At 38.7% G+C, this 1,126,350-nt stretch overlaps 3 protein-coding genes and 1 long non-coding RNA gene across 6 annotated transcripts; 2 read left to right on the top strand and 2 right to left on the bottom strand.

Moving 5' to 3' along the window:
* Positions 1 to 212,980: 212,980 nt before the first annotated feature.
* On the bottom strand, positions 212,981 to 919,000 carry RBMS3 (RNA binding motif single stranded interacting protein 3). Of its 2 annotated transcripts, XM_030445801.1 has the most exons (16): positions 918,721 to 919,000; positions 809,953 to 810,021; positions 702,098 to 702,271; positions 557,139 to 557,305; positions 529,262 to 529,320; positions 470,199 to 470,290; positions 360,451 to 360,608; positions 350,191 to 350,270; positions 314,875 to 314,913; positions 295,652 to 295,758; positions 284,757 to 284,803; positions 276,741 to 276,837; positions 274,085 to 274,135; positions 241,461 to 241,571; positions 215,635 to 215,715; positions 212,981 to 213,112 (listed from the first exon to the last, which is right to left on the bottom strand). In XM_030445801.1, exons 1-16 carry the CDS (start codon positions 918,898 to 918,900, stop codon positions 212,981 to 212,983), a joined length of 1,644 nt encoding a protein of 547 aa, XP_030301661.1. In that variant the 5' UTR covers positions 918,901 to 919,000. The 2 variants fall into 2 exon arrangements, with proteins under 2 accessions (XP_030301661.1, XP_008502588.2); XM_008504366.2 differs by lacking the exons at positions 314,875 to 314,913; positions 702,098 to 702,271; positions 809,953 to 810,021; positions 918,721 to 919,000 and adding an exon at positions 653,599 to 654,171.
* LOC115597906 lies at positions 918,156 to 920,090 on the top strand. The gene is made up of 3 exons (XR_003987243.1): positions 918,156 to 918,323; positions 919,089 to 919,332; positions 919,681 to 920,090. It is a non-coding gene; the product is annotated as an uncharacterized LOC115597906 (long non-coding RNA).
* A 56,723-nt stretch (positions 920,091 to 976,813) lies between these two features.
* On the top strand, positions 976,814 to 1,001,605 carry AZI2 (5-azacytidine induced 2). 2 transcript variants are annotated; one of them, XM_030444796.1, is made up of 9 exons: positions 976,921 to 977,004; positions 981,583 to 981,674; positions 985,653 to 985,882; positions 988,428 to 988,553; positions 988,859 to 988,958; positions 990,467 to 990,615; positions 993,322 to 993,383; positions 996,635 to 996,750; positions 999,978 to 1,001,605. In XM_030444796.1, the coding sequence occupies exons 2-9, from the start codon at positions 981,626 to 981,628 to the stop codon at positions 1,000,364 to 1,000,366; spliced, it is 1,221 nt and encodes a 406-aa protein (XP_030300656.1). In that variant the 5' UTR covers positions 976,921 to 977,004; positions 981,583 to 981,625; the 3' UTR covers positions 1,000,367 to 1,001,605. The 2 variants fall into 2 exon arrangements, with proteins under 2 accessions (XP_030300657.1, XP_030300656.1); XM_030444797.1 differs by lacking the exon at positions 981,583 to 981,674 and having other exon boundaries at positions 976,814 to 977,004.
* On the bottom strand, positions 1,000,922 to 1,046,014 carry CMC1 (C-X9-C motif containing 1). The gene is made up of 4 exons (XM_030444798.1): positions 1,045,929 to 1,046,014; positions 1,036,590 to 1,036,682; positions 1,007,612 to 1,007,702; positions 1,000,922 to 1,006,223 (listed from the first exon to the last, which is right to left on the bottom strand). The coding sequence occupies exons 1-4, from the start codon at positions 1,045,954 to 1,045,956 to the stop codon at positions 1,006,109 to 1,006,111; spliced, it is 327 nt and encodes a 108-aa protein (XP_030300658.1). The 5' UTR covers positions 1,045,957 to 1,046,014; the 3' UTR covers positions 1,000,922 to 1,006,108.
* Positions 1,046,015 to 1,126,350: the final 80,336 nt, after the last annotated feature.

Below are 1,126,350 nucleotides of genomic sequence, written 5' to 3'. Positions count from 1 at the left end.
TTTTTTTTACATGAAACCTCACCCAGTTTGGTGTCAATCATCTACCAGAGGCCAGCCCCTCTCAGGTCTGGCTCTCCCACCACAAGCTCGCCGGGGCCAGCCCCGACGTGCAGCCTGGATCCCTGCTCCTGCCTCCTTTCCCTGGCGAGGGCTCAGCACAGCCACCCATCCCCGCTGCCGGGCTCCGGGGCGGCGGTCTGGATTGCTCAGGGTCGATGAGAACCCGCCATCTCGAACGGGACTTGCTCCCCAAGAGTAGACAGTCCTGTCATGGGGGGCACGGGGGCTTCCTGGAGCTCCTCCTTATTTCCGGACCCCTAACCTTACCGATGCTGCTGCAGCCTGTTGCCCCCTCCTCAGAACTGGTCGCTGAAAGGAGGATGTAACCCCCAGATGAACTGAAGCAGGGGGCAGGGGATGTTGAAGGCAGAGTAGTAACACCAAACGTTCACGCAGAGTAGCTGGGCACTCAGCTTGTAGATGTTGAAGCTGACTGTGACACTGTGACAGCTTGTCACCTGCCTCTTTTTTTTTTTTTTTTTTTTTTTTTTTTCTTCCAAAGGGGCTGGAACTCGGCCCCCAAACGCTGCAGATGTGACACAGCTGAAGTTCATCTCCATACTCAGAATCAGGTTTAGCTTTTGCCAGAGATTTTGCCTTCTCCAGGAAAGAGAAATTGCACACAGGATTCAGGGACTAGGACCACAGCAGGGATTCCATCGTTGTATGGCCCAGGAAGAGAATCTAAAAACCATTATAGTCACACGTTGAATAAGGCTTGAGCTTTCTGCCTGTATAAACCGAGCCACTGCATAGACAGCACTTGTCCTGAGACACCCCCCCCTCCTTTTTTTTTTTTTTTTTGTTTTTGTTCAGTCTTCCTTCTCTGAGTTAAACACATGAGCATTTAAACTGATGCACATGGACATAATTGGAAGGTGTCTGTTTAAATTTCGGTGACTGGCATTTGTCTTGGTTCCAGCCTTGGTTAGAGGTACAGCTCTAGGTATTTCAGAAAAATGGCTAAGCCCTCAGGGGGATATGTAATCATGCTCTGAATGTCCCGGATAAACTCTGTATGAGTTTGGAAATGTTTGCATAATGCATTTAATTGGCCTATAACAGAAATTTAAAAAAAAAATCTCATTGTGATTTTATGTATATTTTCTTTTAAAAACTCCATAAATGCATATTTTCACATGCAGTCTCAGTTTAGGGTGTAAATTCTCAGAAAACACCCCAAGAGCAGTTCCCTTCCCACCAGTCCCTTTAAATACAGTCAAGATTCACTCAGACACAGTTGCCACCTTCCAGAGGTGAGAAAAAAATGTTGAACTCCCCTTTGAGCACAGACTGGAGTGTTCTTATCAGTTCCTGTGCACCAGCTCTGTGCTAAAAGCTGCCTGTTTTTTCAGTAATCCACTTAAATGAAAGCATTTCTGAGCCCCCATCTGTGTATCCTGTATGCTGTGTACACTTCTCTCTCCTTGTAGCTGTCAAGCTGCGGGTGCCAAAGAGGTGCTGTCTGCTTAGAAAGTTGGCTGTGTGTACTGAGCTCTCCTGTTAGTTTTTGGTGACTAACTTCCAATTAAAAAAAAAAAAATCTCTTAAATACAGATTTAATGTTACTATTCAATCCTGTCTGCCTCACACAAGTGCCATGGATCTTCTCCTACATGGGCACCTTCTGACCAATCTCTCTCACCCTGAATCTGGAGTAGGAGTGGGGCTTGCAGGAGATGGAGGATTTGGGAAAGGCTCTACTCAGGTTCTCAATAGTCTCACACCTCTGGCCACAGTTTCTCATTGCAGGTGTTCTGTCTCACATGAAGTGATATAGTGCCTGTTACCCAGTAAGCAAGCAGTCTACCACAAGTGGACTTCAGAAGTCTGATATTTTCATAGCATCATTTTTTTCCCCACAGACACATCATGCAGTCAGGATTGTGCTACAGAGGCATTTTCAGTGTTCAAATAGCCCTTGAAGGGTGGTAGGAAAACATCCTTCCTGGATATGCTCAGTGGAAGAGTAACTTTGTCACCAAAATTCACATGGATGGAAAAGTAAAATCAAACCATTTTCCCAGATTAGTCCCTGACCGTTTTATGAACAAAAGCTCACGTCTTGCCTTTCTGAGTACTGTAAGCTTCCTTGTTAGGGCCCAAATGCAGCTTAATCAGGATTTCCTGGACAACCAAAATATATAAAACAAGGCTAAGCTGGTAATTTCTTTCCATTTCCTTGTTCATAATTCCCAGTTCCCTATTTGCAAGTGAATATTTAACCTCAGCCTTCTTGAGGTAAGAAAGAACCCTCATCGAAGTGGCACAGGTTAAAGCTGTAAATAATTAACTCCAGCCTGACAGGGTAAGAAAGGGTCAGCTAATTTCAGTTTGCTACTCAGAAAAGCAAAACACCAAAGCATTGTGTTTTCTTTCTGAGCCTTAAAGAGATACTTAAAACACAAATGAGCTAGTACCTCAACCTGAGTGCTTCTTGTTGCAGCCTTAGGTGCAGCCTTTTCAAAGAGTCCACAAAAACTACTGAGTACAAATGATATCTCTTTAGTATCCCAAACATTTCTCAGCTTGCAGTGTCACATTTCTGTCAAAATCCCATGTGAACTACAGCTTTATTCTCATAAGAAGAACACTTTCAAGCCTTCACAGAACATATGTTGTTACTAAAAAAGGTAGTGTCACTGTATGCAGCAGACACTTCTAACCTGGTATTGTTCTACCTACAGCAAAAAATTGCTGATGTGCCCAGTAAAACCATTATTTTCATTAGTTTATTAGCTACAGTGTTGTTTTGTTTAAGACTCCCACAACAAACCACTGACTTGGGATTAAGTAAGTCCTATACAGCTGCACCAACACTATGTAGTGTTCATGCCTGCATAAAGTTGACATATGTGACTTAGGGTGAAGACATCTCTCACCTTATTTAGCTGTCTAAAAGTTAGCCTTGGGGTGAAGTTCAGGAGATAGCTGAGACAACCTAGACCCTTTCCATCCTTTTTTGTTTGACTGTAGTGGGTTAGCCCCAGGTCAGCTTCAAGGACCACACGATGGAGAACAAGGCTGGATGAGGACAGCAGCCCTTATGGTGACAGCAAGCCATTCAGTCACCTGGATTTCCTTTGTCATCAAAGGATGGAAAGTAGTCAAGATATTTTAAAAACCAAATGATCTGATGACCCAGACACTTTTTAGGTGTCTGATGTTAGATGACATGGATCATAAATAAAATGTTATTTGAACTGTATACATCATATCATGTAAGCTACAGGATGCTTTTACTGACTAACAAACATTGGAGTTACTGCCTGTGGTTTTTGTTTGGAATGAAAGAAGGCAATCAGGAAAACAGGATGCTGATATTGCCTTGCCAAAACTTTAGTGACACAACTTTGACCAAAATAAAACCATCAATGACTAAGTTTTGTCACAACTACCTTCAAATGAAAAACGGGAAATCTGTTTCAAAAAGTTGACATATCCCATTTTGACATTTTTTCTATTGTACAGATTGGTTTTTGTTTTGAAGCAGCCAATTAGTTTTGCTTGGTTTTGTTGTTCCCTTCATGTTACATATAAAAGCAGAACACGGGAGCAACATACACCACTTTGATTTCACTGCAGTGAAAAAAAGAAGTTTATTTTCAGGGAAATTTTGGCATTTCAGTTAAAAATCAAAGTAAAAATTTGTAACCCTGCACTATTTGCAACCCAAAACTCCTATTTCCTGCAGTGCTCTGTTCACAAAGCTGACATTTGTCTGCTTATTTTCAGATTGAGGGTACTTGGCTTGCAGTATTGGCCTTTCAGTGTTCTTGATAAAAATTCTGCTTGTCTTGTGCATCAATTGCTGAAGAAGATGTAGTACTCTTCAGAGTAGCGTGTGCCTTGTATCACTGTTTGCATCATATTTCTCTCAATTTAGGTTATCATAGAGCTCAGAATTAGAGCTACTATTAAATGCAGTTTTCTTTTTTTTGCATAATCACCGGTTTTAACATGTTAGTAATATTTTGCACCATTATAAGAACACACACAGCCTCAAGCAAGGGCATTTACAAAAGGTTACATTCACTGCAAGATGTTTTGAGAGCCATAAAAAGTGTTTAGACTTAACACAGCATTATGCTTATCTCATAGACATAATCAAATTAAAACATCTGTTGTGTGTAATCATCCATCAGAAGAAGGCAATCAGTTTGTTATCAACTCCTGCATACATCAGAGGCAACAATAATAATGCTATCTTCAAGATTTATCTTAGGAATACTTTCTGTACAACTCTCCTGAATGACACTTAGCAAAATAAATTTTAGAAATATTATTCAGAATAGCACCAGACTCTCAGGGCACTGCTGTTCACATGAACTCTAACTTTTAACTATAATGCAAATCAACCATTTTTAAGCGTCACATTGGCTTATTCTGTGTTTACTGTGTATGTATAAATACCCCTGACAGTGAAAGCAGAAGTACATAAGTGTCAGAAGAGATAGTGCTCCTGCAGTGCTTCTGGCCTGGCCAGAAACGAGAAGCACCATCAGCCTCACCACATAAACTTTTACATCAAGAATTCTACTTGAATTTTCCAAAAGATATTTGGAGAATTTTATACTGTTTTCTTCAGTTCCCTGCTCTTCTCACAGTGGGTATCTGAGCATGGGAAAAAACTTGCACTTTCTACAAGCATGTTCTCTCTTTTGTCCTGTTTTACATGTACAAAGAACTAGTAAAACTAAATCTAGATGAAGTGGCATTTAAAAAAAAATATGGAAACAAATTATTACAGATTTTTTTGGGAGATAATTTAGGTTGCTAAAAAATATTGTTAACCGTGGAACCTGTCTCCATTACTACATAATTTGTAGCGTTTATTTTCATCAAAGCCTGTTTTCTTAGGCTCCCCATTAGAAAGAATTTGAACACTGGATGCCAAGCCTCAGAAAATATCTGAAACTATCAAAGAATCTAAGTAACATAACATAGAGGCCCTTCTGTTTCATCTTTCCCAGTGGAACAAAAGGGAGTTGTGTATCTATGATATATATGAATATATCCCTAAATCTAATCTGAAAGAATCTCAATACTCCAACCACAAAGCCCCAGAACCAAGGAAAGTATCCTCCCATCCCACTAAGGAGAAGATCACGTCTGTGTTACTCAGGAATGCAGAACACTGATGATGTTGAACTGACTCATTTGACCAGAATCTTTAAACAAATTTATTTGTGACAGCACAGCTGTTCCTCTCAGGAAGGAAATGTATGTTTCCAGAATTTTTATCTGCAAGGCAACTTTATGGTCTGTGGTCACAGGAGGTGGCTACTGTGCTTCAGAGGTCAGAAGCTGGACCAGAATGCCCTGGGAGCTGGATACTGGAGCTGAACCTGGGCTAAATGGGGCTTGCAAATAACTCAGCTAAAATATTTTTTTTACTATTTTTCTTTTTTTGTGACTGAGACCACCACCAAACTAGCTTGTGTGCCCCATTCTCCCCCTGTGCACACACTGTCTCACACACCTTCCAGCTGATATGACATCTCCTCAGTTGGAAGATGCTCTCTGGGCAGTCCTGACAGCCCTTAACAGAGGGCAGGTATTTCCCTTCACAACTCAGGCAAGACCAGTGGGGCTACCATCAATAGTTTCAGTTCTTGGCTGGAGCTGTCTCGTACTGGGCTGTGAAAATTAAATAGTGCTCACCTGAAGCTCTGAGTAGGTGTGGAGGATTCCAGCTCCATCTGGTGCACAGGGACAAGCCTTGGTGACATTGAGGATTTCTTCAAAGAGAGGCTGTTAATCCATAGTCTCGGTGATTCAAGGCTTTCTGGATCACTAAAATAACATAGGGACTATCAGAGAAAAATTTAGTGCAACTTGAACCCATTTTATTTCCCTTTTACAGTATTAAAGTTTTACAAATAATCATTAATTTAACTGAGAATTAGATGTTTTGCAGTTAATAGAAGATGCACGATTGACTCCAGTATGGAGAAATAATACTGTGCATTTTCTGTCAATTTGGTATTTCTGGAGTGTCAGTTCCTCAGGTTCTGCATTCAGATATTTTCTGCAGTGAGGGACCAAATGATCCTTTCAGGTTTAAAGTCAGTTTTCCCTTTTATAAAAAGGTGCATAACATTTCTTGCTTGGCTTTGCCATGCATATAAAAACATTTTCATGTCTCTGGCAACCTACAGCGTGAGAAAGTAATTTGATAATTCTCCTGCCTACTACAAATTGAGGTGCAATTGAGACTGATAAGGGATGAGTGTGAGTGAGGATCTGTTGCATCTTCACATGCTTTGAAGCATAGATAAGGGCACATCTTGTCCAGTGCTGCCACAGTTTGATCTCTGAATCGTGTCATGTCCTTCCTGTCCTGTGTCTAGCAATTGAGGAATCTGTATGTCAAGGCAAACAAGGCAGCTGGACAATGAGGTGGGATTGGGATGCTGTATTGAAAAGTGTAATGATGCTCATTAGTGAGTGAGAAGATTCTGCTGAAATCAGACTAAATTTTTTGAAGAGCCTTTATGGCACTTGCCATTTGATGCATGTATTTGTTTGCCATAAATATTCTCCTAATTTTCATCTATGCCTTTTTAAATTTTTTTTTACCATGACTCAAAATAAAAACCACAAAAATCCCAAAGAAACCAAACCTGAAAAATCAACTTCTGTATTTTCCATCACAGATAAAAAGTGATTTACAGCTGTCTGCATGACATTACTCTTGCATGATTTCACTGATTTTCCTTTAAAGGGCATGCTGTTCTGAACTGGCTCATCTTTCTTCATTTTGTTGCCTTTTTTGCCTCCTTTCCTTGGGTTCCTTTGCTTTATTTCTCCTACTACCTAATACCTCTTTTCTTCATTTCTTTCAGTTTATTTTTTCTGTGGATTTTATTTTAACCCCACTGACTTTTCTTCTGGCTGTCAATTACAGACTGCTATTTTAAAAATAAATCCTATATTTAACATCTTTAGAATGACTGCTATTTCCAACTATGATACTGTTAGTCTTAAAACGTTGCTTCTTGAAAAGTATATCTGCTTGTGTGTTTGTGTCTGCACGTTACCATTTAATTCAGAAGAAATTCCTGTCTATTAGCTGTACAACTTGCAATAACCACACCCGGATAATTTATCAGTGTAAAAACTTCTGGGTTTCATACAATTTTTTTTAGCTAAAGCCTAGAATAAAGAGCACTGTGAAATGAAAGTGCCATAATATATTTTGCAGCTCTGTTATTTACATTGCAAAGCACAATGGAGTACCAGCCCAGGCTGGTTTCCATTCCTTTACTGCCCTGGACAATATCTTCGATTTTCAGGTGAGCTGATAAGCTGATACTTAAAGTCCTGCAAAAAAGCCATGGCACTGACATCCACTTTTTCTACCAGTGCAATCAGCTTGCAGCGTGTGGCTGAACTGGGGCTGGCAATGCAGAATGCACTTGGCCTCCTGTACAGAACCTGTTTTCAGTCCTCTCTGATCTGTCCATGAAGTTTAGTGGCATATCAGATCGTATTTTCACTGCCAAAAATGTGCTTAATTTGCAGCGAGGACACAAATAGACTCATGAGAGTATTGAATATCTTCCAGTGAATGTCAGACAGTTTGCCCTGTCAGCTCTTCCACCCTTCTCATGGACTGAATCATTAGCTCAGATGAGACCCCACCTGGAGTTCTTTGTCTGGTTCTGGAGTCTCAAAACAAGAAGGAGATGGAGCTGTTAGAGCAAGTCCAGATGAGGGTCACAAAGATGATGAGGGAGCTGGAGCATCACTCCTATGAAGACAGGCTGGGAGAGCTAATCCAGGAGAAAAGAAGGCTCTGGGGAGACCTTAGAGTGGCCTCCCAGTAGCTGAAGGGGACCTACAGGAAAACTAGAGAGAGACTTTTTACAAGGGCATGTAGTGACAAGATGAGGGGTAATGGCTTTAAGTTGGAAGAAGGTAGATCTAGGTTATGTATTAGGAAGAAATTCTTTATGGTGAAGGTGGTGAAACACTGGAACAAGTTGCTCAGGGAAGTTTGACATTCCCTTTGACAGTCCCTTTGACATTCTGCTTTGGGTTGCTCTGCTCCTCAAAAGAATGTTGGGGTACATGCCCCTGCCCAGCGTGCATGAGTCACCCTCCATGGCTCTTGTGGAAGCTTTTGCATGGTATTTCATCTGGTTAATTTTAACCAATTAAAAAAATGAAGGAAAAAAAGTATCTGAAACACCTATTAGGTCATTGTTTGATTTCTTTCCTTACTTAGCCGCAATGAGCAAGAGAATTTAAAAAGTAAACATGGTTTTTAGCACTGAATTGTTTTTAGTACTGTGATTCACATCTGCTAGTGCCACAGTCACATAATCATTGACAAGAGGCCTTACATCAGTGAGTTTCTACACAGGAAAATGTGGACTAAGTGCTGCCTTGAACTCTCTAAGAACTTGGTTATCTAGCTGCTCCTTATTTTGATGTTGTTCAACTTCTTGGGTGTTGGTGAGAACAATAAGAATCAGACAAAACCCAAATTTATACAGGTGGTTCAAGTATCATAGAATCATAGAATTGGCTGGGTTGGAAGGGACCTCAGAGATCATCGAGTCCAACCCTTGAACCACCGTTGTGGTTGCTAGACCATGGCACTGAGTGCCACATCCAGTCTCTTTTTAAATATCTCCAGGGATGGAGAATCCACTACTTCCCTGGGCAGCCCATTCCAATGCTTGATCACTCTCTCCATAAAGAAATTCTTTCTAATATCTAACCTAAATTTCCCCTGGCACAACTTAAGACCATGCCCTCTTGTCTTGTTGAAAGTCGTCTGGCAAAAGAGACCAACGTCCACCCGGTTACAACCTCCTTTCAAGTACTGTTCCTTCCCTTCCCAATAGCAAGCCAGACATAGCTGTCAGCCCAGTCATTTAGCACTCAGGCTCCAAAAGTCTTCAGTCATGCAGAACATCACCTGAAAGTCACAATTCCTTCCACGTGCTGTGACAAATGGTGCCAGCTGTGGCTGTATTGCATGGTACAGCTGGAGCACAGAGCCAATCTCCATTGCTTTCCTGTTTTCTGCCTACTCTCCACCCACCTCAGAGCACAAGAAGTTATGCCTTTGAAAGGGCTTCCCTGGCAACCAGGAGGTAGAAAACTCATGGAGGTGATGAAGGGGGCAAGGTATCATTTGGCCTGTTCTGTACAAGCATGTAGACCTTCACCACACTGAACTGCAGGTCAAGTAGTCATAACTCATTTTATAACCTTCCACTGGATACAACAGCTGGAGGTAACCACTAGAGACCTGAGTCTTTTTTGGCCACTTTTTGGTTTCTTTTTTTTGCATTGGTCTCCAAGGAGAACCAGAGGAAACCAAATCCAAATGATTTTCATAGACTAAGAGACACACTACTCCCTGTGAAGTGCTTGAAGATCCATATTGGAATTCATACATCGTGGAGAAAGAGATCTCTGGGATACCCAGGTAAATTTCTTTTCTCATGAGTGATCATTATGACCTAAAAATTTAGTCCCTTTCCTTATAGCACTGAATGGATTTTTAGACAAGAATGTACATCTGCTCTGGTTTCTGTTGGTGACATTTTTGCATGGCGCATGAAGTGACAAGATGGGAGATAACTGAAACCTCTGTGGAATATTTTGTCATGTCAATATGGAAGTAATAACTACTACTCCACAAGGTGGATGAGACTTAGCTATTGTGGTATATAATGCAGACCACTTCCTACATAGGAAGCACTGTAAACGTTATATGCACTTCATAACTCTTGTAGGTTTTCTTCTACACAGCCTTTGAGGTGCAAACATCATTCTCTTTGCAGTGCTCATGTTGGTGACTCTTAAGAAGATATCTGCAGTATCAAATATAATTCATCTGGAGCATGCTAACATCACAACTTACCACTTGTAACTCGGTGCCATTTATAGACTAGCAATGTGACCTTTCAGGTGTGAAAGAAGTGGTGACAATTGAGAGCTGCCAGGTGCTGGTAGAGTGTGTAAGCCAATATGTGATAAGCAGGAACCAGCATGAACTTTGGTTTCAAAGCCTAACAAAATTTTTGTGAAGGCTGCATTTGCAGCCCTAGACAGGAATTAGAAGTTGCTTTGCAGCAACCACCAAATAAGCTATTGTGCTACAAAGGATGCACACACCACTTACAGCTTCTGCAAAACTGTTTACCACAGAGATTTCCTTGCAGGGTTGTCCCTGCTGCGTTGATACTGTTGTGCACAGGCAGCCAGGCTGTTCGGAGTGCACAGTTGGTGGGGGTTTTTTCTGCCTCCTTTTACAGCAGGCAGTCATTTCTGGCCCTCATCTTCACCATTTTAGGAGATGGGCCCCAAGCTGTGAAGTCTGAATCTGGATCCAAACACAGTTTTCTTCAGCACTGGCTTAAGAATGGTTTGCTCCATTCGGATCAAAGCCCAGCTGCAAAGCTTGTCTTCCAACCAAAACTTCTTGAAAGCTTTGGGGTCTGGGGTTCTAGTTCTGGATTAATTCCATTTCTAGATATTTCTGAAAACTATATGTAGAAAATTTAAGGACAGACCTTTGTCCCGCTGTAGTCAGTAGAGTCTTGTTTTCTTGGCACTTATTTTAAAAAAACACCTAGGTCATATAGGTAAGAGAATCAATGCCAACTGGAATTTTCAGAATTTTTCCAACACGCCTAATATTTTGGTGCAAATCAGGCACCTTAAGAATGTAGAAATCTCTATTTTGTGATCCATTATATTTTGTTAGACACGTAGCCTTTCTGTCTTGTAATAACTCAAACAACATGTCAAAAAAAGTCCTTGCTTGGTTTGACCTCACACATTTGAATAGTTGCTTCTGGGGTGGTGGGTTAATCCTCTTAACAGATTTAGCACTAAGATAGGACAACAGATGAGAGTGGTCCAACAAGCCATTCCAAGGTGATGGTTTTTATGTTTCTGCCATTGTGTAAAAGCAAGGTGTGAGCCAAGCAGGTGAGAGCTGATGGTGCTCTGACTGGCTCAGAACACCAATTGTTTGAAGGAGAGGGCAGCAACTCATGCAGAGCACAGCACTCCCCCAAGGCTCACACAGGAGTTTAAAGAAGAGTTTTTGCACTTAACTCTGTGTTGGGAAGAGATTTTTGGAAACAGTCTTGTTCTAGGAAAAAAGAGCCTTTCTAAGTGTATGTTATTCATTATCTTTGTTGCTTGTTTGTAACAAAATTAATATTGAATGGGTTGTGCTCACTGAGCAGCACAGAAACAGCAGTTGGCTTGAAATGAAATGAGCTCAACTTGAACATGCTCAGCTTCTGATCTGTATTAAGCAATTTCCTGGTAAAAGTGTCATTAAGATTATTTGTATAAATAGTCATTTCTTCGGACGTGTGGAACGAAACATTATTGGTAGCAGGAGGTGGCTGTGGTCACTGTTGAGCATCTCAGCAACCTTTGATTACTAACCTAGTGCTCCTCTGTAATACTGTGCAGTGTTCCTGGGCTGTTGTCAGCCCCTGAAACACACCCGTGGTTTCTGTTCTGAGTCTGTGTGAAACTTCATTGTGTTGGATGAAGGAAACCTTCGTGTGTCTGAATTTCATTTCAGAGGCCCAATAATGACAGCTGGATTTTTTTAAGTGCTTAGAAAAGCAGAAAGGGAAAAAAAAAAGAAAAAAAAAAAAAAGAAAAAAAAAAAAGACTTGGGAGATCAGAACAGAGCCCTGGGAAAATCTGCAGTTGTAGCAGCACCTGTCATGTCACGCTGCTCTTCATGTAGCTTGGGCCATGTAAGGAGGGAAAGAGGAATAAAATCATGTGGCTACTTAGGGTCATATCTCAGTTCTGTTACTGTTCTTACTGTGTGAACACAAGCAAGGGATCTGAGATTTCAACACACCAAGAAAGGCTCTGAAAGGAACAAGCTACTAAACATCCATGTTGATGGAAGACACTTAGAGTACTTCCACATTTATGAAAGGGGCAGGGAGCATTTTTGAAGGGTTCAGCCTCACATTATAACAGTGCTGTCAGGCTCAAACAACTATGTGGGACACTTTACAGCAATTGGGAAGTGGGTAGAGAAGTACTTGGATAAAAGTGAAGTCCTATGTTATCAAAGTCATGTTCTTAACTCTTTACAGCAATTAGCTTTTCAAGGTCCCCAGCATTGTGCCATACTGAAATACTTCAGGCTTTTATGCAGAAAACAGTTTCATTACAGGACATGTACATGTGATGTAAATATTTGACACAGGACATGAGGACTCTCTTTGCCATTCAAGAGACTAGCATCATAGGATCATGGAATTGTTCAGGCTGGAAAAAAACTTTAAGACCATCTAGTTCGAACGTTAATCTAGCACACTGGAAACCCGACCATTAAACCATGTCCCTGAACACCTTGTCTACACATCTTTTAAATAACTCCACGGATGGTGACTCCACCACTTCCCTGGGCAGCCTGTTCCAGCACCTGACCATACTTTCAGTGAAGACATTTTTCCTAATATCCAAATTAAACCTGTCCTTGTGCAACTTGAGCCAATTTCCCCTTGTTTATAATTTGTTACTTGAGAGAAGAAACCAAAACCCACCTCACTACAACCTTTCTGGTAGTTGTAGAGAGTTAAAAGGTCTCCCCCCAGTCTGCTTTTTCCAGACTAAATAAGCCCAATTCCCTCAGACACTCCTCATAAAAGCTTCTGCTCTAGACCCTTCACCAGATTCATTGCTCTTCTCTGGACATGCTCAAACACTTCAATGTGTTTCTTGTAGGGAAGAGCCCAAACACAGTACTTAAGATGAAACCTCACCAGCAATGAATATATGCGAGCAATCATTTCCCTAGTCCTGCTGGCCACACTGTTTCTGATACAAATTAGGATGCTGTTGGCTGCCTGGGAACACTCTTATTCAGCCAGCTGTTGACCAACACCCCTAAGTCCTTTCTCACCTGGCAGCTTTCCAGATGCTCTTCCTCATGTCTGTAGTGGTGCACGGTGTTGCTGTTATCCAAGTGCAGGGTGTGACACTTGGTCATCCATGTTGAACCTCATGCAGCTGGCTTCAGCCTATTAATGCAGCCTGCCTATCTCTTTCTGTTAAGCCTTTCTACCCAAGGTAGATCAACACTCCTTACCAGCTTGATGTCATCTGCAAACTTACTGAGGGTGCACTCCATCTCCTCATCCAGATCATTGATAAAGTTATCAAACAGCACTGGCGTCAGTACTGAGCCCTGGGGAACACTACTGGTGACCAGTAACCAACTGGGTTTAACTCCATTCACCACCACAATGCTTTTAGGCCATCCAGCCAGTTTTTCAACAAAGACTACAGCTGTTCAGGCCATAAGCAGCCAGTTTCTCCAGGAGAAGGCTGTGGGAAACTGTGCAGAAAGGCTTTCCTACAATTTAGGCAACACCCAAAGTCTTTCCTTCATCCACTAAGTAGGTCACCTTGACATAGAAGGAGACCAGGTCAGTCTAGCCTTTAATGGTATAGTATATTTTATATAGACAATATAATTACTATTTAGATGAAGTAGTCCTTAAATAGAGAAGAACTGAATTCTTTAGGAAACCATGATGGTGAACTGTGGCCTTAAGAGAAACAGCAGTGCATCCCTGTGCATCCCTTCCAGAGCCATCAGAACAGCCTTGGGGGCAACTTATGCAGAACAACACCAAGAACCACAGGGCAAAGAGAGAGGTGAGCCCCTTCCAGTCAATTAATCCAACTTATTCTTCATGTGTCCCTTGCCCTTTTCTAGAAGAGTTGCTGCATCTATATCTTCTACCTCAAAAAAAACTGTTCAAGATGATGGCAATACTTCATTATAGGTATGCATACAATCAAAGGAAAAATCTTTTTCTATCTTAAAATTGTAAACAAAACCAAAGCATCAAATTTTAAAGCAGTGGGAGCTGCTGGATATGTGGAAACAAGCTGATGTAGAGTTAATTTTCACAAACTACACCTTGTCCTGCCTTTTAATTTTTATGTCTTTTCTTGCCTGTACACTACCTTCCACGTGTACTTTAAAAGTTTTAGTATTCATAATTTCTTTCAGTAAAATAAATTCAGGCAAAGTAATCTGCCATGGAATTGATTTAATTAGAGAGAGAGGGAAACAAGCCACTGCCAAGGGAAACAAGAGAAAAAGCCCCACCACTTTTTAACTAAGTGGAAAGATGGTCTTGGGGAGTTAGGTCCTGAGAATCCATTTGTAGCATGTGTTGGCACTGAGCAATATTTTGTTTGATTGCTGTGGCAGCAGACTTACCTACAATGGTTAACAGGGAGATTAGAGCCAGGAAAGCAGTTTTTTTACCAGTGAGAACTAGAAAGAATGGCTCACCAGTGACAATAAGCAGTTCTTCAAGGACCAGTTTAACAGATGCAGATTAGCAGAGTTTTTGCAAGAGTTTTTTGCAAGAGTGCCATCTGGCCTTCCTTTGGAGGAGAAGTGCTGTATACACATAACCTATTCAGATGGGGCACTGCACAATGCACTGTTTAAGACTGAATGATATTTGTAATGAGGTTACTGTTCAAGCTCAAGGACTTTCACAACTTGATGAGCATAATTAATTCCACAGGTGACAAGTTCTCCCTCTGAGCTGGGGCGAATAAAATGTGGGTAATTCCTTCCTTGAACACACCATGCCTTTCTCAGACATACTGAATTGTAATCAGAACTAAATACATTAAACCATTGTCTTAAGATATATGTCTGTGGATTTGTTTTATCTTTGCTAATGTCAATTTACAATTGGATGATCAGGATTCAGTGTGAATCTTTCTGGAAATGTTGAAGGCATCCTTTAGGTCAATTGTCAAAGTGCTGCAATACTAATCTAATACTAAAGCAAAATCCCCAATCTTTTCTCAGGGACTGTAACTACTTTATTGTTATTTACTCTGGGTGATTTTATAATTTCTAATGTTTATGATCCTGAACTACTGAAGTAGTAACAACTTTCATGCTGGGAGGCTCAGCAATTCATATTGCTCAGCTGAGTAGGAATGTTGTTTTCCTTCACGGTGAAGTGATGTGCTACAGCCACTGAATCCATGCATTTATTTGTTGTGACACCCCTGAGAAATTACTCCTTTGTGTTGCTGTTCCACAAAGAAAGAAAACAGGGAAGCAACAAATGAAGCAGATTTCCCTGGTTTGAGCAAGTCACAGAAGAAAAAGTCTTTATGATTTCCCTAAGAGCATCTGTTGGATCAACTGGCTTAGTCTCATATTCCCCAGAAGCTCCTCTTACCCATGACATCAGAAAGAGATTTAGTGAAGATTTTTTTTTTTTTTTGAAATTTAATTAAATACATATTCTGTATGCTTGGAAAGGGAATGGTGTTTTATCCCTATGCATCTTCTATTAAAATATTTTAAAAGTATTTAGAATTTTCCTGCCACTTCTCTTCTCCCTATATGCTCCATTCTGCACCTTAAATGATGGAATGGAGGAATAAACCTGCTACATCTTAATTTTATGCTGCCCTGAAATAACAAAAAATTAAAAATAATGCAACTTGCTCGTATATACAACATAAAATTTGTGTCTTAATTGTTTTTTTTTTTTTGTTTTTTGTTGGTGTTTTTTGTTTTTTGTTTTGTTTTAATTTGCTGTTGTATTGTTACTGCTATCCTGTTATAAAGAACATAGAAGCCTTTGTGGTAGGGTTCAAAAGATTAATCAGAGCAGCTGGAAATGGGAAGAATGACATAGGTAACTGTAAAAAAATTGCCAAATTAGGTTGTTTCTGTGAGTGATTTCCATGGTTGTTTTCCACATCCAAGCAAAGTGACCTTGTGTAAATAAAAAGTATGTCCTGTAGTTGGATTTGAAGGGTTTACAAAGCATTGGAATGGCTGTATATTCCCACCTGCAGAGACTGAAGAACAATGGCATTTCCTTGTTCTTGTCAGAGGTTTCTTATCAATTATTAGAGTTTACTTACACAAACAAATGAGATCAGGACATTGGTGCTAGCTATTATACAAAAATAAATGGAAGTGCAATGCAAGTACAGCTGTCATCCCAAAGGTTTGCAGTCTTACAAAGCTGGATGAATGGTGAGAGACTGTATGACATGTCCATGGTCACACGTAAGCTGTATTGTAGTAGTGTCTCCTGTGCCAAGAAAAATACAAAGCTAAAGTGAATTGAGTTAAACCAATATTGTGTCTTCATGGACACAGTTAGATACTTTATTTCTGGGTTATATTGTTATAGATTAATTCAGATTGGGAAGTCACCTTCACAAGTAAGAGAGGGCCACCTTGAAGAAGACTGAGAATCTCCACTAATTATTCTCACCTTGATAAAATACTAGGAAAAAAATGTATAAATCTGTATGTCTTGTAAAAATTTTTCTGTGTGTGACAGAAAGGAAGAGCAATGGCTTCAGTCTCATGGGGTCTACCTTCAGTCTGGCAGGGATGTGGCAATTTATCCTGAAGTTTTTTGTGTGAATTTTATTAAATAACTTCACACCAAATGCCTTGTCTAAACTCTCTGGACTGCCCATACTCCCTGGCAATAAGCACGATGAATAGGAATACTGCTCTTTCCATAAATATCTGCAACAAGTATGTGCTGATGTGCCTGCCCACCTACCCAGTTTTTCTACAACAGTAGCAGTTTGGAATGATTATTTCTCTTTTTCTTCCATTTGTAACATGTGAAACAGAAAAAAATCATTTAATGGTGCACAAGATAGCCCAGGTTGGAATAGACCTCAAAAGAACCAAGGTTGAACCTTTAAATTTAAATTGCTTATGGTGAGCGTTCACTGTGGTAATATGGAAATGTGGTCGGCAATCATCATCTGAATGCACAGCACCCAAAACCATGCCCTGCTCGCAAAACTTTTGAGTCATACATAAATATATGTTTTCTACAAGCCTTTACTTGGTCTTCTTTGTGACTGAGTTATGTGCCTCATGTGTTGAATTTCAACTGTGAAGCTGTCCCAAAGCATAGCAAGGTTTTATTTTGTCAGTCTATGTCACTTAGCCATAAATGAATGCAGTAAGAATGGTGATGGAAAGAGAGTCTGGGGCTGAGCGTTACAGACACACAACTGCTCTCTTGCCATATAAACAATCAAGGCAACAACCACTGACTGGTGTGAAGGAGCTTTTACTCTTCCTCTCCATGGAAATCTGTGTTAGTCACAAATTTACAGCTGGCTTTGTGTCATATGAATTCTGGTCAGGTCTATTGCTCAGTTTAATTCAAAGTAGCTCCCTGCTTCCCAGCTGATGCTTCACAACTTAGGCTCAAACACATATCCTGAATTTGATTCTGGTCCATACAGCCAGATAAAACTTTTGGCCATGGGTTTCATAGATCTACAAGATATTCTATGATGGAAAAGTACAGAAGCAAACCACTTTGCCCATGGTGTTTGCTTGAGACTGGAATACTGACTCAGGGGTAATTTATACTTTGAAGACAAAAGGCATTTTTGCTATGCTATTTAAATACTCTTGCATGCATTTTGGAATCTTGGCCTCAGTGTAGTAACAGTCTGCATATCTTCAGTTCTGCTCAACTGTTATGGTCCTACTTCTCCAGAAAAAAGCAGGAATTTTGATGAAGTATTCCTTTTAGTTTATTTTACTCTTACTCACATTCTTTAGTATCATATGAAAACCACCCTCACTACAGTGGTTTGACCCATATTCCCTTGGATTTAGTCACTTGTCCAAATAACACTAAATATTAAACTATTTCACTGTTTTAGAAGCAAGCTGTAAATACTACTCCTTCCACCCATCTGTGTTTTCATTCTAAATCAAACGGTTTCTTTACTTGACTAATGCCAATATTTTTGTTATCCCATCAGAAACACGATATCTTAACAAACTCAAATCAAGTTTGAAGCAGCAAAGAATGTCTTAATATTTAAGCATTTTGAAACAAATTGTATTTCACAGATGGCCAAGTGAATAAACCACAGGAACTGACTTTTGCCCCCAGGAGATCTCACTCTAAGAATTTCATAATTCAAATTGTTGTAAAACTGAGTACTTGAAAACCTTTACAGCCTCCCTTGAAATAAAAGCAACAAGTTCGAAACAGCCTGAAGATGAAAAAATAATCTACTAGGGCTTAAAACCTAAAAGGAATAAGGTACTATCTGAGTACCTTCCATATCACATTAAAAGGAACAGTTAAGGGCTTGGTTGGCTGGATGGGGTTCCTTGCATATACTGGGATTCCTTTCATATGCTCTGTGAGATCAACAGTCATTAAGTATTTTTTTGGTGTGTGAAAGCTGAGAGAAAGGAGGAAGGGATTATGAAATAAAAACAGCTGTTGAATTGTGTCATTTATGCTCATAAGCCCACTCCCTCCTTCCCTTTCCTTCCCCTGCCCAGTCACATAGGGAAAACTTCAATATTTCATGAAGATGATCAGAATCTAGCAGAGCATTCCACAGCAGGATTAGCTTGGCAAGAGGCGTGGACACAGGAAAGCAAAATCAGATTCATATTGTGAGTAGTTCTCCCACATTTTTCTCCAAACCTCCTCAACTAAAGCCCATCAGAAGTAAGCATCTGTCCCTGACATTTCTTCAGTTGCTTTGAAAATAATGGCTAAGTCTGTAAACAGGTACTGAGAAAAAGTCTGCTCAGGGACTCAAGTTCAGACATATTGTGCTTAAAAGACCTAAAGCTATGGAAAAACTCAACAGTCACTTTCTGGAACCTTTCACAGGTTTTGGATTCCACCCCCATGGCAGGAGTTCAGGCTGGAGATGACAACTGTATGAATCAATGGGGAAAGATGCCCATCTACAAGGAAATTACAGAGTTTCCTAGTAAACTGAAAGTGAGAGAAAACATTTCTGGAGATTGCTGTAAATTTTATCATTTCAGTGGAGTGAGGATTTATCCATAACTTTGATGAGCAAGGGCTGTATATCTTTGAGAAAGGGTGGTGACAATGTTTTGGCCAACTTCCAAGTTCTTCCCCTCCTGCTTCAATTTTACATGGATTCAGCCTGAGCTGTTCTTCATCTACAAAGTTACCAGTGGGTATTTTGACATGGTAGAAGTGATAGTGGTTGGACTGGCTCAACAGTGGGGGTATGGGAAGACAAACAAAATGAGATAAGCTTGGATGGACACACTTTGCAGTAACTCATATTAAGGAAGAATTCCCTTTGAGGCATTTCATGAACATCCTGGAAAAATCTTTAGTCACGTCACAAACTCTGAACACTTAGCAAAAGGTGCCAAGCTTCATCTCCTGGTAGGAGCTCCCATGTGAGGCTGAACCGAGCCAGAGAAGTTGGGCTAAGGTGAATTAATTGCAGAGCCTGCTCGTGGAGACCTTCTGTATGACTTTTCATGACACAAAATACATCAGAAGACACCCTATTCTTGGGCTTAGCTATGCTTACCCTGTGCTGTTGGTAGCTTTTTAATAGGCTGTGCTGTCTAATAGAGAATTTTTCCCACATTTCTGTCCTGCATGAATATGCATGCAAAACACTGAAGTACAAGTCTGGCTTTCAGAATAGCTGAACATCTCAATTAAAGAACTAATTTTTCAAAAGCCCCAGCACCCATACAGGGAACAAAAAGTAGCCTTCAGAACTGAACAAAACAAAATCCACTTTAGCATCCATGAGAGCAATGGGAACCTTGGGCAGCATGTGACTGAAATGGCCCAAAGGAACAGAACTCCAAGAATCTGTCTGTGCACAAGGCTACTAAGTCCTTCCAGAATACATCCTTAATTTTGCACTTTGTACTTAACCACTATGTTTAGGCATGTTCAGCCTCATGAAACAAAAGGATTCTCAGATTGTAAATCTGAGACTGCCATCTGCTCAGTAGTGTTCCTGCTTTCTGAGGGCTTGTTTGCTGCTCTTTGATTCTGTCTAACACACATTCTAGCTGCCACTGAGGTCAAGAGGAATTTATTGTTACAAGTGGCCACAGAGACTGTACCTACATAGAGACTGTACCTAGATAAGATGGTAAGTTAAGCACTCCTAGTGAAAATCTTTGATGAATGAGAGAAGTAAAAGCAAGGTCTAAGAAGAGCAAAGTATATGCTGTAATATGTCTCTGCATTATACTACTGCAGAGAGGATGCATGTGGAATACATACAAAAGCATTCAAGGACACTCAATAAACTCTTATTTTGCTTCAGCCGAAATTTGTAAGCTGAACATAATGCCCCTTTTGTGTGAGAAAAAATGCTCTAGATTGAAATAGTTCAAGAAAGTCTGCGTGAACTCAAGCTATTCCTGAAGACAGAGACCAAGTCCCTGAAAAAATTGCCCCTGACACCACTAAGCTGATTGCATCTGTCTCCTGCTTCATTTTCTCTTCTTGCAGTCCGTCTGCATTCTTCACACTTTCAGTCCCAGGATAATCAGTGCTTGTTACTCATAAAGCAGCACTCTCTGTGAGACTTCAGAGTATGCTGAAAAGAACAAGCTGTATGTTCAGTTGTTTGGTGGGCTGAAAGTTAATCAATGGCTGCTGTGCCCTTCCAGTTTTGAAGGCTTCATTTTTGTCTTTGTTTCACAACACAGCTTGGAATGACTTCATTCTAATGGGCATTCATACTTTATGGGTTCTTAAAGAACAACCTAATACTTAAAACTGAGATATCCAACCTCTAAGACAAAGAGCTCTACTTTTATTTTTGGTAATTATTTTTTTTTTTTCAAATTTCAGATAACACAAATTTAAAAACAGAACTATACCACCTCAGTGATTTTTTCACTTGGTGGTTAAGGAGTATGTAGGCAAGACAGAGAGAGATCAGAAGACTTGGACAGATCATGGGGACTTTAAAATGTCTCTTGCATTTTCAGAATTCCTTTCCTGGTAATACTTTGAAATCTCACAGCTGCTGTTCTTTCGCTTGTCTGATTATTTCTCCAGATGTGAAAATGCTGCAAAACCATTTTGTGACCCTTCATAGGAAATATTTCGACTCAATGATCAATGACACAGAAATTCCTGCTGAATCGTATTGCCTAAATTTGGTGTTAGAGTGGATAAAAAACAAACCAAAACCATTGTTGATTCAATCGTTGTATTTAGGATGGTATTTAGGATGCTTTTTTCCCAGCAAAGGTGTATTTTTTAGCCTTTTAGGAGTTTTGAACCTGCTTCTCCTCTATGCTTTAAAGCACTAGTTAACTAAAGGGTTTAAAGCAATTAAGGGAGAATCTTTCCCCTTCAGTGGAGACTGATTTCTGGCCCTGTACTATGTGCAGTGACAAAACCTCTGCAAATCAGAAAGAATTTTTTTTAACAATTGTCTTCAACGTTGCTACACAAGTACCCAAGAAAATAGAGTTGGAGGAGAGGGAAAAGTTATTTCAGAGAGCTGTGAGGTGGGGAATACTGGGAAAGTATTACAGAGAAGTGATTCCTGTTGCTTTCTAAATTCCTTGACTGATGGTTCCTAGTTCTTTTGCAAAATGTCCCAGCTATCAAACCTAGCAAAGAGACACAATTAATCCATTCTTTGCACATGGCTGACTGACCCGTGACCACCTGACAAAGCGGGGAAATGGTCAGTACTGGCAAGTGGCTGCTGGACTTCCAAAAAGGGCCAGAAATCTGCAGTGTGGAGAGCAGATGTAGGCTTTCTTCAGCTCCCCTGGTGTGGTGAGAGGACACCAGAAGTCCTTCTAATTCTGTTTTTCTTCACATCTTTCCTTTTTTTTTTTTTTTCTTAAACACTTCTTGCTTCAGAACCTATTGGCTGTTGTGTTAAAAAATATTTCTATTTTCTCATGCTTGCTCTGTGTCATCACAAACTAAAGGAACCAAGCTCCCAGACTCTCTAGCAGAAATGTGTACCATAGGCTTTAACAATGCTTGACAAAACAGTCATAAATTTTTCACAGCTATACACAAAAAAAAAAGAAAAAAAAGAAAAAAAAAGAAAAAAAAAAGAAAAAAAAAAAAAAAAAAAGAAAGAAAGAAAAGGAAAAGAAATACCCAACAAAAACAATCTAGAAGTTAACCTGACTACTTGTCTCCAAGTGTTTGCTTTCTCCAGACTTGAGATACCACTACAGAAGATCAGGCTATGTCCCAAAAATGCTGTTTCTCTTCATAGTGAGTCTCCAAGGCGTCAGCTAATGGTTGGAGAGATCAAGAGGGAATCCTGTTGCACAGCCAAGTACAAGGACAACTTTATAAACTTGGCCAAGTGCATATCAATGTTAATTATCTTACCTTATATATAAAAATGTCTGAAGGCAGGAAACTAGGTTAAAACTGATGAATTTTTTTTTTTTTTTGGACAGGAAATTAGGCGAAGCAACTGCTGGTAACAACTGCCCACAGATTTATCAGCCTGCCTTTGCAAAGACAGTGAGATATAAAATTTGGCAAAGGAAATGATTTTCAGACTGATGCTCTCCCACTTCATTTAAGGCTGTCCTTAAGAAGCACCTTTCAACTTCCTCACAAAAATGGTGTTGCCTAGCTTTTGCTTCCCACAAGAAAGGGATTTCAAAGGTCACTTCCTTATGCTTCTTCCAGTAATACCTGCACATATAAGAAAATTCCAGGGTGAAAGAGTCCAGACTGACAGGACATATCCTATGATTACATTGGTTTAATTTCTTAGAAAAAACATCACATTTGCTGTAATTTGTTTCATAATCTGGCGTTTAGAGTCAACTATTTACCCTGAAGAGATGGACAGCCAAATTCATGGGTGAATCATATTGAATTCACCGAGGTTCCTCAAGATACTAGTGGGTCCACAATTAGGTTGTCACTGTTTTCAAAGACCTCTTTTTCTGAAGTGGTGCTGTGTTTCACAGCTACTCTGGAAGGTCTGTGTGGAGTTAGGGTCTAGGACACTAAAAAAAGGTGTCAGAATCTGAGCCAGTGGTGGTCATGTTCAGTCTTTTAGACAGGAATTATTTAGACAAGGATTAGTGCTAGAATGTGTTTTCTTCTGTCAAGTCTCCTATGAAAAAGCATGCTTAGGTAAGTCAGGACTCAGGTATGCATGATAATTTGTCTCTCTTTTTTTCAATATTCTGGTGGTAAATGTCATTTATAAGGCCATAAGCCTTGATGTGACACAGTTCCTTGCTCATCTGTCTGCTCTAAAGTATTGGAAGAGGAACATTTGCAAGGGGAAAACTTCCCAGGGAAGCAATATGCTCCTCCAAAGAAGTGCAGTTTCCCAGACTGGCTTGTGCCTGCAGACTGTATTTCTCACAGAGGCAATAATTTCTTTTCCCAGAGAAGAGGAAGAGTAGGAGAGGCTAAAAGGTAACAATTCAGTTACCTAAAGGGAGTCAGCAATTTCAGTTCGATGTCCTAGGTTATCAAAGACATCCTCATATGACACAGGCCCTAAGAAAGATTTCAGGATAGACAAATGAAAGTAAGATGGAATACCCTAAGGCATTGAAATGTCTCTGGATACCTATGTTCAGATGAGTGAATCTCACCCTCAGACAAATGAAGCAATGGAAAGCATCTGGTGAGCAGAGAAGTATCTGAAATGGAAAGAAAACCCCTACAGAAGGCAGCCAGGGTATGCCCCCAAGAGTCTCTGCTAGAAAACCCACAGGATTAAGGACGTTATAATAGGGAAGGAAAGAGAAGATAACAGTGGAGAATATGAAGAGAGGAAAAAGAGAAGGATAACTTTGTTCTGAATATGGCTGTCTACCAAATGGCAAAATCAAGCACTAGAGAAACAGGTCCTGGAGAGGGTATTTGAAAAGTGAGGAGCAAAGAGAGAGGGCAGATATAATTCAGAGAAACACGTACAACACACCAAGTTTCAAGTAAAGTCATACACTGCACTCCATAAAACTACTTTCAAGTACTTCCCAAACAATTTCCCTCAAAAATGATAAATCACTAGTTTCTACAGTGGGACAGAACGTGCTCTCTGAAGACTTTCCCTAATTCTTCCATAACATTTCAGAAAGCCTCAATTTCTCTTTGTCATCTGCATACCACAGCTAACACCTTCCCAGACTATTAAATGAAAACAATATGAGCCTGACAGCCTTTAGAATACAGGAAGAAACCACACAAGATGGGAATGGACAAAAAAAAATTGATCCGTTTTTCCACAAAAACAATTCAGAGGGCAAAATTCTCCTAGGAGTTCTGTCTCCAAAGTAAGGACAATTACAGTGCTGTAATTAAGACAAAAGGTTACAGATCACCTCTGATTACATTTTTAAATTCTACTATTTTTTATGGTTCATTTTAATTTGAAATCTATTATTCACTGGAATGAGCTTGAACAGCTGTGAGCCTTCCTTGGTGATGTACATTGGAAATGCTATAATCTGAACTAAGTAAATGTGCACATTCTGCTTGTCTTTACCTCACTAAATTGTAACACAGAATACACTCTACACACAGAAAACCCCCTAGATTTCACAATTACTTGTAGGAGGCCAGCACTTGATACCTAGAGACACCAGGCTTGCCTAGAGGTCACCTGGGATTAACTCCCACACTGCACAATACGTATCAGTTTCATAGACCTCATAAAACTGGGATTAAGATTTCAACCCTATATTAAGATACTTGACATATTTTCAGCTGTTTTAAAAATGGAAAGGGGAGAGAGCAAAGCAAATTTTCTTATGAGAAAATGTGGGGCACAATTTACATTACAAAGATGTCCTTACCTAGGCAATATTATATTTTCCCCAGTGCTCTGTCAGGAGGCAGCCACCTATCTGAAAGGATTGTATGAGGATGTAATTTTCTTTCCCCAGAACAGGAATTAATACCTGCCTAATAAAAATACACCAGAATACAGGACTTGTTGCACCTCCAAAAGAGAAAGTTTTACTAGTAGCTTCTCATTTCTTCATGAGACAATGATTTCCATCTCAATTTAGGTTTAAGCAGAAGCAGGGAGGTGTTGTTTTTTACAAATTTCTCTTTTACTATGTTTCTCCTAGCTCTAGATCACATTGCATGAAAAAATGCCTGTGTGTCATCTTTCTCTTTCCTACCTTTCTTGCTGATCTTTGTTGTGGACAAGTACAGCTTTTAGATTTGTTCTTCATAAATTCAAGGACTCAGAATTAAGTTTTATTGTATTTCCTATCTGAATAACAGAAAAAGACAAAATCCTGATACAATCAGTAACCCTTATGCTCAGTTTGCTGAAATGATAGGGACTAGTCAAATACTGACTATCTTTGGAGTCTCTGAAAATACCAAGACTATTTTGCCTCAGGCCAGAAATTATACAAAAACATTTTCTTAATGGAAAAAAAAATACTTTAGAAGCTTGATTGAGAGCCACATATATAGAGGTCAGGTTATTCTCCAGTGGCCTCCACTAAAAAGCTCAAAGCCTCATTTAGTGCTTCCCAGCTCCCTTAGCCTGGGTCAGTTGCCATGGCATCTGCACAGCTCTTTGAAAAGCAGCAAAAGCCAACGTAGGCTACAGCTGAGTCAGCTCAGTGGCTGACCTATTAAAAAGAGTATTGCCTAAAACTGAGCATTCCTGGTTGCTTTGACATGAAGCACACTAGTTTAAGCCAGATGATAACACTACTAAGACAAGATGGTGCATGTAAGAGTTATGAGCAATAAAGTATTTCATTTAGCCACCAGGCTGGTCAAAAAATTAGAAGGTGCCTCTGTGTCAGAACACCAGGTGTCAGAGAAGCTGGCAACTAAGGACAAAATAATACATCAGTGTTCAAACAAGGACACAGTACCCAGAGTAAAAGAACTCAACAGCTTTTTTTGCATTGGGCAAGGGTTAAAACTTTGGTGTTGTCTTTGCTTTGATTTCTCCAGAAGTAGACAGATAGGAAGCACAGGTTTCCTAGGAAGGAAGTAGGTGATAGGGGCTGTGGTCACTTGATTAGTACTGATGTGGCACATTAAGTTCCAGTCGAGTTTTAAGGATATGCCTTTTCAGAAGAGGACCATTTTCATCTCCAGAGAGATGGCTGAAGTCTCTTTCTATTAGCTGCTCATTTTTCAGTATGTGTGGCATCTCATTCAGTGCCTGGGTTTATTGTGAGGGCAGGAAAAATAGCATGAGAAACAGAGGCCAACGGTTTTGTTTCTCAAGCCTCTGACCAGCCTGTCAAACTCATTTTCCTGCCAGTAACAGCAAAAGAACATAGTGTTTGTGTAATAGTGGGAGACAGAATGCAAAAGCACTTGTAGAAATTCTACTTAAACTTTTAGGAGCTATTAAACAACCTCATACCCACAGCTTTGTGTGCAAAATACTGGACATCTCCTGCTTTAGTACAACACACTATTTCTTCCTAAAGCAATCACTGTTAAATCTTCTTTGTTGTACAAGAAAGAGAAGGGAAATTTTGTCTTGTAAATTGACACTTTTTTTACAGCATCATGGGGTTTGTTTTTTTTTAAACTTAGCTGAACTAATGCCTATTTCTTCAGTCATCCATGACTACTGTGAAAATAATAGAAAGTGCATGTGGTTACTAAATAGAAGTCATAGGGAGTGTCCCTGGGTCATTTGCCCATGCTCCAGACTCCAGCTTCAAAAAATAGGGACTGGCCATATCCTGCTGCTAATTCTGCTTCTGGTATCTTTTGGGTCTAGAGAGCTAGAGGTAGACTGGATATGATAAGGAACTTAATTATTTTGTCCCAAACCCCCCCAAACCACTGAAAATGTTCTTAGCCTTACAGCTAGGGCTCAAGAGGGAAAAATAGCTCACATGCAATCTAAGATGCTCATAACCAAGGATGAAGACACATTATGTGAACCAAACACTGCCCATTTGGTCCTATGACACCCAAGCTCTTTGCAACCTTCCTGATGGGAAGAGCACACAAGCAGCTGAATGCAGGTTCCTTTGGAACATTCTGCCCACTGGAAGAAAAGAAATCTGCCTTTCACATGAAGTCACTTTGCCAGTGTTTTGACTAGTATTTTCCGCATGTTTTTTCTATGAGATCAGCAGTCATGCCCTACTGTTCCACATTATCAGCCTCTTTTTTTTTTTTTTTTTTCCACCCTGTGTTTTACATTAGCAAATCAGCCAGCTCTGAGATCATATTACGTAAGTTTCTTGTTTTCTTTTTTCAATTTCTGTGTTTCTCTAATTAATAGGAAGTGGCCTTCCATTATGGCCTAGAGATGATAAATGGCTTCCTTTCCTCATTTGTCCTCGGCTTAGCTACAAGCCCATTGTTCCCTGAGCCCAGCTTCTTGTTCCTCTTTCCCAGTGCTGCCAGCCCCAGGGCTGCTGTGCTTCACAGAGCAAGAGCCACTGCAGGGACAGGGCAACCATGTCACAAATGTGTTTGGCCCTCACCGGCCAGAGGTCCCTGCAACAAAGAAACTTGTGCATAATGTAAACAAGTTTACTGCACACAATAAACCTCAACCTGCAACTTGAGCTCTGACTGGAAGATAGACCCTCCTGTAAGTAGGATTTGTCTCACCTAACATTAACCTACTGAAGGACAGTCTGAGCTACTGAGATTTTTACTGAGGCTTTCTCTGTAATTAGTGCAGAGGAGCATTCAACCCATCTGAACTGGATGACACTTCTCAGGAGGTGCCTACTTGCCACTTGGCTATAGAATGAACTGAGGCTTCTACTATTTCCCTTTCTTCTCTCTCATTATTAGAACTAGTAAAATAATTTGCAACAAATTGCATACCTATATGTAATTAAAATTTTGGAAAAAAATCTGTGAACCATGTTCCAATTTTCTTGCTTTTTAAAGCATGCATATGCTTTTTAAAATTCAGTGATTGCATCATATGCAGACAGTTGGCTAAGGATATTCAATAATTAAAATTCAAAGACTGTGGGTTATCCTGATTTGGATATATTGACCACAGAGTATTTTTCCTTTTCTATGTCAGAATAACAGCTAGTGGTTATTTGAAGTAACTCTCTTGGCTCTGTTCAGCACTCGTTTAAAAGCATAGTGATGGTCTGTTACAATGACCTGGTTACATGGCAATAATTTGGAGCTGAGATGGAATTATTTAACCTTCTGAAATATGATTGCTTAAGATTATCTTGTCTAAAAATTAGATTTCAGGAGCTGAAAATTTATTTTCTGCAGATGAATCCTAATAATCCACTTAAAATTCATAGTTTCTAAGAATGCTACTCTTGAATTTCTTTGCTACAGTATTCTGGGAAAAAAAAACATTCAAAAGAGTGGGATGTATTGGAAATACATTTCCTACTTTTCTCCATCAAGTTAGAAGCTTAGACATAACTCTGAACTACTAACAGGTTTACAAAAGGAAATAGTGAACTTTTATTGCCTTATAAAAATTAAATTTCTTCTTGAAGGAAATGCAGACAGTCATTTGACTGTCTTTGCTATTTAGGATGTTAAAGGGAGTGGTCATTTCAAGTTTAGTAATGTTTTCGTGCATGCAGAAGTCTGAAGAGAATTTCAGATTTTGGGAAAAAAATTCTTGGGTCCTGCAGTTATGTTTAAAACAAGGCTGAAATATTTAGGACCAGATTGTTTCATGGAGCAGAACTGTTACAATAAGATGCCTTATTGACAAAGCTCAAGAGACAACAGCCTGCAAGTAAACATTTGACATGAATTGTGTCATGTCCTTGTGTCTACACTGAGAATCCTTTCATGAAAGAAGTGGTCAAATCAGCCTTCTAAGTAATGTGGAATCTCTTTTGCCTTCCTTGTCCTCATGTCTTGATAGAAACTGAGTTGCTTTCCAGCAGGCAATCCTAATGAATTACTTCTTTCTCATCCCTCCTACCTTTGAATTTTGTTATTCCATATTTCTCTCCTATTTGGGCTAGGATTTCCAAGTCTGTGTTCCTTGCAATGGAAAAGACTACTCAGCCAGCTGATATTCTCACTCTCATATATTAATTGGTCAGAAAATCCAAAGGCCAGAGCTCTGGACATGTTTCAGTGAGATGAGTAAGGGAAATGGGATGTGGCAGAACTGATACTTAGGTGTCTGGCAGCTGAATGCTACGGCAGCACATGCTGATAAGAGATACCAAACAGAGAATCAGCTCCACAGAGATGTGCTGGGAAGCTGATTTAGAATCCATGCCTAAACACAGTTCCAAACAAACAGTGATCTGAAAGTTGATTCCATCTCAGCAACATGGCGACCATTCAGTTAGGCTTAGAAAATATTTTGTTCTAAAGGTTTTAATGATTTTCATTTTCTACAGAAAAACACCTGCTGACTTATAATCACACACTTTGCACTCAACACAGAAAAAGATATGGTTATTTCTTTGCAGTCTGAACAGTTGATTTAATATTGCATCTTTGTTGGAAATCAATGCTACTGATAAACTCACAAATTTCAGAAGGGATTGTTCAAAGCGGATGACAGGAATTAGCATGCTTGGCAAAAAGATCTCCAAACTCACTGCTCAGCACATTCCTGTTTTTTCCTGCAAGATTCTCTGGAGTCAACATGTTGTAACCACAGTTTCAGAAATTCCATTTTGATTGCAAGAGCTTTGCCCACTCTAGAAAAAGCTACGCCAATGCTGGAGTAAAGTGACATCCAGAACAGTAAGAGAAGTAAAATATTCAGGAACACTTCCCTCTCAGAAAGTATCTGTAATAATGTCAGTCTGTGTCCCTTAAGATCTGGAAAAACTCTGAAATACCTTCTTCCAAAATTTCTTCTGCAGTTTCCAAAGGCCCATCTCCAAAGCCTTTTCTCAGTGATGCAAATCTGTGAGATCTTGTGTGACCACTGGTCAAATGCAGCAGGTCCACCTTCTGGCTGAGGAATCCAGAGATTTACAGGATGTATAAAGCAACTCTGAGACCTTTATCTGGCCTACTTTAGTGGTGAGAAGGAAGCATTATGACAAAGGAAAATGATCGTGTTCACATTGCTACCCATGGTGGGTTGATGCAACTTGAAGAAGTTTTCTTTAATGGACAATGATGATAGTCTTTCTCCAATACACAGGGAAGGCAGACAGCTCCAACATAAAGAAACCAAATCAAACAAGAAATATTACCATAGGTCAGAGTGGAAAAGGCCAAGCATCAGGAGTGTATATGTTCTGTGGCAAGAAAAATGAGTATACTCTAGGCTTGTCAGTCTAGTATCCTTCACAAGTGTAGAAAAAGTCAAAACAAAAAGGAAAAGGAGGCTGGGAAGCTTTCCATCCTTACTATTGTAAACCATGCACAACACCTGGAAATGCTTACAATTCCAATAGTGACTCAGAATATAGCTTTTTTTACAAGCACTGGTCCTCTTCACTCTATTGTTAATATGAGTAACATAAACTCACAAACACTACAAACACTTCTGGGGATATTCACTCAAATTTTGCTTCAACCAGACTTAAAGCATTTATATTTATTTTCTTGGGTTACTTTCTTCCCCATGGAGAGAGCCAGTAGCAGAATGAATGATTGACAGCTAGGTTATGTCTACAAAGCAAGAGAAAAGGCTAAAAGCTAAAGCTAAGCAACACTCAAGTACCTATGTGTACCACTGGGAAGTGGTTTTGAAAGTCAAGCACCAAAGCCAGGAATTCAATATCTGATTCCTTGGGATCAATTGCATACTTTTTTATTTCATTTTTTATCACCTCATCACTTAAAACAGTTATTATAATAAAATGATTCTATTAAGGACTTATTAGAAAAAAGCATACCATAGGCTCTCCCCCACAATAATAGTAGTTAGGTGTCCTATCTGTTCTGGTCTCCTTTAAAGTGACAGTGTTAGCTTTGTTTTGGACACTTAATTGTTAATTGTGAAAATGTTTTTTTGCTGCAATTGTCATAAGGGCACAGTCTGATAAGAACAGGGCTGCTCAGACCTACCCTGCTATCCTTGTAGCATTTAGTTCTGTCCTCGTGCTCTCCTGTTTGTCCACTCCTTGCACCTGGACAAGAAGGATCCTGATGCCAGGCTCCCTGTGCCTGTTTGGTTCACACAGTGCCTACTCCCACAGCATCCCTGTCTGTCTGCATACTCCTAGGCTCTCTCTGTTGGACACCCAATAATGCAAACAAGCTCCTCCTTCTACTTACACATAAAAGGCAATGTAGCAGAAAAAAGTTGCATATAAAATTTTCACAACAGGAGGTTTTTAAAGTTAGGTTTGGAGACAGATGGAGTCACAACTCCCTAGAAAAGGCTAACCCCTAAAGAAGAGCCTGACTCTAGCTCAGGCCAAGGTGAATTTTGGGTGGGAAAGAGGGCAGGTTAAGTGAAAGAGGAGGGTGGGACATTTAAAAAGGACAAACGATGTTCCTTGCCAGACCACATGTTTTGTAGCCAGACCAGCTGCATTTGCTGGAAGCCTGCTTCAGCAACCTGAAAAGTCTGTGTCAGATAATTTCAATAGAGAAATAGCTTGTTTTCCTGCAGTATTTGCCACACAACATTGTCATTTGCAGCTTACAGAGTACTACAGGTTTCTGCATCTTGCAGAAGTTACAAATGAGAGAGGTGAAGATACTGGTAGCTGGTAGGACAAGTGAGTAAGGTAAGGGAGTGAGTAAGGAGGCAGCATGGAGTTGTGTCCTGTGCATAGTAACAGCTCAAGTGAAGTAACTGGCAGTATGGATGCTTACAGTCACTTCAATGGCCAAAGCTTCTGAAGTGATTGGGGTGGGTCACATCCAAAACTTGTGTTAAACTGCCTACACATTCAGGAAAATACAAGTGCTTTGCTTTGACTCAGGTCTTTGCCTTTAGAACCAAGAGCTAGAATTCAATTTGAGATGAAAGCTCTTATTTTGGAAACCAGTTTTATGCCATAGAGCACTCCCCATAACCTGTGCCAAGACTGCAAGAGTGCAGGTCAGCTGCAGCTGCAGCTCTGGTATTAAACTACCAACTACTTGTTTAACAACCAGGCATGCTGTGACCATGTTTTTGAACTGGTCTTATTTAAGCATAGCATTAAAGTTTAAGTTACAAAACACTATATCCCTCAGTTAATATTTCCTTTAGCCTTTGATGTCTGTTTACTGTTCCACATACCTGTTTCTATTTTAAGACAGAGAGGGTTTCTATGTACCTAAGAGTACACATATCGAAATGAATGTTTCTGCACGGATAATACAGTGGGTAATTTTAGGTCTAGAACACATACCGAGAAGTGCACAGCCTGCCAGAAAGATTATAAAACCAGTTGTGTGTTTTTCAAATCTAAAGGACAGGTTTCAATTAAGCAAAGCGAGGTTCAGCTGTACAGAAACCAGTGCCAGGTAGACAAGGCTTCTCTGATTCCTTTGCCTCCTCACCCACCCTTCCCGTTTTGTTCTTTTGGCCAGATACAGAATGAATATTTCATAGAATCATAGAATCATAGAATTAGCCGGGTTGGAAGGGACCTCAGAGATCATCTAGTCCAACCCTTGACCCACCGGAGCAGTTGCTAGACCATGGCACTGAGTGCCACATCCAGTCTTTTTTTAAATGTCTCCAGGGACGGAGAATCTACCACCTCACCGGGCAGTCCATTCCATAGCCTAATCACCCTCTCCATGAAGAAATTCTTTCTAATATCTAACCTAAACCTCCCCTGGCACAATTTGTTCTGAACTTGCAGCAACCTTTGCAGCATCACAGCCTATAGTAAGGCATTCTAAGGTAAAGAGTTTCTATATAGCTGAAAGACTCGAGGGGTACAAGAGGCATGCCAGAACCTGGCCCATTGCCAGGAGTATAACCTACCAGTTGGTATTCTGGGGCACACTAGCATTAAGCAGGCAGGAAGATGCTTGTGTGTTTTACCATTGTATAGCCTCTGACCCTGTGCCAAAATAAGCTTCTGAAATGGATGCACAGCGCAGCATCTAAAACGCTTCACTGTCCCAACTGCAGTAAAAGGAAAACACTTTTTTTCCCTGTTGCTATGTACTTTGGCAGATATCCCACCCAAAGAATTGTGCTCAAAGTACTCTGGAAACACCTGCCAGGAGACTACTTGGGAATGTTGTTTAAACAAGCGTACCTGCCAACTTTCCAGCACTATTGACTTTACAGTACCAAAAACGCGTCCTATTTTAAAACAGACTTGATGGATAACAGGAACTGGGCCATAAGGACAAAGCACAGAATGTGCTTAAAAATTTGCTTGTAATTTTTGAAGCTGCTCGAAGTAAGTAACTGTCTAATGTACAGGCATTTCAACATGTAGCAGTACATGTGGTTGGACCTGAGACAGGAACACATACGTAATAATGGTATGTGTTGATGTTGTGTGAGGAGAGGAAGGATATGTTTTTCCTACAGTAATTTACTTCCACTTTATTTTATGCTGATAAGACATCTTCTCAAGTGTGTGTGTGCTCAGTATTTTTAGTAAAGCTATAAAAATTTGCAAGGGAAGGCTTTCACATACAGCTTTTGTTCTCAGGAGAGGTCACACAGATGCAGAGGTGACAGCAGTAACCACCTGCCAGATTTGTTCACTGAAGGGGAGATAGAGAAAAATGTCCTTTTTACATGCACAAACTTATGCACACATCCACCAGCAGAGCCAGAGTTGCCAGGCAATGACGAAAATATAGTGTGCTTCATTAACCACAGTCAATGCATGACACATGCCAGATCTCCTAATGTGGAGGCAAGATTTCCTGACATCCCCATCATGCACATACTACTTTTATTCCCCCATTTAGTGGGTTTTTTTGGTTTTTTTTGGTTTTTGTTTTTTTTTGAGACATGAGCAGCTCAGTGGCTGTTCACTTAAAACCCATATGATTCCTTAGAGTATTTCAGAGATCATGCCCTTGTTCTTGGCCCACTCCTAACATGTGCTTGTGTTGGAGAACTTGAATCCCACAGCGACTTTCTGCCTGTGAAAATCTGTGTGGTTGTCCTACTCCCCTCCTCTACTTCTAGTAATGGCCTCATCCACATTTTTAATCTCTCCAGGAAACTTGAGCAAACAGAAAATGGCTCTCTATAGGCTCATGGAGAAAGCTTATACTCTCCGAATCAATCATTCACACTATACAATTCCAGTCATACAATAACCCCAAGAAAGGTTGCATGAGTGTTCTGATGACCCATGGATGTGCCAAAAAGCTCAAATTCAAAGTTGCACTGAACCCCCAAGAGCAATGCAGCCATTTAATGAATGTCCAGCAACATGGCACTTGGCAAGTTCCCTCATGCTGTTTCACTTTCCTACTAAGTGTTTCCCATTGATTCACAGTAGTAAGGAATACATCTACCACTTGTAATGCAGTATTTGGTGAATTTTAAAGCTCTGCTTTAACCAGATAAAATCCAGAAGCAGGCTGAAATGCTTTTTATGTCCAGATAAAAAGAAACTCTCTACTGTCTCAGCAGAAATATATAACTCCGTCCTGAAATATTTACAGCCTTTTTGGACTGCTTTCTCTCCAGCTAAAGCCAAAGGAGTTTTGCTCAAAGAATATAGACTTTGTAGAGGTCTATCTATATCTAACTTCTCTCCAATGTCAGTGGAAAGACTCATGGTGACTTTAGTAGGAGCTGCATGAAGCCTGAAGTTGTAATTCATGAGACAACAGGCTCAAAAGAATTAACTGCAAGTACTGTTGCATGAATCAAGTAATTTTTTGGGTAACATTTATTGCTGATCTTTCCACTGCAGAGGCACCTCTGCCATTGGAGCAAAGAGGGTCTCAATTGCTACTGAAAGACAATTTAGAAAACGTTCACAAATATTCCACATCTTTTCTTCACATAGGTTGCTATGGCTCTTATCACTCCATCTTCCTTGTTATACAGGCACAGATATTGATAAGGATCAAGCAGGGTAAATAGTACACAACCAGTTCCATGGACGACACTGAAATAGAGAGCTCTAAGCTTAGTTTGAGGATGTTTAGCATTTCTTTTCACAAGCGTCCATCTTTCATACACAGTATCCTGTCAAGGTGAGAGTTCGTATTGCCAAGAAAGCTGCAGGCCCGTGCATATGTAAAAAACCTCCCAAATCCTTAATTAACCATTGAAATCCATAGGCATATGGAAGGGACAAGTAAACCCAGAAGAATGTCTGGTTATCTTTATTATGTTGTAGGTTTGACTTTGAATCTGGAGTCCCTTTCCTAAGGTGGCATATGTGATTCACTTCATTTCCATTGCAATCTCACCCCAGATGGCTCAGTACATCTTTCCCCACTGTGTTTTTGTTGTTGTTTATTTACTTTTCTACAGGAACACTACAGTATTTGCTCTCTTTTCTGGGTTCTGCTTTGTCAGATTTTGTTTTCTTCTTTTATACAATATAGAAATCAAACCCACAATTGTGCATCTTAAAAATATTTTTTAGGAGGAATAGTGCTCTAAGTAGGGTATTTATTTTTAAAAGCCTCCATGGTATTTAAAAATATTTAGCTTAGTGCACAGAAAATATATGCAGTGCTTTGATATTCCTGCAAGGTTCAGATCTCTGACTTCATGGGAGGAAATTTTGTTTTAGTTATTATGAGCTCTTTTACCCATTGTCTAATTCTTGTTTCCTGCATTTTTAAGGATAGGAGGCTGAAGAATTAGGCTGATTAAAATTGGAAAAAATGCTATTTTAAAAAGCTAAACATAATTTCTGAGGTGAACTGTCCAATACATAACATCATTAAACATGAGATTTTTGCAGCACTCTTGACAGTGAAATGCTTTCTATTATAAGGTACTGTGTTTACAGGCTCTGAAAGATGCTTGAGATACTTGGCTCAGATTTGTCTTCTGCATGTAATGAAACCATTTAGGCAACATCATAACAGACACTAAGTTACTTCAGCAAATACTGAGAGATGAAACCTGAATTCAGTGATGTTTATGCTGAAGATCAGAAACTCACCATTCATATTGTGCCTCTCAAGAACTCAAACAGCCATTATGTCCCTCATATTAGCTTTTGCATTTAAAACTCTCATATCTGTGTCAGAACTTACAGCGTAGCAGCCATATGAAAAGTTCTTTCCTTAAAAAGAAAACCTTTTTTTATTTATTTATTTTTTTCCCCAAGGGAAACAATGTCTTGAAGGTAGTTGTAATGTTTCTTGTTATATTTTTCAGGAATATTTTAATCTTTCACATAACAGCACACTTAATTTTCTGAGCAGGCATTTGAAGAAACAGGACTTTGGGAACCTAACCAAAAAACCTCTCTAACCTTACCAAAGGTTTGGGGAGACCAGTTTCAGAATTATCAAAGGTTCATCTGTTTTATTTCTGGGGTGGCAATTTTGTTCCATCACTAATGTTTTTATTTTCCTCCCCTCTTCCTTCTCTACTTTAAATAGTTGGGATGGAGCTACTAAAGATCTGGTCACTTAATTCAAGTAGCAACTAGACCCAAGTTTTCCTTTCAGAATTTTACCTTTACCTGTAAACCCTAAGTCTGAGATGTTGTCTGAGACTGGCAACTTAAAACCCCTAAGAATAGGAAAAAACAGACCCAGGTAGGAATTAGAGAACAAATTGCTGGAATTTCACAAAAAATAGTGTCAGATCTGTCTGTGCTGGGCAGCTGTCACTGCAAGAGCCTGTAGAGCCCTTTTGGGTAAATGGGTCAGAAAAGGGTTTCTTCCAGTCCAGTGAGAACCTATTGCTCTATGACAACTTGTTCAGCATGGCAAGAAGACGACAAAGAGTAGTGTGTGGAAGCATCATAGATTGCCAGTGCACAGATTTTTCTAATCCTAAACCAAAAACTTGTGGTTGCTCCCATGTACACTGCTGGTTGGTGGTTAATGTTAATCCTACATCATTTGAAAAGTCTTTGAAGGACAGAAAAAAGTCTGCACTGGACTTCATATCTCCATAGCAAAATTTAAGATGAGTGGGTGTAAGAAGTAGCTACTTTGGTCTAATGCCATCTGAGAACTTCTGGATATTATACAGACTATTACAAAGGTCAAGCCAGTTCCAGCCCCCTCAGTAGAAAAAATGGAAAAGAGCAGTGGAAAAGAACCTGGCAGTGTTTTTCACTAGAAATAATAATAATAAACAATAATATGTGGATAAATAGCAGGGAACCATATGTATACATCAAAAGTCACTCTCCTACACTATTACTGACCTGGTGTTTTCTACTAAGACCTAGAAGCAAAGGAGCAAAACATCAGTCCCAAATCCAGGCAGACAACTAAGGAGCTTTCTGGGAGTAGAACAATATCCCCAGCCAGCCAAATAAGGTGAGAAGATCATACAGTTGAGGGGTCCATCTGTCCCATGTGTACCATGCTCCTACTCCTCACCTTCCTCTGCTCCTGGTTGTGCTCATGGCAGAGTGCCTGCAGCATCTCTAAGTGGCAGGAGGAGGGAGGGAAGGAAGGAGAGGGAGGATGGCATCCTCAGATGCCATCAAGACAGGAGACTCCTGACTCTCTGATTGTGTCTTGTAGCTCAGGTGACATTTTGGTGACTACCAACATACCTGATAGCACTGAAGAGTTTTGCTGAAGTAACAACTATTTTCTCTTCTAATGAAAAGTGCTAATTAGGTTCTTTTCCATTAACTATCTCCACCAGCAGCAACAATCACCTTTTCATTTATGGCCACTAATTTTCTTTCTTAAACTACATTTTATTTAGAATCCTGCTGTTTTGTAATGGCACCTGTTCCATTCCGATACAGGTGCAGATGCAAAATTTAACAGTTTTATTTATTCACAGATTTTACCTCTCTAGCACTTCCCCTATTTGCTGCACTCTGATAGGCAACATTATCAAAGTTTACTGGGCATAAAATACCAGCCTTGAAACAATTCTGCATTTTTTTTAAATGGAGATACTAATGAACATGGAAAATGTCTCAAGTTAATTGGGTCTTCTCAGAGGGACTGGAATAGGAAAAGGAAATGACAAGGGAAATAGTTATAAAAATAAACCATTCTTGTGCTCTAAATTTTCTGATCTCCGGAATTTTTCATAAGCTGAAGTAAAGGAAATAACCTCACAGCTGGTGCATTTATGAATTTTAAATGCATATGAATAGGAATATTTATGCTTTAAAATACCAACATAATTTTAAAACACCATTTTCTAATTGCAGCTGATACATGCTTCGTGTATTTCTTGGCAGCTTCATTTGGAAAAGACACAGGGAACTCAAAAAGTGTAGGATTTCATGAGGAAAGAAAAAAAAAGGAAAAAAGAAATAAAAAACCCAAACCAAAACCAACAAACCACAGCACAGATTGAGGAGCTTGCCAAGGCTATGGGAAATCAGAGGAAGAGACAAACCAGCCTCCTTCCCCCAAACTCCACCTCCATGAACTAAAACCAGGGACATTTGCTGCCTGGGACAAGACTACTTTATTGAAGAAAGCCATGTGAGCCTAGGTAAAAAAGAACAGTATGTGCTTAGGCTAAGCCAATCCTAGGCTAAGCCAATTGCCCAAACTCATTTTCCATAAACAAGGCTCTGCTAGGAGACATAACTCTGTTAATCCTGTCTGGATGACTTCATTTGTGAAGCACTCCAGAGCTTGCCATACACCATGTGATTTGCCCAGCTCCATTCACTCTGGAAAGCAACTCTCCCCTTGACTCTGAAACAGCAAAAATTGTCACTTATCAAAGCAATAGAAGAACTACTTGTCCCGTTGGATCATGAATACTCTAAAATATGAATCTCTCTTCCAAGAAACGTCTTCCCAAACCATCACATTTCACTGATTTTTATTATTTTCCCCTTGTTTTCAAATAAACTCAAAACTATTTTCAATCTGCATTCACAGTCATTTAGCTATTCCAGCTACTGGATACTGCAATTAAGACTTTCATTATGAATATATTAAAAAACCCCATATTTTGATTTCTTACCAATGTCCTATTTTACATGCATATTACATAAACACTTCAAGGAGGAAATACTTCAAAATTAAGTATTCTGCGTTATTTTAGGTACCTTTTCTGCACCTCCTTACTCACAGCATAAAATCTGCTTTGTCTTCCTCAAAAATTATTTAAACAATTTTAGAGTGAATATAATGCTTCCTGTCTTGAGGGAGAACTACAGACCAAAAGCCTTTTCCTGTAGTAAAAGTTGAGATTTGTCAATACTGCAGCAATTTTTCCCAATACTATTCCTCAAGCTTTTCTAGAGTGCTGTGGATTGGGGATGATACTAGGGAGCTGTGCCTTCTCCATCCATCCTACCTCTCCAGCTGACTGCTCTTAGCTCCTCTACTACATGTCCAGCAGTGAAGCAGAACAAGCTGAATTTTCAATGTCTTCATGTTTTATTTCCTAACTCTCTGTGAAGCAGTTCTAGCATGCAGACATCTCAATTGAGAGGTCAGGACTAACTCCAGGACAGTGCGGCTTTTGGCCTCAAAGATGAGGCTTTCAAAGATGCCAACAAATGCAAGGTGCCACATGGGTTTTTTTTGGGATGAACTTCTTTCCACTGTGTCCTTGAGCTAGAAAAGCAGGTCAAGGAATAAGAATCCCTTGAGTCTAGTTGAAAGATCCTGGCTTGCAGTGTGAGAAATGTTTCAGCGCTCCTCCATCACAAATAGCACTCTGCTACATTGAACAATCTGTTCTTAAAATACAAAATGGATATGCTGATCATAAACTGTGGGTCTGGCTTTATTTTGTTTTCACTGATCTAAAGAGTTTGGCTACATGATTCTGAACGGGAAATAGGCAAATCAGTAGAACTACTCCAGAGCAGGGTTCCAGCAGTAATCAGAGGGCGGTGGCTATTAATGCAAAAAGAAATCTTATCTGGAACATAATTGATGAGCAACTTGGCAAAATCTTCAAAGCCTGACTTTGTCCTATCTTTGCTGTACAACAGAGTGCAGTGCAGGGGGCCCAGAGCTGGAAGAGAATAGGGTAGTTTAGAAATATCTACCATGGTGCTGCACTGAATATTCCTTTGGATGGCTTCACTGTGTTGTGCTAACATAAATTAACTCATGTTCACATTTGAAAATTTGAGCAAATGTGAGGCCTAGAGTAAGTTTTCTCTTAGTTATAATCCATTGTCAGCTGCTTTTAATGAATCAGGGAATCAAAACTTAAATCTGGAAAATCCAGTAATGGCTTCCAAACAGGAGATACTAAAATTTAGACTGAAATGATTTGTTACTCTAAGACTTGGAACACAAATTCCTGGAACTGAAAAATATTTTCCAATTAAATTTTTGTCATGAGTGATACATTATCCCTAAAAAATTTGGTATCAGGTTGTTTTTTTTATTGACAAAAAAGAAAAAACAAAAATCAGTGGAAGATTCAAAACTGCCTTCTTAGAGCTAACTGCAGTGCGTGCATTTGGGGGCCAAGACACTCAGGAAGGGGTGAAGATGGAGAACAAACACAGGCATTGACAATTAGAAATGGCTGAACAGAAAAAAGCCTCAGCATGTAAGGTGCTTTGCAAAATATTGAGATACAGTCAGTCAGTGTTAAGAAGGTCTTGTAATAGATATATGTTTATTCACATGGGATATTGGGGGAGTCACAATTTTTTTTATGAGGTGCTTTGTACAAAAAAAATGTTGTTCCTCCTGTGGGCTTTGTATTTACACATCTTCCACAATGGTTTTAAGGCTTTTTATGATCACAGCCATTGTAAGCTTTGTTGAATTTTGGTTTTTTGTTTATTTCTGTGCAGCTGAGCTAATCCCAAATTCTGGGACAGTGTCTCTTGAAGAGAGATCAGTATCTGATTTCTGCACTGCCTCCTTTTGTAGACTTGGCTTTTATTCCATTTGCTAATATCATTGAGATTGCCTGTAAATCATTTCCATCAGGGCTGTTTTTCCCATTTTCTTCTTTTGTTTCTAGGGTATTTTGCTGGCTGCCTTCCTCTAAGGAACAATTCCTGCAGTCAGGCCAGAGAGTTTCTCCAAAATGGACCTATTGCCTCTAAAAATTGAAAGGGAGAAGACAAACTATTCAAACTTGAAACTATTCAAGCTTGAAACTGTCTTACTCAACACAGAAATAAGGAAATGGAATGAGAGGTGGAGATGCCTTAGAAACTAAGCCACACCACCACAAGGTCCTACTCAGTCTCACAGCACACCAGCTCTGCTGCCTTTGTACAGGCTGCCATGCAAGGCATTAGTTAATTCAGCTGCCAACTCTTCCTTCTTGTCATAATAGTTAACTTCCTTTTTTTTCAGATTTTGCAATCAGTGCCTTTAGTTAACATATATTCTAGTAATTCCACAAACTGTTTAATCACCAAGATTATTAGAAAATGCTACAGCTTGGAAGGAAAAATATGTTACATACTAAAATGTGAATTACATACTAAATCTGTCTCCTGTTACTTGGGGATTCGGAAGAGTTTCCCACCCACAGTGCCAAAGGCTGAACATATTCTGTGCAGAAAGATGTTTTTTATTCAGGTGTTGCAGGTGAAAAGAAGTCCAGTAAAATCTGTTTGTCTTTTTCACACCTCAAAAAATGAAATCTGTTAAAAAAAAATCAGTAACAGATGAAAAAATAAAAAGCCAGATTTCTGAAGCTAATAAAAAATTGTAACAGCTCTAAGTTAACTCTGCAAGAAGTGACAAGAAGTATCAGACTTGCACAGGCATTTTGAAACTCCTGACTAAAAATACCATGAACAAAATATGGACTACAAGCAAGTCATCATCACAAAATAGGTGTTAGAAAGGGAATTCAGATGAAGTGTTTAGATATAGTGCACATGAGTCGATCCCACTCCTCACTGCATACTGAGACAGAGACTCTGTACTTCATGGTAAATTGCTATTCAGAACATCTTAATCAAAGTTACTGGGTAAGACCTTGAAGGACTTGCAGGGAAAAACTATTAGTTGTCCAGTTAATTCTCAAATAAGCTGATCCAAATCTAAATATTAAGAACTCAGCCTACTTTATAAATTAGCTCTTTAATCACACACAGGTTTTTTTACTGCTTGAAAATGAAAAAAGAAAGCAAAAGTTACTTCTTGGGATAATGATACATCTTTAGGGCAAAGAGGGAGAGATGCCTACATCTCCATTAAAATTAACTTGTCAGTGAGGTTGTCTCTCTGCAACTCTTGTGAGTCTGCTACAAGTCCGTCCAGTTGAACTATCACACTAGATATCTCACTCCTTTCTTCTGCCATGTCATTTTGATTTTAGAAAGAATAATATCAACCCATGTCAGTTGACATGGTAATCTGTTTTTATCTTTTTGGTCAGTGTCTCCCTCACTTTCCCAGTGTCTTGCTGATGGAAACTCTTGTACTTTTGCCTTTGCCCCTAATATTTTGTGTTGTTTTTTGTTTTTTGTTTTTTTTTTTTAATGATGGTTGCTGTTGCAAAATAAATAAGAGACTGATGTACAGTAAATACGTTTCACTTAAAATCATGTGCCTGGGAAAAGCTAAAACCATTTCATCTGAAAAGTGAAACCATCCCAGTTCCACAGCTGGACTGAACATTGATAAGATACAGAGCAATTTGCAACAGCTGGGGTAAGATGAGGTGTGGTGCCTACATTTTCCTAGATAACTAGAGGGGACACCATTGTAAGTCAGAGACCACCCCATCCTTAGATCTCCAGTTTGCTTAATTTAAAACTAATCTGTATTGCCCACAGCGTAGGGCTTTTATCAAAAGGATTGAGCAGAGACAGGGTGGGGATCCTGTTATGGTCGGGTGTGGTTTTTCTGTAGTTGAACAGACTCATCCCTCCATTGTATTTACAGGAAAAGAAAATCAATCATTTGAACATGTCCTCATCCTAACCCAGTTGCTGCACACAGATAAGAGTGAAATCCAAACTCCCCATCTCCTCTAGGCTTCATCTGACTGACTGTAGAACTCTAGATCTGCTATGTACTTGTGACACTGGGAAATACTTGTAATTTGGGAAGACTATCCTCAAGGAAGCAAATTTTTTATAGAATGATGGATAAACTAGATCAAAATATTAAAACTGATTTAAAAACAAACATCCGAAATAGGTAATAGTAGAATTGAAAACCAGTAAGTAAAAACAAAAACAAAACCAAAACAAAACCCTACAGTAAGTTTTATTCTAACCCTGAATAATCCTCATTAAAATATGGAAAGCCATATAAACTCCAAAGCTGCTCCTTTCTCTCAGCTCTGACACAGGACACATGCTCAGACCTTTCTGTTCCTGACAATTGCTTGTCTTCCTGCTATAGATGTCAAGGAAGAGAACTGAGAGCTGCACAGCAGAGAGGAGGGGCAAGGAACATACATAGGGAATAAACTGCAAGGGGGGATTAAAGCTGCAACCCATGTTCATCTTCTGGCAAAGGGAGATGCCTAATGAATAAAGTGGATGTTCAAGAGCTTTGAGGGAGTGGAGTACCCAAGCCCCCAAGAATTTTATTTTCTTTTTTTTTTTTTTACTGCTGGCCTTAATTGACAAACTGATTCCAGTTTGTCCATGGATTACAACTCCAAAGCTTGTTTCTCCAGCTTCAGCAGACTCCCTCTTCCTCATGTGTCACCCCTGATGACTACCTGGGAGTCATCACATCCTCTGTGCCACTGGGGCAAGGAGAAGCTGAGGACTCCTCCTGTTGCAGAGGCAACAGGGCTCTCTGCCATGTCCCCACAGCATGGGCTTTGCTGAAGGGTTGGTGCACACCAAGAAATCCACCTGGCTCAGGAGCCAGAGCACCAGGCAGCACCTCTACAGAGCGCTGCTCAGATTTGATTTCTTGGAGCTTGATTTCTGGACTCCCATGTGACTTGCTCCTGCAGATAACATTTTCTGTCATGGGGACCCAAATTGCACAGACTTAGAGAAGCCAGATATATTTGGAAAGAGCAGTATGATTCTGTAGAATATGACTCTAGAGAAGCTGTAAGAATACAGTTCTCCTGGTCACACAACCATCACAGCAAAGGGGTTAACAGAGCTCCTTGGTGACAATTTTTCCTGTCTTTAGTATTTTAGTTATTTTAGGGCACACAAAAAAATATCAATTCTAAAACTAAGTTTTAAAGTGTCCTTCGCCTATCCCTAATACTTAAAAGCATTTGAGTCTTTTTTTTTTTTTTTTTTTTTAACATGAAAAAAATCGAATAGCAGAAGAATTATGGAGAAAGATCTTACATGAACTATGTAAACAGTAGGCATCAGCACAGCTATGGAATAAAGCGGATGGATATGACCATTTTTGACAGAACGTTTTAAAAATAAAAGTTGTGCCATGATTTTCCTGTTTGTTTTTTTGTTTGTTTTTTAGAATTAGAACTATGCCTATTCATATGTTCTTCCACTTTTGTAGTTCCCAAAATGAATGATTTTGACAAAAATATTCTTCTCCCATACAAAAAAAAAAAATTTTTTTTGGCCAAAAAGCATTGTTGGTTTTGTTGAAAAAATCCTTCCAAAACACCCACAGGATAACTCCAGTCAAGAATTTGGTTCCACTCTCAGAGTTAATGCTGCTGCATTATTTCCTTTCACATGTAGTGAGTACAACCATTAGAAACACGGTTACGGTACATGGAAGATACAGTTTCATGATGTTTCATAGAGCAGCATTCCTTACCAAAACTTTACTACCCAGAATACTGAAAATTAAGGTGAGATAAGGTAGAAACAGGCAGGTAAATGCTACAGAGGCAGAGAACAAAGCTGGGAGACTTTTTTTTTTTTTTTTTTTTTCCTGAGGCACTGTGTGGATGGAGGACAGGCAATGTGCTTGGCAGAAATTAAGTGGTCGCATTTTTTAAAGCGTGGGAGGAAGCTTATGTGAAGGTACACAGCCAAAAATGGGGTGAGAAGGTGGAGTGAGTTGTCCTGGAGAACAAAGATGTCTGAAAGCTTTCAGCAGTGCTGCCTTTCTTGCAAACTCAGCAGCCCCCTGTACAGCCCATCCATAGTGCAGCTAATAGCACTGGTGTATACATTAGTGACAGGCCCTGGAATACAACCCTTCTTCTGCTCTGCTATCACATTAAGCCACCGGATGGACATGTTTGCATAAAAACATTAAAATACAGCATTGAAAACGAGCAGTATTTACCAGGAACTGTCAGCTCTCTATCTGCTCCAGCCATTTTGCTTCCTCACATATACATATATTTACATCATTTTCAAAATGCATATTATTAAGCTGACTGTTACAGCTCCTCTGGAGTGGTTACCATCTGTTATGTAAACATATCACTGCTACAATTTATAACACTCCTGTTATTTATCCAATAGAATGTGCAAGTGTTCCAAGTAAGCCATTACCGTCTGCCACGTAAAGTAAATCCATCTTCAGCTGCTTTTGCAAGCCTGAGTTATAATGACACTTAACATTTCAATAGTGCCATACACCCTGGAAGATCTCAGTGTGGCTTTTAAACATTGTTGAATGAATTTAGATTTAAAAGCAATCCCACGTGGCAAGAATTAGAACTAAGCCAATAATTCACAACCAGGTCCTGATTCAGGAGACTTAATTGTGGGCACTGACTTCAATGGAGCTGCTTATGTGTGGGAAGCTTCACGCGTGCCCAATTTCCCAGGTGACTACAAATCTGGAGGGTCCGTGACATTCATTTTTCATCTCTTTCTGTTTGCAGAACAGGATCAGCTTACAGTCTTAACACAGGAGGTCTCTCTGCAAACCAGGCTTAATTCTGTAAGACATTTGGTTTGAATTTCATGCGCACACACACACACACACACCTCCTCCCAACCTTCCCCTCCCCCCGTGCCCCAACCACACAGTGAGTTCATTCTTTTCAGGTTCCTTGTATTTTATGCTAACTCTTCCCAGAAGAGTGTTTCACTCGTTAGTCACCCCACTGCACGGGGTTCTTAGAAGAGCTGGGGGGGAGGCAGATGGGAAAGTCAAGCAAAGCTCTTCCCAGCTGGGCAGCAAGGACACAGCTCTGCAATCAGACATTTCTGTTTGCTGGAGGTTTAGAGTCTTGAAAGCTGTTAGCAGAGTGAGGAGCTCCATGTGTCCAGACTGAATGTTAAAACCCCACACATATACACAGCAGGACAGTGACACAGCAAGGAATTTTAAACAAAAATCACCTCTAGTCACTAAATTTTTTTTTTTTTCATTTGCAATCCAAGATTCGGATAACTTAGATATGTCACAACTGAATCTTGACATCCTGTGCTTACTTGCTCAGGGTAACTCTACTGGCAATAAGGGAAATGGAAATGAAACTTCATAATAACTTCTTTATGAACATATATGTAAAAAGTCAAATCGTTCTTCCAGCACTGGCTGCTGGAACACTAAAACAATGGAGTTACAGCAGCATAAATAAGAAAATAATATCTTTTTGTGTTTTACCTAAAAAATTCCCAAACTCTTGATGAAATGTCTTAAAGGACTCATACAATTGTTTTGGTTGAAAAAAACCTTTAAAATCACCAATTCCAACTGTTAATCTAGTACACTGCCAAGTCCATCACTAAATCATGCCCCTAAGTTCCATATCTACACATCTTTTAAACTTCTCTAGCAGTGGTGAGTCACCACTTCCCTGGGCAGCCTGTTCCAGTGAAGAACATTTTCCTAATATCCGATCTAAACCTCTCCTGGCACAACTTGAGGCCATTTACTTTTGTCCTATCACTTGTTACTCAGGAGAAGAAAACACACCACCTTGTTACAACCTCCTTTCAGTTCGTTCAGTAGACAGTACAGTCCCTTACACTAAATAGTAATAAATTCATTTAAAATGACTCATAAGAAGTTTTTTAAGGATACTGTTAATGTATATCTATGCATACTCCTGCAACTCTGAGCTGAGGTATTATAAACTATGCATGATATATTCCTGCACAAGAGGAAGGCATAATGAAGTGAGTAAAATCCTTGCACTTTAAGAAAGGAAGAAGGACTATTTAAACTCTAAAAATTATCCAGGCTGCTAGTGATGAGCTATATTCAATTATGTTTTGTTCCAACAATCTGTTTCTAAGCAGCATCAAAAAGGCATTTAAATGTGCTCTGGGTGTAAATGCTTCACAGCTCCTCTAAGTAGCAGACATTGCACAAGTCCTGCTTCTGATCTCAGACAAATTTTAGCACCAAAGGTGTTTTCAGAGGCAAATTAAATACACAACTTAATGCACAGATATCAGATGATTTGCTGTGTTTTCCAGGGGTGCCAGACCACTGAAAGCCATCATTGAACATTTCAGCTCCATATGTATATATGTGTGCCTTCTTAGATAGTATGTGGAAGCCAGGCTACATATATATAGTTCATCAAGTAAATGCTGGTTGGAGACATGACAGATGTGCTAAAACAGGGTTTCTAGTAACAGCTTGACATTCTGTGGGCTGGCAAACCAGCTGCAGGGGAAAGCAATGTGTAGAAGGGAAACAACTCACAGGAAAATTTCAGTTAACCTCCCCTCCTACTTTATCATATCCTCTGTTATTTACTGCTGCTTATAGCTTCCCATTCACTCTGTAATGATACAGGAAAATGCAATGGCTGGAAAAATTGGTAGAAGTCAGTCCCTCAACACTAAATGAACCTGGTTCTTGTCTGGTGGCTGATTGACCTTGATGTACCTGCATTTAAATCCATGGAGCTCAGTTTTGATTAACACTCATGTAACTAAGGTGAGGATCATTTCCATAGTCTCTCACACCTGATACTTAATTTTCTGCAGTGACTGAACAGACTTCCATATAAGTAGCACTCCTGGTATTAAAAGCTGATCTCTGGGCTACCTGAAGCTGATGACAAAATGCTCATTGCTCCTGATTTTTTTTTCCTGGCTTTTCAAGGATATTTCAGCAATTTAGAATGGACAAGACAAGTGCACAGTCTTACAGTAGAGAGAGATGCTGACGTGACAGATGAAGATGAATGATACACTCATAAAAATAGAGAACTTTGAATATCCTTTTTTCTGTAGATTTAATTTAAGTCAGACCCTTCAATATTGTATGGATGTGGTTTATATTAAAGAGTTTGAGAACAATCCCTAAGCAGTGAATTGAACACTTTATCACTCAAAAATGTAATACAAAAGTGAGTTAAAAAATACAAAGATATGAAAGGCCTGGGAAAAAAATTAATGGCCATGCTCTGATAGATCCTAATGATAAATGATCTCACATGCAGACTGAAAATTGCTTGCCTTCTGCTTATGATGAGCTTTTCCATTTTAGATTACTGAAACAGCAAAAGAGGGTTTGAAAATGTTTCTAATTATGGGGAAATTCTGAATGGAAAAAAATACTATCTAATTTCTTTACATGCCTCTTATCCATTCTCTGAGAGATATATTAAAGTGCCAAGTTGAAATCCAGCATACATGGATGCATTCCAACTCTCTCCAGATTGCAGAGGTTTGTACACAGCTACGTGTATTAAAAAACACAGTTATTTGAAACCTGAGCATATGGGTTCCTTTGTACTGTCTCTTCAATTACAGCAAAAGGCATAAGAAAGGTTTGCATTTGATAATTTCAGCATGAAAGATACTGTGGGACTAGGAGAAGGATCCTTCCCCAGCAACACAGGTTAGGGGAATGACACTATTCCGGCTCTTCTTAAGTACCCACTGTAATGACACTCCTCTAAAATGGGAACAAAAGACACAGGCAGAGTAGAAACTGCTAAAACTGTATTTCTTTCTATGGCCTATTGACAGAATATACTTTAGAGAGGTTTCAGTTTACAGTGGGAGCCAGGCAGACCTTAAAGCACAAAAATAGAGGAAAATCAAAGAGGCGATTTAAAAGCTCTCTCTTTTCCCAGTCTCTACACTAACCACAGTGACTGAAATCAAAGAACAGAGTTTATACCACTGCCAGCAAATATTTTGAAGTTATATGTTCTGAATATTTCTGTTAGCCTTCTTTCAGCAGTAGTTTAAGCAGTTGTCTTTGAAGGGGCCTTTCCCAATGAATTTTTGTCTATGTTCCTGTAATGATTATGTAACAACAGATCTACCAGTGAAAAGAATCAGGTGACATTGGCTTTCTGGAGCTTTTAATTCAACTACTATTTAGGCAACTAACTTGATACATTTCAGGAAGCAAAAAGGAAGTAAAATTCAAATGAGAAGATGAACAAATACAATGAACAAATTGAACAGCTTCCAGAAAACTGACATCCTTGTGATCCCATCATAGTGAAGAGATTTACAGAGTCTATTTTCCTTCCTTTTGCAACTATAAAATTTCAAACTTAGCATTAAGGCACCTCTGAGTGGTGCCTTTCTGTTTCATTTTTTCCCAAATCCCTTTCAGGCCACAAAGAAGTTCAGCTCTTTCTTGTAGTAATTTTGCAGCCTTGCTTACCAGCACTGGTCCCCTCTCCAGAAACAGATAGATGTTCCTGGTTGAGAAATTTCAGACGCGTGTCACATACACTGATGATATCGTGCCTTCCACATCTATTATTTTGAGCATCATGAGATTTTCCTCTTGACTACATGTAATTGGCTTGTGATAACCACATGAAAAGACAATGATTGGCATTATTTTCATCCAAATCCAGACATTTGGGTGAAGGTTTGGAATTAGGAGCATATTCACTGCTTGTATTGAGTGACTGGCCTTCCAGAAGCCATTAGCCACCTCCTCAGATAGTGGCATACAGAATCTTAATCAGGTGCAAAGTGTCAGTCAGCAAAGAAGCTGCAAGTTTCAGACTTGTTTATCCATTGGAATAAAACACAACAGAGCTAAGATTTCAATGCAGCTACTCAGATGCTTGCAACCAGATGTATTTGCATGTTTCATCAGTTCGGAGTGCTTGAAATTCAACAAAACTAGTACTCAGCTTCTCAGAGGAGGAAATTTTCCTGCCACTTGTGTTGCTGAACAACTACAGGCATGTAAAAACAAAGAAATGTCTATCTACCAAATTTTGGATTTCTTATTCCTATAAGATTTCCAGATTATGCTTTGCCAGTATAAAGTGCAATTGCTCATACTGAATCATGTACACATTAGCCCCCTAGTCTTGCTCCCTTAAGTGCACTACTGATTTTTTCTTAGAAGACATTGGCTTTATCAGTATACATTAAATCAACATGCTTTGAATTTGCTGCCTGTAGTCTTGCATTGAAAGCACAGGTTGAGCTTCTATCAGCGATATCTTTTTTTCACAGCAAATCCTTTAGAGCAAATAGAGTACCATGAAGTAATCATGGAAGATGAGATGAGGCCCAGAAGTCATAAATGGTCTTATTCTACCCAGCTGCACAGTCTTTCTAGTTGGCATTTTTCTTTTTGGCTGAATGGAGATGACTGTAAGGAGAAGTGGTTTTCTGGCACAGTCTAAAGCAAAGGCCAAAGCCTAATGACTTCATATTTGTACAAGTGGCTCCAGGTAAATTCATTCTTAAGAGCACCAATTTAAGTACTCTAGTTACAAGACTTCTCTAAGGAAAAAAAGAAATACAAAGGTAGAGTAGACTAACCAATGAGTAATAGCACATTATTTGGGGGAAAACCTCATTTTTAAAATACCCAGGAATTACTTCTGTGGGTTTTGAGGCTCCCAGAAAGTGGTTAGATGCCTGTGAGATGCAGAGTAGGCTCAGTTTCAGTACTGAAAAGTGTCACTCCCCAGTTCTGATAAAGGCTGAAGGAAAGCACCTTTCAATGGAATCTGCAAAACTTCATTTTTCTCCAGTAAAGGTTGTCAGTCTGTATTGACTGGAAACTTGCAGAATCCCATGGCTAGGTGGCAATAGAGCACCCCATACAGGAACTCTACACAAAGGGGTCTCCATGCAGTCTGTAGAACCCCACTGCTCCCCACATCACTTTAGAATCAGGCCACACCATGGTAAAATATTATTGGGAGCTTAAAGTTCCCCTCAGAGTGGACTGCTCTAGTCATATTTCACTGGCCTTAAGAAGGAAGTTTACTGCATACCATTTTCTTTATAAACTAGAGCTATAAAAAAGGGATAAATACAAGCCTCCCTGTGCCCCACTAGTTCTATCAGCATGGAGAATGCTCCTCTAGGCTTTAAAATAAATTTCAACCACTCCAGCCATATTGCCTTTACCACCAGGGTTCCCAGGATTAAGTTATTCAAATCTCCTTGAGGACCAATGACCCCCACTTTTCCCTCTTTACCACAGACAGGGGATATAGCCAGGGAGTCTGGCTCTGCTTTACAGCATGTCTCCTCGAATGACACTTAGGCTGTATAAAGTGGTGACTACTGCAGCTCTAGGACCCTTTGCAACATAGGGATAAAAGCTTTGTATTTCATTTCTGCCGAATATAGAGAAGTCTTTATAGGTTGTAGACTATCACTGTTACTTTAAAAAAAATCTTTTAAAGAAAATTAAATATATACATATATATGAATGATCGAGAGGCATTAAACTGCAGAGATCTTCCCAACTGATTCTGTAGCAAAGGGGTACAGGGAAAAATTTAGGGTTTCACTTTGGGTGATAGGGCTCATCTCACCTAGCTTCAGCTATTGTGAAGAACAGCAATCCAAGACAGTCACACAGAACTAATAGTCCTTTCTCAAGAGAGGTGGGTTAAGTTACTCTCAAAAGGCACATTCTTTTGCTCCTCTGTCTCCAGAAAAAGGTAAAATAATTAATGTAGATTAAGGAGCAAGTCCTAAAATGGTGCAAGTCAAGATGTAATTAAAGTAACTCATGCACTGAAGCCTACTTCTTGCATGAGAGAAAAAAAAATGGTAATTCCAGTGAGTAATTTACAAGCTCTATTTTCATTTTAATGCAGGATATGGTTTCAAACAGTTTTTTTGTATCCACTGCTTCTAAGCTGGGATTTAAATTATGAATTTCTGCTTCCTTGCTTGCCTAATAGGTTTTGCTCTTACTTACAAACTGAAAAGTCTCAAGCTTGGTCCTAATAGTCTGTAAACATAAAGGCATTATTATGGATATGATTAAGACATCAGAGAACCAGCCTTCAGGCTAGAAGGAAAATGAAGCTCTGCAGGCCACAGGGAATATGACCTGGAAACTGAAACAAGACAAAAGGGAGGAAGACAGTCTTAAAAATGCCTGCTGATAAGTACTTTGTGACCCTGTAAAGCAATCATATTCACTCTGGAGTCAGATGTGTGCAAATACAAATCTAGGAAAAATGCCAAATCAAATCGTTTCTGTTTGGGGAACAGTTTCTCACACAGAACACAAAAAAATTAAAACACCCTCCCCAGTTTTCTATTTTCTATTTCTCTAGCATTTTTACAGAAAACATTATAGTTCAATAGTAGTGTGCCTTTGTAGCCATGATGGCTGAGCCATATTAGTGTGAGCCTTCTGCTGCTTCTTTCATCCCAGAAGAAACATTTGAATGATTGAAGGCTTGTCTCTCCTCTCCAAGTGTTTCATCCAGTCTAATTTAAATTATGGCCTCCCCCTTCAAGCTTATAGTTTATTGAAAAGGAATATGCAGACACCTTCAGTGTCAGAGGTTAGTGAACAATACTAGGATCAGTGCTTCCCTGCCACAAAGGCCGAGCAAGAATTAAATGCATATTTCAATCTAGCCAACAAAAAGGCAGGAGCAGTGCTGAGGGACCACAACAGCAAGCATGGACTTTGAGGAGGACTTTGGGAATAACACCCAACACCTGCAGCCTCACTAGCAACCAGATATTCAGGTCTCTGCAAAAATGACTCCTACTAATTTGAAACTGTAGATGAAAAGATTTGGCAGCACAATGAAAGAGGCAACTCTCTTTCCACGGAGCCAAAAGACTGTTCTTTAGAAAACAACATATTCCGTGCCATTTTAATCTCATCAGGATCATTTCCCAAGATTGAGAAAGGAAATAAACTGTGGGTGATCAGTTAATTAACATCCCCTGGCTAACAAGTGCTATTGAAGAGCTATAATCTCACTCACTGATAAACAGATAATTTCGGATTTGTTAAAAAGCTTTAATTATTTCAAGTCTTTCATGGAAAGAAAAGGTGACAATGGGATGCTGGGCAGGGGGTATCAGGGGTGAGATTTCAAAAATGCTTTTTCCACAAATTATTTTCTGTATTCTCTGAGATCAATGTTGCTTCTTAATAGAAGTAACAGTTGAAAAATCCCAGTGTGAGAGAGAACAGCATAACAGGTGGGCAAGGTTTGGCAGTACAGATGACTGCACCCAAAACTCACATCTCTTATGATTTACAGGCAAGTCTGTGTCCCTACACTCATTACAGCCAGATCTTATTGTGAGTTTGGCTGTCAAGGCATTAGTGCTCTGCTGTTCCCAGATCAAAAATAAAATGATATCACATAAAATGGATACTTCAGATTGTCTCCAGCTATTCTATCCAGCTCCCATCTTCCTTAAGGTTTAAATGCTGTGGTACTGAGAACTCCCCATTAAAAGTTGACATTTCTTCTGTATATGGAGTTCTAGATTTTTTTCTCCCTTCTTTTGGAATAGAAAAATTGGAATTTCAAGAGTGTCCCATCTAAGATCAAAGTTCCCAAATATTTTCTTTTCAAATTGCTAAAATGATTGAGTTTTAAAAAAAGTTAAATAAGCTTAAACTGAAACCCATCACAGACTCTGCATAATGCCCAGCTGTAGTGAAATGAGGCAACCAGGTGCCACTAATTGCCAGGGAGTGAGCATGAGTTTGTGTTAAACCCACCTATGCCTGATTAGGGCCCTTTTATTGGCCCCCTGGTCCTGCTCATGCGCAGTGGGGGCCTGCCCTAATCAGGCACAGGTGGGCTTGACACAAGCTCATGCTCACTCCCTGACAATAAGCAAAATGAAATGTTGGAGTTTGAGAATTTGTGGTGTTTTCTGGTTTTTAGATTTATTTTTTTTTTTAAATTTATGTCAATTTAAGGAAGAAATGTGCTGTCTTTTTCACTCCAAGTATCTGTAAATCCCTTTTATGTATAAAAATACTTATTTTAAAAAGCAGTTTTGTGTCTGGAAACTTTCAACAGTGTCTACATGAGTGCCCTGAGAGAGGCTCCCAGCATGAGCTCTCAGCTGCACAATACTGGGCCAAACTCCAAGTGGACCAAAGGCACCTTGGGCTTTTGGCCTCTAAATGTCTGTGAGACTTCCTAGCAGCTACCAAAGCCCATACAAGTCCTATAGTGTTGAAGAAGTGACTCTTGCTGGGGTCTACACCCTCCTGCCAGGCAAACAAGCATGAAACGATGAAAACCTCCCTAAGGTTTGCTGTCAGTTTGCTAAAACCAATGGAGTTCTACAATGAGGCACGATTTTCTGCCAAAAAATGGTTTGACTGAAGAGCATCCAACCCATTCTATTCTTGAGATGGCTGGAAATTCCAGCCAACTAGACTTCCTCTTGTTTTTTGACCTATGACAAAACATACCATGGCTAATGGAGCCCAGAGCAAGCACACTTCAGTCAGTCAGGCCTCCAAGCACATTTTCCATGAGTATCTCATTTCAAGGAATACTAGTAATTTCCAGATAAAAGCACTGTAAGCATTGCTGCACAAATGTGCTATCCCTTTCACTGCGATTGCTAAAAACCTTTGCCCTCAGAAAAAGGGCTGAAGAGCTGAGATAGTTGAAAGACCATTTAATATGAAGAGTTTACTTTTCAGAATGACAAAATGTTGAAACAACCTCCCTGAAGTTGATCTACAGTTGAATTTTGGCAGATGGAGAGGCATGTATCAGTCTTACAGTAAACTGGGAGGAAGTTAACAATTCCCTGAAAACCAGGTATGTCCTGAAGTGAGAGCTTGAATAGTCTAGCTACAAAAAATCTGTTTTCTGTCTTTGTAAGGAAACAAACACCCACTCACATAAGACAAGTTACGTGCAGACTTTTCTGCCCATCCAGTTCCCAATAATAATCTCAGCCATGCATCAGCAGGGTAAGGGGAGTCTCAGAGACATTAAGTTCTATGCAGTTCCATGAAGGCTGGGTAGAATCAGACTACCAGTGCCTCCCATGATGGAAAAAGGCACAGTGTTTATCAGATACTAAAAAGTCTGGATATCAACCCCCCCTCTAAACAGTACCACTGTTAAGGCTTACATCTTAGCCCCTGTGAAGTCGATCACCAAAGTCATTTACAGGGAAATAAGTTTTCTTCCCTTTAATGCTGACAGTAAAACTATTTTTCTGGCAGAAGCAAGACAACGTTGCTGGATTTTTAATTTTTTTTTTCCCAATCTTGCTCATTTGCTGTTCCTCCATTCTTACAGGAAATATCGTGATTAGGATTTTCCCAGTTTTGGATAGTTTACAGACTTGTATTCAAACTGGCTGTGAAAATCTGTGAGAGACAAGGTGAAAACAAGTCACATGGGCAAAAACTTGGCTATCTTTTAACAACTATCTGAGTTGGTTTTACAAGATATTTAACACCCCCTTACAGAAAATGCTTTATCAGTCATTAGGCATAGCTTGCAGTGATTTTGAAGGAAGCTTTGTAAAAACAATAGATGGCAGAATAACTATAGGATTTTGATTAAACAGCAATAGTCACCTGTGTCGACTCTGAGTTTACTGAAACAAACAAAATTAAGATTTTTATCATTTTCTGAAAGAAAAAAAAAGTTCCCTCCATATTCTAGATTAAGTGACAGACATATTCATACAACACACCATGGACAAAAGGGGAATCCTGGAACCTCCTGCAGCAAGTCAGAAGAGGTCCAGAGTGGATACTGAAAAGACCATTATAATTTAAATAATTTCATCTAATTTGGAGAGCAGAATGTTTGAATTACTGAATGTTAAGAAAGTAAGCAAGACATTCCAAGATGTTAAAGTGAATTATTGACACATGGTGTAAAAACTGCAAGGATTCAGCAGCAGTGTAAATTTGCATTTCCACAGTCATCTCTGCTGAGGTGATCTCAAATGAAACAGTGGGTTCCACACATGTAATTTTGTTCAGGAACTATTCAAGCCTGCTTCAGTAAAATGTAGAGTATATTGAATTACATTTATGCATTCTTATTTGCCAAATGCTGACGTTCCTTAAAAAAAAAATTCTAACCAATTTAGCCAGGAAATTAGTATGAAAGTCATTTCAAAACTGACTTTTTTAAAGATGGGTTTTCTTGACTGTTCTGATGTGCTTAGCAGGATGATGCAGTGCAGCAGATGTTGCTAGGGCCAAAGCAAAGATGAAAAAGCAACAAAATGGGGACTCTGACCTTATGCTCTTGTTTAAATCCATCCTTGCTCAGCAGAATGGTTGAACACTTGCCTTGATGACTCAAAGTTCAGTGGGTGTCCATTGTGTACCTAATACTTGCTTACACAACACTCTTTCATAGAATCAAGAATCAGCTGGATTGGAAGGGACCTCAGAGATCATCAGGTCCAACCCTTGATCCACTACCGCTGCAGTTACCAGCCACATCCAGTCTCTTTTTAAATATCTCCAGGGACGGAGAATCCAGTACTTCCCAGGGCAGCCCATTCCAATGCCTGATCACCCTCTCGGTAGAGAAATTCTTTCTAATATCCAACCTAAACCTCCCCTGGCACAACTTAAGACCATGCCCTCTTGTCTTGCTGAGAGTTGCCTGGGAAAAGAGACCAACCCCCACCTGGCTACCCCCTCCTTTCAGGGAGTTGTAGACAGCAATGAGGTCTCCCCTGAGCCTCCTCTTCTCCAGGCTGAACAGCCCCAGATCCCTCAGCCTCTCCTCATAGGATTGTGCTCGAGTCCCTTCACCAGTCTGGTTGCCCTCCTTTGGACCTGCTCCAGGACCTCGATATCCTTCCTGAACTGAGCGGCCCAGAACTGGACACAGTACTCGAGGTGTGGCCTCACCAGCACTGAGTACAGGGGCAGAATCCCTTCCTTGGACCTTCTGGCCACGCTGTTCCTGATAAAAGCCAGGATGCCATTGGCCTTCTTGGCTACCTGGGCACACTGCTGGCTCATGTTCAGCTTCCTGTCAATCCAAACTCCCAGGTCCCTCTCTGTCTGGCTGCTCTCCAACCACTCTGTCCCCAGACGGTAGTGCTGCATGGGGTTGTGCAGGACCCGGCACTTGGCCTTGTTGAACCTCTCCAGGTCCCCCTGCGGAGCCCTCCTGCCTTCCAGCTGATCGACACTTCCCCCCAGCTTAGTGTCATCTGCAAATTTGCTGATGATGGACTCAATCCCCTCATCTAAATCATCAATAAAGATATTGAACAGAACTGGGTCCACACTGATCCCTGAGGGACACCACTGGTGACCGGCTGCCAACTGGATGCAGCCCCGTTCAGCACCACTCTCTCAGCCCAGCCCTCCAGCCAGTTCCTAACCCAGCACAGAGTGCCCCTGTCCAAGCTGTGGGCTGACAGCTTTTTCAGGAGGATGCTGTGGGAGACGGTGTCAAAGGCCTTGCTGAAGTCCAGGTAGACCACATCCACAGCCTTCCCCTCATCCACCAGGTGGGTCACCTGATCATAAAAGGAGATCAGGTTGGTCAGAGAGGACTTGCCCTTCCTAAACCCGTGCTGGCTGGGTCTAATCCCTCTCCCATCCTCCAGGTGCTGTGTGATTGCACTGAGGATGATCTGTTTGATAACCCTGCCAGGCACTGAGGTCAGGCTGACGGGCCTGTAGTTTCCTGGGTTCTCCTTCCAGCCCTTTTTGTGGATTGGTGTGACATTCGCCAACTTCCAATCATCTGGGATATCCCCAGTGAGCCAGGACTATTCACATCCCAACACACTTGATAGTGAAACACTCCTTTCATCACTGGGGAACAAGTATATGAGTTTGCTCTTTTCGTGGTTTTCACCTATGATTTGGCCTGTTACCTTGATCAAAGAGTCCAGAGAAGCTTATGTTGTCTCTGCTCTTTCCTAGCCACACCTAGCAGAGACAGTCAGGTCCACACAGCACACCACTTAGTACAAACGCTGACTCCACAGCTGTCCTTCCCATACACCTTCATTTTCCCTCTCTCAAAGACATCTCTAACACACGGCTAATGACATGCACAATGCTTGTTTGCTCTGTGCTCGACATGGCAGTGTCCCTTTAGATCACATTCAGTGATCAAAACAAAGCTTCTCATCAAATTCAAATTTCATTTGAACTACTGGATTATCCTTGCACCTGGAGAAGAGGGATTAAAGCTTTATCATTGTATAAGTGGCAATTGGAACAAGCGGTTATCTACACACACAGAGCAAAGGTAGAAAATATGGTTAACAATGACATTTTAAGCCTTTCTTTGAAACGACCCATTACTAAATATACCTTTTCTTTTACACACCATATCTGGAAGAGGGATTAGGATCAAAATGTCATTTTAAATAGTATTTTATATCCTTGACTTCCATAGCATTTCTAATAAACCTCAACAGTTTTCCCCTAAAGAAAGAGAGATTGTAATGTTCCAAGGCATAAAATATAAAATGAATTATTTATAGCTCCAGGAGAGAGATTTCTTTTTTAATTAGTGGTATTATTAGTGACTTCTTAGTGTCTGTTTTTACAAATTGTTAGTACTTAGTAAATTCTTAGAAAACTCATCTTTAAATGAGGATCTGAATGACGGCCATGTAAAGCAGAGCAAAACTGTATTACATTACAGAGAGAAAGCCAGGAGGAAAACATACACTAACTGTGCTATTACTGCATTTAGGATTTGGTGCCAGTGAACCCACATGGGTTTTAGTACATAAATAAAAAAGCTGTTTTTGATACTACTTTTATCAGTGCACACATGAACCACAAAGAGCTTGAACAAGAAGAGGTGTATACACAGTATGGTAGATAGTGTGAACAGAAGGTGAATTCCAGAAAAAACTTTTAAAGGAAATGTGTCTGTTTCTGCATTCAAGTATGTTTATTTTGACTCTAGGCAACTTCTAGCCCATGTAATTTTACCAAAGTAGTGCAATATTGCAACATTAAGGTTATATATTTTTAAAATTTCCAGCTGGAGCTGACAGCCCAAACTACAGATTCCAATCATGACACAAATACAAATAATAATTATTTGTATCATTATTGTTAATAGTGGCTTGAGAATCTAGAGAGATGGAGGTCGACTTATAATTTTATGCAATGTCAAATATTAATAAAGAAATATTAATACTTGCTGCTTTGCACCTGCAAAAATTTCTATTTTGGAAAAAAGACATTTTCCTCTGTCCTTTTACCAGCCAAAAATGTTCCTTTATAAAATTACCATTTATGTGACCATAAAATCAGAATCAAGATCCAACTCATAAAAAATTCCTTTGAGGTAGGTAAATATTTCTTCCATTACACAGAAAAGGTAATGAGTTGTGTAAGCTGAGCCATTTTCCCTTAAAGGCACATCATTAGGATTGGAACATTCTGGTATTTAATTCAGTTCATTTCTCTCCCATATTGTATTTCAAACTGGAATTTTTGACTCTGAGGATTTACACGAGGTTCCATGTGGACAATATGACAATTTGAGGGTGATTTTAGTTTTATTTTCTGTCCTGATTTTTCCCCTGTCTCAGTTCATGAATGTCTTTTATAGCTTTCTAATGAGGAGGACAAATCAATTGCTTGATGGTTATTAAAAAATACAAATCAAATTTTCAACATTAATTGAAATTGAATATTTTCAGGTTTTCTTGTCTATCACGAAATAATTTTCTTTAGATATACATGTCCTTCTTACTTCCCTTCTCAGTCTATTTTTCTTTTAGATTTCTTGAATTCATATGACTGGGAGAGAAGAATACATGGGTGCTTAAGGTCATCTTCATAATTTTGTACTTTGGGTGTTAAATGAGTGTTAAAGACACAGAGTCTTTAGCTTCTGAACTCAAAGTGAAAAAAATTTCTAAACTCAAAGTAACTTTCCTGAACTCAGATTAGCATCAAATATGGGTCAGATTTTGAACTTGTTCAACAATGTAAGAGAATCTCAGTAACCTCTTACAGAATTCTCCATCATGCAAGATTGGTACTAAGCTTGTATGTGAAACCTCAAGCTGCTCCCTTAGAAGACTCCATCACAGGACTGAGGAAGCTGTAAAACTACAACCATTCTAGGTCTCAGGGTTGTTTCTAAACACTGAGTGAAAAATAGCAGAAATGACTGTCCCCAGTGGGCTGCTCTAACTTTTCTTATTTTAGATGACAAACTTTCTCATCTTTTTTTCCAGGAATATTCTGGACAAGAAACCTTGTTATTTTTGTGTTCAAGTCTACATTTATAAAAAAAAAAAAAAAAAAAAAAAGAATTTTAATCAGCTGTACATTGAAGTATAGCTCTGTTCCCAAGAGGTTGTGTGATAAGCATCTTACAGTGATTTTTAGCCAGTTCACATCCTGTATCTTTCAGCACAATCACGCAAGCAAAGCTCATGCTTTTTATTGACATGATTTGGCTGAATGTTTCTTGAGCGACTCTGTAAGAATTTGCCCACATCCTTGAGAACCTGGATTTTAACCTAATTTGAGTTCTGCAGAGGTATGGCTGGGACTGATGTAAACTGCACCACAGTGCTTGCTAAGGGATTTCTGCAAAGTAGCTTTTCTCATGCATTCTGACTTCACCCCAAATTATTCTTCAGGAAGGGGCCCTGTTCAGAGGTGCTGAGAATCCTCAGTTCCTCTGAAAGTTAGTGAGCTAATAAGTTTCTTGCACACTGCCACAGGATGCTAACATTTTGAATGCTGCTCCAAACCACATCTCTTTCAGCTGACTATGTTTCCTGCTTTAATTTGGGGTTTGGCCAAAGGACAACATTCATGTCAGTCCTATCTTGACATCAACAGTTACTTACATTTCTTCATTATTTCACTTTTACCAGCTGGCCTACTATATACTAACATGTCATGGGGGACTGTATCAATTGCACAAGGTTATGCTACATCTGTGAACATAATGTAAAATTGGGGTTGGTAGAAGGGGGGTTTCTTACAAAATGGCAGCTTTACAAAAGAGGATGTGAAACAGTAAAATCAGAATAGAGATCTGCTGATTTATGAATTACTTTTATGTGAATGAGTTACATGACCACAAACAGAAACCAAGCAAATATGCAGTTAAAGTCCTGGACTAAGATAGGGACTCTTAATTTATCCATCCAGAGGCATTCTGGAAGCTTAGGGCTAATGTTTAAAGTTAAAACAAACAAACAAACAAATACTTCTTAAAAGAACTGCAAATACCCTGTTGTTTAAACTGTAGTGAAAAGAAATCTCCTTCCAAATGAGAACACCCTGATGGGCTGGGGAGGGAAAAGTGCTCAGCTTCTTTGTTGACATAATATCACAAAAGCAGCCATCACATTCTCCAGGTAGATAAATTCTGAGCCAGGATAATATTACTGTGCCAAACTGTTTCCCTTAAACCATATGGTGACATATGACAAAAAGAACCCCATCAACAAATCCAAGTTAATTGATGCCAGCTGGGAGTTTGCCCCCCAAATCAATATTTTCCTTCTATTTTAGCAATTGTGAAGTTCTATTCCTATTTTTATTCTATTTCCCATTTCATGCAGTAATACTTTTATGGCCACAGATATTATGAAACAATTTACATCTGGGGAGAGAACCCAACACCTGCATCTTCTATGCCCATGGGTACAGAAGAAAATCATACAATGCATAGGACAGTACTGTGGCATTTAGTCTGGTACTACTCATATACTGCTGTGAAGAGAGCTTTTGAGACATTAAAACAATAATGTTATTATTGTCACCAAACAATACTGCTCAAAGAATCAGTGCTATATATAAACTCCTAAGAATGTTTTCATCAGGTTTGGAAGCCAAGTCTTTGTGAGGCTGAAAAGAGGTTTTAGTAACTGAACAAGCATCCATTCTGCACTGCATTCCCAAAGGGTTAGAAAAATGGCAGAAGGCTACATTCTTTATGGCATATCAGCATTTTTTTCATATTCATAACTAGAGAAATGAAAATATATCTTTGTTTTATATGGATTTTCTTTAGCCTTCAGACTATTGAGCTGTTCTTCAAATGCCTTTCACTAACAAAGACTTAACATTTACCAGAGAACTGGGCAAATTCCTCAGGCATTAGAAGCATGGTTGATTAAAAAAGCCTGCATTTAGTAATTAAAAGTGTATAACTAATCCACAACTTGAAATATTTTGGAAGCATATCATAGGGTGAATAACACAGCTGTCAAGTAAAGAAGAGCTTTTCTCATGAAGGATCATTTTCACATTACGAGCATCTTCAGATCCCCTCCAGCTATGATGCACTTCTGCATAGTTGGAGATTTTTAATATTTCCTAATAGCTGATATAAATCACAAAATTTCATAACAGCACAAGATTTCCTAGGGTTGGTTTAACACATACAGAGAGCAGCAATTTGCTGTATTATCCAGCTAATGCTTAAATGCAAGCTGTTTTGATTCAAGCAATGTAATTAAGATGGATTTTATATATTGCTGGTCATTCTTTTGTAAGAGCTTTGCCATTCCATATACTAAGTGGCTTAAAACTTTAGATTATGCAATTAGCTATGACAGACATATCTGGAGGACTGTAGAATACCCAAATTTTTGTGAAAGGAACCTCAAGGCACTGAACACTATGAACCTCATCATGGGATGGCCTCCTTCCTTTTCTGTCATCTTGCTGATAGACATGGTCACCTTTCCTCACATCTGTACTGCTTTATCAAAACACACAAGCCTCAGAACATCTGTGGCAGCCTCAGTAGGAGAATTTACTATTTTTCAAGTTTGAATTAAATCAAGCTTTATCCTTATGAAGATTTTCAGTCAAGAAAGTAGTAAAGGAATGTTATTAACATTTTCCCTAAAATATTTAAGTTACTTCAGTCAATAAATATGTGGATCTCTCTCAATCATGTTCCTATCTATCAGTTATGGAGGAAAAAAGCTCTTGTTTGTTGTAGAGGAAAATAAGGAGGATGACTTACTGTATGTCAGGCATTTCAGAAACCAGGACTGGCGCCAAAAGCACCAGGAAAACTTTACTTGAGTCTTCCATCAACCATGTCTTACTCTCTGTACACTCATTCACTCACTCTTCACCACAGGAAGCTGAACTTGCCACACCAGAGGTATTGAAATCTGAGGAGCAGCCAAAACTGCCAATTGCAACAAAAGGGGAATCTCAAACAAAGGGTGGCCCTGGGTGTAACATTGATTTCTGAGACAGAGATTGCTCAGCTGCACTGTAACAAGCTACCAGCAGGTACTACTTTACCAGTTTTTCTGTTGCATCATTCATAGACCCTCAGTCAGAAGAGGGAAAAGACAGGGAAGATGAAGATCCTAAAGATCCTAAAGCTCTCATGGAACACAGATGAAGAGAGAAATCACACATAACTAGGTAGCTCATTTAGGCCTGCCTGGGAGGGAAACATCTTACTCAGCTGTGAACTGGGAAAAGGTTTCAATTCATTTTGGGAGTATTTTACATTCAATATCTTTAGGCATTAAGTCTAAAGAAAGAAAACTATGGGAGATTTCACTTCATTACCTCTGTACTATGTTTATTGATGTAATATGCTGCGAGTATCTGCTAGCACCTGCCTATTTAAACTAATCACACTGAAACTGGTCCATGTAAATTACACAGCCTCTTCACATAAAGTGTATTACTGCTCACCCTTACCTTCTACAAAACCATCTCTGCAGATATTCTCAAGTCATACAAGAATACAAATTCACATAATCAAATTCGATCACACTAAGATGATTATTTCTGCATTGACAGAAAGGCGCAAATAAAAATTCCCAATGTTTCCAAGGTTCCAAAGAAACTTCCCCTGTACTCTCAGTTGTCTTCTCAGTTCTCAAGAATATGAAAGTGGAAATAAAAAATATAGAACTGATGGGATATGAATCACAGTGGTTATTTCTAAAGGAATACCACATATCCATCACCGGGCTCTTAAGTGCTGTTACTTTTAACCTGGAGCTTTAAGAATAAAACAAATAACCTTTTCCTAAAACTTACTTCTAGCTGATTCAAAGTCTTATCTCTGTTACAGCATCACAAGAGAAACACAAATTGCATGGCAGTATGTCAGTAGAAGGGTTAGAGTGGGACATCCTAGAAAGTATAACACAGTGGAAAACCTTGACTGAAATTTATAACTGCAATAGAAAATGGGTGTTGATCTTGGATATTATAGAGATAAAAATGAACAGATCCTACCTCAGCATTGTGCATATGCATGTCTCTGCATGCATTATATTGATGACATTAAATAAGAAATACTTGTCTCAGAAAAAAAGAAGTATGAATACATAGACCCATCTGGGAGACAATCTGAAGAGTCTGGCAGTTGTGAGTCATCTTAGTTTGTATACATTCTCCAACATCAAAAAAACCTTCATTATTTGCCTGTTTTTACTATTGAGGCTACAGGGTTTAACACTGACATTCACATTTCCTGTTGCTCAAAAGGGTGGCATGGAAGAAGGTTCTGTAGGCTTTAATCCAGGTAAAAACTGGTTACCTCCAGGCATACAGCTGGCTGGCTAGCTAAGGTCAGAGATTGACTCTTTGCTCTGTCTGACTTGCTTCAGGACTTGGCTTTTACACAGCCCTTGTGTTCTCTCCCATGTCTTTTTATCCTACGTGTTTCAGAGGCTGGGACTGAATCCTTCATGTTCATGAAGCCACAGCAAGCTTTGCTTTCAGCTTTAGTGGGAGCAGCATCCTGTCTGAGCACACTGTGAGCTCTATCTCCCTTTAACTTACAATGTGTCAACACATTTCTGCAGCTCTATAGAAATTTCTGTAATCTTTAAACAGATGCTTGTTACAGATAAGCAGGGAACAGCATACTCTGCTGAGTCTAATTCCAAACAGTGCTATCTCTGTGAGCTATTAAAACACTTCAGTCTTCTTCACAAGCCAACAGCAGTGTAAGGGATACTCTGCTGCTAGCTTAGAAAACTGTCAGCCATTTGTTTCCTAGAACAAATACTACCTGCATTTCTTGAACCATAGTGTTCACAATACACGAGGAGGAATAGAAAACAGACTACTGAGATTCCTCCAAACATATCCACTATATGCTCATTTTAAAACCAGGGAACCATCACTTTTTTTTTTTTTTTTTTTTTTTTTTTTTCCCCCACTACCAATAAAGCTTTTATTTATCAAATAAGGACTTTATTTTTCATTTTGTTTCCCTACTTGCTTTTTCAAAAATTAAAAAAAATGTGTCACCACCTCTTCACTTTGTGTTGAAATCTAGTGACAGCTTCCAATGCATTATTTTAATCAAGCTTCCAAATTTGTTCATAAGCTGTCCAGGTCACAAGGAGAATTAAAAACAAACACTGGTAATATATTTCTGCATTACTTCTGCAGGCAGCTATATTTGACTTGTAACCAGAAGCAAAGTGGGCAGGATCCGCATGACTGGAAAGGGCATCAATGAAGTCTGACATTGTTTAAGCTTCTGGAAGCTCTGCTCTGAACTCTGCAATGCCTCTGTTACTTTGGGATTTGTGTGAGAGATAGAGGCTTAGCAAGTCTCAAACGGCACACAGATACTGGAAATTAAAAGCTCACCACTAAAATGCACACATTATTTATGTAATGGTAACAATTGTGCTTTCAATACACATAATAGGTTCCTCATTCATATATACTTCTGGACCTTCATATATACTGGACCTTACAGTATTTATGCCTCATCTACTGCTGTTATGATTATCAGTAATTTTGTTCTCATTCTAAAAATTGACGCCCTACTCCTCCATAGCTCCCAAATCAGGTTTCAAAGAAAGGGCTAAGATGTAATTTCCCCTAAGCTTATGGTTATGCAGAAGAGAGAATTTCATAATTATTACAACATTCTGTGCCTTCCAGGAATTTAAAGACAGGCAGTGCTTCAGCATTGATGACACAAAACAGAAAACCATCATTCCTTCCTCAGTTTTCACTATCTCACAGCAAAAACATGACAAAAAGTGAGCTACATGATGTTTCAATTGATATAACAGAGCTAAGTGCACAAAACCAGAGTTTATTAGTGATTAGCAACCCATCCTGATACTCTAATTATAGCTCATCAGCAACTCAGTGACAGAGAAGAGCCAGCCAAAAATACCAGCATGCACATTGATCCCTTCCTGGATTTTCAGTGGAAGTACAAGTGCAATGTGTTTTTCAAAGTTGCTGACTTGCTTAAAAAAAAAAAAGCTTGATCAAAAAATACCACTTACTACACTGTAGATAAAAAATACCTTGGGGGGGGTCCTGTCATCTGTGACAGCAAGCCAAGTATGGTTATTGAATCTAACTACAAATTTTCAATCTTTTAAGTGTTTGATGGCTTGTGAGTTTATTTTTACCTCTGAATTCCCTAGGTTATAAAAAAACCCCATGTATAAATAACTTTCTGCTAACTCCAGCATTCTTGTAGGAATAATCTACTATTTGGTCAGTATTTTACCTTTGTTCACACTGAAGCCAAAGGGATTTCACTTACAAAACATGTTCATTAAGGCATATACCATTTCTGGAACCTTTTGCTTTAGTGCTTTGCTCCTCTCTTATGCACACTGAAGATTTTTATACAACAGTGACTTACCTTTTATCCCAGAGATGCTATAGGCAAAAAAATGAGATTCTTCCTCCTTTCCCCAGGCGTTGTAGGTTGTAGGATGGCAGTTCTGACATGCAGAGACCTCACACCAGTTGCTGCAGATTTTCTGTGGACCAATTAACAGAGGACTTCACTGCACAGAGCTGTCAGTTGACATCTTTTCACAAGTACTACAACAGACTTCTGAAAATGCCTACCCAAGCTGGACTATTACAACGTTAATACTGCATGAAGTCCTGCAAATGCTAGTAGAGTAGCAGGGTATGTTTCAGATGTTGTCAGGGGTTCTGAGTTGAGACTGAACAGCAATCATTTCTTTTTTGCTCTCCCCATTTCTCAGATGCCGTTCACCTAACTACAGAAGAAAATGAAGACACAACTGTACTCCTCTGGGAACTGCAGCTATGATATAGACTGATATTTTGGGGGGGGTCTTCAATCAGTCTGCATGCCATGAACCAGCCAAATATTTGTACTACATTTGTTAATCACCTTAAAATTAATTTTACTATTGAAATTGCCATGATAACCTTGTATGCAGCCAGGGGAAATCCCATTTCTTTTAGGCAACACCTGAAAGATATTTTTTTCATGTTTTCAAGCCTACAAAGTAAGTGCCAAATGCTTGTATCCCCAAATTATATACAGATAAAGTCTGCATAATCTTTTCTGTGGAACTGACTGTGAAACAGTAGCCAAACATTCAACATTAAAAAAAGAAAAGAAAAGAAATATTTCAAAATGTGTTCATCCTCATTGTTCCAATACAGTGAGGCATTCTTGCATTGACTTATCATTTGCCTGCATGATTTTTCATTTCCTACAGCAGTATTTCCTTTTGCAATGAAAGAATATTGGTATTATTTTCTCACTGTACTCTAGAGATCCATTTTACATGTCTCCTGTTGAAACAATTCTGGTCTTTATGTTCCTTCATCAATGAACATTCAGAATCACCTTCACCCAAATAATTTCTGCATTTCTGTAATGTTATCCACAAAGTAGTCTTTGTGAAGGACTTGGAAATGCCTTTTTGTGAATAATAAATTTATCAGAGAAAAATAATTATGAGGCAACTGAAAGTATTCTACTAGTCATGAAGTTTGGCAAATATTTTTTATTAAAAATATGTAGAAATGTAAAAAAATACCTTAAATGTCTACTTATAACATTTAGATAAGACATTTAGATAAAGTATTAGAGAAAGAAGCAAACTAGAAGAGCTAAAAAGGGATTCAGAAAGACACTTAAAGACTTGAAGACCTTGAAGCACAGGAAATGCTAATATAAGAATACATCCTGAGGAAAAGGTTATAAAAGGAAGTAGCAGTGTGTTACTTAAATTAAATTGTAAAGCGTAACATAAAAACTATTGTTAAAGATAAGAAATTGTTTAAATAAATTGTTATTTTTTTAAAATTAAAATTTCTATCTGACAACTCACATCTGCTCACAAATATATGGTGCAATTTGTTTTGCTGGATTACCAAAGGTATTTAGTTATTGATCTTTCAAAACTGGTTTCCAGTTTTTATTATCATGGTTTGAGACAACAAAAATGACTAAGTATCACAGCAGCTGAAGGAGCTACAGGATTTCCATGTTTTATTAAACAAAGATTCATAAGAAATAATACAGATTTGGAAACTCAGTGAAAGGAATTAGAAATATAAGGTTAATAATTTTAAACTTTAAGGCTATCAGGAAGAAATAAAAAATTAATATTCATAAAGCTACATGCTGGCTTTCAGTTTTGAGATCTCATTCATCTTTTCATCTTCCCAATCTTGAAAAAAAGTATAATAGCAGGAACAAAACCAGAAGCTTTTGAACAGCAGGAGGGCTGCTCCTTTTCACTACCTTTTCACTAAGTTCAGTTGCAATCATAGTATCTTAAATGAAGATTAGCCTTTAGCAGCAAATACACTGGCTCTTCCTGGGATATTCAGGAACATGTATTTGGATGTGTACTAACTCACAAGGGCCACTAAGAGTTTCCCATCTGAAATGAAAAAATGTCTTTAAAAAATTTCTCTTGTCCTTATGAAACATGTATAATGATGAAAAGGATGAAATGAAAATGGTAACTTTTAGGGTAGAAAGTATCAGGAGGTGGTTGCATATATTGCATCTCTTAGCAGGCATCTGAATCATTAAGTCTGCAGAGAGGTCTTTGACTCATTCCTTGGTTTAAGCAAGAGAAGCCTAAGTATTTGGTGGACAAAAGGCTCCACATGAGCAAATAATGTGCAGCAGCTTCAAAGAAAGCCAACAGGATGCTGGGCTGCATCAACAAGGGCATCACCAGCAGAGATAAAAAAGTCATCATCCTGCTCTACTCTGCACTGGTCAGACTGCACCTGGAATATTGCATCCGGTTTTGGTCCCTGCTGTACACTAAGGATGTGGACAGCCTCAGAAGGGTCCAGAGAAGAGCCATGAGGATGAACAGATGATGGGAGAGGACCATCTGCCATATGAGGAGAGGCTGAGAAGACTGATTTTGTTCAGCCCTGAGAAGAGAAGCCTTAGGGGAGATCTTATTACAATGTTCCAGTACTTAAAAGGAATCTACGAAGAAGATGGAGTCTCCCTATTTACAAGGAGACAAAGGACAATGGGCACAAGTTGCTCCTGTGGAGATTCTGATTGAAGACAAGAGGAACATTTTTCACTATGAGGACAGTCAGACACTGGAATGGTCTTCCAGGGGAAGTGGTGAATTCCCCAACTTTGGAAAGTTTTACATCTCAGCTCAAGGGGATGCTGGGACGTATCATATAAACAGTAATATTAGAAAAGTTGGACCAGATGATCCTTGAGGTCCCTTCTAATGTGACATTCTATGATTTGCCTGTGCCTTGTTTCCCTTGAAGACAGGCACATCCTCCTGTGGTAGCACCTTCTGGGGTGACAGGGTGAAAGTGCTGTGGGTTATTTTGGGGCAGGTCTCAGTTTTGCAACAGAGCTGTGAAAGGCAGCCTAAAGAACCAGCAAAATGGGTTAAAAATTGCTTCTCTGTTGCTGACTGAAAGAAAGGAGGAAAGTCTACCTAGAAATCTAGGGAAAACAGACATAAATGCAGAATTACCACACCACCTGTAAATCATCATCAAAGCTATCACTGCCAATATACCAAGGCAGTTAAACCAGGGGGCTGCAGCTGCCTCTAGAAAGTACTGAGAAAATCAAAGAGCTTCCCTTTGCAGCAGCTCTACCACAGGGTAAGTGAAGTTTGATATCAAAAACTTGAACCAACTTTCCCATTATTATCTGCAGTCTGGTTTGGAGATGCAGCTTGATGGAACAGAGGGAACAAGAACCTTCAGCAAGAAATGGGTTTGGCTGTAAACAGGCTAGACTTCAGCCTTGTACCCTTTTCCCCAGTAATGGCAGAAAATAGCATCAGGAATAACTATTGCTAAGAAATCTGAATTATTTAAAGTTTTCTGAGTTTCACTTCCTTAGGCTCAGCAGGTTGACAAACATCAGGAGCAATATTTAAAAAGATATAGCAGATCCAGTAAGTCAGATTACATAGAAACTATTAATGGTCTGTCCCAGAAAGTTTCCTTCCTCCACCCCAAATTAGATCAATGAGATTGAAAAATAACATCAATTCATTTTCCTTATTTTAAACAAACAAATGAATCCTCACTGACCTGTGAAATGCAAAGTATAACAGGCAAAGGTCCAGTTCAACCACCACCATGCAATTAAAAAATGAGTACATAAGTGTCCCATAAATGACCACAAAACCCCTGCTATCTCAACTTTGCAATGTGCCTACTATATAAGCTCTGGATTGCTACAGTCATTTATTTTCACATGCTGCCAGTTAGTTTCACTGTGTATTAAAAGGAAAGCATGCACTTTTTGAGCATCTGACCTTAGATGTATTTTTCAGGAAGGACTGACTTGTCACTGATATCTGAAGTGTGCAGACAGAGGGTGCTTCATATAAGAATCAGCAGGTGACCAAAGAAGATACTTAGCTAATCCTAAAACCTGAGCATTTGGGTCAAGCAGCAGGTTCTGCTTTCAAATTCTACTCGTGAAAGTCCTGAACTGCAATTTACTCATATCCTAGAGCTGCTGGTGACTCAAAATCAACTTACGAATGACTGGCTCTGTGAAATATCAAAGTAGAAGTTCTAACAGTCTCAGGAATAAATAAAGTAGCACTTTCACTTCTGTGAAAGTTTGAGTGCTTTGTGACTGTTGCCAGAACTCCATACCCTATAGATAATCTTGGCTGATATAAACCCTACCAGATTTCTGTCCATGTCACGAAGCATCGTAGCATTACTTTTAGAGAAAAAGGTAGGTATTCTCTGAACTACCCTTTTCACTTTTGATCACTATTACAAGATTTTTCTCTATTATAACCTAGAGTCTCTACCCTCAGCTATGAAAGTCATGCTTTGAGAAAGCCCATTTCCTCTAACTTCTCTACATACTGAGCATAGAGACTTAAGGACGCTTTCTGCATAAATACAGAAATGGCAACTCATACAAGTATTTTATGCTCTTGTTTCCAGACAGGATTCTAACTAGGCCATTTGCAGCAAAGCAAATTAATTGGGGAAAAACATATTTCAGATTTATAGGTTCTCCTAAGGTGGCAGAAAACCTCATATGGCTTTTCTAGCTGACTTCACAGTTGATTTATAGGCTGTCATTAAATCAGTGGTCAGAAGCTGGCACAAAATGTCTTCTGCAAGCTTTGATTACTTATTCATTATAATATCTTCTTCATTTGTATCCTACTGAACCCAACAACCCAGGATTTCCTTTCTCTTTGTTGGGTAGTTTCCTGTCCCTGCAGCTGCGTTCTGTGATGTCAAAGCATGAGTTAAGTGTTGCCTGAGGATTATGTCACCCAAATCGACTGAAAAAACCACCAGATTTGAGTTTTTAATCCTTTCAGCCTCTGAATATCTGAGTTTAAACAGCAAAATCTTCTCTAATGAGGGAACTCCTCCCCTTCCCCATACTTCTTGACAAGTAAAGATTTAATATGATTTGCTTTGACTCTTACACACTGCAATATAATGAGTTTCCTGTTTTCTCCTGTACTGTAGCAGAAAAATACTTTTACTGCAACAATGTCTTATATAAGCAGGTTTCACTCTATCTATAATTACATTCCATTCTTGCCTTCCAATCTGAGCTAAATCAATTTTTCTGGTGGCAGTCTGTTACTCTGATTCTGTATTTGAATAAAGCATCAGTTGTATTGAATATACTAGAGCTGACAGACTGTTGGTCAATCATTCAGTTTGATATTAATTGCTTCTTTGAGATAGTGCATAGTGTCTTATAGCATTCATAAAAAACATCACATCTGAAATTTTTTGATGGAAGATTCATCTGCTTGGCAGACAATGCACTTTCTCTTTGAATAGTTAACAAAATGACTAAAAAAATCCAGTATTTAAAGATTATCTCGTTTCCTTCCAGTGAGTGAAAAAAAAATCAGATATACTTTTGTTTGGAAGAAAAAATAGATTTTATTACTATTTCAACCATACTTGTAGTTGATGAATGGAGGTTGGGGTTTGGTTTTTTTGTTTTTTTGGTTTTTTTGGGTTTTTTTTTCAGGAAGAAGGTAATTTATTATGACTATGATGATGATTATTAAAATGCCTCACCAGTCATTTGTTAACAAGTTCAGCTGTGCTCATGTATTCTTGTAATGGCTCATGTTTAAGATTACAGTAACAAGCAGTGGCATGATCAGGTAAAATCAAGAGTATTTAGCACTTCTCTTTAATGACTGAACATCTAGGAGATTAACTAAACACCTAGGATGAGAGCTGTGGGTCTGGTCTTCATGTCCTATAGCCAGTTCACTCCTGGAGCCACATAATTTTCTTCAGGTATAGGAGGTACTCCCAGGGACTATCTGACATACTTGTAATTATATTCATACAAAAGCAATTTTTGCCTCAGTATATTAAACCCAAAAATCATTTTGTATGATTTAATATCAAATTCACTAATTCAGAGATATATAAAATGTATGTAGCATCATTTATTCATTGGCCATTAGAAATACATAAAATAGCTGTAAGCTTTTTATAAGTGTCTGACCCTTTCTTCTGATAGTTATGTATTGCCATTTCCATCATAGAAATTATGGCAGGAGCCAGATGGCACCTATTTCTTTTTGATAAACGGTATCTTATGCAGTATTTAAGTAAGTCGTGTGTCTGCTCATCCTAAATATTTTTAAGAAAAAATAATAATTTAAAACTGGGAGCTGCCTACTTCTGCCACTAACACTGTACTAAATAGTGAGCTACGTTACTTGTTTCAAAGAGAGACTCTCTAGCACCAATGGACACAAAATTCCTTTATGATTTTTTTTGTTATGATTTCTTTCATGGAGACCTTTTCATGGTAATATTTCCTTTTTTCCATAAGCTCAGTGGACACTCCAGTTTTCTCCTCCTCCTATCTTACTTTTGAAGTCACAGTAGCTACACCTCATGCTCAGACACTGTAAATCATGAATGTTTTAACATCTGCAGACAATTCCAAACAGCTTCAAGGTACAAAAGTAATGCATCTGATGTTTCAGAGTTGAGTACAATCGTCTGCTGAGTCTTGGGGCAATCACATTAATACCTTGAATTTTAAATGGACACTGTAAATTTACACCAGGCAACTCATTGACTTCAGAAAATCACAATTCCTCTTGGCACCTCAATGCTTCATCTAAAATTATGGATAAACTTGGAGACAAATAAAAAAAAATGATAAAAAGATATTTTATCTCTAAGCTGAGCTTTCTTGGGTAAGAAGAATGAAAAAGACTTAGTCGCATATTGCTGCAGTTTGCTCTACAACTGCAAAAATATGCAACAGCCAGATATTATTGAGACTGGATAAGGCTCTTCACTTAATATTTTGCTATAGTAAAATATTAAGTCCACATGGAAGAACCACCAAAACAGCCCTGAAAGCAGCTTGGACACTGTGGCCTAACCATTAGCCAACTCACACAGCTTAAAGCAGAGCATACCCCTTCAATCATGTCTGTATGCTGTGACCTACAGGATATTGCCATCACTGGTCCTTTTTTCTCTCATATTCTAGCTCCCAAATTAAATCTGCCCACAGTTGTTTTATCAGAAGAAAGTAGCTGACATAAAATAATTCAACTAGTCTTCAAAGCATCAAAACAAAGCCAGCAATATCAGCCATCCTTGCAGCTGGCTCTTAAAAGTTAGTGGGGCTCAGCCACCATTACTATGCTTGCAGACAGGGTGTACAAGCTGAAAAACTTGTGATGGTGACATCTTCAAATAAATAAATCCTTTCTGAAGATAGTGTCTGCTCAGAGCTTAGTTAACTGTACAGAACAAGTGATTCAGTTTAGCCAGGTATCTCTAACGTGGCATTTTATCCCATGGTATACAAGCCCAGAGAGCTACACTGGAGCTGATGGACATTCAGGTGAGAAGAGTAGAAGACAACAACAAAATTTTGCCTGAAGCCTTCAAAAAAGAAAAAAACAAACCCCAAACCTATAATATAAACAAACCTGTTAATCATATAGGTAAGATGGCAAATTAAACCTATGGAGGAATTAAGAAGGATTCTTTGTTTCACAAGATTTCCTGTCCCATCCCTTCAGCAAAATCAAACCAACCAACAAAATCTTTTTTTTCATAGAGAGGATCTGCAAGGAATATTCCTAAAACAGAAGATAGCATGTTTGGCCACAGAAAAAAAAGAGAAGTTGACACATTCAGCAGAATTTCTGAGCTTATGAATAAAGACGACAACTGAGTGAGAATGGAGCCAAATCTCAGAGTAAAAACTGGATAGTAATATTCACACCTCTAATGAAGCCAGGGAATTTCTGGCTCTGCATCTTTTGTGTCTTAAATATGACATCTTTTGGCATTTTGCCTCTGTGTGTGTGTTCTAGTATTGAAAAGAAATCCTACCTTTAAAAATTATTTTGTTTTGTTTTATGTTTGTTTTGTTTTGTTTGTTTTTTCCAATGAAATACCCTACTAATAAACTCTGAGGTCAGGATCATATCAGCAAGAGAGAGTTGGGCTCAAAGATAAGTAAAAATAAGATTAGACTAGAGGGAATTTGAGCTCCTTGAACAGTGTCCTGCCATGCACACAGGTTATCCTTTGCATTATATAAATATTCAAATCAGTTTGGGACATGATGGCGCTCCTAAATATTTGTTTCTGGAGATACTTTGGAGCTAAGCCATAGCTGAAGTCTATGTAACTTGTTACCAGTCACATAAATTTGGTAGATAGAAAAATGCTAAAACAACATGAAAAAGTACTCCATCAGTTCCTGTTGCCTTACAAAATATCCTGACACCCTAATTTCATTTTATTCCAACCATCTTGCAACAAGTTTGCTGTAAGCATCATGTTTAGACGGATTGACTGATATTTTTTTTTTCCTAGTACAACATATGCAACAATTTTAGTTTTTATTAAAGTACAGATAAAGTTACAACCCTTTGCAAACATTTGCGTGTAAGTGGAGTTGCTCAGGGTTCTGGCCTAGGTCTGGAGGAGACAGATTTACCCTCATCAGGTTTGATATGACCTGAAATGGAAAGGAATGGGAGTGTGTGCAGCTGATAGAGACAGAGCTGCCATTCAGAAGGGCCTCAACAGGACAAATGAGCTGACAAGAAACTCATGAAATTCAGCCAGGACAAATGCCTGGACCTGTGTCTGGGACAGACAGGAAACAGGGTGGGATTTCCAACAGCCAGCAGGGTGGGATGGCCTGGATGGGGAGCAGCTCTGTGGAGAGGGGCTTAAGGTCCTGGGGGAGCTGTGTGAGAACCAAGCAGAATAGGCTGTAATAATTTATGCTTTAGGAGAAGGTCATGAAGTTACAAATACACATGCTTCCCTACCACTGCACATCACTGGAGACTATTAACCAGCTACCTTTTGCATTCTCTTAGAAGGTTAGGTTTGAGTGTTAAAAAAGAAAGAGGCACAGAAAGCATTTGGATACTCATGAATTGTCAGATTGTTCAGAATTGAAAGGTAGAGAACTTATTGTGGCAATGAAGAAGCTTTCAAATTATCATCTTAAAATACTATTTCTTCTGCAGTCCACATTTAGAAAATAGATGTATACATGCTTGATATTCTAAAAAAAAAAAAGTAAAATATTGGTGTGCCATACTATCCTCTAACAGCCAGTTTCACCCACTGATTTAACATATGCTTTCCCTGTGGAAATTCAAGGCTGAACTGCTGAATGCCCTCTGCTAGATGGTGAGGACCTTAAGCTGAGGAGAGCTTTGGGATTTTCCTGGCTTGCAGTACAATGGATATAAGCTCCTGGGTTACAAGTGGGATGTATCGTGCCCATAGTGAATGTGCTGTCCAGAGAGCTGCCATGGCAGCACAAGCTGCTGAAGAGAATTTCCTGCCTGAGTCAACCAGAAGTCTCCCTGGGGCTTTTCCCCTGCTACTGCTCCTGGGCAAGCTCAGACCTCAGAGTCACAGCCAGGCCCTACGTGATGCTATTCTTATCAGTGGTGTAGGCTGGGAGATACGGCAGCAGCATGATGCAGATGGAAAATCCTTGTGGTAGCTGCTGATACTTTCCAGACTAAAACTTGAACCACTAACACGCAAAATGTAGAGGATGGATTTTGGTCTCTGAGTAGCTCACTTAACTTTTAGGGATTTATGTTGACCTACCCAGAAAGAAGTTTTCCCCTAATCCTGAAAGCAGTTAACACAAACAGCCACAGAGAAGCTGTGTAGGTCATTGATTTTGTAGCTTATTTTGCATGTATACTAACTTCACCTACTGGATTTAATGCATGTTGATTCAATTTTACGGACTGTTATTTCTCCAGTGGCCCCAAATCACATCAAAATCTCATAAGGAAAGAGTTCTCTGATTCCAGGTGGTAAAACTTGGCTGTATCTTCATTCTCCACCTGCTTTTCTTTCTGTTAGGATCATGCGTTTTACTGTGGTTTTGTCAAAAAAGTGAAATACAATTTGATAGTTATGATTTAAGTAATAAAGAGCTTGTGGGCTTGAATGTAGCAACCAGAACTGCCTGTAAAAGTTGCATTTTGTGGAAAGGGATTTACTATATTCAGTGAGGCCAAGCATTTTAGTTTTCATGATTATTCAGACTAACTTGGAAAATTCAGGCCTTGTTTTCCTAATGGAAGTTTCATTTTTCAGTCTAAAATGTACAAAAGTGGTCTGGGATGTTGGTGGCTGTTAGCTACTAGATTCTGCATTCTTCAGACTCTCAGGTAGCAAAATATTTTTTTTCTCAATTACCTTGAAATTACACAATATTCTGAAACACTCACACTTTCACACGTGTTGATTGTGAGGCAAAGAACAGGTAAACCTGAGAAGAAAGATATGAGGGCTCTTCCTCAGACAGCTCAGTAATGAAGAACATAAAGTCTCTCTAGTTCCTCCTCCCATGACAAGGCATGGATGATCAATTACAAAGTTTGCAAGACTAAGTAAAAGGCAGGAATACGCTGTGGAGGGTAGGCATTGATCATGGCAAGCTTTAAGTAAACAAAAACTTGTGAAAGAAACCACACAACCTTTTTGTAGTATAAAATTCCCTTTGTAAGGTGGCTAGAATGCTTATGCTAAGTGCAAATAAATAAAAGATAAACGCCAGTGCAGAGCCTCTGAAATGAGCCCTGCCTTCACTTAGTAAAAGCAACACTGATATTTGAGAAACCGAAAACTCGTTTCTTCTCAGAGAATTTCCAGTGCTTCACTGCTTGTTGCAAAAAGAGTAGAGTGATACAGTTATACAGGATGCTGCTTGCAAACTGAAGAACCCACCAAAACTTTGTTCTTTTTGGTGACTGAAAGTACTTCCAGAGATATAAGAGTGTTATGGTCACACCTGATTCTTCCTCTATGCCATGCTATGACACTGCTTGCAATATACTGAGACATATTTTGCAAAAAATTTAACAGAGAAGTTGAATTTCAGTTGGGGTTAAGTAATTGAGAAAAACAACATGCAGCATAACAAAGCTGTGCATTCCTGAGGTTATGTTATGATACATTCGCCTTTGCCTGGGGTAAGATAACAGCACCTGTGAATTTTCATGGTCTTGGTACAGCAACCCCTTACATTAGTCACCTTTCTAAACAGTGGAGGTGAACTTTCAGTTACAGTGATGATCAGCATGCTAGATAGAACCACTTTATGCACAACCATGTGTTAATATCTCTGCCCAAGCACTGGTAGAAGCAACAACATATTTCACATGAGTAATAGCAAGAAAGATCGGGTCCACCATTACCAGTCTAAGTAAATTACAGCCAGATGCCTGACACTTTAGAAAAAGCACCTTTTAAAATTTTTTTTTGCCTTTTTTCATGTCAAAGAAAAAGAAATATACAATATTTCCTCATTGGCTGTGAAGTATTTGCAATAAATGACAGTTTTTCTGAAAGACACAAAATAACTTTTAAGACTTGCCCAAGTACAAAAATTCAAAAAGTTCTGGTCTTCTTACCCTGGAGCATTTTGCATTCCATGAATTTAACATCTACCCTCCATTTTATTTCTGATGGGAATGACGACTTTCTTTTCTATGGGCTGTCATAGGGACTGACCACATAAATAGACCTGTCCTCAGGTAGGTCCCCAGGCAGCCTAAAAGTAATGTATATAGTCTGTTTGTTTCCTTCTTTGGGTGTGATAAGGAGCAAGGTAAGTTATAAAAATAGCTGGATGAAATAGGCTTGAGTTTTCCTTCGAATACAAATAAAAGCTATTATTTGCACATCATTTGTTTTTAAATTCTGTTTAAAAGCCCTGTCATCTGATTGAGGGCAAAATTCTGGTGAGGAAGATTAATTTCAATGAATTCCCCATACTTAATGGGATCTGTGTTCATTACAGATGGGGTGCTTGACTGCACATTCATTACCACTGACTTCAGTGACACTACTTAACCATTCTTGGGCTGAGGACTGACTGAAGAACAGGACTGGGTTGGCTCATGCAAGACCCAACCTGGAATACTGTGTCCAGTTCTTGTGTTCCCAACATAAGAAGGACGTAGAGCTCTTAGGAGGAGTCCAGAGGTCCATGAAAATAATCAGAGGGCTGGAACACTTCTCCTATGAAGACAGCTTTGAAGAGTTGGGGTTGTTCAGCCTGCAGGAGAGAAGGCTCCCAGGAGACCTCATAGTGACCTTCAAGTACCTGAAGGGGCTACAGAAAAGCTGGTCAGGGACTTTCTGCTGACCTGCTGTCCTGCATATCAGGACATGCACTGATAGGACAAGAAGGAATGGTTTCCAGGTCTAAGGCAGTAGATTTAGATTAGATATTAGAAGATTTAGGTTAGATATTAGGAAGAAAATCTTCAATATGAGGGTGGTGAGTTGGAGGAATAGGTTGCTCAGGGAAGCTGTGGGTGACCCATCCCTGGAAGTGTTCAAGGGCAGGTTGGATGGGGCTTTGAGCAGCCTGGTCTAGTGAGAGGTGTCCCTGGCCATGGCAAGGTGGTTTGAACTGGATGATCTTTAAGGTGCTTTCCAATCAAACCATTCTATTATTCTCATTCTCTGTTAGAACCTGATTCTGCTTTACAGGAGAAGCAAAACTCTTCTGCTGTACCCAAGAACATGCAGGATGAAACCCCAAATTGACAGTGTGATTAATATTAACATCACAGTGGTGCTCCAGTCTGTTTCATTAAAATGAATCCTGAAATTACAGCTACAGAGCCGCTGCTCCTCACTTCATCTAAGTCCTAGTACAGGTATCCTGAAGATTCAGTAGCTGAAGAAGTAAGTGGAAGATGAAGGCCACCAGTTATTTTGTTGTTGCCACTGAAGGTCTACTGAAGAACAACAGAGTTTCATTGGTTCTCGCCAGCTGAAGCTCTCTGGATGAAATGTTTCTTGCAAGCTAGAAGGAAAGACGAAGCCTGTACACCACAGAGCAGCCTCAGAATCTTCCTATTACTTTTTCTTTTTTACCCAAGGAACGTGCAAGTACTAGGGTGAAAGCAGGAATGAAGAGAAGAACAGAAACCGAACCACAATGATTGTGCTGAGGGAGGAATGAGCTATGAAAAATTGAGTCATAGTGAAATAACAACAGGACAGCTGGGGTGGGGGAAAACCCATCATGTTCAGTGCCTCAGTAAGGTCAATTAATAGGTGAAAAATGTGCAACAGGATGCAGAAAGCAACATGTGGCAAATAGCAGTGAGGTAACTAAGGCTATTGATTGCATTTTTCATAAAAATTAAAACACTTGTAAAAACAGCACTGCAACAATCTGTTTGATTTTTGGCTTATATCTACTGGGAACTACTGAAGTACTTTTTGCACAGAAGAAACTTGAAAGGTTTGTGACTGTAAATACTTGGTTTGGAAAGTCTCTGACACCTGTTAGCTGAAGGCAACATGCAAGTTCCATATTGCTCCAAGCTTCTCCCACTGAGCTGTAGGACTGTGAGCTATATTCTCACAGAGATGAGTGTCAGTCTTGTGGAGGGACCCAGAGAATTTCACTGCAGATCCTTTCTTTGGTAGGATCTACAGTAACATCATCTGTTGGGGTAGCCAAGGATTACTGTGTGTCCTGCTTCCTTGACCATCTTTCATACCTGCAAGCAGCCGTGCAGCTTGGGAACCCTCTGCAAAAGTATTTGCCTGAGTGTGTACTCGTGTGTTTGTGTGTTCGCCAATACGTTTGGCAGAGACAGAATGCATCTGGCCCAAAGAAACTACAGAGTATCTACTCTGACAGCATTCCAGTGTTAGTAATGACATTCAACTGAGGCAGACATATCTATGGAACAATCATGCATTTGTCTGGTCTTTTGAATCAAAGATGCTAACTTGAACTGGAAAGGGCAAGACCCTTTCAGAGTCTTCCTGAAGCAATTGGGAATAGGAGATCTAGAAGGCCAAGGTTTTTTTTTCCCCTCTCATTCTTTGGAGCCTAAATATGCAAGAACAGAGCACAGCCTGAGGGAGGCTTTGCTCATGCTTGAGCCTCTGACCTCAAAATAGAGAGCTTGGAGTCAGCTAAGTCTCCCTGACAACAGAGAGGGGGGAAAAATGGAAACGGCACTCCATTAATTTCTTTGGATTACAATTTTATTCTCAAATGGGGAATATCAATAAACAGTGATTAAGAAACAATCTCTTGTCCACTTTGAAAAAACACATGTGTATATATACTTATATATAGAGAGAGAGAACAGAGAGATGAAGCCTACTTGCCCTTTGGGGCACAGTAGGCAGCTCTCGGGTGTGCCAGGCTGGGAAATGGCACTTATCCTGTAGCATTTTTGGGTCCTATTTGAGCCAGGAAATGCCATCACAGCCTGCAGCAGATAAGATAAAAGAGCTCTAAAGAGGGTTGCAGAGTCTTAATGAGAAATCACTTGTTCAAATAACTGCTCATAATCTGTGTATTTGAAGAACCTAGTGCCATTTTCCCCACTCAGTACACACATGCAAGTGACACTGCTGACACACGGATCTCTCAAGCCCTCACACCAATTTTTTTTGTTGTAGGAGGAAAAAAATGCTTGGAAATGTGAAGAATCCACAATCCAAAAACCTAACCATCTCTACCTCTTCTAGTGCAGTTTCACTAAGCAGTAAAATGAAGAGTTAAAGTGAAAGGAAATGGAGTACGACATCAAACCTGAGGCCAAGTCCTTAATTTGTTTTTTTGCTGAGGCTGAACTCAAGGAAGTCAATTGGATCCTTGCCTGAGTAAGTACTGAGCAGAAATTAAGGAAGGGCTTGAAGACTGGGGCTTTGATGATTAGGTCAATGCCTTCCGTGTAATGCTCAAAAGAGTACAGAGAAAAAAAAAAAAAAAAAGAAAACTGTACACCTTAACAACTCTCATTGACAGCTCAGGCAGGAGGACTTGAGGACTTCTTGAAGAAACAGGGTTCCACAATAGAACTGATAAAGCCTCAACAAAGTGGGAACAAGACTGGGGCTGAGCAGTTGCAGCCTGATGAATGAGAATGTTAAAATGAAAACCATTTACTGTTTTGACAGAATTCCCTTTCTGGGGTTGCTCTGTGAAGAACAAGATGTATGCATACATCTCCACCACAATGCTGAGCACACCATAGGGTTCTAAATCAGACTGTAGATATATTCTGCAAAGGAATTATCCAAGGATGTAGTCCAAAGGCTTATGCCACTTACTCACTTACTTCAGTGGATTATTTGCTTGATTCAGTGGAGTCCAAAACAGGGCTTGCAAAACCTTCATTGAAACTATTGCACACCAGGCAAACTACATGATTACAATAAAACAAATGCTTTTACCTACAGGTATTGAACATTTACTAAGCAGATGGATTCTCCTAACACATGTTAATATGACAAAAGTTTCGCCGAAGAAGTAATAAAAAAGAGGATGAGAGTGCTCGAAAACATAACCAACAAGTGACCCTGCCTAGAGTCCAGAGGCCTGAGGACAGCTTTTTTTCTTGGATCCAAATGTTATGGTGAAATTTTTGTTGAGTCATCACCCAGACAGTCTTATTGACTCCAGTGGAATTGTACAACTCCTATCAATTGTAACTGTCCAACATCCTTCCCTTGACTCCCAAATCCTTCCTTCCCAGGCCTTTTCTTCCCACCTCATCAAGCATACTTCAAGCTAATTCAATGGCAAGAGTACAAATGCAGCACAGCAGAACTGGCCAGTTTTATTTACTCACAGACATAGAAGCCAGAGAGAGAGTCAATAATTCTGGAATCCACTGATTAGACTGCATATAAAACCAAATTTAGTTTCATTGTTTTGCTGCCTGCAGCAGCAGTTGGGAAAGGAGAGCTATTAGTAATCCCCTTCTGTGTTGCTTTCACTGTAAATAAGTGTTTTTAGTGGATTACCCAAGGATGTAGATCTCATTTTAAAATTTCCTTATTGCTGCATAAACTACAAGTGTAAATTTAGCTGTAAACAGATATATAACCAAGAGTGCTCAAGCTGTAAGTTCTGCTTCAAAGAGCTTGATTAAAGACACGGATTATAGCATCAGTGAGGAGATGTATATTTATACTGTCAGGTTGATATGAAGCAAGCAAGATCTTTCTAAACAAGAAAGCAACTTAAGCAGATTAAATCAACTACCTTTGCTTTGTAAAAATATGCAAAACAGTTCTGCTTCACCCCACTTTCTCCCATGCACATCACTTGTTAGCAAGATTTATTACAGTGAATGTAGGGAAAAAAAGTTCAATTAGTGAGAATTAAACTCATAAGGAACATAAAGTGCTGGTAGATACTCAATGGTTTGGCTGGCTCCAGTACTCATGAGGCATCTGAGTGTGTCCTCTTTGCAGGCTGTGCCAGGAACTGGTGTGACTCTCCATTTAGTGTGAAGGGTAATCTCACACCCACACTCCCTGGTGCTGAGAGAGTTTGCATGCTAAGGATGTCTGTCACAGAGCTGTTTTCACCTCAAGGAAGACTGAAGCCAAGTGCTCTGAGATGCCTTTGCACACCATTGGTTGAGGCAGGTGAACAAGTTTTCAGCCACGTGTGTCCAATGTGGGAACTCTGCCAGCAGGAGAAGAAGGCAGAGGAGAGTTTGTCTCTGATAATTGTAACTAAAGATGTTGCTCCTACAGGGATCATAAAGGATGCCTGACATTACCACAGGGACCATCAAAGAGAAAGTGAAACTTTAGCCTTATGATATCTGAAAACAAACTGCTATTTATTATGCAACTGTTTGTGCTTGAAAAGAGCAGAGTCCTCTGCATATATTTCTGCTTTCCCCTGCTCCTCTCATGAACACTTAACAACATCATCTTTGGCTCTCATAAAAATTTTCCACCAATTCTTTCATTCCATAATTTTATGAGATGGCTTTATGAATCATTTTCTCAGTAGTACTTTGCTTCTACTACACGTAGCATGCACATTTACCAGAAAAGTACTTGCACCTAAAACATAAGACCTTCCTTGTTGGCTGGCTGTTTGGACATCAGTTCTACACTGCATAAGGCAGACAGACAGAAAGGTTTTGGGAAATATGACCCAGCTGTCACTCCTGGCTACATAAAGCATAATTGTATGAACACTATCATCTCATTTCTGGCAACCCATAAAAACCAAGAAGCCAAATGGGCATACTTTTTGCCTTTGCCAGTGTTGCTGTTCCTGCATGGGTCATGCTGTGACTTGATGCAGAAATCAGTGTCTCTTTACCAGAAAGCAGAGTCTGCATTTGTGGGCGTGATGTGCAGAGCAGGAATCTGAACTGAATGGCATAGGGCTCATGAATCATTTGAGAACCATGCAAGCTGTAAGTAGGGCATTTTGCCTCAGCACAAGTACATTGAGCTTAGGACACATTTCATGCTAGGTTTGAACAAAAAAAAAAAACGAACAAAAAACATCTGGTGCAAACACTTTGGGTTTGAAAGTTCAAAAGCCACTTTTTGAGACTACACCCCATTGCCTGTATATGAAATTCAATGGCAGATATATTTGCTGTTTTCACCTACATATTAATTACCAAAGTAAGAAGAGCAGGCTGAAAGGCATACTAATACAGAAAGCACAAAAATATTTCTTACAAGAAAAGTGCTCTTGGGAGGGAGTGAGAGACAGATGTCTCCCTGCTTGAGCCAGAAGCATGTATATAGCCCAAAATATAAATATTGATTCTCATACCAGATTCACTACAAGCTTGGACATGTTTTATGTAAAAGGGAACATAATTCTGAGAATCTCTCCCAGAGATGCCTGTATAACAATCAAATTTCAATTGCAAACAGGAAAAAAAGCATTTGAGAGCGGATCTTCCACCTTCTGCCATGTATCAAGTTAGTTGTAATCAATCATACAATTTCAGCTGTTAAATAACTGCATACTGGGTGGTGTCTGGTGGTATCTGACAGCCTCATGTGAGGAAAGCAAATGGTAGTCAAAATTCAACCTAATAGTATGGTAGAAAGCAATAGTCTGCTATTATTCTCATTCTCTTCTGAAGCTTCCAGATGAACCATTGTAGTGATCTGCAGAACCTGCCATGATTTTATAGCAGCTCTTGTCTACCAGACTGCAAATCAGTGGAACTCTGCAGCTCAGAGACCTGTAAAGCCCAGAGCAGGCTGAAGAGGACCAGAGATGAGGGTCTGGCTCATCCTGTCTGCTCCCACCTGACACTTCATAGATAAACAAGCAACCAGTTGTGGGCCACAGTAGCTCAGCTGTCAACTTCCATAATCCTTGAGTGATACTCTGGGCTCTCAAAGAGACAGACAGAAGTCAAAGTACTTAATAAAATACTGCAGTAAGGTTGCAAGAGTTTAATACGAAGTCTGAAGCTATAGATTTTACCCCAAGAGCATATGAAAATCTCACCCAGGAGCATAGTGTATAACAGTCATAAGTGCCCTTGAACAACCAAACAAAACCAAATCCCAGTTTACACTGAAATAAGCAGTTCTGTTTAAAAAAGACTCCCTCAGCTATTTCACCCCCCCCTTTGGTTTCAACTGTTATTAAAAACTTAAAAGTTCTGCATCTGCCCCTTCATTTTGTGTGACTGAATTTCTGTTCTGCAGAGAAACCGGGATGTAGATTTGCTAAAAAAGTAAAAAAGCAGAAACTCAGAGAAGAGCAAAAATAATTTACTTATTTCTATAGGATATACCCCTTTCAAAAATGAAAAAGGAAAAAACAATGAAGAAAGGTATTCAATTGGAAGAGTGCAACTGATAAAGAAATATAATTTTTTTACTTGGAAGCATTTGAACTGTTGAACAATAACATAGCAGGGCTATGCAGGAAAAAAATCAGAATTCATTGGCCAAATTCTGCTCTCAGAAAGGAACAGCTAAGATCAGAATCTCTCCCAATTGCTATCTGTTATCCTATTTCATAATTAAATCTTGCAATCTTTCCTCAGACAAAATCATCCTCTGGGATTGTTGGCATTTTTGTATGACTTCAAAACTTGGCACTCAGTGTTCTCAGGAGGAAAATCTTTAACAGTTAAAAGAATACAGCTGAATTGCAACGAAGAACCGGCCAGAAGTGGCACGACCTCATCCCCTAGCAACAGAAATCAATAACAACAAAGATAACATAATTACACCACAGAAAGGATCCAGAGGGCAGATTATGTCAAGTATTATGTTGTTAAGAAAGAATGACATGTGAAACAGACAGCATGTTTTTAACATGGAAGATAATACAGAAAAATGTGAAATGTAGATAGAAAAAAGTGAAATACGAGCACAGAATAAATTAGCCTGCAGACTCTTAAAGGAGAAAGAAAATTATTCCTGTTCCTGCTTTCACTGTTTTATTTATTCAGTGCAGAGAATTCAATTCCCAGGGGAGCAGAGGAAGGCATTTTATTTCACAAGAAACATCATGGCACAGGGAAAATAGATGACCCTACGATGACAGCCTTGCTGTGGGGCTCTGGAGACCCAGCTCATTTCCTGCTTAGGTACAGATGGTCCATACTACTTAGGCAAATTGTGGGCTTTCTAAGGCTCAGTCTCCCATCTGGGAAAGAGTGACAATAGAAGTACAAGGATTCAGAACTGAGATGGATTGGATACTGCTGTAGTCTGGGAATTACCCAGGGTTATCTACAAGAGAAAGATTCCTGCCTCTTTTGGAATGGGACATACGTTTGCCTCTCAGGCAACACACTTCTCTTTTGCTGCTCAGGTTGCTCATATGACTTAGAAGAGGAAGGATGCTGTGATGGGGCAGTCTTCCATTTCTCTGCAATACTCAAAATTCCATCATCAGACACCTGACAGAACAAAGGTTATTTAGGAACGGGCTCACTGATACTAACTCTGTACTAATGCTTTCTTATAGATTTGAAACACTAAGGTGGGGTGACTTTTTAAGGAAGATCCACTTTTAAGCAGAGCTGACCAGTACCAGGAAAACCTTATATGCTTATTGCTTGACATAAGGCAGCAATGCCTTACAACTTGCTGCCTGATCCTCCCACACTTTTGCCTATTCCTTCTCTATAACCTCTCAAGTTTAGTCACAGCCCTTTTTGTGTCTCTGCTACACAGAGCAGTAGGATGTGGATTCCATCACTGAAGATTTTCCTATGTATGACAAGACTGAAACAACCACCAAGTCACCTATGTATTTCATTAAGACTCTTCAGACTCTTTTACTTGTTCCTAGCCAGCCGAGAATACTGTATTTCACCTCTCCACCCACTTGACCACAGCCAAGGTGGCTTAGCCATCAGCAACATCAAAGCCCCAGGCTCTCAGTTGTGTGAACAACTTTCTACCTAGCAGGCTCTGATTAAATATCCATCCCTTTTCCTCAACATGCCAGGTATTTGCTAAAGTTAAGCTACCTTAACTACCAGAAAAAAAAAAACAAAAAACAAATTAACAATAGCAAAAGGAGCACTGGAGATGAATACTGCTGTCTCACAATGATTTCTACATACTGACAAATTGGCCTAAGATACAGCTTGGCGAATTTGGTTTCCAGGTACCCAGAGAATTCAAAATCAGGATCAGAGCAAGATGTTTGCAATAATAAATTTTTGGGAGGTGAAGGTGCTTAGATACAGTGCTTAGGGATTATGGTTTAGCACTTAACTGGTAGAGCTAGGTTAGTAAAGTTAGGTTTAAGGTTGTACTGCTTAATCTTAAAGGTCTTTCCCAACTTGAATGATTCAATGAATCTAAGGTGTACTCTGAGAATATTATTTTCAGTTTGGGTTTTTGTTTTCTGGCATTTATGAAAGGACCTTCTGAAACACAAACTCAATAATGGTTGTATCAGTTACAAAGCACAGAAACTTCCAAATTAGAAAGACACAGAGAGGGAGAGAGAGTATTAAGATGTATGTGAAGTATATCCCATACTGTGTGTTTTGCCTCAGTTAAACCCTCTTTATTGTACCTGATTTCATTATTTTTGTGGCACTTTGGCCAGTATTTTTACCTTTACATAAAATTTTAAATTGACAGGGTTCAAATGTCACACATGGGGGACACATAAACAGAGATACACTTTAACAGAGAATACATCTACAGTGGGAAATGAACCTGTAACAGTTTGTAATACCACATCTCAGTCATCAACATGGTTAAATTGTTATATTATTTGCAGGCACAGTTTTGGCCCAAGGCTGACAAGCCTATCTTGCAAACAAGTCCTGGGCCCAGTTCAGAAGTTGACATTGGCCAGGGGTGAAACCCAGTGGCAATTAGGATGCATGACCCTTAGAAGAGTCATGGAATTTATGAGTATGGACAGGCTCTTCTGTGTCATTTGGGTTCCGAGTCAATCCTGGGCACATTTATTTTTAATCATATATTCATAATCTATGACTACCAGTGCCTTCTTACCTTGGGAACCAAGCCCCAGATGTATTTCTATTCTCAAAGTCTTCCCAATTATTTTGATTTTGAGCTAATTCTTAGATAGTGTTGCCTTTTACCTTCTCTCTATGCAGGCTCCTACTGCCCTTTTTTGACCCTATGCAGGTAAGAGCCAGAACTGGGCACCCATCCAGGCCTGCCATCTTATCTATCTCTTTTATGAGTAGCAAGAACTGATAACAGACCAATTATGATTGTTATTCCTGTCATAAAATGTATCTTATTCAGCACAGACTGTATTCAGCCTTAAAATGATGCAAACAAAAGAAGTATTTAAACATGCTGTATAAAATCAGGAGACTTTCCACCCTCTTTCTCAGGAGTGCCTGACGATTTAGCTGTCTTGGCATCTCCTCTATACTCACCAGCCAAACTAGACTATTTTTCCTTCAAAACAATATGGTTTGCAGATATTACTAAATCCTGTTTTTTTTCCCAGATTCATATGGAACTGTGTTAATCACAGCTCAGTGGATGGGAGAATCAGTGCAGCTGATGCAGATTCATAAGCTCTGCTCAAAGCCTACAAAGTCAGTCTCCTCTAATACTGGCTGTTACAGTTCCCCTGTTTGAGCTGCTGCTTAACTCAGCTGCTTTCCTTTCATGTCACCCTGTTCATCTTTTCTAAATTCTAAAAAGGTTTATCTGAGACTAATCAAGTCACTGCTGGTATCTCCATAGGACAAAAATAAGCCAGACTCTCCAGTCAGGGCTCCCTGTATGAAGCAAGGTCATTACCTGCCTTTATTAGCAATTTTTGAGATGAAAAATACTTCTAAGGGGTGAGGTTGAAAAAAGCAAGAGGAGATGAGTTAATAAATTTTTTTTCTGTCTGGTAATCTTGCAATCTGCAGGGACACTGAGGTTACTAGTATTAGTTCAATTTACTGGGGTGTATTAACATGAAGTAAGATTTTCCACATGAAGTAAGAATTCTAGGATTTCTTTGTGGCAAATACCATGTTTTCAAAAAGATCAGATGCTACTGCAATTTAACATAGAACAACATGAAAGTGAATGGTGAACAGCTAGAAAATACAGCCAGTTTAAACAATGCATACACTCTGATCCAGTAATAAAGAATTTACATAGAAGATGCTGGCAATGGTGACATTCATTATTATAAGCTGTTATGTATAATATTGACAGTCCTTAAAGATACTACAGTTATTGCATAGGTTTTTAAGTCTTATATGGCATCTTCCTGGAGAAAAAATATTCGTGATAGGTCTAGCTGAAGCTCAGAGTGGAAAAGGAATGAAAAATCATCACAATTTTATAATTCAAGCTTACCATGTTTTGCTGTTTCTCAGTGATAAAGACTGATTCTGTGAATGTCAGCTGCTAAAAATTATTATTTGACATTTTTGTCTAGAATACATTGTAAAAAACCCATATTTCATTGATTTTTGATCAACTTTGGCCAACAGTTTTGGAAGGACTGCATACTTTAGGTAAGCCATCCCTGGAAGTATTTAAGAAATGTGTAGATGTGGCACTTCAGGGCATACTCTAGTGCCTGAGATTGTAGTTTTGGTTTGTTTGTTTGAGGGTTTTTTGTGGGTGATTTTTGGTGGAGTGTGAATGGTATCTGTGTTTGTTTGGGGTTGTTTTTTGGTATGGGTTTTTTTGTGTGTATGGTTGGACTAAGTGATCTCAGAGGTCCTTTCCAAGCATGACTATTCTGTGATTTCATTGCTTCTAAAAAGCTCCCAGCTTAACTCAGAACTATTTAAAAATTAACCACTGCAGTACTGAGTATATGTTTATATAAATGAGCATATTATTAGCCTTGGTCCAATAAATCACAATTTTCAATAGCTACAGGAAATGGCACCTGCATTTGGTGGATCAAATAACACATACAAATCTCTATAGCTAAAATGAATGTAGTTTATTGAAAGATTCCTCTCTAACTGGTGGAAACATTTTTCTGCTTCCCCACCCCAGTTCAATAAGAGGTACATAGAACTGGCTGGGTTGGAAGGGACCTCAGAGAGCATCAAGTCCAACCCTTGGTCCACTACTGCTGCAGTTACTAGACCTTGGCACTGAGTGCCACATCCAGTCTCTTTTTGTTTCTGAATTACAACAACATGTTAAAGATGACACACATTTATAAAGAAGTTAAGTAGCTTATGATCTATTTTGGTTATAGACAACAATATATATGTGATGATATGTGAAATGGAAATATGTGAGCTTCAAGAGGAATGACTAAAAGAACTCTAAAAAATATTAACAGATTTGTATATACAGTAAAAAAATGATTCATGTCTTGAGCTGTCTGGAGAAGTGCTTGAGAAGAAGAATGGACTGCCAGCATCACTGATAATAATAATAATATTAAAGTTGCTGTTTTTCCACTTTCTGAAGTTCAACATAAATTCTGATGCTTTATGCTTTTTTTTTTGTTTTTTCCTTTTTTTTTTTTTTTTTTTTTTTTTTTTTTTTTTTTCCTGTAAATTTCAGGATCATACAAAAATGAACAAGTAAAACTTTAAAAATAATGCAAATATTTCCAGAAGAATTTGAGATCTGAAGACTGCACACTCTTTCCCAAACTTTTTTTTTTTAAAAAAACAAACACCCTTGAAATCTTTTAACAAACCTTATTGCTATAAGTGCTAGACTAGCTTCTTTTAGAATGCAACTAGACAACACTCCAGGCTAAAGTTACAAAGTGCTTGTGTACAGATAAAAAAAAAAAAAAAAGAGAGAAACTCTAAGAGAATAACCACAAAGAGCTTAAAAGAGGAAGGACCTTTAGCCTGGTGTGGGAGGTCAGAATTGAAACCTTCCTGGGAATCTGAAGTTAATATGTGTCATCTTGGAAGAGAAAGACTGCAAGAAATTGCATGATAATACTGATTTTCCTTCAAATGAGGCCTTGACCTGCTATAACTGGTAATTCTGCAAGTGTTGCCAAGGGGAGATCTGATTGTCTTCCTGAGTGTTTCCTAAAGAGCCATCAGAGAATGGAGATGTGAAGAAAAACATCCTGCAATGCTGCTCATGTCTGTTGAATAGAAAGAACAGAGATGCAAAACTACAGCTAAATTTGCCCTTAGCATCTGTTTCTCAGATCATGATTCCTAAGCCCAAGGTAATGCAGGGAATAAAGGCACTGATATTAAAAAAAAAAAAAGGGGCTACCCTTGACCCTGCTCACCCATCTCTGCTCCAAGATGGATTTATTAGTTTTTAAACGAAACAAAAAAAGTTTTGGATTATATCTGTGCTTTGTTACACCTGCTTCTTCTTCAATGGAAAGGCCAAGTCAAAAAGCTTGCTTATTTTTTAGCCACTGTCAGAATAGGCCTGTTGGAAGAACGGTTGATCCTCGCCCCTTAAAATGTAAAGGATGTGATTATTCTGTCTGCAAATGAATAGCAGAAATAATTGCTGAAGTTAGTGAAGCCTAAAAGTAAGGAAAATGAGAGCCACATCCTAAATGTCAGCATGGCCCCTCTAGATTTTCAGTGTTTCTTGGCACTTAGACATTTTTTATCTGAGGAATATAAAAGTCCAGTTTTTAATTCAATCTCGTAATACCCCTCTGAGCTTGGTAAAATGCCCAGTTAAGGAACTTGAATACAGAAAGATTAATATTTTACTGACAGTCATACACCGTCAGTAGCAGAAATCAAAGGCCCAAATGCCCAGACCTGTGCTGTAAATGTAACAAGCAATAAGCAAATTCTTCTGGCCATTGTCAGTAGATTTGTGTATCTGTTCTTTAATGGAATGCATTGACTATGCATCCTTTGGGGCTTAAATGCTCAGTAAATCAAAGTGAGCTAAGGCTTGTTTTAAATAGATGTAGATTTCTAAAACAAATAACAGAATTGACTCAGAGAAGTGGATAATAACTCATGGATAGGTTGTTGTTTTGGAAAGAATAATCAGCAAAATGCAAGAATAATTTTTACAGTGCTGTGAAGTAACAGTTACCACTCCCATGTGATATTACATTTAATAGTAAGTCCCTGCTGGAACTGCAATACAGCTAATCCTTAAATTGCTTCTTTGTGGAAGATGGGCATAATTACATATAGTTGCCATACAAAAAAAAAAAAAAAAAAAAAAAACAAAACCAAAACTGATGTCCATCTGGAAACTGGAAAAGAACAGGATGTAGTTCAAACCAGTTTAAATTTTGACTGCCTCTAGTAAGGACATTAGAAGGAAAAATGGAACTAAAATGCTTTTCAACATTTGAGAATCTGTCACATAGGATTTTCACAAAAGCTTGGTGTAAACTCTCCGACTGCAGTTCAGGACTTCTGGAAGTCTAGACTAATATAAAACCTGCATTGAATCCTGGTCAGTAGCATTTCCATAAATCGTTAACTTCCAGCAGTTAGAGAAAAAAACAGCAACATTCATATGAATTATTAAACCTGCAATAATTCACACTTAGGGAACATCTTCAGCATTTTTTGTAACCAGTATGTATTATAAGAATGTGCTTATTGAATTTACAAGTGGCATAGAACGAGGAAGAATTTTGAATACCTTGGAGGAGAAGATTACAATTTGAAATGAACCTGCCAAATCGAGACATGACCATTTGAAATGAAATAGTATGTAACTCTAAGACTAAATTTGATCTATAGTTAGATGAGAATAATTAACTTCATAACCATCTAATTGTAGTAGGCAGGGCAGCTCATGAGACAGGGATTCTTTAGCAAAGCCTTGGTGATTAGAGTGGGGCTCAGAAGCCATAATAACAATGCCATGCTGCTTGAAGGAAAAAAAATAAATAAAAAGGTGAATTTTATACTGAGATACATGTACAAACTCATTTTCAACATATCGGAAGCAATCTTCCAGTTTCCTTCAGGTGATGCTATACAAGTTGCTGAATGATGTGGTAGCCCTCTATTCAACTTTGAACTCAGTTTGAGATGGGGGAAAAAAAAGAACACTGATTTTGGAGACACAATCCTAAAGGAAAGACTGAATCAATTGTGGTAGGTTGTGGGGAGTTGATAAGTTTTCAAACATACAAAAGGCTGATGGTGCAAAAAAAGGAAAATCAATTCCCTGTGATTATTGAAGCCTAAAGGAAGAGTATGGCCAGCAGGTTGAGGGAGGTCATCCTCTCCCTCTGTTCTGCCTTAGTGAGGCCACATCTAGTCTACTGTGTTCAGTTCTAGGGCCCCCAGTTCAAGAGAGGCAAAGAACTACTAAAGAGAGCCCAGTGGAGGGAAACAAAGATAACTGGGGGACTGCAGCATCTCTCTTAAGAGGAAAGGTTGAGAGAGGTGGAACTGTTTATCCTAGAGAGGAAAAGATTGAAAGGAGACATTATCAATAACTATACCAAAAGGGCAGGTGCAAGAAGGTTCATGCTAGGCTCTTTTCAGTGGTGTCCAGTGGCAGCAACATAGGAAGTTCCACCTGAACATGAGGAAAAACTTTACTGCAAGGGTGACTGAGCACTGAACAGGCTGCCCAGAGTGGCTGTGGAGTCTCCTCCTCTGGAGACATTCAAAACCTGCCTGGATACGATCCTGTACAATGTGTCCTGTGCATTCCTGCTCTACCAGGGGGCTGAACTACGTGGTCTCTAGAGGTCCCTTCCAACTCTGATGATTCTGTGATTCTGTAATCCTAAAGCACAGTAAGAAAGATTCAGAACAGGCACTGAGAGGAGCTTTCTAACAGCAAGAAAGAAAAATCTTCAGTAAGCTGCAGGAAGATCTGCAGTCTCCTCATCAGTGGTGAGACATATATATATATATATATATGTATCAGGAATGACACAGGCACAAGAAGATGGCCGATTGATTTCTATAGAGCTGGTTCTATTCTGCTGAAATAAGTTACATTCCTTTAATATTTCACATGAACATCTGCAGTTCCCATTTTTCCTGATGCAGAGTGCAGTGCACTCACTGCTTTATCTAACTCTCCTGTCTAACTCAGGCTCTACCTGGACTGAATGGCTCTAACTATCAGATGCTCGATTTACAAGTCACTTCTCAATTACCACAGTATCAGCATGTCATGTGTTGGCTGAAGCAGATGCTAATTTTGAATGGGCTCCAACTTTCAGATGTGGCTATTTCAATCCAAAATAGAGGGAATGAGTTTGAACTTGATCAAGATAACACTTAGTTTTGCTTGAAGCTAAGGGTGGTGGTGAGAAAATGAGCTAGAGCCATTTCATACACAAGTAGATCAAGCACAGTAAGTTGCAGTGACAGAAACACCAAAAGTCAAAGAATGTTTTAACAGGTAAATCATGCATCACAACAATTTGATTGGAAAGAGCTGAGTGGACACACATCGTGCACACAAGCCTATATTCCTTGCAAATTATTTTTGGTTTTGCTGCTTCTTATAACTTAGGCTGAGAAATGTCTTTACAACAAAGGTTTTAACTAAGGTGACATTTTTAAATTATCTTCCAGTTATTTTTCTCCCTGATAGCTTAAGAAGTATATATATTGATCCTGAAGTAGGCATGTGCTAGCTAATCTTAACATCAATTCAGAAGAGTTATAAAAGCTTACTGTAAATACATGCTCTACTGCTAAAAATCAACACCTTTTAAGTATTCAAATTGTCCTTACTGCTTCAGAATGGCTTCCTATTTTTGTATGCCTGCACCTGTGTGCACCAGAGGTGGAGTAACAGTAAGGAAAGATGAGGAGAGAAAGGAGAACAAAAGAAAAGAGGAGAGGGAAAGGGTGAAGAACACTTCTAACTCCAATACCTCATCTTTCTTTTCAGTTTTTGCATTTAGAGCTGCAGTTCTAAGAGGCACAATTAACCACAAACATACTGGGAAAAAAGCTGTTCTTAATCATATTTGTTCTGAAATCAGTAAATTTATATCACTGCTAAAGACAGAAGAATTTGGACCCCAAAGGTTTAGATGCTAATTTAAATTTTTCCCCATTACAGTGCTTGAAAAATAAACCCCACAACTATTTTTGTTAGGCTTTATGACATACACCAAATTAAAGAACAGACGACTTCCCTCCTGCATTTTTCCCAGCATTCTCTGTTGATCACTTGATAAAATTGTATTTATTGTATCTCAAGCTTTTAAAAAATTAAGCACCTAAGAGGTGCTTAACAGTAATACATGTAGAAATTTGGGTGCCCTACAAATGCTGAATGAAGCAAGCCCGAGTGTGTATGTCTTCCATTGTGAAAAACTGAATGTGTAGTTAAATTAAGAACAATAGGTATTCATAAATCAGCATGAGTGCCCATGAGAAACAAGTCTTCTAATTAAATAAGAAGAGAATAAGCGTTTCTTTTTCCGGGAATTGTTATTCAGTATTGAGGCAGAGTATATTGATAGTTAGTAGGGAAACATTTTTTGTTACAAGAATTATTCAGTTATTTATCAAAATAAACAATCCCCTTCCTACACATTATTTAAGTTAATTTAAAAAAAAAAAGAACTGCTTTAGAAGGAAATCACATGCATGCTTTTAAAAAAGAAGCTTTAAAGTGATTTTATACAAAAATAAATATTTTTTATCAGAATAAAACAAAAGTAAAAATAGCATTTATCTGGAAACCTGATATTTTATTCTGTTTTGCTTCTAAGCTAAAAGGAAAAAAAACCCAACAAAAAGAACAAAAAACTAAAGAACCCAAACTCCACAAAAAACCCCACACAAACAATAAAGAAAGACATAGGTTTTCTTGGAGAAAAAAATTTTCAGTGATTTGAAAACAAACAAACAAAAAAAAAACCCCAAGACCAACCAAACCACAGAAAAAGCCCATACAAACAGAGAAACAAAACCCACCAAAAAACCACATAGCTGGACAATTTCTTTTCTGGAAAATAATTCAGAATTATAGTGGACCATTCAAAGTGTACTATTCAAAGCATTCACCACTCGGTGAGTACGTGTGGCTTTAGAATGGCTTCAGAATTCTGTGACCCTGAAGCTTGATGCTTCTTCACAAGTGCAGAGAGTTGCACATTTTCCCATCATCTCACCAGGGGGGAGGCAGGAAGCAGCACATTCAAGTTCTCTACCTTGGGTCCTGCAAACCCAACTTTTGGTCACCTGTTATGATATTTTGCAGCTCTTCAAGTACAAAGAAGAACCTGGGTAAGTTATACTTGGTAGTATGTTCAGAACACATAAGTTTCAAACAATGAGGACATTGACTTCACATTTACATTAACCCCTTCAAAAATAAACCAAAGAAATGAAAATCAAAGCTTTTACTTGTCTACAAGTCCACTGCTAAAAAAGGTCAGCAGTTGCAGAAAAAACTCTCAGTATGCCATATTGACTGATTGAATCACATTAATAACAGCCTGAAGTAACTACATGTTTCCTGTACTAAGTGTAAGGGTCACCAGCCTACAAATCAGATTCTTTCTCACAGTTAATCTAAATTTCCCTTTAAGGCACATAAATCTCTTGTGTAGACACACTTAAACACACTTGGGATGGCTTTGAAATTCTATCTTCAGTTTTACTTGAACTACCTGCACAATGGCTAGTACATGTAAATTCTAGTTAATTTCCCTAGTTAATTTCTAGTTAATTAATGTCCAAGTAAGTTCAAAGCAGGGAAATCCCATAAAGGCCTCATTTTGTACAACGGTAACACTATTTTCAGATTGTCCTCTATAGCATTTCCAAGGCAATGATCATTAAGTGGCCAGGGCACTTTGCTTGCCTAACCAAGAAAGTAAACAATATAAACTGAAAATATATAGTGTATCTACATGACACATCTGAAGCCTTTCATACACACAAAGGATGATTTGAATACCTTTTGTCGTGAGCAGTGTTTTAGCTTATGAAGGCACCTTTTAACTAGAAATGCTATTTTTAAGTAGACCTAGTGGCTTTTGGATTAGTATTTTTCCACAAGTGAGCCAGTTTCTAGACATACATCTTAGCCCTGAAAATATAGCTTACAGATTGATCAGCAGAAGAAAGAGCTAGTACTTGAATAGTCTGGGGTTGAAAGTCACCAAATGAAGAAAATATGTTAGGTTTTGAACAATCTGGATTCAAGCTCTTGTCTCCTACTGAAGCTTTATATGCCCCATTAGAATGTTGCACGCCTCAGCCTTGTACCTTATTTGTGTCCTTCAAACTCTGGTGTCAGCAACATGGAAATGAGGTAACTGGCATTGTATCAGCTCTTTCAGTCATTTAACTCTTGTTAAACTAAAACTGTGATGGGATTTCTAAAGCAAACTGTCTTCTATTGACACTGCAATGCAACAAGCTAAGATACTTTCAAAAGTCTTACTCTATGACTTCAGAACACAAAGTCCTGCTGGACTTTCTATGAAATAGCAGAGGTGAAGTTTTTAAACTATTCCCCTTCTCCAGACACAGCTCTTGGACCTGGAGATCTGTCTCCATTATCAGGTTATTTGCATCATTGTGTAGCAGTTTCTAGAACATGCAGTAATTTTAGTCATACATCCACCTGCTTTGGTAGATTTGTGTACACAGCACCATTGCCACTGCTATTTTCTATCTTCTAACATGAGGCAGGCTTTTCCCACAAGGCTCCTTTTGAAGGCTCTAGAAAAAAAACCCTTATTTTTCAAGTGGTTCAGTTTGTTCCATGCAAAAAGAAAATAGCTAAGGAAATCTTCCTGACACTTTATTTCTGGCTGCGGGTGATTTTGATGACACACTAAAAGACAGAATCCAGAAGTACAAAGAGATACAAGCACAGTATTATTAGGTCCAGTTCCACAGTGATGAAAAACTTTTGTGTGAAAACAGTGTCCAGGACACTGCATTTCCCTTGAGCTTCCAGGAACAGAGAACAGTATTAGACCACACAGCCGTGACCATGAAGGACAATCTTGTCTTTTAAAGTCTTTATTATCCAGCCCTATAAACTACAGTATTTTCATGGCCATTGTAAGACTGCAAGACTCTGCCTGTAGCATTTCTACAGAGTAAACTCATAGCCCATGTGTGAGAATGTATGGAACAATTCATACAGAATTTTGTCATCAAGTCAGAGGACACATATTGTCACTGCCATTGTACCCAACTCCAAACACAGGATGTTGGTCCCCTGAGTGTGCAGCACCAACTAACAACATTTTACAAGGTAGAGGAAAGTAGTCTACAGAAACTGAATTTAACATTAGGGAAAAAACCCCAACAAAACCCCAAACAAAAAAAAACCCACAACAAAAACCCACCCAAGCAAGCACAGCTAAACTGAAACCCATTAAAATAAAAAGATTAAGAAGACATGACTATTTTTTCCCCCCATTGTTAAATGTAAACTAAGCTAATGGTCAAAAAGTCATGGAGGATGAGGGAGGGAAGTTGTGGATGATTGCTTCATTCTTTATTACGTCCCCTCTCCATCCTGGAGAGCTGGAACATCAGTGTAGTTCTCATGCCAGCTTCCAAGTAAACAACACGCACTTCCTGGCTATCTCTAATCTGGGCAGCAATGTGTGTGAAGGGAGAGTGATGAGTGATCTGTGGTTCTGACCAGGTATCCTGTTTTGACAAGGCTGTTTGTCCTTTACCCAACATACTGCAGAAGTTATTCTTGACATTTCTGTGCTATGGGCTTGGTTTTGTTTGGTTTTTTTTTTGTTTTTGTTTTTTTGGGAAAGGCCTAATTAGGTCTTCTGGGAAAGATTTAATTTGGATTACTGAGAAGTTTAGAGGGCCAGAGGTAACAATTAAAAAGAAAAACAAAACCAAAAAAAGAATCTGCACTAATAAAATGGTTCTTGCGTTCAACATTTTAAAGTACAGTTAATTAAAATATTCTCTTTCCTCTAATTAATATTTATACTATGTATTACTTGACAGCCTGTGGTTTAAGAGCAAGTTTTAAATTTGCTTCTAAAAGTTTTGAGGAGCTAATGGAATTGTTCTAGCAGCTAGCTTATCTTTCCATTCTATAAGTAGAAATTATCATGTAGAAATGCTCAGAAATTATTTTCAGCAAAAGACTTCTACTTTGGAGAATGCCCATTAAGCAACCCCCCTGACCAGTGGTATGTAAAGCTTCTAGTGAAGCTTTGCTGGCAACAGCAAAGTTCTGAAACAAAATTAAAAATGAACAGTGCACAGATGGTGCAATTAATTATCTGGTACCTTGAGGAGATTTGGTTCAAGGTCCATGTTTTAAAGGAGGACTTGCTGTCTCCCAAGTGAGTCACCTATTCTGTGGGCTCAAGAAAACTCTCTCATTTGACCCAGTGAGTCCTTAGATATACTGAGCCGAAGAGTGCACACAAGGGAGCTTTAAGAGTGGCTGAATGCAAGAGATGAGTGATTAGGTCACCCATCTGATATGTAGAAGATCTAAGTTGATGTTCCTCTTCTGCCAAATGCAGAGCAAAGATTTGAATGGGCAGTTCCATATCCCACCTACCTGACATATCCACGTAGATATTGGGTTTTTCAATAAGGGAAAAAAAAATCCTATGGGCTTCATAAGAAATATTCATAAAATTTCCCTTTTGTTTACAAGACAGCTTTAATAAAATGTTTTATATTATTGATGAAGAACAAAAAAAAATAAACTTTACATTATCACTAACGTTTAAATGATCTAGTCCTTTGCACACTGAAGACTTGCTGTATTTTATCTATGATCCCTCTGCACTAATCTAATAGCCAATTTCATTGGAACCCAGTTCACCAAGTAAATTGAACACAACTATGCCAGTTGTGGCCCCAGTCCTAAACCAAAGAATGCTATGGTAGGCTTGTGACTGACTTCCATAAGAGGGCAACAGAAGCCTGTACTCCCTGCAAAAAAAAAAAAAAAAAAATAGCTTGTCGTTTATGAACCTAAATTATCTGACTTAAATCCATCATTGCTACATATTATGCTCATGATAAATAGCACTGGCAACATGCCAGAGAAAGAGGACACCAAAAGAAGACAGGCTACTTGCATCGGAGTCATTTGAAGGATTTAGATGAGCTCTGGGCTAAGACATTTAGGAAGCTAACAACTCAAACTATCTACTGCATCCAGTAGTCACAGAATTAAAGCTTTCATAGAATCATAGAATCATAGAATCATAGAATCATAGAATCATAGAATTGGCTGGGTTGGAAGGGACCTCAGAGATCATCAAGTCCAACCCTTGAACCACCTTTCTCTACCTAATGCATTTGATGACAAAAAATATTAGTTTAAAATGGCTTTCGGGTAGCTACCAAACCTGTTCAAAATGTTCAGAGTTCAGAAAAGTATAATTCCCCAAAACAAACATGTCAAAACCAGCTTAAAATCTGTAAGATTTTGTATGAAGAAGAAAACTCTTAAAGAAAATTCTTTGGAATTCTCAAACCTTTCTACTGCAGCCAAAGGAAGGAAAACTGGATTCACATGTTCTCCTTACGTTCCATCTGATTACACAGGGGTGGGCTGGGGATGAATTTGCCTGATTATTTTATCATTCTAGTGTTTTGTCAGATAAAACCCCTTGCATCCAGAATTTCACCAATCCAAATATCTGTGAAAATTATGGAGCTACTAGGAATTTGGTCTTTGCCATACGTTTCTAACTTACATTTTAAAATTTTATTTTTGAGAATCAAATATCCATCCACCTATTTTCTATCAGTTCATTTCTGTATTTGAATAAAGGTAATCCAGGTAAGGTAATTGTGTAAAGGTAACTGTATAGTTCTCATTATACAATAGAAAACAAGACATTTCATGGAGGAATATGCAGTAAATATAGGAACTGCTTGTGTTCTTACATGATATTGGGAACCCCGTGAGACAACGAAAGAGCAGACCTCATTAAACAACACTAATTTTTTATTACTTTTTAAGACAGAATTCAAGTTCCCTGAAAATGTTGTTATGGATAGTGATTCCAGGAGTTATTCTGAGCATAATGCTCAAATAAGGACCACTAGAGGGAACAAGTTAAAAGGATTTACTATGAACTGAATATATTAGAAATAATGAATCATTATAAGCTGATACCTTAGAATGCTAAATCCTCATTTTAGTTAAATATACTGGAGCCGCACAGGAATGATCTTGGAGGGTAATGAAAAGCTACATAATGACAGATTAGCCAGTTCACTAACTTCACTGATTAAAATCTTTCTCCATAATGAGCAAGCCAAATTAAATGGAGGTGTTAGGTAAAAATATAAAACATACTTTTCTGTTGAAACTTTTAATATTTCAGTAAATTTAGCTAACAGATTTCAGATCCAAAGACCAAAAATATAACCTGAAGTCTCCCCCTACATTTTAACTGGGATATGATGATGTTCCAGTGATAAATGCTAAATGAGTTCAACATACAAGACTCACAAAACTGCATTCCTCACACTGTGACTACATGACAAGATTTACAGTTAATTCCATGGCTGAAGCAAATAGTAGAGAAAGAGAGGAATTTTAATCAGGTAAAGCTGCCACGAGTTAACTTTGCAGTGTTCTGGGAACAGCAACTTGCAAACACAGAGAGGAAAAATTCCAGTTTTGGTGGTGCCCAAAGTATTACTTCTTTAAAATTCTCTGTTCAATTTATACAAATGCATCTAATTAACTCATTTAGGAAGAACCATCAACATCCCAGTTCCCATTGGAGGAAGATATGTTCCAAGATAATGCAAAGCAATCCAAGGATTGCTTGGAAAATTCTGAGTCCTGAAACTGTCACATCCTCTTATGACTCATATATTTGCTTGCCTGCACAATCCACCTGGTAAGATCCATAAAACTAGTGACCCCAGTGCATTCTTTTTTATTTCACAGCCCAAGCCCAACCATATTTAATTTCATTTATGCTGTTGACAGTTTGAATAAATTTACTGGCTAGCACCCTGACACTTCTTAAGTCAAGGACAAATCTCCCATTTACTTCCTTGAGATGAGGAGTTCTCTCTGAATTCCGTGGAGTTACACCAATTCATCTCAATGCTATCAGCTTAGTGTCTGGTCTTTTATATCCTGGGGTTACAGCATAAATAAGGTGACAATTAGAGATGTAAAGCAAGTTTAGAATCAATCTTCAAGTAGAATGTGTCAGCCTTGGAAAACAGAAATGTGAATCTCAAATTATGGAAGTAGACATGCCAAAGGGAATATCTAACACCTCACTAATGGAAAAAGTGAATGCTAGATGGTAGGCATAACTGGGAAAGTACAACAACACTTGAAGCTGTGTGACTGATTTATATACAGCATAACTTCAAATATGTTCAACTGATATTTCCTTTCTATGGTCTTTAACAGGAAAGCTTTGGTTATTTTTCCAGGGGTTTCTCTCAAATAGTGACAGATACATGGTGATGCTTTTCTAGATACTCTGTTTTTGAAAACTGTTTTGTCACCATCTTTTGTTAAACATGAAAGTCTGGAAAAATTACACACAACTGTATTTTCCTTTAACTGTTACAGTTGTAGTAATAATCTGGGATTATTTTAGGACTCAGAGTCAACAGAGAGCAAATTAGTTTAGAAAGGGAGCCAAAGCAACCCAGTGCCTCTTTGTTAGCAAAGATGAAAATCTGCCTACATCAAGCTTAGCCAAAAAGAGTAATAGCTCGTGCTTGCTAGGAGTGCTCCAGCTTTTAATGAGTTTCAAAAGCATAGCACCCCCAGGATTTTTACTACTTAGGAAGATTCATGATTAGACTTCATAGAATCATAGAATCATAGAATTGGCTGGGTTGGAAGGGACCTCAGAGATCATCGAGTCCAACCCTTTTAACACCATTGCGGTTGCTAGACCATGGCACTGAGTGCCACATCCAGTCTCTTTTTAAATATCTCCAGGGATGGAGAATCCACCACTTCCCTGGGCAGCCCATTCCAATGCCGGATCACTCTTTCCGTAAAGAAATTCTTTCTAATATCTAACCTAAACTTCCCCTGGCACAACTTAAGACCATGCCCTCTTGTCTTGTTGAAAGTCGTCTGGCAAAAGAGACCAACCCCCACCTGGCCACACCCTCCTTTCAGGGAGTTGTAGAGAGTGATGAGGTCTCCCCTGAGCTGCCTCTTCTTCAGGCTGAACAGCACCAGCTCCGTCAACCTCTCCTCATAGGATCTGTGCTCGAGTCCCTTCACCAGCCTGGTTGCCCTCCTTTGGACCTGCTCCAGGACCTCAATATCCTTCCTGAACTGGGGGGCCCAGAACTGGACACAGTACTCGAGGTGTGGCCTCACCAGTGCTGAGTACAGGGACTTGATCAAACTAGCAGTCTGATCGAACCTAGACAATTCTATGATTCGATAAGATTTTGTTCCTTAGAAAGTTTGTTTTAGGCTGTTATCTGAAGGGCTAGTTTCCAATCCTGGGACATATACAAAATTTTTGGATTTTTAGATGATGAGTTGAACTGCTTGCAGGTTTCTTTCAGCCTTCATCTTTATACAGATCCACCCTGCATAGGCAGTGTGGTTCTATTGCCTCCTACACCATGCAGTATATGGGCAAGGGAGGCAGGAAACTTCACTAGCTGACTATTGTATTTGAGGTGGTCAGGAGTCTTCATTATGGTTAACTGCTATTGCATACCAGCCTGGAAGAAATCTGAATTGAGAAACATAAACAGGGGTGGATATTTCTAAGACATACTGCACTTCACAGAGCCTTCAAAGACCCTTTCTCAGAACTGACTTAGAAGGCTACAACAAGATCCTTTTTTTCCATTTGTTAAAGAAATCCATAAACTTATATATCTTACACAGAACACTTTTTGGTTTGTTTTGTTTTCTGCATGCTGGCAAACAAATATACATTAGAAACTAAAATCCAACTTTTAATAAAAAAATAAATGTTAGATGTGAGTGAACCATGAGTTTGGCTAGGCCTTTTTGCATAAAGGTATGTTACTGAAATGCACTGTGGAAAAGAGTTGTAATTAGTAGGAAAAAGTAGAGGTAAACACATCTTAGCTGTAAACTGAAGTATGCATCATCTGCAAGTGCTTAGATTCAATTTCTCAGTGGAAATGAGCTCAAAAAAGAAAAAATCTCAATCTACCTAAGAAGACTTCTTTCATAATACAGAGCCCAGTCGTCATAAAATACTAAAGGTAATTTGGAGAGAAAAAACCGTGTGAACTTTACAGGTAGATTAGCAAGGGACTAAAAATCCTCAAGTGCAGATAAAACAAAGCCTATCTATACTCTCTCTAATAGCAACACATAAATCTGTCTCATGGATTTAATGAAAAAATTTAAACTTCTATAATTTCTATCTGGGAAATTAGTGCCTTCCTGTTACATTCTTAATGGTTTTATTTTTTACTCATTTCTTTAATACCCTCGAGTCTTCCTTTTCTCTTGTACAGTTTCCCTTCTGTACAAAGCCTGGTGAGTTGCAGGTTATATTTATATTTCCAGTCTGCACTCCCACAGAGCCTGGTATGTATTTTTGTCATCTATTGGAAGGTAAAGTGTGAAAATCGTTCCAGTGCCCTCTAGTGAGTGAAACTCACAGTAAATCGAGCATTTGATGAACCCAGTAACAGCAATAACAGGGATGTCGTGTGTTGAGGGCATCAAGGTTTCCCATTTTAACTTTCAATTTCCCAGTTGCTGTGAACAGTGGAACATCTCACAAGCAACACAGAACCTACAAGCTTTGGGGTAGGAACCATCAGCCTAGTGTAGAGCAGAAGATAGATACTGACAGGAAACCCTATATGTTTATTACTTGTTCCATCTTAGAACTAACAGCTTAATAAATAACAATAATCTAAAAATAATTTATTGCATTCTTAATAAAGTAATTTCTGCTACTCCCATTACTCTGGTCAAGAAAATAATGTTAGACAAGTGCTGTAGCAGTAAAGTTTACATTTGATTGTAAAAATTATGTTCTTTGAACCAATTCAGATCTTGAATACTTGAATTATGTAACTAAACCAAAGGCTAAGAACTTGTTTGCCAGAATGTACTATTTATTTTTGAAAATTTATAGGCTTATTAATCTAGAAGCATTGGTGAGCCTTATAACATAATATATGCATATATTAAACCAACACAGCTTGGTAAAACACATACAAATTTTAAACAGTAAAGTATGAAGAATAAATGAGTAAGTTTAATTTTAAATTTCAACCATTTACAACAATTAAAACTTGGCAATGAGACACGAATGTGTATTTTTAATTTTAGGCCATAAGTACCCTTTTTAATCTAAACAATGAGTCAAATAGGGGCAACAAGCCACATCACAGGGATTTTTTGGCTCCCTAGAAAAGAACCTGGTATGTGGGTTGGTATCATAAAAGCAATCTGATCCAGGAATGAGTTATCTACTGAATATATACAGGTATAAAGGAAATAGCAAAATTACTCAACCTGCCTGTACCAGCATGTCTCCTACCTAAAGATGTCCCACTGCTTTACAGACTATTGCTCAAAACAGAAAGGCACATTACACTGAATTAGCTAGGAAAACCATACATATACAGAACTCTCTGGCAGTTATTTTATACCAGGCTAAGTTTGATTATGTGTAGAATCTTCAAGCCAGCTCAAGTTCTGCGAAGCTTGAAGAACAAAGGAAATAACAAAAATCCAAGAAAGGGAAATTCTGAGGTTTTCATACTGATAAGTTATTCTTCAGAATTCACATGGAGGCCCTGGTATTGTCACAGACTAAACACTACTAAGAAAGGCCCAGTGCTTTAATCCAAGTACCCCACTGTGCAAACCTTTGCTGGAGTAGTTGGGTAGTAATTTGTGAGGCAGGATATTCACTTTTACAAGGTATTTCTTTATTTTATATATTTTTTAATTTCCATATAAATATTAGGAAGAATTTTTTCACTGTTCAATGTGACAGAGCACTGAACAGGCTGCCCAGGGAGGTTGTGGAGTCTCCTTCCCTGGAGACATTCAAAGCCCACCTGGGTGGATTCCTGTGTGACCTGCTGTAGGTGACCCTGCTCTGGCAGGGGGGTTGGGCTCAATGATTTTTTGACGTCCCTTCCAGCCCCTAACTTTCTATGATTTTTTGATTCTATGATGTCACAAAACATCTGCCTTTATTTACACAAGGATGGGTATTTATGGTTGACTTGTTTTCATGTGTTATAGCAATAAATACCCATTCTTGTGTGGATGTCCTTAAAAACATTTTCAGTCTATGCTTCAGTCAACCCAGAAAGCTGAGCAAAAAAATGCAAGGAGCCACAGTGACATGCTTAAAATTATAGTGGACAAAAAGTTTCAATGTGTCTTAGGAGGAAATGAATCTGTTCAAAGCCAATAACACAACATGACAACAGATCCTCTACAGGTGTGATTGTTCTGTGTCTTATTACTAGTGCTCTGAAATGCTGTTACTTCCTCTCCCTTTAACTTAAACTTTTCAAACTGCAAACCTTTACTCTCATAACATTTTATTCCATAATGTTCTTCATTCTATTTTCCCCTGTCAGCAACCCCCTTAAAAGATTTTAAAAGCATTTTTCTTTTCTTGGTGTTATAATTTTTCTTTTCTTGTCCTTCCTCCTCACAAGATGTAAGAGAAAAAAAAAAGTTACATTGCAGTTCTTGCAAATAAATCATATTCAAACTTAAGGTTGAAAGACAAACCCTAAGAACATACAAAACTTCCACCCTGGTGTTCAAGGGTTCACCTTTCAAAAAAAAGCCTGGAAGAGTGGACTTTAATAGGGATGTTTTATTGTTGCTACAATTGAGAGGGATTTTTAATTGTGGTTTTATTTTTCAATTTTGCCTTAGAGAAACTCTTAAAATGCTTTCTATCCCTCTTGAAGGTCTCAAAAACAATCTTTCAGAACTACCAATTTCCCTTTAGCAGCAGGAGAAGTTTGCCTGCCAGCAAGTCAGTTCTTTGTCAGAGTGAAGAGCTGCTCATCAGTAAATGCAACATCTTCAACACTGCATTTCAGTCTCTGCAGTAATAACACAGCCCTACCATAGACTTGAAAATAATTAGGCAACAGTATCATTGGTATTTTTTTCACTGCCAACACAGCTCTTCAAAGCAATAATTCGTCTCTCTTCGGGACCATCAAGCTCTTCAATTGAATAATGATGGATTTGAGCAAATACCAGTCTCAGCAGCAAGATTCCTGCCATGGAAAACATGTAATCCAGTGTTCTTATGCAGTAATCTAGTATTTGCAGAACTACAATCAAACCCTCCATAAAAGTCATATAATTGTGTGCAATTAAAGCAAAGCAGCTGAGATTTCAGCTTCTGAGACCTGTGTTTTCCTTTCAACACACACTTCAAACCAGTCAGCAATTCCCAAACTTCCTGCATGTTAGTACCATGTTCACACATCCCAAACAAATTCAGCAACCTGTTTTCTCTTTCAGCATTGAGAGTACAGGAGGCCAACACTGTCCCTTTTGTATCAGCATGACAATCCTCCCAAGTGAGTTGCTGAGCTCCAAATTTCAGTCTTCTGAACAACCCATCCAAGCCCCAACACACATGAAAGTCTGTTGTATATCCCCAGTCCAGAACTCTGATTTTCGTTGCTACAGAAAACAACAAAAAAAACCCCAAGCCAACCTCAAAACACACTGATTCAAATGTAGGCTCTGGAAATATTTAGCCTTTATTCTCAGCAGTCTTCCCACACACCCCAATACAAGCACTAGAAGGGAGCTGAGAAGAGAAGGCTTAGGGGTGACCTTATTACAGTGTTCCAGTACTTAAAAGGAATCTATAAAGAAGCTGAAGACTCCTTGTTTACAAGGAGCCATGCAGACAAGATGATGGGCAATGGGCACAAGCTGCTCGTGGGGAGATTCTGTTTGAATACAAGAGGAAAATATTTCACTATGAGGACAATCAGACACTGGAATGATCTCCTAGGGAAAGTGGTGGATTTTCCACTTTGGCAAGTCTCAGATTGACAAGGTGCTGAGACATTGCATATAAACAATAATACTAGAAAGGTTGGATGAGATCATCCTTGAGGTCCCTTCCAACCTAATGTTCTATGATTCACTATTTTTGCACATGGGTATAGGATTGATACTGCGTATTTGTACTTCAGCAGGACTAAACAACATGCATCCTACAAGCCTGCAGCAATACTCCCAAGAATTTAGGAATTACTGGGAAGAAATAACATCCTTTACTACAGCCAAAGCTGATTTGATAGAAAAATCATGGTGAAAGGCAACATCTGGAAAGGAATGGTACCAGACTTTTCATGGCCATGGTCAGATTGCCCAGCTTGGATGGCTGTCTTATGCAGTAGCAGTAAATTGGTGCTATATGGTCAGAAGTAATTTTTTCTAATGAGCTAGTCCAAATCCCCCCCTGTTTTTTTCTTTGAAGGGGTAATTTTCTTGCTGGAGAGTTAATCAAAACCACCATACAAAGTAGCTAGGTATTTTTCTGACATCTGTTTTTTAAAAAAATCAATCCAGGCTGTGTGTTTATGTATGCAAATCTGTAAATCAAGAGTTGATTTCCCAATTAAGCTAACTGGTAGCAGTAAATAGGACAGTAATCGGTAGCCTGTGACAGTGTAATAGAAAGTCTTTCTCCACTTAGTAAATAAGCAAATTGTGGTTTCTTTTACTATAAAGTCTTTTGGCTTGCTTTGGAAATAAACCTCTTTTACCTCTGTGCCAAGAAAAAGTGTCCTTTGAAGCTATGTGTAACTATAAATATCAAGCATTATTAGTCTTAGAAGCAGAGACTGAGAAGCTTGCTGTTAATTTCATTAGTACAGCTACTTAGAAGATATTTATCTGAAAGTAAAATTACGGGAAAGAAAACTAATTCTATCACGGCCCAAATTTGTCCTGGTCCAGGACAAAGTGAAAACTCCAGACAGACTGCACCCATTCTAAAAATGAAAGAGCTCTTAAATAAGCACTGGCAAACACCTTGAAACAGGGTTCTCTCATATCTACCTTTCTGTATGGCCCTCCTACTTCATGATCTGTGTGCCTAAAAACCCCTTGTCCTCTCCATTTCCCTGCTGATGAAAAAAATCACTAAGTTCTCTTCATCACAATGTCTAAGAGAAGGTCCTTCCCTTTCCATTATCTTGAGACTTTGCTCTCATCTGTTCTTAAATCAGTTCCTCAACCTGTTTCCTGGCCCCCTCTCCCCCACACACAAAATTTGTCAATCTTAAATACCCATGGTTTGGATTAAAAAAAAAATAAAAATCTTAATGTTCTGTCTACATGTTCACAGGTTTTTTCTCCTTGTCTGAGCCCTTCATGTGCCTCCTCAACTCATACAACATAGAAAAAACTTGATTAGGATGGTATTCATTTCTTCACCTTGATTCCTGGTAAGTAGAGCTGGGCAGAAAATTTTTTAAGACCTAATCACCAACAAGAATGTTGATTGAAAAGATCTGTCCCAGTCAGGACAGAACAGGGATTAATCCCTTGTTTCTCCAACATGTTACCAGAAAAGCAGTACTTCTGACATTACTGATTCATGAGTAGCATTGCTTTTATCCAACACAGTTACTGAAGATACCGCACTCCATTCATTCTTTCTTACTCTGATACATCAAAACAGAAATTCTTATACACTGATTCATCATAAAATACTGTGTGGGGGACTGATGCTACCTCATGAATTAATTCATGAGTAGTGTTGCTATCTATTTAGGACTGCCTGCTCAGTCAGTGGTTACCAACTATCCTTTCATGAAGAATAGCCAAGTGAGAAATTCTCTTTTGCATGTCTTGTGAGTAGTTGCTCTTACTCTTTTGCAGTTTACATTGAACTCTAGCCCTCACATCATACAAAGCAGTAAAGAAAATTCTACATATTAAGAAAAATGTACAGAAACTCTGGATCACTCCTTTCCTCAATCTGTCCTAAATGATTCTTAATTATACTAAAAATGGAGCAACTCTTTAGTTGATGAACAACTCAGAAGCTTGGGACTATGCATGCTTGCTGTAAGCAAAACAAAAAGAAACATACAGGAGTGTCATAACAACAGGAAAATATGATGAAAATGCTTCCAACCACCACAAGCTAAACATTTTGATACCATTCATTCCACCCACAACTCAGTAAACCCAATGTTAAATAAATACAGAAATGGCAGATTCGCTTGGACTCAAGTTGTTTGATGGTTCTGAAGTGAGTTGCAGGAAAGTGTAGGGAACTCTGGATTCACAAAATGCAAGCTGCCATTCCTTTTCATGCAGTAGTGACTATTGAGGATGCAGGTGGGGACAGTCTGGGAAATATTAACAGAAAGAAAAACTAAGTTGCTAAAAATAAAGGAGGTTTCAATTCTGAGTTTATCTTTTTTATGGCAAATTACATAGCTTACATTATAAAGATTCAGTCTGTGTAAAACAAGGCAAACATCAGGATACACCCAGCTGCAGAGAATACATAACCCATCTTTCTCATTTGCTCAGTAACTCAAAGATTACTCTCCACTTAAGCAAGCTTCTGTTGTTTCCTTACATACTTGCCTTCTTCCATTAACATTTTACACTAATTGCTGTTACACTCAAAGCTCTTTAAGAAATCAGAACTGGAAACCAAGGTTTCTGAACTAAATTTGTGTCAGATTACGTGCAGAACATCTCATACTTCAGAAGTAAAACCATGAGCTACCATGTGGTTGCTTATAGGAATAAAGGAGCGGGTTTTTCCTATTCTAATTAACTGTTCCTTCTATTTCTTAAGTATTATCAAAACAATCTTGCTAATAATGAGTTCTTGCAAGTACTTTATACTGACTTCAGAAAATACCCATAGATAAAGAGAAATAAAATTGCTTGTTAACAGCCCACTCTTTGATGAGCAAAGGTTTATAGCCACTACAATTTACATAACTCATAAATTACTTTTTTTGTCTTCAGATACCTGTCCAATTCACAGCAGCCTTATGGTCTTCTTTTTGCTAGCTTTTCAGTGCACTTGCACTACACTACATCGGATTTCTCTTCAATTATTCAGTTTTACCATGGATGGCACTGAATTGGATTATTTATAAATGCGAGATAAACCAATCAAGACTTTGCCAAAAACTTATGTGAGAGCTACATGGTTTTGATCTATCATTCTCTACCTAAACAAAATTTAGCACAAAGAGAGTAGAAGCTTTTCCAGTAAGATTTATACTCACAATCCATCTCAATTCTGTCAATTAAATTCTATTCAGAGAAAAACATCTTTTTACAGCCTAGACAGTAGAAATTAGAAAAAGAATTAAGAGACTAATGGAAAACACTTTCATTAGCCTAAAAAAATGTGAGTATTCTAGACAAAATTAGAGCATCAGAGAAGCATGAAGAATTAACTCCCAACACATTTTCACAGAAGTATTTGGAGCACAGTAGGAAAATAAAGCAAAGCTGAAGCAAGATATTAAGTCTAGAAGGTGTTGAAGAACAAAAAAGCCTACACAGTTGATATCTTTTCTGGTAAAACAGAACATTTAAACTATTCCATTTCAGATAGCCATCTTGTTACTCTTTTTTTTCTTTTTTTTTTTTTTTTTTTTTTTTCCTGGTAAAATAAAGCAAGATGTGTAGAAAGACATCAATAAAATTTCGGCTTAACCACCTTACAAATTCCAAAGAATGTGTACCACAGATATTCATTTTACACAGACAAATCAAAACTAATCCTTTTCTGAAAGAATAAGGTGATCATTTTTCAGATAAGGTGACTTGTTCTCAGTTATAAGGTGCACAGCACTCATACTTTTCTGACTCACATTAAGGTGGACCCTGGAAAAGCTTATGAAGTGCTTCCACTAGTGAGTGACTCACTTATTCATCACTGTAAACCCTGACACTAATCAGAATAAACATGAAAGTTCTGTAAAATGCCCTGAAGTTGCAGTTAGTCAGAAGAAGGGGAAAACAAAATCTTGACAGCTTTTCCCTGGAACAGTGCTGAGGTTATCACTGGTGATTCATCACCAGCTCTTTAATGTTCTGAGTGCAGAAAAAGTGCAGTAGTGAGACTGACTTTCTACATAAAATGACAAGCAATTGAGGAGAGGCACTGAAACTGCAGTGCACTCTGCTGCATTTGCATATACTAACCAGAACATGGACCAGCAATTTAATAGGACTGTTGGCAACAAGGAATTCCAGCTATTTCTAAGCCAACACATAATTTTTAGCTCTGATCGCTATCTTAGAAAGTGAATTTGTTCCTCCAAAAGCAGAGTGCTTTCAGTTCCTGTTAAAGAAAATTTTAAAGGCAAACGACCTTAACTCCATCAATCTCTGTGGCCTCTGAATCTGCCTATGGAGAATTAGAACTATCATTTGTTATTCAAGGGTAGTGCTTCACTCTGTTTCAAGCATAAGAAACACAGAAAAGATGGGCTCTGTCTAAAACAGCTTGCAATCCAGACTGAAAAAATTGAAATTGGAGCCAGGAATGATAAACAGCTGTCTATCCAGGAAAACAGTTGAAAGGGAGAGATACTGAAAGGATTTAAGTCACGTGTTCTGAAAGTCACACATGAAATCACCAAAGTCCCATCTGCTACTCAACTGCTCTAAGTTATCTAGAACAAATAAGGGGCACAGTAATTTGTAACTAAAAAATCTGCAGGAACTCAGTTAGATTTGTGCCCCTTCAAAATATATACCAAATTCATGCTTGAGTATTGGGACCCTTATAAATGGCCAGTAATCAAAATAATAACCTAGGGATCAAGATGCAAGGGGAGCTTTCTGGAGAAAGCCAGCAGGAAACACTATGCCTAGGATCTATCTGAAATCCTGGATCTCCTTGAGACTTAAAGCCTTGAGCCAGAGCTCAGGCAGATCCTAAACTGCCTCAGAATTAAAACCTCTCCTAAGACTAGATGCTTACAAAGATTTATTTTTTTTTTTTTTCCCCAGCAGGTGAAAAGCAGAGCAAAAAAAGAGAGCAAAAAGAGAGCTTTTGAGAGCTCACTTTCGGGTATGCAGCTGCTGAAAGAGATAAATAGTGTCAGCTCTCCTGTTTCAGATGGCAGCCACATTTAGTAATTCTTGCATTCACACAGAACATCTGGGCTCCTAAAAAGCATCCAGCTGAAGAGTCCCTAAGATAGCAAGGCACACCTCACCATTTTGCTGGCTACTGTGTTCCTCTGAAGGTATTTATGTCAATCCCAGGGCAAGGAGAAAAGCATAAAGGTCTGACAGGTTGCTTACTTGTCTCCCAAAGCTTGTGTGTGTTTAAGCTGTGGAAAAGAGAATTTCTGGAAGAATCCAGGAGTGTTTGTGTTCACCTGAATCCCCTAGGTATGGACAAATTCACTCACACCCCTCCTTATGCAGCTCATTATTTTGTGGGGGGTTTCACCACTTGCTGATCTACAAGCAATATCATCCCTCTCCTTTGAGAATAGATCTCATTTTCCTCTCCTGAAGAAAAAAAATAAAAAAAAAAGACATAGAAACAAAGATTCTTAAGCAGTACATTAGCATTCTCTGTTGAACTGTTCCTTCACTGCTCTGTCCCTAATGCTGATTAATGTTAATGGGACTTTCTGTGAAAGCACAAAGGGGATCCAAGGCCACTACTTTGTGCTTGGATTGTAGGGTCCCAGTTTCCTGAGAGTCTTTCCTGCTGTAGGAAACAATGTGGCTCTCAGGAGAAAGCTCTGAGTCAATGTTGAATCACTGCCCAACATGATGTGAGAGGGCAGGAGTGTGTGTACTGTTTTTGTTTTGCTTTTTTTTCAAAAGAAGGATGTCTTTTGAATATAGGCATAAAATTAAGACCACAACCATTTTAAAGATCAGACACCCCAAGGTGCTTTTCACTCAATTACCCACGATGGTTGCATTCCTAAGGCCATTTCAAACAGATACAATATCCTGCCTTCAGTATAGTATTGCCTTAACAGCTTACTTAATAGCTTCATATCCTACTGGGGAGATAACATACTTCAGCAGTGGATAGGAACAGCAGGAGAGGAGGAGTGACCTTGTGCTTCATCACTAGAGGTTTAAAAGCTCTAGATTTGAGTTCTGAAGTGAGAAGAGCAAACATCTTTGGTGAAGTTGCCTCAGCTGCTTAGATAAACGTTCAAAGGAGACATTTTGTGCCTAAACATTAGCCACATCAAAACTGTAATCCTTAAAACTGTGATCTTCATCAGGCCTACTCTCCAAACTTCCTGGAAAGGTTAATTCTCTGAAGACCCCAAATACATAATACTACAGAGAACACTGAGGCTGCCTATAGAAGACAAGTGGAAAATTCTGTTTCTTTATTTAATGTCTACAATAAATCATAGAATCATAGAATGGTTTGGGTTGGAAGGGACCTAAAAGCTCATGTAATTCCAACTCTCCTGCCATGGGCAGGAGACACTTTCTACTAATCAGGCTGCCCAAAGGCCCATCCAAGACAAAGGTCTTCGAGTTCTAGGTCTTGTTCCAAAGTCAGCACATGTGCTTCATCCAGTAGCTTTTTTATTTAAAACATAAACCCTCTCCAAATAGTAACCTAAACCCAGTCCTTTTCTATTCCTTTATAAGTCTCAAAATTAGACCAAACATCTTGTTCCCTCTCTTTGGGTCAGTGAATCTGCAACAAATTCACATTAAGTGGAACAGTGTCAACAAAAAGGAGGAGAGTATGGCTAATAAGAAGTGCTCACTTTTTGAAGACCTGAGTGTCTTCACTCATCAGGTGAAGACAAAAATCAACCTCTGTCTCCTCCATGTTTAATCTATGTTCCAGCCTGTTTGAGATTGCCCAACTGCAAGTGTTGCCTTCCTACACCCAAATGAAGACAATGATTCACACTCTTTTTCTGGCAGAGAGGTTGCGGGCAAGCTGCCATTAAAAAGAAGATATTAGGAGATGCAATTCGTAGAGAGACAGTATTTTTTTCTTAGAGTTATATAGATGGAGAGGGCAGGGCTTCGGATTTAACACAGTAGTGCTTTGCATTGTGCTATTAGGTCAAATATGCAACTCCCTGTTGAACTTTCTGGTTCCTAAAGTTCTCTTGAGGCATCCAGTCTTCCCCAGGCAGTTTGCCAGGTGCAAGCAGGAACCTTGATGCCAGCTTGTAACTCTCAGCCTGCCCTCTGCTGGAGGAAAGAAACACATGGGCTGTGCTTTATCAAAAGCCTGTAGCAAAACCATGACTGAATTCTTAGTTTGTGAAATGCTCAAAGGCTCCTTCAGGACAAAGAACTGTATAAAACACAAGACACTGCTGGTCTGATTTCCACACCATGAGTCCATGAGAGCAGCAAGAGGTTCCAAATAACTAGAAAACCTGTATGAGACAGAGTGGGGAAAACCACTCTGAACAGTTTTGACCTGTGACTTAACATGGTATCTGTACTTTATGTTAAAGCTCTCTCCTGTTTTGTAGCCCATGTTCTAAAGAGCTGAGGGTGTGTATTCACTGTCCTGAGCCAGGCATTCTTAGTTCTTTTATCTGGCTGTCATCCCTCTTCTGAGTCCATGCACAGGAAGACCAGATGCAAGTAATTAAAAATCCAGAAATAGTAGGGAGAGAAACTAAAGCCTGTTGCTTTGAATTTTGCTTTGGTCAAATGTGAGATCTTTTAAAAAGTGAAGAAGAGACCTCATTTATTAGTTTTATCTCTTTCAGACTTCTTTGTCACATCCTTTTTAAAACAGACTTTCTCCTCCAGCAAATAGGCTGACCAAATTAGCAGTGATTCGTGAGGGGCTCTAGATGTCACTTTGCAAGCCCAGAACATAAATCACTATCATTTTATATGAAATGTGTCCAAAGCTTTTGACTATAAAGAAACTCCAGAGCTGGAATTTCAACAGTGGTCTCTGGATTTTACTAAAAATGGCCTGGACAAGCTGTACTACTATCAAAATAGATAATTCCTCTTCATCCCTAGGAGTGGGATATAAAAAATTAAAAAGCAGTAATACCATGACAGAAATTGCTTTCTGAAGCCCTAAAAAATTAAGTCACTGACAGTGATACTAGCTGCTATTAAAAAGCCAGGGCATACACTGAAATAGCAATTGAAATAACAGCAAACATGATTTAAATCTGAATGCATGAAAATCTTGAGATAATCCTAAATGATATCTTAATGACTTTATGAATGAGTGCAACTAATAAAAGCTACTGTAAACTATATATATGCATGTCTGCAACAAAATACACTTGTTCTATTGTATTTTTGTATTAGTCTGTAGAATGACTTTACCTGTTAAGGAAAACAGAGATTTCAACCCTTGAGAGAAACTAGAAAATCCTATTTAAAATGACCCTAGAATAAGTTTGATGCAAATACAACTTCAAAAGTCAGTGCATCTAGCAAAACGTGAAAGCAGCTTCTTAAAACAAATGACTATTTTTGAAAAAACTCCTTTTTACCTAGGCTGAATGCAGACTGTGACCCTGTGAAGCAGGGCAGTGAAAAGTCTTTGGCTCAGGCCTATTAAATCAAGTTTTAAAGCAACGCAAGTTCACACATATAAACTATAAAGCCCTTAAAACATTTGTAAGGCCCATGTTGCCATATTCATAACTATCAAGGAGACAGTCTTTAAAAAAGGCAAAAAAATCCAGAAAAGAGTGAACAAACGGTCTAGTCCACCAGGCAGAAACCAGACAAAATGTTTAGCTTTTGTACAGGCTCTCTGGCTCAGTACAATTTCCCCCTGGTAGCACATATTCTTACTATTACCATCCAGCAGTATGTGTTCTGCCACAGAAGTTAAGCTGTGGTTTTTAGAAGCTTGGAATATGTACTCTGGGTTTGTCAGCATTTATTGGGCTGAAGAACAAAGGAAAAAGCATATTAGAAGTCAGAGGGATATGTCTGTCACATCTCTTCAATCCAGCGTTCTTGTGAGATTTTAACTACACTTCATTTGTTGTTTGTGTTTATTCATAAATCCAGAGATGCAGAACAGAGGTCTGGCATACAACTTCAAGTTGTTTCTTAGGGAAAGTCTGCCCCTTCTCATGGCATTTTATTTATTTACTCATTTTTCGCTCTCACTATCACTTTCTTTTGCTTGAAGACAGGCAAATGCATTATCTCCCACTAACGTTTGGCTCTAATTGCCTGTCCCTTTTATTAAGTTGCAGTTTTCTCTCCTAATAAGCTCCGAAGTCATTTGTTGTGAAAGCAGTTTTGCCCACCCTGCAAAATGGGAGCTGAGGTTTTATGAATTCCACCTACTTCATCCGGTGCCTTTTTGGCATTAAGTGTCTATAGCTATAAATCACTTTTTCTGTAACAGCTCTAAGTCATGGTTCTTGCTCTATATACATCACAGGAGGAGTAGACAGCACCATCTACGTTTTGTGCAGGGTTTGATAAGCACCAGAGCTGAATGTCCTTGTCCAGACCTAAGAGGGGCCTGGCTGGAGCTGCAGCAAGGCAAAAGTACCAACACTTGAATCCACACTTTCATGATCATGGATCATCACTGTCAACACTACTCAAAGCAACACCCTGAAGAGTCACTTAAACTAGCCCTCCAAAACCTGATCAACCCAAGCCATGCATGTAGTGCCATGAAGATAGACCCCTTTAAGTCCTTGGTTTAAAAATAACTGTGTTCCTCTTCAGAAAGGAAGCATCAGGGAAGTTATATTTCCCAGAGGGGAACCTCTGTACCCCTTCCACCATAAAATGAGCTACCATAGTGGACCTGTGGTTAGATTAGCATGTGGTGTTATCCAAGAGCTTAATTAAGATGTTTAACACCAAGCAATGATCTGAAGAAGTGCAATGTGGATGACTGCAACACACATTCTAGCCTTTAAAAAGGTTACACTTCACTTTTGGAAAACATTTAGTTCCCTGTGAGTTATCAGAAACCTAACATTTCTAGGAGCTGAGAATTTCTTCCCCGAAGCTGGTACTGCAGTTCCACTTATCACAGATCACCATGCCATCTGTGAGCAATTGCCTTTCACTTCCTCTTTAAAACATAATCAATGTGCTAAGCTAAGTGTGGTGCCAGTTCTTTCCTGAGGTTTGAATGCATTAACAAAGACATTTACAAAAAGATGAAGTTCAGCCCAAGCCTTTTCCTCCAGCTTGGCTATATGAAGAGCTGCTGCTTCAAATTTGCCCACTGTGAATTCTAAATACTCCCTGCTTTTCTGTTCCTACTTCAGAAAGCCCTTAAATCTCCATAAGAGCAGTAGCATACTTTGGATGGTACTTCTCTCTTTTTATGAACTATATAAAAGGTTTGTTCTCTAGGGGAATGGATGTTTCAAAGTTAGATTTATTGCTGCCCCTTCTTCCAGAACAGACTATTAGCTCCTCCATCCTTGTACAGTACCAAGTTTGTTCTTATACCATCACATTGGTGAGAATAGTAAACCTGGAACCTTAATGACACTGTAGATTTTTGGGAGGGAGGGAAGAAAAGGAAAAAAAAAGACTGTTTTACTTTTCAGTAGCAGTTGCACCACATCCTAGATAAAATTAAAAGTGGATATCAGTACACTCTCAGTGTTGTCCAGGTTCTGGTTTATGTAGTAGAATTCGAAATGCACCACCTTACATAAGAAAGATCCTTTTTAAAGGCTTTTTCTTCATTGTAGCCAATAATTTTTTCCATATTTTTAGGTATTCAGAGGACTGATTTTTATTACAACAAAGACCAGCAGAGCTGGGAAAAACTATAATACATCATATCTGCTTGTATTTCTACAGCACTTGCTCTAAATAGAGGTCCTCAAAAAAGTATCAAATTTATCAGGTCTGAATGTTCTGAACAGCTCAGATAGGCACTGGAAAAGCACACATGCTTTTGAATTCACATTAAAAGTTCACCCAAATATATATTTTTTGAAACTTCCTACTCTCCTAATCCCTGAGAGAATTATTAACACCCACTTATTTTTAACCATTAAGGGTGGTTTTAACAGTATTAGCATTAGTAGATGTTGGGGAAACAGTTCAGAAATATACAGGTTGTGAGCAATCCTGACTTACTTCAATTTAGGCCACATTGGGTTAATGGTTATTGAGGCCTAGTTAGAGGCTTTCTGAGAATGAGCTACTGGGAAAGAGATAACTTAATTGGCAACAGAAGAGGAAAATAATTATGTGAGAAGAATCTTTCCGTGAGAATGGTATGTGTAACTGGAATACAAAGCCACCTGCATGATAAGATGGTGTAAACAAGACTTCTCTATATAAAGCGAGTGCAAGTTGCTAATAAACGATTTCATACAATCATATTGATGTGCACATGGAATCCTTAAGCCTCCGCAGACTGTTTTCGCACAAGTAGACACTGTGGCCATCTGGAAGCATTCTCCACAGAGATGGTTGAATCCTCAAGTTTACACTAGTGGAGCAATGAGATGCAGCTGATGCTTATCCCGGTTCTTAATGCTGTACGGAGAAATTTTTATCTCTGTAGTCTCCAGTTCACCTCATTTAAGAAGAAATGCATAACATTCAAAATAGGATGATATTATTATGGCAGTACTACTGTGCTCTTTGCAATGACCCCAATGCACTATTTCTAAAATGAGTTCAAAAAGTCTCCTGGAGGTTTTCAAATAAAATGATAGAAACACTTCTTTTCTCCCTATTATTTATCCAGCTGCAATACTACCAATATTCTCCATCTCTGCCTCAATACACCTAAAGGCTAATTCTTATTGCTTCAATAGCACTCTAATTGATAGAGTACAAGCTCTTTTCAAAAAGTATCATTACTTCAACTGTGATGATGGAGTCTCCCAGAGAGCCAATGTGTGAAGTTTCAGTTTTTGGAGCTCCTATGGTGAGATATTAGTGTGACATTTACCACAAAGTGATGGCTACAGGTGTCCTTGTATAGCTGCTGCTAGCTGTACCAGCACTCTTCTAATTCCTTCAGTGTTGCAAAGTGTCTGTCTAATTTTGCTCACAGGATTTGATTGTGCCAACTCAAACCGTTCTATAATTCTCTGAAACATCAGAACAAAAGGTAACCTGGGATTATGACATTGGTAATGCATAATGAAACTAAAACACACAAAAAGTGGTTACTGGCTGAAATACACATAGGAGGCTGGTGTATATATATATATATATAAAACATTTAAAAATCAACAAACCTGCAAGAGACCATACGTGGGCTTTGCCAAAGAATCTACTAACCTCAATGACTCTTATAATGAAGCATGAAGGTTGACATGGAAGGCACCATCTATTTCTTGCAAACACTTCCTCTCTCTCACACACACTTATGAAGTGCCACTTCAACCCTATATTAATCATTCCAGCATCCTTTGCCCATTTTCCTTAGTCAAGCACCTGCACTCTCACTTCTCAACTTTTACACAGGACAGTTTCAGCTCATTTTTTAAATGCTTTGCTGTTTAGTATTTCTTCTTGTTTTTTCACAAAAAACCCCAAACAAACAAAAAAACAAACCAAAAATCTCATTTAAGATTTGGTAAATAATTAGGCAACATTTTTTTGAAACTATTTAGATAAATATTGAAAAAAAAATATGAAAACAGCCAACACTGATTCATTTGCTATGTCAATTCCATTAAATAAGGCTTAAAAATTTCACACTGATTGATGACTTTCTAACATGAGTCTCTGACTGCAGAATCTTATGTGCTTTGTCCTGCTTCCTAAAAAACTCCTCCTCCCCCCAGCCCCAATATTTATAATTCCCATCTAGTCTTATAAATTCTGTAACACCAGCCTATTTTTTAAAGTGCCTAATATTTAGCCTCAGGAAACAACTGTGCTAGAGTCCACAATAATATTGTCAGTGGTTTCTTCTGTGCAATTCCCAGTGTGGTTTTACTTGCTGGTATGTGAGGTTGCACAATTCCTTTTTAAGCTGTGCATGACATTTTTCAGTTTGTCTTTCGTGCTTCCTGAGAAACTTAGATGCTGCATTTTCACTTAAGTTTAAGACTTCAAAATAACTCCTGCCAAGAATGATTTCAGACACCTTGATGCCAAGAGGCAGTTCTGCCAGTCAGCATCAGTAGTAAGTGATGAGAAAGCTACATTTGTGAATGGAAGGCTGAAAAGCCCTCGGGTACTCCTTTACAAAAACTGACATAGTTGACATGAAAAATAATAATAAACCAAACAAACAAGCTATAACACGTCTGTGAAATGAGACTCGAGAGTCAGAAAATGAGAAACCAAGTAGCATCTCTGAGCTCTCTCTATGTGCAAAGTGCAGAGAGCTCACTCTGGGACAGGTACAGAAGGGCCCAGTTTGCACACTGATGTGCAATGGTGCATTGGAACCCAGGTATGGCTGTGCCAGCATTTTGCTCAGCACCAGTATTTGTATCTGTCATGGGAACTGCTTACCCATGCTGCCAGAACTGAGCAAAGCACTTAGGCAAGTAAAGAAAACCACTGTGACTCCAAATCACCTGACAGTCAAATAATTTTCTTCAAGATAAAGAGAGCTGAGCCAATATACAGCCAACTAGTAACATTTATAAGGTAATTCTGCCACTTGCAATTGATTACCCAGTGTGCCACTTGCGTACAGCTTTATTCCTGCCTTCTTACCCTACCTCTTTAATCTAGTGTCTCCTGATATTAAGCCTTGGCTTGGTCTGATCCTATGCTTCTTGGTTCTTGACAAAAACTTCTCTTTACTTCTGAGGTTGCTTGGCCCTGACCTAATCATGGGTGTGCACTTCCCAGCTCAGAGTCTACAACCCAGATACTACATAGGATACACATACATTGTGTAGGTAGATGCCCTGCTATTAACTTCTTCTCAGCAAAGCAGAATATCAAAGGAATTGTGGTACATAGTAGCACTGTGAGTAAAATATGAGCACTATGAGTATGGGAAAATAATACAGAAAGACCTAAATTCTTGGGTCCCATGTCAGGATGAGCACTTCCAGGCATATTCAGGAACTAGGTTTATTGTTCACAGTCTTTGTTTGGTGAGGCAAGTTGTGCACTACAGGCTGTCCTAAAAGTTCACCAGGTTAGTGCTGGGCCCCCGCCCGTGTGGAGCAACTCCTTTAAGAAAGAAAATTCTCTGGAGTGTACCTGAAGGTTAGCACCAGCCATGCCTGGGCTTTCTATGCCCATAGCACCTCTTGTTGGCAGTATGAGCTATAAATGTCCATGTATCCCCCTCAGCCCTTTCAGCAGGTGTTTGGGCTCCTTAAGGAATCTTGCAATAAAACGAAATCCTTCCATGAAATAGTTTTCCTGACAGTTTTTTCTCTCATTCTTTTACATTTTTTTATCTTTATCATCACCAATGCTTTTATTAATCTTATCCAGTGTGAACCAATTTGAAATAAGTTCACATGTTTGTTTGCATACAACAACAGACACCTAAACAATAGGAGGTTCTGTGTGTATAATTTACTTCAGAAAGCTGAAAGAAAAATAAAATGTTTAAATAGACTCACATGGGGTATAACTCTACTGGAAGCATAATGCCATAGAAACAATTTCCAGTTTTCCTCTTTCTGTGCTAGGCAGCAGTTTTCCATGTTTACTTTTATCATCCACGTTTGACTGTGTTGTCAACATGTGTAAAGGAATTCCCTTTACAGTTCCAGAAAGAGGGGGAAAAACCAATTACAGACAGAAAGTGTATGTCTTTTGAGTTCTACTTATTTATTTTAATTTTTCCCATTCAACCAATCGATTCAGGATGCAGCTAACATTTCAAGGTCAACTTAACATGGACCAAGAGACATATTTTATTTCCAGAGTGAAAGACATGGCCTAAATACATAAGTATTTTTTAAATCTCAAATTTAAATCTCAGATTTAAAAAATCAACTTCAAATTGTGTTAGGGAGAGATTTTTGTTGCCTTGCTATTTTATGCATGACTTTATAATGCCACCTCTTCAAAGGGAGTAAAATATTTTCGCTTAGCTCTGTGTATTGACTCAACCATATATGAAGGGTTCCAATTCTGTGGGCTGTGGAGGCAGTGCAGATAATCCAAATTTCCTCATCTTCTGATTTTCAGAAAGAAAGAAATACATATAAAACACATGAAACACTGTGTGAAACACTAAATGACAACTGAAGCTTTTTATCAGTGGTTATACCCCACTCGTTCCATGCAAAGATACAGTTATATCCATCATACTGTTATCTGCTGCACTCTCTATGGTATCCATCATGGAGAACATAGCACACAGCAGTTATTTTCCTGGGTAGTATGTTCAAAGGTACTTTTGGTCCATTTGTCTACATGTAATTGTTGCTTTGCAAGAAAACAGCTTTGAAGAACTTCTGAGAAAAAATTGTAACAATTTACTTAAAGCTGTGATGCTTTGCCAGCCTTTGGTAATAATTAAATTTTATTTTGATCAGATAATGATACCGAAACAAGCAAAGAAATGTATCATGTAGTGTCCTGAAAATTATTGTTAGATGCAAACTATCGATTCTTGTTTTGAAAGAGAATGCTTGGCTAACAAGCAAAAGGGGAGGATTTTCTAAGCAGAGAGAAAAGACATCAATGTATGCAGCAAATAACAAGAGAGTTAATTATTACCAGGAGTAAACACTGATTAAGGAAACCCCTCGGGTTACTAGTGCCAAAGTAATGTGAAGAGGTGAACATAGAAGTGAACCTTCACTACACAGTCTGAAAACTTGGAAGGAAGAGTCTTGACACAAATTAACAAGATAGACTTGACAGCTGATTGATGTTACATAAAGAAAGCTTAGCAGACTTTAATGAAACATTTTTAATCACCAATGATCATGCTTTCCTAGTCCAAAAACTTAAATTAGATGGATGGAACACTCCTCCTACAAGGACAGGCTGAGGGAACTGGGGCTGCTCAGCCTGGAGAAAAGACAACTCTGGGGACACCTAATAGCAGCTTTCCAGTACCTGAAGTGGGCCTACAGGAAGGCTGGAGAGCGCTGGAGAAGGTTTGCAAGGGCCTGTAGTGACAGGATGAGGAGGAATGATTTTAAATTAGAGAAAAGTAGATTTAGACTGGATGTTAGGAAAAAGTTATTCACCATGAGGGTAGAGGAAAAATGGAACAGGTTGACCAGAGAAGTAGTTGAGGCCTCATCCCTGGAGATATTCAAGGTGAGGCTTGACAAAGCTCTGAGCAGCCTGATCCAGTTGAGGATGTCCCAGTTTACTGCAGAGGCATTGGACTAGATGACCTGTAGCACTCTCCTCCTACCCAAATTATTCTATGAATCTATGAAATGAATGATAAATTATAAAAATTAATTCTCATCTTGTAAACACATCTAAATGTTACCCCTGTTCATACACAGAAGCCTCTAATTCTTTGAACTACATGGATCAGATACTTCCTGAACTAATGTTACCCAATATTCCTAGCCCTCTCACAGGATATTTTTTCTCAGCTGTTATTAAAATGGACAAGGTTTTCTCAAACCATGCTCACTGCTCTTTACTTAGTAATATCTCTAGATAAGAAAGATGATGATTACTATACAATTTAGCAATTAATTTATCTTTTGAATACAAGATTTGAAGTTTATAAGCAAACTGTACCTTCAGTGGAGAGGGATCAGACCATCTCTGTGTAAAGGAGATATTTTTACAGGTAAGACATCATGGATGCTGAGGTATGTGATGATGTCTAAAAAAGAAAGTGATGTCCTTCCTCCTTCAGGTAAAGAAAAACTTAAATATCCACATGGAATACAGACCAGCTAGGATAAAACACTGGAGTTACCATACAGAGATATAAAGTCCTACTTTATGCCACCAACTGAACAATAATGAGATTCAAATGATAAAATTCAAGTCTCATATATTTTGGCTGGCTTCCTTCACCTCTTTCTCCTATGTGCTTTTTGAAACAATGGATTAAAACCAAATCTGACATGGAATTTGAATAGGGGGACATTAAAATAAAATGATGTTTCGGGAATGGTAATTACTTTGCTAATGTTTAATCATCTCATTGTGCCTCTTTCCAAGACAATGAAATAAGAGGATTTGGTGTCCTATTTGAATCACAGACAAATTTTCAATCCATCCAGGAGACTAAAATCTCAATTTTATATTAAAGGGTTCACAACTGTTGTCATGTACCTTACACTTACTAAAACTGACAATGAAAAAGCTGTTGATATGAAGTGAAATAGTACAAATGCAGCTGTACTTATCTACTGAAAAGTCACATAGTTATTTTACTTTCCTCCTCAGCTTTCCATTTCAGCCCTAATATTTATGATGATCTAAAAAGAAAGGACATTCCTGACAGTAGGAGACATATTCGGATAGTAGCAGATTTCCAGAGAGGAGCACTTCCCAATTCCCCATCACCCTACCACAGAACCTAAAAGGAAGCAGTTATCCTTCAAACTAGGATAGTGTATTCTCTTTCCTTTCTTTGCGCTGGTTGGCTAAAATTTTAAATAGTACTGGGAAAACAACACCATAAACTTGCTGTCTGGTATAATTCTGTGTGACCTGCTAGAAGGGCTGGAGACAGGAAGAAAGAGTGTATGGTCACAGTGGAGAGATGCCAGGCAAAATTTAGCCAACCATGTTCTCAAGAATATAAAAAGAAATAAGTCTCTCCAATGATGAAAAAACCCAAACAAACCTTCAAAAAAATTTCTTCAGCAGCTTGACCAATTTAGTTTTTAAGCTTTTAAGAAAAATTACACTATGACAGAGAATAATCCCTAGATTCTGCCAAATGATAGCCAATAAAGACATCTCTATTGATATCAGAGGATGAAAAGCTCTCAGAACCAAGTCATCCTATTTCCAACTTTGCCAAATACTAGCATTTATTTTTCCAGAAGAACACATCCAGGCCAAGACACTTTTCCTAAAAAAAATGATATTCTACTAACAAGGGAAAATGTCAGACAAGGAAATATAATAAGCAAGTTCCTGAACCTTGAATACTAGGTCATAAAACTGAAGGGAGGAGCACTCTTTCCTCAAAACCAGAAGAAACTGTCTTAGACTTTCTTGATTCTTGCCTCAGTGAAAGCTTGTGTGTTTGAGACATGTTGGGAAAGAAGAAAGAATAATCAAAGCAAAGTGATGACCCCAGGGGAACCATTGTAGGAAATGTCTGCCACATTCACAGTTCAACAGGGAACTCTGTGCTTTAGGAAAGCTGTGACAAGGAGCTGCAGCAAGATCTTATGGAGGAAAAAAAAAAATTAAAAAAAATATCAAAACTTTGCATATCTCAGCATTCAGAAGTGTACTCTGCACGATTTTGTGCATACTAATGCCTTACGGTTTACCCTTCAGGACTTAAGAAACAAGTCCTTCAGTATCTCTTCCCAGCACATTTCAGTGCAGCAGGTAAACACAAGTGATGTGCTTTAGTTATCAGTCACCAGTGACCTGTGCTATGACACTATAGGATGCAGCTGGACCTGTCATAAATGCAGAGCAACAAGCTCAAGACAGGTGCCATCATGCAGAAACTCCCTACCCAAACACAGAAATTGAAGATATCTCTTGGATGTTTTGAAACGAGGCAGAACAAAACCAGGTCTGCATTTACAAAAGTGAAATGAATTAGTGGAGAACAAATAGAGAATACTTTTCCTCCTTACTCCATCCCGGAGAACCATCAAAAAGGATTCCAGCTTGAAAACCCCTGCATGCCAGGAAGGTATTTTAACCTGGAAGTTAGCTTTGGAAGTCTGTCAGGCTACTAATAGTGTCCCCAGTGCCATGAATTGGCATTAGCAAATCCATGCTAGCCCACTACTGGTTGTGGAAGAGCGATAACACTTTATTTTCCACAATCCCTTTGGCAAGCCTGCATTGCACCATTTCATCAGTCCGACACCTTCAAACATCAACAAACTGCAAACTTATGAAAATGCTTCTAGAGTGTTTTTTTCCCTTTAACTACACCCAGTTTCCTGTGATTAATAGCAAGCTATCAGAATTATTTTCCTGCAAGTGCATTATTTTCAAAGCTAAAATAAAAATTAGCACTTAATAAAGCACAAGCTGTTTCATTTAAGTCTACTCAAAAACAGGATTATGCATCTGTGTTCAAAAATGCACTCCTACTACTGAAAAGCATTCATCCTTTCATTATACTTAATTTACTTTTCTATACAACTGAAAGCAGAGTAAGAATGCGTGCAGGTTTTTTTGGGTTTTTTACTACTTTATCATATATTAAATGCTGTGTTTATAGTTGGTTTGGAAACAAAAAAAAATGCTTCCTTTTTTTGGGTAGGGGTTTTACTGGGAATTCTCAAGATCGCAGGAAACTACCTGGAAAGCAAGGCATTATCTTTATTTGAATTCACATGGTAAAATACAAGTTGTTTTTTACAGAAAATACTGGGATTTTTGCTGAGATTTTTATTTTGCATTTTTAAAATAAAATCATGAGGAAAATAAAGGCAATTACTTTCCTGTTGGCTTACAGTTTTTCTGTTTTATTATCAAAGAAAATTTCAGAAGGAATAAGGAAATATAAAAAAATGAGTTCTTTATTAAAATGTACATTTTTTTTCCTTTCTGAACTGATCTGATGCCATTTTAAAAATTTAATTTAACAAGGCAATGGACAACCTGAAGTCAGACCTGCTTTGAGCATGATTTTAAACTCTGATCTTCAGAGGTCTCTTACAACTCATATTTTACTATGACACTAAGCAGCACAGCTATTTTTTTTTTCATTCTTTATCCACATTACTGGGTTAAAAATATCCCCTAAGGTCAGGTTCAAAGTAAGGTTGAACAGCTACTTAGTAGTATCAGTACAAGTGTAGTTCTTCCAAACCATGCTGTGGTCCTACCCTTGTTTCCTTTCCTGCCTCACCTTCATGTTTTAAATTAACACCTATTTAATTCAAATTCTTGGTAAGTCCTGGAAGAAAGGCTTTCTTTAAAATATTCATCATCTGCCTCTTCTCTACTAAAGACTGAGAACTTTTTAATATGGCACTACAAACTACAATAATAATAGCAATAGCTGTTATTGATTAGATTTGTAAGATTAATATCTATTTCCACATTCTATATTTATTTATTGTGCTAAGACATTTCTTCCTCATTTTTAAGGATCTAAGCTGTAGGAAATGCTGGCATTCAAAACTAGGAAACAGATATAACCCAAAGCTAATTAAAGTACATTTTGACTTACAGATCTGGCAACTAGCATGTGCTTATGCTTTTATTGGCATAGGATGGATATATGCCAACATGCCTTGCTTGATTTTTATTTTTGTCTTCATAAACACAGCTGTCTGTAATGAATCTGTTCTTATAATTTCCCAATTGACCCATAATGAAGGGGAGCTGCCAGCTTTAAAGCACCAGTTGTTAATACCCTTTCTTAATCCAGGTTTACGAGTCTACCTTTGCAATAAGTGTATTTTGTGAAGATTAAAATGGAAATGCATGTGTTCATATACACATATATGTATGTGTATTCTTCTGACAGAGAAAAAGAAATGCAAAATGTCATTGAAAGTAGCTCAAACTCATGAAAATTACCAGATTAATCACCTCAAAGGGTGAGCTCTTGCCTGGAACACACAGCAGTCCAGTCACTGGTATGATGAACAAGTCATTATGTTATGTTGTCCACACCGTAGTGTGGATATAATTTGGATCCTAGGGATTTAAAGCTTTTCAAAAGGTACATTCTATAATTATGCTGCTTGAGAAGTTTTCATTTGTTTCCTAGTAAAGACAAGCAAAAAAGTCCTGATACCACCCGAATGGATAGCAACACAATTATGAAGTTGTTTGCAAGAAAAACTGCTTATATAGTTGATGTCTATTTTACATCATACCTATTTAGACATCCCTGACACCACAATAACAATCATGGGAACTGAAAATCTTAGGACAAGGAAAGAGGCATATGCAGGACTTGTCTCAGTTCTACCTTTGTGGGTTGGTGGGCAGTAGCATTCAGCTGCACATCAACACTCTCTCAGGTTTTTCTGACTGGAGAAGTGGAGTTAGTTCTGCTGTATTTAACAGATAAAGCCAAGGATGCTTTATAATAAAAGATAAGATAAGATAAAGCCACAGCGACAACACATTTTCTGAAGAACACTGATATTTTCATCATAAAAAAAAAGCTTTTCTAAGGTCATCTATGGGGATTTTTTTATATGACATATACTTCACATCATAACAGCTTAAACAGATACCTAAATTTATTTATTGGATACAGAGACATTACATTCTGAAGTACTAAAAAATGTACAGCAGTAAAAAGACACGTATCTTCAGGGTAAAGCTAGAACACAAAGGAGTTGTCCTGTGTTTGACTAATCTTTTGCCTGTGGTTTCCTTTTGATAATTGGTGAATGATCATATTTTCCACAATACTATATAGCAGCTCAAAGAAATACCATGAATCACCTACAGAGAGCTTTAAATGTTGCTGCTGCTTTGAAGTAGCCAAAATTCCTCTGAGATTCTCTCTTCTGGCAAAGTTTGGATACCTGTCTTTCACTTGTCTTGGTGTGTAATGATATGAAAACCAGAAAAGTGAAAAAGATATTCAGAAATAAAATATATAAAAAGATAAGACTTGATCCACACTGAAGGTCCAGATCACAGCCTGTAATGAATCTGTTACAGGTAGTTAATAATGTGCTTTGTCCATTTGTCTGATAACTTTGTAGTGGAAGCAAGGACAGCTAGCTCTGAACTGTGCATCCAAAGATATCTTTTAAAAGTCTAAGTATGAAGAGTTTGCAATCCCAAGACATAAGTGTAGTATGCACTCTGTAAGAAAAGCAATATATCCTTAACTGCCCCAAGAAAGGAAATTTATTGGTAGCATTAGAGATGACATAAACAGGAGTTATCCTGTGGGGGTCTGAACACATTTAACTAATAACCATTTCAAATATATAACATATAGAATGTTTCTTTCCAGCTATGAAACAATTTGGTAATGTTGTTTCCAAGGAAGGGTGATATACCTCAAGTGGGAAATGGTACACTGTAATGAAAAAGATTTACTGATAACATCAGTTTTGCAAAGTTTGTAGGGTTGTAGGAATTTCTCTAGGGAAATAAAGTTCTGTTCAGGCGCTCTCAAGTAAGAGAAGATGGGGAAGATCCTTTATTTGAAAGCATCCTATGAAACAGAAAGTAAGACAGAAGAGGCACCAGCAGGTCCCTTTTCTCAAAATCCTGATAAAACTCAGTGCTGAGTACTTTATTAGTGACCTAAACCTGTAACTACGCAATAAGAAAGAAAAAAAAAAAAATAAAAAAAATAAAGTAAAAAGGGAGTTGGAGAAAGTACATTCCAAAGTTTTCTTTCTGACATTACAATCCACAAGATATGCAAAATTCCCTCTACAACCTCAGCTGTTTTCCAGGGGGCCAAGGAGGTTAAAAGTAGCCTAGAGGTAAAAAGTGATTTTTAACAGGTAATAGTAGCTCATTACATCAATATTACAATAATGTAAAGTGTCACGGGAAATAACATATTCCTTCATATGAAAAATTAATCATATTTACTGTATTCTTCATTCAAGGAGGGATAGGTGGAGAGGCAGATAGTAGGGGTCACAGTCATAGAAAAGTTATACAAAGCCATAGGTGTCTCCACAGATATTTGTTTATATTAGATTTGTTTTCTGCTATTTTTGAAATGGGCTAACAGGAAGACTGGAGTTTGAGAAGGGAAAGCAGGTAGCAAATGATGAGCAGAACTTACCCTTTTCCCCAAAGGGGAACTCTGTAAGAAAGGCACATCACACCAAGGATTTCCAAATCACTAGATGTGGAATATATGGTCTGGTCATCAACTACTGTATCTGCATTATTATACTTTTTTTCACAGAATGATTTACTGTAGCAAAAAGGACAAAAGGTCTGAGTTCTGTGACTTTGGAAATAGAAGGGTGAGACCTAAATTTCAGAAGGACAACCTTTCTATGAGTTTGTTGAAAAATACAAGCTCAGAAGACTGACATGACCAGTGAGAACTAAAACTACTCATTTCAGTCCTGCAGGACACCACTTAGTTCCCTTTTTGAACAGATAATGAGTGCCTGCATGAATGATAACTTAGTTCACCTCTCAGCAGTCACACAGTGACAAAATCAGTAGCAGCCACGTTTAGTATTATTTTATTTAAGCAATCTTGTGAGCATATAAAGGGAATGAGTCTTTCATGGTGATTTGGTCTGCCTGACACACATTGTGCCTTCAGAAACTGCAGGCTGCTCCTGTCAGTATGTGGGGTTTTAAGTCCTGCTTTCAAGAGATTTTCCATCGCTGGCACTTAAAACCTTGCTGCAAGGGTTTCTGTAGCTCTTAGGTGCACTACTGCAGCTGCGTTCTCAGTCTCCTGCTGAACACATGGCACTTGCTGACGAAGAAGAGCTTAGCAGCCAGCAAAACTGTACCACCTCTTACATGACAAGCTAAGCCACCAAAACAACCTCCTCTGTAGTCAGATGTGCATCCATGATTTTTCCTGCCAGTAGACACATGATCTTCCCCCCAGTCCTACCTAAGTGTACAATGCCAGAAGAATTTCACCTCATTCCAGCCCTTCTGAAAACTGTCCCTGTCTCCTCTGTAAGCCAGTGCAATTGCTGGAAGACACAGAGAGCAGTAACAACGGGCTTCTGTCTTCATCTGACCCATTTAGAGCACTTTGTCTTGCTGTGAACATCGGTAGGGTTTTATATATCAACAACATTAACAAAATAACTCTCTTATATTTCTACCAAAACCAGAAGGATTTTAAGAGTAAGTTTGAAACATTGGATGAAGCTAAATCAGATTAAGATGTTTAAGACCCAGCTTCACATGCAGTACTGTCCCAAAATTAGTCTGAAGCCTTACTCCCCTCCTTCGGTGGTAGATTTTTGTTGAGAATTTTATCACACTGGATATTAAACTGACGACAAGTATGAAGCAAGATTTCAAGAGGATTTACTTTAAAGTACCCTGTTGTATGGCTCATAAAGTGATCTGTGAGACAAACCTACTTATTCTAGTAGAACACTAGAATATAGGTAGAACCTACAGTTCTACCAAACAAGTACTTTTCTAGGTCTAGTAATAATTCAAACCACATAACTAAATGTTCAAGTCCATTCTGATCTACTTCTGACATTCCTAAGCCATACTGTAAAAGAACACAAACCTAGCAAAAACATACAAAACAAAACCACAACCTCCCCCACCAAGCAGCCTGAGGGTGATTACTATGCAAGACGTATTTATTTTGTTATAAATAAAGTATTTTGGAAAGCTTTCAAGACAATGCTTATTCTTGAATAAATGCCATTACAAACTTCACAAACATATAGGATAGGCAAACCAGTTTCTGAAGAGAGCAAGTATCCAGCTGAACAAACCACAGTGCCCCACTGCCTCACTCATATCCCTTGCTCTACACAAAAGCCAGAAGACAAATTTCTTCTGGAAAAAGTGAATGCTGACTAATAGTTTAAAAAAAAAAAACACAACAGAATAATAATTTTAAAACTGCCACCTTGATAAAACCTGCCCATTTGCTCTATTTCTACATACAACCAAGACTGCTTTTCTGAAACACTTTCAAATCCCACTTACTGCCAGGATAACTGAATGTTTTATCTATTAGGCAGAAATCCCCCTGGTCATGACATTATTCAAATACTGCTGATACTGTGGTCTCCATGTACAGCTGCTTCTGCTACTACATACCAGGAAAAATTTTATTCTGACAGCTTATGTAAAAATTTACATAGTCAAAGGAAATATGGTAACACTTCATTTTAAGTGTCCAGTAAACAGCACTTCGTCACAGCACAACACCTACAGGAAGTGCATATGACATCCATATGAGTACACTAAATGAATCCATTAGGATTAGTGGTATTAAAATGAATACCAGATGCATTAACTAGGGACTGTATAAAAAAAAATGCTGCACAAATGTTTGCATCCCAATCCCAGATTTCAAATAACATCAGCATATTACCCTAAAATCATTACTTTGCTATTCTAGTTCCTTTCCTAGGGAGCTCTAATGATAGTTCTTGCCCTACAGTGAATTCATATTGCATCTGGCACAGGAAATTTGGCATTTCAATTTACATAACTGTTTTCAATTGCACAAATTTGCTGTTCCCTAATTCTCAGCATACTTTGGACAACGGTTTTCAATGCTTGACTGAGAAAGAGTACAACTCTGAGCCAAACAACTTTTATTTTCCTCCTTCCTTTTCTGTCAGCAGGTTCTCGTGCTTTTTCAAATGGAGATAAAGGAAGGTTGAATGTCAGATTTTAAAGAAGAGAAGTTGTCCATCATTGTGCTTAGTTCAGTTCAGGTAGCTGGGACTGACTGACAGAGACTAGATCCCATAGATCAAGGGAGAACTGCAGTCTGGATGAAAATCCAGACACCAAAAAGTATGACGTTTGCCAAGAAATGCAGTTCTTATTTATGTCAGACCAAAAGAGACAAAGTTAAATGACAGTATTTCAATGAGACCAAACAAAATCAGTACAGCTTCATTATTAGCAGAGTTTCAGCTGCAGCTATGCAAGGCAGATACACTTCTCTAGAATATGTACAGCTCCAGGCTGTTTGCCATTGGATGCTGAAGGAGTAAACTATGAGTGAACAGTGATAATATGTCACACATAATTTGTGTGAAATATCAGTGTGGGATTTAGAATGAAGACAGCAAGGAACAAGAGGTGCAGGTGGACTGCAGAGGAGGGAATAGAACACAAAAATAAATCAAATCAAGTTCTAAGAAGCTGCCAACCCTCTAGCTTAATCTAGTGGCAACCAAAGTCCTCAGAGTGCTTGTAAATCAAGAGAAATGCCATTATAGTACGATCTGGGGTACTATACTCACTCTGAAGCTATTTGCATTTCTTGAGAAAAACAAAAAGCTGATATAGGAAAGTCATAGAACACTACAGGTGGGGAGAGGGAGAGGCAGGCTGAGCCTAGTGAATTTTGCTGCCAGCATGTCTACCATTAGGAGCAGCCATAATAAAATTATCTCCCTGCTTGCCATTGCCATCCCTTGGTTCAAATATACATTGCTCAATTGTCCAGCATTGGCTGCTGTGATATATCTGTAGCAAGACATCTCGACTTTGCAGGAGCACATTCTCCGTGACTGAGTCTGGCATCTGAGATGTGAAAAGAGAACTCAGTTCTGAACAGGCCATCTCTGGGGCAAAGGAAAACAGCATAGTCTTCAACCAGTAGAGAGGAACCTACTAATAGGGCAGACAAAGCCACAAAGAATAGTCTCTTCTAGCAGCTCCCAATGAGATATGTGTTCTCCTTGCTGCAGTAACAACATCAAGTTGATAAGCAATAGGTTTCAAGGGAATAAAGTTTGCCAGAGCTACACTGTCTCATTGAGGAGCCATGTCCAGTGCCTCCTGGCCTTTTTGAAAATGGCAATGGTAGCCACAAGGTGGGATGAGGACATGGAGACAGCAGGAATTTCCAAGTAGAGAAGAAAGGAGGAGCTGAGCTCAGTGAATTGAAACACAATGGTAAATTTTCTGAGTACATCTCTGCCACAGAAAAGACAGGAACCACTGGTCTATGGAAATCCCTTCTGTCATGCTGAAACCTTCTTGGCAGCCTAGTACATCTTTTTTTTTCCCGGCTTCCATTAACTGCTGCCACCATTCCACCCACTACAGCTGTTCAGCCATCTCCTCCTGCCTACTCACTAGTGTGTCCCAATCCCCTCCTTCTCCTGGCCTGTGTTGCTATTTCCTGGTGCCAGAAGGAAAATAAGCCAATCTCAGGATCAACAGGTTTGGGAAGAAATTAAAAGGGCAGATGCGATTTCTCAGCTGTACAATCTCCGTGACAGAATTAGACAGAAAGCTACAGAAACACAAACTGCAACAATATGTAGCATAATTACAGCTTTCATAGATTTTACTGCTTAATTTTACCCTGCTTGTTTACAAATTCCCTGCACAGAATGAACGGTCAATTCCATCTGGAAGATCAACCAAAGTAAACAGTTTTAAGAGACCTTGAGATGGTAATTTTGAAGAAAAAAGAAATTGTTTTACTTAAGGACCCTCCAAAAAGGTGGTACAGTAAAAACACATGGGTTTCTTGAGTTGCTAATAACCGAATGTAGAGTGCACAGTCTGGAATACATACACAGATGCACGTGTGTGCAGTACTGTGGACTGACTGTACTCTTCTAAAATAAGTACAAGTTCCAACTTACATCAGAAAGGTCTTTAAGTTATGAGGCAAGTGAAAAATATTGTGCCATTAAAGTGAAATACCACAGAAGGTGAAGGAATCCAAGCTGTATTAGTTGCTTTATCCCTTTAGTTAACAACAAGAAAAATATATCCAAACCCCAGAGTCTGTATTGAGTCTACTCATGTCACTGCCAATAAGAGTTAAAATTTCAGTTCTTATGTTTGTCTTCTTTGGATACATTTCAAATTACTTTTACAATTTGTGCTCTGACAGGGAGGTCCAAGAGAGAGCTGCTAAATTCTTCTTCCCCCATATTCACAAAACTAATAACCTCTTCCTTAACCCTCCCACTTTTTTTTTTATTTTATCAAAGGAAAAATAAATTAACTAACCTATTGAAAAAAAACAAATCAAAACAGAAACACTGAAGCAGCTTTCAAATGCTACCATTTTCAGAATAACAAAGAAATGAAACCTGATGAACACTTAAAATGGCTGCAACAGTTTAAGGTGTGGTTCTATAACTGAAATTCAGTTCCAAAGCTTTCTCTAACTCCAATTAAGTCAATACAATATGGCTGAATTTGACTTACTACACTTTACAGTACTGTCTAGTGCTCAGAAGATCTTTTTTACAGTTTTAGCTTAAGAAAGTTCTGACCTTGTAGAACTGGAAAAATATGATTTACAATATTTCAGTAGTTTATAAATGCTTTAGTTCTTCGAGATTATGCATCTTCATTTCACTTCTTATTGAGTACACACAGTTCTATACTTGATCAGATTCTAATTCAGAAATAAGATAGAATCTACTTTGAAATACTCAGTGTCCCAAACATTACGATTTCAAAGAGTTTTATTAAATAACCAAAGTTTATACCAACATTTTGAGGTAAAGAGACCTAAAAAGCCAGTATATTTGTTTTACTTACACAATGTGGTCATAAAAGGCAGTCTGCCTTTAGACATGAATTTAAATAGTTCACATCAGCTTCAGTGTAAGCTGTGTGCAGACACTTAAAGTCAGAATTGCAAGGGGGAATGGCCAATTTTCCTTTTTATGACTTTTGAAGAGCTGGTAAAAATCATAAAAAAAACCCAACCCAAATAACCTAACATTTGAGTCTTTACATGGGTCTCATTCTCAGATCTAAAAGCTGACTATCAAGGAGAATATTTCACAAATTTCTATTGCATTGTTTATTGCTTTCTCTGTAGAAAACAGCTGTTAATAGTTAATCTATGTTGGTGTTACAAAGCTGTCTTTTCTGCAGCTGTCACAAGGGCAGCATTTGCAGGATGCTTAAATGAATCTTTGGCTTTAGTAAGAAAAACAGGGTATATTTTGAAGGGCACTAAACAGGTACTAAAACCAGCGAGAAACTATTTTCTAGTCCAGAGCCTAAAGCAGACCAAATCAAATACTCTTCATTTCTGGTTTTGCAATACTGAATAATTAGGGCTTCAATTCCCCCAAATGGAAACAACATCAAACATTTAATCCTGTCTTCAGAAGGTTTCTATACTGCCTAGCAAAACCATTGCATTGTGTACACCTCACTGGAGCCTCATAAAAAGAAAAGTTAAAGGAACAGAAATAAATTCCACATTACTCTCTAAGGTAACCCATTTTGGTTCTCATCTATTGTCCTATCATTCTAGCTATTATTATTATTATTTTCTCACATCTTATGTGAGCGCTGTTTTCCCTATTTCCAGCTGATGCAGTTTATTATAACAAAGTGTTGTCTGGCTGTTAGAGATTCCCAAAATTAACCCCAAACAGATGTCGAGACATGGCTCTTAAGCTTTTCAGCAGGCATATTTGGTACAACAAAGGGGAAGCCTTGACTAACCTTATCCAGAAGAATGCACTTTAATGAAAGACAAAAAATAATACTTTCCTGGAAGAATGGCATGATAAAGATCTGAGCAAGTGCTCTAGTTATAGTCTACACTCTTTTCAAGGTGAGCCTTTAATTAAAGGAATTCTAAAAGAGAAGGTGGTATTTTCAACAGGAACAAACCAACTTGCCAGCTAGGCCACTGCTTGTTCTGGCTAATGTCCCCCGTACCAATGCTGTCATGTTAGGAGATATATCAGGTGAAGGGTTAAGGACAGAAAAAGAAGAAGAGTATCTGTTTAAAAAAATACAAACACAAAGAAACCCAACAGCCCAGAATCAACATGCAGAGGTTTGTGAAACTGTGAACTGTACAAATACAGAGACAACTAAATTATGCAAAATAAAGTACCTGGCTGAAGGAGCCCATCAGCATGTCTGAGGAATTTGTTTTGTATACATTATTGACAGTCAAAAATCTAAGATATTCTGAAAACAATCTAAAGTTTGTGAGTTGTTTGTAGAAAAGAACTCTTCCAAGGAAGACCAAGATCATGGGAGTGTTTTGCTCTTATTTCCTTAAAGCTCTGTTCACTTTTTGTGCTTTATTGTTCAGTTAGAACTTCTCCAGAGAAGGTGGAGTTACTGAATGTCTTCCTTGCTTCTATCTTTACTGCTAAGGCTAGCACTAGATCCTGGAGGCAAGGGAGAAAGGAAACTTTCCCTTGGTTGAGGAGGATCAACTTAGAGATCACTTATGCAAACAGGACACCCACAGATTCACGGGCCCTGGTGATCCCCACATGTAGGTTATGAGGGAACTGGAAGATGTTCTTTCTAAGCCACTATCCATCATCTTTGAGAGATCATGGAGAATAGGAGAGGTTCCTGAGGACTGGAGGAAAACACACCAGTTCAGTCTTCAGAAAGGGTGGGAAGGAAGAGGACACGAGAATCTACAAGCCAGTGTGCTTCTCTGGAAAGGTGGTGGAACACCTCATCCTAGATCTCATCTTCAAGTATGTAGAGGAAAAGAAAGTTATTAGAAGTAGTCAGCATATATTCATCAAGGGAAAATATGGCTTGACCAATATGATAGCCTTCTGCAACGTCATGACTGGATGGGTAGATGAGAGGAGACCAGTGGATGTTGTCTACCTAGACTTCAGCCAGACCTTAGGAGGTGAGTGGACAGTGAAGGTGACTGAGAACTGGCTGAATGAGCTCAGAGGGTTTTATTTAGTGGTGTCCTCCAGAGCACAGTACTGGATCTGTTCTTGACAACGTATTCATCAATGATCTGGATAGCAGGGCTGAGTGTACCCTCAGCAAGTTTGCTGGTGATACCAAGCCTGGCTGACAGACCAGAAGGCTGTGCTGCCATTCTGCAAGACCTGGACAGTGTAGAGAGTTGGGCAGAGAGGAACCTTATGAAGTCCAACAAAGACAAGCATAATGTCCAGCACCTAGGGTGGAATAGCCCTTACTTGGAGGCTGACGGAGCACTGGAACAGGCTGCCCAAAGAGGCTGAGGAATCTCCTTCTCTGAAGATAATTAAAACTCATCTGGACACAATCCTTTGCAACCTACTTGGGGGAACCCTACTTCATTAGGGGGGCTGTACTATTTGTACAGAGAATCCTTCCAACACCTACCACACTGTGATTCTGTGAAAAAGTAAACTGTAAGCTTCAGCCTGCTCTAATATCCAGTGCACTGGCCCAGCTAGAGGCTGCTATAGTAGTAAAGTCATGTCTGACTGGGAGCATAATGCCAATGAAATGTTGACACAACAGGAGCTGCTTCATTGCCCAACTTCCTCACCATTCGCTATCTTATTGATTGCAGCTCCTATATATTTCTGTGGGCAGCCCATCAAGAGCAGAAGACCACAGATATGAATAAGACCAAGGAAGGAAATGATGGAAAACACCGCATTTTGATGTGGAGCTAGCTGCATAAACACACACAATGACTTCAGTGGCAACCTACTGAATTAAAGATGTTTAAAATTAGCAAATTTCATAATCTTTTTATATTAGGCAGGCTAAATTTCTAAAACAGTTTTTTTTTTCCTGACACAGTCAGTCACTGAGCACAACGCTAGAACTTGAAGCAGCAAAAGGAACACAAAACTCAAGTCCCAACAACTGCTTTGCAAAAGGAAGCAGGAAAAGCTTCAGAAACTCTACCTCCCAAAATCCCTCCCAATCCCAATAGGCAGTAAACTTTTTTTCCACACATTATTCTCATGTTCCAAAATGATTCAAAACAAAAAAAGTTCTGTCATCTCTTGAGTTGTGAAAATGATATAACAGCCAGCAGATGAGAGAATTAAAGCAAAATGAACAAAATAATTTGCAGGAGGAAAGCACTCTTGTACTAGCAGAACATGCCCTCATGGTCAGCAGGACTGAAGTTCTAGCACTAAAACTACCAGGACTATAGAGATACATCTACCAGTAGTGAACCTCTGTCTAGACAGCCATTGACATTCAGCACGGTGATCTCTTGCTTTTCCAGTCTACACCTTCTTCAGCTTTTACTTCCCAAGAAATTTCAAGTGTAAGGAAAAAGGGATGCAATAGCTCACACCAATAATAATCAGACATTCAACAGACCAAAGCAATTATGGCCCATTAATTTCTTGATTACGTAGAGGGCTTGACTCCTCAACCTGTGATGTTTAAAACTACTTCTAGAGGCTCATCTTGGGAAAAAAAATATTTGTGTATCTAGATTAACCTTACAATTACTTGCTGACTTTATTCTGGGCAATCAGAAGCAATGATCCACTACAGAAAATTCTCTGAAGACTTGCCTGAGGTTTTTTATTGAGCTTTACATTTTAAAGTACTATGTTTTTTTCAATAGTAAACCATGACTGCCTCATCGCTTGCACCTTAATATTTATTGATGTTTATCCTGTGATGCTCCAGTTTACTAGAAAGAGAGAAAGAGTTCTTGAGTTTCCAGGTTTTTTAAATATTAGAAAAACTTCTCTGCCATTTTCTAATTCTTTTTACAACAAGTCATTATGTTCAAGTATTGAATATTCTTTTGAGACATCTTTTGTCACTCGTGATTTTCTACTCTTAAGTCATGAGCAGTTTTGCAGATGGTGTTCATTTCGAAGCTTAAGTGAAGTGATCTTTTATATTATTACTCTTCTTACTTGTTCATAACTGGCTTTCTTTCAACAAAATACAGTATTGTGTGCTCTTTTCCACCAGTACATCATGTGCAAGAATTTTTCTTCATAAGAGTCAGGAATCCCTGCCAGATTCAATCTCTCTATATAAACATTTGTCTGCACTGTTCTGTTGTTTATCCCACTCAAAGAGAGATGAGGTGCAACTGGGTGGTGGGGAAGAACATAAACAGAAGCATAGACTATTGCATACAAGTTAATTAATTAAAATAGACAGGAGTGGGTCACAGAGAGGTTGATAGTCAAGTGATCACTTCTCATAGGCACTGAAAAACCTGTCTATTCAAAGTAGATAGCTTAGTCTAACAAATGACATAGCTGTTATGGTTTTAAGTTAACTAGCAATTAAAAACAGAGTGAATCTATTGGTATAACTAAAGCCAGCATGAGAAATTCAGCTGTACCCAGATGCAGAATAAACCCAGGAAAACCAACACTGACTAAAAGCTTTGTCAACCCTAAACCACAGTACTCTACTCATGAATTCTTTTGCCAATGTGAAAAACACATTTTAGGGAATACAATGCTCATAAATTGTCTTTTTTACAGTGCACCAACCACTAGACCCAAGAATGATGAGGAAAAAAAGGCTTTCTGAGAGCAGACATACAGATACTTGGAAAGCCAGAATTTTGTAAATGTGATATATTTGCATTAAAGAGTTTGCAAGCCTAAGACCTGGAGAAATACTTGTGTTCTGTCTTAACCCAGAGAAAGGCATAGTGGGGAACCAATACAGAAGAAGAGGTGGGACTCTAAAGATACCTGTTCAGGTCTGCAGTGCAGTGGCTATTTATGGCTCTGGAGATGAAGTAGAGAACCTGCAAGACATCTTTGTCACTACAGTGGATATTCAGTGGGATGTGCCCCTACTTTCCTTAAATCATCCCCCTCAACACAGTGCAAAATGAACCAGGCACTGAGTGCTTGGGTGTCAGCCAGAGGGACACCGAATGCACAAGAATGTGGTAAATATTTTAGGTTTCTGCTTCCTCTGGCTGCAACCTCAGAACATTAGTAAAGCCAGCATACTGAGTGATGGTTAAACATCACTTTTTTTTTTTTTTTTTTCCTGTGTTCCAGACTGAACTTGAATTCTCAAGAACCACTGAGCATGTGGCAATGCTGTAATACCTTCCTGCAGATCTGAACACAGAGAAATATTACCCAATTTTGTCGATAGCAATTCTTAACTTAATTTCTCTCTATTCTTTCAGTTGAAGGAGGTATTTTCCACACGCACTCTCACCTTCATGTTAACAACCTTTGTGCTCCATACCAGATGTAGAAAGTAGGCAAACCATGTTGGAAGCCCCTGAGTGAAAGGTAATTCTAGACATTAAATACCTGACAAAATACTACTATTCAATTAAACAATCAACTGGGCAACTAAATTCTCCTATTAATGAGAGATACAGAAACACTTGAAGAAAAAAAGATCTGCTGGGGGAATCACCCCATTAACCTTGTACAACATGGCAAAAGCTTTCTCAATTTTAATACCTAACTTTCAAGAAATGCGACTACATGAAAACAGAAAATTACTATGCCAGAGCTAAAGTAAACAAATCTCAGTGGAATTAAAGATGTTGCAATTTCCACTTCTTATTAACCTGGCTGCTGAGGAGGATGTGTTTGCATGCAGTGTAGTCTGACAATAACAAGCTTTTTGCTGTGGTTAAAACTTTTTATTCAAAATGTTTTTTCCTGTAATTGATAGACAAGCAACATGCCTACCGTCTCATGTTTTGATTGAAGTGAAGAAGGGAAATTCTATGCCTTTTGACTTTCTGAATCTCATTCAGAATCTTAGTCATTTACTTTTGTTCATATTCTTGGTTCTCTGTAAGTTTTTCTTATGTAGAGTTAATTACATCACTGTCCTGCCATCAGACCATACTTTTACACTCATCTGGACACATCTGTTTTTGTTTTGGCCTGAGACTGCACTGTTAAACAACTGGCATAAGACTAAAGCTTCAGTTAGAACTCCAGTTGCTTGGTTTGTGGGTTCCACCAAGAAAAATTCTTTGAGATCTCATTGGAATACAGGTGCCAGTTGATCCTAGGAAGCATAACAAAGTAAAACACTGTGTGCCATCCATGCATCAGTTCAGTGCACTTGCAGTGGTGGCAAAAAGCATAAGGACATCCTTTGTACATTTAAATTCCTTCAGAAGAAACAAAGGACTTTGTTTTGGATTTTTACATTTCAAGGTCATGGTCTTGCCATATCCTTGATGCCTTTAATTTCATCATCTTGATCAAAAGTGTCCCACAGCTTGCAGTACCCCTAGTCACAGAGTCATACTGTGAGGGGAACTGCCAAACTTGATTGCACCCAAGAAACAGGATGTAATTCATGATATTATGAATATCAACAGAAGGAGTCCCTGCTAAGATAAAGCAGGCAGATGGAAGCCAGACAAATCAGAAATTGGAAAATACTACAGTTGGCTGCCAGTGTGAATTACTTTCAGGTGGTCAAGTTCATCCCTAATTAAGATGGCACCCTCAGCATGCAATCCTAATGAGCCCTCAGCAAAAGCATAATGAGTCCTAATCTCAGTTTGCATAGTTACATTTCTCAAAGTGGCACAGTTACTATGCAACAAGTCTCCTGCATTTGCCAAGTGAAGTTGGAGTCAAGGATATTAAATATTTAATTTATTTGTGTGTGCCTCTCAAAAAAAAAAAAAGTATCTGAGAAGAAAGAAATTATAAAAAAAAAAAAAAGAAGGAAAGTTCACTTAAATTTATCCCATCAGGAAGCTGGAGAAGTTTTCTTTTTGTTATCAGGTTTGTTGTAATAGCACCTGAGTAGCCTACAGTCTGCATGATACACAAATTTCCTTCGGATTATTCAAAAAGCAGATCTCAAGACCTATGGAAGAAATGGACTTCCAGCATTGTTGCCTTAAAGTTAAGTGAGCTTGCTTAAAAAGTTTTACTAAGGAAAGTTGACAAGGTAGTATGAAAGTCTTTTCACATGTCCCAGAAGTTTTAGGGCAGGAAGAAGACCTGACCATTACTGACAGAACAATAGAATTGTCCCATCAACTTTAGAACAGGTATTTTCTCTCTGGCAAAGAGAACCAAAAAAGTAAAAGTACCTTTGCAGTCTCAGTTGCTGTTTTCCATCTATAACACAAGAATAGATTCCTTGTCTCAAGGGCATTTTATGACAGCTGTTGTTTACAACATCCTTGAGCAAACTAGCCTTCAAAGGTGTTAGTTAACATGCTACAGTTAATCACAGACAATTTTAAGGCAAAAATGTTTGTCCAGAACCTGTTTGATGTATTACTTTCAAAAAAAAAGGAATTTTTTTCTTTAAAACCTATTTGAGGCCAGTAGATGCTCCTGTATATGAACAAAGAATGAAAGCAATCTTTTTAAGCCCTGTGGATAAGAAGAGCAATAGAAGGCTTACGTTTCCCTGACAGTATCATGATAAGTCGTAACCTGAACACACTTAGCTTACCTTATTACATAATAGAGGTGGCTAAGTAGCACCAAACAACAAGTCTTTTAAAGATGGAGTCCTCCAAAATATTTGCCTAAAAGACATTAATGAGTTCTAACCAGAATCTAGATTACCATCTACTCAAATCAATTAATTTGGGATTTTCAGATTATAGATACAGTTTGAGATTTGCATGGCCTTCAAGCTGTATACAAACTTGCTTACATTTCTTTCTACAGTCATAAACTTTCTTGCACTGCTTTCTGTAAAAAAGATTTGCCTGATTCTATGATTCATTACTATTTTCTTATAGGTACCAGTACTCTGAGCATTTGTGAAAAGACAATTCATCAGTTTTGTGGAAAACATGAAGTGCCAGATGTTCAGCTAATGTGAATCAATGTTGAAGAAAACAAAAGTTTTATTAATATGCCCAGGCTGGTGTGCATAAAGGTACAGGGCTCAGAATAACAGGCATCAAATTCCGTGGCAGCATAGGCTGAAAAGGAACGGATTGATTTACAAGAAAAGGTTCCTCCTCCTTTTTTCAATACCTCAGGTAGATGCCAAGGCAAAATACCAATGCCACAAAGAATTCCTGCCATTTACACTATTCTGAAGTAACACAGATATACCGAATCTGATTTAAGAAACCCACATCTTCTTTTGCCATAGACAAACCTGGCAACTATTTCATCCTCAGCTACCCCTTTGCAACTGCATTTTCCAGAATTCTTGAAATTCCAGGGTTTGCAATGGAAATAATCTTATTAGCATTCCCAAAATTGCTTTCTCTCAGCTGCATGTTATAGAACAAATTTGTCATTCACATAATTGTAATCTCAGTTATTCAGAACAATTACTTGCTTCATTAAAATGTTCCTTACTGTTGGAATGATAAGCTCTGTAACCATCCAATAATATATTTATTTATTACTAGAGAGAGGGAAAGCCATAGGGAATTTTAGTCTCAGGAACCATGCATCATTCTTATCCTCTTTTTACCATCTCTTATACCAAGCTATTCAGGAATAGATAAAAATACAAAAAGTTCTTGTTCCAGTTTTTGCTTATTGATCTATAAGCATTTTTCCCCTTTTAAAATTCTGGTTTTTTTCCATAACTTAGTACAACAATTATGAGAAAAACTAAAATTCTAAGCTTTGCATCATAATAAAGCAAGTTAGAGGATTCAAGACACCAGTGTTGCAGAAACGTGTATACAAAGAATGGTGGGAGGTTTTGTAGCATATACAATAAACGCTTTCATCAATGTTTCATTAATTCCAGACTAGAAGAAATCAAACAAGAGATGACTACAATACAGGACATAAACATGAATTGCACACAGGATCTAGTGTCCCACTATCACTCCTCAGTTTATAATCAGACTAATTGGACGAGCTATTTACCTCATAAGGCTCAAGACAGCTAAAGCATTTAACGTCTCTCCTGAGATCACAACCATTCTTCTCATGCTGCCATAGCAGTGGTTGTTTGAGTGAGAACAAGTGCAAACTCAGGTGACACACAGGCACTATGAGCTCTTACCAGTCAACATCACTTAGCACCAAACATGATCTAAACCAGAATGAATGACGCAGACAGTCTTAAGCAGCAGCACACAGAGAGCAACAACCCTCTGTGCCTCCAAATCTCTGGCCCTGTGAAGAACACAGTTTAGCCATGAGGAGGAGCAAAAGAATCCAGCTGTGTCCTTGAAGGAAACCAGACTGAAAGCATAATACTGACAAGGCTGGAAGAGTGTATAATGCCCAGAATATGACAACTACATGCTGCTCCACACTTCACTGTAAGAAAACACCCAGGGATATTTATTTCCACATAACCTTAAAAAGCTTGAATCTTAATTTATGCACCCGTATAAAAGAACCATCCTGAAACTGTGCTGCCATTACCTAACTTGTTCACCTTACAGCAGCCCTGATAAAAGTGAAGTTCCAAGTGTGTCTTTTCCAGGTAAAGCAAACTTTCAAAGCCTTAAAAGTTATTGTTGTAGTAGGAGAGATCAAAGACTTTGTAGCAGGTGTTTTAGCAGCTGTTCCTGTCCAATTTTTGCCCAAGCAATTCACAAATGTCTATGAAAGGGCCTGTAGAAGTAGCTCTGAGAGCCACTCAGAGTTAAGGGAAGTCTTAGTTTCTCTGACTCAGGCACTCAGTTTGTTATGGAGGAAGTAAATTATTATTACATGACATTTTCTATGTAATAGCACAAGGGAGAACTTTTCTGCTCAGCACCTGGTTAGCTAAGGACTTAGACTGAACAGCTGTGCCGAGTTGTTCTGAAAGGCATCTTTCTGTCTGGCCAAAATTCTTAGGAACACTTACCTCACAGGGAGTGGATCTAGAAGCAAAAGTAGGGAATAGAGGAAAAGGGCCAAAAGCCTTCACATGGTACAAGCTCAGCTGCAACCAAAAGAGATCCACTGCCTTTCTGATGTTACAACCATGGGGTGCTATAGCAATAAGTAAACATATGCTGAGTACCAAATTTTGCCTACTGCTTGGTTGTGGCTCCTAGGTATTTGGAAATGGTCCAGAAAATAGCCACACCAAAAACAATGTAAACCATACAATGAAAGAATGAAACTCAGCTCTTCAGAATAAAGGGATTTATCTGTCTATGTTACATGGGCAAAAAATTTCTCATGATAAAGATGTACAAAATCCAAAGTTTGAAAACTAGGTAGCTTGTGTTAAAACTACTGCACACATTTTGGTACTGACAATAACTAACAAATCCTTATTAAAAATGAGGTGAATTCACCATTGTCTGACATATTTAAGTAAAGTTGAAGGGCCTTTTAAGTTATCTGCTCCAAAGATTTGGGATGGTGGAAAACATTGGGCTTAGCTGCCTCAGGATCCATGTAAATGGATGCGTTGCTTGCTTCCTATCTTGGAAAAGCATTTATACTGTCATTAGAAAATTACATTATTGAAGGATAGATGCAGAACACCTCACCTGTTGCAATTTTTGTTTGGATACTTCATGCCTTTACTCACTGTAGCTGATGTTACAGCACAGTTCTGGTTGAAGTAACTATTGCCCCAGTGCACAACAGACTTAGTGGTCAGTGCACACCAATGTGATCAACATTCAGCTTTGTGCCAGAGCTCTAAAAAGCACTAGAACTTCTATTATAATAATTTAATATAGAGTGAATGATTTAATAGTTAAATATTTGCTTATATTCCTGTGTGAAGCAAACAAACAAAAAACCCTACACAAAACCCAAAGGATTTTTACTAATAGAATAAAATTTTCTTAAAAAAAAAATAAATCTAACATTGCTTTCTTATTCAGAAAGTTTAATTTTGCTATGAAGGTTGAAATATTTATATTAAAAACTGAAATACTGATTTGAAATGAAATACTAAATTATTTCATTCCCAGCAGTGCCAGCACCATTGGAAGTGTTAGGCAGAAATTTTTCCAAAATGAAATGTCATTGAAAGCTTTGACGGAAAGTTCTGCTTTGAGATTTGTTTTTTCCAAAGAGAAGACAACAGAGTGTTAGAAAATTAATTAAATTCTTTGAAAAGTAAAAAAAAAAAAGTTTAAAAAAAGCTAAAAAAAAAAAAAGGTTTTTTTAAAAAGATAAAAACCATAGCAGATTAAGTACAGACTAAATTCTTTAAAAGGCAATGTTTTAAACAATGCATTCCCCCCTCTTTTATTTAAGAAAATTTAGGGGCAATTTTCCTAGAACCAAGCTCTTTTCCCTAGAAAACAGTTTGAAAACAAAGAAAAGAAGAGTTTGCTTTTTTCCCCACCTGATTTTTAGCAAAATCATCCCTTAGCTGTGTAGACCACCTGTAGTTAAGAGAAGACAGCTCACTGTCCATCCCTTTACCAATTCTTAATCTGCTTCCTGAGACACAAGGTAAGTTCCTAATTTCCTTCAAATGTAGAATGATAAGTAGTAGCAATTTGCAAGCAAACAAGGCAACTTGGCAAAAAAAAAAAAAAAAAAAAAAAAAAAAAAAAAAAAGTCTGCTAAGTCAAACAATCCTAACTTGAGGAATGACTGTAAAGGGGCTTCCAAAATCCTGCAGGTGAGTTGTGGGATTAGATAAACAGATTCTATCCCAAGTAGCACAATTTCCCAACCATGCTACAAGAACATTTTATTTAGCCTCTGTGAATTAAATAATTTAACCCTTTTTAATAATACTGAGAGCTACAAATTAAAGTAACTTTACATGCTACCCATTATTAATGAAAAATGTTGGGTACTAGTGTGAGGTTTGCATTACTTAATGCAGTAGTCTTGCTCTTGGGTTGGAAGGCACCTACGCTGCAACCAACCAACCAAACACAGGCAAAAAAATTCAGGGAATATCTTCTTTGTCAGAATGTTTAAAAATGTTGCTCTTTTAATATGTTAAAAAAGAAACCACGAAACATGAAAGAATAATTATGATATCTACTTAACATGATGTAGAACCATTACTACTGGATTTATGCCATGTGTGCAAGGAATTTATATAAGGGTATATATGAATATTTAGCTTGGCATATTTGTGTATTTGGAAGAACTCTGAGAGGTTTATAGTTTTATATATATACAGCACAGACCATTTGAGGAGTCATTTTGTGCTTTGTAAACAAGATAAATAACCACCCCTGAATTGCTTTGTGAACCATAAACAAACTTATAATTCAAATATTTCAAAATCTGTAGTACACCACATGAAATAATTGCACCTGGAATATATTATTTCAAAGGCACATGCTGATTTTCCAGAGTAATAAAGGGAACTGCAGCATCTGCTCCCAGTCTCCTAGTTACCAGTGCTGGGTGTGGTATGAAATCCATGGTTAAATAACCAGGTGTAAAAAAGTAGAGTAGCAAGAGTAGCAAGAGTAGCAAGAGTAGCAAGAGTAGCAAGAGTAGCAAGAGTAGCAAGAGAAGCAAGAGAAGCAAGAGAAGCAAGAGAAGCAAGAGAAGCAAGAGAAGCAAGAGTAGCAAGAGTAGCAAGAGTAGCAAGAGTAGCAAGAGTAGCAAGAGTAGCAAGAGTAGCAAGAGTAACCACACCAGTCCATTCCTGCTCCATTTTCTTCTTTCAGCTTCACCGTTATAACCAGCCCTTCTCATAAAGCAGTACAGACTTCCTGATTTTTGGATATAAATATATGACTGGACTAGATCCATGCTACTGACCACACCACCATATTGAAAAGGCAGGACCAGACAGAAGCAACCTGTTGAATGTAAAAGCTGAACTATCCATCTCCTTCCCCCAGTAGCAAGTGAAACTTAGTTTTTATCTTTTTTTGTTTGTTTGTTCTTTTCTTCAGCTGTTTTGCCTTCTTATCCCCAACAAACTATTCAATGAATAATTGAATCAAAAGTCTTTTGCCCATCCACTCCTTCAAATCAATTCACCCTGTGCTTTAAGTTAATGTTTCTGAGTTGACTTCACAGCTGAACAGCAATGTCAAGAGTAAACATGGCTAAATTAGAAGGGCTGAAGCTGTTCAGATTGTGGCTCTTCTGATTTTGGTCAGCAGTTCACTGCACACCAATACCATTTCTCACTGTGCTGTAAAAAAGAGAAATCCACAAAGTTTTGTGTCAGTTACATGAACCCAAACATCTCCAGCATCCTTGATATTTTAATGCAGGGTTTCACAGGGTCAGGAGACTTGTTACAAATGTATAAAACCTTCCAAGATTGTTGGAAGAATGAATGATCAGCATCTATAAGAGTGCTGTCATCATTACAAACATAACACAGTTCGGCAGTGTTGTTCCCAGTAGCAGTGAGGGAGAAGAGAGACATCTAATATGCAACTAATTATGATTTGAGTTACCCAAATTGTCAAATTTTAAGGAGCACTGGTTATCTGCATCCCATGCCGAAGCTGTCTCTTTGGGACTTGGCTCTGTTTGTAAGGAGTATGGGTCTTGCAGAGTTTTGCAACAAGAAGAGGGCCAGATGAGGCCAAAATATAAAAACTATAGTTCCATACTAGTTTGTTGTAGTCACTTGAGTTTACCTTTTGAAAGCAGATGATCTATGGCTAGCCATTTAATTCTCATGCTCAATCTCCCTAGAGTTTTATCCTAAGGCAATTGTTCCCAGGCTAATCCAGCCTTGCTTCTCACCTCCCTCCCCATAAGCTGATGAAGTTCTAGATGACTTCACTACTCAGATACAAGAGCAGGTGGAGGGATGAAGGCCTCCTAAAAATGTTGCCAGTGTTCTGTAAGTGAACTACCCTGGCTCCTTCAGGCAAGATCATCAAGCAGGAGACTGAAGGCTAAAAGATGTGATGAGCTCTGTGATGCCTTCTTTCTCTTCTGCAGAGGTCTTAGTGCAGGAGAAGGCTTCACTGAATCCCTTTGGCACCACTCATGCTGAAACAGGATCATGAGGGGTTCAGTCAACATGTAACAGTGTTCGTGTCTATTTACACTGTCATACTGAATCTTATCTTCTTAGATCTTTGTTCTTTACTTAACAGACAGGCCTTTATTTTGATTGCACCCTTGTCTGTGTGATAAAAGCCTGGATCCAGTTCTGAGTGTCAGGATCAAGCATCATACTGCTGAGGGTCCAGAAAGACTTCTTGTTTTGCTTGGTCTACCAATACTGATCTCATCCTAAATTGAGGCATCATGCCACAACCTACAAGAAAATCCAGGCTAATCTTTTATTTTTTTGCCTTATACTCAATATTTCAAAGTCATCCAAAGTCAGCATCTGCTGCTGCTATAGTAACTGCAGCAGCAAGGATGGAGGGAGCATTACAAGCTTCCACTTTGTTGCATCTGGATTTAAAAAGAAAAACCAAACAAAAAACCATGCACTATTATTAACTGCCTCCTCTGGCCATTTCCTTCATTTATTTTGCTCAGGCAAGCAGGCCTTGCAAACCTGAGCTTGTGTAGCCTCAGCAGCACCAAATGGTCAGTGATTTATTAAGTTGAGCTGTAAGTGCAGTAATGCTCACCAGGTGGCTAATAAACAGGCTTTTTGAAATAAAACCAAGAGGGGGAATTAAAATAAATAAATAAATAAATCAGTGTTCTTTTCTTGGGATAGTTTCAAAAAACTTTAAATATTCACCAGAGTAGGCACACTTTTTTTCTTTTTTCTTTTTTCTTAAACAGCTTGACATGTGCTTTGAATCTTAAGCAGACATAAACTTGGCATTTCCTAAGTCAGCAGAATTCCACAGTGAAGGAGGGAGAATATATTAATGTAGAAATAGTCTCCCTTCTTTGTGGAACAACATTTAAATCTCAAATTGAAATGATCTTATATAATGGAATCCAAGTATAATCCAAGGGCCAGTGAGTGTTTTGATCATGCTTCCATGCACTTCCCCAGCTGCAGTGACACAAGGTACCTGAGAGGCCAAATAATGTTGCAGCCAATACATTGAAAGAAGTTGTAACAAAGATTTGCCATCCCTTTTCTTTTTTTCCTTTGCTAAACACAACGGGAGTTGCCACAAGAGCATGTTCCAAAAACTGTAAAACTATGGAATAAGTGTAAGGAAAACGTGCTCTGTAGTGAACAAATTGCATATTTCAACCATATATATATTAAAAAATGGCCTTTTCAGGCAGGTCATCTATCTTGGTCATATAAAAAGCTTAGATGAGGTAGCCTTAATAGTTTGGGAAGATAACAGTAGGAGCAGATCTTCAGCAAGGATTTGTGGAGATAATAATGGACCTGTGGATACACCTGGGTATAAACTCCAATATACACAGTTTAACAATGTGAAATATACATAAATAAAAGCACTGTCCATATCATGATGACTATTTGTGGCTTCCACCATCAGTTGTCAGAGGAATGACACCATTCATTGACAAGTCAAGCAATGATCCCTTCTTCCCTCCAAATTTCTAATAAGGAATATTATCAAGTAACTTGTTTACCTTTTCAAAATTTATGATGCATAGCAAACCAGTGCTGCCTTCTGCCTCTAGAAGTCAAATTTCACACAAATGTGTTGTCACAGCTGACAAAGTTTCTTTTGAGAAATGGTCTCTCTTCTCCTGCAGCACTCAAATTACCAGTCCCAGTGGAGACCATAAGATCACCCTGGAGATGCAAGACCATCAGGATAAATAAGCAGACAGAAGGACACTCATCTTAATTCTCAGGCAGTGCTCTGTCATCTTCTGAAACTTCCTAGTCCTGAGAGATTTAAAGTACTAACTAGAGAAACTATAAAAGATGGCAAAGAATAATCTATAGTGACTTGTGCATCTTTCTCTAGCCATAAATAACTTTATATTTAATTTCTGGCAGCATGACAAAGCAAAGAGGTAATGAACCATTATGGAAAACCCATCTGTTGCTCGTAAGGGGAAAAGCTTTGAGCTGGTAGATTTATACAGGAAAATTTTCAGTGCAAGTCCTGTTATTGTTAATAAGAATTGCACATCTAATAGCTCATGCTAAGAGTGTACCCCATTATATTCCTTCACTGTCTAGATGGCTATTGTGTTCTTCAGAAACAAAAGAAGTAAAAAAAAACAAATGTCAGAAGAAAAGCCCAGTTCTCAAGTTACAGTGCCATTCAGGTGATGAGGGAGGGAACATGAGGCAGAATAAGGGATGCTGTGAGAACAGTGCAACTGTACCACTCAAAATTTCCGATGACACAACAAAACCACTAAATTATTATTTTTTTATATGCAAGTAGAAAAGCTAGTTAATATCACTAACCAGGGAAGTGTAGTGTACTTGGTCTACTCCAAATCCATGTGTTTTTTTTCTTCTTGACAAGTTTTGTGGTTTAACCCTCAGGTCCCCAGTACAACAGCAAGCGATCACCCCCAGAGGACTGGCCTTACTGGCACCTGAATAAGCAACCTTTCCACCCAGCTCCAAGGCTCTCAGCTGTGGAGACACTGACATACCCTCTAATTTCCTGCAATTATTTCTCTAGTATGGGCTTTGGATAACAAAGGAACTAACTATTCCTTGAGGAAGCCAAGAAGCTTGATCTGATATAGTAGTTCACTGACACCAAGAAACTGGAACAAACAGAAAGAAAAGAGTGAGAAATCAGTGGTAACACATTCATTCTTGCCTTCATATTAAAAGAATTAAAAAAAATTTTAAAACTCCAGTGACCCCAAAACAGGTATTTATTTCAACAAGCACCACATGTACAGTCCTAGAAACAGTGATATGTAGCTGTTAGTCTAAACAAAAGAATTTTTCCCATCTTTATAAAAGAGAATGCAAGGAAAAGGTCTGGTAGCTGGACTGAAACAACAGCAACATGTTTTCTTAGTTACAACCAGATATTCAGGAAAAGGCAGCCTTAAGATAATCTTCTCTGGCTACAGCCCCCCAAAGATGTCACTCTCCTATTTCAAACTAAGTTTCTGTGTCAAAACACTGGGCCTTCTACTACACTGATTTTCTTTATTTTTTCAAAATACAAATAAAGGAAAATCCATCACTTAAAGGAAAACAGAACACTGTTGTAATTAACAAATTTTTTCTCCATTAATACAAGAAAACTGACGACACACCAGGTTTGTTCTGGGTATAGCTTGGTGATGATCAGAAAAGGTATGCATCCACATTGTATACTTGCATCAAGATAAAACTTATCATTGAGCTTAGCAAAGTAGATGTCTAAGTAATAAAAGCAACATGACAAATCACACAATGCACATATTTTGAGGAACTGTTGTTTTACAGCCTTTCCTCAATCCTCCTTCCTTGGGAGGCCTCAAGTACTGTACAAACATGCCTTTGCTTTGCATTAGATCCGTGAGGTAGACATGACATTCCATATGCTATCCCTAAGGAAGTCACATCTGGAATACACAAAATAGTCTTTGAAGAAATCCAGCTGAGTCTCCCGAACCTAACAAATTGCAGGAGGATTGCAAGCAGTTAGAATGTGAAGAGTTTGGGCAGATGAATCTCTGGGTGTTTGACAAGAAGCACCCTGTATGCCTTTAGTTGCCATTAGTGGCAGTACTACAAATAATTTCCTCACAAGGAACAGTTTAATAATGTTCAAAAAACCTACTTACTGCAATACTTTAGGTGGCTGAGTACAACATCATCTTTAAACACCCTCTGTCCATGTCATTATTCTAGCTATTCCTCTGGAAGGTGTCAGTAGTTCAGTGTGGCACCTGCAAAGCAATGATTTTCAGAAGGACTTGTGGCTCTGAACTGGCATGAGGAGCACATAGAATCACCAGAGAAGAAATATTCTGTGTTGATGTAAGGATTCTCCTGTTAAAGGATCATACTCTTTGTTAGCTTGTGAAGACTAACATGAAACCTTGGAAGACCATATGTCTGAGCTGCAGCTTTTTGAGACAATTTTGAAAGAAATGCTGTAAAATGTTGGGTTTTATGTCTCAGTCTGTACATACATATACATACAAGTACACACAGTCCCTGAATTTATAAAAGTTGTCTCAAACCTTTCATTGGGATATAATTGAAAAGTGAAGATAGAGGCTCAGGAAAGATTAGAGGGGTAAAGTGGAAAAAAAAAAGAAAAGTTAGACAATCAAAAACAACACATACAATTAACTGAAATTCCCTTAGAACACTAAAAGCAGGAAAGAAAGACACCATGCCTCCAAAGCACACATATAACATGACTTTAAAGAATAAAATTCCTCTGAGAGAAAAGGAGAGGAATAAAAGGCCCAGGCTGAGCTGCAATGCAGTGCATCTCCACATTAGCAGATCTGACATAGCACCATAAAGGTATCTGGCACACACATCCTACAGAGTGCCTGTGGACAGACAGGGAGAAAACTTTTTCCTAAAGGCATAAAAGCATGCCTTAACTTTGCTCTGAGTAGAAAAACAGGATGGCAAAAAAGGGTGTGTTTAGGCAGCAATCTAGCTGCTAAGACCATGACTGAAAAGGGCAATCCTAGCACTTCAGCTGTCCTAAGGATAAAGCTCTGTGAAATTTCCTTTACTTCCTAAATCTGTATATCTGTCTGATGTCTCCATGCTCAATGGGTCTATAAAAGGCAGTAGGAAGAAATACTCTGCCTGGAAAATTCTGCATTTACAAATAGTACATCCATAGCACATCCATTTCCCTACTTATTTAAACTTGTGCCACATTTAAATTAATGTGCCAGAACACCTATAAGGCTCAGAAAATTCTCTTGTATAAATACAGTTGTAGGAACACAAAAAGACAGATGACTCCATTTAAAAACTGTTTTAAGATTCATTCTAGTATAATCCATAGCAGGATAAAACCAATAGCAGGATTTACTGCTGCAGTTCTATCAGCATAGCTGTCCCCTTCAAATTAGACAGGACTTTATTGCACCAGCAGAAGGCCTAAAATTGTTTTTCTTGGAAGACCTCCTGTCTTCCATTGCACATCTCTCTGACTACATTCAATTGCTTTCTCCCTGGGGACCTGCAGTGTGTACAGGGTTTTTTTTTTTGATCTCTGCAGGCCTTGAAAGCAGCATGATCAAATGGATGACTGAGGAGACTTGACAGGTATGCAGCTGTGTGCTGCAGCTCCACTGCCCCCTGACTTCCAAGCTCATCTGTCTCTCTTGTCTCACAGCACACAGACAGGAGGAACAGGAGGTTAAAGCCACATTACATAGGAAAGAAAGCAGACATCAGCAGAGGGTAGAGGGGTAGAGGTAATACTTCCAAGCAATAAAGGAGACAACAACTTCTGAGTCCTTTTTTCCTAATTGAAAGGAAACCTTCATTTCATTCTTCTCTAGATCTGGTCAGGTATTCTTCCTCAGGCTTTAGCAATTTTAGGTTCTTTAAGGCCAAACAGATTAGCTTCCTATTGAAAAACATAATAGCTAATAAGCCTCCCAGAAATGTTATAGCTACCTGTTTACAAATCATCTCAAGAAGAAAACAGGGTTGTTTTTTTCTTAAGCTAGATCTGTGCCAAAGAACACAGTGTAAGAAGAAGAGATTTTTCCTGGATTTAAACTAACTTGCTCAATACCAGATGCAGTTTAACCACATCAGCATAGTGAGCACAGCTCAGTACAGGCTGGCTTACCCTATGGTAGAACATCTACGCAGGCCTATTGTAATTGTCAAACGTTCAAAACCAGTTTTCCTGGAACAATTTTGAGAAGACACTGCAGCTCTTTTGGCTGCCTGAGGGAAAGGAATAAAGAACTGCAAATACCTCACCAGGAAATTTATATGAAGTTAATACCCACTACAGTTTAAAGCTTGTGTCTGGGGCTCCAGAGTACTTCTGTATGTTTTATTTCTCCTCCCGTTTATGAAGGCGGTCCCTGCAGGATTTAAAGTTGCCTTTGACTTAGGACTGTATAATCCAGTGTACAACGAAGAAAATGGACAGGAATCTGTACCTTGAGAGGGATTCTAAAAGACTGACTTATGAAGGAAACAGAGGGATTAACAAGACCAAGTCTTGTGTTGATATGGTTGAGTGCAGCGTTCTCAACTAGCAGTGTTCTGGGATGCATAACACTGCTGGGTTTGTGCATCCACTTGGAAAACTGTATGCACAGCATGGCCATACACACCTGGCAAGCTGGAATATCCCCTGGAAGCTCTTTAAGGTGCCCACAAGGCCAGTGGCATCCTGGTTTGTATCAGGAATAGTGTGGCCAGCAGGACAAGGGATGTAATTCTCCCACTGTACTCAGCACTGGTGAGGCTTCACCTCAAGCACTGTGTCCAGTTCTGGGCCCCTCACTTCAAGAGGGCTATTGAGGTGCTGGACCAGGTCCAGAGAAGAGCAACAGGGCTGGTGAAGTGACTAGGTGGAAAGTCTTTTAAGGAGAGGCTGAGGGAGCTGGGGCTGTTTATTCTGGAGAAAAGATGACTCTGGGGACCTTACCACTCTCTACAGCTACCTGAAGGGATGCTGTATTCAGGTGGGGCTTGGGCTCTTCTCCCAGGTTACCAATGACAGGATGAGAGGCCATGGCCTGAAGCTGTGCAAGGGGTGGTTTAGGTTGGATATTAGGAAGCATTTCCTCATGGAAGGGGTGATCAAGTATTGGAATGGAGTGCTCAGGGTAGTGGTGGAGGCACCATCCCTGGAGGCGTTTAAAGAACTCTTAGTGCAATGATCTGGTCAATGTGGTGGTGTTAGGTCATAGGCTGCACTTCATGATCTCAGAGGAAAATCCAGCCTCAATTCATGGACTCTACCAGCTGGATCAGTGCAACAAACAGCTGAGCACCCTTGAAGGTCACTTCAGAACAGGCAAGGTAGTGGTTCCAAAAGCCACATATGTATCTTCTGCCATGCTACCAGAAACACAATTATTATTTTTTTGCATACCTTTTACACCTAGTGGAAACACATCCACATCTGGCAGGCCAACTTATAAAAACACACTTCTTGTATTTATAGCAGTTGCTTTAGCAGGTTGCCATTTTCTCTTTTCAAAAACAAAACTTGTATGTCTCCTTTTGAAAATACGTAGTGAAATGGCCTACCATTTAAATTTCATTTTGTAGATGACATGGCTGTCATCATAAGCTGACAGTCAGACTAATAAAAGTGTGTAAAATACACCATGGCAAGAAAACTATGCTCAAACCACCATTGCTGGAGTAAATCTGGACAAATACTTGATTTATATAGTACTTTACCCAATGAAAATGAGGGGGAAAAGGATGGCATTACATAACCACATTTGAACTAGTCTTTTGATTTAAAATTCGTCTACTGCAAACATTAGAAAACACCTTGTAACACAGCTGATTATCATTTGACAGCATAAAGTTCAAATTTGTCAGACAAGAAACAGGCCCATAGAAAAAGCACAAAATAAATTGGACCTGACTGCACATGTCTGGTTATTGCACTGCACGCTCCACTAACAGTGGATACATACCCCAGTTTTGCACTCCTTTTCTATTCATTGGATTGACTAAACCTTCTGCAGGCCAGAAACAGACAGGATGCCTTACACTGGTTAGAATGTCATACAGTTGTACTTAACAGCTTGAAAGACATTTCTTTCATCAGACCTTTGTGCTTTTGATATCCTAAGATTTTAATTAAGTAGTGTCACAACAGGGCGTGCATTGGCACAAGCCTTTGGAGTATTGTGAAGCACTGGACCAGAGACCAATTACCTTCTACCACCCAAGCAATACAAGAGCAGCCCATTAATGCACACCCTGGTGTGGCCTGTTTCAATTAAAGCATATTTGTAAACCAATGAAAGGACAGGCAGTGTTGAATCATTGAGGAAATCAGATGTTTTTAGGTTGGGATCCTGCTGATTATTCAAACTATTGCAAATGTATGCACTGAAATTCAGTAAACAAATTGCACAGCTTTACTTTTTATACTGCATAGGACAAAATGGGGCTATTAAGAGTACAGAATGTTATTTCCATCTGAACATAGAGAATGTAAGAAGGAAGCTGTAGTGTCAGCAGTTCTGCTGCCTCTTTTCCCCCAAAGGAGTCTCAGTTTCAAGAATTTAGCAGAGACAACATTGAGGAGAAATAGGCTTTACTCACCCCACCACAGGGTTTATCCATGAGAGGAATAGATAGAGTTCATCCAATTATATAGCACAGTTAAATTCACTAGGAACTTAATATCCTTACCACTTTTTTTGTTGTTGTTATTGCTGTTGGTTGTGGGGCTTTGTTTTGGGTTTGTTTTTTTTTTTTTGCTTTTACTACAAAACTGATTTTCTGCTTTCATTAAAAATGTGTGACTTCAGAAAAGGTATATATAGGAAAAGTATCTTTAACGAATAGATATATACATATTTACAAAAGATATATATTCACACTTGGCAGAATATATTTAAATTTAACTAAAAACCCCATGCACATCAGGCAAGTCTTGTTTCCTCAGTGGACTTCATTCCTTATTTTCTTCCTACTCCTCATTTATGCTCTATAAGGAAAGGATGGTCCCTTCCAAGATGCTCATTAAGACCCAGATAGAATGCCACCATTTTTAAAGAAGTGCTTTTGGCTACTTTGATGTGAATCATGGATAGAAGAACAAAGCACGAACTATATGTAGTAAAGCTGCATGTTACAGAAGGAGAGCAAAAAGCTGTATTTTTTTATCACTTTCCTTTGCTTTAATTGACAACATCAACAAAGGCCATAACAATATGAGTTACATAAAGTACAAAACTAAGTGGTACAAATTCTTTGGTATGAGTCTCATTCAATGCACATAGAAATCAGCTTTTCCCTATAGGTTACCATCAAGTACTTCATAACTACACTGAAATCTATGCCAACACAGGGTTGAATGAATCCAGCACTGAACTTGTGCTCAATCGTACCCTACCTTATTACCTGCCTACCAGGGCACGCTGGGAGAAGATGGAGTGAATTATAGTCTATAAACATTTGGCACCTAGAAGAATCAGAAAAAGAACTAGTTAAGTATCATAAGGAGGCTGTAAGCTAGTAAGTGGCTAGGAATGGAGCTAAACCAAGTGCTGCTATGACCTAGTGTGAAACTTTCTAAAGAGAACAATGATGGACAAGTTCCTTGTAGAAATTTCTGGTTTTACCAGTCAAAGTGTTGAATCTGGTCAAAATTCCAAGACTTAAATATTCTATGGGGCAAGCTGGCATTCATAGGATGCTGAAGACGATAGCACAAAGCTGTTCTTCCCCTCTTCATTTTCCCATTTTTCCAAATGTCTCATTAGCCCAGACATTTAATGAACTCATATACATTGGTTACCTTCTCCCAAGTCTGAAAGATATAGCTTAATAAATCTGCAGTACAGCTGGTCAGTTACATGGCTAAAGTTATATCCTATAGAGATTTTAATTGCATTATTGTATGCAGCAATTGGATTTGCCTCCATATTCCAGGATCTACTTCAGCAAAATTTGAAATGAAAAATGAGCAATGTGACAAAGACACATGGCAAAATGATGAGATACTGTCCCTGCTGATTTGTTTCCTTTCCTCAGGGTATGGTCTAATAACTATAAAAGCAAATGTCATCTCATGTCAAATAGACTTCTTTCTCTCTTGATGTAATAATGCATTTTGCCCGTTCTAATTTCAAAGAAGCTGCAACATCTTCTAATCTTGGGTCACTATTTAAGTATTAAGAGGACACAAGTTTTTCTTACAGAGTTACCATTGAGCTGAATGTTGTGCATATGCTCGATACTGTATTAATAACCTCCTGATGCAGACAAGATGCTGCCAGAGTGATGGACATGATTGAAATATTGACAATTAAATACCAACTTCAAATCAAAACTGCAAACATGAAATGAATTTTTGAGCTAATGGCACCATTTCTCCACTGACAAATTCTCCTGACTAACCTGGTTTTATGGAAATCTATTTTGGAACTGACAGACTTAGTCTCCCATGTTTCCACTTTGCTTCAAAGGAAAGATCAGCCTTTCAGTTCCAATCATAAAGTAGTCAGAGAAGATCAATAAAGAAGCATCTAAACCTTTCTCCAGAAACAGCAAGACACATTTCTTCTATTTTTTCCTTTACCACATTAAACAATATGCCTGGTAGAATTTTCAGGATCACTGAAGAATCAAGTTCTATTTTTTCTTCTCTTTTTTGAGTAAGTGATCCTATCATCTGTAATTTTTCTTTATGTATCCTATCATATTATTAATCAATTAAACTATGTGTGTATGAAGAGTATAAAGGTAATACATTAAGACTGTGAATACACCTGTCTATATAAAGAGATATGAAGTCTGTATCAACAAAATTAGGTGGGTACGAAACATGCCTATAATTAAATGTATTTAATGCAATTCGTAATTTCATTTCTTTATAAGGAAGAAGCCAAGACCACCACACTCCAGATGGAGCAAACTTTTCTGAGGACAAATGATAACCCATTTCATTCCAGTTTTCCTAGAAGCTGTGTACACTGGTAACTAGTGACAAGGCTCTGTATACTGGTGTCTAGTGACAAAACACTGTGAGTTTTACTCAGGCTAATATCTAGAAAAAACCATGTGTAGAGGATTAAAAGCTGAACTCTGAATATTATATAGTGGAGTTTATTTTTGTTGTTGGGGCTTTTTTTATTTATTTTTTTTTTTTAAATAACCCATGGTTGATACAGGCAAGGTGAAGAATTGGACAATTCTTACTCAAGGTTAGTAATACCTTACCCTTTATCTACCTTCAAAGAAATTTTTAGATTATTTCTTTTTCCTCTCACAATAGGTTTCTATTTGGAATGAATCAAGGAATTAGCACTGGGCTTGCAGTAAACGTACCTGATTGAGCAGTGCATATACAACTTTCTATGAAGATTCAGCTTGAGAACCTTCATTGATAATGTTCTTGTGTTTACTTTCTGCAAAGTTGTTTATAATCAAGACTTGTTATTATAGGGAAAACAAATAAAATATTCCCCAGAAAAGCGCTAAGTGTATTTTCTATAGGCATTTGTGTGTGTAACATAGAGATGTTAAAATCTGCATCAAGTTATAATCATACTTAAAATAACAGTTTTTTTAGAGATGGAAAGACTATTAGAGTGATCCCTATCCCATTTGTAACACTTCTTAGAACTTCCCAAATGAGATGAGAAATAATGGATAGATTAAGCTCCTAAAATGTCCTTTTCCAATATGACCTAGGTCAACCACTTGAATTTCTTATAGCAAAAGTCTATTGCTAACAGCCATAATGAATATGTTTTGATATTTGTTGTTTATAATCTTTTTTTCAAAGCAATGATAGATAAAAGTTGAAAGAGTTCTTCATGTTGCAAAGGCTACCTAGTAGAAGTTAGTATCTTGCAAAATATTATGACTTTCCTGGCAGAAAGCAGGCATAAGTACTTCACTGGTAAGAGTATTAACTCTACCAGCCTTAAAGAAGAAAATTTTTCTTTCATTAGGAATGTCTTTTCTCAGCTGTTAATATCTAATTACTTGCTTTAAGTCACCAGTTCACTGGTGCACTGCAGCCGTGCAAAGTTAAAGCCATTATTCCAACGAATATGGGAATTTTTTAAAGTTCAAATATTACTTACCATAACAAATTTATTTAATGTATAAGGGAAAAATAGTTTCTGTATTATTTTCAGTGTATTTTGTTAACAATGCTACAGCTCATGAAAGATTCTTCATTATTTTATTTTGTCCTGGCACTTTGCTGGTTTTGTGTTTTGTTTTGTTTTGTTTTGTTTTTCCACACCCCACTAAAAAGGCAGGGAGCACTAGATTTCAATGAGTGTTTTAAAATAGCAGCTCATGGATCTGATCACTAGTTGGATTGATTTATGTTTTAATTTTATGGATGATATCACACAATTATCTCCAGATGGAATAATCGGGATGAAGCCTTGCCAAAGAACATTAGACACTAAAGGAGTGAGCCAATGCAATCCATTCAGTACTGTAATTATTTTTGTTTTGGCTTCAGAGAGTTGTACAGAGGCACAAACTTGTTCTGCTAGGGCCTTGTTCAGTATCAATTTAAATCAATGGAAAGACTTCCATAGACAACTGGAGACACTGGCTCAACATCCCACAACCCTCCATTCCCACCACACTTTTATCCATGGAATATCTCAGAGATGTCTTCACTACATTTCTTTTCTCCTTCTGTGGTTTTTTTTTTTTCGGGGGGTTTTTTTTTGCATCAACCCCTGTTCTTCCCTCTCGTTTTTTCCCCTCCCAGTACTTTGCAGCTGATATTTGGACTCATTATTGTGGATGATTAAACACAGACAAAGGAAATTAAAGTTGTTCAGCCTGGGTGAACCAGAAAAACATTATTTCCTGTAGCAAGGTGTATAGTTCTGATTTTCTATTCATTTATTGGATGAGCAAATTATAACAAATCTGATTACTTCAGTTTGAACTCAACCAAATATTTCTTCTTAGATTAAATCCAACAAGCCAAACGGATAGAAAAATTCCTCTTTTTTACTTGGAAAAACAAACACACACTTTCTAGTTTAACAACCCCCAGTTTGTTGATCATCCAGCATTTCAAGGCATACAATTAGTGTTCAAGAAGCGGATTTTCAAAAAGACCTGACTCAGATAAGAGCACAGACCCCATACACATACCCTCAAATTGTATTTAGAAACTTAAATAAAATGACAAGAAAAAATATTTTTAAATGTGAGTGTAGGCTTCATGCTGTGAGTATTTTGATGTAGCTTCTACTGCAGAACCCAAACAAGTGGAGGAACACAGCAGATCTCCCTCTAAGAACAATTATATATTGTTAAATAGACTGCCTTAGCTAACTCATGAACTGGAAGTCGTGTCAGACATCAGTGCAGCTTGCTGAAAGATAGAGATGGATTACTTAGGATTCAGAGTGTGTTTATAATGCTTTCACACAAGTGTTTCATCACAGAGCTATCATTCTTCCTATAGACCCACATAGAAGTACATTAATTGTCTTTCACAAATAAACCTTACTTGCCCAGAGATCTAAATGAGTTAAATTATCTTCATTTGCTCATGCTAAGTACGTTTGATTATTATTACATATTTATATCTGGCTGAAGGAAGCATGACAACCTACACAGTGAAACAGCATATAGAGTTCTCCTTGCTCTTGTTCCAGGCAATGAGTGAAGCTATCAGGCTTCAAGAGACTGAGCCAAACTTCCCAAGTTCCACAGCTTCCTACTAGGTTTTAGTCGTTAGCTGAATAGAATGTAACTGATATCTCTTCTTACCTGAATACCACGTTCTTTCTTTTCCTACAGTTATAGACATATAAGAGGTTTTGGGTAGGGCAGTATGTCCACTTACTTCAACCAATTCCTGCAAATGTAAAGGGAACAGTATTTTGATGGTCTTGTGTCATGGCTGGGAGTCCTTTACTATCACTTCATTAACCTCCACTGTAGATTTCTACCTTCACTTTTTCCAAGAGATTCTTTACAGAGTATCATTGACCTAAACTAGAAAACACTGGGAAAACATACAAACATTTGAGAGAAGCCACTGTGCTCTCTCTCTTCTCTTCAATATATTCAGATAGCTGCAATTATTATTTCCTCATAAAATTTCCTAAAATGCACTGTCAGGAATAATATGAAAATTGCCACTTGCCCCTCATTTCATAGAAAATATACCCGAGCTTTAGCCATAACCTAAGAACTCTGGATATGAGCTTACAGCTTATGAGCTACTCCACAATAAGTGCCCCTCTATATGTTCTATAGTAAACAGGAGGCAATCTATGATAGCTTATCCTTTAACACAACAGCAGTAAGCTGTCTCAGATGGTAGAAGTATCTGCTAAAGCATTTGTCACAGATTTGCTAGTACTGTGTAAATTCCCTGAGCTCTCACCAAGCAAGCAAGAAGTAATGCAGCCTCTTGGTAACTTGTCCTATTTCACCCTACCACTTGGGTGATTTCTCAGTCCTTCCAAGTAACTTGGCAGGATAAATCCCATTTAACAGCCTACTGCATCCTGTTGCAGTGCACACAATTAACATAAGAAAACAGAAAGCTGAGATCAAAAGCCCAGAGACACTGTGTTCTGAACTGTGATCCTTTTTTAACCAGAAACTTTGTGCCAAGTTCAAAAAGTTCATGCTGAATAAGGTGCTTGCTTTAGCCACAATACAAGCAGACATGCTGACAAGACGATGAGTGAATTTATTAGATTGGTATTGAACCTAAGCTAATAAATCTTCTTGGAACCTACTGCATGGTATAGAGATGTTCAGGTGGCACTAAATAAGCCTGGCTGGCTTTGAACTGCCTCTGTGCAGTCCCAGTTCTTGTGGGAAATAGGAATGCAGTCCTGAAGCCTTCCTGATGATTCCACAAAATGAGCTTGGGTCTTCAGGGCTATTAGTTTGTGTTCTGTGGACACAATATGGCTAAACTGCTCACAGACCCCAGCTGGCTGGGGAGGGAGTACAGATGTCTCTTGCTGGCCTTGGGCCTAAACTAATAAGTCTGGGTGGCCCAGTGCTGGCTCAGTGAGGGGAAAGCTCAAGTACGGCTGCTTCCATGGTACGATTAAACCTCAGAGTGGCTAAGTGCCCACAGATAACTGAGTGTTGATTGCACATAAGTTCAGAATCACACAGGAAACACATAGTAGAGCCAAGGGCTTTATCTGTGCCTCCAGCATCTCAAGACTATGTCTACAAGAAATAGGATTTGCCTACAAGACTGATTTCCCTTATATGTTCAGTAGTGTGCATGTGGATAAAGTGTTGCTTCTAAACTCAGATTTGCTGATGTGTGATAAAATCATACTTAACTGAAGACACCTATGACTGTGCCTATGTTGTTAAAAAAATAAAAAAGTACATAACACAAATGATTAAAATTAGAAAGAAAAAAAGAAGCAGGGACCATTCCCTACACCTGGTAAGAAGAACACAACCACCCTGCTTATATGTAGGCACTCTGTGGCAAACTGCTTATGTTTAAACTACACAGCATTTCTTCCCAAGTCCTCTCTAGTGCCTCCATGGCCTTGAGACATAATTAGCAGTTAGTGGTTTTATTTCAGACTCTTCAGACTGACCAATGTGATTACTGACTGCACTGTAAGCTATCAGAGCTCGTAGAATGAAGTGTGTTGCATGGGCACAATATGAACAGCCTTGAAGGGGAAAAGTCTGCAGGGATCATGTTGAAAGGTAATAGGGGAAAACACAACTAGATCTATCACAGCCTTATCCACAGAACATGCTGGGGGCTGCTCCTTGATTCTACTCTCTCACAGAGTTGTCCCTATGCAGTGGCTTAGAGAGCCAAGTTTTGTGGCCCAGAACACAGCCAGAGTGGGGAGGGGGGGTAGGGAAGGTGCTAATAATGACAATCCAGGACCCGGTGCTTCAGTATCATCTGGTCCCCTTTTGTCAAAAAGCATAGATACCTCAATGTTCCTAAACTCAGCTATGTCTGAAAAGACCTATTCCTATTGAGAAGTTACTTGTATGTCCTAGAACGGATGGACAGAACTTGCACGGACTGTCTACTCAGTACATATTTCTTTGTTGTGGAAATAAAATAATCTTTCACTAAAAAGCTTGCTAAAGTTGAATTCATTTCCCATCCTAGGAGTGTGCTGAGTTCTAAGAGAAGTGCTAGGAAGAGACTATGAATATTTATCTCTCCCTGCCCCCTCCCCCAATTATTAAACAATACACAACATTCAATGGGGATGAAAATAACTTAAGGGGAACAAAAAGGGTGAACTTTGTTGGGGAAAGGAAGTACATTCACAATTATCCTGTGACAACAGATCCTATTGTATTTGTTTGACACACACAATGAGTTTGGAGGGCACCAATGACTGAGAAAAGTCACTTTTGCTTCCTCCTTATTATTAAAGATGGGGCAATGAGCTTGACAAAAAAACAGCTGCTGGCTCATATCCGTATTATTTGAAACAAAAAGAAACTGTGTTAATAAAGACAACAACAATAAAGGAAATGCAAAAGCATTCTGCCTGCATGGATAGTGGGGTAGAAATCAAAATGCAGCTCCAGCTTCAGCTTACAACACCCTGCCTGACCTCTCAGTGAAGATCAGTGGCATTCTCCTGTGCATACATGCACTTTCATTCCTTCTATTGGTGCCTTCTTCTGAAATGTGTGGATACTAGGAATAAGCTCACAATAAACTCAGCTAGCTCCTTTTGATTATCAGGAGAGAGCAGAAATACCTACAGTTATGTGAGCCCCATCTTCTGCTGAAATTAATGGAGCATATTAATGAAGTGGTAGAACTAATGGTAGAAATAGCTGTGGCAAAAAGGTAGGGTAGACATGGCAAGTAGGGGAAGGGGGGGGGACTGAAAATGGCTGAAGCTGTTTCAGCAAGAGTGGTTTGTTCCATTACCCAAACAATCTGTCACTTTTTCTATTCTGTGGAGTTGGACTGTAAACAGCTTGCAGATTATGCTAGTTCACAAATGACAGCATGAATCTTTTGTATGCTAACACCTCCTCCGGTGCTAATTTGGGTTTTTTGTATCAGTTCCTTAAGACAACATGGCTAAATATAAATTCATTCTGGAAAAGCACTTTGAACCGTTCCTGGAACTCAAATCTGAAACAGACCCAATGGTGCAGCCAAGTACCTTCTATTAAAAGACTTACAAACACAGTCAGTTTGACTACTGGCAGCCTGCATCTATGTAACTCGCCACTCTCAAGTCTTTAAAATAAGGCATTTGCATTGTAACACTTGCTAGATCTGAGGCCCAGAAAACAGAATATCAGGAAATAGGGCAGGAACCTCATGAGTTATCTCAACCACTGGTTACAGGCACGGGAAGGTAGAAGCACAGTGAAGCATGCTTATGGAAGAAAAGTAATTAAAAAAAACTCACTGAAAACAAATTTCTGAATCATAGAACGTTAGGTTAGAAGGGACCTCAAGGACCATCTGGTCCAATCCCTCTAATATTATTGTTTATATAAGATGTATATATATATACACATCTATATATATACATGTATATATATAAGATAACTTTCCAAAGTGAGGGAATCCACCACTTCACCTAGGAGACCATCGCAATGTCTGACTGTGCTCACGGTGAAAATTTTTCCTCTCCTGTTCAATTGGACTTTCCCCATGAGCTACTAGTGCTCATTACTCCTTATCTTGTCCATGTGACTCCTTGACAATAGTCTCCATCTTCTTTGTAGCTGTTCTTTAAGTACTGGAACATTGTAATAAGGTCTCCCCTAAACCTTCTCTTCTCTAGACCCAGTTTTCTCAGCCATTCCTCATATTGCAGGTGCTCTAGCCCTTTGACCATCCTCATGCTTCTTCTCTGGATCTTCTTCAGCCCACCATTATCCTCTTTGGATAGGAAGGACCAAAACTGAATACATTAATAGTTTGACAAGTGCCAAAGAAAGTGGGACGGTGCCTTCTTCATCTCTGCTGGTCATGTCCTTGTTGATACAGCCCTGCATCCTATTGGCTTTTTTTGCTGCTGCAGCATACTGTTTGGTCATGTTGACCCACTTACCCATCAAGACCCCCAGGACTCTTTCCACAAGGCTGCCCTCTAGCCAAATGGATCCCAGACTGAACTGCACTCCTGGGTTTTGTGCTCCCAGGTGCAAGACTTCGCACTTTTCAACACTGAACAACATAAAGTTCCTGTCAGCCCACTTCTCCAGTCTGCCTAGATCATCCTAGAGGGTGGCTCTCCCTTCTGAAGTGCAAACCTCTCCACTCATCTTGGTGTCGTCAAACTTCACCAGGGTGCTCTTGACAAGTGATCTTGAAAAAGTAGCAATGACGTGCTCCTTAGACTGTAGAATTATCTTTATTACAGAAAAACAGGTCTGAATTATGTATATCTCTTTAAAGGACTTAGACTTGTCCAATTAAAATATGAACCATCACCCAATTTTCTCCTGTGGTACAGTAACTGCCTTGGGGCTTGGATATAAGGTTTGAAAAAAAAAAAAAACAGTAGGTGCAATACATCTCATGTTTTGACATGGCATTCCCATCAGCAATCAACCAAAGAAAGTATAGAGTAAATTACCATACAGACCATAGAGTAGGAAAAATACAAGTGATTGCTTTGGCTTTCAAATAGGTAATTAAAGGGATCTATTCTAGGCCTGATTCCACTCAATGCTTTCCTGATGACCTGAAGTATCAGATAATATGCTTATATGCTCAGGAATGATAAGAAGTGGAACTGCAAAGAGTAGGATTCATCATACTATTGAAAACTGAATATGGTTGAAATAGCCCAAGCAAATAAAAAACAAATGTAATGTGCTACATGCTGGGAGGACAGATCAAGTATGAGATATGAGATAAACTGCATAAGCTGTTTTACAGCACAAGAGAAGGGGGGGAATTATAGTGGGTAATAAATATATTTAAGCCAGAACATCTCTTCTTCTGATGCACTGTATGTAGTGCTGATGAAATATGTCAGGAGCACTCTGTTTGGTTTTGGGCATAACAAATAGTGTAAGAATAATATCAACAAAATATCAACAAGAATGGTGTGAGTTCTACAAAACTAAACAATGAAGAAAAGAAGAATTATTTGGTGACAAAATCTACTCTAGAAAGAATAGGATAAGAAGATGTATAATTGAAAATGCACATTACAACAGTCTTCCAGTATATGAATGGGACAAAAATCAAATCCTGTTGTGGGTAGCCAAAGAAAAATCCTGATCTTCTGAGTGCAATCAAGAATTTCAACACATTAATAAGAGAAAGGGAACAATCAAGAAATCTCTTCCATTAGTTTATTGGGGTTTTTTTAGATAGTGCAAAGAAGGGCCACCAGTAATACTTGTCCCACATCAGGGCATAGGAATTTCTCAGACACTCTCTCTGAAGTCCCTCCTAGTCTTATACTCCTCAACTTGCACTTAAAAAATATTAATATGTTGACAAAGATAATGGTAGTGTTTCTATATAAATATGCTCAAAACTGAACATTCTTACACTGACTCTTTTCAGAGCCTTGTAGATGTTTGTGCTAGGACTCCACAGGAGTTTAAGCACACAAATGCTTCTATGCTTCAAATTATATGTTTACCACAAAGTATGAAACTTGGTCTAACTATGGTGTTTCTAAAAATTGTATTTCTGCTTTGCATTTCTGCTTTTTTTAAATCTTGGTAGCAGCATATAAGGTACAGTACTACAGTTTTGGTAGCTGATAGGAGTTCTGTGCTTTGACAGTCTAGAGCAAACAGCAGCAAAGGTCAAAACCTGATTTAATAAAATACATTGTTTAAAGAAACAATGCCTCATTTTTTAAATATTTCTAACATATGTATTTTTTAAAAGGAAGATTTCCCAATTCCTGTACCTCAGAATTACTCCCAAAAAGACTGCTAGTGACATATTCATGCATTATAAGGCACATGAATAAATCAGTCTGGACCACTGACATGTGACTGAACAACTCACTACTTGCTCTAATTCTAGGAAATCCATTGAATACTAAAAAGGTAGACAAAGGGAGAAGTGAAAATGGTATTTGCAATACACCTCTTCAGCTTATCTTGAACTTCATGGGCACAAAGTCATTCTTTGGAGCACAGGTATGAAACCATGTACCACAAACATGACCTCCTAGAAAATAACCTTCAAAATCTATCTTCTGCAAAGCTCAGCTCCAAATCCTATCTTCACCTAGGGCTAAACCAAATCTGTATCATCTGTATTGACTTTCTCTCTGTCATTTCAAATGGAAGTCTTGCGTGCCCAGTTAAACGAACAAGAAATATCCTTTTCCCAAGGCCTTCTAAATTCAGCTAAATATGGAAGGGGAAGGCACCAAAAGGGGAAGGTGGGTATTAAATCCTTCTGGGATGGGTCTTGTAATTAATTTACACCTCTTTCTGAAATGAAACAATTCCATCATTAATGCCATCTCCAAGATTGTGGTAAAATACTTAACGTAAGTCAGAAAAAATGAAAAGCCTCAAGAATTAAGGCTACTGTGAACAGAACAATAAACTTCTGTCAACTTCTGTAGAGCAAGTCCTGTTACAATGGTTTGTTTTGAGGAGAGAATATTTCATTTAAGAAATTAAAATCTCCTTAAAAGTAAGGCTTACTCCTAGTAGTATAGAAGCAAAATCTGAACCAAATTCACCACAGCTAGAATTTTACACCCACCTGCTGGGAACAGTGTCTGGCCAGCTCTGCATTGGCACTGCCCCAGTTACTGTAGTAGTACTGAATATAAAACACTCTACCCTAGGTTACCCCGACGATGCACGGAGAGTAGGAAATGCTTGCAAGGTTAATTTAATATATCTGGCCTGTGCAAGGCTTTCCTCATAAAGTTGGATGCTATGCCATGTCGCTGAATAAATGAGAAGTATGCCTCTGGCTTTTTAATTTAAACCAATTTTGGTGTGTAGACTTCCCTTACCAGCCACCCCCCTGAGATTCCACTGAATCCAGGTGATGACAGCATTGCCAGTATGGAAGTTTATTTCTGGGCGATCTTGCATAACATTGCCTTGTTGGGAAAGAGCCCCCAGAAGGGCTTGGAAAAGTAACCAGCCTGGATAAAGCAAGCAAACAGGCTTCAAAATCTGAATTCTGACTGCCTACTGCCAGCCAGTCTGAAACACTGCCCGATTGTCCAGGGTAGCCTGCAATCATGTGGGATACAAAGCTGCACTTGTAATCTAGACAAGCGAATTGGCTGCTGTTTCCCACACAATGATACAGACTTAGCTGGAATGCTGTCCACTGCAAACACAACTGAGGTAGAAACCTCTCACACTGTTAGCCAACAGTCTGGATTTTGTTTTTTCTATTCTCCTTTTAAATGGAGAAGTACCAAAAGACTGAACTGAAAACAGAGACATTTAAAATTGGGCACGTGCCTATTAATATTCAAAGTACATCCATCTGAACTTCATTTTGAAAAGGATGACCAATAATTAGTTTCTCTCTTCAGAACCTAAGATGTGATAGGGCTTATTCTAATGAACTGCTTAAAATGCTAGCCAAGTTTGCACATTTTTGCAACAAATCTTCCTCTAGAATAGATAAACAGACTTGCTCTACTCTTACCCATTCAAAGATCATTTTCTTAGTTCATCTTTCTGTTCATCTCATGTTCTGTGTTGTCTTTAATTCCTCTCCTGGTTTTCTCCACTGAATCCAATCCAAATTGCTTCTCCATTTTTCACAAGCATCACAGTCTACCTTCAACTTACCTGTCACTCATACTAAAATGCTGATTTATACCTCACTGTCCAGATCAATCATCCTTGCCTTCATTTGCATTTGTTATTGGTTACCAGAGACAGATCACCAAAGAAATCGGTGCAGAAGCCGTCTTTTAGTATCTGCAAGTATGAGATTTTATTCCATAACAAAAGCTCCCAGGCACAAGAGAGAAAAATTATGAGATGACCTTAATCTAACACATTACAACAATCTCCTGTAGTCTTCTACTGGCCACCAGGTTTTAATTTGTTAGTTACCAAATAAATAGAGCTGAGCTTACTGAAGTCAATAACGTTTAATAGTTATAATTTTCAACCACTCCAGTTCTCAGCTAACTTCATAGTTCAAATCCATACAGTCATTATCAGTATAGCACAAAAGTTTGGCAAAAACATTTTCCTGGAAAAACCGAGCTTGCCATTTCATTATAGCTGTGATCAAGAACATGTCTGAAAGCAATATACATCAGTTATTGATTATACTTAAAGTCAATCTTCATTTGCAACTTTAAGGACTGCCATCACAATCTCTAATCACTTACCTTTTTGAATAATTAGATCTTGTATCTATGATTCTTACTATATATCAAGAGGGAGCATGGTGGTATAAAAGCAAAGTGCTCAGTTATTCTCGTCTCTTTTGGAAGGTATATCCAAAAAAATTGAGCTCTTTGAATCTCTCTCTCTCTCCTCACTCTTCCCTCTGGTCTCTATGTATGTGTATAAAGATATCCATATATATATATATCTTATCCTCCAGAATGTAATGTGGATAATTGTGAGTGAAATTTGCCTAAACTGTGGTTTTAGAGAAGTCTTCTGAGGGACACAAAGTTTCATTTGCTATTGTCAACTAAATTACATTTCACAGATCTAAGTGTTCTTTAGATATTTATTTCAAATTTCTATAGTTGCAGAGACTACAGACTAAAAAACTGACAGAGCACATAATATTCAGTCTAAGTCGTTCACACTAAATACTTCTTTAACTTGTATGAAAAGCACACTCCCCCTAGTCTCTCCCAACTCCTAAAGTCAGCATTCTCCCCTGCTGGAAAAGAAATCACTCTTGCAGAAATCTACGTCCACCATTTCTTGTTGCATCTGTCACCGAGATGGAAAGCAAAGCAGACACCTTCCTTTTTTTCTGCAGCACCGTTTTATACACCTGAAAGCTGCTAAGTTATATCTTCCCACTTGTCTAATCAAACAGCCCAATCTTCCTAGATCATTTTTCCTTTGTCCAGCCACTATCTGAGGATTGCTGATCTCTCCACATTCCCTTGCAACAGATGTGTTTGCACATATAAGGTAGTAGCTCTTCTGGGAAGTTTAACATGAATCCACATAAATATGAAAGACATTTAGATCTCCATCTCTCTTGTATCAAAGGTTGTAGGACTCTTCACATTGCCTTCAACAGGAGCAATATTAGATCTTATTCATGCCAACATGTGCTCAGCTTGCTGTACTATAAGTATTCTAGAAGATGAAAAGTCAAAATTCTTCTCTAAAAAAGGATCACACATATTCTATAATTCCCTTCAAAGCTTAGATAACCCATGAGGAAAAAACAGTAACCTTGGATCAGACACACACTTTGTTCTTCATGTTAAGCTTCAGCATTCCTTTTCTTCCTGTAGAGTGCTTCAGAAGCACTGCTGTTCCTCTATCAGTGAGGCACAGAGCAAGTCACCAGACCACTGATTAAACCACCTTGGGGAACTGGTTACCTGAAGGTCAGCAGTATGTATACGAACTCTTTAGATGGTGGGAAAACTGGTTAACAGAATTCATGTGTTGTCTAAATGATGAAGTCAAGAAACCTATTTATGATATTTGTGATCTATCCATGAGGCTTATTATCTAGCAGTTCAGTATCTCCCATGGTTGAAAGTGAAAAATAGAGTAGTTTAAGAAGAAGGTAACTTGACTTGATTTAAATACTTTGAACTGATTGAAATACCAGTGGTTTGTGAATCTTATTTTTTTTCCTCTGCTTTGTAAGAAAATATGTGAATCCAGAAAGACCAAAAATCAGACATGGGCAAGATATCTCAAAAAAGAGAAGGGGAACTCAGCTTTAACCTTGATCATGTACATAAAACCAAACTCATCCCTTTAACAGTACAGAGGCAAATAACAATAATAATAAAGTAGTAATGTAAAATTTTCAAATACCAAACTTAATGAAGGAGTCATTTGATAGTGACCATGAATAAAAACTGAAGCTAAAGCATTTGCATATATCATCTGATCAGCTACATGGATGAAACAACTTTGAATAAGATCCTTGTGGTTTGAAATGTTCAAATTTAACCCTGTAGAGGTAGGATTTAATTGGGATGGGAACCAGCAAATTACTGCAGTGATCTATGAAGCTGACAGCATCTAAAGAGGACCTTTTCTTAGTTTGAAACATGTTTTTAAACACAGCACTAGTTTATTTTATTCTGTCTATATATTTTGTTATCTGTCATCTTTCACCTGCAGGAATCCATCACACACAGCATATTATAAAATTAATTACACAAGCTGCATCTTAGACAGGAAAATTATCTCAATAGATAGTGAAAGATCAAAATATAGTGTGAATGGTTTGGCAAAAAATAGTTCAGGCTGCTATTTAACTGGTCAAGACGCATCATTCATGCATTCTTTTTGGATCAGTTTTATGCAGCATTGTACTACATGGGACAGGGTTAGCCATTAGGAATTAATTTCAGAAAATGTTGAATGTAGTCCAGGATCAAATTTAAGCATGTCTTCACTATTCGAGGTGCTGCAACCATGACTACAATAGAGTAAACCAGTTGGTCTCAGTTATTACTTGTGGAGGCCAACACAAACCACAATACTAGCTTGCTATGACAAAAGAGGCTTTGAAAGACTAGGTTGTAAGCATAAAAAACATCCAGAAGGAGTAGGGGATGCTCTTTGGGATACTCATTCCCCAGATTGGGCATCACGACCACAATTAGGATGGACAGGAAAGGCACAGTTTTATCACATTTTCACACTAGCTTTGATTGGAGAGGAATTCTGTCAGTCTTCAAGCACAGAAACACACTGCTGCAGAGAGGGAGATTTCAGAAAGACCAGTGTTAGAAACAACTACTTTTTCTTTAATGGGCATTTATGCTGAGTAAAAGGTCTACATGTTGTTCAACAAACACTTGAAATACTTAGATAATTAGAACAAGGGAAATGTCCATAATAAAGACAAAAAAGACACCAAAAAGAGTTTTAGGAGATTGGGGCAGCATGTTGAGGGAAAATTAATAGTTATTTGGATAAAATTCAGCACATTCTCACTTACATACATTCAGAGTAAAGAGTGCTGCAATGATTCCTTTTGACAAATACAAACCAAAACCATTCTGATGTCTTCAGACCTCATTTGCAGTAGGATGTTAGTGCCATTATCTCCCTTATCATGTGTGACACCTGAGAATCAAGGTCACCTCCTAGCCATGCCCACTTGGAGTATGGTTTCAAGCAGGACCGAGCTGTGACAACAGGAATGCTTTCCCACCTTTTCAGCAGACTGCTAAACTTCACATATCTGCTCAGACACATGTTGGAACAATGATTCCTACCTTACCCTCAAACAGAAGATTGCCATCACATGTGCAATATTTTTGCGCTGGCAGCACAGCTCCTTGCTCAGCCATAAGAAACAATGATGATCAGGATTCTAGTTCAGAAAAGTCTGTCTGGGTCATAACTTGCTTTTTCTCCTGTGTTTTCTTAAAGTAAATTCCAGTAAGGTGTCAGCTAGCCACCCTCCACTACTCATTGCTATTCTACCTTCTAAAGTACTGCAGGAAAGAAGGAACTATTCTGCTCCAAATAACTACAGAATTCAGGTCAAAATAGCAACATACTACAAAAAGCTATTAAAATATAGAAGGCTTGCTTTCTCCACCTAGTGGCTAAAATAAAAAGCTTATATTCTATATGATACAAATGCCCTCAGCAAAATTAAAAAAAAAAATAGGGTGGTTAAAAAAAAAAGAAAAAGATAAATCCCCTTAGTATTTTGGAGGCTTCATTTTCTCTCAGTAACACACTTGGTTTTCCTCTCTCTTGACCCTCAATAAAAGAAATTTTGCCTTTTCAGGCAAATCAAGGGATATGGATTATGCTCTCAATGAAAGCTGCAAGGCTAGGATCTCTGGAGGTTCAAACCATCTGTTTTCACATGAAAAAGGCACAATACAAACACATCAGCTTGCTCTTATGACACTGAGATTTGCACAGATTTATGCTGAGCAACACAAAAGGAAGAAATTCAAAGGTACTCCCCTTATATTTGTGCCCTTAAGTTTGTGTCAGTTTGCCTGACTGACATAAAGCAAAAAGCTCATGATCAGGTTGGCAAGAGCTCCCTTGGCCCAGAAGAGCAGACTGGAGGTTATGAAGTCACAGAAGGCACAAAGCCACATTGTTTCCCAGTTACCTCCTGTAGAATTACAGTAATTGGAGCAAGGTTTCCAGCTGCACTCAGTGAATACATGCAACAGGATTGCCCTTCATCTGGATGAGCTTTCTGCTTGCATTGGCTTTGTAGGTCTATTAAATGCTTGATCTGGTCTACAAGATCCAAACTTTTGGGGCTATGTCATAACTGTAGACAAAATTTACTCTGCATGCAGCTGTTTTCCAAGGCTAAATGAAAACAATATAAGGAAACAAGAACGCAGTTGGGTCCCTACCTAGAACATAAAGAAATTAGGAAAAGTGACCAAGTTGCTGCCCTGCAAAGTTGTTTTCACAAGCCTGCCCTTCCTTCTCCAACTCCAAGTAGCAATGGATTCCAGTATCCTCTGCTGGGGACAATTTACAGAAAAAAAACCACTGGAAGTTAAAATGCAGATAGAATATAAACCCACTTGTTGTTCCACAACCTCTTATTTCCACAGAGATCCAAGAGGGAAACAGTCCCTCCCTAATTACCTGAGGGTAGGACCTCACCTAAATCTGGGTGCCCCAAGCTGGATTTCCAAATGCAGTGTAATCTCCCAAGGCTCTTTTTGTAATCAAAGGAGATCAACTGGTGACTCTAGAGAGCAGGTTACACAAACTTTCTCAGCTTGATTTAGAATGACCCTCACTGTCATTTGTCAAGTCCATCTCCCTAGAAGGGGTGTAGGAAGACTAGTAAAGAATCAAAGCACCTCTAATTTGGTGTGCTAAAGTAGAGCAGACTATTCATTATTTAGGACTGGAATTTTTCCAATGCTATACTCTTTACTTCTCAACCATTAGCCTCTCAGAGTGAGTAAGGCTCAGAATAAGTGTTTTACTTTCCAGATGAAAAGTCCAGTCAGTATATTCTGTTGTTTTTTCAGAAAAGGAGGGGGAGAAGAAAATTTTATATTCATATTTCCGCCTCCCATCATCTAATCTAATAATCAAAGTTTCACAAAATTGAGACAGGCAAGAGACTGAGGAAATGCTGAGATAAGTTTTTCCACTTTCTAATGGCTGAGTCCAGTGAATTCTGAGGTACTGTAGAAGTAGCCTGGTTCAGCAGCTACCCACTACTTATTTGACACATGCATATTTGGATAGAGATCACAAATTCTTCTCGTTGGTGTCATAAGGGACATGGCTCTGGAAAAAGCATCTCTACCATCTCTAGTAGCAAGAAGCAATAGAAAAAAAAAAACTTCCTTTGCTCTCATTACCCAGTAAACCCAGTCACATCCAAATGTATACATTTGTACTTATTCTAAAATCCCAGGGAATTCAATGTGCTTATGTTTACAAAGAAATGAACCAGAAGAGAGTAAAATTCTCTGTGCGGAATTAACTCTGCAATGTAGTTGCTGTTATTAAAAGCATATTTTTGGTTGTGAAAAATGCGTAAGGGTAGCTTTCAGTTAAATGGAATGTGTTTGCCCTTGCAATTTTAGCATATGTTTAAGTGCTTTCCTGAACAGAAATAGATTAAAACCTGTATTTGCATGTTTTGCAAGTCTGGTTCATCTGTACATCAATGAAAGTCATAAGCAGAACCTATGAGAACCCTTTTTATTTCTGGATTTTCAACATTATAAAGAGACTTACAAAAACCAAATGTAAAAAAAAAGGCCACAATGCAACCCATGGGGAAAATAGACATTACTTTTGTAGTTTCTAAAGCTATTGGGGGTAGTGGGAAAAAGAGCTTGGTTTTATACCATTTGTACCAAGGACATCCACACTGTATAGTGATGACCCATTGATGGAAACAGGTATCTTAAAGAATGAAAAGCTGAACTATACCATACTTAGAAAAATACTATTATTTCTATTACATGAGATAAATCCGAGATAGGTTGATAATTGGCAATGTCTTTTCAGAGTTACAGTACCAAGTTTCTCTGAATGTCAGAGAAAAGCGCTTCCTTAACAATGTATTTTAAGAAAAAAATATTACCTGCCTAGTCCTAATCTTGTCTCCAAGCAGTAAAAAGAGTTGAGCAGACACTTGCAGTGCCACAAAACATTGCAACAGTTTAATGCAATTTAGGTAGCACCATCACCCAATGGCTTAGCATTTGGCTTATATGTAATAGACTTTTCCGTGGTGTTTTTTGGTAGGAATGCTAATTACTCGTGTACTTCACTATAGTTGTGTATGATACAGCAGTATGCATTAGTAATATGCCTTCTGTGCTCAGTGTGGCTTAGAAAGCAAGTAACCTATTTCTGGTATGTTCCAAAAGTCCCAGGGCTTCTGGCCCTATATCTTTCACTTTCCATCTGAGAACAAGCTTCATACCTAGAGCTAGCTATTGTGTTCATTAACCCATCTTCTTTTGCATTTCAGTATTTGTTTTTATGCCAAGTAATAAAAGCATACCCTGCATGCTTCTCTAAACCAGTACAGGGTCACAGCATCCTCTTCAGCTCAAACAGGTTAAAGTGTTACTTCAGGTCTTGCCCCAAGTCATACCCACTTGGCAATGCAGCACCCAGCCCTGAACTAGAACAAGAGACCCAATAGACTGACATGGCACAGCACCTACCATGCAAAGCCATCAGCTTGCTGATGTTTCATGCAAATAGCAGAACTAATCTGGGTGCCCACGTGCAGTAGTATTCTCAGGCCAGTCCAGGTTTTCACAAAGCTAATAAATGAGCACTGCTGCAGTTTAGTAGAAGTACACAGTATAAACTCCTTCTATCCAGAAGTAACCTAAGTACATTGCCTCACAATTTTTGCTACAAAAAAATCCAAAAATCTCTACTGACAGTGCTTGAGAACTTGTAAGAAGTAACTCACAAGTTCTCAAGCACTGTGCTACTGATAATACTTTTCTACAGAGCTGGTACGATTACTGTAACCTGCTAAACATGATAAAATTGCTACTTGCACTGCTTTTTGCTCCAAAATCTAACTTGGTATCTGCCTCTTTAGTGAGGGATAACACCAGCTCTGCTATGTATAATAGCTGACATTGCTAGGTTAAATCTCCTTTTCTATGCTATCAGACCCATGGTTGAAATCTTGAAACACTTCTTTTGTTAAATCCTTTACTTGCAATCTTCAATTTAAGTTCCCTCTATCTGACCAAAGGGATAGAAAGACAGATCAATAGTACAGAGATAGAGCAGGACAACTCTTTCAAGACATTCATTGCATTTCAGGAAGAATTTGCAATTATATTTCTAGCAGGATCCAGAAATACCTTTGCACTACCTCTGCTTTATGAATTGTCTTAATGGCAACACCTCAGCACAAAATGGATTCTTTTGCCCATCACTCAGAACACTTTTGCTTTGGGCTGAGCCTACTTATTAAATTTTTGGCCACGTCTGCCCCCCCAGAAAGACACACTAAATATAAAGGAGGGCATTCACACTTTCATCTAAGAAATTAACCAAATATTTGGAATTTAATACAGGTTGAAAGAAGCCTCACAGGCAGGCTGCTAGAACAGAACTGTATGCATTTCCCACTCAGATACAGGCTATTTTTAGATTACATTGTCTCACTAGCTCAGCAAGATTTACTGCTATCCTAAAAGGTGAGATGGAAGGGCAGTACAACGCATCACTGACTCAGTAGAAATGAATGTTAGTGTTGCAAACATGAGTTTTTTGCCCTTATTTTTTGAGGATGGCAGTATTAATATTCTCTGAGTTACTTAAAGGGGAAAAAGGCATTTTTATTTAATTTTGGTTTTTTTTTTTTTCAAGGACTGCTTAATATCCCACTTAGATATGCAAGCTGTGTGTGTTTATATGCCACAGCTAGCAGTCAAATGCAGTCATATTCCACATTTTCACCCAGAAAGACAATATGTTGGCAGTTTAGGTGACAGGTTTTTGCACTCCTTAGTCTTCAGACCTGGCAAAGGTTATTAGTAGCCAGCACACACAGGAAAACTTTTTTTTTTTTTTTCCTGTGCTATTCTGCAGTGCTTAGGGGACTGAAATAATGGAGCTGTCAGCAAGATCTTTTAAAAAGGTAATTGCAGGTAAAAATACAAGCAGAAATGAGGAATGATAAAAAAGCCCTGGATATAATCAGTGAATTACGTGGGGGTGTGGAAGGGAGAGGAAAAGGAAGAAAAAGCTCACCACCACAGACTCTGCTCCTTCCCACACTGACCCAAGCTATTTCACTCTGCTGAAACAATTTGAAGTGACTGAGATTTTCAGAGGCTGATTCCCCATCACCATATACATACTGCTTCTGCTGCAATGCAGAAATGTTGTACAAAGTACAGTGATTTACTTCAATTGTCTGCTTGAGCAGACAGTTAAAATATAGGACTACAATAAGCTTATATTCCACTAACTACTAGAAGGAAATTCCAAAGCTGAAAGATCCACCTCAAAGCAGAGCTGCTGCAAGTAAGGAAGAATTAGTAAGGGTAGGACCCTGGGACAGAAAATAATAATTTTATTCAGACCTGGTTTTATCCAAAAAATATGTATTTCGGTTTCCTGAATCTCCAAGAGATTCTGATTTTGACTGGTACTTAAGAACAAAGCCATACTTAAGTTACAAAGCCAAACTTCAGTTTAAGAATGATCTTGCAAATCAAATTCAGATTTCCTCACTAAACATATGACAAATTTAGGCACATTGTAAGTACATCAATGCACTGTCTTCGTGCTGTCCAGACAGATCATCTCCTATACACCACTTTTTTTTGTGGCAACTGGCATAGTTTGAACCAGTAACTTTTTACCTGTAGGAACTATTTATCCTTGAATTCCTGCTTAGCGTGATGCTACCTGCAGTTTCCAGATAAATCTCAGGTGACAGAGAGAGAGAGATGAAAGAGAAAACCCTGCAGGTACACAGTCTGTGATACATGCCTACCTCTCTCTCATCTACAAACTGCTCCTAGAAGTAGCTTAGACTCACTGTGGGCACTGATGTGGTGGAGAGCCTCGTTTGTGGGTAGGGCTTTTTGTTTCTTTCTTCGGTCTGACATGCTGATGGTTTTTTCAGCCTGTTTTACTATTCACACTTTATACTTCAGGTATAGCACTGAGGTATCTCTCAAGATCTGCTTTCATGGCCCCAAGGTTGCTTCAAATCCAGTGAGTTCTCTCCTTATCTCCTTTTCCTCTCAAGAGATACCTAGTACTCAAGGTTCAAGTATGCACAGGTGATGCTTAAGTGGCAGCCAGAGTATATTAGGGGATGCTCAACAGTCCTGCTCACCAGCAAATGGGGGGACAGAAAAAAAGAGTGTCTGTTATGCTCCCATGCACTCAGGAATGTCCAGGACATCCTCCTATGTCTTACACTATAAACTTAGTTACCCAAAATTAAAAGGATGTGCCAGATTTGGGGGAGGTATTCCACACCATTTCTCTCATATTAACAGCACTGCTGAAACAAGGACAGTAGCTTTAAGTTAGCATGTCAAAAATATAGAGACCTGCCTCCTCCTTCCACCTGAGAGCAATGCTGCAGCAAGTTCCCTGATGCCTCCTCACCTTCCCACTCCTGCAGCAACAGCACCAGTGAGTGTAATTCGAGCACCTTCCTCATGGGGGACTCCTTGTCCCCTCTCGTTTGGCTTCACTGTACCTTTTGGAAAAAAAAAAAACAAAAACAGAACCACCCAAACAAACCTCACTTTTCTACTGAGGCAAATAGATCTGGGAATATACCTTTCAGGAGCTGCTTCCTTACATTCTAGTTTAAATGAATGTTTTCAGTTTGTAAACAAACAGACAAAAAACCCCACAAACCCCAAAGCCAAACAAAACAACCCACAACCCAAACCCATCCCACTCACCCCCCAAAAAACCCAAAACAAAGAAAAACCCCAATACCAACACCCAAAAAGCCCCTCCTACTCCAAAAAACAATAGAAGAGTTTTTGAAAAATAAATAATTTAGGTGGTTTGTTGTCTGATTGGTTGGCTTATTTTAACTAGAGAAATTTTTACCCTTTTCTACTGTTTTCCACCTATTCAGATTTTTTTAAGGAAACAAGGTATTTTTAAGGAAACAGACCACAGCTAATAAGTTATGAACCCATCCATTCACGTTACCAAATGCAAGTCTAAGACAGAGGTCTCAAAGTAACGGTGTATTTTTTTTCTCCATACACATTTTTTTTTCCCATTAAAGGGGCAGAAAGGAAATTCAGACAGGAAGATGGACAGCACTGATGGACAGCACTGATGAAGTAGCCAAAGGCTGGCAAACATTGCCAGCCTTGCCATTTGGCACCTATCTATCAGGCAGCAACTCAGACTACATGCAGCTCTGACCCAGCAACAGTATGATGGACCTCCAGATCTGAGGAGCCTGAGTGGGGACAGGTTAGAGAGGTTTTACAAGGTGCTGATAAAAGTGCAACTGGGGAAACATGAAAACACATCAGTATTGTCACAGGAGAATGATGGGGAGGTAGGGATTGAAGAGGATGCAAGACCTACAATCATAGGAACTCAGGATTCATTGATTCAACTGCAACCTCTTTATTTTTCTCAGAATTCCAGTTCTGAATTTCATAAGATTGCTTCATTTATTCTTCCCAGTTTGCTCATTATTTCTACAGGAAAGACTCCAATGAAAGCAAGTACAACACCAAGAAATTAAGCTTTTCACAACTGCACACACACAAACCTAGCATCCCTCATCCATCTTCTCCTGTTACTACCCTCAGAAACACACACTGAGAAGAAGGGAGGGGCAGAAAGCTGATGCTTATTATTTCACATTGGTCTGTGAAAATGAAATGTCTATACATGCATTCAAGTTCTGATGCAATACAGTCTCACATGGTTTCACCCATACGAAAAAAAAAAGATGGCTGAAAATTAATATTTGTGGGAGATGTGCAAGATATTGGTTTAAGAGGATGAATTTGTTACTATGTTCCACTTCCTTAATATCTCTAGAGTAGGCAGGCAATTGTTTATTTTGTATAAAAATTGATTTTATATTAAAATGACAGCCCTGTAAAACACTACAAGATCTTTTGGATTCAAAGGTAGTCATCTATCATAATTTGACTTGGCATACTTCTGCTATTGCTAATAATATTATGGTAGTTTACACCAGCGGAAGGCATGTTATTTGTTAACATGGAGTAATTCTTGGTCTTTCCCTATACACCTAAGAAATAATTCATTATCAGTTATTTCTGAGAAAATTACATTCCAAGTTTTGTCTTCTAGGTCTTAAGAGAAAATTCTAAAGAACCAGCTCACAATTCAGAAGTTTCATTCATTTAATATTAAGTTTTTGCTTAAGAACAGGGTTGGATTTTCTGCCAGGCTTCTGTAATGCATCAGGGAGTCATGCAGTGGGTTGAAACACACCACTTTAATTTGAGTTCATTTCCTGACTGGAGAAAATGCCATGAAAAAAGGACAAAATGACACCTTATTTAAGATGCACAAATGTTTCCCTCGGGTACTGAAAAATGTAAATACAAATCAAGTTATACTGTACTCTACAGTTAGTTAACCCTATACCTCCATTTTGACTTTACTTGCAATCAAATCATCTGCTGCATACTCATGTTTTAATATGCTGACTTGCCAAAATAAGCTTCTAGTGCTTAAACCACCCCCTATACCTGCACTAAGCAAGAAACAAAACACAACACAATCCTGAACCAACCAAAAAAAAAAAAAACCCCAAACAGCTGAAGAAATTAAAATAAATAATAAAATCACTTAAAATTTTGTTACAATGTCTACCCCCATTGAATTACAGATCAAGGAGAAGAGTTTTATTTCCATAGGTTTTTATGCTTTGGTACTTGATGTCTCTTCCTCTTTTGTTTTAAAAGCTGCCTTTAACAAAATGACAACTTAAAAGCCCTACTTATTCACAGCTGGAGGTTCAAATGGAATCAAGCCAGAGCTGGAATGGCTTTCCAAATTAGCAAGGGAACCTACTGCTAAAGTAGACTATTACCCTGCGTGTGTTAGTGTGTACAAGCCCTATTTCTTCATACCCACAACTGGGCTAGCTATCATTTACTCACCTCGCAAAGCTGCCTCCTTTCTGCTCTTCTTCTCAAAGAACTTAGTTAAAACAAAAGAAATATGAAGATAAAGTCATTTGTGCTCAAAAGCACTCTGCCACTTCAAATGGCCGAGCTGCATCACATCATTTAGGAAGTAACAACAAGAGAGGCTTGAAGTGTTCAAGAAAAACACAGGGGGCTACATTTTCAAAGGGGCTGTGCAGTAGCTCTGAATGTCTCATGTTGAGCAAGTACTTGCACGATGTGAGTAGTTGCACACAAAAGGCCAAGGCTGCAATCACACCATGGAAACATACAGTGCAAAATGCATAGAGCAGCTGGCTTGCAAGTCTGCTAAGGAAGCTCTTCGTGTACAAGCTAAGTCAAATCCTTTTTCTTTGGATGCACCCAATCCTGTACATTTTAGGGAGATCAACATACACATACCACTTTAGAAATAGGAAGTTTATGTCACAGAAAGGCATTGAAACATAGCAAGAAGTTCCTCAAAGAGTTAACAACTGAGACAGAACATGTCCTTTATGGTTTAAGTTTACTAGCTTTTGCACAGAATACTGAATTTTAATGGAGATTAACAGAAATTGCCAAGTTACTGGACTAACTTGCTTACAGGTATTAGCAGTAACAAAGCAGCAAATCGTTCTGGACAGTGATTTCCCAGCTGTCTCTTGATCATTTTCTCCACAATTTCAGTTTGCACTGAAATCCACAGACATCATTAGTAAATGGATTCCTTACACAGACCCTCCAGAGCTCAGGAATAATGAAGATGGGCAAGAGAAACAGCAAAGCTACACTACAGCTCCTGGGAGATAAAGGAAAAATATCACACACCATCAACAGCACATGCCTATGGACTGCAGTTTGAGCACAGTTGCACCTTGCAACCCAAGAGCTTCGTGTTGACAAATTTTAAAGTAAAAGAAACTAAAAGCAAGAAATTCATAACTAAGTAAAGGACACATGCAGAGTCATAAACCAACAGTAAAGCTGCAGCAACAGCAAACATGAGACCAGGTTTCAAGAATACTAAAGAAGCTGCTGACTGTGATAATGAAATACCTTTGAAGAATTACAACCTAATTCCACTTTGCCAAATGATTTGGATCTAAAGAAGCAGTTGTTACTTACAGTTTCCTTTTCTTGCTGCACTCCTCAGAGTTGAGCAATGACCCTAGGGATAGAGCACCACACAGCCAGGCTCTACCAGGACAGTAAAGCTCTCCTGAACCAGGTAAAAGGATTCACACATAACCTCGTGTGCCTGGAAGCTCTCCTAATCAGCTGCAAGCACTTCTAATTATCCCTCTAGAAAAGGCACAGGACTCAGCTTTCCCTGCCATATGCACTAATCCTCAAAACCTGGGTGAAATTCAGACCAGCCCTGATGATTATCTTCTTCCAGTAAAACAGAGGCTACTGGAAGCTGCCCTAAGAGCAAGAAATGGCCACCTATTTCTGCACAGCCCTGAAGAATGGAGCTGCATGCCTTTTCCCACCTCCCTGCCCAAAGTGGTGATTCCCCACAGAGCAAAATCACTATGGGGGACTGTGAGTGTCACTTCAGTGTCTGCAATATATGGTGTACTCACCAAGCACTTCACTGAAAGAAGAAACAGAGGCAGCTTCTGGGCTAGGGCTTGACCAGAACCTTCTGGAAAGGACATGGGAGGATGCTCAGGTGACATGTGGCACCTGGGAAAGGTGGTGATAGGACTTTGTGAGAAACCACTGAGGACTGGCATAGCTTGCAGGTTTTGGTAGTAAATCCCAAAGTCAGGAAAATGTTATTGTGCTTCTGATGCAATTTTTCAGGTGGCTTTTTCAGAGGTTAACCCTGCTTCCTTGCAACCTAGCTTTCCTTTCCATCAATTACTGCAAATGACACAATTTCAAAAGATGCATAGAGAAGACCTCTATTTACACCTCTAAATTAAAAAAAAAGCAGAACAAAACAAAACAAGTCCCAAATTTGTTCCCAAAATCTCCCTTTTTGAAGGGGTTCCCTACTTAAAACTGATTCTTTCAGGAAAGGCTCTACTTTGGCATCAGAGATCAGTGGGCTGAGACATGGGAGCTGCCATGAAGAAGCAGTGAAGAGTGGAGCTGCTCATGCCCAGAAAAACTAACCTTGGTGAGGAGAGAAGGCAATGGTATTTATGTTGTGAAAGGCTAAAGCTGCTGAAACTGTCATGTGAAAGAGACATACATCCCTCTGGCTAGCAAGGACCACTCAGTACAAAGTGAGTGAATATGGACAGGAAGCTGAACATGAGTCAGCAGTGTGCCCAGGTGGCCAAGAAGGCCAATGGCATCCTGGCCTGTATCAGGAACAGCGTGGCCAGCAGGTCCAAGGAAGTGATTCTGCCCCTGTACTCAGCTCTGGTGAGGCCACACCTCGAGTACTGTGTCCAGTTCTGGGCCCCTCAGTTCAGGAAGGATATCGAGGTCCTGGAGCAGGTCCAAAGGAGGGCAACCAGGCTGGTGAAGGGACTTGAGCACAGACCCTATGAGGAGAGGCTGAGGGAGCTGGGGTTGTTCAGCCTAAAGAAGAGGCGGCTCAGGGGAGACCTCATTGCTCTCTACAACTCCCTGAAAGGAGGGTGTAGCCAGGTGGGGGTTGGTCTCTTTTGCCAGACGACTTTGAACAAGACAAGAGGGCATGGTCTTAAGTTGTGTCAGGGGAAGTTTAGGTTAGATATTAGAAAGAATTTCTTTACGGAGGGAGTGATCAGGCATTGGAATGGGCTGCCCAGGGAAGTAGTGGATTCTCCGTCCCTGGAGATATTTAAAAAGAAACTGGATGTGGCTCTCAGTGCCATGGTCTAGAAACCGCAATGGTGGTTCAAGGGTTGGACTCGATGATCTCTGAGGTCTCTTCCAACCCAGCCAATTCTATGATTCTATTCTATGATTCTAAGCGGCACTACTTATGACTGCAGCAGTTACCTGGAAATGTGCAAGCAGATCATGGGTGGTGGGGCTCCCTGCATTGGCTCTTGTGCTCAGACATGTACTCTTCAGACACTCTGATGTGAAAATGATAATTTGTAATAATGCCAAACTTTTCCTGTCTCTCCAGGCTTTCTGTTTCAACTTCTGTGTAGCATTGCAACGTGCTAAGTACTGCCCTCTTGTACTTGTCCCAGCTGCATGATTGATGTGATCTGACTCCAAAATACTTTCCTGATGGGACATAGTGTGAGGCATATGAACTACAACAGTGGAGTGATAAAGACAGGTTGGCAGAACAGTTGGAGACATAAACCTTAATGGAAAACTTGGAATTTATATTTTAAAGTAGGAGTATGGCTTCGTATGTTGTAATATTATATAACATGGAAATTAATCTCAACAATTATTTGGGGGAAAAGCTTCAAATCTACCATATATTGGTGGAAGGAGGGGGGGGGGAGGGGAAGGGCACCTTGTGCTTTTCTGCAGGTATTCTATCATTCAAGAGAATCAAACTTCACTTAGAATAAAAGATTTGTGCCACTGTGTGGTAGTACTGCTTTCAAGGGACCTATTTTCACAGTATATTGCTATCTGGCATGAGTAAGCCTGCCTGGCATGTTTTATCTGTCTGATACAACCTGTCACGTTTTGAGTGCTCCATCAGAGTACCAGCAATTTTAATATTCAGATCTCACTAGCCTTTGTTCCCTAACCTAAGCCTCTCCCCCACTTCTTCTGTTTATCTCCTCATTTCCTTTGCCCCTCCCTCCTTTTGTTCTTTTCCACCTATGGCAGCCCTTGAATCACTCCCCTGTTGCCAGACAGTTTGTCCTCTGTGGTGCTGAATGGGCACTTCAGAAGGCAGCCTGGCTCCTCTCAGGAAGCGACTGCTTATTTCCCACATGGAGAGGAGCATCAATTCAGCACAGCAGGAGAAATTGCAGAACACAGCCTGAAGGGGAGGTCGATGAGACAGAACACTGTTCTGGAGCATTCTGGCTTCATTTAACCTCATAATAAAAAAAAGGAGGTTGGAGCTTCCTGATATAAAAGACCATGTGAAGAGCAAAAAGAACCAAAAAACAAAACAAACCAAAAATCAAAAAGCCCCCAGACTAACAAACAAGCAAAAAAACAACCCACAAAGGAAAGCATAGAAGTGGGAAGAGTAGAGAAGACTTGTCTAGGAATTATGTCTTTTATAAGTAATGTACATAGATATCCTTCCTGATACATTGTGTGTAGGGTGGTATTATCACACTCTGCTCAGCAGTTGGCAAGTGTGCATTTTTTTTGTAGGGTGTCAGGTCTGAGCAGTCACACCTCTTTCTTGGCTTAATTCTGTGTCTCAGAAGGGACTTAAGGGGTGGGGTAGAAAAAACATTGTCACAAGTCATACAAACATACCTAGTAAATAACCCATGTTGCATAAAATAAAAAATAAAAAAAAAAAAAAAAAAAAAAAAAAGGTGCCTGGAGGTCCAAAATACTTTCCAAACGTAATCAATTATGAGTTCAAACAGGCGTTGAGAAAATATTCTAATTCCCATTTTCCACTCAGATGAACTGAGGAACCTTTCCCAAAAGTTAGTCTGAGACAGACGTCTGGACTGGGGTGGGGACCTTACCACTAAACTGAAATGTAAAATTGGATGTTAATAGAAAACACCAGAAAAGCATGAGAAGGCTACTGCTTTAACTTCAACACACTTACTAATGAAGGCTGATAAAGAAAGAAAAATAGACCATCAGGCCAAGATACTTTTTAGCTCTGAGTTATGGTGGATAGCTGTAAGGACATTTGAGTGGAATTTCATAACACACTATTTCTGTTTTAATCAGGCACTATAAAGCAGCAACAGGACTTACATACTTCACAACCACTTTGGATTATTGAATGCTCACAGTAGGCTAAAAGAGCACTTACAGCTCATCAAATTAAGCAAAAATGTACAAATTAAGTACCATCAAGTCCACAAGCCAATGCATTTACAAGGAGTGAAGGAAGAGAATTAAAGGATGAGGCATTAAAATGTACTTTACACTGTGCTTTTAAGAAATGACATTAGTGACTGAAGAAAACAGTTAACAAGCATCTCAGACCATCGTTTGTACCAAACTAAGACCGATTTCTGCACCTCTCCCTAGTCAACTATCTATCTTGCCTGGTCATTGATTATTGGCGCATGATTTATTGTCTCTCACACATGCTGCAGCTCATATAGCACGCCTGCCATGTGAGGCAGCCTCAGTCTGTAGCTTAACAACAGCAGCGTGGATAACAAGTTCAGCATCTTGCACCAAGAGCCCACTCTGCAGGGTGGGCCATGTGAGAAGAGGCACTGGTATAATAGGAGCCAAAATTGAAGCCTTCTGAATTCAGTGCAGTTTTCCTGTATCTTTCCTTGTACACTTTTACTGATCAGAAGAATCACAGTTCTCCCTCTCTAGGCTACCAGTGAGAGAGAGTCTTTTGGAGAGTCTTTTGACAGTGAATTTGCCAGTAACTCACTATTCATGCAATCATAGAATCATAGATAGTTAGGGGTTGGAAGGGACCTCGAAAGACCATCTAGTCCTACCCCCCTGACAGAGCAGGGTCACCTATAGCAGGTCACACAGGAATGCATCCAGGTGGGTTTTGCATGTGTCCAGGGAAGGAGACTCCACAACCTCCCTGGGCAGCCTGTTCAGTGCTCTGTCACCCTCACAGTGAAAAAATTCTTCCTAATATGTACAGAAGTTCCTTTATACAGAACTACCTATGCTCCAGTTTATAACCATTGCCCCTTGTCCTGTTGTTACTCACCCCTGAGAAAAGTTTGACTCCATCCTCCTGGCCCTTGCCCCTCACATATTTATAAACATTGATGAGGTCACCCTTATTCTTCTCTTCTCCAAACTGAAGAGACCCAGCTCCCTCAGTCTTTCCTCATAAGGAAGATGTTCCACTCCCTTAATCATCTTGGTGGTTCTGCTCTGGACTCTTTCAAGCAATTTCCTGTCCTCCTGGAACAGAAGGGCCCAGAACTGGACGCAATATTCCAGATGTGGCCTCTGCAGGGCAGAGTAGAGGGGGAGGAGAACCTCTCTTGGCCTACTAACCACCCCCCTCCTAATGCACTCCAGGATGCCATTGGCCTTCTTGGACACAAGGGCACATTGCTGGCTCATGGCCATCCTTCCATCCAACAGCATCCCCAGATCCCTTTCACCTATGCTGCTGTCTAACAGCTCAGTCTCCAGCTTCTACTGGTACCTGGGATTGCTCTTTCCCAGATGCAAGACTTTACACTTGCCCTTGTAATTAATTAAATTTCTCTGTGCCAAATTCTCCAGTCCATCTAGGTGCCTCTGAATGGCAGCACAGTCTTCTGGTGTATCAACCACTCCTTCCAGTTTTGTGTCACCAAACTTGCTGATAGTACACTCTATCTCCTCATCCAGGTTATCAATAAATACATTGAACAGTACTGGTCCCAGTACTGACCCTTGAGGGACTCCACTAGAGACCATCTTCCAACTAGATCCTATTCCATTGACTATTCCTTCATTGCTGCTTCCTGGACAGCCATCATCCGTCATCAATGCATACATTTTTTTCTTGCAAGTTTTCGATACACTCAGTATTGCTCAGCCTCCCAGCTAAGACTGGACGCTCAGATAGGCTGAACATATTTTCAGCAGGAGCTGGTGGCAGCCAGCCCTCTTTGGAAAGGGTGGGAAATCGGTGTTCTAAAGGCACAGGGTGAGAAGAAGGCACTCTCACTGTGTCAACATCTAAGTGGAAGGCAGGGAAGGAACAGCTGGAAACTGATGCAGAAAAAACACAACACTATTTTTTTTATTTCCATATAGACTATCAAAGATGGTATAATTTCTGTTGTGCCTCTTATTGTTGAGATAGATGACAGGGAATGGAACAAAGCAGTGATAACGCTACAAGCTAAGAAAGCTCTTTAAAACATATAGAACAAAAATTTAAGAATAATGAAAATGTTAGAAATTAAAATATCTTGGAAATTAATCACAGACCAAAAGAGACTTTGTGGATCTGATTAATTGTTTGCAAAGGACAGTCATATAAATTTCATTTACATTTCAGCATCTTCAGCATCTACAAAGAGCATCTTCCCAGCAAGAGCTTTACAGTAACAATTAAATATGGTTCTCCTCAAAACCAATATTACTATTTCACAGGTCTATCAAGACAAGACCTCAGACATTAAGAAGTCATCTGAAAAATCCCACAGAAGACTCAAGGTCAAGGAAAGTTTTTGTTTCCAGAGCAAAGTGAAAGAACTGCAAATTAAATACGAAAAGAAAGGGGAACCCTGAATAACATTAAAATTTTAATATATAACTCGCAATATATTGGATGTTTTATAAGTAGGTTTTTTGCCATTTCCTTTTAAACTGATATTTCTCTGTGTTATTAATTTCTGTTCATCTTTTATATCTCTATAGTATTCTTACAGTGAAGGCATTTGATGAAACTATTGAAGACTCAAGATAAGGAAGGTAACCTGCTAGGACAGGAAAAGCATTCCCTTTCCATTTCCTACTATAGCATTCAGTACACATCCCATATTGCAATTCAGAATGGTTGGACTGAAATGATTTTGGATTTGGATTCCAAGGCATAATCCTTCAGTGACTGAACTGACTTTAAGAAGAACCACATAGCAGGTATTGCAACTTGGAAGGAAGTGGCTACTGCAAATTGTGCTAGAAAGGCAAATTTCATAATATACAGTGTCTCTTTAATCATCTTTATTTTAAACAGCACAAAGAGTGCTGCTGCCATGCTTGTAGGTACGGTACTTAAGAACATGGCTTAGTGATGGACTTGGTGAGATAGGTTAACAATTGGACTTGATATTCTTAAAGCTCTTTCCCAATCAAAACAGTTCCATGATTCTATGTTTCAAATATAGGAGTATTTTTAGCATGCTCTTAATGAAATGTGTCAGTTTTTTTTTCTCCTCCTCTGCAGTAGGATAAGAGACAAGTAAAGTTGGTGAGGTTTGTAGGTGTCTAGCACTCACATGTTTGCTCCAACAAATATGTCAACAAATATGTTCATATGCACATACATTTATACAAATATGTTCAGACACACACATATACATAGTGGCTATGGATTACAGTCTCCGGTGCCATCTGGTGGAAAGAAGTCAGCAGCAGCCCTACTGGTATTTTAAAAAAAAATACCAAGTACAGGTATCCTTAAAATAAGGAGGGAATGAATAAAACTACAGAAGAAGGAAAGTCTTATCTAAATGGTTTATAGAGGCCACAGTTTTAATCAAAAAACAATCAGGTCCTGCATGTCTCAAAGTCTAAAGCTTCTTACCTTGACTTTCCCAGATGGTTACTTTCACTGATATGGATTGGCAGTCACCAGTGAACTTTTAAAACCACAAAAAGCTTAAACAGGTTCTGAAAAAATGTAAAGGCTCCCTGCCATTTGTGTCTCCATCCCTGATACTGTCTGAGGTAGTTGGGTTGCAGTCTTGCAGATTTACCAGAACAGCAACCACCTACAACATTTTCATTGTCTGCATCTCATACTGAAACCCCCTTTTTTTTGTTGTTTTTTTTTTAACATGAACAGATGTTCAATTATTTTTTCTGATGCCCCATCATCTTCATCTGGCATGAATTTTCCCCATTTCTCTCAGTAGATGAAGTTCTTGATATCCTGACAGAAATGGTCTTCTAGACAAGGAGAAACAATAATTTATTTTAAAAATTATTTGGGAGTAGTATTTGCCATATTGACAGAGAAAGGCAGTCTTTGAAGAACTTGGGATGGCTTTCTCAAAATTTCCTTTAGTTTTTCAGAAAAAAAATGTATAAATGGACTAGTTACTTTCAAAGAGAAAGCTTTTATCTTCAAGGACAGCACTCCCATCAGAACAAACCAAGGCCTGAGGGAAACTGCCCAACAAGAGTAAGGTCTAATTTTTCACTAGGTTATGCAAAATTTGGTCATCTGGGAATATTCTTTTATATAGAGTTACTATATGCTTGTAACTGTGCATTTAGAGTTACACTGAGGACTAAGGATCAGGCATTACATTGTTAAGGCTCTCATGGCAGAAATAAAGGCAGCAAAACCAGAGCATTGTAGAGAAACAAAAACAACATCGAAACGGTCATCTGGAAGAGTAGAAACTTTATATCTTTTAACTTCATATTCTTTTAATGGTAGCTTGACCCATTTGAGCTTTCTTATTTTCAGATGAAGATCCTGAAACAGATCAGTTTTAGTAAATAATGATCAGGGATGTTTCAAAAAAGTTTGGAAAGTTTGCCAGAAGTTCTGTGTCAAAGAAAATACTCTAGAAACAGAGACTGTAAGTGAACAAACACAAATATGTGCCCATATACCAGCTAATAATTAACTTCTGTGGCTGAGGCAACTGTGTCACCTATATTACTTCTTCCTCCCTTTTCTCTACACCAGGCTCTCATTTCCCTTTCCCCATTCTGTCGCTGTCTATCACTTCCCTGGTTCCTTCGTGGGCTCTCTCAATGCTCCTTTCACCTCACTGACAGCCATCAAACCCTCTCAATAAAGCAAATTGAAAGGCAGTGGGGAAGAAAGGTGATATGATGAAATAGTAATCCCACCCATGATGAGATAACACCCTAATCCAGTGAGAGTTTTTCTTGATAAAGAGGGAGAAAAATCTTGGATAAGATTTTAGAACTTCAGTTGCAGTTGAGCCATATTTATAGCCAGCAAATTAAATGTATGTCTTGCTCTACAAAGCTCAGCATTGCCAAAATTTGTTCTCAAAGCTCATTCAAAGAAAACAAAAATGTTAAAATGTATGATTTCTGTTTCTACCATTGCCATATTTCTGCAATTCTTGCTTTTTGCTCTTGTGTCCCTTTGTTTCTCCTTGCTTACATTAAGATGTCTGAATCACAGGCTGCTTCATGCATCCAGTGAACTCAGCAGAATAATTCTTAATGACTTTACTGGGTATAGAATTGGATTTACTGTCCATTGCTGTAATCTGTTAGATTACTTTTCTCCTGCTCTTTCTTTCCTTCATGTAAATAAACAATCAATATAGGGAAGTGGTGCTTATTGGCTTATGTACTTGTTGGAAGAGTGGAAGCTAAATAAAAGCTATGGCTGATTTAGGGAACAATTTTTATACATTTTTAACTAAATCTTTGTCCACAGTTTTGACTGAGTAGGAGTTTTCAAAAAACAAACTTCCATTTACTTCAGAAATTAAACACTTTTCCAATAATTGTAGATCTTCCTTTCTGCCTTCCTGTAGCTAAGATTCTTCCCAACCCTCATCATTAAAATCCATTGGGAGAAAATTATCCTTTTTTTTTTCTCCCAGTCTTTCTAACCAACCTCCTTGTTTTCTGTATAAGCCCAAAAATAATTACTGAGAGAGAGGAGGTTCATTTGTAGGACAGTTCAGCAAGTTTAGTGGTCAATGTGTGGAAAACCCTGGGATGTGCATTGTTGCTGTGATTAATGACTTGTTATTGATGCAGAACCATAAATTTTATGCAAGATCTGTCAAGAATAAATAAGAAAGCAGAATGTTCTGCTATGAAGAGTTACAGAAGAAAAAGAGCAAAGACCTATAGAAAGCAAATCTTAACAGATAAACACATCAACAAACTGAACATGCTTGTGCTCCCTATGAGTTTTTGGGAATGTTTTTCTCTATTATAAGGGGGATGGACTGGGCTTTTAGTGGCTACAATAAACTCAGAACATAAAATAGAATTGGAATTTAAGAAGCGAGCTGATTCATTTCCTCAGAAAACCTTGAAAAAGTAATTCGGAGACAATTTGTTTACAAACGCTCACCTGAATTGATGTCTGGCTGAAAAAGCTGAGAGTAAATGGGAAGGTGTCACAACTCTGGGGAGAAGGGAAGGAGGTTGTTTTTAAGCCTCAGTTATTTCTTTGCAGGTTCCCAAAGGAGCATTATACCATGCAGTTTGCAGTGTGCTTTGTTACCTGGAGTGCTACTGCACATCCTCATCCAATGCTAACTTTTGCTCAAGGGTAATGGCACAAACCTGGAGTGTGGAAAGCAGGGGCTGGTAGCATCTGGTAAGGTATTTAGGCAACCAATGGCAAGGAATACAACCTTTTGTATTTGGTAGTATCTTTCTTGCAAGTTTAGATACCCACCTAAGCCTGAGGCTGACAGATGGGAACTGCTGTTGTTTCACCTGGGTCCTCAAGGAGAGTCAGAGAGATAGAGCAGAGAAATCCTCCAGGTATTTGGGGAGTATGTATTAAAGATATGCTTATCCTACAGGCCAAGCTGACTCCTCTTTCAATGGTTTTTATTCGTAAAAACATAGGAATGCCACCTGATTTTGTGTATGATGGAACATATCTCCAAAGTAATTATAATATTGCAAAAGATAATATGGAAAAAGTGAGACTAAGACACTTGAGAAAACCACCAAACCCTGTAGCTGGATGTAGAAGTGAAATCTAGTATTATGAAAGTGTACAAAATAAGGAAAAAAACCCACAACCTAAAGCATTTATGGATGCTATATTAGCCAACAGGGAGGGAAAGAACAGGATCTGTGTTTCAAAGCTAAGGCAAAAGGGGATGGATATATGATGGCATTTATTCCACAGTACCTTAAAGCCACAAGAATACTTTGCACTCCTATGTGCATCATACTTCTTGTGAAATCACGACTGTTGTTGCTGTGTCCTCACACTGTACTCAAAGGCACAAAGTAGGCTCCTCCATGCTTGATTCTTTTGGGCTGCTCTTGTTCCCTCTGTGGTTGAGTTCCGTAAGGTTTCCCATTACATGAAGCATTCAGCACAGGGACTCCTTCAGCTGGCACCTCTCACACGTTGCTTCTGGCTTCATTCTTAGCACACCTCATAGGCATTTCCATTGCTTTTTATGAGCCTTAATTACTGCAAATGTGCCTGGGCAGGATCAGCTGACACTAAAATGATTTCCTCTTTAATGTCAGTTTAAAAATCAGTTCCGTTTCTTGCTCCAAACATCACTTTCATGTCAGTTATTTCATGAGCCCAGGAGAGTTTTACTAGCCCGGCCAGCTGCCATGGGTGGAATTGTACCTCGTTCACCCAAGCTCTGCTAACACAATCTCAGCTGTTACTGGCAGTCTGTGCTCTGCATGCTCAATATCTATAGGAACATCAAGTATTTTGAATAGATATGCATTTGATGAGAAGTGGAGTCGGTGCTGCAGGGGGTTACTGTGCAGATAAAAGGAGTAATGAAGTCTATGGCAAGGAAAGGAGAATTGAAGGCTTCTTAAATAAAGCTGTGGGACAGAACAAAGAAGATTTTTTTTTGGTTTTGTTCCTCATGATATTGAAAAGACTCCCTTACTTAGGTGTTCCTCTGACCTCTTCACAAAGATCATTTTAGAGATTTAAATTCACATAGTTTTTATTCTCCTTAAATCATACTTTTCTCTGCCTGTTGCATCAAATGGCACCTGCAGCCATTTAAAATGAGGGCAACGAAAGCCCAAGTTTGCACTGGCGTGCAGTGAGGTGGATCAAATGTATAGGCATGTTTTACACACATGCCTTACTACCAAGCACTTTTTATTACTGAAAGTGTTGTGGGAAGAAAGAAACAGGTTGTCAGATGAGCAATTTGCTTTTTCAGTTGAGTTCTAAGGTGAATTATGGCTTAAAGAACATTGAAGATTATATTACCATCCCTGTCATATAAAATTATCATGGGCCTGTTGACATATCTGTGCATATATCATTATCCACAGCACGAGGCCTTTCTTCAATGGCATTTTAAAAATAGACAAAAGCAAGCAGTACTTTGCAGAGGACCACCAACAACAACAACCATCTTCCTTGCCCCTGGCCATACCTTAGCCTACAAACAAATTTATCACACAAGTTTGGATCTTAAAGAATGTGTAATTTTTTTTTTTCTTTTTAATTTAGGAAGTAAGCCATAAACCATTTCAGGAAGCACCTCTACTTTATCCTCTACAGTAATTCAATTCTTGGTTTTGCTTTGCCTGCTTTTTTTCTTTTTTAAGCTTTATTATTTTCATTTAAGCTACCTCTAGGTCATCTTTCTTAGAAAAGAAAATTAACAACCTAAAATATGAATGATACGGAAGAAGTCAAGAGAAACCAGTCTGAAATACTCAGGGCTACAGCAGTCTCCCTACATTTCTACTGATGTCTATAGTAAAGTGTAGCTGTGCTGATGAAATATCTGGCTGTCTGTACTTGGGGAGGCGGGTGTTGGGCTATGGATAGCTGAGGATGGAAAAGGACTCGGGCTTTATTTTGTAAATAATTTATTTTGGACAATTGCAGATACTACTACTGGGAACACTAATCCTGCTATAAAATTTTCCAGCCCATGCCTCTGATCCCTTGTTTCTGAGAAAGGGAGTGCTTGTCTATGCCACATTGAAGAGATAATTTTCTGGGCCAGCTGTTGATGTCCTGCTATCTGACATTCAAGTTTCCTTGTTCCATCACAGCCTGTGTGCACCTCTGCCATCCGTCCTGCTTCAGTCCTTCCTCTTTTATCTATGTGCAGAATAAATCAAAATTATCAGCTAATGCATTCACCAGGACATTTCATGCTTGGTCTCCTTCAATCTTCCTAGACTGTAGCTGCCTCCAAGAAGAAGCAAAATGGGGCAGTGCCTCACTATCCTGCAAAGGCTCTTCTTAGTTAGGGAAGGTAATTTCTACATCTTCTTTGGGGCAGATTGTCTATTTTCACCCCTTTTTGTCTGATTAGCTACAACCTTTAATACTCCCACTCAGCAGATGAGCTGCTTCTCTCAGGTAAACAATCTGCATCACCACAGTGGGCTTTGAAGCTCAAATCCCTATTTTTTAATGGGAATTCTTTCCAAGCCTAATAAAAATTAATATGTTTTTGGAAGAAATAATCAGGAAGTCCCAACAGAGAAACCAGTGCGGTCACAGCTTGGAGCTCATACATTGGATATTTTTTGGAGGTTTCTCCCAGGTGCTGTGCAGGCAAGTGATGGAAATCACCTCAGAAAGCTTACACTCTGGATGCCAGACAGGATGCAACATGTGGATGGGACAGATAAATGAGCTGGAAGTGGTTTGGGAGGAGAAGGAAGTTCTAACAAAATACATCAGAATTCAGCTGAAGAGCAGAGGTTTTTGCTTTCGCAATTCTCTGATCCTGGGTCAACGCAGCTGGAAGAATTTCCTGACTTCTTTTTTTTTAATTTTTTTTTTTTAATTTTTTTTTTTTTTTTTTGGTGGTGGTGTAGAGGGCACAGAGAGGACTTGTTCTCTTGACTTTCTGTCAACAGGAGCTAGCTACAAGAGCCGAAATATACTACAGTAGTAAAATATTTCATGCAGTCAGTGCTGGCAAATAGATGGATTACTGCTGCAGCCCAGGGAAGTCCTTGATGTAGAAGGAAACCTTCTTTGTCCAGGGGCCTCTTGCATCTCTGTGAGGGGGCAAATTCCTCACTAGGAGCACTGACACCATTACCAGTACTGGGTAAACACTGGAAGGGTTGCATACAAAAAGGAAATAAAGAGCACGAGTGATTTTCAGCAAACGGGTCCAATGCAACCTCTGCCCCCAGTGCCGAAGTAAGAGAAAAGAAAAGACAGTTTACAGCTAGTTCACTGCACAAGTCCTTAAAGAAAAAGGTTCCCATCTAGGTTATGTTTAGGTGAGGCCTTTCTCTACAAAGACAATCCAGCTGTCTTGTGTAATTAAAAAAAAAACAAACCCTGCCATAGGCATCCCATCTCAGTCATTGCCATAGTCAACATTCATCACTTGTCAGAGCAAGCTCAAAGCTTTGGCACCATTTAAAGGTCAGTCAGGCTTCCAACGTAAGTTTCCTTGGAGTGAAGCAATATTGCATCCAAGCCATATGGGTCTGCACAGGGATGAATCATATACCTCAAGATGATTTTTGTGGAAGCACTTTCACCAACTGAAACTCCTGACTAACTCTGTTTTTCTAACCAGCAGTTAGATGTCTCTTCTGAGCATGTTTGTTCTGGTAAAAAAAAAAAATTAAATTGGACATTCTCCAAAAACAGTCATCTGGAAACAGCTGTTAATGTCCCAAAGCCCTCATAGTACAATCAATATATGAAAAGGGAAGTGGCTTTTGGAAAGCAGTCCCCAAACTCCATGTTATAGCCAGCTATTGCTGTGAAAATTAACCAATAATGCTGAAGACCACTGTACTCAGCTGTATCTGAGAGCCTGGGAGAAATATGAATCACTTAATGGATGAATCAGATCATTTTTTCCTCACCTGATAAGAAGCCTAGCAGAACATATCTTTTTTCTGGGTTTGTACAGTATCCGGCAGAGATTGGGGCCCCTATGTGTTACTTTAAAAAATACTTATTTGCTCATTTGGAAGCATGCACAGGACATAATTCTGAAAAGAGACACCTGAGAAACAAGAATGAGACACTGCAAAAATGAATCAATTTTAAAAAGTGGTAACTTTCTGGGTTGAAGATTCACCTCTACAGCAAGCAAACCAGATTGTCAGGATTAAGAAGACAGAAGTTCACTGCTGGAACATGCAGCACAAGCAGAGAAAGGAAGCACTGGATCAGATCTCCACCTCTCCAGATGGCTTACTCAGTTCTGTTAACTGTGCAGTGGATGGTAAGGCTCAGGTGAGCATTCACAGGAAGGCAGGTGTATGTTTAGCTATGCCAGTGGCCACACACTGTACATACACAATTGTAATTCTGTTGGCTGGCTGTTTATGCCTCCCAAGCAAAACAGAGTGAGGAATGTTTTAAAGAAATTTGATTTCTCCATTCCTTTACCTTCCTCAAACAAACTTCTTCCTTGTTTTTCTCCAGCTAATGGTCACTGTATCTTGGTATTAACTGATGATTAGATCTGTCAACTCCCCTCCTTCTGTCTCCTCCTCTATACTAAAAAGGGATTCACTGGTGGCCAAGTACCTCCTTTGCATAGCACCAAAATTACCTACAAAATAATGACATAACGTGAGGAAAGCTCAGATGACTCTGAGTTCTGCTACAGAATGTTTCATATGAGATCAGCATTGAGCAGAAGTTCCTTTACCTGAGCATCCTGGTGGGCCATCGTATGGTGTAGCGTAATTGTTAATTATGAGGAAATTATTTCTGAGTGAAAAATGTGGGGATTAGCTCCCACAGGAACAATGTTCTAGGAACTTACACAATTTTCAGTTGGCTGCGTGTATCAATGGCTGAATTCCACAAAAGAGAGAATATATTGTCTGGTAACAAATGGTGAAATAAGTCACATAATAGTTATAAATCACACTTTCTATCTTTTTCCCAGACACTTCTATTTTTCAGCAGTATTTCAGTGCAACAGATCTTAAGTTCTCACATATCCATATTATAAACCCAAGCCTGTCCCACTTCAAAAACCAGCTACATCGTTTAAAATAGATTAATTTCCAATTCTTTCATTAAAGTGGGTCCATATTCAGTAGATGATTCAGTTATCGTTTATGTACCTTTAGGTAAGTTCAGTGACGTACCAATGGGAAGCAAGCTGATAAAACTGAACATGCCTTTGGCAGAGGCTTACATGTATACATTTTTACAGGAAGGAAGTGGTTTGCTCAGAGCATATTTCTCCCAAAGTGGATTTCTTCAGGAGTGCTGTAACATCAGCAAACAAACCTTGCTGACCACAACTGTGTTTCTCCAAACTGACAGGCTCTGGGAGGTCCTCAGTAAGGAGCTACATGTCCCCTGCCTGCTTCCCATCCACACAACTGCCTTGTGTGCAGCACTCTGCTGCTGCATCCTGCCTGGATATGCTGGGCAAAGGCATCCTGCTTGGCACCAGCCAGCCTCTTACCATTTGCCTGGCAAAATCATCCCCTCTGGTGTGCAGCCTCAGGATCACTCCTGCCAGCCATCAGTTTTCAGCTGTGGATTTTCTCCAGCCAAATGGAGACTTCTGCAGTGTGTGCTCACTTCTCCTGAAGACCCAGCAGTGGAGCCAAGGAACAGAGAATGTATATAAACGTGGAAAGTAGGGAATTTTCCTTAGTTTATTCTAAACCAGCTGTTTTCCTCAGTTTATTCTAAACCTTCTTTGTCTTGTTTTGTTTTGTTTCTTCCCCCTCTGCCTGAAATCTTGTACAGTGGCAAACAGAGTAAATGGGTTTCTCCACCTGGAGGTCCCTGGACTTCCAGCTGCAGACTACTGATAAACACAACTCTGGAAGCAACATACATCACACATTGCAAAGACTCATTTGACCTTGCTATTCAAATACCATAGTATAGAGCAAGGACTTAGTGTTAAAGACAAGCATAAATCTACCAATTAATTATTTAAAAAAAAAAAAACCACAACAAAAAACACTGATGGTGAGAGGATTAGAGGGGAAAGCCTTCTTACCTGCACTTTGTGGAAGATGATGCAAAACCCCCTTAGCCTGGCTCGGTAGGCACATGGACAGCTAACTGACAGACAGCAAACCCAAAAACACTGTCCTGGGATGGAGTTCCAGGATAAAAAATGAGCTGAGGCTTCCTGGGGAGGAGAGGGAGGGTCAGGGGACCCCAATGGACCAATCACACTGCTCCTGCCCATGGGGCTCAGCCTAAAATGTCTGCCGGGAAAGCCCTCTGCTGGGGTGGTGGTTTGGCTGGGGTCTGTTTGGTATTGCTGTTGCTTTGCTCCTCATTGGAGAATGTTGTCAAGACAGGTTGCTTGTCCTGCCTTCCCAAGGAGGACCAGCTTGGTTGCTTTAAGGGGGTTGGGGACTGTCACTGGGACCCTGGACTCTGGCACCCCCATCTGCTGCTGAGTTCTAGTGTGGGACTTTTCTGGTTGGGAAGTAATCACCAACTGAGGAGTGTGGGTTCTATATTTACATCTATCTATCTTTGTAATTCACCATCATTATTACTACTTCACTAAGCCTATCCTAGTTTTTTCTTCCAACCTTGAAGTCTCTCTCCCTTACTCCCTTTTCATTTTCCACTGGGAAGGCAGTGGGGAAATAACAGCATCTGCCACCTGGTTATTGATTAAAACCATGATAAACACTAACACCACAGTTGTGATGCCCTCTTTAGTAAAATTTGAAGTGGAATAGTCTTGGAAATGAAGCAATCCTGGAAGTGAAAAATCTGAACCTGAGTGCCAGAGCAACAGCTATTAAAGGGCCTTGTCACCAGGTGTGTGCAAGGTATGAAGCATCCTGCTCTCTGCCCTTCTCCCCAGGCTCCTCAGCTACCAGTCAGAGTCCAAGCAGGCTGGAGCTTCAGCCTCCTGCCTTCCTCCTTCTCTCTCCATCATCATGGCCAGCAGCAACAGACTTCAGCACAGGTGCAGTGAAAAAAAAAACCCTCTCACCTTTTTCTTCTTCCCATTCTTCCATCTTCTAATTGTTTCTTTGGGCTTTCCTGATTAGGCTGGTGAGATGCTCACCCATGGTTACTTTGCTGAGCAGAAAGAATGAAAAGGGAAGTGTGCAGGCAAACACGTTTAGTGCCGAAGGAGACAGGCAGGTTCCTGGTAGGTTACCAGGAACACTCAGTGATTTCCAACCTGTGAATAAAGCTCTTTAGTTGGGGAGAAGAATCGGTGGACACCTCTGGCCCACCTTCACCTTTGTCACAGAAATGGCGGGAAGAAATCCATGTAGCAACATGAGAGCAGCTGACTGAAGCAACCATGGGGAAGTATACCAAGTAGTTTCCCCATGAGATATGGCCACAAAGGCAATTGACTTTACAGTTCCCTTTCAAGATGATGTATAGCTTGTGCTACCACTGCTTAGGCTGTTCTTTTTCCGTAAATAAAGATTTTCTGTCTTCCCTCTGGCAACTTTTGCCCTGAAGTCACTCTTTAAAATAAGCCTTAGAAACAGAGGCAATGTTCTTTTAGAGGGAGAGCAGAGAGTGAGAGCCTGGACAGCAGATACCTGTTAGTGTTAAACACTCAGCCTCTTCTGTTTCACCTCCTGAGACATGGGTGGTTGCTGCTGATAGGGCAACAGAGCTGTTCAATCTCTCTGGTTCTTTCCATCCATTTGGTGAAGGTGCAGAGGAGGCAGACTTGGTTGCAAAACCTTTCTGCTCTGCTTTGACACAGAGCTATGGCCTTGGGAAGCTTCTGCAGAAAGGTGCTACAAGAACACAGAGTCACCCAGCTCTTTTCTTTCTTTATTTTTTTATTGAAAGCTTCATCAAAGAAAACAGAAGTTTAAACCTAACATCCACTGATCTACAGAAAGCCCCAGGAGTGGGAAAATGGCAGCTATCAGGATTGTGATACAAATGGAAAACATAAAAAAAAATAAAAAAAAAATAAAAAAAAAAATAAAAAAAATCATAGCAGTACAGATCTTTCAAAGACATTCTGAGACATCAGCACACAGATGCCCATATAAATAAGATTTATAATTTAATGTATCACAGAGGTTCTGTATTCTACATTTTGGCTACTGTGAGGTCTGTAAGGGCTTTAAAGAACCTCTGTCCCATTTGTGTGATGAATGTTTTCTTGATAGGAAGTTCATCTGCTTTCAGAGTTGCTTTGATTTTTCTTACAGACAGAATCTGTTAATTCTCCTTTAAAAAGGAAAACAATTAAAAATTCCTATATGAATTCTGTAAGCTTCCTGGTTTTACATAAAATCGTTTTGCCTCCAAAAGATAGTAGAATTTTATTCTACTCTAGACTACAGCATGTTTAATAATATTTTAGTTACATAAACATCATGTTCTCTATGCTGTATTTTTGGGCTTTAAAAATATAACTGTAAATTTCACCAAATTCATAAAATTATTATCCAAGAGAAAGACACTTAAAGGCAGAAAATTACTGTTGGGCAAATATTTTCTTAAGGACAACAGATCCAGATCTTGGAAGGTGCTTACACCTTGCAGGTTTCAGCCCTACAAGGAAAAATGGATTTGTGAACCTGTCAAAGGCTGACATTTTTTACTTCATTATATATTCTTAGTAAGGTGAAAGAACTCAGCTGGCACTGTTGGGGAATTAACAACTGAACTGAACAACTGAGATGAACACAAGAACTTTTCTGATCGTGGAAAGCTAAGCCAATAGTGGGATTTAGATTTTTTACAGATTTTCTCTCATAATTTTCTGGTTATTTTTTAAAAAAGAACATGTTAATAAAGGGGAAAAGAAAGGGTATCCTGCCTGCTTTGAGGCACAAAGGTGAATTTATTTCTGTTCTACATAAAGCACTCTAGCCTATTTAGGTGACAGGAGCGATGTAAAAAAAGTTGGTGCCCTTCTTGAGGGGAAAATAATTCTCCTTGCCCTGCATCTTTGCTGCTTGCTGAGATTCTAGAAATCTGCTCTACCAAGGGGGAGGAGAAATCTCCTGCTCACTCAGCCCTCCTTCTGAGAAAGTGTGAGTGGATGATTGAATGCGTATTAAAAATGAAAAAAAACATATTTAATAGAGTCAATTGCCATTAAAAAGAAAAGACTAAGAGACCAAATGTCAGCATTTTCATTGTTTCCTGTTTTGCATTTCCATCACACCGTGACTGTTTTCTAAGTTCATGTGGGCTACTGAGAAAGACCAAGAAAATCCCTTACCCTAGGGCACTTCTTCTATATCTGGACCAATTTCACGTTAAACAGGGAAATGTTGTCCATGTGTGTATCAGACACTACTATCTTCAACTACCACGTTTGTTGTCATCACTAAAAATGGATTGATTCATTACTTTAAGCACATTATCATTTTTTACCACGACTCTTGCAACAGGTGGAGTCCCGTGAGTCTTCCCAAACCTGTTTTGATAATGTCAACCTCAGCATTAATATGAAGTGGCATGAGGAGCACCACGAAGCTTAAAATCATGAAACATGGCAATTTGTTGAACACTTAATATCAGTCTCATCATTCAGTACCATAAACAACATAATATAGATCCAAATACTATGACATATTAAAAATAAACTTTATTACAATGCAGGCTTCCTCAAATTTGCTGAGTTTTGGTACACATACATACATAAATAATACCCTCTGTTTGATTTTTACGTGAGTAAAAATCCATTCAAATGTGTCATCCCATCGCCCGTTGAAATTTTAAGCCCTCACTTCTCTAATCACCAGCCTTTATCTTCCACAGTTGGGCATGCATCCATAGCAGAAGATGATACAATGTGATGCAATCGCTCTCAGATATGCCTCATTCTGCATTATGGTGGATTTCTTGACCAACACAACCAAGGCAGTCTTTTGGTAAACAGAATTATACAAGTAAGCACAAGCTAAGGACATCTCAAGAATCTGTTTCACTGGAAGGCAATAAGAGGACATTCACAATTTGAGGCCTGACTGTCACAGGTGAAAAGTGCTTACAAAACCTGCAGTAGAGCCAGATAGGAAGAAGAGTCCCTCAGCAGTCTCACAGGGAACAATGAGACTTTTCAGTGCCCTGATCTATTCTCGGGTCAGCACCTGCAAGTGTAATACTCTCTTCAGTTCCACTGTATCAACTTTATTTTTTTTTTTTTCACAATGTTAAGCGACAAGCCCAGGTAGAGTTTTTTTTAGCCATAATTCGTGTTTTTCTGACACCCTTCTGTATTTATCTTTTAAGGTAAAAACAAAATACCAAACCTGAACATCCAGATTTGACTATTTACAAGTATTCAGGTGTGATGGAAAATACATCCGCAGTTCAGCTTATGGATTTGATGCTATTTCTAGACCTCTGGGCCAGGCACCATTGCCTTAGACTTCTACAGTTGTTTCTGCAACCTTTCAGGAACCCTCCTGATATTTAAAGCTAAATTGGTAAGACAGACATAGATTTTGACTTTACAAATTCAGGTCTTCAAAAATCAAAACAAAACAAAACAAATAAACAACAACCAGCCCAGAAACTCAAACAAATAACAATCACAAATCTTCCAAAATCTTTTAAGCCAGAGCATAAAGAAAACCAGTTTTAGATTTCAGAGGCCACCAAGTACTCCTGTCGTATGACAACAACCATGCAGTGCGTTGCTTTTCCCCTGTTCTCTTTTATCTCATCTTTAATTTTTGCAAATAAATTACTACTTTCTGAGAATTTTTGAAGTTCCAAATAATTTTTTTCTTACCTTATGATCTATGACTGTTTATACTCAAGGCTCACATTATTTACAATTCATAGACTTTCAAGTACCAGTTCACTGTGTTTTGGGGGGGACCAGTAAGATGATCAAATTGTATTTAAGGGATCCATTTTCTTTCCTCTTCTTCTTCTTCTACTTCTTTGCTTTGTTTCTTTTGATTTCAAACACTATTAAGCATGATAGCATAAAAAAAAGAAAAGAAAAAAACCCAAAAAACACAAAAAGGGAACAATTCTAATACAGAATGCACTTGAAACACTTAACAGTGTCAGGTATTGTGATACCATGTTGCCTTTCTGGCTTAATAAAAAACACTGAGATTGTTTAACTTTGCTGAAAAAAAAAATAAGAAAAAATGTTTCTGAATGTATAAATAAAGCAGCAGAGTTTTGAATAGAAACAAGAAGGTACCTCAGCATATTCATCAGCCACATGGTAGCTACCTTGTAGCCTCATTGTTGATAGTAAATGAGACTTTTTGTGTGTCACATTAGAACTGACACAGAAATAAATGTGTTTATTTCATATTTAATGAACTTGTGCCTGGGGTTATCTCTATTTGTACAAAGAATTCAGAGACAGAGAGAGAGTGTACACGTAGAAAGAAAATAAGGCTAGATTGATTTTTTTTTCCCCCTCATATACCCTCCAAAGAGAGAGGGAACCTTTATCCAAGGACAAAATTCTAGTGCTACTCTCAAAAAGCAACAAGTAATGAGACAGCATGTAAAACAGAAGGAGATTTTTCTTTTTCCTGGATTGAAAACATATTGTGGATGTTGTTGTTTTTGTTGTTTTACTTTGGCATGATCTGGTTTTCAGAAGTGTTGAACAGCAACAGCTACTCCGGGGAAAGCAGAAGTTTTACCCCTTCTGAAAATCAGGCCCTCTTCCTATGGTGAATAACCACGTGAATTCCCCTTTCTCTCTTTTCTATGTTGCATATCTAGCAGCCATTTAATTGGGAAACCCCCTCCCCCCCCCACTATGTTAAAAAATATGATCTTGTTTTATCAATTTAAAAAAATAATTGTGTTCTTTTCCCCAAAAAGTCAGGTTAGGGAAACACAGATCTCTTTAGAATTGGGTGGGTGAATCAGATTGATCCAATATATATGCTTTAATTTCATTATTTTTAATGGATACCCTGTCTCTAATGCACCGCAATAAATATGATGAAGCTTCCCCTCTATTCTGGATGGAGGAAAGTTGAAAAATGTTTAGTTTAATTTTTACATATAGATATATGTATGTATGTATTTCAATGCTGCTTCTCTTCTGCCTCCTCAAGGAAAGAAAAATGTAATCTTTTTACTTGGTTTTCATTGTTGTTTTTGTTTGTTTGGAAAAAAGTAAGGGCCACAATCAAGATTTCTCTGTAGAAAAAAGGTGTCATTACTAAAACAGGTTGGAGTGGATTCCCTTTAGTTAGTGTCTTCTTTTTGCCTAATCATACTTACTAGTGATTGTCAGCCAACATCTTAAGACAACAGAAATCATAGCAGAGAAGCATAATCTCCAACTTGCTGCCTGCATGGGAATACTAAGTCATTTTCAACATTTCTGCTTGTATGGGAGAGCTAAAATGAGAACAAAGGTCAAGTTTGCTTGCTCTTGCATCTAACTGGCAATTCAAATGCATCACTGAAAACCAAATGTGGAATTAAGGTGGCTCTGCATGCTGGACGATGATAAAGACTGAGGTGAAGAAATGAATCTGTGGTGTGTCAGAATTAGGAGAAAGACTGTTGTTTCAGCACGAATACCAAAGATCAGGCAATTTAACAGAAAAACTCATCAAAACGAAAGCCCACATGGACAGATTAGTTGGTAACCCACTCCTCCTTGCTTTGAGATGTTCTCCAAAGCACACCATCAACCAGCTTCTAATACCAACTATTCTGAGTTTTCCACAATAAACATATGAAGTATGTAAAACACCAGTGGAAGATAGTTTAAACAAACAAGAAAGTAAGAACTGGTCCGGCCATGTAGGTCAAATAAAGATAAAAAAAGAAAAGAAAAACCTCTATCTTCTGGACTGCGTTAGGGTGTCACTTCATCTTTGGTATAAAATAGGCCATCCATAGGCTGCATTTGTTCACAACTAGGAAAGACTACAGAAATTGTCAACAATTTCTTCTATCTATTGCTTTTTTTGCACTTTTTCGACCATAAGCTCCTATCTACTTAAGTTTTTTTTTAATGCTCTTAAGCTAGGTTTTTGCAATGTGACAAGCAAAGCAGACTAAAAACTTCTTAAAGCTCATAAAAAAGACTGCAGATAAAAAGCACTAATGCTTTTGCTAGCGATCACGCTTTGTAAATAAAAAAATCTGCATTCTGCAAGAAAAACCCCTGCATTCCCTATAATGCAGAAAGTTTTTTTCTCAATTCAATAACTTTACTGTAAAATGCTTTAGCCTTCTAGAATTTTTTCTGTCAACACTTAAGACAAAGTTCATAAAAGTCCCAGCATTTTTCCAATCCTTTCAGTTGCCACAGTTCCTTTATCATCAACTTTTCTTCAAAAGAAGAAAATCATTTTCTTTTAAACTGTACAGTTTATTTTTTTTGTTCACCCCAAAAACTCAGTCTATTAAACTTCTGCACCAGCACCGGTGTGAGCAGTTTCAATTCATTCTCGGGTTTTCTAACAAGACGTTGACAGCTTGCCTTGAGAGCCTTTGACGTCCTTAAAATTAAGGCAATTAAGATTCAAGATAAACCTTACCTAAAATTTCTTAAAAAAACCCAAAAGACCAAAAAAAAAAAAAAACCGAAAAAACAAAAAAAGACCAAAACCCAACAAAAAACAACCAGAAAAACACTCTAGATTTAAAACAAGAAGAAAAATAAAATGAGAGAAAAAGAGTAGCTTAGTTGTTGAGGAAGACAATTGGTTTTCATCTCAACTTGCTCCCTCTTGACATCATCAGTTTTTCTGTTAAAAAAAAAACAAAACAAAAACAAACCAACAATCTAGCTACACCTCCAGGTAAATTCTGAATTCAAATGTTCATCCAGATGAAATGTCAACCCAGCGTTTTTCCTCTGGGTTTTTCCTTTAGGTAAAAAAAAAATTACAAAAAAAAAATAGCAAAAATAAAATTGTCAGACTACATGACGGAACCATTTGCACAGCACATAAAAACACTGTTTTGTTTTTGTTGGGAAAGGTAGAAAAAAAAAAAAGCATTCATTTGACGCCTGTGCAAACTGGAAGCCAACTTCTTGTTCAGTGAAGTTTCTCCATTCAAGGCAAAGATTTCAGACCGACATTCTTCAGTCCTGTTTATTGTCTGTAAAAACAATAGAATTAAAGTGGTCATTAAGTCAAAACAACTTTGAAATAGGCTCCTCTCCTTTTTTTCCCACTCAATTCCCTTTAAAAGTTATCCAAGCTAAACGTACTCTGCAGCTGTCTAAATATGATATCACCACTAAGCTGAAAATAGTCAGGTAGAAATAGGGAGCTCCTGCTTTGGGAACATTAACACATCCTTAGATGCATTTGCTCTTTGTAATGCTATGCTTAACGGGCACTCTAACTCCACGGAAGTGAGATGAATACGTGGCTTTACACCATTTAAAAATTTCAAGTGTAATACAGTAAAAAAGTAAATATTTTCCTAATAGTAAGTGGCACTTTTTATTTTGGATACTAATAATAAAACCAATGATAAAATTACAACAAAGGAATACACGCAATTTGCTAAAAAGGACACATTTTATGATGACAAGAACTATGAAGCAGTCTGCTTAATACACTGGTTATGGCTAACTTAACAGAAATATTAAGGTATTATTGATTAGAAAACTAACTTTTGATCATATAGTATCAGATCTTTCTAAATTCAGGACAAAGAATAAGCTAAACTATCAACCTTCTTATTATGGAAGATAACTCTCATTTTGTGTTTTGGAGGTTTCATGTCATTTACAGATATGTCACATCAAACTTATCTTAACAAGACCACATGAGATATTTGGGGAGATGTAGAACCTATATATAAATGCTGTTTCATGTCTAGGGCTATTACTAAGGGTTCAGCTATTGTTTCTCCTACAGTCCTCCAATTTTGCAGAGAAAAGGAGCCTTTTCCAGCCAAAGTTCAACACAAGAAAATCCAGCACCTTTCCTTTTGCAAGCAGTAACACATTTGCTTTGCTTTTTAAATTAATTTTAATATTAGGGGTTAAATTGTGAACAATGCTGATGACACAACATTTGCCACAGAACTATTTCTCTGGGATGGTAAACATAAAACTAACTTAATTTTTAAATACTGAATTTACCAAAGGACTTTTTAATTTCATGAAGCCTAAAAATGAATATTTTGAATAAAACAACATATTTTCATGGAAAGTAAGAATTAATTATTTTCTTAGGGTTTTCTACGCATAACTTCAGGTAGTAGTACTGAAGTACTCCTGGTATTCAATTTACCCACAAAAAGATGCAGAAAAAATTTAGTGTCAAAGTAGTCCAGTAGTTTTCTTAGAGCTAGAAGAGTACACTTTTTAGAGGGAACGTTCTCAATTTATCTCCACTTGATAGCTTTCACACTTTTATGAGCAAAATTAAAGATATACGAGGGAAAAAAAGGGAATCTAAAATAACGCAAGTGATTTCCTCATAGAGTCCTTTGCTGAGAAACCAAGGACTTTTCTTCTTACATTGCTACACAATATGCAGCCAGGTTTTAGCCAGGAAGTGATAAGTTCTGAAAATCTATGGGTGGGAACCTCAAGTCTAGCAGCCAGCATATTAAATAAAAGAAGGTGTATGCTGATTTAAAAAGTGGAACTTAAATTTTAAGACTCGTTTATTTTTACTTACAGAGTACACAGTCCTTATACCACCCAGTTCATTCTGAGTACATTGGCTGTCCTTCATTGCCTGTAATTTCATGATTGTTGCAAAGAAAATAAATATAAGGAAATACACTGTTATAGCTTTCCTCCTGACTGATCAGCTCCTATGAAATAATTTTGTAGTATCTGCCTTTCTCTTTTTCTTGGCAAAATCATTGTTTGGTCATATAAATTACTGCCTCTCATCTTGCTTTGAAAACAGCTGTTATATATTGGGCATGATGTGTGCTATTAATAAACGTGCCCTACAAACCATCAGGGTTAACAAAATTCTATTTTAGTTACAAAACAACTTCACTTGGTTTTATAATAAAGGCAACTGAAATCTGCCAGCATAAATTGTTTTTTCAAGAGGGAGATTGTGCATATTTTGGTTTGTTTCTGCAGCTTCCCACACTTTGCATTTCTGCCTGGAACCGTCAGATATAAATAGAGGAAATATTTCAGGAAAAAAAAAAAAAAAACAAAAACAAAAACAAAAAAACTGAAATAATCATAGTAACAAATCTGTAGTGGATGTGCCTGTGTGATTAAAAAGAAAAAAAAAAACAAAAACAACAAAATAACAACAACAATAACAAAATAACCAAACAAAACCCCAAATTCCTCTGAATATAAATGCCAAGGCCATTAGAACTGTATCCATCATTGCAACGAGACAGTAGCTGACAAGGAAAGATGAGGAATCTCATTCTCCGAGGTGGGAATTCACCAGACTGGCAAGAAACCCCTCACCCATTTCCATAAAGAGTTGCAATGTTGTTTCCTCCTGAGTGGGAAAAATGCCAGAATCTGCTGCTTGCAGCTACCTTGTGAGGGCTTCTGAACCCAATTCCTTCTGATTTGAGATGTAAATGAAAGGGAACTGCAACACAGGAATGGTCAGATCCAAAGTCCTACTGAACAAAAACTTGCCAAAACAAGCCAACAGGACAGTGTGTGTATTTCTCTTACTGCCAATTATATTCTATAAATATTTTGTCATCATTTATTTTACAGACAAATGGCTAGAAGGGATACACATGCATAGACTGTGACTCCGACTGAGTGCATCAACAAAAAGCTTGTGATCAATTGTAATATGTGCATATAGACACATGAACAAAAAGCCCTTTTTTTGTTTTCTTTTTATTTTCAAAGGAAGGGCTATTTAGTTTCTCAGATTATTGGCAGATCTTTCCCCCGAATTTAGCCTTGTAGGCCACTTCTCTACTAGTGTGCTGAGGAAATTGTATGTATAATGCTGATCCAAAATCTCAGTAGGGATTTCTTTTTGCCTGGCTTCCTCCATTAGCCTTGCAAAGGGTCCCGGTTCACTGGGATGTGACATAAGAAATAGTAAGGTCTTAAGTTTTATGGCAGTCAAAAAGGGGAGATGTGTGATCTGAAACCATTTGTTACTCATGTTAGACAAATAAAAGCTTCTTCCACTTTCAGAGTTCAAAAATGAAGTAAAGCAATTGACAGATTGGTATAATTCTCATCTTTTCTACACCAGCTCATATCTTATGCCCCTATAAGCTTGATGTCATGATGCATTGACTGATATGTCTAACATATTTCTTGTCTGACTATTTGTCTTCTTCCTTCCCCAAGATAAAAATGTAATTCTCTTTTCACAGTGCTTGCTGGTTTTCAGTTTACATGTATTAATCAAGAACTAGGTTTGGGCTGCTTCCTAGAACCTATCCAACACTGATCAGTCCTGGTGGGTACCCTGTCACTAAATAGCCTTCTCTTCGTGAGGACCAGTTTTATTCTGTCAAATAGAAAGAGTGTTTGAGTATTATTTTGAAGATGAAGGGAGTCTTTCAGAGTTCTAGCTCTAGCCATTACTGTGTAACTTCTGATTTTTCCAAGGTATTCTTTGGGAAACAAACAAAGGTAGCAGAGGAAAAAAGAAAGAAAGAGCTGTGCTTCTTTCCATCCTTATTCCCTCTTTGTCCATTGCCAGTTCCTGCTGACTCAGTGTCTGCATGGCACCTGCTTTGCACAATCACAAATACCAGCTTGGGGAAGTTTATACTGCTTCACTATATACACTGTCAGAAAGAAAGCTTTAAATGTATATTATGCCAATATTTTCACCACTGCCAAAAATCGAGCCCTATCTTCAACCTCTGACAGCAGATGCTGTTTTAGCCCAGTGTGATGATGGTTAACACAGTTGTCAAGATCCTTCAGAATGCAGAATAGTGGCAGAGAGTTCAAGGGCATTTATTTGCAGGCAAGATCTCAAGGACATTTTGCCAAGGTGAGGACACCCACCAAACCCTTGTGCTAATTACACTATTAAATATCCGGAACTCACCTGAACTTAACAAAGCTACTCAGAATTTGCTGAAATGGGGAGCAGAATTTGGCCTGCTATGATTAAGAAGCAAAACCTTTTGGTTACAAAGCTTATGACTACTTACTTAGACTGTTGGTAAGAATATGCAGGCGCATGTTCACTGGTTGTTTCCACTGTCATCTGTTGCTGTTGACCACTGGCTTCCTGTGACGAAGATGCTACTGTCTGTGGGGAAGTATCAGCAACAACACCCTAGGAAATCAAATGAGAACAGAAAAAAGTTACTCATTTTATTCACTTCAGTAAATTATATAAAAGAGTGCAGCACCATCTCACCATTCCTGTATTTCTCTAGAGGTCAAGAGAGTTTGAGATAGCAGAACCACATGCTAATACAACAAACTCCATCAGATTTAAAAGGCTAATCCAGCAACAAGAAGCTTCATTAGCATACCAGCCCTTGTAGTACTTGGTTCTCACAGGCTGTAGTGGAAAATGCCTCCACCTTTGCAGGCAGTCCTCTGCCCATTCAAAGCCAGATAAAAAGCTTCTGATTTCAGTGGTGTCTGGATTTTACATCTTGTCTTTTTTGCAACATATGTATGGCTCTTCTGATTTTCACTTACTTACCCCAACTTCACAGTGTGTTCACATCTATTTTATTTGATCTGCAATGCAGGAAAGGCAGAATCCAGGCCCACCTCTCTCTCTTTTACTACACATCCAACAGTTTTAGCTGCCTTAGAAAAATAGTGAACTCCTCTACACACTGCTTTTATGCATATTCCCTTCAAAAATAAGTTTACTTCACATTAAAGACTTCTATCTGGTAAGTCAAAGCTCCAATGAAGTTTTGTTTTATTTATACATTTGCAAAAAAATAAGTAAGCACACAAAATATATGTATGAGTTTAACATTATGCACTATTTCTTCTCCTATTTACAGTCTGAATAATACTATTTTTAAACATTTTTGTATGTTTTCAGAGTAAGATATGTTTTCTTTTCTTTAGTCTCATTCTTGGTGTTCTGGTCACATCAATAACTAGCAGGTTTCCGTAGGGAATATGCTTTATTACTGTACTGAACAGAACAGAGCCAGAAGAGGGAGCACAAAGCACTTGCTTTGTTTTGAGGACTGTGTAAACAACAGGTAGTTTATTTTAAATTATCTCTTTAAAATATCAGTTTCATTTTTTAGATATTCTTCATATCTCTTACTTAACAGACTGTCAGTATTATCTCTTTTTTGTCTGCTTCGTTTCATTTATCCTTCTACTTTTGCCTATCTCATCCTGAGACTGTAAGCTCTCTGGGGCAGAGACCATCTTTTGGTTTCTGCTTGTGAAGCATCCAGCATGGTAGGGTCCTGATTCATCATGGCAAATGAATATAGATAAACATTAGCAATAATCACCATCAGTGGATGAGAACAAGAGGCTATATAATAATAAAGACAATATTATAAATATGACATAGACAATATTTTTACCATTATAGTTGATTATTACAACATTATATTAAGATAGTAGGCATGAATATACCCGTGGGTGATGGGGAGGATGGCTCAGAAGGAATTAATTTAACATTCACATTGATGTCCTTTTCATTTGAATTTTTAACCATTCAGTTTAATACCTAAAAATAGCAATTGAAAAGAGGCACACACAGCCCATTTGTAAACAAACAAGATTTACAGCAAAACTATCCTGATGCAAAAAAAGACTAAAACATGACCAGCTCAGTATGACAGACAGTAGCAGCCTTCTCTGTGGGACCTCACTTGGAAATCTCAGTAATTTGATGGACGCAGCAGAGGACGGAAGTACAGAGACCCTGGCACTCCTCACATTACCCCAAAGTAGGGGACAAGTTCTTAATAAAAGAGGGTAGCACCAAAGAGAAGCACACAGGGAGAAGGATGCCAAGGCTCCGTCCTCTCACTGTGCTCAGCGGCCCTCGTGAAGCTTCAGAGAAATGGAGGCCAAGCTGATGCTCTCCCTGCAGTCTGTGGTTTACGGGGTTGAGTAAATACTTACTCATTAGACTGTCATCAGCATGACTCAGCCCCAAGGAGGGAGGGAGCGAATCCTTCCTCAAGGATGAAAAGCACTCAGTCAGTGCAGCATCCTCCACGTCTGTATATACAAGAGGAAGGTTTCCATTGCTCAATCACTTTTTCTGGTGGCTAAATGTTTCAGCAATTATCTCTACTTGCTAAGGACTGCACCAAACCCTCTTGCAATCTTCTCGCCTTGGAATCACTTTTAGGTTCACGGTCTGCCTGCTGGGTTTGTTTTCCTGTCTCTTCCCATCTCCCTCCCAAGTACATGGGGAAAAAAATAGTCATAACCACTGATGTTTTATTCCATGTCCTGCTGTACAGCAAAACAAATGCAAAAGAAGAGCCCTAGCAAATAATTAAAACAAAGCAAAATAAAACCAAAAGCTGGGGGGTGGGGCAGAGAAGAAGAAAGGGAAAAAGGAAAGAAAAGAAAGGAAAGATGAGAAGAGAGAGAGAGAAAGAAAGGGAAAGGGAAAGGGAAAGGGAAAGGGAAAGGGAAAGGGAAAGGGAAAGGGAAAGGGAAAGGGAAAGGGAAAGGGAAAGGGAAAGGGAAAGGGAAGGGCAGCCCTAATTTTACAAGCTGGAAGTTTCTAGCCACCATTCCATAAAGTAACTTTAGGCCCCTTTCAAACAACAGGTGAAAGGAGGTAAAATAGATAAGAGTTCTTCTTCCCCTTCATTCTGTTTTCATGGATGGAGATAAACTTACTTCAATAGGGACAGCTGTTGGAGGCACAGGAGTGTACTGGGGAATGTAGGTCCCTTGCATAGGTGCAGCAGCAGTCATGTACTAGAACAAATCAAAGGAAAATGAATGTTAAAAAACCACAATCAAGATTCACAAAACCATATTAGAACCAGGTAATTTTTTCAGCTTTCTGTTCAGAGTTTATTGGTTAGAGTACAGGCAATTCTTTTAATTGAGGAATTTAGGCCATGGTAGGAATTACTTTATTTACTGTATTAAAAATCATAATCTTGAATATTCAAAGTCAGGTCATATCTGAATATAAGCAGTAGCAAACATCTTGCTGATAGATTCAGATTGGTCATATAGCTTCTAAAAGTGACAGACTCCTATTTGTACTTACAAAAAAACTAGAAGAGATACTAGAGCAGCATACAGACAGTGTCTGCATAGACAAAACCAGTCTAAACAGCCTTTTGGAATCTTATTGATCTTATCTTATGATGCCTACAGAAAAAAAAAAAAAGCATGAAATCTGATAGGTTCATTCCAATCCATATTTAACCCTATCAATAACAGCAGTTGAATTTACAGGGATACACAAAGATGCAGGGATGTGTGACCTGAGACAGAAAAAATAAAAGAGAAAGATAAATCTGGAAGTTTCTCCCTTTGTTCACAGAATCCCTAGATAAATTCTTATGGCTTATTCTTAATATCCAGGGATCTTTTCAATGCATTTTGAAACTTCTGCAAGTTATTATTATATCAACATTTTGTATTATCTTCTCTAAAATACTGTCTCTCCCAAATGCCACAAGACAGTATTTTTAAATTTTGCCATTGGTATGGCACAAATCTCTTTATATATAGCACTTCTTGGAAAGCTCTTGAATTGAATGCAACAGATATTGTTCTGATCTTCAAATAAGGTATCAACACTAAGATCTATATGAACTTTTCTTCTACAATCCAGTCCTAACTGCATGTCACTGACAAGAATCTCAGAATATGCCCAATCCCACAACTAACTGTATGACACTTCCACTACATGTTATCTTCAAAGACACACCAAAGATCTAAATCAGCCCAGAATGTATTTGATGGATTTTAAAATGAGTTAAATATAGCTTTGCTTCCTGGCAGAGCTAGGAAGTGCTTGCAAGATTTTATTCTGCTGTTTATAGTAAAATTTACATTTAAAGCACTCTCTCACCTCAATTCTAAACTAACTGGATGGTTTGATATGTCTGTCACAAGCATGCATTTTGAAATTGCATAGTGAGGTGCAGACTCTGCAGCAATGCTGGAGAAAAGCCTTTGGGAATGACAACAGCATGCTTAAAAAATCCACAGCTAAATTCTGAAGTCTTCACTCAAGTTAAAGAAACACAATTAATTACATGAAATTGTTTTCTATAGAAAAAAATATCAGTGAGGAACACAGGTGATATAGAACGTATCCTTGAAATATAAGTAGTCTATTGCATTGAAAAAGATTACATTTTTCTGCAAAAATTTACAGTGTTTTCAACAGTTTGAACAGAGTTAAGTGTCCCCAGTGCCCATGTACCAGGCCATGTTTTTCTGCAGCTCCTTTTTGTTGTTCTTCAGAAAGAGAACTGAATTCAGTAGTTTTTGTATGAATGCTAACCCACCAAAGACATGAGGCCAGCTATCCCTGTTGGACTCAGTACAGCTGGGCTGTTCTCCTGCCTTATGGTTTAGGACCTAATGAGAATGTTACAGCAGGGTGTTCCAGAGCTGCTTCTGCTTCATTCATTCTGCTTTGAAGTGTTGCTGTCCCATGTTGGGGCAACATCTGCTGTATAGCATTGTTCTAAATGTGTCAATATTTAACATTAACCTGCAACACTCCTAGTTCTGCAAAGACCTACAAGGGTTTTAAAGATCTATACATGCTAGCTTCATATGGACAAATATATATAATTTTAATTAAAACAGTTAATTGAAAAAATAAAATGGTCTCATTCCACTTGGACTTCCTCTGAGTTCCTCCTTTAAGCAGAAGATCAACACTCAGACTCTTGTAAGATGGAGTTCTCTGCCATACTCTTACCTTACTCACAAACAAATACAAGTTTTATTACATAAATATCAAGCTATGCAACGGCCTTTTAATTCAAAGCACTCCACATTTTCCAAAATCCTTTGGCACTGAGTTCTGCACCACAAAAAATTGAAACAGTCAGCAAATAAGCAAGTGTCTTTGCTGACTATAAGCACTGTTCTTGGCATTTATGCAGTTTCTTACCTCTATTGCTGCTGTTCTCCTTCTGAGGCACAACCTAATCTTACTGGACAGACCAGTCCATGTTGCTTCCTTCACTGCTATGAAATCTCTAGGGAAACCTATTCTGTTGACATGAGTCTGACTGGTGGCCCTGGCCAACCTCTGCTTGCCCTGGTCTTCCTAGATACTCACATCTCTTCATGGTCTCCCAGTTTAATTTTTCTGCTTTAATTTTAACTGAATTCAGACAAACAGCAGGTGATTTACAGTGCTGGAGACCAAAGCCACCTAGTCAGGCTCCCTGAAGAGCTATAGGAATGTGACTTCTCCCCTGTATACAACATATTCTGCTTCTCTAAATGTCCACTCTGATGATGGTTCAACCTCTTGGTTAAATCATTTACAGCTCTACAATTAAACCAAATTATGTGGACCAAATTAATTCCACTAATGGCACAAATGAAGTCACAGTTTTTGTGGCAAAGAATTCAATCCTAGTTAAAGTTAGCCTCAGCTCAGTCCTACAGAGTCCAGCTGCTTAAGAGCTGTCCCTTGACCTCACAGCAGCAGACTGGTCTGTATTTCAGGTACACACACTGTGCCCTTCAGTACAATATCCAAACACATTTAACACATTCCTTTTTATGAATGTAAATATCATCATTTCAGAAAAGAGTAACTGGGTCAACAATTAAACATGTTATTTGGGCTTGAAACTGATTCTGAGTCTTCATACTCTCAGTTGAGCATCCACTGACGCTTCTGTAGAAAAACTTTACAAAACTAAGAAGGACATCTAGGGCTTGGTTCTCAGAGATACAGCATTGGTTTTAAGTACCAAAAGTCCCATCTTATGCACAGAGAGTCCCAGCTGAGATCATATGAATTCAGGAGTCTCTGCCCCCCTGGATCTGTTTTCACCACAGGAAGCTCAGTGCTGAGAAGCTGCTTTAGTTTAGTTTGTTTGCTAAAAGTATAATAAAAAAAGAGGACAGATTAATTTTTTTTGTAACTGACATTAGCTCAATGAAATTGGCATGCATTTCTTTTCTTTATGAACTACATAATCCTAACTCTCTGATCTCACAGGATAAATACAGAAAAGATTACTTTAGTGCTAAAGCACAATGTCAGTGTCAATACTTGTATCAATGGCTCTGGAGAATGCAAACGTTTAATTTCTTGTCATGAATATTCACAGCTGGTTGCTCACAGAAAGCTTCCTGAACACTGCTTTTCAGTAGCTTCCATACCCAGTGCACACTGAGCCCACTGGAGTCTTTGTCTCTCCCTGGATCCCCAAGACACTTGAGCTGGCTATTCAGCTAAAGAGATGCACTGGATGTGTGCACTGACCAGTGAATGGGATGTGGAAAAGAGCTTCAGAAGTAATTATGAGATTCAGAAAAAAACTTAAAAATTTTATTTCTGCCCTTTTCAGAACCACCCAGGATGAAGATCCCCTTGACTGAGGGACTCCAGTGACTCTCTACTACATGGGGACCAGAAGTTCTGCAGATGTGCATAGCCTGCATATTGCTTCTCATCCTGAAAGGTGATCACAAAGTGATCAAGATGATTAAGAAAGTGGAAAATCTCCCTTATGATAAAAGGCTGAGGGAGCTGGGGCTCTTCAGCATGGAGAAGAATGAGGGGTGACCCCACCAATGTTTATAAATATGTAAGGGGTGGGTGAGGGCCAGGAGGACGGAGTCAAACTTTTCTCAGGGGTGACTAGTAACAGGACAAGGGGCAATGGTTATAAACTGGAGCATAGGTGGTTCCCTATAAATGTTAGGAAGAATGTTTTTACCGTGAGGGTGACAGAGCACTGAACAGGCTGCCCAGGGAGATTGTGGAGTCTCTTTCCCTGGAAACATTCAAAGCCCACCTGGGTGCATTCCTGTGTGACCTGCTGTAGGTGACCCTGCTCTGGCAGGGGGGGGTTGGACTAGATGATCTTTCGAGGTCCCTTCCAACTCCTAACTTTCTGTGATTCTACAATTCTATGATCTACCTCAAGAAATTAGCATAAATTGGAAATAGGCAGATGGCAAACAAAGACATCTGTGCCAGCAAGACCATAACTAAGAATTACTTACTCCATGAACCACACATATGAAAGTTCTTTTTTCACGTATACATGTGAGAGAGAGACAGCAAGACTCACTGCTCCATTTAGCACTGCCCAGCTAATTCCACAAACTATTAGTATTGCTAGCACTGAAATGAGAGAATCTGAAAATTCCAAATCCATTCTTTCATTTTCAAGTTTCACGCAGAATTAAAGATTATTGAGCTGTGATGTGATCAGTCATTCAGCAAAGCATGTACAAGGCAGAAGAAAACACTGTTTATTCTTCCACAACTGTACAGGCTTTGTGGGTCTAAAAATAGGAGCTGCTTATTTCTGACAGTAAAATGGACAGTGACTCTACAGGCAAGGATGATGGATCTGGATGGTATAAGGGAGCTTTTTTGATACTCTGATCCTTTTAAACTGACAATATCTAACACAGAAAGAAAAATGAGTTGTGGCACCATTCTCTTTATTTGTTTATAAACTATTATTTTCTCCATACAGTATATTGAATGCATATTTTCTGCACTGAGGATATGCAGTACTGTAATGTAACGCATGCTTAACAACGTCTGACTGCACAATTCAGGCTGCACTTATCAGGGCACCAATTACCCATGTGCTGCATTAACAATTCTACTCACACCTTGTCCAAGGGGATCTTTGTTTTTACCTTTTTGAAACTGCTTAAGGATGTGAAAAAATAGAAAGCTAGAAAATCAGAGAGTAGTAATATACACTTAGACCTCTGCTCTCCTATTCAGATATCACCCTCCACAACTACCAAAGAGTTAAACGAAAGGCAGTAACAAATGAATGAGGGTTGAGGGAACAAAATGAAACTGTGAGAAAGATCATGTTTAATTTATAGAGCAATATCAGTTCTTACAGATCTGCAAACACTGGGCTATCCCATCCTGGCTCCAGAAAGAATCCTGTTAAGCCTGCAGCAAACACTAGACCCATAAAGGTGGCAGGCACTGGAAAGAAAAAAAAAAGGAAGGCAGCTGTCTGCACCAGGTAGATTGAGGGAACGTGTTGCAGTAGGATAATACATTTCACCCATCAAAGGGGGAGATGAGTGATCTGCAGGGAATTTGCAGGAGCTTTTACATTGAGGCTATGGTGCAAGTAATGCCCATTTATTCATTTGCCCTAGCAAGCCCCTGACCTGCCTTTCTTGGATGCAGGTTAATGCAGAGTGAGCTGAGATACACAGAAAGCACCTCTTACACCAGCTGAATCTTACACTTATTGAATTCCAAGCCAGTGCCTAAAAGAGTGAGTGTCTCCTGCAAGACCAAATAATTTTATTTACACCATCAGAAGACTTCAGCCACACACTTTGTTTAAATCCTAAAGTCCATCACTAACAGGAAGTATAAGAAACCACCTTAAAGCACAGCTCTACTTTTTAGGTCTGGTTGCCTGCAAAATAACAGGGCTGTGATTACAAGGTGGCTGCTGGATATACGTTAAGTCTTGGCCACTATGAGTACTGTGAGATTTTACAGTGTGACAACAGCTGATAAGCTGATCCATGTTGACTACGTTTCCTAGTATAAAGAAAATCAGAAAGAATTTACAAAACGAGACATTAACTTGTAAGTTTGCTCTAGATCTGGAAACCTTGAACAACACTTATGCAGAATTAGTAGGCTTACTAAGGCCAAAGAGCAATGACAAAGAAAGAAACGTTAAAGAAGAAGCCTTTTATAAAATCAATGTGCAAATGCTGCTTTCTGGTGCTTTACTTCCTCTTTATATACGTGTCTATCTATTGTGAGTATTAAAGATCTTTTTTCTTATTTTATCATCCTCCATCCTCCTGAAAAGGCACAGAGCCTTTCAAGGTGAGAGTCAAATTGCAAAAGCCTTGTACCAGCATATGCTGGTGAGCATTTACACCGCAGCATCCTGCTGAGGGGAGATTAAATGGGATGTCTGACATGAGCAAATGCTAACCCATGTGTCTTAAATGAGCAAGGATTCCAGAGTTTGGTCTTCAGTGACTGTGGTTTCATATCACTGCGTGAGCTAGCACAGTTACAATGACTTAGGTTTTTAGGATTGTCAGATTTAATGCCAGGGTTTGTTAGTCTTTTTTTTTTAAACAATCTGAGAAGTCTAGACACTGCATCACTAACACAATTATGTGAAAAAATATGCATTGCTGGAAAACTGAAGGAAACAAAACTGTTGTAATTTTTTTATTATTATTTGTATTTTTTTTTCCATGAAGGAAACCTGCCCTCCCACTATCAAATATCTTTGCTCACAATGAACAAAAACTGAATCTCTCCTTGAGCATGCTGAAGTTATTATAATTTTAATGAAATATAGAATAAAACTGCTGGGTTTTTTGTCCCTGGTTCCACCTTCTCATTTCAAAACACCCTGTTTCCCAACAAAAAAGAACATTGTCTTGCTGTGTCCTCTTATCCCATCGTCCTGGCACTGAGACACAGGGACTCAGGAAGAGAAAAGGACCATCTAGTTCATCAGTGCCAGTGGCAGTTCAATGAAATACAAAATCCAGCCACCGCAGTTTTCACTTTAAACTTCAAATACATTTTGCTACCCAGAAGCATTCTCATTTTCCAGCTCAACCCTGTAATTATTCCATGGCCATTATTAATCTTATTTTTTTCCCAGTTAAAAAATGTGAGACTAAAAGATAGGGAGTTTTTGCATATATTACAATATTTTTGCTAATAATTATCAGCCTGGCCTAAAATATAATAATATAATGCTATTTTACCACACAATTACTATAGCACTATCAAGAATAGCACTGCCATTCAACAGAATCCCATCACTGGGCCTCTGGCCTCATTGTTCAGGCAGAGAATAGAAATCTTTACAAGATTTAGCCCTTCTTCCCTGCTGATCAGAAATAAAAATGTATTTAGGAACACTGGCTATTGCTTCCCTTTCAGCCTTCCTAATGAGATGTTACCTAATTCTCTGAACAAGTTAAATGATGGTAGAGAGAATAATAACTTACAGAACTATATTTACAAACTAATCTCCTCTTCTCTTCAGGAGTTCTAAGCATCCTTCACAAATCCCTACCTTTGGAAATCAGAGTAAATGGAGAGCAGATGAGCTAACCCACCCCCCCACAGCTAATAGATCTTTTCTTTATTTCTGAAAGCCAGGCCTGCTACCAAAGCAGAGTGATCAGAGCTAATCAGATAAAGATTCTTTAGAGTAAGCAAATGTGAGAACAGTCAGATCACTACATGCAGCTGTGCACCATGCTCTCACTAGCATACAAAATCCCATGTTTGTAAAAAATGTAATAAATGTCAATAGAACTCTGGGAATGTCTGTAGAAACAGTTAAGTAAAAAATTGGCTCATCTCTTTGAACCACTCTTTTGAGTCTAAAGGCTGGCATTACAAAAGAACTTGGTGAAGTATAAAATCACTCTCAGATATCTCACCAACATCTGAAAAGGGTGAAAATGAAGGGAACCCCATCAGAATGTGAAAATTAAGTATAACAAGTTGTTCATATTCTGTTTATCAGTTTGTGCACAGCTATGGAACTCAGCCTCAGGGACAGTCCATGCCAGTGTACCCAGCTAGGCCCGTGGTATTTTCAATCTTGTCTTCCTTGTGACAAAGACTCCACTGTAGGCAGGAATCCACAGAGGCTGTAGAAATGCAATCTGAATCTCCACAAATAGCCTCAAGATATGAAAACTGCTTTTTTGCATAATTCTAATAATCTCATGGGCCTGATGGAACCATTCACAAGAGAGCAGACTACTCCTGTGCTTAAAGCAAAAACCAAGACTAGTGTTGTGTTCTACTTTCAATTCCAAATTCTTCAATTCTTATCCATTTGTCTACAAAAGCATTATTATTAATTTTTTGCAGTACCCTATATACATCTGTTTTGTGAATGCACATTAAGAGATCTCTGGGGCAAGTTTTTGAGTGTGGGTTAAAGCATGATTTATTACAGAGGGTTCTGTCTGCAGCAACCTATATAGAACCAGGATATAGTGACTGTGTCATAACAAGAGAGTATACTGGACCAGTCTTGGTCAGCCAGATTTTGGTAATCACTGACATTATCTCCCATTTATACTCTTCTTTAAGATCCTACATCCTAAAGAATAAAGGGGCGATGTAGCAGAATTGTGCTACACAGTCACACAATTTTGATTGTCTCCTGACATCAAAATTCCTTCTGCACCACTTCAGTTGGAAATTCTTAGGAATTTCCTTCTGAATACAATTAGTCCCTGATGAATAGCTGCTTGTAAGATGAAGGAAGACTGATCTGTACATTTTAATATGTTCAACATTTCGAAATAAATAAATGTGTCAGTGAAACTCTCAACACATGAGCGCATTAAGTGATTATTAATAACAAATCCATTTATATGAACAAATAATTGCTTTCTAGAGGTAAACATTTCTTCTAGAGGCTATTAAATCTCCATGAATTTGAAGACTCTAAAGAGAAGCAGACTACTGTGTGCAAATGTCCATACTGTGTGGATGAAGTGGTTATTAAAACAACAGGAGAACCACTAAGACTTGTTAAATAGCAGTTGCTCATTAATCACCTACACCTTCTGGGTTTTTTTTCAGACCAGACATCAGAGTGGATAGCCCAAGAGCCAACATACAAGCTAAAAAGAAAAAGAAAACAAAACAAAAGAGAAAAAAAAAAAAGAAAAAAAAAAAGAAAAAAAAAAAAAAAGAAAAAAAAAAGTGCCCACTAGTAACACACAAAAAGTCACTTGGATCTTAGCATTCCTAATTATTCTAGAAACAGAAGGTTAATCACTTCCTGCATGAAAATAGTCATTTAAGATAGAAGTAAGCTAGGATGATAATAGCATTACCACCATTGTATCCCTAGAATCCAAAACACCAGAATATTCAGTAAAATCTAATGAAGGCTTAAAAAAGGCAAATGAAGAAGGAAAAGGAGATGGGAAACGGAAAAGGAAATTGAAATAGAAAAGGAAATGGGAAAGGAAAAAAGGAAATAGAAAAGACAAAAGAAAAAAAAAGGAAAAAGAAAAAGGAGAAAGGAAAACAAAATAAGAAAGGAAAAGTGAAGGAAAGGGAAAGAGAATGGAAAAGGGAAAAAGAAAAAGGAATAGTGTTTTTCTTCCTAGGCAGTCCCACCAAGTTGCCTGCCTGAAGCAACATTGCTGGGTTTTTCCGACTTGGGTCCCCCAACTGATCTGGTCCTCAGGCAGCAGACGTGGGAGCTGACTCCTTAGGAGCTCTGGAAGCCTGCCCAGTGTATTGGACATGATGGGGCTGCTCTGAAACGTGAAAACCTGGGAGTGCTTTGCAGCTGCTGCCTGAAAGCTGACATGAGAACAGCAACCAAGAGGGGTGATTAAACCAGTTGGCAGATACCAAGACCTTGCTGAATATATTTTGTACTGGAAATACCATGAGCCATTGTTTAAAAAAATTCAGTTTTGTTTGGAATTTCTGGCTCATGGCAGAATCTTTCTTTTCTTATTTGAGTTTTTAAAGATGAACCAGAATGAGATAAAAATTCATAAGCTGAATTTCCCACCAACTAGAAACCATGGATGACCTTCAGACAGATCTTCTTCTATCTGTAAGTTGTGCAAAAGGATCAGACTTTTTTTTTTTTTTTTAAGAAAGGGTAGGGATAATGGAGGACACTAACCTTTAAGGGCTGCTGGCAATTTCAGTATATCAAAGTATTATGTTTGAAAACAATGAAGTACAAAATATTGCTCCTCATAAACACAAAAAGCATAATTAAAATTTTTAACTATATCTACATGATCATTAGCTTTGCCTGTATGTCAGGGCTCTGGAAGGTGGCAATAATAAGCATTTTTGTGAGGGCTTACTTTTTTCTGCTTTCCACGAACTCTTGAATTTCCTGTGGGAGAGAGGTTCTCTTAATATTATTGTCAAAGCCCTACTGATTGAGTGTGCAAGAGTCATCCCTTCCTGCCTTAAGCCATCCTGTTTTGTAATCTAATCACTAATTTCACCCTTAACTGTCCTAAAAAGGCCTCTTCAGTACGCCTCCCATTTTTTACTACTGCAGGTCTTTCCCACTATTTCATTGCACTATTTTCTTTCCCTTGTACAGTAATGCTTTGAGTTGCTGGGAAAGTGTGATCAGCACAGTTGATGAACCATAAGTGAAGCAGCCAAGAATTCTAGCGTGATGCTTCAGCTCTGAATCTCACTTTGTGCACATGATCAACTTAAGACTTACGAATCCTGAGGTGTATTTAAAAAAACACAAAAGTGTAAGCACCCTATTTGCCATAAGAAATTGTTTAATATAACTTTACGGTTGTGCTTAGTTCTTTATTTTCCCAGGAATCCCATTAGCAATGCTTGAAGAGGCCAGTAAACAGATGTGTTCTAGTGCTGGTGGAATAGCAGCATTCCAAGGCTGGTTTTTGTATTCCTCCAGTTCTGGCTTTTGAAAAGAGACAGAGTCAACTCATACACATTCAAATTATATATAATTACGAATTGTAAGAATTGTGCTTTAACACCCTCTCACAATTCTGGACTGTATAAGCACATACACTGGTCTATAGATTTTAATGGCTTTTAGGGCTAATAAAGCACAGGCCAAGTGAAGCACAGCTCAATTCCGTGGGGAAAAAGCCCCTCTTAATCAGTCTTGTCCTCCCGCTTAGTGTGCTGATTGTAAATAGCTTTAGACAGGGCTAAAAAAAGCATAGCAGCAGTCTCAGATAGATAGCTTGACAGACGAGTATGCCATAATGGTTGTTCCTGTTACATTTTTTTCAGGTTATCACATTCTGTGAAAAATTAAAAGCAAAGCAAAACCTAACAAAATCTTTCCAACTTCCTTCTCTCTCAAAATTCTGATAGGCAATGGAATATGAGGAGGATAATCCATGAAGAGAATCAACATTGGGGAAGACATTAAGACATGTACAAACACCCGTATTTCCTCTTTATGAATGCCCTTTAGATGACAGAGCTGTCCAAACAACACTTAAGGAGCAACAGCAAAATGCCTGACAGACAGGTGTGATAAGTTATGGCTCAGAATGTTTGCTTGCCAGACGGAAAGGGTGAGGGTTTTTTTCTTTTTTTTTTTCCTTATGAAAATCCTTTGAGATAAACTCACTCCATGTCTGCTGGCACACAGCCCTTTTTCTATAAATTCATATTACAGTGCTGTATTTCTAATGGATTGGGTATGGTGCTTTTCCATTTTGCTAATGAGAAAAGCTAAAGGCCATTACTCGTTCTGATTAAGATCCCAAGGGAAGAAATGTGATGTGTATATTACCAGGCCATACGTAAAGGAAGTATGTGGCATTTCTAATCAATCAGATGAAAGGTAGACAGAAAAAGTCTTATCCTGTGACTGCAGAGGGAGAAGATAGAGAGGAGAAAGAAACCATAGAAAGTGTCTTTAAAAGGTGACTTACGGGAATCAGTTATAATGATATTAGTATGATCAATGACTATGGCTTCTATCTGGGAAGGATGTAATTACCAAAATGAAAACTTTCAAATGGGAAGCCTGAACAAGGGCAGAGGTACTGTCATATTTCTCAGAGCACTGTCAGCTCTCATCCAAGCAATGTATTACCATGTCTCTCAGAAGCATTACAGTCCCACCAGATTGAGATGTTCTTCCCCTGGGGTGGGAGCAGACGAAAGGATTGAGGGGCTGTGAAACTTTGCATCCAGATAAAAAAAAGTGGGTAGGTCTTGGCCCAAAGGCAAACTCAAGATAAGGAAAGGCAAGACTGGGAAAATGGAAAAAAGAAAAGTGCCACTCATGAGTGGCTTTAAGGAAAGCTTTGCAGTGGTGCACATTGAGAAAATATTTCCACCAAAACAAAGGAAATGTTGCAGATCAGTGAGCTACTCATTGTAAAGCAGATCAAACAAAAAAGCATATTAAGAGATGCACTAAGAAGGATAGCCTGAGATATCAGCTAAGATGTTTCAATATGGAATTTCTACATGTTTAATCCTGATCACATAGATATATACCTGGTTGAAAGCTAAAGTTTAGAGACATTTTTTAATACCTCCATATTTTACAGCTTGAAAATGCTACAAGATACATCCTACAAATGCAAATTAAGTGAGTAGACTTTGGAGATAGCTGTTTTAAGAGAGGACAAGATCTTTGGAATGTGTCACAATACATAGAGCTGTAGACGTAGTTTTTCATAATACATTAATTTCAGAGAAACTGACAAAAATTCTACCATTGTACATCCTCTCAAGTGGAATTTCACGTGACAGATTAAAGAAATATTACTGTCAACAACACCGAAACTATAACAAGTGATAAGGCCAGTGGGAGAGACAGTCTCATGCACTCTCCCAGATCATTAGTAAGGCATCTGGCTTTCCTCTATGGGATGTCATTGCTTCTTTAAAGATACTTGGGAATGCTTCAGATAGATCCACCCAGGAATAGAAGAAAAGGCTGTAACACTTTCTCCCATCTGCTTTAAAAGAATAGTCACAAGAAACACTGAGATCATGAACTTAGAAAACATTTTCTACCCTACCTTTCATCAGAAGGCAATGCTGAGTGAACATATTCTCTTAAATGTCATTGGTGACAAGGCATGGATGCCACAGATAGTGTAGGGGAAAAAAAGTAAGAATCACAGCTGATAAAAGCCCATCTACAGCAATCAAAGTAAAATTTAACCATATTTAGTTTTCTTTAAAGGCATATATAAAAAAAAATAAAAATTTCTACACAGGCCCTAACAGGAATTTTCATTGAGCTTCTCTGATCCCTCTGCTCAGCTCATGTGAGAAGGAACAAATGCTTCATGAGTGCACCTTAGACTGTACAGGCAAGCAAGCAGGATGGAGGAAAACAGCCTGCCCTCTTCTTTCCATCCCATTCAGGGAATTATTCTTCCTGGGTGGATCTTGCACAATATTTATTTCTAGGCCAGGTTGTTCTTTCTGCTTATTTGATGCATTCCTGGCTTTGGCACACAGACTGGCAGGAAAGCTCAGGCATCTTCTTTTGGCATTGGCATTTGTGTATCTTCAAAATGTTCCCCTTTTCCTTTCCTTTTACACTTTATAGAAAAAAAAAATAAAAAAAAATTAAGTGCTGTGCAAATATTTGCAATGGGGAAAGTCTTAACTGCACACCAGATTTTCTTTTCCAAGAGTATGACAGAGATGACAAAGTGGCCATTTTCCCATCAAATAAATTCATATCAACACCTTCAAAACCATAGTTCTTTGCATGATTCACCTTACAAAGAAGGATTGCTGCTGACATACGAGTGTTACACTGAACTCCCAGGCCTCACTCCTAAAATACATATTAGCAGAGTTAACATTTAGAAAGTGTAAAACTGCTGATTCCTGAAGCTGAATAAGGGCATTTGCAGATTCCTGTCACTTAGTGGCTGATGACAGGGACAATGAATTTAATCTTAGAATGGGGAGGATGCAGGGGGTGGTCTGCCTGCCTGTTCAGCCATAATATCCCCTAATAGCCTTGAAGGAATTGTAATTGTGAACTGAAACAGCATCTGCTTAACTGTCATCCTAGCCTCAGGACTGGAATTTTTTGCTTGTTATGAAGTATCATGAGAAAGACTACACGGAGCAGAAAGATGAAAACATAGTGAGATTAAAACCATTATATATAACCACCAAGACACAGCTGTTTTTACTACTAGTGAATGCAAGGCAATATAAATGCCAAAAATGTGTTTGACATTCATAAAATATTTCTGCAGTTTAGGCCATTGAAATAACTGCAGACTTCTAGTTTATAATATTTTTCATTATTATACAAGAAAGATTATTACAGATTATTCAGTGAGAAGAAAATAGGTTTCCATGCTAGGTATATTGAAAAGGTAAGGGATAAAGTCAAATCTAAGCAGAAACAATAAGACCTATCCTTACTAGGAAGAAAGGGCCAATTAGTTCAGCTGCTGTGATGGGAAGCATTTCAATGGAGTACATCACATCAAGAGTCTGGGCTTTGCCTCAAGTGTCCTGTGTGCATTAGCAGTACAGCTGAGCCATCCTTGAACTTGGAAGAGGCTCTGCTCTCATGCTATAAGAAAGACCTCAGTGTGTGGAGTTAATTTTCCTCCAAGGAAACCAAATGTCTTGCACAAATTTGCTTATTTATCTAACTGGTGCTGTAAGATTTAATTAATGATTTTGAAACACTTTGAGAAGATGCAACAGAGGTGCTGCTGTTACTACTAGTTAGTTGTTTTCTAAAAGGTCTGTAAGTTGCCTTCTAACAGGGTGTCTCTCTCAAAAGATTGGAATTCTGTTTTGTTTGGGAGGAACAGCAACTGCTATAGGTTCCCACTCCTACTTTGGAGAAATATAACACAACAAAATATTGACCAGAAATCTGCATGGAATGTGCTGATGGAGGTAAGTATTTCCACAAAAATTCCACAGCTACATAAACTGAACTGTCTAGAAAAGAAGTGCTTTGAACTAACAGTAAGCACTGCTGTTTCTTAGTTTGCAAGGGGCCTAACTCTGCCTGCAAAGATCTCTATGAAATAATTACAGGCCAGAGACACTAATCCTTTATGCTTCTGTGCCAGACTTGTAATTGCAATCATATATTACCATTCCTTATAACACATATCCAATAGTGTATGCAATAAAGGATCCTAATATTAAAAACTAACTCAAGATGATGCTGTGATACTTAAGCCATATTTTTCCTTTTTGAAACACAAGAAAATATAATGCTGCTCATTATATTTGTGTGAAAATTAATGAAAAGAAAAAGTGGATTTATAAACCCTGAAATGTATCATTCTGTTCTTTGTCCACTGTTGCAGATGAGATACTTCACATTTTTTCATCTATCAGTTTCTGACTCACAGCTCTGTTACAACTAGTTTTAAAGAAAGGATGTAAATTTCAAGAAGGTCAGTGGTCTTCTACTCTCGTTAGTTCATGCATAAACTATACAAATAGACTAAGGAAAACTCCTTATTTAACCAGTGTTCACACACCAAATGGAATTTTTTTTTTACTGTTTCCCTACATTGCATAACACATCAGTGATATTTGAAGTTGTTGCTACTTATATTATTTTCTACCTACTAATGCCATTTGTGTAAAGGGATTAATCTTCTAACAAGTGTAAATGAAAAAAATTTATCCCTTTCCTTACATCCCGGTAGAATGCCTCAATTAAAATAAAATACAATGGCCTCCTTGATGAAGCAGCCATTTATTACAAAAAAACCAAAGTTTTTCAGAAAGTCAGTTATCTTCACAGGACACCAGCCCTACTAACAGCTAGTTAAGAACACCTGCACATTAAGAAAAAAGGCAGCAAAATGGTTTTTGCCAGAAAATTACCTTTGGCTACTAAAAATTTCAGCACCAATTTGAATTCTGCAGCTAGACTAGGAAAGATCATCCGTGGGAATACCTTAATAGCCAAATACTCTTTTACCTTGTTATTATATTTTTGCCTCTCTGATTAGCACTGACAAAAATGGTAATTTATGACAGAACAAATAGAATCCCCTTTTTAGCTCAGTACAGCTGTTTCAGGTAGAAAGGGTTGGCAGCTGAGAAAAATCAGGGTAAACAGTACAGGAGGAAGGGCACAATCAGGTGTTTCAGTGGCTGGAAAAAAAAAAAAGGAAGTTTGGAAATTATAACATCTCTGGTCTATGCTAAAAGCCCTGTGTACAAATGTGGTTGGCAGGCCAAAGAACACAAAGAGAATGAAGTTTTTGCATCAGTGAAATCAGTTTCTGTGATAGAAATATTATACTGACTTGAGGGAAACTCCCCCAAGAGAAACACAATAAGCACATGAAAACAGGAAATTCAGACTGGCAAATGTACAACAATTTAGACATTTGGATTCTAAGCTTTTAAGAAACTGGATTTTGCTGTATTACAACTGCTAAAATTAAAAAGGAACAACTAGAAGCACACAGGTGAGCCTATCACATTCAAAAGCCGTAATAAGTTCCAAAGGACAGAGAAATCTCCATGGGACTGGAAAAAGATGTACCTCTTTGAGATACTAGTGCACCCTGGACCCATCCCAAAATAATGCATCTCTCGTCTGCCACACAGCAGAAATCTACTGTGTTCAACAGCTCATTTACCTTGCTAGAAAAACAACTCAATTCAGCAAACTCCCAAATTCACTCAATGCAGCTGCTCTCAACCCCCTTGTTACAGTTTAATGAAATGTGCTGAGTGAGCTGTTTTATAGTAAATATTAGTTACAGCAGAACTCTCCTCCCAAATTGAGTCTTTTAGGAGCAAGAGGATTCTACAGGGCCATAGCACTGACACAGAATCACCCATAACTCACAAATAATAAAATACCATCTGAGGGCACAAAGGTTATTGCCATCAGCAGCTCCCTATGGAACTGTAAATCATTTGAACGAAGCTTATCCTCTTTTGATAACTTCAGGCTGAAATCACTGTATATACAGAATCCCAGTGTCTTATACAGTGTTTGAAGACTACACCTTTAGCTCCTTCATTTAACCTTGCTTCACAAATGAGTGAACCCTGAAGAGGCTGCTCTTTCTGGATGAAAATAAGAAATATACCTCAAAAGCACTGGCAATTTGTCTTAGAGGAAGTTTAAACCTTTGGGCTACTGGCTTGCCAACCATCTGATAAACCATATGGAACAACTGTGCAATGCACTGTGCACTGAAGTTCAGTGGGATATGGGAAAAGCCATTGAGATTCAACGGAATATTATTTTTGCAAGGGTCTGCAGGTCCAGGCCTTTGTCAAACACAGAGGTTATGTTATTTCTGTCACTGAAAAATACTAAACATCCTTCAAATTAAATTCTCTTGCAACTCCACTGTACGTGTACTCAGCAGTGCAGCAATGGGTAATGTTCAGAAACATAGCAGCATCTGTAGTGTTCCTGGGAAATCTCAGTGCCCCTGAAAACGAAGTCTTCCCTATAAGAAAACACTGGGAATGTAAATCAAAGGTTGCTCCAAAAGCAACTAGTATATCCACATAACACATTCCAAAATCAGTCATTCTTAAGTCTTGGTCCCAAAATGGTTTTGTTTTTTTCTAAAAGAAATACTCTTCTTGGTCACTTGAAATATTTGTTTACTTTTTGACTGTATAAACTTCAGACAGTGGAAAGAACTGTTATTTTGATGTACAGCTCTTTGAATTTTGGTACATCATGCTTATTAAAGGTTTTTTAAAGTTTTACAATTTCCTGAATGCCCAGTACGGAAGTGAATAGAAAATAAAAGTTAAGCTATTATTACTTGTTTTGAACTGAAATAACAAGATTTATTTGCAGTGAAAAACAGAGGTTAGAGGTGAAAAAATATTATTAGACCAATGCTCTGTTTTTGTGACAAAATATGAAAGTCCTTCCTGGGGACTTTAAGGTGTGTAGTCTAACTCAACATATTATCAATTTCTGCATGATATTAAAGTTCTGCTTTCCCTATTTTACTTTTAATTCCTTATTTGTATTGTTAACACCATTAAAACCATCTCCTCCTTTCCATGGATGCCCTTCACTTACCTACACTGTGTTGTAAGCTACTGTTGTCTATCAGCTTCATGCCCTTTTCCTTTACCCAATGTTTATGACATCTGTGATTGAAGCTGATACAGTTTAAGTACCTCACCTTAGACAGAACTGATACTGTGTGAAGGACTTTCAAAAGGGCTTAGCAGAAAGGGATTTTTCTTCTGTGCAATTTATCACACTTTTTTCTGTTGAGAATACAGCCTCTTTGAGGATTTTGGGACTTCTTGCTGTGCTTACAGCCCAGTTGTCATACACTTGTAGCATGTGGAGATGTGACCACATGACTGTTCCCAGTTCTTGGTAGAGAAGACCTGTGGGAGGACACTTCTTGCCTCTCACATGATCACAGGTTAGCAAAACCCCCTCACTTTTCTAAGATCCTCAAGCTTGTCTTGGATTAAAGAGGTCCCCAGATCATAGAGATTGTCTGCACCACTGGTAATTCAGATTTATTACTTCTCTGGAGAGCCATATTCATAATTTCTGCCGAATCACCTGAGTCTACTTTAAACACAGGCAGGACAACAGAAACAAGTGTGGTTCTAATAAGGCAAAGAGTTATGATCTTGATTACAAAATTGAAAACACATCTATAAAGGAAAAACACATCAAGAAAATACAGATGACAGACCTGACAGTCAGAATACTTTTGTTTTCCACCTTTTATTGAGTTTGCCACTTAGAGAAGTAGCAGGATGTTTCAATCCTAGGATTATTTTCAGGTATTTTTAAGCTACTATTTGTTTCTCTTTTCTACTTCCCTGCCTGTTTAAAAAAGAGCCTCTTTCATCTAAATTTTAGACACTTAACTAAAAACAAACCACATAAAACCAACCTTCTCTCACAAGAAGCTGCCCTATTATTTGTGGTACCAGTGCAATTTCACATGAACATGTGTGGTTTATTCCCCCTTTTTCCTCTTATTACTCAAAGTTTTTAGGGGAGTGTACTAGTAGGTAGCAAAATGAGTTCACATTCTTGGTTTATGTTGAGCAGACATATGAACAAAAGTTTCTGGGATTCTGATGAAAGGTGAGCCTTTGACGGGGGTATGCTGCAGACCACTTGCTATCTGCCAGACACTAGAAGTTTTATTTAGCTTCACTGTTGCAAATTAAAAAAGATCATTTTATACACAGTGCATGGCTATCACTAAATAACATGCTTTGGAAGACATGGCTTTGAATTACATTCCAATTGTTCTTCAAATTTCACCAGTTGGCACTTCTAGAAATGACAAAATAGAGTTGCAGCAGCCATATATATATGAAAGTGCTGGAGAAACAAGCCTCTAAGTAGTCTAGTTCACAGATTTGTGAAATCAGATGCAAATTAATTCTATGCATGACATGTCTGACGTTGAAAATTAAGTTGTATTAGTTATGTCTCTTTTGGCTGGTAATTTTTGCTTTGTTGATTCATCACTGTTGCTTTGTGTTGATTTAACTTTTTATCACAGCAGTCAGGAAGTTTGAGCTCTTCTCTGAAAGGAAAGTTGGGCTAATGTCACTTTAAGTGACATTATCACTTAAGAAGTTGATATCTCAAAGAGAGGCAAGGAATCCTCAATAAAAGCACCTTTTTTTGGTGGAAGTGTCATGTGAAGGTAAAACTTAACACCATATAGAAGCTACTGATACAATGGGGTCCTATGAAGGGCTGCTTGAACCAAAAATGGAATTCCAGCTGTCTGTATCATTCTCATCTTACATTCCCCTGCTCTGCTTTCGAAGGTTGGCACACTTGCACAAAATGGCAAACAGTAAGTCACTGCCAAAAAAATGGTAGAAAAGTAAAGCTGATTTCAGAAGAGAAGAGGGAGCAATACAGAAATGGGTTTTTATAAACTCTATTAATTGAAAATTGCCATCTAACCAGAGCTATGGTCAAACATAGACTGTGTAACCCATGCTGAGACAGCTGATTAGAAAGAGCAACATCTACATGAGGACTGATCACCCCAATTCTCATAAGAGTCAGTGGGACTTGAAGATGGTCCAAAAAGGGAAAAGATTAAGTCTTTCCTTGTCAAACCTACTAGGTATTTGGACTAGATACTTTCAAACTAAGAACTTTTCCATCCTGCTCTTGCACCTGCAAATGTTTCCTTATAAAAATGTTGAATCTGTTTTCTAAGATGTGTAACCAATTTATCTCAATAATATTTCATGGCAGTGAATTCTGCAAATCGATTAAATGCTTCATGAAAAAGTTATTCATTCCTTGTTGACTGCTTGGAAATTGTTATTTTTCAGTTGCACTGAGTGCCCTTTTTTAATCTCAAATTATTTATCAGGCAAATTGGAGCTGCCTTTCAAGAGGCTGTTTGGGAAGTAGGGTGTAGGAGGAGCTATTTGTTTTTTATAAATCCTGATAGACCTCATGCTGTTCTTCTTTCCAACCAGATTAATTTCTCCTTAAATGGATCTCCTGCCCTAGAGAGCCCACTGCTGTTAATCACTTCCATTTGCTCTGGACCTTGGCTGTGTAAATGGACAAGGGTGATCTTAGTTTCAGCCTGAACTCCACTAATTCTATTTGCAATGGGTTCAGTCCTATATTTTTCACAGAAACAGTAACTGATACAGTCAGCCAATAAATAAAATAAAAGAGCTTAAAGATTAACACCTGATAATGGGAAAGGCACAAGATTGCAAAGAAACTTTGCTCCTGAAACTCTCTGGAGACTTTGCAACATACGATTACAATAACAGAGAGTTCTTTCTGTAACAAGGATCTGAACAACAGGGGAATGCGATGATGTTTCAAGCTCCATGTATCTGTAGTATGTGCAAATAGAATTGCAGATTAAACAAGAAAAAAACCAACCCTATCTAACAAAGCAGTTATTCTGCTGAGGCCTTTAGGTGACATTTTAAACCACCGGTGACCATGGTGTATCCAAAGGAAACAAAAGATAAAAAAAAACTTATAACAAGCTTGTTGTTCCATTGAAGGGTTCTGGAGATATCATCAAGCTCTGCTGGCAACAAAAAGAACTAACAAAGTGAAAGATAAGACTGATGTAGCAACATAACAAGCCTGTTATTCCACTGAGAGATTTGTGGTGATACTATAAAACAGGAAAGCTGAGTTAGAGTGGTTTGCAGTTTCAACAGAATCCCACATTAACTCAACGCAGTTCTTCTACCTGACTGCGTTTTTAATAAAGACATAACAAGAACAACGAAAGAAATTATTTGAGGAGGGGAGCATATAAAAATGCAATGGAGAGCTTATTTTGTAAGTTGCCCATTATGTTTCTAAATTAGACACTGAAAGCTGAGCAAGCCATTTGCAGCCATGAACAATTAAGCAGCTGAGCTGAGCTAGCAGTTTTATTTAAAAACCTGGCTACTACTCACTCTCCTGTTTGTGTAGGCCTCACAGGTTTAAGCTGTAACAAGCCTATGCTAAGAGAGTTCTGAAAGAGGGAGAGAGAAAAAAAGAATTACCCCTCTGCCAACAAGGATGAGGAAAGGATGCCTCAATATGTAGGGTGAAACTGGAACTCAAGTGGCATCTGAAACGGATGCTGATAGCAGGGAACAGAGAGAAACCCAGACCAGGAAAGTGCAGAAAAGAAAACTTCCTTCAGGAATGATCAGCAGAGGAGAAAGAATAGAGCAAATCTTCTTCCCAATGAAGAGACAGATTGTGGCTGCTTACAGCAAACATGGAAGTTCCGCAATAAAAGGGAGCTGAGCAGCAGGGACTGAAAGCAGTGATCAGGCTGCTCAATTTTTTTATTTCTAAAGGTTTCTGCACTATATCCACTCAGGCATCAATCACAACTTTATTAAACCATGAAACAGATGTCAGATCAATGGCTGTATCGGAAACATTTTGAATGACAGGCTGATGATGGAATAATTCCAGCTTCCATACATTATTAAACACATACTAATGCTGCTCTTTCAGTGCTACCTTTACAAACTCACTCACTCTATTCTCCCTCTCTGGTACATTCTTTAATAGCAGACCTAATTGTAGATGAATATTACATAGGAAAAACAAGATAGTGTAATAAATAGTAATAAACTAGTAAACAAAAGAAAAAATTCAAGGTTAAAACCAATTATCTGTCTTCACAGACATGCCTCCTGGCAATAAAATTTCTTTTCTAATACAACTGTAGGAGCTGAAGCTGGGTTGTCAGCCTTCATCAGAATATTCAGTTATTGCCTTTTTGCTATAATCTTGACATAATTTAAACTTAGGTTTTCTTTATGTATTTCCCCACAGCCAGCGGACACATGTAATTGTTTTCTGCTCTTTTTGGGCAGATATGTATGTAAAATACACACAAATTTGGTAGAAATTGCCCCTTTGGCAGATTCTCTGCTTAACTACAGATTTCAGGAAGATTTGGGGAGGTGATCAGAGCAGCACACTTGCCTCTCCATTAATCAGTAGTGTGCACTGTCTTTTCACAGGCAAAAATCAATTTGATTTTCATAAAAGCAGAAAGGAATTATGTTCTTGGTGGATGGAGAAAGAAGAGTAACTGGGAGATGCAAATGCTGTATGAAATTCTCTCACAACACCTGTGAACACCAGGTTGGGTTGTCACAAACATCAGACCATTTCCTCCTCTCTTCTCCCAGTGCCCTATACCATCCTTTGGGCTGGAATATTTATGGCAACTGTATGTTTTCTTGAGGTGGGGAAGTGAGATCAAGTAAAGATGGATTTGCAGCTTTCCAATTGGCCTGGGATCTTGATAGCCTTAGTACATCCTCCTGATAAGAGGACAGGTAAGTATAGCAGGTATGTCTGATTTTATGCAGACAATTCAATAACAGATAAGGAAAAAAATATAAAAAAGGTAATAAAATAAAATTCAGCATGCACTCTTCGAGGTTTTGGATGCAAAGAAAAAAGTATTGTAGGAAAAGTACTCTATTTCAGCTGATGCAATGGATGTTCCCAGCTGGAAGTGAGCAGCCCTACCAGCATTTATCCAGAAATACACTCCTTGGCCTGGTAACAAAATAATCAATTGCAGGCAGGGATTGAGGCAGCTGCTTCTTGAATTCTCATGGGGTGTTACTGTGTGCTTCAGACCTCAGCTATCAAAACTTAAATCAAGTTTTTGGTGTTGAGGCAGAGGCTGCTTTTACCCAGGTAACTGTCCCCACTTGAAGGGCTAAAGTGCTCCTCTGTGAAGGGTCTCCCTCTGGACCAGCTCCAGCCTGTACCGAGTATTTTAATCTTTTAGAGAGCATCAAAAGACAGAGTAATTACCACAAGATATAAGGCATGCAAAGGCCTTTATGCTATTTCTTTAGCTTGCTTGTTAGAGAATAGATTTTCTGTTAAGTAATATTTTAGAAGCCAAGCATTCAACCTGAATCAGGAAAGTTTAGAAGTGGGTTTGAAGTCACCTTTCACTTATGTGACCACAGAGGTCTGTTTTGGATGTTACATTAATTGGTAAAATGGTTTGTCTAAGGAGGTGAATGTATGAAAGCTTTTTAATAAAAACTGCTTTGCATACTGTAAGCTTTTAAATTAAATCGTGAGAGTTACAGCTGACACTAAGCAGAATTGTTTGTTACTTTTTGGCTTGTTTGCTTAAAAAGATCTGTCTGTTTTCTTGAAAGACAGCTGGTGGGTCTTTATGGCATTCTGTTGCATAATCTTAAAGATAAAATCTAAAAATATGTTCATAACAGAAATGTATAGTTCACGTCTTATATCTCCCATAAAATTTAGTTCTGCTGAGGTACTCACAGTAGCATGATTTGATCTTGGCTCTATTCGTCATGGATTTAGGCTCTCAGTGCTCCTCTCTCTGGACTGAAAATCAGACTTCAGAATAAACGAAGTAAAAATATCTCTAAATAAATCACTAAAGAGACTGTCCATTTGCCTCATATTTTCTTCTGTAACAGAACATGTTAGGAAGATTCTACTTCAAGTGAGGATGGAGACATCCAACAAAACTGCTACTGGCAGCCTAAATCCTAAATTCTCATTTTAATTCCTGACAGGAGGAGTTCCTCATGGACTCCATGATTATCCTGTTTGAATGAGGACTTGAACAGAATATGGTTCTGATTGTTTTTTTTTTTTACCAAAGGTAAATCCTGTTTGTGATAACATAGTGTCATTTCAGATTTATGAAAGGCCTACAGCAATACCCATCAATCATTAACTATTTTTTGCTATTTAAGTTTTCTGTAAATGAGTTTAGAGTTTTAAAGATAGTAAACATAAGTCTAAATATTATACCTCAGAATGTATTTCAAGAAGTTGTCAGGGAACACTATGACCTTGAAAAATAGTGTGTAAAGAGCTAAGAAAAGGAAAGAAAGATAATTTTTTTTAATTTTTTTTTTTTTACTTCCAGTTGCAGTAAAATGAATTCAGGATCTTATTATCATCCAGTAGACCACCCACTGCAGAGATGCATATATCATTCCTTCAGAGTCCTTTCAGAGTCCTTTCATTGCCTTCTCAACTGGATTTATTACTATGAACATTGTAATGGTGGTCTCGAGTCAGAAGAGCACATTAGCTGGCAATTTTCTTGTTTGCATTAAGAATGCAAGAAAATCAGTGCAGAAGACAATGTCAGTAAGAGTCATGGAAATTCAAATGACAGAGAAGGAAAACTTCATAGGAGCTGCTCAGCAGCACTACCAGAATTCATTTTCCATCTCCTTGTCTTAATTTTTAAACACACTTAACACACTTTTAAATCACAGTAATTACATACACAGTTCTCACTAATCCCAGTTTATCCTTCAATTTCATCTCTTCAGAGGGGGAAATAAGCTGATACCGACTTTGAGATGTAATTCCAACTTCTTTTGATTGTTGAATGAAACATTTAAAATAAAAGGAATAAACAGTGAACGATCAAATTCAAATTTCCTCAGAAATAAATACAGAAGCCTCAGATCTCAACAGAGACTTTCAGGGAGGGGAAGAGGGGGGAACAAAAAGACAACAGAGTTAGAATTAAATTGAACAGATAAGAAAAAAAAAAAGAGGAGGGGAAGACAGGAGTAAGAGGAAGGCCCGATACAATGAGTTAAATAACAAAAAATGTTTTGCATAATTGAGCTTTCATATAATTATTATGTAAATTGTGCATGTTCAAGACATATAAGTATAGTGTTTATGTCTGCATTTTCATAAAAATATGCTTGCAGCATGCACACATTCACATCTCAAACCACTATATATTGTGTCTAGGCTGTTGTACTTCAGGAACATTTCAGTAAGTTTTTAAAATTTTTATTAAGAGCATTTTTAGGGTTTTTTTTTTGACTCTGGGAGACTTGAGTCTGACATACACAGTTAAAAGAGAAATAGTTATTGAAAAAATGTGTTTAATTCTAATATACTGAAACACAGCTGACCTTGACCCAAAATAACATTTCTGAGCTTTAAGCAAAGGTATTCCTGGTTGCTATGGGTTAGAAGTGAATACTGAATCCTACCACAAAGCCAGAACTCCTGTTTGCCAGTGGAATAAACAATTTCTGATTAAAAAAACAAATTGATAGAGTACTTTAATATTTACTTCAGAATTAGTATAGATCATTCTGCTAAGTACAGAGCAGGTTTTGTTGACCTTCTGGTTTATGCTATACTATTTTGTCATTTTTGCTCAGTAATACCTCACACAGACTCTATGATGGTTTTAGAAATATATGTGTAGGTACATGCCTGAGTGACACAGCAATATGAGCATATTGTCTGTGTAGGACATCATGTTTGGGTCATGATGAAAAGCATTTTGATATGTTTGCCCGGACAGGACCAGATACCTCTGGAAAAGGAGTAAAAATGAAATAAACCATGGCAATATTAAAACTGGAAAAAAGGTGAAGTACTGAAAAACCAAGAGTAATAAATTAATTGGAGAAACTCAGCAAGTAGTAGATATTTTGCAGTATAGCAAGTAAACAGTATAATCTATGATCTTACTGTTCCTGTTGTGCCCAAGGAAAGGTGGTTCATCTGTTGGGTCAGAGGGCCCATCATGCTTGCTGGCTGCATTGACATAGTGTGGTCCATTGTTGGTGTTATCACAGCACCCTGCAAACACACAACGTTTACACTTCAACATTTCACTTTAAAAAAAACCAAAAAACATTCTCTAAATGAGCAAACCCAGCTGCAAACTTGACTTGAATCTTAAAAGGAGGAAATATGTTTTGTTCCTATTGACAACCAAGCAACACACATATATTATTTGTACAACTAATGAGGCCATTTTATGTCAGTTCCAATTAAGTATGATGTTTTTCTTCATTGCTCCTGACAAACGAATGCATATGTTCTTACTATGATGAATGCTACTGTACACTGCAAAATGCCTGTAATTTCTATTTTTCCATATCCTATATAGAGCAATCTTGCAGACAGAACACATATGTCCCCAATTTTCTCTGACTTCTAAAACCTTCAGTCTCTGAGATCTTCAACCTATTATGGTAATTATCTTGGATTTTTCCAGGCTCAATTAAGGACTCTTGCTCATGACATTTTATAGTTGATTAAGTAAGACTAGCTATTGACAGTGGGTTTGGTAGTGACACCCATTTAAAACACATACACAGCATTTAAAAGCATTTTTCTTCTCCGTATGAAAAACAAAGACATTAATAACAAATAACATATGAACTAAAGCAAGAACAAGACTTTGAACAAAAATGAGACAAAAGACATGCCAGAGGAGCTTTGGAGAAAACTTTTTTTGCCATTCATATTCTTTGGGTTTTGCTCTCCCACTCCCCAAGGTCCCCTGTCAGTAACTTCATGCATTACTGAAGTGTTGAATCTTTCCAGTTCTGTGGTGTAAAATGCTACTTCCTGTGTTGGTTAGAGAAAGTCAGTCAAAAAGACAGTAGGCTGCTATTTTTCTCAATGATATTGAGACAAAGGAGGTATTTCCAGCTATTTCTTTACTTGACATAGTAGCTCTATTTTGTGCATATGTATGTTTGTTCACACACCTCATAAATTTGCACAATCACAACACCAATCTGCTTCAAAGCATGGAAAATGTGGATGAACTTCTTTGTTTAAAAAAAAAAGGGGGAATTTGACATTTTTTTTCATCAAGATTACTGGCAAAATCCAGCTATAAAAAGGAATTTAAAATAAATTAGTTGCAAAAACCTCAGCCTCAGCACACCTGTTCTTAAATGTAGAGCTATATGACTGTCTTGCCAAGGAAGTGATTAGAAGCAAATGTTTTCAAATTTTCAGTGAAAAATGAAACAAAACAAAACAAAGGTAACAAAACAAAACGCTGAGGAAGTACAAATTCTTTTTTTTCTCACCTTCCAGCAATATTTTGTCTATGCACATCTTTTCTGAGAAGTTGCAATTCTGCAGTCTCTGCAAACTCATTACTTGCATGAAATGGTAAAGTGCAGGTGGGCTCAGCTTGGTCAGTCCTTTTTGTAATATCCTCAGCATACAAAATAAATATAAACTTGTTGTATGCCACACAGTGCATTATCTTTCTTGCACTGACAAGAGTCCCTAGAGAAATTTGGGAAATTACAGCAACTAGTCTCCACAGAATATCTGTCATGACTCTAAATAAATTTATATAACCAGCTGATCAGTGTGCAAGTAACAAACCTACAATGCCTGTGACCACTTATGCCTTTTTCTTGGCTATATTAATTTGCACTGGTTTACAAAGATACATAGATTAACCCATGGATGAACTTCTAACAGAGTACCACAATGCTAACCTTCACCAATCTTGGCACGGGTCCTTACAAATCAAGAGAGTAACAAACTTTCACCACAAAACTTCATACTAGGGTTAACAGAGTATTCAAGAACCCCTTCTCTTTATGTGACATTCTTCTCTTTTCATGCTGCTCCCCTGCAAAAAAAAATCTACCCTTTTGATGAAAGAGTCTGAAAGCAAATCTGGCAAATGGGCATATGCTTATTCAGCCCATTCTGAAATTCCTGCAAAGGAGATTCAGTGCAAGAGTCTGAAGTAGAGCTGTGGCCAAGGAAAATTATCCTCCTGCTGTATGTTCAAAAAGAGTGGCTTGGGATACTAGGGGTGCTTCTCTAAAGCAGCACACAGTCAGACAGGGTCTTGGGGCTTGGATATCTACCTGCACTTTTTGTTCATGGGAAGAAACCATAAGCTTTATGTTCAGAACTATCCATACCAAAAAACAGCATTTTTACTGTTCCCAACCATAAATGCTCAAACCAAATTCATCAACAAATAAACAGCCCTTGGTGTCCTCTGTGAGCTGGTTTTGTGTTTTTGTGGGGAGTTTTTTGGGTTTTTTTTGGGGGGGGGATTTTTGATTTATTTTTTTTAATGGAAAGCTGCCTCAGGGTTTTCCATGACAGACAAGGTGAATTCCTGCTTGTGCTGTGTGATGGAGTAAACAGAAAGTAACACCCACACAGTTTCGTGCAGTCCCATGGTGCTGGCAGTCATTAGCTGCAATTAATTTAGGTTGATCCAAAGGCTTAAAATAGCTAGCTTTCCTTACAGAGATGTTTATTGCAAAGGTATGGTTGGAGGAACTTGCTGTGATTACAGATATGACAGACTGATAGCTATTCCTGTGTATAAATTCAGGGAATTGGAAATGAAGAAAGGGCAGCGGTGAAGGAAGTCTTATGATTTAGTGTCACAAACAGGAGTGCCAGACAGAGTGGAAAAATCTGATAGCATATGTCTTTCCGTAAAGAAATAAGACAGGTTTTGCAAATAAACTGTTTAAAAAAATATAGACTGGAGAGAAAATATATCAAGGACAAAAACAATTGCTCAGAGACAGTAAACATATTTTAAAATACAAAATACATAAATTATAGTCCCTAAACATTTCCCGTTTATTACGTTAGGAAAAGAAGTTGAGAAAACAAATCAAGTATTTGCAGCTTTCCTAAGACAGCTTAACGTGTTTGAAGCTGACAGTTACCTAGAGCAGAGAATTACATTCATTTGCCAGACCATTAATTCACCAGAGTTTGCAGAATCCTCTTGTGATCACATTGGGAAAAAATTACACTTAATTAAGGAAATATCATCTGGTTGTTAGGGCGACACCCAGTCTCCAGACCGTAATGCATTTCATAACCCATGCTGTCAAGTCCATTCATATTCAACTTATTTAGCTGTAGAAGACAACAATGTCTTGCATCAGATGTTGCCATCATATTAGAAGTAATTTGATTCTTTTCAGCCTATAATAGGTATTTGTTGATAAATATCCACTTGGCAACTGGCAAAGGCTACAGCAAACATATTTTTCATCTTCATCTATTTGGACGTCTGATTTTACCGAGTTTGTAAACTGTATAGAGGGGCATCCTAGCATGACAAAACACTACAGTTTAGTTGAAAAAAAAAAGTAAAACAAATTATGATGAGGTTTTTGCCAAAACAAGTAGCTGGCATGCCAATTATTTTAGGTCTGCCCCGTTGCCTCAGTATGATTAAGTTTTTTTTATAATTCCTGCAAGAAACTGGCTACTATAAGGACTTTCAAATTTGGCAAGATATTCTTGGCATATGATTTGTCATCCGATTCTGTCAACACCATAGTGGCTTTAAAATAAATTAAGATTAACAGGGCAAGTGCTAAGAAATCAATTACACAGAAGAAAATGCATGATTTTTGCAACACTGCAGTAAACCCAAGACAAGTTAATTGACATTTAGACTTCACTTTAATTGAAAGACCTTGCTGTTCTATACTGTTCTAAGCTCTATGGAAATACTTTTCATGCAATAAAGTAAATGTATTTTCTTCAGAGTGTTTTCTAGCCTATCACTTGTGAAGAAAGCAGCCTGGCTTTATGAACTACAAACACAGTCCACTGCCTGTATGGCAAAAAACAAACTGAAATCACAGGAAGGACACTAAATACAGGCTGCTTATTAGATCAACTAAAATATCTTTAAGTAATTGGCAATAGCAAAAGCCATTAACAGAAATAAAGTTTATCTTATTAGAATGATATATGCCACCTTATGTGCCTTGAAGGGTGGGAAATTGACATCAGAAATAAAGGAGAGTATTAGGGGGCTTTAGGGACAGAGAGTTCACTGGTTGAGAGATGCACTTGGGGGGCAGTGGAAGGAAGGATTAATTAGTCTCAGCTTTCTAGAATAATGAAATGTTTTAAAGGCTTCTGTTTTATTCCGGTGTTCTAATACTGATATTGAACTTACAGCACAAATACCAGCTGAATAAATAATTTTTAAAGCTTACAGTAAGCATCTGCTTATTTTACAGTTTAATTTTTATTCATTTAAGAAGTTTTAATGAGTTAAGCAAACTTACAAATTCTGCTTTGTAAATAATGGCCAATGTAAAGCCAAGAAATATTACAGCAGCAAACTTACTTTTCAAATTTGTTTACAGACACATTGTGCAGTCATATAAGCAACAGATCATTCCATCTGAAAAGTTATTACCATTACTGCAAGTAAATTTCTTTATGTTCTCAAGAACATGTTGTTTCTTGAGCTTTTATTAAAATTCAGTGAAAGGATGACTTTTCTTATACTTATCAGACAAGACGTGTCTATCAAGAATTAATATGAAAAAAACCAACATGCGTACGCATTTTTGTAGATAAATGTGTTCTCTGTACATATTGAAAAAACAACAACCATATTTCTATCAGCTTACTGTTCTGTCTAGATTGACTTGTCTCATTTCCTTAGGGCTGCTTCTTACAGGCAGCAGAAAACATAAGGTCCCCCTGCTAGAGCAGTGAGCCCGCTAAAGTGGTCTGAACATGGCCAACTTCCATGACTACAGTAGGAAGACCAAAGGTAGCTGTGAAATCCTCTCTGTCCTCTGTCATCAGCTCTGCTGGAGATAGTTGTTGATATTCCATTAAAACTTGCTATATTTCAAAAGCAAAGAAGATTAATTTTATACTTTTTCTCCTTTCTCAATTAAAAGTTGCCAATTGCGTTGGCATTTTCTAGCTGATCAGAGATTAAATCACTATTTGAGTATGGCAAGAAAGATCAAAAAACATCAGATAATAATGTCTGTTCTGCAGATCTCAAGGTTTGGTTTCATATCATTACATTTTTTAATTTAAAAGCTTGCTAAAAATGTGTTAAAGTGAGCAGGAAGCCCAAACCCTGCACTAAATTTACTTTAACCCTGGAATGGGCACCCTGATTCAGACTTGCACAAACTCTGAATTATGGTTCTGTGGCAAGTACTGGACCACAATTTCATATTGTAATATTTCTAATCTTGAGCATAAATTAAAATTCTTATCTGAAACCCCCTTCATATGCTAGTTGAATCTGCTTGGATCAATGGACACATTTGCTTTCCCTTTCTCATTTTTTCTGTATGTTTGTGAACTTCTTTCCTCAGCTTAAAGGATATGTCCAAGAGAGTTACTACCCAGAAGTAACTGCTATTAAAGGATAAGGAATTCAATATAGTGTGGTAAATAAAAAACCAAAAGTGACCCTTGTGTGTGCACAACCTTTCCTAGAACAGCGAAGGGTCTTGATATGTTTTTTCCCCCATTGTCCTTCTTTCCTATAACTCTATGTCCTGTCTCCTAGTTTCAAATACAGCTTTTGATAATATATAGATGCTAGCCTATATGTATAAATACAGATTAAAAGAATATAGAAACAGGAACATCAGGAGATCAAGAAAACCTGGTGGATGATACAGAAAGAGTTTTATATCAGTAACAGTGAGCACAGGTAAAGCAATACCTGTGACTATATTGGAACTGGTTAACAAATGTAGTACATCAGGGAGTACAACTGTGATATTATGTCAGCAATTTATTCCCCTACTAGGGTTGAAAAAACAAAGAGTTTCATAGCATACAGCTAAAGGGACTTAAAGAAAAGAGAGAGTATTTCTATTGCAAACAAGAAGCTGCTTGTGTCACTCAGTCCTTTAAGAGTCTTTTTCATGGTGACTTAAATCTTTCCACCCAAAATAAAGCCTCAAGAGAAAGGCCACTGAACAGGGCAATATTTATGAAGGGAAAATATACCTGGATTGCTACAGGGACACCTCGCTTTGCCTTTACTATCTACACATGCAGGCTGAATTGCAAGCCTACAGGCTCTGTCTGGACTTTAAGAGAAACAGGAGTTTTCATACCATTCTCCAACTTGCCCCAAGAACAAATTAAAATCACTGGTGCTATGTGCCTGAGTAAAAGGGTGTAGGTTTTCTGGGGCTTCTTAAAGAGGACAGAGCTCAGAGCAGGCAGGAAATGACCTGCTGCAGTATGGCACTTATTCCAGCAAGCGTTGAAGCACGCAGAGAGGCCATAGACAGCTCTCAATCCCTCTTCTGACATATTCTAGAGGGCACCAAGAAGTAATTTCTCTTGTTTTCTTCCTACTGTTCAGTGCATTTGGCTGTATGCTGGCTTCATATATCCAATTCCTGTAACAGTGCTTTTCCTCTGTCAAGAACAGACATTTCTAATATAAGCATTCTCCCAACATACACATAAGGCTTAGCACCCCCAAAAGACAAAGAGGAAACACTGAGGCTGTCATTTGCCTGGGGCATAACTACTGGAATATAGTGAAAAACCTTCTCTTGTATTTCCCACTATCAGATTTTACAAAAAGAATATCTAAAGGTCTACATTCCATGTAAAAAAATCAGATTTCCTAATCTTGATGCTACTAGTGAAAAAAAATCTGAATCTGATCACAACTCCCGATCTAATAAGAAAATTCCTTAGAATGAAGGTGATGAGACACTGGAACAGGTTGCCCAGGGAAGCAGTGAATATCCCTATACTAGAAGTGTGCTAGGACAGGTTGGATGTGGCTTTGAGCCACCTGAGGTGTCCGTGCCCATGGCAGGGAGATTGGAACTAGATGTATATTAAGGTCCCTTCCAACACAAACTTAAACCATTCTATGATTCTATGATTGCATAATTCTGTGATCTATACCTAATTTGTATGTGACATATACTAAAGTGTTGTGCTTGGCAATTCCATTCTGTTTATGTTCTTATAGATATTTTGTGATGTGGAATAACTTCTTTTGTGGTTGTCTCCCAATGACTGATATTCACACTCATAAATGGGAATCAGGAGTCATGGAATCATAAAATCTTTTAGGTTGGAAAAGACCTTTAAGTTATCACTCCCAACCATAAACCTTACACTGCCAACTCCACTAATAAACCATGTGCCTAAGCACATTTAATTAACTCCAGGGATGGTGACCTCTCTGGGAAGCCTGTTCCACTGCTTGATAACCCTTTTGATGAAGCAATTTTTCTTAATATCCAATATAAACCTCCCCTGGAACAACTTGAGGACATTTCTTTCTGTCCTATCATTTGTTACGTGGGAGAAGAGACCAATACCCACCTTGCTATGACCTCCTTTCAAGTAGGTGTAGAGAGTGATAAGGTCTCCCCTCAGTCTCCTTTTCTTCAGACTAAACAGCCCCAGTTCCCCCAGCTGCTTCTTATAAGACCCTTCACCAGCTTTGTTGCTTTAGTACATCAGAGTCTTTATTGCAGTGAGGAGCATGAACTGAGTGCAGTATTCAAGATTGAGCCTCACCAGTGCCAAGTACAGGGGAAGTGCCAATCACTTCCCTCATCCTGCTGACCACACCACTTCTGATACAAGCCAGGATACTACAAAACTTCTCAGACACCTGGGCACACTGCTGGCTCAAATTCAGATGGCTGTTGATTAACATCCCCAGGTCCTTTTCTACCTCTTTCCCAAGTTGGGTTGTTGTGACCCATGTTAATGACCTGACACTTACCCTTGTTGAACCTCATACAAGTGGCCTTAGTCCATCAATCCAGCCTTTCCAGATCCCTCTGTAGAGATTTCCTACTCTAGCAGATCAATAGTCCTGCCCAATTTGGTGTCATGTGCAAACTCACTGGGGGTGCACTTCATCCCCTTGTCCAGATCACTGATAAACATATGATAAACACATTAGAGAGAGCTAGCACCAACACTGAGCTCTGGGGAACAGCACTTGTGACCAGCTGCCAACTGGATTTAACTCCATTCACCACAACCCTTTGGGGCCAGCCAAACAGCCTCTTTCCCATGGACTACTTTTTCTTACTGTTAGAATGGAGTTTCATCTATTACAGATAAATCCAAACAGTATTTCCTCTCCAAACAGTTCTGATCTGTTCCCTTCCATCATGCCTATAACCAGATATGAAATTTATTTGATAGCACATTCATGTTCTATCACAACGCAATTAAGTATGAGTCAGCACCAGTGTTTAACCTTAATTTCTACTTCCCTGCTTTACTGGGTTCAAATTAAACTTTCAAAAAGGATGTCATATTTGCATCCTCAATAATCTGATCTTACATATATATTTATATACACATATATACACACTTATATTTGCATATGAGAAGGCAAGAGATATTGCCACACACATTCAAGCCACTGTTTTTCCAACATGTGGATAATTTTTTCATGTTTGAAACTCCCAGTTCAGGATTTATTATGATTTATTATTAAAACTAGACGCAACAGTGACAGGTTTTTAAACTTATTTATGAGCAACATTTACTGAGAGAAAGCTTCTGTTACTGGTTGAAAACTTATTTTACCTAGGGAAATATGCTCAAAATACAAGAAAAGCAATAGTAGAAAATACAAATAAATGAATAGAAGACTTTCTTTCAGAGCTTGTGCTTGAATACAAAGGAACAGAGCAGGCTGGTGGCATGAGAGCCCATAGGACATGTTTAATGTGGTAGGACCTTGTCCTTCCTTGTGTCTGACGACACCTGGGCAAGAGGAGGCAGCCCTCCCTCTCTGTGTGTCTCAACGAAGTCATGACAACAGACGTTGGATCAGACCAAATGTCTGAGATGCTTTACTGTTGATCTATGCTTTTCTGGTGAGATTTGGTACATAGGTTGTTTGCCAGGCACAGAGAGTGGCTAACTTGGCTTGGGCAGGAAATGTCTGTGACATTTCTTCTATGTGTACTTCTAGCCTTGACACTGCAATGGTCAGTAACAGGACAGCAGCTATGATCTGCAACAGATGTGCTCTGTTTCATTTCCTGCCCCAAACCAGAAGGAACACACACTGTGTGAGCTGCAATCTCTGAGCTGTGCTGGAAGGAAAGATTTACTCATTAGAAGGACAAACACTGACAGTGGGACACATTAGAAATGCTGAGGAGCTGAGTTTCTCAACAAGAGAGAAAAACCCAACCAAATGAAAAGCAGGTGACTAATATAACCCTACATATCCACCAGAGGCAAGATGACAAAATGACATCCTACACAACTGAAGTCAGAGGAAAACAGCATGGTTGTGCCTGGTGTTACATTGAGGTGCCAGGCTGGCAAAGAGTTGAGTGCTCCTCTGTGAGATCTTTAATCCCTGGGAGGACAAAAAATGGTCAAGGGATAAGCAGATATCCAGATGTCTCTCTGAAACTTCAAGATCAGATAAGGCTCTTGCAAGCCCAAATTTATTTGTGATGATCATTACAAGTCAGAATGCTTCATAGAGCTGTCCATGGATTGCGTGACGGCCCTTGCAATGTCAGGCCAAAACTTTTAAGCAGTTCCTAGCTAGCTCTCAGGCAAAGCCTAAATCTAAGGTGCACTATCAGAGCCATGTTGATGCAGGGATTGCCATGTAATCCAGGTATCCAGTGGCATGTGACAGGGAGGGAGAAACTTTGAAATGCTGAGACTGATACTGCTGCATCATTCCAGTTAAGCTATAAACCTGTCATCCATCCTCCATGAGAGCATACTGTGAAGCAGTCATCTTCTGACTATGTTTAGACTCTTTTTGTGTAGTTCCTTCACAAAGGAAGATTAAAGGTAGTGGGAGTGAGAAAATTATGTCCTTTCCTTCCCCATCCCATTTGCTGAACCTAAATACTTTTAAGTTCTGGAAAGTTGAGGAGGGACAGGAATTTTTGAATTATCTTCTCAGTAATCCTTCCTGTCCTACTTAATAGGAAAGACAGACAGCATAAAGTGCTGGGAATGAAAACTTGAGTAAGAATGTTTTTCTCAAGATATGCCTCTGTTCAAGAATTGATTTTAGACTTAAATTTGATAGATGAGGGAAATCCTATACTAAGACACAGTTCATGGATCAGTTCAGTTCTAGATCACAGTGGTTCATTCTGATCTTGAAATAGAGAAATGTCTTAATTTTAAAGAGGACAAATACCAAAATCTGTATCTCTGCAATGTTCCTGTTACATTTGTAACCTGTTATATTAAACAGAACTCTTTCTCATTCAGAAATAGAAAGGGAACTACTGCAGCCCTGCCTTTCCTCTTATTTTAAACCACAGCTTTTCACAGCCTAAATGCCCTGTCCCAGGTCCCAAATTGTATTTAGTTTTCTGGTCTCGTAGCCACTCAGGGGAAGCTATGGGTGAAATCCACTCTGCTCTGTATTGGGATTTGTCCTTTGACTGGTTAAAATTGGCTACCTGGCAGTGCCACCTTTTGACAAGCCTCAAACTCAGACCTAGGCGCAAATTTTCCTAACTTATATTCTGCCATTAAAAGTAACGTAAGCCTATGCCTCACTCATGCTTTCCCAAATTTTGATTGTGCTTTTTCTGACTCTAGCCACACCAATTGCTGCTTTGACTAGACTCTTTACAAGGCAATTTCCACCATGTGGCTGTTGCTGCACCTGGGCAACAGCACCATCCTTGGATGATGCCTTCAGTGACATCTGTGCAGTTTTGCATTGCTTTGAACACGATAACAAAGACCCAATCTAGACAAATTGTGGCTGCAAAAATGTCCTTACCAAAAATATAACGTCCCTATGTGACATCAAAAGATTACAGTAAGGTTCATGCAGAAAGCACACAAAGCACACAGGACAGGTAATTCAAAGGCACCCTCATTTAAATAAGCAAGGTACTACAAACTCAAGCCTTCGGTTTTCTGTCAATAGTCAGAAAATAGGAGCCTACAGAGGGTGAAAACATTTTTCATACTATTATTAAGCGGTATTTTAAGTTCTCATTTGCCTTAAGATACCTTCACTGAAACCAGACAGTGTATTACAATACATGCCTGACATTTATAAGCCTCCCTTCTTAAAGAGAACTTAAAGTGCTTTACAAACTGTGTGAGATACAGGGAATTCTGAAGCTGCCCTGTTGTAAGGGTTCTGGGGTGGGTCTGAATCAACATCTGAACTTCCCTGAAGTCTGAGAGTGTTCCAATTGGGGATTCAGCCTATTTCATCACTACTCTAGCCCCAAAGAGAACAGGAACCAGAGGTTTGGATCACACACTCCAGTCCAATTTAATCAAGGGAACATTTTATCTCTTGTTTCATGATGAGCAGAACTGAAGTAAATAATAGAAAATGGCTAGCTTACATGTCCTTCACTCCACACTTTATTGCATTTTAAAAGGAATGAAAATATTGAGTAAAAGGACTTTAAAACTGACCCTTGTGAGTAAAACTTCACTGTGTAAGTGGTCCAGATACTCTAAGACATGAGAATTCAAAAAAGGTGTAAGTTTTGGCTATTATTAAGCTAAAAAGAAGAAAAAGTAAATCACTGATCCAGTGAGGATTACTTATTCTCTTTTTAATATATCTGTACCGATTAAGACTGACTTAATTGATATATTTTTTCCTTTTTATTTTCCAGATAAAGTCAGTTTGGGGCTGAAATCTTCCTTATAAAGTTTCAGCCTAGAGCGCATTTTTACAGCTGAGTTATTATCCTTAAAATATGAGTTCATAGTGGAAATGCTGGCAGCCCTCTTAACTATTGTATAGCAGTGAGCACAGCTGTAATATGTTAAATATGTTGGAAGCACATGAGGGGAAGAGAGTGGCTCAGAGGACTGGTAATAGAATAGGGAGTCTCAATGCTGGGTCACTGGATTCAGTCTTTGCTGAAACTGAAAGTCATTATCAAGCTACAGCTGTTCAGTTCTGTCCAGGCATCAGCTACCCGCAGAGAAACCTCATCACAAAAATACATTAGCGCAACTGGTGATGTCCAACAACCTTCCCAAGGATTGTGAAAGGTGAGGGGATGCATCTCCACAACTGCATTCCATGGGTTAGCTCCTAGATGAGGAGCACTAAAGACACAAAAGGGAGAGGCTTACATGGCCACTGCCCTGCATGCTGCAGAGGTCTGCGGAGGGCGTTCATCACCAACCTAGCACTACCTTGTCTTTTCAGGGCACTCTTCTATCAAAAAGTTGTTAACCACTGAAGACAGATCCTGAAAGAGCCCATTTTCCACATTAGCGAAGACACCATATCCAGCCCATCACACTACCAATTTGAGAGGAACTCTGGTGACACTGGTTGAATTAAGGCGGAAAGCAGATGACAAAGTATTTTTCCAGTTCCTCAGATACAATAATGCCTAGAATGACCAAATACTTTATTATTGCCTCTCTTTACAATGATAGATGGTATCCCTTGATATTTGCATAAAGTTATAGTCCATTTCAACCTATACCCCTAAAAACTGTCAATTTTTGCATAAGCAGATGAATGCAGAGTTCTGCATTTCTCAGACTCAGGCTGGCTGCTCAAGTGCAACCTTTTGTCATAAACCAAAGAAGCCAAAGCAATGTCAGCAAATGAAGCCCAAGTTTGCCGTAGAAGTTTTCTAATGTGAATGGATTTATTGGTGTAAATGAGGCAAGTTTCTCTCATTCACAGTTATCCATACATGCAACATATATCTCTATAAAATGCTTTTAAGATTATTATAGCTTTTTGGTTCGCCACCAAACCCTCCCAGTCACTGTGCATAAGCTCAGGAGAAAGCACAGCAGTCAGACTGACGCATGATTAAGACATTCTCTACTCCTTTATGGCTTCATGTCCTCCACACAGAGACTGATATGAAGAATTTTAAGTTGAAGTCAAAGATGTTCCTCTGGGCTGCTATCCTGAATATCTTTCAGCTATTTGAATATTGCAGAGGTGCTCAGTTTTCTCAGGAAAAAAAAATCTTTATGTCTGTTTTATTTTCTCTGGCATATAGAAATCAAACTGCCATTGTGAGCAACGCTCATTTCAAAAGTCCAAAGGATGAGCCCTGAAAGAGCACTTCAAGAGCAGTCAAGGTCTTTTTCTGAACCATACTCTTGCACTTACCCAACAGAATTCTTTTTTTCAGGCTGCAAGTCACCTGACTAAGACCTGCCTGCTACCAAATACTGCTGTGAAAATATCTCTGGTAATGTAAAGTACCTTGTTCTTCTGCCAGAGAAAAATAAGTTGGTGGCCCATTACTGTGGTGAATGCACCAGTGACCCAAACTGGATGGCCAGCCTTCTGGGCAGATTAGATTAGGCAGCTGAGATTGATGTGAGTCCAGGGAGATGTCTTTTACATGAAGGTAAGAAGATCTCTATGCTTTTGGAGAAATAAGCTAGAGAAACAAAAGCTAGCTGGACAGTACGCACATATTGCTGAGATGAGCAGCAAATTATTTGGAAAAAACATTCTGAGGGAAAATAAAAAAAAATCCTCTGAATTCAGGTCACACTTGGAACATAATTGTCACCAAAAGAATGAAAAAAATTGGAGCTGTCAAAATGCAATGTTTCCACCATATTTCAAAATGACATGCTGTTTCAGAATTTATTTAAATTTGAAGGGGAAAAAAAAACTTTAAAATTAGTTCAATAACCCAGAAATGAAAACAAAAAGATTATAGATACTTTGTCTTTGTTCTTCTTCTCACCCTCTCTCAACTTGCTAAGTTCCCTCCTGGAGTGGAATCAAAACAACATTTTCACAACTTTTTCCATGTCACTACCCTCTCCCTCTGCACATTTTCACTTCAAGTTAAGTTTTAGAGTTATTATTTGAGTCTGGCCACAAAGGCAAATTTTATTATTCACAGAGTACTATATATGTAATAGTCTTGTCAGTCCTAGCCAGAGTCAAAGGGTAGCCTTAGAGGAAGAGGAAACAAGAAATATTGAAAGGAAGATAAATAGGAATGAGATGATAGGCAAATGGGTGATACTCCCATATTTTCTTGAGAGCTGTGTGGATAGAAAAAAGAGCACTATAATTAATTCCAGAATGATGGGGACTTGAGGGCTGGACTCTGTGCACTGCATGCTTGTGAATCTTTATTCCATGTGAACCCCCTTCCTCCCAAAACCAAACAAACCCTTGTTTTGTCTTTGACATCAAAAGACACAAGATAACTAACAGCAGATGTTCCAATAAACTCCAGTAGACACCAGCTTCTTGGCAGCCATATTTCTGTTGTGCAGTGGGTTTTCCAGGCGCACAGAAAATCCATTTGTGGGACCAAAAAGTACAAGGAACTGCAATATCATGAATAACCCCGTTTCATGGTGTTTCAGCCCTGTGTCACTGCAAGTGATTATAAATACAGGGAAGTAATGCAGAAATACACAAGCTTTGAGAATAAAATTGGAACAAGATGACAACAAATTTTTAGCAGAAGCCATTTGCCTTTTCAATTATTAAAACCTCCATAATATGACAATTATTGTAATACACAGATCTCAGTTTAGAGAATTTTGGAAAATCTGGCCTGAAATCTAGGCCCCACTGAAAACACCAACTTGAATTTTTTTGTTGTTTTGTCACCAACTTGAATGCTACAGGATTTCACTTTGCTTAATACTCAGAAATAGAAGCCAAACTCTACATTACTATGCAGGTATCCAACAGATATTTTATACCACAGTTTGTCATTAATTTTAATTAATAATCCCAAGTAGAGATGACTGCTTTTGTTTTCAGAGTCAGACTGTAATTCAGTGATTTTTTTTTTCCAACGACCCAATTTTAAATTTTGTGTTACTTTTATTTTCTTCAGTATCTGCCATACAAGCAGCCTATGGATGCCTGCTATGATTTGTTTAATCAAGAAACAAAATCTTATTTTATGGCAAGACAGTCATCTTGTCTAGAAGCTGAACTAATTAATAAAGATAAGGGCAATGAAACCGGGAACAGGAAGGCGGCAAGTCTAATAACAACTTCCAGTATGAAACCATCTAATAAATACTTGTTATGCACTGAGAACAATCCTTAGGCTGAAATATTGCCATAAATTATTCATATGAAAGTTTTGGACAGTAAACAAATTTATGAAGATAATGATCTCTTCGCAATTCATGAACAAAAGTAGGGGGTGGGGGTCAATCCTTAGAATAAATCGCAATGTATAAACGCACCTGCTGTAGGCATAAAGTACTGATACAGAGATTTGCTGCAGAAATTTTAAAATAATCCCTGTGTCCTTTCTCCTTTCAGAAAGATAGCTTTGAAGAGCAACTGCAGAGCCAAAAAATTGAGCATATACTCATTTGCTGTTCTTGACCAGAGCACTAATCACAGGTTAGGAATCTAAGCCTTTGGACTATAATGGGTGAATCAAATCAAAACTGTGAACAGCATTAGCCCTGGTCTGCAAAAAACTAACAGCGTGCAAGCATGAAACCTCTGCCAATACAGACCACGAGGGGTTGTTGCAAGTTTGGGAAACACTGGTGTACATTTTTGTTTGAAGTACCAAATGGCCTTTTCCCAATTGAGACTCCATACTAAATGGCTAGGCAGTTTAAAAAGCTGAATGAATTTCACAATGGCAAAACATACTTCCAGTACTTTTATTTAAAGTCTGAGGCAACTGATGAAAGGGAAATAAAAGTCTGATGAGGAGAAAAAAAATTAGACTAGAATCTAGACTCCCCCAGGACATCTTCTTATGCTTTGTATCCTCTGTACTGACAGACAACATATTTGCTTTCTAGCTAATTACCAAAAAGACTAAAATTTTACATCTTTGATGTGTATGAGATCAAAGAATATTAGGAAATAAAAGTAAGATTAACATAATTGTCTTGTACAGCTATAATAAACTATGACTATGTATAAAATCAGACACCCTGCTCATCAGGAAAGCATAAAATAGAATCAATTGAATTAAACAAGAATCGTGTTTAGCTTTGCTTCCTCAGCAGCTTCTCATCTCCCTGACATCCACCAATGGATCAGACATTCAAAACCAGGTAAGATGCCCTCTCCCGATGGCCCATCTGGCACACTGAGACCCCCAGGAGTGCCTGTTTCATTTGTTGAGCCTTTTAAAAAACTGTAGCTGTTTTCTGAAGACACAACAGGACCTCTACAGCAAAAGAATTAAAGGATCTCCAGGTCAAAAATCACATATCCCTACTACTTGATCTAAAGTATTAACTTCTATTTCTTTCTTTTATTAATATTGTCTTCTTTATATGCATACACAGACTGGGAACCAGTCCTCTTTGGGACCATACTCTGGCAGTGCAGCCTTTTTCTATTATGCATATAGGACACAGTCCTCATCTATCAAATCTGTGTGCTAGTTAGTATACACACGTTAGAGGAAAAAAAAAAAAAAAAAGGAACTGGTGGTTTGATATATATTTGCATCTAAGTCATTCTTAGCCTGGCTAAAACACTATGCTAGGAGCATTTTATTCTCTCTAAAATGTCTACAAGAACAATACTGCTCTGTTATAAATGATAAACACCTGGCTTTGACTGATCTGTCTTCACCCTGTATACAAGTGCTTTTGCTTACTCCAGAAATATCTACTATTCCCACTTCCTCATCAGCTCAGCTGTGAGAAGAACAAAATAAAATCAAAGGCAGCCAAAAGTAACTGCCTCCTAAGAGTAAAATGGGGTGGGAACATCTGGATCACTTCTGCTCATTAAGGTGATGTGAAGGGTTTACTTCTGGCTAGGAGTTGTGAGCTACTTCTCAGAGCAAAACCATTTTGACAGTTTTATTTGTCATCAGGTGGCAATGACAATGAAAAACATCTACTGCACTTCAAGACAGCTGGTAATAAAGCAGTGCTGGGAATGACTGACAGAATAACAGTTATTGTACCAGTGTAGCTTCTAAGTTTTTACAGCCACTCAGCTGGAATTATACCACTGTATTAAAAGTGGTTTAGGGTATAAAAAACATTTGCTACAGAGCAGTTTCCTTGTTGCTGTATCAGGAATCAGAGTAACAAAATTCAGGAAAAACAGGTCTTTTGCTTGATTGAATTTAGATATTTTTACTGTGTGGTTTTGCTTTAGTTCACACAAGGGCGAGCCTGAAAATGTTTCCTTGCTGACAACCATCTCATTCAGCACCCTTGCAAGCAGCTCCCAACAAATCCCAGTGTTCAAAGGCACATTGTTTTTGTTTGTTCTCATTGTAACAGATGTTTTGTATCATGTACTTCAACGAACTAATTCATCTGCAGAGGACCGCCTACTCTGGCTGGTGTGCATCCAGCTGTGGAGATAGCTCAAGTGTCATCTGTGGCCACTTTCATTCCATTCTTCTGATCTCACAGGATCTCAGTGACCGCATCCAGACCCATAAAAAACAAACAGACCTGAGAACATCCTTTAAAAAAATTTCCAGCGGAGGAGTAATGCTACTCCAGGCAGGAAGCCTTTCTGGAAAGAATGTAACTGATGCTGAAGGAAGATTCACTCAGTTCTGGAAATCCCTTGCAAAACATGCTCCTTTTATCATATGAACTACCTAGTCAATATTCAGAGGCACCGGAGCAATGTCGTGTGATTTTGATGGAGCAGAGAGCTTCTGACTAACTCAGTGCCATATCAATTAGCCTGAGCATGAGGCAATCAATCACCACTTCTTCTCTAAATGTGCTGAGCTTCCATTAGGAGTTGCATATACTGTGAGGCTAGATCATCTCAACACACTGAGCACTTTTATATACTGTGGGTCTATAATATATTTCTGAAGTGGAAACAAAATCAATCTGCTATGGAGTGGAAGCATATCCCAATAATAGATGTGGACCAAGATTAAAAAGAATTAGTGGATAAAAAATAGCCTGCATCTGTAAGAAGTCAATTACTGCTTTCTTGAAAGTGGCCAAATAAAACATGCAATATAATAAAGAATAGACTTTCTGAAAATGTCTTTAAAATCAAGTGGGATCACTACATCACAGCCAAAACACGCCTGGAATGGCACAACAATTCCTTGATTAGCTTCTCAAGAAGAAGTAACAAGTCACCCTCTGAATTTGTTGAGATGTTAACTGCAGTTTCCCACAGGAAATAAGCAGTTCCTGGTAAGATGCTGATCATACAATTCAATATCAGATCTACTGGGTTTGCTAATTACTTTCAAACCACTTAGGCAAGTCACCCATTAAGAGGAAATTATTCAACTGCAGATCCATAGAACTGAGAAACTAGGTGACCAAAACTCCTTGTGGAGCTTGAATTATTCACCTGTGCATGAGGGCTCACAATATGTCAAAGCAAGTTAATTTTGGTTTTGAGAGGCAGGTATGTCTGTATTTAATTAGAGAGCTTGGCAGGATCTTTAATATTGTACAACACCAATTACTGAAATATTCCAAAAACATTTCAGGAGCCTTTGGAAACCTTCAGGAGAATTACAGACTTATATCAGTCCTCAGAACTGATTCATCGCTTTTAGGAAGTTACATTCCAAGTCCCCTAGCTCTGCAGAGAAAATTCTAAAGTTTGCTGACAACTGTTATATATTTTAGAGAAGACAATTCAACTTTTCAATTCCAGTCAACCGTATTAGCTATAACTTGCCATTTGGGTGTACCTGTGGGTCAGCTGCTACAGGGTTTAAGCAGATCACTGCAGAAGGCCTGAACAGCTCACTGCAGATCGCCTGAACAGCTCACTGCAGATCGTGACATTTACTGTAGTTTCTTACTCGGAAATTGAACTTTCATTAAGACCTTATTTAGGCCTCTAAGAACAATGCCAACTTAAGTCTAGTGTTACATGACAGTATCTTAGACAAATACATTGCCTTTTCTTTGTATCATACTTCAGCAAGAGCAACTGTAATGATGTTAATCACTTAGCTGTGTTATGAACAGAAAATATACAAGGTGACAGGACATATACAGAAGTCCCATGTCCTAGGGGAAGGAATCCTTTTTTGTAAGCCACCATACTATTTACTTCGTGAATTGTAGTAGGGAAGAAACGCAGACAAATCTCTTGGCACTGGCTATGAATTGTGGTCCTGACTCTTTCCACTTCTCTGGCACTGCCAAGTCTTTATCCATGTATATTAGCAAGTCAAAGGCACAGGCAGTTTCCAACAACTGGCTAAATGGACTCAGTCACAGTCAAGCTAGACAATTTCACATTTGTGTGCACTGACATCACAGCAACTAATTGACTGATGTTACTTAGGGTGAAAATGGATGCCTGTCACAAGGCTATTTTGGGACTTTTAAGACTTTTTCTGCCACACGCTCTACCCTACTGATGATTCTGATGTTGCCTGGTTTGGGCTCCCACTTTGGAGCATGTGATAATGACAGACATCAATCTCTGAAATGGAGAAAATACTTCTCAGAGGGAAACAACCACATTTGAATGAAACTCCTGTCCTTTAGAACATATAACATAAAAAAGCAATACTTGTGATATACCCAGGACTTATACTGGATATTGGAATGATTAACTTTGAAGAGTTCCATCACTTGTATTTGTGTATATATTTGTATATATCCACAAAAATTTTACCAGCACAAAAGGGTTCATGTAGCCTTTTATTCTGTGAGAAGACCATAAAATATGGCAGAACACTGGTTAAATATTATGCCAGCTTGGTCATGAATTTGAAAGGGAAGAGCAAGGCGTAGTCTCATACTTCACCTGGCATGATAGGAATTACAAAATGCTCATATACTTCTTCACCTGTCTGTGGAACAGAATGATGAAAGGAGGCTAATAGAGGATTTAAATATATTGCATACTGGGTAGTCAAGCAGATTTCATCATAAACAAATCATGGTTAACCACCATAGCTCACATTGTCAAAGCCATGAATTGTGTCACTGATTTTTAACTCAAAGTCAGATCTGAATGGCATGTAAAACTCCAGAAAGAATGACAAATTAACACAGCTGAACATCTACTCCCTGTGTGAGTAAGTTCTCTTAGACTATGGTACATGAAACTCCTCAGGCTCTACTGAAAGATCTTTACAATGAGCTCAGCTGCCTTACAGCAAAAAGCTTCATTTTTTTTTTTTTTTCCTGAATGATGACAGTTACATACATAGATCTATCCATATTATCCCAGTGGAAAGATCTGTGGTTATTATACATTGAAATACAAAGCTCAGAATCTGAAACATGTGCATGTCACCTACCTACGCAATCCTGGCAAAAGATTTCTCAGTGTCATAGCAAAAGCTGAACTTTGTCACACTTAAGGATAAATGGTCTGGCTATACTACCTTGGAAAGTAGAGGCAAAAAAAGGAAAGGGCAAAACTAGTATGGAAAGTCTGGGAGACACTCCAGGGAAATCACATGTGCCTATAAGATGAACTCTGGCATGGACTGAAAATAGGGTTTCCAACTCTGAGCACTATACCCAAACTCTGTCTTGGCAGCACCAATAGCACCAAAACTACCTTTTCAAGACCCTTCCTCCCCATCACCTTACCCTAAGGAAATGCCTAAAATTTGTGCTATAGACTCTTCATGTTAAAATCCGCATGGCTACAGTGTTAAACACATGTGAAGATTTAATCTGAATTCTTATAAAATCAGATAGAAATTGGAAGCTGAAGATGAGAACTGGATGTTACAGTCTGTAGAAGGCAGCATGAAACTGGGAATTGCACAGGTATTGCCCTTCAAATTCTTGATCTTCCTGTGCTACTCCTGAGGGAACACCTGGCCTGTTGCAGATTTAGCATTAATGATGAGTGGCTTTGCTTGCTGAACTTGGAGCAGGAGTTAGGGAGGGAGCTAATACAGCTTTGCTGCTTCCACAGATAGCAATCAGTCTCTTCTTCACAGGACGAATCAGTGCTGCATCTGCAGTCTATCAAAAACACTCACACTACTCCTGACAAATGTCCACCCCCTCCTCTCCCTGAAGAAAGGCCTGTGACAAGCACCAGAAGACACTCATTGTATCAAACATTTGAAGTAAGTACACCTACAGCAATCCTTTCTTTTTCCACAGAAGTGACAAGACCTGCCAAGCAGAAATAAAAAGCAGTGATGTAGCATGTATACCCACACTGTTCCCAAAATACTGCAGTTGCTCCTGGCCCACTGGAAATGGGAGGTAGCCATGAGCAGTTGCAGCAGTGTGGATGGACTAGCTTTACCATGGCAGGTCTCTCCCTCTACCTGCCAATGGAAAAAGACTCCAGCCTTAACTCCCTCAGATGTGGGACAGCTGTAAATGTGACACCCACCCTTTTGGCTAGAGGAGGGTGACAGACTGATAATTTCCAAAGCTTCAAGCAGGAGTTTTTTCCTGATGGTGCTAAAGGGGAAGGCTATCAAGCTGGGAGCTGACACAGACTCACATCCTGTGTGGATTGGGCAAAGAGGGGGTGCATAATGATTTGCAGATTGCTGTACTGGAAAAGTACAAAGGCTGTTTGAAAGCAGGCTGTTTGCTGTGTGAATCATACGCAATCCTCTTGTCCCACCACAGAGATCAGTAATAGGGTGTCAACCCTCTGACCTTCAGCTTGGAGCTGAAGAAATTATCCAAGTTACCCTGCACTGAGCCCTGTAGGAGGATTCTGCACATGTCTGTGAGTTATACAGCTTTTCAAGAGGTAGAAGTAGACATCTGATAATGAGGAACTCAATTTTCTTCCTCCTTGGGATGTGTGAGTGGTGCATGAAGGGCTACACCTGGGATTTGGGATAATTGCAAGAGATAGGAGCTCTCCTGGGCAACAAGGCTTGCAATGATGTTAAAAAGTCTTCCAGGTAACGTATCTAAAAGGTATGGAGATGGAAGGCTATACAGTAGATATCCTTTAACTAGGTACACTCAAGGTTGTAGTGAAGTAATAAGTTATAAAGGAATAACAAATTACATTCAAAACATGGTTACCAGTGAAATTTCTAGCTCACTTTCTTTTTAACAATAGGCATTTTGATAAGAAAGCCTGTCCTGCTGGATGTGCATCTCTCCTTGGCAGGTAGTCCAAAATAATACCCATTCAGTGGTTTCACTAAATAACAAGCCGGCACGCCTTCAAAATTCTTCAGGCTGTTGATCTGTCACTATGTTACACAACTCATTCTTCATCAATCCACTATGAAACAGTCAAAGAATGTTCACTGTTTAAACTATTATATTTCACTATTTGGTTTTGCAATCATGTAAGAAAGAGGTTGATACCACGCTCTCAGGAATGTTGTGGATATCACTGATTCATAACAGGAAGCTTTTTGGCACATACTGTTGAATGCATGGACTGAGGCTGACTTTATTCCCAGTTTACACCAGTTTGGGAGGAAAACAAGGCCAGGAGGTTACAACCTGAAAGCTGTAATTTATCAGTCACTCCACTTCACTTAAGTGAGAATTAAATCAGTTTAGGGAAGATACACATTATTTGATGTAGATTTACCTCTGTACTGTAAAGTTTAGGTCAATACTACACTCTTTATAAAGATGTCTGAACTGAAACCAAGGTATTTTTCCTAAAAGAGTAAAGAATTAATGGTAAATACTGTTAGACTCAACTGCATTCAATAGTACTTGTGACATGTTGGATTTTTCTGACTTTTAGGATGTCAAATCACAGTGTACATTCATACACTAATATAAAAAAATCCCCACTGTCTCTGGAAAAACAATTTAAAAATAATTATGTTATTAAGATGCTTCACCACTTACAGTTGAGGAGGTGTTAATTAGTCAACTGCTTACTGAGACAGTTCAAAAATATATCGGGAATGAACACACAAGGAAAAAAAAGATGACAAGAAAAAAATCTACATCTAGAGGCCAGGAGATTTGCTGAAAATGTATCTGAGACTTTGCAAATGATATTCAAATACCTAACAAAAAGTTTCTCACGCTGATAAATGATAAACAAGGACAGAACCCAGAGCTGGGCTCCCCATGTAGTGAGGATGGGTTATACATTAAAAGTACTTTAAAAAATAGACCAAATGCAATAAGGACACTGCTTCAATTTCCCACATGAGCTATCAGACAGCAGAGGCAGATTTCTGAGAAGCAGAATTTGGGCAAAGGAATGAATACAGTCAAAGGAGATGAAAAACACAGAGAAGTCACTGAATTCAAGGTGCAGGTGAAAGTGAAATGAGGAACCAGGATTGGATCTATCTCTACTGCAGAGCAGTAGAAGAGCTGACACATGGAAGCACAGGTCCAGTGGCCAGGACTAAAGGATATTAATGAAGACAAAATATAGATAAACCAAAGATAGAGCTAGCTAACCTCATTTTTTTTTTTTTAATAAAATGACCTATTTTCTAGACAAAGGACAAGCAGTAGATCTAAGCTCTGAAGGTCAATAAAGTATTTCAGGCAGTGTTACACCAGAAATTCAGAAATTACTAAACTTTGGGGATAAGAAAGAATTATCTAAAGAGGAAATTACAAGAGGTTATTCTAAAAAACCAGGCTATACTGCTTCAGTGGGAGAATCACTAAAATCTCCATTGTTCTTATCCAGCATTTTTAATAATGCTTTTTGAATTATAAGATTTGTTGTGAGGCACTGTCAGTAAAGTGGCAGATGTAACTACCATACAGGAAGGACTGGATTAAACAGAAGTAAGCACAAATTCACAAAGACAACAAGGCTATTATGAGGTTTCCTTTATAATGCAGGAGCATTTGCTGGAAACATGGAAGAAGGAGAAATCCTAGGTATATCAGTGAATTACAGACTTCATAACCAAGGTCACATATACAAAGGGAAAAAAAAATATCTAATATTACAATGCAGCAAAGAGTGCTCCCAGTGAAGAGAAGAAAGTATTAAATCTACTGTACAAAAGGCTGGAATACTGTGAGCATTGGCTGTCCCAGAAAAATGAATTCAAAGGGGAACAGATCCGAAGAAGGGTCACTGTCACAGCTAGAGGTACAAAATCTCTGTTACTGCAAATGCATACTGATGTTGATGTAGTTAGCTTAGAAAATGAAGATGAAGGTAAAGTTTTTGTCTGTAAATTAATGTCATCAACATCCAGAAGGGAGAAGACTTACTGAAGGCAGGGGAGAATGTCTGACCAAGAACAGATGGTTGTAAAATAAATAGGAGTACCTTTAGGTTGGAAATTAAAAAATGCAGTGCAAAGTTGTTCTGAAAAAAACATCCTGATAGGATAAGCAAGAGGCAAAAAACTCAAACCATTTAATCAGGTTTTGGAAGGGATTATATAGTATGGTTTCTGGATACAGGAGGAGTCCTGAGTCATATAAACTGGTCATTGAGTCCTCAGAGTACATACTTATGTAAATTGGCCCTTGAATGCACTTGCTTAACATAATGGTAATTTATGGAAGTGTTTCTGTTCCAAGGATTAGGAAGGTGACAGAGTCTCCTTCATCAACTTACTGCTGCAGGCATGATTCTTTTCTCATTCTCACTGTTTCACACCTATACAATTAAATTTTCTTAAACAAAGTTAACTCCTGATTGATACTTGTAAAAATCAGATCAGATTTCTCTCTTTGTATGTAGGACAGGCTTATTTTAATATTTAACAGGAAAATCCTGAACATTAATAGTATCACTGTGAGGCTTTGTTTAGAGGCATCAGTCAAGATAGGCCATGTTGCAACAGACTTTTCACAAAAACTAGTAAATATGTTAGTGGATGGTTTCGTAATCTAAATAGATGGGATAAAACCCAAAACAACCAAAAAACAAAACAAAACACCAAAAAGAAAAAGAAACTAATGAGAAATTGAGGCTGAGAAGAAAGCTGTCACCAAGGTCACAGAGCTACAAAAAAGTACCTGCTACTAATTGCTTTAAGCCTATGTGCATCCTCTGAAAAGACTGTGAGGAAAGTCAGACTCAGGTCAAAAAGAAGCATGAGCAAGGATGAATATAGCTATAGAGTACCTTTATAGCTAAACATCTACGCATGATTTCCATTTGGAATTTGCTTCCAATAGTAGTTGGATCCTCTGGGACAAAAATCTATATGAATACCATATTTTTAAAAAATGAAAAAAACAAATAACACAGTAATTAACTGTGCAGTTTATGCCTTGATTCTTACCTCCCCTTTTTCTCCTCGTATATAAAAGGACATTTTGTCAATAGCCTAAAACTTGACTTGATCCTTCACTAGCAGCAATTCACATTTACAGTTTTGACAGGCTGTACCAGTCTTTATAATTCTTACTTTTGAGTCATTGTAGCTACAGTGCTGCCTTGGCACTACTCTAGTTACATAACACAAATATTCCTCCATACCACTCTTCTGGGCTCACAGGGCTGTTCCCTCCTCCAAAGATGCTTGGTGTCTTATCTGTAATGGAAATGCTGATTTTCTACAGTGCAAGGATGGGGTCTGGGGAGGCAAGAGGAGACCCAAGTCCCTTTCTGCTGTAGAATTGTCTTCCAGCAGCATCCTCTATCCTTAACTATGGAAACGAGAACCACATCTCCATCATGGGAAAGGGGCTCACCACTGTGCAGTAGGCACCTGTCAGTAGATCATTCCCAGCCTTGTCACCAATAAGTGTGAAACTTCTGGGCTCCCAGAGCACAGAGCTTGTTCAGAGCTTTTTGTTGCCAGTAGCAAAGGAAAATTGCTGCCTTTCCTTTACACTCTCATAGAACTTGCACGTTCAGCAAGTACACTCTACAGCCATTGGTGCTGTAAGTGGCCTTGGGATCCATATAGAACATACATGTAATCTGATTTAGTTAAGCAAAGAGCAGCAGAGCTCTCACTGCAGAGGTTGAAATAATATTAGCATGAACTGCAGAACAATGGACATTACCAGGCAAAAAATGAGAGGACTGTAATGTACATGTATCACATGTCTCTCCATTTCACAGCATTCATATGCATGGGTAACCATAATGCAATGAATATGGCAAAATATGTGATGGTGAGCTAAACTGAGAAATCATCTGACAAATTTATATCACGTGCTTACCTAATTCACCATTCTGCTGAGCCCATTGTTTTCTGCATGCTCATTAATCTAACTCTTGGCCTACAATTAATACCACTTATGCAGTCCATTGTTCTCTCCTGATCCTACCACATTCTGCCTATTTATTAATCTACCACCTGGACAATAACTAACTTTACCAATGCTAAACAAATAAGGAATTTTTGCTCACAAATGCAAACTTGACATCTGAACCTTACAGTTTGTGCCCAGGTTTTTGACTTGGTATAACTTTAGAGATAGATGTGAATGCAAACCTACATGCAAATAGGGACGATACGTATATAATATAAAATAAATAAAGTATTAGTGATACACAGTCTTAGTTGATATACATGAAGTTGGAAAAGTTAAAACAAACTGCAGGCTTTTTACAAAATTGGAGATTGATTTTTTAAAAAATGTACTACATTCTTCCATAGAAGGAACTCTAATGTCTATTGATTAAAAACTATCTTTATTAAAAACAGCCCCTTTTGATAAAAGTTATTGCTTTTAAACAGCTGTTGTATTAAGATTTTTCTTGACAGGGAAGACTGACAGTTGAGGTCGCAACTTTTCTGTTAAGAAGAAATCAATATTCCATAACCTCAACCAGTATTTCCTGGATTCAAAATCTCTGGGGTACCTTTCAAATTTAGTGTCAGCCTTCTTTTCCAAATATCTTTTCCATTTACGTTTATAGATTTGTATGAAATAATATATGTATGGTTTTTTCCACTAATGTAAATGTCTTTTAAAAAACTTTAAGACTGATGGTTTACCCATTTAATAACCAGACTATCTTTAGATATTTGAAAGAAGAGAAAATTTTATGAGAACACTTAAGCCTTTTTAGGATAAAACAGCAAAGCACAAGTTCCTCAAATGCAAGGGCTTGTCTACTGGAAACATTTGTGGTTCTTCTGTCCATGTTTTCTAAGTGAATCCATATGTGGTGTGTCTTTCTGTCATCACAAAAAAGTCCAGTTACACTAGAGGGCTCTAGCAGAGTGTCAGAACAGACTGGAAACCTAACTTGGACCTATCTTTTTTAACCATTTGTATTGACTCATTAATTTCTACAACTGAAGAACAAATGAGTGGAACACTACTTTGCTATGATTCCAAAGGAGCTGTATTGTCTAACATAAAATCCCCTACATCTGAGTATGAGATGTAACTTGGGTGAATTGATTTCACCTGTTTCCTTTTAGATGTAACTCAGGTGACTTGATTACAGGTGTTTGCTTTTAGATGTGTGAGTCAGTTGAGCTTGGGCACTGCTTTTCTGTCCTGTGTATTCTCCTCAACTTGGCAATAAAGAGGGATGGTAAGTGTGTGCTCAGCTGAGTCTGAAATTACCTATTCAGTAGCACTGAGATAACATCTACATACAGCCAGTGCTGGGTGAGAGGCAGGTACAAATGACCTCATGTGAGCCTGCCTATCCCAGAGGAACATGGCCAATTACTGTCTTGATTATCAGAGTTATAGAATCGGCAGTCCTTGATTTTCTGCCTCGGGAAACTCTGGAATTAAAATTTTTCAGCAGAGCTTTGGCATGGCTATTTGGTTAGTTATTTCAACCTCTATACTCTTTAGCCTTAAAAGTTCAAGTAAGTTCATGTTCAAAGGATCTCTTAAAAATACACAGCTAAAAGTTAAAAGACTAGCTGGAGATTCCAATTTCTAAGGATTATTTCCTGTTTACTTTTCATACCAGCTAGCCGTACTCTCACATTTCATCTTGGAGGCAGGAATCAACTGTCTGCAGAGGACATACTTTGTTCCCTTAAACTCACACAGGCAAAGGCAAGATGAACTTTCGGCTCTATTTGCTAAAAAAGGTAGAGCAACAACTGGGAACTAGAGAAAGCTGACTTGGGAGAGGGACACTGAACACAGCACAAGGAACTTCTTTGTTCGAGGGTGTAGGAATCAAAACACTGAAACTGCTGTGGTATTTTGGGTATTATCCAAAACAACAGAGTCGCTAGTGAGAAAATGAAAACTGATATATTTCAGTTGGACAGTTTGTACTTTTTACGCTACATTCATGCACAATCAAAAGGGAAGAATCTGGAGTCCTTACTCAGCCTTGCTTCTCACCAAAGTAGGGGTTTTATACACTGCTTATGAAAGAAGAAACATTTTTGTTGTTGCAATTAAAGACAGGCAGATTATATTCAGCCATGGCCCAAAGGAGGGAACACAGAAAAAAATAATAAGGACATTTGTTAAGACATTGACCTTTCTAAAAGGGCTCTAAAGGCTTGAGAAATGTCCAGAAGAGAAGTTCTCCCAAGTGCACTTTATCATGATCAATAGCAGGTTTTTCCATATGCTGCTCTGCTTGCACCTTTCCTCCTGCCACTGGCATATTCCTTCTGCAGCTATAATGCAGTAACTATTTCAGACTGAGAACAGTATCTATCTGTGCATACACTGTGATTACTTATGGCCACACAGCTTTTCCTGCAACTGAAAGAGTCTGAGCGTAAAACCAGTGTGCATCTACAGAATAAGCAGAAAGCATTACTGCTGGTTCACTAAACCAGAAAAAATTGCCTTTAGAGAGAAAGAGTACATGTATTATTTGTAATAAAAAATTGACTTAACAGTTTAACACAAATGTCATTGTTAAGAAAAATTAAGATTATCTATATGTGAATTGACTTAAAAACAACATGGTTTTCCAAGTTATCCCTGAACTGTGAGACGGCCTCCAGGGACTACAGGAAAAATTAATATTACAAATGTTATAAATCCCCATAATAACTCATATCCCATTTATGTTTTGATTCTGTCATCACTATCCATCTACCCTTATCCTGAGGCACTAATGAATTCCAAGACTTCTTTCAAGTGGGGATGAGTGAGCACTGTACTTCGAAAGCTAGAGTTAACTAAACTGAGCCCTGACTCCCATCCGTGCATCAAATATTAGGCCAATATGAGCCCAATCTCAGACTGCCATAACTGTTCTGGAGCTTGGCTTCCATTACAGCTAGTGAGTGGGACCAGGGAACATGGCAAAGCAACAGAACTGGCAAATTTGAGGCATTCTCACTTTAACATAGCACAGTAAATACAGTAAAAACAAAACAAAACAAAAAATCCCCCCAAAAGCCCCCCCAAAAAACCCCAAACCCACAAAGACTCCATTTACAAAGGGTACATTTTCAAGTGCCTGAGTCAGACATGAGCCCAAAGGTAAATTTTTCATCATGTTCACATGACTCAGGAATCCTGTTTTCCAAAACCCCGAAGGTTGTGCAAGCAAAAAAATGTGGGAGGTTTTCACACATGACCCTCCTATGCCAACAGAAGAATAGTTTTAATACTACTTATTCTGAAAGAGCAATACTACCTCAACCTATTTGATAATAATTTTCCATGGCTTTTAGTAAAAGGCTAGCAAAAATCACCGATAACAAAAATTAAAAACCCTTTTAAATTTGTATTTGCAATTGCTCATTAGTATCAACCTACAATATCAAGGTTAAAAGTTACAGGGAAAGTCAGGAGTTAATTATCCCATGCCTACAGAGGCCTAGAGAGTCCATCTGACTTTCTCACATTAGGAAAAAAAAAAATTCTGACCATTTTGCCTCATAAAATGCAGTTCTAGTTGTTACCTGCTATTAAGGAGATCACAAAAGTAAGAAGATAAAGTTGGGGAATGCAAAGCAATGTACACAAACATTCTCCATCTAATATATATTATTACTATTTGCTAGGGTCAGAAGTTTATCTGGTTGTAGTTTAAAAGCTACAGAAGGAGACACAATCTTTTGCTCTAGTGTTGTTTGGTTTTAATCCACCAAGTAAACAGATACAGAATGCACACATAAACAAATCAGAAAAATGTGGCTGACAACTCTATATAAAGGGAAATAAAGGAGTAAGATCTTTGGCAGGCCAGCCTACTGCAGGGGATGTCACTGAAGAAAGAATATGCTATTTAAATGAGTGGGCATGCAGATGGCAAAGGATACAAGATGGGCAGGAAGAACAGAGACAGGATGGTAGCAAAGTGCAGCACAGATCTTCCCTCCTGTCAGCAAGTTTGCCAGCCTGGGAGAAAACTGTCCTGTCTGTGTGTAGCACACTGAGCAAAAAACCTCCTTTGTCTCCTCTACAGCAGTCTTGCCTGGTTTTCTGTCATGAGGGACACTATGTGGTGTTAAATTATACATAAATATCAAGTAGGACTTTCTGTCGGAAATGAAAAACTAATCATCCAGTAACATGATTTAGTGGATACTTATAATCAAAACAAAGAACTAACCAGCAGCATTTGAGCAATTCAAACTGAGCTTTCTGTATGACTTCCTCTCTACTCACAAGGAATAATAGAGGCTTAACAAAATCTTCTCCTTCCTGTGGCAAGAGGAATGTAATATTTATGTGCACCAGTTTCCAGTAGGACATCACATGCCACAATCAATCACATAAAATATTATGAAGTAAAGCAGTGGCAATTTAGATAATAACATGGCAAACTAAGTTACAAGAAGAAACAAAAAGCTAATGAAATTAGAAAGTTCCCAGTTTCATCAGCTCCTGGGTTACCAAAACTCATTAAGTTCTGCAAATTTTGTTGTAACATGTTGTATTTTTTTTTCTTTTTAGCTGTGGAGGGCCTAGGGTAGAGTCTAGAGCTAGGCATGAAGTTACAACAAAGTTACAATGGACACAGATTCCTTATTTGCTTTCAAAACAGGCCATTAATTCTGATGCCTCTTGAGTCTAATGCATAGTAATTCTCACAGCTTTTCAGACCCTTCTAATAAAGAATTAATCTCAGAATGAAATCTGAAAAATGACAGTTCTGCCTTTTTGCATTTATGCTTCTTCAGTAATAAATGGCTTGTGTCCATTTATGTATGAACATGATCTTGAGAAACACACGTGAAAAATCCTCCAGTGAAGATACTTGATTGGCTACAGACAAGACACAGAGGTAACACACAGTGGCAATGACACTGTAACTGAAACACTGCAGTACTCATCCACTGCCCTTCTGCTTTTCCACACGTTATTTTATTGACACAACTCTCTGGCTGGCAATGAACATAAATTGAACTTGGCATATTGAGAGTGCCATTCACTATCTAGGTTATTTTTCTCTTCACAGCCCTTTACCAAGGGGTAAATGCATCCAATTACCACACCAAAATAACCTCCTCTACTACTGCAGAAAAATGCTTTGCTGAACACTGTCAAGCAGAACTCAAACATACATGTACACAAAAACTTGGATTGATAAAATGCCTAGGTTTTCCTTTTAGAAAGGGAGCCTTTCTGCAAGGATCAGAAATTCTTTGGGTTCCAGAAGTCTGAAAACTCATCACATCCATTTCTTGTGGTCTGCAACTAAATACAAATATTAGAATGCAGGGGTGATTTTTTCTGTGAGTTTGTTTGATAGGACTTATCTCCCTACAAGGAACATAGCAGCAGCTTTCGGGTTTGGAGAGAGGTGCAGTGCTGGGAATTGCACTTCCAGCAGACAGTCAGTCCCACACTACTATGGTCATTCCCTATTGAGGAAAAACTGAAGAACTTGTCTCCATAGAATTAAGGGATGTGGAAGGAGGCTTGAATTGAAGGGGGCATAGAATCCCATGCTACTAAGCATATACACAGCGTAATTATTTCTATGTTGTTGTATAACTCCCACTAGAGGTTACTCTATTATGAACTGAAAATATTTGAACACAAATGTGAATAAAAACCAATCTTAAGCTATACACCTCCATTTTATGCTCCTTATAAGTCAATGTGATGATTCTCATGTGGAATACACATTTGAATTTTGATTATTGACCCCATTAAGTGGATGCCTACCTGAGAAACTGATAAAAGGCAGGTAATTAAATTAAACCATTCTGTACGTTGTGGGAAACATGTTGTTTCCTCCTGGTGCATCACTAATATTTAGGCAAAGTGCTCCAAAACTCTTCTGTGAGGTAAACAAAATATCACCAGCCCTACTTCTAATGAATGTTGGTAGAAATGTAATGCAGCTTTAGACAGTAGTTATAAATTGATGAAAGATGGGAATTACCTCAGCGGGAAAAAAAGGAGGAAAAAAAAAATTGACTGGTCAAATCATAAAGCAGATTCAGATTTGGCAGAGACTCTGTAAGACAGCTGTGCTTTACCCTTTTCCACTACTTTAAATGCATTACTGTGGCATTGAGGATCCTTTAAAGCACATGCAGACTACAAAGGACTTTTTTGATGGATAAGCATATAAGGGAGGAGTAACATGTGTTGATCCTGGCAATTCAAAGTATTCAGGAATGCAGTTATCTTGCAGTCCCTGAAGCAAAGCTTCAGAAGCAACACTTTAGAGCTTGTTATTCTCTTATAATCAATACAAATAGACAACATATCACCCTTCCTCCCCTTTTCACTAAATCAAATGGTGCTCCTTAAAGAAGCAGAATCATTACATGGGAGTGCTCTTGTAAAAGGAAGCAGCTGGCAGGTCTTATATGGACCATATTAATGTGGCTGACAAACAGAGTGAGGCTACACTGTAAGCACTTTTAGCTGGATATAAGCAAGTATCCACTTACTGTTGGTTGCATAACATATGGCGGATGGGGCATCCATGAAGTACTCTGGACCTGCATATCAAATACTTTTAATTAGCACAGAAAAGTTTAAAACAGAACTACAAGATTTGCTTGAAAATATTCTCTCTATTGCAACTTCAGACCTAATTCTGGCAAAAAAGACTTAGTTCATGTAACTCAATGCAAAAATCATTTATGTTTCATAGTTATTGACAAAGGAAAAAGCTTTCAAATTTAATTTGCTAATGTCTTGTACTGAAGTCAGAAGTCTGAGTAATTGCATAACTTCTATGATCCACTCCATTTTATCTCATAAAGCAGTCTGCAATATTCCATGCTGCTCTAATTTTTATTTGTATTGTTTGCTTACATCCATCACTATAATCATGAACATGACATTCACCTGACAGTGCAGAAGACCTAAAATGTTCAAAGTTGATTTTCAAAAGTATCTGTAAGAACTTTCAAAGGCATAACGTTTTCAGAGATTCCAAAATTATTTATTTCATATTCAGTGAGAACTACAGATCTAATCTGGAGTTTCTGAAGTTTATTATAATCTAAAGCTTCAGTAGCAAAGCTGTCTTAAGACGTCCCTGTTCTCCAGGACCAGCTCTTACCAGGGTCATCACGGGATCCATTCCCAACAGAACTCTGTGTGCCTCACCAGAGTCTTTGTTCTGCCTTATGACTGACTTATAGCAGATTTCATGGATATACCAGGTTTACTAACAATTAAATGCACTACAAAGTTGTGCACTTGCAGTGATATCTCAGAGCCATAACTGTCACTTGTTTCAATGCATGACTGCCCCACATGTGACCATAACTCAGATTCAACACCACAAACTGTGTATCCCAGTTTCCTTTTGCATCAATCTGGGCACCACAACACACAGGAAGTACATGTCAGTGCAAGTCATTTGTGGGCACCTCAGTAGCTGTCCTCAAGCTCACAGAGATGGGCATGTGGCATCCTAGACTGAGCATAAGCAAGGATAACTAAAAGAAATTCTCAATGCTTCCAAATCTCAATTCTCCCAGTGTTTTGGGATTTTTTTCATAAATCAAGAGGTGAGAATTATTTATATAACTGCATAATTGTTAAACCTCAACACCTGAGCATTCAACCAGTTCAGTGAAATATCTTTGGAGGCAAAACCAGTGCATATATGTGCAAGCACACTTTTGCTATAAATTTTCTACTAGGAAACTCCACTAGCTCAAATATATTAGAGCTGCCACAGTTTGCTGCTGTTCATTGTTGCCACCTTTGAATCCCTGCAGTTCTCCTCTGTGCCAAGATAAATGCTTTAGAGCTTACATTGCAAACTATCTATAGAGAATGATATGGGTAAAAAAGAAAAACAGAATCAACATTTTTGGTGCAAATGCTTTAGACCATGAACCAATACAATTGTTCTAGTCAAGAGGGCAGAAGGTTGCAACTGTGAACTGTGTAGGAACGATAGGAATAAGTGGATGGATGGCCTGAATTCAGTGGCCTGATTAAGAGGAAGCTCATACAGCTCTCTTAAGCCAGCTTTGCTACTGAGAAGTGTGCCTGTGAGCTGCACCTGTATGTCTCTGGCAATGACATTTCTTTGGTGTTGCCATTTACTAAAAAATAATGAATATATTTCAACAAAAAAAGCCTGTTGTTTGGTGAGTGTTTACATAGCCATCTAAAAGTAAATAGCAAGGAAATGAGAAAATTACAAGAATCATAGATCAAGATTAAAACAACAGTATCAAGTTTTAAAAAAACAAAACAGTGTGTAAGCACATCTTCCTAGAATCATGTGTAAGCAGCAGCCCAATCCATCAAACCAACCCTAACATTAAGAACAACCTGTGCAGGTTTTGGGTAGCTTATCTCAGGTAGGAATCAGGATTGGGAGAACACTGATACTACAGGACAGAAATAACTAAAAAAGGAAAATATATAGCTGATGACCAGCTTCAGAGTGAAGCGATATGTTCCCAGAGAATGGCTAATAATAAAACTATACAATTTTTTTTTTTTTTTTTTTTTTTTTTTTACTTCAATCTCAGAAAACCAGAACATGGCAATAATTTCCCAGTGGAGAGCTGTGAGGGATATGCTGGAAAGAGAAATTCTGACCAACAGATTGTGTGGGAGACTAAAGAAGGGTATGAGAACAGTTATCCTCAAGTAACTTGTTTTGTCAGGGATTAATGGACAAAAATGAGTGCTTTTAAAGGATGCTGTTAGCGAAGCAAATATAGCTAAGGTCAAAAGGTCAAAATACAATGCAGTCAACATAAATTATAAAAAAAGCACATTTTAAAAAAGTTTGACTAATGAAAGAGAGCCAAAAGGACAAAACATTTCAATAAGGATGACAAGTTTCTGCTGCTGTCAACTGGAAATGAAACCAAATGCTGTTTTCTAAAGAAGCTGATTGAAACAAAAAAAATTACTGTGGCTTTCACTGCTTGTGTAAGGAATGCAGGAAACACTTAAAACTCCACACCGAATGATACCTGAATACTACGAGGAAGCTTTTTGTTTAAAGTGTGACTCAAGAGCTCAAGCATCCACCCAATTTTCTGTGGTATACACCCTGCCTTCATCCACATCCAAGACATAATTAACTGGGAAACATAGTAGACAAGCACAAATCTGACGTACCTGATATGTAGAGACAGGGGAAGCAGCAATGAATGGCGTGATTGATGTCTGTGGAATCATGCGGTTTGTTGGAATACTGTACGGTGAGGAATAAAATCTGCAAACAAAGAAGAAAAGCGAGATTTTTTGAACCTTTCGACTGCTAGGCTCTGACTGACTAATTCACTGCCTCCCAGGCAAAGACAAAAAGAGTCTACGTTGGTAATTATGTCCATCTATTTCCAAAACCACAATAAAGAAGATGTGATGGCTCCACTGAACAGATCTGGGAAATGGAAAGGAGGAGGAATATTTACACAACGCGTATCTTTTTCACTTCAGCTAACACAAATACAGAACTTCACAGTACAAGAAGTAATTATCTGAAACGTAAAGACAGCTGATTTTCCAGAGTTCTACCTAGTGGAAGGAAATTTCTTACACAATATCAAAGACAATATTACTGATTTCATTTTTACATGCAGCATTGGTTTTTTTTCAGTTCTTATTGCTTTAGTGCTGAGAATAACACATCCCATATACATGCCCGAATTATTTTATGAAGAGATAGCTACAAAAATTCTGGCTGAATTTTTCATATTCATCTAGGCAGAGAGCAAAAAATCCACCTTCAGGAATTATGACTTTAAATGCCTAAGGCAGCACTGAATAGCTCAGATTTAGTTGTTTTTATTTCCACAGTTGCATGCTATGAAAAAATTGCACTATCTCTTGCTTGATGGTAATAAATGTTGTAATTCTTCTCCTTCCCTGTGGATTAATGATTATTGATTGATTATTGATTTTATCACTTGGAAAATATCTCTACTGGTCAATTGTCTAAGTACTCAATATCTGTGTACTTTTAAAGATTTTTGCATTTGATCGTTTTTTTATTTTTAACTGCAAGCCATGCAGACCTTTCTCACATAGTGTGCTCCAGCTTTATGAGTAACAGAAGATTTTGCACATATTCTCTCGTGTAACAGTGAGGTGGATTACACTCCCTGCCCTTTTATGTTTTTTTCCTCCCCACTCAGAGGCAATCAACAGTAGCTTTCCATGAGAGCCACACAACAACAACAAAATATCATTACTGGTGTTTAAACAAGTGCTCTATTTCCTGATCACCCTGGCATCCTGGATTTAGTACTAATCAGTCTAGTTCAGACTGGATGCATTCATTCTGGGTTCAGGCTCAACCAGCCACCAACTTCACCCAACCAATAGCCACAGAAAAACAGGCTGCTGTCTTTGAAGGTTGGGTGGAAACATTCAAAGTTAGGAGTGGAAAGGGAGACAGAAAAGCAATCATTTGTTCTCTCTATTCCAAATAAGATTTTAAAATGCCAAAAGCAGCAGGTGGTGTCTGAGTGATTTTTTGCTTAATAGAAATATATTGCTATTTTAGGAACATTTATCTGCCCTCACAATGCTCACACAGTGACTATTTTAAAACTGTGCCTTTGCCCAATTTTATATATATCCTATTAGGAGAATTTAGCAGCATTTGTATCCCACTGGTTGTATCAAATATTAAGTTCACACAGCATTAGTGGGGAAAGGATTTTTACAGCACTAGCCAGGTTAACCTATGGCATTGGAATGATGCATATGTTATCTAAGTCCTGTTACAGGGGTCTTCTTCCAGATCAAGGTTAACCACAAATCACTTTGCCTATGCTGTTGCTAAGTGGGTGAACTAAGAAATACTGTATGTGGCAAGCAAAACCACTCAATGGCAGAGTGATAGAATTCACTCTAGGTAAAATGTATAATAGAAATACCTGTAAACCTCTTGAGTTGAAGGACAGTACAAAACCAAAGCTCTTTTGAGAAAAGAAACATCTTTCTTCATTCTGTTCTCACTCTCTCCATCAGCCTGGCACTGATGCTCACCCATACTCATACTGCATATGAACAGCTTGGACAAAGACGACTGCAGGGGACAAACAACTTTCCATTTGGATGTAGTGCTGACTCTTTGGAATGAACTCTCCAGTAAATCCCAGCAAATACTACCAAATTTACAGATAATGTGTGCTAAGCCAAGAACTTGATAGACAGCTAACCATTTCAGTTTCAGCTTAGAGATGCATTTATCTGAATAGTGCATAAGCTTGTAGAATATACACTCTGGTAATATGAAAAATACCACCCTTCCAACACCCCTGCCAATACCATTTATCTGTCACAGTTTGGAATGTACTCAAATAAGCATCAAATAAAACATACTATCAAGACACTCAGCTATACTGTGAAAATGCCTGTACCAGAGAGTTGAAGAAGAGAAAGAAAGGAAATCTGATTCAGCAAATTGCAATGTTCTCACACAATCCAGGTAACATATTTCAATTTTAATATTAATAAACCAAGTTTAAAAACTTGAGTCACTATAACAGGCTGTAGGTCAAACATCAGGAATCCCTTACACCCAGAGACAAGGTTTGTCTTCTTGACGCAGCATAACTTGTACCCAAAGGGACCTAAAAAAGGATGGGAATCTCTGCCACATATGAAGTACAGTGGTATGGTGCAGATATGTATCGTGGGCTACCCACTGGGCACAGAATCAAATGGAGCTCACTCTGGGAGCAAGATGTTCAATCTTCCACAGTGCTGGAGCCATGCAGTGCCCTGGCAGGGCCTCCTTCCAAAGCGGACTCAAGTCAATCTCATCCATGGGACACAAAGGTATCTCCCCAAATCCCCTTTATATACCAATAGGCTAATATCCTCATATGCTATTGTCATAAGTGAGATGCTGGGGAGCTGATGAAATACAAGAAGAGCAAAAATGAAAGAATGGCCTCATGGCCTCTTCTGGTGTAAAGCCTACAGCATCACAACAAGACAGGCTGCTGCTGACCTTGTTATTAGGCTTTCTATTTTTTTTTTTTTTTTAAGGCACAGAGACAGATGACATAAGGTGAAAGATGAATGTTGTGGGTAAGTCCAAGGGAATACAGCATTCTCAGTCATCTGAATTGAAACATCAGAAAGAGAATAGGAAAGAGGCTATATACTGTACTGGCTTTGACTAATTTTTGATATATTGTTGGATTATGCCTCCAAGTCTCTTGGCACTAAAATATACAATATTTGGTACTGTACTTTGAAAGCTGTAGGTAGTTGAAAGCTTTGTGGTAGTTGAGCTGTGGGATCTGAGAAGAGTTGTCCAAAAGGTTCAGCAGCATTTTCTGCAAATGCAGTTTGCATCCTTATATTGGCCTGTGCAGTTCCTTTGCAGGTGCAAGGTCCCTGCACCTCAGCTGCAATTGCTTAGAAGCAAGAGTGTAGAAAGACAGGTGACAGGGACACAGCAAAATGGGTGCTGTCCTAGTATTAAAACCAGACCTTTTCAGCAAGCCTGGATTCTATAAGCACAGCAAAATCTCATTAGTAGGAGGCAAAAAGATGTTCCTGTATGTTACTGAAAAAGGGCTTGTAAAGGGCTCTCACTGTTCTTAAGAAAAAGATCCACATTTCCAGTACATCATCAGGTACACACAGGCAATGCTTTCAGAACAGTTTCTGCTGCTTAATAGACAAAGCACATATTCCCTTCCAACATCAACCCTCTCTCTGCATTTGGGGACTGCATTATTTGTAGCGTCTGGTCGCTATTTCCCTGCCAAAAAATAGGAAAAAAAGATCCATATGGTTCCCATCCTATGGGGGAATGTGCAAGCTTCCACACAGAATCTGCACAAGAGCAAGACCCTATTTGCACTGCAATAAACACCATTTGCTCATGCTTCTTGCCTGAAGGCAGTACTGAAAAAGTTAGATTCATAAATAGTATCCTGGGGCTCACATAATGTAAGAGTATTACCAAGCGTTATCAAGGCAGCAATTTTCTGTTGCAATAAGCCACAGAGTCAGATGTTTGAGATGAAAAAACCTATCTGAATACTGAGCCCATTGGCCAGCAAACGTGCAGTATAGTCCCCCAGATAGCAGATATTAAACTGATACAGTACATCTCAGCCTTAGTCAAATGGCCAGGAGGAATCAAGCCTCAGGAACAGTTTAAATGAGCATCCTTCCTTACAGTGCAAGTACAAGAGCTCTATTTTGTTCATTGTATGAGTGCATTAAACCACTAAAACAATATTAATGCCACAAATTGAAAAATCAATACCATATTACAATAGGCATACTTTTCCCCCAAAATAAAACCTGAGTACTTTTGTAAATGCAATTCAAACAAAAAATTGATTATAAAACAAAAGAGGCACTGAGAGATTGACAGGGGAAAAGAGCTTACCTACTGAAGTATGTGCTTACCACATCTTCAGTAACTCAGACTTCAATGCTCCACTCCTTTATACCAGTGTTATGCTGATGTAACTCCACTGCATGCTTAAACAGAGTTACATGGGTATAAAAACAATATAATGAAGTGGGGAATCAAGCTTTACAATATAATAGACTTGGTAGAAAATTATCTGTTCCTTTGTGGGGAAAAAACCTTTGCTATTTTTAGTGAAAGCTTCTCTCTCTCTCTCTTTTGTTTCATTCCTGCTATAGATTTTCAAGGCAAATATGCAGTTATACAGTAATAAAAGTGATAGTACTACACCAGCAGCAATGAGAAACCATCTTTTCATCTAGACAAGAGTTCAGCTCTGTCCTGAGGTTTGGTTATGCAACAACTCAAAACCTAATTTAATCCAGGCCTTTCAAAAAGCTGGGATTTTTCAATACCAACTCATAACAACTGCAGAGCAAATCTCTCTAGCAGGCTTCTATACTCCATATAACCCTGTGTGGACTCAGCAATGTGCATCAAATTGCAGCTATCAACACTATAAAGAACTCTAATAGATAGAATCACAGAAATTTCAGGGTTGGAAGGGAAAAAGATCAACTTGTTCCCACCCCCCTCCCGTGGGCAGGGACACCTCCCAGTAGATCAGGTTGCTCAGAGCTCTGTCCAGCCTGGCCTTAAAAACTTCCAGGGATGGGGCTTCCAGTACCTCTCTGGGCAACCTGTTTGAGTATTTCACCACCTGCATGGTGAAGAACTTCTTCCTAACTGCTCTCCTCTAGTTTGAATCCATTCCCCCTAGTCCTATCAAAAAAATTGGACAAAAATACCTGACATCCAAACAATTCCATCACCAGCTTTCTTGTAGTCCCCCTTCAGACACTGGAAGGCTACAATAAGGTCTCCTTTGAACCTTCTCCTCTCCAGACTGAATAATCCCAACTCTCTCACTCTGTCTTCACAGCAGAGCTGCTCCAGCCCTCTGATCATCCTCATGGCCCTTCCCTGGGCACGCTCCAGCATGTCCATGTTTCTCCTGTAACAGGGAACTGGACACAGTACTCCAAGTGGGGTCTCATGAGGGCACAGTAGAAGGGGAGAATCCCTTCCCTCAACCTTCTGGCCACTCTTCTCTTGATGCAGCCAAGGATCTGGTTGGCTTTTTGGGCTTCAAGTTTACACTGTTGGCTCTTGTTGAACTTTTCATCCACCAGCACTTCTAAGTCCTTTTCCTCAGGGCAATGTCAACAGGTGCAGTTAATCTCCCTTTTTAAAGTTTTAATGGTAATTTTTGCCTCACCTGAATGTTCTCCTCCGACTGGGTATTTTTACATTTCCAATCTCCAGCCTCAGTTCACAAAGCTCCATGCTGGTGGGCACCCAAAGAACTGAGTAACTCATGCTTGTCACAGCATATGAACAAGTTCTGAGCTGTGTGTATGGTCAACATCTGCTTAACTTGACAGCATCAAACATATCTGATATTAGAAAGTTGTCCTTGTTTTACAAACCCTTGGGTAACATTGCTCCACACAAACCTTAATGCCAAAGCATTAGGCATCTTTTTACCTACCCACAGGGTGGTTATGGGGACACCATCAAGACAGCTTTGTGCTCGCTTCCAGACTCACCATTTGTCCTCACCATTAGGAAGAGCAGCATGTTTACCTAACACCCTTTCACTGACAGTTAAGTTAACCTGTTTTACTTTATATTTTTTAAAAGTATTTAGCTCTCTTTCATCATGGACACACACCTGGTATGATACCCATGTCTTGCATCAGTGAGCAAAAAATTGCATTTGCACATTTTACAAGCAAAGCAGCAGTGTGCTCCTGGACTTGACTAAAATAAAAGTCATGAACTAGATTTTTATTGTACTTGCACATAAAGAGTTTTATGAAAAATAGTAAAAAATTATAACTACAGGGTATGTAAGCACTATTAAGTGAATGCCTGGGGAGCTAAAAAGAAACTGTGTAACTAAAGGGTCCTGGTGATCCACAGCTGACAGCATTTTAAAAATGTAACCAAAGGATGAAACAGCAGTTGTGGAGCTTTTGGTGGATAAATCAAATTTTCCACATAGTAAGAGCTTCTCCTCATGATACTGCACACAATCAAGATCTCACCATAAGAGCATTTTGAATGTGATGGTTTTGTCCTGATGAAATTGAAAATATTTTGATACTGTAGAAAGAAGAGAGAAGCCAAAGTGGTAATTGTCACTTTTAGAGAGATATATAGTGCTGCAGTTTATTTCATACTTTACAAATAAAGGAGCATTAAAAAAAAAAAACCTGCAGGGCTGAAATTCTCCACTGGATACTATTTCTTTTCCCAATGATCAGTGACAGCGTGTTCAAACCACTGTCTGACCAACTGATCGGTGAGCAGCCTGAACACCTCAGCAGTCTGGGGACTCTCTGATACAAATAATGTCTGATTCTGAGATAAACTTCATAAGTAAAAAATATATCCTTGCAGTAAAATTACATTCCTCTCAAAGGATCATTCAAATTACAGTTTCCAAAACATTCACGCCACTAATATGCAGAAGTTCTTTTGAAATAAAAGCCAGTTGTCTGGATAAAACACTGCTGGATTGTGAACTACTGATGATTTTATTTATAGCCTATAATGTGTTACCAGCTGAAAAGTATGATGATAGATAAGAAAGGCTTGTTTGGGAGGTCAGCACAAGTCTGAAATCACAACTCTGCAAAACTGTTTTTTTCTGAAGTGCTCTGGTTTGGCTGCTTCCTCCATGACATGTGGACATCACAAAGCCTACAAAGCTACTGCTTGTAAAGGACAGTTAAGTAAAATATGCTATATACATATATTTTTTTATTTTTTTTTAGAGCTACTGAAAGTGTTAGGTATCTTCCAAATGCTTTATCTGATAGTGCCCTAGCAAATATGTAACAAATAAACCCATTATCATCTGTATCTATGCATTCGCCCCTCCAGCTGGAGAATGCAGACAGGAGTATACATGGGATTTGATAATCATATCAACCACCTCTCTGATCAGAGAGTGACTGTCAAAGAGTTTAGGGCCAAACCTCCTGCTTCTCTTCAAATTGTTGTTAGCTTATCTGAAAGGATAGCTAGATTCCAAGGTTCTGCTTTTCTAGCTCATGGATTAATTGGAAATTTAATCATAAAGGTAAATAATATAATGCTATGACTTCTCTGCTAAATTTGAAAAAAACCTCTACAATTCTTTGTGTCAGCAAAAGTAGTGGAGAACCTAAGAATGTTGCTCAGAATTTTACCCCTAAATCCCATCTGCTTACACAGTAATTTAAGGTCTTCGCCCTGTTTGGCATTTCTATTCAGAAAATGCCATGGAAGCCATCCAGCCTGCAGAGAGAACCCCAGATAAAATAACAGCTCTATTAGGCAAAGCATGCTGGAATCTTCAATCATTATTTTAACAAAAGTGAAGTCAGGAAAGGGAAATTTTACTGCTTTCCATTTCATGACAGAGAGACCTTAAAAACCCCATCCACTACTATTTGCCAAATAGAGATGGAAACTATTAGGAAAAACAACTTCCCATTCAAATGGCTCTTACAAACGAGGGTGTAACAGCAAAAGGGAAACTAAAAGAAGAACTTGAAAACAGCATTACATGCTTCAGACAAATTATGACTGAGTGAATTTGCTTCCGAGTAAGTTTCACCACAAAGAGAGAAAACAGTAGATGACATTTGAAATAAGTTTTTAAAAGCCATAAGAAAACATGCATTCCTTACCCATTCTGTATAGCAGCTGTTGGATCGTAAGTCAAAGCCATGCCAGCCTGCACATAGTTAGGGAAGAAAAACAGATTTTTACTATTATTGCAGGGAAAATAAACCCCAAACAAAAACCCAACAAACAAACAAAAATAGACATTAAACATATTCTTAGCCAATATGAGTAAAAACTGAATGCTACTTAGATGGAAATCTAAATTCTCCAGGGAAGCTCATACGGCCCAAAGCAGCATGGACAGATTGGATGCCTTCCCTGCCTGAGTGATCACTGAGAAACAGTTATGCTCAGTATGTTGGCTGTCATCTCACCATAACATTGAGCCAAATGGTGGTTTAGTTGCACGAGTACCAACTAATAACTCCACTGAGATAGATGTGTTTGAATTTGATTTCTCACTGTAACAAGGTGGGGGCAAATGTTGAGAGAAAGGTAAATATTCTAGAGCCAACTCCACAAAAGGCTTTTCAGGAAGGAGTCCCATCTTTGCAACAAAGGTCACACCTTGTGTGACCCCAGCCTACCATTTCCCTGGGCTGTCACTCGTACTTACAGTTAATTCATTACCATGAGACAAGAAACAAAAAGTGGGCTGTCCAACCAAAAAAAAAGGTGCTTGAGCTTTTAAACAAGGCTTTTAAGATACTTCAGAGGTCTGGACAGTGAAAGACTTTGTTAATGAGCTACATAGAGCCTTTCAACTGCCTTTCACCCCCAAGCAGACAGTGACCTGTGCGAAAGGATTTGACAGCATCAAAACAGCATCCAGTTAGCAACTATCAGCAACACCACCATCAGCAGACCTATCCACAGGCACTGCAGGAAAGGCAGGGAGAGAGCAGGGCTGCAGACTGAATTTCCTCTTCCACCTTATGTTCCAAGAGTGCAGTAGTCGCCATGGAGGAAGCACAAGCTTTTACCTTAGTATTTAGGATGTAGGACTGACAATCTCTCCTCTCACACACAGCGTTTGCTTTAACTTTTTGTCACATTCATTTATTTTTCTTCCCCTCCCTTTGTGAAACACTTGCCATGGTAAGACACTACCGGGAGGTGGGAACACATCCCCTTGTATGGTGGGGCTAGAAGCAGAGAGAAGAGGCCACCCAGCACTCCAGATGTTGCGCTGCCTTTGGGAGCAGCTAAAAAAATGGCCATGGCACCATCTCACCCCAAGGCACTGTATTTCTCTCTGCTTGTACAGACCATAGGCTCACTGCCTGAGACAGGAGGGAGCAGCATTTGCTTCAAGGACAGGTGCTTTACCAACCACGTGTTAGGGTCTGAGCTCCTGGTGGGAGATTTTAGTGCCCCTGGACTCATCTACCAAAGCACTTTGGAATAACAGCATCTGCCCCCTTCCAGATGGCTGCTCAGACAGGTCAGAAAAGTTTTTGGACTTGTCCAGCATCCAAGCAGGCAGGTGAGCAGACAGGGTAAAAGCTCTGGAGAGATGCCAGCAGAGAGCAGGCAGCACTCCTGGAAGAGCCAGGTGAGCTGGGCAGCTGCAGACTGGTCTGAGATGGTCCAAATTCCTGGAGGCCAAAAATAATTTCTGATCTGGAAGGTTAGGCTTCACACTACCTTATGTAGCCAAAAATTTTTTATTCATGTCACTATTAAATCTGAATATTTTTTCTCGTTATTCTTTTAAGCAGATTTGAGAGGATATGCTTTGCTTATTGAGAATGCCATTACTTAATAAAATATGTACCACTCACAATCAAAGGATAATTCAGGAGACTAAAGCCAAGAACACATGGCTATGTCTTTAAAATGTGTTGATTTCATATGTAGAAAAATAAAAATGGCTATTTCAGCAAGTTTAAAATGTCAAGAGATTCAAATTTAGGATGACCTCATTGCTAATTCTGAGATTAAAAATAAGTTAGCTAGAAAATCATGTGGGATGGTGATATGCTTATTAATCTTATACCTTATATGTTTTCAGCAGTTTACATTGTTTGGTAACAATCTGGGACTGTGTTGCATTAATTAATAATGGAAAGCTATACAGTTCATCCCAAAAGAGAGCCAAAAAAAAACTTGAATATCATAAACATTTTTCATCTGCAATGTATTTCTTTTCCTTTCTCTTTTCAACACTTGTAAAATTTGTTATTGCACTCTTTTTTTTTATTCCTGTGCTGGTAAAGACAACTTACACAGTATGTACAAGCCCTTGAGGGACAGAAAAATTAGGTCTAACAATGCTTTACAAACTTCAAAATAACTTATTCTCTACAAATGAAGGTGTTGACATTTTAACGTATCATCATGCATTTACTCAATACTAAGAAAAAAAAACCCTTCAGATCCCTCAGGAAAGGGGAGATCCAAGCTTTCTAAATAAAGAAGTTTCTAGATCTAATGGTCTTCAGCGTTGCCTGAAGCTCACCGTATCCTTTACATTAATGTGACCTGGGGACAACGTCACAGCAAGGGAGGGAAGGGGAGAAAAGGGAAAAATGAACAGTTGCTCTTATTTTACTTTCTTGGGCATAAATAAGCACGAGTCTTTTTTTTTTTTTTGGTCTCTTTTGCCAGACGACTTTCAACAAGACAAGAGGGCATGGTCTTAAGTTGTGCCAGGGGAAGCTTAAGTTAGATATGAGAAAGAATTTCTTTACAGAGAGAGTGATCAAGCATTGGATTGGGCTGCTCAGGGAAGTAGTGGATTCTCCGTCCCTGGAGATATTTAAAAAGAGACTGGATGTGGCACTCAGTGCCATGGTCTAGCAACCGCAATGGTGGTTCAAGGGTTGGACTCGATGATCTCTGAGGTCCATTCCAACCCAGCCAATTCTATGATTCTATGATTCTATGAGGGTGAAGAAAGGATAAACTACAGCAGTTCTTTCACCCGAGCCCTAACAATGCTCAGTGGATAGGCAAGACCTACAAGCACAGATTTATGCTGCTTACAGTTACTTGTCTCATGGATATTTGTGCATTTGGTCATGCACAGACCCTCAGCTTGCCCTCCAGCCCCATCACACCTCTGACTCGTGTTTGGGTGTATGCAGACAAACTGCACATACTCAATTCTCTCCATATTGGCATCACATCCATTACATATTACTGGTATAAAAAGATACTGCTGTGGGCCTGGCAAGCATGAAATATGAAAGACTAGACACTCATCTCATTATTTATGCTCCATCTCCATACTGCACACTGACAGATTACCAGAATCTATTCAGGTACTTCAGCAGTGACCACTATAAATATCACGATCCCATTTGTCGATAAATGAAAGTTTCATATTAGAGAAATCTGACACAGTGTATGGGAAAACGTGCATATGGCACACCACCTACAGTTTGCCCAGTAATATTGCTAATATCCCCCATCACAAAATAGCCTTAAACAGCTGCTGTTTCAAATAGCTGCTAACAGAAGACTGTTTACTTCTTTCTCATCAAGTTGTGTAATTCCTCCCTACAAAATTATGCTGGCTGGAAGCCCAGGAGAAAAACAGTTAGCCTGGACCAGTGAAAGATTTATGGTCTGAAGCATCCTCATTCATCAGGAATAAAAACTGATGAGCAATAATAACTTACTGGAAAATTGTCTGCACTTTCCTCCATAGCACACAAACAAGAATTCCAAAAATACCAAACATAGAATATTAGGCTTGGCCTTGGACTTCTACATGATACAGTTCAAGTTTATTCTGTCAAAAATGAAGAATTGAATATAGATGTCACTGTGCTTAATGCAGTATCAACTGTACTGAGGCACTGACGGATGCACTTATAGCAGTCCTCAGTTGTGCTCAAGAGTATTTTCTTCCAGGTCTTTTCACCCACTGTTTTGCTCACGTTTCAGTGGAAGGACAGGGTCTTATTCTTTCTGATAGTGATACTTCCTTATGAAATGACACCTGAGAGGCAGTGGCATTGATGATGGAATGCCACTTTATGAAAATATTTGTCAGATAAATCTGCATAAAGGAACAATCAAACCACAGAACCCTTATGTCACTCAACCAGATAATGGACCTATACTCAGGTACTGAATGAAAATTCTGCACCTCGACATTTCAATAGGCAATCCCTTTAAGTAATTCATAAAAGGCATATATACTATTAGTTCCATACAGAAAAATAAAGATGCTCTCAGTCCTGTGTACAGATTTGTAGTCCCCAACACAAGAAAAATATAGACCTGTTGGAGAGGGTCCAGAAAAGGGCCACAAGATCAAAAGGCTGGAGCACCTCTGCTATAAAGACAGACTGAAAGTGTTGAGCCTACTCAGTCAGGAGAAGGGAAGGCTCTGAGGAGACCTTATAGTGGCTTTCCAGTACATAAAAGGACCCTAAAGGAAAGCTAGGGTGAGAGGATATACTCTCACCAGAGAGGATAGTGAAATGACAAGGGGTAATGGCTTTAAATTAAATGAGAGAAGATTTAGGTTAGATATTAGGAAAAAATTCTTTACCATGAGGGTAGTAAGACACTGGAATAGGTTGCCTGGGGGGGTTGTTGATGTCCCATCCCTGGAAGTGTTTAAGGCCAGGGTGGATGAAGCTTTATGTAGTCTGGTCTATTGAGAGTTGTCCCTGCCCTTGCAGGGGGGTTGGACCTTGATGATTTTTAAGGTCCCATCCAACCCTAATTATCCTATGATATGATTCTATGATTACTTAACTAGACTATACAGAATGTCACAAATGAAATAAAAATAAAACCAGCTTATTTAAAATATTGATTTTTTTAAAGACTATTCAAACCATATCTGTTTACTTACCACTTATTTTTACCGAAGTATCTGAACTTAGGACAAAGGAATGAACCTTTTGCTATTTTGCTATTTAAATTTAATCCCTTTCCTTCAATAAAGAGTAGAAAATATCAGAAAGTGTCTGGAAGGTGAAGGTTCCCCCAGGAAGTTTGAAGGACTTTGTTCAACACTTTATTTTGAAAAGTTTTCCATGGGCAAAGACAAGTTACTCTGTTTCTGTTTTTTTCCCTCTTTTTGTTATGATTTGAACATAAATGTGCACATTTGCCTCATTAAAAAGACTCTTAGACTGTCACATTTGCATAGGTTATGTAAATTTTATTTTTAAATATCTCAAAAAAATTATTAAGTTGTTGAGTGATTATTAAAAAAAAATATCACATCTTCACTACCATGTGAAATAAAGTGGGTTTATTATTTCCCTTTCAAATTTCTCTGAACCTTAAAAAAAACAACCTTTATCAACCCAGAATCCATCTTCCAGAAAACAGAAATATCTATAAATGACCATACTTTATGCTGCATGATATCTTCTTTGCATGATTCACCACCATGCTATTAACTTCTCTCAGTGTACATGTCTTTTCTTCACTGTATTCAATATTTCACTGTAATGTTGACCTATTGCAGAGATGTCTCACACCTCTTCCTCAGATGAGACTCTCTTAGAACCTGATTTGGCCAGCTTATGCCAGGTACTGGAGCACCTGCACAAAGTAAGGCTGCTGCCACTTCAGAATTTCATATTATGCAGGAGACTACAGTCCCATTGAGAAAAACCAGAGACCTATGAATTAAAAAGATGTGAAATCCACTGCTGTTGTAGGTTTTCCAAGCAGAAGTCTCCCTGGGTTTCTCCTCCTTATAGTGACATTTGGAAAAACAAGGTCATAGCCTAGGACTCACAAATGGGAACACAAGAGGTTGAACCTAAACATAAGGAAAAACTTCTTTACTGTAAAGGTAACAGAGCACTGGAACAGGTTTCCCAGAGAGGTGGTGGAGTCTCCATCTCTGGAGACATTCAAAACCCACTGGGACACCACCCTGTGCAACCTACTCTAGGTGAACCTGCTCTGGCAGGGGGGTTGGACTAGTTAGCACTCCATAGGTCCCTTCCCACCCCTATCATTCAGTAACTTCTGTGGTCCTGTGACTCAAGAGATTTCTGTGGTCAACATATGTGCGAATCAGCCCAGTCTCTCTTCCCATTCTCCTCTGACTCATAACCTCATCTTTTCATGCTGGAGTACTGACGTCCTAGGGGAATGGGTGTGCTCTTGGCTGCTACAGTGGCATCAATTGAAATTTCAACACTGAAATTCCTGTACTTGTTTTGTTACCACCACTCACATCTGCCAGACATCACCGCACAGGGATCGCTTGTGCACTGACTGAAGAAGATACCCTGACTGAAACACTTTGAAGAAGGAAGAGAAAGGAGGGGGAAGGAACCAACAACCCAAATAAGATGCATTTAAAATACTGATTTAATGAAGTAAACTCAGTCGGCAGTAAAGTTAACTTGGCAGAATTCCTTCCTTTGATTATTTAGAGTTCTGCCAGAAATATTCCAGCATTATTAGAAATAATCCTGAATTTAATTCTGAATAAAACCCACCTTTCTTTTTTTTAGAGAAGGAAAGATCTAGAATGTAAATATGACACATTTTACATATATACATATATGAAAGAAATGGAACACTTCCCAGGGCTGTGTGCACCTTAAGCAATTGCAACTTGAGAGAAAAATGTGGTTATGGAGAGAAAAAATTGAGGTCAAACTGGGAAGTTATTAATGAATCTCAGAGGGTCAGATATTGAGCTTATAAATACAATGACAAGTTCATATATCCAAGTGAATGACAAGAAGCCCTTCTTATCCTACAGAGCTGGAGTAGAAGTCTGAGCTACACAGTTTCTGTGATACATGTTGTTGTGATACATGCATCAATTTTCTGATGGTGACATTCTCTTGCAAAAAAAAAGGCAACACAAATAGTTAAATGATCTAAATTTTACAGAAACTTGAAAGTGAAGTATAAAAGCTTTCAATATATTGTAACTGTAAAAAGAAAAAACAGAACAAAAACTTACTCATTTTGGCCTGCCCAGACTACCATTTCTTGAACTGTTTTTCTTCTAAAAATATGCAAACAATAAAAAACGTTGGGCCAGTGCAAAATATTTGTTTTCAGTTTATGTGGATTTCCACCTTTCTACCAGATAAATTTCAAACAAAGCCTCTCTTAAATAGACATATCAAAATATTTTCTTTCTGAATCACCAATACAGAGTTTCAATAAATCTGCAATAGATGCTTATGTTGTAAAATTTAAGTTGTTGTTTTTAACCCAGTTTGATCTCAATTTGCAGTGACTCTTGATTCCCCAGTTGTATTTTCAGCTAATGAATATTTTTTGAGAAATGTGACCCACCTCTAAGACTGTCAGTTGCAATTTAGAGGTAAATTAAATCTAATTTTTACAGAGTTTAAATAGGATTACCCTCTATAACCATTTCAACATAATCTTACCAGAGGAAGTTTCAAAACAGAGAGATGAATTAAACTGGTGTGACTCAGAAAAAAAAAAACAAAAACAACCTATCCTGAAATTACAACACAAAACAACCAAATAAAACCCTAATAAATCAGTTATGAGATTAGAGTTTCACTGCAAATATTTCCAACATTTGCAGGTTTCACTGTACATTTACTGCACCTGTACGTTAGATGCCTAATTTCACAGGCTTTTAAAAAGCCATCAGTAATCTAAGCTCTCAAGTCTTTGGTCCAGAACTGTTCAGCCATCACAAATCCTTAGTCAAATGCCTCAAGAAATCTGCTGAGTATTTCCTGAAGCTTCAAACAAGAGTGGAAGGGTAAGGACTAGAAAGTGCCATTCAAGGTCAGGCATTCTTCCCTGGTTACAATTGGAAAAGTAACTAAGTACTGAAAAGACTCCCTGAAAAGTTAAGCCAATTTAAGAGGCAACTAAACTATTTCTATATGCTTATGAAGCAATCTACAAAAGTGTATGAAAGGAAAAAGATTTGCTCTTACATTTTGCAGCATGGCCTGAAATCTTCACCAAAAAAAGGAACCCTCTCTTATAAGATTTGCCAGCAGTTCTCCATAAAAGAGGGCAAAACCTCTGAGAACAATGTAGCCAGGGAGTTAAAACTTGCTCCTTCACATTAAATCTCCTGCCATTTCCCCTCTGCAGCAGAGTACTGGGCAAGGCTGCCTCTCTCTGCTTTGCATTCTCAAATTTGAGGCCAGCAACAAAACTGTTGGAGCCCTTTCTCTGGGGTTTGTCCTGCCAAGCAATAATCCTCACGCACACTAAGTAGTAATGCTGGTTAAACCTCAGAAGTTTTAGAAATGCCCTTCGTGTAAGTACTCAAGAATGCAAAAGCTTATCTGAGCAATGGCCAAAAACATCTTGGTCCAGAAAGTGCAGGATTTGGCGAGGGTAAAAATACTGAGGGAGTAATCACTTCAAAGCATTTCTTTGGGGAAGAAACCAAGTAAGAGCAAAGGTTCGGGGAATATTTCCAGAACCTATTTGTAATCAGAACTATGACACTTGTCATATATCAACTATTTCTCACTGCCTGTTCTGTTTTTAGAGAAATCAAAGCTGACAGGAGTAATTGTAGGAAGTGAGTGCTGCTACACAGAGTACAACTGAATGGGACATTGTGGTTACAGTAAGATCATTAAAGGAAAAAGAATTAGAAAAACCCTATTAAATATAAAATATAAGAATAATTACACAGAAGGATTTTACACTGGAAATGAGAAAAGTAACAATGGTGGGGAAGAAAAGAAATAAATGAGTGACCCTAAAAGTGAACATACATTCTTGTCTTTGATGCTTTACGTAGTAAATATCCAGTGTGCATCAGGGTATTAACCAGATGTTACTCAACAGAGAAAATCTAGGAAAAGAAAGCAGATTCCTAGCTTGAAATATTTCTGAGTTTATATCTGTAAAATCTTTCCACATTTGTAGATTCTACCACAACAAAAGTTAGGAATGATATCTCCTACCACTGGAAAATAGTTTTTAAATGTTGATATGAGGAACACACCAACTACACCCTGCCTCTAGGTCACAGTGATATCACTGTCCCTAATATAAGCCACTCCACTAGCAGCAAACAATGTACTGTAATAAGATGATGCCCTGAGGCCATAGGCATAATGGTGGCTTGTTGGCTTTAAATTTATATTCTCTTGTTTATTGATTTGAACTAAAGGAAGAAAAGAACAGTGGGGATAATAGCTATGATTGTGCTTACTATTCAAACAGGGGCTTAGAGGCCTTTAAAATATGGATTGCTGACCTTATTGAGGGTTTTTATTGTCTCCTATATACAGAACTTTGTTTTTCAAGCTCTGTAGTCAATGACCTGGGTCTACTGCTTCAAATGCTTCTTGGGCACTTGCTCCTCCATAGATCATTAACATGACAAACCATAATGGCACCTAAGAAGGTGTCTCCATTTTTTGAGACATATGACATAAGAGACTGCAATGAACCTTTGGAGACTTTTGTAATCACTTGCAGCAAATGTAGCTGCTGCACTGGCACTTTCATTCTGCAAAGCTAAAAATATTTTTGAGCACTGCTGTTGGAACAGTGTACCAGAACCACCTTACTGGAGGGACAAACTTCTATGCTTTCAAGAAGTCTTTCTGTTCATTTTAGGAGCTCACCATTTGTGCTAGACTATGCATGTCACAAGCTAATGATCCAAAAATTAACAGCTAGAAAAATCAAGTAGTTAGAAAAAAGCAGAAAGTCTCTAGAAGCACATAACTTAAAAACTAAAAATAAGTTTTTAATGTTTGGAGAAACTGAAGTAAATGTAGCAAGCCAAATAATAAAAATTATTTTTAAAAAAATCACAAAAATCCCAACCCAAACCAAACAATAAAACCAACAAAAACCCCTCAAAAAATGAGTATTTATATCCTAAGGACAATTCTTTTTAAGTCCTTCAGCCTTCATATCTATAATTATGCATAAGAAGGTACTATGACCAGATCTACCTCATTTATTCAAGTGTCTCTATCCTATAATAATAGTCAAGAAGTGAAACAAACTCTTGAAGAGCCAAATAAATTCCTTTCTTATTTTGCCCACATTTGGAGTCACTAGACTAGAAAGGAAAGTCTGGTAACAGACTATTAGCAGCAGAGCAGAAAGCAACCATTAGATTTTAGGTTTTTTTTTACTTTGCACACAATAGAGATGAAGTTTAGTGTAAACTGTTTTGCCTCGGTCAGAATGAACAGACCAGTTCAGATAAGCTTTTGGAAAAATTTTACATGGACCGTATGTTTTGAACTAAAAGTGCATCAATGTTTTCAAATATGTAAGGGGTGAGTGTCAAGGAGAAGGAGTTAGGCTCTTCTCAGTGGTGACCAGTGATAGGACAAGGGGTAATGGATGTAAATTGGAGCATAGGAGGTTCAAGTTGAATATCCGGAAAAGTTTTTTTACTGTAAGGGTGACAGAGCCCTGGAACAGGCTGCCCAGGGGGGTCGTGGGGTCTCCTTCACTGGAGACATTCAAAACCCGCCTGGACACGTTCCTATGCGAGGTACTCTAGGTGGCCCTGCTCTGGCAGGGGGGGTTGGACTAGATGATCTTTCGAGGTCCCTTCCAACCCCTACGATTCCATGATTCTATGATTCTATGATCTTTTGCTTTTAAAAAATCCACCGATTCCCCAATGATGTTTTATCAGTAAGAACTATATGGAGGAAATAGTGTTGCTGAGTTGCATAAGTGTGAATAGATTTGGGGTTTATAAAAGGTATACCACGGGTGCTGATGGCACAGCAGTAAGTAACTGGGGTCAGGTCTGGCTGCAGACAGAGTGCCCGTGGTGGGATAAAGCTGCACACGGTTCCACACCAAGCTCTGACATTCTCTTTTTCTGTAACTTCACACTCCACACATAATTATAAGCCTCCCTCCTCCCCCACCCCAGCTTATATACCTTTTTTCTGTATGAAACTATTGTACTGTGTGTGCAACCTGATTTCTTCCTAGCCCTGAAAGGTAGACATCCAGGTCTGCAGCTGACTTCTGCCAAACTCTGAGAAAATAATTGCCGCGTGGCACTTACCTCTCCTTCTCTGGGCCACGGCCTTCCATTCTGTGTGTATTTGCTTTGATTCTGGCGCTTCTTTTGCCCTCCATCAGCAAATTTGCACAGCAAAGGCTCAGTGGGGGCTGTGAAGACAAGAATCCCAGTCTATATTAGCATCCCCCCCAAAGAAAGTGATTATACCAGCAACAGTAGCGCTTTGTAATACTGATCTTTTGAAGTAAAATCTTGCCTTCTGCAGATATTTTTTTGCCTCTTTCAGCCTTGACTCTACTGGCAGCTGTTCTTACTAACTAAGCTTCAAAAAATATATACTGGCAGCCCTTAAAAGAATGTAGCAAATATTGTTGAAAATATAATCAGCCTACGCAGAATGTTAAGTTGCTGTAGTGCAATAGTAGAGTCAGGCATTAGTTCCAGCTAAGTAAGACACATATTCATGACCAGCATTAGTGCAAGGATAAACATTGCTTTACTAAAGCAGCTTTCTGTTTTTATTGTAAAAACTTTGCAAGAATCTGCTTAAGGAATAAGTGCTCTCACAATTTTTCTGTTTCTCAGCACCCAATCATTTAAAAATCTAAATAAACAGAATAAAATTGAGACTTTTGCCAAGCACAGTCCAAATAGCTTTCTTCTCCTCTTAACTCCTCTTTCAAGCAAGTTGGCAACTGAAAAAAACCCCTTTCCTCTCCAACCAAGATGTGGTGTCTGCAAATACAATAGTCAGGGGGGCTGGCAGCCCAGAAAGAAAGGATATTCAGAGAGCTGCACACCTCAAAAAGCAGCTCACATTTTGGCCCCCTAGTGAAGAAACTACTACACATCAAATGGTTATAACAGGAAGGAAACCTCGTGACTTGGGATCTTTTCCCATCTCCCCAGCTTTTAACAGCCTCCTAAAATATTTTTCAGGAAGAACTGTAATGAGTTTGTTGGTGGGAGCTTGCTTTGGCTGTCTCCTTCTTAAAAGAGGGGCCAAATTCTACACACTTCATTATGTGTATGACAAGACTGTCCTTTATTGCCTACATCAACACGTTGAGTGAAACAATATTGGCTTGCTTGAGAGAAATCTACAAGTGATGTGTCACATCTGAATTTTTCCAGGAATTTTTGTGCTACCAAGTGTGAAAAGTAGAAGCTCTAGTTAATTAACCAGGGTTTTTGATGGAAAAAGGCAAGAAACCTTTTTTGTTCCTCTCCTCGTGTTCAGGAAAAGTAGAAAAGTTAATGGAATAAAAGAGCAGGGAGAGGAGGGAAATCTGGCACTATGGGGGGTTAGCTGATGACTTATTAAACTCTATTATATATTAGATAGTATTATGTATTATGGCTTATTTGTAATACAAATAAAGACTTGGTTAAAGGATAACTACATGTAATACAAAAACAAGCTCACTTCCCCCAACCTCTCGGTTGCAGCCAGCTCAAAATGGGTCAGAAAGCATAGATTAAAACTGTGACCACTTCAGAACTGCAACAGAGTAGCAATGCACATAGAAAATCTCACATCAAAACCAAAATTTCTTATTGTGACAGCATCACTTTAGCTGCCTCTGAAGCAGCCACAGCTTTGTTTTTTCATCACCATTTTACCAGGGTAGTAATTTCCAAGGTCACTAGAAACTGAACTGCAGGGAGCAATCCATTATCGGCAGAAAGCTCAACTGTGTGACCCCAGAGGTCCTTCCCCACCTCTGATTTCGATTATTGTATCAGATTTTGGTAGAAGCAATGCTCAGCCAACCATTTGAAATTTGAAATAATGAAGGGTTAAAAGCATCCAGGTGGCTGTGGAGATTCTTCCTGCAGACAGAGGGATTTTACAGGGCTGACTGCCTTGCATGTCCACCAGTTTTACTCCCCAGAGTGATGCTGCATGATTTCAGATCAGTTACTTATAATACACTTTCATGTGACTGTAAGGGAGGAGCAGGTGCTAAGTCAGCATTACAGAAAAACCTATTGAACATCACATCTGAAGCTTCAAAAGCTTTTTGTTTTAAGCACTGAACAGCTATCAAGCAACATATGAAACTATTAGGAGGAGCATGCAAAAACAATCTGCATCTTGGATATTTACACATGCCATGATCATCTGGTAATGTACACATGTGGTATTATTCCATATACTATGATGTGGTTGAGCAAGCTAGGAAGTTGTATGGTTGACTACATATCCTCTCTGTATATTAGCCAACCACAAATAGGAAGCTGTTGCTTTTCTGGACTTCCCCATAGCATTAAAAACCGACAACTTCATATTTGTTAACTTGGGACTTCCAAAAGTTGACTGAGATTGAACAGAACTGCCAAATAACCTCACCTCCCCATCTAGAAAAAAAAGTGGAAAACATCATACAGACTTTTCAGGAGGCAGGGATGAGGATGAAAAAGTATTGCTGACTTAAAAGGAAATGTAATTTGGGTATCTGTAGATGTTCATATTTTGAACACATAAGCACATCTTTCTATATGGATCTTGACTTCCTCAAAGTTTTGAGCATGTGTGGTATTTTTAAACTTATCTATAAAATCTACTGTTGGTAGATTTCCTGCCAGAAAAGATGAAACTAACAACAGTATCATGCCCTTTATGAGCAAGTTAATGTATGGGAGGTGATATTCCTCTACAGTCAACTGAGGAGAAGTCTGAGAAAAAAACAATCTGTGGTGATCAACATTAACATAAGCAAAATGATCAAAAGAAAATGTTCTGACAGGAAGACAGAGTCCAGATAAAATGGTTTTGGGTTGCTCAGGTTTGGATTTTTTTTTAAATCACAGGCACATAGCTTATTACATCCAGCAAGGAAGAAAATAATCTGATTAGCTCTGAAGTGGTTTAGGTCTTAATGTTTTACACCTGGAAATAACTATAATAATGAACCTCAAAATATAAGAAATCAAATTAATAATCTTTCTTCTTTCAGGATATAAGGTAGAGTGTAACAGATTCACAGGAGTTCAAACATGTTCCTCTAAGTAAATAGAAGAACTTAAATCTCTGGTTTATTTCAGCCCTCTTGAAACTGCTTGTAAGAAAGGTTTTTGCAAGATCAGATGCACACGAATATTTGACATTAGTACCACTATCCTTACTAATCTAATAAATAAAAACAGAAGATATAGGAACAACATATCTTATTCCACTATATCAGGAATTCTTTTTTAATGGTTTCATGAAATGTCAGAGGTGCTTTAAAAATAATTGACTTCAGACAAGAAAAAAAATCACAATTAGGTACTATGGTTATCAATTAAAAATTAAAATCTTCATAAACTATTTAAAAAATATCACCATCACATGAATAATATCAGAAGATTATAGCAGAAATTACCCTCAATTACTTCAGAAAGGAAGAAGGAAACAGGGGAGTCTTGAAAACTTTTCCTAGTTTTGCTCTCTTCCATTCCAGATAGACAGTCTTACTTATGGACTGAATTTTTACTTCTCTCCTTTTCCTCTGTTTGAATACACTGACTGAAAATAAATGTCAGTGCCCCTGCCTCTTCTCTCACCTTTTGTACTGCTGACTTAATAGAAAATGTAATTTGGATAGCTGTAGATGTTTGTATTTTGAGCAGATAAGCACATCTTTCTGTATGGTTCTTGACATCCTCAAAATTTTGAGCATGTGTGGTATTTTTAAGCATATCTGTAAAATCTATTGTTGATATTTTCCTGTCAGAAAAGTGAGAATCAATTCACTTGAGACAAATTTCAGGCTATTCCATCCTGATAAACTCTTTAAGACAGAAGGCAATGCTCTTTCTTTGACTTCTACCTGACAGTAACAAATAGAAATATCAAGAATAAATAACAGCTGTAACCTGAACAAGGTTCATTAAGCCATAACCCATTTTTCAAGAAGATTTAAATGCTTGCTGTAGTTCCCATCCAAAGCCTGCTCTGGTTAATAAGACATAAATAGCCCTGGACTTGGCTTTTAGTCCTGAGAAGGAAGCAGGATCAAATTGATAGTGCTCCTAAACAGCATTTGCCAAGATACTCAGGGCTGCTTTAGGAAAGGGCAGTACTTGCTAGTGTTCAAATTCTATTCCCATGGAAGTCAATGGCTAACACTCTATCTCTCTTCAATCAGCCCCTCTGAGAGTTCAGGGGAGGTGAAAGAGACAGACTGTCTTAATGTCAATCAAGGCTGTCAATATTGTTGGAGTTCCCTTAGGAGATCAGCTTCTCATGCTCTGCTACATCAGATGGACAGACTGTGAAAACAGATAGCACTGAACTGCCAAAAGGGTGTTATATCACCAAAAGCAATGCTGGCATTTAAAATAGGACAAAACCTTTAGATGGAAAGAGATCAGGATAACAGTACCCCCTTCTTGAATCTGGCAGCCTCTTAAAAATGTTCCATCTCAGGAAAGCAACTTCAATTAAATTGGAGAATTCAACAAAAAGCCAAATTTTAACGAGTTCTGAATATATAATTTCCTTATTCTTTCATTCATCAGAAGGCAGATACACTTGAGCTTCTGCATATGCAAAAAATGTATATATTCATGAGCATGTGCTTCATAAAGGAAGATGAAAGCTGTAATTTGCATTCAGTGAATCATTTTCACTATTTCAGGTGCCCTCAAACTTCTATCTCAAGAGTTACTGAGAAAATCTTGTCCCCCACAGCTTCCAAATCATAGTCATATAGCATCATCTGTCCAGCAACAACAAGAATTGCATGAAAATTATATATTGTATATTGTATAAATTTATCCACATATATACATATATAATCTTTTTATATTTTAACTGATTTCACTATGAATATTTCTGAAGACAGAGTATTTTTCAGTATGTCAGGAAGAGTTTAATCTCTCCCTCTCATCTTGTGCAAAAAATGACAGCAATATTTGCAGTAGACAGCCTGGTAACAAGTGCATTGTGAACATTCATATGGGTCTTTAAACACCTTCATTTTGCTAATGTGAATTAAAATCATGAGAAGGCCAGTGGCATATAAATGAATGGTCAGTGATCAATCAATGATCTTTTTCAAAGTATGTTTTTATGAGAAAGTTAGATTAATTCATTTTTCAGCCTTGTCAAATCCTCCTCCACCATAAAAAAAGGGAGCAGTGTAATAATTAAGCTCACTATTATACCAGGCATCCAAACTGATCAAGCTTTGATAACTGTTTTTTCTTCTTAGCTCCCAGTTTTTAAGCAGTTTGATAACATTTTAATGTACAAAATACATAGACTATCTGACTGAAACATTCATGCAAGAACCAACCCCTTTGTCTGCCACAGATGAATCATTTTTAGTCTCTAAGAAAAACTTTATCCTACTGTAACATCAAAGTCACTTTGTAAGCAGATCTGTTTACTTATCCAGTATTTCAGAGGGAGATATAAGAGACACAAAAGCTCTAGAAGCAAGGCAGAATAGAGCAAGTTAAAGCTCTGATTCTGTACCTGGGCTCAGATAAATGTACCCAGCAGGACTACAGACTTTACAGAACCCGCAGGGCTTATTTACAAAATGAATTTTCCTGTCGTAAGTTTTAAAATAGTAAAAGTTTTAGGACTACATCAACAAACAACTCTCTGCTCTAGTGAGTCCACTGGCTTCTACTCATCCCAATGTCATAAGTGAATAAAATTCAAACTTCAAGGAAAATGAAAAATCACAACCATAGTTATTCTCCTCTTAAAAAACAAAGATGAAGAATAACAAAAGATGGCACATGACACAAAAGGACAAAAAAAATGCAAGTACAAAGCCTTGGCTGAATAAGAAAACCATAAGTAATGAAGCAAATAAACACATCACCCTATCCCACGTGGACAGCTTGACTTGTTGAAAGACGGAGCTAGTGATTTTGAGGAGTAATAGTTTTGTCTCAGAAGTCCCAAATACGCAATGTGATGTTGCAGGACAGACTCTAACATATATACATACAAGTATAATGGAAGTGCACTATTACATATTCAAATGAGTCTTTGCTGCTCAGTATTTTTGCAAGAGTCAGTGCTTTTACATAGTTCAGCCAATACACAGTATATCTGTTTAGTAGGTTTACAGCTCAATTTCATCACATGATATTTGGAGGACTTGTAAGAATTATTATTAAAGCAAAACAATGAGCTAACATTGCAGTTTAGGTCCTACAAGATACCACTTTTGAAATATAATTATAGAAATTGGGGAAACAGCTTTACATAACAGAAAATAACCCCAAAGCAACAATTATAAAGCAAGCATGTATTTGGCTAGCAAGACAAAAAAAATCTATTTACTCTTGATAAACTGTATTGTAGCTTAAGTAATTATCTCTAGTTCACCTCTTAAGAAATGGGAAGCAAAGCTTTCATGTCTTTGTATAATAATTGTTTCTTAAAAGCAAGAATATATTAAAAAAGGAAAATAAAACCCAGAGGAGAAATAGTGTCAAGCATAATGGTAAAGTTTCTCTTCCATAACACAGAAATTACTTAGAGCAGGTAGTACAGCTCCCTGTATCCATACATTGCAGACAGCATATCAGCTGGAAAGTGTTGTCCAGATCTTCTTGCAATTGATGCAAAAACTCCAGCTATTATACAGAGAAGTTATAATGAACCATATTGTTGCAGAAGTCCCCATAACAATTTGTTAAAGCAGATCAGAAACTGGTGTCTCCTTTCTACGAGAAACTACGACCCTCAATTTACAGTTTGCTTTTCTTTAAAAACCTATTTTTATTTCTAAATTCTCAAAAGAAGAACAGATTGAGCGTGCTTGATTCAGGCTTATTAAAACATTCCATTCCTTCAATATGGTATTGAAACTTAAACAAAATCAATCAAAATAGCAAAGCTGAAATGTATTAGAGCAGTGCTGAAATGTTGCAATATGATGGCTTATTTTTATTTTAACAAACTCCATTTCTCCCCCAACTCCAGTGCTAGTCTCTGTTGGAGAGCAGGAATGGATGTGGAGCAAATACAGAACAGCTTTAAGGAGTTAATTAATTAACTTATTAACTGATAAATAATTAAATATTAGACTGAGCTTTAATGTTGGATTTTTTGTTTTTAAGAAAAGATTTATTTTAAAGAAAAGGCCTGAATCTGAGCTCACAGAAGTTAGAGAGATATTTGCAGTGAATCCAAAACTATTCTACTGAAGTCTAATTTAAATTTGAGGTTGATGTGAGCAAGAGCAGAGTTGGGCCCACGTGTTTCACCAGAGAAAGCTGCTTCCTCAGAGATAATGATACAGGAAAATTCTTCCTTACTGATTGTCCCCAGCACAAAGCTGAAAAATACACCTGTAATTCATCCTTTGCACCCAGTGCAAATGAGTGCACCACCTTAAACTACTGGATGAAAAGGAATTGGAGTCTTTTGAGAAGTGAGATGTTCTGGAATGTTTAAATTTCTCAGCAAAAGGAGAGGTACTTTTATTGAATAACTGTGCAACTAAACCAGCTACATATGTGCATCAGCTTATAGCAATAATTTCAATGCACTAGTGCTTACACCTGTATTTTTCATGACTTTCAGACAGAACCATAGGCAGCTGAATTTTGGGGCACATTAATTCAATATGCCAGCTCTAATTACACAACACAGAATTTGGCTGGGTTAATACCTCCTGTAAACAACACTTCGATAGACTCCCTTGGATTCCTGCCTCACTTGGAAGTGCCAAAAAATTGAGACAGTATCCTATTCTGAAGAGGAGTATTGGTTACAAGTAATTCAGAGCACTTCACATATCAACTGTGAGACAGATAATAAATAAATATGGAAACAAGTAGATATACATTGTGGGGCTTTTGTGAAGACCCATAAGTAAGTGAAGGCCAATACTCATTCAATAAGAACTGTTGGAAAGTGAACTCTTGAGCAACTAATGCACTTTTCCATGTTTGCAGAATTTTTGTGAAGAACTTACATGCCACAGCTCTCCCGTTTTTCTCTCATGCCACAGTAACTAAGCAAGACAAAGGGGGAAAGAAAAGCCTACATATCTCTTCTGAAAACTATGCAAGTAATTAATAGAATAAGATATGATAATGCAGTGGTCCCAAAAAGCAAGCAAAAATGGTGGCTTTTTATCATTTTTATGCCATTGACTTCTTGTACAATTATTGCTTCAGAGGCTTATTAAATTACACATATTTAGGCATGATTTGATTCCTTCAAACAAAATGAAAAAAATTCTATACTTAAAATAATGTTCCTGAAAGCATTTAATGACATTTTACTGTTTTCCATTGTGAATTCCCAGACCTCAACTTGCCACACAGGAACACAAGGAACTAGGAGAACAAGTGAATAATACCCAATTTAAGATACAATGAAACCTGTGAGAACACTTTCAATACTTTCAATAGTTTTTAGCACAGTCTTCAGGCCTATGGCTTGAACTGGAAGTAAATACAACAGGAGTTAATACTAGTGTGTCTCTTCCAAACTTTCTTTTCTCTCCCAGCATCTTTCTTTCAGTGCCATCACTAAAAAAGTAGAGGTGCTAGTAGTTTATTGAGTCTTTATACTGAAAGCTCCAATCCTGTCAGTAACAAGTAAGGCAAGTCATGACAACCATTAGCCTGCCATCCAGAACTAGTTTTCAGCAAACAAATATTGAAAGAGATCCTGAAGTCTCACTGTGCTGCCTCTCATCCCAGATAAACATGAAACCTGAAAATTCATCTGGTGCAGCTGTGAACTAGAGAACTGATCTGAATTGTATCAAGTTTTTAAACAAATAGCACTCTGACTTTAGTACATTTACTCCACACTGGTGTACCATAGGACTGCTCCTGTACCAGCATACACCAGCTGAGTGTGTGCTCCCAGGGCTCCTATCTGCAGGTCCACCCTTTAAACCCCTCGGAGGCTGCCCTATGAGCTTTTAGGAAGACTCCACTTCATATATTTTTTGGCCTCTCCCAGAATCTCAGAAGTTATTTTGCTTGGATGAAAATGGAGATCTTGTATTTCTTACTGTTCAATTATTAAGGAACAGCAACAGAGTTGGCTTCATCTGAAAGGCTCAGCAATTTTTAAATGATCTCATGTACCGTAATATATAATGGAAAAATCAGGTGCAAATAGTGTGAGATGCTTTCTAGCTCCCTCCTAATGGAAATAAAATGAATCCTTGGTAATGGGTGACCCTACTTGCTTCTGTGGTCACCCATTTTACTTTTTAGCGTTCTCTATAGTAGTCTCAGGAGAAAAGAGCAAATGCAAAGCTTTTATCCAACAGTGCTTCTCAAAACAATAGCTCTGTGCTTCTTCTATAAAATCTATTTTTACTGTTCTCATAAACTAATGCTATTGATCACAGAGACGTCGCTATTATTCCGCAAAGAAAAACTTACTTGCACAGACAGTCCAGAGATAAAATGACAGAAATTTACACAGTGCAAAGAATTAATTCTAGCTCTGCTAATACAAGGTTACTTCATGTAGCTGTTTAAGTATTTCTTTATTATTTTGTATTGCATTTATTTTAAATTCAATTTTATTAAATGATATATTTCTTTTTATTTACTAGTTATTATAGGTAAACGAGACCGTCACTATCCCATCATTCCCTGGCTGTGTGACACTGCTGGAACTAACATTATGGAGCAAAGAAAATTCTTTTCAAACATATGTTTCCAATATAAACAAGGAAACCTGGCCAAATGTCTTATGTCAATACAATGATTTCTTTCCACCAGCATAATGATAATTGCTGTATACAGACATTTATTTGTGACTAATTGAAGTTGAGTCTTGACATTTGCTGCTCACACTCCAACATATGTACACTAATAATGTCCAGAAGAACTTATGCAACATAGTGTTAAACTCCAGGAGGAAAAAAATGTTTCAGTTATGACCATTAGCTTATTTAATTCAGACCAAGGTGCTTAAAATACATTTCTTTTACTGATTCTGGGGAAAACCACATCTGTTGTGTCTTTGTGAATGGTCACTGCAATAAAAAAAGGGCCATATATACAATGGTAACATTATTTGCAGGTTTAGTCATAGTATGTTAAAAAGCAGCAACAGGAAATTCTAATAATAAGAAAAATTATTTTGTTTGGGTAAATATATCCCCTGTGTGATCAAAGCAGTAACATGACCTTGATATCAGAGCTTAAACAGTATATTCCTAGAAGCTTATTAGAGTGGATTTATGAATATTCCTGTGTAAATGACAAACTAACTCATTTTTCAGCAAACTATTAATCTACTCAACAGTTTAAAAGTATTCAGAAATATTCTAATTTTTTTTTTCAAACTACCTGATGGAAATCCTTTTATTTAAATAATTTCTAATTAAAACACATTCCAACAATGACTACTGGGTGCTGCAGCAAGAACTCCATTTATAATCCAAAACATAGCTGAGCAATATAATTTTTGCAAATACTGTAATGAAGAAGGAAAAGCTGAAGGGAAAATTCTTCTTATTGTTATTGCCCTTCTTTCATTTAATTCTTCTGCATTCACCGGAAGACACAATGTGCGTGCCCTAAAATGAGTTTGCTAAAAGCATCATCATCAGCTTCCACACTTAAATGCAGGAATACCTTTAAAACCTGGATTTGACCCTGACTGTGTCAAAACCATAGCCAGCTATAGGTCCCACTGCAGAAAACTTTTATGAGACACTGTCTGACTTATTCTTAAAGGTGGGAGTTGATATCACTATGGTAGAGAATATCCAAATCACAATAAGCACTTTGGACAGGATAATTACTGTGGATCTCACTCCATGATCCATAATCTTCTCCATAAACAGGCCCAAAGGGAGGGAGGGAACTCTTTGTAAATACAAGTAAGGACACTGCCAGCCCTTCTCTTTTTCTCCCCAGCAGAAGGGGTGGGCAGCACCTCAGAAGATGGATCTGCAACTGCACAGTGCCACAGCACACACCAACCTCCCCAGCTCCAGTCTGGTGCATCAGCTGCTCCTCACAGCAACTTCCAAGAGGCTTTTTGGGTGCTAGAGATACTGATCCTCTCACCAAGTGATTACAGGTAGGAAGCAAATGTTGCACTGGCTTGTATGTGCCCTGAAAGGATGAAAGGGCCTTGGAAGAAATATTGATCAGTGACTAATTCCTTGAAGGGCAAGAAGGCAACATGCATACCACCACCTGGAGCTCCTGTCAGGATGTGGAGGCTTTGCACCAACTTAAAGTAAATCTCAGCATTCAAGCCACAATCGTACCTATGACTTGCATGGCAGAAAACTGCACAGTGGTTTCACTGGGAATTTTCAAGTGAGTCACCTACTTATAACAATGCTTTATGCCAGGGCAAGGCAAAAAAGTGAAATGATAATATTTTCTCAAGACAATGGGAGGTCTTACTCATACTTCTTAGCTCTTTTCAAAATGTTGATGATACCAACTCTAATGTGCTATGACATAAGTAAAATTCTGACCCTTACAGCTTAAAAACCCATTATTACCTTCTGAGACAATATCCTAGAATATTAAATAGATAACACTAAACCTTTCTGAAATTTTCAAGAGCAGAGATGTCAGCTGAGAGTAGAGAAGGAAGCAAACTTACATATTAGAGACTGAGTGATAGCCTAATCTTTTTTAACGCTCTGCAATACATGTCTCAGAGGTTGCACAAAGGGTCATGCTAGATCCTGTTTTGCCACAGGTCCAAAAATTACAAAAGTAACTTGACTGCAATGCTAAGCTTGGAAAAGGAAAAATCATCCTGACTCACTTAGAAATAGTGGAATAATAAGAATAGAAGTAAGCTAAGCACAACAAGGAAGAATATGATAAAAAGAAAAACAAACAAAAACCCAGAGGAACTAAAACATCTTAAGAAAATGAAGAGAAGGACAGAAGAGTAGTAAGAGGAAGACTTCTAAATTGTCCCTGAAAATGTTCTAGCTTGATATAAAAGCAAATGCAACTCATGTCTATCATTTTCTGCATTACAGCAGAGGCCTTCACAAACACAAAAATTGCAAAAAGGAAACACTATAGCTGAACAGCCAAATGGATGGGCTAAATGTCACTGCCAATAACAAACAGAATGACAGAAGTTTATAAAAACTGTGTTTTTATCTGCAAACTGAGACCGAAGGCCTTTTTTGCTGCATTAAGAGGAATCCAGTAAGACTGTGGATGGTTTCAAAGTAATTGTATGGCTTCAAAACATGAATGAAATGAAGGAGGCTACAGAATCTCCTCTACACAAAAATACAAAGGCTCTGCTATTAAAGTTGGTTTAAAAACTCGCCTTAAAACTCTATAGATAATCCAACATTTATGTATCAGGGGAGATAAAAAATTAGACATGAAAAAGCAAAGACATCTCTTCCCGATAAACTACATTGTGAGGAACAGTAACAAGCTCTGATACAAAAACCGAACCATTCTTTAAGGCTTTGTCCCCACTTGGCTGGGATCCTTCCTTGGTTTACCTGCATGGGACAGGGCCACATGGGTCTGAGTGCAACTCTATTCGAAGCATGATTACAACCAAATAGCACTACCAGAGTCTGGCCTGACAAAAGCTGTCTCCTGCTGATGTGAAGCAGCAATTTTCTTCAGAGCAAATGATTTCATGAATCAGCCAGCAGGGAGTGACAGCATTCTGCTGCCAGTGAGTAAGTGTATGACCTCTGGGTTGCAATTTCCACCAGCTTAATAAGAGTCCATTGTAAATGTGATCATATTTTTCACTCTGCTGTTAACAGAGATGCTAATCTGGCTCTCTGTTTCTTTTTTTTCCTTTTCTTTCCCCCCTTCTCCCCCTCAATTTTGCCAGCTTTGTTCCTTAGAATATAGTATTTCCCCAGAGACAGAGAACAAAGTCTAAACCACGTTGCTAATAAAACCTGAAGACAAGACAGTAAATATTAAAGGGCAGCAACTTTTCTAGTTTGAGGAATGTGGCAGGCCTAACAGGGACCTCTTGGTTTTCTCCTGCCATGAGGATGCCAGCTCAAGACTTAAGTTTGCAACCTGGCAAGAGAACCTGAAGTGAAGGGAGAAAAACTTTTCTAGAATATTTTCTTGTACAGATCCACAGATGACAGAAACCCCACAGTCTTGAGGATGGTCAGAAGAGCAACAATGAAGTTTAAATAGTAAGAAAAAGATGGAGCAAGAAAAGCATGCATACTACATATTAAACTGTTGTCAAATTCTTCAGCTAGGATCTTCCCACAAAAAAATTCTCCAGATAATGAAGCACAACACACTCATGACAGTATTAATACTACACAGTTAACACAAGAGAATACTGTACTGCCTTATGAGACTCGATTATAACTCTAAAACATGGGAGAATGTGGTTTATGTATTGATTTAAGAGCAGTGTGGAAGGCAGTAATAATGGAAAACTAAATTTGGTACAGAATCAGGATTTTAACTGATATTTCATCCTAAAAGGAGCCACGAGAAATTGTTAAAAATGCTGCAATTCATTATTCGTCTGTATTACAGTTCCACTTCTTGGGCTGTTACTAGTGAGAAGAACAGAGCCTCAGGCTCTAAAACTCAACTCTGAATTGAGAAGGAACAACTTCTAACACTGGAGATGAGATAACTAATGATACTAAGACTTCGTGCCAAGGGTGGAGGACGCTTTACTGAATAGGCCAGCATGGACTTGCTGGCGGAGCCAGAGATGAAAAATGTAAGATTCTTTGTCTCCACCTCTGTCTGAAGTGCTCAGAGAACTGGACTACTTGGACATGTGCCAAATAATTAATGTGCATCTATCAAATCGTGCATTCAGCGAGACGGAGTCATATCAGATTTCCTGGAAACCTACTGGTAGACTACATGGTATGTGCACTGGGTTTTTAACTAGCCTGGACATAATGTATTTCCTGGATAGAAATACAAGTACATGTGGTTTGAGATGCAATCATGGTGACGCAGGACCCTGCCCAACCCTTTTGCACCAAGCTGCTTTTGTCTCTGGATAAGCAAAGATGAAAGTGCATTCAGGCAAAAGTTCTTGCTTGGGGGTGCCTTTGTGTCAAGCCAGAATAATATTTTACATTTTTACCAGGAAGACTTGCTTTAAAATACTAGAAGAAAAACATAATAGTCAGATTGGACCAAACTTACTTATCAGTTTTACTGTGTTTATATAACATAGAAAATGAACATTGTTATTCTAGGTTTACACCTGTGTCTCATTTCTGTTTCATAAATCCTTTGTAGAAGAGCATTCATACCCTACCTATCCATATCTACATTATTCAATGTGTATCAGTGTTGGAGGATTAGGGTACGAGTATGCTTATGAAGTTCTCAAGCTCTGTCATGCTATGCTCCTGTAAGGTAACTCCTGCTGCCACTTTCTGTATGCTTAATAAGGTGGGGTTTTATGGTGCTTATCACAGACCTTGTTTGTAAACACCTCACAAGCACTAATGAATTCCTTCTCCCAGTAGGTAGTGAAGTATTTCCTTTGTTTCACAAAGAGATGAGCTGCAGTGCAGGGATAATGCAAGTTGGCCACGGTTACACAGTCACCAAGTACAGATCTCCTGAGTTCTTGTGCAGTATTTATTCACAAGATAACCTTCCTCAAAGAGCTTTACCTGGGTGCCCTATTTTCCCAGCCTCATTTCTCACATCGCTGCATTTCAGGGAAGTTCTCTTTCACAGACCCAACTCTGCAATGCTACCATCAGCTCACTAAAATCCTTCATCAGAAGACAGCTCGATCTACAGTGCTCATCTCTGCATCTAACATATATGCACACATAAGTCTATATATGTGCATATTACTACGCATCTGTGGAAAGTTACCAAATACAGAATGTCAGAACATCGTGCAGCTATCTAAAGCTTCAAACAAACCTGCATTATTTACTGTACTATTTAGCTATTCACACTCACACTCCCATATCCCTAGAGGGCAATGTCACCTAATAGGTTGTGCTCGCATCCCTGTCATCTTAATATAAAGCCAAAAAAGATGATATTGCAAAGAAAGACATAAATAAATAAGTCTGTACTTAATAAAATTTAATGTAGGTAAATATAGACTTTTCCCTGTTTACTTTCAGCCTGATCTCAAGAGTAGTGGAATACAGGTGATTATCCAAAAATTATATAACTCTGCAAACTTCTGAGACTTTCTTACTCTGTCTCTATCTCCAACAGTTTTATAGGCACAGGTAAAGAGGCAGTTTAGGACACCAAGGTCTCAGATAATAACATGCACAAATTTGAACCCCTGCAGAGAAGAAACATGAAGGGAAAATACAATAGTCATGTTCTTCCCTGAATTTTTTGGCTCACTGCTTCACAATCAATTTTCTTTCTTTGTAAAGCCCAGTTTGCTGTTGGCAAGGCCCACATCCATCCCCAGGTCTCACTTCACATTTACTCACAACACTCTTCAGCTTTCACACTAGGGCTCTGACAACGCTGGTGAAATGATTTCGACGGTGTCCTCTCCTCCACATGTGAAGTGAAACCCCTCACTTTAACAAAAATGTGCTACTTCTAAACAGAAAATGACATTTGGGGAGTGAATTTTCCAGCAAAAATGCTAACAGTATGACCAAGATGGAAGCTGAGACTATTCAACATCTCTTAAAATCGGAATAAAGCTGTGTAATTAATTTATCAATGGATTTAACAGCCCAGATTTAGCCCCTGAAACATAAAAAAGTATGCTTCCGTTGTTTGCTTCCTTTTTGTTTTAAATGATTGATAATTATTTCACAAATGTCTTCCCCTGACATTTGATTTGCTAGATAATACATAAACATACAGTTTCTAATGGGTTTTCCGGCCTTTTAACCTAATTTCTTTCCTCATTACTTTTCATTTCATTTCCAATTCTGATATAAAATCTATTTTCCAGAAAACTTTTGCGTGATCTGGAGCTTCTTCACTTTAATAATGTACAGAATGATATTTTAAAATGACATAACCAAGATCAGTGATAGCAGAGAAGGAAATCAACCCATATTTTTAAACTTTTCTCCTTCATGTTGAACTACTTCACACACACTCTCCCCAAGATGGTTCTGAAATTATGTTGAAAAGTGATAATTATTTTGTGTATGTCAATCTCTAAAAAAAATTTGCCACAAGAAAACAATTGACTGAGGGCAAAACAAGAGAATCCAGCATAAGTATACATGTATTTTTCTGTCAAATACTGGCTGGCATTGTTACTCCATTGCAATGATTTATCAGCTAACTTACGGTAAGGCAGATAATGGAGATAATAATTAAGAACTGAAAATCACATCCTTTACATTTTGGTAACACAGAGAGAGGAAATGAAAACTAGAACTTGAGGGACATATATGAGTGTGGATAAAACAATGAAAAAAACCTCAATGTTATGGAAGGAGAAACACTGAGTACCTGTTCCAGTATACTCAATAATTTCAGTAGCAGTGCCTAACAAAATCCAGTAATTTGTTTTCCATAACAGCATTTACACTCTTTGTAACAAACTGTGTTTTAGTGGCAATTATTCTGTATATCTTTGAGATTGGAATAATTTACTCAAACTTCCTCTGCATGAAGAATTAAACTGCTTTTCTTGGTCTTCCTCAGTTAGCATAAATCTGTTTAAGTCAGTGGGATGATGTGATTATTGGTTTTACAGCACCTGATGGCCCTCCACCATTCCATTCATAAATGCATGAAAATGCAGGTCAGCTTTCTAAAGAATACTACTTAAAAGTTTAGAAGATTATTTCCCTTTTCTTTTTTTTTTTTTTTGTTTTGTTTTTTGGGGGGGGGTTGTTTGTTTTTGTTTTGTTTTGCTTTGCTTTGACATAATCCTACATGTTTAGGAATGAGATTTTCTTTTTCAGTGCAGAGTCTCAACAGGCCATTTGTATATCATCGTTCTTTACACAAAGGCCCATCGAGATTTCCTAGCGCTACATTAAACAAATTAAGCACATTTTTGCACTGCTACAGTATTCTAAGCATTGCTCACATGCTCTAAGACTCAGAACAAAACACTTCTGGAAAAGAAATCTAAAGAGAACACATCCAATCTGCTATTAAGCTGATTTTTTCCGTTCCAAAATCTATTTTTTGAAGGTGTGGCTGCAGGTAGAAAGGATAACCCAATAATGATCTTCAAGCAACAATACCTGTATTGTAAAATCGCAATTTATTCAGATGTCCTTTCCAGTGTAGCCTAAAGAAATAACATGACACGCTAACAGACAGATTTCTATTTAAACAGAAAAGAAAAAAGAGAAGTCCTTAAGAAATAGCCTCAAAAAACATGTTTTTTGGCTTTCCTCCTTGAATTCCCCTGACAAAAGTAATGAGTGAGGTGACAGGAAACCTGATATTAATTCTGCAAGTTCTAACTAGATGTGCAGGAGATCTAAGCCCAAGGAATAGAGCTGGAATGCAGAGCAAATAGGCAATTATTCTGAGCAGAAGAATTCTGTGCCCGATGATGACTTGCCTGTCTCCGTTCTCTGGTGTCGGTTCTACAGAGACTGTAATCTTCTATGCTGATGCCTATATTCAATCTTAATGCCTGATATTGAGTGATGGGAAGCTGTAGGGATTCTTGCAAGATTCATTGTTAATGGGTTTAACTCAATTGGCATGTCTGCCTGGGATATTTCATAAATACATAACCTATGCTACGTGATTGGAATAATTATTTAGGATCATGCACAGTGCCTATCACAAGATTGCATTTTCTCTTCTACCACTTTTGCCGCCTTCTGCTTCACCCTTAGCCACTCATCTTTTAAAAATAAGGGTATGCAATGATTTCCCCCCTTTTGCATGTACTCACACAGTTCTTGCAATTGCAATCTCAGGTTCTGAAGGAATCCAGCTCTCCAAAAGAAAATTTTTGCCACATGCCACATAGCTGCAGCTCTTCTTCTATACTGCCTGTGTAAACTGTTCTATACTGATGCAAGTTAGACTCACAAAATGAAAATTCCTTCCAGAAGGAAAACTAAAGATTGTGCATGAAGAATTGTTAAGACAGAAAACCCTGCTGCAAATGTGTTTTTCGAGTAGCTTAAAATTTATCCAGCTGGGTTTTTTCCCATTATTAATCTCCTGCCTCTTGGTCCTTTCCTTCCCAAATCCAGCAACAGCTTCGTTTCTTAGCATATGATGTACAGGAGATTTATTTGTCCATAAGGCCTTTCTGTATATAATGCAATTGCTACGATTTCTGACTTATCTGAACACTATCATTCACAGTGGACTTCATTCTTTTATAGGAAGAGACTTTCATGACAAGAATCTCAATGACTCACCAGTAGAAATATTCTCAGTATTTGCCCCTCATGCATCACTGTAATAAACAAAAACAGGAAAATAACATAGGGTCTATCCCAGGGGAGGGTGTTCCAATTTACTGTGCCAGGCACCAGAGATGATTAAGGCATGGTGACCACCACACATGGCTCCTTCTTCTAAATATACTTTCTGTTTTTCTGCAGTCTTCCCAGTTATTCCAAAATTAGGGGGAAAAAAAAAATCATGTTCAGATGTACAGGACTACCACACAATGAAAAGGTTTCCCACTCAGTTAAAACAATAGTGTTATATGGTTTTATTCAGTAAGACAAACTGTGCTGTGAGACGACTGCAATGCAATCTTTCAAACCCATCACAACATGTTGCTAAGAATTGTTTTCTGAAAGCTAGATCTCATTAGATCTTCATATCAGAGGTTAAGTGACTTTTCTGGAGATCAATATGAACATGTGAACATTGGCCTCGGGAACTAAATAAGGCAAGGTTGATAAACAAGAAGCCAGCAAAACTAAACAAGGAAAATCATACAATTTCAGTTTTAAATTAGATGACAATGATTTGTTGTGTTTGTTTTTGCTAGGCATGCCTAGTTAATTCCCTTCAATTAGTCATTGTGGAAACTTTAGTGTGAATATTTAAAAAAACACATTATAAAGTAATTTAACAGGGAGGTTATGGAGTCCCCTTCTCTGGAAATAATCAAAATCCACCTGGATACAGTCTCATGTAATGTGCTGTAGGTGATCCTGCTGTAGTGGGAGACTTGGACTGGATGATCTCTAGAGATTCCTTCCAACCTTAGTAGTTCTGATAATTCTGTGATTGCCACTTAAGATGTTCAAATGTGCAATTATGCAAATTCACAACCCATAATTCTGACTATATTTTCTATACATGGTTGAAATCACTGTTAGAAGAATGAATTTACATAATGGCATCTGCTATTCCTCTTACAATTTGTATTTCAGAAAACAAAGCATGTGTAAGGTAACTTCTACAACTTGTACAACCCATTAGAAATAGTTGTAATTTCATTTCTTTTCTTCCCAGTTTATTAAGAATGCAAATGCAGGACTAAGAATAAGCAAGAAATCAAGCATACATTTTAGGTTATTTGATAGTATTGTATCCATTTCTAAAGCATGCTCTCTCTGAAATGTGCATACTTCATTTTAGTCAGGACATACATGAAGGCCAAATACAATAAAAGTTCCTGATACAATAAAATACAAAGGCCAAATACAATAAAAGTTTGGAATATCATGAAGATGCATATTTTTGAAACCCCCCAAAGCATAAAATTAAAATATTCAGATTAATACTCTCTGCTTACTCCTTTACTTTCTCCTTAGCGGAGTATATGAAGACTCTGGGCTCTTTGGTACTTTATTAAATGACAAGGTAACAACATGGTCCTTCATCCTTATCAGTCTTGTTGCTTTAGCACACTGCACATCAGCTCTCACTTAGTAATCTGCCTCTAATCTAATTTCCTAGCAATCCAGTTTTCCTTATTTCACTGAATGATTCCATATTGGGTGACATCTTATTTTCCATTATACTTATTCCTTGACTACCAAATTGCTTGACTTGAGTCTAGCAGCACTCAATAAACCAAAACCAAAAATCTTGACTAAGAAGAGCTTCATGTTTCAATAATCCTATGATTCCACTTACAAAAGAACATTCCCCCTGGAAAAACCCATAATCAACAAAACCAAAACCAAACAACAACAAAACCTCAAACAAACATCACCTAAAGTCATAAATGGACCATCTTATTCCTATAATATTGTGGTAAATTGGGCCTGAACATCCTTTCATCACCCTCAGCATTGTTATGGATTTGAATTACTGGAACACAAGGCAGCCTATTCTATTAGATTCCTTACAAGCAATGAACAAAGCATTTACTACTGAAGTACAGAAACATAAGACAATATCTGGCACTGGTTTCCATGCACAAATAATGTACCCTATGTCAATTTTATGGTAGTGTCATTAAAAAAAAGGTTTTAAAGACAGACCAGAACAGTGATGACGACTTGGACATGCTTCTGCATTACAGATACAAACAACACAGAGAAAGACTGCACATTTTAAGTAGAGATGGACCAAGAAAAAGGTGTAACAGGTTAAATAAAAGTTCATTTATATTCATGTACAGGATCATTGAAATATCTCAGGTTTCATAGCTTGGCCATAAAGGAGGAACTCATTGTGATTTTCATTCAGGAGAGAAATGTTATGAATTACCATTATTTTGGAAAAAAAAGAAATTAATACTTGGGAATAAAATAAAACACTGCACTTTTGTCAGATTGTAAGGGGTTTTTTTGTTTGTTTTCAAATTTTCTGTGCTTGTTTTCAGTTTTCTTTGTTATTTCATCTTTAAAGGTTCCTTCTCAATTCTAAATGGACAAAAATCAGCACTTTCTTTATAGCTTGATGAGTGCTGTAATGTACACCCTTGTCTAGAGATACCTAACTTTGACCCCGATTTCTTCTTTAAGTGTCAGAAGTTTAAAGGGGTGGCTAGTAGTTTGAGAGAGGTTCTCCTCCTTCTCTATTCTGCCATGCTGAGGCTGCATCTGGAATATTGTGTCCAGTTCTGGGCTCCTCAGTTCCAGAAGGACCAGGAACTTCTTGAAGAAGTTCAGCATAGAGCCTCCAAGATGATTAAGGGAGTGGAACATCTCCCTTACGAGGAAAGGCTGAGGAAGCTGGGTCTCTTCATCTTGGAGAAGAGAATGAGAGGTGACTTCATTTATGTTTATAAATACATAAAGGGAGAGAGCCAGGAGGATGGTGCCAGGCTCTTCGCAGTGATGCCCAATGATAGGACAAGAGGCAATGGATATAAACTTGAGCATAGGAGGTTCCATGTAAACACAAGGAAAAATTTTTTTACTGCAAGGGTGACAGAGCACTGGAACAGGCTGCCCAGGGAGGTTGTGGAGTCTCTTTCTCTGGAAACATTCAAAACCTGTCTGGATGTGCTTCTGTGTGACTTGCTGTAGGTGACCTCTGCTCTAGCAGGAGGGTTGGACTATATGGTCTTTTGAGGTCCCTTCCAAATAGAAATTACTTTAACTGGGGATGGCATGGCACAGTCTTTTATTATGGATTAGGTCTAAGACTCCCTTGCAGTTCATTTTGGCAGGGAGATGAGACTCCTCTATTTCCTCCCTAAGAATACCAGTGATTTCTGAAAATGAAAGTTAGACAAAAGATCCTGACATTCAGCATTGCACTGTCGGTCTTTTTTTCTCACCTAGTAGCTCTCTTTTAGTTTTTCTGTTTTCAATAAAACATTTTGGTTTTACAAATATGACATTTATTGTACTTTAGAGTTCCCTGCATATGAAAATGCTGAAATTGTGTTTTAAACCGCCTTAAGAAAACAAAATTCTTAAGTTGTGAAACATTTCCACAGAATATTGTTTCCATTGTTTTTGACAGTTCAGAACTTTCTCTTACACTAAACTTGAAGAAAGAGCTGTCTGTCATTCCCTATGTTTCTCTGGAAACAGCAGAAGTATTGCACATACTTTCAAGGACTTAAATTCAGGGGAGACCTCATCGCTCTATACAACTACGTGAAAGGAGGTTGTAGCCAGGCGGGAGTTGGGCTCTTTTGCCAAACGACTTTCAACAAGACAAGAGGGCACGGTCTTAAGTTGTGCCAGGGCAAGTTTAGGTTAGATATTAGAAAGAATCTCTTTACGGAGAGGGTGATCAGACATTGGAATGGGCTGCCCAGGGAAGTGGTGCATTCTCTGTCCCTGGAGATATTTAAAAAGAGACTGGATGTGGCACTCAGTGCCATGGTCTAGCAACTGCAACGGTGGTTCAAGGGTTGGACTTGATGATCTCTGAGGTGCCTTCCAACCCAGCCAATTCTATGATTCTATACTATGCCCATATAAACTAACATCACTGACGTTCAGGATGACTCAAGAGTCAGATACCAACTGTGTCGCATTTGTGTAGTAAGAATTACAGAAATACAACTCAGAAAGTGATTATTCAGTTATTGAATGGGAGCATTCAGTGGTGGCAGCAGAACATGTGTATTGCCTTGGAAAATACCATGATAATACCTATGCCACAATGAGTACACAATCCAAATTAGGGAGGCAATATAATGAGAGCTGCATACAGTCTTTGAGTAGCACATTTGCACATAAATGAATTGAAAATAACACATTCCATATAAATGTTTGGTGTTTTTTTGTTTTTTTTTTTTTTTAACACCTCTAAACTGATACACGGTACCACACTGCAGCATGACTACACAAATTCCAGTTAGGTGTTTATTTCTGCTAGTAGCATGCAGTTAGGAACTGTGAGAGAACAACCAAGTTAGGCTAGATCCAGATTTCTACAGAGAACATACTTTTAATGTATTTTTTAATCTGTTAGTAGTTGAAAAATCAGTTTCTTTAAAAATTAGGCTGAAGCTGCTTGTATCTTCTGTACTGTAAGCCATGCTGCTGAATACTTTTTTTGATATTTTACTTCAATGATAAAAACTTGCATATATAATAATAATAACCCTGAATATTCCTTAGTGTTTACTTCACCTTCTGTAAGTGTGCTAACCGAGTACTTACAGACTTGGTACTGATAACAGGCACTACCTACAGTAGTGAACTTGGTGAACAAATCACTATTACCACAGAGCTGTGTTACAACTTGCTCCAAGGTTTTTGCAGCCACTGCACAAAGTAAGTAATGTTTATTGCTGAAAAACTACCAACTACAAGACAAGCATATAGTGTTATCACATATTTTATTATAACTTGTGATACCAGACCATCTTTAGTGTGCTCATCTGCACACTGGCATTCAGAGGGAGTAAAAGGAGGAGTCTCATCTCTGACAAAATGAACTGCAAGAGAGTCATTACAGCTAAGCCATAATAAAAGACTGTGCCATGCCATCCCCAGTTCAAGTCATTTCTCATATTCTACTGCAGTCAGGATTCAGCCTTAACATTGAACAAGTTACTTTTCTCTCACACTGATGGGGTAGAACTTTTCCAAATTTTTTAAGAGACCTGGCAAAACCAATGCAGCTGTGGCCCTTATGCTGTGCAAGCAGAACCAAAGCTTTGTTGAAGAGAGACACACTTAGACAATCAGCCACATAGTTACTGTAGGTACAACCAGTTCAATACAACCAAGTTCAATTTCTTTGAAGTAAAGTAGTCTACAGGGGATGCTTCTCAGGAAGATTTCTTTAAGCAAAACCTAATGTTACAGAGATGATGGCGACCTGCTCCTGCTGGAGTCTGCCTAAATAAAACAAGCTAAGCAGGTTTCACATGTACTATCATGTATCCTATAGTACTATCATGTATCCTATATATTTACTATATATATCCTATATATACTACTGGGTGAAAACCCGATTTAGGGTAGGTATCTTCTCTCCAGAAGTAGGCAAAATGCAGCAGAAGGAACTAAACATATGCAGAGCAAATGGTGGAGCTGCACCAAGTATTAAGATTCACTCTGACATCAGCTCTGTGGTTACTAAGCAAGAGTCCCTTGTAGTATTGAATGTGTACTTTTAGGGAGGATTTGTTCCACCTTAAAACACATACAGGCACTATAGACCTCTACATGTGAGTAGTCCTCCTGAGATTTCTCTACAATCATCTGAGAAATAAAAGAGCAGCTATGACTACAGACATATAACCAACTTTAGGACAAGGTGAAACATGAATTGAAATTTTTTTCCCCCTGTTAACTGAGAGAGCAGACCAGCTGATGTAGTGGGATGTAAGATTCTACATTCAGCTTCTGGTGACTAAATTCAGTCTTTCTGCCTGATAATGAAAATTGCTACCTATAGAGGTGCTTACCAAAATGGAGTGAGATTTGATCTTTTCTAATCTGCCTGTCAACAGTATAAAGACAACAATACACTTAATAAAATATACTAATCATGTTAAAAATAGGTAGGAAAAAGTTAAAAAACGAAATGCACTAACAAAGTAGATAATAGTGCTTTACATATGGAACATAGTGATTCTGATTAAGAATATCCAATTTTGTTGGCTGTTTGCTGAGGATGTAGGAGGATTTAATGTAATTTATTTATATCAGTGCAAACAGCTCCTTATGCTGCCAGTATTATATCAAGTGGCCTTCCTGTAAACAGAATTCATTTTCCAAAGCCTAAAGAAAAACGAACTTTGACCTTATACATTAAATGTGTTTGTGTGTACACGTGTGCATCTGTATTCTAGTGTGAGAGTGTGTATATATGTGTATCAGCTCTATTTAACATCAAATGAAGACATTCTCTTTTTCATTTGGGTTAAGCTACTGTTAAGATTAATTTATCCTTTAGCTGAATAGGTGTTATTTCTGACATGGTTATGGAAGACTGAACGAGAGTTCGAGGTGAAAGATTCCTTTCAGCCTTTTTGTTGTGCAAAACAAAGAAGGGAATCTAACAACAATGAGTTTGATTAAGGTCCTAGTGTCTCTTTTTGACTTTGTAGAAACCATCCTGACCATATTTTGGTGAAAGACAAAAATAACGATGGAAATTACCCAATTTTCCCTACCTACAGAAAACATCCACATTCTGAGCCCAGTTCTTATCTTCTTCAAGAGTCAGTCCTTTATTTCTCTTGGCCATTCCCTTAGTATATCAATCAGTCCAGCTCAGCACATGCTTTCATTAAAAATGCTGAGAAATAGAGATGACTGCTTGTCTGGCCTGGAATTTGGAAAGAAACTCAATTTAAAACCAAAATGAATTTGAACATCTCTAGATATGGCACTGTTGAAGCTCTCAATTTATTTCACGAAGAACTTTCAGGTTAATATATATTAATGTACTTTTCGAAGGTCTGCAGTGCAAGTTTGATTTGTTTCTCTGAGAAGCAATTTAAGATTAAATTCCAAAGCTGTAGGCATTTGAAGAATGCCCCAGTTTACTTAATCATGGCAAACCAACATATACACCAACATATGATGCATGGATTAAAAGAAGCCAACAGCCTACATGCTGTCTACTTAGAGAGGCAGTCACTTGATAGCATTGAGGTGAGATTAAAACAAAGCAAAACAGAAAAAGCTAAAAAAAAGTCGTTTTTAAATCTTCTAAACAGATTTTTAGACTCAGAAGACCTGATCCTGGTGCTTAACCAATCCTACCAAGTACCTTCAGCAAAATAGCTGAGAGAGGAACACAGAGGAAGAAACCTGTTTGAAAGCTGTATCCACAACCCTACTCTGACCCTTCGTTGAATTAAAGGAGATGCTGGTGAGGAAGCTGCAGCAAGAATTTCATCTGCAGTGGGCAAAAGTTGTGAGCCTACAGCTCTGCTCCATGGAGGACAGTGTTTTTTCTCCTATTTCCACAAAATTTGAACTAGGAGAGACAGCAGCACCTACTGTGACTTCTGTCATGACAGATCTCTGGCATTCAGCTCTCAGAGGAGAGGGGAAAGTGTGGCTGTGAGAGTAGAAAGAGGTGCTGAGCTAATACAAATACTGTTAAAAATCACTGTACACAGAACAGCCCACCAAGGGGTGCTCCCTGGGAAAAGGAGTAAGCTGACTTTTCTTAAGTTTGACTTGGGATGCTTTTTACAATGACATAAGAGGAATAATCCACAATTGTGATCAACAAGGGAACCTCAAGTCTTATCTTGTCCTTCATGTTTCTTCATGCAGCTTCCTTTTACAATGCTGGCCATTGATCTCATGTTAGGTCACATAGTTATGCATAACACACAGCAAGGTGTTAATAAGGAAAAGTGGCAGGTTTCTTAAGGGGTCTATTTTTGTTTCTGCAAATTTATTTATTTATTTATTTTCTCCTGGAAAATTGCTAAAAAATCCTATTAAAATAATCTGGCTGGCTTTCACTCTCTTCACTAATCAGACTGGCTAGCAAGTGACTTCTTGGTAGCTGACAAATACCTGTCTACCAGACTTTACTAGTAGCACCAATTAACACAGCAGGAAATACAAATATTTCTACCACACAAGTGATCTTTGCAAGGCAAACACACTCTGCTGATCAGGGTGAATAATGACTCCAAATACCTATGCAAGTTTCTAACTCCCAGCACCGGGAAAGAGAAAAAGAGAATAGAAGTAATATATTTTTAGCCTTTTTTGAGAAAGAACAGCTAAATTCCTAAAAAAATAATATAATCTCCACACTGTATTTGTCAGAATGTGAAAATGTATGTGAGATGTAATGTGTATTAGCTTCTATTTAGTGTCTTCCTCACACCAGGGAACTTTATAATAAGAAGCAGCTGAGGAGAAATCAATGTTGGCTTCCACAGATGTTCTGTATTCATTGGGATGGCTCCTCTGATTGATCTGTTAGCAACATGAGATAAAAGCAATTTAAATTAAAAAAAGAAGAAAAAAAAAAAAAAAAAAAAAAAAAAAAAAAAAAAAAAAAGAGAGCCTAATGAGAGCTAAAGTCTATATGAGAAAAGAGTGAGACACTAACACCAAAACTAAGATCCCTAACAGCTCCTCTACTCTACTCTTGCTTTATTAAAGTTTTGTGTACATGGACAAGGACAACAGAAGGAGAACGGCATCTTCCCTAAATTTGACCCCCTCAAGCTAAAAATAAGGTCAAACTACTTAAACCACTTCAGGTATGGCAGAATTCAAGAGGAACTATTTGGCTGAAATAAGAGCTGAGAGCCATTTATTCTTCTCCAGTGTAAAAACTAGACAGCCCTATTCTTATTTCTTTCCACTTGTAATAACGTCTCCCTACTTGCACTGCAGCAAAACTCATCCTCCAAGCTTCCATGCAGCACTAGGGGGACAATACAAGAGTATACAGCAGCTGCAGGTCAATCTATCACCTGATACTACCTTCAGAACATAGTGTCCCTAGAAAAGAAATCAGTAGTAAAACATATGCACAATGCCCCTTTACTCCTCCACAATGAATTTAATACACTGTACTACATTACAGGTATGCTTCATAGCCACGGATACTTTCCTCAGCAACTGATAAACAGGGAGCTTACACCTGATGGAAGAAAGGGGGGACATGGAGCACTCACAGCAGCATAGATGAAGCTTGAAAACAGCATGAAACAAATTACACTGTGCATAAATTCAGCTCAGTACTACTCCCTATGTAAAAAGCTAACTACATGTTCTTGCTAGGCAATCTTCTGGTGCATATTTTCTTCCTAATCGGTGCTGCACATCTCTTATCTGCTCCACAGGTCTCTGCTATATATCGTGATGGTGCCCAGTGCATAGAAATCCTGGTGAGATCAATGAAACTTCTATGCATAGAAAGGGCAGGGAAAGAACAACTGAGATTCCTGTAGCAGATAAGTCTTAAAAATCAAGTTCAAGGAAGGTGAGTTTGCCCTGGGTGAATGGTTGAAGATTTATTCCAGACTTTATACTATTCACTGAAACCCAAAGCCAGGTCTGGGGGTTTACTTGTTGTAGTTGCTTTTTAAAGGAGCAATGAATTAGTTGTATTTAGAGACAGATCGTGCAGCTCTGCAGAATCTCCAACAAAGAGCAGCAACTATTGTCATCCAGAACAAATATAGAGTCAGCATATAGATGCACTGAGGTGTAAAAATTCCAAATCGAGTGGGAGTCTTGAGCCTAATGTATAGCTGTGCACTTGGTCTGAAGTGGTTTTGGCAGAAAAGGATCATGACATAACACTAGGCTTAACAGACAAGTACTTACTCTTGTCTTTTGTCTCCTGGTGGTGGTTAAGTGGCAGAACAGAGCTGGTTATAATGCAAAGTGCTTTCATCCATGCAGGATTACGCCCCTTTCTCTTCCTCATAATTTCCATTTGTGTGCTTTCCAGGATCAAGTATATTTTCACAGAACATGACAGAATTATTAGGGAACCTGAAGCTCTCATAAGGATTCATGCCTTATCATCACTGAGCCCAACATAGTATTTCATGCAGGCTTCCCTACATCACAGCTGCCATAAAACACAGAAAATGCTGAAGGACACCAAGATTAGGCCATTAGCTGACAACACCACCTGAACACAGTGTAGAAAGTTTGTTTTAAAGATTATGTATTTATCTAATTCACTCTGACTCAAAGCTTTGTAGTTAGAGAAATGCATTTTTTTTTTCTTCACCTATGTTAGTGTATTCTGGTCAAGCAACACAGCCTCTGCAGCTCATCCCCTGTAACTCACCACTATAATCAAAACGTTAACATGAATGACCCAGAAAGCATGCAATTCCTCAGTATCAACACAAAACTACTTCTGTTGGACCACATGGGCTTACAAGGGACAAAAGAGTTTTTTGATGTGAAGGACAGATATTCCAGCAAATATACCCTGCTAAAACATCCAACTACAAAATTTAAAGCTCTTCATCATACAGTTCTGATCATGCAAGTATTCCTGAACAAAAAAATAATGTGTCCTTTTATTTTATGCTTATTTTATTTTATCCTTCCATATTTTACTAGTCCATTCCACTAAAGTGTACATCCATTCAGCTTTATTTTTTCCTTAATTTTACTATTTAGCACACTTCTTAAATTTTAAGTTAACTTTTTAAAAGTAATCTTCTCACTCCAGAATGATGAATCACTGCCTGGTTTGTTCCTGAAGTATGCCAGCTGCCATCCACTACAGGGCCTTCTGTATTACCAGTTCAGTTCACCACAGGGCACCAGTTTGCAACTGTTTTAGCAGTCCACTAAATCCTAAGAGTAATTGCTTGTTACTGCCAAACTGCTGAAACATAGCAAACATCAATCAAACAATGCAAATAAATGCTTTTATGCAGAAACATTCAAGAATGTGTTTAGCTGAGTGTAAGCCTTATGCTGTAAGTCTCTCCCATCCATCTCCAAAATGGAGAAACCAGCACTTTGACATCTGAGGATATAATCCATGAAACGAGGAAACCTGGAACCTGCAAGCAGGAGATGGCAGGGGCCACTTCCTCATGTCAAGTTCTAAAGTATTAGGAATTATTTCAGGAAAATTTCAAGCTTCAAATAATTTGTCTGTCATTTGCATAGTAAAATGCATCATGTACCCAGAGTGGAGACAGCTTTTCTCACTCATGGATGCCCACCTTGGCTGATGTGCCTTTGAATGGTTATGGGTCTTATAAAAGAATTGGCTGTATCTCCTTAAGTGTGAACTTCCCATCCTGCACAGAGAGTGCAGAATCATTAGTCTTGATGATTCAGTCAACTCACCTGAGGATACATCTGGTCATGACTGCTAGGCAAACCTTGGGAGTTCAATTCCCAACTTTGGCAGCACAATTTATTTACACATAGATGATGAAAAATCAGCTTGAAAATGTAATACAAAACAATAAATCATATCTCTAGATATAGCTGTCTGCCATGAAAAAAAACACCAAAAAAAAAACCAAACACCAAAACACAAAAAACAAAAACAAAACAGTGAAATACATTTTAAACATAAAATGCTCCAAAATGCATAGGATCCAACCAATCACACTAAAATCAGTTCTCACTAATCCCAATACTTAAGACTTTTTCTTTTGAGGGCCAGTGAGTAGAGATTAGTAGAATTACGAATGTATGGTCTGGCCTCAAAATTAAGGCCCAGGTTTAGAAACCTGAAGAGCTTGGTTCTGTTCCTGTCTAGGCCTCAGAGAGTCATGTGAGGTTTTCACAATGCCTTGGCAATTCAGTGGGCAAAATACAGAGGTTTCAGTTTCCCATTAATGTCACTGAGAGTAGGAGCCTTTGGAAGGCCAAGACAATTCATCTGAGCAGGATGCTGAGTACGAAAGGTAACAGACACTCCTACCCATCACCTCATGGAGTCTATGCCCCAATCTTTTTCCTGGGATATTTTTCTTATATATAGGAACTGAAGGAAGGAAACATTAATGGTATTTGAAAAACATCGCTTTGAATACTGCAGACAATAACCAGATTTCTTAATCTGTTGAAAGGATCTGACGGAAAAAAGGAGACAGTATCCCTCTGTTTGTCCTAAAAATGAACATGTATCCTCAGGCATGTGGAAAGAAAGGGGCAGTTGCAGTCACTGTTTGCCATTCTGTGGCACCATCAGCCACTGCAATCCCTCTCAAGCCCGGTCCTCCAGTAATGGCCAAAGTTTCATACAGTTTCACCCTCCAAAATCACCCAGATGAAGATTAAGTTTGTAGAAGTGCTCTATCCCTCCTAACATCCATGTTGAACTTTAATATCGTACATTTTAAGGATCTGAAATGTTGCATATTTATGTTTGTTCTCAGATGAAACCTGAACTCTGAACAAAATATTCCCCAAATTTTTAGCAAGCATTACTGAAGCTCAAACAATTAAAACCCACTTGCCGCTGATAACCTAGAAGTAGAGGAAAACCTTCCAAATCATGTAAAGTTTTTAACTTAAAGCACTGAATTCTTTTGCACCAACTTTGCAGATATCCAAAACATCATTTCTTTACATAGTATGAACAAGATCTTCAGGGACTTAGGCAGAGAAACATGCATGCATTTTGTTTTACTCTCTCTGCCAACCTTCCCCTCTAAACATATAACCAGGTCTAAGGATGATTAAATAGGTAATTGAATGAGGCATAATGTGACATCTTACTGAAAGAGAAGAGGGCAAACACAAGTATTTAAACCTTTCTTCCAGTTTGTGATAAGACACAGCAAGCACCATTATGTAGAGTAGTCTTCATGTTACTTTAAATATCCTATACATCTCCCATAAAGCTTTTGTGTAAAATTCTTCCCTGCATATATATAAATGAATCATATCACACTATAGCTGGCTATGCACACTAAGTGGCTGAGCATAGAATGTTTTAAATTGCAAAATCCATTTTTATTTTCTTTTTCATTTGTCACCTCACCACTGGAAGGAAGGTTTCCTGGAGCGTATTCCATTGCATGTCTGACAATATCAAGTCTCCCTTCAATACTTTATATAAAAAATTGAGGATAAATGATTACATTTACATGAGGCCATTGAAGAAGTACAGGAGACAGAAAGCCTACACGATTCATTGTATCTTCTGCTACAAACCTCTGAGAGTTCTTGATGAGAATACAGATACAATAAATAAACAGCAGGGAAATAACTCATTTTTTAGTACTCTAATAATTTTCAGGTATTTCCATGAATATTTGGATAAATAACCCTGATACAAATTTTTTCATCTGCCATCCCACAACACACCACCACACTGCAGAGTATTAGCTTCTCCTTGTCCTTACTGTAAGTCAGCCACTGAGAGATGAAGCACTGATAAATTTTTACCTCTGAGGCATTCTCCTCTTTAATTCTGAATTACTACATCATCCCAATCAATTATTACATTCACAATATGTTAATGCATTAAAGCTTTAAAACTGGTCACGCATGTGTGCTTGAAAAAATGTGGAAAGAAGAAGAAAATACTTGTAAAACATGCACAAAGCAGAAAGGTTGAGCATCCTCTGTAGGGCTAAAACACTCTTCAGGATACTAAGGGAGAATCTATAAATATTTAACATTGCTACAAGCAGAGGGATTAACAGAGCAGAGCTCTTTGATCAATACTTGCAGCATCATGTATTATTTCCAATGGGCATGAGCAGCAAAATGCTATTTATTGACTAAAGTATGCTATATATCATTGAAGTTTAATATAAGGGGACATGAAATTCTCTCTTGATCAGGAGTAAGCCACTGACCTGACTGTAGCCTAATCAACCATTTCTTGCACTACACTAGTGCTTGATTGTTCCCAGACTCATTTTCCTGGGAGCTTTCCAAACTGTGGACAAATCCAGTCTCCAACATCAAAAGATTAAAGTATTAGATCATTTAAGATGAAATTAAATAATGGTGGTGTGATGGAAAAAGTGGAGGAATGAGTAGTGAGAGGGTAAAAAGCACAAAACCACTTGGGTTTGTAGACTAATTAGATGCCGGTGAGTAGTTTGAATAAGAAGCATTTTAGTTTAATTTTTCTAGCTTATAAAAAAGTTTTCTGGTAGCTTTTCTCCCAGTTTCATTTTATGCAGTGCCATGCAAGCTTAAAAGGAAAAGCAAAGGGGACCATGGCAGCCAGCCAGAAATCAGTGCTTGTTGCAGCAAACCAGAAACCACCCGAACCCACCAATGGCCAGTTTGCCCCAAACAGTGGTGTGTGTCTGAGACATAAAAAGAAAGTTCATGAAAGCAAACTGTACACACATGTGAAATAAACAGCCTGTAAGATAACATTATTTGCTTTGTCATTCTCAGTCTCAAGATATATTGTGGGCTTCTCACTCATTAATCTCACTGTAATACATACGCAATTACCTGGCACTACTTATGAAAAATCAACCTGTGAACCTAACTCTGCTCTTTTACACTTCATATTTTTCCATTAGTGAAATGCCTTGAAACAAATGGTGTGGTTCCCACCCTTCATGTAAACGACTGCTGCACATTTGACTGCAAAGGAAAAGCAGAAACAAGGAATTTCACCTCAGGCATTCCTACCTCTAAGAACTTTTGAAGATATATCATTGCAGTCCACTGTCCTCAAAGTCTGCTCTTAATCTCCACTTTTTCTCATGTCATAACATGCCGTGTTTGTTGTATTTATATAAAAGCTTTGACCAGATAATTTACTGGATAAAACCCCATAACCACAGAACCGTAGGGGTTGCAAGGGACCTCTGGAGATCATCTAGTCCAACTTCCCTGCTGAAGCAGATTCAACTACAGCACATTGAACAGGATCACGTCCAGGTGGCTTCTGAATATCTCCAGAAGAGGAGACTCCACAATCTCTCTGGGCAGACTGTCCCAGTGCTCTGTCACCTTCAAAGTAAAGAAATTTTTCCAAGTGTTGAGATGCAATTTCCTTTGTTCCAGTTTGTGCCTATTGCCCCTTGTTCTGTCACTGTGCACTACTGAAAAGAGTGTGGCACATCCTCTTGACTCGCACCTTTTAGATATTTATAAGCACTGGTAAGATCTACTTTCACAGCCTTCTCTTCTCCAGGCTAAACAGACTCAGGCATCTCAGCCTTTCCTCATAAGAGAGGTGTTCCCGTCCCCTAATATTCTTCATAGCTCTTCTCTAGACTCCCTCCAGTAGTTCTTGTCTTTCTTGAACTGAGGGGCCCAGAACTGGACACAGAACTCCAGGTATGGCCTCATTAGGGCAGAGTAGAGGGGGAGTATAACCTCCCTTTACCAGCTGGCCACAGTCTTCTTAATGCACCCCAGGATGACACAGGGCTTCTTGGATACAGGACACATGGTTAACTTGTCCACAAGGCCTCCCAGGTCCTTCTCTACAGAGCTGGCTTCCACCAGTTCAAGTTCTAACTTGTACTGGTGGTGCATGGGGTTATTCATCCCTAGATGAGCAGGACACTACACTTGCCTTTGTTGAACATCATCAGTTTCCCCTCCACCCAACTCTTCAGCCTGCCCAGGTCTCACTGAATAGCAGCAAGGCCTTCTGGTGTATCAGCCACTTCTCCAAAGTTTGTGCCAACAGCAAACTTGCTGAGAGTACTTCTCAGAAATACAGGTAGTACTACATATGCATTACTATAAAGCCCAGCAACATATACCTGTACAGCAGCAACGCAGGCCACAGATTTAGAGTCCATGTGAATCTCCCTCTGAATGTTGAACAGGGGTAAATTATTTCCACAATAGTCCACACCTGAAAATTGCACTTAGCTGTTACTGAAGAGACCAAACTCTCATTGAAGTGTGAAGGGAGGACTTCCCGTGCACACAAGCTCAGTTGACTTCAGACCCACAATCTCCCAATGCTGAGATCATTTCCCAGAGTTCATAACCTATATTTGACATTGCTGCACATTGCTGACTTTGAACCCATGCTGCTTATTTGGAACCTGGTAAGCTGAATAAAATGAAATACAACTTGCTTAGAAGGGAACTCTCTCAATTTTTCCTTTCCAGATGCATTTTCTATTACTAAGCTCAAGTAGTCCAAAGTGACTGAGTGCACCTGACCTAGTCTTTTTAGAGGGCTCATATATGCTTTTCAATCTCTTCCTCACTGACTGACATTGTATCACATGCAGGAAGAAAAGTGGAGCTTCTCATGCAAATTCTGAATAAACTTCTCCAAAATGTGAAATACAACTCCTATTTCTAAGGAGGAAAAATGTTGGCCTAGTAGACAGTTGCTACATTTCACTTTTTAATTTCATTTACCACATACCTCTCATGAGGTTTCTAAGTGATACCTGTCAAAAACTAAATGTGAAAGTTCAAAGAAACCAGATAACACAACCATAAACTCCCTTACACAAAAAGTCATTTATTCCCCAAGAACAATTCAAGATAATTCTTTAAACTACTACTTTGTATTTTTTCTTTTCAAATATGGACCTCCTTTTCCTAAGAAAGTATTTTGAGTTTTCTTCTGCAGTTATAACCTTTCCTTACGATTCATCAAGAGTTATGATAGCATTTTATGAGGGATTTTAACAATCACACCTAAATCTAAACACCTACAAGGGATTTCAGAGAAAAAGTTTCATCTGACTCTGAAATAAGAAGTCACCAACTTTGAAAGGCTGCCACCTCAAGCTATGAGACTGAATTGTTTTCTACAGCTGGTTTAAGAAGTACAAACAACTCCACAAAAAAAAAAAAAAAAAAAAAAAAAAAAAAAAAAGGAAACAAATCAAATACTGCAATCATTGAAAGTTATGATAGAGAAGAAGAAACCACAAACTGAATGAGATCTGAAAAGCTAAATCCATTCCAGCACTGCAGCCAGCCCACAAAAAATCTTTTGGGAATCTGAAGCAAATGATGGATATTCTCTTGGACGACAGCAGGACTGATGCACAGAACACATTGTCTATATAAATTATGTGAAGTGAATAGAAGAGGATGAAGATAAGAGGATGTATGCACTTAAAGAGGAACAAAGACATCAAGACTAAGAGAAAATATCCTGGGGGAAAATTTTAATGGCACTAAAGAGATGACTCATACCTATAGAGGCTCATACAGATGACAGTATATGCTGAGGTAGGTGGCCAAAGGCAAACCACAGATATACATCCAATACATAAAAATATAAGGAGAAAAGGAGAAACAGTTATGTTAACGAATCTCTGTGCCATAAACCTCATTCACACCTTTTCTCCTTTTTAATGCAAACAGTATACATAAATGTATGTAAGGAATTTTAATGAGATGTACACTTTAAATGTATTAAAATGAATTATGCAGGAAAGCAGCAGGAGAGCAACAGATGTAGAGATTCAAGGGTGACATGCTTAGTTTCACTTGATGAATGTTTGTTTTGTTGTTTTGAAAAATTAATGTAATAAAATATTTAAAGTGAACAAGAAACTTTAAAATTGACTTGGGGGATGGATTACTGGCTTACAAGGACAGGGTTTTATTAGGGTTTCATTAGAGAAAATATGCTGCTGGCATCTGAATCAAGACTCTATGAACAGCCATTAGACAACTCTAGATATTTTAAGAATGTCTTACAGACAGTGTATTTCTGAACCATAGTATAATACCTTTCCTGGACCATGAGGCCAGAGAAAACAAAGTCTTCACAGCAAAATTAAAGGACACTCTTTTTAATTAAAAATGTGGTGGTATGATATGATATGATTGATATGATAATCTTCAAAAAACTCTGAAGGCTAACAGAAGATCAAGTCTAACCTCTGGCCCAAAAAACTTACGGACCACTGCTTTTACTTATACCAAACAGTGACTAGATTAGTTCTAAAAACATCATTGACATTTAATAATCTTGCTTCTGGGTATTTAACCAAAGGAAGGAATTAGAATACTATGAGAATGCCTCCATCTGGTATTTCTGTTCTTAAAAGTGTCTATTAGCTTATCATCTGGAGAACAAATTTCTATGGTTTCTTTTAAACAATGGACCCTTAGATGTTCTTTAGCTTTGAAAACTACCTTTAGGTATTGAAATTCAGGCATCTAAACCAAAAGGACTTCTTGAAAACCAAACAAGAGTTTCTCTGCCTAGGCTCTTCAGCTTTCATTGGCCAGAGCTATGAGGGAGTCATTTTCATATCTTCATACCCCAATGCAGCCTGGATAGAATAGAGGGAAAAGACAAGTAAAAAGTCTTCGGTTCCACTGCCTGAGGTAAAGTCCCAGAATTGTAAATAAGAGTGAGGTTGTAATGCCCAATGGAAAGTGATTGTGAATGAGGCAACCAACAGGAGTTATTAACACCATGCCTCAGGGAAACAGAAAATTTTCATTATTTTCAAAGAGCAAGAATGTTCTTGAGAATATCCAGCCTCTGCTCCATGGGAAAATTGTTCATGAAACAAGTAAAGAACAGAGGAGGTTATGATCACATAACTTGCATGCCGAGCCTTTGAAATGATAGCCTCGTGAGAAATAACATGAATCAGAACTATTCTTTGATTTTTTTTTAAAAAAGGAACATAAAAACACAACACAAAACCTTTGCGTTGTCCAGTACTATGCTCTTTACCATTTAGAATGGCCAGTAGCCAAGAAATGCAAAATAACCATTTATGAATGATACAGCTGCAAGGTTGTTCTGCAAAAACAAAAGAACTTTTTGTGGCCTAATAATGTTCCCTCACTCCAATCCATCCATGAACAAATCCCTACCAATAACAGCAGCAGGAACGAAAAAACCTTCTGGGATAAAAAACCATTGAAATTGCATAATATGTGGAAATTGCATTTTTGCAACAATTTAACCTCAAGCCTTATTTGTGTATCTGATAGACACCCTCTCTCCCCCCAATATCTTGATCCCCCTAAGTACAGTATCCACAAGTAGAATACATTTTTATAGTGGACTTTACCAAAGTATATTTTATTTTCATGAAAATTCAATTAAACAACAGAGTGCAATTATCTGTTTACTGGCACACAGGCTGTCCACATTAGTTCAGCTCTGCTTTGCTAAACTGTGTTCAACTGCTCAAAGCATTGAAATGCTTCATTACGAGATTTCATCAGACACCCCTGGCAGCAGCACTGTGGGACAGAAAATGGGATGCACAGTACCCTCTGCTCTCCATATTTTGTCTGATGTTTTTAAAATGCTGCCTTTGCTCCCTGCAGAAACTGGTTGTGAGTATATCAAAGGTTAGGACACTTTCATGTATATATGTTTTGTATTATCCATATCTTACATCGGCTGTTCCCTCCCTTTTTTCAGCATGGAAAATTGAAGATTAACTGTGGTGGCTTTGCTTGTGCCTTCCTTCAGCTACAGTGCCTAAAAACCTGACAGTGATGGCATTTTACACTATATTAACCACATGCAGCCTTACATCCTGGTGGAACTTCCCACCAGCACACACGAAGCCACCCTGTCCCTGCACAGCTGAGCTCACATGCACATGCTGATGGCACAACATACATCTGGTTGAAATGCCATTTAAACTTGAAACTCCTGATGGAACCAGAAAAAACTTTGATCTTGGGAACTGTTTTAAGTGAGCTGTCCCCCTTCCTGATGAAGACAGACCTCAAATCTAAAATGTCACGCACAATTCCCCTAGAGTCCTTAGAGTCCTTGACTCTCAATCTCCTAATAACTCCCAGCATTATGCAGGGTCTCCTCTTCCCCCAGCAGCTTTCAGGGCCTGATTTTAGTGAAGTACAAGATTGGTCCTTCAGAAGCATTGGCTAAAAGGAGAGCCATGACTTAAGAAAAAAAACAAAAGCAAAAAAACCCCTCACCATTCATTCTTAAAAACTAAGCAGCAAAATGTAAGAACACTGCATTATAGAGAAAATCTAAAGATTTCCAAACTACTTTTTATTGTATCCATGTTTGGAACCTCTCTAAGTAGGACAAAACATCCCTCATCATGATGATGGAACATACAGCTGGTGTCAGAATTATGTTTGAATTGTGATTCAGTACTGCAATTGTGTGTGCAATCGCTGTATCATTCTCATGTTGTGATTTCCATATACTGCTATATTACTCTTCTGAATCAAGGTGTCAGATACCTTTAAATATGCAAATTTGGTATTAAAACATTAAACCCTCCTGCTGCCTCAAGACATATTGGATAGACCATAGTCTGCAGGTCAGGGCAGTCCAAAGAAGTTGGTGAATTGTGGACCAGCAGCAATGTTTTTTGTTTCTAAGGCACCCAGAAAGTAAGGCAGAGAGGTATCTCATGATATCAAAGCTGCTCTTATGTCCACGTCCATGAGCTACCAGCCCAACATCCATCAGAGCAGCCTTTTGGTGCTCCACTTCTCCAAAAAGATCTGGAACAAGCAGAATCCAGACAAGTGGTTTACTATCCTTCGGGTGGTATGCCCAAGATGCACTTCACTGAGTAATGGAGTGGGTAATTCTGCTTGTCAGGGAAACAACAGGTATTACAAAGAGGAACATCTGGGATGACATCTTTATTCATCATCAGTCCTTGAATAAATGATGACGAGATGGAACTCATGAAGCCATGTGGTGGAGTAGAAGCCATGGAGGGAGGCCTACCAGAATTCCCTGTAGGCATATGTTCTCTCCCTCACTGTGCCCAGGCAAGAGGTCTAAGTCATTCCTATGATGAATGTATTAAGCTCACTTCAACACCACTGATCTCTAGTGCTGTTGTGAGATGGGGGTAGAATATTTCCAGCCAACACCTCCTCCCCTTGGAAGAAGGCTCAGAGGAGATGGGCACAGGTGAGGTATGCTCCCATGAAGCTCATGGAAGAATACAGGGCCCTGTAAAAAGCTAAACTCTCAACACATAAGGCATCATAAAGTAGCCTTTGATTTAGATAAACCGCATTATCAGTTGAGTGGATCACCAGTTCGTGTAAATGCACTTCCTTGAGTTAATCAAAGAGGTGTGACTGTCCTTCTAAGCCATCCAGGCCAGCATGAACATGACTCTACAAGCCTCAGGCCCACATAAAGTATAAAAATGGGATAACTAACACAATAAATTTGGAAAAGAGCAATAGGTCTGAGCTGGCTTCAAGACATGTATTTCCTTTCCAGCCACAGGGGATGCTCAACATCATGATGGTGAAGCATATAGAGATCAGCTCTGGAAATCATGTTTCTACTGTGATTCTGCTGTATATAATAATTGCTGTATCATGCTTGTGTTGGGGCTCCAGCATATTGCTATATTGCTCTTCTAAACCACAATCCCAAATAATGTATAATATCTCGAAATAAGCAAATCTTTTAATCCTGTAAAACACCGAACATGAAGGAACATGGTCAGGGAGGATTGGACTGTGACAGAAAAAGTCTCAGGAGGAAAAAAGTTTTCTGTGGGTTGTTAAAGTTATATTACTTAAAATACAGTGCACAGAGACTCCAAACTTGCTCCTTCTTAGTTTTGTAATACAACAACAAAAAAACCCAATAATCATAACAAAGAATATAAATAGAGTAGATTAGAATCTTCTCTCTCAACCAAACAATAACAGCCATGGAAAAGCAGTGATGATGCTGTTAAGTGCCTACTCCCCAGCATCCTCTTCCTGTGAGCTCACAAGCCCAAAGACATTCTCTGTACTGTCATCTTATTGTGCATGAAAACGAGCAACCAATTTTAAAACAAAGAAAGGGGAAAAATGAAATTTAAAAAAAATTAAAAAACCAACAAACACTATAGAGGGCAAGTCTTTTAACCAGGAAATTAAAACCAGGATTTAACAAAACCCTTAAGCATGTTTCTAATTTTGGTAAAAGAGAAGACTCAGCATCTTAAAGACTTTTTGTCTGGAACAGGGCTTTGAGATTTGCAAACAAGCAACAGGCAGTGAAAAAAATTCAACACACAGGAAAAAGAATTGAATTGGAAAAAAACCAACCAAAAAAACACCAAAAAAAGAAAAAAAAAACCCAACAAAAACAAAATCAACAGAAAAAATCTATTAGGATGTCAAATGCAAGGGAATGTGTTGAGAAATGGCTGTTTTTAAGACTGACGCAACTTTTAAAAGCTAGCACGGAAGACGAAGAACTTTTTTGAGTTGATAGATGCTTTAGAGTTCTTAAAAGAGAAAACAGGAAATACCTTACAAACTGTTATTTTAGGTTTTGGCAGATGTTAGGGACAGACCTTTAAAGTGCCACAAGAGCAAAAGGATATCCTCTCTGAAAGGAAAGAATCCTTTTCTAAGAGCTAAGCTCAGTTGCAGAAGCCCCTGACAACAAATGGATGCATGGGAATGTTAACATTCATGGCTCAATTGACCATCCAGCTCAGCTGAGGTCTAATTCCAAGAGACAGGTATTTTGGCAAAAAGCATTTGCCAACAAATTAAAAACAATATGTGGATGGAAGATGCAGGAAGCAATGGTTTGAAAAATTGGCACACGATTTCAAAACATCAGGAAACTTAATTCCTTAAAAAGGATTACCTAGGGAAACAGATTCATAATGCCTAAAACCAAAAGAAACCCCATAAAAAACACCAAAAAAACCCAACAAGCTGGCTTTATGATGAGCTAATGAGCTTGAACTAAGGTGAATGATTAAGTAACAGATTTCTTTGAGATCTTCTAGTGAAAAAAACACACAGACAAGTTATGCATTAAGTATTGCTACTATTCTTGGGACTCAAAACATCCTACATGATATCAAGCAAATCTTCTCTTCTTTCATCTCACCTTTCCTGTCATAAAGAATAGCCAAAGATTAATCAGTATATTACCCTGAGTTAATTCATAGGTGACATGCTCAAGTACTACAGACATGGAATTTAATGGGAATAGTTATGCATATTGAAGAAACAAGAATGTCCAAAGCATTCAAAGTATAAAAAGAGAAGAACTGTTTTTTAATGTAATTAGGCATTAGTACATATCTAAATTTGGTGATTCAGAGGAGTTACTAGTTTTTCCATAGACCACAGATATATTGATTTGTATCTCTCCAAAATTATTAACTTTCATTTGTCTTTTAGAGAATGGCAGATGCTAGAAAATGAACTTTGTTCTCTCACCCAGGTGCTCTTCTATTCTTTAAATAGAAGGTTGAGGTTTGGGAGACAACTGTTGTTCAGGACAAAAATCAAGCTTGTTCTTAAAATTCAAGTAAGGGTTACTCAAGTATGTGCCAGTAAACCTTTCTCAATCATGTTCATCGATGACAATTCAGGGGGAAGAGACCCCAAACAGATGTATTTATACACAGACACACACAGTCCTATGAGAATCAGTTTTGATGAAAAATGGGCTGGCATGACAGGTGGGACCACAACTCAAATATTCCCACATTTGTAAGACGTATCTTCATCTACAAAAATCAACAATTCAAGGCAGATTCAGTCAACATCTTTCACATGTATCAGAGCTCAAAAAGCACAAGCAAAACAGACAAAGCAAGACAAGTAGTTGTCATACAGATTTAGCTCCAATGATGCAAACTTGTTACCAAGCTAGGTTATCAGACACCAGACGGTTTCTCCTGTCTAGTCTGTCACATCATAAAACATTAAGCAACTGTGACTCTGCACAGAGAAAAAGACTGCAACAAATAGGCTGTAGGTTCAAGGAATTGGCACTCTGACTGCCTACCAAGAGTGGAGGAATCTGTGCTGTTTCTTTGCAGCCAGCAAAGCCCTTCCTTCAGGAGAAGTGACAGGATGCAGATGGTGTCAGATCTAGTGCTGCAGGCACAGGACTTACAGGTGCAGGACTGTATTTCCAGAAGTTCAGAGTAGCAGAAGCTGCTCAAAACGTATGGATGAAATTTTTGAAATGCTGGCATAACAAAGAAGGTGGCAGTGAGGCAATGCTAGCTGCAGAGAAATCATGGCACTAAGCTTGCTGGGAACAGGAAAGATTGATGGACAGCCATTCTGTTAATCAAGATACTCTCTCCTAGGTGCTCAGCAGATGAGATGCAGTCAGGTTTTTTTTTTTTGCATAAATGCTTGTGCAGGCTAAGAAATACTAAAAAGTAACAAAATTAGGATTAAAACAAAGAGCAAAGCTACAGTATTTCTAACAGCTGCAACTATCTCACAGAATGCATGCATTGTGGAGTTTCCACTGTGGTACCCAACAAAGATTTGTCTGATCATGGGTCTGGTGGAATCATTGACATCCTAACTAACCTGGCATCATCTGTTCCCCTGACTGATCTTTTTCTGCCATATACCCCTTAGATGCTGTACATAAATAGTTCATAAAATCATAGTTGGTACCTGTCAGCTGTGCTAGAAAACCGAGTTATTCTGATTTCTTAGTTCGTGTTCGTAAGTTCTGACAGCAGCATCTGATTTTATTAAATGCACTTGTGCTGGCTAAAGCTTTTCAGCATACCTCCTTAGGGCTCTATTATACGTTTTAGATTGAGAATGGACTGCTTGGGATTCATTGTGTTCCTAGAAAAAGGGCTAGATTACAATGGCAGTTTTGCACAGCAGTTAGCGTTAGTCTCTGCCTGAATTGCTTTTCCCCTGCAGAAGGTTAAAAACATGAAAATAAATAGAATTAAATTTGTGTTTTATTAGAAAATGTTTAGCACTCAGGCAGAAAGGTTTTCATGTTCACTGCTAGGTGTAGGATCTGATGCACGAGAAATGGTAATGAGATAACAAATTACCCATTGATTCAGACCCACCAGTAGTGAATGAAAACTATTATGTGGTGACTGCTCTTTTCTGGGGTCTGTTTGAAGTATGTTGGTGGTCCTCATGTATTTCCTAGTAGAAAAACATCTGCTGAACAAAACCCAGTATCAGAATCAATGTAATTAGCATCTTTTTGAAACTCTTGGCTTTAAGGAAGGGTGGATCTTTTCCCTGATACTGAGTTGATCTTTCTTGTGTGACAAATAGAAGCTGTCAGCTTCCAAGTTGTTTTTATTGGATAAAGAAGCAGCTTTACTTCCCAGGTCTAGCAGTCTGGCTCCATCTATTAATTTTCATATACTTGATTATATTAATGTTGGTTAATGGTTGATAGTTTCAATTAAGTCTAGAATAGTTCAATACCCAAGAATCTATGCAATTTAATGGGATTGATGTACCTCTCTGTCAAACTATTTTAAAAAATGCCAATGATGTTAAACTAGGAACAGATAATGGAGGAGTAGTATAGGGCCCACTTACAAAAAAAGCCTTGTGTATGTCACTACTCTGACATCCAGAAAAACCTTCTGGACTCAAAGATCACACAAAATTGTCAGAACAGAAGAATCTTGAGTCATTCATATAATTATGTACATTTTCAGGGGTGCTGAACATTCTTTTGCTTTTCCAAAGCGAGTAAGCAAGCAACATGATTGGAAAAAAAGCTTTAAAATTCAACTTAAACATACTCCAGTATCTTCAGTATTTTCCACCTTGACCTGTTACTGTCCCATCTACACATTTTGTCTTCTTCAGACTGAAAATAAATCCGACGTTGGATTAAATGCCTAGAACAACATTAAAACCAGCAACCAGGGTCATGAGATTCACAGAGGAACTGTATTTGGTTGAAACAACTGGCAGGCAAAACACACACTTGCATAAATGACAAACTGCCTACCAACATTGACTATTCTTTCTCACATTATAATGGGTATGCTGAAACACAGATAACTTGCATGGAGAGGGGAGAACTGCTCAGCCTAAACTTGCATCCAACACATGCCATGCCTGTTGGAATCACAGCATCCTAAAGGCAAGTTTCTTGGTGTTACTGCTCACGTGCAGGGAGAATACTCTCTGCTGTTAGAGAACCAAGCTCATTTTGCCCTGGTTTCTACTAGAGCCACCCTAGGGACTAGTCTGAAATAAGATAAATTAGAGATTAAATTAACCAATGACATCAACCCCCTATATCACTGAAAGACAGGCTCTCACTATCTCTTTACTCCTATGCTACCAGGCTTATGTTGAACATCCCAAGTGCAGAGGCTTTCATTACACTGTAAGGTAAAACTCAGCTGATGGAGAATTTCTGGAAGGAGAGAGCTTTGGAGGGCAGGTGCCCACTCATGATGCTGTAAACAGTGGGGAAGCTTGGAAGGGCAGATCCAGACAAGGATACAATTAGTAGGCTTCTGGGTCATATGTTTTTTAATTTGAATGTATACTTCAAAATTTTATATAATAATTCTGAACTACAAAACTTTTCACTTAATCACAAAGTCCTGGTATTTACTGAAGGGGTTGGGAGGAAAGAAGGAAGGGAAAGGGAAGAAGAGGGGAGCAGAAGACTGGGAGAGGGCAAAATGGAAAAATGAGGAAAATGAAAGAGAACAGGAAAGGGAAAAGCAAGAAGTAAGCAAGGCTCAGAATCACAGTGAATTCACAGTGTAATCAGTAATCTAATTGAAAAAAATGGTGCCTGAATTCAGTAATGTACAATTGTAACTGAAGAAATACCCATGAAAACTGGAATATTTTTGGTAGTGATTTTTGTTTGGTTAAAATTTGCATTTTTTTGAATTGGGAAGATTTAGATAAAGTAAAACTTGTAAAACTTGACCTTTGAATAATACTTATTCACCCTTATTCATGCAGATTAAAAGTTAAATTATTCCTTTCCTTTTCTCCATAATTTTTTTGGTTTCTTTTGCTTTGCTGAACAGCAGCAATTCCAGAAATACTATGCACTCAAGGACCATTTATAGCATGGTAGGAGAAATGCTACATACTACGTCTAAAGTGCTGTTTTAATGAGCTTTAACAAAAAAGGATAAATACAGAATCAGACATCCAGCACCTTTCTCCTCTCTCTTGATGTCTCTTACATTGTAGATGGTAAATTACAGATACATCAGAGACAAAAGGCAGTCCTAGTAAAATGTAAGCTGTTTTGCCCCTCTTTAAAGTTCCAGTGATTGAACTTGGGAAAGACCTTCCTATGATCTTGTGATCAAATGCTGCCAGACAAGAAAGACTGACAGAAATGGCCAAGCAATGGGGCTTTTACAGCTGCTAAGGATTGCTGACCAGCATAATGACATTGGTGTTGTCACAAAAAAACAGCCACCCTCCCACTTTCCCAGTGCTTTCAGACTCTGAAATACTTTTCTCTGTTGTGCAGTACCATTTGAAGAGGAGAAGGGGGAGAGAGAGACTTCAATTATTCAAGAGGCTCTTGGTATTCAAAACATATAGAAACTGCTCATCATATTTTGCCCGGATGAATCACAAAGGGAAAGATCTTCACATGCTACTTTAGACACTTGCCCCTGCACTTTCTCATGGGAGAAACCCTTCAGAAGAGTCCTCAATGCTCCTCTGGTGGTAAGGGAAGGTTTACTTTTGGAAGGAGGGAGGGAAGCACCCAAAGTAGCACACAGGAAAGACCAGGGAGGGAAGGTCTCACACACTTCTTTCTTGTTATATGAACCTTCCCTCTCTCATTACACTCCTTCTTACTTCACAGTCCTTCCCAAAGGTACCAGCACCAAATTTGTCCCAAAGTGCTTAAGGACACACAAAGCACCTGCAGGCTGACTTCTGTTCACAGAAGTACACTGAATTTTGGCCACAATTATCCTCTATTTCAAACCACTTAATTCTCTGCAAACTCTTCCAGTAAAAATGCACTTGGAGGAAACCCTCCACACAAGCCCTGGTGAAGGAAACCCACCTAAGAGCCCTTGTAAGGCTGTCTGCCACCCAAGCATCCTCAAAGGCAGCAGCCACTGTGTCTCCATTGAGGCCTGCAGGCAGCAGAGACCAGGCTCACATCACCTGGATGCCTGCTGTTTTACAGTAGTGATCTAAAATGTGGGAAAAATCAATACCCAACTTTACTGGGATATCTTAGAAGGCCAATCACAGAGGCCTCCACTTCTGGCTGAAATATGGGTGTCCAGAGAAGTGTGTCAAATAATATCTATTTGTAAACTCTTAACCGTCAATGGAACTTTTTTTGTTCACATTGGCTGGAGTTTATGGGACAAAGGTTCACCCTGAAACTTCTGACTCAAACTTCCCTATATGCTGAATTTAAAAATTTGAAAGGGTGAAAGAGAAATAATTCCTCTTGGTAAAAACAAACAAACAAACAAACAAACCCATAATAAGTAAACCACTTGTTGGATTAAATTGAGCAAAACACGCTATGGCCTCGAGTAGTTAGTCTGTGCTCAGCTACATTGACACCCTTGCTGAAGTTAGCTTTTTAAATGAGTTTTAAACTAGCTGGCTCAGGTGTGACAAAACTATAATGCAGCAGTAGGGCCTGCAAAGCAGATGTACTCCATCATTTAAAGTGTCCTGAAGGGACTAATAAAATAATGCAGGAGAGGAAGAAACAGGAGGAGTTGTGCCACCGCTGGCCACAGTTGATGCAAAAGCAGAATTCCTCCTTGAAATCTGAATCGCGTACTAATGACTTTACAACGTTCTACGTTGTTTCACGCTCTGATTTGCATGGTTTTATTTGTTTGTTTTGCCTTGTTTTAAATTGCCAGCCCCTTAGACCTAAACAATCTGAAATTCAAGCTGTGAATCTTTCTGGCTTGTAATTTTTTTCCAGCCATAACACCTGCGCAACTTGTCTGTCTCATCTTGGATTTTAAAAGTGCATCCAAAGAACAGCACTGTCCCTGGACCAGAAACTTGTCGACACTTCTGCTGATGTATGAGGCCCAACAGAATTCATTGTGTATGCTTGCAGTTATGCTGGTTATGTAGCAGTAACACACAGAAGGCACTTTTTTTTTGTACATCAGCAAATATATCTGCCTTTGCATATAAATGGAATGGATTTGTTGAATTCAAAGATTTACATAGCCAAAGAAAAAAAAATCTTCACAGCAAAAATGCACTTTGACTTAAAAGAAAAAATGTATATATTAGTTTAGATAACGTGAGACACAGTTCATTGCCACTAGGTATTAATGAATGAGAAAGGAATGCACTTCTCTATTTATGCTGCAGACTTCTGGAAATCTCAGGAAAGATATGACAGGTGATACTGTGAGAGAATGAAACAAGGAATGGTCTTTTCTCATTTATATGCCATATTGTTCTCTAACTTCAATCTTAGAAACCAAGCGAAAGATCTTAATGCAAACTGCAGCAATGCTGGTTTATACATCATGACCTGAATCACTGTGGTACTACAAAATGATCTTTTCAGGTTTTTGCAAAGTTGCAAAGTAAAAAAATATCTGTGAAAGAATTTCTTATTAATATATATATATATATAAATCCAGATTACAAAGGTCAGTATTTCATAATATGCTTATTTAAAATGCAAAAAGATACCGTTCTTTTCCTAACAACTTACAGAGCAGTATAAGATCATATAAAGCAGAAATAAACATTTGGCACATCAGATCTTTGATGTAATCCCTTCCATCATCTTTACATATTTTTTTGAAAAGCAGGCCTTAGACAATGGCAGCACTCTGTCTTCTCTCACAAATTCCCTGAAGAGCACAAACTACGTGATTATGCACTGATACACAGCTCCTATAATCTGACAGATTAACTCATATTATTTCAAGAAATGAGTGTCTATAAGCTATTGGGGTTTACTTGGTGAATATCTTGTTCCTTACCCTGCTATTTAAAGAAAGCCTTTGTTTGAGGAAAATAGAAATGAGATTAAGTCTTGAGCAGATGAGAACATTTTCTTTTTTTCTAGGAAGTATCTCTTATCTTTAAAGAACACTCAATCTTCTAATTCCAAGAAATCTAGGAAATTCAGAATGGATCTTTGCAGCAAGACATGGAATGTGTGCTATGAAACCAGAAGCATCTACACAGATGTCAGCACAGCAGGGACAACTGAAGGTTACATAATTCTATAGAAAAAAAAAAAAAAAAAGCAGGAGACAGTCCAAGAAACACATGATTTCAGTATAATCACAACCTATTGGAGATCTATAGTTGAAGAGTTGATACAGGCTGATTTAACTACAAGCAATACTTGGCTAAGCACCAGAAGAAAGGGGCAAGGGCAGAAGTCTCTGCTGGAGGTATGTGACAATCGTGGCTCTAAAAGGGAGAACAGAACATACAGAATTGATGACGTCGGCAACAGCATCAGAACCACAAAATAAAGCCACAGAGACCTAATGGGAGAACTGCTTTCAAAGCAAAAGGTTTTCTATTTTCTACTAATTTAGTATCCACCTAGAAAGTCCGCCTTTATGGCCTTCTCCTGCAAACTCTATGTTTGTGATGTCTGAAAAATGATACTATTTCCTTAGGGAAAGTCTTATGACAGCTGTGTACACCACTGAGGAACCTCTTAATATCCACCACAGAGCCCATTCTGCCATTGAGCTACATGTGAGAGAGACCCGAGCTGGGGATTGCTACCTGCACATTGCTGAGGATGTAGGAAGCACATGGGGTCCAGAGCAGGAGGAGTTAGACTGGCCTCATGGTCATCAGAAGGACTCAGGCAGAACAACAACAGAAGCAAATGAAGATTTTAACTGTCAAAGATGAAGAGTGGGAGCTGGCAGAAGTGAAAGGGATGTTTGAAAGGGATGTTTAGAAGGTCTGAGATGTAAAAAAAATATTCTTCTGGCTTAGAACTGAACATGTATATTTGTGGAGCACAGAAAGCAAGAGATAACAGGGATTCCATAAAAAAATGACAGTCAAGAATTGGAAATAGGATAAATAAAAAGAAAATGCATTAAACAGTTACTTTTTACAGAGGTCTTTACATGGATTTTATTTTCTGATAGAGTAGGGAAGGACTTGTATACTGCAGTCAGCAGATAGCAATGAAAATAGTTACAAAACCTTCTTAAAAGGTAGATGAGATAGAAGATTTGGGTAACATTAACACCATTTACATTAAAGGAACTCAGGATACAAGTTTGGGAATTTGGGTTTTTTGAATAAAGGATAACAATCTAAAAGTAACAATAGGTAACAGAAAAAAACCTTTTAAAACTAGTTCTAGCAAGTATTAGCAGTACCAAACCTAGCAGAATGCCCTTTATTCTGTTTAAGTTCTCTGTAGCGCTCAATAAATGTTTTCAGTTCACTACAAACCAGTTTTCAACTTTAGTTGTTGTTTTGTCTTGTCTAAAATGCCAAACAAATATTTACAGAGAGCTAGATAGAAATACACGGATATTTATTATAGTGTATTACCTACCCTGATACAGTGAGATAAGTTCCCCAAGCATATAGTTTTGGAAGAGTTTTTCAGTGTTTTGCATAAATAAATGAAGAGAAAATTAAATAAAAATATAATGCATGAAACTAAGATAAAGGGACCAAAAAGGCATGAAACAAGATGTTTTAATTTTATTAAAAAAAGAAAAAAATTCAGCATTTCCAATGACAAACAAGGTGTCATTTGTTCATCCACTAACAGAAAAACACTATAAAATGTTGCTACTATCCATTGCACAGCTAACTTTCAACGGGAATACTTCTGTCTTATGATAATTTCTACCAAAATCTTCTAGCAGACATGCTGCTCTTTATACATTATTCCATGTTGACAGTCTGCTTTTCTGAAGCCAGTATTAGGTGTTTGAATTTACTCTCCATGGCCAGAGAGTTCAAGAGATGACCTGAGAGAAATATTTAAACTACTGAGAGAGGGAGAAAATATTCACTCATTCTGGTGAAATGAGTCTGTAAAAATGCAGTGCTTGGGACCATTTCAAGAAAAAAATTTATGGCAAATAATGATTAAGATCAAAGGTATTTGCAAATACATATGTATTATTCCAGATAATTTCTTTCTGTTTCAGAGTTTCTGCTCTAGCAAAAGTCAGCCCCAAAACACCACAGTAGCTTTTTACTTGTGGGGTTCTTAACTTACAAAAGAAAAGTACTTGCCTCTCCTTGCTTTTTGTCAGATATTTGTAACCTGTCATTGAAATGAGCAACAAAAGCCACACAGAGCTTCTAGAAAAGAGGGATATTCTTGACCATACATTGCACCACTCATATGTCTGACTTTCTGGACTTTTTTCATGAGATAGAAATTAGCCCAATGTCCTCTGATGACCAAAAGTATTTACAAAGCCACTGGAATTTAGGAAATTCTAGAAAATTATGTGCGGGAGCATAATGGAAGTAGTAACAGAGGATAATGACTGCAACTGAAGCATGTTCCTGTGAAATTCTGGAGAGGAAAGTAAAAGCTAGTTAAGACTTTGCTGTTACCAAAAAAAGAGAAAATTAAGCTTTTTTAAAGACATCCAAGGATACCGGGAGCTGCACAAAAGCCGTTGTACCCTGTGGCTGTCCATCCAAACAGAAATCAATCTGATACTGACAGAAAGGATGGGAATTTTTACTTTTATTCAATGACTGTAAAATGTGATAGATTAGCAGATAAATATATAAATGTTCCCTATTCACCAACAAAAAGAGATAAAGCACTGAAAGACTAAAGGTGAGCACCACAGACTGATTCATTCATTTGCTGACTTCCAGAGTAGCAATACAGGACCTATACAGTTAGTTTCACATGGGGTGCACTCTTTATGGAAGAAAAAGAAATCCAGTAGGCATCGTGGTCTACTTATCTCAGAAAAGCAGTGCTGATAAAGGGAAAACAAAAACAAACACAAAACCCACTAAAAAAATAATCACTCATAGTTACTCAGAATATTATGAAGTTCACACAGAATCTACCAAGCACTGAGTGTTTGCAGTTTTCTCAAGAAAACCTTACTTTCTCAGTCTGGAAGAAACACAAAGATATTAACTAATTATTTATGGGACAACAAATTATTTTGTACTGTATATCTAAGACTGAACATCATGAAATGCTTAGTAACTGAACAAGCAGGATAGTGAAGCAATTCCCTTTGGAACAGGGAGAAGCGAAGGAGCAGGACAGAGCAGCACCCTTACCAAGAATAATTCACTAAAATAGACACAATACCACACAATTTATTTAGGCATTACACAGTACCTTTGACCAACAAAATGTTCCAAGTGTCAGAAAATAACCCTTACATTGTCACTGGGTTGAAGTAGAATGGTCTGGAGCTGGAAGTGCTCAGCTCTACAATTTTAAGACAACAAGCAGACAGCAGCTGAAGCTAGAAAGGAATGATGTACTTTTGCCATGGAAACATAAAGACCACTGAGCCTCCATAGTGCCCTGTGTGCTTTCCCTTCCTTGCAGATGCAACATTACTTTACTCTTTTCTGCCATGTTGTTGGCCTGTATGAGCTTAGATATGTGACTCCTGGATGGGCTCAAACACTCAGGAATATAACGAGTTTCCTGTAATTTCTATCTTATTTTTAAGAAAAGCAAAACCCATCCAATGAAATTTACATCTTCGTTTCCAAGGAAACGCTTGTTGGGAAAAAGTTCTGTATTTAAAATGAATGTTTGAGATAATACTTGGTGAGGATATAACTTTGTCACAGTCCATGGTTTAGTCATTAGGAAAACCAGGGCCATGGTAACCAATCTTTCTGATGGGCTGTTTTTAGCATCACATGAAAGCTACCTATACAGTCCGTCTTCCACTGTAACTTGGTAACCAGGCAAAGCCACCTCACAACACAAAAATAATTTATCCTACAGACATGTTTTTCTCACACACATACATCTCACTGTGTCACCAGGATCACATCTACCAAAATGATCCGTCTGGTCTGTAATCCCACTGCCTCAGGAACAGGGTTGTGCACAAGATGTCTGCAGTCAGGCTGATGACTTTCCTGATGGGCCTCATGCAAACTTCTATGAGCTGGCAAGCCCAAACTAAAATATCATAGATTGGGTGAGAGAAGGTGTGGACAAAAATGTAAAACCCTCCTAGTTCACTGCTGCACCTGAAACAAATCCAGCTGAAAATCCTAAAGCAATTTAATTTAACCCTCAAATGATTGATTAATCTTCTCTCACAATAAGATCATGTCTGTGAGCAGCAGAGGTTAGTAACAGATAGTGTTGCATACTTCCACTAATGTTCTTCAGTTCCTCATTTTTTTAACTGAAATCCATAAAGAGGTCACAGCAGTAACTAGAGATTATTTTCTTTCTATGCCAATTACTGAGATGCTGTGAGGGTAATTTTCTGACTCTGATTGTAATTTTCCAAGTGCACTAGGAGATTTGATTTTCCTTCCTTCTCCATGCAGGAAGATAAGCAACTGCTAGGAGGGGGATAAAGCAAGATGATTCTATCTTTGCTGAGAGGCTTAAATACAGGTTTATAGCACAGATGAATAAAGTGAGTGGAAGCTCTAACAGAAAACTACATCAAGAAGAAACTAGGACTGAGTGCTTTTCCACTGTATCAAAGGTAAATGATTGGGAGTGGCCAGTATCACTTGCATCGGCACAACTACGCAACTGATCATGTTTGTCCTCTGGCTTCTAAAGAAGAAGAGGAATTAATACAATTTTTTTTAAAAAAATGGATTTGAAAAGTGCCCTACTCTAATAATGAGGCATAAATATTCTCTTTTATGTGGATCAAATACTCAATGATAATTTCTAATTATCTGTGTTTGGAGTTAAAAAAATCTGTCCTCCAAAAACGGAGGACAAAATGAGATCTCACAGATATCTACCGCATATTTGAGCGAGTTCAGTTACTGGTTTAGTGGCTCTTTCCCAAGCTGTATTATGCTTCATCTGCATCTTTACCTGCAATTCAAGTAAATGAAAAGTCTTCAAATAGTTACTTCCCAGCTCATTCTTGCAACTAAATGCCTTCTGATCACAACAATCACAAGAGAGACATGGTAGACAATTTTCCCACATGGACACCTCCTTCAGGAACAAGGAACTGATTCATGTCCTTGGAGACGGCAGCAAAAGTTATAACCATTAAAATAAAATTTCAATGTATCTCTTACAATAAAAGTAAGTAACCATGCTATTTTATCAAGACTCCTCTTCTGATGTCCGACATTGCTCATGTTGAATACCCTGAATATTCCTGACTAATTTAAAATTAAAGAAAAATGAAATTCTTCTCAGCTTCTAGCTCTCATTCTTTACCATGCAGCCTTTTTGTCTCAAGCAGGCGCTGTAAGAATATTCTGCTTCATTTCTGACTCAAGTGATGTGTCCTCTCTGAGACAACAAGGAATATGACCACAAAGCATGCAGGATACAATGTCAAAGCTGCATTTACTAATTTTTTGCTATTCACACTCTTTCCATTGGGTGTTGCTATGATATTAAATAGATTACTATTGGGACTCAATGTATGCATACAGAAAGGCATGCCAAAGGCTTAAGGTTTCTGCCTATGTTGCTTTGCCCATTGTTCTATTCAGCCTGAGCCTGTTCTACTTCAAAAAACTTAGTGATGTACTTCATTAGTTGGTGCTGAGAAAAATTGTCAATGACTACTTTTGAAAAAGAAATCCATAAAGTAGACTCTTCCAGCTTGTACTAAAAGTTTTCTTCTCTTTCATTAAGGTGATCTGACTAAAATTTAGATGTATATTGCAGCATTCACTTACAGTACGCAGTAGCTGTGCAGATGGCTCTCTTTTAATTAGAGTATTTAGTGCATCTTCTGCATAAAGAACCAGGCAATGAATAAGGAGGAATTTAATGAAAGTAACTAAAAAAGGAAATGGTTGAATGGAAGCTGAAAAGAAAAAAAAAAAAAAAAAAAAAAAAAGAAAAGAAGAAAGATATCTTATAATGCAATTTCCTGCATTATAAAGATTTCCTGCTCTTTAGACAATCCAAGGAAGAAATCTTTGCAGATCTGTGGCCTCAGGGAGGTCTTGTCAAGCACTAAGAATCGGGCAATTTATCAGTATCTTCGCACAGCTGATGACCGCACAGATGACAACTGAAGATTTCAAAAGCAAGATACAGTCTAGAACTAGGCTTTCAATGCAGCACACACCACTGAATGTATTCTATTGATATCATCAGAAAATGACAGGATTACATTAAGTTATGGCACATACAAATGGTGTAAAATCACTTCCTATTTGAAATATCTTCAGTTAGTAACTAGAAACACTATCTAGTAACTGTAAGTAATAAAAATCTATTACAACCTGGAATCCTGGTTATTTTTTAATCTATAATCCAGTTGCTGATATAGTTTTATTATGAGGTTTGTTAGAAAAGCACCGGCATTTACTTACGTGGCCTTTGCTCTAATTAGAAAGGACAAAGAGTGACACACAATATGCACATTAAAAAGGAAAAAAAAAACTATAGTAAGACAACATGATTTTAGTATGTGGTTAGATTTACTGCTGCCAAACATAAATGGTTGAGTAATACTAACTTTAGCAAGGAAAAAATTGTTATGATAGGCTTCAACCAGAAAAGCTGTATGCCCTCCTAGCAGGGCCGGCACTACAACCCCCTCTCAAGATAAATACCAGCATTTCTGTATTCTAAACTCTTCAGTGATTTTTAAATTTCATAATTATGGCTAGACTTACCTGGTAGACCAGGTGGGGTTTTCAGATATTTGCCGTTAAAATGTTGAATTACTACTTCACATTTTTCTGTAGACTCCATTCTGGAAAAAAGAAGAGGGTGGGATGGGGAAAGAAGCAATCCATGTTACTAGGCTGTTATGAAAGTGCTCAGTCAGCAACAACAAAAAGCAAAAGGATTTAAAAAAAAAAAAAAAAAGCAAGCACAGATGCTGAGAGAAATCTTCAAAGATGTCCTTGGTGACTTCTGCTGAGAAACTGTTTGAGCTCATTATGGTATAGTGTGGCTTGCAAGGAGGACCTGCCACCCTCAAAGCCTGCAGCCGTGCTCCTGGCTGTGTGTGAGCTACAGCAGTGTCAATGAACAGTCCCCTTTTGGCTCTGGGGATCACCCTGAACAAGGACATTCTTTATGCTCTCACGTGCTGCTTGGAAAGGCAAAGGACATGTTTCTAGATGCTTTGTGCATCCATAACAACTTCAAATGGCATGAAAAAAACCCAAACAAACAGAAACAAACAAACAAAAAAAACCTCCCAGGATTTGGAAAAGAACCCAGAGGATTAAGCAACAATTATTTAAAGGACTACAATGTTAAAAAAATAACCTGAAAAGACAGATTGTATTACAAAACCAAGACAATACATAAATGAATATCATAAATGAATACCATAAAAATTTGGGGGGAAGATAATAATGTACAAGTAATAATTGTAGGTAACATGCCTTACTGTTCATTTTATATGGTCTCAAGAAAACTTAGAATCATCATAGAATTAGCCGGGTTGGAAGGGACCTCAGAGATCATCTAGTCCAACCCTTGACCCACCGGAGCAGTTGCTAGACCATGGCACTGAGTGCCACATCCAGTCTTTTTTTAAATGTCTCCAGGGACAGAGAATCTACCACCTCTCTGGGCAGTCCATTCCATAACCTAATCACCCTCTCCGTGAAGAAGTTCTTCCTAATATCTAACCTAAACCTCCCCTGGCACAACTTAAGACTGTGTCCTCTTGTCTTGTTGAAGGTCGTCTGTGAAAAGAGTCCAGTTCCCACCTCGCTACAGCCTCCTTTCAGGTAGTTGTAGACAGCAATGAGGTCTCCCCTGAGCCTCCTCTTCTTCAGGCTGAACAGCCCCAGCTCTCTCAGCCTCTCCTCATAGGGCCTATGCTCGAGTCCCTTCACCAGCCTGGTTGCCCTCCTTTGGACCTGTTCCAGGACCTCTACATCCTTCTTAAACTGAGGGGCCCAGAACTGGACACAGTACTCGAGGTGTGGCCTAACCAGCGCTGAGTACAGGGGAAGAATCACCTCCCTGGACCTGCTGGTGACGCTGTTTTTGATACAGGCCAGGATGCCATTGGCCTTCTTGGCCACCTGGGCACACTGCTGGCTCATGTTCAGCTTCCTGTCAATCCAGACTCCCAGGTCCCTTTCTGCCTGGCTGCTCTCAGCCACTCTGTGCCCAGCCTGGAGCTCCCCATGGGGTTGTTGTGGCCAAAGTGCAGGACCCGGCACTTGGCCTTGTTGAACCTCATCCCGTTGGAATCGGCCCAGCAAAGCTTAAGCACACAGACATTAAAACTGATCAATAAACTGATACTGTATCAATAAACTAATACATTTATGATTGAAGGAACTGTAAATACAAAGCTACTAGTCAAATCCCAAACCATAGCTATACTACATCAGGGAATTCAGTCTTTCAGGACTTTAAATCAACTGCACTCTAGTCCTGAGAGCAGTTGACTTTGCTGAAGTTTGTACAGAACATTTGAAGAGTGGAAGGAGAGAAGTGGAAAATTAATAAGCAAGCAAAATCATACTGCTTTTGTTTTTCTTAGAAAAATGGTGTTTAAAACCCATGGTCTGTGGCTCCTTCAATTCACCAGTGCTTACCTGTAGGTAATTGTCATAAAATAACTCCATTAACATAAATACTGCTTATTTCTCACCAGTCTAGATCTTTTTTAAAATTAATTTATCTACCATTCTTCCTGTCACAGTGTTTTGAGAAACATAACATGCACTTCATGTGTCTCACAGACAGTTTAGAACAGCAGTTTGTCTCCTGAATATGATTTTGCCAAAGTTCAGAGGACCACCTCATCATCTCCCAAAAATAACAACCATTTGAAAAAAAAAACAAAACAAAACAAACAAACCCTAATTGTCCAATTAACTCTCTGTTCAAGTCAAAGTCTTTTTGTCAATTTTTTTCAGGGTTTTTTTCAGACCAAGTAATTAAAAATAGCTCCTTCCAGATTGAATCACTGCCTATCATGTGGGCTGGGCCAGTTCAACAAACACAAAGACAGCAACTCAGATTGTTCACTTTGGCTTCATTCAGATTTAACTAAGCGAATGTCTGCACTGAACCTTTAGAGACTCTTGTCTCTGAAAGACTAAATGTAATAAAAGTCTGCTTTCTGTAGCTGCAGGTGCTTAGTGTCAAACCATGTTATGTTGCACCATCCAGCAGTGACAATTTCATTTTAATACATGGGGTACATTTTAACAAGCCAAAGCAGTCCCTGCAAAGAATGTAATATATAAGCTGCCAAGTGAAAGAGACTCAGCACACTTCATGCATTATATGGGGGAAGAGAATAAAAGCAAAATCCACAGTGTTCTGGGATAAAAAGGCCATCATTCGAATAGCACTCTGAAAAAGAATGTGTGCATTTTCTTCTCAAGTTTCACAATTAACAGCTCTCAAATGCCACTGCTCGCTATCTGTAATCTGGCACACGCTTGGCCTGAAACCGACACTGGCATTAAATACTCGGTTTGAAAAGGCAGCACAATAGACAAAGCTGTCTATACACGTTCCCTGAGTAACAACTGCATCAATCTGTCACTGCTCTCCCATACCTGAGGCCCTGCCTCCTTTGTGCAACGTGTGCCTGTGGGGAAGATGTTCCTTCTGGTCATGCTGAGGCAGAACTGGCAACCTGAATCTATCCCAGGGTCACCCAGGTACTAATTATAGTTAGTTGTGGTTTTTTCAGTTGATTTTTTTTTTTTTTTTTTTTTTTTAGGAAATAACTCTTTCAATGTGTGTTCTCCAGGCTGGTTAGCTCACTGACTCAGAACTAGAGGTATGGAGGAATCAGATATATTCCTAAAATTCTCTGATACTTGCCAACACAAGGGCCTTGGTTTTAGTGTAGTTAAAACTCTGATCAACATCAACCACTTGGGTGGTAGTTCCTCTGGCAGGCACCTACCCGTAAGTTACATGCAACAATTCAGACAGTCGTCTTTCTCTTCTTGCTTGTTTTACCCATAAAGACAAGCCATAGAATCATAGAATTGGCATGGTTGGAAGGGACCTCAGAGATCATCAAGTTCAACCCTTGATCCACTACCGCTGTGGTTACCAGCCCATGGCACTAAGTGCCACATCCAGTCTCTTTTTAAATATCTCCAGGGATGGAGAATCCACTACTTCCCTGGGCAGCCCATTCCAATGCCTGATCACCCTCTAGGTAAAGAAATTATTTCTAATATCCAACCTAAACCTCCCCTGGCACAACTTGAGACCATGCCCTCTTGTCTTGCTCATACTTGGGAAGAGGCTCAATAGAAACACTTTTCTTAGGTCCACACTAATAAATTCTACCTACTTTTTCTTCAAAAAGCTGTGGTACTCCCGTATTGAAGAATGCATTTGAAAACTTGTGGGAGAAAGATAAATTATGCCTCTTGCCACTCATTTATTCTTTGACTGACATAGAAAGGTTTCAAAACATTGGTTGAGACTGGTATTTAATAAAAATATAATTAACAGGAATGTTATAAGTGAAAAATTATGACTCCAGGGGAGAGATTTTCTCTAGAAAAAGGCAACTGGAGCACAGGTAAATCTGGGGGGAGAAAACTCTTAAATACATTTTTTAGTGTTTTGTTTTGCTTTCTTTTTTTTTTTTTTCATAATTGATACAACAAAACTGTGGCAAATAATAATATTCTGGAGAAAAGATATAGAACTTAGATGCTTCAAAACCTCACAGATACTCAACCTCCCTTCTGGAAAGTGGAGGACACAAGCTTCTCATGGTAACAGAAATTTGCATTGATCACATCATTCACAAAGTATAATTTTCAAATTCTATTCAACATTATTTTTTTTGGTGCTGATCCTAAGTGGATCCTAGATAATAATTCATGGTTAAATGCAATTCGGAGATTACTACAATGCATCTGAGTATTATTTTGAATCAGGAAATGCACTGCATAAATGAATTACCAAAGCCAGAGGCCAGGTTCTTATGATATTTTTAAAGGTACAGGTAACAACCTAAACTAAAGAAATTACCTAAGTTATGAAAATTTCATTTCTGTATCTGTACATTTCACCTGTATCTGTACATCTCCAGGTTCTGGAAAGTAAGTTGTAAAGTTCCCAAACTCATTATGAGTAACTAGGCTTTCTATATTCCATCCAACTGGAAATGAAGTGAATTAAAAAAGAATTCTGAAATGGAAGACTGTTTTCACTGCTTTATTTCTAGCCATAGTTTGCAAATTTAAGATATCTCAATGAAAAACAGGTACTTAAGCAAGTATAAGAACAAAAGAATTTGATGTTCACATCTTGCTATTAAATATTTCTTTTAGATAATTAAAATATATATATATTACTCTCTATATAGGCCACAGTGTCTGCAAAGTGGTCATTAGGTGTTGTTATAAGTAATAGGTAATAGGTAAGTAATATGATATAATTTTACCATAAAAGAAATAAGGATTTCTTAATCAAAACTAAAGCTTTTACACATGCTTATTATAAAGATTGACACAGTGTCAAGAAGCAACTGAATAAATTTTATATTTAAGGAATAACGTGATGACTACATAATTATTATATGAGAAATATTCAGTACCCTGTAATTACCAGTTAGTGGTAAAATGTGGGTTTGGTTTACATATACCCTATAGTCACTTTGCTTAATAATAATAGGAAGAAGAAGAAGAAGGAGAATAATTACTATTTTTTAAAATATCCAGAGTAAATATTTAAAGATTAAATTGTTACGACCACATTTATGTTATGATCATCATATGAATACTGTTGTTTTCTTATAAGAGCAGGAATAATAAATCTTGAGGGATAATATTTCTTTAATTTTAGAGCATTTTTCAAAGATGGAAGTAGGTAGCTAGTAGCAATATTATACAGTGGAGGAGTCCAAAGAACTGAAGCCATAATGAGCATATAGACTGGAGTTGTGACAAAAACCAGATAAATCCGAAAGAGAAATTAAGCAGAAACATTTAATTGCAAGGAAGATTATCCACTGGTATACATGAAATAGAAAAGAGGTGGCATTTTTTTTTTCTGTCTTCAGAAAGTCTTTAAATCACTGTTGAAATCTATATTTTAGTAAAAGATAGGTATTACGTCTGCATTAGGTAAATGGGTGTACTTCAACTGACATAAAAGTAGCCAGGGAAAATGATCTTCAGGTCTTAAATATTCTAAAGCTAGAAGACAGGTTAGATTAGTATGAAGATCTCTTAGCACCTCCTTATGTTTTACTTTTCATCCTTCTGTAGCAACATGTTCACTAGTTTCTTTAATTTATTTTGCTAATTTAATTCCAGGAATTCTAAGACCCATCCTAAGACTGAAGCTGCAACCTTTTCAGCTTTCAGAGACAGCTAACAGAATTTCTTGACTTTGGTTGTTTGCTGGTAACAGCATCATAACATTATTTTATGACAGTTTGTGTTGGACAAATTTTCTCATGTTACTGGAAAAGAATAGTATGAACATTCAGTCATTTCCACCCAGACCCAGGCTGATTTATGCTACTGTCTTCACAGTCTCAGGTTAAGTATTATACTGGTGCCCGCCAGCAGAGCAATACTTGACTGTCTGACTGTCAGCATTTCCATCATAAATTTTGGTTTTCAGAGGCTTATGACTCTGTTGTAAAATGTCGCTTGGGGGGTGAATCTTGCAAGGTCGTTTTAAATTACAAGACAGCAAACAAAATAAAAAAGTTAGTGGTGTCTCTTTCTTTGCACTTTATCATTTAAAAGGACTTATAAAACACTTGCTCTTTTCTTCAGTTGAGTATAGTACACATATGCATGGTATTATCAATATTAGCATCTCTGTAAGGAATATACTTAAATAATACTTGACTAATAGTTTACTGTGGGTTTATAAAATGCAATTTTTATTTCATTGATTCAGTGGTATCAGTAAGCCCCTGCCCAAGGTATATCTCAACACCTCCTTGCTCCCTTCTCCACATCTCAAGAAGTTCATCAATTAAACTCACAGTACCCTAGCCTTGAATTTAGAAAATTGTTCAGCCAAATTATCTGATGGCTTCCAACTTTCTTTCCTTGTTCCTTCCTCCTGACCTTTAAGGGCTTCATAACCATTTTCATGTTATGGAGTCCCACTGATACGCATTCTGGCATTCTGCTCCACCTGTTCCTCTCTGGAATTTGCTTCTCCCTGAAAGGGCAGGTCCGTGCTTGGCAATTTTTTTAAGGGTGTACTGAGTCTACAGGTATTTGGTCCAGGTTGCAATGCCAGATGGAAATATGAGGGTCTCAGAGATACATTCTCCCACAGTTCTCCCCAGCACCCTGCAGTGATCTGTGAGCCCCTTCCACAGAGGCCTTTCAATGGAAATTTATCACCCCACCTTCAATCACTGGGACATTTTTCAGCTATTGTACAAAGCCTTTGAGGCATGTTTGGGATTTCCAGTTTCATTTGAGATATCCAATTATAAAGCGATTTCCTATGTAAGATGCAGGATGTGACAGATCATTCTACTGTCTGAAAGCAGGAATGATCCTAAGAACATCTAAGCCTGCACTACCATCTCAGGTGATGGAGTTATTCTACCTAAAGTGAAAGCACCTTTTCAACTACCTTCAACTAAGCATTTAAATAGGGAAGAACAAGCATTTCCCCTCTTCACAAATTCATCCTTAAACTGCCTGGATATTTTCTGTCCCTTGATGCTGCTGACACTTCTCTTCCTCCAAAGTAGCACCATCACTGATCCTGAGAAGTCTTCCTCTAAACATTTCCCCTTTCATTTAGCAAAACAGCACTGCTGCTTTGGCTCTATTTTGACTGTATTACTTCTTTATCTTCTAACAACTTAACATATGGAATGCACTTTTTATGGGCCTGTGGAAAGCCAGGTCTTCCAGCACAAACGTACCTCTTTATAAGTGATAACAGAGACTCAGGTTGACATTTAAAGTTTTCCTCCATGCTTTCAGTACCTTCTCCTATCCTGTAATTTCAGACTCCTTCAGAGACCTCACTTACTACTTCTGATCTGCTTTTTTAGTCACACCGCTAAACATTGCTACTATACTGTTTGCAAAACATAAATCATAAGAGATCAGCTTTAAAAATCATATCTAAAAAAAAATCTTCAAATTCAGTTTCTATGGCTTTTTTTTCTTTTTTAGGGGAGCTCTTTTGGAAGGTGAAAGACTATTTTTAAGGACAGTTCTAAGCTCTGAGGAATCGACTTAAACTTTTTAAATGAAATATCAGGTGCTGAAATAATTAGACAACTCCCAGCAACAAGGATTTAAGAGAAACACCTACAGTTTTAAGTCTTGTGATCAAATCTTGTACGAGGGCAACAGCACTGTGCCACTTCGTCTTTGTACATGCAATCTTCCAACAGGCTGAATTCAAAGCTTCTCTTCTGCAGACCCTCCTTTTTCCAATGCCCTGCTTCTAGTAAGTATTTCTACCCCCTGCTCCTCCTCCTCATAATTTTTGTCTCTCTGCTGATAGCCTGTCTAGTCCCAGCTTCTGCTTGCTGATGTCAGCAGAAACCCATGCTGCCAAATGACAACTGCAACAGAAGCCCCACAGAATGCCAGCTGCCATGGAGAGCCTGGAGCTGGGTAGCTTTGAAGTACAAGGCACAGGAAAGGGGCAAAGTAGAGGAGGGTGTCCAGAGGCTATGGCAGTTTCCTTTCATAGTTTAAACCTTCCTTTCTCCAGGCCCTTGCTCCTAACTCCCCTCCTCAAAATTTCCCCTGGGATGTACCTAAGCACAGTTGGGTTCAAGCCACAGTAAAATGCTCTGGAAAGCTTTGGGAAAATCTGTTCTGTTGCTTTTGAGGGATGCAAAAGAGAGGAAATGCTTTCACAGGTTAAGAACTAGAGCTAGCTTTGAACATGCAATCTGTAAAGGAGGCTGAAAAATGTGGCCAGACGCTGCTCAGATAATTTTGATCCAAGAACATTTGAAGGTACCCAGGTTATAAATGATTAAGTAGCCACCTGCAATACTATGAAACTGCTATCACACCCATTTAGGAGAAAAATCTGGCAATAGCTGTCTACCATAAGCCTTCACTTCCAATTTCTTTTTGAATATACACATTTTGAGATTGACTGTTCACATAACCAGGCAGTATCAAATGGGAATTTTAATCTTCATAGAACTTAATAAGATGAAACCATCAAATTTCAAAATTGCTGGATGTTGCATCATTTTAGCATATGCAAAGCTAACTTTTTCTCCTGTGCTTCTGTGTCTCAGTTAAGAGCTATACTCAGCAGCATAGCACATTCAGCAGGAAAGATATATTGTGATAAAAGGCCCCAGGTCAGAAGGTGTGATAGCCAGGAACACCACACAGGTTACTGCTTTGAACTTAATCTGGACTGAAAAACAGCTGTCATCCCCTACCTATACAATACATATACCCCCTCCTCAGTGTGTGCTCACGCTGTAGGCACACTAGAATGAAACCTTTAGGATTACAAATAAAGCTAAATTCATCTATTTGAACATGCAGAAAAAATACCAAATAGCTCTTTATTACAAGAAGAGGGTCAGGTGGTCACATAATTAAAGCTCGTTCTCATAATTCTGCAAAGACAAGAATCAACATTCAGCTATGGTTATAAAATCCTGACCACTCATGTAGATTTGTTATCAGCTGTATATTTTGATGGAGCAATGGTTTCACCCCGCTGTCATTTGCATGGTGATTTACACAACCTTCATGTTAGATCACTAAAGGTTTTTTTGAAATATGTTACATAATTGAATGTTTTCAGAAACAAAGTCAATTTTTAAAAATGCAAGTTTATCCACGAGCTATGCAAATCCATATTTAGTGAGCTAGAAAATTTCATGTTATTATCTGCAAGACTGCATAAGGAACAGCTTTCTCTTTCAGCTTAAATGTTTTGCCTTTATCCATTTCCTTTTGAATTCAGACAATATTATCTTATTCTTTGAGCATGATGATCTTTCACATCAAGGGCAAAGGTAATACTACATTGTCACTTATCTTGCAAGATACCTTCTTAGCATAGAGTACCCCATTTTACTCAGTGGTGTTATGACATGAACTCAAGTGCTGTGATATACTAAGATACAGTGTATTTCAAGAAAATCTGCAAGATGACTAAGTCATTTTGCCTCCTCTACAAAGCACAATGTTATGAATGTTCTGTAGAAACAACTTGTTGGGATTTTTTCTTCCTCTTCTTTTGAAGCAGAAGACTGATTTACAGCACAATTGCAAATTTCTCTTTTTATTTGTTTTTTCAATGCCTTTCTATATATAGCACTCTACTGCTTGGCTTTTCAAAATAAACTATTTCATTTAAGAATGCTTCAAGCTGAAGAGAATCTAAGTAAATATTCCCTGAGGGTAAACATGGAAACTTGTCTATCTGTATGGACAATGAAGTACATGGTAATAATATGTTGCCCATTCTGACTTAAATAGCTCATAACAAGCCTCTGACAGGGCTTGTTATATGCAAATATTTCTTCTCTAAGCTCTTCTCACAGGCGTGAGTTTCCTGTGCTTTCAAGGAAGCCATGTTTCTTCATTCATAGTTCCTTCCCTTTACTCTTCCAACTGCTAAATTCATATTTTTCTGTTGCAAAATTTTTGCTTAACATTTAAAGTTTCTTCACCAAATGTACACTTTTGGCTGTAGGATATTTACTATTATCCAAATTCAATACTGCATGGATTGCTCACTGTTCCTAGCAATTTTTATTTCTGTACACGTATCATACAACGAACTAATCTTTTACAGGAAATAAATTAACATCCTTCTGCATTGGTCTTCTTCAGCCCAGTGGAAAGAACAGACACATGATCTGGTATAGGTGCTGCTCTTAATTTTCCATAGCTATGGGGCTTTAGAGTTATGGAACAGACAGCATTTGCAAAGGACCAAAGCCAAAAAAGTGTGCATGACTCAAAAAAGCATAAAGGTTTCACCTGGCAAAGCCGACTCCTCTGCTGACTCCATTAGCATCTCTTAATATTCTGGTGGAAATGACATGTCCAAAGGGTTTCAGCATATTCTCCAGTTCCTGCTCATCCATGGAAACAGGTAAATTTGAGATGTATAGATTTGTGGGATCTTGCTCTTGTTGCTATGATAAAATAAGAGAAATTCTCAGTTAGGCTTAGCACAACAAAATAGCTCATACAACAAGGCTATTCAAAATAGGACCAAGCCAAGAACATATTGCATTACAAGCAACAGTGGGCAATTTGTTCATGATAACAACATATTTGCCAAATTTCTCCAAACCCTCACACATTCACTTAATTCTGTGAGTGACTACTCTTACTGGATTCAGTGACGCTACTCATTTAAAGAAAATTAGTTTCATGCACAAGCTTTCTTGGGTTTGTGTCCTAAATTAGCAAACAGATTGTGAAGAAAACATGATTTCTACAAACTGGTCACTGTTAACATAAATAAAGAAAGAAAAGTCAACACATGTTTTATGCAGATGTACTTTCCAGCCCACAAACTTCTCATTCACTTGGTTCATCAGGAGCAAGGTTGGCTGAAAACAGAGAACACTTTGAATAGTATCTTTTCCTTTTCTCTCACCATCATAAATATCTTCATTTATAATGTTCAAAAGGACCTAACTGAGTGGGGGGCAGTTCTTCCGTCCAGTCAAAGGTCCCTGGGAGATAGGTCTCATGTTTATTCTCAGACTGCATCAAAATATCTTACAAAATAAAGCCTGTAGCATGACTAATCAAGCCAACAAATTTCAAGACAGCCTTCTCTTTCTATTTCTAATTTTTCAGCTAACTTTCCATTTTGGTAACAGTTCCAACTTCTATTCTAGGTTGCTGAACTACTGCATAGAAACATGAAAGAGGCATAGATGCTATATCTAAAATAGGAGTATTAAAGCAGTAAATAAGAACATTGTCAACAGATGACCAGGTCTGGATTATACTAAATCAATTTAGTTAGGCTCCTACAAATGTTCATGGCTCTGATTCCATTTTCATTGCTACGGATTTTACATAATATCTGACTACCTGTCAGTACAAGCCTGATCAGGATCAAGCATGACTACATAGTTTTAGCTAATGCTTGATAACCAAAAGTGTAAGATACAACCTATATGCTGTGCAGTAAGCCAGGCAATACTTCACCTGACAAACTCTTCTGAGACAGACTTTTTGATTCTTTTTCATTACACATTTTAATGGGCAGAATGAATTTTTACTTGTGCAACACTGAGATTTATAGGACAACAGTATTAGGGTTTTTTTTTGCTTTGTAATATACTAAAACCAGATTAATAACCTTGCAGCAGCAACACAGCCTTACTCTGAAGGGATTACACAGAGTCCTGCAGCCATCTTCCCTAGTTTAACTAAACTAGTTTCAAATTGCACTGCATTAAAATCACTGTAGATGTGTCTTGTGAAACACAAAGAATCATATATTCTATTTCTAGAAGACGTATCAAGACAGGACAGAACTGAGATGTCTGCTCCATCACTATCTTGCATATTCAAGGCCTTCAAAAATGGAGGAAGAGATTGTTACAAGCTGTGATTCACACACTCCATCTTTACAGGTACAAGACTGACTAAACAAAGTCTAGCTTAGCTAACTATCTGAATCTGAAGTCAAAGAAATTTTTCAGCTTCCATTACCCGAGGCTCAAGTGAAATTTGAGCCCTTCAGATGGGAAGAAAAGCTGCAAATGGATACCCCAAGGGTCCAAAATCAGGAGGCATGTAATACCGTTTTACTGCATAATTTGGATTCTGACCTAAGAACTGTGAACACTTGCCTTTGGACATACTGCTTAATGGCCATTGCATTTGAGCTTTGCATCTCCAGACCCATTATCCCACGAAATAACACATTACCATGCAGGTTGAATTCCCCCCTATTTTACAAAACAGAAATAAAAGAACCAAGTAGACACATTTTCAAGCTGCTGTCCATAAAACTATACCCAGTTATTACCATGCCTTATAGTAACAGGCAGATGCAAGGAAAACCACACACACAAAAATGGTGAATTTACTGCAGATTAAACTGGATTTACAAACCTCAAATCTAGAAAAACATTCTTTCCCTTTCCAGTCATCTTTCCCTGCAGTCATCTTCCTTTCTCTGACCTCCATTTACATTACCTACAGATCCAAAAGCTAGTTCCCCTCCAATAACCAAAAGATATTAGTAGCAGTTCAGAACTGGTACAGTATTGACAATATAAGGAAAATCATGCAAACAGTCCTGGAGGGAAGATAGGCAAGAAAAGAGAGAAATATGAGCTTCAGAACACAGTTCTAGCCTTGGGAAAAATAAAAATAAAAACAAAGCCTCAAACATTTTATTTTTCTTTTACTTTTTTTTCCTACATATTCCCTCTTTCTGTGTGCAAACTATTTCAGTTTTATTGCTTGTTACTTTTTTTTCTCTCCACACAGCCTACAGAAAAAAACCCCAAAACAATAAAAAGATATAGACAAGAAAGCATCTCCACTGTTACTAAGTACTTTGAAACTGTGAGCAAAGAAAGCAGTTAAAGCAGAGGCATTGTAGAAGCAAATCAAAGTAGAAAGGTTTGTAATTCCAATAGGCACAGTATTTCAGAAGTAATTACATTGTTATGCAAACTGCTACCCATTGATTGGTTTAAGACTTTGATTAATCAACCAATCTGTGCTTAACAACTGACATCCTTTGTCAATATTTAGGAAAAAATCTACAAGTCTTATGCAGATGACATCCCCGTAGCCAAAGGACAGACTAATATGAAAAAAGCAGAGTTACGCATCAGTAACTTCACAACAGCCCTTGCTTTCACTGAAGCAATTCAGTCCTACAGAATATTAAAATGAGAACTCTGTTTTGACTACTCAATTTTCAAACTGGAGCAAACAAGATAAATAAGAACCTCTGCCAATATGTCTCACTTCTGGAGTAGTAATGCATAAGTCTTTTAAGAGTGTTAGAGATTAAATATTTCTGTTTTAATTATTTGTGGAAAGTTGAGCAACCCTTTGAGGATGAGTAAAAGAGTAACAGGGCATAGCCGCACTCTCACAAGGATTTACCAAGCCTATCTTCTATCAACGTGATAAACAAAAGCTGCAAGGAGAGACAGATGAGACCACTCGTGCAATGCAATGGTGTTTTCTAAGAAAGGGAAAAGATTACACGTTGTTTTTCCTTACTACACAAATATAGCATTTAGAGAAATACCCCTTTCATTGAGAGAGAAATACCACACCATAGAAGCTGTATCTCACACCACTAACTGAAACAAGATAAAATGCTTTCCCAGCAACAAAGCTTGGAGCTGAGCAGGCTTTATGGGAGCAGTGTGGAGCCTGGATGCCCTGCCACCATGCAGTGAGACCCCAAAGCCACCCACCCTCACACACCCCTGTTTCTCAGGCTTGTTGACCCCTCCCAACCTCTTGCATCAGGGCTCCTCCTGATCTTTTTTGGTTGCATGGAGATATCCTCTGCAGCACAGAGGTGCTGACACATGCTTCTAATTTTGCCTGAGCCTTGTCATCCCAGATTCCCAAGCTCCTGCATGATGTACTCACTGCCCTGGCCCAGTGTCACTGCTGAGTTTTCCAGTGTGAAAGGCAGGCATCCTATTTTTGAAAATGTGGCTGTTTTTTGACAAGATGAGAGTAACCAGAACCGTAAGTCCAAGCACCCTGAAAACCACTAGCCTTTCATAATCCTAACTAGTTGACAGTCAGGTTTCTGTGCTCGGTGAAAGATCACATCCCACAGTTCCAGGACTGGGGCAATGGTGGCATCCAAATCCACACAGCAAGGCACAGTCTCCCTCTCTGCTCTCTTTAATTATTTCTGTGGCTTTTCACTATGCATTAAAAAAAAAAAATCCCATTTGTTATTGTTTCTGGTCCCAAACAGCACTGACTGACCAGTCCTCATCAAAAGAGCTGACAGCCCTTCCTCATTTGTGTGATACTCATGTTCACTTCAGAACTGTGTTTTGCTCTCAGTCCCTCAATATTTTCTACAAGAGCAGAAGGCGTGGGGCTGCAGAAAGCCACGCACTCCCTGCAAACACACCACTAAGCCTCAGATGCCCCACAGCTGATGACTTAAAGCCACCTCAGTGAGGCCACCAGCCAAGGAGGAGGAGCCGCCACCACCACATGGGCTTTGCAGCCCTGTCACGGTTTAACGCTGGCCCAGCAATTAAATTGAATGTCAGATGCTCTCTATTAATTGCCCTTCCCTCCCTGATAAAGGAAGGAGAGAGAATAAGGGAGAGAGATTTATGGGTTGGAAACTAAACTACACAGCTTTAATGAAAAGTAATGATAAAAAGAAAAAACAATTATACATATATACAGGAAAATGATACCACGTTCTTCCCGCCTTTCCCCCAGTAGCTCTCATGTCACTACCGAGGCTTCAGGGCAGCCCTGGGAAAGTCCAGGCTGGACTCCTGGGGCCAGCAGCAATTGGGAGCTGAAGGCAGGAACACACAGATTGAAGCTGGCATGGGTCAGAACCACAGGCAGATGAACGGATGGAATCCTCCCAGGATGCCAAAGCAAAGAATGGCAGGCGAATAAGGGCAAAGGAGAAGAAGAAAAGGAGAGGGAAGAGGGCTTGACCCTTGTGATCCCTCAGATTTACACTATGATGTGTATGGGATGGAATACTCTCTTTGGTCAATTTTGGTCATTTATCTTGTCTGCTCCTTGGTAAAGGAGTGTTGCAGGTGTGACCTCTTTACTCCTTTTCTCTTTCTGGAGCCCAAAATGTTCCTCAGAACTGAGCAGTGTCCTTGGTTCTGCATAACATGCTCTAGCAGTAACTATAAACATTGAGCATTACCAGTCCTAGAAGCAGACACTGACTGAAGCTTGCTGTTAACTCCAGCAAGTACAGGTCCTTACAAAAGACTTAGCTGAAAGCAAAATTACAAGACGGAAAATTACCTCTATCCTGGCCCAAACCTGGACAAGCCTCTGTCCCGCTTTCCCTCTCCAGACCACACCAGAGACACTGGGCCTGTCCCTCGCCACAGGGGAATGCTATGCCTGTTGACACAGCCTTCCCAAAGCACAGAGCCTCTCAGGTTTAACCTCCCACATGTGAAACGGGCCCCCCAAGGGGAGCCAGGGGCAGCCTCTGCAGCCAGCTGCTGCCCTGGGGGCTGGGAGGGGGCTGCTGGGAGCAGCGGAGGGCGAGCAGTGGTGTGAGCCTCATGGCTCTCCTGCCTTTCCCAGGCCCCGTGTGCCAAACGCAGCTAATTAATGGGTACAAGACCAGGCCAAGTTGCTGCTTTCTCAAAGGGAGCGGGAAGGCAGCTGTGGAGCCTGCTGTGTGTGCCAGCTGCAAAAGCATCATGCTCAAGGCATGCAAACTCTCAAGTGCAGTCTCAAGGCACCATCAAACGCCTGCTCCTGGCCGGCCTCACTGAAGTTCATTTTACCCAAAATCTCCCATTCGGCAGCCCGAGGAGCTGTCACATTTTCCAAGTAAAGCTTGCACTTGCATCACAGCCCTGGAGAAACCAGGGCAAACGTCTCCAGTCAGCCCCAGCCCTCTGAAAACCTGACACTGCCTTACATCCCAGATGGAATTCATTCTGGGGTCCTGGTGTGTGCCAGTCTAGTGGGCACATAGAGTGCCACAGAGGGCCAACAACCACAGAAAAGAAATTACACCAATTGAAGCTTCTCTCCAGACAAGAGCCGAGGTTTTTGCAACTCACTTGGCTCCCAGCCTTTTTCACCATTGCTGTAGCCCAAACACCTCAGTTGCTCTGGGGACATTACCTGCATGCACACATTGCAGTCAAGCTATTCTAGTGTGCATGACGGACACTCCCAACCTGGCCAAAACCACAGCTAGTAGGGTTTAAAACTGCGAAGACTGCAAACAGTAGGCCAAAATAAAGTTTCCAATTAGCTCAGAGCATTTTCAGCATTCGGCAGCAGGCGTCCTGCTGCAAGGCTCTGGAGTTCAGCAATCAGGAGCAATTGTACTGGGGAAAGAGCCAGAAATTTTGTTACTGCCTTTTAGCAAGAACTGGCCCAGTCACTCAGGTCCCAAGACCTCTGCCAAGGAGGCAGAAGAAGTTTATAATGCAGAGGATTCAAAACATGCTACACTAACAGCATTTGAAATGGATAAAACCCAGCGGAGGGCGTACTGCAGCTCATGCTGTTTGCTCTGCTGAACCCTCCCAGCCACTCTTGAAAGAAAGGACAGTGCTCAGATGGGATTTTCCCTCCCATCTTGAGATAATCTTTGGAAGGAATGCACGACAAGCTGAAAGAACAATTACTGCTAGTGCGAGAAGAGGCCGAGCCTCTTTACGTAGTACATTTAGTAATGCATTCTTTAAAGGCTTGTAGGGAGGGGTAGGCAGTTTTTGGCTACGTTATTTTTTTCCCCAAAAGAACTCAAACCTCCTGTAATCTCAGTAGGCCTGGAAACTGAGTATGTTTGGTTTATTTGGGAACCCTGTGTACCAATTCTTTTTGTTCAACCAAAAATATTTCTCCCTAGAGAAGCTTGATCTAGGAAGCTGAGCACTGATTAATAGGTTCAAAAGATTCCTTTTTCTATCTTCCAAATTTTTCTGGAAATATAACTTTGTATGTGGATCAGCATGAGATTCTGCACTCCTCTTTTTAGAGACATAATCAATATTTATATTAATACATCATGCTTCTCTTTAATGAACTGAAGCTTCACCATACTAACATTGACACAGGCCAAGATCACAGTTCACCTTTAGAAGCCCAGTCCTGTTTTTCTGAACATTTTGGACCCAAGTTCAAATCACTCCCAATTAGTATTTTCCCAAAACTAGTTTATCTCTGTCTAATGGCTACCGCTCAGATCTGCAGTCTATGAATGTAATTTCTTTCCTCCTTTAAAGATCTGAGTTGAACTTGTCTGCCCTTGACATAAAAACAGTCATGATCTTTATGGAAGCCATTTATGTGGAACCATTTACATGAAACCAGATCATTTATATGCCATTTCATAAATTTTTCAGTGTTTGCTCAGTATTTAGAAAACTGTATTTGTATGGTACCATCGATCTAATCTTCGGTTTATTAGATTATTTCTAAACTGGATTCTATACAAGCCACTGATCTTAAATGAAATTTATAGGAGACATGTAATATTCTCTCTCAGTAGATTCATATTCAATATCCCTTCTTGTTGTTTTATTATTTAATATATGCTTAGTGCTGCAGATCATGAGAACTTTCCACAACATCTGAAACAGATATTAATTTGGAAACTGATTTGATATGCATCCTCAATCTGAATTTGAGGATTTTTTTTTCTCCACAGTTTTCTAGTGTTTCTCCTTTTATTCCTGCTGTTATTTCACATTAGAGCTAGTGTGGTACATTTTTGCACATATGTGAAAGATGCCTGGTTTCCAAATAAAGTAAGCTACAGAATTTATAACTCAGGTGTTTAACTTCTGATCTAATATCTAAAGTCTGCGAGCAACATTAGGAGTGGTTCTCTCTTCCACTACCTATCCAAATGTGTCAGGGTTTTCCTAAATTAGCTAGCACAGTAAAATAGGATGAATATGGGCTGGTGGTAAGAAAGTCACCCCAAACTCCAGCACCTCCTGGTGTCAGATGGCAGGAAACCCTGAAACTCTTTTCCTCCCTCTCAGTGGGAGTGGGAGAAAGAGGTTCTGTGCAGTGGTTGGGGACTGAGATCTTGCCAGCTAACACCTACCTCGTGCCTTTCAAATCAATGAAGAAACAGTGACTTCAATTAAGTTACAGGAGCCCTGCTTTAAAAGTTTTTTCATATTACGGTTTCTTTTATAAAAAGAAGGAACAAACAAGCTGAAGCCACAAGAAAAATCCTATAGCAATAGTTAAGACCATACAGCCTTTCCGAATTGATAATGACATATTCTGTGTCATCATTGCAGGAATACAGGTGAACAGAATGAATCAAGCACAGCTGCCAGTGTTCCCTTTGACTTTTTACTGGCTTATTTGCTTCCCTTTTGTGTGGGCACATCTTTAACAGTGTAGACAGCTAAATCAATGGCCAGTTAACTATTGATCCCTGGCTGGCTGTACTCTCATGCTGAACAGCACACCAAAAGGCTTACAACACTGTACAGGAAGCCTAAACTTTACATGGATTTTATTACTGCACTAACTAGCAATAATCCAGCAGATCCAGTAGAAGGAAACTGGTAAAAGCAATGCTGGCAGTTTTTGTCAAGAGTCCATCCAAAGCCCCTTGCAGCAGGCACTGCCAGAAGCAGTAGCTATCTCCCCAACCAAGACTGTGTCTAAACAATGAGGGTCTCACAGGGAAAATACTGCTGAGCAGAAGACATTGGAGTATTCAAAGAAGCTTATTTTGTCTTAGGTGCCTTCAAAAGAATCTGTACTGTTTGATGGCCTTCCAATAAGCCAAGATTTAACATCCACTTCATGGTAGCCACTGTGCTTTTTTTAACTGAGTGCTGACTCTGTTTCATAAAGTATCTCTCTTCTGTACCCAATCCTACCTGACTTTCAGACAGCCATAGCTCAAAATTTACTAGCAATGTGTTTTTCTTCCCCAGCACTGCAGAACATTTGGCCTTAGCACAATGATGCCACCATTGTACAGCAATAATGAAGCCAAATCCATCAAACATTATATCTAAAACAGTAACTGCAGCATGCATTTTCTGTACCACTTTGTTTGTCAACAACTCAGGTCAAAAGCCTGTTAAAAATGACAAGGACACTTTTTGAAAAGACATGGTCATTCTACACATGAACATAAAAACCTCAAGTGCTAATTTGAAGAAAAGCATTTTCCCAGTGATCTTCAAAAGCATTTTATTTTGATTTGCATAAGTAAATTCAAGCACTTATGAGCTTTATAATGACCCAACAAAAGGAACATATTTCCTGGGATCATCTCAGAAAAGTCAGATGCGACTTGAGCAGTCAGCTTTACTGTGCCATCACTCAAACACTCTTTGCAGTTACTTCTTAAACAAAGCATAGGTTAAAGCTTGCCCTACCAAATTTTGTCAAAAAAATGCAAACTAACAAATTGCTAGAAAAACATGACCTAATAAGAGAAAAAGAATAAAAGTATTGTAGGAAATGATTTGTCACAAATACTGGTATCAGCTCCACACCAAAGTATTATTTATAAGCACCGCTTTAATTAAAAACATGAACTTTAAAAAGAGTTCACAGTTTATATATGCACAAGATCTCTTCTCACTGTGCAAACTAACAGGGCACTGAGCTGTGCCATGCTATGTAAGCCGGACTCAGCTTTCTTTTAATTAAGTTTGTTCATGGACAGCACAGCATTTGCTAAAGCTAAATATTGCTGGAACTGAATTGTTATTGGTCTGTCCAGCACAGAGCTGCTGCAGAGCCTTCAATCAGGCATTTGATCTGCCAATGGTGATTTGATTTGCCCTTCGTCTTGCGTGGCAAATATGGTCACTATGGTTGGTGCCTTGAGAGCATTTTGTAAGATACATGGTACCTCATTTTCTTTCCACAAAATACAACCATAACCAGAACCATCACAGATTGATATAAAACCCTCTTTTTCATTCTTCTTCCATTACAGGGTGAGATTTTTAGAGCTCTTCCTAGTTTTCCTAGAAAAGAAATTCCAGTTTCCTACCCACAAAGTACACTGCAGCCAAAAAGGCAGCTCAACCTCTGCAAAAATAGTTGTGTCACTCTAGCTTCGAAGCCATTCAGCTGCCTCTATATTGCCTTCCATGCTTTTTTAATGACAACTTTGCTATCTATGTTGCTGTTAAATAAGAATCAATTAATCACCTCAGATTACCTGATGCCTGTCCATATGACAATTTCTGGAATAATCTCCTAGCTGTTACCCATAACCTAGAAACTCACTCATGACCTCTGCAAGCAAAAGGCTGATTTGCCAAATAAACCACAAAGTGGAACATCTTACCTAATTTATGTTGATTTGTCACTGTGTTGTAGCAAATTTAAGACACAGTGTCCTATAGCACATTAGACAATATTGCATCATGTGTATTTATTTCCTTTATACCACATTGGGTAAATGACATGCTGATACATTTATATTTTCCAGGATATTCTTACTGTGGGTTTTTTTTAAGACAGGAGTCAAGTTCTTTGCCCCTGCACAGTGTCAACAAATCTTTCAATGTAACTCCAACTTCTTGCATTCTCATTGAATTGTGTTTTACATAAGTGTCCCACAGAAGGGTGCATTTGTGTGTGTGTGTGTGTGTATACTTAGACAAAGAAGAGGTCACAAAAGAAATTATTTGCTTCACAGAGGACATGGCATGAAAACAGGCCATACTATAAGCCTTACATTATCAATAGCGGGGGAAAGAAAGCTAATTCAGGCTAAAATGCCATATGCACTAAATCAATAAAATTAAATTGACAGCTTCACTTAAAGTGCTCTTAAAAAAAGCCTTAAAACATGCACAGAACACATCCTGCTATCATGGGTTCTTTTGATTATTTGGTGTTCTGAAAAACACAATAGTCTTTACTACCTCAAGTGCCAGGGACACTAACTAGTTGAAATGTAATTTTTTGTATGCAAAACATTCAGTGAAAAAACGTCCAACTGTAGTAACATCTAAAAAAAAAAATGTTAGTTTTGCTCCACTTAAAATCATTATATTCTCAAATATCTGACATTAGCAGCAAGAGTTTTAAGACAAAACTAAGACAATACAGATCTATGAATTTTACAGTTGTCCTTTATGTAAGCTGAAATTTGGAAAATCACAATAAAAGAACAAAAAGCAGGATTTGTGTACAAAGCAATAGATTCTAGGATAAACATTTAAAATTATTACAGAATTTCTAGACAATTGTGCTCTTTTACTCTACGTTTATCAAGGCACCATCTCTTAAGCCATGGTCTGGTGACACCTGGAGTTGATTTGGCTCTGCTATTTTCTGCTATTTTCAAGCAAATTTCTCTGTTCTTATTATATTAACAGTGGACTGATGGGATTACAAATGATAATGGAAATAAATATTTTTCTACCTTGTCTACCTCAGGATACAATAATACCACTCACACAGTGCAGGCAAAATCTATCATTGTAGAGAGAAAACTTGGACTCCTCAGACTGCATTGAGATCAACCTGTGGATAAATCCCCCCCCATATAGTTTGTGGAGATTGTCCCAGGTGATAGAGCAGAGTTTGAATGTTGCTCCTTGAGCTCTAAAAAGGAAGCAATGGGACTTTCTAAATGACAGGAGTGTGGCAAAGGAGGAGTTTCACTGTCTGATCTTCCAGTGTCCACAGGATATGGTAATGAAGCAGCAGAGGCACAAGTTCCATATGTTTTCTTGCACACATAACCTATACTTGGCCAGCGTGGTTTCAGGACTTTCTGGCCACTATCTGTAGCAGGTTTCTCCCAGTATTAGCTTTCTCATGGCCTGATCCTTCTCTACTTTCATTAATCCTCACCAATTTTCATAGGTGTCATTTGGCAGCATCAGGATCTGTCCTTAGAAAATATTTTCAAAGTAAATTTGATTACTAAAGATACAAAAAACCCCAAACAAGTGGATGTATCTCCGAAATTGCCAACAAAATGAAGACAACACAGGTTTGAAATGCTACAAATGCTCATGGGGTTAAATAATTATCAATGCTGCATCTATTGGCAGATCAATAGGAATTTATGAGTTTCTCTTCAGAAGCTTTTCTAGGTTGGGACTGTGTCAGGAAACTCAGATTTCTTCATGTAAAATTCAAAGCCTTAGCATTTAACTGTCTACACTTACACTGGAAAAAGACTGTGGCTATTAACGGTAGTAAATTATCAGCACTGGGAAAGCATTAGAAGCTTTAAGAGGACTTTTTGGGACAGTATAATGCTTTTTAATATTTGACCTAGTGACCTGAAGGCGAATTCAAGCAACACAGAAATCCCATGTGATTACTTGTGAAGAAAACCGAACACTTTCTCTTTCCACGTTTTACGTTACTTCCTATAAACGATAAATGCAGCCAGAATATTCTTGTCTGGGAATTCCTGTTGGGATAAAGGTTGAGGTCTACTTAGCCTGAGTCCATACAAACTGCTAGAGAACAGTTATTCATCTTGATGCACATGCCAGAAATGAAACCCTAGTAGTCCTTGAGGATACATCAACTTTCAGGGAGTCTAGATCCTTTTAAATACTGCAGAAACTAAAGAAAAAAAAATCTACATAGATACTGCTTAAGGAAAACAAAATCCCTCGTAAAACACAGTCTTGACAGTTTTATTTTGAGAAATCCGTATTTAACACTTACAATAATACCATTCCCAGTTAAGATAAGTCACAACTCACAAAACACACACTGCAGAGATATCATCCTTTTCCTAAATGCATCAGACAGGAAAAGGCAATCAAGTCAATGTTTCAAATGTGACAAGTGACAGTAATCACTCAAGAAGCATGACAACAATACCACATTTTCCCTGTGCTTGGAATTCCCAGTGCCGAGTCAGCAAGTCCCAGCAGAGGATTACCAAAAAGGTTTTGAAAAACTCAATTTCCACCTTCACAGATGAAAATGAGAAAATACTATTAATAAGCAGGGAAACTAAAGCTCTGCTTTATTTAAAACATAAAATATTACAGAGGCAGGGTTGAATTGCTGTCACTGCTGAACACCCCTGCACAGACCAGCTGAGCTGTCTGCCCTGTCCTCAGCACCCATGAGAGCAGCTCTTGCCCTGTATGACAAGATTTTAAAGAAATTAAGATTAGGATTCAACAGCAAGAAAACCAGGAAAAAAAATCTTAATGTCGAGGCGGAAATCCTGCAGCTTTGCCAAATCAAGAAGGCACAATCCCATGCTCTCCAGTCCAGAGTCTCAGCAGTGCTGGCACTGTCCCACCAAGTTTTTGCCAACAGAGAAGCCTAAAGCTGCAGGCAATGTCAAAAAGCAGTCTAGACAGCAGGTAGCCTGCAGGGGAGGCTGGGAGGTGTGTGGCCACCTCCGGTCCTGCTCTGGCCTCAGCTGACCTGGGGCTATGCTCAGCTGCAGGGGAGCAGCAGAGGTTACAATTAATGAGAAAGGCAGGACAATGGCACGAGGTGCGTGTGGTGTGTTGGCCTTGGCTGGAAGCCAGGTGCCTACCAAGCTGATCTATCATTCCCCTCCTCAGCTGGAGGGTGGGGAGAATAATATGACAAAAGGCTCATGGGTCCAGATATGGACAGGGAGATCAGTCAGCAATTACCATCATGGGCAAAACAGACTCTGCTTGGGGACATTAGTTTAATTTATTACCAGTCAAATCAGAGTAGAGTAATGAGAAATAAAACAAAAGAAAAACCTCCCAGCCCCTACCTCTCCCTGCTCTCCTGCGCTCTGTGTCACTCCTGATTTTCTTTACTTCCTGCCAGGCCAGTGGAATAGGGATGGGGAGCAGGGGTTGTGGCTATTTCATCACACGTCTCTGCCACTCCTTTCTCCTCAGTAGAGAGGACTCCATAGCCTCTTCCTCTGCTCCAGCATAGGGTTACTCCCATGGAAGACCCTCCAGAAACTCCTACAGCCTCACTCCTTCCCATGGGCTGCAGCTCTTAATTTACTGCTGAGAACATGTGAATGAAACAACTGCAGAGATCAAGGACAGTGAAGAAAGAGTGGGAGGAGGTGCTCCTGGTGCCAGAGCAGAAATTCCCCTGCAGCCTGTGGTCAAGACCATGGTGAAGCTGTGGCCCTGCAGCCCATGGTGTTGAATGGTGGAGCAGACATTCACTTGCAGCCCATGAAGAACCCCCCAGGTCAAGCAGATGGATGTCCCTGAAGAAGGCTATGACATTTCTGAGAGCTTATGCTGGAGCAGACTTCTGGCAGAACCTGTGACCCCATGCAGAAAGAAGCCCAATTTGGAGTGGGTTTGCTGGCAGGACTTTTGACCTCATGGGGAACCCACACTGGAGCAGTCTGTCCCTGAAGGACCAAACCATGTGAGCAGAGCATGAAAGCTTCAATTATCTCCCCTAATTCAAGTTTATATTATGCTTTGTGTAAATAGAAAACTGGGATCTGAATGACCCAATGCATCAGCTGGACATTTAGGGAAAGCCAGAGGAGAGTAGCAGACAATCCTACAGCAGTACAGTGCTGGGGGGGAAAACAAAGATAGAGGGGGTAGTAAGAGAAACATGGTTCTCTTATCAGTGGATGAAAGCAGAGGGGAGAGGGAATTGTATTGTGCTTTGCCATCTACAAAGAACATAGTCTGTCCACAAGACACAGGGCAATGAGCCAGAAAGGAGTCTGAATTCTCTTACTTTCCAAAAAAAAAAACCCAAGGAAATTGTGAATTCTACATGAGTGTTTTCTTACAAACTTTTCATTAGCTCCTCTCACCTTCTATAGTCACAGGAGTTCTAGGTTTTCCAAGCCAATGAATGCTTCCAGTTGTATATTCACATAAAAAAGAAAAAGTCAATAATTTTCTGGAGAAGAAAGTGGAAAACCACTCAGAAATTAGAATAGATATTGTAAGGTGGAAAACATTGCCAATTCTACCCACCTGCTGAGGATCAAGACGGGAAATATTGTGAGCTGTGAGGAGCAATGACCTAGTCCTTTTGTGGAGAGGAAAAATAATTTTTCTCTGCTCACAAAACCAATATGAGAAGGCACATTGCTGTTCTTTCAGCAAAAATTAAGAGATTTGAGAAGGCAAATAAGCAAAGATGCCTGGCATTTGAAATGAAACAAGGCACACAGTTGTCAGCAGTCAGATGGTCAGATGCAGCAGAACTACAGAGGGCATCAGAGGAGCTCTGCAGCACAGGGCTGTTCATAAGACAGCAAGGACAAGTTCAAAGGCCTTGCTGCATGAACACTGCCTGCCTGCAAAAGCTCATGCAGGTCAGCTCCTTTGTAAGAAAGAGAACATGAGGCAAACTGTACAGGAAGGGCATCAAATGATAAAAGATGATAGCAAAGACTGAATAATACTAGAAGTTGAAATTCAAGGTAGAGCACAGTGCTTGAACCCGAGTACATGTGACCAGGCTGTGTGGAAGGAAGAAAGGAAGAAGGAGATGCTTCAAGTCCTGTAACTGTTTTTCCTTCTGTTTCCAGAAATCTAGACTTGATCACTCTGCCTAGCACACAGCTGGCTGTGACTGCTTTTGACTGTACTAAGCTGGCCTGTGAGAAAAGGCATTGGCATTCCAATATTGAGCTCTCCCTGGCTCATACTTACCTTTTCTTCTTATATCTACACAATAGTTCAGCTGTGGCCAATATAATTATGAATAGGCATTTGCCTGTGTATGCATGGGAATGATATGTTTGAGTACAGCTTGATATTGCATACGTAACAACCAAATGTACTATATACATAAAAGTGCATTCCAGTTTAAGCATGCTTTCAGCTTTGAAAATCTGGGTGAACAGATGCATACCCAGACTACCAAAAAAGGAGGCACATTTGCAATTATGCATATATATGTGTGAATGTATATACAAAGGAGGTATCCCACCATATAGCCATTTAATGTGCTTAGCTGGTGGTATGCTTCTGTGGGATTAAATCTATTTGCCTGTGATCACATGTTACATTTATTTGTGTATGTGTATAAAACATTCATATAAAAACTGACGGCTGTATCAATCCATCAAGTGAAGGCTGTTATTTTCCTCTTTCTCACTTATAAATTCTAAGCAACTCTAAGAACTTACTGCAGTAAAACAGCTGTGAGACAAGCTACAAAGGCATTCCTTGGTTCCCAGACCAGAAAGGAATTACAAAGACACCATTTTGGATGTAGGGTCTGTTTGGGAATTAAAGGCAAAGGAGAATCTGCAAGCAATGTAGAAGGAGTGGGCTTCCTCCTAGGATGGTGAAAGCTGGACCTTTTGTTAGTCCTTAAATGCTCTGAGTAATTTTGCTCCAGATTTAGAATATTTTTTTTAAACTAAAAAGGCAATATTAAGGAAAGGAACCTGAGCTATTGAATATCTTAACCTTCTGGATTACCCCTCCCAGGCACTATATTTGCAGCTTGTTTTCAAACTGGTTTTAGTGAAAAGAAAAATTGAATATCTCAAACTCTCAGCTATCCAATATTGCATCACGAGGGCAAATTAGAAGTGTTTTATCAGAGGGACACTCCTTATGGCAGTATTGATAGTGGTATCAGCAGTTGCTGGCATAAGCAAAAAAAATCACCCAATACTTAAGAAACAACTTCAATTTTTAAGGAGGTAAAATGCACTTGTTCCTAAAGGAGGTAAGTACTGAAAGGTAACAATGACTTTAAGTGGATGCCTATGAAATTCCTGAGCTTGCTGGTAAAGTTCCCATCATGACTGTAGCAGTTCCTGGTGGCTTACAGTAAAACACAGACAGCTGTGGATGTGCATGCACTTTTCACATGCCATGTAAACTCTTTAAACCTAAGGAACCAAACTTGATAGTTTAGTCCTGAGAAATGTGTGCTTCATTCAACTTCAACCAATAGACCAAGACAGTGTTACATGTCTTCTCTGGGCACAACCCTCCCTGTAAAAAAAACAACAAAAAACCTCACCCCTATCTTCTAAATATGGAAGCTGGTCAGATCTACATAAAATCCCTTAAAAACTCTATGTTTCCCAAGAGCAAAATAAATATCCACTGGATCCCACTGAGTAATGTCTCAGCCTGATGTTGACTCAGTTGTGGATCTGCAGATCAGTGACAGTCACAGACAGATGAACAAGAGCAGCCTGAGCAGCCTCAGGATGGGATCTGACATGCTGAGGCTTCCCAGCCTTACCCTGCCAGGGAAGGGACGAGGATGGCTCATCTGAGAAAAGCATCAACAGCCTCTGGAGCTTGTTTGTTTTTTAAGGGAAATAGCTTCAAGTTGTTTGACCCTATTATTGCAGATCAATCAATTCAACCTGCTAGGCTGCCTCTCACAGGTTCCTGAGATACTACACTGTTCTGACAGATCAAGCAGTTCCCAGAGAAAGTGGAAAGAAGTACAAGTCATTTGCATTTACTCTGCTGTTAATTTTAAAGCCTCAAAACATTGGAAGAGTTCAAAACAGTGAAGTGTGGAAAAAATATTTTGAGGCATCCAACCAAATCAGGTCATACAGAGAAAGAGGAAGAAAATAAAAAACATACAACTAGACTCTGTCACTTGAGATACATGAAGAAAACCATGTTGCTGCTCTGTCCCAATGCTGCTGATCTTCATAAAGATTTTTTTCAATTTTGCTAAACCTGTCGCCCATCCAATAGGATCCAAAATTAACATGAAGAAAAAGAAATACTATTCAGAGACAAAGCACACTTGAAACCAAGGCCCTGACTACTTTGGAACAATTAAAGCACAGCCTGGGTATATTAATCACAGTCTTCTGGCATGGTTCCAGGTTGGGCAATTACAGTCTGCCTATCTCAAATTCTCTCCAGAGTTTCAAATGCAAGAGTTATTTGTGATTTCCTTCCTATAAAAAGTGTTGTTTAGTGCAGCCAGTAAAGACTGGTTTCATTCAAGTGATGGGTGAATGACCCACATTGACTATAGAAAATGTGTAAAAGCACTTTGGGATCCTTCAGGAAGAAGGACACTTATTATATGGTCATTTTACAGTGCTTTTATTATTCTAGGAGGAAGTACTCCTATCTAGATGTTTCTTCACATGCCTTTTAGTAATCAAGTAGTTCAGAGTTTGGACTTTTTTTTTTCTAAAAACTAAATTAGGCTAGGTTATTTTTTCTGTAAATTCAAGATGATAGATTTGAAATGCAAGCACTGTATTGCTAGACAGTTTAGGAAAACATGCATAACTTCTTCTACTTTGAAAACTATTCCGATAATTCTTTGAGCCAAAATGATTAATGATTTATTATGAGGCTCATTAATCAAAACTGTGTGTGCATGTTTTTTAAAGGACCAATTCTACTGTTCAAGTCAATTAGGTCCTCTAAAGCTATTATATTGGTAAGGAGCCACAATATTGCCAAGACTTCCTGCAATATTGCTGAGACTTCCCCGTGTGTATTTAGAGTATAAAATAAATGCTATTATTCAGGAGATACTGAATTGCTAAGCTTCTTAAATTTGTACAATTGGGAACTTGAAGTACATTAAAATGCTGAAACTCATTAAGAGCCCTTTTCACAGCTGCAAAATTGTTGGCATTCACAGCACCGTGCAGAACAATAAAACATTCCCCACACCTTTGAAGAGGGCAACTTCCGTTCCTCTAGCTCTGCTTTAATGAATCACTGAGGCAGAACTGGTATCTAACCTCGCCGTCAACCTCTTCCATTGAAAGGGAGAAACAAAAAGCCACAACAATGCTAATATTCTGAACAGAAAAGTAAAATATGTGAGCATACTGTACTAACCCTCCCCCAAGACAAACCCCTCAGCTATCGCTGCCTGTTAGGATACAGTTCAATTCTCTCCATCAACACCAAACAAAACACCTTCAGAGGCAGAAAACAAGCCATGTTTTTCACCCAAGCCACCCACCAAACTATGCCTAGGAAGACTGTTTCCTTGGGTATCATTTTGCTGGACCCAAAGCACAGGACTCAGCATTTTTGGTGGGTGTTTTTGCTAATGCCAGCTGTTTGTGGTCACTCTGTGTGCTGAAAACGTCCTCCTGCCACATTCACTGAGGGCACAGATGCTGTGCTTGCAAAGTGGCACCACAACAAACAGCCCAGGTCCTCAGAAAACCTGTGGATACTCTGTATTTTTCTCCTACAACTTCTCCAGCAGACACACGGCACTGGTATTGATGGTCAAAAGACAGCTCTTTCCTAAGATTTAGCAAAATTTCATCTTTCTCCAGCTGCATCAGGCTAATGAGTGCTCAACCCTTCTCAGCCAGAAGCCAGCCACTTTGCATACCGAGCAACTATGAACCACACTTAAAAAAATTCTTCTCTTTGATCTGATAACAGCATGTTCTGCCTCCTCCTCAGTCAGGAGGGTCACAACTGGACCTCTTAGTATCTACATGTCTCACCAACCCCAGGGTTAAGAAGTCTTATTAATGCTAGTGTGCATCAGTCTGACTTCTCCAGCTGAAGGATCTGCTTCTAAGTAAATTTCCACTGGGCCACCTACCTTGCTTCATTTCCTATTTGAAAAACAGAAGAAAAAAAATCCAGTAACTGACCAAAAATTGTCAGTAAGAACTATGGGAATAGGGATCACCCTAGAGATTTCACAAGATTCATCGTAAGCTTGGCATTGGACAAAACTGAAAGAAAGAGTCTTGGGACTATTTTTTAGCGTCTTAAATTCTATGTGCAAACTCTATCTTTCTATTCCAAACTACTCCCCAAAGCAAAGAGTGGATAGTCTCCCAGAGAAGGAGAAACTGTTCCCTTTTCTCATCTAAACATTTTTTGAAACGAATGGAGGAAAGTACCGTGCCAAACTGGTGAAGATGATTATGTATTTCAGAAGTGGGTTTGAAAGATTCAACAAGAGATATTAATATCAAAGATTACAGAATTAATTACAGAAAAAAAGGGGGTTTTGCATGAATGTTCCTGTGTACATCAAACAAACTCGAAGAAAGGAACATTATGATGGAAGATCAGAGTATGACAAAATCAAGGCATGTGGTTAAAGCAAAAGATGTTTTGATAGTGTACACATGGAGGTGGTTTTGTTACAGGCAATAAAGGTTTCAAAACTTTGCTGAAGAATACTCCTCCATCCCTATGGATCTTGACAAAACACAATATAATTGCATTTGAAATCTAACTATTTTGGCACACAATTCTGAGTCCATATCTTCATCTGGGAATACCCAACACATGCCAAGTGAGGCGAGCAGGAAATCCTGACTACTGATGATAACAGGAGTGCATCCACATGCATTCCGCACCCCCATGCTGTCATCACATTTCCCAGCTGCTTCCCAGCCACCTAGAGAAACATGGGAGCAGCCACCATTGGCACCTGGCTAGTATCAGTACAGACAAAGGAGGTGTCTGTCTCTGTGTCAAACACTGAAAGTGATGCAGCAGTGGCAAATCCCAACTTTTCTCCCTGGAAACAGACCCAGTAAGAGAAGGCCTGTACCAGTTTCAGCTGGCCAGTTCTTTAAGGTTTGGAACTGACTGATATTCACATAAAGACAATAAAAAGAAGAAGGAAGAGAGTCCTCTGAGCTTTTCAGCACATAATTCTGCCAGAAGATTTTGCCATCTGATCAGAAAAACTGTCCCCAGAAGAAAAAGAAATGTTTTTAACAGCATTTCACCCTTCCAGCGTTTTGGATTTCTCTCTTGAAACCATCTTATTCCTTCTATTGGATCATTTTGTTATAACAAACCAGGGTGTCCAAGCTTACAGCTTTAAGTATAAATAAAAGAGTATGCAACAAGAGGCTTTCAGGGAAGCATTCTCTGTTGAATTCATCCCTCTTGCTATGTCCAACAGAGCTTAACACCTTCCACCTTCAAGTCATGCTGTGCAAGCTGTCTTTTACAGACCACCTGGGAATTTCATTGTCCTATAATTTAAAATGAGTGCACTTCTGCAATGTCGTATTTTGTGAGCACTTTATACTGAACGATAACTTTATAACACAATCTTAAAAACAAGCTGAATTTATTCAAGCTAAGTTTTTGTTCTCTTGGAAAGCAACAGAACTGTGCTTATGGGCAAGGAATGCAAATAAGAATTCCCCATCCTGTATGATCAAGTACACATCCACAGGTATGACAATCTTATTTATTCTAGAGAATATTCTAGAAAATAAACTCAGAAGAAAACACCATGCCCATTAAAGCATGTCCTGAAGTGCAATATCTATAGTTTTTTAATACATTCAGGGATAGTGACTCCTCCCCAGGTAGCCTGTTCTAGTGCTTGACCACTATGTCAGCAAATAAATTCTTCCTAATATCTTATCTAAGCCTCCCCTGGCACAAAATCAGGCCATTTCTTCTAGTCCTATCATTATTTACTTGGGACAAGAGACCAACACCCATCTCACTACAACCTCCTTTCAAGCAGTTGTAGAGAGTGAGTAATTGCAGAGTGAAGTTGTACAGAGTGAATGAAGTTGAATAATACTGGGCATTTGGATCTGAAGGCACACGGTGGTAATTAAAGCCACTTGTTAATAACTGAACTGTACACAAAGGCAAAGGTATATCTGCAAATGTCTTCATAACCACACCATGGAAGTCTGGATGGATACTTTATATAATCCAGTCCGGCCCTAGAAAGAAAAGCAGAAAGAGACTTCCCTGATTTTAAACACAGGGCCTTCAAGTATAAGATATTTTCCATTTTTCAAAATGACCTTTAAAAACAGTTTAAATTATTATTTTTTTAAATTAATTATATTTTGGGCATTAATGAGGATTGTGCTTTCCAAAAAGAAAAAAAGAAAGCCTGAATATTTTCCAGGTGTTTTCCACACTGGAAAAAAAAACCCAAACAAACCAACATTGGAGACTCACAACAGAAATATGAATATTTCTGTGCAGTCTTTGCTTGCTAAACTGACTACTACTGTAGGAGTGCAATTGCCTTGGGTGACAGCACCTTCACCTTCCCAGGCTGCACTGGGACACAGTGGCAGAAAGCAGAGCTGGGAGTAGGTACCTCATCACATACAGTTTCCCTCCAGCATATGGGAGACATTTAAGAGCTGCTTTAGCTAAAGTTTGTGTCATAAGGGACCTCAGTTATGCTAGTTATGCAAATAATGGTGCTGAAGTCCATGGAAACAGGCAAAGAGGACTGAGTGGATTGCAGACCTCAGCCTGAGAACTGTGTACAGTTTTGAAAGCTTTTTCTTCATGCTGCCTACATTGGACCTTTTAGAGATGGAAACGAGAGGAAGAAGTAGTTCTAAACAACTAGACTAAATTTTACTTTGCTATCTAAGTAAGCCCAAATATTTTTGGCTAAGAGTGTGGGTTATTTTTGCTTTCACTCCAAAGTAAGTTTCAGCTAGATCCTAGAAGCCACTTTCAGCAGCTGAAAGTCACACCGTCCCTTCAGACCTCACTCTCAGACAGGTCTCAGTACTATTCCCAGCAGTCCCCTGTGGTTTTGAGTATCTGTCCTCTTCTTTCCAGATGATGTGAAAAGGGATGAGTGTGCAGGGCTCAGAGTGGGGCAGATGAACAGCTCGTTTTTATGATCAATGTCTAATGTGCAGATAAGGCCTGAGAAGTACGTGCTACACTAGAACTTATATTTCTATAATGCATAGGGAGCAAGAAACAAAAACAGCAAAAAAACACAGGGGAAAAAAGAAAAAAAGAATCAAAAAAGCCAACTTATAAATGGATTTCTGTTTCATTTCAAATATAGAAATCAATGATGTCTTAATCAGCTGACCATTTTGCTGATCTAATCTACACTGGCTATTTAAAAACCTGTACCCACAACAGGACCTAAATTAGACTGTAAAGCAATATCTTTCCTAATCTTTCACCCTTAATATTATATGCATAAGTAAATTTGGAAATTAAGGAGTTATTACTTTTTTTTATACAAAGTGGCTAAGATTTCGTCCAACTTCATTGAAGCAGTTTGTCAATGACCCAAGTTTGAGCTGACAATAAAAAACAAATTAACAGTAAATATTGACTTGGACAAGTAGGTTCAACACCAAATTACGCTGAGTGGGATGGGTTGTATACAAGGTAAAGCACGATACTGGTTTGTAAATCCCAGCATGAAAGGCTATAGAAACAGTTGTGCATCACTAATCTCATGAACTTCCAAAAAAATACCTAAGAGTAAAGTCCAACATCAAGAAAGCATGTACCAAGTGCTGGTTTATATGACTTTTAAAAATATAGTCCTATGCAATTGGGTTAGGGTTTGGCTTTTTTATACTCATGGCCACCCCATTATAAAGAAGTGGGGTTTCTTGGTTGTTTTTTTTCTCCCCATTCTTTAACTCAGTCAAACTTCTAACTGTACTTAGGCTACTGGACTCTCATACTCACATGGTTTTAACCAAATTCTTTAGATCACTAACACAAAGAGAACTGAACTTAGTTGAAATATTCTTATGAAACATGATTAAAGATAGGAACGATTTCTACTCCTAGCTAGCTGAACAGAATTCACAATAGAATTAAAGCACAGTCAAACCCTCTGAGAACAGTTATTAAACCACTTTCCTTCTGAAGATATATAAATAGTTAATAGAACAGTTGACAGTAAATGATGCTTAAAATGTGGATCTTAATTCATAAACTTTATGAGAACAATAAAATATAGAGATGGGCTTTTCTAATGGCTTCCTTGGTTCAGCCATCATCTATCTCTTAATGGGTAGGAACTTAGGCTTTATAGTAAGCATAAAAAGGGAGCATTTGTCATCTTGGGTGAGGCTGCTGGTCCACCTAACCTGGAGATGGAATGCCTTTGGTATCAGTTCTGATATGATAGTGCAAAAGCAATTGCTGCTTTTACTAAAAAAAAAACAAAACAGTGGAGTTTACTCATATCTACAGGAAAATGAAAATATGAAAGTCATCACTCTGTTATGTAGTACAAATGTAATAGCCTAAAATAACTTGTATTTCAAATCTAAAATTTCTTCACGACTGTTCTTTGTTTGCCATTAAAATTGAAGTCTCAGTTGGGAACTTCCAAGTCCATAAGGACATCATGACACTGGGTCCTGCCTGGCCCCTGTCTCCCTCAGCCTGGCAGCAGCAATGATTTAGGAAAACCACCATCCTCCCTTTGGGAGATCTCAGGACAACACCACAGCTTCTGCTGTATAGAGGCATGGCAAAATGTTTGCAGTGAAGAGCGTTTTTTAAGTAGACATCATCCTTCCAGAACACGTTGAATACAGCTGCTAAAACTTCAACCTGCATATGGTCTGAATTAAAACTAACAAACAAAAAAACCAGCCCTTAAATTGTGAGGCCTTCCAGAAGCAAAGAGCCAAAAGTACAATAATTGCTTTATACTGTACTGAAGGGACTGACAGCAGAGCCAGCTGCCAGCACAGTGCTGCAGCATATCTAGCACCACTCAGAAAAGAATAGGCTCCCCATTTTCCTGAGAGCACGATGGTGTAACACCAGCTCCCAGGCAAAAGGGCTGCTGGGCTGCTCTCCTACATGCTGTGCCCCAGCTGGCAGACACCCCCAAGAGGGTTTACACTGAGGAAGGGAAAAACATAACACAACCACAGGAAAACCCTCTGCCTAACTGTGTGCAACAGGCTTCAGACCTCAGCCCCAAGGAGCAAAGAGCTCCAGGATGGTTTGGTATTAATGACAAAAATGAATAAATTAAATTTGCTCAGCTTCCTACATTTAGTAAGGGAAATTATGCATTTCCCACAAAGCCTAATGCCAGCTCCACAGGGATTATATTAGTATTTATTGTTTTGTTTGCTCAAATAAAACACCTGTCGAGGTCAGCTATTCGAAGAATTTTTAATATACCAGCCTTACACTACGGAGAGTAAGAAATGTTTATAGAGGCCCTCCTGGTAGGATTGTTGGCTTTTTTTCCCCCCAGGTAGGTGCATAATGATTTAATAACAGAAACAGCATGCCCACAAACCTCTGAACCTCAGATTTAAATAAAATCTAATATATCTGAAATCTGGGTATCAGTCTCCACAGCTCCTTTAGCTTCCCCTGTTATGAAAGGAGGCGTAACCCTAGGATACAGCATCCTTCCTTTATAAAGTCCTGTCTTAATGTGTCAAGAGTCAAGGAATTAAAAACAAAAGCAGCATAAATCGCTGTCAGTCATTAAAGTCTTTGATCTGCTCTTGGCTTCAGAAGGCATTATGCCTCCTAAATGGAGGGATCAATCACCAAACACCAGACCTGCTGCTGGGTCCTCTTGCGTCGCGTCGCCAGCTCAGAGGGCAGCTCACCACGGTGCCTTCCAGCTCGCCTCTCAGACAAATCAATGGACAAAACCAAAACAATACGTCACAACCCCCTTTGTGCAGCTACAAAACATGACTTCTTCCCCTTTTGGCATTTTTTTGAAGCTTTTCTATCAAACAGACGTTCGCTTTGGCTTGCCTTTCCCCGTACACCCTCACTGGGTGTTCCACCATCACCATTCTTCACTTGCAAACAGGATTATAAGTGCTTTTTTAAAAACAAGGAAAAAATGTTCATGTTCCCACTCATTCACAGCCACACGAAATATTACACTGGCCTGCCTTAACTTGTTTACTACTTTTTTACAGTAACTAAACAGCTTGCATAGTAGAAAAGTTTATTTACCTCCTCCTCAGATGCAACCAGCCCCCAAGATAAGGCAGACTTGTCTTGCTAAGAAGATTATCCAGTTAAATGAAAACAAAAAAATTAAAATAAATAGATGAGTTTTGTCACAAGCAGATGTAACAGGCATTCTGCTGTAACAGATAAGGATGCTGACCTTGCAAGCCATGGTTCAAACCAGATGGGCCCTGCTGTCCTGCAGGAATGGATCCTACAAGAAGGAGCCAGAGGAAAGCAACCAAAATGTTCTGTACCTGTGCAAGGAGAGATGCAATGTGCTCCAACTAAATACAGCATAATTTGACCCTTAATTACAATGCTAGCTGCTGATAAACTTGCGTGTATTTAGTGGGAAAAAAAATTAAAAAAAAACCAAATTGTAAGGATAGCAAATGCAGTCAACTGCTGGCCAACAAACAACATGAAAAAACTATCCGCTTAATAGGGATGTATTTGCCTGTGACAATTTGCCTTAATAGGTTAATTTTTTATCCTAATTGAAAAAGGTTTGTCACTTTTAAGCTGCTTTTCCTCATTTCTCCCATGCCTGAATTCTGTTGCCCTTCCTCAGTTTGAGAAGTACTATTTTCCATAAACATTCCCTTTAATTTCAGATTATGATAATCATGGGCACAATCTGGTCTTTATAAACAGGGAGTGGAAATATAAAAACAAATGTCAAACAGAGATAAAAGTAGCATTGTACTTTTAATTATCAAAACATTTTATTTCATTTAAAGCAACAGATTCCCTGGTCTTTTCCAGCTGACTTGCATCATCACAGCAATGCAAAGCATTGTAAATCCAGGTCAGTCAATCGGTTACAGTGAGTTAGCAGCTGCTTCACATCACTGGAGCAGCATAAAGCAACAACCATTTGAACTTAACCCACACTCTTTCAAGGCAGTTTACCAAAACAGGGAAGAGTTTTTCTTCTCCATCAATGAGTGCTGTTTAACTGAGACAGCACAACCCTGTAGTTTAGAGGAATAAAAGATACTTGAAAAAATCTCTGCAAACAATTTTGAAGTAGATTTTCTCACTTTACTCTCCTTTGGTTAGTGAGAACATTGCAGTCTCATCACTGTTACTGATGGAAGAAAACTGTTTAAACTAATATACCTCATTCTCAAAACTGGTTTCAGACAGTTCCAAATACAATGCTTCAACACAAGTAAGAAGGGCAGATTCACTGCTACTTAGGGCTCAGAGCACTGAGAAATCAATACAAAGAGATAAAGATGGATAAGCACTTTGGGCAGATATGAAATAGGAAGAAAAATACCACTCTCAAAACCCTCCTGCTTAGCTAATGCAATATAAGTGGAAGTGTGGTATCTTCCACAAGGTGACTGCTGTGCTTTTTTCACTTGGGTTCAGACTCATGTCCATTCAAGATCTCCCTCTGTTCATGTATTCCACTGCAGCACTATTAGCTGAGCAATTAACTATGCCTTATGTTGTTCTTTTTTTCACCTAATGATTGCTTCATTTCTCAATTTGATGAAGCAATTGCTCCTATTTGGCTAAGTGCTTAGAAACCACAACTACTAATTTTTTTTTTTTTTCTAGTGGAAGACTACCTACAGTCCCCAGAGAGCATTTTCTTCTACCTGAATGTCAGGCAGAACAGAGGAATAGCTTTGTGGGAATGATCTCCCTCATCAATATGTGCTCCATTTTTCATATGTGCACACACACACTCGCTCACTCCCTTTCAGTTGTTTTCTTTTACACTGCTATGTTTAGAAGATGACTAGAAAAACAAAAGTAGACTTCATTCTCATCTCCCATCAGTAAGCAGTGGCTGTTTTATTCTAGTTCCTAGGGAAATGAAGAAAATATGCTGTTTGTCTGTGTTCATAATTTCTTGACGTAATGGTGTCTTACTTCCAAACCCAAGAGAAAGCTAAGGTTTTCAAAGATAAACTACAGTTCTAAATGTCTTTTGCCATAAGGGGAAATGAGAGACCAAGCAAGTTCCCCCAGCTGTAAGAAAAGAAACCATATGTATTGGCATTTTGTTAGACAGCAGAGTAGCTATGTAGGAGACATGTCTTATAAATGCCCTCATCATGAAAAAGTTTCATTCGGATCTTGTGAGCTTTTGAAATATCCCCATCGATCAACTTGCCAACAGAAATCTGCAGCAAACTAAGCTCTGTTAGTTCTGGTGTTCAGGGAATGTTGTGTTCACCTTACTGCTGCAGCTAACTGTACAACATGATTTTTTGGCTCTACTCTCTTCAACATGCCCACCATGGGTGGCTTGGTTACAGGAATACGCAGCTTACCCAAATTCCCTCTGTATTTGCATCTCCATTGATCTGCATCAAGGCTGTAAAATGCTGAACTCTATTTACATATGGGGGCTCTGCATGTGAAATTGTTCATCCCTGTGCCTTGCTCCCACCACCTGTGGGGTATCTTAGGTGAAGTTGGGCTGACCATTCCTATCCTGCCTGCTGCATCACTTCTGATCAATGTCCCAGAATCACTGTACAGGCTTTCCCATCCAGAAAGTGAATATGGAAACTTGAATGTAGACATTACTTTCTTCAAATGACAATTACTTGAGTGCCTTCTTGCAAGACATTTCAACTCAATTACTCCAGTGAGCAGTAACATTTAATTTTACAGCCTGGGATCTCAGTGATTCTGTAATTTAAATGTTCCTGGCAGTTTCAATCATGCTATAGTTTTAATGCAATTTTCTGTTCCTGACATCCAGGGGCAGAAACTGCAGAAATTATGCCACTTGCCATGGTTGCACATGCTCATAATTGAGCTGTGAAAGCAACCTGGTAGCCTGGCACCTGTGCCACCAGGTCCTGGGCACATCTGTAGCTCAGCACTGCCATCCAGCTGGATGAAAATTATACCAGACAGTAGGAAAGAAGGTAGAAATCTCACTACCACACTTACTGCTACTTCAGGGAACCAACACCTGTAACAAGAACAATTCCCACTCCAAATGTACCATTTTCTGGATTCCTTATAACACATTCCTTATTCCAGATATTTCAAGCATAACCCATGAAGCCAGATCACTAGCCCTGTTTGCTACTGCTGGCTTTACTAACTCTAAATTTGCAGTAAGCACAAGTGCTCTCTCTTCTACCTGCACTGCAAGGAGAGGCTCAGTGGGGTGGGGCAAATTCTCTAGGTGACAACACAGCTGCATGGTCCTCTCAATTGCATCTGCTCCTATATTTCTGAAGGATGGCTAAATCTATTGTCTCTAAAAAATTAGGACAGTCTTTGGAGACAGGTGGAGCTGCTGTCACTCAGAGATTTGAAATGTGTGCACTCACAGTGAATGTGAATAGCTCATAATCCAGAAAAAAAAAAAATCATTACCAAAAAAATAGACGTCCTCATTTTATGTTTGAACTCAGGGAAAAATCATAGCCTTTAGATTTGTAGTTTTCTTTTCAACAACAATAATAATAATAAAATCAATTTCATTTAAAACTTCATTTTGAATACCTGTCATAAGCATTTCTCATTACTTTGTAGCATCCAGTTTGGACTGTTTGGCCTCCTGGTTTATGAGCAATGACACCCTAACTTTCTATCCACATGCCTGAACAGGGTAGGGATAGGCGATGAACATAGACAGCACCTATTCAATGAAGAAAATGAAGATTTAATTGTCCTCCTTTCCCTTCCAAAATGAACAGGAACAAGATGCCTACCATGGCAAAATAGGGTTGGTTAAATGCTAGCACCAGTAGCACCACCGCCATTTTGCATGGATGCTCTTTCATTCCTGTATCTGCAACTCCCCTTACTGCTTCATCAGCATGCAGCAAGGTGAGCCAAAAGGGAAGCAAGGAATAGCTACCTGGCCACCAAGCATGGAAAAGTAGAGGAATGGCTCAGCACCAAGCATAATCCTCCTCATTATCACCATCTTTAGGCTAGACAGAGAGTAACATCTCCCTATCTTCCTTTCCTTCCCTCCACCCAGTTCTTTTCTCCCAGAGGACAAGCATTTATCACAAGGAAGGTGAAATGAGAGATGCAGAGTTTCACTCTGGACACGAGTACCTTCAGCTGAAGACAGCACACAGATAATGCTGCGAGCAAAGCAGAGCCCTACAGACCAGCTTGCATCCAAATCCCCAGTGCTGTAATTAGAGTAACTGCTATGTTCAATGAAAGAGCTTTAATAACAGCAACTCAGGCAAAGCCAGAATGCATCTTTTCTTCATGAAGGCCACGTAACAAACTCCAATGGCATGGGATTTTTCTTTTTGTCATTTTTATTGTTAATTTTGAGGAAAGCACCCTAACTGTTTTCTGCAAGTATGATCAAGTATGTCATGCTGTGGAAAATGTGCTATCTGCAACTGAAAACAATGAAAGACAATATATTAAGATGCACTATCACAAGTCACTCCTTTCAAGGAATAAAAACAGTCTGTTCCAAATGAATACCCTTTCTGTGAAGCAGTACTTTTTCCTAGAGAAAATTTTGGTGCTGAAGCAAGTATTTAGTCTTTCAAGCAACTATTCTGTGACTCATTGATGCAAAAATTAGTAATGCAAATCAAATGTAAAGAAAATCGTAAGTAAAAAAATAGACCCATGACATCAATGTGATAAACATTACTATTTCTACCCACATCTAATGAACTATCCTCCTCCAACAATTTTTACCTAGGATTTTGGGGTTTTTCTAAAAGCAATCCATGCCTGTAACTATAGTGCACACTTGGTAAACTCAGTTTAGGAACACCAAACTCCTTGCTCCTTACAAACAGTCGACATTTCCACGTGTAAATTCCAACACAATAAATGCTGGATTTATTGTTTGGCACAAATCATCTGGGTGACACATTCATGGCTCAGTGCTTTGGATTTACTGTGTGTTGCGACACAGCGTAGCATGCATGAGCAGTAACTTCAACCACGCGGCATCACATCTGCACACTGTGGACGTGGCTACAGCCCCTGGAGTTGCCCCAGGGATCCCTAAGACAGCTGGCAGTGAAAGCAGAGTTGAGTTGTGTTTAACAAAGGTCTCATATACTGCCCAAATAAAAAGCCTTGAAAATCCCCCTTGATAATTCTGCTTTGAAAAGGAAGACATTAATGGGAAAAAAAAAGTGGGTAATGCTCCTTTTATGAAACTCCCCTTCGTACCTCTGCTATCAAGGGCTGACCATTGCACGAGCAGGAGGACTGCTTGGGTGGTTACCTGTTTCCCAGGGAGGCACAGGAGCTGTCTGCAATGCACCAGTTCCAGAAAAGTAAACTCAAAACATCTGGAACCTTTTCTCATTTCTTTCTTCCCAAAGAAAAAAAAAATGAGTTAAATGCTTAAGAGCCCTGAGAGAGTTGTCGTTCAACTACACATAAAATATCCACTCCCTTCAGTGTGTGAATCTGCTGCTTGATAGAGCTATGTGGAAATTGTGGGGCTAGGGGAGCTGTTGGGTAAAAAGGATGAAAGTACATTTTTCCCTCAGGCTGTAGTTTCAGTCCAGCTCCAGAGAGCCAGCACTATTGCTGCCAGACAACATTTCAGTTATTCCCAGGAAATGATGGATGGCCTCAACCCATTCCCTAATGAAGATTTTATTGGGAAGGCTGCCATTGCAATCAGCTTCTTTTTTAGGGCAGCCTTAAAAGACAGGCTAAGGAAGGAAAACAAAATATAATAAAGAAAAGCCACAGAAAACCCCAAACCATTCTATCTCCCCATGCACCCATGTGGGGGTGATTTTTTGAGGCTGGAACGTTAGGCAAGAGTCAGGGGAGACTTCAAACTCCTGCATCAAAAATTGTACATGTTTTGTGGGGAGAGTGCAGCAACTGCTGCCGAGTGTTGCAAGACAAACCTCTCTTAGGGCACGGTGCTCCAAGGTCCAACAGGTGTTCCAGCAGAAGTGCACAAACAGAGCCCTGAGTAGGTTGCCCTCAGGACTGGTTAGCCTGGCTCGGTGCTACTGCTCCGGATTCCACTAACCTCTCTGCTGGCTTGCTCAGGAATGCCTGAGCTTGTGTCTCAGGCCTCAACTTTTATTGGCCCCCTAATCCTGCTCATGCACAGTTGGGGCCCGCCCTAATCAGGCACAGGTGGGATTAACACAAGCTCATGCCCACTGCCTGGTAATTAGTGGCACCTGGTTGCCCCATTGCCTCATTTCACTACAGCTGAGATCTTCCTCTTTCTTCTTACACCAGCATCACCTAAGGACAAGTCTAGGGCTTCCTTATCTCACCCCGTATATAGACTTCTGAAAAATGGGCTGCAAAATGGCAGGAAGAACTCAAGAGCTTCTTTGAGAGGTTCTTCTATTCTGTCTATTCATGTCATGAAAGGAGAAAGGAGGAAAGAAAGAGAGGAGGGAAGAGAGACAAGAAGAAAGGAAAGAGAAAAGAGGAAAAGGAAAGAGAAAAGAGGAAAGGAAGCCTAAACTATAGAGTAACATACCTTTTTTTTTCTCCTCTCAGCAAAAGCAATCTTTGAAGTGTATTACTTAATGAGTGCTAATAAAAGGCAGTGGTAGAGAAACAAAACAACACATATGGAATGGTGGCATTCAAGCTTTTCAACATAATACTGTGAATTCAGGAGGCCAGCTACTTATTTCACCGAATTTCTAATAAATTTTATAGTATCAGAGGTCAGCAGGAAATGTTTTATCAGATACTCTTGTAAGAGCTGCTGCTGAGCACTCCACCAAACCTCTCTCAGATGCCCTTCTTTTCTCCAGTGTATTTAAAACAAACTCAGCCGTAATTTACATTTTATTTGACAGAAAAGGATAGGAATAGAGGAAATCTATACTCCTGTAAACAAACATGCATTACACCAACCTGTAAACTCATTATAAAGAAAATAGTAAAATAAATGCCCTTTGTTGGTTCTTTTTAATGGCAATGCCTACACTAATTGGAAGTGCAAAAACAGACTAGAGAAATTAGAATTCAGAGTGTTTGTCTGAAGAAGAAAAGAGATTCATGTCTAGTAGCATGAACAATGTATTTAAGAAATAACATCACAGAGCACATCATTGTATTTGATGCAGTGCTCCATTTTAACTTAGGAAAATAAAGATCCATCTTGCTCAGTGCTTTTGGCCATAAACTATGCTTTACACATAAAATACATAAAATGCTTACATCAACCTCTGAATATTTTAGACTTGATTTGTATCATTTGATTCACAATCCTGCAGCCGCTCTTCACTAAGCTTATACTTGGGGGTTTTTTTTTTGAGACAAACACCCTCATTTTTAGATGGAAAATGACATCCAAGTAAATAATTTTCGTTACAAGTTAAACTATTCTGGTTGATTGCTTTTGTACGCAGAGTATGCACTGTTTTCTTGTCTGTTTCCTACAAATCTTTATGGTCTGGCTCTAGACATTGTTCACTTTTATTCATGATCTTCCAATGAAAGCAGATACCACTCCACCTCCTCAATCCACTTCTGGTTATGGCACTCAAAGTATGAGAGGCACACATCAGAAATAACGTTATATAGATATATGAATCATATTTTTGTGGCCTATTAAATTAACACTTATTAACCACCACCAAATTGGCCACAGCAGCTGAGGTCTGTCTGTGACAGTCTAACCCATCCCACAGCTCTGATGTATCTTCATCTAGCAACTCCCTCTGTCCAAATAGCTTTTCAAGACTGTAGACATTCTTGAGCATCACCACAACAGTGTTCCCAACTCCCCTGTATTATTACTGGTGCTTACAGCTGCATCCTCCAAATCTCCTGATGGGACAGCACATGAAGACCCCAGAGCTGCTCAAAAAGGAAGCAGTGGCCCTGCTGCTGCCCAAGAAAATATAGCAAAGTACAAAATTCAAATGTAATCTGAATGGTTACCAGCCAAATCTCTAGCATGTCTGTGGCTAGTTGGTTTCCAAAGGAATAAAAGAGGTTTCAGAACATTTCAAATATTATCTGAAATGGGCAAGGCAGCCCTGATTCATACCAAAAAAAGATATAGCATCATGAAACACAATATTATTTTAGCTGAAAAAAGCAGAAAAGAGCAATTCTTACCTTAAACAGTCTCTTGTATTATGATATATGACAAGGATGAACAAAACTAAAAAAATACAACCAGCCACCTAAAAACGTTTATTCTTTTAGGCATATTCTTTTTTTCTCAAGTACTATGGTCATTTTTATCTATCTTTAAGGAGGGGAATAGGAGATTAAATGTTCACCAGACTTATAGTACTTTTTCAGTCATGTGCTACAATGTTAAAAAAGCTAAGTGCAATTTAGTCATCTCCTTATAGCAATGTTTCATAGGAAGATTTTCCCCTCTAAGATTAAAGACAGAATAATGCAAGTAGACATGGTACATTTTTCTAAAGAAAAGAGCACTGTCTCCTTTAAAGTTGAATAAAGCCCCAATCCTCCTTCCACAAAACAGCAGCTGAGAGTGGCACCAGGCTTCCCCCACCATCCCAAGCCACAGAAACTTCTTGCTTTCAAAGCTTAAACAAATTCAATGCTTTTAACGTACTACCCAAAAAAAGTGCCTTAAATTGGCCCATTCACAAGTGGGTACAAACTGGTCATCCCACCAACAGCAGTCGGGCTGAACAATTCATTTGTAACAGTTCTCCAGATGCAAATATGAGGTTGAAAAATAAGGAACATTATTTCTGAGGAAGGTAGGATTTCAGGAGTGCTGAGACCTGTAGAATCCAATGCGCTCAGCTTTCTCTGTTGTTAGTGGGGGAAATACTGCAAAGAATATTGATAGTTACAGTTTCCATGGCTCAAAGCCCAATGAAACATTATCACTTCACTTCAATTCCCAGAGCTGTTGGTTATGAAGAAGCACTGTTCCAAACAACAGCAATATTGATAGCTGTAGCCTTCATAATGGTGGTGCCTGCGTGACAACTTCAGGGCACTGTACCTCAGAGTGGCTGATGCACTGTAGGTGCTACCATTAATGATCATAATTTGAAGTTAAATATGAAAACTTCAGGGAAAACAAACGTGTCCTCAAGATAATTACAGTCAAATGCAAAACACGATTTTACTTGATGTACATTTGAAGCAGCCAGCTGGGCTGCAGACTGTATTTGCTAGTACTGGCAGCCTTTCTCTGCACGTCAGTGAAATACCTTCCTTCACTCCATCGCTTGCCATGTGTAAGTCAAATCCTAGATGCAGTCAGATGTTTCAGGGTTAATGCAGATGAATAAGGTGAGGCTCTAAGGCTGGTTTGGGGCAAAAAGCCACCTGATATACCAACACTTATGAACACTATGGATGCCCCTTATTTTTTGAAAGGCCCCATATGAAGAGAGATATCTGCTCACAAACATAAATATTTTTCCACATAGCCTTTGTGGAAGTATGTCCTTCTCATTGAGTGTTCTCTTCATGTCCAGAGCATATGTAAGGATGTAGACGTCAGAATCATAAATAGGAGATGTCTCTTTTAGGAATGTGCTGGTTATATACTCTGTTTTGTTATTAGTCACTACTTTCCTGTGTGGACAGGTCTTCCCTCTTAAAAAGTGTCTACAGTGAGTAGAGAACAATATCAATTAAAGATGTTTTAAAGTTTTATAGAAAATTCTATACAACAAAGATATTAGAATATAAAAGTCTAAAGATATTAGAATATAAGATATTGAATATAAAACTCTAAAGTCATTCAGAGATCTTAGATCATTGAGATGGGTGTTTTTCTTCTCATTTTGGAAATAAAATTCTCCTCCTAGCTACCAAAAGGTGTGCTATTATATTGCTTAAATCACAGAAATCACACAAAGTTAAAGGTTGGAAGGGACCCCAAAAGATCATCTAGTCCAACCTCCCTGACATAGCAGGGTCACCCACAGCAGGTCACATAGGAACTAAATATTCTAATATATTTTCACAGCACTTATGTCTCATCCTTCAGAATCTACTAACAGTCACTGATGAACCACTGCATTTGGTCAAGTTCAGCACACTGTTCTTACTTTTTAGTGGACAACACTTCAGTCCAAAATTGTAATTTCCATCCTTTTTCAAGTGAAAATAAAAGGGAGAGCAACAGAGAGAGTCCTCTTTTCAGATCAACAAAGCAACGCATGCTTTATGCTGTTCAAAAGTTTCAGATATGAGAAACAAAGCCCAGGAAAGAAAAACTAGAGGAGTATACAGATCAAAATGTCCAAAGTTTGTCTTTCACATCAGCTGGTTTACTCAACAATTCATTTTTGTACATTTTCCCTTATATAATAAATGCAACTTTAGATGTATCTGTCATATTCTGCAGTCAGACACACAGACAGACATGTGTAGACACAATATTCCTTTCATTGGTAGCTGGTATTATACTCTCAAGTATGCTTATATAAATTGTTCAAATAATTCTGGCTGGTGTTCCTTTCCCATTTATATTGATATAAATTTTTACCTAAACGCTGTTTCATTCTTACTTATCATATCCCTTTATCAAATAAACTAGAAATCCCTCTCTTTACTAGACCTATAATATAAAGTGTAATAAAAGAGAAGGAATAAACTGTAAAAATCACAAACTGGCATTGTTTGTAGCTCACTTGGGTGCTGTGAGGATCAAGTCCAATCTCAGCAAGCAATGCTTAGTTTCAACACATTGTAAAGTTATCTCATGTTGGGACTCTCAGTTGAGAAACTGAAGCTTCAATTCAACCCAATAGGCCACGTTAGAAATTTATCCTGCCTGGGCTTCATTAAACTTGTAAAACCTTCCTGCTAGAGTGCAGTGCATAACATCCTCTAATAACACCGTTTAAACAGCAGTCAACACAATAGAAGAGGTAGAGAAACGTGACAGAAGTATTAAAGCTAAGTCAGCCCTGAAATGTCTGGAGCTGCTTAAATGTCTACCCAAATCTCTTTGGACTTGGAATAAAGAAGAGAAATCTTGTGTGAACACTGTAATGTTTTCCTCCAATACCTGTTTGCTATCAGTCTTCAAATACCAAGGCAAAAAAAAAAGAGCAAGACTAACAAGGAAAAAGAATATATTGCTTGAATAAAATGAACTATGTTTTTTCCTTTTGCCTCTTACTGGCTGAAACCACTGTCACCCCACAGAACACTTAATTCCAATGAAATGCTTCACATCAAAGGCGTTCCTCCATTATCTTAAAAAGGAAATATGAAGCAAGTATTCTCCCAGGGAGAGTAAACAATAATCTGACTTGCTGCTGAATTTTAGAGGGTGGGTTGGGACAGAAAGCATTCAGTAAAACCACCAAAAGCAGCCACAAATAAAATGAAAATGATAAAACAAACAAATAAATAAAGGCAAAATTTACAAATCCAGTAATAAGGCAAATTGGATTTGTAAGAAAAGACACTTTTCTTCTCACTGTTTTCAGCATTAGGACGATTTTATCTTAAACCCACTATCTAGTATTTGTCTCAGAGCATATTTAAAGTGCATATATGTTTTTTTTCTCTAGTTAGATGACTAGCTGAGGGCATTATGAACAGAAAATTAGGTGTCACTGAGGGGGGGTTAGTTTCAGAGAGTTGTGCCTTTGAAACTTTCAGGTTTTGCACGAAAGAACTTGCTTGTTTTACCTTGGGAGAGTTTTTCCCTGTAAGGTTGATATCCAGTAAAATCTCAGTGCTCTTGATTTCACAGAATTTATTTGATTTCACACATCAAAATAAATAAAAATTTTGTGGGGATATCTGAAAATGGGTTTATTGAACTTCTCTCGAGCTATATTGATGGATAGGAAAGTAAGCCCAACATGTAAATATACTTACAGAGTTATTATAAGGATCTGACAGACAGATCTCCAAAACAAGATTGTTTCAATAAGTCTCTTTCTATCTTGCTTAAGTACTACAGGCAATAAAATTATTTCCATGACATTTCTTCATAAAGTAAGTGTTCAAGTGAATCAGTACTTGTAAACAAGCTCTACTGAGGATTCATGCTGCCAATTTAAGATAAACTATTTTGTATATTCAACTCCATTTCTCTGGTAAAATTTCCCTAATGAAATGTAGTAAAACTCACAAACCATCAGATCAACACACATCAGCAAAATTAAACCCCTGAGAATATTCACTGCTTTATTTTTATTAGTACTGTTTTAAATATTCAAAATGTGTAGGTCATAAAATTATGCTTAGGGCAACATTTTCTCATAAGTTCATTTATGCATGTTTTTAAATAGATTTTAAAACTAAATAATTTCAATCTCAACCTTAATGCAGAGACAAACAACAGAAGTGATGGGAACAGATCTTAATAACCCCCTTCTCAAATTGTTAATTTTAGGGTAATTTAGGGCTAAAGAATGCCCCAGGCAGCAAAAGGAATGTATTTAATCGCCTGGAGCAGTTTATATAATGTGTCAAATTTCTACAGCAGCCTCCACATTCCCTTCCTTACAAACACAAGAAAAAATTACTTGGAATTTCCTTATATTATTACTGAATATAGGACAAACAATAACACTGTCAAGAGTCAGACAAGGTGACCTGTGATTATTTTTCATGGAAAGATCACGGCAGAGAACAAAAATCTGACCATCTACTTAGAAAAATGGGTTTCCACAGAGTTTATACACATAACCCTCTGCATACAATTTATCATGTCATTACCCTGGTCACAGTATCCAAGAGGAGAAGTTCATGTCTTCAGTTTCTTGTAAGAGGTTCTGTGGCACACTGACTGTCTCCCAGCCTACCCAGAGGCAGCAAAGCACAGTTGGCAGCACCAAGACCCAGCCCTGCAGTCTCATACTCTGTGTATCTTACGGAGGTTTTGATCAGCATCACTGCAGCCCTATGCACAGAACAAGGGATGGAAAGCCACGATGCGATTTGAAAGGGAAGATTTCTTATTTATTTTTCTTTCAAGCAATCCAAGACAGCCTGTGCTGTGATGTGGATAGCTTTAGGAGATATGGGATGCGTCATCTGCAGTCACTGGGAAAAAAGGCGTCCTCATGTTCACCCTGAGAGGACAGCCTTGCAATTCCTTGTGATTTGGTGGTTTTTTGTTTGTTTGTTTGTTTTGCTTTTTCCTGATCTGAATGCAAAAGCAAGGCTGAGGAGGAAGCAGAAGGAGGTGGCACGCTGTGCACGGAGCCTGGCAGGCACTGGGGGAAGAGAAGCTGCTGCTAAAGTGATCTACAGGGGATACAACACCTCATATTTATCCACAAGAGCTTGGAAGCATCAAGGATGATAATGAGGGGGAGCTATGCAGCTCCACAAAGTAGGCACTGAGTTGAGCTGCAACCTGCCCAACTTTCAGCTTAACATGAGACAAGCCTTCTGGTAAGATAGGGACATCATGAGAAGACAGAAACATACTGTTACAGGATTGGGTCTGCCATCAGAAGATGTAGAAGCTGCAAGAAAAGCCTGTATGCGCAGCTATCTCAAGTACAGGAAAAAGCGTTTCCTTTTTTTTTTTTTTTTCTTTCTCCCTCTGTCTCCCTCTTGGTCTTTTTTACATCACTGTGTCCTCAGGGAACAGGTATCAATTTTAACTTTCCTTTATCTTTTGCTTGCAGGCAGGAGCAGAAGCTTTCACAAACAGAAAGTTTTGATGCCAGTTGCTTCTGGGTACAGACAGGGCAATCGCCTAGTTTTATGAGTGATTCCCTCTGGGAAGAAGTCAGCTGTGAATAGTTGACTGTCTCCTGACTTAGCAAAACAATTTCCCATGGTGCAAACTGGCTGGAGACTCCCTAGAGTAGAAGCCTGCCTGGCTGGAGCCTTTCTCAGTGTTGAGACAGAAGTCTACCACCCACAGACAACATCACTCAACAGCCCAATTGGCAGCATGGTAGAGGAATGCTGGGAAGGAGAAAGAAGTAGGGGTTGGATCCAGCAGTTATTACCAGGAGAAGTTTGGTCCAAACCCCAGACTGCTCCTTTGATCTTAAGTCAGATCTGGATGTGGAGCTCTATACGTTTCTAGCGAAGTTCTATACTTCTATCAAATTTTACATCTAAGAAAAATCTGCCTTGGCTCTCCCTCACAACAGGTAATTTCACCAAAAATTATTCTTGTGGAGATCTGAAAGCATACATTTGATTACCCCTCCAGGCTCTATGGAGATCACTTTTCTAAACAGAACAAATGAAATCTATTGTATACCACCTAGTACATGGCTATAAGACAGACAAATGGACCTGAAATGGACAGCTCATCTTATGTAGCTTATCTTTTTTTGTTTGTTTTGTTGATGTTTTTTGTTCAGATATCCCATGCCAGAAAATTACAATAAATTAGGAACCTAAACCGATTCACTGTACAACAAACACTTCATCTGACTACACAGTGAGGTAAGAAGAAAATTCTGACTTAGAGTTTAAAAAAATCCAGTGAAGTTACATCATACAGCAAGAAGAAGCAACACTGGGTAGGTGCAGAAAATTATAACCTTTCTCTAAGAAGTTGCCAGTGTTCAAAAGTGACTAAACACAAACCCACAAGTGAATAAATGTAGAGACTACCCCAGAAATACTGTGTGCTGTTACAGATGGTTGAAAATAATTTTTAACAAAATAAGTCTTTCAAATGCAGTGGGGAATATAACATCCAACAAACCACCAAAATGCTTTTCAGAACAGATTCTCAATAGAGTATTATTTAGCTACAAAGACTTATAATTTATGATATTGCTATTATAAAATATTATATTCACACAACCCTGCTTGCATTATACTGCTCTTTATTCTAATTTCAGGCAGCCTTCCTAACACGAAATGCCAACATGGTACACATCAATGGCCTCAAGGGTATAATTAACACTTGTTATTTACATTTATTTTTAAAAATAATTAACCAGGAGCACATCTAATGAATGGTAATGGGCCTTAAATTGAGACACAATATGTCAACTACCTTGCCATTTAGAAGCAAACTCCCATGCAGCTCAGTTCTGATGGGAAGGACAGGGCTGAAGCGAGAGCCCTGGGGGTAACGCTGCTCAACGCGCTCACCTGGCTCTGCCAGCCTGAGCCACATGGCACAACACATACTGGCTGTCAATCAGTAGCTCAGGAGAACCTGATTTTCACTTACATAAAATATCAACAAGTTAAGGCCCTGGTTTGTTTATTTTTTGGGTTTGGTTTTGGTTTGGTTTTTTGTTTTTTTTGGTTTTTTTTTAGGTTTCAAAGATTAAACAGAGGTTTGCCCTTACATTAAGCTAAACGCACTGTGGTCCTTTGTTCCTACGTGCTCTGGGCTTTCCACTACTCAAAGGTATGTCCTCAGTTGACACAGCCTATAGGACATGGCATAAGCAGCTACTCAGGCCAGAATAAGCTTCTGACTCAGAAAGAAGCTATGCATAAAATAAAATCCTCACACAGTGATGTACTTTCAAAATGCATGACCTCATTCTTCCCCAGTCAGGCTCTCAAAGGGAAACAGACCCAAACAAAACATTTTGCGGAGTGAAACATGAAACCAGTGTCTGCTAGTTCACTTCCCAGAGTGAAAGGCAAATTGCAAATGTGTAATCGATGTAACAGTGTTTCTGTCCACTTAGTAAAGGAAGAAATCCATTTTCCCAGCAGCCTGAAAGATTTTGCCATTGCTGTATGCTTGGGGTAAAAGCAAAAAATTGACTTATAAATGCAATTCATTCAAACCTGATCACTGGTTGGGGGTGCTAGTACTAATCGTGTCCATGGCTTTAAAAAAAAAATAAAATAAAAAAATTGCAATTTATGATGTTACTCCAACAGACTCATGTAATCAGTTAAACTCTTACAGGTTTAGACAGACTTCCTGTTTTTTTGGTTTATGGCTTCAAATGCATTTTCAAAAATTATGAGCAGCCCATTATGCGTAATATATATGTTCCATAGTACACAGAAAAAATCAGAATAGGAAGAAAAGCAGAAGGTCCTTGTATCAAGGACAAAGTGCCTACCACATAAAAATAATTGTATGGATGGAGCACCAGGTAAATACAGTAAGAGCAGGAAGTAGAAGAAATGTGCTAGTTTTCAAACCCAGTACCTATAAGCAGAAGAGCAGAGTTGCATATGTATATCACTAGTTATCTTCCTCCCCTAAGTCTGGCTATCTCCAGATTATTTTTTCTTTCTTTCTTTCAAATTCCTTCATGCCCCCTCTCCTCCCAGGTAATGTTCCTGGCCTACTGCTGTGGGCTGTGCTGCTAATATTTGAGGCCATTTACTCAATTCCTGCAAATACTGTTACTCATGAGCTGGTACTAAAGACTGCAATACCCAGCATAGCTAACTTGACATCAGCACCGCTACTTTCTATAACTCTGTGAGGTCAAATTAAAGAAACATTATGAGAATTAAAGAAATACAGGGATCTCTTTATCTAGGTTCATATTGTACTCTGTACTATATATAGTAATACAGGAGAAATGGCTCCAAGTAATGGAGCAGAAAACCATAAGTGAGTTCCTTAGCAGAGCTAAAGCAAAACTGCAGCCATACAATTACCATTTCATGCAAGTCTGCTCTCCTGGCTTGAGTGTCTATTCGTTGTTTTATACACATAACTATGCATATATGTGCAACAGCTCAAACTAAGAAGAGAAATAATGGTCTTATTTGAATCCTATATGTATGAAGTTTCAAAATAGTCAATTTTTTAATAACTGTGTAAGCACTGGCAGTCACTATAACTAAAGAATGATAAGACTACCACACATGAGAAACAAAAAAAAGGAAGTGCATCACAAACACATATATACAAGCATGTGCATTTCTATACTCAAAGTAGGAAAATGACAACCATAATGCATATGCTAAGAGAAACTAGAAGGTGGTATTCTAGACAGAAAATGTACTGTACCTGTAATATCTGTCAGTGTGAATAATTTCTTGGCTGCTGGCTAGAATATATTCTGCAGTTCATTTTGTTTTATCACATTATTCACACTTTTTTCTGGAACAAGCAGTTCTCTTCTTATAAGACTACACTCTAGTGGAACAAATGAGCTCAAGTCTATGATTGATTCTCTAACATAGTTGAGATGCTATAGCTTTATTCACTTTTTTAAAAAATGGCTTTATTCATTTACTACCTCCAGCATGACTCCAGAATGTCAGCTGCTGAGAAACTACATTGTGAAAGGTTCCCTCCATGCTCAAGGAGGTGGCAGTGGGGGTTTTTTTAATAGTAAATTCCACGATAAGGAGGAGGAGAAGTGCCCAATGTAGACAGACCGTCTCTCCTCACCAGTTCAAAAAAGTGCACTCCCAGAAATATTTTCTAAAAGCTTATCAGCCTTAACATTCCTCTTCAGCTCTGTTTCCCTGACAAAATGCTGTGTGAGTCTATTTGGATCAAGGCAGTAACTCCCTGCTTTATTTCCTGCTGGGGAACTGGCAGGGACAGGAAACCAGCAGCCTCCTGACCAGGGCCCCTTAAGAAGCTAAAGCCATGCTATGGATGAGAAGATTTGACACAACATTGTTATCTTACAGTGTCATCAGGAAAAAAAAAAATCCTTCTTTCAAAGCATCTATCTTTTTATTTACCTCTGAATTAACTAGTAAAAATAAAGGTATTTAGAGGATCCCTAGAATTCACACACAAATCAGGACATTTTCTTCTTGCCCAACTGTCATGTTAAGAGTCAAACAACCACGACTGCCCTGAATTCCTGTTTCTCTGGACTCTCTCTTTTTTTTTTCTTTTTTTTTTTTTTTTTTTTTTTTTTAATCTGGGACAAATTTTGTCTAGAGAGAGAGAAAAAAAAAAAGCCATTTTCCCAAGATTTCCCTTTTGATTTCCTTTGATTTTTTATTTTAATGTCTCAAAGCCACAACACAAGGGCTGAAAAGATCAGGCACAGATATTTCTGCTCAAAAAATCCCATGAAGAAGTATGAGACAATTTTATTCAGTCTCATTTTCAAAACCAGGCACTCAGAATAATCCTGGACAAACAACTGCATTCCTGAAGCAACTTAGTAAAGCAGAGATTTCCAAGAGGCCACCAGGAACAATAAAAAATAAAATATAAAAAAAAGTTGCATCATCTGCTGGGTTTACAATTCACACAAGCAGTAAAAATATTAAAAGAAAATGAGGATGTTCTTTAGGTACAATCTAAAACTAACCTAAGTCACTTTTTTTTTAATGACAAAGGAAAAGAACTAAACAGAGTTGGGCTCCAAAGCCAGATACAGTATCAATTTACAGTCAGTTCTACAACATAAATGTTAAGATGTGTGTGGGCACAAAGCAATGACAAATAACACTGCTATCCATTTGTAATGTTGCAGATGGGGAATGGCAGTATCTATCCATTGATATCTCATTCTACAATGGCCTTGCTATTAGCTGTTTAAAAATGCTTGGGCTTTTTTCTATTAAAAGTAAGAATTTTGCATTGCATAGTAGACAGTTTATAACAATGTAAGTTTCTAAAAGCAAGACAAGAAGTAAAACCAAGTATGAGTTTAACTCAAAATTCATGTAATAAAATGACCTTTTAAAGTTCTACCTAAAAAAGTAGGAAAGCAGCTGTATTCTCTGCTGCCACAATCTTTAAAGGGCTCATAAGGTTGGATAAGGAGCAAAACTCAAATATTTGGAACTCAACCTCTGGTTTTGGACTCCCTGTGGATTCCTTTTCCAAAGTCTTAACTTTGTTTATCAGCAACTCTTCTGTTGTGCAAATAAAATTATAACCACGTAACTGAGCAAGCAAGAGAAGCCTTAAATTAAAAGTGTCCAGTGAAGAAAACTATGTGAAAGAAACATGCAAACCAAAAATGACTAGGAGCAGAAGCAAGATAAGCAAGCTTACGAGCTTGAGGATCTCAAGAGGAGAAAGTTTTCATTATCAAAAAGTTCTACCCCTCTATTTTCCCAGCATACAGGGTATGAGAAATGAAGGGAGCAGGAATTCCCAGCGATGGCAGGGGCAGAGAGACAGAGGAAGCCACAGCTGGTTCTTGCTGCTGCCCACAGAAAAGCTCCTTCCTTTTATAAAATTTCTTATTGTGCCAGATACTTAATCCTCTTGTAAGGAGAGACCAAGCCCACCTCTCTGCTACAAAATAGCTAATTTTCTCTCTAATTTTCTCTGCTAATAGTTCCTAGGTGCTATAGGAGTGAAAGAAGAGAAGAAACAGTAAACATCACCTTCATCTCTCTCAAGTACAGAGGAGTGAGAATCACAACACACAATTTCCTTTAAACTTGACTTTTAAAAGAACACCAAATCTTTTTTTATCTGCAATAAGGGAATGTTCTTGAAGCACCTGGCCCTGCCCTCAGTTTTAAACACTTATCTGCCATTTTGTGCTATTACAGTTGGTTTTAAACGTGAAGTTTTTTTCTCTTTGTTCCCATTTTTTGAACCACCGATGTTATTTTCAGCTTAGAGGAGAACCTGTAACTTCTCTGGGATGGCTGGAAGCCAGGCACAATTCGGCAATTTGCAGTTCAACGTTTTTGCTTCGTTTGGCATCCTTGTCAGCATTTGCAGAAGGAAGGGAGTTCCCAGGTACTGAACTCCCTGGTGCTCTGTCACCCCAAGTTGAGGGTCACCCTGCCTCTGCAGTAGGCTCCACAAAGCAGCTCCCTTCTGCAGTAGCATCTTCCCTCTTTGCCTGTAAAAGAGGCTGAGCATTTGGCACTCTGCTGAATGTTTAATTCAAGTACAACTAATTGGAAAGAAATGTGTGCTTGAACTCAGCCTCCTCCACACAAACAGGGTTTTCTCATCTCTCTCTCCTCCTACCCCTTCAGTGCTGTAATTCAGAGCACAATTCTGGGTCTGTTATACGCTACTTGGAAGTTATCATTGCTCCAGCTATTTGTGGCTCATAAAGTATCGTTCTGTCAATTGCATTATATGGCTCTTTGTGTGGAAATGATGGATGAAATGGGATACGTATTACTTAATGATTAGACTTCCACAAAACATGTTCAAACAGATATGCCAGGCTTGATGATACCTTATTATCATCACTGAAACAGAGACAGCGTAATGGTGCCATGTATGTATTTCTCAGCAGTAAATGCAAGTGAAATGTTTCTGTTTCAAATCCCGGCAGCTCCTTAGACTCAGTTTTTTTCAGTTCAGCTAAAGATGACATGCTAAAATGAGGGCATTTATTACTAAGTGGCATTAAGAAGGGGGATATTTAACCTACCATTGAAATGCTTACAGCAATGCGTGGAGAAATCATCTAATGTGTGCTGGCAGTAATTTATGACATTGGAAAAAATGGTATCATCTTTTTTTCCTCTGTCTGTGGTCTGGCTTCGCAAACTGCAAGCCCTGAGGAGCAAGTTTGATATAATACAGCTAATGAGAATAAGTGAGCACACTGCAATATTCTTAAAGGGTTACACTGCTGAGTCTTTGACTCTATACTTTTTAATTTCCTTGTACAAACAGTGCAGTGGAAATGGCAAAATCCACTTGGCTCGTCTGTGCTACAAATTAAATCCTTGATTAAATTTTGGCAATTACTTCTCCGGGTCTTTTTCATTTAAACATTTTTAATTCATTTGAATAAGCTTCTTAATCATGATTCTGGCAAGCCATTGTAGAGCAAGGAAAGCTCTCATAAATACTATAAAGCAGAAACAGACAAACAGAAAGATGGATACACGCTGAAAAATGAGGGGTGTTTTTTTTTGTTTTGTTTTGGTTTTGGTTTTTATTTTTTATTTTGGTAAGTGTTGCTTAAATCTATGTTCCAAGAAAGTTGTATTCCAGTCTTCTGTGATGTTGAAATTTATCTCATTACGTGCTGACATTTCCCTTTGTGATGTCAAAAGCTAATAAAGACTCCAAGTAGGGTTTCAAACCCTCTTAATAAGAGAGTGGAAGAAAGATTAAATCATTCTTAATGAAAAAATCAATACTATAGTCATCCAAAGGATACAAATTAAGAGGGAAATGTGAAGGGCTGTCACTCTTCTAGCAGGAAAGATGCTAGATGGACATTTTCAGCAAAGGTGCTTGAAATTTAGCTACTCAGCCTTTACTGCACAGCATTGTATTACCTATTGAAAAAGTATCCTACAACTTCAGCTATTCTCTGGAGGTTTGGGGTTTTTTTTCCATCTGTGAAGACAGACATGAGATAGCAGGCAGTGAGGTACCTCCTTAGATAGAACAGAAGGTCCAGAGTACTCTGAATGTGGAGAGCAGCACAACACCATTTTCTGTGCAAAAAGGATTTGAGGAAAAGCAGTCGCAAGCAGATGAACAGAAGGAGGACGGAGAGAATAGAAATTAAAATAAACCTTTCAGGACATACAAATTCAGGACTGGAATTAATTAAATGTTAACCATTTATTTTTCATTACTGTGCTACCAGTTTGCTGCTGGTATAATGTGCAGAAAATGTTGATATCTAGAGGCCAAAAAAAAAAAAAAATTGCACCATGTTTATCAGTGACTCTAGAAAAGAAAGAGTTAAAGTCTTAGTGCACGGTTGGACATGAAATGTGCTAATGTATAACCTGCAGCATCACTACTGTAGCCTCTAGAAATGCTTAATCTCACCAAAAGAGAAAAGACAACCTCTGATCCTGAGAGGATAAACAAAGGGATTAGAGATGCCCTGTTTCCCCCCCTTCACTTTAAGACAGAAACACCTGTAGATGGATTTGCTTCTTTTTCCCACAGCATTCCAGAGACCTGGCTTTCTGTAGCTTGGAAAAGAGAACAATTTAAAAACTATACAAATATTTAGGTGCACTTAAGTGCAATTTCACCTACACCTTACATTTTGAACTCGTGTGAAGAAAAGATGCAAAGCAGTCAGATGAATTAGAGGGAATCCATAGATTACAGTAAGATTTAAAGGATGGGAGATGCTTACTCTTGGCAAGTTACGGGAATGTTGTAACAGCCTTTTCTTGTCTCCAAAAACAAGATGACTGTGTCTGGGGGGATATAACTTGAAAGGAGAAGGTTCTGAACAGTGAGCATGGGTAGGCTAACCTGTCTGGTATAAAGCAGCAGCAAATAATGATATATTACCCCAATGAGAATTCTGTCAATGTCATATATCTGTGCTTATGCTACCTTTCACCAATAGCTAGAGCCATTATAACTTCAAATGTTGGGCCCCACAAAATTTAATCTCCAAGTTAATAAAATTGTGGTTTTCTTTTTAAAGCCTCTTCTAATATCAAAATTTCCTTCTCTCAATTTTTCGTATCAAACCCTTGTTATGATCCTGAATGAAAACCTAGTGCCTCAATAATACCACAATGAAGAGGGGAAAAAAAATCACCAATGAAGCAAAAGAGAGAAAATTCCTTACCAAGATAAGAATCTTCAGTTTCTCACAACAAATCATTTTAGAGCACAGGTGACAAAATCTCCAGATCTAACCCCAGTAAAGAAAAATAAGCTACCATGATCTATTTATACAAGTGTAGTGATAGAAACAGAACAAGGAAAAAAGAATTCACAAGGAAATTCACAACTGCTAGATTCTAATTTTGTAGATTATTGACATTTTCCCTAAAGATGTTGGCACAGAAAAGCTCTAAGACCCAACTTTATCCCAGAATCTTATTTTTGCATAAATGAGGGACTATAAACCTCACGACACTGGATTCAGTATAAACAGACAATGGCTTGATGCAAGCAAAAGTAAAATGTCATGTATAAATGCAGGTATGCCTCATATCTAAGCTTAAATGACTGAAAGGGTAAGATCCAGAAGAAAAAGGTAATGTCTTCAGGACCAGTATTCTATTGCAAATAGATTTTATTTATGTAGAATCTCTTTAATTTAATAAAGAATGGTAAAAAACTTTTTCACCGTGATAAGAAAATAAGGCCCAAATTATACTTCTTGATGCACAGGGATGTCTCTAAATGAAGCATGGCAGTGCAGGGGAGACATGCAGCTCACCATTTTCCATAAGCAATCAGATGATAACAACAATAGAAACAACTCAAATTGTACCTATAGCTGGGCTCTTCACAGATACCTATCATTTGTTGATATGGCACTTATGTTTTCTACAAAGCCTGACCATTATCTCTTTTATTGGTGAGAGAGAAAAGGTCCCCTGTTTAGAAAATAATGGGAAGTATAACTACTGGCTGGTTAAGTGGTCCATCAATAAATTTTTGACATCAATCATTATGTATTACAAGCTTGGCAGCAGGAGGGATGTATGACTTCTATAACCAAAGGCTGGAGAAAGATGACACTATGTTCAGTCAATTCCCTCTCTCAACTAGCTACCACCTGGCAAGCTTTTTTTCACAGCTCTTAATTTGTTTTTGGTTGGCTTTTTTTTCTTTTTTTTTGTCATTACTTTAAAATAAAAGCTTCTTGTGAGCTTCATCTCCAGCATATCACAGCCTGCCAAATTAATTTGCTTCTAGCCTTAGGCTGAAACATCTTCTAAAACTCAGTTTCTACAAAGCTCAACATGAACTATTCCTACACCCGTATGGTATCCACTTCTTTCCTACCCGACCCTGCTCAGCTGGCACCACCTGCCCAGCCAGAGGGGCACCTTCAGGATCCAGCAGAGGCAGACAGACACCCTTTGTTAATAAATGTTGGGGCCATGCTGCAGCCCAGTGCTCATCAGAACATTACCATGCAAGCCAGCATGTTACTCTTCTCTATTCAGTCCCTAAAGGAATCGTGTTTGACAGAACTGAACAGCTGTTGTATATTTAGAGATGTGAATGTATTGCATTATTTAATGAATTGTGTCATTTTAATATAATTATTACTAAAAGTCTGAACGTAAGCCTATTTTTATTTATGCTTAGAATTTTTGCCCACTAAGCATTTTCTACTCTATTTGCAGACAAAAGTGGTTTCTTTCCTTTCCAGATAGTACCAGGACTGTAGCTGCACTGCTTGCACTTATGCCAGCTCCCCTGCATGCCATTAATATTGCTATCTTGCATACAGTATTTCTGGGCTTTTAGTAAATGACATCCACACAAGGATTCCTGTTCCTCCTCCTTGTTTTGCAAAACTCTTTTATTACCCCAGTGCCTCCACCTACATATTCTCACTTACTTAATACCATGGCAATAATATCTATGCCAAAAAGCCTTGTGCTTGCATTATTCCCCCATGTGCAAAGCAACTACCTCACATGGAGGAAAGGATGAATTTCAACAAGCCACTTAATGCTACCAATATCCTATCACGCAGCCTCGCAGGCACCGCTGCAGTTCTGCAGCTCTTGCTGTCAAGCTTTCAGTGGAGTTTGGCTCCCACCACGTCCAAGGACATTGCAATGCAGTTTTGATTCTGGTGTCGGCTTTCCCTTTTGAGCAACACAGCTAATAAAATCACAGAGTTTTCAGAACGAGAGGGAATAAAAAGAGAACACAGGTCATGATGCTTTGCTTCCTTATTACTGGAATCCAGAGAGTGACTTGACTTTGCTTATTTGCCACTTAAAAGTACAGAAAGGTAAAAGGCTTTCAGAAGCAGCTGTCTGCTTCTAGCAGGAGACAGATACAAAATAATCAATTACAAGGCTCTGGTGACCAAATGCATTTGGAGGCATCTCACTTTATGCACTTATGCAATAATCTTGTTTTTTTAAGTCATCCGGAACCCTGCTCTGGGTTTGGGACCCTGGGCCTGACACGTGTTCTTTTTGGAAGGTGTTTCTAGTTTCCCAACTGTTCTGCATTGCTCCAGGGCTTAAAGACACAAGTGCTGGACACAGCCCCATGCCTAATTCACATACCTTTATATTGCTACATTACTGGGTGGATACTGGATTACTCATCACCATGGGTCACTGAAATATTCACCTATTACTTCATTTCAGTAGATGTTCCTGTGGACACCAGCCAAGTTAATGCTAAATATGTTTTTCACTTGCAGCACTAGACAGAAAATGTCCTTCTGTTTTCTAAAACATCTGTTGCTATCAGAAGGAAAAAAATTCTATGTATCTAAGAAAAAAAAATCTATGTGGCATGCATGTTTCCATATATGCCACACTTCTCAAACATCTGAAATCAGACAGGAATGTTGCTAGCCTGCCTTTTAAAATGCTGGGAGGTAAAATGTGTGTATGCCAAACTACCCCACATTGTTTTTTTAAAGATAGATACCAAGTACTTATGTAAAGTACTCAGACTGAATGATCTAGTCTATAAAATCCAGTTCAGTTTCAAACAGCATAGAAAAAGTGACTGCTGAACGCAATGTCCCATTCCTCTCTAAAGAGGTAGAGAATACCATATGAAATTATCAAGCAACAGATCTCAAACACACATAATTAATTAAACTATGGAACTCACTGCCACATGAAATTTTACATGTGGGCATCCACAAAGTATTAAGTACAGGAAAAAGATCCAATCTGTGTGGAGCAGTCCAAACCAGGGACCTCCCACTTTGTATGTCTGTATTTGTGGACCATACTCTTACATGCCTCAGAAGGAAGACACAAGCACATTGAAAGCCTCTCACATCAGTGCACCCAGGCACAATGCTGTTTAATCTGTCCTTTATTACTAGTTTTCATTTGCAAATTGAAAAGAGGAGCTGTGGGAAGGAGGGACATAGCTTGTTCCTCCCAAAGGGGTGCTTAAAACCTAACCCTTTCTCTGAGAAGCCACGAGTGCAGAAGGCAGCAGCAAAATCCTGACAGGCACTCTAATGAAAACGCAGCCTGTTGTAGTTCTTGTGATACAGAAAAATTCAAAGAAAAAGAAGGAGCAGCCAGTGAGGCTTCACAAGGGACTACTCTCAGGGTTTAAAAAAAGCAAGCATAATGGAGATAGAGAGGATCTACACAAGACTACAGAGAATCTGTTAAGCCTTGCAGGGAAAGTAAGAGTAACAGAAAAGCAAGGAGAGTTCATGCTAGCCAAAGGGATTAGGAGGAGTAAGAAAGGTTTTTACAAATGCTTCATGTCAGGCAGATAAAAGATGGAAGAGGCTCACTAATAAATGAAGGCTGGGACAAAGACAGTGGCTCTAAAATGAATAAATCGGCTTTTAACAAGGGACATAAATAAGAGAAAGCTGGATAATAGAAGGAAAGCTGGGAGAAAAGGCAGGTAGAGGGAGCCTGCCTATCATGTGCCTGCACTGAGGGTGCAGAGGTGCAGGCAGCACAGGGCAGCAGAGGAGCCTCTGAAGCAGGAGCCCTCGGGCACTGTCCCCACCTGCTTGGGGCAGGGGACAGAGCAGGGCCCTTCCAGGGCTCCTGGCTGTGCCAGTGGCTGTGACACCTCCTTCTGCGTGGCAGTCTGGAGGGAGTGTAATAGCCCTCTTCCTCTTCCTCACCTACTTTGCAGACTAAGGGAAGGATGGGGAGCTCCTCCCAGGATCTTGCAAAGGTCATTGACTGCATGAAGCTCAAGAGCCCTTGAGGTCAGCAGTTCATGTTTTTGATACAGAACCATGTTGTGAGGCTGCTGGACAGAGGATTTAGTGAGGATTTCCTGCCTGTAATTTCAATATACATGTGCTTGTCTGCCTATGAGGATACACTGGTCCCAATGTCCTGGTTTACAGATCAAATCTGCTGTGAGGCCTCTTCTGGCACCTCTGTTTAGTTTTCAATTTAATCTGCTGACCAAGCTCAGGTCTTTTTTCCAAGGATGCACAAAACCTCTGTGGATAGCAGAGAAAGGGTAGCAAATCTCCAATAGACCTGGCCCATCAGTTACCACTGGTAGACACCAATGGAGATGCTCTACAAAAAGGGTTAATCTCATTGCAGAATGTCTAGATTACAGATAGCCACAGATCAAAAATCACCCATAGGTTTTAAAATGCCCTTCAAACTTGGCCTTGAAAAATGCCTCTCTGGAAAGGATCAAACTTACCCCGATCTCTTATTTTTGGACTCTGTCAAGAAGAATGCTACAAATGGCAATGTAAACATCTGGGGTGATTGGTAGCTGTGTACCCTTTATCATCTCTAATATTAGGCCAAAACATTAGGAATACAGGACGATGTGTGATAGATAAAGATGTGTGATAGATAAGTGGAGTTATTAAACAATTTAAGTATATTTATGTAAGTTTTCATGATTCCCATCAGACCCAGCAAGCTAAACATTTGTTAAATGTAAATGCTGTATCATTGGACTCTCCATCTTGGCCAAATAAGCGTTCTCTGGGGAACTTTTGCAGATCCTGAGCGTAGCCCAGATCCAAGCAGATGAACAAGCCTGTGGCTCCCAGCCCTCTTACCCTCTGACAACTCTTTTTCTGTAAGACAAGTTGAATGGCAGCTGAGTAAAGCAAGGCTCCAGAAAGAGTGGCTCCCATCAAACAAGAAGCTACTAATCCTAAGTCACCCAGGGAGTTTAAACCCAAGCAGTAAGTCATGGCTTTGTCCGCAGGGGTGCTGGGCAAAGAACTTGCAGCCTTTGGCCTTCCTCATGCAACTTTCATCCCTCTGACCCCACTGCCTGTTTCTCCTTCCTTGTAAAAAAAAAAAGTTAAAAATAAAATTTTTAAAAAGGCTCTTTAAACAGTTTATTTACATTCTGTGTGGTGGTGCTGGTCACATGCAAGGAGGGCTGCTGAGCCCAGAGAGGAGGCACTGCCCTCACCAGGTACGTTCATCCCCTGGGATGTCAAGCCCACCTCCTCCACTGCTGCATTTACTGCTGGTTTTCTCTCTTCAGCTCCATACTAGCAGAAGATTAAGACAATTTACACTGGTAAATGGAGGTGCACATCACAAATGCACCAAACAATAGAGTTATTTCCTCCATTCCCAGTTAAATCTATTTTCAAATTCACCTGTTCCCTCTAAATTGCTGATCAGAGAAGATTAACTCTGAGTACTTACTTTCATTTTGTCCATCTTTCCTATCACACCCCAGACAAACCTACTGAACTTGTACAAGACTTCCAGTCAGTTTAATAAAATAAAGGAAAAAAAAAAAAAAAAAAAGAGGCAAGAATGAATGGAGCCCTAACGCCTAATTTGTACCAATCCAAAAGTCATCACAACTGAGCTATCTTGTTGCTGGAAAATCAGCAAGCCCAGCCATTTACACTGAATCTTCCTATACATATCAGTCTCTAGAAAAAAGCATCTGCAGTTGGTTCTCCTGTTTCAGATAAGACATAAATTAAATTATCTTTAAATGAGGGTGAATATTTAAGCTCGGGATGGATTAAAACCTTGAAATCCCATTTCAACTACAAATGAGATTGTTCTAAGTAATATCACAGTACACATGAAACAATATGTGTCAAAGACTCTAGAAATTTCCAGGCATTAAGACACAGGAGAAGCACAATGCTGCTAAAGCAGTGACCCAGATTAATTATTCCACTGGAAACCCAGAAGCAGTCAACATTACTCTAAGAATGGACACACCAAGCAGTGTCAGAAAAATAAAAAGTTACCTTGAAGGCTATCCATTATTCTTTGTTAATACTCCTAACCTTCCCCTAGGTTTTTTGATGAGCTAATGGCTCAAGCTGCTGAGGGAGAAAAAAAAAAAAAAAAAACTGGCCTGGAGAGAGAACTGGGAAAAGCCAGAAATCACATTTCATGCAGGAGTCAGAAAATCAAACGCTTTTTTTTTTTTTTTTTGATATTTAAATAGACTAATTTATGCACTAACTTATCTTTTCAGAATAAATTTGCTGCTAAGGCCCCAAGGATGCCTCTCACTGAACTAGAATATTATCAAACAGGAATGAGTGTTTTGCTTTCTCAAATCCCAAACAACTCTAAAAAGAAAAGCTGAAGCTTATTTACAAGCATCACTTGTGCACCCTCAGCCATGAGTAGCAGATTTCCATTAACACTCTGAAGAAGAGCATTTGATTTTTACAGGCAAGCTACAGGATGTACTTAACTTTGAATACAGTCAGAAACCAAGCTAGGTGTTTCAGTGATTTTTATGTGAACCACAATTATTATGAGAATATCTGTGCTGTTTTCCTCATTTTTTGCTTTTTCACTTTCTTCTATTTGTGTCAGAGACTTGAACAAAATATATTTATAAATGGGGATGTGCATTATTACCCTTGACTCTTTCATCTTCTGAAATAATCTAACATCTAGTGTAAACTTGGACAAAACCAATATGATATACACAGTTTATCTGCTCACAATAAAATTACACAGAATACAAATAACTTGAGGATTATTTCATCTTTTCTTATCTTTCATGTAAATTGAATTTTGCTACTGTGAGCACTTTCTCCCTGCACAAAGGGAAAAACCAACTACCTTTCATGGCATAATGAACACTTAGATCGCTGCAGAGAAGCATTCAATTGCATTTGCGTTTGACAATTATTTAATGTCACCTATTAAAATCCAGCTACTGTCTCCAGCAGTCCTACATTGCAAGGTAGCTGAGTGTGCTAAATGTGCTAAAGAGGAATTTCCTCCTCATTTCCATGTTTGTTATACTTAACCATGACTCCCACTGTACCTGTTCCCCACCAGGAAAGCAGCTCACCCTAAGTACACCAAGCCTGCTGCCAGCACTGCTTGGCCTACTGCTTGGTACTGTTGCTCCTCCTTCCTGCTTGCAAGTAACTAATTTTCTATTTTTTTCAATCGTCACTACACTATTTTTTTCCTGGAAGGTTGAGTTCCTTGTCTGCTTTTAAAATAAATTAAAAAAAAAAAAAAAAAACAACAAATTGCAGAACTCAATCGCCCAGGTTGTGATGTCCACCTAAGCAGAGATGGAAGCTGCACATGTTGAGACTCTGAGATCCAAGTTTATACTGTGGCACTGATGTTCCAAAGATAATTTTTTGAGGAGCAGGCATCTGTCAAAGATGATCTCATGGCTAAATTTCAGTTTTTGTAATTTGAATCCCTCTACACTTTACATCTGAGTACTGTTTTCCATCTGCCTAAACACCGAGTGGCACTCCTATGCCTTGAAAACCTCATGGTGTACTTTTACAAAGATGGATGCATGATACCAATGCAGAGATTCATGTAAAACTGTACAAAGTGATCTGAGGTCCTGCAGCATAGGAGGAGGCTCGGAGTACAATTTCAGAGCTTTGCCGTATCACTGACTCTTTTATCTCACTTAATCAGCCTTTATAGTCTTAAGTTTCTTAATACACCTTCCTTCACCAAATCTCTAAGTTGACCATCATCTCCTTCAGGAGCTCCCACCTCCCCTTAAAACAAACAGATGTGAAGTCAGAGCAGCTGATTAATTCTGCAATGGTTCTTAAGGGGTCCAACTGCTGGAAACAGCATAAAGTCAGGGATTACTTGAAAACAATGGTTCATCTTGTAATGCCCTCAGCAGCACTGTGGTTTCACCAGCACACCACAGCTTCTGCAGGAAACTTGCTACCACGTGGATCTATACTTTGGAGTCCTGTGGTGTTACAGAGGTTGGAAGCCAGAACAAAGATGGGCAAAAATTCTTGCAGCCATTTTTCCAGATGGACATTTAGATATGCTACAAATAAGCCTCAAAAGCCAGGAAAAACAAACAAACAAACAAGTTTTCTTCATAGTGACTTTTTGTAGCTGATGGCATCTCTCAGTTCTTCTCCATTATCTGTTCTAAGGTTATTTGCTCTGCAAAGACTGTGCCAGCAGAATAGATCCCAAGTTCCTGAATCCATGAGGACCACTGCCCCAAGATCTTGATATCTATAAACTCACACTCATGGATCAAAGAAGCCATGCAAGTGCAAAGATGGTTGGCATCCTCTCTTAGGAAGAGCACAGACCAGACTTGGGGACCTTCTCACCAAAAAGTACAAATAGCTCACTCAGTCCTAGGACTTTCACTGAATGTCATCTGGCCAGTGACCAGCTCTGAATTAAATACTTGGAAAAAGCTTCCTTTGTATTTTAACATTACAGTGCTAATTTTTCATTGCATTAAGTAAAAATTTGTAAAATGACAGGATAACCCTACGTAAGGTATTGGGTTTCTCTGAGAATTACAAATTCCACCAAAATCAGCATCTCTAAATGTGCAGTAGCTTTTGTCTGCATGCAATTGTATGACTAAAAAATCAGCCAAATAAAATAATTTAAACTTAAGTCTTTGCCTTGCCTGTGCCCATTTTGTTTATAAGTTGTTTCTTCTGCAGTACTCCTAAATACCTCCTAAAAAAGGCTCCTAAAGGTCTGTTTTGGAGAACTGAGAAGCACAGTAGGGGACAGCTAGAAGAAATCAGCTCTTACAGAGAACACCTAATACCAAGTGATTTCTGTTATACTCAGTCACCTTTGTATGTATCAGCTATGGCAATCTGGTATCCTACAGGGCCAAAAGTCTGAAACCACTCAGCTCCCTGATATTGAATAAATTTTGTAATTTTGAGGAAATGTCAAGCCCTTTTGACACTAGTGGCAAAACTTCCCTTGATTTCAGTAGAACCAGAAAAAAATCCTCTAAGCTTTATTTAAAAATGCTCCAGGTTTATCCAGTTCTCTTCTTCTGAAAGCTCATAGAAAGATTTGTGCCAAAACTTGCAGAATTTCTACACATCTACCAGCACAGAAGATAAAATTGATTTTAACTTGGAATATGATAACGAAGCTACAGAGACTGCTATAACTCAACTGCTATCCTTTCCAACTTACAAGACAGACCAGCAAATGTTTATCTAGCATTAATGGCATCTTTTAGCTATAGATAACTATTCTAATGCAATCTAATGCAGTCACACCTGGTTTAGTCAAACGTTTTGAACCCATTCTGCCCGAGTGTGAGTTTATTTAGATAAATAGGTCCAGAAAGAGAATTTAAAATACAACAACAACAATAACACAGTGCTAGTTCCACATTCACAATTTACATAGCTCTTGGTAACTTGTATGGTGTTCAGAAGAGTAATTGCTCAGATCCATTGCCATTTTCATCCTCTGCATTATAGCTAGTCCCTGTCTTTCTCCAGACTCAAAGCAACTGATATCAAGAAGCAGCTGATACCAAACAGTTTTCCAGGTTACAACTTCCTCCACACAACCTCCTCACCTGGGCATTTTGAGCCTATCAGGGCTTTAATAATTTTCCTCTTTTCTCTCCGTGTTTTGCTCATTATCTCCTTTACATATTTTTTTTCTACACACCCCTCTCCAGCATAGGTAGCCACTAGCATCCCCTCTGTCTTCCAATCCACTGTGGGTCACAGACAACACAACCAAGGCAGAAGAACAGAGAAGGTTTTTAATTACAGAGCTAGTAAAGCACACATGGCATGTAGAACTGATAATAAAAACAGATTAATTGTTTAAAAGCCTGAATTACTACAGAATCCAGTCAGTCAGACATGTGTCAACCCTGGACCATATTTCAGCCATTGTTAGAATGGCTTCTGGGTTCCCTGCTTAATAAATATCCCCTCTTGTTGCTGGATGATGTAAAAGAAGCGTTTGAGAGAAGCATCCAAAATTTTAAATTTTCCCAAATCTTTGTAAAACTTCTCTAGATTGTTTTGGAAGAGAATTAGAGAAGGGCTGAAGAGATTCTACTTCATAGAAGTTTCCTCTCTAGTTTGCAGAGTAGACCAGTAGCCTTCCCGGACATAATTCCTAAGTGTTCCAGATAGGAAGATCACACAGAGCACATGAAACAATCTTGCCAAAAAGTAAAAACACTGAAGAAGTCACTGTGCAAGGGCTCCGTACCATTAGCACTGGGCCCATTCTTTCTGAACTGCATTATTTTGCAGCCATGGAAAACCAGGAAGGTTCCCATGGATATAAGGAAAATCTGCAATGCAATTTGGAACAGAAAGCTTTCAAGAGAGGTATGGCCAGCACTGTGAAGTCCCTGAACTTGTTTCTGTGGGGCAATTTTGCTCCTTTTGTTTCCAGTCCCAGACAAAACAAGGAAGGAAGAAAAGTTACCAAAGAATCAAATTTGGATTTAAATAAATGTCCCACTGTCTTGCGAGAACCAGGCTTTTGTGGAACCAGTGTCCCTCCCTCATATGGGGAAAAAAAGGGAAGGTTTCAGATCTTGAGTAATAAAATGAATCTGTTAAAAACTGACCAGAGCTACTCCTCCTCACAAAACTGCTACACAAAGACATCATTTTGTCTTGCTGATATCTAACCAAAGGCAAAAAGGCTGAGCAATGTGCCTTTATGTCAGGAAAAATAATGCAATGCAATGCTTAGATTGTGCCAAGAGTGTGGCAGCCCACTGGGGCCGAAAGAGAGGAAAAGCAAACAATAAGCCTTTAGTTTCTCACTCTATAGTGCTACTCCAAGATTGAGCACCCCAGACCCATTCCAAGTAATGCTTTCAGAGCAAAACAGTCTTCTTTCTGCATGGCTGAAGCTACTCTATCCCCCTTGTTCAGGGATTAAGAAAAAAATAAATTAAAAATTATAAAATAAAAATAAAGTTGTAAATCAGAGATTACCCTTCAATCACTGAATCACTATGAATTTCTATTAAATTAATCAGACAGGGTTTTGCACAAGCAACTTACAGCCTGGGGCTCATCCTTGCCAGCACTTATCCTTAGATGCCCCCCAGTTATTAAAAAGGCTTTGCAAACTGTTAGCCTGATGCTTCCCTTCCACAATTCACAGCTAGAGTGCTACTGAGGTGCTACTAATGAAAAAAGCAACACGCAAATGCCCCGATGAGTACAAAACTCAGAAACATTGTTCTGAGCCTTCTTGCAGATTCAGCTCTGAAAAAAAAAAATAACCTGCTCTTTTAACTTTTTAATTAAAAAAGAAATTTAAATGAATGACAACTATTTTTGAAATTAACCTGTTTACCTCTTATTCAAAAGCTACCCTGAGACAAAGTGTTCGCAAGACACGTAAAAATGAATATTGAACTCTGTCCTGGTTTGGGCCAGGATAAAGGTGGTTTTCTGTTTCTGTACTTTTGCTTTTAGCTAAGTCCCTTGTAAGTAGTTGCATTTGCTGAAATTAACAGCAAGTTTCTCATGCAGTGTGTGTGCTTTTAGGACTGATAACACTTGATGTTTATAGTTACTGCTAGAGACTGGTATGCAGAGCCAAGGACTCTTATCAGCTCTAAGGAAAACATTTTGCCCTCCAGAAGGAGTAAAGAGGTCCCACCTGAACCCTCCTTTGGGGAGGAACAGACAAGATAGATGCCAGAATTAACCAAACAGAGTATTCCATCCCATATACGTCACTCTCAGTATAAATTTGAGGCATCACGTGGGCCAAGCCAGATCTTTTCCTGTTTCCCTTCCTCCCCAGTATCCTGGAAGGATCCTGTCCATTCGTCTGCCTGTGGTCCTGATCCGTGCCAGCCCATATCTGTGTGTTCCTGCCTCCGGTTCCCGACTGCTGCCGACTCTAGGAGTCCAGCCTGGACTTTCCCAGGGCTGCCCTGCAGGCTCGGTGGTGACGTGAGAGTTATTGGGGGAAAGGAGGGAGGAATGTGGTTCCATTTTCCTGTATATTTGTATATATTTAGTAATTTTTCCCTATTTACCATTACTGTTTCATTAAAGTTGTGTAGTTTAGTTTCCAACTCATAAGTCTCTCTCCCTTATTCTCTCTCCTTTCTTCATCGAGGGGAGAGAGAGATTAAAGAGAGCGTCTGTTATTCAGTTTAATTGCCGGGTCAGTGTTAAACCATGACAAACTCTTAGTAGAAAAATACCTCCTGTGGATTTCATTTTTGCTTTTAGACTCCTCTTGGGAACATTATTTTAAACACAGGTGCAGATGATAGTAGACTTTGATAAAAAGCTGGTTCTCAATTGTTCAGTGCTGGATTAAGGGCTAGTAATTCCTCCATAAAGCCACAAAGTAAAGACATCCTGGACAGGCCCTGAAAGCATACATATGCACCTTATAAATCTTGCACAAGATTAGATAGTGCTCTTAAGGGTGTTAAGAACCTGACAAAACCCCCACAGCTATAGTGAACAGAGCTAAGAAAGACAACTGAAATTTCCAGTTTCAGACACCTTTTCCTCCCACAAGAGGCTGAAGAGTCTGAGGGACAAATTTAGAACATACCATTTGCACAAGAATTTCAAAAAAGCACTCTGGGTCAGTTTTTTATCAAATTTCCGTGCTTAGAAGTTAGGTACCTATCTTCTTTTTAAAATCCCCCAGCCAGCCTGTTTGCATCTTTAGATATCTAAAATAAATTTAAAAGTCCAGCCAAAAGTGTCCCATTTTCTCCCATCTAGCCTTCATATCTTAATCAGCCAACTCATCACTTTGAAAGCAAGAACAATTAAATCCTTGTATTAGAACTGGGTCCCATTAGATCTCCTCCAGCAGAGCACCTTCTTAAATTAGATCTGCAGGAAAAAGACATCTGCTAGAAGAACTGGGCTGTAAATCACTATAGCATGTAAAAAAAACCCACCAACAAACCACAACAGGACTAAAAGCATTTAAATTTCCATAGCTAGAAAGGTATGTTTTCTAATTATGGGAGATGGGAGAGATGACAAAGCTTGGAAGAAAAGTATTTTCATGTGCTCTGCCTGCAAATACAGATATCTCTCTTCAGTTCTAAGAAAACTATTGTTTGAATGTGACCGTGTGCTAACTATAATTATGGTGTAGTTTAAGACATTCCACTGATGTGTTCCAACAGACAGCTCCCTGGGAAAAGTCGGCATCCATGCAAACAATGAAGAAATTTGTCCGTGGAAGGCATGCCTTGGAGTACAGTGGGAGCAGATGATGTGTTTGTATGTACTGCTCCATTGGGTCTGCACTTAGGGCTCCAAAGCCAGTTAAATATCTTAAAAGAAGAGGACAACCCTAGTCCTTCACATATTAAATCAACTTGTCCCAAAGGAAGCTGTGCTAATGACAGCAGCAAAAAAAAGTCTCACTCTTTGCCTAATCTGGCTTTGGAAATAAATCTGTGGCAAAGGAAACACTTGTACCTGATCCAAGTAAGTTGTTTCTGAGTGAGTCTGACAGATTGATAACGCTTTCTTTGACGCAGTAATAAAAATATTCAAACAGAAATCAAGATGTCTTCTTTCTGTTTTAAACAGAACTGAGAGGTTCCATATATTCAATTCAATATTGCAGGTATATATGAAGTAAAAACCATCTCAGTGGTAAATATTTGTATTTTCTGCCAAGTACTATAATTATAAGAATGCTGTGGAAGGGCACCTTTTATCTCTGTACCCTGTAGTAAAGACAGAGATGCCCAGCAATGATCCTACCTGTGAAAATGGTGGCAGAGAAGACAGCAGAGGTAAAGAAATGTCTCCAAGAGGTCTCCCACCTGCCAGCCTGGCACACGGCTGAAGCACAGCTATTTGCTGTCCTTTACAGGACAGAAGAGGGATATCAAGTGCTGGATAAGCAACACAGAGGAGCTCAAAGAGAAACCAAGGTTAAGAAGATGGTTTGAGGGAGAATTATTATGCAAACTGGATCTCTATGCATCTGGCAGGCTGTCTGATCAGAGACAAAGGGGACCACTTGCTTCCATGAATCTATTTGGTGTCACAGGGCAGCACCTCTCTTGTGATGAGCAGTATGAGGTCAAAGATATCAGAAGCTGCTGCTTGCAAGACATCAGATGAGCAGAAACGTCTCTTACAGATTTCCCAACGCCAGACCTTTTTTGTTTGTTTCCCTTTTTCTACATTTTATTTAGAGGTACCCGATGTTCTCTGACATTTCAGCAAGTTGCTGGGGACTGCCAGCTGATGAAACCACTAAAGAGCCACAATAACAACCTGTGCCTTTTCCTATGGCCTGGAGTCACCAGGTGATGCCAGGAGTTTCATATGCCCTGGGAGCTCAAAGAGCAGCACGGGCAACTGACTGGCTTGTAAAATAAGGATGATTAAGTCAGATCAGTGTCACTGTTTGCCTTTATGACCCACTTCTAGTCCTTTATCACATTTACGACACTTAATCCTTAATAGGAAATGCTCCATTTATTTTGACCACTGATGTATTCAGGACAGTCTCAAGGGTCAACACAGTTTCCATCTTTCTTCCTTTCAAGCTACATTATTATTACTGTCCCTCGGGAAAATCAGGCTTCAGCTTATCACATCAGTCTCTTGCAATCTGATGAAGGAGCTCCCTGAAAGGAAAGTGAGAAGAAGGGGAGCCAGGGTGCTTTCTAGGAAGGGCTTGAACTCTTCCCTACCTTAAGTGTGTCTGCTGATAGGGTATGACATGAGCTTTGGTTGAAAATTCACAGATTTTGGCCAGAAACATTTGGTTAATGTCTGCATTTTCCCCAAAACACAGACAGTGCAATATTGTAATTCTGCCTCAGATTGTATCAACAGTGGTATTTATTTATATAGTGAACCCAAAGGGATAATCACTGGTATTAATGCTTCTATTTGTATTATTTAAATCTTTAATATAATTGCAAATAAGGAGAATAAAGAACATATAAAATTTAATGAAAAAAATAACACTTATTCACCCTCCATATCTCTTGTTCACTTGCTATCCACAAAAGACCAACAGATACCAATTTTCATGACATTTCATTTTTACTGAGGTCTTGTAGTGGAACAGAGCAACCAGGTGCCTCTGATCATCAGGAAGTGGGTGTGAGCCGCTATCAACTCCACCAAATGTAGCCGGAAAGGAGTCTCTTGTCCGGGATCGACGCGTTGATACAGTGATATAGACTCGTAGGATGTGATCCGAGTTTATTGCCCACAGTGTGGAACTAGCAAAGATGGTCTGCTGCTATGGAAGCAACCAGCCGCTCTCTCAGAAAGCTCTAGAATGAGCTGCCTCAGTGGGTGTGAGCCTCACTATTTATTGGCCCCATGGTCTTGCACATGCTCCATAGGGGCCCTGCCCTGACTGGGCACAGGTGGAGTTGATAGCGGCTCACACCCACTTCCTGATGATCAGAGGCACCTGGTTGCTCTGTTCCACTACAAGGTCTGTTTATTCGACAAGTTTTGATGTCAAGGATTCCACATCTCAGAGAGATTCTGGTTTTTTAAACTGACTTCCCAGCTTCTTTTACAGAGTTTTTGACCAGGATACAATATTTTGCCTCACAAACACAACATGACAACTTTGCAATCCACATATTTTAAGCACTTGAAATAAGGTAATAGCAGGCAAGCAATAGAAAACCAACATACTAAAATATATAGGCTTATAAAAGAGGACTACACAGACAGGTACATTTAGCAAAGTAATTTTCTACCAGCCTACGAGTATCACATATCTAAATTCTTAGCTCTTTATTCATTCACCTTTGGAAGGTTTAGTTGCCAATTCATTTTCTCAGTTTCTCAACTTCATAAATTTTCATTATTTGCATTTTAATACAAGCATGACCTTCAATCTAGATTTAGGGTCAGTTAAGATAGGAAGATAACAAAAGAAAAAAACATGCTTATAGGTGGTAGAAGTGAAATGAATTGAACAAAAAAGGTTGATCACAGATATGGAAAACTTACAAACACCAGAGAGAAAGCTATTTGTTAAAACTTGAAAAGAAGAAGGGAGAAAAAGCAAAAAATAAATTGAGTTATGCTTATAAAAACCATATTATGAAACAGGAAGGAAAGGAATGTAAGTGCTTTTTAAAAGAATGGAAAATAACATAAATATCAGAGGAAACCATAGGCAGTGGACAGCCTGAAGACGAAGCCAGATGTCAAAATGGAGAACATGCAGCACAGAGGAAGGGCACCCTTAAAAGGTCATTCTTTCCATCTATTGCATAAGTTTGACTTAACCACATATTTCAATACTCACAGCACTTTCTGTGGTATGTGCTGACCTTTTAGGTTTGTCTACTGTAGTATTTTCTTTTACTTCAATATTTTTCTTTAAACATTTTGAATCAATGATTTAATGTTCTGTTAAGTAGAGCTCTAGTAAAAATAAACCCCCACACAGAACAAAAAGAAAAACCAAGAAAAATAACTCTTCAGAACATTTCCAACTTCAGCTCTGGGTATGGGCATAAGATGTCTTCAGAGGCAGAGGCTTATGGGGGCAGCTTCAGTTTTGAAAAGCTTCCTAGAATTAAGACCTGAATAAGCAACTTCTCTTAGGACAATAAAAGCTTAAGTGCTGATGTTGCAAAGGTGTAAGCCTGTGACTCCTGTGGCACATAAGTACAATACTGGGAGCCAAAAGACTTGGGCTATAATGCCAAGCTCTGACCTAGTGTCCTCAACCAAGTCACTCAAGTTCTTTGAGCTTCCTTCTCCTCCTTTGGTCTTACAAATGCTATATAGACTGGAAACCCTTTTGTCTCTCAACATTCCCTACTCACACCACTTTAGGTACACACAGACAGCCAAATAGTGGTCCACTGCTAATCTTGAAGAAGAAGGGAAGATGAACATTTTCACACACAGAGGAATACTATTAGTAGTGTTGGTATTTATGGTCTAGCAGCAGGATTCAACAAGTCTGACAAAAGCTAAACCAATAAATGAGTGATCTTGTTAAACAGAAATGTTGTAGATCTAACACAAAGTATTTTCACTTAATGAGGGAAAACAGATTGAAAGACTATAGCAACTACATGGATTCAATCAGTCGAGAGTATGACCACGGATTATTAGGACAAAAAAAGCAAAATGAAACAAACAAAAATTGGATAAAAATGGAAGGCCCTGTACTCCACAAGATTTGAAATGATAACCCCATCATCATTTCACAGAGTTCAAAGTCCACAGTTGTTTCCTTGTACATAAAGGCAGTTTGATAATTCCCTTACGTCAGTTAAGGTCTTTTTTTCCCTTTACTCTTTTCACAAAGCCCTTCTTGTCACTGGGAAATTCCTTAGACAGCAGCAGGCCCTCTTACTAAGAATGAACAAGACACAAAGCTCAAGTACTGCAAAACTCCCCTCATTCAGCAGATATTAATTTGAACACTGAAATAGAAGTGCCTGCTGACAAACAGCTCAACATCACTGGAGAAATGCAAGACCCAAGGTATAAAGCAGTGAAGAGACTTTCAGATTTGTACATACCTATGTATTGTTCCTGCACTGTTAGGCAGGGGCTTTAAAGCTGATGCTCAGAGTCTCAACATCTCTCTCATTAATCACAATTTAAACTAGCAATTAAAATAGACCTCAAAAGAAATGGAAACTTTTCACTTCTATCTCTCTTGGAGCTGCAGGTTGAAGATGCTTTTTTTTCTACTTAATCAGGTTGGTTCCACAGGCTCTATCTGCAGATTGAGGTAATTTTACTTACAAAAGTTCTTTTAAGAAAAAAGTCATGGAAAACACTTAATCTTATTTATCCATGTAAGGAATACTCAAAACAAAGCACAAATCTCTAAAAGTTCTGCTTGTTTCCATACGCTGATTTCATGGTCTCAAAAATTAGATCACATAAGTTGTGCACGTAGGTAGCACATCCAAGAGTAGGAATTTATTTGTAATTCATTAAAGAATAACAACAAAAGAGGGTTCCTGAAAATATTTATAGGGGGAATCTCAGTAGTATTTCTAAAGGTTTCATGTGACTTGTGACCAGGAAAAAAACTCAAAAGGAAGGATATGAGGCTCCTGAATATGAAGTAATGCTTACTTAAAACATATTTGCATACAAATATTCTGTTATTTATTTCTAGGAACTATAAAAATATAAGTAATACTTATAAAAATATAAGTACTTGGGTCACATTAGCAATTTCTTACATCACTCTACAAGATCCCAGTATGTCATGCTAGCATCTTCACTTCCTGGAGGTGCTGTGGAACTTATGTTCCCACTAAGTTAAAATTTGAAAAGGAGGATTTTACATACTTTTTTTCCTCCTCTTTACAAATGTATTTTTGAAGATGATCTCAGATTTGGTACTCATTTGCAAGTGAAATGGTAATCTTGGCATGAATTTTAGCTTGATTCATTTTGCAAGGTCATTTATTCCCATTCTTCCTTTTGGTGCATAATGTCACCTCATTGACTTCTATTTAGTCCCTAGTGTTTCAAAGGAGACATTGGTACCTCTTTTTAAGGAATTATTGTTATTTTTAATTGGAACCATTTGCTCTTCTGAAAAATCCGGATCACTGATGCCAGCTCCTCCATTTCTGACCTCCACAACCTCCCTGTCAAACTGGAATGGAAAACAACCAGCTCTTCCATTTAAATCAGCTCCTGCTGTCAGTGACAACACCCAGAGCTACACAAGTAACAAGAAAGCTGAAAAAATGCACAGCCAGTGCTGCTGCTTCACACGCTTCAACCTCTTTAGTCTGCACAAGGTGAGAAAGATGAAAGGAATGCAGATAAAGGGCAACCAAATTGAACTGCAACATCTGGGTCTGAAGCATTCTTCTTATATCACCAATGGAAGAAGATACAGGGAGTTTCAAGACTGAGCTGAAACCCAGTTTAAAGCCCACTCTACAAAAAGACTATCAAACTTCAACTATTTTACTTATTGGACCTTTCCTAGAGATGGGAGAAAATCCCATTCCAGGCTTGCCAGGCAGAGTTGATGTTCTGGTCTGCTCGACAATGAGCAGTCTTGCAGGTCAGGTGCATTAATGCTTTTCCAACTAAACAAGGCTTCGAGAAGGGATCTGACTATGCATTTCTCTTTCTTTATTTCTTTTTCTAATTGAAATCTGTTTCAGCTTTATGTGCAGGTACCTTGTGTATATACTGTGATGCTGTCCAGATGCAAACTGTTGTAGTCCCACAGGAAATTAGCGATGCCATAAGGTGCTTTGTTAATCTAAACTTACGAGGAGTTCAAACCCTCTTCAGTCATAGGGAAAGCTGAGAAGCAAGCACTTAAATATCTTCTGGCAGAATACACAAATTCTCTTTCAAATACCAAGTGTAGGAAAGGCATACACTTAGAATCTATCTTTACTTTTCTACCAAAATGAAAGACATTTCTTGTCCACCTACAAGAACAGTGGGTTGGACCACAGAGATAAAGAAATACATGACAGCACCAGGTCCGCAAAAAAAATGATGAAACATTCAGGGATCAGCAGTTTTTCCCCCAACTACTTATAATCCAAAGTAGATATTTCAGAGCTGGCAAGTTACACCTCTGAGGACAGAGCTATGAAATAATTTCTCCCCCAGCTTGACAATAAAATGTGGGGGGAAGAAATGACAGGCAGGATAAATGTGCCTGTCACACAACTAGCAAATAGTGGAATCAAGCTTTAACCACAGTTAAATAAAATCTTTAAAATTAAAAAAAAAAAGCAGAAAACAAACAAACAAAAAACTTCTGAACTTTTGTCACAAACTAAACAAATTTCTCTCCCTGAATAATCCCTCCAACCTCTCTCCCTCTTCTATACAATAGATATGTCATATTTTTTGATACTTGGCCTGAACAGAACTTGAGAATCTTTGCCTAAACACTAGGGTTTGGTTGTATTTTTAAAATAATTATTTATTGACCATAATATGGGTATTATGGATAAGAAAAAGGGACAGAGGAAGGACAATTTTTGATGGCACAATTAATGTCAGAGCACAAAATCCTTTTTCCTTCATACGGGGACTTTTCTTCCATCTTGGGATACCCAAAATTAAAGTTTCTTTTGTAGTTAGAGACTGATAGTGAACTGAGAAATCATCCACAGAGGGTTGTCTCAGAGTGAAATCAAATCTGAACTGAAGCACTTTAGGATAATATAGAAAAAACCAAGCAAACATAAAAAAAAAAAAAAAAAAAAAAAGGTGGCATGATATTCCCCTTGCCTCTACCATGGGCTACATTGGCCTGAGAGCTCACCCCTAAAAGCTCTGCATGTGCAGTTGCTAATGCATGGGAAATGTGATTAACTGACTGAGAAAGGCCTAGAATTACTCCCATACTGACTAGATTACTGGATAATTAGATTGGTGGCACTCTTCTCTTACTGGGCTGTCAGATTAAATCCTGCTGGTTTTCTTCAGAAGACTGTCATGTTCCACAATAATAATAATAAAAAAAAAAAACAGGGACTGACACCAAGTGCTTTTCATGTTCAAAGGATGTAAATGCCACTTCTCTGTCCACTGGATCAATGAGAAAAATGGCCAGCACTCTTCCTATTTCATTAGAAATGTCATTATATTTGATTAAAAAATACCCAGTTGCTAAACCTGGTCAGAAACATTTAATTTGACTTGATAAATGGGAATCACAAGGCTTTGAATACTCATCTGGCCAACTACTTAATGGAAGGATAAAACTGAATTATACTTTGAAGGGGGTAAGAAGGAACATTTCAAAGTTCTGTTTACCAAGAAACAAGTCTCTCATTCATATGCTCCTTCTGGGGGGTTGTTCAGTTCAAGAAAGGATCTGGCAGGTATATTTGGATCTTTCACACTTGCTTAATGTGAGAAATGAAAGCTTTTCATATTCCTGAATTCCCATAACTGATACTATGTAACATGTTTTTAAAACAGTAGCAGGTGGATTTATGGTATTGGATTGCTCTGTTCCCTACTGAATAGCAAGACAGAGCTTGACATTAATTCTGTTATTTGACCATATTGAAAAGTTGAATTACTAGTTCCCAAAATACATAACTAAGGTTACTACTGCAAAACCTACACATAACACTGGCTAAAAAACAAACCCAAACCCAAACCAGGACAGCAACTGAAACTTGAAGAATTTAAACATATGTCAAGAAGTACTAAATCCAAAATGGGTTTCTTCGTTTCTGTGGGTCCTTACGATGTCATTGCATCAATTTTTATTCATCAACAATGAAGGTTAGAAATTTACTGCCCTTTTCCCTGTTTGCATTAAAAGATGAGATTTGCACACCATGGCTTTTCAACAACCATTAAGAAAAGATTTTTGGTAAAATTCAAAGGGCTGGCAATAATCACTTTATTAATTTACTTCAGTGCAAACAAGATCTAAATATATTGTAAATTAAACTGCAGCACTTCTGATTCTGAAAAAACTAACACTAACTCAACTGAAGGTAAAAAGCTTACCTTTATTATGCAAAACCATTGACTTCAGGTGGAAGTTTTTCTTAACCCTAAGATAAAATGAATAAAACACCAGACACAGGCTCAGGAGGATCAATAGATTTGGTGTTTCTTCCTGAAGTGATTAATGTATGGAAAAAGTCTTCTGAAAGATAGGAATGGGTGCAGACCAAAACTAAGTCAAAATTTTGATTTGGCTGAAAATAGTGTTTAGTGTTCCATCATTCTGAAGAGGAGAGAGTGATATTCCTTGGAGGCTGCTCCACGCTGGGGCTTTGCTGCTGCATTGCAACCCACTTCCAACAGCAAACAAGCTATAAGTTCATGGCACTTCAGTATTATTCCTCTCACTTTAAGTTATGCAGCACTGTCATATTTGAAGTCTTTCCAAAGCTAGTTGATAAAGGTAAAGTTTTCTGTACATCTGATCTCACCGGCAAATTTATGCAACTTGAGGAAAGTTGTTCTCTTGTCGAAGGAAGAGAAGATTGAAACCAAAGAAAAGGTGGAACATCTCTGATAAAGCATGTCAGAATATCAAAAACATTTGAAGATGTAAAGCTGTATCTGCATATTTTTCTTCTAATGACTTTTTATTTTTATAGTTCATTTTAAACAGGAAAAAAGATTTTATATGTCTATGAGACTATTTTCCAAATAGATGGTGTAGGGATAGAGTTACAAACTGCAGTGCCAAAGGAGAGAGTAGATAAGCAGCTAAAACAGTGAACATACATGTACAGAGCAGAAGCTAATGTTAAGAAACTAAACTGCTGTTATACAGCTTGTATTTACAATAGTAATGCATATTTACCATATCTGATTTGATTAACAGTTCCAATGTCTCACAACAATAGATAAAATAACAAACTTAATCAAGTTAATGATATGGAGATATTTATCTAGAGAAACTTCCCCTCCCCCTCAACCAGAAGTTCTGTTTTTTATAAAGCTAGATAAAAATCATTTAAAATCATTTGTCTTTTTCACTTATGGTTGAAACAGAACCAACTTGCAAGGAAAATGAACTGGCTGATTTATAGTGCCCAGCAACATCAAACAGCAAGCTTGGATGGGATGGACAGTAAGTATTTTAAGATCCTTTCTATCTAAGTGCAGTACAAAGGATTATCTGCTCAGATATTTATATTTACTCATCTTGTGAATACATGCTAGCTTAACTTCATGTCTTGAGATAACCAGAAATGAGATAGCTCTTATACAATGCCTTGAAAAGACTTTACCATTTACATGTCTTTTGAGAGCTACAGAAAGCTAAGTTCTCACCAAAAATCCAAGTTCCTAACAATTAGGCTCCAACAATTAGCACCCATGTGCACATAACAGAGAACTGGTGTAAAACCTCTGATCCCCATTCCCTTCAATGGAGCCAGGCTGACGTGTGGACATTTATCTATCACATATCCTCACCCATTCTGATCTGAGAGCTTTGACACTTCTTGAAAAATATGCATAAGAGAATTGCTGATGTGCCTTGGGATGATAATTTTGGTTTGCTAGATATAAACATGTTCTGATCACTATTCAGTGGGCTGAGATTAAAATCAATATAAAAAAAGGGGTTTGGAGTAATCTTTTAGTAAACAATTCTTTATCTGAAGAAAGAAAGGAAAAAAATGTCTTTGGATACTTGACAGAAGCAAAATGGCATTTGTTTAAGGTTTCTAAGGGAATTGGAATGGCAGAAAATGACCTGTGAGAGATGGATTAATATAAAGTTAATGCCGACATAAGTACAAATACATTATTCACCTGTCTATGCTGCTTATCAGATGGACAGATACACGCACATGCAGTCAAGCACTCATAAAACCCTGACTAAAATTTGAAATACTCTGTTTCTCCTTAACTGCACTGTAACATTTTCCCCCTTTAAGGCTGCTTTGATAATGCCACTCGAAGGGGACCTTTCCTAGCAGTGGCAGCAGGGGAACTCCATTTCCCGGGCTTTCATCCTCACACTCATTCAGGAGAATGTGCATTTGTGCTCAATGCTATGGAAGTCTCTGGTGTGGCCACCTGCCCAGCATTAGCTGAACAGAAACCACCAGTGCCTTTCACAGTGGCTAACAATTATCAGATGTTAATACATTTTGGCTAAAAGCGAGTGGGATTATGATTAAAGCCAGTACAATAGGAGTAGGAGGGATTTAATCCTGTTCTTACATGCACTGGGGAGCAAGGGCTCTTCAGTCTGAAGGGCTATCATCCAGTCCCCTCATGAGAACTAAATGCTCAACACGAATAATGTGAGTAGTATCAATCACTTCTGATACTTTGGGTGGCCTTATTTTAACAAAAGGTTATTCATGCTATAGTATTATGAGGATCCCTAAAACCTCATTAGCAGCAATGAAGCAGATCCAGTGGCAGTAATAAACTCTAGTTTAAATTAGGAACGGCTACATTTTGTACATGCACTTGCATAGATAGGATCTATTCACTTATAACTCAAAATAACAAATTTTTTAGAGTTTACATAGCTTAAAGTTGAAAAACAATAACAAACTACCTCTGCATCCTTTATTCATCCTATAGCTGAGTCTTTCCTCTGATCATTAAGGAAAACCTAACTACAACAGGGCTTCATACACCTTTGCAGAAAATGGCATCCCAGGGTGAGATGTGGTAGAGCCAAAATAGGCTCCCACTTATTTGCAGTGTGTGGTCCCTGCTGTGAAAAAACCACACAATTTACAAGAGTCACTCGCATTTTAAATATTTCCAGCTTGAACGTTCACTGCAAAGCATCATCTCTAGGTTTGTATTCAAAAGGCATGACATAGTAAAAATTCTCTTTAAACACATACACACAAAAAAAGACATTTTGTTTTACAGCTAAACACTGAGAAAAATGCTACATACTGCAAACCCAAATCAAGTTTGCTTTCCTTCACGAAAATTTCTATTTCAACATCCATTCAGCTGCCATTAACTTCAAAGGAACCTGACAGTTCTCCAGTTATTAAGTTAAAAGACAGCCAACTTTCAGCTGTACTCACTGCAAATTAATTCTGCCTTACAAGGCCACGTTAGGTCACTTCCTGAGCTGACGGTAACAAATAGCCCTTTCCAAAATGTAAGAACAAATGAGTAGAGTGAGGCTACCTTAATGTGAAAACAGGAGGACTTGGCTGGGCTGGGCTCAGGGAAATACTTCAGGGCAGCCTGACCCAGCCAACCTCAGAGCTGCCTCCATAGCAACTCTACCTGCAATGTGGATCTGCATCTGGATGTACAATGGACTCAGGTGCATGTCCAAGCTGGAGAGCTGCAGTAGGAATGATCTGATTGTACCTCTTTTACAGCCCTCTTGACTTTCTCATTTTACATTTTGTCCTGTGCACTTGCCAGCTATGGGACTGAGATGGCAGACTGGAATCAGAATGGGCTGAGATAGGCAGGTTTTTTTAATCCAAGCTTCGTTTCTACCATGTCTTTAGCCTTGAGGGGCATTTATTTATTAATGGATGTAAAGGAAGAAAAGAGTTGGCAGGAACATGCTGTGTAAACAAGCTTTGAACTACTGACATTTTCACTCCTTGCTGAGTAGTTTGCCACAGTTGTGTGAAAACATTAGTTAGCAAAGCCTGAAAAAAACAGGAAATTACCTTCCTACTAAACTTTTCTGGTAGCTTCATTTCTTAGAACACAACCTCCAGGCAAAATGTTTCCTCAAGTGGTGGGAAAAAATCCTGCCTAAACCTTGCACTGCCTCAAGCTTTGGCAGCTCTCTCTGCATACAGAGAGGCATCAAAGATGCCACAACATCAACTTAAAAGGCAAACCTCTAACACATGAGTTTTATCCTGTGTTTGTCATCACCTTTTGTCTCCCACATGAATCTCTGCAAGTACTTGGGGCAAGGGTTGCTCTTTTCTTTTGATTTGTATAGGACCTAGTGGAGTCATGGGCCCAATTCATTAATGCTCTATATAATACACTCTCCATGTTGTACATGTTAAAAACAGGATCAAATGACACAAGGTGGTGCAGAGCCATTTTTTTTCTGAAAACAGGAGCAAAACATACAGAAGTTTTGCCATTACCTTCAGTGAAGACACAGCTTAACCCAGAAGGTCCAGAGCTCATGTTGCAAGCTGAATAGCAAGAAGTCTGAGCTGGGTCTCGCAACTGACTCTTTTTATGAGAAAACAGATCTCCCCCCTCTAGTATTTCTGCTTTTTATCTACTGAAACCTCCATATCTGTGGGCTCTGGTTAAGTCAATCTTAGTGAAGGTGGCACAGATTAGTTCTCATTATTACCATTATTATCATTAGCACTGAGTTAGTGTAGGAAAAGAAAGAAAAAGAGCAACTAACCAACCAAACAAAAAGAACCAACAAAAATACTCCCTGACCACCAAATAAGCTTTGGCTTAATTATAAACAAAATGAGCTTGATGATAGGGTTTTTTGTTTCAGAAAATCAAGGTTACTGATAAACAACAGGCATTGTTCACGATGGGAATAAGCTTTTTTTTTGCTTTGTACAAAAGCCTAAGAGCCAGGAATGCAACAGGGTATCTCTGTGGATTAAGCAGTATGTCTTGCAGCACACAGAATATTAGTAAGTACAGATATGGCTATACAGCCCACAGTATCATCTCTTTGAGGGAGTGATGGGAATGTGGGTCGGTAAGAATAGCTGGGAGATTATCCTGCCTTTGCCCAAACCAGAAAAGAACACTGAAGTGTGAGGCAGTCTGACACCGTGAGGTCCCACAGGGACTAAAGGCTTTCCCAGCAGAATGCAAGAGCTCTGGGTTCAAGGCCCTACATCCCTGTTACCTAGCAGGCTATAGCTTTACTTTCTTACACTGTCCCAATGATTATTCAATTATTCATACAGGGTGGGAAGGTCCAGGTGAGAGAATGAGAGAAAATCCTTTCAAGACAGACAATAATTTGATAAGGGAGGGGCTATCACCAGGCATGTAAGAGACCTTCCTTAGAGTCCCTGTTTCAAATTAGACTGATACAGGACTGAACCCAAGCCACCAAAAACTAAACATGTTCTTTAAGATCTGATTTTTTAAGTGTTCTGAAGAAAAGAGATTATTTCATTCTTAAAATTCATTTTGGAAGCTCTAGGTTTTTTGGCTTTTTTTTTTTTTTTCCCCTAAATATATTTCTACATTTTTTTTCCTTTGGAAAGGTAAAAAAGCCCTCATCAGTTTCACCACCACATTTATCTACTGTGGCAAAGCAGAGTGAGGTTAAGTGGCCCAGTGAAAGCCATGATGAAGGGTCCTACAGAGAAATAGGAGAGACGTAAAACGAGTTCTTAAAGCCTGGGAGGAAGGAGATAGAAATACTGAAAACTGATAAACAGCCTACATAAATTGAAGTTTCATTGATTCTCCATTCAGAAAATTGCACTCCAGCAGTGAATTGAAGTATTACAGTGTTTAGGGTCTTGATAAATAGAATTTCTTTATGAAATATTAATTTTTACAACAAATTTCAACAAAAAAATACAACAACTAGTCAGGTGATATTGTAGATTAATATATATGATCATAATAAAGATAATTTGTTTATATAACACACTGCAAAATAAATCAAGCAAGCTGAGTATCTTCTGTTATGTTGGAAACAGAGAAGATTGCTAATACATTGGCGTGTTATTTATCATAATACTCATAACTTTCAGCTCAGAAAGTAACTGCTTTGTCTTTTTGCAAGCCTTTTGTCATTTCCACTTCTTTGGGATATTCATATTCTGGTTATCATATAAAATGCATTATGACTACTAGACCAGTCCTTTGCAATCACAGTCAATTTTTTTGAAAATGGAAAACAAACCAGCAATATAACTACGTGAACTTCGATGAGCATGAAGTCTCAAGAGAGCTTGACAGTGCAGACAATTAGTTTCTGCTTACTGGTAATGTTATGCAGGCAAACATGGGCATTAAACCAAAAAAATCCCCTCAAAACCAGAAGAACAGTTAAGAACTTGGAAAGGGGCAAGCAGCAAAGTATAGGAAGAAAATAAATTATTAAATAGTTATAATAATTAAAAAAAAAAACAAAACAGGAAAAAGTTTAGGATCAAAATTTGCCTGTTTCACCTCTGCAAGGTCTCACCTTTTGCTTCTATTGAGACATATGCCACACTGACATTTTGAAAACAGCACTAAAAGAGGAGGTTTATTTGGAATAGCATCTTTCATTATTTATTTATTTATTTATAAACCACAAACTGCTATGCAGTGCATTTGCTGCAATTGGAAAAATAATATTTTTAATTGCAGTCTGAGTCATTTCCTATATTCTTCCATTACCGAATAGTAATTTAACACAGTAAACAAATACACCCTCATTAAAGTTTCTTACTAGACTAAAGCTTTGATTCATTGTCCTGGCAAAATTTCTCTGAAAGCTCTGAGAAGTGCTTTGTGAGAAATTCTTACACAGGTGAAGAACAGAGCACATGAAGATAAATCACATATCTCCTGTGCTTCAGCACACTGAAAATCCTACAACAGGCTGCAGAAGAGCTGCACATTCATTAGGCTTTGCTCACTTTACAGTCCTCCTTTGGCAGCTCTCTTTGGCTGGCAATCACTAACCTCCACACCAGCAGAGCCTGGTTCAAGCTACATGGGTCCCATTGGAAAAAAAAATCCTGCCAACTAGCATGCAGCTTTGGGAGGCAAAGTCTTGGGTCCATGGTGGACACTCCTGGGGAATGATGCTGTGAACACCATACCTACCTTGGGTAGTGATAAGGAACTTTTTAGGATTTCAAGTCATGGTAAGAGTATGGGGAATGGATAGAGAATGGTAGATTTAGATTAGATGTTAGGAAGATGTTCTATACCATGAGGGTGGTGAGACACTGGAACACGTTGCCCAGAGAGATGGTGGAAGCCCCATCCCTGGAAGTTTTTAAGGCCAGGCTGAACAGGGCTCTGAGCAACCTGATCTAGTGGGAGGTGTCCCTTGCCCACGGCAGGGGGGCTGGAGCTAGATGACCTTAAAGGTCCCTTCGAACCCTGAAAATTCTATGATTCTATGATTCCACAACAGCAAAATCCCATTGGAAGATTTGAAAGTACCTCTTGACTGCCTTGATTTATCTTAAGATACAGCTTAACACAGGGTTCAAACCAGCCACCTCGAATAACACAGGGAAGAGTGGCCAGTTTTGAGAGGCTTCTATCTCATCTGTAGTGTAAGCACAAGTTCACTCAAACAATACTGAAAGTTTAGAGATTAAGAGCAAGAAGAGCAGTTAAAAAATTTAGTTGGAAGGAGAGAGGAAGCAGGCAGCCATATTCAGCTGCTGTACAAGATTACACATGGCAGAAAACACTAAGTCTGATGGAATTTGGCCTTCTAAAACTTCAAGGAGAATGCATGCGCATGCATTTTTTTGTTTAGATCTGTCTTCTTGTCAGCATTTTGGTACCCAGGGAATACTACTTGGATTTAAGCAAGGTTTTTGCCATTTATTACGGTCACTGTTAATGGTGCTCCCAGAGGGCAGAGAGCTGCAGGTGCTGAATCCAGACCTGCTGAGATAATCACCAACACATGTTTCTGCTCTGGGTATTAAAATCCAAACCTGAAAAAATTGCTCAACCCTGTTTCACAGCAGGCAGTAACCAGGAGACTGGAGACTAGAAAGGGTACTGGGGAAACAAGGAAGTGAGAAATGAAAACCTGTTGCACAGACTTCTAAAAATCTCGATTTTAAAATTAGAGAACAAATCTTCTTGTCCTAAATACCTATATAAACTTTAAGGTAATGATAAGAAGATAGTGCCCATTTATCCATGCAGCAAATGAAGTTGAAGCAGCCATTGAGTGACAAAGGCAAAATGGCCCAGCATGGGTGGCTGACTTCACAATCCCTCTCTGGGGATGACAGACTGCAGGGTTACACTGGCAGCTGGAGTTGCACCTAAAACCCCCTCAGGAACAGAGCTGGGAAGCCCAGTAGTTCCAGGAGTGTGGCTCTGTATGCACACACTTGTGCCCTTCTCTGGCAGCATGATCATAGGAATGCTGCCAAGGACCAACAAACAAAACAAGCCAGACAGTCTGGCACAATCCTGGTTTTCCATATGGTTCCAGTGAAGGATTTTGAAGCCACAGTACAATGCCAGGAAGCAGAGCTGCTGTCCTACATGCAGCCTCACTGGAGATGCACCTCTTTCTGCATGGTAACATGGGCAAGCAAGGTGTAGTCCTTCCAGCTTCTGCAGGGCACGGAGGCCCTGAGACAAGAAAGAGATGAGAAATCATAGAAACATGTGCCACCACAGGCTCCATCACCATCACAGCAGCAGGACTAGCAGCCACTGGCTGTCCCAGAAGGCCCTTTGTCTTCTACCATCCAACATGTTTTGCCTGACGAGGAGCTGAAAGTCTCCTTCTGAGTGATCTATTACAAATTATTAAGGTATTAATATGAATCTTCTTACAACTCTGATTTATTTTAGTTTTCTTGTTGCAAGGTTTGCACATCTGCTAGGCTGAAGACTCATGCATGCACCACCACTGTCATGCACAGTGAAACTGAGGAGATTTGGGAACTCTCAGTTTTTTTTTTTTTCCAGTGAACATCTAAGACTGGTTATTTCTAAAGTGAGCCAGAAATTTATCAGAGGGCACCCCTTCCTCTCTCCCTCTAAAATTCTCACAACATTTTTTTTACAAACCATAAGAAAAATTTGTTCATTGAGTATTTTAGTCTGGGACTAAAAAGAGGCAGAGGAGGAAGAAACAAGCTGAGAGAAATGAGAAGAGAGAGCAGAAAACACTGGGGTTGAGATGGCAGAGGATGTTCAGATTGGTTTTGTGCATTTCAAAATATTTTATATTCTAAGATAAGACTGTGATACTCCAGGTTACACAGTGGTTTGTGGTGATATTCTCTGCCATAGAAATCTAGAGAATTAGATATAAAATACTGAGGGAAGAACACATGTGGCAGCCAACCATTATAAAACAAGCAAATGCCTGTTTGGGCTTTTTGTCTTTTTTTTTTTTTTTTAAATCCTGAGAACTGAAGAATCTCCAATTTTTATTTGTAATAAGTGGTTCCAGAGACTTCTGAGCTCTGTTTTGAAAGCCTCCTTGTTACTTCATCATCTTCAACCTCCTGTCTCTCCAGGCTGACTAGAGCATATTTTTGGGGGAGATAGGGGTCTGCCATGATAGCAAATCTAAAAAAAAAAATCAGCCCAGATGAGCATCTCATAAATAGCTAATTTGAACAATAATTTTAGTCTTCTGAAGAATGGAGACCAGAGGAAAGAGGCATCTTGACTCTGTTTACTTCTGTATCACTAATGAACTCTGGCATTGTGCAGGACACTTAAGTACACTTCATGATCCAGGGCTTTGAGTATCTGGACATACCCACATTTACAAAACTTCCCAGTTACTTAAAACATAAGATACAAAAACCTTACAGCAATCCTCTAGTAAATGTATATTAAATCCTCTTGTGTGCTTTGAGCCCAGGAGCTTCTAAACCTACTCAACACGAGCACTTCACACTTTAGCTCAGGCTGTAGCACACTGTGCTCTGAACTCTGTGGGTCCTCAGCCCAGACAATATTCTATTAGACTTGGTGACAGACACCATAATAAGGAAAAATAACTTTCTCCATTATAATATTAGTTATAACATTAGTTTTCTGTAATATTTTATTACTATTTATAAGGAATCAAAAATGTAGGTTACATTTTTTCTTCTCCATGCTTTCAGATAACTTATTCCATGCAGTGAATGGCACTATAAGGCTATATTGAGGAGCATTTTGGTTCCAAAGGGCCACCATGCATCAAAGGCTCACAAAAGTAAAAACCAGAATCTGACCTGTAATGAACATAAAACTATAGAAGAGAAAGACAATCTAGTATTTCTTTTTAATCTTAAAAAAGAATCTCCTTGCTCTGCTAAACTCTTTTTCTATAATGGCTGTACGATATTATTTGCAACACAAATTAAGGCAATTACTTGCCTTGATTTTCACTTAGCCAGTATGCAATTATTCCCATAGCCCAATCAACTCTCACTTTTTTCCTTTAAATTTTCCAAGAGGTGAAAAGTAGCCCAAGTATAAACAGGTATGAAGCTCATTGAGTTTGCATTCAAATTTGCATTTTAGTGTGAATCAAGAATGTGTCTTGATACAAATTTCTTAATTATTCCCACTGGTGCTGGTTCATGTCACAGAGTAGTTGTGGAACACAGGAACTCCGGTCTTTCCAGATGAAGTTTACCCAGAATTTCAGTTCAGGATCACATTTGATATATTTCTATCACTATAGGGCATGTGGCCTTAAAGCACCTGGCAAGAAGTAGAGTGAAATAAAACCCTGCTGAAATGCAAAATGTGGATGCCAGCTCTTCAGCACTATTGCTCTGCCCAGATTAACAGAATTACGCTGATCTAGAAAGTTAATGAAGAGTTCAGAATCAGAAATAATTTTGGCCCCCTTGCCTCACTCCAGCATTGTTCTTAGCAGCAATGTCCAAGAAGGTAACACATAAGCTTTCAAGTCTTACTGAGTCCAGTTAGTGAGAGAAAAGTCAACTGCTCACTACTCCAGCCCCAAGGTCTGGATAGAAATGCTGAATACTTTGGAGCACCCGTTAGGAAAACACCACACTGAACCAGTTGCTAAAAATTCCTTCATGGTTTCTGTAGGAATAGTAACACTATTTCCAGAGAAAACTTATTCAAGTACTTATTCTCTTCTAGTAACTGGGTTGGTTAGACACTTCCTTATATATAAAAAAGCAAGCAAACAAAACAAATAAACAAGCAAACAAACAAAAAACCCCAACAACTTATGGCAGTAGAGTCCTAAAGACCATTAACCAGATCTCTTTCCTTCATGGTCATGGCAAATTTGTTGTTGCCTAGAGCAATAGAAACAGACATACTGGAGATAAAGTAGACTTAGTATGTCTTGACCCGATCTGTAAGACATTTAACAGCATTTGAATTTTAAAAGTCATCTTAAGCTGGAAGAGTAAATAACACATCTCTACCTATTGCTTTATAAAGATAATAAGCAAATACCTGTAAAGTTTGCCCACATATCTGCTGCTTACAAGACAAAAAGCATAATCATCAACAGCCCTGAAAAAAAAAATAATCCCATTTTGACAGGGCTTTTTCTTGTCAAAGGCTGAACAAGGACAACATAAAACACAGACCACAGAATGAAATTAAATTCTTAGAAGAAACCTCAGTATATCAAATTATACTTCTGTCTATATAGGAAGTAGCTTGTTTAAGGATGGCAGGAGCACATCTTGTTTAATTTGCAAGTTTCACACCATAATTACATTAATGCTGTATGTTTCCTTGCAGCTTCACTATGAAGGATTTGCACCTACTCAAGCATTCTCTTTTGCTATTGATCTATGTGGGTTCTCTACCCCGACTCTTCCACATATCTATTTGCTTCCACAGAATGGAATGAGGGATTTCCAAAAGTATATCCAAGAAAATATTTTAATTGCAGTAAATTAAAGAAAAAATACACTAGTAAAGCACTGTTCAAAATCAGTTTTTTTCAAATCAATTTCAAAATCAATTTTTTTCCTTATTTTTTTCCTCTCTGGAAAGGCTGAGCTACAAAGCAGGTGCACTAGGGAAGAAAAATAACATCTGCTGGCTTTGCACAATGGAATGGAAAGTCCACTTTGTTTCATTACCATTTCAAGCTACTTACAAACTTCAGTGTGGAAGAAAAAAAAAAAGAAACAAAACAAAACAAAAAACAAAAAAGGAATTAACAAATTCCAGATTTTTCTTGTATATGTTTATGTTTAGGAAATTCCCTTGTTAGAGTGAGCAGAGAAGTTTTTCTCTTGTTTCTCTTCCCTCTTGAAAGGACGTTTGTGATCCTGAAAACATAATCTGGGAAGAAACATCTGGTCTTCACTTTTTAATTATATTTCAACCATCTCAAAGGTTTTCCTGGAGGTAGACATACCTACAAGGGCTTACTGTCAAAACTATAGGAGTTCCAGAGCTGCTGTATAAACGTATCAACTGTAATGGTGGATTTGGGACCAGACTAAATAAATATGATCATGTCACATAAAACTTCCCTTTTCAGTAGTGACTGCACACAAGCTGACTGTGAGTTGTTGACCCTGCAGAAGCACAGTTTGGGGCAGGACAGGGAAATCTCCAGAGGGAGAAGCGGGGACAGAAGCAGCACCCAAACTGGAGAGTGGAGCTAGCCCAGTTGCCAGCCTCCTGGCCACCGCACCAACTTTTTTACATAAGAAGCAAGAGTAGACACCCTCCCTGACCATTTCTAGTTATCTGCAATCCCAGAGTCAGGGTGGTGGCAGCAGGAGCCAGGCAGCTGCAGAAGTGGGCGGCAGCAGCTCGCCCTATGCCTGGTACTTGCTTCCTCAGCCTCCCCTTCCCAGGTGCTGACACTCTGGAGACAACACAGGGGGACAAGGAGAGCTGCCAAGTACAAGGTGTTATCCTGGCCCCTGAAATGCCTCTCTACAGCTTTGAAGTATACAGGAATGGAGATACGAGAGGATAAAGAATTCACAATTTGTTTGGGCTGTGATCCAGCAAAAAGCACTTAAGCAGGTGTATCACCAGCAGAGCCACCAGCTCCATCACACACAGGAAGCTAAAACCAGCTTCCCAACAGCAGGCTCAATACTGTACCAAGGGAGCAGGGGCATTGCTTAGAGAAAATGCTTTTTTTTTTTTTCCCTTTGATCCATTTCAAAATTTCATGTCAACCTGGCTAAAGTATCCCCTAGAGTGCAACAGAACCAGCACTGAATGGCAACCAGAGAGAAGTGCTTCTCTCTTTCTTTTCAGTAATATTTAAGCCACAGTAACTGAAGCCAAGAACAAGGTTGTTCTGTGCTGTGTTCTGCACGGACAGAAATTAAGGAAAACTACCAAATGTGAAAAAAAGCAAGAGGGAGTAATAAAGGTGACAAGAAGCAAGGAGTCAACCAGCATCGCATAGTAGACCAGCAGCAGAGGGGAGAAAAAACATTCACACTATCCCAAATTTGAGTCTTTTTTAAAGTTTTGAGGAGTTTGATCTTCCATTTTGATTAGCAAAGCAAAAGAAACCCCAGTGACCTCAGCTGTTTGGTGTTCCCAGATGGCAAGGAATGGATATGGCTCTTCCTGTCCAAAATGGAAGTGTGCTAACTCTGAACTTGCCTCAGCCACATTCAAGGGATGAAGTTCTCCCAGCTTTTAAATCTTGGGTTGACTACATCTTTCTACAGCCTTTCAGTCAGATACACAAAACTGTTCAGTTCTGAGCTAGCTCCACAGTCCCTTTTAGAAGTAATTTTCTAAGAAGGAGCAGCTCTCATCACATAATGCCCTTGCAATGTGATTTTGCCAATATTCATATTCAATTGCTTGACCTGCGGTCACAAAATACTTCCTGAACCTTCTGCTGCTCATCCAGTAGACTTGCAGTTGGCAGTGATGGATACAGCTGGCAGGCAGTGCTGTTGGCCTGGTCCATCCATAAAAGATGCCCAGCTGGGGTGTGTATGTGGTTTCTTCACTACGTGGATTAATTTCAGCAGCTTAGATGTATGATATGTAGGGATTAGAGGAAAAGATGGGAAAGTCTCACCAACATTTTAAAGCCACCAATCCTTAAACATGGGATGAGAAAAAAACAGAAGGAATTCTAGCTCAGGGGGTAACTTCTTTTGAAACCACTGCAGAAAGAGTAAGGCATGTGTTTCGATGAGATTTACTCTGATGTACTTGAGGACTGATTAAGAGTAGACGCTCTTGTCACATTCCTTCCAAAAAGCTCACAAAGAAGCAGTTCAGAAGCCAAATTGTTTCACCCCATCCCCTTCAAAAACAATGCTACTCACTGGTGATGCATCCGATGGCATGATGTCAGGGAGACAGAGAAGCAAGTCACCCCAAAGGTAGAAGTTACCTATATTATCTATCTTACTAATCATTTACCTAGAAAGAGATCCCACTCCCCCCCAAGAAAAATTCACGTGGGGCTGAGGTCTTGTGAATGATTTTAGGGGAAAATTCTCCACGAATAAAAGAGACATATATATTCTATATATTTTAGAGTGAAGAACTGTAAGGAAAGATAAGGAAAAAAGCCCTGGATATTCTGGGTATATTGGAAGCACAGAGCATTTGAAGCAGGGTATTACACTGCAGGAAGCCCGGTACATCAGTGCTGTACTGCCCTTTTCCATGAAGAAAAATCCCATTAATAGAAATACAAACACTCACAAAGGCACACAAAACACACAATCGAGAGAGAGATTCAAAGCAGCTAACAATGCTGTAGTTAGGCCAGCACCAGTGGCATACATGTTTTTGTTAGTATAACATAAAACCATACATACAATACTGATGTGCTACACCAGGGGAGCCTAAGCCTTGCAAGCTTATCCCAGGGTGAGAAAAACAGTACAGAATTTCTAATCCAAATGTACCTTAGACAGGCAGAGTAAGGATGAACAGTAATGAGAGCTAGTTATCTGCTAGCTGCATAACATTTTGGATGGGACTTTAGGTGACAGCATGAACCAGGGCAGAGCTACAAAGCCTCCTTGCCATGACATGATCCAGATACCGGCACAGCTCATTTCCCCACTGCAGCACTGGGCCTCCACAATCCCTCTTCTAGCAATCAACAGTGCTCAAAGTGGAAACACAGTTATAGGAATTTGTTTCATTAGTCTTCTGTGCAAATATTCATGTTTCCTTGGCACTACTTTAATCTTAAAAAAAGAGCTACCAATTGTAAAAGTTTTTGGCATCTCTCCCTACTTCTGCACTGGCCCCTCCGGCACAAGATGAGTTACCATTACCTTTATATTTCCTTCCAAAAGAGTCTCTGGATTCCAAAAAGAAAGTAAAAAGAAAGAGATGGGATTCTTTCCTAAAGTCTCAGTGGATATTTGTTTTCTCTGGATAACTATTTTCCTACACTTCAGCAAAATGGCTGGCTGTGTGACCCTCCCCCTCAGCACCTGGGAACCACATTGTCAACTCTGGAAGTGTTTATTCTCTGTAGATTAAACAGCATTTGCTGGATGATGATCACAGAAAGTTGTAAAAACAGATGGACAGTGATCTGTCCAGACTTCCAGAGCTCACCATGAGAAGGCTACTTACATAAAATCATTTTGCTGAAGGATCAAAGGATTTTCCTTCCCCCTCTCTATATTCAGTTACATGAGGTCTGCTATATAAACATGGAAACACAAAACAGCTATCTTAAATAATGCCAAAACTCTGACTTTTGAAACTAATATTCCATGGTAGGCTATTAGAAATAATGGGGATGGGTTTAAAAAACACAAAAAAAACCCCAAACCAATCATATGCATGATCCTTTTCCTATTTCTCCTGGGTCTTTTTCTTTTTTAGCAGACAGTTTCAATGAAAATGGCAAAACTATTTATTCTCACTAGAGGTCCAGATCAAATTGATTTAAAAGTTGACATCAGTGTGTGCTCTCATGCATCAACATAAACAAGCATAACTGCTATTTAAAAAGCACACAGGCTTTCATATAGGAATAAGAAACAAAGGGCATTTTTCTAGGTGGTGAGCTTGACTCTGAGCTGTGCCTCTGAAAGAGCCTCGAGGTCATGCTAAATGACAAGATGAACATCCATTCCTAGTGTAGGGCTGCTCCAAGAAACTAATGGAATGAAGGGGCGATACACAATAGCTAAGTACAACACAGTCCTTACCTTTGGCTCTGGTGTTCATCTTACAGGAACTGTGAGGTCCAAGTTCTCTTTTCCACACTAAGAAGGACTTGGAAAAACCAAAGTGGCAATTTATTTAACTCATCATGTGTCTTTGCACAGGCATTCAACCAAAGAAGATTCTGAGAAACTTGACTGTACAGAGATGTCACAGTGCTACTATTCATGAGGCGAGTGGCACGAGAAACACTTTTTGCTTTTTTGCTAAAGAGGAATTTTGTATACTGTGTTGAAAAGTCTGAGTAAAACTGTAAATCTGCATAGGCAACTCTCAGTATAAAGTTCTTTAATTTGGGGGAGTACTTACTCTGGATTATTATTTTTCTATTATGGTAATCAAGCACTGGGCTTTTATGGAGAGTTTAAAAGTAAAGCATAAGGAAACCTCTTGAAATAGCTTTTAATCTAGGCAAAGCAGATAAAGGAAAAAAAAAACTCATGTCAAGAAGACCTTACTGGGTTGGCATGCAAAGTAACAGCATGAGAGCAACAAAGATGATTGGGGGACTAGAGCAGATGCTTTTATGAGGAAAGGTTGAGAGAGCTGGGACTTTTTAGCCTAGAGAGAGGACTGAGTGGAGACCTTATCAATGTGTATAAATACCTAGAGGGTGGGTGTGAGGAGGATGGAGCCAGACTCTTCAGTAGAGCTCTGTGACAGGACTAGGGGCAACAGGCATGAGCTGGAACACAGTAAGTTCCACCTGAATATAAGGAAAAAAATTTTTACTGTGATGCTGACAAAGCACTGCAATTAGGCTGCCTAGTGAGGTTGTGGAGTCCCCTTCTCTGGTAATATTTAAAGACCACCTGGGTGCAATCCTATGTAATGTGCTCTAGGCAATCCTGCTATAGCAGGGAGGATAGACTAGATGATCTCTTGAGGTCCTTTCTAACTTGGTCCCATCTTAAGTATCTCTATGCCCTATCCAGACACACAAAAGGAAGCAGGCAATATGCCATCCTTTATCACAAGAGACTGCTGTGATAAAAAAGCTACTAGCACAGCATAGCTGCATGCTGTACATACTTAATCAACCAGAAACAGAACTGCACAAGCATCTTGCCCTGTGCGGTTTTTTTGTTTGTGTTTATTTTGGGTTTTGTTTATTTTAATATATTTAAAGCACTTTGTAAGAATAATAGACCTGGTATATATAGCAAGAAAAGTATTTGCCACACAAGTGTGTGAAATTCCTGAGCTGACATGTTATGTTACTATGCAGAACAGAAGATGACCCCAAATTCAGATTACCTGAAGAGTGCTTCCTGAGCAGCAGAGTCAGACCCAGAGCCCTTGGAAGGTGGCTAACTAAGAACTTTCTGCTATAAGTTAGGAACAAACTACAGGGGTACAACAAAGGAGGAGAGGGGGACAGCAAAGTCCAGCCTTCCACCTGCATGATCCTTGTAAGGCACAAATGTATGGGGAGCCCAGCAGTCACTTCATACCTGCTCTGAGCCCGTGAGCAAGCAACCTGTAGCTGAATAAGCAGGGAAAGGAGGGTGTCAGTCTCCTCCTTCCCTGTCTGTACTATCCCACCAGGAAAACTTAGACACTCCCTCTTGATGAATAAAATAACAGCAACACAGTTGTGCCCCTGAAAAAATAATAATTACAATAATGTCCTCAAAGAGGAGAGAGATTAATTTCAGTGGTGATGTTTATAGAAGACCTCGTCTGGATGGGGACAGAGCTTCTGTCCTCACTGTCTTTACCCTGCCAGCCTCACCATGTGAATGCCCACTCTGTGGTCTGAGATTGAGTCCATGCACTTTCTGATTGACATATTTGTGTGTTCATGCACACTCGCTGATGAGAAGCAAAGCATGAGGGAACCCCAGGCTGATGAGCAGAAGGAGAACCATAAACATTTAACCTATGGAAGCTAGGGAGGAGTTAAGCCTTTCTTCCACCTTTCTGATGAAGTAAACACAGTAAGTTTATCTTCTTTTCCTCCCCATCTGTCTCTGGTTTTTCCTTCTATGCTACTGAGCAACGCATAAGGGATTATACATCAATCCAAGATCAAACAGAGGAGGGTCCTCATCCCTGACAGTCAGTGCTTGTCTTGCTCTGCACTGCAGGAAACACACAAGTTTGGCAATTCCTAATTTTTGGAAAAGAACTACAGTGCTGACCAACAATTATAAGCAAGGTTAATGATCTGCCGAGAGACTCCTTTGTACTTTCAACTACCTATACAAAAGATGCTTCTTTTTTGCAGGAAAAAAAAGTAATGTTTTGTGAGAAAATATAACACAGTTACCAGTTTGGAAATTTCCCTCAGAAAACTACTGGTTGAAAATTTTAAGCCAGAATTATGGTAAGCCCTGCTTGCACAGTGCCTGTTTGGTACAAGTACATGCTACCATGCAGACACTCCTCCAGATTACTCAAACCCTAACACTGCAATGCTTTAGAGAGGAAAACTTCCATTAAAAATTAGCAAGCATGATGCAGATATACCATCCAAGCTGCCTTATTGTTGATCAGGATTTTCCTTAAAATACTGCTACTCCAGAAGTAGTTATTGGATAAGTTAATTGTAAAGTCAAGCTGAAATTTCTTATTAAGTAACTTCTCTTTGCCACTGAAAAGATATCTTTTTAATTTAGCAGGTTTTGTAGGAAACGAGTGTCACTTCTTGCTATTAAAATGAGGCAAAATAGATTTTCCTTTTTTCCAAATCTCTAGGAAGCACCAGTATGTTTTCTAGATGTCACTGTGAAGGCTTCCTGAATGTCTTTTCTCTGTGTTGAATTCTTCATCTTTGCTTAGCTTAAAATTTAAACAAATTCTTTACATATTGCTGCTTGAAAATGAGACAGAAGCCTACAAAAAGTCATCTGGGTGTTATATTTTCTCACTGTGTCTTTCTTGTTGCTTAGGTTTTTACCTAATGTCAGAAAAAAATAATATGACCAATAATGAGAAAAAGAAAAAAGAGTTATTCAAAATAGGAAACATGGTGCAGAAAACAGATTTCTATTCAATAGAATTATACGTAATGTGCTCAATAATGTTTGCTTATATCAAATATAGTCCTAGCCTACCATATACACATACAGAGGACAGATATTTTCACACTACACAGTATCTTTCAAACAACAGGAAGCTTTCAGTTCCCACTAAAATTGGTGAGAACTACTGGCAATTATTCACATCCCAGAATTATCCTTTGACTAAGAAGAAGAAGAAGCACTAGGACAAAAGAACTACACCCAGTGACTAAAATAAAAACAGAAGTGATCTGCCAAACAACAAAAACAACAACAGCAACAAACTAGCTTAACAGGGGAGGGGACCATGCTTCTTTTTTTTTTTTTTTAAGGGGTAGTTTAAATCATGTCAGGGAGTCACTATAGGTATATTCTCCTTGTGAATACTTATTTCCACAATAAATCTATGCACATTTCTGTTGCTAATGATAGGTTCCAATTACTAGCAAAAAGTTATACATATATATATCAAACACCTGCATTTGTTTTCCAATACACAGAGCCACATCATTTGAAAACAAACAGGTTTAAGTCCTACACTTTTAAACATTCCTACAATCTACTTGGAAATATTTTCCAAGAATTGTGATGTGTGCCATTTTACTTTATGCTGGGTACTAGATGCCTTAGGTGTGATTTACTCACTCTCTTTCTAAAATATGTATTTTCCTGTTACTCCAGGTAGGTAAACCCAAAACAGTCTAATACACTTTCTCTCATTCAAGTTGTGAAGGAACCACCATCAGTCTAAACACATATGAAAAAGCTGTGCCAAGCTCCTGCTTACACATGATGACCTAGAAGTCACCATCCAGGACTGCTACTCAAACACAATTTATTGGAAATCTCATACCAGAGCACTGATTAACCTCACTACATATGACTCCATTCTACAAGGACAACATCAAACCATTCCATTAGCGAGGGGGTTGTGTTTATGGGCCAATTTTGTAGGGATTTCCCCAGGAACTCATTCTGCCCAAGCCCAGAGATCTTCAGTCAGAGGACAGTTGAGCTACAGATAGAAAAGCTTGCTGAGCAGTTCATATACTTTATTTTAAAAACACAGTTGGCTCAACTTTTCCTGAACAAAAATGTGATTAATTACAATACTACCATTGCAGTATATTTTAAAATATTTTGCTGACTAGAGCTTGAATTTCAATTTCTCACAGAACTTGTTAGAAAGATGGAAGACCATTGCTAAGACCATTCAGACATGTTTTGTACCTGACTTACAATTCAGTTGCTATCAGCAATAAACATTTAAGTGGAAGATGGTACTGAAAACAACACATGTAACATAACAAAGACAAAAAAAAAGACCAGAAAAAATGTAACCATAGCATTGCAAAAGCTGAGAAAATAATGACAAAGTGTAAAAACAGAGAATACAATTACATATTCAATTCACCGTGTTCTTTCCAAAATGCTATCTTGTCCCTTCTCTGTACCATTTGACCATTTTTTTTGTCAAGTAGAAAAGAATGTAAGAAAGGAGTGATTGCTGAAAGGAGTATTTACACAGCATTAACTGTTTTGGCTTGGGTTTTTTTGTTTTGTTTTGTTTTTTCTGTTTTGTTGTTTTTTTTCCAAAAATGAAATAATTAGCCTTAAAATCTGACATTTCAGAAATGACACAACAAATATTGCTGGTTAAAAGCCTTTGACAAATATTAACCAATTCATGATTATTTTTATGAGCTCAAAAGTGGAGTTTGCAGAAACTACAGGTAGTTTGTAACTGGTTCTAGAGAAAGACTTTTGGAAAACTCTGGTTTATATGAAATAAACAATAATAAATTAAGGCAAGCCATCTATTTATATACTTTATTTCATCATCAAATAAATTCACTTGACTGAACATAAAGCTTCCTTTCAGATCTATAAATTTTCAAAACTACTTCCCATGTCAATAATAGTTATACATTACCTGAGTACGGATAGCAAACACATGGTGTTATATTAAAGTCTTTTTTTAAACGCTGGACATAACACACAATACTCAAGAAAGATACTAAGACAGGATTCCTACAGCAGAGAGTTTGCAAGTTGATTAGTGGGACAGAGCACATTTCCAACTATTCCAAACTATTTCTATTTTCTGCACAAGAAAGGAGTATTTATGAAAGAAAATCATAAGCACATTCCATATATATCTGCATTCCTATTTCACAGGACAAACCATCTTTTACATCCTAGCACCCTATAGTTTCTTCTATACCTGCTCTCTTTACTATTCTGCAATCCAAAGATGGTGCCACACACAGGAAAAAAGAACTTTAAAGGGTAAGAGGAAATGCTACAGAGGTAAAAGAATAAAGGAAAAAAATTCATCTGTTGGAAAGCAAGGAGCATTTCTTTTCTGGATGAGAAAAGGCCAGATTTTCAAAGATGAATCATCTTGGGCTCTACATTTGGGCTATTACCAGCTTCTACTTTATGTGAAACAATTTTTACACAATGATCAGTACTAGAAAAAAAGAAAAAAACAACCAACCTAGTTCTGAGTTCAGTTATCTCTGTGTAGAACTATGTCCCATAATTTCTTTATGCTGACAAATTTTTTGTGTATTACATACAAGGAGAGAACTTACTGGGAGTGCTGTGAATTTACATAGCTTTTTATCTGTCACCTAAGGACCTGACTATTCTCTCTGCATGAAGCTCTCAGTATCTCTTATGCATTTGAAAATTCTTCTGCCTATAGTAAACCAAAAAAGAAAAAGTATTTATTTCTTTTTCATAGAAGCTCTTGTTCTCAAAAGTTTCTTTTCTTAACTTTTTATTTCTCACTCTCAATCCTTTCTTAACCTTTTTTTGTTTTCACTTATATCTTTTCATTAAACATGTTCAGGAAACCACTAGATAAGAGGGTGAAAGATGCAGGAGAAATGAAAAATGCATAGCACCAAAGGCAAAAAAATACATGAAACAACATGAAAATTGCAGAGCAGGCAAACACTTTTTCTTTTCAAAGTTTCCCACAATCAGCTCTAACATATTTCCCGTAAGTAAAGCTATCTCACAAACTGCATAGATAAGGTAAAAGCCTTATGTAATCAGGCAAAATCTCGTAATACCACAATGTGCACTTAATGTCTGATCTGACACCCAATAAATATGTGGGAAGCTTTTCACATACTTCAAAACTTGCTGGACTAAACCCTGAGTGTTTGGGCTCACTAATGAGCAACCTGACTTGTGCCCGTGAGCCAGGCAGGGAAGAAAATGCAGTCCCTACAGTTTGTAATTGTTTAGATGCTAGAAAGTGGAAAGCCACTGAAATAATGAACTGGTCAAGACATAGGCTGTAACACATTTGTTTTTCATGTATTCCACAATTCAAATTTGTGAAAAATTATTGGAAAAATAAAAGATTTACCACTACAAAAAAAAAAAAAAATGTTTAAATTTGCTATCCAGAGTGGATTTGACAGCTCATTCACAACCTTAGCAGGAAAAGCCAGTCATTTACATCAGGATGGAGACAGTGCAGAGGGAGGCATACTTAGGGGCATGATTACATTGCAGTGCAGGAGAAACCCAGCTGTGGTCCTAAAGAGTTCTCCAGGAGCCAATTTAGCTTGCTAAGAAAATTAGATATAGACGTAACAAGAATTATTGTCCCAAAAGGAACTTTAACCCTCAACTATCCACTATGCATTATGAATCTAAAGCTTCTTAAAAGCATCAGGTCTTGAATAGATTAAGTTGCATTACAAACTTGCAATTGGTACCTTGATTTACTTTATGCTAAAATACAGCCAGCACACAACATTGGCTTTTTACTGCTTTATGGAGTATACAGTTACATGAAATACACATCAAACTCATCTAAATAGCTGGCCATTTAACTGTCTGTTTGGAGCAGTTGCACACTCTGTCATCCTGTGTGATCTAAAGCACAGAGTCAAGTCTGGCTGCTGTTTATAATTTAAGATAGGTAGCTCTGAACAACAGGGCCTTTCCCCCTCCTCCTTCACAAGGAAGGGAAAGCTCTTAAAAGGTCAGACACCAATGCAGTTTACTGAATAAAGCTCAAGTTTGAAGAATGTGCCTTCTAAAGTGATTTTACTACCTGGGATGTAATGAGTTTTACAGGCTCTCTTTGTTAAATTGCCCTGACAATTTCCATTTCCATTTGCTTCAATCATATTAGCAGAAGTTAAAGTTCACAAGTAGTAAAATATTTCAGTATACTGAGTTGGCTCTCTAGAAAATAGATCACCCACTTGACAAACATATAGGACATAACATTTGGCATTCCATTTCATGTTTGGCTTGGCATGTCTCATTTAGGGCAGGACAAGATGCCCTACTACAGCATCTCATTACTCATGGAAATAAAACATGGTTATACCAAGGACTTGACAAATTCCATTAGGTATGTCAGAAGGACGAAATTGTCCCAGTGCATTGGTCAGGGCAGGAAAAGTGAAATATTGGGGATGCTCCACTGAAAGGAAATGTACTTAGCACTGTAAGACTCAAACACAGAAAATCTGGGTAAACAGCTAAGAAATGAAACAGGAAATCCCCCACTGAAATGAGAAAACGTTATGAAAAAGTGAAGACAGCAGGGATAACTCTGCTTCTTGTTAGAAGAGCACACAGCACACACACAACTCTGGTACTACTTTGTTGAGTATTTGCCTTTCCCATTTTAAATCATAGGGGATGAGATAGTCCTTCCTCCATCTTTGTGAAGTGTCTAGTGATTCTTGGGAGGTATTGCAATCTAAGTTACAATGACAGCTTCCTCTTTTCCAATGATTAAATAGTTCAGAAAGTTTTGTCTAGTTTGAGGAACAGATGAAAGAAAACGTCAGTGAATGATTATGTGATGCAAAAGGGGAGTTGAAAACGATCTTGCAGTAATTCAAAGAAAAAGTTTATCAAGTGCAGCACAAGACGTTTACCTGTGCTTTTATTTCTTGATCTACAAAATGCTTTTCTACATTATTTTCCTAAAGTGCCAAAACTCTGAGTACTCTATAAGATACATCAGCACTACGCTGAGATTTAAGCTTTAAGACTTATTGTGACTTCAATTTAAAGTGCAACTTGGTGCAACCAAGGAAAGAGCTGGGCCCAGAAATATTTTTGCTAAGGTGATCCACACTGACACATGTAGCAAATGGAGCATTGTGACATATGTGAAACAGGCAACAGCAATCTACAAACTCATTGAGTGAGGGAGTCTGACACAGATCTTTAGAAGTCAGCTAATGGGCTACTAAGACTCACTGGAGTAAAAAAGATAAAAGGAAAATCAATGCTCGCAAAACAATACTAAAAAAAAATATTTGGAGCTGTGTACTATCATCCAATTATCTTCATAACATCTTAATAATAGTGAAGCAGGTTCAGATACAGTCAATACTTAACATAAAGAAGCAGTAGTTAAATAAATGCTGTACTCATCACTTGTTGCCCCTCTTGAGGCCCAGAACACAGTAACTGGTTTGACAGCATAGGAACCAGCTCTGATATATAATATCTTTATTCTATACATTTATCTGGCAGCACTGACTGAAGGAAGCAGACAGCATGTGAATGGAAGATGAGTGCATACAGGAATACAGTTCCCCAGATCCCAGGAGGAATCAAAACCTGTAGCAATTGAGGTAAATCAAAGCTGTATGAAAATAAACGCTCAGCTCATTTAGATGCAAATACATCTAGGCACCATTATTTACCACTTCTGAACAGTACTGCACATCCAGTATTACTTCCATTGTACCAACAAATGTCTGTCTTCTGTATAATAATGTTCTCTTTGATGCACATGCAGTAGAAGAGCTAAGGCATATTTACATTCAATCAACAAAACTTCATCAGCACAGCAAGATAACAAAGATCATATCCGTAGCAAGCATCTGACCTTTTCATCTCTCTCACTCCCTGAGTGCACGTGCATGAGGCAAGGAGACATGCACATACACAGGAGCAAAAACCACAGTGTCTGGAATCAATTTCTGGCCAAGGCATCCCAGTATTTTCTACTATGGTAAGTATTTTTTTCACTGCAAGCACTGGATTTTAATTTGTACCATCTACAGAGCTATGCTATGGTGCTCAAGTAATGAAAGATAATAGAAAATGCATTTGATAAATACATGTGATAATTTTTAATCTAAGTCACTTATTTACTCATTCAAATTATTCAGCCAGGACATGTCCTACTCATCACAGACCACTAAAACTAAACCTGTGCATATTTCAGGAATTTGGCCCAAGAACAGGTTATTGCACATCAGCCCCTTTTCAGAAACCATTTAGTGCATATTTTTCTCTGAAAATACATGCAGCCATTTCAGGTAGTTTATCCTTTAGCTAAAGAAGGGTAAATCACCAATGTATCACTTCGAAATAATTTGTTGATGCATCAGAACCTTTACAGGTCCCTGACATGGTTTGTCTTTCCTCATCTAGAAATAAAACGTTTATGCTTACAGTGAGCAACAGAAGATAACACTCTTGATGCTCCTGTTCCCTCTTTAAAAACACAGAGCTTTTCAAACTGTAATGGCCTGGCAGGGTGCTTGACAGGCAGCTTTGGCTAACAAGGCTTCTTTTTTGAACTCGGTAGTTATCAACCTCTAACTTGCAGTTAGCAGATTATCTGAGTGTTGCAACTTGGTTAAGACTGGGTTTGGAAACCCCAAGCTGTTTTAAAACAGCTGAAAGATTTGCCTGAATACACACTGCTTATACAAATCAGACACGATCCTCTCAACACTTGTTCTTGAAGAAACTGCTGGAACTTTAGCTAAGATTTTAGTCCCAACAGGCTCCAGCTTCACCTCCTTTCAACTCTTTTAGTTTTCTGAAGGAGGAGACAGTTCATGGATTCAGCAGGAGAAAGCACACATCACACTCTGTGCCTGACAATTTCAGAGTTGCCCAGACTCCTAAATTTTGGTTTCAGCTTAATGAGCCCAGGTGACCTCTGGGCACAATTCTGTTACTTTAGCTTTGCTTTTGGGCTTCAAACTATCCACAGTAGGCATGCAAGGGCTCCTCTGACAGAAACAGAATTTAGTGGAATGTTTTAATAAGGCTGTTTTGCTCTGGCTGAAGCTTGAGTTTCAGAGGCATATCTGTGCCCCGGACTCCTAAATTCTTCCAGAATAAAATCTTGTGCCAAACAACTAAGTTTGAAAAATAAAATCAAGGTCTATAAAAAAAAAGAAAAACAAACAAACAAAAAAAAACAAACTAACAAAAAAACCCAACAAAAAACCATAACAGTGTCTGTTGTTTGCTTTAAACAAAAAAGTTGACTTCTGTGGGTTTTTTTACCAATATATTAAGGAAAGATGGTTACATAATTGATGGAGTTACATTATTGATGGTTACATTATTGATGACAGGGAGGAGAATGAGAAATCAAAGAGAATGATGAGACACTGGCACAGGTTGCCCAGGGAGGCTGTGAATGTCACATCCCTGGAACTGTTCAAGGCCAAGCTGGATGGGGCTTTGAGCAACCTGGTCTAGCAGGAGGTATCCCTGCCCATGCAGAGACACTAGAACTAGATAATCTTTGAGGTCCCTTCTAAACCAAACTATTCTATTATTCCATGAAAAATTTGAGGCTTTTTTGCCAAATACATACTGCCTTGGATTTTCTTTTTTTTTTTTTTTTTTTTTTAAATTAACAAAATTACAAACAAGTGAAAAGACCTACTGAGATCACTTATTGATCAAACCCCCCCAGTATATTCCATATTAATAACATATTGGTAAAAAAAACCCCACAATGATAAACACTGATGAGACAGCTAAGTATTTTACATAGGTGGAGTATAAAATAGGGAAGCAGGATCAAATCTTGCTTTCAAAATCTTGAAACAATCCAGCACATCTTCTTAACAGAAGACTTTGTATTCAATATTGTACACTAAATATTGCATGCATTGCATCTCTTAATTTTGAGTTCGAAGTATAGGTCTGTATTCTAAACCAGCAAACTTCAGAACCACAAATCACTGCTATGTACTGCTGAGGAATTTTATTGGTAAACATGATTAGAATTGGTAGCACCAACAAGGCTGAGGGTCATCTTAATCATCTGAACTTCCAGTTTTGAGCTCTTGCTCATGAAAATCGAGATCTGTCTTAACTACAAATGAAATTGATTCCTTGAAGAATGTACATGTATCTGTCATCTGGATATTTATATTGCAACGGCAAGTTTTCATAGTTGTCTAAAACAAGTATTAGTCATAAATATATCTCCAGAGTGCCAATTTGAACAGGGTAGATCATTATTCTAGCAAATATGTTTTGGATGTCAAGGTTTCCCTCTACATAATATTTATGTGAACAGTAATTCCAACAAAACAGGCATGAACAACCAAAAACATGAAAGGAGAAGTAGTAAAATATCCATTGTTTTTAGACCTGTATTTTTCACCATTCTACCTTCATGTTAAAACTTTTTAGCTATGAAATATCTGCATAAATAACACAAAGTTTTTTGTGCCATTTTTTTAAAAAAATAATCTTAAAGGTAATAAAAACCTGCTAACCCCATGGAGCCTATTTTCCATTTCTTAAAGCATGCAAGACTTTATCATGATTGAAGTAAATGTTCTTTAGAGCAAAAACACCAAGATTGAATATGTTACAAACTAATCTACCTTCTACTGGCATTTTTTCATTTTCACTTTTCTTTCTGAAATGTAGCATTTTAGAAGGCACTTAAAGTTTAGAAAGACATAAATTTCACTTGTTTCCTGTTTCTCCTATTTTTCTTACTATATATTTTTTGGAATAATACACAGCTGGAAATGAAGTTCTAGGACACTGGGCAAGATTTTCCTAAAGATACTGAGCTGTCACATTTTGGTTTTAAACAACAGCCAACAAGCTGATATAATCCTAAAGACAGGGCAAAAGACAGAAATTTAGTTGTGAACATTTGGAGACTTTTGTAAGGTCATTTTAGAACTCGCATATATAAAATATAACATCTGCATATGACTCTAAACACAGTGAAGCATTCAGAGATTTAGCTTTAAGAGAGGAAATGTAATTTTACAGTTCAACATGCAAAATAATGCAGTTTATACACTTGCTAAAAATGAGTTTTGGCTGCAATCTTTAGGATGCTTATCCATTGAGTAAATGGTAGTAGTGAATACACATTAGGTGAAGTACTGCCCAAGTGAGAGGTGGTCCTACAGCACTGCAGAGACCACTGCACAGAAGAACAGTGCACAGCTCTGCTCATCCACATTCAAAATAGATGCATTTTAAGTAAAAAAGGACATATCACAAAAAGAAGTTGTCTCCCTCAAAGAGACTTTGCCTCCCTTCTTGGATCCAGCCAGCTTGGATCCAAAATTCATGTTACTGTAACAGGACAGTGATAAGTGTGTAGGAGAACACCCTAAAAATACTGTGGTATATTTACAGTATTAGAAGGAAGGCTACAAATGAAGTAAATAACAGTTCATACTGACCAACAGAGGTGAAAAAGACTTAAAGTGAAAGGGCCTGTATCCAGAACAGCGTCACCAGAAGGTCCAAGGAAGTGATTCTGCCCCTGTACTCAGCGCTGGTGAGGCCACACCTCGAGTACTGTGTCCAGTTCTGGGCCCCTCAGTTTAGGAAGGATATCAAGGTCCTGGAGCAGGTCCAAAGGAGGGCAACCAGGCTGGTGAAGGGACTTGAGCACAGACCCTATGAGGAGGGGCTGAGGGAGCTGAGGCTGTTCACCCTAAAGAAGAGGCGGCTCAGGGGAGACCTCATCGCTGTCTACAACTCCCTGAAAGGAGGGTGTAGCCAGGTGGGGGTTGGGCTCTTTTGCCAGATGACTTTCAACAAGACAAGAGGGCATGGTCTTAAGTTGTGCCAGGGGAAGTTTAGGTTAGATATTAGAAAGAATTTCTTTATGGAGAGAGTGATCAAGCATTGGAATGGGCTGCCCAGGGAAGTAGTGGATTCTCCATCCCTGGAGATATTTAAAAAGAGACTGGATGTGGCACTCAGTGCCATGGTCTAGCAACCGCAACGGTGGTTCAAGAGTTGGACTCGATGATCTCTGAGGTCCCTTCCAACCCAGCCAATTCTATGATTCTATGACTACACTCACATGGTAACAAAGGCGAATATTACAGAAGACATTTGTGAAAGCAAAGATCACTGTAAAAATTTTTTAAAATATTAAGTGAAAGCAGAATGCATAAGGTGTTAACAAAGAAATGGTCAACAAACAGGCAATAAAAAGTGTTTACATGTATCATTCATTGCCTGATCTGATGTATGCTCCCTTCAGAGCAGGTGACTTAAGAGGTTTTCATCACAGTAGAAAGTGTCTTGGGTCTCAGCTATTACAAATCCAAAAGACCTCTCAACAAAGAAATGGAGAAACCTTTAGTAAAATCCAGTATAAAGGATAAGATAGTAGATGATGGTCCCAGAAAGTAAGTTGCTGCTTTGTCAGACTGTCATTTAGATAAGCCTGCACCAGGATTCCCAGGTGTCTTACAAAGAGAATGAGTACAGCAGTCATTTAGAAGAGTGCAGAGAAGCAACCTGGTAAGTAATCTAATGGCTGACTAAAATAAAATGTCCAGCCTCTTTGGTGTACTCCTATAGTCAATCTGGAAATTGCTTGTATGCTCAAGAGAAGTGACTAGCATGCAAAAAGAGCAATAACGAAAGATGAAGATATTTATTTGCACAACAAGCAAAGCAGAGTCTGCATCCAGCACTTCTTTTCAACACACAAAGCTTGAGTTCAAGAAGAATTAGAAGATTGATCGTACAAAAGAGATCCATTACATATTGCAGCTAATGACATTTTCATTCTGAAAGGGAAACATTTCAATTACCATAGACCCAGCAGCCCCAGGAGAGAGGGCGAGGCAGCAAGACCATTACAGCCAGGTTTCCACCTGGTTTTTCCTTTACCAAACCCATCATGTGAGCCACTATTTGAAATGTGTTGTACAGTGAGAAGGCAGCCTGGCATAATTAGGTTTCACTATTAGGAACAGGTAATCTTTCACTGATGAACATGGTTTAAGCAAGGGGAAGATTTTTTTGGAGGTTAAGAAACTGCAAAGACCCTCCCTGCTCTGACTCCACATGCTGCTTAATGCTGGGTTGCTATACTAAAGCAATACAACCGTATAAATGATAGTCCTGTTTTTTCCATAACAAGCTAAAATTGGAGTAGGTGACTAGGAAAATGCTTAGATAAATGGTGGGATCATAACCTTTTATGCAAAATGGACAAGTAAGTTATGGAAATATCTGGGAAAACCTGAGGCTCTGTAGCTCGACTGCAAGCCATAGGCACAGTTAAACCAGACCATAAATCACTAAATCCCATCTCAGACTTTATAATTTTGTTGTTTTGGTTTTTGCCAGTTTTCGCTGACAGATGGAAAAAAGTACTGGCTGAATGTGACCAAGATTCAATTTACCTCCAATTTCCTTCCTATTTCTACAGCACATTCCTGAAAAATACACAGTATTTTGTTGCAGGTGGTTAGAAGAATTATTAGTAAATAGTTGCCCTCCAACAGTACATACTACAACAAAAGCACTGTAATACTTTTTGGTACTCATGAGAATTTTCTCACATTATAAAATTTTCTCAGTATTATTTCTATATAACCATATAGAAATATGTCCATGCATTTATATAAAGTTACTTGAATGCTTATCAACTGTGCATGCACATACTAATATGGATATGTCCATATCCAGAGAAACAGAACTGTGATACTGTACTGAAACAGCATCATCTGTTAACTGAGTGGGATAGTGAACTGGCAAAAAAAACCTTTGAAGATGGGGGTGCCTTTCTCCAAGGCATCTTCTCTTTCTTTTCCTATCAGCTGCACTTAAGAACCAAGAATGATTTAATCACTTAAAGAAATTATGTCTGAAACACAGACTTCAGGGACAGCTCTCAGAGAGATACGTCCACTTGTTCTGAGGAATTCAAAGTCAAGCTTTCCAGCACCAAGCCCTAATTACCCCAATGGCAAAATTTTCAGACTTCAGAAATTAAACATCTCATGCACCCTTCCCTCACAATTTCTTTTCCTTTTTGAATCTTGATACAAGTATCAAAACTGCAGATGACTGAGGAGAGCTAATTACTGAACACGCTTCACTTTGTTACTGGCACACAGATAAGCAAATTATATCCATTCTAACATGGGGAAAATATACCTCATATCAAGTATTTCAACTCTTCTGTGTTCACATAAGGGAGGTCCAACTATTCTGCCTAGAAAACATATTTACAGCTGCTATCATGAAAGTTTTCATTGTTCTCCGTGGTTTTTGAGGCCACAAAAGTTCTGAGCCATAGTACAGGAAATAACTGTTGTGCCTCCATCACTGCATTGTAAGGGGTGTCTTCGGTAGGTGTGAACATCCCAGAAATCCCAACACATACCTTTGTATAATTTTTGGGGGAAGACTCCTTCTGCCTACAGAGCTAGAAAAAGTGCCAATTTGGGGTCCCTAGGTTCTCCAATGTGTTCACCATTTTAGAGTAAGGCTCCTAAAAGTAATTTTCCTCTGTGAGCACCAGGGAAGGCAAAACAGCATTAATACACATCCTTCCTAAACAAAGATACATCTGCACAGCATGAGAGCTGATGCAGTCCTTTCTTCCTTTTAGATGTGAAGGCATGTGCTGCAGCCTTGCTGGTAACACCATGGCCAAGCAGTGCCTGCCAGATAAAATGCACAGAGGAACTCCAGTGGCCCCTGGCAAAGGTGATGTCCTCACACCTGCTGAGAGAATTAGTCAGACACTGATCCACTATTGGCATTAGTCTGAGATACTTGGTCTAAGACTTAAGGAAAGCTGAGATCAAACAGTGCCAGAATTTAAGGAAGGTATTTCTAATGCTTTTTTTACACACAGATGGAGGGAGGGGCAGGGGTTTCAGGTATATATCTATTTGACACAACACTGAAAATGTCCTCAAATTTGTCCTCATACTTTACTTGCTGTTTTAGAGGAAAAGTTACGCTACTTTTTTTTTATAACATATTATTTCTGGGGTACATTTTTCTAAAGCTGACAGTTCTTATCTAAAAAATTGATCATCCTGGGTTTAATCGGATATGTGCATTTATCCTTGTACAAAATGAGGGAGGCCTTACGAAATACCTTATGCCAGCCATATGCAACCTTCCCCTGTATGTCCATTTTCCCATGCTGAAGCACTACACAGCATTAGCATTAACCTGATGTCCACCGTATTTATATAAAATGACCTTCTAATCTTGCTATGAGCTGTGCTCTCATATTATAAAACACTTCACTGTGCTTCATGTTCATTACTTAGCAACAGCTCCTTGCTTCTAGGAACCACAGCCTTATTTATGCATTCCCATCTCTCTTAAAAGTGGAAAAAGAACAGGAATTAAGGGAAGCTATGACTGCATTTCACAAAATAATAAATGGCATGAAAAAGATTTATAGGGAATAAGAGCCTTCTGTCTATTCCAATACAAGAATTATCAACCAACCAATGAAATGAAAACTTCAGGTCTAGGGCAAGCAAAGAAGATATTTTTTTCAAAGAACATACAGGTAAATTGAAGAATTTCTTACAGCTTGATGTTGTGCTGCCAAAATTTTAAAACCAAAAAAAAGTCAGGATGAATTATTTCTTTGAGGACAGGGAGTCAGTTCTACAGAAGGCTACTCAATACAAACTCAGGAAACCCCAATTTGGAAATTTCTGGGGGTCAGGGGTATTCTGTGTAAGTATCCTCAGATGCTTGCCTGGTTCTTGTACTCCTCTACTGGCAGGTGCTACTGCTCAGTATTGCAAAGAGATTCTGGTGTCATGGGACCTCTGTTCTGGCCCAATGTGGCCAGTTTTACATTCTTAGATCACTTTTATCTGGATCACATTAAAGTTAGTCTAACATGATTGCAAATAGAATTCAACCCTTCATCCCATCCTAACCTTCCTTTCTGAGTGCATATACATAAAGGGAAAGTCCAGACTAAAAAATTCAGTGAGCTGCCATAATGACTCATTTTTTTTCACATGTACCATGAGAAGAGCCTAATCTGATAATTTTATACAATGCAGAAATAATGGGGTTTTCCCAGTGACAAAAATTATCATTCATTAGTGAACAAAATTGCATCTAAAACTAAATTTATTTAGATTACAGGCAAACTACTCCGACATGCCTATTGAATAGGAGACATTCATTAATAAGGAAATAATAAGTAGAGTACTCATTAATACAGTAACATATTCAGGGGGGTATGCATATGTGCACAAGGAATATCTATGCATATTACTAGATTTGTGTGTACTGGGAGAATATTCACCTGTGTATTTCCAGGTTGATGAGCTGCTATGCAGGCACTCACATAACTCAGAGAAATGCTACTGAATTTTCCACACCTGCTTTCCAAATCAAACAACATAATCTGAAAGTGGCTCGATTTTCTCAAATTGTTTTTGATGAATCTGTATCTCAGTCCAGACTACTCAATACCTCAAAAAGCATGCACACATCCTCCTGCTGGTGGTCATGTGAATCATTTCCTTCTCCTTCGGAGGAAGCATGCTAGATACTAAGATTTTTTTGTTTCTCACCTTACAACAGCGTTGTCTCGTGCTCATCTACAGAAGAACCTGATTAAATGAAATGTCACTGAAAGAAAGGCTAGGTCCATTTTCTACCACAGTAATATTTTCTAAAACCACAGTTTTTCAATCATTTCAGAGTGCTCTGCGTTTTTTCTGGTGAGTAAAGATGTGCTTACTGAATTTAGAACATTGTTTCAGTCAGAGCTGCAGATTCCCAGGCTGCATAGTTGTGGTCGGATAACTCCTCAGTGGGGCGTTTGGAGTTTCCTGAGTATGGAGGGTAAAAAGAATTAATCTGGCTCCAGTGTTTAACTCATTTGTAGGACTCAGATTTCCTGTTCTGCAAACATAAAGGGTTTGCAAAAAGTATGTAAGAGCTTCCAAGATGTATGGCTATGTGAGTGCTAAAGATAGGGAGCCCCTTTCTTCTCTCTGGCTTAACTTGCCAAAGCTCTGTGGATTTCAGCTGTATTATTACTAATTCAATGTGTCCCAAGTCAGAAGAAAGTCAAGAACAATGTATATTTATGAAAAAAGGCCAATTCTTGTTTGGCTGAAGTCCATAACCCAAAAAGAACCCAGTAATTCTACTATTTTGCTGCCCAAAAGTTGGCCACATCTTTCACTTATGTTCTATGGTGCAGGGCATTAGTAGCACAAAGGTGGATATATTTTCTGGTTATTTACATTCCAATTTTCAAAGGCAAAGGAATGTTTTAATCTTAATAAAGTTATGGTATGAAAAAAATCAAACCATTCTAGAAAGTAAAAGCACTCTTGAAAAGAGATAATAACATAGCAAGATCTATCTGAGGTGATAGCTGGAGAATAAACATGATTGTATATGCCATAAGTTTTTCTAAGCTAGCTAAGTGATTAAGAAAGGAGAAAGGTGCTGAGCTAAGATTTTTGGGAACAAAGGAACATAGCACTGAACTAATTTCTCTCCATTAATCAACAGTAAAAGTCCCATTCTTTTCTAGAGAGTAGAATTATGCTGTGTATAAACTTGCCAGCTGTGGTTAAGAGCACTGCCAATGCACACCCCCTTTCACACTGATCTATAAGGCTCATTTCACATTTCATCTTCCATATAGTTTGCAGGTAAAAGGATGAAATTCTCCAGACTTGGTGAAACTTTGAAGTCCTTCCATTTATGTCATGTATCTTCACTATCACCCCAGCCCACTACTGTTTTTACAAAAGGTGCTCAATCCTTTAGCTTTGTCTAGGAAGCTCATAAGACAGAGTCATCTGCTACTGCAGATGTTCTGAACTTCAAAGTTAGCACATTCCTATAGCACATCTGTGATTTGAATCCTGAATTTAGATGGCATTTCATCTGGAAAAAACTTCCAGGTTTGGAAAGACACAGTTTCCTGAGAATTTTTTTAATAAACTGTGATACAAACAAATAATTTAGTAACTCTTCAAGGATTTTACTTCATCAATCATAACCCTTTACGGTATAGAAAAGCATCCTATATTTACAAAACCTGCACTTAAGGGCCAGCTCCAGCTGGAAAGCTGGTTACCCATTGTAAGAGTGAAAGATAGTTTATGAAAACAAAACAAAACAAAACAAAAAACAACCAAACACAGGCATACTGTCAAGAAAAGGTGAGAAGGACATGGCTCTAATAGCCAGCACTGTATGAAATACAGGGAATGCAGGGGATTGCAGTTACTTCTGCAGTACTCTTTGGTAGGGTTGACTTGATAAAAGAGATCAAAAGAAAGAGACACTGGCACCTGTAGTTTCCAAATCCAAAACTCTCACTTCTTCCCAGCTGTAATTTTCAATTGTCAATTAACCAGGATCGTTATCGATTCAGGTCAGCGTTGGTCAGTCAGTATGTACCGTGTATAAAACCAGGGACAATAGGTAGCATTTTAGGAAGATAAGAGGAGCACTCATTCCAGAGTGCCTTCTACACACATAAGCTCAGTTGTGTCAAATGTCTCTGACAACTGGTGAAGCAGCAGCCCACATCTGACTGTGCAATTTGTTGGGAAAGGACATGGACAGTGGCCAGCGTCAGCACAGCCATTTCTTGGCTTCTCCTACCTTGCTGAGTGCACTGGGGGTTTCCAGAGTCACCAGCTCCTGTTCTAGCAGCAAAAAAAGAAAATCTTTTATAGACCCAATATGCATCTCTCACTTCATAGAACAGTTTGCGGGTGAGGGGATCAGGTAATTAAAGAACAGGATTAAAAACGAAGCCTGACAATTTTAATATTGAACTCTAAAAATTCTAGCATCCTGCTTTGGTACAGAAAGGAAAGTTAACTCAGTCAATAAGTCTGTTATCTACAAATATTGTCCAAAAATGCAAAACACCAGTACCCCGAGGTTTGGTTAGCTAAAATTCACAGACATTTCAGTCGTGAATTAAGACATCACTTGCGAGGTTCTTTAGGCTATATTTAATATTTTGTAAGAATAGTAATTTTATTAACTATTTTCATGATATTTTAAACTGTAAAATATAAAAAAATAACATTTTCCCTTAAAAAAATTTAGTTTTTAATCTTAAAAAAGATTAAAAAAATAGGAAGAAGGGCTTTCACTGAAGAGCCTTTCAATTTTCTGCAGTACCCATTCTGAAGAACAATTCTTTTGAGTATTGCTACCTGACAGATAAAAAAAGGAAATAATTTTAAAAAAAGAGAAAATGAAGCTGAAAAAATGAGTGCACAGAATAGACTTGTTTGGTCAGCTGACTCAGATCAGAGCAATTCCTGAAAACTACACAAAAGCCTGGAAAACAAGTAAGATTCTTCTGTGGGATTTCCTTTTCCTTCGCCCTTGGAGAAAAACTGTCTATTTACCTATAGAGCAACTCTCTCTCTCTTCCTCTTCAGAAGTTCTTATGCTTGGTTCTGTTCTTTGGGAAACAGCTGGCTTTTATTTTTCACCTAGATGGTGATTATTCCCTGTATTTAAGATTCTGCATGATTGAGAGATGAGAAAAATGACACAGGAAGGAAATTCTGTAATTCCATTGGCAAGCAAAACACATCAGAGCCTACTGGTATAGTCCTATTTCAGAATCAGCTCCTTCAGTATACCCTCTGGATGGCAATTACTGCAGCAGAGCAGTCAAGAAATGTTCCTTGGACTTAGACAACTGCCATTGCTAATTAAGTATTTCTTTAGAGTCCACATTTCTCACACAGGTGCTGAAGATGTCTAAATGCATTATACATGTGAAAGGAAAACGCAGAGAAGACACGCATCACCAAATACATTTCTTAATCCTTACAAAGGCACTAGGAATAACACTGAGATTTAAAGTATTTCTTTGGTTAATGGGTTTGTTTCAGCACTCCTGAAAGGCTGTTAGATATCAAAGATGCTATTATATACTCTCTCCAAGAACCCTCCTTTGCCTGAGCTTCCACTGTATGCAATCTTACAGCAGACTAGAATTGGAAATAAAAGATGGCAGAGGGGATCCCAAAATATCTGTGAAGCTATAGACTGCACAGTCCACCAACTTCAGATTGACACGAGTTCACACACTAGCACTTATTTAGACAATAGACTTCAACTGAATTGACTCTTTGGCATTGTTAAAATCTTATATATAAAGCAGATTAAGAAATGTCCTTATGAAAATGCAGTTCTGGGTGAAAGACTTACAAATCCCAAGAATAGATGTGACTACATATTTCATTAAAACATTGATATGTTTTTCATGTGTGCTAGCTTCCTCGCCCACTCATATATTACTAAGATTCTCCTTACTGATTTTCCATGTTCCGTCTATAACATTCTTCTGGAAAATTCAAGAAAGGAGGAGATGGAAAAATCCAAATGGATATACAAACCATATACTTAAACATTAGCTTTTATGCATATTTTTATATCCCTGGTATAGAGACACAAATAAATCCTGTGAGATTATCCCACCAGATATCAGTTGGTCCATTTTTAGCAGAAAAGCAAAAACTAAAACCCACCTGAACTCTACAAGCCTGGACAAACAAGCACTACATACATACAAAGCAATCTGCATGTCTGAGTTATTTCCAAAGGTGAGCAGGAAGCATAAAGTAAAATAAGGCAGGACAGCTGAGAAACCATCATTCAGGAGCTCCATAGCATTAATTCATATCAAGAAAAGAAATTCTTTTGTGAATTGCACACAACTTAGATGAACTTCATTGAACATAGGCCAGTGGCAGTAGTAAAAACTTCTGCCTCAGATGTGTGCGTAAGTAAAATGCTAAAGACACACGGTGAAAACAAAGCTGTACAAGAGCCTCATGCAGATGTCACCTGGGTGTGAGGCTTTGGGAGTCCTTTCCCCAGCAGGCAGCCAGCTGTGCATGGGCCCATGGAGCCTCCACTCCCACCTGCCACCACTATCTCTGCAGATATAATACTGCTGTTTCTAACCCTCAGCCAAAAATTCCTCTTCTGACTACTTTACACCAGGCTGAACAGTATCCAAGAGAACAGAAAGAAAGATTGAAATACATTTAATGGTGTTTCTCCCTATGCAGGGTTAAGAGGTGTATTAGCCTTGACAGAACAAGTTTCCCAGCATTGAAGCATGGATGAAACAGTTCAACCATCTTGCAGAGGCAGCACTCTAAAACAACATCAGCCAAAAAGGTGTCCAAATGCTATAAAAATGTGGGAGGTGGCTGGATTTAAGCATCAATGAAATGAGTATATTTTACTCAAGTATCCACAAGTTACTTCTGCTGCTCAACATGGGTGGGAGGTCAGTTCTCTTTTTTATTTTCCAAAGAAGATTCCAGGATTTCTACGAGAAAAATCATATTGTGTTAACACTGAGAAAGAACTTCTTCTTTTGAGCAAGATTTCTCTCCAGGAAAACATCACATATTCTACTGGCACTTGTGCATATGCTGGAGAAGGCCAGCTCATAGCAGTAACTTTCTTATGCCTCTTTCACCTTGATTCAAAAGCACCTATGACCAGTCTGAGATTTTGACATTGGATGAACACAGGTTTACAGGCATCTCCTGGTCCTCTAAATGGGACAGTTTCACTGCTTTGCAGTGCAGAACAAAAAGTGCAGGACACTGACCATATATTTTAAAGGTAGGGCAAAAGGTTTAGGCAATTTCTTCACACATACTTTTTTTGCTTTTACTTAATTTGTTAGCCACCATTCACCACTAATCAAAGCAGCTATTGAAACAAAAGTGCTCTGAAACTCCCAAAAATGATGGCTAAATTCTTCTTCTGCCTCTTCAAACCTCTTCTGAGCCCTCACTTGTTCATTCAGACACTGGCAGGTAATGTTGTCTTTCAGTCCTATTATGCAACCTGGCTTCCAACATGTGCAGAACTAATACATTTCTCTGACAGATTTTCTTTCCCAAGCTCCTGCCTTCTCAGCAATGTGAGGTACTTCGTTTAAAGCTGTCTCAATTTCCTTTGAATCCCCATTTTTCTAAATACTTAGATTTTTTTCAGAGATAGGAAGAGTCAGTTGTATATTTATCTTTAACTATCAAACGCACTAGAAAGAACCTATCTGGGATTCCAGGCACCATAGCTAAATAATAAAAATACAGCCAGTCTTATGCAAACAAATGCTTGCACCCCAGCCTCAGAATCACACAGGACAAAAAACTATTCCTGCCACAGGTCCCCCAGAAAACAAATCTCAGTGGTTGATGCATCCCTTCCAGCTCTAAAAGCATCAGACTTTGCTTTGACCCCTCAAAATACTGGACAATCCAAAACACAGTATCTCACGTCACCTTCTGTTTTGGTATTTCCACGCATGCAAGTGCTAAAATTTTTCATTGTTCTGAATCGTGAGGCTACAGAATACAGATTTATCTTTCAATCCTATCTTTAAATCTCTAATTTTAAATCTGCAGCTTTACAGATTTATGTAGTTAGAGATTTATTCCTCCCCAGAAATGGCCATTTGATATCAACTAGTAGAACAAAACATATCTCCTGTCTTTCGCTTCTCTTTCACAGCTTGACTAATGTGTCAAATTGCCTATATTTTAACAAGGAGATGCAGTATATCTGAGAAATAAAACAGCACAGTCCTTAGTAGGTATTCACATTCTCCAACTTGCCATCTTTTATCCAGTTGAAGCAAATATTTTTTATCACTACACGTCGATAAAAACTAAGAGCCAATAAAACAGCACAGCTTGCATTGTGGGGCACTGTTACACAGAAAACCATGGAAAACATCCAGTTACTTTAAGGAACAGCAAGTGTAACTCAGCAAAAGGCAAATGAACCTCATTTGCCACCAGGGATTTTAACTCTATTGTAAAACAAAATAATAATAATAATAGGGTTTTAGTATGATGTTGGAAAACAAAGGTTTCAATCACCAGCATTCCTTTAAATTGCAACCTTTAAGTGTGGTGATTGTTAATTAATCGATTTGCCTGGTTTTGTAATTACCTGGTTGTTTTTACTGTTTGAGATACTAGACTAGCAGTCTAAACTGGGCAATATTAAGGGCTTTTTGTGATTCTAGGCCAAGGCATTTTTGCAGCACAATTACTTCTGCTGGCTGACACAGTCTAGAGCCCAAAGAAACCTGACTTCAGAAGGACAACATCCAGAGCGTATGACAGTCATTTACTATAACCTCTCTCTCCCCATCAGCCCTTTTGCCTGAGGACAAAGGACAATTCCAGGACCAGTGTACCTGAGCATGCTTGCTATGAGATATACAGCATAGATCCTGCAGTCTCTCTGAACAACAGATGCCAGTCACCTCCAGACACCCTCCAACAACTATTCTTTCAACAACCTGCTACATTTCCATTTAGATCTTCAAAATAAAAAGACAGAAGAAGCAAAACCAAGGCAGAGCAAACAAACTTTCCTTATGTTCAGTCAATCACTCCTTCAGAGAAGCCCACCGGGCACTTCAGAAAATAATAACCCTTCCAAGGCAAAGGAACCAAATGAAGACAACTCCAAGGGAAAGAAAAGGCAACTCTTTCACACTGTAGCCAGCACAGAAGTATTTCCAACTGCTCTGCCACTACAACACTCTCCATCTTAAAACCCCGAGGGGCTGAGAACAGAACCAATCACATGAGACACAGCACCCAAGAACAGACAAACCATAAGATGAATAAGGCACTTGAGACAAAGGACAAAAAGAAAACCAAACATTTGAATAAGCAATGCAAAACCTTAAGAAAACAAACTCTTGGAAATTTAACCAAACAGCTCAGGTAATCCTGTAATAACATGGTTACTCTTACCTTTGCCATCTGTGCCTGCACGCCATTTGCCTTGAGAGATGCTACTGCTTTCTGTGCTGCTGCCGGACTGTCAAAATCTACAAAACCATAACCTGAAAAATAAACAAAAAAATAGACATTTTTTTAATTATCCATGAGTATATGCATAAATAAAGGTTTTATTTTTATAAAGGAGGAAATCCATTCCATTCTCTCAAGTTGTCTCATAGTCTTCCAGTAGCATTGTCACCACCACTAGCCATCACACTTCTACTTCTTATACCTTTCCTTCTGAACTTAATGGGTTTTAAGGAAATGCAATGACACAAAGCTTCAAAATGCAGGAAGGTATGTAGCAGACAGAGAAAAAAGGCAGCTCTTTTCGTAGCAGATAAAAGGTCTCTGGCAGCAGGAGGGCAGATGCTCATGGGGCTCTTGTGCTCTGGTGTACTGCATCACCTCTTCCACCAGAAGAAGCAGTTGGAATACAAAGCTACAGCTTGCAATGGCTGGTTTTGTGAGAAAACACCACCCTTTCCCTGTCCCTTGAACCCTTTCAAGAATTCATTTTCAGAAGAGGAGGGTAGTGGGTCTCTGCAGCAGGCTGGGGCCATCTGCATCAGGACAGGGAGCAAAGCCTTCCAGCAGGTGGGAGCAATTAAGGGAGAAATCACAACCTGTGCTCTACAAGTGACTGCCAGATAGATCTAGAAGATGGTAAGATAATAAAGTCACAGCTTGGTTAAACCACATCCCTTTTATCTTGGTGCAGTTTGTTGGAATGAAGGCCAGGTTCCTACCAGAAACTGCTTCAGGGTATCATCTGAATAGCAGCTTAGAGAGGTTAGATCTTAGGGATTAGCAAGGGCTAATCATCTGCTTTTAAGTGGCTTTCCTACTCACAGTATTTGCATTAGTTTAGTGTATTAATCAGCAACTCACTTCCTATCTTTTCTTGCCTCTCCATTTTGTCCTCCTTTAACCAGCAAGGCTGGTATGCTCAAGCTATATCAGAGCTGTTAAGTCCCTACTGGGTATCAACAACTCTGGAAGTAATTTTATTTTCCTGAACATACAGAAGAGGGCAAAGAGGACAAAGAATGGATTTTTTGCTACTTCTAAGCACTGAGCTAACTCTAATCTTCAACAGCCTTCAAATGTCTTGCTCATAAAGATTTGAACCAAGTTAGGAAGATTTTAAAATCTTGCCAACTACCAATTTAGGCAGCTGCATACATTTCACAATCCATCCAGCCTCCACTTACATCTTATTAAGTGATTACAGCACAGGTAGTCACATGCTGCTCAGACAAGCTGTGGCCAGGGTCCACCTCTTTGGCATGTCCCTGGGAAGCTGTACAGACAAAACTGAACTACCTAAAAGTTTTAATAATATTAGCACAACCATATTTAAAGCATAGCAGCTCCTTTGCAGACATCTCCATTTACTAGGTCAATACACAATCGCAGAGGAGGCAACCACAGAAATGCTTTCCAGCCATATCCATTTCTATTTTTTTTTTGCCAGCCTTTCTTCCTGATCCAGGGAGGCCTCCCTGCCTTCCTCTTTGTGCTGAACCTAGGTATAAGAGTCTGTGCTTGTAATCACCTTGCCTCCCAAGTTATAAACATATTTTTATTAGTATTTTGATACATACACATTACTCAGTGAAGGAGTTAATCCAATGATTAAAGAATTTTGTGCACATAGACTTTTCTGTTTTCATATCTTAAACATTATTCAGAAAGTTTTAAGAAAATGAAAAAGATGTGAGAAAAATGAAACAGCCAAAACTGTTAAAGAAACTGTTGATTTACTTAAAGAGTATGAAAAGCACTATTTTGATAAAAAAGCCAAGATGTGAACATTTCTGTTGTCTTGGGCTCTCTACCTGCTCAGATTCCCTCATCTGGTTTTCCTTTTTTATTGCTACTGAGCATGCCATTTTTAACTCAGTTTTTTCTATGTTGCATTTTGCTTTCAAGAGTTATTCAAGCTCTCTCCTCACTGCAGAGAAACAGTGAAGTTAATACTTCTTTGAACCAAAAAAAAAAAAAAAAAAAAAGCTACAAGAAATCATAAGTCCTCCCTGGATTTATCCAGACCCTCTGCCTTTTGGGAGAGCATCACTGGGGAGGAGATACAATTAGGTGCAGCTTCCATGTTGCTAGATTAGAGATCCTGACAAGGAGCCAGACTTGCCAAATGGGAAACCAGAAATGCCTTTGGGATGCTCTGGATTAAAAGCAGAACAAATAATTTTTTAGGATAGCAAGGTGCTCTTCTCAGGAGACTAAATTTCTTTTTATTTTTCCCCATGTTGGTGCCCAAAAACCAGGAGATGAAAGTACAAAAATAAGCTCAGATATTAGCATTACATACAGACAATACAGTTAGCTTTTTCATTTATCATCGGTGTACAGTGCAGGATTCATGTATGTACTAACAGGAGGGAAATTATTTTTAATATGACTTTCTAGATAATGTGGTTTAAGTAATCACATCTAAGTTAGTATTGCTTGTAAATATAAACTGGAATGTGTAAGGATATTCCTGCACTGAATTATAGAGACCAAGTTTATCTAACAGTGAATTACAGAAGATTAACATCAGTCCATGATATCTAAGTCTGTGAATATCTCATAAACTTTTATTCAATGAGCACAAGAGGCTACATAAATATATCAGAGATCAAGCGAGAGTCTTGAGACAAAAAGACTTACATCTCTAGCTACCCATTATGCATTCTAGTACTGCTACTCTCTGCCTCACTGAAAAACTGCTCTTTTTCCTTCTCTCAAGTTCATTTTCATTCCAAGTATCTTTTTCTGGCCCTCCCCCCCTTCCCAACACATCTCTCCACCACACATAGAACATCAGGACAAAATCACTCCGTGGCTGAAAACTCATCCAAAGAACAACAATCTGCTGCAAGGGAAGCCAAGTTCCCAGGCTGTTCCAGCATTCAAGTATCCTTACAAGAACCCTGCAATGCTATATAACAGGAAACCAGGCAGGCAGCCTTTTTGTACAATTTATGTTCTTCACTGTAGACATTTATAGCCGATGTTGGTGACTTACACTAAGGTATTTCGTTTGTTTATAACCTCACCTCATTTTTGGGTGAGGCACTAGCGAAGTAGTGCTGTTTGGAATTTGGTTTTTTTGTTCAGGTTTTGGGGGGTTTGTTTGTTTGGCTTTGTTTTGGTTTATGTACTTTTCAGCGTAACTCAAGTTTAGTCCCTGCAGAAGTTAAAACTGGCTCTTGGAACATCCCCCTCTAGCTGTCCTCAGTGCAGAAATAAATCCCCAAACCCCTTGTGCTGAGAGTGCTCCCCTTCTGCCCAGGCTGTGGCTGGAGCAGGCTCAGGCTGTGCTCCCCACTGGTAGAGTCATGGCCAGGGCCAGCTCAGGGCCATCCCTCCTCAGAGAACTGCTCCCTGACTCCTCCTGAGAAAATGCAGCAGGCTGGCTGGAGGCATCCCCCCGGGAGGGATTCAAACCAGAGTCTGCCAAGCAGACACTACTGCTCTAAGAAAATATCTTAACATTTCTTTTTCCTCTCTTAAAAATAAGTGCAAGCCCCACCATCCCCACCCTCTGCTAGCCTCAGATTCCACAGATTTTTTTTGATTTTTTTTTTGCCCACCACTTTTTTTGGAGTGTGTGTCTGTGTGCACTGCCTTGTAAACATTCTGGTCAATGGATTAAACTCCCCTCCACCCCTGCCAGTTTCTGTGAAGAACATCATGACAAATGCACTCGGATTCTAAACCAGGACCTTCAGACTCTGCTCACAAAAATCCATCACCACCACAGGAAACCAAAACCAAAACTATTTCCCCTTTATTCATGAAGCATCCTGCCCTTTTCCTTTAGCAGCTCCAAATGCAAATAGGGAAAGCTGTGTTATTCCCTGCTGCTTGGAGAGATGGGAATTGAATTTCTCACTAACGTGAGCCCCTCAGCTCACATGTACGTACACTGAGGGGGAATTTGGCACCTCATTGCTACATCAAGTATTCCAGGAACAAAACATTTTGGGTTGTTTTATTAGTTTTGTTGTTGTTGTTGGTTGGTTGGGGGGGGGGGTTGTGTTCATTTGGGTTTTTTTTTTGTTGTTGAATGACACGACACGTTACTACTTTGTACATGCAAACACACACACAAAAAACCCCAAGACAAGACTATCTAGATTAATTGGTAAACCTTTCATCTAAGAAATAAAATGCCAGTAATTTTGTTTTGGCCTGATGCCATTAGAGCTAAATGATTAAATTTTAGGAATAAAACCAGTGTTTTTGTACCTGTGGGGGAAAGAAAACAGCTAAACATCAGCAAGCTCGAGTTTATAGCTCACTACAGTAAGTGCTACCCAAATACACTGGCAGACACTAAACATCTCCTTCTCCTATGACCTAAATGGCTGGGGGCCTCCCGGTCTCAGTTTCTCAGTTCCATAATTAAGCTTGGCAGCAGGTTCAAATGAATTAAAATTGAATGTCACTATTTCCTCAACAAATCCCTCATCCTTGTTTTTTCTTACTTGTCAGGAGAAGACCAGCAGAACAGCAATTAGTGGTAAGCAGTGCAGTGAAAAAGAACCAAGTATGCACTAATTAGGTCACTCGCCAAACACATTCATTTCATTGGCAGATTTAATCAATGTTTTCCTGAAATGTCTTAAATCTCTTATGCTAATTTAAAGTTTTGTTATTGTTGTTACTTTAAACACAGATGGGATGCCTGGAGATTTTCAATTGCTTTCCACAAATCCATTTCAAAATAACAACCTCTCATATAGTATATCATCAAAATTTAGGCACAGGTTTTAGGAAATGGCCTCTAATTTTATGCCAACAATTTCTGCCTGCAAATACCTATGGGTGCAATTTTGTGGATTTAAGTAATTGCAGGTGTGTGGGGTTTGTAGGCATCAAACTCTGAATTGCCCTGACTGATCATGTGCCTAAGGGTAATGCCAAATAATCGCCACTTGTGGTTCCCACGGTTATCAAAAAGTGCTAGAGGGGTGGCACACAGAAAACCAAGCTCCCACCGTCACATGTGGGTTTCACAGTGTGCCTCTGAGGAGCATCACTCACATAGTGACAAGAGTGATGGTCTGGCCACCTTTTTGGAGAACTGAGGCAGCTCTTCTGCCAATTCCAAAAGCAACATTAATTCCCATTAGGAAATGGGAACAGAGGCTTCAGGATGTCCTGGAAGTTTGGTCCCCCAGTTAGTACTTACAGCTTGCACACCATGGTGCTTGTGCACATGGAAGACTCTGATGTCATTGGTGATGTCATTGCTGATGTCATCGGAAAGTGAGCTGTCATGGCTGATGAACTAATCCACACCCACTGAGCTCTGCCCTCCTTCCTGCCCTGGCCACACTCCTCCAGGTCTTTGCAGCAGTTCCCTCCTTCCTGCTGGCACTGCCCCCTGAACCTGCTCACCCACAGCCCCGTGACCACTGAGGGGTGTGAAAAGGCAACCATGCAGGCAGCCACAGCTCTGCATCCATCCCAGCTCTGTGTCCTGCTGACCCAAGTAAAAATAAAACCAAAGAAGAAAACAAAGCACAGGAGAAGTGTGCTTTTCCAGAGCCTCTTGGCATGCTGTTGAGCTGGAGCTCTGCAAAGGCAGTAACTTGCATAGGGATCTGAGAAAGGAGAAGCCACAATCAACAAGGGAGGATTAAGCTGGGGCTGGTGAGCTTCGCACTGCCAGGAGGGTCTGATGTCTGCCATGACGTCTGACTTGTGACCAGGTGCTGCTTTAAAGCACTTGAATTCAAGCCAACCAGTAGTCTCCATTTTCCAACTCTACCACACACCCACAGAGACAGGACAGCTCCATGCAACCCAGCCAGGAGACTGGCATGGAGTTTCTATGTTGATTTAAATTAAGTGCCTGGGTAATTAACCTTGTTTAGTTGTGTTTTGGTTTTTGGTTTTGTTTTTTTTAAATAAGTACCTAAATATACCATTGTGGAGCTCACACATGATGAGAAGCTCTTCTGGTTCCACTGATGTCAACAAACTGACTTCATCACAAGTTTTAGTGCTTTGCTTCTGCAAGGTCACATCTGTGAACTGACAGGAGAGCACATCTGGCCTGACAGGAGGGAAATGCTGACTGATGGCTGCCCCACGCAGCCTTCACTCCTGCAGGGCCCTTGCCACCAGCACCTCACCTGGAAGTCTGGGGGAACCTACAGCAAAGGAGGGACTCCAGCGTTGCCCTTTTCTCACCTTGGAGACTTTGACTTTGGCACAATGACTTTCTTTGGTAACATCAAGTTTCTGTAAGCTTTGCATAAAATTACATAATAGTGAAGAATTTTCTTTTTCAAGATTAACCCAAATTTGCCTTTGTGTAATTACAAATATTCTCTTATACCTAAACCTGTCTTTCTAGGTCTGATGTACCAGACCACACGGAACTCAGCTTCCCTCCAGGATATGACATCATTTTAATGTAAGGAAGTCCCCAGTCCCTGTTTCTTGACATCTAGAATTCAATTGACCTAAGTCAATTTGAATTATAAAGTTCACTTTTGCCCTGTACTTATTTAGAGTGCCTGTTAAAAGGTAGTATTTATTCTGATAATGTGGGTGGTCTACAAAAAAGTGATTATCCAGTAATTTACTATGCAATTTCCAGACACTGTTTTATGCTTAGATAAAGAATCAAATTAAAGTCCCATAAGTCTTTGAATATTAGAGTTAGCAAGCAAGAAGGTTGAATCATTCTTGAACACAAAATTACTGAAAAGAGCTTTTTTCTTTTATTGTTCAAATTGTGCTAAAATGTTCCTACAACTCCAAATGCTCAGAGTAATAGTAAAATAGTCAACATAATCACTATTTTTAAATTTCTACTTAATAAAATTGTACTCGGTGGCTAGAAAGTGGTAAATCATCACCTTTTAATTAAAACGCTAATACGTGGTTAGAAAAATAATTGGAAATGGAGAGTCTTAAATGTGAGAAAGAAAAGATAGTCCCTTCATTTCAGATCACTCCCTAGAGATACACCCACATTGTTAAGTATGCATATATAGCTGAATTTTTTGTTTGCTTTAGCTTGATATGGAAATATGGCACAAAACTGTCACTTTGATTACATTCCTGCGCTGATTTCTTTTGCTTCTTGAATTATTTGGATCCCCTTTTTAACAACAGAAGCAGAGAAAAACAGAACTGTAGGTAACTAACAATTTTTAAATATCTGCTTGCAAATGCATGCTTAATGTGGATGTTCAATTACTTAGATTCAAATAGAGTGTATGTGAATGCGGGTCATTATTAGTTATACAGCTAGTTAAAAATAATATTAACACGCAAACCCAAGTATGGAACTAATAATGATCTTTTCTTAAATGTTAAATTTTACTAAACTAAACCATTTTTGCAATTTCCAATAAGTAAAGGTAACAATACAAAGAAACCTATAGAACTTTGGCATGAGGGAAAGAAGTACTTATACAATCAATAACTAACTAGAGGTATATGCATATGCATGTGCATTTTTCTGGAAGGTAATCCTTCCAAAAGCACAGTCTCTGAAAGAACAGAAGCATACCTCAAAACTGACAAAAGCTCTCTGTGAAATATGATTGTAATAACAACAGCAAGGGGGAGAGTGGTGAGTAGAACAAATTTACTAAATGTAGCTATCAAGAAAATGAATTAGCACTTGATGACCCTCTTTCTACTGCATTTCTACTGCATTCCTGACATTTTGGAATGACAAACACCAGCCAACTTGGAGAAAATTCTAGAAAGAGCACAGATATAGCCAGAAAAATTCAGATTTGCAAATGGCAGAACTCTATTTGATTATCCTTAACAATATGCAAAGTGTTTGGAGCCCTGAAAGTGAACCTAGATTTGAGTGAGTACCTATGGGCAGCATGTGAGCATGTGAGTGTAAACAGTGAGAAGCTAAGACTTAGAGAGGACCTGCCAGAGAACATTTCACATTGGTGAAAATAAACTGAGAGGGGTGTTGAGAGATAATTCTTGGTATTCTGCTAACAGAGTGAACTTGGATTTATCATACAAAGCCAATGATGGAAAACTCATTGCTCAAGTTGCTAAATATGGACTGAATAAAGAAGAGAACATATTGTAAATCTTGCAGTGGCAGAAGGACAAGAGATAAACACACTTTTCCATCTTTAACTTCTGAAGTTACTCTTCTGCAAGTCCCATTGATTCACTGTCAAAATCCAAAATGAAGATTAACTCTATTTTTAAATACAGGGATAGCTCATGTCTACAATTTCCATATAAAGCAAAGTATTATTTCATATTAAAGTTACTTAGCACTATAACGTTTCTTCAATGTATTAGTTATATAATGTAATAATTACATTTATTTTTACTGGACTTGTTTAGCATGAAACATTGATTGCAGCTCTGAAGCTGAGCTAAATTTCACACTTGAAGAAGTGACTGAAGAAAGCAGAATGTTCTCCAAAGCAAGTACACCAAGAGTAGTGCTTATTTACATATCTACATAAAAGAGGAGGAAAGGATACATAATAGCTGTTTCTTCCCTCCACGGAAGAAATACTCAGAGACTCTCAAGTGATACGATTTTGCAACACCCAGAACAAAATAGCCAGAACTTGAGATTCAGATTGAGATCTCCTACTTTGAGATACAGAGTTATGGTATCAGTTAATACCTTCACTGAAAAAGCTGAAAGAAACCTCACATTCAAAATAGAGAAAGGGTTCACTTTTTGAACAATTATTTTTCATATTCGCTTTCCTCTCTCATCACAGCAATGTCCAGATGCTGAAGTTCCAAAATACCACAAGAAGGACTGTTTTCTTGGCATTTCCAGCCAGCAGGAAACACTGACACTCTCATGAGAAAGTCTGTTCTTCTGAGGTTTCATGCTCAGTTATGCAGACTCCAGAGCTTTACTTAGCTTGGCTAATGTTTGGGTAAGATATGAAACCAAATCTCTTGAGATTTGTCCATCACTTATTTTAGAGCTGAGCAACTTGAGTAAAAAACCTGGTGTACAGAAGCAGTTTAGAAAAAAATAAATAATCATTCAGCCTGAAAGCTCCCAGTGCCTGTGTAGACAAGGAACTTCCCTTTCTAAATACTGGGCTTCACTTTACCTAAAGTTAGGCAAGTTACCCACCAGTTATTCACCAAAAAAGCATATAACCTAGGAAGGTATGAAACCAACACCAGTGCTTCCATAGAGTACTTAGAAACTAATGTCAATATTGCCATGCTAAACACCTTCCAGGCATGCTATCTGGCACAGCACTCCACAGAGCAGGCATTTATGGACAGACATGGACAAAACAGGGTATCAATGGGAGCTCTGCTTCCAGTGTACAGTACCCGTGGAAGACAGAAAGAAAATACTGGATTTAAAAGAAAACCCAAAAAATAAAAAAGCCCAACCAACCAAAAAAAACAACAAAAAAACCCCAAAAAAGTTCTTCAGATATCAACTCTTCCACCATTAGGTTTAAACAGTTATACTATTCTAGGAGGCAAAGGAAGGTGCTCTGTATCATTCAGTGCTCTTTGTCAGAAATGAAATATTCCATTCTCTTCCTCCCTATGCTGGATTGCTCAGCAATCATAACATTAAGTAACTGCAAATACTCACAAGTAGGAAGAAACAATCTGACAAGAGAAGATGCCCTCGGTGATCACACTGTGATTACTGTACTTCATTAAAAATAATTTTCATTTCAGTATGTTTTGACAAGAAAATAGAAAGCATCTTGTGCAGGCTTCAGGAAATATTAAAATAACCCAAGGTGATGAACGTGTTATTATCCAGCCTGTTCCAGAAGGAGGATGCTCAAATACTGAAAGGGTTTTCATTTCAAATAGACGTTTATTTTAAATACACCACACTTGAAAAATTGGACTGTGTATTTATCACACAGTAACCAGTGATAAAGAGCACAGCAATTTATGTTCTTTATGCAAACCACCTGTAATTCAGAAAACAACTATACCTTCTAAAAGGCAGCAAAGTGATAGCACTTTGCCAAAGAAGTGAAATGTTTTTCTCATGCCAGTTGGCCAATTCGGGCACATCAACCTTTGTTATGATAAACATTTTGGATGACATGCAAAGAGCTCCTATTCCAACCCATCAACACTCATGATGTCTTGGAGCTCTAGGCAGAGATGAGCAATACCTTCTGCATATTTCATGATTCTGATACTAAGAAAAGGATCCGAACACCACTTTCACCATAAGGCTACAATACCAATGACCTTTTGAGCAAGGGAGCAGCTTGCAAGAAGTAGTTGGTGCCCAACATCAATATCGCACCTGTGCTATGGAGGGGAAGCACAGCAGGGGTGGGCAGAGTGGAACAGGTCAAGCCACAACACACAAGTCAGAACAAAATCCACATTCAAGATGCCATGTAGATTCAGTGCCCATTGATTCTGGTCTTGCGTGGTATTTTAGACAATCAGAATTTAAATATTCCTACAGTGTTATAGCTATATTGACCATCACTGCTCTGAGCCTCTCATCAAATACCTGTCACATCTATCTGTAGCCTGAAGTTAAAAAATGCTATTATTATGGTAGCCCAGAAATTGCTATTAATTGGGAAGAGAAGGGAAGGGAAGGGAAGGGAAGGGAAGGGAAGGGAAGGGGGAAGGAAGGGAAGGGAAGGGAAGGGAAGGGAAGGGAAGGGAAGGAAGGGAAGGGAAGGGAAGGGAAGGGAAGGGAAGGGAAGGGAAGGGAAGGGAAGGGAAGGGAAGGGAAGGGAAGGGGAAGGGAAGGGAAGGGAAGGGAAGGGAAGGGAAGGGAAGGGAAGGGGAAGGGAAGGGAAGGAAAGGGAAGGGAAGGGAAGGGAAGGGAAGGGAAGGGAAGGGAAGGGAAGGGAAGGGAAGGGAAGGGAAGGGAAGGGAAGGGAAGGGAAGGGATCACATCAGAAAACCTCATTTCAAGATCTCCAATCCATTTTTCAGATTCAAGATAGCTCTGCAATCTAAGCAAGTGGAAGATTCAGATAACATGGTTGAATGCTGGCTTTTAATGTAACCTGAATTTCTGAATCTGTAGAAATTTTCCTGTCATTACAAATCACATATTTCAAATATATGACAAATGATAAAGTGAATAATGTAATGTTTTAATCTTAATCTTTTTTTCTGTGATTTCAATTATTTTGACTGTCAGCTTCCATTTAAAATCAGCTGTTGGTACAACACATGGAAATCACACATCACAGAAGTATTATGAAGGATGCTATCTGGAGGCCCTACTGAAGCTGCCTGGGTGATGACTATTGAAACATCAGGAGGTCAAACTAAATGGACAATCCATTGTGCACAAATGCTGACATGCAGGCAGCTGCTTGCATACTGAAATTTAGGTCCACAAGAAGCCTTCACACAGCCTGCAGTGAGAAAAGGCACAAATATGGGAGAGGAAGATGCATTCTGGGTCTTCCTGAAAAGTGAATGATGCACTAGATGCATCCTGCACTAGATGACTACATGGAGTCACACCAGTGACTCACATAATTTCTCTAATGTTAGTACTTGGAAGGATCTCACCTGATATATCCTTGTACCATATTTGCTGCCTACATAGCTGTGCTCATTTTTGGTTTGAACATGTACACAATCATCTAATACTTCTGTTATCCTTTTCCTTTATTAACTACAAATAAGCTTCCAGGTTCTCGCAGTTTTTCCTATTACTTACTAAGTAGATGACTTTACTGTTTGATTTGTTCCCTGTTTCTTACAGTTTTCAGTATAATCTAATTGCCTTTCTGCATATTTGCATAATGCTTCCCAACTTTGTACAATGAGCAGCTATCAAGAGTAACAGAGTCATTAAAGATGAGATGGGAAATCTGGCAGATGCCTTAGAAAGAAAGGGGTAGGTGAGTGTTGCCAATGACACTGGCTGACATGTCCAAGCCTGCATTCAGATCATAATAGTATCAGGAAGGAGCTACATCAGCAGTGACTATCCCAAATAGCTTTTCCAAAATGTTCAGGAACATCTTGAACATAAAAACATTTTGTTTAGCGTGTCTGGAGAACTCTAAGGGTTTAACTGAAGAGAGAACTCATTGACATATATTGCCAGTGAAAGAACAAATATACAAGGAAGAACAACTTCTGCTCCATGGAGTCAGTTTAAGAGAAAGGTATCCTATTCTATGTTTTAAAATAGAAGACAAATGGAAGGGAAAGGGAAACTAAGTGCTCAAGTATTCTTTTTAAAAATGAAAGTGAAGCCAATTCAGATTTAGTAATATTCTCTTATTTACATAGAATATTTTATTTTTAAAATTCCCAGAATTTTAATGAAATTATACAGAACATGACTGACAGATACTCGGGTCTGAGTTTGTTTGAAGAGAGTAGTTCTGTATTGGAGGAAAATTATTATATTAAGCAATTTATATAAAATAAAATAATAAAATAAAATAAAAATATTATTATATCAGATAATTGAAAATTAAATAGAAAGAAGGAAGGAATTTTGCCAGGACACACAAAACTTGCAAACATATTTTGCCTAGGATACCAAAATGACTATAAAGACATTTTAAAAGCACGGCAGCATCCTCAGACACTACATCAAAGAAATAAAGAACAACCAATGTAAATTACTTTTTTAGTCTTTCTAGAAATGGTTCTGCATCTCACAGACTTGTAGGGGGGGTTCTTGGTCAGTCACTTGGCCCACGTTCATTACAGCAGGCAAGGAAGGGAACAGTCAAAGGGACTGCAGGCATCTCCTATGCAGATGCCAAATCCACGTTGGGGTTGTCAATGCAGAGATGTGCAAATGTTTTGAGACTGAATGTCTGCTTCCTGTCAACAGCACGGATTAGGCAGACGAATATCCTGCCTGCATGGCTGTGCTTTCTGAAATGTATAAATATTGTACTACAAAATAAGCAGGCTGCTTGTTTTATCCCTGGCCTGTTGCTCTCCAAGCCATTTTTGTGGTGAAATGCAAAGGAAAGTAACTTCCCATACCCCTGCTAGACCCTGGAAGCAGTGAGGCGTTTGGGAAGGAAGATGATGACACACCAGCTGGCTGAAAAAATGAAGGGAAACACTCAGTTTCTCAGGGCCCAAGACCAAAGGGGTACCCACACAAAAGGCAACGCGTTTCATTTCCATTATGCAGAGATGGCAGCCTTGGCAGCAGCTTACCTGCATGCCTTCCTAGTTGCCCTTTTGTATTCTGGGGACAGACTTGGGACTCTTTCTTTCAGAGCTTCCATTGGGAAGCCACCGCTTAGGGCTGGGGTGAGGGGAAGTGGAACTGCTCACTAGAGCTGTCTGTGAAAGTAGAAAACAGTCATCGTGATCTTACCCCTCAGGGTGGCAGGTGTCAAGTAATCATTCCTCAGAGGTGCAGACTCCCTCATACACTGGGCTTGGAGCCCCTAAAAGTAATGGGGATTGCCACTCTCATATCTAGTCAAGGAGAGCAACAGCCTCACCCTCCCCAGTGCCCTCTCCTGCATTTGGAGACAATTATGAGGCTCCAGCAACAGACACAGCAGACATCTGAAAAGAGAGAATCTAGCCTTCATATCATCCTGTTCTCTCAATTTGCTCTTCTTTTTTTATTTCTTTTTCTCCACTGATGGCTAGGACAAACATTGCACATGAAAAACAATTAGCCTTTCTTTGCCTTTATTTAGACACAAACACCATACTGGTGTGACATGGCTGAAGTACTAAGCAGCCTTTCCTTCCTTCCCATGGCTGCTACATCTAACTCTGTATGTCTACTTCATCTTCTTATAAGGTACCGAGTCACTGAGGAAAGTTGCATTTAGTGCATCATTTCTTGCATTTCTATCCCAGAAAATAAAAAATGAAAATCCTTAAAATAATAAAATCTCCAGAAAATCATTTGAATCCAATGCTAATGCATACATGTGGAACAAGTGTATTGCAGTTGTTGAATAGGCTAACCAGCAGAATCAAGCTTCCCTCAAGAAAGTTAACATTTCAGTGTACCCTAAGAAAACTAAGAAAAAGTCAGCTTCCAACCAAAAATAAACTCCATATTTAATAGCTTAAAATTAAGCCACTGAAGACGAAACATCTGGGTTTTTTGGCTATTATCCCAGATACTGTGTGTAGCACTAAAGGTCTTCATCGCTGTATCCTCTTAAGAATTTGAATAAAATCATTCCCCCAATATATGCTGCTTCCCTGCAGAGCATGAGAAAAAAGTGCTTGCTGGAGTAAGATCTTGGGGTGAAGATTTTCACTTTATGTGTGGAGAGCATGCAGAGTCACAGCACTTGGGTTTTCTTTGAGATCTCCAGGACTTACCATTATAAAAATCATTCTGTAGCTGTGGTGACAGCAACAACCCACAAAAGAAGCCAATTAGAGGAGGATTATCAGAAACACTCCAACAAATCAGTAGCACTTCTAGAAATGCCACTAGAAGTTGATGGGATTTTCTGCTCCTGGAATGCAACAGGCACATCCACGGCACATCATAAGAGCATCCATTAGAGACCTCCCCATGAGCACTGAATGAGGTAGCTCTCCTGCACAGTACAGACCAGTGCATTAACATTATGATGCTTCTAGGATATTTAGGCCTGTTTCTCATTGTATAAAAGACCTAGCAGAGCACCACCATGCCACCAGTTGCATGCTGTCTTGGAGAGGTCTGGTTGGTACAGCACTGCATTGGGTTCCTGAGTGCTCAGGAGCTTTTGAAAACCCCAGCTCCTGGACAACCTACTTTGAGATTTCCCCTGTTCACAGATGCCATGCTTCAGATGGCACCCTGGATTTCCTGGGGTTGCTCAGGGATGGCTACTCAAAATTCTGCAGCTGGTTCTGTGCAGGAAGTCAGATTGCATCAGTGCAAACACTTAAATTCTATGAACTGCTGAGAGACAGCCCATGAAACACAGCCACTGGGAAGCAACTGAACCAGCACGTTTCACAAGCTGGAGGGACATGGATTACAACTACAGCCAAACTACACAGTGCAAGAGAGCCACACAAAAGACAAAAAGCATTGGATAAGGCTGAAACAGAATTAGCCTTAATGGACAGTGCCTCCCTAGAGCTTTTACACTCAAAGCCAAACAAAACGGTTCCGAGCAGGAAGACAAGAACTGCAGACTTCTGGCACGGGTCTTGAGACACAAACAGTATGAGAGAATTGTTCCCATACTGGAACAAAGAGGTGAAGCAGACCCCCCTGAAACAAACAATACCAGACCATCAGCCATCCAAACAAGCAAAAATTAAAATTGGGTGATTTATCTAAGATTTCACTTTATTTTAATCTAAAAGTCAAATTTATTTTTTTTTTTTTAAAGTTGCTAACTTTGTTTTTGTTCAATGGACCTTTCTCTGCTTCCTCTAGCAAATCACACACAGCAATATTCTCACTTTTTTTTAACAGATATATTGGTACTAGGAAGTTCTACAGTAGGCTATTCTTTTTGTTTCTTTTTTCCAGACAGCCTTGTCAACTTGCTTTCCAGCTCTGAAATGATCACTACTACTCTTGACTTTCCAGCTCCTCCTCTCCCTGTTTGTCTTAGGTGACTTAAAAAGAGAAAGGCTCATGCACAGACTAGGGAGATGGCCTGATTAATGACTTTTCCACTCCTGTAAGAATCATTCTATCCAGGAATGACAACAGGGAAGATGTTTCCATAAAACCCTGGATACTTTCAGCAAATACACAATCTTACCAACAGAGGCAAGGAGAGAGTGAAGACCTTATCCTTTGCCAATGCAATTCTGTTTGTTTGCTTTTTGTCTCCACACTCTGTTTTTCCCATGCTTCCTGCTATGTTTCAAACAGATTTTCCTTTTACTGCATTTTATGTATTTCTGTCATTCTCTTCCATCATCTCCTCTCTCCTACCCTCTCCAGCTCTCAGTTTCACTTGTCTGCTAATTTCAGCTATTAAGATGGAAACAGTAATTCTCTAAGTAAATAAATAAACAAACCAGCTTCTGAAGTTAAAACAGGAAAACTACAGAGGCAACAGATGTCTCCAGTAGAGTATAGAATACCAGGGCTTGGAAAAAAAGGTGAAAAGTGAGCAGAATGGTTTGTTTTGAAGTGATAGTGCAACAAAGGAACTAATTAGGTAAGAAACATAGCCAAAGCCAAATCTTTGATTGGAACTGAAGTTTTTTTCAGCTAGGGGGGAAAAAAAAAGTTAGCTTACCACATCCATTATTTTTCTTGTCCAATATGTTTCTGTACTTGCTGATTTTATTCAAAATTGGGAGTAGACTTCCCAAAATATCGTGACAGTCTCCCTACTGAATTTCTAGGAAAATCTGAAACAGAAAAGTACTAGGCATTTAAATGGAAAATTTCCTTCAAGAAAGGCTCCAGACCAATATCCCAAGGAAGGCAAAGCCCATGCAGTGCTGTCTTTTTAAGACATCAACATTTCAAGCAGCTTTGTAAAATTCAGTGGAGACGCCTCAGGAGGGGCTTTGCTAGCAACATCCCCCAACACAAAGGAGAGCCTGGTCCTAGCAGAAGGGCCAAGGACACAGAACAAAGAAACTGAAACCTAATCTTGATGGATGCTGCAGTTTAGAGTTGCAGCACATTTCAAGGGCAGCATGAGAAAGCCAATAGTCTGCTGTTACAACAGCCTTGGGTTGCCTGCCGAAATGTTTCCCTGCTCCAATGTTCTTCACAGGGACGTCCTTTTGCCCCATAAACACAACTAGAAAACACTCAAGATGGAAATGGGGCCTTGGAAGGTTTTTGAACACACTTAAAGTAACTGGTTTTTATTCAAGGAACATGTATTAGAAAAGTATTATTTTGCTTCTTTAAGTATGGTTGCTGCAGGAGAAAAGTTGTTCGCTATAGTACAGATAAAGACAGCTCAGCTTCTAAACCAGCTCTGGCAGCTTCAGGTAATATTGACTAAAATAGGAGAAGAACCCCAGGTTCCTCATGTGTCAGTGGAAATGAAGAGCAGCTCTCTGACAGGATATTTCAGGGCACCAAAGCTAGATTAATTTTCTTAACTCACTTGTGAACGAGCTTCTCTCTGCAGGTTATATGCAGAGACTGGAGAAACCAGCTTTTAAACTGAGACTTTTGTGTTTATTTCTAAAACTGGCCAGGATGAACTCTTCCCTCTGCAAGTGTCACCATTCAGCCTTTATCAAGCTTTCAGTGTAGGCAAGAGCCAGCTCATGGCATGTGCCAAAGGGAGAAGAAAGGAAGGAAAAGGAGGGTGAGATTCTCCTGCTGGGATTGTACACAGAGGAAGGAAGAGAGCAGAGATACTCATGCAGGGCATGGCATAGGTGGATAAGGAAATTAACGAAATAAAATAAAATGAAGAAATCAGGGGCAGTTTCAGATTGGATTTCAGTCCTAATATATAAAAACTAGAGCAATACACCCATTTTTATCACAAGGCTCTGCTAATGAGAACACAACATGGACAAAGACTTGTCGCAAAACTTATTCATTCAACACCAAATGCTTCCCAGTCAAAATCCAAAAAGACTTCCTAATAGGGATTAGCTCATTTTCATTGTGAGCCAGAAGCCTTCAGAACAAAAATACCAAATGCTTGGTCAGGAAAACTAATTTGGCCAAATATTGTTCTCATTTGTTCTCTGCCTTTCTTTCCCTCCCCTCTCTGCTCTCTCCCAGTGATGAAGAGGGGTATGACTGTCACCACTACTTCTTCCTGTTAGCACATAGGAAAGACTCAGGCAAAGAGCCCCTGCTTGATTCCAGTCACTGCAGCTGGGTCATGCAGGCAAACCACAAGTGATCCAATACAATGGAAAGCAAGTATGAGCTAGAAAGCATGAACTTTTTTTGACTCAAATTCTTTTTCTCCCTTGCATCTATGCATCTATCCCTTGTGTACTATGCATAGTACATATCATCCCATGTGTACTATGCATATTTTAATATGCTGAATTAATTAAACACATGAATCCTATATTATTCAGTTTATTTTTTTCCTAGTAAAGTAGGTGGAGTATTCAACCATGCACAATATTATATGTAGGAATAATAACTTTTAAATAAAAATAGGAGGTCAAGATCTCAGTTGGCCATAATTTACCATACTGAGTGCAATCAGTACTCAGCACCCTATTAAGTTCCAAGTATATTTGCTTAATGCTTCTTTGCTGTCTCTCAAACCCAAATATGGATTGATACAGACATATCAAGGAACAAACAATTCACTGCATCAATGCAAATGTAATCACTCTCTGATTGTGGTTGAAGCCCAACAGATTAGCTAGCTAGTGGAAACAACGCTCTATCTGCCAGGCTGGCTCAATTTAATGAGCATTTCACTCACCCTCAATGAGATTTCCTTTGAAATAAAAATGAAGAAACCAAGTGCTGTAGATTTTGGTGGTCTTTTACTTAACTAAATGTAGAAGAAAAATTTACAGACTTCAGGTACATCTGCTGAAGTTTATCATTACCATGGGAGGTCAACACATTTTCCTTAATCTGTTTTCAATCAAAATAATTTAAGACCATTTTCATTTTTACTTCTCTACGCTGTACCATTCCAAGGACAGTTCCAATGTTTGTAATCTAAAAATACAATAACATGCTTCGTACACAACACACTGATTTCCAAATCTCTCCATGCCAGACAAAGGCAGTAAATAGAGAAAAGGGTACCAGTAACTTCACATGTGCAAAGCCTGTTTCCTCGCAGGGGATCAATAATCTCTGACTGCATTACAGTCACAGGGAAACTTGCACCAGGTTTGCTGTTTTGTTGCTGGAGGTCACTGGTGCCCTCAAATATAGCTGAGCCTGAATGTGTATCTACAGTGTATGCACATGTCACAGGGTAGAAATGTGCAGAGAGAGATGCCTGAATGAGCTCTGAACAAGCCAGTCTGTATGCAGGAAGCAAAAATAGCTGCAGGGCCCAAGGAAATTGGTCCATGCAGACCCAGGTTAGCACAGCAAGTGCCTCACAAATGTTTTCACTCCTCGCACAGCCTAAGCAGGGCTTCTTTTTCCTCTTTTGCCTCCACTCACATCATAACTTTACCAGCTACATCCATCTTCCTAGCGTAAATATTAATGATTAAAAAAATGTTGAAAGTATTTCAACTGCAGCTTCCCCTTTGGAAGAGTCACTCTTTCCTCTCAGAAAGGAAGGAAGAGTTTGTCCAGCACACAGGGCTAAAACCCAGTGTGAAATGAAAGATACAGTTCTCAGTGATTGTCCTAGTTCACCAAAGAGGGCATGCTACCTTATTTTCTCTCACTCTTTAGCAGCTGAGCTTATCCTTTTTACTTCCTCCACTATACCAATGATAAGCAGCCTGCAGACCTGTCTATAACTTGCTGCCTCAATTTATTCTTCTGTAAAATGGGAATAATACATCTTCTACCTTTACCTTTTCACTATTATACTAACTAATCTAATTAACCAGTTATTGCACATTTGTAAAGCAATGTAAGCTCCTCAAATACAAAGCATTGCACTACACAAAGTTTTATAGTTATTGTTGTAAAATAATCAAAATTCAGAGGGGAAGGGAAGATGCCAGCTGGCAGATTGAATATCCAGACTCACTTATTGGCAGTAGTTTCATTGTAATAAAAGTAGAAGCATTGCTGATTATGCAGGCTTGTGCTTCCAGTCTTCAACTGGTTAAGGAGCTGTTGTCAGCTTATTTCACGGAAAGCTCCTTGCGGTTCAAAATGCTGTCTGATCAGCTTTTTTTCCATGGGGCTAGGATTCCAAAAAAGCAGAAGTCCTTAAGCATGCGTTTAGGATAAAACCACCATTTAGGTGCTTTGGTTAATCAGTCTCATAAAAAAACAAAAACAAAAAACCCCAAACCGCCTCAACATCAGAAAATGAGAAGGCTTTTCCCTCCCCAAAATACAGATATGTAGAGCATTGGTGGTCAAAAGTCCTCTTGATTTAACTCATCTCTGAACCTCACACTTGCCTAGAGTTTGTTTCAGCTAATTATATACATATATCTACATATAAACATAAATATACATATAATACACATTCCATTTAAATAAATCTCTTTCTTGAGGACTGTGCCCCGATGTTGCAGAAAAATTGTAAGACTCTACTAGGCTTCCACTCCTGTTCATGGCATCCAAATTACGCAGGGCTGTGGAGTAGATTCCAATTAAAATGGACCTTTCTGGCTGTCTAAGGAAAGTTATGCTGGGCAGTGACGCAGAAAGATGGATGTAAGGCACAGAATGTACTGAAGTAACAGACTCTGGCAAGCATGGACTCCGGTTGAAAGCTGAAAAGTTAGAAATCTCTGAGGATGTACAACAACTTCTGAAAGAGATTTTTGGAACGCCTGGACCATGGCTTCATCAACAAAAGCCAAAAAAGATTATGAAAGGAGTCAACAAACAGAATCTCATCCTGAAGCAATTACTCTTCCTGGAAAAAGCAATAGTTAATAATGAGAAGCAGACAGAAAGCCACTGAAAATCAAAAATAAACCCACAATTTATTATAAGAAGTAAGATGGCTGCCACTTACAGGAAGCATCATTAATTAGGACTTCTAAAAGAAGATTTCTCATCTTGGAGGAACTTATTAATGGCTGACTGGTCCAAGGTAGGTTTCAAAATATGTGAAACTTGCAGTTATATAATATTAATAACTAAAGGATTACTATGATAATGAGATCAAAGATCAATTGCACAATTCTTCTATTCTTCCCAGTGTAGTGTTAGGGATGCTGATAACCCAATGGAGAAAACAGGCAAGTCAGACACTGATAACCACTGACTACTCAGTAAAAGGCCAAGCTGACTGGAACAGCAGTACTTCCCCTCATTTATACCTGCCATAGGCCTTGAAGTGTATTTATGTATTAGACCACCTTCCCAGGATAGCAAAGGAAGTAACTTCATGAGCAATCTAATTTCTGATTAGTAAAAAATATTAATCAAGCTCAAGAAAACCTGATATTCTCACAAATGTTAGGAAAAGCAATATTAGAAGGCTGGACAATACAACAGAAGATTTGGTATCACTACAGAAATGTAGGCTGAACCGAATAGTAGGCTTCAGGTGTTCTCTGAATTAGTTTAGATCTCAGAAAGTCACTATTGACATAGCATAGTTTTGTCTACATGACAAACAAAAGGCAATTCAACAGCAACAGCTGCAAAGAGTTACCAGGAAGGCTCATCTGAAAGCCTGGATAAGCAAGAATCCTAGCACAAAAAAAGAGAACAAACCAAACCAAATGTTAATTCAAAAAAGAAGAAGAAAAAAACAACAAAAAACAAACAAACAAACAAACAAAAAACCTCAAGGAAAATACAGGAAAACAAAGTGTGTAAATCAAGAGTGATCTACATAACTTTGATTACTGGTGATAGGCAAAATAGATAACCCATATTAGCATATCTAGAGGAAGAGCAGACCAAATCTCACAGTCCAGAAGACCATGTGCCTACCAGATTTTCACCTTCAGAACAGTTACTGAGAGGAACATCAAGCTGCAAAACAAGCTCATTAACTTAATCAGTTAAAAATAATGCCCATCGTTAATACAAGCCAAGTGAAGTAATGAAATGAAGGCTTGGGAGCAATTTATTTGTCTTCTGGAGGACAATGCCATGGATTCTGATATGAAGAATACATAAATGGATCCTATCTAAACATCATCTTGACCCTTTAGCAGGAGATAAAGTTTTGGCATTCATTGCCAAAATAGCAAAGTCACAGTTCAATTATTACAAAGGCCATCAAAATCAACACTAAAGGCTGCAATACAAGTACTCTCCATCTTAATAAACTGGTACAGACAAATACCCTTGAAAGATGTATCAGTTGCATTTTGTCTCTGTCATTTATCCTAAAAAGTGGGATTAAAATGGCTGGTTCACTTGCTAAGAACAAAGTTTGACCATGTATCTTGGCAACACCACCAAGCATCTGGGGAATATGTAGGGGAGTCTTTCCATTCCTTTTTTCTTCAGGAAGGAATATATGGGATTTGATAGAGAGAATGAACCAAGACCATCAGGCCAAGGGTGTCAAGACATGTATAAGAGAGTGCTTCTATTTGAGATTATAGGATTTATTCTGGGTATAACACATCATGTATATATATTTACTGTCCTTATTCTATTATTTTCTGTACTCCACAGGACATACCACTGGACCTAAGAACATTTTTGGTTGTGTTGTGGTCTTTTTTGTTTTCCTCTGGCTTTGAAGAAAATACTGGGTTTCTACTGTTGGCAGCTGTTTCATCTGAGATTTTTTGCAATTGGTGAATTATCTAAAAATCAAACTCAGGAGTTTGTTTCATAATATTTTTTGATTTTTTTTAATGTTTGGGCTTGGCAAAAGATGAAGCTTAAGGAACTGGAATAAACAAACCTAACCAAGCACGTAATGTTACCTCTTTGAGTGGTATTTTCAAAAATGATAAAATAGGATGTTGTTGTTACAGGGTAGAAGAAAGACATACTAAGCTTGGGCCCCACATTTCAAAGCTGTGTATAAACCAAAATGGGAGATATATTTAATGTCTCAAAGAACTATGGATAAAATACGTATGACAATTTATGCTTGGGAGGCCCAGAAAGGTTATTTATTTTTCCTGTCTGGGAAAGAGTTATTTGGTTTTTTAATTGTACTGTGCCTTTTAACAAAGAGTGTTAAGGAATCTTCTGTTGACAGGAAAAGCAATACAGCCCAAACCATTTTACCAAGCAGGCCTATTATTCACTAGATAGTATTATGCATATGACATGAATTGTATTTGCTGCAAACAGAAGAAACATTTGCTGTTTTGCTCAGCTGAACAGAGAGCGGCTTCTCAGCCATGCTTTGTCTATTTTTTTTCAAATATTAAACATTACATCACTGTGAAATAAATTAATTGACCTGTGCTGTGAACAAATAAATTACAAAATTCAATATGCTGCTTTGAATTTGCAGCTCATTTCAGCAAGCTGGTCTTGCAGCAGCTCTAACATATGAGCTCAGTAAGCCTTTCTGACAGGTGTAAAAGCCTTTCATACCACTTGCAAGGTTATGCTAGCGAAATATGACAGAAAACGTGGACTAGTCACAATATCATATGTTCTATATCACCAAGTATCATAACAGAAAGGCTCACTACACCAAATAAAATGTACTATGTAGTGAAACAATTGGTGGGAGGAAATAATGACATAACGGATCAGGCAGAAGCTGGGGCTCTAATTTGGAGAGTTACTTTGCCATAAGATTAACCCAAATGAGCCCTCATTACCTGGTAAAAATAAAATAATGATGTTATCCATCAGGAGCATTACACTGTATTTGGCTGAGGAGGGAGGAAGCAAAAGTTATTTATTTGTTTGCTTTTTAACATTCCAAAGAGTTACACAAGATATGGAAGTTTTCACACGACTTGCCTTCCTCTGCCATCCTGTTACATGCACTTTCTCAAAGGGACTTCACCAACCTCTTTACCCAGATGTTTCATATTTGAGGAAGTGTCATAAATCACTGATGGAGCAGGAGGAGACCTTGCTGGCTCTGACCCATACTGTGCTCCAAATCCAAGTTTGACTTTATTTAGCCTAATTAGTTGCTCACACCCACCCCTTGGCTCACGTGCCTGTGCTTCAGCTCATCCAGGCGATGCTCCACACGCTTTGCAAAGAACATTTTAATAGCCTTGGCCAGAGAATGTTTTTGGTTGTTACCAAAGCTGAGTGACTGCTGAGAGCCTTCATTCAGAAGAACAGCAAATGCTAGAAGGCAGCTATTTCTCCATCGTAAGACTAAACAACTGATGAGCCAAACATCACCTAACTACTTGCTTGTGCTCTGTGCTCTTGGAAAGAGCTCTACTCTGGAAAAAATTAGTCTATGTGGAACTGCTAGTTGGACTTCCATCAGGGGCTCTGTGCTGCAATGCCAGGACTGCATTTGGTGTGTGATCAAGAAACTTCTGCAAAAGGTTCATGTGAATTACACACTGCCTTGTGTTGAGAGTCAGGCAGCACAAAATATACTGTTCTAAACATCCTTGTTCACATGAACTTCAGCCACTATTTACTAGCATTCAAAAAAAAATAAAAATTCTATCAACACTGATCTAATGCTTTGGTATTTTACTATGAGGACAGATGTTTATAACAGTCAGCTTCATGTCCATGAAAAAGCACAGATTATCAGGAGAGTTGAGGGCTGGCAGTGAGCAGAACTGAACACCGGGTGATTTTTAAGTGCCTGAAACTTGAATACATGTAAATAGAATAGATTTTTTTTCCACCTCTTTAAAGGAGAGAAGAGGGGGGAAAAAAAAGCCCTAACGGGTCTTCAGAGAAAGAAACAAGAACAAGTGAGGTATCAACAAACACAGTACCAACCCACAAGGATAAATAAACTAGGGATTAATTGTTTTGCTCTATGACCATCAACAAAGTCTATCAGCTAGAATCTATTTCTAGAACTTCCAATTCAAATTACATCTAATGAGTTTACAGTACAATTTTTAAAGGGTCTCGACTGAGTCATAAAGACTGAGGCAACCATTAAGCCCCATTTGTTAACAGCTATGATAACTACACTGTCATTATGCACACTGTAGGACACTGCACACACACAAAGGACTTATGTTATTACACCCGACTAGAAGCACTTTAAAGTCATCTTGTGCAACTAGTAAGACAGGCAAAACACATTTTATGATCATAAAAAGCATTCTGAAAATTGCCGAAAATCATACATTAGCATCAACTGTACACTGAAAATATTACATTATCCTGCCATTTAAATACACCATGTTCACCTGCCAAGTTTAGCTCTGCAGTTTCTGTTAACTGTGGTTATTGAAACTCATAACTGCTGTGGTTACAGTTTCATTGGAGTTTGATGATAGTTTTGCCCTGTTAGTCCGCTTAAATTATGTGCATTTGAGGCAGCAAATTTGTCCCTCTTCTTTTTTTTCTTACAATGTTAATTAACATGTTATTCTTGTTCTAACTGTTCACTGAGTCTAGACAATGACAAGTTTTGTCAGCAGATATGTTAACACAAGTGATGAAAACTGTGGAGCTATACTTGAAGTTTGATGGGTAATCATAGCTTATCTACTTGCAATTAATTTGTCACCACACTGAAGATTTGGAATTGAAATCTACTGGCCAGACTGATTTTAACATGCACCTAGAGAACACTGAGGATATAAGAAAATGTTCCAATTTACAGTAGCAGAACTACCATTGGATTCTGGGATTTTGTGTTTTCAGTTATAGAAAATCAGGGTTTTCAATAAAGCATGTACATCTGAGATCTTGTTAGAAAAACTAGCTTCATCTCAGTCTTAAGAAGACCCTTATCTTTTCACTCACTTAAAGAAAATGAAAGGGAACAATGTCACATCACAGCATACATCAGGCTATACAGGAGATCTTTAATAGCTCTTCTGTAGCAGAATGAAGGTCTGCCTCTGCCAGGCAGCATTGGCACATCTATTGCAGCACTGGAGAGGAATAGTAGAACAGATAGTGAGTGACAACAGAGGCTACCCTACCACCAGGGTGTTCACCCCAAGAAAATACATTGTATTCACATAGGCTGTGTGGCTGAAAAGTGTATGGTTTCACCTCAACATTTCACCCAAGGTATCCTCAACAAAGCCTAATGCTTTTGGTCCAAAGAAACAAATGTATTGTACAGGATGCATGAGCTTATAGAGACAGATCAATCACAGCTCAGCATTCAACTGTGTACAGAAGAATGTGAAAAAAAAACCCAAATCAAAACAAAAACAATTTATAATAAAATAATAATTGAAAAAACCCAAGTCCCTGGAATCCCCAGTTAATGATCAGTTTATATGCAGCTTTAACTCAGATACTGTGATGATTTCTCTAGATAAAAGGGAACAATTTTTTAATCACATTCTTTATGTAGGCTTAGGAAAAACAGAAGGAAAGAAAAAACTTGGGTCAAATCTGTGTGCTGAAGGTAGCCTTTGTATTCAGAAAAGGAATTATCTCAACATTTGTTTATATGCCTCAGAATAAGCACAGCATCACCACAGGGAATGAGCCTTTGTCCTCTGTTCTTTAACAAGTCCCTTTATCATTATCATTTTCTCAAAGAATTATTTATTAAAGATTCTCTATGGATATTCATCTGGGGGCATATGCCTGAAGAGATAATCACTTAATATAACAAACATCTTAATTTAGAGTTAGCATTTGACAGTATCTTCCTCTTAATGTACAACTGCTAACTACCAAAATGCCTCAGCTCTTAGAAGGGTTTTCATCTGAGGGAGGAGGATAGAAGGTGCACAATGTCTAATGGCAGAGCAGTATATTAATCCCCTTATCTTTTGCAAACCTTCTGTCTTACAGTGCTTACTAGTTTTTGGAGCTATTTAATTTCTAAATGAAAGGTTTTTCCACATTTTACTATGACCTCTTGCTAGATGCTCCTGCCTGTGAGGTTTTGACTTCTGCTTCTCAGCAGAGTCAATATCTACCTTTTAACACCCCACAATTTCAAGTTGTCAGGATCAAAATGTGGTGCATTCTGGTAGTGAATTAATCCCTAAAAGCTGGATCCTTACTACTTATTAAATTTAACTTTTAGGCCAGAGTACAGAGCTTACTGGTTTGCTCTAATTTTTTCTAGTCTTACACCCTTACTGCTGGTGCACACAACTCTGGCTTACTTCAAGTTTTCCTCAGACCAAGTGAGCAGCCTTGAACCCTAGCACATTTGCACTCCTGGGCTTTGACTCTCCAAGACAGTCCTCATTTTGCTGCAACTTTCTCCTAAGACAGACACAAATATTGCAATGTCAGCAGCAAAATGGACTGGGAAGTTTCCCTCTGAAAAAAAACACTCCAAACCATTTAAATTAACACAAAACAATACAGTGCTTTCCACAGACCTTATACCTCCACATTGCTATTTCTACTTGAAGTTGCAGCTGGGCTAAGGGCAGCAGAGCAGCCTGAGGGTCAAGACACCCATGGGAGGGTGGAAGAGGTTAGGCTGGGCATTGATCCACACCCACAGAACCAACCTGAGATTTCCAGGCCTCAACCAGCTGATGTGACAGGGTGTTTCTTTCTGGTGGTTATGACACTGTAACTGTGTCAACCTAAGGACAGGAGAGAAGTAGGTACAGAGAAAATATCTTTTGCCACATCAACAGATGGTGAGATACTTTTGCACACACAAGCTTTTCTTCAGCTTTGAAAAAGTTGCCCCCTATTATGACCCTGCCCCCTTCTATCCTGCTTCCATTTCAAAAAATCTTGGGTTCACCCCAATACAGAATAGGTGAAGAAATCCTCAAAAAAAATTGACAGATGGAAAACCCATTTTTTTGTTGTGTTCTATCCAAGAGTATTAATTCACTGCTGACTGCAGTTGACAGAGAAGTTGGACCTCAAAGAAAAAAATAAAACCAACCAAAAAAAGCTCTCCTATTGGACATATGAAAGTACTAGGCAAAAACTTATTTCAAAACTTAAAATAATTCATGAAAGTGCTGTTCCAAATGACACTGCTCAATCACATGCACAATCCAAAAATAAAATAACTGGTAAAAAAGAATTATTTGAGACCTAAAAAACTGTGCAGAGATTTTGGAGTTTGAGAGTCGTCTTCTTTTATTTTTTAATTGTTTTTTTTAAAGACAGGTATCTGTAACTACACTTACTTACAATTGAAATAGATAGAGAAAAGAACACATGTTTGGGAATGGTCAGCATTCCTGGCTTTTTAATGACAGCCAAGAAAACAGTCCTTGCATTAGTTCAAACTCTGTGTTGACACATGGGTTTGCTATCCAACCAGTATAAACACAACTCAGCTGAGCTGAGCAGATGTTTTGAACTGGCCCAAAAGGCCAAGCAACGTGATCAGTGTCCTACCACCTTAAAGCTGTCTTCCTGAGTATTTGAAGACATTTGTGCTGCAGATTTCTTCTTTCGCCAGTGACATCCAATAAAAAGGAACTAATTTAACAAGCTTGCCAGTTGATGCTTCAATATTTCACTTACGTCAAGGAGAAAACAGATTGCTTTTTAAAAAACACAGCTATTTAATATATCATTGCTGCTTCCACCTGGAATCTGGGCATCAGACATGCAGCTTCCAGAAGTCACTGAAACTAGGGAATAAAAATGTATTTGTAAAGCAGTATATTGATTTTTTTTTTTTTTATCCTTTTCTAAGCATGTGTGTAATTTTCCCTGGGTGTAATTCAACATGCCTTGGCAAAGAAATATTCTCTTTGTGTGTGCAAATTGAGCATTCACCCTCTCAGCCATTTGGGAGACAGTGGCTTTGTGCTCTTGCTGCCCCTTATGCCATGGGCGTGCAAACACTTTCCTCACTCATTTCATGCTTTCACTACTGTGACCACCAAGGCTTGACTGAAGGCTTCCTCTTAACTGCATTCACTTCTGATTTCATTGTGCTTCCTTTGTAGTCCTTAAAAGCGGGTGAGCTTTGAAGAAGCCCTCCACTACTCAAACTTTTATAAGACCTGCTGTGTTCTCAGCTTGCAGTCAATATCGGTGCCCAGTAGTCTTGCATTTCCAGCAAACATGCATATTCTCTCCCTCTTTTTTTACCTCCAGGGATTTCTAGAGCAATCTGGTTCTTTCCTCTTTACTATATGTGATATATGAGCTTCTATTAACTTCACAGATCAAGATTTAGGTTTCACAGTGATTCTTGGGGACCTAAAACCTCAGGAGCCAAGGGAACAAAAAAGGACAAATGGGGGCTGATTTGTTTGGCTGCCCACACCAAAACCATAAAGATGGCATGAAAAGCAGAGAAATAACTGTGTGGATTGCTGGTTTGGCTCCAGAGAGCATGGTTCTTGAGTCCTAACATCTGTGGAAGTGATTATTTTCCATGTAAAATAAACTCAGCTATTTATGAATATAAAAGTATTTTACGAAGGAAAAAGTAGTATGGAATAAATATCAACTAAAAAGCCCAGATCCAACAAAAAGTGAAAAATCAAAGACATTTTAATTTTCTGTATTTAATAATGTTTGTTCCCATATGCATTAGTTCTCTCCCATTGTAATATATTGATAGCCATGATATTAAAAATACAACGCCAGAACTGTATAGAGGGTAAAAAATGCCAGCAATAAATTTAATTATATTGATAAATGGTAGGAACCTCTAATGGCATTCTCCAATTAGAAACCTGACCAGCATTTTTTTCCTCAAGTTTTAAAAAATGTTTACTATTAAGAACTATTTATGATTAACTGTGCAGAATTTTTGAAAATGTTTAATTAAATCCACAATTCCCCCCTTTTCATCCAATCAGTGGAAGCAGGTATCTTGACAGTGGAAAATTACCTGCAAGTACTTAAGTGTTTAAGACTGGGGGGAAAATGTGGAAGATAGGTTGGTTGTGGGACACTGCTCTCCCCTTTCACCTCTGCTGAGCTGGAAAAAACCCTCTGTCTTAGGTCAAATGGGCTTCATGATATGAAGGAAGGCTGACAGAGAAATGAGGAATAAGAGAAAGGCACAAGGAGTCATAACTTACTTCTGTAAGTGAGATTGCTTCCTGTTAACCCTCACAAAAGCACGCACCTTCCTACCGAATTTTAATTGGATGCATCCTAGGAAATTAATGAAAATCTAAACTTCCAATCACTGAAATCACACACATGTACATAAAAAGCCCTCCAACAGTTCTTGGATTTCCATCCATTTTTAATAAGGAGGCTTAACTCCTGGCATGCAAAATGCTTGCTTAATTACTGCTGCCCCTTCCTGTATGGCCAAGCAGTTGTGTCCCTTGCCCTGACATCTTCAGCGAGGTGACTCTAACAGGAGGGGTCTTGTGACTGTCCTCAACAGGCTGTCCCACAAGCCTGCTCTCAGGGAGTGGGTTTTAGATGGTCAGCCTCCTCTTCCTTCTCTTCATTCAGTCCTGTAAACCTTCATCTTACTCTTCTGGATCCCCCTTTGGGTCAGGTGGTTGAGGAATCTCCTTATTCAAGTCACTCCCTTGAAGCTCACGACAGCAGTAAAATACCTGTATGCCAGAACTGTGCATACAGGATTAACTGATCAGGGAGGTTTCCACTACAATACTTTTCCTCTCTGCCATAACTATTGAAAAAATCAAAGTAAAACCTATAATATTTTTAGGTAGTAGCAGTGACTTTCTCATCTAGCTCACATAGCGGGAAAAAAAAAGCTTTGGGGAAGAAATTACTTTTTTAGGGCTCTCTGTACCATTATTGCACTGCTGCAAATACAGCTGTATTTCTGCTCCCACAATAGACACTAAAATTATTATGCATATTCATATGCATCTATGTGTAACTATGCATATAGAGATACACGGATCACACGTTTATACAGCAGAAGAAAACAGCAAAACAATGAGATTTTAGAGCTAAATATGATGAACTCAGAGTACAACAGCCTCTGCACTAAAGGACATGTTCAAATAGAGTTCTTCACTCCAGCTACTGAACACAGTGCTTAGGCTTGACATATAGCACCAGAGTTGTAGCAACTGTATTAAAATTCTATTCTGACAAGTAGTAGTATGTTTTCACGAGGCTTTCCACATGGTCAGGGATTCAACCCTGCCATTAAACAGAACAGTCAGCCAGTAAATATCTTCTGCTGTTCTACCCTAGCAGGAGTGTAATTACACCCCAGCACACCAAACCACTTTATCTCATCCTGGCGACCTTTGTCCTTTAGCAAACCGACATAGGAAAAAAAAAAGGAAAAAAAAAAAGCTGGCATTCTTGTTCCAAGAGCATCACATAGTACTTTTAATCTGCTTCAAGATTTTGCTGCCCTTAGAAACATTGAACTCTCCTCTGTGTGAACAACCTGACAAGAAGCCAGGCAAAAGGCCACTCATCGGTCAACAGGAAGTAAGCTGGGACAAAAGGTCCAAGTTGAGGAAGGCTTCTCTGGGCTCTCTGTCGATGTGCAGCCTCGGCAGCCTGGGTCTGGGCCAGAGCCAGCATAAAAATTTATTCCGGGTAACTGTGGGCTTTGATTAAAAAGCCACAGTGCTTAATAACAAAACCTGACTATAGAGAACAGAGGACTGAAAAAGAAAGAGCCAAGCTTATGAAAAATAGCTTATGCCTTCAGGCTTATTTTAGAAATGTGTTTTATTGACTTTTTACCTGATTAAAGGATATCCTTATTCTCTCCTTAGATACTGTCTACTCCTTCATACTGTACATCAATAGAAACTGAACCTAAGCAAAAGGCTTAGGGAAAGCAATCTAGAGCCACGGTGTGAACCAGTTCATATTTCTCTCTGCATCTTGGAAAATATGAGCCCTTGAAGCATTCTGAAGTCCCATTAAACCCATGTATGGGTAGAAAATAAGTTCATTTCCAGAATGTCTGTGAGTGCATTGACCCTAAATATTAAGTACATGTAGACTCAAGTAGTTTCTAAACACTTCTGAGTTAGCTGTTGTGAGAAGCAGAAGCTTCCAGGCAGCTGCACAAAGTGGCATCGCCAGTGCCAAACTATGTTTGTTCCCTGCAAGATCTCCCTAATGGGACTTTGGGCAGACATATGAAGGCTCTTCAGATACCATGACAAGCATTTCAAAACGAGCTGCTTAACCACAAAACAAATGACTTACCTCACTTCTTGCGGTAGCCCTTTATATAGAGAGAAAATGTAAATGTTTTGTGAATGGGAAGATCTGTCTATCCCTGCAACTTTACTGTGTGTAGTTTTGAGAGATTTAATTTAACGTCTTCCCCCTCCCCTCTTAAAAGAAGAGTTGCTGAGTTTTTCTGAGTTTCTTTTGCACATAAGGAAAAATATCCTAAAAATGAGACCCAGATCTCAAATATGACTTTCTAAAACAAGATTGTAGATTCCTCTCCAAGTAATTTTAACTGGATGACTAAAAATTTCAGATGAATTATTAAAAATAGAAATATTTTTCTTCCTCACTGCCAGAAAATTTCTGAGTGCCCTGAAGTCAGTTGGCTCAAGAAGCACCTCTAATAAATAGAAAGAATAAAAATAATTCACAATTTAAAACTCCATAGTACAGTTTTAAAATTTTATTAGAAACAGTTTCCACTGCATTATATGGTATGCTTAGAAAGGCTTTTGTATTTAAAACATGGTTTACTAGTTTTGCTTATAGTTCAGGATGAAACTGAAGTAGCAATGCAAGAACAAACCACCATCCATCATCTATTTGGCTACCCACTTTGCAAGTTCTCACTCCATAAAAAATGCCAAGCAGCTTGCTGTTCCTTTGCTAAAGATAACCTCTCTTGTAAACAACTTGCCTTCACTCCAATATATTAGGTGGTGCACAGACCTGAAAAGTCACTGAGGAGCAAGCAAATACTTGCCACCTTACAGTGACTTATTCCTATGAGCCTTCACACCCTCCCTCCTCTTTCCTTTGCTGACTATGCCATGTACATAGTAAGAATAAAAAGCAGTAAGAGTTTTTGCAACAGAAATAATCTACTATGATGCTTAGGTCATGCTGGGGTCAGACTTTTAACGAAGAAGAGGAATGACAGCCTGGCAACAGCTTTGAAAAACACAGACTGGAGTTTCTAGTGCTAGCAAAACTGAACAATGCCACAGAAGGACCAAAGAGCAGATCTTATTGCAATGAGTGAACACAAATGGCTCAAAAAGCAGCTAAAATAATCCTTCCACTATTCAGTTTGGTGGTTTGTGCCCATTTTCAAGAACCCCATTTCAAAAAAAAAAAACTGGTTGAGTCCAGAGCAGAACAGAAAAATGAGTACAAGCCTAGATAGTGTGAGCTAAGAGGAATGACTGAAATAATTGGGATTGGTTACTGAAGAAGACAAAAGAGAGACAGGATTAAGAGTCTCATAGCAAATGAACAGTTGTAATGTGTAAATGTAAAACCATTTTTCTATCTTCATTGGGAACAGAACTCGGCAAAAAAAAAAACATTAGATGTCTGAAAAAAGAAAAAAACCTCTGGGTAAACAAACTAAGTATTGTTTGGGATTGTTGAGAAATACTCATCAATTTGGGAAACTTTGGGGGAATAGTGTGTAGGAATAACTGCAGAAAATAATTCAGATATTGTTAAACCACCTGTTAAAATCAGGCAGATGTACTACATAAATTCTTACCAGCCTTATCTTTTCTGTTATTTTTATAGAGCCCAAACTTAATCTCACTTGAGACTTCAGAATTTACCCTAATATTACACTGAAGATCTCTCACACCAGCAGGTTTATATTGCCAGGCTGACATTGGCAGTTTGGGGCCTGTAATAAATAGGATTTGTAATTAATGAAATGTTACACTAATAGCTAAATAAAGACCACAATTTCATTGTAGTGTTTTGTCATTTCTAAGGACACCCACATTTTTTTCATGTTAAACTCTCTAAATTAAAAAAGAAAAGAAAAGGAAAAAAAAAAAGACAAAAAAACCCGACAGATTAGCATTCAAAAGCTTATGTATTAAGTGAATGTACAAATCTCAATTTGTCAAAAGAAAATGCACAAATATAAATTTCAGGCTATTCAGACAGTCAATCATGACATGGCAGGCAATCCTGTTGCCATGTCTGTTACAGTCTGTTGGAGACTGTGTTCATCTTTCACTGTAAAAGCTTTCAGAAAACTTGAAAATGGTTTCTGATTTTATTTTCAAGGCCTAGTAACAAGACTCATGGAGGACACCTGCTTCTAACTTCTGGACTTTATTTTCTGCATTTTTAATTTGACTGCTAGAAAATAATAAACCTCAAGACTTCACAATAGCAGTAGCTCTGTTATAATAACTTCCTGTAGTCATCCCCTCTGGAGGTCAGACCTACAGATAGATTTATTAGGAAAATCTGAAAGATATTCTGGAATACATTGTCTGAAACACAAGGAACACTGATTTTCTATTTCCTTCTTTTGTGCTGTTTTCCCTCTTGTTTGTTCGTGTGTTACACTGTCAGGCACATTGGAATTAACCGGAAGATATGACCCAGATGTCAGTGCATTTGTAGTGGAAAAAGGCAATTTCAGAGTCTAGTGCTTAATAAAATTTTTGCATGATTTCCTACAGCTGTTATCCATGTGTTATTTCAGGACAGCTGAATCACTGTGCTGTTAAAGAGCTGAAGCAAACATGCAAAACACACTGAAACTGCAAATCCACAAGGAACTTTTATGTGGGATGTACGTAAAACAGCATCTGGGGCTAGGACTAATAAGTAACCACTATGTCAACCTTGCCACCAGATTCTGGATTTCAAAACCAAAAATTTACTAAACATATGCATTTGTCATGTAATTATAACATCTTGATTTAGTCACTGGAGTCTCTTCTTTCCCTTAAGTTTAATCCTGTTTACTTGTGACAAAATGTGGTTCCCATTGCTCTCTAGAGTCTAGAGACAAAATAGAAGCATGTGGTTTAACACAGAAGCTAAAGAGAAAATCTTCCAACTGAACTGTGTGGTGTCCAATGATCCAAAGGGCCACAACAATGCATAAGTTTCAGATAATAGTCCTGGAGCTTTAAAGAATATACATATATATATATATCCTTTTCTATTGCAATATTAAAGAGAACAGGAATGAGAACAGGAAGTGGTTTACCCTGTGCTATGAACAGGAATGTGTTCACCCTTCATGGCTTATACCACCTTGAATAAGAAGCATTTGCATCAGTTTGTTATGTAACAGAAATATCTGTTCAACAAGTGTTACACTTATCCTAAAAAAACACATTAAAACAAACATCCATGCTTCTGAATTCACTGGTACTGCACTTGGGGGGCCATCTGCAAGAGAATAAATGCTGGGACCAAAGTCTCCTCTGGTATGATTCCAGTGACCTACCTCAAAGTTACAATAAGACCTACTTGCCAAATGCACTTACTGATACACATCAGGATTTTTAAATAAAAATATATATTGGGTGAGAGATTTCCAGAAAACAGATGCACAAAGCCTTAGAAGGGGTTTGTACACAGCATGGTGTAACCTAATTTTTGTCCAGCAAAACACCGGAAAAGCTCATTAATCAAGAGCCAAAAGCCCACACTGGATTTTTTTGTTTATCTTCACATAATTTGTTTACATAAACTTTGCACAATATTTTTCAACTCACTGTTCCTTTGGTATTTACTTATCATCCTCGAAAAAGCTTCCTGCCAAATAAATAATTAGAAAATAGATCTTCCCCTAATTATTAATTATTGCAAGTAGTAAGAGAGGATATTTAGAGATTCGATAGTGAAGAACAGCCTACTCCGGTACCTTCTGCAGTAGTCCCATACCATCTTTATAAAAACATGGCATTAAATCATTAGAAAATATATGGCTTAACCAAAGGCAGATGGTTGTAAAGACTTTTCCAGGTGTGGAATACTAGGCTGTGGTTTAAGAAGGACTTTCTGGAGGAAAGGAGGTTTTGCAGCATTTCAACAGAAGTGGAGCTGTCTACTCAGTAAAAGCAAGAAGTGTTTAATGGAGCATAGAGGAAAGGACAAGGAGGGAACAAGTTAAAAGAGGGGAACAAGTTGCATACCTGGCACCTTGTGAGGCAGCCAAGTATTCACTTCTGCAGAGCAAGGAGTAAGATCCGGATCAACAGAGAATCCCTACAGCATCCCAGAATCATCTTTCCATGCCCAGAGCTCTGGCTATAATCCCAGGTAAGCACTGACAAGGCTCTGCTCATGCTTCAGAACAGAACGCAAGATCCCTGACCTCCAAATGCTCTACTACCTTATGTTTTTATTTTTATTTTTTTTAAATAATGGAAATGCCTATGTCATTAGAATTCATTAGGGATAGACATCTAAATGTCCGCAAAGAAATGGTGACCCCCCCAGGACAACTCTTTTCTCTTTTAAAATACCTTAAATAATCACTGAAAGGACACCTTCGAAATAGGTTTTGTTTTTTAAAAAAATGGTGACCTATCAATAAAAAAATAACCTACCCCCAAAATCAGCTGCTTCACATTCCATTTATCAATCTTTCAATTGCTTTTGTCCAACATTGACAGGTTTAATATATTGAGAGATAGGAGTTTGTCCTTGGCTATAGCAGGAGGGAGGAAATGTAGGCTGACCACCAGCCCACAGCACACACAGACTGAAAAGTCTCAGGAGAAAACTGGGGCCTTGAAAACCCTCATCTTTCCATGCCCTGATATCACCTCTTGCAAATACCACAGAAGACACAAATGTGTGTCTCTGTGCCTGTGTGTGTGTGTTACCCTGAGCAAGGATAAAAATAGCCATCCCTGAACTACAGCACCTTCCCTGGAATGCACTCGGGGCAATGCAACAGTAACTGGCATACAACCCAATTACTGCATCCTGAGCAATTCCAAAATCTCTCCTACTCTTCATAAGAATAAAAAAGAAACAAACAAAAAACCAAACAGAATAAATCTTTCTACACAAACACATATACTAGAACACAGAGCAAATAGCCCCTGCAAATGCAAGTATGCATTAATCAGCCAAATAAATTTCTCTAATTTCAATTTTGTGAGCAAATCTCACAAAATGACAAGTGACAAGAAAATACAAGTAACTTCAAAAGACATATAAATCCCGTAAGTCACAAAGGTGTTGAAAGAAAAAAGAGCAAGCCATAGTCCCTGTTGCTTGCTGAGAGCTGACAGAAGGGAGAAAAGGAACAAGTGTGGAGTGCTGTTGTCCTGAACTATCCCCACACTAGGAATCAAAAACCACTGGTGGTATTGAATTAGGACCTGTGCTTCCTAATGACAATTTCGTACAGAGATTTTGGGAAGCTTGCAGTGGCATTTTGTCATCTCCTGCAGTGTCCCAGAAGTGAATGTGTTTATCCTGACAATCTGCTTCTTAAAGGGAGAAAGAGGGCTGCAAGGCTGAGCTCCAGTCTGGACACTGTTTCCCTACAGAACTGGAATAATCTCAAGTACTTCTCAGGAGAGGCCTCACTCTCCTTGGGGCCCTTTCCTCTCAGCTCCTTCACAGCTTGCTATGAGAATCAGGGCAAGCTTATTGTCATGTACACTTTCCCCAAGACAATTTGTTTGGGAAAGAAAGGCACCAATTCCAACCACAAAGACAGCAATCTCTCCCATATGTTTGTACTAATGATGTGAGCCCCTCTGGAGCTGTAGCACGTATCAGTGTTGCATGCCAAATTCAAGAGACTTCATTTATCCTACATGAGGTTTACATTATTAATTACGAAATTCACTAAACTCAAAATTGAGTTTATTTTAAACATTCTTCAAACTGGTCATTTATGTAGATACTTCCCATCTTTACTGGGCACCATCCTTACATAAAAATCAACGTTGTTTATTGTATGGTCTTCATCTTCTTTAGTTCAGGAAATGCAGTGCCTATGGTACTTCTGCAGACAGCACCTTTGGCCACCCAGATCTAATCGGATTAGGAATAAGTACAGCCCATTTTAAAATACTAATGATGTGGTCAGGGTCGTGGCCTGTTTCTAGAAAGACCGTCCTGATGAAAATGTAAATAACTGAGATAAGTGACAGGTTCACAGTTAATCAATTCAGCTACCCAACTGACATGTTCACCCAGGATAAAAAAAAATCCTAAATAATACTTTCAAGATCTTTCACCTTCTCTGAGTATTATATTTGGTCAACCAGACAAAAAAAAAATATCTCATGGCAAACACTGACCTTAAAAATCTGCTCTGCCACACACTTTCTTTCAAATTCTTTAAAATGGGATTAAAGGCACTTCCCCTATATCCTCGGGTATTGGGAGATCAACTGCATCCAAGACCACGAGGCACTCTGCTACTTCAGTGGTGCAAGCTATGGAAGAATCCAGGATAGACAGATAATTCTCATTTTATACCAGATGGGAAAACACTGAAGCAGAGAAAAGTTAATCAACCTGTCACTAAAGGAAAAAACAAAACAAAACAAAACAAAAAAAACCCACAAAGAAAAAGAAATAAAGAAAGGAAAAAAAGGAAAAAAAAAGACTGTGGAGAGTGCCATGAAGAGAATTTCATCCCCTTTTCCTCAGTACTTCAGACATTTGGAATAAGCTTCAACATGTGGAATATTACTGAAAATAGCAGCATGGGAGACAGATGACTAGCAAATTCCCAATTACATAGCCCAATGAATATAAAACACCATCTCCTCTATCCTGTTACTGCTGTTAACATACATTGCTGCACAACATGACTGAATGCAGCACAACTACACTCATTTTGATTCTGATTGTTTTAGTCAGTCAAGGGAAGAGCTGGCTGTCACTTTTAATCCTTTACTATGAAAGGTGGCAGCACCAGCTCTACTCAATCCTTCTGCAGGATCTCACACCTCCGAGAACTGAAGGGCTTGCTGCTACCAAGTTACAGGGCAATGTAGTAGCTAATGACATTGGAAGAATGACTCTTGATTTCCACTGGCAATACCTCTGCCTGGGTGGTTTCAAGAAAAGAGTTATCAGTCAAAGAATAGCAATTTAGAAGCTGCAAATGTGGGGACAGGGATGCCTGTGGGATTTGTGTGTGTTAGCTTTGCTTGCAACGATAGATTAGGAAATCTGATTGAGAGTTACAAAAGAAAAAAAAACAAACAAAAAAAATGGGGGGAAGGAAGGAGAAACTACAGCTAAACTGATGAGAACTGCTGCAAACTCTGCACTTTTGAAGAGACAGGCCTGATAAAAAGATACTGATAGGTTAAGAGGGTTTATATCTCCCACATTCAGCCCCAACAGTTACACAGCTATAGTATTTCCCACGCAAAACAGCCACGTGTAGTGATTTAAGCCATCTGGGAAATCGACACTTTACAGAATGATTGTTTTTAATACCAAATGTTCAAATAAAACTCTCAATTTTCCAAAACTGTTTACAAGTCAAAAATGTATTGCTATATCTGTAAATTTACAAGCATCAATATTCCACTTTGTTTCAAATATTTAAAAATATATTTATTACAAATTTCTTCAAACTCAGCCCTCCAGAATTGATTAGTTCAAAACAACACATTTAAAAAAATAAATGAGGGGAGCTGTAAAAGATTTATAATATTAACAAATAATTTATAGCAACTTGTTAATACAGCATTGTTTTGAACCCAATTATATGAATAGGCAAGAAAGCAGCCTACTTAAAATACCAAGTTTTATATATGTTCTTACATCTTATATACATCTATATTTAAGCTTTTCCAGGAACAGCATAGGCATTTCATTCAATAATTTAAAAATTATTGTCTCTATCATTTGTCTGAATGCAGCCTGAAAAACAGTCTGAATTTTTAACTATTAAAAACTTTGGTAACATTGCATTCATCACTTCATCTGATTCTTGGTAGGGAAAAAAAAAAAAAAAAAAAAAAAAAAGCACTGATGTTCTAGGGTTTATAGGGTTCAGATTCAAAACAGGAAAGTGCTGTGACCAAGCTTCAGCTTTCTGATTGCAAATGCTGCTGGAATACTCTATTACCCCAAGACTAAAAACTGTACTAAAAATGGTACTTTCCATGAACACTCACAGCAGTGAAATTCACTGCATAGCAATATAAATGGAGAATGACAAAGATGTGTGGCCACAATAAACTCATTATCAGTTCAAAGGCATATGCATAGGAACACTTTTTTGTACATCCAGCACTCCTACTAGATTTTTAGTTACCTGAGTAATTGTAGCAATTATCTGCATGAGGGGCACTGCTGCATATTTGTAAAAAGGTAACTCCTGCTTGCATGGGCAGGAATCAGTACATTTCCTATAACTGTGCAATACAAAAAACCATGGAATTACAGAGGACATCTCCATGTTTCAACTCAGATATACTGCATGAGATTTTTAAAACGCAGACTATACATTTATCATTCAGTAATTACATTTCACTTGCCAGGACTCCATGTTGTGGTTTTCTTAATTACACCAATTAATACAGTCTGGTTTAAATGGTTTTTAGGAATTCTTCACCTCCTGAGACACTTGCAGAGAGTTTTCCGAAATGCATGTGGCAGCAAAGAAAACGCAATCAGTTTAATCCTAGCTTTGCCAACACTCCCCTCTGTGACTATGGAAAAAATACAACCTCTTCCTCCTTCCTCCCGTAGCTTCAGTTTCCGTGAAAGGATCTCAAAATAGTCTAATAGACCTCCTGTGAGGAGATCTTAAATTCATTAAACTATTTTAAGGAATAAAAGTTCTGACTATTAATAATTTAGCCTTATTGCTGATCCATTTAAATACAGACACTGCAAAATCGTTTCACATGCCTATTAACTACCACCTCTCAAGCTAACAGTAGTCCATTATTTGTGACAGGTCTCTAGTCCGGGCTTACTAGTTGCTCCTGTTACATGAATTAAGGAGTCTTCCATCATCTCTAAGGTAAGGAGTAATACTGCATGGCTTTAGAGGGTTCTTCTGGAGCACTTATTCTAAATTTTCCTGCTTAGCATTTACTATTGGCTTACAGCAATTTTCCTCAGGCCAAGTACTATCATCACTGCTTTCACACAGCCTGGCCTTTCCTCCAAATCAATCTTCCATGGAAGGATGGTCCAGACAGGATTTCCTCTTTGTCAGGTGACAGAAAACCACACAAAATATTTTGATAGCATGATTAATAGAGCAATAAAGCCCTATGGAAATTTTAAGTTGTAATTTGCAGGACTTTTTGCAGAAGGAGTTGGCCAATGTATCTGAACAGATACAGTCTCTAATAAGTGACTTTCTTTTCCCAGGCAAAGCTCACATCATCCCTGCTTTTTTGTTGTGGTACATATCATATTCCTTAGGTGTCAATGACCTGTTCTTTCCAACCTTTACTTGGTCATCGTTTGGGACTCAGGCTTGGGGGTTTTGTTTTCTTTTATTCTGTTGTTTGTTTTTAAGATTATTACTAATACATGATGGTACTTTGCTCCCTTTGTAGCTACATGACAGACTTTTAAATTGAAAAATTGTCATAGGTGTCCTTTTTGGAAGAAGGAAGAGAAACAATGATGGCTTGGTCAAGACTCAAATGACCAATGACAGGCTAAGCATTTGTTTCATTAATGACTTGCTTAAGTGTACCTGCACTGGCACATTATAGCTAGGACAAAGGCAATAATAAAAGCAAAAAGAAAAAACAAAACAAAACCAAAAAAGGGAAGGCAGATGTGACAGCTGTCTACAATTGCATGAGAGACTGTCATTAAGTAATAGGCTGATTAATCACATTACCACTGATGGACAGAATAGGAAACAATAGCCTTAACAATGTTTAAAAATCATTGCAGAAATAGTACAGATTGAAAAGGAGAGATATGCAAGTGGAGACTTTTGAGAAGTTCATTCCAGGTCACTCACATATGTAACTTATTTCAAAAATCATCAAATTATTAAAATCAGCTATATCCTAAGAATTTGTTATATAGGAGTTCCTAAGAACATTTAAGAACTATAAGACTCTTTTTTGATTTTAAATCTGATCATAAAAGCTATGATCACTCAAGAGAAAGCACACAAAAATGTTTTTAAGGGCACTGAGACATAAATTCCTGGTTTATAATGTCACTTACACACTTACCTAGGGTAATGCATCTTGTTCTGATCGCTTTGATACCAGCAATTTGTAAACAAAGCAGAGGGTTTGTTCACTGATGAACAATAACATTGAATAGAGGTCAGCATGAACAGTTTTACAAGGCAAGACTGCTAGAGCTAAAATATATCTTCTGAGTAAATACAAGAGAAAAGTAATGCATTTTAACATTGAACTATAATATTGAAGGGTAAAAAGCAAGAACCAAAGAGGGAGATGAATTAATTAGTGTGGTGCCCAGAGGTAGAAGAGGAGGGATAATGAAGAGTAGTGGGATTAAATTAGGAAAAGCAAAATTTAGGCTGAGTATAAAGAAAAAAAACCTTACTAATAATGAGTTTTATTACTTCGGGAATTAATCTCTCAGGTGAAATGATGGAAACACCTGCCTAATATTTAGGGCTTCTAAATTTAGGCTGCACAAAGGCATTAATGGATGATACACAAGGTATGCACAAAGGCAGCGGCACTTTGGGGAATAAAAAAGTGCTAGTGAGGACAGAAAGAACAGATGTGGCCACATCCTGCCCCATCTCTATGACTGCGCTATAATTACCAACATCCTCTTCTGGAGCTGCCCAAAACACAGCCTACACCTATATGGGAGCAGCTCTGCTTTGAAGCACTGCCCGCATGCATGAGGGGACAGCACACAGGTAGGTGACAACAGTGGCTGACCCAAAGTAATCCCAAGCAACACAGGGTTAGGACACATCAGCACAACTGGACCTTCTTCCTGATTCCACCACTGACTCTCTTTGTCATCCATCTGGGCCTTCCATAGCCTGCCCTTACCTACTATAAACAAAACAGTTTGAAAGCAACTGGAAAAAAAATACAAATAGAGAAATGTAAAATTTCATTGTTCTAATTCAAGTATTTTGCTACTTTAGAGATTAACTACCCTGTGCCACAGCATTCAGAAGCCAGACTTGGTGCTCTAGCCACAGCTCATTTTTTGCACTCTCTAGAGTAAATATGGCAGTCCAGAGGCAGGACTACTACTGCTGCTTCATTTATTTCACAAAGGCAAAGCCAGCCAACTAACCCCACCATAAAAACAAAGCATCCCTTCAAAAAGAGCTGCAAGATGAAAATGCCATAGTGCAGTTGGCAATCTGATTTCTTGTTGATAGCAGTTTTCCTGCTGTTGTAAGTGGAAACATCACCCAAAAGTGTTCTAACATTTTTCTGGGTTTTCCTCTGCCTATCTCACATAAAAGTCAAAATCAGCAAATGCTCTGCAGGCAATTCTGAAAGCACTGCAGGGACCACAAGTGGATAAGCAGTTTGTGCCTAATAACAGGCAGGTCATTCACCCAGGTGGGAAAAAAAAAAAAAAAAAAGCAGGGTTAAGCGCTGTAGCTTTATCAGGAAATTTGAGGCTTTAAACTGGAAGCAATTTGTTCAATGGCTATTTTGACCATAGAACTTCCTAATCTCAGTTCCCATAAAGTTTGGCTTGGAGCCAGCCAGAATGGTTCATTTCAGCTGCACAGATATCTTCCACAGAGGAAATAAAAAGATTTCAAACCCCAGAGTAATTTCCTTTGGTTCTCGGCTCATTCAGAAAAAATGTCCTTTTGGTCTGTGATATCTCCAACTTAATTCCTGCAGCATGAATTAGGAAAAAAAAAAAAAAAAAAAATCTTTGTGGGAAACTTTTCTGGAGGTTTGGAAGTGTGCCCTGTAAGCTCTTTGCCAGTTGGTGTAAAATACCTTTTTTCTCCCAGAAGCCTACAAAGTAAAAGGTCCTCTCCACTTCTGCATTAACTCTGAACTCTTAAGCTTTCCAGAGTTCTTATTCATCTTGCAGACCTATTTAATAATTAAAGAAGGTATTCATGCTCATACACATAAAAGTAAGAGTGCGCAGAAATGTGCACAAGGATAACCCAGCACTAAATGTACTTGAATCACAGGGAGTGATCCAAATGGAGCTTCAGGAATAGTAGTGCAAGTAGAACAAGTAAAAGCATTTATCAAAAGGAGCAACACATTGCTTTCCTGAAAGTACCACAGGTTTTGAGGCATGTAAGCATAATATATTATACACCCGTATCTCACTTTTCAAAGCAGTTGAAAATATTTGAAGGTTTCGCGCCAAATCTGAAAAGTCATCAAAAGGATCCAAATAGGATGTTTAGAACAAGCATGCAGGCCAACCAGCATAAATGTCTGGCATGCAATGTCCTCTTCAGATGACTCCTTGAGGTTACCATTTTAAACATGTTGGCACAGTTTCACTGAAATAATGGAGATACCATTTTTGACACGCAGCTTAGCTGTAATGATCAAATTCATTCTAAGCTCACCAGACCAGGGAACAACCACCTTCACATCACCACAAAAGAAAAACAAAGCTTTTCAAATACATGCTCAAGCCTTTGATATTTCTAACAGATATAAACAAACAGATATAAAACAAAATACTGAGGGCTAGCACTCAATACAAACGGCAGCATTTGTGACTCCTATAATAGTGAGCTTACACATCCTTTGCCCTAAAATGATCTTTGAAGCACAAGGTTACATCAGAGCTCACACATGGTTTATGAAGAAAACTGATTTAAGTGAAGCTCAAGGCCTTCTGCAGGACTGTGCTTCAGTATAAATATGATGCTAAAAGTACACGTCCTAAGATGGCCCCTTCTACACTCAGAAAATTCGGAAGGCAGAGTAAAGGACACGTGCAAAATGGAAACATTAATGATTAGAACCCTACTGTCAATTTCAAATGTCCATGGTGATCTTGTGATTGATAAGTAATATGGTCTTCCTAGGAAAGCTTATATTTTTAGTTATTATTTATGGATTGCAACTTGTATAACTTACATCTAAATGCTCAAAATAGTAAATTCTTGCATTATAAGGTTGCAGGGTATTATATGAGATGAACTGATATGTCAGCATCTAATAAAGCAGTAAAATATATTTATACACATATTATATATCTGCGTATACACATATATCACAAGCTCCTTGATAACAGTGCTCTGCACAGGGCAACTGAGGTCTTAAAAATCAAAGGCTGCTTTCAACTTAACTCAGAGTTTTTCTTAGAATGCCTTGAACAGCACAGACTAAATCTGCAATCACCATTATAGACTTCTACTAGAGAGGAGATGAGCTGTAATAATAGGTCTTATTTCTGTTTTCTGAAGGAATGTCAGGAGCTATCTAGTTTATAAAATAAGTTAAATAAGTAAAGGACACTTCTCTACATGCCAATCCAAATGTACAAAGATTCCTCTATATAAATCCTTACTTACCAGGATAAACTAGAAATGCAGCACATAACATTGATGCAGCATATAAAATGAAAGGCATATAGGTTTTCTGAAAAGCTAGTGTTTCTAAGGTTAAGTGGACAAAAATTGGAATTATAGTGGTACTAATTTTCCTTTTTTTTTTTTTTTCAAATTTGCATGTCAATTCAAACCAAATGTAGATTGGAAAGCTTCTCCTCTTTTACATTCTAATTCTCTTGGCCCTTCCAGGCATGCCAAACCTAGGAGCAGAGTGTCAGTAAATACTGTCTAAACTGAAATGAAAATTCTGTTTTCACTTAGTCCTGTGGGCAACATGTGCTTCCACTCTTCCCTAAACCACAGTGGGAACATGGGGCTTTAAAATCATAATCTGAAAATCCCATTTTCTTATAAGCCTTATTATTATTAAATGATTGAGTGATAGTCTTGACTTCTAGTTAAAATAATAGGGGAGCATATCATAGTCTTATCTTCACACCCAGAACACAGTAAGCTCACCTTGCTGGGCTTTCCAAAGGTTAAATTGGCAAAACCCATTTTGGAATTATTTTATTTTCTTTAGAGTGCAATCCTACAGGCAGTTCCTAGGCCTCAAGCTGGTAAATACACATATAATTTGTAAGCAGAGGAACCAAAGCAGCCACACTTTGTTCCTCTGTCTCCTGCTCCCTGGACACATGTACTTGTGCACTCCAACATGGTCACTCAGTCTGATCAAGTGCAAGAGAAATGTTGGCCCCCTCTCCAACATGCAAGCCAGCAGGAGGCATCCTTCAAGGACAGGTTTGTTTAAAAGGGCAGCAGAGCACACTGGAGAATGTTCCAGCCCCAAAAGCCCCTGTACACTACAGCCCAGCTCCCACATCAGCTGCAATGACCCCCAAGAAGAGCATCCCTGAAGAGATTATGTCTCTCTGCTTCCTCTCCAGTGCTCCTTGTGCAAGTGCATCTATTTGGATTACTGTAGCTATTGAATAAAATGATGCACTAAAAAGCTACATCTGACTATATTTGCCTGCCTCTGAACTCACAACACTGGGAGAATTCTACAACACAAGTGCATCTGTTTGGACAAAAAGCTGCTCAACAGTGCCCCACGACACCCTCAAGTAGCCTAACGCCACAACTTCTGTCTTGAAAACTGAGCTTTCTCAGACTCCTGTACCAAAACGTTGCTGCTCTGGTCAAACAGGTTACCTGGATGGAAAGCAACTGAAGGAACAACCCCATCAATACTCTGGGAGAAGAAAATAAGGTGGGAAGTATCGGATTTACTATGGTAACTTTAACTGCTATGTCTTAACATCTATGGGAGAGCTGCATGCCTGAGTATGCTGTGCTGGCAACTTATGGTCCTCAGCAGGAGACTCCAGTTTCTGAGAGTAGGACAGCAAAATGGGAGGGACTGGATGAGACAGAGAAATTCAGCAGCTGAATCTTCAGGGATATCAGTTCCAAACAAACGAGCCAAATCCTGCTAAGGGAAAGCCTCACAGAGGATATTTCAGCAGTGTCATACAGCAGGCCTGAATCCATTAGGGCAGCTGCCAGCTCAAGGCAGCATTCAGGTGGTAAAGTAGGATGTGAGCCAGCACTGTATCTTCCCCACTGAGAGCTGCTGATTTTGCATCTTCAGACGTTGCAAGTGTCACTCTAGAACTTGGAGCTAACCATAAGGAAGAAGCAGATTGGACTGGTGGCAGTCTGTATCTCACCAGACAGATGGGGGAGTTGGTAACCCTGGAGAAAATCAGAGGGTGGTCAACAGAACTATCCCTCTTGCAACCAAAACAACAGGCAAGAGAACTTAAGTGAACATACTGGGATGGAAAGTAACGACAAAATAACATAAATATGGTGCCAACACCACAACTGAAATAGCAGTAGTTCCATAAATGTTCCAAGCTTAAGAAATAAGATGGGTGAACTGGGAAACATACTATAGTAGGAACAAACTCATGTGTTAGAAAGCCTGTGAAAGTGAAGCAATGAGCAGACCATTGTAACACTAAGATATACCATGCATGGCACAGACAGTGTTGGCCATGCTGGTGATGGAGAAATGATCAGCGTAATAAGCATGGAAGAAAGTAACACAGAGTCTTCAAGAACTGAAATCCGAGCCCTAAACATGAAGGATGAGAATTCTTCATTACTGGAAAGTTAATTCTGCTCCTGACCACCCCCCCAGGATGCTAACACCAACCACCACGGGCAGTGGAAGATACAGAAAAGGAGTAAGGCCAGAAAGTGAGAGGAGTGTTCATAGGGGACTTTAATTGTCCCTACACTGACTGGGCAAAATAGGATATAATGCAAAGGTCACAGAAAGCAGATGCTTAGGAAGCCCAAAAGAACAGATACAACTCTTAATTTGAAATGACCACAGAGGAGCTTATGGACAAACTGACAAAAGTGAACAGTAACAAATTACAGCAAGAGGTGGTATTCACACTCCCTGTTTGAAAAGAGCTCCAGGACAAAATAGCTGGCTACATATGGTAAAAAGCAGTGGGCAGCTTCTTTCCCAAATCAGCTTTGTACCTGAGGACCAGGAGGTGGCACATGTGGCAGGAATATGCTGAAAAGATCCCAGGTGAGATCCAGGTAGCTACGGGTCTGTAAACCTCATGTCAAATTACCGGAAATTACAGAGTAAAATCAATGAAAGTACAATACATGGAAAGAGTTAACCTGGTTTTTGTAGATTTGCCTCAAAGACCTACTGGAGTTCTCTGAAAAGGTCAACAAGCCTTTGGATAAGGGTGGTCTGGCTAATATAGTCTGCATGGATCTCTGAAAGGGATTTGACAAGGTCCTCACACAAAAGATTTCTTAGGAAACTAAGCAGCCATGGCTTAAGAGGGAAAGTTCTTGGATAAACAATTGGTTAAAAGATAAAAACAGAGGGTAGAGGGCACAGCCTTTCTTACAACAGGGGAACGGCACCAATGGAATTCTACGTGGAGTTTTGCTAGGATCCATTCTGCACAACCTGATACTAAATGATGAGAAGAGGCTAATCAGTGAGGTGACAAGATTATTTAGGAGAAAAAACAGGGGGAGATAGATGTGAAGAAATACAGAAGGACCTTATTAAATGAAGCAACTGGGTAAGAAAGCGGCAGAAGAAATTAAATGTAAATAAATGTAGTGATGTACATGGGAGAAAACAATTCCAGTTTTTCACAATAAAATGCTGCCCTTTGAACTGTCCACAGACATGCCAGATCCATAATACTCAAAATGAGAATACGAATAATTACAGGAGGAGAAAAAGCAAGGCAAGGAACACAGAGCAGAAATATCTACATATATTTCTCTAGTAACCCCTCCTTCTGTGTAACTTTTGAACCAACTGACCCTATTTAAACAAATTTGACAGAGGCAGGAATTTCAAATACTTTAGGTTCCAAAAACTCAATCTCATTATAGTCATTAAAAAAAACAAACCAAAAAACTGAGGCTGATTAATCCCAGAAGGATCAGAAGGATTTGTTGCATGGCATACACCCTTCTCCTTTAAGTATAACTATTTTAACACTTCTAAAGCAGCAGCCCAAGAAAGTAGAGCATGGCAAGCAGTAGCTATGCAATTGTTTCTGATGTAAAAATTCACATTTACTCAACCCGATATATATGTATCCCTCTGCAAAACTCAAGGCATATTTAATGCCTACTCCATTACTTTCTTATCTCCTAACCAGTTATACTAACAATAAAATTTGGTTTTATTAAAATAACTGTTAAGATAATTCGCAACAAATAAACAAAAATTAAACGTTAAAATATTGATGTTTCCTGAGTTTGAGGCTTTTTTTTAAAGACACATTCCATCAATTATGTGGAATTTACCCTGTAATTTACTGTGATCTGAAGTGACTGACAAGATACCTCAGGCAAGCTGGGTCACTCAGACTTTTCCTTGCTGTTACATGATTAAAGGTTGACCACAAAAGCCTTTACTTTTTGCAGAATGACATGCTTGGTTGGTTAAATATGTAGGCAATTAACATAGAGATAACATGTATTTAAATGGAGGTCCCACTGACCCCCATCTCCTGGCTCCAACCTTCGCTCTGAGAGCAGAGAGCTTAGCAAAAATATTCAATTAATGAAAAGCCATGAAGGGCAACAAGCCCATTTTAATTCATTTAAAAATAAATGGTGTTTACTGCTCCATATTTAATAAGTTAATAAACAACAACACTACAACTAATACCTCAAGCAACAAGGGCATGCAGCTGAAAGATCCTTATAGAGATCATAGAAAAAAATAAATTAAACTTCTGATTTTCTCTTTGTTTAGAATAAACCAACATTTTCCAAGAGCTACAAAGAAAATAAAGACTGTTGTCTAAAACATTTGAGCCCCATCTTTCTTGTCTCTGCCCATGTCCCAACTCAAACTGTTATGTTACTGCTTGCTGCAGTAGCTTCAATTCCCCCACCTCAAGCATTCTTTTACTGTTTCCACTCACCCCTCCAATACCTGTATCTCCCTCCCAAATTCCTTTATGGGGAAAACCAGAACAAATTCCATCTCCACCACAAATGAGGGAAGGGTGAGTTGCATTGGTTATTTTAAGTAAAGTAATATAAAACCCATGCCACGTTTTCTTCTGCGGGAGCAAAGATTCTCTAGCTGCCCATTTTCTGAAAATTTCAAACTTGATTGTACTTCAAAGTCCCAGTCTTCTGGCACCTTTGCTTGAATCTGGCCAATATGCTGCGAATTTCTACATGAAATAAAAATTGAAAGCTTGGAGACTCCACAATTATAAACCAAACTTTCTTTTTACAAGAAAGAAAAATTGATCCATTTGTAATTTTTTTAATCAAACTTGTAATTTGGGAGTCCAGAGAAACCACATATCACACCACTGCCATCTAATGGAAGAAAACATCAGCTGATCATTGGTCCTGGGAAAGACCCAGTCAGACAAAAAAAATACCAAGTAGGAGAGTTGTTTCTACCACCCCTAACATGGCCTCCTCCTTTACTCACATATAAATTTAGCTCTCCTCAAAACATTCTGGGTTGAAAAAAACCTCACTAAATGTTATCCAAATGTATGACTGTTCTCAGGAGAGCTGCAAAACTGGCTTGGGGTTTTCTTTTTCGGAAAATTCAGTATTTAAAAAACAAACGTTACTTTACTCAATTCAAAGTCATAAGATTACTCACAGTACCTAACATCAACTGTAGATGTTGGTCTTTTTCAAAGCCCTGGGCTGAAAAGTCCACAGGACAAGATTAAATAATTTTTGTACAGTACAACTGTTTTAGGTTCCATTGATTAGCACCTAGAGCTGTATGGCTGCCATAACCTAAATAGATGGAGTAACAGTAATGTCCACCAGTTCCTTTCTCAGGACTGGTGTGGAGGCTTTTATGTTCTGTGTTGAGAGAGCTACATCTTTATTACAAAGAGTTATGATTTCTCATCTGTCTTGCACATATATTCCTACTCTAGCAATTTTAGGCCACCTCTAGACAGGCAGCCCTTAAATACCCAGGAAGTCACACTGTATAAAAATAATGGCACAGCCAATTAGTGTTTTACTTTCCCAGTATATTATCTACCAAGAAAGAGAACATTTACTTAAATCACTCGGATAAGATAGTTCTGCTCTTCTAAACAAAAGCCAGAGACAAACACAAACAGAGGAAAACGCAAACAGCGACTTCTCTGATTGCTGGCATTCTGCAGAAGTGAAGTCGCACTGGAATTACCAGATCTGATTCAGAATGGTTCCTGTTGAGTACCTATGTTCAGGCAGAGTTTCTAGATTTGATTTATTATCAAATTGTCACTATATCAAGTAAGCATTACTTTTGCATATGCTGTATACTCAGACTCCACATAACAGAGTCAGCTATAGCAAAACTAAGGAGCAATGCACTGTCCTCCTCTGCCTTTGCCTGGGGATTTCCACAGGTCAGCTGTTGAACTGAAGGTCTTGGGATTTCTAAGAAAACAGCTTCTCAGCAGAGTTACCATTGCTTTTGGCAGAAACCCCCTACCTCCAAGCATCCAGAGGCCAAACAGATTTACCAATACATGAGACGCTCATGGCACCAGAAAAAAAAAGTTTAAGTAATTCTGCAAGACAATTAAAAAAGCTAATGCATTGCAAGTCAGCTTTCAACGAAGTTGATTACAAGCTGCTGTTCAAAGAGAAAAAAAAACCCAAACCAAACATCCCTTCTGCTCACTTCTGTGATATGAAATAGATATTTCCAAGTCTGCTGAGACCACTAAGAGCCTACTAATGTTACTCAGTCCCAAAATGCTCTTCAAACACATGCCAGGCTATTGGCAAAGTTCTATACAGACCAGTGAATCAAAACATTAATCACTATGTATAAATGGAATTTTGTTGTTTTTTTTTATTTCTCTGGCAGGAAACAAAATTAAACCAATTATTTGCCAATGATATGGGCCTGCAAATTTTGGAAGCAGTAAATTAAGAATAATCACAGATAGGTACGTCACAGAATACTTGAACATCTTGGGTGTCCTTACAGAAAGTGTTTGCAAGACCGTGAGTTCATTTATGAAATGATAACAACCCAGGAAATATTTTCCTTAATTGCAAAGAAGCCATTAAAGATAGTGTCTGGGGAACTAATTAGAAAGGAGTTTCCTCTGTAGAGGACCTGGCTTTAAACCCAATGAGCAATTTTTAGAGGACTTGCTTGAGACAGAGCACTATTTAGAGGCAGTCAAGAATATTTGCTGAGGTGCAGCAGCATCTTGCAGACGTGTAGCCAGGTTTGTATCCGAGTTCTCATCACAGCAGGGCAGCAGCCAAGACCACACGCTCCAGCTACGGTGACTTGCTCAGCACAACTCATCAACCTTTTTCTTATTTTGTTACACTAGATGTGGAGAGCACTCAAAAACATGCAAATATGAGAATCTCCACCTCCAAACTAAAGCAAGATTTTGTGAAACACTGGCACATTTGCCAAGACACAGGCAATGCCAGCTGGCCTCTTTCCTGGCCAAAAGGTGCCAGGAAAATTGTTCACCCAACAGCTTCACATACTCCCATTGAGTGCCATTATGTTCCATTGCTTCATTCTGTTACCTAAAAATCTGAAAACATATCAGCTGTAAGCTCAAGGACATAGCTACATATACACATGCACTTTTTTTCCCTCTGTCTAGTACCTGGTAACTTATTGAAATAGTCAAATTTATAAAGCATCATAATTCATGAGCCTGCAGATCAAACAAGTTCTCATTTGATAAGATGGGTGTGAACTTGCAAGACTTCACTGGTAAGTGAACAACCTTACAGTTTCTAATTGGTAATTCTTTTGATTTTGATGTGTGCCTGCCTTTGAGGTGTTTAGATGTCTCTCTCAGATATTTTTCATATAGATTTGGCGCCTAGCCTCATGTTGTTACAAAGTAGTATCACTTTTTAATTTAAACAGAAAAAAAATTACTAATAGAGGAGAAAAACTAAAGTTTAAAAAAGCTGAACAAAAAAAACCCAAACCAAGCCATCACACATTTACAAATTTTAAACAACGAACCTCATCATGCTTCAGTAGAGCTCACTATTCAAAAACTTAGCACAGGTAACTCAGGAGATGGGATTTTATCAGCTGGCTTGCCAACCAAAATTGGCAAAACCCAGCATAGTTTTCACTCTCTGTTCAAGAGACTCAGGACCAGAAAAGTTGGGGCTGCTACAGGTCAGTAGTGAAAGAGAGTATCAAAACCATAAGTTAAAAATTGCTAAGCATCTACCCACACTCAGCATCTATTCCACCTTCATAAATGCCTCCTTTTCAGAAGATCTGCCAAGTTAAAATATTCTGCATCACTACACTTTTAATAACTTGTGAATTATTTTGTCTTTCATTACATAAAACTTTGGAATGGATAAAAAAAGAAAAATAAATCAAAATGCAAACAAACAAAACTAATGCACAAAAAAATGCACCACATCTATTATCTATCTGGGCATTGAAAATAGGGTTATTTATTTTTTACACAAGTATAGAGTTTCAAAATTAAATAAGTCTGGTTTACAAATTATTTACTTTCTACAAGATCCATTTCCCCTTGAAGCACGCTGTGCATGCCCTCCTAGTGTGAACAGTTTACAGTCTGTGATCAGGCACAGACCTACTTGGCTGGATTTTTTTCACTCTCAAAATGGCAATTCTGAGAAACATAAATAACACAACACTGTTATTGCAATTTGAGCTTATTCCCAATAAATAAAATTTATTAACTAAATAGCTTTCTATGCAGCTTAGCTCATTCTTTACTAGCTTATTATTTTACACAGACTTGCTTCATGTTGCTAGTCACAACCAAATTGTGCCATCTCAAGTATAACAGGAAAAGGAATTAATAAAAATAAAGAGAAAATTTGCAGTCTCATAGGCACACAAATAACCTTTAGTCTTCAGAGAACGTGTGCAAAACAATTACTTTCTAAAATTTAAAGTTATGAAGGTGTTTTTTCTAACATACACACCTAATACATGCTTACAGGCTTTGTTTATCCAAACACCAGAGCAGAAGTCTCCTGCTCATTGAGCTCCAATACATTAAGGTACTTAAGGATGCTGGGGAATTTAAGCAGATGAGTATCACCACTGACACAAGGCAGTTATGAAGCAGCACTTTATCATGCCTTTCCAATTATCTCCAACACTTATAGTAAGCCTCCAGTTATCCCATTTTTGTTACACAAATAAACTCTCAATTTATAAAATAGGTCATGGTAAATTTTAAGTCCAGTCTAAAAACAGCAAGGAAACTGGAGAAATAAAATTGTATGTGATTTATGGTGGCTTAACACAGATGACCTCATGGCATTTTTTTACCATAAACCCACCGCAATCCTAATGACTGCATATCTGCATCCCCAGATTTCGTATTTTAAAAATGAATAGATCATTGCCAACGTTTCCCAACAAGAAAAATGTCACAATGAAATATTAAAATTATAAATAGAGTCTCTGTAGTTCCCCTCATCATGTTAGGCACATTTCTCTCCTAAGAAAAACACTGGTATTCAACAAATCAAGTCACGCATGGTTTGAAAAAATATACATAAAATGAAGGATAAGCAGTTGAAGTGTTTGTCTCCTACACATTACTGTGATTCATAGGTTTTATTTATTAAAAAAAAAAAAAATCCCACAGGTGGGATTTTGGACTTTTAGTCATTCTCCCATGCTCATCTTCTAGGGTCCTAGTGAAATGCTAAAAATCGTGAGCTCCTGATTAAAGCAGAAAGTAAATCTACATGCACGCAATTAAAGTGTCTGCAAGGGCAGATGCAGATGACAGTAATTCATACTCTAAGAAATGGGCTTGTGTATTTGGCAGATTAACTGTTCTGTATTCCATTGCTATGAGGTATGGAAACAGTACTGTGAAACAACCATTACTCATTCCCTCGGCTCTAAGCACGTAGGTCTATCAAAGGCAAGCCAGGCTGGAGAGGGTGGGGGGAGAGGGCTGGAAAGAGAAGAGTCTACACATTTCAGATTAATGCTTCTCTTGAATGGTTTCCTTTATTTCATTCCCCCTATTTTTTAAATTAGCAAATACAGTAGGCCCAGAAGGAAAATGTGCAAAGGGGAGAGCGAAGGGAGAGGGAAAAAGCCAAAGCAGCCAATACTCTGACTTGTTCATTGCTTGAACATCTGAATAAATCATGTGTCTGTTTTTCATTATTCTCCATGTGTGATCGTTCCCTGCTTTGTTCAGTGATTTCTGGCCATTTTGTCATGACTGTGCTTATTTTGTTTTATATATTGCTGCACTACAAGATTGCTGTTGCTTCTCCTCTGCCTGACTTAGCAGTTATGCCACCAACAAAGAGCAATCTGAAAATGAGAAGTTATATCAAAAGGTTTCCTTAGTGAACTCCCTTGCAGCATATATGATTACTTTAGACCCAACTGCTTAATTCATACCAGGGAGAAATCCTCAGATAACATTCTTCCTTAGCACAGCAGGAATCCAGTGGGAGCCTTCTTTAGAAGTCTGAGGGATAGTGGGGAATGTCTTAAAGTCCACTGGAGCGGTCTCCTTGGTTTTCCAAGAGGAAACCTAACACTCTTCACTTAGAAGCAGCCTATTATAACAGATCCACATGCAGACCCATGGAGTATCTGAAATAATTTCTTTGCTATATTAACTCTTTTCCACTTTTGGCTCTACTCTCTGTCTTTGTCAACATGCAAATTACACCGAAATAGATTTTGAAATCTCCAGTGACATGAGAACAAACTATCATCTCCTTGAAAGCAGTCCATGCTATCACACTGTATAAACATCACAGGATGATGCGTTCATTTCACGGGCTATCTCATACATTGCAGAAGGTAAGTGAGATCCAGATGACTATGAAGGAGCAATGGAAATGACTATAGGGTTTTTGCTTTGGTTTAGTTTTGTGGGGGGATTTTTTTGTTTGTTTGTTTTTTTAAAGGAATGGATGCAGCTCCCAGTGAATTAGAGACACTTTAACACAGTTTCAACTTCTAGAAATTCCTTGAAGCAGTCATAGAAATCTACTCACAGAACCTCACAGGTAGCAAGTGATTAGTATCATATAGCATGGACTTAGCAAGAACTAATCGTGTTCCATCATATGTCCACCTAGAAGTACGTAATTAGACTTACAGATAGGTAAGTACTATATATTTTAGTTAAACCCTGGTGGTCTCTCATAACTTGAGCAGATGGGAGAAATACAATCTAAAAACTGCTGCAGTGTAGGTGCTGAGCTGATCAGCAGATCTGTTTAACAAAAAAAGAATTTCTCAATGGCTCACTCTTGCACTGCCTGACATACTGAGAAGATTTCCTTGAAAGTCTTCCCCAGGTTTGTTATTATTCAGTCTTTTCCAAATTACCTTGTCCAGTGTATTACAGAAATCATTTATTAACTGTGAAGAGGATACTACAGAGGTAAGTGCTGCAAGCACTCTGGAGACTTATGATTTGAGAATAATCTTAGCAAGCTAAGGAGCACCTGGAAAAAAAAAATAGGCTAAAATTCAATACAGACAAATGAAAAGTACTAGCCTTAGGAGGGAATAATCAACAACATAGAGCAGAGCACACAATAAGGAAAACCTCACCGGCAGCAGCACTAGAGAAAAGAATATGAGAATGAGGACTGCAGAGAATCTCTTAGCATAAATCAGCACTGCTGTTCTCATGCAACTCCCTGTGCCACTATGTATCTAAATATACATAGTTATTTACATTGATATATCAACAAAGAGGAGAGTCATATGACTACAGAGAAAACAAATGAAATAACCTTTCAATACTATTGAAAATTTAAGCTGTCTGGCCTTCCGTGCCTAGCTCTAAGGCTGTCAAGTAAGACGTGAGCTAATTAGAGAGATCAGCAAAGTAAAACATAATCAGAAACTGAAATCAAATTGCCTTTAAGGAAAATGTGAAAGGACTAAGATTTAGTCTTAAGAAAAGATATGACAGATGTATAACAGTCTTCAAATATATACGTTTGCTGCAAAGAGAAATGGAATAAACTGTTCTGTGTTTCCGCCGTGGATTAAAAAAAAAAAAAAAAAAAAAAAAAAAAGCAATAGTCTTAAATTGCATCAAGGGAGATTTGGCCTTGACATTAGGAAACATTTCATTATAGTGAGGAGAGGGAGTACTATCACAGGTTGCCTGAGGAGCTTGAGGAGACTTCACTGCTGGAGGCCTCTGAGCAAAGGATACCCTCCTTTGCTCAGGTGGGTTAGAGATGATCTTGCCCAGAGGTAGAGGAATAGACCAGCTGACCTCTTCCACCTCTGATTCCTCTTCTTGTTGTTTGTTTCATTTCCCCTCTCACCCTTCCCCTCCCACCCTTTTTTTTTTTTTTGGCAACCATACTGAAGAGGAAGGAAATTGCACCCAGCATTTGTGCACAGCAAAATGTCTATTCTTTTTATGCCACTAAACATACTGTTAATAAATCCAATTATGTTTATGATCTTTTAATGGCATCACTTATGTCTTAAAAATCCATCTTCGAAAATACAAATAAATGTCTCTGCCTTACAGTGCAATACAACAATGTGAAAGCAACTTTCACAAAAATCCAACTTACTGCTACATGGCCCCTACAATATTCCCAAAGCTTATTATAACATAAAGAACACCAAACCCAGATGTTTTTCTTTCTTCAAATTCTACCATTCACATTCATTACAATGCTTTTGGTTCACATCTTGTATTCTGAGAACAGGCCTATTCCTTTCCTTGTTTACCACTGGCAATGGGAAAGGAGAGAAGTTCTGATCACGTGCCACCACATTTGTGGAATGCTTACCAGTCAAATATGCATTTAAAAACAAACCAAAAAGCTTAGAATTATAATCGAGCATACTTTCTCCAGGTTCTCTCCACCAACCTTTAAGCACCCCATCAAAGCACCTACACTGGCAATAGTGGTCTCACACAACCAAGATCAGTGGAGGCAAAATGGATTTCATCTCTTTAGTCAACATACAGCCCAGTTCAAATCTCATCAAATTTCATCTCTTTGATTTCTGTTGCCACTTCAGGTGTACAAATTTCATTTCAAACAAGGATGAAAAAAGGATGAAGTTGACACGTGAGAGAAGGCATGCATGTATGGTGGTGGGAAGGGTGACAAGGAGATACAGGTCCCCCTCCCCAAAGGAAGGTCTTAGCTGGAGTGTAAGACAGTGAAGATCAGTCCCAGAGCAACCCCCACCTACCTGACCACAAACTTCCTATTTCTCATCCCTCTTCATATCAGCACCTCAAGCTCCTCCAGCTATTCTATGCCTAAGCCCCAATTCTTCCCTGTCCCAGACCCCTGTCCCCAAGCACCACTACCCCATAGTTCTTCCTATCCCACCACTGCATTCTTCCTCCATGTTAAACCAACTCAGAGCAGCCCCTTTGTATGTCCATCATGCTACAAGGCTTCTCTCACTTTACAACTTCCAACACTGCCTCCAGAACTCAGACCTTCCGGTCACTCAGTATCCCACAGCAGGCTCAGCCATCTCTTGCCAGCACTCATTTCTGTCCCCCCAGCCACCCTGCCAGGGCTTTCTGCTCTTGGACTAGCCTGTCCTCCAACAGCCTCTATTCCTTCACAATACCATTTAAAAAAACAAAACAATACAAATGCAATCCCAAACCAGGTCTTGTTCTTAGAAATGCAGCGTGGTATCATCAGACTTCTGCCATAACAGTGTTCCAAGGAAAGAAAATGAATGTTCAGGTAGAAGTAAATGCATGAAAGTACCACTTCTGACTATGTCTCATGACCAAATGGGATAGTGGAGTGTTCTAAGAGTAGACTTTTAGTCTTCACTTTTCTTGCAACTTACTTTTCTCTTGAGCACCTAAATCAATGCTGTTGGTGGCAACAGAATGTTGTTGGCAGACAATAAAGGCACACACTTCTACAGACTTTAGGAATATCTCTTGCAGAGATGGCAGAATTTAGTCCCATTTCCTAATTTCTCCAGGTGTCTTCTCTGCATCTTCTCTTGACACCCCATCTGATCACTCATGAGATATTCTTGTATTGCAATGTTTTTCCTTTTTACTAACTCATTAAAAAACGTGCCTTTTATCAGAAAAAATATAGCTATAAGCATACACAAAACATAGTATATTTCACTGAAATATATATGAAATATATGCACAAAAAATAAGACCATAAAGCTGGAAGGGGAAGCATTTTTATATCTTGGTATTGCAACTTGTGGATCTATATGTGTTAAAGAGCATTTTCTTGTAGCTGCACAGGCCAAAGCTTCACAAAAATAGAAAAATTAAGCCAGCTTTTGCTTAGGAAACTTTTCCCAAAGGTTTCCCATTTTTATATAGGAAATGTATTTGCATCACTGATGATATCGTTCAATCAAACAGCACTATGTGGTTAGAAGGTAATTTACTTTTCTGCTAAAGCAATTTGATACTTGTTCTGATTTGTGATTTTCATTTTGTTTGTTAATGAAAAAAATTAATGAGCAATGTTACTGGAAACACAACTCAAAGCTTTGGCATTATTAAATATGTTTGTAATATACTGTACATTATGTTGATTGCACAGTTGGAGCCAAAGACTTGGCAGTCAAGCCACAAGTCAATCATTCAAACAGAAAGTGAACTCAAGGGGTGGATGTTCTGCACGTACCTTTGCACTGATTTGTGTTTTTGTCAAGAATTGCCTTTGTAGATACAATTTTCCCATACCTGTGGAGAAAACAAACAATAGAAATACATGTTATCATATTTTATTAACAAACACAGTTATCTTTGCACATGTTATTTATATAATATTCTAGGAAGAGATCTAGTGCTCTTGAAAAATGTTAGTCTCATACTCCTGGAGAGGATCCTTCTGCCACTGCAGTTCAGTAAACACCTTTAGAGTTCAAATATAAAGCATTGGACATTTGCTATACCCTGCCCATCTCTGGTCACTGTGAGTGAGATTCAAAGAAATGTATAACTTCAGCATAAATGCTGATTATAGTAATGATTTTGGGGTATCAACACTAGTAAAGATGTTTCTTTGGTTAAATTAAACAGGTTTGCTTAAAAATGAGGGTTTTTTTCATTCTTAGCTGCCAAACAATGTTTGTTTTAATACAGATAGAGCAGATACCTCCAGGAATAACAAAAATGTAGGAATTTTTTGTATTTGTTTTACGTGTGCACAGTTGCTTTCATGTATATCTAAATGCCTGCGTATATACGCTCTAAACTTCTGGTTGGAATAAACAGAAGCTTTGAGGTTTATGTGTATCTCTGAGCTTTTTCCAAGATGAATGGTAATACTGCTTTGAATTATTATCACCTCCCATAGATAGCATGGCACCACACTGCAATTCCATAGGCAAAGATGGAATTTGGGCAGCTAAAATTTGTTGCATTAAGCAACTAGACCATAGCATAGTTACCTATCTTCACCTCTCAGCAGTTCAGACTGAATATGCAGACTCAATACTATCACAAAACCCTGGTAAAAAATCACAGATGGCATTTACTGCTGAATATAAGAGTTGAGGAGAATAAGGAAAATCATAGAATCATAGAATTGGCTGGGTTGGAAGGGACCTCAGAGATCATCGAGTCCAACCCTTTTAACACCATTGCGGTTGCTAGACCATGGCACTGAGTGCCACATCCAGTCTCTTTTTAAATATCTCCAGGGACGGAGAATCCACTACTTCCCTGGGCAGCCCATTCCAATGCTGGATCACTCTCTCTGTAAAGAAATTCTTTCTAATATCTAACCTAAATTTCCCCTGGCACAACTTAAGACCATGCCCTCTTGTCTTGTTCAAAGTCGTCTGGCAAAAGAGACCAACGTCCACCCGGTTACAACCTCCTTTCAGGTAGTTGTAGACAGCGATGAGGTCTCCCCTGAGCCTCCTCTTCTCCAGGCTGAACAGCCCCAGCTCTCTCAGCCTCTCCTCATAGGGTCTGTGCTCGAGTCCCTTCACCAGCCTGGTTGCCCTCTTTTGGACCTGCTCCAGGACCTCGATATCCTTCCTGAACTGGGGGGCCCAGAACTGAACACAGTACTCGAGGTGTGGCCTCACCAGGGCTGAGTATAGGGGCAGAATCACTTCCTTGGACCTGCTGGCGACGCTGTTCCTGATACAGGCCAGGATGCCATTGGCTTCCTTGGCCACCTGGGCACACTGCTGGCTCATGTTCAGCTTCCTGTCAATCCAGACTCCCAGCTCCCTTTCTGCCTGGCTGCTCTCCAGCCACTCTGTCCCCAGCCTGTAGCGCTGCATGGGGTTGTTGTGGCCAAAGTGCAGGACCCGGCACTTGGCCGTGTTAAACCTCATCCCATTGGAATCAGCCCAACTCTCCAGTCTGTCCAGGTCCCTCTGCAGAGCCCTCCTGCCTTCCAGTTGATCGACACTTCCCCCCAGGTTAGTGTCGTCTGCGAATTTGCTGATGATGGACTCAATCCCCTCATCTAGATCATCAATGAAAACATTGGACAGAACCGGGCCCAACACAATATTTTTATCTCTCAAGGCACTGATGAATCTTGGGCTCTACTTCACTGAAGAGAACTTGCTCTACAAAATCCTTTCACATATTTTTTTTTTAAAAAAGCATTACTGGTACTCTAATAAATTGGGCTTTCATTTTCTCACTGTTTGAGATAACAAGGATAAAACTTCCATACCAACTTCAGCCCCCCAGAACCATCCCCCCAGGTGCTGCTGTGGGGCTGTGGCGGGGGGGGGGGCAGCTATGTCTGCGGGGAGGAGAGGGTGACCCCAATGGATCAATCCATGGAGCCCATGGAGCTCAGCATAAAATGCCTCCTCAAGTAGCTCCCTCCTGGCCTCTGTTGCTGGGGTCTGTTGTTTGAATTTGTTCCCTCTGCTTCAGGTGCTCCTGAATCCTGTTTTCTCACTGGAGAACATTTTTCACCAGGACAGGTCACCTCCCCCTGCCTTCTTGAGTAGGATCAGCTTGGCTGCTCCAAAGTTTTTATGAACTGTCACTTGGACCCTGGACTTGGGCATTCCCACCTGGTCCTGAATCCAGTTTAATAGTTTTCTGGTTGGGAAGTAATTATCAACTGAGGAGTGTGGGTTCCCCATTTACATATTCATGTATATATATTAGTAATTCACCATCATTATTACTACTTCATTAAACCTATCCTAGCTTTTTTCCTTCCAACCTTGAAGTCTCTCTCTTTCTTATTCCCTTTCTCATCTTCTCCTGGGCCAGTACTGAGGGGATAACAGAGAATATTTGTCACCCTGTTATCAGCTAAAACCATGACACATTTAGAAGCCTTTTCTATGGAACACAACTTTTACAATCAATGAAGGATGTATTACTATAAAAGTTTATAATAAAATTGTATCTTCTAATGGCAAAGCTAAACACATGGAAAAATAACCAACATTTTATCAATTATAAACCACTGAAATGTATTTCAGACCATTTTTTTCTTTGGTTTGGTTTTTTATTTGGTTAATCCCTATTAACCACAATATAAATTTGGTGCTGGTGAATTCTACTTCAGAAACCAGATTGTGGAAGACCTTGCTGCAATTCCTGTCTCTGCCTCAGGAGGAAACCCATATCTCCTCCTATTCAGAAAGGGACTGTAAGGGCAGCTAGGGCACTGTACCACATATTCAAGGCACACTCTTCTCTGTCACCTCTGTCATAGCAGTTTGCAAACATACCCAGTAAACCAGGAGAGAAAAAAGAAGGTGAAGGGAAGGGGAAGGGGAAGGGGAAAAGACAGGAAGATCATGCATAGAAGAAAACGGACCTTTGGATTTCAGCCTAGCACTGAAAACAGCAAATGCTTCAATCTCTTATGAAAAAGGAGCAGCACCAATGGGAAAGACCTAAAGATACTCTTTGGAACAATCATAGAAGATGTGAGGCAATTTTGTGCCTTACAGAAAGTTCTTAGCTGAAGTTTCCACACAGTGAGTGATATATAATCACTCAGTATAACCTAAAGGCCAGTCTCTCCATCTCTCTTTATTTTTGTGACTGATGGAAAGTGAGACTTTCCATTTCACTGTTTATCCTTTCCCTAACAACCCACAAAAGCATTTGTTTTCATTTTACTTTCATTCTTGGGAGAAAATAAAACCAAAAAAAACCAAAAAATAAAAAAAAAAAAACCCAAAAGCTTTGTTTTATTTTCAGTTCAGACTGGAACTAGTCAGGAGGAGAGCAAACTGACCTTAAGGCATTAACAATTTCTGCAAAGTTGAACACAAATTTACCCATCTCTTAGGGACCAAAAATTGTACAAGCCTTCCTCCCCTCCACACACATCTCTTTTTTTGCTGGCACTGTAGACAGGCAGGATTTTGTGCCCTGAGAGCAGACATAATCCATTCCACAGGCCACCACAATGGGTAGTTGTGGATCTATTTTGCCATAGATGGCTCCACTCCAGACACACACATAACAGATTTCATGTTAACCCTGAGATCACATGCTGTTCTAATCTCAGATATTTCAAGATTTGGGGCCTTTACACTCATGTATGTTCCACTTAATTTTACAGCTCTTTATGGTAATACCTGAAGTTGACTTTGACCTCAAAGACATTAGAGCACATATCTTAAGAAGGCAAAGGCAAATTTTCTGCCAGTGTGATTTACGTCTGCTCAGTGAGCCAACTTACCCAGCAGGAAACTTGGCCAGTTCAGTACATCTTCATTTATTTAATTTACATAGATTTAAAATTAAATACATGCAGAAAACCATGCCTAGCTTGTACAGTTAAGAGCCTCTAAAAGATACATGGAAAAAGAACACAGCAAAAATCAGCAGCTAACCCACAACAACCTCAAATAAAACACAACCCCTGCCCAAACTGCCAACAACAAAAAACACCCAGCTTCCATTTCAGTCCAACCACTCCTAATGAATTGATATGTTGTTTCATCAAAGTCAGGTGAGAGCCACAAGTTAACAATTCCTTGCCAGCAGAGACAGGCATTTGTGATTCCACTGATTTTATTAGGGATTTCCCAGAGCTATTTGCTATATACTGTGATGCTGCAAAAACTTAGTTACACTAGAGATTTTACAGAAGTACTTCAGTTCAGAAGAGGTTTCCTCCCGCATGTCAAGTTATCTGTGCACCTTCCCATCTGCAAAAACAGACATCTGTAGTGAAATGAGGCAACCAGGTGCCACTAATTGCCAGGTAGTGGGCGTGAGCTTGTGTTAAGCCCACCTGTGCCTGATTAGGGCAGGCCCTAACTGCGCATGAGCAGGACCTGGGGGCCAATAAAAGTGCAGTGCTGAGAGAAGCACTTAAAGCCAAGTATGCCAAGATTGTGAGCTCCAGTGTGAGCTGAGTTTGTGTATCAGGCCTTACCTTTAGGGTGAGGCTTGAGTGGCACAGGCGGCTAGCATGCTGTTACACAGACAACGCGAGCCATACTGAGGCCACGGGTTCAAGACTTCTCAGAGCCTCACCCTAAAGGCGATTAGCGCTAGTGGCGCAATGAAGGTAGCGCAGTGCTGAGAGAAGCAATTGACCTCTCTGCAGGCATGCTCAGGAATGAGCTGAGCCTGTGCTTCAAGCCTCACCTTTTATTGGCCCCCTAATCCTGCTCATGCGCAGTGGGGGCCCACCCTAATTAGGCATAGGTGGGCTTAACACAAGCTCATGCCAACTACCTGGCAATTAGGGGCACCTGGTTGCCTCATTTCACTACAGACATCAGAGAGGTAAGAGGCACCACAATAACAAACACTGTTATAGACAATTAGCCATACGCAGACGATTTCATCTACAGCTATAAACCTTGAGCTCTACCACAAGAAAGTAACTGGAATTAATTTGGACACTGTTTTCCTAAATATTTCAAGCAATTATTTTACAGTAATCAGAACATCAGTTCTGATGAAGAATGTTAGTTTGTGTGCTGCATGAAATCAGGAAGGTATTTTGTTCCTACAAATGTAGTCATATTTCTTTCCTGCACGTGTGGAGAGTAGAATTAAGTTATGCCTCTTCTTCAAAGTTGTTTCGCTTTCTGCTTGTGTGAACTTAAATGGATTTGATTTACCCAGAGGCACCAAAAATGTATTCTTCAGTAGGAACACCCACAGAAATAAGGATAAAATGAATTACAAGCTGGCCTCTAGCTTTCTTATATTTAAATAGAAACCAGTATAAAATTCAACAGTCTGCACACCTCTGTTCTACAAGCTGGTGATATCATCAGTGAAAAACCACAAAGTATAGTTTGCTTTTTGTGAGAAAACATGAGCACCAGTTTCCTCCTGAGTTATGGTGAATGGAGGCATTCTTTCAAAAAAGTTGAATCAAAAATTCTGGTCAGAAAATGATAATTGTAGAACTGAGCTTATCTCAATACCTTATTACCAACCCTTCAACTAATGCCTGAATCATTAAGGGTAACCTTATTGGATCACCATGTCCAAGGGAAAAGACGTAATGAATCTATTAGATGGCTACTTCAAGAATGTGTCTGCTGAAAATCAGAACTGAAATCATTACTCAAGAGACTTCCAGACATAAACAATGTATATGTATGCTCTTTTTCAATACACTCTTCCTGAAGCATTACCTGAATGCATTAAAGCATAAATAATTTTTTTCATATTTTATATATATAAATATATTTAATCCTTCATATTCCATTATGCTTTCAATGTTTTTTCAAGTAATAATTTGCATTTAGAACCAGGCAGTCAGATATTTGAGAAAACTTTCATGTCAGGAGCCACTATCCAGACTAGAACCTCAGCTCATTAAAGAAGGACCTGTGCAGCAAGGTGGTGACTTGCTGTCTTGTTTCTCATAATGCATAAGGACTGCCAAGAAAATTATGGAGTGTAAAGATTACAGAAGGTGGTGCTTCCTCAGAAGTCAAAGTTACTTGTGGAACTCATTGCCACAGAGCACAACTTTACAAAAACCTATCAGATGGATGGAAAATCGATCACAAATTTAAAGCAAAGACACATTTGTGGCCCTGAAGGTCATATACTGTCAGAAACTGGGAGAGGATATCAGAGTAGTCTCATCACATGCTTTCCCTGTTTTAACATCAGGTACCTCAATAGATGCTGAAACAAATTCTTGTCTGACCCAGCCCAGTAATTCCTACATTCCAAGAGAACATTAATTCGGGGGTGGAAATACCTTCCTACAAACATAAACATTTTTACTGTCTCTTGTATATATCATTTGAGGGGAAAATTGTTGAAGAAATCTGATATCCACTATTAAAATTACAAAGGTCATTTAAAACACTTCACTTATAAACAGCTGTAATGCCCACCGTGTCACACAGAGGGTAGGATTAAAGGAAGTCCTCATGGTTCTGTGCAAAATCTCCCTGTTCAGTACTGGCCACAGAGCTAAGTTAAAAAGATCTCTCTCAAGATCCCGATCACATTATGTCCAATGTTTTCTGACTACTCAGCAGACTTGGGAAAGATGCAGCCAGTGTAGAGGAACCAAGGGGTTCCTCCCACTCAACTGCTGGCAAGTAATACATCAAGGTGGGAAGCCTGTTGAGGGACAGCCCCCAACAAGAGACACTGGGTCAAAGAAGGAAATTCCTGGGAGAGAATCTGGTCACAGTAACTCAAACTTTTCAGCTTTTCCACAGAATTACAGAAAAAAAAAAAAAAAAAAAAAAAGAAAAAGAAAGTATAAAACCCCTCTGGGATAGGTACATCTTGTTCTGTCTTTCAAGCAAACCTCCAGGATGGATGCTACAAGTCCTGCAATGCAGAAGAACACTCAGACTGGACAGGCTGAGTGAGACTCACCCCTCACCCAACCTAACCTGGCCTAAATAAACAGAACTAACCTACAAGGTAGGACGTGTACAATCATAGAAAACACAGTTTTTGCCCAATTCCAGACACTATTTGGCTGGTTTCAATAAATGTAAAACTTGGGATTTCAACCCAAGTAACTGGCGTAGAGGATTCCCCTTACTTAGTTAAACCAATGGAGTTACCATGTAATTTCCAAGTTGAAAGCTCAGTAATTATATCCCCAGCATTAGGGTTCACTCAAGGCCTCACTCATTGCTTAGAGCACAATTCACCCAACTGAAAACATCCTGCATTTCTGGGCATTTAGGTAATATATGCTTTTATCTCAAGAGCTTCTATACTGGGATGAATTTGACCAGCAGTAATTGGATTTAGATAAGCAACTCTAAGGCTCTTTCATTCTTGTGAATTAATATATAAATAGCATAACCGAGTTTATTTTGTGTAAAGCAGACTGTTAGGAAAATCATGGATTTCAGAAGAAAGCAAAAAAAAAGCCCACATTACAAAGGTCTAAAGTATGGAAGAAACTGCTGCTGGATTCCTGGAGAGATGTTACTCCTATAATACAGTGCTATAGAAACTTCAAACATCCAAATACACACAAATGGGAAACTCACTCAGAAAATATAACATAACCATAGGCGTGAGTCTATAAACACTACTCTTATTGCCTGAGCCAAATACGATCCAAGATCATATCATTCCCTTGAATAACAACTCTGTGCTAGGAAGAAAGAACTTAAAAATCTATTTTTTATAATGGAGCATGCCATTTCCTGTACAGTGCATTTACAGACAATATACAGAAATCCTGCTTTCCAGAAGAAGATGCAAGCACCATTTAGCTCAAATCATGGGGCTCTAACACAGCCCTAGAGCAGCTGTGTTAGCTACTTTGATGCTCTTTTATTAAAGACTATGGAAAACTCAGTAGTTTAAGGAAGTTTTTTTCTTGTAAAAGGGTAGAGAATGCCATAAATAAACCTCTTAAAATGTGTGTAGAATCACCTAAACTCAAAAAATTCCTCTACTCTTAAAATGTTAGCTTTCCTTTCCAGCATCCCTAAAATGTTCTGCTATCACAGCACAGAAAGGCATCTTGTCTTCATCTTCACATTCAAGTTACAAAGACAACAAAGTTACAAAAACAACAAAGTTACAAGACAACACTGGTATTTACCAAAAAAAAAAAAAAAAAAGAGAATTGCATTTCCTATTCATGCCAATCTGCATTCATGTCAAAAACTATATGCACATTCAACTCTGGAAAAATAATCCCATATGAAAGTGTACAGGCTCTGGAAACTTATTGTAATTTTTTGTCAGTACTTGTGAAAGTAAGCCAGGTAAAACAGACATTAAAGTAAACAAAATCTAAAAAACTACTAAACTTCTGGAAATAGAAAGAACTTGAACTTTCAGACCTGGAAGAAATAAATCACTTTAGGAGTTCAAAGATATTTTTTCCTGTAGCCCTGTTCCTTTCCTTGCCAAAATTTAAATAAATAAATAAATAAAATTTTTTGGGCAGCCTTGAAGAAATCAAGGGCAGGTTTTTTTCTTACGTTCAGTAGGTACAAGCTCGGATCCTTTTCACCATGCTTATAATAAGGCTACAGATTTGCCACACTCCTGGTACCCAAGACAGAATCAAATTCCACTTAGTTGAAGAGGCACTCCCTGTAAAAGCCTGATATTTTACAGTGTTTTCCTTCCCCAGTTTCTTGCAAGCAAGACATTTGGTTCTTAGTTGAATTTTTTACTCTAAACACTGTTTATTTTGAATTAGTATCATATATTCATATCATATCTGTTCATTTGAATGCTGAAGATATTTAAGACTATTTAAAACATGAATACATTATTACATTAACATTCTGATGTTTATATTTTTGTTTTGATAGTTATATTTTCCCCTCACAGTTCTTCCATGACAAATAACCAGTGTTAATAAATAATTAGCAAAACATTCTACAGTTGCTAAATTAAGTATGGAAAACTAAACCCATGCACAAATTAATAACTGTGATTTCATGCAGAACACTTCAGTCCTTCTTCTGGGCCATAATTAAATCTTCAAATACTAATTATTCCATATTTTCAAGAATTCAGATGTTTTAAAAAAATAAAATGCAACTTTTGTTTGCAGACACTAAGCAGTGCTGCTAGATTTTCTGTATAAAGATAGGATGCATTATTTGGAAGACAGCTTAGGGACTGTAAATCCTTCATAAAATGAGATGTGGTTTATAGTAATCTACCACAAATGATAATTCCAGGCATACCCTAATTTTCACAGAAAGGGTTTGGGGAGAAATAACAAAACAACCAAACCAGAATCTTCTCAACTGTAAAAGCATTGCTCATCAGCACTGGAAGAAAAAAAATAATCAGTTCTTTCTTCATCAAGATCTTCAGCAAAACTTCAGATTCAGCAACTCAATTATCTCAGATATCCTGGAAATAACCTCCTCAACATACCGTTCCTGCATGAAGAATTTATTTACTTTGTATGTTCTTGCATGCTGTGCTGTCCTGTATCCGATTTCTCATTCACAGTCTTGCTTACATATGGAGGATTCATTGTTAAATTCCAGTTGGTATGAACAAGCATGCCAGCATACCATGATATTAATCTCTGAAGTATTCAATCATTTAACAATGGCCTCATTATGCAAGGGAACTCTGAGCATTCAATTTGGGCAGATTTTCTGACATTTCACTAAAACAATTTACTCTCAAAAGAATTCTATGACTGCAACATGTTGTAAAATATATATATATATACACATATATATGTCTCAATCAAATGGTACCTCTCTAATAATAGCCAAGGAAAGTAAAGGAACTAAAAAGAAAAGGAATTAAACAAAAAGGAAAGAACTCCAGCTACCATCAGGGATCATGAACTCAACTGATAATCTAAAGCTAAAGCCTTTTATAGAGTTCACACAGAGGCCATTTGAATCAAATGTGTGAGTGTGACTTACTGAGTTCACAAAGCTCCAATTTCATTATTAACAAATTAGAAAAATCCAGGTACTTGGGATGCTTTCTGGAAGCAACTTTGTTTTGAGAGGAATGTTTTTTTAGGATCTTTACAAAAGATTTTTTACAAAATTACAAAATATGCATCTCAGGAACTACATCACAGAATCGCTTCTTTTCAATATATTTATTTGAATCATTTGGTTTCTAGAGCTGGAGTGTCACAGTTGTATCCATCTTCCAAAGGCCAAACTTCTGTCAAAGTGGTGCTGAGGACCCCATTTTTCTCTGCCTGAAATTTCTCAGAAGAAACAATGAGAGCATGGATTGGATTTTTATAATTACATGGACAGAAGTGCATCATGCTTCCAGAGGACTGAGACATAATAGTTCTGCTTTTGAATTCCTTTAGATTTTATTTAAATCCACCAAGTAAAGCAAAGGTTGGTTTTTTTTTTCCCATTTATGTGTACAACTCTGTAATGTAAGGATAGCCTCAGTTGAGGGTGTGGAAAGGGATTTAATAAGCTATTTGCCCACAATATTTTTAAAAACTCATGCACATGTACAATTTCAAGCATGTAAAACACCCAGTTTAAGTCCCAACAGGACAATACAGATTTCTCAAGGTTAAAGCATGTTTGTAGGCTCCTAACTCACCACAACTCTTAAGCTAGGGTCCCAAAGAAAGTATTCTCCAAAACTTTTTCTGAAGTGATAGTTCTGTCATCAACAAAATTAAAACTAGATGAAGCTGCCCTAGCATTGAATCTAGATATGTAATTTATGAATTGTGTGTTATTTTTTTTTAAGTTTGTCAAAATGTTTTTGAAACTTGCAAGTAAATATGGTATTAAACAAAGAGCCACCTCTTACAAAAACAAACAACAAAAAACCCAAAACAAAACATTTACTGGTTAAAAAAATATTTTTTTAGAGCACTTCCCTATTTTGAAAATTTATATTTTATATATTTTACATTTATAATTATAACATGACATGGACAGAACTGAATGTATTAGCCTTACTGGTGTCAGCCTGGTAAGCATCTTGGGAGAGGGATGGCTCATGAAAGTTGTGCTTTGGATAAGACTCCTGGTTTTCAGAAATGTGGGACCTCACTTCTGGGTCCAAGGAGCTGCCCCAGGTTACACCAATGCAACAGCAGTTTCATTATTTTTTGGTCTTTGAGCATTGAAGTTTCACTTTAAGGCAATATGAGGAAGCGGGGTATATGGCATAATTAGCACATCTTGTAGCTCTCTGCTCACTCATCAGTCAGCACTTCTGGAAACCAATGAGCCTAAGACAAACAAAATCTTAGTCAACCAAAAACTCCTGACTCAGGCTTTGTGCCAGCTGCTCTCACTGGATATCTTGGCCATAAGTCTCCCATAGAAGAAAAGCCAACATTGGCAATTCCTGTGCTCTGTTGTTGTTCAGCTTACACCCAGAAACAGCCAGTGTGGACCAGGATTGGTTAGATAAGCGTTAGGATTCACTAAATAAATATACTCTTTATACACTTAGGATCTTCTGTTCTTAAAAGGACACTTGGCTGGTCCTGACAGGCAAACACCTGAATGGAGATCTATGAAAAAAAAAAAAAAAATGTGCTACGTAGCACCACCCTTTGTGAAATATACATGGGCAGAACTGGAGGATGGAGAAAGAATTTAAATATTTCATATCTCTGCTGAGAAATTTTACTTCAGGAACCAAAGACTCACTGAGAAAAACAGTGAAGAGTACATTCTGATATCTGATCAGTAACTTGGGATTTGGAAGTAAATGAGCCTCAGTCGCTTGGGAGCCCTCAAGGAAAGACTTTTGTACATTACCAGCTTCAGGTGCCTTCAAATAAACTAATAAGATACAATACTCAAACCACATAAAAATATATATAGAAAAACTGAGACCTTATTTTGAGTATAGGGCATACTTAAAGAGAAAAAACTAAGATTTACTTGAATAAACCCACAATTCTTCCTATAACTGGCCAAGGAGTATAATACTGATAATTCCTGTTGCTCTCTAAGACACACACAAAATAGTTACTATATTAACTTTTGGTATTAAAAGGAATTAAGAAATAAATCCACTGAGATATCCTTTTTTTGGCTTATATATTTCAAGTCTTCATGATAGATTCAGATTGTATTTTCATGCCTCCCTTTATAGCCATGAAGAAGAGAAATCCACACTGAAAAAACCCAAAAAAGCAAAAAGTTGAAAGCCAAGATTCCCATCTTATCACATCCCTCAGGATCTAAGGGTTTAAGAAACAAATATTGTGAACCTTGCAATAAACCTCTGAGGGTTAGCAACACCCAGGGCAACATCTTCATCAAATATTTGTGAACATCCTCAGCTAGAGAAAAAACACTGACTTGCAGTTGCATGCTTTAGGTCCCAGAAAACAACCTTGTGAAGAAATAAATAAATAAATAAAATAATAGCAGTGAATAAATCCACCCTATGTTCTATTCCCTGCTTCATAGAAAGAGCTGGATAAATCTTTAAGATTTATGAAAACCCCAGTGCTGACACCCCTCACTTTACTACTGCTATCCCACATGCAGATACCACATTTATGCTATATGAAGAAACTGTATACCAGTAGCCAAAATATAATCTGCCAAATGTGCTGATTTTAAAAATTAATAACACAATTTACAATGATCACCTGTAGCAGCTAGCTGACTGGTTTTGGTACATCCCATCAGAAGCAGTGAAAGCACAAAACCAATGTAAAAAGGACAGAGTCTTCATGGAGTCAAAGACACATTCTACATGAGAGAGAGCTATAGTCTGCAAGTATTTACAATTATGAACAACCAAATTCATACTCTGGACAGTCCTGCCTACAGCCAATGGCCAACTCTTATATACCAAGCACTTGCAGTATCAGGCTGTGCATTTACACATTCCTGAAGCATCTTGTTCATCAACAGTATTTGCACCCTTTCCTTCCAGTTACTCATACCATGGGAGTTTCCAACCCTTTCCTTTCTGCTGTGTAAGAAATGAAGTCCTCAAAACAACATCTTGAATAAAAAGCCAAAAAAAAAAAAAAAAAAAAAAAAGTCTGCTCCAGCTATTCGTTTTCCACATGCCTCTGCCCTTTGCTTTCTTTAGGCTTGCTCCAGAGACCACTGTGATCAAGAAAGACCTAAAGACCTATGGGTTTGCCCTGTCCTACAATTTCTGAGAGCCATTAAATATTACTTGACATGCAGCATGCTATTTTGTAAGACAATTTCCTACGGTCAGACTTCAGTTTCTTTCTGATTCTGACATTCTCAGGACAACGGCGCCTTTGTTCAAACTTCCATGTTTATGGGAATGTTACCTTATCTTTGGTTTAGCCTTTAGTATTGAACAGAGTCAGAAAAGAATCATCCTCTTGTTTGAGATTTAAAGATTAATGCCTGCTTACATTTTTAAGATACATAAACATACAAACATACTTACAAAGTCTAGGCAAATTTACTCTTATTAGAGCTTTATCTGAATGATGTTATTCAACACTGGTTGCAGTTTAGTTCCCTTATCTCCCCCTTGAAATAGTTGGGGTTTTTTTTCAAAATCTGTTATGAGAATAAAATGTCAGCATCCTAGGGAAAACAAGCTTTCCCCAGCCTGTCTGCAAGGGAGCAGCGAGGTTGGAGCACCAAGGTTTAAGCAGCAGGAAATGAGCAGTGGGTAGCCAACCATTTCAGTGAGGTGGAGGACTTAAATAGCCACTAAGCCACCCGTAGCTGACAGACCCTCATTTCCACAACTAAACTCTCTTATTTAGAGAAGAGATGCAAACTTGTAAGAGTGGGGCAGTGCAGAAGAAAAAAGCATCACCATTTGTCTAAACTCCAGTCTTCTCCCCAACCTCCCTGTCTGTATTCCCCATCCCAGAGATTCTCCAGAAGACCATTCTCTCTCCTATCTCTAAGATCAGCCTTTCAAGACCCACTCAGTTTTGACAGGGAAAAAAACCAATCCACCTTGAAAACAAAGCCTTTTGATTCTTCACTCACTTTTGAAGCCTTTGTATTTTTTAATCCCTGCTCTGCTAATTTTGTCTCCCCTTCCATCCCCTCCCTTCAGTGGAAATTTTCTACTCTTTACAAGTCTGGCTCTGCAGAAAACTGATTTCCCCTAGGAGAGAATAACCCTGCTGTTCTATGCATGGCCCTTAATGACCATCCTGTTCACCACAGAAGACAGACACTATGGTACCCCACCCTACCCCCATCTCCTTAGCACAGAAAGCTCACAGGGGGAAAAGCAGAACAAGCTCAGAACTTAACTGTGCCAAGAGTTCATCATCTCCAGAAAATAGCATACAAAATTTCCAAATAAGCTATTATGAGAGTAAATTAATTCTTGCTGGTTTCTGTCACTCTCCCACTTTTTAATTCTCCCCCAAATAATGGCCATCATGTAGTCCCCTCTCTCCCAGAGCCACAAGGGAATGAAGTCGAAATCAGATGTGACTTGAGCTCAGGTTGATTTTACTTGGACATCAGTATCAGGGTAAAATGCATTTCAGCACAGCTTGCAACACCTTCCTAAAGATGTGAGAAAAAAAAAAATCTATGTGCTGCACCTTTTGCTGTTTTAGCTGCCTAACAAGCAATGTACCTGTTGGGTTCACCATCTCCGAGAGATGTGCAATCTCATCTTTGATTGTAGTAAAGTCCCCTCCTTAGAGTGACAGACAATTCTCCCCTTAGTTCTTGGTGGCAGTGATGCCAACAGGTTAAAAAATCAATTGTACTCACAAAACAGCTTAAGCCTTCTCTATAAATATTTTGTGGAGAGACCATAAATTGGGTCCCTGCCTCCTTCCTGACACGGTGTCCTTGCAAGAACTTCCCGTTGTCCCTGCAGGTACAGGGAAATACAATAAAGGACTGGAAGCCACAAGGAAAAAGATGGGGTAGTTAACATCTTTTCTTCAATTTACAATTAAGGATTTATGTGATGAAGTTAATATTGATTACTGAGTTGCATTACTAGTTTCAGCAGGATCAAAAATGAGAAAGAATACCTTAAGATGGGTAGAGAGCTATTTTTTTGTTTAGCAGAACTTAGTTGAGTTCCAGTGATTTTATCTCAAATAAATAGGAAAAGTGTAACAAAAGATAAGTTAAAAACAAAACAAAAACTTTTTAGCAAATGTTGAACATGAAGAAAACCAACCCTAAAAATTAGCTATGAAACTGAGAGAGGGGCTTAGCTACTGAACTGCAACTTGGTCTGAAAAAAGTCACCTCAAACTAATGCCTGATGCAGCACTTCAGAAATACTGGGGCAAGTAAAATGCTCAAACCAAGAAATTTATATTTACAGCTCACATTGTCAAGCTATGCTCCGGATATTGTGCCAGGATTTCTTTATATAATTCTCACTAATTCTGGCTGATGTTAGCTAAGGAAATCCTCTACAGACAAACAGAACAATCTCCCCCTCTGTAGGTTCCATAAAATCACACATTCTATGGAAATTTCCAAGTACCTCAGCACAATATGGGTGAGTTAAGGATAAAGTTTCAGGCCTGAACTCCATAATTTCCTGTCTTTTGCTAGTCTACACAGCTCTTTAATGTTATGTTAATATAATTTGTGATTGAATTACCCGCCGCTCTTGATGCCTGCATTAGTGGATTTCTGTGTAATAGGAGAGCATGCTTTACTGTACATACTGTTACTAAATACCATTAAGCAGACCAGCTGCAGACCTCCTGATAGCAGGACTGGAGGGCTACCTTGTTAGAAGGTGATGAGCACTTCACTGCTGGCACACAGCCTGTATCCTGTGGGCCCTCAGCATGTCAAACTCGCCTCGATATCCCCACCAGACGGCTTGCTGCAGCAGGTCCCCTGGCTGAAAAAAAGTGCCCAGCCCCAGGAATCTGCTGGGAGTGCTGAGATCTCTCTCACAGACTCAACATCCCAAGTCCTACAGAGTGCTGCCGTGACTTGGCAGTCTGAAAAGATAGAGATGTATTCACTTGTCGACATTTTCACTCCAGGTGCAGCAGAGGGCTGCTAAATTCTCCACTGAGACTGTGTCTCTCACACTGGTGACAGCTACTAACTAGTAGCAAGGGCCCTTAAAAATCTATCCAGAAGTCTTTGCAGTAAAATTAAAATGCCACGTGTACATGACTTGTAACAATTCTAGGGCAGGCTCCAAAGGGAAACGTAACACAAGCTTCCATATCAATACATTTGCATGGCTAACCAACACCTAACTAAGGAAATGATGGACCTGACTACTGTGCAGAAATATTCCTCTTTGGAGGAGGACTGTATTAGGGAAGAAAATGAGGAGGGGAGAAGAAAGGGGGGAGGGGGGCAACCAGAATGGAAAAAAGAATGAGGCAGGACAAGGAATTTAAGTCTGTTCCACATAGTTGGCTCACTGATCACTAAACTGTACTGACAGATAACATCATCCAAGGAGCTGAAATGTACTCTAGTAACTCTTCTTCCATTCTGACCCACCTCTTCCTCACAGAAAAATGCCACTCATGCTTGCTGGCAGAGCTAGACTTACCCAGCACCAGAGAGAGATTCAGCTGCTAGCACTCACCTAGCAGCAGCCCAGTGTCCCCAACATACAATGGGAACAGCATAGCAGAGACACAGCAGGGACAAGCCGTGTGGTCTTGTGATTAAGAGGAATTCTTGTTTCTTTGCATCTAAAATTTAGTAAGGACCAAGAGACAAACACAAGAACCTAACAAGGACTAACAACTGCAAATCCATGCTACAACAAAGCCAGGTTTTCCTTAGCAGTTGCTGAAAATAGAGATAAAAGAACTAGAAGTCCTAAAAGTACTGAATAGTATTTAATAGTTGTGCCACCATAGCCTGTCTCTAACATCCATAAGACCACCAACTAGTCAGGCCTTCAGTCCAATTCTTATGTTAGGCAACGAGGAAAACCATGGCATGAATATACTGCCCTGGCTTTGATTTAAACCCTGCTGATGATGTGGTCATATTCCATTTCATTCCATTATAGCGATGGGTTTTCCTTTCCATCTTAAAAGAACTGCTTTGTGGTCATTTTATTCTGACAGTCAAGAATCCGCCCTAAGTATGAATCCAGCTTCTTTATCTGGTTGTTTCTACATGAGTTATATGAATTTATTTGCTAAGCAGCTCATAAGTCACCTATTAAACTTGATATCTAAATAGTTGTGCTAAACTATTGTGGAGTAATTAAAAACTTTGCAGCCATATTCCATTTAATTTAAGAACCTGAATTGATGTTGATTTACGTAAAGCAGAAAGTACGAGAAATATTAAAGAGAAGAGAAATTAAGTCCCACAAACCTAAGTTAGGTATGGCCTAGATGCAAATTCCTTACATTTTAAAATAAAGCTTCAAAGGTGCTACAGTTTTCTCATTCTATGGGCTTTTGTTACTCAAAGCTGAGGATGGACAGTCACATTTATAATTAAAAGTAATCAAAACCTCAGAGGTGGAGAGAGAAACTTCTACTTCTGACATAGTGCCAGTACCGGTATATTGTGATATCCACAGAGAGCATGTTGCACCTCCTTATGCTACTGCTGGGACACCACAGCAGCTTTTGAATAGTGTTTCTCCAGCTATATTAGAATAGAGATGTTCCAGTGATACATTTCATCTGTCCAAAGGAGGGCAACCAGGCTGGTGATGGGACTCGAGCACAGATCCTATGAGGAGAGGCTGAGGGAGCTGTGGCTGTTCAGCCTGAAGAAGAGGAGGCTCAGGGGAGACCTCATCACTCTCTACAACTCCCTGAAAGGAGGGTGTAGCCAGGGGGGGGTTGGTCTCTTTTCCCAGGCAACTCTCAGCAAGACAAGAGGGCACAGTCTTAAGTTGTGTCAGGGGAAATTTAGGTTAGATATTAGAAAGAATTTCTTTACGGAGAGGGTGATCAGGCATTGGAATGGGCTGCCCAGGGAAGTAGTGGATTCTCCACCCCTGGAGCTATTTAAAAAGAGACTGGATATGGCACTCAGTGCCATGGTCTAGCAACCGCAACGGTGGTAAAAGGGTTGGACTCGATGATCTCTGAGGTCCCTTCCAACCCAGCCAATTCTATGATTCTATGATCTGCTTAAGGACATATTCACACAGATATGGCTATATAACTATGTATAATAAAAAAAACTCCATAAACATGAAAGGGGAGTAATTTCTAATACCATATACTTAGTTTTAAAAAAAATTTAAATGACCACTGTCGTTCTTGATAAAATCATCCAGAAACGTCTGTATCAGAGACTTAAACAGCTCCATTTTGATTATTAAAGAAAAAAAGTCTTAAAAGTTACTCAATTATAGCGTGCACATAGATCTGGGAGGAGGAGACAAGGACAAGGAGAGCATCTGAAAGTTTCTTAATCTGATTACACCAAGAAACAATAGGCAAAAATCACCACCAGAAAATTGATTTGGAAATGAGTCACAAATTCTGACCAAGAACTGCAGTTAACAGGCAACAGTGATATGAAAGCAAACAGCAAACCTATCTTCAGATCCAGAGTGGGGGATTTTCTTGAACATATTCTTCAAATAAAAATAAATTGCTGTATTTGGTAAAGAAGAAAATGAGGGAAATTTAAGGACACAAATCGACCAGAAAATAATAGCAGAGCATATGCTGGTCTTTTCTGGATCCTAAATTCTATGAATCTGTGAATTGTTTTATCCCTTTTAATTGCTAGTTCCCCACTATAAAGAAGCTAAAAAGTTAATGTTCTTCTTGAATCAGTGAATTACAAAAAATAATTGAAGTTTCATAATTGGATTATAAACCCAGGAGTATATAGAAATGCTGAACTGGGAATCTGAAATAAGGAAAGCATGCCTGGTTTCTTTTTTTTTTTTTTTAGGTATGTGATCACCAGGCAGTAATAGCCATAAATGCTGCACTTATTACCTGTATTACACTGAAACAATAACATGGATGTGATCCTGCAATAACTGCTATTTGAACAGACTGCTGTGCTTCCATGAAGCTTATATGTGGCTGGGTGTCTATTTGCAGAGAGTTCATTTCAGAACAGGACCTACATTTTCACACTGCTGTTACCTTCATGATTTTATTTGGGGTTGTCCTGCAGCTAAGTACTTTCCAAGAGAACCAAAATCCAATGGTCTTCACTTTCCCTAGAGCTCATGATGTGGGACACAGAAAATACATTCCTGAAGAAAGAGGAAATCCTTCTGAAATCTCTGTCAGATCAATGACTTTTAAATATTAGGCTAAAAACATTCCATCTTTCCTGTCTCTGTTTTTTAACCAGGCGGGCATGACATCTCTGATGTAGTTGCAAAAATTCTGAGAAATTCCTTCTCTATCAAACGTCTTTTTAAAAAAAATCAAGACTTTTCACTTTTAAACATGAATTTAGCAGCAACATTTGTCACACAAATAATTCCAGGAAGTTACCAAATACTTGGAATGAAGGACATTGCATTCTGCACAGCACAGAGCTCTTGTCGATGCTTGTTTGGAACAGTATGGGAAAATCTAGCAGCTGAACACAATGACATTTTTGTTTTCATGCTGATAATATTCAATAGCTTTGCCATCAAAGTTGGCTTGCCACTTCCCCTTCTATAGAAATTGCAGGCATGCACTAAGGTTCTTGCCATTATCTGGAAGCAGAGCCCAGGTTATTCCTGTTAGGGGGCAGGGAGGGTGGTAGCGGTGGTGGTTATTAAGCAGAGATGGTATTGTTTCCTTCCAGCAAAGCTTTAGGACAATGTATTTCTCAAATGGATCAGAACTTTGTCTGCCTCATACCTGCTAGAGAAAGGTTACAGAAACATTTCTGCTCCACAAATGTCAGAAGATGAACAGCATGTCTCCATCCTCTCCCAAAAGTCAGTGGCTCCTATGGAGTATAAACCACATCCCAATCACAGAACTTCCTACTTCTTCTTCACTCTCTGTGCATGCAATGCAGCCAGCAGTTCTGCTCTCCCACTGCCCTCATCAATTCTCAAATGACAACAGCTCAGAAAGACCCACTGAACAGAATTTAGGAGCACAAACACAAAAAATGCAGAGAGATCAAAAAGAAGTGGATAGGCTTCAAAACAGAAGAAGCAAATGTAACCAGACCTTTCATTGGCACTAGGCTCATTTAGAAAACCCACTTAAAGCACAGTAGTGAAGGAAACTTTGTCAAACCTTCAGCCCATCAACTAGCTTCCTTGCTGAAAAGAAGAAACTGAGAATTAGAGTCTTACAGAAGGCCTTGAAGGGCAGGAAAATTCAGGCTTTCAAGAGTCCCATGGTCATGAAGACCCTTCCACAGAGCAATACCCACGTTACAAAAATCAGCCATTTCTCTGACAGACATGCACGGCGCAGAGCCTGTCTGTCTTTTGGACAGTCTTTGGCTCTGAGCATTTTCAGACTCTTAAATGCTTACATCAATATGGGGATGATAGTCTCACGGGTGGATGGTGATGCCACGGTTGACTGGATGCACAGAAAATACGCAGGAGAAGAGGAGAAGGAAAACAAGGAAAGACTGGAAATGCACACAACTCAGAACAGGTCAGAAGCAGCTCATCAACTGTGTTTGCCCTCTTTTTATCTCAGCACCCTTCTGCACAGTAAGCAAAACAAGTGGCTGATATAATCATGCCCTTCACACCACTACACAGTAGACTCAGTATTAGTGTGATGAGCCCTCTGTTTTGTTGTCTTGGGGGTTTGTTGTTTGCTTTGGTTTGTTTTTCCCAAAGGACTTTAAATAAAATTCATCAGAAAAAAATGTTTTCAGCAGCAGTGTCTGAGAACACTGTCTCCTCCCCTATTTTCTATTAAATCAGGTTCATCCAACATGAAAGGAGATGAGAAGGTCTCACTGACACTCTGTCACACTCGAGTGAAAAGACGGGCACATTCAAAACAGAGAAGAATGCAGGTGTTCATTTATTACTTTCCACTGATTGTTTTTCTGCCTTTCTTCCTGACAATGAGAATGCTCACATCCCAGATGGAGCTCTCTGTAGAACTGTGGGCATTTGCTGACCTAGAGTTTTGTTTTCTCTGATGAAAGAGGCTAGGTAAGAAGAGGATCATTTTGTTGCCTACTGGGACAACGTTAATGTTTGTTTTTAACAATAGAAGACATTTGGAAATTATTTTAATGGGGAATCAATATACAAATAATTTTTTACTAGGTAAAGGATAAAAACACCTGTGCATGTCCATGCCCATTTTTCTGCGATGTTAAGATGTAAAATTTATATAACTGCATGAAAAACTTTAAATCAACTTGTTTCAGAAACCAAGCTATCATTCATAGTAAATGCAAGTTAATTGTCTTGTACCATTTCTGATGCAGAGCAACTCTGCAACCTTTCTAACAGCATTAATAGGCACCAGCACTGTGAATGTCTTCAGTGCAAGAACTAACAATTCATGTCCACAGCACTAGATTCCTCTGCTTTTATGTCTACTTTGCACATCCTTAACTTCGACATTTGCTTCATTATTTAAGTCATTTTGACTGAAAAGTATTAACCTGAAATTAATTTATTTTCACTTTCCCAACCTTCTCAAGTTCCTTGTACTATAGACTTTTCCTTAAAATTTTAAAGAAGAATACACATTTCTCCAAGCTAATCCATCAGCGAGTTTTTCTCTGGTCTGAACATACACACTGAACACATGAGAAGAACAAACTCATGTAGTCCCTTCACTGCTTTGAATCAGCATATTTCATCCAGCAGGACATACCCTTGCTGTGCTTGGCCCAGCATTACACCCTTCTTGAGACTTTGTTTTCCCATTTTTACTAGGAATAACAAAGAATCTTTTCAGCAGATTTCAAAGCCATTCACAGTTATCATATTACAATGATACAACAAACCAAAATACCCACTAAAATTTAAGCAGGAACTACTCCATAGGATGCCACATGGTTCCTATATGATCTAATCCCACTGAAAAAGTGCTCTCACCTTCATGCCCTTTCAGTCTCCACTGTATAACAGTGCCAGCTGATATTAATTACAGGAGAGATTATATGGTTCTGCTTTAATTAATACTGAAGCCACAGTGCACCTTGCTTTACCATACACAAAGTAACAGAATTCAGTAAATTCCTTTACAATTCCAAAGATTAATTTTTAAAACCACTGCCACAAAACCAGGCTAACACTCTACTGCTATGGAAGTCTCAGGAAGTTTGGGGTTTGTCTTCACCAGGGCCAGGATAAGAATACCAGTGTAGACTGAGTACAACTTGGGTCTGACTTCATTGTAGAAAAAAGGATTTACTCCAGAGATTTTTAGTCTTTTTGGTTTCGAGCTGATGATAGGAATTTTATTTTAGTTAACATTTATTTTATTTAAAGTTCACGGTAACTATTTTTAATTAACATTTCAAAGCAGTAAAAGAAAATAAAAACTTTCTCCACACCTTCATTTCATCAGTTCTCATATAATATGGACTTCAAAATTAAAAAAAAAAAGGAAAATAAAAATAGGCAGGAATGTCAAACTCTTATTGCCTTAACAGATGGCAAAAGCAGCCATCATGAACTTGCTATGAAGCTCACTCTAACTGAAAATGTATTCCTTGTTGCAGCTAATAACCAGTGACCCTATCCTGAAAGGCACCTTGAACCCCTCTGAAACCTTGATGAACTCAGTAGTTTTCTGTGGGGGCAAAAGGAATGCACATGGTTAATTTCAAAAACAGCCTAGGAGTTAAGTAAGGTGTGTATTTTCAATTAATAACCTCAGTTTCATTATCCTTGGGGCTATCCCTTGAGTAGAATCCAAACAGTGGCAGACTGAATATTTATTCAGATCTTCCATGGGATAAAACCAAGGACATTCAGAATGTAATGAGAGGCTAAAATCTCACACTTGATGCCTTGTCACGGAGACAACCAGGATACCTTCAGAATAAAAAAATACAAACAAACAAACCAAACCCCAAACAAACCCGAAACTTTGAGTAATCAGCACAAAATATGGACCTAGAAACTATTTAGAGATAAAAACTAATGATAATTAGTATCTGGGAGATTCTCTCATATCTTATTCAAGAGTCTATATATATTTTGTATATATATAGATATAGAAAGACTCTAAAGAGTTGATATATTTTATATATTTTTGCAGTTGTTGTTTTAATTCAGTACTTTAATTTTACTCTAGACTACAAGGAAGTCAAAACAGGAAAGATGATGAGACAACTAATCCAAATCAGAACAAAGCAAATGGAAACAGATTACTTCAAGTTCACTATATATGCAAGCAGAAAGGATTAATTAAGAAAAAACAAACCAACCAACCAACCAAACCAACCCCACAAAAGCAAACAAAAACCAAACAAGTAAGTGTAAACTATCAGATGCCAGAAGTTTGAAGTAGCTTTTTTTCAGACTACAGACTGGGCATGAAAAATTCATGACTGAATCAAGATGGACAGATCTTTTGAATACATGTCAATGTCTTAATTATGCAATGAAAAAGGCATTTTTGAGTCAAATGTCTGGGGGTTTAAGCCAACTTTTTTTTTCAAAATTACAAAATATTTCTTCTTCTCCCCCCATATCTCTTTTCCCAAATTCACCTTCTTTTCTCCAAAAGTTATTTTACACTTTTAAAACATTTTGGGCCTAAGTCTTCTTCCATGCAAACATGTAAGAGAAGACAGAAAGATCATAACCTGGAGAAAAAGACAGTGATTTTTTTTGAGATTAAAAATGTTTCAAAGTAATAAAGCTTAAAAGTTTAATTTGTGAGGGAGATTTCCTTCCATCTATCTCCACTAGGATGCAGTCAGCAAGAATGAGATGTGTCTGCTATACCAACAGAAAAGTAAGCCATCTGTGCATGTCTTTAAGATATTTTTTTTCTATGTATATAATACCCTGCATGAAAATTTGACTGACAGATTAATATTTCAAATATAATAATTTAATTTTGCATGTACAATGACAAACCATGCACATTTTTTTCTGTCTGCAATCTCTACTTTTACATCTTGAGGTTGAATATCTTTCCTTTTGATGAAAAGCATATTTTGACTCTGAAGATACACAAATACTGGTGTGTATTACTGCACCAGAAGAGACTGAAAACTTCAGATAAATAAATGCTAAAGATTTGATATTTACTAATACTTTCATGTATCATTTAGAATTCAGAATTTTAAACTAATAAGTTCTGGTGATCAGTATGATCACAGATGTATTAAAGCCTCTTTTTTTAAAAGCCTCAAGGAGGGTTAGAAGAAGCCGAGGTCCATGTTTATAAATTCCTTTACTCAGTGGTTATGAAAATCCAGAAGAAGTTATATACACAAAAGGAAAACAGATTCTTGCTTGCTAAACAATCCTGTTCACTCTTTTTTGATGTAACCTATGGCACAGTCATTGTATAAAGTCCCAACAGATTCAGGGCAACCTAAGAGCTGCCTGCTGCAAAAGAGAATTTGATGCAACTTTCTGGACACATGTTAAACCAAATATTGAGGATCAGAACCACACAAAAAGAAAATCTCACAGTAGTGATTTTTTTTATTATTATTTACTCAGCTACTGCACCCCCTATGATGACTTGTTTTCCTTTAGCTATATGAACAGTTTGACAGATTACTTTGAGAAGGTTACTCTTAAATTGAGAAAAGGTTTGATAGTGTCAGAACATTTGTCAGAAACATCTGACATCACGTGTAATGGACTCTGCACTCCCAACTCCAATGGTCCTCCACTCTGCTCTTTCGTTTTAGTGTGCAACACACACCACCCAAAACCACAGAAATACAGAAAAGCAGGCACAAATCACCAAAATAAAGCCCAATACTTTATCAAACAATTCTGATTAAAGGGTTTCTCTTCCATAACCTAACTGGCAAAATGCAATTAAATAAAAAATGTGAGAAATGCTTAGAGGGTGGCCTCCTTGCTGGAATAAACCTGGAAATGCAATAGGCTATAATAAACATACGTAAGAATGTCCAGCATTTCCTGCATTTCTGAGAGCAACATATTGAGGTTTTAGAGCATTATTCCTCCAACCTGCCAAATGTCAGACATTACTAGTGATAGTTGTACTGCTGTCAGCCTTATCACATGCCAGAGCAGAGGAAATGGGTTCAGAAAGGTTCATTTTAGGCAGTGGCAGCTAGCCTAGAGGAACCAGTGTCCTGAGCATACTCTAGCTTTGGTAAATACCTTCCTAAATGCAGCCCTCCAAAAATCCTGAACTGCAAAATAATAATATGGTATATAGACTGGGATTTTGAGACTCAGGTTTTCACCTCACATCTTGTAGAAAATTATGCTGATACAGGAATGCAGGAAGCCTAAGAGCTAGCATCTTCTGCTGTTTTATGAATAACTGTCCACATGAAGTCTTTAATGCATGTTGAGACCCCAGACATATAAGCTAAGAGAGAGCTCTACACAAGACAACTTTTCCTGATAACACAAACGTACATCTCGCTCATACACACTGCATTTGGGAAGGCAGGGAGGGAAACAGGGGAAGGGGGAAAAGAGTGAAGGGATTTGAACTTTTATACACTCCTACTACATAACCATCTGCAAAGGTAAAGAAAAAGACTTGCGATGCACTACTTTAAAAAAAACCTCCATGCTGCCCTGAGAAATGCACGTTATTTTCAGATGTTTGTTTGCCTATAACACTTCTTCCTTTTGATTTGATAAATCCTCTCAATATTCAGGAAAAAAATGAGATAGAACAACTGTTTTCCCCTCACTTCCATTCAGACAAAGGGTAGAAAATCAGCAAAATGAATGTCAGCATTTTTTTTTTTTAAAGAGCATCTGTTCACACAGGAACTCCATGATAGCAAAACAAAGCCCCTCTAATCATGGACAAGATTAAGTTTAGTGGAGTGCATTAAAAATGTTGTCATAGTGCAGAAAGGAAGCTCTCAGATACTTGACATGCACACTGACAAGGGGTAGGGACACACTCTCTGAACTTCATGATTCTGGTAATGCAGCTCATACCACAGCCTCACACCACTACTGCAGCACTAAGTACCAAAGCTGAGAGGCTCCTCTAGGAATAGTCTGTACATTCCTGAGCAGCTGTGAAAGCATTTGTCTGAACTTGGAAAGGGTGAGACTTCCAGATGATGTATAGCAAAATAGCTTTTCGAACGTCAGCAGACTACAGTCAATTTATACCTACTGAAGCTCTGGCCCTTGAACTGGGATTATCTGTGACTGTCACAAGTGGGAAGTGTCAATGAATGTAGTTTGCACAGATGTCAGACAGGTACACTCACAATTCAGCTTCTATGAAATATGAAAAATCACCAGCAAGCTATACTCCTGTGAGCAGGAAGCCAGTTCTACCTGCAGCAGCTTTAGCTGGAGAAAGTCACAGGAAAGAATGTCAAACTCACATAATATTGTTTAAAAGTTCAGATACCACTCCAGTAAGACTGCTAGTTCCAGTCCCAGCCAGCCATGTTCACATAAAGCAGAGCAAGGGGAAGTCTTCTGTCATTTTCAGTCAAAATCAGGGAAGGCTGAATGACAAAATTGTAACATCCCCCTAAATTTTTACTCCTTTTGCACGCTTCAAAAAAACAGCCACTGGGATTCATGTCAGTAGAGCAGACCCAGACTGTTCCTTACTTTATCAAATTTCATTTCTTGATCCCTATTTGAAAGGCTGATTTGTGACGAAAAATATCAGAGGAGCTGCTGTCTTTTGGAACAGATTATTTAATGGCAAAAGCACTACAGTTCTGCATCATTAAAAGGGTAGATTTTGACTTTTCAAATCTCTTCAGGTTCTTATTTCAACACAAAAATATGTGTTATCCTAAATTCCACGCAGCCCATCTCTGGCTGGAATTTCAAACAGGATTATTCCCCTTCTATACATCATCAATAATAATCAAGACTTTGGAAATCCAATCAGGTTCTCATTTCTGCTCATATTAACCACTACAGTCGAGTGAGGAGGGGTAAGAAAGAGAGTGCACCATTTTAGAATCATAGAATCATAGAATCGGCTGGGTTGGAAGGGACCTCAGAGATCATCGAGTCCAACCCTTTCCCTTTAGGAAACAGTTATTTTGATGATGCATGAGGACCAAAGAGCTCTTTTCTGCCACCTCTCCAATTTCAACAGGAACAAGCCACAATAAAACTGGTATTTATCAGCACAATTTGCAGACATGATTCTCAAGAAAAACAGAGAAGTAAAAGGTACTACTTCCTACACCATCATTTTTCAGTGAAACTGGAGTTAATCAGATATTAATTAGATGGCTACAAGGCCACCTTCAGTGGGTTTCATACCTCTCAATCTTTTAACCCAGCAATGTGTGACAAACCAATGGATATGATAAATGAGGGAGGTGGGAACACCCATGTTTTGTCACGATTCGCAGATCATCGTAACTAAAAAAACCGTGCCATTAGGCAGGACTTCTTGCCATGCAAATTCTTCTTTTGATGGAAGAAACAAAATTAAACAAAAGTCAATGAGAAGGCCCTCACCCCTCTATCTCCCAGAACACACTGCCAAGTTTTCAACAGGCATTCATTAGCTGCTCAAACCAAAGGAATAAGGGTTAACTTTCAAGCGCAAGAGGCTTCTGAGGTCTTTTTTGTGGACATACATGAATGTAAACTGAAAGGCCAGCCTTGACATTTTCCTAAGTGAGGACACAGGGTATTTTAAGTGCACTTACGGCTGGCACAGCTTGATAAGGTCCTGGTCAGTGGTGCCGGGTGGAAGGCCTCGAATGTACAGGTTGGTTTTACTCAACTGCTCTCCACTGCTGTTGCTGCTGTTGTTGCTGCTGTTTGTGCTGGGGCTGGGAGGAGCCATGGGGTGGGGAGCTGGTGCATAGGACTGCTGGAAAACAAAACAAAACAAAAAAACTGTTAACTGGAAAAGAGAAGCACTCTGCACCCATGTGCTTTACCCAGGAAACTCCAGAGCTATGCACTGAAGACATTCCAGTCCTGCCCTCCCTGCCCGCTCCCACAGCACAAGCACCCACCCCAAGCCAGCAATGCCTTTCAGAGCACAAGATGTGGCTGAGGTTTTGGGTTTAGCCACGGCTAAGAAGAGCATTATTTTACATTATTTTTTAAATCTGGACTTAAAATAGCTAGACTATGAGTCTGTTTTATCTAGATCACAAAATAAAGCTCTGAAATGACAGACACCCAGGAATTACTGGTACTAAAGAAAGAAGTAAAACACAATCTGCTTTAAGAATACTCTGAGACACGAGTAAGAATATCTAGCCAAAGGTACAGAAGCTGTTGCCAGAAGCTTTGTTAGTCTTTTCTAAACACGAGGTTCATCCAATACATGTACAGTCAGGTGGCAGAGAGTTGGCTAACTTGAGAGGGTGGGGGGGAAAATCCAAAGCAGTCTGAAAAGACTGTCATTACAGACAACTTTCATAGTAAAGAAACCAGGTTTGGAAAACATGATCAGACTGGAACCTCCTTCTCTCAAAACCTTACCCACTTCAGAACAACCACAAACCATGCACAACAACTGAGAAATATTACTTTAAAAGGGAGGCATCCTCATAGGGAAAACAACACTATTCCAAACTCGCTGAAAAATACATGCTATGAAAGTAGATGTACACACATGCTGTAAAAAATACCTAAGCACCTCCAAGTCTCAGCCATCAGAGAATTTAGGGTGCTGCAACCACCCCTGGCTCTCTGGCCATCAGTGTATTTACAGCACAAAGTGCTCAGAAAGAAGAGGGAGACCATCTTCTGTCACTGCTGTGACCTGCACAGAAAAGCTGAGATCTAAAGGAGAAGATGGGGATGCAGGGGGATACCATGAGCTGAAGCTCCAGATGGGCAGCCTGGGGAACCAGAGTCAGTGCTCTGGAAATTTAATCACCTATTGAGAGGAAGGAAATCCTGCTTCAAAAGCTGATCAGCCTATGCTGCTAGCAGTACATGTAGTTACAGCAAGCAGGTAAATGTTGGGCCAATGCAAAGTTAACTATGATGGACTAACAAAAGCAAAAGACATACAAATTTCAGTGCTGTAGCAATGACACTTCACTGTCTTCTAATACACTTGTTCTGCATTTAGAACCCAGCAGATAAAATATTTAAGGACTGTAATTGTGATCACACTAATCAACTGGCCCTTTTATTTCAGTGGCCATATTGTAGTGCTTGTAAATTATACTAAATTAAAATCTTCATAGATAGGTATTTTTAAATTCGTAGCTCTAAACTCTTTTAAACAAGTCCCTTTGCTTAGAAGAAAGAAAATAACGAAAGTATCAGCAGTAGATGAAGCTCAGAGGCTTTGATGAAATACCTAAAGCACAAGGCTTACAGCAGTGATGCCTTTCTGCTGCCTTCTCCTTCCTTCCAGAACCTGGGAACAGTTTCTGCCATTTAAGCCAGGATAGTGGGAAAATACCATCAAGTGCCAAGACATCAGAATTCCTCTGCAATCTAGCCTGGTTGTAAGTTGATTAAAGTAGAACACATTAAAAGGAAAAATCACCCTAATAAACAATGCAGTGACCATGCTAGCAAGCAGTAACATTTGCTCTCATCTACAGTCAAAGACAAAGGGCAATGAGCTTACTCTGGTATCTGTGCAGATATTTTTGCTGACAACCAAAAGCACTTAATGCACATGGATCATATTTCTCTGCACACACATTTTATCACTGGGTAATCCCCACCCGAGCTTCAATGTCATTCCCAGAAACAGAGAGCTGAAGCAGCAGCCCCAAGTACCAGCACATGGAAACCACCTCAGCTGAGCCCCCAGCGCTTTGGGCATGTCCTGGAAATCAGCTTCACATCACGGCCATGGCATGGCTGGGTAAAACTGCAGACAGTGCTAACTTCCAACAAATACACAGACCTACTTATATTAAAACATCCTGGCTGAAAGCATGTTTAAACCTCTGGGCACTCCAAGGCCACGGTAGTGATAGATGTAACATCTAGTACATGTTTGGCTTCAGTATACCAAGAACTCAGGAGATATGCTGTGGTAATCTTGCACACTTTGAGCATTGGTAATGTAAAATTAAAGAAAGAAAAAAATTAAGAAAAGGTACAGGTTAGATTCTTACTGCTTTACCCGACACCTCCAAGTTTACCATACGTGGCATGTAAATGATGTAAGGCAAGGACAGAATTTTTTGTAAGGCAATAAAGTGCTATGCACTTTAATTATTAATTATAAGTGTCTTAGCAGGGGATAATGAGTAAGTGGCCTATTCTCACATCAACCTAATAAGGAAGAAAAAAAAAACAAGTAGAAATATACCTTTGAAATACAAAGAACAATCTTCATTCTATTATAAGATCTTTATCATCACACAGAGGAAAGCACTGGGGGCCTAATTCTAATTTAAGCTTATGACATTTTATCCCTCTCAGCTAGCTGAAAGGGACCTAGAAGTAAACATGAATTACATTTATACTGATTTTAAGGCCACAGCTTCAAAAAAAAGTAAGTCCTCTGTGTACCCAGAGTATTTGACCATGGGATAGGTAGTCTCTCAAGCAAGAGCTGCACAGAGAATAGGCACACATAGATGCCCAGGTTCACAGCAGCATCCACAAAGATGCTTTAAAGGTGGGTAGAGAGACAGCAGTACTCCACTTTAGAGGATGCTGATCACAGACCAGCAAGCATTGGTACACTTCAAACCCTCTTTACTAATAAAACTCACTCAGCCACTGTAGCCCACAGTAATTTCCATGCATATCCAATACCTCAGAACACCATATGCAGAAAGACTGCAAAATTGCCTCTCCTGGGGCTGATGACATCTTCTGGCCAGTTGCCAGACTAGAAGCTTCAGGTCAGAAGAAAGCTTTGAATTCTTATTTCCTGAGCTGATGAGTGTATGACTGATGGCAGAAGTATGCATTTTGCCTCCAAATGAGCGGAGGGTCTGGTTCGTTAATCTCCACATAATAACTGGGGTGAAAGAAAAGAATGGCAACCTGAGTATGATCTCAGATACAGACCACTTTCTATAGGATCCCAGATGATGATGTGAGGCATTCCCAGAGGATGCACCTGATGGTAGGAAATTTGGGGCTTCTTCTGATACCCTCTGTTGGCTGTGGGCAAAGCACTTAACTCCTGTGCCACAAGAGCCACAAGGACCACCACTGGCTTGGAACACCCTGATACCAGCTGTAGAAATCTGGGAAAAACGTTTTCCCAGCATAGCCAAGGAAAAAAAACTGTTGGGTAAAATCTACATATTTTATCTCAAAAGGGAAGTGAAATTCAGAGCGGGATTTGCTGTAAATTTTTCAAATAACCAATGCAACCAACTCATTTTTCACTTCTCATGCTTCATTATTCTATGGAGAGTGTGGGGGGAATGAACTGGTTTGTAGATCACACCGAGCAGCTTATTAATTTAGCATGGCTGGCTAATAGGATTTGTTTTCATCTTTGAAAAATGAATGAAATTTCTCCTTTTTCATTATTTAAAAATGAGAAATTAATGTGCTTAATTCTTATCCAGTCTCAGGAACGCACCCTTGTACTTAAACCCCACTGTTGAGCTCTTTGAAACAAATTGTCCCATGCAAGTGGGCACAGCTAAGCATGAATAATGAGATATCTTGGTCTTTCTTACTCAATAACCCAGAAATGCTGAACCAGAGGCCTCTTGGTTACTAAATGAATAACACTCCTCCTTCTAACATCCAGCATCCTTACACAAGAATGGTATTTATCTTTCCATGGCAACCACTGTAATCTCATGTAGTTTTTCACTTGTTGTAAGTTTAGACTAAAGCATTTTTCTTCCAAAGCAAAACACTACTTAGACAATTTTCAAATATTTTTCACATACAATTCTTTTTGGATGGGAATCACATGCCCCAGGTGCCAAGTCATAGAGTCTGCTTTATTAGCAGCAGCTGGCTCCTTGGCAGGCTTCTGAGGCAGTCGGGCTTGTGGTTTTGGAGTGGCCTCAGAGCTGAGGATGCAGCTGGACAGCTATGTTAATGGACTAGCCAATTTGTTTGTATTCACCTTTGGCTATCCCAGATTTGTACTCTTTTATCTACTTGAAAGTAAGGTCTTGGAAAAATTCCCCATTAACACTGATACGTTGACTTTTTCCTATCATAGCGCATATTTTACATTAAAAAAGATGAATACAACATACAGTACTACATTAAAACATGCATTATCTAGGCAATTGTGAACATATACTATCTGTTTCACTCTGAACAGAGTGTTTTCCAGCTGCTAGATTCATCTCACTTAAAGCCCAATTGCTACACAATTCCCTTAGCTCCTTATTGAACAGATAAAATAAGGCAAAGTAAATACAAATAAATTGTGCAAATATCAGTTTACAGCTCACACTGGCAAAACACTGCTCTCTTTACACCCTACTGTAACAAAGGAGTGATTTTTGAGAGTTGGAGGGTTCTTACTAGCAATTATAGCAATGATGAAAGGATGCCACCAACTTATCAGCTTGTTGATGGGATTGTGGAGCTAAGTAGCTGCTCCTCAGTAGCAAATCTCATACAAGTAAAAGACAAGCATCACAGCTGAAGAGAAAAAAGAGAGGTAAGGCAAATACAATGAAAAGAATTAGATAAAAGCAACAGCAACTCTTCTGCCTTTGGCTGGCTTCCTCAATGAAGAGCAGCACCATAGCCAGGTGGAACAGAGAAGCAAATTGAACTGTGAAACTGGAACACAGAAGCCTCGTGTATTTTAAAGGGGCTGAAGTCAAGGGGGTTTGAGTCCTCATTTCCTTCCTGAGCAGGGCATTCACTGATGTTGCAGAATCCAGACATGATTATTGCCAATGAAGGCCTGGAAGACAGAACTCCTCTTGGACACTTCCTTACCTGGTCAGATCTTTTCCTAGATATCTAACAGAAAACAAGCAGATGTGTAGTGCACATATTTTCTAACCTCTCCACATGGTGACATCTCTTCCTGTACTGTTTCTGCAGAAGCAGCAACCCACCACTTGGCAATATTTTCTGTTCATAAAGGAAGGGCATGTGAAAATATAAGGAAACTCAGAAGACGCAGGCAGACAGTAAGCTTCAAAATCTGCTCCATCACTGCCCTTTCAACTGAGAAAACCAGAACACACCTCAAGAGGATTTTGATTTCACTGAGTCTCTTCCAAGGACCTTAAAAGTGATTTGCTGGATACAAGAAGATTGGCGAGTCAGAGCTGCTGGGTTACGCTCCCTGTACTGCCGCTGCACCACTGTGCTACCCTGAGCAAGTCATTTGGATTCCTCATGTCTCAGTTTACCAATCTGTAATCTTCCCTGCTTCTTCAAGGCTTATATAATGCTCTGTGATTACTGGATGAAAGATGCTATTGAGGATTGCAATATTATTTAAAGATGGGGAAAATATTAAAATTTAACTTAACAACAGAAGCCATTCCTCATTCTTTTGCAGATAAAAATGATTTCTGCATATAATGACTTTGCTATCCTGCATCTAAACTGAATAAATGAAGTCATTTTAAAGCTAAATTAGATGTCAATCCAATTAGTTTTCTCATTAAAAATAATTATTTTTATTTTATTTAAAAACAATGTTATTCAATCACAGTGCTATCTTGCTCGTGCTTCTTATATACACTGAACATTTTTTTTCATTCTATTCAAAATGTCTTTAATCCATAGAAAAAGGCATCACTGTGTTTTGCTTACCCTCTCTTTTCACACAATGAAAAAAATCACTTGTGAAAAATGACAATTATGAAAGAAAAAAAATATTTAGTCTTCCAACAGGCACAGTAGTCATTCAACAGTCAGATTAAGATTGGGATTTGATGGGTCAATAAGATACTTTGAGATCTTTGTTTCACACACAAAGCTGTGGAAATTAGTAGGCTAAATACTCCTGGGGCTTACAATTCCCTTGAACCTGGCACAAAGCACAAGAGCTCCATAAAGCATAAGCTCAGGCACAGTTTGGCTCAAATATTCTCTGCTGTAATATATATCTCTTCCAAATCATGACTACCCATCTTTTAGCATTTTATAAGCACCTACAGACATACAATACATAGGAAGCAAAACATCCGTGAGAAGATGAAATCCTTTATTGGATCACACCTGCAAAGCAAGTCTCGTATTATAGTTTTTTGCATTACAACCAATCAAACAAAAAAAAAAAATCCAAGAATAATTTACTCTTCCTGGTGATCTTTAATACGGAGAGTTTAGCAATCATTAGGCAGTGAGACATACACTAGAAGCCTGAAAGTCTTCTCACTGATCGAAGTATCTTCTATTTCCACCAAGACATATTGAAATAGGTCAATCCATATATCACTCCACTTCCCACCATTACCAATGGGAAATTTCAAAAGCAGACTGGTCAGGTAGAAGGTGTTTTGTTTTGAAGTATGATGAAGTCCAAACAATGAAGTCAATTTGAGCACATATCTTTAGGAGAAACTGATGGTCACCATGCCTGAGGATAAACACATCAAGAAAATACAATCCAAGAAAAGGGGACAGAATATTATTGAAGAGCTTTGCTTGCAGATTGTGAATACTCTGGCCTTCACTGCCCCTTGGGTTTTGGTCACTGAGCCACAAACTTCAGCGCTTTACCCTCTCCTCCCTACATGTTGCTATGCTGAAGATAAAACTACTCATCCCTCATAACTCATTTTCTGTTTATCCATGGACAGCCTATTGCTCTGGGCTAAACTGTGGTAGTTGGATTTAGGGCTTCTTACTTTCAGACAGGAGGGTACAATTTAGGGCTAAAAAGCCGAAGACTAGGATTAAGAGCTGTGTCACCAAATAAATATTTTCCAGAGCAGAAAATAACCTTCACAACTTTGTCTCCTCCCATTTATTTCATGGCAGGAGGCTCCCGTGACAGACCATTTCTGTGGCATTATTTATTTCTCAGCAAGGGAGAAGAAGAATTCTTTCTACAGATCAAGTATTTTGGCACTTTTGCAAACCCCTAAACAATAACCTGTATTATTTGACGTAAATTAGTGTTATTGCTTCATTATCAAATCCATTCATATTTTATTGATGTGCTGGGACTAAATGTGAAAATAATCTAGATCTTAAGAATACTAAATCTGGGCAATCTGGATGATAAAACATTTCAAAATGCCCCAATGAGAATATTTCAGAACACAGATCAAAATATGACAGCAGTTACTGCTTGTCATACAAGAACTTTGTGTTAAAAAAAAAAGGGGGGAAACTAATAAATTTAATTATTATTTATTAAGTTTACATTCTTTGGGTTACAAAAATGAGTTGTCAGTCCATTTGAAGGTTAAAATTAAAAATGCAGATTGAAAGGCGCTAAACTCAATTTTCAAAATATTTGTGAAAACAAACATTTTTAGTTCTGAGAAATGAAATTTCCTCTCTGGGTATTTGTTTACATGTAGAAGAGTAAAAGCATCTTGGAAATTAGATGTTGGAGCCACATGTTTCATTGCATTGCTTTTCTGCACAGTCCACACATACCACAGTATCAACACTCCTGCAAAAACCTGAGTATTAATAAAAGCCCACTACATAAAACTGAACATAATGCACAGGAAAAAACCCAAAACATAATTATAATCTCTTTCCTCTGCACTTGAGAATTTGGTGAGCAGAGATCAGAAGCAGATGTGTTTCCATTTTCTAGAATGGAAGTCCAACCAAAAATATTTTTCAATTTCCAACCAGAGTTTCCTCAGTTTGTCTTTTTTTTTTTTTTTTTTTTTTTTAATGGAAGAATGAAGTGGGAAATCTGCCATTGTTGACACGAGCATTATTGGGATGGAAAAACTAAGGGTGGCAGAACTCCCCAGGAATGGCTCCATCATCTCTTCATGTTACACAACAACCTTTTTAGATGTGTACAGGGAACCTCATCCCCTTCTACCCAGTGCTATATAAATATGAGCTGAGCTGTGCTTCCCCTCTCGTGGCCAAAGGAATCTACAGAACACAGAGTTCAGGAAAGGTCTGTCCCAAAGATAACAGTGTGACACCATCAGGACAGAATTTTGGGCATTCCACAATAGCCAGAGTTCGTGTTTCCTTTGGGGCTCCTTGGGCTCCAGCAAGGCACTGCTCCCAGGCCAGGGGCCAGGGGATGACCACAGAATATATGAGGCATCACAAACCTCACCACATTTTGGATTCTAGTGCAAACTTCTCTAACAAGTTCATTACAGAAAATACCTTCTAAAAAACAGCCCATATGAGTCATTAGTTGATACCTAATTCCTGACCTGGGAAAGAACCAGTCTCCCAAGACTGATGTCCAATGCCATTTAAAGAACAGCTAGAAAGCCCTCCCACAATAAACCAATGCAGCTGACACAAGGATCTGATGGTAGTGGCTGGGATTTGGGTGACAGTCTATGGGATTATCTGGCCAAGATGGTGCTGGGCACCTTGTGTCAGCCCTGAATCCCACACCACAAAAGCTGAGGGAGGCAGGGAAGCCAGGGTGGCTGTGCATGGGGCTCACTGCAGGCAGCATGCTGTGGCAGACATCTAGGTCTGAAACCCATGCTAGGAACCTTCAGTGAATCTGAATATGCATAACCCTGCCCTACTGGTTAGATACAAAAAAGATCCATCATTCTGTGATTAAGTTCTTACACTAGAACACAGTATTATGCAGCGAGCCCTTTCCCTTCTAATTCCAACTTCTTTCTTCAATGTTTCCACCATCTCTGGGTTTTTGCACTTCTCAGAGAAAGAAAAAAAAATCTCCCTTCTCACACACAAAAAAATTTACTGCATTGTAAGTTCTCAGTATCTTCCTATTTCTTCAACAACAAATTGTGCTTCTGCATTTGTCCCAAGTTTTAAATGTCATTTGGCCCTGTGCTCAGAAATGTTGACAGAACTAAAATATCCATAGAAAACTCAATTGCAGTTTAAGAAAAGTAAACTTTTTTTTTAAGATCTACTTAGAACGGCTCATAAGCAGTGCAGAAATTTACTTACGTCATAACAGCTTCCTTTTCTTAGTTCTCTAAAACCATCATTATTTTCTACTAAACACTGTGAGATGATGAGCCAAGCACCTTGCCAAAATAGACGGATTCACCTGAAGACATTTTATTTAAACCATTTTGGGCCTTGTGCCATGCACTTGTGAATAACAATATGAAGAACATGAACTTCTGGGCACAGAGCTCCAAGCTGAAGAGCCTTGCAAAGTGGGGACTCAGCTGCCTCATTACACTGCCACCTAAAATCCAAGAGAACACTAATTGGGATAATGAGGTAGCCCAATTGCAAGCAATAGGAATTCAGAGTAACAGGACACATGTGTTAAAAATTCCTGAAACAAATTTAAAAGTTTTTTTTAAAAAACCACAAACCAAACAACCAAACAAAAAACCCCCAACCTACTGTAACACATTCATCTGCATTTTATTCAAATTATATATTTCTTGATAAACAAGAGCTTAAATTTCCTTCTGCACTGCAAAATTGCTGCCAGTCTCTTCTGTTAGCTTTCTGGCTTTTTGACCTTTTAATATTCTTCATTCACGCATGATTTATTAAGTCTGCAATTTTTGCTCTGGAAAGAATATGTATTTGAAGTCATTACAAATGTTAAATCAGGATAAGTAAAATAAGAAATAAAGTCTCCTTAATATGTTTCCCTTATAAATGTTGTACCAAGCTTTAGAACAGAAGGTTGAAGAATGTTAGCATGTAACAATAAGGTTTATATTTCAAATCAGATACATACAAATATTCCAAAAGTCTTAATACTATTTAATATCACTGTCACAGACTCATATGCACAAAAATGTTGAGCACAAGAAAGGAATTCAAGACTAAAATGAAAAATAATTTACATTAAAAAAGAATGGGGATGAGTATAATACTTCTAACAGAACAATAATGAGATTGTAATAGTAACACACCCTGTTACCAGCTGGAGCAAAAACTGGTTAGGAGTACCAGGGCAATAAGGTTGTCTAGGGGCATGTTGGCAGCAAAATGCCAAGAATGCCAGGAAAAAGACCAAGGAATAAATTTGCCAACTGCTGAACAGAGACGGAGACTAATGACAAAACCCATGGAAGAGATGGCGGTATTCTGTGCTTTCTTTGCCTCAATGTCAAGCAGCAAAGTCTGCTGCCAAGCCTCTCATGTCACTCTGCCTAGAAGTAGGGCCTGGGGTAGAGGTACAGCCCCAGAAGGGGAACATTAAGTTAGAAGCTACTCCAGGAAGCCATTTACAAGTTACTCAACAAGAACTGCAAGGCAGATGGCTGATGTCACTGAGAGGCTGCTCTGTCTTGTCCTTGAATAGCTGTAGCATCTGGAGGCATGAGGACACTCTTGATGACAGGGAAAAAAGCAAATATTAAACTTGTCTTCAAATGAAGGAGGATCTGGGGAGCTGCAGACTGGCCACAGGCTGGCAAAACTAAAGAGCAAAGCCCCCCAGGAGCTGTGTTGAAGGTACGTGAGAGACAAGGTGACTGGAAGCAGCCAGCTTGGATGAACAAGAGCAAAGTCCTATGAGGTGAGGCTGAGGGAGCTTGGGCTGTTCAGCCTAAAGAAGAGAAGGCTCAGGGGAGACCTCATCGCTCTCTACAACTTCCTGAAAGGAGGGTGTAGCCAGGGGGAGGTTGGTCTCTTTTCCCAGGCAACTCTCAGCAAGACAAGAGGGCATGGCCTTAAGTTGTGCCAGGGGAGGTTTAGGTTGGATATTAGAAAGAATTTCTTTACAGAGAGGGTGATCAGGCATTGGAATGGGCTGCCCAGGGAAGTAGTGGATTCTCCATCCCTGGAGATATTTAAAAAGAGACTGGATGTGGCACTCAGTGCCATGGTCTGGTAACTGCAGCGGTAGTGGATCAAAGGTTGGACTTGATGATCTCAGATCCGATTCTATGATTCCATGATTCTGTGGAATAAGACTTGGCCAACTTGCTTGCCTCCTGCATTGAGATGACTATCTCTATGCAATGAGGCAAAGGAGTAGATGTTTTTTACCTTGATGTCAGCAAAGCTTGAAAGAAGGTCCTCCATTGCATTCTTTCAGTCCAACTGAGGAAGGCATGAGCTGGAGTGATGACAAGGAGGTTAAAAAGCTGTCTAGAAAGTCAGGCTTGAAGCAGAATTATCTAAATGGCCGTAAGGTACAAACAGAACGTTGATACTGTGGCTGGATAAGTGGTACCATCACCAACAAGATGGACAATGTGAGGGACTACACCCTTCCTGAGAGTGCAGATAACAAAGCTGGGGAGAGTGGCTGACTGACTAGAGATAAAGGGCACCTCAAAATATTAGTATCAGTATGTCCAATGCAATAAGAAAGAGCTACTCATCACAAAACTCCTTCACCTCACACATTATGTATGTTAAAACCCTTCAAGTTTACTTAGAGAACGTATGTCTACTAAGTGATTTCTGAAGCTGCAAATATATCCTATAATCAAATTCAACGGCACACAAAGGATTTACTAAAACTGAGATATCTGAATTTTATTCCTTTGCAATGCTTTGACCTCAGGTTTAGTTCATTTGCTAAAGTTATTATTAAACAACAATGTTCCACACAGACTTTAGCAGCAATAGTATTTACATTAATGTAATATCCTTGGGTTAAAGGAATTAGAAATGCTGAAAATCCTATTCCTCAGCTTCTTTGAAGCAGACTACAGCTGACTAAGCTGACTACACTATCTACAGTGTAGTCTAAGGAAACAATGTCTAAGAAAAAGCAGTCTGGTTTCAAGTCATTCTGGTTCTGATTTGTTTGAAATGAAATAAACTGGCAGGTCTTTAAAGATCTCTGAGACTCAAAGTTACACAACTAATGCCACTGCCAGCCTCCATTAGATAATCTGGTTCAAATTCAAACCCAGTAAGATTATAAATTAAAGGCACACATAATTGTAACGGACAGATTTTTACCTGTTTTTTTTCTCCTCTTCTTAAAATTGGGGAAGGCAATCTGAGTCCCCCCATCTTGTCACAGCTTTATATGGGCTGTGTTCTCAAACCAGGTAGTCAGAGAATCCAGACTCAGATATGTCCCACATAACAGATCCGAACTTCAACTTGAAGTTTCTCTTTTTTTGTACTTTGGCCAAATAAAAACTGAAAAACAACTTCTTCAGTGATCTTAAATCTAGAAAAGTATACTGAAAGTTATCAGCAGATATACTGCAGGTCTCTGAGGTGTGCCTGAGGACAGCTCCAGGACTCAATCCTACTTACAACATAACGAACAACATTTATCACTACATACCTCTGCAAAGGCTGGGATCTGATGAAAAGCACAACATATTTAATCAAAGCACCATGTGGTAATGGCTACTCACACAGGATCCAAATTCAGACTGTACAGGCTCATGATGTCCAACATTTCCTAACTTCTGAATCCTTTACTGCATAACTTAACTTCCAATAATGTAATTAACAGAGGCCGAGATCAGAAGCTGACAGTTACTTTTAGGTAAGAAACACCACATTTGGAAAAACAAAAGGCCAGCTAGAAGAAAGCTCTACATCTGGCAGTTGCTAATAGCAGGTGTTTTGGGAAATGGCATGCGAAATGCAAATGGAAAGCAATTATTCCCAAAACACTTTTAAGTTTGAGACTTCTCAAGCAGAAGCTGCCTATAGACCACCAATTTAACATGTCCCTTTTTTTTTTTTTTTTAAACCTCCCCATTCCTGTTTCGCAAGGAAGATTTTGCAGTGATTTTTTTTTTCCGACTTCCTACTGTTCAGAACATCTTATGTGAACTTCTGTTACACTGTATCTGATGTCTTAAATGGATAATCCTCAAAAACATGAGGAAGTGGCAGCCACCCAGTCAGGGGGATTGCTATCACATCTTTTTGCAAGTAAATAGAAACATTGTTGACATGGTGATGTGTGTGCCAAAATACAGTCAGATTATTAGAAGCTCTTCTTGGTTTTAGCACATTTTGAAAAACAAACATGTAAAGTATTTCTTCTTAGGGAATTCCTCTTAAAAGGAGTATGAGGAAAAGGGAATCCTAGATGAAAAACATACACTCTCTTAACTCTACTGGTATTAAATATCTGTGTTATCCTCATATGCCTAGTATTTTTTTTTTTCAATGGCTTACCACTAAATTTCTTTTCTTGAACCCTAGGGTAATGCAGTACCTTCAGAGCAAAAAGTCTTTCCATGAAGGAAATAACCTGTTACCCTGCTATTATATATTTTACTGAGGTCCATTTATCATTACGATTCCCTCATCCTACCATCCCCAACAGAAAAAACTGCTGCAGAGAAGAAAATACATACAGGAATATGGTTCTCCCAGTAGAGACCCTGTCATAACTTTTGCTGCCATCCAAAGCTGGGCTCTCCCTGCCCCCATTCCTGGCTTCCAACACCCAAGACCTCACCCCACTGACAACACATCTGGAAAAGCCTCTGTAGCAATAGCCCTCTGACAATCCACTGGTCTGGCAAGAATGACCACAATTGAAAAGTTCCTTTGTGGGCTGTATACTGGGGGTTTCTGAGCCACAAGTGGCCTCCTGGCATCCTCCCCAGTTTCTCCTCTTCCCCCCTTCTTTTAGAAGCAACTTCATAAAGATGCCTCCGAGCATGTGGATGGACAAGAGTTGTTTCATCTCTGATGGTAAAATAGGCAAGTACAGGTGAGGGTGAATATGAAGAGGAATTCCTGTAATTAGTAACATAGCTCTGAAGAGCACAGCGATGGCTATGAATGTAAACATACACATTAATTGCATCTCTTGACCTCCATATCGTACACTTATTCAGCAAAGAAACAATTTTTTCTTTTTTTCTCTAATGTTTTTTCACAGTCTTTGGCAGTTCTTCTGCAGAAAGCTAATGAGCACATAAACAAAAGGCAGGAGAAAAAGGCTTTGGAATATTCCCCATCCTAATGTCATCGAGTCCGATGACACGCAGCGTAGCCTGGTTCTCCTTAAAGCACTACCCTCCAGAGGTGTTAACTGCCAGATTTCTGCAGTGACAGTCTGCAAGGCTAAAATTAGCAAGCAACACCTTCCCTTGCACCTCATCACATGATAGGAAACAAACATAAATAGGGAAATACAATATGCTTCTAAAGGTGGAGTCTGAATACTTATCTCCACAACAGTTTAGAATTAAAGGACACTTATACAAGCAGCTTCTCATAATTTGTAATTTGTTACTAGCATTATAATTTGCTTTCTGCATAGCTAATAAGATCACAACCTCTAAATATATTCCTTTACAATCAAATCTGGCCTGAATCACATAATTTCATGTCTATGCTACAGACAAAATGTTTTATTAGGTGCCACTATGTTGCCAGAGGTCTATTTATTCTAACACCCTTCCACAAAGACAACTCAAACCTTTCTGTGGATTCATCTCATTGATAGCTCATACTTTACATTTCACCTAGAAGCATCACAAACTCCTTCAAAGGCCATATACCTCCCTCTGCCCTACTGAGATGTAGCTGATTGCAGGCTGGATGGCAGGACTTAAAAGATAGAACCTTGGGTCACATTTCTCTTCCCTCTAAGCCCCTCCTAAACAGTGCCATGCAGTCCTTAACAGCCATGCAAAGCAGCCATGGCCCTCCATTTTCAAAACCTTTTCCAGAAGACACCCATAAAACCAGGTGTATTTAAGTCAATTTGCTAATTCAAACACAAGGAAGGGCAAAATTAAATCTGCTGAAATTGCACCACAGTCTGCATACAAAAAAGAAAGCATAGTCAAGTTACCTATTCATTTAGAACCTTTATTTCTCCTGCATAGTGAAACAAGAATAGTCTTGTGTATATAAACAAAAGCCCAGGCATATGTCCCAGTGTTGCATAACATGCCACAACATACAACGAGGAGCACATATAGCAAAGACCAACCAACTTACACAGTGCTCTGACAACCTGCTTCTAACCCTATCATCACCTTGCTGGCTCAGTTCTAGCTCAGCTCAACTATCTCATCTACTCTTTTTGCTGCAGCCTGGGGCTGAGGAAAAGGGTTAACTCCTCCCTGAAGAAAGGCTACAGCTTAGCCACCAGCTTCCAAGTCAGTTCCCTGGATATACCAAAGCGATTTCAGCAGTCCTCCTGAGGTAAGGAGAGTCAGAGATTTTTCTCCGAATCCCTGGGGATCTGACTGCTTCTATTTTAGCATCCCTAATTACAAACATGGCTATTTTTGGTCCTAAAATGTTCTGAGCTTTTTTTAAATAAGCCACCGCATTTTACTTGAATGCGCCCTGGCAGAAGGCAACTCCACAGGCTAGCAGCCTGCTTGGTGATACACTGAAATAGTGTTTATCAGCTACTCACTTGAGCACAATACTATCTCTGACAGTTTAAAATTGACTCTTAATTTAAAGACTTTTTTCTTTTCCTTTTTCTTTTTTTTTCCTTTAAAAAAATAAAGACTTTTGGATTAGCAGTTCTCACTCCAACATCCCAAATTTGTCAACTGACCTTGAAGCTTAATAAGAACCATTTATGCCAACAAAGGGGAATTAAAAACAAACACATATAAAACCCCTTCCCCTGCCACAAAGGCTATAGAGCAAACAAGGCCATTTGATTCCTTTCAAGCTATTCATTGAACTACTGGCAACAAAAATTAGGTCCAGCTTCATTACAAACAGAACAATAAAGAAAAGGGAAATAGAAAATTAAGGAAGACATGCTCATAGACAATAGAGGGACTTAACTTTTTTTATTAATTTTTTTGTCAACAACCCAGGCACCAGGGTTTTCTTCACTGTGCTGAAAAATTACTAACGAAAGTACTAACAAAATTATGGGGCTGTTTCTGATTAATTTCATGACTTTGAATTTCAAGCAGTTCAAGAAATATTTCATTATTTATCAGAGCATTTTTAAAATATATACAAATTCATTAATGAAATCAGGAGAGGCCAAACCCCTTTCATCTTCATAAGCAGTAACTGATCTTGTTCAAACAAACATCCAAAATTAGCTGACTTTCATTCCCTGTGATCCTATAATTCCTATTTACAGATTTTTTAAAATGAGCTCAGATTCCTTGAAAAACAAAAGCAAAAAAAACCCTCCAAAACCCTACAAAACTGCACCACCAGTAAAAAACTCTTAACAGATTCTCCAAACTAAGCCCACAATATCTGCCTTCCTCTGCCAAGGGCTTGAGTGTCCTAGCTGCATTTATCAGATACAGCACGGCCTCAGTTAGGAGTTGCAAACAGAATCAGCTCTGATCCCAACCCCCACATACCTTAGGAGACAGCCACCCACTCTCTTGAGGTTATGGGCCCATCACACTTTTCTTGTCACCAAGGAGGGACACTGCTAAAACCCAAGGACCAACGCCCTTCCTCAGGGCAGTCAAAGTTGGTAACCAGGGGTGAACTAAACCCTGATGCACAGAAATGTCCCCTCAAGATGGAGATGCAGACCACCAGGATCTCAGGGCAGAATCAGACAGCTGAAGCTCTCTGCTGTAGTGAAATGAGGCAACCAGGTGCCACTAATTTCCAGGGAGTGGCATGAGCTTGTGTTAAGCCCACCTGTGCCTAATCAGGGTGGGCCCCCACTGCACATGAGCAGGATTAGGGAGCCAATAAAAGGAAAGGCCTAAGACACAAACTCAGCTCACACTGCAACTCATAACCTCGGCATGCTTGGCTTTAACCGCTTCTTTCAGGACTGCACTACCTTCATTGCTCCACTAGTGCTCATTGCCCTTAGGGTGAGGCTTGAGTGGCACAGGCGGCTAGCACGCAGTACCCCAACGTCTGAGGCCGCAGGTTCGAGACTTCTCAGAGCCAGTGAGTTCAGTGTGAGCTGAGTTTGTGACTCAGGCCTTACCTTTTATTGCCCCCCTAATCCTGCTCATGCGCAGTGGGGGCCCACCCTAATTAGGCACAGGTGGGCTTAACACAAGATCATGCCACTCCCTGGGAATTAGTGGCACCTGGTTGCCTCATTTCACTACACTCTGCCTTGCAGCAGCACCTGACCCTTTTTCACATCCATCACTTTGAGCTGGAGCTGAGACTCTCAGAAATAATATGGGCAGTGGGGTAGGCACTTTGTATCAATTAATAAATTTTACAGTAAATAATACCAGTCCTGTGACAAGGCTGAAAAGCGGTTACCAAAATGCCTCCTAAATCAGTGTCAACTTGCCAGATTTTGAATTTAAAGAAGTTAAGGTTATGAAAGGAGACCCTTTCTTCAGGGAAGGTAAAGTTGGCAGGATGGAAGGTCTCTTGACACCTGGTATTGACGTTAACCCTTGTGAGCAAAGCACTTTCTGAAGATGGTGGTGTTAACCCTTGTGAGCAAAACACTTTCTGAAAATGGTGGAATTGCAGGTTGATTTTCTTTATTTTCTAAGCTCCTTGTAGTGATCCACTGATGGCTGGTCTCCCTCTCTAAGCTGACAGTTTACCCATGTAACTGACACTGCTGTTGTTATCATTAAAATAGCTTCCATTCAAGCTGCCATTGTTTAACAGCCACAGTCTCAGTATATAGAAAGAAAACCCTTTAAATCTCATTTCAAAGACATCTCTTGGCCTAGGAAATATTTAACAGCAGACGTAGCTATGCACTGAGAGGGTTAAGCTAGTTAGTGTTTGTGACAATTGCACTTAGCCAGTCTATGAAATGGCAAGAACATCTTTGCATTTATCAAGGGAACAGATTTAGTAAGGAACTGTACACAGCAAGAAATAAGTGAGAAATGCAGGGAAAATTTGTATTATTGTAGCATCTGCTAGAGCTATTTTAAAGTGGTGTCTCCCTGTGCTGCTCCACTGATGGGCTTTTAAATTAAAATCCATTTCTCAGACATTCTTAAATGGGCCACAAAAACTTTGCAAATCTAAGAGTTTTCTTTATGATACCATAATTTTCTCCATCCATTTAAAAAACTGTTAGAGCTTATGCTTTGCACCAGCCTTTGTGCTCTAGACCTGCTGTGAGAAATGCTCTGCACTTTCCTGTGCCAAAGATACTCCCTGTGGCATGTCTTAGGAAGAGTTTGCACTATGCACTCCTCTAACTGTGTAATATTAAAAGCAAAATTTTTGTAAGAACGAAGCAGGTTTCTTATTGCCAGCACCAGCTGCTCTGTGTATCCAGTATCCAATATCCTTAAATGCATGTGCACACCCTGGTTCATCTTTTGGTTTGCTTCTGGACAGGTACCCCTTGCACAGACAATTGTGTGCCTTGTATATCTCTATATTTTTGTTCTTTTTTTTTTTTTTTTCTTAAGTCACATGAAGCAGAGTCTACTTCTCTTCAAAGGAACCTGTTCAACTCAAAGTTTTATTACGATTTGTCTCCCATTACGATGTGGCAGTCTGACCAGACAAACAGAGAAATGCATATGAAAAAAATGGCTTCCAGCAAGATTTCAAGCCCTCTGCTCCCCTTGAGAAATCTGACCTGTTCACTGAAAAAAATCAAAGTGGTGTGAAAATACACTCAACTGTGAGAGGAAAGGTTGTGTAAATCTAGCCACAATAAACTTATAGAGAAACAATCTCTTACCCTATTTTTTTTTCAGTTGAATCTACACGCCACAACAAGGTCCATATTACCTCAAGAGAAAAGTAAACAAATCAATAAATAAATACATCTCGAGACTACAAGACTGAGGACTAAAATGGCATGTCTGAAATTGAAACTCTTATGCCAATCTAAAAGCCTCCTTATTGTGTGATGGGTTTTGGAACACCAAAAGCAGAATCTCTCCTGATTTGAATAAGTCACACTTTGCAATAGAAGGACAGCTGTTGAATTGCTGATTTCTATTTCTGTAAAAATAAAGTTTATTCTGATTCTGGCTCTAACAAATAATTAACTCTTAATGATATCATTTTCCAACCAGTAGTATCAAAAGGGCTTTTCTTCTTCTGCAACATGATGATACAGAGGAATCTCACCCTCTTAGCATTCCTGTGAAAACCAAATGTTTTTTTGGTGAAGAAAAAAAATTTATATCTGTATCATCAAAATTACCATTGGTTTTGGTAGAGAAAAAAATTACTTGCACACTGATGAATTAAAGTGCCAAACTAGAGAACAGAGCATCTGCCATGGAGGCAGCTATAATTATCTCATACATCTGAACACCGCTGGGCATTGAAGTTATGGTAGCAATTTTGCCAGATCTTCTGTGTGCAGGTCTCTTACTTCAAGAAAGAACCAAGAGTTTGCAAGGCCTGTCAATACAGACCCCCCACGCTTTGAAAGTCTCTAGTTTTGATGGCATATGCCTAGTTTTCTTGTTCTATTTCAATGAAAATCTGAACGATTTTGCTGCCACTGTCTCATATTACAAAACACTGTAACATCACTAACTGTAGCACTCCCAGGCTAACAACCACTTCTATACCATCCCTCCTGGTGTGCTCTGCTAGTTAAGTGTTTTAGTGGAAATCTTAGAGATTTCACAAAGAGAGCAAAAATCACTCAAATTACCACTCTGCAGCCTTACCTCCATCCAGCAGAAAAAGCAAGTAAGTGGCTTTCCTCAAAGGATGGACAATAAGTGCTGTTGCTGTCATGGGAACTTTTCCCCTGGGGATGCCAACTGGAGGAGAGACTTGAACCTGCTCCCAAACCTGTGGGCAGGCGTTGTGCTTCTCTGACTCTGCAGGGGAAACTCTCAGCCCCAGGCCCCACATTGAAATCCTCTCAGTGAAAGCCTTTTATGGGTTCATTCTTTGGTACTTTGTTAGGTTATCACGCAACTTTTGGTCCACTCACCAATGTGGTGAGAGAGAATGTATCTAACATAGCTGATTCCCAGCAAGTATTTTTAAAATACCCACCTCATGCCTGTCACGACCAGATCACACAGGAAAATCTGGAGAAGAACAATAAAGCTGTTCTTCTTAAAGGACAACAAATAGCTACTGTTCTTTTTTTTGGTAGTGGTGGTGGGTTTTCTGTTGTTTTTTTGTTTGTTTGTTTTCACAAAAAGTAATATGCATAATTGTACATTTCTGAAAAAGCAACTTCAAAAAAAGGTAAAACACATTTTTCCCTGTTAATTCTCAGTCTGTCTATGCTGTTCTGGGAAGATATCTGAGTCAAGGAACAATAAAAACACAAAGAAAATATGCAGCAAGAAGAAAAGCCTACAACAGTTTCCTTTAATTCTGGGAACACTAGAAGCTAGAAGAAACTCAGCTGCCTGGGTATCTCAAGGACAGATTCCCACGTGAGACTCCAGCCCGCCTGTGTCACAGACACTGACAGATGGGTTTCCCCAGCCTTGAACAACCTAATGGAGCTTTTAGCCAATTTGCATACTGGCTGTCGTTGGGTAAAATGGGTATGTGTCAAGGACATTAAGCAGGCCAAGACAAAAGTGTAATAGCCTTGTATACAATATCACTTCTTACGGCTTGGTATTTTTTTCACCCCAGGAGGGAAAAAAAAAGAAAAAAAAAAAAAAAAGAAAAAAAAGAGAAAGGAAGAAGCAGCCTTGTAGTTCTGAAGCAGCAAGTTTCTACTCCTGGGAATGGGCTGAAGCAACAAGGCAGTTTTCTTGCAAAATGGAAGAACAAAAACACTGCTCAGTTAATTGCTAGCTAGTTTTTTTTTCTTCTTCTTTTTAAAGCAAAACATGGTTGGAATCTCCCAATGCATGCCTATATTAGCAATCTATTTCAGTCCCAGTGGTACAAAGAGAAGAAGGTGGAGGTGATTCCGGCATCTGAATGGAGTCCAAAATGACAGCACTAGAGCCCCATGCAGGTAGAAGAGCCCAGCTGCTGCCACTCCATACAAAAGCCAAGCCTAAGGCTAAGCCTTCTCAGGACGGAGTCCAGGTTTTCTTTCATACCTCCTAGCACCTCACACATGGCTGCATCTTAACAAATTAGCAGGAAGAACAAAAAAAATCAAATTGGACTTGCAACAAAAATTTACAGCCTCATGTGAAATATAAGGTCAAGCCCTGAGGGCAGTTGAATTACCTGCTGAGTTGTTGCAGCTCTCACTCATTCCAGAGAAAAAAGATTTTAAAAAAAAGCCACATACCACATATTTGCCCAGCAATCACCACAACCTCCCTGGCTAGATTCTGCTCTCAGTCATGTTAGAATAACTCAGGTACCAGGCAATAAGGTGTGATTGAAAAGTGGGGCTAAACTGACACTTCACAGAAAACAACACATCCACATCATTTGAAATTTAGTTGCTGTGCCTTGTTCTCCAGTGTTTTTTTCAGTTTGCCTGCAATGTACATCTCAGGGTCCTCCATTCCTCTGTTGTTTAAACTAATTTTTTAATATTTACAAGAGATCAGATTAAAAATTAAGCACACAAACAGAGGCTTCCCTGAGGAAAGCTTCAGCTCTGGCAACCAAACTCTTCACACAGCACTATAAAACATACACTGGAAAGGGTCAATTAGTATCTTTGACAACAGCAAAAACCATGGCAAAAAGGCTTAGAATTTACATGAATGAATACGCTCACATGTGATGCTACTGGACACAGGAGATCCTTGGTAAGGAAGGTCGTGCAGATGTGCCATCTGTTTATGACCTCCGTGCTCATGTTGAGCAAACACCCATGTGAGGACAGACAGTGGACCAAAAAGGTCTGTCCTGGTTTGGAGCACAGCTACCTGGGTGCTATTTCTGACTTTGTCGCTAGTTTGCTGGGTGGTTTTGATCAAGCTGTGGCTAAGGACTTCCCTTTATTCTAAGCAAAGTGAGAACAATAATTTGATTTTTAGGAACTTCTGTGATCTTTGGATAGAAAAAGTTCCATAAACAAACATTACTATTGTCAGTAATACTGTTCTACTGCATCCATGTTTATTCAACCATCAGACCCAAAAGCAGCACATGAAAGACCTACCTAAAAGCTACCTGAAAATCTAGGCCAAAGACAGAGGTCAACATTTTACGTGTTAAAACACTGCAGGATTTTCAGATGAGGATCTTCTGTCATCATTGTATCTCAGGACCAGTTCTGAAGTCTATATAATTAAGGGAGGTGGAGAGGGATAAAGCCTAGAGGGCTTTTTTGCTTGGGTTATGTGTATACTCATATTTGTTTACTGTTACAAAAAAAGTTACAAGATTAAGTGTAAATTATTTCAGCCTTTGGCACCATTCAATTATACATGCTAATTTTAGCTGGAGTAGATTCTACTTGAAATAACAGGATTGTGTGTGAGCAAAGCCTCCTATGGTGAAATACTGCTGATAAATCTTGCTTGCTCAGAGCCACCCTTTCTCCCAGCTGATTTTAAGCTGCTGGACTTTTTATAGTGAAAACAGGATTCACACTCAGTGTGACCAATCATAGAATCATAGAATTGGCTGGGTTGGAAGGGACCTTAGAGATCATCAAGTCCAACCCTTGATCCATTACCGCTGCAGTTACCAGACCATGGCACTGAGTGCCACATCCAGTCTCTTTTTAAATATCTCCAGGGACGGAGAATCCACTACTTCCCTGGGCAGCCCATTCCAATGTCTGATCACTCTCTCCATAAAGAAATTCTTTCTAATATCTAACCTAAACTTCCCCTGGCACAACTTAAGACCATGCCCTCTTGTCTTGCTGATAGTTGCCTGGGAAAAGAGACCAACCCCCACCTGGCTACACCCTCCTTTCAGGGAGTTGTAGAGAGTGATGAGGTCTCCCCTGAGCCTCCTCTTCTTCAGGCTGAACAGCCCCCGTTCCCTCAGCCTCTCCTCATAGGGTCTGTGCTTGAGTCCCTTCACCAGCCTGGTTGCCCTCCTCACTCAGTTCAGTTACATGGAAGTATACATGTATCTACTCAATAGCTAATGATTTTTTAAAATAGTCTTTCACATGGCTTGATTTTAAGGCTTTATGTCAGAAATATATCATCCACTCAGGGCTTAAGTAACCAAATTTCTACAAATTGGGTGAAACTTTGTTGCCACTTGTTCAAAGTGAGCTAAAGCAGTAGTTTCAGATTCCATTTTTTTAGGTAGACAGTTCCTCAGACAGTTTGAAAAGGTATGCAGAACATTAAAAAACCAACAACAAAAAACAAACAAAAAAAAACAACCCACAAACATTTTACTTTATATGTAGAAAAATTATGCAAACCAACAGAATCAAATATCTAAAAATCTGGAGCTTATGCAGAAATCTACCTTCTTAATGCAAACATCAGAATAACTCTCAGTAGCATTAACATTATTTTAGAAAGTGACACTTAAACAAGGGAAATTTCCTGTCTCGTGTATCTGTCATAGAACTAGGAAAATAAAAAATAAAATCAGAACAAAAATATTTGGGGATGGACTGGTGTTTTTCAGTTTTGCTTCTGTTTTGGTAATTTATTTTGTTTTTTCAGGGGTGATTTTTATTTGTTTGTTGATTCAGTTCCATTTACCTGATAAAACAGATGCCAATCAGATAATTTTTGAATAGCAAGGAGGCTGTAAAAGTGGGAAAATCATTAACAACACTTCCTTCTCTGAAGAAGGTTTAACATTTTTATATACACAGCAAGCAGTCTAAAACACTGACCTCCTTTAGAGGAGCACCTCAACACAGCAAGACAGGTTCAAGATTTACAGCTTAGTGACAAGTCTGCCAATTCATCACCACTAAACCATCTCTAGTCCTCTTTGGAAGTGGCACAGGTCAAAAGAGGAAACCACCAGCTGCTGAAGAGATCCCTTTCCAAATAAATTCATTCCACAAGTAGTCAGCCTGGCACTAGCACATGCACCCACACACAGCCAGACTCTCTCCATCACTACCAGCACCTACAGCTGGGGCACCACTAATCTTGACTTTTCCACTTACCTTCCTAAGTGCAATTTCTTAAAACTTGTACTGAACTGTAAGATGAGTTAACACAGTCAAAAACAGAAGAAAGCTCCAAGCTACTTAGTTTTCCCTGAAGACAAAAGTGGCTTTCCTATTATCTTACAGTATGTCTGGGCCCAAGAGTTGAGACAAAATTTACTTCTATCCATCTTGAAAGGAAACTATGAAATAAATAAAACAGCTTGTGGAAACATCCAAAGAGGGTTTCCTGTGGCACCAATGTGGTTCTAGCAAAGAAAACCAAGGCAATTTAATCTGATTTGATCAAGAAATGCTAAACCCACATTTATGAACCTACGGTATGTCTTTGTCTACCTGTATTAAATTTTACCAAATACACTCAAAGTTCAGTTTAATAGTGACTTATTTTACCTTAGTTTAAACCTATACCATAATTAATTTTAACCAAACTGCTATAAAGACAAGTGAATGTTGACTTAGGCTTGTGCATACAGTCTTCTACATCAGTTTAACTATATCAGTTGAAATCACATCATTAGTCAGAGTAGTGTCATTCTGTATAAGCTTAGCCCTTGCAGCATCAGACACATAAATGCCATTGAAATGCGGTGTCAGTCCCGTGCTTAATTCCCTCAAATTCCATAGAAAATCCTAGCCTAAACTGTGAGCAGGAAGCAGTCATGCCAAAACCCCTCAGAGATGAACTGGGCTACTCACATCTCTTCCAGAGCACTTGCTCCTTTCTTACAGCCCTTCATTTAACAAAATACTTAAAACATATACCAAAATCTTTTGAAGAGGAGCAGTAGGGTTACTTATGTGTTTATGGATAAGTTATGCTTCAATTCTCTGCTGGAACCTCAAATTATTATTTTTGTATACCTCTGCACTGGTTTTAATACCCCTGCTCCTCAGAACCTAAGCATCAAGACAAGCTGAGGATAGGTGGGTTGGGGACCAGCCTGCCAGGGCAATCTTCCCATCTGGTGCCCACTGAGAAGTACGATGGGGAGGGCAAAAGTGCTGCTGGGTTCATCTCCCTCAAACAAATTCACACCAGGAGCTACCAGAGACAAAACAAAACCAGCTGAGCAGCCTGACCAAAAAATCACTCCTATTTTCTCCACTCCATCACTGCAGTTACTCCAAGAAGGCTCTAAAAAAGGATGCGATGGCTGTTAGCCTAAAGCTTTGTATATCTCACTGATGTTATTTCAGAAACAGTTTTCAGAAGAGTGATTTGGTGAGATTCACTGTTTGCAAGCTGCATACTTGGTCTAAAGAACACTTAGAAAGACCTTTATAGCACCAATGTTCAGGCTGCAGCACTCTTGTTTACCCTGCTTTCCAGACCACCCATCCTGCCTACTTCCTCACAGTATTGATTACTTCTTACTCTTTAAAAAAATCAGCTAATACGAATGTTCTGATAAAAAAAATCAAGGAAAAGAATAACGTTTTAAAAAGCCCAGCTTAAACTGAAAGAGTTCCCATCCTGTCATCCTCTATCTAGGAGAGCAACGAGGAGCATTGGGATATAAAAAGACAAGTTCTCTAACTGGCAGCTCTCCACCAGCCTTTACAATTAACAAGCTAGCTCATTGTCTGGGTTGTTATCTAAATTACAGTCTAGGCATTTTCTGCTAACATATTTTCTGACTTTTTAAACACTATGCTGTACAGTACCTAGGACAAAGGAGTCTTTCTCTAATTCTATTTAATTCTCTATTTTCCTGTTTTAAAAATTAACTACTGTAACCATAGCCTTAAGCAAAGAAAGGGAGAAGGGGGGACAGAAAAAGAGAATGTACTTACAGCAAGGAGGGAAAAGAGCTCAAGTTCAGGTACTGGGTTAAGCAATAAACACTCTCTACTTCTAAAAAGACTTGAAATTAAATTAGACAAGATTCAGATCCTTAGGTTTCATTAAAATTGAAGATTCACATGCTTCCAGTTTTTGTCCAATCACTTTTGCTTTATCAGCACTCATCAACATCACGGCAACTGACAGAGGGAACAGGATCAGTCCTTCCTTATGAAGTTGCTGAATGTTGGAGTATATCTTCACTATTTCCATTTTTATTTTTTACATTTTTTATATGCAGCCCCATTAGGAAAAAACCATGAAAAAAAGAGATCACATAGTAGGGAATCAAAGAAAATAAACACAATGTCATTACAATAACATATTACATCATATCTATTTTACATATAGTAAATGAAGGATAAAATACGCAAAGTCTGGGAGAAGCATAATGCTTATTTCACTGAAACACAGAAATACACAACTTTGGATCAGTCCCCAACAGCAAGCACTTCTGCTTAGTTAATTTATTTCCTTTTATTTCTTGAAAACCTCAAGCCATATGTTGTATGTGTGAACGGGTATGCTTTTCATCAGGTTTTTTTTTTTTTTTTTATTCCAGATATTGGAATTGCTTATAAAACATTTTAAACACAAATATTCAGATCCCAGAATCACAGAATGGTTTGGAAGGGACCTTAAAAATCATCTAGTTTTAATCCCCTTGCATGGGCAGGGACAAATCCCACTAGACCAGGTTGCTCAGAACCCCATCCAACCTGGCTTTGAATGCTTCCAGGGATGGGGCATCCACAGCTTCCCCAGTTAACCTGTTCTGCCTCACCACACTCACAGAAAACAATTTCTTCCTAGTCTAAATTTACTCTCTTCTAGTTTGAAATACTTCTCCTTCGTACCACTGTAAAAAGTCCTTCCCCAGCTTTCTTGTAGGTTCCCTTCAGGTACTAGAAGGATGCTATTAAGGCCTCTTCTCCTGAACAACCCCAGCTTGTGCTGAAACAGCCCCAACTTTCTCATGCTGTCATCACAGGGGAGATGCTGTGACCATCTTCATGGCCTTCCTCTGGACTCACCCCAGGAGGTCACATTATACTCTTCTGGCCACGAGAAAAAGGGAATAGGTGCAAATAGCACCTGCTTCATCTGTTGTCTCTTCATTTTGCATTTGTGCAGTCACCAGTGTTTCATTTCCAAGTTAAAAAACGTTGCTTACTTCCATTCTTGAAACCAGAAATGCAGCAAAGCTTTTTTCATCACGTATGCTGTCAATAGTAGTACTCCTATTGAGGGAGGGGATTCTCTCCCTCTCCTCTGCTCTTATGGAACCACACCTGGAGGACTGTGTCCAGTTCCAGAGTCCAACATAAGAAGGACATAGAGCTCCTGGAATGTGTCCAGAGGAGAGCCACTAAAATAACCAGAGGGCTGGAGCACCTCCCCTGTGAAGGCAGGATGAGGAAGCTGGGGTTGTTCAGCCTGGAAAAGAGGAGGCTCAGAGGTGATCTTATAGTGCTTTTCCAGTATCTGAAGGTGGCCTACAGGAAAGCTGGGGTAGGGCTTTTTAAACAGGTGTGTAGCAAGAGGACAAGGAGAAATGGTTTAAAACATGAAGAGGGGAGATTTAGGTTAGACATTGGGAAAAAATTATTCCTTGTGAGGGTGGTGAGATGCTGGAAGAGATTGCCCTGAACGTTGTGGCTGCCCCTCCCTGGGCGGGTTCAAGTCCAGGTTCATTGAGGCCTTGAGCAACCTGGTCTAGTGGATGGCATCCCTGCCTAGTTGGAACTAGATGATCTTTTAGGTCCTTTCAGGCCCAAACCATTCTATGATTATATAATTCTACTTCCATGACTGACGGCAAACGGAAAACAAAGAGCTTGCCTTAACTTTTCATGGTGAATTTATAAGACAGCCCATCAATAAATCTATTCTTTAAAAATAACAGCAATAATTACAAACCATTGAACAACTGTAAACAAGATTCCCATGGTATCTTTTAAGTTTGGTTTTCAGCACAGAGTTTTTTTTACCAGTGCCCCTTGTCAAATCTGGCTGTCATTCTTTAAACTGGAGAGAAACAGAAGTAAAGCTTTCTTTGGCCTAGAAATATTATAGATATGGGAAATTTCTCAAAATTTACTTCATCCTTTTACTTAATGGCTTTCCTGACATACTAAATCATTACACTATGGGCAAACGTTAACTTCTGAAAACCTCATTTAGAAGATTCCTACCAGCTTGCTGGTGTTCGCCAAGGAACTTGTTTTCCCTTAAAACATAAATTTCTTTGAATTGTACAGCTTCATCCAGGTGATGCAATATACCACTAAAGAACAGGGATTTGGTTTTGCCAAGTTCTGTATATTTTGTTTAGGATGTGTTGCTGAGCTGTAATAACAGTTTCCCCCCTAAAGATGCAGACACACTTAATTTAACGTGATTCTTTTAACATCAGTTTTTCCTTACGCAAAAGCTGTGGTTTCAGACTACATTTTGAGACATCAGTAATTTAAGGCATGAAGTTAAGACAAAGCCTCTAACTCCTGTAGGCATTCTGCATTTTCTTATTATTTTAGAGAATTCTTTTAGTCTCCCTTTTCCCAACCATCATTTCTTCCTAAAACCCATCACCATCCCCTTGGTTACAATTCCCCCCAGCCAGACAGCAGAGATGCCTCACACCAAACCCTGAGCATCAGAAGCAGGGTGACACCATTGAGGTATAAATTGCAGCAACTTTTAGTCTGCTCCATCTGGCACCTGGAACCAAACCAGTCCTCTGATGGAAAGCTGTCATGATGGCAAGCTAATTCTGAGCCATCCTTTCAGCTTCACATCAGCAAAAGCACAGATATGCATCAGGAATCAATAACTTAAAAAGCCATTCACTCTGATTTGTAATCCAAACAAGGATGTGGGAGACAAAGAACTGAAGAATTGAGCCCAGACTAATTTCTTTGGATTTTATACTTCCAGCAATTTCCCTTAGCCATGCATTTAACAATTAGTCTAAAAAATACCTACATTTTGGAGGTTAAGCATATATAAATTGCAAACAGAATGCAGCATATTCTAACACAGAGTTTTGAGCATGAAGCATTAATATTTATTCAAAGTGTAATGCTTTTATGAGAGAAAATAATACTTTCTCTTAGTTGAAACATTTTTAAAAATTCATCTTCTCTGAGAAGAACAGTAAAATACAGTATGACAGATAAAAATCTAGTACATATATCCACATTCACATATAAAAATATATTTTCAATATTACAATTCAAAGACCAGCAATAAAAAAAACAACCTTCTCATATCCTTAGGATGCCAAATCATCATTTAATCCATATTTCAGTATTGACCTAAAAAGACATGACTTGCCTTGCCTTTGCTAAGTAGTTTTCATATACAAACAATTTGAGGATAACTCAGGAAGGAAGGAAGTTAAGGAAGTTAGTGGGATTGCCAGCTCCTTCTCAACAAAAAACAAACAAACAAAAAAAAAACCCCAAAACACCAAAAAGCCTGAAGAGCCAGTTAGATGCAGCTGGCTCAGAACTCAGAAAAAAAAAAATCGAAGGTGACAGAAAGAGCATAATGGTTTTGCTCTTCTGCAGCCATCATGGTATTGAGCAATGTATTGCTAAGAGCTATCGCAATAGAAAGCTGCAAGACCACCTCCTTGCTGAATAAAGGTCATGCAAGGACTCGACTGAATAATCTAAACTATGGTTAAGTCTGCATCTTGCAAGTTATTTTTTTATAACATCTTTCTACCACAAGTTTTGGGTTCTTCACACAGTGACAGAAATGCCATGGTGGTGAATGATATCTTCCAATTCCAAATATCACCAAAAATCTAAATTATTTGTTTCATATCTACCAAAAACAAACAAACAAACACAGACAGAAGCCCTCTAATTCTAGAGAAGCCCTCTAATTCTGTCCCATTTATGTGCCACTGCCAAGTACTCAGCACCCATCACTACTCTGGGACCCAACAAGGTTTACTTGGTCTGAAGAGGCTTTTCAGTTTCCCCCTCTCCTCCATTCTATTTCCATTAGAGTATGTTACAGCTTATATAGGAATATGCTGTATACATTATATAGATACAGACACATAGATTTCTGCCTATGCAATGTATACAGAGTAGATGTATATACACATATATGGTTGAGAACACACATCAGCAAAAGGGCTCTTCATGTTACAAAGAGACTGCAATCTGTATTGCCTTCCATGTTTTGTATTTTCAGAGAAGGAAAGCAAAGAAGAGGATGGAAGTTCTCCTTCTAGTTACTCAGACCACAGAGCCAATGTAATTCCTCTGGCTTCATTATATTACTTTTCCCCGGAAACAGTAATACTCAAAAAAAAAAAAAAAAATTAAATTAAATAATACTTTTTAAAAGATAAATAAATCAAGCAGTTCTTTAATTTCATTTCAATACTATCTCGCTCTTCCAACAGCCTCTCAGATGTGCAGGAAAGAGCTTAGTGATGTGCCTTTATTAAAGGGAAACGCTGAGGTCTATCTGTGTCGCTCCCATCCCCCAGAAGTTTACTCAGCCGCCGCTTACAGAACACACATCTGCCAGCGAAAAAGTCCTCACCCGTGCCTCCTTTTATCACAGAAGCTGCAACAAAAACAGCACTTAAAGGACATAATCATCTCTACTCACACTACCTCCCGAACTGTAAACATAGTTTCAAAACTGCGTGCCATGGAGTTCAGGCGTGTTATCTAATCCTTTGGAAACTCCACCGCACTACAAACACGGGGAGCAGCAATGCCAGCCCTCTGCTTCCCCTCACTCCCTTTCCGCAAGCGCTCACCACTCCCCCGCCGCCCGGCACGCAAACTCTCAGCACAGCTCTCAGTGCCAAAACGACTCCGGACCCTCACCTGGGAAGTCCCCCCCTCTGCCTCTCACCCTCCCTGAGAGTTAAAAGCAAGTGTATTATCTATACTGCTGTCCAGAGACCGAAGAGTTATATTCCCTCTCCCTTCCCTGCACCCTTGCGGTACTACATCTGGAAAAAATACCAAAAGGAGTGCTTTTTAAATCCGGTATTTAAGGTTGCTTTCCTTGCTCTCACTGGTGGCCTGTTTTAAAGGAGCAGTTACCTGAGCGAGTGTTGCAAGGCTCTCCCAACACTTGCTTTGTTAGCACAGCAGTCAAACAACCCGGGTGACTTTGCAGCTGTCTCACAGGGTAGAACTGCGACAGACCAGGCTTTTACAGCCAGACTTGTCATAACAAGGAGGACACAGCCTTTCCTTCTTTCTTGTCCCTTTTTTTTTTTTTAAATCTTCAATTACTTGGAACAAGGTAATAGGGGCTAACTAGAAAGGTGTTGTTACCCTTTTTAATTTATCTTTTTTTTTTTTTTTTTCTGTGTTGAAGACTCCTGACAACACATGTGAGCACAAGCTTCACTCCAAGCAGCCTTGGGAGTAGTGAGAAGTGTTTGATTTGATATCAGTTTCAGAGCTCAGAGCAGCTGGGATGGGAGAAGCCTTTCAGAAATATCTCCTTCCAGTCACCAGTACGGAGCCAGAATCCCACTCTCAGACCAGATACAGCCACTTAACACAGTGATACTATCAAAAACTGCAATGGGATGCAGTTATTCCAGAATTTAAAACAACACTGGTTGTCAGGTGAATAATTCTGTGCAAGATCAGAGTACAAATTAAAGATGTGTACTACCTGCCGCAATTCCTGCCTGGTCAAATTGCACCTACCAAACTCTTCTTTTGGTAGCTCTTACCAGCATGAAAAGCTGTTGCTTTTTACAAAAAGCTGGAGACCTGCCTTTTTCCTCCCCCCAGACTTTCCATCTAGCTTATGCTTGGTAGTTGGGTCACTGAAGACCATATCACATTTTCTAAAAGCTGTTACCCACTTCTGCCTCTGTTAGTATCTGTTCCCACACTCTACATCATATTCAAAGTGCTAAACCAGAGAGCACTTAAGTCATAACCTGCATTGATTTTTAAAATTTGCCCATAGACAAAGAGGAATCCTCCTCTACAGATCAATTTACAAGACAGTCATGGCAGTAAGGTCACATACACAGAGGAACAGCCTTCTGCCACGCTGTTACCCTGGTAGGGCCTGATGCAGCTCTTCCAGGGAAATGAGCTCTGTCTTTTGGAATATGCAGTATCCAGCTTATGGTGATTTGAGACCCAAAAACATAATTTCAAAATCAGACACAGAAGACGAATATGCTCAAAGGTGTACTACTTACTACTACTTTTATTTATTACACAGCACTCAAAGAAAATAATTAATTTAACTTTGTTAAGAGACAACCCTACTGTAGATAATGTTCATTTGCACTCAGGCCAAACACTGCACTGATCAGCTTCAGTCAACAGCTCCTTGCATCACAGATCACATATTCAGTAAGCAGAACTTCAATACAAAATCACTTTTTTCTCAGCTACTTCAATGTTCACTATAACCTTTACAAGATCCGAGACACAAGTGAACATCTATACAGGAATAGAAAAAAGAGCAGAAGATACTGTGTTCCATAGACCAAAATTATATATCTTAAAAGAATTCTTTTATTGTCCCCAGATAAAACTTGCTCCAATACACGGTAATCTTTACAGAATTAGCATACACTAAACTAGCAAAGGATTATGAACTTTTTTGCTTGCTTCATGCCAAACATAGTTTCCAAACACAACTGGAAGCCACACATTAGGTTAGACTTCAGTCATCCCCACATGGAGGTGCAAGTCATGTTGCAGTAGGCCCCATCCAGCATGCAAATCAAGTCCTAGCAGGCCAGATGCTGTGCACATGCCTACCAACCTTCTAGGGGCATGTGATGAGCATACTCATGTATGTCCTCAGATTGCCCCTGAAAATCTATTTTTTTACCCTGTAAAACAGAGTTACACTGCATTTCAAATAGCTTACAGGTGCAGTTTGAGTCCATTTGACATGACTTATGAGTAGGCTGACCTACAGCAAGGAAAGGCAGTGCCAGCTCACAGGGAGAAGGAACCACCCTGCACATCCCCACTTTGGAGCTTTGTTGGGAGTCATGCATGCATTGTGCAGCCAACATGCACTCACATGATCAGTCAACCACATCATGGCATTCAACTTAGCAAGGAATGACCATAACAATGAAGAATGAAGACACCAGTCCAAAGGTTCTGCTGTGTTAACTACCTTGAGAGACACATCACCAATGATCTGCATGGAAGACATGGAGATATCTAGTAATTAAAGTAATTAAAATCTAGTACTAAGATACTTAAACTGGAAGCCAAAGAAATGCAAAAGGAAAGAGTTGCCACCAAAAGAACCCTATGTCAAGGAGATCTGGAGCATGAGGCAGACTGAGCAAGGAAGAATTGAATAAACCTCTACTGGCCTTCAATATGAGGCACTCAAGATTAAGAATGCAAAGATGCTAATCTGCCATGCAAGTGTTTGGAAATGCCTTTTGGTTGTACACTTTCTATGTGGAGCAAAAAGTTTAGGCAGCATAGTGTTTAAAAATGAAGCACAGACTTTAAAACTTTTCTGACACAGGGTATGAGTGAAAGCCTTACAAATCACAGTTGCCTCAGAACTAACAAAAGACCTTAGAGAAAGCTAACTCACATTTTGTAAGAGTCTGAAGACATTGTATACATGTTTATCATGCTAGCATCTAGCAGCTGACACTGTAGTGCAAAAGTACTGTGAATCTGTACCATTCATAAGTGTTTCTGCTGTACAGCTGAGGACTTAATAGACAAAGCATCAGATCTCAGAAAAGATTTTTCCGCTTTCTAATTAGCTGTCAAGTGACACAGCACTCCTGATTGTCTGCAACAGCATTTTGGGAAACAGCTCCTTGGGACATTAGGTCACATAACCCTTGGAAAGTTAAACACACAGTTACCACCACTAAATGGAGCTGCTTTGGTTTTCACCAGAACTACTTACATCCTTCTTGTACATCAGCTACCTTGATTTACTTCACATCTCACTCCCTGTGGGTTCATCGCCCCCACTCCGAATGCACATAATGTTCATTTTTGAACTCTTAATCCATATTGCACAATGCATTTGTTCAACTTGTCCAACAGTTCTCCACCATCACTTTGCAGTTACTTTACGTTCCACTGAATTCCCTAAAATTTTAAAGCTTGCCAGCAACACATCAAAAAATTTTTATCAGCACATACTTCAAAAGTTAGGCAGAACATCTAAGAACCTACCAAATGCATAGAATACAAGACATTAAATTTTGCATCCCTGGAGAAAAAAAAAAAAGCATAAATACTTTAAGCTGTCTTGCTGCCTTCCTCTCCTCCAGACATCAGCTGAATATATATATATATATATTATTTTTATTTTCTTGTTGTTGCTTTACTGATATCTAAACTATTGTTAGAGATTGATGTTTCAACTTTCTTAAAAAAAGAACTAAGCCAGTTCTGCTTGTATTTGTGCCAAGTTTATGGACTAAAGTTTCCAAACTAGCCAGATGCATCAATAAATAGGTTGTTGAGAAATAATCCTCCATCTAGAAGCTTTCTGTATTACACAAGTAAAGGAATACCTCAAACTGGTTTCCCTTGTTGGGATCTTGTTGACTGCAGCTCAGATGCTCACCACTAGTTAGTTGAGCAGCATCATGAACCCTTTTAGCTGATCAGCCTCTCACATTTTGTGATGATTTATTCTTCTGGATGAGTTTTGATTACAGCTCAGCAAACGTTAGACAAAAAAAAAAAAAAATAATTAACCATAAGTGCATTCATTACAGGCAGGCACCCATAAACTGCAATATGAACATCAACTATGCTTCCCTAAGTGACAAGGAGTCCCTCAAGGCTCAATTACTTGCTACTTTTTGCTCCATTTCAGATGCTAGCAGTACCACTCTTTCTAAATGGGTAATAACTACTGATAACCATTTACAAGCAGCAATTAAGAGTTTTGAACTGATACCAATGACTTTTCTCAAAACTGGGACTAAGCTTTACTTATTTTTCCTAACTTCATAGATAATTATCTCAGTGTGTTCCATTTCCCACATAATTTTACTTTAGTAAATCACTATTATTCACAACATAGACACAGCTAGACGTTTACTGAAAATGCCTAGCCTGTAACAAGGACCTTGCCTGAGGCTGAGTGAGGAATACTGATAAATCAGATACATTTTTCTCCATGGACTAGATCCAGAAATGGTGATTAAGGATGAATGAGGCTGTGTTAGTTCAGAATACCTTCTTACATCTTAGTGCAACACACAGACCGGGACAAATTAACTCTCCCCCCATCTTTTCTAAAAACAACTCATACCACTTGTCAGTAATTGAGTTTAGTCTACTAAACATACTTGCAGCAGATACTGGAAGAAATCAGTACCACATACTGATTTATCATGTAGTAATTAACTGTCTATTGCACATTCATTTAACCCTACGCTCACCTGTTAAGCTGCACAAACCCAGTCAGGCAGGGAACAACAAACAATAAAGCAAACCAAAAACCAAACATGACTTGTTCCAGAAATCTCAGAAATTGATTAGCCACACCAGAGCTTGAAAATACACTCTGCATGTTGATAATATATCCACACATCCAACAGCTTGCAAAAAGAGAAACTTCCAGAAAACTTGCAGCAGAGGCATTTGAATTGACCACAACAGGGAAACTGTCACATCCTACCACAGGCTGGGGGAGCAGAAGCAGAAAAACTCTTGGTACCACGGGCCAACAGAATCATCCTCATCAGTGAAATAGAAAGTGGGTTATTTCTATGTGTTCATCAGTTCCCTATAAAATATTTCATTCATATTTTTCTTTTTTATTATGTTGGTTTTGGTTTTCTTTTTTGCTTCACTTTTATCCCAAACAGTAAGGCACTTTACACTCTGCTTTATGCATTTATTGATGAGTGTTTGACTCTCATCATTCCCCCTAACAAATGCCATTCATATACATTTCTATGGATTTATAAGGAAGGTAATGGGTAAGTACTGCAGAGCATTTTGAAGGTAGTGCAAATCTTGCCTGTATTAACAGCAAAAGATGTACCCTGCTTACATTTCCTTTGTTTAGGATTCATTCTAGAATACATACACTTCAAACATTTTCAACTCATTTTCTCTTTTTAAACCCTTTTATATCACCTGCATCTCTCTTCCCCAAGGTTACACAGCTTGTAGCCAAGCATACATATGGAAGTAGAACAAGAAAAGTCCTTTTACAGTTGTAACCCTGAAAGCATAAGTCAAAAACCAGAACCAAGAAAAAAGTTAAATAATCTATTTTTTATTGTTTCATTCAGATTTTTCTGTGTAAAATAATATCCTCCATTTGAAAAAAAAAAAAACAAACATCAAAAAACCCCAAACCAAAACCAAGACCCACCACATAAAAGCCACAAAAAAAAATTAAAAAAAAAAACTTAAAAAAATTTTAAAAATAATTCCCAAACAATATAAAACAATAGGGAGGTTAGGCACAGTCCTTGTGCCTAGCAGAGCTTTTTTTGTTGTTGTTTTTTGTTTGTTAATTTTTTGGTTTTGTCTGTGGTACTTTTGCACTCTAAGTCAGAAAGGGAGAAAGAGAAATAAGAGAGAGAATACTTTCCATCTGTCTTCAGAGACACATGGAGATGTGCTTAGCTGGGCTAAAGAAGAAGAAGAAAACTGATACCTGGTTTACAGCACAAACTTTCAAATGCATCCTGCTTCAAAATCAAGTATTTAACCACAGAACCTGTAGTACTCAACATAAAACTTGCAGATCCAGCCAACAAGATCTCTGATGCTGAAGTCATGCAGACACCAATTTGAAAACAATGAAAATTAAAACTCTTAAGCAGTAGCAGTCAAGCTGCTCAAGAATGTTGATACCTCTCTGCCACAGAGTGCCATCAGCTCCTGACAGCCACGTTCAGACATGCAAGGTAAAATGTTTCAATCTGTTCATCCCTGTGGTCTGCAGTGCAAGGTATGACTTCAAACAGCCCTCAGTAAACAGTCTTCTCATCACTCCAGCCTGGGCTGAATTTTAATCAAGGTCCTTTAAATGCCATTGAACAAATCCATATACTATGGATCGCTTCTTGTGTGCCTCTGGCCAACAACTATTTGGAGGGTCATTTATTATTTTTAGAAAACCAGAACAAGCCAAAGTAATGGGAAAAATTACAGCACATCTTGGAGCAGGGTGCAGTCCTTTCTGGTCGTTTTGTATTGCACGTGAAAGAAGCTTTTAAGTATTCCTTTAACATGACATAATAGATGCATCCTTTAGCCACACAAGAGGAGGAGCTAGGTTTTTCTCATGATTAAGCAGCAAGTAATTTTTCAGGCCATTCACATGTTTAATTTGGGTTCTAAAATTCACACGTTGTGCACTAAAGGCAGCCAAAGGACAGAAATATGGGAAGAGCTCTCAACCGTAAGACTAGCAATGAAGAGTCCACAATTCAAATGGGTTTCTGTATGATGGAAAAACTAAGCCTGCTTGTAAACCATTTCTTTCCATATCCATCCCAGGGAAGGTAAGGCTCTGCCTATCAATTATCAGCCCAGGGGTATGACATACAGACTCAGTAAAAACTCACTAGAAAATGTGCATGATGGGCGGAGGGCTGGGTGGAGGAGATTGTGGTGATCACTTGACTGCTCTGTTCTACAAAGAACTATATTAGGGAGGTGATAACAGCATGCTGACTGCTGCAGTTCCTTCTATCTCCTGTAGATAAGTCAATTAATCAAACTTTGCCTGCTACCTGTCAAAAGCCTGTCTCCATTCTCTTGTTGAAATACCAAAAGAATACAAGGGCTCTTACTCTACCTGCAGGTTGTCTCTTACTTAAAGAGAGGTTCCAGTTATTTGAGCAAAATATTATTTCATGCTGTTAAACAGCTTTACACAACTCTCCTCCTCTTCTCTGTCTTCCTTGCAAACAGAGCAGCTGACAGGCAGAAAACTTTCACCTGAAGAGAAAAAGGGGACTTGGAACATAATCTGAGTGCAGCCCCCAAAGCCAGTGTAGTGTTTCTGACACATTCCTCCTGTAAACTGCTGCCCACAGGTTTGGACAAAGCATCAGTGCAGGCCACGTAGTGGCTTTTCTAATTAGTTGTGGAACACCATTTTGAAGCCATGTGAGGCCATGCTGGGCTGACATGCATTTTGTGGCTTCAGTGTATAGCTTCACAGAAGAATGTTCCCTTTGGGCTTTGGATTCCTTGCAGACAGAAGTCGAGATCATCTTTAGAGCCCTTCCCCTGACTTCCACCCCTGACTCCAACACAGCAGCCGAGGCAACATGCAGGCACAGCAAAGGAGCACAAATGTGAAAACCTGCATGCCCTAAGGCCTTCATACTTTTCCGGCACATAGGGTGGAAAGGAGACAACAAAAGTGACCCACAGTCTCAGTTTCCCCTCACTATATGGGATAGTGCCAACAGGACATTGCAATATGACATCCAAAAAATCCCCAAGGGAACTGCATGCGAAACAGACACAAACTCTATGAAAATAAGCAATACAAACAATATGCAATATTCATTCCTTCTGCACTCTGGCCCAGGTTAATGGAGGTTGAAGGTACGTCAACATCCCTTGATTTTACAACTGCTAGACTAGAAATTCAGACTCGAAGGGCAGCCTCAGAGCTAGCACTCCTTGTATTTCTGCAGGCTCAGATGCAGCCAATCAATGGAAATTTTTCAAGCAATGCATGTCTGGGACATGCATATTTTCAATACCCTCCCTGTCTCTCCATGTCAGTAGACCACGACTCAATCAAAACAGCAGCACAAAATGGGATTCTGTTTTTGCTCTTGCCATTACAATGATAAGTGTTCACATCCATTCTGGGAAACTACTGTGTATATTCTTTCTTGGAAGGCTCAAGAAGCATTCTTTGAGAAATAGGCGGAGTCCTTTTCCCAGGATGGAAGAAGGAGGAAGTGTGCTCCCCTCAACTTCAAATGCCTGAGGAACTGGATTTGTTAACATCTGGAACATTAAAAAAAAACCACAAAAAACAAACAAACAAACAAAAAACCAACCAAACAAAAAAAAAAACAAAAACCAAAACAAAAAAACCCCCACAAACAAACAGACAAAAAACCAAACACAAAAACAAAACACCAAAACAAAAAAACCCACAAGGTTATGCCTGATGCCCGTTTGTTCAATTGCTGATGGTGCAATTAGTCCATATGCAAGTGGCTTCTGCTGTTCTTGGGAGGTATCCTAAAATAAGGATGCTTCCCAAAGACTGTGGGGAAGAGTAATTTATGGAGTTACACTGAGGCTGGTTTTCATCCAGATTTGAGGAAGACATGAAAATGACTACACCCGTATATCCTAAAAATCTTATGTCAGGCAAAATAAATAAAGGCCATTATTGCTATCACTCACCCAGGCCAGAAGGAGCCCAGGTTTCTGGGAAAATAGTCACCATACAATGATTTGAGAATCCACCCAAATTGATGGAAACACTTGTTACCACTTGTTCCATCTACCTTGGGATTTTGCTCTGTGATGTGTGGCTCCTCAGTACTTTTATAGTAGATATTTCTTTCATGCTGTTGCCTGATGAAATGCTAAAAACGACCAATTATTGAATTCAACCAGTTCCCAGAATACTCCTGTTTTGGATTAGTTTCTGAATTAGGTTCAGACTAAGCATTTTTAGGTCTATTTTTATTTGTATTGAAATAGATGTTTCAGGTTTTTTAGCTGTTTGAGCAGCAGCTGTTGCCACAGACTCCTTTACAGCACCAAGAGCAGGAGTTGGACTCAGTGCTATTATTTGAAATTTTTTTTTTCATTTTTTCCCTACAAAACTCTCCTGCATATAGATTTTTTTCCTAACACTTCCTGCAGTTTGTATGAGAGATAATCAAAATGTTCTTAAGTTCCGCATCCTAAGCATAATGACAGGCCACAATTGCACTACAAAAATATCATTCTGGCTGTGGTTGAAGCCAATAGGACACATTTGATTTCAGTTATCCCTTCCTGATTTTCATTTGCCAGACTTTCTGGCTAAATTACTTTATTTGGCAATCACAGTCTTAAATATCAACTAAGGAATAAATTTCTAACCAGAGGATGCAGCATCCTCCATAACCATAACCTTCAGACATTTTTTAAAAAAACACACAAGGTAGAAATTATGATTTTTCCATTCCCCAGCTTTTAGGCAGTGTCCTTCAACTAACAATGATTTATTCTGTGAACTGAATTTTCTCATTCAGACAAAACCAAAAAACTTTGGAAATAGAAGAAATTGCAACTTTCATCTAAATACAAATACCTTTTTCCCTCTAGTGAAGTCAAAACAACATTAGGGAAATTTATGAGGGAACACTCTGCATCAAAGAGTCAACGTGTATACTGGAAGATAAAGATTGTAGTACCTTTACACCTCTTCTGCTTTTTTTCCTCATGTATTTGTCTTCCCTCATACATATTGTGCTCCTCCCTTTCCCTCACACACAAGGCATGCGTTAATAATTCAGAATGGCTGAAGATCATTTTTTTCAGGTCAAATAGCTAATTATAGTGGATCCGTTTTTGACCGAACATGAAGTACATTTTTTTGTTCTTCCCACTTCATAAACTGGCTGATAGATGCCTTGAAACAACTAAGCCAATACACTCATCAAATGAAGCAATATAACACGAGCAAGATGTTTTTTGAAAAATCGATACTAAAAGGAGAAGTTAGCCTTTCATCCAGAGTTGACTGCAGATTCATGCAGGCACTGGTCTCAGATTTCTCCATGAAAGTACTGTTTCCATTGGCTCTGTGACTTTTGGATTCTGGGAGTTTCTAAGCAATGTTTCTCCAGTTGTAAAACCGGGTGATTTCTATCTGTCATCCGCATTACAAAATGTATGCAGAGTCCATTTTACAATATAATATTGACTAAATTATTAATAGAAAGTGATGAAAAGAACCAATCCAAAATAGCATCGTGCACTTCGTTATTAGCTATGTAGCTTCCAGCATTATATAGTCTATTCCCTTTAATTAGATTCTAGCTGTTGCAGAGCTAGGAGTCACAAAAGGCAAAGAACCTTTCAAAGCATTAACATCTCAAGCTTTGCAATGGGTTTCAGGAGCCAGCACAGCCCAGTGACTTATTATGCATGTAAAACTTTGCTGAAGATCACCCATCAGTTCCAAAGTCTCATGTCTTTAGCCCTTGAGTTGAAAATAAGAACATGGCATATAAGGAATTTTCACCTGAAGTTTAAAATGCCTGTATACATAGAAGTTTAATTTATTATTCTAATGACTTTCACAGCTTGAGATTCTCACTGGGAAACATGCCTGTATGCATTTAATAAGGCTGCAGAGATTGGGACTATTCCTGAAGGACTTTCTGAATCATTTCCAAAGCATCTTTTTACAGCTAGCAATGTATAAATTATGTAAAAAGGCATTTAGACAGATACCATCAAATCTATTTGACTGTTAACCCCTCTTCGTTAGATTAATCTATAAAACTGGAAAGAACCCACTTTTAGCATTCCAAGACCGTGCTCACATATCTAGATGTGAAGATGTAATCATTCAAATAACTGGGGCAGGGAGGTGGGAGGAAGGAGAGCCTTCATGCTCTTCTTCTTTACTCTTGAGGTTTAAATAGCACGTTCATGACAAACCTTCTGCCCTCTTACTGTGATATAGGTAAATCACAAACATAGTTAATGATTCTAGCATTAGATTTTTGGAACTCTAGTGAAGAGATCTGACTAAGTTACCTTGTAAATGGATGTTTATAACTGCTCTCCTTTCTGAGGAAATCCTAGTTCTTTAGGGAAGCAAGAACTGAGAAGAAACATTCCCACAATTCACCTAAATCATCCAGTACCAGAAAATGTAGAGAATGAGGGGCAGAAAACAGATTTCCAATTAAGCCACATAAGATTTTTTTCCACACAATCTCTCCACAGATAACAAAAGATTGGGGCTGGTGCAACAAGTGCCCACTTCTTTTCATAAAGGGCACTTTATTGCCTCCTCAGAATACATGTATCATGGCAGTTAATATTAACCAAGGGCCTCCCAGAGAGTGCAGGAGGGTGAAATTCTCTAGATTGGTTACCAGGGGCTAACTCCGAGTCAAAAATTGCTCTTCTCCACACGAGGAAGTTATAAACAACGCACCACGTGTTTCTGCCATTTGAGGCCAAAACACTCCCAGGAACTGCACATCTCCAGTTTCAGTGCCCTTGAAGCCAGACAAGATCATTCAGCCTCCAACACGAACTGCAGCTTGCCTGTAATCCGGACTCAGATCTGCACACTCTCTTCTTCAACCCTCTCTTATTATGGGTAACCTTGATTTGCTTTTTAGCTGGGTAAACAGACAAGCTGGCTAAAGCATTTCTCACACCACAGCAGAAGACCAGATAATACATACATCAAAAGTGCTCTCTTCCCCTTCACTGCATGAATTCTGTTTGGTGATACATGCCCAGACACAGAGATCATGTTAAACCACTTGACAAGAACATTCACTATTCCCACCCCCCCCTCAAAACTGACTGCGAGATTCTAGTTACAAAGACATTTTGTCAGTTCACTGCTATAAGTGGCCACTTCTCATACACGCCAGCTAAGCAGAAACAACCTGAGACTTATGAATACTTATCAGATTGTGTGAAAGTCACAGGCATCACACTGCTGTCTCACTCTCAATAGCAGGGGACTTGTGGGTGTCATTTGGGAATGAAAGGATGCTGTCATTACTCCAAGAGGAGAAAGAGAGCCAAATGAGACTCCTTGTGAAAACAGCCGAATGATAGAACATTTTGATTAGAATAGATGACACCAAGAAATTGTCTACTGGCAACCACACATTTTCCCATTACAACAACAAGATACGATAAAAGAGAATTTCTCTTCCAGCTCCCATTCTCCTGGGAGGTTTCTGAAACCTCAAGTTTCATGAGACAACAGCCTCTAGAGAGGAAGAAAGAGAAGAAAGTATTTGCAGCAAATATTTTTCTGGGGAACAAATTTCCTTACTTGTATATACATGCACTTCCCTTCCTACAATGAATCTTGTTCCTTTATAGGGTAAAATCTGGCATTCCAAAGAAAACAGGCTATCAAGAACACCATAGTACAAACATGCTGCCTGGCCTGAGAGTCCACTGATGTTACAAATGAGTTCAAGAGGAGCAGGAGATGGCCATATGGTAAGTGTGCGTGAGCTGCCGGTACCCCACAGCACTGAAAACTGGAGCAAAGTCATGCTCAGAGATCTCTGCGAGCACTGCAGGGTCTGCACCTCGGTGACTGCCCCACCACAGGGCAGCAGGAGAGGGCACCTCTGCTCAGCTGCTCGCTTCTGCCTCCAGCTCCTCTCTCTCTCCCCACTCCTATTTTACAGATATCCTTTCTATTCACATTTTTAAAAGATGCATTGCTGGCACACACATAAATTTTGGAGGGTGGTTGGGTTTAGCACAAAAAAATATCTCAAGCCCTTCCCCTTCACCAGAACCTTCCAGTCACTGACCAGATGTTCCATCCTGGAACAAAGCTCTTTCCAGACTCCTCAAACAAACAGCAGGATTCCAGAGGCATTCTGCTATGTGTTCCATGAAGTCCCAAAGCCTCTTGAATACTTTAATATTTAATTATAAGAAACAGAACCATTCTTGGAGATTGAAAGCATGTTGGTTTGGGAGTGGGAAACCCAAAAACTGGTGTTCACAACTGACTTGGAAAGCACCTGTAAAGTTCACTGTGATCATCCTCTCCATGGGTGATCACCCAAAAAAAGGTGTTAATGACTATGCTGAGGAAAGTCTTCCTCTCTTCTCAACTGAAAATTCAGGAATTTTTACATACAGAGTTTTGTTGAAATTGGTTGGTACTTGATTGAGAAAAGCTTCAGTTTGGAAGAAGAGATATTCTCTAACTTCCTGCCCATCTTTGCTTGCAACCCTTCCAAGTGGTCAGTCACACTGCAAGGTAGTTTTAATGCCCCCTGAGAGCCCCAGCAAGCCTGAAAACTGAACTGACCTTGGATTAGGTTGAGTCACAGTTTGTGGAAAGCTAATCATGTACCTGCGAGTCCAAATAAAAATAAGCACATAACGATTTCAGCTAGATGGGGGAAGAGGGAGGAAATCAATACTAAATACTCTGGAAAATGTATTTTATATTTTGAAATACAAACAGACACTATTCATGGTTCAAACTCAAATAATAACTTCAGTAAAAGAAAGGTTTCAGCTGCTATATTAACTGGTATGTTTAATGCATAAAATGTTAAGGTTTTTCTCCTCATTTTTCACTAAACTTTGACAGTTCACTTGAAGCTGACATTGCTTAAGTGTTAAAAACCCAAACTCAGAAGTGAGCAACACAAACGTTCCAAGCAGAAAAGGTGGTGTGGGTTTTTTTTTTGTTTTGGTTTTGTTTTTAATGTATATCTAAGCATCCTTACATTAAAGAACAAACAATCATTAACTAAGATGGAAAGCTTTAGATTAATTTGATGCAATGCAAATCAACTTTTCAGCCCATTTTTCAATTCATTGATGGATCTGAATGCCCTGTATACATCCAGCTCCACAGGTAATGAGGCTTGCTCCTTGGCCAGCCCTCCAGGTCTCATTGGGGTCACTTCCTACATGGCTTCTGGTGGATGTCCTCAAGTGGTGGTAAGCGCTAAAGTACAGATGAGGTTCTGAAAAGTTGGTGGGCAATTAGGACAATCCTACATAGCTGCTGTTTCCTGGACTTCAACTTCTCAAGTTTCTGAAAGATAACTTCCAATGAGTGAGTGCCCAGGATGCCATGACTTCAGTGTTCCAGGAGGCCCCTAACGAAAGTACCTCGTCTAAAAGGAATAGTGCTGAGTTGTCAGGTCAGAGCACCAGTGCTCCTTGGGAAGTCACCCAGGGGGGAACTGTAGTTTTCTCCGTAGTGCCACAATCAGTCTTAAATCCAGGTTCTGCAACAGAGCTGAAATTGTGGCATTTTTCACATTTTAGTCCAAGATGCCAGGCTCCACGTCAGCTTCTTTCTGCCACACCCAAATCATATGGTAGCATGAATTCCTTCCAGCTAACCTGGGGGAGATACCCTAAAGATGCCTGAACTGAGAACAGTTTTAAGGCTACTCCAAGTACCACATCAGTCCCAAGCATTTACCCTCTGGAAAACTACAATGCTCTCACATCACCACTCATACATTGGCTAAAATCCACTTATCCAGCCTCCAAACATGCTAAAAAGCCTTTACTGGAGCTCTTCACACGGGTAACCCTGACAGCAAACATCCAATGACTCTGCATGAGAGAAGCCACGGTATGTTGTTTCATAGAGCACAAACATCAATAGCAAGAAACACTGAATATAAAGAAATTACAGTCATCCTACAGTTGTAACTGAACACATGGAGGCACTTGCTCTGACAGCAAGGTCTTTCCAACCAAAGTTCACCTCTGGCAAGCACACTCATATCTGAAAGCTAATGCTATTATTAGGAAACAGCTATTTATGTCTTTGAGAATGCCCAAACAATTGTGATTAAATCAGACTCCATAAAGCTTCATCTAAAAAATTCACTGCTTGTAATCTAGAGGTTTGTCTTATTTATTTTCATTAACTCTCCACAAAATGTGCTAAATTCTACCTAGACACACCGGTTTTTTGTGCCATTTTCGCACCCTCTTTGCAACACACTTTATTTCCAAACACCACAAATGAAGTCTGTTGTAGAGCATATGTGGAATGAAAACCTTAGTTTTCAGATATCAGACATTCAAGTAAAATAAAGGTGGCAGACCTGATGATAGACACACAACACCAAACAAAGCAAACAAAAAACAAAAAGCACAAACAAACAAAAAGAAGACAGAAAGAAAATTTTCTTTTATGTTTAAACGTTACTTTCATTATGAAAAAGGCTGCATCAAATAGTAAAAATTCCTGCAACTCAAACTACATTACACTAATGTGGCTCCACAGAAAAGCATGTTGCTACACTGTAAAAATTAACTTTCATTTTCTGGAGACAGAAAGTGTCTGGTGTTTTGTCTAGCTACATGGACCATGAACAATGTAGCAATTTCAGAGCATTCCCTTCACACATAAAAAAAACCCCTGCATACTGTTAATATATCCTGACTAGATTAAAAGTCTTGCAAATGATTTTGCCTGAAATGCCCTAGTATGTGATCTCCTTTAGGGAAATATCTTCAGCACCAATTAGTTTAATTGACAAGGAAGCTGAGAGAATAGCAGCGAAGAGACAGACTGAGCAGACCAGGAAAGGTTCTGTTCCCACATTTACTCTGATATCCTGGAGCCTATATGCTGTTAGCATTTGCAGCCTTCCCCCCCTTAACTATTTATATTACTACCACTTTGTGGATATGTTGAAGCTTTAAATGATGGGAGACCAGTAGAGTAAATTTAATAGGTTATCAGCTCCATGCCTCACACACTTTTTTTTTTTTTTTAATTTTATTTTTATTTAAAGGCTCTACTTTCATTACTTGCTGTCCCCAAATTGCTTCCAGTATGTTTCTGGACAATTTTAGCACACCACGACTGTTTTTCTCCACCCTCCAGGAAGGAAACAAAGAGAGCACATTTAACCTACACAGTGCGATAAAAACTGAAATCTTCTGCTTTCCCTTCCTCACTCCTCCCACTGTGCCCTCCAGAAGTAATTGGAGCCCACCATCCTCTCAAATCAGTGACATTTAAGGGCCCCTGTGCAAGGGAGGAAGAGGAAAAAAAGTTGTTTCAACCTTGGGAATCATGTGGAATCCACATAATTTACTATTTCCTGTGATTCATCAAACTTCCTTCTTCCCAAGAGTAATTGGTCACCACTTATTTATATACCACAGAGAGGCTTAACTCCAAAGGTCAGTCCAAGATTAAAAAAAAGCAGATCATTTGTTCAAGAAATCTGGGTGGTTTGGAGCTGTTTTTGGAGGTTTTGTTTTCTTGTTTTTTGGTTTTTTGGTGTTGTTGTTGTTGTTGCTTTGAGGGCTTTTATTTTTCTCTTAAATGTGTAAAAGAAAAACTAACACATTTTAAGCAGGAATTTAGCCTGTCAGAAAACACATGGGTTACTATCAGTAAGGTGGCATTGCACAATAGAACTAGGATGCAAAGAAAACTGCTGGCATACATAGTATCTCAATTTCAGGCAGGACTAGGAAAACTGGGAATGTGCAAGCCAGCATCACACATTCCCTTTGGCAATTTATTCATACATTTTAAAAGAAAAGGATGTTACACATATGGACCAGTCATGCCTTGACACCCCTGCAGATGGGACAAATGCTGGCATCTTGAATACTTTTTCAGGAAGAGTGTGTGTTTAGTTCTGTATTTACAAAGCAAAACATTTGGTTCCTCTACAATAAAACCATTTTATCTTTACCACAATAAGAAGTAAGGAAAAGCAATTATGAAGCTGGAACCTCAGAGGAGAGAAATAAAAATTACAAGCTGGTCCTCACACTCCAAATCTCAAAAAAAAACCCCTGTTATTCTAACATTAAACATCTACTCTAAATATACACATATTTTTAATATAAAAACACTAAGATAATACAGAATTGCACACTTCTCTAAGTAAGCTCCTTCCCAGTTTTAATTTTCTCTCCACACCTTATAGCTCTCTAAACCCTGCCTTAGGTGCAAAGGTGCAAAACAACATAACAATAAATGCTTGACTAGGTTAATGCCACATTAGCTGCAAAACCTACATTGTGTGAACAAGTAGTACTGCACATACTCAAGTTTTCAGGAATTAAATGCTGAGATATAAAACCTCCAATAAAAAGGAAAACTTGCAAATATAAGCTTAAATGAACATATATTACATATGTAACATTCATGAGAATACAGCATGTGACACAGTTAACATAAACAGGGGGACAGACTGATTCACCCTGTTTAAGAACTAGAAAATACAGCCCAGCTCTTATTTTAGGATATAATTAAAGCCTATCAAAAGTATTTGATTTGATAACAGGAAAATAAAAGAAACTAGTAGAAATTAAGCCAATTGTTGTAGAACAACCATGTATTTTCTAACTCTCCTACAGATTCCAAAGATCTCCTTTATGGAGACCAAAGGAATTCCAAACATCCTTGCAGGGCACTTTGCCCCAGGCATTAACTGAAATTCCCACCATGATCCAGACAAGGAGAAAAAGAAACAGATTTTATTTTTTTTTTAATATGTGTGTTTGCACATATAAAAATACATACGTAGTCATCAAACAACATCTAGATAGTTGCATTTCAGATAAGGGAAATAAATGGTATACAAATAATATTTATTGTGTTAATTATTTAAAATATGATTCTTTGTGACAAAATGGCACATACAGAAGTCCCTAGAGGTTTAGGAACGGTATCACACATAATTGCTTTTGTTCATACATTTAAGGAGGATTTTGTTTCATTTATTTACCTTCTTCATTTTTTGTTAGACAATATTTGATCTCTGAAAAAATACACATTGGAGACAAAGCCTTCCCTTCTTCAGCTAAAACACTTCTTCATGTTATTGGTTTTTTTTTTCTTTTAATATTCCTGTGTACCTGCCTAACATTGGTCAGATGTACGGTCAAGATCATAGCCATTTTTTCAAATTAGTTCAAAGTACTTCTTCTACTCCAAATTAATCATTTAAATTATGCTGTCAACAGCTGCATCAGGGCTTCAAATCAAATCTGTTTCGTTAATGAGATCCTGTTGCCATACATTTTTTTTACCCAATACCCTTTAAAATAGCTAAACTACATGTTAGGAGATTCTATTATAGGCAAGTCCTCGTACAGACAGTTGCTTTAAATAATTTAAATAACACACTCTCAATTTCCATATGGTCATGGACAATATAAAAGATCTCTTGGAAGTCCTGTCTCAGGAAGACAGACATTTTTGTCTTTCATTTGAATTCTCATAGAAGTAACGGGAAATATAATTTTAAAGTATAGCAAAGAAGGAACAACAAAAAAATTAAATAAAAAAATCAACTGGCTGTGAAAATTTACTCCTTTCCTTTTTCTCCTCTAGGATGAGTTATGTTCCTTCCTGTTTCCGCAATTGTTGCAGTGAAACCTTTATAAACTGCCAGAATTTTAACACACACAAAAAAATGCATACAGGTAAGGTCAGGATTTTGCTCAGCTTTTTTTCCTCCCATCCCTGGTGTTTCTTTAAACCTTACAAAAGAGCCAGTAGAAGAGGCTGTCAGATAAAATTCACAGAACAAAAGAATGCAAATTGCCACCTATTACCTCTCAGGCACATTTCAAATAACCAAAAGAAGCCTAGATAAATGATAAGATTCCAGTCAATAGCTCATTTCTACTATAACCACACAGTCCTGAAAAAGGAAATGCACTGCCGTTAAGCCAGTAGTGATTACTGGGCAAGAAAAATATAGTTACCTTTTAACCATAGTATAACAACATTTGCAGAACAAAACATGTTTTTAAACTCCCAGACAGGCTGCTCTCCATGTCTTCTCAGAAATATATCTCAAAACCCTAACCTTTCGAACAAAACAGTACCTGAAAGTTGCATACCTCGCATTTTCTTTCCCACTTCAGCTTCCATACATCCCCATCTCTTCCTCTATGCAACTAAATAATTATCCTTTTAAGAAAAGTAGTAGCTTTTGTCAAGTCACACACTTAAATCTGCCACTGAAGCAAGGTGCTTACAAACACTTCGTGTTGGCCTAACCCCTGCTCTTTTGAAAATACCACCCTCGGGCAACTAAATCCTTGGCCTAATTTTCAAAATTGCTGAAGATGCAGCAGTTTCTAATCATTGCACAGGAACTACTGGGGTGTTAGCAGTTTGAAAAACAGGCCACTTAATTTCAGTCCCTTAGGACCAGAGCTTGGGATGCCTAATTTTACACAGCCATTTTCAAACAAAACAGCCGAAGTCGGACTTTTTGTCTGAAGTTTGGCCAAGCAGCTCACCCCTTGCAATGAGAAGTGAAAAAAAGCAAAAGCATTTGAATCTGGAGAGGGAATGGGCAGTGGAGGGCTGGGCAGTAAAAAGAGGGAGGTCTACAAAAATTGTGAAGGCAGCAGAGGAAGTGAATGCAGAACTGCTACTCCCCAAATCCTGTCAGGCAACAAACCATCAGAGAAGAGTTAAAACTAGCAAATAATCAGCTTAAACAGAAAGAAAAGAGAACTTCACACTACAGTGGCAAACTGCTGGAATTCGCTGCCCCCAGGGTCTGGGGTGGGATGAGCAGGTTGTAAAAGGGATAAGATACTAAGGTACTAAAAAAGCAATGGTTAGAGATCTCTCCTCTGTCATTCCAAGATCGAATAGCTGTGAATGCTGGGGCAATACATGAGCTGGCCAGGGTCAGTTTTTAGTCATCAAATATAAAACCAAAATAACTGGCATATCACTAGGAAAGGCTACAATATCAGAGTTGGGTGGTATGGTTTTATTTACTGAGGTAGTCCCTTGGAAGCTTTTTATCTGTGAGCATGGCAGCTACAAAGAAGCACAGAAAGGAAAGCAAGTAGAACCAACCATCACAAATTAACTTTTTGGAAAAGCAATATATGTATCCATCCTACAGGAAGACATAAGACAGGACTAGAGTCCTCTTGGTTAGACTGTATTCTGGATCGGAAGAAAGGTGTGTTATAAAAGTGCTGCTTCCCAAATGCCTCAACTATTTTCCCAATCTCTGCTCCTTAGCAGAGCATTCCACAGGGTAATTCCTGCTGATCAGCTATCAATAACAACTATTACAGCACAACAGGATTCCTGTTGGAACTACGAGCAAGGCTGCGAGGGAGCAGGTGAGACTGGAGGTTGCAGAACCAGTGGGACAGAACAAGGCATTTGCAAGTGCACAGCAAGCTCCACCTCACTTGGAGCTTAAAAAGCAGTTTCCAGTTGCTGTTGTACAGTATTTTGTTCTGTCTTACAGATACTTAAGATTTAAAAATAACATGCAGAGGAGAGGACAACCTGCCATATAGAAAGCAGTTCTTTTGCTAAAACACCAAGCGTACGGGGTCCACAAAGCAACAGGTGGCTCCTTTTTTATTCACCAAATTTTAGAGGATTTATTTAACAGTAACAGCAGATGCTTGACAATGCTGTTATGTAAAATCAGCTAGCACCCGAATGGCAAGGAGCAACTAAAAGGGAGAGAGCAATTATACGTGAGGTCAAACTCTAGGGATTTCCAGAACTTTTACGTAGATCTGCAGTGTCTATTTTCATTCATAGAGTAAGCAGTGAAAGCCATCAAGACTAGATTTAAGTCCTTCAAATATCCCACAGGAAGGCATTTGGTAATGCATTGAATCTATTTAGCGTTTTGAGAACATCAGGATCATCAGCCAGCTAATAATGAAGTCAAAGCATTACCCACGCAAAGTAACATGCAGGCAAAGTCTGCCTCCTCCAAGTCTAGGTTGTATGGGTACATATTTCCTCCCTAAACATCCCTGGTGTAATCCAACAGATTTATAAGAGGTATTCTTCAGAGTTTGTTATTAAACAACATTCTTTTATGAATTATTCTATGTTGTGCTTTATGGCAAAGTTCTAAGGTAAAATTTTAATTTAAAAGCATATGGTAAAATGGTCCGGGCTTTATTTTGGCAATTTCATCTGCAAGGAATTCACTCCTTCTCCAGTTTCACAATATCTTTTATAAGTGTTTGTAGACTGAAGTTGTGGCTGGAAGTTATTGAAGAAATACAACTCAAGTATCTATCTAAAGTTTACAAATATTGCTAAAGTATTTTTAAGAAAAATATTAAAGTCATTTGAATTTCCCCATAAGATTGTTGGATTTTGAGTTTGGGTTTTTTTTCAGTGGTAGAAAATAGCTTTTCCTTTAAAATTAGAGGCAAAAGTTAAAAGGTAATCAGGCAGTTCAAGGTAAATCTACTTCACTCAGCTGACCCCTTCAAAGAAAACTATTGGTTTTTTTTTTAAAGTCATCCAACCATTTTTCCCACCATGGACTGCTATAGTATTTTTCTTTTATGGAATGTAAACTCAAGCAACAGTCTATATATGCCCCCTATCCCCATCTTGCCTTCCCTCACTGCTAAGTTTCTCATTGGCTTCTATACCCTTCTTTTCCCCTGCAGTAAGTGCCAGGTTTGGTTTCTTGTCTTAAATGTTCTTCACATACAAATACTGAAGGTAGCCACCTATTATGATAAATTGGAAGACTTTTGTGCCATTTCAAATTTCAGGATCTCATGTTCAAGTAATGCTGATCACATCTTTTTCTTTCATAATTAGAGTTTTGGATGAACTATATTATTTTTGAGACGGGGGAAGAATACAAAAAAAGGACAGTGAGCAAACAGCATTGCTGAGAACACAACACAGGCTAACACAGCAAAACCAATAAATACAAGACTGAAAAAGGGAATTAAATGCATGCATCATTAAACAGTTTATTCAAGGCAAGATGTCTTCAATAAATCAGGATTTTTAACAAAAAAAAAAAAAAAAAAAAGAAATTTCTCTTTGATGATCATATAAATCATGTTCATGTAATTCAATTTCCCATACAATACCTCTTTGTTTATTTAGGAAGAATTAAATATTTGCCCGAGAGAAAACTGTTATTTCACAAATTAGCAGTAATTCTAAAAAATACATTTCTAGTGACAATTTGGGTTTCGGCAAGGCAATGTAACATAACAAAGACCCATAAAATTATATAAAGGTGGTTTTTTTCCCCACTTGAAAAGTACCAGGTACAGAGGGCAAGTTGAAAAATTTTCAAGTAAAGAAATGAAAATAAAACAAATTTTATTAAAACTGCATTTTCTTTCCATCTCAGAAATCTTCCTCCAAGTCTCTCTGAATGCCACAATCTTTATGAAAATAAGAAAAAAGAAAAAAAGTACAAAAAGTGGCCATGTATTACCACCTGGAAATAGCCTTTAACTAAGAATAGGACTTGAGAAATCAGATCAAAAAACCCCAACACTCCATTGGAAAAAAAATTCAGCAATTGGTGTCAACCCAGATGAGGTTGGTCCTGTCCTCAATGATAGATTCCTGAATTTGATGCTTCCTATTCCATCCACACATAGCCATGCACAAGTGGATATGTAATTGCTTAATTAAATGAGTTACACTTACTAGCTTTTAACAAAGCAATTATTGATGTCTTTCCAGTGCAAACTTCTACTGTTATAGATTACTTCAGGCACATTTAACTTCTTCCACAAACTCCATTGTTCTTTACCCCTCCTATTTCCAATACCATTGGTCACTTTCTTCTTCCTGTAGTTATTTTTCTCCTCAGAGAATTTAGTACTGTGGAACTTGCCAGATCAATTCCATATAAGTCACAAATTAAAAAAAAATTAAATAAAAAAATAATAAAAAAAGATAGCCAGGTTATTCAGCATCAACTTATACACAATATAATCCACAGAAGTAAATTTACAGAGCTTGTGGACTCCAGGTTAGTCAAACTGAGCACTTTCTAGATCTCCCAATGAGTAGGAGCTACCACAGTTCAGCACTGCTAGAAAGAGTCACTTGAATTAGGGTGGAAATTATACTAAGTTTCATTAGCACTATTAGTCAATTACAAACAGTGAGAGTAAGCATGGGCCCTGTGGACATAACTTAATTTTCAGCAATATGAAACAAAAAGTTACTTATATAGATTTAATACATAAATTTATATGCAGACAGTGACCGACTCACTCACTCAATAGACAGACTTATTGCTATTCCTGTCTCTATTATTTTCTAGAGAATATTTTGATAGTTTAGTTGACAAACTGTGGTATAAAGAAAAGAAGTTTTATTACATAGGGTAACTTTAGTTTTTAAAGAAAGAAAAAAGAGCAGTAAATCACTTCCTGCAGTTCAGGAGGTCTGATTAAAACAAATATTCACCTCCTCCTTATAGTCATGCATGAACTGAAGACTTCCTTACAAGTAAATTCTGCAAAATATGTTATTCTGTATGTTTGCCTGGCTCATTCACTGACATTTTAAGGCTGACTCAAACACAGGACTACATGGTCAGGCAATGTATGATAGTCCACAAAGTTTAAGCAGTCTTTTTGCCCTACGTCAGTAGGCCAAGTTTAAGGTACAGAGGTGAATGGCAAACCAGACTTGGGAAGCCTTTTTTTTTGTCTACACTGAACTTATTTCTAAGGAGCACTCAGTAATCATGACACCCCATTACTCTAGTGCTAGTCATCACCCTAATGAAAAGGGTTTCTTCCTGCCCATTATCACAAAAAAAAAAAGGATTTTCAGGACTTGCATCCCATCATGTAAGCTCCTCTCCTCCTTTCAGTGCTGACCTCCCTGCATCCCAGAGTCTAGAAGCATCAGGGGGAAATTGCTGACCAGCATAGGCAGATGTCATACATTATTTATAAAGACCAGATGAGGAACCAGAAATCACATTCACATCAGTGATGCTGCAGTTAAGCTACCAAATCTGGTCCAGGAGTTCTCTCCCTCTTTCCTGCCATTTTTTTCCTCCAGTTATTCCCACAGAATTGTTAAAGCTGCACATTCCTGAAAGTGAAGTGCATGCAAGGGTAAGATGATCGCTTCAAATCCTTAGAGATGACCATAAGCCATAGTTTAAAAATGCAGATAACATTTTTTTTCAGCTTTCCCAACATTTCAGTACATTTCCCAGAGGAATTTTTATAGAAATCCTTTTCTCAGAGTAGATCAAGAGGCAGACAAATCACAAGGGAAGAGTAAGCTACTACAGAAACTGTACTTTTGTACAGGGAAGACAGGACCATCACATAAGCCCACCTGAGCTCCTGTGCCCCAGCTACAACCACTGAGGTGAAGCAACCCCTTTTGTCCCTTTTATCCCAGGGCTGTGAATGGAGACATAAATCAAGACTATAGCCCAGCTGGGCTATGCTGAAAGGGACCTACACCCATGTCTGTAGCATCATAAACTGAGAACACAACTCGGGTGCATCCAAGAATGAATTGCTTCTGATGAAAGCATGTTTCTCAGAGTATATAATCCTCGAAAATTTTGTTTTCTACCTTATAAAAGCCCTAAGTTTTTGGTGCCTCTGTTCGCATCCTTGGACACAACGTAAGAGTCCATCAGAACCTGGAGAGCATTGAGGACACGCACCATGATAACACATAATGAATTGGTATTCCCCAGGAGCACTTGATATCTAGTTAGAACAAATGGTTTGAGATGTCCTATATAAGAGGTAAGTATTATTGCTATCACTCGTCTCCCCTGTGCCAGACAAAACACTGAATTGTATTTTTCCTTGTTTACATGAGAACAAGGAAATTAGCTTTCTAGCAGTACTATCAAGGGAATACACAAAGGTTGCCCTAGAAGACAGACTTGGAGTTTGTCACCATAAAGATACAGGACAGTAAGCTATGAAAACACCTTCGAAGCACTAAGTGTTGCTAAAGGGCATCCTGAACATTAAATATATTATTGTGTATATTCAACAATTATTCTATCTACTAAATTTTACATATATATTGGCACACAAGTACACAAATGCTTACGTCTTTTATTATAGTTGCTATAGATACTAACTACATTTCATAAATACTTCAAATCTCTACATATAACAAAATGTTACATTCATTTTTTTTTTGTTTATGTTTTATGTAGGAACATATTTTCAATATAATACCCATGTACATTGAACAGGATGAAAATTATTCTGTTAACATCTCAGATACTGGTTTTCAACACAGCTCATTTATTTGTGTAGCACTTCTGATTGCCTAGCCTTGTCTTTAAAGGATACGATGCTGGACACATCCTATGGAGAAACAGAAATTATCTACCTGAACTGGTGTGTGTTTGTTTGTTTGATTCCTTGTTTTCATGGGGGTGGTGGTGTTTTGTCGTTTGCTCTTTTTTCTAACTGTATAACCAATACATGAAGGCATAGGAAACACTGTATTTTAATTGTGCTATCCAACAGGTATACTTTGTAGTTATCTGCACTTGTGTTTTCTCAGGCAGCTCAAACACTGCAAAGTCAGAATCCTCACAAAGTGGGAAAATATTATCTTTGCAAATTAGAAGACAGAAATAAAGATGAAGTGACTTCCTCAAGGCCACTGGCAGGCAGGAGAACAGCAAGCTGGAGAGATTCTTTCAACCATTTGATCTTTCATCTCACTAGAAGCAGGCCTCCTTCTCAGCTGAAACAGGTCTATTTTGGGGACAGAGAAATAGCTTCAGTTGAAAGTCAGGAGTTTTTTTATTTGGCTTGCTGAGTTAGGTAGAATGGGTAAGTAATGGAGAGACTCATTAACTCCTGTGCTTTTCACCACAGCTTTCAAAGCAATCATGGAATTAGCTGAAAATTGTTCTCTGGCCCATCCATGTTTTCTCTTGAACAATTCTCATGATGGAAGAGCCAAGATCTGTGACCTTAGCTTGGCTCCAATAATGCAGAGAGCAGCTTCTCCTCTGGTGAACTGAGCCTTGAACAATTTCATTAAAAGGAATCATTGTGACAGATGAAATCGATGCTCTTATAACACAATAATATAAATCATTAACACAGGTCCTAATTTAAAGCAAGCAAGAATGGAAATTTTGCCCTCTCACAAAACAGCACATGTTGGGTTTTCAGAGAGGCATAGACACATCTGCAGTGTTGATAGCCTAAGTTCAACACTCATCCCTTCCAACAACACCAAAAATAACCAGTGCCTGTTCCACTTTGCAACATGCACCTGCTCAGACCCAAGTGCACAGTCAGAAGTAGGTGGTCTACCTTGTCAATGAGAGAGATGGCTGTATGGAAAGCAGCACATTTGGTATCAAATAACACTTCCTTCTGTGAAGCAATCCATGCACAAAGATTCCAAACAGTGGTCAATCCAATAGCAAGAACCTTATTTTATTATTTCACATGAAGAAGGATTACACAGTCATGCAGCCTGACAGCTTTCCATGTGAAGAATAATTTCTCCAAAACAAATGCCAGCATCTTATTAAATTACCAATACACTGCTAGCTATAGTGACTTAATGCCACCAGACCAAAATATTTTCAGATGATTTTCAAACAGCAGTGCCAGAAAGCTTGCAAATCATACATTCACATTTTAATGAAAGGTGCAATTACTGAGCATTTATTTAATTAGAATAAAACATCAATAGGCTCATCTAGCATCTCTCCAATATGTCAGCAACTTTTTGAAAAGTTGGTAGCAAATATTAGTTTTTGATTTATACAGTTATGCCATAACATTACATTTGCTTGGCTGATATTAAATGACTGAATGACAAACAGCACGGTTTTGTCAATTCTAAGGCAAAGATAACTCAGCTGTGGTTCTTGCACAGAAGACAAATTTAAAAGAAGACTAATTTAAAATCAGTATCATTTCCCTTAAAGTAACAACAATGGAGAAGATTATCATATGCAATTACCATGGAGGAACACATCTGTTTTTCTGACCTAGCTGTCACTGTTTTGACTGCATCCTAATGCATCCAAATTTACAAATAGATGGTGGATGTCTTCTGAAATAAGATTAAAAAAAATAAAGATAACAAGAAGACAACATGAGAATACCTTTGCTGGTAAATATCACATGCAACACATCAATTCTACTTTGCCAGTCTAGTTTCAGTATAAGTGGTTTCTTATGCTGCATACCTCAGAAACTCCCTTCCAGCTGGTGACACAGTTGCAAGCCAGACACAAGGTCTAATAATAAATTTCCCTCTGGCTCCACAGTCTTTTACCATCCCAAGCATACTTGTAGTCAAAATATTTTAGAAATAAAAGTTCCCATCAAGATCTGCTAATCAAGGAGCAATGCAATAACTCCAGCTCCCTTGGACCAACTGCTTCATGGCTAAGAACTGTAGAAACCACCTGCAGCTTCTTCCCTAGAGACTATGAAACGATGAGAGGGATAATGTAATGTAAACAGAGGGAAAGAATGACACATCTGGAGCCTTCGAAAATTTATCCAAGCAAAATTGACTCCCAGCCCATTGGTGGGCCTGTATATGTCACTCAAGTACTTGGTGTGTAAGCTTGCCATGTAATGCTGTAGCAGCTGAGATGTCCAGATACTCATGAGAATGACCACGGCCAGTTTGGCCAAAGAGAGCTTGCAGTGTGCTTGATTAACATTCATCTCCAATAAAGCCCTAGTGCCAAATACCAGTGAGTGAGATGTCCCGTGAAGACAAACAAAACAATTTCTGTGCCTTTACCCTGTAGTACCAGCTGCAAATGCTGGTTGCCACAGACCACATGCTTCACAACAAGGTTAAGATATTCTTTTGAAATAAAGCCTTAATGCCTGGAGCAGCCACCTAAGGACAAATTTATAATTGCAATAATCTTTGTTTCAACAAGCTCAATGCTTGTACATTACAAGTTGACACCCAAGCAAGAAAACAACTTAAGAGAGACTTGTCCTTCTAATTCAATATTGAGCAGCAGCCTACCAGGTAGGAATATATATCTGTTACAGGAAAATTTAAATATTTAACATCCTGTGTGATAAATGCCTAATATTTACTCAAGCTTATAATGAATGCTTGTCTAGGAAGAGGATATGAAATTGCACTACAACTATGTCATTACTTAATTAAATTTCCCTTTTTAAAAAATTCTAATTTGCCAGCCAGCTTGCTAATGATTTCATGACCATGCTACATAAATATTATTTCCCTGATTTGCTTCTGATGTATTCAAGCAGATGTTAAAAGGGCATAAGGTTTGCAAACAGCCTCTCTGCTCTCACTTATAGAAACCCATGACAAAAAATCCACCACAGAGGGCTCAGAAAAAAAGAGGAGATGGTTAGAGACATTTAGAAGGCATCCTGCACAGGTCAAGGCTTTGAAATACAGCATAGCAGAACATCTCAACCCTTTCTGATTATTTCCTGCTCCTCACAGGTCATCTGTACATGTTCAAGATACGTTCAGACAGGAACATCTTTGAAAACAAAGAACTGGAAGAGACAAAGAGAACAGTTGGAATCTCAGGACCACATTTCCTGAATTTTGAGTTCAGATTCAGGATTCTGCCATGCTGACTGAAGGATCTTCCCCTGTTCCATGGGCCACTTCCAATGGGGCTTAGTTGTACACCCTACACTTTTATGAAGCACTCACCTACAGCAGAAATGGGGCTTAGGAACATGCACATCCCTGGGCACATTTGCCAATTAAAAGCAGAAATCACTAAGTTTTGAACAGATTTAAGGCTACAGGAGAGGAACAATCTTTGAGCATGTGTGTGGTAACACTGACCCCAGATGCCATAGGAAGCAGGTGCCAGGTCTCCATGGACTTGCACAGGAATTAAAAACTCCTCAGTCACATCAGCCTCAGCCAAGCACTAGACATCCTTCTGCCTAAGCACACAACAAAACTTCTTCTGACTCACACTGGCAGGTCAGTTGTGTGCTGGACTTACATTATGGCTGGAGTTACATTTTTGGATGGAACCTATGTAATGGGCTGAAAGAGGAAGAAAGCCTCCAAAGCCAACTGTAGCAAAACTACATTTGTATGTGGTTTTAGTTTACAGCAATACTAAAATCCAGGACAACTATTCGCTTGGTTTGTTCCCAGTACTTACAGACTCTTTTCTCTCCCCGGAGTAATAGCTCAGTATTTCTTACCTTCAAAAAGAGCACAGTTCCCTCGCCTCATTGCAGGTGAAGTTAATATGAGGAATCAAAGTACAGCACTGCCTATCTTTCTTCAGGTAGCAATTTTGTTACATCAACCTAATACACACCTGTCTCTGAGAAAACAGCTTTGTGTCACAGGCCATCTTGTAACCATCAGATGACAACTTTTCAACACTGCCAATCTGAACTGCATTCAGGTAATGACAACATTGACAATTCTTCTGATTTTCTCATATTTGATGTTTTATTTAAACCCCCAGCTCCTCTAAACAAATGATCATCTAGGAATGTCAGCTTTCACTTGTTAAAGCATACTTTCAGCTCTCAAGACTCTACATAAAAGCTTCGGAACAGGAATCAAATGTACCTTGATGTCTCAAAAAAATCAAAGCAAAATGAAAGAACCCAATGTGTACTTTACATATCATCATTTTAGGAGGATCAGACTCCTTTTTACTAAGATTAAGATATTTTTCTAAGAACAATGTGACTAACTAGAAAGTTTACTTCTAATTTAAATGAAAAGTTTGCTGATAATAAGACATGTTCAAAAGGCAAAGGTGTTCAAGGCAAGCTTGAACAAAAAGTAGCTTGAGCTTTTTTTCTAATGCTTTTTTTTCTCTCTGCCTCTTGAAGACTGCTCATTAATCCCAAGAGATGGAAGACTTCATATTCAGGTTTAGCATTTGCGAGGTGCCAGCAAACTTCAGCATAAAGTTGATCTGTTAGGAGCTTGTACTTGATGCTGTGCAGAGACCTAGAAGGGTGTGGGGAGTGTGTATGCTAATTCATTGGAAGCAGTATCCTTGAATATTAACAAAATATTCATACCAAGAAAATACTTGGAGTTATCATGGAAGGACAGCAGGGTACTCCATCACTTGGCTGAAAGGTTTACAAGGAGTTAACTTCCAATAGACTTGCACTCTTTCCTTATGTTTCACTCAAAATGCTAAAGAATGAATGTATAATGCCAAGTTTCAACTTTGCAAACACCATGCTCCAAGAATTATGCATGATTTAAAAATGGCCTAATAATATACATTCATGCACAAACCAATGCTAAAATGGCAAATTCCTTAGAACAATGAAAGACTAAACAAATCCTTAATTTTTAGGGCTCTGCAGTGCTATTTAAGGATATTCCTGTATTACTGCAGAATTTCAAGCTGAACTCTCACACTCACATGTGGCAACAGCCTAACTAGTCCTACTTGGCATGGCATCTTGTAATCCCTTTGTAATCAGTCCAAGGCCTGAGATGAAGCAATGCAAAGCTATCACCCACCTCCACCCCATTTGTAGTGGAGTATGACATGCTAAGACTCAATAAAGGTTAGAAAGCTCTCAGCCTCCTGGCAGAAACAGGAGGCTGGTAAGGGGAACCTTCATCTGGGCTGGGTGTGGAGAGGAAAATCAGTTCACTGATCATTTGTGTGGCTGAACAGCATCACTGCTCACATGCCAACAGCTCATGTCCAGACACCACTTGATGCTGGGACACAAGCAACCTACACAGACAGACACAGACACAGACAGACAGACACACACACACACACAGACACACACGCGCACACAGACACACACGCGCACACAGACACACACGCGCACACAGACACACACACAGACACTTTGCTTCAGTCTTTGGTGACAGACCATACGGGAAGGAAAAATCACCAAAGAAAATGAGTTTCAGTTCAGCATTAAGTATCTTCATCATCAAGGGATTTTATTAAGAATAGCAGCTCAAAGAACACAACAGTTTGCCAGAAAAGACAGAAATCACCACAAGCAAAGAGATTTGAAGTCAGGCCTATTAGTCAGGGAGACTTTGGGCTTTTTTTCCTCCTCTTCTTTCCCCTGGTGCAGTCCCAATAACATACCTAAACACTAAGGAATTTCATGAAAGAAGACACAGTATGTAAATGAAAAATCAAAATTGATGGGACATATGTTAAATGTGTAAAAGGAGCGATTATAGGAGGGTAACAAGTATTGTGGCACTGCCTGTTCTCAATCAATAGGTTCTAAAAGAAAAAAAAAAAAAGGCTGTAGGCTTCTGCAGCTTATGTATTATCCACAACTGTGAAAATTACATTCAAATTTGGAGGACATAAACTCCTAACTTTCCAGTGAATCACTATACGTATGTTTTCTATTACTCCACAAATCTAAACTATTTTAGAATTAGTTTAAGAATTCTGATTTTGTGCTGTCTAATTCTACACACCAATGCTTCAAGAAGTCAAGAATGAAAAACCAATGTGCCATACTGAATTAATTTCTCATTCAGTTTTTATTATCCTGTAAACAAATAATGTGATTTGTACACTTATCCCCATGCTAACTTGAAACTTTCCCCCCAGCTGACTGTGTCAGAGAACATAATGTTCTTCTCCAATAAAGCAGCTTTTATAATGAGGCTATAGGAACAGAGTTCTCTGTTTTCATGTAGTCACATAGCTTAAAAAACACATAAAAAATTATTAAAAAAAATAACTAATCAGAAGGCATAGAAATTTTTTGCTATTTGGAAACAGAAATAATGACATTTTTCTTTTCTAGGGCTATTAGTATTTCAGTAAACTGTGCTGTAGACCCATCACGAGTAAGATGTTTGCAACACCGATTACACAAATTCACAAGTTACAAGAGACCACAGAAGTCTTCATTTATCCATGGTCAAACCTCATTATAACTTCAGTTATGTGATATATAACTGAAACCACATGTGTCTGAAACACTTCCAAACAGCATCAACCTGTGTTTTAAGGCAGCCCTCACAAAATACCCTCAAAGATCTGCACGACATCTCCACTCATGGTTAGAAATAAAACCACAGGAGTGAAAAGTTAAAGAAAGAGCTCTCTCCTTTATTTTAAGGAAAGTCTTTTCCCACTGTTGTACAGATACAAAAGGAATAATTGAAGTTGGTAAGAGAGGAAGTGTTGCTGCAGGCAAAAGTACTCATTCACCCTCTGATTCTCAGGGAGTTACCCCCATTCACTCCAAACAGACTCTTTCCTAATTATTGTTTGAAGGGGGCTAGAGGGGAAGAAGATGTACAGTCACCTTAAAAGCTTTTGATAAATTTTCCCTTAAGTTATATTAAAAACACATGGATATTTCTACCTCCCAGCAGCCAACCTAAGTCAGTTTTCAAATACTAGCTCTATTTTCTCTTTCGTTCCCCCTTATTAGGGCAGCAGAACAGTTCCTACAGGAGAATTAAAGCCATATGCTGACAACTGGGCCATGCACTGATGCATTTCTAAAGTCCTAAGCATATAGATCTCAGACATCCATGATATCTCTAGGCAGCTGTATCTAATACACCTGTTGCACAAGGTATTACTTATGATCAGGTACTGCCCAGTGTGAGGAATGTCACAGTGAGGCACATCCGATTTTGAAAATCCAGATTGAAGCCCGGGTAAGAATCCCAGTTCAAGACAATGTATTAAATAAAGAGTAATATTTTTAGAATTGAGAAAAAAAAAATTATTGAACCATTTTAAAACCATGTGCACAATGACAAAGTCATCTTTTACTTGCTTGAAAAAAGGATACAGTAACAAAAAGAGACAAAAAATCAACCTGGTATGAACAGGGTCAAATTCTTTCATTTCACACCATGATTTCTCTATTACCAAGGGAACACATGAAGGAAAATCGAGGCACTGATAAGGAAAGAACTTCCAAAAGTTAGAAAATGAACCTAAGTACTAATGCGTTTGGTAATCCTGCCCTTTGACCTGAGCAGCTTAGTCATGCCTAATATGGAGCTGCGAGCTCTGGCAGAGAAAAGTTTCAAGGATGCGGCAGTGATGGAGAGAAACAATTCCTGCCTTTTACAGGCACACGGGTTCCTGGTTTGAGGCAGGGAGCCTGGAATCCACACTGCCTTCCAGCCTCAGAAAAGGTGTCAACAGCTTCACTCTGGGTACCACTGCTGATGCTCCTCCCTCCCCTGCCCTCTCTAATAATGAGAAGCAGACAATGACCCCCCTGGTGAGAGAGTTTGCCAGAAGGTATTGCTGAACATTTTCTTCACTCAAATGCCGTGGTGAATCCTACCAAGTGAATAGGAATGGGAGAAACCTGATTCTACAGCAATGCCTTCAGATAGTCTACAGAAGTGAGCTAAGATTTATGGGTCTGATCCAAATCCCTTTGAAAGCAGTGCAAAGATTGCAGTCGGGTAAGCAGGAATTCTGTTCCTGCTGTGGAAGCACACAGAAGATATGTAATCCTCTGTTAAATATTTCTCTACGACAAGGAAATATTAGGAAATAAAAAGTTGGCACTGAAACATGAGACACAATACATATTACTGAACTTCTGGATTTCACGAGAATTGATTGAAAGATTTTTAAAAAGATATTGGTTGAAATAACATCCAAGCTTACTTTAGAAAAACCAGTAAGATGTTCATCCTTTTTCCAGTAAAAAGAATAATCCCTTTCCTAAACTAAAAGGTTTTGGGGTTTTGTTTTATATTCTACCAGGATGTTAATTATATCAAATTATCACTACAGTAAAAAACCTCTTGATCAAATTATACTAGCAGGTAGTTAAGAATTATCGTAATAGTAGTTACTAGACATCAAGTAACCCGATTTGATTACTTCGTACAAATACACTCTAAAATCCTACTCTCTTACTTTATTAATTGTATTTTTATGTTTATAATATGCTCAGAAAAAAAAAATCATAAAATCTCTTCTTAGCTGGTTTTCACTAAAATTTCCACCTATCATTTGAGTTGGATGGACCAGTATCCAAACAGAATTAGCAGCATGGTAAGTTCAAGTTCCACACACACTTGCCTTACTTCTGACACTCTTGGGGATTTTCCCCCCTTTCTCAAAAAACATTTTTGGTTTTCTTTTTTTTTTTTTTTTTTATCATCTAGCAGTACAGACAAATCCAAGCCAAAACCCTGCCCCCTGCACAAGCTCAAAATAAGATGTCTTTGCTCCAAACATACTAGAACATTAAGAATTCAAAACAAATGGATGAAACAGCATCCTCTTGTTTGAATCAACATTCAGTAACAGGCTGATACAGGAATCTAATGATTTTTTTCTTACACACATTTCTTGTTTGTAAAGCTGCATTATTCATATATCCTGTGTTCAGAACCACTTACTTAGCAATTACTTAGGGCCAAAAAGGACAAAGACATAAAAAAGTATTTCTTAAATAAAATTTCCTATTAAAAAATTCTTAATTTAATAGTTTATTGAAGTATTTAAAGCTATTTTAATGAACACTGGATTCTGCTGGCAGCTGTCTACATTACAATAAGGCAGCTTTTAAGGCAACTATTGCTCTATTCCTTTACTTTTATAAATGTGTAACAGCTAACACTGCACTAAGATCAATGAAACTAAACTGAGTTCTTATTGTGAAATGTCATTCTTCTTTATTATCATTATTCTGATACTGCTTGCATATCACACTCCAGCTGCATAACTATTTATTTCAGGTTTTCTTCCTGAAAGCTGATTAAGAAAACATTGTTTTCCTCATAAATCCACTTTTTTTTATTCACTTTGCTCTGCAGTATGAAGAAACAGTTACAAAAGCAAAGATTTCACAAGCAAGACATACAAATTTCCATTACTATATTTTTGTTTACTAGCAGATGAAGATGTATGTAAAAAATGAAAATATTAACATTTGTTCCTGGTTCCATTCTTAGGAAAGAAGGCCAGATTTTTCTGGGGCTACTTGTGTGGTATCCCACTCCACAAGCAGTTCTCTGGAAACTGCTGGGTTTCTATGTTTGTCTCAAATGCAACTTACCACCCAAAAAGAGCAGAGGCCCTTAGCAAATGGTTGGGTTTTTGTAACCACTACATCTTTACTCAAAAAGGAATCAAGATTTTCCAAACTGTTGCATTGGTTCATCAGAGCAGTATGCAACTACTGCCCAAATATCTCATCTGCGTGTTTCAGTGCTGCTTCCAGTGCCAGCATCACCTCCAGTAACATCAAGCTGGTGAACCCTTGCCCCTAACTCTTTCCAATACCTGGACTCTAAAACATTTTCTAAGAAAGAAGGTATTTGGTTTAGAGGACAGCAAATTTCTTCTTTGCTTTTGAAAAAGCTGTAGCCCTTGCAGAAGTGGACCCACAGCTACATATTTTAGGAGGTTTTAATATGCATTCTGTATTTTGCTGGTATGGAAATCAGACAGCCAATTTCCACTGAGACTGAAATGACAGTTGCATACCACACTCTTTTTGGGTTCCCAGAGGGAAAAGGAAGTAAACAACCAAGCCACCCACAACCTGGCCTTGTATTTTTCATAAGGATCACTGGCAATGGGTGAGGGGAAAGAAGAGAACAGTGTTCAGGAGATAGCTAGTGGGAAATGAAGGCTCTTTTCTCCTGCACAAGACATTAGTAAACAAAATGTCAGGTTAGTGATGACACACTTTCTTAGCAGTCCCACAAACACATTGCCTTTTGAACCTCAAGTTTCTACTGTCGTGATGACTCTTAACCAGTGCAAGGAGATTCAAGCACGGTGGGGACTGCAACTCATAACCTTCCTCATGCTATTGAGCTGTGCTTGTTTATATAGTATCTTTACCCAAAAGACAGAACAGAAAAATTAAGATTAGTTAGGGCTCAGGTCAAACTGGAATACTATTCTATCATGGCAAGAGGCAGTTTTGCTAATGTGCTACACTACTTACCCAGCAGCATCAAACTCCCAGAGGAAAACTACAGTTTATACCTGGTACACCTTCTGCACCATGCAAGACAACTGATGTTGAGACTGCAGACACTTAAAATGGAACTAAGCTTTTCAATACTGGTTTGAGCATGCTTTTCTCAAGTATGAATAGTTCACTGAATACTTATCACTGTAATGATGAGCAGCAAAACTAGAGATTTCAAATGAACATGCTTAATGGAAACTAATGCATTATTATATTATTAGAACCCCAGAGAGAAACACAGTCTTGCCTAAAAATCACTTCTACATCTAAGAAAACCTACAAATCAGCACTAGTGTATAGTCTTGCACAAATATTGAGAAAATGAAGTGGCAAAAAGGAAACTTGATACCTTATTTATAACTATATCTTTGTGATAAAAAGGTTAAAGGCAACCTCATAGACTGTAGCCATAATGACAGCTTTCATCTCTACAAATGGATGACCTTACAAGCACTGCATGAGTGTACATGCAAATGAGAAAACCTTTCAATCTTGTATCAAATTACAATTAAAGGATGCTAATTACTTGTTTACAAAATATTTACAGAGGATACACTATGTCTCAGTAGTTATCTACATACAGAAATACAGAACAATTTCCAAGTACAAGCTAGAGAAAAAAATAAGCAATTTTAAAAATTCTTCTGAACATATTCTGAGCATATTAAATGTAGAGGATGCATTCTCAGTAATAACGACCAAGTCATTTTCTGACTCCCTCCTCCCTGACCTGTTTAGCAAATTTGTACTTGTAGAGCATCTTGTTCAAAAAGAGGATTTTAAGGTAAATAAGAGACATATTTTTTCCTATCACTCATGATGCTAGGGATCAAAGATTCATTGTTAAGAGAATTTTCACTTTCTCCTCCAAAATGCATTCCTTAAGACTATAAATATCCAGAACTATACAAGCTGTATATGGTTTTTTTTTTCTCTCAATAAGCTTCAATGCACAGAGAAGACTTTTAAACATACACCCACAGAACTGGTAGCAAAGGGGTGTATCATAAGCACAATGGGTGAATTTCTTTACCACTAACCTTAAGACCATTTAGCCTATATTGCTCCAAGCAAAGTGACTGCTCTGCCTTGAGAGCATAAAAGTTCTATAAGACTGTATTTTGAAGTTTAATAGGAAAAAAAACAGAAAAACAAAACAAAAAAAAAAAGACAAAAAAAAAAAGCAAACCTTAATTTTTTTTTTTTAATTGTGAAACAGTTGAGAACAGTACTATTTTGACCTCAGAGTATAACATTAGGTTTCAAAAACTAACTGATTAGAAACAGGGTCCTCTGAACATGTCTATCTTGATGGAAAAAGCAGAAGCAGAATAATATTCATTTTCGCAGGTATTTGACCTGGACAGTAACAAAGTAGACTAAAGTATTAAAGTCATATTCAATTACTCTGTAGGACTAAGGAAGAACAGACTTTTCTTGCTTGGGGAGCCTTCTCCATAAAAACACAAGCCTTCCTTCCTTCAATGTGTACTTTGAACAATGCATATTGTCCAAGCCATTACTGTATGCCTACTTTTCTGTGTCTCTGAGAATAATAATGATTGCGTTCAGTTATCCATTTCAACTCATCTGCTCCTGGATTTCATTGCAGCAAACTAGCTCTGCAAGCTCAACATACCACTTTCAGGGATGTCTTACCCAGATAGGAACTTCACATAAAAACCAGCACCAATAGCATTACACTGTTCTTCAGAGTGTGAAAAAAGTAGATGAAGAGATACAGCCCAGTTTTGTAATTCTTGCTCTGAATAGAAAGGCCACAAGGGTACATTACATTACACCCACTTCCAGGGTGAAAAGTGGACAGCTACAAAACTGGTTTAGAGTAGGGGGGGAAGAAATATATTAAAAATGTAGATTTAAGAGTCTAAATTCTAAATTCTAAGTCTAAATTCTGCTGTTTTCCATCTATTAGGTGATTTTGAGAGATACAATAAGCTTTGTATCATTCAGGTCAGGTTTAATCAGTGAATCAGCATCAGTTTGAGTAAATTAGCTACTGGCAGAAAAAGCATTAGTCTGAGACCTAAGTGAATCACTGAGTTCAAGTAGATGGACATTTTGCCATCATAGCCACAGTATCTTCTAATGTGAAATGGAGAAGGAACAACAGGAATTAATGGATACCTTTTTTGATTCACAGAAGATGTTTCATGCAAGGACTTCCCCAAAGACTTCAAAAAATGATGTGTTGCTTTGATTTTTTGTCAACAGTTTTTTTTTTCTTCATAGCAATTTTCACCTTCAGTTAACATTCATCTGAGCTGAAACTTGTTCTTGACAGCCTTTATCCCTCTGCGTCCGTGGTTATCGCAAATAGAGGATAATCCAGGACCCATATTACCACGTATTTTCCCTCAGCTCCGACTTTGGACAGAGCTAAGATCTGGGTGGGGAAAAAGACCAGGAAGAAGTAAAAGTGAATATGCTTCTACTTAAGAACTATATTACCTTTATCCAGAAAACCACTTGAAAGCAGAAAACCAAAGGTAGAAAACAAAGCTGCAATTCATATTAATATTCAAAGTAAAAAGAGATTATGAAGATGCACTTATTTTTAGAACTTGCCTAGATACATGTCAGAGCACAAGTCAGCTTGCTCCTTACTCATTAGAAAGTGTTAGAAAGAGTCCAGCTTCAGGTAGCAGAAAAAAACAGCTTCATTCACTTACGTGCAAGTGCACCGCTAACAGCAAGGGAGCATATTTTTAATGTTTGATTCTTGCTCATTTTCAGTGCACAGTCTTGCTGGACAAAAATTTCATTATGATAAATATTACAGGTAGCCAGTGCCTCCAAAATTAATGGTCAGTAAGCAAAAGCAGGGGAAAAAAGAGCTCAACTCCATACAAGACGTTCTTCCGCACCCCCTTTATTTCTTTCCATGGAAAACAGAATTTAAAGCTCTAAGAGTAACTCGGGATTTTCCCCAAAGCTCTCAAGTGTATCACAGGCCAAAAACCTCATAGTACATGCAGAACCTTCCAACCTCCACACCAAATAGCTTGCTAAGGGCAGTGAAGAGGAGGGCAAGGACACTTGCTTTCCTCTTTGAAGTATCTTAGGTCTCTTTCCTAGATGTCTGTAATAGCAAAATGTGCCACAAACTTCAAGAAGAATTAAGATAACAACCTACTCGTGAGATAAAAGATGTCCTGTGGTATAACTAAGAATGACAAAGTTACAGTACTGCTAGTCCAAATAATTTCTCCAATATTAGTTCAAAAGCACGAGGGCTTTTGATAACAGCTTAGCACAGAGCATCGTGGTTACTGCTGTCTAAAGTTCGCCCTTACCTTAACTAATCAGGCTGAAGCATCATTTTAAGCAGCTGACCTCAACATGGCTCACAGAATACTAATTATTCATGAACACTGAGATTATGATAGTATATCTGATTAACATAAAAAATTCCCTTGAAGCAATATCCTGGGCTTTTTCTTCTCCCCAGTATGCAGCAGTGTCGTAGCATTAGCCATGTAAAGACAAATGCTGTGTAACACTGTGTCACAACAGCAGCACTAATAAGGAAGATACCTGGGAAAAAAAGAAGTCACTGATGGTAGGAAAGGTCCCAAGCACTAAAAGAACAGCTAATATAGAAATAAATTGATTCTCTGCCTTATTTTTGTTGGGGGAAGGAATAAAAATAAAAATTAAAAAGCTGGATTCATTTTTCACTGGATCACTATTATGCTCCTCTGGAAATTGTCTGCAGTGACTTTCATTTCACGAAATAATATAAATCTAGTATTAGAGCTGAACTCAGGAGTCACACGCACTTTAAAACCACAAATTTAATTGGGTTCTGGGATCAAAAAGGTATATCCGGATTGCATTTGCCATTCTTTCAGCCTCCAATTGTCCCTTCCAAATCAGAATTGCTAATAGAAACTTTTACCAGTCTATTACAGTGAAAAAGTCTCACATACAGATAATGGGCTGGATTGTGTCTGACTCTGGGAAGGTGTGCAAAGGGGGAAAAGATCACAAAGAGCCTGCAATACACAATACCTTTTCTGCCAGGCCGGACAGGATTCACAGCCTTCCAATTTGTGGAGTACAGGCCCATGGCAGACTCTCAAAGGCACTTGAGGAGGGTTATGGCTTGTTAGTCCCATAGCAATCACCTTGCCTTGCACAAGGCAGAAAGACCAGCAGGCTGCACCTTCTCATGAGAGGCAATAATGGGCAGACTTTTACAGAACAACCAAAAGTGTTCCTTCTGCTAAGTCATAATGGTCTCCCGATCTTTCAAACTATAGTTATCTCACCCCTGCTTTTAAGAACCCTGAAAATTCTTATCTTTGACTTTTGGCCAAGCTAGGGATGCTCATACTCGTTTTGAAGAGAAAGCAGATTGAAACTCAGTACTTATTATGTGCTGCTCCTGGAGAACGGCGCTCCACAGCTCTGATTGCACCCTACAGAGCTCAAAACCACATCCCTCTCTGTGCCAAGAAGATGATAAGCTAAGCCTAACTGTTCTCTGAGAGGATGCTAGAATGTGGAATTGGACTTGCAGTAGCTGGTTAACAATAACAGTTTTAGAAGAAACACATGTCACAGTGACAGTAGCAAGTTTAAGCTCTGGGTCATATTAGGGACACTCTATAGTGCTGATAAAATAATAATGCCAAAGTGTAGCTAGAAGGCCAATATTTTATGTAACAAATGTTCTTTCTCTACTATACAATAGGCACTTAACTTTTATTCCCTCAGAAAAAAGGGGAAAAAAAAAATTAAAAAATATCTTCTTTGTCTTGGTTATCAGAATCTGTCACCAGTCTGTCAAAAAATACCAGGAAGTCAAATCATCAGGGGAGTTTGTTAGTGTTTGTTTGGGGAGTTTTCTATTTGCAGTTCAAATTATCTTCTAATTCACTAAAATTTAATTTAAGATGCATATTAATTTTGATACAAATATAGTTCTATAAACACTTGCTGAAGTTAGATACAGTCTCTTGACAAAACAAATATGAAGGATAGAAATTAACATCAAGAGGAAAAAAAAATTTGCCACAAAGGTGTCCTACCATCAAGAAATAAGTCAGAGTTGCACATTGTGCACCTATCTTAGCAAAAGAGTGGGAAAGAGTATAATTTACATTGCTTGTGGAATAGTACCTCAACATTTTTCTTTTCTGTTAACATGTACTGATAAATATGAGTCCAGAACAAATCCATCAGCTGCAGGGAGTGCCTGTACTTTCAACATCCTTCACCAGCAAAGAATGCTTTCCATTCTGCTCAAGAAGTGCACCCCTCTATAAACCTACAAATCAAAGCCCTCTATTCTTTAACAAAACAAGTCTCAAATTAAAGCATTAAATCTTTCCTTAATCAAAGGAGCAGCATAGGTTGAACATCTGAGCAGAATCATTTTACTATTCAGATTTATCATTATTATTACTGGAATAGCAAGGAGTGACATAAAATGGACTGAGAGCTCCTTTGAGCAAAGCACTGTGCAGAACATAGGGGACACCACATCACAATGGGAAGCCAGTGAGTTAGTACACCCTGGGATGCTACCCCATCTTACCCGATACATGTGTGCTCCTAACCTATTACAATTTCAAAGTTAGTGTAAAACATTTTCATGGCAATGCTTCAGGACAGTTAATTTAACTTGCTTTAATTCACAGCTACAATGAAATTAAAGCATTCAGAGTCAGCAACCAAATTTCAGCTGAGAGGCAGAACTTCGAGCAGCACAGAGCTAAATCCTTGAAATAAGCTGCCTTATTTATGCCTGTGCAAACAGGGCCTAAGAAAGACCTCAACTAACAGAGCTGACAACTGGAACAGCAACACAGATAAGGGGTGTGTGCCAGCAGAATGGGAGAGCTGAGTCAAACAGATGAAATAACTTGCACCAAAATGAACAACATACTAACAGCAGAGCGCAGAAAATAACAGATTACTTTCCTAACTACCTGCTCTGTCAAGGTAGCTATCAAAGATACAAGCTTGTCTCAGCGTATCTTTGCAAACAACTTCTGTGACCAATAAACACCAAACACTCCTACAAGGGCAGAATTCCCAGATGGGTTTATCAGAACAGCTGTCTACAGGAGGCTGTTGTGCTCATAGTTACAATACTTGCTGGACTCTGCTACTTCTAACAATACTCTTCCTTCAAGTCACAAAAAATGGCTATACTGGATCAGAGAAGTCGTCTACCTAGTCCCAAATCCCATCTTCAACAGTAACACAAAGCAGATGCCAAGAGAATAGCACAGAAACACAGGAAACAAAGACACTACCCTTGAGCACACTCCCATCGTTCAACAGTTCCAGGCTTTGGCACTTCACAAATAGTCCTTGGGAGGCAATTCCTAAGTATTTAGCATCCTCAGTGGATCTCTGTGCAATGCAATTATCCATTCTCATTTTGAACCTAGTTAACTTTTAGCATCTCAATAGGCTGTGGCAAACCATGTGTTTGTTTTGGTTTGTTTTTTTCTCAAATGGTGCTCAAATGCCCACGTATTAAGATCAAAGTCTGGCACTCAACCCATGCACAGTAAGCCAAGCCAACTCACCTTTATGGGTCCAAACAATCTTAAGGTTTTACCTCTATTCACTCAGACAAAAATTGTTCTTATCCACAGTCCTCATATTCCCTTAATTTTCTATTATCCCTGTCCTCCTCTTCCATCTCCTCTTCCTCTTCAGCCAGTACCATCAAGAACTATGTCAATATAGGCCACAAGAGTGAAAATGGCAGTCAAGAAAATAATCTTTGCAAAAAGAATATTGCCCAGGGTACGAAGCAAACCACCCATCTCTACACCTGTTGTCTCTCTGCATTAAGCCTCGAGTGTATAAGCAAAAAGCATCACCCTCACAACACACAGAGATGAGTAATAGCATTTTATCTGCATAAGTCAGGTAGAGATAAATTCATTCCACTTTCAGAGTGAAACCATCAATGTCACTTCTTGTAACCATGTGGTATTGCCATCACAGCAGTGATGGTAACATGCAACTGCTATCACAGCTACCAGTTTGTCTCACCATAACTTTGCAAACAACTTCTGCCACCATTACCCATCAAACATTTCTACAAGGGCAAGATTCCCAGATTGGCTTATCAGAACAGCTGTCTACACTAAGATGTCATGCCTATGCTTACAAGAATGTGCCATGGCTAATCTGGAGCTGGGTGGGATTAACTCCCTACAGCTGCTGGTACTGAGATTTCTGGCTCTATTTAATTTGGCAAAGAACGGCACAGGAAGCTGAAAGACTCAATCACTACAGTGAAGCTTCTGACATTTTTGTCCCTGGACCCCAGAGAACCCAAACATAACTCCTGCCAGAAATCAGTAAACTATTCAATTTATACAAACAGGCATGTAAACTCAGGTTGTAGTCTTGTTACCGATTTAAGCTGCTCAAAGGGCAAATATTGTCTGACAGCAAAATCCTGTCCTCACGACCTCCTTTGGCTGGGTGTTCCCATTCTTTCTAGGGTTCCTGCACTAGTGCTGCTTTGGCTGTGTGCTGATCTGGCTCAGGGAGCCCAAGGACAAGACAAAAAAACAAACAAACAAACAAAAAACCAACAACAAAACCACAAACAAACCCAACCAACAAAACCAAAACAAAACCCACACACCGTCCTTGCTTTCAGCCAGGTCTGCTCCTTATCCTGGTTCATCTGGCACCCACAGAAAAGCACGCACCTGCACCAGAGGAGCAGCTGCCAACAAGGACAGAATTACCTCTAGCACTAGGACTGCACTAAATAACCAGGAGACAGCAGCGTGGTAGGACTCAGCTTCCTTTCTATGCAGAGCTCAGTGGTGTTGCAGCAGAGGGAGGGAACAGGTCTGTTTATCTGCAGCACTGCATAGATCACAGTCCTGCCATGGCTCTGGACAGGCACTTCTTAAGATTATTTAAGTATCTATAAACATTGCCCATTCAAGATTAAACAAATTATTTGGTCTGACAGTGCAAATTTACTAATTACTTCACCAGCCTTTGCATAGTTTATATAAGCCATTAAGCCTGCCTCAGCTTTTTTTTAATAGAGAACATACTTTAGTAACAACATGCTGTTCAGATCCAGGCCTAATTTCACAACTTCACAACCTGCCATCTTCATCTCTGCTGGGCTGAAAAAAGAACTACTTGGCACCCCCTTCCTCTCAGCCTCTGGAGAAACACAATGCAAATCTAGGACAAAAAGCACCCTATTCTCCACAAGACATGATCTTTTCATATGAACATCAAATCAGATTATCAGGGAGGGATGAGAGACTTGCACTGACCATTCCTGTTCTGTTTGGAAAGCTTAGGTTGCTGGAAATGCTTACCTGGTGCCTTTCTGCAGCCAATTAGTGGTAAAAAACACCTCCTGCAGAGCCCGTCAAAGCCACCCTACCCCTCACAGGGCTGCTGCAGAGATCTGAAGCTCTGCCTTCCTCCTAGAGGGAGGTAGGGATTCCCCACACCACACAACACAGCAAAAGATCAAATCCAGGAATCAGACTCAGATATCTGACTCATGAGATCACTAAGGCTGGCAGAAATGTCAATATTAATCAAAATCGAATAAAAAGTCAGCCAGTGAACCTTCAGAGACCTGCCACAAGCAAAAAATGTACAGCTTCACTTTAAAAGATGACAACAACAACAAAAATTCCATAGCCACATCTGTACTAAAATATGTTTGACATTGGCCATGTTAACCATCCCAGCTGACTTATTCCCACTGGCACATGCCTGCAAATTGTATCCCCTTATACAGTAACACCAAAGAGGAATTGCCCAAAGAGAGGTGACGTGACTACACCAACCTTCCCCCACGAGTTTTTCCCAGTGAAAGAAAGCTTCTATTTGCAGCTCATGCTCCACAGTATTTTCTGCATTAGAGTCTTCAAGGAAAAAAAAATAAACATCAACCACACAAACAAAAACTGTGCATCTCTGTAATCAGGACCAACTGCACCTGCTCAGTCCAGCAGAGAGGATTCTTGCTCTTTTTCTACTGATACAGTCATTACTGTATCACCAGAATCTGCAGTCCAATGTCCACACCAACAAGAGGTCAAGTCTATAGACTCGTATATTCTCAAACATTTAATGCTTCTACTATGCCTCCATTTACAGCTTTGATTTCTTAGGCAACTTCCTCACCAGGAAGCTTAACAAAGGAGTGACAGATACACAGACAGAAATGTTTCCCACACCCCACCCTTTAAACCATCCATACATTGTGTCTTCCACTAACTAACAACTTTTTAGAACCAAAATCAGGGGCAATCTGCAAGTTACTGCAATTGTCACTGTTGAAGAAGTTTTTTAGGAGTAACCAGATCTTTAAGAGTCTTTAGATGACAAATAAAGAGCGGCAATGGCCACAACTAAGAAGATATTTTTTTAGACCTGCCAAGCAGCTTTTTTGATTTCCTCCTTTTTTCTGCCCTTTTCATCTAAAGCATCCTTATGCACATAAGATTATTTACCAGCTCCCTTGCAGCCAATGGATTGCACTAAGAAAAAATAACTAGGAAGTATAAAAACAACCACAAGAAGATGTAGTAGCAATGCAGACTCACCTTCAAAACTGGCCTTTTCATTTGAGTTAACAAGTTTTGTCCTTGTTATAGAAACAGGGACAATCATGTTCTCCAATATTTAAGGAAGGTGGCTGAAAATCATTAGCAACACCTGCATCTGCAAATCATTTTGTAATGCTCTGAATGAAAGATGATAATAAATTGCACTGACATTTATGGAACATTTGCAATTTCATCATTCAAGAGAACACAGGGATTCTGGAGGAGAAGCACGATAGAAAATCTTATATGATAGGAAATAATATGGGTAGTTTGCATTTATATAGCTCCCACCACCTATGAATATTAACAACAAAAAAAAAAAGAAAAAAAAAAAAAGACACCAACTGTCTCTGAACATCTTTCACAAGACTCTATAGGCCTCTTACTGATCTCAGATCAAAAAAGAAAGACACAAAATTGATACTTTTGCTTCAGTTCATACAGCAGGATAAAAGGCAGATAAAGAAACCAGTAAGGAATTCCTTGCTCTGCCTACCCGTGGCTTCTAAAATGCTGAAGTGCCAATATCAGAAAGAAATTCTCTAAAACATAATGAAACAGAACAGAAATATTTATCAATGTTGCAATCTGGGATAGAGTTTAGCCTTTTAGGAATATACTCTGAACTGAGAGATGAAATAAGTTGCATAGCTCATATGTAATTTATTCCTAAAGCAAATTCTACTGTAACTTAATTGACATACAAATATAATTTTTCTTACATCCAATAATAAAAGGAAAACTCCATTCTATTTCCTAATGGCTTATAGATAAGTTCCCTTTGTTTCAGTTCTCTAAGAATGGAAGTGTTATTTTTTGTCTTGACTTTTTCCTTTGACCTTATTTGTTGCAGGAATTTCAGGGAGTACAAGCGAGCATAAATTGAAAAAAGCTTCCTAAAACCATTTGAACTTAATTGTTTTCAACACAGCAGTTTGTATTTCAGCATTATCATGTTGTCTAGCACCCTTCTAATTCTACCCAAGAGTCAGAACATGGTTAGCTGGGGAGCAAGGAAGCCAGGTGGCTTATAAATAATTACCACTTTTTACAGTACTTCTCTACATGCATTTCTTCTAGCAAGCCATTCTAAATTCAGTGGGATTCCAAATACTCTGAACATAAAGAGCAGTATTTACACGGAGCAGCATTGTCTAACTTGGTTGATTTACTGTTGCTAGAAAGAACTCATTAGCTGTCAGGCCAGTTGTTGAAAAGACCATAATGCCAATGCACAAAGTTGACATAATGAAAATAAAGGAAAGAATCTGGGCCAAATTCAGAGGCAATCTGTAAGGTAATGTAATTTATACCCACTTATGCTCACTCACATTCCCTTAGAACTTGTTCTACCCAATTTATTGATGCATGAGGGACCCTAAATTGATGTAATTTATATGCCAACGAGTCAGAAATGCTGTAAGGCCCCAAAGTCGAGGGCACTTAAAGTCATGCTTTCCTACAGATTGTTCTCTTTGTCTCTGTCCTGAGTCCTTCCTTATTTCACCATTTCAGCCTTTGATTTATGCCACTGAGAATCCCCGAGATACGATGGGCCAAGTGAGAGGCAGGGTGTGAGTAAGTGAAATGCCTCTGAGAAAATCTAAGCTGATGTAACACAGAGACTAGGGAAGCCAGGTGTCTCTCTCATATATATCTACTCTTCACATCACTTAAATTCAGTTTGAGATTTGGCTCTATGTGTCCTCCACTACCAGTAGGATTTGGAACTGTTACTCAAATTATAAAATCAGTCACAACTCACAGATCCTCATTTTAGGGCCAGATGGAGCACTATGATAGAGTTTAACCTTCTCCATAACAGAAGGCATCAAGTAACACCTATTATTAACCCCTGGACTAAACACAGCAACTTAAGGATGAATGAGGAAGACACCCAATGTTGATTTCAAGTAATAGGGGAATCGGCTGCATCCCTCAGCAATCTTGTTACAGCAGTAACTTACCATCACCTTTCAAAATATTCTTGAATTTTACTGGCTTCAACCTTCAACCACTGGCTGTTTTATTGTTCTGTTAGGCTGGATAAATTTATTCCTCTATTTTTTACAGAGAGTATATCTGACTGCCTCTCAGCCTTCAGGTCAGTGTCTCCATTTTCTAGATCCAAAAATCAAGAGGATACAAACATAGTAATCAACATAGTTTTGGAATGAGTTGAGCTTGTACCAAAAAATATTTATATACCCTATCCTGATAAAAGCCTTTTCATTTGGAAGAGGAAACAAGACAGCTGGAATCTGGTGACCACAGCTTCCTTCAGTTTTTGAGCGCTCCAGGATACTATCAGTCAAAGTGTTTACTCTCTCTGCTGGGCAATCTGGACATACTGGAAGGAAGAGAAAAAAAGTCAGGGTTGCAAGCAGCTTGATTGTTAAGCCACTGCTCTACAGTTCCTTCAAAAAGTCTCTGACTGACAGCTATTCTATTCCACTCTAACAGAATGCTTCATCACACACAGAAATGTTCGATGTGTCCTAAAAATTCAGACTTTGTCACTATCTGCTAATATACAAGAGGTTTATGGTCAGCAGTAACTCTGGTAGCAGTGATATACAGTCATATTTCCTGGTTTCCTGTTGAGCTACAAAATACTGCATAATAAAATAATCCTCACACCTCAAGGGAAATCTCATTTCAAATTCCATTACAACTTGAGGAGTTGCAGGAACACCTAAGAAACACACAAAAGAATGCTCTGGAGCAGCATCCTGGTCTTCTACCAACCAGTAAATGAGATTATCCAGGACAGGATGTTTTCATGTGGTTTGCATTCTTGTTTTTAAACCCTACAAGAAGATTCATCAGACAAGACAATATGCTACTGTTGTTGGCAGGCTAATCAGTTCTGCACAGGGGTGTTTCATACTGCCTGTCCCAGACTGAGACAAGTTAAAGGTTTAAACTCTGTATGAATGAAAGAGTTGAAGCATAGACTAGCCCAATTTCTCTTTTAGTCATAAATCTAACTCCTGGGTAGAACCTACCTGGCTTTCAGCAAAGTTAACCTTTCTCCATTATCTGTGTCAGGATTAACTGCTGTTCTTGTGAGACGCCTTGTCCCCAGGAGAGGCACATCCTTCTCCCAGGAGCATCAAACAGAGCCATGAGGAAGCACACAGCTGCAATGAACCACAGAGTGGCCAGTGTCAAACACCAGTTCAGCGCTTCCTACCAGTTGATGCCTTTCATCCCGTGGCCTCCTTCACCTCCAGACTTGGCCTCTGTCTGCATTTACACCTTCCCAGAATAAAATGCTTGCTTCCCCCACCCACTTGGTAACCATCATTCAGCTACTTTGTCTATGACTCATCCACTTCAAAACCCTGCTGACTCACAGGCCTCAAAAAAGAAACTTGCTCAAAGAACATACTGAGACACGGGTACGCCATCTACGCCAGCTAGGAATTCATCCAAGTTGACCTGGTCTCTTTTCTAGAGAAAAGCAAGAGAGTTACACTTCGTTTGTGAATCGTTATCATTTTAAAACCTAATTAGCTCACAGTTATTTATAACCAAAGTAGAATTCCATGGCCTGATTTCCAAAAATATTTTGCACCCAGTAGCTCCCACCAAATCTAAAAGACACTCCATAATTAAAAAAAAAAAACAAGATAAGACTACAAAATTAGCTTTTGAAACAAAAAATAAAGGCAGACTTCTTGAACCCACTGGTAAAAACTGTGACTTGAACATGTGATCCTATGTGTTTAACACTTTTGAAGAGTACGTGAAGTTAAAGCAAAAGCTGCAAAAAAAAAATAAAGGGGGGGGGGGGGAAGGAAAAGCATACTGCAAAAAAAGACACAGTTGACCTGAGCTGACCACACTACTTCACCTCCATATATTCTGTTCAGAAAGAAATGTCTTTACAGGGGAGAGACAACAGGTCATCAACAAAAATGAAAGAACCAAACAAATTTTTCTCTTTCTTTCTCACTATGAAATTATTAGCACATTGGATGAGGTACCTAGAGAGGAAGCAAAACCTCTTTTGCCAGAGATTGAGGGATTCAGCAGCTTCCTCTGCCACGCCTCGCATCATGAGGTAGGAATCCCTCATGTCTCATTGTAATATAAGGCACTGACTGAGCAGTGCCTTGTAGAGATATATTAAATGCACTTCATATCACCTCTGAGGAAGGGCGGACAGTCTGGATAACTTCTTGAGATCTCTTCTAAAACTGTATAACTTCTAAAAAAACACAAAACTGTCAAGACTATCAAAGAAATAAAACTCACTTCTCGCTGCAATATTATCTTTCCTGCCCTCACAGTTTCACCTGGGTTCTACCAGCATTCCTGTGTCTCCACAAATTCTCCATTAAATGCAGTCTAGTTCAAATCCCTACCTCAATATTCAGTGGTTTGCCTCCAACTCTCTCTAGCTACCAAAGGACCATTTCTCACTCCAAAGTTACCAGAGACATCTATCTTAACTAGGAGACAATTGGGAGACACCCAAAAATGTTGGCATCAGGACAGGTCTACACCCTGTTCTAGTATCTGGAGTTCACACGCACATGACATTAAAAAAAAAAAAGAAAAACAACAACAAAAACATGACGACAGGACCAGTCATCTTCTGACTTAACCACAGGATTCAAAGCTACAGCTTGGATTTCTGAAAGTATTTCCTACTGTTCACATAAAAAGAAGGTACCCACGCATATAAACTAAGTATAAGCTAATCAAGGTGTTTCTCTGACAGACTGGAAAGAAAGAGAAAGCAATGGTGTTATTTTTATTTCCCTTTGAAATTATTTGGGGAGAGCTAAGTACCTTGTTTAAACAGACAGATTACATAGCTGGATAGGTAGATTAGCCACACAAGACTAATACTGAAATGGTTCAGAACTGAATACCCAAAACAGTTAGTAAATCCTCTCACTGTAATCTTGCTAGTTTTAAGACTTTATTCCTATCTATTAGTTTAAACATTTACTTTTACTTGAATAATTTTAAAAGATAAAAGAACAGTTCTCATGAGGTGATATAGCCCTGGCATGTATCACCTGTAAAAACGTAAATATTACTTGAATGTTTTTCAAACAATCTAGGTAACATTGAACAAAAGAAATCCTCTAACATAGACATTTGATAACTTGTCCCTTATCTGTTTGATGTGACATTTAGGAAAACATGCCTTTAAAGTCAGTAGTGCATTCTGACTTGAACAAGGGTGTTTCTTGTACCCCAGAAACTCAGTAAAATCATTAAAAAGAGAGGAAAAAAATTAGAAAATTTAACATAGTCTCCAAAAGTAATGCTTCAGAAAAACTACTTTACTATTATAACGTAAAATTAAGTAAGACTAATACTTTATTTGAAAAATCCTACCCAACATATTTTCTTAACCCCCTAAAGAAAGATGTGTCAGAGATTGCAGAGTTCACAGGGGACATCAAAGCTGCTATCAATCTTTATATAGAAAGCATTCAAGATACTGCAATGATGGGCAGCAGTTTAAAACCCTAAGAGAGAGAAAAATAGCTAAAATGCCCCCAGAAACAAGTTTCTTTCCAGGAAAACTTACTAACCCAAGGCTTACATTGAAACAGTATTTTTTTTTTCCTATGTAGTGAAAGTTTTTCATCTCTTAACTCTCTATTGTTTGTAATACGCTCACAAAATGAAATTTCTTTCCTGAAGGCCAACTTCTGCCAGTCTTCTTCCCATTGAATATTTCCCCATCACATGTGCATTGTGCAGTTTCAGCACAGTTGCTCACGAGGTGACATTCAGCTGTGAGCACACCCAGATGGCAGGATAGGGCCCAAAGGGAGAGCACCGCACAATTTGTCAGTCTCCCAGCGCAGTCAACCCATCTGTCAGTAAATCCCTTCTACCATCAGCAATGGGAAGAAAATTAATACAACTAAAAAAACATCAGGCCCACATTTTTTCTCTCTCGATGTCTGCTTTGGATATTCCCAGCGTTAACGCTGAGTAAGCGACAGATACAGCAGCACTCAGCAGAAATGTGAAACACAGACCCAGAATTTCAAAATATGTGTCTAATTAAAAGAAGTCAATGGTCACCCACTGAGTGTTAAAAAGCCAAAACCTCAGTCTACAAATTCAAGAAATACTTGGGACTGCAACCTCCACTTAAATTAAGGGAGCCCAGGTGAGATTGGCAGATAGAACCCAAGCTTTTTAGAAGACTTCCCTCAGATTTTTATGTGTGACTTTTGAGCCTTTTATCTATCCCTGGGTTAGACATTCAAGCATTTCTCTGCCATCCTGAGGGAGACAAGAATTGGTACATATACACACATTGAAAATTTAGAACTTTTTGAACTAACATACCTTTAGAAATAATAAATTCCTGCCACTTAATTTGAGAGCTGGTAACAGACTAAAACAGTGAGTATTTTTTTAAAATGCACACCTCAAAAAAGCCCCCTCCATTTAACTACTAGAGAATTTTTATCATATTTCCTCTTGTCTAAGCAACTAAATATTTTATAATAGCCCTTGTATCCCAAACACTACAACATATTTAAAGTTAAGAAGATATAATGGAAGAAATTACGTACATCCCCAGTATTTTAAGTTGCCAAAGGGGAATGAGCAATAAAGTTACTTAAATCATTAACATTATGCTGCTAACAATGTCAGGTTTTACCTGGAAGAGACACAGAAGTGTTTGCTTTTGGAAACACATTCTATCACTGCTGGGAAAAAAATAATAAATTCTTCCTTTGGTCTTTTTTTTTTCCCTGTCAGCTTGTAACAGCTAAAAAAAAAAAAAGATAACATTTAAGACCAAAGGAGCTCCTGGTCTTTAAAAGTGCAAAGTACATAAGGTTCTAGTTGAAGTTCATAGGAGCTGCAGGTGACCAGCACTTCTTACTCTGAGGCCCAAAGCTACTGTACAAAGCACTGTCCCTTTGAAATTTCAGCCTAACATTTATCAGCAGCCAACTTGCTGAAGTGTAAGACACACGCATCCCTTTCCCCCATAGTATTTACTTTTTAAAAACGCTGAACAGTTGTGAGAAACACGGCTCTCTTGCAACGTTACAGCCCTGGTGAAATGGGAAGCAAGTATGAAAAAAAATACCAATCTAATCCTCATCGAGCGCCAGCCCCCAGCCAGTGCTACACACCATGATATTTCTAGAGCTCTCATCTGCTGGGAATAGACTTGCTGTCTCACACTGACCTCAGCTGCTTTGCTCTTTTGTCCAGTTCCATTTCGTTCCCTATGAAGCCAGCCAGAAACATCAGCTAAGATTTTATTTTTGAAGTGCCAGCATACCAATCCAGAGAACCACACCGTGGCTTCCTTCGCTTGACTGCCAACACCTAAAACCTGCCAGACAGCAACACGCCAGACAACAGCCACCAGACAGCAAAGATGGAGAAACCAAAGCCCAGACAAAACCCAGGAAAACATAAAAGTATTTGTGAAGCGAAAGTGCGCAACTGCAACCCTAAGTATTAGGAAAGAAAATGAAAAAAATTAGCAACGCATGAACTGGGAAGGCAGAGTCACTCATTCCCCAGCTGATGGGGTAGCACCCAGCATATGGGTAAACAACAGGTACTGGTTACCATCCACCATCCAAGTCCTGGCACTGCTCTGCAATGTAACTTCCCACCAGGCACTTCACTTCTCTCTGCTTCTGTTCCTACTCACCTTTGTGAGCCTGCCTTATTTACATTGCTCATAAACTCTTGCAGGCAGGGACTCTGTCTTACCCTGGTTTTGTATGCAGCTCAGCACAACAGAACTGCACAATCAGAGGCATTTTGCAAACTGTAAAACACCATCAGAAAAAAAAAAAAAAAAAAAAAAAAAAAAAAAAAAAAAGAGGGGAAGTGTATGGCTGGCTTAGGAAAAACAACTGCAACATCTGTATTAAAAAAGCAGCATGATGTACATATAAACATCAGGTGAAAGAAAAATTAGGGAAAAAAAAAAAAACAAAACACCAAGGGGATAAAAAGCCCAAGCTGAGAGAAAATGGTAAAGAGGTAGACTTGCTAAAGCACAAAAGATGGACAAATCATACAATTAAGAATAAGGCTTCTGGCTCTCCCTCCATTCAATTCATCCTAATGGTGCCCACACCTTGTACTTCAGCTCTTTCAAGCTCTTTCCTTGTCACCTAAGAATTGGAACACCTCTTTGCCACTCAGGATGGTTAAAAGGAAGGCACAAACTTACCTGACAATCTCTCCTGAGAGCAAACGAGAATCAGGGAAAGAGAAGGAAGAAAATTCACATATCTCTACCCCAGAATAGCTGACTAGCAGAGAAGGGAAGTCACCCACTAAAGGTTAAGACATAATAAACAACTAATAATTTACTCCCTTGCTAAAAGGCCAAAAGAGATGAAGCATAAATGTAGTCTACTTCATTGGCTGTTGTTGGAGCATGGCAGTCATACTTCATTCCTCAACACACACTGTAAAATCACAATCTACATCTTTGTGGCCATTGGCACAGTTCCTTGTTCTGCTTTAAAAATGCTATATACAAGGGTAGATTATTGGTGTTTTCACATACTTAAAACAAAACCCTCGGGATACAAGAAGCTGTCAGCATCAGGAATATCATCCATTTCTCTCCCATTTACACAGACTACCTTCGATTTAAATGAGTTGTAATTTTTAAAAAGTAACTACTTGCAGCACAACAGTAAAGAAAGCACACTTGATCATGTTACAAGTCAAGATAAGAAGAATGAAAAAAGTAATGACAATAAAAAAATCTAAAATAAGTCCTGGCAATACACACAACATCAGGCATGAGAAAATCAAAGCCAGTTGCTCTGATAAATCTGTATCTATCAACAACTATTTAGGTAACACCTTCCTATAAATAACTTCTTTGCTATTCCCTTGATGATTAACGGGGTGCTGTAGATTAGAAAAAGTACCCTGAAGGATTTGGATGCAGACCAGTCCTTACATGATGTTGATGAAATTGTGACAATCGTTTTAAATACCCTTCCCATCACTACCTTACAGGAGGCTCCACAGGCCTCAGCATAGAGGTTGTGCATGGGCAAATTGACAGAGTTGTTCCTTCTGTCACTTGAAAGGATTTCAAGTGACCAACTAGTCCTTTGGATCCTAACACAGGTGTCCACTAAGTTTTTAGTGTCTTCTGGAAAAGTTTGGGCTGAGCACTGTTTGAGTATCTACAACAGTGCGATCTGGGCCCTGATCTGCCCCTCACATCACTGGTCACACACCAGAAATGTCCATTTCCCCTACACACATATACACACCGAGTGCCTAAGTAGGACTGCAGACAACCAGCTTCCCCAGCAACAGAGAATTCCTCTCCACCAGAAAGTCTGTCCTTTTACTCTGCTCCATTTTTCCTCTTCCCCAACAGAAAGACACAAGACCTGGGTATTATAACATTGAATCAGTCAGTCTGGTTCAGGCATTCGCTTCAGGTAAGTGAATTTTCAAAGTGCTCTGTAATTCTGGATGCCTTTTCTGGGAGTCATATTGGGTCTGGCTTCTAATGTTTTTGAAACTGCCATCTGCTAGAGTTGTGGTACTCAGCACTTCTGGATAACCAGAGATTAACATACCACCTTCTGCAAATGTTTTCCCTTTATTATCCCAGCCTTCCCTCGACTCTTTGACTACTTACATGCTGCATTTGCTCATAAAGCAGCAACAACATTCCCCACCCCCAGGTTCTGCCTGAAAAGAGGTGTGAATACCACACAAGCCTATCCCCAAACTCTCAATAATCTGATACAGGCTTCTGGAGCCAGAAGCCATTATTTGCATGCAGCCATCACACAAGCAAATAAGGTGTGTAAGGCACCTCTCAGAATGGGCTCTGAAGATAAGCTAATGTTTATACAGCCCACTGAAAACTGAAATGATTGCTACATGCTAAGTATTACCACCACCAGGGATCCATTCAAGTGAAAACAAGACAGAAAGTGAAGGAAACAAAAACTTATTTTGTCTGTCCTGCACAATTACTGCCTGACTTATGCATGCTAAGAAAACCCCAATAACGCCTCTAACACAGTAAATTAATGTTTATGCTCTTAAGTTTAGACAAGCTTATGCTGAAAGCTTCTCAAGCTACAGGAAATTGCACGTTGTGCAGGGAAAACTGTACACAATTACAGTGATTTTCTAAAACGGCAGAGATATAAAGCAGAAACTAGGTGGCTGTCAAAGCTTCTAAATCACACAGATAACAAGTATGTTTTGGTGTGCCAGTAGTCTCCAGCTTCCTCATGGCTGCTTCTGGAGGTGGGAATTATAACCATAATCTCAAGATCCAAGATGACTCTGTGCATTGCACACCTGTATTTGCGAGGCAATGACAGACAAGTGGCCTCAATGAGTACCACTACTGCCATCCTGGAATCACCATGCATCAGCCAGATTTATTATTACCCCATCTTGCACCACCAGCCAGCACCCATAGTAAAAGTGCCACTGAAAACGATACTTTCGCTGGAAGTAATTGGGTCAGCCGCCGTGTTTCTTCAGGATGTGAAAGCACCAAAGAGCTATGAAGAGCAGAAAGCCAAAATCCAGCAAGTGCAATGCTCTCCATGGCAGAAAGCTCCCAGCTGCTTTGCTAAAGGCCACAGCAATATGTCTGCTTTATGCTGGTTTTCACGAAGGGCTGTTTAACAGCACGTAGTGCAGCTCTACCTTAACACAGTAAACGTTGTCTTAATACAGCCTAGGTATAGCATTCAGCTGGCCAAGTCCCACTGCACGCTTTGTCAAACATCTGAAGGACTGCAGAGCCTCTGACTTTTTTCTGATGTCTTTCAGGTATAAAGGGAGTTTCTGTGAATGCAAAAACCAGGCAGGGACTTGCATAAGAGCCATCGGTCCTCTTCTTTACCTTAATCATTGTGCCGTTCACAGCTCTTTTCATCACCAGCGTGTCCTTCTGCTGAACAATTTCAGAAGTGCCATTTGCACACAAAACAAGTAGATATTGTGCCGTTCAGTTACATATGGTAGATGATCAGTTTGTGTGCATCAACTAAGCAGAACATTGGCAGCTGTGTAGGCACATCTCTGCTGATAGTAGAAAAAGTCTCGTCGGCAGTTCTGATCTTAAAGTAAATACACTGAAGAACTTAACTCTAATTAGGCTGAAAGGCAGAGAGGATTTTCTGGATTGAACACTACATGCATGCTGCCAATAACACCAGCTTTGAAAAAAATATCTTGGTTTGGCTTGTATTATAAAACTAATATTTTCAAGATAAATTATTCTGACTTACATGTGATATGTCCCTGCTGATTGTATATTTACAAAAATCTGAATTTTGTATTTTAAGCTGTGTCTTAGGCTTCATTAATATGAAATCTCCTTTCTGCATCATAGACATATTAGCCGAGATCCAAGTGACCTAATTCATTTCTAATATTTCATAGTTTGTTAAAAGCTGAAACTAGAGATCACTAACACTAACTAACACTAATCACTAACTAGAGATAACTAACGCAGCTCTGACACCCCCTGTCATGATTCAAAAGATGTAGGGAAAAGGTCATGTACTTACTAACTGGCACTAAACCAAATTCATCACTATAAAACGAGAGAAGAGAAAGGAAGACTGCATTTCCCATTATCCTTCTCTCTTTCTAAGAGCATCCATCCACTTGCACGATACCAACAAGCAGAATTTATTTATATGCCTATGCCCCAATTAAAGGTCAGAGAGATGTGAGAAAGAGAAGAAATAAGGATTTCAGCCTTTGTCTATGCAAGAAGCAGTTCCTTCCCTTTAAAGCAAACTCAGCAGCAACAGCCTTTGAAGACCAAAAGGAGAAACAATTCCCAACCACATAAAGAAACTAACAAGTCCCTTATATGGCTAAGGACTGCAATGCCATTTTTTTTTCCACAGACTGAAAAATTAGAACAAGAGGGGAAAATAGAGCAAACTTTAAACAGGCAGATCTCAGAGCACCAGGGAATTCACACAGGCACATCATTCCAGCTTTAAGAACTGCCAAATACTTTCTTCTTTAAAGGGAAGGAGGACATTACACCAGGTGAGTCCCTGAAATCTAGATTTTAACTCTCCTGCTGTAACTATGGATACCTAGCTTTAAAAAAAAAAACAACCCTTTGAGAAGTAGCAGTACATCAGGCTCTCTTATCTCCTCCTCTGGTGAAACACCTCCACCTGAAGTCCCCTAATCTCCCAGGTCACCACTTCACCACCTCAAGGTTTTGCCAGCTCTGGTACCGTACATCCGAAACAAACCCTCTGCCCTCTCAACTGTATCTTCGCTCTGCCTCTCACCCTCCAGTAACACCGGGCTGAAGGTTACCAGCTTCTCACCCAGGAAGGCAACTAAGTCACATCACGTGGTGTTTCAAGTAACCAGACAGTTTCCCACAAGCAAGTCAAACGATGGCTGATCCAGCCCTGCCACCTCCCACCAGCGCGGGGATGCTTGCGGAAAGGTCAGGCTCCCGGGCGGCGTCGATGCTGAACTTTGCATGGCTCAGCCTGGCCGGTCTCTAAATATAGCTGGGCAGAGGAAGGGCTGTGAGAGGGGGTGGGGAAGGGAGAGGGACAGAAGCCAAATGAGCAATCAGTTAAATAAAACAATATCAAGCGGGTCTAACCGTAAGACTCTTCCACATTTCTCTGGCACTCTAAGAGGGAGTAAGAGGAGATATTCAAGAGCAGCTTCCACATTTAGTCTATTAATGCAAACTCGCAGCAGAGGAAGGAACCACTGCTTGATTTATACTTGGGGAAGGGGTATACAAATCTGTTCAGCAACTTTTCTTCTTGAATACATTTGAATCACACAGAAGTGACATCACTTCCTCTGCATGACAGACCACAAATCATCAACCACAGCGTACCATCCTTAAAACATGTGTCCTGGTGACACCAACAAGGAACGAAGTATCACTGAGTTTTACATTAAACATGAAATCTTATGCATCTTTGGGCTTCCATCATGATCTATATTAGTGAAGTGGTTTATTTCATTCATTTGCATCTGAATAAAGTCAATACAATTAACAGAGGAACCCTTATGGAAAATATGTCCAAACAATTTTAATCTGCATAAATTTATGACAAATGAAACACTTAAAAATGTAAATATTTACATTTTAAATAAAAGTTACCATACTTGATAGTGAAACTAACTTTACAACAATGGTTGCAAGCAAGCAAGCAAGCACAGAAACAAACAAACAAGCAAAAAAAAAAAAAAAAAAAAAAAAAATCAAAAGAAGAAAAAAATTTCTTATTTGACAATACCAGGCCTGAAAAATCTTTCTGCTAATACAAACTACTTGGAGAAGAGATGAGACTTTACTTTAAACCAATAAAATCAAAAAGATGGTCTGGCTGAGGAATTCACTAGGAGGCTCCAATCTGCAACTACAGCTAGAAGAAGCAACCTTTGCTTCAGTTCTTCATTTAGAAACACTGTATCCCGAGAAAAGAGGCTGACTTGTTTCAAATTTCAAAGAAGCTACATAGTATTTTTATCTTAAGAATTATATAAATAAAAGCAAACCCAGGCTCTCCTCTCTACCTTTTACTTTTTTTGTGGATTAACCACGCTTACTATGTCAAAGAAATTGCTAATCTTCATTATAGGCACTGGGCTCCATATGAGACCTCTCCCATGGCAATTACACTTCCACTAAGTATAAATCATGTCTCAACTGTGGCAAAGAAACAGACAGAAAGACAGAGCGTCTGGTTTTTGCTGCTCATTCTCTAAAATTATAAATCAGAATAAATAATGTTAAATAGAAATTACAGCCACAGAAAACCCAAAATGCTGTCAAATATCAGATGAGGTATGACCTCATCCACTTGTGCAATGCAGAATCATTTTGATAGACAGTTCTTTTTTCTTTTGTAATCTGCATTTGTACTTCTTTTTAAAAACCTGCATATTGATCAGCTGTCCTGGTTTTGCCACAGAGAACAGTATGTGCCTTGTGGGCCTGATTCTGCCTTACTGAAGAAAAGTGAAGCTCTTTCATTGATTTTTCAAGGGAAGCAGAACGGATCCCTCTCATTAGAACTTCTTTTCAATAATATTGTTATCAGCTGCTTCAAATATTGGAATGTCATTATGCACCACTAGATACCATTTTCAGGATGGTACCCTGTACATCCAGAGTAGCTCTCTGTGTGTTTGCTTCTAAACTTCCTCCCCAACTTACTCAACATTAGCAATAGCTTCTTCACTTCTATGGGTAAACATCTCTACAGGAACACTCACAACATAGGCTGGGACAATATCTGAGTAAATCACTGGTCTCTGTCTCCCTTCTCTGCCCATCTGCAGTCTTTGGTATGGAACAACTATATCATAAAAAGCTCTTATTCACACATGCTTTTGATATTACACTATTTAATCACATACAGCTGTAGCTGATGAGACTGTTACAAAACACAATTTTAATGCAGCACTGGAAGCAAGTTCTGGAGACACATCAACCATTTTATTCTACATAAAATTTCTAACATTAAAAGACTTTTCTTCAAGAAAAACAAAACAAAAAAAATAATAAACACAGCCCACTTATTTTTCTCAAAAAAATCTGCTTCTCTTCCTGGACATTCCGGAATGGGCTTGTTTGCAAATGAACTCAAACTCCCTGCCTGGAATATAGATAGTGACAAACCCACTTCCTCCACACACATACACACATTAAAAAATAATAATAATAAAAAAATTTAAATCCTGCTTGCAATTATATGCAAAGGGAACACTATCCAGGCTACTTACTGCAAGACCTGAAATGAACTCAAGCATCCTGCTTGGAACACATCTTTTCTTATCTGGTTTTTAACTCATGGAAATTTAAGAACTGAGAGTCTGATAACTGAAACGACCATATACTATCACACTCAACTTTGAAAGGCCCACATGCATCAAAAACCAATCCAGCCCAGTTCTCAAGTATTGTACTTAACTTTTGAAGGTGCATTCAAACTGTAACTATTAAACAAACAGCATTTGCCACAGCAAGATCTATGTAGACTAATCTGACAAATGCTTGTAACTTGCATCTTTTGTTATGGAAGTAAAATATATTATTGCAAAATAAATTTCCCTGGCATACAGCTATACAGAAATGTTCAAAAGAACAACAAAATTGAACTTTCCTTCCCCACAGTTGTTTTTGTTGTTGAGGTTTTTGTTGTTGTTTTGGTTTGGTTTTGTTATTGGTTTAATTTAAACAGACTTGTTCTGAGACAACACGTGAAAGGAAGATCGACTAAGAAATTCAATATTTTAATATATTTCATGTTATTCCTTATAGCAGCTAAAGTATTTTCATCCAGACATGTAAGGATAAATGGCAAACAGAAATGGAAAACAAACATTTTCATATAATTTGCATTTTTAAAATAATTTTTTAATAATTTTTGTCTTTCTTATTGTTTAACGCAACTGGTAAAATACCAGAGCTAGATACCAATACTACTGTCAAAATTAGAGCCAGGCTTAAATATTTTTAAACAGGAATTCAACTAATTCATATTTCCTCTGGGCAGCTCTCGAAGGCATTTACAACACGCTGCTACATACTGAATCACACAGGGGCTAAGTGAGAACCATCTTCATTCCTAGAAATGCATTTCTCTATTTGCAAGCGTTTGCCTTTACTTTGGCACAATCACATGGGCTAGACTTTTGAGCTCTGGCAACAATCCAAGCTGCAGATGGTTGGAAATGCAGCCTGAAATCAGTGTGTGGTTGATGAATTACTCCTTACACCTGACCCCTGCTTCACACCAGGCACCAAACACAATCTGAACACTACCAGCCAGAGAAGCCCCGTCAGGCATCTCCGTATCTGGAACACTTTCTTCAAGACCTTCTGCATGGCCAGATGGCCCAAAACTGGGGAATGCAGCAAACTCACTAAGCAAAAATGTGAGTGACAAAAGAGCATGGGATTGGTAGGTACAAGGTGAGGAGAAGCAAGAGCTTTGCACCAACTCCAAAAATACACTCTCTAAAAAGAGGGTGATGGAGCAAGGAAGGAGGCACACTTGTGGCATGCAATCAAAAGAGGTCCCCAATCCCTTCATGTCAAGGGATGCTCCAAAAAATTGCAAGAAAGAAACATAACACACAAACACATACCCAAATGTGTACCCACAGAATTACTTTATTGTGCTTAAACTTTCTTGAGTACACCTGTTTGAATTTCCCAATTGTTTTTTTCCTCAGCTGGGGCACAGATCTGTCACTTCATGGACAGGCTCATTAAGCCACTCTTGCCTGCTGGCTAGTCTGCATGTTTTCCACATCCACAGAGACAAGATTTTATTCATGCAGGTGTTGGGAAATCACACTTCTTCCTTTTGCAAGTGTTCTCACATGTGCATCAGTCATACAGAGATGAAGAGGTATTGTAAGTACAGCAAACACGGCCTCTCCGTTCAGGGTAATTCAGCCTTCTGACAGGATAGCAGAGTCAACACCATGAGAGTTAAAACTACCAAACCCAAACCATGACTAATACGTAGGAAATATCTTGAGAATGCACGAAAGCAAACCGCATGGAAATAGCAGCCAAACCAGTGCATTTTTACTCAAAAGGCAGGTACAGCTACTGTAAACCAAGTAATTCCTATCGGTAGGTAACTGTGGCACCTCCTCCTTGCTACACAGGTGATCCAGGTTTTTTCAGTAGACCACAGAGAAAATGTACTCAAGTGCTAGGTCTAATTGTAAGCTGCAGAGGGCAAAGATCAAATACAGCATCTACTAAGAGACCCTTAGAAATACATTCATATAATTTGATTAATGTTTTCCCCCTTTTTCGTATCATTACATGATATTTTGTGCTGTTTAGGTCTGTTTTCCTCCCTACAAAATGGCATAAAGAAAAAAATTTGCATTGGCAAGCAAGAAACTAAGGAAAGAAATTCAGACCACAATGGTATCATCAATGAGACAATTCAAAATGTACCCCTGTAAACCAGTTGCTTGAGTAGTTATGCCATCAGAAAGGATGCTTCTAAGGAAATTCATTTAATGTCTCAAACCAAAAAGCTACTATACATTCTCATCAGCTATATACAAGTTAAACCACCTCCTTGCGATATTCTTTGCAGCAAGAACACAAGAACATCCTTCACTGAAAACAGTAAGAAAAATATGTTTATTATGAAATAAACTCCTAAGGCAACTGGACTCTGCTCTCAGTATCTGCCTAAAGAAGTTCCAATGCTGTACTTTCAAAGTGCAGTTGCCAAACAGTGTCGTGCCAAAATGAGAAAAATAAGGTTATGTCTTTCCTCAAACTCAGTGCTTGTCCTTAAGAGACATATTAAATTCCTTGCCATTGTCTCTTAAAAAAACCAAACAAACAAAAAACCATAACACTCTCCCCCCACCTCCCCTTTCTTTTTTCTTGGATAACAAAGGGTTATCTAAACCTGCAATTAAAGTTTTTAGCTTCAGCGGTGGCATCTGATAATGAAGTAGAACAAGTAAATTGAATAATAAGAGTGCGTGCTTTATGTTCCACAAAAGGCCACGAAACACTAAAAACTTAAAGCGATCAGACAAACATATGGAATCCATCTTTTCTATTTATAATCCCGTTACCCATATAGCTATTCATTTACACCATTTCTGCACAACAACGTGGTAGCTATGTTAGAAGACACAAACACAGAGCAGAGACCGAGGTCTTGCACAGCTCCGTGCTCCCCCGCGAGAAGGACATGATGTGCAGTACCGCGGTACTTCCCAAAGAAGAGCTGAGAAAACTTCACCAAACAATCAAAGAAAAAGCAGTGCTGCACCCAAATGCTGTGGGGAACAAGAATTTCCAAACTTTGCCCGTTAAACACGCTGCCATTCTCGATTTCACAAGCTGTACACAAATACCATAAGAAAGCCTAGAATTTCTTTCTTAATTACAAATGAATGCAAGCACACCCCCAGTGTGCATGACTATGAGCATAAAAACACATTCCTTCTACAGAGCTGATTTCTACTATGCTCAGTACAAAGAAGAGTTTTGAGAAAATAAAAAGCTGGAGTTCACAGGACGGCTGGAATCATACAGAGGTTTATTAGTACGTGTTGCTCCAACAGGCATGATAAAAGATACAGCTTTCCACCACAAAGTTATTTGATTACCCGACTATTAGCTTTGGACATACAATGGATCTAACTGCTTTAAAATGTCCCAGAAGCTGATGGCTAGCTCTAAGGTAACAAAATCCAGATGCTGCCTGTCTGCACTACTCTGAACTCTTTCGGTCTATAGAAGAGAAATACTTGTGTGCTTGTGTATATATACATGTGTGCTTTTGTGTTTATTATTTAGGTTTTATGTATGCACTTAATTGTGGAGCAAGGAAAAAAAAATAAATTAATGCCATATAAAACACACCACCAATTTCCAATTTTACCTGTCCTTATGGTCACAGTGCGTGCATGCAAAGACAGACATGTAGGACTTTTCAGAGGTTGATAATTTTATATACTGGCTATAAAAGTGTGTTTAGTTTATTTTTTAAAGCATAAGGTTAAAAAAAGCTATGGTATGGAAAAGCTATTGTTACTATTTTAAGCTTAAATACAAGGTTAGTTTCCTCAAAAAGCTTATTTGACGAAGTTAAAGAAAATTAGCCAAAAATGAAAAAATAAACTAAAAAGAATGGCACAACATAAGCCACAAGAATAAAAGGCATGGAATGTCCAATATTTCTCCTCCAATATTCAAAGCTATTGTTCTTTCAAAAAAACCACCATCAATTGTTTCATGTCCTTGCCTTGCCAGGTTTTGAGGAATAGCATCAGTCTGCATCCCCCAATCCCCCAAACAGTTAAAGCTATGGGCAATATTGCAGTCAAGCTAGTGACAGGCTGCTACTGCAACAGCAACAATACACACTAAATGGCCACAAAGGTAAAACACAATTTGGATCGACCTTGAAAGGAATAAAAATAAAAAAACCCAAAAATCAACGCAAACAGTAAAAATCATTCAAAAATACAAAATTTAAAAAGGCTAAATGTTATGTGAAAAAAAAATTGGCATGGTATAGTGAAAGAAACAGCAGAGCAAAGACGGAAGAGGTAACCCTGCCATGAATTACAATGCTGTAATCATATTGAGTGGTTCTGGTGTCATTGCAACTCCAACCAGCCTGAATAGCAGTTTTGACAATTTGTTAATTTATATAATGCAGTACTTGGGCTATAAACGTTAACAGCCAAGTAATTTTATTAACAAGGAAATATAACTTATCCTTTCAGAACTGAAGCCAGATCAACGTGCTTCAAACCCAAAGTCTGGAGAAGTCAGCCTCCCCCGTGGCACTTCACACACAGACACACACGTCAAATGTCCCATGTGTTAAATTTGCCACAGAAGTGCTACGTCTGTATCTGTATTCAGAGCCATACACGTGTGTGTGGACCCTGCCTATTTTTTTTTCCCCTTAAAGGACATTAGTTTATTGACTGCAATTGTTAACCTGTGGCTGTGAGGTCACACTTCAGAGAAGTATTAAATTAATTTGATTTTTTCTTTTCTCTCTCTCTCTCAGTTTTGGTTTTGTTTTTTTTTAATGCAGTGTCCTAACAGGGTCTGTTAAAGTTTAGGGATTTCTTTTGTTACTGTCCCTTGGCCACACAGGAAACCTTTTCAGAGAGCAGACTATTATACAATGGTATTAGAAAAATAAAGTGTTAATTAACTAACTCATGGCCATGTAGCATCGACTTCACTCAGCTTCTTCAGGAGATGGAGGCCTGCTTTCCAGTTTACTGGCATTTTAAAAATAATTATTAAGAAAAGAAAGAAAGAGTCCCCCGCTTAGATACGCTCACCAAAAGTAGCTACCCTGTATTTCTAGACCTTTTAAATGCAACGGAGTACAGCCAAATCATCCTCAATAATTAATGAAATATTAAAAGCAGTGCAATGCACTGAAACAAACTCCACCAGCCTTACAGTCGGTTAGGTCCGAGCTCTACAACATCTCCTCCACAGCTGATTAAAAGTTTGAGTTGCCACCGACAGCTTTTCTTACAGCAAAATGCTTTCAAGCTCCGAATAAACTGTCGAGATCGCTGGAAAAGCCACCAAGAGAGCGTCTCGTGCCTGATGCTGCCCAGAACAATCCTTATCCTGTGCCATAATAAACACGCTACCTGCTCGGTGGTGGTACGATAGCGTTAACCGCACCGGTCTCCTCGAACAATAAAAGGAATTAGCCGACGCCAGCAGCCCTCCGGGGGGAAAAAAAAAATAAAATAATAATAAATAAATAAATAAAAGAAACGACGGCGAAGCAGTCTGTAATCTTCCTGCCTCTCTCACGCCTGCTTTCTGCCGACCAGCTAGGCTCTGCCTAACACCGAACCCGAGGAAGCGAGGGAAAAATCGCCCAAGAGGCGAGCCCACAGCTTTGCGACGCTCCGCTCTCCATCCCCCGCCAAGCGCCCGGCCCCGCCGGCCCCTACCTTGGTTTGGAGGTAGTGGGGGTAGTAGTAGGTGTACTGGGGGTACATTGGCTGCTGGTCCAGGCGTTTGCCCATGTAGCTGGAGTCCTTCTGGCTGGTGCAGGGAACTCGTTGGCAGGGTGTAGTGCCCCAGGGCCTTTCTTCCTCTCACGCCGCTATTCCTGACAGCGCGGGCGACGGAGGAGGCTGCCGAGACTTCCTCGCCGTCTACAGCGCGCTACTTCCAGCGCAGCCAAAAACGCGCCCGCACGCACATATATGTGTGTGTGAGGAGGAGAAGAAGAGGGGGAGGGAGTGGAGTGGGGGGGAAAGAGAGAGAGAGAGGGGTGTGTGCCGGTGTGTGTGCGTGGGGCTGGCTGGCTGGGTGGGTGGGTAGAAGCCCCCTGCCCGGCTGCCCGCGGCGGTGGAGCCCGCTTTCACCCCGCTGGCAGCAGGGTGCCTCCGGCGGTGCCCGTTGCCCGGCTCGGGAGGGAAACGTCCTGCGAGAGGAACCGGGAAGACAGTGCAACTCCAAACCTCCGCAGAGCAGCTCTCTCGCTCTCCCTCTCTCTCTCTCTGTCGCTCTCTCTCTCTCTCGCTTGCTCGCTCCCTCTCCTCGTCCTCTCCTCGGCTCGCCCCGCTCTCGAGCCCTCCCCTCTCACTCCCTACCCACCCCCTTTCCAACTGAAAAAAAAAAAAAAAAAAAAAAGAAAAAAAAGAAAAATAAAAGGAAAAAAAAAAAAAAAGAAAAAAAAAGGGGAGGGGAGGGAAGGGAAGAGCCTTCCCCAGCCTAGTTGCCGCTGCCTCCCTCACGGAGTGACATGGTGCTTAGGGCTCGTCCTGTCTTTCATTCAAACCCCCTCCGCGCCGCGCCGCCGGTAGGCGGGACCTCGGCGCGCCGCTCCCCCGGGAGGCCGGCGCAGGCCCCGCGGCCGCCTCCGCGCCCCCGGCCGCCCCCTCCCTCCTTCCGCGCCCGCGGCTCCCCGCGGCCCTCGTCCCGCTCCCAGCCGGCCCGGCCCGCCCCGGCTGCCCACCGCCCCGGGGAAGAGCGGCCGTGGGACTCGGGAAACCCTAACGCCAGGGAGGGGTGGAGCGGGGAGGGGAGAGAGAAGCCCCACGCTGCATTTTATAATTTATTTATTTATTTAAGGAACAGGCAGGGGAAGGTCACGGAGCCCGGTCGCCGAGCAGCGAAGTCGACGTCCTCCCTTCCCCTCCCCAAGGCACCCTCAGTGAACTACTCCGTACCGGCATCCGGCACTTCGTGGAGAGGCGACCCGGGGCCAGACATATTAAATACATAGTTTGTTCGACCGCTTATATAAGACTTGGTTTATTTAAAGTTGGAACAAAATGGAGGAAGAGGGTAAAGAGAAAACTCGCCCGGCCTGACTTACGGGTGCCTTCAGCCAGCCGTGTGAAAATAGCACAGGGCCACAAAAGTTACCTATGGCTCCGTCTCCTCCCCCCCAAGGCGGCCTTGCCTCCTTCCCCAGCCCCCCGCCCCCAGCCGCGGCCCCCAGCCAGGTGAGGGCCAGGTGTGGCACCGGAACCCCACACCTGCCGCAAATCGCATGCCTGCCGGACATGTGTCAGCACAGAGGTCCCAAATGTTTATCCTTCGAAAAAAAACTCGGAGGAAGAGTGTGTCTTGCAACAGGACTATAAATCACCAGTAAGAAAGTGCGTGAATAACAAAATGTTTCCTCTTGTACACAAATCCCGGTGTTTCTTCTCTTGTTTTTCCAGTCACTTATTCCTTAACACTTCATCAGATTCATGGGCCCTTTTACAGTGGCGCTGCCTATTTATAAATTCAGGGGGAAAAAATGAGGGGCAGCAGTTTCTTTTTGTTTTTATTTAAATCGTCGGTAGTATTGCAGCGGGATTGTCAGCTGCTGTATTATCAACCAAATTGCTTCAGAAAAAAAAATTATAAAAAGAATTTCTTTAAAGGGACACTTCTCAAGGCTGGCGTAGCTAAAATTAGATTTGCCAGCTGTGTTTTGGTTTGTGGGCACGTGCTTGCCCATGACAGGAACATGGAAATATCACACTTTACTCTGGCAGTTTGCTGTTCTCATAAGGAGAAGGTTTTGCTATGGAATCCTAAAACTGCCCCATATCCAGCTAGTTCATGAGCAAAAGAAAGCAGCTGAAAGAAACAGGCAGTGTGGGAAGCCATACGCATGCTCAAAATACTGCCTTTACGTCTGTGCATACTACACAGATACACAGCGCTTTCCTGACCAGGTGTAAATGACTAGTATTTATTGGCATCTAGGTAGCAGTCCTGTGACACATGGTAGGAACAAGATGTCACTCTTACACAAGCATTTGCCCCACGTTTCAGGAGAAAAACTTTTGCAAAACTACTGCTCTGCTCTCAGAGCACTACATAGGCACTACCCAAGGGCTCTTGCCCATCTGGAGGAGAACTGTGGAGCGCTACAACTACCTCAGCTTCCAAACCTGCTAAAAGAGATTCAAACAAAAGGCCAGTGTTGGGTAAACTATTGAGTCTTTTCAGTTCCTACTGAAGTGCAAGTTGATCAGTGCTGTGTGTTGCCTCAGAGTAGAGGTGAATGGAGAAAAGAGGAATGGGGGAAGCCTGCAATGCTCAGCTCCTGGCCCTGCACTGGGTTTATATTGCTGCTCAGTTTTAAATACACTGCCTCTCATGGCAGTGTGTGACACTCCAGTGATACTCCTGATTACACTCTTTTTTTACCCCCTCCCCCCCTCCCCCCTTGCTTTCCTCTAGGATGAAATAAGCAGTATCTGCAGAAGAGAGGTGATTACTTGACAGTACATGATACTTTGAGCCTGACAATGTTCAGATCATTCTTTCAACTGCCAGAATTAAGTTGTTGTGCTTCTCTCCCCACCTTCTCACTTCTCCCTCAGGACATTAACACAGCTTTTCTTGCTAAGCGATTTGTTTGTAGAAGTGGATGTGGCCACATCTGGGGGGAGAAAGAACCTATGTGTGCAGGGTGAAATAAAAAAGAAAGACTAAGGAAGCAGAGAAACGCACATTCTGACCAAGATATCTATCTGAACATGCAAGGTTTGCTTCACCCATTATTTTAAGTCCAGGAAGGACCATTGTGGCTATATCACCAGACCACAGTGAATATTTCACATCATGCCATGAAATTTCAACACAAGATTTCTTCATCAGATGCACTGGCCAGTGGCACCAGCACTTCTTGCAACTTGGAAAAGGTTATGGGCTGCAGGAGAAGCTGGACTGTTATCTGAGTGGGTAACAGCTCCACCTTCCTCCTGCTTTCTCCCAGAAAAAGTCTTAAATATGCAGATGGTTTGGTTTTCCCTTTTCATCTGTAATCCTGATGAGGTGCTGAGCAGTCTTTGCTGTTTGCTCCAATTGCGCTGCACCTTGCATGATTGAGCCTTCAGAGATGCAAGTTAGTGTGGAGGCAGCAAAAATAAGCACTCAATATAAAATAGTGGGGGGCCAAGGGGAGAAGACAGGAGGCAATATAGCATAGCAAAAATGCAGATGAACAGCCACAAAGGCAGATTTAGATAGCACACAGCCTCTGAACAAATGCTAGCACTGGAAAATGTAAAATTTCCATTTGCAAAATACAGACATCAAAAAGATCATCTGTGACTTGGGAGCATGCTGTTTAAATAGAATCCCCTTCATTTTCTGGCCTGTGCATTTGAATAACCAAATCCACTTGCAAACTGAAATAGCAGTTTGCCTACCGAGTGTTAAGTATAAATGTTCCTCAAAAGAAAAGACAAGCTGTTCAATTCCAGAAAGCAACAGCAAGCAAACTTCACAACTTTTTTTCCCTCCTATCAAAGGCTCATTATCCAGCCCACACCAGACCCACTCATAGGAACCCAGCAAGTGTGCCGAGTCACAACACACCTGACAAGGTGCTGCTGTCACCTTTGTCGCCAACCTGGAGGGAGATTCACAAGACAGGTGAGCAATAAAGATCTCTTCAATTTAGAAATGAAATAGAATAAATAGGAACAAATCAACTGCAAAACAGACAGCCAAATGCATTTGAAGGCAAGTGCCAAAGGATATTAACTCAGCAACAACCAAAGCTGTGGATAAGAAATCCAGCGTTATCTCACAGGAAAAAAATTAAAAAAAAAAAAAAAAAGAGAGTGCTTCTCCTGGCAGCCCAAAGTACAGAAATTACATATGTTTGGATGTATTTTTACCTTTCATAAAATGCAGATATCTTCATTCACAAAAAAATGAATTAAATGAAAAAGCGGATGCCTAGTAGAAGAACGTAATTCAGTTGGCTCTTTTTTTTAAATACAATTCTACATATACTCCTTTTTAATTTTTTTAAGAAAACTTTTTACATATTCTATGGAAACCTTTTGAAGTCACAGTTAGCAATATCAGGGATTAATTAAAATATTTTCTAGCTCTTTGCTCTTCAAAAGTAGCAATGCTTTCTCTAGAACTATTAACTTTTGAAAAATGATGTCAAATTGGCTAAGTCAGGATGAGACAATATGTGCTTGTTGGTTAGTGGAAATACAGCTACTACCACCTAAAGTAATATATTAGGTTAAATAAAAATAAAAATTAAAAAAAAAAAGAATTATCATTGGCTTACATTTTTTACACTGTCTCTCTGCTTTTACTCCCTCTAGTTATGCACTAAAGCTTTTTTCAAATGAGACCATAGTGATGCTTGACAGCTTGTTTACAATGGTTTACAAGAAGAATACTGATTTTATTTCTAGATCTGTCAAGCTCCTTCAGTCCAGGTACCTTAAAGATATCAGAATCTTGCTATTTAATAGTTCATTTATCAAGCTGGTTTGCCTAACTGAATTTCTAACAAGCGATATATCCTGGTGTAACCATAAATAAAGCATGTGATAACCGTGGGGGGGGGGAGGAATCACAGAAATCACCAAAAGTTAGGGGTTGGAAGGGAACTTGAAAGATCATCTAGCCCAACATCCCTGCCAGAGCAGGGTCACCTCCAGCAGGTCAAAGAGGAACACATTGTCCAAATGGGTTTTGAATGTCTCCAGAGAAAGAGACTCCACAACCTCCCTGGGCAGGGAGACGCCACCATTATCATCACCTTTCACAAGAGACCAAACACCAGACATCTCCCCACACACGCATAGCTCCAACCTGCATGAAAAATGGGTCATGTTTCCCCCCCCACTTCAGCACTAACCATCACAGCAACAAAGTCTATAATTAGGCAGAGCTGCAGATGGCCCAGAGTTAATCTGAATGAGTTAATGTATGAAGGTTTGGACAACAACAAAGGCTTGACATCCATCCATCCATCCATCCATCCATCCATCCATCCATCCATCCATCATAACATTATCTCTCACTTTATCATCTTCTGTCTTAATACTATATCTCAGGTATTTCCATTGGTCTACACTTTATGTAAACGCTCAATCCGAAATTTTCATATAGCAGAAAAAAAAATTAGGGGAAAAACAAACAACAGTGAACATCCACAGGTACCAAATGGTATTATCCATCTGATATAATCTCTTACCTGCAAAAGCAAATGAAAATAGCAGCCAGTTGTACAGACAACACTGAGTTATGTGTTAAAATCCTCTTTTTGCAGATGTTAATTTACCAAAGTAAATAATATTAAAATTCTTTTGTCCACAATCTTTTGCCTACACATCTCAGAATGCTTTGCAAGCGTTAATTCATTCTGTTATGTGGAAGAGAAATAAGTAACCTGACCAGGCAATGGTGATGCCCCAGCTGCAGCAAAGGGTAGGTTTCTCCCCTCACAAACCCTCATTGTCTGGTAAAGGCTGAAGCAAATATGACTCAAAGGGAGAAGGACTGATACTTCCTATTGGTTCTGGTGGAGGTTCATGAGGAGAACAGGCAGTGCAATGGCAGAGAAATGCAATGTGAAGAAATGGGAGAGGAAAACTGTCTGTAGTATATCACCATTGTACCCTTAAAGGGATTCCATATGAGTAACTTAGGTCTTTCAGAAAACACCAGGATTTTGCACAGGTTAGAAGACATGTCTTTCAAAGGTTGTATTTTCCATAGGAGCTTAACATCACAAATTAGTAAATAGTATGTGTGTTCCTGAGTCTAAGATCTTCAGATAAAAAGAGAAAACAAACCCCCAAACAGTGAGAGGACTAAAACCAAGGCTATTTCAGTCTCACAGCATATTAACTTAATACTACCAGCATTAAATGCAGTACAGTTTCAGAGGGGAAAATGTTCTGCTTCCCACCTTGTTCCCTCCAAAGTCCTGCTTCCTAGTCACTTTCCCCACCCTTCTGTTTACTTAAAATCAGATTGCAATCAGGGAACATGTAATTTCTTTCTTAAGGAAGTTTATTTCTGAAGGTAATGGGGAGACGTAAATATGCCGCCTGTTTACTGAGGCTCATAAACACGTAAGAACACAGGCAATTAATTGTCACTGAGAGAGTTCCAGCAAACACAGAAAATCCTAGCTTTTTAGGGCATGTTTGACTGAATGTTCACCCATCATGTACGGAATTACTTAGTGAGATATTAATTTTGTGCTCCAGCTGAGGGTAATCACAGAACAAACTGGCATTATTCAAGTTGCTCTATGAAATTACAGCGCGGGTAAGCTTAAGAACAAAGGCCAGCAGGAGTCGAGCCTCTCAACTTGAAAGGAATTATCTTTTCCTCTAATTGAAGTGAGGGCTGTTTTGTTTTGTTTTTTCTTTCCTTCCTCTAGCTAAATTTTCAACAACACTCCTTGGCAGAAGGTCTCCTTGCAATGGGGCTCTCACAGTTAAAACCTGGAGCAGAGGCTCATGTGCCTGGGTGAGTTTATTGCTCTAATTCCACCAGCACCCTCAACAGCTGAAGCTGTACCCTCGTAATGCCTCGTGTGGGCATTCTTACCCAGGAGCAATCATGCTGCTTAAAACCCTATTTACCTAAACCCAGGTGGTCTGGGTCCTGTTTTCCTGCTGATGATGCCCCTGAGTTACACTGTGACCTTGGACAAACCACTTCTCCCTCTCCCTCCCTTCTGGCTCTGTCTCATGAGCTTGGACTGGAAGCTCTTTGTGGTGAGAACAATCTCCATGCTTTTACAGTACCACAGGGGAACCTTGACTTTGGTAGGACACCAAAACAAAGCATCATCAGATTATCTGTAATAACGTATGTAAACAGCTAGTTCTTCCACCATCCAGACAGCTGCTCTTAGGGAACACACAGGCTGTGGCATTTTTCTGCATGGGAAAAAATTAACAATAGGCAAGAATAATGGGTCATTTCAGGCTAAATTCCGTCACTATCGAATATAATACTTTCTGCTTTCTCCATATTTATCCTTCCCAGCGTGCCAAGACACATTTCTTCTTGTCTCTTTCCTATCTGGCAGGCTTATTTGCCCACTAAGTAACTCTTCATCTACTGCTGGCTGTAAATAAGGCCTCAAGGAGCCTTCGATAATGATTTCCATTTCATCTGCTAACAGACTCCCTTCTAAAAAGCAGTAGAATTAGGGAAAAACCTTAGCAATTTAATCCAAAACTTCATTCAAAAGTGTTTCTAAAAATATTTTTTTATTATGACTGTTGCAAATTTTACAGTTTTGATGAAATCTCAAATTATGACCTTTTCAGTTTAGTTCAAATTTTGATTTTTCTACTTTAATTTTTTCATAGAAATTCTGCCTTGACCCAACTGCAATAAGAAATTTCTCTGCTTGCTTTCCCTGAAGAAGGAAAAATCAAAGACTAAAAGCCTAATATTTTTTTCAAAAATATCTTAAGCTAAATTTCTCTTATTCTCTACACATGTAGGAAAATATTGTTTAGGAATTATGCAGAAGAAATACCAGTATTTAAATCAGTCTCTGGGGAAATGTGTTCATCAGTTGTTTGCTTTTAATTGAAATTCATGACTGGGAAAAACAATCTGCACTTTAGCTTGCTCCAGTAAGCCCTAAAGTAATTCAGAGTGTATTCAGACCAAAGTATTTTATAAATGAAGAAAAAATACAGGCTATGAGAAACTGTAATCTTCAGCCACAAAAAATATTCCTGCTCTCCTTCTTACCTAAACACAATCAGGAAGTGGAAAGCGCACAAAAACACTTAATAGGACCTCTAGTGCTTTGTTATCAACATGTAAAGCTTCCCTATGACATTACAAGAAAAATGACAAGTGTCCACTAAATATGGAATCAAAAGATTGTGCCTAACAATTCCCAACTGAGAGGGAATTTCCGGCTCTCAAACTCTGTCTCGCCCAGATAGGGAGAAAATGCATAGGGAATGGAGAAGGACAGTACTGGGAGTTGGTAAAAAGTTAGACGTGCAGGTATGCTGGAGACTTGAACCAATTCTCCATTTTTCAGATCAGTTCACTCTTTTAGAGGTATAATAGCACTTTTTGTAATGGACAGCCTCCATTTACCAGAGAACCAATGCGACCTGCCGTGCAAAATCAAACCTTATGTCACGCCAGGTTACTGTCCATCATAACTAAAGAAAATGTATTGGACTGAATATATTTGGTTCAGGAAATCAGTATTTTGTCAGCTGCAGTATAGCTCATTGTCCATTAAACAATACCAAGCTCATTCTGAAGAAACACTGTAGAAATGTTTAGCCTCCTGATCCTGTATTTGACAACTTTCCAGAGGAAGAAAGGGAGGGTGATACCTGAAATCTAACAAAAGAAGAATTGGGACTGCCACGTTACTGTACCAGAGAAATTCTTTGGGTAAGAGATTGCTTATTTCCTGCAAACAGACAAATGCTAATTATAGCTCAAGTCTTCCCTAATTTTACTTTCTCTCTACCATTTTTTTTCTTTCTCCCTTCACCAGTGCATCTTTTCTTCAGTCTTGTTCATCAACTAACTTTTGCCTTCAAAAAAAATCTCATCAAACCTCTTCATTCTTCTTCATTGAAAAGTTATCTGGTTTGAGAATAATTTGCCTGCCTTCTTTTATATATTCCAGCTGGAGTTTTTAATAAAGCACAGGGACTCAAGGCTACTGTATTTTTATTAGGAGATGGTGGGAACGTTATAATGATTTCTATTCACATTCAGCAAACACACTTCCCTATTGTTCTACCCTATTCACCTCTCCCAACATCCTATTCCCAAATCATTTTTACTCTGTAATCCTTCATCCATTTTGTCTCCTTTACATTCTTGTCCCCACCTAACCCCTATCTTGCCAACACAAGTACTTTCCTTTTTTCTTAACGTTTTTTTTTTTTTTCTGTCTGTTGCCCTGGTTCCTCAGCCACAGCTACTTCAGGGTATTTAGACTTCAAAATATTAATGGGGCAGGAGGGGGGAAATAGATACCATGGAGTTTTTTCTTTTTCATGTGGAAATCCATGGTGCCAGATGGGAGGACAAAGCACTTGCATGCCATAGATATCTAAAATTCATGTTAGCCGAGGTGCCTTAGAAGAGATGTGACAGTTAGGGAGTTTAAAACATAGTAGAAGGTGAGGTTGTTAAATTCATTAACAGAGGAAGAACTGGGTCTCATAAACTGAGGACCCAATCCATCTCACCTCTTCCTGTGTTCTTTTCAAAAAAGGGATTTAAAGAACATTCTGTAAAGAATATTCTGCTGGGTATAGATGTATCGTTTCCTTCCCCACAATTGCAAGTTGCACACCCCTGAAATCAACACACTTGTCTTTTCAGGATCCTACAGCAGCAAAATATATCAGCTTAAAAACATAAAAACAGTCTTTGCAAAAATTTATCACCTCACATACAACAGGGTAAGAATGACAAGGAGAAAACACTTAAAGCAAGCAGGAGTGAAATATTAATCTATTGATACAGTTTTCCAGCTGAAATACTTAACACAAAATCAGTCTGCAGATAATTTGTGGTTTGGCCATTTTGTACATTCCCACCAAGCTGTTTCTGCACTGTGAAGAGGTGGAAGGAGAAAAAAAACAACTCAATTTAATTTCATTTTTGGAGTTGCATTTTAGCAATAGTTATTTCTTTGTGCTAGTCATCTTATTTGAATGTTTCATCAGAAAGGCCAGTAGCATTCTATTACTGTGGGGGGTTTATATTTCCCATTATATCAGAGCTTCATTCGAGTTGAAGTACTGTTTTTTCAGATCTTTGCCATTTCAGCTGAGTATTTCCATGCTGTAGATCACATCCTCCCTTCAAATTCACAGTGAGAAATTTCCAGCAAACCATGTGTTCTTTTCTTGCTTCTCAGGAAAGATAGGAGGGGTTTTTTTTTCTGTGTTGGAATAAAGTGGTGGCTGTGGTATACAAAAAATGTTCAGGTTCATCCTGCTTGGATAGTGGCTGGAAAGAGCTCAAATGCATGCACACAGCAAGAGGACCTGTGTAGAGCAGTGCTGGTCTCACCTGAGCAGCACAGCTTGGAGGCATGGATTGCAGATATGGCAGGACATGCTGGCATCTAACTCTGGTAGTCCTGTAGGGCATTGCATTATGTTTGCAGTTATAATCCTGCTGTGTTGTTGGGGTATTGCCCATCACTCACTGAGATGAGGAGCTGTAGAGGAGGGAGCACAAAAGGAGGCGGAAGAATAAAAGAGGGTTATGCCTAGGTTATAGAGGGAAGAGGAGACAATGCATCAGTGTTGTAAAAGGAGCCCAGGGTGAGTGAGTGCTACAGTCTAGAGTGGAGAAAAATCAAATTAGGAGCTGGAAATACCCATACAAGATGGGACATAAGATTAAGAACTGAGTAAAAATAAGAATGAAAAAGCAGCAGCAATGGCAACCAGGTAGTTAAGAAGAGCAGAAATGATTTGGGGGGCTAGAAAGAGCAAGAGAGGAGCCAAAATGCTTGAAAATAGAATAGGCAGAGATTTGTCTGAGGAAATAAAAAGACAGCTCTTCCATTCTATCCTGGCCATAAACTACAGATCCCTGATGCTGACCACTCCTCTGTTGTCAACAAAAATCATCTACGCCCAGCTGTAAAGTGAACCAGCCCCTTCTAACACTGGTCCACATAGACAATTAAAATCTAATGCTGCCAGACTCTCTCCATGTCTATGTGATAAATCGAAAGATTTCAACCTTGTTCACAATCCATTTGTCAATATGCCATGGCATGGCATTTTCAGGTTCTTTTTTTTAAAAGAAAAAGCTAAAACCTTTTTCACACATAAATTAAATTAAAAGAACGAGGGGGAAAATTCCAAGTGATCCCACATTTAAGGTTAATGAGTAATGGGATAATTATAATGAATAATAAAAAGATAATGAGTGTTCACAGAGAAGCCCATTAGAACTGCATAGACAACCATTACTCTGTAATTTTATACCTTTTGAACACTTGACTTTGCAACCTTAATGCTTTTTAACATTGCTTTTGCCTGTGTAATGATATATAACAATATCCAGACATCATCTGCAATCTTCGTGTTTCCTTGATCTCTTTTATACAAATTTTAGTACTGAGTATGAGAAGAAGCAAGTGATTACCTCATTGAGCAGCAGCCAGGAGATAAAGAGGGATGCATTTAGTTGTTTCCTCCACGCACATTCATAATTCCTATCTCAACAGCAGGGACTATGTAAGAAGCTCTTGGGTTTGTTTTGTGTGCTTTAAAGCCTCTGCATTTGTAACAGTTCTATCAAAATTCCTTGATTCTGCAGTTTGCTTCTCCCATTGGTCTAACAACCAAACCCATCTGGCACTGTGCCTATTACTTTAGTGATATGTGCTGTCCTTCACTGCTGGACCCTTGCTGAGACATGGTATAAGGCACATTTTTTAATTGGGAAGTGGCATTGCACACTTACAGACTATATTTCAAGTTTACTGCTAGGAGAAAACCAAGGGTGGCTTTTGCATTTCTCTGGGAGTTACATATTTTAGCTGCAAATGTCAGCTCTTAGCAAGTTCTTTGCTTTTGTTTCCAAAGTATGGTAATATTAGTAAATGTCCCACAGGACTGTCCCAGCTCCTAGTTACTCTAAGAGCTCTGGGTCACCTTAAAGCCACTGCAAGTCCCTAAACATCTGCATCATTCAGAATGGAATTCTAATGTGTTCCGTGCAACCAGCACTACACTACCTGCATGCTTATATGCAGGTGGTTCTCTTGGCAGCTGAGATTTCTATTTGCAATAAATGATTTTTAAAAAAGGCTGTTTTAAGTAAAGAGCAGTTTGGGTGACCAGCTTAGTGACTCAACTACCAGTGGAGCACATATTCCCATTTCCACCTGCATGACCCTGACGCAGCCACTGCAGCCTGAGTGGAACAGGGGAGTTAACACCAAATAATATTAGATAAGAGCCAATCTCTACTCAGCACTCTTCAACAGCAAGAGAAACATGTCTTAGGTGTAAAGTGAGAGATCAAGTAGAAGGAAGCAGTAGCGAAGAACAAAAGGGCAAATGAAAGATTCTCTCTGCATGCTTCTCTGAATTGGTCTTTTCTGTTATTACATTCTTGGCTACTAGAGAAAGGTGACAGAGATCCCATGCTCTCACTGTCACAGAAAGTCAGTCGCTTGTTCTTCAGCATTACAAAGAGCAGTATATAAACCTTACAGTGTTTATATCACTAATGTCATGCAATAATTTAGCGGCCTCCTCCTTGCATGAAGAAAACAGAGTAACAGCTAATTCAAATAGTGCCTTGTAACAGCACTAACCAGCAAGGCAGAAAAAAAAAAATCAGGTGATGTATGGACACTTATTTGTATAACTCCTGTAAAGATGAATGAGAACAGGGACTCTAAATTCCAGTCTGCTGCTTTGAACCAGACAGTCTCTGAACTGAAATGATGGACGGCTTTCTATATCCAAACACACACACCTAACCTGTGATCCAAGCAGGCTGGGAGGTGTCAGTGTGCCAGTGCACACTTGTGTCCCACAGGAGTGTCTGGCAGCAGTTTGACTGGGTTCAGCAGAACTGCCTCTTGAACACCACAAGCCTTTCCTGACCCAGCTATCAAAAACCCCTTCCAGCAGTGGACTTAGGAGGCTGCACACCCTGCCACTCACTGTCTCCTCCAGGAGCCACAATGCCTGTGGCTCTGCTCCTCTTGTGGTTCCAAGATACCTCCAGAGCTCAGTCCCCAGATCTGGCCTCCTCCTCAGAGCTGGCGGTTGTTGCATGTCTGCCAGCATGAATACCAGTTCCTTTTGGCCAGCGGAGAGGTGTCATACCGAGCCTGGGATTTCTGGAATATGATACTGGGATTTCTACGCTAGCCTGGTGGAGCTTATATAAGGCAACTAAGGTGGAAATTTAGAACACAACAGAAAGTATATTAAAAGGCAAGTTGAAAAGTGAACAGCTAAAATTTCTGGAGTACCAGAATTAAGGCTTCTTATTCCCTCCTAACTAGCCCCTTGAGCCTCTTCATCAGAATAAAATATGGAGAATTACACGTAATTCTGATGTGAGGCACCCCTGCCTTGTTCTCAGTGTAGGATGGGCATTGCTAACCAAATGACAAAATATTTCAAATTTTATTTTCTCATCACTTTTTAAATACCATACCACGTTTACTGTACAGCGTTCAAACTCTGCTCTGAAGACAGAATTATTAATGTTTGCACAGACTTTTCAGCAGGTGTTTTTCATTACAGTGACAGCAAGCTTTATAACACATGTAAATTTATCTTCCTAACTTCTGAGAAGACAGAGAACTGTTCATCTCCAGTTTGCAGGTAGGCAACTGAGGCATATATAATTAACTAAAAATTTAGCATTATATTTTGGTGCACATTCTGAGGAAAGGCCTCCATTTTCAGAACACTGTGCATCATACAGCACAGTCCTACTTAAAACCCACCTATCCTTCCACTAGGAGACATACTCTCATTGGTCCCAACTCCTGTGTAAACTGGGAACTTCAAATAAGCCATACGTGCCATGGCTCCTCTACAATATCAAAACCTGAAGCTTCACACATGAAGATAACAGAGCAACAGATAGCAATGAGATCTTCTTCTCCTCTCCTCTGGAGTCAGTGTACTGAACTGCAGCAGTGAGCCCCACGGATATCCTGGTAGCAGAGACCTGCTGAGCCTTGGCAAGCAAATACTGCTCTGAGTCTCAGCCCCATATGCTAATCTCAATCTTCTTGCTCAGTAAACTTAATCCTACTCTTACAGCTACTGAAAAAAAAAATATTTTTAATGGGAAAGGATGGGAAACCTTAACAATAAGCAGTTCCATCAATCCTTTTCCATATATAAAATTAACGATACTGAATTGTCATATTATCAGAGAATGAAGCAGAAATTTCACAAAATACAGAGCTAAAATAGGCTCCAAAGGATTAACATCCACAGTAGATTATCCTCTCCATACTAAATTGGGTAATGGATTTCTCTGAATAGGAGATTTCTTCATAGCAGAAGCATGAGATACTCTTCATAAAAAGATCTGTAATATATTACATTACATATAGCTTTTGTTTTCTTTTGCTATTTGCTACAGTCATTTAGAAAGAGGGATCTTGACTGGTGACACAGACACATATTCTTGTTGAGAGGTCTGAATGTAACGGGGAGGAACACACAAGCCATGTGCAATCTTGTTCAGAAAGATAGAGCAGAGTTCTCTGCTTGAAGATTTCTGTTTGCTAATGGAGTATACTGGGACTCAAGTAAGCAAAAATAGCATTGTGGTTAAGATATTGGGCTAAACTTGGAAGTTATCTTCTGGTTCCTGGCTCTGCTGCAGACATCCTGTGTGTCCTTGGATAAACGCCTCTTATGAGGCTAATTTCATTTATGTGCTCATGTACTTAGTAATGAGCCTCATAAACAGCCTATAAATATAATAACTTGAAATAATTTTTAAGGTGCAATGTCTCATATTCAGTGAGGGATTTCATATTCTCTTGGGAAATGGGCAAGTGTTTGCTAGGCTGAAGGCATGAGATGGATTTGGATCTATCTCTGTTTCAGTGGCATCTGTGTGCACATTTAAATTTGGCATGTGCAGAACATTAGGCTAAAAAAGAATCTGCATTATTTGCACTATTTCTCTTTTTCTTTCTCAGACTGGGATTGTTCCCAGTTGTAGGAAGTTAGGCTGTAGGAAGCAAGGAGAAATACACATATAGATGATGATATCTTTGAAATATGCACTGGCTCTGCAACTCTGTTGTTCAGAATTCTTGGAAACATCCTGTAAAAATCTGTGTGCATGCACAACAGTTGTAATTATTCACACAGAGCCTACTGTAAATCACAGACACATGTGTACATCTGGAAGCTACACATCTCAGCACAGACAATGTATGTAGCTATAGAGCTCTCAAATAAACTTCTACAGGAAGAGTAATTTCAGAGCAAATGCAAATCTGTGAAATCTGCTAGCTAGAGTAGTATTTCACTGTCTGTGGTGCAAGCTACTGCTTCAGAGGACTTGTTGGTGCTCTGGCAGCTTCTGCTACAGACATGCAGAAATCCCAGGTGAACAACTGCTGCTTGCAGCAAGTCTACATCAGGTGGACAAGTGTAATACCTGGGGACTTTGGGACTAACCAGCTGTGTCCAGATTAGACCACCATACTACTCCCAGTTTTGTTTCTTGATCCTTATCCAAACTCTTTTGAATGAGAATTCTCTCCTCCAATATATGTCCTTATGCAGTGCTTGATTCTCTTTGGCTTAGGCAAAGCAAAAAGTAATGGGAATAAGTAAATTATACGGGTACATTTTGTAACTCTGTATCTATTGTCTGCATTTACCTACCTATCTCTAATGAAGATTTTGTAAAAATATGGTTACCCACATTCCAAGGCAGATGTCCCTTCCCTGGGATATGTCATTACACCTTTTTAGTTTTCACTTTATGTATCCAATTAACAAGCTATGCATCTGCAGTCATTTCTGTAAGGCTTATTTACAGGCAAAACAGTGTCTGTATTTGAAATTCCATTCTATTGGGAATATATGTGCCATAGAGCCAGGAATTTTGTAATCTGAAAATGTAGTTGAAGATATTCTTGACGATAAGCTAGGAACTAGTGTTCATTATTAATTTGTCAAGTAACTGCTGTTCCTGTTAAATCTCTATAGCATTCCTTGCATCACATTACTGTTTTCGAATAAATAGAAATGCCAATACCTTAATGAATCAGTCTACTACTAAGTAGCCTAAGATTGTTAGAATACAAAAAAAATATCAATTTCTTACATAAAGACAAAATTAAGGACATAAGCAAAAGATACCTTACACCTCAAAATGAAAAGCATTTCTGTTTAGACGAGATGGAATGGAGCTAGAGAACTTGTGACTGCAGTTTATATAAGAGCTGATAATTCAAATGTGCCCACTTAGATAAATAAAAACCAGTAAATAACTACTGTGTTACGTTATGGCTTTGCTGTGATGTTTTTGTTTGTTTGTTTGGTGGGTTTGTTTTGTTTCTTGTTGTTTGGCTTTTGTTTGCTTTCTGGACAGAAGCCCTAGCATATTATAGTTACTCAGGTGAATTCAAGTTCATTTTAGGGCAAAGGTGTGTTTTTGGAGCTACTCCTGCTGTCTGGTGTCTTGGAGTATAAACAGCCTTAGCAATCAGGAACAGAGCCTTACCAAGCACCACCCTTTTGTGAGGGAAAGGGGAGAAGACATGAAATGAAGAACCAGTGCCCTCTTTCCTTGCCTCTCAGGAATAGTCTGAGCTATTCGTTAAATGCCTCAGCACTGGGACGTCTCAGTAACAGTAAGGCCTGTGGCAAAGCAAGAATCTTGACACTTCCAAGAACTTGTTAATTTTGGCAAGTAAGTAATGTCTGGGGAGCTGAAGTAGGGAAAATGAGGATGTAATAACGTCACAATGCAATATTATAACATTATGAATAACATTCATAATGCTATCGAGATACCTTCCAAAAAAGACTACTGATACAAGGAAAAAAAAAAAAGAAAAAAGAAAACAAAAAAGAAAAGAAAAGAAAAAAAGAGAAAAAATTGGCTCATATTTTATTAAAGCTGAGAATACAGTGACAGCTCAACAGTAAACTGTATGTAACAATTACTCAATAACAGTTTTTACAGCAAGCTTGGATAGTTTCTTGCTTGTCTGCTTTTGGCATTCACTTTTTTTTTTTTTATATATAGTGTAATGACAAGGGCATTGCTCATGTTCACTGAAATACCTCCAAATGCAAACAAGCTGTGATCAGTATCGCATTTAGCACTATCTCACGCTGCCCCTATATTGCTGTTTTCTATTTTTCAGGGAAACACATTTAACATACATGTACAGAATTAGTCCAAAATGAGCCTTAAATAATCTTGTTCAGGGCAACAGAGAATAATGACTGTGTCTTCAATGAGGGACATAATTACAACAAGCTGTCAAAAGAAACTTTAAGAAGGTTTGGGGGCAGGGGGAATTAAAAGCTATTTACCTCTATCAAAGCAGAATGAATAAGGGTAATGAGTAATAACCCTGAGAAAATGACAACAAAGGGGAACATTCTCAGCACCATGAGTGGGAAATTAATCAAGTCCCTCTTTTGTTAACAGGTGTTACACAATAAATTCCCTGTGTTCCACCCTGAAAAAGTATCCGTAATTTCAGAAAGAAAAAAAGTTCTAAGAAGGAATTAAAAAGAAAATGCTACCTTGTCTTTACAATGCATTGTTTGTAAATGTCTCGAAGCACCTTTCAGTTCAAAGTAGTAAAAGAAATAGTGATGTTTAATATCTTAGGACATTTTGATTTAGGATCACAGAGAAAACACAATATCCTACATTAACCAGTAGCCTAGCTAATGACTACGAGATCCATGATCAGTAGATTTGTTTGGAAAACACCAAATCATTTTCAGGAAGCTTCATGTCAGAGGCAACAAAGTGCTGGTGTCTCTACTGAAGATACTCAAACTTGGACATCTTGGTTACGGCTACACCACCTTAGTCCCCTAAAGCAAGGAACACTTAGGATTTCCTGATTTTCAATCTTCTGTTTACACAACTGCATTGTGCTGCTCTGACTTGAACTTCGTTGTGAAAGAGCATCCAACTGTGCCCCATTTTCCTCTCCACAAAAAAGTTAATGAAGCAACCTAAGTTACCCGCCCTCTTCTCCCTCTCACACAGAAAGTCTCAGCGAAGTGTTGGGTGGATTAAACATGTTAACATAGAGGGATTAAGTAAATTCACACCTTTAACACATTTTAAGGAGGAAAAAAAAAAGGTTCACTAAGCAATAAATATTGAAATAGTGAGAAGGATCTCTTTTCAAGCGGGATTTACTACATTTCTTTATATATTGATTACTCCTTAAAGCAGCAAACCAAAGAAAGATGTGACAGTTCTCAAAGATAGTTTGCACTGTTGCATATGCTCTTGATTTGACACTACAAATAAAAATGTCATTCAGTGTACCCTGCTCATGTTCCCAAACCACTCCTGAGGGCTACATTTTTAAGACTCTCTGTGCAAATTATCTTCTCTAATGTCCAGCCCATCCTAGTCATATACTTAGGAAACAGGCATGTGCAAAGCATGTTACTGCTACTGCTTGTAAAATTATTTGAGGACCTTGGGTACTTACTCATGTCAAGGACTGTGAATTATACATTGCACTTCTGCACCTTCTGATTCATCTCAAAATAAAAATCTAAAGCTATTTATTAAAATAATAAATTTTAATAATTTCAGGTTTAATAAAAACCTGAAAAACAAGGGCCACTCCTCAGCAAACCCAAAGGTATTAAACATTCTGCATGAAAAAGTCAGTGTGAATGCCCAAGAGATCTGTATGTTTTAATGAAAAGCTATGAAAAAGGCAGATGAAGGCATTGTACCAAATTATAAAACTGTGAGCTTAAAGACAGCCCAGGAAACTGAAACCCAAGAAGGATACCTCAGCAAGACCATTTTGCCCTTTATGTCAAATTTACAAACTGTAGTAGCTTAAGACTAAAAAAAAAACCAACAGAAACCTCACATAAAACAACAACCAAAACAAAAGCCAAAAACAACCGAACACAAGAAGAACCACAAAACCAAAAATCCTAAACACCTTTTCTTCAATCACTTTTTCTATTTAGGCAGCTGCTGTATTTGAGGTGAGGGATGTAGGTATTGAATGCCAGTAGGAAGTATAAATGAGTGGTGGCATTCGGAAAAGACCCTAGGAAGAAATGAACCATGTCGAGAAAACATGAGAACTGTTTTGCAGAATACAAGGCACAAAATTGCTTTTGAATTTTGCTTGTCTTTCAGAAGCCATTTGAAAATAACTAATGTCTTCTAGTAACCATAAATAATTGTTTGAAAAGGAAAACAGTCCTGTATAAGCAATCTCAGTGTCTCAAACAGAAAGAGAGAGTTCTAAAAGACGTGAAGTCCAATTTACTCTAAAGCCAAGAACCTTTCTCCTCCATTTGCTTTGGAAAGTCTTCTCCAAAAAGATTTCATAGCTTTTTTATTATGCAGTTTTGCTTCATGTAGAACAAATATAATTAAAAATAGTGGTACATAAATGTGAGAGCCATGGGCCTTGGATAAGTCTGTGAACTTATGCCAAGTTATTTTAGCTGTATCTTTGACCCCTAAGTGAGATTTCACATGAACATATTCAAGCCCTATATCAATTATTAACTTTTACTAACTTGCCTCATTTAGAATAAGACAGGAAAGTTGATCTGGTCCCACTATATTTTGAAGAATCAATATATGTCTTGAAGCACAGAAAAAGCATACATTTACTGAAAATGCATGCTTAAAATACATCCAAACTTCCTGTGTGTCATTGGCTATGCTAAGCAGGCAGGCCTATGCTTTCTAATCTAATCAACCTCAGAGTGATCATGAAACCAACAGCTGTGTCTAAGCAATTGGAAAAAGAGATACAGAACAAAGGGGAAGACCCATCTCAACAGGGCTTCTCCCTCAAGTGCATAAAGCCAGCTTCAGTGGAAAATATAAATATTTCATTCACTATTTTGTACTGTATTTCTCCTGTGATTTGTGATTCAACTACTTTCTTTTAAAGGTGCATTAATGTCTTCTTTTAACAGCATCCCTCCTAAACTTTTCCCCTTGCTTAATGGGCCTGAAGGGATTAAACCCTTAGCAGAAAAATGCATCTGAAAAATGTATGTCTGTACATAACATCACAGTATTAGACTATCATAGTACCAAGTCATTTATTTTCATTTTGTGGAATTATACCTTCCCTTGAGAATGATGCTACAGGGCATATTTCCTTCCCGATGCTTCCTTTCATGTATTGTATGATATTAAGGAGAAACACTTGTATTCAGACATCAGAAGCCCAATGCCCACTTGCATTTTGAGGCCACACTATACCAGAAAAATAGCTAGGCTGACTAGGAAAAATGCTCAGGAAATCCTGTCTGTTTCAAACAAAAACAATACATGATCACTGCACTTGTCACACTTCTGGACACTGACCAGACTTAATTGACCTGAATTTGCTTTTGGTTTAGGTGACTTCCTTGTGCCTAAATTAGAGAAAGCTGAGCTTAACATTTTAGTGAGCTCATCTGTGATCTTACTAGTGGAACATATACCACCATAGTCAACATCAGCACAGTGGTGTCATCCATCTGGTACTGTTGAGTAAGGCTACATCTGCATGCAGCTACGGTTGTCCTTTGGTTTTGTATTTTAAGGATTGACAGGGCTCGTAGTAAGGATTGAGAGGGCTTGTAGTCTCCATCATATTCAAATTCAAGACCAGGTAACAAAAAGAGCTTTGAAATCCAGACATTTGAGGGACTGAAGTCATCAAAACTGGTTTCTATACTTGGTTACTTTGGTAACTATGTTTTGGTAAACTTACCAAATTTTTATAGTTCACCTAAATGAAAAGATTTTACTTCATCTGTCAACTAATTTCACTTTAAGCCTGCTAAGAGAGGTTGTGTGCATTTGGTGCCAGAACCATAAGGCTTTTCCGTTTCGGAAACAGATACGTGATGGTTCAGTAAGATTTTTACAAAGCATCTGGATAACCCCTCCTAGACTATCTAGATTTTGGGCAATTGCACATCTTCAATCACTGGCATCGAATTTAGAGGATTTAAGCCCTTTCACACTTACACCTAAAAGCCTACCTGGCTTCCCAACACATTTCTAATGAGTATATTAATGGCAAAAAGTATTGCACAGCTATTTAGAGATCAAAGAAACTCTCAATGCTTTACTTGAAAGACCATAGGTGGAGTGCAAAACATTTCTTAAGATACTGTCACGGTCTGTAACAGAGGTAAGCTCTGCTGGAGCTACAGGGAACAGTAGGAGCCACTCTCAAACTGGGGTGCAGTTCTCTCTCTTCTCAGTGAGGTTAAACCAGCCAGACTTTCTCTCATTGCTGTAATAATCAGGACACAAAATAGTATTTCAAAAAATTACAAGGAGGCAATCACTTTCATTCGCTATATAGCACCTTTACATAGCACCATTATATACACAGAGGTTGGCAGCCTTTAGGACAGAAATATGTGAAAGTAAAAATAATTTAATACTTTGCTGCTTTTCATGTGAAAATAATCAGTGCCGGGGGACAGGATAATAATAACCTCAAGCATTCAGGTGGATTTGAAATGCAACCATTCCTTCTCTCCACAGCAACATGGAGTAGTTAATTCACTGGTCACTTCCTGCTAGAATTTGCTGGTAAAAAAATTTACCAGTACTTTATAGTAGTTCAGAGATATCAAACATTTCCAAACATGCCAGAACTTCATACTTCATTTTGTTTTTGTCAGCACACAGTGAAGGACCTATCCATGATAACATTGCAGTACCATCGGAGAGGGATTCTAGTGGTGTAGAGAAATTGCAAAGGTTGCACGTTGAAGGTTATAAACATAATACAGCTGCTCTCCTACTAGGGCAAGAGAGGAAGAAAAGCTTTAGGCAAAAATGTCCAGGGGTATATTTGAAGGAGACATTTGTTGAACTGAGTAGAGAAGGACGTTTAATTCTCCTACCTAACACATCAGTAATCAGGAAGAAATACAGAGCCAGTGCCTAATGGTTCAAATGGAGATGCTGGCAAGGAGCTGTTTTGGAAAGGGAGAGATGTGAAGTGGTTTTGACTCAGTTTTGGTCTATGTTGACCAAAGAATCCAAAGTGCTAAAGAGTGATAATAATGTACGAAATTTTCCTGTTTCTTCATGCTTGTTTTTTTCCAGGATTCTGCACTCTTCTAGGTCTAATGTCTAAGGGCAGCCATCAGTCTTACCTTAAGAGAAATTGAAAATGTCTGGTAAATAGCACAGTGAGAGAATGGAAAGGTGGGGGGGAGAGCCATTATTTCTCTCCTTCAGTCAGAAAGTAGATTATTCAGCCTGCGGTATGTTTGTAATGCGACAGCCTTCCTGGAGTACATAAGTGTCTTAATCAACAGTTAGGATGTGTCTGAATGTGTAACAACCTTCACCTTTTAAGAATGCATATTATACAAGAGGGCAGTTAATGAACATCAGCACAAAAAATATGATAGCAAAATCTTAAAATGATGGATAGAGAAAAGTAACACCTACTTGGAATAACTACAGGCTTAGCTGCTGAATGATGCTGAGAAAAGCACAGTCCCCGTTGGCTGGAAATAGAGATGAGTTTAAGCCACGCAAATTTCAGCTCAGACTCAGATGTGCCATTATTTTGCAAACTTGCACAAATCAGCTGTCTTATGGGATGGGACTGCCTTTGCTGTCCTTTTTCCTAGTTCAGGCAGTGGAATACTCTTCTCTGCCTAACACACAGAACTTCTGAGGAAGAAACCTATGCTTATTATCTCTTTCTATCATTTCCCTGTTTGCTGCAAAGCTTTTTCCATTAGCAAAAAAAAAAGGCAAATACATTTGACTTCCATTTTGCAATGTATGGTTGCATAATCTTTCAGTCTGGTCAGTTTTCCCAGTTGTCTTTCATCTTCCCTACGTAACATCTGTTTCTCAGAGACAACAGATCTCTGCTGTTTTCTTAGGACAACACAGGGACACAGTCCCTGAGGAAGGCATTTTCTTGCTGTTTTGCCTTCTCTAAATTAGCAGTGACATTTTCTGAGATTCTTGCTAAACCTTCAGGGCTGGTTTTTCTTTGTGAGGCATCTGACTAAGGTATCAACTGTGTTTTTGCATTGGACAGCCAAGACATACTGCTTTGCTGGTATTTTCATTATGGTAAACTATATAAAAACCAAGTGACAGTGTGAAAGGCAGAGCACACAGTACTGTATTCATGACAGCATCTGAAACATTTGCATGTGCATTTATCTCAGGATATGGAGAGGATACCTGATTCAGGGTGGTAACAGCTACTAGATGACTGTTTTCCATACCACCAATGCATGTCTGGCAAAAATGCACAACCAACTGTGCAATTTTGTGGTCAGTTTTACTTTACCCTCAGCTGATAGTTCTCATTTATTTCTTGACACCGTATATAATATAAAAGCTCTGAGACCCAGAGCTTAACTAGGAAACAAGAATTGACTTGTGTTGGTTCTTCCTCCATTATGGGAAAGTGTGCAATTAGAAATCCCCAAAAGAGACAAAATCTTTAATGTCTGGTATCTTGACACTTTTTAGAAAATCAACTGATTCTGAATTTCCTCTTCTTAAGCACTGAGGATCAGATTTGCTTATCAGTTTTGAAAATATAGACACATCTATCTGTCTGTGTAAAATTTCTTTTTCATATATAGTGCTGTTCACATGTTTAAGAAATCTGAGATGCATCCAAGACTGTATTGATTGTCAGATGTTGTCTCTGTGCATTAATCTCTACTTCTTTTTTTCAGAGTTTATTTCACTCATTGACAAGGTAATTGGCCCATGGGGTAGGTATAATGCTACAACCATAACTGCTTTCACAGAAAGCTCCGTTCTGATTGCATTTTAAGTTAACTTTTCCCCAAGTCTCCTTCATCAATAAGCGTTGACATCTGTGCAGTAATAGAGGGTTACCTAAATGATATAGAAAAGGAATATATTAAATTACCAGACACTTGTGATGGCTGTCCAGAAAGGCTATAAAAGCAATAAGCACCTGAGTCAGGTAAAAAGTTGGAATATGCATGCAGTATGGGAATATCGAGTCATAAGTATTCTGTTCTATTCAAATTCACAATAAACACCACCATGCACTCTGAATTTGAACTTCTCAAGCTGATCAAAACCCAACTTGTACGTGAACTGAAAAGTTAGAAGAAGAAGAAAAAAAAAATAGCTCCATCAGGCAGTAATATGTAGTTCATCTTTCAAGTGAGGACATAATGACTCTGCATGCCTTCCTTTCTGTAGGACAATGACTGCAGGTTTTGTGGAACGTAGGCAAAGATAAGACCCTGGAAGCTAGATTTGCTTTCTTATCCCTCAAGTTGGCACATAACAACAGCTGTCCTAAGGATTACTCATGGGAAACAAAGCCTGGAAATTCTGGAAAATTTTCAAGGCACCATAGAAGATAAAGTTGAAAAGCCTGAATTGGTACTGGGTCAGTCAGACCATCATCCCTTTCACTGCAGGCACAGTGTTAGCCCAATTTCCTTCTCCTTAAAAGTCAGGAATCTCCAGGCAGTGATGTTTGCCATGCTTCAAATAAGAAGATCATTTCATTATACTGCTAGGGAAAAGTTCTAAACTCAGATGTATTAATATAGAGGCACTCCATCAAAAGCAGAAGAGCTTCTTCAAATTATCATATAGTAAGTACAAATACTATTTTTACATTAATATAAGGAGACCATGAATTTTATTTATTTTCATGCATACAGATCTTTCTTAACAGGGCAAGTATGACCTTGAATTCAAGGAGACCTCAACATGCTTATATGCTGTAAAAGAAAAATTTGGCCTTCCTACATCCTCCTCTGCTCTTCTTCATCAGATCCCTGCCTAATTCCCAACTCACTCACTGCTCTCCAAACCTTCTCCCTCGCAGCCCCCTCAAGTGCTAAGTGAGATAGCAGGAGCTGGAGCCTGCACTGAAATACTACCAGCCTAAATTACACATGGGCAAGTTGGATGCTGAGCATCCAGATCTTGCTAAATTCCTGCTGTCTGTCTTGCACAGCAGCAAGGAAAACCAGACTATCTGATTGAGAGTGACAGGCTTCTGCCTCATGCGTAGATAAGACATTGCTCTGATACAAGGCCAGTGAAACTGTAGAAAAAATCCCTTGAAAAATTATTCTTTCAACAATCAGATTAATATGGCAGAATAGAGAAGTTGTGTCCTTTTGATTTGTGTTTAAAAGCTAACTTCCATTTTCCTCTTTTTACCAATAGTAAATCCCCATCTCCTCATTCCACAGTCTAAACCAACACATTCACAGAAACTTCATCAACTTCAGAAGTTATGTAGATATTGTACTGGATCCAATGAACACATAGGTTCCATCTTTCTTCCTAGTTATGTAGTTAAACAATCATTTTTTCTTAGAGGGACTCACTTCACATTCCTCAGCTACTCCTGTTGCTCTTGTCCCTAAGAAATTCCATAAAGAATAGGTTCCTTAGAAATGGTCATTTAAATTGACCAGCAAGAATAAGGCAGTTTTCATCTTTCCCCAGGAGGAAAAGAGTAATCAATTTTATCTTAGCACATATTTCACCCAAGCTGCATTTATTTAAAGTCAACATTCTTACTACTGTCTAAACAAATTCTTTATGAAAATGAATCATTGTTTGCCATACCTAAGGATCACAGCAGAGCTTTGAAGTGATTTAATAGCAGCCACTAGCCCAAAGAAATCATTTGCAAACCTCAAAAGCTATAGACATTAATTGCTTCTTTTAGCTGATTTTATAGCTAAACTTATACAAAGTAAATTTTAATTATTGCTAAGGAACAATAAGAATGTAAATTCAAGCTGGGTCTCACAAAAAAACCCCAAAACCAACACAAAAAAGCAACAAACACTCTATAAATAATATCTAAAAAAAAAAAAGAAATCACTATCTACACTCTGTGCTAAAAATAAATCCTGCCACTATTATTCTAGCAAAATATTTTTTTTTTATATCCTCTAAAGTCTGATCCAAGGCCCTCAAATTCACTCCCAGCTGGCGAAGCTGGTTAGAGAGAGAGTAGATACAACTCATAATTACCTACTTACCACAAGAAATCCTAAGGTTTGCTTGTGGAAAAGAGCAAAAAAGTTATCTGCTCTATGATAACATATCCCCTTCCCATTTTAATGGTGGTCACACCACTGCAACCTATCCAAACTACATAATTTCCAATTCAGGCACCAGGTTTAAAGTCACCAAAATATTAATTATTTCTTCCCAGCAAGCATAAATAAACTGTAAAACTGATTGCTAGATGCTAGAGGAGATCAAAAACATGGAAAGGTTGAAAAATCTTAAGGCCATGAACAGTTACCAAACCCTGTGATTTACATGTACCTGGGATAAGGATTTCATACGCAGCCAAAGCCTGAAAACTATATTGGTAGAAAGATCACTACAGAGGTCCTATTAACAGCCTGTTCTTTGACCTCTAGGCTGGCCAGAGCCTACCTGGGTGCTGCTGCATATGCACAGGCATGGCCAAGAACTTCTCTCCACCACTTTCCAAGGCACCTGGATCCAGACACTGTGGTAGAATTAACCTTGTCTCTGGTGATGGCACAGGATGTCCAGGTATACACATTCCAAACTGAGAGAAGAGCTAACTGATAGAGCAGTAAACAGTAGAGATTTTTGAACTGATGGAAGTATGGTATGTGTCAGCAGCCTGCTAGGAAGGGAAGATTGTTATCTGCTAAGGACTAAAATTCTGACCAGAATAAAGGATTAAAGAATATAGGGACTGCTTTGCAAAGGGATTTAGCCAAAATTTGGCCTATACAGAGCAACTAAGGTCTATAATAAATATATACTTTATGTCTTATTTATTTTATATCAGAAATTCAAAATAAAAAATATTTTTTTTCCACCACGTACCTACCAGCATGGGCATATGGACTTATTATGAATATTCACACTGAATCATTATATTACTCCAAAAAGAAGAAGAAGATAACAGAAGTAAAGGGAAATGTTTACTTAATGTGACTGCTGCATACACATTGATAGCCTTCATACTTTGACAACACATTCCAGGGGCTCCAATGACCTAATTAAAATTGAACCTAACTTTTTGGGTTGTAAACAAATATTTACAGCATTTCAGCTTTATTCAGAAAAATATTATGAGAATAAGCAGCTTTTTTAAAAAAGGCTATTAAATTATACAATTCATATTTTTGTTAAACCAAAAAAAATGCCTTCTCAGATTTCAAGCTATTTGGTAAACTTGCTTTTGATGGTGGTTATATATACACCACCCAAGAGCTATTGATGACTGAATGAAACACTTCACTGGGAAAAGACAGAAATACTTGCAGTTCAAGTGTTTGTTCAGATGAGAGGTATCAAATCTGTTCAGAGCAACTTAAGTCGAACCTCAGAAGGCACTCAAGTCCTTCTGCCACCTTAGCTATTCAATTCCTAACCCTCCAGCTCAGGGGTAGCTTGACTTCAGCTCTGGTAGCAATAATGGGCTATTAAAGCCATTACTGCTTGGGTCTGTGTCTATTGTGCTTCAAACACTCCAGGAAAGAGGAATCTCAATTCAGGCAAGTGAATCATTTCACTTCCAAAAAACCAGCAATCTATCATCCTAAGGAGACTCTCGGTATCACGTGGAACAATTATGTATTCTCTCTCATTTTGTACCAGTAAGTCAGCTCCTACTTGCAATTTTCATCTTGGTCCTCATATGCCATGTATTAAGTTGTCAAAAATATATGTTTCCCTCAGGCTGTCCCCCACAGGACCTGCTTCCTAGTCTTTCCTCAGAATTGCTTCAATGCCTCCAAAAATGCTGCTAGTTAAAAAACCCCAACATTGCTGGATCAGAAAGTGCTTGAGGTGCAAACTGTAGGCAGCCGGGAGAGCAGCAGCATCCAGCACTATGAATCTGCTCTGCTCCCATACCACATCTTAGTCATCTGTGTTGCCACTGCTGAAAAGAGGGAACTGGGTTGTACAGATGTTTATTATAGACCTTTATTTTGTTTATTTTACATTCCCGTGCCATGAGCTGCCTGCAACCTTGTCTAACACCATCACATGTCTTGACTTCTTTGCACTTTTCCATCTTTACTCTGTTTGTTTCCTCTTGTGCCAGTCTCCACCTTGTTTGTGACAAGCATGGTCTTTTTTTTTTTTTTTTTTGATTTCCCTTTTTCAGTTCAGAAGCAGCCTGAGCAGGGACTTGCTCTGTGCACTGAGGCCTTGTGCTCTGCACTCATGAAAATGATAAAACCAGCAGCTACAGGGTGGTTTTTTTTCACCAGAACATCAGGCTACCTTTTAGATGATACTTTGAGATGCAGTCACGACCTTCAATTTCTCAAGAGATCTGGGGAGCCCAAGCACAATGAATAACAAGCAAAACCACCTCATTAGCAAATGAATTTCTCATGCCACTTCTCTGGCAGAAACTTCTATTTCGGTTTCTTCAATCTGGACCATCCTGTACAGATTACTCAAGACAAACCCTCACACCCTTAGTTCTGCCCTTTGAAGAACATCGTGAGAAAATACTTCAAAATGGAAAGAAGAAATATGAATCATAAACTGGCAGAGCGTATGACTTCCATAAAAATGAAGGGTAGAAAAAGTGCTAATATACACATTTGAGGAGTTATTTTAAAAGCTGGTTACAATTTTTAGTCTGTCACGAAGTTACTAGCAAAGGTTACTTTGCTGAACTCTCCCACACCAAAAAAATATTCTTCATTTTGAAAAAGTTCCCTGTGTCTAATGGATATTCAGGCAGATATCTTTCCTTTTTTCTTTAGGATGGTAAACCATTGTGAAAAACATTTAGCAATACCCTAAACTTCCTATGGCATAAGAACATGACTCATCATCAAATTCTCAGGGCCATTCCATTTATATGCTTATTTAGATTTGAAATTACAGTTGTTCTGGTGGTTGGTTTATGTAGTGCTCTCAGCTTGCTATTTATTTACAGCAAATATAGCTCATATGGAAAACGCTTCTTCTTCTGTACCCTAAAATTAATCCTGATAGATGACTAATGCTCATTATAAGCAGTTTAAAAACAAAACTAAACACCCCCCTCCCTCCCCGCAGCCCTCCCAAGCACAGCACCTCCTGCTTATGTGACTGATGGCAGGACATCCACATGTGCAGGGAAAGGTGGCTCTTCAGCTGGAATGAACTGTCACATTAATGGAGAAAGGAAATCTTCCATTTAAAATTAAAGCTGATTTCTACATCACCTGAAACATTATGGATTGCATTTCTCATTACAAAGAAAAACAAAATCACTTGGGAAATTAGTTTTACTTCTCACCTTCTTTGCAGAATGTAAAATGAAATACAGGACTAATTGACTATCTGTTGCCCTAGTGAAGGGAACTTACAAAACTGGACAGATATTCTAAATTTATCCTATAAAAGGAAAGCAAAAAACTTTGCTCATTTTATGCAAGTATCACATAAAAATCTTTCTGTCCCACGGATTACAGAGTTGAAAGCCACCCTTAAATATTCTTTTAAGATCTCACCACCAATGCTGAATCCAAATGTGTTTCAAATGTACTGAACTACCACTTTGAAGCCCATTACTTACGCAGGATTATTTTAATTTTCATCCAGTGCTACTAAAAATTCAGCTCTCCTCCTTTGCCTCATCTTTGTATACATTATGAACTTTATGATTTCTTACAGGCACAATCTATTGCTTTTGGTTTGACTTTCAAGTAGTTTTTCCCAAGTCATTTTTCAGTAAATAAAGAAAGCCCAAATACAACAACTTGCCTTATGAGATTTGTCATCTTATTTTATTACAAGACAGGACACTTGTTGGGTTTTTTTATGATTAATATGCTGAATGGTTCTTTGCAGACCATATACTACATAAGCCTTCACCCTCATGTCACCTCTAATGTGGCCAACAGAACACACTTCTGGAATTAAAAAACAACAAAAAAAAAACCAATAAACCAACCATCCAAAACCCAAACCCTATGTAACTTCTCTAGATTATAGATCCAATTTGTAGAGGCTTCTGCAAGTCTATTGAAAAACTACTTTACTTGACCAGGTCAGATTTCATTTGACTTTGTACTTTGACTTTCAAAGTGAGAGATCAAACACTTTGGGGAAAAAATATTCTAAATGCTGCAGGAAGATCCAGGTGGGAAGCCCACCTTCAGTCCTACCTCAGGCAATCATATCTATGCACATGGGTTTAATTCTGGCTCAACAGATACTAGTTTCAAAACATCAAGATGGCAAGTATTACCACAACATCCTGCTAGGGGGGGAAATGCTGCAGAAAAAAAATGGGTGAGCAGTAACTTCTGGTACATTTAGAAAGGTGCTAGGTAATAAATATGAGTGCCAGCCTCAGTAATGCTCCTCATCCAATTTCACTGTACATCAGCTCTCATAAGAAAAAAAGGAAGTGTTCTCCTATTGAAATACTGAGGATAACTGCCAATAATTGTAGAGTGCTAAAGAATCCTTATACTAATTAATCTGAAAATCATCATCAACCAAAATCTGGGGAAACTTCACGAATCCTGACTATAGTACCTGGGCTCCTTTCACAGCCCAAAATGGGGGCAAATGCAATTTGAAAAAAAAAAACAAAAAACCCCCAAAAAACAGTGGTGAACATGTATCTTCCACAACTATCAAAACAATTCCTTAAAATTTGCAAAAATAAATGTTATAGTAAGCAAAAAAAGAAAAAAAACCAGAAAAATTACTTTCAGGAGACAGAGCTGCATACTGAGAGAAGAGTAGAGGGATCAGTTCCAGCTTTGTAGAGCTCTGCAAGTGGGTGGCTGTGTTAAATATACTTTATTCCAGCACTTCTAAGTATTCTGAACACTTCTAACAAAATATAGTTAGAAATACGAACTATCCACAACTGACAGAATAAATGTAAGCAACAGCAACCATACCAGCAATTATGTAAAATGTGTCTAGGGAATTTCCCTCTATCAACTGAGAAAACAACACTGAAGGAAACCATATGGGGATGGAACGTAACATGAAAATATTTTAGCTGTTGCATCAATAGGAAAAGGGTGAGGATTTTCCGTGGGAGCATTCTCATAGATGGTGTTTTCTAGAGACTATGGATGGGTCTCTACCAACTGAAAGAGTACTGTTATTTTTATATTTATATTATTTAAGAGCAGATACAGAAACGAAAGTTGAATTTCTGAATTGTGTTCAGAAATATTTCAAACATTACTACTACATGTTCTGGAAGTGATGCAGCAGACAATTATCAAGGCAGTTTGTTAAAATGAAATGTGTTACTACTTCTCTCCTCACCCATCCTAGAAAGTTAGTTTATTATCTTGCAGTACTCAAGGAAAATTATTCCTGTGCTATATTATTTATATTTATAGATTTATTTAATAAAATACTTCCAAGATAAAGAACATTTTTCTCGATTTTTTTATATGTTTAAATTGACCTATAATGAAACCAAAGCCTTTGTAGGATTTCATTTGATGCGATTTGAAGACATTTAAGGATCCATCAAAATATTCAAGGGTGTAATTATTCTCATGAAGGCTTACTATGTTTTCCTCCTTGAGTCCATTTGCTGTTACTACTGCACAGCACTCTCCTCTCTGATGCATAAAATCCTACGGGAATAAAGCGACGAGCCAAAAATAGGTGCATTTTGAGGTGTACACTCCCATTTACAGGTGCTGGTTTTTGAAATTTCCACGGTTTGCTAAGCACTACATTTGGGTTGGCAGATCTGGTTGGTCATATGGCGACAATTCTCATTTTCTGCAGCATCTGAAATGTCCACTCGTTGCATCACTGACAGCTAAAATTAGATATTTGGCAAAGCAGCCCTAGGAACTAAGGGCTTGATTAAGTTGCCTAATTATAGCTGCCTAGTGCCATTTGAGATGTCCTAGAGTACCCCCGGCAACCACAGTGGCCTGGCAGGTATCACATAAAAAGCTACAGGAGACCTCTGGCCCTCCCAAGCAGGAGCTTTAGGCACAGGAGGATAACTCCTATGGCATTTCAAACAGCAGAGGGAACTTCTGTTTAGGCTCGTTTAGGAACTGAACACTGTGAGTTTGCTACAAGGATATTGAAGAGATCAATTCTCCTGCCTTTTCTCATTCTTGCATCGTATTCCCTCCGTTCTCAGTGCTGCTCTGTGCCTGCTCTCATGCACACAACACAGAGAATAAGAAATATAAAAATAGGTCAGAGCAAGCCTTAATTTTGGAGAGGATGAGAGGGGGGGTTGGAGATAGTTTGGGGGGCTTGCACAGTTTCTCCGTATTCATCTCACCACTGTTCACTCAGAGGAAAAGAGATCTGCTTAAGAAATTGTGCAAGCTAGTTCCTACTGTATGATGGGTTTTTCCTTTGAGGTGGCCAAACCAGAATCCAGTCTTGCTTGATTTGTGAAATTTGACATGATTAGAGTCTGGAGTTGATAAGGTTTGTGATTAGGGAGTCTTGATGGCATCTCTGAAGTTTGTAATTCTTCATCCACCTCTCTTTCTTGACAAGATTGTATAAAAATGGAATAAAATATTGCTTTATTCTTCTTTTCCACATTAAGCAGAAAATGGCTTTCTTGAGAGTATGCATTTGCACTGGAGTCAAGAAAACAGACCCCTGCAGAGCGTTAAATAACACTGGGGAATATATTTTCCTTGACACACTAGGTATTTTTCATCTGTCTGAGGCAGCTCTCCACCATCCCTCTGCCCTTTTTTTTTTCTTTTAACAAAGTTAAGCAGTACCTTATATCAACACTCATCCTTATGTTCTCCTTAAAAGAAAATGAGCACCAACTGCACAGAGGAACAAATAGTGCTTATCATAATAAAAACAATATGGTCTCAAAAAAACCTAGCACTATTTGGAGAATGGTATAGAAAATCATAATACTCATAGAGTTTCCTGATGGCAAAAATTTCACATTTACTTGTGAAAGTGTAAAATATTTCCTATAAACCTGCTGAAATTACCTGAAATCTAATAGTTTGGTGCCCAAGGCAAGGCTAATAAACTTTCCCTGCTTCAGCCCAGCAATTGTATGGCCTGAATAAGCAATACTCAACAACTACCACAGCTAAAGAGTCTCCTGAATAACAAATCCCCTTCTGCAACAAAATAACTCTCATTGAGGCCAATATTTATTCTGACTGGCATATATTTCTGTTCAGATCAGCAAGTTGCTTTTTTCAGTTCTAAGCTGATGTACAAGTGAATGCTCTTATATTTTTATATAATGCTCTTATATTTTTATGTTAGGGAAACTGCTTCCAAACCCCTCTGCTTTCTGCATTAACTTCATCTGTTCAGCAGATTGGTTAAGATGATTATTAGTGATATGACTAAAGTTATTCTGCCCCTCATTGTTACTAAATAGTGCTAGAAATAGTATCCTTAAAGAGTGGCTTAAATCGAGCAAGTGTTTGAAACAAGAATGCAGTTAGTGAACAACGGTACCCAATAAAGTACTTCCCAGTCAGAAACTGAGATAAAAAGCTTCCTTTTGAGCAAATGCCATTTAAGATGTTTTGGGAGCCAATGTAGACTGGCATGAGAACCATGAAAAGAATCCCTGTTAGTGTGTGACTTCCACAGGGTGAATTGTCACCAGATGGCACAATCTCATGGGTCTAAATTCTACCTTGCTCTGGACTGGCTGAAGAAGGATGCTTTCCCAAATTCATTAAAAATAAGCCCACAGCAAGCATAGTGACTGAGGCATAGACTGCATCACCACAGCTAGAGGTGTTTTGTTAGAGATTATTTGGTCTCATTTTAGTACCTAAAAATTTACACATCCTGGTTCAAGTTTCTTTTTAGTCGTTAGTCAAGTTGTTATAGAAACAGCATCCAAAATACGTTTTCAGCTTGATTGAGAAGCACATCTCAATTTTTTACTGCCTTGATATAAAACTTTAAGGAAACTTTGAATTAGGTTCAATACTGGTAAATTAAAATGTAAAAATATAAATATATTGATAGTCTATTTAATAAGTGTCCAACATTTAGCAGTCCCAAATGATTTAAAGTCACTCCAAATACAGGGGTTATGATTTGAAAAATTTAAAAATATAGGTTATCCTCTTAGACAGGAATTTGAACAGACTTTAATGAATTACATTTGGATTAAAACGTCATGTATTCATTTATTTAGGCCTTATGTTTCAGCTACATAATGCTACAGAGGTAAAAATACTTTAAGATGGAGAGATATGGGAGAGTAGAGAGAAATTTGTAAAGTTGATGAGCTGCTCTCCCTTTTCTATACTGTAAAAGAAACACACACTCTTCCTGCTAAAACCCTGTGGCACCCTGATGCGACTAGCATTTCAGTAGCATCTGGCAATGCCAGGCAGAATTTCTTGAAGGCTCAGATCTTTTGGCTTCTAAAATAGTAATAAATAACCTAAACCAACGCTTTCCTGAATCACCGTGCCAGGCTAAAGCAATCTGCACAGGGAGGTAGATTTTTCTGAGGGATTTTGTGTGTGTGACACTAGAGACGTGGTTTGGCATCTGAATTACTAATACAGAACTGGTGAAAAGGTTCCTTCATGTGTTGTTTAAAAGTAAACACAAGGAGAATTTGACAATTTTAATCTTCTGTTTATCTGAGAAACTGGACACCTACTCCTTATACTTAGAAAGAGATTTCCTGTCAGCATTCATGAATTTCTTTCTTGACCCCGAGCAGCAAGAGAAGCAACCTGAGATATACTGCAAAGCCAAACGTTTAAAGTTTATATCAATATACACGTGGGACAAAGGTAATTTACTCAGTGAAGGAAGAACCCCTTGCTACGTTTAATAACACTCAAGTACATGGGAAAGTGCCCTTATGGCTGTTGTTTCTCTTTGCCTTTTTAACCCAGCTATTGAGAAGCCCTTTTCTTCTCACAATACACCTTAAACCCAGAGCCTTATTAAACTAGTAAAACACCATTAAACCTGGTGAGCAGAATGATCTCCAGCCACCCCAGGTTGCAATTGGATTTTGGGTGAGGGTAGAGGAAATCAATGTTATGTTCACCCCATAATGAGAGCATAAACACTTCCACATTAAAAGATTATTTTCTTAAAATCCCCACAGGTAGGTGGGGGATTCACTTTCTCTTGTGAAACAAGAAAACATAGGGATGAAAATAGTGGAAAAAACCCAAAGAAACTGTTTTGCCTCATGTGAAAAAAAAAAAAAAAAAAAAGTGTTTTCTCCCATTATTTAAAGAAAAGTCAGAAAGAGAGAAAAAAACCCAAAAAAACCCAGCTTATTAAAGCAACCTAGTCAAGGCAAAACTCAGAGAGTCAATTTGCCTCTTTTAAAATCATAGGAACCAGACTTGTTTCAATGATAAAACAGATAATAAAGACTTAAGTACATGACAAAGAAGTCTATATTGGAGTCAAGCACACGCTTGGCTACTTTTGCTCATCAGAGCATCCATGAACAAAACCAGGAATGTCTTAGTTGAGGGCAATGGAACTTCATCACCTCTGGTCATCTGAGAGCCTGGTCATTTCTATTCTCTGCAAAGAGTAAGTGTACACTTTGGGTGTTATTTCAAAGAGAAAAGCAAAAGTGAAAAATCTGTGGGAGACATTTTGCACAGCAATGCAGAACATCATCCCTTTACATTCAAAGCTGCATTATAAAAAGTCTACTATATCAGCAAGGAGCCCCACATGCAGCTGCAGATCTGCTGACACCACAACCATCACTGGACATAAGCACCTTCTTGAAGAAATATTCCCTTCCTCATAAAACTCAAGTATTGTGCAAGACATGAAGGAAGTTTCTCTCCAACTATGTAAATGTGTGCAGGCTGAGTCTCAAGTTTCTCCTCCAGTAGTTCCCTATTTTGACCTCAGCAACCCATCCCTACGTGATTGCTAGCCCTGTTTACGTCAGCTTTTGAATTACACTCGATTCACTTCAGTTTAAATCAGAATGAAGTGTTAGCACTTTGGGTGTAGGAATTTCCATAGTTTTATTCCTCCAGACATGCGACTTTTAAAAATTAATAAGGTCAGTTTAAAAAGCATTCCTTATGGGACTGACATCTCTGTTGGGTATGGGTTTTTGCTGTTTTTTGGGGGGTAGTAGGGTGCTAGGTTTTTAAAGACTAACCTTAAAATGGTGAGAAGAAAATTCATTAAACCTTGTTACAGGTCACAAGCTAAGTTAACTTTTGCTGAAAGAGATTATATTTCAGGGGTTTTGCTCCTTCTTTATGTTTGACATAATCTTTACAGACAGTCGCCCCCAAAATATAATTTATCTTGAGCTTTTCTGTGGGTTTATAATTTCTTTTCAGAGAAAAAAAGTCTTTCCTCTCCTCCCCCCCCACCCTTTTTTTTTTTTTTCTTAAATAAGGAAAAATATTTATAATCATGCAAGTTACTCTACTCAGAGAGACCACCACCAATGTAAACATCCCTAATAATGTTAACAAGACTAGAAAAAAGGGTTTGTTGACATGGAACATCTTTTAATAAAATACCAAAATAAGATGTAGTCCTTCAAATAATTTCCTCTATTTTTAGTCAGTTAACAAGATTCCAATGCTGGTTGCCCTTTAAAAAGCAGTTATTCATGAAGACATAGCTTAGCCTTCACAAAAGTGTTAACATGCTTGGCTTTCTTTTATTAATGTTGTGCAATTAATTTTTTTCTACTTCACTAACATTTCAAAAGAAACAAAGTGATTGTCATGTGGTATGCTCAGTCCTAGAACAGTAACACAGATGTTTATTCCCAGACTTTGAGCATTTTTTAGATCTACACTGCAGTCTGTATTTTCTCTCCAGGGAATTATATATTTTACCAAAAGCAGATATAATTCCATATTCAGTTTGCCTATTGTATGATACTTGACAGTACAAACAACAAATTGAATGCTCTGTCTTTTTTCTGTTGCCCTTTTTACCTTTAATTAAATCCTCTGGTGCAAGAAAATAGGACAAAAAAGCCATGGCAGAGAATCACAAAATTACTCCATTTTGCATTTCAGAAAAATCAAAATGACCAAACATCTGCTTCAGACACCCTCTACTGGAAAGCATCAACTTCATCACTCTGCTCCTGAATTAACTGGTTATGCTAGGACGTCGAGGAAGCAAAATGCATTAACATTCAACTTCCTGAGAAGCCTGATGTCTATTCTACAAATCATTGTCTTGCATTTAGTAGGGGAGAAAGATTTGATGATTAAATTCTTTATTTCAACAACGGTGGGAAATGTGCATCTGACTTCTTTGCCTATCAAGCAGCAAAAAGGATTCTATTCAAAATTCTCTGGCAACTTGCCTTTAGGATTTGACCAGACCTGATATGTTTCTCCCAGAAAGGTGTACATGTCAAACTTACAAGCAAATAAAAATAGGGACTGCAATGAAAAGATCTAGCCATGATACAAATTAACCATAACCTGATTTATTTTCCCCAGAGGTGAGAAAAAAGGTCTTGAAGCTTGAATTAAGTGTCTTTACATTAAAGATGTTCTTTCTGTGTAATGCTCAAGCAACAAGTATGCTGGGACAGAACTGCTCTGCAGTTGCAAGTGACCACAGCTAGAAACCCTTGTTAGTTTACCCAGTCCAGAAGTTTGTTATGTAAATAGATCTCTTCCATCATTAATCTACCAAATATCTATGGAATGTATGCACTCTGGGCTGAAGCCTCCATGTAGTCAGACAGAGTAATTTAACTCAGTGGTGGGCAGGGTTGCTCTTTAAACAAAGGGTGAGAACTTCCACTTCTCAAAAACAAAATCTGGGCTACACTTCTGAAATTTTGCCCCTTCCCCCCTCTCCACTTTCACCATGGTAAAAGAAGAAGAAGAAAAAAAATCTAAATGATGACAGATCTAATACTGCTTTAAAATTGACATCCTAATGAACTAGTTGGAGAACCCTCACACATCCTTATCCTCAAGTAGAAGTGCCAAGAGATTTTCTCCTTAAAAGACTGAAAAGACAATTCTATCAAGCTTCAATCTATAATTAATTCTTTTACTATTCTACTGCCTATAAAGTATTAAGATAAACAGCCTGACATGGTACCAAGCATTGTTCATTTTATGCTCTCCTTGGTGATGCTACAGCTTTCACAATTCTGTTTCACTTGCACAATGTACTGTATATAGGGCAGTGAATTACATCCCTTTCTAAGAGATCATGCTGAATTACAATTTCTTTCTCAGGACTCAGAGGTGAATAATTGCACCTGTCCTCCCTTAAGCAGACAAAAGACATTAAGTAGCTGCCAAATGGAAAGAAAGACTTCAATAGGAAATCACTTCATAGTTTGCTAGGAAAACAACTGAATCTAGCCCTTCATCCAGCTATATACAATATGAGGATTTCTACCAGGGCAGCTTCTGAAGAAAGAGGAGTTTTCAACCAAAGAAAGACTACCCTGATAATAAAGCAAAAAGAAAAATAAAAAATATGTGCTTTTTGGAAGTTTAAAAGAGCCTAATTTTAAAATAAATCATGACAATACAAAAAATTCTGCTGCACATCTAAGTGCTTGTGGGCAAATTTTCTCATTTATGTGACAGAAATCAAGAAATAAAGGAAGACTGGTGGATAAATAGGGCCACACAGATCTTCGGCAGTAGAATGTAACACAGAGAAGAAGTGAAAATGCTGGAACAGACCACAACCTAGATCTCCTGACAACTTTCACACAGATTGACAGAATCATAGAACCACTGAGGCTGGAAAAGCCCTTTAAGATGACCATGATGAACATAAAGGATGGGTTTTGCTCTTACTGACTGCAAGTGCTTGGCAGAGAGATCTGCAGCGGCTCTGGTTTCATCACAGCCGTGCTGGCAGACATCCAAGCAAAGGTCACCAGAAAGCAGGAGGACAAAGTCTCAACAGAATATTTGCCTTTGGTGCCAGGAGATTCCCAACACCTGATCATGCCAATGGGCTAATGTTTAAAATGATGAGGGGGAAAAAAAAAAAAAAAAAAAAAAAAGAAGTATGAAAGGTGAAAATACTGTAGAGAACATCTGCAGAGATTTTTTCAATATTTCCAGGCCCTTTTAAATTTTTTCCTCTTGCACAGAAGCTGCCTGTATAGCCCCAGAATATAAGTATTTAGACATGAGTGGACTAAATGGAAAATATTCTGTTCCTTGTGTCCTTGTGTAACCTACATGCAGTCTATCTGGCAAAATTCAGGCAGTCCATCTTGCAGCTATGAAGAAGAACACCATGGAAAACTATACTAAAATCTTGACATCCCCCAAATAAAATAAATGCAAAGAAACAATGAAGTGATGTCTTGCGGGGAGGTGCCCTTGAAGGAACTGCTTTTCTTTGTCCCAAAAGCATAAATGTCAGTATTTAACATCCTAAACGAGAACATTATATAGCACAAAAGAAAGACACTGTTAAAAGTAAAGAACCTAACCATACCGACTTTCAGCTAGAAGTTTTGGACTTCAAGAAACACCTCCATCATCTTTTGGTTACAGCTTTTAGGACAATATTAAACACTGTCTAAATATAATCTTGGAAAAATAGAGAAAAACAGCCTGGTCTGACAAAAAAGGCACCAGCTTGTACTTCAAGAAAACCGAAGCCGACTGCCGTTCTTTTCCTTCAAAAGCTGCATGACCTTGGGTATGATCCCTTCTCTCAGTGGCCCTGCTTCCATTCCTGCTTTCTGTCTCAGCTAGTTACATGCTTTGTGACAAGGTACCTCCTTTAGCAGTATGCTGGTACATTTCTGAGGTCAACAGAGTCTTTATCCAGGAAAAAAATCAATGGACAACTGTGATGTGTTGTTCCTCGAGCAGTGGTTTTACCTCTCAAAAACTCCAGCTCCCTCCATCCTGTGTCCTTCGGGAACAACTTCCAAACAATGTTTCCAGTCTCCCCAGTGTGGAGTGTGTCCTCCCTCAGTAACCTGCACCTTAGAACTGATCAAAAGTAGATAAATGGCTGGAAAACATGCCCAAGACAGACACAAAGATCACATTATCTCCCAAGTTGTTTCTTTTAAAGAAAACCCAGCCAATAAAACCAACAGCAAACTTTTCATCAAAGATGATCAAGTTCAAAATTCAGATTGCTTAGCAGATTAAGCACGCCCACGCAAGGAACTCAAGCATTTTGATCTTCTTCAGATCTTGTGCTTCAAAGTTTCTAAATAGACGTGGAAAATATGCCAGAAAATAGCAAGTGACAAGTGATATTTGGCTAGGATTTGAGTTTCTAGTAGAGCAAAATTTGAAATTTGCTAATGGTAAAAACCTGAAATTTCATCTAAAGGACCATTTCAGTTTTGACAAATCAGTATTTCCCACAGACATGCATTTCTTCCAGCTCTGTAAACTTTTGTAAACTATTTACTCAGACTAATCCAGAACTCTTCACCATGGGGGGCAACAATACAAGAAGACCTCCGAAGCATGTTAATTATTTAAAATAAAAGCAGCACAATTGCTGGTCTTTTGAAATAATGACACTTTCAAAAAGTGTCAGGTCTCTCCAAAACATGTGACAGGTTGGCAAGTTAGTGGCATCTACTCTGGTATCCTAATACCTGGATTTTCTCTGTAGCCTGAAGAAACTCATCAAGTTTACTAAGAAATCCTACAGGCAATCTGGCTTACTGAAAATAAGATGGAGAAGCTAAATTGGAACCATGGACTTCCTGTTTGCTAAATTAAAGCAGAAAACGAAAACCAAAATAAACATTAGAAGCATGTATATGATTATATATAGACACACACATGTATGAGTGCAGACATAAATATACGTAGAGATGTGTATAGGCAGATATGTATCTGTAAAATATAGACATTTACTGAGATCTGTATTTACTGCCTCCTACAAGACTAAATTTAGGGAATTTTCTTCCCTTCTTTAAAGAAGACAAAAAAACCCAAACAAACAAAACCCATGTGGTTTGTATTTTTCAAGCCTATTAAAAAATACCTTCTTTCTGTGTGTATTTGCCACTTCAGTATGCAAGAAAACAAATTTGGAAGCAGTATATGGAGCCTGTTTGAAAACAAAAAGCTCCCATGTCTAAAATGTTTGGCTTTATTAACACTAGGAGGTGGTGAGCAACCTTTCAGCAGTACATATTTTACCAATAATGTGGATATATATTTGTGTGTATATTTTGGTCATTTCAAAGATTTAAATTATACATTTTTTACAAAGAAACCTTTCTTATTGAAAATAAGTGCACAAGTGTTACATATAGAGGGGTTTTTTCCAACTGTGTTAATAGTTAAGAAAAAAATATTTTGTTCTGAGTTTTCTGTGGAAAATATGAATTTCTTCTCTTAAAAAACAAGTGAAGGGCAACACTATAGAAGCCATCAACAAACATCAATCCACAAGATTCATTATTTAATCCGTTGAGGAACAATAACGTGACTTAATATATGTGAGGTATAAATGAAAGAAATAAAGAAAAAATATCATTAAAATAACGTTCACACCTGAAAATCATAATTCTGAAACTACACATCTCCAAACCCAAATTTAAGTATGACATCTTAATTTCTCCAGACCTTCTGAAAAATATTTGTTGCAAGTCAGTCGAAACATTTTGTGCTATCAGTGCTCTCCACTCTGAGAGGTCTTGACATTTCTGAGCAGGGCTATCAACTGCAAACTGTAATTACCACCCACCTAAAGTCTTTCCATGAAAGGAAAACCTCACTTGGTCAACCTGTACACCCCCTGAGCAGTGGCCACTCATATGCCCCCCTTACCCCTCCTGAGTCTGGCAGGCTGCATCCACAGCATTTTACCTTTGCAGGAGCCAAGCAAGGCCATAGACAGCACTTAACACAATTATCACAGTATCAGATATTTATATTTTTAAATAAAACTACAGTAAACTGCTTTAACTAAAGTCCTATATTACTGGTGACTTTGCCCTACAATCCTTCACAGAAGTTCAATTTCAAAGCTTAATACACAAAACAAATATGATGGATACCTTAAAGGCTGAATGTAAAACACATTCTTGGGCTTTGTGATTTTTTTTTTTTTTTTTTTTAAAGGCCTGGCCAAGTTTTAATGGGCTGTCACACACGAATGATTATGAAAGCACTACAATGAACTGAGCTGATAAGCTGATCTGATCAGAATTAACTGCATGTGATTGCTGCTTTGAAAAGCTGGCCCAAAGAGGCAGCATTGAAAGCAATCTCACAAGTCACTGGTACCACTTGCCTCAGCTATAAGTAAGCACAGATGGTGAGAAAAGTTAATTAAGGGACATATTTGTTTGGGGGTTTTGAAATTTCCAACCTCTCTTCTCCAAAGGAGCTAAGCCACGGTGAAAATGTGTTTTACGTTTGCTGCCTAATAAGTTCATGTTTTTGAGGCTCTGTTCTTGTAAATGGAGGTAATAGAAAACCATAGGATAAATAATTTATGTCAGCAGTTAGCATATGGATTGGCACTTGGTCACTAAGCTACTCATTGCACCTGACAGCTACAACATCTTATCAATTAAAATATTCATTTCTCCTCAATTCTTCATATACTTTCCTCCTACCCAGTACAGCTTTTATCTTATACCACAACTTACACCCAGATATGGAGATGTCATCCTTCTCATTCTCACTGTAATCACTGACTCTTTCTTCTGCTCCCTTACTTCTTCTTGAAGTATTTCATAAGGAACATACCAGCAATTGTAAAAAATAACTTCTGTTTTTTTTTTCCTGGTTGGGAACTCTCTTTCCTGCCTCTCTGCAGCCCACACTTGACCTTTCCCCACCAGATTAAATAATGGTCTTCTGAAGCTTGGGCTATGACAGAGCTCCAAAAAGTCATCACCATCTTTAGAGAATCAAAATACATCTCTCACACTTCATATACTGAAAGAAGCAGACATTTTTCTCAATGGCCCTCCAATGGCAAATATTCTTGAGACCCATTTACATTTTTTTAAAACCTGTGTCTATTACAATGACAAAGGCCAGCAGCACACAATACTAGCTACAGAATGGTAGGGATCAGTTTCCCATGCAAGGCCATTGAAGGTAAGAGTTAAAGTCAAGGATGGAGAAAACAGATTTCAGGACATCAAATGAAATTGAGAGGTTCTTAGAGAGATATTTCCAATTCTTGTCTACTGTACTATTTATTTCCTTTTCTATCATTGCTGATTATAAAGACGTGCATGAGTAAAAGGAAGTTTCTTCATCTCTAATCAGACCAGCTCTATTTCATGAATCAAAATCCACTGTTCGTGACATTACAAAATGGATCAGGAAGGAGGCTCAAGCCAGATCAGAATGTGACAGCTTCTGTTTAAACAGATATGTTGGAAATTAATGATGATAGAAGACAGTATTAGACGGCATAAGCATAACTCTCAGCACTGTTTCATTCTCTAAAAAGGTGCAACAGACTTACTCACTGAAAAGATCTCAGTATTAAAAAATAACAGACTGGAGTGCTGATCTGTTCTACTTATACTTCTAGAGAAATAAAGGCCAGTTTTGAACAGGATACCCCTTCTATGTGTATTGAACACTCTGGATTTAAGAAAAGCTGCTTCTTAAAACATTGTTTGCCTTTTATTGTATGATCACACAATTTAGAGTCTATCTTAAGAATTTGGCATGTATCAGTATATTGCTTCTGTCAGTCTTACTTTTGTGCTGCAGAACTGATTTTGAGTAGGATATTACACTTACCAGAATGTGTTCCCTAACTAGATTTACATTTCAGATGACAAGAACATATTAGACAACCAGATATTGACCAGCCCTACATTGAGAACCTTCCTATATCATTCTGCAAGGATTTCAGCCATAAATTGTTTTATGTCCATCAATACATACATAAACTAATAATGTAGCCATTAGGTATATGTGTATACATGCAATTAGTAATTGTGTCTCATGATCCCAGGTGGTCCCTAAACACTGTTACCTAATCACATAAAAATGGCAGGTTTCCTAATTTTATAAATATACACTAGATAAGTTGTTAAAAAAGTCAATCATTGAGAAATCAGTACAGATGTTAGTCCAGTTTGTGTGGTAATAATCAAAACAGTCAGTTTACATAAAGCATTACAGCTGTACAATATTAGTCCTGCAGTTCTTTCATCAGCAATGAGGGTTACCTACCTGTCACTGGAAATTTTTCCTATGGACTCTGCATAGTCATGCTGACAGTAAGTAGGACCTTCCATTAGCGTTGCCCAGAGTGACAGCCTTGCTCCCTTTCTGTTGGTTTTTTTTTTTTTTTTGTCCAAGAATTGCCAGTAAGAAAGTGTAAAAGGAGCTACAGCTCCTTCTGCTGGGTCTGAAAAGTCCTAAGACTGAAGATCTGAGAGCCTACTAGGGCTCAGAGAAGTGAGTGAAAGAAGGCTACTGGTGTCTCACAGAGCTTTGCATCAGTTCATTTCTTTGAATCCTGCTTTGCTCATTCCCACTAATAGCATAATTTCAGAAGCAATCACGCATGTAAAGAAGTTAGCAGAAAGAAGTCTGGGGACAGGCTGTTGGAATGGGGACAGAAGCACTGCTAAGGAAACTGATTGTCTGATCCACATATGACATCTCAGATGTAACAGCTTGTAAACATTATCTGTAGAGCTCCAAATAATAACTTTAGAGATTTAACCAATCATGCTTTGAAGGCTGTCACTGACCTACTGGAGCATGACCAAATCCCTTTAGAGTACAGAATAGATTCTTGCACAAAGGTTTACATACGCTGAGTTGCATACCTAGACAAGAAATCCAAATACATCACATATGCTACAGAGATGTATGCACAGGAAGAAATTAATACAGTCAACTAAATTCATAGCCCCTTGGGCCTTTAACAAAAGTTTCAAACCTTGAAGGGTAACTCAGTCTGTAACAGCACTGTGTGCATCATCAAAGAGTATCACATTGCCAAATTCTTTTGTAAGTAAGGACTCACTTCTACTTAAGTGAGTGTGGCAGATCTCTGTGACTGCTACATGAATATTCAAGGAAGATATAAGAGACTCCATTACAATTTCAACTGAAATAGTCAAAAGCAGATGAGATCTCTGTTTTGTTTGCCCACTTTACACATGTACTTCTTCAAAATTACAGCACAACCTACACAACCTAAGTAGTTATTTGTTACAGCTAATTCACTGGACAAGATTTCGTAAAATCTGATGAAATTCTATCATCCTTCCAGCAAAATGCAGAAAAAGGGATATTAAGGGAGTCTTTGAGACAGTTGAAAAAGCATGAGTAGAAAACCTGAACAGATGTGAAAGTGCTCAAAGAACTGTTCCTATCTTGCACAGTGGGGATAATCAGATTTACTTTGACTATTTTTTATCTTCCCTTTTATCTTTCTTATGTGAAGAAAGTTGAAGAGCAAAATACGTAGATGGTTAGATCTGTCCTCCTATTCTGAGTACTAAATGCTGCATTTGCCTGGCTTCAAGCCTCTACAATTGAATGCCAGGGGAATATGTAGCTCTTGATATCAAAAACAAGTCGACATGTGATTTGTAAGGACCATCTACCACATTATCACTCATGCTAATATACATAGATATACAGGGTATCCTTCTTCCCAGGATAGCTAGAAGTTAGCATATTCTTGTTTGATCAAAAACTTGATTGCATTGTTGACTAGGACGATGTGCAGCCTTTTTTTCCCCCACAGATAATTCCAGGAGCTGAAAATTACTCTGTTTAAAGAAATTTATTGTTCTTTTCTTTCCTAGCATGGAAAGACTGCTTTTAATCAGTGATTGCGTCACTGTGGAAGAGAGGTGCAGAGTGTGGTCTATAAAATAAAATTAAATCCCCATTTTTGTCTGAGACATATTTCTCAGGACCAGCCAAGTCATAAGGGTCTCTTAGACTGAAGCTTGATCTTTTTTTTTTCATTTAGCAAAAAAAAAAATTAGATCATTTTTTATTATTATTTATTAACATTTGGCCCAATTAACATTAATCCTCTTTGTCTCCTTCAGCTTTTCTTCAAACAGTAGAGAAATCCAAAGCTTTTCTCTTGGCTCTCTCTCCAGGGACTAATATCTTTAAGTACTTCAAGGCCAAACCCAACTCCCTGACATTTGTCTGCCTTGAACTTGCAAAGCATTTGTAAGTTGGTTAGCCTCCAAAGTGTCAAGAAACTCCAATGATATTTAGACATAATCCATGTGGGAGGTTTTGCAGAAACAGCTTCATACAGCAATAAGACCTACAGCTTGTTCTGGTGAACCCGTGTCAGATGAGGGCAAATAAAATCCTCTAAAGTATAGTAGATATAGTGTTGAGCATGTTACACCGGGAAGATTCATGAATAAAGGAGTTCCTCTGTATCTATATTTTGTTGCTGTCATTTAGCATAAAAGTTTTTGCTTGACCCTAGATTAAATCTAAGCTAGAAACAGTAACAACTGCACTGATTCTATCTTTATCTTATACACTGCAATAGATATTCAAGCAAATATTAAGGCACTGCTTTCTCTTGGAAACTTGACCTTCATCTGACACTGCAGGAGGGAGGAGCTAAGTTTGCTGAAGTGCATTGCCCCTCAGAATGTGCAGAAGTAAGGAAAGTATGAGAAAATTATGTGACCACAATGGTAGGCACTTCAATGACAGCTATCCTGTCACAGCTCCTCACCACCAACCTAGGAAATCAATCCACTCATCATCTCAGTAGCACCTCAGAAGAACTCAGGTGAGTGGGAGGTGAGAAATGTGCCAAGTAGTTTAAACCCAGGGGTGCTGAGGGCAGGACTCATTGAGCAATCTGCAGAGAGGTTTATGTAACTTTGGCTATTCTGAAATCTCTACTTTCCAGCCATCAACTAAATCAGCTTCCAGACTGACATCATTTCAATGACTAGATATTAGAGTGCTCAATGGAAACAAATATGGTACAGGTAAAGCAATTCTTGTTGAGGTACCAGCAACTTTAGTCTACACAAAGGAAAGAGGAATTGTGGAATTAGTCTTAAAAAGACTCCCATGCCTTGACTGACATTTTATTTCATGGGCATACAGAGATGTGGTCATTTTTAAACCATCTTTTGGGCCGTATAGCGTTCTTGTACGCTGTGTTGCTATGTAGAATCAAAGTTTGGCTCACATAGAGAGTAGTGTTTATTCTAAATGTTCAAAGTTAGGAGCACTTAATGACTTGAATACCTACAGTTTAAGCTAAATTAAGCTGTACAGAGACTTTTCAAGCCATCATTCTGAATGAGGAAAATAACTGTGCCCTTCTGATGCCAATTACTGTTTTTTTCCCCCACACCAGTTTTTATCATTTCAATGACATCATAATGGAATTGAGCAAACAGCAGAATTCATAGAGTTGTTTAATTCACTCTGAGATCTCACTGCCTCAGAAAAGAGATAAGATTTTACAAATTTATTCCCCCTCTTTTATTTCAATTACCATGTTAATGCTTCAGACAATTCCTAACCCAAACTTCTGGCCAAAAGTCTGTTGGCAGGCAAGGTAGCAGATTTAAATCAAATCACAAAGATCTTGCAATAAGATTGCATAGCACAATTTCCCCTCTGCAGTGAAAGCTGCACTTTCCCCTATTTTCCTGCTGGAATTTACTATAGGGTGACAAAACCTCATTATATACACATGACAGGATGTTAAGATAGTATGTCCTTTAGGAAGTGCTAACAAAATCCAAAGCTAAGTTCAAACCCAAACATGAAAACAACTAAGTGTGGAATGGGAGAAAAGAAAGATTGCTGACACAAACAAAGTCTTCTCCAGTTAACTTAGTCTTTCAGAATCAGAAACAAAAAGATCTAAATGGCTCTGCTGTAAGCAGTCTGCAACACCAACATGACAGAACCCAACCCAATCTTCAGTTGTGACCCTTTCATGGCTGTCAAATTAAAACACACAACAACATTGAGCCCCCCCCCTCCCCCATTCTTTTTATCTACTAATTCATGCAAATCACAGAAGACCAATAGTCTTTGCCTAGCAACTAGACTGCGTGTTCACTAGTGGTCATATTAATGATAAATTAGTGAATATTAACAAATCTGATGATGTCCTCTCTAGCTGACTCATCCACACAATTGAAAATCTCCATTGAAATAGAAAAAATAATTCACTCATCTAACAGACTCATGAGAAACAGAAAAGAAGCCATCAATAACACTGCTTTCCAACCCACATCCCTGACACAGAAACCGAGGCACACAACAGTAATTTCATGTGAGGAGAAAGACTGCTAAATGTACAAAATATATGTATTTCTACTGAGCCATGAAACTTTCACATTTGCATACGTCTTAGACTCATTCTAATATTTTCCAGAGTTATGGTTAGTACACATGAGCTGTCCTGACTGCTGTGGAACACAAACAGCACTGGCAAAGTGTGCTGAACTGTCAGCCCATGAGCACCTCCACCTCACAGGGAATCATAAAGCTCACTCAGGTAACAGCAAAAAAGGTTGTAATTACTCACAGCAGGATGTCCAGCACAGTAGGTGTAGCTAGCATGAGACTGGTAGTGCAAGCTTGCTCTTGGAAAGGTGTATGTATTCCAAGCAGGTTGGCTGCTATTCCACTGGGAGCTAAAGCCGGGGCTCATGGTCACTCTTGATTTACTGTTTTGGTACGTTCTCACTGTGGAGCTGGACTATCAAAAAAGAAAGAAATGCAACGTAAAAATAGCTTTTAGGGTGGAATACAAACAATGCAGCTACATATCATCATTGGGCATATTACATACTGCCACACAGTCTGGAATAAACTTGAATGTTTCCTGTCAGGTACTGAGAAAACCAAAAAAAATTTATTTCCTTCAAAGCTATCAGTGAAACAGCTATGTTGCTGTAGTGCCCAAGAGATAGACTGATGATTGTTAGACTTCAGGCTGGGATGGAGATCAAATAGGCAATGGATAAGTGACAGAGATGAGGGGATGTTCTGAAAATATGTAGACATTGTAATCCTGCAAGATTAACTTCCATATATATTTATTGTAATGAACTAAATGTCGACATTTATTAAGCTCCCGACAATCTATGTCCATTTTATATTACGTAGTAGTTTGGGGCCAGTGTTTAGATATATTTATTGAATTCCTGACATCCCATCTAGTGGCTAGGCAAGGCCAAGCCAGTCACAGTGCTACCTCCTCATTTCAAATATGCAGCCTTCTAAACAGATTGTGAAACTTCAGGACATTTTTTAATAACTTAAAATGCAGGAAAAAAAAAGAAAAAAAAAACCAAAAAGACCCCCAAACCAAACAAAGCCAAAATCCAAAATCTTAAATTAATTTTTTTAGAAGCTAATCTAATAATTTAATCTGAAAGTAAGACAGACTATGGATTTGTAATTCACTTTCATTCTTTCTGCTTTCTCTCATTTTACTTTATGTTAACTGCAGCTTTCTGTTTCTAGTCATCATTTTATTAATAATAGTCCTAACAAAAGCTTGCATTCATAGGGGTGGTTTCTGAGGACAGGAAAAAAAAAATCAAAACAAGTAGAAGATGTATTAGAAACGCATTCACTTTTAGCAGATATTTAAGTTAGTTTTCAAAGACATGCAAATGTACTTTTTCCTCCACACTCTGTCTGCATTTAGGTTTTGCTTGCTTTGTTTTTTATTGGCAAATGTGTTCTCAATACCCCATGCAAATTTAGACCAAATATTTGTAATTATTATAAACCTGAAACTGTTCTTTTTTAAGCGTTAAATTTACAGGGACCTTAGTAATGCAATGAAAGCTTGAGAAACATGAATACAAACAGTATTTCTTAGAAATGCTGTCCCTGTTAGTAAATTGATGCTATTGATTTCAAAAGCTATATTCAAGAACGAAGCTTCATCATTTTTACCCTCATTTCAAAGACAACTTCTATACACAATATATGTAGCATTAACCAAATATCAACAGGGTCACCATCAAATCAGGTGTTTCACACAGTCTATGACTATTCTTACCCCAAAGTACTTACAAGATAAATGACAAGGTCAGGGAAAGGATGTAAAAGCAGAGTCTGATGCAGAAGCACAGAAAACAGCTTTGTAAACATGACTTTCATTTCAGTGCTTCAGCTCAGTTTCACTGAGAGATTAGTGAAATGGAAGGAAAAGCGGAGAGAGAGAGAAGACAGAAAGGTTGCAAGGCCATGTTCTAGTTATAAAATTATACACCTCGTATAATCTTTCTCATTTTTAATACTGATTTAGATGAGGTTTTCGTCGAAATGGCGTGCCATGCTGGCATGGGCTGAACATCCTTCATTTAATTTCAGTTTCAAAAGCTGAAGTACACAAAGTTTGCCTCGCTTATCAATTGCTGTATAAACTTTAAGTTCAAGAAAAGGCCACACGACTTCCTGCTTGTGTTTATTTCCTGCACCGCCGATTAGGAAGGCTGAAAAGAGCAGTTTCCGCTCAGCAGTTCTCAATATCTCGACAGATTCGCCTCCCGCCCCCACCCCTAAGCAAAGGATTCCTGCGGTGTCATTTCTAAAGATTTAACTTACAACTAGCTGAACACAAAGTCTATGAATGAACACTAAAACCCACACTAAACTCTCATTAGTCACTGTGTGTGGTGAGTGGTTGCTTTGTTCTTACAAAAGGGGTGTTGTTTGGTTTTTTTTGGGGGGTGGGGGTGTAAAAAAAAAAAAAAAAGTTGCCCCTATAGTCAAGGGGGCTTATTTGAAATAAATCATTTTGTATTAATTCAATCATGAAAAATCAAAGGAAAGAGGCTATGGCTACAGCTAGGAAAAAAACAAAACCACAAAACAAACAAAAAACCTGAAGGGTTTTAATGTGTTTTTTTCTTTTTTTTTCTTTTCTTCTTTTCCTTCCCCTTTTACCATCTTTCCCCAAGGAGCAGAAATTGCATTTTTCTTCCCTTTGAGGTATTACTTATCTTTCAGATCGCTCCTCAAAGACAAATCTATCTTTCTGGGCCCTGGTACACTTGCTTCTACATGAGAGATGAAGGCTAGGTTTTGTTTCGGACAGATAAAGTAGGTTTTTAGCCATAATGTACTTTTCCATGTACACGTCTACCTTTTATAAACATCAGGTATTCAAGCGTGGATGCTTATTAACTTCTCTTGAAGAGTTCATCTCCAGCTGAATATTCTGTGAATACTGAGCTGCAATATCCTAACAATAGCTTTCCCCCTTCTTATTTTTTCTGATGTGTCCACATTGTATGGATCAGTAGAAAATATCTGAGGCTGATGGGATGTGGAGATGCACTGTCAGCTATGATAATTGTTAACTGATTATTTTCACTATGGCAGCAAACCCCACTACAGTAAGGAGAGATGTGTATTAGCATTATACAGGTGTGCACAATAGCTGTTCACGTATTAGAGAACAGGAGCAAATATACCGCTGTGTTTTTAAACATCCTATCCCAGATGCTGAACAACCTTTTGCCTGTTGACTGAGCTTTGTTTCACGCTTGTGTGCTACACAAAACACCTTCTCATATCTGCCACCATGCTGGAGTCACCTGCTAAACCCAGCATAATAATAAGCCCCCCCTTGGTCCCCTTTCTGCTCCCCTGCCCCAGCTCCCACCTCATGAGAAACAGCGACCATGCAGGTCCCTCAGGATGCTGAGATGGGAAGCAAGATCCCATGTAGCCCCAGTTCCCCTCAGGGTAATTCCCTTCTCCCTGGCAAGGAGAGCCCTTGGCTCTGAACAGCTTTGTTGTAGGGATACTATTTCTGACCTGATAAAAGCTTTTCTCTTTCTGCTGGCTTAGCTCCAGGGAAAAAAAAAAAAAATCAAAACCAAAGCAAAATGAACCCATACAAGAGTCAATACACGAAGACACTCCCAGGATAATTTGCTTTGAAATCTTGAAGCTATCCAGATTGTCGGCCAGAGAAAAGAGGCATCTCCAGCACCAGCCATTAAGTCCTGGAACAGCCTGGTCACCTCGTGGCTCTAAACACAGATGCTTGGGGAGCTAAGAGGCGAGATCAGAGACCCCAAAAGTCGATGTGTTGAATTCAAGGTGTTGTCTGAACAAGAAAACACGGCACACCTCTGCAGCCTTCCCAGCTCAGCTCAGAAGTGCTGGTGGGAAAGACATTGGTCCAAATGAGAGATCTGGGAGGGAAAAAAAGTGCTCTGGGAGCAGGTGCCCAGACACTGGCAGCATGGGGTGCTGTGAGGAGAGGCCAGAGCTGCCCCATGCCAGACACAGCCAGTTCCAGCTGGCTCCTACTGCAGGGCATGGCTGAGCCTCTCTGACAAGATGGTGGCACCTCTGGGAAAACATTAAAGAAAGGGCAAAATGCTGCCTGGGAGTGAGGAAAAAAATGAAAAACATCCCCACGAGCACCCAGGGGAGAGTAGAAGGAGGATGAGAGGGCTATCCTTCAGCCCCTGGAGAGCCCACCTAGAGCAGGTATGACAGGATCCAGAGAGGATGCTGTCCTAAAGGAATGGAGGACCATGCTGCAGAAGGGAAAAAGCATGAGGAGAAAGGGAGCAGAGCCCATCTCCCCATACTGTTAGGGCTGGGAAGTGGGGACAGGGTCAGGAATGGACGAATGAAGTTGATCCTGAGAAAAAGGGGTGGAGAGGAGGTACTGTCTTAATCTCTTCTTGCTTCTCATTACCTAAGCTTATTTTAATTGGCAACAAACTAATTTGCCCCAAGTTAAGCCTGGGTTTGCCAGTGACAGTAATTAATTCTAAGTCATCTCCCTGTCTTTATCTCGACACAGGACCCTTTCTATCTTATTCTCTGTCCCCATTTTCTTGAGAAAGGGGAGTGAAAGATCTTTTGGGTGGGTGTCTGGCTGCCAGCAGAGATAAACCCACAACAAACTTGCAGGTCTTGTGGCACACAGGCTTTTGTTCATGATCTGAAAGTGCATCTATTTCACCCTAGCTTTATTGATTACTCCAATAAAATGTATCACCTCTCCTCATAACCCTGTCTTGTTTATATCTCTTAGGTTTTCAGTGGTCAGCCACTGCTGCCACTCCTGGCACAACTTACCAGCTTGTCTCAGAAAACTTCTGCAGAATTTATCAAATTACAATCAAAAAAGAAAGTGCTACCCTCTTTGCTATCTTTTGCCAGCAACAACAAATATTACAAAACTAAGGGAGAATTTTCTTTTCCTCTGGTACCTTTGTACCTTAAAGGTGTGATGCAATCTAAAATTTAATTCAGTAATTTGTAAATGTCTAAGCATATTTTAAAACAATTTTTGACCCTTTTTTTCCTGTGCCTTAATAATTCTGTCTTATAAATATGGATAATATTGCTTTAAAACTTCTAGGCTAACCTTTTCTCACTTTTGTATAAGTTTTGAATATTTTTGGACAGAAACATGAGTGAAATGCAAAAATTTATTAGCATAATTACTATTTATTGAGCTTAACTGCTTTCAGTGCTTAGCACTCTTAATAGCTAATGTGTGAAGTCTAGCAGTGGAAAAAATAGAACAGGGTATTTATGGAACAATTTTTATCTTCAAAGCACTGTACAAATGTTAAATGGTGGCAAAACTTTTGACTGGTGCAATGTTTCTAACATTTAAAGACACGTTTAGTAGATGCAAGGACTAGAAGCCACTTCTTTCTATCTGTATGTGAATAAAGCACACCATTTGCCTAGGACGTTAAGCAACATAAATAGTTCTGACACAGTCTTCATGTCACCTACTTCCAATATATCACTGGTTTCCAATACAGCATCACTATGCAGTAAACTAACAGTAAAAATAAGTGTTAATTCTTAAATTATATATTATGTCAAATGCAAGACTGGCTACATCTCTCAGACATCCTTCTGCCAACTATTCCAGAATGCACTCATTACCACTGTCCAAAAGAAGAGAGAGTCCTAAAGAAGAGAGAGTCTCAAATATTCTGCTCTATGTTACCTCTGTACTTGCATTGACTTAAAAAAAAATAAAAATATAAAAAATAAGTGGGATAAAGAGGTGTAAGCGACATCTGAATTCATCCTCCCACTACCTCATCTTTTAAAAGTAACTCCCAGAGCTATGATGGTTTGTTATTAGCCCACACAATTAGAGCTCTCTCCAGTCCCTTGGATTTTTGTTACAGAATGGTGCTGTCTTCAGCTGCATCTTCTGGGGTTTTTTGAGAAAGAAGATGTGTTTAAAAGCGTGTTCACCCTTTTGGGTGTCAAAATGATTATAGGAGTTGGGAAAGGCCAAGCAAGGAAAGTGCTATTCTGGAGATGCTGATTGTAGGAACTCTATTTGCCTGTACTTGGATCAGACCATGATGCAAAGCACAATCCTATGCTCTAAAAAGTTTGGATGCTTTACAGAATAGTACTTTTCACATAGAAATCAAACTTTTCCCATAACCTGGAAGTCAAAAATTAATATAGCTGCCATGAAACACTATTGCATGAACTAAGATGATGCTTTTGTTTTTTTGCTCAGAGAAAATATGAAACTGGCATACCAAATCTGGAGTTATTTTATCACAAAATACATATGAGACACTTTGGTAACTGTGAAATTTGAGAGAGGGTGGTTTTTATTTATTTTGGGGTTGTTATGGGGTTTTATTTTGGGGGTTGTTATGAAACCAAAACTTGGAAGATATATCAGATTAATTAATTTTTTTGCAATAACAGGGAAGAGGAATTTCATGCTGCTACTTTTCCCAACATAATCTTTCACTATAGCTTGCAAAACTTTTACAGTCTAGAAACAGACGGAATCTGTTTCAATAAGAACTAAGCTCTTAATATTTGGCTACTGCAGATTTTTAGCTTATCAAGTTTGTCTCATAACCTTTGTGAAAGAACTTCAGAGACATGACTACTTTTAAGAGAAACATTGTTTATCCAGGCATGGGATTGAAACTCAATATGCTGTACCTGGAAAAACAGAAAAAGGATAAAGAAAGAGCATTCCAGGGAAACCACAGAGAAATGGTGAGGCTCTGCTTTATCTCTCAGCATACATACAAGGCTACAGCCCTTCCAGTGGATCAAAGAGCACTGAGTAGGAGCCTACACCAGGCCAAGCAGCCCATTTGCCCACTTTGAGGTGGTCTCCTTGGGCTAGCCCTGCCGGGCAGATTCTCTCCAAACAGGACAAAAGGTATCCAGGCCTGCAAGGCACAACCAGCACAACCAAGCAACATAAAGCTGGAGACTAAAGGAAAGCCAAGTAGAGAGACTTCTTAGAATACATCCCAAATTATCTAAATAGCTTAAGAGAAATCTATTCTAGAAAAGAGTCTGACACTGTTATTTTTTCCCAGAGATGTGCCTTGAAAACAAAATACACACTTTTACACACTTTTCTGGTTAGAATTGCTCTAATTTCTCGTGACTCAACCCAGTAACTCATGTTGTACTTTTAACTGCTACTTGAAACCTAAGAGCATTTTTTCCCTGGGATATGTATGAAACATTGCTCTTGTCATTAGAGTGTCACGGGAGCTGAAAAAATGAAGGCCTTCACGGTTTGAGGAAGAGGCCATGAAGAACCTGGTTTCCTGCCTTCACACCAGTGCCAAGGAGCAAAAAATTAGTAACAAGAGACAGGTCAGTGAGAAATCAAATTAAAGCTTTAAAGTCTCCTGGCAACCTGGGTGTAATCAAAAGTTGCTGTTACCTGATGGTTACCTGATGGCAAGAGAGCGCTGCATTTCAGTAAACTTATGCACACTTACACCTCCCAGAAAGCATTAACACGATCAGTATTCCATCAGGAAAGCTCAGTGCAAAGACTGAGTAAAGTCACAGGAAATGCTATTGTGCTTCAAACTGGTTTCTCCACAATAAGAAAAGGAATTTTCCATGCGCAAGAGAAACTGTACCCACCACCAGGGGATGGTGATACTTGTACTCCTGGACTTGTCATTTGTATGTCTTGCTTTTAAGACTTTAAAAAGGATAATTTTGTTTGTTTATCTTCATTAAGTTATTTGTAAAAAGTAAACAGATTAAAATGTATGTTGTTTGATGGGATTCTTACTGGCTTAGTTTAAACCCTTAATTTAGTTTTGAACACAGTGAATATCTGACTCTAAGTTCCCTTCTCCTCTCTCCCCCTCTGCCTCCTTCACTTTGAGAGAAGCAAAGGCATGTCAAGGTTTCTTCTGTTCAGAATATTATTTAGTGAGAAATATTGTGAGAAATCTAACTCATAAGAAATTCAACCTCAGAAGGACCTTAAATATAACATTGTAATGGTAGGTCACTCAGTAATTATTTCCTGAAAAATAAAACACAGTAACATTTGCTAAATTCACTCCAGCCTTTTTCACAACAGCAAGGTTATCATTTAAAATAGTGAAGTGTTATATTACCCCAAGATGAGCATGAACTGAGTGTTCTCAGTGACTTCTGGCACTGGTTAAGACCCTGCCACATATGACCTGCATGTGGTACATAGTTCTGATTTCTAAAGTCACCCATACAAAATAATCAATCAGTGAAATATTCCTATGAATGCACCAACATCTCATCTCTACAGACTGCAAAAGAGGATCTTCCACCAGAAGCTGGAGGACAAGTGAGAGGCAAAGAACTTGAAGGGGAGGAGTTGTACCAGATAAGACAGTCTAAGAGTGAAAAATAATCTTCAGGAAAGTTACATAGAAAACATCCCACATTAAGTCTCAGGTCTTGGCAGATCTCTGGAATAACAAAGTCTAAGAAGTCTTTTCTGCAACCTACACAGCAATATTTGGGACTTGGAACATTCCCTTAATAAAATATGGGACACAAAGGGATGGTATAAAAGTTGAAAAAAAAATAATGTGATAATCACATTTCCTAGGATCACATTCACAAGTATAGAAGGTTCTTGTCCTATTTTGGGTGTAAGTCAACTCACTACGTTTTATTTTTTGATGTGGAGCTAGGTACCACTGACTGAAACACAAGTTCTGGGGTTTTACTGGTTAGTGACTGTTTTCAGCATTTATCTGTCAATTACATTGTGAGTTTTTACAGACAGCTAACATTTTTTGTGAAATTTCTAATAGTTTGGAGAGAAAAATAGTTATTTCATTAACACTTACATTCCCTCCCCTTTTATAGTACCCAAAGATGCATTTCACTATTTTCTGCAGTATCTTAATTTTTTTTCCTGATGTATCTGTTTTCTAGATGCATATTGAATTACTCCCTGAGCAATAAATCAGCAACTGTCTTGGATGCAAAATTATTTTCTTCACACTAGATCTGCAAAATACAACTTTTTTTTTTGGCAATCTCAAGAGTAACAGCTGGCTGGCAATTTAAGCAAGTCTTCAATATTAACCAGTGAACTCAATCCAGGCTGACATCCCAGGGAAGAGGGATGCTTATGGACAACCAAAAAACATCCACGGTGCAACATCCCTTCTACGATCCTACCCAATGAGGAAAAAGTCAGATTTCTTTCCACAGCTGCACTAGGCAAAGGATTGACTCCAGTAGCACATGTGTATTATAAGTCTTCACATCCACAAAATGCTTACTTTACTGAATGCAATGCAGTTATGAAATGCATTTGGCCACTGGAAAAATTCTATAAATCCTGCAAAGCTACCCAACATCCCACTCTTCAGCTGACTCCTGTGGATGGGCCTGCATGCTTCTGTAAACCTCACTGTGGGATTAGGGCATTTATCAAAGCTATGATTTCTTTCCCACAATGTTATATCTATTGTATACCAGGAGTTCTGCAGGTGCATGATTTATCCATCCTGTCCTTAGGTACAATACCCTGCAAACAGCTTTTATTTCGTGCTGGAGAAACAAATACTACCCCCATAAATTGTTTTACTGCTGATTGGGAAACAGGCTCCTGCTCCTCTGACAATAAAACAGCCTGTTTCTCTGACCACCGTTATAATTTCCAGCACAACAACCTGAAGCTCAACGCCACTTCTTATAGAATTAAGTAATACAGGGAAAATTATAGCTTACTTCTTTCCAATATCATGCCTGAAGTCTCATTATCTGTCAAGCACCAACATATCCGATCACTTGAGGGACATTACAGACAACACATCCCCAAAAGATCCAATTGAAAGAACACAGGAGGACGAAGTAAATGTCAAATAAATTGAACGGACAAAATTCTGTTTATAATGAAACCAAAAACTCAGTATGAATTTTGTTACTGGGATCAGGATTCACCAAGGGTTTCAGTTTGGCTGAAAATGTTTAATGAACATTTTAAAATGGAAGCAAACTGAATACCCAGGAAATCTAGAAATGAAAAGTGATTTCTTACTCAGTGAAATCATACTCAGACAGGCCTTTCACTCAAATTAAATATTCATAGAACCACATATATTGTATATGACACATTTGAATGTGAAAAGGCTAATATCCTCTGGCTTTTCCAGCACTCAACTAATCCATTAGAAATGTAATAGTCTAGCTACTCTGTGACTTCAGTAAGAGGTATGAAAAATAATAGAGAAAGCTGAATGAACTACAAAGAGAAGAAGAAAATAAGAAGACGTAACCAAGAACAGCTCTCAGGGTACTCAAAATTAATTTCAAGTGCCCCAGATGTCTGTTGAGTATCAAATACAGAACAGAGGAACATGCACATAGAGCTACATACTTGCCTAGTAAAGCTGCTTCTTATTCTCTTAATCTTTGGGTGCTCAGGCTGGAGAAGAGAGAAATCATTAATTTATTAAAAGGAATGAGCAAATGATGACTAGAAAGATGAATATAAGCTGTTTGAATCCAGTGTCGCAAGGACTGGTTTTTCAGGATTCATCATTATAAGGTTACAGATTTCCTTAAAAAAATCAATAAATATCAATGAAAGATTAAGTAAAAGTTCCCTTCATAAAACACAACAGAAATGCCTAAGAGACAGTATGTTAAAGCACAAGCACTTATGGGATTTTCTCGGGTTTGTTTTTTCCCCTGGAGGGAAAAAAAAACCAAACACCACCACAAAATACCAGCCAACCAAAAAATAATAATGAAAGGATACTAAAATTCAAATAATCCTGCAAATTATTGACAATTCTGTCATCTAAACCAGTGGGAAGGAGACACAGTCATCAACAAACAAAAATTACTATTAAGTATATGAAAAACTTTGTGAATATCTAAAGTAAAAAAGCAGAGTGAGGTAACACATACTGAAGGTCTGACCATGCAGATCTTGGTCAAGACAGCATTTAAAATTAGGGGACTACTCATAACCTTAAATTAAACCATGGGTAAAGCTTTGTAGAAATTACTCTTCAAGTTAAACACTGTTTTCTCTTGCTTACAGGTCTGCTGCACATGAAGTGCTATCATGTGGCCAGAATATAAAAACTTCCCCTCATAATGTCAATCAGATGCTTCTAAAGATGCAAAACCACTTCTTTTTTCAAGTATTGATGTGACTGCAAACAAGCAACCTTCCTTTCATAGTATCTTCTCTTCAAATGAGAAGCCACTCCTTTTCTTCATATCAGCTAGCCATCAAGAATTTTATGGTCTAACCTGCATTTTGGCTGTGCCTCAGGCGTTTCACATTGGCATTTTGTACTCTATAAACTGGTAAAAAAACCAAAACAACAACCACAACAAAATGCCAATAACTTAACATTTCAGTAAGGTTACTGCAGTAAGGAAAACTCACGCAGGTCTGGAAATTGCTTCAGCATTCAAGAAATTACACTGCTGAAGAAAAATAATCCCAACACATTACACATTGAGGGGCTCCAAGTGGAAAGCTGAGATCTTTTGAATCCTCTTGAAGGGTGCTGAAATAAGAGAAGTCGTTGACCTACAAGAGAGGAAATCCTGCTGGGGCTTCTCAGAGCCTGGCATGTGGAGCTGCACTTCTTTGCCAAGGAAACATGGACAGCGAGGGGAATCACTGCCCACAGCTCAGCCTAAAGGATTTTTCTGCCCCAGTGTCCAGTGGTATGAAGACGATTCAGAACCTTCCTGCTGAAGTTTAACACCATAAACCTGACAAAAAATGAAAGATGCTTTTGTGTTTCTCCCTGCCATAACTATTGTTCCCTTTCCTGTCTCCAAATATTTGTTAAAATGTTAACATCTAGATTTTAGAATTTAAGAATATAAGTAAGTAGGTCTGTCATGTCCAGTCTGCAAGAACAAAATGAAGCTGGAAGCTGGAAGCAGGAAATTTGGCTTGGCCCTCGTGATCCCTCAAATTTATACTGAGTATGACGTATATGGGATGGAATACTCTGTTTGGTCAATTCTGGCATCTATCTTGTCTGTTCCTCCCCAAAGGAGGGCTGCAGGTGGGACCTCTTTCTTCCTTCTGGAGGGTAAAAGTTTTCCTCAGAGTTGAGCAGTGGCCTTGGCTCTGCACACCAGTCTCTAGCAATAACTATAAACATCGAGTGTTATCAGTCCTAGAAGCACATACTGTCTCAGAAACTTGATGTTAATTTCAGCAAGTGCAACTACTTACAAGAGACTTAGCTAAAAGCAAAAGTACAAGACAGAAAATCACCTTTATCCTGGCCCAAACCAGGACAGATGAGGAACAGAGACTGAGGACAGGAGAGAAGATGACCAGAAACCACAGCAGAAGGCTCCAAGGATAGACAGATACTATCCTGTCTCATCTGTGTTTTCTGGATTTTTTGATCCTCTTTCTCAAAGACTAGACATGGAATGAATGCAGATAGAGATTACAGTCACACTGTTCTTAGATGGTTTCAAATCCCTACTTCTTGAGCCAAATACTTTCTAGAGTTGATGACTGCATTTCCAAAGCTTGAGGATGGGTAGAATTTCACTATAAGGACAGTGGTCTTTAGAGGCTGGAGGATTAACACCAAATCAAACTAATATGGTTACCACAGCAATTCCTTTAAAACGTATATTTTGAATTTCATATTTCTATGTCAGTAGATGGTCTCTGCAGCTCTGTGCTTAGAATATACATTTCAGGAAACTTTGCCAGACAGCATATTCAGTTGTACATTCTATTTTCTGACACGTGCAGGTGTTACATTACAGCAGAAAGTAGGAAGAAACAGTAATATTAACAAGATTGGTACAGAAGGTTACAACATTATGATATATCTATGATATACCAAAACAGCTCAGAATGACTGGTGAGAATACCTTTGAAGATTGTTAAAAAATATTTTTAGAAATAGATTATTTTTTGAGTTTATAATGTATTTTTAAAACTCCACAAATCACCCATACATAGCTTCATTATTATTAAGAGTATAAATTTTACTATCTGCTGAACTGTTATGTAGATACTAAGACAAAAATTCAATGGGTATAGAAGTAAAAGAAAAGAATCTTACCTACTGTACTTGGAAACAAAAAAGGCAAAAAAATGGGAAATCTTTGATTTGGGAGATCAAAGATCACCATTAGCTCTGAGAGGCTTCTTCTCTTACTCAGAGTTCCCACAACACTTCCCTGGTCTCTGTAATGGGATCTTTGTACCAGGACTTTACTACTTCCTCTTTTGCACCTTTTGGGAAAGGCTATGACATCTTTTGTCCAGCCATTCATACAGAACAGCAATGTCCCAAACCACTATATCAAGTGAAGGGGTTTTGTCAATTTTCAGTTTCATAATGAATATAAAAGCTCCTATAATTAGAAATAAACACAAAAGAAAAAAAAAAGATACAGAGATGCTTCCAGTAATTCCCATGCATATATGTAAGCATAATGAAGTGAAATAAAGCAGAACACAGGGAGAATACAGAGGATATTTCAAATGAAATTTAAAACTGTTGGCAGAATAATTTCTTAAGGAAGATAACAGAACCACAAATTAGGTGGATTTAAGAAAGCAAATGCAAAGATAGGGGAAAGCAGATTTGAAGAGCTGAATCATAATAGCAGAGCTTTGCTCCATCTCATTTATCTATGTATATTTACATGGGGGTGAAAAATGTGAGGATTTTCTTTAGACATAACAAACATAAGATGTTACAACTTTTTGCATATTCTTTTCCTTTTTTTAAGTTTATGTTTCAAAGAAATACCTAGAAATATAATTATATCTAGGGGAAAATGTGCTTGGTTTTTTTTGTTTGGTTTTTTTCTTTTTTTAAGCTGGCTGCTGCTAAGATTTCGTGTAACAAGGATAAAGAAGAACACAAGAAAAAAGATGCTGTTCTATAGCTATCTCCTGTTCTAAAACCAACATATTTAAAAATATATTTATAACCTAATCCCTCAAATTTTAGATGAATGTTATAGAATGTCATTACCATTTGCAGATGCTTCAGCACAACTGAATAGTCAGAACTGAAATATTTGATAGCATTGTCAACCTGTTGACAAAATAAAAATTACTAAATGGACACTTAGTAGATGCTAATAGCATCAAGGACAATTACCAGTTGTTTTTACACCTTTCTCTGTTTTAATTTTACAGCTCTCTCTTTCATACAGAAAAATGCTTATTTTGTAACTAGGCTTACCTAATAAGAATTGTTGACTTAGAATTAATTTATAGAACATGCAAAGACTTTAATATTTTTTATGCCACTGCCTAAAATACAATTTGAAACAGAAACATTTTAATTCATACCAAATTCTCTAGAGAACTTATTAGTTATTGCAAACCAATTTAATTAGTTTATAACAAACTAATTTTTATTTTAAAACTTAATTTTAAGAAGCAGAACATTTCACTTTAAAAATACACCTTTCATTGTAACCCCAAATGTAAGAAGAAATATATAGGACTATAGTTGCTATAAATACATCAGAATTCAGCTACAGTAAAAAAAAATATTAATAACCATTTGATTTCATGGATCAAATGTAGCTGATCAAAAGATAGCAGTCTTGGTAGATGAAGCGTGAGGCATGCTATTTAGTTCAATCTTTAACATTGGAATCATGCAGTTTGACAAGATTCTGCTAAACATTCATTAGCAAACACCTTGATAACTCGAGGATATACCACTTGGGTGCTGGACATCCATATTATTCTAGATGCCAGGTGTTGCAAGATGAACCTCTCTTAGGGCACGGCCCTCTGAGGTCCAAAAGGTGTTCCAGCAGAAGTGCACAAACAGTGCTCTGAGTTGGTTGCCCTCAGGACTGGTTAGCCTGGCTCGGTGCTACTGCTCCAGATTCAACTGACTTCTCTGCTGGCTTGCTCAGGACTGAGCTGAGCCTGTGCTTCAAGCCTCACCTTTTATTGGCCCCCTGGTCCTGCTCATGTGCAGTTGGGGCCCACCCTAATCAGGCACAGGTGGGCTTGACACAAGCTCATGCCCACTACCTGGTAATTAGTGGCACCTGGTTGCCTCATTTCACTACAGCCAAGGCCTCAGTGCCTCAAGATCCTTACAGATAGGCATAACCATAAGCATAGGAAATCTGAAGCCCAGAGGCTTCTACTGAAAGCCCAGAGGATTCATTTGAGTACCAGAATCATACAAAGATTTTAATTTGAAAAGCTCGAATATCTAAAGCAATTGATCCTGCACCGAAGGCAAAAAATTTATTTAAAGTATAAAAACATAGAGACAACTATAGGAAAGGCAGGGAGGGGGATTTTTTTGTTTGTTTTAAAAGGGTATAAAACTTCTTCATGCAGGCTATAAAGGAAGGCTATGAAGATCAATACTCTCTGGGTGGCATATTCTACTCTTATTATCTACAGGATATCTTGCACTTTGTTTTGAAGCATTTAGCAATGGAATGGTTCCAAGGCTCATGGAACAAGAGATGCTAAATGGTTGGATTTGGCCTTGCTGCATTGATCACTGATACACCAATCAAAACCAGAGAGTGCATATGGCCTTATTTGATCTTTACAAGAATATTCTGCTATGCTAATCTCTAAAATGTATTGTAAGATTATTAGTTTCTCTACCTTGTGTATTTTCTTAAATAAATCAAATGAACACAGCCATCATTAAAATTTCTGAACTTATGTGAAGTCAAGAGTGTTTGAAAGTTGTAAGGCAGAACACTGCCCCTGTGTGTATCGGGGTTGCAAATTATGAGGAGCTCTGTTGATCTTTTTATATAATATAAACAAATTCTTTTAAATATAATTTTATATAATATAAATAAACCTATTTTTGGAAAAAACACACACATTCACTATGTCTCCAACTTTCTGGAGGGAATATTGGTGCAGCTGAGGCCTAGAGACAGAAGACTGACCAACAGGAACAAATGATTAAAGTATTTTGCTGTCTTGCTTTTTCCATGCAACTCTGAACAAGCACTCTTCTTACTACTTCTTACTTTCTAATAGGGCTAAACTGTTCAAAAGATGAGTCACCCCCTGTACCTTTAAAAAGTTCCACATCTTTGCATGAAGAAGGATGACTGAACAGAAAATAAATAGTTGCATAATTTGTACTTGAATACACATTTGCATTTAAAAATTCAGGAATCCACAGATGAAGTAAATGTAAGTAGGCAACTTGCATCTAGATATGAAATTATGACCAGCTTCAGGCTATTCCTTAAAATCCTGGTATTTCGGTGTACCCATGTGTCTTATATTCCTGTCTCCACTTATTTGTACACACTTCTTGTGAAACTTTTTTTACTTTTCTTTCGATATAGTTAACAGTTTAAAGTTAGGTCAATGTATTAAGAATCCTTGCCTGAAACTTTGTACATTTATAATGTAACTCTTAGACAACAGACAACAATTTAAAGCTCAAGATTGAATGGGTACTAAAAGAGCTGAAGGTTTATAATGGCCAACAAAGTTTCAGTACTCAAATGCCTAACGTGAAGGAATGTACTTTTATTACTTATCTCCAATAAGGAGCTCTGACATCTTCACTGATATTAAGAGCTGACACAAACTTCACTTTTTAAAGTTTTTTTCTTCTTGGATGTATAGATTGTAGAGCAGTTTACCTAAGGCTCACTGAATAATACTAACAATAACACTAGCATTAATATTTATATTAACACACACTAATATTAATGCTAAGTGAACCTTAGGGAAACTACTTCTACTATTAGTGCTACTTGCTGCTGTTGTTGTCATTATTAAGCAAAATAGTCCCAAGATTGTCTCAGTTGGAAAGATGGAATAAGTTGCCTGGGGAACAAGAATTCATGCTGAAGTCCCAAAATGAGCAGTGGCACTGTGGAAACGGTTTCAAAGAGAAAACTATCTGCAATGAGCCATTAAGTGCTTCACTGTCACTACAAAACCCCAATATGCTGCTACTTGGTATCGAACATGTTCTTGTAAGCACTGCCTATTAGTTCTTCTTCTAAGAGTTCAGAATTTCCTTAGAAAAAGACTCCTTTCTACAATTTGGCAAATAGAAACACCCAGGAGTAGACCTCCTTCTACTCCGTAATTGCCAACTTCCCCGATGAATGCACAGTTTAGGGTTTTCCTTCTCCCCAGTACAGTTGAAAGTCGACAGAGAGCAATGAGTTTGTCACCGTTTTTTCAAGTATCAGTGAAGAAAGGGGGGATAATCTGAAAAAATAAATCCGTAGATGACTAAACCTGGGTGAAATTTTGGAAATCACAGGAAAACAGCTGGGAACACTTCCACAGGGACTTTCTTATGCAACAATTATAAAGAGAGAAGCACTATTCTTGCTTGTTGATATCTAGAAATAACATTAAGCAAAACTGAGTTCTATAGAATATTAGGACACTCCACCCAACTCTAACTATTCAATAGATAATTGTGAAAACCACTGTGAAAACCAGTAGGTTTATTCTATGGAATATTCCCTAAAGGCTGTAAAATGGCCAAGTCCCTATGGGTGTGTTATCAGCAATACAAAAGTTTCTTCCTTTTAATATCATGCCAAACTAGGGAGAAGCAGGAAGAGTTAAGTAGAAGAAATCTACTTTTTTTCACTTTGTCTTCTGAAGGGGTGCAATGAAGTATGTCTGACCCAAGCAGATGCTAAAACAAACCTTTTTGCCTATTGTATCTGAGAGAGAAAGGTTTAACAGGAGAACACAGTTCAAGTGCTAAATTAATATTCATTCTGTAGCTCTGCATATCTACCCCAGAATGAAAAAGGTTAGATCATGCAGCAACAGTTCTGCAGGGGAAAGCCAGCCAGAAAGGAGAGCTAGGGGAGCTATAACTATGTTGTGTAGTGCAGAGTGGCAAGATCACACAAACGAAGCACTTTGACTTCTTGCCAGGTATACCCTGTGAAATGAATTTCAAAATAAAGTTTTAAATTAGAGACTGCTTTTCCAAGCCTTGGCTGGCATGAACACTACTGCAGAAAAGCTGTGGCACCAGCAATTAGGGATAGCAGAGCCTGAGATATTATGAGAAACTTGTCTAGCAGAACTTGAAATATCTAAATATTTCTCTTAAATATTTGCCAAAAGAAGAAATAGAAACTGCTTCAGCTCTGCTTGCTTTTATATTTGCGCCTTCTGGATTTTTTTTGAAAATACAGGCATTAGTTCAGAACTTCTATAAACATAATGCTAATTCATCTCTAAAAGTATCAGGAACAGACAGGCTAAAGATAGAATTTTATAAAAATGAAGCATGTGATGTGCCAGCAACACAGTACTACAGATTTTATGTTTGTCCTATCTGTCCAAGGAAAACACATTGTGAGCATCTAATCAAAGCTCCTTGAATCCCTCCCATAATGTTTGCAAGGAATGCAGATGAAGAAGTATTTGCCAAAAGAATTAAGCTGATGAAAAGAAAGCATCCCCATTTAATGAGTGACAAATAAGGCAAAGTACTTCAGCCCTCTCTTAAATGACCCTTATCCTGTATTGGTACTAACCATTCACAGAAAAAAAGCCAAAATAATAATTAACATTTTCAAATGTCATGTAATGCCTGCATCACCATCAGAAGTGACCACTGCAATGCAAAGTGTCATTTAATTTTGCCAGAAAACCTTGAAAACTTTTAAAGGAAAGAGTTATTGAATAAATGAGTTCCTGGTACTTAGTAGAAAATTATGTTTGTCCTAAATATGTATCATCCACCAACTAATGGGCCCATTTTAAAGTAGGGCAGAAACAGTTCCACAGTCTTCACTAGTGGACTCCAGTGACAAAAGTTGTTTGCTGTCCTTTAACTCCCAACAGAAGATAGAGAAGGTATTAAAAGTAAATGCAAACAACTGGGCTGGCTTCTGTTTCTATGGAGTTTGTGAAAAAATCACATTGGCAGAGTTTCAGCAATGATTTATTTAAAAAAAAAATATCATCCAAATGTAAAATATCCCTCTAATAGCTCCATCAAGCAACTTGCCACTTTCCCCACCTCCTTGGTCAGGTCTTCTAAGATAAAGAAGAAAACATGCACTGGCTAACATGAGGTTAAATTCATGCAGATCCAGTTTGCTGCAGGAACTGTTTCAGCTCTTAGTAAATCTCACAGCTCACAGACTTTGCCTTTTACTTCTTTCTCCTGCTGAGTCTAGCTAAGGATTGAGCCCCATCACTGAATTTCGAGTATCCTGAAAGTTTGTGGATCACAAATTGTAACAGATGTCCCTGCTGTGCAAGGACTTTTGTTTAAAGGTCCATCTGCCTGCAGACTGAAATGTGTGATTCTTTGTTTGCCTCTTGCAAAACCAGATCTTTCAGACCACTCACCATAAAAATGCAGGGATTTTTCTGAGGGGTAAGGAAGATCAATATGTTGCATACATTCCTCCCTCTGAAAAGATAAGTAGCTGAGCTGGTCTCAGGGTTTGGCAGGATGCAATCTTATTCACATTAGCAGTACTTCCACAGAATCAGTTCTATGAGCAAGAAGGAAATTAACATAGGCACCTATGTTTTGTTCTGTTTTTTTTTTCTTTAAACCCCATACATCAGACTCCAGGGCTTTCCACTTCTAAGGGTGTGGGGACTCACCTCTGCACTGCTTGGTGGAGTACATGGGCCAGGTAGTGGAAAATAGGGTCCAGACTATGGTAATACAGAGGAGAAAGGCACAGAGACTAGAGCACCAGTACGTTTAGAAAAATGATTTGGATATGTTTCCAAAATCAGAGACAAAGAGTATATGACAATGAAATGACATGAAATCAGAATGGAAGAGAAGTGAAAGACTATGAAGGAGTGAAAATTGGGAGATGGGAAGGGAAAATAACAGAACAGGGGCAAGTTGAAAGAGAAGGAATAAGGATTTACTATGCAATTAGATTTCATGCAGGGAAGCACTCAATTCCTTCCTCTGTACATCTTACAATACCACTTTTCAGAAGAAATTCTCCACACTCCCCTCGGCATATGAAGGAGGAGGGTGAGTGGGGGAAGGGCTGCTCCATCCCCATCAAGCTCCAGTGCTCTTTTCCACTTTCTTCCATTAGGTCACCAAATCTGGAGTTCAAATGAGAAACTTGCAGGAGCGAATGAGATTCTTGTACTTGTGGAGAGCTGACCACAGCCCCAGGGACTATCTGTATAGGCATTCATCATACCCTAGGGAGAAAAGGCTCCAGTTTTTTCCTTGGTTTCCTCAGGTCACTTTCAGCCCAACAGCTCTTTATTTCTACACAGAAATAGCACCTCAGTATCTCCACATTCTCCAGTCATCATCAGCTTCAGTGGGCCAGCTTCCCTCATGTTCATCCTCTAATAGTATGAGGGTACCTCCTGCTGAAAATTTGAGTTATCCTATTTGCAGGTCATCTCCTTGGTGGGTGGCAGGCAGACATGCTTGAGAAGGGCATGGACAGACAGCCAAATTTATTTTTTTGTTTTCTGAAGTCTCGAATGCTGTCTAAGCTTAAGTCAGACTTTTAAAAAAAAAAAAAATCCTAATTGCCTTTCCTTTGACTCCTCTGCAAAATCATGCACCATCTCTGCTTTGCAGCCAGCTTCCTTCCTCCTGGATCAGATCCTGCATATGCAATCATGTTCAACACAAGCACACCTCTTTGTTTCTATCCCCTGTCCAAGCTAAGAAATGACATACTTGTAGATATGAAACTCTTCATGATAAAGCAGTTAACTAGAATTACCAGGTTATGACAATGTCTTCTTACTAGAAGTGGGTTGCAATGTCTTCAGTTCTTTATGATTTCAGAATGCTGCTTTTTAACTCTACTAAACACTCAAAGGAAGTCTAAGAGTGCATCTTCCAGCTAGTTCAGAAAATGTTCGGCAACAGGAAATACATTTTTTCAGACACTTGTGGTAAATGCTTGCTATTCCTTTATAATCTGGCATCCTGCTCACCAGTTTAGAGGTAACATGTTAGAGCACTTAACAAACAAATCAGTATTCGCACCTGAAAAGCTGGGCAATGTTGTTCATCAGAAGAGGATCCTTCTTCAGATACATTTCTATCTTGAAATTCAAAAATAAATTATTTTTCTATTTAAACCTTTCTAGAGTCAGAAGGTACAGGTCAAAATAACTACCATGTGGCCACAGCTAATATTCTCCTGTAGAAGTATCACAAGTTCACTATTTTCCGCATACAATAGTACTTTATTTTTTTCTTTTTCAATAGTACTTTTTTTTTTTCTTTTATTACTAGCAGAATTAGGAGGAGGAACAGGTCAAGTCATCAGCATGACATTTATATTTTTTCATGAATTAGTGAAACGTTCTGCACCTACTTTTCAAGGTTATTATGTCATTTTGTCAGCCATCTGCACTGTCCTTTTGTTCACAACTGAAAGGAGTAGAAGATCCTTTAATTCTTGAAGTTTCCCTCCTTTTTTCATATCAGACAATTCAATCATAACTCTTCGTGTTAGGTTCCTGGGTGCGGTGGTTAAAATTTGTTAAAAGACTTCACACAAGGCTTCATCAGGGGCAGACATTCTATATTCTTCTGCTTCAAATATCTAGTTAATCTTTTTTGTTTCAACTGCTGCTCTTTGCCCAGTAAGATCTCTTGCTGCCTCTGTGTGACTGTGCCTCCTAAAGAGACAGATGAATTGGATTTAGAGAATTTTTAATGGACAGTCAGTCCTACTGATAGCTAGAGAGCAGTTCAGTCTTCTTTCGAAGGGAAGACTCCTCAGGCACAGTACAATCTTTAATTGTTTCCAGAGTCATTCAATGTGCCTAACATCCAGAAGCTGCCATACATACAACTCCATTTCCCATTTATACTAGTGGGTGACAAGCGTGCTGAAAAAGGGTCAGATTTTAAAATAAGGAAATTATTTTTTTTACTCCAAAATAGACCATGCACAAAAAGGGAGACAAAGAGAACACATGCCAAAGCTGAAAATGAATTAGCTCCACTACACTAAAAGAAACCCAACGCATGCTTTTTCGACAACAGTGGAAAGCTGACTAGGGTCTGGATTTTTTCTCACTAATGTCAGTTTGATTCAATAGGAGCAAAGTAAATCCTATTAGAGCCTTTTATAGAAAAATCCTAATAAAAGCAGATGCTACAAAGTAAGGGCCCCATTCAGCCCTCACTTGCAGCACAGCCATGATGAAGTCACATCATTGTAGCTGGGGTCCACTTTCAGACCTCAAGTATTTCAGTCCTACACTCACCACATGACAGAAAACCAAAAGAAGATGCTGTACCAAAACGAGAATCACCAGTCTCTCTTGGCCATGGATTTAATAGATTACTGTTACGTTTACATAAGATCTGGCTGGGTCCCAAACTTGCATTCCCCAACACTTTTACCTGATTTATGCTGTCTTATTTGGCTGGCAAAAGAATCAAATTTGTGACTGGTTTTCAATGAAGGCAATTAGGGTGGTTGATTGGTTTTGTAATTTGGAGAACACCACTCCAGAGTATAAGTCAATTGTGTAGAAATATCCAGGTCTTTAATCACTGGTTTCCCTGTGCAAAGAGCTGATGCTTTACATCATCTTAAATTTATGCCAGTTATAATCAATTCCATTCTCCCCATTACCCACTTATTGTTTCTTCTCCCACTCTGCACCTGGCAAAAACATGACATTTTGCCAGAGAAAAGTTAACTATAGGGTGGCCAATTATCTTGCAAAGGTGTATCCAGATTTAATTTACAGGGTCAACCAAGTGTGTGGGGGTAATTATCTTTACAGCACATCTGACAGCTGTTGTGATATAGTGGTCCAACAGTTCCTGCTAGAACTCTGTTGGGAAGCACTTGTTTAAATTTGAGCAAGGTTAAACATCAGACTTCTGTCTGCAAATCCTGGAAAACAACATCATCAACAAAGACAACCATTTTATCTAAGTCTCTTGGGTCGCTCCTGAAAGATTGGAAGTTCTCAATTAAATGAGTTTTCTTTCTGAATGAATCCTAAAATAGGAAAATCTTCAGGAGTAAGACATAAAAATTAAGCCAAGCACAGGATAGGAAATCATACAAAATTTGCCTATGTGTAGTAACCATATGCCTTTCTGAAATAAAGCTTCTTACTGAAACATACAAGCTCCAGAAATTCCAAAGCTGAGAATAAAATTTCACTCAAGACTTGCCTCAAGCAATTCTTTATTCACAGCAGTGGAATGGAATTGAAGTGTACCTTTGTAGGATAAAAAATTTTGAAGATTTACATAATATTTAATTGGCTTTCAAACAACATCTTCTGTTCCCTCACCACGATCTACACTTTTGAAATTTATTCAGAACAAGACTAGATTTTGCACTATGGCTTTTGGATCACCAAGTCCCCAATATTTAGGCCAAAGGACCCTTGAGAGTCTTCACCACCCACCACTGAACACCATGATATTATACAAAAAATTGCAAAATCTTTAATTCCACTTCTCAGCAAGGGCATATAAAAACTTGTGCTTCATTAAAGGCTGCCATGAAACTTCTGGTCAGCTCAGAAAAAATGATGCTTCAGCCTTGAATGACTATTTTATTTCACTACTTGTAAACAACGAGAAATAACTGAAAATTCATTATCATATAGGGAATATTGGACCTCTGATATTGTGATGTTGGTGTGCAATTTAAATACCTAATTTTCTTGCTCCACCTTACCATAACACTTCACATGGAATGTTCAAAAACAGAACTAAGTCAAAATTTGACCTTTTTTAAAGTAGCTGCTTACTTAATAACATTCACATACAACACTCTACATAGAAGGACTTATTTAGACAAAAAAGAAAACGGTTTCACCACTACAGCCATTCTGAAATTGCTCAGCACGTTTTTAATAACTCCTGGGAGAATTCTGGGTAAAAAGCCACAGAGTGGTCAGATGCTTTGTTGGAGTTTCTCCTCCTAGGTGACTGGGCCCAGTAGAGAAAAAGTGAGGACTCACATCTCTGCCACCACCAGGATCATCATTGATGCCTGTGTGATGTTACAGAGTAGTATGTGGAGTTTGAAGACCTGCCTTTCAAACACAAACCAGATAAATTTGTACCTAATTTGTACCAGAAGAAATATCGCAAAACTGACTAGAGCACTTTGTCACATTCATTGCATCAGTCTCAAAGAAAAATGCTTGCACTCCCAACCTATGCTTCCTGGGGTTTGCTGTCAAGGAGAGAAGGCACTGCTTCTCCCAAGGACAAAGGCACAAGTGGGTAAAAACCAGCTGTAACCATGCTTCAGAGAACTGGTTGTAGTGTATTAGACCTCAATGAGAATTCCTGAGTTTTTTGTCCTTATGTGCCCATGATGCAAGCCTGAAGTGACACACAGCATATTTGTGACTGGAGTTGCATGTCTACAACATGTCTTTGCTGCCTTACTACAGCTAGAGACTAAAGTCAGGAACTCAGATACCAGCTAGAAAGAGAAAGCAAGAACAAGCATGAAAGATACTTCCCTGGTGTCAGGGATTCCCATCTCCAGCAACCTATGGATGATGAAGCTACATCAGGGTCTAACAGTGAGGCAGAGGAAGGTATGGGACCATCCTAGTGGATCCCCCATTTTTCAACATGTTGTTCAGGTGTTTGTAGAAACAAAGAAAGATCTAGGAGCCTGGGATGCAGACAAACTGGTGCCAGACTACAGACCTTGTTGAGATAATCAGCAAGGCAGGGCAAAACAGGGTTATTTCCAAAACTGCCATCAGACACAATTAAATGAAGGCCCAACTCCAAATCAAAGGCCCCAGTGACACTTGCCAGGAGTACAGCCCAAGGCAAACCAAAGAGCATTGAGCAACAGCCAGCTGGAAGAGGAAATTCTTCCTCATGATTAGTGGCACTTTCAGCATATCTGAAAAGTGGCAAAAAAGCTTCACATCCCTTCACAGCAGGATGGCTGGTTCCCAATGAGTCAGGAGCTTAAGGGATCCCGAAAAGGAAAAAATAATCTGCCAGAAACCTTTTGAGCTAAAATTCTTTCTACAAGCCTCTGTTTTGGGCAACAGCAGTTAAAAAATGTCAGGAATAAAAAAGTATGCTGGAGAGGAGAGTGGGAGAGTAATTGCAAGCCCTCCTGAGGCCATGGGGCTGCCCCAAGACCACAGGCTGAGCTGACTGAAGAGCTCTGGGGTAGTAAGCTAAGGGGTGTGAATAACATCTGGATACAGGTATAACTATAGGAATTATTTTTTTAAGCCACAGGACACTGTGATTCACAAAAAGGTAGCAAATGGTTATTTCATCCTAGCACTGCCCACTTCCCATTGAAAAGTAAGCACCCCAGGAGGTGGGAGATTTAGAAAAGACCAATCCAGTGCACTTGAAGCTGACGTGAACTCCCCTCTGGGCCTCCTGAACGAGGTGCAGAAGCAAGACATAAGTACTCAGCCTGCAGTTATGCTCACAAACTCTCTCCATGCCCCCTGCTGCTTGAATTTAGTTTTACCTTCAGGCAAAAAAGCCATTATTCCATTTCTTAATAATACAAAGCATTTTCTTTAATGCTCTGTTAGCCACTCCCTGCAATCCCTATGAGCCACACATTTCTTTACAGAGCAGTGGGGAGCAGGGGAAGGAGGATAAAAAGGATACAAGGAGGATAAAAACTGCTGAATGATTCTCATAAGAGAACAACGGATTACAAAAAAAAAAAATAGAAAAAGTAGCAATTAAAAGTGCCATAGCCAGAATTTTTAGATACTTACCCCAGCTCCCAGGCACCAGGATTCTGCCCTCACATCTAACAGCAAGGATGGATTCATGTCATCAACTCTGAAGCCCTCACTAGAGATATTTCTCACTCCATCCCCAAAACCCACCTAAACAAGTGAGCCTCATGCACTGCTGCAAGGTGCCAAAAGCACACAATGACTTCACAGGAGATGGCTAAGTGGTTCCTTTTGAAATACCAGCATAAGGACTTCCCTAAGAGACACAGCAGAAAGCTGACTTGCAAATGTTTAAGAAACTTGTCGATGCACAACTGAATGACTCTGATTGATTTAATGAAAGTGGCTGAGGGGGAACATACAAAAGCAGAGTTTAATCTAGTGAGGCTGTGCTCCCCCAGAACCAATGAATAGACATAGGCTTGCCCTGGGCAATGAAGGGAATGAAATCATGCTAAAGACCACCTCTGTGAAATGTTCCACTCTTTCCCACCATGCACTGAACAACCGTTTGCTGACATGGACCATTTCATGTACCATGCACCCCTTTTTGGAAGCAGTTATATGATAATCTCAAGAACAATTAACATAGAGTGATTCCAACTAATTAGAATAATGAGTGCACTAAAGGGGTCAATTGAAACAGTTCCTCATTTCTCCACCAGCTGATTTGCAGAGAACAAACAAGGTGGAAGCACTAGAGACCATCATTAAAGGTATTTTCTGAGCAGAAAAGATCTGTAAGCCTCCTGAACCAAACAGATTAATGGAGGGTACTGGAGGTACAAAACAACAAAAAATCTGAAGATAGAGCAGAGAGAAAACAAGCTTTGAGAAAAAAATGACCAAGACTATTTTCATGTAAGGGCAGAAGATTTGGTCACCCACCATGTGAGATGGGTGTATGTACACATAAGCACTCAAATGTCAAGATCCAGTAAAAAAAGACTCATCTTAGTGGCTCCTACTGAAAAAACCCTATTTGTTTCAGTTATTGTAGATATTCTATAGACTACTGAAAAATTTAGAATTTAAAATTAAAGCACCAAAGTACTGTTAGTAACATCAAAATCCCACCTGCCCTGTATTGACATGACAGTTTTAGCAAAAGATTGTCTTTTAAAGGCTCCCAGTATTTTAAAAAATATATTCCATTAATTCTCAAAATAAGGAAAATTGCCTAGTTCCTTTTAAAAAACAACACTTCTGAGAAATAATAATAAAAAAGAAGTAAAAAGTCTGTCAATCACACAGAATAATATTATTCTAGACAATTAAATATTGGCAGGAATCTTGGCAGACTGACTCTACTCTTGCCAATATCACCAGACTGCTTAGGCTATTGTGGCTTCACTCCACAGGCAGATAAATTCCAAATATTTGTTGAGCACTACACATTATTCTCCACTTAAGATTATTAATATAATCTTTATCTGATATTAGGCACAGATAAAATGGCCCATAACTTTTCTTGTAGACTTCTTTTTTTTTTATAAACACAGCAGAAATTCAGTTTAAGTTAGTCTCACAATCTCTGTCAAAGAAATCTACCATTCTCACTGCCTTCTTCGGTTGAAACAGCTCTTGATTAGAGATCATACCCTAAAAAAGGAATATAAAGTCAGCATATCTTTGGTCACTTCATCTGTTCATTCTACACATTCAGTCATCTTCAATAAGTATTTTGGAGTCTCATGGCTTTCAGAGCATCACAATCCATGCTTATATAAAGAAAAGTCCTTTCACATTAACATCCTTCTTATAATCAAGTGCAAGCCTCTATTCAGTGTCTTAAAAGAACCCAGAGTCTCTTGTACCTGGTTTTCATGTAGCCGTGGCTAGTCAGAGTTCATGTTCATAAGCACTTAGATTTGGTAATTTTATGTCCTATCCAAGAGCCTAAATAACATAACTAGCCTACCCCTCCTGCTTACCCTCTTATACTGAGGCTGGCTGATCAAATTAAAATTGAAAAGACCTTCTTTTTGCATGACTCCTCTCCCACATAAAGTCACAGATCTTATTACCTGCCCAATCCATAACAGAATTCACACATGCACAGTTTTAACAGGAAAAGATCTTGTCTGCTTGCTTGAAGTCCCAAGACAGAAAAGTAACCACAACAAGGAACTAATCCAATATCCAAGGCAGCAAAAGAAAACATGTATTTGATTATTCCTGATCCCAGCCTGATATCCAGGCTAACATTGTAAAAGTGAGGTTTCCCTGAATCAAGGTTCCCTAGGGTGAGTAAAACCACTGTCCTCAGACCCCATCTGCCGCCTTCTCTCTGGCAAATCCTAGTACTGCTCATTTGGATGTTACTACTCCCAGTCTTCAATATCTGCCATGGAATTTGTCAGCATTCCCCTCCCTGGTGCAGCTACTGAGCAAGAAGCTCCATGATTCCAGATGAACTAGGTAATGGAAACATATAATGGAGTAAGTCAAATAAGTTCAACTCTTGGTGGCTGTCTGTTTCAGGTACAGATGCTTGGGAGAGACCATTAAATGTTCTATATTCCTTAACATTCAAACCTGAAGATATCCATGAAGAAAACTTAGTGGGAGCAAGGCAGGTAGCTCTATTGACTCTGAGGGTAAACATTTCAGAGAGGTTATCCATTGCATTAAACTCAACAGCAGACATACTCAAAAAGCATTAATTAATCAGCTCATTAGATTATGCTTGGATTATAGGGCCAGCATTATAGACATCAATTCTGGCTATCAATTCAACATTTCATTAGGTGCCAAGCAGACTCATTTAAGGGAAACACACTTGAAGGAAGTTACTTGTGAGAGCAGTTCCCTGCTGTGGGGTCAAATCAGGGTGCAGAAGACATCCACCATGCACAGAGAGCTTATCTCAAACCTACAGATATCACAGAGGACAAGCAGAGCACTCTGCAGCCAGTGGGGCATCTGAAAACAAGACTCATTTATCATTACCAAAAAAGAACCAGTGGGAACAATGGGATTCCTACAAAAATATCACAATAAAGAAACTAGCAGATAACTTCCCTGATTTCCAAGGGTACCAAATCAATATTAACACCAATCATCTAGCCAAAATACTATTTGGAGCAGAACAATAAAGAAAATTTTAATAAGTATTATCAATATGCAAGAAGACAGAAAAAACTAAGTACTCATTAATAGCACAAAATGCCTAAGAACAAATTTTTTCCTTGGTAAACAACAAATGCAAAATTCTTTAGCTCTCCTTTTCCTTTACCTGGATGCAATATAAGCAAAAATGAATATTTACTAGTAAAATTTCTTGAAGGCTTTTCTTCCTTTAGCCCTCTTACATACACTTATTTTTTTTTATTATTTGTCCAGCTCAACACATCTCATGTTTTAGCTAAGAGTTATGAAATAAAAAAGCCATGACAATAAGGAAGTGAGAGAATTCTTTAAAAAAATCTACAAGGGGAACAAGATATTTAGTTGCAACAGCAACAGGAAGATAATGAAAAGAAGTTTGGACTTCAGGAATGGGAAACAGGAAAAAATATTTTTACTTCTGAATTAGATAGTTTCCCCTATTTCTTGCTATTTCCTTGAGTCAAGCATTTTTACTATATAATCTACTTCACCCTGAAGTATTTTTCAAGGTAGCAGACCTCAAAGCCCTTTTTTACTGCAAGAAAATTGAATTAAAATGGACTTGCCTAACTAGCGTTATTAGTCCAGCTTCATTCATTTACACTCAGGCAATTTCTGAGGTATTTCAGAGATCACTACTTAGGACTAGAAAGGAGAACAAGACCCGATGACTTTTCCACATGCCTGCACTGACTCATCCCCTGACTTCTGGACAGTGAGCAGCTGGAACACAATGTGATAATATTACATAAGGACCTCAGTGAGGAAACAAGTTGGTTTTGAAGTCCCTTGATATCATTACGGATTTTACTTGGGATTATGTTACTACAGCAAAAATTGCTCAATTGTTCATTCTTTCTCATCTTTATCAGTTGCCCTGTCCTGTGAACTACAGCTGCAAAAGGAGCATCTGTCATCCTGAAGGGAAGGAATAAGCACAGACTGCACTGGCTCCCATCCTTTGCACGTTCAGATTTAGTGACCTTGCTGATCTTCCTGGGTTAGTCCTACTTCCTTCAAGGTGTGAGAAGTGAAGAAAGAAGAGACAGCAAAGTCTTGTTTCAGGCAAGTGCAATATGACTTTGAAAAAATGTATCATCTCAATTGAGAGCTTGTGTAAAACAACTGTACACTACTAGCGACATCAATGTTAGCTCAACGTAACAAGTTCTCTTGAAAAAAAAATATTTACAAACTAGACTTCTTTCTAAAAATGGATATTTGTAGGAATTGTTGGTAAAGAAAAAATATCACTTCTTTATTATTTATAATGATACTTCTCTTCCCAATATTTTTAATAATCATAAAAATAGTGATTTCAAGAGGGTCCTTTGAGTAAAAAACATGAAAAATTCTGAAAAATGGGGGGGAAAGTTATAAACCATAAAACAGAAATTATTGTAATATTTACTGATATGGTATTTTAATGTTAATTTTAATTAAATAATGTGAATGGGGATGTTGATACAGATAATGTGAATTTATAACTTCCATCCAATAAACTGTATAGTAGGAAGTAGCCCTGGTAAAAACTCTGGGTCACAGATACTGAAATCACAAGGCTACTCCTCAATGCCTTTAGTTGCCAGCTGCAACTGCCCCTTATGAGCAAATTCCTTGCTTGCAGCTCACTTTTACCATGAACACAAAAGTAAGACTAAACACTAAGTAGATCAATACCTAAGAGTGTAACCTACATTACCTATCAATTATTATCACGTTAATTAATAATAAATACACTATCTAACAAAGCTCTTTGCAACTCACTAGTGCAATATATACTTACAGATTTGACTTGAGACACTACTTGTGCTCTTCCTCAGCTGGAAAACCCTTGTCCAATAGTGGAGGGGTTTGGGGCTTGTTTGGTTTTTTGGGTTTTTTTAAACTAGTTACTAGACCTAAGTGGTAGGTGCTTGTTATTTCATTTATGTGCACAACACACTACATCCTTTCAGTGAATTTAATGAACCATGCAAAAAAAGGAGAAAAGAAAATATCAAGGGAGTTAGTGACCCTTGCCCCAAAAATAAATTGTAAAACTATTCTAGTATTTTTGCTAAAGCATCTCTCTGTATTTGTACTCTACGTTTGAAGTCAAGTCTTTATGACAAGAGAAGAAATTGATGTACAACTTGGGAAAGTTGACTGAGGTGTCAAATGTCCACAGGTTTAAAGAATAATGTAACCAATATGAGAGGTATAGGGCATGCAGTTTGTATTGTAGTAGCTTGAGTCCTTTGATGCTTTGTTGTTTATTTACAGCAGATTGGAAAGCTCCCCTCCATTTGAACTGACAACCAACCCACTGAAGTTCCCACATAAAGGTCAGGTGGCACTTCCCAAAAAGAACTTGCAAAGGCTCCATCATCTTTCTCCTCCTTTGGCAGGAAGTAGCTTGGCACAGAAAACATGCTTTCAACAGAAAAGGTATTTAAAGTAATTAAGCCCCATTGTTGAATCAAAGACAGTTGTTTTTCTTAGGACAATCTCCATAATACCCTGGTAGCCAGCTTGTGAAAATAGCACATTTCTGGTGATTTAGATAAAATAGTTTTAAGTGATAAATAATATCACTTGAGCACAGCAGCTTTGATTTACTCAAGCTGAGAATTTGAATTTAAACAGTAATTTAGAGGATGGTTTTCTTCATTTTTGTTACCTCTACTTAGATCCCTGCCATTATTTGTGGGACAGTCTACAATATTAAAAGGTTGAATTTTCAAATTCATTTATGGGGTTTCCCTCAATAAAATTGCCTATACTTTCTGCCAATTTTGGGCAAAAGATACGTTTCACATTTAGCATTCATTTTATAAAAAAACTCCACCTCTTCAGCTTTGTACTTTGTCAAGGACCAAATGCAACAATAGAAACAGATTGGAGAAAAAGCTCCCATTAAGGCAGAAAAATAGTCTGAAATTATAATTAGTCAAGTCTAAACCTCATAGTCCTTGTGGAGTACTCTTCAGGTAACAGAAAAGTTGTTTTATGTTAATATGCTATAAAATGCAGACATGCTGAAGAACCCAACAAGTTTGATTCTCTCATTTTCACTCTGACTGATAAAATGATCTGAGTAGGTGGAGCTGTTTTATCCCCACAGGAAAATCAGATACTTCATTGTCACAGGAAGAGTGCAAAAGAGGAGGCAGGACACAAATGCTGTCCTCATGTCACTAGTCAGGATCATTCCTGTTTAAACAAAATGGGGGGGGGGGGGGGGGGGGGAAATGAAAGCCACAAACAAAAAACCTCTATTTTTCTATTCAAAATCTGACATTTTATGTTGCATTAAATGTCTCTTCTGTTATACCATCAAAAGCCAGGTGCTGTTGAAAAGTGTCTGGTTTTGGGATAGAAATAAAGGAATCAGTGTCAGCAACATCTTGCTCTTCAGAAAGGTTCAGATGATTATCAGGGTTTTTAAAAGTAAAGGATAAATAGAAAAGAGAGAAACGTGATACTGTAAATCTACAGTTTTTAATGAGCTCCACTATGAGAAAATGCTTGGCTATTTCATGCCAAACCACAGTTCTGTCACTGGCAAATAGCGGACAGTGCCTTGGGAACATCCTTTGGGAAATGGGTGGCACAGGCATCTCCAGGGTGGAGGGGCTGAGCCCTGGGCTAGAAAGAGAGATGGTCTCCAAAGTGATAGAACACTTAAGAGAGTATATTAGTAAACAGCAAGGGCCCTGCTATGCTCCACTGCAACTGCATCTGAAATGGTGTTTGGCTGTCTTGGCACCTCATGTCATGTTAACCATGTCTGCAAACTACAGAAGTTACAGGAGGTGGCAACAAAAGCAACCAGAGGCGTGAAACAGCTTCCACCTTCAGAAAGAGATAACACTTGGAGAATGAGGCAATAAAGGTCTACTAAAGAAAACAGGAGTGATGTAGAAAGGTGAAAAGGAATACAAGGATAAGGAACAGCCCAAAGAAGCAACTCAGTAGACTTAAAGCCAAGAGAAGGAATTGCTTTCTTCAGGAAATGGCCAGTTGAGCTGTGCAGCTCACAGTCACCAGATGCTTTGGTTGCCAGAAGTATAAGGAGCTTCGTAATGGCCCATGAAGGATGGATCTAGTGAAGATGGAGTGAAGATGGATCCAGATCCAACATCCTGGATGCACCCTTGATCTCAGAGTCATTGAACATGACTTGGCAGAAACCAAGGAAGTAAGCAGCATAGGAGGACTGCCCTCAACTAGTGTGTTTCATATTCAACACATATTAAAGTTTATACATGCAATAGTGCTGTCTACCCATGAGAAATTCTACCTGGCTCTTTCTCAGCAAAATTTCATCACAAAAAAGTATCTTCCCGTAAACATTTTGGTTTTGACAAACTGGCTCTTTCTAGCCAGGGAAAACAAATAAATAAATAAATAAATAAATAAGAAAACCCGATAAGTTCTTTCAGTCAATGTAGCTGAACCCAGTGGCAATTTTCCTCTGAGCTGCTTCAAACCTGGAAATATTCCAGTCAAACCAGTGAAGATACTGCAGAGTTCAGAAAAGAAGCCACCCCTGAGCCACTGTGTGTATGGGAGCTTTTTATAAGGCGAGCACTCATTAATGGCTGCTGCTTACCGAAACGTCTTGCATTTGGAGTTGATAATTTTAAAGAGTGAAAAGGAAAGTACAGCCTTTATTTGAATAGATGTTTAAAAAACTAGAATCCAAATTACTAAAAAATGTGAGTTGCCCTCTTTCCTTGCCTTTTCCCCTCTGACACAATGGCAAAAGAAAGACAGCAAAAGAAAGAAAATATATTATACTTGGAATCTCTTTTATTGTTTTGCACAGAGTAGTTTAAGTACTATTTCCAGTGCTGTTGTCAGCCACGACAGGGATGACCTGCTTTATCAGAAACAAAGGGATCTTGACAACTGAATGTGAAGTGTTTGACAAATGCTATAACTATATTCCTCCCTCAAAAATGTCCTCAGACTTCCAGTGCTTCCACATGGTGAAATTCCAGCAAACAGCTCTAGTCTGTGTAAGTTACTATGTAAAAAGTTGAATATTTACTTGTTTCAGCCACTGGGGACTAATTATAACAACAAAAACAACAATAATAATAGTTATAATGATAATAATAACAATAATGACAATAATGATAGAAATAATAATATTAAAAATAGCCATTTAAAAAGAAATAGGAAGATTATAGATAAAGTTAGCTACAAAGAGAAAATAAAACAGTAAAATTCTCCTTTAAAAATTACAGATACCCCAGGGGAAAAAGCCCTTCTCTCTCCACAGTTCTAAAATCAGAAGAGAAGAATGAAGGAGGTAGAATGAAGGAAGTTCACTCAAAGCATAGATCAAGCAATAAGTTCTTGGAAGCAGTTATTTTATTACATTGCCTTATAGTTTTTGTTAATATTACAGGATTCTTAAGATCAAAATTTGATGTTTTAAAAGCTTTAATTTTTTTTTTAAATTTTTTTTAGTGACTCATCCCCTCACTGAACTTAAATACACATATATGTTAAAGATAAAAGAAGATGCATCTCTAATACAAGTTAAACTTTCAGTTTGTCAGGGTACCACTTTACAGATATCATGATGGCTTATTGCAAAACTATTAGCAGTTCCTCCCTCAGAGTGCACCATGGTAGGATCAGCAAGAATGTGTTAAAGAACATGCTCAACTGCATAGCAAGTCTTTTTCATATTTTTCTTTCTTTGCCTTTAATTCTTCTATTTTAAGGCATTAAAAACAAGACCAGAAAGCAATATTGAAGGCACAGCACCTTCCCTTGCTCTTGAAAATATCCCTGCTTTTATACAAGAAAAATGCCACAAAAATTCAAGAAACTGTAGAGAAAAAAATTCATATATTTTTCAGAGAAAAATGCTAATTTCCATTCCCAGTTGTGTTGAGGCAGTGCCAATGATTGCCTCCATATGTTTCAGCAATTGGAGCCATATTAACATTCTTCCAGTTCTTCTGCTTTCACATGCTTTGTCTTGGTTACATTATGCAAACCTAAGAAATCGAGCATTTCTTAACATTCTCCCCCCAAAACAAAGAACAATTTGGTTTCCTGGCTACAGTGGCTTCTCTATCCCACTTGCAGCAATGGTGATTTCTCCAGGCAATGCAAGGTTGTAGAAGGAAACCCATATTTGGCTTCCAAAGTATGTTCATTTTTGAGGAAATTATGGTTGACTGCATAGCAGAATGCAAAGATCACTTTTAAAGAAGAGCATCCTTCTTGTTACAGCAAAATGTTAATAGATTCTGCTTGCATTTTTCCTTAAAAAAAAAAGAGAAGCAGAAGTATTCATCTTGACCCAGTGACAAACTAACAGTAAAATACGAGTAGGGCTGAGACAAAGCAGACTAACTTAATAGCTGTAATTTTCATCAGTACTGAAATATGAGTGGTAGGATGGAAAAATCACTTTCCAATGCATAACACTGGCAAACGTATTTTTCCAAGACAACCTGTTTTTCTAATGCCATTGACCACAACCCCATTCAAATGCATGGCTTTCTGTGGAGTAAGGTAGATCTGGTTAAGATGAGTAACACTACCACAACATGAATTTTTTACAGATGTTTAAAAAAAGTTTATTCTTCACCATAAAAAGTATGGGACAATCCCAGCTGTGAGAGAATTCGATATTTCTCTTTCAAACAATGTTACTAAAAGTCAGTGACTCAAATAATGAATCTTTTTCCCCATTAAAACTCCTACTGAAGTTAGTGCTGGGGGCAGAGATGTAAGGATGAACAGCACATTGAAGAGAGGAAATGCAGGGGGTTTTGGGATTTTACTTCTTAGCTGCTTGTAGGTCAAGCAACTACTCCCAAGAAAAAGGCTGGCATGAAACAAATGCTTGTGGTCTTGCTGGTGTGGGGAGGTTTAATTTTAAAATCTGACAAAAACCAAATTTGATTCAGATTCCCACTAACTTAAAAATTATATGTGACTTCCAAACAACAGTGTCACAAGATAGAGCTCTGAAGTGCCACCTAACCAATAGTTAAGAAAAAAGGGCATCCGTGGTATGAAAAAAGGGGAATTCATAAAATTCCTTTCAAGGACAGTAGAATTTTTAGGACTGTTAAAAATACCAAGCACTGTTTTAAAAAGTGAAGAATAGAAAAAAAAAATTTAAAAATCCTCTCAAACAAAACAAAAACCTTCTCCTAGCCAAACCACAGATTACAGATAGGCTTTCTGACATGGTATTTAAGGAACTCATGAATCTCTCAGACCATCGCTGACTGAGTTCTTGCTGCAGCAAAGGCTTTAAAGCATCTACTTAGATGTAAGTCAACTGGAGCGAATGAGTTTTGAGCATGCATCAAAGATTACTCAGGTTATAAAGTCGTGAGGATATGCCAAATGAACAAAGTAAAGCAAATGAGAATTAATCAGATTATATTTATGAAATGCATACTTTCAAGCCTAATTTATTTGTAAAATAATGTAGAGAATAGTCAGAAAAGGGGAAGAAAACTACCCTAAAAATATGAAGGAAAATAACTGACAACACCAGACAGCTGTATCAGTGAGGAGGAAATCTTAGCAGTCACTCATATTCGGTAGATCTTCTTCCCTCTGACTCCAAAACGTGATAAAGGAAACTCAGTAGATGTTACAGATTTGAATTCTAGTGCCACATTTGTCAAACACTATTGTGAAATCTTACAAAGCTTTTCAGGTTCTGTTGGATGTAAATAGTACCATGCAGACTCTTCTCAACAAAGGGCACCTTACAATTAACATCAAGAGTGTGCAGAACCATTAGACAATGCTGGCAAATTGAATGACCAAAGTCTAGGTAAAACATATGAAGCCCTACAAACTTCTTTTGCAGACAAATATTCCTCATTGTCAGGGTAGTTTTACTGAATCAGATATGAAATCTCTACTACCTCTCAGTCCTGAAACCCCATATTCTATCATTTGCAATAGAGATTTCATTTGAGAGATGTGTGCAAATCCTTTTCCTTGTAGAGCTGCTATTATTTGATGTTATTTTCAAAATATTAACTAAATACTGAATATGCATTTAGGAAATCCATTATGTGAATAGAAACTGAAATACTTATCTTCAGCAAAGGTGCTCTGCAGTGTTAGAAGATCTGATGAGCATGAGCTATATTTTGTCCAACCATCCTCATTTTAGAATGGGGAAACAGGGGCAGAGCAAGTTTGAACAACTTTTTATGGAGCTGTGTGACTTTGAGGAAGGACAGGACATAATCCTCAGCCCCCCTGGCCATAAATCTAAGATCAGACCACAGTGCTTCCCAGTGCCTTAGTCTTTAGCTTTTGCAGTTGATGTGAAGATGAACACACAAACCAGGCAACCTTTGGCCCTTCACATGTAAGATGCAGCGATGTTACCCATTGCCTCTTAGGTCTTTGGTGACCTTTATTGAACCTTCTCATCTCTCACAGTAGCCCAACAAGGTAATGGAGGTCCAGTTGTACACCAGTATCATCTCAACAGATGACTCAGTCACTCTGGAGATAGTGGAGGAGAAGGGTGTCCCATGCTGCTATTTTAACAAAACAGTTCTATGTCATGGAGGAAGGGCATGGTTTTCTTTCCTTTATTTAGTTATTTGCCTGAGTATTTCTGAAGGGGACCAAGACAGTAAGGTGGGCCCTGAAGAATAAAGAGGCAGAAAGTAGCAACATCTTCCACAGTCGCAGCAGCAAGAAAGCAGAAATAGAAATCATGTTAGCAGCTTTCAGCAGAATGTTTCAGCAACAGTCACCAACTGGCTTTTCTCTCAGGGATGACATGTCAACAGGGTGTACCCATTTTTCTTCTTTCCTTTCCTTTCAGCATATTTATAAGCTGGGGAACAAGGACAAGTGACCACTATGCATAGAGAGCCACACACCAACCTTAGAAATGTGACAAGTAGGTTTTTCCACATGATCACACCCACAGACATTACTTGGCAAAATGGATAATGAAGGATAATGAAGTAAAGCAACGGGGTGACAGAAAATAACTGCTAAGGTGAACTCAGAGTCCTTTTATTTTGCAAACAGAATTGCATGTTGATAATTATGGGCAAGGCAAAACAGGAGTGTAGCTCCAAGGGGGTCAGTTAGAGAAGAACACAGCAGCAAAAAAAGGATGCACAAGAGGGAGGTACAAAATGCTCAGACAGGAACCTTAATACTTCCTGAGACACCAAGCTCATCCATCAATAAACTTGTCTTCCTAACATGTACACTTGATCAACAACAAACATCCTGAGAAGGAGAGGGCTTCAGTACTTCCAGCACAGACGCAAAAAAGTCTGTGTATTTCTGTACGAAACAAGCAAAATGACAGTAAACCCCTGCTCTGTGTTCGTAAGAAGCCAGCTGCCTTTAATATCAAGGTCAATAGCACCAGTTTTAGTTTTTGTAGATTTTTTATTTATTTTCTTGTCATCGTTGTTGATAGCAGTATTAGTTTTGTTTGTATTTTTAAATTAACAAATAATCACTCTGTCTCAGAAACTGCAAGAAAGGGACTTTTACCCAGAATGTGGGGAGACAGCTGTGTTTACAACAGTGCCATCAGTACTTTTCTTTCAGTAACCAACAGATCTCTTCAAGACCCAGTAATCCGGTTGTGTGGACCATATTAAAATAAGAACTAAGCCATGGAAGACCAAGTCCAGAAACATTATTCATCTGCCTGTCGCTGCAGAGATCAGCTAGAATAGAGCTACATCGCAGGGTATAGCTCACAGGGAAGGACTCTCTTAGAGGAAAAAATTAAGCTACCGTGGCAAGGGATCAGAACATCAGAAGGGAAATGGCCTTTCTGTGGGAGCAGCAACCCTGGGATTGGGTCCAACTTTTTGCTATCAAACAAACCTGAGTTCCCTAATGGGTAACATGGAGAATGTAGAGATTCCCCCTGCCATGACTCCCTTCTGTGTGGTTCATGCAGAGCAGACGTAACCTGGCCAGGGTTACCATGAAGAAGCCAATTCAAAGAGTAAACACTATATTTTGGCCTGCATAATAATGTGACTATTAATGATCTCTGACTGACAATTTCCTCCTGACACCCATGCAATGTCATTGTGGGGCTGACATAACATGCAGCTTCAATTCCCAAACTGGGGATGCTAGGCAAATGATCAATTTCATACACTCCCACAGGAAGGTAAATTATTCATTCAGAACACCTTATTTTTATACATATTTGCATTCAAAGTCTGTTTTCACCTGTTTTCATGAGTGCCAAAATGAAAGCCTCCCTTTGCTCTGTTTTCTATTTATACGTTACATTTTTCCACACAGCAGAATGTAGCTCCACTGCTTCCACAAAAATCTTCTCAACAACCCACAATTAATGATACAGTGTATTATTTCACTGAGATTAAATAATACCATACGCCTGGCTGACTTTTTAAATAAATGCCCACCACTCAGCGTGGGGGGGAAGAGTGTGTCAGGCCAGCATCTGCTAAACCACTAGATTTATTACGCTGTCCCTATTGGAAAATCCTTCCAGTTCTGATGAGATTTAGCAGAAAGCATCCCTAAAAAAAGAGGACGGTGGCTGGAAGAAAGTTCCCTATGGGAGTTCACGCATGCTCCCAGTTCTCAGGGTCACTTCAAAGGCTTTGCTTCCTACACCTTGTGGCAATGAAGGCATAAGGAGAGGGACCATGAAGAACCACATCCCTGCCTCTACTCCTCATTTCACCAATAGCTGCCATGAAGGGTATGAGGAGTGGAATTATAATAACCTGTTATATGCCCTTTTGTCCTATGCCAGATGCAGGGCCTGCCAGTGCTGCACACCCAGGCTGTGCAAGGTTATGATACCTGGGCAAGCATAAGCAGCAAACTGCCTTCTTTTTCTCATTTAAACTGAAGGAGAAAAGGTTTAAACTAGATCCTAAGCCGAAGCTTTTCAGTACAAGGGTGGCAAGACTTTGGAACAGATTGCCCAGAGAAATTGTGGATGCACCTTCCCTGAAGGTGTTCAAGGTCAGGATGGATGAGGCTTTGAGCAACCTTGTCTAGTTGAGAGGCATTCCTGCCCATGGCAGGGAAGTTGATGATCTCTAATGTCTCTTCCAACCTAAACCATTCTTTGAGTCTATGATTCTGTGATTTTTCATATGACACTTTAAGAAAGTAGGAAAAAAGGTGCCTAGACACCTCCATCTGTGAATTATTTCCTTACACCACAACAAAAAGCTCTAGAGACAACATTTTCAAATTCATTGACTTTGTTGGAGGATCTGCGTAAGTTCAGTTCATGCAGAGGCAGAAGGTAAGGGCAGTTCTTTGAAATTAATTCAGTCCTAAATGTAAAAGAGGAAAACAGTAATTGTGAAAACACAGATTTCATATGAAATAAAATGATATGACAACCTCTGTTGTTCCCCACAAATACCCAACTCCCTACAACCCCAAAAGAGGGGGTTAATTTTCAGTTGAAGGGTCTTGGGACTCACCTTCCAGGTCTATCACATTTCATGTGTGACGTACAGGCCATTTCAGAATAAGATATTAACATTTCCTAACATGCTTCTGTCTCATTTAATTAGACTGAGGGGTTCATGGAAGTTCCTCTTGAGGTTTGGGTTGGGAGCTTGGAACAACAGAGTTGTGGATTTCTAACCACACTTCTCATGAAGAAGGGTAATGAAAGCAAATACAAGAAATCTAAAAGACTTGCGGGGGGGGAGGGGGAGAGGGGCATATTTTAAAAATCTAGAGCATCTACTTAACTGCTTCCCACTACAACTGAGTACGAGGGGACACGAGTCACTTTTCAATGGCATTTAATAGCATCACATTTTTAATGCAGCACCAAAAAAATGAACACCTTTTTCCGTGGACCACAAGCGGTGCCACCATCACCCCTATGTAGACAGCAATTCACCAGCAGTCTTCAGAATCATTTAAGGAGTGAGGATAACCTTTTGCTTTTTTAACATTTAGGGAAGGAGAGGCACAGGACTTGACAGTGACTTTTCACAAGGTGACACAACAACTCAACCAGCCAAGGGAAGGACAGAACTCCGATGCTTTGTTCCTAAAAAGCTGGCTGGCTCTATAAATCATTTTTTATATTGCCATTTCCTATGTACACTGTGGCACAGCAAACTCATTAATTTACTAACAACTGTTAGTAAACATTTCCCTGTAACATTTCCCTAGTTACCAGCTAGCATTCCATTTGAAAACTGAAGCTTTTATTGACAAAGCCGTTTAAAATGTAAAACGAATCACTCAGACCTGCAAACAGGAGGGGAAGAATAATCAGCGGAAGAATTATGTGGGGATGTTTCCAAACATCTCTCAGAGAAGGGCTGAGGACACATTACTCGGCAAGGCCAGTAGGGAAGGAAAAATTTCACGTTTAACTGGAAGCAGCTGTTGTAACCTGCCTAACCCTGCTGGAATGTGTGTGCCGGGGCCATGTCTCGCTGGGGCTCTGGCACTGGGACCGTGGCAGCTTTCCTGTGGGCAGGGAGCTAACTCACATTTCTGTTATTTTATCCCAAAAGAAGTTACCATGGAGACTGGCATGAGAAGGGCAATAGGCCAGCCAGATAAAGATGGAAAGAGCGGGAGGCACAGAGTCCAGTGCTCTTAATAATCTGGCCAAGATCTCCAACTCCTCAGGCCAGGATCTGGTCTTTCTACACCCACAAAGTTCAACAACTCCATCCCTCCTGTAGCAGGAGCCTATCAGAGAAAGTTTGATGGACTAAGTAAATGCCAGCCATTAAAAGTAATCTATCACAGCTCATGAACACCTAGTTAACAGGCACTGTATTGTGTAATATGTATTTGTGCATGCAAAAGCTGTTAAAAGCAGTGCTAAAAAGACACAATAAAGGTAGGTGTTTATTTCCCAGGACAAAGCATAGAATGCAAATGCCTTTCCAGGACAGTCTCTTGTCTTCTTTTTTTTTGTGTGTGTGTGTGGGTTGTTTTTTTTTTTGTGGGGTTTTTTTTTTGAGGTTTTTTTGTTTGTTTTTTTGTTTTTTTTTTTTTTGAGAGAGAAAGTAACATTGATCAAATACTGTTCTCCAGTTCCCTAAACTCAGGAGTGATCTAATTTTTAAGGAAATTAGAGAAAAGATCTGAGGTACTATGGAAGTTTCACATTTCTGGTTACTACAGTGCACTTTGGGAAGTGTTGGTGGGAGCAGAATGTGTTCACAAGAGCTGTGCTCTCTGAGGGAAGGACCTGAAGGGGATCAGGAACAGTTTAACCAAGCCATAATATGCATGGGATGGGGAGGAGGAGGAAGGGAGGAGATTCCATTCCCACCCAGAGGTATCAGGAGCCTGCAGAGTGTTGGGTGCGGACTCTGGCATCTGGAATGCATTGATCCCGAGGGCTGAAATGCATTCCTCATCCCATCCTATCTGGGCACTGCTCTTTAGAAAACATTTAAGTAAAATTCAAAGCTTAAGACTCTGCCCAGGACAACAATAAAACCTGTGAAAAAATAGAAGAAAAAAAAGCTCGGGGTGAGAGGAACATCTCTCATATGTGAGTTTATTGGGTTTTGGGTTTTTTTGTTTTCTCTGTGTGCCTTTCCCATTTTTTTCTAAATGATGAACCACAGGCTCCCTGCTGCTGAGTTTAGCCAACAAGTGCAATAGGATTCCAACACATTTCTGCTTTTCAGACCTATTGTGAACTTTATGGTCCATGCTCTTCCTCCATCCACAGGGCAAATGTTCCAGGAGTGATTCACGAGCTCTGCCACTCAGTACCAAAACATGATCCCCTGAGCTGGTTAATTTAAGGCTGGAATTAGTCTCTTTGTGCTGACAACCTTTTTATGAAGGCAGCATAATCCCACAGAGCACTTACTGCAAGCATTTCAAATCCTGATGTTTTATAGTGTTACTTTTTACAGCATATGTGTATATTTGAGAGGCTTCTTGATACATTCCTGTACTGCAGCACAAAGCATAAAATGCAACCCACAGAGCCTCCAACTTCCTGATATTGCTCCTTGTGTTTGCCTACATAATGGCAATGTTATTTAAGTTGTTTTCAAGTACAATTTACAGCATTAAATAAAATGTTGATTTTTAATACGTTTCAAATTTTACTTTTGCACCACAGTGAAACTGCTGGAGTCTGTCTAGACAAAAGGGTAGTTTAATCCAGTAATCTTTCTATGAAGAACTGAAATAATGCCATCTATTTCTGCATATGTGTCTCTGGAAAAACTAATAGAATTTCTGACATTTCTGGAGATACTAAAAAAGCCATAAATGACATGCAAGTGCTCTCCATTGAAAGTTCTGAGGTCAGATGAGGAAACCAAAGTATTTTAACAGACTGAACTGCTTAAGTTTGCATTTTATGACATTGAATAACCATACATACCCTAGAGTTTCACATCTCTACCTTAATTCTTCTTAAAACTCTTCTTAGCAGTATAAGAAATGCTGCATGTCTACCATGGCAGGGCTGGTCCTGAGAGCCCTGACAGAAACCCATCGGTTATGCTTCCCAGGGATGTGCCTCCTCCTTTTCGGAGGGTAACTTCACAGATGATGGCAGAGCAGGCAGCAAGTCATGGGGTGAGAGGTGCTGGAGCCACACAGGACCAGCTTCTAACCCTTTTCCCCCCAAATAAAGTATGTTGAGCATGCTTAAAAACCTTCAGATGATGTACCACAAAAGCTGAAATTTCAATTGATTGTCCAATAAGCAAGACCAGATGGACAAGTCTTTCCCATGCAGCAAAGGACATCAGAAAATCTGGTAGCAAGCTTCAGACCTGATAATCCAATACATCCGGAAAAAAAAAAAATCCCAAAGGAAACTGGAGGCAGGGAAGGTACATATCCTATACCTGAAGATAACAGAGGGTTATTTCATCCTGAGCAGTCCAAATTTGGACAAACCTGAAGAAAACAGAACAGGCAATTACAAGTATGCTTATTAACTTGCAAAAACAAATGAGATGGTTTTGCTAGCACACTTCTCTACAGTAAGATATATTTTATACCATATTTTCTGAAAAGGCCACAATAAAATGCATCTGGAGCAGTCAGAGAGGGAGAAAGGCATGCACAACCATGCAGTTAATTCACCATACACTCTTTGAACACCCTTACAACAATACTACCTCCTTTAAAGTCATACTTGCAAATTTCTATGAAAATATCAAAGCTGATTCCTTCCTGCTTTTCCAGTGAACTTTTTCAGGTTAATAACTTCTAGCCAAAAATGGGGGCGAAAAAGAAAGAAAAAAAAAACCCCTTGAAATCACAGGACCTGATGATTTTAGAATTAACAGCAAGTGTGATCATTTATCACAAACTTCCCTGAGAGAGAAATAACTGCTTAAACACTGGCTGGGGTCTCTCCTACTGCAGCTCACCTTAAGTACTTTTACAATACTATAAAGCACCTGTCAAACACATTAGCAAGACCACTACTTTCAGTGCTACAAACGGAAAGCTAGAAGTTATTATTAGTTGGGTTTTTTATGTGTGCACAGATAGGTCCACATTTTAATGCTCTCCTATCTGGCACTCTCACAGATGCTCATTGGGACCATTTAGGACTTCTCTAGTGCACTTCACACACTAAGTCTCTGGTTACTGAAAAGACATTCATGCGAGGAAGAAGTTGCTATCAAGACAGAATGAGAATTATTATGTCCAAATAATACCTTCTACACTTTTTATTCATCTCCCCAAATATATTTCAGGGACTGACTCTCAAGCATCAGTGCATGTGCCACTGTAAGATGGAATACAATGGCAATCAAGGAAAGTATCACCATGGCAGAAACGCTCTCCATGAAAAAAACAGGTAGACATAGTTTTGTTCACAAGACAAATTTAAATATTAAAGGCTGTATTTATCAATATTTGAGTTAAATGTCTGTGCCTACACATTTATTGAACAAAGCCAGATGGGTACAGGCAGTTGCACATCTGTATTCATTAATAGAGAGACATTCACAGGCAGCCACAGCAACAAATAAAGGAATGAAAAGTATTTGGCTGTACATTTTACCTCTGTTCATCAACAAAAAATGAAGTCTTCCTCAAGCCTACGTTCATCCTTAACTTAAGGACTGAAGTACTTAAGTCTGGAGTGTAGCTATTGCAATCAGTGGAGAGATGGTAGTAAATGTACTACATCCCATTTAGGACATGATTAGGGAGACCTCTCCTCCTTGGCCACATAGGGAAGCTATGGCTCCTCAGTTAGCTGGGATAAATTTCAGCATCAGTTTTAACTGCCAAGGACAAATTTGTGTTTATAGAGAACTAACATGATAAAATGTCTCCTATGGAATGGGCTTACGTTATCACAAATGCAATTAAGTTTTCAAGGATGTTCTTAGCATTAAGGATTGAAGCAGCAATTTCTACTTGTCTTTAAAGTTAAAAACTTAAGTGCACTTTCTGGCTGAAGCTGTGGCTGCACTACTTATATGAACATAGCACGCAACGGAAAAAGATGCACAACCCAACTTCTCTTACATGCAATCTCTACCGATGGAAACAAGATTAAATTTCTTCCATAGGAATTCATCAGTTTACAGGATGAGGCCAACCATTTGAGGCAACCTGCTTTTAGATACCAGACAAATAACTTTCAAGCCTGCAAAGCAGCCATCAGTCTCACAGCTGCCATCAAGAGAAATAGGCAGCTACTCTCATACACATTTTCAGTATCAAATCAAGACTTCGATTCAACAAGCCTCAGAGTTTTTGAGAAACTCAGTTTTGAAACCAAAAACCTATGAAACTCCTAATTGCTATGCACGTTAGGCAGGCAACTTTGCAAATCAAAGATGTTTTCTTGCTTAAGCAGGAGCTGAGTGTTTCACAAAAAATAATGGTTTCATAGGTGCTGCTCACCCATAAAACTTACAGTACTCTCTTAAGACTGTGGACTGAGGAAGCAAAGTGGAGATCATCCTGCATTATGTACAAAAATGAACTGATTAATTATTTGGGGAGAGGACTGAAACAGGCAGAGCATGATGGCTATAAGGGATGTTTCTCAAGAGGAAGACAAAGGAACTGAGGGCAGCAGCTACTCTGTTCTGCCAGCATAATGCAAATCAAATCCAAGTCTGGCATTAAACTGAAGGCATGGGCAAGGAAAGATTTTCTACATTTTACATTACAGCCCAAACCCTGCATGGTTTAATCTGAGTGAGAAATAAGCTCTGCCTAGGTCACTACCACAGATAGCTCTGCTTCCTAGAAGGAGAATCATACACAAAAATATAACTGGATTCACTGATGTGTGCAACAGAACTTAAAATTAAACACTGACATAATCGAGGAGTTTAGATCATAACAGCCTCCTGCCAGTCTACAATATTATGCTTAAATCTGCCAGTAGAACGTGGAACAACATAAATATTGCATCAGTGCTTTGGAGCTTACAGAGTGTTACAACTTTGCTTCACAAGGAATATACTTCATGTACACTCCAGTGGGAGCTAATAGTAATTCAGAAACCCACTGAAGTGCTTTATGCTGAATAAAGGCAAATACCTTAATGCCAGAAGGAAGAAGTTGCTTCTTATATACAGGTTATGGAATAAAACCATCCAGCTACCTATTTCTGATTTGCTAGTAAAGATTCAACAAAAATGGTGTCTCAGCTCCAGCACCGGGCAGCAGGAACCGAGCAAGCAATGCTGCTGTGGGAATCACTGTGCCTTGCATCCAAGAGCTCTGTCTCTGCAGAAAAGCCTTAGCTACTTATCTTGGTTGCTAATCACCTCTTCTGGGAACATAACAATGAGACAGGAAAGCCTTCAGTTTTGTTCCAAAACCCTCAATGCAAAATGGCAAAAAAAGCACCTTTAAAGATTTTTAAAACTTGCTCTGTCCTGTTATATTTTTATATTTTATATGTCTCTGTCTCTGTTATATTTTTATGTCTCAGAAATAAAACTCAAAGACAGAAGCCTTGCTGATACCCCATGCTTCCTGAAAGCACACATGCAGTTTTGGAGGGAAGGATGTTTCCATTCACTGTATATGTTACAGAGTCACAGCCTGCACCAGCTTCCCATCACCACCTCAGCAGACTTCACGGGGCAGCACCGTGGGCACCCAAGGGCTGGGTAGGCTCCTCCTGTCTCCAGAATTTTTGCTGGTCCCCCAGGTCTCAGAGCCTTCTCTGTTCATTGAGGGTACCTGTGTGCCCGTGTGCTCTTTCCCCACATGCACTCTGTGGGAATCTGCTGAAAGCTTCACCCAGCTTGTGATTACAATGAAGTTTTAAAAAGGCTGTCCCGACATCTTCTCTCACACGCACCCACACTGTCTCCTGAGGAGAAAATTAAGAGCCAGTTGAGAGGTACCTGGGGTGGCATTTCTCAAACAAGCTCTCAGGAGCTGTATGTGAGGCTCTCCAGCAAATTATCAAACCTCCAGCTACAGCGTAAGTATTATATTTACAGTTTTTTGAAATTATATGCTTCCACATGCTGACCACACATGAAGTCTCTCATGGTCACACATGGCCATGAAGGCAGTACTTGAGGATACCTTGTTCAACAGCAATATTTTATGGGCTTTCTACTGCCAGAAAACTGGGATGAGGAGTACATGAGGGGAGCAGAGTATTTACATAAAGGAAAAACATCTCCAAGCCTTCCAGGAGCACAAGCCTTTCATGCCAGTGGTCTTGGCCATCCTATGGTTTTTGTTCATTTCCTTATGGTTCTGTTGGAACCCAACACCTGCTGATTCAGCAATTGAGCACTTGCTTACTAAGAGGAACTTGATGAAAACCCCAGCAAAAACAGCCTCATTCCTCAGTAGCTTCTTCCGGTCTTTTCCTAAGAGATAAGTCTAGTCTTGATTTAGCTTAAGTCCCAATTATATCTTTACATGATAGTAAAGTCTGAATGGTCCCACAAAGATCCTTTCTAGTCTGTGGTAGGGATCAATTTACTCTCCGCAAGTTTGGGAAAGAGGTGATGTTCCAGTCTGTTTTCCTGTGTGTAAGAACTGCAATGAAAATTGTCCCAGCTCACATTCTAACCACTTTAACAGCAGGGGCAGCCCTGGACACCACTCCTGATGAGCCACGAGGAGTTGTCTCAGGTTGCAGCCTGCATGACCACAGTACTCAGAGGCACCTGACAAATCTTCATCTCAGAAAACCAAGGGAAAGCAGGTGTAGCAACATCTTGTACTTACTGTACACTGAGAGCAAAAATCTGACCCACTGTCAGGCCCCAGATCAGAGAAGATCTGCAGCTCCTGATTTGCCTCAAAAGAGAAATTCATGGATTTTAATCATTCAGCTCTCTATAGCATGCTACAGTAGATGAAATCACATAAATTTCCTTTCAGAGGGTTTTCAATCCCTCATAAATTTTCTCATGTTGCTTCGACCAAAGAAAAAGCTTTGGTTCCTACAGAGAAGAGGCTGTTCACAACCAGCCTGCAGCATGTCTCCCTCCCCCGACACCTTCTCCACAGTCCAGGGAATTGCTGTCTCAGTGAAAGGGCCTGGAGGCTGCAAGTGAGGCATTGCTTAGCCAAGGCACTCCCCCCAAGGGTGGTGAGAGAGCTGGCAGAAGAGCTTGCCAAGCCTCTCTCTATCATCTACCAACAGTCCTGGCTCACTGGAGACATCCCAGATGATTGGAAGTTGGCGAATGTCACGCCAATCCACAAAAAGGGCCGGAAGGAGAACCCGGAAAACTACAGGCCCGTCAGCCTGACCTCAGTGCCTGGCAGGGTTATGGAACAGATCATCCTGAGGGCAACCACACAGCACCTGCAGGATGGGCAAGGGATCAGACCCAGCCAGCACGGGTTTAGGAAGGACAGGTCCTGTCTGACCAACCTGATCTCCTTTTATGATCAGGTGACCCGTCTGGTGGATGAGGGGAAGGCTGTGGATGGAGCCTACCTGGACTTCAGCAAGGCCTTTGACACCGTCTCCCACAGCATTCTCCTGAAAAAGCTGTCAGCCCACAGCTTGGACAGGGGCACTCTGTGCTGGGTTAGGAACTGGCTAGAGGGCTGGGCCCAGAGAGTGGTGCTGAACGGGGCTGCATCCAGTTGGCGGTCGGTCACTAGTGGTGTCCCCCAGGGATCAGTGTTGGGCCCAGTTCTGTTTAATATCTTTATTGATGATTTAGATGAGGGGATTGAGTCCATCATCAGCAAATTTGCAGATGACACTAAGCTGGGGGGGAGTGTTGATCAGCTGGAAGGCAGGAGGGCTCTGCAGAGGGACCTGGACAGACTGGAGAGTTGGGCTGATTCCAATGGGATGAGGTTCAACAAGGCCAAGTGCCGGGTCCTGCACTTTGGCCACAACAACCCCATGGGGAGCTCCAGGCTGGGCATAGAGTGGCTGAGAGCAGCCAGGCAGAAAGGGACCTGGGAGTCTGGATTGACAGGAAGCTGAACATGAGCCAGCAGTGTGCCCAGGTGGCCAAGAAGGCCAATGGCATCCTGGCCTGTATCAGGAACAGTGTGGCCAGCAGGTCCAGGGAAGTGATTCTGCCCCTGTACTCAGCTCTGGTGAGGCCACACCTCGAGTACTGTGTCCAGTTCTGGGTCCCTCAGTTCAGGAAAAATATCAAGGTCCTGGAGAGGATCCAAAGGAGGACAACCAGGCTGGTGAAGGGACTTGAGCACAAATCCTGTGAGGTGAGGCTGAGGGAGCTGGGGCTGTTCAGCCTGGAGAAGAGGAGGCTCTGGGGAGACCTCATCACTCTCTACAACTCCCTGAAAAGAGGCTGGAGCCAGGTGGGGGTTGGTCTCTTTTCCCAGGCAACTCTCAACAATACAAGAGGGCATGGTCTCAAGTTGTGCCGGGGGAGGTTTAGGTTGGGCATTAGAAAGAATTTCTTTACAGAGAGGGTGATCAGACATTGGAATGGGCTGCCCAGGGAAGTAGTGGATTCTCCATCCCTGGGGATATTTAAAAAGAGACTGGATGTGGCACTCAGTGCCATGGTCTAGTAACTGTGGTGGTAGTGGATCAAGGGTTGGACTTGATGATCTCTGAGGTCCCTTCCAACTCAGCCAATTCTATGATTCTAAGAAATCACTTGTCTCCCATCACTCTTGGAGATGGTGGGGCTCCCCTGAAGGTGCTTCAGCTGTTCTTTATGAATCTGACAGCAGAAGACTGGTTGCTTTCACTGAAGGATCAAGAAATTATGGGCTTGGTCAGTTTAAAGCAGAGCTTCTCTAGACTAAGTCTATCTCCATTTCTCCAGGGGCTCCATATTCTGCAAAACCTCTTGCCCTCACCATTCAAAACTGCTTTGTGCTACACAGTATATAAATAAATAGGCAATTGAATAGACTACAAAAATCCAAATTTAAAATGGGAAATTCTAAAGGAGTCATTACCACCTTTGATAGTTGAAAAACTAGTCAGGTTTTCTTCTTGCAAGTAAATCTCTCCATAGCAGTCAAGGTGCTTACTTGCGTTTAAGGCAAACACATAGATAAGCTTGGTGAAATATCCTGTGAACACCTGAGATTGCACCTGAGATCCCCACATCTTGCCTGCATTTTAGGTAGTCAAACATCTCTTGCTTGAGTCTTGTATATCACACAAAGCCAAGGTCTCACAAATAATTTTGCGTGTTAGGAACAAAAAAACAAGTGTTCCATGAAAGACTTGTTCATCCAAAATACCTATTTATGTAGTGGAACAAAGCAATCAGACGCCTCTGATTACTGAGAAGTGGGTGTGAGCCGGTATCAAATCCACCTGTGCCCAATTAGGGCAGGCCCCCTATTGAGCATGTGCAAGACCAGGGGGCCAATAAAGGGTGAAACTCACAGCCACAGACTAGCTCACTCCCGAGCACTGTATTACCTTTATTGTGCCACTAGCGCTCATCACCTCCAAGGTGAGGCTCTCGTGGCGCAGCTGGTTAAGACCCAGTACTGCAATGCCGAAGACCCCAGGTTCGAGACTCCACAGAGAGCCTCACCTTGGAGGCGATGATACAGTGTAATACAGGTAATACAGTGTTCCACTACATATTTACTTCAGCACTGCAAAAAAACAGCTACCCTGAAATTAAAAGCTAAGGAAGCTGTCAACGTAAAACACTTTGCTGGTTTCCTTCACACCAGTGAGATGCACACACACCAGTCAGTACCAGTCACCATGGTAAAAGTCACTAGTACTGAGGGGGTTTGCTTCAGGTTTTCAAAGGCTCGCATCCCCCAAAACTGCTCATCTCCACAGAGAAAGAATAAAAAATATATCCTAGGCTAAAATACTCAATCTTGGGTGGAGGGGATGGGCATTAAAAGCAGACTGTCAAAGCCCTTCATATTAAAGGGCTGATCCCACCGCTCTCCTGAAAGGAAACTGTTGCACTGAGATCAGCATGTGCAGAATCCAGGGTCAAGTTTTATTCCATTGTTTGTTACATAAATTTCTTAGAGCGAGGCTCTCTTACCTGCTCTTTTGAAAAATCTGATTTGCCCTTAAACTACACCCTCATGCTTCTCTCTGCTTCAACAACTTTTTAAGCCACAGTCCCCTGGAAATAAAAATGGGCACAGTGTGTCTTGTAATCAACATCACAGGAGAATTCTTTTGTGCTTTACAAGCTACTAAGTGTCATTTTAAAAAGAGACATTCAGTACAAACAGGTAGGTAGGTAAATAGATGGATAGTTGTAGATATAGATCTACACTCTCTTTATAGACATGGGGAATCCTAGATCCAGCTCCTTCCGTCACCTCAGGAAGAAGTAACTGGACAAATAGTTGACAGTAGGGTGTTTTATAGTTTAAACAACACACACAATCCATAAAACGCAATTCCTACCTGAGGAAATCCCATACTATGCACTGACTGAGATGTCTCCTGAGGTCATTTTAAAAGCTGCTTGTGTCCTATAGGTTTGTTGTAGAATTGTTCTTTAATCTCCCAGTACCTTTATATCAGGACGGTGCACCATCTGTCAGCTGATGGGCTGAAGCAGGGTGATGGAGAGCAGAAAGTGATGAGATTTCACTGCCTCTTGTCAGTCACTGGGAGGGGATGCGTGATTTTTCTCTGGCAGAGCATGTAATGAAAGGTTGCCCATCGCCTCATACTGGAGGCATACAGCACAATGATGAGCTTCTCTGAATCAGACAATTCACATTCAGGACTTTGAATCATAATGCAAGGATTTATCCAGACTGCTAGGAATGTCATGGTCATCTACAAGACTTGGGGATGAGGGAAAAAGCCAGAATTTTGGAGAAATAGCCTAGTCTCTTCTGAAGCTGCATGAGACCACATTTTCCTCTTTATTGTCACTGCTCGGTGTTAACAAAGAAAAGAGGCATTTAAAAATAGTTCATTGGCAGTTAAACACACAGAATAGTTTTTCTGTTCCAAACTCCTGAGGTTTCAGACCACAGATGTTCTCCCCTGCTACAATGAATTCTGAAGAGTTTGACGGTGCCAGGACCCTTAGAGCTTGCTTGGCTTATCGTTACTTCTGTAGATTACATTTATGAAAACAAAGCAGGACAGTCTAAACAAAGTGCTTTTCTGGGAGCCGACAGAAGTAGTGGCATTGCTTGCCATGGAAGGAAGCAATTCCACTGTCTCTTTTGCATGGGATACAGCACAGCTTCGCTTCTCAGACCTCAGTAACCTGAAGTTTCTTATGCTGGGACATTCTATGTCTACCAGCTGACCCGTGGTTATAAAGAAAGATTGCATAAAGCATATTTAGAAATGCAGTACCCTAGCAGGAGTTCATGAATTTGAGCCCAATGCCACAGAGCTGCAGGGGCAGAGAGAAGGGAACAGATGTGGAATTAAGTTGAAAGCAAAGCTCCCGGTTTTGCAGTTACCGAAGCGAACGGCAGGAATGTAAAAAGGTAAGTGATTTATTGCAGCCACAATCTCATTCCCTCTGTGTTCCTGCTAACATGCACTTGAGTTTAGCAGTTTTGTGTTTCAGTGGCTGCTGTTTCCATGGGCACAGAGGTTGTTCTGCTTTGCAAAAAGGCAACTTCTCTGACTGTCCGCAAAATGCAATGGATATTTTTATCAAACAGTGTTAATACACTAATCCAGTAGCACCCACTAGTAGCTCCACATATAGCTACAGATCTTCCCCCCATAAAATCTCTGGAAGGCAGCATGTTAGTTCTGTCAGTAGTGGTAAATTCATATAGATATGTTCAGAAAAGACTGATTTGTGCTTTATTTTTGCATGGCTGTCAGTGCTTGCTTTCTAAATGCACCCATATAGACCAGAAACCAAGATCAGCAGCCTTGTCCTTCTGGCTGAGTAAGCTGGTACAATGATATGTACTGCTTTTGTGGAAAGAACATCTGTGTCACTTTTGTTTGCTAAGTATATGCAATCAGCTTCATGTCTTCATATGGGTACACAGGCAATTAATGTCAATATTGCCATAAGCTCATGCAACACAAGTGAGACTATGCTACTTCTGAGCTGTCACAAGTCAACCCAGACTTTACCTATCAGATCCTGCATATATTTGTACTTTGACTCACCTGTTACTAGTTAAAGTGTCATAGCCTCATAGATAACTCAATTTTAAATTTATTTTAAATTTACCCTATATTTATCATTCACTTTTAAACCAAGTCTCTTCAATATGCATAATTTCACAGGACTATGTTCATAACTAAAGATCTCCAAACATGCCCATGAGAAAGCATCTTCTTTCAGATGATGCTGACTTTGGATAACAATAACTTCTACCTACTTCTTTTACCATTTGATGTCTTTTTGTAAGGAAAGTCAGACTTCAGCATCATGCAATTGCATGATAAAACCTCATTTTTAAAGTAAAAGCTAAAATTTAAGCCATTATGAATATAAACCAAACCAAAACAAGCTTCAAAGTCATAAGCATATATAATATACATAGATATTTTAAAAATTAAGAGTTTTATGTGATTTTGAGGGGGAGTGGATTGTCATGTGATCTCTGATTGCTGTATCTGGCTTTCCCATGAAGGACAACCTGCATTTTCCCTGCCTGGGCCAAGTTGCATGTGGCTGCAGCTAAGTTGCTACTGTACCTGGCTAACAAGATGTGGTAAATGGGAACTCCTGCTGCCACTGTAGGTCAGGCATGGTCTAGAATATATTTAGAAACCAAAGCCAGCCATACAAAACCAGCTGGAGTTTTCTGTCAACGTCAGTGGGAAGGAAGTTGATGCCATGGTCTCTAATGTACGTAAGGACAGTAAACTCCCATTTGTCCTATTGCCCAAATTAACCTTAAGAACACTGAGATAATTACTCCAAAGCAGACTTACTTTCAGAGACATCCTTCAAAGTTTTCATTGATGTAATTGTTTAAAAGTGATGTTGAATTCAGGCTGTAAGGCAGAAAAACAAAATACCCACTACCATTTCTCTATGCATATGAACAGCACACTTGCATACTTGCTGAAGTGGTTATATAGATGGTGGGAGTGCTCTGCCTTTGAGCAGAATGTTCTTAATGAACACAGCATAATTGACTTTGTGAAAAAATGGCAAAGATTACAGCAATACTTAAATACAGCTCCACTTAAGCAAGGGCTGCTCTGGTAGTGTGCCAGCTTCCCATCTCCAGGTCCTTCAGAGGTCTCTCTCTCCCCCTTTTTAAAACATTTCTTTCTCCAAAATATGAACATCTCAGCTGATGTATAATGATGCAGTCTCATTTGATATTTCCCAAGTCCAGAAAAGAAGAGACATAAGCATATCACAGCCTTCTCCATGCTCCACACTGAAGCTTTCCAGCTCTGTCTGATGCCCAGCAGCCCCACTTACTACATGGAGTTAGGTTTCTTTGGTTCAGTATTGGTCTACTGGGATGGGAATGAAAATCCTCAGCTCTCACGACAATTTTCCAAAGCAAAACACTTTCTTTAATTAAATATGAAAAATTGATTTGCACAGCACTTGATTAATCCCTACGTTTGAGTCTGCAGTTCAAGTTTTTAGCACATTGCAATATTATAGGTTACCAATACGTTGCCATACTGCACACATTAATAAACTAAGCACAAGCAATATTTTTGGGTAACCACTTATTTGTGAATGCTCAGTGATTACTGTATTACAAAGTGAATGTGACAGGAAAGTTACAAAGAAATCATGCCTCTGTTGAAAGCTAAATTCATATCTGAAAACATCTCTCTCAAACTATGCACAGCAGGGTATACCTGTCATCCCTAATTTGGCAGTCTTGGGCTTGGGTGATTGTGATTTAGAATTCAAATGCTCACTTTGCTACAGGAAAAAAGAAGGAAAACTCTTTTAAGCATGGCAACTGAAGTTAGATATTTGAATTTGAGTCTAATAAAAATAAGAGTGCCCTGGAATACACTGCTCCTTTTATCTCCAATAGAGTTCAAAATGATTTCAACAGATCCCCTTACTGTGAAGACAATGCACAACAGATTTCATTTGACATCCAATAAAACCAGTGACCCTTTTCATGCAGATGTAGTAAGCACTCAAGAGCGGGGCTGGGAATGGTGGGCATCTTCATGCTGTGACTTTTAATCCAGCTCTGACACCACTCACACCAACTAAAAGTCCTCTGAGGAAGCTGAGGCAATCTGAGATTTACCACTGCATGATCAGAATTATTGTCTTTAGCCTTGTCTCTAAAATGCCTACGACCTTTGCATGCTATATAAATAAATTACAAACAGTTTTTTAGCTTCTTTCAGACATGGCCATTATAAGAATGTCACTGACATTTTAGTCAGGATATTCTATTTAGTTTGAAATATGATAGGAGCCTAATGAGATTTTAACCAAAGAAAGGCAAACATTAAGAAGCCTGCACCCAAATATATCTAGGAAAATTAATGGGAAAAGCCTATAAAGGCTGTAGAGAGAGCAAGCTGATGGTACCTAATGTTGAGTGCAACCTTCTTATCTAGAACTCTAACAAACAAAAAAAAACCAACAACAAACCAAACCAAAACAAGCAATAGCAAGAGGACTGCAGAAGTAGAGATTATGCTCATTTATAGCAAGGCTGAGTATTACAGTAAGGGCACCCTATCTGCAGCTCATAAGTCCTTGGCTACAGGAAAAGGTTCACATGTGGCAAGGTAAGGGCAAGGCATCCTGTACTACATTTTCCCCCAAGCTGCAAGTGATACAACCCACGGGTTGAGCTGAATGTCCCAGAGCAAAATCCAGTGCTTCCCCAGTGCAGAGCCCTTGCCCTACAAGGGCAGAACAAGTTGTGGAAGAAAACACTCTCCTGTCTGCTCACTTGCATTTAACTAGAACAAAGCAGGGTGCAGCAACCTCCATGTCTTGCTGCTGTTGTGTTCTTTAATTTTTTATGGCTTTCTATGGCATGAATTGCATAGTTCACTTAACCAGAAGCCACTCCTTTTGTTTCTGCTTGCGAAAGCTGAATAGAGTGGTCCATACCCTTAAATAACCATCAGTAAAACAACAGTGTAGTCAGTGAAAGATTAACACATTCAAATTATCTATAAGTTCTAAAGCAAATTAATTTCTAAGAACAAGTCACATATACTACCACTGGTTAGAAAAAGTCAACTAAGAGTCATTCTTGAGCAGTATAAATCTAATTAAACTAATTCTGAAGCTCTCTTTTTAAGTGGTGCCCCCATAAACCTGTACAAAATCATAAAACTAGGAACAGAACTCTGACTTGACATTCTTTTACTTAATTTGAATTTAACTGGATTGCACGAGTTACTAATTGCTGTTTCTAGTGACCCATGATGATAATATGAGCTGCACATTGCAATGACCTGACATTTAATTAGTTTGTATGAGCAAATTGTGCAAAATTTTATCATGAAGTGATTTAAACTCATACTGCCCTTAGTAATTCAACATAGCAATAGTAAAGTCCACACATTGGTACAAACAAAATTTCAAAGAGAATCCATTAAAAGAAAAATCAATTGATTAAATGTAAAACGAAAGCAAGCTCTGCAGAGTATTAGGTACTAAATTTTACTCATTCAAGATTCCAACTTTGTAATTATCAATTTGAACTATGTAAAATGAGTATTAGTCACACTTCAACTACAAAATAACTCAGTTTGTATCTTACTTGCAACTCAAAAATTTTCAGAGAGCTCCACTAGGCACTTACATGTGAGTTACAAAACTGGCTAGTATAGAAATGGTTTTGTGTGGGAAGGTTTTGCCTGACTGTTCCTCATATGGAGGAACAGCAGCAATTTTGGCCACCTTAAAACAATCAAAATGGGTAGAGTACTAAGATGGCATGAAATAAAATAAATCACTTTGTGACGAAGTATTTTTCCAACAACCTGAGAAGGTCTCTGAAGAGCTAATAGCAAGTTCAAACACCTTACAGCAACTAAAAAGAGGCACAGATGACAGTTAAGACCAGGAACACTTATTTTACTGCTATGCACCACTCTAGATTTGTAACATCTGTTACAAATCAGTAGCAAAAATGTTGGCCCTTTCTGACTTCACTTACCTTTTCAGGACGTGTTCTAATCAGAGCTGAAAATTTGTTTTGAGATTTTAATATTTTTTTTTTTAAGTTCTTGAAGATTTATTAGGGAAGAAGGAAGTGTTGATTTAGAGAAATCATGCTCTTAACATTGAAAGATTTTTCCTCCTACTGTACAGGAATTTACATAGAGTACATAGTTCCTACATTTTTACCTTGTAGTCTCTAAAATACGTTCCTTGCTGAACCATTTGATTGAGACTGTATACAGCTGCTTGTGGAAATCTTGGGCATTTCCACAGAGAAATGAGCCAGGCTGCAGAGGAAATGCTTGCTTTTCTAGAACGGTATGGAGTAAGAAAGGGAGGCCAAATGTCAGTTTTGCAGCCAACTATTAGGGACACACTATGCTAGTGCCAAATAACTGAGACAGTTGTTGAGCAATAACCCAAGGCCTGCCATGGGAAAACAGATGCTGATCTTCGGTGTGGAAAAGTGAGTGATCAGATGGTCATGTCATGAGGATTGGTATCTTCATTTATGTTGCTTCTGTGCCAGGAAGGATCATTTGATCTGTGGTCCTTCCTGGTGAGGATCAGCCCTCTCACAGGGGCCAATGTGATATAGCCTGAAATGTTTGGTTTAGTAAATCTCTGAAGGATTATTTCCACCTTGTATTTCTTTCTCGAGTGTGTGTGTGTGTGTGTGTGTATCTTACTGGTTTCAGATGGTTTAAAACTTGAAGAGGGGAGATTTAGGTTAGACATTAGGAAGATAATCTTTAAATTAGAGGGTGGTGAGACACTGGCACAGGTTGCCCAAGGAGGCTGTGGCTGTCCCCTCCCTGGAAGTGTTCAAGGCCGGGTTGGATGGGGCCTTAAACAGCCTGATCTAGTGGGAGGTGTCCCTGCCCATGCAGGGGGGTTGGAACTGGATGAGCTTTAAGGTCACTTCTAACTCTAGCCATTATATAAAAACAAATGCAAAACAAAACAAAAAAACCCAAACCAACAAACAAAAACCCCTGATAGCAACAAAAACCAACCAAACAAAAAACACGAGAAAGCTCCAAACAATTCCCATCAGCATTCATAGATCAACATACATTTTCAGAAATTATCATTACTGGTGACTTTATAAACCTTATAAGAGGACACAAGGAGCCAGTCTGATTTAGAAATTACCTAAATCCAGGCTTGGTAGTGGCCTTCAAACTCCAGAAACGAGCTATAAATCGAGCGCATTGCTTGGAGCTATGAAGATTTTCCCAAGGATGAAGTGTATCATGCCCTGTGCTTTTCATCTGGAAGTTACATACCAGCTGCTCCCAGTTCCCTTGGAGTGCTGCAGGTCATCGTTGCCACAAGCACTGGCTCGGCACAGAGGCAGACTGCCACCCAAGCAGACCAGTCCCTTTGTCACTGCTTTTGTAGGAACACAGTTCTGCAGCCTGGGCTTCAGTAGCACAGCTGCTGCCCCACAACAGGAGAGCACATCTCCATAGCAGCCCCAAAACACCTCAGCCACACCCCAGAGACCACCTTGCATCTAGCCAGGATTGCTGTGTCTACCTTGGCAGCAGCCACACCAGGCCTGAGCTAACTTGTTTAAATATTACTTCACTTTTCAGCACCACAGATACCCAGTCCCCGTCACTGCTCTGGTAAAGGACAGATAACTGTACAGAAATTAATCTTATTTTTTAGTTAGTCTCCTCTACATTCCCCTGGAGAAGATGAAACAATTAACCAAGAACCTGCACGCTGTGGACCACTGTGGCCATATGGTTTGCTATGCCTATCTGCCCAGTGCCAGAGGGGTTGAGCGTCTCCCAAGGAACGCATAAGAAACAAAAAACCTACAAGAACTCACCCACTCATTTAACATTACTCTTACAAGTACAGGGATACTTCATTCTTTTGCCCTAACTCTTGCAAAGATGTCTGTACTTCACTGAGTCGAGGCTGATAATTTCCAAAAACATGTCCTGGCAGCACGATAACAGTGTCATCCATTTCTCACTAGGTATTAAGTCTTTAAAACATATCATTGGCTTTGAAAACTCCATCCATGCAAAATGTATACCTGCAAACTGTTTGTAGTGTTTGAAATCTACCCTGCAGCCTGAGCTTGAAAACTGCACATGGCTAAAGCTTAACTCTATTATTCATTCACTTCAATGAGAATATTCATGCAAAAGGTCCAAGGCGGTTTTAGGGTTTTCAGTAATACATGTGTACATATATCTTTTTATGTTTAAAAATGAAGAGGGATTTCAGAATAAGCGTAAAGATCGTAAAGTGGGTAAAGTTTCTTTTAAACCACCACCAAAGTGCAATCATGCTGGAAGAAGCTGACAAATTTCAGCAGCTCTTTTTCATTAAAGTACATTACTTTAAACAAAAACCCCCAAGGCAAGCTCTGTGAGAAGTTTGCCATGATGGGAATATACTCATGTGAAAGAAATATAGCACAATCTAGCACATTCATAGAAATGTCACTTTTAAATATAAAGTCTATTATTCATTATTAAAAGAAATGGATACATATGTGAGAAAAACACCCTTCTTGTGGCTACATGCCTGGCAGCAGCTTATAGTCTTTGCAGAGTATTTTACATCCACAATAAAGAGAAAGAGACGTATATATCTAGCTTTTAGGATGTTTCTTCAGGTTTATAGTTGCTGGGAAATAGCTGTGTCTGATTCAAGAAGAAAGCTACTTTTATCACGTAAGTTAAGGCGCCAGGAACTTTGAAGATGTGGGAAGGCTGGGCAAGTTGAGGCACAGAAAGGAACAGTTGCATTACCCCCTTGATAACAGAGGGGCATTGTCAAGAGCTTGACAAAACAGATTTCATAAAATAAAGTGGTGTAAGTCTGATTTCATTACAGTTACAGCAGTTTACAATGTAAGGTATTGCCTCAGCATTCTGTGGAGGCTTAGTCTGGTCTCTCATTTCAAACTAGCCAGAAAGATGGATGAATATTAATAGCTCTGATGCACAAGCAAGTTATCAGAGTGCATCTATTCTAACTGCTGTTCTATTTCTTAACCCACAGCAGGGCAGCACAAACACTGAAAAAGTTGCCTTTGCCAGAGAATTCATGTTTAACCAGTACATCGGGTTAATACTTGGATTTTTATTCTGCAGGACATTCTCACTGTTAAATTTCCCAAATGACAGATGTTCAAATGTTTTCCATAATAAAAAAAAAAACACATTAACATTTTTAAAAGTGCTTTTTTTACCCCTGAAATTTCATGAGTGGCAGCTTGTTAAGCCCTGATGGTCCTCTCCAGCTATGCAGCGAGACAAGGCTTGGCAAGTGGTGGTAGCTCTTTTGGTTCCAGACATTTCTCAAAATACACTGCCTTGAAGCATGACAATTTCAGCATATTGAAGATTTTTTCCTTCCCTCCAGCAACAAAAGGGGAATGGAGAGAGAGTGGAAAGAGGCAGAAGTCATTGTGGATTGTTTGTTCCCATGTCAGATGGAAGGAAAAGTTCCAAATAGAAACACATTTTTGCTACACCTGACCCAAAGAAAGGCCTGATGATAAGATGTTGTTTCATTATCCTTAGTTGAACTAGTTGGTTGAATTCAGAACTGAACTTTAGTTGAACTACTTGCACAATGTTTACATATGTAAATACATGCTGGAAGTGAACTGTATGTCACCTTGCACCCAGGATAGCTTAAAAGGGAAAGAGTAACCACCAGAAAATCATACCTCTACAATACCATACAGCAACAGGGCTTAGTCAGGGTCTCTTTTAAAATTAGAAAGAGTTTTTGCTCAGGGAGGACCACAAGACTAAGCAGGTGATGTACAGAAGAGGCAGGCTGGCTTCTGGCTGTGCATGAAGTCGACTCAAAAGTTCATGTTGAGCAGTTGCAGAGAGCCAGGGCCTGCTGGGGAGAGCAGCAAGGATCCATTTGCTCCAGTACCACCAATTAGGTTCAAAACACCTAACCACCCAGCCACCTTACTCTGCTGCATTCAGGAAGTTTTTACTCAGTTCGTAAAGGAGGCCAGTCCAATATCACCACGTGGCTTTACAGTTGCCCAGTTCAGCTTGTGTTCAGTCACCTCTCCAATGTTATAGCCCAACACGTACCATATCACCACACCATCTCTTTCAGAATCCATGTTATCAAGTTTTTTACTCTCTTACTTTTTATGTTTTTTCCCCCAAAATGAAGAATGGTTGAAGGAGATGGGTCCTTTCACCTACATCTCAAGAAGGTCCAGCCCCCAAGATGAACATTGGAAGAAGCTGAACAACAGGCTGCTTGAAACCTGCATTACGAGAGACAGTTTCTCTCTCCTCCCTGGAAAACAAGAAGTTGCTTTTAACCATTTAGCTAGAACTAATCCATTGCCTTTAAGGCTTTTAGTCCTTTCTACACCTTTGCATTCGGGGCACAAGTGAGACCCTGATTTTTGACTGCATTGTGATTTCGGTAGAATGCTGTCATGTCTTGGGACACACAAGGCAACAAAGTGAGGTGACAATTCATATATTTGATATTTCAAAAGGGGGTGGATGCCATTCTGTGGAAGGGGAATAAAAAAAATAACAAAAGGGTCATTTCCTTATCCAACAAGCATCCTTCATGCTGCATATCAATGATCCACTGCAGACAAGAGAAAGACAGGAACTTCTTAAAGGAGAGGCTGGAAGAGTCTTTTGTAATGGAAAGCTTTAAGCAGCTTAAAAGCAGGCACGGCTAGTGCCTTCCCCTATAAAACATGAAAGATAAATCAGTTAATCTGGAAAAAATATTCAAACCCAACAAAGAAAGAAAACACTTCTGAATGAATCTATTAAAAACTAAGAACTGCTGATCTACAGGCACCAATCCCAATTAGAACTCCCTCGTAAAGCCGAGTTTGCTACAGCATTGTTGTTTTGCTCTTGAGATTTTGAAGTGATCCAAAAGTCAGAGAGACAGAGGCTGCAGTGTAATAGATCTAGACTGTTCACCACTGAAGGCAGAATGTAATCAGTACAAGTAGGGACACCAGAGGAAGATGGTGAAAATATTCCAGGAGGCAAAGAATTGTCAAAGCAACAGCTGTAATCCCTGCAATAGCTAGATCCTGACACACTGGGGGAGGAGGGGGGTGGTAAAACAAACAAAAAAAGTAGATTTGAAAGTTTCAGTCACTGAATTTTCCCCACAAATTTATTACGTGCAAACCCCATATAGAATATACATCACAGATTCATAAACGTAAACCTTCTTGCTGTAACTATGTACTGTTTCTCTTTCCAGTTAAGCTAAATACAAGTTCTTTTGACTAATTGAGGAGAAGAAGACTATTATCCCAAAGCACTGAAAAATGAAATAGTTCCCTGAGGCCTGAATGAATGGGGTCAAAGATGTGGCCAGAGATGGAGGCCTGCCATCTAGTCCAAATTTTGTAGCTAGCTGACAAGTACCTTGAAATTTGGAACAGGATGCCAAGTACATGTTAAGTACAGATCCTGCTGCTGACAAGCATATCCACAGAAAAATGCAAGTAGACTAACAGACAAATGTTTATAAATATCTGGATAACTATATAAAGGAAATCTTGATAAAATGTGTTTCACTTTTTCAAATACCTTGAGTAGCTTTACAGATTAATCAATGTAACTTCAAATTCCAGCAAGATATTGAACAATATTAAATGAATTGACAGAAGTAATTAAGAGAACAAGTGAAGTTATAAACAAACACCAATTACATTTATACTGTATCCAACAAACCAATTTTATGCCATGACAGGACGGGTCTTATGGCAAATCAGAAAGCTGTACTAGGTCTTTTTTATAGTCATTCACAAATTTATCATAAACAAGACAATCAACTAAAACTTAGGGGAAACCTCTTAATTTGACTTATGACTATTTGAAAAATCATACAAGCAGTGTTTCCCTGCCAAATAGGAAAGCTGAAGTAAGTGCAGGACTCTTTTTACTCTGGGAGTTTTGAATATTTTCATTAATAATTTGGGATGTTGCAAGATAAAAAAACAGGTTTGAAGAGAGCATTGAGCTGGGAAAGTACAACACATCCATTAGAGGAGAGATTTAGGGATCAAAGCAATCTTGAGAAAGAAGAAAAAGCATATGAGAAAATGAGGATGTACTTCAAGTATGACGTAGCAGACTGAATTGCACCAACTGCATATACACATCCACATCTGTGAAGCTGACAAAAGACACCCGATGATAGGAAACAACTGGAGAGAGAGTGGGTCTTCAGACACAGATCTAGGACTCATAATGGATCACAAACTGAATACAAAGAATATTTTGCTTTTGAGAGAAAGCAAGTATCAAATGGGGATATATAAACAGGTATGCTGCCATAAGACAACTGAAGTAAACCTTCTGCTTTGCTAAGCAGTGGTGAGGCTGCTGCAGCTGGAGTACTGCAGCCTGGTTTGGGCACAGTATTTAATGCAAGAACAACGCAGGCCAAGTGGAAAGAGTTCAGATGAAAAGAATTATCACCGGAGGTCTCAAAACCTATCTTAGGAGGAAAGCTGGAGAGAAGCAGAGTTGTTTAGTCTAAAAATAAAGATGTCTGAAGGGAGATGCGATAGCAATCTTCAAGTACAGAAAAAGAAAGTACTAGAAAGAGAAAGGAAACAAGCCCTTTTCCATTTCTGCTGAGGGTAGGACATGTACAAATAGGCTGAAACAGCAGCAAGAGAGACTGAGGTTAGACTTCAGGAAGTGCTTTCTAATGGTAAGAATATTTAGCCCTGGAAGAGTTGGCCTGCAGAGATCCTGTGATCGTCACTTTTTAAGCCTTTTAAGAACAGCTATAGAGACATTTGTCTTAGATATATTGGTTGTACCTGTACTGTCTTGGGGCAGGTGGATGAACTGAATGACCTCTCCTTTAGAGCCTTCTTTTCTTTCAACTTTTATGGTAACTATGAGAAATAAGTGTGATTGGAATATTAACCTGAGTTTCTGGCAGACCAACTCTCTCTTTGGAAATGTATGAGCGTTGAGTAGAACAGTGCTTGGTATCTTCACAGCATCACCTCTGAGCTCTGGTACATGGACCAAGGCAGCAGAGGGGAGTGCAGCAGAACTCAGTGACAGAGAAAGCAAGGTTTGCATCAATAACTACCTACTATTCTGGAATAAAGAGGAGACAAAGTCACAAGTTCTCTCTTCCTTTCCAAGAAGCAGGTATGTAGTGCTTGCCCTCTGGCATCCCAGCCCACAACCACAGTCAGGGAGACCAGGGAAAGGGTGAGAGCTGGCTTCTGTGCCACACTGCCCAAGCAACATTTTCACCCTTCAGTTCAGCAGAGTAGCTTTGAAAATTAGACTTTTTTCTGTCAGTGAACACACAAGCAGGAAGACTTGGTCCATTTTCCACTAAGTATTTACCCAGAAGACTATAAAAGCTCTGCATACATTTTGGACCAATATTTCGTTCTCTTGTGGGAGTGCAGTAAAGCACCAGCTGCTGTTAATGTACCTTGGTGAATAATCACACTCAGCTAATTTTCAGCTATGAATGATTAAGCACTTCATACAGTATGTGAACATAAAGAGCCATTTCCTCACACTTAAAATATATTTGATTTGAGAACTCAGTGGAGCGAACCCACTCCATGCCAGTATAAGGACAAGTTGGAGAATTAGGCAATTATTCTTATGCATCTTTGATCTAGTGTGACACACAAATTCTGCAGGAAAGATGTGACACCTTGCATAAACCGATACTCCCGCAATGCTATTCAAAAGCAGACTGCAGGCTCTGCGTGCTTTTTCTTTTGAGTTACCATGCAGCTATTACACTACACAGTTTCCAGAAAGATCTCCAGAAGATTTGAGCACTATTTACAAAGAAGAAACGGTTCAAATTTGTCAGGTGACTTAAGATGTAACGTTTTAATCCTTAACCTCCTACAAATAATTGCTCCTGAAAACTTTTCTCTGGAAGCCAGTTAAACAACAAAAGTGTTCGGTGATCTGACACAGAAATAGTATGACTTTGCAATCAGCCCACAAGAAGGCAACTACTGTTCTTTAGCACAGACCTAGGTTTGGGTTTTCAGCCTTGAATTAACAAGAAGCACACATTTATGAAGCTTTATTTTGAAAAAGAGATTGAACATTCCCCTGAAGCTAGGAAAGCCAAATGCTCCAACTGTCTAGAGAGAGCTCAGTTTTGTTCTTCTTCATGTGCTCTTCCTTCCTATATGTTACCAAAGAGGAGGGAGGATTGTGGGTTTGGGCACTAGAAGCGTGCTTCCACCAAGCATGGTTATGCATTGCTCTCCACCACAACAAAAAGAAAGATGCTGTATTGCTTTACAGCCAATACTAATTTTGGAGGTCACACCCTGTGGAAAAGCCCTTGTAATTATAAACAGTAGGTGGTCATCCTTTTATGAGTACTTTTTGTTATCCTCCATCCCCAAGAAGCTCCTTTGTATGACACATGCAACACAGTGTTGTGTGTTGACCCTGGCTGCATGCCAGGTGTCTACCAAAGCCCCTCTATCACTCCCCTCCTCAGCTGGACAAGGGAGAGAATATATGAAAGGCTCATGGGACAAGAAAAAAGCAGGAAGAGATCATTTCACAGGCAGAACAGACTCGACTTGGGGAAAATATGTATTACTGATCAAATCAGATCAGGACAATGAGAAACAAAAATCAAATCTTAAAATACCCTCCCTCCATCTGTCCCTTCTTCCCAGGATCAACTTAATTCCCAGTATCTCTACTGCTTCCCCTGAGTGGTGCAGGCAGATGGGGAATGAGGACTGTTGTCAGTTCACCCCACCTTGCCTCTGCCTCTCCTTCCACCTCAGGGGGAGAACACACACACTCTTTCCTTCACTCTAGCATGGAATCCTCCACCAACTGCAGCTGAACACCTGCTCCATCACTAGTTTGCATGGGCTGCAGGGGCACAATCTGCGTCACCCTGGTCTTCACCAAGACCCAGAGGGGTATCTCTGCTCCAGCACCTGGAGCACCTCCTCCCCCTCCTTCTTCACTGACCTTGGTGTCCACAGAGTTGTTTCTCTCCCATACTTACTCCTCCCTCCAGCTGCAGCTGCTGTTGCACAGGGATTTTTTTTTTCTCCCTTCTTAAGCATGTTATCCCAAAGGGCTACCACTGTCATTGATGGCATCAGCCCTGGCCAGCAGTGGGTCTGTTTGGAGCCGGCTGGCGTTGTCTCTGTCAGACACAGGGGCAGTGTCTTGCAGCTTCTCACAGAAGCCACCCCTGTGACCCCCCTACTACAAAAACCTTGCCAGAAAAACCCAGTTTGTACAGCTACAACAAACACGTGCTGTCAGGAAACAACCCTTTGATCCCACACCACCAAACGGAGGTCTGTACATGTGGTAATAACAATTTACTTTTTATAGAATAATAACAGGCTTGGGTAATCCCTGTGCCAACAGATCAGGGGCTACTGTTTCCACTTGGAGGTTATAGAAGATTCTGCCCTCACTCCTTTCTAATGGCCTCTTGTTCCAGAACAGCTGAGCGTTATTTTTAAGCCATAAAATTGTAGGAGAGTGGCTGGGCAGCTATTATTAACAATCATAGAGAATTCTGCATAATGTGTGGCTCAGTCCACTTTATATTCTACCACTTAGACAGCAGAGAAAGCTCAGACTGAAATAATTTAGAGTCAAGTGACATTTTGCATATATAAAAGATAGATGTATTTGAACAAGATGGGTTCCAATCTGTGGTCTCTGTTCAAAGAAAACTTAAATATAAGTCAATGAGAACAATGCCTGTGAAAATAGGCCCTGCCTGGCTGCCGTCAGAGCATGAGATCAAGTTTATTCTTTCAAAAATTCCTTAGTGTGCAGCTCAGGACTGGCTCTTTCATCTTCAGCTTCTCCATTTGTCCTGATGGTCCAAATGCAGTTACTACTCCAGCTGTCTTTTTCCTAAATATGAGGTTTTCTACCATTTTCTAGCCGATTCTCACCTGCCTCTGATTCACTTCCAACCTCTTTCCTGACAACAGCGTCCTCCTCCCCTTATCCATCCATTTTATGACACAAAGACTTGAGAGCAAGCTAAGGGAGACGATTATGATGGTGGCTAAAAAAATAAACTGGCAAAGAGTAATTTAGGTCCTTTCAGAAGGAGAACCAGCAACTCGCATTCAGATTTTAGAAGTTTTCTTTTTTTCTTTTCAGCTTGAGAGAAGAAAAACAGAACTTAATTTTTTCCATCCTCCCTTCAGGTCTAACTAAGGGTTGGACTTGATGATCTCAGACATCCTTTCCAACCCAGATGATTCTGTGAAATTAGCTTAAGAGCTGACTGCCCTGCCCCAGCACACCGTATGAATGTCTCCAGTGGCTACAGTTTGTTAATTGCCACAGAGAAGTTACCACATTAATGCAACTTGAATGCCAAGAATAGCTTAAATGAAGTTAAATGTCTAAAGCAGGCCTAGTAGTTTCCATTGTTCAACCTCATAGACAGGCAGTGAATTGTATAATTGGGCATTCTGACACTTCCAACTCATTTGTTTCATTACACTGGGTTGCTTGCTCTCAAATAAACATCTGCAAGAAATTGTGAACCAACAGAACTAGGAATCATTCTTGGGAAAAATCTGCTTTTTACTTGGATTCAGATTGATTATGCACTAGGAAGTTGCACAATTAGGAGGTTGTTTGGTTTTAGGGATGAAGTTCTTTTCCTCCCCACAAAGCATCTCATGCAAGAGCAACATGGGCCATTGATGCAGACCTCCTGTAAGACCCTGAGTTTGTCCTAACATCACATCCCATTACTATAACATAAGTACCTTTTATACTAAAGGAGACATGCAATGCTTTGCAGTGTCAAATTCCCACAGCTGGATTATTGTAGTTCCTAGACTTCCACCACTCCCATAATTTCCAAAAGGTATCTTGCACTTAGAAACAGTCATTTATCCTACTCTTCCATAAATACAATTCACTGTTGGCTTTTTAGCTTTTTACTGGTCTAGCTCCCCTGACTTCCACAGCAGACTGCTCTGACAGCAATAGTTGCAAAACTGTGAAATTAGGCACCACTTATCTTTGTGGCCTAACATGATGCTGGAACAAACGATGACTCTCTCCATGTCTTTGTGCTGGTGTTATAGGATGTGCCAAAACAGATCAAGTCTACTTATACATCTAGTTCAGTAACCTGCCTCCAGCACTACCTTCATGCTTCAGGGGGAGACAAACCTTTTGTACTGAGTATAATGAGAGGAGAATTTCCCCTCTCTAGCAAGTCATACAGCGATTTGTGGACACTCTGATGGATGAGAATTGATTAGCAAGACTTCAAAGGTCAGAGGTATGCACAAACCTCATATGCAATATAAAGGAGAGTTTATCCTCTATGTCACAGGAAGCATATAGTGAGATTTTTATTCTTGGTGGTATAAGAGGTAACATATTGCAAGAGCAGGTTGCATTCTAATGCAGCCTTTATAATTAAAAATCTCACTCCTGATACTTTATTCTTCTGTCAGGCATTTCCATCCTGCCCCCATTACATGGTTAGATTTTTGAAGGCTAGATAAATTAATTTTTATTTGGGAAGAAAAATTCACAAAACCTCACCTTCTTGACAGGTATCAACCAGCTAGCTGACCAAACTTCCTCAAAATCCTGGCCCTAGAGTTGGTTAATTTTATTTCTACAGAATCTTAGTGACCTTTTTCTCCTCTTGAGTAATGCTATTGTCCAGAAATAAAAATCTCAATATTTTCCACAGAAGCATTCTTAATTTCCTAAACTCCATTTTAAAAATACCAAGCAGACACTGTATTAACATGAAAACTCAACTGTAGTGCAGCAGTTGAAAATCCAAAAGCTCTGTTTAGAAATAGTTCAGGTCTTAAGCCTTCTACAGAAAGGGCATTCCGTGTTTGAACTCGTTCTTTTGCTAACATTATGATCTTGTTAATCTATAGTGGGTTGGTTTTGATTTGTTTTATTTCAGTTGGTTGATTTTATTTTTTTAACTCCAGCAAGTCTCACAGCATTTAACATAAACACTGTACCAGGGGATTTAAGTTTCTAGCCCCTGAGATTACAAAAATACATGTAGAATCATGAAACACAAGTTTTGAAAATCACCTGTTAAGAGAGAACAGAAAAGGTGATGCTTTATAGTTTCTAGGAGTTTTGATTAAATTTCATCTCTTGGGAACTGGAGCCATTTTCTTGAATGTGAACATGAGCAAGAGGCTGAGCAAGGAAATAAGGAAGTGAGCAGACAGTGTTCCCTATCACAAGTTCTGCACTATATAAATATTTTTATGCAACTGCAGATCACAGCACCATATTTTTGTGAACAATGGAGGCAGTTGGTAGAGCAAATTCTTGCTCACCTAGGATTCAAAATAGTTCTTGCTTGCTCTCTCATATTTCATATATACACATACATATGCACTCATTGCAAATATAATTTACAGGACCTTAATAGTAAAAACATTTCAGAATTGGAATACTAAGCAGTAGGTGTTGGAAAAATGATGCTGTAGGATTATGCCAGCAACATAACACTTAGAAAATCAGGCCCTGAGGTCATAACAGTTGATCTCTCATAGGAAGAGACTAAAGCAGAATCCCTGGGAATGCTGTAAAAATGGCAGATGATTACATATTTTTACACTTTTATTGGATACTTTTGTTAGTTGTTTCATTCTTGTACCCATCCTCCAGTATTTCACAACTGTTACAAATATTCCAGTAGTATACTTCAAATCATTTTGTTTCTCATCTTGCAGCCCCTGCCTGAGTCATCATTTCCACAGGAAGGGAAGGAACAGCTACACTAACCCAGGGCAGTGCAGAACTCTCAGAAACCTCCATACATAATTCACACACGTTCCAATCATGTTTTTTTCTATAGCTGCATCCTTTTTATTTCCCCCCCTGGCCAGGAAAAGTCCATAACTGCAGCACAAAGAAGCCTCACAGCCGGGTAACTGGACCCATTATTTATTTATCTGTAGAAGGAAGATACGTATCATATGACCTATTGCTGCTTTATTCAAGTCCATATTAAAGAATTTTCTGGTATCTCCTGAGATCTGTGCTTTGTTACATGCAATGAACACTGCCCTAAGTGTGTCACTTGGATAACCAAGTGGATGCAAAGTCACTGGAACAGATGCATCCTTTCTTTTAAAAAGCAACATGTGGTTGATAACACAGCTTTGAAGAAGTCAATAATAAAATACTATTTGATTGTGATTTGACTCTGGGACAAGGAACCAGACCCTCTTTTCTCTAACAGTTGTATCAAGTTGGGACTCATTCTGTAGTGGTTTTGAAAAGCCACTACTCAAAGAGAGGGAACTGCTTTAAGTTTTGCACATGCACATTGTACAGACCTAGCTTTTTAAAAAAAGTAAAGTTGTCTCACTTCACCCTCATTTTAAATCATTTCAGAAATATCTGGTCAGATCTCCATTTTTTTTCTCCCAGACCCATTCTTATACACCCTTGAACCTTAAGCTATCATTTGGTGGAAGTTTTTCCTGTCTGACCCTCACACAGTAGTTGTAAATACAGAAATTATTAGAGCAAGGTTCTTCAATATTTTTAACTCATAAGTAAAAATGGCTTGATTTTGGTGATGCCATCTTAATGTACTTAATTCTGACTAAACTGAAAAAGTGATGTTGAAGTGACTACAAGTTTGAACTACCCTGTTTACAATGTCTTTACAGAGCTTCTCTACAAAGATGAAGCTATCTTCCCAAAACTGAAACTTATTAAAGCATCTTGCATTTAGTATTCAAAGGCCCCTCAATTAACTTTCTGGAGTTCTAGAAGAGGCAAAATGGAAAGAAAATAAAACTGAGGGGGAAAAAGACCTGGCAAAAAGCAGCATGTGTGGAATGGGTAGAAGAAAGGAGGGAAGAAGTATCTGGGGTGGGGAAAATGGATAATAAATCACAGCTCTGCTCAAACAGAAAAGATCAGTAGATTTTAGTTAAGGAAAAACTAAGGCTAAGAGCTGTATATGATTGAAAGAACATTTAATGAAGTTAAACTAGGCCAAAAGCATAATTTATTTCTTTTTTGAAAAAAACACAACGCAGTTTTCATAGGTAACAATAAGAGATTTGGGAAAGGAAAAAAACCAAAACAAAACAAAACAAGGCATCTGTGGTGAGTTATCAAGCTTGGAGCCAGGCACAGCCACTCAGTAAGATACTAAGATACTGAACTCATGTGGCCTGTGTCTGGATTATGGGGTGCATTTAAATCTGAGTACCCGTGTTGGAAGAAAAAAAAAAAGTAGACGCTCACTGTCACCAAGAGATATTATATTGTCATATGAATTTAACACATAAAAGTCTGTACATACCATTATAGACATGCACAGACATAGTACATTATTCAACTAGAAGTAGATTAGCATCAGCTAAATAGAAATACACAAGTTCATTTCAAAGGAAAACCTCACAAGGTACAAAGTGTTTGCCTGCTTGTGGCATCAATTTAAGAATAAATACGATAATAAAAATCATCATGAAACGGCATATGGTACATTTTCATTCACATATTATTCACTCATTTTTTTATTGTATTTGACTTGACATTGACAATATATCTTACTCATTAGGGGAGCTTATATTTCAGTCTCAGCTGTATGTCAAAAATCTCCCACTGTTATGTGGCAAGAATACATAAAAAACAAATAGCAAAAGCACGCTTGCCTGGAAAGACTTAATATTTCTCAAAACGTTCAGAAATGATTCTTCCCATTAAAAATCCAAACTCAAAGGGGGAAAACACAATTGTTACCCTTGATTTTTTCCCTGGTGTTTCATTTATTACATCAAGAGCTCCTTGACTGGATTCAAATGCAAAGTTGCTCCCATGGCTTCAAAGTCAGACTAAATTGAAAAATGCGCTTCAGCAACATTGATACCAAAATAATACCCCAGAATACTGTCTTCATGGCCTTACCCTTATTAAACAAAAACATAACAAAACTTTGGGGGTCCTTTTAAGTTAAATAGTCCTTTTAAGTTAAATAGTGGAACAATAATAAAACCAACAAAAAAGGATCGTGTACTAAAAAGAAAACCTTCTCCCCTTTTAAAACTCCTTCTAGAAATATTCCAGAGGTTCAGCTTTCCTGTGATTTCAAAGAAAAACACACAGACTGATCTGCAGGCACAGATGTCCATCCACATGCAGTGTCCAAGCCAGAATGCCCAGTACTAAAGGGAGGGTTGCCACTATGCTTTGAGGAAACAACCGAGTCCAAAACCAGAGCAGAGCTGGGAAAGCCCTGGGAGAACCATGTCTCCACTGGAGTGTTTAGAATCATGGAATCATAGAATTGGCTGGGTTGGAAGGGACCTCAGAGATCATCAAGTCCAACCCTTGAACCACCATTGCGGTTGCTAGACCATGGCACTGAGTGCCACATCCAGTCTCTTTTTAAATATCTCCATGGATGGAGAATCCACTACTTCCCTGGGCAGCCCATTCCAATGTCTGACCAACCTCTCCATAAAGAAATTCTTTTTAGTATCTAACCAAAATTTTGCCTGGCACAACTTAAGACCATGCCCTCTTGTCTTGGTGAAAGTCATCTGGGAAAAGAGACCAACCCCCCACCCGGCTACCCCCTCCTTTCAGGGAGTTGTAGAGTGATGAGGTCTCCCCTGAGCCTCCTCTTCTCCAGACTGAACACCCCCCAGTTCCCTCAGCCTCTCCTCATAGGATCTGTGCTCGAGTCCCTTCACCAGCCTGGTTGCCCTCCTTTGGACCCACTCCAGGACCTCAATATCCTTCCTAAACTGAGGGGCCCAGAACTGGACACAGTACTCGAGGTGTAGCCTCACCAGCACTGAGTTTAGACACAATTCTCCCCAGATATACCCAGCAGCCTGCAGAAAAACAGGCTGGAAAGAAGATCCCCAAACTGACACTGAACAAAAGTTCCAAGTTCTCAAAGATCATTTAACTAATCTAAATGCACATTTAGCCTAGAGAATCTATTAGTACCTACTCTTTATTTTAAGTTACACTCAGGAATTTTAGACAGCTGCCATTTCATGTCATTTCTATGCCAGAAGTGATTAAATATTTCAGGGGAGGTGAAAGCCCAAGAGCTGTTGCCCTTAGTAAATAATACCAGATGATGCTGTAGCTCTGATTCCAGTCTTTAGGGACACCATATAGGTTGAAACCACATCCATTCCGACCCTTCCTTCCTCTTGGCAAAGAAACAACGTGAGGAAGAAGCAATGACACCTCCACTACTAACAAAGCATCCATTACCTTCCCCTGAGGTCACACCTTGGGAAGCTCCCAGGTGAGCTTCCATCTTACTCAGTTTTTTTCACAGCAAAGTCAAGTTCTAGCATTTTTTGTTTAATCGGTCCAATTTGGGCAAAAGCAGTGTTTGTGAAAAGTAAATGAAGGGAAAATGCTATGTTTTCCTCAAACAGTTCCCATCCCCCAGCAAGGAATCGGAGAGCACCGGAAATTTGGCTGGTGTAGTCCTGTCACCCTACCAGCGGTCCACCCTGTAGCGACAAGGGATGAAGATGGCAAATAGTCAGAAACAAACTGGGATTGTGTCACTGAAGTGAATCAGCTAGACAAAAGCCTTTAGAGCCATACAGACACATCAGGACAATGAAGAGACTCATGGCTCTTCACTGGCTAATTCATTGGCTGTCAGGATGTCAGTCAGAGACTGTGCTGTGTAGGGACAGACACACAGGACAGTGTAACATTTCATGAACTCCAGCAGCAGTGCAGGCAGATGATTTTCTACAAAAAAGAGAAGCAGCTAGAATAACCTATTTTACTAATATTCCTTGCTGATTAAGAAACAAATATTCTCCAACTCTTTATCTTTGGTAAAAATAAACAAAACAAAAAAGAGTTTTAGGTGTTTTCCAAGGGGGTAATGATATGAAGCAGGTAAAGTTTACCCACTACAATTAACCTCTGAACTTAAACTGTGATATTTCTACACCTTGGAACAATATAATTTTACAGAAGGTATGTCACAGTCTCCCCTAAATCAGTGTCATTAAATAGATTTTTCAGTTTCCATTTTTTACCCCTCCAGGATAACAGGCTCAGATCCCCACAACTGAGATATTTCAATTTCAACAACACTGTGTTGCAGCATTGCTTATCAGTTTCTATCCACAGAAATAATACTTTCAACAGCAACAAAGAGACTTGTCCAGAAGGAGAAGATTCCAGGGTTAATAGACATCAGGTTTAGGAGTGCATCCCTCATCACCCATGACGGTCAGCACAAAAAGATGCTGAAATCTCTGGCCACCAAGATGCATGAGGGGACCACTTCTCCAAGCCAGATAAGACTTACATTGCATTTATGAATTATGCCTGACATTTAATATTTGAATGTATTATTTTTTGTTTTAATAAAGAATCACTGGATCATCAGAATAATGGATAGCACTGGTGCAAACATAATGAAAATGCCAAGCTTTAAATAGCTTGTTTAATTATTAAAAATGTTACCGGAATAAAACTAACTTTGCATTGCTGTCAAGATCAAATGAACATGGATTTCAATCAAAAGGGAGGCTACTGTACAATATATTAAAACATGAGGTTCTGCCTACAGTAATTATAGTGCACAGCACACAAAGGGGAAAAAAGGCAACACTATCAATCACAGCCTGTCCACGTTCAGTCAATATAAGCCCCTCCACTGCTTTGTTGCAGTTTTTCCTTTGTTAGCCATATTATGCAGTACACAGGGCTTTCAAGTGCTTGGCCTTGGTTGTGCATTAAGAAAGGCTCTTGAGATACTTCTGAAAGAAATTCAATATCCTCTCTTGTTGAGAAAATTGCAATAAACTATACAGCATCTTTTTATTTATTTATTGTTTTTTATTGCTAAATCAGTCATCAGCTACTTACCACATTGCCCTTTCTATATGATCTTGGCAACATGTCACAGAGAACACAACCTCCTTACATGTCGATCCACACTACAGAGACGGTACAAGCAGCACTCGTTCAGGCTGCTGAAGGAGAAACACAAGGACCAAGGTTTCCACTTTGCACCCCTGTGGCAGGTTTGCTGACTAAGTAGATGTTGTTAATTTCCATGCTAAGCAACTGCTGGGAATAATACAGAACATGCTACCTTGCAAGAATCCCACCACTGCATCTGTGCATATAAAACGTGTAAGCATATGAAGTCCAGTGGCTCCAGTTCTTTTTAAGAAGCAGACAGTAACACTATGCATGTATGACCATGGAGCTACATCTCTGTCTCATCTATTTTTCTGCCTCTATTTCACAAAATTTTGCTAGTAGGCAATTTCTACATCAACCAGAATGTGTAGCGTGCATCCTTGGCAGCATTCCACTGACACTTGAAATATTTCGTCTGCTGCTTTTGAAATTCAAGTGCCCCAGTTTTTCCTTATTATTATATATTTTTTAAGTCTTAATTGTTTTTTTTAAATATCCTTCAAAAATTTTGGCTAAGAGATTGTGGTTTTTTTCTAAAAGTTTTACTGTGTTATGGAAAACCTTGTCCTGCATTGCTAATTAAGATACAATTAAAGCTCAGTTCCATATTTTATAATTAAAAGTTCAACCTTCACAAATCTACAGCTTTATGGCGACCGAAGTACAAATATACTGAGCTATATAGAATGCATAAGCTGGAAACATTAAAAAGCAAATATTTATGGTTTTTATTACCTGCCTGCAACACATCCTGTTTCTGTAAACCTCACTGCATCTGTGCATGTAGTGGTGAAAGATCTCGTTTCAGAGTGAACTTTTTCTTAGGAAAAGCATCTATCATAACAGTTTATACTAAAATTGGCAGGATTTTGTCCCGTTTTCCTAGTGAAGTTGCAGCAGTTACCTGTGTAAAAGAATAGGGCTTCCTGCTCATTTTACTGGATGCAGAGGTGGTGGTTTATTTAACCACGCCTGCGAAAAATCTTTACGTACTCTAAACCTAAGATTCACAGGGATGCTTCAAATTGAACATCAGAAACAAAGTGTCCTCATGCACATGCTTGAGGAAACAGTCACAAATTCTGCAACAAGGTCTTCATCTCCAGAGAGCCATAAAGTGGTAATAAAATCCACTTTATTGCCACCTTGTACCATGATGGGGCTGCTGTCCTCCCATGAATATTGGAGATGTCCTGTACTAAGCCATAAATGCCTCCAGCATTACAAACCACTAAGCACTTAAGTCATTCCAGCAAAACACTTTAAACCCACACAACTTTAGGTGTGCAACTAGCCCTATGCAAACTATTCTCAAGTTCATTTTCAAATCAGCTCAGAAGGCAGCTGTGTGGTTACATCCTATACCAGTGTTACAGGCACAGTAAACTCCAGCAGGGTAAGGTCATAGTCTTTGGAACAGCACAGTGGATAAAGCCTGTAAGCTGAAACCAAGGTTGCGGAGTGGCTAAGTTTTTTTGGTTTTGTTTTTCTAACTCATGGGACAAAGTTCATCTCCACTAACTTTCAATTATTTTCTTGGGAAAAGTATAGCTATTCCTTCCTACCATGCTATTGCCATGCTACATTATCTAAGAAGCCATAAGAATTAGTCAAAGTATACAAAATGGATTGAAGCATGTATGAAATGCATTTAATGAAAAGCTTGCCATTGAAGCTTACCTAAAAGCATTTGGTTTCTATGTCTTTCTTCTCATCATACCCCACACCGCCCACACAGAGCTGAAAAGAGCAGGATAACTTGGCAGAACCCCCACAGAAGAGGCAGAGATTGTAGCACAGCACCACATCACTGCAGAGTAACTACTTCCACCCACAACTGGCTTATATGTGGTTAGCAAAGAACCATAACAAGCTCAGCTTCATCTGCTTACAACAACATGGACTCACACTTTTCAAACACCTGTATTGACCTGCTTAGTCCTGAGCACCGTCAACTACAGTTGCATTAGGACTAACAGCATAGGAGACGTGGAAAAATAATTGTGGTGCTGCTTCAGCTCTGTGTAAGTCAAGGGGAAAGAACGTGTTCCAGACCAACCTGAGAAAGTACCAGGTACTAAATTAATATTACTGAAAATAACTGCCTCCAACCCATAACTTATGCAGGCACAGCTTCTAAGGAACAAAGAAGTGAAACAAGCAAACTTGGCCAAAGTCTCTACTGAAGCATCACGCTCTCTCTGTTCTAGTTATAACCTCTAGTAAATCAGTTTTATGACTTATTTTTTTAAACATCAGTTCCAAGTTTCATGGATCTTAATGCAAACATTTGAACTGATAATATCACAGAGAAATTGTTTGAGGAAAGTCACATCCCGTAGCTACTTTAGGAGTGTGTTGTCCCAGTGCAGTAGCTGAGAGGACAGAGGAAGAATATTGAATTTATAAAACATGTTGGGCTAAAGGCAGTAATTGGCTTCACCCCATACTCTGCAGACCTCACTGCATTATGCTGTATTAGCTTTTCATGGCTTCATGCAGTGTACATTTTTTGACATTGCTTTCTCCTTATCCCCAAGAGAGCAGTCTGTCTATTCATTCTTGTTTATATTCTTTCAATAAATTAAACAGATAACTCTATTTTTGCCAGTTCTTCATTGATGGCATTTTTAGTTTTCCATTTACATGAGGCATTCTAACTTTATGAATTGAATTGGAAGCGATAAAGTTAAAACTAACAAGGCTATAAAAACAAAATTGCTTTAATACTGCAAGCACGCTCACAGCAAAATATGAGTTGCAGCAAGCTGCTTTTCCTCATTTTCTGCTGCTTCTCCTTCTCAGACAGCATTTGCCTCAAGCCACTAAGAAGGCATCTCACCTGAGCCCTTCATTAGCAGAGTTCCTCACAGCATATAGAGACATCTCCACTTGTAAATTTAGTTCTGGGGCAATTCAACAAGCACATCCACAAGCAGGAGATTCTGACCCAGCAGCATCACTGCCATTTAATATGGCACAATTTGGGGGTAATGGACTTCTTGTTATGTGAAATACAACTGGAAAGACACTAAGCTACTGCTCAGAAACTTCCCGGCAACATCCTGAAGGCTGGTTAGAAGAGAAAGAGACTTAGAAATTTATTTTGGAAAAATAATAAAATAAATCCAGACTTTGCAAACATAGAAAAGAAAATATTTCCACAAGAAGAGCTGCTGTTACCCATATTAAAACAAAAAAATGAAAATAGATGGGGCTCCCAGACTGCTTCATAACTCCATCTTTGCAGCATCGCTCCAGATGGGTATGCATCTACCAGCAACTGTATTTTCATGTAAAGTATACAGATATTAGTTAAGTCTTTTCTAAAAGAAATGACTTCTAGAGCAAGTCTCATGCTAAGCCATGAGAAAAGGTCAGGTCCTGTTGAGGTCCATGTAACTTGCAGTACCTTCAGACACAGCCTGCACCACAGCTGCATAATATTGCCCTGGGGAGGAGCAGGAGGCAAGGCAGAGGGTTTGCTTTATCTTGAACCAGAGAACTTGCATGCAAAGATCTAAGTCTATGCTAGCTGAGGAAGTTCAGACACTTGCAGACTAAGGGCTTTCAAGATTATGAGCCAGACATTTATATTTGAAACAGCAGTGCATGTAGCTGATGCTATGAAATAGAAAGTATTATGTAACAATTGTTTAAAATACCACTAAAAACCATTTTAGTTAGATGTCAAAACCTTCCTAAAATTCTAAAGTCACCTAAGAAACCACACTGAAGATAACAAAACAATTCATTGGGACTTAATCATGCGTACTGGGAGAAACTTTGTGATAATACTCTGACCAAGGAAATGAGTCCAATGGCCCATCTGATCCTCAAAAAGACTGCCTAACAATTTTATCATTGATATAAAACCAGTTTCTAGTTTAAACAAAGCTAATTTGGGTATTTACTACGAGCTATTAATTACAATTAGAAACACTTGTCATATTCCTGACAGAAGATTAAAATTATTTCCTTGACTTACATGGTATGTTATCCTGATATTATCTAAACCCACAGCATAAAACAAATAAGAACAGAACATTCCCAAGAGCACAACAGTAACACAACTTGTCAAATATAGTAGATTTTCTTAGCCAAAATAAAGATAATAGCTTACTCTTCTCTTATTGCTTGCATATAATTTTTGGTTGGCAAAGCTTGCTAATGAGTAAAACTTCCATATTATAAGGGCTTTCCATAACACCACTTGGGGAAAAGACCAACCATTTACAGCAGTGAACACCACTTATGAGCTGTTGATAAATATGGCATTTTCCAAAATAACATTTCCATGGGAAAGCTCCTCTTTGTTAAAAAGGGCAATTATGAAAACACGATCCCATTCATGAAAAACAACCAACCAAACAAACAAACAAAAAAACCCAAAAAAACCCCCCACAAACGTTCTTGTAAAGCTGAACTTTAACTTTTTCAGCATGCAATTTGTAGTTTCTCTGCTATCTTATGTGCAGTCAGAAAACAGACATTTGAAACCAAATGGTTGACTTTGTTCTGAAGAGGGGAGAAAATGTATTAGATCCTTCATATGAGATTCTGAAGTTTTGTTCTTAGTCTACTTGGAAAAGGGATTTTTGTCCCAAAATTTTGTATATAACAGAAAAATCTGTCTCCAGTGTTTCCGTAACATCTCCTAGTGCTAGGAGGTATGGGTGTGTGCATGCACAAGTATGGAAGCCATAAGCAGAAACCACAGCTGGACACCTGCCTTTCACTCTTCAAAGGAAATAGGAAAGCTCACAGTGGGCTATGGGGTAATTTAAGTCTTTAACAGTAGCAGAAAAGTTCCACTAGAAAACAAAGAGGAGGCTCAAAATGTAGACAGTTTTCTCCCTCTTTTGGGGGATCAGGGACTCTATTGTTGATGGGAAAGCCCCCCAGCACCCCCATGGCAGTATAAAGGGGACATCATCCACAAAATCATCTAAATATACAGATACTAAATACAAAAGCAGTGCCATTTGTTCATCTGTGGTGTGATGAATATTTTGCATATACATTTTTATGCAGCAATTGCGACTTTCACAACTGAAGAACTTTAAAGCTACAGTGGCATGCTGTTTCCTGTATGGAACAGGCAGCTGGCCATTGACTTGCAGCACTTCAGTATCCCACAGAAGACAATCAGTAGGACACTGGGGTTTGGCTTTGTCCCACCTTCTGGTGCAGCAATATCAGTATCAGGGTTTTATCTGTTATCTGCTTGGCCTCCAGGTCTGCTGTCAATCAATAAGGCTACTAGAGCCCTCACCTGTGGGACTTGATTTTTTTTTTTTATTTAAGCTGCATACACTCCCACTCTCTGGTTCAGATGTTTATATCCCCATGAAGCTTTTTGCAACAGTGCTTGAACACCTAACATGGATATCCAAGCCTGGTTTGCCATCAAGAGGATCTAACCCATGTGCTCCAGATTGACACTGTGAATCCAGCCAGTGTCTTGTAAGCAGGGATGTTTAGCAGACTTTCTTCAGAGCTGCACTACTGCTCTGGACAGAATTGGTAGCATAGGTGCAACCTCAGATACCTCTGCATTCATCTGCAGTTGGAACAAATCACTTCCCAAGTAGTTCAGGTGTCAGAAGGAAAAGTAATTTCCACCAGAAATGCTTCTAGGCCCAGTCTTACATGGGCCAGTCTAAAGAAATCATCATTAAGAGACTGCATTCAGACATAATGCAATGTCAAAATTTTATTAATTTACTGTATAGTCCTTGACTAAATAGTACTGTAAAAAAATTATGTATGAAGTCTCAGGCCTCTTCCTATTTTCACTGCTCAGCATTGAAGAAGCAGGCATAATTCCAATTACTTTAATAAAAAAGAGTAAGTGAGACTAGATAGGAAAATAAATGTCAATTAGGTATTTTTTATTTATCCTGGCTGAGCAAATTTATGTACTTTTCATTTTTAAAGCAGTTTTAATGTCTTAGTAGTGAAAGCCATATTCTTTCAAAGCCCTCTTCATTGAACAATCCTTACTTCTTGACTTTGGCTTTATTCTAACAGAAAATCAAATGATTGGTCCCATTTCTCCCATGGACTGTCGAAGTAGAAACCCACTGTGCTAAACACTGAAACCCAATGTGCTAATATCCATTTTGCACATTTGCTTCTAGGATGATGTCTCAGTAGCTTACATTCAAAAGTGTGACCATTTTTTTTACTGGAGGCTGAGGTGCAATTTAGGTGAAATAGCAATATAAATATTTTCTTTCATCCACAACCATTCCAAGTGCAGGGATTTCATCAGCTGCCTGCTGACAGATGTATCACTGCTGACTCTATGTCCTTGCTTGTGGGTTACTCCTCTGATCTCTAACAGGATCCACTGGGGCTTGCCAGACTTTGGCTGCTCAAGTCTCATTCATGATATCTCTTCTCACAGGAGCCTGCAGTGATCATCACAGGAAGCCATGTAAAATTCAGCTACAAGAGTATGATATAATTGCTAAAATCCTAAAGGGACAAAATCAGACTCAAGACAACAGTGGGCAGACCTCAGTTTCAAGAAAAACAGCAGCCACATGCTTAAGGTTGAAATATAACCTAGGAATAAATCCCCAGTGCTGGGAATATCTGCAAACAATTTCTAGAGCTAAACACCTGCTTTTATCATCTTGTATCTTCATAGGTTTCATATGCTCCTTTTATTCAAGAGCAGAAAATTTCTAAAAGTGGAAGCATCACTATTTGTTCTATTTCCTTAAAGGCTCTGTTTGATTTATGCAGTGAGCAAACCAAAACAAAAAATTCCAGTTTTTAAATTTATGACCTAAAGCTACAGGCTGTCAATTTTTTTTCACAAATGTATCAAAGTGGCTAAGAGATGTATCTAACTCTTTTCCAATATCTTAGTACTATTTCCCCTAAAAGCTCAGGTTGGTGCTGTAGTAAGTTGTCAATCCTATTTGTATAGTAGATTCTAGGGTGGATGGGCAACAAAAAAGGTCAACATTTTTTGTGAATAAGCAAACATCTTCCCATAGGATAGGTAGAACAAACAGGCAGAAAACCCAGAACATTAACCAAGAACAGACAAGCAGAAATGCTGGGAGTAGAACCCCATTGTAAACATAACTAGATTGGGATTAAAGTTTATAGGAAATTTCCTTTATAAAGTTGCCATATAAGACTAGAACAATCACCTGTAGAGATAGAAAGCAGCTATGAGCAACTGTTGAATATTGTCATCACTGCTGTCATACCCTTAAGACTCAGTTAGCTCACACTGGATAATGACCTATATCCTGAAAATATGCTCATTGTCACCAGCAGATTTCAGATTTACCCAGAAGAACCTTAGCTAGGCTAAAAGTCTGGTGCACTGCAAGGCTGATATAATTAGTAGCAGGTCTACTGCTAAGATTTTAAATGTCACCACTTCTGAGGACAGTGGGGTTACAGCTTTTGTCACTGTCAGTAAACTTGCATTTAAAAAAGCAGATTGCCATAGATTTTTCAGAAATAAGGCTCTTGAATTTCATCACCTAACACATCATATTAGGAGCTTTCTATTAAAGCAGGCAACTTTGATTTATTTCACATCAAATTCATTGATATGTCTCTACATTTGCACTAATTTAAATGAAATGTGCAACTGGATTTATCTAAAACATGAAAGCCCAGATCTATAACAAAGTAAGTGCATTAACCAAGAGAGCCTGGGCTCTTGGGTAATGGCTAAGTCACCCTATCAGCAACCTAACCCTAACAGCAGGAACCATTTTGCAATGGCAGAGGTAGTGTCTAAAGTCACTAAAGCAGTTCTCACTTTCTAAGCTCTTAAAAAGGTAGGTAACCTTGGATGCTCTCTCTCAGATAGTATGCATATTTTTAATATAGTTTGCAGCATGATGACAAGTACTGTGGAAGAATCCAAATTAATTATAAAGTGCATCTTACTGTGTTAGTGGCCAGATCATTATCAAGTTATTAATATCACTTTTCTGTTTATTGTACTTTTCAATATACTAAACCTGGACAGACTGGAGAGTTGGGCTGATTCCAACGGGATGAGGTTTAACACGGCCAAGTGCTGGGTCCTGCACTTTGGCCACAACAACCCCATGCAGCGCTACAGGCTGGGGACAGAGTGGCTGGAGAGCAGCCAGGCAGAAAAGGACCTGGGAGTCTGGATCGACAAGAAGCTGAACATGAGCCAGCAGTGTGCCCAGGTGGCCAAGAAAGCCAATGGCATCCTGGCCTGTATCCGGAACAGCATTGCCAGCAGGTCCAAGGAAGTGATTCTGCCCCTGTACTCAGCCCTCGTGAGGCCACACCTTGAGTACTGTGTCCAGTTCTGGGCCCCCCAGTTCAGGAAGGATATCGAGGTCCTGGAGCAGGTCCAAAGGAGGGCAACCAGGCTGGTGAAGGGACTCGAGCATAGACCCTACGAGGAGAGGCTGAGAGAACTGGGGTTGTTCAGCCTAAAGAAGAGGCGGCTCAGGGGAGACCTCATCGCTCTCTACAACTACCTGAAAGGAGGGTGTAGCCAGGTGGGGGTTGGGCTCTTTTACCAAACGACTTTCAACAAGACAAGAGGGCATGGACTTAAGTTGTGCCAGGGGAAGTTTAGGTTAGATATTAGAAAGAATTTCTTTACGGAAAGAGTGATCCGTCATTGGAATGGGCTGCCCACTGAAGTGGTGGATTCTCCGTCCCTGGAGATATTTTAAAAAAGACTGGATGTGGCACTCAGTGCCATGGTCTAGCAACCGCAACGGTGGTTCAAGGGTTGGACTCGATGATCTCTGAGGTCCCTTCCAACCCAGCCAATTCTATGATTCTATGATTCTATGAAACTTCAGGCCTACAGAATTTGAAATTTGTAGATATAAGTACTCCAGAGATAACTCCTCCTGAATCTTGAATCAAAATATTCATAAACAAAAAAGAGCATTGTCCAAAATACTCTACAGGAAAGGAAGAAATATTTCATGGGGACCTTGATTTCATTGCACTATTTCAAAGAAATCACAGGAAGATTTAGGTCAGAACAGCCACAGGAGGTATTTAGTCCTTGCTCAAAGAAGGGCCAGCTGGGACTTCAAATCAGGTTGCCTGGGTTTTACCTGGTTGGGTCTCAGAGATATCCACTGACTGCACAACCTCTCTGGGTAACCTGTTCTGCTGCCCTACTACTCCTATGTCCACCAGGACCTTTTTTCCAGAGCCACTTCCCAGCTGAGCAGCCCAAGCCAGTGCTATTGAAAGACTCTTGCCTTCCCAGGTACAAGACTTGGCATTTTCCCTCGTTGGCTTTCTTCAGGTGCCTTCCTAGGTACAAGACTTGGCATTTTCCCTCATTGGCTTTCCTCAGGTGCCTTCCCAGGCCATTCCCACAGACCGTCTAGGTCTTTCAAATGGCAGTCCTAGTGTCAAGCATATTGACCCATTCTCCCCCAGTTTGCTGTCATTAAGTGTCCTCCATTATTAGTGAGTTCTGCAACTCACTAATAAACATTAAACAGGACAGGTACTACTACAGACCCCTGTACAACTGAACAGCTTAGGCAGTTACAGCCTTACCTGGATCTACCTTCGAGGTCTGATCAATAACCTTGATGCTTGTTTTGTTTTGACACTTCTAGTTAACCACCTAACTCCAACCTGGACATAGGAACATCACAGGGGAATGCACCAAAAGTGTTTCTAAAGTCAAGGTAAATGACACCCACTGGTCCTTGCAACTAGTTCTCTCCCCAGACACCTGAAAATAGCCATAGAAACATTCTGCCTCCAACTGAGCTACCCAGGGAAACATGAGTAAGAGCAAAATTTTTAAGTGCCATGTTCCCATTTACAACCAGTGATTTCAAGTATAAATCAAAGTCTTTCTGCATGAAGTACTAAAAATTCATAGCCTTTAAACTAACAGATAATCATAATTTTGTTAATGCTCCTTGAAGCCAATAACACCAATAAGTAAACACTTAAGAGCAACCGAGACACTTCTGAATAAATACTTATTTGTTAAGTATCAGCATTTATGACCAATGCATATCATTATCTTACTATCATAGCAAAGGAATAGTGTAGAATACTGTGCCCCTTCATTTCTTGTTGCTACAGCTATCAATGTAACCCCACTAACTTCAAGGTTACTATGTGACAAACAGTAAATTATGTGGCAAATAGTTTTCCATATCAGCAAACTCTTTAATTAGATCATACAGAAAAGCCATGATTGTCAAGTTCAATTGGTCTACTTTTGAAACCTAGGTGGTTTGACTAGTCACTGGTCTCTAGCTTCACATGTATCCTATCTTAATATGCTTTAAAAAGACTAGAAACCCAAGTGGCTTGCTTTTAGCACTTGAAATATCAATTAAGTCAGTACAGGGAAAAAAAAATTGCGTTCAACATGAACATATACAGGGAAGAAGCATGATCTTAATGTTTACCAGTAATGTCAGTCAACCCTGTAAGTTTGCTCAGGACCCTAAGCCTAATTCATTAAGGCCTGGGGTAGATAGGACATTTTGTACGGGTGCATAGAAAGAGGACAAGAGGCAGTGGTTTAAAACTTGAAGAGGGGAGACTTAGATATTTGAAGGAAATTCTTTACCATAAGACTGGTAAGACACTGGAAGAGGTTGCCCAGAGAAGTAGTGGAAACCCCACCCCTGCCCGTACTAAAGGGCAGGCTGGATGGAGCTCTAAGCAACCTGATCCAGTGGGAGGTGTCCCTGCCCATGGCAGAGGGGTTAGAACCAGGTGATTTTTAAGGTCCCTTCTAACCCTGGCCATTCTGTGATTTATGATTCTAAGTATATATCTAAATACTTGCAATATCAGACCTTCATCACTTGGTCACAGAGAGGGCAGTATAGTACATATTCACATATTATTGGGTTGCTACACTGTCATCTTACATATTTAAGAAAAAGCCAAACAAGTTAGGCATCAGAAACAGACGAGGAGAAAGATCCACTCTTCCATGCATGCAGCCCACTACTTCTTTAAAGAGGACCCAAAAAGCAGTAAAACTGGGGGGAAGGAAGAACTAAAAAACCCAAGACCTATGTTTACAATCATCAGAATCATAAGACTGCCCTTAGATGTCCAATCATAAGATTTTATCAGAAGATAAAACACTTTTTTAACAAGGGAAACTGAACTTTTCCAGGAACCATATGCCATATTTTGAGTGTATTTGAAAATGTGACACATACAAAAAGCAATAAAAAGAAGAACATTTCACCGTCTTTCTTCAAACATATGTTAAATGTAGCATAGGGGGTAAAGCCAAGTCAGATCCTACAAGCATCCTAAAAGTCAAAAACTGAGTTCTGAAGAAGCTTCAAACATTAAACAAAAGACAACTGACGTCACACAAGATCTGCATTATAGCAGAATGATGTACATGCAGATAAGTTCATCAGTAGGATATCTTTTCATCAGAAAAGGAAAAAAACCCAAAGCTTTAAAATTGTTAAGGGGATAGATAAAAGGGACAGTAGCCGTACTCTTAGTCATAACAGAAGCTTGTCAAATCTTGTAAAAACCATCTGCACATTTTAAAAGTAAGGGACCAGTAATTCCTAGAAACCCTTTGCAAGTCTGTAATTGAACATATATGCCTTGTCAGATACTCAGGAGAATCATGTTCCCAAAGTGCATATAATGGCAGAGTCACATACAAACTAGTCCCCAAAAAATTCATGGCATGAAAAGCAATTGAAACAAAAATCCTTGCCTGTGGAGCAATAGGGCCAAGAGCTGCTTTTCCTTTCTAGGTGCCTCTTCACTTTCAACTCCAACAAGCTCTGCCCAGGTATTTCTTGCAAGCTCATAGTACTTATGCTGAAGATACCTCTTCACAGAACAGTATATTTTATTTTGGACTAGAACTTCTTGTGGAAGGAGAAGAACTGTAACATTATTTGTCTACAAATATCATGTGTCATCATGCAGTGAAGTCTGAAACAAGAGTGTCAGTTGGCATTTGTTAACAATACTTAGTGTGGAACTGGAAGACCCTCTCTCTCTTCCCTCCTCAAAAGAGAAATAGCTAGGTGTATTTTGGAACCAGTGCTACTTAAGGCCACACACTTAAGGTCAAGCTACTTAAGCTTGAGATTTGAAGTTGTATGAGCAGATGAGTGTTTAATTTCTCATTAGAAAGCATCCGTATGCTCACTCCTTTAGCAAAAGCACTTTTGGGATGATTCCTCCACTCTAAAGTTCAAGCTACCATTAGACCATAAAGGCCCAAGAAACCAAAAAGGAAAAAATAGTATCAGCTCAAAGAATCTCACATTTCTTGATTGCTCCCACAGATGGGCTGCTGCAGCCAGATTCTGCCAAATGGCAGGAACACAGCATAGCAGCAGTACCTTAATCAAGCTGAATCAGAAAAACCTACATTTGAGGACAGATACCACCTCAGTTGTGACTTGGCCTCTTTTCGGGTCACAAAGGATTTTGTACAGTTTGTTCCTGGCACATCTCAGGCTTAGCTGGTGTCATAAGCAGGATTTACTGGTAGTGGGCAAAGATGAAAGAGGAAGAGGGGAAAAGTTCTCAGACTCATTTGCAAGGTCAGCAGTAACAGCTGCCCAACAGGGAAATGAGATATGAGGAAGAAACATGAACTTTTATAAGCATAAGAACCTCGTGCACACTGCAGAATTATTAATGGGTAAATCCCAGTGAGGACAGCAAGGCAAGAATGAGCTTTTATGCCTATTGCAAGTGGAGTGCAAAAAGAAGAAAACAAATTAGACAGTTAAGGTTCCAGCCCATTCAACCTTTTTGATTACCAGGAGCCCCTAGTGGCAAACTTTTGTGGATGAATGGTTTGCAAATTTTCCTGTAATCCCACCTGGATATAGTAGGCCTATCAGAAAAACTCTCCAGAAAGATATGACTGATGTACTCTGCTTCAAAAGCCTCATCTTATCTTGAGTGAGTTTCTGAGTGTCAGCATTTGAGGCTTCATTTCAGTGTGCCTAAAGGAAGAAACAAAGGACGGGCAGGAAAAGAACCAACACACAGTCTCAAAAAAATTCCTAATCTCTTCGTTTCCATTTATAACTTAGTTCTGTTCTAGTCCTCAGAAGAAACAGGTCTGGGAAAATAAAAAAGAAAATAAAGAAAAAAAGATTATAAAATAATAAAGAACTCTCCTCCTTCCATGAAGCACCCAAGAATCAGGAATTCCTCAGGTTTTAGAACATGATTTTGCTCACTCACCTGTCTCCTCAGTCAAGCAGCAAAGCTACCATTAAGACCACAACTGATGTGACACTGGTCTCCTGTCTTTCTTGAAGTTGTGGCAGAACAAAGTGACCTTCAAGTGGCAAGTAGGAAGAAGAAGGATCACTCTTCTGAGGATGACCATCTTTAAAAAAATTTTAGAGGTTTTCCTGAAATAGACCTGGAAGCAATGCCATCAACCTTGTTTAGTGCAAGATTGAAATGCCTTCCAGAAGTAGTGTGTTCTAAGCTTCTCCCAAGCAATAGAGGCAACAAAATTATCCACATGAGTTTGAGAAGCTCATAAGGTTAGAAATCATAAGGTCATAAGGTTAGAAATCTGCCAGGAACACCAAAGCCAAATGATGAAAGCTTAGTTTAAAAAAGAAAAACATACACTGAACTTCATTCCCTGGAGTTCTAGGAGGGGACTCTGAAGAGGGGACCTCCCGGGTGTCCAAATACAGGAGGATACTAGGAGATACAGCTGTACCCAGAGTCAAAAGAAGCACAGTTGAATGACTTATGACACAGGCTGAGAGGAACTGAAGAGAAAAAGGCATTGATCATAGTACATGTGGGAGGGGGGCTCTATACGTAGTGGCTTAGACAACCATCTCCAGGCTTTCAAGGCTTACACAGAGCTACAGCACAGGACAAACAGGTCATGACAGATGTTTCAAGAAAAATAATTTCTGATTGAGCATAAGTAGAAGAGATAGAGAGTTGTACAGACAGAGCTCAGTAGAATACAGTAACTCTACCACGAATTATAGACATGGGAAATGTCAGCAAACAAGTTTGCCCTGAACTCCAGGAAGCTAGGGAAGCAGACACAAGTATTTCACTGAGTAGAATGGAATGGTGGGAAAATAAGGAAAAATATGAATATTACATAACAAGCTGCACAGGTTAAATATAAAAGCAACAAAGAAGTACAGTACAAAAAAGACATGACAATGTTCAGATTTTTTATATGGAATCAAAGCTAATAATGACAAGGAAATCATACCTATGTTTGCCCACCAAGGGACAGCACTCAGCAACAAGAGAGTAGGCAGTCAGAAAAAATGCAATATTTAATGTTTACGAAAAACGCAAAAGGAATTTGAGCAGTTTTAAATCACAGCCTGGTATCAACACCAAGGACACATTTGCGTGTAGTCAGCACAACATAGATAGTACAAGTAAATAGCTTCAGAGACAGCAAGGGAGAATTACATCTTTGCCTCTTTGCTGGAAACAGCCAAGAAAATAAAATACAAAATAAAAGAAAAACAGTACACATCTCCGACTGAAAGTAGAACTGTCTGTGAAAGTAGAACACAACATTCATTTTGGCCACCAAAAGACCTGAAGAGGCAAGAAGCATGACAACACACATCTTTCTGTAAAAAGATTAAGCAAGTTGGAAGGTTATTTAGCTTTAAAAATGTCTTCTGAAGATTCTGACTCTGCAAATTATGCTGCAGTTACCTAGTAGTTAGACAGACTTGGGTGTCACTGAAACTGCACTAAAAAAATCTTAATCCTTAAATTCTTCAGTGAGGAAAAAGGGTCAGCACATGCTCCAGTAGCTCCTAGTGTCCAGAGCATCTGTGTCAGGGGCTCTTCTAAAGGAATAAATGCTAACCCAAATTAGGAATGCGATGGGGTGGAAATGATCTGACAAGCAGTTCAGCTTGCCCCATATCATTGTAACAATTTTCAAGAATGAGAAGTTGTGCATAGGAAGTATCATCACCAAACAGAAAACTTTAAAGTAAGGTCACTGCTAGCACAACCATAAGGAGAAAAAAAAAAAAAAAAGCATGATCAAGGGATCTATTGCTGGCTTCTGTAAGACAACGTTGTAACAGAAAAGCATAGCATCTGAATGAGAACAAACTGTTAAACTAAACCAGTTTTAGACCAGTTTAAGGTAACAGCCGAAAAAAAAAAAATAAAACAAGACATGCAAGGCAAAATTTATATCAATTCCACTTGCATAATCAGACACTGCAGAAAAAAACTTCATTGTCAAGAACATTGTAACTCTCAAGGTGATTTGAAAAACACTTCAGTGCTTCACAAAGCCAGACAAAACACTTCAGCTGTATACTATAAAGTGCTTTTTAAAAAGCTTTTCAGAAGTTTGGGGGAGTCATTCTGAAATGGAAACATTTCTCTGGAGGCTCTACAAATACTGTGCATTCTCCAGCAGGGCCATGACATCAAGACCCAGTGCTGTGATGCAGCTTGGAACATCCAGACTAAGCAGTAGGCTACGGCAGTGCTAAAACAGGCAGCAGGTTTTCCAGCATAGGAGGAATCATCCATTTCACTACACAAAGCACACAATAACATCATTATCACAGACTGTTATCTAGACATCTGGGAACTAGAAAAAACCTGTCAGACATTACCTCAGTGACCACTGTAATCAAGGCAATGGACCATTTGCTCAGCCATGATATCTGAAAATGTGAAATATCATTACAGTAAACTGTGCTCCCTTGTCTTTTTGCGATTTACCTGGAAATAGAAAGTCAAGCATATCACCCATCATTTCCATAACACAGAAGTCAGTCAAATGGCAAAACCAAATAGCAGTTAAGGTGGTTATGGCTATTTAAGATGAGAAAGAAAATGTGTGGCAGGCAGATCTCAAACGAAGAAGCTGATAAAATGCTGCAAGAGCAGAACATGCAAGGGTAAGCCAGCTCCTGTGTGACAGTAAGACATGTGCTTTGCCATCTTCCGAACACGCACAACAGTTTGCACAGTGTTAAGATGCACAAGAACAACCCTTCCAAACACAGCAAAAGAAAGGTCAGTTGCCAAAAAGGTTAAGTGAGTACTTGCATTAATAGGACAACATAGATCTTACTGGTTGTAACAGGACATTAAACAGCTTGTGTATATAAAGCATTTCTCTTATGTTCCTCATAGTGGTTTTGACAGAGATCTCTCGCTAGAAACAAGTTTACCAATATGTCAGGCCTATGGCAGAACAACACACAGATTATTTTTTTCCTGGAAGCACTTGATTAAAGAATGAGAAAGCAATAGAGGGCCTGAATGTTAAACTGCTTTGTCGATCTCCCTTTTAACATTTAACAGGCAAGAAAATGAAAATACTTTTTTAAACCTTCATTTAATCTTTAAATGTGAAAAGAGAATAATTATAAGTTCTATAAATAATTTAATATTTTGTTAATTTAAGTCTAATAAAAATTGAAGCCTTCTTTTTAACCCAAATCTTCCATAAAGCTTTAAAAAAAATTTTAAAATCTCCCCTTTTAAAAGAAAGTATAACTATCTGTATTTCAGCACCTAAGATATATCAATGCTTTATTTACTCACCACCTTGAGTACAGTCTCACTGGATATTAACATAATTAATATCTTAGAGCTGAAGATAGATGATGTGATCCCAAATTCAAGCTTTGAGCTGTGCAAAGGCCCTCAGCATGCAGCTGCAACATAAAGACAGTGCTGGTAGCATATGAAGGTTGCAAACCCCACTTAGGACAGCACACTGCATCCCACCATCTCCATTCCTCTGCTCATTCACTGCAGCAGAAGAGGGGGAGTGCAACCCTGCTGTCAGCAATATGCATTTGTGGTTGCATACAGGATGAGAGTGAAACAATATGCTGTATTACAGAAATGCAGATTGTGTTATCAAATGCCTTTTTCCTTCCTTTTTAGTTGTAAGACACTAAGCCACAGGAACATCGTGACTGTATGTCTGATTGCTGCAAAAGTTATCAGAAAGCCCCTTTGAAGTGTCATAATCTGTAATTTAAACCTGCAATGTGTCTTTATACAATTGACTGCAACATGCCTTTGCGGGCAGAAGAGCTTTTTCCTTATACACACATTTTTAGTCAGGAAGAAATTTCTCTTTTAAGTGGATTTCAACACATGAGCTAACTTAGAGATTAGCAGCCTAAAGCACACAGCAGAGCATCTGTATTTGCAGTCAGCTAGAGGAAGCCTGACACAGATGGTAACAGCTAGGACATCTGACATTACGGATGACACCATGTCCTTAAACAAATTCTATTCTGCCCAGGTATGTATCTGAGCTGCAGTTGTTTCAGATAACCGAGTGACCTTTCTGCCATATGTCCTTTGATACTTGAGCAAAGCAGGCCAAATTAAGGACAAAATACCAGCTTTCACTTTGAATTTTGCCTCCCATTCTCCATTTCTTTCATGTGCATTACTAAGCATAAAAAGCATATCCAGTAAACCACCATCAAGCCTTCAATACTCTGTTTACCAGGATGCAAGTGGGATTTCATTCACATTCAGCAGCACTGCACAGGGATCAGACTCAATTAAACCACTCAAGCTCTTTAGAATTCTCGGTAGCTTTCCTCTAGGAGAATTATCACAGTGCAATCAGACCACATCCTCACAAAGAAGGTAGTCCAGAAACAAGAATATGCCATGCTGTGTTTCTAAATTACTGCAAGCAGCTGAGTAAGCAACATATTAGCTGAACAGGAAGCCAGGCATATTTGAAAATACAATTACTGCAAAGTTAATGTGTCACTGTCACTGATCTGGACTTCAGAGTTGCCTTTACAAGGGGAAACTGACCAAAAGTGATAAATATGAAATGTAAGAGGTGGGAAACTGCCACATGATCGGTCCCCAGGGTGGGTATTGGTGTGTGTGTCCTGTTTTAATTGCTGCCAATATATTTTTATAACTTTTACGCCTTACCAAAACACCCACTAAGCACAAACTTGTTTGATGCTTTGGATTATCTTATTCAAAATTTCCCTCTCCCCAGTCATCTGTATACATCAGAGGCAGCTCAGCTATAGTTAGTTAAATGCACGGTTTTAAAAAACTGAGATACATATCAAGGACCTGGTTTAACTACATTTTAAGATTTAATGCTTCTGCCTCCTTGTGGCAGACTCTTGAATGAGCCTCCCTCAAGACAGTTCAGCTGCAAATGCATTTCAGCTCTGAAAAAACACAGTAGTTTTGGTTCTTCTACAACATCATCAGAATGCAGTTGACAGTTAATTTTTTAACTGAGTGGGAAACAGCACGAAATTGCAGGAAACAAAAAACAAAACAAAAATGCAAGGAAAAAACTCACTGGAAATGTTGTGGCATTCCCTCCTGCATCTTCCCATGCTAATAGTTGTTCAGCAAATCTGTGCAGGCACAGCTTGAGGGAAAGCAAAGCTGAGCAGAATCTAGTACTCACCAGCACCCTGTAAATAGGGACTTTACCTCACCTCATCCTTTGTAACAGTTGTGTGGGAATTGTTAGCTTTGACACAGAAGGCCTCCAGCTGCTTGAGACCTGGTCTGTGTGATACTTGCTTCTCTTTTTGTTATAATGACACAAATACAATATGCTGTGGTGATGGATTATTGCCACACTGCAGCAGACTGGCAGCGCTGGCCTGCCCTATCTGTGAAAGTTATTCCCTATAAACTAACACAGCCTTCACTTATAGGATCTATCTCACAACAAGCATTTAAAGAAAGAATAGAATAGCAGTAGCAATCTAGAGTAAAGGTCCAAGTGGGTCCTGTACTCCTTCAGTCCTGAAGAGTGACAGCTGCTACTCCTGGAGTAGGACTGCTACGGAGAGGTACTCCTCTCTTCAGATCCCTACTACATCAGCAGCTTTCAGGGCCAAATGTTAGACATACATCATTATCTTGAAAATACCTCAGACTTTTTTGTCAGGCCTTCTTTAACAGTGTTGGACCTTTCCATACTTTCTCCATCTACAATACCACATGGCAGTGAGCCCCCTATGCTATTCCTTCCTTCCACGAGAACCATCTTCCTTTGCTCTGGAACAGAATGCCTGATCACTTCCTTGCAGGCTCCTGAGAAATGACATGGAATGGGAAGTGGGTTCCTTAAGTTTTTTTACAAATAACTGTGATTCTGTACACATTGCTATAATTCAGAACCCCTTAGATTTACCTCAGCAGAGATGAACGTTCAGCCTACTTTGCCCAAACATTTTTAAGTTGCTAGAACTTAAACTTATCATCTCACTGTTATTCCACTTCTTCAGATCATTTAAGAGTGGCCTGATTACAGCCACAAGAACCTACTCAGTGGCAACTTTCCCCTACTGTGAAAAAACAGTAATTTTCCTACAATTATTAATTCACAAAACAATCTTTCCTCATCTTCTGATAATTTAATGATTTTTAATATTACTTTTTTTCATTTTGTTTAGGAACCTTCAGTGAAGAACTTTAGTAAAACTGTTTTAATTTTGAAACACAAATATATTGCAGGATCTGTATCACTTTTACCTAGAGGTTTACCAGTTGCTTTATAGAGTTCAGACAGATGCTCACCTTTCCCCAGAAGATGCCCTCATGTCACTTCTGAATTGCAGAAGAATTTTTAACCAGTTTCTTGGCTGCTTGTAAGTTTGATATATATGACCTCAGATTGGCATCATATTCAACATCTCCAGGACAAGTGACAAGTATAAGGTAGAGTTGGAAATTTAGTGGCTTGGTTTACCTCTCACTTTTAAGAAAGCCCAAACAATAGGGAAAGTTTCATCATAGTCAGGGACCAGAATGGAGTGGTTCTTGAGAAAGATCATATTAAGGGCAATAAAGAAGAGAGACTGAAAGAATCAAAATTAATTTTGCAGAGGCGTCTATACTGCAATGGGGCAAAATATATACGGAATTAAAAAAACAACAACAAAAACCTACTGCATCCTCTAAGTCCCAACATAAAAGCTTTCTCACTGATGATAAAAATAATCACTGCAACTTTAAGTAAGAGGAACACTGAATCAGTTCTGGCACAAGAGTAACCACTTAACAGTGACACCAGAACACTCCAGTTCACAGATGCTTCCCACACCAGTCAAGACACATGGCGTTTTATGATTTATTTCTCATACTTAATGCAGCTATATCAACTGTTTCACAACCATTATTGTGAGTAGGATTTCATATCAATACTTGTGCAGTAAAGGCTGGTACAGCCATTATTGCTTAGTAACTATAAAACTTTCCAGATCCTACTTTTGGGAAATATCACAGGAGAAAGAAGAGTAAGGAGAAGTTCAGAGGAGACTTTAAATTTTAAAAAGAAAAAGCCCAAGACAAAATAAGTATCTATTTCAGAATGTAATTCAGTGATCTGAGTAAGAGACTGAAATCAAGGGATGCCACAATATTGTTCTGCGATAAGAGTCAGTCTTGGAGGCAAGAACTAAAAACAAGTAGCAAAAGGGTATGGAAAACCTTTCATTTTGAACTTGCTCTTTATGATGTCCTAAATCAGAACTTAATGCTGTTTAGATTTAATTTTCCATAGTAACTTTTCCAAAATAAGTGTTTTGGCATGACATTCCCAGATAAAAATCAACATGTAGGAAGTCATATAAACAAACATCCGATGACATACAGCTCAGGTAATGCTTCACAATGCACAGTCAATTTGTAGTTATATGGTACTGGAATTGAACTGTTGCCCAGGAGAACAGGTAACACAAGTGATGAAAGCTCAGGGGTAATGTATTTATTTTGCCAGACGGTAAACTAAGCCTTCAATTCACACTCCCCCCCAGAAAAGTGCAAGATCTTAGGAGCAACTCCTGCAATATCCTCTTCTGGCCAATTCATGCTTTTAATATGCACTCTCAGATATCCTTAGTATCCTTCACTTAGTAACACAAAGAAACCCCTCCTCCAGAAGTTCACAGAGTAGTATAGGGACATGTACTGCATTCTTTGAGGGAGATAGTTTAGCTGTAGCTTTATTTTCCAAAGGAATCCAAACAGAGTTTGCTGGCCTACTGCATAGGGTGTCCCACTACAAGGACTAAGTATTCTTCAATTTTCTCCTTCTATGGTCTATTTTCAGTTCCATACAGTTAGATTTCCACTGAGACCATAACATCATCCGTTTATGTATTCTGTCAAGTGTTCCCAAGACCTACTTCAATTGTTTTTCTAAGTGTAGGGCCTCTGCTGTAGGTCCTCAAATAAAGTGCGTGCAATATTGATCAAAGCCTTGCTCGCACTCCATGCAAGATTCAATATACTCCTATTAGATGGATACAAGCAGAGCTTGATCTTTAGCAGGATAAGCAAGCCCTGTACTGCAGGAGACAATAGAGCTCAGTTGTTTTAAATGGCTTAGCATTTTGTCTGGTCTTTGGAGACCCATCTAGAAGTCACTGGGAGGATTAATACTTCCCCCCCCTGCTTCTTGCAGTCAGACCTGGGTATGGAGGCACATGGCATAACTTGGCTTACTCTTTTCACTGTCCACAAATGTAAACCACTAAAAGAAAGCCTGTGTGCTTTAAGCCTGAGACATATTATCATACTTTGCCAGATCATCATTTTACTCCACAAGTTTTGGATGAGTATGTTAGCAACCTGCATTCAATATTCTAGTTTTTCCTTCTTAATTTTGTTCCATTAACATCTGCATTTTAACCTGTGCATGAAGAGGGTTTCAAATCTCTCAGACATTAAGGCATTGTCACTCATTCATCACAGTTCAAACGCCTTCCCCATTTGAGTATCATTCACACTTAACAGCAAAAAAACCACTAAAAGAAAACCTGCTCAACTTGTTAAGAGTCAAGTTCTTACATTGCTGATTACAACTTGGTTTCCAGTGAAGCCTATAGGATTTGTTTCCACTACCTTCAGCCTTTCCAATAGTTTGTTTGTGCCTTTTCCCTTAATTTCTGAAGATTTAATTAAAATTTGTCCTCTTGCACAAATTTTCCTTTGCCACATTAATAATTATATTTCATATCAGCTACAGCTAATACAAGAAACACACAGGACTATGACAAAATCTGAGCCAAACCAACACAAAGTTGCATTATCAAGCTCTTTGCCTACATTATCCCTATTTCAGCTTCTTTCTTAGAAGAGAAAAATATTTAATTTAGATCAGAATTAGGACCCTGGCTTTCAACATCAGTGAAATTTGAGGTATTTCTTTAAGTTACTTGTAGGCTCTTGGCTTTTTTTTTTTAAATTCTTCTCTCAAATGTGTGAAACACTGGTGCTTATTAAAATAAATCTAATGAAAGCTGATAGCCTACTTCAAAGATACAGTGATGGTCACCTTATAGAATATTCTCAAACACTGGCAGAACTGCAGGGCACTTAAGATAATCCCCATGGACCTTGGAACAGAACTCTTCAGTAGGAGTCCAATAAGATAAAAGAATACAGGCTTTGGTGATTTTGGGGAAAGTAAATAGTTTCTGTGGGAAACACATCAAGACATCCTCAAAGAATTCTATATCTAAAAGTTGGTCATCAGGATGGCACAAGAATTTTAGATGTGGGAGAATTGTCACCCTGAATACCACATTGAATTCAATTCCAGATATGAAAGTCTCATTTTCTTTATAGCACTACATTCATGTGTTTCAGGTAACTTTCACCATTGCTTAGCACTAACCAGTGAATAGCTGATACACTGTTAATATATAATGACCTCCCCCCCAAAAAAGCTGTCATTTCCTGAGAAGTACAGCTTGATTTCAAATATCAACAATCAACACAGCTTGATTTAAAAACAAAAAACAAAACAAAATAAAAAAAGAACACTCATACAATCAAAATCTTAGCACCAGCAGGCAACTAATCTGCATGCTGAACCATGAGGACTAGTGAGCATCCTGATACAACTGAATTTTAGCAGTGCTCAGTGACTTTTCAAGCTTATACAGATCCATGTAATGGAGAACAGAGCTCATAAACTGCTGAAATATAACTGAAATAGAGATTTCTAATTAATGAAAGATTCTTAGCCAAGACCAGATCCCAGATTAGACAACTAGACTCTAGAAAGAGTACACATTTAGAAAACAACCTGGGACCAACAAATCAGTTTTGAAGACTGAAAATATCTGTTTGCTGACTTCAAATTAAATGAAATTATATCTATTGAAGAACTGGTCCATATGTTCAAGGTATTTTCTATCTTCATCTTTTATGTTTCTTACACAGATTGCTATTTCATTGCTACAGGGTAAATACATTTTAAATTAAACCATATAAAGAAGCTCTAAAGTTGCCATGACAGTTGCAGCAAAATGCCTTGTCGTTTCTCATTACAAAGCATAATCTATCTTGATAACCAAATTAGCTTTTTCAGCTATTCCTCCTAATGTAGCCTGCAGATCTGTTTTTTGTTGATCCACCAATTATTTCTTTCAGATTTGCATAGTTAATTATCAAACAGAACAATCATCATTTAGATTATTAATACAATCAATCAACCAGCTTTGCTCTCTTTCTTGTGAGAGGTAGGAAAAGTGAAAGGTTTTAGAGAAGTTTATGAGGAACATGTTTAGAAAGGCAAGGAAACAGCTGTGTGGCACCAGCCCTGATCTGACCATCTTCCCTGGACATGCCCCTAAGCCCAGACCTGCCCCTGGACACAGCTTGATGCCAGCTGTTTCTCATCCAAATGCCAGCCCTACCTTTCAGCTAATGTTGGCTCTGGAAAATCATCAAGCCCTTTGTTAGTGCATGGTGGATCCAGCCACTGTCTACTGCTTTCCTTTCCTTTCTGGGTTTAAGGCTTCAGGAGTACAAAAGGCAAGAAGAACAGAGTCCATTTGTTACTTTTGACTAGTAGGACACAGGGTGAGGGGGAAATCTGCTAAAAATAACCTGAACCCTTCTGCTCTCACCTATCTTCCAATCTTTAAAAACATTGGAACACTGAGGAAAGTGGAGGTGGAACATGGTAGTACACATTTTTCCTGCAACTTGTCATACTAATTATCTTTATCATCCAATTCATTGCATTACCCAGAAAGCAGAAAAACAAACAAAACCAAAAAACCTCAAATTTCCATGAACTGCTCATTCCAAGAAGAATTAAATCTAAGCTAAGATGAATCATAATGAATTCCTGACAAGTGTTAAAACATCATCTGTTGGCAACTTCTTTTTCTTTTAAGAAGGTGTCATAGCAAAGTCAAAATGAAGTCTACAATAGAAGATATCAAATGACACATTTATTGGAACATGAGGCAAGATGTCTGTGTGTAAAAACCTTTGTCAGTCTTAGGTATTAGTCAACACAAACACACCAGGGATACTACAGACAGTGCAATGGAAAGCCCACTGTAAGATTATGTGTTGCTTCAAACAATAATATCTGAAGTTTATCTGACAAGATCTGAACCTTAGAGAAAAGTCAGGAATAATGTTGCTAGATGTAGCAAGGAGACAGTTTCCTTAAAAGACTCTCAGATTGAAGGAGTTCAGAATTCAATCAATCCAACACAGAATTTTGTTAGAATTCAACTGGGTAGCTGTGTGAACAACAAAACTAATTAAGCCTGATAGAAAACGTACTCGTGTCTTGCATCTGATTGACTCTAACTGAATTATTTCTTATGCTCTGGGGTGAGCTCATCCCTTAACCAGAAAATCTGCACAGGAGAGAAAGTTTAGACTCGTTTGAAAAAAAATAACAAAAACACAGCCACTAACAACTGAGCGTTTTGCCCCATTGTTAAGACATTGATGAGATCATTCTCCCCTGGAAATTGCCCAGTGACTGGCGAAAAATGATCTCATGCTCTCCTTTGGTGTGACATTCCACCAATGTCTCTCTGCTGCAGTCTTAAAATTCACACAGAAAGTTCACATCTCTGAAAGTTTCTTGAAACTTAAACCCTTCCCTTTCTTCACCAAATTCAGTCTAAATAGGCCATCTTATAGGAAGCAGTCAGCATTCACAGAGAGAATATCAATAAACTTAATTTGCTAAGAAGATCAGGCAAAAGAGGTATGGGAGGAACATTCCAGGAAGTTCCCAAATTGACTCTGCACAGTTTTGAAATGAGGTTTCCAAAAGAGGTAGGGCAGCTTACAGTGACAATACAAGATGTGACAGAGGGAAAACTTTGACTTAATTTGTTTAAATGAGTAGAATCCTATTTTTTTCAGTCATTTTAAATCTCAAAAAAATTCTCCTCCTGGAAAAGAAAGTAGTTCTGAGTGACAAAATAAGTACAGCTGACAGACACTTTTGGAAATGTTTCATATCTGTAGAAGTCATCACAAAGGCTCTTATTTCCTCCTCATCCCCAGCACACATTTCTCTATGCAAACTTGAGCACACTGAGCAGACACTTAGCATAATGCACTTTTTTTTTTTTAATCAAAAATAATTACATAACAAGTGAAGACATTTTAAAAAAGTCTGCTGTTCTAGAAAAAAAAAATTGTCATGGCAGCTGTTTGGAAACATCTTTTTGAACAAAAGCTTTTCTACCTGCATGCTGATTTTATGATTAGCCAGGCTATAGATGGAATCTTCTGAACCTCAACTTGAAAGTGAAACGAAATACCAATGTTATCTCCAACTCTGAGTAACAATGAGAAAAGAAACATTTTCCTCTCACACTTGTAGAAAAGAGAAAACAATACTGCATCTGAGGAGAGTTCTCTTATGTTTTCGTAACTATTACACTTAAAGTTTCAGTTTTACATAATATCATCAGGACAGTTCTAATCTTTGAATTATCAGGTCCTTTTTGATACAGCAATACACAGGAGATCTGAGGGATGAGTGGAAATCATTGATCAGACCAATTAGGCACCTGGTCTTAAAACATGTTGTAACATTGCATTAGATTAAAAAAAAGTCAGTGGTTTTCCAGCACTCAGTTCGTCTAGTTGACTTAGACCAACTTCTGCTAAGCATGAACTCTCCAGACTTTCAAGTATTGTAATAGTACACTCATGTGTTTCTTGTGTAATGGGAACTAACTCTGAAATTGCATGTTTAATGAGGGATACCTGTAACTAACATGCAGGGATCAGCCACATAGATTGCAAAGGACACTTAGCCCCCATTTTGTCTTTCACCTTAACCCATGAAGCATAAGCCCTGCTTTTAGGTATAAACTTCAGAAATAAGTCCAGGATGCACAAGTGCTAACATAGTACTACAAGATTAGGACTATTGCTACCATCAGATACTAAGTGTTTCTTCAAAAGAAATAAGAGAAAGTGTTTAGATTTTATCTACTGCTATTGCTTCCCTACAGTCACAGGGTCTCACCCTGCCAGCAGTGCAGGAGACAACTTTCCATGTAATTCAGCAGGCTGCTTGGTAATTTTGCTAACACAACAGTAGCATACTTAGATGACCTACCTTGAAATACCACTGTGTACATTTACTCATCTTCTTCCACTGTCCAGAAACAATAACTTTCTTTTCTGAGTTCCCTGCTTTTTATTTTGCTTGAAAACTCTTTAGCTTTTCACAGCTAAGCTTATGCTGCATTTCACTTGGCAACAGATAATACAGCTCCCAAGTCTCCTTTGGCTGAGTTCTCTTCATACAATAAAAACAGCTTACACATCTCTCTGTACCTATGCATTTAACTGAGTGGCCAAGCCAGTGTGCCACTGTCTCTTGGTACTTGCAGAGTTGAAAATTAACAGGACTGCCCTGACCTTGCCAATAACCTTGGTGAAGTTGGGTTTGTCTGTTCCAGCTGAAGTTGCCCATTTTGCCATAGCTTTAAAAAACAAAAAAAAAAACCCACCAAAAACACAACCCCACAAAAGAGATGCCAAGGTCAGTCTTCCTTTATGATAGCTTACCAAAAGCACTATGCTAGAAGCAGCAGCCCACAAATTTTCCTGAAGATGCAAGCTTCAAAGTCAAGCAGAACCTTTAACACTGGGTTTCCAGTTGGCTGGAAGAAAATAGGAATCTCTAGCAGAAGAAATAAGCAAATACTATGAGAGGTGAGACACACAAGAAAAGCAGTGTCTGTTAAGTCAGGGTTACACTTGACTTTGCTACCTATTAAATGAGTCAGTCTTTACTATGAGTAGACAAAACCTCACAAAGCTATGATGTGCATAAAATGGCATATACTGTGGATAAGAGCAACAAACTTGGAGTAATAACCACAGATTTATTTTTTCTAATCTTTCATTGAACTTAAAAGTATAATAATTCTATTATACAACATGCCTTACAAGGAGTACTTCACAAGTTAAAGTTGCTTTTTCAAGAGCTGCCTCCATCCCAAATTCAAGGTTAACATTATGTATGATAAGCTTAACAGAGACTTGTTGAAATTCAGTGAGTCCATTTGATAACATGGCAAAAAACCTAAAAGAATTCAGATTCTGTTGTTTCATTCCATATTTGGTTTTATTCTGTGTGCTTATCCCAACACTATTAAAAACCAAGTGAAACTAGGAACAAAGTGAAAGTTCAAAAGCTCTAAAGCAACAATGGCACATGTTGTAGAGGTACAAATAGTTCTGAAAAGATATATTATGGTAAGGAAATATTTAAGGAATTTATACCCAAATTATTGGAAAACTGAAAAATTTCCATCAATAACTGATTAAGCCCACTGAATTTTGTTCGTTTTCTGTTTATATGCTAAGAGCCAGGGAGCAGTAACATTTCTGTGGCTTGGGTTGTCTGGTTGGCTTTTGGAAAGCAGTAAGATCTCATCTGACCTTTATAATAAGTTCTAACCCTTGTAGTTGGACTAAGTCACTCATTTAGATGGGCAGACTGGTGCAGCTCAAACTTAGGTCATCAGTGAAGGAATGTTGTTGCCATTTGATAGCTGTTCAGCAGCTTCTGGGAAAATTGTTGGTGTTCTTAATATATTTTCTAGTGGACAGGCATTTAACCTTAGGTTTACTGCCACAGTTTGCAGTGCTCAGCAGAAAGGCAAATGGCCATATCATCAGGGAGGCAGTGACTTTCTCAGTACAAACTTTTTCCAAGTTAGACTTGAGGCACTGAAAGGAAAAAACTCAAAGATTCAAAACCATCAAATTGAGGAATCTTTATAGTATTTAGAACCAGATATCTTCTGGTAGTTTAAAAGAAAATCATTTAACAGGAATGGATTTTCTAAGCATTTGATAACAAGTGCTTCAATAACATTTATGTTGAGGTAATATGCCAGATCCCATAAAGGAAACTTACCATTACCCATCTTCTTGCTCTAACAAGGCTCAAATTCCACCTGCAGGACCTTATTAATTTTAATACAAGCAGACTAAAACAACCCCAACCACTACTGGTTGAACCACCCCAAATATTACCTGGAATGGCTTCTTAAAACTAAATGGATGTTCTGCCATGAGTGAATGATTGATCACAAGGTTTATTTTCACCTCACACCCTGTAAAAGAGACTACTTTACTGAAAACTGTATTAAGAATCTGCTTATGAACACATTACTGCTCTCATACAAAGGAAGAATATGAGGTCAAAAACAAAGCAAGATTCAAAAACAAGCAGACACTCAGACATCACAGGGGACAAGCAAGAGATAAATTACCAAAATCTCTGACCTGGAATTCAATGAAATATTTTACTACTGTAAGACAGAACTATCACCCTTCCTAGCTTCCTTCTTCTTCATTAGTTTATTTCTATAATCTCAATCACAAAGAAGCTGTCCAAACTACCACTATGGGGTGGTAGACGAGATGTCCTACTTAACATTTAGATCCTACACCAAATGCTCATCAACATCCACTGCCTGTTCTGATTCTTCTAATAAAACTGCTAACCAAGTACTAAAACACACCACTTAACCCTATGTTTCAAGAGCAAAATATTGAACAGAAACAACATTCTGACCTAAATTAAGGGACTGATGCCAAATGCAGCAATGGGCAAGGCTTTGATTACCTGCAAGAAAGCAAGCATCTTATGTTGCCAACACCAGAAAGCCAGCAGCAGAGACAGAGGAACATTATGGAAGTTCAGTTGAGAATCCTCCTGTCCTGTGGCACACCAGACACCATTTCACTTTCTGCATTTGTACTTTATTAGCTCATAAGTCAATGTCTTTCTGATAGACATAGGGAGGGGAAAGGCGCTGAAGTGTTCTACATTATTTTAATGGAATTTAAGACACCTCAGTTATTCTGCAGGCTTATTTAGCACCTAAAGAAGCACTCATGCATCTCTTAAGCTGCTCCTGTAGCACAGTTCTTGCTTGTGCAAGAAATTCTTGTGCAAGAAACCTAGAATATTGTCACAAAGGTGCCAGCCAGGAACAAAATGAACAATCTGACTTGATCAACTCCCTAGTGTGCACAAGCAAGAAAAGGCAGCCTGTCTCAGATCCATTGAGAGGAGAGGTATCACTGCCTCGTGCTTGCATGTAAAGTGGATTTGTGAGATCTGTTAAAGTGGTACCCACATTTTGCCTCTCATTGACAGTGGGGACATAAGCAAATTAGGGGGGCTGTAGTCCTCCTCTTCTTCTAGCACACTTCATCTGTTTTCATTCAATGCCTCGGCCTTAAGCTGGTATCTGAAATACTGCATTTCTTCTGTTTTTCTAAGGAACAAGTAATTTTTTATTTTTAAATCTATATCAGCTATATCATCCCAATAGTTGCTAGCACTTTGTTCTCAGGTTATTACTAGTGAGTGAACTGTTAATATTAAAACTACTTCTAGGGACAGTGAGGCTGCAGTAATACTGAGTACTTTATATCCCACCCTGCCTCTGTACCTATGATTCCTAATGAAAGACACTGTCCCACACAGGATATGCCACTGCTGTAAGACACTCTGCCTTGGCTGTCACCTTACTCATTAAAAGCAGCATCATGGTAGAAATCAGCTACATCATCATGCCTGATAAAGTGCTACTTCCTCCTTCATTTTCATCAGCAGCAAGAGCCAGTTACACTTGGGGAAGAACAGAAAGTCTTCAGAGTACCACAGAAGGACTAAATTCAATCCAAAGCCTCTCTGAAAATTGCTGAAGACTTCTTCACACATCAAATGCTTCTACTAGCCAAGAATGGCAGCATAGGCAATTTCAGCTCATTAGTATCTGTTTGTATCTTCCCTTGATTGCATCTCTCAAGCCAGTTTAGTGCACCTTAAGTCAGTAAGGTACAACACAGCTTCACGGATAAGAAGAAGCTGAGATTTGGTTTGGCTTCCCTGCCCACTCCCCAGTCCTTTAATTAAATGGATTAATACCTTGGCTCAAAAAAAAAAAAAAAAAAAAAAAAAAGATCAGCCTTTTAGATTATTGGCTTCTTATTCTGACACTAAGTAGACTGCTTGAAAAAAAGCTAACTTGAAGCAGGTAGTAATGCCACTTTCCCAGGGCAGTCAGAAGGAACCTCTTAATCAAGTTTTAAAGGCATCTCTCCCACAACAGGACATTTTCTCAGGCTCAAGGGGCAGGAAAAAATATTCTGAGAAGCTTCACATTAAAAAAAAACCTGAGCACACAAATTCCAAATGTCCATGAGAGAGATGAGCTAATATGAACTCATTAAAAACCTTCCCCAGATACCATTTTTGAGATAAACATGCTTCAGTTTATCCAATGCAAAAAAAATAAGCATGCCTGGGTAGCACAAAGTAAAGTCAGTCAGTGAAAAATGTGTTATTTTCAGTGACTCATTGACCCCACCTGCAGAACCCTTTCAAATCTCTCACTCAGTGGACCTCCAAACTTCACACAGATAAAGGAAATGAAAAAAAGAAAACTTGAGGGAAGGAAAGAGGAAATCAATTTAACTTTTAACATTTCTTAGATGCATCAAAGGTCCCAGCCATGTAGTTCTATTAGGTTTCCATATGAATTCTTTTAAGAACTATGTGGAAAAGCCTTCACTGGGTTCACAGTGGGAGACTGAAGAAAATGCAGAGAATATGAATTTGATCTTTAATCTTTTTCTTTCCTAGAAAGTCAACTTTAAAAAAAAATGCTAAATGAAGTATATGTAGACACAGGCAAGTTGCAACACTGAGTACAAAGCTCTGATCCAATATAAATTTTTTGCCACTCTCAGCTCATGAGAATGCACAGCAGTATTCAGGTCTCCCAAACTGCTTATGCATCCTTGCAGTTGGTACTTGTATTTGCAATATCTGTGAGGCAAGTTTATAAGCTTATGAAACCCAAAACACAGAGGATAAAACTCTTACAAGGATGAGAAAGAAAATGTTAGAGTGTAAATGACAAAGGAAGACAAGATTAAAATGTGTGGGGTACAACATAGGTGGAAGAAAATTACCACAGGCATGCTTTAATACAGTGCAACAATTTTTTTCCTGCAGATGCTGGATTGTCTAGACATACTTTTAAACAGCATTCCTGGCAGCTAGTCCCTTAACTCTGCTCATTATTTGACAGGGTTGTAACACTACAAACAACCTTTATTGTGTGCTTATCTTCCCCTTCCTCCTCAAAAAGGAAATCAAGTGTGTAGAGTGTAAAGTGCATTCCATGTGATTTTTTAGGATGCTCTCCTCCTGACTGAAGTATGCATTAATGGTGCAACTGTAGACACACAGAAAGAGGGGAACAGTCATTGCTGTTACAGCCTTGTACATATTGATGGTACTCAAGCTTTTTTTGCTCACCAACTAATCCTCCAGGATGAGGCAAGCAATAACCACTGAAAAGAATTAACCTTCTGCCAACATACTCTTCATTTTTACCCCAAACAGTGAAAGTATGGTGTTCAAAAGTGAAAGAAAAAGAAAACGTGGAAACCCAAGCAAGCAAAATGAATACACTTTTATATGGAGCTGAGGTTCAATACTCTTACAATAGTTAGTGAAAGCAGGACTCTTGAGACTGGAAGAATGCTGTAACAGGTAGCTAACAGCCCATGAAGCTTTTAACCACCCTCTTTTGCATCCTAATTCAAATACAAGTGAAATTTGTTGTTTCTTCAACTTTCATTTTTGAAGCCAAATCTAAACTTATTGAAATTTTCCTGCATTTTTGTACAGAGGTGCTTCATAAAAGAAAACCAAAAGACCCCCAAAACAAACAAAAAAAAAACCCACACAAACCTAAACCCAGCATGTCAGATCAAGGAATTGCACACTGGGATCACTTAAATTTTTCAGTTTCAAGGGGGCAAGGTGTGTGTGTTGTTTGGCAGTTTGTGGGTTTTGGAGGTTTTTTTGAGAGGCAGTAAAGAAGAGTCAGAAACAAGCAAAAGCAGAGGTTGGGAGAAAGAAACATCAATACAATCGATCCTGAATTCTTCTTTTTTTAAGAGGAAGTGGCTTTAGTTGAAATACAATGTGTTTTGATTATAAAGTGAGCCATGTCCTTGTCTCTGGTCAAAAAGTCTTTTGGATTTGATCAAGTAACAGAAAACAAACACTAAATCTTACTAAAAATTAATATTTCTTCCCATCTACCACTGAACAACATTTGAACTTCATTCTGGGCTTATTACAATTCTTCCTGAAAGTTTTGGACATTGCAGACACTTCACAAGTCTGCTGTTTTAAGTCGTGCAAAAAATATTGGGGGCAGAGCAGCACTGGAGAACCTGATTTCAAAGAGCATCAAACACACTTCTAGCTTAAGCGACAAAAGGCAAAGGGTAGGGGGCTCCAGCCATAGAGGAGTTCCGTGGACAAGTTCCAGCTTGTCCATCCCTGACAAACCACAGAGGCACAACTGCATTAGGAATCACAGCTGTACAATGCTGTACAACTGCATCTAACAGCTCACCACAGGATATCCTGCAACAACCTTTGAGATCAACATGACCGAGCTGGGCTAATGCAGGTGGATAATGCTCTGATCCCCTCTCAGATTCATTTTAAGAGGAAGCACGTGTCAACTTGAGCTTCAGATCCTTTTTGACAAGGACATATTACCTGATGGGGCTGTGAGCTGGACCATCTGCTGTAGGAAGGAGCACCAGAAGTCTTGCTGGCTGTAGCTCTCTGCAAAATAAGAGAGAGATGTCAAATATTCACCAACATCTCTGTCATACACACAGTCATTCTCACTAATATCAACCACATGAACTCCCACATTAAAAGAACCCTAAACAACCATAAATACAATAGATTAGCATTAAAATCAGAGATGAAAGTTTGCTCAGTGCTATGTTCAGCCTCGGACCTCAGAACCTCAATTTACACTTAAACTTCTGCATGTCCCCTACATTGCAAAGCTAAATGCTGTGCCTCAACCTAAACCAAGGCTGCAAAGCTCTATTATTCACAGAATGCTAAGGATGGGAAGGGAGCTCAAGAGATCAAGTCCAACTCCCCCTGCCAAGGTAGGGTCACCTAAAGGTCACATAAGAACACATCCAGGTGGGTTTCAAATATCTCTAGAAAAGGAGACTCTACAAGCTCACTGGGCAGCCTGTTCCAGTGCTCTGTCACTCTCACAGTAAAAATGTTTTTTCATATATTTACATGGAACCCTCCTATGGTCCAGCTTACACCTGTTACCCCTTGTGCTACCACTGGACATCACTGAGAAGGAGCTGGCTCCATCCTCCTGACACTCTCCCTTTACATATTTATAAGTATTAATAAGTTCACCCCTCAGTGTCCTCTTCTCCAAGCTAAAGAGACCCAGTTCCCTCAGCCTTTCCTCATAAGGGAAATGTTCCATGCCCTTAATCACCTTTATAGCTCTGTGCTGGACTCTCTTTTAGCCAGGTAACTCCCCTTGATTAAGCAAACATGCTCTAAATTCACATTTATTCCAGAAAGGCATCATTAATTAAATGATGGTTTGTCTGCCTGTTCTGAGAAGTTATATTTGTATTTTTCCCCTAACCACAATGTTTTATTCCGTACTTCATACTAGTTTTATAAAAGATGTTCTTTAATCATTAAAGAAAAAAACCAAAAAGTTGTTCATTCAAAATATCTTCACCTTACTTAAAAATGAAACCTGGACAGTTTTGGAATAACTAATAAGAGAACAATAATTTACAACTCCTTTCTGAAGGCTTTATCCCCATACTTCTTTCACCCACTTCTCTACATTTGATTTCTGAAGTGTCAAGAGAAACGACCACACACCATGGATGTTTATGTGTACCATAATGTACATATTATGTGTACCATATACACACTTTAAAATCAAATTGCCTTTGATACTGCAGAAGAAGCAATGCAATATTGTGTCTATTAGGACACCACCAAATATTTAATACACATTATTTCAAAATTATTTTATACCACGAACTTCCACATCATTTACTCTTAGTTTAGACTAAAGCCTAGCTTAACACAGAGCTTCTCCAAATCCACCCCTCATTTATGAGGATCTGGGGCTTCCAAAAAACAAACCAAACACAGTCAGTAGTCAAATCCCTTGCAAGTATATAATTTCTTCATGGAGTAAACTCAGGCTACCTGTGCCAGGATGATCAGGTAGATTTGACTTATCTATTCACAAGATCTGAATTTAAATAGTCTTTCCAGACATGAGATACTAATTTGTCAGTACATTGTGTCACCAGCAGGATGCTAATAGAGGGACAGATTCATATTTGAACCATATGGACGTAAATTATAGTAAAAAAAATGTAAGTAAGACAATCTGTGAGATTTATACCACAATGTCATATACTCTTTGTAAGTATGAAAATAAATAGCTTATGGCTTTTAACACCCAAGGATATAGTACATTCTGTGCCAATTATAACCACTAGAGCTTACACATCATTACATATTCTAAAGCTGGCATGTCATTCACACTAATGAGAAACAGCCACTGCTGTAATTGTGCTTTTGTCTGATTCTATCAAAAATAAGTTATTTTACAAATTTCATAGTTAGTTCCACTGTATAGTGTATTTATCTTTTACTGGACACCCTTAGAAGGGTAAGCATTTTTTAATAAACAGATACACAATGGAAAAAGTAGCACTTCTGATAGAAAGCTGCACACAATATTGATTTCAGCTTTATAAAAACTTTTGAAAATAATCTCCACCTACTTCAGAAGAAAAATTAGTCAACCTATGAATAACAAGTTGAAAAATGAGATAACAGGAATTATTCTGGAAGCATCTCGTTGCATTCCAGCAAGATGCTTTTCCATAAGCACCATAAACCTCTCTAAATTTATATAAAACACATGTCTACCTTTAGCATTATCCAAGACCACCTGCATATTCCTCCCACCCAAACACGTAGCAGCCTTTGACTTTGTTACTTATTCCAACACTTGTTGCCTCTAGTAGGTAAATTTCCTCTATAGCAATCTTTTGAATACCTTCACCTTAGTTTCAAGGACATCCCAAAGAATGATATCCCACAGAGAATTAGTGCTACAATATTACAGAGAAACTAGAGAACCCTTTCCAGGCCAGGCAGACAGCAGCTGAATACATCTAAAGACAAAGGCAGAGAATAATTTTCTGTCTAGCTTTACAAAAAAGAAGAGACCAGAGTCTCAGAAACATTTAGAAGCTGACCTCCAGTGGGACGTGACCCTGCCCACGGCAGGGGGGTTGGAACTAGATTATCTTGAAGATTATCCAACCCTGAAAGTTCTATGATTCTATCTTACAGTTTTATTAAGAGATAAGCACTTAAAGAAAAATTAAAACAGCAGCGTAAAAAGTATTGCCCCTCTCCTCCCAGGCCTTTTTTTTTTTCTCTTCATTCATACATCAACTAGTACTATCACTTGCAGATTACAAGGGAATAAAAGTATTAGGTTATAGAGCAAAGGTTTACACTACTCACACACAGTGTAACAAATAATTTGGAGTAGATTCTGAAATATCTGGAAAGTACTTCCATCTGAGCACCACCATAAAGGAAAAAAAAAAAAAGAAACAAAAAACCACACACAAAAAAGCAACAAAAACAAACCATAAACTGAAGTCTAGACCACATTCCCTGCTCATCTCAGCAGTTAAAACATTTGAGAGAGGCAACTTTAACAGGCATGAACAAACTCTGAACACAGGAACATACATGCACTCTCTCACACCAATGAGTAGAAACTGGACAACCCCCTACCTTGAGGATCATGACCTCTCACACCTAGCAGGCAAGACCACAAGCTAGACCACATTCTATGCTGGCTGAATGGCTTTTGCATACTGCTTGAGCCACAAAAGAGACCTCAAGAAGTTGCATTTTCACTGAGTATTCTAAGAGGGAGAACCTGGGCTGCATTTAGCCCCATAAGCCCCATTCTTCAGTTAAAATCACCTTACATTCTATTTTCTCTTTTAAGAAGGAACATATACAAAGAATATTTAAAGATTCTCCCTCTGGCACAATTAACACAAGCCCTGGACATAAAATCCTTCTCTTGATCTTGTGGAGCTCCCAAGCCATATAATTTGAAACATCTAAACCACATAGCTCCCCCTGCTTCCCTCAAACCCCCACTCTTAGCTTATTTGATACCCAGCCCTTGTACCTTCCCACCTGTTTCTTGGTCATATATAGGTAGAAAAAAAAAACCCTCCCTGACTATTAAAAACTAATTAGAACTGATTGTTCTAATTACTTGCTTGCCCAAGCTGTTCCTTATGTCCCTGCCCCTCCGCTTCATTCCCCCCACCTGTGAAGAGAGGTTAAACTCACACAGCTGCAGGTGACCACCAGTCACCTTAAAAGACCAACGAACTTGTGCTAAAAACTTCAGAAAGGTAAAATAGTTCTCACAACAGACTTTAGTACTCCTGCAGGTAATAAAACTGCCAGTTGGACATGTGGTTTTTGGTATCTGAGATGGAAGTTCTGGAAAAATAAAAAAAATGTTAAAAAAAAAAAAGAGAGAGCAGAAAGCTGGTGGTTTGCAGGCTGCTGACCAGACATCAGTCAGTATGAAAGGAGAAAAGCTGCTGTTGGTACAGGTGCAATGCATGTTCCAAGAACATGTCTGGAGCCAAGCCTGAACATGAGGAATGCTGATGAATTACCAGGCTGCATTCAAATCCCAGTAAGAGCAGGGAAAAAGTACTTTTTCTGACAATCAAACAACATGGAGAGAAAAAGAGCAAATGTGGTCAATATGCAAAGATGCTGGTTTATTTGCAGCCTGCAGGAAAACTGTTTTCTCAGAAGATTTGTAAAACTGTTTACAGTAGATAACACAGCAAGAAGCCAGGAGGAAAAAACAAAAACACAAACAAAAACAAAAAAACCCACAAAACAAAACACTTTTAGGAGAATACATGGAAATCTCTTCAGTATGGCTCAACAGAGTAGCTCAGAAAAAGATATACTGCTGTTTCATTCCTGGGCTAAGTCTATTAGTATACAAGACAAGCCAGTATCATATACAGTCTATAAATATTTTCTCATTCCATCAAGAAGAGCAATATTGTAAGGTAATCCCTCAAAATTAAGGAAAAAAAGCAGACTCTTAGAGAAACTTAGCAGACACTTAGAGAAAGCTACCAGTGGTGTTACTCTCAGAATATCTAAAAGCAAAAAAAGATAATATATACTGTTAAATAAAGCCAAGGTTTATAACTTATTCTTCAGTTAAGTGAATTTATCAAGCCTCCTGATTGGCATGGCAATTGATGCCATTGGCTTGGAAATGTATCTTAGGGTAGGATGAATTCCTGTCTGGAAGTACCTGTCTCTTTGCATCCGCTCACTGGAGAGGGAGTCTAAGCAGCCAGTTTGATTGAGATATCTAACTTTGGATGGCTAATGTTAGCTGAAATTAAATCTACTCATAATCCCTGTTCTCCTTCCTACCAAGGGGCTTAGGCAATTTGTCCTCTTCTAGGGTTTAAGGAGTTATGATGGCAGCAAATTTGCTATGTAATCGGAGTGCTTTTGAACTGGGTTGTGAACTCCCACAAACTCTGTTAATCTTTCAAATTCAGCTTGCTGGTAAAGAAATGAAGTACTGTATTGACTTTTAGGACTTAGTTGGAATTTTTTGGCTGGGCAAGAAGGGGAGAAAAGATTTTTAATTATAAATAGAGAAGATACATCATTAAAGGAAATGGAAGGTAATACTAAACATTTGATTTTGTAAAAGAACAGCACATTTTTTTTCAGACAAAAAAGTAGAGTTAGAGCTTATAAAAGTATAGTAGAGAATACAGGTAATGGTTATATGATATACCTTATATATCAGCAACTCCTAGGCTAAATTCTTACTGTCATTCATCAGATATCTTGCTCATCATTTTTACTGGAGATACTACTTGTTAAAAAGTAAAGAGTCCAGTCGATTATTCAAAGGCTGAGAACAAACTCAGGATACATTTTGAAGTGTCCAATATCTAGGTTACCTTTTTTTTTTACTATTTTCTATGGAATTTTCCTGATTTTTCCTTAAACCCCAAAAATTAATTTGCTGAAAACTGACATCTGACAACACTATAAGGTGTTAAGGCACTGATGTTATTGATTTGAAGTTTAGTTTCTTTTTTTTTTCCATGAAGTTTTGTGACTACTGCAAGAAGGAACCAGTAAGTTTATGTTCAAAAGGAATAACAATCAACAGCTTCTTATAAACAGCTACAGATTTTATTTAACTTTATTTAATTTTATTTAATTTTATTTTATTTATTATTGTATTTTTCATTAACTTCACAACAGGAGTTTATGAAGACAAAAACAAATGAAAAATAAAGTTCTAACCTCTCATAATTTTAAGGGCTCTAATGTTCTTTACAGCTCTCCAGAAGCACAAAGTTAAATACTTTTGCCATTAATTGTAGCAGGGGAGGGGAGGGTATGAGGGGAGGGTGGGTGTCAATTGAAGTATTGAAGAATAGAATTTCATTTCTTTTTACACAACAATGCAGGATAGACAATGACAAATCCTTAATATCTATATACAAATTAAATAGAAAAGATAACTTACCTGATTCTATCTGATCAAAAATAGTGCTTAAAGGAACTACAGAATCAGAAATCTGAACCAGTAACATCACTGGAAACAACATACACTTCATGCCTACACATCAACCCATCCCTGCCTCTGGGCTGGCTCCAGACACTCTTAAGTTTTGTTGATTCATTGTGTGGGGTAAGACCTTGGACATTGAATGATACCAAATCCTTCACAGCCTCTTCCTCACAAACATCACATCAGTTGCTCAGAGGAGGCAGCTCAGTGGGAAGGGTTTCTCTGCCACTTCCATTCTGGTGTCACACCTCACACCTCACTGCTTGTGGAGTCAAACCCCACTGAAGTCTGCTCATTACAGATGTGCCACTCACCCATAAAGCTTTTTCACTGCTGTGCTATAAATATACACATTTCCTTACTCCCTTCAAAATCTTGTCCCATTTTCTGACCATATCAATCCTATGCTGGAAATTCATACCCAGTGCTGCTCTGAGAATAAGACAAAAGAAATTGAAAATACAAAATACGTGTTTTTTTCAATACCAGACAAATAAAATTACTTTTTTTAGGTTCTCATTCCTCACAGTTAAAATCTTCCAGAACTGCCAGGAAAACTACCTCCTGTCTAGTGAGACTAGCATTATGAATTTCCTGAGAGATGGATTTTTTATTTTTTTTTCTGTCAGAAAAAAATGATACAGAGAAGTTTGACAGTTTAGTATCAAGAACTTCATTTCTTTTACAGCTATATAGGAGTTTTCACTATTTGATAGAATACATTGTTGATCATGGGGTTAGGACACAAAATAAAACGTGGTCTTGTTGACAAGCATATGTCAAAGTGACATCATGTTTTGCAGTGATGAGACAATGCAGGAGAATCATCAAGTATGTTGCTCCATAACAGTGTAAAATAAAGAAGAAACCATTACAAAAAAGCAGCTGATGTGCATGCAGTGGCCAGGACATATAATGTAACAGAATTATGAGAAGTAAAGTCTGTAAGTGAGTTGTAAATGACATACATTTTGAAGTTGTTTATGAATAAGTACGCAGAGGGAAAAAAACTTTCCTTAAGATTGCTGCGCAATGTCATCAGGGATTACTTCCTCTAGCTTACAGAAATCAATGTTATGACAGGAAGAGACAGAGCAAGAGAGATATTGACTGAGCTGTCAACCATGGGAGTACATCTCTCTGAATCTGTGGGTTTGGGCTTTGATGAAGCAAATGCACTCAGTAGATGTTTTTAGAGGAACTCAGGCACTAACCCAAAGCACTTGCTCACATTTTATATCCACTGTCTACTCTTGGTCATTGACACAGTGACTCATCATTTTTGAGGTGAAATTGCCAAAAGTAGTATAATTCTTCTATTACTAACCCCAACAGTGCATTCTTGACAGTTTAGCAATTTGATATGGGCTCTGAACCACAATGTAAGGCTTGTCGTGACACTGTGATTCCCCCTCTTTTTAATCTTTGTCCACTCTCTTTAGCAATTTAATATAGATATTTTGGCACCCTGGAAGGAAAAAAATCTGGACAAGGTCGGGGATAAAAATATCCCCTCTTCAGAAATTCTCTTTACATATACCAATCAGGAGTTTTGTGTTAAACAGAAAAAGACCTGTTCATCTCTTCGTGTCCCCCTGTATCCTGCTTGATTGATAAAACTAATCATAGAGTCATACAAGGTTTTGGGTTGGAAGGAACCTTATAGACCATCCAGTTCCAACCTCTCTGCATGGGCAGGGACATCTCCCACTAGACCAGGTTGCTCAAAGCCTCATCCAGCCTGGCTCTGAACACTTCCAGGGAGGGGATATCCACAGCTTCCCTGGGCAACCTGTTCAAATACAATATCAAACGTAATTGAAATTGCAATGCATATCTTAAAGTGAGGATGAAGTCCACACACCTTTTGCATCTCACAAACAGAATAGGAACCGATATCAGAGATTGCACTACTCATTTCAGACCCCATCTATCTTAGCAAAACTGACTGGTCAAGCTCAGTTCAACACAAACCATGATTTGCTGTGCAGTCAGTATTTTCTCCTAAAGCCAGAGAGTTTGAGGATAAGCTGCAAAGAGATCGAGGAACAACCTTCAAGTCTTCCAGATGGAGTTGACATAAAGTTGGCATCCTTATCCCATGAAATGTAAAATTAGGAAACTGTAAGAATATTACAAGACTTGGAAACATGAAATAAGATAAGGAGAGAAATCATCTCAGCTTGAGTGAAAAAGAGGAAAACAAGAATATGGAAACATTTGATGCTTTGAGCTCAAGAATTCTCTCAAGCACTACAGAGATGGCAGGGGAGAGCATCACAGCCATATGAGAGGTAATACAGTTTGAAAGTGGATTTTTAGAAGTTAGCAGCTGCTTCCTCAGAAAAAAAGACTACAAGGTAGGAAGTAAGTACAGCATTATTTTGAGCGATGTTGTATTACCAGCAGTCAGGGAACACAGTACTGATATTACTGGGATGTCTACTCCTACTGAAAGAATGCACAATGAAATATAAGCTGCATTATCAGAAGAACTTGGAACATATGGCATCTTTTATGATCTTTGGACTCTTACCATTTTCCTGAGTAAATGAAAGGCTGGGGCACAAAAAGTTGTAGGGAGCTAACTATAAAAAATACAGTCTCGGTTAAGGCAGACAGTGGAATGGGATTCATCTTGTGGGATTATGAAATGTGGTTTTCTTCAGGAGTTTACATAGACCTGCAAAAATGGAATTTAAAGGTGTATGCTGATGTGAGAGAAATGAGTAACACAAGGAACACAGAAGAATTTCATTGTAGTGAGACCTGTTCTCTTCCAACAGCTATTCTGAGAAAGATCTGTTGCACTGAAAAAAACAAACAAGAAACATGAGAAATGACCCAGAATCTCCAAGTAATATCAGGTCTGAGGTGTTAAAAGATAATGAAGTGGCCAGAGAGAAGACTAACACTGATGAGATCTTTAGATACCTAAAAACCAAAAAAATCATTAGAGGAACAGATGCAAATAAAAAAACAATGGGTACTTTCATAAACCTGTGTGAGAATCTTTTCTTCTTTTATTAATGTTCACTGAAGATAATAAGAATTCAGAGTTATGTGAACATTGAAGATTATAATAAAGCCAGAACAGAGAATAGCCTTGATAAGAAAATGCAAAAGACAATAGTGCAGAAATTCAGGTAAAATATGAAATACATTAGATATACATTAGATATACTCAGAATACTTAACATGTATTTCAGTACTAGGAAGCAAGGACAAGAATCATGAAGGCTCAGGAAAGCACAAAAATCAAAATATTTATTTGGAAACAATGTAATCACAGAAAGGTAGAGGAGGTGCTCTAATGATCTCTTTAATGATGAGACAGATAAAAGTGAATAACAAAAGGCTGCTTTCTAGATAAATGAGTCATTCTCAGAGGAATAAAATTTGTAAAGTATTCAAAAAGCAATTAGACATACAGAGAAAATGCTAGCAATTCCTGCTGAATTATTAAGACCAGGATGCAATAAGCTCAGTCAAATTTTTTATAACCTAATTTTGCAAACGTTCCCAAAGAGCGGAAGGAGAAAGTCACATTTCCAATTTCAAAAGAGAGGTGTATTGGAAATGTAAGAATTGTTTGCAAACTTCTTTCCATTATAACCTCAAAAATCCCATCCTCCATACCTTTTACAGACACATACTCATTAAACAGAGGAAACTGTGAGAGACAGCAAGTATTAGTGTCTGACAAAGAGCATGATGCTCCCTCCCAAGATCAGTCACAAAAAATGAAAACAAGCAATTAATTTTGGTTAGATTTGTTTCAAGAGAGGATGTCAATATAAACACAATTAAGGTGTAATTTCTTAGGGGATTTAAGAATATGCTGTAGGGTCTTTGACCTGCAGGGAGAGAATCTGTCATTTTTAGAAGAGGATAGCACAAGCATACAACTGTTGACAGGCAGAAGGTTGAGAGCTTTATAAGTAGGAAATTTCTGCATAGCAATCCCATGCTAAGGGGGGAAGAGGAAGAAGCCCCATACTTTTCAGACCAGGCAAGTCATTGGGAGGGTCTGGAATGAACTGAAGCAATCTGCTGCAATGCATGAGCAAGAGGATGCTGCAGGAAAGATAAGGTAAAGAAGACAAGGGAAGAAGAAGAGGGTGCTTTCTGATCAATGAACATAGCATGAAAAATTCAAGGAATATAAAACCAGGTAAATATCTGTGTAATGACAAAATTTTGAGCAAGCCTTCTGTCAGGCAATGACATGAGCTTGCAATGAGTATGTAGCTTAAACACCTGGCAGCATTAAATAACAGTCCAAGCTTGTGGAAGGAAGAAATTCAATGATTTGCTACTTCGACCCTAGTGACAGTAAGGGAATTTGCCTTTATACACTTCTTTTCCTCAAAAGCCCTGAAAAAAAATCACTTAAGTAAAAAAAAAAAAAAAAAAAAAAAAAAAAAGGATTATTTGACTACGTTAGCAGGGATGCTGCCTAATCACCAGCTGAGACCAGGAGCTGACAAACTGAAGGGGTGACATTGTCCTGCAGTTTGCCTGTAGCCAGTGCTAGCATGGAATAAGCAGCACGGGTGACAGCTGCTGTGACTGTGAGGCAGTACAAGACTTACTACCTGTCAAGCACCACAGCAAAGTCTCCGGGCTCCTGGGTACACAAAGTACTCTCATTTTGCTGCAGACATTTCTACAGAGGATTGCAGAGGATGCAGTGAGCTGACTCTTCTGCACAGGCTCCGCACTGCCACTTCTATTGCCCAAGCAACGCCTTGGAAGTGATTTTTAGAGAGAGATTCTAGTAATCCCGATAATACTCTTTTGCAAACAGTATGCTCGTTTATCTAAAGGCTGTGAAATCCTACACCTATTGTCTCCACCTACCTTCCTCTTCTAAGCAGTGAAAGCCTTTGAATTCTCCTTGTTTGAGCCCCTGTGCTTGCTCCTTGCATTCAGCTTGCCCTCTTTCTCCCCCAGGCCTATCAAGCAATCTAAATCCCAACACCACAGAAGGTGAGACAGGCATTCAAATTTGGATGCCCCTGCAAAGGGAGAGATGTGACATCGTGGCTGGCACAGCAGAAACTGTGAAAATGTAGCAATCCAGCTCTTTCAAATGCCCCTCCCTGCACTGTGATCAGGGAACACCACGGCAATAAATTCTTCTAAGAGCCCTTAAATCTATCACATTAATTGCTAAATCTGGAGTAGCTATTCATCTTTCCTGGTAACATTGCAACGCATGGATTTGCTGTAAAATTAAAAAAAAAAAAAAGAAAATGTTTCCTTATGATGAAAGCATAAAATGAAAAGTAACATCCTTCTGTCTACTTTCTGGGTAATGCTTCTTTTTGAAGCTGGAGAAGGGTTCATGATGAAAAACATGAAAGATAAGGAGAACTGTCAACTGAAAGGAATGAATATTATCCTGCTCTCTTCACATTCTTAGCACTCAAGGCACTTGTAGACTGCAGAATGAATAAACAGCATCCATATTTTCAGAAATTTCCTAGTAACCTATGTCAATTTACTTCCAGAAATATCCCAGCAAGTCTCTATTCATTTAGCATAGAGAGTAATTGAAAATGGACTGCATTTTAGCAGGCGTTGTCAAATATTTCAAACAGTAATATTCTTCAGAGCTGGTCAAGAAATATATGTGAAAAGACACTTCAAGGAAAACATATGCAATAATGAGAGGTAAAGTCAGGACTGTGAGCATGTCCTTTGTCGTTTTGTTCACTGTACAGTAACCTTGCCAAATTAAGAAAATTCCAAGTGCTTTAGGAAAGGCTGCCCTCTTCAGACAAACTTAATAAAAGGTACCACGAAGAAGTTCTAAGTGCCTTGAAGTTAAAAAATGTCAGTTTCACTGTGAAGGGCAATATCAGCATCATATCAACATTTTGCTTTGTCACAGTTTGCTGCTACATAAAGAAAAGCACTTCTTGGCATTAGCTACATAGTAATGTGTGTTTGTTTAGATTCACTACAGATCCATTTACACATCATCTCTCAGGCTGTTAAAACTTTCTTTCATAAGCTGAAATACAGAGACATAATTACTTAAAAAAGCTATTGAGTCTGAGCTTTCCCTATGCTGTCATATGACAAAATAAAACATTTTGCAGTGCTGAAATTCCATCACACAGGAATTTTCATTAAATGCAATAAACCTTACTCTTTTCTTGAACAAAACTTGATACTTACATATATTTTGATCTCCCTAACAATCCAAAACAGCGAGTGGAAAAATATTTCCATCACTGTGATGAGTGTTTTTATACTCGATGGCTATTTTTAATTTATTTTCTTAAAATCTTTCATGAACAACAGGACAACTGAGTTACCTTAGCCAGATAGCTACTTCTTTTCCTCACTGTTTGTCATTTGAGTGCCTTCACATGTAAAACTGTAGAGTTTGTACCTTGCATTGCACCAGACAGCAAAACACATGGCCACCACCTACTTTTCTGATGAACACGAAATAATTTTTATAAGGACAATGACCTATATGAAGAAAATATCTGCATTTACTACTGTACATAAGAGCTTCTAATGTATTAGGGAAGGTGAGGTGCACATAAATATTTTTAGTGGTGCTTTACTTTTTAACCTGAAAGGTGTATCAATCTTCCAAGGAGATCCAGAAATACAGATTATGCTCCACAATATCAAACCTGATACTTAGGTACCAGAACTTCTCAGGTCCTTTAGCAGGACCTGAGACTGTTCTAAACAAACTTAAAATGGTCATAAACTGTCAAAATTGTCCCCTAAAACTCCAGAACAAGCAGCAGAGATGATGCTACTAAGGAAGGAAGTATTACCAGTGACAGAAAGATACAAGGGATTTAACTGCCAGCTTGATGGAAGTCTCTTCATTCATCCTTAGGCAATTTTTTTTTCCCTAGGTTTTCAGAAAAGCCTCCAATGTCATGATGTCTTGGAGGAACATAACTTTGTCCAATAATTTTGTGAGCTGAGATACAGCTCTTTTTTATTGCAAAATACTTCCTTGTGGGGTTTCAGAGCACTTCCCCCAAGTATAATAAATGCAGTTCATCCTTTATTCTGCTCCAAAATTTGAATAGAGTTTCTTGCCTCCTTCAACACAACATGTACATGCCCTGGACAACAGGTTATATCTTCTTTAAACGTTCCATTGCATAGAAAGCCTCTTGAGCCTGTGCTACAAGCCTCCTTGCTAAGTTTATTTTAACAAAACCCCCACGCTCTTCAGTTTAAATGTGGAGAAGTCTCTCTGAAGGTTTCTCTTTCTTTTTCTTTCTTTTTTTTTTTTTTTTTTGCCTTTGTTTAATAGGATTCCGTTTAAGATGTACTTTAAGTTAAGCATTACTTAAATGCTTTGTTGAAGTGGGGCCTGAAATGGGACTTTAATTTCCTTAACAACTCTCAATATACCATTACTGGAATAAATGTAGAAAAATCAGAGTTTCTGAAAAAAATGTGTCTCCAGGGCACTACTACAAGCAAATTATGGAGAAGTTAAATAATGCCAAACTATAAATCTCATATCTACCAACACTTATCCATCTGTCTTATCAGCCCGCTAAGAAGCAGGTCTTGTTTAAAGACTATGATGTTAGAGCTGGAAGTGAATACTTGCCTTTAAGTCCCTTCATATACTGTGGTATTCAGTTTCATGTATAATTGATGGGCTGAAATTTTAAGATAAATAGAGCAAATAAATTATGAGTATTCAAAATATCATCCTTTTGCCAGTAAAACCGTTATTTTTCACACTGACTCAGCCACCTCTCATGCTGCTAGCTTTATTTATAGGAGCAGTATTTCCTGTGATTTTGTGGTATACACTTACTAAAATTATTCTGATGGAAACCATAACCATGATTTTGTAATAATGAAAATACAGTACAATTTTGTTTGGGTATTTTTCCGTCATTCAGTGGAGACATAGTGTAAAAGAAAGGCATATTAGGTGAATACCAGCATTTTATATGCTATTGCTAGTTTTTGCACAATAGAATTCCTGAGTACTGTGCTGTAATTCTTTCCTGCAGTGAAACACAGGGGTGTCCACATTGGCATTCTTGAATTTTCTTATGCTGGTAAATTATAAGACTGCTTGTACTATGAAGAGAGATTGGGTTATGAATTTTCCGAAGTGACAGATTCTGTTATGTAAGCCACTGGTGAGTCTGGGAATGCCATTCAACATTTTCAGCTTTGGAATTAAATTTATTCTCCTTCTTGCCATGAGGAAATTAAAAATGTTCACAATTTTACTGCTAAGGAGCACAATTTCCATAACAAAGCCTGGGAAAACCTTGAGTACTTCTTCCAGACATGAGAGGATAGAGCCATGGATTTACATAGATACAGTTCTGTCCTGACAGCTGTGTACCTGTTGTGAGTCATTGAGAAAGTCAAACAAGCATCTTAAAATTAAATGTCTGCTCTACAAGACAGCAGTAGTATATTCCTTGTAAAAGACAAGGACAATGGACTTGGAAGAAAATTATGTCTTTGTTTTTCACAAAAAAACGATTTTTGTGAAATACATTATAACCCTTTTACATTTATATATATGGCCCACGCTGGTGAGAGGGCTAGTCAGGTATCTCCCCTGTCATTTAGCTTTATATATATGGGATCAAAAGTGAACTGTGAAATAACTGTCTGATACCATAGAATCATAGAATCATAGAATTGGCTGGGTTGGAAGGAACCTCTGAGATCATCAAGTCCAACCCTTGATCCACTACAGCTGCGGTTACCAGACCATGGCACTGAGTGCCACATCCAGGCTCTTTTTAAATATCTCCAGGGTCAGAGAATCCACTACTTCCCTGGGCAGCCCATTCCAATGCCTGATCACCCTCTCCATAAAGAAATTCTTTCTAATGTCCAACCTAAACCTCCCCTGGCACAACTTGACCATGCCCTCTTGTCTTGCTGAGAGTTGCCTGGGAAAAGAGACCGACCCCCACCTGGCTTCCACCTCCTTTCAGGGAGCTGTAGAGAGTGATGAGGTCTCCCCTGAGCCTCCTCTTCTCCAGACTGAACAGCCCCAGCTCCCTCAGCCTCACCTCACAGGAATTCTGCTGGATCCCTTCACAGCCTCCTTGCTCTTCTCTGGACCTGCTCCAGGACCTCAATGTTCTTCCTGAACTGGGGGGCCCAGAACTGGACACAGTGCTCAAAGTGTGGCCTCACCAGCACTGAGTACAGGGGCAGAATCCCTTCCCTGGACCTGCTGGCCACGCTGTTCCTGATACAGGCCAGGATGCCATTGGCCTTCTTGGCTACCTGGGCACACTGCTGGCTCATGTTCAGCTTTCTGTCAATCCAGACTCCCAGGTCCCTTTCTGCCTGGCTGCTCTTAGCCACTCTATGCCCAGCCTGGAGCTCCCCATGGGGTTGTTGTAGCCAAAGTGCAGGACCCAGCACTTGGCTGTGTTGAGCCTCATCCCATTGCAATCAACCCAACTCTCCAGTCTGTCCAGGTCCCTCTGCAGAGCCCTCCTGCCTTCCAGCTGATCCACACTCTCCCCCAGCTTAGTGTCATCTGCAAATTTGCTGATGATGGACTCAATCCCCTCATCTAAATCATCAATAAAGATATTAAACAGAACTGGGCCCAACACTGATCCCTGAGGAACACCACTAGAGCCCGGCCACCAGCTGGATGCAGTGTAGTGAAATGAGGCAACCAGGTGCCACTAATTGCCAGGGAGTGGCATGAGCTTGTGTTAAGCCCACCAGTGCCTGATTAAGGCGGGGCCTAACTGTGCATGAGCAGGATCAGGGGGCCAATAAAAGGTAAGGCCTGAACTCACAAGCTTAGCTCATGCTGGAACTCACAACCTCAGCATGCTTGGCTTTAACTGCTTCTCTCAGCACCGCACTACCTTCGTTGTGCCACTAGAGCTCATCACTGTTAGGGTGAGGCTTGAGTGGTGCAACCAGTTAGCATGCAGTTATACAGACAAACTCAAGCAATGCTGAGGCCAGGGGTTCGAGACTCAGAGCCTCTTTTATTGGCCCCCTGATCCTGCTCATGCACAGTTAGGGCCTGCCTTAATCAGGCACAGGTGGGCTTAACACAAGCTCATGCCCACTCCCTGGCAATTAGTGGCACCTGGTTGCCTCATTTCACTACAATGCAGCACTGTTCAGCACCACTCTCTGGGGGTCTCCAGCAGTTCCTAACCCAGCACAGAGTGCCCCAGTCCAAGCTGTGGGCTGACAGCTTTTCCAGGAGGATGCTGTGGGAGATGGTGTCAAAGGCTTTGCTGAAGTCCGGGCAGACTCCATCCACAGCCTTCCCCTCATCCACCAGGCGGGTCACCTGATCATAAAAGGAGATCAAGTTGGTCAGACAGGACCTGCCCTTCCTAAACCCATGCTGGGTGGGCCTAATCCCATTTATAAAGGTTGTATCGTATTCTTATACTATTTGTTTCTTTAAATGATTTTTCATAATTGCAGTCTACAGAGTCCATGCAGGACTTCATAGAGTAAATAAATTCAGCAGTAAGTCTTCCAGTATTCCGTGAAAAGAATTTGAACAGGTAAATGAACACCTGGAAACTTAATAATTGAGAAAGAAGACAAGAAATGTAATGGGATGAAGTAAAAATTCACATTGAAACATCAGAGGAGGCCTGCAGAAATTCAGGAACAAGACAGAGATTACTGATGTTTCCATATATAAAATGAGAAAGCAACCCAGCTGTGTTCAAGCACTGGCTGATAAATTCACTCAAAAGATACAGTTTGATTTTGTCTCTCCACTTTTCTAGGCAAAAGTCATAATGACCATAGCCAAATCATTATTCCAGAGCCTGTAAGCTTCACAGTTCTCTCAGATACTCACTTTCAGACTTCTAACTAGAAAATTGTGAGAAATGAACACCACCCCTCCTTAAGTACTCAAACCTCTCAAATAACATTTCTATGTAAACTCGTAGCTTCTGTTCAGAATTAGTTTATATTTTACCCCACAGAAAAAGAAAAAAATAGAAATACATTAAACTTGAGGCTTCAGACCATATCTCCAGGTCTGTGCAATTACTGTGGGCAGAAACTCCTTAGGTGTGCACTAGGCAATTTTTAACACTTTGTCATATTGAAAACAAGTGATACAACTGGGCTGACCATCATCTGGCTGGCCCACATGCAAAATCCAAGTCAATTTTTTCATTACTTGACCACTTTTCAAGCATCAGCATAGACCTTCACAACACTTTCACAGCCTGATTTCAACACCTGAGCACTTTAGAAGATGGAGTATGAAACTTTTCACAACCTTAAATGTAAGCTTTAGTCAGCAGATGCAGCTCCTGAGTAAGACAAGTAGATCTAAACATCTTAGCACTGTATTTCAGGAAGCCAGGTTTGTGTAACAGAAATCCTCATGCTCACAGACCCAAACTACAATTTGTCTGGAATACTGCAGCTGATATTCATTTAAAATGGAAGAAATAGCTCAACATAGTTTTACTGTACTTTCACACATTTCACACACATACTTGAGAGTGGGGCATGGAGAAGTTAGTGTAAAATTTAATCTAGTTGTACAGACTGGAGGCAGAAAAGCCACAATACAACCCACACAACCTGCTTAATTTCAACCAGACAAATCCCAAAAAAAGGGCAGAGATCCAATAGAGCCCCAACAAGTCCATCACTAGATGTACAGAACAGTTGCAGTTGTATAATAACAGCAGTGTGTTAAGGCAAGTCCTGCATCATGGTACTTGGCTGGTAGAAATATAATCCACAATTGGAGCAGTCCAGCATTCCTTCTAACATAAAGATTGTATCCAACACAATTCATATACACTAGCTGCATTAATAAGTTTAACATAGGATTAAATTCCTGTTTTAACTAGGGGGTCTTTTGGCTCACTTTACTGGGGAATAATTCTGAGCTCAGTCAGCACACACAGTTTATTCCAACTCCGTTGGAGAAACACCTACTTCTCTTCCAGTTGCCTGATGTTGATGTGATGCCAGATTTCATAACATCCCTTAGGTCCACTGTAGGTAGGTACATCAACACAAGATAATCCTATTGGCTGGGACTCTACTCACAGATACAGATTCTGAAAGAGGCCTTGGCAAAGCAATCACTGAACTCACGTTTGGCCTGTGTCCTTGTACCTTTAAGCTGGGATTTTCAGAGTTTGAAATTCGTTTGTAGATGAACATATAATACTCCTTCATTCCTTTGAAGAGGCCAGTCTGAAGCTGTAACAAGCCTGCAAATAGTGATTAGCATTTTAAGTGGCACCTTCAATAATAAAATCTCTGTAAACCAGAATCTAAGTTTCTGGAAGTGAAAGACACTGTTCACATTTACCTCTCAGGAGCCTGATTTTGGTCTCATAATGCTAAATAAGTCACAAGGTATTAGCTCAAGTAAATTACTCCTAGGTGTTTCAAGTATTTTTAATGCTCTGTCTTTCCTTTGCAAGCTTTCTGGAGGCTGCAATTTGCTGCTCCCTGCTCTGCTCCCCTTCCAGCCTGAAGACTGGTACCTCTTGTCAGTTGGGCTGCAGGAGGCTGGACTGATACTTCCTAGTCCAAAGCCTGTACCTTCTCCCAAGAAGAAGGGAATATTCATCTTTGAAATCTGTCTTTCCCATTATGCTCAAAAATCCCGATCCCCAAATCTGCAGCCAGATAGTGTTAAGGGGCTCTGAGGTTTTTTGTTGCACCTCTCCTACCTGCTGGTCCACAGTAGCCACTTAGAGTTGTCAGCAAAGCATTTCATCAATGCATGTTGGAAGGGTAAAACATGGGAAGGATTTATCCTGGTATCGAACTGAAGTTTAGTAAAACCTAAATAACAAATAAACAAACTCAGACCCAGGTAAAAGTATCTGACCCCACAAATGGGAAAGTGTTCAAATAACCATAAAGCTTTCATTTCTAGATGCTTCTGTGGAAGTAGGTGTAAGCAGAAACACCTCATAGAAACAAAGCTGGGAGCCCGGGCAGGCTCTTTCAGGAGAGTAAATAGACAAAAGTGTCTCTTGATGCCCATGTAAACACCATTACCTCTCCTTCTACCTTCTGCTGCAGCCCTCACAAGGATGTTGGTCAAACAGTTCAAAGGAAAGGCCAGGTTTGTGGGCTTAGGAGCTGTACATTCCCCAGAGAAGACATCCTCTGTTCTGATTTTTATAAAACCAAGGCTCTTACTTTTCTACATTGATCTTGAAATCTGTTGCATTTTCCACACTTTACTATAGAAACCCTCATCTGGAGCCCCTGAAATAAAAATACTAAGCAGAACACCAAAGTGTTTTTAAAATACTGTAGTACTTGAGTCTCTGTCTGCCACTTGGTCTCACATTGCAATTTAAAATTATTGGTACTCTTAAATTAAATGCTTAAATTTGAAGGTGATCACCACTCTGAACACATGAATTGTACACCCATCTGAACTACCAAAGTGCTTCAATTTACTCTAAGCAGGTCATTTTGGGGAGTGATAAGGGAGCCTGTGATTGTCCAGCCTGCACTGATTCAAAGCTAGTGAAGTTTTCTATTCATTTTTACAAGTGCTTGAGTGATTCTGGTAGCTTATAAGAAGCCTGTGCTGAATGCAACTGAGCAAGTTGGGGGGCAGGGGGAAATATGTGTAGGACTTTTCCATGTTGCTTTTAATTAGTAATATTTTCATCAGCATATTCCTTCAGGAGTAAAGTCAAGGTGTTTTTCCCTAGTTCTTCCACAGTTGCGTGGATATAAAAACTGAATACCCATAATCCATTCTCAAAGTCTTCAATTCACTTGATATACAGTGTACAATTTTCTGAGTGTACTAAAAATTTCATTGCTTTGTAGCTACAAATTGAAACCTATAATGCGCATCTCCAGGAAGCAATCATTAATGCCTTTTTTTTACAATAGAATATATTTAGTCTTGCAATTTTGGCACACAGTGTCTTTTAAAGTATTTTCTTAAATGAACTGGTAATAGCTAGTTACTCCTTGTAATATATTACTCAGTGATGAAATAGTTATATTCCATACACAAACCTTTTATAGCTGAAAGGACTATAGAAACATAAGAGATCCTTAAACTCCAGGATGTTTCTTTGCCATTCAAAGTAGCTTAAGGCCAGAATGAAGCCTTGCCAGGTTTTGTGGATTTGGACAGCTTTCTGCATATTCCCAGAACTGTTAAATACTGCACTATTTCCTACACAGCATAAAGTTCAATTAGAGAGATTCTTTTTGTGGGCCCTTTTTCTTGTGCTCTTCCAACTGCCCCACGGCAGAGGTGTCAGAGCTAACGCCCTGCCTTGATTCACAGCTCTCAGCAAACATTTCCCATTTTCCTACCTGAATTGCTTTAATGATACAACAAAATTATCTGAATATTCCAATGACTTCTGGTATTTGTTATAAATTAATTCCACTTAATGCTAATTTTTTCACAGTGCTTTCTTTCTCTATTAGAAATAACTTCTGAGCTGAAGATTTGTCATTTAGCTTCCCAGTTGTGGACCTCTGAAAAAACAAATCTCTTTTAAGTGGAAGCACATTTTGGCTATTTGACAGCACTTCCTTTTAGACATCTGTACTGACCCATGATCTACTGCAAAGGATGCACATTACTGCTTGTATGCTCTGCCTCCTAAAACAACATGTGAGCTGGGACCTAGGGCTGGTTCTTGCTGCACTATCTGTTGTTTATTCACATCTGACTGATAACCAGCTGATGTTTATGTTGCTGGACAACCCTGAACTGCATGGGGGGGAAAGGGAGTATTTTGCCCTTTGGAAGAGTTCTACAACCAGAGAAATCTAACAAATTCCAGTGAACAACTTCTGAGTCATAGAGTGCCTTTGATGTATTCATCTACATTTTTCAGCATGATGGTCACTCATGTACCAGAGGTGAGATAATACAACCGTGCCTGAAATTTATCTATTATCAAATCATTCATGGAAGTTTACACTGATTTAGCTGGGCATGCTGCACCTTGATAGAATTATTTTTATTGGCATACCATAACACATCAAGATCTTTCAGAATAATTTATTAAGAGACATGCCACGTGATTTCAGAATAAGTACAAAGGGTTTTTTATAAGCCATTTGATGTTCTCTTGAATGACTAACCCTTGTGTGAAAAATCAGTTGGCATGTTAATTTTCCAGGTCAAAATCCAGGCTTCAGCATAAACACTTCCTTTTTTTTTTTATTTGTTTTATATGACAATGTAGAAGAGTTTGTCTTTCACTGGAACAAGTATAACAGTTGCAGTTGCTTAGTTTGCAAACTATTCTGGTTGCTTACCTCTCCATTCTTTGGCATTTTGGCTATAATATTGCATTCTCCACTACTCTGGAAGATTTCCTAGTTCCTTGCTTTGCCAAAGAGTTCAGTAATCTATCAGCCATCTCATTCTCACAAGCATTCTCCTGGTGGTTTGGGCTTCACTTGAAGATTTCTCAAGTTTAAGAATATTTCTTGTATCTTCCTACTCTGCCTACAAAGCAAGTGCCATAGCAACAACTTCAGAATGGTCAAAGTCTTAAGATCAGTAGCTGGGCTGATGGAATACACTGTCTTCTCTGTTACTGCTTCTCTTTTTCAGAGGTTTTTTGCTGCTTCTCTTTTTCAGAGGTATTTCTGACAAGTTAATGTGGGGTTTTTTGCTTTTTCCTTTTCTGTGCCTCAGTTATGCAGGCTTCAGAGACACTTTTCATAAAATCAGTAACAGCTGTTCCAGCATCTATGATCCGAGCATTCAAAAAAGACAATGGCACATCAGTACTGACTTGTACATGATCTGAGCCTTGACACATACAGACTCCTTTCATTGGTACAACTGGAAATTTATGTTGTTGTGTCTTGACTAGCCTTTTCCTTATGCTTTCTCTAGGATTATAAAAAAAAAAGAGGAGTTCAAAAAGAATTCCAAAACTGTTTTGGCCTCAAACTCTCTGCATAAAGTTGGGATTAAGAAGTTGTAGCCTATCTCTGGCAGAGTTTCCCTTAACCACTATTTTAAAGTCTCCAATGAGGAGCCCTGAATGACTGTCCCACTCTTCCATTGTTCGTACATGTTTTGGGGGATAAAGCTTCCCCTCAGGCCTCTTCTTGCTAAATCAGACAAATAAATTCTTTCACCTTATTTCCATAAGCATGTTTTCTAATCCTCTTTTCCTTTTACCCTCCACTAGGCTCTATCTGGTTCATCTGCTCTGTAGCCTGTCTTGCAAAACCATATTTCAGCTGCAGCTACACCAGTTCCAAGAGGAGCAGAGCACTTCTCCTGACTGACAAAAAATTTCGAAGTGTCAATCTTATGAATTGCAGCATCATCACTAAAAGGAGTGCTTATTTTTAATGAATCTATTCTTGTTTTAGTGAGCAAAGACTTTGATAACTTCCAATATCAGCTCATCTATACCTTCTCATGTCTTAAAAACATGACAAAAATTTCCTTGTCAGAAAATTTATACCAATTAAACTAGCTCCTGGAGACTTCATTTGAATTACTTCTATGACTGATACACTTCCAAATTTAATAATGATTTTGTCTCACGCTGAACACTGGGCACAAAATATTTTTTTCTTCTCACTGTTCTAAAAATACAGGGATTGTGCTTGCTCATTGTTTTTTCCAATATATTCTGACCACACCAACTATTATGATTGCCATTATTGCAAACATAGCAGACTAGCAATTTTATCAGTTAGAGTATGCTGATGAGTAACTCCACACTCATAAATGGCTCTTTGACTGTAAGTGATGATGCCTTTTCTGAATTAACATTATGCTCACTGAATAGTAACTATCTTGCATCCTTGGATATATTACAGATTCTTTCATTTTTAGATTGCTTTTTTTCAGCATTAATGTTTGTGTGCTGCAAGGATTTAAGGCTTGCATTTCTCCCTTTATTTCATTACCCCATCAACTTTTATTATTGCAACTGTTGTTCTAAAGCTCTAGAAATTTACTTACATACTTAACTTTAAAAAATACTGCCATAAAGGCCTGGCTTTACCAATGTCCCACATCAAGACTTGCAAAAATTTCCAAGTCCATTACCTTTCTAGGTGACTAAAGTAGTGTATTTTTGATGTGTGACTTTATTTTCCTTAGCAGTATAAGTTAGAGAACTATCAATCAACTTGCAGTCTGGTAAAACAATGAACTTCATTTCACCTGGACTTTTTGACCTGTAAGACTTAAGTGGCTGTACCCAGAGTTAAAACTCCAGCTGGCAGAGATGACAGGACCATTGAAACACAGTCTGCTTCATTACCACAAGGGGTAACCCTCAAAGACTGAAATCTCAGTGGTGGTGCTTATAAAGATTAACATTCCTGATGGAAAACACTGCCCAGCACTTCAAAACACATCTACCTAAAGCTAATGCCTGAATGCATACTTAGGCGAGGAAACCAAAGTAGCCCAGTTTGGGAAGGTGCTGAGTACTCACTGCTTTCAGCAAATTTTTGGAATTAAATGAAAACAGGAGGTGAATAACAGACCTAAGAGAGACTAACACAGTGGCATGTGGCTGTAGTCTTTTCAAGACAGAAATAAATCTTTGTATGAACTTAAATAAAAAATTCTTAAAAGGTAAAGTGACTAATTGGTTCTTTTTATAGAGTTTAATTGATGGCCTAAAGCCAAGAACAGATTTTAAATTAATCAAACCTTCATAAATAATTGTGACTTCATTGTGATACAGCCCTGAATAATGGACTGAATAATAGGTTAATCAATTGACTGATTCTTTCACTGAACAGAGTATCAAATGTAAATATTCGCCTATAATTTATATTCATTTGTATTTAGATGTAAGCCTGTACTGATCTGACTCCTTGCCATATTGGATCAGCATGGAGCATTACAGCATGAAGTATTCAGAGAGAATTTGCCATCCATCTGAGACTGCAGGCAAGGGTGACCATAACACCTCCTCTTAGTAGGTGGGGCCCAGGACACACTGTGTTTGACACGCCAAGGAAAAGGCACTAACACTTGCCCAGCCTATCCATCAACATCACTTCCCCAGGAAACTCCCTTCCTGTTCTGTGAAAAAGATTCAGGGTCATACAAGCTGTGCTCTGAATCTGGATACTGTAGTCCATCCACACAGGACTAACAGCAGGACACAGCAGACTAACACCACCTTGCAGGTTTAGGGTGGTTGTAGGGCAACTGATGCACTAAAACAACTCTGCCAAGCAGAAGAGTCCTTACCCCTAATAACACTGATATTATTGTCACTCTGAAAGTTTCAGTGCTCCCAGAAAACTTCATATAATTAGGTTTTGAAAGCACTTATTACAAAAGATTCAAGCCAGCTTACAGTATGCAAGAGCACAGCTAGCAGTTGTTCACGAAGAGAAATTAATGTGGAGGAAGACATGGTAATATTCAGGAAATAAAGATGTCCATGAGTCTACATTTAAAAAAGGTTTTGAATGTAGATCATCTGTAAGTCATTTGCTAAGCTAACAGGCTGGGAGCCTAGCATGTTTTCTTTTACTTCTTTTGCTAGTTCTAGGTTCTGTTTTCCAAGTCACATATCTGATCAAAGCTGCATATTTTCTTACCAGCAAAGCAAAGCAATACTGAACTTCTAAACTAAAAATGCATATTTATTTAAGAGCACTCTGCAATATACCAGCAGTCAAATTAAACCACATTTAATATTTCCTGTGACGGCTTTATATTATTAATCAAACACTTCAATTTAGTAAAATACATATATATTATATGAGAATCTTTGAAAATACATTACCATTTCTCAGAACCCTTCAACAAGGGTTTTGCTGTTCAAAGCTCTCGTAAAGAGATCTGTGCCAAAGGGAGCTACTTGGACTGCACAACAATGAATTTTATTGATCCTGCAAAAGCCATAAACACTGCTACATATTTCTGAGTACCATCTATGGGCACATTTGCCATCAGCTGATAATGGTAGTGTATGTGTGCCTACAGATTGTTTGTTAAAGACAATACTACTACACATGAAAGGATTCAGCCAACATGTGCTCCTGTGCTCCAAAATTTCCAGCTCCAAAGTGCGATATTTACAACCCTGTTATTCTGTTACCAAAATTATGTCTGTGTAATTGCCATTCACTCTGGACATACACTGAAAATGCAACCTTACCCAGGACTGTAAAGATTTTCTACCTTTTCATTTACGATAGGTTAAACTATTCCAGGTGTGGTCTTGACAATTATGCATGATGTCTCCCTGCCCATTAACTCCCATTCAAAAAACAAAACATCCATCAAAAAGAAACAACCGAAAAAACCTCATCTGCATGTCAATGAAATAACTATGCCTCTAATACTACTAAGTGTTTTCACAGTTAACATGGCAGAGAATTCAGGAAGCATCACATCACCTTTGGATAAATCCTATGTGTATGAAAAGAATGAAGACACAAACCACAAGTGTCTGTGTTAGTGTATGGACTTGCCAATGGGAGCATGTTGATGTATGACTTGTATTCCTGCTCGTTTGGTCTGGCAGGGCATCTATTTGCTCCTACCAAGGCATGATTCCTTTTCTCAAAACCCTATGTCTGGGAGAACAGTGTCCTTGCATGGCCAAATCTTATCCCATATGGCAATAAAGCATTGCTAGTATGGGTGCCCAGAGAAGAACAGAATGAAGAGCTCTTGCAGCCTGGTACCATAAATCTAGACAATGTCTACAGGGCTTATTTTACAGTGAATATTGAAAAAGAGATTGGCAAAGAAACACAAAGCCATGAGCTATCAGGGATCAAACACCTTTAGGCTCCTCCGAATAGCACAAAGTGCAACAAAACAACCAGTACAGCAGCTCATACCAATTGCCACATTAAAATGCTCACTGAGGTTTCAGTCCAGGAAATCAGGATCTTGTTTATAGAAACATAATTAAAGCACTTTCCTTGCTTTCCTGTAATAGACACTTTAGCACCTGGCAATCAAAGGGAAATAGCTGAAAAATCAACATTGAGTTTCACTAAGACAATGCATTAGAAGCCTATTTGTCTTCCTGGTCCCAGATACACATCCTAGGGTTTCTATGACTCACTGCTAACAAATCAGACTGCACACCCCTAAAGCCTCTTCTGCTTGGCGAGCCTACCTGCAGAAGCTTCCTTCTCCTTCCCACAAACAGGAATTGAACCATCTATCATGCATTTTTAAGAGGCTCAAATGCTTTATGCTGTTTAAATGTCTGTACCCTTATACCTGCTGTGATGCTGAAAATACCAACTGGGAATCCTGCCCTTAACACCCACAAGTGATTCACATACATGTTTCCCTTGGCTCAGACTGTGATCAGGCCCATCTGTCTGAAAGCACCAGTCCTGCTTGCTGGTCCAGCTCTCACTGAGTGACACCAAAGGACAGGAGCACTGAGCAGGATAATGCTCACTCACATAAGGCTACAAGAGTCCTTTCTTTTGGTTCCACTCTTCCAGTCACATTATATCACTTCTGCTTCAAGTCTCACTGAAAAAAAGTTTTACATCTCCTGATCTGGAAGCCATGGAAGCAAGATACAGTTCAAGGCACCTCCAGCTGTACATGGTGGCTGCTCCTGCTGAAGTCTGTCTTTATAGGCTTGGCCAGGAGCTCATATCCATAGCAGAAATCTGTAACTCAAGGAAAAAAAGGTGATTCTACTGCAGACAAACCACCTTCTTATTTGCAGGAATTAATGCAGTGGAGGTACCACAGGGAGCTTCAGAAAGCTCCCCACACACATACTTGATTCCTAAAATTCTAATGAAAGACAGAAGTCAGAAAAAAAGGACTCTGAGTAATGAAATGATTAAAGAGAAAACACAGTTGAAAACTCCTGGAACACATTATAATTTAATATCTCATTATTTACTAGGCACATTGAACATAACATGAATTTCCCTCTGCTCCACCAAGCCCACTTCATATTCCACAGAGCCTATGCTTCTGTATCTCATCCAAGCTGAGATGAAATTGTCTTGTATATCAGACAAATGTACTCGAGAATAGCCTACACTTTGATAATGTACAATCTGAATGTTCCCAGCAGTCCAACTTCCACATCAATTAGAGAATTTGCACTCACACATTTTCAATGCATAATGAGTGGCTTTAGCAGTTCATAATTATTAAGTAGTTATTTTACATGCCCTTGTGACTGGTAAACAATACCACAGAGAAAAAAAGTAACCAAGGGTTTGCATAAATTATTTTGCATAAACCTGGAAGTTCTTGTTTTAATCTGCATTATCATGTTGGTTCAGATCTATGGGCTTAGGTCTGAACAAACATGAACTTCAGGGACATTTTCAATTCAGCTCTGAATCCTGACCTGGATTTTCTAAATGACCTTTGAAATTTGGAACTAAATCCAAATGTTGCAGAGTTTCTACCTGGAAGCCAGTTGCTGATGGATTTTCATTCAGTCTAATGTAGGTGGCAAATTATGCCAGGAATAAGTCATTTTTGAGAGATCCAAGGTCTGGCATGCAGACTACTGCATCCAGCAGGTTTAAATGGAAAACAAAGGTTCTTCATTTACCTCTGAGGCTTCTGTCTGATTTATTTTGCTTCTCTGGTTTGCATTTATTTGACTGTTCGTGCCAGGTATAATGGAGCAAACGCAGGCACTGCTAGGGAAAGCTGCAATCTGCAGTTCTTTGAGGCACAATGCCTCCCACAACCACAATGCCCTCTTGAAGATGTCTCTGAATCAGAGCAGAAAGGAGAGATGGCATCTCATGCCTTTGCAGCTTGCCCAGATGCCAGCAAACTAGTCTTTACTAGTCAAGACTGAGACAGCCATAAATTTTTACAAAGCAGTGAAGCACATACTTAACTTTACTCACATACTTAAACTTAAGACTGCACTTAACTGCTCTGCTGAACACAGACAGGCACAGCCATGTGCTGTAGTGCTCTGGGGATGTGGGGTCAGCCACTCTCAGAGCACTGAAAGCTTTTCAAAAACTCCTGAAAATGGGAAATACGAGAAACAATATCAAGTAACAACTCCAGTGTCAAGAGATGGCAATTAGGAAAGGTTCTCTTTTGCAGTCTCTGACAGCATCTGATACTACACTCTGACAACCCCAACAATCCTCTACCCTTCCCTGTGAGGTAGACATTCAGCATATATTGGTAAGCTAGCAGATCTCTCCTGAATAGAAACTGAACAGGAACAGCATCACTCTTCTGACCGGCACTATAACTAAAGTAAATATAGAAACACAATTCTGAAAAGCTGACTGGTACTTATTATTACTCTAATTTATGTTGATTATATAGGACCATACCCTATTAAAAATAATAACAAAGAAATATTATTTAAAAATGCATAAATAAATATTCAGATGCAGAAGTCAATCACCTCAGATGTCAATCGGTTGTTTTGGTAGTGTGTTGCAAAAATATTTTAGGATTAAAAAAATCAGTCTACTTATTAGCTGCAGGAACTGATTGTCCTTTAAAATAATTTCACTTTTATGAAAATGTGAAACCCAAAAGCTTCACTTCAGATTGAAAATAATGTCCGAGTTACAGGGACACGACGAAGGCTACCAGAGTAAGTATATCTGTTTGCTTTTTGACCATTTCTGCATGCAGCACTCCCAAGAGTGATAGTGAGCTGTTTCACAAGCAATTATTCTTAGGAAGAAGAAACCTACCTTTGGCCATGCCATAATCAGCATATTTTTCAGGACCAAAATTTCTTGGCTGATCTCCCAGTAGAATTATTAAGTACCCTCTGAAATTCTCCCATGTAAATAGCACTATGTTCTCTGCACATTTTGCTATGTCACTGTTCATCCTCTTCTCTTAATGAGAACTATGAACATATTTTCCAGTGTACTGGCAGATTTGTATCTCTACAGATTCTTCAGGATGATTGTCTTCTGTGTGAGCAGCGCTGATTTTTTAAATTGCACTGTTTTAAGTGATATTTTGAATAGAAATTACATGTAGGTAAATAGAACTAAGTTCATACATAGATGGAAACTACTGGAGTCAGGATTATCATATTAGATTTTGACCAGTATTATGTGTGGTGCAAAGAAGATCTGAACTTTATTCCCACATCTTAGAAACAGAAATATGATTTAAAAGTCAGCCACCCATTTTAATCAAATGGCCCTGATTAGCTGGTATGGATCTAAAGGAGGAAGGTTTAGATATCTCCTACAGCGGAAATATTTCAGACAGTACAAGCAAAAAGAAGTAATTCATAAAACCAGATGAAATTACATTGTAATAATCAGGCAATGGCTCAGAAAAGGGCACAAAGATTACAAGAACCAGCTGATTACTGTGGATTGTTTCTACATTGTAAAAAAAAAAAAAAAAAAATTTAAAAATCCTTTCCAAAAAGGGAGACAGAACAGGGAAAACATAAAACTGTCTTGCTGCATAAATGTATTACTGGATTGCAGTTTGCTGGACTTTATGACAAGAGAGCTGTTCCATATTAATAAGAAAACCAGATTTGATTACATAATTTTCTTTCTAGGGAATCAGGGATAGTTTTCCACAACGGAGTTAATGAGGGTGTTAACCAAGTGGCAAATACTGAGCCACACTTCTTCCTGAATGCTTAGGAAGATAAATCAAAATCCTTCATGAAGGACAGAGCTCCCATTTCTTGCCCCTCCTGCCACAGCTTTTGGGAATAATAAGGTTTTATATTATCCAAAAAGCCTCTTACCTCGAGGTATCACTGATAACTCTGTTATCTCTGTTGTCAACGGGACCTAAGAAAGGAAAGATACTGAAGGAATGACACTGGGTTGTGTGGACAAACCCCAACAGCTAAGGAACAGCTGAGGTTCACCTCCCATCAACATGGAGCTCTGGCCAATGTGAAACTTGTCAGCCCATTAAAAGGTCCTGTGAGCCCCATCTGAGTCCTTCTGTAGCCAATGAGAAGAGTCTCATGTTCTGTCTTGAAAATGTAAAGCAACAGTGATCTTTACTACCAATGAAAAGGAATTTATGTAACCACATTTATAACTGTTCAAAGGTCAGACGAAATCTACCTCATGTTAACAGATCAGTATTGTAAAATATTTTTAAAATACTTTCCAACCTGAAAGATTCACTACAACACAAACTGCTATTCAGGACAACGTGTTACAAGGACATGGTAGGGTTGCCTTTAACAACTGGTTTTCCCTGTCCGATTAATGCCTTAGTTTTTTGAATGCTTGTTAAAGGCAGACAGCAAAGCAGAGGTGAATGCAGTTGCAAGCCCGGGAAAGCCCTGTCCTGTAAGAGGATCAAATGAGGAGACTGCAAATTGAAGAGCTGTAATATGAATCTTAATGTATAATCATCATCCAGTGAGGTAACTCAGAAACTGGAGAAAGCCTTGTCTTAGAGTTAATGCCTTAATCCCAACATATCATTTACACTATGAGAAAAAGATATCAGAAACTGAAAGTCCATAAAACAAGGTTATGGGAAAAAAAAAAAAAAAAAAAAAAAAAAAAAAAAAAAAAAAAAAAAAAAAAAGCATTATGACTGACAATGTGCTGATATTGATTTACTTTTATTCCTGTAACAGGTACTTACTTTCTGGTTCACCAAAATCTGACAGCATCCTTTATGTTCAAGTTACTCTGAGACCTGATACAGTATTTCTTTAACAAAATATTAATTATGAGCATCTATGACAACTATTACCACTAAATAAGGGGTATTTATTCCATCCAATGCTTGAACTCAGAGGTAGTCACGTCTCAAAGTTTTGGATTTCCAGAAAATAAAACTGTGATGGTAAAGGGTGTGGTTATGTAGTAAATAGTAAAGAAATTTCCTTTTAACTAACCACAAAGGTTTAAAGAGTTTCCTGATTATTAATGATAAGCTTGTGTTTGGGTTCTAGCCAAATCAAAGCCAAGTGTCCTCAGCCACAGAAACAAGCAAAATTATGACTGAATTAATAATTGTAGGTAGTTTGATTATATGCATCCTACAGATTCTTACAGATCCTCCCAGCACATAGCTCCATCTTCTGTCCCTTGGCCAACCAGGTCAGCTGCAAACCCACCTGTAGAATCCCAAAAGGAATATTTGTCTCAAAACAGCCACCCTGACAAAGTGGACATTACGCTCAGGTGGAGACCTCATTTGATAGCCATCTGGACTCTCTTATCTCAAGGAGAGCCCCTCATTTGGGTAACCACCCTGATAAACGGGGCTCTTATTCTTGCAGGAGCAGCTTCTCCTTTAGTGGCTATCCCAATAAGCTGAATATTGGCCTTGCAAGGGGACCTCTGTTTGCTGGCCACCCTGACAGGCAGGACACTGTCCTTATTCAATAAGGGACAGGGGCAGGCAAGCCCCTACAGAGGCAGAGTGACATCTTGTGTGTGCCCCGGGTAAAGACACTGGAGAGGGCACATGTGCAGAGATAAAGGTTATTGCTGTGCTATCCCATGTGGAGGGGTCCAAGTGAATACCTGGCTTTGCAAAGTATGCCAAAGCCCCCCCCCAAAATGGTGGGGTCAGGCAGCACAAAGAGGCACACTTGAAATGCCATCCAAGGACCTGAACTTCCTACCAAGATCATCGCTGGATCCAAGGGTGGTGATAACTTTTCTATCTCTTCTTTATCTTTATCTCCCGAACTCTCTCCGTGTCTCTGTTTCTAACCTTATCTCAGCAAATGAGGGTAACATAGTCTCTAACATTGTTAAGTTTTACTACCCATTGCTTTGTTAAGTTTTGTTAGTTGTAACCTGTCGTTTTGACAGCTTTCTTAAATTTTGCTAAATTGCAATTCATTGCTTTGTAAGTACCAACATTTATAATTCTGCTAGTTGTAATCTCACATACTTTATAATCCTAACTCACTTTTAAGTAAAATTGTATTTTTATACAAACCTCATGGGTAATAACCTTACTCCCAAGTACTGCGGAGAGAATTCCTGAACTTAATCTTGCCAAATGGGTTGTTAAAAGAGATTAATTAGAGGACGAGAAGGATTGGGCCCAGCTGCACCTAGGGTCGGTCCTCTCTGAAGGAGTTTAGAAAGCAAGGGGGTCCAGTCCGAATCTCCCTGGGTCAACCCCCACTCTGGGGAACCCTACCCTAGCCCACCCCATGGGATGTGATATTTTATTTGGCCCCCACATCTGGGGACCCATGCTCACTTCGTGAGACGTGACAGTGCCACACCCACCTTATGGGTCATGACACCACCCACTTTCATAATTTTAAAGAAGTGAAAAGGAGGTGGGCAAATGTAGACTGAGGACCACGGCTTTGCCACAGCTTTGCCTATATCTGTCCCCCTGGAGAAGACAAAGCAGCAGAGAGCTCCTACAAGCTCAAACACTATTGTACATACATGGAACAGGACTTGTCACCCTTTGTGCCAAGCCTTCTAGGCCAGGACTCTCTGTCATGCCCCATGAGATCCTTTCACTGCTTCCCAAGAGGGTACAGAGGGATTTAGCTGCCCTTCTCTTAGAGAAAGCTGAGGTGTGGGAAAGGAAGGGAGGAAGGGGAAAACTCTTTCTTGGATTTTCTAGTTGTATACACAGGTTTTGGTGGACTTTTGGATTCTCCCAAAATCACTGAGCCAAGACACACTGTAGCATGAACAAAAATGGGGACACATTTGTAGAAGCATCATCAAAATTCAGTGAAATAACACAATAAATATCATTGCAGCAGTCATATTGGTCCTAAAGTTTTCTGTTTACTGTTCAGATCAAGGGCTGTCTTGATATTTCCCAGATACAGGTCAAGATACTAGAGACAAGCAAGCTATTTGCCCTCAAGGACTACATCTATGCTGCTAAAACAACAAGGCCAGGTCATGGGTTTCAGCATTTGCATGACATTGGCCATTCTGGGTGTTACCTTAGTCCCTGGCCTCAGGTTTCCCACAGAATGCTAATACTACCAAGTTCTGAGGGGCAAGAGAGTTCAGCAGTGTGCTCACACACTGTGCCACACCCCTTGTCTTCAGAGCCCTCAAAGAATCTTTGTCACATCTTATTTCTTAGTATAGAGATACATGTGAAAAAAGGTGTCCTAAAAAGCAGAGAGAGAGGCAGCCATGTTACCAGTGGTAAAATACAGATGAGAACAGTACTCATCTTCAGAAGGACTATTAGTAGCAGAAAAGTTCTGCTGTGTCCTTGTTATTCCTTCCTCCACAGCGAGAACACTTCCCAGCATTAGTGTTGGTAAAGCAGGTTCCCATACCATGAAAAATGTGCCAGTAGTGATGCTTGCACCATCTCAAAATTACAAGGAGTCAGGAACTGGGTTTGCTGCTACTGACAGTGGTTCCTGCTGCCATGGCTAACTGTAGTGCTCTTCAAAAGGACCCCTCCCCTAAGAGAGGGTAGAAATGACAAACTGAAGTGTTAATTTGTTAAACTACAATAGCACTGTCAAATTAGCCAGGCCTAATGCTAAAAAAATATTTCAATTCATTACTACAGAGATAAAACAACTACCAGCTACAGAGCCAAAACAAGCATCATACCTTTTGATAGTAAAATTCTGTGTGCAGAGCAGGCTTAAGAGTCTAAGAGGAAAATCAGGGAAACAGGCAGGAAGCTCAGAGCATTCAGCTCATACAAACAGAACAAGTCCATCCAACAAGGATGTTGCCTCTGAAGACACTTCGGAGAGTGAGCATATGCATCTGCTGAATACCCCTGGGGGTCACCAAAGAAGTGTCTTGAACCCTAGCTTCTCTGACTGCTGCTCTGGCAGCATCAAAGCCTGCTCACTAGTGACAAAAAGAAGTACCAAGTAGTGAATTGCCTCCTAAAATATAAAAAGAAAAATACAAATACACTGTCTTTTTTTTTTTTTTTGTGGATTGAGGCCAAGCTGAGTCTGCTCCAAGCACCAGGTCCAAAATATCATCTACAATTAAAGCATTTTTTACAATATTGCTGAGGCTGATTATAGGTCACCCCATAGCTTGGAGGTATATTGGCACTGTGATGCTAGCACTAATAAAACTGTGTTTGTGTCAGTAAAGTAAGCAAATATGTCTCAGAGAAAACAGGCAGTACACAAGCTGAGTAAGAATTCCCTTTTCCAAACAACCCCAGCCTGAAGTGCCAAGGCATGGTGGCCTAAAGAGCCTCACCACTAGATAGATGATGTGGAAATCTATCTGGACATAATCAAAATTAATGGTGGAAGGAAGGAACATTCACAAGCCTACCCCAATTACTGCTCTGCAAAAGAAAAAGTTTTCTATTATTAATATATTCAGGGAGACATTAGATAACATGAATCTAAGCCATTTGATAAGATACCATAGTAGAGGGATAATTATGAAGTGGGGTAGGTAAATGCAAGCAATGAAGAGGCCCTGACATATTCTCACAACAGGAAACACAGAGGAAAAAAACCAAGAACAACTGGAGCAGAGAGCACACAGCCTTCACCATCTGGGAACTTACTCCCCTTGTCTGGGAACGATCTCTAAGCCCACTTTAAATGATCAATGAACTGCAAAAGATGTCTCAGTCTGCCTGGGAATTTGAAGAATGAGTGGAATTTGGTTCTGCTTTGATTTCAATCTACTCTGCCCACATTACTATTTTGTAACATTCTGTCTACCTGAAAATACTTGTTCTGTTGCCAGTGTCCAGTGTCTATAGAAATGGAAACAGTGATACCTTTGATTGTGACGGGTAAATAGCAAAACCATAAGAAATACAGTGGGGGTTGGATGGCAGTGGGAGGGGTGCATAGCTAGGGGTAGAGTCATTCCCTAAATAACCCAGTAAGCCATATTTTAATACTTATTTTGAAGCGTGATCACGCTGTTAATGAAGCAATAAATCCTCTCTTATATTGGTGCTCAAGGGAGGGAGGTCAAAAGGTGGAGAGAGCTCCCTTCCCTTTCTCATTACAAGCAGCAATGCAAAATACTTTCATAAGTAACTTCCTAGAAGGAATAATCAGCTAATGCTTCTCCTCAATCCACAAAATGGCATGGCTACTTGGCTCCTCCTGTAGGACTCCTGTCGTACAGCCAGCACAAAGCCTGGTCCTGCCCTTCCCATCCCCTCCACCACCATCCTTCATTCACTTTAAGAATTTGATATTTGACTTCCAGACCTGCACCAGCCAATTTAAGCTTAAGCATCACGAATTAATGGCTAAAGACACAAACACACACCCCATACATACATGAAAATGCCTTATTTGAAGTTGCAAAGGAGAGAAACATTTACTGCCCCCAGAATTGGAACTGGCACTGAAAAATGAGCAAAACCTCTCTCTAATTAACGCTAATCTGTCTGCCTTGTGAAGGAGCCACAGTACACTGCAGATCAGAAGATAAAAGCACACTCAGTAGTTCAACTGCTTTAGAAGCACAACATCTGTTATCCATGTTATTCTGCAGCTACCCAACATGCAGAGCACTCTTCATAACTCTTACTAGCTAATGCATTATGTATGCAGCCCTTGATACAGAGGTGCTTGAGTTCAGGGTTTCATTCTGTGCAAGTCTCAAATTAGAGAGCCACAGTCGAATCTGGGGGGTGCCTCTCTCTCTCTCTCTCTCCTCTCTCCATCTTCACATGGTAAGTGAGAAAACTCAGGGCCAAATTCTGCTCCCAATTACGCAAATCCGGCTCCACTCAAAATCAGCCCACCATAAGACAGAATGGTATCTAACTGACTCCATCCTTAATTCATTCAGTATGTGGAATTAGAATAAAATGGCAAGAAATCTCATTAGAAGAGAATGTTTTAAGTCACCTATTGTTGTAATATCCTTGATTGATTTATTCACTACATTATTATTACAAATTAACAAAGGAAGAGCATGCATTAATGGAGTTTATAGGGTTTTCAATTACTGTTGAATAATAATTCAATATTCACCGGCTTCTTCATATAATTTATCTATAACTCAAATGCATTATAGTGCTTCAGAATTTATGAAGTATTTACAAAGCATACAAATCCTATTAACTCATCCCATCATACTTATAATTGAGTCAATTAAATTGTTCTGTGTCTATAGGACATAAAGGGGAGGGAGACAAAAATTGAGAACAAGGGGTTAATAAATTCTTGATTATTTATATTTACTTAAACATCTCTGCACAATGGAGCCAAGACACATCAAGAACATGCTTCATTCTGCTTCTCAGACCCTTTAGTGCAGGACGCACTGTCCAGCAAACCTAAGAGACTTGACAGCAGATTACAATGATTTGCATACGCACTTTAAAGCCAAAGGGGCCACTTAGTTCTTCTAATATAGCTACTCACATGGCACAAGCCCATAGGATTTCACTCAGGAATTTCTTCATAAAGCTAACAGTTTCTGGAAGAGTTTGTTGTTTTGTTTGTTGCTTTTTTTTTTTAAGTATCCAACCCTCATTTGGGGATTTCCAGCTATTTGTTCCAATTTTGTCACTTAGCCTCAGTGATATAAATATACATCCAGGCAGGTTTTCACACCATATATGCATGCTCATGTATCTAGCTTAGAAATTATTCAATAGATCAAAGCGAAGGATCTGAGTTTCCCTGCTTAGTCAATGAAAGAGGAAGTCAGTCAGCTCCAGCATGTTGAGTCAGAGCATCTGAATGAGATACTTGAAAGAGCTAAAAACAGACTAGGAGAATAGATACCTACCTTGACTTCTGTTCTGAACTCCTTGAGATCCTCCTCCTACTGATAGCTGTTCCTTCCAACTATTGTTTTTATCAATATACTTCATTTGCTAAACTGAATCGACAGCCGCTTCCTCTATTGCTATACAGAAGTAAAGAACATGGAATTTGCAGTGTGATAACAAAACAGATTTTCCAGATCTCACATCCTTCCTGGAGGTATTTTCTCAGCTCTTTCTTTTTTGCTGCTACCTTTATTTCAGTGCCAGCACACACTGCTACTCAACACAGGGTTTAGGCAACAGAACTGTAAGCGCCACTGAATTGAAATTTGTGCTACAAAGATATTTAACTGCTTTTGAAAATCACACCCTTGAACTCTTGATACGACTGCAGCATTATTCTGGCCACAGAATCCCTGCACAACATCAATGTATTAATTCATATTTGTAAGGCACTTTGAAGATGTTCATACTAGTGCATTGCATCCTGTAGATTTTCATTGCTGCTAACATGACACAACTCTGTTTTCCCCCTCTCCCCAGCCTGAACCAGTCTATTGAGAGCAACAAGAAAGACCAGAAATTGTCCCAGCATGAATTATTCCACACCACACAAAAATGCTAATTAAGCCTTTATTCTATAACCTGACAGATGTTTCTCATGCACTGCTCTTTCATTTCATACTGTACAAAAGCTAAAGTTTTAAACTTTTTGCATTATGACAAAATTAGCATTATTCATGAAGACAAGCCATCAAGAGTCTACTTGAAGCACCATCCCATTCCTCAGAGGGAAGAATATTGAAAGATATAGCTGAAGATTGCCCTCTCCTGTGCATTAGGTAGGCATGCTACATGCACACACACATGCGTGGAGTCCACAGGCCCCCATTCACCTCCACACACACCTTTACTTGGCTTTCTTACTAGAATCATCTGCTGCTGCACATGAATTGCAATCCTGTGGATTACATCTATTTTATATAGCCGGCCCAGGGAACCTAATGCTCGACATGTAGGGAAATGGTTCAAGCAAAAAAAATGCTTTTGTGATAATAATGCCGGGAAGGGGAAGCTGAATCCAAAGATTTTGTACCTAATCACCCTATTCCTTTGCTGAGGGAAGTTTGTCTCTCTGCCATTATGTCCTAACATTAACCAGCATCTGCCTTGGGAGCAACCCACTCTACAGTTCTCAGGTGTCCCCCAGTGTTGCACTGGTTTCGACTGGTGGCCATGCTGCACCTCTCCTGTTGTTGCACTTGCCAGGATGGACAGGCAAAGTCAAACTCAGATTTTGCACAGGCATGGCCCATCTACCCTAATTCTCTTATGGCAAGGTTGTATGGTACATATACCCCAGAGAACAGCCTGTCCTGGACTCAACCCATCCACATCCCAGGGAGAAGCCAAATGCTTAGGGATGGTTCTGCCCCCAGTGCCTCCCACAGGGCTCCCCTGCTCCTGACCAGGAGTGTGGGATGGGCCATGGCTGCCAGGTCCTGTCCTGACACCCTGCAACTCCCCTGCATGATCCCTGCAAACTTCTCTTTGTCCCCATTCCTTTTGTCCTTTCCTTCTGTATTTTTGACTCCTCTTATATATACCTATTCCCTTTTCTCCTCTGTATCCCTAAAGAAGCACACTGATACTCCAACCTACTCAGTCTCCTGCCCTTGTCACCAAAGCAACATCTGAGAACACTTGTCCCTTTCTCTTTGCTCTCTGGAGTAACTGTCAGGAAAACAAAGGTTTCTTAAAAAATACAGATTCAGCAACAGCACACTGTTATTTGGAAGAAAGGTTGTCCCTGGGGTAGTGATTATACATATAAAGACAATAAGAAGACTGAAGGCTGCAAAGTTGTGTAGCAAAGGTAGAAACCTTAAAGTCTGTCTTTACAGTTCTCCAGAGGTTCAATATTTAGCATAAAACAGCCTATTTTACATGTATGTCTGTGCTGTTAAATTAGTTAATTTGCCTGTTCATCACAAATTACAGTAAATTTCAGTAAATGCATCAGTAAGAAAACAGAAGCAAATATGCTTGAAATAGATGCACAGAAACTAACATCTCTAATAAGGGATTTACCTGTTTTTTCCATTTGCAAATTTTTGAAACTGTATTCATTAACAATATGTACCAGAATTGTTATCTGTTACTATAAAGCTGAAGATCTAAGGGATGTGTTCTATTACTTAACAAAGAAAAGCTAAGTAGCCACCTGACCATTGCTTAAAGTACATTATTCAGTATACAGAATAGAGTTCTAAAAGAAGAATTGAACAGAGCCAAAACGGTCTGTGTCAAATTGATTGGTGTACAGCAAAGACAGAGCTAGGTAAACAAAATCTGGAAGTGTGGTACAGATAATTTAACTGTAATTTATCAGGAATCATAATGGAATATTAAATAAGGATGCAACAAAAAAACAAAAAAACAAACAAACAAAAAAAGCAGATATGGTCCTTCCTCCTGATGTCCCTTCCTTCTGCTATGTTGAGTCCACGTACCAATTTTATCTACAAGATCCCTGTTCCTATAAGAAGTACATGCTTCAAAGACGAAGTAAAAAAAATCCATACTCTTATCACATTTCTACAGCCAGCAACTGGGCAATGCTAAAAGAATGCAATACTGACAGTGTCCTTCCTGTAAATGCCTAAGAACTGGAGAGCCAGGGACAGGTTCCTCTGCTGAGCTGGATGGGTGGCAGAAGAAATAGCAAAGGCATCTTTCCTCTTTTGCACAAATTCAGCTACTGTGTGATTCAGGATTTAACACTGGAGGATGAGAAAAGCAGCAAGAATTTTTGAATATCAGTTGCACAGCCACCCTTTATACAAAGCCTTGTAGGGTAGGGCAGTCTTCTCAGATGCAGGACAGTGAGGTTTGAATGAAGGCAGACTGATACAGCACCTGACTTCAGTTTTCCTACTGAAAAAAAAATAATTTAAAGCGTTCCTGATCAATACACATTTGTATGGAAAGAAACTCCTCTACTTTATCCAGTGAGTTAAAACAATAGCAGCCATATATGCCTCCTGATGAACTCTAAGGAAATTTTCTGCCATAAGAGTGGTGAAATACTGGAACAGATTGCCCTGAGAGGTGATAGATGCCTCATCCCCAGAAAGATTAAATGTTGGGTTGGACAGGGCTCTGAGCAACCTGACCTAGTTAAAGATGACCCCGCTCACATCAGTGGGGGTTGGACTAGATGACCTTTTAAAGGTCCCTTCCAACCCAATCATTCTATGATTCTATAGAGGTCCAAGTCATCACATCTATGAGATGGTGGCCAACAAGAGGTTTTAGGAGCACACAGCTTAGGCAAAAGCTAAGAGGTGAGGAGCTGTGTCTAACCTATGAATAGTGAATGTTTCCTAATGTTCTTTATAATCCCAGTTCCCATTTACCCAAGCAGAAGAGCAGGCAGCATGTATTCCAACACAGCTGGCTTGCTCAGCTTCCCTCTGAAGGACCTCTAGCAGCCCAGGCATGGGACCTCTACACAGTCAGAGTGTTTCCCCCCACCCAGAGGCTTTTCACTGTCCCAGTTTGGAAATGATTGGTCAGACAAGAGTAGACCCGTCCACATGCACCAGAGTGCATGGAGAGTTTAAGGGAAAAAATACTTTGCAAGTTCAGACATCTCCAACCTAAGGCAGTGCCTGTTGAAAGATTCCCCATTACCCTATTTTGTGGGATATATCAGACATAGTCGAATTTATCTAGTCTATATTTTGATGTCCATCATACTGACCTAGTCCATCTCAATTCCCTTTTTAGTCTGTGGAGCTTCTCAGTTGAGGTGACTCTTGTACATTGTCAATTTAAACTGTTTAGATGTCGTACTGATGAAATGAAAATTGCATCCTCCCTCTTGACAGATGAAATGGTCTACATGAGCAGTAAGCAGTAGATATCACAGTGGTGTCCCATCGGAGGCTGGATCTGCTTTGTTTTATCTGACTACATCCTGTGGAGCAAGGCCTAAAGATCACAATGACTCCTTCTGTCCTTAAAATCTATTAATATTCTAATTAGCGATAATTAAAATGAAATGCTTTTTTTTTCTAGGTAACTCTCTCTTTCATCATGAAAACATTGACATTTTTTAAATGAGCTCTCTTAATAATATGAGAGCATTATTATACCTTATTAGTATTCCTTTCTAATAGTAAGACCACAGGCTTGTCCAATTACACATTTTTATACCATTAGAAACTGAAGTATGAAGCTATCCCAGGAACAGGCTACACATAATGACACACTCCATTTAGCACGAAGAACCCAATGTAAACAGAAAACAACCAAATACAGGTTTCTTCCAGGTATCAGGGACGAGGAGAATGCACAGTGCTGGGAAATACTCGGGAGTAGTTTATGAATTGCTTTTAAGTGTACATGCAATGCTTTTGTATTAAATATTTGGGATAAAGTTGAGCGATGTAGAAGCAGGAGAATAGGAAGAAAGCAGGGGCCTGAATAAGTAGGACATGTCTCCTCCAAAGCTTTTAATTCTCTCTTTATGGTGCATATGGAAAGCTAGCAGCAGCAAAAGACAACAGGAGATGTGACATTTAAACACAGGTAGAGGTAGAGCATTAATATGTTGTTTAGAGTAATTGAAATGCATTGCGTAGGATTAGTTGCCTGCCAATCATCCCAATTAAGCAGGCGTGTCATTGATCAGGATAGCAATTAAGAAGATCCTAGGGTACCAGCAATTTATTCTCAACGGCCTCAAAACTAATTGCTTTCAAGCCCAGAACCAGGTTCAACATTCTTTACAAAAGAGAATAGAGAGAGTTATTGGAAAATTTCTTGTCCTTTCCCCATAAACTACCTATGGGCGAAGATAGATTAGAAGAATTCACAATACTCCAGAGTTCTAACACAGAAACAAATTATTCCATCATTATCCGTTGTTACTGATGTGAAATGACAAGATACAATGGAGTGAAACATGGTGGGTTTTCTTTAATTTGGACTTACAATGTCCTGGTAAGTCAATGAGCAGTTCAAGCTCCAAAACCAGCACATAATAAGAACATCTTTGTTCTTATTCTTGCATGATGCTCTGCAAGAACATCATTGCTGTCCAGCAGGTTCTTTTAGGACTGGAGAGGTGCAGTTCTGAAAAACACCAGATTCTTGGCATCCATTCAGACACGTCCAGTTTCAAGCCAGTGGGATTCTCTTCAGAGTTGTATGCTTTGGTTGGTGTCCTTGGGTTCAGCACCCACTGACATCCAGGTCTAACCACTGAGAAGGTTGATTAATTTGACTCTTGACTGCCTGTGTTAAAAGTGTGTTGGGATGCTCAGAGGAGGGCCCTGGCAGATGAGACCAAAAGAGTGAGGAATTACACTCCAGGTAGCTCAGGGGCTCTCAGAAGCTGAGTTGCCACAAGGATGAGCTGGACATAAAAAAATGGACAATTAGATGGGCAGAATGAGCTGTGTTGGTCCAAGGGAGCTCTGCAGAGTCAGGTTTGGTCATAAGCTGAGCCTTGGCACAAATCAGAAGCATAATGAACCTCATTAAAGGTAAAATGAGAGTCCTTGTATGTACTGCAGTACATCACTCCACAGTTTTGGTGGGTTTTTTCTCTTTTGTCATATCCTTCCTGTTCATATACCTTTTATTCATGTGCATCAGTAAGAAAATAAAAAACAAATGCCTTAACTGGAATATTTACATTTCTGCTTTTCTTACCGTTTTACTTTAACACTGAAAACACTGTGAATGAGCAAAGAAATTAAAAAAAAAATACGTTACACTTCCAAAAAGCACACTGATTACATTTTAATCCTTATGTAGAGCAGCATGTATGATTTTTTTTTTTTCTAAGTTACCTTCAAGTATTTCCATAGGATTTCTTCTTTTTGAAAAATCAAATATTTGGTTCTATAGAAGCATGTTCCCCATTTTAAAATATCTATTATGCAGAAAGCATAATGTTTGCTGTTAATTGTAGGATACATTAATTACCTTTATATAAACATGCTGTTTTACTAACTACTCTTCACACAAGGTGAATTTTAAGAGCATCATTTCCCTCTTATAGAATCTGCAGCTCCTAAAGGGAGATACAACAGTGATGAAGACCTTCAACATAATGGCAACAGAAGGAGGGAGTCTTCTCCTTCTCAGACCTTGGAAAATGCCAGGTCTCTGGCCCGTTCAGTCTAAAACCTCCAAACCCTTACTCAGAAAGTAAGGGCTTTTCTGGTGCATACAACCCACTGAGCCTGTGTTCTAGCTTCATCTCCATTACAACACCTAAACATCTCCTTTCTCTGTCCAACCTGACTTTAACCTCCCCAGATCTCTAGACTAGGGAATTGCTAATAACCTCATTTTAGAGATGTGAGGCTCAGCATGACTCGCTCACCTGACATCATACATGGAGCTCTGGCAGAGCCCTGAAGGGAATTTGGAAATCCCAAACCCCAAAAGCCTACTGCCCTATCTTCTGAATGTTTTTAAGGAGAATCTCTTCTCTTTTAATAAGCCTGGGACTTCCCCTCATTTGGGCATAGTTTTGCAGTCTTGGTAAAACTGCCACCTCTCTCCCCCAGTAATCCTCCCTGTAAAATTAATGTTGCCATCCTTTTAAAAGACTTTGATACCCTGGCCTGACCAATGCAGTTTCTATTTATCTATTAAATACTATTTGACCTAGTGGACCTCTCTACCTGGAGCTGAGAAAAACACCATATTAACCTGCCTGTAGCTTAACAATAATAATTGCAATTAAATTTCAAATTGGCTTTTGCAGAGGTCAGTGAGGCTGCTGTGGGTAACATGGGACAGAAAGTGCAAAACTAGCAATTAAAATAGTCTCAGTGTCTCCTAATAGATAGGAAATACCTTAGCAGGAAGATACCTTATATATACATACTGAACTTCTAGCCAATGCAAATGTCTTCTGTAAATGCGTTTGTGGCAACTCAGCAAGTCAACAAATGGGTCAGTGAGCTAAGAAAAATTGTTTCTTTGCTCTGTCATTTCAGGAGGTTAAAGCCTGCACCAGCCTGCATTTTAAGTAAAGCAGACTCTTCTTGTAACAGTGGAACTGCTGATTTACACAGCTTCACAGCTTTTGCTTAGGAAAAGAGGGCACAGCTCTAGTCCCCAAACCAGCTTTTTCCTATTAATTTCACTTTACTTGCTCTGTGTGTGATGTAGCCACTTGAAATCCTTCCATCTTGTTTGCAACTTGAATCATGCCTCTATTTTTAGAGGGCTTGAAGCTATGCTATGACTTTACCAAATGGAAAATGTACTAATGTCTGTGTTATGTATAACAAAGTGTCTGTTTGCCCTGAGCCAGATGAACTGCATCATCAGGCTGTTGGACAGAGTCAGATTTTTGGGGATAGGAACAATCCCAGGAAGTAGTCTTGCCAGCAACTTTGCTTTCCTAAGTCGCATTAGCTGGAGGTTTGTGACAGTTCCCCAGAGAGTGGCACTGAGGCAGCGCAGCAACAAGACAGCATCTCAAGAATGCATGAAACCAAGTTACTCAATTTGTCCATGTAGCAGATTGGGATCTGATCTATTCAACAGAAAGGTACAAAGTCAACTCGGAAAAAAAACCCACAGTTTTTTTTAGGAAGCACATGTATGACAGGGTTGGAACTGACTCAGTTTAACTAGCACTGGCAGAGATTCAAGAGGGTGAAACCCTCCTCCCAGACTCCACTGGGGCTGATTTATGCCACTGGGCAGCATTTGCACGTAATGAATTTCCCTCCCAAAGGGTCACATTTACTACTTCTGCCCTGCTCTGGAGACAATTCACATCTACCTTCCAGGCTCTCCATTTAACAGGATAAAGAGCAGCGAAACTGACAGAGAAATGGAAGAAACATATGGCATACAGACAGGAGAGGTGTGACTGGGAGCATGCTGCGTGTTGTTGCTACAGAAGCCCCTCAAAAGACCTATATACACGCAGTAGGTAAGAGGAAGCTGGTTGTTCATGTGCTGGTTTTCAAAAATCCTTAAACTAGCAATTACTAGGTGTATTATTCAAAGCATTTTAGATTAAAATAAAAACAACAATAAAACAAACAAGAAAAGCACAGCTAATCTTTTAAAACATTTAGAAGAGATAACTAAATAGCGTGCCATTACTGATGATAATAAAGAGGCATAGGGTAAAAATACCTCCATGTATCTAATTTGATCTTCCTTTTACAGTAGTTTTATACCTGTGTAATTTCATTGATCCTTAAGAAATTGCTGCAGATTCAATAGAAGAGAATCCTGAGAGAGAAGAACCAGCCAGTGAACATCACTGCCTTGAGACTGGTACATGATCTTATAAAATGCCATAACAAATGCCAAAAGAAGCCACAAAATCTCTTGCAAAAGGAATTCTGAACCATCCATATGTGGGACAATTGTTCCTCAGAAGAGTGGTCTTCCCTCAATGGAAGAACTGTCAGCATGCAATTATAAATCTCTAAAAATCATTAAATATCCATGTTTACTGGAAAGGCATTAGTGAGAAAACACCATTCTTTTTCTCCAAATGTCTTTCGAACATAATAGTGCTTTTTTTCCTGAAAATGAAATTCCCAAATCTGCTAAGAAACTACCACAAAATGTCACGTTTCTGTAATTAATAATTCAAGTCCTCTCCCTATCCAAACCCATAAAGAAATAAAAAATACAATTGAAATATTGTTTGGCTAGCCATGTGTATTCTACTTCACAGCAGCAGTTGCCAAAAGAATACTTTTGGTGTTAAGAAAGACACTCTGGGCTTGGTTTATAAACAAATTTTTGCTGGCACAATTGACATAAATCAGCTAACTACATGATTTACATCAATTGCATTAGATCAAATTAACTGCTATAATAGAGAAAAAACATTCTGTTCTCCTAAGTATTGCTAAATGAAGAAAAGCAATTCACATCAGACAATTTGTAAGCACTTCCCAGTTGTTTGAAAAGTTATGCTCCCACTTTCAGAAATGCTGCAAAAATATTTAGCATGATATTACTCCACTATACGGTAACTTTGCTCTGTATCAATTATCTTTTTTTAGCACTTTGCTCTTCAGCAATCCTGATGCAATTTAACTTTGCCTCTGCTCCCACATGAGGGAATAAAGAAACAGAAAGAGAAGGTTGAGCCACGGACCAAGCCATTTTCCCACTTTCTAAATAAGAACTAGTGCCAACCAGCACAGCTGTGACAGTGAAAAGATAGCAATAATTTGCACAGGTAAATGGCTGTAAAAAATGCTAGGGACCAAAGATGTCTCAAAAACATGAGTGTCAAAACAACACTCTATAGACCCTTTTAGAAACAGATATTTTCATCTTCCAGTTCTGTGTGGATTTGGATGAGTATCTGACGGTGCAAAGTTGACCCTCTATCTCCAAACCTCAGTCAGCTCACAGACACACACATCGTAAAAGGCTGCCTGCAAGTGAAAACCTCCTCTCTTTGTAGACCACATTGATCCCCTTGTAAAGATCTCAGCCCAATTTTGTTCAGTTTCACACAGCACCATCACTAGGCAACCAGTTTTTGGTAGGCTCCAACTCATTGCTTAAGATGAGTTTGTCTGGGCTAGATTCATTGTCTACCACTCCTTCCCTCAGGGTGCTGAAATCTGTCAACATTCCTTAAGACAGAGGCAAACTGTTTTATTTCTACTTGACCCTGTGGCAAAATTGTATTGCTTTCCTTCACTGCCTTTAAATTTCTCCTCAGCATCCATTTGCTTCGTATCAAAACCGAATCGCTGGTTGCCAGGAGTCTTGTCCACTGAAATGGATTATAGCTGTAGTCCATGACTGTACCAGACATTCTTTTAAGGTGGATTTAAACTGCATTTTAAAGGCATCTAAAGCCTTTGATTCCTCTGCTATGTACAACAACAATGGCAGCAGCAAAACACGGGGTGGTAAGAGTCCTTCGGAAAGGTGTGTGTGCGGAGGTGCTGCATCTCCCCAGCACCCTCCAGCTCCCCATCACAGCAAGACCTGGGCCTGGAGCATGTGCCAGGCCTTGGGGAAAAGGCACATGGGCCAGGGGAGTGCAGGGGTAATTCAGACACTTAGCAGGGTCTGAATTAGTTGCAGCCAGTGTGTAAGGTCAAAAGGGATCAGGAAAAGGGATGTACATTTTACCATGCAGTGAAACATGAGACATTTCAAAGAGGATCCCACCTCAGTCTCCTTCTTTCCTACTCTCTTTAATATTTCTTTTCACTTTGCAGTGTTTCTTTTCCCACTATCTGACAATGTCTCATCAGCAGAAAAATGTGTTTCAGAAACATATTTCATGTCTCCAGCTTTATTGTCAGTTTTGCTGAAACTGTTTCGACTTCTGAAGAGCAGCCTATGTTGTTGATTCTTGTTAAGACTGATTACATTTTATAGGTGGAACATGACAATAGAAAACATTTTTATATGGTTTACTATGGCAACTCAGCTCCTTGGACTGGGACATTTACTAGAATAAGCATGCATCTGTTTCACCCATTGCTTAAAAAAACCCTGATGCTTTACAAAGAAGATTCTTATGAGGTGAAATTTTCCAGCATGGAGGTATTTTTCTCCAAGTAGGGAAATTACATCAGGTAGGAATCTTGCTGAATCTACAGTTTATAATATTTTTTTTAAATATAATTAATAGATCTGCTTTAGCACATAGGTTGACTTCATGTTTGGAAGAGAAAAAGTTTCCATCTTTCAAAAAAAAAGGAGTATTAGGGGAAAGTCCTCCACTCCTCTTCAAATGATCCCATATTAACCACTGGTAGTGAAGGCAGACAGAAAACACTGTTTAAGGACAAACATTCTCTCCCTGTGTATGCATGTATTTATGCAATCAAATTAATCCTTGAATGACTCCTTTGACGTTGATTTTGCATTATTCATGACAAGAACAGAAAGGAAAAATAATTTTTTTGTTTGAAATTCAGAAACATGAGAAACCTGATAGTAATAAATGTATTGCCTTATGCTTAAGATGCCTGTATTCCCGTTTTGAAAAGCATATACTTTTGGAGACTCAGAACTTACCACAAGGAGGATATAAACATCGGAGAGGAAACCACTAAGACTGGAACACACCCAGCAAAAACAGAGATCCCATGCCAGTTCAGAGGAAATCCCTTGACAGTAGAGTCTTGTAAATTTTTGAGTTGCCTAATAAAAACATCTGAAACAGCCATCGGGAGACATCTTTGTGAAAAGAGGATGTATAGTTCTCCATCAAAGAGCTAGTGCTGAGTGTTTTACACTATTCCAAATACAGCTTGTCCATGGCCTGTGCAAGGTATTTATTGTTTGTGTAGCAATACCATATACAACCTCTATCATCTGCACTCTACTGTACCAGCCATTAAATCGATACAGGTGAAAGATTATTTCTTTCTTACGTAAGTCAGTGAAGGGATCCAAAGAAAATGATTGACCTAAGAATAGTTTTAGAAACTGTTTTGGACTCAGCATCAAAGAGCTCCCTGAGAAGACCTCCCCTGCTGTCCCTGGTAGGGGTGCTGGATGGGTTAGGATTGGTTTGGCATCTCTCCCTGTGCTGCTGCATCCTGTTTTGTCACTGTAGATCACTGTTCACCAAGACAGGTCACCTTCTCCTGCCTCCCTTGAAGAGGACCAGTGACACCACTCCAAGGTTTCTTGTCTCCTGCCACTAGGACCCTGGACTCTGGAACCCCCATCTGATGCTGAGTCCAGTTTGGGATTTTTCTCATCAGGAAGTAATTACTGACAGAGGAATGTAGGTTCTGTACTTGCATATTAATTTATATATTTGAACACCTTTATATATTTCTATGTATTTTTATGTAATCAAACATTGTTATTATTAGTGTTTATTATTTTGTTAAACTGATTCTAGGTTTATTCCAAGCTTAATGATTTTGTCCTGTATTCCCCCCTTTTATATTCCTATGAGGAAGTAGTTGGGGGTAACAGAGAGCATCTGTTACCTGATTATTGTCTAAAACCGTTATAAAAACCTATCTAAAATCAAAAGACATCTTCAAAATGTAAAATCTTCCATTTACTTTACTCTGTTCTGAATCTTATGTTTCTAGAGTCCAAGACTCATCTGGTAGATTTTTTTGCTTTGCACAAATAGTAAGGAGTCTGATAGACCTAATTATGCTCCTCCCTCCCTTCAGAAGTTTAAGGTATAATGAGTTAAACTCTTGGTTTAGGCAATTCTGAAAGTTATTCAGAGCAACCTCTTACTCAGTATGAAATAGAGGTCATGTAGATGCAAATAATTCTAAACAAGAATATTGCAACTCTATCAAAATATTAGGAAGCCAGAAAACACATCAAATGAAGCAGGGCAGATTGTTTTAAAATGCAAATTCATTGGTAAAAGGAATGAATAGAAAAAATTAATTGTGGTTGTAAAGCAACCATGGTATTATATTATTAGCATACAGGGTTAACAGTTCTGGTTAACCATTACACCAGAGGAAATAGCTCCAGTGCCAGAATACTTCAAATCACCATTTAAATGTGCTCTGGTGAAGATAAAACTTATCAGTAAGTCTCAATCGAACAACATTATTTGAATACTTACTATTTTCAGTCCTTGGTAAACATTAAACTAGCAAAACAGAGGTCAATTTTAGGGATGCTTTCAAACTAGCAACAGATCTTCCTTCATTTTCACCTTCTTCCAACAGTAGCTCAGTGGAAGTTCCATTTTTTTCCAAAAACAGTGTTAGTAAACATAGACCAGAATCAGGTCACAAGCGCATAAAAATATAGCAGAAACTAGAGTAGTTTCTAGTAGAAGGCAGGACAGACTGAAACAATTAAGATATAGATCCCCATGACTCCTTGGATCTCTAGGTCAATATGGAAGAATGTGTATCTAGCCCACCAGACCTGTAAATCTGTGTTTGTTAAAGTGAGAAACCTCTTATGCTCAGTGGTAACAACTCTGAAATTCCCTTCTTGCCTAAGGAGAGAGATGGACTCAGGCAAAGCAAGAATTTTGAAATGAAAAATCCCAGTGTTCCTCAGACTTTGTGAGTAGGACCTGAGTAGGCAAGACAGTGTATGAGTACAGACAGGGTGAATCACTTCTGCCCTAGGAGGCTTAAAGTAAAATATATCACCAGCTTTTGATTAGCAGTAACTGGAGCTGGTTTATTATTTTAGTCAGAAAAAGCCTGAAAAATCCTATCTTGCTCTGTGTTTTATCTTCCATTGCAGAAAACTAAAGCAGCAGCAGCAACAAATAAACCTTGTACCAATTCAATTTGGAAATCACAGGTTCAGCAAAAATGAAGAGACACAACAAATTATTGACGTTATCAGGTTTGAAAAGACCTTTATAGGGAGACAAGGTGAACTGGAGGTATAAATAAGGTTTTAACATTGAATGAGTTTTCTTAGAAAACTTTAAAACAGAAAACATACAAGGTAAGGATAAAAGAAAAACTTAGAAAGTCATTTAACCCTAAGAATTTAAACAAGAGAATGAGGCTGCCCATCTCTGGGATTAATTCCCAGGAGGGCTGTGAAAATGACCAGAGTGCTGGGGCATCTCTTCTATGAAACTGGGGAGGGACTTTTGACAAAGGCATATAGTAATAGGATGAGGTGAACAGTCTCAAAACTCAATGAGGGTAGATTTAGATAAAGAATTAGGAAGAAATTCTTTACAGTGGGGGTGTTGAGATACTGGAAAAGGTTGCCCAGAGAAATTTGGGATATGCCCTCCTTGGAAGTGTTCAAGGCCTGGTTGAATGGGGCTTTGAGCAATCTGGTTTAGTGGGAGGTGTCCCTGCCCATGCAGAGAGGTTGGAACGGGATGAGCTTTAAGGTGTCTTCCAACCTCAACATCATTCTATGATTCTGTGAAGTCCTCCAGCTCCCCAGGGAAAATGCTTGAGAGCAAGAAACTGAGAACTTTTCTAGCAACACGTGGACCATGGTCACACAGAGACTTCTCCCACAGCCATGCCTATGAAGACACCAGAAATCACTGATTCAAAAACACATGATGACCAAGACACACACACACAAGCTTACTAAAACATGTCAAGTGCCCGTAATAGGAAGGAGGAATGTGTAGAAAAGGTTGCACATTATCTCCACAACAAGAACATTGGTATGACAAGGATGTCTATGGGATGCCTGTGTCTAAAGGCCATGTCTATGTTCTGCCAATCCACAAACACACCTATGTGAAACAGGCCAATACCACAGAACCATCACTTTTTCCTTTTGCTCTCATATAGTAATTGTCCCAAAACACATAATATACAGTGATCTCAGTGAAGGTGACCAAGCTTACAAGCTTCTGGTTCAAGACCAAGCTACTGAAAACCTTCTCAGACCTTTAGAGCTTCATCCAAGAGTACCCTAAATGTTTCTACTGCAAATGGTGAGCCACCAAAGAACTTTTGCAGTTTATTTGCAGGGTTTTTTTGCAGTTTATTAGCCTTGCTTTTTCTCCCCACTCATCTGTGCTGGCAGGTTGACTTTCTCCTCAATCTGGACTAAAAAAAAAAAAAGACATCACTTTATTTTTTCAAATACTAACAAAACCCAATGGGAGAATCAGGCAAGAAGAAAATTGCAGGCTTTTCAATCTCCTATTGTAGGGAAGTATGCTGGAAAGACATTCATAAAATGAAATGAATGTAAAGAGTACATCCAAGAGTGTGGATTAGAGTAAGGCATGTGCTAGGATTTGCATAATTCCAGCTGGTTGGTGGAACATTTCTTATTAAAAATAATGCTAAAAATAACGTATTTTGAATATACTTGAATAGACTATGCTTAAGCACTGCTGTTTTCTTCACAGGCGACGGGTGCTCTACAGGAATCAAAGGCAAATGCAGAGCAGGAAAATTTGTCCTCAAGTGAGGTGGTTGCAGACGGCATTGCACACAGCGACAGATATTGCAGTGAAAAATGCCACCATATAAAACCAAACAAGACAAAATTCCTCCATACACTCCTTAATAGTCCTTTAGTGCCTGCAAGAATCCAGACATTAAGTTCTTGTCCAAGTTCAGAGCTATTTGTTAGGGGGTTTAAATAAAGCATTGCAAACCTGAGAAACTACATTGGCTCTAAAACTCACATGGTTTCAAGGGTACTGACTTCAGTGTTTCTAAGCTTTTAACTGCTAAAAAGATATTCTATTTTTTATGGTTTTAGTTTGCTCTCTGTACAAGGCTCTTCTTCCTCTAGCTCATGATTTTATTTTGTGTCTTTTGAGTTGGTGTTTTTCTTAAAGCCCAGGTCCTTCAGTGGTTTGTTTTAGTAAGGATTTCATTTTTTGCTTTAAATTAAAAACCCACATGCTCCTAGCCTTCATTATTGAAAAGAAGAAATTTGAAAACATCACTAAGCTGAAGATATAAGAACAAAAACCAGAAAAAATAAAAAGAAGGCACTTTTTGGTTTAAAGCCCCATATATTTTTAGCCAACATCATGATGGTTTTGAAGTATAACATGATTTATAAGGGTTGGAACTGGAGAAAAAAAAAATCATCTAAAGGAAGTATCGTTTCCTGCAACCAAGAAGATAAGTGTTCAGCTGCACATTCCAGTATCCTCAACAGTTAATGTAGCAGTTAATGGAGCAAGTTCATATGTGTTAGTGTGAATATGTCTGAATATCCACAATACATGACAAACATCATAGAGGAAGCACTTTTTTGCTGACTCAGACTGGATAGAAAGATTCATTAATTTTTGTTTCTATGCATTAGAAGTGAATATCAGCCCTGAGGATGTAATAATGGCTCAGCCTACAGACCATCCAAAGCCTATGTTGGAATGTTCCATGCATGCATGCAGTATGGAGAAAAAAAAATCCCAGAACACCCACCAAGTTCTGGAGTTACCAGATGTCTACACCAATACGAGGGCAGTGTCCTGTGAACAGAAAATGCCAGTTATGTAAGGTTAAAGTTTAGCTGACAAGGAGACCAAAAAAGGAAATTCTCAAATTGAAAATCTCCTGCAAGACTATGTCAGTAGCTTACACTAAACTCAGAAAGACTCAGTTCATAAGTCTGACTTACGAATGAACAGTAGATATGTGATTGACTCATTCATGCTTCAGCTTTAATTTTTCAGTCAGTAGCTTGATTTTCAGTCCTGGAGCACCTACAGCTCCACTGAAGTAGCAGGAGATGTGAGAATCCAGCCCCTTTGAAAATTCAGCTAAAGGAACTTGGAGTTATGAATAAAATGCAGACTCAGTCGTGTGCCTATTACTGTAGGATCATTATGACTACTCACAAATTAGGCACAAAGTCACACACATGGGCTTAGTCACATGGGGGAGAGTTTCAAAGGCACATCATGGGATGATAGGAATACAGCTCCCTGTAAAAGCACATACCTCTGAAAAGATCACCCTGGGCTGTGAACAGCTTTTCACAATGGATCTCTTCTAGGATTCAGTGGGAACAGAAGTAAGTCCTTAAACATCACTGGATAATAACTCAGGTTGATTGAACAAGTGCTTAGTATTCCACAAGAGGAGGGAAACTTTATACATTGCTTCTGGGAAATAGATGTTGAAACAAGAGGAACAATGTAGGACAAAGATCATGTAAAAATGAAAAAGAAGTAACTGCTACACTGCTATATGAGGGACATCTCACTTGAGTCCCCTAGTAAATCCCTTGTTTGTTTACAGTGAATTCATGACAGAGGGAGCAAAAAAATAAACTACCCTCCAGTAAAGCTCATTCACAAAACTAACACAATTTTGAGCCATGCCATGCATGGTTTTGTTCCATTACAATTTAAAAACAATCTAGCTTATTGTTTTTTCATATTCTTCAACATTTGCCTCTTTATACTAGACTTAATACTTAACTATGGGACACATAACTGGGGGTGTAAAGGGAAAAGTTAAGAACCTTAATTAATCTCAGTCAAGGGTTTTAATCTCAGTCTCACTTAGGATTCAGAGTATGATCATGCACTTGGCTTTTAAAATCTCCCACATGTATTTAAATTGTTTTCTTAGTTGAATCTGTTTTGCTTTAGTGACACCACTTTCTACCATAACAGTATGGCAAGGAAACATATGAGTGATAGCATTAATAAATAATCCTTATAAACTACACCCATGCCTATACATGCTCTTTTGATTTTTACTGTGTAAAATGCATTTAAACAACAGGTAAACAAAGCTCCTTGGAGTATACCATTTTCTGAAACCTTATGAAGGAATGGAAAAACAGCAGTCCATAAACTAAAGCTGAGATTTCATGTGCAGTCTTAGTTCTGAAGTAGTCAACAGGAACTTTGCTGCTGTTTGGAGAATTTTGCCCTATCCAAATACTGTTGTCTACATTTTTTTCTGAAGACAATAAATAACATGCAGCTAAGCAGCTAGTTCTGAAAGAGAAGGATCAGAAAAGGACAAAAAACCCTAAAGCCAGAGTAGGATAACAAAATTATACCACCCAGAGTCTGTGCAATTTCTTTGCAAGAGTGACATGTATCACCCATACCAGAAATCTGTGTATCAGCTCACACTTTCAGCTCCATGAGTCTCTTCCCCTGTTTCTTGCCTAAGGACAACTTTGGTCTCTTCCTGGGGGAACTATTTTTAAGGATAGGTGGATTATTCAAATCAGTTTCAAGATGATTTACAGGAACCCTGATCTCTAGGAGACAAGTATGAAACCAGGAGCTGAAGATCTGAATATTTTGTCTTCTGTGGTTTGGTTATAAAAGGAATACTGGATTCTTCACCACAGGCTCTATAAAGCTTGATTTGCCACCTAATCCCATGTTTAACTGAAGCCAAGAAGGTGAGCAGAGCACAATATTGATCGACCACTTTTACCAAGAGGTAATTAAACTGCTAGTTTAATACCTTGGAGGTCAGATTTTCAATTTGAAAACATAATATAAACTGAGCCAAAGATATGTTGGAACACTATCAAAATATTCTCTATCCACAGCAAATCTGCACAGAGGAGGAAGGAAACATATTGGAGTCATCATTAAGTGATTATCCATGATTTAGGGGAAAAAAGTGAAAACCCCATTCAAAGACTGCATAATATCTGGAGTAGTTTCACGGACAACACTATCTACTCTTCAAAATCTTAGCTTTTCCTTTCTGTTCCTTTTTGTTTCAGCATTTTTTTTTTCAGTTTAGTTACAGGAATAGTCAAGAGTTTTGTGTTTTCTGAGAGGGATGCAGGACAGATGCTTCTACGTGCTAAGGTACCGTTAATTTTCCTCTAGTCCTCATACCAAGACAGGAAGAGGGTAGCATTTTGAAGGCTTTTTAAAAAGAATACTACTGGGGGAAGAGTTGCAGTTATGTATTACTGTTCAGTCACTGAAGCTGGATCGAATCCATATCATTTGCTTACATCTTTGCAAGATCTTAAAGACATATGAACTGCAATGCGTTATTCACAATGTCAAATGTTCCAGGCTAGGCAAGAGATAAATCTGCCCAGGAGCTATGACTAAGAAGCCATCCATCAGCAGCACAAAAGTATTCTCTTCTGTATTCTAGTCCAAAGACCAATTGAGAGGTTCTAACATATTGGCCGAGGTCAGTTGCTTCTGGGGTTGGCTTTTTGCCATTTTCTCAGTCATTCCAGAAAGGAACAAGAAATTAGGTAGTGTGTTAACTTGCCAAACCAGTGACATCCAAAAATTTAGTGCTGATTGGATTATTGTGTTTTCAGGGAAGGTGATAAATAAAAAATAAAATAAAATTTAAAAACGTTGCACATTATGTATGTAATGGAAAGACTTTTTAGACACTCTTCATAATTTGAAGCATACCAGCTTTTTTTTTCAATCTAGGTTCTTCCACTCTCATAAACCCTCTCCAAAGAGCTGATATAAATCAAATTTGGAGGTCTAGAAAGCCCTTACAAAATTTATCATCATATCTTCCTCTCAGGTTAAGGGATGAGTTTGGTAGCAGACTCAGGAGAAAACATGCTACACCTAAAAATCTTGAAATGTCATACTATGAGATTCTGAAGATCCATCATGCATGATAATCACCAGTAAGCATGATATAGATCCACTGCAGAACTTCACCTTAGTTGTGGCAATTAGGTGGCTTTCATACAGCAACCATTGATGCCAGAGATGCCATTGGTACCTAACCCATTTCAGAGCAGCTCCTTGCACCTGAGCAGTGACATATTCTGCAGTTTCAGGGCACATACCTCAGCATCTGCTAAATTGAAGGAAAGGAAAGCAATGAGCCATGGTCCTATTTCTACTCTCACAAGATGATGTAGTGGACCTTTAAAAAAGGTCTACAATGACAGAATAGGTGCACAGAAAATTTATTTAATGTGATGCATTGTATCTGTATGGATGCAAGTGTATAGTAATTGTGTTAATTGAAAACTTTGTTTTACTGTTAGCCTAATGTTAACAGAGGGATGTAAAACTCACAAGCATTTAGCCCTCTGTCTGAAGGACTTCTGCATATAGGTCATTGTTAGAAACATCGAGTTTTGAAGAGGAGAAAGGGCATGGTATGAAAAAAAAGTGTCAATTTCTGTTTGCCTAACATACTTCAGTCTCCCTCCTCTTCCCCAAATCCAGTCTTTCTGAACACTCTAGACAAACAGAACATCCATTAATTTTTTTCTGAATTTCTGTCAACTGCAAACTTCGATACAGGCCTAAATCTGCTGCCACTGAAGGCAATGAGAGTAGTGCTGCCACAGGACTAGCTTTATATTAAAAGTCAGTCTGCCTTTTCCCCAGTTCAGGTGAAATCCTAGTCCCTTCCAAACCCTTGCCTTAGTGACAATCACTATGGAGAAAGGAAGGTGTAAACTCTGTGTATTTCCTTAATCTTGGGGTTTTTTTGTGTTTTTGGTTTTTTTTCAGCAAAAGCAAACCAGCCAGCCCATGAACTTCCCCCTAGAACAGGGTGTGCTCAACTCATATGCTTCAGTCTCAACAGCAAACAGCCCTTGTTGCTAAGCTTAATTGCTGTCTGGCAGCTCTAACCATGCAAACTTCTCCAGCAGTTTTCAGATGCTGCAATCTTGCAGCTCCCTGAAAAAAAACCCATCAGAATCTACTCCTCTTGTTGTATTTTGAACACCCTTTGTCCTGAATATTTTTCCACGCAGTTTGCACTGGGCAACAATTGTCAGTTGATGCAAATACTGGTATGTTTGACTATATGTAATGCGTTGATACTGGACAGTATTTCAGGAAAACATTATGTTTGGGACAGGGTTAATCTCAGCTAACTTAATTTATTTCAGAGTTAGGGCATGTATGCTAGGCTAGCCAGCTAATTCCCATCATAATCAGTCAGGGCATAAGTTGCTGAACATTCATTTAATTCCAACACAAGCTTCTAAATTGAGTGCAATGAATTTACCTCCTTAACTCCTTGAATGCAGTGAGAACCCAGAGAATTAGCTTGGGCTAGTTGCTTCCTTTTTTAGATCTGATAAAGCAGCAGCAATATAACCTGAGCTCTATGCACTAGTGTCAGATCACAGTGGGAATCTGATTGGAACATGTATTCCAAAAGATTTCAAATGGTTTCTCAATGGCTCTCTATTTAGTCAAAACACCCTACGTTCGGTAACTTCCAGCCAAGCCCTAAGAAGTCTAGCAGGCATGTTCAAATGTCTTAATCTGCTTCTCTTAGAAACAGGAAAATATGTTTTATGAGATAATATAGAAGAGTCCATAATTTAGAGATGGCAATGAGGAATACTTTGGTTTATGTTCAATTTCAGACATCCAAAAAAAAAGAGATGCCTGTATTTTTCAATGTGTGATGTTTTGCAGTGTGGTCTTTCATTAGGCATTCAAATCTACCTGGATGTAATTTTTACTTTTTCAGCCAGCTGAACATACAATTAATACTATAATTGGTGCAGGAAGGAGGAAGTATCAGGAAGAGTAATTAAAATTAAGTACAGTAAAAAACCATGAATCCTTTTATCTTACACCCTATTTAATCCCATGATTTTTTTTCAACTTCTCAGTCATATTTTCTTGCATGTAGGTTACACATTAACTAGTTTTAGGTTGTACTTATTTCTGTGCTGAGACAGAACTGTTGTGAAAAAAACAGATAAAGGAAAACTTCAGAGCCTTGTCATGGAAAAACAGAAAACAGATGTTACTTCTTTTTTCTTTTTTTTTTTTTCAATTGCTACTCTATTATTGTGCTCACTGATTCAGGAAGTTCTCAAGTCTGGGAAGGCATAAGGACAAGATATCACTGTAAATCGACCAAGATATCCACTACATTCCTAGTGCTGGAGACAGGCTTGGGCAACCTGAATTTTCACTGACCTCTTTCTGGTCATTCTTAGCTGTACTAATTCCCATCTGATGAAGCAGCCTACAAAACTAGCCAGCCCTGGGGCTACCCCTGACATGAGATATGCTCCAAAGCAGTCTAAAGTCATTTTTTTCCCCCTGCAGAAACCTATGCCAAGACCCTGTCTTTTTGGAATCTCTACAATAGCATTTCATGGTCATTCCAAAAGAGACCTCTGCTTAGAGAATGTAGTTAGAAAATACAGTCCCATAAACTCTGAAAACTACTTGGGGACTATAGAAAACTGTTACAGCAATTCTCTTTTGTGTTACTTGAAAGGAGGGGCAGAATAAGAGAAATTCAGACTTCTTGCAGTAAGCACAGTGTATACATATGGATTTGGTGGCAATCAATTCTACCTTCTTGTTACCTTCAGATTTAAAAGGGTGCCACTCTAACTGATAATTGCTAAAAAGCAAATTCTAGCCATTTTAGAAGGCAGAAAATTTACTTTGGAGTAAGAAAGCTAAACTGTTTTTCTCAAAACAAGATATTCAGAAAGTCTTACAATAAGCTTGTCCAGACAGAAATAACTGCATTTAAGACCTAGAGGTTCTACTTTGGTTTTATGTTTATAGGTGATATGCTGTTCCCACCAAAGCCAATGGAAATTTTGACATCCATTTCAATTTCACTCTTTGAGTTCAATGACATTTATTAGATTTTCATGTTAAATGCAGAGGAAAATCCTTCTCAGATTTCCTGCTAATCCAGACTCAAGAGTTTCTGCATGGCTAAAGCAAGAGAGTTGGTAACCTCAGATCTTTCCTAACTGTGCAGAAATGACACAATTTCCCACATTCTTTTGAACAGTAAATCTTTGAAGCCTGTGATGTAAGGAGGAACCACTGTGTTGCACTTGGAGTTTCACTCAGTATTCTGACTGCAGCCTTTGTAAATCTGCAAGGATTTACATTCATTGTCTCTCCAGAGTCACTTGCAAAATTATTTCTAAAGATTTTCTCTTTCAACTACTATTAGACACTGTCTAATACAGGAACAAGGAATTCCTGGCCCAAGGGCCAGGGACAATCTGCAACCTAATTTCAGGCAGACTGCAGCCAAATGAGTTTGCATCTGTGTATTTATTATCAGCTGGAAAACAAAGGCACTTATTAACATATAACTTGCCAAATGTATCTGGGAGACCTAACTGGTCCTTTTCTGCCCTAGCTCTAATAAATTGCAACTCAACATAACAGCTACCAGCCAAGCAAGACAGAAATACAATACTGCAGAATATTACACAATACATAAATGCTGAATTCCAATGGGATTGTCAAGGAGGTTTGCTGTGCTGGTACACAGGGCACCATTAGCAGACCAAGAGGTTACTCAGTACCAAGGCAGCTTCACTCTAGTCAACTGCAAGATGGGGAGGGAGGGGGAGAGAGGGGAGAAATGCCTCTGCCTTGAGCATCAGAGTCCAGAGATTTAAGGACTGATGGGTACAAAAACAAACAAACTAAAAAACCAAGTATAACTTTGGTTTCAAACTGAGCATTTTGAAACCTCAGAGAAACTGAGGCAGCAAAACAACATTGTTTCTACAAAGTTCCTTTCTAACCTGAACTGTACCTCGATATGAAGCAATGATAAAAGTTAATACAATAGATTAAGAGCAAAAAAAAATGTTCAGGACCATAGGAAGTTGATCACATCCTGTTACTTGTTCTGAACCATCTCACATCCATCTAGATTATTGCTGGTTCCTTGCTACCTGTCACTGAGAAATTGTTCACACTGAAAGAGACACTGTCATGAAACAGCTATACAGTAGTGGACACTGTGAGGGATGGAGGACTGGAGAGGAGAGGGGAGTAGGGGAGGGAGGAGGGAGGAAAGAAAGAGAAAAAAGGAAAAAAGAAAAAACGAAAAATGAAAAAAGGAAAAAAGGAAAAAAGGAAAAAAGGAGAAAAGGAAAAAAGGAAGAGGACGGAAAATATCCTCACCCTTTACAAATCTTGATCATGCCTTCAGCAACATCTAGGAAAAAATCACTATTCCAAACCAGGACAGGGATATTCCTTACCCAAATGCAAACTGTATGAGAAATTACTGTGGGAAAATAATTCACAATTGATTTATGGCTAAAATCAGAGAAATGGAAGTGCCACGGCCAGTCCACTGCCTTCAAAATATTGTCCAGTCCTGCACCCACAATTCAAGCTTTGGACAAAGCTGCTTCTATCATTTGAGTACCCAAACATAAGGCATTTACCCAGCGCATCCTATTAATCATTCCAGCCACCTAGAAATGAAAGCTGCAACAAATGGGGAAAGGGGAAAATGAATAATTTAGAAATTGATCTCTATACGGAAAAATGTACAATTCTAAAATAAACACTTCACTCACTGCAAGCCTGAGAGAGTCCTTAACTATATTTATTTTTAAAATCTAATCAATACATTCATATCTTTTTTTTTTTTAATAAAAGGAAAAATCTTCTTGTCAGAAGGAAGAGTCTGGCTTCAGAATTTTTGTTTCTCTTATCTTTAAAAAATATCTATTTTATTGAGAGCTGTTTAGAGCAAGCTAAACAGAGGGACAGATCTTTTATGAGATCAGCTGTTCAATGTCTCCATATACTTCCAATCAATACAAAGGGCACATGGACATTTAGATGAGTATCTGTGTTCCAAGAAGTGAAAAAGTATCTAAGGCCATGAATTAGCTTCCATGATTTACAGCAAGTTTATCATCAATAATCACGTTACTTCAGAGCTGCATAGTGCCTGTAGGAAAAAATAACTACCATGGCACAAGGAACATGTGGCCCTGGAGCAGCAGCAGAATATCTGGGAAATGCAAAGGAAGGCAAAAATGATGACATTGCTCCAAGGAACCATGTGTCTAAGCAGCAGCCATCTTTCTGACACTGTGAAGAGAACTAGGACCCACTGAGGAAAGAGCCATCTGTGTACAACTCTGCAAGATGGAGGTCATGAAAGATGCTGGGAAAAAAACCAAACAACTGTGTTATTCATATTTGCATCCTACTGAGCAATCACCTATAAATTCATTTGTGCATGAATGCAAACAGCCACACATACACATTCTTTTCATCTACACCTGAGTAAGTGGCTTTAGGCCAGCTAATCAAGCAATCAAATGCACCTTTTTTTTTTCCAAAGTACGCAAACTAGAATAATGAGATATAACGTATTAGAAAAGACATTTTGAAGTTGCACCATAGCTGAATGACAATATAACAGCACAAGCACTAAACATCTCTATCAAAAGCTTTTTTCTTTTTTTCTTTTTTTTTCTTTTTTTTTCTTTTTTTTTTTTTTTTTTTGTAAATGAGCACAGTACACTGAATTATTAACTCCCCTTACAGAAGGTAAACAGGATTTCAGAAAAGGGACAAATCAGGAAAAATTCAAGGAAGAGTTTGAAAACTGGAGCATGAAGTAGCTAAGTAACAGTCCTTCTCAAGAGGCATATTTCTCAGGAACTATGCTTTTGTAGTACTGCAGCTGTCACCTACTCTTTCCCCCTTTTAAACTCTTGAAGCTGAGTTTACAACACGAAGCCTGAACTGTTAGTAGGACCTCCCCAGTTAGTCATAATTAATATCCCTCTGGTAACTCACCCACACCCCTGTGGACCCACATTAAGGGATGAGAAGAGGGTAAGTTCTTGACCTCTCATCTCCAACATAATCAGCATCCTCCATACTTCTATTTCTCTTCTGTCTCCTAGGATAAATCTTTGGTCCCTTTGCTGGCAGGAGTCTTCCCATGCTCTTGAGTATTCTTGTCAATCTTTTCCCAATCTCCCTGTTTCAGCCACATCCTTTTTGAGCTCAGGAGGCTAAAACTTTGTACTGTACTCTGAGACTACAGACAGCTTTATTCAAAAGGCTGTATAATACCCTACCAGTTACTTGATTTCTTAGTAGTCTTGGATGATGTGCAACCCAGTATCACAGTTTTCGACTGTGATTGTAAGGTGAGCAAACATCCCCAATGATCTCTCAGCTCTTCTGGATCCAGCAGGACTGACTGGTTACAGTCAGTCTTAATGTATTTATTGACTACTGATCTTTATCCAGAACTGTTCTGCCCACTTGGTGAGAAGCTTCACAGTTCTCTGAAGTTATTCATAGTTTTTGTTGCTCCCAAACTGACTAGCTAAGTATTACCACTACAGATTTTGATGATGACTTCAACAATATATGGACTAACAACAGAAGTCTTAGTTAATTCACAGCTAATTTGCCCAGTTTTTAACTCTTTCTACAACAGCAGATCAGCCTAATTCTGTTATTTCTCTCCTCCCCAGCTTTCAGCCACAACAGTATTTTGCCTGTTGCTGCTCAACATTGGAGTTTCTGTAATCTTCTGTCCAGAGCTTTCTCAAAGACCTGTCACTCAGAGCATTTTGTTTCCAATTACTCATAACTTCTCCAACACATTATTTGTGCTAGAACATCACTGAAAAATCAGCTCTCATTTAAAAAAATAAATTAAATGCTGATGGACGACATCATGCCATAATCTCTCTGGTACTTTACTATTTTTTTAAATGAGAATTTCCAGTTGGTTGCCAAGTCCAGCTGTAAAGCATTACTTAAATATATATCACTAAATTAACTAACTATGCCTGTAACTCATCCAGGGCTGAAGCTCTGTTTTCAGCATAATTTATAGAAGAGATACAAGCATCAGATCACTTCTAAACCCAGTCACAAATCAAACTTCTCTAGCATATGGGACCAATTGTTCTAGTGGAAGTATGTTGCTGGAGCACTCTGCAGTGCATGCTCCAGTCACAGCTTTAAGGAAAAACATTTATTCTCATAGGGTTTTTCTAACTCCAACGTTGCCCTGCTCTCCTTTGCACCTGGGCAGATTCACTGGTGGTTCTCTATTAATTCTTGGAACCAAAACATGCCCTGCTACTCCACAAAACCTTCAAGAGCTACTCCTGCCTCAAAACCCTCCAGAATTTTAATTCCCTTCTTCATTCAAGATTGTGATATGGGATGGAAATGAAAATCCAAGGACAGGAAAAATGAGCAGGACACAGTGTCTTCCAAGGAAGACCAAAGAGGCAGCTCTGTCAAGGAGATTTATTTAATTCTTCTGCTTCGAGGAAAGGTCACCTGGATCCTGTGTACCTTTGAGGATGAATGCTAGGAAAAAAAGCAAGTCAGAGGAATCCCACTGCCTCAAGCAGCTTTTGAGAAGAAGGTGAGAGAGAAAGAAAGAAAACCTAGCTTGTAGAAATGGTCCAACTTCACTTTTATCATCTTAGATGAAGAACCAGAGACTACTGAAACCATACCAGAGGTATGACAGCAGGGTTATTCTAAATGATAGCCATAATAAAAAATGCAATAAAATTACAAGGATGCACTGATGTTATTACAGTTTAGAAATTAAATTCCAGGACTGAGAAAATACTTTGAACTCTGTAACACAGCCCTCACAATGACAGCATTGCTTCCTCAGGGTTCAGCCCTTCCTTGCCTGAAATTAAGAGTCCGTCTGCCTGCTTTCCAGTTTCAGCAGCTGTGGGAGTAGGACCTTGGAGTCTCTGTCCCACGAGAGTGTCCACATACAATCAGTGGGAGGAACTGCAGCCGCTCTCCCCTGGATCCCTGGCCCGCAGCTTGTTTGTTCAGGAGGCTGCAGTGTTATTGAATGTCTCATTATTGAACCAAACACCACCTCACTGATTGAAATGCAGCTCAAAAGTAAGCATTCCTTGTTTATTTACCCCAAAGTATACTGCACACAGAGCAAGAGGACAAGAAGAACAACAAACCCTATGCGCTTCCCCTTCTCCATCCCAGCTGCATTTCATCATGTCACCCACCCTAGTGACCATCTCTAGGTTGGGAATGTAGCTCTGCTCCCAGCATGCTCCCTATTTACCCATCATTTCAGCATGATGGGTGTTGAGTAACCCTCCTTCTTCCTTACACCAGCATATTTAAGGCTTTGATATTCTTTTTGATCTGTTCAAGGCTGTGGGAGGAGTAAGAAATTTACTGTCTGTCTGATTAGCTAGGTAGGGAATACTGCCTAATATATAAATTCTGCACCATTTCTTTCAGAAGTCTTATCCATCCATTATTCTACCTTTTTTAAAAAAAAAAAACAACAAAACAACTTTTTTGTTTGATTTTATACATTCAGGCAAGTGGATATAATGCAAATAACCTGAGAGCCAACATCATTTATAACAGTACTGCACATAACACCCTGATTCTCCCACCAGGCTTTTACTCTATAAAAATATACAAGAGTAAATAGGCACGCCATAAAAAGAAACCCAGGCATCCAGTGTTAAAGCTGAACAGCTAAGAACTTAGCAGCAACAAATATAACATCACCTCCTTGTGAATACTGCCTTGCTATTCAGTCTGGTTACAATATGACGCACCATACTGCAAATACTATGCTGTGGTATCAGCTTTTCTTTACGATCTTCAGTACAAGTCTAGAAGATTACGTATGTGGAGGCCAAACAACATATTTCAAGGACAGAAATAAAGCAAGCACGTTTGAAAATTTAGAGTGCTATGAAAGCAAAAATTATACAAATGAGAATGAAAATGCTGAAGCATAGACAGTAGTGTAATGTGAGAAAAAAGAAAAAAAAAAAAAAAAGAAAAAGACATACACTTCAAAAGGCAGGATGTCACTGCACATGAAAGGAAAAGAAAGAAAATAAGTAATGACTTCATCTGAACAGCTTTGCCTAACTCTCTGCTCAGACCTTGTGAGCAGAGAAGGTTCCCATCAGTCTCTATTTCTTTGGAGGTACTGATAAAGAAGTAATAGTGTGACTTAAAATAGAAACATGTTATACTCGAGTCTCCTGCTCACCACAGATGAGGTGTATCCCTGGTTAGAAACATGGGTTTCATCTTATGAAGACTTAGAATATTTTCAAAGTGTTTTGCCAAAAGTCCCAACAATCCTGCCCCACTAGGCTGAGAAGTGAAGAGGCACCCATCTGCTTGTTTTGTGTTGTCTCATGAATTAAAACTTCAGAAGAATTTTACAGGGAAGCTTTTAGAGAAAATAAAAATATTTATTTTTTTTCTTCTACTGAGGATTTATGAATTCACACTGACACTTGACTGAGCAATTACTTAGCATGCTATACACGATATTTCACTTAGAACAATAATGAATACAGTTAAATTCCCTTTTTCCCCAGAAGGTGACAATAGGGTCTATTTTTCATAGAAAGTTACATTTTTCAAGGGTTTTCTGGTGGTGATGGTGGTGATGGTGGTGGTGGGTTTTTTTAAGCTTCAAATGACTGAAAGTATGTTTAGAAGGAAGGATCTATGGTGAGAGTGACACTGAGTCTGACGGAATAAAGGTTCTTTCTATGATACATTAAATATCCTACCATGGTCAAACAGACACACACAATAACATTTATATGTGCAAAGGATCCATAACCATAGGTCTGCCACTTCCTCTAGAATTTGCTTCAGCAGCACATTTCATAGTTATCAACAGGCACCTGTAAGACAAAAGGATACAGAACAGATGTTAGCAGAAAGACACTTCTCCCATCTACAGCCTGTTGCTCAACAGAATTTTCAAGTATATTTGACATCTATCAAGGATGACTAATTTGTCTTTCTGTGATAAGCAGATGCATGAGACCTCAATTTATCCATGATCTAGGTATACAGCAGGGCTACCCAGAAAGACACCCATCAGTACAAAAACCTACAGAAGATAGAGGAAGTGAAGCATCACCACACCTGTCACTCACAGTCAGCAATGCCATAGAATCATAGAATCATAGAATCATAGAATTGGTTGGGTTGGAAGGGACCTCAGAGATCATCGAGTCCAACCCTTGATCCACCGTTGCGGCTGCTAGACCATAGCACTGAGTGCCACATCCAGTCTCTTTTTAAATATCTCCAGGGATGGAGAATCCACCACTTCCCGGGGCAGCCCATTCCAATGCCTGATCACCCTCTCTGTAAAGAAATTCTTTCTAATATCTAACCTAAACTTCCCCTGGCTCGGCTCATGGCATCCTCCTTTTTGTGCCCAAACTGGGTGGTTCTGTCCACATATGCAGAAGTACTGAGAGGGCACAGCATTATGTTTTGGGTTTATGTTAGTCATGGTGTTAATGAAATGCTGGGTAAAAGGAAGACAGCAAGCATGCATTTGTAATACAAGACGTAGCTCACCAAAAGGAGCAATGACAAAAGGAGCAGTAAAAGCTTTTAAACAGACACAACAGCAAAAACAATTAAGGAAACTCCTTCAGTTCAGAGCTACCTGGGGTGAGCACATGAACTGGCATACAAGCTGCCTGGAGGCCCTGGAGAGCAGTTGCTGAATTAGCAGGGACTGGAACAACTAATTGGTGATTGTTTATCAAATAATACACTAGCAATTCCACTGTACTCTTAGGGGAAGGGAAGAATAAAGCTATTTCAGGTGCCACCACTGTGAACTTAGCATATTTCTGGGATATGTAAGACATATTCTACTCTTTTAAGTGTCCATATGCAGACTAGACAGAGGCTGGCAGGAGGCACATTTATAAGTGCATTTATTTCAAGTGCCTCTGCTAGTTCAAAGGACTCAAAAAGAAATAGTGGTCTGGAAATAAAAATAGATGTATTTTGGAGAGGAGAAGAAGGACAATTTATCACTTTTAAGGTGGGAGGAAGGGATGGCAAATATGGTGCTAATTAATATAAAGCCTTCTCCTCCTTTGCTGTCCCCTTCGCCCCAAACACACAAAATCAAGAGCCTACTCTGCTATGCTCTCTCAATACCCTTGGCACGTACCTCCTTCTCTCTCTTCTTTGCACACTCTCTCTCTCTCCCTCCATAAAGGGGCATGAAATGAGAAATTTCAGCAAGGTTTCTTTACAGAAGAGAGGCTTGGCTTCAAGCCCAGTATACAGATGTGGGAAGGAGTCTTCAAAGACAGAGTCCATCAGAGCTCCCCAAGAAAGTGGTACTTTTCACGGTCTGGAAGCAAGGCTTTCTGGGACTCATTATATCAAGCCCCACCAATATTGCCTAGTTCCTCAGAGACAATTAATGCCCAAGGAGAAAAAAACATCTGCTTGATGCAGTCTTCAGTTTTTTCTCAGTTTGAACTTTAGGCAAAAAGGGATTTCATGTTGAGAAGGATGGTTAAAAAAATTAAAAATCCAACAAAGAAACAACCAAGCAAAAAAAAGTCCCCCAAAAAACTTGTAGCATCTCTGGATTTGTTACTTACTTTTTAAATACAATGTGTAGTCATATCACCCTCATTATGGTGATTATTTGCTGTCTTTTTTTTTTGCCCAGAGAGATTCTTTTCAGCAAGTCATTGCAAACTTTTGTAATGGTTTATTGGTACAGTCATACAATCACAGACAATTTACACTAGCAAAAAAAGCTTTTTGCAAGTACAGATTTCCATAATTTCCATGAGCAAATTAAGTTGTCCAAGAAAAAAGAAAAAAATTTCCCCCCTGGTATACATTCATATATACTAGGGGTTTTGCTAGCATAGCAATGACAACAAAAATATAATAAATCCCTTCCTGAGACAGCTGTACCAGCAAGACTAAAGCCTTCGTCTCAATGAGATTGAACTTCTTCATATTTCAGCAACATTTATAGAACAAGCTTTTCCCCTCATGGCACAGTGCATCTTCCCCAGTTGCCTGGTTTTGTCTTGCTGCCTGTCCATACTAACTGTGAGTAACAGGCAGCCTTTAAAATACCAAGTATAGAACCTTGTGCTCACAAAGACCATTTAAAAATTGGTTATTATATAAAGTTTAAAAATATATATATCTATCTCCATCATGGAGGTAGACATTCCTCTGTTTCTGATGGTCCCTCAGCCCCAGCTAAGAGCCAACTCTAACCCACTTTCTGGTATTGTGATAGGAAACTCTGTCCCACGTGGCTGCAATGCATGTCTGCTTTAGTTATGTCTTTCCCTCCTGTTTGAAACTGCACAACATAAATCAAATAGATCTGGTATCCACAGCTGTACTTCCACTTTGAACATATGAGGAGGTAAACAAACAGCCAGCTCTAAGATGACTCTTTTTCTGCAATTAAGAGGGAATTCCTTACCATGCCCAATGAAATCCAGAATGTTTCAGTGCAGATGCCTGGAAAAAAAAAAAGAGAAAAGAGTCTTTAAAAGACAGTCTTTTGCTCAAACAAAGTCTAAGTCTGAAAAAGCTATTACCAGTGTAAAACTATAGGTTGAGTTAAATAAATAAATACTTATCTGATTAATTGTTGCCTGGAATCCTTTTGTGGTTGTATCTCTTGAGTTAGAGGCCATATTAAAAAAAAGTGCATGGAAGATTTGAAATCTGAGGACAACCTAAAGCTTGGTTCTAAGAAGGTTCAATGCACCAGTACTTTCCCATGGCGTGGGTGAGACAGCTTTAGTCATCAGGTGTGACAGAGAGCAGTCTGTTGCAATCCAACATTATGTGGAGAGCCAACTAGAAAGCAATGTATTTAGCACATACACTCTGCACATTACAATACCCTCAAAGAAAAGAAAATCAGGCATTTCAATACAAAGGTTTTATTCAGGTCAGCTGCATTTCAGTCTCTATGAAAAGCTACAGCAAGTGCCTGGATACAAAGATGTTCACAATTTGGAGATTACTGCCAGACATCAACAGCACTGTTATTCACATGTGGATAACATACTAACATAGCATGTAGATCTATTAAGAGAAAAAGAGCCTACAAAAGTATTCAAATTTCTTTGCAAATTAGGACTTTACCCAGTACACACTTGAGTTGATCTCAGTCTTTTCTCATTTTTATACTAATCTGCCTCTCTCTTCTTCAAGGACACTCACTGAAATCCTTCCACAAAAGCTCCATATTATTTTTTTAAGGCAGAAGCTTCTTTTGCTGTGTGTTTAAACAGTACCCTGGCACAAAATGGGTCTGAATTAAATAGGCATAACCAGGCAGGATCAGCTCAGAAACTGAGGAAGTCAAATGTCACACTCATGACTGACACGTTTTCCTCAGGCAAGTGCAAATGGCCTCAGACCCCTGGTCCCAGCATCCCAACATTTGGGCCTCCCCAGCTCCCGGCAATTACTGGTGAGGTGATTCCTCGAACCAGAACTGTATTTTTGTATACAAAATAGTAGCCCCCAGGAGACTTTTCTTCAAGGAGCAGCCCAAACACCACTATCAGCATGGGAACTTTGGGCAACTAAAATATCCCAGGGCAAGTTCACAGCTATAGGAGGTCCTTTTTGCTAGTTTTAAAATTGTTAACAAAGTGTTCACTTGAGGTTGTTTGGCTCCCACAGTATGGGAGAGTGAATAATCATCTTCTGTTTGGTTTCTCCATGTCTCTTGAGAGCTGATAGACCTTTGCTTTCTTCCTGCTCAGATAAAAGGCTAAAAATCCCCAAATCCTAAGTTGTTTTCCATATAGGAGTAACTCAACATATTTTTTCAACATTTCCTGTATCTTCTCCCCTTCTCCTGCATCCTTTCTAAAATGAGAGAGCAAGGATGCAATATTAAAGCATACCATGTATTTATACTGCAGTAAAGATCTTCCTCTTTGTTCATGAGTCCTTCCTTTACCACTATTTCTAGTATTTTGCTGTTGGACTTCTTTCCCTTTTCTTATTTCTACTGCACATTCAGCAGATATTTTTATACAATTATTATAACCTGAAGTTTCTTCCCAAAGGATAATTTAAATAGCATCACTGTGCATTTCAGTTTAGGATTGTTTCTCCTCCTCTTCACTATTCTATATTCACCAATATTAAAATTCCAACTGCTAGGCTAAACTTCAGTCACTCATTACTGTAAGGCCTTTCTGCAGCTCCCTAGCTCATCTTCACCTTACCTACTCTCTCTGACCTGGTATTATCAGGAGGCTTCTTTGTCTCATTCTCTATCTCTCAGGACTACGCTGAACAGCAACAGACAATAGAGAGACCTTGCTGGTTACTCCACCCCTTTTCTAAACGATGGCAACTTTTCCCCTTACCTTTATTTTCTAAATTGAAGTGATATTAATTCATGTAAGGACCTTGCCCCTTATCCCATGACAACATGATTTTCATAAAAAGTTTTTAAGAGGTATAGATACAAAAAATCCCCAAACTTTAAAAAGTGTCTTTGCCTTTGAAGAAGGCTTTTGGCACCATTAATTGGCACTAATTAGCACCATTTAATGGCATTGAACTGATAAACAAGAGGGCTCACTCCAGTCCCTTGAGATTAACAGCAGTTATGGGTTCCACATGCCCCATGCCTTCCAAGACCATTAAACCAAAGTATGGAGTAGGAGACCCCAGTTGTGCATATCTTTTCTATAACCCCCATCTGGAAAGACTTTTTTCCTGTTCCTTCTTATTTTAGAAGAGCTGCTGCTCTTCTCTCCCATTCTCAGCCTTCTTGTACACGTAGATTGAACAATAGTGCACGTACTTACACTGACTGAGCTATGTTTTCAATGACATGTTTACACAAACCCTCTGGTTTTGAATGTCATTCAAACAACGCAGTGCCACATATGGTTTCTCAGTGTTCAAAAGCAGCTCAAAAGTCCCAATTTAGACTCTGAGGCCCACCAAATAAAAAGGAATGTGATGCATATGTTCCCAGATCTAGCTCAGCAAAAGTAGGCTAAAGGAAGAGAAAAACACTGACCATGGTTACTTAGTATCACAGTAGATGAATGAGGCTAATCATCTAAATAAAAATAACTGGCTCAAATATAATGTCAATAACCCTTCAGGGATTACAGATGGGTGAGTACCACTGAGATTAATAAAAGCTGCAATTCTGCACACATGCACTTTAAATACAGAAACCCAGTACGAGAATTTTAATTCAAATTGTTTGAGTACAACTGGCTACCCTGAAATCAGAAAACAAAACCCCAAACAGGTACGGAAAAGACAAAACCAAAAGAAGTGCAAGTTTCAGACTGCAATCCAACCTCAGCCAAGCACAACTTCAGGATTGCTAGGACAAAACATAGGGCGATGGCTGTGCTACAACATGGAACTTCTTTGGGATGAGCTCCACCAGATCAAGTATGGCCCCACAACACACACCAGCCCTGACGTGTCTGGATGGTCCCCACAGTGAAGTGTTGTGGCTGGAAAGGTGTCCACTCAGGCCCTGCATGGCCCTTTACCAAGCACCAGAAACAGTAAATAAGAAAATAATTGCTCCTAAGCAATAGAGTAAAAAAAACCAAAAAAACAAAAAAACAAACAAACCTGAAGAAAATAGATATTGACAAAATTCTGATTCTGCTTTCTCCAGTAGAGCTCTGCCCATCACAACCTTTTAGCACAGAAGTAGCTTGTACTTTCTCTTCCCAAGAGACTACTGCAGTGACTGGCCAATGCCAGAGTTGAGGGATGCACTTATTCATTACACATACTGTCGATATTTCCCCAGGGCACGCGGTGGAAACCCAGATCTTCCCATTTCAAGGACATAAACGCTGTGGGAAGAGAGCAGTCAACCCCCTGCCAGCCTGTCTGGGACTGCACCTCCTGCAGCACACATGGCTTTGGTAGGAGGCAGTGCAGCAGGGAGCAGGGAGTGGATTCAGCCCAGCTCATTCACCGTTTAAAAATTAATGGCAAATGCAGCCTCTCTAGCTGCAGATAAGTCACCTCAGAGACCTCTGGAAACTGATGTCAGCCCTCCAACTCCTGTTCCTATTACAGCATTAATCTTCGAGGTTCATCCACACACCAGTAAATGCTTAAAGTGGCCTGTAAGCTCTACCAAAGGACTGATTTTCACTCAGATCACATACACAGGAAGGTAAAGGCAACATACCAGCACACACATTCCGCTATCAAAGAACGACTTAGATGTGTCACATTTTTAATATCACATACTTATTTACTGATGCCTGCCTTAGTAGGCATATGTAACCTAATACTGTATTTTACTGATACTGCAGATGGTATAACCAATCTCCTAAACTCTCTACACTCTCAAAGGATTAGTATGATGTGTATAGCAGTTTTAGCTTACAAAGCACTAGTTTAGTGTGTGGGGTTATTGATTTAACTTAGAAATTCTGCTATATAGTGTAGTTTTACTGATTTACCTTTTACAGTAGTGTAAGAATATCTTTTCTCCCCTAAAAACTTTGACACACTTCATTATCCAACACAAAATATTGCTCCCAGTAGGATTTCAGGGCAGGCATTCAGTAATCAAAATTAGACTTTTTGAAAAATTCTCTGTGTTGAAGGGCTCCTCCCTCCTTACTTCTTTACTAAATAAACCTGGCATACCCCCTAAGCTTTCCATAAATATCTCAGAGAAGCACCCACAGTTATATATCAGCACTCCCCCTCCCCTCTTCTAGCCTCAAGCCTTGGAGTCAGATCTGTTTTGATATATGGCAGATACTGACATAGAAGGAAGAGGGTTTTTTCCCCCATTTGGAATATTTCCCAAATGTGCTGATGCATTTTCCTCCTTCTAAGCCTTAGTAGTCATTCAAGCTTCTAGTTTCCTCTCCTCTTGAATGCTGCAGGAATCTCCCGTGTGTCATCCCCAGTCCCAGCTCACACCGTTCTTGCACATATGGACAAGCTGCAGCTGAATAGTGCATACAAATGACAGCAATGAGATAATCCTGTGGCACTGAGAGAAGCTTATTTTGAAAGTGCATTTTTAAAAACAAGACCAAACCCCAGAACCATGCCATTGGCATTCTTTTCTAGCTTTTCTTCATAAGCCACTGTCTCTGCAGCCATACAACTCTAACTCCTGCCTTCTGCCCTGCACTGCTCCTCTTTCATCACTGTTCACCCAAGTGTACTTTCTTGACTGTTCTATAAGTGTAAATCCTCTTTTATTCTGTTATATTAATCACACACGCACACTGCCTCTATCTTTAATTTCTCTGCTATTAAGTGTGACAGGGAAAATGCTTCAATTTTACCTTGGGATGACTTCTCACAGCACAAGACATTATCAAAAAGAAGCATAGAGTCTATTGTCAATAGCCATATTTTCATCCTTTTTTTCTTTGCAGATGTAGTTACATAGATAGTTAAATCTGCCAAAAATCTCCTTTAGTCTGTATCCTGAAATATACCAACTCATTGCATTCTTGAACATTCAATGAATTATAGTCTTGAGCTGTTTTAATCCAGAACCTACATACTAGTCCATTGCCAGTAGCCAGTGATTTGACAACATATGACTGTACTAAGGGCTTAGACTTAGGAATCTGTTGCTGCCCATCTGTTGATTTACATCAACCAGCCACATGTATATTTTTTAGGCCTATATGGCAAATGCAGGATATATCACATCACCCTCAGAATGTCCTTCCTCAAATAAAGAATGCCATATGGTTCTATCCCACTCCAGCACCACAAAGAAATAGTAACAAGAATTACACAAAGATATTTTAGTCTCACATATTTTACCCCATTTTACAGTGTTTTCACACCTTCATGATTTAAGGTAATAGTGTCATAATATATGGACACTCCCAAACTTTTAGCATGCTAAAACCCATATATTTAAGCTTATATCTAAACCTCTGTTCTGCTAAGGTAAATAAAGCACTGTGATTTCAAAAGGTACATGCATCATAGACAAACTGGTCAAGCAACCGAAACCTTCTCTCTCCCAAAATGATAAATTGTGCCATTCCAGCAGCTATTTAGACCTCACTGCCTGAACTCACACTGACCTGAAACATGCCCATTCCTTCATTACTGCAAGCTTTGTGCTATGTGTGGCATCAAACAACTTATCTTCTCCCTGCTTTCAACACCTCCAGCAATAGTTTTCTCTTAAAATAATAATGTTAAAAAAGGCAGATTATTCAAAATGGGCTGATGTTTATGAAGTAAAAGCAAAACAGAACAGCACACCCAACTCTGTCCTGTATTTTTCAGCAGCACAACATCCTGCAGCTGGGCTCTGTGACCCTCTAAGTGATCCCTTGAGTGTGCTCCCATTTTATTAAGCAGTGAACTGTCTGGCCCCAAAGACAGCAAGGAGTTTGTCACTGACTTAGTAGGGAACAGGAACTGGATCAATTGTAAGGAACCTTGAGCCAAATAAAGCGGCAAGAAAAGGCACAAGAGGGAAGTGGGGGGTGTCAGCTCAAAGAACCATAGGGTACAGCTCTGCTTGTCACCAAGGCTATTTGATACTTCCCCATGTAAAACTTTATTTTCAAGTTCCAATGACTCCGTAAAGCTTTGACCCCCTTGAGTGTGCATGTGAGGTTGTAACATATTGAATATCTGCTGCATCCTGATTTGGGGTGGAGAAAAGGGTTTTCAGATGTAATATTGCAGGCAGTTTTGAGAAAGAGGTTACAGGGAAAGGTGTGGAGGGGAAAGCTCTTTTCCAAGAAAGGCTGCTAACTACCTCCCAGCTTTGGGTCTGGCAATGAGTAAGATACATAAAAAATCTGTCCTTTGTGTTAGGAATGTATCTAAACAAAAACGTACCTGAATTTGGACAAGTCCTCAAATAGAAAAGAAAAGAAAAACTCCAGTTCAAAAACTGTCAATAAAGATATACTCAATTTTAAGCAGTTTTAGCTGATAAGCTGCTTAGGCAATTTCAGCCATTCCCTTAAAGCTCCCAACACAGCAGGTTTGCTTCAGCCTGGAGCCAAGTGGGACTTCCCTTGGAACTGCAATTCCAATGTGCAGAATGCTGCAAGATTCAGACTTCTGAAACAATAGCATGAATACCCACTTCCCCATCAGTGTTTTCCCAGCCAATATCCACCGTTTGGTTCAGGGAACACAGAAGAGAGAGTTTTCAGAAACTAACATAGTAGGGACAAGGGTGTCAATCTTCCAAAATTTAGGGAGAAATAGAGGGGGACAAAGTATGTAGGTGGGGAAATGTCTCCCTAAGCTCCTGATGACCATCCTGAAGAACCTGAAATAGGAATGTGTGAGAAATAGAATCTAGGAGTCAAGGAGACTGGGATCATTCACAAATCTGGCACTGAAATTTGGCAAAGCAAAACATGGCCAGGAGTCAATATGGTGTGGAAATGTGAGGGAGAGGCACAGCTCTCAGGTCATCAGATCCTGGATGCAGAAGAAATGTTGTAACTATGTTGAAGGAGTACCAAGTGGCTGAGCCAATCTTTGGAAATGAGCTCAGGCCTGAGATTCAGTGAGAACGAACCAACATGGCAGAAAATACCAAAGCCCAAGCAGAGACAGATCAGAATAAAATCCATGATCAGGGGACTTCTTGTGTCTGAGCCAAAAATTGAGATTTCTGTCAAATATCTGTGAAGTGAATTGTGAATCAGATGCTCCTTCATGCCAGCCTGTGGGGAAGATGCTTAGTAGCCAAGAGATATTCCACTGTCCCAATTGGTCCTGCTTGGTGCGGTGGACAGGAAGAGTTTGTCCAACAACTCACAGAAATGTACATTTCCCACAATATCATTAGTTTTATGTAAAAAGTGAGTTACCAGGGAGCAACTTCCTCCACTATGCCTCTCACATCCCTGCTCCTTTTGTTTAGGCTTACTTTGAAAGGTTATATTTGGGTCAAACACATCTTTATGATGCCTCAAGCTCAAAGATTGCTAGGAAACTCTCTTTGAGAAGCTAAAATTCAGGAATTTCTGTTGTCTTTCAACTGTTGGAAAATATGCATGCTGCCCTTGCATAAAGTCCTTGCACTGTGGAGGAGATGAGAGAAGGGATATTTTACATGCTTGAGAAATAATTAAGGCCATATTTAACAGTACAGCCTCCTTCCCCTCAAAGTGATTTTTCAACCCTAATATCATACAAGATGATTACTTGCATACTAAGGTAAAAACTGAGCTAAGAAGGCTCCTTGACTTTGGAAAGTACAGACAATATTGTCCAGAGATTCATTAACAAATTTATTTACCACATAGTGTTTTATAGTATTGCATTGCATGTTCTCTAAGTTACCTTATAAAACTTTACTATATGAAGTCTGTAAGCATCGTTTACAAACGAGAAACAGAGAGCTCCAAGAGATAAAAGTATTTGCCCCAGGTCCCTCTGGTCACTCTGGAGATGAGCTGGAAGAAAAGACAAAATGTCCTGCAGCAAAAGCCACCTGTATGGAAAAAAGAACAACCCAGGTCCAAGATTATTTCGTTTGTGATTACACTACCTCATCAGGAAAAGGGTTGGAAAAATCTTGATTGCTTCCATAGCTCATGAACTCGAACAAAAGTTTCCAGTTCAAAGCACAGAGTAAATCTGGCATATCTGGAAACATGATCCTGCCTCACCTATTCCCCCTAAGAACTAACAAGTCATTTGTTTCCTGGAAGGATCACTTCATTCAGACCCTGATGCTATTTCCTTGCCAGTGCTATGCTGGTTGCATGGCTAATAGACAGTTCTTGCTAAACCTGTAACATCTCAGAAGTTTGATCACTCTCAAGGGGATCTTCTTGTGTTTCCATTTCTACTCCTTTCCCTTTCAGATGCTGCTTTTGATATCTGTCATTCAGCACAGATGCACTGATTGCTGCACAGGAGTTGGGCCAGCACAAGCCATTTAGCCTGGCAGTTTGAAGAAAAATGTTAGAATGCCTGTTACAGAAGAACAAACATTGACTCATGTTAGGAAATGTCACTTGTATGATGCACTATTTTGCAAGACCACCATGGTTGCCTCACCCTGATCATCCCCATTGATATTTGAATATTGGATGACAATAGTTGAAGATTAATTCCAGCAACTTATTTACACCCGGAGGTTCAGATTTCCAACCAAAACCATGTGGGGTAGACTGTGGCATTTCACCACAGCCCCAAGGAGAGAGCAGTGGGAAGTCACCCAGCCCCAAAATGGTCAGAATAGTTTGTACCTTTGTAAAATAATCACTCTTCCTGCATCTCTGTACCCAGAATACTTCACTGCAGTGATATGCCAGAGACTGCCAGAACTGCCAGACAGTATGGTTACAAAAGGTGATGTGGGCACCCTCAACCTTGTGTCCTCTGGAGAAAAACGCATCATTTATTTACCCAGGGAAGAAAAAACTACCATTCTCAGACAAGCCTTCCTTGCAGAATGTGTTTCTGCAACTGCTCAGGCTGGGACTGGTTTGGCCCCCCACATTTATTTCAGTTCCACACTCCTTACATAAGTCCTGAAGCTGAGAAGGACTTTCAGAACATGACAGCGTGAGAAGAGATACTGTCAAAACCAAATGCAGTGAAGAGCCTCTTGAGAACACTTTGTGCCACAAGAGCAAACCCTTTCCCTTGGATTGATACTGACACCCACAGAGCATGAAACTGGTGCCCAGAAGTGTTACTGGAAGGCCAGGGCAGAAGGGTTTGGCCAGTCAGCATCCGATACTCTGCAGAAATAGAGCCAACAGATGCCTGCCTTCTACTGCTACTCATCTCCTGTGGTTTGAAGAAAATAAAATAGCAGTGAGGTTATTTGAAATATTACATACATTTTCCTGAAATCACCATTGTATACAATTTTTTTTCTAAAATATTTCAAATAAGGAAGCAGAAGTATCCTACATTTTAGAAATGCCCATCAACCCCAGCTCAGCCACATCAACATCTAAGGGTGCACCTTCAGTAAGCAAAAGTTGAATCCAGGATTAGAAGATATCACTTACTGATTCCCACCTTTGAAATGGAAGTTCAGAACTAGCAAAACATGAATCTGCTTACTATTATATTCAATACTGCCACATCACTTTGCAGAAACCACCAAGACTTCCACCCCTTCAGGTTTTAAAAACATGAATCCAGCCTTTATCATTTGGCTGCCTTAAAACTCACTGCCTGACATCTCTACGTAAAAAAGTAACATATTATGCAAATGTTTGGCACATATGAATTAAGAGATATTCAAAGATATGTGATTAAGAGATACGTACAGAATTAATTCTTTAAGACACTGAACGCTGATTTAACAACTGACCCTATGTTTATGATAGCCATAAGTTTGTACACCAATCACCTTGAAACATACAGCTTTCAGTTTCAGAATATTATAAAGCAAGAGTTAAAAGTAGGTGCAAGTTCTCTGCTGGTTGGTACTCAAAATCTGATTGTTTTTAAAAACAAATAATAAGAGTGAAGTTTTCTTAGGCTAAATATAAGCAATACAAAACCTTCACCTTTTAGGCTCTTTGGGAAAAAAAGAAATCCAAAATTAAAACCCTCTCCTCCTCATTTTTATGACCTGGTCAGAGATAGAAGATATTTAAAAAGCTGTATAGTAAATTTTTTTTCCACTGTTTTGCAGTCACATACGCCTCTGTAAAAAAGAAAGCATTTTATCCTGCACTATTTTACAGCATCGTGGGCATGAAACAGGCTCACTCTGCTCTCACAGATCAGTACAAAAGTCCAGGTCAACAAAGATCAGGTTCCTTGTCTGAACTGCCAGTTGCAACCCTGATGCCAGGATTACTTCTTTAATCCTCAGGCTTCTCCATTTCCTCTCCCTTTCTTCTAAGGACACGCTGAGCAGCAGCAGCCAAGGTTCATCACCTTCTCCTGGCCCCCTTGGGGCTGAGGGGCCAGGGACCCTGCTTATGTGATGCAAGGCTCCTCAGCAGTGCCCATGGCCATGAGGGTTTGTGGGGTTGTGGATCCCCCTGCCTCCAAAACACACAGCCCTGTGCTGGCAAGAGCCTGCTGGGAGTGATTCAGTGATGCTGTCTGTTGAGATTACAGGAATTAGTATTTGGGTTGTGTCTGCTGGCTGCCACAACCACTCCAAAGATTTCCACTGGGTTTAAAAAGCACCCATTTCACATCTATTAGCCAGCAGCTGAAGTTATTGAAGCAAATTATCCATGTTGTAAAGACGGCTCTACATAGCTACAAGTTACTCAAGATCATCAGCATCTCAAGGAAGAAAAAACAGGAGAAAAAAAAAAATCCCAAAACCCAAACCAAGCAACAAAAAAAACAAACAGAAAAAAACCAAAAAAAATTTAAACCCCTAAATGAGAAAAGCATCCTCACCTTCACAATGGCCATTTTAGAGGCTTTGTTTTGAAGCAGCAAGCTCAGGACTTCAGCTTGAGTTCCACACAGCAGTGAGACAACAGCAAATTCAATATAACTAATATTTACCAAAGGAGTGAAAAGGTTCAGAATATAAAGCAGGTCAAGTAAAAGGATTGTGCAAAATTGAAAACACCTGCGAGGTGGGGCACATATGAAAGATGTGCTGATTATTAAGGAGTAAACAGCAAGAAAGGGGGGCTGAGAAACCTGCTACAGCCACGCTCCAAAGAAAACAGAGTAAAATGGGACTGGGATTTCACAGCTTTGCTGAGAAGGGCATGGGAACTTATTAGACAGAGAGAGTCCAGTGGTTTTCCATTTCATCTCAGTCCTTCTTAGTTTTCAACCTGTACCTCCCAGTAAGAGCAAGTTCATATGCAGAGGCATTTGGGACAGTATTGAAAGGCATTCTGTTCAGGCTTCCTTCACCCTGAACTAAAGCCAGGCAGAGATACAATCAGGCAAATTGGGCAAATTTTTAATAGTATATTGAAAAAAAAATATTATTCACTTAAAAAAAAAAAAAAGTATCTAAACTACAAGGAGGGAGGCAATGAGGTAACTTTGAGTTTGAGACCATCAAATTATTTTGCATAAGAATCAAAAGGAGGTAATAACATAGGGAAAATTCTGGAAGAAGAGCTTTAAAAATCTGATTTTGCAGCCTTTCTTCCATAGTATTTTTTCTTAAAATAAAATTTGCTTTAATAAAATATGAAGTTTTAGATATAATAAGCTATTGAAAAAACAATGTGTTAAACATCTGCAAAAAGCAGAAGTGTCCTTTCAGAGGCACCTCATGGTTGTGACAGTTCTGATGCTTCCAGATGGGGCAGGAGGGGGACAGATAGTATTAATTCCGTTGGGGTAACTCTCACTGTTATTTTTCTTACAATCTCAAGAAGAAAGCTAAGCTCTATTCATCTTTTACTGCTCCACATAGTATCTCTCCCTTTTACTCCCAAATGCAGTCTCCCAGCATGTTCAGGTCCTGTTCCTAGCTGCCCATATGTGTAATCAAATCCCCTGATAGTCAATAAAGGCATGAATTAACAATGAGATAAATAGCCCTAAGTACTTTCATGATCCAAATCTATTCTCTCCCTTGCTGGATTAATCCAAGTACAAATGGCTTTAAAGCACAGGTGATTAACACTGCCAGAAAAAGACATACTACTTCTGTACTTCACAGAAGCTGAGCATCTGAAGATGCAGTGTATTCTTTCACACTGAGGCTCCCACTCATCAGAAGCCAAATGGAGCGATACTTTTGGAAATGTCATTTGATTAGTCTGTGACTGAAGGAGAAGAGCCTTATTCATTATCGAAACAAAAATTCTCCTTAAACTATATTTTTCAGTAAACAAAGCTGTTTTCCATCTCTTTCTGGTTTGTTCTGCTACAGTCTTAAGCAGCACTCCAAACAAGGTGTTTCCCATGGTTGTAAAAAGCAACAGGAGCAGACCTTGTTATACTCTTTCTGATGTTACCTAGTATAATGAAGATGGAGATACAAACATTTAAGGAAAAATTGAACCACTATTTTCCCCCTTTCCCCAGTTTTTACAAAACTTCACTTGTAAGTAGTTCAGGTTCTTTCCGGAGCTGTTTTAGAGACCATCTTAAAACAGATACCAATATTCAAGATTTGGAAAGTGAGAAGTCACATAATGCAATGACGTCAGCTAATTAGATCTGCAGAGTTACTGAGACATCCACATGTTTGCCACTCTTTCACAGGAGCTTAAAGTACATAAACAAAATCAATTCCAAGTCCAGAATCCTAAATAAATTAAATCGGTTACTTACACAGATGAGAGAGAGGGAAGCACTTTTCCCTGAACCTGTCAGATTTACATTAACAGAACACAGTAACCTACTGTTTCCCACCACTTTAGAATGTTAAAGACAAAACATAAATTGGCCATGTTACACTGTAAAGTAGTCTTAATAAATACAACCAGCATCAGTATCACAGTCCTATCCTACCTACCACTGGTCCATCCTACCTCTTTGAATTTATTATTGAGCAGGGAAACAAAATGTGAAGGTGTTCATTTGTTTGTCTTTGAAGTTAATTGGTGAGTCAGTATTCACCAGGAGGTAAGTCAGCACAAGAACGCTTCTATGCAGGGTCCTAGTCCATGATGTTCCAGCAAACTTCTGGCAGAAATCACTAAGAGTTGTGTCTGTGTAAGAAACAGTTCAGCCAGGTACTGTGAGAATTATGGAGCACAACACCTATTCTATTAGAAATAAATGAGCTCATTTACATTTTAATTCTGTGGAACAAGCCACTCTCAACAGGGCAGTTTGCTAGAGTTACTGCAGATGTGCAGAAGTTATAATTTTCATCATAAATGCACATTACAACAAAAATCTCATCAGAGAAACCAGAACCAATAGGTATATTAGAGGAACTGCCTCTCTGGGAGGTCCCCCAGATCTTCATAAACACAGCTTCTTCCTTCTTGAAGTATGTTGCTGCATAGCTAAATAGCACAAGAAGTCTCATTAGTCAGAATGGAAATAAGTACAGAAAATATTGTAATTTTCATTGACCCTTTGAAATGACTAATACCATACAGAGGGAAATCATGCCAAAATATTTAATGCCATAAATTATTTAACTGAAAAAGCTCAAATAGATGCATTACAATAAATACAGAATGTACTGATTCTTCTCTCTTTTATTTTGGGATTTATTTTTATGAATCCTGTAGTCCTTAAACTAAGAACCTGCCATCTCTGACTAGATCAGAAGATGGAAAGGCAAACTCCACTAAGTACGTGCTGCAGTGCACCAAAATACCATTTCAGGTTTTTTTCTTTCTTAGCAAAGACTGCAATCAGGGCTGGGTCAAATTCTGCTTTGGCGATGAGGACTATTGGTTTTACTCCACGCCTTTTTGATTCAATATAATCTTAATATTGCTTATAGGAAATTCAGGTAATACCTGGGAAATAGCTATGGCTCAATAAAACAAGGCAAACCCTTCAAATATTAAAAAACCTTGGAATGAGAGGAGCCCTGAGGAAAAGGACTTGGGGGTGCTGGTGGATGAGAAGTTTAACATGAGCCATCAGCGCACACTTGCAGCCCAGAAAGCTAACAGGGTCCTTGGCTGCATCAAGAGAAGAGTGGTCAGAAGGTCAAGGGAAATGATTCTCCCTCTCTACTCTGCTCTCATGAGACCCCACCTGGAGTACTGCGTCCAGTTCTGGAGCCCCTATTACAGGAGGGACATGGACGTGCTGGAGTGTGTCCAGAGAAGTGACATGAGGATGATCAGAGGGCTGGAGCAGCTCTGCTGTGAAGACAGAGTGAGAGAGTTGGGGTTATTCAGTCTGGAGAGGAGAAGGCTCTGAGGAGACCTTATTGTAGCCTTCCAGTGTCTGAAGGGGAGCTACAAGAAAGCTCGTGAGGGATATTTTAAGATGTCAGGTAGTGATAGGACTAGGGGGAGGAGGGTAGATTTAAATGTTAGGAAAAAGTTCTTCACCATGAGGGTGGTGAGACACTGGAACAGGTTGCCCAGAGAGGTGGTGGAAGCCCCATCCCTGGAGGTTTTTAAGGCCAGGATGAATGGGGCTTTGAGCAACGTGATCTAGTGGGAGGTGTCCCTGCCCATGGCAGGGCATTGCAACTAGATGATCTTTATAGTCCCTTTCTAAAGTGGCAATCACATATTTATGGGGTGTTGGTATTTATAACTAACAGAGAGAGAGTCCTCATTTGAAGTTGCTGCTAGTAGGTAGGGAAGGAACATTAGCACAGCACTTTCATTTTTGAGGAAGACAAACCTATTCTTTAGGCTGAAAGCTGTTCAGAGGCAGATTTTTCTTCACCGTTTCTACCTGGAATTGTATCACTTTATAGAGCACAATCATGGAAGCCAAAATCAGAAAATATCTAAGCCGTTCTCATTCTCTTTCTGGCTCTAAAAATTACAATTATTGTTTTTACAATGGATGAGCTTTGGGATGATAGAGCACCCCAGAGAACCTATAGTTCTGTAGTGAGAACATTCCCAGAATGGGGCAGGGAAAGGTTTTGTATAAAGTGAAGATCTGAGACACAGCCAAGTACAATCCCGACAAGGTCTCTGGGATCTCCAGTGGTAGGATGCAATAAGCACTGTTTCCATCTTTCCTGTCCCCCTTTCACATCTGTGACTTCTACCCTATGAGGTTGGGGTTTTTGGTTGGTTTGGGGTTTTTGGTTGGTTTGGGGTTTTTGTTGGTTTTTTTTCTTGTTTTGTTTTTTTTTTTTTGGTTTTTTTGTTTTGGTTTGGTTTGTTTTTTTGTGGGGGGATTGTTTTGGTTTAGAAAACCTCAAGATGAAGTGGGTTTCCTATCCATAAGATAGGTCTATCTGTTACATATAAGTGATTTCTAGGAAATGTTTTCTCTCAGGTTTCCCAAAACCACACAGAACAGATTCTTCCCCCAGACCCATCTTCCATGCCACTCTAAGAGAAGCAAAGAGGGCTAAACAGCATTACCCCCTGATTCAGCATCCCTTATAAATTGAGAAACGCGATGACAGTCAGACAGTTTTCCAGAACCAGTGCATAATAAAAAAGGAGTGGCTTGATGAAAATTTTTTCTAGATTCAAAATTCTATGTGTATAGAGAAAGTATAGATTTAGTAGTTCCATCCACACAAACTCTGTAAGTACACTATTGTCAAACAATTTTTTTATTGTCAAAAATACTTTAAAAATTATTTTATAGACTCTGGCTTAGAACTGGGGCACCTCAAGAAGGATACCTCACAACCCCATGCCTATGCACGAGTACCACTGTTATCTTCCCTAACCATGTGCTTAAATGTGCCCTATAGCAGAAAGAGAAAAGAAAGCCTGCAGCCCACAGAGCAAGGAAAGAGTCAAGATGATTTTATTCTCTCCAGACCCCCCCCTTTCACTTATATCATGCAGGAGGAGGAGGGTGATCTATTGATATCAGGTGTGTTAAAGACAGCCATTCTTCTGATCCAGAGCTGCTTTTGTTAACAGCAGCCAGCTGATGAAAGAGAACAGTCTCCCCTACCTCCATTGTTAGGGTAGGAGATAAATACCTGTTTTGAATCGCTGAGGACTATTACTGTAACAAAGTACAAGATAACATTTCGCCAGAGGATACACAGAGATTCTTCGAGGAGCAACAATGAAACCAGACAACCTTTCCATCAACTTATCAAACTGCTTGGGGTACTTACTGAACAGTGGGGAGAAGTAATAGTAAATAGAGAGCAAATGTAGTTAATCTTGATACAAAGGCTTTCTGATAAATAATAAAAAAGAGTTTAAGACTGTCACGCTGGCCTCTGCCAACTCACACCATGGCTTAGAATACAAGATATAAGACAGGCCTAAACAATTTTAAGATAAACAAATACATAGGGAACAGGGAAAAGCTGCATGAATGAATTTCCTCATTCTCCTTTTTCAAGCAATTCAAGAAGCAATCAAAGCACGCTGAGGTTTGGTATTCTACATACTTCTTTTGACATGTTGCTTTACAGAAGCTTCATAACAGCCCGCTATCAGTAGCTTTGGTGTCACTGTGTGGTATGTAAATGGAATAGGCAGATCTTTGACATAAAAATAATAATCTCTGGTAAAATTACAGTACTACAGTGTATCATAGCATCAGAACTGTGGAAATATTAATACATGGATCTTTGACAATACAATGTAAGATGTCACTTTGAGCAGTTATTATGCTAATAGCAGATACTTATTATAAAACAACATGAAAGAGGTAAGCTATGTGGGTGTAGGAAGGGATATTTAGTATTCAGAAAATGTATTAAAAAGGAAGAAAAAGCAAGTGCTTCATACAGCATCTAATCCCACATTAAGCAGATGAGGAGTTCCCTGGCAGATGGGTGTCAGGGTATCCTGGGACTTGGATGAAGCAGTGCTTTATTTCTCAAGAGTGCACACATGCCAATATAACTTAGAGCATCCTGCAGCCTTCTTTTTGTTATGTAGTCGGCCAAACTGGGACTGAAATCACGAGGGCAGGAGAAAAGTGGCACTGGAGCTTTGAGGATTAAGTAGAAAAACTGCTCATCAAGTCTACCGGGATTTCAAGAGAACATATTCTGCTCCATGCTCACTGACTTTAAAATAAAACTTAAAAAAAAAATAAATATATATATATATATATATACTAAAGAAAGAAGGGAACATACCACAATGAGGAGAAGGTCTCATACCAAATTCCCTATCCAAAGCAAGCAAGCAAGCCAGCATCATGACTGGTTCTATTTCAGCTAAAAGAAATAATCCATTTACATTATGGAAAAAAAAAAATAAATCTAAGACTATGAAAGGATGCATTTAAAGCCAGAATAAACACTGTTTACAAAGGTTTTGTAGTATAAGGAGAAACCCAAGGAAAGAAAATCCGTTGGCCTGATGCCTAAAGAGTAAATTTCTCTAGGGTTTCGGAAAGGAGCAACTTGTAACTTTTTCACTTTAATTCTCATCTAGGCCCTCTTACTCTACACCATGGTCTTTTTCCACCTAATCTGAACTACAGAGTCACAGCTGGGGCAGAATCATCCATTTGGCATAGTGCTATTGCACTGAAAATTTTGTTTAGCAAAAAATCCTTCCAGATAACCAAGCCACATGCAGTGTCTTCACAGACAACTGAAATAATTCTCACCCTTATAAACATATGCTTCACCTCTGAAACACGAGCACCACGTTTGTGAATACAGAGCATAAAATGCAACACATCAGACAACAGCCATAAATAAAATTCTTACATGCACAAATATAATCCATTTCAAACAGGAATGTTGGTACTTGTGCTGCAGCATTTGGAAATACCTGTCTTTCAACATTAAGCCCTGCAAGACTAATGCTTAGCTGCGATCCAAACCTTAGTGACTGCAGCAGCAGAAGCTGTGTGATTACTTACCACAGCTCCCAGTCTGGGAGAGTGAAACTTGCCACATAGCTTGCATGCAGGTATAAGGAATAATGTAGACCTCTTACCTCAAATAAATAATGCAGGGAGTCATTTGAATTGTGCTTACAGTTGCAATGATTTCCTCATGCATATTGCTATGTATTTCCAGGATAACTGCACTGACTATGGACCAGATCACAGATCCTTTTTCTAACTACTTGGTAATTTTCTGGGTCAAATTTATTCAACCACCAACTCACCTTCCCTACATCTTACCTCCTCCTTCAGATCCCTACAGCTTTTTCAGCCTTATAACTTTCTAGACTTTTATATGGTTTTAATTGCCTTTTGTGATCGAGAAAAAGCTATGGCCATGTGAAAAAAACTATCAACAGAAACACGGAACTCAAGTTTACTGTGTTAGTAGAATGACACCAGCAGACATCTGTAACCAGCCACCGGTGTGTTCAAGTTCCCAAAGGCCCACAAGCTGCAATTCCAGGGGTAAATCCATTGCAGAAAGAAAACATCCTTTTCCTCTGCTTTTGAGTCTGAATTTTATTGTTGCCCAACATACTAAGAACAAGACATGGACACTGCCAGCCTCTTCCAATAGAAAGTACTTATGCAGTTATCATCTGTTAGACCTGGAGTGGGCTGGGAACGTGATGAGAACAGAGGGCATATATGAGAGAGTAGTAAGAGTTTTCCACTATACACACCCTTTAGAGGCATGCAAAAAAAAGGTTTAGACACAGCCCTGCTAATTCTCATTATCAAATTCCTTCTTGACAGTATTCATTTTTCCCCTAAACCTTCAGTTCTAATAATCAAGGTATTCTGTTACATTTTCAAAATTTCTTTACAGAATGTTAGTGGGCAGAGCAAAAGAAAAAACTTGAGAAGAAGATGCCTCCAGAATCTGAAAAGGAGAATCCATTCATTATTCTTTCATCAGTTCTAAGCCATACTCATCACTGGGATCCTGATTCATGATTTGAACTGTGAAGTCTAGAACTACTGAATTTCCCTTCCCAGCATGTGAATATAACTCACTTTACTCTGTGTGCTAGGGAGCCCTGAAAGTTTTCTTGGCATCTTAAGATAAACTGTCCCTTCAGGCTCTACAGTCTCTTCTTGCCTTCTAATACCAAAGTCTCAATTAGACCACGATTAAAGAGGTTGTAGTTACAGACACTAGCAGAAGATACAAGTTGTCACTTTCATTTCAGGTCAGGAATTTCTTTTCTCTGTGTACTCTACACTTCAGAGCTTAATGTTTGAATAGAGTTTTACTAACAGGCAAGTCAGATTTGCTGAACAACAGGATTTGGTGTTGACTATCAATTAAACAGGCATAAAACCATCTACACAGATGGTTTCTGTCAGTCAACAGAAGTTTTTAAGGGAAGAGAACTCACATTCATTCACAGAAACATCTTACATAAAACTAAAATCAAACAGAATATGTGCCTCACATGATGCTTTAAACTCTTCATTGCCTAAACAAGTGAAAGGAAAGCCTGTATATTGCACAGTATTGGTTAAGCAACAGAATTCTACAGCTCTATTTTCTGTGTGGATATGTTTCTTACAATTCAGAACATTGATCAGATTCTAGAAAAGCACAATACAAAATTGATAACTATTGTTGCTGCTTGGGAGTGCCAGATTAAGGATCTCACTGCACTGAATTTATCTAGACACACAAACAAGAGTAGCTTTAGCCCCACAAAGCTACCAAAACCAAGAGCATAGGAAGCCAGGCTTCCATTGGGGTGCTCACCCCATTTTCACTGAGGCTCAGCTCCAGCTGCTTTAGCCTAGTTTCACTCTGCCTTTCTCATGCTTCAGCTTCTGTGCAGGTTCAAAAAGATCCTTATTTTTTAATTGCCAAAGAAAATGTTGCTTTCTCCTGCACAGTTCATCACACGATCTTCTCACAAAGATGACACTGTCCCATACTATTTAATGGCCAAGATTCAGTTTTGGATCTGTAACAAGCTGAGAGTCTGGTAACATGCACTCTTCTAATTTAGGAATGGAACTTCATAACATTGAAATACTGCAAGAAGCTCCGCTGCTTGCCTTTCCATTTATTTTGTTACTTAGTGTGTTGGATTCTCATCAGGAATTCTTAATTGATGTACTGTGAGCCATGCCATCAAATATTCTCTATGGATCTACTTGGCAACCATGGTTGGTTTCTGATTTTTGGTAAGCTACTGATTATTTAGTTCATGATTGCTTCAGAGTAAAGATCTTCTTACATTTTGGAAAGCCCTAATAAATACTGGGCACTGCTACAGATAAATAATACACAATAATAAGTATTCTTATGTTGGTAATGTATGATGCACAACCATTTTCCAGATGCTACAGAACGAATTGTGCTGCCAACTGAAGAAGCCAAATCCAAAACAGATCCATAAGAGGAATTACTGTTGAATCAATCTCGTAGTGAGAAACACTCCAATCCTACAAACCCTTGTTCACATTATCTTAATCTTCATAAAGTTAATGAAATGCAGCCTTCACCTTACACAGCTGTAAAACCAAAGTGCCTCCCGTAGAGGTGACCTGAATTAATCTGAGTCAGAACTGGCATAAATGTGAGCCAGGACCATGAAGACTTCCAATAAGAGCAAAAAGTGATCTCTTAACACAATCCTGTGGCACCACTGCGTAGCAGCTTCTGTGTGGAACAGGAGCTGGTGATGCAGACTCTGCCTTGACCAAGGAAAATGAAGAGGCACAACTGTGTTACTGGAGCTGCATCTCCCAAGCATCCTCTGCACCCTCAGATCTTATAGCAGAACTGTCACAGTTGGTTTGTCTGCAGAGTAAAATATTTCTCCGTGTAAAGGACTGCGTTCCTACTTGAGTTGTAAATTAGAGTGTACAGGTTTTAAGAGCAGAAAGGATGGCTAGGACATCTAGATTGATGCTCTTGAAAAAGAAACTAAAGAGTTCACCTAGATACACAAAAAGAATAAAACCACCAAGAGGCAAGGCAGGCATCACACCCTTTCCTACTCATCACTTAGCTAATCTTTAGATTTTTAGTCTTTCTAATCCTGCCCATAAATCAATACCTTTAGCTCCCAATTATTTTAATAGCAGTCTCTCTGAGCTGTATCATGTAAAGAAAATTAATGACCTTTAAAACAGAAAGTTTACTTACAGAGACATTAATTGCTATTGTAGCATAGACAAATTGTTAAGCAAGCCCATAAAATGTTTTACTCAAGCACCTCATTCCAGAGAAGGTAATACTTTACTCAAATCCTTGGATAACAACAGGTCAAAGAAGATGAAGTTCCTATCAGTGAAAGAACCTACTCAGGTCTATTTGCCAAGCATTGCAAACAAGTTAACCACATCCATCATTAAGTTCTGAATCTCATTATGATCATACGGTATAAACCCAATGGCAATCGCAGTGTCTTAGGCATAAGAAGTAATTTTAAGTAGAGAATCACTATGATGGACAAATCTTATAAATTATTCTCCTTGATTATTGCTTGTAATTAGAGGAATTAACAGCATTAAATGGTCACTTTGATTGTTGGAAGTAACCTTTCAGCTGGACTCTTTCCCTAATAGATGAGGGTTAAATTTACTGTGACAGCACTTAACCACATTTGGCATGGCCTGCAATCTGATGGTACCGGTATCACATCAGCAGTGAGCTGAGTTGGTAAAACCATTACATGCAATGTTTGTATCAGAAGTATCCTTATTTGTATCCTAGAAAGCTGGAAAACATAGCTGGAAAAATTTCCCAATTACCTACTTTATATTTCAGTAGCTAAAAAGTTACACATAGCTATACTATTATTGATGAAAGAATTTTTTCACAGGAACTCATACTTTTCTCTCTTTTTTTTTTTTTTTTTCTGCTTAATGGATCTCAACTTTATTAATTTCATCTCCAAAATGTTAGTGTTTCAAATAACAACCAACGACCACAAGTAAGCAAATCATAGGTAACATCCTCCTCTCCAAAGAAAACATAATATTTCTAATGTAGTACTGCCTCTGTTAGTTAGCACAGCCATGTGAAATTAAATATAAAAGCTCTAGTGAGTGATTTTTTTTCTAATTCTGTGAAACAAATTTTGCAAAAGTGTCAAAAAGAAATATAGCTCAGTCGCTGAATACAGAATGGAAATTATTTACTTTACAATCCAAACTTCTCTATTTACATAAAAATAACCTTGCTACAGCAGAAATTTTAGGCTAATACACAAAGTTGACTAAGTCCAATTGCATGTTATTCTAATAGGTTATTTTATAGCCATCAAAACATTGGATCTGAACACAAGACATACACTCATACTTGAAATATGTTTTGTGTGCAGCAGCAACACAGGAGATCCAGGTAGCATCTGGGTCCCAGAACATCCTAGCTGCCTCCCTAGGGAGATGATTAGCCATCAAAACATTAGATTTGAATGCAAGACATACACTCATATTTGAAATATGTTTTAGTGCACATGTAATACTCAAAAAAGGGCAATAGGTATTCATCAGAGAAGGGGTTTTCTAAAAACTATCACTGTCTTTAAAAACTGTATTTGTATACATGCACAAAGGATTTTTTTTAGTATTAACGTTACTTATCTCAGAATTACAATTGATATTTCCATAAAAAAGACTGACAGAAACTCCCTTGCTGCAGAATGAGCCATGTATCACCTTTGTTTTATTTCTTCACTGACATTTATTTAGTGTTTCTTTTACTGGCGTGGTTTTGTTTTATATCAGTTTTACTTGCATCCTAGCACTCATCAGTGTCAATTACACATGCCTCTACAGTCCATCCATGAAGGAAATGAATCATTACAGCTTTTAGTTACAGGGCCTGACTTTTTAATGCAAGCTTTTTAAAGCTTTTTTAATGAAGCTCATGCTTCCATCCTTCAGCATCACCCAGCACAGGAGCCCTTCCATTAGACTGTGCTATCAGCCAGGATTCCTCTGGAGAGCTTTACTTCCACTGGGAAGAGGTAAAAACATGAGCTGTAGTGAATGCCAGCTGGGAAGAGAAATGCATTGCCATATTTTTTAAACAGAAACAGAAGAAGCTGGTCCCCAGTGCAGCTTGGAAGCTGCTTTCAGGCACCCCTTCGGAGCAAGCCAGAGGACAGCAGTTCATTTTCACCAGGAATTCCTTTCTATTTCCTTTAATTTTAACCAAGTCAACCTTCAGGTTGCTGTTTTGTAAGAGATGTGGCCCCACCACCACTCCTCTGGGGCTTAGAGGAACAGGTATTTTGAGCCATGAGCCTGAGGAACAACTCATTTTCTCCAAGCAGCTGTGAGGCTCCTTAGGGCCAGTGCTCCAGAAGGGCTGAACTCCATCCTGCAGCCACACCATCATAAGCTGGGAAACCAGAGCTTCAAGACCATTGGACCAGATGCCTCTCCAGATCTAAATGAGCTTTTGAAATATCTAGGCCTTTTGCTGAGGACCTAAGAGCTAAATACTGTTTACTGCTATGGTTTCCACAGTTTTTGAAGTCTTGGCTACACAACACCAAGTGTGGAAGTGCAAGGGATTTCCTGCAAGGAATATTTTCATGTAACAGTCTCCCCTTCAGCCTGCCAGGAGTCCAGAAGCAACAGTGAATAGCTGTCTGATCTGCTGAAATCAGATCAAATCTGAAGTGTTTCCAATTATGTATTTTGGAAAAATCTTTTCAACAGATCTCCCTCCCACCTAAGCATCAACTCAACCTCCAGTTTGCCAGGTCTAATGAAGCTGTGTCCTTCGACAACCACAAAGAAGGACCAGAAGAAATGGAGGGGAGAAGAAGAAAGATGTAGGAAAAAAGTTAATCTTGACTCTCGCTTGTTCCATGCCGGTCTCTCACTTACATTAGTGAAGAGCAATAGAATAATGAAAATAACAAAGAAAAGGAAAAAAAAAAAACCAAAACAGTAAATACACCCTCTCTAAAGAGGGTACTTCTCAGCCTTTGAATATAGCAGTCAGAAAACGTGGCATGCAAAGCAGGCCACAGTAATGAGCAATGGCAGATTTGCATGTCAGGTCTTTCCACCATAGCAGAATCCATCTACTGATCCTGTAGGCATGACAAAGTATGGCAGGGTGGGAGGACAGACGATAGGGACAAAGTGAATGATTAAATGGTCTTAGACTTAACTTGTGACCTCATTCCATCATAAAAGCAAACAGCAAGGGAACTTGTGTGTAGATCAAACATCCTGGCAGGGTTAGCTGAGCACGTGTGACAATACAGCACACTGCACACATTCTTGGGCTGCCACAACTTGCAGTGTGCAGCTGCAACACAGGAGATTCAGGTAGCATCTGGGTCCCAGAACATCCTAGCTCCCTGCCTAGGGAGATGATTAGGCTTCTTCCACAGATAACAAAGCTGTAGCTGCTGACTGAGGAGAGCCAAGAGGCAGCCCAGACACACTCAGTGTCTGCCTGCTGCAACATTTCTCTCTATGCCTAAGAGAATAGAGTCACCAGGGTGAGGCACTGGGATGGGAACAGGTTGTCTTTGTTTTCCTGCTCTGTCTGCCTTGTTGCTTTTTTATGGATATTTACAAAGGAACGCCAGTTCATTTGATTAGCAGCTATAACCACAAACAAACCACCTAGTCCTATGATGCACCTGCTTTCCCAAGAACCAAGCACTAAGCAACACTTTAAGTTTTCCAGGCCTGCCCTATTTCATGCTCAGGCAGCCAGCCAAAGGTACTTTCTATTATTCAAATGCGTGGAAGAAACAGTCTCTACAGACAAACCTGTGGCCTTTGCTCCTTGGAAACACTGAAATGTAGCAATTCAAACTCCTAATGAGGCTGCAACACATTTTACTGCAACTTTGAAGTACAACTGTGGTGATCTGTATAGGAAAAAGAAATTGTTACTGGAGATCTACCCAGCCAAAATCCTGCAATAAAAAGATTGTACAAGAGGCTGTCCATAGGAAAGACATGGGAAGAAAGTCCTTTTGACCTCATTAATAGCAGAACAGCTTGAACCAAACAGGAATTTACCTTTATCACCATTCTTTTTGCTTTATTAATCCCTACCATTGCAGCTGGATACCCTTGTTATCTAAATAAGCTGGTGAGTTTATACATTAGTGCTGAGCTTTCTAAGCATGAGCATGCTCTTGAACCATCAAGCTGCAGACCTTCTTCCTTCTCTTTCACTCATATTTCCCCCTTCAGATAAATCAAGATTAAGCCTACCCTGTATTTAACTCTGTTTCTCTGGAGTCCTGTTACACTCTTGCCCTCAGAGGCATCTACTGACAATGAGTTTCATCAGCAACTAGTTCACTGCATGGCAGAGCATCTTTTTAACTTACTTTTGACCTTGCCACTTCTAAGCTTCACTGAATGCTCCTTGTTCTTCCCTTAAGGTAGAATTGCATTTCTTGCTCCATAGGGCTGACTCCTTCATTGTCTGTAACCTTCTATCATCTCATTTCTGATTCATCTGATTCATTTCCTCTCCAAGGTAAACAGTCCCAATCATCTCAGCCTTGCATTAGATGAAAGTTTTTCCTTTCTGTTTAAAAACTGGTTTGGGTAAACAGTTAACACTTACTCTGTTAGCTTAGCTTATACCTATAAATTACCCATGCATATTAAATTTGTGTTAGCTAATGGTTTAACTAAAGGTTTAACTGAATTAAGTGTATCCACACAGGATTTTTCAACAAATTCCTGAAGTCAGTTTAAAATCATACCTTCTGTTAAAGCAGAGCAAACGCTACTGTAGTTAAGCCATAGCCAGTTTCTGATCCACAAGGACTTCCAAGAAGAATTTGTGTGGTGCTGTGGGAAAGCATATATTTCAGCAGACCCCTCAGAGACAGTCATCTCCATTATCCTGAAATCCATGAAGCCCCTGTGCATAACAACATCTCATTGTTCTGGAATATTGTCCATCAGCAACATAGGGATTTCTTACAGAATTAACTTAACATGTTTTATCTTGATAGCACCTCCATTTATGGGAGATAGTTTATTGCCTAGACAAGCCAAAATGCTATTAAACCACAGATTTTAATACAGCTGTAAGTGAGCTGCCCTATTGTACCCAGAACACAACAGAGATATAATGAAATCTGCTATAAAAATTAATTCTGAAAGTATCAAATACAAGCATTGTTAAGTTTAAACAAAGGATATTTGCTAGTTCATTCCAAGACTTAGATGCCAGTGAAAACTGGCTTTTACACACACAGACACATGCACGCTTTTGCCCATGGAATAAAAGTTTTAAATTATGGCTATTAAATGCATGGTATTGCTTAACGATAGCATTCATTGTTATACTCATAAAAATACATTTTACAGAGGAAAAAAAGCAAAGTGTATCGAAAAGCTGCCAATTGATTTTAATAAAAAGTACTTTCCAACAGCAGGCAATGTCCTTATCGACTAGACTACAAAATGCTTGAGTATTTCACAAGGAATTTTGAAATAGAAACTTACTGAAAGATATGAAGAAGCAAATAATTCTAAAAATCAAACCTACAGGCCATTGAGTTGAAATAAAGTAATTTCTCGTGTTAACATTAAGATCCATTATACGTGCAACAAATTATCATTTAGTTCAGTCTTTACTTATTTTGTATTTCGCCTTAATAAATTAAAAATTAAAAAACCACAGAAGAACACCTACACACTTCCATTTTGCCCACTAACTTGTTCCTGCCACCAAGACCCTAAGACCAGTGAGGCTAATCACAGAGAAGAGGTGTATGCATAAAGACAAGAAGACTAATGCTTAGGTTAGAGAGAGCAGCCACCCAGCCTGTCACTCACATTCACCTCTACTCGCACAGTAATTGCTGTATTGTCTGGAAAGCTGACTAGACCCATCACGAGCTCAGAACAGTAGTTATCTCCTGATGAATTGTTTTCAAAATTGGTAAATAATACGGCTAATACAAAAGGAGGGAATGTCAGGAAATTGAGCCTCAGAGGCCTCGCTTTCACTCCATGTGACTGAAGTACACTGGTCACTGCTACAGCTGCAGTCCTGGGAGAGATGTTCCTTTTTCAGGCTTCTTTGTGTCCACCCCATGCGTGTGTACCCTTGACACTTCTCTATCACCTTCATTCCTCTCTTCCCACAGGGAAACATGCAGGCAGCCTCCTGCCCTCGGCTGCTCCATGCCAGCAGGATGTGCTATCTGGATGGGCAAAGCTGCTGAGGGAAATGCTTGTGCAGTGTCCCATTTAGCTTCCAAGTGCCTTCCTGCCAGCTCACTTCCCCTGCTTAACTCTGCTATCTATAGCTTTCCAATGCCTCCCCTTCGTAATCACACCTCCTACTATTCTGAAGACTATTTTGTGGGAACACTGAACATATTTGTTGGCTCACTGGCCTCTAGCACACTGACTGCTCATTCAATAACATTCACACAAGACTGGAAAAGACTTGTCATCCTCTTACTATCTGGCACTCTGTTACTAGCTTACTACTGTTTCCCTTTGCAGTGAGGTCCAAGTTGGATGTCAGACACAGGAAAATGCCAGCAAAAGCTCCAGTTCACAGTGAGGAACCAGTCACCGGACAGAGTTCAAAACCAAACACACTCTGGCACATTACCATTAACATGAGGTTTGCCAAAAGTAAGCCCTATGCCATTCGTCTTTTTGTCAGTGAGGAAAGGAGTAAAACGGGGGAAATAGGCTTATTGCAATGCTTTTAAATATTTGAGGGTGTTAACATCGTATAGGGATGGCATTACCCAAAAACTCAGGCGGACACTAGGAGAGATTCTCCTGCTTCTGGGGCCAAGTCTTCTCAGGAGCAAATTCCCACAGAGCTCACACAACATCCAGTGTAATTGCCTCCTGGTTGTCTAAATATCAAGGCAAGGAAGGAAAGGATTCATTCCATAAGTCTGCCTGCTCACCAGTCAGCCTGCCAAGCACATCCACCATCCAGTCCCATCCTTCCTGCTGTCTGGTTCTGTGACTGAGTGACTTTCCTGGTCTCAGTCTGCTGAGACACATCAAATACACCTGGGGCATTCCTGCCAGTGGCTGAATTGTCAGCTAAAATAATCACCTGGCTGTCACCAAGAGCAACACAGGTAGGGCAAAGGGGAGCAGCCCAATACGCATGCTTGCAGTCAATATGGTAAACAGCCAGCATATGGTAATTTTAAAGGGGCTGACATGCTGCAGAGATTATAAAAAGGCTGACACTCAGCTGAAAGAGCTGACAGCTGAAAGTTACTTCCTAGCACAAAAGAGAAAAAAACATGAAAGTGAAATATGACTGAGCTGTTGTCTTGCATGCTCATATTTTGTTGACAAATGTATTTGTAGGTATGAGAATTTGGCCTTTTCTTAAGGTGTCACCATCAGCTGCTAATAAAAAAGCAACCTGAATCTATTACAGACGTATTACTCTTCAGACTGATGCTCATGCAAGAGTGAGAGGACAAAGCTTTCTGCTTTTATGAATGTGTTGCAAAGGCTAAGGGTCCATTATCAATAGCAACATTACATACTGTTAAGCATCTCTTCTACAATGAAAAAAAGAGACTACTTGGAAATTGAAATATCACATTATAATGAAATACCTCTTTAAATGTATCACCCTAGGAAATTGCAAGTTTGCTGATGGTTTCAAATTTTAAACATATTTTCTTCTTAAGGGGCTTCAAACCATTGTTCAGTTATTACATTAGTACTTTATATAAACTATCTACCACCAAAAATAGATTCAGGTTAGATGCAGCCTTTTAGGATATCACATCCCCATCTCACTTGTTTTACAGTGTTATAGGACTGGTTTTGATACACTAAGAAAGACAATTTTATGCTGCAGATATATACATAATGCTACATAAACATATTGGTATACAGGTTCATTGTAGTAGCAATGTTTAAATAGAGAGACGGTAGTTCCACATCAAAACCTCAAACTTGCAAGGTCTGAACCTGCAAGTGTGCACACCTGACTGTGAGACAACAGTGAGGAGTTTTATTTACAGTTGTATTTATTTTATACAATTGTCAGGTAATTCATATCAATTTTGGGAGTCTGAGTGCATTTGAAAAATCTGCATAGATGCAGTTTCATTTTAAAAATCATCAAAGCATCTCCTAGCACAGAACTATACAAGAACAAAAAGGAAGATCTACAGCATTTTCCTGCTTCAAGGCAGGATAGTTTCTAATCCCAAAGAAAACCCCATCAAGGGTGTTTCTGTCTTTTGTGTGGAATGAAGTTAAGATTTAGACAATGCATGTTCAATAAAATTGTTACTTTAACAAATTTTAAACCCCTAGATTTATTTCAAACTGTGACTTGCCCACGTTCATTTCTTTTTCTCCAAATGTGAAAATTACTCCCAAAATTAAATTGGGCAAAACAGTTCTCTTACAGCCTTGAAGAACATAATACACAGAGGGAATTTCAATTTCCCATTCATGCTATAGCACGTCCTTCTCCTAGGTGTGTAAATATAAGAATTCTTTAAACTCGTACAGCACTTACAACACACATCTGAGTACATCGTGTGAGCCTACTAATCCACCTTCTTTTGGATTATTTTTAACAATTTATACCTTACCACTCCCTCCTGCACAGTTTCTACTCACAACCCATTTTATTCAGTCATAAATCATTTCAAGAAGGTAAAACATGACATGTCTGGAAAGAAGTGATGAACTTGCTTTGCTAGTGGGATACAGAATTTGTCCTTAGCCTACCACGGAGTCAAAAATTAGATCTCAGCTTTTAAAAGGTTGTTAGCATTTTACAAGTACTTGTCCAAACTCTGTTTGCTGTTTGGTTTTCTTTAAATTTATTAATTTACTCGTCCTTTTGACACTTGCACATCCAGGCTGATGCTAAAGTGCTAAAGTTGCTGTCAAAGAGACACAGTACTACCCATATTAAGGGTAGGGGACACTAACAGACATATCAGAGGTGACACTCTGTCCCACACTATGGTCAGGATTTCACTGGCAACCAGTACTGCCCGGAGAGATAGACAACCCAAACGCTATTTTATCAATGGTGATTGTGCCCCAGACACTTCAGAGCCAGCACATCTTATTCCCCCAGACCTGCTAACAATAGAGGAAGATGGATTAACTACCACGTTCTTTTCCTTACCTTTGCACCTAAAATTTACCACTAGATCCCATCGCTTCATTTATACATTTTCTATTGTTTTGGCTTTTAAATGTGAGTTATATTATTCTTGCCTAACTGTTGCACATATGCTTTCCCTCCATAATTTTATGCACCATTGCAATACAATAAGGCTTGGCCAGAAAATGTACTTAGAATTTTCTGCCTTTACTCTTCACGAATCATATACTTCTGTTTGTGCAGAAAATAGCTCGGTGCATAGTGCAGTTCTGTACTTACCATTTGGTACCTCACCATTTAAAGACTCTGCAGTGATCTCCATGCCACCTTTCTGAGGTCCTGGCCCTGACTTCTGAAGTTCTGTACTCATCCTCACAGTCTTTTGGGAAGATGTGACAGTCTCTGCCACAGCATTATAAGGGAAACCATGATGTATAGTAAGTGAGGAGCACACTGCACACCGAGACTATTGACACCACAGAACTGTGTGCCAATGGGTGCAACTGCTCTGACCTGCATGTTAAAAATGGCAAAGGTTCTGCCTACACGAGAACAAGTCACCTGTATCAGCAAAAAAAGAGGGGAACATTTTAGGCATTTGTTACCTATTTTATTACTGTGTCTTCCTGCTCCTAGTTCATTACAACACAGAGTTCATACTAACCAAGAACCCGTTATACACAATTATATAATTTTAATGGCTTTGTTCTCTTCCAGCTATTACATCAGATGTGAATGTATGACTGAGAGATGTATGGATCTGATCCATGTATGGATCTGATAGATAACACACACAGATACTTAAGAAACACAGACTAGCATTGCAGAATATCATCTTTTTCCAGATTTTGCTTGTACCTGCAGACAACATAGATAGTATGGATAGTTTTGAGGTACCAGGAATGAAGCCACAGTCTGTGGGATAGCTTGATTTAACAGCCTCTTGTGAGGATTCAGGTCTAACTCCAAAACAATAGTAGTTAGGTATAACTATGATTGCATTACTTTACCAGTTAGTAAGAAAGGCCTTAATAAGTGTTCTGAATGCAATAACATGCATAAAAGATGTATGAAACAGTGCCTACAGTCGGAAAGTTGGTGGGTCTAACCAACAGGCAGAACATGAACAATAGAGATCAGACTAGACAGAGAAGCCAGACCTTGTTCCTGCCCTGAGCAACATTTCCTATCACTGGGTGATTTCAGCCCTGATATAGGGTTTAGGCTGATTACCTCATGACAGTCCTGTCGTCTGACCCTTCTTATAAAGATTCCCTGAGCCATGCTGACCTTGATCACCTCTGACTCTCCAGCCTCCACATGGCTTCTCTCAGAATTGATTCATCATTTATTTACTTCAGCACAGGGTGTGTCCTCTTGACAAGTTCAAGAAGTGGCATGGTTCAGACCCCATTTTAAGGTCTAATAAGGCTGTGCTTTGCATAAGACCACAGTAGTAGGGGACAGAAAGCTTCCACAGCATTAGCCACCTCCCTGCTGTGGCATGCAGATAAAGTCAGGTTCAGGATGAATGTCCAACCCTTTGTTACCAGTAATAAATTGATTCAAACAGATGCAAAGACTTCTTGTTCTCCAAAACTGGACTGATCTTCCGGAGATCACTTATTAGATCAGGGAAAACTTAGACTAAGAACACTTCATATGAGAGTCATGGGAGAAATAAGACAGGACAAGAAAATGGTGATTGTTTCACTTCTAAGATCTTTGGGGATATGCTTTCTAGCCTGCCACATCTCAAACCCAGCTAACTTAAATATTATTGTATCTGTTGGCTTTGGCAAGGACTGGTTGTTGCCTTTTATTAGATATGAAGAAGTAGGTGGGAGAGAGAGCCAATTAATTATTAAAAGTGGCTTTCACATATTTTGATCATCTGGCTGTCCTCAAAGCACACTCAATAAAGTTAACAAGGCTAACCAGGGCACTGTATAATGTCTATGAAGCCTAGATAGGCATTCTGCAGACTCTGTGAGATTCTGTTGTGTGCTTCCTTAGCTCCACATGGACCCAATACACACTTCATAAAGTTCTTTTGTCTCAGAATAGTAACCTTACGAACTCCTTCCTTCCAATCCTACTCAGAAGCTGATGTTTTCAATTAGTTTACCTGCAAGGACTCCCTCTCTACCCTCCGTGCCACTCCCTTTCACTCTTAATTCACCTGAAGAACAGAAGCACATCCTACCCCTCCATTTCCATCTGCTTCTCTTTGAGGACCTGTAGTTATCCTTCCCAAGTTGTGTTTGATTCACGTGATAACTACCTCAAGACAATAACGTACTATATTTGAATCCTCAGCAAAGCACGATGCATATTTATTATTTTATAGCCAATATCAAATTGTTACTAGATATAACAGTTGCAACAACTCTCCTTAGAAGATATTAGCCCTTTAAGTCCCTTTTCACAGAGATTTATCTTGAGGATGTTAGTTTGGATCCAAAAGAAGATTTTCTGCTATGAGCTCCTGGAAATGAGTACAGACTCAGTAATAACCTCAGCGAGACAACCATCATTAGCTAATAGCAAAAAAGAGGTGTCAGTGGTGCTTGAGGCACTTGCTGAAATCAATTAACACTGAGTCTATGCTAACAGAACAGCCATAGGTTCCAAACCATTTTATTTTCATTCTCCCAGTCAAAGATAACAATCTTTTGCAGATGGCCTAGACCTAAATGGAGATATTCTCATTTTACCTCCCTGTAGTATTTTCAGATGTTGATCATTTTGAACAACTTGTGCAGAACATCTTTACAGAAGGAATAAACTCTGAAACTATAGGACAAAGTGTTCAGTGGAATGAACTCAGAAGCCCAGAAACAATAAGCATATTAACCAAGCTTTGGGGCTTCCGTCCCTAATTTTTATCCACCCAACACTTGTTTTTCAGTAAGGAAACTATTTCTATTTTGCTTCTATAACAAGATCAGTCTTCACTTAATAGAATGTATAATGAAAATAACAGCTGTATTTAAACACGAGGCAGAAGCCATTAGGCATGGAAAAAATTCTCTTTTTCTAGCAAATCAGGGCTGTCCAACAAATTTTATACATGATTGTCCTTGTCCATACTAGGAGCCAAATTTTCTTGTTTAATCCCAGATAAGATACACTGGTTACTATAGTTTCTGGAAAAAATCCTATTCCCTTTCTAGCTCAGAATGCAATGTGGGGAAATGAAACAAAATGGAAGTTTTTGTTATAGACAGAGGAGAATTGCAGAGCCATGGGGAAAGGGTGAGGAGTGAGGAAGGAAAGACTGCTGCATGTTGGACTGGGTCTTGAGCAAACTGGTCTGGTGGGAGGTGTCCTGGCCGGAGCAGGGAGCTTATAATTAGATGATCTTTACAGTCCCTTCTAACTTGAACCACTCTATGATTCTATGACCCACAATGTCTTTTTTCCTCTGGATGTTTAAAGACCACATTAGAATCTGACCCAAGCACTACTTTCACGAAAATTATCATCAGTGCTCTTGTTGGAATTTTTCCTATTTGCATCTGCAGCCCCATTTTCTTTAGTATTGGGGCATTTTCTGAGACAAGTTGTTAGAGACTAATAACTCTACTGCGACTGTGCCACTTTTATACCCTCACTGGATAATTGCTACTGGCAGATAGTCAGTACAGAAATTCACCTAGCACAAACTGCTGGGAAGTAATCCCAGCCACTATGTGAGTGGCATGGCTACAGCCAGGCAGAGAACAACCAAATATGGAACCAAACAAAACCCAAACCACTACACACATCAGCATCTATATTTCCCTCTTAGGTCTGAGCAATTCAGCAAGCTTTAACCTCAGCACTGTAAGAGTTACTGTGCCATAAGGGTGAAGCAGGACACAGTAACCTTCTACCACAGATAGAGAGAGTCTAAAAACACTGTGAGCATCTAGCAAAACACTGGGAATAGCCTACAACAACATGGATATTATTCTTTTCTAGCTTCATTGATTACCCATTGTCTGAAGCCTCAGATTCATTACAAGCTGGCACTCAACCCTTGGACAGGAATTCCTGTGAATACTGGGCTTTTGAGAAAAGCTCTACACAAGTTAGAAGGATATGCCACGTACTGGCCAAGCTCTGGGCTGTCATGTGCAGTCCTGAACAGGGCTGCTCTCCAGTCTCAGCACATAGGCACAAACACACACCACTGCATCTGAGTCAAGGCAACGTCCCAAGTGCTCAAGAGGAGATAACAATGCCCTTTTCAGTGCCGCATCTCCTTCCAAGTAGGAATCCTCACAACCCTTCTGCAGCCAAGAGGAATTTGCCTCTAACCAAAGAGCCAATTCTGTGTCTTCTGCATACAAAATCTGTGGTTGTGCTTCCGATGACTCAAGCTCCCACCCATGTTTAGCTCCCACCCATGGTGTTCATTGTTTATGTCCCTGGATTTGTTGCCTAATCAACTACATATGCACTTAATTTCACTTTGTAATTACCCTAAGTAGTACTAATTCTCATTAGATCTCTGCATTACATTGTATATTGCTATGTTTAGCCCAGGAACCAGAGTGTGATCAGCTTTATCCACTTATTGATCGTTTGGTTGAAAAATTTAGGCAGCTGTTGCCTCTACCAAAACATTTCTCATGCAATCTTTTTTAAGGGGAAAACTGTTTTAAATAGCATATTCTTCTTTCACAAGTCTCAATGGTGTGTTAAGAGTTTAATGAATCACTCATATGAACTAGCATGTATGGTTTTTTAGTACAGACATAGGCAAAGAACAGAAGTCAGTTCCTTCCTCTCCATCTTTATGCTTTAATTCCAACAGCAGTGCTGGACCTCATTCTCCACATTCTAGATTCTCAGTATGCTACCTGAAAATAAATAAATTTTAAATGTACATTTACTCTCCTGAAGGTAAGATGCTGTACCATATGAACAAAAGCAATTCTCAGATTATGAGACCTATTTTGGACCTATGAAAATTATGGGGGCTATTCCAAATATTTCTTCTCCCTATGGATTCTCTGAGGTCTAACAAAAGATGAGTTAATAAATCCCTTCAGTTTAGGTACAAGCCATTCCTTTCTTTGTCTCTATTGTTCTCATCTGCTTATTTTTGTAATGAAGGCACTATCCTAGGTTTATCTACAGATTCTCTCACTAGAAGGCATGAGACGTATGAGAGGCAGAGTACATCAAATGCATGGAAATGCAGAAGTAGACTTGCCTGCAAAGCAAGACAGTATCAGTTCATGGCGAATTTCCTCTTTTGGAATTTTTTTTAGATCTGAATTAATTTTTTTTATTCTTCTCAAAGCAGATGGCCCTTGGGCGTTGCTCACTGAAACAGGTTAATGGTATGGTTAATAGCTTTGCTGCCCACAGCAGCAGCAATACTAAAGATCAGAGCCTCCCTTCCTGAGGTGTCTGCCAAGCACCATGGCTCTGGGCTGCCATTCCAGGTAGACATATCTGGAAGCCTCCCCATGCTGCCATGAATTAAAGTGTGCCCTGGAGCTCTGACCTGGGAGTATGCAGGACAAATAACCAAATACGAGACTTGGCACATCCTGACTCTGTGACTTTGGGACAGACTCACTACCCAGACAGCCAGCAGGCTCTGCAAGCTCTGGAAGAACAAGGTGCTAGCACAGAACAAGCTTTTTTTCCTGGCCATTTCATCAGGAAGACACTGAACCGTGCAGATCAATACCAATATCATGATGGCCTACAGCATGGTAAGGAGCAGATTAAGAATGAAGAATAGGTGCTTAAAAGTGGTCCTGAAAAAGACAGAGTTGATTTCTGAAACATTCTTAGCAATGAGTTATCTAGGAAGACCAATTATTCTCCTGCTCCATCCACATTTTAAAAAAAATTCTGTCTGGCATCAAACTCTCAGAATAGCAACAGCCACAAGTAAAATTTCTGTCATCTCTGGGTGGTTAAGATTTTGTCCATCCAGGCAGACAGTGGGCTGACCTTGACTATTCATGCCTGCATTACATCTTGGCAGGGCCACAGCCCATTGATACACCTGGCACAAAGCCTCAAGTACTTGGAAACTACAGGTAGTACAAGTTGTTGCATTTGATATGATTATGAGGAGAAGCTGCTACCATCAGCATCTGGTAGTGTTGTCTATCTCTACTTTCTTTGTCCCATACACCACAGACTCATATGCATTACTGATTTCGGTTTCAGCTTCTGGCTCTTAACTTCAGCTTGCTCAATGGGTGGCTCCAAGTTCTCTGAAAAAAAAAATGCACCTAAACCTCCAGGAAAAAGACAGAGGTTGACAACTACTCTCCTGTGCCCAAAGGAACTGCCTAAGGTAAAATCAGCACATGAGACTGGAGTGATCCACCTCCATGAAGAAACTTCCCACCATCTGCTTCAAGCATAAACTGCATTTCTTAGGCCTTCTTTAAATGGAAACACATGGGAAGATGAGACTTTGCAAACAAAACAAATCTAAATACATGTAGGTAAAAAAAAGCATTGTCCATGAAGTCTTCCACTCTTCCTGACCTACCACTTGTGGGGGATGAGTGAATAACCATCATATTGGTGATAGCAGTCATTCTTTAAATACACTAGTGGAAGGCTTTCAGAGACTGATGATGAGATCAGATCACGTGCACAGCAGAATGTAATTCCCAAGTTAATACCAAGTGCCTTTCCCCAAAGCACTCAGCTTTTCCCTTCTAGAAGCTCACACCTGGGTACCACTCTCGCACAGCGATATCACAGGCAAGATTTCTGGGAAATGGAATACAAATAAGCCCACAAAACACTTCAGAACTCTTAAATCAAACACTGGCAAATTGTTTCTGAACCAGAATACAATGTAGCCTGCCCAGATAGCTTCCTTTTGCTGTAACCTTGGTGTGTTCATTTCCATGTAAATACAAAGAAAGTTCTTCCCCTTGAAGCTACTTCACACGGAGGTTTGTATCTGGAATGTAGGTATAAAGTGAAGGCTCTGGGTAAGTTTGTAAATCATTTGTGCTAAGTGATTTGTGCAAACCACAGAAATACGGAGGTTTTCCTCAGTGGAAAGCAAAATAAGACGTTCTTATTGGAGTATGCAATGTTACGTTACCAAATCGATGCCCAGGACCAGCTTCTGAAGACTTGATGGGCTAGGAAGTACTTTGGAAAATGGATACGCTGTAACAGTCCAGCTAGGAAAATTATGGTGACAATGCCAGCTGTGCTACAAATCACCCAAAGTCACCAATCCACAAAAGAACTTGCAGAGCTGCCTTCAGATCTCAAAGTGTTCCTTACACTGTTCCTTCCAAAGATGCTGTCACCCCACTATAAGCTGGAAAGTATCCTTGGTAAAATTTACAGGCCTGTGCCCCTTTGCACCAAGCCACAGAGCAGCAAGGCAGGGTGACAGCCCACCTGCCCAGGATGTCACAGGCTTCAGCTGTGCCTTGGGTCAGGAATAAAAAGCCAGTTTATTCTATGTCTATTCTGCATGTTGTTCTATCCCCCAATCACCCACTTTGCCATCCTGGAGAATGTCAACATGTTGCAGTACACAAGGTTAGACCTACATGCTTTTAACTAAAATAACAGCAAACATTGTAGGAGTGTTGAAAAATATTTTCTAATGTGTTTTGCTTTAAGAAAAAATAGCATCCTCGCAGGGTCTACTGTCTTCTAAATCCTATAAGCTACTATTTCTGCTTAATTTTCTCCCACTTAAATGGGAACTATGCTTCAAAGCACAAAGTACTGTATTCTTAACAAATTATAAAGTCAGGTCTTAATAATTTCTCTTCTCGTGCACTGGTCAGAGATGGATTCAACACAGGAAGATATATAGGATGTAATCTAGTACTTCCTCCAACAAAGCACTTAAGCACAGACTTCAGCATGTCAGCATCCCAGCTGAGGAGAGTGGGATATATTTCAAGTTATGCAGGTGTTTCACAATTCTATTAAACATCAAAGACAACTTAAAAAAGAACATGAAGCAAAAACACCCTCCAGTATCCATATAATTGACCCCATGGTTGTACCTTCTACTGAAATTCCATAGAATTAGGAAAATGCTTTCTCTGGTTAATTCAGCAATGTTCCTTTTGGATGCAGTGATAAAAAGTAGCTTTATTGTAGCATAAATTTCTCCTGGCTCCATTTCAATGGAAGCAAAATGCTTTCTATCTCCAGTGGAAATGGAGCTCAATGATAAATATAAGACTTTTTATAAGAGAAACGTGATCCCAAAAACCAAATCCTGAGAGTGAAATCATGAGATGTTGCAAAAGCTTAATATTTAGATATTTATAAGTATACATGTGTCAGGAAATCATGTACTAACATCCTTTACAATTTCCACATACACTTCCAGGATGTACCAGTGCACTCCTGAGATCTTAAGGGTCAGATAAAAATTGTACTGTTATTTTAATCTATTTAGAAAGTTCTTAGGTGAAGCTTCCAGCAATACTTGGGTTTTGTTTTGTGTTTGGAATGTTTTTTCACAACAGTGTTGGATCTTCATATAACTTCAATTGGTTTTCCCCTTCTCATCACATTTCTGGTGCCACTATTTTACCAGATATCTGAAATGCTTCTGCATTAATAAGAAGTACTGGTTGTCCTGGGACAGCATCCAGAAAAGATACATATATTTAGGAAGGTTTGAAATATCACAGCACTTCCCAAAAATACAAGCTAGTCATTGCAAACACCTTGGCAATGGCAAGCCTGGAAAAACTGATAGTGGATTTAAAAAAAAAAAAAAAAAGGAATGTATCACTGTCACACTACTTTGGCATGGCTATACTTACGACAATTTGTTTCTATGTCTAGAAAATGCTGGCAAATAAAGAATAAAACAGTGCAATACCGAGTTTTTTTCAACACATTAATTGGCCAGATCTTAGATAATAACCCCTCCTCTAGTATTCACTCAACTTCAGTCATAACTTTTTGCTTTCTTCATGTCCACGATTGGTAAAACATTAGACAGACTCTGTGGCACATCAGAGAGTAACTACTGAGCATGGATTTCTGCTGATGGCAGGGCTTTTCAGTGCTCAAGGCACTGGTTCAACCAACTCGTGTAAATGGCAACCTTGTCTCTGCATTTCAATTATTTTGAAATAAAAGCATTGTAAGTTCCAGTAAGTAACATGATGCAAGGAAAGGGATCTCAGGAACAATCATGCACACAAATCATTTAGCTATGTATAGGAACATGCAATCACGACAGAATGAAATTTTCATAAACTCAAGGGAGATGAAATTCTGTGATCTTCTGTCACAATATGTAAACCACCAGTTATCATTTTAAAAATAAAGCCCTTGTATCTGCCTTCCTAGTCTGCACAGGCCCTGTTCAAATGATCAGCCACTGATACTCTCTTTTAATTAAAACAATAAGACAGATTTTGCCAAACAGCAGTGAACCCCAAAAGTATACGAGATAAATACAACAAACTCGGGGGTCTCCAGCTAGGGATACCATATTTTCAAAATACCTTGTATTTCTCATTATATTTGCAACTCTAGTCATGCAAATACATGGTGTGATAGAGCTGTTGCATTCATTTATTACGCTGCTGGTTTACATTCCTTCATTGTGCTACTATTCTCTTACACATTTCTAACAAAACCAAACTATAGTAAAACTAGTTGAAGAAACACTGTTCAAATCCTGTACATTGCAACATTTTTTTCTTTTCTTTTTTTCTTTTTTTTTTTCTTTCAATTATGCTAGGATTATAATCTGGTTTGGGGTATCTGTCCATTTAGAGGATCGCTCGGATTTCAATAGAATACAAACGGATGTGTTTTACAGCCTAGCACACACGGATCACTCCTCGCAAGCATCACCGTATTAGGATGAAACTTACACATTTATCCGTCTCTGCCTATTATAGACCTACAAACACAGCAGAATTCATCGGCTTCAGTTCGGTAAACCCTCGCCGAAGAAAAAAATGAATGGAAATGAAGACAGTACCCACAGACAAAAGCACTGATCAATGCACTCTGCTGACATTATCTTAATGGCAACCTTTTTCCATCCCATCCTCCCTACTTTCCGATTCTTCCAGCAGCAGGCATATCCGCACTAAAGAATGCGATCTGACCCATTTCTCGCTGAACTCCGTCACCTGCAGGTTTTCACCCGGCAGCGAGCAGCCGTCCCCCGATCCACAATGACACAGCAGGGATGGAGGGACACGGCGCCCGGGCTCCTTCCCCCAGGTGACCTCGCCCCTCGCCTCCGGCTGAAAACCCCGGCGAAGGGAAGGGAGCGGCAGCCCTTCCGGCAGCGGCCCCTCGAAGTGAGGTAAACTTTCCCGGCCGCACCTGGGCCGCCGCCCGCGGCTCCGCTCCCGCAAGGGCGAGCGGGGGGAACAATACCCGGAGCCCCGGGCCCCGCCGCTCCGACCCCGGCCCCGGCCCGGCGCCTCCCCGCCCCGCCACCCCCGTGTCCTCAGACAACCTCCGCCGCCGGCCCCCCCGCCTCCCGTCGCCGCCTTGACAAAGGGCGGCGCGGGGCTGCCCGCGGCGGCGCGGTCGGGCGGGAACGGGAATGGGAGCGGGAACGGGAGTGGGAACGGGCCCTCCGCCGCCCCCGCCCGCCCGCCCCGCCGAGCGCGGCCCCGGGCAGCCGGCTCCTCCGGCGGGCGCGGCGCCGGCCGGCCCCTCCGGCGGCGGAGCGGAGGGGAGCGGAGCGGACCTACCTTTTTGTCCTCTTTCTCGCTGCCGTGCCTCCGCTCCGAGTGGCCGCTGTCGGCGGCGGGGGCCGGCTCGGCGGGCTGCCCATCGCGGTGGTGCGGGCGCTGGTGCGGGCAGCCGCCAGACCCCGCCGCCGGGGGGATGGGCTCCGGGCACGGAGAAACTCCCTTAACATCCATCTCCATCTTCCAGTTCACTGTATTGCGAGACAAAAGCAGGCAAACACTTTCCACCACCCCGCGTCTTTCTTCGGCTTTCCTTTCTCCCTTTTTTTTTTTTTCCCCTGTCTTTCTTCCCTCTTTTTTTTTTTTTTTTTTTTTTTTTTTTTTTTTTTTTTTTTTTAAATTCCTTCCTTCCTTTTTTCCCCCCTCAGGAGGCCGTGACACGCATGGCTCTGGCCGCCGCTGCTGCACCGATCCGGCGGCTGCAATTCTCCCCTAGATCCTCCAGACTTTTGTATCCAGCGTGTGTGTGTGTGCGTGTGTAAGAGTGAGTGTGTGTGTGCGTGTGCGCGCTGTGTCCTTGGTGCGATGGCCTTCAATCGCCCCGAAACAGCAAACGCTAACTAAGCAGATCTCTCTCCACGAAGATCAACTCCCAAGCCCGGTCTAATTGTGGTGGTTATTTACTTTACGCTATCTATGTCCCAGGCCCGGACAAGCCCTCCTGGCTGCAGCCCTTTGAACAAAGTTAGCTGGAGAGAGCCGAGCCCGGGTAGGGGGTGGGGGCGAGGGGAAACCGCCGGGGTTTAACACGGGGGAACTGACAATAACCCGGTAATGTCAAGTAAAAGTTAAACCTCCCCCTCCCTCCCCTCCCCCTCCCCTTTCCACATCCCAGGCAAGCGCAATACAGCAAAGCGAAGCAAGCGATTTTCAGACCTGTGCAAGGTGCTGGTGGTGAGAAGAGGCGAGCATTTACCCGATTGTTGGTTTTATTTTATTTTCCCCTCGCCTTCCCCCCAGCACCACCCGGTACTGCAAATGTGGACTCCTTGATGTTAATCTCCTTTCTGTGGTCTGAGCGTATGAGTGTGACTGGAGCTCCCTCTCTCTCAGGCTGCCAGCGCCACGCAGCACTGCACAAGGAGAACCGGAGTAAGGAGAAAAACAAGAGGAAATCCAGGCTGGAAATCTAAATCAGTACCAGCCACCGGCTTTCTGGTTCTATCAACACAAGTACAAGAAGAGAAAGGGAGAAAGAATCGTCTGAAAGCTGCTAAATCAGTCGTGACAGCATGAGCACAAAATTATTTTATTCCTCGTGTTAGCTTCCTTCTCAGACTGAAGTTAGACATGGTCAGAAAAAATGCAATCTCATTAGGAGTGTTTTGTACCAAAACAAGAATTTCCTTGGTGTCACCAGAGCCAAGCCAACTCCTCAGCTATTCCCCTTTTCATTTTGAAGAGATGAATGGCAAGCATAGACCTGATCGTTCTTAAATCAGGACACCATCAGGTGACCAATCTGCACTTCTAAATATAACACCACATTGTCCTGAGAAGCAGCTGCTTTGAAAGTTAACTGGGAACATCTGAGAGCCTGCAGTGTCAAGATACATATCCCATCCACACCTGATTTGTCTGTTCCACGTAATGACCTCTCTGGTAGCAACTACTCACTGCCCAGAGACTGGGCCACATGCTCAGAAACTGGTCTGGTTTACACCAGGAGAGAACCCGTCCCAGGGTATTTCAGGAAGCAGGAGACTACCAGGTATTACATGATGCCCTTTTGCTCCTCACCTTGGGTTCCCTTATTCCCCAAATGGATTGTTACTGTGGGAACCTGCACAGATCTTATTGCAACAATATATTTGGACAAAGGGCAAGGGCTAATCTCGTAACAGAGAAAAGAAGAAAAAAAAAGTCCTTGTCACAAAATAAAGCTATATTTTGAAAAAAAAATCTCTAAAGATCCTTTAGTATTATTCTCAAAGCATGTCAGGTATTTGTGGGTCCTGCTGTCTTCTTTGATTAATGCAAATAAGGAGCATTTCAATTGAAACTATCAGCATCAACATTCAAAATTGAGGTCAATAATAAGACAGTCAAGCCCTGAATATTAAAGTTTATAGATAAACATTTTAGACTGCTTATAATAATTAGTTTATAATCATTTAAATATAGTCTGCATCCAGGGGTGGAAGGGCATAAACATTCCGGATGCTCATATCAGCATTAGGAGTTTCAGCCTAATTAGCAAAACCCAGTACCAACTTCAGACTGATACTTTTGGGAGGGTCTGTTTGCATAGCCATGATGACTGCAGAAAATATACAAAGGTGGACTTAGCTGCAGAATTGCCCAGAGCAAAGCAATGATTTCACATAGATGACGAGACACCCTTCTGTAAGTCCACCTGTGAAGTTGTCACCTCCCTCCCACACAATAAAGCCCACAAGGAACAAAATTGTCTGTTCAAGAGCTTTTCCAGTTTGTCAGAGTACTACAGTATCACAGGTAGGAAAATGTCAAGATTGAAGTGAAAATAAAAATATTAATTCAGGCGCTACAGCACATGCTTACAAAATTGCTGATAAATGACACAGAAACCTCCCTGTGGTGGGTAATACTAAATAGTGCTGTTAGAAAATAACAATTCCTCATCTACCATCTCCAGATCTGAAATTCAAAGCAAAACCAAACCTTCTAAAAATAGAGAAAATCTAACCCAAATACAAACGTTTCACCATGTTCTCAGAAGCTTACTGGAGCTGGACATTGGCAGAGAACCAAGGAAAACTAATTCCAGAGGTGAGGGCCCTCGACTCAGAAAGCTCTGCTCCTAATCCTAGAGAGTTTAACCCCCAAGACCAATACAAACTTCTTAGATGCTTTGGGTGAACATGATCATATGTAAGAAGAGAAAAACAAGTCATTTCAGAGGTTTGTACTTGGATGGTGAATTTCACATTTCCCTGTCTTTATTTTCTTTTCTCCATCCCAACTTTCCCTTTTGTGCTGGAAAAGATTCAGCATACTATTGGAAAAACCAAAATTATTACATATAATTCATCACAACAGTGTGCTCCCAGTTCTTCTCTGCACAAACCAGCTTTCTAGCTGTCTGCTGTTATTCAATGGACTTGAAACGCATCCTAAGTCAAAAATATTTTGTCAGATTAAGCTAAAGGATTTGAATAATCATAAAAAAATTCTCTGTAAGAAATAATGGTCTTTAGGCCAGATAGAGATACAAAGAGTATCTACAAATATAAAGGCACTAACAAACTGGACAGGAAAGCAAAATCTGAACCAAAAGGCCGAGGAGATGAGAAAGATGACCTTCCTTTCCAGTCTCCTAAATTGTCCTTTTGAAAAGTTTTGGGTTCCTCAGGTCCAAACAAAAGCAAGTGAGCATTTACCCTGAATTATTGTTGGCGAGCGCTGAGAGAAGAGTGGGACTACGGACTGTAAGAGTGCAACAAGCCACAGAGCTGAACAGTTGATTGGTATTGTGTAATGAAAAGTTTTTGGTACCTTCAACAAGCTTGGTACACATGTGGAACTCAAAACCTAACTCCATGGAACAGTATTTGGAGCTGAGGTAGAAGAATGGAGAGCCATAATCCGTCATCATGTATCATGTGGCAACTGTCTTGGAAGACAATGCATTTAGAAGCAGAAACCAGGCAGTCCCAATGGAGAGCAAGGCAATCCACAACAGGAACATTATGTTCAATGCTTTCCAGATGTGGTGGCAGATTGAAAAAAATTAGCATGGATCCTTCACTCATGTTTACTGTCTTAGAAATGCATGTAATTTAGCTTCTATATAGAAAAGCATAGTACATTTCTGAATGTGGACTGTCTATTACCATACACGATATTCACAAAGAATTTTGAGCCAAGGTCTATTGTTCATTTTTCAAGAGAAATGGCATTAAAATTTTGCTGTTGAAATCAATACTACAACTCATTAACACATGCTGCATGTTCTTGCATATGTTGCACTTGTGGGTTGTGCTGTAAAACAGGTGTAGGTGACTAAATAGATTCCAGAGACACTGACATTCTAAAATCCAAAAGGAAACCCTTTCAAGACCAGCTACGTTCTTTGTGTCTCAAAACACTAAAATTAGGGGTGATGAGAGTCTGAATTTAATTTCAGGCCAAGTATCAGAACAATTTGATGGAAAGGTTCAAAGATTGTTTCTTGTAGAAAACTGTCACTTTTGCATCCTTTTTCTTGGTAACAATCAGGTGATAGTGCAACATACTGTGCAAGCCACATGGCAAGGGAATCCTTTGTAGTCCTAATTCATAAGGTTAGAAATGGTGTGAAGAGACATGAATTAAATGCTTTCTCTAAGATCATAAAGTAGTTCAGTGGCAGATTAAACAGGACATTTATGTCCTTTCCATGCTCCCTTCTTTCAGTCACTTGTTTAATTTAACAATTTGTCATTTTTTTTATGAGTAGTTTTAAGATAACTGTCCAGAAATTAACTAAATCTTTTACTGATGTTTAGCTGGATTACAGTTCTTGCTGAAAGATATTTTCATGTCTTTCTCAAGCACACTTGTATTTTTGCTAATGTAGATATGCTGAAGTTGTTGCGTGTCAAAAGTACAAAAATGACATTACAAGTTAGGAGGATAGATGAAATCTTCATAAAAAAACAGCTATCATTGCACGAGAGACTCAAATGGCTGTTACAAAAATGGCTATTACAAGTTAGGAGGATATATGAAATCTTCATTAAAAAATCATATGAAATCTTCATAAAAACACAGCTATTGTTGCACGAGAGATGCAGCTTTTTGCTCCTCACATTTCTGTTGGTTCAGGATTCACCTACCCACGGCATTCAACATTTGAATAATTTTGACCTTTTACCACCCTTAGACAATTCAAATCAAAGGTTTCCTGTTGTCAACGCAAGCTCCTCGGGGCCTCACTCAACACTGGATCTGTCAACTTGCATTCTAGATTATTTCATTTCTTACCTGAAGATAACGGAGTTGCTTTCTCATGAAGACTCTGACCTTATCGATAATTCCCTCTGTACTCTACATTTCAAAGTGGCTGACACAGATGTTCATCGAGTCATTTTCCCACTCATCGATCTCTTCTTCTGTTCTCTAAGGTGTTTTACTGCAAGTATTCAAACACTCAGTAACCTGGGGGTTCCTGTAACTTTCAAGATCTACCTAGGCAGACAATTTTGTTCTCAGAAAGCCTATACTTGTATACACTTAATAAATGCTATCCTTAAAAAGTATGTTGCACAGGGATAGACAGACATGCTGGGGATATTCTTAGAGAGTAAAAGCTGGAAATACTACTTGAATTCCACCATTCTCTGCACTGTCCAACATGAAAATAGATACATTGCAAGCTGCATTTTCAAAAGCATCTTGCCTTCTACCTTTCCACCCACAATGTTGATAATATCAGTTTTCCCCTGCATTCTAATACATTCTAACGTTTTTCCTCACAAGGACTGAAACCACAGAGAATGGATGAACAATTCAAGCCCTGAGTGATATTGCTGAGCCTTTTAAAGACTTATCTCCATTCCCTTTTTTTTTTTTTTTTTTTTGGAATTAAAAAATCTTGTAATCCTTGAGAGGTCTCATGAATTCCTACAGCTCCTTTTCTAAAAAACTAGACTTCATGACTTTAAACATGAACATAACTCTTTGTAGTTCATACTCTACATAACTGACAAAACTATTCTGTCCATAGCCAGAGCTTCATCTTTCCCTCCCCAAGATGACATAAAGAGAGCAATGGCCATGCAGACCCTGCACTCACTTTACAAAGCAGTGTTGTATTTGAGTATTTAAGTATTTATTCTGCAGGGTGTATTAAAGGCTTTACTTCCCCTCAAAGTTGCTGTGGGAGGTAGAAAAAGAAGCAGCTATTTCTGCTGATTTTTCTGAGCTTTGGCCTGGTTCATAGTTGGTTAAGACATCACTGGGTGGGGAAGGAGACCTAACCTAACAGACACAAAGGAAGGCAAAATAGCTCTGAGGGATCTGGGTGGGCAGCACAGCCACACAGACATTTGTTTCACACACACTGAAAACATCTGTATTTCAATGGGTGATGCTACAGGCTTCTCAGTTCCTGTGGTAAGCCTGGATCTGTGCCACACTGAAAAAAAATGACCTAATTTTCAGGTTTTTTTGGAAAGGAAAATATTCACTGACTTCAATTAACTTTGAAAATGAGGCAAAAGTAATTTTGTCATAATAATTTGTTAAAAACAAAAAAACAAAAGGGACATGCATTTAGACAAGGATAAGGGAAATGTTCTATTTTACTTCCTAATGGGTGCCAAATCCTCATTGATAGAGATGAAATGTCCAGCAGCAGACAGAGGCATGAGAATGCTCTACAAGAGAAACAACATCTCCAGTGGCAGCCAAGGGTCAGTGGGCAAGAACTAGTCTACTGAAGTTCAGAGATCCACTAACAGGGAGAGAGACAGAGATGGCAAGAATATGTGTGAGTTTAGCCTGCTGGCATTTCTGCTTCACCAGCTGACCTGAAGCCCAAATACTGTGCACACCTCCGAGGTGCAGAGTGCAGAGATTTCTGTAGGAACTACGCAGGTCTTTGGAGCACTAACTCCTGTCTGACTTCCCATGCTATGGAGTATTCCTACACTCCCTTATTGCTGATGTGCTCAGTGGGATCCTAGAGAAACATCCTCAGAACTGGAATATGCCCTGGAGTAAGGAGAATGCCCAGAACAGTTTGGGGTTTAGTTCCACTGATCCCCTCCTATCTTTGCTCTCCCAATCTCTTAGCACTGCTTCTGTCCCTTGTAGTAGAGAGATGTATAGGGGCTCAAAGTGCTAAGAGTATTTTCTTTTTTCTTTTATCCCTTTTTTTTTTTTTCTTTTTTTTGTAGAAGACTGCATATGTACCTACACAAATACAGTTTTTAATGGGGTGATGGGTGTTGTTTAGAACTGTCAAGACTGAAGTCTGGAGAATTTTCTTGATGAAAACAATTATCAATTTGTTGATATCTGTGTAAACAATATGCACAAACCCACTTTCTTAAAGTGTTTCTAGTTTTATTTTTTTTAAATTAATGCATACTGCCCAATTTGACTATTTCTTCCAACTTCTGCTAATTCTAATTCTCTGGCCATGTTGAGATGTGTCCCATTCTCTCCTTCTGCAGATTGGAAATACATTTAGATTTACCCGATTTCTTAGAGTTAAAAAAAACCAACAGAAACCACAACACAACCAAAAAACCTAACAGTGTTAAGCATAAATTAAAGACACAAAGCATGTTTAAGCATAAAAAAGACCAAACACAATTTATTACATCTTCTCAGAGCTGAAAACTGATGCACATTATCAGTTACTTTTCTACTCAAGAACTGGGACTTGAGTTTAGAGCTTTACAGTTTTGCCCACTATATTCAGGTCTTAATCCACAGCTGGCTGAATCCAGTGAGTCCAAGAGTATGTATTTAAATAGTATAGTCCTAACCACTTTAATTAATCTTTAAGAAAGTGTTTGACTTTGCTGTCTTTTCCTAGAATAAAACTGTTATGAAGTCAATACTAAAATCACAAGGTGGTATGAAGGACTGGGATTTGAAGGAGAAACACAAAATCCTAAACTTTCCCTTCCCATAATAGTTTATTTATTGATTAATAATTTAATAATTATAAATAATTTCAATATATGGGCGCTTTAAGGTTAGCAATGTCTCCTTCACTGAAAGGCCATATTTTCACTGTTTCTGCTTTTGCAGGATGCTATAGGGAAAAAAATACCAGTAAAAATTTTAAAGAAACATTTTCTGAGTGGGATATCATAAATTTTCTGAAAGCAACAGAAGAAATTTGGTTTTGTTTAATTTTTCTACCCAAGAGCGTACAGTTAAAAACGGGTATTTGAACAACTGAGTGTGAAGCAAGTTAATGAAGATAAATGGGAAGAACACAAGATACAAAAACCTAGGAAACTGTTGCAAGAAAAATCCCTGCAAACAGTTTTCTGACTTAGAATGGCAAACTCAAGAGAGATGAAAGATAAATGTATCAAAAAGAACATCCTTTTGTTCCTTGAAAGAATAGGTTATTGTCTACTTGTATTTCTTGGATAGCATCACTGGTACTGCACTCACAAGAAACAATGGAAGACACGTCCCTGCCCCAAGGAGTGTAAAATCAAAAAGCCAATGGAAAGATGTCCAATCATTTAAAAATTAGTAGGATGAGACCCCAAATCAGGCAAACGTACTTGAATATTAATGTCTGCCAGCATGTTAGCAACAGTTCAGCAAAAGACAACAGTCATCCTAACTATTCCAAAATGGATGTTTTGATGACAGATTAGAAATAAATAGACATGGTAATGGATATAAAGAAAATAAACTGAAGTTGCAAGGAAATGTTTTGATTAAAAAGCTGATGCTCTCAGGTCAAATATGCTGTCAACAGGGTACGACACTCAAGGTCTCAAAAAAGCACTCAGGGCTAAACTTCAACTTTGTGCATGCAAATCAGTGGTGTGCATGGTTGTTTATCACTGTCACTTGTATAACCAAATGATAGAATTTACATCTGTAAAAGCCCATTTGGGCTTAGTTTGTATTCAGTTAGCACATACAGCTGCGTTTTGTATGCATATCTGTATATTTTATCATTTGCTTGCAGAAAAGGCAGTGCTGAAAATTGCACCTGAAAAATAGATGTCATATTTTGAAAATCTGGTTCTGAGCAGTACTCTGCAAAAGCAAAAAAGCCCAGATGCTGTGCTGCAGATACAATCTAATCTATTTCCAGCAATGACGCCAAAATAAGATAACATGGTTTAAGATCAAACAAACAAGATGCCTGGCATTGTGTAGATGTTAGAATGTGTTTATCTGGTTCCTTTCTTGTGCCCTTTAATTGACATCGAAGCAGTTCATAATTTTGGCAGTCAATAGGGATCAGTTAACCTTAGAGAACTTTACTACTCCTTTGCTAGAACTAGACACAATTCATAACTCTTAATACTCTTATATGATCCCACTATGAGGACTCATGTGTGTTTGTACTTTACAGTGCTTTTTGGCTAACCAAAAGTGAAATTCCTGGATCAGGACAGGTGTGAGGCTGATGTATTCAGCTAATGTCTCCCTACACCATCATCAGCATTGAGCTAGGTCCTACACAGAATTCTGCAGCAGTACAGTCCCTCCTATCCCTGCCCAATGGATCCCAATGCACTGGGCTATGCCTATTTGACTTTTAAATATATTCTTTCATTCTCTATTTGTGTTTGACACAGTATTGTAGAAAGAACTAGACAAAATTCTGTTAGAGTGAATGCTTAGATTTTGCAAAAAAGACTCAACTGCCAGAGAAAAGAACTGAACTGCTAAGACGTTTACTGTCCATTTTAACAGGTTTTAATTCTTGCACTTGCCTCTAAGAAACAATTCACTCATCATCTGTGATCTTATTCTGCTGTTCATCTCATTTCAGCTGCAGAAAACAGTTGACGTCAGAGTCCAATAGCCATCTGAGAGATTATATTTTTATTTTTTTATCAGCCACTTAATCTATTCTAAACTTGCAAAAGGTGCTTTCCTTTGATTTACCTGTATCTACCTTGATTGAAATTAGGTTTGCAAGAGTTTAAGCTCTCGCCCTCTGGGAACACTGTGCCTGTGAAACCCAAGCCTTCACATCATTCTGTGTACATGTAAAAGTAATCAGGATTCAATCTTTGAGCAGTAATAGCTCTTAAATTACCTTGTGTTCTCATGAAAGTCACTTCACAGCTGAACATGAGTTAAATGGTATTCCTCCAAAGGAGAATTTAGTATACTTAAAAATGGAATCAAAGTGTTAGAGCTAGAGGGTATGTCCATGAGGACAGAGTGTATGTGAGGTAGATCTAGTGAATGTTTTGTTGTTTAATGAAAAAGTTTTGTCTGGAAGATAGTCAAAGAGCTAAACAGCTATTACGAGAAGTAATAGAGCTGTACATTAACCTGAGCAGGTCTGGTACTGAGAAAATCCCTATCTTCTTAGAACTAAACAACAGCAAGATGCCTGCTGTTTCTCATGGCATTATCACACTGATGTCTCACAATAACAAAACAATTGTGCAGAAAAAAAAAAACCCTATTTTGTGTGCCTTCTGTGAAATCAATTTGCATTTCTATTACTTTCTAATGAGAAACGTTACAGTTTACATACTTGGCTATATTTCTACAGGTTTTATAAGCATGTCAAGTTATCTGTCTTACTAACCCTACAGTAACAGCTCTGGAATAATTATTTGTGTGTTTACTATTTTAGGCACTTCTGTCTTTTTTTAAGCAAATTAGAAGAAAATTAGGATAAGCATCCTGGGTAAGACCAACAGGCCTCCTGGCAACATTCTGACAGTGCCCAGTGCCAAATGAGCTTCAAAGGAAAGTAAGTAGACAAAAGTATTGAATAAGCATGCAATAACTAGTCTGTCTTAGACCTTTAATTCCCACCATGTTATAATTAATTTATGCCAAAAATGACAAATTTTATCGACTGTGTGAAAAAAAATTCCTATTTTAACTCCTGTAGCTGTTGATGTTCTCTTTACCCTAATACTCTAAGATTCTTATATGGCTTTTTATAAATCCAAAATAAGGTACAGCAAAGCAAATGCAAATTAGTATATGATACCTTTTCAAGCAACATGCCTAATGACTCAGCAATGCTTTGATATGCATTTTGATTTCTACAGCTGCATCTTCCAGTGCACTGCTATCAGTCAAGTTTAAGTCCTAAACAATCTGGTGATTCTACAGTCCTGTGACATCCAAGAAATGATTTATCTTTTTCTAACCTGTCCTAACAACATAACAATCTATTTAAGGAGAACATTCAAGCTCTTATTTAAGATTTGCATCCTACTAAAGAAACCTCTATTCTAGGACATGATTCAGAGGGACTGGATAGTACAGGTAGATAATACCTTTAGGCCTTCAGGTCATTCTTTCTCAACAGACTAACTTCAAGACTGCCAAGTTCAGAACATTCTTATTCTCTGTTTAGGAAATCTTTAATATGTCTCAAGTATATCTGCAGAATAAACAAAAACAAAGAGGACAAGGCAATATTACAGGTTATCTCTATATTTAATTAAAAAATCCACTCAGATGATCCCATATATTTGTGTGTTTAAACATATGAGTAAAAATCAGTATATAAAGCACAAGTACATAGAAAGCATATATTTCTGTGAAAAGAAATATGTGAAAGAAATAGACAATAAACGGAAAATAAAACCATCTCTATTCCTCTACTCAGTCCCATTTGCCATTGTTTCAGGATGAACTAGGAAAGCATTTATGAGGAAGAAACACTGTGGCATTGGGAAAGAGTAATGTTCTAAAAAGATATATATCGGTGTAAACTGGAAAATTTATTGAAGCATGAAGAAGAACTGAGAGAAGTCTCCAGGGGGAAAAATAGAATAAAATCTTGATCGATGAAAGAATTTTAAAATTTGGGGAAAATAAATTAATCTGAGCAGAAACTCACTAGCTGGTACAGCTGATTATGGACAGGTATTAAAATAATAGCAGTCTGATTCAGAAAGGCAAAACTAATTTTAAATGAAATGATTGAAGCAGACTGGCTGAAGAATAAGTTTATGATTCACGAATAGCAGACACAAGAGAGTAAAACTGAAAGTACGTAGGACCATATTGGCCATGCATACCCTCAAATGGAAATTCAGAAAATCTGGAAAGCTAAAAATCACAGGTATTTATTTCACTAAAAGGTGAAAAGATACCGTTATTTTGTAATATCCATTTGGCCAGTTCTGCATAAAAAATTTAGTATGTATTATTTGTCATAGTACAAAAAATTCTTAACTTCTTGAGCTGAAATTTCACAGTTCAAGTCTTCAGGTGAATCCATTAATGAGTTTAAGAGCTGCAGGGGGAAAAAATCTCTGGAATAATGTATTTTTCAAAAATTAAAACGAATAACAATTAAAACATATCAATCAGGTTATGTGTACTAGTTCAAATACAGCTTTTTATCTCACTACTATGTGACTAAAGAGATTTTGTCTTCAGGAGGCAACTGGAAGGAATATAATGTAGGGACAAAGGAAAAAAAGAACATTCTTTATGACTGATGGTGATGCTTCAATGAGTGAAATCCCTACTTCAGAAGGATTTTTATAACAATAAATATATTCTCTACACTGAAAAATGGAGATTTCAATACAAAATAGTTCAAAGTGAAGAGCAGTTCTCTTGAAAACCCTCATTTGGAAAAAACAGTTTCCTCTTAATGTTCAGATGCTCACTGGTAATCAAATTTTGGTTTTACTTCTCATCATATAACATCTCTAATAACCAGGACACACTCAGCATTGGTTATTATCTTGAAAAGTCTTAGATTGTCTACTAGTGCTGAGGAAAAAAATGCCCTAGCAGCAAAAGATAATTTACCTTTTCAGTTAAGTACAATTAAAGGCTAAAGGAAATGCAGCTACATTACGTCACTTAAATTGGCTTACAATTAACCCTTCTTAAAAAAATCCTCAGAGCATTATTTCAAGATTTTGGCAGAGTCTGAGAAAAGTTGTGCCTAACACAATAGCCAAAGGGATTAAGATGGATTCAATTTGGGCATAAGACAGTAAAAGAGAAACTTTCCGCAAGCTTTGTTGGAAGCTTTCAAAAAGAGGTAAGCACAGTCCTTATTCAGACTTGCAGCTATTTGAGAATTATATAGCCTATTTGTAAAGAAATGGTTATTCAACAGCTATCATGTCCAAGAGATGATGATTGCTAGAGATTTCTGAGTAAATCATCTCATTTCTCTCAGTGGTGGCAATGACTCAATTTTCCTAGTATGTTCCGCTGATCTTGCAATAGACTTTACCTCTAGGATGTTTGTTTTTCCTTAATTTTAAGCAACAGCAGTCCTAAGACATGATATCTGTAGGGAGCATTTACCATGACAAAATACTGCATATTTAGCAGAATTGTAGTCAAAATATTTTCTATTTCATTACAAAGCTTCATATGTAATTTTATATTGAAATAAATGTCCGTGGTGTTTAGAGTGACAGGAAGAGAGAAATGATAAATAGTAAAAAAAAAAAAAAAAGTATTAATATTGTATAATAGCCCAGTTTGTGCTGTTGTACAAAGGCAATGAAAGTCCTCAGTGCTTACAACAATCAAAGTTTGTAAAAATGGAGCACCACAAAGTGAGTGGGAATAGGTCAAGTCTCCTCTTCAGAGCTCTAGTAAATTGGGCAATGTAGATGGATGACCAGAGAGAAATTTAGCTCCAGAGAGAAATTGAGCTTAAACATATATCCCTGTCCTTTAAGGTCTCTGAGCCTGAATATGTCCCAAATATTCAATTTCTTTGGATATTCTGATTTATTTTCCCTCCTCAGAGACATGTGATAACAGAAACACAAAGCATGCAGACTCTAAGGGTATTTCAAGAGTAACCAATTCATACTGGATTTCAGTAAAAAACTTGGCATTATGAATTCTCTATTAGGAAACTATGTTATGCATAAAAGCCTAAAGGACAGTAAGGTTATGTTTGGAAAGTCAGTGCAGCTTCTTAGCTTTTAAAAATCAAAATGTATAAATAGAAGTTACATCAGCTTCACATGCTTTCAACCAGTCTAAGTTTTCAGATGCAGCACAGACCTCTGACATGCAATCTATAGAAGTATTGGCACAATGAAGAACTGTCACTCTTCTGTGAATCAGCCACAAGAGGCAGGCAAGACATGCATTTCATCGGGACTGCAGAATCATCACCCGGCAGGAGCAAAAGACGAGTTGTAGTAGGCAGGCAAAGCTATCTACCTATCTACCAATTTCCAAACAGATATCCTCTACTTGCATTATTTCCATGACATCCATGTTACAGGCATAGATTCCCTGCTGGCCTTCCAAATCAAGGAATTCCTCTCTCAGATCCACACTGTTTCCACTCCTCTCTATTCTTTTTTTTACATTTAAACTTCACTTTTCTCTGTCTTCACATCTTTTGGCTTATAATTTCAGTAACTCTCTCTTCTCCCATGTTCCACCGTTGTTCCCATCCTTCTAGATCCCGCTCCTAATGCTCCACTTAGGCAGTTTTCCTTCTATTGTTGTGGCATCAGCAGGGGTTCTCTGACACTTAAAGAAAGATAATCTCCTGCTACACACTCCCTTTTCCAAGGCCCAATACTTCTCAAAGAGGGGAGGAATTGCAGGAAGTCCCACTCACCCCTTCAGTTCAAGCAAGGGGTAGACACAGAACGAATCTTCAGAGAAGATAGCTGCCAAACCCTAACAAACTGTAATGGCTAAAAATTGAAAAAATGAAGTTTTTTTCAGGTTTTTGTTGTGTTTTGGTTTTTTTGTTTTGGTTTGGTTTGTTTTTTGCTGTTGTTTTTATTTGATTATTTTTGGGTTTTGGGTTGTTTTGTTTTCTTTGTATTTGCTTTTGATTTGTTTTCTTTGTTTTTTTTCTCAGCAAGTTATAAATGCAAGCCAAATTTACACAGGATAGCACATGCCATATTTTAGCCCACTGCTCCAGCACATGAAGATAATACAGTTTCCTTGGTAATTGTCAGCACTCTTCAGAGGGGCAAAAATATTTCCCTAGGAAACTTATTGTGATGCATCCATTCACTGACTGCTTAAGCCTTCCAAAACAAGTAAAGAACATTGCAGCCTGAGGCTAACATTTTAGCAAAATTGTACTATATCTTAAGACACTTAATAAGAGGAAAATACAATGCCCTAAACATAAGGGTTTCTTATTCTGACAATTATATGTGTTTATTTTAGATTTTGACTGTACCAGTGCTTCCTCTGAAACCCAGCATTGTGGGGATTGAGTTATTTCCTCTCAAGGGGATGAGAGTTGCTCAGCAGACAATCTTGAAACAAGAATTTAACTAGAGTTGGCTTCTTTGTTCTTCAAGGCATGGAAGATACTTCAAAAAGGCTGAACTGAACAAAGCTTGTATTAATAATTTTTGTGCAGTTACAGAGATCTGAAAAAACACCCATGTGCTTTTTCCAGTTGCAGTGGTACTGGATGTGTTTCCCAGGGTGATAGTAGGTAGATTGCCTTGGGGACAGGGGGACAGGTCAACTACTTTCATTGCCTGCCATCGGCAATGTGCTGATGAAATGAAGATGAAATACTTCTCAAGATTAAGAGGCCTGGTTAAACCAGAAAATTTCCCTTTTTGCTGTATATAATACCTATTAGGGGGCTATAAAGGGGATTACAGAATCTGAAATCCTCAACAGTACCCTTTGCTGAAGTCTTTCTGTTCTTTTTTGCTCATATGTATTGTCCTCATTTAAGCCAGGACAGAATCAATTTTTCTTTTTAGTAATTTTACTTTTCAGTTAAGTGTCTTCTAAGTAACTGCATTTGCTGAAATTAACAGCATGTTTTCCAGCCAGTGTCTGCTTCTAGGACTGATATTGCCTGATGTTTATAGTTATTGCTGGGGAATGGCATGCAGAACCAAGGTCACTGCTTGTTTTTGCTAAACTGCTTGTCTGCCAGAAATGAAAAGGAGGAAAAGGGGTCACACCTGAGACCCTCCTGCTGAGAGGAGAGGACCAGACAGGTGACCCAAAACTAACCAAATGAAGTATTCCATACCAAATGTGGTATATTGAGTGTAAAGCTGAGGGATCACCAGTTTAAGCTCTCTTCATCCACTGCCAGCATCCTGGGAGGATTCTTTTCCATTTGTCTCCCTTTAATCCTGATCCATGTGTTCCTGAATCTGTGTGTTCCTGTATCCAGTTCCCATCTGCAGCTGACTCCAGGAGCCCAGTCTGGGAATTTCCCAGGGCTTGCCCTGCAGCCTCAGTGAAGACCTGAGCACTGTTGGAGGAGCAGCACCATGTTGTTTCTGTATATGTTTGTATGCATTTCATTACTTTCTTTTTCATCATTATTACTTTAATTAAATCTGTGTAGTTTAATTTCCAACCCATAAGTCTCTCTCCCTTATTAAGTCTCTCTCCCTTATTCTCTTTCCTTTCCCTTTCTGGGAAGGGAGCAGTATTAACAGAGAGCATCTGGCATTCCTTTGATTTTCAGCACAGCACTAAACCTTGACACATATGAAAGTATGTGCATTTATAAACCATATATGCATGTAAATATCTCTTCAAATAAAAGCAGAATAATAGACAACTGCTGCCTTTCTCAATTCACTGGACCAGTTAAGATTTGCTTTGTGGCTGGGGTGGCAGTTGGTGTAATTATTAAAGAAAAGAGATTTTCAAAGATCCAAAGGATTGCTTATCAGGAATTACTTTATAAGTCTTTATAATACTTCCCTGTTCTTAAGGAAAAGAAGTTCCTTAAAAATTCCTTTCACAATCAAGAAAAAATTAAGTTTAAAAAGGTATATGAATAACAGTAAACTGTTTCTTCTTAATTATTTCTTAGTCTCATATAGTTAGTCTTTCAGTTTGTATTATCTGACTGAACAATGCAAGATTCACATATTTTGGAATTTACTCTTTTTGATTGGAATATTGTTGAATCCATGATACATTCTCTCAGTCAACTGAGCAATTATCTAAGTAATTTTCAAAGTTCTGCATGACACTTCCATATTTTTAGTGTTAATCTTTTTTTTTTTTTTTTCTTTTTCTTTTTTCTTTTTTTTTCTTTTTTGGGTGGAAACAGCTATAACCTTCTGTAGTTGTGTTTTCTCACCAGACAAATGAAGGCTGGCACAAGGTACCTGAGATCACAACATCACAGGTCAGTCTCAGAAACTGCAGGACTATGGATGGAGGATTTTTTTTTTTAATTTTTTTTTCAGAACTCTCACATAGCTCCTCCCCTTTATCTTTCCAACTATTTTACTCCTGCATCTGACCCTGCCTTTAAAATAAGAGTCATGCAGTGAAGCACATAAGCTCAGGTGGCTTAGATCTATTTTGAAACTTTTACTCCAAATAGATCTCCTCTAGAACTTTTTTACTTTAGAAAATCAGTCTCAGCACAGGACCCCATTGTGTTAGGAACTGTACCAAAAACGAGAACAAAGACAACTCCTACCCCAAAGAACAAATATGAAGAAGAAGAGTGGGGGGAATGTACTAATGCTAGCAATTTTTACAGGCAGTTAGGCACTAGTATAAAATTTACCTTTATAGAAAGGTAAATTTTGACGTTAGAGACCACACTGTATAAATTAAGGCTTTTACTCTTGGTAAGACAAAGAAATGTCTAAGGAAGTGCCAACAGAAATAGTCAGAGACCAGTAGGACTGTACCTACCACTTCTTCCAGAATTAATCTCAGAATAACTGAATTAATCTAAGGTTTGACTTAGTCTATCTGAAGAAAGGCAGAAAAAAAGAGGTACAGCCACTTGCCACATTTGTGCTACCACTACTTTAGGTCAGTGCTTAGATGATAAAACAGGGCCCTGCCCTGAAAGAGCATTTTGCTGGAGCTGACTGAATGTTCGTGCTCAGCTTCCCAGCTGCAGATACATTAAGATCCTTGTTTCTTTACAGCTGAGTGTTTAGAACTTGGATAAGGTTTTTCCCTAACAGCTGGCCAACTGCTAACATTTTTTTACTCTTTTAGTACTTTTTTTTTTGTGCATGTAATAGGGATCCTGTTTGTCTGCCAAGCTTATAAATAGCGTGTTGCACATGTATTTCTTTTACAAAATATTTACATTGCTCTGGTTTTTGCATTATTTGTTCTGTCTCATTTCTCCTGTTTGTTTTTGGGTTTTTTTTCTGTGTGTGCGTGTGGTTTTTTTCGTTGGTTGGTTGGTTTTTAACTCAGTTCTTTGAAATCTTTTGTTTCTTTGGAGCAGGAACATTGAACTCCTCCTGGTGCCCAATTCAAATGTGGAAATCAACATGACACATCACATATACTAAGTTTCAGATATTGAAATGTCAAGTGCAATTCTGAGGAAGGTACGAAGGACACAGTGCCTAAGGATACACACTGAACCACCATTTCCTAAGACACCCGCAGCCAGAAAGAATGAATGCAATCATGGCATCAAATAAAGCTGTTTAAACCTGGCAGCACACTTGGAAGATGATAGCTGTGCAGACTTTCTCTCTTTGGGTATATATGCACAACAAAATGACATACAACTGCAGAATATTGCAGTGGCAACAGCCATGGAGATTTCCAGTACATTCAGCATGCTTTGTCATGCTGGGTACATATCTAAGCTCTCTTAAAAGTTGGCACATACTTATGTCCTAATAGTGTCTTTTCATTTGCTGCTATTTATGTTAATCCATACAGGTATTTTTATGTGCCATTTTCCATTTTATTATACAGCATATATTATGTTAGAGAATGCTCATTAAGTTCTCTTCAGTAATTTTTTAGACAAGCTATGTAGGCTTCATTTCTGGTTTTGTAGAGTGTATGTTTAAAGCTCTTTTTTTCAGACCCGTAGTTGTCTCAGGCCCACACTGTTTGGATATGAGTGATATGTTCATTGTGAACTTTAAGTTAGGTGGTTTGGGGGCATGCTGCAGATTGAAAACTTAGATTAAGTCCTGCAAATCTGAGTATGCTTCTCTCTGAAGCCATGGCCAAGCATCGGCAGCCATGACGTGACATTACGTGGACAATGACAAGTCAGCTTATGTAAATCTTCCTAGGAGTGTCCCAGTGCTGTGAAATACAAAAGCAGATGGATTTGTAGGTTGGTTGAGTTCCAGAAGCTTTCCTAAGTCTGTAGGGTATGCTACAGGTGTTCTATATTTGACCATGCAAAGCACTGAGACACATCAAGAGGCACTTCAGTGAGCTCCATGGCCTGGCCCCTAAGGTGCTATGTAGACATAATTGTATTCATGAACACATGTCTAATTCTTTACTTTTCCACAAGTTAATCCCTCCAGTACCAAAAACTTTTTAATTTCAACTCTTACTTGCAGGGAAAAGAAGCCTCTGAGATGCTTACAGCTAATAATGATAATAAGTACTGGCAGTATTATTATTACACTCTTCCACCTTCTCCCTCCTGTTCTCCACCACTGCACCAGCAAATCACTTGTTCAGTCTTGACTTGAGCAGAGCACTGCAGTTTCTTTCTAGCTCTTCCAGTGCTCTAGAGAAACTGCAGTGCTGTGCAGGACCTGAAAATATGAGTGTGAAAAATATGCTTGCAGCTTTTAGGTTGGCAGCATGCCCCAATGTATGACCCAGTCTGCAGAGAATGCCCTGAAACGATGCAAATGGGATGCAGCCTCCCTCTTTGCCATTAACAGCTGTACTGCATCTACCTCTGGCCCCAAAGATGCAATGAGGGATTGTAATTCCTCTGCTCATAGCAATGTAGCTCACATCCTGCATTAACTCTGCACACAGTAAAAATTCTGCACTGTGGCAATACATCCTCTTTTGCAACCAGCTCACAAAATTGGTGAGGTAAACTTGACAGAACAAGATGCACTGTTCTCAAAGATGATACAGTTTATTTATGTGCTCTGTAGATCAGAGTGCTGGAGAAGGGAGTTTGCCTCCCCAATCAGATTGCTTGTTTTCTTCCATGTTCCAATGCACATTCATATACATTTTGCAGTTCAATTATTGTCCGTGTAGCTTTTTTAGTATTACTACTTTCTTATTACTAATACCTTTTTCTTCATATTATGTTTTTCTATTAACTTTGCCAACTAAGCAAATCTTGCATTGTTTTACCTGTTTTCTTTGTGCATTTGTAATGTTCTTTCACTCTTCTGTATTACCACTGTTTTCACTAACATTTGCAATGCCTCCCAAGTTAGCATCATCTGTGACATTTGCTGTCTTCTTTCTAACACCCCTTCCCCTTAAAGATTATTAAGAATCATGTTAAATAAAATATGTTTAAGAGAAATGACAGCTTCCTTTCTTGTGTTCTCAGTTACTATCTGCAGCATGCAACCTGAAGAAATCTGTTTGCCTGAAGAATAATCTGAATAAATGACAGCACAGATTGCCTGGGAAACGTGCAGTGTTCTGAGGAACTGGCACCTCTCTGACATCCAACAATAAAACTACTCCTACCTTATTCTCAAAAGGTTCACAAACTCAGGTTTTACTAAACTTAGTTAGAATATTCATAGATTGTGTATGTTGCTAGAAACTTTATAAATCTACTGCTCTGAAGAAAGTGTGCCCTTTCCAGCCACAATCAATCTATTAGCTCTAACCTAGACCACTTCTACGCATGCTAAAATACTGCTATGCATGCTACTTTTGTACAGCACTGAATGCCAGCTGAAAGAAGATGATGAACTGTGCATCTTCTTGCAAGGGAGCTGTCAATCCCCTGCTACGAGTGTGGAAAACTATGAAATTACCTCTCCAGTATCCGTTACTAACTATCTTCGGTAAAACTGTCCAGATGTAATCAAGATACCAAGGAACCAGGGAATTTTTTTTTTTGTTACATAATTCTCACCCTGTATTTCTTATGGTAAAAATAAAAATAATTTAGTTAAGCTATTTATTCACTTATTTATTTGAATGGTGAAAGATTTACTGCTTTATTGAGGCCTCTCTGTGACTCTCAGATTAGCATTTAACCTAACTAACTAGCTTTACCTGTGCCTAGTACTACTAACTAGTTAAAACTAGACAGAAGACTGATGTTTTACATATGACATATTATATTTATATGCATGTTTAATACAGTACATCATGCATGCAAGGAATCCTTTGCAGCATTATCCCTACCCTTGCTCTGTTCCCTCTCATAAATCATCACATGTACTTAATGTGGCTACATGGTGAATCAGAAAAGCAAAATAACCTGAGAGAATGCTATTTCCTGAAGGAGATATGGGATTAATTTTGACCCAGATTGGTTATCTGAACTATTTTACTAAACATCCACAGAAATACTTGACCTGCATCAAATGACACTGACAAAAACAAAGCACAACATCAGAAGGAGTGAACTACAGCAATGTCACTATTATGCTTTGAAGCTATGCTATTAGACAATGGTGTGATTTAAGTCAGATGGTAACCAAAACAATTTGGTGGTTCTACCACAGCAAACTGTGATGAAAACGAAATCATAAGAGATTTCCTGGAAATCACCAATCTAGGTAACATGATTACTAAAACATATAGGTAAACTCATAAAAATTTATTTTTTCCTGAAGTGTTTCATACTGCCTGGTAAGAATTCTTCCCTAGTCTGTGAAGAAGCTATTAAAACTTTGTTTATTTTGGCTTACTTACCTTTAACTCTTCTCAGAATTCTGGCTTTACCTCACAGCTACTTTATTCTTCTTACTAGTTTCTTGTGAGAGATTTTATCAGAAATCCTTTTGAAAAATCAAAGTAAATTACTTCCTCAAGATGCCCTTTATACACTGTACTGTTGACTCAAAGAATTTAGCAGGTCAAAAATGCATGATTTACTCTTTTGGCAACTGGGCTGGCTTGATCTTATCTGCATATATTTATCCAAGTGTTTCATTACTTTGTTCTTAATTATACTCTGCCATTTCTTCTAATACTGAAGAGAACTTTGCCAGACTCTGATACCCATTATCAACTATAATGGGACCAGTGCTAGACACTTTTCAACCACTGAAATTTTTTACTTTAAATAATGTATAGATTTTATAATTTTACTTCCACATTGTATGTCACTGCTTTGCTCTTGGAGTTCTTTTGTCATTTAGTTGCATGCAAAATGTAGCAAAGAAGAAGTATTTTCAAATGTGGCTTATGTCTGCTTGAGGCCATAAAATGACTGTAAGACAACTGGTCTAAATGAGGTGATTTATTATTTAAAATATTGCCTAACATTAATATGTAAGTATCTGAAACATAACCCTCAGTAGCAACAGTTGTGAGAAATAAAAAGTTTTTAGAATCACTCCAGTAACACTTTTATTTCTAAGAATAATAAACAATAATTGTTTTTAATTATTGCACAAATAGCATAAAATAATGTTAAGAGGCTTCTCACTGAAAAAGTTGTGTGGGGACGATGACCATTTATCATGCAGAATAGTGAAGTGAAAGCCTTCACATTTAATATTAATATTTTATCTGCCTCTTTCTGCCTCTTCCTTAATTCCATTTTTATCCACTTTGTTCTGTTTCTTTTTTATTTCCCTACTCCTCGGAGGAAGGTCAGAGGAAGAAGATGTGCTTTGATCTTTAATGTATTTTGTTGGATTTTCTTTTTTAAGTATCATTTTACTTGTAAGACAGTGGAAGGAGCATACCCTGGGTATTCTCTAGCATATCTAAAAGATGTGTAGCAGTTAATACTCCTCTGGACAAACATACTATTTTTGAAGTGAAAAAAACTCTTAGAGACAACTTGGAGTTTGCAAAGCTGATTTTTTCAGTACTATATTCAAACCTGATGTTGACCAAAATGGGTTATATATGAGGATCAAAGCACAATGAAGCCCCATTATTGTTCAATATTAGAAAGTTAAAATGTAGTTTCTTACTGCTGAAAGATTTGTGTAAATCAGTGCATTTTGCTAGAATGCATTAAGAACTGAAGATGCCTTCAGAGTCTGAGAAGTTTGTATGATTTTATTTTAACAGTTAACTGAACAGTCATATTTCAGGTATCTAAAATTTTGTAAAATCTCAATAAAAAATCTCAACAAAATATTACCTGTGAAACTATAAACACAACTTCAGTTTTCAAACCTGAACATACAGCAAGCTTGTTAACCATTCTATCATGTCATGTAAAACTCAGTTAAAATAAATATTTCTATGAATAGTTCAAACAGTTCTACTTCAATAAGAACCAGTGAGTTTGTGGGAAAATGGACAATGTGAGACCACTTCAGCAGGGGAGCAATGATAGCAGAGGGATACAGGCTGCCTGATTCTTTGATAGCTGAACCCCAAAATATGTTAAAAAGTAAATGCAAAGGATCTGGCTTTGAGCGACCTGATCTTTAAAGGTTCCTTCCAATGCAAACCACTCTATGATTCTATGAAAAAATAAACATAATAAAGTAGCAGTCCTAATATTCTGTCATTATTTTGGTACCATCCTACATGTGAAAAATATGAAAATATGAAAATAAACAAAATCAATATTTACCAACAATCCTGTAAAAAGTATCTCATAAAGGGCTACAAAGTTATTCTGCACTGTAAAAAATAACAGTTTTTTTTTAAAAAAAAGACTAATTATATTTCATACGACTGTGTGGCTCTACATTTTTTTTTTTCCATTGCTAGATTCCAGAATACTCCTCACAGCTGAGGTATGATGGTTCTGAAGATGGTACCAAGAAAAGAGTGAAAAAGTGGCTTCCTATTTAGCATATGCTTCTGAAGAAAACTGTGCTGGGAAAGAGGATTCAGTGCATCTCCAGCTTCAAGATATTCTCCCACTGATGGTGATGAGCCAGCAGAGTTCCTTGCCACAAAGAAGCTTAATGATAACTTGAGCTGCATTATTCAATGCAATTGCCAGCAGGTTGAAAGAGGGACCCATCCCTTCTACTGAGATCACTCTTGGAGTCCTGTGTCCAGTTCTGGGCCCCTCAGCACAAGAGCAACATGGAAATACTGGAGAGAGTGCAATGAAGGGCCACAAAGGTTGTTAAGGGACTGAAGTATGTCATGGGAGATAATCTAAGTACTAAATAACAAAGTATTTTATCTCATTTTCCTTTTAACAGTTGGAGGCACTTTACTTATACTGAGAAATAATGAAAGAACCAAAAAATATTTTTCTAACTAACACAGAATACACCACTCGCATAATTTTAGTTTATTACAACCCAATCAGTGTTACAGTTTTCCTGTGATGAATTCAGAATCCTAACAAACTTCTGGAACATGTTTTATGAGTTCCATCCCCACATGATGGATGGTGCCTTGGGTCAAATGCCCTCAGGACACCTGACTTCAAGCATGTAAAATAAACTCATTTTGTCCAACTTAGTCCAATATGTCCTATTTGATATCTCAAAAGAGAAATTTTGTTTTTTTACACCTCGGAAAACATTTATTATAAATTTCAGCTGAAGAAATGCCTTAGACCAATATGGTTGTCCTCAGAGCACACTGTGCTAGTAGCCAATGAGCAATTCTAATGTTTCTCTTAATACAAAGATTATGACCCATTGCCTTATAAATGGTATTCATTTTAATCTGCTCTCCCTCTGCACATAAATACAAAAAACACACTCTCAAACAAGGTTTTCAGAATACTTAAATACTGTACAGCCCTTCCCAGTCACTTTTTAAAGTAGATGTAGGTCTTCAATTAAAAAAAAAAAGCACATGAATGCATGACTCCTTTGTGGAGTGTGGGGTGGAGAGATGGGAAGCTAATTCTACTTTGACTTTAAAATGGCCCTTAGAACATAGGTAGAGCAAATAACTTCCAAACCATGCCTGAGAGCCTCTACAACCAGTGCACATGAGGCTATGTTTCAATGCTAATACATGTAGATTACATAAACATAACCTTACTGTGCCTGACCTAAAGAATCATGATGAGAAAATAAAGACAAGAAACAGAAGAGAGCTGAGAGAGCTCAAGTATGTCATAAGCATTTCTTTTAAAAGGCCTTTCTATAATAAATAGTATAATGGGAACCAAACAGCCTAGCATGAGATATGGCAAACTCTGGGCTTCCCTGGGATACTCTTCCCAGGAGGAAACAGTAAAAGAATCGTATTAATGTTTCAAGGTTGCTTCTGTGAACGTTTCTGTGAAAGGAACAGAGAATAACAGAGTCTAAAAAGTGTTTCAAAGTCACAAGCATAATTTTTCTGAAAAATATTTGTTTTTCCTTTAAAATATTATTCAAGATATTTATTTTTCAAATAAAAGTATAAGGAATAACAAATACTAATGAAAACTGAGTCATAATGCTGTGAATTAAAATATAGTGCAGTAGGCTGAGACATCTTCACGAGGTATGGAAATTTCAGTCTTCAAAATTGATCAGAAATAAACAGAATAAAAAAGGCAGCCAAACGTATGTGTCTCCAGATTCCCAACTTTTAACAGTAAATTTCCATGGAAATCAAAGAGTTGAAGCACACACACACAAAGGAGAAACTGCTCAGACATTATCTGTTCTATTTCAAATGCTGTATTTGTGTTCAAATTCCAGAGTGTGCTACTCATTAAGTTTATAACTACCATCGAAACAGCAAGTCTGCGTAATGAAAAAAGTTTGCTGACAGACTGTCATTCTCATTTGGCTCTTACATAATTTCCACATACCACCATATGCAGACTTTATAAGTTATTATTCTCTGCAGTTCCTTAAATAAATTTCCTCCTCACAAGACAGAACTTGTATTGAATTCAGTCGAGACTTCGAACAGCAAATCTAAGGTGTAATATTTTGGCAGACAACGAGGCAGAAGGGAGTAGCTCTGACTACTTTTCTAAAGGTCTGAGCTTAGAAGTACACCCAAGAACTTTATTAAGAATATGATGGCCCACTTGAAGGCTCCCAGAAAACAAACACACCAGCATTCCAATCTTTGCATCCTGCCTTATCTGAGAAGAGCAGCAGCAATGTAGACACAATGTGAAAATCAGTTTCCACATCTGGCTCTCTTTGGTGCAGCCCCTTTGCATGGCAATGCTCTGGGCTTGATCCATGTCAGAATGATCAAAGCAATCAATTCTCACCAACCAAACGACTTCTAATAAAATATAACTACTTAAGGCAACAGGTGGATAGGGCAGGAATTCTGTCTAATACAGCATATATAAAAGAACTAAACTGGGCCAAAAGTTGTCTTCCTTTTTACAGCTGGGTCAAATGACTTCAGAATGAGGAGTACTGCACACATCAGCAGACCTGGAATTACTGGATGCCAGCAAGAGGAGATTCAAATTTTAGCACTGAGAACACATGGAATCCCTCATAGGAGGAATTAATTATCATACACTTAAGGCACAGAGTTCTCAGCAGTGTAACTTGGTTTTAGAAATATTTTTATTAATTGCAAAGGAACTTAAAAACTGTGATTTATAATTATAAATAAATATACTTCCTAAATTAAAAATGCCTCTAGTCATCAGTTATCAGCAAAACTATGTAAGTCTTGCACCTCTTTTCTTGTCTCTCTTTCTGCTCTCTCTCTACGTGACTCACAAGCTTTTTTAAAACAGGAGCTCTGCAAAATGCCTCAGGATTAGTTTCAAATCTTTTAAAATAATTGGTCTAGTAACAACTAAAAAGCAAAACTTACCTAGCATATACATTATTCTTTATGCCATGTTATTTCTATTTATCTGATCATTTTGTAAGAAAAGTATTTTAAACCTGAAAAAATGGGTTTCACATCATGAAAGCATAGAGAACGTACAAAAAGAGAGAGAGCTCTCATTGATAAGGATGTAAGTACAGAATAACATTCTTTGCTAACATAAGCTTTATGTTCTAAGGTTAGAACATACGTTATCCCACAGTTTTACCTTATTTTAAATAGATAATAATAAGTAAAATAATAAGATGAATAAAAAATTATATCTGAATATGAAAATATTGGAAATGACTGTAACTGAAATGAGTAGAAACATCATGAAAAGTAAGTAAGAGACCAATATTTTATTTATACACATAAATCAAAACAGATATCTTCACCTTTTGAGGCAGAACACTCTGAAACAATTACAATACAACACATGAGAAAGTAAAATTCCTGAGGCTGAACCCTCTAGAAAGTGTTATGGATTTTCGATTTATTTGGTTTTAACTCATCTTTCTCTTAGATACAGATAGGGTAGCTGTGAGAGTTCTACCTGGAGACAACAGGGTTCTGGGTACAAAGGACCACACATGGTCATCCTCTGTAATTTCATACATGGATATAAAACAAGTATAAGAGGAAAATACTCTTTTTTTTCCCCTTTTTTTTCATATAAGCATATATGTTAAAAGAACGAGCTTATTTCACGATTACTACAAATACTTTTTTATTGTGTCTACTGAAAAGAAGATTATTTTAAACTGGTCACACTAAACGTGACCAGTGGTTATGTGTTATGGTTATATGTTTCTCCACAACTGAATATTGCTTCTGTGGCCAAGGATCTCACTGGCATACAGGAAGCCATTAAGAGCTATTTTACTGCTGCCTAACATGTTTACATGAACTGATTTTATAATATACCTGCAGTGATAGTAGGAGCCACAGAACTATTGCTGTTAGTGCTTTTTAATACATTGTAGTCAGCAGATAATTGCATTTGCCTTAATGTTAACTAATGCCCCTCCTACTGTGTAGTAAAAGGAAGCAGATCAGCAGGAAGCATTTAATTTACTGCAGCTTCTTGCTGTTTAAGTGAAAATCAACTATCAGAATGCCAAACGGTCATTTTATGTATGATTTATTTCTTCATTATTGATAAAAATTCCTCTTTCAGAAGAAAAGTTGGATACTATGTAACCAGGACAAATACTTTAAAAATGCATGAAACGCCAAAAGTTCACTTTTTTTGCATTTATTGCAGCTGATACCCATGCTGTTTCACAATATAAATAAAATCTGTTTAACTGTGTCCCTCAAAGGTGTAGCTAAGGAAATGTAGTTGTACCCAATTATATACCATAAAACCCAGTACTATTAATCCCTTTCAATGTCATTATTGACAGTGCTCAGTAAGAAATCTGTGAAGCAAAAGGGTAAGGATTTCTGAATTCTGCTTTTAGTATGTTAGGATGTTTTGTCTTGTTTTCTTGTGGGGAACCTGACTTCATTTTCTATTTCTCTGCAGTCTAGACATTCAAAAATACCATCTGTGGATGTATTTACACAAGATTCTAGAGAGTATTTTCAATGGTTTTCCAAACTGGACCACAATTAGCCAGTTTGGAATGCCAGAAAAGAAAACCTTGAAATTACAAAAAAAAAGTTTCCCTTTAGTCTCTAGTATATTGGTAGCATTATACCACTGGGCTATTTCACTTTGTCTTATTTTCTTACGCTTTTACTTACTGTAATTCACAGTCACTTCAAAGTAACTAAAAGGTTTTTTTCCCTCAAAAAATATATGCTTTATATAGTGAGGTCTAGAGCTTTTAAGTGATTTTAATGTATTTGAGAATGGAGTTTGGTCAAGCAACTGTTATAATTTCCTGTTTCTGCCTGTCAAACATTTTGCTGGAAAGCACAGGCACAAAAGGGGCCAGGGAAAATGACACAATTGAAAAGGTTTGCACATGAACAGTTGAAACTCCACTTGGAATCACTGTGACAAAACAGCTCTGAGTACCTCCTCATGTCAAATTAGGGGAGGGAAAAAACTCTTATGGATACTGAAATAGCTTCTATGATTTTTGTTTATATCAACAATTCTTTTAGTACTAACAGTATAGATGAGGATCAGGTTTCCTAAGTTACAATTCTTTTATGTTTTACATATGAAACATACAGAGCTTTGTCTGTAGCCAATATAAAACCAAAGAAGTTCAGCTTCTCTTCCCTAAACCCTGCCCTTTGTTTTCCACTCCCATCCTTTCCAAATGCTTTTTGCTTTATAAGAAAACAAGGTTTTGGCTGGGAATGACAGGATGGCCATTTCGACCTCAATTTTTCAGCAGGCTTGGATTAAGAGCTCTGCAACTTCATAGCTTTTACAGAATGGGGCCTCTTCACTCCACAGAGTTCATCAAAAAAATTAACTGATCATCTAGGTTGCTGCACAGAAGAGTTGGTGGCATAGGAATGCCACAGAACTGAGCCCTTTCCTGTGGAAGATCCAAATCACACCATTTCATTATATGTCAAGTTAGTTCAACTGGTTTTAAAATGAAGCTGCTTCTGCAGAACTATATCAACTTAACAATCTGAGACAAAGTAAATATTGTAATCTTTCATTACACAATTCTTTTTAAGCTCATAATGCTTATAAGCTTCTTGATGCTTATAAAAATAAGGCGGGCCAGCACACTAGCAACCCATCCTTGGTTCTGCCATTGCTTCCACTGCCAGACTGCAAGTCTTACTTACACTGAAAAACCTATGATGTGGCTGGTAAAAATTAGGGGTTCACTTGCTTTTCGAACTCATATTATCTCATCACCTCTAAGGTGAGGCTCTTGTGGCGCAGCTGGTTAAGACCCAGTACTGCAATGCCGAAAGCCCCGGGTTCGAGACTCCACAGAGAGCCTCACTAGTGCTAGTGGCACAATAAAGGTAATACAGTGCTCGGGAGTGAGGTAGTCTGTGGCTCTGAGTTTCACCTTTTATTGGCCCCCTGGTCTTGCACATGCTCAATAGGGGGCTGCCCTAATTGGGCACAGGTGGATTTGATACCTGCTCACACCCACTTCTCGGTAATCAGAGGCGTCTGATTGCTTTGTTCCACTACACATTACAGTTGTTCTCATCTCAGAATGTTCAATAAAATCCAAGCAGTTTCTATAAAAAGAAAATCTTTTCTTAGGCAAAATGTTACAGCTGAGAGAAAAAAAATCACTATCATACAAGCCTTTTTCTTGGGCATGAAGTAGATGTATGACTTGCTTACTAAAATGTTGCTATATTAGAAATAAACATTTTTCTCCTCCTAGAGAAATTACTAAATACCTCGTAAGTACTGTACACTGGTTGTATATAAGTAATTTATGATAAGACAACTCTTAATAATAATAAACAAAATACTTATATCCACACATCCACAACAAGGTTTTCAACAGTGTTTTAGCGTAGCTTTTCTTAAAAAAAGATGGCATCATTTTGTGAAATTTCATTAAATATGCTTAAGACCCACTATTTAAAAAAGCTGAAATATGATCTCCAACCATGTAATTCTACAAAAGAGTTGGTGGCTGGACATCAACTATGAAAAAAAAATCTTTTCAGCATTTAAAAATAGTTATAGTCCTTAGCTTATACTCATGCAATTTATTAAGAGAGCAACAATTCCCAAAAACAGCTTTTCTCTTTTTGAGTAATGAGGCAAAACTGTGTCGCCTAAATATCTTACAAAGTAATCCAAGTTACATAGGTCTTTAGGTCATTAATTTGACTGATAAATGAGCCATTGCAAGGTATAAATGGCTTATGCTGTCACCCAACAAGACTTGCATCTGCTGTTGTTTTCATTGACATAACCTGTACCAAAAATTAAACGCTGACAAAAATCACAGTGAAAAATCTAACTTTTTAAAAGTAGAAATAAGTTATTTAGTCAGGTGAGCAGATATGAATTTGATAAAAGGAATTCTTAGGAGTGTTTTTAACTTTAGAATAGAATTATTTTATATTTACTCTTTAGGGATCTGTCGAATTTTTTACTATTACTTTACATGTTCTTTCTCCTTCGAAATTCTTTTATAGGAAATACAGCTACAACTACAAAGAACTTCTTCCTTGCAACAGCTTTGCAAATTTAATTTAATACTAAAAATTTAATACTAAGAAACAGTGGTTTTATTCTAGAACAGGGTTTTTATTTGCTCTTATTCCTCACTGAAATGCACTTAAAGTACACTTGTATCCCAGTGAACCATGGATACATAAGGACTAGCTAAAGAATTCATAAATAACTTAGAAAATTATTCTGCATGTTAGTCCTAGTGTTATCAAGCAGTGAAGAGTTATCAGTTTATATTGATGTAAGGGTTAATATAAAATGCCTGCTAGTAATTGTCTAGGGTTCACATGGACCTGATAGAAGCTAACACAGCATGCTTGTTTAATAGAAGCTAAGAAATTGTTTAGGTAGTCATCACCTTATCAAGGAAATATATGTGCTAAACTGATAACTATAGCAACCTTGAGATAAGAAACAGAACATTTTGTCAGTTTGGATGAAGACTGAAGAAATGTGCATGGCTGGAGAAGAAGTGTTGAAAAGTTTACATAGAGAAAGACCTTTGCTTCATTTTTATTTCATCCCCACAACCCTTACGACCACCACCAGGAGACACTGCACAAGCAGAGGAGGGAGGAGATTATGAAAATGACCTCTTGGGACTAATTTGAATACAAAACACAAGTAGGTGATGCATAGGTATAGGTGTATTGTGAAATCTAATGAATATGTAAAACTTCAGTGTACGTATAAAAGCTTGATTGCAAGATTGGTGGGCATGGATTTTGGAGGAATTATCCCCTCGTGCACCGAACACTGAATAAACACACCCCTCTCTAGGACTTTCCAAGTTGTAGAGTCATTTTCTGCAAGTCAATACAGCTTATTAATTTAAATAAAAACATTTTTTAAAGTCTGTTACAAAACTTTCTCTTTTTTTCTAAGTCCAAATCCATTTTTTATGAATTTTTTCTCCCTAAGAAAGTAAAAATAAATTCTGCTATTTCAACTTTATTTATTTCCATTTTACATTAATTTCTATTTTATGTTATTTGGAAGAAAAATTACCTTCAATCTACAGTTAAGTTTATTATTATAGTTTTTCTAATTAAAAGGAAATGAGATGCTACACCAAGCATGTATGTGTCAGAAGACAAGTTTTGACAATTTTATGAGTACGGTTAAGATTTTAGCCTTGATACATTGGCTGAAACATAGTGAGGAGGCCTGGAAGGAGGAGATAGGTGTGTCTAAAATACCAAAAAGGGACACTTGATAAAAAAATTAGACTGACTGACAAAGGAGAGAAAACCTATTTAACCGAACAAACTGCCATCATCACAATTTTTCCTTAGAATTGTGTATTAAATTTTCATGATATTATAAGGAAAATAAACTCTGTTCAGTCAGTTAAGACAGTGGTGATGCAGATCTCATCTCTGACTCTGACACTGACCTGCTCTGAAATATTGGGTAACATGTTTAATTTCTTTGTCTCCATCTTCTCTCTGATTATCTGTCAGCTGTACCTATACATGTTTTGAAATATTTGGAAGGGGTTACCTTTAAGTGTATACCTACAGTGTCAAATGGAGTAAGCTCTTTGATGTACTTAAGACATATAATAAAGATCTGCTATTACTTTGGAAGATTTTTTTTACTTAGTATACACTAAGGAAAAAACAGGTATATTTATTGTGATTTTCTAATAATTAGTAAATAAGTAGCAATGTAAAAATAGCAGTGGTTCAAAATCAGTTCAAAAGCACAAATCCACCAAATAATATATAGCTTTCTTTTCAAGTGCTGCTTGTGCTACTACTTAAAATGTAAAGCTACTTCTTGATTTGTCAGTCTGTGTGTTGAATACAGCTTAAGGAGCTCCTACCCACATCAAATCCTGAACCACTTGGCACAGCTACAATTTGTCATTGTAATTGTTTCTGGGACCATAACACAAGCCCTGTGATTACTTCTTTGTGAACAAATAAAAATATATGGTCTCTGACTTTCACCCGTATTTACATAAATATTATATGTAGTTCCCAGAATGTCTCTTTTTAAAGAATACTGATAGTTTTATTGTGTCTCATCCCATTTTCTTACACATATGAGAGTAATGTTCCTTTTCCTTCCTCAAGCCTTTCTCGTTCCCCAATTCTCATGAATTTCAGATCATATCCACTCTGTCAAAAATGTCTTTGGGAATTTGCATTCACTCACAGGAGAAAATGAGTAGTCACCCATACTTGGTTTGCAAATGCCTTGAAGGACAAGAAGTCCTGAAGTTGCTACTTAAAAATGAAATCTCATGAGAATGCATTACTCATTTCCAGGTCTGTTTATTTCAAGTCTTCAGTTACACCAATATTACTGGTAATAATTACTCTCCCTCCTTATGATCCTAATTGTTATAGAATTAGAAGAGTGTGAATTACATCTCATTATGGTTTAGCTGATTCTCCATACTTTTAGTCCTACAATATTGCTCTATTCTGGTCTATGTGAGTATAGTTTATCTGCAAACCTCTTACTTATTGGTAATAACGTACTCAACATCCTCAGCTTTTATGTTCACATGCAGTTTGAAGAAACAGCAATTTAAATATTTTCAGAGTGTAAATTTCACTTATTTTTAAGGTGATACTAATCTGATGTCTTTTTTTTCACAGTAGATGTGAACTCTTTCTAAGTTCAAGTAAATAAGGACTGACTGCCTAAACAGTATTATGTAAAGTCCTGCACTTCTTTTTCATAAGTGATTGATATAAAATGATGCTGTATGAAGAACAAAGAGCAGCAGAAACTGCTACAATAAATTCCATGTTTGAGATGGGGTTTGTTCTAATAAATAGTGTATTTTTAAATAAGATAAATTACATAACGAGTATGACACTAGATTGTGTATGCCAATTGATTTCATAGGCTCATTGAATGGCTTGGGTTGAAAGGGACCTCAAAGATCAACTAGTTCCAATTCCCCTGCTTGGGAGGTGACACCTTACACTAGACCAGGTTGCTCAAAGGGCCATTCAGACTTCCTACTTGTCCTATTGCTCCACGCCCTTATAAAAAGTCCCTCCCCAGCTTTCTCATAGTCCTCCTTCAGGTACAAAAAGGCCCCAATAAGGTCTCTCCAGAGCCTTCATTAGCCTGAATCACCCTAAGTCTCTCAGCCTGCCTTCACAGGAGAGGTTCTCCAGCCCTCTGATCATCTTTGTGGCCCTTCTCTGGACTCGCTCCAACAGCTCTATGCCCTCCTTCTTTTGGGGACTCCAGAGCTGAATATATTATTCCAGGTTGGGACCTCAGAAGAGCAGAGGAAAGGTAGAGAATCAGCTCCCTTGACCTGCTGGCATACTTGTTTAGATGCAGCCAAGGACATAGTTGGCTTTCTGGGCTACAAAAGACTATTGCTGGTTCATGTTAAGCTTCTCATCATCCAACACCCCCCAAGCCCTTCTCCTCAAGGCTATGTGCACAGCCTGTATTTGAGCTTGGGACTGTTCCAACCCATGTGCAGCACCTTGCACTTGGCCTTGTTGAACTTCAAGAGGCTGGCATGGGCCCATCTCCCCAGCCTGCCAAAGTCCCTCTGGATGACATCCCTTCCCACCAGCTTGTTGTATCTGCCACTCAGCTTGGTGGTGTTGGCAAACTTGCTGAGGGTTCACTCAATCCCACTGTCCATGTCACCAAGAAAGGTGTTAAACAGCACCAGTCCCAAACTTGACCCCTGAGGAATGCCACTTGTCATTGATCTCCACTTGGACATTGAGCCATTTACCACAGCTCTTTGACAGCAATCACACAGGCACTTCTCTATCCACCAAGTGGTCCATTCATCAAGTCCATGTCTCTCTAATTTAGAGAAAAGGATGTCTCTAATCAATTACATCAGATTATGTCATAACATAATATCATGTGTCAGATCAATTAATGTCAGATCAATATGATGCTTTAATTCTAGCTGTTGTAGATTTTCCATCTATATTTTTCTATAGAGGAAAATGTTACACTGAAACCTGCTAAAGCAATGTGCTGGTATTCTGCAAGTTCAATGTTTAAAAATATATAGTAATCCTATATCCTCTAGTGGATCATTTTAAAAAACACCAATTTGTCATGGCTTTACATGACACTTAAAAACTGCTGTGAATGGAAGAGCAACACTACTACAGCTTTAAAAGAATATTATGTAATGTGAATTATGCAGAAGTGCTTGCTTACATTACCTTCAGCGTTAAAAGCAGTATCTTTCTTATAGCTCTTTGCAGCTTCTTATAGCTTCAAAACATGAAGTTCTCTAAATGTCCTGTTTAATGACTAAAATAATGCAGTATTCATCCTGGACATCTGCTTTAACTGACAAATCCAGATGAACTTTGTACTTTCTGCTTCAAATTTTGCCCTTGCAGAATAAAATTACGTAATGGTATACTACTATGTTTAGCCTCACCAATTTCTAAATTAAGTGTTTCCTAAACACCATTTATGTTCAAATAAATGCTCACAAGTATTCTGGGCCAAATATACACTATAGAAATATATTACAAAGTTCCATGCAAAGATTAAGTACCATGTTGCCCATTTAGGCTTTCATTACTTCATTACTCAGAAAGGTAATTCTTCATTACTCAGTAGGCTTCTCCAGTAAGGTTCTGTAACATATTTTTAATGTTCTTGCATCAGATGTTAAGCAGTAATAATTGTTGTTGAACACCTTAGAATATTGTACTCTCTTTATGAAGTTTTATAAGAAGAATTTGCTTTCCTGTCCTTAAATCACAAGATTTTTGATCAGATTCATGACACTGCATCAGTTTCAAATTTCTGCTAGTGACATTGTCAATTTATTTGCCTCAAAAAAAAGAGCAGTAATTAAACAATTTCAGTATTAAAAGTGTACTAGATGACTTTCCATTAATCCATCTGCCAAAGACTGCTCATACATTTTTAATTCACTCATCTAGGTTAAGATTTCTCTTAAAAGGTCACAGTTAATTCAGTCCTCTGACTTTTACATTTTGCACAACGTCAAGAAATGTTACTGCAATAATCAGTAGTTCTGTGCTTTTAAACTGAAAATGTTCCTAAATTAAAAACTCATTTATTTCTTTGTTCATCTGTTTTTTCCCTCAAGTGACTATGACTTTCAAATTATCCAGGTAACACACAAACAACTAAAATGACATGGGAAAACAGAATAAGAAAGGGATATAATGAAATTTGTTAAGATTTGATATTTATAAGCTCAGGCATTTTTTTTTCCTATTCATCCGAATAGTATAATCAAAAATTATTTCCTTCTTTATTTACTAATGAAGTCTGGAGAGATATGGAAAGTTAAACAATTTTTTGTTTTTACTCTGAATGGTAAATGAAAAGCACAGAGCTTCTAAATTTTGTTACGTAGAAGACTTCAGAGATTCCCATGCCAGAGAATCTTCAAGCACTGGTACAGCCACTCCTATTCTTTGTATGGCTGATAAAAGCAGCACCACTGCTATTGTCTATGTCTGCTCATATTTCTCAGTGAATGTGTTTTTCTCCAAAAAACCCCAGAATATTTCCCTGTATAATCTACAGCTGGCTTCCTACCTATAACAGAAGTGCAACATTTTGCCTTTTTTAAATGGCTATCAATTTTTTTTTTTAAATACTATTTAGTTTCTACAGTTCTCACAGCACAAAGAAGGCAATGCTCATTTGGAAAAGACTGACTAGGAATGAGTTCAAGCTCAAATACTCTTAACTGAATTACTAACTTTGTTGTACTGTAAAATAAAGATGGTGTCTCCAACAGTTCATTATTATAAAATACCATCTTTTGCAAATTATTAAGAGGAAGGCAAGCGTATTTAGTTCTGTCTTTTCCCCCTGAGTATATAAAATGAAAATACATGCATTAAACATGGTAACAGAAAATAGAGGTTAATGCTACTTCCTTTATTTTGATTTTTGCAGGGATTTGTTTTATATTTCAGAATTTCAACAAAGTAGAAAAATATTAAGGTCAAAAGAGACTATAACTAAATTAGCATGACCACACTTCCTACACAGGCCAACAAATCTCCTGCTATTATAAAATCAAAACTAAATGTCTTTGTAACGATTCCAAGTAATGACAACTTAAATCATGTGTTCCAAAGGTTTGTTACACTCATAGTTAAAAGATACGTGCTTTATTTATTAGTCTGAATTTCTATACCTTCAGTTTTGAGCTTTTGGACCTCATTATATACTTTACTGTTGTGCAACCATCAAATACTAGAAATTTCATTGTCATGCACTGATTTGTGATCTCTGATCAAATTAAATCTGCACATACTAAAACATATTGAACAGATTGAGCTTTCTAACTCTCTCATAACATATTACAAGAAGTCCACAAACATTCTTACACCTATTTCTGAACACTTTTTCAATAATTTTTGTTTTTTGAAATATAACTACTATAACTGAAAAAAATATTAAAGGAATAGGCTAACATTTGCCATTAGCTAGTGTTGTCCTACTTCTGTACTGCTATATCATTTCTGTGTCAGCAAACAGTACAGCAAAAAGTGATCTACACACCTAAAGACATCTGATCTTGGAGTACAAAAGATCTAAAAATTTCTGAAGAAAACGAACACTAAATATATGAGACTACATGGAAAATGAGATAAAATGACATGACCACTGAGTTAATCCTGTTAGAATGACTGGAAGTCACAGTCTAAATTTTATGAACAAAGAAAAAGCAGGATAGGATTCACCCAAATTACTGCAATACACTATGAAGAAGTTTACATAAAAAGGGAATTAATTCTACAATGGTAAGCAGAAAGGAAGTGGCTATGGAGGAGATGTCAATTCCTATGTGCTAAAGTTCTGCCCCAGAGTGAGGATAGTACTGGAGTTCCTCAAAGATCATCTCTGGGAACAGCCTTATTAAATATATTTAAAATTGCCTGGCATAAAAAGTAGGAGTGATGCCAATGCCTCCTAACCATGTGTCAATACAGACAACTGAACTATGATATAGGAAAAACTGGGTGACTTGGGGACTGGAGTAATAGAAGTGTCATGACATTTAATAATACAAAGTATGAGGTTGGGACAGAGGTTCAGCGCTCAAGGCTTCTTAGCAGTGTATACCAAATTGGATTTTGATGCCCTCAAGGAGAGGATAAAATTACTTATTTTCTCGGCATGAGCAGGCATCAGAACTGTATTTCCTGGTGATGACAGAGGAGCCAGTATAGAAACATCTTCCCCAAAAAGTTTGCATGTTGCTGAGCTAAGCAACATCCCCACCACCAATATCAGATGGCCACAGCCTCACAGCTTTCTGCACAAACACCCCTGGGACTCAGGGCTGGGCCCATGCACCCTGCCCGAGGAGGAGAACAAGAGCACTGCAAGCTGCTGCAGAGACATAAGACAGGCACATCACAAGTCAAAAGAACTTTTAGTTCCATCATCAGGCCACCAGGATTCCAATATCTGCTCTGTGCTTATCTCTGTCAATGGCCAAATCCTATATTGTCTCCCATCTGCAGTAATCAATAGGAGGAGAGAAAAGCCAAAACTGAGTTGCAGTAATATGTGGCCATGGAACTTAAAAAAACACCCAGTGCTGCTAGAGGTAAGGGCCAGCTTTAAGCCCTTAAATCCTTCTTATACTCCCCCCATGCCAAAATGAGCTGCTTTCCATTTTGTTAGCCCCTTGAGCTAACAAAAAGAGGTGTGGGTAGAAGGGGCTGACTACACAGCCAGCATAATTTCATGTCACTGCTGCTAATGCTTGTGTGATCTGAGCACCCTGAGTTCCCAAGAGAGGATGAGCTATGGGAGCAATTTGGTACCATGATGATTTTGCAGACACATCAGTCTGTCACCATACACAACTATTTATGCCTAAATCTAGTTCTGTGGCAGTTCCTCTGAAACTAATACGCTGAAAACCTGTTAGGGAAATGAAGATCATAACATATTAGTCAATCTCAGGACAACTGAACCACCAATATGATGCAACCCTACAAGGCAAACATGACCTTAAATCAGAGAAGATCACTTCAGCACAGTAAGAGAAGTCTTTATGCTATCTTACATTGTACTAATGACTCCCTGTGTATATGGCTATGTACCATTCTGGCAAGTTATATTAAAGAAAAATTGATTGAAACTGGGACACGTGCAGAGAAACGTTACTAGCAAGATCAGAGAAAGCAAAATCTCTCATTTAATAAGAAGTAAGTAAAAGACTTTAGTCTGGATAAAGTGATGTCATATTATGTTTTTTCCTTACCCTCAATTCCATCAAGATTTGTTTCTGCTTCAACATTACCTGCACCTTTCTATCAACCTAAGTGCTCAGTAGCTATGCAATGAACTGGGTCAGGGAACTAATTAGTCATTTAAAGAGCTTTCAATCTTAAATTTCCTGATAGGGCTTTGTTTTCTGAGCATGTCGTTCTGTGCTGGCACACAGAAAATAAAGCCTGAAGCTGTGCTTAAAGTAGCAATGCCAATTTATGGTGCAAGGGAAGATCATTGTTTGCTAATAAACACATGTTGAATGGTAACACCAGGAAGGGACAAAGCTTTTTAAACATAAGGACAACACAAGCCTAAAGAAAATGGTTATAAATCTATCACAACCACTTCAGGCTTTTTATTGTCACAAAAGTACAGTTGTAATTCCAGCTAGAGGGACAAAAGCATAACCCATTCTTAAAGCAAAGCAACTGACTATCAACTAGTACTTTAGAAATGTTTTCAATCCCATATTTTAACAATTGTTCCTTTTTTCTTTCCATAATAAATATAAATTTTATTGTGTTGGGGTATAGTGTATTACAAAAAATATTTTTAGGAGATTATGAATAAATTTTAAAATTATATAACTTGTAGAAACTAAAGTTACGATACCTGGAAAAGCTACTAACAGTAGCATTTGCTACTAAAAAGAACTTCAGACTGAGTATCAGTTCTCTACAATTCAAAAACTATTCAGACAGCTTTTTTCAAAGAGTTCATCCCCTATATGTGGTAGGAGGCCTTGAGACACTCTGAAACCCATTACAATACTTGTGACCTGATTTTTAAGAGAACTCAGTATTCAGTATTTTGGGTTTTTTGAAATTTGTGCCCCTGTTTAGGTGTCTAAAGTCATTGACTGGACTCCTAAAAGACAAAGTATGCAAAAATAAATATATATAGTTTAAAAAAAAAAAAGACAGAAGTAGGCACTCAGTTTTCTTACGTGTTAAATGAGAGTTTAATGTTTGAACAAACAAACAAACAAAAAACAGCCAAAAGAAAAAGAAGAAATGAAGGTAAATTGCTTTGTTTGCTTATTTTCACATTGCTTGCAACAAAATAACAACTTACAGATTTATTCTTCTGTTAGCTTGGTGGATATTGATTATTAGACACCAGAAAAAAACTTCTGTTACCCTTTTAGAAAAAACCTGTTAGAGAAACCCTAAACAAACTTAATTAGATTGAAAGATACCTTTTAAAAGGTTAGTTGAACTATGCTGCTGGGCAGAACCACACAAACAAAATATTTTATGTGCCAGCTGTTAAATCTAACAACACTCATATGGGACCATTTGAACCTGAACTATAACACATAAAAAAACACTAATCAAGTTTTCAGATTTCAGGCTTGATATTGCTTTCTTCTTATTCAAAGAATGCCCCCTTTGTGGTTCACAGTTCTACAGTGGTACACATGAAATATCTACTTTTAAAATACAGAAAATATGCACAAAAGGGGATGTGAAAGATTTGAAAAACATACGCAAAAATAGGAGCATGAAGAAAATGCAAAACTCAAACAGTATGTACAAATACAGTTTGTACACGAACACATTATTACAGTCTCCTAAATATGGTTTAAAAATAATAAATAAGTAATAATTTTAAAAGTTAGAGTCTATTCTGGCATAAAAAGCACCAGAATTATAATTTTTTTTTCCAATTGTTTTTTCAAAGTGCCTTAAGGGGCCAAAATTTAAAAGTGGTTGATAGCAAAAGAATAATGGATGTGGTCACTAAGAAATTCAAACCTGATATGATGATTATAATCAGGTTTAATCAGAAGATGAGAAATTTTATTTCATAACAAATTTTATAAAAGGTCTCACGAGATCATTATTACCTCCTCTGGTGTTGCTAAAAGCAATTCAAAAACAAATCAAATGGAAGCCAAATACTTCTGACAAACAAGATAAATTATGGTATGCTTGTTATTCACCACATAAATGTATTCCTTACCTGTTGAGATATAAATACAACAGCTGTGATTTATTTATTACATCATACTAAAGAACAGTATAAAAAAAATTTGCTTGCTTTCAAATTACTACCTTTTTAGATGTGTACATCAGAGGTGTTTGATAGATTAGTATTATTTTTAATAAACAATAAATAACAAAGTTTAAAAATCACAAAAATATTCTGGTATGTTTTTCTCTTTTATCTCATATTTTTAAAAATTCTTTGTGTGTGTTTTATAATATACATATTAGTACTGTAGCATGTATGTATCCTTACAAAGTAATACAGATAATATTTTTAGCAAGAAAAATATAATTGAAAATGTTTAAACTGAAATCTTGATTTAATACTTTGTGATCTTTGTGATACAGCAATTCAAAGGTCTGGTTCTGTGTTCAATTTATTTCAATACTTGGCTTTAACACCTGAAAGATACCTCAAAAAGATGCATAAATCCCAATGGAAAAAGTGCAGCCTTGCCTGCCCTTACTAAAATGGTGGTTTCCATTTTTCAGTTCTATCTACCAATTAAGCAAAGGTTAAGCAAATCCAAACAAATCAGAAGGTATTGGATGTGTATATTTTTAACAAATAGGTTTAAAATCCACTGAAGCTCTAGTTCAGAAGATTTTTATACAGGTTAGAAAATTCTGTTTGCATCATTTTAAAGTGCACAGATTGAGAGATTTTATAGGTGACATACATTGTATTCAGCAGCAAAAAAAAGCCACACACACACACCCTCAAAATATGAAGGGAACAAGCCCAAACATCTGTTTTCAAACTGCTCACTTCATAGCACGAGTTTCTTTTGATAAGCATTTACTTTCTCACTCATTCTTAAGATGTCACCTTCACCTGCAAGGGACACATGTAGTGTGTTTATTTTTTGGAAACATCTGATGGGTAGCAAACTACTTAGAGCTACATGTCATCACCAGGAAGGTCAGAAATTTGGAACCCTGTATTTTTGTAAAAAGAAATGTGTAAAGTTTGACACACAAAGTCTTAAGCACTTTGCCACAAGACAGCCAACAAACCTCTGCATGGTACAAGAGATTTTCCTGCCCCCCCCCCCACCTCCCATCTCGTTACAAAGTCTGGTAAAGGTGCTGTTACTTGAAGGGCTTGTTTAATAAGGATAACCACATGGATGTCACCTTGTAGCACTTTGTGGGCTCCTGGCTCCAACTACTTTGCTGCAAAGCTCACTTACAAGTGATGCAATGAAAGAATTTTCACATGTGGTGCTAACTCTGGAACCTGGTGTGTGCACATCCCACTTTGGAAACCACTGGTCCAGATGATGACTAAGGAAATAATTTTTATTTCAAATTCAAAACTATTCACATTGTTTTCTCACAGCTACTGTTAAAAAAGCAAATGTTTCTATCACTAACCTGCAGGCCCTGCTTCAAGTATAACACTAGGGTGTTATATATAACACCCTATATAGGTATAACACCCTAGTGTTATACTTGATATACTATACTTCCAAGGAGTGTTGTACTCCTCTAAATGTAGATAAGCTGGAGAACTACTGCTGAAGGCAAAAACGAGCAAAGCATTGCCAAGGAGAATAAGCAATGACAACAAAGTGTTGGTGGTGGCACCTTTCAATCTGAAGTTCTGCTAAAAGGAGAGAATTTCCCCAGTGAAGCCTGATAAGTCTGAAGGGTTTGAACAGGCTTCTGTGTCTGGATGTTGGTATGGATAAACCCTGAGATGCCATCCAAGTGAGCTCTCAGTCATTTGTGCTCAGTTGCAACTACATTCCTATGGCTTGTTTCTCAGACCCGCTTAATACCTACTTAATTCTGCTTCCAACTCCTTGGTAGTCTGCCTACCAGCTTTCTGCTTTTTGATATTCAATTCAGTTCTAAGAGATTCTTAAGCTATCCTTCCATTTAGTATAAATTATGATTCTGTGGCTTTCATTATAATGCTGTTTTCTGAGTATTCTTTAAAAAAAAAATAAAAAAACCAAAAAAGGTTCTATGTACTACTCCTTATTTCTGTTCCAATTTTAGCTCACCTTAACTTTGTTTCCAGTATTGATTCTAATCTAGCAGCAATCCCTGAGATTGGTGATACACTCACAGTATCTGCCTCCAGAAGACAGTTGTTTTATACTGTGTGGAAGTTGGCACTATAAATCACAAAGAGAAGCTTTCACAAATACCGAACATATTTAGAAGCTATTACTTGAAATCATCATCAAAACGAATTGAACACTGCTGCAATTTTCTATATAAGTTCCAAAATGTGAGCAAATGTGAGCAGCAGCAAATGAAAAGCAAATGATAAAGGAAGCTGAAGATAAAAATATTTTTCATTAAGAAACAAATACTTTTGCGAAGACAATATTAGAGTTCTAGAAAAACAAAAGAAGGGGGAAAAAAATCTTTACAAATAGGTTATTAAAAAAGCAATCAGTGGTGTTAAAGCGATGTTAAACATTCACAGATGGGTGTGTGACATCCAGTGGTCAGACATTGTAACTACATGAAAAAATAAAAGGCTGTAGAGCACGTTTAGTTTTGCTTTCGATACTAAAAGGAGAGACCCTGAAGTCACTCTCAGTGATGGGGAGAGGAATAAAATTAGGAACGCACACAACTAATGTTATATAAATACTTATATATAAATATATAAATAAATAAGGTTTTCTAAACCTTAAGAAGAGGTGTTACAAGGAGGGCCTGCTAAAGCTCAAGCTTTAAAGTGCTAAGTTCTACATTACATACAAAACAAAAAAAAATTAGATGACTTAAAAGCTGTTCTATCACTACAAAGACACGTTTTCATTTACACTGGTGAATATTACTTCAACTACTGAGGGAAACAGACTAATTTTTTAGCCCAATCTGACCTCCAAAATCAGGGATCACCACCTTGAGCTGCAAATAGAATTGCATTTGAGTTTCAGCACATGCAGCACATACATGAGTTACAACTACATAGAGTGTAGTTTGAGCAGACATGAGGACAGGGAACCTTAAAGACTTGCATGTGGGAAACAAAGCATATATGTTTATATATGTGCTGGTGAGGCCACACCTCAAGTACTGTGTCCAGTTCTGGGCCCCTCAGTTTAGGAAGGAGATTGAAGTCCTGGAGCTGGTCCAAAGGAGGGCAACCAGGCTGGTGAAGGGACTTGAGCACAGACCCTATGAGGAGAGGCTGAGGGAGCTGGGGCTGTTCAGCCTGGAGAAGAGGAGGCTCAGAGGAGACCTCATCACTCTCTACAACTCCCTGAAAGGAGGGGGTAGCCAGGGGAAGGTTGGTCTCTTTTCCCAGGCAACTCTCAGCAAGACAAGAGGGCATGGTCTTAAGTTGTGCCAGGGGAGGTTTAGGTTGGACATTAGAAAGAATTTCTTTACGGAGAGGGTGATCAAGCATTGGAATGGGCTGCCCAGGGAAGTAGTGGATTCTCCATCCCTGGGGATATTTAAAAAGAGACTGGATGTGGCACTCAGTGCCATGGTCTGGTAACTGCAGTGGTAGTGGATCAAGGGTTGGACTTGATGATCTCTGAGGTCCCTTCCAACCCAGCCAATTCTATGATTTGGGAACCCTTCTGGAATGGAACAATTACTTATCCCCTCTTTTGGTTCTATGCACCTTCTAAGAGCCCATTCAGCTCAGCACAGCAAAAGCAGTGCTAATAACTTTGAGTGCCTTAAATGAAAGAGGAATATAGAATTTGTCACAACTGCAGCTTTCAACTATTACAGATTATTTTATTTACCTATTTCTGGGTTTGTGAACGGATTAAATATTTCATTTAAAAGTATCATATTGTTAATGTTGAATTTCAAAATAAAAATCAATTGAATGAAAAGTTCACTGAGATACTTATTCAAGTGCAAATTCCAATCAAGCCAAAATTTTTTAAAAATCAGTATAGTTGGCAGAAATATTAAATCAGAAAAACATTTCTTGAATAAAATTTTAATTAAGTGACAGATGATGGTTTTAAAAAAATATTTAATGTGCTTACAATCACTTAACTAGAGCAACTTCCATGTAACAATATTAAAAAACATTTAATTTGCATATTGATACAATTAGCTTCTGTAGTGGCAGACACAGAACATGAAAGTTTTATTAAAAAATAAGTTACCTCTGTTCCTCAGCTCTATATTAATTCTCTGCATTTCCAACCATTCTAGTTAAAAATAAAATGCTTAATTGTATTTCCTTTCTGGTTAATAAAGTTTATTTAAAATGCAAATATAAAATAATGAATCTAATGACAGAAATGTATTGTTGATTGTTAAAAGAATAAACTAAATACAGAAAATTACTTAACGTATACTCGCATCTGAGATGTCTTTGTCTAAATATGAAAAAAGGCATATTTCTTTACCCAAAGATTTAATTTTAAGAGAGGAATTCAGTGAAACACTCAAGCAAAAGAATAGTTGGATTTTTGCAGGCACCCTGATTCGCTCTCTACAGTCCCTATTTTAAATGGTGAATGCTCTTTTGAGGATACCAGAAGTTTGCCCCTTAGGGACAGCCAATATCATACAAGCTTTGCTCATGACAATCATTCTTGAGATTTTGTTATCTGCCTTTGTTGAGTCTCTTCTGGTTTATTGACTTACAATAATGACAAAACAGTTCCCACCTTTAAACAGTTGTTCAAAACCTTTCTATTAATTGTTCAGGGGGATTTTCTTTTCCCAAAGTCCCGATTAGTACTTGGTCTGACATTTTGAAACTTATTTATATATGACAGGAGCTCAGTAATGTTGCAAATAACATGAACCAACTTTTTAAGCAACTTAGAATCTTGATAAGAATTCAGTATTAACTAAATGAAATAAGTACATGTATTTAAGCTGGCATTTAAGTTGCAAGTCTGTTTTCCCCAGTGACAATGACAACGAAATATATTCTGGTGGAATATGTCAACATGAGGATTGGAGTTTCCAATTCCTTTTCCTAATAAAAGTAACAAAAATTATACCTTCAGCCAGCCATTATATCTGTCTGCAGAGCATTCTGAATGTTTTGGAAGCAAAAATCTAATTCTCAGCAATAGGTTGTGGCTATGTGACAGAACAACTTATGATAATGATTGAAGTATTACTGAGACATTTCTGAAGCATAAGTCAAAGCATAAGGTAAGTTCAGAGTGAAGACATCAGTATCAGAAGTAGAGATCCAAAGAAACTAGATCTAACACTAAATAAAATTTAATGAGTGGGGCTACACTATCCTGTAACAAGTTTTCTCCCAAGAATCATGTGTACTACACACATTCCCAGATAGAATCTTGACTTCCATAGAAAGCCAGTTATACTCAGTATTACTTGAACAAAGCCATGACATAAAGATAAGCTTTTCTGAACTAGCCGTATGGAAAGGAGATATACTGGTAAGAAAGGTGAGAAAATGTCTATACTGTTCCTCTCAGGTCTGTATAGAAGTCATTATGATTCACTCTGAATCACTTTGAATCTGTCCGATTACTGATGGAACTGACAGAAACTCACAAAAACAACTCCCTGAAAGGAGGGTGTAGCCAGGTGGGGGTTGGTCTCTTTTCCCAGGCAACTCTCAGCAAGACAAGAGGGCACGGTCTCAAGTTGTGCCAGGGGAGGTTTAGGTTGGATATTAGAAAGAATTTCTTTACGGAGAGGGTGATCAGGCATTGGAATGGGCTGCCCAGGGAAGTAGTGGATTCTCCATCCCTGGGGATACTTAAGAAGAGACTGGATGTGGCACTCAGTGCCATGGTCTAGCAACCGCAACGGTGGTTCAAGGGTTGGACTCGATGATCTCTGAGGTCCCTTCCAACCCAGCCAATTCTATGATTCTATGATTCTATGATAGTCTAGTAACCGCAATGGTGGTTCAAGGGTTGGACTCGATGATCTCTGAGGTCCCTTCCAACCCAGCCAATTCTATGATTCTGTGAAAAATACATCCAATAAAAAAAACATTCATGATCCTAGATGTCTTTTCCAGCCTTGAGGATTCTATGATTCTATGATCAAATTTCCATCCGCTCATATTTGACAGCAAAAACTGAAACACTTCCTACCCATTAGGTCACAGTTTACCAACAGGTAGAGCATTGCCCCTCCTGAATAGCAAGCCCAGTGCAATACCACCATCTAACCAGCACTTGTGAAATCTTGAAACTCGTCCTGCTGGCAGAGTTCTGCATCTGCCTGGCAGAGCTGGCATTAGATATACTTCAAAAGCCAGATACTAGTCTCCAAGTGCTACTAAAATGAAAATAAACCTTCTCCTTTAAGTCCATTAAAATACAGTTTTTAAATTGGTATTATCTGATGAAAAATGCACCTCTTGTTGAGTTTTGAGGGAGGACAGAAGGAGAGGGGGTCAGAGTTCTGGAACACTTACATAAAGCTGTGTCGCCCACCCTGCCCCTCTCCTGGTCAGAGAGCTTCTCCAACAGGGAGATCAGATGTGTCTAATGATCAGAACAGATGGATATGAAAATTGAAATCAAGTCCTGAAGCATATTATCTTGGAGTGCTCACTAGCAGATGGTTCTGAGGCCTTTTGGAGGAATGCTCCACAGACCTCATGTATAGTACCCATTTGGAGTTAATTTTTCTGCCAGTCAGTGCTGTAGGTAATCACCTTCTCAGACAAATATTATGAAGAAGTCTATGAAAGAAGCCAACAGAGCTATTAATAATCTGTGGTGCAATCTTGCATCTCTTGCAGAGTTTCATAGCAAGCTTCCTCACAATCTTAACTGCAAAATAAGCTTCAGCCAAAGGCAAGAACACAGTAATTCATTTAAGAAAGATTTATTTCTTTACAAGAATGACACACTTTAACTGAGGAAAAATAACTGACATGTCTGAAAGTAACAGGCATGGATGTATTAAGAAATACATGAATGAACTGGGTAAATTAAGTACAAGTCATATCAGGCACCTTACAAATACTTCTCGTCCTACATAAAGGCCAAATTTCAGCTTGTCCCAACACATTATAAAACAAAAAAACAAAAACAAAACAAAACAAACAAACAAACAAAACCCACAAAAAATCCACAAAAAAACCCACAGAAAACAAACAAAAAAACCCAATAAAAACCCAAACAACTAACCAAACAAACAAACAAAAAAATTAAAACAAAAACTTTCAGCCAATCTAAGACAAACTAGAAACCATTTCATTTGTCAGATCTGCTGGAGGACATATTTATCCACACTCTACACCTTAACTTTTTAATAATCTGTTGGAGGTTCTAAGGTAAGAGATAACATCATAGCTTCCCCGAAGAAACCACTCAACCACTTCCGAGAGACATAACAAGACAGATGGACCTTTTCAGATTTTTTTCTTTTAGAATGGTTGTTTGAAAGCTAAACCCAAAACTGAAAAGAAAACCTTCACACTTAGGTTGGTAAAGCCATATAGAAATGAGAAGAGTTCATAGTAATATTACAGAATGTTTTTAAAAATGACCCAAGACTCTTTACTGCACAAAATAGTACATCTCTAAAGACTACTTTTCTTTTTTTCAAAGCCATTTCTTTTTAATTTCAACATTCAGAATACCAATTTACTGGTATGCATGGGTCTATACCTACAAAGTTATGCTGTTCCTGACCATTCAAAAATGACAGTACTTCAACAGTTTCTGACTAAATAGGTGAATACTGAGATGTACAGATTCCCTATGTAATATTCTAGCATACTGCTATTTCTATCAACACAGAGGTAAGCTCTGGCCGTGGGTAAATACAGCAAGAAGCATTGCAATATATTATTGATTTATTGAAAAATTAAGGTACATCTGAAAAAAAATTATTCAGATAACTTAAACAAAAATATGGCACTTTTGAGCTGGTCATTTTGTACTTCTCTGAGTGGGATGCAAGTAATAACATCTTCCACAAAAGCATGCATGCCACTGCTAATGCCCAGAATCACTGGGGGAAGAGAGGATTACAGCTGATGACAGCACACAGAACACTCTCTCTTAAAATATCCATATTTTGCATTCAGCATTCCAAAATAAATAAGACATCTATTTCATATTTTATTTGTTCTGGCATAAACCTGGGTAAACTAGAGTGCAGAGCTACCCAAAATGAAGTTATTAAAATAAAATTATACCCAGAGTCTAATCTCTGGCAAGCACTCAAAAGCAGTCAAAGCAACAGTCATGAGAGAGTTTTATTTTATGGTAAATATCTTGACATTTTCATTAGTATACACTGGCAAGAAATGCATACTGATGCTCCCAATGCCTATAAAAAGTAAAGATGAATGCACACACCAGAAAAAAAAAAATTACAAGTAATTTAAAAAGGAAGTGTTCCTCCTTTTTCATATGGGTTTTGAGCTCCTAAGAGGTTGTCAGCAAGTGCAAAATATTTTGGGGAGAAAAATAGAAGGTTTTATATCTAAGAACTTTGTCCTGCTGTGAGACAAAAACTCCATCTAGCACAGTACTTCAGAGCAGCAAAAAAAGGAAATGCTATTTAGGGAGAACTCATGTCTAGTAATTTCTCCCAGCACACTTGCATGGCACCTACAAATGTTGGCTTAGGGATGCTAGAAGGCACTCGACTACTCCTAAGTTGTCATTCTGTTTATGACCGTTCTTTTCTGAACCTACTTACACCACCTGACTCTACTATCTCCTGTAAATTCCAAAAGTTCAATGGCAAGTGCATAAAGCAGCACTTCATTTCATCTGTTTTAAATTCACCTCTTGCTAATTGAGTGCTGTCTAATTTTACTGTTGTGAGATAAGGCAAACAAGTTCTGTGTTCTCCTATTCACTGCCTTTGTGATCACGGAAACTTGAACATATTTTTACACCTCCTTTTTTTCAAAGTGAAGCTATAGTTTTGATTACACTACTACTTTTCACTCAACAGCTGCTGTAGATACACACATGGTTTATTGGAAAGTATACACTAATTCAATTTTAAAACTTACCTTGTCCTTTTTTGACATTTTACTTTTTGAATATAGTATTTTAATCCCCTTTTCAAATAGGGTTCAACTTTTAAACTTTTGACTTGAGAGTAAAAAAAAATATCTCCAAATTCTCTCAATAATTATCATACTGTTCTTACATCTGTTCATACCTATATAATATGTAAAATCCATTTCTATCCTTAAGCATGAATATATACAGCAACTTATATCAGAAAATGTTCTATCATGTAGTTCTTTTCTAAACCTTGAAGGAATTTGGAATAACAGTAAGCTAATATGTTTTGTTTCAACCCATGCTCTGGAACAATGAGGAATCAGGAATTCAACATGATAGCTTTTAACAAAGCCATCTAAACCATACATCATGCACTGCCTGTTAAGTGAAAGGGAAAAAAATATGACAGGCTGCCCTAAAAAGTAACTGGAAGAAAAAAAACACCTTCACAGGCAGTCTATTTGGCAGATGTCACCATCTACTACAGCATGGAATGCATTAGGAGGAAGAAATAAAGTACTTAACTTACTTTGAAAGCTCTCTAAAGATGAATAATTATAACATTCACCATTTACTTCATTCTGAATTTTGTGATAAAACCTGTGTATCAACTGAGAACAAGCCAAACCTGTTACTTACAACAAATTTAATTTCTCAATTCCAGTGATACTCCTGTAATGGTAGGACACACTATCTGTTCATTTTTTGACCATTATGGATCCTATTTATTATAATTTAAAAAACACAGAAAACACAGACATAAATCTTAGAAGACCATTTAGTTGATCAAACTTCCAACGGCGATTGTCTTTAGAGGTTTTTCAAAATTCTTATAATGGGTTTGAAAGATCTGTCAATACCAAAATCCAGTAGTGCTACAACAGAAATATCATGGTTGGGCAAATGAGGGATCCCATTAATAATTCATCTGCCTTAAAAAGAATAATGGTTATAGAACTTTCAGTGGAAAGAACCTCTACAGGAATAGGCATTCAAGATGCACTTTTTGTAACTCCTACTTTAACATAAAAGCAAAATTGACAACTGGAATTAGAAAGGCTTCCTGTTCCCACAGCAAAGATCTATGCGTTCTGTCAGTGCTACCATCAGCAAGCAAGAGGTAACCTTTGCTCCAAGAAGTGCCACAGCTGCTTAGAATCAATGCAAACAGGCTTGGAAACCAAGGCAGGCAGGCAGTGACCGTGAGCTCTATAAAGAGCAGTGCTGGAAGGAATGTGTAAGGGATTGCTGGTGCTTGGCATGAGGTTCTCCAGGGATATGGACTGAAGAGCAGTTGCCTGCTAGGAAGCATAAGAAAAAGGTTTGGAAGAGTTCAAGATTTTAGTTTGTCGGCAAGATAAGGGTATGGATTATAAGAGAGTAAAATAAATAGAAAGCCTCAAGGATTAGAAGGGATGGAGTGGGGACATTTTGGTCTGTTGAAAGGATAAGACTGGCTTGTATTTTTCTGTTCTTTCTGTATCCCTAAAAACAAGTCTTAGTTCATCAGAAAAGCCATTTTTGCCCCAAAACAACAGGTAGTAGGCACTGGAAATCTTTAACAAAGTCTTCTTACAAAACATTAGTCAGTAAGGTTAAGTAGGTATCAATGGAGACAATGTGAAATACAACCTAATAAAAAAAATATCACTGGTGCTGAAAATTAGATATAAATCATCTTGTACCAATAACTGAACACAGATTAAACACTGAGATAATATTGTGTTTTTACAACTCATTTTTAGCCTTCATACTAAAGCACACTCGAGAGGAGCAAATCTAAAATATTTATGCACATAATACAAACTTAATATGTGCATGTCTCAAGAAAAACACAGACAAAAAAATTAAGATTATAACACTTGTAATCTTAGTTTGGGCATCTGTGCTACTTCCTAGAGAAAGCTCAGGACAGATATGCTTATGTGCACTTTTATGGAGCTCAAACCCTTGGGAAAATACTTTTCAGAAATCAAAGATTTATTGAATCATTGAGTACCCATATCACAGTATCATGGCTATTTTTTGTAATTTTTTACAGCATCATCACTTAAAGCCAGTTCCAGTTTAAAAAGTTTTCCATGTTCACTCTCAACCCGTACTTTATTTTGATAAAATTTTAATTTCTTTTAGTAGTAGGAAAGCCAAATTTTTGTTAATGTTTAAAATAAGGTGCCAAACTGCATTTTTTTTCTAAATTAAAAAAAAGTTATAACAGCTACAATAGATTTCAAATAAGTTGTTCTTATCAGTAAAGTTATTCTTCAGTCTTTTCCCCATCTAAAAGTAATGTCTTGTAACAGAAACATTTTATTTTAACACTCAACAAAGATACCAAAAACTGGCAGTCAGTGTATATGTTTGTATATATTTTTCAGTCTTTTACCTATCTAAAAGTAATGTCTTGTAACAGAAGCATTTTAATGTAACACTCAACAAAGATACCAAGAAAACTGGCAGTGTATATGTAACAGATTACCTGAGCTGCTTTACTTTACTACCAGCTAATGAAGAAGGTAAAATTAAAAAAAAAAAAAAAAAAAAAAAAAGACAAAGGAATGTAGTGGAGAAAAAGTAGGATCATCTAAAATACAATTGTCAATATAGTCTCTTAAAGATCTTCATTTCTCCATAATTCTTACTTGCAAAAATAATATCAGATATTCAAGAATGCATAATTAATTTTAGGCACATTAATGGGCATCCCAAGAACAAAATCATAATGTAACTACCTATTGACACTCATTTTGTAATTAACATAACCATGTCTGTTTTATCCCAAAAGCATGACTATATCTTGACACGTTTTTTTTGTTAAATCAGAATATTGCACCATGGGAGGGAGTCTTCTTAAAATTAATTGCTTTGATCTTGATAACAAGATCAAGTTGACAGCTCAGACCCTTGCCACATTACCCCAGGTCAGTAGCGTGATTAGAGAGATGTGAGGCAGAAATAAAACCCAAGGCTGCTTTAAGTTGTTTAGCTTTGGAATATGATATTGTTGGTACATAAGAAAGCGAAGAAAAAAAAAAAAAAAATCAACAATGTAGATTGATATCACCTCTGAAGTGGCCTTGGTCCTGATTCTGGTTTTTTGAGAGATACATTCAAGACTACCAGGAAAAAAATCCAAAAACCATACAAGAGCCTGGTGGAAGGAAATGAAAGGAAGAAGATGAGAGCAGCAAAGGAGCCTACCTTCAATACAGTATGCCTTTCTATACCTTTTTCTCTTATGGTTCAAAAAAGATGGAAGAGCAAGCCCTCCAGGAAAACACTGCTTTTCTGGGAGTATATTAATCTATCCACAACTGTAATTACTACTCCAAATCACAAAACTAATTCTCTTTCTTGGCTTCCTGGAACACATTGCAGATCCATCAAGGAGCAGACCAGGATATACACTTCTTCTCATGCTACAAACTTTGGCTTTGAAACTGTCACATCTTGAGTGGTTCAGCAGTATTCAGAGGTGGAATATTATGCCAAAGGACCTTCCATTGTCAAGATACACAACAGAGGTCCTATCCATTAGCAATGAGGATGACGCTTTTCTTACCAACAGAAGGCCCCGGTAAAGTAATTCAGTTTTCCTGAGACAAGAACCCCCCCCCAAACCAAATAATAGGTTCCTATCTGCAACCACGTCTGCCTTCAACCTGTACGGTTCTGGAATGAGGAAAGATAAAGGACTTTTTGAAGACGAAACCGGACCCCCGGCCATTCCCCGCTCCCCTCAGTGCTGGTAGGGAGCCCGATGTGGCCCTGGGGCGCGGGGCGACCGGCGGTGCCGGGCTGAGTCTGTGTCCGGGCTCGGGCACAGAACCTCAAAGGCTGACCTGGCCCCTCGCCTCATGCCCAGGTTGGGGCCGCCCCATCTTGGGGTAAGCTGCTGGCTTCAGAGGCAACCAGGACGGCGCAGCACCTACCGTGTTTCAGGAGCAGCCGCAGCATCCCTTCACCTCCAAGGAAATGGCCAGCTGAGCAGGACTTGTCCTCAGGTGTTTGAGGAGAGGGGAGGTGGGTGAATTTGTGGTGTAGCAAGCTTCCTTTCCACACCCTATGCTTCGAGCCGACAAAACCAGAGGGGCATCGCTTGACCTGGGGCATCACCAACTCTTCCCCTCGGAGACACCAGCAGAGCCTCTGAGCAAACCCCTCATGCTCCCGCCGCCGCTCCCTCCCTTTTCCAGACCCTCAGCCCAGCACAGCCCGGTCTGGGAAAGGAAAGGGCCTCAGCGACCTTCCAATCCCCGACAAACCTTTGAGTGAAGAAATGTCTCTTATTACTCAATCTAAACCTTCCCTGGCACAACTTGAGGACATTTGGTCTTATTCTTGAGACCAAGCATACAAAACTTCCCTCCACTTTGCTACAACCTTGTGGGTTTTAGAAAGAAGAGCCTTACATATACTTTAGCTTCAGTTCTAGTTGTAGTGAAATGAGGCAACCAGGTGCCACTAATTGCCAGGGAGTGGCATTAGCTTGTGTTAAGCCCACCTGTGCCTGATTAGGGCGGGCCCTAACTGCGAAAAGGCCACTTGCGTATGGCAGGATAAGGGACAGTGGAAGCAACATTTGATTGCAGGCACCGACAAAGACACCCTGCAGACTCTGAAACTACTGGCTGTCATTTGGGCCTTAACACAATGGTGACATGCCCTTTTGTTGGCCCCCTGATCCTGCTCATGTGCAGTTAGGGCCCACCTTAATCAGGCACAGGTGGGTTTAACACAAGCTCATGCCCACTCCCTGGCAATTAGTGGCACCTGGTTGCCTCATTTCACTACATCTAGTAAAGTTTCTTTATTCACCACTTGGTTTGTTAAAAGTTTCATCCCCACTGGTTCTCATGCAGTGCTGAACTTGTATGTTGGGTTTCTTCAGTCATGGTTTTCTTAAGGGACTGAAAATACTTTGGTATTAACTATAGGAAGTGTACTTCTTTTGCTAAGAAAATAAAGGTTGGCTTTGATTTTCTTTTGTTCTTAGTTCACTCATACTTTTCCTGTCATAAAATTACCTACTTATGCTTCTGCTTTTTGTTTCTTAACAAAAGCCCTAATAAAGTAATGAAGCATAAACATAAGTTAGTTCCCTAAGGGAGATTTAGCTTATAATTTTTTCTCATTTGTGTTATCAACTCTTTCCATTCCTCTCCTTCATAAGGAGGCACTGTAACAATAGCCAGGAGGGAACAAGATCCACCTGTCTGACTGAGTCACCAAGGCCATAGAGGTTTACCATCCAGCACGCTGTGTTGCCTGCCAGGATAGCCAGGTAATATAAATAACATAAAAAAATATCAGCCTAGTCATCTTAACAAAGTTTAGCAATTTTAGCAGTGGGTGCAGTGTTCTTATGCTTTTGTTTAGCTCAGAGTTTTCAAGGTAGCTTTACTGATTGGACTTTTTTTCACATCTAATAAGGTCCTTGGTTTTATTAGAAGTCCATAAATGATGAACTACATAAATCATGCTGTAAAATGTTTTGGGGAAATTTGTTTTTTTCTTATCTCTACTCCCACTTTTATGGGGATTGAAGGATTAAGGGAGTGGCTTAACATTCTGCATAAATCTGTATAGATGCTATTTCTCTTCTAAAGGACTTAAGCTCTTTGTTACAAACTTCTCTTGTGAGAAGCCTGAAGATCCTTGATAAATTGATGAATCCCAGTATTGTAGTAATAGCTTCAATCTAATGGGTGTTTGAAGAAAAGGTATGCTGTAACTTTGAAAACTGTATCCAATGCTTCAGTTGGAGTGACATACCTTGAGAAAGAAATGCTTAATATAATACAGAAATGTAAATACATAGCAAATATTTTAATTTTCCATATTAGGACTTAGTACTTTCCAGGTATTTATTGTAATCCATCTTGATGTCCTTTGTGTCCTACCTTGAGTGGTACAGAAGAAATCTGTGCATAACCTGTTTTATCATCTGTACAATGTCCAGTACAGGAAAGGATGTGATGAGAGCCACCATCACTTGTTTCTGTATTTACAAGGATTTGAAGTGTATGAGGAGAGAGTAAAACCTATTATTATTCACATTTAGTTTGGAAGCAAAAGTTATCTGAATTAGTAGATGGGAGTATTTAAAACAGCTTCTGCATTTGCCAAAGTGAATCTAACTTTATATGTTCTATAGCATACTGATAGAGCATATCACACTAATTTAAAATTTTGTGCCATTCTGATTATGGATTATTTAAATCACACATAATAGGAAAACTCCAGAGAATTCAACAGAGAACAGGAAGTAAATTGTTTTGGGCATATACTTCAAATGCATTAGAATTTTGTTCTAATTTTGTCCCTTGAGTTTTGTTTTGATTTGGTTCTTTCCACAGTTGTTCCATTGGATGCCCACTTCCAGCTGTAATATGAATTACACTTTATCATTTTTAATGAAAACCCTGTCCTAGTACTTTCTGTATAAACAGGGTGACAATAAATTAGTTTTTCTCTCTTCAGAAATGAAAGTATCTGTTTTGGTTTGTTTTTTTGTTTTTTGTTTGTTTGGGTTTTTTTTCAGAAAACATAATGGACACTCGGAACTGTTGTCCACCTAAATAGTCAACACTTAAAAAAAAAAAAAAAAAAAAGACAACCCAGACTCTTTACTATGGAAATAAATTCTGACACTAATTCTAATATTATTGTCTTTAATCTGGTTTTAGCTGGGTACCACCACCACCAGGTTTTACAGTATTGGCAGTTACTTAGGGCTAGTCTTTCTTTTTTTTAAATTTTATTTTGCTGAAGGTATGAGAGCAACCACAGGGTTTTTAAAGGGAAAAAGACTACAAACTAAATACATGTATTAAAATAAAAGTTATAATCACTGTATAAACATTATTCACAAGCATAGTGGACATATTTGATAGACCAAATATTTATACACTTCTCTTCTGTATTTCATAATAACAATATTTTAAAATAATGCTAATTAATAAACCCTCTGTTTTGTAACTTAAAGACTTGGAAATATTATTTTTGGACCTGAAAGGAACGATTCTGCTTTTGGTATGAAGGATTTTAAATACATCTGGAAATTTTAAATACATCTGGAAGTAGATCACTGTACTATTTTGGCTCATAAAAAAGCAAAGATTATTTCTCATTTAAACTTCTGATGAAAACTTGAATAATATTAATATGCTGAAAACTTTGAAAAGTTGTTTTGAGGTCTATTAACATGATTAATGGAGACCTTCTGGTTTCTGGGTCTGGTTGGTTGTTTCTTTTTTGGTTTTAAGTGAGACTTTTGTCCAAGTACCAGTTCCCTTCTCACAGGGGACTGTGAGGTCCTGTTTCCATTTGCTCTTTAAGTATTTAAGGATTACACAATATTGCAATATTCTTTCATAAATAGGTCATGTTGGCATTCGAATACACTTCCCTTACTCCAGCTGACTTTGTGACACAGTTGCAAAAGGCCCTTGGGGGATCTCATAACATCAAAGCAAAACTGCTTGAGTTTTTTTCAGCTTAGAGGAAACTCCTGTTAGTTTTAAATTAGTCAGTAATAGAACAGCTGCTCCCCCCTGTAGATGTACATTATACTTGTTGAATCAGCCTGGTTTTATCCCTAAAACAGAGGTCCTGAACTTTGTCTAGATTTATTCTTGCTTTACTCTGAGTTAGAAAAATTGAAAGGAAAGGGAAGGGGGGAAGGGAATGGGAAAGGGAAAAACGAAAAGGGAATGGGAAAGGGAAAAAGGGAAAGGGAAGGGGAAAAGGGAAGAGAAAAAGGGAATGGGGAAAGGGAGAAGAGTTGTGTTATCATCAGCTGATGTCACCTTGTCACCTCGGTGCAGCAGCCCGCCTCCTGCCCTTCACCTCTGCCTGTGCCCCGAGCTCTGCTCTCTGCAAAACCAGAGGATGAACTCAAACTCTTGCTCCCTTTTCGGCTGTGCACAGGTGTGAAATTCTCCAGAAACTGGGAACAGTTTGAATGAATAAATGGGGGAAAAAAAAAAAACAAAACCCACACAAACCCACAAAACGTTCTGTTCAAGAGGGTCCGTCTGCTGGGAAGCGGCTTCCCACCGGCAGCCGGGCACGGATCTCGATTGGTTTATTACGGTCTCGCTTTGCACGGCCTCATTTTTCGGTTCGGTTCGAAAAAGCGAGAGGAGCTTTTTTTGTTTGTTTGTTTTGTTTTGTTTTGTTTTGTTTTTTTCTTTTAACACCGTGGTTCGGGGAGAACCTGCGGGGCCGCGGGTCCCTCCTGGTTCCGGCAGTGTGTTGGAGGCGGGGACGCCGACCCGAGCCCTCCACCCCCATCTCTCTTCCCGCCTCCAGCGGAGCCGCAGCGCTGCCAGCGGCCTCATAGTCCCGGGGGGTCCCGGCTGTGCCATGGCTGTGGGGGGAGGAGGGGGCGGGAAGAGCAGGGGAGGGGCTGCGCGCCGCGCCCCGCTTAGGAGCCCGCCTGCTGCATGCCGGGATTTGTAGTCCGTTCCTACCCAGTCAGGAGGCGGGGCCGCCTCTCAACTTCCGATGGGTGCGGGAGGGGGTAGAGGAGCTCCGCGAGACCGACTTCCGCGTCACGTGGTGCCTTGGTTGGCGGTGGGCGGGGCTAGCGGGCGGGGGGGAGTTCCCGCAGTGGCGGAGGTCGGGACTGAGACCGGTACCGGTATCGATACCGCGTCCGGGCCGGAGGAGTGGAGGCGATGGGAGCCCCAGGGGGCTTGAGTGGAGACCGTGAGAGCCGGCGCCGCCTTTCCGCCGAGGTGGCTTCACCTTATTGACCCGCCTGGTTCCAGCAAGGCCCCGAGAGGTTGGTTCTGACGCGGGGGAGTGGGTCGGGTGGGTGCCTGCCTGCCGGTCCCCGCCTGGGGTGCCCGGGGATCTCCGTGCTGCCGTGTGTGGTGGAACGGGAGAGGTTCCCTTGGGGCCAGAGGCGATTCGGGCCGGGCTGGGCAGCGCCTGTGGGTGGGTGGGAGGTCCCGGCCTGCTTGAGGTTCGAAGGCCCCGGGGCAACCCCGATGGGGGGAGGGTGAGCGTAGCTTTAAAGTGCTGCGGACGGCCAGGTAGGCAATAAAACACCCAGACAGCTGCACAGAGGGAAGCCCCGGGTGGTAACGGGGAGGCTGGGGTAGGGAGTGAGCTGAGTGGGCTCAGGCACACGTCAAGGGGAAGCAGAGAGGGGATGGAGCGCTGGAGCGGGGTGGAACTGCGGGTGTTGGGAGGAGGGGCTGGAGCTGAGTGTTGGGTTGGTTAGTCCTACATGCTGGTGATCCCCTTAAAGTCTGGTTCCCGGCAGCCTGTAAGTGAGAGTGGGTTGGGCTGTACACTAGGAGCCTTTGCGTTTGTCGAGTTAATTCACTTAGTTCACTTGCTGTCTTTTTACTACGTCCACCAGGTATATCCTGATACTGGAAGCCAGCTCTGGAAGAAGTAGAGTGAGGGGAAGAATTATTGTCATAAAAGTCAAGTCTGATCTGGCTCAAGAGGTCAGTTTTCTTAGCATTTTCTGATAAGTATTATTGTGAGGTACGGGAAATACTTAATTTCCTGGATTTTAGTTTGTGACGTTACTGCTAATAATTATACCAGTTACCTGTTAGTGTGTGGAAACCAAAGCCAAACCTAAGTTACTACTATATTTAGTCTTTGGAATAATTGGTATTTCATAAAATAGCTTGTGATATAAGTAAGTGTTGATCCAGTGATTGCACTGTAACAAGGAAGGAGACTACTGCCCCAATTCTGAGTGCAGTTTTTTGAGGTAAACAACTTTTGCATGAAGTCAGAAGGCTGAAAGCACTGGTTAGGTAGATTCTAGATCAGGTTATTTGAGAGTTATATCTATTTTGCCTTCAAAAACTCAAATATTTTTTAAAACTTCCCCTCTCCCTTTTATCCTACACTTTACAATCAGAGAAGTGTGAAGTGGACCATTGCCAGGATACAAACCAGGTTATGTTTATGTGGCACCATTGTGCAGCAAAAATGTGTAATAAATTATAGATAATCTTAAAATGGCCTAGATTTGGCAATTATTCTCATTTGATTTTCAATATGTCTGTTTTCTATGTGGTAGTTAAAAGGTAGAGGAAGTGTGAAATTGTCAGGTTAAATGCATGAACAAACTGTAGTATACTGAGAGTGAAGAAATAGAATAACTTCACTAGCAGTGTTGGAGAAACTCTAACATGAAGCTACAAATCCATTAACATTTGTTCTTAGGATAGAGGCATTTAATTGGGAATTGAGCATTGTGACTGAAAGAAGTTAAATGAGGGATGTCTCCGTAGGAAAGTGAAAACTGCCCTGGAAAAAGACTAGAGAAAATAAGCAAGAAGGTAGAAGTAAAGGGAATAAAATGCAATGTGCATTTACCTTTTGATAAATTATTTCTTTTGAGGGTATTTTCTAAACGAAGGATTACACACAGAGTGGCTCAGTTTAACTTCCCTTTTAATAGTTGTGGCAGGTGAGGAGCATTTCCAGTTGAATTAAAAGTTAATGTGATTATTCAAGGCTTTCATAATACCTTATCACTCAACTTGTGAACTTGCTGACCATGAATTTATCTGACAGTTGAACTGAGTGGGAGGAAAGGCAGACTGGGAGGTAGAACCTACTGTTGGTTTTAGAAAAGATTTCTAAACCCCCCCAAAAAAACACTCTTAGCTTTCATCAGTGGTTGTTCTTTATAAACATTTTGAAATGGGAAGGAATGAAGACCATCAAATTGTCGGTTAAAGTCATATTCAGTGTTAGCATGAGAACATAGGGGTTTTTCAGTGACCTTTGAAAATAACTATATTTGGTGTTAGAAAGATTTAGCAGCCAAAAGCCATCTTTTTCCTACTTGTGTTTCTTTGGCAGTATTGCTTGTAATTAGCTTCAAGATGAAATTTAATAGTTTAATAAACAGGGTTATATGATCTGAGAGGACAGTATTTAATTGGCTCCAACATTTTTTTTTCATGCCTTTCTGGTGGTTGTCCAGGGAAAGTGGTTGCTGGAACAGTATCCTCAGAAAGCAAGTCAAATACATCATGTTGGGGATGCGTGGGGTTTGCAAATTGGCTACGAAGATCGTTGGAGCATGAAACTCTTCAGAGAAAATAAAATTTATCAAGCACCATTGAATAAATGGGCTTTTTAGTACTTCTCTAGTTTTTCTGAGAGTAGACTAATTTATTGTGTAAAGCTTGAGATTGAAAATTGCCTGCTGTACTAGGGAGTTCTTTTGGTTCCTCTAACTTACCAGATGTCCACGATAGATGAGCAACAGCGTTTTAGTTGGTGAGCTTCTACACAGTAACTTTTCCATTTCCTGGAGGCAGCAAAACGAAAACGAAAGCGTTTTGGAGCTCTGATTTAGCTGCTGTGTTTGGGAAGAACACCGAGTATGCTGAGGCTGCGGGGCTGTGTTCTTGTATGCAGGAGCTCTTAGGGGTGCCTTGGGGATGTGGACTTTGTCCATACGGAAGGAAAAGCAGTGGCCAAAGCTAGCAGCTCCTGAGATGCTGATTTTTTTTCTCTAAAAATGGAGCTGGTATATATAACAAGTAGTATCTCTGTAGAACAGACTTTTCACAACTGGAATCAAAGAGAACATAAGAGGGAGGGATGTGAAGTGATAAATGGTTAAATAAACTGAAAGTCTTGCTTATTTTAGCATTTTGTGTTACATACTCGATGTATTGTCTGGAGTTTTTGATGCTGACTGCAGGAATTAGGAAGTTTTTGCTGCTGTGCTGGAGTGTCTTTTAAAAAACAAGCAAACAAAAAAGCAGCACAACTTTTCTGAAATTTATGTGAGGGTTGCAACACGCATTCAGGATTCCTGTAGATCAAAGGCATTTCTTGAGTTTTGTTTTATTTTTAAGTCTACATGCACATATACACAGACTTATATGTAAAGCAAGGTAAACAAGTTCAAAAATTATACTTTTTATTATTGCAGCTGAAGACTGTTCAGACTGCCATTACAAAATCAAACCCCCCAAGTCCCAAAGGTAAACAAAGTAAGATGGTTGAGATTCCTAGTGTCCTTGGAAAAAAAAACAAACAACAAAACTAGAACAATACCATCTTTAAATTATTTGGAAATATTTTGAAAATAGTTCTGTGCTCTTTCAGATCAGCAGATAAGGCAAAATGGGAATCTGCTTGATATTGGGAAAAATTTAATTAAATCCTGCTTCTGCTGTCCCTCCTCCTTATCTGAGGATAAGATTAGCATTTCAAACTACAGAAATCTACGTGTGCTGTGGACTGTTTGCTATTAGAGCCTCTGCATCCTGTTTTCCTCTAATATAAAATGAGTTTCATATTTAACTATCTCCCATGGTGCTAATGACTAATATTTATAAAGCTCCATGAACAGAGAAGCTGTATTTCTGCTAAGCATTAATAAGACATGGGGCAACATTCTTACACTCAGGATATTTAATATATTAAATCAAAGCTGTTCTCTTAACCTACACTGAGCATAAATGAACAACAGAAGTGGTTTGTGGAAACCATGCTTTTCTATACTATGTGAAAAAAAAAATTAAGTACTGCCATCTCTTCAACGTTTTATGCTTATAAACAGCAGACATAATTACTCCTGTTAGGACTTAATAATATGTCCTGTCAGCAGTGTATTTGGGTTCTTTGTGTGTTTTTTGCTTTTTTTTCTTATTAAATGTTATTAAATACAAACAATAATACTATTAATTTAATTTATTCTGTTTTGGAAGTAAAAGTTAAAGTCCTCTTAAGTTGGCTGTTTCATGTGCAAATCACTAAAAATATACATGTAAATGTGGGGGATTTTCATCACTAGCAAAAGTATTAAGGAGACCTATTTTGAAACTGATGTTGTGCCAAGTGGGATTTCAAAGCTTGCTTTTAAAGCAGGTCAAGATGGACACCAGTGGCATTCATAGGCATTAACGTGTCTGTGTATCAGCTTAAATATTGTAGTGGGAAGACTTTATCTGGTTGCTCTGGTACACACAGTCTCATGAACTGCAGCTCCAGAGAGATCAATGTCCAGTCAGGTGCTTCAGAGTGACAGCTATGGTGCATTAGCAGCAGTGCATACAAGTGTAGCTTTGAAGTGGGGAAGCCAAACAGAATAAAAAACACTGACAGAAGTCTGTGGTTGAGTTCAGTAAACCATCCTGCAAGCCCTCCTGGGACTGCTATGTTTGAGAAGTTGTAACTTGTGGAATAATCTAATGACTGTATTGTGTCAGAAAGCACTCCTTTCATTGTTGCTTACAGTTAGTTATTTATTATGTAATATAATACCAGAGAAAATAAATTCCAGTTCTTCTACTTAAAAAGAGCAATTAAAGGCGAGAGCTGTAATTGCTGATTTCTTACTGATATATCCCCATTTTCCAAGGTTTTATCTACCACTAAGGGTTTCTGTCGGTCACGTTAATATTATGAAAGAGCTTCTTAAAGAGAAGGAACTATTTGGGGAAAGAACTGTTTGTGAGTATGCTTTTTATATATATATGTATATGTGTGTGTGTGTGTGTGTGTTGGGTGTTTTCGTTTTGGTTTTGTTTGTTTGTTTGTTTTTGGGTTTTTTCCTTTGACAGCACAGCAAAGAGTTGGGTGAACTGTGCATTTCACCATGACCTTTATAGATCTTAAACTTTTAATGGCCAGGTTTTATTCTTGTATGAGCTTAAATCTTTTATTGGACTTCTAGTACAGCCTTAGCAGGTGCTGGAGAAATAATGTTGCATTTAGTTTTTTTTCTTTGGAAATACTTCAGAAAGTTTTTTGCTGTTTTCAGGTTTTTTGTTTTTAAGGTTGTGTTGATGATTTAGATATATTTAGCAATGCTGCTCTGATTTTTCTAATGTGAATTTTTATTCATCCTCATCTAATTTCTACTGCAGTTAGTGCTGTATATATTATAACTTACTTTTGAGTCAACAAGCACCTGTCTGATACAGAGGTCATAGTGAATTTTTTCCTTAGGAAATGTCTACCATCTAGTTCTGTAGCCTGAGATTTAAAAATTTCTGAAATATGCAGTTAAAGGAATATTCAGTAAGAACAGGCAACAGATTCATGGTTACTAGTAGACTTAATGTTTTTTTATATCAACTTATATCTGAGATTTGATTAATTACTTTTTTCTTTATTTTTTTTACACTTCTGTGTATTTGTTACAGTTTTTACCAGGGGTTTTTTTTGTTTGGTTTGTTGTTTTTTTTTTTTTTTTTGGTTTGGTTTTTTTGTTTTGTTTTAATAGTTATTCTGCAAAGCCATAGAATTAAATTAAGGGAGAAAATGGATTATTTAGATGAAAATATGTAAAGACCCCCTTTCAGATCGACTGAAAGTAGCATGATGAAATGTCTTAGACATTGAAGTGGCTTGTTTATCTTGTAAATAAAATATGCTTTTGGTTTCAAGATCAGCGTTCTTTGCCAAAAGCAAAAATGTCCTGTAAGAGATAAGGGAAAAAAAATCTCAAAATACCAACAGCTTTTTGTTTTCTGACTGTTTACCCTGCATTTTTAAAAAATGGTCTGAGAGTAACAAATATTTCTTGGTTGTCTTTCCTTCATGTGATGGTTTAAAATTCTGAGAAAACTGGCATTCAGTGGCATTTAAATTTCAGTTTATGTACCTAGGTCCATTTATTTGAAAGTGAGGTCTTTCTGAAGGCTTGGTTTTGTTTCAGTTTTGTTGGGCATGATGACAATGGTGATTTGAATTGTATTTCTTCTAAAGCAGAAACGACTGCATTTTTTTGTGGTCATGGCAGTGAAATACAGTGTGTGAGTATCATTAATGCTTTGTGCTAATCGGGATAATAAAAGATAAAAATATAGTATATACAATATGACTATTGTTGTGATTCTCCATTCTTGTTAGGCTGTTGAGCTTCCAGTACAGAGAAGCATTTTTCATTATAATTTTATTTATTTTTAATAATTGAAGCAGAAAGCTTAAAAATCTTAATTCCTTCTAAATAGCCCACTTACTTCATTTCAGCCTGTTTAAAGGTGTGTTGCTACGTTCCCCTCCAAAGTGTTACGTTGTCAGATCTGTTCTTTAAAGGGGTGAGCCAGGAGCTGTCTTATTTGGGCACCTCTCTCAGGAGAAGCAGGCTTTTGTTTTGTAGGATTTGCCATCACTTAGTTGTAGTAAGATTACTCAAAAACATGTATATTGGATCTTTCTGAAATGGTTATCTTGTGTACAGAAACTTAGAAAAATGTCTATTACCAGCTCCTTTGAATTATCTGGAGTTACATGTTTGTCTTTTGAGTAGCATCCAGTGCTGGCTTCAAGAGCAGCATCAGAAAACCAGAGTTTAATAATTCTATAACCTAAAGGAGATCTTTGAAGTAAAAAAAAATGCTAGTGTAATTAGTCCTCTCAGTAGGTGCAGGTTAAGTGTGTGAGTTTAGAAAATAGTATTTGTGTATGCTGAGTGTTATTTGAAAGGTCTTACACATTTGGAAGTTTGTAAAGGTAGGAAGTTTTAGTTAGCAAAATGCAGAATAAACATGGTCTCTTCTTCTGATGTTGTCTTCTGTTTTCCCTTGTTGCCATCTCCTGGTGGAAGTGATGTGGGCAAGAAATAGGGAGTGCATGGTCAAGTTTAGGAGCTCAAGTTTAGGTGCTATAGGGAAGTGTGAGAATAAAGATTTATATTATGTGTAAGATCATAATCGGCTGCTTTCTTCAGGAGGTAATGATGCCATTTGGATCTAGTGTTTGGAGAAAAGGAGATGCGTTGCCTTGAGAAGGCAAGCTCTTGGAATTTGATGAGGTGGGTGAGAAGACTTTGCAGGTCCCTAGGTAAAACAGGGGTGGAAATGCTAGTATGTTATGCTCTTCTTAGAAGGCAAAATAAGAAATTCTTTCAGTTAATGTAATTTGAATGACGCAGTGCTTCTGGTCAGGATCACCTTGTGGGAGGAGTGATGCTATTTCAATGAAAAGGAAGCAAACCTTTTTTTGCAAGGTTCTTTCTGCTCAAGTATGAGGCAGAGCAACCCTCAAGGGAAGCTCAGGCTGTTGGAATACAAACAGGATGCAAGGCATCCACTCCTAATGATAACCATTAAAAGGAGTTCAGTTTTAGTAAGTAGTTTTCTTTTTTCACTGTTGCAACCTCGTTGCTGTCTATTTAGAATAAAGGAGCTGTCAGGTTTTTATCATGTTGTCTGACTGGCTTGGAGCAAATTGAGACAAATGTGGCAGCAGCACCATTCTTCAGCTATAGCTGTACTACAGCTCTTCCTAATACTGGGCTCCATGTAGCTTTTTCACTGCTAGCATGGTGAGAGGCATTTGACCACATAAGTAAGCTCCAGGGCAGTTGATCCCTTTACCTCTTAGTACTGCTAAACAAATGGAAGTCTAGTTTGATTTTTAAATAGCAAATGCACAGTAGAGGCAGTGATTGTGGCTGCAGGTTATTCCCCTCCTGATGCCTGTCTTTCCTGAGAAGTTCTGCTGATCAGATCAGTTAACTTTTGACATAGTTTTTCCCTACAATTAAAACTGTCTTCATTCTGCTAGTTCCTTTAATTCAACCTTTCTGTTGATTCATTAGCTAAATCCATTAGGTAAGTAAGGATTTTTTACGGGGGTGGGAGGTGAAATCTACTCTTCAAAGAAGTATTATTGGTAGTTTGTTTGGGAAAATACTGTTGAGGCTGCTCCCTAAGGCCTGAAGTTCAAAAAAGTATATGCAGTTTTTTAAAGGTGCTATTTTCTTATTGAATGTTTTGCTGTGCCTGAACAGCATGTTGTAACAAAACCCACAATCTGATTATTACTTTGCCTATCATTTAGGTGGATTTGCTTAGTATTTTAGAGTTATACATCTCTTAAGGTGAGATCACTGTGAGTTTTATTCCTGAATTTTGAGTCAGATTATGTTATTGAGTGTGTTTTGATTCAAGGCAAGAATTACTGTAATTGTTTTTCAGCAGGATCTTTTCTGCTGTGATCAAGTAAAGAAAAGCTACTCATGCAGCCTCTTAAGGACCAATGCAGGTGTACCTTAAAAGTCCCTTTTTAAAGTTTGGGGAAAATATAAATATTTGCATTCTGGAATGAATCAAATGAAATACCTTCCTTTTGGCACTTGTGCTCAGGAGCCACAGTAGTTAGTTGGTTTCTTGCAACTCCAGTCTCTCTGACTGTTCAGTGCTGATTTGGAAAACCTCTAATGTGATACTCCTTTGGAGTTCAAATATTTGCTACCAGCAAATTCTAGGATAGTATTATGCCTTAATAAAAATTTATTTGGGGTTCATTAGTCTGATGTTTATTCAAAATTTTCTTATCCAGTTGTAGTGAAAGATTATTCAGTCTTGTAACTCTTATGCAGAAATACCCTGCAATGTTATTTTGGAAGGTTTTTAGACTTCAGAATCTTGATGAATTTGTCTTTCTGAAAATTTTGCACTTTTGTATGTCTTTTAATAGCTGTCATGGAGGAGCTGGTAGAGGATGACATCTGTATTTTGAACCATGAAAAAGCAGACAATGCTCACAAGCGAGATGGGGAGATTCCTGTTTCATCTTACAGTGGAGATGAGTCTGTTGCCTCCCACTTTGCTCTTGTCACTGCATATGAAGATATCAAGAAGCGGCTAAAGGAGACAGAGAAGGAGAACTCCTTCTTAAAGAAAAGAGTGAGAATTCTAGAAGAAAAGGTAAGAAAAAAGTCAGTTTACCAGCTTCCAGTAGCAGCTGCTGTTTGGATGCCAGAGCAGATGGTTAAGTATTTAAAATATGTACTTAAAATCATTTCCAAGTTAAAAGGTTTTGCTAAGTTGTTTTATGTGTAAGTGAAACACAGTTTGTTCCTGTGGTAGTTGAGTTATGTCATACTGGGATTTTTTATTCTGACTGGGCATGTATGTGATGCAATAAAAGAATGCCCTGCAAAGACACAGGCTGTGATTGAGAAAGACTTGTAGTTGCACTGGATCATTACTGTATTTCATCTGCCTCCTTAGGGTGTTTGTTAACTTGGCCACATGTGTCTTAATATTGTTGAACTGTGAGGTGCCAAGCCAGTAAATTGTCAGAATCCAGTATCTGTCTATCAAAAGAATCTCTTGGGCTTAGCATACCAAAATGGTAAGGAAAAAAGAGTTGTTAAGGATATCTGGTTAGGTCTAGCTAATAGCAGTCTCCAGTGTTAAATGCAAAGTTGCAGTGTTTAACACTGAAGTGTTGGCTGGCTGCATTTTTTATGCAGTAATTCTAAAATGGAAAGGAATCTAGGAATTTTTTTTATATGCAGTTTCTCATGGCCTTAATCTAGTTAAGTTCATAAAAGCTAAAAACTTGACCATGACACAGGCTTTCTCCTTGATTAAGGAATGCTATTATTAAACACATATCTGTCATTCAGTAGTGAGCATCTTTGTGTACTGCAGGAGGTCTAGACTTTGATAGATTGCTTTCTTATTAGTACAAGATGGAAAGATAGATACTAGTGAGTCAGAGCTGAGACACTCATTAGGACTTAGCCCTAAGGATGTGCTTCTGACCCTTAAAAGCTTACAAAATACACATCCTTTTGTGGTATTGGAATGCAAGCTTGAGTCACACTTCTGTACTGCTTTGAAATACTTATTCGGGAATTTCTGATGAGTGGCTTGGAAGGATTCTCTCAAAAGGCAAAACTTTCTCAGTACTTCCTTTATATAATGCCCCGTGGGGGTGATGGGCCTAAGAGTAGAGCTTTAGACTGAATGTTCGCTGAACCACGCTGTGTAACATCTTTTTTCATGGTTACTCAAAATCACAATAAACAGGGCTCTGACAATCCCTTTTAGTATTGTGTCTTTTGGTTTGGCCTGGTTCAGTTTAATTGTCTTGAAGGTGATGATACTTTTGTTTTTCTGTAGAGAAAATGTTTGGTTTAGAATGTGAATGCTGTAAAAATGTGTCTATGAGAGAGGGGCATTGAGAAGGCCTGGACTCTTAAGTAATGGAGTTGACTTTCAGTCTCTGTTAATGGCTAATATAACTGTATGGTTAAAGAAAAAACTTGCAGAGTTATGCCTTTTGGGTTTTAATTTTCAAAGCATATGGAAAATTCCAGACAGTTTGGTAAGGTTTGTGTTCTATCTGAATCCTTTTTTAGGAGGAGAAAAATGTAAAGAACAAAAAGGACAAAGCTTAAAATGAGCTGTACACTTAATATGAGTCAATTAAAAAGAAAAAAAAACCAAACCAAATAAACAAAAACCTCAAACAAAGGACAGAAGCTTCTTTACTTTATGGCTTACTTTCTTTTGATCAAATGCCTAAAAGAGGGAATACTTAAGATAGATATATTACTGTCACCTCTTTGATATTTTTGTACCTTTTTTGGTGTGGCTCTTAAAAATTATGAAAATACATAAATTTGTCACAAAGATCTACACTGAATCTGTTCAAATGCATTAGTATTTTAAGGCAGGTGTACAGGTTAAACAGAATTAAAAGGATAATGCAATACTTTATCAAAATGAGTTTTCTATCTGAACAGATGTAATTTAATATAAAACTTTTGTTGCTCTCTTAATAAAAACACTGAATATATTTTAACTCTGCCCCCTTCTGTCTGACAGTCTAGTTGGTAGTCCTTACGCTGCCTTGCTTGTCTTTTGCCTTAGCTGGAAAAAAGATAGTTGTGACCTAGAAGTTAATAGCTATGTGTAAAATAATTCTGCTTTGGCATTTCCCACATAAATGCACACACACAAAAAATGTTTAAGTTACAAGTCATTGAAAACATTAAAATGTTATAAACATTTAAAAACTGAGTTCATTTTCCTTTGGATTTTCTATATATTTTGTCTTGATCTGATTCAGACTCTGTTTCTAAAAAGCAGTTGGTACATCTTCAGTCTGGAAAAGATGTGATGAAGGGATTGCCAATGTGAGTAATAATGACATGTGGATAGTTTTTAAATACTCATATCAGTAAGCTAGCAAGCAGTAAGTATGGGTAGAGACTGCAGAATTTGTAGACAGCCTTTGTTGCATTTTTTGTTAAAATTATCATCTGTATCAATGTATTAAATGTATCAATCAACTTATCAACCAATGTATCATCTGTATCAATTTTCTAAACTAAAATTAATTTTTAAAAATGCTGTTAGTTTAATGTTGCAAGCTATACTATTGTACTTTTAAAGTTTTTCAGTTCTCAATATAACATTCAAAACTTCTTGCTTCTCATGTCTCTTAAACTTTTAGTTGCTTGGCACCCGACTGGAAGAGGAATGCACTTCAGTTGGACGTGAGCAAATAAATCAGGCGTACCAAGCCTATCGAGAGGCCTGTATTGACAGAGATAATCTTAAAAGCAAACTGGATAAAGTGGTATGCCTTTTTAATTAATTACTTAAATGCATGTTTTGTAAGTACTGCATAGTTAGTAAATGGTCACTGTATAAAGAATTTTGTTTGCTGAAGATCTGTGGTGTTTGTTTCATCACTCCTTTGGGCTTTTTAAGTACATGTATATGTAGGATTAGCAGTTTCAAGTATCTCGCTTTCATTGCTGGACTAGGCATACAAATTTGATACAAACGTATCAAATCAATACTTTTCTTGTTTTGAATTATCAGACATGATAGAAAAAAGGTTCACAAATGGTTTTTGTTTCCTTCTTGCCCTGAAAATAGATTAAAGAAAATGCAGAATCCTTGAAAAACTTGAATGAACAGTTGCAGTCTAAGGAAGTAGAGCTGTTACAACTAAGAACTGAAGTGGAAACTCAACAAGGTATGCATTTGGTTACTTTATTTTAATGTATGCTGACTAGTCTTAATAGTTATATTATGATTTCAGGTCTATGTAGTGGCTAGGAGTATACTGCAGAGAGGTAGTTCAGGTTTTTATACATGTTCATATGTGTAAATGGTGACATGCATGTTAGATCAGCATAGGTGAGGAGCTCATGGTAAAGATCTGAGACTGTTGTGTTCTTCCACTGTAGATTGTTTAATAATTTGAGAAACGTGCAGAACCTGACAGTTCAATAGGCTTGTAATGTACACCCAAAGAGTGGCTGAGCAGTGGAACAGGCTCCCCAGGGAAGTAGTTATGGCACCAAGCCTGCCTGAGTTCCAGAAGCATTTGGGTGATGCTCTCAGACACATGGTGTGATTCTGGGGGTGCCCTACACAGGGACAGGAGTTGGACTTGATTGGTGATCCTGATAGGTCCCTTCCAGCTCAGCAGATTCTATGAATTCTCATATACTATCCAGTCCACACTACTTCCTCTGGTACATGCACATCATGCAGTATATTGCTTTGTCTCATTGCTGGGATGTTGTATAGCAATACTAGGGGTCAACAACAGTTACTGAAAGGGTTGGGAGGTAAAGAAAGGTAGAAAGATACTGCTTGTAGAGAGCCTATTGGGAAGTGGAAGGAGAAACAAACAGTGTACCCTGGCAATTTCAAAAGCCCAAATCCAGGTTTTGTTACTGCTGTTGTAAAGAGTGCTGTGAAGATGCTGAGTATGTAAGATAGAACACTGGAAGAAAAAAGTAATCTTTATTAATTTACTGTTAAAAGAAAAGATAACAAGAAAACATCTTTGTAATGTTAGTTACATTGGACTTGAGATTTTGTACAAATGCAGTCATTGTTTAGATCTAGAAGTGAGAGTACCATGCATCTGAAGACCTGGGAGTTTTCTTCCTACCATCTTCTCTCTCCTTGCTAATTGGCATCCAACTACTGATTTGATCATCTCAGGTTCCTTCTTACTAGAGACCATGTGAATTTTTTTGTCTAAGAAAAAGAGTTGCCCAACTTCTAGATTTTACTTTTTTTTTTTTGACTGTACTTTTTGCAGTTCTGTTTGGAACTTTAGTATTAAACTTAAGAAAAACTTCTGCTAAACTAAGCAATGATACAAATCTGAGGAGAGAAGACTCATGCTTTCAAAGCATGTAAAAGGATTGCCAGCTGATATGTATATCATGCATGTTTGCCATTTACAGATTTTTGTATTTCTAGTGCCTTTTAATGCTACTTTATGTAAAATCTATGGTGTCTTCTTGGAAAGAAGGGCTCTCTATTTTAACTCAGAAAATACGCTGCTTCTCTGCCAACAACATTACCAGTGTTAGTATTTCTCTTATCACAGACTGTAGTATCTTCAGAATGTACAGGATAACTTTTTTGAAGGACATGGGCTGGTTGAGGTGAGACCTTACATATTGCATTGCTTTTCTTGAACTTAGACTGAAATATGATTTTTTGCTTGTTATTTTATAGTGATGAAAAATATGAATTGTACTCAGTCCAGCTGGGAAATAGAGAAGCTCAACAGTGACCTGAAAGTTTATAGTCTGGAAAAGGATCTAGAAGGCCTCAAGCAAGAGTGCAACAGTCTCAGACAGGAGTTGGAAAAATCCAAGCAGAAGGTGCCATTTTTTAGTAATTTTTGTATTAATAGATTTGATTGTGTTATAGCATTATTTTGAATCTCCTGTTTAAGCAAAATGAAGGGTAAGCAAAGAGATAAAATATACAATAGAGTGAAAGAGCAGCAGCTCAGTAAAAATAACCTTAGGTATTCTCATAGATTGGCTTGTTTCTTGGAAGTACACTTACACTGGTGAGATTTCTCAGGTGTTGTCCATAAACCAGAAAATGTTTTACAGGTTCTTCTAACTAGCCAATGAGATTGATGTGTTCTATGCAGGTATTCATCCTGGTCTGGAATACTTAAAAAGTTTGGTCAAAACCTGCTTTGTTTGTGTTGTGGGGTTTTTTTGTGTGTGTATGTGTGTGTGTGGTTGTTTGTTTTGTGTTGTTTGTTTTTGTTCTGTTTTGTAATTTTTGTGTGTGTTATTCATATTTTTCTTTTAAAACAATATAATGCTTATGTTGAAAGATATCTACAAACTTTGTTTCAGGACCTCAACCACTTTCCTTTAGGGTAGTTTTAGCTTGTCAGGAAAGAGGATTTTCTGTAACAAAGTTTTTAGAATGTTGCAATACTCCCTTTAATCTGAGGCAAGTGTCTTTGAGGGACTCAAGGACACCAAGACAGTTTAACAATTATAAAAGCATTAATAAAAGTAATAAAACCAGCATTAAGATTAAAACAAGTTGTCTAGTGCATGCTTACTGTTTTATATGATAAAAGATGCAGTGCTAGTCTCTAGAACTCCTTGGACATTGAAGTTAAGCATTAAATTTAAAAGATTTAAGTGTGACTCTTTGAATAGGCAGACTATTTTATATTTCTTATGATCATGTGACCTTGAGTTCCCTAATATTTGAGTGAGCCAGTATTTAGGTCTGTAAGACTTGCAGATAGAATATTTGCATGGCCATCATCCTGCCTTCAAACAGTTTTACTTTAATTTGGTAATATTTTGTTGGCTCTTTTCCTTGTGGGCACATTTGCATTACTACAGCAGCATCCTTTTGAAGCAGATCTCCTGAATCACCGTGGCCAACTGTGCCTTGCATTATGGAGCAGTCAGGATTCTGGGAAATGGATTCCTTTTGGATGAAATTAAGATGATTAACCCCAACCTCTTCTGGGAGTTTAGGGACCAGACTAGAGCTAGCCTGAAGTCAGGCCCTTCTCCACTGCTGCCTTCAAACCCCAAAGGAGTTTTGGGTTCTTGGGACCAAATGAGTCTCCAGGGATCCGCTGTTGTCATGAGATGCTCCTGAATTACATGGACAGGCTAAATGGATGGGCTTGTCTCAGGGTTAGCCTGTGTTTTTTCCACTAGGTGGGGATAAAGCACACTACCTGGATGGCATGTGAGGTGTTCTATTAACTTCCATTACTATTGATTGTTGTTTTCACTTGTATCTGGAATTCTTTTAGGTATTTTCAATAACTGGTAAATTCTGAAGGTGTACTGTAACTTACATGTAATTGTGGTGTCTTTGGGCAGCTCTATAGAATGGGTTGAAAGCTATATAAATAACTGAAGATTGCAGATTGTATCCAGAGAGTGAATGTTGGTAGAACAAACAAACTAAAATAGCAGTTGTAAGGAATACTAGACATGACACTGGTTAAATAATGCTTGTGCCAAGACCTTTTGTTGCAAAAAAGTAATACAAGGAACAGCTTTTTTTCTTCTTGTAGTTTCTTCTTGATCATGATTACTGTTTAACATAGCAAATAAAAATTTACAAGCTTTCAAATGTGAGGTACAACTTTTTGTTTTAAACTATGAAACTGAATCTCTGATGGGTGGTCAGAGATATTGTCAGGTGGAATACAGGGATACGTGATCAGTTGGCAGTGACAAGTCAGCATTATTTCAAAACCAGCTGGTATTTTCCTTACAACTGGTTTTAATGACATGAGTTAGCATTTTCAGATGTTGTCTACCTTAGGCAAGTATGCTTTTTATTTTCTTTTCTGTTTTTAGATTTAGATATTCTTAATTGAGTTTTGCTTTGTAGTTGATACAGTGCATACATCTCATTGACAAGTTGTTTGAAGTGTATATAGGGCATCATGAAGCCATAGTAACAGGCATTAAATTTATAACAGCTTTGAGGGAACAATAGAAGGAAGGAAACATGAAGAGAAGGGATATGGACAAGAACTCGTCTCAGGTGGGGGTCTAATAGAAGCTTGGCCGAGGAAGCAAGCCCAATATTTTGGTAACAGTCCTGTTAACTTCAGTGAGGCTGCTTGTATGCACAATTTAAAGCAGTTTTGCAGACTCAAGGGATGAATTATGTAACTTGTGGAAGTAAATCTATACTGAAATAGTTGTCCTTAAATATTGGGGCAGCAAAAGAACAAGAGAAGACTCCTTACTTTTTCCTTTCTTATAATGGAGATCAAAAACCTTTTTCAAGTTTTGCCTTAAAAAGAATTGCAAATTCCAAAAGCATGGCTGTTTACTTGTATATTAAAAAAAGTATAATGGAGCTGAGCAGTTCTTTCGTGTAAGTTTTAAAGTGGAAATTCTTAGTAGAAGTGCTTCTGTCCATTTTGAAAATCACTGTAGCCAACAAAAAAAGACTACTTTACTTGTAAATTTTAATACTAGTAAACTTGTAGTTTCACTGCAGTAGTTTTGTTTAGAAAATCTGAAATAATAAATTCATTCCTTTTCTCTCTTTTCTTCACTGTTATGCAGGACCAGGCTCAGGATGCAAATCCATTAAATGGAGACTCTCTCCAAAGGCAAGACATCCAGAGGTATGAAAATCAAGTGGCTTTGATGTTTGTATTTATAGTTTACAGTAATTTGAACAAGTAAATATTCTTGAAGCATGTTTTAACCTGTTACTTCAAATTACATGATCTAATTTCAAGTCTAGCTGTATTGTTTTAGCAAGATCATTGTTGTACTCCAGAATGATGATGATAAAAACACATTTACATCTTCAGATGTCTGTACAGACGATAAAATTAAACTACCTTGGATTTAAAAATTGTCTTTTTAGTAATTACTTGAGGAGTTGGCAGATAAATTTCCAAGTTTTACTCCATCTGTAGAATATTCACGATATAATCTGTGTATCAGGATGTTTCTGTGTTTTTATAGGTGGTGGCTTCAGATCTCTTGCTTAGTATAAGAGCATACATTCTTACTTAGTTCAGATACTAGAAGACATTTTAAAGGATTTTTTTTTAAGTATTGAGGATCCACTCTGACATATTCAAAACCAAATACCAAATATCCAGAAAAATGCTAATATATCAGAAAGCATTTTTCTCATTTTGCAGCCATTCAAATAGTAATTGTGCTTATGATATAAACTCCTATATTATCCTGTCCTGAGTATCTTTGTTCTGTTAGAAAGCATATATATATCCTTTAATTCTTTGTGCAAAAGAACAATTCACGAATGTATGGAAGTTCTCACGTGTTCCATCTTGCAGAAATGATAATTAACTGCCTCTCTTATGCAGTTATACCTTTTTGTGCACTTACATGATTTTCCACAAGAGGGAAGAGTTGTCCTTTTACAGTGACAGATTATTTAGCCTCCTTTCTTGTTTGGCTGTTAAAAGAGATGGGAAAGGCAATCAGTCACTGAAAGAGAAGAGCACAATTATTTCTTCTCATATGTTCTCTTGTCTAATGAGGATAATATTTATACATATTATACAGAAATTACACTTTCACCTTTCACCTTGGCTGGATAGCTAACTAGCTAACACTTTCTTGTGGTTTCTGCTGGAGCTTCATAGTCAGTCTTACACGCATGAAGAAAGGTGTTACCCCAAGGTAAAGCACTTATCTCTTTCATCCTCCAGAACAGATTTATTCCACAAAGTGATGTTCAGGTGGCAACCATCTGAACTATTGTGTACAGTATAGTGTTTATTTTAATGACCTAAATAATGATGGTCTACTGAATATGTAAATCTATGCAAAAATCAGTGGAAAAACACTTAAAAACCCTATGTGAAACATCTGTTGTTGCAAGCAATCTTGCTGTTTATGGGAAAGGGAGGCATTTGCAGTTAGTTAACATTTTGGAAAGTAATTATTTCATATTTTTGAGCAGCCTGCAAATCTGACTTTAATGTCTTGGTGTGCAAATCGGCTTTGCTGTAGATTTAGTAAGGCTATTGTATTCCAGATATACATGATGTGTTAGAAGGCAGTAAGACTTCCAAGAATGTGTGATTCTTGGTTTCCAGTTGCAGATTCCTTGAAATTAAAATCCTTGAATTTGTACTTCAATTGCAGTTTCCTTGAAAATCAGTTTTGGAATGCAATTCTAAGTCACTATGCACAAAAAACAGTGAACAAGTTATGTGTTAAAGTGGAACTCTGGTACCTGCATCCCTTTGTAAGATGCTTTTAAAAGTGCTGAATGGATATTACAAAATTGGTCTAAGCACTTTCTTTCTGATTGATGGCAGACACTAAGTTTTTCTTATGTCTAGCACTTCTGTATATAAATATATTTCGATATTAGATGGTTCCACTTGCATATAACTAAAATTTATTTGATCTTATTTGTGAGAGCAAAACACATGAATAAATGAAGGGGTTTTGTCACATCAGCTTAACATTAAAATTGTAACATCTTTTGAAGTTCAAAGAGCCAAAAGGAATGCAGTAAAAAGGCCATAGGTTTAACTGAACTTCTTGAAATACCAGGTCTGAAAATTTTAACTTTCTGTCTGTCAGAATTGCTACTCACCAGTGCTTTTTTCACAGCTGTTCACCAGTGCTTTTGAGCACATTCATGTTTATAAATGTCATGCAGGAGTGATCCTCAAATACTATTTTAGAGGAATAGAAATCTGTATATGTGAATATTTGAAAATACAGTTGTTATACTGCTTAGTTCTTAGTTGTCTCAACAACAGTTTGAGATACTGAGGTGTTTTCAAATAAACATCCTTTAGGTGAACATAGCAAGAAAGAAAAAATATTCTGAAAACTCATCTGTGGTGCTTGTTCTCAATAAATGTGTCTTTGTAGAATGTTAAGTGTTTAAAAAAATATTAAATCACTGACTTTGTGTTTAAGTTGGAAATAACTGCATCCTTATGACTTTAAACAATAATTATTAATCAACATAAGTGATTCTTCAACAAGGCTCACTTTAACATTAATCAACATCAGTGACCCTTCACTCAGAATTCTACCAGGAAACATGGAGACCTTAACTGATAGGATTTTTTTGTTCTTTATGTTCTTACCAGCTATTAACTTAAAAGTTCAGTATTAGAACAGTGCTGCTGTTGCTAGATGTATTTCTTATATTATGCTGTTTTACCAGATAATGAACTGGGTCACTCTTTTATACACTCTCTGATAAATTAGATTACAAGTTGTATGTTTTAGTTTTGTCTGTGTGTGTATGCTTGGTATGGACCTTAGGTATCTAGTCTGAATTTATTATACCAAAATGAATGCTGTAAAGACCCAAATACTAATTTTGGTGGAATATGTAAAATTATGGTCAATTAACATTACTAGGATCATAGCATATGATAGTGTGTCTGGTCATTTGTCAGAAGGCGTTCAAAGTTAATACTTGTTTGCAGCCTGGTGTCCTTTTAATGTTTTTTTGTGGTGTGTTTTTTTGTTTTGTTTGTTGTTGTTGTTTTAAGTATTCCTTAGAAATTACTAATTTTATGGCAAGATGGTCAGTTTCAAGTAATGAGATAGGAGAATGTGTTTCATATTTCTTTCCATTTAGGGACCTCAAATTTATTAGTATCATCTAGTATGCTAATATACAATACGTTATATATTGTAATATGCAAGAGTCAAAATATACAAGGGTCCATCAGTTTAAGATAATTATCTTTATTGCTGAATACATTTTGAGTTATGGTACTTGAGTAAGATTGGCGGAGTATGTCAGGCAAAAATAATTTTTTACAGTTAGCACTGGATAAACAGGTTGTGTTAATAGGCATGAGGGTACTTTAGAGGTGGCAATTACTTAACTTTAAAAAATTTTTTGTTTTGAAAGCGTGCAACAAGCATATTGGGAACTGAAGAGAGAAATGTCTAATTTGCACCTAGTGACTGACATGCAAGCTGAGATTCTACGAAAACTGAAAAAAACCCCAGCAGCGTCCAAGAAAGGCAAGTCAGTGTTTACAGCAACTGACCTTACAAACACAAATCGTTGATTCAAGCTGTACCATTTTAAAAATAAACTAGCTATCATATCTTATCAGAATCTTATCAATTGAAGTTGAAAAGCTAGACTATATTATGGTTCCAGCCTAACCATTTTCTGCTTTTGCTTCTGTCTCATACTGGTCAACTTCACACATAAAGGTGTTGCTGATGTGTTTTTTCTTCAGTACTGTATTTTGTTCCCCTTGTGGCTTTTTTCTCAGTCAAGTGTTGCTTATGTGCACAAGGCTGAGGTGTTAAGTTTACTCGTATTTGACCTTTTACCACAACTACTTCATATTAAGAGGAAAAAAAATCTTTTTGCAAACGCAGTCTTATTTCCCCAGTATAAAATGTATAAAGTATTAATGTGGCAACATTTTAAAATCAGACTTTAATAGACTGAAATTCCCTTACGGCTGCACATTTCTTTATGTTAACATTCAGAAAAGTTATCTTTTCTAGCAAAATGCTATGCAAGATGACATTTTCTGAATGTCAAATACTGAGGCTGCAAAACTGCCTTATTGCTGCTGCTGCCTTGCAAATAATTAAGGGAAAAACAATTTCCACATGATGTATAATTTCTGTGTTTGGTTCATCAGGTGGTTCTTCTATTTCATTTGCATTTTTCTCTCAATCTGAATGCTTAACAAGAGAGCATTAACACTTTGGGGCCTGACTCTCAGTCTGACTGTTTATCAGTGTTTATTTCCTTTTTCTGCTCACTTTAGTGTTGGTATTTACTGTGTGCAGAATACAGTAGATGCCAGTGAAAGATTATGAACTTGGCTAGAATAGATTGGTGACAGTCTCTGATGTCATTATCTAGTACAAAATCAAGACATTTTCTTTCTAAACAGCTTTGATTGGCTTGGTGAGGTAATGATAGGATTCACCTCCAGGTCTATCACAGCCTTTGTCTGAGGCCAGCAGTCATTAATGATTGTTCTCTGGTACTTGGTTGATAAACTATCAACATATTTTGGAGACTTGCATTCCTAGAATTCTAAAACACATTAAACAATTTCAGCAGACAAAAACTGTAACTGAATTGGCTTTTAATCCTTAAGTCTGTCAAGATTTGATTTGATCATGCAGTGTGGTTTTCTTCCTTACTTTTAATTTGGAGTTATCTGTCTTGCCCACTACACAAGGACTGATTATTCTCTTATCCTTCCTGGTGAACAGTCTGATTTTCTGCAATTGCCAATGTAGTTGTACAGCTACAGCTATAAAGGGCACTATTGATTTACTGGGAAACAATGGATTTTTGCCTTTTGCTCTGTAGGCTTTTTTCAGTAATTTTTCAGAAGTATGTACAAGTGGGTAGGTTCAGTAGAAATGGAGACTTTTCAATCATTTTTTGTTTACCTTGCTTGTCAGCCATTCTTATGAATGCAGTGCAGACACATCTGTGCTTATATTTATAGAAAAATCATAGACTTGTATGGGTTTTGGGTTGTAAGGAACATTAAAAGTAATCTAGTTCCAACCTTCCCGCATGGGCAGGGACACCTCCCACTAGACTAAGTTTCTCACAGCCCCATCCAGCATGGCCTCAAACACTTTCAGGGATGGGGCATCCACTGTGTCCCTGGGCAACCTGTTCCACAGTCTAGCCACTCTCACAGTGGTATTTCTTAAGGAATTTCTGCCTAAGATCTAATCTAAGTCTACCCTCTTCAGAATTCTTGTCCTTTTGCTACATGCCCTTATAAAAAGTCCCTCCCCAGCTTTCCTGTAGGTATCTTTCAGGTACTCGAAGGCTGCTGTCTCCTCATAGCCTTCTCTTCCCCAGGCTGAACAACTCCATCATCCTGTCTTCACAGAAAGGGTTCTCCTCTGGACTCACTCCAACAGCTGTGTGCTTCTTGTGTTGGTAGCTCCAAACTTTGTCTCTGTTGGGCTGCCTTGCTCCTGAGCTTGAATCCTTGAATATTAAACAGATTTCTTGAGCTCCTTTTCCTTCCAGGACTTGATTTTGTGGTATTCTACCAAGCAGGTTCCTGAAGAGGCCAAAATCTGCTCTCCTGAAGTCCAAGCTTATTGTGCACCCTCCTTGCTGCGTCTGCTGTGTAGATTCTACTTAGCTGTCATTTATCTAGGGGGGCATTTTCAACCCATGTGTGTCCACTTACGGTTGGGTTTTGTTGGTTGTTTTGTTTTGGTTTTTTTTTTTTGTTATGCTTTCAATGCATTTTTTTGTAGATTCCACCAAATATAGACCTCAGATTTGCTTTCTAAGCCTGTTGACACAAAGAAGCCAAACCCAATTCCTTAGCATGTCTTCCTAAATATGATGGCTGGCTTATGGGAGAGTGCTTTTGGCTAACATGGGTATTAGGAACCACCTTTAAATATACAGTGACAAACAGAAATTGTATTTTTTGACCAAGATACTGGCTCCTTTTTCGGTCCCTTAATCAGTAAAATTACAAATCAGAGTTCATACTCAAGATTCATAGGTGTTCTAGAAAGCTACCTGTAAGATTTTTCTTTTTTAAGTGCAGGAATTTTAAATCTGCTCCCATTGCATGTGTATGTAATTTATCACTATAATAAATGACCTGGTTGTATTTGGCCATCTCCTCAGGTGTGTGTTGAAGGTGCAGCTCTGTCATGTCAGGTAGATGCCAGTATTTCAAAATCCTCCCCTTCCTGTGTTTAAAACTCCTTTGGCATTTCAGATGGTTGAATGCTGCAGCCCATTGCTTTACTTTCAGAAGCCAGACGGAAGTGGAGCACAGAACCTGTGAATGGAATGCCATGCCATTCCCTCTTTCTACTTCTTGAACAGTTAGAATTCAGGTTCTTGGCAGCCTGAAAACACAAATTCTTAAAAGAATCAGGGGAATAGGAAGAAACATGCTCTGTGTAAGCAATGACCTGAATCTGGGTGGTTTCTCCAAGTGTATTAAAGTCCTCTTCAAGTGAGAACTAGGAAGTTTCCTCCTTTCCTTGGTGTATTTTAGACATTGGTGATTTCAGGATCCCTGGTTCATCTTGCAAAATCAGACTGACAATATCACATTCATAACTTTTCAGTAGTTACTTAGGTAAAGTACAGTCTGAAAATTTGTAGCTTGAAAACACTGGATTTAACATACCTGCTACACTGTACTATGTTTGGAGTATATGAAAAATGGATTGGGTAATGTCATTTTTAAAAATCTGTCTTCTTTCTTCAGCTGCCTCTACTGCACCAGTACAATGTGTTGACTTGAACATTTCAAAGCTGAATTTGACACCTGGAGTAGTCTATAAAAAACTGTCACAGAATGATGAAGTATTCTGCAATGCTCTGTCTCCCCCTCTGCCAAGAGATGTAAAAACCCCATCTGAAAGGGTGACACTACAAGCATGGACAGATGAGAGACCCATTCCAGTTGATGGGCAAACGTTTCAGGAACACCATTCTTATGGAAGGAGCTCTCTGGAAGATAATTCCTGGGTATTTCCAAGTCCTCCAAAGCCTAATGAGAATGCATTTTGGGAAATGAAAAGTAAAACAGCCTTGTTAAACTGTCCAGCAGATTACCTGGATCAGTGTAATCAAAACTGTCTGCACAAAAGTTAAAAAAAAATTTAGAACAAATGGAGGGATTTTTATAGAATGGTTCTGAATAGGCACCTTAACACTTGAACTTCTCAAAAGGGAAAACAAATTGTTTGCAATGTTTTTCTTTTTTTCTTTTTTTTTTTTTTTTAACCTCTAGTTTTGAAACAGAGCCTTGTCTTCCTCTGCTGTAAATCAGGAGCAAGTTCCTTGAAGTTAAAGCTGTGCTGATACAATGTAAATGTAAATCTATCATATAAAGAAATTTAGGTAGTTGGTTCCTGCAAATGGTATACATTTGCATAAGAACATTTGAATAGTGAGTTCTTGGAATAAAAATAAAAGAATCTAGTTCTGTATTTGCTTGCTATTTGTATGTTATCAAGAAAATACCTGGTATTCTGTGTTAAAACCTCTAACAGTTCTGAGCTTATTGTTTTGCCCTTTTTTTTCAGAGTAAGACAAATTGAAGATTTAGATTGTCTGTTCCTTCCTCCTTTCAATTAGCTTTGATTCCTCTGGTTTAGAAAAGCATTCTAATTTTTAACCAAGAAAGGTGAGATTTATTTTTTTTTTCTCTTAATCTTTATTTATATTAGATAGTACCAAGAGAAAAATCACTTAGGCCATCCTGTTCAGATTGCACCAATTCAGGGCCTTACTGTGAACTGTAAAGGATCATAAGTAATGTTGCTGAACATTGAATCCTGGATGTTCAGCTTGTTTCCCTCAGTTCATGCTGTAGGAAACTGACTTAATTCTGTGCACAGTGGTGCCTGCCACAGAATCATCCTGCTCACAGTGCAGGTACTCTTATTGTGCCTCCTTTGCACAGCACCAGAACCTTGACTTCGTGTGGTGGTGAAGGCTATTAACTTTTATTTTATTAAAGAAACAAAGCCTTAATTTAATCAGACTAAGTGTTGTAGCATTGTTGATACACATGAGAAAGTATTTTTGTGGAATCTTTAGTATGCCACAAAGGACAAGTTATTTGAATTAAAACTGCCTGCTTTATAGATTACAGATGTATTAGTACTAATTTTATTGTTTTCCTTTTAAAGCAAAGAACAATATATGCCTTTTTTTTTTTTTAACTTCTCTGCTTATACAACAGTGTTAAGCCTTGACTGCTCAATACGCTGAAGAAAATGCTTTGTATTTTAGATCCATGACACCTAACTTGTAATGGGTGGCTGAAGTATTCAACTTCACAGGTCCACTTTAAGATCAATGTAATAAAAAATAATTTCACATCTATTCAGTAGCAAATTATCTTAAAATTACTTGCAAATACATGAGGAAGCTATTACTGTAGCATAGCCCTAGCAATGATGGGCTGTAGAAATGTGACTGAGGTGCTACGTGATCTGTGTGGATCCAGACACTTCCTTCCCTGTGGAGTAAGTACTTCATATGATGGCTCTCCTCTCCTTTTTCAGTTTGTCTAGGAAAGATGAAAAAAATGCCTTTCAGGTACCTTCTACTGTATTAGTGAACAGCATACATAAATAATGTGTGACTGTCCTGTTCACCAGATATTGTTTTTATCTTTCTGTTATCTTGCTCACGTATTCTGGCTTGTCTGTGATTAATGGAAATGGTGTCAGATGCTGGAATTTATTCTGACCAATGAACACAGCTTACTCAGGGGAGTACAATCTCTTGGAAAGTAATAGAACCAAACTCAATATGCATAAAACAAATCCAAGTCACTAGGCTTTAGCTGATAGAACCAACTACCTGTGTAATAACAAGGCAGCAGACAGCATTTCTCACGAGGCTGCATAAGCTATATGGTACCTAGTTCTAATGTGGCCTACTTTCTGGGGTTCCCCACCTCAATATTACAGAGGTTTTTTTTATTAAGTAATGTTGTTATCCAGCAGACATCAACATGATTAATACTTTGATTTGTGCAATGAAGGAATTCTACTGTGTAAGATTTTAAATAAATTTATTTTTGTTTGAAATTGGTTTCATTCACAAATCGTTCAGTATTTGGCACAATTTTTTTTTTACTCAGTTTTAATTTCTTGATTATTTTAAGAATTTCAGGGCTTATCTTCTGTGCTGCTTTCCATCCTGGCAAAGGGAGCAGTGGTGTTTGCTGAGAGGGACTTCAGGAGAACTGCAGGTTCCTGACAGAGGAGGGTAGGATCATGGAGAGCTTGTGTAGGCAACATTTCTAATCCCATCACTTGGTGCTGCAGCCAAACTGTAACATTTGAAGTCACTGGAGAATAGCTGGCTTGTGAAGCACCTGTTGGACTGATGCATACAATCAACTTTTGACTTTTAAATCCCTGCCACTAGTGGCTTACAGTGCTTTTTTCATTTTCAGATGTTTTTCATCAGTGAGCAAATTACGTGCAGAAGTAGCTGTGGTAACAGGGTTCTGGTGTTTCATGTGCACACATTTGCATTTGTCTTATAAAACCACAGAATTCCATACAGTAAGGATGAAATCCCTCAAATAAGTATGATAAATCACAAACACACACACACACAAAATCACTTGACTGTAAATTTTGAATATTTTAAGACTTTGCCCAACCCACAGATTTGACATATTTTTTAATGAACAAAAGCACAGATTTCATTTAGCAGAAATGGAAGACAGCTTTTAGGGCTGGGGTAGGTTGCTACTTTGCACGTTTCAGGGGGCATATGGCAAGCTGAGGAGTATCTATTTAAACGTTTGGAGAACTGGTCTTCTAATAACTCATATGTAAGCTTCCACTGTTTGGTTCATTTTAAATATTTTTAAATTCCAATCATTTCAGGTCTTTCTGCCAGTTTTGCAGATTTACAACTGTTTAGTTTTTCATGAACTGGCCATGTTGAGGAAAGCAAATTCCCAAATTAGCTGTGATGGACTGTCAGATTTTTAAAGCTGCAAAAAGACAAAAGCAGTACTAGACATATGGTGGAAGTACAGTAAGACAACATCCATTCCAAGTAACTTACCACAGGCCCACGTAAGTATAATATGAGCTATACTAGTGATGTAAAGAACATGTAGATTTCTGAATCTACTTGCAGTAGACTTTTGAGACTCCTGTGCTCAAGACACCTGTATTTTTAAAGATGCTGCAGTCTTGTAAAGGAAGACTGAAAAGCCCCAGTACCTGACTGGCTTGCCTGCATGGTCTTCTGCTCCTCAGACACAGCCTGAGAAGAACAACAGTTGCAGAGCAATAAGGTGTTTTCTTGTTGCTTTGTGTAGTCTGAATACAAAAAGATTCATGGAGCTTGAGAGGTTTTTTTTTTTGTATTGCTTTGGGTTGTTAAGGGTCATGCTTCTGCCCCTTTCTGAAGGAGGTGCATTGTGCTATTTGCAAGGGTAGGAAAATAAGACAGTGGACCAAAGTATCTTTATTGTCTTTTATTGTCTACCTATTAGGTATCCTGTATAGGTATACTGTAATTTTAATAGAGTTGTAAATTCCCAAGTCTGATAAGCAGCTGATTTTTTTTTTTTTTTTTAAAAAAAAAAGTATGTTTTCTGTAGTAGATGTGATATGAACGACATCACTGATCAGCTGAGTTTGCTTCATTGCATTTTAAGATGGAAGAGACAAAGTGATTCAAATATCAAGGCAATATAAGATACAGTAACTGATGAGAAAGACTGAGTATTGATGTGTGAGAAGCATGAAAATAACTCAGGTGCTTAATGTTAACACTGAACTGATTTTTTTAACTACAAAGACCACTTGGCATGTCAGTTGGATTTGACCATTTCTGGACCAGCAGCATAAACTGAGAACACAAGCTTGCCTCATAAGCTGAGAACACAAGGAGTATGCCTCAAATATGAGGCAGAATGAGTTTCTGGTTTACAGATTTATCACTGGGTGAAGACTTGAAGACAGCAATGGTAGGTAGTTCTACTCCTCTTTGAAAACCCTGGGCATTACAAACCACCACTCACCTTTTCTGAGGTGTCATTTTACCTTAGGAAAGCAAACTTTTAAAATAAGTATATCCCAACCTTTTCCTCCTTCCTTTTGGATTTCACTTTTGTTAAGGTTCTTCTCTCAGGAGTTTGAAGCAAGGTTTAATACACTGAAAGAGGGTAATGTCTAGTGAAAAGCATGGGTGACTTGGGTGCTGGGAAAGTTCTTGTAAGTTCTACAAAGGGGCAAAGATGGGGCCCCTCTTGCTGCAGCAAGAGATGCCTTACTGCACTGTGTGAGGGTGCTAGGTGACAAAGCAGTCCTCTAGCTTTAAGACCTTATTCCCTCAATGTCAATCAATAGTGCCACGTACTGGGTGGTTTTAAATTGGCTGAGCAGGTGGTTCCCATGAAAGGAGACGAAGCATGGGCTGCAGTGAAAGCCTTGGCAACTTTGTGAAAGGTAGTTGCAACATCTTACCATTGGAACTGTGAACACTTGGTAATGCCACCTTCATTTTAAAGAAGGTTAATTTTAAGAGCTTACATATTAGCTATGGTGGGCTAGCAGCACTGCCACCCTTCAGACTTGGCTGACCTACTTGAGTTAGTGCCTCCTTTGGCACTTCAGTAATCTTTTTGTATGAGGCTAACTTGAAAACACTGGAGACACACCCAGACTCATGTCACTAACTGTCTACTCCTACATAGAATAATGTATAAGACTCCTGAAGAGTTGATTTCAAAATGAAAAAACACTGAGAAACAACTAGGGTCCATTGTACACCCTCAGCTTCAGATGACACAGACCAATTTTAATACGTACCAACGGGTGAAGAGTTAACACAAATTCTTCACCTTAAAGTGTTTATGTAGCCTGCCACACACAGCTACCCACAACCTTTACATTCCAAAGGGCCATTTGTAAATTGGTAACAAAATCTCAAGTCCAGATACAGGAACAGACCTTAGCAATTTGTCTTGCAAAAGGTGATGAAATGCTTTGTATCACAGAATGGCTTAGGTTGGAAGGGACCTTAGAGATTATCTATTCCAACCTCCTTGCCATGGAAGAGATGCCTCTCATCTAAAAAAGGCTGCTCAAAGCCTCATCCAACCTGGCCTTAAACACCTCCAGGGAAGGGGCATCCACAGTTTCTCTGGGCAGCCTCTTCCAGAGTCTCACCACCTTTGTACTAGTTTTCCTAAGGTCTAGTCTAAACCTATTCTCCTTCAGTTTAAAACCATTTCCCCTTGTCCTGTCACTGGACACTCTGATGAGAAATCCCTCTCCAACCTTCCTGTAGGTTCCCTTCAGATATTGGAAGGCAGTTACAAGATATCCCTGGAGTCTTCTTCAGGTTGAACAATCTCAGCCTCTCCTCATAGCAGAGGTGCTCCAGCCCCTCGATCATGGCTGTGGCCATCCTGTGGGCTTGTTGCAACAGATCTGTGTCCTTCTTATGGAGGGGACAACAAAACTGGAGGCAGTATTTGAGGTGAGGTCTCACAAGAGCAGAGCAGAGGGGGAGAATCACCTCATTTGATCTGCTGGCCACACTCCTCTTGATGCATCCTAGGATATGGTTGGCCTTCTGAGCTGCACTGCAGGCTCATGTTGAGCTTCTCATCAATCAACACCCTCAAGTCCTACTCCTCAGGGTATATGTGCTTTATATGTTTAATTACAGAAAATGAAATTAAAAACTTTTAAGTTCAGGTAATATTTATTTTTCAGTTATCTCACTTTGTGTATTTCAGTTAAATTCCCCACAGTCTGGGGTACAGATGATTGAAGTCTGTATAAACCAAGTTAAATCCAAGTTGGATAAAAAATTTGAAAAGTTCATTTTAAGTTTTAACTACACATTTGAAGTTGGCTTCTGTTTTTTCTTCTTAATTCCAGTTGCTCTGTATTCTTCTCTTTGCTTCAAATATTCTGTTTTGCATTCTTCATAGAATAATGGATCAGAGTAGCTACAAGACAGACAAATACATCAACCATTTTTCATCTCAGAATAAGGAACAGGTACTGCTTAAATAACACTCAGAACTCATCTTCCTTTCACATGCAAATGAGATTTGCCTGCCTTCAATAATAAACTACCTTTTTTTAAAGTAGGTAAGTAGTTAAAATTGTATTTGTAAACTTTAAATACTGAGTTGGTCTGCATTCTTTCATGATATTGTTCTCTCTTGAAGCATAGTCCTTTTCAAGCCTCTCCAGTAAAGCCATGAATAGGAAAGGCAGACAGTGGGAATGACCCTAGGTACTGCAGTTCACCTAAATAATTTGTTGTTATGTGCAGTTAGCTTTCTGAGCATGGGAAGCTGCTGGAGTAGACTTACATTTATGCACTCAAGTACTGGAAACACGTTCAGCTGTATGTCTTGAACACTACATATTTAAATCCTTGATCATGACATTCAATTAATTTTTCTCCTAGTTTTGAATTTAAGTATAATTATTCAAGCACTGAACATTTTTTCAGTGGTGTATATTTGGTTTGGGTGGTGGTGTTTTGTTTTGCTTTTAAAAAAGGTAAAATGTAATACATGGAATTATGGACAAGTAAAACTCAGTAACTCCATCAAGTTCTCAGTGCAGTTAAGGCTGAACTCTTGCCTGGCTGCACATGTTTGTTCATCAGTTCCCAAATATCTGAGAATAAACTGTGACTGGTTTAAAGGCATTTAACCTTAATCTCTGGTTTAACAGGGCAGGGCATGCATTCCACCACCTATAAACTAACCTCCTTCTCCCCCCCCCCCCCCTCCCAGTCAAAACTCAAAAAATCCCCAGTCCTCACACTGGGGATAAATCAGGACTTCCAAAAGGGTCTTGGGCTTTCAGTCCACAATGGCATCAAGTTGACCTCTAATATCTTAACAAATTCCCATTGCTGCTGCTATGGCTGTTCACACCAGCAGGACACTATCAGGACACAGATTACATCTTAGAAAAAACAGTTCAAGAAGCAAAATCAGAACAAAGATATCCTGTTACACAAACAAGGTATGAAGTTGCTTCTACTGCTCACCTCCATAAGCAATTCAGCATAGGGAATAGAGGGCTACAAGTTGCCCAGGCTGAAAACTTAGATCTGTCACCATTTAAATCTAGTTGACAATTTTTATAGCCATAGGATAGCTTTATTAAGGAAATAAAATCTTGCCAGGTAAGGCCCTGACCAGCATTTTTTTTCCTAAATTTAAAGGAAAGATCCACTTTTCAGGAAATGCATCAAAGACATTGACTTTGCAGCAAATCTTTCAAGAAAATTTAAGATTTTCACTCACTTCTGGATTAGTATAAGCCACACAACAACAAAAAAAACACAACAAAAAATTCCCCAGGGACTTACTAGCCAACCAGACAATCTTTCAGTGCTGTGTTCTCCTGCCGACACTTCACCACCATAAGAAAACCAGTTTCTTGACAGCATTTAGTAAATGCTGGGGGGGGGGGGGGAAAGACAAAAAAGAAACAACAAAAAACAAATTAAATTACAGCTAGAAAAATTAACAATTGGTAAAAAAAATCCCATGAGTATTCTATTCCATATAAAAGACACCTCTGAGACCAGGTCTGATTTATTATTATTATTATTATTATTATTATTATTATTATTATTATTAGCATAACCATAGTTGACCAGAGCCTCATACTTTTGTAAGGTCTTTGTCACTTGTTTAGCAACAAGATTTTAATTTGGATTCTTCCCTCATAACACATTCACAAACAACCAGCTGTTGCTAATACCACCATACTTCCCAAGTTCTTCTTGCAGCAAGTCCATGATTCTTTCCATACTGACAACTCACAGCAAAACAAAAGGACAAAAAACTGGCTAAGCCAAGGTTGTTAATGTTTCCTTTGCAATGAAAGCTTTTGAAATTACTGAAGCATGTTTGGATTTGAAAATTTAAGAGGGCAGTAATGTTGACAGTAACTATTGTTTCAAAGAAATGCTGCTGGCAGTCACCTCCTCTGAAAGTAAGCTTGGGACAGGAGATCAGATAGTGTGAGGTCGTGGTTCTCTCACAGAGTTTCTAAAAATTTTCCCTCCTGGGAGTGAAAGAAGAAAGCCAGCAGCTTATCAGCTGGGTCTGCCAAATTCTACTCATGGCATTACAGTGCTCCACAAAGGACTCCTATCTTGGTGTCCTTGGTCCCTGGTGTAGTGGCCCGTAGCTCTTCTTCAATGCAGAGTTTCTTCAAAGTCCAAATGGCTAGTAAGGAGCATTGGTCATAAATAACCATAATGACCATCATAACATTACATAACATAAATGACCATCAAAAATACTGATGGTCACCTACATTTCTGGGATCATGATCTCTGTCATTTAAGACCCAGGGAATATATAAGGGAAGAGAGACAATGAGCTGTCTCCTGCCAAGAGAAGCAACCTTGCACCCATTTGCTCAATGAAGTGAAAGTAATCTGGTCAATCTTAAGGACCTTGAGACTTGTTTTTAAGTCTGTGAGATAACTGGCATATAAAGAGCTTTCAGGGCTGAAAGGAAGCAAAGTGGTGTTTAAGGGTGTAGCTTTTATCTGAGAGTAACTAAAATGGTGTCCCATTGTTACCAACACCCTGTGCAGACATTTCACTAAGGAACAGAACTAAGGAAGAAGTAGCTGTTTTCAAACTGGTTATAACAGGTCTGAGTTACTAATCATTTGTAGTTAATAGGTGTAAAAGAAAGATACATCCAAAGAAAGCCAACTCTGTAAGTTCAACTGGTAGCCAGATCAAGAATAAAGTCAGATCTACTGTGTCCCCCTCCAGAGTTCCATTCATTTCCCCTTTTCCTGGGAGTGATTTAACATCCAACAAATTTAGAACATACAGAAATTGTTAGATTCTTGAATATCTTTAGCAAAACAGCTAATCCACTACATCAAAACTTAATGATGCTACATCACACAAAGGGTAAATCACATTATACTCAAAGCATATGTACATTGAGTGTGTTTGCATACATACTCAGTACATGCAGACTGAGAATCTTGTGTCTCTAAATACCCTCAGTGCATTGTTCTTTTTCTGTTTTGTCCAAAATCTCAAACTTCATGTGCTTACACTACAATCACCCCTTTTGTAAACAGTGATCAGATGTGTAATACTTACAGAATGCACAATTTTTGTATCACTTCTATTATTGAAACTTACTGTATAGATAGATATACCTTCTGAAGTCATGCTGAGCATCAAAAAGGCATAAAATATCTTCAAGTTATTGACCAGGTGAAGACACTGACATGACTGTTAAACATACCAACTGCAGCATAGTCCTGTACCTTTCCTTGTATGTTTTCAACACATTTAGCTGAAATTTCAGATTTGCCTACTAAGTATTGATTCTGTATGATCATGTAACTTCCAGTACATCAAAATGTTACATGAACAAGAAAGACGGACATTTATGCCTACAAAAGCAGCAATCCTGTCCTTTGTCTACAGGAGATGTGCACTGAAATGGGCATTAAGCAATAGTGGACTTCACTGGAACAAAATCCACCTTCAAGGATACTGGACAGTACTAACGAGACTTAAAGAAGAAGGTGATCCAACAGCTGCAGCCAACCCCTGGGTGAGGCTAATCTGCTTGCCCATATCTGCATTAATTAGCCTAAAATAACTGTAAAAAAAAATTTATTTGCTTTAAGCACTGACAACAATTTTAAGTGTCCTCACACTGCCAAACTTACCTTACCAAAACTTTGCAAAGAACTGACATGCTCTCTACATTGAACATATTAATGATGAACACCTAAAAAGTACCTTCAGCCCAGCACCTCATGTTATACACTGCTAACACCACCATACACAAGGTATCAGACAAAAGTATGCAAAAATTTGGTTTAAATTATCCAATTAGTCACTAGTTGTGAGGACACTGTAACTTGTACTCAGATATCTATTAATAACCATACTCAACTTCTAAGATCGTTTGGTATGTACTTTAGTTTAGACCTAAAATCATCCAAGTACACACACACAACGTTGAAAATACTGCTGAATAGCTGAAGTTTGCAAAGCAATGTAAGCTCAGAACAATACCAAAAGTGTGCTATCATATTATCAAAACATTTCTTTTGTTTTTAAAGAATCTGACACTTCTTCTCCTGTTTCCTGGACTGTTTACACTGTATAGCTCTACATAAGTGTCTCAGAAAACTCATGTTTCTAAAAACGTCCTTTCTTTTTCTGGCAAAAAACCAGAAACCTGTGAAACTATGGTTTGTCTAGTGACCAGTATGACTTCTCCCCTCTCCATGCACTTCCTTAAGTGCTGTGCTGTTGGTTTTTTGGGTTTTTTTTTTTGTCTGTGTTTTGGGTTTGTTTTTGTTTTGTTATTGGTTTTTGTTTTGTTTTGTTTTGTTTTTGTAGCAATCATTCCTCCTGGAAGCTGTGAAGTAAAAAAAACCAAACCACTGAAGACAACAGGAGGTCCCTCTCACTTGTTAGGTCACCAGTCTTGATTAGTTCAAGGTGTGATGTCCCAGTGAACAAAACCTGAACTGCAGCTGCAAGCATTCCCCAGCTTCAGAAGGCTGTGCTTGCAGCACACAGTCAGGCAAAGGAATAGAACTGCTTCCATCTATCTTCCTCAATGTTGCTGATGCTAAACAGCAGAGGGGGGGGAAAGGAGCAGGTTAAAACACATTGGGTGTCCTCTTGTGACCACACGAAACTTGAATATCCCTCTCCTCTTACTTCTAGCATACTGAAATCCCTTTGGTGGTCACATAAGGATAACAGTGCAAGACTGGTTTAGTTAGAAACGTTTAACAGAAACCTTAAAGGAGTCTGGAGACTATTTATTTTAATTATGACCTGTATTGCTCACAACTCGTTCATGAAACAGAACATCTCAATGTGGAGCAGCACAAAGAGCATTCAGACTGCTGGTTTGGAGAATTAACTCACAACAGAACACAACAATTCCTGATATAATCACAAACCAAGAATTAATCACCATCTCCCTAATCTTGACAGCCATCGCTCACGCCGCATTCGAGCAATATCTGGCATTGTAGACCGAAAACTTCAGGGTGCATAGCAAGATACCATGAAAGGAGGGGATACACAGGATCTGATTACAGACCCGTTGCAGTTTAACACTTTAGCAGCTATGGGTGGTAATCAGAACACAGGGAACACGGTCTCACACTCAGATGAATCTGCTTCTTCCTACTGCATGTGATACAAAGAAAAACTGCTTTCAGAGCAGAACTGATTCTAGAAACCTTGCCTATCATCGATCTTTACAACTTTAGCAAATGGCTTTCCATGACTTTACAAGCTCACGGGCTGATACAGTGTTTTCTTTCTCCTTGTATGCAGCCAGCTACCAAAACAGAACCTCCGGCATCGATGAAACAAGATGCAAATTTGGCTGATAAATCCAAGCTAAATAAAATGAGGGATGGAGCCGGACACAATGGGAGCGAAAATGCCTTGATATAAAGGGGATAAAAAGCTTGCTCTCCACAACACGAACCCTGCTGAAGCTTTGCCAGGACAGCTACATATGTCCATCACTGAATGCTCTATGCACAGATAAGGACAGATTCAGTACTGCGTCAAAGAGCTGCAGGTGCCTACCAGTTACCACGGAAACTGGCTATGGACCCCTCTTTCCCCTCCAGCAGTTATGGTTCATTACATCATATCTGACATAGGTTATCCCCACAGGCTCTTCTCTGTGCCACAGGCTGTGTCTAAGGGGATGCACACTGAGCTAAGAACTCTTCTCGAGGACACAGCTCAGAAATAGTTCACTGATCATCACTAATCTGGGGCCAAGATTTCCTTTTCTCTCTCTCTCTCTCACAAAGCTTTGCACTTCAGTTGTAAGGCAAATCCCAAATGAGTTCTGGGCACTGGGAATTTTAACTGTCATTACTTTTTTTGGCCACTATAGCCATACAGAAAATCTCTTAAGTGCTAAAGCAAGCCTGCAGTTTAGTACCTTCTCTAAATCAGCCAAATACATAAGACCAAAGAGTAACTTTGCCAAGATGAAGGTGTGCTTTCAACTGGACAACAGCTGAACAACCACATTGGAATACAGTGCAGGTCACTTCTGCCAGTTCTCACCTGCTAAACCATGAAAAGAGCCCATGATGGGAAAATTACTGAGCTTCTATGATTTTCAGGGATGGACATGAAAGCTTTGTGGCTGAGGTCTGTGATGAGCCCTTTCACAGACTGAGCCTTCAGCTGAGAGCAGCTCAGGCCCCAAGCATCTCCGGGCAGCTGCTGGGTGTGGTCCCTGACACCTCCAGATCTCCAGGATCCAAGAGCAGGATTTCCCTGGGTCTCCCTATCTCAAGTTATCTACTTGAGAAAGCAGGCCAAGCAGGAAAATAAGAGGAAAACCAGCTGGTTTTGTAGTTCCTGACACATGTAAAGTCACAGAACAACAGAAAAAAAGAGCTTTTAAAAGCCTTCTAAAAATATTTCTAATGCTGTCTGGACAGGAATATTTTTATTTTTTATGAAACTAATTTAGAGACTTTGTATGGTTGTGTTCAGATACAGAATTATACTAATAATGTTGGAGGTATCAAGAAATCATTTATTTAATGTCTGTTAGTATACTTGATGATTGACTAAGAACTGCTTTAAGTTACAGAGCACTTTAATTGAGGTTTCTTTAACAATTAGCTGAAAGATTGATACACTAAAGGACTTTGCTTATAAACATCTTTACGACCCACATGTATCTTTGCTGGAAAAAAAATCAGTATCTAGAAATAATGTTTTTCTTTAGTATTTTTAAGTTTTTCCCCCCCAACTCTGTTTTATAATTTTACTACAAGACAATAGGGAAGCAGATGGAAACTGAAGAGAAACTGAGTAAAAATTCACCTCCTAACTTCAGAATAAAGACTGGGCAAATGATTTCCCTGCCTATCCAAGCAATCAGAGGTGCATATGCATATTAAAGTGTTGATTTTCAAATTTTAGAAAATCAGATACATTATCAGAAATCTGGTTACAACAAAGTTGGTGGGGGTCTTCAACAGGTGTCCTGCTACATACAGTTCTTAATTAAAAATGGAAACAAATTGCCAGGGTACTGCCCATTTTCATCATAGAACATACTCACAGGTTCAAGCCAACATCTGGTGCAACACAGAGCCACAGCTCTGCTGCCTCAAGCTAATTATTTTCTTCTGTATCATTAAACCAGACAAGCTTAAATTTAACATTATTAATCTCAGTGTCTGCAGACCTACAAACAGTGGACAACAAAACCAAAGCACCATATTTAAGATGCAGTTGCTCTTCATGCAGCCTGCAACATCCCTCCACCTCCAAGAAGAGGTAGGCTGGTCTCTCTCCACTGTGCTCTATCCAAAATTAACTGGCAGAATCATTGTGTTGGGCTGCAAAAGTTTTAGTTACATATATAGAGAGGAAAGGCTTCATGAAAAGACAAAACAAAACAAAACAACCTCTAACACCCTGTCCCAAAAATTAAGAACAAAGCAGAAAGTTTTAATGTTTTTGTGATTTAACAAAGGTGAATTAGCAAGCAGGCTGCATCTGTAGGGTGTTTTTAAAGGGTTCTTGATGGTTTGGGTTTTTTTACTTTAAGTATTTAAAAATATTAGACACTTAAATTAAAATTAAAGTCTTTCCATGTGCAAAGCAAGAGAAGAATAAAAAGGTTTGGGGACTTATCTTCAGATAACCAACTGCATGGAAACTGTCTTGATTTAGCAATGCCCAGGGATCATTATTATTTTCACTGTATAAATGGTATGCAGCACGAAGGTTATTTCTGAAAGTTCCTTTTTTGCAGATTCAGGTTATAGCAATAGCAAGCACTTTTGTATTGACTCATATTGCAGAGTGTTTTGCAATTCAAATATTAGAAGTGTAGTTTTATCAGTCATAATTAAGTTTCTATTTTGCAGATGTTCTTGTACACAAAATAAATTAAATATTCTCCATTATCAAGACAAATAGATCCTCTTAGGTCTGACTCTACTTTATTTAAAGACTTTACAATTTTACTACTTAAGAGAAAGTCCTACAGAGGTGTTATCTCACCATTTATATTTTCTCAACACTTATGATACTGCTATCACACTCTTAAAATAAAAAAGCTTGTATCATGATCCAGACCAGGCTTGTGTTTTATTCCTGTGGTAAGGTTTTTTTAATCTTTACACAAAAAAAAAAAAAGAAATAGTTTTGTCCAATGCTTGTTTCATGCCATGAGCTCTACCACCGGGTGAAGATACCCAAGTAACAATGAGGGGCTATGGTGAAAGGAGTTCCCTTTGGCATGGAAACAATTAAAAAAAAATTTAAATGTGTAAAACAACTATTAAAATTATTCCAAATATTATCAGTTTAAGGTGAAGTTATTATGCTTTTAATTTGTATTAAATTGCAATTTGTTAGCTTGTTACTTTGAAGGTTTCTCAGTTTGCACAGACCAGATTACTGGTGCATTTAATGAGGCAGAGGAAGTAGTAGGATGAACATGAAAAGATTGTTATACATTGTGGAGTACAAGCTATTTGATATTTCCAACACAGTACAAAAGAAAGCTTCTCTGTAGATTGATCATGGTTCAGTTAACATCACTGAATATCTAATACCTCCAACTCAATTAATTCTCACCTGATTAAGATCAGTCTGATATTCAAACTAAATCATCTCTCCAGTCAAGTAGAAATCAATATTTCTGATTTTACTTTTAAATTACAACAACAAATAAAATACTTGCATCGTCAGTATGCCAGGAGTAGCTTTCCTATTCTAGTCTACTATGGCATGCATAACACAGCTGATTAAAGAATTATTCTAATTTGAGCAACAATATATATGACAGATTAATTTGAATAGAGGGATATAGCATGAAATAATTAAATGCATCTTATATAGGGCAAAGAGAAAATTGACATGAAATAACCTTGGTTCTTTTAAGTGAACCTCTGTTATCAGATCAAATACTTTGTCTCCACAAATATTCATATGCTGTCATATAAAAATAATAATATCTTTTCCATTTTCCTCAAAAGGCTGCTTCATCTCAGCTTTTGGAACTCCAAAATATTGCTAGGGGAGTGGGGGAGGCTGGGGAACACATCTGTCTTGGGGCAGAGGATCAATATGTAGTATCACAACACAGGACTGGGGAGGAGAGAAGATTGCCAGGAATTTTAAGGGAACCATGTTAAAGATCTCTTCTCCTGCCCTGACTTCTCCAGGGCACTCTAAGCATGGAAAAACAGCTTTGTCTTAAAGTATACAATGCAAACAGAGGATCCTGCAGAAGACTACAGCATCTCTTGCACTCCAGTATGAAATGCTGGAAAGTCACTCGTCTCGTGATTTGAGAGGTGAACACACAGCAGGAGAAAACTGTCAGGAAAGCAGATAACACAACATTTCCTAAAACCCAAGAAATTATTTCTCTAAACATACTGCCTTGGGGTAAAGATTACATGTTATCAATATCCTAGAAACAAATCTGGAGACTTTGCTTTTGGGGACATTTACGGTAGAGGTGACAAAAAAACATACTGAATCAGACAAAGGGCCCATTTGTCCTGTGTGACATCTTAGAAGCCTGCAATAGCTGCTTCAGACAAGGGTGCCATAAAGTCTACATGATGGAAAAACATTTTCTTCCTAACTTCTATCAACTGTAAGCTTGCCTTATGCCTTGAAGCATAAAGTTCTCACATGCCTTCCAAACCCCTTATGATCACTAGCACAGTGGGTCTTAGCTGACAAGCCTCCAAGGGCAGAGGAGGAAGAAAGAGGAAAAAAACAGCCCAGGACCATGAAGGCATATGCTAACTTGAATTCCTTCAACATCTTTGCCTAAGTACTGATGAAGTCAAAACTGCTGTAATCGTGGTTGTTTCATACCACAGACGCATTCTTCAGGAGCAAGTTTCCAAAATACTGCTGCAAAAGTTAACTCAAAACATCCCTCAGCTGAATGGGGCATGGACCAAAGCAGCAGGGAGGAAAGGCACTCTGCACATACCAGAAACGTTTGGGGGGTTGTTCTTTGTTCGGGGTTGTTTTTTATTTTTCAGAACAAACTAAATGTGCTCTGTAGTCTAAAATTTTCTCCCATTTGGACTGAGAATGGTGGATATTTGTCAGAGGTACATCCAGAAATACCATGCAACTGCAGGGAGGTACTTCTGTCTGCCCCAATTAACCCACATTTGCCTATAGCAGACTGTTGGACCTTTTCTTCCTAATTTCACACTGAGCACTAAAAGACAGTGAGTGAAGCTGAAAAGCAGCAAGTTTATGAAAAATTGTTTAGTTAAAAGAAAAAAAAAAAAAAGGAACAGAGACAAACACAGTAATGTAAGCCAACCCAATCATCACAACCAACAAAAAATAGCCAAATCCTTAAAACAGGTAACAAAACCACACCAGATTAAATAATCAGAGTTCTAGAAAAAAAATATACATATGCAATCTTGTGGTACTTTCAGTAGGTCAGCAGCTCTTAGCTACCATCCTTAGCATCTTAGGATGGGTCAGCTCTCCTCATTCTACCTTTCTGTATCAGCAGAGCACACATGAGATCTGATAAACATTACTTTTGGGGTGAAAGGAATGGAATGATTCAAGCTAATTTTCAGTTTAATAGGAATTCTGAACGCACATGTAAAACATTTCAAAGGGAAAACCTTTCCCCAAGTAATTACTGAGACATAAAAGCAGATTCTTAAAAAAAGTATACCTTAAAATGTCAGTTTGTACTTTCCTGACTACTGCCGAATGCCGACAAAATGCTGTGGTAGACACAATTTATTAATAATAAGCCTTTAGTCACTAGAACTTCAACAGCAAATGGAGCTTTGGCACAGATGATGCAGTAAAATAGCTACTTGTTAGCTTTAGTGCAGTGGGCACCAGCTTGACCTGACCTGATCTCCCATCCTGGATTTCCAGACTTGTCAGCATTTTTTGTATGCATTTGTACACACACATGTAGATACCAGGGTTCACACTTACACGCATGTATGTTTTATCCCAAGCACACAGAAATACAGTACGCTGACACACTCACTAAGTTCCAGAAACCCATCTCTTTAAGAGCTAAGAGCCAAGTCCTCCTGCTTCTGACTAAGCAAGACACCCATAGCACAGAAGTACAAAAAAGAGGGCAATGTCCTCAAAAGACATGGGAGAAAATAGCAAGGGCACAACTATTATGTTTAAGGCTTTGCAGTGGCTGGACTTTGTCAGACAAGGAGATTTAAGTGCTCAAAGATGACAATATGCAGATGACAATTCAGGCAGATTTGTCAAGCAGACCTCCTTCTCATTGAGATTATGAGAAAAAAAATAAATGAAAAAAAAAAAAAAAGTAAGCAAAGTAAACACATTGCTGTTAAATGGTTTGCTTTGATAAATCATGAGTCACCTGCTAAAGATAGTTGCTCTAGGTATGTTCTTGCAAAGTACAAGCACTGCCTGCTGTACAAGCTTCCAGGTAAAGCACACCTGGCGATCACAGACACCTTGCTGAACTGCACTGCTTTTAAACAACTGCTTCTCTGAAAACTGACTAGATTCTCATCTTCCCCACCCCCTGCAGCAAGTATCCCTGATATCCAGCGTGTCCATTCCATGCGCTGGAAGCGGCAGAACTGGAACAAATGCAAGTTCCCCCATGGCCACTGTCTGTCACTGCCTCAATCCATATAAATAAGTGCATCCAGCTTGAGCTGCACTGAGGAGCCTTGCTTCTGCTTATCCTCCCACCTCCTCCGGGAGCTGCTGAGCCTCTCAGGGACAGCTGAGAAGTTAGCATAACAGGGGATTAAAAAGAAACAACATCCCCCTCCCTCTGTCCCGTAGTGGCTGACTCCTTAGCTGAACTTCAAAGTTAAAAAAAAATAAATCTACTTATAAAAGACAGAGATTCAGAGTGGCAGAAATAGCAGTAATGTCCTTCTACCACAAGGTGGAGATAGAGCAGATCCTTTATGTAACTCTTGAAGAAGCAATTACACAGCTATTCCTTCATGACACTACCAGTTCTAATTTACAGCATGTTGCTTTGGGGTTATTTTTCCCTCCTGAGTTCAGTTTACTGTATTTCCAAAAGAATGTTTTTAACTCAAAGTTCCAATACTGAAGGTTGTCGTGATTATTTTTCCCTCCTCTGAATGAAACAAAGCATCCTCTAAAGCAAATATGAAATGTATTTCAGGGCTCCAGCTGATGGGTGAGGGTAGATGGGGGGTACAAATTTCAGGCCCTCTGGGTACTCCAACAAGGCTCCAAAATTAAAGATTAGTAAACTTTTGCTATTTTATAATAGGAAGTGACTTTTCCTCACAGGACACAATTCATCCTATGTTCCTTCCCAACCATCATTCCAACATCTCCAAAACAGCTGACCATATACTTTATCTCAGTTTGCAGTACATGTTCAGTCTCTCTCTGTTTATCAAAAATCAGTAGCCTTCAGCATGTGCTGGTGTGGAGGTGTGGGAGGAATTCCGGCTGAATGTGGATGTAATTCAGCATTTCTAATGATAAGGGAACCAGAAACAGAATTTTTCAGAAAAAAGAACCAAAACTGTGTTGTGACTTTTCTGAACTGTATACTGAAGAGTAACTTGACCTTTTGCAATGGTGGCCACAGTGATAAAATATCTACAGTTACTCTTTTGAAAGAAAGTGCATAATTGGCTATACATTCAGTTAGAATTTCAGACTTCCCTATTCATTTCATGATTTTGAAGAGATGAGTTTTAATGCTGTGACAAGACAGCATAATACCAAAGCTTAGCAAGATCAGGAAATTTCATAGCCACTGTACAACATTTCTCTTCCACCTTCTGTAAATTTCTTTAAATAAATGATAACCATATACCTAAAAAGGACAGACTACCAGACAACACATTACCCAGCCACCCTACTCTTCCTGTACCTTTGAAAATGTTGCACAAAAGGTTTTTCAAACAACAAGGCACTACAGCTCAGTATTTTGCCTGGGTCCTGGAAAACTGCTGAGAGCTGAGAGCACACTGCATGCTGCCCTGAAGGAACGATTGGGAAGCATCCCCTTGATCGGGGGGATGCACACCCTCCCCAGGATAGCAATACACACTTTCTTCCAACCTTTCAGAGACACTAAACTGAACAGATGAGGCCAGTGCAATTCAGAACGATGCAAGATCAGCAGCTTACTACAACTGTACTTACAGAGGAGTTCCAATCTGGACCAAACCTTGCATAAAGATACCAATCAGCTCACCTGCTTCTACTCACTGAGAGAAACTGATCATGGAAGGGGGGATAAAACCAACCAACTCACCCTCTCCTCTAGCCTACCATGTCTTTTGGTTGCATGCACAGCTTCCAGGAATCATATATTGCTCAGGCAGCTAGGGTATGGCCATCAAGCATCAGAGAGCAGGTGAAGGCAGAACTGTGACACAAAGCTCTGCTGATAAAGTCACTGGTTTTGACAGGGAACAACCAGATTGGAGCTGTAATGTCATGCTGAGGCATACAGCAGATAAAACCAAACAGATGCTTTTGGGATGATCCTGGATGTTGGAACCAAACAGTTCCAGCAGAACCTAACAGTCCAAAGCATTATATGCGTACAGGGGGCTGTAATAACAGACCTGATCCTATACAGAAATTAAGAAACGAGGAAATTTCTCAATAGCAAAGAGTTCTAATTTTGAAGACAGTAAAAAAAAATATTTGTAGATAGAGGAATTACAAACAAGCCTTTGACAAATCCACAGAGCATCTGTGCTAAAAGGTACCAGGAACTCTCTGCCAGCTATTAAGGTCCCTGAAAAAGAGGAACTTTTCTTCAGCGTAAAGCTTAATGGGCAAGTGGCATAAAAATCTGTGTAGCATCATTGGCACAAATCCAGACTTAGTTTGGTATAAGCCCAAGGACAATGCTCTAACTTCTGACAGTCAACTACACTGCTCCTCAAGCTGTATGCACACATGTACTCAAGTACTTGTTTGACTGCATCTATTCTGCCTGCTCCAAGTATCTTCTTCTTGATGGAAAAAGATTTTAGAGTTATAGAGTCTTTCTTACGAAAGAACCAGCAAAAACAATCACATAAATGTAGTTTCCGTTTTTAGGAAAAACAACTGCACTTTGAAAGAATTCATTTAGCAATTCTCCAAACAAAAACTAGAAATATGTCTGCTACAAAACTATTGGCAAAGGAGACATTACAAGTTTATGCGAGGAGAAATATGGATGAGGCTTTAGTTTAGAAGTAATTTTAGTCACTTTTCTTCCTACAGCATGAGGATAATTCCTATGAAATATCATACACTATCCAAACAAGAACTACTCAGAGTACAATGGGTAAAAGAGGCAACAGAAAGGGGAAACAGAAGTTTCTAAAAAGTTCAATCACAGGATCCATAAACAGGGCTCAAGCTGCTGTAAGATGTGACAGAAGACCCCTGCACATTAGCCAGTGGCAGCTGAGGACACCAAGTATTCAAAGCAATATGGAGTGGTTAGGACACAGGCAAGTACTGAGAGTCCTAATGAAGCCATTACCATGGGCTTCTCAGAAGCACCAATATATCTCTGTGTCACCCTTTATCTTCCATGTCTGTTTAGGTCTGAAAGCTCTTTGAGGTGTATCCTGACTTCTGCATAAGAACCTTTGCTGGCTGGGACCTCTCGGTTCCGTGACTGGATGGCTGTGAGCACCTTCTCCAACTGGTACACTGAAATTACATGATCATAACCTGACTAAAAGGATTTTCTGTTTTCTGTATTCTGAACTAAATGGGCTTTACTCACTGAATGCAGATGTACACATGCCTCCACCACTACAGATTTGTCAGCATGTAAGTTTTTCCAAAGACTTCTCTCACCTCTATTCTGAAAGAAAAAAACCCACCCAAAAGCTAGCATATGTTGTATTAATGTAAAACCCCTAGAGGGCAACTAAGCTTCAATTTCAACCTGCATAAATATTCAGCTCCTTAACTAGTTTACAGATTATGTAAACTATTTCCTTCAACCTTGTTTTTTTTCCCCTCATTTAAAAGAAATGAATCCTTTTCATTCTCAAATCACATTACTGCTGCCTATTTAGTGTAAGTTAATCACCACTGCCCAACCAGAGGCTGAGTTCTCAACCCAACAAAGCCCAAATGTGTGTAAAAGAGAACAATAAAGAAAACACATGCACAGGCCTCACTTAAACAAAGACAGAAAACAAGCATATGAAAGTCTGAAATCACTTTCTTTGCATTAATGACCTTTAACAATACATCTTGCTTATTATTCAGCTTAGTACTAAGTTATTGCATGGCATCTGTTTTCCTGTACAGCAGGCTGGTTGCAAGTCTCAGATTTATGAATTTAAGTTTATACGATGGGATTATTTGCCTCTTTTCCCCTAGATACTATGATTTCAAACTTAAAGATCATAAGTATTTGAGGACAAAAAAGAAAAAAGGGGTGAAACAGGAAATAGGATGTAAAATCACTCTAGGTACAGACACTAGTTTAATTTACTCTTCCGTCTTCAAATACAGTCTAGAACTGCTGCTAGTGATGAAAGGGAAAAAAAAAAAAAAAAGGAAAGTAATTTGTGCCATAAAGGTAAAAATCCATTTGATTCCAAATTTTGAAACTGGCAACTCCTGTATCCAGATGAGCTTGAACTGTAATGAAGTAGAAGACATCACCTCCTTTTCCCCACTTTCCAAAAAGATTTGGTGGAAGCTGACAGGCACTTACTATCCTGCCAGTCTATATCTGCACAGAACCTGCATACACACAGGTATTTAACATTGGAGGAGACACTAACAAACCAATGGGACTCCAAGTGGTGTGGTAGCAACCTGAGATAGGGAAATAAAAATAGCTTAAAGGAATCATTAGCAAATGTTTACAAAGCCCAATGATTTCTGCATGGCTTTTGCAGGAAACCAAATCCTCTAATAAAATTTGAGAGCATAGCCATCCTTGCTTTATGCATACCAATGCAGATCCATACGTATGTATTGAACAGGATAGTTCTCTTTCCTATAAGGTCTTATCCTCATTTACATGTGGGAACAGAGACTAAAAACTACTACCAGTGGAATTCACTTTACTTACTTTTAGCAAGCTAAAATTTACATGTTTCACTTAAAGCTGATTCTGGAAGTACCTTGCTCATCTTGTTGTTGCCTTGACACAAAAAAGAGTGCAAGGTACTACCAAATTAAAGGTAGGTTCCAGCTAAGAGTTTTAAACAGGATGACTAGTTTAGACTGGACACAACTTTCAGATGACTAGAACTGAGGTGAAATCTCACCTATCCTACCTAACAATAAAAAATTGTAAAGGGAAACTTCAAGAAGCTGACACAAATATCCAAGGCTCGTGCTCCACTCAGAAAGGTCCACACTCTGAACACTGGAGAAAACTGTGAACTGATGGCCCACTAGAGCTCTGAAAACTTGCAGCAAGGAGAAGAGGAGGGATAGATGCTGTTTCTTACTCAGAATCATTGTCTCTGATTGCTTGAAATAGAGCAAGCTTAAAGTGGTCATTCTGACTTTTTGCCACAAGTTCGGCCAAGGCTTAGAGACCGGAGCACTAAACTGCCCCAGCAAAAAGATACTGTGCAATCAGTCAGAGGTTTGGAGACACCAAAAACCTGGGTACTGCTGTATATGGTAGAACCTGTATTTTAGTATATCAGCCTTGGAATCAATCTTAAGACATTGGCTATATTCCATTAGAAAGCAGGGAATTCCTCCTGCTTGACATAAAGCAATTCTAGTCACTGTTACAAGTGACCCCTTATGTGAAATGCACCTAGGTGGACGTGAAATATTATTAAATTAGGACTAAATTACCTTTAAGTATTTTTAACACACTCACAGAGGTGGGTTCTTTTTCTCCTCTTTTATTAAAAATGGCTGAATTAGCTTTCAGGCAATTCAGGTCATTGCAAATCAAACACTAGGGCAATGAAGATAAGTAACATCAGGTCTGGAACAAACATCACTTCACTGACACCAGTGCTTATGCCCCAGAGCTAAAATATTTGTGTGAACTACAAGCCTTGGCTAAGACCATGAAATCAGAATTAGATCGCACTAACAGAAATTGCCTATGAAATGTTTCATCAATTTCCTAAGAGAAACCTGTTATAATTTAGTAGAGAACTTCATGCTGTAGTCATGCCAGTCCAGCAATTTTCCACTGCGTTCCATTTTTGCATTTAAAAATTCAACATGGAGTCCTACCTTTCATTAACAATAGCAGTAGTGAGAAACTAATTTAATTCAGGTAAATAAGTGTATATGTGAATATGTAAGTAGTTATCAAAAGAAATGGAACCAGCTCAGGAAAAAGAAAAAAACCACATGCCATCTTTTCCTGAATAGATATTTAAATGACAAAAGCAGAAGAGGAAAAGATGAGACCAAAATTATTAATGGGATTTACCAGCCTGTTAGGAGAATGCAGCTAAAACAGAAGCTGCCAACTCCGTTAAATATTTGCCTTCTATAGAACTACAAAAAATATTTTTTGGGTCATAATTTATGCAAGTATTCTCAGCCCAACAATAACTGCTACTCAAAAATTTATGCACTGTATTTACATTAATCTGATGGCATGGTGAAGAGGACAGATTCCTCAACAATATTCTCGTTTAAGATTTATGATGTTGCTTAGTTGCTCAAGAGATATGGATCATATCTAATAAACTTACACAATAGCCATGCTTAAGCAAGAGCATTCTCTTCTATGCCTTTCCCGCTCCCCACAAAGATCTTAAAACTTTCTCAAGATGTTTTACATGTATTAAAAAGACCCCCAAAACATATATGTGTATATGCTTTTTATTTTCCAACTATTACTATTATTCAACAGTGATGAAGCATCATTAGATATAGATAGTAAAAAATATTTTCAACATAGGATATTGCATAGAAGTCATTAGACACCACAGAAGCTCTGAGCTCTGTTAATGCCCTGTTTAAGATTGACTAGTTCATTAATTGCAAATTAAATTACTAATTAAAAACAAAACCAACCAAACAAAAACTAATTAAAGCTTTGGTTATATAACCCCAAACAGTAAGCATTCTTCTATATATCTTCTTTTCCATATTGCATGGAAAGCAATGGCAACTTTCTGTTCATTAACGAGATACACAGGGAAGCCTACATTAAGGTATTAATTCAGAACAGTGCATTAAAATAGGAATGAAAACATTATGGCCTGCAGAATTTTATCCATTTTTTCCCAACAGGCAGAAGAAATGTGCCCATTAGAATTTATGACAGTCTGAGTGCTTACTCTTCTGTACTGGGTCTCACTCAGCATGCTACATTTCTTCAACTGTGCTGACACTTGGCTTCAAGTATGTCCTTCACTCTGCAGAAGTGCTCTGCAATCTAGAAAGAAATAGTAGGGTTGCCTCCCAAGCATCTAAACTTTGTGCAAGCTGAAAAGTTGGGATAGGAAATGTGATGACACACAAGGCAGGTACTGTCTTCTCCAGGTTGCTATTCTACCCAGGATGGGTACCATGGACAAACCAATGCTTGTGCAAAACCTGTACCATGCAGGTTTTCCATATTTAGGAGCTCAATTTCTTCAGGAGTGTTTAGAATATACTTTTATTATGCTCCTTAAACAATGACCAGAAGGCACACTGTTAAACTGGAGACTTTAAATACATTAAGAAGGAGCATTAAAAACACAAAGCAAAAGAAACAAGAGGAAGAAATCAAGACAAAGGAGGAATGACAAAGATTACTTACACCAGGAAAAATAAGGAGTACTTTTCATCAATGGCCTTATGAATTGTTTTGACTGGTCTGTCAGATTCACTGTAGAAAATTATCATGCCAAAGGCAGAAAAAAGTGAGGGGCAACAACGTATAATATTTGAAGTTGTGGACTGTGTTCACTCTTGTTACTAGCCATAATTTTCTTCAAAAAACTCATTCTTTTTGTTGTGACATGAAATATTTTTAGGCTTTTTTTTTTCTTTTTCTTTTTTTTTTTTAATTTGCCATACTCCTGAAAACAAGTCTGGAATCTCAGAGTCCAACATCTCCTCTTAGAAATCTCATGGAGTCAGCAGTAGAAAGTTTTCCAGGATGGTTACTGAACAAGGCTTTTATTTTCCTGTTTCTTTTTCCACTTTTTACCTTTTCAAAATAAAACATATTGTCCTATTTCTTCCACACAAAGTACTGCTTTTACTCATACTACTATGAGGAATCTGCCCAATGTCTAAGAACACCAATAGCTTGATATACAAAGTAAAGTTAGTTAGACATTAAAAAATCCCAAAACTTAGAAAAAAAATTATTTGAACAGTAAAAAATAATTAAGCATTGAAACAGCTTGTCTATATAAGTTGTAACATCAATTATTTTATGGGACAAATGCAGACATACCAGATATGGCCACCAGAGAAGATGTCCCAAAGTGTCTTTTAAAAGTCCTTTCCAGCCCTGCATTCCTCTTATGCTTGATAAATGCACCCTCCAACACAGAGGTGATTTTCTAGATCAAGTGTGTCTCAAGCCACACTTTTGCAATGCTTTTTGATCAGCTTCATGAAATAAAGCAAGACCTGTATCAAACCTGGTACACAAGTGTAATGGTGAATTTACACACAAAAGCAGACTATGTAATTTAGTGTTTCAAAAAGGACTATTTGGAGGCTCAGAGGACATTTTTACATTTTTAGTTTATAATGAACAGGAGGAAAAAGAAGAATGACTAGATACTTGCTTGAGAGAGTCAAGGTTACAGACAGGAAGAATGCTATCAAGTACAAGACATTATGTGTTATAAAATACATACAAGAAAATCCCAAACTTGACCATTAAAGGCAAAAAAAGGCAATTCAGACTTGAAGAAAACTTTCTTTAAACTTGTTTTAGGAAAAAGCTAAGAAGGCACATCCCTTAATACCATAACTGATGTCTAAAACTGCCTACAAATATTTCAACTCCTTCCCAATATAATGAATACCAAGACAAGAATCTGTTCACTCCACCTGAGGGAAATTTTCATGCACTGGTCTTCTGCTCTAGCTTCATCAAAATTCCTGATTTAAGTTCCTTTCCCGCTCACTATCCCATCAGAATGAGTATCTTCCACCCCTTACACAATTCCTTTCAAATCCTATAATAGCATCCTTCTCACATCTAGAATATAACAGCTCAAATTAATTTTCCTTGCTCCCTAAGGATAAATTTAAAACCTCATCTATACCCTCAGTGCTCTGCACAGCTCTAGTATTCCTTGTCCATCCCTTTTCACATCCTCTGCAGTTCTTGGTTCCTTATGCAAAATACTTCTCACCTTCTGTCATTCGCTTACATTTCATCTAAAGGTATCTATCCTGATCTTAGGCAGCACACGTTCCAGGAACTTTTTTCTGCAAGGTTCCTTTCTTCTTATTTTTGAGGGTGATAAGCTGCCAAAAATAAAATTCAGAGGGATGAAAAGAGAGCACAAGTGTTTTATGACCTTTTAATACCGTAGCCTTTACTCCTTTCTCCAGCATCAGGCCTGTAAGTAAAACACTCATCACAGCACAGATCTCCCTCTTCCCTTTCTATGCAGTACCACAGAGACAACTATTGGAAAACAATTGCAAAACCCACAGAAGTAAATTTGGGATGGGAAAGAGGTGAATTTTGCCCTTTTTAAGAGGACCTGAATAACAATCATTCACAAGAATCCAGTCCCAGTCATCAAAAGACAACATTATTTCTACTTCTAAAAAAAACTTATACATTGCCAGTGTTGCTAACACAGGTTCTATTAACTTCTGTATTAAAGAGTGCCAGAAGAATAAGTCACTCAGTTTAAGCTAAGCAATCTTCAGAACTACTGTTCCACGTAGAAAAAGAAATTTAAAATGCTTTAATTCCCCAAAAACATGAAAATCTGAGATTTCATTAAACACACTCTGGTATTTCCAGAGCACCAAAAAGCATGGAGACCACTTAGACCACCTCATCTTGTTGAGAGTGTGTTTGTTTGCCAAACTGCATTTCAACTTCTACTTGAATTCCTGTATTGCCTGTTACTGCCTGTGATTCCTGCCTTTTTTTCTTTGTTGTTGTTGTTGACTGGTTCTGCTACCTTGTAATATTCCACACAAAGATATTTACAGCAGGTATAGCTCTTGAGTCTGTAAGAGGTCTCTGGTCTATAGGAAATAATGGGAGATCAAACCTACAACTCTCACAGTTCACCACCTCAGAACATCAGAATATATTAGATGAACCTGCAACTATTATTCTGATTCCCACTTAGCTCAATTGGAATTAATACTTAATTTAATTTTTTGTGGTTTGGATGAACAATTTTCTTTGGTAAATACACTTGGCAACTTCATGTGTTTTCAAAGAACGGTGGATAGATGTTTTATCCTATTCCTTACCCTGAATATCATATGATCTTTACAAGGTGAATACTCTGCTTGTAGGCTATCTGAAAGCTTGCTATTTATTGTATTTCTGTATACAAAGTAGCTACTTTTTGACCAAACTAAGTTCTGTTTTCCACTGCTGAACCTAGTAGTATCTACCCAACACACTCCTACTTCAGCAGCTGAAAAATAACCTATTTTCTGTGTGAAAGTAACCCCAGGGTAATATTCATAATTCATATACAATATAAATATTTATACACTGCATGGGGAACATAGCATGACCTCTTAAAAGTAATAGGTTTATTTACACAAAGTGCTAACTGTGTTACTGTTGAATATAGTATCTAAGAGGGGTTTATAATCCTAACCTGCACAACAACTTCTTAATACATCATTAAGGACATGCAGTTAAAATAACAGTTACCATAAGTCACATGTACTGCCATTAACAACACATTGCTGTGTGCAACTATGCCACAGTAATACAATACTGCTTTACTCTAACACATAAGCTACAGTACCTGTAGGTTATCAGCACTGTCAATAATTGGGTGTAAATAACTCTACTAAACCCCAAGTATTCCTTCACTTGCTGGCAGTAAAAATGCCTAACACTGAAGAATCAAAATGTGTCGAATGGGAAAGAAAACAATAAGAATCAGCAAATACAGTGTGTAACATCTAGGAAAAGACACAAACCTAGTACTAGTAAGAGGCCTCCTCCTTTTATTGGGACAGGAACTTGAACACATCTTCTCTATCCGCTGGCTGCTGCCCTATGGACACTTACCTCACAGACACTCAGGAAAAGTGGTTCTCTGAAGACTGATCTAAGTACTACAAAATACCCCAAGACCAGTAGCTACAGGCAAGTTCATATTTATTTTTACAGCTTGCACCAAAATGCCCTCATCAGGACTCCAAGACATGGAACCAGCTATTTAACCTGACATGACAGAACTTACCAATGGAGGACTGGAAATAATTATAGAACCCAAAAGGCATTCTTTTCCCCAAAGAGCTAAACAACAGGCATAACCCAAAAAGATTCAATTCTTTGAAAGTCACTGGATAAGTATTGATGCTAAAGTGCTTTCTGAAAGAGACAAATTTGAAGAAAGGATCTCAAAGAAGTGACTTTGAGACTTTTACACTTTTCTCATGACTGGGCAATGAATTTCCAGAAAGAGAAGTTGTACAGAGAAAGAGGCAATGACCAGATTTCAGGGGGAGTTCGTCAGGGAGTAGTGATATGACCAATGGGTGGAAACAACTGATGACCTTGGATCTTAATTTTGAGTCTGACGCTTCCAATAATCCAAGAAGAGGTATAAAAGGTTAAGGACAATTCTTTCTCTTCTTTCTTTATGTACAAAGTACTTCTGTTCTGCAGATGCTTTAACACCATCAATCCCCAGTCTGGAAGAACAGTTTTCCTCCTGAATTTGGATCACCAAACACCACCACAAAAACACAACCTAGCAATTGAATCTCATCCTAAAAGCTGCAAAAGAAGCAATCCTATTGTTCAACCTTCAGTAGTTAGCTTGGTCAGTGCTCTTGTCATGACTATTACTACCATGTTCCACAATAATCTAAAAATATGCAACCATCCTCTATTTAAACCAGCATTTGCTAACATGATGTAATTGATCTATGCTATGTTAAGATATTTATGTTGGGCAGGAAAAAAAATTGAAATAGGATCTTAAGCAGAAACCAGTAAAATCTCTAACTTGAAAAAAACTATTTGAAAGACTAGACAAAACACAGGTAACCTACTGAGGTTGTTACCTGTGAGCTCTAAACTACCAATATCACTTATGTATATATATATGTATGTATATATATATATATATATATATATATACATAAAAATCTCTGCCAGGTAAGAAAATAAAAATTAAGATAGTGCTTGTAGGATATGGCAACCTGGCTGAAATTGATATTCATTAGAGTACTCTTTGCATGAATAGGAGCATTTGGACTCTGTGGTCTTTATCAGAGCCCCAGCTGGTAATGGTTGAAGGTTAATGCCTTACCCCATTCTGTTCAATTTTCTGTCCTAATTAGTCGTCCAAATCTATAGCTGTGAGCACCAAGTGTCTGTGCTCAAAAGAAACTAATTAATGCTAGCAAATTAGATCAAGTCCAAAGATCCAACAGCCAAACTCTTAAATGCTCCTTGTTAATAGGAAGTGTAGCTGTCAATAACTGCTGTTGGTGGCTATAATGAGGCCTCTTTCTTTCCCTGAAAGTGATTTCATTTCTCTTTGTCCCTGTAAAAGCTGTTCCACTCCCTAATAAATAAAAAATAAAAAAAACCCCACACAACTAAGTTGCAGTGGTAAAGCTAGCAGTCTGACCCAGTTCTTGTCATCAGCTGGGTTGAAATGACATGGAGGGAGAAAGAAAAAAATAAATCAAATAGGGTAAGTTCCCTGAACATTTTCCTCAAAGTCCTAATATTGGTTACAATACTTAAATTTCCACCACCAAACAACACAATATAGTCTCATATCTGTTTTTTATAAAACCCCCTAAATTAGCTTAGGGTAGTTAAGTAAGTATCATTAAAAAAAAAGACCATGAGATCTAGGATCTCATTTCTTCGATTTGTAATTTACATATAGCTGTTCTCTCTTCCCACTTTGTTGGAGCAAAGCTCAGCATACCATAATCCCTCTAGAGATTGTATTAATTCACATACTCAAATCTGATCAGAGTAAATGTACTTTGGAAATATAGAGAGCCTAATAACTTTTTTTCCAAATAAAAGCTATCGTGCACACGCACCATGCAAAAAATCAGCACCTTCCTCTTGTGAAATGCTAGCAAGGTAAAAACACCTCCTAGTTTATTATCAGTACTAAATATAGCTATACACTATCAAAACATCCAGAACCATTTCAATAACTGACAACTGCACAACACGTACAACAGGAATCTCAATAGCTTAATGTAGGACCATGGAGTCACACACAGTATGACTACAAGGTACTTTAACACTCAGATAACAAATACAGCAACAGAGAATAACATTTTGCACCCCTTCTCCACCCCCAGTTTTGTGCCAGATTGAACCCTATGTTCTCAAGTTCCTTTCACAAAAATGAGTGTGCAGGTAATAAGGCAGCATTCTTTCATCCTCATAACAGAAAGCTATTCCAGTCATAAAGTCTATGCTTCCATGTATCCTCTCAGGCTTTCCATCAAACTCTGAACAGAATGTACACAAGCTGATGTAAGCACACCAACTAAATTAAAAAATAAGTTACCAGGAGGTGTCATGTTAACTCAGTGATTTTACCAGTTACTTGATCTCTTTGCTTTGGTCAACTGGAAGATCATGGTATTCCTAGATACTCCTAAAAAATAAATTGTAAGGAGGACTATAATTTCATAATGAGGCAAACTGGATGCTCAGCTATATATTGTTTCAAGTAAATAGGACTCATCAAAATTTTTAAATGTGAACTGTCATGTAATTTTGCACTACTGTCATTCTTAGCATCTTGCAGTGTCAACCTCAGGACTAAGACTGTAGGTACCAACAGGTTAATCCTCCAGTGACATGTGGCAAGGTTTTGCATCATTTAACAGAACTTGGCCTAAAACACAAAGGAAAGTGACCACAGACTAACATCACACTGAAATTTGCTAAGTATTTCACAGATTTCATTATCTGCATTTCTGCTAAGAAAATATATGTATATAAAGAGACTCTTTTTTGAAGAATTAATATCTCAAGGTGTGCTTGGGAATTTAAATGTGCAGCATCACACATAGTTCAATCAGAAATTTCTTTGGGTTTATAGGCCTTGATGTGTCAGGTGTAAGGGTCATGGTGTAGAGCAGGTGGCCCCTACGGGGACAGAGATAATGTCAGTGACAGGACTGTTCAGCAACTGCACATTATCAAAACTCTGGCTGACACTGGTCATGCTCTACTGTAGAGAAGCCTGCAGTAGTGTTGCATCCCATCATTTTCACTAAGTATCAACATGAGCCCTGAGGAGGAGAGGGCTAATGGGGAAACTGGAGAATGGGAGGAGGGTGGCTGCTTGGAAATGTCCTTTTCCAGCCACACTTTCCAAACCATTTTTTAAAGCCCTGCCAAGCATCAAGAGTCTTCTCAGCAAAGTGAATCCAGCTGCCTTAATTACATGTTTTCTACAGACAACGGAGCCACCATGCCAGTTTTCTCCAGGGAAGGTTCTCAATTCAGGACATGTGCAAACATCTCCCTTTTGTCTCTCTCTCTCATAAAAAATAAAAATTAAAAAAAAGAGAGAGAGAGAAAAAAAATAACAATTGGGTATCTCACACAACCAGCTTCAAATAAAAAATGATAAAAAATGGCCACATTCTTACTTGCAGAGCCACAGGCAGGATCAGGTCTTCAATCATGTAAACTGTTTCCCTTACTTCACTGTATTCCTAAAGGTAGAACCAGGCTGGTACTAACAATCTGTCCCTGTATGCAGCCTGGAAAGTGTTTAACTCAGTTTGTTACATCCACTCGGAAGCCTTACAAATCATAGAATCATAGAATTAGCCGGGTTGGAAGGGACCTCAGAGATCATCTAGTCCAACCCTTGACCCACCGGAGCAGTTGCTAGACCATGGCACTGAGTGCCACATCCAGTCTTTTTTTAAATGTCTCCAGGGACGGAGAATCTACCACCTCACCGGGCAGTCCATTCCATAGCCTAATCACCCTCTCCATGAAGAAATTCTTTCTAATATCTAACCTAAAGCTCCCCTGGCACAACTTAAGACTGTGTCCTCTTGTCTTGTTGAAGGTCGTCTGTGAAAAGAGTCCAGTTCCCACATGAGTCACAATCACTGAAGATAACTGCAAGTCACTCTTGGTGACCATGAAAGTTCCAAACTCAGACCACGCACCAGTAGTAAACAACAGAACTGAGGGAAAAAAAGTTCAGAAATAAAATCCTTTGTCTCTGGAGCAAGATTGCTTTTATAATAAAATAAAAATAAAACCTATGGTGTTTTTGGAAAGCGGGCAGAATTATTTTACAATGCAACAAATACACAAAATATTTATAATATATATAATACAAAATTATGACCTTATGACTGACTCAATGATCCAATAAATTCTCTTTGGAATCTCAATTTAAGACAATGTCTTCAAAGCCCAAATCCATAATCCATCAGTCAGCTGTTTCTGTTTTCCAAGCCAAGTAACATAAAATCAAACTGAACTGAGTGTATAATCCTAAAAGTCTGCATATTCCTCTCTTCAACAGCTCTTCTCTAAATCCATCAAGTTTCAGATCAGTAACTCTGAAGAGTAAGTACTCCTAAAAAATAGAACAAATATTTCTCTAGAGAAGAAAAAGATGAACCAAAGGTTCTAACAGCTTCTTTTATTATTTTTTTTTTTAATTTTTTTAGTGAGTATCTCTAGTTTCAGAGGAGAGAGGAATCACAGAAACCACAGAACTGCTAGATGAAACTACAGAAGTTTTGATAAGCTGGCCTTCCTGATCTGAGTTCCTGAAATTTTCAGTGATTCTGCTTATTCAAAACTAAAATTTATAATGGCAAATGAAAGCCAAAAACTTGGTAATTGTCATGGAAAACAGCTTGGTTAGGTAATTATTTCATAAAAACCATGGATGAGGCAACGGCAAGTAACCACTCCTTTTCACTACTTCAGCTTGAAAACACGTACTTTTATATGCCAAGGAAAAACTGGTAAGAGAAATACATGGATTTAATATTATTTCAGATTAACTTATGCTACAGTTTGTACAGTGAAAAGTTCCTGTATGACAATGTTGTTCATGTGTGGGTTTTTTCTTGTTTTTAATTACAGTTCCAATACACCTGTAATAACCCACAATTTCAGGTACATACAGTGCATAGATATGAACACAATAAAGCATATGCACATAATGGTCATGGAAAACTGTCTAGTGTTTTGCAGAAAGCATGTTTACCCTTTTAAAAAATTACTACTATATGCGTTTTCACTGAAAAAGTGATTGAAAATCTTAAATACATAGAAATTATTTTGCAACTGAGATGTACTAAAGTCTTGAGAAGCATGTAACACACACAAAAACCATTCTGGAGCAATCTAAAAAAAAAGGTCTAAGTAAATTAAGTAAATGAAATATGATCAGACACAACACTGAACGGTTCTTAAAAAATGAGAACATGGACACATTTCCATGCTTAATTTAATCCCTAAGCTCCCCTGCTACGTTAACAACCAAGCACCAAGCTAATGGGTCACCCATTTTACTGTAACAGGGAAGCAGGATCACCTCTTGAGTTAACAAAACCTTTATTTTTTACTTATTTTTTTAACCCTTGGGGTTTCTTTGCCCTGGATGGCTCTTGAACACGTGCTGGACAGGCTGTCACTGTTTGCATTATTAGCTCTGATAAGCAGACAGCTCTAGGTGGTATAGCTGCAGGCTAAGGTAAGGGGCTGTATACAGATGGATCCCTGTGCTCATGCAGAGCACTATTGAATGTATAGGGGCTCCCCATAGGGACACATATGCACCTAGCATGATCAAGTAAATTGTAAAGGCCCATATTCATAGAATAGCTTTATTTCCTATATCATCAATGCATTTACCACGATCTCCTGAAGACAAAGTGAAACAAAGGTGTATTTATAGGAAATTAGCATAAAGCAGAAAAGTCATACACTGAGAGGAAGTTAAGTAAGTAGTTATGCCACTTAATGTAAACAGCAGAATTTCAGGCATATGTGTGTACTCTAGCACACAAAACTGACTGCAGGAGTTTTGATTACTTCATTACGCAGCTTATGTTCATTGCTTACAAATATCTACAGCATAAAAGCCATAGCCTACTTACTCTGATTAACACCTATCCCAGTGTACATTTGTTTCAGGAATAATTTCAAAATGGATTTTAAAGATGATAAGTTATCCCATTCACAAAATTGTTTAAGCTTGATTTCTGATGATTTGGTCTCTCCCCCTCCCCCACGCAGCTTAAAAATTATACAACAAAATAGCTGAACCATTGCTATAATTTTTTTTCTTTGTAATTCTTTTTAATGAATGTGGGGAAATACTGAGATTGCCCCACTAACTTCCACACTTCATAAACGGAGGAATGAAGGGGAGACAGATGTAATCACAAATCTCAGCTTCCTAAAGATACACAAAAAATTGATGGAGGCAAAACCATGGAGAAGTTGCAAGACAAAATGGTCCACAACTCACACAGATCATGTCCAGTAGTGGTTGTTGACACAGAAAATTAAGAGTCTGAAACCAAAGTACTCAACGTTCAGGGAAGAAAAGCAAACACACATACACACACCCCTGTGCTTAGGTCTACCTGCAAATAAAATTACATAAATAGCATGCTCTCAAAATATTTTAACTGACTTTAAACTGACTTTAACTGTTCACTTTAAAACAATAGAAACAGAATTTTCCAATCTGTTTAAAAATCTTCCAAACGAGAGCTTGATTTTGGTTTGAACCTGTTTCTTAAAAATATACCCAGGCAACACCTTCTGACTTGCTTGGAAGAACAACTGGTTGACATGAAGCAAGATGGTCCCTTACTAGCCCAACTTCAAGCAAAATCTTTGGAAAAGTTGAGAATGAGGATCGAAAAATGAGCATAATGATGCATAATGAGCATAAACTGCAGACAGCAATGCACTTCTTCCATTAGGAACTACTCATCTTTGCAAGGTATTTTTTTCATCTACAACACACCCATTAAAAGCAACTATTAAACTGAACATAGAGCCTGGCCTTTGAATGAATCACTCTATCACAAACTACTAAAGACTTTCTGAAATAATGCAAAATATTGAAATATATAGCTCTCAATAAAAAACATTGTTATTAGTAGTAATATTTTCAAAGCAAGAAGCTTTTTATACCACTGATAAGTAACATCAAAATTATTTTGAAGTACTGTTTATTTCATCTTTACCTCATTTTTTTTTAATTTGTATTTTTGTGGTTTCTATGTACATAATATAATAGTACAGTGGTACATGTAAATAATTTACAAATAGATGAATATATTGGGACTGAGCACTCAGAATTTTTTACTGATGGGGTGTGCAATCATAAAAAGCTTAGAGAGCACACATCCAGACAACAACAGTCAAGTGTCCTGTACAGAAAGCATGCTACTCCAATAGAATAATTCTGTGTACTACTTTTTTTTTTCATTCTCACATCCATCTTCTAGCAACATTCCAGGTCAACCTGTGTAGCTCTATATAAGTAGCTTTATATTTCTGGTACTTCAGAAAGTTCCAGATTTCTTCCAGAATATGAACAAATACGGACCAGAAGAAGTGGTGATACCCAGTATTAAAGAATTATTGTCTGGTACCCTTCAAAAGAAAAAGAAAACGTGAGAACATGGGCTGCATCATCATATTCCAATGTTGGTCTAATAAGGTGTGTGTTTTTCTATATGTATTATTAAAATACTGGGGCAGGGAAAGGATGAAGTTAGTTGGGAATATTTAAAAAAATTTATCATAATGAGGGAGGCCCTAACTGAAGGCTCATGAGAGAATTCCACTTATATAATAAACATACAAGAACACAGTAACTCTTGTGTTGCTCTGTCATCAGATGGTCTAGACCAAGATGTGGAAAGTTTGATATTAATCATACTAACTTCCACAATCTTCCAGAACAAGTCATTTTGGAAAACAGTCTAGATCAGGAAGCAGCCAAAGCCAACAGGGTAGATGTATATGTTTTACTACTGGTTTCACAGTGTACAGATAAGATATAAACCATACATATTAATTCTCTGACTAGTTCACTTCAAAACAAAGGATTATATTCAAGGAACAAAAGTGAATACATTAGATCCCCCAAGGAATATTTGACTCACCTTGCACTTTATCTGAACACAGCTCCTTGGCTCGATCCCTCATTATTTGTGGAATCAAAACATCTTTTTCTACGTGTCTCAGCTTAGAATCTTCTGCAAGAGTGAAAAAAAACAGAAGTATGATAAAAATATTTATCCATACATCAAAGAAAGTCAATCTACAGAAATAACACAGCATTGTTTATATAGCATACACTTGTATAGTAAAAGTCTCACAAAGTAGCAGCTGAAAGTACCACAAAAGGACCACACAGATCAAAAGGCAGGAATGTTCAAAAGTTAATACTGCTCAGATGGAAATATGAGCATTAATCCTGAATACTTCTGTTCTGCTCAATGTATACACTGAACCAAAAATAATGGAGAAAATTCTGGCTGCACGTTCTTATTTCTGCCTTACTAAATAGAAGGTCTACATACAGAAGAGAAGACTCCAGGGGGACCTCACAGCTTCCTTCCAGCAGCTGAAGGGAACCTACAGGAAGGCTGGAGAAGGACTTTTCACAAGATTGTCCAGCAACTGGACAAGGGAAGATGGTTTCAAACTGAAGGAAAATAGGTTTAGACTTGATATTAGGAAGATCTCCAGTACAAGGATGGTGAGACTCTCGAACAGATTGCTCAGAGAAGTTGTAGATACCCCCTCCAGGGAGGTGTTCAAATCCAGGCTGAATGAGGCTTTGAGCAACCTTGTCCAGCTGAGAGGTGTCCCTGCCCATGACAGGGAGGTTGGAGTAGATGATCTCTAAGATCCCTTCCAACCTAGGCCATTCCATGATTCTATGATACAGACTGCACAAAGGTTGAAAATTACTTTTATTTCAGGATATGACTATGAACATTACATTCCATGTACATTATCTGTACAAACTGGCTTTTTTACTCACTGTCATAAAGCTGAGAAATATAGCACATACTAGAGTAAAATCTGAAATCTGTATTGCTCTGTGGAAGACTTGTATTCTTTGGAAAAAAATGTAAGAAGCCTCTACAATGGAGGAGCTAGGAGTATTTTCATTGAGAAATTCAACTTAACAAACGCTGATGCCTGAATTCTGTACTTAAAGGTACAGTTGCATTTTATTTTCAGTTTTCTTAAACCAGAATTCAGTACTCTGAATACAGCTACTGATTTTAATCATAGAATCATAGAATCATAGAATTGGCTGGGTTGGAAGGGACCTCAGAGATCATTGAGTCCAACCCTTTTACCACCGTTGCGGTTGCTAGACCATGGCACTGAGTGCCACATCCAGTCTCCTTTTAAATAGCTCCAGGGACGGAGAATCCACCACTTCCCTGGGCAGCCCATTCCAATGTCTGATCACTCTCTCCGTAAAGAAAGTCTTTCTAATATCTAACCTAAATTTCCCCTGGCACAACTTAAGACCATGCCCTCTTGTCTTGCTGAAAAGTTGCCTGGGAAAAGAGACCAACCCCCCCCCTGGCTACACCCTCCTTTCAGGGAGTTGTAGAGAGTGATGAGGTCTCCCCTGAGCCTCCTCTTCTCCAGGCTGAACAGCCCCAGCTCTCTCAGCCTCTCCTCATAGGGTCTGTGCTCGAGTCCCTTCACCAGCCTGGTTGCCCTTCTTTGGACCTGCTCCAGGACCGCGATATCCTTCCTGAACTGGGGGGCCCAGAACTGGACACAGTACTCGAGGTGTGGCCTCACCAGCGCTGAGTACAGGGGCAGAATCACTTCCCTGGACCTGCTGGCCACGCTGTTCCTGATACAGGCCAGGATGCCATTGGCTTTCTTGGCCACCTGGGCACACTAATAACTAAACAGCACAGACCATTTAATAAAATACTGCATTTCCAAATTTGCTTTCTTCAAAACAAAGTGATGAGAATTTATCAAGCATGGCATTTCACTGCTTGCTTTCTGAGTTAAAAATCCTTCAAATGACATTTGTTAAGAACACTACATACTCCAACATGGTTTTGCCAAATACAGTCTTCCTCCTCAAACACACTATTCACCCTGTGATGCTGATACTATGATTCAAAAAAGCATCATCCACGATGATCACATTATAAAAACTTTATTGTCAGATACACTGTTATTTTGGGTGACAATAATTTCATTTTTAATTGCTTACAAACATTTTTAGATTAAATGAAATTAAAAAGTGTAATATATTGAAATGAAGAATTTACTGTTTTCAAACACTTTTTCAGAGCATCTGCAGTTACTTATCCATGAAAAGGCAACAGAGACTAACAGTTCTTTAGTAACTTATAACTGGTGTTTTGAGATTCACTACGGCTTCAAGGTTACACTATATTGAATCAGTGATATTTCTATGGGAATCAGAGGATTACCACAAGCAACATAGAGAATCTGGACTAAAACCTTATTTTTCTCCTCAAAAATTTCTTACTTGGAATTTCTACAGAAAAAAAGAAAGAAAAAGTGTCTTATCTATATAACATAAATGCGGAATACAGATGGTGCAAAAATTAATTTGCAAAACTCCTAAGCTCTGATTTTCATGACTGAGATAAAATAATTATAACTGCATATTTTTCCTTTTAACTTTCTGCAGAATATCAAATGTTTTTTTAAAAAGGACAAAACAGTTCAGGTGAATGACATGGCAGGAAATGGCACCACAGAGTTCCATGCCACAGCTCTACCAACTTCAGTCATAGCAAGGTGGCACTTTGGCAGTCCTGCCTCTCCCCCATCCCCACAACTTCCCTCTGCCAACACAGATGTGCATTGCAGCCCTATGGTGAATGGAAATGAGAAGTTAATTTCATTTAAAGGTAAACAAATTTACTGTCAGGTAATTCTTCATCAAGATAAATTCTCTGATCCAGTTCTGGCCCATATAAAGTAATTGCATGAGACTAGCACATGAATGAACATCACTGTATCAAATTATAGCCAAATCATACCCCTTAAAGAAAAAGGAAAAAAAAAAGCTTTATATTGTTGCTTCCTTAGATCAGGCAGAAACTATGTGTGTGGATACAGATAAGCAAGTGTGTTGCTAGATGCCACCAAATGGGAAGTTCTAATAATCCCCCACTGTCCCATTCACACCTACCTCATCAGCATTATTATACACGTAACCATGGAGTAAGCAACCAGTTTAACACAGAAAAGAAGACCAAGAAGACCTCCCTGTTTGCCAAGAACAGCCAAAAGGATTTTTGGGGTTTTATCTTAGCCTAAGCACCAAATTTTCTGTTTGACTGAGAAGGAAAGGGGCATAATACTGACAGCAAAAAGTAGCTGTACTGATGCTAACAGCCACACAACCAGAACCATGACAGAGCTGTGCTCGAGGCAAACTCCCTCATTTTGTTCCCATGTTGTCAAACTGCAGAGGTTGAAAATGCAGAAAGGAAAGGGCACATCAGGACATGGGGCAGTGCCCAGTGGAGAATCAGAAGAGAGCTAATTCAAAGGTAATTCCTGCAACGGTACAAAGGAAACAGGGATTGAAGACCAGTTACATTCTCACCTGCAGTTTTTAAAAGAATGTTTGTTGGTAAGTATCAGTTTATAAACTATGAAAATTCAAATAATTTTAGATCAAGGAAGTACTTTTAGGCATATGGGTGCAACCACTCCTCAAAATAGCTCAAATGCCAGTGTTCAGTTTGGGCAGTAATGTATGTACTCATAAGTTTCAACCGTAGCATATTAAGTATCTGAATATTCTTCCTTGATTCTAAATGATCCATTGTATTACAGTTAGAGTGATTTTCCTTCAGAGATCTTAAAACACTTTACTGAAGTTGGTAACTCTAGCCATCTAGTCGTTAAGAGTTGGCATCTCTTAATGACTTAAAGAAGTCATTATTAAAGAAAAATCAGGCACAAACAGTAACAATACTGGATATCAGCTAGAAAAATATGTTTATGTGCCAACTGCATTTCTAATACCAATGTATAAGCACTTGCAAAGAGATAATCATCAACCCAACCTAATCAGCTCTACAGTAACATATATGGCTAGAACTTTCAAAGAAACAAACAACACCTCTGAAGCAAGACTTCATCAAAAAACATGAGACAGCCATGATGTGAAACCATCAATTCCTTTTGTCTTTTTTCAACTGTATTACAGTTTCTAGAATAATAAGTTCTTTTTTCCCCTTTTGTAAGTTCACTATCCTGCAATAAGAAAGATACTTCTCATTCTAATACCAGATTCACTGGAGACTAGACCCTACAGATACTACTGTTTTATTTTATCTTAAAAAAAAAAATCAATAAAATGATCCCCAGATGAGCAAGAGATGTATTTTCCTAGTCTGCCTTCTGCATTTGAAAGCTGACACCCTTGGTTCCCACCCATATCCTCCACACACTTTGCTTGGCCTTCAGGGTAGTCTGATATGACCACTGCCTTTGGCTGCAAAGCAAACCAGCAAGAACACTTTACTTCACCGTCCAGAAGATGAGAAAAATGTTAACAGCAGCTTCTCCTTGTTCCCCTGAGAGACAAAAGTTGGGCACACTTATCAGAGCAACTTAATACTATGAGATTCTACCTTTACCTCAACTTTACATTCTGCTGTAATTTCCTTGTACTATCGCAGAATACAAGTGACAAATGGATGAATGTTAACTAATTAAGTAAAGGTTACAAAAAGCAGGCTAAGTACAATTAATAGTAAAACCTGAGTATTTTGTAAAAATATACACATAAGTTAAGGCAGAATTAAAACCAAACACAAGCTTGCAGGTGTTAGAGTATTTAAGTCACTACCTCCTTGGAAATATGGATAATACTTAGACATCTGTGTGGTGAAAATACTGAATGCTTCCTAAAGACAGAGATCAGTAAGTTCCAGAATGCTGTCTTCACAGGGATGAGGAACAGAGGAAGGATAAAGAATAGATGTAGAAGTTATAACCTTGCAGTTGCCAGAAAAAAAAAAAAAAAAAAAAAAGAGAAAACTATAGAAAAGCAAATTTTTTTCCAGACCACCTCAGACCAGACCAAAGAATTAAAGGAAGGAGAGAGAGATTGCTATCCCTACTCATTAAAAGATTAAAACCAAGTCTTATTTTGAAAATTAATTCTGCAGGTTTTGGCAAATCCCAGCACTCTGTTTGCACACAATGTGCAGGGCACAAGACTACAATTGTAATATTTTTCTGTGGCTGATCAAAACCCTAAGCTGCAAAACCTATTTATTGCCATGAAAGGCAAGGACCACAGCCATTCACTTTAAGTTTTCATTATTTTTGTAAAAATGACCTCAAAAATCAGGAAATAAGTGTATCAATAAGGAGAGCATCACAGCCACTAGATCAGCACTGAATATACATCAAATCAGTCTGTATGGAACATGGGAAAACAGATGGCAAATATTCTCCTGGCTTCCTATCTGCTGACCACAGGACCCAGAAGGCCTTAAGAGGACCATGGTGTAGACCTGTGCTGTGGGCAAGAGACCTTTCAGAAGAAAAGAGGAGAATGAAACACAAAGCTGCTTTACAGTCCGAATAACAAAAGGGACTGTTGTAGCTTGTCATATAGATTAGAAGACTATGATTAAAAGAGGATACCTAAGATCAAAGGTTTCCCAGAAACGTGATCTGAGGCAAAGTCAAACCACCTCCTTCTCCTCCTTTAGCTCATAACTGACCTATTCACTCTTCTGTCACTACATTCTGATGGTAGTCTCCAGTTCTCTTGCATCTGTCTCCTGATGCTGAATTGCAGGGACACAGACTACTCAGAAAGGTTGAGAAGAAGTTGAGAATTTGTCTACTTTTTGTCTTCAATTTACAGAAGCCTCATACCTTTTGCATCCAAAAAGAAGTGAGTCAAGCAATTCCAGGAGCACTTTTTGAAACATGCATTTCTCATTATACAACCTGTAATTTGGGTTTCCTTGGCTCACATTATCTATGCACATTTAAAAAAAACCCAACAACCTCAAAGTACTACTTTAAGTATGGTAGCTATTTCAGTAAGAATCACAGTACAAATGAAGAACAATGAAAGTTTCCATTATTTCATTAGCAACCATTACATCTCATGTTTTTCTTAAGTTCCAGCTATACCAACACTTCCAACCATCAGTTATTTTATTTAATAGCAAAAATGTAGAAAATTCAGCAAAAACTCCAAGTGAAGCCATAAAAGGGATTTAGTTTTTTTTAAATACACCTTACTACTTTTTTCCAACCAGCTGTCATCAAAGATAAGCAGATGTCAGTGGACAACTGTGTGCTTATTGGCAAATACTCCTTTCATCACCAAGCCACTTGGCTCTAGAGGTTCAATGTTTGCAAAACCCATTTCAGATTTATTTTAGTGTACTTGTAATGGCATTTTGAATGGGCAAAGATAACTATAGCTTACTACTCCACCAGGAAATGAATGCATTCAACTAAAAATTTTCATCTCCTTTATTCTGCCTAACTTATCCATTTTGTATTAAATAAAAGTTGCCAATCTTAGATTAATCCATGTGAATTCATTTGCACATACTTGTATCATAAAAACAATCATTAAAAAAAGGCTGCATAATTGAATATATTATAAACTATTTAAAACCTCTATTTTAAAACACTGAGTCAGACATCAGAACAAATTATTTTAGTGATGATGAGTAGGGTCATGGGGAAAAAAAATGTTTCTATAATATTTCCATAGTCTAAGGCTTTTTTCCTAAGACAATACATTTTTTACAATTGTAATTTTGAGTATCAATGTAATTAATACTTCAAGTGCCAAATACTGCAGTCTGTGAGTGGGCTTCCGTGCCCTTACTGCAATGAGGTTCATGTGGTCGAAGTGACAAATAGGCTCAGCATCCTGCTTTGTAACCTTGGTCCCACAAAAACATTCAGGATCCTGTTAAAGGTAATGGATTTTATCAGTCAAAAACATCTAGTATGGACTGACTGATGATGAACCAGGACCAAATGTCTTCATGCATACATGAAATACAGCTGGGTTTGGTAGTTTTATTTGCATATAGGTATTTGCATTTCAACTAGAGTCTTAAGTACTTTGCTCTCTACTAACATTTTAAAGAATATAAGAACATGAAGTAACAGAAGTGTTATGATACAAGTGAAATAACATACACGATATCCTGAAACCCTGATTTCGGAGCAGAAGTGGCTGATCAGTGCAGCTTCTCTGTGCATCAACCATTTTAATTTTTTAAAAAATTTTAATATATTTTAATAGATTTATTTATATTTCAAAAGTTACAGATTTTGAGATCTATCTATCCAATACCGACATCACTTTAAATTAAGATGGGAGCACAGGGATGACAACACCAGGGAGAATTTCCAGAGCTTTAACTTCTCACCATTCTATCATCACCTCAAAGTCAATTTTCACCTTTTTCACTGGCTGAATTTGTTATCTTACATTTTGCTTTGGGGCTCATGTTCCTGCAATAAGGCAGGACTGGATTATGAGAATACTGACAAGCCTGTTTGCTAAAAATGAGCAACGTCTGTATTACAGCAAGTCTGTAACATCTAGAAAGAAAGGGAAAACCAGATGCGACAAAGGACTTATTTGTTAATTATATGCTGATTATAAATGCTCATACATGTACTGAGTAACTGAAGTTGCTTGTGAAGATTTTTCACATGAGACAATTTCTTCCTCACCACACAGCAAATCCAGTTACAGGGCCCGAAGAATTAATTACAGATCAGGACTGAATACTTACTACTGAAAATAATGCAGGTTCATTAGCACACAGTCTAAGCTATTGTTCAAGCACAAGAGACCTACCAGTCACAAAAACTTAGGGTGTGAGCTACCTACAAGGGAACCCCACCTCAAATTCCTTCTGACAGCTGTAGATGAGGATTCCTGCAAAATGCTTCCAGCACAAAGAATAACTACGGCCATGAACTTGCCAAGCACTGAAATAGCTCAGACAGCCTTAATTTTACCATGTTAAAGCTCCTGAATGCTTTGCTTGGTAACTGATATAAAATCCTCAAAATAACTTTTTGTCACATAAACAAAGGCACCATGCTGCAAAACTTCAGCAACCAAATATACATTTTGGCGTGTTGGGGTTTTTGCAACAGTGCAGATACAATTGGATTCCTACACATAGGATTCCACATTTTTTAAGAGAAGCCCAAACTTCTGAGTATCTCTAGTCTGAAACCAGTCACAAGTGTACACTCTTTATTTCTTCTGTGCTCTAACTAACAGCAGATGTTGTCCAAAAAGCAGATGTACTACTTATTTCCACTGTGAGAAATAATCATGGAATCATTTTTGTTGAAAAAGAACTTTAAGATCATCAAGTCCAACCATTAACCCAGCACTGCCAACTCCACCACTGATCCATGTCCCTAAGCACTACATCTACACATCTTTTAAACACCTCCAGGAATGGTGACTCAACCACTCCCCTGGGTAGCCTGTTCTACTGCCTGACAACCCTTTCAGTGAAGAAATTTCTCCTAATATCTAATATAAGCCAACCCTGGCACAACTTGAGACCATTTCCTGTCGCTATCACTTGTTACTTGGGAAATGAGACCACACCCGACCTCACTACAACCTCCTTTCAGGTAGCTGCCAAGGGCAATAAGGTTTCCCCTCAGCCTTCTCATCTCCAGACTTACTCAGCCACTCCTCATAAGACTTCTACTCTAGACTCTTCACCATCTTCATTGCCCTTCTTTGGGCATGCTCCAGAACATTAATGTCTTTCTTCAGTGGCCCAGAGCTGAATACGGTATTCAAGGTGCAGTCTCACGTACAGGGGGACAGTCACTTTCCTCATCCTGCTGGCCACACTATTCCTGATACAAGCCAGGATGCTCTTGGCCTTGGCCACCCTGGTAGCCCACGTTCAGCCAGGTGTCAAACAGCACACCCAACTCCAGGTACCAAGATCCTGGTAACGCGAAGCCTGGGACCGCGTAAACTTTGTATCTTTTGCTTTCACATGTAACACAGCCAGAGACGCTCACACCCCGACGTCACGGGGCACCTTGTGCCGCCGCTGAGGTGCGGTGAGGCGCGGCGCCCCGCGTCCTTCGGCGGGAGCTCCGGGCACCAGGGGCGGGACGCCCAGGGGCAAAGAGCTGCCCGGAGGGATCAGGGAACCCCCTGCGGGCAAGCAGGAGGGGGAGGAGAAGGGCAGCCCCAGCCCATCGAACCCGACGCCTGCCAGGGGAAAGCGGTAATAGGAGGGGAGGGGAGCGGAGGGGCGGGGAAAGAGGCGGCGAGCAGATCCGTCGCCGTGTCCCCGTCGCCGTGTCCCCTCCTTCTCCCTACACGTGCGAACAGACGCCCGCCCGCCCGCTCTCCCTCCCGCCACCGCGCCCGGCAGTGGCCCCCCACTCCTCACTCCCCCCTCCCCTACCTGCGGTGCCGGGGGGAGGCGGCTCCATCCGCCCTTCCGCGCTACGGCGGCAGCTGCGCACCCCGCGCAGTCAGGCCCCGCCCGCGCCTGTTCCCGCGCAGGCGCAGCCCCAGCGCCAGCCCCGCACCCTCCGTCAGGAAGCGTGGAGGCTGAGGGCGCTGAGGGCAAGGGAAGGGGGGAGGGTGTGCAGCAAGGCGCATGTGCCGGCTGCGAGGCTGGAAGGGCGCGGGGGTTTACGCGCATGCGGGATTGGGGTAGTGGGGCACAAGGTGGAGTGTGGGATGCGGAGTAGAGGTGGTGGTTGTGCTCTGTGGGAGTCTGTGAGGGTTTCCCGGGGGTACAGAGAGCAGCAGGACCTTCCCCCAGAGCCCTGAGCGAACTGCGTGTGGGGGCAGGGGCTGGCAGGGCTGCAGGCCCCAGCGTCTCAGCTTGTGGCTCTGAGAGTCCTTGGGGTGTCTGAGGCTTTCACAGAGAAGGCGTGAGGTGGAAGATGGGAATTATCGATAATGGTGGCCGCTTCTGTCCCTGAGTTGGTTTGTGACATTGAAAAGGGGCCTTGTGGCCTGTGGGCAGGAGACCCTCTCACTTGTCTCGGTGTGGCTCTGGGATCACGTTCCTGGAACAGGTGTCCGGTTCATGGTGGAATCAGGAGTTGTGTTTCCCTACCAGAAACTCAATCAAAATGCCTCTTAGGGAAATCCCTGTTGGCATCCTGGTCGGCCTAGCCATAGTAGGTTGGACTTCCTCCATAACTCGATTTACTTAGAGCTTAAATTTTTTTTTTACCTCTGTGTAGTTCAGCATCAAAGGTTTCAAATATCTCCATTTGACATTGTGTCAGCATCCTGTCATATTTTTCAAGCATTCAAGAGAAAGTCCATGTCATGTAAAACCTTGCTTAATAAATTCTAGCACTCAAAAGGTCAAACATGATTTTGATATGCTTCAGAGGAATCAATATGGGCTGCCTGGTTATCAGAAAGATGCCAGCATTAAAGAAAATTTGAACAATAATGGAGTTGCTCATGAAAAAAATTATATAAATTAAGAAGCCTATAGAACAAAGACAAACATTTTTTTGGAGTAGTGTGACTTAAAGTTTGATACTGTTAAAAATTACTATCTGTGTGTCCTCTTGGTCTGCCTGTGCCATCATTGAGACATATGTAAAGTATACTTGAATGGTAGAAGAGCAGTTCCTGTATCTTTTATTTGTGAGTCTTCAGTATATTTAACTGAACATCCTTTATTCATTAGTGGCATGAAGCAAGGTTTTACAGATTTAAAACTGGTGAGAAAGTACCATACATTCAAAAATGTGAGACCATTGTTCCCCAGAGATCAAAAGAAAAGAAAACCAGAGACGTAGTAAGAGGTGAAGGTCAGGATTTGTTTTAACAAATAGACTCCAGAGTTTTTGAAGAGCCAATTCTTGTTTCCTATCAGCCTCTTCAACATTTTAGACTGACAGGTGACATGGAAAATCAGTTGGTTTATGCAGTAGCCTTATAAATGAGGCTGAAAAAATTCTTCTAAAATAGCATTTCCTATGTTATACTGCATTGTTATGTCCAGTGGAAAAAAACCCTGAGCTTTTATTACTATATTCTCAGAGAACTGAGAACTCCAGTAGTCTTCCCCAAACACCTTATAGACTTGTGTGCCTCTGCAAGATAAGAAGCAGTCTAGAAAAAAGCATTAGGAATACTTTTGATCACAATTATCATGTTATTTTATCATAACATAAATAACAACGTAAATATATTATTCTTAAACTCAATTTTAATTAAAGTAGAGGTATGAGTTTCAAATCTACTATTTTTTTTTCCCAGATTTACATTATTTTTCCCATGTGAAAATTCAGTCTCTTTTTTGGCAATAGATTGTTTCAACTTGAGGCCACCCTAGAAGCCAAGTTGTTTGAGCTGATATGTTCACAGAAATTAGTAGAGCAAGATGTAGGCAAAATTTTCCACATGAATGCTTTTGGCCTTACTGATCTAGAGCATTTCTATTACAGAGCATTAAATGTCTTTAAACTTTGGGGGTTTTTTTAATCCAGAAGTTGGATCTCATTCATTAGACAAAATGGGGTATTACACATGTTTTATATAACTTTACACTGTACCATTTCAGTTGATGTTTATGCACTGATTTGAGAATTTTGGTTGAACTGAACTGTGAAAATGCAGCGTATCAATTTAACTGTATTTGTTTTATTAAGGATTTTTGGCTGTGCCTCTTCTGCATTGAATGTATTTAAACAAAACAAGACACCAGCCAGTCTGTGAAGAGTTGTTGTATATATGAAATGAGAAAATACAATAAAACATATGGTAGAAGAAGGAGCTTTCAGCATGAGAACCAAAGGAGAATTTACACTTAATACAGTAAGTTTCATTAAAAAAAAAAAAAATTGAGGTTAGTCCTATTTGCTGCTCTTAAAATCTTGGCTACTGATATTTATCTGCAGAATCAGAACTGTGAGGATTTATTTAAGATCTTTGAATTTATCCAGAAAACTTAATAAATTAGGACATCTCTTGGGGCACTAATGTAAGACCAAGAGTACTTAATACTCAAACACTTATTTAATGGGTTCTTAGTGGGACAGTGAATACTGTGTAATAGTATCTGCCACTGATTATTCTTTCAGTGCTGCCTATGTCATCTGTCTGTTACAATCTCTTTGAACTAATCTATACAAGGAAACTTTTCCCTGCAATTAATTCCCTGAAGGTACAATGTTGAGTGATCAAGTGAAAATAGACTGGTGACAGTGGTCACAATGTCTGCACTCATTATTACAGTGGGGAAGATCTGGTAGCTTCCCTTATGGTCTTGAAAGTTGCTTGAGATCATAGTTTTCTTATACAACTGAAAATAAAAATACAGTTACAAGTAGTACTGGATTGCAGCAATGCCTCTGTTTCTAGGATTCATATTGTCATTTGATTAGTTAATCGCCCATTTTCAAAAGTGTGAACATATTTTCACACTTCAACCAAGACAGTGTTAACAATGAAACTATAGATAGCAATAGAGATTAATTATCTAATCACACAAGTCTCTGCACCTTGTTCTTACCAGATAAAGAGAGCCTATCTGTCTGAACACAGGTGTGATTTCATTTTTTTAAAAACTCCAAACAGTAGCCTTGGTCAAATGAGTTCAAAGGAATGTTCTCAAATGGCACCTCTTCAACATGTTCTCTGTTGACATTTTTGATCTTGTTTCATGAAATATGACTTCCAGTAAAAGGCTGTGATTCTTAGCTAAGCTTACTCATGATTCGCTCATAGGTGAGAGATGTGGAGGAGCTTTAAATGCAAATTAACATTTAGAATTAAAGAAACATTTCCTTCTCTTCCTAAGGGTACATACTTTTACTAAAGCCACTATAGAGTTGTTCAAGGCCATGTTTGCAATTGGCATCTGAGATTTTCACTGACTGGAAACACTGCTTGCAGAAGAGGAAAAAAAAATTATGAAGGAGGAGTTTGTAGTGTCTTTTGCTTGTGCAGATTGCAACATTTTATAGTTATTCTACCAAATAAAGTTAAACCCATCCGTATGTCTGTTTTCCAGAGATCTAAGGATCAAGATTCATTACAGCAGAATATTCAGTTGTAGGAAGAGGAAGCACTAGGCATGTTGAAGTATTTCCATCATGTCTTGTTAATCTATAATTCTGCTTGTTCTAACGAGTGGATAGCTTACAGACCTCTGAACATGCAGCCTGTCAAGTCTCCCACAACTAATGTGAGACTTTTGCAGCATCTTCACAGTGCAAGCACTAGTCTTGTGTTCCCTTTGCCTCTTGCTCCAGACCTGTGTCTGGCATGTTGCTAGGTGGCAAACTTTATTGTGGCAGTGCCTATGTCAAGTCCTCTGGCCTGTCTCCTACCACTTCACCAAGAGTGAAACCTTTCCCTTTGTGGGCCAGGCCTCTCCACTCATGTTTCAGGGGAGCTGGAAGCATCCAATCATGGTGACTACCATAATGAGTTTGTTGTCTTTCTAGCAAGAAGTTGCTGAAGTAGTATCTAGGGAGCTGGCCATCTGCTCAACTAGAAAAATTGCATCAAATAATAATTACATTTGCCAGTCACTACTAGATCTGATTGGCAGAGTGAAAAACCCTTCAGTTCCTGTTCTTCTCCAACTCCCACACAACCTTTCACTGTCTTGTTTCCTTAAAACTTCCTCTTTTGTCTCAATGGATTTTCATGTACCCCAAAGATATAAACTCTGTGCCGCATGTGGATGACTTCACCAGCATCAAGCTTTTCCAATAATGCTAGTACAGTAATGTAAGAGGAAGGGAAGGCCCACCACCTAAACAAATCGGTTTATAAACTTTGCCTGCTTACAAGAACAATTACTTTTCAGTCTGTGGTCAGAATGTTTTCTTGTCTGAATAAATTCCTAACAATTATAGAGTGATGGACACTTGATTTTATTTGGAGATGTGCTTCAGTCATTGCTGAAGATCTGGATTTTAATTTTCCTTCTTTCTGGGTCTGCATGCAGTCACAACTTTTCTTTCTGCATGTTTCTCTTTGAAAATCTTAGCCACTCTCCTGCTTTATCCTTTCCCATTTTTTAAATGCCATGCAGAGGCATTCATCATAAACATTTGAAAGGAAATGGTTCAATGTTCATTGTGGCTTCTAGGCTACAATAACCACTTTGTGATGCAGTTGTCTGAGTCTGTGAGATGGCACTAGAGCCATCCTTCTCTCTTTCCATTAGTACTAGCCTGCACATTTCCTAATCAGTCTCTGGTCTGGTTTTAATTTGTTTTGAGTTTTTGTGACACAGTAGAAACAAGTCTTTGGAGGCAAGCTCTGAAGTTCTAAGGTACTTTTCAATCCATTCTTTAATGCAGACAGGTGTTACAGCCCCTTCCTTAGTATTAGGAGTTATTACAAGTGTAGAAAAAGGAACAGCTAGGCCATTAATGACTGCAACATGCTGTATACTCAGTTCTTTTTGAGCACTAGTCTTGTTTGTACATACTATTTTTTATTTAGTAAATCCTTTCCTAGAGACACAAGTCCTCTTAACTGCTGGTTGATTCTCTTAACAATCATTGTCTGTTTCTTTAATACTGCAAATTGTTTCTTGTGGGGTATGCCACCCTATAATGTAGGATCACCATTCTGCCTTGAAGTTCAACTGTAGTAGTTGCTTCTTTTGTTTCTAAACTTCAGAAAGTCTTATAGATAGGGACACAACAACACAAAGAAGTTAAGCAGGTTGCTTTACTTTGTGGAAGGATACTAGTACTGGAGTAGAGATGTGAAAATCAAGGTCCTCAGTTTATAATCCACTGAGATGACCTGAGACAGTAGCATCACTCAAAGTGTCTACAAAAATCTTTCTGTCATCAGATGATTTCTTTTTGCATGCATTCAAGTCCCAATATTTAGTTTCTATTAAATCATCATGCCTCTCAGTAGCCAAATCTACAGTCAAATAGTGTTATATGTTATCTACACTGTTATATTTGCATACCTCCTTAGTTTATGTTGTTCAGAAGTCAGTGGTTGGTTGTCTCCTTCTCTATAAAATACAAAAAAAATAACAAAAAAACAAGCCAAGCCAAACCAAAAGTCTAACATACTGGGATTTACATTCCTTAAAATTTACAGTAATTAAATATACACTACACTTTCACTTGTTCCAAATTCAAACTTGACACTTAGAGACTAATAAAGAGTATGTGGGTACAAGAAGATGCTTTTTCTACTATGACAGAATATGAACAGAATATGGTTGTGTTTTTTTTAAAAGCTTTTCCCCTCCCTTTGGGTTTAAGGTGTATAAAGATGATGCAACAATTATTATAATGCTGAACACTTAGTTTCTCCATATTCACCAGTCTGGAAAATACAATCTGACTTTAACATTACTCTGCTAAGAAGCCTCAACTGACCAGCACTGGTTCTGTGGTTTTACTTATGGAGACATGGATGTTATTGGCATAAAATTCCATAACCTGAAGTTCAGAAAGGAGACAAAAGTTTTACATGCTTCTTTGTGTTCATCCATTGCTTTGTTCCTGGTATATTATCTAGGTTGCTCAGTTAAGCACTTGAATGTAAATACAGGAGTCCTAGTGCTAAAGGCAGTGAAGTTATCACATATTTTTGAGCTGAGAAATAAATTTTCATCCTAGCTGCAAAAAAAAATCATTTCTATCCCCGTCTTCCTTTCTTATCGTTGTTATGTTGCTGAATATGGTTTTATTGCTGCTGTGCTTTTGTGTACCAACATTCATTTCAGTGTTAAGAGAGCACTGAATGCAGGGAAGAGAGCTCTGATTTGAAAAGTCAGCTCTCAGAGGTGTTTCTCTGCCAAATGATTGTTGTACATTCCTATCTTTCTGGAATATTTACATCCTACATAGAAGTTTTGTGCAATTCCAGTTCTGGTGGGGATGCAGCAAAGGTTAGTTGTTGTTGATGTGGCAAACCCCAAGACATTTTTCAGACTGATTAGTGCAACATGTTGTAATATATAGAAGCCACATGAAAACTCAAAAGATTTATGCCATTTATTCCAGTTATGTTTAGAAGGTCATAAGAGCCTGACATCTCCGATGCTTATCTTTTTGCTACAAAGCATTTTATTAACCATTTCCTTTGCTTTACTACCAATGTTCAACCTTTATTCCAAACTAAAAACCATATGAGGATACATAATATAATAATTATTTATAGTTTTACCTGTCCATCAGTATCAGGGATGGGGGCTATTTCTTTAGGAGTCAGTTCCAAAAATCTCTCAGTATAAACAACTGAAACAGCATAACATGCAGAACTGAGTAAGGGCAAAGAGAGAAAGAAGACACTACAAGTGTCCTATTTTGTATTAATGCATCCACTGCATATCTGCTATCATTAAACATATGTAATATATGCCAAATGTAGTATCTGTATTACGTCTATATAGGCACTAAATTCTCTTTTCTGCATATCCAATAGAATTAGTAAGGAGCATAGCACCAAAGAGTGCATGATTGAAAAAAGATGTGTAAAAAAAGATGTGTAACTAAGGTTTAACATTCTGTCATGTTTTTATGTAGCTAGGGCTAAGTGTTAATCAACTCAGAAAAACATTTTTAGTCAGGCTATTTCATATTCATTGTTTCTTAGATCTTTAATTCCAATGACTAAATCACATTTTAGAGAAAAGTCTGCTCTCAACTTTCAGTAAGGTTCATAACATCTCCCAGAACTTCTACAACAAAATTTGTAGAAACAGATTTTATATTGCTGGTAAGACAAAGGCTTGAAACAAACAAAATTATTCTTTTAAAAATTAACAATTACATAAATTAGCATACAAAACAATTAAAACATCTGTCTTCCCAATTTTTCTGTGCTTTTCTTTGAATTGCAATTTGGAAATGTAACTAGATCAACTTTTTTTTTTCACAAAGATGACAAAAATGTGACACAAAAATGGAAATTTCCCTCAGTATAATAATTTGTATTCAGTTAAGTACCAAGAAGTTGCTTACAGTGTGTTACAAATCAATTCCCATGCTGGGATAAGCCATGGAAAAAGGAAGCTCAAGTTTGAATTTTATCATTGTCTGATATGGAACAGCAGATTATAAGTAACAGCAAGGTTTTAACCCCTGTTTTCTGAAGAAAAGAACCACATTTGGAATGTCAGAATAACTCTTTTTGACTTGGCTATGGTATATACTGTTGCTAGTGTATGCAGAAATACAAGATCTGTTTGTCTCGAGGGTCTTTTCTCACAGTTTAGAAAGTTTTTAGACATGGAAATTTCTGGAGTTTGGTATTTATTTCCTGAGCTAGGAAATCGTAGCAAAATAAAGGCAGACAATTTAGCTGGAAAAATCATAACACATTTAGAGAATCACAGGTTTATTTTATTTTTTAGTATGTTTTTATTGCGTTCTTTACAAGTGCTTCTTACATCTTCTTGTTGTGCTTCTCCATTTCTCATTGGAGAAAAATATACTGAAAATGTACTGTCTGCATGCTACAACTTCTATTCCATTGCTATTTTATGCATAGAAAAACATTTATTTGTCTTTTGCCCTCTATCACAAGAGTGTTGTCTTGGCCCTTTGTAGCACAAAAGGATCATTTTTTGTCAATTTTAGCAGGACAAGAACCATCTCTTTCAAATGGTATTCTTGTTACAATTTTTACAGTCATCCGGTATCCTTCAGTTCATTAATATAGTCCATTTTTTTCCCACAGTTCATCTCCAAATTCATCATATTATGTGTCTTTCTAGTCATCTTTTATTGTCCATGGAAGGTTTTGTTTAGTTGTTTAAATATAAAGGTTTGGATGGTGAGTGACCCCTGATCTACGCCAGTATTGACTAATGTATTAATGCAAATAGGTTGTATGGTTGAACTTGGGTTTCTGCAGATGTACTTTTAGAGTCCCTTCATATTCATCTGTAGCAGGAAGAGCCTTTCTTGCTCCTGAGGCTCGACGAGCTGCTGGCCTCTCCATTGCCTTGCACAGAGTGAGCTTCTCTCTGTGGGTGTGTGTCCCGCCTTTATTGGCCCTCTGGTAATAGGGGGCCTGCCCTAACCAGGCACAGGTGGACTCACACCCACTCTTTGGCAACTCGAGGAACTTGGTTTATCTTGTTTCTCTACATTCATCTACTTCCTTCTTAGTCATTTATACATTAAATTGCTTTTTACCATAAAAAGCCATTGATCACCTGGAACGTGCAGTCATTAAAGAACAGTGTATGCATAGATGCATTTTGAATTATTGAAATGCATTAGCACTTCTACAACAATGGTGGTGGCTATTAATACTGTAACTTAAAGTAAATAAATACCTTTATAATTCAGCTCTGGTATTCTTTGAATTGACTTAAAATCAATATTTGTTAATCAAAAAAATAGGGGAAATTTTGAATTATTTTCTTTTAAGCTCATGTATGGTTTAAGCAAGAAGTCATGTATGTTAATTAAAAAAAAAAGAAGCAGTGCAATGTCTTTAAGCTTCTGAATAGCATGATGTTTAAGAATGTCACACATTGATTTCGGTTATAGACTTCATTCTGGAAGACAGAACTAATCATATGTAAGAGATTTAGAATACAATCCTAACTGGGACCATCTGGCATAAGTGCATGCAAAGGACCTTTAGGAAAGTGTAACCAGTTGTGGTGGCAGTTTGAGCTCCAGTTGTGTTCTTACCATGTCTTCAACAAAGATAAAGGATTGTTCCAAAGAAGCTGTTTAGGTACCTAGTATTGTATAATTAGAAGATAGTTTTACTGACTGTCCAGGTAATAATTAGGACATCCTTCTACTGAGACAAACACAATTTGTACTGAATTCTCTCTTATGTAACACAAGTTTTTCATGACCTAAAGCTCAGATAGAACATGACAACTGCACAGACATAGTTCTTTTGATATCAAGGGAACATGTTGGCTGTTTTATTGACTCTGTTCTGCTCTGAATTTACAGAATTCAAAATATCCACTTCAGCATAATTTTTTCCTCATAATTTCTGGTGTAGCAAAAACCTCACAGCGTGTCACCATCAGCAGATTCTGAGTACCAACCAGTTCAGGCCCCTGTAAATTTCCAGCTGAGGAGCTCTGGTTCCTTGACAGGGGTAATGTTCAGTCTGCAGGCCTGAGGCCACAGAAGGCACCTTAGGGAGGGAGGGAGGGAGTGGGGAGACCTCCTCTTGGTGATGAACCAACACGAAGAGCTGGAGAAGCAGCTGCAGTGAGAGCTGCTGGCCAGCCTGGCTGCTGGCCATGGGGGTCCAGGGCTGTGGCAGCACAGAGCTGGGGTGGGGGGAAGAGGCAGAATCTCAGCAGCTCAGTTCTTGCCAGGTTGGGGAATGTGCAAGGGAGCAGCTGTTGGATATGCAGTGACAGCTACCACGACCACCATGGTTTTGCTGGCTGACAGCACGTCTCCCAAAGGAGGGTAAAGCATGGGCTACTCTAATCAGATGTTCATTCGGAGAAAAAAAATGAAGATTCTGTCATTCAAGTCCTTGTGGATGCTGCAAAGAGAACAAAAGAGTATGGTCATTAAAAAAAAGTCACTGGCTACTGACCTACCTGTCAATAAGAATTAAAGCAATGCGATGCTACCGCTGAGAAACTACTATATTTCCTTTAAAGACAAAAGCAAATGTAAAATGTGGAGTCAGAATTGGTGTTGCTTTGTAACAGTCATGCTGAAAACCAAGAGATACTTCTGGTTTTCTTGTGAAAGAAAAATCTTTCACAACAGATATTTGCATTAACAAGGGCGAAAATCTGCAAATCTGCTGCTGAAATAGGGAGGGAACAGGGAAGGAAAAGAGGTAGCTTTTCATTCCAGGCACAGTTTGTATATAGTATATTCCTCACAGTTCACAACAGCAATTATGTTCTGGAAATTGGTTGTAAGCCCTGAGAAACGATGAACATATTATCAGAACAGTTGTTTTAAAGATGTGGATTCAGTCTGACTCAGGGAGGAGCTGAAGCCCACAGCCAAAGGAGAGCAGTAAACACTTATTTTAAGACTTTGCTTTACAGCTTCTCATCAGACTTAGAAACTGTGCTACTGTAAAACAACAGATTTTTTAGGAAGCATCTGCAAGGCCCTCCTCAGAGAACATGCACACACAATTTCCATTTCTGTAGACTTACATTCATATCCTTTTTCAGAAAAGAAAGAGCTTTGTGATATCACTATAGCTTTTATTATCTTTGATGTACATAAGAAATACCCTTCTTCCTCCTAGCTTTTCACACACTATCAGTCAGAAGACTACAGTAATTCTCTAAGTGCTGTGCTGTTCTGGTGAGATGCTTTTGCCTTAAACTCTGCTTAGCACTTTTTTGTTCATTTTCTCTCTTCTCTGTTGTTTACTTCAGACTACTGATTTCTGCAGTAAAAAACAAACTTGTGGTGTATATAAACATGAATGAAACTTGCTTAAAACCAAGGGATTTTTAGTTCTGTTCATCCCATAGTCATGTATGAAGCTTCTACATTTTTCTTGTATTTTGGTGGTTAGTCAGAAGGCCATATAGACATTTGGGCCTTTGGGAGAGATTCTTTCTGCTTTTCATTTGAAAGCAGGTCACTGCTCTTATTGATTTCTGGACTATCAGACATTGTATGTGTCAATGTCAAGTTTTAGGTTTCCTCTTGTGTTGATATTAGTGGTGAAGAACCCAGAATTTGGGTTGTATGGGGGCACATCTAGGTCATTTTACCATTAAAATTAGCAGGGGATGAGAAATGCTCTCCTGTTTTTAACTAAGGAATTTCAGCATTGTTCAAATATACTTAGAAAGTTCATTTGCATAATTGTTTTGGGGCTTGTTTTTGTTTTTTTTTTCATTTGACATTTCCAGCAAAATGTCAATAATGGACTTCTGATTTATTGATTTGTGCTACTGTTTTATCAGAATTGGGCTAATTCCTGGAGTGTTAGTATTAGCACTACCTGCCTTAGAGAAAAAAAATTAAAATTAAGAGAGGGTGGATTATTTTCTTGTAAAAATTATTATAGTCAGGTATGGAGAGAGGAATGGACGCTTTCTTATTGACTTGCTGTGCTTGGCTTTGAATTAACTATCTGGACTGTTGGAGCAAACATTCTCCATTTGTGCCATATCAAGCTTACTTTGACCCAGAGATACCTTTATCTAGTAGAAATGGATAAAGATATTGATCAGGTACTCTGTAAGCCATCTTTATGTGGTTGGCTTGATTCTTTTGTGATGTTAAGGCACCTTTCTGGACTTCCTGAGGAGCTCTGACACTACTGCTTTAAAAAGTCCAACAGCAAGGTAAACTCTGCCTACCTTTAGCTTCTGTCATCTTTAGATTCTTCTGTTCCTCTTAACCAGGATCAGACTTTATTTACCACATGCCTGTGACCTGCAATACCCAATACTCTTCACAGAGACAGGCTTTGAAATGTGTCCCTAAATACTCAATATACTTGATCTATGGAGCTGTCCTGAGGGAACTGGCTTAAGACAGATATGATTATTTTGAAGTTTGCCAAAAATCTGAATTGGAACATTCCAGACAGTTTTAACATAGTGTCACAAGCAGACATGTAGCACTATCTGTGTGCCTGTGGAATAGATGCTATAACATGGGATAAACAACCTAATGCTACCTTGAGGGCTTGTGTACCTGAGCTACAAAGTGGAGCCACCACACAAGACTTCTCCCAGAAGATACCTGCTCTGATCTCTAGTGAAAGGTGCTACAGTCCCTGTACTAATCCCTTCACTTATGCCACTGCAAGTGAGGCAGCCCCACCCTAGAATGACACTAGAATGTGGGGCATTCTGGTGACCCACTAGAATGCCCCACTAGACTAGTGGGGTACTAGATGGCCCACTAGTGACACTAGAAACTAATAGAGGCATTAAAGAGGCCTGGCCTCAATACAGGTGGAAGAAATGAATAATTGAGTTTAATGGACAGTCTGGATTCAACAACCTGGCACACCATCAGAAGCCAAGAAATATTGAGCCCCACGTTGGGCACCAATAAATTTGTCATGGTTTTAGCCAATTACCAGGTGACAGATGTTCTCTGTAATCCCCCCACAATGTTCCCAGGGAAAGATTAAAATGGGAATAAGTGAAGAGAGACTTTAATGTTGGGAAGAAAACCTAGATAAGGTTTAATAATATAATAAGTAGTAATAATTCTAATGATGGTGAATTACATCTAAATATATACAGATACATAAATGTGGAACCTGCTCTTCTTATTTGATAACCAGTTCCTGATCAGAAAGTCCCAAACTGAACTTGGCAGCAGACAGGAGTGCCAGAGCCCAAGGTTGTGGTAACAGCCCACAAAAGCCTTAGAGCAACCATGCCATTCCTACTCATGGAGCTGGGGGAAGGTGACCTGTCTTGGTGAACAGTATTTTTCTCCAGCAAGAGAACAGGATGCAGACACAACAGCAGCATGTAGAGAGATGACGAGCAAGCAAACCCAAAACACACCAGCCAGAGAGGCCAGCAGAGGGCTCTCTTAGGAGACATTTTATACTGAGTACCATGGTCAGAAACACTGTGATTGGTCCCTTTGGGTCATTTGACCCATTCTTTCCAAATACACAGCTGCATTTTCTATGATAACTGCTACATCCAAATGCCAGCAGCTGTGGAGATCCTGGGTGGTTTCAGGTCAGTGTGGCTGCTGGAAATCTTTATCCTGCTACTCTTAAACCAGGCCAATAATTTGCTGTTATGCTATATGATCTTTTAACAAAAGCCACCACTTTTGTATATCATCTTTCTGATACACCTGTTTTGTATTTGCCTGGGGTTTGTCCTTCTTCAGCAGGAAATAAAAATGGTCCTGGAAAGACGGGTCTTGTAATCTTAAAATTGTGAGTCTAGAGGACAAGAACAAAACAGAGAAGGCATGTTCTGCAAGGAAAGAAGAAGAACAATGACTGACTTCTAAGTTCACCAGGACACTAGACAGCTCTTGAGATAATTAAAATATCTTGAGATAATTAAAATTAATTTATCTTGAGATAAAAAAATTGCTACTAATCACTTTGATGAAATTATGTGGAACCTATACCCCAGAAGAAATCTCATTTTCCAGACAGGTTGGTTTGTTGTACAGAAAGAACCTCTGAAAGCCAACATCTAGCACTCCGCACTAGATTCGTAGCATTTACCAGCAGTTAATTGAAACTCTAGAACATGTCAAATCCAGGGTATTTATGAAGTTTAAAAAATTAAATTATGTGTTGCTTAAATATTGCATATTCTGGCTGCTTTCATGACCTACAACTCACAGTTCAGTCCCTTGGGGTGCTCTGCTAGAACAACTGGGCAACCACCCTGCTCTGATTAAATGTCCTCTTCTCCTCTTGTAGCATCACAGATATTGTAAATCCAACGTGCATCAAGGACAACAGGAGTTTGTGTTCTCACTGCTATGTCAATCTACCAAACAAATATGCAATATGGAGTTACAGAGTGGAGATAAGTAATTTTTGGATTTTACCTTCTTGAGAGGAGAGCTAGTAACCCACAGTGCTTTGGGAAAACATTCCAGGAGACAATGAAACACTTGAGATAAATACTCAGATAAAGGCTCTGATTTTTGCTCTCAGACCTCTTAATGTAAATAAGAACATGCTGTATTTTAAAGGAGGGTGAACATTTCATGTATACTAGGGAGTTCATAGTGACTGTGGCTCTCTGTCAGTATAAATGTACTGATGTTTTTTTCTAGTTTAAACCTACTTTGGTGATAGTTTTAGTTTCACTCATTATGAATCATCAAAAGGCTTAAAGTGATGGAGACAGTTATGGGAGATGTCACATCATTTCATTAGTGATTTTGTGTTTGGAGGACATACTATAGCTTCTTAGTAATGTAATTTATACTATTAACTTATAGTAAAATTCTTTATAGTTAAATGGTCAAAGTATCTGAGCTTCCTACTCTATTTTAATTATAAATCATTGCAAAAATTAATACATTGCACGAAGCTGATCAGCAAAGCTTGTGGAAAAAGCTTTTGACAAGAGAGTAGCTTAGGACATTTTATGGGCTTGTCCAGAGGTCGCATGTTTTTAGAAAAATATAATTATCGTAGTTAGGAAAACTGTAAGTAAGACAGGCTATTTGTGATGAATAGCAGCACAGGATATAACAGTGTATGATTACAGGTGGCACAATTTGTCTTCTTACCAATGTTTCTTTTAACTGTATGAAACATTTTAGACTTGTGTTGCCTCAAGATAAAATGTAGGTGGCTGAGATATTTTTCTTTGGGGAGAGGCAAAGAAGGAAGAATAGAATAGAGAAGACATTGGCTAAAAGTACTATACAGCATCATAAAATCTATAGTATATGAACCTTATAGTTTTAATAAGCCCACAATATTTTTATAGATTTAACATTTCAAATGTTCACATTTGAATGAGAGTGGCTTTTTATTTGGTTGTCTGGTCTTATTTTTTTACATGGAATATTTGTGTTACAAATGCTATCTCAGGTTTGGGAAGTATACCCAAACTATGTTGACAATGGTGGTTCTGTGTGGCTTGCTCTGTGCCTTTTGGATAAGAACATTATTCTAGTTTTTTCAGTATTTGCCTGTGTTCCTAAAATCCTGACTAGCCTGTGTCAAATTCTTTGGTGCAACAGCAGTGCCCTGTTTTGGGACCACTGATGACCAGGCAGCAGAATTTGTTGATGTGTGTTTTGATGTTCCTTCATATTTTCCATTATTTGTTTTGTGTCATATTAGGAGGAAATCTTATCTCGTGGTTCATTTAACAGAAAAATGTATTTGAGTTTGTTGAGGAAATAACTACTGCTTCTTGTTTGAAGACCCTAACTGTCCCAAGATGAGTCCTCAACAGTTGATTGCCTTATACACTGTTGCCCAGTAGAAAAAGAATCTGTGCTACAGATAATTACCACATCGGAAACAATTGGAAACTGCAAGAAGGAGAAAAATAAAAATAACTGAAGCTTCAGACAAATTGGCAGGCTGGTTTGTTTAAATAAAATGGCCAGCTAATTGTATTCCCTGGTGAATCCAGTCCAAATGGACCAGACGGGTTGAGTGCATAATAGAACACATGCACCACAGTTTGAAAATCTCTGGGAATACTGAGCTGTCTTGTGCCACCCCTGATGGAGCTGAAATTGTAGTGAACAGAATGCTGGAACCATGTTGTATTATCAGAGGACGTGGAACCACTTATTTGAACTAAACACTTAGTGCTGTCATGCTGGTGTGACAGAAAATGGCACTAAAGCACAGCTGAGTGGCTATTTTTGTCTGGATAAATACTCCAGTTTGTCAGGCTCTGTCTTCAGATCTGCTAAAGCACAAAGGTAGAGTTCAAAATCAGATGTTAACAACTTTGCTTTAGGTTCACTCAGGAAGAAGCCTCACCTTTCCTTTTCTTTTTTTTTTTTTTTTTTTTTTTTTTTTCTTTTTGGTGTGAGTTACCAGATGTGTAATAAATTAAAAGCTCTCAGCTTATTCAAAGAGAATACTCAAGCCTTAGTGATTCCATAAAAGCAAATTTTGTATAATATATCTTATTTCAGGTTATCCGTTTCTGCCCTTGCAGGTATTGGATATAGTCTCCAGTTTAAAGAGCATCCCTTGTAAGAGATGCTCTTCATTATATAAATATGATCATAATTCCCAGTGCTATGATTATCCATACAGTTCTGGGGCATGTTTTCCTTTGTGTTCCAAAATGGACAGCAAACATAAAAAATATAGATCTTACAATATGAAGATTAGAATCTTACTGGCTGAGCAACCAGGCGTAGCATTCAAGTGGGAGTTGAGTCTTTCAGTTTCTGAACTAAGTCTAAATTTCATACTTGCTTAATAATTCTTTGAGGACTTTTTGTCATTGAACTTGGCTAAAGTTGGGGTTCAGGTGGATCATGGGAAAATCATAAATTTAGCATTCATTATTTCTCTGAAGCATTTCTGGGAATAATGTTAAGGTGGACCATTATCCCAATGCCTTGCAGCTGGGTAAGCTGAAGAAGATCAGTGTGAGGTTATTATCTAGTGTTGTGCTGAAGAGCCAATGGATGATAGATAGATGGTAGAGAAGTACTTCAGGCAAACCCCAAGGTACCCCAAGGGCACAGCTGTCAGGATGAAAAAACTGAAGAGAGAGTCTTAGTATATGGACTATCCATATGGAAGAACTGTGTTTTTGTACAAGACTTCTCCTGGCTTTCTGGCTGGACTGCTCAAGGTGAAAATTTTTTGTTTCCAGGTTGATTAGCAATCAGAACTATGATTTTCAACTGAGGTAGTATACAGAACTGAGAGAAAGGGCTCAATAATACTGCCTTGAGTATAGCTAATGGTAGCTAATGGGCATCCTTGCTGGGCTTGCAACTGAATGCCACTGATTTTTGACTTGAAGCCAGGAGCACTATGCCTGGGGTGAGCAGTGGCACAACATGAAAACAACATTTTTGCCTCTCTGGTCCCTGAAAGGCAATACTCTTGAACTTTCACTACCCTTTTCCTGCAAATGAAGGGAAAGTGGCTTTGTCAGTGACGAGTAGTTCTCTCTTCTGCTTTATTTTCTTTCTTTTCATTTGAACTTTTCTTTACCTGAAACTACTCCGTGTGGTGAAAATAGTGGTATCCAAGATACCAAATTAAGACTTGAGTATTGCTTTAAAAATATGGCTTATTCAAAGCCTCTTACCCTTACAATTTTAAGAATTTTTATAACAAATTTTTAAACTCTGACATAATACACTTAGTGGTTCACAAGTGTTGTTTCTGAATTTTTAGGTCAAAGCATATTAATAGGTAGGATATCTTCTAAAAGTTTTGTTTCTGAATGAGACATACATTGCTCAGCCAGAGTGTGCGTGAATATCTGTGGGGAAATTTTGACCTGTAGTCAGACTTGAGCTGACTTCTGGGAAATCGATCCTGCTCATGGTCCGGTAAAAGTATTGCCAGAAATTAAAAACAAACAAACAAACAAAAAATGTCTAAAATGAATGGATTTAATACAATATATTATCAGAGATCTAGGAGGCCCGGGTTTTCTTGAGTTATATTCCTGGTTTCACTCAAAATAGGATTAAAAGCTAAAGTTGAGATCTGCCAGGTATTTTCTGTGCATTTGTTTAAATCCTGTAGATCTAGTTATGAATTTAACAATATCTATCTGGATATCTAGCACAATTGTTGAATATAATTTTTCAGTGCAACACTGTTGGTCATCCTAATAGCTGGAATATATATATATACACAGAAAAATACTGAGTTCATGCAGGGATGGAATAACTTTTGTTCATGGCATTGCTTGAGGCATTGCAGAAAGAAAAACAAAACAACAGGAAGTCAGGCTGAAGATAGGAATGGAGCAATGAGGAGGTGTGGTAGAGGATCACAATAGTTGGTGTCTATTTAAGTTGTCAGTATTTTTAATGTGAAGAATAAGAGGATTTTTTAAAGTCATAAGCATATTTGAACTTAACAACACCTGTTTCAGAGTGATAGTTATAAATGACTTGATATATTTAGCTTATCAGAAAAAGAAGACTTGGATTGGTCCTCTCTAACATGCATGGAAAAAATATATGATGATTCATGATGTATGCACTTATTAGATAAATACTTTTTAAAATACTAGAAACTGAAGCAAGAGGAAAGAAAATTAGCAGCATGGTCCAGTTTTAACAGGTTAAGTAATGGCTTCAGCATCAGTCACTTTTCTAATCAGAATGTTAATTTGCTTACTGCATATCCCATTCCTCAAGCAGAAACTACTCTTCTTTGCTCAGGAAGTCAGCCACAGTAGTCAGAATGATTCCTTCAAAATATGTCTATAAATACATGAAATTAATGGAATGTGTTTATAATTTGCAATAGATTCATTACCCACCTAAATCAAGAAACCATGACAATCATAGAGGAAACAGCAGTGGATCTGCAAGAATGCCTAACTCTTAAAAATATCAAAATACATCTCAAAAATCTAATTTTTTACTTTTCTGCATTGTTTTCAGGCACAATGTTCTTCTTTAGTCTTTAACCTTTTTCCATGTCGATGCAAAATGAATTGTATTATAGTCACAGCAGAAGTTCCATTGTGCTGTGTGTAGATAAGTTTACAGTAAGGACAGCCTGAAATGCTTTTAGCTCTGAGACACAGAAGTTTGAAATTCTTCTTGGCCAGCATCTGCTTTGAGGCTAACTTGTTTTAAAAGCAGAAAAAAAAAAAGTGTTCTGGAAAAAATACTAGGGAAAAACATGTTGTTTTCACTGTGCTTATTTGCTTATTTGCTTTCTTAACTGCTGCACTGCTGAGAAATTCTGTTGCCTCAGTGTTTTCAAACAGCACTTTACAGTTTTTCAGAGATTTTTATGTGTTGAAATCTGTCCAAAATTGAGTTTAGTTCATGTGTGCATCTAGGGAATGTGTAATTTAAACAAATATGTCTTACCCCTCTGCATTTTCCTGCATGTTCTACTTCTGATAACCAGAGAGGTACTGAAATATACTGCAATCTTTCTTCTTGAAGTCATCAAATGAGATATCAAATATCTTCATCCCTGTGTTATGCACACAGCTCCACTTGGTGCATTTCAGAAACCACAATGCAATTATTTGAGCAAATCACAGTACCAGAAACTGATCAGTTTATTTGTGATTGATTCTTGTGGTCAGGTCAAAAGGGAGTGGGCTGATGCTACGGCATATACACACCTAAAAAGCAGATTGAAAAGCACTGATTTTGTAATGGATTTTCTGTCCTGATCTGTAGTTTGAGTATCTACATAATAGCTTTGTTTTTCCTTCATTCTTATAATGTAGTTTCTTACTTATTTTTAAGGAGGTTGTAGCCGGGTGGGGGTTGGTCTCTTTTCCCAGACGACTTTCAACAAGACAAGAGGGCATGGTCTTAAGTTGTGCCAGGGGAAGTTTAGGTTGGACATTAGAAAGAATTTCTTTACGGAGAGGGTGATCAGGCATTGGAATGGGCTGCCCAGGGAAGTAGTGGATTCTCCATCCCTAGAGATATTTAAAAAGAGACTGGATGTGGCACTCAGTGCCATGGTCTAGCAACTGCAACGGTGGTAAAAGGGTTGGACTTGATGATCTCTGAGGTCCCTTCCAACCCATCCAATTCTATGATCCTATGATTCTAAATGCCAGTATTCCAAGGCGATTGACTTGTAAATACTTAAAAGTTTTTTGGTTTGCCTTTGAACTGGATATAGACTCCTCTGTTACTAGGCTGCATCTTGTAACTAGTAACAGTGACAGATACTGTGTCACAGTTGCTGTATGTTCCTCAGGACAAACCCAAAGCAAGTGTAAACTTCATTATGTTTTGTGCTCTGTACACAGCTTTACATAGCTTTTCCACAGGCTAGACAGACATTTCCAAATGAATTTGTTGAGATGCTGCATTCTTGAATTACTTGATGCCAACCTAGAAAATTGACAGGAAGCAATTACTCAGATTCTACTAAATTTTTAATTTTTAAAGCACATTGTTATGTATTTCTCTACTAGGTAAGATAAAGCATCTCCTGGCGATACTGGAATGCCCTGAGGATGCCCAAAAGCCTTTTAAAGAATATTTTATTTACTGAGAGGAGGACTTGAGATAACCCTTTTAGGTGTCTGCAGGATTTGTAAAGTATGATGAGACCAGATTCGCAGTGAATGCCTTCATCTCAGACTTTACTGACTGAGGCTTACTGCATGTGGTTTCAGGCTACTGGCATAACTATGAGTTAAGAATGCCTTTGTTACGGTGGTGATGACATGGGAGCTGGTATGCATGGCTGAGACCTAGACCTGTAGATGCTGACCCACCCATACCTCAGAAGTAGGTTTATTTCTTCTCTGATGCTTCGTGGTTCTCAACATTTTTATTTTACAAACTAATCAAGGAGGTGCTGGGCAAAGCCTTACTGTGGTGCTACTGGTCTGAAGAGTTGCCATGAATATAGGCATTTGTCTTAGCCTTTTTGATATTTGACAGGGCAGACAGAAATTAAGGCAAAGCACTTCTTGTTTATTGTTTATTTTGTTTTCATTCTATATAACAAAGCAAATTGTCTTACTGCAAGTAAGTTAGCTACTGCAACCCTCAGTAGCAGATAGAAGATCAGTGTGAGAAAGTGTGGCTAAAGAGCTGTCTTACTTGGCACAAGAAATGGGATTTAATCTGGGCACGCCACCATTAGACATTGAAAGATTTTTAAGTTTTAAAGAGTGAGCTCTGAAAACACCTCTTTAAAATATTACTGGAGAGAGCAAACTGGATTGATTTGAAGGTGACATTTCATCAAATCATGAACAGTGTTACAGGACCCAGCTGCCTTCGACAGCTGGAGTGACATGAATCAGGAGTAATATAAGAAGACACTTTGGAGATCCTCTGTTACTGGTTATTTTAGTTCTGATTCTGCCCCATCTTTTTCTTCTAAATCATCTGTTTTGGGGATCCCAGTTCAGCTGAGCTAACTGAATGGTAGAGTCACAATTGTCATCCTATATAAATACATTTTCACAAAGGAACAAGTTCTGCACAGCAGAAGCAGAAAACCCATAATCAGAGGAGTAGGCTGCTGATTAAGAACAGGCAACAAAAACAGTCATTCTGTTTAAATGGCATTCAGAACCATCAGAGTTACTTTTGTTTCTAGATTTGAGGAGAGATTTTATGGAAAATACAGTTTTAAAGTAACAACTTCATGTTGACCTCTCTTTTGTGAATGGGTAATGAATTCAGTAGTTGACTCTGCCTTCTAAAGGATGGGTTCATTTGGGTAAATTACAGGATGATAGAAATGTTGTTTGGAAGAGACCTATGGATGTCACCTAGTCCAGCTTCCTGCATGAAGTGTGATGATTTTCAAAGCTAGAGCAGGTCAGCTGTGGTGTTGCCAACTTAAGTCTTGAAAAAATCCAAGGACGGAGATGTGTTGCTTCTCTGAGTAGCCTATTCCAGTGCTACACTGCCCCACAAATAAAGAAGTCTTTCCTAATGACTCTCATTAGCATTTTAAATAATACATGCATATGTAGAAATTAAAATCAAGAAAACCACCACTTAGGCTTTTTGCTTCTGTCTGATTACTTTAAAAAATAGGAAGGAGTAATTTCCTGTGAAAAAGCAATCACTTCCTCTCAAAATGCCTACTGCCAGACCAAGTGAGTTATCAATAATTGAAAGGTAAGTTACCTACCAATTAAAAGGAAAATCAAAAGAGCATCTTATATCGTGAACATATCACTAACTGAAATTCAGTTGTGCAATGTAACTGAATGTATTTTGGAAAACTTAGTTGCATCCAATCATGCTTCTTCAATCTTCGTGTAATTAAAAGAACTTCATTCATTCATGCTATGTTTTCCTCAGCACATTAGGCTGAAGTTATTAAGGAAAGAAGAACATAGAAATCCCTTCTGTAGACCTCTTCACTTGCCCTTAGCCTGAGCAAGAATCAGTTTTGCATTTTCCTACCAATGTTTTCTGTGCCAAACTTCATACAGGTGAACCACCACACGTATTTGCACACTTTTAGATTCTGTAAAGTCTGTGATCCTTCTCAGCCTTTCCTGCACACAGGTAGGCTCAAATAGAGGATCAGTTGAAAAGGTGAATTTGTAACTTAAAAATATAAAAGGAAACATACAAAATATGAAATAAAAATAGAAGTACACTTCCCTTTGCAAAAAAGCAAGTGCTTTGCTTAATAAAATATACTGCATCTAGGTGTTTTACGCATGCTGTATGGTAGATTGAAACAGACATAATTCTTTAAGCAGTATAGGCCACAAATTCTAAATCTGATAGTTCCATAGTATGGATTACATAATGATCTTCCATTAGCTGAGACAGTCTTGTAAATGAGGCAAGACCATGGGAAAATATCTGACTAGGGACTGAGATAAAAATAATAAGAGATTTAACCACTTCAGACTGGCACTTTGTAGCAGTATTCAAACTGATTAATTATTCTCCTCTTTGTGAGTATGAATCTACACATCTTGTTATACAGAATATATTGATTTGGTTCATGATATTCAAAATGGGAAAGAGTGATCCTATTTATATAACAAATGCCTGAACTCTCTATTGAAAACTCAAACTAAATTTAAACAGTTTTTAAGTTTCAAAAGCAGGTGGTGATCTTTCTTAAATGATACATTCTGCTCTATTTTCACTAGAATTTGGTTGAAAAGTTAAAAGAATAAGTGGCAAAAATGGTGGTTGCTGTGACTTAAGCAGCAGAACAAATGCTCTATCATACTGCTGGAGTGTCTCTGTTCAGTTTTGCAGCTTTGAAAAGGACTTTTAGTTTGAGTGAAATTCAAAATAGTAACCCAATTGTGTAAAAGTTTAACTGACCTGTGTAACCATCATAATTAGTTCAACTTATATAACTAAATTATTAAAAGTTAGCCATATATGATCAAAGATTTTTAAAATCTAGTCCTTATCTGTATGTTGCTTCTCTTCTTTAGAAAATTTGAGAAAATCTTGTTACGTCTTGGAATTTACAAAAGGAAATTAACTACCACCTCTAGCTAAACTTATTTTAGAGTGAGCATAACATCCCCAAGTCAACACAAGACACAGATTTAGTAATCTTCAAGTATATAAAATTTAGCTAATCTACTTCTTGATAGCAAAGTAAATTTCATGTATGTATTTAGAGTGATATTAACAATAAGCATACTTCTGTAATTCACAATTTTTAAATTTTTTTTTAAAATAAGATTTTAACAGCTGCAGACTTTCAATAGTAAGTTCTGTTTAATAATAAGATGTTCTGTACATCTTTTTAATTGGAATAATTGAAAGGGTTTTTTTTTTGGTTTGGGGAAGAATTCTGTCTTTTAAAAGATTCAAATATCCTGTTTTGATATTACAGGTACCACCTGTCCCAGGTGGTAAGTGTTCGTTCATTTAGGTAGTCGTGCAAGAACTGTAGACCAAGAAGGGAAAAAGACAAAAACAGCAACCAAAGCCTAAGAAATATAGACCCAATATTCAAAGTACAAGCATTCTTTGTTTTTTAAAGAGTTTGAAAACTGTTAGACTACAAATCCATTCACTTTCTTTATGAGTATTTTTCCTTGTTCATAGCTCTGTTGAACCATTCCCACGTGAGTTTCAGAACCACTAAAAATTCAGTATCTCCACAGGTGTTGTGCATACTGAAATACCTTCTAGAGTTTTAATTTTCATACCAACTGCCATTAATTACTGGGTATTTATTTCAGTTCGAAAGAGCATATCAAAGAAATCCTTCTCTGTTCCATTCTAGTTCAGATGTATTATTTCACTGCTTATTTTTCAAATATCCATATTCATATTCTTTTCCATTAGCATAGTATATTCTTTCTTATTCACAGAATTGTATATTAATGCTATCAATATTTTCCTTCAAAGAGATTATGGCAAACGTATCTTTCCTTTCCAAATTATTGTATGCAAAAAGATTTCTTTAATTTTAACTTTTAAATAAGCTCATGGTAATAACAATAGCCAGCTGAATAAAACATTCCTCTTCTTTAGCTTTGAATTTTTCTCTCAGCTGGCTTAGATGTACCATGAGTCAGATAAAAAAAAAAAAGGATGTGCAAGTTCTTTGGCTCAGGCTATACAGCATGTGATTGAAGTAAAGAACATCATCTCCTTTGTTCACCAGGGTTTTTTATTATTATTATTTCTCTCTGTCTTCTACTTTTCTGCTCCTCAAATAAGGCTAATTACAAAGGAAAAAAGTTGAAACTGGTGGAGAGAGATCCTTTAAAGCCATTCCTTTTGCAGAATGGAACAAAAGAAAGTACCAAGGGCATGGATAGGCCTTGGAAAAAAGAAAAGAGAAAAACCATCTAATGAGGATGTCGAGATAAGTGCTTGTGAAGAAAACTGGCAAAAAAAAGGGCTTTTAGTCTAAAATCCATAAATAAGTGGGCATTAGATGGGTACTAGAACATTTTTAACAAGAGAGGCCACCAAACTGTATCATCCTATGCAAGAGCTACAACCCTAAAAACTCTTCTTAACAAGCTAAGGGTTTTTCTCTTTGAAATATTAATTTGAAAAAGAAATACTTGAAAATTAAGGAGTATTACTCATGGCTGTGAGTCCATTATAGAGGAAGACACCATCAAATCTGCTTTAGATGTAATTATGACTGCTGTAGACTTTCTAAAGGTCAAAGATCCTAAGCCGTATGAAGAAATTGTTCACAATACATGATGGTTCAGAGAGGATTTGACCTCCAGTCTCTCTTTGGGTCTTCTAGGCTGTGCTAAAGAAGCAGCATGTACAGCGTCAACTAGGGAAGAGTTTAAGAATCAAATCCTTTGCCCATCCTCCAAACCTATTTCTTAATACTCCCGGGTAATTGGGCACTCAGATGTGCTTGATATCCATAGATGTGCAGGTCAGGTGTTAGAGACTCAGTCTAATTACCAGAGAATGACTGCCAGCTAAGCATTGTCCATTTCAGCTCTCAGTACTGCTCTTGTCACACATAAAGGAGAAAAACAAATCTGAAAGGGAAAGAAGATAAAAGGAGAGAGAAAAATAAACCATAGGACCTCATCCAAAGACTGTAGAAGTTAATAGGAAGTCCCATTAGCTTCAGTAAGATTTAGAATAATCCCCCTTTTTAACATTGGCAGTTCTTTATCCCCTCATGCATTAGATCTCCTTTCACCCCATGTGTACCAAAAAGTTTGCGTTTAGTATCAGTGATCTGATTTTTTGAGCATGTTCTAGCAAGTTTGGTGTTTCTGAATCAGCCAGGGAATTATTTTCTATAACTTTGTTTTTTCAGAAGTTGCTCTTCGGAGGAAGTTTTAAAGGCTTGGAGAAAAGATTACAGTACAAAAAATGTGGTCCCCAAAATATAATAATAATAATAATAATAACAACAACTACTACTACGATAATAAATAACGCCTCTGACTATAAGTGAAAATCTGATGTTTTCACTGCCAGTGATGTATTTTGGTTGTGAATAAGAAAAAGAATAAAACACTCAGTGCAGATTTATGAACAAAGTGTTTCCTAAACATCAGATAGACTTTATTCTGCTCCTTTCCTATTCACCTTTGGTGAAACTTCTGGCACACGTTCTGTGCCGCAGATGGACCTGTAAAATACAGACGTATCTGTGATCAGGTGTTTGAACTTGATTGCCAGTGAGCAGCTTTTGATGAGACAGAGGATTCACCCACAGGTGTCCTACTCACAGGAGAATAATCTGTTGGCACTAACTTTTCACAGCAGGCTACCTGTGTGGCTGATAGACATTGGCCTTCCTTGCTGTGGCATTTCCCAAATTCTGGGCCAATGATGAGCAAATATAGCAGGATAATACCACATGGTTTGATATATCTGCTTCAATAATTAAGGATTTTTTGTTATAGTTTTCAACCTGATTTACTAAATAGTGAGGCTGAATTAATACAAAGATTGGGTGGGATTTTTTCTGTCGATGATTTTTCTTGCATGAGGGTTTTTCCTGAACCACCACTCTTACGGTTTTTGAAGTTGTGAGAGCTATTGTGGTACATAATATCTTCTGCATAAAGATTAATAAACCAGCAGCAATGGCATAGGAGACAGTAAGAGTATTTTAATGCTACATTCAAGCTAGAGAGATGAGCAGTTTTTATGAGTGAGACAGTCTTATATTTTCCTTTGTATGGCACACTCAGTATCAGTGAAGCATCAGAATTCCATGCTTAAATTCTGTTGATATTTCCTTTAAAAGCAAAATTATAATGCTTCTGTTTCACACATTAAAGATTGAGTTCAGTCTCTGAATAACACCATAACTCTTCAGAGAACAGTTGAATTTTCTTTTATCACATCTTAAGAAAAGCATTTACTGACTGTAACAGAGGAAATATGTATAAATGCTCTCATTGACATTTTGCACATTTTTCTCACAGATCTTTGAGTTCAATTAGCTAGATAACCAGAAGTCCCACAATCTGCAGATCTACTTGTGTTTTCAGTTGAGTTAAGAATATATGATTTTAGTGACTGTGTGATCCTATCCATTGCATGTGACTGCAAGTAATGTGAGTTGATTGCAACAGGCATCAGTTGTGAATAAATGTGGGATGACAATATGGACACAACTATCTTTAGCCATTTGGCTCTGGGAGCTTGAACTGGCAATCAAAAGCATATAGAGAAGCCCAAAAAGATGTGAGATTACTGGCTACCATTTTCTTGGTGATACAACAGATTTACAGTGGTACACTGGGACAGATTCATTGCTTCAAGGCATAAAGAAAATCTAACATATTGTATGTTAGCAATTATAAAAATTTATTTGGAGATCAGTCTGTTTCTGTCCATTTTTTTCCTACTAAAATGATCTAAATTGTGTAGCCTATATAATATTATTAGCATCTGTCTGCTGAGACATCTGCAGGTTTGACTATTATCCTTATCTAATGTCAGCAGAATTTTTACTCCCAAGTTTCACATTTTAGTTTGAGTTTAAGGACATATATAAATACTAGGAAATAATAGGAAGGCAAAGAAATGAAGGAACAAAGATAAACAGGGTGGCAAAGAAAAATAAAGAGGCCTTACTGTTATCTTTCCAATGGTACTACAAGGTGTTAGGTATCATTGTGGCTGAGTCTCTCTGCTTGTGAAACAAAAATGGATGGGATTAGGCATTCAGAGGTAGGACTGCTTTACTTTTTTAACTGACTGTGCTCTAAATCTGCATGTAATTGTGTGAGTAAATATCATTTCTGGAAGCAAACTCTATGCTTGTACACATGCTTTGGACCAAAGTTATCATATGGATAGCTATATAGCATTTGCAGCAAGTGAAGCAGATACAAGAGGAAGAGAAAGTGTTTTCTAAATGGCATTTGTCTTGAAGACTCCAGAAGGCATAGATCCTAGGTATAGCATTGCATATTGAAGAAGTATCTTTCAAGCATATAGTGTTGGATTTGTCTACAGATACTAAAAGTATTTACAAAATATATAGACTAGATTTTAAAAAATTGCTTAGTGGACACATTTACAAACATAATAGGGCCAGAAGTATAGGTACATTTATATACTAGGTAAGTTGCACTTGCAGTCAGTGTATCACCATGTAAATTATACCATCATATTTGTCTGGACTTTTATGGTTATGTTGATACAGCCAAAGGTTTGAGAATACCCTTGTCTTGGCATAGAAGTTTTTCACTGACCATCCAAAGTTGGCTACTTTGAAAATAAATTATTTTCATCAACCTTATACAATATTGTAAGGCAGAAAATGGAAGAAATGTCCTGTTCAATGGGTCTACAGAACTTTCTCTTTTAAAATTCACCATGTATTAATTATGTATGACATTTCAGGGAGTAAGAGTTGTTTGTAGCCTATGGCAATGAGTTAGTGAAATGAGACATTACTGAGACAGAAAATAAAAATGTGTCAGCATATCAAATTACATAGATACTGGTAGCCCAGATGTATTTGCTGGTTTGGAAAGCTACATTTGATATTGTGAAATTAAAGGTCTGGACAGTGATTTTAGGTAGCAGTACCACATTTCTTTGAAAATAACATTACTGAAGTAGTTTTTTGAAAAGAAATGTAATTTCCTTTGTAGCATCACTGCAAATGGAAACAGTAAATAATGTAACTTCCCTTAACCTATTCAGCAAATCAAAATTATGATAGGACTAGTGAAATACATTTCAAACAGAAAAAAAGCTTAGCAACCTTCTTGTTGTTCAACAAAACAAGGAAATAACTTTTTGGAGATTTCTATGCTGCATGTAAATATTTAATTTTTCCCCATTGTTTGGAATAATATCTTTCTCCAGTAGTGTACTAAGCTGCAAAATTCAAAATTAATTTCTTCCTTACACAGAGGAAGGAAGAATCTCCAACTTTCTGGGGATCAGTTATTATTTTAATTTAGTAATGCTATATTTTACAGTATGTTGGTTGTCTTTTTTATATCTTTTGCGGTCATAGAAAAAGAAGCTCTCTTTCTCACAAAGACAAGCTGTTGAAATGGCTCCCAGCAGAATTTGTGTTTAAAAACCAACAAACCAACCAAACAAAAAGCTCTAACAAACAATCCACAACAAAAAACCATCTTGCAAACTGGAAATGGGTGAGCCAGTGGGAAGTCTTTTCACATTCCTTCTACCCCAGCTGCTTGGTTTCCTGCCTCCCTCTTCCTGAAGTGAGAGCTTCACAAGTATTGAAACAGCCTTCCTCTTTTATCTTGCTATGGTCTCCTTTGTCTCTGTTGGTGTAGGGTGATTTGGATGGGAATTCCTCAAAGTCTTAGGGCTCATTGATGAACAGGGGAAGAGAATGTGTCCTACAGCTGAGGAAACCTCCTCATCTGTGCTGATATGCATTGCTAAGGATTTTGCAGTTCTGAAGCCCATCTCAAAGTTGAATCAGTTAGCTATGTATGATGCTCCATAGAATTAACATTTCTGTTTAAAAAAAAATGTGAAATAAAAAGCAACCAAAAATTTAAGATGGGAATAGCTGTTCCTAAAGTGTGTGCAAACTGTGCTCATCAACTAGAACATCAGTGTCCTTCTGCTTACCTTTCAGTTTTTTCTTTCCACTGCTGCCTCTGTCGGGATTTCTCTGGTTTATGCTGTCCATATTCAGTACTGCCAGAGCTTCCATATTCACTCTTCTTATGGAAGGCTTTGAAATTTGTACCAAAGCACTAATAAATTTCATCTTTATTGGTTTAGTTTTTTTAGATTTTGTAGCATCTTGTAGCTCATAGTTCTCATTTACTTTTAAATTATTTTTTTAATTGTGTTTGCTGCAGATTTTAACTATTTCAACATTTTATAAAGTACTTCACATCTGTTTTGCAAAAGTAGTGTGTACTGTACTGTGGTATTTATGAAGAGTCAGAACTGAGACCACATGCTTAACAGGAACTAGAAGTGCTTTTAATTTCAGTGACTGATAGTACTTTACACTCAGCTAACCTTTACAGAGGTTTCTCTGTTCTTACCTTCTGCAATGCTAATGCACTTCCACTCAATTATATCCATACTGAAGTATTCTGTTCTCCGTGGTTTTTACCCTTGTATCCATGTGCCTTCCATCAGTGTGTTAAGCAGTGTGCGGATAAATGATGTCTGTTGGTTTTGTTCTCAGGCTCCATAGAGGCAGTAGTGTATTCATTTAAATGGCTTTCTTTCAAAAAGGTTATATTAGGAAACTCAAAAGTATATACTCAACTTCAAAAGGCAGACATGAGTTTTATGATGTAGCTCCTCAAGAAGTAGTGAAATGAACAAGTGCTCAAAAATCTGCATATTCTGTACAGATTTCCTGTATTGTTGAAAGCTTCACTGAGCCAAGCGGAAAATTGTTGTCTATCATCATCTTTGTCTGGGTGCATTAGGCCCTCTTTCATATTAATACTTTTTGTGTCAGCAAATGAATGCCCCAACTTCAGATACTCAATGGCAAACCAGAATGAGGGGTAGAGGCTCTGTTTGATTCACCTTCTATACTTTGTTTTTTAGAAGACAAACTGAAGTGTTGTGTGTTGGTTATCATAGAATCATAGAATGTCAGGCTGCAAGGGACCTCAAGGATCAGCTGGTACAACCTTTCTAACACTATGGTTTACACAAGATGGCTCTGCACCCTCTCAAGCTGGGACTCAAAGCTTTCCAAAGTGAGAGAATCTTCCTCTTGCTTCCCCTGGGAGACCATTCCAATGTCTTACTGTCCTCATGGTGGAAAAATGTTTATGTCAAGTCTGGTTTATAGTATTATTATAGCAATTGGAGAACAGATCATGGTCCAGCAGGCTGGAGAAGTCACCAGGCTGGCTGAAGATGTTGTTCAGAAAAATGCTATGCAAAAAAGTTCATGTTAGCTTGCTTAATTACAGGCAAAACTGTCTGTAGCTTGTCTGACAATTGTCTGACAAGCTTCTACAGAATACAAGAATATAAGTCAGGAATTGTGTGCCTGTACAGATAGTGGTATCTTTGTGAAACAAATATTCATAAAGTATTTCTCTAAAAATGGATTAAGTTTGGATGTATTCCACTTTGTCCTTAACTGGATGCCCCAGTTGAGTGAGGGGAACTGTGGAAATGGAGGAAGTACCAGCAAGAGCAAGAAAGTATGCAATAGCTAAAAAATCAAAACAAAAGGATACTTATTGAGGTATTTTGGGCATACACTGAAATTAACAGACAGCAAACGGACTTTAGTAAATCTATTAAGTGGAAATCATGGTAAAACATGGTTTTGATTCTTTAAAATAACAGGAAAAATCTCTCTCCCATCTTTATCCAATATAAAATGAAAGACAATTTGAATAAAATATGGAAGGAAAATTCACCTCACTTATGACATTTATACACCATTCATCTCTCTCTATTAATGTGTTCTCTATTACATGTAATAAATAAAAAAATAGAGCCTGGCTTTTACAAAAGCTAGGAAAATATCTGTGAGCATTTTTTCTTGACAGTGAAAAAAGGAAAAATGACTCTTGCTTACTTAAGCTTCCTAGTCCTTTATGTCTACAAGGACATGCTTTACTTCACTCTTGTTACTATGTTATCTTCCTCTCCAGTCCCTGTTAATGTCTTCTTCTGGTCTTATCCTGCTGTGACTGAGCATTACAAAGTTTTTCACGCCTCCATGCGCAAGTCCATCAACCAATTATTTTTCAGAGCACATAATACATATAGATGGCATGGCAGTGGGTTCAGACCTAGGTCAGCATACTCCAAGCTTTCAGTCAATATGAAAAAAGTATAGGTCTACATTATCAGTTGTATCGATCTAGAGAGTGGATTTTTCATTGCTGTTCCTTTTTCAAACTTACTTCCAGCTGTGATCACCGCTGTTATTTTGATTTTTGTCTCAACGTTCACCACAGAATTTCTCCCCATGACAAACACTGATTTTAAACAAGTACCTGAAATGTACCAAAGTATGGGTCTCATGTAGACTCTTCTGTTTGTTGCATATCTTGCATGTCTGTGCTTTAAAACATTCCAGTAAGGTATCCAATTTTTTACATTTAATGAGCTTCTGTTTTCTTCTGAAAAAGTTTGGAGGAGTTGTCAGTGAAGACTTATGTGGTAAATCTGCCTCAAAAATAAGTCCTTCTTGTAAACTAATGTAGAACACAATGGATAATGTATGTTAAGTGAACTAAAGTGTCACGTTTTTAAAGACAAAAACCAATCAGGGATCAATTGATTGTGTTTAATGCAGATTAAAAAAAATGTGCATAAAACGGTGAGACACCTTGGATTAGAATGAACCAACCTTGGCATTTTGATGAAAGAAATGAATTATTGTACAAATATACTGAGGATTTTCAATTGAGTGTTTCTCAGCAGAAAAAAGGGAAATGATTTTCTAAAAAATATGGTGTCTTTTTTTTTGTCTATTGCTATCCCCATTTTTTGAAGTTAGGAAAAAAAGATTTTCTGTTGGTTGCTTTGTGTTTTACTTTATAGTGAGGAGAGAGATTAAACCTACATACTCTCTTTATTTTTCTTTATTTATGTTGATGAATAAATCTGTGATCTACCTCCGTCTGTTATTAACCTGATTTTTTTTCTTGCATAATTTCTGTTTTGTCACTATAACAAAGGAAAAGTAGGCCTAATAGTTTAAAACCAAGTTTTGAAGTTAGAAAATGTGATGGCATTAATTATTGCTAAAGTAACATAAAACTGGAAGCAGCTTCCTTCAAATGCAGGGTGAATGGAGATAGGTGTGGCTGCAAATTAGAAGGTACTGCTTAGGTGGTAACTATTTCTGTTTCAAGAGTTTTCCTTTCATTTCTGCTTTCTCCATTCTTCTGTTCTGCCATAAATAAGATTACAAGCTCCTCTCTAAATATTATTACAAAATTGTGATTTATGGCAATCCTGAAAAAAACCCCAAACAAACCAATCCATTAACTAGAATATACTACCCAGAGGAGGTAAAAATATTTTTTTTGTTTATACTGCTCTATTTTTATTCATATAAGAGTAATAATTTATAATAACGAAGCTCTAATGATTAAATCTGTGTCCCACAATTGTTCATTTCCATGGGGCTGGAAGTTAAGCTTGGATTTAAAAAATTTTTGCAAATCTGCTTTCTGTTCTCAGTTGAATATCTTTGTGTACAACCAGTCTGTGGTGATGTGTATTCTTTACAGAGATCTCCTTGCAGATGTTAGGTAGTTTAATGGATTTTGCATTTATGTTGAAAGATTCAGTCTTTTTGTTGTTGCTCAGAAGAAAAATGATTGCAAAAATAGGAAGCTCACATGTAATATAATTTTGGATTCAGGTTATGTTATATATGAAATCAGAGCCTTTACTCATCCAGAGAATTTCAAAATACCTCTGTAGTCCATACATAGAGTTGATCTGACAAGGAAGGTAAAGGTGCTGTAACACTTCATGAGTCTCTTGTTAAAGTAGAATTCTAACCAAATGAAACACACTTAGGCTCCCATAGATAATTTCAGAATATCCTCTGGCCTCTGACATATTTCTACAGCAGCCAGGCCTAAAGATGTCTTTAAAGGAAAGAACAAAACATAAACCACAAGCCTTCCACCTCCACATATAGACAATGGTATATCTTAACAAAGATTGGATCAAGGGACTGCCAGCCTACACAGAACTAGAAGTGACCAATCAGATAAACAGCCAACAACTCAAAATATTTCTGGAAAGTCTTTTCAACTTCAACCACTTTGCCTTTCCTTCATATTGAACTGCTACTTTATAAGTTTCAGTTCAAAGAGATAAGAGCTTGAAAAAAACTGAAACTCTAAATTAATTGACTAGCAGTACATACCAGGTGTACATCATGAGTTATAAGAAGAGGCTTACCAGGAATACTGAATAAAAATCATCCCACAGATTTTCACATCCCAAAATCAAACTGTCAAAGTCAGTGGATTTCCATCTTTTCTAGACAGGTAGCTTCTGATGGTTCCTCTTATTTTACTGGAGGTTGATTTACAGTGAATCGATACAATAGAACAAATACCTGCACTGTAACACAATGCACACTTTAAAATAATTGTGAAACTTAAAAAAAAGTTTTCCATACTTTTTTTTTTTTTATGGGAATATTGATTATCAATGGCTGTGCTAGAATGACATTGGTAAAACGTGTTTTTTCTGCAAGTTAAAAAAAAAATAAATCCCAGTCCATATTCAGGCATCCAAAATGTATCTGATGTTTTATAAGTAATGATTAGTGTGGGCAAGGTAAATGAAAGCTGGTGGGTAACCAGCAGTCTTGACTACAAGTCTGCCAGACTGAGTAAATCAGTATAAAATAAAGGTGCTGAACTTCAGACATCAGTCAAAACTAAACACACCAACTGTGTCCTGTTTTGCCTTAGTTTCCAAATCCACTGAATTGGAGAACTGTTATCAATTGTTTCCAGCCTGTGTAAACTTAAACAACTTGGATTTTTTTGATAAAATGAGGTAAATTTTGACCAAGTATTTGCAAAAGAAAGTACAGAATTCTGATCTATATAGGATACCATTAAGGGAAAGATAGATGATCTACAGACAATTCACTAAAGCCATTTTCTGTTTCTGTTTACTTTATTTGAACTATTGACCTTGGAAAAATATTCAGCTTTCTCTAAGGTTTGGGGTTTGTTGTTTTTTTGGGGTCTTTTTAGTAGCTTTTGGTGCCTGAGCTTTGAAACATGTATGATCAGACCCAGTTTATCTCTGAGGCTGCTGGGTTTTCTAACTCGCCGTGCTGGAAAACACACCAATCTTGGGAAATCAAGCTAATGTCTCTCAGCTGTGCAGAAAAAGTGTGAACAGCTCTGTCAAATGAGCTACCCCATCTCCTCTCTTTTTTTCAGGCAGCATCTTATACTCGAGCAGTCACTTCACATTTGCCATTTGAGCAGTTGTGATATAACTGCTGTTTTATTGCCTATAGGAGAGTTTCTGTGAGGAATCAGAAGCTGGTCTTTCAGCTGCCCTGGCCAAAAAAGGTTTTAGTCACAGGACTCTGTTACTGGTAAATGAGTAAGGAGTCCTGACAGGCTAACAAGAGAATCTGAATACATAGCTCTGGCCTAAAGGTTGCTAATTGACCAAATGGTAATACGAGGGGAAGTATTTTCCAGCCTTGAACCTCTTTACCCCCAGATAAATACATTTAATGCCATCAGTTAACCCCTTGAGTGCAATGACCCAGTGCTGCTAGGAATATGCCTGATGTGATAAAGCCTCATGCTTCCTAATCAGTGGTGATATATAAAGTACAGTCATAGTTCCAGGAGATTCATAAGTCCATTCCTTTGTTGGATGGAGAGATGTCTTTGAGCATTTAAAATGTTAAACACAACATTTTCAGTGTCCAATTACAGTGGCTTAAAAACATGTGAAAAATATAAAACATCAGTCTGGAAAGAAATTAGCACAATGTAAAGTGAAAAAAAAAATCTTAGGAATTTTACTTTGGAAGAGAGTTGATGATTTTTTAAAAATTTTTTTGTCTGATTGTTACAGTGTTCTCCAGATAATTTCCTGAAGAGGAAATGTGCTGAATTATCTCCAACTTATTTCCTTCCAGTACTTATGTTCATATCATGGACACTACTAAATTTCACTGAAAAATATCAAAACTCTTAGGCCAAGTGGGGATAAACTTGTAAATAATGTTTTAGACTTTGTAAAAAAGTTCCAGCCCTGTAAGATGGATTTTGTCTACTTTTTTTCTGTGGCATCTTTCGTTTAATTTCCAGGCAGAATGTTTCTGCTGTCAATAAAAAATGTCTTTACATCAATGATTCTAAATCAGTGCTTTTCCTGTTGTAAAAAGATTTAAAGAACTGTATCAACTTACGTGTGCAGAAAAGAACATTCACTCTTCACTCTCCATTCACTTTTCACTCTTCTTGTCTCAGAGGATGTTTAAAGTCAAAATTGTCCATTCTGGGAGATGAGTACTGCCCTCCCAGTTTAATAAAGCCCAGAGTCGTCTTTATACTTAGATTATACAGGATTTACACTCTTGTCTAGTTTCACTGAAATTACTGAGGTTACTCATGTAATATAGTACCAGTCAGAAGATATATCAATGGCAGACTCAGCCATGTGGAAGCTGTAGTTATCTAACAATGTTTTGTCTTCACTAATATAGAGGATTTTTTACAATGTTATGATTCGTTCTGTGGTTTATGATGGGTGTCTTAAAAATAATGCATATTTGTCCAGCAGAAACCATGTCAGTTGCCTTGAGACACCTCACTTTGTTGCATCAATGGATGAAATATTACATTTGCATTTCATCATCTGTTTTAGGTTTTTCTCACAATTTATCACCACGTCTGATAAACTCAGTTTATGAGTTACATCCTTCTATGTCGTTAAGTCTTGCATGTGAGACATATTACACAGGCTTAATCAAAACTAACATTCCCCATCAGAACTATAGCTGGAGCTCAGTGCTGGGTCTTCAAGCCAGGGCAGAGAGCAGAGCTAGAGGGCAAAAGTTCTCCTGAGCTATGCAGTCGTGAGACTTTGGAGGCTTTGCATGTTGCCTTTGAGCAGGAGCTGGTATGGCAGCGGCCATGGCATTGTCTTTTAAAGAGGAACACTGAGAATTGTTTCCAGAATCCACGTGTGGATGACTATATGACTGCAACCTGAGCTGAGGCTTCTTACAAGTACCCGTTGCCAATCTGGCAGGTGATGTCCCTCTACCTGCCTCACCTCAGGTCTCTATGTTCTCACACCCCAAATAAAAGGCAGCTTGAACCTGAAGTTTTCTCCTGTGCAGGTGGTTGACAAGTTTGCACTTTGAGTGCTTATTTAAATACTAGAGGAGCTCAACTGTCCAGCTGCCTGCCTGTGATCTCTTTGGTGTCTCATAGCTCTTTATACACACTCATTGGAAATTCCAGCCTGCCTGGAAACAGCTGAGGAACACGACCTCTGGGGATCCACATTTGAGTACTCACCACCTGCAGGTCTGTTGCTCTGTTGTGCCCTACAAAATACAGTGCAGGTATCAAATGAAAACTGGGTATCCAACCTACAAGGGAATAATTAAGCTTGTGTTCCACTGTCTGTTTTGCTTACAGGATCCTGCTTTAAGAGAGCAGGCTAATGAGGTACATGGTTCCTGCAATAAGGCTGTTTGCAGCTAATGGCTTTCTAAAGATACAAATGAATTATATCATAATTTTAATATACCTGTTGTCTGGAACCTCTTAAAAGGTGTGTCTTGTCTTTAGAGTACTTATAATGTACATATTAAACCTGTCTTAAAATTGTATTTCTTCCAATTAGGAAGGAATAAGTTTAATTGGTACAACTGGTAGGGATGGTATTTTCTAGGAGGAATAAAATTATTCTTCTTTTGAAATGTCAAGCTTTAAACAGAAACAGCCCTAGGTTTCTCTTTCATACTGTACTCTGAACTCCAGAGCTGCTTAAGAGTCTTCCCCAGTGTACATGCTCCACCAAGGTCCCTTTTTCCCATGAGACCTCAGAGCAGGCCAGTCAGATCTCATGCTTTTTGTATTTGCTTTAATTGGTTTGGGTTTCTCCATTATAATAAATTTAATCAGATGATGGTCACTTGACCCCCAGGGGCTCAAGTCTAATTTGCTCCTACTGCCTGATCATTGGTTAACTAGATCGAGACATGAACCATTCCTGGCAGGGTTCTCTACACATTAGTTTAAGAAGCCATCATTTTTTTATCCATCACCCTTGCCTTCCTTCAATCACACCTCTAAGGTTTCCCAATTATACAAGAGGTAGAAATTCCCCATATCAAATTGCCCTTTGCCATGTATGCCATCTTTATCCCATCATGTAGTACACATCATTCTCTGAACTGCCTCATTTCTCCTGGGGGTAAGTGAGGTTTTTGCCATTCCATGGGCCAGCAGGAATGTGTGCACATACTGAACCCTGTTCTAGTTACGGAGCTATTTGTCCATCAGTCCTTTTAAATTTATAACACAGACTCACAACTGCACATCAAGAAATGGGGTAAATAGACGATCTATAAGTATTCAGATCTGGTTTTTACATATCTATTTTAGACTCATTTTCTGAGGAAACAAGACCCCTGCAATTTCACAAGGAATATGTATATATGTTTATCTCGTGAATCTATTGACCAGCTTCTATCAACTCTGATAAAGTTCATTGAATTGCCTGAAAAAAGGCATCTGAGCAGTGTGGTAGAACTTGATCCAGAAGACAGAGATTGCCATGTAAATTAAACTAAGATTAGATGTCAGAGAATCCACACAGGAGAAACTATTTAGAAAGACCAACCACAGAAACAGCTTTAATTACTGATACATCATAAACATCAGGAGAGATCAGTTCTATTCTTCATGGAGTTTCCTTTTTTTTTTTTTTTTTTGTATAAGTAACATATCTTACTATTCCAAATAAAGCTGTGTGGGTGATCAGGAAAGATTATCCTCAGCTTTACTGCAGACTTCATTACATTGAAAGTAGCTTAAAAGATGATGTAAAAGGTGAAATATTTAATCTGCTTTTTTAGCCCTCCTTGGTGAACATTTTACTAGAAGGAAATATTTGACTACTGGGTCCAGTCCCTGCCGACTGTGGAGATCACACTGTGTAATCCTTTTAAGGAACTGGCCAAGGTCCACATACAGATAACAGTGTTTCTTGCCATACATCTTGCTCTGTGCTGGGCACACTTGATGCATTACAGGGTCTAGCTGATACAGTGAACAAGTACCATTTAGTGAAGTGTGAAACTGGTTGTTTACTGCTTATGTCTATTTTACCCAAACAATTAAGAGGGAAGTTTACTGTGTAATGCTTTCCACATTTTCTCTCTTAATTTTGGGGCTAAAGTTTACTCACAGAAAATGATCAGTGAAGTTGAAGTTGCAGGATTCAATAAATTAAGAACTGTATATATCACGATAATGGGGACAAGATGGAAAGAGCAGTGGAGACTGCAAGAATAAGGAGGAAGAAAAGGATTCATGGTCATTTAAGACATTTGATGAAATTGTCATTGTTTAATTTTTGCTTGTTTCTAAATCCCTACATCCATAAATAAGAACTATATATTTAAAAAAAAAATATTTCTTCCTACTGTAATTTCTGTTATATGCCTTTGTGTCACAAAAGGCAAATTTAATTTTTCTGATATATTTTAATGCTTTCTACACCAAATGTAATTAGCAAGTATGAACTGCTTTGTTCTTTTGTTTTCTTTTCTGATTGAGTGAACAGTTGAAGAAAAAAATCATTCCTCCTTCTCCTAGAACAGTCTGATGCCATTGCTTAATTGGTGTTATTCGTGAATTATGAGAGTGTTAATGTATTTATTTTCTGATAGAGTGTATAATAGATCTTAACATAGTAATTGCCATCCTCTGTAATTAATATGTCTAATTATGTAGTAAGCAGATAGCTTTGCTACCCTACCATTTCAGGCACCAAACCTTTCTTACTGTTCTCTCTTTCTCTTTTCAGATGTCTCCCCTCTTTATTTATAGATTTACTAGAGTCTTAGCTTTCATTACATCTCCCATAGATCTATCCTCCATTTCTCTCATTACTTTGCTCAATTTGTCCTCGATTTTCTTGGTTTCAGTGAATACATTTCCAGGCATGTACACCTGAAAACTAAGTGAAGCATTATATTCTGGATAGCTTGTATAGTCATGATCACAGTACTTACCTGTTACCTTGAACACATAAAATAAATCAAATTCTCACAGCATAGATCAAGTGATTCCAGTATCACTAGTTGTAGGAAAAAGGATGAAATACCCCACAGGAGGAAGTACTAAATGAAGTTAAAAAACTTGCTCAGAATATGAAATCTTTCTCAGAAGCTTTCAGAAGCCTTATTAGCAGGTTTCATAATATATAATACAAGCCAAAAGGCTCCTAGTTTGATTTTTTCCCCCTATTCCTGTTCAGAATGCAAAAACTATTTGAATGCAGTAAGATCTCCTAAAATTGAGCAGTTTCAAGTAGGAATCATGATTGCTGTAACCACCATGTCCTTCTAGATTATGAGTCTAAGATCCAGAATTCACGAAGATGGGAACAGGTTTCAGAGAGACATCTTAGTCCAGTCACTGGTATCTTTCCAGTTCATTGTGAATATGTTAAGATCTAAACAATGGACATAAAGGTGGGGGAGAGAGGGCTGGTTTAAGTTACTCAAGTATTAATATAAATAATTGTAGTCGTGTATTATTTGAATTCAATGACCAACTCATGTGGGAAGTGTCTAGAAGATGCCTATATCCTACCAAGCTTGAGGAATTCTAGTTGCTTTGTGCTGCTATTGAAGAATATTTAAAAAGGTTATGTATGCTATTCCAAAATCCTACTTTAATCATTACTTTGATTTGCAGGTAAACTTAGCACTGCAAAGAAGTATCATCTAACACTCTCAGGCCCACTCATTCATTCATTACTCCATTCAAAGCCAAACAAGAACAAAAAATGAAGAAACTCCAGGGAGAATCTTGAGATAAGGAGTATTAATATCACAAGGCCCAATCTTGTAAATCCTTTCACATGTTTTGATTCTTAAACATGAAGGTAGACCTACAGGGCTGTCATTTGTGGGACTCACCAAAACCCAGCATTTGTTAAATGCATCTTTTCTGTGATTCTCACTTACTTGAGAAATGAATGGAACGACAATGGCTGTATTAGCAATGTATTTCTTTCTCTTCCTTGAGCTTTATCAAGAGTTGTCACGCGTTATAGTTTGGTGACAGTGCTAGAAAAAAGTGAAGACAGAACTGACCTCTCATAGCATTTTTGTGACCATGGGGCTCACACAAGCAGCTTGGCATCTGCCGGCACATCTTTAGCGAGTTGGCAGCCCCAGCGCCCTTTGCAGGTTGCAATCAAACCTGCCTTCTACAGCAGCCTCTTTCTGGCTGATTAAGTTTAATGTAATTTTAATTAAAAACCACAGTGTCAAAGGGTTTAGCTGCTCGAGAAATGAGCACAGATTGTGGCACAGTGGCAGCAGTCACTTGGAAAATGGAAATGCATCCTGACAATATTGTGTAGGGGCCAGAAAAACAAAGCTGCAGCTACTGTACCTTGCAAAAAAACTGGGAGAGACCATCATTGCAAGGAACCTTATTCAAAAATAAAGCATAGAGCAGTTATGGTTCTTGTCTTTCAGCAATTTTAAAGTGCATCTCAGCAACTGAGAAGAGTAATAATTGCCAAGAAATAATTCCAGCTTTTTCTCCACATTTTTGCATTTGCTCAGTGAGATGTATAAATGTAAAATCCAGATTTCAGTCCTTATTTATTTTGAACAGCAAGATTTGCTTCATGCAATGGACTTATACAACTTTCCTCCTTAGGCTAGAAAGAAACAAATCATTAGAGATTTTGCCAGTGCTGAAAGCAGGTTCCATTTTAGGCAGTTTTTTTGCTTTTATCTCCTTGCAGCTTTTCTTTTCTCTTGAAGCAGATCACAAGGAGATTTTAATACTTCACATAGTGCAGACATTGAGCAAGATTTGGAGAATGACCAAAATCACTTCACTGACAAAAGGCTGCATCACATGCACAAGATTTAATTTCACTATGTCCCAGTATGCATAGATATACTGCTAATAAGGATTTCTCAAAGAAGTATCTCTGTAATATTTTATTTTCCTAGTTGCCGTATTTTTTTGAGTAAAGAGAATTGCTTTGAAGTAATTAAACACCGTTGTCTTGGCAGAAGTTGCTGGTTTTTAAACCTGTCCTTTGAATGCATTTGTTTGTGAAATGAAGACTCGATCCAAAGTCCACTGAGATCAGTGGAAAATCCCCAGTGACTTAGGCTTTGGATCAGGTCCTGAGAAGTATACATGCAAATAGGTAGGTATTGTGGTTACATTGCTCACAGGAATTCCTTTCAGTGAGAAGCCTTTTTATTGTTCATAAATGCTACTGATGCTCCGGGGCCAGAACCCCAGGAGAATTCCACCCAGTGACGTCAATTCTGTAGAGGAGAACTTCCTCCGTCCCCTTTTAGGTTTGTGGGACATTTTCGAACAGATGGAGCCTATATAGGTGGGACGGGTTCCATCTGAACAGAAGGGTCACAAATGCACCAACTGAGAGGATAGACAGAGCTATGGGGGAGAGTTTAAAGGAGTGGACAGGGGGATGGGAAGTCTGTACAGAATCCAGCAGAGAGGAAGAAACAACTAAAATCAGCAGATGGGTAGACGAGGGGAAATAATATTAAGGACTGAAATACATAACACACCTACAAGAAAAAGCTGAGAGAGAAAATCAGAAGGCAGAACTTCTGTTGCCATACAATTAAGAGTCATAGAAAGCCATGAATAAATGATACTTGTAAGTCTGACAAAGGAAATAAATTTTTTAAAGCAGTGATATTCCAATAAAGTTGTCTTGAGCATCTCATGGTGGATGCAGGTACTAGCATGTATTTACAGGCATTGAAATTGAATTGTTCCATAGGCAGCAACATGATAGAAAGCTCAATGAAGACCTGAACTGGACCTCTAAATTAGAATTTACAGTAGGTAAAGCACCTTGGACATGAATACATGAAAGTATGATGGATTCTATGACTCTGAAGAGAAGAAAGCCATGAGGGAGAAAGAGGGAACATGAGAGACTCAAAATAACATCCCATCACAAAATCTTAAATGCAGACCACCCTGGAAGTAACAAGCCAGGGGATGGTCAGAAAAAGATGACTGGGTTTAATCAAATTATGCAGGAGATATAATCTGCAAAGTTTAGTGAGAAAAAATAATTAAAATCATTAAGCTTTAGAAATACAAATAGGAAAAAAAGAAGTTTCACTTTGAGTTACACTAACCAGGGATCTAGATGGAAAAATGTACTTGAATGCAACTCCATTTACCAGTGGTTTTAGAGGTTTAAAGAGGAATTTCTTCCACTCTTCTTCCACCATCACTGTTATGTAAACGAAAATTTAGATAAACATAACCAGTTTTTATTTGATGGTTTTGATGTGATAAGATTAGCTTGTTAGTCTAGTTTCACCAAGTGCAGTATTTCTGCCATAAAGCAGCTATGAAATCACGAGCTGTTTCAAATTAATAAGTGCTACCATCCATATGTCTTATTACTATTACTTTATGAAAAAATATGCAGTATTGTATTTGTTTTTAAATAAATGTTTTTAGTCCAAGGCATTTATAACTTGTAATTACAGATGATTCTGAATTACAGAAATGTCAGTCAAGCCTAAAACTAATATCTGGATCTTTAATGGACCAGAATAAAGTCCCAGAGCAGAGCACTACCAAGCATTTAAGAATAGTAAGATATCTGCCATTATTTGTCACACATTGGTATGTACACTAGAACCTTCTCCTCTTGGTTATTATCTTGGAAATCCTTAGGGTGCCAGAACCACTCAGCTTTGCTTCTCAGTTCTCTCTGTATTTGTGAACAAGTTTCTAAGGATATTCCATATGGAAGCATGCAAGTGGTGCTTTTATGATCAACAAGGGAAGATGTTTCCCTGAAGCCTTTATATGTTCTGAGGAAAAATCTGAGCATCTGCCTGGAGCCCATTTGAATCATATATGCAGTTCACTTCTACAACAAAATCTGACTGTGAATAGAAAGGAAAATGCCCAAAGGGTTATACTACACAATAACAGTATACATGCAGCATTTCATTGGCATTCATGGCAATATAGTAATATAGTGCTTTTATTAATGAATCAAGATTTAGATGCTTATCTATAATTGTACAAATAGCTGGTTATATGTGTTGAAGGAATGAACTCATTCATGCCATAGTAATAATAGATATTTTAGAACTTCTGAAACATCAGAATATTTGACTTTCAAATGCTACTATTACCTTGTTAAGAATCCGAGGATAAAAATTTGGAGTAATTAATATTGGGTTTTTATCTGGTTATGGTGGTGAACAAATAGAAGACGTAACTATTAATATAGATCCCAATGGATTGACTATACAGTGGTAAATCTGTGTATTCTGCAAAGTCCCTCAAATTTTGTTAAAATTACATCCATAATTTTGTGTGTTTCAAATGCTGTAGATTTTATATTACACAATATCATTTTGTCTGAGTCCACTCCATCCAATTATATTATATGAGTAAAGCAAATACAGGTAAATACAGGTCAGGAGGCTGGCCATCTATTATTTATTGAATGTGTTGAACAACTTTTAAAATGATATAGAATAAGCTTCAGTGAAACAAATGAGTAGTGGTTATCCCATCCAGCTATTAAAACTGTCTGTAAACATGTGTGGTTGTACTACTGTACTCTTTTCAGAGTTGAACCTTTCCAATATTACTGAAAAATTACTTTATCTGCCTCCTGTGTTTGTCCAGGCATAGCATTTTAGATTTTGTGGAAGATGTGATTGTATAATCAATAATCTATAAAGCAGAAATAAGGCACTTTTTTTGGTGCTGATTCTTGAATAAACTTCTTGCTAAATTGTTTCCATCTTTCTATAGCCTATGAGTATTTTTTAAATACTACACAAACTTGGAGATAACAATAAAGTATCAGTACAAAGTTTAAGAACCAGAGACTAAAATTGACAAACTTTGACTGAAACATGTGACTTCTACAGAGCTGCTTCTTTGAGGGCTTTTGATTGGGGTTTTTTAGTTTGTTTCGGTTTGGTTTTTTGTTTGGGGTTTGAGTTTTTTGTTTAAGTCTACAGTTCTACATTCTGAGTCTTCTCTTTCTGCATAGCAGATTGTTTCACATTCGTTTACAATGCTAAATGAAAATTTATTTTAATATTATTTGTTTCACAGGTTCCTCAGCAAGACCAGGCTTGATGATAATGATACCTTCTCTCTTTTGTAAGTAAAAAAATCTGTGACTGAATTCCCTTCTACTGCCAGCACAGCAGTGTTTTCATCTGTGTTGCTTACAAGGGTGATGTTGTATAACTCTGCCTCTATTTATATTATGTTAGAGGGATTTTTAGATTGTGTAGCTTCCTTTCTGGCTTTCTACAGCAAAATACAACAACAATAAAAAAAAAGTGGGTAGATTGGAAAAGTGTGTACTGTATACTATTTTTTCAGACCTTCTAAATTTAATTAAATCCACTCAACATAGCAAAAGAACCCCTAGGCATAATTCTACATCCCACTTATTTGCATTATTAAATATTCAGGTTTTTTCCTTCTAAAAGCCTATTTTTACAATTGTAATAAACTTCCATGCTAAATCATATTTGGGGTTGGTTTGCATTTAAGCTTGTTTTTTTCCAGGCTGTCAAAACTAAGCCTTTCATACTCATCAGTCTTTCTGATAAATAAAAACTGAGTCAGTATGGAAGTAAATGTTTAAGTAGTATTTTCTTTATATACTGAGCTTACATGGAAGTGTTCTTTTCACATAAAACAGGAGACTGGATGAATGGGTACATTCCTCCAAGCAGTTGCCTTAGTCCAATATACTAGTGAACAGTCCCAGTTCTAAGCCATTGGATGTCTCTTTGGGTCAGTCAGCTCTATAGCTTTCATGTATTTTATTGACTGACAGTCCATACCAATACTCCAGTATTCATACTGGAATAAAACATAGGTATTTAAAAGTGTAAAAAAACCTCAATCATAACATTAATACACTACAGTTGCAACATAATATTGATTCTTAAGTTTGACTCATTCTTCACCTTTACTTACAAGCACAGTGGCTAACTGCAGTTATTATGCATTAATTTGAAAATTTACCTTTGATTTCCCCTAAATATCTCTCAGATATCACACTAGTGGAACTTTTAGGAGAAGTTAGTAGTGTGCTAATTATCACCTTTGATGATGAACAAAAATACGTCTTGGTTATAATTCCACCTATATTTATTGCATAACTTGTGTACACTGCCCAGTTAGAATGAGCAACTCTATCTTTTGCAAAGGTATGAGTTTTGAAGGCATATCAAAGTAGTTTCATAATGCAGCATAAAGTATTTGGTGAACTCTCAAGTTACCTCATTGACAAATTTCATTTTCCGAATTCAAAGCATGCAAGCATAAGTCATCAATAAGGCTTTTTTAATATTAGTGTGGCTACTTTTATTCCTCTCTCAGACTTTATTAAGAAATCCTGCCACTGGTCCGCTGAAGAAGAAATTAAATTTTCTCATTAACTAATTATTCATTAATTTGATTATGTGGTTTCAAAACTTTAACAAGGTCCAGCTGTCAAGGTCCAGCAGTGGCCAGACACTGCAGGCCAGCAAAGTAGGGGCTGTGTCAGCCAGGGCTATATCCCACTGCTCTCAGGAATGGAGCAGGGCAGACCCAAACATCATGGCCAGGTCCAACTAAATGTTGAGATTGCCAGTCAAAGTCATGTTAAGAATGATGGTCTGAGGTCAAGTTCAAGCAATGTGTGAAGGCCCCAAGCTGAGCTTAAACAGAGCTCCTGGGCCATGGGTTAGGGTGGAGGCCCCAGCTGATGGAGGTCTAGTGCCCTGAGATGTTGAAGTGCACTTACACAGTATTAACTACGAAGCTTCCAGTATTAGATGAGATGAAATTTAGCTGGATACAGGAGGTTGCCCTAAGCCCCTGGTCAGCCATTTCTTCCTTTCGAGCAAGACATGTGTTTACTACTCAGGCCTTTCACCTATTTAGCTTTGTGCATCTACCCTGAGCATCATGTTAGAGATGTGCTTTGACCCTTCTCATCTGCTGTTGCTGTTACTTACAAAGCTGGAGATCTATCAGGCAGGCAACACTGACTGTGGAACACTGCAAAGTTTTGAAGAGAGGTGGAGAACAACATTGGAGGCTTGTAATGAGCAAGGATGGTGTGATGCACTCCAGTAGTCTGGAATCTGGAAAGGACAGGCATGGTGCACAGTGAATGGAGAAGTTTCAGGGTAAAGTATAGGAACAGATGCTTCTCATCCAGCCTGAGTAGGAACTCATAGCTGCTGCAGAGAGCTGAAGTAGACTAAGGGCAGGAATATCACCTATGGACCATAAAAAGAAATGAGAAAGCAGTGCTGCTTACTAAAGCATTGGCACACAGGTGCAACGGTTGCATCTACCTGATGTTTTAGTATCCTAGGTATTAATAACTTGCAGTGATAATCACCTCACAGTCTTCTGTCTGTTGAATATTTTCAAATATAACTATGACATATTTATATACATAACTGTAGACTGGCTTGTAAAATACACTTTGAATCCTGTTGAGTAGTATATTATTCTTTTTCAGAAAAACAAAGACTGTGGCACATGATCTTTAAAAGTCTATCAACCAGTGGCCTTCTGTCCATCTGCAGCAAGGAGTGGAAAATAGTAAGTGTCATCTGAACTACAAACTTAATAAGGAGATTTGAGTATTTCTTAGTATTGGCTTACTTTCAGATTATGATCATTTTGTTTTCATAAGGCAAAATCATGAAGATAAACAGAGGCATTAAAACCTCTGTAAACACATAAAGCCAGGTTCTCTTTCACAAGTCAATACTCATTTTAAATTCCTGACCATAAAGGAAGTTGTAGAGAGGGTAAATTGGTACATTGGTTTTATTTGGCAAATGTCTTTTTGTTGAATTCTCCTTTTATAGGAAAACGTCAACATTTGGAACTGGAATCATTTGTACAGTTATAATTTTATTATTGTACTAAGCACTGAAAAAAATCAATGATGTATATATAAAAAAAATGAACCTCTCTTCACGGGTCTTATATCAGAATTTCTGTCTGCAGTGTTGGCTCTTACGCTATCCAGTTCAATTCATCCATCTCCTGCCATGATCTTGATGTGCTCTGAAATTGCACCTAAGTATAGCTGGTCGCAAATTTCACACTTACCACTTTAGACAAGTGAAAGGTCAAGGGCTTACAACAGTTGAGCAGCTCCTTATCAGTACCACAAGCACAGATAAGCATGGAAGTGACTGCAGGTCAGACCAGCTGTAATTTATACTAACTATGTAAGTCCATATAGATACATCCTGCTACCCCCAGACAGCAGAATATGGAAGTTTGAACACAGCTCACTTGTCTCACTTCTCATTTGCTCTCTGCAGCACTGGACTCAGATACACATGCACACTTTCATTTAGTGCCATCTTTTTGTTTTCAGAATAGACAAACATTAAATAGGTCTTTCAATGAAAAGTCTTTCCTTATTTGGAGGGACAAGGATTTTTTAACTCCAAAGATAGGATTAAGACTTTAGCCAACTAATCAAAGGAAAAATAGGAGATGAAAGTAGATGTGGTGTAATATCTTGTTGAGAATGCTGCTAGAGGGAAAATGTATAATGACATACTCAGTACATTCTAAAATATGAAAAACAAGCATTGATTCTAGTCCACAATGAGAAATCATAATCAGTCTTATTTGCCTATTATAATACTATAATATGAGATTTAAAAAACCTAGAAAGTGCTAACTGAGTTTCCTTAAATCAATGACCAGGCCCCATCACAGGTGACAGATCATCACAGATTTATATATTTTCATCTACAGGAATCTAACAGTATAGGACTACTGTTGATTATTTTCACATTCATGAGTCACAGGATGCAATTATGTTTCCCAGATAGAAAAAGCAAACTTAACACTGATGACTTAGCTTCCATTCCTTAATAAAATAAAACCAGTAACTGAACCTAAAAATATGAAGACCTTATTTCCTGCAAAAAAAAAATCCCATTAATTTTTATTTTTTAAAATTTTTTTAGGGCTAGGACATGTTCCAAATTTGAGAAGTAATTTGTTTTCTGAATTAACTGTCATACTTTAAAAGAAATATAAATACATGATGTCGATCTAAATCCTTTTTTTGGGTATATCAAAACTTTGTTTTGTTTTCTAAATTTGACACTCAAGTCAAATAACTGATATTCTTCTCACATTGTTTACCCAACAATGCAGTTCTGCACATCAGTTTATTCCTGATTAACAGCATCTGTTTTGTGGATATAAAATGGTTGAATTTGAATATCCTGTTCACACTATTAGTGGTCTATAAGTATTGTATAATAGACTATTATTCTAGCATGGATTATTCTTTTCATGGAAGCAGTTCTGCAGTTATTATTGCAGTTCTTATACACTATAAAACATATTAAAATTTCTTTGGAATAACTTTTAATCATGAGATACACCAGTAGGCTATTTTTTACATAGGCTATGCAAAAAGCATTTGAATTCTTTGTGAAGTCAGGATGAATTAGTCCCTCATATCCGAACCAGCTCTGAGTGCAGACAGTGATTCCTGAAATTTGCAGTTGTAAAGTCTGATAAAAATGGTATTTGAGTCAGTTGGAACTATTGGCTTAGTATGCAGAACATCCAGTCTATCTACTGCATAACACATCAAAAGTCTGTTCAAGCCGAATTTATATATATTTCTCTTGAACAAGAAAATAATTCTGTGATTTCTTCAAGCGTGATGTTGGAATAGGCTATACCATAGTGGCTTTAGATGATTGCAGTGCAAATCAGTAAGAACAAATCTTGGCCTTTCATATTAGACATATCTGATGGAATAGGGAAAATCAATTACAATCCACTGTATGCAAAACTGGAATAATTGCAAGAAATAGGTATCAACAGAGGAAAAGCAGAAACCTTCACCAAAAGTAAATTACAATCAGCTACTCATCTGACTTTGATCATTGGACCTCAAGGAGAACTCGATCTTTTGGGAATAAGTGCCCATCTCTCACATCAAAATTGTGGCATAAGTATGTGTATGAAAAGATCTCCTAAGAGGAAAGAGCAAGGATTTGCCTCAGGTTGTTGCTCCACTCGATATGAACTTAAATTCAAATTGTGAAATAATAAATCTGACAGAAATTAAAAGTTTATTATGTAGCTCCCAGTGTGTGCAGTAACTTAAAGTCAAACACCAACAAACAAATCATCAGCTGGCATTTCAGCCTGTGAAGTTTTAGCCATCTGGTCCCACAAAATAAAACATTCATTTGATTTGTCTTAAGTATCTAAGTTAAGAGCTTACCGAGATGCAAAGGCATTAAGATTTTGCTTTCAGAACGCTGAAACACCTTTTCCTTGGAATTTCATAGTGAGTATGTACATACTCATTACTATGTATTTGTCTCTGCTAAGTCAGAGGAGAAAGTCAGAATAAAATTTGTCTTCAGAAATTCCCATATGGTTTTGAGTAACAGCTGCTATAGCAAAGGCCAAGTGGCAAACAGCTTTATATAACACTACCTACATTGTGTTTTCTTTTACAAGGTTCCTCTCACTCATTCCCTTCTCTGTGACACATACACTGGTCTCATCAGTTAGAATATCCAAAGGAATTTGGTTTTTTTTTCATGAAATGGCATTGCCAATGCTTTCTGCACTACTCCTGATGTCTCATAATATTAATAGCTTATTTGAGAATAATCTTACGGTTGCTGGTTTTTGCTTCAGCAACAAAATAATTTAAAGATACTACTACTGGATCTATCGTTCATATGACAGTGAAACCACCTAAGACTGAGAAGATATCTGAAATCCACCAAGAATATTTAATATTGCTCTGTCCTGAACACACCATTTGCCTGGGAATGTTTTGCCACTACATGATAAAACTAAAAGCAGTCACTCAAACTGACACTTAAAATAGGAGCAAGCTCTTCTTCAGTAAGATTTGATAGTGCTTTGTTTCTGGTAATCTTGCTCAAAGTTTTCGATATGCACCTATCAGTGGTACCCTTGTTTTCTAACATCCATGGCTTTACCACAGAGCAAAGCAAGGGCTTCTTACCATGCCTTTTCACTATTGAAGATTCTCTTGAAATTAAAGGCTTAGCTCTTCATGCAAGTTATGCCCACAGGCTCTGAAAAGTATGCTGGAACACTGCTGTTATCTGAGGCTCATAAGCTTATTTGCATGAAGTATTTCAACTCTAGCTAGGAGTTTTTCTGACAATGTGGATTATCAATCAGTAAAATTTTCCCATGGATTTTACCCATGTAGAAGAGGATAGTAGTTCAAGCTCACTTACTGGTGAGCAAGAGACTTTTATTATTTCTCTTGTCAGCACAGAGGTGCCACTGAACTGAGGAATGATGATGAGTTGTAATTTAATATACCAAATTTCTTCTCCAGGTTAAGCGATATATAAATATTTTCCACAAAAGCCATAAGGTGCTCCTTTCCAAAAGGAAAACCATCAAATCTGCCAATACCAAATTAAAGCTCTTCAGTTCAGGGATCACCACTTACCACAACAACATGACTGTAACGAGGCACTGCAGAAAGGATGTGTGACAAGAAAACTAGTACTTTAGTAGAGGCTTTCAAAGGTAGTAGAAGTCCATACACATTAAGTCAGCAGTCTAGAAGAGCAATGAAAAACTTGAAAGAGAAACAAGTTATGTTTTTGAAAGATTCTCTGTTGTATTCACTGTAATGCTTTAACTGCATGCTTAGCTCTTAGTACTGTTTTTATAGTTTTCATCAGGAGGCATCAAGGGTCCAAAGGTTCCCTAAGGAAAAGAGAGCCAAAGGGAATAAACTGGTCAACAGGGCAGGAGTCTCATTGGTCAGGGGCTACCCAACATCACCTGAGCAGGGCAGACCAGAGACAGCAGCCAGGTCCAACCAAGGGTTGAAATCAGCAGGCAAGGTCATGATGATCAAGCAGGTCTGAGGTCAAGACAGAGTCAGGTCCAGCAATTACCAGGCAGAGCCCAGGACAAGCTGAGAGGTCAGTCCACAGAGGCCAGGGTCAACTGGACACATTGCTAGGCAGGAGCATTTCTGAAGCAATAAACTGTACTCCTCTAGATTAACTTAAGAAATAAATGAATGTGCAGGGCTGAGCTGAAGTAGAGCTCCTGGACCACTTAGTCTGAGTGGAAGCCCCAGCTGTGGCTTGTCAGGGCCATTAAAGACTATTAGTGTGCTTAGGTACGCTGAAGAAGTGCTGTGTGCTACCTAAAATTTTGTACCTGCTGTGTTTTTTACTTCTCCCAAATATATCTTGTTGCCCCTTGGGCTAGGTTGGCAATGTTTTAGCCGGTTTTGCTACTTTTGCACTCTAGCTTGAGCACTTAGCTATATTCAGTGGCATGAAACTTAAAAAAAGTTAATTTCTTTCACACCTGGGAATATAATGGTCTATTCCTCTATTTGAATGATCAATAAGATGGTACAGACTGGAAAGATGGGATGAGAAATAGACACGACTGGACAGAAGCAGTTTTAAGTCTTGGACTCAGACACTAAAGGCGGGATTTAGCTGTCTAAACGCAAATGCCTTGCATTTGAGGTGCCCTAGAGTATCCAAGATATCCACACATATTATCTTTGCCAACAGGCTTTAAACCAGGTACATCAGGGGATAGTGATGACAGCTTGCAGATAAGTGAGGGAAGAGAAGTCGGGGCAGTAAATACATGGGACAGGGTGAAGGAAGCAAGAGAGCCCTCAGGAAGGATAAGACAGGTTAAAAGAACATTTGCCTCAAGTGTTTGTGCACAAATGCACACAGTCTGAGAAGAAAACATGAGGACTTAGAGCTCTGTGTGTGGGCACAGAACAAAGACATCATGAGAATAACCGAGACGTGGCAGGAGCTCTGCATACAGATTTTTTAGGAAATGGCAGAGAAGACAGGGAAGAGGGGGTGCTATCTATGTGCTATGTGACAGAGCAGCCTGGATGTATGGAACAGAAGTTAGGGTGACTGAGGGCATGTGGGTCATCATTCGAGGAAAGGCTGCTGAGAGCCACATTGTAGTGGGAGTCTATTATAAATCATGTGGTCAATGTTAGGAAATGGGTGAAGTCTTCAAGCAACTCAAGATTACTGACCCTGGTTTTTATAGATTGCCACCCTGGCACTGGAAGATTCTGCTGAAAAGGACCTGGGGATCCTGGTGGGATCCCCAGTAGTAGTAGTCTAAGCATACTGGAAGTATCAACAGCAGTGTAGCTAGTATATCAAAGACTGATTATTCCCTCCTGTTAGCTATTTGTGAGACTGCATCTGGAATACTGCCTTCAGTTTTGGGCTTCTCAGTACAAGGAAGATGCTTTTAAACTTGATCAGCGCTAGAAGAAAGCTACCAAGAATGGTCAGGAGGCTAGAGAACATGCCCTCAGGAGAACTTGAAGGACCTGTGCTTCTGTAAGAGAACAAGATTGTTTAGGGAAGGTGTGGAGCACCTAGTAAGCAGCTTTCTGATACCTAAGAGGAGGTTACTAGGAAGACAGAGGCAGTTTCTTTACCAAGGAGTACAGTGGGAGAATAAGAATTGAAAGAGGGAAGGTTATAGGTAGAAATTAGGGAAAGTATTGTTCCAGTATAAGCATAATTAAGCATTGGAAGAGGCGGCCAAAGAAATTATGGAATCCCCATTTCTGGAGGTTTTCAAGACTCATCTGGACAAATGCCAGAGCATCCTCATCCAAATGCAATATTGACTCTCCTTTGAGCTGAACGTTTGACTGGAGACCTCTTGAGGTTCCTTCTAGGTGGAAGGATATACAATCCTATTGTATGTGGGACATACACAATGAAGAAACCAGAGGAAATCTTAGCTCTTCTGGATTGATTGATTGATTGATTGATTGATATAGGCTACATGGAACACCCGAGGGCATGTAAGATGGCTCTCAGGGCTTGTGTTTAGGCAAATGAAAGCCTGCTAGACTTTGCAAAGTGGCCAGGTGACATGATCTTCCCATCATAACCTAAGTACATGCAGAGGAATATATGCCTACTTCTTTATTTTTCATCTTTTTTTAGTCATTTTATCATTTTAGAATTAATTTCAGGGGAGCTTATCATTATGGGGTTTTACCAGAAGAAAGACTTTTCTGAGAATTCCTAAGAAGTAAAATTCTCTTTCCATTCAAACTAGGGAAGGAGTTTCTATGTTGGATCAGCATATTCTTGATGAATTTCAAGTCCATATTGTAAAAGACACCACTGAAGCTAAAAATAGGGGCAGGAGTAAGACAGACTTATGTTCAATCAAATAGGTAGCAATCCAATGTAAACCAGTTTGACTTATGATATTATTGTGGACAGCTCACAACAAAATCTTCATTCTGCTTTAATTTAGATGCTGGTGGGCTTGTGTCTCGTGTTGTGATATTAATGATGTGTCTGATACAGCTTCCCTGCCCCTGGTCTTGACAAGACTGAGATTTCATGCTCACATACCAGTGTATACCAGTGACGTGGGCTATTTCTTCCAGCTGATTTTTGTTATTTATGAAAATCTAAGGGAAATAAAATGCAGAGGGGGGATTTCCTAACTTCAATTACTTAATGCAGCTTAGAGCAGATTCAAGTTCTGTTTTCACTCTCTATATATTATGCTGTAGTGTTGCCTATTAAATTCAAGCCGAGCAGAAGAAAAGGACAAATTTGCATATCCATTTCCATTCAAGTTATGGACTTTTAAATCCATGTTGCTTGTGTCTATAGACTAATGAGTGCACCATTATGGAAGAGGCTTAGTATGTCACTGCACTTGGCATGTCCAGGTTTTTGCTCGGCATATAATATTTTGAGAGCCATTTTTTTCAAGCATAGCGTAATAGGCTTTAACTTTGCTAAGCTTTTCTGCCAGGCCTCCAGTGCCCTGCTGTTCTATTATATTGAACTTGTAAGCAGGATGCTCTGCCAGGCTCACCCAGATTACTGCTGCAATAAGGGCCCTGCTGAGTGACTAGTGTCATGATAAGTGCTAGGGAGGGAGTTCACCATCTTGGCATACTGTTCTCATCTTATTAAATTCAGCTTTGTGGAAGCAGGGAGTCTGCCTCTCGGCCTCACTGGCTCCGGCTCAGTCCAACTGCTACTGTCAGACAATATGAAAATAGGAACCACCACAGCTAATGGCAGGTGCTGCACCACCACAGCTGAGGAAAAAGAGAGCTCTTTCTTTTTTTTTTCATTCTTTCTTTTATTTTTTTTTCCCCAAATAGGCATTTGACAGGATTGATTTGAAAACATTTAGCTTTTTAATATTATACCACTCATACCCACAGACACTTGCTGAGCCACCATTCTTTTTGAACATGTTTATTCTGCCCACTTTGTACTGCCTCCTTTGTTCTTGTTTACTCACATGCAGGAAATATAATGTAGCAAACAAGCCCTGGGAACAGGTCTGATACTGTTCAGATATGGTGAAGGATGGTATTGTAAAGATCCAGTCCTGACATCCGTATTTAGGCAAAAATCCCCACTGAGTGTTGCCTGTGAAAATTTTCCTGAATTCCAGTCTTGGTTTTCTACTGTGAGTGAAGCAAGTTGGCTATTCAGGCCTGCACAAATTCAGTGACTCCTGCTTACCTAATTTTCTTCTTTATTTTAAAAATCTAACTTTAGTTTTAGATGGAGGATTCAGAAACTTTCCAGAGCCCTAAAATGACCAGCTGGGGTCTAGGTCTAAGCTATGCTGCTAAATGCAGCAGGAAAAGTGGGAGGAGAGAGAGAAGAAGGGAGTATGTGTTTGCAAGCCATCCCTATGGAGAGGAAGAAAACACAAATCACTCATTTTATACTATAAATTTCCACAGTAGTAGTTCTAAATATCCATTTCTGGAAGAGTATTTCTCCTTTATTTGTGAGTTCAGAATGAAAAGCTCTTCCGAGGAGCTTGTGGAAGGATAGATAAATTACTTCCTCAGTTACTGATGTCTGAGCACATACAGAGTCTTCCTGGACAGGAGCAGATACATTTTTTTCCCTCACTGTTCAACAATAAATGTTCAAATAACCCCATTATCATCACTTCAACATTTTGTAAATAGGACATGATCAACACTTGTGGTGTAACTTTTCTGACAGAAATATCAATATGATCCAGCTGCAGAAGTCTTTGTATCCTACCAAGTTGGGATCAATAGAAAATCCAGGTTTTCAAATGCATTTATGGCAGAAGTTGTTAAGTCTGGCAGGTTGCAGTTCAGCAGCACACTTGTTGGCCACGTCAGTCTTCATAAGAGTGACAGGTTTGATGAGACTCCTTGAGAGAGGCTGATTCAAAAATTCAGACAAAATATGACCTTTCTGCCAACCCACAATAGCACATTTACAGTCCATTCCAGAATCATCAAAGGTAAGGAATAAAATAATTAACATTTTAATTCCTCCTTAAGACAATTAATATGGAAACTATGCCTCCAAAAAGTGTGGTTTTTTTTTTCTTCTTGAAAAACGAGAGTATAAAATTACTAGTGAAGATAACTACTGTGAATATTGTGTATCAGATCTTTCAAATTCCATGCAACTGGTATGCAAGCTTGAGCAAATGAAAAGATTAGAAAATTTATCTGGTCTTTTTCCTTTTTTTTTTTTTTTCCTTTTTTGGTTTTTTCTTTCTTTTCCCTTTCCCTTTCCTTTTCCTTTCCTTTTCCTTCCCCTTTCCCTTCTTCTTTTCCTTCCCCTCCCCTCCCCTTCCCCTTCCCCTTCCCCTTTCTTTTTTCCCTTTCACATTCTCTTTCCTTTTCTCCTTCCCCTTCTCCTTCCCCTTCCCCTTTCTGTTTCTCTTTTCCCTTTGCCTTTCTCTTTCCCTTTTCTTTTTCCTTTCCTTTAAGCTTTTTCCTGTTACCCTGATTCACTGTAATGGTTTTGGGGTGGGTACTTTTGTTCTAGTCACTGTGTCGTCCACACACCAAATTTCCAAAAAAAAAGTCATTAATTTAGAAGAGGTTTTAACCATAACTTTTCTCCTGTGTACACCTCTTGCACTGTAGACTTAAAAAGTTTACTTGAAATTCATAACACTAAAGCTAGTGGGTGGGTTACAGTGGAATGGTTGCTGGAAATCATCCAGAAGTGTAACAAAAAGGTAAACAGAGAATGCTAACAACCTCAGTGGAGTGTTTGCATTATATGAAATTGTTTTTGTTTGGTTTTATTTTGATAAAACACAAAGATTCAGCTTTAGATACTTGCCACTGAATCCAGGCTTGGAATACATAAATGTGGGGTCTTTGTACCATGCTTTGGAATATATTTTATGAGAAATGCATAGAACCTACTCTAACGTAGAAATTACACTAATCTCTAGTCAATGTGCTTGTGAATGTGGAACAAAGAAGGTATCTGTTAATGCTATTCAAACAGATTTCTCTTTGGTTTTCATTCTGAAATTTTAAGTGATTCAACAGGGAGTTGCTCCTTTATCACATTCTGAGGGATTAAATGACCTTGGGATGTGACCTCTTTTTGTGAAGAGGAACACCAACTCAGGAGTCAGTTGTTCTGGATTTTTCTTCATTTTAACATGGAAGAAGAATGCCCCTGAGGTATTCCAGCTGAGCAGGAAAATTGTAACAGATAGCAGATATGGACCCACTCTTTTCTATGGTAAATCTGGATCCTGAAACTTGATTTTGCAACTGAAGAGTCTTGTGATTTTGAACAGAGACAATGAGGTGGGCAGGACATTCTGAATGAGGATGGGCCTATAAAAATGTATTCACTCTCATCTTCCATTCATTTATCACATAAAAATAACAGAGTGCATTACTGAAGACAAGTGCACCTTACCATCACACTTCAGGCATCCTTTGTCCTGATTAACAATCTCTTTTTGCAAAAGACTTTTGCCAGGTACCACAGAGAAACACAAACTAACTCTATGAGCCCAAGTATGTCTGTGGTATGTTGTGAAAAGTAAGCAACATAAAAATCTGAAACAGCAGACCAGTCATTTAGTCATTTTAATAAAGTTAAGTTACTTATGTTTGGATTTCTGTGAATGTATATCTCATTCTAACTACATGAAAGCAAGATATGACGTTTTGGAGGAAACTATACCCCTGCAATGTTTATAGCAGAAACACTGAAACATTATGCTAGCACAGCAGAATGAATGGGAAAACAAACGAGTTTATTTTCGTTGTTCACATTGAATGAAATGTGAAAAATAAACAAACAGCACAGATGGTGAAACAGTTTAAATTTTTAATACTCTTCCAGTATTAATAATTTCTGATGTTGACAACAGCATGATAACAACATCAATTAAAATATGTTATTTTATTCTAAAAAAAACCAAACCAACAGCTCACATTTAAGCAGATGAGCAATTCACAATTTTCTGCAAAGTCATGCTTTAAAAAATATTTTTGGAACATAATCAGCTCAAATTTTACTGCATGAATATTAAACAATCTGTTCAAATGCTAAATCTTTGGCAGGATCTTGTTTCTGTCTACTGTGGATAACATATCTGAAAACTTACAGTTCTGTTCGCTCATTTCTCTTCCTTTATTCATTTGCTAAGTCCAGAAATGTAAATGTAGACAAGCAGAACTAGAATTTTCAGTAACTCTCTCCATTGTTTTTCAGTATTGTCACAAACAGAGCACAGATTTTGGAGACAATCCCAAATGGCAGGTGCTGACACTAAGTAGAGACAGGAGCAGCCTTCTTGTTAGCATATTATCTACTCATCACCTACCACTGCTCTGTTACAAAACTCATTGACAATGAAAGCTAAATGAACTAACTGGAAACTAATTAGTACTGTTACAAATATTTCAGATGGCTGCATAAAACTTTCTGCAGCTTAAATGCAAATGAAGCAGAGAACCTCTGAAATCTTCTCTATGCCTAGCCACATTGGATACTGTCCAAGCAAATATATTTTCTTTCCAAAGCAAATTTAAAGCATTCTTTGCAAAAGGTGGTGTCCTGGCGAGATGAACTGGGAAAACAGAAAGACAGATGGAGGAAATAAAATGAATCAGGTACTCCTGCTTGCACAAGGAAGTGAATGAGGAGGACAAGTAGTTGATATGACCTTACTAAATCCATATTGCTGTGTAACAAACCCACTAATAAATTATATGGTGTTAGAGTATACTATACATTAGCAGCCAATCTAGATAGTCTCATCTGAACCCACAAGAATCTCCCCATCTCCTTAATCACCTGCCTAATCTCTTTCTTTCCTGTCCCTGAGGGATACTGTGACTACTAACTTGACAAAGAGAAAGAAGATTAGAAGGAATATGTTAGTTTATACACTGTTACACATAGCGAATATAATGTTATTTATAATACTTCAAATTACTTTGGCTTTTGATATCAAAACAGCAAATACTAAAACGCTAATCTTTAGGTTCCCAAGTAACAAAAAAATACAGCTTTCATGGGTCTTGTCCTTGTGTTCTGTAGATTCCTTCATATTTGGTGAAACAAGAACACTTTCAGGACTGTTGCTGTCCTCTTGCCCTTTATTCTATAGATGACCATGTCTGCTTGGTGGATATTGACAAGTTTATCAGCAATATAATGGGGTCAGTTCTGTGGAGGTGAAGTCTTCTTGTCAGAACCAATGGAATGGTTGACTGTGTCCCTATTAAATTAATATAATATTTTTATAATTCAATTATAATAATAATTGAGAACAGCAAAACTGTTCAAAGGGGATGTGGGGGAGAGGGAATTATTTGATGTTTCTCACAAAAATCCTAATGTTTTTACTTTTTACCCACAAAAATTAAATTAAGGATTTTTTTTTCCAGTGAGATTTTTTATTTATCATTTCCTCAACTGTATTCTTCTTCTCTTAATTTATTCCATTGGAAACAAGGAAAAGGAAGAGAAAAGGAGAAATGGAAACCAGCAGTCCTTTGAACTGAATTCTTACCGATGGCAGATGTAGTAGAAAAGAGAAAAGCTCTTTCAGCTTTCTATAACTACATAAACTTTCTTTTCATTGTTCTTCCCTTTCTCCCATCAAAGCCCAGAGTATGTCTCTTGTTGTCCTAGATCCAAAGAGCTATTTTGCATAAGATTAGAGTCAGGTATATGGGCAGTGGCTATGAAGTCTATCTTTTTATTTAGTGGTCCCCATGAAGTTCTACTGAAGTTACTGGCTGTGCTGTTAGTCCATGGAGCTTTCTTGAACTTGAGGCATTAACATCCACATTAAATAGCTGGATAGAGCTGTTTAACTCATCCCAATTGTGTAGCATTCTGCTATTCTGGAGGTGCTATGTCTTCTTAATATGTCTTACATTTCTTATGAGGGATCTAATACCCTAGTTTTGCATTTTCCTTTTTGAAACTGGATTGCTGTGGTGGATGGTAGGTGTTGCTAGGTAAAAATGAAACTGTACTCTTAGCTTGCATCGTGATAACTGATGCAGGGAGGAGTGGAACCTCAGTATGTGCCACTTTAATGAGTAGGTACATACTGCAGTGCCAAGATTTTCCAAAATGGTTAGTGACTGAAGGTGTTTTGGCTGGTGGGTGCTCCAAGTGAGATGCCTTATAATGAGCCTGATTTTTGGAAAATAGCCTGTGAAGCCATGCCTCTACCAACAAGCACCACTCTGTCAATGTGCTGCCTCATTTTCATCCTTGATCTCTGCAGCCCTCACTGTGGACCATCTCTGGTGATGATCACAAAGCCCCTCTTTAAAGGATTATTAAAGGATAATTTAGCTGGTACCTGTGATAGGTTCACATCCTTTATGTATCAGCCACAAGAGGGGGATGTGGAATACTCACTGAATAGTAGGTTTTAGTCCACTGTTTCTGATAGTTGTCAGTGATATTAGTAGCTTGTATGATATTCACCATCAGGCCACTTTTAGCACCAGGCTCATTCTTATGGAGATCACTGTTTGCAGCAGTCTATTTTTAGTCAGGAGCAACCTTTAAGAGGGGGGTCAGATGAAAATATTCTGTCACCTAAATTTGACCCCCTCTAGTTCTTTACAGTTACAGTTTAACACTTTCAGAGAACTGCAACTATCTCAACATGGAAAAAAAGGGATTAATGGCACAGCAGGTTTTTTTCCTAAAAAATAAATTCTAATTGATACGTAGGTTCTAATCACAGGAAACCTGATTTACACCAACTGTGCTCTGAAGGGCTACTTTAGGGGCAGAGTGGTGCATACTGTAGAAAATTAGTACATGAGGGCAAAAGGATTAGACAATTGCTTTTGGGGACTGTGTAGATTAGTACATCATTGCATACTAACAAAGTGCTAATTGCTCCTTTTGACCACGGGCCCAGCTTAGAGAGCTTTAGCACAAATGTGCCCTGTGCACAAAATTACAAAACTAGCACTGCATTATTTCTCAGTACAGCTTGCAAATTCTTGTAGGGCAGTATGCATTAGCCTTAATTGGATGCAGAGAAAAATGATAGAGATACTCACTTGCAGTTTTGAAAGAAGAGCCCTGGTGCTAATTACCCAAGTTGCAAATGTTGCATTGGCTTTGTGATGATAGTAGGAAAAGCAAACAGTATATATATTTATATAATTTTAGGATTATGTTTTATTATTGTACAAAATAACAACGGAAGCAATGATTTGTCTCTAGTTATTAGGTAAGCTAAAAAAAAACAGGTGTGAACTACTTTGAACAGGTTGTAAGTACTGCTTTTAGAGAAATTCTAAAATAGCAGGTGTTTAGAAGATTTGACAGTTAGTTAATGATCACTTACAGTAACTGTAGAAGTAGAACAGAACTACATAGAATAATCCCTCTTCTTTGTCTCTGTTGGAATCATACTCAGAAAGGTAGATGGTTTAGTTTGGAAAAATATCGTCTCATCACTCTGACCCTTTTGTAAAAGTCCTGAAGTATTTGCTCACAGACTCTTTGCACCCCTCAAAGAGTGGAACTGGATACAAAAAGTTAATAAAAGTCTTAACTTGTTTGGAAAGGCATAAATCTGCAGGTGTGATTCCCATTCTGCTGCATATCACTTAAACCTTTCCTGCACTGGACCCTTGATTTTGTTGTTCTGCTAATAGGGAAATTTGAAGACCCATTGCCCTTCACATATTTGTTTAGTATATATATTTTTTTTTAATACAGAAGTTCCTAATCTGACACTTTCTTTAGATAGGCAGCCTGGCACTAGCTGAATTTAATTTCTACTAGCATTTAATTCTTCATTTGGGATTTGAAGACTCTAATGCTACAGGGCCAACCTGAGGCTTCAGGCATGCATCGCAGTATTTGTGGGTAGGGCACTTATTGGAGTATTTTAGTAAGGAAAAGGTATTTGGAAAAAGAATGGAAAGAGAAGAAAACAAAACAAAACAAAACAAAAAGGAATAATTCAGTGTTGTGGAAAGACTAAAATATGTTATGTGGTTTCCTTTCACACATTGTTAAAACAATACGAATACTGGGTACAAATTCCACTCTCTAGTGGAATAAAAAAGTTGATTAGAAAAAAAAAAATAATAAAAAGCAACTGAAAAGGACAGGTATGTGTCACCATAAGGGTACTGTGTGTCACAAAGCAAGTATTCCTTGGTGCCAGCCAAAACAACCACCCACTCATGGTACTGAAGGGTAAGCCTGCTGTTATGACCCAGATTCAAATAATGAGAGTAGGAGTGAGAAAGTGAAAGTGTTAATATAACTTCAAGCACAGAGCTAATGGGAAGGAAATTTCTGGGATTCCCCTTTCATTCCTGTTCTCTCTCAAAAGAAAATTAGAGTTCCCTCTGGGAAAAAAATACATGTTGAATTTTTAGACTGAATGATGTGCTGCAGAACTGTGTACCTGTCCTAGCTGGAAATACGTATGTGAGTACTGAAGAGGGATAGATTAATTGAGAAGTATAAAAAAAAAACTTAGAGGACTCAAAACTTCAACTGGTGCTGAAGTGCTTTTTGAGAATGGAAAAAGATGGGTAATTTAAAATACTGGCACATTTTTTTTGTTTTGCTGCAGCTGACATAAATTTGAAAGACAATATATCCCTTGCAGCCATCAGCAGCACATCCAGCGGTCTGCCCCACCAAATAGCTTGCACAATAGCTTTTTGGAAAGGATGGAGCATATGCTTACCATACTGCTGCAAAAGGTCCTTTTTCTTACTTCATGTGTTTAACTTAGTTCATTCTTACTAGAATGAGCCTCATTATGTTGCTGATGTGTATAGTATTTAAATGTTTTACAATAATACTCAGAAGCCTTCCAACTCATATAGGTTTTGTATCATATTAACACTGAATATGGTTGAACAAGAATTAACATTAGCAAATTTAGCCATTTTGCAGTAGTTGCTTTTTTCTTGTTTTTAATTCAGTTTAATAATTAAGAAATTAAAGCTTGATAGGAGCTTCTATGTTTAACAAGGTTCATAGACAATTGAACCCATAGACAAGGGGTCTATCCCACAGACAAGGTTCATGGAGCAATTATTTGCTCCGTGGTAAGCAGATGACTCATGTAGGTAGACTACATATAAGAAACATAAGGATTACAGCATCAAGCTCTCTGAAAGCTTCCATGCCTCAGGAATTCCTATATGCAGTGCATTTCCACTTCAGTGTAGGGCTGTGAAGATAATCCTGGTAGTTTTCTCTTTATCTTTTTAAATCTAAAGTGTGTTACAGTGCTACCACTCTTTCTGTTAATTTCTTCCTTTGATACAGGCAGCTTTTCAATCAGAAAGAATGAGAAATGTCAGTATATGTTTACCTGTTTACAATATTTATAATTACTCCAACTAAACTCCACTAAGGTAGAGCATAAATTAGTTAAAAGAGGGGCTCAGGGGTGACTGATCTGCCTTCCTTTGAAGCTTTCTACTGTTTTCAAGAGGGGGTAATAGAAGGTTGAGGAGGAGAAGACTATCTCCTTTTGTGATGGCTCTCGTCAAGTTTTTTTCTCCCAGTGACTGAGCACAGATATTGAAAGTCTGTTCTATCTCCCCAATGCCCAATGTCAACATCAGATGTCATCCTTAGCAGCAGCAGCAGCAGCCGCTGTGACAGTAAAAGGCAAACAGAGGAAGACACAGCCAAAATGTTGAAGTCCCTGCTTCCCTCCTCAGGGCTAACAAAGCATGTGGAGACCTACATTCTGAACTTGGGATGCAGCTGTTAAAAGCACTTTGGTTTTCCAACCTGTGTGTCTGGAAAACTCTGTGACTGCAAGTGATTTGGACAAGTCTGGCTTCTGAAGCAAAGCAAAAACTGGATTCTGAAAGTTTGAAAGTGAGTAAGAATGGCAGAATTTCACACCTCTTATTTCAGTCTTTCAAAAGAGGCAAAATAATGTGCCTGGTATTTTAACTCAGCTTTGCTTTTAATAAAATAAAATATTTGATTATATAAAATTATATGGGTGGAATTAAATGAGCCATCTAATATACCCCAGAAACTATAACAATTTGCATCTGCACACAAATCTTCATTCTAAGGGGCAGTCTGAAAAATATTCACTTTGCATAAGTGCTGTTCATTAGTCTCACATTTCCTGATACAATGGAACTAGTGCTAGCAATACATCTTGGTATTAAAAAACATTTTAAAATGACTGTATCCAAGGACTGGAGTGAGTTACCTTACAGTAGGTTGTCATGCTGTTTCTTTTTCTTCTTTTTTTTCAAGTGCCATCTGTGCTCTAGAATTTGGGTTTTCATTAAGGCAAAAATCAGCTGTAAGGGTTTCAGTCTCATTCACATTAAAACCCTTGGAATAACAGAGAACCTGATTTTACAGTTACAAAGAAAGACTCCAAAATTCTACTCTCTTCTTTCTCAGTTTGTATCTGACCATCCCAAGTTTAATTCTGAGCAGTTCTAGAGCTGTATGGAGTCATCTGGAGGCACAAACAGAATCCAAATATCAGTGTTCTAATGATGCACCATTTTCTTTCTGCAACCTTGCAACTGCATGTCCAAGAGGTCAGAAATATCCCATTAATCTCTGTTCAGTATCATCGTGGAGACCATTGACAAAACTTTAATGTCACCTCTATTAACCATTTCATTTTTGATCAAAGCTCCTGACATTAGGTGTGTGGAGCCTGGCACAGATTACTTTATGCACTAAACACAAGTAACTGCAGAGATGAGCTACCAGCAGTCTGAGTTGCTAATTAAGACAAAATCTGACATTTCCTGTGATGACTTTAAAGATATATTTCTTTTAAATCCGCTGGATTGGTATTGTGGTTGCGTTTTTGGGACCAGCATTGCATTTTTCCCATACTTGTGTTTGTATCATTTTTAATTGTAGAAGAACTCAGGTGGAAAACAAAACTTACTAATACTTAATAGTACTATTTCAATTGATAGTTCTATCCAAAATGTTGAGGGAACTCAACAATGGTTCAGATGTTTTTGTACTTCTCATGAAAAAGGCCACCTGGTGGTGCTGGTATCAGCAGATCTGCAACTTGTCAGTGGTTTGCTGGATTCATAGAATCATCTATGTTGGAAAAGACCTTTAAGATCAATTAGTCCAACCATTAATGTAGCTCACTGCCAAGTCCACCACGACATACTTTCTCTAAGCACCACACCTAGATGTCTTTTACATACCTTCAGGGATAGTGACTCAACCATTTCCCTGGGCAGCCTGTTCCAATGCCTGACAACTTTTTTAGTGAAGAAATTTCCCCTTACATCCTATATAAACCACCCCTGGCACAACTTGAGACCATTTCCTCTCTTCCTAGCACTCATTTCTTGGGAAAAGAGATTGACTCTCACCTGGCTGCACAGCCTCCTTTCAGGTAGTTTCCAAGAGTGATAAGTTCTCCCCTCAACCTCCTCTTTTCCAAGCTAAACAACCCCATTTCCCTCAGCTGCTCCACATAAGACTTCGTCTTCAAACTCTTCACCAGCTTCACACCCCTTCTTTTGACACACTTCAGTGCCTCAATGTCTTGTAGTGAGGGGCCCAAATCTGAAGACAATATTTAAGATGCAGCCTCACCAGTGCCAACTACATGGAGGGGACGATCACTTCCCTAGTGCATCACTGGAAGTGATACCATCATGATTTTTTACATGGATGACTGTAGACTGAAAAACAATGTATCAGTTAATTGGCTTTCCAGTCCTCCACATGTTGATGTTTTGGGGAAGTGGTTCTTTTTTACACATTTTAATCAAGATAATTTTTATTTGATTTGTTAATATTTTGATTATTGGTTTCTCATATGAAAACCTGGTTCTTATTATTTCAAGATTTTAAAAATAAAATTGACAAAACCAGGAGCAGCATAACTCCATAAAAACTTTTTAATCTTCTGAAAGTTTGCATTCTGAAATGGTTTCCTCTTTTTCAGGATAGTGCCATCCCTTTGATCTGTCAGACAATTCCTTTCTGAACCTCTGGGACTTGAGGGGGCAGGAGGGAAGATCTGTATTCAGAGTTCTAACCAGACATGACCTGATCTAAGTTGTAAAAACTAAGATTTGGGAAGCCTGAGATAATGTTTGCACAGCCCTTTAAAAAGTATAATTGCTGCTTGCAACATTATTATTTTGATGTGGGTTTGGGCACACACTCTTCATCTGCAGGAGACACCAGAAATCACAGGATTTTAAAAATACTGTATTGAATTGACCAGTTAAATGGAAAATAAATGTTGTGCAGGAGAAATGTTGGCATTCTGAAACATGACTTGTAAAGTGCAATATTTTGTGGGACATTTGTGTGATTTTTTAAAGTACAATGTTTGTCTGTAAACTTGATATTACCTTGCAAATGGGAAATACCAGTTCTCCTGGCATTAGTTAAAGTGAAAGAATGCAAAGTGGGTTCCTGGTTAGAAAACCGTCAAGAAGGTTTTTCATTTACTAATGCAACACAGAATGAGGCTACACTGGCACAGGAAAAAATGAGAGCTTGTAGTGAAATGAGGCAACCAGGTGCCACTAATTGCCAGGGAGTGGCATGAGCTTGTGTCAAGCCCACCTGTGCCTGATTAGGGCGGGCCCCCACTGCGCATGAGCAGGATCAGGGGGCCAATAAAAGGTAAGGCTTGAACTCACAACCTCGGCATGCTTGGCTTTAACTGCTTCTATGAGCACCTTGCTAACCTGATTGCACCCCTGGAGCTTTGTCTCAGCACTGCACTAACTTGGTTGCACCATCAGAGCTCATCACCATTAGGGTAAGGCTCAAGTGGCGCAGCCAGTTAGCACACGGTACTTGTACAGCAAACCCAAGCAATGCTGAGGCCGTGGGTTCAAGCCTCCCCCTAATGGTGATGAGCTCTGATGGTGCAACCAAGTTAGTGCAGTACTGAGACAAAGCTCCAGGGGTGCAATCAGGTTAGCAAGGTGCTCATAGAAGCAGTTAAAGCCAAGCATGCCGAGGTTGTGAGTTCCAGTGTGAGCTGAGCTTGTCAGTCTGAGTCTTACCTTTTATTGGCCCCCTGATCCTGCTCATGTGCAGTTGGGGCCTGCCCTAATCAGGCACAGGTGGGCTTAACACAAGCTCATGCTCACTCCCTCGTAATTAGTGGCACCTGGTTGCCTCATTTCACTACAAGAGCTCTGTGTGCAGAAAAGCCAGTGGCTTAACTGAGTGCTGATGCACTTCCTGCATTTTCCAAGTAAATTCTTCAGAAAGTGGTGTAACTGGTGAGTAATGTTTTACTGAATTGGTCTCTTTAGACTGTCAGGGGAACAGGGTGAGAAACTGCAGTGTGTGAGTGTTCAGTACTTCATGAAGCTGGGCCTAGCTTCTCGCTGAAGAAAGTCTGCAGAGACGACAGAATCTTAGAGCTCCTTGCTAACCTGCAACAGGGAAAATGTCCTAGGGAGACATCCTGATTCTGTTAAGTCAGCCCAAGTCCCAGCTGACTTCAGCAGAATCTGGGTTTCACCCTGGTTTTTTTCCCTTAGAAAGGGAAGACACTTTGAGAGCACACACTTAGGCTTCTTTGTGCAAATGGTGCTTTGTTGTGGTTGTAGCTATGGCGAGGGAACATTTAATCAACATGGAATTATACTTTTTACCTGGAATCAATGTGTGTCTTGTGTCAGCTCCTTGTATCATCTCAGTTCCCTTGCTATGTGGCCAAGACAGTGTTCATGTGCTCTGAGAAAATCAGAACTTGCTCTCCTGTGAGTTTCCTGCGTTGGTTTTGACCTATGGAAGTGGAAGGGGTTTGCAGACCATACTCACCCCTGTGGCACTGGAAGGAATTACAGGCACTGGCCAACGTGGTCATGGACAAACAGGGAATTTTGGTACTATAATTGATCTGGGCTCAAAGTTTTTTTATGAAACCTAAAGTATGCCTCAAGCATGTTTGAGGCAGCAAGAGGTGATATAAATGATTATGAAATTCCTCAGAAGGGAATTGCTTCCTCATCCACACATGCAACAGTGCAAAATCAAATAGTTAAGAAAAGCTGTATTCATATAGCTGGTATAACTGAAAAAAAATTCATTTTAGAGTACAAAATCACTATGGAATTGCCAGGCCTTGTGATATTTTGGTTTATATCACACCGAGTAGTGTGTACCAGTAAACAATTAACAGATGGGTATTTTGAAAGGAAATACTTGGAAAGGAATTACTTTTTTGAGGGTTTCAAGTTGGAGACCCTTTTTTTCTGATATTGGAGGTACTTTCATATACAAAACTTTCCCCACAACAAATGACTCAGACCTAGCAGAGCAACCCCACACAGAAGGCTGCTTGGTAAATGATGAGCTGGCAGGGACATACTGATCGTATAGAAAAAGAAGTTTGAATACTTCTCATGTGACTAATGGGATATGCTGCCTTCACAGCCTCTCTCTATGGAGTTTAGCCTGTGTACAATATAAAACTGTTATTGTACAAATCTTTTATGTAGCTGGGAGATACTTTGCAGCATATTTATAAAGCTGGTGGAAATCTCTTCAGCTAAGTAAACTTTATCTTGTAGCTTGCCCCTCTTACACAGATAAACACAGAACATACAAGGATACATGTATTCAGCTGCTAATAACTAAGTTTGCATTATATCTGCTCGTCTTTATACCATTTGTGGAACCTTTGTGGGGATCTCTTTCTTTTCAGTATTTATAGCTACTGCCAATTTTCTGTGTCATGGTGACATCCTTGTAGATTATTGAGTTTATTGGAAGAACTGAGGGGGAAAGTAGCTACAAGACTAAATTTCTGATGGCTTTAATGAAACTGTGATATTCAAGGGAGTTTTAGGTCATCTTCTCTGGTTTTTAATGAACGTTGGGGCTTAGAATGTTCACCTGTTACTTTATATTTATGTTTTAAAAACTGCTTAAATGTAACTAATTAATGTGCGAAATGCTTAAACGTAAGCAGACTCAATTTATTCAGCTCAAATAGCTATATAGCTTTAAATAGTGTTGAAGTCTAATATGACCTATATGCCACCTAATAATCAAGATAGATCAGACAACATTGAACAAAAAATGACTGATTAAAGCATCCCATGTTAAAGAAATTGGACTTTGTGTTGATTTCACAAGCAAACAAAAAAATTAAACTGAGCTTTAATTATGCTGATATGTGGAGATATGGAGAATTATTTGAAAGAAAATTAAGTCTTACCAGAACAGACATTCTTTGACATTCCTTTGAGAAATATAAAAGGCAGAGATAATCAAACTCATATCACAGCTTTGAAACAAACATGTCAACACTGGAAGTTATTTTGCATTTGCAGAGACAAGGGTCTCTAATGTAGTGATTAGAAAAATATTCTCATTCATTCTAGGCTTAGGTGTATGGTATTACTTATAATTTATATAAAATTTCCTCAGATTTTTTTAGAAATATGATGAAAAGAACTAAATCTCCAGCCTTATCAATATAGCAATCACCTGCTATGTGATGAAACGTATGAAAAGACAAAATGTGTAAAAATATTTTAAAATAGCAGAAGAGTTAGGAAATCTTATTTAAACCATAAAATGTAAGTACTTCTCTATATAACCAATTATATAGCTGCTTTTAAGAGAAGTAAGCTCCAGCAGGTATGTCGGTTCAGTTACTGCTGAAAACATGAATTGTTAAGTTCTCGTGGCATAAACAAAAGTCCTACTTTTATGTTGGCTCTTTTTGTTTCTTTCCTACTGGATTGCCTTGGGATGTGCTATATACAATCCCAGTGACAGGGAAGCAATACCAGTACGAGTATTTAATTCTAAGACACTTGAATTATAAGTCAAGAAAAAAGAAATGCTTGTTGGCCAAACACAGGAGGTATAACTCTGTCAGTTCATTAGTCCTCATGTCTCTGTCACAAATTGTAGTACAAAGAAAGTAAATTTTTTCTAGCTCCTGGCTAGAGATATTGGTCCCGTATATTGATGGTGGTATTTTAATTTTACTTTGTTCATACTTCACATGTCGATTCATCATTTTACATTCCAGCTTCAGTCACAGGAACGAATATCCACACGTGTCCATCTAGCAGTTAGTGGTCCAGGCATGTTACCCTATCTGACTGACAAGATTGTCACAGAAAACGGTAGCAGAATGTAACTGATGTTAATTTATTGCACAGGTGCAACGTCTACCCTTGTTAAGTGTCCCAATACTTGTCATAGATAGAGATTAGGTTGGCCTGACCTGATTCAACAAATGTGTCCTAGCTATTGTTTTTTTCTTTATTAGATCCTGAGCTTATAAATATCTTATGTGATTATTTGTTGAGCTGAGTTAGGCTGCTGGATGTCATTGTGAAGCAACCTAAGCCTGGTCTGTGCTGTTTTCTTCCTTTCAGATCATTTGCTTGTTCCTTTTTCCTGGTGAGACACTGGTGGCCACACAGTTAGACACCAAATAAAAGTAAAGGTTTGATGAAGCAAAGCTAACCCAGCTGGGAGGAGAAGGGTAGAGAGGAAGGCAGGAAGAGTTTTCAAGCAAATCAGTTCCTTGATCTGGCTTACCACACAGCTACAAAATGCCACTGCTAACACCAGGGAGATGGACAGATGTGTGGACAAAATGTGACTGCCTTGTCCATTGCCTGCTTACACATGTGTTGGGTTAAAATGGTGAACAGCTTCTCCTCCAGCATGTTGGTTACCTATTTCTTTTAGAACTTCTTGTATCCTTAAGTTTATAAAAAATAATTGTTAATGGCATTAAATTACTTTATCCAGTTCCCTATGAGCTCTAGGCCATAAAAACTTCATCAGGTGTATACAATTTAGAAACCTCTAACTTTGTGCCCCTGTACTCAGCACTGGTGAGGCCACACCTCGAGTATTGTGTCCAGTTCTGGGCCCCTCAGTTTAGGAAGGATATCGAGGTCCTAGAGCGGGTCCAAAGGAGGACAACCAGGCTGGTGAAGGGACTTGAGCACAGATCCTATGAGGAGAGGCTGAGGGAGCTGGGGCTGTTCAACCTGGAGAAGAGGTGGCTCAGGGGAGACCTCATAGCTCTCTACAACTCCCTGAAAGGAGGTTGTAGTCAGGGGGGGGTTGGTCTCTTTTCCCAGGCAACTCTCAGCAAGACAAGAGGGCATGGTCTTAAGTTGTGCCAGGGGAAGTTTAGGTTGGACATTAGAAAGAATTTCTTTTCCGAGAGGATGATCAGGCATTAGAATGGGCTGCCCAGGGAAGTAGTGGATTCTCTGTGTCTGGAAATATTTCAAAAGAGACTGGATGTGGCACTCAGTGCCATAGTCTGGTAACTGCAGCGGTAGTGGATCAAGGATTGGACTTGATGATCCCTGAGGTCCCTTCCAACCCAGCCGATTCTATGATTCTATGAACTTACCAACATAACTTCTTATTCTTGCTCTTTCCTAGACTGAGTTATTTACATCACTGTGTTAGTTCTCAGATAATGGCTAACCTCCTGACGCTGCAGTTTCATGTTTGTTGACTAAATAATATTCTTCTTTCAGTTACTCTGGTGTTTGTCATGGAACATCACCCTTCAAGTTGTGCTGGTGCAAGTGGTTGGGAGTCAGTTTTGTGGATTAAATCAGGGAATTGATCCAAGTTGAAAAAGTCATGTTTTATTAATTGATGTTTTATAAACTGTTTTATTTTAACCCAAATCTCCAAAGGGGCAGCATGCCAATGAAAATAAGAAGGGGATAGGGAATATCTTAAACCATTAACCACTTTCTATTGTAAAAATAAGCTCTGCAAAGACTTCAGCAAAACAGCTTCAGACTTACATGATTGTAGCAGAGATTAAAATCTGGCCTTGATGCGTCAACCATCTGTTTCCATCCCAAGAAAAGAGACTCAGCAGGAACATTTGTAATTCTGAGCACAGGATTCTGGTTTAATTCCTGTAGTTATATATTACAAATAACTCTACTGGTGATGTTGAAGTTTTCTTGTCTATTCCAGTGTATATTATTTGAGAACTCAGTCTCCAAACAAATTTCAGAAAAGAAGGCATGTTGGAACAGACCTGGAATTCAGTCTTTCCAGGTTTATACCAACATAACTCCAGTGGAAGTCTCTGGATTCACACCTGTCTAACTCAGAATGTAGTGCTTTTAAGCAATAGTAAATACCTATAATTTTGTTTCAACAACTTTGGAGGAGTGAACCTCACCACTGCTATCTTGGTAGTCCTTACTAAATGTAACATTTTTACACTCTTTGAATTTTACCCATATTTTAAGTGACCTGCTCAGGGCATGTATTCAATCTGTGAAGACTGATGGCTGTGTTTTTATTTTCTGCAAAGCCAACTGAAAACATATGAAATAAGAATGAAAATAAATTTAATTAAATTAATTGCACTTAAAATTATCATCACTCAGAGATCTCATCTTGCTGATCATTGTGTTTGATAGCAGTTACAGAAAAAGTTTTACTCTTAAACATATGGATAAGTATTTTTACTAAGTTATTGAACTTTCTGCTGTTCTTTTTTATCAGTTTCTATTACTTCTGGTGCACAGTGGCACCCATTGATTGACATCACCACTGGTATGATGAAGTATGCACTTTGAAAATAATTCTAACTTCTTCTTAGTAAGAACTGGGAACCAACCAGTGGTTATGCATTGGAGGAAAACGTACATATCTATTGACCTAACAGCTAAAGGAATACAGCAAAAGGTCAGAGATATGAAATGCCCTATTCTTTTATGTAGATCTGTGGGCTTATGTTGGGCTTACACAAAATATGATACACAATTTGGAACATATTAAAATATTCCAGATATTAATACATCTTTTAAAAAGTTTTGATTTCTTGCCTGATTTGCATATCTCTTCAAACTTGCACATAGCATAGGATATGCATAGGATCAGCATATATTTGTTTTAATAGTGCCTTCCTTTTTGTCTTCCATCAGAATCCTGACTTTGCCTCCATTTTTTCTTGTATCTTTCTCCTTCCTGCTGTGGAGTATATTTGTGTATAAAACCAACTAATAAATACATCACAGGAAGTACATCAGTATTTTGGTGATCTCTACTCTGGAACACAAATATTAAGGATATTTGCAGATGTTCATCTCTTTACATGTTCTCCTCCTGTAGATCAATAAGTCTTGCCACCTTCTCCTTCTGCATCACCCCACAGGATTCATCTGTCTTCCTTGACAGGCTTAGCTTCAGTCTCTCTGGTTCTGCAGCTTCAGAAAACATCCTTCTTCAGCTTGCAGATTTGCAGGCTTGAATCTCTGCTCTACTTGTAGAAGATTTCCTGAAAGACACCCTCAGCACTGCTGGCTGCTTCTTTCTCTACACACTAGGGCAAATGCTTCACTAAATCCCTGCGTGTCACTCAAGGACTGATACTGCCTGAATCTCATTTCAAAGGAGAAAACTTCACATGGAAGCACACGTGGCATCACAGAGTGCTGAAATAAGGTACCAGTGCTTAATCTGTTAATCCACAGCCAATTTGGGTGTTTATTTTTTTCTCAAAATATATTGTAGTACATTTTTTTGGTCAAGTACTACTGTTTTCAGGCTTTATTTTTAGAATTTGTCATGAGTCATGGTTGTCACTTTTGCAGTTCATTTGCTGCAAGCTAGAGAAGAGAAAATGTGCAAGTATTATATTTGGTTTTCATTGGCATGTGTGATGGGTACTTCTTTTGCATATACACTTCAGTTCTTTGTGACAGCTGCAGGGAATTTCTAAGTAGATGGATGTGGACTGACGGGGAGATTTTGGTGTTCTCACCATGTTAGGGGTGTTCAAGTGGTCATATATATAAATGTTGATATGACATTCTGGTCCTTCACCATGAGTCAAGAGTGTGCTGATGAAGGCTAACTGCACACTATGTTAGTAAAATGAGGGTCAGCAGGCTGAGGAAAATTACCATTTCCCACTATTTTGTGCCTCGGAGATCACTTCTGGAAGTCTCTGTCTAGTAGACATAAGTACTGTAGTACCAGAAATACTGAAGTAAGAGGGGTTTATCTCTTGGTTAGATATGCATCTCACCAGTGTGTGGGGGGGTATCTTATCAGAGTATATAAATACCTGAAAGGAAGGTGCAGAGAATGGAGCCAAGCTCTTACCAGTGGTACCCAGTGGCAGGACAAGAAACAGTAGGGTCCCTCTGAGTGTAAGGAATAAAAGCTTTTGCTGTGAGGGTGACTGAGCACTGACAGGGTGCCCGGTGAGGTCGTGGTGTGTCTGTTCTTAAAGATACTCAAAAATTGCCTGGATATAGTCCAGGGAAACCAGCTTTAGTTGGCCCTGCTTGAGCATGAGCATTGGACCAGATGGTCTTCAGAGGTCACTTCCAACCTCAGCTATGATGTGAGTCTGTGATACGCAGAAAGAAATCCAGTGGAAGGTCAGAAAGATGATTACAGAAGTAAATGTTGTAGAAGGCTATTGAGAAGATCATAGTAAGGCTGGGCAAACACTGGAACAAGGGCTCAAGACTTCTCCCTCAAGACTCAATGCATGCAGTAATATTTAAAGCAGGCCACAATGTAAAACTCAAGCTGTTTGCAGAGATTAGTAGAATGAATATATTTTGGTATCTCTGTTATTATTTTGCACAGCATTTGTGGAGGAAGGACCAGAACCATTAAATGTGCTGCATGGGCATATGTGATATGACCGATTTCAATTTATATGTTATTTCACAAAAGAGTGCCCTGAAGATGTGAGTACAAGAAGCAATATGTGGAAGACAATATGCTGTACAACGGGCTATTTTGCTTAAGTGTTGATACCACAGACTTTAAAGATATTACATGAACACAATTTCTCAGAGAAAACTTCCGTCTGAAAAAAAGGCTTATGATACATTCATTCCCTTCTGCCATTTCAGCTGAATTTTTTCTGCTCTGACTTATACCCACATTTCAGTAATGCATGTGAGGAGACCAAGTTCCCCTGCACAGGAACAAGAAACTGGTGAACAAAAGTGTCTTTGCGCTGCCTCCACTCATAAGCCTCGGCAGGATTGATTGAATCAACACCTTCTCATAAGCCTGACTCATATATAAAATATACTATTGACTCACTCAAATAATTTTAATGGATTATTTCTTTTACAGAGTTCACAGTGTTTTGATCCCATTATAATCTAAGTATTTTATAGTCAATTTAAACAATTTGCCATCTATTGAAAACAAACTATGTCTCTTCAGTTCACTGGATGACTGTATACGTTTACATAACTGAACACGCAACACTTACTGTCTTTCAGCCCTCAAGTATGGCAGCTGATCCTGCCCTCCCACTCAGTAAAAGTGACATATTGTGTGTATAAATGTACTGCCTTTCAGGACTCTATGTTTGCATAGGCATATGGTACTATCACTTTTAATGCAATGATCACAGCAGACCACTGAGACATTGGGTTATGCTGGTGTGATTGCATGTGTTGGCACTAACCTTTTGCTCTTTCCATTTAAATCTCACAGTTTCCTCCCTTTCTTTCCATATTATCTTCATAACAACTTCACGCTCTTGCAGACTACCTGGTCAAATGATAACACATCTTCAGCTTCCTGCCAGGCAGGAATTTACACACACCAATTTGCAGCTGAGTCTGATATATTCAGCCACATTTTTTCCCCAAATTCTTACTCCTGAGCAAATCTATCTGTGATCAGCTTCCTGCTCTGGTCTTTCTTAGGGCCTTGTTGCCAGCTTGTCTCTTACAGCTTGTCAGTGTTTGCTTCTCTAGCACAAATAACGTAATGTCCAGTCTCTCCTGACTACAGGGACTAATCTGTCTGTAAGAGAGCCTTATGCACTGTGTACTAACCAGGCTGTATTGACTTCAGTGCTATTAGATTAGTCTATAGCACCAGATGGCCTTCTGTCTTTTTGGCACTCTCACAAAATGGCCAATCTTACTCTGCTACTCATGGGATGGTGAGTATTTGCACATGGAGGGTGACGGCTGCACTCAGAAGTCTTTCCTTTTCTGCAAGGTTGCTTTGGATTTATAACAGAGTGTCCTGGATGCCCAGGTAGCATACAGTGACCCCTTGCAGATGAAACAAGTATCCACCAATTCTACAGCAAAAAAACCTAACTTGACTTTTCTATTCCATTTGGAAATGAGGCCGTAGAGCTCTCTTTTCCAGGCAAATGCCTAAGTATTCTGAAGCTCAGAATGGGCAAAGATATCAGGAATGTGCAGTAAGCAAAACAAGGTGTAAAACTAAGATGAATCTGTTGCAGACAGCTGGGGATTGTTCAGCTTTGTATGTTTTGATCTGATGGTAAATTACCATCTGAGCCAAATGTGCTGTCAAACACCAGCTCTAGATTAAGCAGGTTCATCCTCCTGGAGGATCCTGTCAGAGAGGCAACTGCTGTGGCAGCTCCCATCAGACTATAATTGCAACCTCTGTCGTGAAGCATAGAAGCTTAGCTCTTCATATTGTCCCCTCTGGCTGCCCAGCTGCAGCAGCTCTTTGATTTGCAGCTGTAAACAGCACAAGTTACAGCAACTTTGGGCCTCTCTGTTCCACAGAAGAAAGTAAACTTAGCTCTGAAGAAGGCACTGCAATACTATATGACAATTATGTGTGATTATTTATGACAATTATGGGTAACACATTCTACCTACATCCCTCTTAAAGCACAACTTCATGTCTTTTTGCAAATTTTGGACACTTCTCCCTGTCCACAAAATTAGGGAGAGATGATTTCTAGCAAGGGAGATAAATGGGCTGAAAAGGTGGAGATAAGTCATGACAAGGAATTTGTAAAACTGCAGAAATCAGAGTGTAAACTTCTGTTTTACCAGGAGACAAGATCCTGAACTCTTGCACCTTGCCTCTTCAATGACCTTTACCTCAGCAGTCCTCCCTTTTCCAAAATGACCTCACACTCATTCTCTGGTCACCTTCTGTAGAACCAAAGTGAGAAAATAAGATGGCATTAGATCTATTAACACTTTTGCTTAAGTGAAACAGAGAGATGAGGAGGCAAGTCCTGTGCTGAGTGGATCCAACAGGCACTTCTGGGCCCCTGAAGTCTGGGTAGTACCTGTCTAGGAACAAAGTTGAAACTGTATCGTCTATATTTTTGTATACTGCACCTACTACAGATTATTTTGTGGCTTCCACAGTGTATGAAAAGGCAAATTATTTGTAGTGAGCTCCTCTTGTACAAGTGGTCAACATACATTTCATTATGGAGCTGGGAACTATCATATCAAAAGTGAAGACCTGGTACTGTATTGATTCACTTCCTATCATATGTTTTCCAGCTGTTCTTTTTTTCAAGATCTAGTCAAATATTTAGCCAAAGAAATCTCTTTAGTAACTATAGAGTGATGACTACCTAGGGATTCTTGATCTGCGTGGACAGTATAGAATCATAGAATGGTTTGGGTTGGAAGGGACCTTAAAGATCACCTAGTTCCAGCACCCTGCATGGGCCGGGACACCTCCCACTACACCATGTTGCTCCAAGCCTCATCCTGGCTTTGAACACTTCTCGGCATAGGGAATCTACAACTTCTTTGGCAACCTGTTTCAGTGTCTCACCACCCTCAAACTAAAGAATTTCTTCCTACTGTCTAATCTCAATCTATCTTCATTCAGTTTAAAACCATTCCACCTTGTCCTGTCACTACATGCCCTTGTAGAAAGTCCCTCCCCAGCTTTCTTGTATATATTTTTTCCCCCTGTATATACTGGAAGGCTGCTGTAAGGACTCCCCAGAGCCTTCTCTTCTCTGGACTGCACAACCCCAACTCTTTCAGCCTGTCTCTATAGCAGAGGTGTCCAGCCCTCTGATCATCTTCGTGGTTCTTCTCTGGACTCACTCCAAGACCTCTACATCCTTCTTGTGTTGAGGACTCTAGAACTGATGACAGTACTACAGGTGAGGTCTCACAAGAGCAGAATAGAAGGGGAGCATCTCCTCCCTGACCTGCTGGTCACACCTGATGCAGCCCAGGATATGGATGGCTTTCTGGGCTGCAAGCACACATTGCTGACTCTTGTTGAGCTTCTCATTAACCAACACCCCCAGGTCCCTTTCTTCAGGGCTATTCTTAATCCATTCTCTGCCTACCGTGTAATTGTGCTTGTTCAGATGCAGGATCTTCCAATTGGCCTTGCTGAACTTCATGAGGTTGGCATGGGCCCACCTCTGAAGCTTGTCAAGGTCCCTTTGGATGGGGAGAGATCTCCCTTCTTTCCTTCAGGGTGTTGACCACTCTATACAGATTAATATCAGCAAACTTGCTGAAGGTGCACTCAGTTCTGCTGTCCATGTCACCAACAAGGGTGTTAAACAGCACTGGTCCCAGTACCAAACCTTGAGGAATGCCACTAGTAGATGGCTCATCCTTGGTCTAAGTGTACAGTGTGTTGCTAAATGATTCTCCTTGTGAGCTTCCCCTCTCCATTTTTGAAACACCTTGAGGAGTTTATGCCAAAAAAAAAAAAAAAAAAAAGAGATTTTCCTCATCTAGTCATCTAGTTTAGGTTTCCTTCTTCTGTTTCCTTCTTTACAGCTGTTGAGGGAAAAAGAGGGAAAAAGAAAGCCACATTTTTAGAAAAATGTTCTTTTCATATCATACAGGAGGCAGTGGTTGATCTCTTGGTTGAGTTACCTGAAATAATTTGAATGGTTATGGTATCAAAACACTTAATCCTGGGGACTGTCTAGGCAAATTCATCCATCATCATGTATGGGAATTTCAAAGTGCCTATAGGGTATTCAGCACCCAAGTACAGAGAGGTATTTTTTAAAATCATGCCTAAGGCTCTATTTAAAATTGCAGTCTACACACAGCCAATGTCAGAACATTTTTTCCTTGAGGGAAAGAGTTTAGCAGAGAGACTATGGTGTTCCACTGAGGTATTTCCCCTTTGTGAGGGCAAAGGTGACAGCTTAACTTTTTTTTAACATCAGTGTTTCCTAGTTTGAACATTATTACATTGTGATTTTCTGTAAATATTGGTGTTTGTCTGTTTGTTTTTTTTTTAATGCATGGTAGATGTAAATTCAGTACAATCCATAAACTCTCTTTCTAATGTGCAAAAGCAGCTGTTTAAAGCTCATTATTAAATGGTCTCCGTTTTTGTAGGGTTCCTAAAGAACACACAAAGAGTACTTGAAGAACTCTTCTGACCCTGTGATCTTCAAAAATGACCAAAACACCCTCAAGCTATAGACAGGGAACTGCTCATCCACAAATGAAAATAATCCTAAATCTCTGGATTATACATATGAATGTAGTCTAAACAAGTCTTCTTCATCAACTGTATATAGAAATAAAAAGAATGTTAACCACAGTACTGTCAAAACAAAAAAACTTACCAAAAAATCTTTTGCAAAAATTATTTACAGCACACTTCAGCATATGCTTAGGCCAAGTGTGGAAGGCCACTTCTCTGGTTGTAAGGAAGCAGGGACATTACTATTTAGTAGACATTTTGATAGCAAGAGATAAGTGCTAGTACTGTGAAGCAGTGGTACTACATGAAACTGATGTCCTGCATTATTGCTTTGAAAATTTCCTCCCAGCAACTGGGGAGCTGCACAAAAAATGAACTAAAGAATTAGAAGAGTTTACACTAAAAAGCTGTGGAATAGAGAAATAATTTATTCTTCTGTCAATCAAAATCTTCCTAGTAAAGGCTCTTTTTGACTGGCTGAAGGGAAAAGGGATCATGTTACCATTGCCTTCAAATCCCTGTTGCTTAGCTAGAGCATATCACTGATTTGAGAGAACAATGTTTGAGTGATGTAGGATTATGGAAAATGTGTGCAATGGAAGACTGGATGTTAACTGGATGAGTGAGTAGATTCTGAGCAATAAAGCATTGGTGTATGATTGAAGAGATATCATATCATGGGTTTCTCTAGTCTGGAAAGGCAATGTAAGTTAGATAAAGTCAAATAGACACTGCTCTTTGCTTGTCATGGCCTCAGAGGGAAGTTGCTGGTAGAAGAGATTTTTTTGAAATAACTCACAAGCTGAGTTATTGATTAATGCCATATATTCATCTCTTCAGATAAAATCCCAGTTTGCTCTGCCTGGTAGTAAGCAAAAATGAAATAAAAAGCCATTTGACTTAACTCTACCTAAAAAAATATTTTTAAAACTAAATTAATAGTGTTCTTATGTCAAGACTTTTCCTTTTTTTTTTACCTTTATGGCCAGCCAAGGATCACCATCAATAAGATGACTATCCCTATTTAGATCAACTGGCAAACATAAAACCCATCTGTGTGTTGCTTAACAGGTGCCATTTTAGATCCATGGGGAGCAAAGCAAGCTTTGTACAGATGGACAATCATTCATTCGACCCTTTCTAGCAGTAGAATATTTATTCAGCCACTGCCTGCCTTAAGGCTCAATATTTGGAAGAGTCAGTGAAAAATGTTTCTGGTGCAATATTTTCATGGAGGCAAATAGGAGGAGAAAGCACTTGAAATGCCTTTAAATTTGTTGGCTTACATTCCCTAACAGTTCCATTTTGGTCAAGAGCTGCAAGTTGTGGAGGCTGTTCCAGAGAGTCACTTGATGCTACCCAAATGCTTTAGTTATTAACAGAAGTACTATTATACTGTACATTTTTCATGGAAAGGAGAGGAGGTTCTTCTGCTGACAGCAGTTGTATAAATTGAAATGGAAACTGGCAACTTCCACTCGCTACACCCAGGTAGTGAGGGACTCTTTTCTCCACTTAGGTCATCACTTCCTTTT

This window comes from Calypte anna, chromosome 2 (genome assembly GCF_003957555.1).
Source record: "Calypte anna isolate BGI_N300 chromosome 2, bCalAnn1_v1.p, whole genome shotgun sequence".
In the NCBI taxonomy this organism is placed as follows: domain Eukaryota; kingdom Metazoa; phylum Chordata; class Aves; order Apodiformes; family Trochilidae; genus Calypte; species Calypte anna.
The sequence above is the reverse complement of the archived record's forward strand: the minus strand, read 5'-3'. Positions and strand labels throughout refer to the sequence as shown.

Coding starts and splice junctions, on each gene's coding strand:
- AZI2 (XM_030444796.1), top strand. CDS start 981,626: ATGAAAGAGCTTCTTAAAGAGAAGGAACTATTTGGGGAAAGAACTGTT. Junction 988,959..990,466: donor TGAAGTGGAAACTCAACAAG/GTATGCATTTGG, acceptor GTTATTTTATAG/TGATGAAAAATATGAATTGT. Junction 990,616..993,321: donor TGGAAAAATCCAAGCAGAAG/GTGCCATTTTTT, acceptor ACTGTTATGCAG/GACCAGGCTCAGGATGCAAA.
- CMC1 (XM_030444798.1), bottom strand. CDS start 1,045,956: ATGGAGCCGCCTCCCCCCGGCACCGCAG. Junction 1,007,703..1,036,589: donor GTGTTCAGATAAAGTGCAAG/GTGAGTCAAATA, acceptor CCCCCCCCCCAG/CATTTACTAAATGCTGTCAA. Junction 1,006,224..1,007,611: donor AAAGATTGTCTGGTTGGCTA/GTAAGTCCCTGG, acceptor TCTGTCTTGTAG/CTACTCTGATCCATTATTCT.
- RBMS3 (XM_030445801.1), bottom strand. CDS start 918,900: ATGGAGATGGATGTTAAGGGAGTTTCTCCGTGCCCGGAGCCCATCCCC. Junction 350,271..360,450: donor AGAGGAGTCGGCTTTGCCAG/GTGAAACCTTTA, acceptor TCTTTTTTCCAG/AATGGAGTCTACAGAAAAAT. Junction 274,136..276,740: donor CCCCTGTCTCTACATATCAG/GTACGTCAGATT, acceptor TTTGATATGCAG/GTCCAGAGTACTTCATGGAT.